Here is a 999,918-nt window from a genome sequence, read left to right on the forward strand (position 1 = left end):
CCTCCTGCCCAGCTGTCCCATTTCTAGGTCTCTAGGCCTGTAGAACCTGTCACACATGTACACCCCAAAGCAAAAGAGAGCACTGGTTCACCAGAGCATTGTGTGTTTCAGTGAGGAGGTGAGGCCAACTGAATCGTCCTAAGGTGTGGCATATTGCTACATTACAGCTGCATTGATAAACAGTGGACAAATAACAAAGGTAATACTGAAACAAAATAAGTTGCCGAAGGACACATTATGACATCATTTATACGACCTCTTAAAACCCGAGAGGCAACAAGGCCTACTGTTTATGAATGCCCACAACTGGAGTAAGAGCATATATGACACCACCTATGGAACACCAAATTTAAGACAGTAGTGATCTTTCAGTGAGGAGGGGTAAAGCAGAGGTCCAATTGCCATTATAATGTGTTATTTCTTACACTAGGTGTTGAAAAACTGGTGTTCTTTGTATTATTTTTACAGATTTTTGAATGCCTGACACATTTCCATAATTTAAAAAGAATAAACCCAGTCGCAAAAATAAATGCAAAACTCAAATAAATCCTTATGCTACATCCAGCATCGTGCTAAGAATTCTGAGGAATTTGGGAGTGCCTGGGTGGCTCAGTTAAACGGCCGACTGTTGATTGCGGCCCAGGTCATGATCTCACGGTTCGTGGATTTGAACCCTGCGTTGGGCTCTGCACTAACAGCATGGAGCCTCCTTGAGATCCTCTCTCCCCCTCTCCCTGCCCCTCCCCTGCTTGTGCTCTCTCTCTCTCTCTCTCTAAAATAAATAAACTTAAAAAAAAGGAAAAAAGGAAAAAGAATTGTGAGGAATTTAAACGTATGTATAACTGTCCTTTCCCTTGATGAGTTTGCATTAAGTCAAGGTCGCTAGAGCTGGGTAACCTACAACAATTGGAACACAAAGCACCAGGACCAGGGAAACTTGTCTGCATCCCAATGTATAAAATTAGTTTATGTTACCACCGACTGTGCATTCACTTTTCACGTGAATTTTGTGTCTGAGTGGTCCCCTGAGGCTGAACAGCACAATTTGACGCAGGTAAGATGTAAGAGGGGTGACATAAAGTGACACTGTTTCACTGGAGGAACAATTACGCTGTAAATATAAGGAGCTTTTAAATAAGTGTATTATGTATTTTGGACAGTCCAGCCCCAAATATAATACTTGAACGTGTGCTATGGGGACAAAGAAGTAGAGAACCGACAGCAGAGAATGACCACAGGATGATGAAAAATACTGTGCATAAATTCCGAGTAAGGCTGCTAAGTCAAGCCAGTAATTGCTTTGGAAATCAAAGAAGGGAAAAAAAATCACTTGGGATTCCAATCATGGGAGAACACTTGAAGGAATAAAGGAGATTCACACCACATCTGTACTTATAGATCATGAATCCTCTCCTTCCACTTCCTCGAAGATAACAGTACAAAGTCCTTCCATGCCTTAAAAGACCCGGCAAAATCTGACCTTTACTCACCTTCCCAGCCCAATCTCTTCCCACTGCAAGGAACCTCTTTCCCTCAGCGTCTCCTATTCATCTTTCTGCACTGGCTGTCATCTGCTTGGGAGCGCCTTCCATAAACTTTCCAAAACTGGGCAAGGGGACACCCACCACACTGCATATTCTCCCAGTACTGGATCTCTTGCTCTAGGTCCTTGCCAGGAGGGTTACAGTGGTTATAAGTGTCTAATTCACTTATCCAAGTCCCCAAGAGGCACCCAAGCGAGCACCCCTAACTTGTCCATCACTGTACCCCCAACACCCAGGATGGTGCCTGGCTCTTAAGGGGCCAGGATTTAATGAATGAATAAACATTTTCACCTTGAAAGATAAATATGGTTTGGTTGGATAGGTAGGAAGGGACTTGGCAGGAACAATGAGAAGGGGAGAATAGCCAGCAAGTCCGGGGTGTGTGTGTATGAGCATTGACGTGAGTGGGGAAATGGGCAGTGTGTGAGCAGGGCTGAAAGGGGGTCAGTGTGACTGGACTGGAAATCTTGGAATTGGTGGAAGCTGAGGCCACAGCAGGTGTGGTGGGTTGCTGAAAAGCCTTTTCTTAAAATCTTTAACAAAAATCCAGCAAACTTAAAAAAAAAAATCTTGAACCATTCCATAATAGCCAGTCTATTTGAATATGGAGTGACCCGTCAACAAAATTGCGTGCCGCCCAAAAGGAACCATGGAACAGGCAGAAAGTATATACTTTCCTAGGGGTTCTGTGCAGAAATGACCCACAGCTGCGCACAGCAGCCTTACATGACATGGACAACGCATTGCAGAACAGCTGGTCGGAATTACAGATGACTAAGAATCCTGTGATATCTCTGGAAAACTTCATTTGACATCTTAAATCTGACTCCTAGGTCTTTTATCCGAGTGTGAGCAGCGGGGCTGAGAATTTGAATAACCACAGTTGAACATTTGTGCAGCTCTTACTGGACTCTATAATTGAAACATCTTTCCATCTCTGACCCAAAGTCTGGAATTTTCTTTGGACTAAACATTTTCTCTAGCCCTCCATTGTCCACCTTGACAATCCTAGAGGATCTCATTTTGTAGCACATTTGGAACTTAGAGTAGGAGGTGCTCAGTAACTGGTTTTCTTTGTGCAGGGAAGGGATGAATGAATAAGCCTTACTTATCTTGCTAATCCTGGCTAATATCCTGTTGGCCTCCCTCACTTCTTCTTTCCAGCTTCTACTTTCCAAACTGAATTTGGACTGTGCGCTGAGAAAAATTCCTGTGACAGCTAGAAGCTCTCCTGCCCACAAATGCCGCCGATAAGGAAGTTCTCGCCTCCTGTGATGAGAACAACATCTGTGTGGGGGCCTGGCTCACAAGACGCCCGTTTGCAGTCTCTTAAAAGAGTATACACAACTCCAGGTTGCTGGGATATTATAGGAATAGACAGTAAATAGACTAGTAAACAGCATAAATCTTTTATCCTCTCCGTTACCAGCACTTCTACAAAGTAAAAGTGTTCTTTCTTCTGTTGCGTAAATTGAGTTACAGGTGTCCTGTGTTTCGTGGTTTTGGAGGGGAGGCCACAATCCTAACTACTCAAGGTGTAGCTGATGGGCCGTGAGCCAGCAGCATCGATATCACCTGGGGGCCTGTAAGAAATGCAGACTTCGTGGGCTCCCACCTGAAGTCATTTGGATGAGAACCTACATGTTAACATCTGCAGGTAATTCATATGCACATCTAAGTTCCCGAAGTGCTGACTTAGAATTCGCCTCCTTGAAGCTCTACAGGTGAGTAGATGCATTTTGCAGACTTTCAGCTCAGCTTGGCATCACACATGCCACCTACCAGATAGCATGCCTTATGCCAGAGATGGAGAATATGGAGATAAATAAAAGGTGACACATGCCTTGAGCGCAGGGTCCGCTGGGAAGACTGACCCAGAAAGAGATCATTTCAATCCCACGTAGTCGTGCTGCGGTGAAGGTGTGCAGAGAGCACTGTGAGAAGACGGAGGAATCCTTATCCCAGACTGGGAACCCAGAGGTTTCTTCAAGAAGAGGTCCTTTGATTTGAATGAAAATCATTGGATACAATTTAGCCGAACAACGATCAGTAAGTACCCTCAAAAAGCAATCCTCTCGCCCAGGTCTTTGTTCTCAAAATAGGTTTTTGTTTAAACCATAAATCCTATTGTGTTCATGGCAAATGAGATTGACTGCATGGACCCTCGCTAACTTGAGGCTAGGAGATGGACGTAAAGAGGTTGGTACAGGCCAGCCATAGAGGACCTTGTGTGCCATGTTGGAGAGTTTAGATTCTCCTCCGGAGGCACCAGAGGAGTGTAGTTAGAATTTATTATGGCTGGTACTGGCTGCTGAGGGAAGAGGAGATTGAAGGAAAGTCGAACTAATCACAGGGTAATCAGTTTTCCTGGCAAGAATGGACAGTGGTGGGGCACCTGGGTGGCTCAGTTGGTTAAGCGTCTGACTTCGGCTCAGGTCATGATCTCACCGTACATGGTTCCAGCCCTGCTTCGGGCTCTTGTGCTGACAGCTCAGAGCCTGGAGCCTGCTTCAGATTCTGTGTCTGCCTCTCACTCTCTGCTCCTCCCCCACTCATGCTCTGTCTCTCAAGAATGAATAAATGTTAAAAAAATTTTTTTTAATAAAAAAAAAAAAGAATGGACCATGATGTTCAGGCTGGAGATGCGTGGACATAAAAGGGAAATATCTAAAAGGTACAATGAGTGGGACATGAAAATCCATTAGTTGAAGCAGAGAACAAGGGAGAGAACTGGGTATCTAGGCCAATGGTTCTCAAACTTGAGTATGCATGAGAATCCGCTGGAGGACACCACTCCCAAAGTTTCTCTTTCAGCAACTCTGGGGTGAGGCCTGAGAATGTGCATTTCTAGCAAGTTCTTAGCTGGTGTTGACACTGCTCAATCTAGGGCCATTCTTCCAGAACCACTGCTCTAGCATAGCTCAGCGAGCCTCACTTTTGACAGCTCATTGGGAGGACCTGAGGAATTTTTTAAACTATTGAAGCCTGACGCTCCCAACAGGGATCCTGATTAAATTGGTATGAAGTCTCAGCCTAAACACTGGGCATTTTTAAAGCTCCAGGTGATTCTATTGTGCAGCTGAACACCAGCTAAGTACCACTTAATTATATTAGCAACCCAGGTAAAGGAGCCATTTTGGTGTTTCTTAAATTTACGAAAACTTGGCATAATATTCCTATTTTCTTGTTCCCTCCAAATGCTTCATTTAGTGTGTCTTATAAGTAGGCAAGTAAATAGTTGATCCAGCTGGAATATCAATATGATATATGATGATTACCACCTAAGAGGGCAGATAACTGAAAAGACCTAGTAGACATTATTTCCACACCCAAGGCAAGAGGAAGAGGGGAAAAAACAAAATAAAACAAAACAAAACAAAGCCCACACGTGTTGAGTCCTTACTGTGTACCAGATGCTCTAATAAGTACATGATATACATTATTTCATTTAATGCTGATAACAAAAGAGAGAGTAAGATATTATCTCCGTTTTACAAATGGGGAAACTGAGACTCAGAAAGAGAGGGTTACACAAGGAAATGCAGGCTTTAGATCTGGGTCTGCTTAGTTCTTCCGAAGACCATATTCTTTTCACACTTCGTGATGGGAAGAGAAATTGGCTGTAAGGTACAGAGGAAAAAAAATAGCCAGAGGTGCCGAGCTCTAGTCCTAACTCTGTCCCTAACTAGTGGTGCCACTGTGAGTGAATCCCCATATCTCTGGGCCTTGATTTTCTCATCAATAAATGGGCATACAAACTAGTTCATTGGATTAAATGAGATAATGCTCTGCACAATGCCTGGCATGTGGAAAATACTCAAATCATGTGAGCTGTTGTATCTTCCACTTCATTATCATCATTATCCATACCATCTTCCCTAACATTCCTGTAGTTTACAACTTCTGAGATGAAGAATTTGCTACTTTCTCAGGGCAGTTGGGTGGCTCAGTCGGTTAAGCGGCAGACTTTGCTGCAGGTCATGACCTTGCGGGTTCAGTTCACGGGGTCACGCTCTGTGCGGACAGCTCAGAGCCCGGAGCCTGCTTTAGATTCTGCATCTCCCTTTCTCTCTCTCTCTCTCTCTGCCCCTCCCCTACTCGTGCTCACATACTCTCTCTGTCAAAAACATTTAAAAAATTTTTTTAAAAAGTTGCTACTTTCTTTGGTATCAGCAGCAACTTTCTGAAACTAACCAGTGACCTCATCTTGAGAACTGGTCTTTGCTTACAATCAGCCACTCCCTTCCTGTAACCCCCAGCCCCCCCCCCAGCCCCACTCCTCCTCATCCCCAGGATGTCCAGCCAGCTGTGGATGTTTGCTGCTCACCCACAGCTGGGACAGAGAGCTATGGCAGTGTTTTGGTGACCTTTGCAGGAGCTCCGCTGGGTCTTGGGCGGCTGCTCTGTTCGGCCCCCTCTGCAGTGCCTGTGTGAGAATCTCGTGCCAGACCTGCAGGATTTCTGTCCAGTGAACACATTTGCAGTGACAAATGGGTCCTATTCCACAGCTTCGATACTGATGATCTAGTTCTGTTATTTGACATCCCGTAAGCTTAAAGATGGTCCAGGACGCAACTTGGAATCACGGAAAAAGTAAGATTTGTTCTGTCACATACACTTATGTAATGCCGGGCTGTGGCTTAACTTACCGGAATCTGTATTTTTCTCATCTGTGAAATTGGTTTTGTGGGATTTGGCAGGTATCTAGTGCATCGTACAGTGCACTCACAGCAGCTCCTCAACAGAGGGGAAGCCAAGGAGCAGGGTCGTGTAGAACTTTGGAGAAGGCTGATCATGGCTTTATTAGGACTTTTACGAGAGATTTGCTGCCACTGTGACCTTCTGTCACTGTTTAAGTAGCAAATTTCTACAACAGCTTTTACTTCAGCATTTCCGCTGGGTACATGTCTAAGGTTCTCTGGGACACAGGCTGGGATGTGACCTCAGGCACCTTCAGACTCACAACTATTCGATAGCAATGGCAGGGCAGAATCGATGGTGTTTCATTTTGTGTAAGCCTTCCGGAACTCACACGGCTGACTCGGCCTCACGCAAACATGGAGCGACTGTCCTCAGAGCTTCTGCCAATGTTTGCAACCTGCGTGGTTGGAAGACTTTCCGACCGTTGGAACACATTTCCTGACCTCGGCATCTAAGTCTCTCACTTTGGCACTTATTCTTGGAGAATAAAATAACCAATAGCGAAAAACTACTAACTGACCTCTAATAGAGGCTAGAACAACTGTCAATTAAGCAGGGCTTTGGCATGAGTGCCAATAAGGGGATGGCCATGCCCACATAGGATCAAGCTCGCCTGGTCTCTACCAGAAAGCAGCTGGAGCTGATGTCCCAGAAATGGGTGGACGTTTCCAGACACATGTTTCTCAAAGCAGGGTCTGGACACCCCTTCCATCAGCCCTTGTTAAAATGAAGAGTTCCAGGCCCCCCTCCCTACCAAATTAGAATACCTGGGTGTTAACACAGAAGTTGCATTTGAATACATTCTTCGGGTAATTGTTAAACATATTATATTCTATTTTTCTCTTTTAATTTGAGTTGCTATAAAAGTATTACTTGCTCAAATTTTTAAGAAATCAAATAATATTAAAAGACATACTAAAAGACAACAATCACCTCCTCTTCCCTGCCCAGATCCATTTCCTAGAGGTTACCATATAAACTTTTATTGCTTTCTTCCTCTGATTTTTATCTTTTTGTTTCTAAATAGGAAGCTAATACTGCAATTTTATGTCCTTTTAATTTTAGACATCACCTGCTGACTTCTTATTATGACTGATGAATATTTAGGACTTTACTTAACATAATTATCCAGTGTCATCTTCTTGATATAGTCCCTTAAGTTTTCACTAAATCAAGAGTTAGGGTTACTATTAATGACTATGTAAAGATTACTTAATATTGAGCCAAGAAGAGACTATGAATATGTTCTCTTTTTTGTTCAACTTGTTTTATCTTGGAATTTCAGCTCTGTCAAACAACTGTCAATTTTATTTTCCAAATACTCAAAGTTGTCCCATATTTAGCATTTTCTTTCCTTCACCCTGGAAGATGTCACTCCTAGAGTACCTCACCCTGGGGCTCTTAATTCTGTTTTTCTTGTTAGATTCCTGTTACCTCGTTCCGTGTCTTCCTCTTTCTTAGTTTACTTGTTTATTTTGACAAAATATATCCTCCAGTAACTTCCCTAAGAAACGGCACTTGGAGATCTAATTTTTCAGTCCTTACATGCCCCCAGAGGTCTCTATTCTGCCTTCATGTTTGGTTGATGGTTTGCACTGGGTTGAGCACTGTCTCCTGAAAATTCATGTCTACCTGATACCTCAGAATGCGACCTTATTTGGACACAGTGTTTTCACAGATATAATTAGTTAAGATGTGGCTATATTGGATTAGAGTGGGCCCTAAATCCAATGATGGGTGTCCTTATAAGAAGGTCATGTGAAAACACAGAGACACCAGAGGACAGAAGGCCACATGATAACAAAGGCAGAGAGTAGAGTGATGCATCTACAAGCCAAGGAATGTTCGGATTACTGACCAACACAGAAGCCAGGAGAGAAACAGGAAACATTCTCTCCCAGAGCTCTAAAAGGAATCAGCCCTGCCGACACCTTGATTTTGGACTTCTGGTCTCCAAAACTGAGAGAATACATTTCTACTGTTTTAAGCCACCCAGTTGGCAGTGCTTTGTCATGACAGCTCTTGGAAAAGAATCCATGGTTTATCCATGTGTACAATTCTATGTTGAGCATAGAATTGAGTATAATTTGCCTCCAAATTATGACAGCTCTGCTCCATGGCATTGTAGCTTCCAGCGTTGGTTGGAGAAGTCAAAGAACACTTGAATGCCCATCTCTTTGTATGTGAAGTGCCCCTCCCACCATAAACTTTTAGAGGATTTCTGTATTCCTGGTGTCCTAAAATTCATAAATATCTACCTGACTGTGTTTCTCTTTTTATTGATTGAGCGGGGCACATTGCAGAACCTTTCCAATCTGGAAAGACAAGTTCTCAGTTCTGGGGAATTATCTTGTGGTTTTTGTCTTTGGAAATTCCTTTTTCTCTATTTGTTACTAGTTAAAATCTCCCGGATCGACCTTCCCAAATGTCTTATACTGCTTCCCTATTTGCTTTTGTTCTACTTTCTTAGCCATTTCCTTGGCTCTGGGTCCTCCGTGTTCTCCGTGTTACTCTTTCTGTTTGTTTGAATGTATTTCTCATATTAGAAACTTAACCTCAACCGCCCAGTGATGCTTGGTGGCCTGTATTAAAGAGTGAGCAGTGACCAGCTGATTGGAAACTCTCTGTGAAGGAGAAGCTTGCTAACCAGCTCTGGAGAAAGGAAAGAACTAAGGCCCCAACCATTTTGCCTGAAAGATCTCGGTCCCTCCCACAGTGGCTTTGTGCTCCTCCACATCTTTTGCTGTATCTGCTGCTTTAAATTTTAAGCTTTTCCAAGGTTCTGAGAGAAGAATCAAATTATGTCTTGTATGTCCCTCTCGGACACCCATAGCTTATAGCTTTCTGCCCTCTGCTAAGGAAGAAGTCACCACTCTCTTGCAGAGATTGCTCTCTTCAAAAAAAAAAAAAACGAAGTGTGAGTTCTCAGTTGTGGCTGAATATCCTTTAATTCTCTTTGTCCCTGTGCATTAATATTCTTTTGGTTGTTGTCATCGAAAGGGCTTTCAAGAAGAGGTAGAGATGTGTCATCATCCACCATGTTGCCCAAGAAGTTTCCTTTATTCTCCAATGCACAACACGCTGCAACTATTTCTATCACAACCCTCTGTTTAGTGAGAAACCTCCAGTTAAATGAGAATGCTGGCACTGGAATTTCAAAGAGGGCTAGACCCTAGTTCTGACATGTACGACACACTTAATGTTTCTGATACTCCTTGTCTTTAAAGGGAGGTGAAAATATCCACCTATGAATAATCAATGCTAGTGCACGCTGTTCGTGATTTCTGCTTCAGGGAGTATTTCGGGTTGATTTGATCACAAGGAGGAAGAAGGTCACAAACAGTTGAGGTGAATTTCTGTAATCCCTGTGTGCTGTCAGCATTTTGCCCAATGGTGTGGAATAACCGTGATGTTGGGAATGATCATTTCACTAACTTAACAGAATCATCCTGTTAGAGAAGTGTCCTGATGGACAACCATCCTCGAAGATAACTCACAAACTGTTACACTGGAGAAGAAAGGAAGAAAAATGCCAGTAAAAATTGCAAGCTCTCTCTTCCTTTGGTCAGACTGTGACTTCTCCACAAGAATAGAGCTGTTCAGAAATCAGTCTTTCCCAGAGTTTCCAGATACAGTTTATCTTTTTCAAAACTGAATTGTAAAATCCCTCAGGAAGTAGAAAGCATTAGCTCAGAGCCAGGGTTCAGAAAGATAGTAACAAATTATTCATGGCTCAAGAAAAGAGTTTTCACAAAATGTGTTGAATAGTTCTATTTGAAATATTAACAAATGTTCTGAAATTCCCAAATGTAGCTTCAGACTGACTGATTTGCTCAAATTTTGAGTACTGCTCAATTAAATATTATCTCTCCAACCGCCTACAAACTCTTACTTCTGAAAAGTAGAATAGTTATACTATGAATGTCTGAAAGGCATATTTGGAAATATTTTCATTATTTCTTGCTGCAAAAGATAACCTTATATTTTCTTTTTGAACTGTTTTCTGATTATAAAAATAATGTGTCCATGGTAGAAAACTTCAAAAATATAATTTGCACTACAACCTGGCCTTATAAAGCTTATTTCAATTTTCATCAAAAGTATTAAATGTGTGGGGCGCCTGGGTGGCTCAGCTGGTTAAGCGTCTGGCTTTGGCTCAGGTCATGATCTCGTGGTTCGTGAGTTTGAGCCCCACTTCAGGCTCTGTGCTGACAGCTCAGAGCCTGGAGCCTGCTTTGGATTCTGTGTCTCCCTCTCTGTGTCTGCCTTTCCCCTCTTTGCATTCTCTTTCTCAAAAATAAATATTAAAAACAATTTTTAAGTATTAAATTTGTATTTAGACTTCATAAAATTCAAGGTTTAAAAAATAGGGGGAAAAGTATATTGAGTGGAAGGGATGGATAGGTAGAGCACAGCAGATTTTTAGGGCAATGAAAATATTCTGTATGAGAGAAAGACAAATACCATATGTTTTTACTCTTATGTGGATCCTGAGAAACTTAACAGAAGACCATGGGGGAGGGGAAGGAAAAAAAAAAAAGAGAGGGAGAGAGCCAAACCATAAGAGACTCTAAAAACTGAGAATAAACTGAGGGTTTATGGGGGGGTGGAAGGGAGGGGAGGGTGGGTGATGGGCATTGAGGAGGGCACCTGTTGGGATGAGCACTGGGTGTTGTATGGAAACCAATTTGACAATAAATTTCATATTAAAAAAAATTCTGTATGATACCTTAATGGTGGATCCATATGTATATACTTATCCAAAGCTGTGGAATGTAGAATACCAACAGTGAACCGTGATGTAAACTATAGAGATGGGTGATTATAATGTGTCAATGTAGGTTCACCAATTGTAACAAATGTGCCACTCTATTAGGGGATGTTTATAATGAGGGAGGCTATCCCTCTGTAGAGGCAGGAGGTATATGGGAAATCTCTATACCTTCCCCTTAATTTTATTGTGAGCCTAAATCTATTTTTTAATGAAGTTTTAATAGGAAAAAAAAAGTAGATCACAATATCCAAGTTGTTCCACACTTAAAAGGTTTCTAACATATGTGTTCTTTTAAAATTAAAGTAATTAAAATTAAATGAAAATTTTATTTTCTCATTCTGACTAGCTATGTTTCAAGTGCTTGACAGCCACATGTGGCTACTGGCTAGCTACTTTATTAGACAGAACTAGATGGGTAGGTACATAGATACATAGATATAGGGATAGGGATATGAATATGCCACACATGAGCATTTTCCCATATCAATAAGTATTATTCCAGTACACAACTTTCAGTGATTACAAACTGTATCATTCTTTCTATGGGTATATGGCAAAATATACCTATTTAATTATAGGATACTGGACATGTGGTTTTTTGTTTTTGTTTTTTTTACTATTTTTTCTATTTTTGCTTTATAAATTTGTACTATATTTATGATTATTTCCTTGTGATAGATTCCTAGAAATGGTATTACTAAGTTCAAGTGGAGTATTACTAAGTGTATTCATCAGGGTTCTCCAGAGCAACAGAACTAATAGGATATATATGGAAAGAGAGACTTATTTTAAGGAACTGGCTCATGCAAGTGAGGAGGCTGGCAAGATGAATACCTACAGAGTTGGCCAGTAGACTAGAGACTCAAGGAAGTGCTACAGTTTGAGCCTCAAGGCAGTCTTCTGGTGGAAATCCCTCTTCTTCAAGAGAGGTCTTTTAAATTTTTTTTTTTCAACGTTTATTTATTTTTGGGACAGAGAGAGACAGAGCATGAACGGGGGAGGGGCAGAGAGAGAGGGAGACACAGAATCAGAAACAGGCTCCAGGCTCTGAGCCATCAGCCCAGAGCCTGACGCGGGGCTCAAACTCACGGACTGCAAGATCGTGACCTGGCTGAAGTCGGACGCTTAACCGACTGCGCCACCCAGGCGCCCCAAGAGAGGTCTTTTAAATTGAGGACTTGGACTAATTGGATGAGGCCCACCCATGTCATGGAGTAAATCTAGTTGACTCAAAGTCTGATTTAAATGTTAATCTCACCTACAATATAAATGCTCCTCACAGAAGCATACAATAATGTTTGAACAAATATCTCGGTACTGTGGCCTGGCCAAGATGACACATAAAATTAACCATCACAGGGACACTTGGGTAGCTCAGCTGGTTAAGTGTCAGACTCTTGATTTTGGCTCAGGTCGTGATCTCACAGTTTGTGAGTTTGAGCCCCGCATGGGGCTCTGTACTGGCGGTGTGGAACCTGCTTGGGAATCTCTCTCTTTCCCTCTCTTTCTGCTCCACCCCTGCTCGTGCTCTTTCTATCTCAAAATAAATAAACTTAAAAAAAAATTAACCATCACATTAAATTTAGGTTCTTGAAACATATTATCAAATCATTTGGAATAGTTTATATTCTCATCTGCAATATACAAGCTCATGATATCACATCCAAACAATTAATATTATATTTTTTCTATTTTTACTAATTCTATATGCAAAAAGTTCTATGATTTTAGTTTATATAGTTTTGATTACTGTGAAACTAAATATTCTCTCATATATATTGACAATTTATGCTTCTGATTCTGTTATCTACTAATTATTTTTCCTATCTTTTCTATGCAAAAAGCAATGAAAAAAAATCACAAAGGAAAAAAAGTGTTATTCAATGCTACAAAATTTAAGAAAATCTGTATGGTGATCAAAGAAATGATAGACTGAGGAAGTTATTTGCGCAGATATGACATACTTAATGTTAAATCTCTACTCCCCAACAAGATTTTGAGAGATACTGAGCTTCTTTGCAGAGAAGGCATTTAAACCAAGACAAAGTGACTAATGTCAGAGATGCTCCCAAATGGATTCCTAAACTAAAAACCCCCTAAAATACACCAAAACGTGAGACTATTCTTATAATAACCCTTTCTCTAGCACTTGCCTTCTGTGCAAAGATTCATGTATATAACTGTGGTTATTTCCTGAAATATTGTTTTCACATGATTCTTTAGCACAAAATATTTCCAATATTAATAGCCACTCTTCTTTTTTTCATTTAATTTATTTTTTTTAATTTACATCCAAATTAGTTAGCATATTACCAGCCAGTCTTCTAAACTCTTTGCAGACTCACTTAACTCTGGCAACTAACATATGAAGTAGGTACTATTATAATCTCCATTTCAGGGATGAGAAAACTGGCACCCAGCAAGCCTAAATGATTTACTAGTCAATTGCAGAGGTGACATTATTGGTGTTCGCTCATCTATTGTTTCCATCCAGTTGGCTAGCTATGTGTTGATTTATTCTCAAACTAATTCTCAGAAGGCTTTGGGATGCCTCTCCCAACCATCCAAGAAAGACAGGTAAGAGCAAAGCTGAACATCACTTCAATGACCTGAGATGAGCCCCAAGAGGTAAAAGGGGGGAGGGGAAGGATCCTCTCAAATTAGAGAGTGGCGTCAACTGGCCTGAACTTCAAGGACTTCTTTCAAGTTACAGTGCAATTCTGATCAAGTCCCAAGAACCAACACCGAATTTCCTTTGTCAAGGAAATTGTGCAGAAAGAAAAGGAGGAAATTCTGGCAAAAACGATCTCAGATGGACAAAGACTGAAACAAAGAAGGAATGTGGTGAAGGAGAGATGAAACCTTCAAATGTGAGCCCTTTCCACTCCGTAGTTCAGTGCATGCAAAGTTGTCCTAGATGGCAGGTTTCAAAAGGAAAGCTTCCATGCCTCCAATCTGACTTTTTTTTTTTTTAATTTTTTTTTCAATGTTTATTTATTTTTGGGACAGAGAGAGACAGAGCATGAACGGGGGAGGGTCAGAGAGAGAGGGAGACACAGAATCGGAAGCAGGCTCCAGGCCCTGAGCCATCAGCCCAGAGCCTGACGCGGGGCTGGAATTCACGGACCGCGAGATCGTGACCTGGCTGAAGTCGGATGCTTAACCGACTGTGCCACCCAGGCCCCTCCAATCTGACTTTTGAATGACAGCTCTGACTTGCCATGAGGTGAGCATTGGAGGGAATCACTCCGTTTCTGGATAGTCAGTAAGCAAAAAACAAAACATTTTACTAAAACTCAATGATAAAGCACCAATAGAAAATAGACAAAATGCAAAGAATGTGCGATAGAAAAATGAACAGCATCATACTTAATGATAAGATGCTAGAACTAATTAATTTAACAGGCATTTGTCAAGTATCAACCAGGTCAGCCCTTTACTAAGTGCTAGACATACCATTGTGAGCAAAATCAGGTAAGTTCTCAGATTTCATGAGGTTTACAGATAGGCAGGCAGTCATTCATCACACAACCACACGACTAAATCTGAATTTACAATTGTGGTGAGTGCAATGAAGTAAAGGAACATGATACAGGGAGAGAAAGTAATAGGGAGACTTGTCTGCTCAAGATCCGGAGGGTTCGTCATCCGGGCAGAAGTGATGAACTGAGATCTGAAGCATGAGCAGGTGAGCTGGAGAAAGAACAATGTGTGAGAAGACAGGGAAGCAAACTTCCCATTAAGGTCAGAAATGAACAGTAATGCTGTTAACACTACTATTATTTTTTTTTAAGTTTATTTACTTATTCTGAGAAAGAAAGAGAGAGAGAGAAAAAAACCAGCAGGGAAAGGACAGAGACAGAGAGAAAAGGAGACAGAGAATCTGAAGCAGGCTCTGTGCTGACAGCAGAGAGCCTGATGCAGGGCCCGAACTCATGAACTGTGAGATCATGTTGTGAGGCAAAATTGGACGCTCAACCGACTGAGCCACCCAAGTGCCCCAACACTACTATCATTAACTCCATTCAGGAAATACTAACAAATACAATGGGACAATAAAACAAAATGGGAAAGGAAGAGGCAAAATTGTTATTGTTTTCAGATAATGTGACTGTTTAGAAAATCCCCCATAAAATGTAATTAAATGCCATTATATTGGAAAGGATGTTTGATAGGATAGTTGGTTATATACATATACAAGAATCTATATATTTTTAATATAGCAATAATGAGGGGGTAGTATTTACAACAAGAACAACAATGCAAAATACCAAGGCATAAGCATAACAAGAAATGTAGAAAAACTATAAAATTCCACTCAGCAATATCAAAGAAAGCAAAAGCAGATACGTGCCACATTCTTAAACACATAGAATATTTTTAAATATCATTTGTGCCCAAAGTATTATGTAATTTAACATGTTGGAGAGGGTGGGCTTGGAACTTGAAAAATTGTTACAAATTTCATCTGGAAGAATGGGTGATTGGCTCTACTGTATACTGAAACATACCATGAAGCCATAATATTTTTTTAAATTTTTTTTAAACGTTTATTTAGTTTTGAGACAGAGAGAGACAGAGCATGAACGGGGGAGGGTCAGAGAGAGGGAGACACAGAATCCGAAACAGGCTCCAGGCTCTGAGCCATCAGCACAGAGCCTGACGTGGGGCTTGAACTCACGGACCGCGAGATTATGACCTGAGCTGAAGTCGGATGCTTAACCGACCAAGCCACCCAGGCGCCCCCATAATATTTTTTAAATGGGTTCAAAAAGGTATAGGCAAATCAATGGAATGAAAGTTCCAGAAACAGACCTAAATAAATATAGAATTTTAGTGTACTATAATTTTTAATAACTTGACTGAATTCTATTGTTTGGATGTACAGTACAGGATAAGAAAGCTACCACTCCCTAATCATTGGCTGTGTATGAAGGGACTATGATCATCTCAATTTGCCTGAAGCAGGTTTATGCCTGTTATCTTGGCATGATTATTAATAGTCTCTTCTTTCAATCTCAACACTGTCTCCTTGTGGATGATACATCATATGGTCACCCAAGTTATATATATTCTTTCTAATATTTCCTAATTATAAAGAACACTTTAGTAAATATCCTAGCAGCTAACTCTTTATACTGAATTTGTATATGGCTCGATCAAAACATGTGCATATTTAAGCTTTTTAAAATATATACTGCCCTCCCTCCCAGAAGGGTTGTACCAATTTACACTCCCACGAGCAATTATGAGCACAGTCCTTTTTTCGCAAACCTTCACAACTCTGGTACTACTATTTATTTTTGAAGATTTTTGACAGTTCGATTAGCAAACTATTAAAGCAAATTCATTGCTTTAATATAGATTTATTTCATTAGTATTGTGAGCGAATATTTGTATAGGTTAGTGTTCTTTCATTGCAAGCAACCAAAAGTAATTCTGGATGGATATTGGGAAGAATGCAGAGGAGAGACAGCAGGGACCCACAGAATTAATGGGAGCCTAGAAGACCAGGCTTAGGAATGGTGGGGACACAGGCATCTCATGAGGTGAGGAAGCAGTCACACCAGCAATGGACTCAATGTGAAAGGCATTACTGGGTCGGGGCTGCTCAGGAAACCAGTGTAAAAACAAAATGAAACCCCAACAACTTTGGTCTCTTTCTTCCTCCCTTATTCTGAGAAAGTTCAGAATTCAAGTTCCAGTTGACCTGGGCCACATGCCTGCCCTCAGGCTGGGAATGGGCAGTGCCCTGATTACAGTCCCACCGAATCATAGCTAGAGGGAAAGTGAGAACTTCTCAAGGGATATCAGAGTGTTGTTAGGATGGGGAAGTGGGCCCTGGGCACACAACCCCATAAATGACCGTGACCACTTTCTTCAATATTGGCTGTTCATTTCCCTTTCTGTGAACCATCTATGCATGTTCTTTGCCCATTTTTCTCCTGCAGTGTTTTTGTTGTTGTTGTTTTGGGTTTTGTTGCCATACAAGAGATTTGCGAGGATTTTTAAAGCTGAACTCGGCCGCACTTTGCAGAAACCCCTTAAAGAGCGCTTCGTTTTGTAATTCACAAAAGTTAACCGCCCCTCCTCCACAGGTTTTGTTGTTGGTTGGCTGTAGTACCTAACCCTCAAAATCACAGTGGTTTAAGTGATGATTTTAAGACCGGGCCCCCAAATTCTTTGACATCCTTCGCATTGGAAAGTGGGATCTATGTCCTGTGACCTTGAATCTCGGCTCTGTGACCACTTGAGCAATAAATTATGGCATAAGTGATATTGTGTCAGTTTCTGGACCCAAGCTTCTGAAAAGTCGGCTTTGACTCTCTGTCTCTTGAGACATTTGCTCTCAGAATCTAGACACTATTCCATGAGGATGGCAAATAGCGGAAAGGCTAGAATGCAGAGGAACTGGGGGGCCAGCAGCCAGCAGCCTCAGCTGAGCTTCAGCTGACACCCAGCCCTCACTTACCACCCATGTGAGTGACACATCTTGAAAACAGGTCCTCCAGCTCCCATTGGCCCTGCCCTAGCTGATGCCATGTGGAGTAGGGGACTACTGTCCCTCACAGCCCTATGCAGACTAGTCTAGTGAGTAAAATAAATAATGTTATTTTAAGCCTCCGAGTTCTGGAGTAGCTTGTTGCACAGCAAAAGGGAACTTGATGGAACATAGTACTTTAGACATTTATTTCTTGTTTGGGGTTTAGTACTGGTGTTATGGTTAGCAAGGAGCCTTCAGCATGGGAACTTTGAGATTTCAAGGATGCTTACTTCTTTCACCTTCTGATTCCACCCTCCTCTTATGGATTCAGTAGCTTTATGAGGAAAGACTAAGTGAAAAAGTGAGCGGGGAAGGGATATGTGTTTGTTATGCTTTTTGGTCCGGGAAAACAAATAAACATCGCTTTCACTTGCTTTTCTATTGGCCAAAAGTGGCCATATGCCCACCTACAGATGCAAAGGAGTTTGTAAATTGTGGTTCTTGGCTTCCCAGTAAACACTTTACACTGTGAAAGGTGGAGCACAGATCTTTGGTGGAAAAACCAGTGGTCTGACACACTCACCTAGCAAGCAGATCAAACCATATTCTTCTTTGGACACCAACAAAATAAGAGAACCAAGATTGCCAGAAGGATCTCATTGTTCACTTTGTATAGCATATTTCTGGACAAAACATGTGGGAACCGAAGCCTGGTGTCACACGTTGTGTATAAACTAAATAGTAAAACCTATACTTTTCTGAACTACATAAGTTGGCTTATGGAAAGGTGATTTCCAAATAAGGAATCAATCAAGGAAATGTAGAGGGAGACTACCCAGGAAAGAAAAACTGGTTTGGGCTGTATATTTTGGAGCACAGCTGGTCACAAAGTAAGAACCAGCAGGTCAGGGGTGCCTGAGTGGCTCGGTTGGTTAAGCATCGACTTCAACTCAGGTCATCATCTCATGGTTTGTGAGTTCGAGCCCCGCATCGGGCTCTGTGCTGATGGCTCAGAGCCTGGAGCCTGCTTCAGATTCTGTGTCTCCCTCTCTCTCTACCCCTTCCCCACTCACTTGCTCTCTCTGTCTCTATCTCTGTCTCTGTCTCTCTCTCAACAATAAATAAACTTAAAACCAAAGCAGCAGGTCATAGAGAAGAGATGAAGGGAACAGTAGTTTGGGGCTTGGCTCTGCCACCAACTTCTGTGTCACCTTGCTTGCCCTCCCTGCTTCTCCACTTCCTCAGGTGAAAAAAGGAAGAGGTTGGACTAGACTATCTTGAAGTTTATTATTGTTTTCTTTATTCCTCACCTGTCAGGCTGAGCACAAATACAAAGAAAGCTGCTCTCCTGGAAATAATGGCATGATGTACACCTCTAATTGTTCATTAATATTCTCCCCTATTAAATGACCCACTCCTCAAAAAAGCTAGATTGGAAACTGTGGACTTTTTCACTTTTGCCTAGTGTTCGCTTAGCAACAACAGCAACAGAAACTTCTCTGAATCTTGGTAAGGATAAATAAAAAGAAATCTCTGAGGATTCTTTTCCAGGAACAGAAAATTACTCCCAGCTTGGAATTCATGGGAGCCCTCAGTGTCAGCAGGAGAATGTACCTGTGTCATTTCCTTCTCACCTCCCGAATTTTAACTTGAAGGAATCGGCTACAAAGGTGAGAAGGGCAGGAGGGGAGTTATGCAAGCAAGTTCTCATCTGTTCTCAAAGTTATAAGTAAGAAGAGATAATGCTCTGAGGCCCCGTTCTCAGCAAAACACTAACCAGATAAGCCCCAAGCTTATGTCATAGGAAATAAATCTTTGCCCCTTGGATTCATTTACTGAGGGCTCCATTTCTTTAGGAGAATTTTTATTTCATACATGGCCAATACTATTTTTCCCATCACTCCTGCAACTACTGTACAGAGGAATTTGGGGTTTGTCCCCAGAAACTGCATCCTCTGCAAATTGAAGGAATGCGTGTATAAATTTCTACAGCATGTGTGTGTGTGTGTGTGTGTGTGTGTGTGTGCATGTCTGTGTGCGTGTGTGTGTGTGTGTGTGTGTGTGTGTTTGAGCATGTGTGTGTGGCGAATATGTATAATTCAGCACCAGGGATCCCAGAGGATGGGTGACTAATCACAATAAATCTGAACTTCTTCAGAGCTTTTGGGGAAAAGGGTGGGAGAAGAGAGTATCATGTCCAATGTTTAATAACAACAAACTCCAACACGAGAGACCTTGGAATGGAAACAATATACAAGAAGGGGGTAGCTTTGTGAGACTGTGGCGGAAAAATGCAAATTCTTTCTTACAAGGGCTTTCCTGAAATAAATCAAAAACTGAGATGTTTACATATGTATTTCATAACCTTTCTTACAGAAAAATTATCAGTTGCAGTGATGTTAATTGCTCTTGTTCCAAAACAAAGGTCACTGAAGTTTTTAATTTGTTTATATTTCTTGGTCTTAATCCAGTCTACTGTTAGACTATTAAAAGCTACAGGAATGGGGCGCCTGGGTGGCGCAGTCGGTTAAGCGTCCGACTTCAGCCAGGTCACGATCTCGCGGTCTGTGAGTTCAAGCCCCGCGTCGGGCTCTAGGCTGATGGCTCAGAGCCTGAGGCCTGTTTCCGATTCTGTGTCTCCCTCTCTCTCTGCCCCTCCCCTGTTCATGCTCTGTCTCTCTCTGTCCCAAAAATAAATAAACGTTGAAAAAAAAAATAAAAATTAAAAAAAAAAAAGCTACAGGATTACAACAGGATTACTATACAGGATTACTATAAAGGATTACTTTATATTCAAAATTTACACTACAATGCTATAGGTCATTGTTCTTAAGTGGATAAATCATGCTCTTCCAAAAAATCTGATTTACTTATTGTTTTTTACCACAGAGATTGACTGCTTCTTCAGATGCCTAAAACTGGGCTTTCATTCAGGCACCTTAAATAACCCTGTCTTTTCTGGCTGAGCCAAAGTTCAGAGCAGGGTTTCTATAGAGTAGGGTGTCTACCCCCACATCCACAAGAAACCTAACATACAAGTTTAGCAAAGCTTATCCAAACTCTTTACTGTATACCTACCACAACAAGTTTCCTTCAAGTTCAGCCTGCCTCTTTACATGTCCCTGAAATGACTCAGAGCTTCATGTGAATGGAGAGCAGGGGACACGGCTTTTCAGTAGAGCTGTCATGCTGCCCACAGGACATGTTACAACCGCTGTCCTCAGCTTCCTTAAATAATGGTGAAAAGACGTTTGCAGGTTGAGAGATGACGCTCCACACCTATTCAATTATTTGTAATCTCCTTATTTAATAATCTGAAACCGTAGCCTTGGAAAATCAGTATTTGTGGTCGGTGTATAAAAAGACAACCTGCCTTAGCTTAAACTCCTAAGTAATTGGAAAGTGATAAGGAACCTCAAGTGAAGCAAACTTGCCTCCAAAGAGTATCCTGTATCTTACTCAGGGATTTCCTCACAGACTCGGAGGGCCTCACAATCGTGTCATAAAATTTAAATAGACAACAATTATTGGCATTTTCATCTCAAAAATGAAAAATATTTGGAAAATGCATTATGATAGGTAAACCCACCTCTTGGTGAAAAGCAAAAAACATCTATATTAAGGCACTCGGATTAGGTTAAACCCTTCTCAATGCTTTTATGTAATTTCTAATTTGGAAAGATTTAGTCATTGGGGCTGGAGACTCAGTCAACATTGAATTATTTTAGATATAACCATGAAGAGCAATTCTTTTTTAAGTTTTTTTCGCCTCAAATCTTTACTTATTTTTGAGAGAGACAGCACAAGTCGGGGAGGGGAAGAGAAAGAGGGAGACAGAGGAGCCCAAGTGGGCTCCATGCTGTCAGTTCAGAGCCTGATGCAGGGCTTGAACTCTTGAACTGTGAGATCATGATCTGAGCTGAAGTCAGACACTTAAGCAACTGAGCCACCCAAGCACCCCAAGAAGAGTAATTCTTCTTAGATAAAGGCTAATCACATTTGTAACTAGCTTTTAATGTGTGCTTTTTAAATAATTTTCAATTACACTTAGCTAAAGTTAATAATCCCCATGTGCATGACCCAGCCTCTTGTTTTTTAAATGTTTATTTATTTATTTATTTATTTATTTTGAGAGAGAGAGAAGGAGAGAGACTATGCATACACATGCACACATATACACACACAGACACGCGTGCACAAGTAGGAGAGGGGTGGAGAGGGAGAGAGAGAATCCAAAGCAGGCTCCATGCTGTCACTGCAGAGCCTGATGTAGGGCTCGATCTCATGGAAACTTGAGACTTTGACCTGAGCCGGAATCGAGAGTCAGACGCTCAACTAACTGATCCACCCAGGTGCCCCATGACACAGCCTCTTTGACCAATGCAAGGCACTTCTTCCATGTTGATGCTTCAGACATAAATGTTTCTGAAGTGATGTTCCTGCAGGCAGAAAGGTGTTTGCCCACTTCTACCATGAGCACCAAGGACTGACAGGGGCAGATGGAAACCAAGTGGGAGACAATTCGGAAAGACTCAAAGAGAAAAGTGTCAGGAGCCAGTGTGGGAGCATGCCTGCACACAATCTCAAGAGGATTTTTTATTCTGTTTGAGTTGGGTAAACAACTGTTGAGCCTTGATGATGCTTTAATTTTTTTTGCTGTTTCTGGGAGCTTACACAGTGACCCAAGCACACAGACTCAGAAGTTTTCTACAGCAGATGTCATTGCCTCCTCTCCAACCCTCCACACTCAATGCTATATGCTAAAGGCAGCTTTGCCTGTGTCAGAGAATTAATCCCTCTGGGAGCGTCTCTTAACCAGTAACACATAGAGATTTGGTGGATAAATAACTGAGCATGTTCTGTACTGTTTCCTAGCATTCCCCTGTAGGACTGAGCCTCAGTTGCCCATGGCGGTCAGTTGCTTGGTAACATTCCTTTCATCGGTAATCTTCCCTTTTCTGTCTCACACCCTGAGCAGTGTTTTCTAGAATCACCTCCCAAATAAACTACTTGCACATGAATCCTTGTTTCAGAGGCTGGCTTTTGAGTGGGAGTGAGGGAAAACTAAGACAGTCTTCATGGCTAGCACAGAGGAGACTGTGAAATGGTGTTTACTCAAATTGCAGAGACAAAAACATAAGAGATATTGCTATAACCATCGTTAGAAAGACAGTCTACCAGCCATACCTTATGTCAGGTCGTTTGGTTGTTTGTTATACATGTTTTCATTTCCTGGTTCACTTCCTGAGTTTCAATTTTGGCTTCAACAGTTAGTAGTTGAGCAAGGAAGCTTGGACAGCTTCCTTGGATTTCTGTGTCTGCTTCCTCTTCTGTAAAAGACACCTACCTACCTCATGGGGTTGGATAATTGTTTTTGTCATTGTCATTATTTCTCTGTTGTTCTCCGGAGTCTTTAGACAGTCCTATAGGCTGTCTTATCCTTTCTTGATTGTGCTCCATCAATTAAGAGAAAGTTTGTGAACCTCTTCCTGGGCCAAACGGTTAAAGTGTGGTACTCGGCAGGGGCAGCAACATCTATGAGGGAGAAAGTTCCCATCGACAAGATAAATCTTGGGGTCATGGCCAGATTCACAGAGTCCAGCTGGCCTCCCTTGCCATCCTTGGAGGTTTATGGTTTGATTACAGGAGCTAGTAGATATTCCTATGGAAGGTAAGAGAGATTTCACTCCATTATGGGTATAACTTTTTTTCCCCTTTAAAAATGGAGTACATACCATTTAGTCTTAAGAAGACGATTCAGAAAACGCCTTCTTCATCCTAATTATACTCTAATGGCCTATAAAAGTGAATTGACCACTCATAGAATTGTACCAGAGAAATAAATCAAACAGTGAGAGAATCTGCCTCAATGCCTCCAGCTTCTCCATATTTATTAGACTGAATCGGGGTGGGGAGGAGGTCTTCTACTCTGACTTCATAGCTGACTCAAAATCTCAGGGCTTGAAAAGAAAAAAATCTCTCTGGCTGGTTCAACACATTTCCTCAGTAAGTAATTGTACCATGAAACACTTGCCATGATATGGCAGGTGGCATCTGAAAATCAAGTGCATGTCATTTAAGGTTGCACTAATACCAGATTAATGATAACCAAAGTTTCTGGACATTCTATATGCCCTCGGGGCACAAAAGGAAAGATAATGAAATTTATACTGTTTGTGACTCGCCCCGTGACTGGAAAGTTCCCCAGTGACCACAAGATAGTCATGTCCTAACTGGTCTCTCCCTCCCTACCATCCGTGATAAGAACCTAAGGCCACCTAAGTGGCCTAAGAACGAGGACGGACTGGGGGTAAGAACCAATAGCCAATGGTGATACACCCAAAGTCACCTACCTTACCCGGGGTTTACTCTACTTTAAAATCCCCAAGATACAGGGGGGGCCTGGGTGGCTCAGTTGGTTGAGCATCTGATTCTTGATTTCGGCTCAGGTGATAATCTCATGGTTGTGGGACTGAGACCCACATCAGGCTCCGTGCTTGAGATTCTCTCTCTTCCCCTCCCTCTCTGTCCCTCCCCCGCTCACACTGGCTCTCCCTCTCCTCTCTCTCTAGTAAGTAAACTTAGATAGATAGATAGATAGATAGATTCCCCAAGATGCAATTAGAGATAGTCCTAGAATTCCTTCTATTTCCTGACTGTTTGCTCTAAGCCTATTTATTGCGTTCTTATTCTTAGAGCTCCTTTTTAAAAGATAAAAACGTGGCAAACCTTGAAAAGTACAGACTCCAAACTCCTATAATATGGACATCCTCTGCATGCTCCTCTTCCTATTCTGGGTCTACTGATGAGTACAGAAGTTCTTCACTTATCTGCAAGAGAGAAAAGCTATGCTACCTTCAATAAGATGAGCATTGGGGTACCTGGGTGGCTCAGTGGGTTAAGCGTCCAACTTCAGCTCAGGTCATGATCTCACGGTTCATGAGTTCGAGCCCCGCGTCGGGAGCTGTCTGTGCTGACAGCTCAGAGCCTGGAGCCTGCTTAGGATTCTGTGTCTCCCTCTCGCTCTGGCCCTTCCCCTCTCGAGCTCTGTCTCTCTCTCTCTCTCTCTCTCTCTCTCTCTCAAAGATAAATAAACATTAAATTTTTTTTTTAAATAAGATGAGCATCCCCTCAGTATCAGTCCCTGGTGAAGTTACAACCCTAACTCTTCTTTCTCTGCCATATTTCTTAGAAGAATCTGCTTTCCTGCAACACATTCATTTCTCATTCACTCTATGGGCTCCAAGTCCTGACTCCAACCCCTCCCCCCACTGCAATAACAGTAGCCATAGGGCTGCATGCACGGCCAAATCCAAAAGATTCACCCCAAGCTTCTCCTTCCTGACCTCTCTGTGACACTTGGCACCATCTAGGAATCTCTTTCTATATAACTACCCTCCCCTGGCTTTGAAAGAGGGCTCATCTCTGGTTCCCTCTTGCCTCACTGGCCATTCTTGCACAACCTGTCATCATTTCCTGGAGTTTCCTAAGGTCTTAACATCTTTAGGATCACCTGGATCTGACCCTTTAGTAACATTTCCACTGCCCTGAACAATCTTTTCTCCTGCCCATCCCTTCAATGTCAGCTATTTCCTAGGACTCTGCTTCAATCCCTTAGGGTCTTTTATCCTTTTAAGCAGGAATCATACCATATCACTCTTCTGCTCAAAACACTCCATTGCTCCCCATGGACTGACCCCTTCCCATGACCTCTCTAACCTCATGTTGTTTTACTCCTCCCTTTTCTCATCAAGTTTTCACAACATTGGCCTCTTCCCTTTGCTCAAATGCACCAGCCATGCTCCTGCCTCAGGGTCTTTGTACTGACTGTTCCTAGCACATGGAGGACTCTTCCTTCCTATCTCTCAGGACATACTTCTCATCTTCACTCAAGATTTTGCTCCAATCCAGAGGGACCAAGATGGTGGCACGCATGGAAGTTTTTTGCTTTTCTTTTAATTTTTTTTTAACATTCATTCATTTTTGAGAGACAGAGACAGAGCATGAGCAGGGGAGGGGCAGAGAGGGAGGAAGACAGAGAATCCAAAGCAGGCTCCAGGCTCTGAGCTGTCAGCACACAGCCCAACATGAGGCTTGAACTCAGGAACTGTGAGATCATGACCTGAGCTGAAGTCGAAAGCTTAACTGACTGAGCCACCCAGGTGCCCCTGAAAGGTTTTTTTTGCATCCCTCTCCCTGAAATGAAGCCAGATCAATACTAAACCATCTTGCACACCTAGAAAACTGATTTGAGTATTAACACAACAATCTGCACAACCTGAACGACAGAACGTGGCAGGTACGTGGCATGAAGAGATGAACTGGGAGAGAGAAGCTGCAGAGGGCAAGGAGCCTGGTGGTGCTCTTGTGGGAAGGGCGAATCCATAGGAGGAGAGAGGGAGGTCCAAGAGGCCCTCGGGCCACACGGGGAGAGATGGTTCCCTTGCTGGGAGGACACTTGGTAGAGGCAATGCAGACTCCCCACAGGCAAGGTCCCAGCAGACCCTGGAGAATGGCCACATTCACTGGTGTTGGAGCAAGGATGTTAAGGGTGAAGCCTGGTGTCAGATGTGTGTTGTGATTTGCCATAATCCCTGAAATGCTGCTGCTACATGATCTTGTGGACTTTTTCTGGGGTGGACTGGCGCCCAACCGCAGTCTCAGCATTAGCAGCAGCACAGTCTCGCAAGTATTCCTGGGCATGGGCCGGCACCTGGCCATTTCTCAGCGAGACCCTCCCCCAGAGGGTCAGAGTGGGTCAAAGCCACAGTCCCTCAGAAGTGAGGGGCTGGGAAACACAACCCCATCTGCGACAAAACTCAGGAGGGAGGCAGCACCTGGCAGCCTGACAGTTTGGTCACCGACACTAGTGTAGAAGCAGGGAGTGGACAGAAGCAGGAGACAAAGGAGGGGAGCTTGATCACTGGTCAGGGAGAGCACAGAGTTCTGATGCTAGAGATTGGGTATCTGGATAATGCCACTTTCACCCCTCCCGGGCATGCTCATACATACCTACATGCACCACAACAATCCACCCCAGTAAGCTAAGCAGCACCATCTAGTGGAGAACAGAGCCATTACACTAAATCCTGCCCACTGGGCCAACCTCGCTCTTCAGGAACACCACAAGTCTCTCCCTCTGCTTAGTTTATGGGCTATAAAGTGCTTCATAGTTTGACTTCTGGAGGAAACTGGATGTAATTTCAATCGCATTTCATTCTGGTTGTTGGTCCAAATACTCATTTTTTTTTTCTTTTCCTTATTCTTGAATACAGAAAGAGGAAAAAATTTATTTTATTTTCTATTTTTATTAAAAATATTTTTCTTTAATTTTTTCTACTCTATTTTTTACTTTTTTGCAAACTTTTAGTTTCTATTATACCTCTATCACTTCACAAAAGTCCTAAGTATGAATGGACAAGGCTCCCAAAGTCCCAACACTGTCATGGCAAACCAGCTCATATGTATGGCTTAGGTTAATTGTTGCCTTTGTCTTCTGATGTAATGTCCAGTTTTGATGAGGGTGTCATGGGCTCCAAAAGCCCATTCAAGTACATATGGCACCCACACTTCCACTGAAGTGGAATCTGAAGTTACAGGTGCTCCTTAAGAAGCTCCAGAAATCTAGCAAAGAACACTGGCTACTTCTTTATCATTGATCATATGATGACTATCATTTCTCTGGAAATCAAGGATTGCATAATGGGTAAAACTAAGTCCAGTCTAGGCAACCACCTGCATTTATAAGATTCAAAGACCTTTCTTCTTTCTCTGCCTTGTTGCTGTAGTCAAGGTGAAAGGAAACCTAATTCTTTGGGTGATGGTCAAAGTTTGATCCAGTCATGAAAATTAGTTTGGACATCAAAAGATCCAGGACAGAAGACAGAGTGATTTCAGATGTCCCCAAACAAGATGCTGGGGGGACTTGGCTTGTTGTTAAGGCAGTGCTATCAAGCCTTTCCTTTGAACTGATGTGATCATTGATCCTGGTTGGGCCATGAATCACAGGCATGTGACTCTCAGCTGCCTTTTCTATCAGACTGGTATTCTCTATAGGGCTAAAATAGAATGGGCATTTTTTTGTACATGGGGTACACTTTCAAGACTAGCTTGGGATGGGCTGGCAATTGGCTAAAAACCCTGACACCAGGAATTACATCTGCCATTTTCAATAATGACCCAGAATAAGAAAAATATACTTGTGTTTTGAAGCATATTGTTAAAATAATAACACTATATGAGAATATGAAAACTTGAATTGCTTACTTTTACTCATTTTAGGTAAAATAAGTAATAATTTGAGATGTTCCAATGTTTGCTCTTTCTGCTGTTGTTCGAATGCTCTCCCAGCTTCCCTTGCACTGAAGCCAAAGGACTCTTGGAAGAGTCATGGTTTTGAAGTCACCTGTCCTGGTGCTGCTCTGCCATGTCTGTGAACCAGAATATGTAGTCTCCTGACCCAGGACACTGAATAAGGCACATGAGAAAGTGCTTGGCTGTTTACATTCCACTGGGGAAGAAATTGAGGTTAATGGCCTGGCCAAAGTTGCAATTGGTGATGGTCTGAGACTTGAAGTTTTGCCTCAGATTCCAGAAGAATTCTCATTCCGTGGGAACAATCTCTCTTTTGAACTTGTCACATCTGCCAGGCTGACAGTCCATGCTATAAAAGACAACTCCAGAACCCGGCTGCTTGCATTCGGGTGCCAGTTCTACGACTTACAAGATTACCATTCTTTAAATTTATTTTTTTCTTTACTTAGGATGACCATAAACAGATTTTAAACAATAAACACTCTTGGTTCCACAGAAGGAGGGTAGTGCTCCTTCTCTCTTCTCAGCCTTTGCAGGCGTTGACCCACTAGTCTGGGACCCTCTTTGCCCTGCTTTTATGCTTAGCTCCCTCTTCAGTTTTCAGTTTGGACTTAATTTCCTCAGAGAAGCTTCTTTTGGCCTTCCAAGGTTGAGTGTAGATCCCCTTTTCTGTATTCCCAATTCCTGTTTCCATGTCTGGCCCCCACTGAGACTACCAGCTAAAAACCAGACTTGGTTTTGTATCCCAAGCACCTACTAGCACAAACGAGGTGCTCAAATATTTGATGAACGAATAAACGGATAAAGGAATGCACAGTGAGCAACAAAGTCAGCAGACGAACAGAGTCAAGGATATTCTCGAGACCCCAAATTCTGAGCACCCCAACGGCGCTCGACCCCCAACCTTGGGGCCGCGCAGCGGCTGGACTCCACTCCCAAGCAAGAGGAAGTTCCCACCGTCCAAAGACTCTGGGGCTTCCTCGCTAGCCCCTGCCTTCTTCAGGAAGACCCTAGAACACAGACAAAGCCGCCAAGCGACAGTTCCCACAGTAGGAGCAGAAATGCAGTCTCTCTGCCCTCCGATCTCGCGCACTATCCTTCCGCGAGGCGCAGAGAAGGCGCGCACGGTGAACGCCCCAATCTCCCCGCCCTCGGTACCCTCCCCGGGTCTAGAGTTGAGGGTCGAGGTTCCCTGCAGGGGAGAAGTTGGTGGGGCAATTACAGTCTCCCTAACCCCCAAATCCCGCTTCCGTCACCCGCCCCCCTCCCAGGGGACGTGCGCTGGGCCCGGGGCCGCCGGGGCGGGGAAGGGTCGGGCCGGGGCGGGGAGAAACGTTTATATAGCGGCAAGGAGGGATGTGGGAGCTGCCGCCCGCCTGCGGGACACCAGGAGGCGAGAGGCTGCCCGCGTCGTCGCCGGTTCCTTCTCGAGTTCCCGAGGCCCCCGCCGTCCCCCCGCGGTCGGCGGCACTCGGCGCGGCGCTCCCGGCGGTGCGCTCGGTGCGCTCAGTGTGCGCGCGCGCGCGGAGGAAACCCACGCAGCGCTTGGCAAGTGCAGGGCTGAGTGCCCCGAGGTAAGTCCTGAAGCCGTTTGCAAGTGGTTAGTAGTGGCAGGGGAGGGACCGGCCAGATGGAGAGGGAGCTGCGTGAAGATTGTGGTGAAAAGGAAAGAAGTGAATTTCAGAAACTCAGAATCGCCTCCTTGCGTTTTTCACATCCTCAGAGCAGTTAGCCCTTCTCACCCCATCTTCTAGTTTCCTGCATCCATCTGTGGGCAAACATACAGCCTACTCTGCTGTCACTCTCTGCTCAGGGCCCCTTGTCCCCCACTGCATACGCGTGCGCCTTGAAGCCCGAAAGGTGCCTTGGGGACCCTACACTGTCCCCAAACCCAGTACAGGGGCCGGTGTGTGGCAGGCACCCAGGACTATGGGGAGGGGTGAATGAGGTTAACCAGCCTGGGTCGGGAAAAAGTCCCTCCCAAGTCTGTGAAGACCCAGTCTGTACTTTTGCTTCTGTATACCTCATCCAAGTTTATTAAAGATGGTTGGGTTTTTTATTGTTGTCTCAGGGGAGGGGAGAAAGAAAAAAAATGCACCCATTTGTGAATGCTTAGTAACATCTGCAGTGAGTGGAACCCCAACTACCTGGCTCAATATCAAATGTTCAAATAATTTTGTTGAGGGGAGGAGACAAGCGGCAAGAGGGAAAAACATTGGAAGGAGAAAAGTGATTTCTTCTTGATTTCTTCTGTTTCCTTTCGTGGTGAAAATCTCTCATTTCTCCTTTTAGGCATCTACTCTATGGAGATATTTAAAGATGATCTTTGCCAGTGGGGGAAAAAGTTTTGGTAGGGGCGAGGGGTGGTGATGTTGATAAGGAATATCGGAGATGTTAGCAGAAATCATTAAGATTTGAGATACAAGAATATTAGAAGTCCTTTGTTAAGAATTTCTATAGTTACAGAATCAGCAGTCATGTTGCTTTTTAAAGGAAGGATCTATTAATGAGCAGTATTTTTAATACGAGAATTTCAAGGATGCCATTTTGAAGTTACAATGTAAACTTACTGTTCAGCGTCCCCATAGGTGAGATCACTTAACATAAAAATCCTAAAGAGTCTGCATAAAGTGATTTAAAACACTTTTTAAAAAACTTTTAAAGTTTAAAGCGTTAAATTTTTTTCCTTGTAAAAGTTGTCAGTTTCCTTCCTCCTCCCTCATTTTATTCCAAAGTATTAGAAGTGCCCAAGAAAACCCGAAAAGAAGGCTTTTCTGGCACTTGGAAGTCCATGTGATTTCAGATCTTGTGCAGTGTGAAATCAAACTTTATGATTTACATAAAAGGCTTTATGTGAAACACCCACTGAAGGATCTTCAGCTTTTTTTTTAAGTAGTAAAAGCCTTTTAATTTTACTAAATGTTCTTGTGATTCTTTTAAAAGACCATCGTTAAATATAAATACTTGCAATTTCCATTTTTCCTATTCCCTTCAGATAGTTGGAATTTCAGAAAAGTTTGAATCATTGGATGTTTGTAAAGAAAAGATTTATTTATTTATTTGCATAGACAGTGTTAAGAACAGCTAATCAAGTCACCAAATGAAGGTTACATTATAAGAATCGTGAATAAAGGTTGGTGTGTTATTTATTCATCTATGTATGTACTATTGTATGCAGTCTGATGTCTGAAACAGTCTTAAAAATGGCTAAAAAAAAATTCCCTGTCAGTAAATATCCCCATTGCTAGAATTTCAGAAAAATATGTGATTGCTACCTGTACCCTCTGTAAATAAATAAAAGTGGTCCAGACCAATGGGGATGTTTTTGTGACCAAAGAATGGTCACCTCTACAGTCCCAAGAAGTAAGTATGAAGATTCGGTTTTCTATACTACTTTTATGGCTATCATGAATATAAGACTTTTCCGGGGTGATCAGATGTTGGCCAATATCTTTTTTTCCTCTCTTCCTGACCTTTTTGCTGTGGTCCTTGTTATTTAAAGTAGGAAGTGGTTTAGCTTTGCTCTGAAACAGGTCTAGATTCAAGTTTCAGATCAGTCGGGACATTCATTTAACCTCTCTGAGGCTTCTCGCACCTGTCACATGGAACAGTGATACCTCCTTACCTCACAGGGATGTGTGGGAAAAAGAAGATCCTTAGACAATGCCAGACGTAAGTGCTCAGTAAATGAAAGTGGCGGTGATGATGATGGTAACACTTACAGATCAAAGCAAATAGAAGTGTTCCAAATAATTCAGTTAATGTTGAGCCCAATTTTACTCCATGTTTTGACCTCACTGAAATACCTTGTTTCCATGGAGTATAACACATGATTAATGGAAACGTGTTACTCGCCAAACATTGCAATCTCCCTTTCCCCCTGGAAGTGTTCCAATCTGTAGAGATCACTTAAGGAAAGACCTGTCACTTAGGTCCTGGTGCTGCTGTCCTGGAAGAGATGTTTGAGAGTTGTTCCTACCCTGATTTCACTGTGTATGTCTTCGTATCTTATGCTTTACAATTTCAGGAAACTTTTTCTAGAGAAGTCAAATTGTTCCTGCAAGTGGAAGGCTGTGAGAAGTGCACTCAGTGTTTCAGTTTCTTTGGATCGTGATTTTGTGATAACAAAAATACCTTTCTGTTTTTGGCAATTTCTGCTTTTCAGAATTTTAAGAGAAAGACCCCACTTCAACCTGAAGTTCTTTAAGGGAGTGGAGAGTTAAAAGGCACAGAGGATAAGGGCTCCTGGGTGGCTCAGTCGGTTAAGCATCGTCTTTGGCCTAAGTCATGATCTTGCTGTTCCCGAGTTTGAACCCCACATCGGGCTCTGTGCTGACAGCTCAGAGCCTGGAGCCTCTTTCAGATTCTGTGTCTCCCTCTCTCTATCTGCCCCTCCCACACTCACACTCTGTCTCTGTCTCTCTCTCTCTCTCTCTCTCAAAAATAAACATTTTTTAAAATTTATATACATTAAAAAGGCACATTTTTTCTTTTTTCTTTTTTTTTTTTTTCTTCACAAAACAGCAATTAACTGAAGGCCAGACTCTTTAATGAAGGAATAGAGAGACTTGGTCTCACATCCTGTCTTGATTCTTCTCCTTCCTTCCAAACTTGCCTTTTCTTGGGGTGACCTCAAGGCCCTGGCAGAGGAATTTGGAAGGGAACCAGTAAAAATGGACATTGTTTGGCTAACATAAACCATGTGCACAAGAAAAGATCTCTTATGTTTCTCAGCATCCCTAACGCTTGCTTCCACAGTACCTGGCATTAGTACCTCAATAAATAAGTGATAAATGAATGACCTAAAATTTCAAAAGTCTGGCTGAAGTATGCATCTTGTATAAATCTGGAGCCATTGCCCTTTGAGATCCACTAACATGCAAAACCTCAGGCAAGATTAAGGAGGCAGCATGACCTCTGCTTGTGTCTCGGCTTCTGAGACACAGTTTTGCTAAAGCAAAAAGCAACTGACTATAAATCTGACCTTTATGAATTGTCTTCACTGACTGAGATAAACCTAAAAATGAATACTTTTTATGTTTCCAAATAACAAGTTCAAGGAGATTTACTGGTTTAATTTTGCCACGAGTAGAAAGTTTTCTCCCAAATGCTCAAGCAGTGGAGGGGAAGGAAGAAAGATACAGCATGCAGACTAACTGTGTATTATGAATGGAAGCCTCAACATTCTCCTCAAGTCACAAAGACATAATAAATATACATTTAACCATTCTCCAACCATTTACAACTAAGGATTGGGTATTGATTTGACTCTAAAATGTTTTTGCAATGCTCTAAGTACTGTATCCTAGACTTTAGAGAGGAAAGATTTTGCCAGACTTAGTTGGCAAAGATTTTTGTGTTGGCTTGAAAAACCATAAGCTAATCACTTATTGAGTTCTTTAAAAACAAGTTGATTAATGTTTGGCAAGAAATCCTGACTAAAAGTCTCCATTACATGAGTCCAAATACAATAGCACTTTGAAGATCATGAGCGAGTCATAGTCACATTTGACTATTACCATTTGGTGGAAAATAATCCCACAGTGTGTCAAGTGGCCCATGTGCCATCTTTTGGTCCCCCCACCCCACCAGAGCCAGAATGTGTCGTTTGAACTCTATAAGCACATTTACTTTCACACTTCTCTGGGATGGTTAGACTCTATAATACTAAGAAGATGATGTTACACATTGGAACAGATTTCTCTCAGGTCCAGGCTTTTCTCCACTGGCTAGCAGATGATGTCAGAACAGCCTCCCCCCCCCCCCCCATTCCCTCTGCTTTCATTGTTTTGGTAAACACTGCAGGATTCTTACATCAAGCACCTGTGAAGACCTGAGGGCTTTCTCTGGCCTTGGGAGGATGCCCGAGTCACATGGAATAGGCCAGAAGGGCCTGGGAGTTAACACCCCTGGGAGCAACCCCTCACCCAATAACACATGTATATTGGTGACTATCCCAGCTTTCTCCTCTCTTGGGGAAGGCAGCCCTTGAGGTATGACCTGTATATTCTTCCAGAGGTTCTGCCCAAGGGATTGAGCTGCAGCTGCCAAGAGTGACAACCTATCTGTCCACTACTAACTCTACATTGGCTTCCTTCCTTTCTCTGTCTCACTCCCCTGCTCCTCTACCAGTGCTTCCAGAGATCACTTGCTAAATAAAGTAATTGCACAAATTCTAGTCCAGAATCTGCTTTTGGTGAAAGCAGATTACTACCCTAATCTTGTTAGCTAACTACCCTAAGTTTGTTAGCTATTTCAGTAAATGCAGTGTCTTAGGTATGAAGTATACTATAGATTCCACTCTAGCCAAAAATTGAATCAAGAATGGAATTCTTGATTTCCACACTAAAGAACAGAATTTTGTCCCTAGCCACGGGTAGTTCACTTGAATCTGGGACAGTTAGTTTGTTGTTCCTCACCCAGTCCTGGATTCCTGTCAACCCTTTGAGAGCTATGTTGTGGGGACATGGAGGGAGATATTAGTAAGGACTCAGGTGACCCCATTATTAGAGAAAAAGTGTATTCTGCTGGTTATGAGAAGCAACTCAAATACATGCTCTGTAAAGATGGAAGTGCCCTCTCTATATTTCCGTTGGGCGTTTCAATCTCTCCCTCAGGTTTGGTCACCATTTGCTTACTGTGTTAGAGTTCTCCAGAGAAACCAGATCATTAGTTAGGTACATAGAAATATGTAAGAGGAGATTTATTATGGGAATTGGTTCACACAATTATGGAAGCTGAGAAGTCCTATAATCTGCCATTTGTAAACCAGAGAACCAGGAATGCCTGTAGTGTAACTCAGACCAAGACTGAAGGCCTGAGAGCCGGGAGTGCCAATGTCTGAGGGCAGGGGTAAATGGATGTTTCAACTTAAGCAAAAAGAGCACATTTGCCCTCCCTCTTTCTTTTTGTTCTATTCAGGTCATCAATGGATTGCATGATGCTCACTTGCTTTGGGGACGGTGATCTTCTTTACTCATTCTATCGATTGAAATACTAATCTCTTCTGGAAACACCTCACTGGTACACCCAGAAATAATGTTTTCCCATCCCTTAGTTCAGTCAAGTTGACATATAAAATTATCCATACAGTTGCCAGGTACTTCCTAATCCATCCCCCCAAGCCAGATCTCTCTTCAGAACTCCAGACCCAGATATCTCACTGCTCACAGTGCACATGAACGTCTTCCACTCCAAACCCAACAAGTGCCAAATGGTATTTACTATCTTACCCACACACCTTCCCCTCTTCCTACATATGGCACAACCCAATGGCTCCACCAGAACACTCTGGAGTAGCCCTGAAGCCCTTCTCTCAGCCCTCCTCAATAGTCCCATTTCATCAATCTCCAAGTCCTAACAATTTCATTTCCAAAAAATCTCCCGTCAGCTGCGCTCCTAGTTCCCAAACACCATCCTTTCTTTCCCCCAGACAACAACTACCTTCTAGCACACCTACTGCCCCCATATTTCAGCCTTCGTGAGCTTCCTGAAACCTGTACTTTCCTCTGTTTATTCCAGTGCCTTTGGATAAAATCCAAAATCCTTACCATGGTTGAGAATCATCCCACAGTCTAACTTTATCTACTTCTCCTTTCTCATGCCTTTCTATTTCTCTCCTTATCCACAAGTTCTTTAAAAAGACCTTGCTGTCTCCCACCTCCTGCTATTTGCATTTGGATTCCCCCTACCTAGCACAGTGTTCTCTAGACTCTGAATCTGGCCCACTCCCTTTCTTCCTTGAAGTCTCAGCTAATATGTCTATCCGTTGAGAAAGCATTACTGGACCATCTCTGGTATGGAGGCACCCTGCCCTGGGTTCCCACAGTACCCTAGGCTTCCAGTCATATTGCTCTTCAACTAAACTGTGATTATTTCGTCTTTCATGTTCACTAAGCTATCTTCAGAGCTAGCCACTTAGTAGCTATATCTGTTGTATGAATAGATGAGCTGAGATTAGGTTTCTTACTAGCTGATGATCATGGGCAGGTCACTTAAGCTCTCTGAACTTTACTTTCCTCATCTAAAGTAAAAACCGGGGGCGCCTAGGTGGCGCAGTCGGTTAAGCGTCCGACATCAGCCAGGTCACGATCTCGCGGTCTGTGAGTTCGAGCCCCGCGTCAGGCTCTGGGCTGATGGCTCGGAGCCTGGAGCCTGTTTCCGATTCTGTGTCTCCCTCTCTCTCCGCCCCTCCCCCGTTCATGCTCTGTCTCTCTCTGTCCCAAAAATAAATAAAAAAACGTTGAAAAAAAAATTAAAGTAAAAACCGTGTCCAAGCACAGGATGATTAGGGAGACCTGATGAGATTATGGATATTTGGTTTTTGGCACATAGTTGACCCTCAGTAAATAATAGTTCCTTTGAATACCTAGAATTTTATAAGTACTATGCTTCTTGACCCTGTGGTGTTCTGAGACAGTAAAGGCCACATTTCAGGAGGTATAAGTTAAAAGGCCACTTTGCTATACTAAGGGCTTTGAGTGAGAAACCCAGTGGAAAGAAAGTGTCATTTAGCCAAAAGCATCCTGCTTGTCAGATGTCCTTTCAAACTGTGCATGGAGTGTGTTTTTGGAAATGAAATTGACATAATAATATATAATGGTATCTAATTCCTTCACATAGTTTCTTCCAAACAATCCTTATCCTCAAGCTTCAACATCTGTATTCCCTGGATTAATGCCATTAATCCAGTTTCTAACCAGAGAAGCTTTATCCAAGAGCTTTGCCTTGGAAAACGATTCCCAACTGCAATTCCTTCTTTATCTCCCCCCCCCCTTTTCCATGATTATTTTCATGATCCTATAACACCAGTAAGCGCCTAATTGTTGGGCCCCCCGGGACCTGTCATGAAAATGTTCACAAACCCTGATGCATGCTTGTAGGCGACTTAACTGGGCAGAGGCAAGTACTAAATAAATTAATGGATTTGTACTGGTCGATGATTAAGGCAAAGAACTTTTTAGATTTTACTAGTGGGGAGTGAGTTAAAGACATAATTGTGTTGGAAATTAGAGTAATAGCACCTCAGGGAGCTATCAGCACAATTTAAAGTTTTTTTACGTATTATTTGGTAAGTTACCACTTTGGCACACTTAACTTAAGTCTACAGCAAATGCTTTCAAGCTCACCAGCCAGGAGTACTCTGCCTGTCTTCAACACACAGTTTGTAAACCTGCTTTGTTTCCACATATCCCAACAATTTGGGCACATGTAATCATTTGTAACTAACAGCCATTATACTAAGAATAATAGGTAAATTGATGTTGATGGTGTTGTCTGTTAGAGACCCGCCTCATAAATCCATAAATATGTATCCCTAGATACAAAATACTTTAGGTAGGTGTCTGTTTTCTCCCTAAAACTTGAGGGTTTTCATTTATCTCTTCCTTTATTTTACCTCTCAGTGCCCCATCTATTCTTTCAGTTTCTTCAGGGAGAAAGTTGCAATTAGGCATAGGTGTTCCATTGTCATCTCAATCAGCAGCTGTAAAAGTTACTGAGTTGGGTAGTGCATTGGACACTTAAAGAGAGGTTGTGATTTCATACATTGCATACCTGCTAACCTCTTCACTGAGAAAGGAGGCATGTGCCCTGCACTCAGAGCTGTAGCCACGTCACCAGCTTCAGCCAGTAAGCAAGAGGTGACCTGGCCAGAACCAGCCCAAGTAGAGGGAGATGGATGGCTCTGGGTTCACTCGCCGGATCTTTGAATACTCCAAACCGAGGGCGTTATGTCAATTGCCTCAGCACTTATTAAGCACTTTATATATATTATCTCATTTAATCCTTGCAACAACTCAGTGAGGAACATACCAGACCCACAGATGAGGGTCTGAGGTTTCAAGGTGCATCAGTTACTAGCTAGTGGAGGATTTGAATTCAGGATGTGGTAACCCAGTCCTCGACACTGCTACCTATTTGGCTGGGTAAGCTAAAAAATGTGTGCTTCAAAAATGTCAAAAAAAAAAATGAAAAAAAAAAATGTGTGCTTCAAAAGCCTTAGAAGCTTCCATTGTTGATGCTCAACTTAGATCCCTGCATGGTTAGAATAATAGTTCAGAAGTCATATTTTCACTGGTAAGTAGAAATTTTGACTCTTTTTTTAGGGGAGGGAAGAAAGGGAGAGTGCTGAACTCAGCATGAACATAAAATCCCAAAGAGATGATGTTTGAGTAGCTACAAAACTCAGTAGCTTTATTCTCTGTCACTGAAATTGACTTTGGTTAATATTTTCAAAAGTCCATTCTCATTTTGCTGTTTGACTTTCATAGAATCCTAGAATTTCAGAGCAAAAATGGGTCTTTAAATCATTTCAACTATTTTTTTTTTTGGAAACAAAGTGATTGCTTCCTCCCCCACCCTTCCCCACAATTAAAACTCTTTGATGATTTCCCACTGATCTTGGGATAAAGACAGAAATCATAGACAGATCCTGCAAAGCCATGCATTGGCCAGTTCTTTTCCAGCCTTACCAGGTACCATGCTTTGCTCTGTGTTCTATTCATACTGGACTTCCTTTGATCCTTGACCGCTCCGTTCTTCCTACCACAGGACTTTTACACAAATTTTCCTCCCTTCTGGAGCACCACACCCTGAGTTAATTCTCACTATTCCTCTAGATACTAGCTTAAACAGCAGTCCTTTAAGGAAGCCTTTCCTGAGTTATCAATTTCCCCTATTATATCTCATCACAGTATATAATAATCCAAAAATACATTAAGTACCTTTTCATGCATAAGCTTTATTTTAGGTGATGGAAAACAAGATGGACAAAGTCCCTCCTCTAGGGAGGATATAAACAATAAAGAAGTCCACAAAGAACGTCCAGGTGGTGTTAAACGCCAGGGAAACAACAACAACAACAACAAAACAAAAAGCAACAGTTACTTAGGGGGTCAGTTACTGGCTCTGACGAAATGGGAGGTTGTCCTGGATGGGGTGGTCAGGAGGCCTCTCTGAGGAGGTGACATTTGGGCAGAGACCTGAGTGAACACAGGAATGAAACGAGGCTGCCTTAGGGGAAAGGAAAGGATGTTTCCAAGCAGACACAACTTGGGAATATTCAAGAAGAGCAAGGAGGCCAGTGTGGCTGGAGTGAAGGGCACGAGAGGCAGAGTGAAGAGGATGATATTGGAGCTTGTGGGGCATGGCCAGTGTCATGGAGAGCCCGTGAGCCATATGTGTGGCATGGGAGTATAATCTAAGCCTGATGGAAAGTCGTGGGAGATTTTGAGCAGGCAGATACTGACCTCATGTGTGGCCTTCAAAGATCACTCTGACTCCTGTGTGAAGAATGTATGAAGAAGGCCAAGGGTCAAAGCATGGAGATCTGTTAGTATAGTAATCCAGGCAACAGGAAGCAATGGAGGCATGGGTGTGGTGGTAGGTGGTAAGAAGTGGTTAGATCTGGAATCTATTTCGAAGGTACTGTTGACCAGACTAACTGATGGTCCAGCTATGGAGTCTCAGAGAAATCTCTTCTTTACAACATGTAACATAGTTGTAATTTTACACTTGATGTAACTCTTTCGAAAACAACTCTCTCCATGGACTGGAAGATCCGTGAAGACAAAGACCATGTCTGGTTTTACTTTTTTTTTTTTGCCTACATACTACCTAACACTGTGCCTATAAATAAGTGAATGGATAAATATACTAAAATCACCTTACTTTACAGGTGAGCAAAATGAGTCTCTGAGAGGTTAAGTTTAAAGGACTGGCCTAAGGGGGTACCTGGGTGGCCCAGTCAGTTGAGCATCTGACTTCGGCTCAGGTCATGATCTCACAGGTCTGTGAGTTCGAGCCCTGCGTTGGGCTCTGTGCTGACAGCTCGGAGCCTGGAGCCGGCTTCGGATTCTGTGTCTCCCTCTGTCTCTGCCCCTCCCCCACTCATGCTCTGTCTCTCTCTCTCTCTCTCTCTCTCTGTCAAAAATAAACATTAAAAATTTTTTTTTTAAATAATAAAGGAGTGGCCTAAGGTTTCTCAGCTCAGACTAGAATCTATGTCTCCACACTCCTCATTCAGGCTGTTTTCCCTCTTGCACTAGAGCCCCTCCCAAACACCATGCTCTTTCATTTGGGGAGGGAGGGATTCCCAAAATGTACTACAAATCTCCGCAACGGCTGACTTGTCTGTTGAGGCAGGCATTGTTCTAATCACTTTTGAGACTCTTTGGAGGCAACGTGAGTTTGTGACATTTCTTCTTTCCTCCTCTGAGCTTGTTTTCTTCTCCAGGAAAACCATTGATCTTATCCCACTCTTAGTGTTATACGTAGCACCCAAAGTTGGTCATCCTAAGCCATCTGACCTGTGTCCTGTTTTGAAAGACAACAAAGCTTAGACAAGAGCAGCTGGTGTGCATAATCTCCACATAAAAAGTTAGCCATTCAAAAATGTTCACTCCCCAAGGGCATTTTGAAAAAATAAATCAGTTAAGGCAAGCTGTGATTAAGAGGGAAGAAAGAATAGGATGCAATTAAGAGTTTCCTCGGTTCTCTTGGAAGGGAAAAGCTGCCTGAAATGTAACTTTCTCAAGCAATGATCACATCCTTGGACTGCTGCCTTTCTAATTAAAGTCCCTGTATATATATATATATATATATATATATATATATATATATTTCATTTAACGAACAGCTGGTAAAATTGGATCCTTGGTCTGCAGAGGTTTACCAAAGAATTTCAGTGTTTCTGTGTGACTGAATACTAATATTTAACCCTGGAATACAAAAAGAGGAAATTAATTCTACTAGCTGCTCATCATCCAGGACCTTCTAGGTTGCACCCTCCCTGGTCTGCATAGTAATCGGTTCTCTTCGTTCCCATCAAGCTACTTGCAACATTACCTTTTCTCTTTTCATTCTCTCTTGGAAGCAGCACTCAATGTACTTTGTACCTTTCAGAGCACTTTCTCCTGTCCCAAGACCCAGACTTCACCCTCCCGAGGCTTCCAATCTAGTGAGAGGCCAGACGTGAATGAGATAAACACTCAAATGAACGTTTACTCACAGATTTGAGATGATGTGCTATGAAGAAAATGAAAAAGATGCCATGAGAGAGAAAAATCGCCAAGGAGAGCTAATCTATAAAGAGAGGAGAGGACCTCCCTGCGTAAGTAGTATTGCAAGGAAGGCCTAGAGGATGAGGCCTAAGTAGGAGTCAAATGGGCAGGGGCTTGGCTTCTCAAACTTTGATGTGTACACAAACTGCCTGGGGATCTTGTTCCACTACAGGCTGATTCTCTAAGGCTGGGATTCAGCATTTCCAACCAGCCCCCAGTCATGCTGAGGAAGCTCAGCCAAGAACCACACCTTGAGTAGCAAACAGTGTAGGGCAAGGGTTGGCAAAGCTTTTTCTGTGGAGAGCTAGAGAGTAACGTTTTAGGCTTTGTGGGTCACACTGTTTCTGCTGTAACCATTCCACTGTGCCCTTGTGGTATAAAAGCAGCCAGAGATAACATGTCAGTGTATGGGTATGACTGTGTGCCAGTGAAACTTTATTTGGCAAAAGAGAGTCAGATTTGGCTTCAAGGTGGTAGTTTGCCGGCCCCTCATGTAGGATAAGGGCGTATCAGCTCTCAAATTTGGCTGCATATGAGAGTCACCGGGGGTTTCGAAAAATACCCACCAGGTCCCTATTCTGCATCAGTTAAATCAGGATTCCTGGGGATGGAGCTGAGGCATCGGTAGAGTTGAAAATCTCCCCAGGTGATCCTAAGTTGCAACCTGGGCTGAGAGCCACTTAATCTCGTTTGATAGTCTGTATTTTCTTAGCCCTAGGAGGTATGTAAGGTACAAGTAACTCACATTTCTTTATTTCTGAGACACCATCAGTTGCCCAAAAGCTTTCAAGGAAGGGGAAATGTACCAGAAAATGTACAAATCTATAGTAATAGCATTCTGATTTCATGGATTTTTGAACGGGGGATAAATGTGCACTTTGAATCCAAGAAATACGGTGCTTTCATCCCTATTATTCAGATGAAGAAAATGAAGCACAGAAGATGTACCGATTGTATGATGATATGCCAAGGAGATATAGGCAAAATCTTGTGACTTAACTTGCTGAACTACCTTTGTTTCAACAAATGTGCGAGCCCTTCCTTCCCATCTGGACCTCTGCCGGTGTGTGCTAGTCGCTGCCCCCTGCTTTGGACACACTTCCTTTCCCCCTTGAATCTCCTAATTCCTGCTTCTACATCAAGTCTCACTTTAGCCATCTGCTTCTTCTGAGATGTCCTCCCTGACCTCATACCCAGGGAAGGGGCCCCTGCTGGGAGCACCTTCTGCCCCTAGGAGGGTGCCCCATCAAAGCCTGGTCTCCTACTGTTTGCACAGACTTATCTTCCAGGCCTGGGAGCAGTCTTGATGGCAGGGACCATGACTGGCTTGTCATCGTTTTATCTGTTACCTAGTGTGATACTATGACTTATAATAAATATGTATTTTGGTCTTCATCTATAGTTCCTGGCTCACAGCCTCCCAAATCCTTGGATTTTCTCGAGCAATAAGAGCAATGGGAGCTTCTTTGGTTATAATATTTGGTCCCTTGTCCTCAGTTCCTGAGCAGAAAAGGTGAAATGGTGCCTGGTTATTCATGAATCCCTTTCCACCACCACTAGATTTTGGTGGAAAGGGACTTGCCCCAATTATGTTAATGAGGTGACTCTTAGAAAGCACCTGAGGATGGGGGCTGGTTGCCAAGGAAACCAACCCTGAAGGGAGGGTTGGAACTTTTAGCCCCACCCCCTGATTTCTGGAAGGGGAGAGGACTGGAGGTTTTACCAATCAGCAATGGCCAATGACCTAATCAACCACGCCTATATAATGAAGCCTTCACAGAAACCGTGAGAGGACTGGGTTTGGAGAGCTTCTGGTTGCTGAACGTGTGGAGATGCTGGAGGAATGGCATACTCACAGCAGGCATTAAAGTTCACCTTTCCCCCCGTGCCTTGCCCTATGGTGATTTTCCATCTGGCCATTCCTGAGTTATATCCTTTCTAAACAAGCTGACAATCCAGTAAGTAAAATGTTTCTCTGAGTTCTGTGAACCATGACAGCAAATTAATTGATCCCACGAGAGGGTCATGGGAACCTCTGATGTGTAGCCAGTTGGTCAGAAGCACAGGTAACAAGTTGGACTTGCCATGGGCATCTGAAGTAGGGGTGGCATGGGGGAGTTTTGTGGGACTGAGTCCTTAACCTGTGGGATCCGAGATGATTTCCAGGTGGATAGTATCAGAATTGCATTGGATCATAAGATACCCAATTGTTATTAGAGAATGTTTGGAGGTGTGAAACACACCCCCCAAAATACACACACGTATGAATTGGTGACCAGAACCACTGCACTTGTCTATAGCAGGGCCTCAGGAATGTTTGAGGCATGCATGCATTTTGGCCCAGTCCTGGTTGTCCTTACTTTAAAGCATAGTACTTGAGGGGCACCTGGGTGGCTCCCTCGGTTAAGTGTCCGGCTTTGGCTCAGGTCATTATCTCACAGTTCATGGGCTTGAGCCCCGTATTGGGCTCTGTGCTGACAGCTCAGAGCCTGGAGCCTGCTTTGGATTCTGTATCTCCCTCTCTGTCTCTCTGCCCCTCCTCTACTTGTGGGCACGCGCGCAGTCTCTCTCTCTCTCTCTCTCTCTCTCTCTCTCTCTCTCATTCTCTTTCTCTGTAAAAGGTAAATAAACATTTAAAAAAATTTTTTAAAGCATAGTACTTGAGCATGGTTATTTTCAAAGCAGGTCTCCAGGCATGCCACATTGGTATTCACCTGGGAGTTGATTGGAAATGCACATCTTTGGCTCCATCCCAGACTTACTGATTCAGTCTCCAGGATGGGGCCCCACAGTTTGTTTCAGTTGGCCTCCCTGGCAATTCTGTGTGAAGAACACAGGTTAGGGTATGGGACCTGAAGGCAGACTGCCTGGCTTCAAATCCTTGCTCTGTTGCTTAAAAATTATTTGGCTCTGGGAGATTTACATTGCTGTTCTCTGTCTCCATGTTCTTGTCAATTAAATGGAAATGATTGAAAATAGCAGCTATCTCAATTGGGTTAACAACAGCTGTTAGCACAACACTTGCTCACAGTGCTCAAAATATGTTAACTGTTAGTAGTATTAGCTGTGTAACTATGGGAAAATTCATTAACTTCTCTGAATTTTACTTCCTTCATCCTTATTTTTTTTCCTTTATGTGTGTGTGTGTGTATGTTACATTATTTTCAGGTATACAATATGGTGACCCCACAACCCTATACATTATGTTATGCTCCCCACAAGTGTAGCCACCATCTGTCACCACATATCACAGTACAATTGACTATGTTCCCTATGTTGTGCCTTCTATTCCTGTGACTCATTCATTCCATAACTGGAAGACTGTGTCTCCCTTTGCCCTTTACCCATTTTGCCCAACCTCCCCTCCCCTCTGATAACCATCAGTTTGTTCTCTGCATTTATGGGTCTGTTTCTGCTTTTTGTTTTTGCTTTTTTGGATTCCACATATAGGTGAAACCATATGATACTTGTCTTTGACTGATTTCACTTAGCATAATACCCTCTCAGTCCATCCATGTTGTCACAAATGGAAAGATTTCATTCTTTTTATGACTCAGTAGTATTCTGCTACATGTATATACCACATCTTCTTTATCCATTTATCTGTGGATAGACACTTAGGTTGCTTCCATATCTTGTCTATTGTAAATAATGCTGCAATAAATATAGGTACATCTTTTCAAATTAGTGTTTTTGTGTTCTTTGGGTAAATACCCAGTAGTGGAATTACTGGATCATATGGGACTTCTGTTTTTAATTTTTTCAGGAAACTCTATACTGTTTTCCACAGTGGCTACACCAGTTTGTATTCCCACCAACAGTGCAAGAGAGTTCCTTTTTGTCCGCATCCTTGCCAACACTTTTTGTTTCTTGTCTGTTTGAGTCTAGCCATTTTGACAGGTGTGAGGTGATATGTTATTATGACTTTGATTTGAATTTCTCTGATGATGAGTGATGTTGAGCATCTTTTCATGTGTTTGTTGGCCATCTGTAGGTCTTATTTGTACTTCCTTCATCTGTAAAACAAGGATAAAATCTTTGTCTCATAGGATTTTGAAAGTTAAATTTGTGTGATGGATTAATTATATATGTCAGGTTTGCAAGACTCTGGTGCCCAGATATTTGCTCAAACACCAATCAAGACGTTACTGTGAAGAGATTTTGAAGACGTGACTGACCTCTAAATCAATGGACTTTGGGCAAAGCAACTTGCCCTCCATAATTTAAATGGCCTCATCTGAATCAGTTGGACTTTCCAAGGGAAGACTGAGGTCTCCCCTCCGGGGAAGAGTGTCTTCCCACTCAAAACTGTGACCTCCACTCCTTTCAGAATTTCCAGCCTGCCCTCAAGATTTCAGATTTGCCAGTCCGCACTGTCACATGAGTCAAGTCCTCTCTCAATAGACATGCATATATACTCTCTATATATTATACCTGACTGAGACCCTGTGTGAGAACTGCCCAGGAGTGACCATCAACCTGCACACACACTCTGTTGGTTCTATTTGTCTTGAAAGCCCTAACACAATGGGGTAAATATGTGTAGGTCAGGATTTCTCAACCTGTATAGTTTCCCAACTATTGACATTTTGGTCAAGAGAATTCTTCGTGGTGGAGAACTGTCCTGTGTGTTGTAGGACATTTAGCAGCATCCCTGGTCTCTACCCACTGGATGCTAGTAGCACTGCCCCCTCCTCTGGCAGTAAAAATGACACATCTCTTCACACATTGCCAAATGTCCCCTGAGGACAAAATCGCCGGTGGAGAACCATGGGTATAAGTAACTATTACATCGCAGGAGCTGTTTCTCCTTGGTTCCTCCCCGCTAAACTAGCACCACACTGCTGCCTCTGTGGTCCACACATTTTCCACTTCCCCACTGAAACAAGTTTATCCCTTTACTTGAAATCTAGCTCAAAACTCAGTGCCACTAAAGGTGGCATTCATAGCCCTTCCTCCATCAGATCCTATGTCTATGCCTGTTTTTAACTTGGGCCATTTCACTTGATCACACAGTTTTCCAATGGTCTTTTCACACTTTTACTATGTTTGTCTGCTTCCGTGGAACCTCCTCAAAACAAGGGGCAACTGTGGTAAGAGGAATAGATTATTGTATTTGATTCTAAATCCTGCTGTTTGTGGTAGTGACTTTGGGATAGTCACTCAGTCTTCGTGAGTTTCAGTACTAGTATCTACATAATGGGAATAGTTGGGTCTACTTCAGACAATGATTATAAAGTCCAAGCACTTTTTGAACTATAAAAATACTTTTTTTCCCAAAAAGCAAAACCGTGGTTTTCATATCTTTTTTTGTCAGAGAATAACTAGTACAGGGGGAGTTGGGATGAAACATGACCTTGGAAAATGCTAAATGAACAAATGAGTACATGAATTTGCATATCATATCTTACAGTTTGTTTTAATTTATTTTCTTCTTCTGATAGCTTTTAAAGTAATGTAGGCAGGGTCCTTTCTGTGTCCTTCGGAGATTAATATATGAATTACCTAATGGAGCAGTTGCCAAGGCAGTGCAATTTGCCTACTTACTGGCCTCCAGTTCCTGGAAATGATGGCATTCATCAATAGCCCTACTACCCCCGTTGTCAACATCTTTATTTTCCTAAGGAGCATCATGCTTGAGATCAAGTGCCTGTCCTTTAGAACTGGTGGAAGCAGTCCTCTTCTAGAAGAATCCTTTCTGCATCCCTCACCCCCCACCCCCTTTCCTGCCAAGGCATCAAGATGCTTCTTGTCTGATTCCCTGTAGTTCTCTGGGCTTGCTCACTGGCATCATAGCACAGATCTGCCTCACTCCCTCCTCTATCAGACTGAGTTCATGAGGTCCAGGTCTGTTTTTACTGCATTTGGCATTCCCAGGGGCCAATGCACTGTTTGACCAAAGCACTGCATTCATGAGTATGAAGATGACTCACTAGGGCTCCAATACTATGTATCCATCTGTCTGCAGGATGTCTCTACTTCCATGACCTGTAGACATCTCAAATTCAGCATTTCAAAAAAAACTAAGCCTGGACCTTCCTTTATGTTCCAGTTATCTAATTTTGCAAAACCACTCCACAATATAGTGGCCTAAAAATAATTTGTGTCTCATGGTTGTGTGGGTTGACTGGTCTTTCCCGGGCAGTTCTTTCACAGGGTCTCAGTCAACTGGTGGCTGGGGCTGGTGTCCTCAAAAAGATTTTCCTTTTTTGTTCTTCTAACTTTTTTTAATGTTTGTTTTTGAGAGAGAGCAAGAGACAGAGTGTGAGTGGGGGAGGGGCAGAGAGAGAGGGAGGCGTAGAATCTGAAGCAGGCTCCAGGTTCTGAGCTATGAGCCCAACGTGGGGCTCAAACCCACGAACAGTGAGATCATGACCTGAGCCAAAGACGGATGCCCAACCAACTGAGCCACCCGAGCACCCCTTGTTCAATCACATCTGTGGTACCTGGACTGGATGGCTGGATCATATGAGGGCTGGTGAGGCATGTCTCTTTTTTTCCCTCCCCTACGTAGCTCCTCCATGGGGCTAGCTTGGGCTTCCTAATATGGTGGTCCCAGAATAGTGAAACTTGTTATATGATTGGCTGCTGCTTCTCGTGTTCCTAGAGCTCCATGATCCTGGGTAGGCTTCTTGTGACATAGTATTAAAAGTCTTAAGGCCTTGCTTCTGCCACATTGTATTGATCAAGTAAATCAAAAGGCAACATAGCTTCTAAGTGAGGGAAATCAGACCCCCTTTTCAATGGGAGCAGTAGAGCAGTAGCAAAGAATTCATCACTGTATTTAATTGATCGCACTTTCTAACAAGTACGGTTTCTTGCCTGTCAGTGATTCTTTTGCATCCGCACATATTAGGTTTTTTTTTTTAAGAGAACATATATTGGAATGAAAATAGAAATTTCTTTAATTTCTTTGTTCATTATTTTGGGATACTTAATCTTCTTACCAGATTGGCTTTCATAAGACTGGGAAACTCTGTTTTTTTAAGAGCCTCAGTTAGTTCCTCCTTACTTGCTGCATTATATTGTTTAGCATTCTTTTTTCCTTCCTCATTCATGAAATCTACAACTGGAAAGAGTGATAAATATCTGCTACCCAGATTTATCACTTAACATCACCCAATGTTTGTTTCAAACTTTGTTAAATAAAATATTACCCAAAGGGTTGAAGTTCCCTTGATCCCTCTCCTAGGGATCCTATTTTCCATTAGGGACCCTATTTTCCATTTTGCCTTCCTAGAGGGTACCATTGGTCTTTAGTTTTGTGTTATCCCCAGCTTTGCTTTAATATATACGGGCTTTTAAAAAATAGTATTTTGATGTGTTTTAATAATTTTACGTGGATGGCTTTATACTACTGCTGGGACTTATTGCCTGAGCCTCTCATCCAGAAATGGAAGTTCTGCTGTGGGTAAGTCATGCTAACCTACAACTATTTTTCTCACTTTGTTTGGAGATTTATTCCTATTAAGGCGTGTGGAGCTAAATGATTTAACATTTGAGTAATATTGTCGTGTATGGGTATGCTCCAGCTTAATTACTCCCATTTTCCTCCTAATGAACATGTAAATGATTTGCAGTTTTTACAAACGTCCATAGCAATTTTCTTGTGCACATGTATCAGAATTTCTCTGGGGAATTTGCTTTAAATGAAGTTTCCAGGTCCTGTTTAATTTTACTAGATAACTTAGAAATTTCTTTGCAAAATGAGTGTATTAAATTATATTCACACCATTAGAACCATGTACAGGAGCTCTGATTTACCCACATCCTGTCCACCCTTAGTAAGTCAGTCTCTAATTTTTGCCAGACTCTTAGGGAAATGGTATCTTACCATTTTAATATGCATTTCCCTGTCACTGGTAAGGTTGAGGACCTTTTCATTTGTCTGTCGACCACTCAGATTACTTCTCCCGTTAACTGTCTATTCATATCCATTGCCCATTTTTCTGTTGGGTTTAGTAGTCTAGTTGATTATTATGACCTCTTTTGTCAACATTTAACATTTGAATGTGCTTCCATTCACTCCTTTATGGTCTGTGCTTTACTGTATCTTCCTTAAGAATTTATTCTAGAGTCATAATGATTTTGCATTTTGCCATACTGCTTTTGGAGATTTTTTTGCTTTATCAGAGTTTAACCTTCGTAAATATCTGTGCTTTTTCTTGAATAATATCCTCCTTCCATCTTCCATATTGTTGTCAAGTGCTTTAGTTATACTTGATTTTAAAACACCCCAAATTTATTTTTCATAGTATTATGATGGGGATGGAGGAAAGTATATAAGGAGAAATTATTTTCAATAGGATGCTAACCAAAAGTCTAAGGAGGATCTGATATTTAAACAAATATCTAAGCAAAGTAAGGAAGCAGAAAATGCAAATGTTCTATGTTGAAGTAGAATAAGCTTGTCCTGTTCAAGGAAAAGTCAGATGGGTGCAGCCGGAGTGGGGTGGGGGAGGGGAAAGGAGGGAGATGAGGTTAGAGGATTAATAGGATCAAGGCCATGTAGGGCCTGGAGAGACAAGGTAAGGAATTTTGAGTAGATGTGTGATATTACGTCCTTTTTTTTTTTTTTTAAATGTTTATTTATTTTTGAGACCGAGAGAGAGAGAGAGAGAGAGAGAGAGAGCGAGCAAGCGAGAGAGAGCATGAACAGGGGAGGGTCAGAGAAGGAGACACAGAATCCGAAGCAGGCTCCAAGCTGTCAGCACAGAGCCGGACATGGGGCTCCAACTCACGCACCATGAGATCATGACCTGGGCCAAAATCAGACGTTTAACCGACTGAGCCACCCAGGCGCCCCGATCTCCTTTTTTAACTTAAAGCGCTCTAGAAGAATCAGTAGTTGGGAGAGAGTAGAAGCAGGAAGCCCAATTAGGAAGCTTTTGCTAAAATACAGGTGAGACAGTGGTGTCTTAGATTGGGTGGAAGTCAAAGTGTTGAGAAATGGCTGGATCTGAGATCTATTTTTTATAAAGAAGCCAACATGGTTTGCTCAAGGGTACAAAAGAGAGGAATTAATAGTAACTTCTATGTTTCTAGTCGGGGCAACTTTGTAGTAGTGGGACCTTTATTTTAATAGCCAACGATTAACTGTGAAATTATGTATGTTAGTTATTTAGTGTATTTGTTACAACTCAACAATTAGATTTAGGTCCACGTCTCTCAGTGGAGGCAAACAGTTGGAGACACTGTATTGACATGTGATTAGTTCATTCCATTTCTATTAATTAATAGCTGTGTGACTTTTGGCAAGCTACTTAATCCTCTGACTCAATCTCATCTATAAAATGAGTCTAGAATCTATTGATACTCACTGGGTTTTTGAGAGGATTAAGTGTAGCCCTTAGAACAATGCCTGGCACATAAAAAGTACTCAGTAAATATTCGCTTTTCTTATTCTTTCCGGGAACCCTCCCTTGCTCCCCATTATAGGCAGTCAAACCAGGGATGTTATGAATTACTCTTTACTTTGCTTGCTCAGTGCAAGTCAGAATATTTTCCAAAGGTACCTAATATTTTTCAAAGCCGATAGTGAAAATCTATGCCAAGTTTAGAATGCTACTCTGTATCTGGATCTCTTCAGTTACTTCCTGCTTTTCTAAGCCTAAAACTTCAGAGGTCAACATTTAGTAGGTATTTGTTGAATGTCTACTTTGGGCTTCACTGCCAGAATATTAAACGGGACCATTTAGACCTAATTTCTATTTCCTCCCATCCTAAGCTATGTATGCTTTTGATTTAGCTGCAATGAATAAATATTTTATCAATGACCCAATATATTTCATTACCTCTCTGGTCCTTCTGGGTATTACTGGATAGATCTCAGACTAGCTGATGTCATTGTTGGCTTTTGTGAATTGTGTCAGTATGGCTGTCTTTCTGTAGCTTTAGCCAAACGGAGAAAAACAGCAACTTGGAGGCGAGAAGCCTCTATTCAGACTTAATGGGATCAGCTGTAAACAGCAGAAATTCACATCAGTTGATAGTCATTGAGAAAGAAAACTATTCAAAGAAATAATTTCCAGTAAAAGAATAATTACAAACATAGATTATCTGATACATTCTAACACATTAGATAAAATTCCATTATCCTCAGAGAACTGGATAGCATGCAAGGCTGTGCCTCAAGGAAAGCAATTATAATGTAGTGGGGAAAAAGTTCTGGCCCCGGAACCCTGGGGCTGGCTGTGGCCTGAAGAGATGCTCAACCTTGCTAAGCCTCAGATGTTTCTTTTGTGAAATAGGAATAATTCCAATCTACCTCACAGGTGTGCTGTCAGGAATCGGGGGGATAATGGTTATTAAAAGGCATGGAAACATGCACAACGTTGTACCTATACAAGCCTGTACAAACGCTAAGACTAGAAATGTGTGAGGGAAAGACTTGAGGACAGGAGGTAAACATTGTTCCTTTACAGGGTATTCCTTGGCCAGATCTTTTCTAGACTGCTCTACACACAAGCCATCCCGTTGTAAAGATGGCAATAACAAGAATAAAAACAACAGCTATCATTTATCTAATATTATGGCAAGGCAGAGGCTGTGCCAACGCCTTAACATGTATCGTCCTCAGTTCATAAAAACCCCTGCAGCCATCCCTTGAAGTGGGTGTGGTTACTAATAACTTTTTATAGATGAGAAACATGTTCAAAAGAATTACATTACTTGCCTGGTCTCAGTTAGTGAGCCACACAAGCAGGATTTTAATCAAGTAGTCTGATGCCAGAACCTGTAAGTTTGACCACCAGGCTACACAGCCTACAACTGGTCCATTGTGGAATTCGAGTGTGACCTCAGAGTAATGACTGGCAGAGTGATTCCCCCTGTGCCTCAGGAATTCTCCTGTGCCCTGACCACAACTTCTCTCCTGTCCCTACTATTTTGTGCTGTCCTACCATTATAAGTGTTGGGAGCTTCTTTGGTGACATTTTATTCTGGGGCAAATACACCCAGAATTGTATACTGGAAAACACAACAGTAACTTACATGTGATTTAACAGAGGTGGACGTATAAACACATGCATGGGGGAGCCCCTTTCCACACAATCTCTCAGGTCCCCAGGCCGAGAGTACCTCTGCCATTTCAACATTGGTTTCTTGAGGTTATCTCCATTCTAGCCACTGGAAGGGGAAAAGAGCCCCCTAGGGGAACGCCCCTTGGGAGGTATAAGGCCAGGCTGGGAAGCAGATAGTATCACTTCTGCTCACCGTCCCCTCACCAGAGTGCCATCATTTAGCCATTGTGGAGTGGGTCTGGGAAAGGCAGTCCCCGTCTTGTAGACACGGCATAGTGACCACTCTGCAACACAGAAGGAGCAGCACAAATTTTGGTGAACAGCTAGAGATACCTGCTACTGGAATCATGATGATGCAAGGTGATTTATCACCGATGAAGTTTTCTCTGTGTTCCTTTAATTGGGTTCTGCAGGGTGCAGGGAGAGTTATGAACTTGGGAAAAGTTTTCTGGTTAAAACACATTTTTGCTTCCTTGCTTCCTATTCCACTAATACAAATTTTATCATAGATGACAGCCACAGGGGGGACAGATTTCTCCCTATAACTGTTCCATATCTGCCCTCGACATGTCACTAGGTACTTTCCTAATTGCCTGATTTTTTTTTCTTTCCTCTACTTAATAAAAAAATTATTATTTTTCTATACATTTACTGGATCTCAGGTACACAAAATTGGATTAATCCTAACCCTTAGTTCATTGGACACTCTCATCCATAGGTCCTTGTAAGTAAGACTTTCTGTTTATTTGCTTGTTTACTAATAATGTAATAAGCCTGTGAAACTCTCCCCATATTAAAACTGGAGTATCAACAAGAACTTATGTCTATGAGAAATTTCCTCCCAGTTCCATCCCCCTGCCTCCTACATCCTACGCAATCACTATCCTGCATCTTGTGGCTTATTATTCCTTTGCTTTTTTTAAATCAACTTTATCTTTTAGAGCAGTTTTTGATTCACAGCAAAATTAAGCAGAAGGTACAGAGATCTCCCATATACCCCCTATCTTCACATATGCATAGTCCCTCCCATTATCAATATCCCCCACCACCAGAGTAGTTCATTTGTTACAATTGATGAATCTACATTGATACGGCATCACTACCAAAGTCCATTGTTTACATATGTTTCACTCTTGGTGTTGTACATCCTATGGGTTCAGACAAATTTATAATGACATGTATCCACTATTAAAGTATCATACAGAGTAGAAGCCCTCTATCCCTCCTCCTCTCTTAACTCCTGGCAACCACAGAACTTTTTATCATCTCCATAGTTTTGCCTTTTCCAGGATGTTCTATAGTTGTGATCATACAGCATGTAGCCTTTAAGAGATCGTCTTCATTTTCTTCGTAATCTGTATCTACGCTTCATCTGTGTCTTTCATGACTGGAGAGTGCATTTCTTTTTAGCTCTGAGTAATTCCATTATTTGACTGTCCCGTTTTATTTTTCCATTCACCTGCTGAAGGACATCTTGGTTGCTTCCAGGTTATGAGAATTATGAATAAAGCTGCAATAAATACCATGTGCACATTTTTGTGTGGACAGAAGCTGTTAACCCTTCCAGGTAAACACCATGGAGCACAACAGCTAGGTTGTTTGGTAAGTGTATGTTTACTTTGTCAGAAGCCACCAAACTAATCTTCCAAAGTGGCTATGCCGTTTTGCATTTCCACTAGCAATTTGTGAGAGTTCCTGCTGCTCCACATCCTTGCAAGCATCTGGTGGTGTCAGGGTTTTGGATTTTGGCCATTCTAGTAGGTGTGCAGCGGTATGTAGTTTTCATTTGCAGTTTCCTGATGACGTGTGATGTGGAGCATCTTCCATATGCTTATTTATTATCTGTAAAGGTTTTGTGAGATGGCTGTTAAGATTCTTTGGCCCGTTTTTAATTGGGTCGCTGGTTTTCTTATTGTTGAATATTAAGAGTTCTTGGTATATTTTAGGTAACGGTCGTTTATCAGATGTGTCTTCTACAAATATTTTCTAGCCATCTGTGTGGCTTGTCTTCTTTCTCTTGATGTTGTCTTTCTTTTTGTGAAGGTTGTAAGTCTGTGTCTAGGGGTGTGTGTGTGTGTGTGTGTGTCCAGTTGTTCCAACACTGTTTATTAAAAAGATTATCTTGTCTCCATTGTATTGCTTTTGCTCTATTGTTAAAGATCAATTGACCATATTTATATGGGTCTATTTCTGGGCTCTCCCTTCTGTTTCAATATCCATTTGTCTATTCTTTTGCTAATACCACACTGTGGTATTGGGTTTGATGCAGTCCCACTTGTTTGGTTTTGCTTTTGGTGTCAAGTCTTTAATCTTTTTTTTTTTTTTTTTTAAGAGATAACTACAGAATGAGTTATTGCTTCATGGCTGTGACTGGGGGTAGCACAGGAGGTTCTTCTTCTTTTTTTTTTTTTTTTTCAACGTTTATTTATTTTTGGGACAGAGAGAGACAGAGCATGAACGGGGGAGGGGCAGAGAGAGAGGGAGACACAGAATCGGAAGCAGGCTCCAGGCTCTGAGCCATCAGCCCAGAGCCCGACGCGGGACTCGAACTCACGGACCGCAAGATCGTGACCTGGCTGAAGTCGGACGCTTAACCGACTGCGCCACCCAGGCGCCCCTCTTTAATCTTTTTTGAGTCAAGTTTTGTGTATGGTTTGAGGTAGAGTTCCAGCTTAATTCTTTTGCAGGTGGTTGTACAGTTTTTCCAACACCATTTATTGAAGAGACTGTCCTTTCTCCACTGTATGTTCTTGGCTCCTTGGTTGTAAATTAATTAACCATATATGCATGGTTTATTTCAGTACTCCCTCTTCTGCTCCATTGATCTGTATCTGTTTTTTATGTCAATACCAGACTGTTTTAATTACTATAGCTTTGTAATAGAGTTTGAAATTAGACAGTGTAATACCTCAAGCTTTGTTCTTCTAAATAAGGCTTTGTCTACCTGAGATCTTTTATGGTTCCATACAACTTCTAAAATTGTTTATTTCTGGGGCGCCTGGGTGGCTCAGTTGGTTGAGCGACCGACTTTGGCTCAGGTCATGATCTCACGGTTTGTGAGTTTGAGCCCCGTGTCAGCACAGAGCCTGGAGCCTTCTTTGGATTCTGTGTCTCCCTCTCTTTCTCTGCCCCCTCCCCCACTCGTGCTCTGTCTCTCTCCATCTCAGAAATAAACATTAAAAAAATTTTTTAAAATAAAATAATAAAAAAATAAAATTTTTTTTCTGTGAAAAATGCCATTGGAATTTTGATAGAGATTGCATTGACACCACATATTTTTTTTAAATCTTACTGCATTAGATAGGGCTTCCAATGTGATGTTAAAGACAGAAGTGAAAAGGGAAAACCGTGCCTTATTCCTGAACTTGCTGGGAAAGCTTTGAGACTCTCACCATTATGATGTAGCTATGGGTGTTTTGTAGATATTCTTTATCAAATTGAGAAAGTTTCCATCTATTCCTAGTACACTGAGAGTTTTTTTTATCATGAATGGGTGTTAAATTTTTTAACTAAATTTTTAAAAAATTTACATCCAAGTTTGTTAGCATATAGTGCAACAATGATTTCAGGAGTAGATTCTTTTTTTTTTTTTTAACTTTTTTTTTTATTTATTTTTGAGACAGAGAGAGACAGAGCATGAACAGGGGAGGGGCAGAGAGAGAGGGAGACACAATCTGAAACGGGCTCCAGGCTCTGAGCTGTCAGCACAGAGCCTGATGCGGGGCTCGAACTCACAGACCGTGAGATCATGACCTGAGCCGAAGTCGGACGCTCAACCGACTGAGCCACCCAGGCGCCCCAGGAGTAGATTCTTAATGCCCCTTACCCATTTAGCCCATCCCCCCTCCCACAACCCCTCCGGTAACCCTCTGTTTGTTCTCCATATTTAACAGTCTTTTATGTTTTGTCCCCCTCCCTGTTTTTATATTATTTTTGCTTCCCTTCCCTTATGTTCATCTGTCTTGGGTCTTGAATTCCTCATATGAGTGAAATCATATATTTGTCTTTCTCTAATTTCACTTAGCATAATACCCTCCAGTTCCATCCACATAGTTACAAACGACAAGATTTCATTCTTTTTGATTGCCTAGTAATACTCCATTGTATGTATGTGTGTGTGTGTATATATATATATATATATATATATACACACACCACATCTGTATGTATATATATATATATATATATATATATATATATATATATATACACCACATCTTCTTTATCCATTCATCCATTGATGGACATATTTAGGCTCTTTCCATACTTTGGCTATTGTTGATAGTGCTGCTCTAAACATGGGGGTGCATGTGTCCCTTCAAAACAGCACACCTGTATCTCGTGGATAAATGCCTAGTAGTGCAATTGCTGGGTCGTAGGGTAGTTCTATTTTTAGTTTTTTGAGGAACCTCCATACTGTTTTCCAGAGTGGCTGCACCAGCTTGCATTCCCACCAGCAGTGCAAAAGAGATCCTCTTTCTCTGCATCCTCACCAACATCTGTTGTTGCCTGCGTTGTTAATTTTAGCCATTCTGACTGGAGCAAGGTGGTATCTCATTGTAGTTTTAATTTGTATTTCCCTGATGATGAGTGATGTTGAGCATCCTTTCATGTGTCAGCTGGCCATCTGAATGTATTCTTTGCAGAAGTGTCTATTCATGTCTTTTGTCCATTTCTTCACTGGATTCTTTGTTTTTTGGGTGTTGAGTTTGATAAGTTCTTTATCGATTTTGGATACTAACCTTTTAGCTGATAGGTTATTTGCAAGTATCTTCTCCCACTCTGTCAGTTGCCTTTTAGTTTTGCTGATTGTTTCCTTCACTGTGCAGAAGCTTTTTATTCTGATGAGGTCCCAATAGTTCATTTTTGCTTTTGTTTCCCTTGCCTCTGGAGATGTGTTGAGTAAGAAGTTGCTGTAGCCGAGGTCAAAGAGGTTTTTGCCTGCTTTCTCCTATAGGATTTTGATGGCTTCCTGTCTTACATTTAGGTCTTTCATCCATTTTGAGTTTATTTTTGTGGATGGTGTAAGAAAGTGGTCCATGTTCCTTCTTCTGCATGTCACTGTCCAGTTTTCCCAGCACCACTTGCTGAAGAGACTGTCTTTATTCCATTGGATATTCTTTCCTGCTTTGTCAAAGATTAGTTGGCCATATGTTTTTGGGTCCATTTCTGGGTTCTCTATTCTGTTCCATTGATCTGAGTGTCTGTTCTTGTGCCAATACCATAGTGTCTTGATGATTACAGCTTTGTAATATATCTTGAAGTCTGAGATTGTGATGCCTCCAGCTTTGGTTTTCTTTTTCAGGATTGCTTTGGTTATTTGGGGTCTTTTCTGGTTCCATACAAATTTTAGGATTGTTTGTGCTATCTCTGTGAAGAATGCTGGTGTTATGTTGAGAGGGACTGCATTGAATATGTACATTGCTTTGGGTAGTATTGACATTTTAATATTTGTTCTTCCAATCCAGGAGCATGGAATCTTTTTCCATTTTTTTTGTGTCTTCTTCAATTTGATTCATAAGCTTTCTATAGTTTTCAGTGTATAGATTTTTCACCTCTTTGGTTAGATTTATTCCTAGGTATTTTATGGTTTTTGGTGCAAGTGTAAATGGGATCGACTCCTTGATTTCTCTTTCTGTTGCTTCATTGTTGGTGTGTAGGAACGCAACCGATCTCGTGCGTTGATTTTATATCGTGCAACTTTGCTGAATTCATGAATCAATTCTAGCAGTTTTTTGGTGGAATATTTAGGGTCTTCCATATAGAGTATCATGTCGTCTGTGAAGAGTGAAAGTTTGACCTCCTCCTGGCCGATTTGGATGCCTTTTATTCCTTTGTGTTGTCTGATTGCAGAGGCTAAGCCTTCCAATACTATGTTGAATAACAGTGGCAAGAGTGGATATCCCTGTCATATTCCTGACTTTAGGGGGAAAGCTCTCAATTTTTCCCCATTGAGGATGATATTAGCGGTGGGTCTTTCATATATGACTTTTATGATCTCACAGTGTGATCCTTCTATCCCTACTTTCTTGAGGGTTTTTATCAAGAAAGGATGCTGTATTTTGTCAAATGCTTTCTCTGCATCTATTGAGAGGATCACGTGGTTCTTGTCCTTTCTTTTATTGATGTATCACATTGATTGTTTTGTGGGTATTCAACCAGGTTGGCATCCCAGGTATAAATCCCACTTGGTCGTGGAGAATATTTCTTTTAATGCATTGTTGGATCTGGTTGGCTAGTATCTTGTTGAATATTTTTGCATCCATGTTCATCAGGGAAATTGGTCTGTAGTTCTCCTTTTTAGTGGGGTCTTTGGTTTGGAATCAAGGTAATGCTGGCTTCATAGAAAGAGTTTGAGAGTTTTCCTTCCATTTCTATTTTTTGGAACAGCTTCAAAACAATAGGTGTTAACTCTTCTTTAAATTTTTTTTTTTTACATTTATTTATTTTTGAGAGACAGAGAAAGACAGAGCACAAGTTGGGGAGGGGCTGAGAGAGGAGACACAGAATCCAAAGCAGGCTCCAGGCCCTGAGCCGTCAGCACAGAGCCTGATGCAGGGCTCTAAGCCACAAACTGTGAGATCATGACCTGAGCCAAAGTCGGACGCTCAACCGACTGAGTCACCCAGGTGCTCTGGTGTTAACTCTTCTTTAAATGTTTGGTAGAATTCCCCTGGAAAGCCATCCAGCCCTGGACTCTTGGTTTTAGGGAGATTTTTGATTACTAATTCGATTTCTTTACTGGTTATGGGTCTGTTCAAATTTTCTATTCCTTCCTGTTTCAGTTTTGGTAGTGTATGTTTCTAATAATTGGTCCATTTCTTCCAGATTGCCCATTTTATTGGCATATAATTGCTCATAATATTTTCTTAGTATTGTTTGTATTTCTGCTGTGTTGGTTGTGAATTCTCCTATTTCATTCTTCATTGTATTTTTTTGGGCCCTTTCCTTTTTCTTTTTGATCAAACTGGCTAGGGATTTATCAATTTTGTTAATTCTTTCAAAGAACCTACTTCTGGTTTCATTGATCTGTTCTACTGTTTTTTGGGTTTCAATAGCATTGGTTTCTGCTCTAATCTTGATCATTTCCTGCTTTCTGCTGTGTTTGGGTTTTATTTTCCATTCCTTTCTCAGCTCCTTAAGGTGTAAGGTTAGGTTGTGTATCTGAGACCTTTCTTCTTTAGGAAGGCCTGGATTGCTATATACTTCCCTCTTATGACCACCTTTGATGCCTCTCAGAGGTTTTGAGCTGTGGTGTTACCATTTTCATTGGCTTCCATGTACTTCTTAATTTCCTCTTTAACTTCTTGGTTATCCCATCCATTTTTTTAGTAGGCTGTTCTTTGCTCTCCAAATATTTGTGGTCTGAAAATATACTTGGTATGATCTTGATCTTTTTGTACTTATTGAGGGCTGATTTGTGTCCCAGTAATGATCTATTCTGGAGAATGTTCCACGTGCACTGGAAATGAATATGTATTCTGCTTTAGGATGAAATGTTCTGAATATATCTGTTAAGTCCATCTGGTCTAGTGTGTCACTCAAAGCTGTTGTTTCTTGTTGATTTTCTGTTTAGATGATCTGTCCATTGTTGTAAGTGGGGTGTTGAAGTCCCCTACTATTATGGTATTATTATCATAGAGTTTCTTTATGTTTGTGATGAATTGATTTATATATTTGGGCGCTCGCATTTTGGAGCATAAATGTTTACAATTGTTAGATCTTCTTGGTGGATAGACCCCTTGATTATGATATAATGCCCTTCTGCATCTCTTGATACAGTCTTTATTTTAAAGTCTAGATTGTCTGATAAAAGTGTGGCTACTCTGGCTTTCTTTTATTGACCATTAGCATGATAGATGGTTCTCCATCCCCTTATTTTCAATCTGAAGGTGTCTTTAGGTCTAAAATGGGTCTCTTGTAAACAGCATCCAAATGGATCTTGTTTTTCTTATCCATTCTGTTAGCCTGTGTCTTTTTTTTTTACATGAAATTTATTGTCAAATTGGTTTCCATACAACACCCAGTGCTCATCCCAAAAGGTAGCCTGTGTCTTTTGATTGGAATACTTAATCCATTGACATTTAGAGTGAGTATTGAAAGATATGAATTTATTGCCATTATGTTGCCTGTAGAGTTGGAGTTTCTGGTGGTGTTCTCTGGTCTTTTCTAGTCTCTGATGCTTTTGGTCTTTTTTGTTTTTGTTTTTTCTTTGTTTGTTTTTCATCTTTTCTCCCCCAGAGTCCTCCTTAAAGTTTCTTGCAGGGCTGGTTTAGTGGTCACAAACTCCTTTAATTTTTGTTTGTCTTGGAAACTTGTTATCTCTCCTATTTTGAATGACAGCCTTGCTGGATAAAGAATTCTTGGCTGTGTATTTTTCTGATTCAGCACATTGAATATTTCCTGCCACTCCTTCCTGGGCTGTGAAGTTTCTGTGGATAGGTATGCTGCACACTTGATCTGTCTTCCCTTGTAGGTTAAGGACTTTTTTCCCCCTTGCTGCTCTCATGCTTCTTTCCTTGCCTGAGTATTTTGTGAATTTGACTATGATATGCTTGTCGATGGTTGGTTTTTGTTGAATCTAATGGGAGTTCTTTGTGCTTCCTAGATTTTGATGTCTGTGTCTTTCTCCAGGTTAGGAAAGTTTTCTGCTATGATTTGCTCACATAACCCTTCTACCCCTTTTTCTTTGTCTTCATCTTCTGGGACCCTATGATTCTGATATTATCCATTTTTAATGAGTCACTGATTTCTCTAATTCTTAAATCACTCTCTTTTGCCTTAGTCTCCCTCTTTTTTTCTGCTTCATTATTGTCCATATGTTTGTCCTCTGTGTCACTGATTCTCTGTTCTCCCTCATCCATCCTTGCTGCCATGGCCCGCGTTTGAGATTGCAGTTCAGTTATAGCATTTTTTATTTCATCATGACTAGCTTTTACTTCTTTTATCTCTGCAGAAAGGGATTCTAATCTTTTCAACCCCAGCTAATATTCTTATCATCATGATTCTAAATTCTGGCTCAGCCATCTTGCTTGTATCTGTGTTAAGTCCCTGCCTGTCATTTCTTCCTGTTCTTTCTTTTGGGGTGAATGCCTTCATTTCATCATTTTGAAGGAAGAAAAGGAATCAATAAAGTAAAAAAAAAATTAAAATTAAAAAATTAAAAACAAAAAAATCAAATAAAGGATGCTAGATCCTAGGTGTGTTTTAGTCTGGCTGTTGAAAGAAACTTGATAGGTTAGAGAAAAAAAGGAAAAAGAAGAAAAAGAAAAAAGACGGAAAATGTTTGAAAATTTGAAAAAATGAATGCAATAAAATAGAATAAAATGAAATGATGGAAGTAAAATAGAATATAAAAATTTACCAGAAAGAAGTATAGTAGAAAAAAATTAAGGAAAAATCTTTTTAATAAAAATGGAAAATAAAAATAAAACTTTTTTCTTTCTGTATTCAAGAAAAAAAAATGAACATTTGGACCAACAAACAGAATAAAATATGATTCAAATTACATCCAGTTTCCCCTAGAAGTCAAACTATGAAGCACTTTATAGTCTGTAAGCTAAGCAGGCTTAGAGACTTGTAGTTTTCCTGAAAAGAGAGGTTGGCCCAAATGGTTGGGGTTTAGTGTAATGGCTCCATTCTCCACCTATTGGTGCTGCTTAGATTCCTGGCATGGATTGTTGTGGCATGTGTAGGCATGTATGCGCATCCATGGGAGGTGTCACCCGGCTACCCAATCGCTAGTATCAGAACTCTGTGCTCTCTGTGACCAGCAATCAGGCACCCCTCCTTTGTCTCTGGCTTCCATCTACTCCCTGCTTCTACACTGCCCACGAACAAGCCATCAGGCTGCCAGGTGATGCCTCCCTCCCGAGTTTTATCTCAGATGGAGCTGTGGTTCCCAACCTCTCACTTCTAAGGACTGCAGCTTTGACCTATTCTGACCCTCTGGGGGAGGGTCGTGCTGAACAATGGCCAGGTGCTGTCCTGTCCCCAGGAACATTGGTGAGACCATGCTTTAGCCAATGCCCAGAGACTGTGGCCAGGTGCCAGTCCTCCCCAGAGAAAGTTCGTGCAATCATGTAGCAGAAGCCTTTCAGGAATTATGGAAAAGCACAACACACATCTGGCACCAGGCTTCACCCTTTAACATCCTCCCTCCAACACCAGCAAATGTGGCCATTCTCTGGGGCCTGCTGGGACCTTTGCCTGTGGAGAGGCTACACCACCTCTCAAATGCCCTCCCAGCAGGGAAACTGCCTCTCTCCATGTGGCCTAAGGACCCTTCTGACCTCGTTTTCTGCTCCTGGGGATTCGCCCTTCCCACTGGAGCACCACCAGTATTGAGCTGCAGAGTTTCAGACTGTTTATACAGTCTTAATGGAATTTAAACCCTCTCCTTTCTCCTTTCTCCCTTTTTTGTTCATTCTCTTGTGGCTATTTCTACTCTTCCTCTTTCTCTCCAGCTGCTTTGGGGAGGGGGTACTTTTCCCATACTCTCCCTCCTGCCCCATCTCCGTCCTTTCTCCACAAGTACAAACAACTCCCTGCCCTTTGCAGTTCCCTCTCCCCCAGTTCACCTTTCTGCACCAGGTACCTGCTGAGTTCTGTGGTTCAGGTTGTACATATCATGGTGTTAATCCTCAAATCAGTTTTCTAGGTATGCAAGATGGTTTAGTGTTGATCTGGCTGCATTTCAGGGACGAGAGACTCAGAAAAAAATTTCCATGCTCTTCTGCCACCTTGACCTGCCCTCCCTGAATGGGTGTTAAATTTTGTTAAATGATATTTCTATATCTATTGACATGATCATGTGATTTTTCTTCTTTAGCCTGTCTATGTAATGGATTACATTAATTGATTTTCAAGTGTTGAACCAGCCTTGCATACTGGAGTAAGTGTCATTTAGTCTTGGTGTATAATTCTTTTCATACATGGTGGGATTGGATTTGCTAATATTTAGTATCAGATTTTCATATCTGTTTTCGTAGAGATATGGGTCTATTGTAGTAATGTGTTTATTAGGTTTTGGTATTAAGGAAATGCTAGGTTCATGAAATGAATTAGGAATTACTCTATTTGCTTCTATCTTCCTGAAGAGATTGTAGAGAATTGACATTATTCTTAAATGTTTGGTTAGGTCACCAAGGAACCCATTTGGGCCGGGTGCTTTCTATTAGGAAAGGTTATAAATTATTGATTTAATTTCTTTAGTGAATATAGGCCTGTTCAGGTTGTCTGATTTCTTCTTGTGTGAGTTTGACAGAGGGTCTTTTAAGGAACTGGTCCATTTTCTCTAGGTTTTGAAATTTGAGGGCATAGTTGTTCATAACATTTCTTTACTATCCTCTTAATGTCCATGGGTTCAGTAGCAATGTCCCCTCTTTCATTTCTGGTATTAGTAATTTGTGCTTCCTTTTTTTTTTTTCTTAGTCTTGCTAGAAGATTGAGTTTTATTGATCTCAACCAGCTTTTGGTTTTGTTGATTTCTCTACTGATTTCCTGTTTTTAATTTCATTTTAATTTCATTTATGCTCTATTTTTTATTTTTTCTGCTAACTAGGAGTTTAACTTTTCTTTTTCTAATTTCCTAAGAAGCTTAGATTCTGTTATTGACCTCTAGTTTCATTCCACAGTGGCCTGAGAGCATATGTTGTATGATTTCTATTCTTTTATTTATTTATTTTGGGAGAGGAAGACTGCATGTGCATGTGGGGGGGGAGGGGCAGAGGGGGGAGAGAGAGAGAGAGAGAGAGAGAGAGAGAGAGAGAGAGAGAGAGAAAGAGAAAGAGAGAAAGAGAATCCCAAACAGGTTCCTCACTGTCAGTGCAGAGACCAGACATGGGGCTCAAACTCACAAACCATGAGATCATGACTTCAGTCAAAGACGCTTAACTGACTGAGCCACCCATGTGCCCCTCTATTCTTTTAAATTTAAGGTGTGCTTTGTGGCCAAGAATGTGGTCTGTCTTGGTGAATGATCCATGTGAGCTTGAGGAAGATGTGTATTCTGCTGCTGAAGTATTTTATAGATAACCATTATATCCAGTTGATTTTCTGTCTGCTGGATCTGTCCCATCTCTGATAGAGGGTTGTTGAGCTATAATAGTAGATTCATCTATTTCCCTCTTGGCGTTCTCTCCGTTATTGCCTCATGTATTTTCACACTTGGTTAGGTATATACATGCTAAGGATTGTTATGCTTTCCTAGAAGGTTGACCCCTTTATCATTATGCAATGCCTCTTTTTATTCCTGATAAATTTTCTTGCTTTGAAGCCTGCTTTGTCTGAAATTAACATAGCTACTCCCACTTTCTTTTGATTGTTGTTAGAATGGTGTATTTTTCTATATCCATTTACTTTTAATCTGTGCCTGTATTTAAAGAGGTTTCTTGTAGGCAACATATAGTTGGGTCATGTTTTTTGATCAACTCTGATAATCTCTCTCTTTTAATTGGTGCATTTAGATCACTGATGTCCTATTTTTGTCTCTCACTCTTTTTATGCCTTTTGATGTTTAATTGAGCATTTTATGATAGCATTTTCTCCCTTTCTTAGGATATACTTTAAAAAAAATGTTTTCAGTGTTTACACTAGAGTTTACAAAATATATGTACAATTATTGCAAATGCACTTTGGTACAACACTATCCCATTTCAGAAGTAGTGTGAGCACCTTATAATAACAAAATCATCCTACCTTCTCACTCCCATTCATTGTATCATTATGGACATTAATTTTACATATACACGAGCATATATATGTACATCACACATAATTGAACACATTGTTGCTATTATTTTGAACAAACTGTTTTCTCTTAGATTAAATAAGAGCAAGAAAAGTTTTTATTTTACTTTTATTTATTCCTTCTCCAATGTTCTTCTCCTTATGCACATATAAACTTCTGACCTAGATCTTTTCCCTTCTCTCTGAAGAACTTCTTTTAACATCTCTTGCAAGGCAAATCTACTGGCAACAAATTCCTTCAATTTTTGTTTCAGAAAGTGTATCTCTTTCCCTTGTGAAGGATAATTTCATAGGATGAAGAATTCTAAGTTGGTGGATTTTTCCCTTCAATATTTTAAATAATGTACTCTCTTGCTTGCATGGCTTCTAAAAAGTCATGTATAATTTTTTACTCCTGTATAGGTAAGCTGTTTTTTTTTCTTTTTTCCTTCTGGCTTATTTCAGGATTTTTTTTTCTTTTTTTAAGTTTATTTATTTTGAGAGCGAGTAAGCACAAGCACGTGTGAGCAGGGGAGGGGCAGAGAGAGAGAGAGAAAGAGAGAGAGAGCACACAAGAGAATCCCAAGCAGACTCCACACTGTCAGCATGGAGCCAGACATGGGGCTCGAACCCACAAACTGGGAGATCATGACCTGAACAAAAATTAAGAGTTGGACTCTTAATTAACGAGGCCACCCAGGTGCCCCCCATTTTTTTTAAGTTTGTTTATTTATTTTGAGAGAGAGAGTGCACACAAGCAAGCATGAGCAGGGGAGGGGCAGAGAGAAAGAGGGAGAGAGAGAATCCCAAGGAGGCTCTGTGCTGCCAGTGTGGAGCCCCATGTGGGGCTCAATCCCATGAGCCATGAGATCGTGACCTGAGCCAAAACCACAAGTCAGATGCTCAACTAACTGAGCCACCCAGGCACCCTAGGATTTTTTCTTTATATTTGATTTTCTGTTAGAAAACTATATGCCTAGGCTTAGATTTTTGTTTCGTTTTTTAGCATTATCCTGCTCTGAGTTTCCTGGATCTGTGGTTTGATGCCTGGCATTAATTTGGGGAAATTTGCAGTTATTATTATTACAAATACTTACTTTCCTTTTTCTCTTTTCCTTCAGGCATTCCCATTACATGTATGTTACATCTTGTAGAGTTGTCTTTGATTCTTTCTTAGAATTTCCATCTCTCTCTTTCCATACATTGCCATCTGCTTTTGCGTGCTACTTTATCCATTAGAGCCCTTAGCATAGCAATCAGTTGTTTTAGATTCGTGGTCTGATACTTCTAACATCCCTGTCCTATCCGAGTCTAGTTCTGTCTAGTTCTTCTTATTCTGTCTCCTGAAACTCTGGTTTTTGGCCTTTAAGTAGGTTTTGAAATTTTCTTAATAGCCAGACTTGATGTACTGTGTAAAAGGAACTACTGTCAAAAGGCCTTTAGTGGGGCTCCTGGGTGGCCCAGTCAGTTGAGCGTCCGACTTCGACTCAGGTCATGAGCTCGAGACTTGTGAGTTCGAACGCCACCTCAGGCTCTGTGCTGGCAGCTCGGAGCCTGGAGCCTGCTTTGGGTTCTGTGTCCCTCTCTCACTCTGATCCTCCCCTGCTCATGCTCTGTCTCTATCTCTCTCAAGAATAAATAAAACATTTTTTAAAAACTAAAAAAAAAACAAAACCCAAAAAAGGCGTTTAGCAACATGGAGCTAGGATGTGGAGCAAAGGGGAGTGTTCTCTCGTTGTGAGCATGCATGTCTTTTAGTGAGCCAGTGCCTCTGGACTGTAAACCATACAAGTGCTTCTCAGTACCACTCCCCTGCAACTTCTCAATTGTTAGGTGAGACCATGGGGAATGGGGATTGAGTACTTTCCTTTTCCCACATGGAAGACTAGCGTGGGCTGGAATTGCCTATTCTCCTTCCCCCAGGTTAGCTAGGCTCTAATAAATCCCTACTGGTTAGACTCCAGTTAAAGCTTTTCATGAGGGCAGACCTTGTTAAAAAGAGCAGAATACTGTGCTGTATTTCAGAATGGTTCCTTTTTCTTCATCCTTGCCAGAAGCAGGGGGATATGTTTCTCAGATATTCACTATAAAAAGCTGGTAGCGCTCCAAGGCAAAACTCTCTAGAGTGTGGGGCCCCTAATGACTGGGTCTTCCTGGAGTTTTTATGTCTCAGACTTCTCCACGCTGAGCCTCCAGCAGTTTGTCAATTACAGCTCAGGTTTTGCTACTTGAGCCACTGGTTCCCTGGGAGGTTTTAGCTGATCAATTTCTGCTCCAGTAAATTGTGATTCTCTTAATCTGCCTGTCAGTCTTCAATTTGGAGGGCAGGAGTTTGCCCTGTGGCCGCACTTCTCTTGCAGATCTAAGAAAAGTTGTTGACTTTTTTTTTTTTTCATTCAGTTCACTTTCTGCTTGTTATTGGAATGGATTGTCAACTTCAAGTATCTTAACATGTTGGACCAGAAGCCATCCCTTTGTTTCTTAAATTAGTTTATTACAGTTATATTCCTTTAAAACTATGTAACAATTAGAATTATTTCTAACTTAAAAGGATAGCCTACTGCATGTAGTTTTCTCGAGCTTTTTGTCTCATTTTGTTGCTAAGAGTCATTCGCATTTTCGCACCTAGATGTAATTAGTTCGATTGATGTAGCATAACCACACAACGAAATATTATACATCAATTTATTCATTTTTCCTATTAATAACAACTTCTTGGGTTGTTTCTAGGTTTGCAGTACTGCAGTCAGTGTTGCTGTGAAAATTCTTGGACACATCACCTGGCATAGGTGTGCAAGGGCTTCCCCAGGAGTATAGAATTGCCAGGTCATAGGGCTTGAAAATGTTTGATTTTATAAGATAGGGCTTAACTGTTTTCCAAAGTGGCGATTTAATTTATACTTCCATCAACAATGTATATGAGGTCCTGTTTATCCACATCCTCTCCACTACTTGATTTTGTTATATTTTATACATTTTGCCAATTGAATGAAATGTAAAATGGTATCTCAGTATAATCTTGATTTCTATTTCCCTGATCACAAATGAGTTTGAACATTTCTTTCTGTTTGCTGCCCATATGGTGTAATGCCCGAAGTTCCGAACCCTCCCACAAAAGTCCACCAGAGTCGTAAGTCAAAGCCAAGAGGCAAGGGTCGTTTATTGCAGGTTCGAACCTGGTCCTCTGCTCACTCGTCGCCGGTGACACAAGAGGCCACGATCAGGGTTGGTACAGCGTTTTTATAGACAGAGACAAGTAGCACAGGGGAGGTTTTAAATTATGAGGTGCCTGATTGGTTGATTTTAAAGTAAGGACATTTGTTGTTCTCTGATTGGGCGTCCTTTGTCTGTCCTTTGGCGGGAAGGCTTTGTCCGTTACTTGTGGTGGGAGGAAAAAGGGGGAAGGGGGAAGGGAGTAGGGTAGGTAAGGAATGTGCTAAGCAAGCAGGTTTACAGAAGCGAGAAATGCTGGTTAGTTTATGTACAATCACTCATTCCATTACATATCAGACTACATTTAGGAAGGTTTACAACCCATTCTGTTACACAGCGGATTACATTCAGGAAAGGCCTCATAATGCTCGTAGCAAACAGCAGGCAGAACAGACTTCTCAGCAATTGTATATTATTTTTTATCAAAAATTTATAATTAAGCAGAAAGGAGACCTTAGTTTTAAACTAAGGCAGGGCTGTTATTTGAATTTAAAGTTGTTCTTTTCAATGGTTTCCAGTTCTATGAAATACCTGTTGATGACTTTTCCCTATTTGGGTTATTTATTCCTAGAAATTCTAGGGACATTTATGTTTTCAATACCAATCTTTTGTCAATATTGTGGATATCTTTTTCCAATATGTAACCTGTCTTTCTGCTTTCTTTAAAACATCTTTGAAGAGAAGTTTTTCATATAGGATAATTAATTAATTCCCTCCCCCCCCCCCCCCCCCCGGTATTTTCTATGACCTGAATGTTTGAGACATTCTTCCCTAAGGTCAGAAATATATATCCACATGTGGTTTTTACTTAATATTTTAAACTTTTGCTTTTAACATTCAAGAACTTTGGACTTTTGTCTACAGTGGGAAGGAAAGATCTAATTTCACCTGTTTGCATGTGAATAACTATGCCTCCCCACCCCCACTGGTCTGCCTGGCAATTCTACATTGGTATGTCTGGGCTGTGGATTCCATTTCTTTGGTCATTTTGGCCTTCAGTAAAGTTTTATAAATTTTGCTATCAATCTTTTACATATTTTATTTTTTCTTGATATATAATTGTTGCTATTTTAACTTGACTCTCATAGAAACACTTAAATATTCTAGTTATGGATATATGGAATTGACTTTTATATCTTGATGTTATATGAAAAGACTCAAATATTTGCTATTTTTAATAATTTGGCTGTAAATGTAAACAATCCTGTCACTTGCAAACAATGGCAATTTTATGTGTTCTTGTTCTTTTTACAATCTTTATGGATTTAATTTTGCTAGAACATAGCAAAATTCTTCTGTTTCCTCATTTTAAAGAGAGTACTTTTCACCAACAGTTATGAGGGTTCCTTTTCCTCCAAATCATCACCAACACTTATTATTTCTTGTCTTTTTTATTTTAGCCATTCTGACTAGTGTGAGGAGATCTCTCATTGTGGTTTTGATTTGTGTTTCCCTGATGATGAGTGATGTTGATCATCTTTTCATGTGTCTGTTAGCCAGATATACGTCTTCTTTGGTAAAATGTTCAGGTCCTCTACCCACTTTTTAATCAGATTATTTGGGGTCTTTCAGTGTCGAGTTGTGTAAATTCACTGTATATTTGGATATTAACCCCTTTTTGGGTACATCGGTAGCAAATATCTTCTCCCATTCAGTAGATTGCCTTGTCATTTTGTTGGTTTCCTTTTCTGTGCAACAGCCTTTTATTTTGGTGTGGCTCCAATAGTTTAATTTTACTTTGTTTCTCTTGCCTGCAGAGACATATTTAGAAAAATGTTTCTATAGCTATGTCAAAGAAACTACTGCTTATATTTTCCTCTAGGAGTTTTATGGTGTACTGTTGATGGGAATGCAAATTGGTGTAGCCACTGTGAAAAACAGCATGGAGGTTTCTCAGAAAATTAAAAATAGAATTGCCATATGATCCAGTAATTTCCCTACTGGGTATTTACCCAAAGAAAATGAAAGCACTAATTTGAAAAGATCTATGTACCCCCATGTTTATTGCCGTGTTATTTACAATAGCCAAGATGTGGAGGCAGGCCAAATGTCCATCCATAGATGGATAAGTAAGATGTGTGCATACCTACAGTGGAATATTAACCATAAAAAAGAATTGTATCTTGCCATTTGGAACAACATGGATGAGCTGAGAAGGTATTATTGCTAAATGAAATCAGACAGAAAAATACAAGTGTCATATGATTGCACTCATATGTGGAATTTAAGAAACCAACCAAGGGGTGCCTGGGTGGCTCAGTCAGTTAAGCGTCCGACTTCAGCTCAGGTCATGATCTCACGGTTCGTGGGTTCAAGCCCTGCGTCGGGCTCTGTGCTGATAGCTCAGAGCCTGGAGCCTGCTTCGGATTCTGTGTCTCCCTCTCTCTCTGCCCCTCCCTTGTTCATGCTCTGTCTCTCTCTGTCTCAAAAATAAATAAAAAAAATTAAAAAAAAGAAAAAAGAAAAAAAAGAAACCAACCAAACAAAAGACAAAAAACAGACCTAAGGTTCAGAGAAAAACTGGTGATTGCCACAGGGGTGGTGAGTGGGAGGTTAGGGGAAATAGATAAAGGGGATTAAGAGTACACATATTATGGTGAGCACTGAGTAACATACGGAATTATTGTTGAATCATTATATCATACACCTGAAACTAATATAACACTGTGTTAATTGTACTTCATGTTTTTAAAAAATACTTCTAAAATTTCCCCATTAGGGTGATATACACAGAAGATTTTTATTTATTTAAAAAATATTTTTTACTTTTTTATTTTATTTTTATTTTTTATTTGTTTTATTTTTTAAATATAATTTATTGTCAAGTTAGCTAACATACAGTGTATACGCTATGCTCCTGGCTTCAGGAGTAGATTCCCATGATTCATCACTTACATTTAGCCCCCAGTGGTCATCCCAGCAAGTGCCCTCCTTGATGCCCATCACCCATTTCCCCCTCTCCCCCACCCCACCCATCAACCCTCAGTTCTCTATATTTAAAAGTCTCTTAAAATAAATCCTTTGTCAGATTAAGTTTCCTTCTCCTCCTGGTTTCCTAAAGGTTTTTTCTTAAAGTTATGAATTGGAGTGGTTTTCCTTTTGTATTTACTTTTTATTTCCTTTAGTCTATTCATGTGTTAAGTTATAGTCATGTATTTTCTAAATACATATTTAGATTTATATGTTTAGATTGTAGCTTTTAAATGCAATCCTTGCATTCCTGAGCTAAACTCAACTTGATAACAGTGTATTATCTTTTTTATATACTGAGGAGTTGATTTGCTAATGTTTTATTTAGGATTTTTTATAGTTATTCTTTTTTCAAGTTTTTAGTTAAATTCCAGTTAGTTAACATACAGTGTAACAATAGTTTCAAGTGTAGAATCTAGTGATTCGTCACTTATAATACCCAGTGCTCATCATAACAAGTATCCTACTTAACACCCATCACCCATTTAACCCATCCCCCCACCCTCTCCCTTCCAGTAACCCTCAGTTTGTTCTCTATAGTTAAGAGTCTGTTTTCTGGTTTGCCTCTCTTCCTGCCTGTCCTCCCTGCATGTTCATCTCTTTTGTTTCTTGAATTCCATACCAGTGAAATCATATGGTGTTTGTGTTTCCCTGGCTGACTTCTATCACTTAGCATAATACTCTGTAGCTCCAACCATGTTGTTGCAAATGGCAAGGTTTGATTCTTTTTTTATGGCTGAGTAATATCCCATAGTGTGTGTGTGTGTGTGTGTGTGTGTGTACACACATGACATCTTCTTTGTCTATTCATCAGTTGATGGACATTTGGGCTCTTTCCATAATTTGGCTATTGTTGATATTTATATTCATGAGTAAAATGGATGTTTTTCCTTTCTCATGCTGTCTTTGTCTAGTTTACATATCAAGATTTTACTGCCCCCCCCCCCCCAAAAGGAACTGGCTAATACTCCTCTTTTTCTGATCTCTGAAAGAATTTGTAGAAGATTCAAATGACCTGTATCTTGAAAGTTTGGGATGTGCCAGTAAAATCACGTAGGCTTGGAGTTTTCTGTGAATACTGTTAACTACTGTTTCAATTTTTAAAAAGTCTGTCTTATCTATAGTTATGTCTTTTTCATTCATATAATTATCTATTTATGTCATCTTTTTTTGATCAGTCTATTATGAGGTTGGCGTTTTCAAATCTTGATCTTCTTTTAGCTTTGTTTTTTAGTTTGCTGATTTCTGCTCAGATTTTTAGTATTTTAGTACCTCTTTATTCCTTTTGGGTTTATTCTATAGTTTTCCTAATTTTTAAGCTGGGCATTAATTCCCAGCTTAAATAAAATAAGCTTGCCTTATTGAAATTTTAGTCCCCTTCAGTTGGTGTACTTGGGTCTGGAAGGATTCCAGCAGCATTTCTGACCCAGAAAGGGTCAATAATTCTGACCTACTCCTTTTCTTGCTGTCATAGTCCCTCTAACACAGGACCAGACCTGCACAGGTGGTTGTCCGAGGGGCACTTTGCTCCATAAGACTGTTTCAGAACACGTGCTCTGTATTTCAGTGTGATCTTAGCTTAACTGGTCACTTTTTTTTTTCTTCTAGTACTATTTGTTAGGTCAAAAAACTGTTAATGTGTGGAGATGCTAGAATTTAGAGGATGTGACCCCTGTGCTTCAGATGAGGAACCCACAGGAGTGAGGTGGGATGTCCAGTGACACAACCACTAAGGAAGAGTGAAACCCAAGTCATGATGCTATAGACTGTGCTCTTTCTACTGAATCAACTGCTCTCAACACATATGAGTATACATTTTACAAAATGGCAGGGTCATAATGACCTTGTTCATTCAATATGATCAACATACACAGTCTCTTTTTTGTGATTCCAGAAAATGCAGTTGGGAAAAACATGACATTAGCAGTAAAACTATGTGATTTGCTTGCCTCATGAGGGCTTGTGTGTTTTGTATTGTTTACCATTATTGTTTCGTGTTTATTTGTCCTATTGTATGTGAAGGCTTCATACTGCAGCGTTTCAGTGAGTGTAAGTCTTACTTAGAATATTTTTCTTTCTACTTTTTGACTTCTGAGAAGTAGCATGGCTCAAGGAAGGGAAATAGTGGAGAGATTGTGAGTGGGGGTAGATAAACAAATGGCAATTTGTCGTGACCTTTGTGGAATAGACCCAGTGTTTTTTTACAGTGCAGCAGCTGACAATAGTCTGTTTCTGAAGAAAAATACAGTCCATATGCTCAGAAATGATGTATCCTGCATGCTCATTTTAAAGGGAAAAAAAGGCATTTATCTTAATTTTGCTGAGGTCTCTTTAGTATCCCTCTTGGGCTGTTAATATTTTTTTGGAAGACATGTCCTAGATTATGAATTGGCTTGCATGGGGCAGAGGTCTCCCTGAAACCCCTGGTTCTTAGTAGCCTCAAGAGAGGTGTTGCACAAGTTCTAAACATTCTGGGGTTGAAGCCAAGTGTTTGGTGACTGTGTTGCTTTTGCAGCTGTGGTTTAAATTAGAAACATTCTACCTTCTCAACAGAAAGTTTACAGGGATCCAGATTTTTTAAAAAGCTTTTTATAGCCTATAACTTCCAAAAGATGTATATTGGCCTCTGTGTTTTGTTTTTTTGATTCAGAATAAATGAATTACAACAAAATTTAGATTAAGGAGAACTATACCTTTTGACAATATTTCTATAACAAGCAGTCAATCTCACTATTAAGAAGAACGTACAATGAACTTACATTTTCTGTTTCTTTATTCTCCCTTTATGTCTTCAGGTATTTTAAAAATTTATTTTAAATATTCAGATATTCTAAAAAAAATTATATAAATCCTGGCCATGTCTGGGAGTAGAACAGCATACAGATTTAGGCAGTTCATCCATGTTTCAATGTGGTAAAAATGATCCCAGCCCTTCCAAACATGAATTTAGAGGCTTAGCCCACCACCAGTCTTATTGCACACACCAAGCAGGGCCCATATGCACTTCAAGAGAACCTTTCGCGTGTGGGCTTCCACACTGGATGGCCTTATAACACACCAGCTTTTTGAATCCATTTCAAGGATGTGAGAAAACTATTTCACAAGATGCTATTCCAAAGAATTCAACTTTTATCGTATCACTGGTATTGATCATCTGCATGGGGAAATTTCCAGATGCTTCATGCTGCTTTGGGATTATCATGGCTTTACCTAATCCTCACTGTTCCATCCAGGTTTTAACTTTCAGAAAAAAACTTGGAGACACTTCCTATGTTCACCGTGTTGAGTTTGGGATAACAGTTTGCAAGGACAGATTTTAGAGTCGGACAGAAGTGGGTTGTACGCCCAACTCTGGCCCATTTTATCAAGGTGACTTTGAAACCGTTATTTATGTCCCCTTCATGAAACTGTTTCCTTATCTGCAAAATCGGAATAATTTCACTTGCTACTAGGTGTGTTATCCATAGCAAACAGGAGAACAAATGTGGAGCACTTAGCACAGGACATGGCACATACTAAAGGCACAACAAGTGGGAGGATTTGTTGTTGTTATACACGTTAGTACAAAATTTGTACGGATATTATGACTTGGTTTTCATCTGGGGCAATCTACTCTAGGGCTAACATTCCTCTAAAATGTAAGGGTTGAACTAAAAACAACCTCTTATGAGCCCCTTCCAGTTCACTGAATAATTCAGAATAGAATTGATAAATTGACTTACGGCCTGAAAAGTTTATATCATCTAGGCTTCTTATGAAGGAACAGAGCAAAGTCCCAGATTCCAGAATGTCAGAGGGATGATGGAGTAGGTGAGGAAATGGGGATGGAATTTCTCATGGCACAGGTCCGTTTTCTGAAGGGATGAAATACTAAGCACTGGGAGCCTGCCTGACAAGGAGTGAGATGGCCGTATATAATATTGCAAATTCATGTTTGGGTAAGAACTTAGCAAGAAACAAAGATGCTAGTTTCTTAATATGGATCAATTAGTTTTTCATTCAGGGGATGAATGAGTGAATAAATGAGCTAAACCTGCTTCATGAAAATATTTTCAACGTCTTCAATATTTTATTTCATTCTATAAAATGAATAATTATAGGTGACCGAAGATTCTTTAGGTCAATAGAATTGGAAAACCCTTGCCTCATGCAGTTCTAGGTAGTTGGAAGCAAAATAGTACAAATTGAGTCATTTTGAGGAGCAAGATATCATATGGAATATGGAGGGTCACTACTTTTATGTCTTCTCTCAAATTTAAGGATAAGGGAAAATGGTTACCTTTGTAATTATGTAGGATAGGGGAAAAGATGGAATTTTTACCCCATCTAAAAATACTTATTGCTCAAAGATGAAACACACCTACATGTTCATGATGGAGAAATGATAAATCAGGTCTTTAGACTGTGTCCCAGCCGTGAACTCTGAATTGTCTTGGCAAAGAGTAGACCAAGGGTAACACGAGGGTACAGGGAAAATGACTAATAGAGACACAAAATATTGTTGGAACTAGAAGGCAGCTGGCTACCTCCATTTATAATCCAGAATTTCATGTTTCTGCAGGGTCTTGGACCAGGAAAAAAATGTTGTGATTGTGTGAATTTTTGTGGATCTTTTTCTCTAAGGCTCTTCACAGATCAGAAAGTCGGGGCACCTGAGAAATTCTGCCTTCTATTGCACCCAGTTTGCTATAAAATTTTGTGTGCTCTTATTTGTGTGTCTTGATTACAAAATATCCACAATTTTAGGTGTTTGTTTTTGCCTTTTCAGATTTCAAGTTGGAGACTTTTTAGGTCATAAGAGGAAAATGCTGCTGATCTTGTTCCTTATAATAATTTGTTCCCATGTCTCTATGAACAAAGATCCTGGTAAGTTAAAAAAAAAAAATAGAAAGAGTTCTTTTCCTTAATTTTTACTACAGAAAATAGATCAGTTTGACCTACTTAAAGAGTTTTGCTTTGCTTTACTTTGCTTTTGATGGTGGTGAAGGGATGGATGGTAGCTCAATTTCTTTGTGATGTTATCCTGTGCTCCTTTAAAGATCATTTGTTCTGGACCTTATTCCTTGGTTATGATAGAAAGATATGAGAGCTATTATTTTGTCCTCAATTTCAACCCCTTTTAGGCCTTTGGGGAGGTTGCATTAAAATTCTATCATTTAATATTAGATTCAGGCCTGGAACATTTGGAATGTTTCTTCCTAGTTCATTTGTGCCAAAACATTGTCTTAGTTAAGTATCCAGATTTGCTCCAATTTAAACTGTTAGCTTATTGTAAAGAGAGTGCTTTTGCCCTGAAGAGAAAGCTCCATAGCTGTTTGCTGTCTGTCAGTTACCTTTGTCCAGTGGACATGAAGTCAAAATACTGGCTTGCCCCTCACTCCTTGACCACCTCAAAATAGTGACTTCTTGTACCGGTCACTTCATGTCCAGGGCCACCTATATTGGCTTTCATAGCTTTCTCAAGGACTGTGACCTTGGAAGCACGTTTTCAGAAGAGATAAACTAGACTTTGTTCTGCAAACATTTTTCTTTGATGTCTCACGGGGCTTGATATTAAGTTGTTTTAAAGAGAGCAGTTCTTTTTCCCCAAGTGTTCCACTGTTCAGACACAACGCTGAGCTGTATCAGAACCTGAATCTGTCTCACATGCCAATTGTCCACATTTCCTTTTTCCATGCAAGATGTGGGGGCTTATTCATGAATAGAATGGTCACTTTTGGTCACAAGTCAAGCCATCCTGCGCAGGGCTCCCCTGACAGTCCTCGTAGGGATTCTGGCCTTCTCTTAGAAGACAATATTGATTCACCTTCATTAAGACACTGCTGACTGTATGATTATCAAAAGAATCCCAAACCAGTTGAAATTAGGTTATTTAGAAGACAAGGTGTGATGTTATCCATCATGCCTCAACCAGACTGCTATCAAGAAAATGAAATCACACACAGGGTTGCCAACGCTGGTTTCCTAGCAGGTGTAGACAGAAAGAGGTTATTTTCATTTGATTGGAATTTATCTTATAACCACTTCTGTTCATCAGAATCTCAAAGTGAGGAAGGACTTTACATATTTTCTAGTAGAATCCACTCATTTGAAAGGTGAGGAACCTGAAGCCCAAGTATGTAGAATGGTTTGACAGGGCAGGTGGAGTTAGCTGATTAAAAAAAAAAAAAAAAAAGTCAGGACTTCCATTATTCAAGTACGCTATATTTGCTTAAATATATACCATCAGACAGACAGACCTCTCCCTACCACAGAAAAGACATAGATGTTCTACTAGAGTGGGGAGGACTCTGCATTCAAATGAGCAGGTCACCAATAAACAACATTTTGTGCTTGAATCCAGTGATTCCCTATCACATTAAAATATAATTCTACATACTTAGCATTGAACCTGGCACTGAATGAATCCTTCAAAGTTCAGCAAAGTTATTGTATTTCTATATACAAATTATGTTTTTAATAGAAACCAAAACTGTAATCCCTTTCCTAACTTAGGGCATACTGGTTTCCATCACATTTTACTTATGTGAACATTATAATGATCATTCACATGGCTCGCCAAAAAATATTATAAAGAACTTTAAATTTGCCACATTTTTATGATTTTTAGGTATTTTTTAAACTTCATCCATTTAACATTTGGGAATACAAACTAATATGTTTGTAAGTCAATCAGATCAATGTTACATTGCTTAAAGAGGAATCACAATGAAAGAGCATCTCCACCCAAATTCAAAGCAATGTGATTCTCAATTAAATTTTTTATTCTCTTTATATAAACTGAGATCAAATTCTGAAAGCAAAAAAAAAAGGGTGGGGGATTGGGAAGTATCCAGTAAAGATATAAAAACCCAGGATTTTCTACTTCTCTAAATTTACCTATTTTTTTTAATTCCACACAAAAGTGATACTTAATTTGCGAGTAGTTCAAATGCAAAGGTGTATGAAAAAGCCCACGAAATAAAGATTTCTTTTCTTGGGCAAATACGTAATGTCACACTGTTATTTTCAGTTCATTGGGAAGGTATTAAAAATACAAATAAAGGAAAGTAGGTTTTATCCAAATGGTTAGTATTAAACGGGTAGTACATTTCTAAAGTTTGTGCTTTGTTTGTATGTCTCTGGGTTTTTAGGCCCTGAGTATGCAGATGTTGTGTTTCTGGTGGACAGCTCTGATCACCTGGGAACTAAGTCCTTCCCTCTTGTGAAAACGTTCATCACCAAGATGATCACCAGTCTCCCCATCGAGGCCCACAAGTACCGCGTGGCCCTGGCTCAGTACAGCGACCGGCTCCACAGTGAGTTCCAGCTGAGCACCTTCAAGAGCAGGAACCCCATGCTGAACCACCTCAAGAAGAACTTCGCCTTCATCGGCGGCTCCCTGCGGATAGGAAACGCTCTCCGGGAGGCCCACAGGACCTTCTTCTCCGGAGCAGCCGGCGGGAGGGACAAGAAGCAGTTTCCCCCGATTCTGGTGGTCCTGGCTTCGGCGGCGTCCGAGGACGACGACGTGGAAGAGGCCTCCAAGGTCCTGCGGGAAGACGGGGTGAGAATCATCTCCGTGGGGCTGCAGGAAGCTTCTGAGGAGGAGCTGAAGGCCATGGCCACGGCTCAGTTTCACTTCAACCTTCGGTCGGTCAGGGACCTGGGCGCATTTTCCCAAAACATGACGCAGATCATCAAGGAAGCGACCCAGTACAGGGACGGAGCGGCAGATGACATTCTTGTGGAAGGTGGGTTCAGAGCACATGTATAGAATGATGATTAATTTGCTTTTGAAAAATCAGCACGGGGAGAGGATTGAAACTGTGAGCCTCCCTTTCCTCAAAAGTTGGGCTGCATTTTCAGATGTTAAATATTCACGTGTTCAAGAGGACCCAAGGATTGTGACCATTATAAATCCAGTGAACCTCACAAAGCTTGGTTTTTCCATGTTTCACTTATGTTGCATGTCATCGACACATCTTAAAATCCAGGGACACCTCCCTACCACCCAGCCCATCTCTGAGCTATCAGTCTCCTTGGGCTTTAGTTGCTATGTAGTTTTATTTACTGGTTCCTTTAAAGGGCAGATTTGTTCCTAAAGAAATCCTTGCCTCCTCAAACCACATAATGTAATCACAGGATGATAGCACTAGAACCAGCTTCAGGAAGGCCAAACCCTTGCTTCTGCAGAAACTCCCAGGCGTTCTTTGAGGTGACACGGCCTGGTCCCAGGCCAGGCTGAAGTTTGAAATCGGGTAGATCGGGCCCTTGGATTCCCAGCCTCAGGTAGCTTCAGCCCACATGCTCTCCCTTCCTGCTGCTCTAATCCTGATGAGCTTCCTGTGTTCTGCTCTGCCTCTAACCTGCTGCCCTGTGTCCCAGTCTGTCCTCTTGTACTGTTAACAAGAGGGGCCAGGAGTTTACGAACATCATCCAAGTGAAGGGCAGGGGAGAGCCAGGAAAAAACAATTTGTTCCAAGTATACAAGTCTTACTAAGTAACATAGGAAATTCATATTACTGCTGCTTAAATCTGCTTGAACGAGACAATATAATTGTCTATTGATAATAGAGAATGATTTTCTTGTGGTAATCTATGAAAATGCGAATCCTATTACTAACATCTTTCCCAAATAAAAGAGTAGAAAGTGCAATCACTATTCCATTACCACATCTTAGGAATATTTGGACTCTACCTATTGATTTTAATAATACTTTAATATGATCGCAGTAGCAGCTATTCACTGAGTGGCTTTTATGCACCAGCTCCCATAGCGAAGCACGGTATCACATTTAATCCCCATAGCAATTTCATGAGATAAATGTTATTTTCACAGATAAGGAAATCAAAGCTGGGAGTTGAGCTAAGACCCAGTATTTGAATCTAGGACCTTCTGATCTCAGCTTCATAATCATTTTGTATACAGCCTTCTTTCTTTAAGTGTATAACCAAGCTCTGGTAGATGTTCTCCACGCCTTCTAATGCTGAGCAAAGATGCCCTACCTCTAGCTAAACTTGTGCTTCTTCATTCCTTGTCCACACAGTTTGCCAAGGCCCATCTGTGGCTGATGTGGTGTTCCTGTTGGATGTGTCCATCAATGGCAGCCAGGACAACTTTGACTATCTTAAGGAATTCCTGGAAGAAAGCATATCTGCTCTTGACATAAAGGAGAACTGCATGAGGGTTGGCCTTGTGGCCTACAGCAATGAGACGAAGGTGATAAATTCCCTCAGCAGGGGTGTAAATAAGTCGGAGGTTCTCCAGAATATACAGACCCTCTCTCCCCAGGCTGGGAAGGCCTACACAGGAGCTGCCATCAGAAAGATCAGGAAGGAAGTGTTCAGTGCACGCAATGGCAGTCGGAAGAATCAGGGGGTGCCCCAGATTGCCGTGCTGGTGACCCACAGACCATCAGAGGATAACGTGACCAAGGCGGCCGTTAACCTCCGGCGCGAGGGCGTGACCATCTTCACCATGGGCATAGAGGGGGCCAGCGACAGCCAGCTGGAGAAGATCGCCTCTCACCCCGCTGAGCAGCATGTGTCCAAACTGAAAACCTTCTCTGACCTGGCTGCTCACAACCAGACATTTCTGAAGAAGCTGCGGAACCAGATAACGCACACGGTCTCTGTCTTCTCAGAACGGACTGAAACGCTCAAATCTGGTAAAGTCCTTAGCTGAGAGAAGGATTAATCAGATCCTTCTCTTTTTCTCCTCTCAGGTTATTCTACATAGAGAAGGGACTGGCAGGGCATGCTGTGGGTAGGGAGGATAAGTTCCTGATTTCTTACCTTTGTTTGATGGTTCAAAGTGTAAACTGGGGGGAGAATGAAAGCCATTGTAGTGCTGGAATGGGGAGGAGGGATTTCCTGTCCAGGATTTCTCATGACTTAAAAACACCCTAGAACACCATCCTTTGCTGTTTCTCTGCCTTTACTTGTCTCTTTTTCCCCTTTGCCTTTCTTTCCTTTATTTCTTTATTCTTAATGTTAATTCATTTATTTTGAGAGGAGGGGAGGGATGGAGAGAGAATCCCAGGCAGGCTCAGCGCTGTCAGCACAGAGCCAAATGTGGGGCTTGAACTCACAAACTATGAGATCATGACCCAAGCTGAAATCAAGAGTCAGACACTTAACCGACTAAGCCACCCAGGCACTACTGTTTCTTTTTTCTTTCTGTATTTTTCTCTCCTTTTCTTCCATCGTCCTCAAATTCCAACTTAGAGAAGAAACAGGAAGCATGACGTGGTTGGAGGACAGAGTGATTTGTTGTGAAGTATTGTTGTAGTATCTGTGAGTTTGGAGAGAAAGCAGTGTATTTTAAATATTTTGCATGTACACGTGCATATATATAAACTATGTGTAGATATACATGCGCATATATATGTATACATTCTTCCACAAACATTGCTGGCATGTTTACTGTAAAAGCGTAGTTGTCCTACACAAATAAGACCACTGACGATGATACCCCTAGTTTTGTTAATTGGCTAGGAGTAGATGAGAGTAAATAGTTTGTTCAGGTTTTCAAGAAAGAGAGCTCCTCTGTCCACAATGTCCAGTTAAATACCTTCTCCATTTCCCAACATACCACTTGCCTCTTTGCTAAGCAGTTATTCACTATTGAGGGAAGTGACTTGTAAAAATCATCTTCGTGTCTTCTTTCTAATCTTTTATTATATCCAGATTTGCTTTGATTCATGACAGAGAACTATCCAAATTGTCGTAAACTGTCAGAAGCAATTTATTTGGGCCCAGTGATGTTAAATTCTTCCTACGTTAAGCTAGTAGTGTCTTTTATGCCTAGGAGCTGTTTTCCATTTTTCTGTCTCAAGACGCTTGTATTGTTCTACTTCCCATCTATTTTCATTCCTTCTTCACACTTGCCTCTGTGCCACAGCCAACCTTTCTGGTTCCATTTTAGGTTGTGTGGACACTGAAGAAGCAGACATTTATCTGCTCATTGATGGCTCTGGAAGCACCCAGGCCACCGACTTCCATGAAATGAAGACCTTCCTGTCAGAGGTCGTAGGGATGTTCAACATCGCTCCCCAAAAAGTGCGGGTTGGGGCCGTTCAGTATGCTGACAACTGGGACTTGGAATTTGAGATCAATAAATACACTAACAAGCATGACTTGGGAAAGGCCATTGAGAACATCCGGCAGATGGGTGGGAATACAAACACGGGTGCAGCCCTGAATTTCACGCTAGGGCTATTGCAAAAAGCAAAGAAGCAGCGAGGAAACAGAGTGCCGTGTCATCTTGTTGTCCTGACGAATGGCATGTCCAAGGATAGCATCTTGGAGCCTGCAAACAGACTGAGAGAAGAGCTCATTCGTGTTTATGCCATTGGGGTCAAGGAGGCCAACCAAACACAGCTGCGAGAAATTGCAGGCGAGGAAAAGAGGGTATACTACGTGCATGACTTCGACGCTTTGAAAGACATAAGAAACCAAGTTGTTCAGGAAATCTGTGCTGAAGAAGGTAGGGGACATGGTGCATTTACCCTTTGACTTCAGCTCATAAATTACTATCCTGCAATATTCGACATCACAAGTTTAGAGAAACAACATAAATTTCCAAGTCAATGTTTGTTGACTTGAGTAGCTATGTTTGTTCTCCAGAGCAGAACTAGGAGCCCATTATGGTGTTCTAATTAATATCGGAAGCGTAAGAAAGGTGTTTGGAGGAGTTCTCCTTAATAAATATTCATTAGCCTCTTCCCACAGATCCCTGCTAGGTTAGACCTATAATTAGACACTGCAAATGATACCTGATTTTAAGTACCTCAGATGTATTTAAATTGCTTTTTAATAAAACTTCTATGAAACCTTTTAGAACTATGTCAGTAGTCTTCAACCGAGGGTGATTTTTGCCTCCTTGGGGGATACCTGCAATGTCTAGAGTAACTTTTGTTTGTCGTAACTGGAGGAGTGCTCCTGGCATCTAACAGGTAGAGGTCGGGGTACTGCTAAATGTCCTATGGTGTCCTATGATGCATGGGCTGCCCTCCATGATAAAAATTATCATAGTGCTAAGGTTAAGATACTCTGAATTACAAATTAAAGATATAAATAACAAATAGAATAGCCTCACTTTTATGGCCTTCAGTGCTTTATTTACCTGTTAGCCATCCTCACCAAACTCACACTTAACTTCAGGATAGAATTATTTGTGTTTTGGATTTCTTGTTTGCCCTTAATCTTTTCACCTGAAGCCCACTTGAATAAACACCTTGTTTTCTTCCATGCAGCCTGCAAAGAGATGAAAGCAGACATCATGTTTCTGGTGGACAGTTCTGGCAGTATAGGACTTGAAAACTTCAGCAAAATGAAAACATTTATGAAAAACCTGGTGAGCAAATCTCAGATTGGGGCAGATCGGGTGCAGATCGGCGTAGTCCAGTTCAGCGACATCAATAAGGAGGAATTTCCGCTCAATAGATACATGTCCCAGCATGAAATTTCAGATGCAATAGACCGGATGGCTCACATTGGAGAAACCACCTTGACGGGTGGTGCCCTAACCTTTATGTCTCAGTACTTCAGCCCTGCCAAGGGGGCCCGGCCCAATGTCAGGAGGTTTCTCATCCTCATCACTGATGGTGAAGCTCAGGACATAGTCAAGGAGCCAGCAGTAGCTCTTCGACAAGAAGGCATAATAATCTACTCGGTGGGGGTGTTTGGCTCCAATGTCACCCAGCTTGAGGAGATCAGCGGGAGGCCAGAGATGGTGTTTTATGTTGAGAATTTTGATATTCTGCAGCACATTGAAGATGATCTTGTTTTTGGAATATGCAGCCCCCGTGAAGGTAGGTGTGAGCACATGCACTAGTGGCATTTTCCAAAATACGTCTGTGTTAGCCATTGTTGCTTGAATTAAATAAACTATTTGAACCTTGCAAACTTTGCTTAATTGGAATGTTCATCCCCGTGGCTTTTTACCTACGTATAAAATGCACCTTTCCTCATCAGAACTGTCGAATGAATACAGAATAATTTTGGTCCACCTGGATTGTTCCCCATTTGTAGACAAAGAGCACTAGGACAATGTCTTAGGCCTGGTTCCCCGGAAGCAGAAGCTAAGTCAGAGGCTCTTGGGGAAGTGATTTTATTGAAGGCCTTTTCAGAAGGGGGTAAGGGAAGTAGGACAGGGCAGGGGTGGGAGCTGAGCGAGGAGGCAGTCTCAGCTATAGTACAGCTTCAGCCTGACCCCATGGGGAACCCTGGAGCCTGAGTTATACCAGAGTCTGTTCCACCTGGAGGCAAGCAGCCAGCCTCATATAACCGGTGTCCTTGGGCTGTGTTTGAGGCAAGCAGTACTGGAGCATAACCTCCTGGGCGAGGTGACTGCCCTTTGACCTAACACCCAATGTATGTTTATTTGTTTTACAATTTTTAAAAGCCAGTACTTCTGTAAAGTGAGATAACATTTGTAAAAACACTTTGATATTAAATCCTATCAAGGAGGAGTATCCTATGGGAACGTGAGCAACGGATGCCTTGAAGGAGGTAAATAGTAGAGTCCCCATCCTCTCTGCCCATGAAACTGCAGAGTAATGCAGGTGATGAAACAAGTCAAGCAAATAGAAGGGACTGATTGACATTGTGATCCCTGGGCCTTGATGCCTGAGGTGTTCTGAAAAATCTCTACGAAGAAGATGGGTCTTAACAGAGTTTTGAGGAAAGAGAGGAACATTGTTGGTCAAATAACAGATCTGTCCAACTCCCACTGGAAGGTTTGGTGATTGTGGTATGTGCTTTGTAGAAAATAAACCTGGATTGTATTTCTCGATAATTCCATCCAGTACAAATCTGAATCTTCAAAGGGTACCAACACTGAGCAATCTATACCCTAATCCCTTGGGTAATGCAGGCGGGCTCCCCAGGGCAGCCAAAGGCCAGAGAGATGTAGTTTCTTCTTTTGTGGAACCAGCCTTTCCTGAGAGCTTGGTTTATGACACATGGCCTCTAGTCAGTGAGATAAGCACATTGATTGGCTCTGAGACTTTCAACAGAGTTTCAATAGCAAGCAAGTGGCTTGCAGAGGAAGGAAATGTGGTGAGCCTCTAGGGAGGGGGCCTATTTTGACCCCAGTCTGTTTCTCCAGAGTGGGTGAGTTAACATCTGGAACATACCTTTCTAATGCCTGTGGAGAGATTGTGCTGCAGAAAGAATTAATCATCAACCATCTTTTAGGATTCCACTTCTCCAGCATGAATGAGTTGTAGTTTGGAACTCTGTGCCTTTAAATAGAATGTGTTGCACACACAAGGATTAAGTAATTAACTGGGTCTTTCCAGCTTCACTGTTCCATGCCATTGACCCAAAGTTTGAAAAGTTAATAGGAGCACCATGCCAGGACCATTAGTTAGGCCAAGTGTGAGATGGGCTTATTTCTATGATGAGGCCCAATAATGAAAATAGATAATGTTTCAAGGAAGCTAAAAAGAAAGAAAATGTAACCTTGAAGAATCAGCTGTCCTATAACTGAAAAAATATACAGTGTTTCCAAGTTCATTTTCATGTGGTCATTTCCCCAAGGTTTATGTTAAGAAAAAAATCGCATCCCTGTGGCTTAAAAAAAAAAACAAAAGACAAATTTGTGTAAATGAAAGCACATGTTGAAGAAACTATTTATACAGGAAAATGTCTACAGAATTTGTTTCCTTTTTAGTTTAAAGCATTTGAAGTGTTTATTCCTCTGACCCTGTGACTGTTGGCCCCCTCTGTGGCCTCTACAGTAGGCTTCATATCTACTTTGTCCTAAAAGCTTGCCTGAGTATTTCTGCATACTAGCAGCACAAATGTACGTGTATTGTGTCTGTTACCCAAGGAATGGACATCCTAATGCACAACTTGATCCCATGGAGAGGAGACCCTGGCAATTAAAACACAGGTGTGGGGAGAGGAGTCTCCCATGATGTCCAAAGCTAATTTCATGTGGTTTTCCTTTCTCCTTCTCTTCTAGAATGCAAGCGAATTGAAGTTCTGGATGTTGTGTTTGTAATTGATAGCTCTGGAAGCATTGACTATGACGAATATAATATCATGAAAGACTTTATGATTGACTTGGTGAAAAAAGCTGACGTTGGCAAAAATCAGGTCCGGTTTGGGGCTCTGAAGTATGCTGATGACCCAGAGGTACTGTTTTATCTGGATAACCTCAGCACAAAATGGGAGGTGATTTCGGTGCTCCAGAATGACCAGCCCATGGGGGGCAATACTTACACCGCTGAGGCACTAGGCTTTTCAGACCACATGTTCACTGAAGCCCGGGGCAGCCGCCTGCACAAAGGGGTCCCCCAAGTCCTCATTGTGATCACCGATGGGGAATCCCACGATGCAGATAAGCTCAATGCCACAGCCAAGGCCTTGAGGGACAAAGGCATTCTTGTTCTGGCTGTGGGGATCGCTGGTGCCAATCCTGTAGAACTGCTAGCTATGGCAGGATCAAGTGACAAGTACTTCTTCGTGGAGACTTTTGGAGGCCTGAAGGGGATATTTTCAGATGTGTCAGCCAGTGTATGTAATACTTCGAAAGTAGGTAAGATGTGTCAATTACATTTTTTCTTTATTATCAGCTGAGATCTAAGTGAGGGAGAAACCAAAGCAATAGCCTTCAGGAGCAAGTTCTCTAGAGAAGAGAGAAGGAGCACCAATTGTCCTAGAACTCCCCATGTTATAGAATCTCAGGGCTGGAAGGATCTCAAAGACATTTCATTTGGCCTCCTCCCCATGGAGGAAATCTTCTACAGCATTCCTACTCCCTGCTTAAACCCGTCTAATGATGGAGAATTCACCATCTTTGAACAGGCTTTGTTGATCAGAACACAAAGTTGTTGACACATCCTTCCTACCCACTTCTACCTCCACGTCTTCTTCCTCCTTTTCACGTAAGAAATCAATTCCATCCCTTCCTCAGAGCCAGCAGGTCTTGCCTGAAGTCTTCTCTCTGGCAGTCTGGAAGTCTCTAGTCCCTTCACCTTATTTCTGTTATGGCAAAAGCTCGTTTAGAACATGGAGCCTGATATTAAATTCCAGACCCCAGTGTTTCCAGAGCAGAGAACGGGGATTTCGTTTGCCATGTGTTTCTAGTTCTGTGGCTAGAGATTACATTGCCACATTTATGTATGTATAAACTCATTCATTCAGTTGCCATCTACCCCTTTGTTTTAAAGGGACACTGTGGTCTATTAAAATTCCTTAGTATTTTTATTAAGGTGTGTTTTACTAAAAATACTGTCATTAGATGAATTGCTATTGATCCAGGATTCCAACATCTTGGGTGCAGTTCCTTTTCTGGTTTTCCTATGCCTTGCCTCCTTAGAAGGCAGCTACTACCTTTTTCTTTCATGAAACTAACAAAATCTGTCTCAGTCTTACTGAAAACTGGTACAACTCTTATCTTCTGTTGGCCAATGACTAAAATTTGATCTGTCCTTTTAAGGCCACTGCAGAAGTTGACATTGAAATTTTCTATTGACAGTTCTCCCTTAGGTGTTAAAAAAATATATAAGTTTAATTTCCTTTATATGAAACCAAAACAAAGGAATTAATGAGTTAACCAATTCCTAAAGTTAACTGATTCTGGTTGCCTTTTTTCTCTTTATCCCTCTCTTGCTTATCTTGACTGCTGGAATCTCAGACACCTTTCATCTTAGGCTAACATGAGAATTAATTAAGTCAGTGGTGAGTTCTCTGGGGGAATTCAAGGAAATGATAATGTTTACCAGAAGGCTAAGGAATACACATGAGCCTGTGCCAAGCATAACTCATTCGTTGGCAGTGGTCTTTCATATTCTTTTTGTTTTGTATTTGTTGTATTAACACAAAGGAAGCATCTCTAAACTGTGTTGCATTGTTCAAAAATGTTTTTCCTCAAGTAGATGTTCTTGCCTATATGGACCAGAAAAGGGGCTGAAAAAGAATACAGACAAGATACAGACTGGAAGGCATGATTTTAAAACCTCAGTTTGCCCTAGTAATAACCAGCAAAGTATTGATTGGCTTAACAAGCCAGGGAGGCCAAGTCAATAATACAGACCATCTGTCTTTTTGTTTGAGTCTCTAAACGGATGTGTATTATTTTGTTTTTTCTTGCTGTGCTACCACTATCACTGGGTTTTCTGGAAGGGTTAAGGCTAGATTGCAAATAAGAATGAATTTTCTGTGCCCCCCCACCCAATTCTCTGGCATCTCCGAAAAGAAAATGGCATTAAGACCAAATGGAATACCCAAGAAAGGCATAAAAGGATGAACTGAGTGTTTTTATTTCCTCTCAATTAATCTGACCACCAAATGGCATATGATAAGATAAGAAACCGTCTTCGGAAATATCATTTCTATATAGCAATGAACACATAACCTTGCCAGGTTCAAGAAAAAATAATAGCCTGATTTTTGTTGTTGTTATTTCCTTTCCTCTTCTTTGTAGATTGTGAAATTGAAAAAGTAGATCTTGTTTTCCTCATGGATGGCTCAAATAGCATTCACCCAGATGACTTCAGGAAGATGAAGGAATTCTTGGCATCTGTTGTTCAAGACTTTGATGTCAGTGTCAACAGAGTACGCATAGGAGCTGCCCAGTTTAGCCATACCTATCGGCCGGAATTTCCACTAGGAACTTTCATAGGCAAAACCGAGATATCGCTTAAGATTGAAAACATCCAACAGATCTTTGGATACACACACATCGGTGCCGCACTCCGGCAGGTGGGGCATTACTTCCGGCCAGACATGGGCAGCCGGATAAATGCAGGTACCCCACAAGTGTTGCTGGTCCTCACAGATGGCCAGTCCCAAGATGAGGTGGCTCAGGCCGCTGAAGACCTGCGACACAAAGGTATTGACATTTACTCTGTGGGCATTGGGGATGTGGATGACCAACAGCTCATTCAGATCACTGGGACTGCAGATAAAAAACTGACAGTTCATAACTTTGACGAACTGACAAAGGTCAAGAAAAGGATAGTTCGCAACATCTGTACCTCGGGGGGTGAGAGCAGTAAGTATTTACTGTGTGCTTCATATTTCTTCCTTCCCTGTCTTTGCTGACATTTTCCTCAAGCTCTGTTTACATCCCCTGGGGCTGGTAGGAGAATTCAGATTTGTGCCTCTGGATTTCAGATTGAACTTTTCACAGTCATCATGAATTTTTTTTTTTTTTTTTTGTGACTCGTGGACTGCAAAACAGGACATATGAGAGCCTTTGTCTTTTTTTTTTTTTTCTCTCCCATATCCTGCGAGTGCATGCCTTTGTGAATGAGAATGCAGTCGCTTCAGAAGGTGTGAGGGAAAGGCCATTGTTTACAGTCTCATTGGTTTCAGAGGTTGGAGACTGTCTCAAAGAAGTAAACTATTCTACAGGTTTTCGTGGCCTGGCAATAGGGCCTTCGGGCTGCCAGGTGCTCTGGTACAGGTATATAGAGAATGAACAGCCTTGAAGATTTATATCTTTATTATGAAATGTTTTACTGCAGAAGTTAGTAAATATCTTCTTAAAAGTTAGTCCACTTTGACATTTTCCCAACAGATGGAAAAAAAGGTCTTGAAAGAGGGATGATTTTTTTCTATCTTTATAGAAGTGCCCAATGGGTTGGCTGTGATTCTGTGTAACTACCTATGGTAAACATAAACTCTAGATTTTCACCAAGAAGAGGAAAGCTATATGGTTGCTAAGAGACAGCTCTGGAGACAGGCACCCTGGCTACAAATCCCTGCTCAAATGGCCATTTTTTTTCTTGGACAGGTTGCTTAACTTGTCTAAGTTCAATTTTCTCATCTGTAGAATGTGAACGATAGCAGCACCTAGTTCAAAAGATCATTGTCAAGATTAAATGAGAAAATGCGCATTTAAACTTTATAATTACGTCCCAGGTGTCATGCTTATTCAGAGTAAAGTCACTTCATTTTTGTCTACCACTGATCCATTAAATTTATTCATGGGGGCCAGCTCTTTCCTTGCCCCTAGTCACTTTCAGGAAATACGTGAACCTTTTCTCAGTGATTAATATGTCCATCAAAAGGTAACCACTAAAACTAAAAACTTGATTTAAGGTTACTCCACTTTCCCAGCCTCCCATAGGTTGCTCTCCCACCACAACAGAGGAGGCCACGCATGGCAATTTACCTACTGTTGCCCACCTATTACTTCTACCCACCTCTTCCAGACCCTGTTCTCTTGTTGCTAGCCATGGTTTCTGGCCTCTCCAGAATGGGTTAGGGAAGGAAGAAGAGCTAAAGAAATACAGAAAAGTTCTTGATTGATGATGCTTGCCAAGAATTGGTTTTCTGTGACCATGTAAATCTGGGTCCTTCAAAGGACCATTCATGGGTCCTTCAAAGACTTCCCTTCTTGACCTCCACCCTCTCTCCCCCAACCAAAGCACATTTGTCAGGGGATCTCTCAACCATAGTTCCCTTAAAAAAGGTAAGCATGTCCCAATTCCAGAGTTGCCTTATGCCTTCCTCAGCCTCTGGGCATCTAGTGATCCCTCCAGCTTTATTCTGTCATCTCTTTGGCCTTCCAGTTAGCCTTCTTGGACAGGACATCAGAGGGGTCCACAACAACTCCTCACATGTGGCCATGTCCGCTCCATGGGAAACAATAACATATCCATTGCCCCAGTAAACACTGGAAGTTAAGGTCCCTCAGTGTGGTCACCCCTCCTTTGCAGAGAGATCGGTGTGCCATCCTGTGACTCATTCTTTAGAATTTCTAGCTCTCTCTTAAAGCTCCTCTTACCTGGCTTAAAGAGGAAGTTACCTCCTTTCCTTCTATGTGTGTATACGTGTACATGTAGTGAGAGACCTCACAGCACATCAACAGTTCTCTCCCCCAAAATGTTCTCTTAAGCTCTAAGCTCAAACCTTTTATAAGACCCAGTGTGTAGGCTAAAGGTTAAGAGTCGCATAATTGATTAGGGGCTACTGTCTTCATAAATTCTGCATGATATCCCCATACTTTGGAATGTCTGGTGACCTCAGCCAGACCTTCCACATTAATTTCCTGTTTGAGATGAAATACCCATTTGCAATTATTAGGCAGAAAATTATCTTGGAACCATCTAGTCTCTACTTGAGAAAGTGAAAGAAAACCACGTTGAAAGTCAAAACCAGGAGTATACACTCCCAAGTAGTCACTAAATTATCTTTAAAGGAAATAGTCATGAATGTAAAAATAAATAAAAGTACTCCATATGAAGATAAACTTGAAGTCATTACTGCAGCAAGCAAGAATGTGAAGCCTTTGTAGCCAAGCTGCAGACCAAGGACTGGTGAGCCTGGGATGAACACTGATAAAACCCCAAAAGCATGTGAAAATATACTAGAGAATACCAGCTCTTCTTAAACTATAAAGCCCGAGTCAAGGAGATCAGATAATAGTTTGGTATGACTCAAAGCAAATCAGGCTTAGACCCTAAACACCTAGCTTTGCTTCTTATTTAAAATATGCATAACTTTGGAGAAGTCCCGATCCTTTTTTCTCTCATTTGTGAAGTTAAATCCTCTTTCTCTGATTGTGTGTACGATTCAGTGTGTGTGAAAGGACAGGCAGCTGCATAGAGATAGGAGAGAAGTGACTAAGAATCAGTGTTGCTTTTTTTTGTTTGTTTTTAATCTTTGTTTATTCTTGAGAGAGAGAGAGAGACAGAGACAGAGAGAGAGAGACAGAGAACAAGCTAGGGAGGGGCAGAGAGAGAGGGAGGCACAGAATCCAAAGCAGGCTCCAGGCTCTGAGCCAACACAAAGCCCGATACGGGGCTCAAACCCACAAACCGTGAGATCATGGCATGAGCCAAAATCAGCTGCTTAACCGACTGAGCCACCCAGGCACCCCAGGAATCAGTGTTTCTTGAACATCCGTGAAGGGTTGAACATGGTGCTCTAAGCATTTTAAATGCATTATCTGATTAAATTCTCTCAAAACTGAGTGGTTTGTATTTTTCTTCCTGTTTATAATGAGGAAACTAGGGTTTAAAGGAATATTGATAACCTGGCCCAGATCATACAGGAAGTAACAGACAACAGATGTTGAAACCTAGTTCTGTCTGACTCCAACCCTTTTTCTGTTGTTGGTAAATTAAGCTGTCTTCTTGCTATAGTTGTCTAGGTTATCTGATGCTGACATTATACAGGACTGGTATCTAAGTGTTGTGCTTCGCCAATTAATAGCTGAACTTAAGACATGGTATGTGTCCAGAAAGTGTTCCCACAAGCTGCTGCCCCCTAAGGAAACCACTTGCTGTGAAAATATCACTTCTACTTCTAGTAGAAGAACTTGTAACCTGCATAACCTATCAACACTAACCACCCAGGAAGTGGTAAAACAAGATTAAGGTAGTTCAGTGTATGAACCCCAGACAAACCTGGATCTGAATCCCAAGTGTGAGATCCATGGTAATAACTGGGAGACCCTGGACAAGCTGCTGTAAGTCACAGTAAAATGAATATTAGAGGAGTTTCAGCGTATGCTGTTTCATAAGGATAAGTGAGATCATGAATGGGAAGTACATGCCATATATGCACAGAATATTAGTAACTAGCAGAGAGTATTGCAGAGGATATCTTGAAATGATCTGATAAATACAAATACATGGAATCATGGGGTCAGTTCACAGAAGTACCATTTACCAAGAGTTCCTTAGTTTGGGAACATTAATATTTTTGCAGTGGTTCAGATTTACATTCAAATTTTATGTCTCAGTATACGACAAATTCCCATAAGCAACTGAACTCCAAAGTCTGTTTTCTTACCTTTACTCATGCTTATTTTCCTGATTTTTCTTTGAGCCTGCTTATTCTGACCATCTAGAGGAGATATCAGGCAGTGTTCGGGACATGGAAATGCTCCCTTTTTCATGGAGCCGTGATTAGGGTAGCAAAAGAATCAATGGTACCTCTTATCGTTTGCATCATCATGGGTAGATTAATCAAAAAGAGTTAAACAAGAGATTAGTCTGATTAATATGAGGATTTGATTCAAGGAATGTGAGAAATGTAAGGACAAAAATAGATGATCATTTGCAACTTTCCTTGACCAGAATCTCTTTAGGTTTATGTCTTAATTGCGTTCTGTAGAAAATGGAGCTCAAAGCAAAGTTTATATGCTAATCCTTTATGTGCTACTACTTTGGGAGTACAGTCCCGGGGAAGCAAGAATGAGTGTAAGGGAAGTGACCTAGGAAAGGAGAAAAAGTAAATACAAGATGGTATGTTCCTAAGCTTGCTGCAGCTTCTTGAGAAACCATAATTGGTGCATTAGTCATGCAGAATATCACCAAAGAAGCTGTATGGAACAACCACATAGATGGGTCCATCAGGGGGAATAGAGAAGAGGATCTATCTGCCAGTTTCCCCTCAACTACTGCCTTTCATTGATCAGAGTTACTCTCAAGGAGAGTTAATTCTCCCACACTACTATGTTGTGTTGTCCAGTCTTTCAGGGAAACCAGACACAGGACCCACAGTGAATTATATATGTGGTGGTAAGTGGTGGAAGGAGCCAGAGTTCCTGTGAGTTCAGCTGAGGTGGACATGGGAACCAGAGTCATCATGGCCCTCCTGCACTGAGGATGAAGGCCATGCCAAAGACTTGCCCTCGGTCATACACTGTTGGGACACCAGATGATGATGGAAGCTGAGACTATCCATTGGACAAATGTCCAAGTCCTGGATTGGGTAGGGGAGAGGTAGTGAGTCTGAGAAATATATGAACTGGGTCTCTTACACTAACTATTTTCTAGATCATTCTTTTTTCATCTAAGATACCCCTTCTTTCAAAGGCCCCAAACAAATTTCTCTCTTATCCCAACCAATAACTGCCAATAGCCCAACTTTCCCCTTTAAAATATTTAGGAATTGTTTTCTAATCTTACTGATATGTCCTACCTTCCTAACAGTATTTATTAATACTAAGAATCTTCCATCAACTCCAATTATGGACTCTCTTTATAAATCAGATAATTAAAATGAGTTTTTAGGTCTGGCAGGAAAACTGTTAAGACTACCTGTTTTACCTCTTTTCTGTTCTTTTGTATTTTTATTTTGGAATGTATAATCTGATTTTTATAAACAAGAAAATTAATGCCCGAAAAGGTTAAGAGATTTGCCAGAAGTTATTTAACAGTAACAGAGTTGTGACTAGTCCGTGACTGAGAGTAACCGTTGAGCCTTCCCACTTAATGACCTCCCCCTTCCAGGCTTCCACCCTGGTTTGTGAGGGTGCTCAAAACAAGAGTTTTGCTTCTCCTTGTTATCTCCCTCCACAGCCAGCCCTGTGGACTCCCTTCCTGATTTGCCCTGCGTTTATTGCCACTTTTCAATATTCCTTCCTCCTATCCTAAATTAACCCTTCCTTATTTCTCTTTTCCAAAACAATTCCTGCCTCTTGTTAGCTCTGAAGGGCTCCTGATTGGAGCGCCAATGTCTCTGTAGACTTGGTAAGGCCCTTCCTTCCATGAGAACCCACTTGATGAGTAGGGTCTACTCTAATTGTATTCAGACATATAGCTGCCAACTCTGGGCTTGTTTCTCAAATTCCATTCCATTGATCACATTATTATGGAATCATTTGTCAATTTGAATTAGTTAAATACAAGGAACTTATTTTACTAGAGTTTGTACTTCCAGTAATCTAGACCAAAAGTTAAAACACTTAATTTTTAGAGGGGACAGTTCCCAGGATCATTCAATGACATTTTGGCATTGCTGCCAATGTTTGTTTTTTCACAAGAAACTGTTTTCCTTGAAGGCTATGATCTGTTTGGGTTACTGAATGGTTTTCTGTTCAGGGGTTAAAACAGTGTTCATCCAAGAGTGAAACTTGCAATCTCAAGATAGAAATGAAAGGATATCGATTCAACAGGGATTTTGGAAAGGACATATTCTGATGCTTTTGACTAGTTTCTTTCTCTTTATCTCCTTTTCTAAATATTGCAGAAGAGATTTTCCAATAAGTATATATGGCAAAGTAAGCAATAAAGAAAAACTGAAGAAAACCCACCTTTCAGATTTTTTTTTTTAATTTTTTTTTCAACGTTTATTTATTTTTGGGACAGAGAGAGACAGAGCATGAACAGGGGAGGGGCAGAGAGAGAGGGAGACACAGAATCGGAAACAGGCTCCAGGCTCTGAGCCATCAGCCCAGAGCCCAACGCCGGGCTCGAACTCCTGGACCGCGAGATCGTGACCTGGCTGAAGTCGGACGCTTAACCGACTGCGCCACCCAGGCGCCCCTCAGATTTTTTTTGATAACAGCGAATTACCTCAAATGTGATGGTGAAAATTGATGACCAAATAAGGCTTTTATTTTTCCCTCACCCACATCTTTTTTCATTAAACATGAATAAGGGGACAAGGGAGTGGGATAAAAATGAATCAAGTTTACTGACCCTTATTTTAAAACCTGAAAATGACATTTTGATTTCAAATACTTGCAAATGTACAATTGACCAGTGTGTCTAGAGGTAGTGTAGGTGGGCATTTGTCCACACAACAGATATCTGAAAAACTCCTTATCTGAACAAAGCAAATTAAAAATAAACTTTCCCTCCCACCTATTTTTTGGTTTTGTTTTTGTTTTTTTAACCAAGCAAACTGGTAAAATTTGCTGAATTTGTATCCAGCTGAATTTGCTGGAAAAAGTTGAAGTTTTGGAAAGCTGAAGTTCTGGAAAGAAGAAGGCATATGTCCTACGACTTTATCCTTCTCTAATTATACTCCCTTTCGGAGGCTTAGTTTAAATTATCAAGTCCCTTCTAGTTTCTCCAGTGCTTACATGTCCCTGGCCTTAGTAGGGATAAGAGCAAAGCACTCTAAATGCAAAACTCTAAGTATTTCTCGAATCCCGGAATGGCAAAGGTTTCAGCTTCCTGACTGCCTGAGCTCTGAAGGCAACACCGTCTTTGGCATAAACTAAGCAAGATCCCAAAGGATCTCTTGGAGTTTTTCTTTTTTACTTTTTCCTTTCTGAGTGGATGTTAGAAGACAAAAAGAAGATGGGGTGCCTGGGTGGCTCAGTCGGTTGAGTGTCCGGCTTCAGCTCAGGTCATGATCTCACGGTTTTTGAGTTCGAGCCCTGTGTCGGGCTCTGTGCTGACAGCTCGGACCCTGGAGCCTGCTTCAGATTCTGTGTCTCCCTCTCGCTCTGCTCCTCCCCTGCTGGTTCTCTGTCTCTGTCTCTCTGTCAAAAATAAATAAACATTAAAAAAATTTTTTTAAAGAAGACAAAACGAAGAATCAAAAATTGTTTTTAGAGAAATCATCATAGTCCTCACTTTAGACAAATCATGATTTATTTTTTCTAAATGACTATTCAAATTTTTGTATTTCCCTTCTAGTTAAAATTTGTTGAACGACCTTAGTAAGTAGTATGATATGGATTTCCTATTGTAGACTATTACCATTTCCACTATAATTTTAGACATTTAGATGATTTTGCATCGCTTTTTCAGTGGCCACAAATGAAGTCTTTCAGAACTTTGTTACAAAATCCTCTAGATTTTATACCAGTTAAAAAAAAATATTCTATCCTTGTATAGGTTGTCCATGAGTGATTCTAAGCCTCTTCCTGTATTCACTCATGCTCTTCCTTGTTTTCCAACTTTATAACTGGAATAGAAATAAGAATTTCAAGTACCTTGATTCAGACACGGCATCCAAGCCAAACAAAGGTATTTGTGGATCTAATAAGATATACTTTTCCCTTGAACCCTAGATTGTTTTGTGGATGTTGTGGTCGGATTTGACATCTCAACTCATGAGAATGGGCAGACTTTGCTCGAAGGTCAGCCTTGGATACAAACCTACCTTCAAGACCTCTTACGTGCCATCAGCTCCCTCAATGGGGTAAGCTGTGAGGTGGGCACAGAGACTCAGGTTAGTGTGGCTTTTCAAGTGACCAATGCCATGGAAAAATATTCCCCCAAGTTTGAGATCTATAGTGAAAACATACTGAACAGCTTGAAGGATATAACAGTTAAAGGACCATCTCTTCTCAACACAAACCTCTTGAATTCTCTGTGGGATGCATTTCAGAATAAATCAGCTGCTCGAGGAAAGGTAACCTGATTTTATTTTATTTGTCAATCTGTGATTTCAATGACATCCTTTTTACTCATTTTTCTTTTTGAATACTTTCCTAGGTGGTTCTCTTATTTTCAGATGGATTGGATGATGACATTGAAAAGCTGGAACAAAAATCTGATGAACTGAGAAAAGAAGGTATTGAGCATAGGGAGAGGTGGGAAAGGAGTGTTTAATGATTTAATAACCTCAGAACTTAATTCTGGCTCTTACGTTCTCAAGCACTCAAATAACCCTAAATTTGCCAACCAATACGCATTTGGGAGAACAAATGAGCTCTCAAAACATTTTGGCGTCTACTTTTTCCTTCATACTCTATGCGTGTGAAACAGCACTGAATACAAAGTCATACCCTTTCTCTTGTATCGCTGTGTTTCTTCTTCCTGAGCTTTCCTGGAGAGTGTTCCTGTCTCCCTTGGTGTCTGCAGAAGTGAACAGTGTATTTCTTCTTGACCAAGGAATAGGAGAGTTGGATTATTTTCTTCTGACACTGTTAAAGTTTTCAGAATTGCGTGCATTGTTGGACAAGTCTACTCGTGTTTTGGAGCTTCCTAATTAGTTCCTTCCTTCAGACCACAGAGGGACCAACCATGGTGCTTATGAGTTTTTTAAGCACTGGCGCTGGGCTTTTCATTTTGGGAACCTGTGCCCAGACTGACTTATTGTCAGTTTTACTAAAGTATGGATCAGTGGAAGAAAAATGCATCCACATGTTTTGGTTTGACTAAGAATAGAAATACTTGTCTGTAAGTGCATGCTATTGGTGCCCCACCCAGACCCCCCTTCCAAGCAGATTCCTCCATCTTCAAGCTGCTGTGATTATTGGATGCTAGAAACTCACAGGCTCTCCTTTGAAGAATTGCTGTTGGCCAGTGGAAGCCACTGGGAGGTTACTCCCTACCCCACCTCTAGGCTGCGTGTAGAGTAAAAAGAGTTGGTCCTTTATCTCAAAATGGCACCAGTTCTGTGGTGTAATTTATGTTCTAAAGTTCTCCATGGGATCAGGGTGAAGCTAGTTTTCAGCTGAAACACTTTCGAGCTCCGCTCCTTCCCCTGCCCTATCTTGCTTTCACCCTATTCTTCTAAGAGTGCTTCCTCAATAAATTGTATGCATCCAAATCCATATCTCAGGCTTTTCTTCTGGGGAACCTGGCCTAAGACAGCTGCTTAGGCTGATCCCCAGTTAGCTGCTAGAAGCTGGGTGGATTTTGTCTTTTTCGTTTGGTTCTCTCTCCTCAATCTTAAACAAATTACAAAGTTAACTGAATTTACAGCTGGAAAGTAATTTTTATTTTGCCCTTTATTTGCTAAAGCTGATTTCTTTTTATTCTTTCAAGTCTTGGACTTTTTTTATGATCTGAGGTGGAGATATTAGTGAAGACTGAGCATAAGTCTCTAGAGTGCTTAGTGTGGGTGGCTAGGGTTTTTTGTTTTTTGTTTTTTGTTTTTTCCAGCATTTCTTTTATGGGGAAAAGATACATCAAGAGTTTTCTCCATGAAGTTTTCCTTGGAAAATCCAGATTTCTAAGACCAACCTTCTTTCTCCCAACTCCCAAAGAAAAACTAATAAATGAGCTTCAACTCCAGAAGCTGGATTTTTAATACCCCCCAAATTCAGAATCTTTGAATGGGACTGATAAAGGGATGGTGGCCATAATGCTTTTTTAAAAGTGTTAAATGGCTCTCAGTATGGGTAAGGAGTACCTCTAGTTCTGGCTTCCTATATTTAAACATACATGATTTCAGTTGATGTTTGGCCCCATGATCTATTAACCTAGGAAGGCTTCCCTAATTTGAGGCCAGGTATCTGTCTATCTATCTATCAATCTATCTCTCTCTCTAAACCGTGCAATTATCGTGATACAAAAAGAGACCAAGAGAAAAGAATCCTCAGTGGTGGCTGTGGCTTTATAACTAATCCATATGGACTGGAGTTTGAATTTAATTTTTTAAATCTAGTGCTCTAGAGTCTTTCCAGGGATTCTTTTATTCTTTCAGGTTTTATAATCTTTTCTTCCTGAAATTATTTTTATAAATTGTATTCAAGATCATCTGACTTCTTTCTACAAATTTTTTTTTAACGTTTGTTCATTTTTGAGAGCCAGAGACAGAGCGTGAGTTAGGGAGGGGCAGAGAGAGAGACACACAGAGTCCGAAGCAGGCTCCAGGCTCTGAGCTGTCAGCACAGGGCCCGATACGGGGTTTGAACTCATGAACCATGAGATCAGGACCTGAGCCGAAGTTGGACGCTTAACCGACTGAGCCACCCAGGTGCCCCAAGATCATCTGACTTCTTATTAGATGAGTCTGAAAGGAGCAGAATCGTAGTCCTCCATCCTGAGAAAAACAGTTACAAATAATAGTTATTGCATATTTCCTGCAAAACAACAATCCCATGGTTCTCATGACTCTTAAATTTTTATATTTCCTGGAACTTATAAGAAAAATTCCCCCCTTATAAATAGATCCATTAGCATGCCTTCTCTTGATCATTAAACTCTGTTGATGAACTCAACATTCTTCTGTTTCCCAGCCGGCTTCACCATCCCTTTTCTCCTTGTCATTCTCATTCCTGGGAGAGTGGCTAATGCCTTGTTGGTTTGAGACAAGCCAGAGATGTCAACGCTACAACCAGGGAAGTCCAGGCAAATCAGGACATGTCCGTCACCCTATTCTTTGGTGTTTCTTTCTTCCTTCCATTTTAGCCAGCCACTCTGCTTTCCTCTCCTATAACTTGAACCTCCCCAGTATGTCCCTGAAACTTTGTTCTCTTCATTCTTCTCTTCTTCTCATTCAAAATAATTCAGAATCATATTACACTTAGAAGGCGTTCTGAACTTCCAGGTCCATGAACATTTCCTTTTTCTACTTCATTGGTTTCCAAGTCCTATCTAAAGAATTCTTCACCCATCCATAATGAAATGAGAAAACTTAGTCCAATGGAATCAGGTTTTCATAAAGCTAAGTTTATTCCATTTTAGGATTGCTCTTTACTCTGGTGATGTTGTTAGTATGTTTTTGTTACTAAGATATCCTTTGATAGTAGGCTTTGGAATCAGGCTTTCCAGGTAGAAACCTAAAAATACCACTTGAGCCAGTCATTTAACTTCTCCAAGCTTCAGTTCACTTGTCTGTAAAATACAGCTATAATCCTACATACCCATACAGTTGTATTTGTATCTTACAAATAAGATAATGCATGGAAAGCACTTAACCAACCCCCAGCCACATAGTAACTATTAATAAATGAGAGCACAGTAGTTACTATGGTTACCTCCACCATAATGATGGCCAGCGTTATTACCATTATCATTTCAAGGTTATATCAATCAATATTTATCATTTCATGTTTGTATTAATTAATACTGTGCTAAGTAAGTCAACCCACTGTCAGTCCCTGAACGTTTTCTTTGAAATATTCTGGTCTATAAAATTCCAAAGCTTATGAGCTACAGCTCTGGATGATTATATGTCATTTGTTTCTAATTGCCTGACAAGAGGTCTCTTACTGTCGAACAGTCTCTTATTATAATTCCAACTGGATTATTGATTCCTTATGAGGGCTTTATAGCTGTGCTTCTCAAACTTCAATGTGCATACAAATCATGTGGTGGTTTTATTAAAATACAGATTCGGATTCTATAGGTCTGGGATGGGGCTTGAAATTATGTATTTCTGATAAGTTCCCAGGTGATGTAAGTCCTGCTGTTGAAGGATCCCCCTTTGAATGGCAAAAATTTAGAACACTTGCTTTTTTGATAGATTCATTCCTGTATATCTTAGTATGCTCTCTGGGCCCTTTTTACATCACTGTATCTCACTTCAAATCATGAGGGAAATGGAAGTTCTACTGTAATATCCCTTGTCTCCAGTTTAACTAGTTTTAAGAAAATGTAATTCCTTGTGTTCTCTGATGATAATCTTGTCACTTGTCAGTTTTACATTGTGTGGTTGGGGGAAGTTGACAACAAAATGAGTGTTCCTTTTGCAACTGTTTTCCTAAAATAACAATTTAGGTACATATGCAAACAGATTAAAATAACCAAACCCACCTCACCCAGAGTAAACTGTGTTGGATAGGCCTGAATGCCCTCATAACTGTTGCTCTGGATGGAGCCAGCGACTCAAGTGACCTGGCTGATCTTCTCTACATTGAATTCGGAAAAGGGTTTGAGTATAGGACCCAGCTCACTATTGGAATGAGGGACCTTGGGAGCCGACTGTCAAAGCAACTGGTATGTTACTTAGAAAAGGCTGGTGAGTTTAAACTTTCTGTCTTATATATAGATTTAACATTTATGCTTATGAATTTCACTTGGGAATGAAAAAAGCTTTTCTGAATTAGTGAACAACCTAAATAAGAGGGTGTTTTGGAAAAAAAAAATGATAGAGATCTGTCAAAGCAAGTTGAATTAATGTGGTAGGCAAAAAAGAAGGAAGAAACTGAATAGCACCTACAGTCCTGCCCGAATTGTAGTCACTGAACATAAGTGCCAGAGGGAATCTGGGGTGAGAGGATGAATCCGCTGCTCCCTCAGCCAGCCAGTGTTCACAGCCCTTGTGGATCCTAAGTGTTCCAGCTTACCACAGTGAGTATAATTCTAGTGTTTAAGATGTGTGTTTTCCCTGCAATGTGGCCTGTAAAGGAGAGTCAATTGCACTTGGAGTTCAACCAAAGAAAGAGCAACCTGCTTCGATGTTGGAGGAAGAACAAGTGATGGGATGATAGACTTCCTACGTTGTCCTGTGTGTGTGATCAAAAGCTTTTTCAGTGTCTTCACTGAGATGTTTGCCTTGTGAACTCTTTTTAGAACCTAGTGCCGATGGGAGATGCATTGCAGTCATGCCCCTTTCAGAAATGTACATGAACTCAAACTAGAGGGAAGGGTTACTGAGTTACATGGCACTACTTTTACCTTAATGACGGGCTAATAATTTGTGATTCACTGATGATTTATAAAATCTATAGTCACATCAAGACCCTTTCCAATAACATGCTAGCTCCTGCTGTCTCTCACCTATAGAATTTGCGTACAAATAGATGTTTAAACACAATTTGTTCGGTGCATAAATTATGTAAAAATAATCACTTCAGGAATATAGAGGGGCACCTGGGTGGCTCAGGTTGGTTGAGCATCTGACTCTTGATTTCAACTCAAGTCATGATCCCAGGGTCATGGGATTGGCCCCACCTTGGGTTCCACAACTTAAGTGTGGAGCCTGCTTGGGATTCTTTCTCTGTCTCCCTCTGCCCCCTCCCCAGCTGGTGCTCTGTACTGACAGTGTGCACCCTGACACAGGGCTTGGTCCCGCGACCATGAGATAATGACCTGAGCCGAAATCAAGGACCGGCACTTAATCAGATGAGCCACGCAGGCCCCTGTGGAGAAATTTTTTCTAATGGCTGAAAAGGAACATTATATAATAATAAGTACAGAAGCACAACTGCTAAATGGTTATAACAAAACATTTTCATTGTTCATCACACTAGAATTTTGATGGGAAACTTCTCAACACAAAGATTGATTCTACCCTACTAAGGCCAAGCATGGTGTTTATTGAGAACTGAATTTTCCTAAAAATTTAATCTTATGGGTTAATTATAAAAATGCAGTGGAATCTGTCAGTTTTTCAAAGGACAACAATGTTCAGGATAAAATTCACTGACATTTTTCAATCTATAATACGGTTTTTCAGCCTGGGTATAAAGAGGAATCTTCTCCCCATGCCCCCACCCTCAGCAAGTGTTTTTGGAAACACTTGAGTTTGTAATTGGTGTGTTAGAAATCCTGTTACAAACTTTTCTGGAAGTGTTTACCACTGGACTCCATTGCAAGCCATATGACATTGGACACTATCTAAATCCTCAAGCATACAAAGATTTCACAAAAGGGGAAAAGGAGCAAACAGCATTCATCATATCGAACAAAATATTGGGGGCAACATTATATGAGGTAATCAACAACATCATGGTCAATGCTGGGATGGGGTGGAAACAGGAAATGAGTATGCACGGAGTTGGCCATGGCTAAACTAAGCATTTCGAGAGCACGAAAGGATTTGATTTGATTCTGAAGTCCTCATGTGGTGGAGAATGCAGACCACAGAAGGAAGGATAGCAGCTAAAGAATGTCGCAGGCACTCTGTGGAGCACGGTCACTTTAATGGCAAACGGGCTTCTGAAACGGTGGTAAAGGTCTGAATGACGTGGCTAAGCTTGTATGTGTGATTGGGAAGCAGTGCCATCAAATGTAATGTACTTCCCACCCTCCGCCAAGGTCAATGTTGCTGAGAGGACATGCTGCTGTTTATTCTGCAAGTGCATTGGAGGGGATGGCACAATGGGAGATCCTGGACCACCGGGCAAAAAGGTGATTTTAAGATTTATGGTGCACTATATGTGAATGTCATATGTCTGAAAGACATGAGTTTAGGTAGAAATAAAGGATGGTTTTTAACTTCAAGATAGAGCCTGTGAGGTAACCACTTAGGATATTCCTCATCTTCTATGTCAAATTAGATAGTCATGGCTTTCCTTTGGAGTCTTCTAAAGAACCTTCTATACAAGTGTCGGGAGCAATGGCTGCCAAGATCCTTGCTTATCCAGTGTTCAGCAGCAATGACAACGACACAGAGAAATCAACTGTGATCTCTGTGTTGAAGAATGAAAACCTCCTGAAAATAAGCGTTATTTCAATTTCCATTTTTAATGACTACAGAGTGATAGAAGTGAAGTAGGGAGTATTTGGGATAGTCTGCTGAAAACCAAATGAGGTCAGATCACCCTAGCCTAGCAAAAGATGTGGCGATGTTTCAGTCAGCTTTAACCAGACCAGAAATGTCACAGATGTATGCACAAACATGCCAGTTATAAAACCGTAACCAACAATAGATTCGTGTATTTCCTAAGCAAAAAATATGTATGTACTCTTCTAAAAAAAAACATGATTGGGGATTTAGGAAATGGGAAAACATGTACAAACATAATATGGATGTGTTTAATAATTTCAATACTGCTTCTTTACATGTGTGTTTGATTTGTGAACAATTTATAGATGGCACTATAACTCCAAAATCAACATGTTTGTGTCTCTATATAAAGTGTTCAGACTATTTCCTGAATGCTTCAACTTCATGTAAGGAGAATGGCAGATTTTTTTAAGCAGGGCTCAGAAAGAATGAAAAGAAATGTGTGTGGCCTATTTTTCTATGTGTAGCATAAACCCTGAAAGATTTTTTTAATGAAAAGAGGATAATTCTAGTCTGTCAAGGGCAAATATAGCTCTGTGCACTTGAATGTTTGTCTGAGAAAAAAATTCCAGCACTATATATAACCCCAGAGAGAGTTATGGACAATATTATGATCCACACGTGCACATACACTTGAGTTATCTGGATGCTTGTTTCAAAACTACATTCTTAAAACATTTTTAAATTTGAGAGCGCACGTACAAGCTGGGAAGGGACAGAGAGAGGGGGGGAGAGAGGATCCCAAGCAGGTTCTCTGCTCACAAACCATGAGATCATGACCTGAGCCAAAATCAAGAGTTTGTCACTTAACTGGCTGAGCCACCGAGGCACCCCAAAACTATATTTATTTCTATGTGTGTAAATACAGCCTAAGTTGTGGAGGAAGAACTATTTTTTTTTCCCAAACCCCTACAGCTCTTCGTAAAGTGAAACTAAAGTTAAAGATTTTTGCTTGATTACCTCTGGTTTTTGGTCTGTGGAGTGCTAATGCATTCTTCCTTTCCTTATTTCCAGGGATCCCCAGGTTTTAAAGGCAGTGAGGGCTACCTGGGAGAGGAAGGCATTGCTGTAAGTCAAGGTTTTCTCACCTGTATTTATTCCTGAGAACATATCTACAATAGGAAATCGTTTGTGTTAACTCAGAGGGAAAAAAAGAAAAGTCAGAGTCTAAGAATTCATGTACAAAATCTGAGGTCTTTCCTAATCCTCATCGGGCTTTGCTTCTGATGGTCAATAATGGTTTATTAACCTACTGTCTCCTCTTTGACTGTTCACCAATGCTGCACAATGAACTCAGTGCGAAAGTTCTTTTCTTCACCAGGGGACTCAAATCACTGCCATTTCCCTCTTCCTGATCCATTTTGCACAGGTAAACCAACTCCCCACATTGTTTATCAAGGACCTCCACTCTTTTTTGCATCCATCCATCTAACCATCCCTTTCTTCCTTCCTTCCATCCATGCATTCATTTAACAATGATCTGTTGAGCATCTTACCATTTGTCACATTATTTATCAAAGACCTCACTCATGAATGAACTTATCCATTCATTTATTCATTTAACAAATATATACGAAGGAATTCTACCATGCTTCAGGCACAGTGCTAGACCCTAGAAATAAATAAAGAAAAGAAAAAATGATTCCTGTCTCCGGTAACTTCAGACTAGTGGAGAGGCAAATGAGACCATTGTGTTTCCAGTTGTTATACACAAGGACTATACTAAAGGTATAATGAGGTGCATTGTGACAAAGCATGGCAGAACAAATCCATAACAGCCTTGGTAACCGTTGAATCTTGGGAGAGGAAGCCGCAAGCTAGAGGTAATACTTAAGCAGACATCTGAAGGACAAATAGATACTTCTTCAGGCAAAGCATGTGGGGAAGAACATGTTATTAGAGAGACAACAGTGTGTTCAAGGGCATGTAACTGAGTCAGAATCGAATCTGTGTAGAATGGCACATGGCCAGCATGGTTGGAACCCAGGACATGGTGAGAGGAGGTTAGGTGGCAAGCAAGACCCATATTTTTGGGAATCTTGAATATCCTGCAGAAGATTTGGATGGTATCTTTTAGTTGATGAGCAGTCATTGAAGTAAAAATGGAGGGGGCGTGGCTTTAGAAAGCACACTCAGACAATGTTATAGATGCTAGTAAGGCAGGGGTTACAGGTAGAATTCTTGCAGTAATAGGTGCAAGACAGAGGAGTCCTAATCTTAGTTGGGGGGCAGTATAAGTGGATATGTTAAGCATGTTGAATGTATGGAATTTGGTGACCTGGGGAGAGAGGAGCAGGGGAAGACCTCTCATTTCCACTCACAAGACCTCACAGATGAATGGGATTACCAAGACAAGCATTGCAGGAATCATATTTGGTGAAAGAAAGAAAAAGATAGATTTTGGACTAGAAATCATGCTTAGATCTTGCTTAGATCATACCCAGCGCATCTTCCTCTGATACCTCACTGGTTCTTCATTATCTGTTCCTGGAATATCTCCTGAAATTCTGAGAATACGTTTTAGCTGCCAGTTGTTTGTATGTCTGTTTTATTTAGATACCATCCCACCCAAGGCAGTATCCAGGTGGGATCCAAAGCAAAGGGCTGTCGTCAGAGTAGTTCTGATTGTCTTTCATGCTCAGCTTTAATAAGCATGAATTCTGGACTGTAAACCATGAGCAGTTACACATTTTTTTCCAACACAAAACTTGTAAAAATTTCTAAGACAGAATCCAGATTACAATAGGAAAAGCTTATCTAGGTATGTGGTCTTTCTCAGGGAGAAAGAGGAGCCAGTGGACCAGTCGGGGAGCAAGGTACTAAGGGATGCTATGGCGCCAAAGGTCCGAAGGTAAGGGTTGCATGAGACATTGTGAAGTCTTCCTAGCATGAATTCCATTCTCCTACACTAACCACTACTGCCCTTTCTATTTTCAGGGAAACAGGGGACTAAATGGACAGGAGGTATGGTACCAAACATATCCATTTATCTGCCCACCTGGTATCTAGAAATATTTTTATTTTCGAGACTACTGACCAGTAGATTATACAAATGAAATTTCCTTTGATCTTCCTTTTTTATTGCCAGCCATTTGATTCGGTCTATTCCCGTCTTTTATTGCAGGCAATGCGTATTATTTGTTCACAGTTTGTTTCTTTTTTTTAAATTTTTTTTAAAGTTTATTGATTTTGAGAGAGAGAGCCAGCTCACATGCCAGTGGGGGAGGGGTAGAGAGAAAGGGAGAGAGGGAATTCCATGCAGACCCCACGCCCAGTGTGGAGCCCCACCCTGGGGCTCGAGCCAACAAATGTGAGATTATGACTTGAGCCGTTATCAAGAGTTGGATGCTCAATCTACTGAGCCACCCAGGTGCCCCTGTTCACAGTTTCTATTACTCGGTAATCTTTGTTATTGCTCAGGACCAGGCTGTATATGAAAGACAAAACCAGACTTTCAGATTTGTTTCCACATAAATGTAACATACTCTTCTGATCACATCTGTGTTTTCAGGGAGAAGTCGGAGAAAGTGGAATTGGTGGATTAAATGGAGAACAGGTAGAGCTTTCTCCGTGTCCCATAAAGACCCTTCTGAGCTATTTCTCATTAAGACAGAAATCTGAGTTTATCCTTCTGTTTTAGGGTGAAAGTGGTCTTCCTGGAGAAAAAGGAGAAAAGGGTGATGAAGGATCCCAGGTAAGGATTCAATAAAGAGAACAGCAAACTGTCCTGGCAATTAAAGGTGTGACTAACAGAGTAGAACCGCTACCCTAAGTGTATCAGGCAGCTAGTGCCACAAAATTGCTTTGTGACAATCACCAAACCTCAGTTGCATGCAACAGTAAATTATTTCCTATGTGTCTGAGGTTCACAGCCTAGATCACTGGTCTAGGCTGAGCATGGCTGCCCTTGGTTTGTGTGTCTATGGGCTGGCTGGGGGCTTTGTTCCTCATGTCTCTGATCCTCCCCCTGGGGCCAGAGAGCGCTGCCTGGCTCTGTTGGCCTTAACCTTTCTGTGGCCATGGCAGGTGCACAAGGGAACAAGGAGAAACACACAAGTTCTCTTGAGGCCTAGACTTGGAACTCAGATGAAGTCATGGCCAAACTCAGGGGTGGGGACTCTTGCCCTGCCACAGTTGGAAAGCATTGCACAGTTCCATGGCAAAGAGCATAGATACAGAGAGGAGTGATGAATTGGGACCATGATGAAAAACAGCTACCACACCAAGAATGGTAACAGGGTGTTGACAAGAATCTGTGGTGTGGAGTAGCACATTGAAAATGTGTGCCACTCATTCCCATCTAGAACAGACACCAACAGCTGCCATACTTCCATCATCTTCTTTATCTGTCTTCAGGGTGTGAACAGTTGAGTCGGAACCCCAGTTTCTAGTTGATACAACCACCTTGGGGGAAATGGATAATCTCTCTGAATCTCAGCTGTTTCATTACAAGAAAGATATAAACAATACCTAGTTTATAAAGTAGCTGTAAAAACTAAACAAGACAACAAATGTGTCTGGGACACAGACTTCATTACTGTGGTAAATAATTGAGGTCACTCTTAAATTATTTATATGATGCCTGAAACTATTTTGGGTTGTCCCTCTGTCCGGTTTAGAAAAAGCTTTAGGAGAAAGGTATTTAGTTACCCAACTCAGGGAGAGGGGAAGCTCTTTGTTCTTACTAGTGTTATTAAAAAGTCTCGTCTTATCCTTCTTCTGATTTGTATTATCTTTAGGGAAGCCCGGGACAGCGAGGGGTTTCTGGTGACCGAGGTGCAAAGGGCCAGCGAGGAGACCCTGTAAGTGTTGGGGTTGAGTGGGCTGTGAGCTAAACAGAGCTTAGTTCCCATCAGCTTCTGATAAGGAGAGAGACCCACTTTAAGATACAACAATCTTGAGTTTAAATCATCATAGGTACTACTGTTGTAGAACTTTAAAAGCAGTTCCTTGTGCTATCTGTGGGATGAACGTGGACAGTGAGAAGACCCTGCCCATCATTTGTGCATGTATTTTTTTTTTGAGACTACATATTCAGAATTGTTGTGCTTCAGAGCCATCAGGGAACTTCAATACCCTCCATTATTTTCTTCTGAATACCTCAAGATACTTCTGAATACCTCAGAATGGAAGTAACAAAGCCATCTCTCCTCTTCCGTTCTTTAGCAGTCTCTCTCAATTGAGAGTATGAGCTTAATTTTCTTGACTCCAAGCCAGCTAAGACTGTATTCAGCAAAACCTATGACCCAAAGGTACCTGATCTCCCGGATACAACCTGGCTGAATAGGCACAACCCACACCAATGTGGGGGATACGCCAACTCCAGGGGAACGTCAGTACTATAGGATTTTCATCGCCCCACCCACACATAAATAAGTCTCCAAAGCCTTAATGAATTAGGATTTAGGTTTGTTTTTAAATGTTTATTAAGCCTTTTTGTTGAGATATAATTGACATGGAACACTGTGTAAATTTAAGATATCATAAGGTATTGATTTGATACATTTATGTATTGCAATATGATTACCACCATGGGGTTGGCTAATTCCTGTATCATGTCAAATAATTATCATTTCTAACTTTGTGATGAGAACATTTAAGATCTAGTCTTTTAGCAACTTTGAAGCATATGATACAGTATTGTTGTCCATCATCACTATGTGGGGCATTGGATCTCTAGAACTTAGTTTTGAGCTATAACATCAGAAAAGTATACAGATTATAAATGCGCAGCTTGATGAATGTAAATGCATCTGTGCACTCAGCACCCAGCTAAAGAAATAAAACATTGGACAACAGTAGAGCAACCCCAAAGCCCTCTCCCCGCATGTCTACTTCATTCATTACCAGCCCCTCCCAAAGGTAATCAGTGTCCTAAAACATATTTTTACCTGTCCCTGAACTTTAAGTAAATGGAATTATATAGGATACACTCCTTGTTTCTGTATTCTTCTGCTCAAGTTTATGCTTGTGAGATTTATCCATGCTGTTGCTGGCAACAATAGTTCATTCAGTGTCATTGCTGAATAGTAATCCAGTGTGGGAATATACCATAATTTATTTATCCGTTCTACTGTCGATAGATAATTGAGTTGTTCCCGGTTTTTCCTATTATAAATAGCACTCTTATGAATGTTCTTGTACTTGGCTTTTGATTGGCTTTTATATTCATTTCCACTGGGTCTGTACTTCAGGAGTAGAATGCCTAATGATAACGTATGTGCCTATAATAAGCTTCAGCCTTTTAAGCCAGTTTTCAAAAAACTTCATACTAATTTACACTCCCACCAGCAATGTACCATAGTGGGTGTAGTACACACGCATCAGAATGGCTAAACTTTTTAAAAACTGACAACACCAAGTGCTGGTAAGGATGTGGGCAATTGGGAATCTCACAGGACTTTGTAAACTGGGGGAGGAGTTATTAAAGACAATGGATCGATCAGAGAAAGAATTCAGTACAATATATCGAGAAATATAAGTGGTATACATTGAAGATAACTATTTAAACAGCAGAGGAATTTACACATGAAGACAACATTGTTGATTAAGTGACGTCTTCTGATAATAGCCTGATAACCTGAGAGTTTTGAAACAGCTTCAGAGTATGTAATCAAAAACAAAAACTATCCATAAATTAAAAAAATAAGAAATACTAGTTCAAATGCAAAGACCTTTCAGTTATCTATATATGATGCCCAAAAATTTACTTGGGATATTGCTATAAAATTGCCATTCACTTTGGTCAGAATCCCCCCTAACTCTTAAATTGTCTGTTTGATTACATAAGACTTTCAAAAGAAACTGAATAATGTAAAAGGTTTTTTTTTGTTTGTTTTTTGTTTTTAATGTTCAGTGACTTAGAGATGGCTGAAAATTCAACCCTCTGGAACTTTTGTGATAGGTTGTTTGCCACTATACTAATTCTAGATAGTTTTTTAATGCATGGTAATTCTTCCTAGCCACTTGGGAATCTTGAATCGAAGACAACACTCTGAGCTTTTTCACATGTGGTTTTTGTGGGTTACTATTTCAGGAAAATTTGGAGAGCAAGATTGGATACGTAGAGTCCACATATGATCAGATTATTCATAGAATACATACAAATGGCCCAAATTCCTTACAATCTGTGCCTATTCAGTCAACTGCTGATCAAATGAAAGATAGTTTGTCTGTTGGGAATTTCCCATTTTTGAAAATCTCATGTAATCTCAGGTGATGTTGGGGAGAAAACTCAATTAGATCATTTCAGCTACAGTTTAGTGAGGTTCGTCATTCAAAAGCATATCATTGTTAGAAGTCCACGTTTTATCAGTTTGTGTTAGATGACGCTCTTTGGTCCAGTTGCATAGGAAGAAATTGACAGACTGGACAATTCATATTCGGACTGACCAAACAGGGGAGCTGACGTTTGGACGTTGGTGTGGCTGCCAGGCGAGTGACACGTAGGTCCACGCCTGCTCCGCCCACTCCCTCCTCACGGGGTTTGTAGGTCTGTATGGTGGTTGGGGCGCTGTACTCTTTTAGTGGGAGCGACCCAGTGGAGCCCAGGTTGAGGTGCAGAAGAAGGCACAGCGGTGCACCTGCCCAATGGCATCTTCAGCTGTCTCCTCTCCCCACATTGCTGGGAAGTGAAAATGAAAACGAAAAGGAGGGAGGCATGGAGGTAGGAGCTGACCCAGTGATGGGAAGCACATAAGCTGGGGCTGAAAGCTTGAGATTTAGAAAATACCCAAATACTAATTTCAGAATTAAATTTCTGCGTGTATAAGTTCTTGAGTTCTTTGAGAAGGATGGCATTGAAAATCCTGGAGGACGAGGAGGTGTTCACACAGGGAAGTCAGATGAGTAAACAGAGGTTTCAATGGCTGCTAAGAGGTTCAGAGCACACAACAAGCTTTTAAAATGATAAGGGACAGAAAACTAGCCAAAATGATGAAATGGAAGATGTCTCCTCAAAAGAAATTCCAGGAAGTAGTGACAGCTAACAAACTGATCAAAAACGATTTAAGCAATATAACAGAACAAGAATTTAGAATAATAGTCATAAAAATAATTGCTGGGCTTGAAAAAAGCATAGAGGACAGCAGAGAATCTATTGCTACAGAGATCAAGGGACTAAAAACTAGCCATGATGAATTTAAAAATGCTATAAATGAGGTGCAAAATAAAATGGAGGCAGCCACAGTGCGGGTTGAAGAGGCAGAGGGGAGATTGGGTGAATTAGAAGATAAAATTTTGGAAAAAGAGGAAGCTGACAAAAAGAGAAAAAAAAAAATCCAGGAGTATGAGGGGAGAAATAGAGAACTAAGTGATGCAATCAAATGGAACAATATCTGTATCATAGGAATTCCAGAAGAAGAAGAGAGAGAGAGAGGGGCTGAAGTTGTACTTGAACAAATCATAGCTGAGAACTTCCCTGATCTGGGGAGGGAAACAGGCATTGAAATCCAAGAGGCACAGAGAACTCCCTTCAGACGTAACTTGAATCGATCTTCTGCACGACATATCATAGTGAAACTGGCAAAATACAGGGATAAAGAGAGAATTCGGAAAGCAGCTAGGGATAAACGGGCCTTAACATACAAAGGTAGACACATAAGGGTAATAGCAGACCTATCTATTGAAACTTGGCAGGCGAGAAAGGAATGGCAGGAAATCTTCAATGTGATGAACACGGAAAATACGCAGCCAAGAATCCTTTATCCAGAAAACCTGTCATCCAGAATAGGATAGATCAAGGTTTTCCCAAACAAACAAAAACTGAAGGAATTCATCACCACTAAACCAGCCCTATCAGAGATCCTAAGGGGGACTCTGTGAGTGAAATGTTGCAAGGACCACAAAGTACCAGAAACACCACTACAAGCATGAAACCTACACATATCACACTCTAAACCCATATCTTTCTATAATAACACTGAATATAAATGGACTAAATGCTCCAACCAAAAGACACAGGGTATCAGAATGGATAAAAACACAAGACCCATCTATTTGCTGTCTACAAGAGACTCATTTTAGACCTGAGGACACCTTCAGATTGAAAGTGAGGAGATGGAGAACTCTCTATCATGCTTCTGGAAGTCAAAAGAAAGCTGGAGTAGCCATACTTATATCAGACAAACTAGACTTTAAAGTAAAGGCTGTAACAAGAGATGAAGAAGGTCATTATATAATAATTACAGGGTCTATCCATCAGGAAGAGCTAACAATTATAAATGTCTATGCACTGAATTTGGAAGGCCCCAAATACGTAAAACAGTCACAAACATAAGCAACCTTATTGATAAGAATGTGGTAATTGCAGGAGACTTTAATACTGCATTTACAACAATGGATAGATCATCTAGCCAGACTGACCAAACAATGGGTCCACATGCAAACTAGGATGCTCTATTCTATGGAATGTGCTAGTGTATGACTTTTAAAATGTCATCTCTTCAATTAAATAGTTTGGAGTTGGATCACAATAAGTTGTGTTACATCCGATGGAATAAAATTTTGGATTTTACATTACCGTTCTTTTCCTATTTTCACCAAAATACAATTCTCCTAATATTGTAATTAAGTTACACTCCTCTTGGAGAATTTAACAGACAAATATTTAGACTTAAAAATAAAACAGAAAATGTAGAATACAATCTTTGGCTTTGGTATGTGGGGAAGAGAAGTAATTTTTCACATAAATTCTGGTAATCTTAGTTATAAAGTAAATTCTAAACTCATCTTCTTTGCTCTCTTAGCCTATAAACTCTGTGAGTGTATAGACTATTTGTTTAAAAATCTTTCTAAGCATCTGGAACAATGACACCTCCCTGTTGGTGATCTCAAATTACTTATTGATTGATGAAGGTAATCTGGGCTGCTATCAGCCAAACAGCCCAACAGCTGGCACTCAGCAGGACTGGATAATTCTTGTCCCCTCTCAGTTTACTGACTGAATTGACTCGCTCAATTGATTATCCTAGCACCATGGCGATACTGCTCTATTGGTGGTCCTAACTACCCACGAAAAACTTTCAGTTTGGCCTGCTAAGGATACTAGCCCACAACATCTGCCTGTTTTCAATGAGTTCCTGCTGGACTGTGTGTGTGTAAATACTGGGCAAAATGCGAGATTCCAGAAATTCCTGAAAATTGGAAAAGTAGGAATGACCATATGGGGCTAGAAGGCTTACCAGGCATCCAAGAGGACAAAGAGGGAATGGGTGGCAGGTACAGTCCTCAGCGTTGCCCGGTGTACTTATTTTCTTGTGGTAGAACCCATTACAAACGTCTGCCTTCTCCCAAAAGTAGGGAGAGTAAAAATCTACCGACCCTCAAGTATAGACTTAACATAAACCCCAGGAAAGAAGAACAAAAGTTAAGAGACAAGAAATGTATGGTGAGCGCTTGCTTCCCCACATACACATTCACCTTAGGTCCCCACTCTCTACTGACAATGCAGAGCACAGGAGGAAAAGAAATCACGTGTAAGCCATTTGTAATATTTTCCTGTTGATGCTTTCAAATGGATTGGACTTCTCTTGTCAATTTTTGGTGGGGGCGGGCAGTGGGCAGTGAGTAAATATGTTATAGACAGTTACCTTTTTAAGGAGAAATATTCAAAATTGTTCTGTTTTCTGGTTTTTAGGGAGTTCCTGGATTTGACAGCACAATAGAAGGACCCAAGGGCTTGAAAGGAGAACGTGGAAGACAAGTAATTATGTGGGCATTTGAGAGTAACCTTGTTAGGATGTGACCTACTTGATACAGAAAGAATATTTTTAGGAGCAGAAATATGTTGTCCTCCTCCTTATCTGCTACTCGAGGACTCCAGAAACGCACTCTTGTTCTTCTGAATTTGGGGTGATGGGCTTCACCAAGCCCTACCCTTGAGGTCTTCATTTATGAATGCAAATGTCTAAGCTCTAACATAAAATGTAGGTCTAGCTGATAGAAAAACTAATCAATGAGTTGTTAGCCTTCCCAGGGTCCAGAAGTCACATACCCTAAGAAGACATTCTATTATTCATAGTTCCTGATAAAAAGGAAAAGATCTAGTAGATCCATACAGCCCATACTCTCAAGATAAGTCTCTTGGGATTAATTTCATGAAACCTCAGAGATCATAATTGGATCATCTTGCCTTGTTTCTCAGACTTTTAAAAATAATTATCTGGAAAATGTGTTTCTCTGTATCTTCTTGATGAGAAAGTTCCCTTGGTGACTTCACTTGGGAGGAGACGTCTGATAGGGTGGAAAGAACCTTACTTTGGGGAGGGGCCCAGGTCCTGTTTCAATACTCTGTGCCTTACCAGCTCTGTGGCCTTGGGCCACTTTGTGTAAACCTCAATTTTCTCATCTACAAACTAGGATCAACAGCCTACTGATGATGTAACCTGCCACATCATAAACCAGCGTATGCTATTTGTCGTTTTTACTAAGTGATAAAGGTTAAGTCTCACACATCTCCTTATAAACTCATAATTTCTCCTTCATTTTCTCTTTTGGGAAGACTTAGGAGTATTGTGAGGTTTTTTTCACCTAAGGATGTTAATCTACAAAGGTTGACAAAACAGAACACGAAGTCCAAAGGTAGAAATCCAAACCAGCTTGACACATGGCATGCTTCAGTTAGCCACTCTGTGGCAACACAGTGAGGATCGTTTGATTTAAATACTCGATAACTTGTACCCCAAACAAGTTATACAGTGGTGATGAACAGACGAAGCCATGCATTAGCATTTTGTCCTGTAGTTCCTCATTGCCCACATAGACATATGGTTTATAACCAGTGGGAGCACTCCAAAGGGAGAATAACTCTTTAGTTGGTGTGTACCCATCCACCCTCCCTGGAGCATAAGCTGATGTTGAAGAGGAAGTGTGTCAGGGCTGTGTAATTATTGTAACCCATATGTCTATTCATTTGACAGGGTAGAAGAGGCTGGCCAGGCCCCCCTGGAACACCAGGCTCCAGAAGAAAGACAGTAAGAGCCGTTCTATACAAGGAGACCCACTGCTCCGGTAGCCTATACTGTTATAAAAATGGCTGATTGTGGGTAGTGGGGCGCATGACCATGAGGAAACTTGGGAAACCTCTGAGAACAGAGCTGGCAAAGCGCTTGTGGAAAGCCCCCGAAGCTGAGGCAGGAAGGTGCTGGCTGCGGGGAAAATTACCAATCAGGAGAAAAGGCTGAGGCAAAGTGAGCGAGAAAGCAGCCCGCTAGGGGAAGGGTGGTGAAAGTTTGGCCTACTCACTCTGCTAGCTGAGGGTGCCAGTGATGTCATTTTAAGTCCAAAACTCTATTCCTCTGCTGAATTTTATGGCTCGTTAGGAAAGTGAGTCCTGGCATAAGTCCTCTGTCTTTACTTCCATACTCTGTGCCTTGTAAAGATGTGTGTTCCAAGACACAAAAATATTTCTTTGGTGGAGTAAAATAGCTCTATGAACTTCTCAGAAAAATACAATGCATAATAAATACAGTATGCTAAACTGGTTTTTATTTGTGCTCAATTTTAAAACCTGTGTGTGTATGTATATGCATATTTATGTGTATATATGTGTGTGTGTATATACACACACACACACACATATATATGTAGTATTAATTGAGATATAGCCAATATATAACCTATTAGCTTCAGGTGTATAACATGATTTGATATGTATATGTGGTTGTGAAATAATCACTACCTTAAGTCTGGTTAACATTTATCACCATATGGTGTTACCAGTTTTTCCTTGTGCTGAAAACTTTTAAGATCTACTCTCTTGGCGGCTTTCAAATATACAATGCAGTATTATTAACTGCAGTCCCCCATGTTGTACATTATATCCCTATGGCTTATTTATAAACGGAAGTTTATACCTTTTGACCGCTTTACCCATTTCATCCACCCACCACCCCTTAATTCTGGCAACTGCTAATCTGTTCGCTGTGTCTAAGAGTTAAGTTTTTGGAGGTTTTTGGTTTTTTTTCTGTTTTTGCTTTTTTAAGACTCCACATATTACCAGGACCATATGGTATTTGTCTTTCTCTAACTTATTTCATCTAGTATAATGCCTTCAGGGTCCATCCATATTGTCACAAATGGCAACTCTCCTTTTTTTTTTTTTTTTTTTGGTTGAATAAAAGATTCCATTTTGTATATATACCACATTTTCTGTATCCATCAATGGACCACTTAGGTTGCCTCCATGTCTTGGCTATTGTAAGTAATGCGGTGAACTCAGAGATGCAGATATCTTTTTTGGTTAGTGTTTTCATTTCCTTTGGATATATACCCAGAAGTGGAATTCCTGGATCATAAGGTAGCTCTAAGTTTAATTTTTTGAGGAACTTCCATACTATCTAAATACTAAGAATGAAATTGCTGATTTAACATTTTGGGGTCTTTTTTACTTATTTTGTTTGGTTGTATTTTTTTCAGTGAGTACTTTTTAAAAAAAGATTCTGTGCCTGACTTCTTGAAAGAGCACAGAAATTATAAATGAAAATTTTTATCCAATAAGAAGAGATAACTTCAATAAAATACACTTAAATGCCTGGACTGGGTTCTAACTTAGACTTGTCTTTTTTCTTTTCCAGCATTTCCTTTCCATTCTTAGTTATCTAGCTCTCTCCAATTCCTTCCACCTTCGTTCTCAATTATTTGTGCTATTTATCGAACACAAATAAAAACTGGTTTGATATATTGCATTTATTATGCATTGCATTTTTTGAGCAGAAGTTCATAGAACTAGCTATTATACTTCATCAAGAAAATATTTTTGTAGCTTGAAACACACTCCTCTTCTTCGCCAGGCAGAGAAAATGGAAGTGAAAATAGAAGTTACATTTAAAATGTGCAGAATTTGGTTGCTGGGAAAGTACTTTACTGCTGTGTTAATGCACCTACAGATAAAGAAATACATTTGCTATTCATTTCCCTTTCTAAAAGGGTGTAGCCAGCTTACATACCCTGGAAAAATATTTTGAACTTAAAGAATATCATCCAAGATTTCCTGGCATGGGAAATGAACTTTTATTGTTTTATAGACACTATAGTCTCACTAGAGGCTAACATAGAATCACCATATATTATTTAAACTGCATAGCTCCTGAGAAATATGGCCCCGTCTTGGGTTATAGATTCAGCAATGTCATCAAGGAGTAAAATTAGGGCTTCCAACTAAAGATAGCAAAGTCAAGGTGGTTTTTTTTTTTTTACTATTCCGTTTTGTGCAACTTACCAAAAAGAGCACAACTTAAAAAGAGATTAACAAAGAATGACCACAACTTCAAGCCACACGTGATGGCAAATATTGGCCAATTCTTTTTAAATCTAGATCCTAATGAGGGGAGGCTTTGGAAAGCTGATAAGCTGAAGCAGGGATCAGGTTTTTCTGAAAGTAGCTTCCAGGTTTTGAGAAGATTAGGGAATATACATAGAAGCAGTATAGCAGAGGAGGCAGAAATCATGGGAAACTGAAGCATATTTCATTTTTATTCTTTTAATGTGAAATTTATTGTCAAATTGGTTTCCATACAACACCCAGTGCTCATCCCAACGGGTGCCCTCCTCAGTACCCATCACCCAGTTTCCCCTCCCTCCTGCCCCCCATCAGCCCTCAGTTTGTTCTCAGCTTTTAATAGTAACATAAGCATATTTCATTTTTAATATCTATAACCAGCAGTCTGGGCCATGGAGGCTCTAAAGACTGAAGAAATGGTGACTATAACAATACAGAGAGGTATGATTTGAGGGGTTTTATGTGAGCTCCATGAATCTCTTAAATGCCCACATTTGAAGGAAAAGGGTAGCCATGAGGTAGAAGAAATACTTCATGATGAGAAAGGATTTGATTCAACATACCTATATCAAAGCTACTGACCCAGGTTCAGCTACACCACATACAGGTATTCAGTAAATAGGTGGCCCTTATCAAAAGTGATTAATAATCAAAAATATTAATCTTCATTATGAAATGATTACAAATTAAGACCTACGCATAGTAAGAAGAGGAAAATTACATGAGCAAAGGACAAACAAACCCTCATTAGAAGAGGAACTATTCAAGGGAAAGGTAGAACACCTCTGGCAAATAGTTCTCTAAAGTCTGAAAAAAACTAAGGCAATATGATTACTCTAAAAAAGCCTAAAGAACTGACAGGATGATGGAAAGTGAAGAAAGTAAGCTGCTAGTGTTTGGGGAGCAATGAAAGTCTAAGATAGGTTATAAGCAACAAACAAATTAGAATAAATAAGATTGAATACAATTGGGCATATGGTAATCAGGAAGCCACAGAAGCTGTGCTAGAGGTAGACAGTGGAGAGCCAACAGTGAGGAGTAATATAATTTGTATTACTAAGTTAAACAGATGAATGTAAAAAATATTCAGAAGTATAATAAAAAGAATTTTTTTGTAAAACGGCTCGAATATGGAGGTGTTTGAAAGGCATACTCTGACTCAGAAAAAAAAATGGATACAAAAACAGGAACACTGAGCTACATCTTAGTGAAATTGCCAAACTGCTTATGTAAAGAAAGAATCAGGAGAATTTCCAAGCAGGAAAAATAGAAAACTCAGTCTGTCTTCAGCCTTCTTCACAACATTTGGGGCCAAAAGGGAGAGCAGTAGAATAGCTACAGAGTTCTTTTTTTTTTTTTTCCCAACACTTATTCATTTTTGAGAGACAGAGTGTGAGTGGATGAGGGGAAGAGAGAGAGAGACAGACAGACAGACACAGAATCTGAAGCAGGCTCCAGGCTCTGAGCTGTCAGCACAGAGCCCAACGCAGGTTTCGAACTCAGACTGTGAGATCATGGCCTGAGCTGAAGTTGGACGCTTAACCAACTGAGCCACCCAGGTGTCCCATAGAATAGCTACAGAGTTCTGAAGGAAATCCAGGGATCCAAGATTTTTATGCCCACCCAAGTTGGCCTGTGAACATACAAGTAATTAACATGGTAAAGCCTTTAAAACTACAAGTAGCATAGCCCCCATTTATTTTGTTTTTCTATTAAATTCAAGTAAAATTAAATGTAAGATTTTAATTTTAGAATAGCATAAATACCATGATCCCTCTTTAATCAAAAGTACTACTATTTAGAACTCTGTAAATGCATAAAAAGATGTAAGGAGGGGCAACTGGCTCAATCAGTTAAGTGTCCAACTTCAGCTCAGGTCATGATCTCATGGTTCATGGTTTGAGCCCCATGTCAGGCTCTGTGTTGACAGCTCGGAGCCTGGAGCCAGCTTCGGATTCTGTGTCTCCCTCTCTTTCTGCCCCTCTCCTGCTCGCGATCTGACTCTGTCTCTCAAAAACGAATAAACATTAAAAAAAATTTTTTTTAAGATGTAAGCGATCATGATTACCAAATGTTAATAATAGTCATATCTAGATGGAGGATTTTGGATGACTTAAATTTTTATTCTTTTTTTCTGCATTTGAATATTTACATATCTGTATGTATCATTTTTGTAACAGTAAAGTCATTATCATCCTTTCAGAAGGAAGAAAAATCTATACCACTGACTGACGAATTCTAAAATGTAGGTAGATAGCAGGCATTGAGGACTTCTTGGTGCAACAGGATTCTGCTGAACTGAGAAGTGATTGGAGGATGGTCAGGGGTAGAGTGTGGCATGCAGGGAAATAACAGCACTTGACCAAATCTGGCCTTGATTCATGTGACAAACATTTACTGAACACCTACAACGTACCAACAATTCCACTAACCACTAGAGCAACAAAATCAAATAAGACATAATCCTTGCTCTCAAGGAACCTAGAATCATGTTATGGATTCTATAGATGGTGTCTCAACCTACTGTTGACATTGGACCAGACGATTCTTTGTTGTGGGAAGCTATTTTGTGCATTGTAGGATGTTTAGTATTATCCCTGGCCACTAGGCTCCCGGAGGACCCTTAACTTGTGACAGTGAAGACCATCTCCAGACATTGCCAAATGTTCCCAGAGAAGGGGGTTTGCCAAGTCCCCATGTTGCGGTTTGAAACCACCGTTGTAGAGGGGGACAGACCTGCAGGGGTGATAAGCTGTAACTGGTGCTCTGCCAGCAGTCTGTAACGGATTGGATTGGGGTAGGGGTCCGGAGTAGGATCAGGGCCAGAAAGCCACAGTGCTGGGGGCAGGGAGGCAGGAATGGGAGACTGGCTCTTTCTGAGCGCAGATCTACTGAGAATTAGAACAGATTCTTGTGCCATGGATAATGAGAAGCAACTGTAGCTTCAGACTAAAACATGGCCTTCACTCCTATTCCATCTAGAGGGCTGTTACGCTTTGCCCTTTTCATCTCTCTTGGCACTTCTGTAGAGGCAGCTTGAAGTGCCCCCAGGCAGTCATTCGTCATTGTGAATGAGTGTTTGCCATTAATGTTCAGTATTAATGTGATATTTCGCCATTAAAAATGCCCTGATTTTTTCCCTGGGGATTGTGTCTCAAATCAGTCCATATCTATCTGAGAAAGTGGGCTCGGCTAAACTACCAAAGCCAGGCTAGGTGAGACCAACAAGACTGAGTATCCTGTTCTGGGTCTTCTTACTCCCAGGATGTCTTTGGGGATATTTTCTTTCTTGCTGTGTTCATTCACGTTTCCTTTCACAGGTAAGTTCGGCTGTCTGGATGTGTTACCACATAACTGCAAGCCCATGGGCCAACATTAAGACATTTTGGGATTTAATCTTCCCCATTTAAAACATTAAAAATTTTAAAGCAAAATTGTGGAATTGTCTCCCCTATTTCCTTGTTTTCTTTTTTTTAAAAAAATTTTTAATATAAAATTTATTTTCAAATTGGTTTCCATATAACACCCAGTGCTCATCACCCACCCTCCCCTCCCTCCCACCCCCCATCAACCCTCAGTTTATTCTCAGTTTTCAAGAGTCTCTTATGGTTTGGCTCTCTCCCTCTCTAACTTTTTTTTTTTTTCCTTCCCCTCCCCCATGGTCTTCTGTTAAGTTTCTCAGGATCCACATAAGAGTGAAAACATATGGTGTCTTTCTCTGTATGGCTTATTTCACTTAGCATCACACTCTCCAGTTCCATCCACGTTGCTACAAAGGGCCATATTTCATTTTTTCTCATTGCCACGTAGTACTCCATTGTGTATATAAACCACAATTTCTTTATCCATTCATCAGTTGATGGACATTTAGGCTCTTTCCATAATTTGGCTATTGTTGAGAGTGCTGCTCTAAACATTGGGGTACAAGTGCCCCTATGCATCAGCACTCCTGTATCCCTTGGGTAAATTCCTGGCAGTGCTATTGCTGGGTCATAGGGTAGATCTATTTTTAATTTTTTGAGGAACCTCCACACTGTTTTCCAGAGCGACTGCACCAGTTTGCATTCCCACCAACAGTGCAAGAGGGTTCCCATTTCTCCACATCCTCTCCAGCATCTACAGTCTCCTGATTTGTTCATTTTAGCCACTCTGACTGGTGTGAGGTGGTATCTGAGTGTGGCTTTGATTTGTATTTCCCTGATGAGGAGCGACGTTGAGCATCTTTTCATGTGCCTGTTGGCCATCTGGATGTCTTCTTTAGAGAAGTGTCTATTCATGTTTTCTGCCCATTTCTTCACTAGATTATTTGTGTTTGTTTATTTTTGAGAGAGAGAGAATGAGTGGGAGAGGGGCAGAGAAAGAGGGAGGGAGGGAGGGATACACAGAATTGAAAGCAGGCTCCAGGCTCTGAGCTATCAGCACAGAGCCCGATGTGGGGCTCAAACTGACGAACCGTGAGATCATGACCTGAGCTGAAGTCGGATGCTCACCCATCTGAGCCACCCAGGTGCCCCCCCCTCCTTTTTTTTTTTTCAGTCTCTCACACCTACCCAAGGCATCTCAAACCCATGACTTCCATTTAAAGTTTAAATCCCAGGAGTGCCTGGGTGGCCCAGTCAGTTAGGCGTCTGACTTCACCTCAGGTCATAATCTCGCGGTTGGTCGGTTCGAGCCCCACGTAGGGCTCTGTGCTGACAGCTCAGAGCCTGGAGCCTGCTTTGGATTCCATGTCTCCCTCTCTCTCTGCCCCTCCCCTACTCGCATTCTATCTCTCTCTGTCTCTCAAAAATAAAATGTTAAAAATTTTTTAAATAAAGTTTAAATCCCAAATAGCCACTAATGAAAGTGCTAGATGTTTCTAGCTAGTTTCATCTAGAAGTGCTAGATGAAACTTCTAGAGATGTTTCCATGATGTGCATGAATGGTAGATGAAAATCTTTATCCTCTGTCAGGCTTCTAAACTCCTGCCTAGGACCAGAAGTCATTTTTGCTTACTACTACTCACCCCAGTGCCTCTAAGGAGCAGGAGCTCAATGTTGAGATGACTAATTTTAATCAAGCTCTTTCAAAGTTGAACCTTAAAGACACAGACACCAAATGTTTATTGATGTTATTTCAAACACTGTGACCACGGACCAGAGAAAAATTTTTGGATGTAAAGTCCTGTTTCATATCCCTTAAATCATATAGGATGCTCTTTATTTTGACTGAATGTAGGTTCAAGTTGTGCCTGCCACACCCAGATCTATCCACTTATAGCCCAAATCTGGCCATGTACATTTCCTGCTTTAAGAGAGCCAGTAGTTTCTGCTAAAAGGAGTATGAACCCTTCAGTTAAGTAACCCTACTACTCCCCTCTCTTCTGACACCTTTGTCCTAGAAATGCCACCATTAAATACACTTCCTATTTTCCTGCCTCTACTTCATTACTTAGAAAGTAATACTCTTTACTAGAAAGAGTTGTTTCATTTTCTTCTACCTGTGAAACTCCTATACATTCTGTGAAACTCAGATCAAAAATATCTTCCAGGGCACGTGGCTGGCTTAGTCAGTAGAGCATGTGACTCTTTAATATTAGGGTCATGAATTTAAGCCTCACATTAGTATAGAGATTACTTACATAAACTTAAAATCTTCTTCAGGGCGCCTGGGTGACTCAGTTGGCTAAGCATCCAACTTTGGCTCAGGTCATGATCTCACAGTCTGAGTTAGAGCCCCGGGCTGAACTCTGTGCTGACAGCTCAGAGCCTGGAGCCTGCTTTGGATTCTGTGTCCCCCTTTCTCTCTGCCCCTCCCCTACTCGTGCACTGTCTCTCTTTCTCCAAAATAAACATTAAAATTTTTTTAATTACAAAAAAATCTTGTAGGAATATTTTTCTAATCTGACAAACTGGGTATAATTGCTTTCTCCAAAACCCATATTTCCATCTTCCCCTTTCTTATGGCATTTGCCATACTATACATTGTAAATATTGTAATATTTATCTCTTCACCATCCCCAAATCCAAAGTATGAGCATCCTCTGAGGTCACAAACTGTGTGTGTGTGTGTGTGTGTGTGTGTAATCTTTATGGTTCCCATTCAATATGCTTTGTGGGTAGTAGATGATTGGTAGATATTTTTCTGAATGAGACTGAAGTGCATTAAACCCGATCAGATAAACTCTTGTACTAAAGGAGTGGAGAGAATTTCTTTTCCTCCTGATGGAGAGGATTTAGACTCTCCTCTCAACATGACTCATTAGAGTTTTAAAGAAATGGGTCTCCATTTCTCCAGATATACACAGTCTGTTTCCTAGATAACAATAGAAGTTAACTGAAATCTGATTGGAAGAATTTAAAGTCTGGCCGCCTCACATTGAATTTTGATCTGAATCTCTCAAGTTTCCATCAAGAAAATGTTGTCTGATATTTACTGAATTTTGCAAATCTTGGTGTCAATTTTGCTATAACTTTGAAAGATCATAAGTTAGACAATAAAATGCCTCTGTGTGATTTACAGATCTATAATATGTTGATCTGAAATATACCCAGACCCTAATCTTATATATGAGAGTATTAGGAAAATTTCACTTGATTGTGTAGCACTATTATTTTAATTTAATTTCATTAGCATACTGAATTGAGAATTTTTGAATTCTTGGGATGATTCTTTAATTTTTAACAGGTAAGCATATTGTTTGGCTTTTGGGGTAAAGGGGTGTAAAATTAGTCTGGCTATCTTTAGATTCTGAAATTATAATAAAGTTCATGGAGTCAATTCTCCCAGCTTTTTCTCTGGCTTCCTGCCTTTTGGCTACTACACTCTTGATTTTTGGGTTGTTGGTACTTTGGAAAAGTGAAAAGAAATTAAATTTGAATCAATCAATTTTGGAGCTTGTGACCAGTTCTAGTAATAGTTTAGGGAAGGGAAAATTATTGACCACAATCTGTTCTAAGTATGTACAGATTTCAGTTGTCTGTTATTTTTTATTACCTATTGCCCTAGGATAAGAATTCAAAGTTGGCAGGATGCCTGGGTGGCTCAGTCTGTTGAGTGTCTGACTCTTGATTTCGGCTCAGGTCATGATCCCAGGGTCATGGGATCGAGTCCTGTGTCGGGCTCCACAATGAGCATGGAGCCTGCTTAATACTATCTCTCTTTCTCTGCCCGTTTTCCCCACCGCTCCTGTGTGCATGCTCTCGCTTTCTCTCTCAAAAAAAAAAAAAAAAATTAAAAATGAAATTCAGAGTTGGCAACATTTTACTGTCATGGTGCAGTGGATAATTAAATGTTTTAAGCAATATGTGAGAACTTAAAAAAAATGCCTTAGTGTGTTCATTACTAATTTAAATTAAATATAGAAAGCATTTTTTTTCAGAATTAATGGTATCTACCTTTCCTCCTACTTTAGGCAGCTCATGGCCGAAGGGGACATACAGGCCCACAGGTACAGTGATTTTTTTTTTCTTAACTCCAAATGATAAGGATTCTGTGTCCAGTCAAGGAGTAATAAAGGCTCTGGGAAATCTCTTTCAAGACTAAAGTTCTTTCACTTTTTGATGATATTGGTTTTGGAATAAAATACTAGAAAACTTTTAGGCTACAATTTCAAAAACTCAAATCTTAAGATGAAAATTTGACCATTCTAATCAAAGATTGTAAAAATCAATGATAAGACACTAGTTGGCCCAAATACTGTTAAATTTAACTTTGTTCAGGTATCAAGTACAAACTAGTAACTCAGTTGAGTAATCTTTCCTTTAGATTTTTGTTCGGTTGACTCTGGAATCTTACAATTTATATAAACCCTTTTTAAAATGAGAGTACTGTGAAACTCTAATACAAATTGGACATTCTGAGTGTTTTGTTCAAAACTTGACCATACCAAATATTATATCCTATCTTGTTTGTACGTGTTAGTGATGTATTATACATGTCATCTATAAGATTTATGAAAAATAAATTATGACTTGGAATTTATAAAATTCAAGAAAAACACATTCTCAGGTTGAAAATACAATGAGGATAAACAATAAATCCACTCTCGGTCACATCATGGTAAAACTCTGGAATGCTAAAGAAAACATCTTAAACACTACCGGAGAGAAAAGGCATTTTTATCCATGAGAAGGGTAACAAATTATATTGCAGCAGACTTGTGTTCAGCAATAAAATATTCAAGAAAGCAAAGTAATATTTTACAGGTGCAGAAGAAAAATAGCTGTTAATCTAGAATTCCATACCTAGCTAAACTATGAATAAATATATAGACGTTTTCAGATGAAGACTAAGAGAGTTTACCATCCACAGACATCACTCCATTCCACACACACATTTCAAGGTTAGACTTCAACAAAAAGGAGAGGAAAACCAGAATAATGGCATGAAAAGAATGAAATGAGGCTGGGGAAAGTGTTGACAAATTTCCTCTTTCTGAGATCTAGGAAAAAGCATTAATTAGCAGGGGACCTCTAATCACATCTCATTGTGTAACAATTGAGGCATAAATTTAGGCTATTTCAATAGTTGACTAAGTTAAGCCTTTTAATCCTTTTTTTTTTTTTTTTTGGAACTCTTATCTTTGGCAGAGTTCAAGAGCAATGTGAAGATAATGCTTAACTTTGATTCATAGATATTTTATCTATTTGAATATAAATATAATGTTGTAAGATTTCCAGAGACTTATTAAGAAAATGTGAAGTAAATTGTGAGTTTTTTCAGGCCAAACGCCCAAGTTAGATATATTAGAAATGTTACAGAAAAAAAAGGAGTATGTAAGTGTGCATATGTATAAAGACTGAAAGAAAATGTACCAACATATAGCCTTGGTTATCTCTGCTTTATAAGATTATAGAAAAATTTTATTTCTTTATTTGTATTCTCCCTTATTTTTTGTATTTTTTCCAAAGATCCTGCACTGTATTGTGATTGAAAATATACAATGTTGTACATGAAGAAAGAAGACAAAATTCTCAGGAAACAGTGTTAACAGGTTGATTTCTCTCTCACCACAGGGGAAAACAGGCATCCCAGGCCCAGATGGACTTGAAGGCTCATGGGGACTTAAGGGCCCTCAGGTACATATCAGTACTAAACAGAATGTGACAACATGAAGAATCTGGAGATTTGATGGAATTCATCAAACCTCTTTGCAGAATTACAGATGCTTAAAGTGTTCTCAAAGTAATAAAGTAAGGAAGCGACACAGTCTTGACCAGCATTTAGTCTCCTTTATTTTGTGCCTCAAGAGGTGAAAAGAGAATGAACATGCTGGATAGGGTCCCCGTGCAATAACTCCAAGCTAGCTGGGATGTTCTAGGGAGACCTTAAGCCAAAGAAAATGTTGAGCCTCAAACTGGGAATTTTGGTCAATGTAGCACAGTAAGAGCTCAGTGTTACATATTTGGACTCCTGTGTTGTAGAAAAGTTGGCTCTACTCTAGGAAAGAATTGTTCCAAATACAGCTGAAGTCTTCAGGGTGTTCTATAGCATGGCACTCAGCCTGTCTTTCTTGTTCACTTCCCCCAGAGAGCTGCCTCCAGCACTTTTTCCTTTCTGAGGAAGAGCCCATGGTTGGCTCTTACACTGATCACATGAGGGGAAAGGAAGCATGTGCCAAAATGTAGCCTGAAATAATTCTGAAAAGGGAAAGGAAGTCCTAGAAAATGCTGAGATGAAAGAAAAGAGGTCAGAGTATAGAAAGTTAGAACTTACTTTTTCTCAAACTTGGCTTTGAAATCTTGAGAAATAATTTTGCTGTTTGGCAAATGCAGAACAAGCAATGGTTCTATAATTTTTCAAGGTTTTAATCCACATAGTTTTAAAAAATTAACAATTGTATGTTGGCACCATGGTGCATGAAAGTTGGGCAAAATATCCTTAGACATCAGATGAAAAATTTCGTCCACATTTTTACCAAGACTTGAGAGCGGTAAACAATCTGCCCCCTTGGACCTCTATCTCTTTTGAGCTTGATTGCCTTTTTCTGTTTTTCTTGCCAACTGAGGAAAGTTCACTTGTCTTATCTTGAAGTGAGAAATATTTGCCACTTGGGTTGTGGGGAAGCATTTCAGTAGATTGGCTGGCTTTATTTCATGCTAAACAAGTAATACAAGAACATCCCTTCTTCTACTCTTTCTTCATGACAAAATTTAAAAGGAGATGGAAAAGCCAAAAACAGCATGAAGGTTTATCTGCCTAATGTATGGAGGCCATGATTAACAGGCAATATAATATTTTACAAGTAGAAATATCCAAATTTCACCTTACCGCATGCTGTATCTTACGACCAGTCTTCAGTGTGATTATTGAATTGAAAACTTATTTTAATGTTTCATTTTCAGATTACATAATTAAGGATCATTTTCTTTATCACATAATAAATATATGCATTTGGAGTCTAAAGATGCTTAGGATAATCAGAAAGCAATACTGAAATATTCAACTGTTGAGTATTTATTCAGTTGACTGTAAATGCCTAACTGCCGAAATTGCAGATTGGACCCTTGTATACATGCACAGAAGGGACACTCACAGATCAAGACAGAGCCAAGGGCATGGGTAGAGTTCTCTTTCCAGTTTCTGTCCACGTGACTGACTTATCATGTCCATATTTAATATTCAAGTTATTATTCAAGTGTTCTCTTTTAGAAAGCAAATAATGCTTTAATTCTCTATATGTAGGGTCCCAGAGGAGAGACTGGTATGAAAGGAGAAAAAGGAGGTCTGGGAATTAAAGGTCCTCAGGTATGTAATGAGAGAAAGGGACTACACCTGGCTTTGATCTTGGCTTTAATGTGGATGTCCTTGCAGTGTCTTTTCTTCAGAAGGAGCTATTCATTGCCTGTGAACCAGCAAAGGTTTGACTTCCGCGTTCAGTGTGGTGGCCACATCGCATTGCGTTCCCTACCTTGCCGGAAGGGCTGTCATTCTGTCAGACCCAGAGGTGGAGATGGCTTCTAGCCCTCTATGCCTCAGCAGCTCAGCGGTTACTTTGAGGTTAAGAATTCCTCCTCAGTAGAAATGGGGTCATGCCACTCCTCTGATCTCAATCGTTAGGGGCTTCCCGTTGCATCCAGGATACAACCTACTTCAGTGATCCTCAACCTAGACACACGTCCTAATCTCCTGGGAAGATTATAAAACACTCCACCATCTGGAACCCTCTTCACATCATTTAAATCAGAATCTCTGGAGGTAAGGACAGGGTACCAGTAACTTTGAATTCTCCCCAGGTGATTCTAACAGACACACCCTGTGATGGGACTGACTTTCCCACATCACTTCTCCAACTTCAAAGTGCCTAAGAATCACCTGGACAACTTTTTAAACTGCAGATACAGATTGGAAGGTCTGGGGTGGGGCCCGAGATTCTACACTTCCAATGAACTCCCAGGTGATACCGATGCTGCTGGTTCCCAGACCACACTTTGAGTAGAAAGGCCCTACCTGATCTGGCCATTGCCTAACTGCTATTATAGTATATATGTGTTTAGCTTGTTGTCTCCTCTTGTAGACTTTAATCTCTCTGAGGGCCAGAATTTTGTCTTGCGTATATCCCAGAGCCTAAAACAACAGGGCTGCCACACAGTGGAGCTCAACATGTATTTATATAATGAATCAATTAGTAAATGAATGAATGAGACACAGTTGGGACTTGCACTTGGATAATGGGATAAAGGGAATCCGTTACTTTGTGTCCATTAGGCAATGGTCCAACATGTAAGTGGGTGTGTTCATCATCAAAATAGTTAAGCTATTTGCATAAACCTATATCTCATGACACAGTATTTTAAAGCATATGAATAACTACTTGTGAGGATATTTGTTCCCAATTTTGATGAATGTGCTCCTTCAAACAGCATGAAAACTTTAAAATTTCATTGTAGGACTAAATTGATGAAAAGTAACTATTTTGCATTCACATCCTTGAATCGTTAAAAACGCTGCCACCCCCAATTGGGATTTAAAAAAAAAAAAAAAGCAAATGCCAAGGGAAACGTATATCAGGTGATTATCTCATCTGTTTATATAAAATATTAAAATGTAGATGGGTTAAATCCAAAGAGCTTGGTAATTCCCTTCTCTACAATCCAAAATTGTATCCAAGTGGCTGTTACTCAAATAAGCTATTCCATTTGCCCTATAGTGTACTTCTCTGAGTGAGTCCCCTTTAATCTTGCTTTGGCAAGATTGATCATAGTTATAAATCATTCAACCTCTTGGCATTGCCAGCATTAGTCAAAAGGCACCACTTCTCTCTACCCCTTCCATTTATCTGGCTAGAAATCATGGCTTGCTTTCTTTGCTTGCTTTTCTTGAAATACCCTTGTCAACACAGTGAAAGTGCTATTTCAAAGATGTGTAGAATTTTCTATATTCAGGACATGATGGATGAGACTTCAAAATTGTTGTTTCCAAAGGAAAACCACGGGAGGCAAAACCAATCATATATACAAGAGAGTGTTATTCTTTATGGGCTCTATAAATCCACTGACACAGGCTTCATACAGCACACACGAACGAGCCATTTAGGTGGAATAACGGGAGTGTTTTTTAATTGCAGGCCTTAAGGCTTTTCTTAGGACATACATTTGGAAAAAAGGATGTGAGTTGTGTTGACAGTGTTCTGAAGACTTATTAATTTATGCAGTGTTGGGGAATTCTGCATAAATCGAAAGGTGCTAATCCAACCAAGTATATGGCTATGATATGAAAGAAGTACAGTCTCTGGCATAAGAAAAAAGACGTAACCTTGAAAAGAATGGCATTTTCTTTCATACCTTCCTTTTCGTCTGGTTTACCCTGGGGTACCACACTAACATAACCAATGCCTTAGAAGAGGAAAGGAAAATCAGACACCCATCCTAATTCTAGTTAGTGTTGGAATTATTCTCAGTTTGTTTGTTTGTTTTTAGTGAAATAATCACTAATGCCAGGCAATACCCAGAAAAATTGGAATTATTCCATGTCAATTTGGGATATAAAGTAGAATTTCTGTTGTCATCTTTACCAAGCGTAGCATAGTGGTCAGGGGCACAGTGTCTGGAGCCAGGGTGCCTAAGTTTGATGGCCAGATTTGTACTTTCCTATCTATCTTTGTGGCTTTGGGTAATTTGTTTAACCTCTCTATGCCTCAATTCTCTCTGCTGCAGAATAAGGATAGTAATAGTATCTACTGCATCAGGTGGAAATTAAATGGTTTAATATACGAAGGTTCTCAGAACAGTGCCTGCGGTGTCGTAAGCACTATGTAAATGTTTAATACTACTGCATTGCATCAGTATTATCTAATTTAGCAGGGACATTTTATGCTCAAAGTATGTGAGGAGTCTCCAGTGTAAGAAAGGCCGTGGTAATACTAACACTAATAATCTGTACTGCAGTGATTGCATTTCATCATTCCGCATAATCTAGGTTCAATGATCCATCAACTACTCCTTTTACTCAAATATTTACTGAGGGCTTCCTGTGTGCGCGTTCTGTAGTAAGATAAAAGTGCACGCTCCCAATCTCATAAAGGAGACCGATACAAACGAATAGTTGAGATGTGATGTACTAAATGCTAATGTAGAATTACACCTCAGGTAGAATGGCGGGAGAAAGGATGGCTTTAGAGCAGAAGAGTGGTTTCGCTTTTGCAGGATAAGGAGGTGTTTTCCAGTGACCAAGGGAGAGGCAGGCATCTGGGAAAAGGAGCCAGAAAATCTAAAAAGAGATCTCAAAGTGAGTTTGGGGAACGATAAATGATCCAGTATGGATGGAGTGTAGGAGGCATGAAGGATTAGAAGTTGAGTTAGAGGCTATGTCCTAGATTAGCACTGTCAAGATCAACACCTCGGGTGTCTCGGGGTTTGTTCTTGCATTAGCCCACCAGCAAGGGCTGGCCTCTTGTTTTTTGATTTTCTCAGAATTAGCTCATATCTGACTCTTAAAGAAGATGAGCATTTAGTCGCCTTGAGTAGTTTTTGCTCAGCCTGATATTTACCGGTTGTCCTTGTAGGCAAGGTTTTGCCCCCAAGAAAATAATAAGTGACAGGATTCCTTTTAAGCATGAGAAGAGCCTGCATCTCTTGTCCCTGCCCAGCCACATCCCATCCAAAGTCGAGGTGTCCTTGGCACTGTAGCAACCATTAATCCCCAAATCCTAGTGCTATCCTTTCTGGTCAGATACTATCTAAGGACAATTTTTAAAACATTTAAACTCTAAACATCTCCTTTATATCATCACTTAACACCTGTATTAAGCAGTTGCGATTGCAGAAGACTCTGTCACAGAGTCTGAACACAAGCAAAAGACCCCCAGCCCAAGTCCCCATATTGCAGGGTAGATCTGGCCCCAGCCTCCTGCATCAAGTTTGGAGATTCACATTTTTAAAACTCCAATCTCAGCTGATGCATGAATAGTAGAGTTGGGGAATCCTGTCCCCAAACAGGCTTCAAAACAGCAGGCAGAGTAGCTAGGAGTTCAGAGTCAAAATCAAGTTCAGTTCCCATCTCACCCTCTTATTAACAGTGATCTGGGGTTAAATATATTGAGAATTTATTTTTTATTGGTAAACAGTGGTATCAATAATATGTATCTCACTGTGTTGTTGTAAGGATTGAGAAAGTCTGGATAGTGTAAACATATACCTCTTAGCACAGTGCTTTGCACAAAATACTCAATAAAAGGCTGCCATTGCCACAAAGCCGATGGAGATTTGATCTCTAGCTGGTGTCCTTTTCCTTTAAATGCCCTAAGCTGCTTTTTATATTCCATAGCTGCTCTTGGCCTCAAATCAAGGTAACTTTTTGGCTCTTTGATATCCTGGGGTTGCAGGGAATTTTTCACCTTTCCTTTAAAAACATGGTGCCCTATACAACCAGCAGTATTTGAATAGGTAACCTATCTGGATAACCATTCAATGAAGCTTGAGGCCTATTCAAGCAATCACAAATGCCAGTCTGGCATTTTGTGTGGTCCTGCATAGGAAACAGGATCAGGTTCTCTGATGTTCTGATGACCAGGCTCTGTCTGCATCTATCCATCCATCCATCCCTCTGTCCCTCCATTTGCCCATCCATCCCATTTTGGAGGGCTTTCAAACAAGATAATCTCTCACTGTGCTCGTGTGTGCTCAAAGTGACTACACATGAAGTAATCTCCCTGAACTTATTTCATCTCATAGAGCTCATTATGTCTGAAGGAAGCACAGAAAGTGAACTCCTAGGCCAGACTTCCAATTTATGCCTTTGGTCAAGGATAATTGAAATCTTTTTACTTCATCGTCCTGTGAAGTACACAAACATTTCATACGGAAAATCAAGTTAAACACATTATTTCATCCCTCTTGGGGGATTTTCCTGGAGAGGTGAATGGATAGATGAATGAATGGGTGGATTGAGAGGTTCTAAGTACTCTACTAAGTACCTAGGTACTGTACTAAGTACCTAGAGACAAAATTCCAGAGATATGAAGTCAATAGGGTATATTCCTTCAAGGAATGTACAGGCTAGTATCTAGTGGATGAGAGAAAGAAATGAATGAAGAACTACATACAGAGTAAAGGAATCTGTGAGACCCAGTATAGCCAGGGGGTTCAGGTATTCTTGAAACAGTGATGCTAAAAATAAGATTTTCAGAACAGGGAGATTGTACCTCTCTCCAGATGGAAAAATGGACCAGCTAAGGGAAGAACTTGCACAAGTGTGGAGATATAAAACAAGAAGTATTTGGTGACTTCAGATGGTTTAAGCATAAACATACAGTGATTGAAGTAGTCACAGATGACAATGGAGACATGCAGTCCCAACATTTTGAGGGATTTTGTGTATTAATAAATAAAGACCATAAACTTTATTCTGAGAGCTATTCAGAATTTCAGAAAAAGTGGCAGCATTAGCCTGACATTTTAAATCCAAAGGAAAAGTCATGAAGAATGGATTAGAGAGAGCCCAGGCTGCAATCAGGGAATCCAGGAATTTAGACAGAATGCAGGAAGGCCTGAAGATAGATGATAGCAATAGGAACAGAAGAGAGATGTATACAGAAAGGCATAGAATCTGTAGGACTTGTACTTGATAGGTTTTGTGAGATAAGCTAAGGGAGGGGTCTATGATGATTCCTAGTTTCCACCTTGGGCTTCCTTAATAAAGAGAATGAACCCAAGTATGACTTGCAGTAAATCTAATTATCTTTGGTAATCAGTTCCAATAGACATTTTAACTTATGGGTCTGGCGTTTAGTTGAGTGGTCTGAACTGGAGATCCAAATATTTAGGGGTTATTTTGTAAAGTGATATGTGAATCTATGGGGGAATCACTCAGAAAGAGAGGATTAAATGAGAAAATAAGATCAGAGGAGCCTCAGGGCACATGGAGATTTAAGAGGCCAATGGAGTCTTTGAAGTTTGCTAAGAAGAGGCCAGAGAGGGACCAGGAAGGCCATGGTAACCAGTGTTACAGAACTTAATGGAAAAGTTTCAAAGAATACATGATCAAAATCAACTAAGGTAAGAACAGAAAACATCCCGTGGATGTCACGGGAGCTAGCTCCATGAAGTGGTAGGACTGAGAGTTAGAAGGGAAAGGATTGACAGCTATGGAAAGTGAAATTGAGATTCTTCTTTTAGGATAAATAAGGGAGAGGGAGGAGAAAAAAACGAAGATTGTGGAAAGATTATTATCATCTTCGTGGTAACCAATATACTATTTAACAGTCTTTCCTATTAGGAAATTTTTTATGTCCAACTTAGTACATCCTTAATTTTTTCAAGATAAAAAAGATTAATGTCATAATTTTTTTTTCTGAACAAAATTTGCTAAGTAGCATGCTTACTACACAGATATGGTTTGTTTATTTTTAAATTACAGTAACCATGGCAAAAAAGAAATTTGAAAATGATTTCCATTCATTGGTGTTGGAATTATTACAAGTACCTATGTAAACATTTTAACTAAAAGAGATTTGTGTTGCCATATGTTTGGATATCCCAAAGGAAAAATTTGATCCCAAGTGTTAGTAACATGGGAAGGCAGTTGGGCTGTGTCTGAATTGGGATTTTTAAATGGTTAGTTCTAAAGCTATTCCAATAAAACATGCTTTCTAGAATGCTAAAGAAACTTCTATTATATCAAACAGATTTTCCATATTGACGTGTGGTATATTTATCCACCTGTTTAACTTTTGTTACGTTCTTCAATAAGATCTTAAAGATTTCTTTATATGGGTCTTTATCTTTCTTGTTAAATTCTAAATATTTTAGTTTTTTTTTTCTAACGGTAAATGGGGATTTATGTACATTTGCTTTTCTAATTTATCAGTAGGGAAGGGAAAACTATTTCAGAACATTTATCCGGTACACCTGAACATATCTTGTTATTAATGCTAATTATTTGGCGGGAAGTTTCTTGAACTTTCTGTTTGTACAAATTATATTAGTTGCAAATAAATATATGTTTACCTTTAAAAAAATGCTTTCTAGCAAAACAAAGAACCAGACAGAATACAGTTAAAGACAAATGTCGTTTGGAATGCCTTCTTTAAATGTTAGACATTTTAGCAACATCTGCTGTAAAAGCAAAACAGTGAGAATGTAAAATCTCTTTGGAAAAGAAGACTCACAAGGAAGCATGATCAGTTAGGCCACATCTGGCATGAATTACTTTATTAATTTTCTTTTATTTACTAGTTTTTATTTGACAGCTGTGATACTTTTTTCCAGAGCAGAAATCAGTAAAGCCATAATTCTTTTCCCATCTGTGGTTCATTTTCCTCTTAGAAGAGACACAGAGGGTTTAAGGGGAAGTTGCTTTATGTTCTGCTATATTTGCAATCCTTGTTTTGTTTCAGGGGCCTCCAGGACCAGGAGGAGAAGCAGGGAGTCCAGGCCATTTGGGAAGCCAAGGAAATAAAGTAGGTCACATTCTTTAAGCCCACTAAAGTTAAGGTTTTCTCCTCAAAGTAAGTGTGTCTGGTTGTATTAGCCAGAGCCCTTTCAACACAAAGGAGAATATCTTATTGCCCCTACACCCTGGCTTAATTCTTAGAGAGCCAACAACATCTAAGGACGTGGGTGTGGACAACAATGAGGTCAAGGATTCCAGCTCAGCATAATTTCACGAGGGGCTACACCCAATCTTAGCCTGGGGGAACCTCAGGGAAGGAGGACTGTTCTGGGACAGGCCTTCCTTTGACCTTCTCTTTTTCCTTCCTCTCCTCTCTTCTTCCTTATTTGTTTCCTTCCATGCATGTAAACCTTTGCTGAACACCTTTAAAGACAAAGTCACTGTACTGGCATTCTGTTGGACTAGAAAGTCAGTTTCAGGAGAGTCGAGCTCTTTGACTGTTTTGCTCACTGATGCATCCCTAGTACTTTGAACGGTTCCTGGCACATAATTGCTTAGAAAATATTTGCTTAATGAAAGAATTTCTGGGTTGTATAATAAAGATGACATGGAGTCAGTCCCCACAGAATTTAGAATATTTTCAAGACAATAATCTATGACATAAAGTAGTCCAGGATATGGGTCTGAGAATGGAGGTTAAAATATAGTGTTTGTAGAAGTATTTCCGGGCTGGGGAAAGAGGCATCATAGAGGATACAGACTTGGAGCAGACCCTAGAAGATAATAAAGACTTTGGTAAGCAGAGAGGAGGCATGGAGGGTTTCAGGGAGAAGAAATCACATGAAGGAAAGCACAGGGTTGGAAAATCCTGGGAAGTGGGTATTTGGGGAAGAAGATGATCCTGTCTGGTAGGCACATAAAAGACAAAGTCTGTGGTCACTTGCTTTGTTAAGTAGCAAGTACAGTGCTATTTATAATTTTTTAATGGAGTGTATGAACACAGCCAGACTTGGGAGGATTTTGAATAGGACACTCAGTGTAGAAATATTTGGAACGCTGAGAGATAGGAAGCTAGGAGACTAGTGGGTACGTTCTCATAGTCTCTAAGACAAGCAACAATTGGATGATGTAACAGGGTGAGGACAGGAGGAACTCATCATGATTCTGGAAGACTCTTCTAGTAGGAAACTAAGGTATAAAGAAGAGGGCTACGTGATTTGTGGGCTTCTTGCATGCGTGTAGCACCATCCCAGAAGCAGGAAAGTCATGAGAAAGGGCAGTGTAGGAGTGAAGGGAACCACTTGGTTTGGGGAATAGAGGAAAGAGTTTATGGCTGGTCAGAGTTGTAGGTTTCAGAGGCATTTGGATTCTTAAAAAGACTCTTAGTGGTATCTATTTGTAAGAAGGGTAAGGGGAGACAGTCATTAGAAAGGAGGGGAAAGAGGGGCGCCTGGGTGGCGCAGTCGGTTAAGCGTCCGACTTCAGCCAGGTCACGATCTCGCGGTTGGTGAGTTCGAGCCCCGCGTCAGGCTCTGGGCTGATGGCTCGGAGCCTGGAGCCTGTTTCCGATTCTGTGTCTCCCTCTCTCTCTGCCCCTCCCCCGTTCATGCTCTGTCTCTCTCTGTCCCAAAAATAAAATAAAATAAAAAATGTTGAAAAAAAAGAAAGGAGGGGAAAGAAACAGAAATGCACACTGGGTGCTGAGAAGAAGAGTTGAAGAAGGAGAGGTCAATTGTATCAGCTAGTGCAGAATAGATAAGGGGAGTGAAGAAGCCATTGCTTCTGGTAGCTAAGATGCTCCAAAAAAGTTTGAAATGTAGCGTTTGAGAGAAGGGGAAAGAAAGGGAGATAGCCTACAAAGAACTGAACAATGCATTGGAGAGGAAGAAATGGATTCAGGGCTATAAACTACTCTTTGAATAAGCAAGACTTGGGGGCAGAGAGAGGGTATTAACCACCAGTATAGGACTGATTGAAGCTGGGTATTTGTTTTCAATGATAGGAGAGACCGTCTGAGTAGAGAGAAAGGAGAAGATTGAAGATGTCAGAGTAGGTAATTAATGGGGAAATTTCTTGACACAGAGGGTGAGAATGAGAACATGAGAAGAGAGGCTAGCTTTGTTATGGAGAACTGCTAAGAAGGGCTGAAGTGATGGAGGCCAGCGGTCAAGTTGTAAGGACTATTGACTGGAGGGCGAAATATGAGATATGTGGATGACAGGGATAATCAACTCCAACAGGAAAGGATTGCTAGAGCATGCAGTGTAGCAATAGTGCTCTGGAAAGGAAAGTTTGGAACAGAAACAATGCTGCCTTCTTGCCCTTGGGGAAGGTTGCAGGGGAAGTGGTGTCACTGATGAGAACCAATTATCTTACAATGAGGTAGGATGTGTGTTTGTGTGCAGCTTCATGGATGCATAGAGGTTTGCTTGTGAGAAGAAAGCAATCCATTGGATGAAACAAAAGGGACCAGGAGATAGGTCGGCAGGAATGGAGAGCTCCTTGGGCCAGTTATAGGTGAGAGTGTGGAAGGAGATAGATAGGAGCAGGGTAGCTGTGCCCAAAAGATCATTATTAATAACAGGGACTTTTAAAGACGAAGAGGCAAGAATTTGGAAATAAGTACCCTCAAAGCAAACCCAAATCCTTTGGGAAGTCCCAAGATAAATTGAGTCCTCTGGATTCATTGTTAACTGAGATGAGCCCTGAACACTTACTCCTACCTTACAACAATAAGCCCAAGTACCCAGGGACACAAGCAACTTACTGGTTAATTCTGGGCTCAACACCTGACTGTACCAATAGTAAAAGTGACCCCGTTCAAGCCATTTGGCTTCCCTTGTTTCTGTACCTTAAAACAGATGTTCTCAAATTTCACTGTGTATAAGAATCAGCGGAGGGGCACCTGGTGGTTCAGTCAGTTAAGCGTCCAACTTCAGCTTAGGTCATGATCTCACAGCTTGTGAGTTCCAGCCCTACCTTGGGCTCTGTGCTGACAGCTCTGAGCCTGGAGCCTGCTTCAGATTCTGTTTTCGTCTCTCTCTCTGCCCCTTCTTGGCTCATGCTTGCTCGCTCGCTCTCTCTCAAAAATAAACATTAAAAAAAAAAAATCAGCAGAGAAGCTTATTTAAATAGGCATATTCTTGGGCTCTAATACGAGAGACCATACCAGTGGAGTCCAGGAATTTCCTTTGCATGTGGACCTGAGGTAGTTGTGAGGCAGGTGGCCCCAGAGCCAACTTTAAGAACCACTACCCTGGAAGAAAGGTGATCTTCTGCTTCCCAGCCATGGAACCCAACTCTGTATTACTCTGAGTTCAGTGCTAGTGGACATTTGTCCATTTGCACTTCTCACACTTAACTGGTTGCCTTTCTGTCTTTAAAAATGACTTAACCACTCCCACTCCCAAAGTGTGGGCTGGGTACATTTCCACACTCCTTTCTAAAGAGTACATTATGGGAAAGACAGGGAATGACTAGATAGTGGAGAAACATGACCAACACTACCTCAGCCAAATGGTCAAGGTTAACATCAATAGTGATAGCCATGTTGATAGAATGTTCTCTTGTTATGTTTTAATGAGAATGGCACTTTACCTCTGTGATCTTTACCCCCTAAACCCATAAAATCCACCGTAATCATGAGAAAGACCCCAGTTGAGGGACATTCTACAGAATACCTCAGCAGTACTCCTCAAAACCATCAAGGTCCTCAAAAACAAGGAAAATCCGATAAACTGTGTCACAGTCTAAAGGAACTTAAGAAGACATGATAGGGTATCTTGGATAGGATCCTGGAAGACAAAAAGGATATTAGTTAAAAACTTAAAAAAAAAAGCTGAATAAAGTATGGGCTTTAGTTAATAAGAAAGAATCAGTATTCATTTATGCATTGTGATAAATGGGCCCTACTAATGTAACTAATATAATGCTAACAATAGGGGAAGCTAGATGTGGAGTGTATACAAACTCTCTGTACTACCTTGCCATTTATGTAAATCTAAAATCTAACATCTTTTTTCTTTTCTTTCTTTTTTTTTTTTTTTTTTTTTTTTAAGAAAAGGAGTTAACCTTCTTTTGTAGAGCTGTGTTAACTTTCCCAAGTAGCTGGACTGTACTCAACATAATCCTGAGATTGATTTATAACCCACAGTAGATGGTCTACTAGTCAGAAGTCAGAAACAATTGCCATGAATGTCGTGCTAACTTGGTTATCTTGATTAGCACTTAAAACTAGATTAAGAAGTCTCTTGTCTTTGCAGCAGCCAGATGATTTGATGGATCATCTTGGAAAACAGTTTTGTTAATTTTTTAAAACAGTACAGAGCTTCTTCTTTGACTCATGGTAAGACATTTCCAAGGGTGCGGTTCATGGTACTGAGCTGCCAAGATGGCAACTTGCACTAAACAGTGTATCAGTCTTGCTGGGACTTCGTTCGTCAATGTAGGAGACCTCACTAGCCAACAACAGCCAATTCCTTGCATTGCTTATACAACTCGCAGTCCTGACCACAAAGCCATTGTCACTGTGTTCGGTACAATGACATGGATGCAGTTGTATAACTAACTATTATCTTAGTACCGTCACTGCTCATTTCCTTTATAAAAAAATAATAACAAGCCTGACAAAGACACATTTCACTGTTTTGTTTGACAGGGAGAACCTGGAGATTTGGGAGAAAGAGGACCTATTGGCCTCCCCGGTCCTCGAGGCTTGCTGGTTTGTATTTGATCCCTACTTTTGACGTGGCCCTTGGAATCTTTTATTTCAATAGATATCACGTATGGTTCTCTGGGGCATGTATTAAAGATACCACCCAAGTCTAGCTTTTAGCTTTCCAGAAACTGAGATATTATCCTTAACTTGGATTAGTTCCTTTCCTAAGGTGGCCACTTGCCCGTACCAAACACCCTGGCCAGGATGCTTTTAAAACCAAATGATAAACTGGACAAAAATGTGTCTTGAGCATCCCCGTAACCCTTCTTCTATCCTTTCTGCCCATCAGAACCTGTTCATCAGAAACTCAGCCCACCCTCCCCCAGAGCTCAGGACTTGTCGCAAAGACCTTCTGCAAGGGTCTGACAGTAGCCATTGACCAAGAATTTAGAAGGCCTTATTTTCATCTAGCAAACTGAAAATGGATTAGAGCTGAGGTGTCAAAAATACAGGTGTTAAACAGAAGCACCACTACCTCCGTTTATTGACATGACTGTATGCCTCAAATTTTCTCATTCGGTCCTCATAATAACATCATGAGTGGTTATAACTTTTAGTTCCACTTTACAAATGAAACAAGTGAGACTAAGGGACAGTGCACGGTCTATATCTGTCACTGAGAGTTATCTTTAGTGCTACTATCACCAAATGTCAGTGGCCAGCTCCAGAGGAAGTATCCTGCTTCCTAACTTCTCCTAATCAAACCAAAAACCGCGTGTCTTGTTTTCTTGTGGATAAGCCTGCCTCCAGTCTGTAGTCTGGGATGTTTGTAGTTAATGCCTTTGTTTACAGGGCGATGATGGCCCTCCAGGTTATGGCAGCATTGGAAGGAAAGGAGCAAAGGTAAGACATATTGACTGGAAGCTGAAAATTTTCATTTATTTTTTGTGCTTTTTTTAGTTTTGTTGGTTTTTTTTGTTTTGCTTTGTTTTGTTTTGTTACATTTAAGAGGGAAAAAAAGCAGTGAATAGGGCAGTCTTGGATATTTAGAGATAGATTTTGATAACTTATTTGCTGATATCCCTTGGAGAATGTGGTAGAAGAAAATACAATTTGATGGTTTAAGGCACAGGCAACAATTGAAACTTGAAATTAATTTTCTGTTCTCTGTAGAGATGTGCGGCCAGGGCCTGACTTTTTACAGCCTGAACAGTGCCTCTAATCTTAGCAGCCCTGTGCTCGAGTTTACTCAGGGAGGCATTCCAAAATTTGTTCTCTTAATCTGTTTAACCATTAGTGAGACATTTCACGGGGCCTTTTTAACGTGCATTGAGCCAAGCAATAACTCAAAAATAAAAACTTTTAACTCTGTATCAGAATTATAACTTTATATTTTGAATATTTAAGGATCTGGAAGTAAGATAAATTTACAAAACCAGTGATTTCTGTATATAAATAATAACCACCTAGAAATCATAATAACAGTATCCACAAAAACATTATGTAGTTAAGAATATCCCTTCTGCAAAATATTTGAGACCTATGACAAATAATTACTGAAATATAAAACTTTACTAAATGGAGACATACCAAAGTCTTGTTGGAAAGTCTAAAACATTATAAAGGATCAATTAATTCCAAGTGAAATCCCACTAGGAATGATTCAAGAGACTGTCTGGAAAAATAAACCCTAAAAAGCTAAAATTTCTTTGAAAAAAAAAATCACTAATGAATGAGGCATTTCCAGTGAAATTTTCTTTACAGAATAATTGAAAACAATCTCAATATCTGATAAAAGAGAAATATTAAGTAGCTAATAGCATTAGAATATTCACCCTCTTTAAAATGAATATATATGAAGTATGTAGTTATGTAAAAAATTAGAAAAGAATACTTATCCCAGTTATGCTAAAAAATGCATTTTGAAGGGCTTAAAGAAAAAATGACTAGGGGCACCTGAGTGGCTCAGTTTGTTGAGCGCCGACTTCGGCTCAAACTATGATCTCACAGTTTGTGGGTTTGAGCCTCACATCGGGCTCTGTGCTGACAGCTCAGAGACTGGAGCCTGCCTGATTCAGATTCTGTGTTTCTCTCCCTTTCTGCCCCTCCCCTGCTTGTGCTCTGTCTCTCAAAAATAAATAAACATTAAAAATTTTTTTAATTAAAAAAATAATAAAATAGGACAAAATATTTTTTTTAACTTTTTTTAATGTTTATTTTTGAGAGCAAGAGAGAGAGAGACAGAGCATGAGCAGGGGAGGGGCAGAGAGAGAGGGAGACACATGTCTGAAGCCGGCTCCAGGCTCTGAGCTGTCAGCACAGAACCCGACGCAGGGCTCGAACTCGTCAACTGTGAGATCATGACCTGAGCTGAAGGTGGATGCTTAACCGACTGAGCCACCCAGGCGTCCTAAAAATAAGAAAACAGGGCAAACCATTTCTAACGGTTAGTTCTGGGTAGTGAGATTTGAGTAATTTTTCTTCTTTCCATTCTTTTCTATTTTATATATGTTTGAGGAGATACTACATTTAATAATCAGAAAATAAACTTCAGTTTAAATCATTGTTTTTTCATCAAGTGGGGATTATCAGACATCCTCAATTATAGTCTATGGACTAAGTAAGGTAAACAGGGAACCAGAAAACAAATGATCACATTTAAACTCTAGGTTTCCCAAATTTCTCCATTGAAATATGTTCTAAGAGGACTATTTCAGAGACACTCGGCCATATTACCAGCTGTCTGTTATGTATCTCCAGTAGAAGGAGAGCTGCTTTATAATTCCTCAGATGTGTGCATTTATCCACTTAGGTTGTCATGATATTTTGGTACAGTTTAATTTAGAAATTGGAGCTAGTTTCTCAAGTAATGTTGTACATTTTCATTTATAGTTGTTTTGGCCCTTGGCTGATTCAGAGATACTAAAACCAAATGAGGCAGCAGGCAAAATCAAAGTCAGGGCAAACCTACATCAGTGATACGTATATTAATTTTCCATACTGTTAATTATAGGGGCAAGAAGGATTTCCTGGAGAAAGTGGACCTAAGGTACCGTGCACTTCATATTAAGTAGAGATCAATCAGAAATACTCCTGAGGCTGTGAAATGTATCCTAGGATGATAGAAGAATAATGATCAATGAATAAAAAGAAACCTTTATGAGGAAAAGGGGGGAGAGAGAGAAGCAGGCTTTTTTTTTAAATTTCATTTCTAGTTTTTAAATTCATAAGTAAAGGAAAAAAAATCACCTTTATTTTTCTTCTCACATGGACTCCTTCCCCTCTATCATAATGTGTTTTCTTCTTGGCTCAAAGGAAAGTAAATTGTAAAGAAACCCAAAACCTGCCTTCACCTGGCTCGGTTTTTCCAATGTGATTATAAATCACCTTCTGATAATAAGTTAGTAATGATGCCCTCTACCTTAAAGCTTTCACTTTTGCTAGAAACATTTAGTGAGTTCAGTAAATGCCAAGTTCTGTGATTCAATCAGGGCGCAGAATAAAAAGCACGGACAGTTCATGTCTCTGAGCTGACTGTGTTGTGGCTGGAAAGAGGGAGGCAGAGTAAAACAATGAAGCAGGCCTGTGCTGTGTAGAGAGCCATAAAACGGGGGAGGGGAGAAAGGAGGAGGGGGAGGGCAGACACTTCAGAGAAGACTCTTGAAGATTAAAATGTATATGAAAAATGTCTTCGTGTTGGAATCCATTTAAAAACACATTGAGATGTGGCTCTTGGATTTTAATTACCATTTTATTTTTCTGAACTTAATTAGGGTGAGACTGGGGACCGTGGTGGTCCAGGAGAAACTGGACCCAAAGGAGCCAGAGGCAAAACGGTGAGCATCTTAGATTCCAAGGTCTTACAACCTCGGCTACTTTGGGAAGTCCTTCCCATGCTTTTATACTCATTTGACTTGTTACTTGTTCCTCAAGACTTGCAAAATGTTCCTCAAGACTTGCAAAATGTGTGTGTGTGTGTGTGTGTGTGTGTGTGTGTGGTTAAGGCATACCTGGGGAAGGAAATGGATATATGACTCCTCTTTCAATGCCAGCAAGAAGGCAAAGACGTATATGCTCTTAGTGAACAAGTTCACCCATTCTGGCTGCCAACGTACCATTCTTTTTTTTTTTTTTTTTTAAGTTTATTTTTGAGAGAGAGAGAGAGAGAGAGAGAGAGACAGTGTGAGTGAGGGAGGGGCAGAAAGAGAGGGAGACCCAGAATCTGAAGCAGGCTCCAGGCTCTGAGCTGTCAGCACAGAGCCCGACGTGGGGCTTGAACTCATGAACCGTGAGAGATCATGACCTGAGCTGAAGTCAGACACTTAACCAACTGAGCCACCCAGGCGCCCCTTCATTCTTAACACTGGAAATAAGACTTTGTTATAGGAATCCTTGTAGTCAAAAATTTGCACTGGAAAATATGGTCAGTTTCATCCTGTCTCCCTGGCAGATTTAGTGCAGCCTAAGGCCCGTTGGCGTCTTGTTCTTCGCTATTAAGGTTTTGTTAAACTACTTTTGATGAGGTATTTAGCTTAATACCCATTTAGCTTAAGAGAGTATGTCTTAATTTTTATGAAAAAGTGTTTACACTTTTTCATAAATGAAGGGACTGAATATGTCCTTATTATTCCATAGGGGGACTTGGAAATTTCCTAATGTCTTGTGTCCAGCATAGCTCATAGGCATTGGCATATTTGGGTTCCAGCGGGTTAAGAATGGATTTTTGCATTGGTTGACTTTGTATATCTCCACTGGGTATAAATGACGTGGCTGCTTTGAGAAAGAGACATTCTTCTGATCATTGTCTCTCAATAAATTTCTTTGTTTTTTTTTCTTCAGCACAGCACTGACTGGGTAAACTGATCTTAACACCATATTAATTAACAGGAAAAGAAAAACAAAGTCTGATATAACTTGATACTTGAGGTGGTTTTCCAGTTTTGTCACTGTGGTTAATTTTATCCTGATCTGAATTTTTATTAAGCACAACAGCTTTATGTACAGAGATTGGGTTTTTTTTAGGAAAAAAACTGTTTAATTGCCTGCTCTTCTAAGGGATTGTGTGGTGGCTTGTATGCTCTCCTATGTGTTCATTCTCTTTTGCATTACACTTGGCCATTTCTACCTCTATGACTCTCCAGGATTTTAAAATTTTTATTGAAATACAATTGATATACAATATTATATTAGTTTCAGGTGTGCAACATAGAAATTACATAGATCACAAAGTGCTCACCATGATGTATAGTCACCATCTGTCACCATGTATTATTACAATATTATTGATCATATTTCCTCTGCTGTACTTTTCATCCCTATGACATATTTATTTTATAACCGGAAGTCTACCTCTTAAGCCCCTTCACCCACTTCACCCACCCCTCCACCCACCTCCCCTCTGGCAACCACCAATTTGGTTGTCCCTTCTATCCATGAGTCTATTTCTGCTTCTGCTGTTGTTTCTTTGTTCATTTGTGTTATTTTTTTAGATTCTACATATAAGTGAAATCATATGGTATTTGTCTTTCTCTGACTTACTTCACTTAGCATAATAACCTAGAGTCTATCCATGTTGCCACAAATGGCAAGATTTTATTCTTTTTATGATTAACATTCCACTGCAATATATATCCCATCTTCTTTATCCATTCATCTGTTGATTGACACTTAACATTGCTAAGGATGTTTATCTTTTCAGATTACTGTTTTTATTTTCTTTGAGTAAACATTCAGAAGTGGAATTACTGGGTCATTGTGTTTCTATTTTTGATATTTTGAGGAACCTCCATACTGTCTGCAACAATTTACATTTCTACCAGCAGTATACCAGGGCTCCCTTTTCTCCACATCCTTGGCAAACTCTTGTTATTTCTTATCTTTTTGAATCTAGCCTTTCTGGTAGGTGTAAAGTGTTATCTCACTGTGGTTTTGATAGTCTTTTCCCTGATGATGAATGCTGTTGAGCAGATTTTCATGAGTCTGTTGGCCATCTGTATGTCATTTTAGAAAAATAGGGGCGCCTGGGTGGCGCAGTCGGTTAAGCGTCCGACTTCAACCAGGTCACCATCTCGCGGTCCGTGAGCTCGAGCCCCGCGTCAGGCTCTGGGCTGATGGCTCAGAGCCTGGAGCCTGTTTCCGATTCTGTGTCTCCCTCTCTCTCTGCCCCTCCCCCATTCATGCTCTGTCTCTCTCTGTCCCAAAAATAAATAAACGTTGAAAAAAAAATTAAAAAAAAAAAAAGAAAAATAGCTGTTCAAGTCCTCTGCCCGTTTTTTGATCAGATTTGTTTTTGTGTTTGTGTGTGTGCATGTGTGCATATCACATCTTTATCCATTCGTCTACTGATAGACACTTAGGTTGCTTCCAAATCTTGGCTGCTGTAAATAACGCTACAGTAGTGGCGCCTGGGTGGCTCAGTCGGTTGAGCATCCAACTTCGGCTTAGGTCCTGATCTTGCAGTCTGTGAATTCAAGCCTCACATCGGGCTCACTGCTATCAGTGTGGAGCCTGCTTCAGATCCCCTGTCTCCACCCGCACCCCCCCACTCCGCCTTCTCTCTCTACCCCTCCCTCTCTCTTTCTCAAAAAGAAATAAACATTAAAAAAATAATGCTGCAATAAATACAGGAGTGCATATACCTTTTCAAATTAACATTTTCATTTTCATTGGGTAAGCATCCGTGAATTACTGGGCCATATGGTATTTCTATTTTTAATTCTTTGAGGAACCTCTCTACTGTTCCCTACAGTGGCCGCACCAATTTACATTTCCACCAACAGTACACCAGGGTTCCTTTTTCTCCACATCTTCTCCAACCAAAACTTGTCGTTTCTTGTGTTTTTGATTTTAGGCATTCTGACAGATGTGAGGTGATATCTCCTAGTGGTTATAATTTGCATTTCCCTGATGATGACTGATGTTGAGCATCTTTTCACATGTCTGTTGGCCATCTGTATGTTTTCTTTGGAAAAATGCCTATTTGAGTTCTCTGCCATTTTTTTTTTTTTTTACCAGATTGTGTGTGTGTGTGTGTGTGTGTGTGTGTGTGTGTGTGTGTGTTGAGTAGTATGCGTTCTTTATATATTTTGGATATTAACTCCTAATTGGATATACCTTTTGCAAATATTTTCTTTCTTTCAGTAAGGTTGCCTTTTCATTTTGTTGCTGGTTTCCTTCATTGCACGAAAGCTCTTTAGTTTGATAATAGTCTCATTTATTTTTGCTTTTGTTTTCCTTGCACGAGGAGACAGATCCAGATTAGTGCCTATGTTTTCTTTGAGGAGTTTTATGATTTCAAGTTTTACATTCAGGTCCTTAATCCATTTTGAGTTTATGTTCGTGTATAAGAAAGTGGTCTGCTTTCATTCTTTTGCTTGTAGCTGTCCAATTTTCCCAGCATCATGTGTTGAAAAGACTGTCTTTTCCATATTGTATATTCTTGCCTCCTTTGTCATAGATTAATTGACCATATAAGCATAGATGTATTTCTGGGTTTTCCATTCTTTTGTATTGATCTATGTGTCTGTTTCTGTGCCAGTATCATACCATTTTGATTACTATAGCTTTGTAGTATATCTTGAAATCTGACATTGTGATACCTCCAACTTTGTTTTTCTTTCTCAAAATTGCTTTGGGTATTCAGGGTCTTTTATGGTTCCATATAAATTTTAGGATTACTTATTCTAGTTCTGTAAAAAATACCACTGGTATTTTGATAGGGATTGCACTGAATCTGTAGATTGCTTTGGGTAGTATGAACATTTTTAACAATATGAATTCTTCTAGTCCATGAGCATAGGATATCTTTCTACCTCCTTGTGTTTTCATTTTCTTTCATCAGTATCCTATAGTTTTCATAGTATAGGTCTTTCACCTACTTGGTTAAATTTATTCCAGGGCATTTTATTCTTCTTGGTGCAATTACAAATGTGATTTTTTTTCCTTAATTTTTCTTGCTGCTACTTTGTTATTAGTGTACAGAAATGCAAGGGATTTCTTATATTTTGTATCCTGTGACTTTACTGAATTCCTTTATTTTCATAGTTTTCTGATGGACTCATTAGGGTTTTCTGTATATAATGTCATCTGCAGATAGTGACAATTTTACTTCTTCCTTACCAATTTGGAGTGCCTTTTATTTCTTGTGTGATTGCTGCAGCTCAGATTTCCAGTACTATGTTGGAAAAGGTGGTGAGAGTGGACATCCTTGTCTTGTTCCTGATCTCAGAAGAAATGCTTTCAATTTTGTACCACTGAATATGATGTTAGATGTAGATTTTTCATATAAGGCTTTTATTATGTTGAGGCAGCTTCCCTCTAAACTTATTTTGTTGAGAGTTTTTGTCATGAATGGATGCTGGGATTTTGTCAAAGCTTTTTCTGCATCTATTGAGATGAGCATATGATTTTAGTCTTCATTTCATTAATGTGTTGTCTTGATCCAACAACTTGATTTATTTTATTTGTGGGTATTGAACCTGTCTCACACCCTGGAATAAATCCCACTTGACTGTGGTAGATGACCTTTATAATGTATTGCTGAATTAGAATTGCTAATAGTTTGTTGAGAATTTTTGCATCTATATTCATCAGGGATATTGGCCTGTAATTTTCTTTGCTTGTAGTGGGTTTCCCCCCCACACCCCAATTTTGGTATAAAGGTAATGCTGCCCTCATAGAATGAATTTGGAAGTTTTCCTTCCTCTTTGTGTTTTGGAATAGTTTGAGAAAGGTAGGTATTAAATCTTCTTCAGATGTTTGGTAGAATTCACCTGTGAAGCCATCTGGTCCTGGATTTTTGTTTGTTATAAGTTTTTTTTTTTTTTAGTTAACAATTCAATTTCATTACTGATAATTGGTCTGTTCAGATTTTCTTTTTTGATTCAGTCTTGGAAACAATATGTTTCTAGGAATTTATTCATTTCTTCTAGGTTATCCAATTTGTTGGCATATAATTTTTCAGAGTAGTCTCTTTTGATCCTTTATACTTCTGTGCTGTCAATTCTACCTTGTCTCTTAATTCTAATTTAAGTCTTCTCTCTCTCTCTCTCTCTCTCTCTCTTTCCTTGATGGGTCTGGCGAAAGGTTTATCAATATTGTTTAGCTTTTCAAAGAACCAGCTCTTAGTTTCATTAATGTTTCCTATGATTTTTTTTAGCCTCTATTTCACTTATTTTTGCTCTGGTCTTTATTATTTTCTTCTAACTTTGGGCTTTGTTTCTTCTTTTATTTTCTTGTTCCTTTAGGTATTGGTTAGATAATTTATTTGAGATGTTTCTCTTTTATTGAGGTAGCCCTGCATTGATATAAACTTCCCCCTTAGAACTGCTTTTACTGCAACCCAGAGACTTTGAACCATTGTGTTTCCATTTTCATTTGTTTCTAGGTATTTTTTTTTAACTATGCATGGTATGATTTCAATTCTTGTATACTTATGAAGGGCTGTTTTGTGACCCAGTATGTGATCTATCTTGGAGAATGTTCCATGTGCACTCGAGAAGAAAGTATATTCTGTTGCTTTGGGATGCAGACTTCTAAATATATCTGTCAAGTCCATCTGATCCAACATATCATTCAGGGCCCTTGTTTCTTTATTGACTGTGTGTCTAGATGATCTATCCATTTCTGTAAGTGGAGTGTTAAAGTCCCCTGCAATTACCACATTCTTATCAATAAGGTTGCTTATGTTTGTGAGTAATTGTTTTATATATTTGGGGGCTCCCGTATTCGGTGCATAGACATTTATAATTGTTAGCTTTTCCTGATGGGTAGACCCTGTGATTATTATATAATGCCCTTCTTCATCTCTTGTTACAGCCTTTAATTTAAAGTCTAGTTTGTCTGATATAAGTATGGCTACTCCAGCTTTCTTTTGGCTTCCAGTCGCATGATAAATAGTTCTCCATCCCCTCACTCTCAATCTGAAGGGGTCCTCAGGTCTAAAATGAGTCTCTTGTAGACAGCAAATAGATGGGTCTTGTTTTTTTATCCATTCTGATACCCTATGTCTTTTGGTTGGCGCATTTAGTCCATTTACGTTCAGTGTTATGATGGAAAGATATGGTGTAGAGTCATTGTGATGTCCGTAGGTTTCATGCTTGTAGCGATGTCTCTGGTACTTTGTCTCACAGGACCCCCTTAGGATCTCTTGTAGGGCTGATTTAGTGGTGTCGAATTCCTTCAGTTTTTGTTTGTTTGGGAAGACCTTTATCTCTCCTTCTATTCTAAATGACAGACTTGCTGGATAAAGGATTCTCGGCTGCATATTTTTTTCTGTTCATCACATTGAAGATCTCCTGCCATTCCTTTCTGGCCTGCCAAGTTTCAGTAGAGAGATCGGTCACGAGTCTTATAGGTCTCCCTTTATATGTTGGAGCACGTTTATCTCTAGCTGCTTTCAGAATTTTCTCTTTATCCTTGTATTTTGCCAGTTGCACTATGATATGTCGTGCAGAAGATCAATTCAAGTTACGTCTGAAGGGAGTTCTCTGTGCCTCTTGGATTTCAATGCCTTTTTCCTTCCCCAGATCCGGGAAGTTCTCAGCTATTATTTCTTCAAGTACACCTTCAGCACCTTTCCCTCTCTCCTCCTCTGGAATACTAATTATGCGTATATTATTTCTCTTTAGTGCATCACTTAGTTCTCTAATTTTCCCCTCATACTCCTGGATTTTTTTATCTCTCTTTTTCTCAGCTTCTTCTTTTTCCATAATTTTATCTTCTAGTTCACCTATTCTCTCCTCTGTCTCTTCAATCCGAGCCATAGTTGTCTCCATTTTATTTTGCAGTTCATTGATAGCATTTTTTAGCTCCTCCTGGCTGTTCCTTAGTCCCTTGATCTTTGTAGCAAGAGAGTCTCTGCTGTCCTTTATACTGTTTTCAAGCCCAGTGATTAATTTTATGACTATTATTCTAAATTCACTTTCTGTTATATTGTTGAAATCGTTTTTGATCAGTTCGTTAGCTGTTGTTATTTCCTGGACGTTTTTTTGAGGGGAATTCTTCCGTTTCGTCCTTTTGGGTAGTCCCTGGAGTGGTGGGGAACTGCGGGGTACTTCCCCTGTGCTGTCTTGAATAACTTGCGTTGGTGGGTGGGGCCACAGTCAGACCTGATGTCTGCCCCCAGCCCACCGAGGGGGCCACAGTCAGACTAGTGTGTGCCTTCTCTTCCCCTCTCCTAGGGGCAGAATTCACTGTGGGGTGGCATGGCCCGTCTGGGCTACTTGCACACTGCCAGGCTTGTGGTGCTGGGGATCTGGCATATTAGCTGGGGTGGATCTGCAAGGTGCACAGGGGTGGGAGGGGCAGGCTCAGCTCGCTTTTCCTTTGGAGATCCGCTTCAGGAGGGCCCTGCGGCACCGGGAGGGAGTCAGACCCGCCGGAGGGATGGATCCGCCGAAGCATAGCGTTGGGTGTTTGCGAGGAGCAAGCAAGTTCCCTGGCAGGAACTGGTTCCCTTTGGGATTTTGGCTGGGGGATGGGTGAGGGAGATGGCGCTGGTGAGCGTCTTTGTTCCCTGCCAACCTGAGCTCTGTCATCCGGGGCTCAACAACTCTCCCTCCTGTTGTCCTCCAGCCCTCCCGTTCTCTGAGCAGAGCTGTTAGCTTATAACCTTCCAGATGTCAAGTCCCGCTTGCTGTCAGAACACACTCTGTCTGGCCCCTCCGCTTTTGCCAGCCAGACTCGGGGGCTTTGCTTGGCCGGCAGGCTGCCCCTTTGCCCCGGCTCCCTCCCGCCAGTCCATGGAGCGCGCACTGCCTTGCTGCCCTTCCTACCCTCTTCCGTGGGCCTCTCGTCTGCGCTTGGCTCCAGAGACTCCATTTTGCTAGTCTTCTGGCGGTTTTCTGGGTTATTTAGGCAAGTGTAGGTGGAATCTAAGTGATCAGCAGGACGCGTGGTGAGCCCAGCGTCCTCCTACGCCGCCATCTTCCCAGGATTCCCTCTAGGTATATATTTTTTTTAATTTCCTCTTTGATTCCTTCAGTGACCATTGGTTGTTTAATAGCATGATGTTTAGCGTCCACATATTTATGTTTTTTTCCAGTTTTCTTGCGATTGGTTTCTAGTTTCATCCCATTGTGATTAGAAAAGATGCTTGATACAGTCTTCTTAAATTTTTTGATACTTATTTTATGGCCTAATGTAATCTATCCTGGAGAATGTTTATAGCACTGCAGTTCATGGCTTCAGGGGTGGGTTTTCTGTGGTTTCTGTCTCTCTTCCATCTCTCCTGCCATTCTCTTTGTGGTCCCTCTATCCTTTGTTGTGCAGATGTTGTCAGCCCTCAGTTCTTCAGAATAGATTGCTCTATAGGTAGGTGTAGATTTGGTATGCCCTTAGGAGGAGGTAAGTTCAGGGTATAACCATGACACCATCTTGGACATATCTTGCCTGTGTAGATGTTATTTATATAGGTTTTAGGGATAAAATAAAGAAACTGCTCTTTCCCTCCATCCTGCTACTCCTAAGAGGACTGCATCTCAGCTATAATTCTTTTCCTCATACATGTTTTTGGATGACTATCCTTTAAACACTAGGCTCTCAAATATAAATGACTGATATAATTAGAAAAATAATTAGAAAGACTTGCAAATTAATCCACATGTCATCTGCATTGAAATATCTCTGGATCCTTTCCCTTAGCTTTTTAATGAAATAGTTTACTCTTGAACATTGGAAGCATGCTAACAAGTTCAGCTGTTTGTTGGGTTCTTGTCCCCCAATGCCACATTAATCATTTTTATAAAACAATGAACCAGTGGGAAGCATGTGAACTTTTTCTTTTGGACTCTGATTACTTGAATTTCCTTTTTTCCCCACAATTCATCACTGTTTGTAATTTATTATTTCACCTGCCAAGCTGCTTTTCCCATATCTATGTGAATATTTCTGTGTTTGAAGTTGAAGTTTAAACACTGAAAACCTCCAGGTTTTCCTTCTGAAAAAGCTGAAGTTTTGATTGGTTGTTTTGCCTTAAATTTTGAGTGCCTCTTCAGCTTTCTTTGAATGATTACATTTTTAGTTTTCTAAATTGTCATCTTGTTTTTTTTTCCCCTAACTGAAGGATTTTCTTTTACTTTGCCATGATTTTTTAACCTATCTTATTTTATTTTGTGTTTATATGTGTGTTTGTGTGGTTATTTTTTAAATCAGGTTGACACATGTACATACTTTAAGGTAGGGTGTCTTAACCTCAGCACTATTGACATTTTGGACTGGATAATTCTTAGCTGTTGGGGATGTCCTGTGAATTATAGGATGGTTACCAGCATCCCTGGCCTCTACCCACTAGATTCCAGTAGCACTGCCCTTCTCTACCCTGCCCCAATATGGCAGCCAAAAATGTCTCCAAGCATTGTCAAATCTCTCCCTTGAAGGGCACAAAATTCTCCCTAGTTGAGAACCACTGATTTAGAGAGTCAAATATAATTTTACAAAGCTTCTGATGGGAAAAAATGGCAATCCCTCTGCCCCTTATCTCTTTTTTCTCTCCTATTTTTCAGGTTGTCTTTTTGCTCTACTTTCTGCGAGATTTCTTTGACATTATTTTACAGTGTTCCCTTCATGATTTAATTTTCAAGAGCTTGTTTTTGTTCTCTAAATATGCTTTATACTATCCTCCCTTGTTTCATAGCTGAAACATCTTCTCTTATTGTTCTGAGGGTATAAATTAATATTTTTACAGTCTTCTTTGCCCAGCATAGTCTTTTTCCTACAGTTTGTGTTTTTCTGTTTTGATCTCTATTTCCAGCATGTCTGGAGAATGGGCTATCTCTTCCTATTTAAGAATTGAAGACCAAAAGGCTAATTGGAAGCCCCAAAGACATTGATAGAGCTGGTCAACTACAAGGTTTACTGAAGAGTGATCTGGCTAAGTTAGTTCTTTACTGACCAGACCTCTGATATCGATATCTTAGGTCTTCTTTGTCTAGTCACATTCCCCTGAGAAGATTGTTTCAGTTTCCTGCCTGAAGATGAAGGTCTGACTGTAGCTTTCACGAAGCCACATGGAAAAGGAAACGTGAAGGGTCTCATATCTATTTCACATACTTTAATTGAATTGCCCTGTTTGTAGGATTGTACCGTTGGCTCTCAACTCTGTCTGGAGTTCCCTGGTGCAGATACCTCAGTTTTGCCTCTGTTGTTGGAGTGGAAAAAAGGATATTCACCCAACCGTAGACAATAGAGAGGAGATTGGGGGATTCCTAAACTGATTTGCAACCAGTCCTCCTTATTTCACCCCTTCCTTTCACCTCCACTTTTGGAGGTACCAGGTGCTGCCAATTCTTGAGCCTTCTGGAAGTGTGTTATAAAACACAGGGGTTCTTGGCTTTCCCTGCTGCTGGCTTAGGATACAGCCTTTTCAGATCAGCTAAGTCATTTAAAACTTACACATCTGCTTTCTAGCCTCTGAAGGTTTATGGCTATTGTCTTCTTTCTCATTCTCTCCATTTTTTTTAATTTTTTTTTTTTTTATTTTTTGGCCTTAAAAAAAAAAATCTACTTACTATCATTTTAATGCGACTTTGAGAGGGAGCAGAAGTGTAAATGCATATGTTCAATCTGCCATTTCCCTCCCCACCCTGAGAGGCTAATCTGTATCTTCTAAAGTAAATATGATCAGCAAGTTTTTTTCACTCAACCCAACACACTGTAGAATACGCAAAGGACATCAACAGTTATTCCCTGCTTCCTAGACAATGCTTGTAAAAATTAAGTTGATTTTAGCCAACTTGATTTTTTCATTCCTATGAAGATTGTAAATCCCTTGGCATTTTGAATGAACTAAGGAATGTTGCCCTAATTTTTAAATTAAATTCTAGCCTTCTTTATGATAAATTATATTGTTAAATGCACACGGAAAAATTCCTGGCATGTAGTGAGTAGCCAACATCAATTGTTTTTATTACAGCTGTTATTCATTATTTTATGATAAATATCTGCAGCCAAATTTTAAGCATTTTCTTCTTGTTTCAAGGTTTTTATATTTAAATTTTTGTGTTTCTGGGTTTTTGATTTGTTTGTTGTCATCTACCATCTCATTTAGATAAAAATATCTCCTTTGATCCAGCAATTCCAGTTGTAGCAATATTCCCTAAGGAAATAATCAGAATTGCATATATAATTCTGTAGTGGTGTAGCTTATTACAACAACCACAAACCTAAATGCCAATAATAAGGGACAAATGAAAGAAACCATGGTATGGTTGTGTAATGAAATATTATGCAGCCATGAAAAGTGATTTAAAAAATAATAACATGAAAATTTCCAGAGATACATTTAGTTTAAAAGATAGCGGGAAAGAGTATAAAATTAGATTTTAAAAGAATATATGTATATGGAACCATATAAAAATACCAAAAGAATAAAAAAGTCAAAGACTAGAAGAAAAGACATCAAATGTTAACAAGGATTATTTGGGAGCAAAACAATTGCTAAAGATTTCTTCCTTTTGTGTGTTTTTTGGAAATCTCTGTGTTCTAAGATAAAAGCGTATTGCCTTTGACATTTAAAACACAACAACAGACACCTATACGTATATGTATAAATATAATTTTAAAATAAACAAATTTTGCTTTGAGATATCCGCTGGGCTTCCAGGAGAGATGGGATCCCCTGGGGAGCCAGGACCTCCTGGACGCAAGGTAAGTTGAAAAGTCCTAAATTACACCAGATCCTTTTCTAAATAAAAAGTGCATGGAGTCTTCATTGTCCAAATGTGTATGCTTTCTGTCTTTGCACCTTAGTGACTATTTTCACTACTTTTCCACATTTATGTGCTTTGAGATAGGAGGGGGTAATGCTGATTAAAAATCAGTTGCCATTTCTTGTGAGTTGAGGGGATTTTGAGCGAGGAAATGAAAAGTATTGGACTAAAATGTGATTTCCCAGTTGTCAGTGAATTTATTTGCCCAATCCTTGTCCTCTTATATTCAATAAGTGGTTAGTGAATGAAGGGAAGTGGGAGGAAATTAATAAACAGTCAATAAATGATCAAAGTTGCATTCACATGGAACTTATTTTTGCCAGGAGTTTGGGTGGGGCTTGATTGCGTTTTTCCTTGGGTGTCTCTCTTTGAGAGTAGCCAGACTCTTCCTGTTGCTAAGATGGAATTGAATAGGTGAAATTAAAACCAATTCCACTTTGTTCTTTTCCCAATCCAGGCAGTTCTGTATATATGTATATTCATTCATTTTTGGAAAACTGTTGGGATTACCTTTCCAGATGTTCAGTTTGAGTCTGGTCCCTTTGTCATCCAACCAAAGATGGGAACAGAGGAAGGTTCAGTTCAGCTGTTTGGTAGCCAAGGCAAAGCACAGGGTTAAGGAAGTCTGAACCTCCCTTAAGGACGGGCAGCTGTAATGGATAGTTCATCCTTATCTAATTCTAAGCCATAAACCTGCTCCACAGCTCTCCATGCCCGTGTTAAGTTTTCAGCTCATCCTTAGATTCTAGATGACCCTTGTTGTCCAGAGATGGGGCTGGAGGAAGGTGGCCTTTGGAGGTTTGTGTTCATCAAGGTTGCTGCTTACAATTTATTTCCCCTAGAATGTTACTCTTAACTTGGTGATGACGATCCTCCTACATGTATTCCTTTTTTCCCCTCTAACTTAAGAATAAAAACTTTAGAAAATTTCACTTTCTGAGGGTAATGCACATTCTGGCTACTGATGTGTGTGTGGAGCAGTGAGACCACATTTCTTTTGTTTCCTAGGGTGTGAAAGGGGCCAGAGGATTGGCTTCATTTTCCGTATGTATCTCCTGATTCCAACAAAATGCTCTGTACTTCATTAAGTTTATTTATTTTTAGACTTGAAGACCTGGCAGTCAGTCAGTTAATTCTTTGTTTTATTTTTGAACTGCAGACGTGTGAGCTCATTCAGTATGTACGGGACCACAGCCGTAAGTACCCTGCTTAAATTGATCACCCAAGTTGTCAAAGCATTCATAGAAGAAGAGCAGTGAATTATGCCCTCAGAATTGAGACAATTTACCAGCCAATCTCTTAAAATTACAGATGCCACTGCATATATTTTGAGTCAGCATAGACATAACTCCTTCTCTGACCGCCATCATGTCTTTTGGAACCTGTCGCAAGCACTAATTAATAATCTATCTAGTGCTTTTAACCTAGGGAAAATTGAGATAGGAGGTCAGAACTCTACCGATGGTGAAATCAATCAGTGGAGAGTAACACTGAACTTTTAAAGATGATTAATACCTGACAATAACACAAGATTGAGTTCATCTGGTGTGGAAGCCAGCTGTCATAATAGGGTGTCCTGATGGGTGGGAGCATTTAGTTTGGTTTATTGTTTATTACTTCTTTTCTGGAAAGGATGCTTGATTACTTTTAGTTGGAATGATTGATTCGCTTATAAAATTATTCATTTTGCCTACATATTTTTTCTCTTTCAAAATTTTTAAAGCGGAAAGTGCATTTTGATTGGCAAATGCTCTTTTGAATTTGCTTTAAGGCCCTAATAAGCAGCCTCTTCTATAAAGATATATGTTAGCACCATTAAAGGAATTCCAGGTACAAGATGAGTAAATAATTGACTGTTTGACGTTCATCTACAAATACGCAATGGCTTCCCAAATAAACACTATGACTGAAAAATTCCTTCAAGGTATTTTGAGGAAGAAAAATAGACAAACTAGAGCCCGTTTCTGCAGAGAGCCTTGGTCTCAATGACATTGCCTTTTTAAACCTTTGAATGCAGTGTTGATCGTAACTCTCCCTTTTGGTACCATAACAGAACCATCCATGATGAGAATCAAAATATACAAGGTCATGAAGGCCAGTTGCTTTGGGCTGAATTAACACAGTGGGCTTTTTAACATTGGAGCCATGTGAACCATTATGATTCAAAGGTAGATCCAAGTGTGATGCCCAATCTTTTACAATTTGAGAGGCTTAATACAAAATTATAAATCCAAAAGTAGGTACAAAATTATTTCCAAAGAAAGTGTGGTTTAGAACAGGAAAGGAAATCACGACCAGCGACTTCTGCCTCTTCTAGAAGCACATGATCACATGAACACATGGCTAGGTCCCTTCTCAGGGTCTTGTGCCATGCAAGTGAGAAGTTGAAAGCATCACGGTCGAGCGGAACTCTCTGCAGCGATAGAGGTATTTCACCACACTGTTCAATACAGTAGCTGCTAGCCACCTGTGACTTTGAGTACTTGAAAGATGGTTAGTGCTACTGAGAACCTGAATTTGTTTCATTTAACTTTAATTCAAATGTAAATAGTCACATGGGGCTAGTGGCTTCCATATTGGACAGTGCCGACCTAAAGCTTATTTATGCTTCATTTACTTCAGAGTAAATCCACCTCTGATGTTCACACACACACACACACACACACACACACACACACACACACAAATACATATTTGTATTTGTGTGTCTGTACATAAAATTAACACCTATAGATGCACACATGGGGAAAAAATTAAAGAGAGTTAGGAACTTTTAATTTTCCAAATTCCGTGTGCCTCTCTGTAGTATAATGTTCCTTCCCAGGCAAAGGTTCTTTCCCTCTGACAGCTGGCTGCGGGCTGCTGATTTATGACTGCATATTGTCCCGCTTCTCCCATCTTGTTTTTGCCAAGATTCTGGGATCCGTCTGCATTTTCTCCAAACCTTTTCTGTTGCCTTGATGTTTGAGTCATCTGCAAAAAGCACACAGGGCAGAGCTTCTACTGCCATGACTTCCCTACACGGTACCGAACTCTGTTCTACCAAATAATAACCCAGTCTCCTTTGTTCTTCTTCCCCAGCTGGCGGCCATGGTAAGTAATCTTTATTTACAGCAAGTTATAATCAAGCTCCAAAATGTCATACGTCTGGAAAGACGAGTTAAAACAAAGTGTTGCCTGCCAAATGATATAAATTTTATCTGAGCTGCCTTTGCTGCCTCATACTGGTAGCACAGACCCGCCTCCAATAAATCGCTCAGCTTTAGCTGAGTCTCCCGGCTGTTTCTCAACTAAGTGGTTTGATCTTTTAATTAATATTTTAATGAGTAACATTACCATTAACCTTACCATTACTTTTTTTTGGTAATAATAAGTCTCCCTCCCTTCATTTTCTCTATTGTCTCTGTAATCTAGTGGTTAAGAATTAAGATGTAGTAGGCAACTACCCTCTTACACCCTTATACCGTATACCTTATGTATAAACCCATCAACCCGTGCCCTCTAGTTGCATTTTCATTCACTCCACAAATATTTATTGAAAGTGTCATTATGTGCTAGGTACTGGGGACACAGGGCTGAATAAGATGGACATAATTCCTGTCTTCAGAAGCTTCCATTCTAGCAGAGGGTCCAGATGATAAACACGTGCACGAAATATGGAATCCAAAGGTTGCTGTGAAAGAGATAAAGAACAGGATGCTCTGTCACAGAAGAATGTTAGGGGATGGGAAAAATGCTTTAGGATGGAGAGCTCCTCCTTGAGGCAGTGACATTGGAGTTTGGACTAAAGAATAAAAAGAAGGCCAGCTTATAAGAGCCAAGAGAAAGAACCAAATGCAGAGGCCATGATACAGGACAGACAGACCTAGGCATTTTCTAGGAACTGACACAAGTCCAGTGTGCCTGAGATATAGGGAGGGAGGGGGAGACTGGCATGGGAAAAAATGAAGTAAGCAGAAGCCACATCAAGTTGGACTTTCTAGGCTCGGATAAAGAGGATTATCCTTGTGGATTATATTCACATTGACATGGGAGGGTATTAAAGAGTTTATTGGAAGCATTGAAGGGAGGAACATGAGCTGATGAATGAATTTTTAAAGCTTATTTGGACCACTATGGAAGAGTAGATTGTAGGAAAGGATAAGTTTAAAGGCCAGAGGACTAGTTAGGAGAGTGTTGTGGTAGTCCGGTCAAATGTGGTGGTGGCCTGGAGAGGGCTGCCATTGCTGTGCATTAGTTACATGTCAGTGGTTTGGCTTGTCTTGCTCCTCATCACTGCCTGCTCTGTGCTAATCAGCAGCCATCAGTGTACATGTGTGTGGCTACAGAACCACCTTAGGTCTCTACGTGGCCATCCGTGCCTTGATGAAGGAGGGCCTCCTAGGTTCCACTACTATCCAGCCCAGTGTTCTTCACGATCTTCTGGTTCCTGACAGCTTGCTGGATTTCAGAAAATGTATTTTGCAAGTTGAATTACCTTTTAGGTGTTTTTTCCTGAACACTTGAATTTTTTCCTATTTCAGCCTAGTACTGTGAATCTTTTTTTTTTTTCTTTCATCTCTACATTATACCTGAAGCTGTATTATTGTTGTGTTGTTTCCATATGCAAATCACAGCCCAAACAAGAAGCTGGAAGAACCACTTTCATGTTGAGGCATACTTCCATTCATTTTTTATTGCAAAGTTGATGTGACTTCATTTTTTTTTAAATATCTGCTCAGCCTTCTAAGTTAGACTCAGACTAATAAATTATGTCCTATTTCCACTGAGATGCACACTTTGAGTTGAGGTAAAATGTTTATTCTTACTGGTCCTTTATCCTGTAAAGTCACAGAGTCCAGGACCAGAAGGAGATAATCATCTAGCACCAAGGTGGGGGCTAAGCCCAGCTCCTCACAGAGGAGAACTTGATCCTTGACCAGCCCAGGCCAGCCCCAGCAGGTCTGAGTTTCTGAGCTCTTACAAAGAGCTGGTGGCCTTCGTGCTACATTTATTATCTCTAAATTTGACTTGCTGGCATCTGAACCAGAGGAGGCACCTCTCTAAGAGAAGTGCATCATTGTGATATCCTTTTACCAACCTGCATCTCCACACCAGGCATCTCCCGCATTATTAAGGTTTTGTTGTTTTGGCTGTACTTGTTGCAAAAGAAATGTTCTTTGTTTGGTTCTTCTTCATTCAGCCAATATTTATTAGAACCCTAATAAATGGCAGGAACAAATAATCTGGCTGATCAAGAGAGACACAATCCCTATCTCCACACTTAATGGAGAGGAAAACATTAATCAGATAATCAGACAAATATAAATTGCCAACTGTGATAAGTGCAGGGTACTGGGATTCATTAGAATGAATGAATGGAGATGAATAAATAAATCTGAAATTAACATTGAACATTCAAGTTTAATGATTCCGTTTCTCTGTGTAATAAGGTATGTTTATTGATGAAACTTGCCTTTTCAACTGTGAAATAAAAATATATCAGTGAAAGCTTTCCTCCCTGTGTTAAGTGATATAGTTCTCACAATGAAAAAGTCTGTAATGATAATTGTGATACTAATGGCTAACATTAATTGAGCACCTATTACATGGCAGGCACCGTTTTCCTAAGTGCTTTGCCTGTGTAGACTTATTTAATCCTCAACACAGGGCTATGCAGTGGCAGATCTTAGGACAGCATTTTACAGATGAGCGAAGTGAGGCACAGAGAAGACCAGTCACCTGGACAAGGTCACTTGGCTAGTGCGTAGTTGGGCCAGGGCTCTAAGGTGTCTGTGTGGTTCCTACTCTCCACATCTGATCGTCTCTTCTATATAGTGCATGTCTATTCCAATGGACACTTCCAATCTCTCTGAAATAATTAACAGAGCTTTTGGACCCACTCCTATTTTAACCCCTGTTACATTTCCTTATTAAGTTAAAAAAAAAAGTATGTTTTTGTTTATCTAACTGTGTAAAAAGTTCTAGCAATAAACATGATATCGTGCGCTTTTTATTATTTAGAAGGAATTTGGTCATTAACTTAAAAATTGCATAAAAACTCAAATTGAATGGTAGACTTTCTCTTGCCCTGTATTTAGAAGGGCAAATTCAGTTTTTAAAATAGCATTTTTATTCAAGATGAAAATATTTAGTATTTCAGCTGCTCATTTTAGCATTTAATGCTTCTTTAATGTTTAAATATTTATGTATTTAACATTTAAAATTTCTTTGCTCTCTCTGTATTTTTCTTTAACTAAGCATGCTACGTAAGGAACATGTTCTTGCCTCTTAGGAAAACCAGAATGCCCCGTGCATCCCACCGAATTGGTGTTTGCCTTGGACCAGTCCCGGGATGTCACCAGGCAGGAGTTTGAGCGCATGAAGGAGCTGATGTCATCCCTGGTGAGGGGCGTCAGGGTCCGGGAGAACAGCTGCCCGGTGGGCGCGCGCATCGCCGTCCTCACCTACAGCTCCCACGCCCGGCACCTCATCCGCTTCTCGGACGCCTACAAGAAGAGCCAGCTCCTCAGAAAGATTGAAGCTATTCCTTACGAGAGGTCCTCAGACAGCAGGGAGATCGGCAAAGCGATGAGGTTTATCTCCAGGAATGTCTTCAAGCGAACGCTGCCAGGGGCGCACACCCGAAGGATCGCCACCTTCTTCAGCAGCGGCCAGTCTACTGATGCCCAGACCATTGCCGCGGCCACTATGGAGTTCGGTGCCCTTGACATCATTCCGGTCGTGATCGCTTTCAGCAACGTGCCCTCCATCAAGCGTGCATTTGCGGTGAGATGGTTAAGCCTTTCACATAACTTTTTTTTTTTTTTTGGCCTAAATTCGGAAGCCTCTGTAAAAAAGTATTGAGCTATACTATTTATTTCTATGTGCCAGGAACGTGCTAAGCCCCTTGTATGCATTGTCCTGTTTAATTTTCACAAGTAGTATGTATGGCATAGGTATTCTTGCTATTCCCGTTTCATCAAGGAGAAAACCGCCAGGAGAGGCTAAATCTGTATGCCCAGGTTCACATGCCTAAGACGTGACAGTGTCAGGATTTGGACCCAGGTTTGCTATTCTAGTGCTTTTCCAAGAAATTCTGAGTTGCTGCTGGGTGTAAAGCTACTCAATCAGGAAGGCCAGTTAACATTCATTGATGTCACTTATGTGGCCAGAGTAACAACAGTTGCTGTACCATGAAAACCAGTTGAGCGATTTTATAACTTCACCAATCATAAATATCCCAATTATGTGAAAGAAAAGCCATCCTAGTGATTATAGCTTCTTAGGTTGGGAATTAAAATCTTACTGTGTGACATTCCTAAATAAACCACTTGGGATTAAGAGGACCTTTGTTGAGGTAAATTGACATACAACGTATTAGCTAATAGGTGTGCAACATAATGATTTAATATTTGTGTATATTGTGAAAAGATAACCAGAGTAAACCTAGTTAACATTTCACCATACATAATTATAAAATCATTTGTTGTGATGTGAACTTATTTTTTTACTAAGTTTTTTATTGTAATTCCAAGATAGTTAACATACGGTAGTATATTAGTTTCAGATGTACAAGACAGTGATTCAACAATTCTACACATTATTCAGTGCTCATCATAAGTGTGTTCTTAATCCCCTTCACTCATTTCTCCCATCTCCCCACCCTTCTCCTCTGGAAACCACCGGTTGGTTCTCTATAGTTAGGAGTCTCTTTTTAGTTTGTCTCTTGTCCTTGGTTTGTTTGTTTTTGTTTCTTAGATTACAAGTATGAGTGAGATCATATGGCATTTGTCTTTCTCTGACTGATGTATTTTGCTTAGCATTATAATCCCCAGCTCCGTCCATGTTGCAAATGGCAAGATTTCATTCTTTTTATGGCTGAATAATATTCCATTGCGCATATATATATATATATATATATATATATATATATACACACCATATCTTCTTTACCCATTCATCTATCAATGGATACTTGGCCTGCTTCCATAAATTGGTATTATTATGCTGCAGTTAACATACTGGTGCATGCATCGCTTTGAATTAGTGATTTCATATTCTTTGGGTAAATACCCAGTAGTTTGATTACTGTATTGTAGGGTAGTTCTATTTTTAACTTTCTGAGGAACCTCCATACTGTTTTCCACAGTGACTGCACCAGTTGACATTCCCACCAACAATGCACAAGAGTTCCTTTTTCCACACATCCTGGCCAACACTCGTTGTTTCTTAAGGTTTGGGTGTAGCCATTCTGACAGGTGTGAGGTGATATCTCATTGTAGTTTTGACTTGAATTTCCCTGGTGATGCGTGATATTTTCATGTGTCTGCTGGCCACCTGGATGTCGTCTTTGGAGAAATGTCTGTTCATGTCTTCTGGCCATTTTGAATTGGATTGTTTGTTTTGGGGGGTGTTGAGTTGTGTCAGTTGTTTAATATATTTTGGAAACTAATCCTTTATCAAATATGTCATTTGCAAATAACTTCTCTCATTCAGTAGGTCCCCTTTTAGTTTTGTTGATTGCTTCCTTTACTGTGATGAAGTTTCTTATTTTGATGTACTCTCAATAGTTTATTTTAGCTTTTGCTTCCCTTGACTCAGGAGACATATCCAGAAAAAAAGAATACATGGCAATGTCAGAGAAATTAGTGACTATCCTCTTTTCTAGGATTTTTATGGTTTCAGGTCTCACCTTTAGGTCCTTGATCCATTTTGAGTTTATTTTTGGGTATGGTGTGAGAAAGTGGTCCAGTTTCATTCTTTTTTGTATGTTGCTGTCCAGTTTTCCTAACATCATTTGTTGAAGAGACTTTTTCCCATTGCATATTCTTCTTTCATCAAAGATTAACTGACCATATAATCATGGGTATGTTTCTGGGCTCTCTGTCCCATTTCATTCATCTAAATGTCTGTTTTTGTGCCAGTACCATACTGTTTTGATTATGATAGTTTTTCAGTATAACTTGAAATCTGGTATTGTGATACCTCCAGCTTTGTTTTTCTTTTTCAAGATTGTTTTGGCTGTTTGGGGTCTTTCATAGTTCCATACAAATTTTAAGATTATTTGTTCTAGTTCTGTGAAAAATGATGTTGGTATTTTTATTTAATTTTTTTAAGATTATTTATTTGAGAGAGAGAGAGAGGCAGGGAGGGACAGAGAGGGAGAGAAAGAATCCCAAGCAGGTTCCACACTGTTGGCACAGAGCCTGATGTAAGACATGAACTCATGAACCTCAAGACCATGACCTGAGTGGAAATCAAGAGTCAGATGCTTAACCAATTGAGCCACCCAAGTGCCCCCAAAATGCTGTTGGTATTTTGATGGGTATTGCATTGAATCTGTAGATTGCTTTTGGTAGTGTGGACATTTTAACAATATTTGTTCTTCAAGTCCATAAGCATGGAATGTCTTTACATTTTGTGTCATCTTCAATTTCTTTCATCAGTGTTGTGTAGTTTTCAGAGTGTAAGTCTTTCATCTCCTAGGTTAAGTTTATTCCTAGATATTTTATTCTTTTTGGTGCAGTTGTAAATGGGATTGGTTTCTTAATTTCTTTCTGTTGCTTCATTATTGGTGTATAGAAATGTAACGTATTTCTGTACATTGACTTTGTATTTGTGACCTTACTGAATTCACTTAACAATTCCAGTAGTTTTTTGGTGGGGTCTTTAAGATTTCTGTATATGGTATCATGTCATCTACCAATAGTGAGAGTTTTATTTCTTCCTTACCAATTCGGATGCCTTTTATTCCTTCTTCTTGTCTGATTGCTGTGGCTAGGACTTGTAGTACTATGTTGAATAAAAAGTGGTGAGAATGGACATCCTTGTCTTGTTTCTGTTAGCAGAAAAGCTCTTAGGTTTTCATCATTGAGTATGATGTTAGCTGTGGGTTTTTTATATGTAGCCTTTAGTACATTGAGGTATGTTTCCTCTAAACCTGCTTTGTTGAGAGTTTTTGCCATGAACAGATGTTAAGTTTTGTCAAATGCTTTTTCTGCATCTATTGAGATGATCATATAATTTTATCCTTTGTTTTATTAATGTGATATATTGATTTGCAAATGCTGAACCATCTTTGTGTCCCTGGAATAAATTCTACTTGATTGTGCATGGTGAGTGATTTTTTTTTTAATGTCTTGGTTTTTTTTTTTTTAATTTTGTAAAGGTTTATTTATTTTGAGAGATGTAGAACAGAGAGAGAATTCCAAGCAGGTTTCAAGCTGTCAGTGAGATAATATCCAGTGCAGAGCCCAACACAGGGCTGTAACCCACAAATGGTGAGATCATGACCTCAGCTGAAACCAAGTCAGATGCTCAGCCAACTGAGCCACCCAGGCACCCCTCCGTTAATTTTTTGTCTGATTTTCTGTTTTGCTTCTGGTAAGCTCCCTTTTTTTTTTTTTCTGAATGTAGTTTGATAATATTTGGCTGATGATTTTTGTGTGTATGTTTATCATAGATATTAGCATATAGTTTTCTTTTTTTCTTCTTTTTTTGTGATGTCTTTGTCTGGTTTTGGTGTCAGGAAATATATTTGGAAGCTTTCCTTCCTCTTCTGTTTTTTAGAATAACTTGAGGAGAATAGGTATTAACTCTTCTTTGAATATTTGGTAGAATTCACCTGTGAATCAGTCTGGTTCTGGACTGTCCTTCTTGGGGAGCTTTTTGATTACTGATTCAGTTTGGTTACTAGTAGGTGGACTGTTTAGATTGCCCCTTTCTTCTTCATTCACTTTTGGAAGGTTGTATGTTTCTAGGAATTTATCCATTTCTTCTAGTTTGACCAATTTGTTGGCACATAATTTTTCATAGTTTTCTCTTCTAATCCCTTGTATTTCTGTGGTGTCAGTTATTACTTGTCCTTCGTTTCTCATTCACCTATGAAATATTATATGCCAAAGCTATGTTATTATGGCTACCAACTCTTTTTTATATCATTTTGCACATGATTGTAAGTTTGTCTGTTAAAAGATTTAAAAACTATTCTACACATTGGAAAGATTCATTAGTATCTGAACTTTGTTATGTACTTGCATAAAGCTGTAGAGTTTAGATTTTGGTTCCCAATAATCTAGGAAAGTAACTGCTAAAAGGCTTGCCTTTGGTTGTTTCCCTCCCCCACCCCCCCCCCAAAAAAGAAAAGAAAGTCCTATAGCAACAGTATTGATATTTATGCAAATGCTGTCATATAATGTTTTGGAGAAAAGGTTACTTTCTACTTTTGAAAAGTTTTGAAGTCATATGCTGTTCTTGGTTTGTTGGAAATTGGAGATTACTGTGTCTCCTTTTTTCAGACATCTTTATAGTTAATTTTTTTTTAATTTTGATATACAATTGATATTAACATTATTTTAGTTTCAGGTTGTACAACATAGTGAATCAACATTATATATATATATATATATATATATATATATATATATATGGAACAAAATGTTCACCATGGCAAGTGTAGTATCTGTCATCATACAAAGTTACCACAATATTATTGTTTATCTTCTATGTTGTATTTTACATCCCATGACTTATTTATTTTATGGTTAAATTTGTATCTCTTAATTCCTTGGCTTTATCTAGTCACAAAACATGAGATAATATCCTAACACGAGTAATTGATAGTACTTATGATATAAACTTAAATAAACACAATTCCACCACCTACTCAAAGGTAGGTGCACAGTATGTAACTTGAGAAAATATACTTGGTTGGCTCATTTTTATATCTTTTGAGTATTAATCTCACTCAGAGTTCCTACCCAAATCACCTCCAGGCTCTTTTCTCCTTTCTTTTCTTTTTTGTTTAGAAAGAGAGTACTAGCAGGGGAGAGGGGCAGAGAGAATTTTTTTTTTTTTTTTTGAGAGAGAGAGAGCAAGCAGGGGATGGCAACAGGGAGAGGGGGGACAGAGGATCTGAAGCCGGCTCCATACTAACAGCAGCAAGCCCAATGCAGAGCTCTAACTCATGTACTGTGAGATCATGACCTGAGCCAAATTTAGACACTCAGCCAACTAAGCCACCCAGGCACCCCATCTTTGCTCCTATTTTGAAGGAATTTATCTCAAAAGAGCGCCAATGAAGTTCAGATTCTTGACAATGACCCACCTAAATATGAGCAGCATTAGCTCCAAACACCTCTTTGAGTAGACAAAGGATTAGAGATGCAAACAGAAGTCAGAATTGTGGCCAAGGGTCATTCATTTGGCAGATGCTTAGTGAGCACCTCCTATATGCCAGGTGCTATCCTACCCTACAGAGATATAAGAGTAAAATGGAAAACCAGAAGATTCACCCTCATGGAGCTACCTTTAGAGGATGGAACTAAACAGGGTTGTGTAGAAAAGCTAAAAATGGAGGCATGTATACAAGTTTGTGAGAACCCAGTACCATTACCTGGTGTTACAGAAAGGAAATTGTTACTACTTCTCCTTTTGCCCTCTTTTTCTTTCTTCTGTCTGATCTGTTCGGATGTACTTCCTTACACGTGAACTATTATTTGTTATTTTAAGAACAAAACTCAACAATTTAGTGGCAATGAATTTTTACTTGGGGGCCATCTTTTAAAACCCTAGTTTGTTCATAATTATCATGGCTTTTCCAAATCTTGATTTGTCTGAGAGTTCAGCAGTCCAGTGTGAAATTTGGGACCCGTGCAGGTACATGCAGCAGGACTTGGAAGCAGATGCTCTGATAACATGCACTGATAGCCCTACAATCCTTAGCACATGGACTGTGCCCTCCCTTTTGGAAATTTCTCATAATGGTATCAAGCTGAGTGATGAGCTAGTCCTCCCTTCTGAAATGGAAGGCCATTTTTTTTTTTACCGGGAAAACCTCAGTCTCAGCTTTGTTTTGCCATGAAGGTTTTCCCTCTAAATGTGCCTGGCAACCGCCTCTTACTTCCGGTGAAATTTGACTTGCCCATAAAGAATTCTAACTTCTAGGGAGGAATTCTGGTGAGCACAGATTTCTCCATCCCTTCTACACAGAATAAAAGATGGGCAGAAACAAAGCTAAGCCTCGGGGAGAGCGCCACTTCCTTTCCTCTTGCCCACTTCCCTCATTTCCTTCCCATCGCTCCTCAGATAGAACATGGCCAGCCTACAGCTCTGTTAGCGTTTGCCACCAACATAGAGGGACTCGCTGCTCTCAGGGCCCCACTTCCAAATTCCTGAGAGGATGGATCTGATTGGCTCAGAGGCCCATCCCTGGTGCAGTCTGCTCTGCAGAGCGATGGAGTCTCCCCCACTTAAACATGGCTGGCAAAGTGCTACCTTCGTGGATACAGTACGGGCAGGAAACTTCCCTGAGAAAGAGTAGGGAAACGTCTTTCCCATCTCTCAGGCATTAGATACGACTGTACCCATACTTTCCCCTCAGCTGTCAATGGATCTGTGAATCGGTTAACTGACAAGCTAATTATTCTTCATTATTTGAAGCCTCCTTATTTTCTCCCTGCTCTCCAGTCTCAAACTCCCCAGGGAGGTTACTGACAATGGGACTAAATTGGAAGGGGTTCAGAGGAGAGCTGCCTGGATGTGGAACTGGGTCTGCAACACCAGCTTCCACGCCTGGCTCATTAATGAGAACTCAGAGGCAGTTGTAAAGTGCATTCTGTGATTTCACTCAGAAGATCTCAGTGCTCTGAACAATGCCGGGAGGTTCTTGCAGCCCCGCCCACTAAGCTGTTCTTTCTCTTGCTTCTGCTTCTTGCAGATTGATGACACTGGCACATTCCAAGTAATAATGGTTCCATCCGGGACCGACTACACGCCAACGTTAGAGAGACTCCAGCGGTGCACTTTCTGCTATGGTAAGACCCACAGAGAGAACATAATTTGATCAGGCCTGTTAAGCACATTGAGTCACCGTTGGCGCGAGTGGCTGAAACTTGGCAGCAGCAGGGATGCAAGTGGCCTCGGCAAAATTTCCCTGGGGCTCTGCGCTCACCTCCTCTTGCTGCATTGTCCGCAGATGGAACCCCAGCGAGCAGGGTCTCCTCCCAGGTATGGGAGTAGGAGAACTGCATTCCAGGCCTCTCCACTTGTGCAGCTCCCCAGAAACAGGAATGATTTTTAGAAAAACTCAACCTGTCTCATTGCCAAGTTTTTCATGCTATGAAGTAAATTTACGTGTCTTCTAAATCTCAAACATTCACAACCCCAAAGAAATGCTTTACAGTACAAGTGGAAACGAGTACAAATCCGTGCATTTCTCATTGCAAAGAGGCATCAAAGTGAGTTGCCATGCTGGTTTATCCGTTGTTGTGTTTTATGCTCAGTCTGCAGGCCCAGCTAGAGAAGTGGCCAGTGGCTAGACATGTAGGTGAGTGTGCTCGTAATTTGAGTGCACTGATAATTAGGAAGACCGTGGAAGCCGCTGCCATCCCCGGTGGGTGTGATTTGTGACAGTTACCAGACATTTATTGTGAGCTGTGCACTGTTCTGATTGCTTTGTGTAACGTTGGTGGCGGTGCTGACGATGGTTGATACTGAAGCTGTTGTGCTTCTTCTGTGCCAAACACTCTTTTTTTTTTTTTAATATTTTTTTAACGTTTTATTTATTTTTGAGACAGGGAGAGACAGAGCATGAACAGGGGAGGGTCAGAGAGAGGGAGACACAGAATCTGAACCAGGCTCCAGGCTCTGAGCCGTCAGCACAGAGCCCGACGCGGGGCTCGAACTCACGGACCGCGAGATCATGACCTGAGCCGAAGTCGGCCGCTTAACCGACTGAGCCACCCGGGCGCCCCTGTTCCAAGCACTCTTTGCGTTGTTTCATCCCATCCTTATAGCACCCTGAGACATTTGAACTACTACTATCTACATTTTACGGATAAGGAAAATGAGTCTTAGAGAGGTGAGATCATTTGCCCAGGGAAGCAGAGCCAGAGGAGACCCAAGAAAGATGGCTTCACAACGCTGCCATTGATGAGTAGCAGAGATCCCGTTATTCTCCCCGGTACTTGGTATTTGGCCTTGAAGAAAATGCTTCGTTCCTCTCCTCCTCTATGTGTATCAATGACATGTTAATAATGCTTCCATATGAATGACCTCACAGTGTGGAGGTAACTCTGAGTGAGAAGTGGAACTTCTTCACACACACCTCTGTTTCTGACTTCCCCTCTGTTTCTCTCTACTCATTAGTGTCTTTCCCTTCCCTCCCCCTCCTCCCTCTCGTCTTCTCTCCCTCTGCTCCCCCCCCAACCATCCCCCTCTCTCTCCCCTTCTCCCTCCATTTTCTCCCTCTCTCCCCTCCCTTTCTCACCCTTTCCCGCTCTCCCTCCTTTCTCCCTCCCTCTCTCTCCCTCCCCCCCCTCACTCTCTGGCTTTCTTCTTCTCTTATCTTCTCCCTCCCTCTCTCCCTCTGGCAGGGGGTTGGCCAGGCACTGGCTTCCTACTCAATGCAGCCGCAGTGCTAATTGTGTTGTGGGGAGAGGCCTCCCGCCCCAGCTCTCGGCCGAGCTTTCAGACATGTCAGTTACCACGTGTGCTGGTGTAATGCACAGCCAGAAGTTGTACATGTGTGACTGGAGATAGATTTTGGCCCCATTTCTTGGCTCAGATCCTTGTTTTGTCTCCTAGGCATATAAGCGAAGATATTTTGGCTGTAGTTTCCTGCAATTAAAAACCCCCACAAAATTGACCAAATGGACAGCCTGCTGTCTCTGATTTTAGAAACGGCCTTGCACACGGGTGACTGTTCTGTCATCTGACCATTAAACGTGGTCGTAAAATTTTACTGAATTTCAGTAAGGGTAACATAACTTGTGCAAAGCCACATCTTCATGGAGACTGTGAGCAAGACTGAAGTTAGGAAGTTTGCTACGTCCCCAAGGATCTGCATTCTGGTTATTAACCTTTCATCTGTCTGCTTTGATTCGTGCCCCGGACCTATTTCTAAGTGCCAGCTGTCCACATGCTGGTTATTCCGTTTCTCTTTGTTCTGTTGAGTTTTCAAAGAGGCATTCTCATCCTTAACCATCTACTATTACTGAAAACCTCAGGATTGCAGAGGTCATCCCTGAAAGGGTTCTTTGGACAAATATGACCCACCCAAGTGTGCAGAATTGAAGCCCAGTGGTGACTTGGGAAGGGACACACAGCAGGTTTGCTACTGGGCACAGTAAGACATCCTGGCTCTCAGGCCAAGGGGCCTCCCTGCTGCTGCCACACCACATGGCCTTGTCTCTCACAATAAACCCTGATTTCATATGTAGGAACTTCTCGAAACATTAGGGTATTGTTTGGCAGAATGATTGTACCCTCTTACCCCCAGTCTCTTCTGTATAATGAGACTAGGTGACCTCTAAGATCCTTCCACTTCCAAATCTGTTTTTATTCCTCTGAATATTCATTGTGGTCAGATTCAATGAAATTCACTCTCTGCTTTTATTACTACACATTCTTTTTTAAATGAGATATACATATGTATTAAAATGGCCCCATATTTTATGAAAGTCCATTAATACGCAGTATTTATTTTCATTTAACACACACGTATTGAGCTCTCAACTAATGAGCACAATGAAGATACAAATGTGAGCTCCAACTTTGTCCTGAATGTCCACACCCAGATAGACTTTGAATTACAAACCTTTATTTAAATTGAAGTAAAAGATTCATTGTTTTTTTGTACTCTTTTTGAGCAGACTACTTTTCATTGTAGAACAGTGTGAGAATAATGATAAGGGCCATTGGTTTAACCTGTATCTTGTCTATCTAGAGAGATCATTAGCTTTTATGTTATGATAAGGTATACTCTTATATGAGATAAGCTATCTACTTCAATCTTTATAAACTTAAAATGCAGCCAAGATTAAGCTTCTGTCCAAAGCAGCCTCAGTTTTAAAAGTAAACTGCCTTAGTGAATGGAATTCAAGACACCGGCTGGGTATAAAATCTGTACCTTTTAAATATAGATGCTAACTATGTACTAGGAAATCTTCTGTTGTTGATATCAAAGGTATTTAGTAACTATTTTAATATCAAAGATTATGTAGATCCCAAATGTTAAAATATTTAAGATGCTATCTTTTCTCTTCTGTCCAGTCTGTTTTAGTAACCTCACGTGGCTTTTGGTCTGCAGATATATGCAAGCCGGATGCTTTTTGCGATCAAGCCAGACCACCCCCTGTGCAGTCATACGTGGATGCTGCTTTCCTTCTGGACAGCTCCCGCCATGTGGGAAGTGCTGAATTTGAAGACATAAGACACTTTTTGGGAGCACTGTTAGATCACTTTGAGATCACCTCCGAGCCTGAGACCTCTGTCACTGGAGACCGGGTGGCCCTATTAAGCCATGCTCCCCCCAACTTCCTCCCCAACACTCAGAAGAGTCCTGTTAGAACGGAGTTCAACCTTACCACCTACAACAGTAAACGCCTCATGAAGAGGCACTTGGAAGAATCAGTTCAACAACTAAACGGAGACGCTTTCATTGGTCATGCCTTACAGTGGACCCTGGACAATATCTTTTTAAATACACCCAATATGAGAAGAAACAAAGTCATATTTGTGATATCTGCTGGGGAAACCAGTCACTTGGACAGGGAAACCTTAAAGAAAGAATCCTTGAGAGCCAAATGTCAAGGTTATGCCCTATTTGTGTTTTCCCTTGGCCCCGCTTGGAATGACAAGGAACTGGAAGATTTAGCCAGCTATCCTTTGGATCACCACTTGGTCCAGCTTGGCCGAATTCATAAACCTGACCACAGATACAGTGTGAAGTTTGTGAGATCCTTTGTAAACTCAATCAGGCGTAAGTCATAAAATCTGTTCTTTTTTTACACATTACAAGTATATTTGGTATTCCCAAAAGAAGGGTTGATGAACTGACATGTATTCCTGGAAACCTTTGTCTTCAAGGGTACTGCAAGGTCAGAAAGGAAAATTGGTAATGACGGGTGGTAGAGGGAGGAAACCTCTGATTTCTAGCATTGAATTTTCTGGCTCATCTTTTTTATGCCTCTGGTTCCCATGGAAAAGCAATCATAACAAGCAGCTGCTCACACATCTGTCTGCACAGAGCAATATAGTCACAGCCTGGACTTTAGCTATAAGGTAGAAATCCCTGCCATGTAACATTAACACACTGCCCTTCAATGGAAAGCTTCATCAGTTAACACACCGAACGCAAGAGCCAAAGAATAATTGAATAATTCTCGACTTTGCTGTTTGACAAGTTCCAAAGGCAGAGGTTTGAGGTATTAGGAGATACCATTTTACCTGCCAGAATGAAACATGCATCCTTGCAAAACTTTCTCGGCCTTGTTAATGACTTTTTATGACGCCAGCTATTAGTGTAACTGGTGCCTATAAAAAGGAAACATGGGCTGTATTTCTTGGAATAATTTTGCCTTGAAACTATGCAGTTCACTTTGTATGCGGTGGAATGGGTAAAAAGAAGCCATGTCCTAATGGCTCTGGAGGTTGAAAAGTACTCAATCAGATTTCTGAACATTTTCATGGTGAATGAACCCTTAGAGTTCAGATAAAGAAAAATGAACACACAGGCTGAAGAACACCCCCCAGTGTAGCTTAAGGGAGATTCTGATTGTGTCTCGAACTTGTCACTGACATTACACAATGAGACAAGTTAAGGTTGCAAAGACTGTCTGGTCCCATATAGGTGAGGCGTGAGGAACCTTGGGAAATTGGTGGTGGTACTGACGTTGTGTCCTCTAGTCCTGTGCTTCTCCAAATGTGAGTCTAGGACCTACATTATCAGCATTACCTGGGAGCTGGAGAAAAATGCAGAACTTCAGACCCTACTCTAGACATTCTGAACCAGAATGTACATTTTTATCAAATCGTCAGGTGATTCATATGCACATTATGGTTCGAGAAGCACTGGAGAAGCAGTCTCCCAGGACAAAATTTATGTGGATGTGTTTTGGAATAGGAATTGGAAACAGGAGCTAGAGAACAGAAAGGGGGGAAATGGGCCTGGGGATCATTCTGAAAAAAGTATTTACAAGGCATTTGTAAGGATAAAGCCAAAGAAAACATCGGAAGACTGAGAATCTTGTAAAAAAAAAACAAACAACCAAACAAAAAACTCTTTATGAGGCAAAAAATTGCAAGACCATTTAAGATGAAATTTCTTTCCTCAGTCCCTCAAAATTCTTTGTGGTGTTTCACGGGAATTAGCCAAACTGTATAATTAAATAAATGACAACACCCCATTACCACCTAGGGAAAGGAGAAGAGATATTTTAAGAAGAATTAATTGGGGAGGGGAAAGATCTATAAAGTGCTTTCAGAAAGCCATTACTGTGACACAATTATACACCACTTTTCTAGAACTTCAGTGTCTAGAAACCACCCATCTTTAAAATATAGCAGTAAAAGTAGAAATTGAAACAGGCTTTAACATAATCTTACCGCAAGTCCACGGATTCATACTCCTTCAACATCAACACATATTTATCAGGTACCTACTCGGAGCCACTCGCAGTTCAGGTGTGGGCCTACCAAGGAGCGACCGACCATAACAGACCCCGTAACTGCCCTCCTGGAGAAGCTAGTGCGGCTCCCTTTCTGACTCTTACTTAACTCAATGCAGTGATAGAGGTAGCCATCAAGCACAGTCCACATCAGATTTAAATTTTCTAAGAGAAACAAAATTGCTGAACAACCTGATGATTAGAACTAAGACAGATAAAAAATCAGATGCACAAGAGGGGAAAGATCATAGCCTTGTGCCATTCAGTCTAGAATCACACAGTCCAGTCTGCAACAGCAGCTTTAGAGACAGTGCTGTATCACAACCCAGGACAAACTTGCTACTTAGAATAACCCTTGATCACCAAGGAAGAAATTGAATTGTTTATCAGGTCTGTTGAATTTAATGCTGCAAGGAAATAAATAATACACTTTTTTAAGTGTCCCATCAAAAATGGCTCCTAGATGTTTAAATTGTGTGGGGCACCTGGGTGGCTCAGTCAGTTAAGCATCCGACTTTTGATTTTGGCTCAGGTCATGACCTCACAGTTCAGGAGATCAAGCCCCGCATCGGGTCATGCACTGACAGCATGGAGCCTGCTTGAGATTCTCTGTGTCCCTCTCTCTCTGCCCCTCCCCCATTGGCATGCTCATGCGTGCTCACTCTTTCTCTCTCTCAAAATAAATTTTTAAAAAATGTTTAAATTGTGTGGGCAGAGGCATGCTTTGTTATTATAAAAAATTAATATACCTCCAAATGAAGTGAACCACTAATGAATTAAACCCAAGATGGCACTATTGTTACTGTTAATGATACAGAAACCATAAAGGGAATATCCCTTTCCCTTTGCATTTTGATATTGCAAAGGAGCAAATAAAAAATAACTATTCTGACTAGTTCATGCTAATTAGAGACCAGACTTTTAGGACTGGCTCATAATATCTCCTCCAGTGTTTGACCAACTTTAGCAGCTAAAGGCATCTATTGGAAAGTAAGTTGAATGCTCCACCTATAAATTCAGCAGAGATGTATTTTCTAAACCCAGTTTTAGAGACTCCCCTGAGAAACTTGCTTTCATCTCATATGGCCACCTTAGTTGGTATCTTCCTTTTATGAATATTGCAAAGGTGAAGTGATGCTTTGCATACAGAACATTTTGCTGAAGTGATGCTTTGCATACAGAACAGTTTGCTGTAATGTCAATAACCATGAATAAGAGACTCATCACAGATGTTTCTCTTCCTAGGTGCAGTCAACAAATATCCACCAATAAACTTCAAAATGAAGTGCAATAGATTCAGCTCTACAGATCTGAAGCAGCCCCCACAGCAGTTGCAAAGGTATTTTCAGCTTGATAGAACTTGATAAATGAATGTGCCCTCCTTTTTTCTCCTCATTCTCTATAGTTTCTTCCTCTCCCTTTTCTTCCTCTTTCTCCTCCCCCATTCCATTTGGATAAAATCTATTGCTACATGATATTAAAATATAATTTGAGGAAATACGAGGTTATCAAAAATGACCAGGTTGATCTAAAAAACAAGCGGTTTTTAAAAGTGGAAAATCTAAATGTTGAAATAAAACAACCAATGAGAGGGGTACCTCAGTGGCTCAGTCATTTGAGCATCTGACTTTGACTCAGGTCATGATCACATGGTTCATGGGTTCGGGCCCCACGTCGGGCTCTGTGCTGACATCTCAGAGCCTAGAGCCTGCTCCGGATTCTGTGTCTCCCTCTCTATCTTCCCCTCCCCTGCTCATGCTCTCTCTCTCTCAAAAATAAATAAACATAAAAAAATTAAAACAACCAATGAGACACTTTAGTGGCCATGAGCATACCTAATGACTGGATATTGGTTTCTAAATACCATCCCCTACTCAAAGAAACCATGGTTTCTTAGATAAGTAGCTAATTCTAGGCAGTAGCAGGGAAAGTACAATGTGTCCCTCAAATATTTATAATGCCAGAAAGCAAGGAAGTAGTCAAAAACTAGCAGTGTCATGTGAAAAGGACAAAGGAGCAATCTTGAAAAGATTCCCCATGGTCCAATTTTGGACAGTTTGACATCAAAAAGAATAATGGTAATGGATTATAACAATGAGTTTTTAAAATCCACGAGTCTAGGGGGGCCTGGGTGGCTCAGTCAGTTGAGTGTCCAACTCTTGATTTCTGCTCAGGTGATGATCTCATGGTCATGAGATTGAGCTGTGCCTCAGGCTCACTCTGAGCATGGGCCTGCTTAAGATTCTCTCTCTCCCTTTGCCCCTCCCCTGCTCGTACACACTGGTGCACATGTGCATGCTCTCTCAGTAAGTAAGTAAGTAAATAAAATAAAATAAAATAAAATAAAATAAAATAAAATAAAATCCACAAGTCCATATAGAGACCCCAAAATGGAGGAGGGTAGTAAAAGTTCTTTTTTATCGAATGTGCTGCTAGTAAATGTAGAAGAAAATGATAGAATTAAAAAGTCACCAGTTTGTTATCTCCAATATAGTAACTGAGTCAAACAGGAATCAAGGAATGCTAAAAACATGGGGTGACAGGTTGTTTGGCAACAAGCTATTTCAGACTGTCCCAGAGCCATTCACACATTACTAACTTATTAATTACAAAAAAAAAAAAAAAAAAAGAAATGTCCATGTACATGGTGAGATCTGGCAATACCTACTGTAACCAAAATTTGACTTATGTGCCTCCTGAGGTGATGCAGGGGGAGCTACATCACCTGTGTGAGATTCTTGCAGGGAAGGTTTGGCCCAAGTCTCATAATAAAGAAACCTCTAGACAATTCTAGAATGTGGACTTTTCTTCAGAAAACCTGGCCTTTTCAGAGGTTTCAATGTCATGAGCAGCCAGGGGAAGTGGGGTACTATGCTAGGATGGGAGAGACTAAAGAGACAAAACGGCCAAATGTAATGGTGTGAACCTGGACTGATCCCAGGTCAGAAAAAAAGCTTATGTAAACGACATCTGGTGGACAACTGGGGAAACTTGAGGATTATATTATTGATTCGTGTAGATTTCCTTTGTGCGGTAATTGTATGAGGTTCGTATGCGACATTGTCTTTGTTCTTGAGATAGGTATGTTGAAGTATTTGAAAGTAATGTGTATAATGTCTGCAGCCTACTTCCAGGTGATTTTCCTAAAAAGAAAGAAGATGGGGTTTGTGTGTATTTGTGGAGATATGAGTGTATGGGCATATATATGTGTGTGTGTGTGTGTGTGTGTGTGTGTGTGTGTGTGTGTATTCACACACGGAGTAATAAATAAAATGGTAACATCTGGAGAACCAAATAGGTTAAAAGTGGATAAGTATTTATTTGTAGTTCTGTTCTTTACAATAGTCTGTGAGTTAAAGAAAAATAATTTCTAAAACTCAATGGATGAATTAATCCATCCAATGGATGAATAATAGGCACATCTAAAGAGAAACATAATGAACTGGAAAATAAAGCTGAAGAAATCTCACAGTGCAGAGAAGATAAATGTAAGCAGTTTAGAGACAGAATGGAATAGAAAGACCTAACCTATATCAAATTGGAATTCTTGGGATCAGATAAAATAGAAACAATTAATGAGACAATATTCAAATATATCAAGAGATGATCATTTTTAAGAACTTGTGGAAGACATGAATTAAAAGATGAAGAAATTACAAGGTACAACAAATAAAAGAAAGCAACAGTTAGACATCGTGTAAGGAAACACAGATGCCAAGCCAAAGGACAAAACAGCCTGAAAGAAAAAAATTATCTACAAAGAAACTATAATTAGGCTGGCAGCTGGGTTATCAGTAGCAAAAGTGGAAGCCACAAAACTGTTAAGAACTTTTAAAGTAACGGAAGAACCTTTTTGTCAACTTAGAAAAACTGTCTTTAAAAAATACTGGTAGAAACATGGAAGGAGGAACTAAGGTGGTTGGAGTAGTGAGGGGACCCTGGGCTTGTCTCATCCCTCGAATGCAGCTGGATCAACATCAAACCATTTTGAACACCTCCACAGTCGATCTGAGGATTAACAGAAATCTGCATAATTTGAGGGAGAGAACATGCGAAGTACATAATGCAGAAAGGTGATCTGGGGAAGAGAAGAGCCTCAGCGTCCCAAAGGAAGGGAGCTGTTTTCACAGAGAGGAGGACGGGGGAGAGAGGGCAGCACTCCTGGTTTGTTTAAGAAAGCACTCCCTCTGAAAGCAGCTAGAGAGGAAGTGTGAACACATGCACAGGGGACTGCACAAGAAAACGTTTCCCCAAAACCAGTGATGGGGGGGGGGGAAGAGGAGAGGGTTTCAATACCACCAGTTTTTTCACAAACAGCAGAGCCCAGAGTCTGAAGTTTGAGAAGTCGGTCCCTGGCAGTGCTTCAGCCAGGAAGCAGGGTGGAGCCCTGCGAGCAGGCCATGTGGGCCACAGCGGGGAGAAGTGGTTTCCCTGCTTGGAGGGCATTGGATAAAGGTGATACGGCCTCTCCATGGGTGAAAACCTGGTGAGAGCTATCAACCCACCACACTCACTGGTATAGGAACAAAGTTGCTGGCTGAGGGCAGCAAACCCCAGCACCTGCTATATGTTTTCCATAAACTCTGAGCGCTGTGCATTGGTGTGACCATTTCCTGGGACAAGTCAGCCCCAGCCACAGCCTGGCAAGACCCTCCCCCAGAGGACCACTGCGGGTTCTAGCCACAGAGGTCTCTTAAGTGTGGGGTTTTGAAACACAGCTGCACCTGAGACAAAACTCTGGAGGGAGGCGCCGCCTAGTAGGCAGATGGCTCAGACACAGGGGAAAGGTAGAGAGGTGATGAAAACCAGGGACATAGGAGGGGTGACTGATCACACATCGGTGAGGGCATGAACCACCCGCTCTGGAGACTGGAGAGCAGGGTGAAGCCGTTTTTACCATTAGCCCACCAACATTGATCCACCCCAATGAGATGAACAGCATCACCAAGTGAAGAATGGAGCTATTACACCAAGCCCTGGCTACCCTGTGCTTTCAGGCGCATCTCCACTAGGGCAAGCCACCTGAGAATCAGAGCTGCAGGCCCCTCCCCCAGAAGACCAACACAAATCCTTTCCACCAGCTAGGCTACTGGCCGTAGACTGCTGCAAAGTTTCAGCTCTAGGGGAAACTGTTTCTAGGGGAAACCTCATTTGGAGGTTTTTGTTAATTTGTTTGGTTTTTTTGTTGTTGTTGCTTCTGTTTTGTTTTTGTTGTTTTCTTTGTTTCTTGGATACAGAAAGGACAAAATTTTTTATTTTAATTTATTTGATTTTTTTATTTTTAATTTTTGTTTCTTCTTTTTTCTCCTTTTCCTATCAAGCTTCTCTTAACAAGCAGACCAAAACACACCTAGGATCTAGCTTCCTTTATTTGATTTTTTAAGTTTTTTATTTCATTCTATCATTATTATTATTATTATTGTTTTTTTCTTCCTCCCAAATGACAAGACAGAGGAACTCACTTCAAAATAAAGGACAGAAAGAAAAGATGGTCAAGGATTTAGTCAATGCAGATATAAGTAAAATGTTTGAACTAGAATTTAAAACAACAACTGTAAGGATACTAGCTGGGCTTGGAAAAAGCATAGAAGACACCAGAGAATCCCTTTCTGCAGAGATAAAAGAACTAAAATCTAGTCAGGCCAAAATTAAAAATGTTATAACCAAGATGCAAACCCAAATAGAGGCCATAAAACAAGGGTGGACAAGGCAGAGGGGCAAGTTAACGATGTAGAATATATAATTATGGAAGATAATAAAGCTGAAAAAAAGAAACAAATGTCAGGGATCATGAAGGCAGACTTAAGGAACTCAGCAATTTATTAAAACGTAGTAACACTGGGGGCTCCTGGGTGGCTCAGTCGGTTAAGCATCTGACTTCGGCTCAAGTCATGATCTCATGGTTCGTGGATTTGAGCCCTGCGTCGGGCTCTGGGATGACAGCTCAGAGCCTGGAGCCTGCTTCAGATTATGTGTTTCCCTCTCTCTCTCTGCCCCTCCCCCACTCATGCTCTGTCTCTCAAATAAAACCAACATTAAAAAAATTTTTTTAAATACCATAATAACATAGAAGTCCCAGAAGATGAAAAGAGAGAAAAGGGGCAGAAGGTTTATATGCGCAAATTATAGCTGAAAATGTCCCTAATCTGGGGAAGGACACAGACATCAAAATCCAAGGAGCACAGAGAGCTCCCATTAAATTCAACAAAAGTGACCCATTGCCAGATATATCAGAGTCAAATTCACAAAATACACAGATAAGGAAAGAATCGTGAAAGCAGCAGGGAAAAAAGTCTTTAACGTACAAGGGAAGACAGATCAGGTTCGCAGCAGATCTGTCCACAGAAACTTGGCAGGCCAGAAAGGAGTGGCAAGATGTATTCAATGTACTGAATGGAAAAAAAATATGAAGTTAAGACTACCCTATCCAGCAAGGCTGTCATTCAAAATAGAAAGATAAAGAGTGTCCCAGATGAACAAAAATTAAAGGAGTTTGTGACCACTAAACCAGACCTACCTGAAATTTTAAGGGTGACTCTTTGGAGGAAAAAAAAACAAAAACCGAAATCAACTAAGACTAGAAAGGACTAGAGAGCATCACCAAAAACACCAACTCTACAGGTTACATAATGGCACTAAATTCATATCTTTCAATAATCACTCAGAATGTAAATGCACTAACTGCTCCAATCAATAGACATATGGTATCAGAATGGATAAAAAGCCAAGATCTATAGATAAGCTTACTATAAGAGACTCATTTCAGACCTAAATACACCTACAGATTGAAAGTGAGGGGATGGAGAACCATCCAGCCAGCTAATGGACGTTAAAAGAAAGAGACAGTGGCCACACTTAAATCATACAAACTAGATCTTAAAACAAAGACTAACAAAAAATGAAAAAGGTATTATAATTAAGGGGTCTATCAATTAAGATCTAATGATTATAAATATTTACTCCCCCAACTTGGAAGCATCCAAATATATACATCTAGCAAACATAAACACACTGCTTATAAAACAATATGGGACTTTAACACCCCACTTACAACAATGGACAGATCATCTAAGCAAAAAATCAAGGAAACAATGGCTTTGAATGACACACTGGACCGGATGGACTTAATAGATACATATATCCAGAACATTTCATCCTAAAGCAGAATACACATTCTTTTCAAGTGCACATGGAACATTCTCCAGAATAGATCATATACTGGGTCACACATCAGCCCTCAACAAGTACACAAAGATCGAGATCATACCATGGATATTTTCAGATCACAGTGCTATAAATCTTGAAGTCAACCACAAGAAAAAACTTGGAAATCCCTCAAATATATGGAAATTAAAGAACATCCTACTAAAGAATGAATGGGTTAACCAGGAAATTAAGGAATAAATTATATATATATATATATTCTATATTTATATATATATATATAGAAACAAAGTGAAAATGTGACAGTCCAAAAACCTTTTGTATGCAGCAAAAGCAGTCCTAAAAGGAAAGTACATTGCAATTTAGGCCTATCCCTAGAAGCAAGAAAGATCCCAAATACACAACCTAAACTTACTCCTAAAGGACCTAGAAAAGAAGCAGCAAATAAAGCCTAAAGCCATCAAATAAGGGAGATAATAAAGATTAGAGCTGAAATAAATGATATAGAAACAAAATAACCCAATAGAATATATCATTGAAACTAAGAGCTGGTTCTTTGAAAGAATTAATGAAATTGATAAACCCCTACCCATATTCATCAAGAAATAAAAGAGAAAGGACCCAAATAGATAAAATCATGAATGAAAGAGGAAAGACCACAACACCAGAAAAAAACAAACAATTATAAGAGAATACTATGAAAAATTATATGCCAAAAAACTGGGAATTCTGGAAGAAATGGACAAATTCTTAGAAACTCACAAACTACCAAAACTGAAACAGGAAGAAATGGAAATTTTGAACAGACCTATAACCAGCAAAGAAATTGAATCAGTAATTAAAAATCTCCTAACAGGCAAGAGTCCTAGGCCAGATGGCTTCCCAGGGGAATTCTACCAGATATCTAAAGAAAAGTTAATACCTATTCCTCTCAAACTGTTCCCCAAAAATATAAATAATGGCACAAAAACAGACACATAGACCAATGGAATAGAATAGAAACCCCAGAACTAGACCCACAAACGTATGGCCAGCTCATCTTTGACAAAGCAGGAAAGAACATCCAATGGAAAAAAGACTGCCTCTTTAACAAATGGTGCTGGGAGAACTGGACAGCAACATGCAGAAGGTTGAAACTAGACCACTTTCTCACACCATTCACAAAAATAAACTCAAAATGGATAAAGGACCTAAATGTGAGACAGGAAACCATCAAAACCTTAGAGGAGAAAGCAGGAAAAGACCTCTCTGACCTCAGCCGTAGCAATCTCTTACTCGACACATCCCCAAAGGCAAGGGAATTAAAAGCAAAAGTGAATTACTGGGACCTTATGAAGATAAAAAGCTTCTGCACAGCAAAGGAAACAACCAACAAAACTAAAAGGCAACCAACGGAATGGGAAAAGATATTCGCAAATGACATATCGGACAAAGGGCTAGTATCCAAAATCTATAAAGAGCTTACCAAACTCCACACCCGAAAAACAAATAACCCAGTGAAGAAATGGGCAGAAAACATGAATAGACACTTCTCTAAAGAAGACATCCGGATGGCCAACAGGCACATGAAAAGATGTTCAGCGTCGCTCCTTATCAGGGAAATACAAATCAAAACCACACTCAGGTATCCACCTCACGCCAGAGTGGCCAAAATGAACAAATCAGGAGACTATAGATGCTGGAGAGGATGTGGAGAAACGGGAACCCTCTTGCACTGTTGGTGGGAATGCAAATTGGTGCAGCCGCTCTGGAAAGCAGTGTGGAGGTTCCTCAGAAAATTAAAAATAGACCTACCCTATGACCCAGCAATAGCACTGCCAGGAATTTATCCAAGGGATACAGGAGTACTGATGCATAGGGCCACTTGTACCCCAATGTTCATAGCAGCACTCTCAACAATAGCCAAATTATGGAAAGAGCCTAAATGTCCATCAACTGATGAATGGATAAAGAAATTGTGGTTTATATACACAATGGAATACTACGTGGCAATGAGAAAAAATGAAATATGGCCCTTTGTAGCAACGTGGATGGAACTGGAGAGTGTGATGCTAAGTGAAATAAGCCATACAGAGAAAGACAGATACCATATGGTTTCACTCTTATGTGGATCCTGAGAAACTTAACAGGAACCCATGGGGGAGGGGAAGGAAAAAAAAAAAAAGAGGTTAGAATGGGAGAGAGCCAAAGCATAAGAGACTGTTAAAAACTGAGAACAAACTGGGGGTTGATGGGGGGGTGGGAGGGAGGAGAGGGTGGGTGATGGGTATTGAGGAGGGCACCTTTTGGGATGAGCACTGGGTGTTGTATGGAAACCAATTTGTCAATAAATTTCATAAAAAAAAATATATATATATATATATATACATAAATAAAAGGAAAACTGCCAAACTGATTCTACAAAGCCAACATTACCTTGCTTCCAAAACCAAAGATGCCACTAAAAAGGAGAATTACAGGGTAATATCCCTGATTAACATGGATGCAGAAATTCTCAACAAGATGCTAGCAAATTGAATTCAACAGTACATTAAAAGAATTATTCACCATGATCAAGTGGAATTTATTCCTGGACTGCAGCGGTGGTTCAGTATTCACAAATCAATCAACGTGATATACCACATTAATAAAAATTTAAAAAAGGAGAACTGTATGATCCTGACAATAGATACAGAAAAAGCATTTGACAAAATATAGCATCCATTCTTGTTAAAAACCCTCAACAAAGTAGGGATAGATGAAACTTGCTTCAACATCATAAAGACCATATTTGAAAGACCCACAGCTAATATCATGTTCAATGGGGAAAAACTGAGAGCCTTTCCCATATGGTCATGAACAAGATAGGGATGTCCACTCTGACTGTTACTATTTAACAATAGTACTGTAACTCTTAGCCTCAGCAATCAAAAAATAAATAAATAAATACAAGGCATCCAAATCAGCAGGGAAGAAGTCAAACTTTCCCTATCTGCGGATGACATGATACTCTGTGTAGGAAACCTGAAAGACCCCACCAAAAAGTTGCTAGAACTAACACATGAATTTCGCAAAGTCACAGGATATAAAATCAACATGCAGAAATCAGTTGCCTTTCTATACACCAGTAACAAAGCAGCAGAAAAAGAAATCAAGGAATCCTATTTGCAATTGCACCAAAAACAATAAGATACCTGAGAATAAACCTAACTGAAGAGGTAAAATATCTATCCTCTGAAAACTACAGAGCACTTAAGAAAGAAATTGAAAAAGATGCAAAAAAATGGAAAAGCATTCCATGTTCATGGATTGGAAGAACAAACATTGTGTTAAACTGTCTATACTACCCAAAGAAATCTACACATTTAATGCAATCCCTACCAAAATACCACCAGCATTTTCCATAGAGCCAGAACAATCCTAAAATTTGTATGGAACCACAAAAGACTGCAGGTAGCCAAAGCAATCCTGAAAAAGAAAAACAAAACTGGAGACATCACAATTCTGGATTTCAAGCTGTATTACAAAGCTATAGTCAAGACAGTATGGTACTGGCACAAAAACAGACACATAGATCAATGGAACATAATAACCCAGAAATGGACCCACAACTATATGGTCAACTTATCTTTGACAAAGCAGTGAAGAATATGCGATCAAAAAAATACAGTCTCTTCAACAAGTAATGCTGGGAAAATTGGATGGTGATATGCAGCAGAATGAAACTGGACCACTTTGTTACACCATACACAAAAATAAATTCAAAAGGATCAAAGACCTAATATGAGACATAAAACCATCAAAACCCTAAGGAGAACTTAGGCAGTGACCTCCTTGACCTCAGCCACAGCAACTTCTTACTAGACACATCTCTGGAGGCAAGGGAAAAAAACAAATATGAACTTCTGCATAGTGAAGGAAACAATCAACAAAACTAAAAGGCAACCTTCCGAATGGGAGAAGATATTTGAAAATGACATATCAGGACAAGGGGTAGTATCCGAAATCTATAAAGAACTTATCAAACTCAACACCCAAAAAAACAAAGAATCCAGTGAAGAAATGGGCAAAAGACATGACTAGATACTTTTCCAAAGAAGACATCCAGATGGCTGACAGACACATGAAAAGATGCTCAATATCACTCATCATCAGGGAAATACAAATCAAAACCATGATGAGCTATCACTTCACACCTGTCAGAATGGCTAAAATTAACAGGACAAGAAACAACAGGTGTTGATGAGGATGCGGAGAAAGGGGAACCCTCTTGCGCTGTTGGTGGGAATGCAAACTGGGGCAGCCACTCTGGAGAATGGTATGGATGTTCCTCAGGAAACTAAAAATAGGGGCACCTGGGGGGCTCAGTAGGTTAAGGGTCTGATTTGGACTCAGGTCATAATCTTACAGTTCGTGGGCTGGAGCCCCGCATGAAGCTCCACACTGATGGTGTGGAGCCTGCTTGAGATTCTCTCTCTCTCTCTCTCTCTCTCTGCCCCTTCCTCTTTTTTCTCTCTCTCTCAAAATAAATAAGTAAACTTGTGAAGGAAGGAAGGAAGGAAGGAAGGAAGGAAGGAAGGAAGGAAGAAATTAAAAATGGGGGCACCTGGGTGGCTCAGTCAGTTGAGCCTCTGACTTCGGCTCATGTTATGATCTCGCGGTCTGGTCTGTGAGTTCGAGCCCTGTGTCAGGCTCTGTGCTGACACCTCAGAGCCTGGAGCCTGCTTTGGATTCTGTCTGTCTGTCTGTCTGTCTCTCTCTCTCTCTGCCCCTCCCCCACTAGTGCTGTGTCTCTTAAAAAGAAATAAATGTAGAAAAAAAATTTTTTTTTCAAAATGGAACTACCCTATGATCCAGCAGTTGCACTACTAGGTATTTACCCAAAGGATACAAAAATACACATTCAAAGAGGTACATGCACCCCGGTGTTTATAGCAGCGTTATCAACAATAGCCAAACTATGGAGAGAGCCCAAATGTCCATCAACCAATAAATGGATAAAGAATATATGGTGTGTGTGTGTGTGTGTGTGTGTGTGTAATGGAATATTAGCCATTAAAAAGAATGAAATCTTGCTATTTGCAGTGATGTGGATGGAGCTAGAGTGGATTCTGCTAAGCAAAATAAGTCAATCAGAGAAAGACAAATACCATATAATTTCACTCATATGTGGAATTTAAGGAACAGACTAATATATGGGAAGGTGGGGAGAGAAGAGAGGGAAACAAACCACAAAAAAGATTCTTAACGATACAGAGCAAACTATGGATTGATGATGGAGGCAGGGAGATGGGAGGATGAGCTTAGATGAGTAATGAGTACTAAGGAAGGCATTTGTTGTGATGAACACTGGGTGTTATATGTAAATGATGAGTCACTGAGTTCTGCTTCTGAAACCAATATTGTACTGTATGTTAACTAAAATTTAAATTAAAAAGGAAATAAAATAGAAATATAATAATTGTAAAACAAAGAGAATTAGGATAAACAAAAAACAATAGTTCACCACAAACACCTCTGCTAACGGAACTTCTAAAGTATGTACTTCAAGGAAAATGAAAATGACCACAGAAGGAAGAGCTGAGATGCAATAATAATAAATGATCAAAATTTGTCAATATTTAGGCAAATCTAAATGTTATATTTTAAGTAATAGTCATATCTAATTTGTAGGGTTACAAAAAAGCTGAACTTATTAACAAAGGTATGAACACAACATATTTGTTGGCACCTAGTGGTTTAACAGGAAAAAAAGTACTAATACTGCAAATATGAATAAATATTTGCTAAACTTGAAATTATATACTGAACAATAACATCACCTTTTGTTACTTAAAAAAATGAAGTTGAGCCTTAAGGGTAAAGAAGATGGCACTGAAAAAAGAGACAATAATAATACGTCAGAGGGAGATAAATGGAGTTAAAGGGTTCAAGAGTTCTAGGAACTTGAATAGTTTGGTCTGGCAGTTAGGCTACTGACAAACTTAAGACTCTCTTAAAAATGCATTAGAAATTTTGATGGCACATGTGAAAAAAAAAAATGAAAGTAGCTAACTACCAAAAATGTAGTGTGGGAAAATGGAATAAAAACAACAGCATGATAAATACTAGGCTCTGGCTGCCAGCAGAGAGCCCAGCACAGGGCTTGATGTCACAGACTGTGAGATCTTGCCCTGAGCTGAAATCCAGAGTTGACAGCTCAACCAACTAAACCACCCAGGTGCCCCAATAAATAGTTTTTTTAAAAATAAAAAGGCAAGAAAGGGGGGGAGGGAAGACAAGTAGAAGGCAGAAAGTAAGACAGCAGGATCAAATCCATTTAAATATAGCAGGAGTCATAATAAACATAAACAGACTAAACATGCCAGTTACAGAGATTGATGGATTTAAGAATGAAAATAAAATCCAGCTATACTTGCTTTCAATTATAGAGACACGACCACAAAATAATGACATGGGAAAAGCTGAAAGTAAAATTATGGAAAAAAATATACCAGGCAAATATATTTTTTTAAAATAAGCTACAAACTTAATATATACTGCTATATGCAGAAGATGACATATACAAACCTAAAGATAACCGTAAAAAGAAAGCTGGAAAGGGTATATTAATGTCAGAAAAAATACTTTTTTTTTTTTTAATTTTTTTTTCAACATTTATTTTTGGGACAGAGAGAGACAGAGCATGAACGGGGGAGGGGCAGAGAGAGAGGGAGACACAGAATCGGAAACAGGCTCCAGGCTCTGAGCCATCAGCCCAGAGCCTGACGCGGGGCTCGAACTCACGGACTGCGAGATCGTGACCTGGCTGAAGTCGGACGCTTAACTGACTGCGCCACCCAGGCGCCCCAAAAAATACTCTTTTAAACAAAACCATTTTGGTTTTTTTTTAAGTTTATTTATTTTGAGAGAGAGTGGGGGAGAGAGAGAATCCCAAGCAGGCTCTTCACTATCAGCACAGAGCCTGATGTGGGGCTCAACCTCACCAACCATAAGATCATGACCAGAGCCAAAATCAAGAGTTGGATGCTTAACCGACTGAGCCACCCAGGTGCCCCGAAATAAAACCATTTTGCAGGAATGAAAAGCTAAATGTTCAATTCATGAAGAAGATGTAACAATTCTAAATTTCTAAGAGGGTGTTAAAATAATCTTAAAATATACAAAGTGGAAATTGAAAAACTACAAGGAGAAATTGCCCTTGAACTGTCATCAAAGTTGGAGATTTCAGTACACAAGTTTGAATACTGATCAGTCAAGCAGACAAAAATGAGTAAAGATATTAAAGACTTAATCATAACAAACTTGAATTAATAGGCTCATTTAGAACCATTCGTAGAAAAATGAGACATTCTTCTGAAGAAGACATGAACATTAACAACTGTTGAATCAAGGTGGAGAGTTTACTAGGTGTTCATTGTGCAATATTTAAAAAAAATTTAATGTTTATTTTTGAGAGAGAGAGAGAGAGATCCTGAGTTGGGTAGGAGCAGATAGAGAGGGAGACACAGAATCTGAAGGAGGCTCCAGGCTCTGAGCTGTCAGCACAGAGCCCGATGCGGAACTCGAACTCACAAACCGTGAGATCATGACCTAAGCCGAAGCTGAATGCTTAACCGACTGAGACACCCAGGGGCCCCTCATTTTTAACTTATCAAGCAGGTATCAACAAATCTGTAAGAATGGTGTCATATGATCCAAACTGATCAGAAATCAATTAAGTTAGAAACTAATAAAAGATATTTTTAAAGTCTATACATTTTTAAATTAAAATCACATGTCTAAATAATGAGCTAAAATTATAATGAAAACTTTAAAATATTTAGAACTGTATAATCAAGAGATCATATGTCAAAATTTATGGGATATGTCAGAAGTCCTTATTTAGGAAAGTTCATAGTCTTAATTCTTAGGGAAAAGTTTAAAACTCTAAAAATTAATGAGCTAAACATTGCTCTTAAGATGTTATAGAAGATATATATATATATATATATATATATATACGCAAAGAAAAGGAATAAGAGAATTTCGTGTTTTTTAATTAAGATATTTTTAAGAGTATCAACAAAGGCAAAATTTCTCTTAAAACTTAACAATATACATATATATTTTTTGCTCGTATGAAGTTTTTTAGAATTAGAAATAATTGAAGTAGTTAAGAAGTGTGTTTCAGTGGAAAACCATGCTGTACTAACACATACACACACACATGCTACCCATCTGAGTGAAATGAAATATGTACCAGCCCTTGGGAATCACACTTAGGCACATGTCTTGGACAGTGTGCCTACTTTTAGTGTGCACTGTCTGCATTTCTGTGCGGTGGTCAGGGCCAGAGAGAGGCACTCCCAATCCAGATGTCCCAGCTCCAGAAGCTCTGAGAAGACTCTGCCTCCAGTCTCCTCACCTCGCTGGGAAGCAGGGAACTGTCCAGCAGCAAATGCTGCCTGAACTCAGGCCTAGAACAGGCCTGTGCAGTCAGTCCACAAAGAGCAGGGCTCCCCCTGCTGCAGGTGTCTGGTAGCATGGAAAGGAGCTTCCCATTTGCATCTGCACTGGGCTTCATCTATTTTGTAAATGGCCGTAACTGTCAAAGGCAGATGCGGAAGCCAGCCTGTACGAATTAAAAGGCATTTTTTGGAAACCATTCCTACAAATGCATTTTGTTTAAAGATCAGTATAAGTGGAGGAGATTCACAGTGCTTTTGGACAGGCTCTTCTCCCTCCCCCCCCCCCCCCCCGCCCTTCTCCACATTGCCCTAGATAGATAGACTGGAGGCTCAGCTTCTCCTATGTATCTGAAATGGTGAAATGACGGGAAATGGCTGGGGCATCAGGAATTGAGACATGAAATCCAGACCGCTGTTGGTGAACTCCCTGACGGTGCATTAGCCTGGGGCACCGTAGGCCTTCTCTGAGTCACCAAAGACTGTAATAAAAGGTAAGGAGCCACACGGCTAGCTGCTTCTGAAACTCCCTGTCTGAGCCTTTCACGAGAAGTGAGGCAGAATTGAGCACATGACTGAGGGAGTTGAGAATGCCTGCGAGGCAAGCTGCCTGCCATAAAGGTGACTTGCCATGTCTCAGAATGGTGCGTGAGAATTAGATCATTCCACTGTGAGATTTGTAAGAAATACAGGTAGAAGCTGGTTCTTATCAGATGGAAAAGAAAGGAACCGAACACAAGCAACCAAAGAGACAGATGGCCAGTAAGGGTGAGATTGTAGGGCAGCCTCTTTTTAAGTGCTTAGATCTGCTCAGAGACAATAAAAGACAGAGAGCCACCTGCTTATTGCTTCATCCAGTCAGGGGAGCTCTCGTGCCAGACTTCAAAGCGGTGACAGACCAGAGCCAGAACAATCAAATTGTAAAAAATGGACACAGTCACCAGTGCCATATGAATAATACATCTGTCGTAATTCTGCCTTCCAAAATCTGTGTTCTAGACACACAAGATGAGCATTAAAAAAAAGTGTCTGGAAATAGAAGCAGTCTTGTCTGTGTTTTCTACTCCAGCACATCCAGTCAACTAGTAAATTTAGCATAGCTGACTCCCGATTATCTGCGTAGATGGAGGAATCTGTGACCACAGAGAACTGAAATCTCCAATTAGTACCACCCACCTCATTTTGTCTAGCCGCCACGTTTACACAAGCTTTACTGGAGTTGGGCACAAGATGCAAAATGATTGGCTGCATTTCATTCCTGTTTCTTACCTTGACTGCCTGTTGTGGAGTTACCAATCGGTAAAGAAGCATCTCAATAATACGGAGTAAAAGGAAAACCAGAAATTCTGATTCCCAAACAGGGTAATCAAATGATTCTTAACAGATGCTTATCAAATACAAGCTCCTGTGTACAACTGTGGGGAAAAAAATTCAGAGATATTGTATTTATCATGTTCAACACTTTTGAGAATAAAAGTGTTGGAGGAAGGAAAAAAGATAGCAATGTCACGCTATAGAAGCAGTTAGCAATTTAACAGCTTTTTCTTAACGAGGAAGAAGGATGAAAGAAAGATAACTTACCATAGAAAGGATCCAATGGAAAGGGGAAGTCGGCAGAGGGGTGGAGAGACCAGTGTAGATAAAGTAAACCCGAGACACAAAAACAGTGTGCTCCAGAATCAGAAGAATACATACTCCATGATTGGTAGAGATGTTCTGTGCATATAGACAATTAGGACTTTGGAGAATTTGAACTCCTAATATTTAGTTCTGGAATTAAGAAAATAGAAGAGCAAAAGTGGGAGAAGGTGTGAGAAAACTGTATTTGCACTAAAATTTAGCTTTCTTGGTAACTGGGAGAAGTTTGCTGATCAGCTTGGTACATTCCTAATAGCACTGATGGAAGTGAATGGAGATACACTTTGGGATTGGAGTTTCTGAAGCCCAGACATAGAGTATATAATGGCATGGTTCTCTGTTGGTTTAATGTCTCTTTCACTTCTCTCATTATAGAGACAAGAATATGGGGACGGGGAAGACGGAAGGGTGTGCACATATGCATGCATGCATGTGTATGTGAGGCAGAGAAGTGTAGTAATTTTAAATTCTTTGTCTTTTGCTTACTCATTTTCTAAATATTTTTGTTTTCATGAGAGATCAGATTAAAGCTGATGAAAGCAGAAAACTCCAAATATGAAGCAATGGTACTTAGAGTGAATACTGGTACTGTTTTCCTGATTTCAATGTTTTAGAGTTCTCTTGACTCTCCCCTTGACCACAATACAGCAAATTTGTGAGGCTTATAGGTACTGATAAGCCTTCTCATATTATGCTACCAGGCTCTCACACATTCATTCTAAAAATATTTACAAAGAATTTATGTGCCAAGCTCCTCCTACCTTCTTAGCTGTCCAACCTGCCCCAGACCATCTGTTTTCCTGTGGTTCTGCACCCATATCCAGATGCTCCTGATAGCATGACATTTTTCATTTCACTTTCTTATTCCAAATACCTTGATAGTTTTCCATAGTATCTCAAATTAAAACCTGGTTCATTGGAAGTAACACAAAGCTCTTACTATCAGACGGTTGGATTAGTCTCAGTTCTGTCCCTGATGTTTACCTCTGTATGTGCTATTTCCTCATCTGTAATCACCAGAGCACCATGGTAACTAGTCTAGAGAACTTCAAATGTTGCTCACAACATAGGTTGTTTTTATTCCCATTCTACACCTGAGGAAACAAGAATCACTCTAGTTAAATGATTTTCTCAGAGCTACTCAGCCAGTAAGTAGAGGGGCTGGAATATAAGATGTTTATGGATCTAAAGTTCTTTCCAACACCTCCCTGTAAAATAAGGTTGCCTGAAATGCCTCCCTTCCTGAGCTGTCCAATACAGTAACCACTAGCTTTCAATTAAATGAAATTATAAATTGAGTTCCTCAGTCATGCCACATTTCAAGTGCTCAGTAAACATATGTGGCTATTGGCTGCCATACTGGCCAGTGAAGATTATAGGACATTCCCACCAGCAGTTTTATTGAATAGGTTAGAATTGTAGTATTTGGCTTCTGTGATTCCTTGACCTCTCAATCTGGCATTCAAGGCCTTCCAGAGTCCGACCCCAGCTGTCCTTTTCTGTTGAAATATTCATGACCCCCAAACTCTTTATGTGCCTGCCAGACTGGGCATAATTTTTATGTCTCCCATTATATATAACAGTGCCTTCCATAGAGAGTCAACATTTGGATGGATGGATGGATGGATGAACAGATGGAAGAAGTGAAGAATGGATGGATAGGAGGGAGGGAAGAAAGGAGTGGCATTCATTCATGTTTCCATTAGATAAATGTTTATTGAGTATCCACTATATGCCCTTCTAAGGTTCCTGGGATTGCTAGGATTACATGACATGGTCTTGTGAAATTTTCTGCCTGGGCAGGTAGAATAGAGGAGAATACATCACAAAGAAATTTGTAAATAAATACTCAGTGATGTGTTATGAAAAAAGTGAGCATATTGTGCTGGGCATCCAGAAGACTGCAGCCTGGGAGAAGAACTATAGATACGGTCATCTCTAATGAGGTACCATTTGACTTCAAATCTGAATAATCAGGGACCAGCCATATGAAGTTCTGGGTGGAACATGTTCTATAAAGAAGAAACTTTGCTGTTGAAATGATCTTGATACTGTGACCAAATGTCTCCTGCCTTATTCTCAGCTTCTGTTAGATCTGCCCAGTGTAAGTCTTCAGTTTCATAGTCTTAATAAAACTACCCTGAAGGGAGGGTGTAGCAAGGAAGGAGATGACAACATTGAGGAAGATGGAATTAACATAGTCTATTAAAGTAGAAATGGCATTTATCTTCTATGATGTTTCTCTTCTTTCGTTGTACAGCTTTGTTCTTGGACCACATAAAGCTGCTCTCAGGGATGCATTGCAGAGAGCCAGATTCTTTCAAGACAAAAAATACCTTTCAAGAGTAGCAAGAGGCAGCAGAGACGATACTGTTCAAAATCTTATCAGAAACACATCCCATACCTTTAAACACGGAAGAAATGTGATAAAAACTGCTCCAAGACAACAATGATAAAGGAAGTGCTTGAAGGATTTAGCCTTTGAAAGGATGGTAAGCCTCTGGTTTTGAGTAACTCAGTTCACTGCCATTAACTATGGACAACTTTTATTTGGATATCCAGCCATATCCAGAGGTCCACTCTGGAGGGCTGGACAAAACATGGATTGTAGATTATCAGGCAGCTTGACCCCTGGCATTCGTTTCTTGTCCATTTCTATGAGCATTCCTGATAATTCCGGCACTCTGATACTTTCAAGAACTTATTAAAAGATAGAAGAATGAAAGAAATGTTCTGAAAAGTCTAATAGAGATATAATTTGAAGGTAAAATTTAAACATATATATATATGAGCCAATGTTAATTCTTTTGATGGCAGGTCTCTGTTCAGTCCACTTTCTTCAAACCAAGATTTTGTTTTCTATTTAGTACTGTTAAAGGCTCGTCTGTTTAACCAAAGGTTAACGTTCTGAGAGACCCCAACATTTACATTTCGAAATCGATGCTTCTGTGTCAATTTTGATAATTTGACTTCCCGTGATGCCATTTAAATACACCACTGTCTCTGTGTAGAATGGCTAACCTTCTGATAGGCTTGTGCTGGCAGGTCTTCTCCCACCTTCTGCAGTAGTTTGCAGGGACAGAGAAGAAGCAGAGTCATTTTCTCTGCTCCAACTCCTCAACTCACTGAGAAACTTGTGAATTCCCCCAAAACATAAATAATTGCTGGAAGGGATCTGGAAGTTCCAGGGAGCTGGAAGTTCCCTCATGATATAGAGAGCCTCGTGCCTGGCCATTTTTGTGGACTTTTATTCTTTACCACTATTGTCATATATTATTCTTTACTAATCTCTATATTCTTTAGGCAAGAAGAGTCGAGACAACTTGTCATGGGTGAAGCTGCGTTACTTTTACCCATCAGGTAGCTATGTAGTCAATGGTGAACAGTACCAAACAGGACTGACCGAGATCTAGAGTCTTAAATGTGTATTGAGTTTGGAAAAGATAAAGTTGTTCATGTTTTAAGCCACAAATCCATCCAGGGCTGCAGAGATGTAAAGAGATTAGAGTAAGTTAAAGCAGGAAGGGTCTTGCAAGTGCCTAGCGTCTCGTAGCATTCTGACAGCTTGCTCCCGCCTCACCCCCCATCAAGATCACATAACTAACTCTTAACCTTTATGAAGGGCTAATATTTCCAACAACTAAACGCCAGAGTAGCATTATTTCAGACACAATGTTTGGACCTTACCTCGAATTCTCAGAGCTGGCTCCAGCGTTGGTAACTATGGCCCTGCTTGGCAGAACCTCTCTTCAGGGGGGGAGACTTTGCTTGGATGCAGGGGGCAGATGGCTACGGACACCTAAGACCAGTAGGTGATTTTCTTTTCCGTATCGCTCTTCATAAAAGCTAGGAAAGAAGGGTCACCTACGCTGCGTTTTAAAACCACTTCTGCCATCCGTACTCAGGCAATTCCATAGAGATAGCTCCCAATGTCTTCAGAGGGGGGAGGAGTTAAAATGCCACATTCAGACTCAGGAAATAGAGAAGAATAAAGCACATCACGTTTCTTCATATCCTAAGTGGTGTTTCGGAGTTTAGGAAAAATTTATGTTTCAAGTAGAGCAAATTGATGAGCAATATTTAAAAGGTATTTTAAAAGGGATTTTTCTGGTTAACTTTGGATTAAGCAAAAACTGCTATTTACTGCTAGAAATACTTTTAATATGTATTTGTCTATTTTTTTCTGCATTGGTAAGTAAAACACACCAAAAAATTTTGCCCTTGGTAATTGAGATTATTTTAGCAGTTTGGGTCTTTTTGATCCTTAATAGATGAAGGATCTAAAACATACTATAAATATTAAGTTCCTTTTTAAAAAATTCCTTAAAAAAAAAAAACATTTTCCATGATTCACCTCTTTCTCCTAAAAGGGAAAAGCAGCAAAAATAAATAAAACCCTATTTATTTTAATTTTTTTTTTTTTTACACTTACTCATTTTTGAGAGACAAAGCGTGAGCAGGGGAGGGGAAGAGAGAGAGGGAGACAGAATCTGAAGCAGGTTCCAGGCTCTGAGCTGTCAGCACAGAGCCTGATGCGGGGCTCAAACCCACAGATCGTGAGATCATGACCTGAGCCCAAGTCGGATGCTGAACCAACTGAGCCACCCAGACGCCCCTAAATAAAACCCTATTGAAACCAAGACTCAATAAGCAGTGGTCCTTCTTGGTTTAAACATGTAAATTAACTGACTCTAAAAGACATGCCTCCTGTTATCTCTGTACTTGAGCTCTGAGTCAAACATTAAAAAAACGAAAAAAAGATGCACCTTCAATGTGGCATCAGATTGTAACAGTAACAATTCAACCAAATGACCCCTTTTTTTAAGGGGAGAGTTGAGCGGGAAGAAGAATGGATGGTGGCAAGATCGGGGGGGAAAGGACTACATCTCCATCGGCCCACTCCATTCTTCCCCTCAGAATGTTTATCAGTGGTGTGGCTTCACTAATGTCTCCAGGCTTGAAGCCCTTCTCAGCTCAAACAAGTGTCCCCCAACCTCTGCAGACATTAAATCTAGAAACCCCACAGATACGGTCTTAACAGACATGAAGAGAAACAGAGGCAATGTAACATGACAATGTCAAGTTTGCAAATCCTACTGCTCCCCTAGGCTATAAGGCCTCATTGACATCCAGACTCCTCAGACCTTTGTGAATGACAGGGTTTTCTGATGAGTTTAGACAGGTAAACAACAAAACCAAGTGCACTGAATCATGGAGCCATACCTATGCACTGTCATGTACCATAACTGAATCATATAATTACAGAAAATCAAGTTTTTGAAGTATTTAAGTAGTATTTTTCTGAGTCAGATTATTTACTTTTTGGTTTACAGACTCATGTAACTAATTTCAAACAGCATAAACCCCTCTGCAAATGGAGGACAGTTAAATGTAGACAGAGAATTAAGTTCATGTACAAATAATAAGCGATAAGCTTGAAGGGTTTATTTTTGCAGGAAAGACCAATTTTGGTCTTTTTCTGGAAGTACAGATTTTTGGCATGTCTTTAACAACTTAATCCTTTCATTTTTCTTTCTTTTTCATGCATTTAATAAATAATTGACACTGGATAAAAGCAAGCCGAAGGGCCAACTTTCAGAATTTATACTAAAGCCTATAAAAAATAGTAATGATGGCCAAGGAGAGCCATTTTTCTAGGGTTGATACACAGGAGATCAGTTCTAGTGGTAAATAATAAGGCAGACTGTAAAACAGGAAGAAAGATATGATAAAGCAGAAAGAACAAAATACTGAGAGTCCAGAAATGTGGGCCTAAGGCCTAGTTCTGTCGCCGATTCCTTGTGACATTGAGTGCCTTATTTCTTGAGAACAAATGCTGCTGGAGAGTTTATTCTTCTGCTAAAGTTTACTGTTAAAAACGCCAAAAAAACCTCTTAAGATGCTTGTATACATTTTATTGGCTGGTTTGAATAGCAGTTTTAATAGCAAAAATGTGTTTACATTATTATAGCTTATGACCCATCTTTTTTAGTACAAACTTAGATCATAGAAGTCTTAGCATTTTAAATTCCTCACCTTTGTGACATATACAGTAGGAAGTCCCAGATACTGTTGTCTGGCTGATTCTTGCAGAGATAATGTGTAAGTACATTGGTTGAGTGCAACCTTCTTAACCACCTTGGATGGGATCTGTTTAATCATGAGACAGTATTATATAGAGACATAATTTTGAAAATGAAAGAACTGAATCTCACTTCTGTCCTCTAAAAATACCTTTGCTCTCAAGTTACAGTAAACTTATAACTTTATTACAAATTATACAGACCACTAAGTTTTCATTTCCACACCTTAACAATTCCATCTCTAGAAGCAGTTACAATGAAGCCCTGTGTTGTCTGGAAGGTGGCGATGTCCGTGATGATATCGTGGTGTCCCACAGGCAGAGACTCTGGGCCCCTCCGAGGGGTGTCATCGCTTGGTCCCATCTTCTGCTTATTCTGAATTTCCTGTTTCATGGTTAAAAGGAGAAAGCCAGAAGTTAAAAGCCTGTACCACACCGTACCTGTTAGGAATATTGTTCTTCTGAGACAGGTGGTGGTTGTCTTTAAAGCTAAAACTTCCTGTGAGGTAGTCCTCCCTTCACAAAGACAAGGAGTAAAGAGAGTCCAAATGACCTTCTGTTTCCCATGAGTAGTGGCTTACAAAGAGGCCAATCCAATTTCTTTTGCCACCATCAAAAGAAAAAAGAGACAGTATATAATAGAGCGGTGGATGTAAATATGTATCTGTCATAAAGGAAGCTTTCATTCATTTACTGAGCACCTTCTAGGACCCAGGCACTTTCAGGTATGTTACCTCCTTTGAAGTTTTTACCCAACTCAAGAACACAAGATTTGGAGTTCCAACAGCCAGGTCTGAATCCCCAGCTTTGCTGCCTACTACCTGGATGATCTCAGCCAAGTTACTTCATGGTGCTGAACTTTCTAATAAAGGTACTTCCTTATAAATTGTTTTAAGGACTGAGCAAGCGTATAAAGTGCTTGCTTCGAGCTAGGTACTTATGTGTGTGCCCTTTATATGTTTATTTACCTTAATAAAAGTTAATTTAAAAATCACAGAAAAGCCCAAAGAAAATAAATTTTCTTCTTAATTACTGCCACTCTTGGCCAAAGTCGTTTGTGTGCCTATAAAAATTGAGAGAAAACAAGACTGCTTGTACCTGGACGACTTCAGTGCCTTCAATTATTTTCCTAGAGTAGGACACAGACGAGGAACTAGTACCTCCGGCAACAATGTAGGACCGCTCTGGGTAAGCCAAGTCCCAAAACCTAGGGAAGAGGAAGTAAGTGCTGATAATCTCAGGATGGGGGGAGTAAGTAATGGTCATTAGCTTACATTCATCAATGCATAACTTATTTTCTTTTGCCTTAGGAAAAGAGATTTTCCTAGCATAGACTAAAATTAGGTACAAATGAGGTATTAACAGCTATCTGTGCAAGATATGGAGGATGTTAAACATGACAACATTGCAAGTATCTAGAATAAACACCCTAGTATTGACCACAGTATCCATCCACATTATCCTTCTCCTTTTAAAGGATACCTAACTATGTACACTTATCAGATACTGTACCTTATTTTCATGTCTGAGCCAGCCGTTAGTAGGATGGGATTTCCATCTGCAGGACTACAATAGATACCATGGACACTGTGAGGAACAGGCTTAAAAGAAAGAAACAGGAATCAAATTAAAGATAGCAGTGTATTCCATAGATGGTGTCATTTCTAGTAACAAGTCGAGTGGCAGTGGCTGCTGGGCACCTGGTTAACTGAAGAAATGAGAGACCATTTATGCATATCTTCTATAAGTGGGTTGGCTTTATATCATTCTGAATAAAGAGGCAAAACCTGTTCAGCCTCTGAAAACTGCCTATTTGGGAGAAGGACTCCAACCAAAGGAGAAATGAACCTCTCCCACCTTTTGTCCCAGTGAAGCACCCATGGTGGTAGCATGACAGAAGTGTATGTAAGATGGTCATGTTCCAGTTAATCCCGGTTTTTACCGGGCTTCCACAGACACATCACAAACCTCCTGGTACTAGCAACCAAAACACCTAGACATTGGAAAGCCTCGATATAGTTTAAAACACAACCCAAAAGCCCAACAGATACCAGGTTGGGTAGAGTGTCTGAAAATGCTTGTAATGGGGGAAATTCGATTGGCCTAATGAAAACCGGAGACAAACCTGTGACTCAGAGAGTGGTGGTGCATTGCAGGCCCAGAGCATGAATCTTCTGTCGCCAGTCTCCATGTCCCACATGGACACCTCATTGTTGCCCTGCACGGCTAAGGGAAGCACAGGCCAGAACGGTTACTCACACCACAAGCCCGCTCTGAGAGCTTTCACATCTTGGTAGATAATCCAACTCAGCCTGTGCCTATTTCCATTTTTCCTCATCCTGCAAAAAATGCTCACTACGACTACTTTTAAATAACACTGTGACCCTGTCACCAGACTGGAGTGCAAAAAAAGATGTTCTTTAATAAACTGCTAATAAATATTTACTGGCATACAGCACAGTGAAAAGAATTGTGGGGTAGAAAGGTGAATCGTAAAGATTCTACCCTCAAGAAACCTACAGTCTAGAAGCAGAGGAAAAATGTATAGACAATGAGAGCAAAAACAACTGAAAAATTCCACCTGAACTCAAGGAAAGGAAAAGATCCCATCCAGTGGGTAAGCATCAATGTCACTCGTGGAGAGGTTTCCTCTGGGACTGAAAGAAAAGTAAAGCTGAGCAGATACGAGTGGCATACAGGTAAGTCATTTCAGGCAGAAAGAATGTTTTGTTTTTGTTCATTCCAATTTCTGGGCATCTGGGAAAATGAGTAATCAGTGTGACTGAAGCAAATCCGTGACAGGGAGGAGTGGGAAATGAAGGCAGGGGAAGATTATAGAAAAAGGCAACAGCAAGCCTGAGAAAGACATTATTTTGAGCAGGGTGAGTGATAATACCTCAGGCTTCATTCCTTCATTAATATTTACTGAAGCAAAAATACTTACTATGAGCTAGTCGCTGGTCTACATGCTGAGGAAAATGAGGCAAACAATGGAAAAAATACCGTTTTATAGAACTTACATTCTAATGGGGGCAATAAACCAAGAAAGTGCAAGGCCCTGCATCAGGAATGTGTCTAGTTTGAGGAGAAAGCCCGAAAGCCCATGTGGCTGGGGCCGACTGGGCCTGGGGGAGGAGGAAAAGGCCCGTAGGGCTGGCACGTTCCACTCCCCGCTGCCAGGCTGACCCGTGTGTGCCACATGGACAGGCTCCTTTGCCCTCGGGCTTCTACATGGGTTTGGCCTGTGGTAAACTAACAGCCCCTAAAATAAGTACGTCCTCATCTCCGGAGACTGTGAATGTTACATTATACGGTAAAGTGACATTGCAGAGATGATTAAGGGCTTTGAGATGGGATTTTCCTGGATTATCCAGGGGAGCCCTGCATACGATCACAGTATCGTAAGAAGGAGGCAAGCTTGACAGCAGAAGGCAACAGGACAATGGAGCAAGGTGCTACAGTGGTGGCTCTGAAGATGGAAGAAGGGGCCACAAGCCAAGGCAAGCAGCTCCAGAAGCAGGAGAAGAAAGGGAATGGACTCTCCCCTGGGTCCTGCAGAGGTAACGTGACCCTGCTGCCAACTTGGACTCGGCTTAGCAAAACTCATTTCACTTCTGGCCTCTGGAACGGTTGTAGAACAAATGTGTATTGTTTCAAGCTACCAACTTTGTGGTAATTTATTACACATAAGAACAAAATGGTCGTAGGAAACAAATACAGGCCTATGGAAGCCCCAGCAGGAGACCAAAGGGATAGATAGATGCATGTCCCAGCCCAGGCTGGTTGTGTCGCTCCCATCAAAATCCCTGCTCCTCTCACGGTGGCCTTCTCTATTCATCTTCTTTCCAAACTCCAGTAACCATCCCATCCCCTCCTGCTGGTACTAGCCCTATTTCATTGTGCTTTTATGATGTCCCTACACCCACACATTCATCAACAGTTCCTCTGAAGATAAATCCTCAAATCATCCTACGCTGGGTATGCCATCTGATTCCTGCTGGAACCCTGACCGATAAAGAAGGTCAGAGAGGTAGCAGGGGCAGATCCCCATGAGGAGTGTGGCTGTAACCTGGAATGGGAAGGTACTGAGTAGCAGAAAGAACAGTCTTGAAGAAGTAAGGATTAAAGCAGGGAGTTACAAGGATACTGCATTAATAGGGACAAGAGGTTATGGTGGCTGGGATGAGAGAGACTGTGACGGAAACAGCAAAAAGTGGTCAGATTCTGAACATTTTAAGTAGCTATAAAAATCTGAAGAAATGTGGTATTTAAAGCATGGGACAAGATCAGTGTAGAAGGGTTAAGGACCAAAGACTGAGCCCTAAGGCGGGTGAGGTAGGGCACGATTTAAAAGTCGGAAGGAAAATAAGGTGGAATCAAAGTGATGTCCCTGAAGTCAGGTAAGGGAACTATTTCAGAAAGAGGAAACTATCAACTGACCAATGAGTCAGGTAAGAGGCGAGCAGAGTAATGGCCACCAACATCAGCAGTATATGAGTCGGACTACGTGTATGAGAAGGGACCGGGGAGAGCCTGCATGCAAGACGACCAAGGAGAAGGCGTAAGCATAACGAGCTACTATTTATCAAGCACTACATGTGTGCCAGACTGTGTGCTTCACATGTTTCATCTCCAGTTCTTACTAGGAGAATGCCTGGTAAGGACAGGGAAGGGAAGCTGGCAAGAAACACATCAACAAGAATTGGCAACAGACAAGGATGAGTCAAGGTTTCTAACTTAGATTTCTAGGAAGGTGGTGGCAAAATATTAACAAAAATATGGGAGAAAGAAAACAAATGAGAGGGGAAACAGTGGCAGACAGTAGGTGACGGTGGTGATTAATGAGGTCATTTTTAAAGATAATAAATAAGAAATGACAGTGAGATAGCAGTGGTGGGAACTTCCATAATCAGAACAAAATAGAATCAAGCATTTGGTTCATACATAACATTAAAACTCTGAGAACATGAGTCGTCGCAGCAGGGTATTATGTACTTTCTTTAAAAATCCCCCAACACCTCAAAGCCAGCCCTCTCCATTTTACCTGCAATCACCCAGGACTGATACAGAGGGTGCATTGAGAGGCGTCTGATTCGAGCCCTGAAGGGGTGACAGTGGCTGGAAATTGGCAACTGGAACCTCATGTCCCAGCAAGCCATGGTACCACTGCTTGTACCTTAAAGGGAAAAAAAAAGTCAAAAAGATTACCATCTAATGCTTAAAGTACATCAAGCTGCATTTATACAAACAACAAATAGCATTAGCTTTGTGTGAATGTATTTTATTCATTCTTCCCATCTATCTGTCAAGCTATCTCCCTGGTATCAAACAGCACTTCCTAGTTGTTAAATACAGATATGAAGTGCTCATCACAATGCTACTAAACGTAAGCTGAAAATGAATGATTATTACACTGGTATTAATTGCCAAAGGCACGCACAAAAAAACCAAAGGTCTAGAGAATACATAAACTGAATTTGATAGGTCAAAACGTGCAGAATGCCTTAAATCACCGAAGATGTTTTACTGGCATTCAGTGACCACTTAACCAACCCCACAGTGGCTGCAGCTCTGTAGCTGTCATCACATTTCAATCATTTCCCCGTGCCCTTGTCTCCAAAACATTCTGGAACCAGGTATGGGTATCCAATCACAGCAGACACTGGGGTGGTCAGTACCTGCACATCTGCCCATGACCAACCCCACAGAGAAGCCCCCCCCATCCCAAAAGAATAATGCCAACGCTGACACTGAACAGCTGCTCCCGACAGAGGCACACAGCGTCGTCTTGGACTGGTCTCCAATTCTAGCAGAGATAGTGGGATCAGAAAAAGACGCAGGACAACAGGGTCCCTCCGTCACCCTGCCCCACTCCAGGACAATGGCTCCAACAGCCACAGGTTGTGTTGGCTCAAAGCTGATCAGGGTACCTGAGAGCCATCATTGCCATTTACTAATTTGCGCAGTTTCATATCTACTTTTGTGGGCCTGGCGTCACATCCTCCTGCACCTGTGCAGTTTACTCACACAAAAGGCAAACACAATGTATTCCATATATACTATATATAAAGAAGGAGAGGGCATATACTTAACAATGTCCTAATGTCATTCAGGGAATCTAGAAACCAAAATTCAAGGACAACAGATTATAATTCTTCAGAAAGAGTGCCAAGTGGGAGAAAATAAGATGTGATACATTTTTAAGGGGCAGGTTCAAAGCCCTATGGGGGCAAAACGTGAAACTAAAACAGAGAAAAGCAGTCAGCAAGATCACATGGTACACCTTCACCTCCGAGAAAAGGAGGGCAAAGAGGAATAATAAAGCAAGAAACCAGTGCTTAGCTCTTCTCCAGTACCAGGGCCCGCGATGGATGCTTTAACCTCATTAAATCCTCAAAGCAGCCCTTGAACGGATTAGCCCCATTTGAAGATGAGGCTCCTGAAACTCAGAGAGTTGTGCGGCTTGCCTGGGGTTACTGGAATTTGAAACCGAGTCTGACGGAACTCAAATGCTCTCATGCATGAACCAAGCCTGCTGCTTCCCTGGCAGGATAACAGAATGCCAGCAAATCTGATCACTATAATGATTATAAAGTAAAGAGGCTCATTTAAGAACAAAGAGAAAAAGGAAATGTGCATGCGTTGAGATACTGCTATCACTCTTTCAAATCTGATTTTTAATGAAAAAAAATTAAATTTCAAGAGATTATAACATAATAATCATTCAAAAAAGGAGATGGGAAAAAATTACCAGTGCGGAAAAAGGAAAAAACTTTCACAAGAAGGCAATTCCAGACCTTAGTGGCATTCACAACCCAGTCAATGACTTCAAAGTCAGCTCACCAATGCAGAGCCAACACTGGTGGATGTCCACAGCAAAGGAAGTGATGAGGCCTGACTTCAGATCGTGCTTCAGAGTCCATGCATTGCTTGAAGACCGGAGGTCCCAACCAACGAGAGAGCCATTCACAGTGGCATAGGCCAGAACAGACTGTGCCCCAGAGTTGAAGTGATGCATATCCACGACACACCCATCATCCTTCTGGTCTAGCATTCTAAAGAAATACACAAAGCAAAAGGCAAAAACTTTTCCAGTCACTGAAAACATAACACCGGCCTCCATTTAAGATGAATTTATTCTAAGCATAGTCAAGAAATAACTCTGATCCATCAAGCCAATGATGCCTGAGGCATTTTTTAATGTATATTTTTGAGACAGAGACAGAACATGAGCAGGGTAGGGGCAGAGAGAATGGGAGACACAGAATCCAAAGTGGGCTCCAGGCCCTGAGCTGTCAGCACAAGGCCCAATGCGGGGCTCGAACTCACGGACTGTGAGATCATGACCTGAGCCCAGATCAGACGCTCAAACGATTGAGCCACCCAGGCACCCCGAGGCATTTTTAAAAATAACTTCGGACTTACAGAAGAGTTGCAAAAATAGTACAGAAAATTCCTCTGTATCCTTCACCCATTTTCCCCTCGTGTTAACACCTTACATAACCACAGAACATTTATCAAAACTAAGAAATTAATCTTAGTACAATACTAGTAAAATAAAGAACATATTCGGATTTTTATTAGTTTCCACTTGTGTCCTTTTACTGTTCTGGGATCCAAAACAAGATACCACATGGCATTGAGTTGTCATGTCTTTTTCAATCTGACCTTCAGTCTTTATCTTTCATGATTCTGATATTTTTGAAGACTATAGGTTATCTTATAGAATGTCCCTCCATTTGAGTTTGCCTCATGTGTTCTCACAAACAGACTCAGTTTACACCTTATTGGGAAGAAGACCATGAAATAACATCCTTCTCAGTGCACGTATGAGCAAGTACCTGATATTAATTAGTTAATTAATAGTACCTTGATCATTTCACTAAGGTACTATCTGCCAGGATTCTCCACCGTAGAATTATTTTCCATCTATAACTACTCAATCTTTAAAAAAAAATACTTCTGAGACAGTGTAAAAATCCTGTTTCTGCTTAAAATTTTGTCCACACATTTTAGGATCCATTGATAGACCATATCTATGGTGTTCTAATGGTGACTATGTCCCTCATTCCTTCCATACTTATTGATTAGAATTTTTCTATAAAGAACTGTCACTTCTTTCCCATTATTTATTTACTTATTTATTATCAGTATGGGCTCATACACATTTATTTTATCCTGTGAGCTGTAACCCAATATTATTGTTATCTGTTTTGTTGCTCAAGTTGTTCCAACTCTGGCCACGGGAAACTCTCTCAGGTTGGTCCCAATGCCCTTTCAATGTGCTTTTTTGAACCAATTCCTAACTTTCTGGCAACACAAGATTCATCCTGCGTATTCACTGCCCCAGCCCTGGGCAACCAGTTCTGCAAGGAACCCTGGTTCTTTTTATGGAAAAATAGTATTTAAAAACCAAGGTCTGCGTGCTAAGTGCTCACTGCTATGGGGACGTGTCCCTGCTCCAGTCTCTTAATATGTATACTATACCTCATACCAACATGCATATGTGTACTTCTATATCTTTTTATGTGTATGTGTACATATGTATACAAACACACACACACACATGCATATACATATATCCTGAGTTCATACTCACACTGAATCCAGATTGATATCTACCCAGCACCAGAGTTCATTCTAGCCATCTCCCTTTTCTTATTTATAACCTTAGTATACAACTAAGTAGGTTTGGAATTGATAAAACACACTCCTGTGAAAGCCAACTAGAACATAGTGTCTGACTTCAGTTCCTTCGGTCATTAGCCTTGCACTATCCAACTGAACCACTTTTTCCAAAGATACTAGGTTGGCTCCTTTACTGCCCAGTCTTCACTGTGACTATAGGATTCATCTGTATACAATGAGATTGATTTATCATAGACAGCATTCTACCTTTCCTCCTATATTGGGTTGATTTTTTTTTTATAACTTACATACAAAATTCACTTTTTGTGATACAGAGTTCTGTGCATAATGACAAATGCATAGCCATGTACCTTCTACCACAGAACCACAGAGAACAAGTCCACAGGCCAAAAATTATCTTGTGCAGGCCCCTTTGTAGTCAGCTCCTACCCCATTCCCAACCTGTGACTACTACTAATCTCATTTCTTCTCTATAATTTTATGGTTTCCAGAATATCACAAAAAGTTGGAAACATACAAAAAATAGCCTTTTGGGTCTGACTTCTTTCATTAGCAAAAAGGATTTAGGATGCATTGGTTGTTGCATAATTCCATAATTTATTCCTTTCATTACTGATAATATCAAATTCCTTTTTTTTTTATGTACTGTTCCATTATATGGGTGTATCTATTTTTTCAAGCTGAGGCATTTTTAAATTTTTTTTTTTCAACGTTTATTTATTTTTGGGACAGAGAGAAACAGAGCATGAACGGGGGAGGGGCAGAGAGAGAGGGAGACAGAGAATCGGAAGCAGGCTCCAGGCTCTGAGCCATCAGCCCAGAGCCTGACGCGGGGCTCGAACTCACGGACCGCAAGATCGTGACCTGGCTGAAGTCGGACACTTAACCGACTGCGCCACCCAGGCGCCCCAAGCTGAGGCATTTTTAAGCTAAAAAGAATATAATAAACACACTGGCCAGCCTCCCTGATCGGTACATATCAGGCTTTTGCAGCATACACTATTTTAGTTTTATCTCTTGGATCGGGAGTCAGCAAACATTTTCTGTAATGAGCCAAATAGTAAATATTTTAGGCTTCGCAAGTCACATATCTCTACTGCATATTCATTTTTTTTTTATAATCTTTTGAAAATGCAAAAAGTATTCTTAGCTATGGGCCATACTGCAGGCTACAGTTTGCTGACCTCTGTGTCTTAGATAAACAACTTAAACATTCTAATACTGACGATACTTCCCCTGGAGGGATGATGAAAAGTCCAAATGCCAAATAAAATGTGAAAAGGTGCTATAAATCCTAATTATCAAAAGCCATGACAACAGATCTGACTGAATGAAGCAAACCGAAGGGGGGAAAAAAAAAAAAGATTCATGGCTAGGTTTCTTTGGAGCAACTGCTGCCAGGCAGACTGAAATCTAAACATTCTGGCACAGTCTCCCAATCTGTGTCGGCCACGTTTGCTTAGGGTTAAGACAGTAACATTCACAGTGAAAAGTGCTGTCGGCTGAGTGGCACCTGTGGAAGGAGTGCGCATGTCTCTGTGTGTGTCCTGCCAGCACAGTCATCACACAACACAATCTGCCAACAGCTCTTTGTTAATTTACATGGATCTCAATAGGTACACTGCTGTACAGCCATCCTCTGCTGAAACAATTTTAAAGAAAACTGGCAGGTGGTTGTTTGTTAAAGACAATATATAATATGTCCTAGACGAAAGCTGCCCACATCTGTTTGGTGAATGTGTTAAAAATAATACACATTTTTAAGTGCAAAGGCAAAACAAAACTATAAGCAAACAATAAAACAATAAAGTCCTAGATGATCCAACGTACATCCTTTTCTTCTTCAGCTACCCAATGGCCATACCTTACAATCCACTTACCTGTAAGAACCCGCTCATTCTGCTTTCTTCCTGTGAGATCCACCCCCTCTGCCTGCCATGCCCTTCTCAACCACCCTGCTTTGGCTGGCTAACTCACATCTGGTCTCACCTCCTCCAGGCCTTGTTCCCTACCCCTGCAAGCTGGCTCCAGCTGTCCCTGTAACACTGGCACACGATCACACTGCAAGTAAAATCATCTGTTAACTGTTCTGTTTCTTCCATTAGACTGTAGTGTCTTAAAGAGCATAACATATCTTATTTGTATTTGTAATCCTTAGTGTGTAGCACCTACTCATCAGTTGAAAATCTGTTCTGCTTTATCTTTAAAATCTCTTACCTTGTATGTGTTTAATCTGTGGGCAACTACAATTTGTAAGAAGTGAGGAAATTCTTAAAACCAGCCAGTATTTTGTTTTCAAGTGATAAGCAAGTCATCTGACTAAAAGCAGCACTCCATTTCCCATCAACATCAGACAATTTAATGCCAAGTAAAGATGCTGACAACGTTTGCGTTTTCTTTGATGAAGAACATTCACATTCTAAAAATCAGCCAGCCAGACTTGTGCTTTTCATAGTTGAAACAGAAGATGTAGCCAATAATTAGGTTATTCAAACAGATTCCAGCCTGGGATGAGCCGCAAGTTCAAAGTTGCCTTCTGACCTTTTGACAGAAAGTAAGATATGCAGACACCGTTTTCTGAAATTAACTACATGTGACAGATTTGGGCTGGAAACACAGTTTTATTTATTTCATGTGCTTAAAAAAAAAGGTAGTACTATCTAATAGGTCCTCAGTTGATCCAAACTACACTGGCAAGGTAGGGTTAAATTACCCTAGTGCACTAAATGCAGTTTAAAAAAACACAAAAGATCGATACCTGCTTTGCAGAGGTTGAATCTTAGGAGACTTTGGCAGCTTAGAAGCCTCAATTGCAAGAAGCTGGACGGCACCATTGTCAGACGCAATGGCTAAGTAGTGGGACCCCTGGCAGAATGTAAGTGTCTTGACACGTCCTCCAATTCGGCTATATGTAAGAATAGATCTGCACAAAAGAAAACAGATTACATTTCTGCAAGGGCCACAAGAGCATTTATTAATGCTGATATTAAATAAATATCCACATGGCTATCAGCCAACGAAAGTACTACTTTGAGGTCTGTTTCACCTCCTTGCTCTCATAACTGAAGAATCCCTCTCAAAAACACTGGCACAAAATCACCTTTTCTTCTCATATTTTTAAATGGCCATCCCCACACACTTCCCTCCTATCACATAAGGCCCGCCCATCCTCCTCTCACTCTGGAGCTCCCATACTTGACTGTCCTCATCTAGTTCTCCTGCCACTCTTGCAATACCTTAAACCCTATTCTTGCACCCTTCAGTAATTCTGTAATTCCTAGGATGCAGCCTGACACAGCAGGAAATGGCTTTGGGATCAAAGACCTGAATTCCTCTATTTACTACCCATATGACTTGGTCAAGCCACTTGCCTGCTCTGTGTCTCAGTTTACTCATCCACAAAACAGGACTGCCCTATCTTTTCTATTGGAACACAGTGAAGCTCAAATAATATATAAATCATAAAACACTCATAAATGTAAAGTATTGTAATATTCAGTTTCTCCCACACACGTGCTGACCTCTCAAGCTGTCTACTCTCCTTTCTCAAATTCACTGCCAAACTTCTTGAATACATCATTTACACAGGGTGTTTCCCACTATCACCAATTCCTTCCTTCAGTACCTCAGTACCCGCTTCATAAGGCACATATACCTACCTCTAAGGGGCCATACTCCTAAAAGATCACAAGCCCCTAATTCATCAAATGTATTCATCTCTGTCTTTTCTATTTATTTCATTTTATAATACAAGCTAATACATATTACAAAAAAATATTAAAATACAGAAAAGAGGCACCTGGGTGGCTCCATCAGTAAAGCGTCCAACTCTTGGTTTCGGTGCAGGTCATGATCTCACGATTCATGAGATCGAGCCCCGCATCAGGCTCTGCGCTGACAGTGCGGAGCCTGCTTAGGATTCTTTCTCCATTTCTCTGCCCCTTCCCCACACTTTTTTTTCTCTCTCTCAAAATAAATTTTTTTTTAAATACAAGAAAGAATACAGAAAAGTAAAAACATTTATAATTCTACCACTCAGAGAGAGGCACTACTAACCTTTTGTTATATATCCTTTTAAAGGGTTTTTTTTCTATGCATACTACAATATATTCATATTTGCTTCTTAAATAAATATGGAATATGTTGTATTTTTTTATTAATTAATCTCTAGTTCACTTTTTCTTATTCACAGCTTTGTTGTGAGAAAATACCATAAAGTATAATATTTGAAAGGAAATAATTCAGTGATTTTCAATATATTAACAGAATTCTGCAGATGATCAGTATCTAATTCTGCAATATTTTCATCATTCCTAAGGAAACCCACGTCACACCCATCAGCATTCACTCCTCATTTTCCTCTCCCACCAGCCCCTGGAAACAAATTTGCTTAAATTTGCTATGGGTTTGCCTATTCTGGAGATTCCATATGAATGTAGTCCTATATTACATGGCCTTTCGTATCTGGCTTCTTTCACTTAACATAGTGTTTTCAAGGTTCACCCATTCCTTTTTACAGCCAACTATTATTCCGTTGTATGGAATACCACATTTTGTGTATCCATTATCTGCTGATGAACATTTGTGTTGTTTCTGCCTTTTACCTACTATGAATAATGCTGCTATAAACATTTCCACATAAATGTCTGGACATACTTCTCAAACATAGTGCCTACAGGACCCCAACCGGTATGGTAGATGAGTAAAGAGAGCCAAGGACTAGCTGGGAGAGAAAAAAATTCCAGCATTACTCAGTCTCTTGCATTTGCTTGCTTGCTTGCTCTCTCTCCCTCTTTTTTGATACTGAGATATAATTTACCTATCATAAAATTCACTCTTTTAAGACTGACAGTATAGTCACTAAGTTTTATAACTGTTACCATTATCTAATCCCCAAAAAACCCCATACGTATCAGCAGTCATTCCCCATCCTCTATACCCCAGCTCCTGGCAACTGTAAACCATCCGTGACTTACAATTTTTTTACTTTATGATGGTGTGAAAGCAACAGGCATTCAGTTGAAACCATACTTCAAACTTTGAATTTGATCTTTTTCTTGCTAGTGACATGCAGTATGATTTTCTCATGATGCTGACCAGTGGCAGGAAAGCCACAACTCCCAGGCTGCCAGGTGACCATGAGGATAAAAAAACCAATATACTCAGGCACCTGGGTGGCTCAGTCAGTTGAGCATCTGACTCTTGATTTCAGCTCAGCTTATGGTCTCATGGTTCATGGGATCGAGCCCTGCATTGGGCTCTGCGATGATGACACTAATCCTGCTTGGGATTCTCTCTCTCCTCTCTCTCTGCCCCTCTCCACCTCAAAATAAACAAACATTAAAAAAGACCTGATACACTTACAACCATTATGAACCCCTACAACCGTTCTGTTGGTCTTTCAGTATTCAATAAATTACATGAGATTATTCAACATGGTATTATCAAATAGGCTTTATGTTAAAATGATTTTGCCTAACTGTAGGCTAATGTAAGTGTTCTAATTCTAAGCACATTTAAGGTATGCGAGGCTATGATGTTTGGCAGGTTAGGTATATTGAATGCATTTTTGACTTATGATATTTTCAAGTTATGATGGCTTTATCAGAACATGACCCCATCATAAACTGAGGAAGGTCTGTACTAATCTGTCTCTGTGGATTTGCCTAAATTTGCCAAAATTTCATTTAAGTCGAATCATACAATACGCTCGCTGACCTGTGGATCAGGCTTCTTTCCCTTAGCATAATGTTTTTGCAAGGTTATCCATGTTGTGGCATGTGCCAGCATTTCACTCCTCTTTATGGCTACATAATACTCCATTGTATGGATACGCCACATTTGTTTATCCATTCAACAGCTTATAGACATTGTGGCTTGCACTTTTTGGCCATTATGAATAATGCTGCTGCAAACATGTATGTTCAAATTTTCATGTGAACAAGTGTTTTCAACTGTCTTGGGTTTATGCCTATGAGTGGAATTGAGGGGTCATTAGGTAACTCTATGTTTAACATTTGAGGAACTGTCAAACTGATTTCCACAGTTACCTCACCATTTTACATTCCTACCAAAATGTATGAAGGTACCAATTTCTCCACATCCTCTCTAGCACTTGTTATTGTCTTTGATTATAGCCCTTCTAGAGGGTGTGAAGTGGCATCTCACTGTGGTTCTGCTTTGCATTTCCCTAGTGACTAATCATGTGGAGCAGCTTTCTGTATACATATGGGTCCTATTTGGAGAAACATCTGTTTGAATCCTTTATTTTTTAATTGTCCTTTTATTGTTGAGTTAAAAGAGTTCTTTGTATATTCTCTGTTTTTATATTTACAAGTATTTCTCTCATTCTGTGGTTTGTCTTTTACTTTCTTGACAGTGTCCTTTGAAGCACAAATGTTTGTAATTTTGATGAAGTCTTTTTTTTTTTATTTTGGTCACTTGTGCTTTTGAAGTCATTTTTTAGAAACTCCTGCCTAATCGAAGGTCATGGATAGTTACATGCATATATTTTACAGGTTAGCTCTTATATTTAGGTCTATGATCCCTTTTGAAAAATTCACGGAAATTCATCCTTTTGCATATGGATAACCAGAACCATTTGTTCATGCTATTCTTTCCTCCATAGAACTGTCCTGGCATCCTTGACAAAAAACAATGATCATAAATGTATTTTTGCAGGTCAGTTCTGTTCCACTGATTTTTATATTTACCTTTATGTAATACTATCCTGACTAATGTAGCTTTGTAGCAAATCTCCAAGTCTGAGTTTTCCAACTTGGTTCTTTCAAGAGTATTTTGGCTATTTAAATCATCTGCATTACTTTATGAATTTTAGAATCAGGGTGTCAATTTCTGCAAAAAGTAAAAAAAAAAAGACAACTGAAAATTTCACAGGGATTGCATTGAATCTGTAGATCAATTTGGGGAGGATTGCTATCTTAATGTTAAGTATCCCATTATTCCATTAAATGAACATAGGCTGTCTTTCCATTTATTTAGATCTTCTATAATTTCTTTCAGTGATGTTTTATGGTCTTCAGTATACTATAGTTTTCAGTACTTTTTTGATAAATTTATTCCCATTCTTTTTGATGCTATTGTAAATGGAATTCTTTTCTTAATTTCACCTTTGGATCAATCATTGTTAGCACAAAGAAATGCAGTTGGTTTTTGTATATACAAATACAGCATCATCTTGTATTCTGCAACTTTGCTGAACTCATTTGTTCTATTAAGTTTTTCTTTTTATTGCTTAAGATGGTCTATAAACAAGATTATGCTGTCCGCAAATCCAGATAGTTTTACTTTTTCCTTTCCAATCTGTATGCCTTTCATTTCTTTTCCTTATCTAATTGTTTTAAAAGCTCCAGTATGGTGCTGGATGGAAGTGGCAAGAACAGACATCCTTATTTGGTTCCTCATCTTAAGGAGAAAGCTTTCAGTCTTTCACCATTAAGTTTGATGTCAGCTGTGGTCATCTATAACTAGTTTGTTGAATTGTTTTTAATCATAAAAGGGGGTTAGATTTTGTCAAATGCTTTCTGTTAAGATGATCGACATCTTCATCCTTTGTTCTATTAATAGGATATATTCCTAAATTGATTTTTGTAGGTTGCACAAGGCTTGCAGTCTTGGGATACACTGAACTTCGTCATGTTATATAATCATTTTAATATGCTGGATTCAGTTTACTAGTATTTAGTTTAGCATTTTTATGCTTCTATTAACTATGGGTCTTGGTCTGTTGTTTTCTTGTGATGTAATTGTCTGGTTATGGCATGAGGATAGTACTGGCCTTATCGAATGAGTTAGCAAATGTTCCCTCATCTGTTTTTTGGAAGAGTTTTTGAAAGATGGGTGTTATTTCATTAAGTGTTTGGTAGAATTCACTATGAAACTGTATCCTCCTGGGCTTTTCTTTGTGGGAATTTTTTTTTTAAATAACTAAATATTTTATTATAGGTCTATTCAGATTTTCTATTTCTTTTTTTTAATTTGTTTTATTTATTTATTTTTTAAATTTACATCCAAATTAGTTAGCATATAGTGCAACAATGATTTCAGGAGTAGATTCCTTAGTGCCCCTTACCCATTTAGTCCATCTCCCCTCCCACAGCACCTCCAGTAACTCTCAGTTTGTTCTCCATATTTATGAGTCTCTTCTGTTTTGTCTCCCTCCCTGTTTTATATTATTTGTGTTTCCCTTCCCTTATGTTCATCTGTTTTGTCTCTTAAAGTCCTCATATGAGTGAAGTCATATGATTTTTGTCTTTCTCTGACTCATTTCACTTAGCGTAATACCCTCCAGTTCCACCCATGTTGTTGCAGATGGCAAGATTTCATTATTTTTGATTACTGAGTAATACTTCATTATATATATATATACACACACACACACACACACACACACACACACACACACACACACCACATCTTTATCCATTCATCGTTGATGGACACTTGGGCTCTTTCCATACTTTGGCTATTGTTGATAGTGCTGCTATATACATGGGGGTGCATATGTCCCTGTGAAACAGCACACCTGTATCCCTCGGATAAATGCCTAGTAGTGCAACTGCTGGGTCGTAGGGTAGTTCTATTTTAGTTTTTTGAGGAACTTCCATACTGTTTTCCAGAGTGGCTGCACCAGCTTGCATTCCCACAGATTTTCTATTTCTTATTTCTTAAGTCATTTTTGGCAGCTTGTGTCTCTCTAGGAATTTATCCATTTCATCTAGGTTATCGAATTTGTTGACATACAATTATTCACAGTATTCCATTCATAATTCCTTTTATTGTCACATCAGTAGTAATGTCTCCTCTTTCATTCCTAATTTTAGTAATTTGAGTCCTCTCTCTTTTTTATATTAGTTACTGTAGAAGTTAGTTTTCATCTTTCCAAAGAACCTTTGCTTTTGTTGATTTTTCTCCTTCATTCTTCTATTTTCTATTTATTTCCTCTTTAGTATTTCCTTCCTTCTACTTGTTTTGGGTTTCCTTTGCTCTTTTAACTAGTTTCCTAAGGTTAAGGCTAAGTTATTGATTTGAGATCTTTCTTCTTTTGTGGGTTCCTGGGTGGCTCAGTCAGTTAAGCATCCAACTCTTGATTTTGGCTCATGTCATGATCTCATGGTTCATGGGATCAAGCCCCGTACGGTGCTCCACACTGACAGCATGGATAGTACGGTGCTCCACACTGACAGCATGGATACTGCTTGGGATTCTCTCTCTCTCCCTCTCTCTCTCTCTCTCTCTCTCTCTGCTTCTCCCCAAAGCTTGTGCACTCTTGCACTCTCTCAAAATAAACTATTAAAAAAAAAATCTTTTTTTACATATAGATTTTACAGCTATAAATTTCTCTCTGAACACTCCTTTAGCTGCATTCCGTAAGTTTTGAATGTTGTATTTTCATCTTCATTCATTTAAAGTATTCTCCAACTTCCTTTTTTTTTTAAAAAAAAAAAATTTTTCCAACGTTTATTTATTTTTGGGACAGAGAGAGACAGAGCATGAACGGGGGAGGGGCAGAGAGAGAGGGAGACACAGAATCGGAAACAGGCTCCAGGCTCTGAGCCATCAGCCCAGAGCCTGACACGGGGCTCGAACTCACAGACCGCGAGATCGTGACCTGGCTGAAGTCGGACGCTTAACCGACTGCGCCACCCAGGCGCCCCTAAAAATATATTTTCTAGTATACCGTTTTAATTCCCTTGTTTCTTATATAACATGTTTTTGACAAGTTTTTTTCCCACTGGTTTCCCTGGGAAATACATGTGACATCTAAAGATGATCAGATTAATACTAATTTCATTAATACATAATAACTTTGCTCTAATATCTCTCTGTTCCCCCCTCCCTCTTTTGTACTATTATTGTCACACAAACTCTGTATATACCACAAGCCCATAAACACAGTTTTATTATTATTTATGTGGTCATCTTTTAAATGAGACAGCAGGTTAAAAGAGAGTTACAAAAATAATTTGTACTTGTATATTTATTTATAAATAGTATTTACCGTTATCAATATTATTTCTTCATGAGGATTCAAATTACTGTCTTATGCCCTTTTCTTTCAGCACAAAAAACACCTTTTAGTATTTCATTTAGGGAATAGCTCCTAGCAGTAAGTTCCCTATTTTTATTTACCTTGGAATGTCTTAATTTGTCCTTTGTTTTTGAAGGGCAATTTTGCTGGATATAGAATTATCAGCTGACAGTCTTCTTCTTTCAACACATATGCCATCCCACTGACTTCCAGTCTCCATCAGTTCTGATGAAATGTCAGCTGTTAATCTTATTGAGGGTCCCTCATAAGTCAGTTTTCTCTCACTGCTTTCAAGATGCTGTCTTTCAATAGTATACTTATCATGTGTCTAATATGGCTCTCTTTCATTTTCATCACACTTGGAGTTCACTGACCTTCTTAACTGTGTAGATTAATGTTTTCCACCAAATCTGGGGAATGCTTAGCCATGTGTCTTCAAATATTCTTTCTGCTCCTTTTTCTCTCCCCTTGCCTTCTAGGACCCCTCCTATGTCTATGTTGGCATTCTGCAGGCCTCTGGGGCTCTGTTCATTTTTCCTTATTCTTTTTTAAATTTTTTTTTTTTTTTCAACGTTTATTTATTTTTGGGACAGAGAGAGACAGAGCATGAACGGGGGAGGGGCAGAGAGAGAGGGAGACACAGAATCGGAAACAGGCTCCAGACTCTGAGCCATCAGCCCAGAGCCCGACGCGGGGCTCGAACTCACGGACCGTGAGATCGTGACCTGGTTGAAGTCGGAGGCTTAACCGACTGCGCCACCCAGGCGCCCCCTCCTTATTCTTTTTTAGATCCTCTGATTGGATCATGTCAACTGATCTATCCTCAAGTCCCTGATTTTTTCTCTTGCCAGCTGAAATCTGTTCATCCTCTCATGTGACTTGAACTTCATTTATTTCCTTATTTTAGTTATACTTTTCAACCCCAGAATTTCTATTGATCACTTCTATCTTCTCATTGATATGTATATTTGGTGAGATATTTGTCTCACTTTGAATTCTTTAGACACAGTTTAATTCTTTGAACATATTTTTAATAGCTAATTTAAAATCTTTGTCTAACAAGTCTGATATCTAAGATTACTGAGAAATAGTTTCCACTGACTCTGTTTTCCTGTGTATAGACCATACTTTCCTGTTTCTTTTCCTGACCTGCAATTTTTTGTTCAAAACTAGATATTCGGGGTGCCTAGGTGGCTCAGTCGGTGAAGTCGGACTTGTGATTTCTGCTCAGGTCATGATCTCACAGTTCCTGGGTTTGAGCCCCACACTGGGTTGTGGGCTGACAGTGCAGAGCCTGCTTGGATTCTCTCTCTCCTTCTCTCTCTGCCTTTCCCCTGCTTGTGAAGGTGTGCACTCTCTCTCTCTCAAAATAAATAAACATTAAAAAAAAAACTAGATAATCTAATTGACATGTAAACTTTGGAAATAATATTCCAAAGTTATTTATTGACTTTCCTGGACTAATTCTATAAAGTCTGTATCTTTTTCAAGTGTAGCCACTACTCTTTGTTGGGTTAACTTAGTGGTCAGCTAATGACTGGACAGACATTTCCCTTCATGCCTTAAAACAGTAAGTGTTCTAGCCTTTGCTGAGGCTCTGTGTTTGTGCACACCTTCCACAAAGAGGGTTACAACTCTGCCTTATCCTTCGTTTCCTGCTTGTATAGAGTCTCAAGGTCAGCTAGAGGTGAGAATTCAGGGGCTTCTCAGTTCTTTCTTGGGCATGTGAACAACCCTACACATGCATGTGGGTATGAACTTTTCAAAGGCCCCTAAAGACATCTTATTCTCTAATTCTTCCTTTTAAGTTTTTTGTTGGCCCCTTCCTTACAACTGGTAATGCCACCTCGGGCCACTGCAGTGTTAAACAAATAGCATTGATAATTTCAACAAATGTGCTGTGGGCATAGTTTTTCTCAAAGAACAAGATGAGCCCAGTGAAATAAAGACAGACCCTAAGAATGGAGCTTCCAACAAGCTGGCAGAAAGGTCAAAGAGTGACAATTCCTTAGAGATGGGGCTTTTAGCCATTATGACACCTCCAAGCACAACGAAGCTTCTGGTTTTCATGGCTACCATAGTTGTTGAACTGTGAACTTCAAAATTACTGCAAAGCTTGATAAAGGGTTGGGTGGCTATTAGTTTTCAAAGCTACTGCACTGCTTGGTAAAAGGGGATAAAATTAGGGAACACATGGCTCAGTGTTCTGAGAATCAGCTGATTTTCGTGAATAACACTCTTCAGACTATTGCAAGACCTTTAATTCCTAGAGCTCTGGAAATGTTGATTTTGACAGTATCTACCAGTGTTCTATTTTTATGAAGGAACAGATTTTTAGAAATCCTTACTTTGTCATTCCAAAAACAGAAACCCTACATGGGTTCTTAAACCTACTTCTTAAACATATTTTCTCACATGATATATCAATATATTTCATCAAAAAATTCACTTCCACATCAGTTTTGTTTTTGCACCATCACTTATTTATCCAATTTAACCCCTACTGCTGAACCTCTAAGTTTGTTTCTAATTTTTTTTTTTTTACTGTTATAAAGAAAGCCACTCTGAACAGCCTTAAAACTAAATCTCTGAATTCATTCTTAGTTATTTTCTTAGGATATGGACATCATAAAGCCTTGAAATATATATATTGTCAAAAGCCCTCCATGGATGATGGATATATCAACTGCATTCCACCAAAGGGCACTCACTATATGAGAATGCCCAATCGTGCCAGTTGGTTTTATTACATTTCAGAGTCGCCTCTAAGTTCCTTTCTTAAAACTTTCTTCTAGGGGTGCCTGGGTGGCTCAGTCAGTTGAGCGTTCAAGTTTGGCTCAGGTCATGATCTCAAGGTCTGTGAGCTCGAGCCCTGTTGTCGGGCTCTGTGCTGACAGCTCAGAGCCTGGAGCCTGCTTCGGATTCTGTGTCTCCCTCTCTCTCTGCCCCTCCCCCACTCATGCTCTGTCTCTCTCTCTCTCAGAAATAAACATTACAAAAAAACAACAACAACTTTCTTCTATTGCAGTCTGATGTAACTTGATTGGCTTCTTCTCTCTCCTCTTCTGACCATTCTCTTCCTGTCTCTGAAATTCGACTGGCCAAGATTAAGGCCTCTGGCATCCTCAGGGCTTTTATAGGCCTTTATGCTCCCTTTTCTTCAGAGTAGCCATACCACTCAAACACTTCAACCTCCAAACACTATCAGTGACTCTATATGTTACCCTAACACTGATAACTTCCTTGCACACCTCTCATATTGTATCAGCTTTTCATTAAGACAGAACTCCACTGAGATGTTTTATCATCACATTCAACAAGTACCAAATTCTTCAACCTCCCCCAAAATTGAGAAGTTAAATGAGCCAAAAATAGGGTAGTACAAGAAGGATATGGAAAATAATTTCGAATACTATAAAGGATTAAGTTTTTTAAAAATCTATGTGAAAGGTTAAAAACAACAAATTTCACAAACTAGTCCCCAAGGGACACACCAAAAGAGCCTAGATCCAGGTGACCTAAATCACCATTCATAATTCAGTGAGAAAGTCAGGACTGGGAAGTGGGTGGTCAGCCAACATAATGCATAGGGGAAAAAACCTCAGTAGTCAGAATGTACTACTAACATTTCCTAAAAAAAAAAAAAAACAAAAAACAAAAAAAAAAAAACAAAAAAAAAAACACAAAAAAAAAACCTTTTCCTAAGAAAAAAGAGGTTTGTTTCTCTTTCCCAGCCACCAGCTGTTCCCCACTTGGATCTGACAATAATAATGGCCTGCCTCTTCCCTAATCCAGTTCATGAAGGCATGTGATGAGGGCAACACATTCTGTTCCCTTCCCTTCCTCCCCACCCTGGAATGAAGCACCCCCAAGCCAAGGCCTACTACACTCCACAAATAAGACAGCAGGTGTTACAGCAAAGCAAGAGAGCAGCTGCATTCAGAGGAAATCCAATCTCTAATTATCATACTTCCCAAAGACTATACAGTCAGCTAAACTGCCACATTTTCGGGAGTACCACTTTCTGAAATGTGACACTTGGATACTACTCCCTAAAATATGACACTGGAATACAGAAGGCATGGCTCAGTAATAAAAATCATTTGGGAATTAACAAATGAGACTTTTGCAAAGTTAACCAATGATTCCAATTTCTTACTTGAGAGATTTACACATGTCAAATGAACTTCCCCTCCTCATAAAATGGGCAATGAGGGACACTTGGATGGCTCAGTTGGTTGGGCGTCCGACTTCAGCTCAGGTCATGACCTCACGGTCTGTGAGTTTGAGCCCCGCATCAGGCTTTGTGCTGACAGCTCAGAACCTGGAGCCTGTTTCAGATTCTGTGTCTCCCTCTCTCTCTCTGCCCCTCCCGGGCTCATGCTCTGTCTCTCTCAAAAATAAATAAACATTAAAAAAAAATATTTTTAAAGGGGGGCAATGAATTCAACTGATGATGATATAACAAAGATCATTTGAAAAATAATTATCAGAAGAGATATTTAACATACTAACAAAAATGCTAATAATGGTGGAAAAAATTTTTTTTAAATGATTGTAGGCAGGGGGAAGGCAGGGGTTTTCCACAAAGGACATTCTGGTATGATGGCTACATGCCATGAGACTGGTTTAAGTTGCAGAGTGTATGTTTTTATTGGAACTCATGAAATGGTTCACTTGAGATCTGTGTATTTCATAGCATATGAATTTATGGCAAACAAAAAAAAAGAACTATAAACACAGACTGAACTCTAGCTAACGATATATAAATTGAAGTGTTTAGAGGAAGTGTACCGATATCTGCAAATTATTTTGAAATACATTTTAAAAAGATGAATTGAGAGGAGGATGGATAATTACATGACAACAAATACAGTAAAATTACAGAATCTGTGAGGCAAGAATATGAATGTTCTCTGTGAAACTTTTTTTAACTTTTCTTACAGGTTTGAAATTTCATAATAAAATGTTGACAAAAAATTGCTAAATGGAACCTGGGTTCTGGGATTCTGTTATTGGTTTTTGATTTATGTTCCGACCAATGCAATGCCAAGAAAGAATGAACATGAAAAACAATTAAGCATAGAGTAAAAATGCAGAGCTCTTTTAAAAAAATAAACACCACAAAACTGTATCACATTGTTCATTAAAGAGACAACTTTTGGGGTGTCTGGGTGGCTCAGCTGGTTGAGTGTCGACTCTGGATTTTGGCTCAGGTCATGATCTCATGGTTCCTGAGACAGAGCCCCCTGTGCTGACAGTGCAGAGCCTGCTTGGGATTCTCTCTCACCCTCTCTGTCCCTCCCCCAGTCACATGCATGCTCACTCGTGCTCTCTCTCTCTCTCAAAATGAATAAACTTAAAAAAAAAAGGTCAACTTTTGACTTATTTTAGTTATCAAAGATACTCTGTTTGATGATTTTGTGGTTAACTGCGGTTGCCGAACTGATAACATGAAAAGCACCAGAGATCTCTTTTTTCCACATGAAATTCAATTTTGACATCTAGTAGCTTTCTTTTCAGACCTAGACCAAACTAGGAACAGAACAAATATGAGTATGGTAAGAGTGACGGGGATGGGGAAATGGAGGGCTGGCAGACAGACTGCATAGCAAGCAGGGACACAACTACAAAAATGTACGAATCTAAATCACACTTATCAAAATCACATCAGCACAAACAGTTTTAGGGATTTCAAGTCATAACTAAACTCCATCTTGACCATAACAGCAGGGCAATGGTACAGTGAGTGTTTTCCTTCCATGGCTAGCCATTCCATCATCTTTCACTTTTCTCTTCCTCATATTCCATCTAACCCATTTAGCAAAATTTGGGCTCTACCATCAAAATCTATCCCAAATCCGATCATTTCCCACTACCTCCACCTCTTCTTGAATTACTATCATAGCCTCTAACTGCTTCAGTATTCTCAATACAAGAGCCACAGCAGTTCTGTTGAAATTTAACTCAGACCATGTTTCTCCTCTGCCTGGAACCCTCCAAAGGCTCCCATCTCATTCAGAGTAAAAGTCAAGAGTCCTTTACAATAGCCTACGAGGCCCTATATGATCTGGCCCCTCTCCCTCCTCCCTCTTGGCTCACTCTGCGCCAGCCACACAGACCTTTCTGCTGTTCCTCAAAACGTGCCAAACCATCTTTCTACCTCAGGGCCTTTGAAATCTCTCTTTCCTCTGCCTGGAATGCTCTTCCCGGAGAGATCCACACAACTCTTTCCTCCACCTGTTTCAGGTCTTTCCTCAAACGACATCATCTCTGGGAGGCAGTCTCCAATCAATTTATTTAAAATTCTACTCTACCCCACCCCCTACTCTATTCCCTATCTGTCTTCCCTCCTATATTTTTCTCTAATAACATTTTTTACCATGTAACATGCTATATGTTCTGCTTTTTTATACTATTTATTGTTTGTCACCTCTCACGAGAAGGAAAGCCCCATAGAGCAGGTATTTGTGCCCCTTTATCACTTCTATATATCCCTGGTTCCTAAAGCACCTGTCAGAGTGAGCACTCAATAAATATTTGTTGATTAAATAAATGGATTCTCCTCCCAAGCACGTATTACCTGGTAGTGGTGGTCTTCCCCTCCATCTTTTGACTATTCCAAATTTTCACTGTGCCATCATTTGAACACGTTGCAAAAAGGGAATGTTCATCAGAGACTCTAATTCGATTTACAGCAGATTTGTGTTCATGAAGATGTGCAACTAGCAGCCCTTTAGGACGCCACCCTAAGGAAAAGCAAAAGAGTATGTCTTGAACTATAGTTTACAAATACTATACTTCTCTCACCTCTCAGCTACAGTCACCAACAACCAGCATGAAACCAATCATAAGAACTAAACAAAGGGTTCCAAGAGCTAGCCAATACAGAGTGGCCTACTAGGCCACGACAGATACTTTTATCTACTGAGTAAGACATCCAAGATAGCAATGAAGTGTTGCTCAAAGAGCCTGAGAGTGACTGTACCTGGGGCCCTTCTCTAGTATCTGAAAAGGAACAATAGTCACTCACTACCTGGGAAAACCCTGACTACTTGCTCAACAGGCAGATAATGCTACCCTAATTTACAGAAATTGGGTGCTAGGGAGGCAACCTGGTTCTTATAGTCTCAAAGACCCAGACCCATCATAATATAATGTGTGGCCTTGAGGTACTTATTTAAACTATCTGAGCTTCAACTTCCTCAAATGTAAAATGAGGGAATTATTACTGAACCCAAAGGATGGATATGGACAAACGAGATGTATAAAGTATCTAATATTGTGTCCCACATCCACAGCAAACACCCAAATGTTGATGTCTTCTCTACTTGCAATCACTTATTGTATGATATCAACATGTTAGTATAAATAGTATTATTAATTATAGCCCATGGACTTTCCAGTACTTTATGACATCTATGCACATGTTTTATTATGTATATTTTTGTGTATGGTTTGTTTCTTCTAATAAATTATAGATTTGTTGAGGCCAGAGACCATGTCATATCCATTCTGAATCATTCACTGTATCTAGCAAAGGTTCTTGCATATAAACAAATGTCTTCAATGTTCAAAGAGTAAACTTTTATATTTAGTTTAACATTTAATATTTAATATTAATCAATTTTAAAATAAAACAGAAAGGTATACTAAAGATCATCCTGTATTGGGGGGTGCCTGGGTGGCTCAGGTGGTTGAGCATTCAACTCTTGATTTTGGCTCAGGTCATGATCCTAAAGTTGTGGGATTGAGCCCCATGTCGGGGTCTGTGCTGAGCATGGAGTCTGCTTAAGATTCTCTCTCTCTCTCTCTCTCTCTCTCTCTCTCTCTCTCTCTTTCCCTCTCTTTCTTTCTCTCTCTCTCGCTCTCTCATTGTCTCCCTCTCTCTGCCCCTGCCCCTCTCCCCCGCTTGCACTCGCTCTCTCTCTAAAAAGAAAATAATAATAATAAAAGTAAATAAATAAAAGATCATCCTGTTTTGGGGTTCAGCACAGTGCCTAATTAAGTAATACCAGTATCATTTTAGGATAAAATTATTTCTTTTTTACAAGAAAACAAAAATGAGAGCAAGACTCCTGCCAAACCTGGCTAATTCTAAGATAAAAAAAATATGTTTACCCTTGGACCTCTAGCTCACATGTGTGGGAAGAACAACTGAATGTGATTTTTAAGGAGGATATGCTAGATTTGAAAGTGATCGAAAACGCTTTGCCGTGAAGTCTAGATAATCTACCAGGCTAGACTGAACATTTCCCTCTAGAGAAAATCAATTTCACACAACCACTCAAGTGTGGAAAGAAAAAAATCAAAAGTCCAACAGTCATTCCACATTTTTTGAACCTCAAAACTTGATACCTTTTCTGTGATTACTGAAGAAAAGGTATAGTTCCACATAAGTATAAAATGCTACTTATAAAGACATTCTGTTGTCAAATAAGTAGACAGTTTGTGGTTAAGTTTTTTTGTTTTTAAAGCAGAGCTGGTATGTAACACTGAACTATATTACAGAAACAACTTAAACATTCCAGCACATTTTGCTAAAATTCATGTGACCTGAGAGGCCACTTAACCACTTAATATTTCAATCTTTAAGTCATTTATGTCTAAGGGCGCCTGTTGGCTCATTTGGCTGAGCATCCCACTCTTGAATTCACCTCAGGTCAAGATCTCACAGTTCGTGGGATCAACCCCTGTGCAGGACTCCGCACTGACAGCACGTGGGGCTCTGTGCCACGTCTGGGATTCTCTCTCCTCTCTCTCTCTTCCCCTCCCCACCCTCTCAAAATAAATAAACATTAAAAAAATCATTTGTCTCTACCAGCATTCTCCCCAGAGTTCACAATGGGAAGCACATGGGAATTCACATGAATTTTAAATCTCTAAGCATAAACACACTATGCATTTCTTCTCAGAGTTTTCAAGTTAAATTTTTATTATTAAAATCTGTATACAGAAACTCACTAAAAATGTTTTTAAAATCTACAAATCTAGTATCAAAAACTAGCTCTAGCTCTACATTTATACTGGGAAAGTCTGTTAACATAGCTGAGCCACATTTTCATCTGAAGTATCTCTTAAATCTTCTCAAAATATAGTAGCGTTTCCCCCAAATCTTAATGTTGATAATCACTTAGTGCTGGAGTTATAACTGATTTTGTCTGCTTTTTAGAAGTACCCATTACTTTCCAAATGTTTTACTTTTCTAAAAGAAAATAGATGTCAGACCCTTCAGAAATAAAAACTGGAGCTTACCCCAGGAAGCCTGACATCCTATGAAAAAGTGGCATGACACTAAGTAGGCAGGTAAAACCTAGCACTATAAATGGGGAAAATGGATCACAGGCTGGAAACACTACACGGCCTAAATAAGACACTGCGAGTTGCCCTGACAGCTAAGAAGATCCAAACTCCACAAATGACTTAAAATTTCTCATTTAATGCTTCTTCCTCTAGGCTTTCAAGTGACAGTTTTGTTCTTACTTCCTGGTAATTAATTATCAGCACCCTGCATTAGACTCTAGGCTCCGGCACCCGGGCTAGAATACAACTACCCAGCAGCGGCACTCTTACCAGGTGGTGGTGGTTTGCTCTCCCATTCAGCATTTTCCATCATCTGCTTAGCTATCCTCTCGGCGTTACACTGCTCCCGCTTTTGCTGTATGAGCTGCTGAAGTTCCGTTTTACACGTTGTGATCCGAATCTGGTAGGTAGACGGTAAAATGGTACTACTTAAAACCTGTATTGTTGGTTTTCTATTTTGGACATTTGTCACTTCTGGAAGCTGCAAAACAGAATTATAAGTATGTATGTTATAAAGCAAGGTATACTCGATGATAAAAATGTACTGATGTTCTCTTTTCATTATATCAGCTTTTTTCCTTATTAACGTGCCAATTTTTAAATCCATTTAAATATAATGACATTTGTTCAGTGAAAATCTCATTAAAATAAAGTTTAACCACAAGTATTACACTTCCAAACTTCTACATTATTAAAAAAAACTATCAGTATAGAAATAACATTAAACAAAAATCCACAGAATTTAAGTGAATAGAAATAGAATTTATCAGTTGGTTCAGTTAGCATTTTTCACTTAAAACATATTGGCTTAAGGAAGAGTTACCTTAAATTACAAATATACTTAAAATACATAAGAATTGTAACATTTCTCACAGATGGCAAACTAGGGACTTTTCTTCCAGAGATGTTTTTGCTATTTTACAGATATGTTATATTAGAGAAAGAATAAAAGATTTAAAAGGTTCACTGCAACCTAATTATAATTACAGTCCATAATGATGTCTTCAACCCACAATTTCAGATCACTTTATTGGGGAGCACTCTAACGCAAGGCCCTTTTTGATGCTTTCAATTACTAGACTTCCCCTTGGCTATAAAATTAAAGATAAACCTGTCTTAGAAAGAAACATATCCTTAACTAGAGAGAACAAACTGAGGGTTGATGGAGGGAGATGGGTGGGAAATGGGCTAGATGGGTGATGGGCATTAAGGAGGGCACGTGTGATGAACACTGGTGTTGTATGTAAGTGATGAATCACTAAATTCAACTCCTGAAACCAGTATTATACTATATGTTAACTAAGTTAAATTTAAATAAAATTTGAAGAAAAAAAAAGAAAGAAAGAAGAAACACGTCCTCCCTTAAAGGACAACTCACTATACTGATTTTCCCAGTATAGTACACAGCCTTTAAACAACCAAAGCAGTAGAAAGGGATTGAAAAACACAAGGATTACTGCCTAGATGATAGTACCTGTGGAGAAGTAGACAAAGGGACACAAATGCCAGCAGAGGACTCAGAACGAGGAGGCTTCCCAGTCTGAATCACTTCCTGGTCACTCCCTTTAGGTAGGGCCTGTGGCATGTTCGGTGGTTCCAGTGACCCAAACATACTTTTCCATTCTTCATTTACATTTGAGTCTTGTTTTACGTGTTTTCTAGCTACAAAAACAGGTTCAGAATAGTCAGTCTAAAGGAAACCTCTAAAACCAATATGCACTTTTATTTATTTTTTTGGTTAGGGAGGGATAGCAATGGACTTCACATCCTATTTGTTCTTTATGATCTCCAATCTATTTATATTTATATATCAATTCCTTAACCCTCACTTTATCTCTAGGGCAGATGGAACAGATGCACTTTCAGTGGCATTAATAATTAGACCTAATTGTTTCCTAGTTTCCTAAGGTGGGCTCAATTTCAAATAACCACCTTATCTCGAGAACCAACAAGAAAAACAACTTTCTCAAATGTCACCAACCACACTGATATGACCTATTTCCAGTATCCGTTACTTGGGAAACAAACAAACAAAATGTAAAAGTCAATTGCTATATAGTTACCTCCAGACTAAAGAGATGAGAAAATCTTTTTAAAACATCTTTCTCCAATTACAAAAAGTACATTCGGTAACACAAAATTCTAGTATTAATTACAAAATATAGAATGAGTTGCCCCTATAACTTTGTAAATCTCATACACTGTATCATTTATGATATACTACCATATCATTTTGCAAAAATAAAGTAGTACAGGGCCGCCTGGGTGGCTCAGTCGGTTAAGCGTCCAACTTCAGCTCAGGTCATGATCTCACCATCCATGAGTTCAAACCCCACATTAGGCTCTGTGCTGACAGCTCAGAGCCTGGAGTCTGCCTCGGATTCTGTGTCTCCCTCTCTCTCTGACCCTCCCCTGTTCATGCTCTGTCTCGGTCTCAAAAATAAATAAACATTAAAAAAACCTTTTTTTTTTAATAAAAAAAATTTAAAAAATAAAGTAGTACAAAGTAATATATTTTACAATCTGCTTTTTCCTCTCAACCGAATACACTGAATGTTTATTTAACCATTCCCCTATTAATGGTCACTTCAATTATTTCCTTTTTTTAAACTGAGAACATTCTTCTACATATTTCTTCACATGCCTGTCAGTTTTCTTGGGAGAAATTTTCAGAATTGACTATAGTGACTCAAAGAGTAAGAACGTTGCTTTCTAAAAAGAACATGTTCAATTTATAATCTCATCAACAGTGTATGAAAATGCCTATTTCCCTACAACCTTGCTAACAACAGGTATCATCAGTGTTTTGCTAATCACACAGGCAGAAAATGGCATCTCATTGTTTTGCATTTATCTACCTTTTCAAACATGCATTTCTATTCTTCTATCAGTTGTAAGTTCAAATCCTTCAATATTTTTCTTTTGGGGTGCTTGTGTTTTTCTTATAATCTGTATGAGTGCTTTACTTATGGAAGTTCCAAATACTTTACCCCAAGTTTGACAATTAGAGGTTTATTTTTAAATACAATTCAGCTGCCTTTAAAATCTGATACTGGAAAAGAGTGGTTTTTAAATGCATGTACTTGGAAATAAGTACATCTCCAAAAAGGGTTAAAGGAAGAATACACAAGATCTTAAAAACCTCGTACAATCAATGTCAACATCCTTGTCACAGAGCTGACAGTTCTAAATCTAGAGACTTCAAACGATTAAGTCTTCTCTGGTCTCTACTCTTTTGTTATTTCATTGTTAATAACAAGACTGTTCTTTTCAATTCACTGGGCATTACCTACTAACACTAGATAATTATCTCGTTTTAACATTGATTACTGACTTGGGTTGGTTTTTAAAGGATTAAAAAATCAGGATTCCATCTTCAATCATGTAAATCCACAAAGGCAACATTATTCTATTATTATTAAGAATAGGGCTTTGGAGTCCAGCTTTGGTTTGAATCTTGATTCTGACACAGAAAGCCATAATTGTGACAGGTTACATAAACTCTTAACTGTTAATTCAATTCTCCACTTTTCCTCCCCTAAATATGCCTGTTACGTAATGGAGTCACATACAATACTTGAAAGTTCTATATCTGGAAAATGTGACTTATTTTACTACTAATTAGCTACAACTAATATGCCTTATGAAATAAGTATTATGAAGTAATAACACACTAAACACATACACATATATAAATGTACCAACCTCGCTTGTCATCAGGTTCCTGTTTGGTTTTAACAAGATCAACTTGTCTCCCAGTTATGCCTAATGCCCCTAGGTCAATTACACCTTTCTGACTACTATCATGAAGATGGCTCTGGTCTACTATATTGGCCTTTGCTTTGTTAGATTTCATCATGAAGTCTTTCAGTGCCAAGAGTTTGTCTTCCTCTTCCTCTGTCATTCCCTAAAACCAAATAAAACATATGTTATAGAGATTATTTCCAAAAGTAATAACAGGCCTTGGAATGACTGAAGGGTCAAACCACTAATTTAAAATTTTAAGAGTCAAAATGGTAAAATGAAGCAAACAAAGACAAGAGAAAAAGAAAGTATCAATACAGAAAAACATCTCTACTCTGATCATCCAGAACACTCTCTATTATAGCACTTTCCATTTTGTATCATAATTTATATCTTAGTTTTCTTTCTAAATGGGAGCATTCAAGTATAACTCACCTTTGAAATCTCCAAGGAACTTAATACAGTGCCTGGTATCTAGTACATGTTTAATATGTAACTTCGAATAAACAAACATTTACTATCTAAACAAAAATTCTGGAAATACAATATTAAGCAAGAGAAAGTCTATATGCTTCACCCTTATCCTAGATGTGTTGAGAATATTAAATGAGACACTACGTGTGAAGGCCCTCTATGGTATATAAAACATTCTATACACCTCAGAAATGGATACATGCTGGCTGACCTGCAAATGCAAGCAACACACCCTAGGGAAATAGTATAATTAAAGTCAGACTGCCTACGTACATTCAAGCTCCATTACTTACTGTATGTGTAACCTTGGGCAAGTTACCCAATTTCTCTAAACATCTACTGATTCCAGAAAATGAAGATAATGAAGTAATTATTAGCACCCATCTTACAATTTGGGGGGAGGGGCTACTTTGAAATTGTAGTTAAGTTATTCTACTCAAGGCACTTAGAATACTTGAAACGGACAGCCAATTAATACTAAATATTTAATTTCAATAATTCAATGTGAAATATTCTGATAAACAAAATAGTTCTGCATTTTTTTCTTTACTTTCAAACCATCCACAGAATCCTCTATAATGTTTTTATAATGCCAATGGAAAAAAAATTAATAAAATAGCAATTCCCCTCAGGCTTTAATTAGAATCCTACTGGAGCTTAAAAGAATATTCACAACCCACAGTCACAATAGGACACAAACAAACCCTAGAAAATTAGAAAGCTAAGAAAAAATAAAATGAAATTGCATTAAAGTATAAAAATCATAGAGGGATCTCTAACTGAATTTTTTCCAACACTGGCCTGAAATTCTTCATTTATTTTTACTTCTCCTCCTAAAATTTGCTTAGCGTAGACAATTTCATAGCTGTAGTAAGAGTTCGATTCTTTCTGTTAGACTACATCTTAGTTCACAAGAGAGAGGTCTCAGTTCTAGCCCACAAAAGGAGGGTCATCATAAGAACCATAAAAAGGGATGAAGTATTAACACATGCCATATAACATGGAGCAATCTTGAAAATATTTTGCTAAGTGAAAGTAACCAGACACAAACGTGCCACATATTGTATATATTCCATTTACAGGAAATATCCAAAATAGACAAATTCCTAGAAACAGAAAGTAGATTTAGTGGTTGCAAGGGGCTGGAGAGAGAAGTAAACGGGGAATAATTGCTAATGGGAATGGGGTTTCTTTCCAGGATGATGAAAATGTAAATTATTTTCTGTGCGAATTTTCTCAATTAAAAAAAGCTAGAAATGCACCATGGGGAAAACAAAGTTGTTTCTTAAAACAGTAATACAATCATATTACAGTTTCCAGACTCCCATATGACACACACCAAATCAGAGCACTGCAAACAATCATCCCTAAACAGGAAGGATTTAGATTAAACTCTCAAGAATTAGGAGTAATTTCAAGACAAGATTATAAGTCAGGATTTTTCTTTCAGTATTTGGCATAAATACCTAAAGGACATTATAAGAAAGGAAAACTGAAGGACAAATCATTTATGAATCTAAATGCAAAAATATTCAACGTATCAGCAAACAAAATCCAGACTATAAAAAATATTTACAGAATATTTATATTACTTTATATTACCTATATATTATATATTTACACTTATGTGTTTTTACAATAAAAATCTACTTAATACATTAAAAACAGAAAATTGGAACAGACCAACTACTAGAAATAAAATTGAATCGGTAATCAAAACACTCCCAACAAACAAAAGTCTAGGACCAGATTGGCTTCACAGATGAATTCTACCAAACAGTTAAAGAAGAGTTAATACCTATTCTTCTCAAACTATTCCAAAAACCAGAAGAGAAGGGAAAACTTTCACATTGAGTCTATGGGGCCATTAATGGCCTGATACCAAAACCAAACAAAGACACCACAAAAAAAGAAAACTACAGACCCAAATCTCTGACATATATACAGTATTTCTCAACAAACATGAGCAAACTGATTTCAACAATACATTTAAAAAAATCATCCACCACAATCAAGGGACATTTATTCCAGGGATGCAATGGTGGTTCAAGATTTGCAAATCTTGGAGAATTAACAAAATGAAGAATAAAAAATTATATGATCAATAAACACAGAAAAAGCATTTGATACAACGTCCATTCATGATAAAAAAAACTCTCAACAATATGGTTTAGAGAGAACATACCTCAATATAATAAAGGCCTTATATGAAAAACCCACAGGTAACATCATACTCAATGGTGAAAAACTGAGAGCTTTTCTGCTAAGATCCACTAAGACAGAGATGTCCACTCATACCACTTTTATTCACCATAATAATGAAAGTCTGAGCTGCAGCAATTGGACATGAAAAAGAAATAAAAGGCATCCAAATTGGTAAGGAATAAGTAAAACTGTCACTATTTGCAGATGATATCATACTATATTAAAAAAAACCCTAATGACTCCACCAAAACACTATTAGTACCGATAAATGAGCTCAGTAAGTTGCAGAATACAAAATAAATACACAGAAATCTGTTGCATTTCTATACACTAATAATAGGGCAGCAGAAAAAGAACTTAAGAAAACAAATTCCATTTACAATGGACCAGAAAGAATAAAAAAAATGCCTAGGTATAAACTGAAGCAAGGAGATGAAAAACCTGTATTCTGAAAACTATACATTGATGAATTAAATGGGAAATTCAATTTAATCAAAACCCAATTCAATTAAAGAAAATGACACAAATGGGAAGACATACTGTGTTCATGAATTGAAAGAATTAATATTGTTAAAATGTCCATACTACCCAAACCAACCTATAGATTCAATGCAATCCCTATCAAAATACCAACAGGTTTCACAGCACTACAACAAATAATACTAAAATTTGTATGGTATCACCAAAGACCCCAAATAGCCAAAGTAATCCTGAGAAAAAAGAAAAAAAGCTGGAGCTATCACAATCGAGGAATTCAAGATATACTATAAAGCTGCAGTAGGGGTGCCTGGGTGACTCACTTGGTTAACCGTCCGACTTCGGCTCAGGTCATGATCTCACAGCTTGTGAGTTTGAGCCCCATGTCAGGCTCTCTGCTGACAGCTCAGAGCCTGGAGCCTACTTCAGGTTCTGTGTCTCCCTCTCTTTGCCCCTCCCCCGCTCATGCTCTGTGTGTGTGTGTGTGTGTGTGTGTGTGTGTGTGTGTCTTTCTCAAAAATAAACATTAAAAAAGTTTTTTTTTAAATAATAAGTAAAGCTGCAGTAATCAAAACATTATGACACCGGCACCAAAAAAAGCCACATACATCAATGAAACAAAATAAAGAACCTAGAAATAAACCCATACTCATATGGTCAATTCATCTATGACAAGGAGGCAAGAACATACAATGGGAAAAGCCAATCTCTTCAATAAATGATGCTGGAAAAACTGGACAATTACATCCAAAAGAATACACCTGACCACTTCCTTACAGAATACACAAAAATAAACTCAAAATAAATTAAAGACCTAAATGTGAGACCTGGAACCATAAAATTCCTAGAAAACATAGGCAGTAATTTCTTTGACATGGGCCATAGAAACATTTTTCTAGATATGTCTTCTCAAGCAAGGGAAACAAAAGCAGACATAAACTACTGAGACTACCCAATATTAAAAGCTTTTGCAGAGCAAACGAAGGCATCAACAAAGCCATCAATAACTAAAAAAGACAACCTAATGAATGGGAAAAAACATTTTTGCTATTGCACAGCAAAAAAAACCATCAACAAAACAAAAAAGACCACCTAACGAGTGGGAGAAAATATTTGCAAATGATATATCCATTAAGGGGTTAGTATCTAAAATATATAGGGGCTCCTGGCTGGCTCAGTCAGTGGAGCACGTGACTCCAAAATCTTGGGTTTTGAGTTCGAGCCCCACATTGGGTACAGAGATTACTTAAAAATAAAATCTTGGGCACCTGGGTGACTCCATTTGTTAAGCATCTGACTTCAGCTCAGGTCATGATCTCGCAGTTCGTGAATTCGAGCCCCGCGGCGTGACAGCTCGAAGCCTGGAGCTTCCTTCAGATTGTGTCTCCCACGCTCTCTGCCCGTTCCCTACTCACACTCTGTCTCTTTCTCTCTCTCAAAAAGAAATAGACATTAAAAAATAAATAAATAAAATATTTCAAAAATAAAGAAAAGAAAAAAAAACTTGCATAACTCAACATCAAAAAAAAAATAATAATCCAATTAAAAAATAGGCAGAGGTCAGGGCACCTGGGTGGCTCAGTCAGTTAAGCGTCCAACTTCAGCTCAAGTCATAATCTACCGGTTTCTGAGTTCGAGCCCCAAGTTGAGCTCTGTACTGATAGCTCAGAGCTTGGAGCCTGCTTCAGATTCTGTGCCTCCCTCTCTCTCTGCCCCTTTCCAGCTCACACTCAGTCTGTCTGCCTCTCTGGCCAACAGACATGTGAAAAGATGCTCAAGATCACTCGTCATCAGGGAAATGCAAATGAAAATCACTGAGATATCCCCTTACACCAGTTGGAATGACTAAAATCAAAAGGACAAGAAACAATAAGTGTTGACAAGGATATGGAGAAAAGGGGACCCTCATGCACTGTTGGTGGGAATGCAAACTGGTGCAGCCACTGTGGAAAACAGTATGGAGGTTCCTCAAAAAATTTAAAAAAATAGAGCTACCCATATGATCCAGTAATTCCACTACTGGGTATTTACCCAAAGAATATAAAACACTAATTTGAAAGGATATGTGCACTCCTATGTGTATTGCAGCATTATTTACAAAAGCCAAAACTTGGAAAACAGCCCAAATGTCCACTGATAGATGAATGGATAAAGATGTAAGATATATAGGGAATATTACTCAGCCATTAAAAAGAATGAAATCTTGCCATTTGCAACAACATGAATAGATTTAGAGTATAATGCTAAAAAAGGAGAAAGACATATCCTCTATGATTTCACTCATGTGTGGAATTTAAGAAACAAAACAAATGAACAAAGGAAAAAAAAGAGACAAACCAAAAACAGACTCTTAACTATAGAGAACTGATAGTTACCAGAGGGGAGGTGGGGGTGGGGGTGGGGGAATGAGTGAAACAGGTAAAGGAAATTAAGAGTACACTTATCTTGAGCAGTGGATAATGTACAGAATTGTTGAATAACTATATTGTACACCTGAAATTAATATAACACTGTAAACTATACCGGATTTAAAACTTTTTTAAAAAACAAGGCTTAAAAGGATCAAACTGATTCCAAATAAGTTAACTGTAGAACAGAACAATCCAACACTGTATCAAGAAATTCAGCACTCTAACAACATAAAATTCACAATCAACAGAAAAAGAAACTGGGTGGCTGGGGATCAGAGATTGGAGGAAAACTTACATTTTATTATGTATCTTCCAATATCTTTTTATTTTTTTTATTTTTATTTTTATTTTTTTAAACATTTTTTAATATTTATTTATTTTTGAGAGAGAGAGAGAGACAAAGCACAGGCAGGGGAGGGACAAAGAGAGAGAGAGAGAGAGAGTGTCACAGAATCCGAAGCAGGCTCCAGGCTCTGAGCTGTCAACACAGAGCCCGACGCAGGGCTCGAACTCATGAACCATGAGATCATGACCTGATCCGAAGTCAGGCACCCAATCGACTGAGCCACCCAGGCGCCCCTCCAATATCTTTTTAATTTTACACCTTGTGTCTATACTACCAGTCAAAAAGTATTCAAATAAAAATCTTTTAAAAATCAAAAATGTTTAGTATTTGCCATTTTTTAAAGGAGTGAAATCAGAATATTCTTTTTTTTTTTTTTAAAGAGGATTGATTTTTTTTTCATATTTATTTATTTTGGGCAGAGTGCAAGTGGGGAGGGGCAGAGAGAAGGGGACAGAGGATCTGTAGCAGGCTTTGCGCTAACAGACTGACAGCAGCAAGCCTGATGTGGGGCTCAAACTCACTAACTGTGAGATCATGACCTGAGCCGAAGTCTGATGCTCAAGTAACTGAGCCACCCAGGTACCCCAGAAATCAGAATATTCTTATTCTGTATTAGCGGGTGATCAAATGGATACAAATAAAACAGACAGTTCTTGTGAATGAGATTCCCAAACAGCCCTGCCATGTATCACCTCCAGAAGGTAAATCCTATTAAAAATCTGGAGTTTAGGCAGATTTTAACTACCATATATTTCAAAAGTGTACTTTAAAAGTCTATTTTCCATGGGGCGCCTGGGTGGCTCAGTCAATTAAACATCTGACTTCAGCTCAGGTCATGATCTCACGGTTCGTGAGTTCGAGCCCCGCATCAGGCTCTCCACTGACAGTGCAGAGTCTGCTTGGGATTCTCTCTCTCCCCATCCTCACTTCCCTTCCCCCACTCGCGCTCTCTCTCAAATAAACTTAAAATTTTTTTTTAATTAAAAATTAAAAAAATAAAAGTCTATTATCCAGAACCCTGAACATATTTTCCCATAGAAACAATGCTAGGCTGGTCTAGAAAAGTCTATTTTACCCATGATGCATCTCAAGTACAGTCCTATACAAAAAGCACCGTAAAACCCCAAGGGGGGGAAAAATTGTAGGCGTATTCAGAATTCACATTTGCAGAGGCTAAAAGCATCCTTCTCTCTGTATCCCTGACATTAGGAATACTCAGTTCCCACCTCCAAAGCCTCCCCCTGACTCCAAGCCTCTGCAAATAATGCCAAGAAAGGTAGCACAGGGACCAAAAAGAAGCGAAGCAGATAAAAGGCGTGCAAGGGGCTGGAGGAAATGAACTGCACATGGAATCTTCCTAAGTCCATAAAAACCTCAAACAAGTTTCTCAGTCTTAGCTCCCTGTCCTTTATTTTGAGGCCAGATGGCATGTTGAAGGAGGAAGGGATTTGGAGTTAGACTGGTTTAGGTTCAAATGTCAGCTTTAAGCTGAATGAACTGTGTGAGCATAAGCAACTTAACTATCCTCTTTTGGCTGCAGTTTCCTTAACTATAAAATAGGGAATAACATCTGTTGTTCAAGGTTGTTATAAGATCAGTCACAAAATATGGAAAGCACCAACTGCAGTGGTAGATTTGTTGAAGGTCCTCAAAAAATGGAGCCTGGTATTGTTCTGCTGTTACTTCTTCCGAGGACCTCAGAGACTCTGGCTTGCTCTCCCCTCTACTAGCAGCACCTGTCCCTTGAAACAGAGTACTACTAACCCTTAGGAGTCTCCTAAAACTGTTAGTAACAGAAACAACATAAAACACAGGGAAACATGTTCCTCCTTCCCTACTGATACAAATGTGGGTACAAGTGACAGACAAATGAATACATCAAGCACTAATATTCAGAGAAATACAAATCAGTGAGTTTAGTGATTTCATCATGGTACCCAAAAATGAGGGCTGGCACTCTGGAAGCAGCAATGGTAGAAGGGTTTAGAATAGGAAGCAGAAGGTAAAAAGGCTACGGAAACTGCTCCTTCCCTCTCCCTCCTCTCACCCATGGCAGTGGCAAAACCTATACCCACAGCAAGACGAAAAGCAAGAACGAGGGGCTAGAGAGGCTCCATGAAGTAACCAATGACTTAGTGTGAAATTTTAGTACAGAAGCTTTTAATTTAATACACAGAATTTGTAGAAGAGAGAGGAGTACAAAGAATCACACCATCCAAACCCAAAGAAACATCTAAATTGGGGTGGTTTTTACTATATGCTTAAGTCTTTTTGATAAGGATTACTTACTCAAGAGAAACAATAGAAAACTGCGATTCAATATCCAATTTTCCATAAATTGCTTTCTAAAATATTTAATACATCTAATGTATGAGACAAGGTTAAAAGAAGACCCAAAGAAAAAGCTCTTTAGTAATTCAAGTCATATCAAATTAGGTCTTCTAAAATATAGGAAATAGAACCACTGGCCTGGAAGGGGCATTCAGAGGCAGCTCCCGCCTCCAGGCAAATTGAGACCTAAAAGAACCAAAATGGTTATTGACCAGGCTCCCTAGGAGATGGGATATTCAATATCCCATAGGAGATGGGATAATTCAATATTCAATCACCTAAAGCAACATATGAGCCTGAAACAGCACTGGACACTCAGTGACTAGTACAATACAAGAAAGGATTTATATCTTCAAATTGATCTAATTCTCTCTGCAACTGAAGCATTTTCTCATGTTCTTGCTGACAAGACATGACTGACAAGTATTCTCTTAACCAAAATGTCCTGCAGACTTAAAGACTATCATTAAAGTTATCTCTCAGTATTTGCTTTAAGGCTCATGGAACATTTATTCATAAATTGTATTCTTTATTTCCAGCCATTTTCATTTCTATCTTGACTTCTCTAAGTTCCATATATCCCTCTTAAAACAGGACACTGAATCTGGACTATTTCTAAAGAGGCCTTACTGATTCCAAGGATAATAAAAAGATTACTTATTAGTTTTGACATCACCTGTTAAATGATACAAATTCATAGGCTTTTAATATACAACAGAAACTGGCTTATTCAATCTAAGATGCATTATAAATCCCAATCATTTCTGATGTTTGCATGTAGTGAGAACTCTTTACATTTGAACTAAAATAAACCAATATCTTTCTGTGGTGCATCTGTGCTTTGCAATGTTTCCTCTAATTGAATTTTTTTTTTTTTTTTGGTGAAATATGGAACTGAATCAAGAATATTACTCACATTTAAGGTTATATCTACTTTCTCCATTATTTACATAGACAATAACCACAAAAGAAACTTAACAGGTCTCCCATGATTCCTTACTTAGCTCAAACTAATGCCTTATCATCATCCTAGCATCTCCAATATGCCAAAGCAAATGTATATATTTGCCAGGTTTTATTCATTTTTTTATGATGTGACTTAATCAACCAAAAAAAATTTAATAGCTAAATGGATGCTTGAATGTTCTTAGCGAATTTGTGTTTAAATGTAAGATTTCAGAAAGGTGATACAACCTGTGAGAGCAATTTCTTCAGAAGCTGTGCTATGGCAGGATCCTCCGGTGGGGGGCAGTCAGGAAGAGACCCATTTCGCTTCTTTTGGCGCATGTGAAGATGTCTGAACAAGCTAGTGATATCTTTAGACCTCAAAGCATAATCAAATATAGAACGACTTACTGGATCTTTTAAAACACTGAGTAGAACAAGTTTCCTTTCAATCTATATTAGAAAAATAAAAAGAATCAACCAAAGATACAACATACATTACAGTTATTTTTATATTCAGTAAATACAACCTGTGTTAACATAGGTATTTATTTTCTAAGAAAATGGGAGATACCAACATTTGCGATTTTGCTTAGAAGAAAAAAGAATACCAATGACCTTTAAGAGCTAAGGTTTCTCTTTTCATTGTTAGCATTTGAGTATACATCTGTGTCTTTCATATTGGAAGAATAACTATACCCAGGATGGAAAAATTTAGAAAATGACAAAGAGCCTTTTTCTGGATGCCAAATGTGATGACCTCCTAGATCAAAAAAGTACCCGTGGCTCACAGGTCTAACAGCCAACAGGTACTGACCAAGAAAAGAAGCTCAATCATCACAGGGGTGCCCATCAGTCATTAGGTTTCTCAGTAGCTTCAACCACTTCTAAAAAATATTACTCTCTCCACAGAGCTCATAAAATCCTTCCTTTTATTATCCCCAAGGACACCCTCCTTGTCAACACATATATAATAAAAAGGATGAGCATACTAACAGTAACCAAGAGGACTTTCTTTGGACCTACTTAACTACCTGGTAAACTAGCCAGGCGAAACCAGCATAAAACGGTATCTTTTGTCTAATTCAAATTGTAGAAAGGTAAGATTTATGAAGCATATGTATCATTAGCCTCTCAACTCCTAATCCTGGTCTCTCAAAAAATAAAACTATATATATACTTTTTGTTATGAAATATGAAATATATATTTTTTCCTGAGAAAACAAAGAGAGTGGTGCAGATTTCTTAACAAACACTTAATGTCAGATTTATTTTTTAATGTCAGATTATAATAAACCACCACTAAGTTATTACAAATGCAAGTAATTTTTAATTCCCAAGGATACTTTCTCCACACTGTTTTATAAGAGTTTAATAAACAAACTTCTAAATTTTTTATCTTAGAGAAAGCAAGCATAAGCAGGGAGAGAGGGGCAGAGGGAGAATCTTAAGCAGGCTCCACACTCAGAGGAGAGCTAAGGCAGGGCTTGAACCCTGGGATCATGACCTGAGCTAAAAACCAAGAGTAGAATGCTCAAATCACTGAGCCACCCAGGTGCCCCTCACAAACTTCTAAACAGAATAACTAGTTAAAAGTAGTAAGACTCTCTAGACCTGATTTCCAAGGGAACTTCAATAAATTTTAAAAGAAAGGGGTGCCATGCTCAGCATGGAGCCTGCTTAAGATTCTCTCTCTCCCTCTTCCTCTGCTCCTCCCCCTCCCCTACTCCCACATGTGCTGTTAGGAAGGAAGGAAGGAAGGAAGGAAGGAAGGAAGGAAGGAAGGAAGATGGATGGGGTGCCTGGCTCGCTCAGTTGGAAGAGATGCAACTCTCAATCCTGGAGTCGAGTTCAAGCCCCACATTGGGTGTGGAGATTACTTAAACTTAAAAAAATAAAAGAAATAAAAAAGGCATATTTTCTAGTAATATTACCTTATATATGTATATAAATTGCTGAGATAAAAATTAGAAATTCTACAAACTATGAAATAAAAGAATGATGACCCTCAGAAACGGATAAATCTACGAGGAAAAGGACAGAAGGCACAGCCAAGCCTCCTCATTTCCAGAAGATATCCAATGTCATTTTCTCCAACCAAAGGAAGGTACATTGGAACATAAAAGTACTAGGAGCCAGAAGCATGTGAATTTGCAAAAGGGAAACACAGTTTTACTAAAAAATTGGATATTTCACAGTATTTTAACAAACAGAATCATATCTCAACAGTTCACTCAATTTAGATAGGTATGTATTTTGATAATGAGCTTTCCAGGAAGATGAAGGGTATAACAAGCTGGGTAAAAAACTGCCTTATACAAACCAAATACCCAAAGTTTATCATCAAGTGCTATACTGGGAAGGGAGCGGGGGAGACAAGTCATTAGATTAAAACAACCAAAAAAAAAAAAAAAAAAAAAAAAGATTAAATAAGATTTTAAAAGATTAGATTTTTTAAAAAAAGAACAGAGAAGAAATTAGAACCAGTTAGTGGTCCAAAAAACCAAACATCCGTAAAAGGCTTTTTCCAATTTATTATACATGCTGAGTTTGGCTGAAATCAGTTATATTTTTTACAATAAAAGCAGAGGTCCATCAATATATGTTTCCACTGCATTTCCCGTTAACAGTAGATGTTTCACAACACTGCACGTAAGAAAATAAAGTATGAACTAGTAAGGGCTATATTATGCATAACATGATGGATAACATAAGTCTCTTGAACTTTTCTCACCTTTAATACTGTTTGTTCAAATAACATTAACTTACAGGAACGTGAAAATGGTGTAGCCCAATTTAAATCTTTGTAAACTTAAATAAAAACAGGACTCTCTAAACCTTTTTTTAAGGGGTGCAGTTTGGAGAGGATTGACTCCAAGTTGAAACAAGCATACCTGTATTATTGGTTGAGTAATATACGGGTTAAGGTAAGGCATCAGTTTGCAGTATACATCAGCTGTACTTATTTGATGAGCCACCACTGTGATAAACCCTACGGCACCATAGCGTATCCACAAATTGGGATGACACAGAAATGGGGCTAATAAGGAAAAGAAAAAGGTATGGATTTAAACCATGCTCATAAATTTTAGGATAAACAAATTTTCACCTTATAACACAATAAAGGGATTATACCACAATGTTACTTTACTATCAGCTGCTTTCACATACTCAATTATCCTAAGGCATAAACTCAACTCAACATACTGATATTATAACATTCCCTATCATAAATATCGGCATTAATACCATAAAAGAATATAAACAGTACTACTCTGACATTCTTTTTAATGAAAAGGTTTGATCAAGTCTAATATATCTTTCATAAATTCATTCACAAGGCATTATGAGTAGAAACTAAAGGCAGAAAATATGATGCCCATCCTTAAAGAGATTAAAATATACGATTAAACCACAGAAGTAAATGAATGTTTTCACCCCTTTTAACTATATTGTGTATTACACCTGAATATCAACAACTTCAACTAATCAAAGATTTTGAATAAAATTCAAACTTTTAAACATGTGATTTAGATAAAACTTCTAGGGGCCCCTGGGTGGCTCAGTCAGTTGAGCGTCCGACTTCAGCTCAGGTCATGATCTCACAGCTCATAAGTTCAAGCCCTGCGTCGGGTTTTGTGCTGACAGCTCAGAGCCTGGAGCCTGCTTCGGATCCTGCGTCTCCCTCTCTCTGCCCCTAACCCACTCGCATTCTGTCTCTGTCTCTCTCAAAAATAAATAAACATTAAAAAAAAAATTAAAAAAAAAATTAAACTTCTAAAAGCAAAAAAATATACATACACATAAAGAGACACATATTTGTTCTGAGTATGCAGAAGCATCAGCATTGAGAGGATATTAAGTTTGTAAGAAATTTAGGGTAACAGAGAAATAACACTGTCACATGCTAATATTACTTATAGAAAAGGGGAAAGGAGAAAAAAATTTGTTCAAAGTATGTTTCCAAAGTTCTGTTATTTCCAATTCTTTTAATTACACGTGAAGGAGGTTAGATAATTTCATAAGCACCATGCGGCCTCTGATACATCCAACAAAGGAGGGTTGGTAGTTTCCCTTTGACAACAGGCAAAATGAGGACTGGAAAAGCATTGAAAAACCTCCAAAAAGTAGCTAAACTCAAAATGACTTGGCAGGAGTTAGGCATGAGCTTGAATTATTGGTCCTAATTCTTTACATTACCTCTATTACTGTGCTCATGGTATACAAAGGGTACTTCTCTGCCTCTTGCTTTTAGTTCGGTCTTATTAACCTGCTCTGGCCAATGAGATATTACCAGATACAACACTAAAAGAGGCTCGAAATGTGCTACACAGCTAAGCTTGCTGTCTCATGCTTCTGCCATCACCCAGAACATAACCTGGATAACTGCTCCCTATCTAACATGGGCACCAGAATGAGGCAGATGGATTACTGTCACCCCAGACAATCTGGAGATACAAAGCCTAGAGCAGAGCCACCCATACAGCCCACAGATGCATAACAGTTGACATTACTGAAGCATTTACTGAGATTCTGTGGTTGATTGCTGTACAGCATCACTGTATCAGTAAGTAGCTAACTGATACAAAGAACCTAAAATATTCAAGAGGATTTCCTATCAAACAGTGTACTTGATCTTTTCTCTATTCCAATACATTCCAATTATCTGGGGACAAGCACAAGGGAAGGGAGTATTGATAATATCTAAGTGGGAAGAATATAGTTTTTTCAAAAACCATCAAAGAAATCATGATGCCATCGTCACCACCATCATTCCCTTTAAGATTCACTACAACAGACTACGTATAAAAACAGAACAGAGAGATGTGTATGATTTATCATACTTTAGGTGTTTCTAAAATTCTAAAAACTGTTTTTTCTTTGGAATAGTTCAAAATGCCAACCAATGATTGCCTACTTGATTCTTCTCAGCAAGGCTTTTTTTGCCCCCCAACAGATAGTACCAAATTCATTTCCAGTTCTAAGGCAGTTCTCCATTCAAGAGGTTGTACCATATTGGGTTTATTCTATACCTAAAGACAATCATTTATTTTGATGCTAAACTAAAGACACAGAGTGTCCCATTTGTTCATCCTATGATCAATGACAAGCAACAGCAGAACCCAGAAAAATCTCTGAAAAATATGACAGGTAAAATACTGTATGATGATTTTTTTTAAAGTTGACAGACATCCGTTTTTCAGAAAAATAAAATGCTACTTATAAACTATAAAGTCTCAAAAATAGTTTCCAAGTAATTAGGCAACAGAAGAAATGTATTATATGAAACTAGAACATACAAGTACATATTTATACACAGAGAATATTCATTAAAATAAGGAAGTTCAAAGTCAAAAGCCAGAAAAACTTGACCCATAAAGGTAATACCACTTTCACAGGAGAAAAAAGAAAACACTGATGTGAGAATTCAGAAAATGAAAATAAGCAGGAAAATATTCCACACAGCAAGATATGCATGTTAAGACAATACATTTTCTACTTAATATTATTATGGAAACACTGCTTTCTATATCTGCCTTATACTACATGGCACTCTATAGCTTAACATTTCAATGCAATAGAGATTCTCATCATGATTGTGGTGCCAATACTCAACAATTTCTATTAAATTTATAATTATTTTTACAATAATCATCAAAAATTCAAACCAAATCAGGGTTAAAAACTAAAAGAACAGTAATTATAGATATTAAGAGTGTAAAGTAAGAAACCTACATATACTTAAATTTGTCACAATTTTTTTTAAAAAGCTACAGTCATGCCTTTATATTTTCCAGAAATTTTATGCATTTCTACTAGCTACTACCTATCATCCCAACAGTCTAAATAAATACTAACTCCTTTGTCTTTTTTTCTGAGGATTGCCTTAAGAATAACCTATAACCGACCAATTTTGGTTTTCTATTGATTTTCCTTAGCAAAACATTCAACAGCAATTAAACATTTTATCCAAAAAAGGCAATTTTCCAAGATTCCATGTCCTCTTAGGGCAGAGATATCTTACACTGCTTACTTTCTTAAAATGTGATAAGAAGACTAAAAGTTCCAAATATTCTTAATTTTAGTATGTATGATGTTTATTTGTTTGCCTTTATTCTGAATTTTAAGTTGAGGGAAACAGATAAATGCTATAAAAAACCAAACATTAATTCTTTTCATTGGTTAATAAAATTATTAACAGTGGGGTGCCTAGGTGGCTCAGTTAGTTAAGCATCTGACATTGGCTCAGATCATGATCTCATGATTTGTGAGTTCGTGCCCTGCTTCTGGTGGGCTCAAGACCCACTTCAGGTTAGCTCGTGCTCTGTTCCAAGTGAACCCTACGTGTCTCTCTCTCTCTCTCTCCCTCTCTCTGCCCCCTCTCGCTCTCTGCCCTCACTCACTTGCGCCATCTCTCATAAATAAATGAATGAATAAATAAATAAAATTATTAACAGTAGTAACTTGAACACTATGAATTCTTAACTGGCAATCAGTGCAATGAGAGATGTCCTAGACAATCCTGTACATTCGATTTCAACTTAACTAGTGGTCAAGTGTTCAAAAAATAAGTTGACTCTTCAGAGCAGTTAAGGACTTTATCTACATCATGTTAAACAAAACAAAACAATTTATTTTTCAAGTTAAATACTTAACTACAGATAAAAACAAAGAGATATTTCCCAACATGGGCTAGAAGACCAAATGATCCTGTTTTTTTGCCTGCCTGTTTCTAATACACATGGGAAGCATGCATGCATAAACATGCAAACACAAGTGCTCGTGCACACACACACACGGGACAATAAAATTGAAAATCTGACTCTGTATTTCCTAGAACTTTTACAATGCTCTATCACTTGTTTCTCTTAAAACATCCTAATTTTCTCCTTCTAATTTTGGGAAACAGACACTTACCAATATCACTGGCAAATTCATAGACATGGGGTTTTTGTAGTAGCCCTAACTGGCACATACAGGTAAGGGCATTAAGAGCTTTAACAATAACAAATTCCTCAGCATCACTAAGACCTTGTTGTAACAGAGGTTTGAGAATTGAGGAGCTTTGCCAACCAACATAGGCAGCAACACCTGAAAAAGAGAAGCAACATTACATGATTATTCTACACCTCATGGTGTAGAATACTATTAAGTTAAATACCATTAAGTTAAACAATAAAATTAATCAAAACCCAAATATATTGAGCAACAATCCAGAAGAGTACATCGTATGTCCTACTCAGCACAATAAATGAAAAAGATCCACACCAAAGCAAATCACCAAGAAATGCTGGAACACCAAGGGAAAAAAAAAAAGATCTTATGAACTTACAGAAAGACAAACACGTCCCCTAAAAAGGAAGGAGAAACAATGAAAACGATCTTCATGAAACAATATTTAACAACAGAAGCTAGAACACAACAGAGCAAGACCTCCAAAGTTATGAAATAAATTTTACACTTAAACTGCCAGTAAAATAAGAGAACAAAAATAAGTTATTTTGCAACATGCAAGGAATACCCAAGTTAACTTCCCATGCCACCCTTCCTAAGAAAGTTTGAGGATGTACTTCAGCAAAATAAAGAAAACGCAGAATATACAAAATGGCAGATAGAACCTAGGAATTCAAGGGGAAAAACTGATAATTGCTAGCAAGGATTCAGAAACCAATCAGCCATATTAGAACTAAAAGCCAATACATTTCAAAAATGTTATCAAAAAGAAAAATGGAATAGGAGTGCCTGGGTGGCTCATTCAGTTAAGTGTCCGACTGTTGATACTGGCTCAGGTGATGATCTCATTTATGGTTTGTGGAATCAAGCCCCGTATCAGGCTCCATGCTAGCAGCACGGAGTCTGCTTGGGATTCTTTCTCTCCCCACCCCGCCCCTCCCCCACGTGCTCTCTCTCTCTCTCTCAAAATAAACAAACATTAAAAAGAAATTTTAAAAAATAGAAGAATGGAATAGATTACAAGCAACAGATAAAATTGGTAAGAAAGAAGTTTGATATTATAGACAAAGTGAAGAAGTATTACTTCTCTCAAAAAGGAAAACAAAGGAATCTGAAACTCCAGCACAAAAAAGTCTTCAAGAAATCATGGTGTAAATAAAAAGTAAATTAAAATGTATAATGTCCTTAATAATCTGAAGACATAAAGGAAAATCTATTGATGACACTGTAAACATTCTCAAGTGATAAAGGAGTTGTGGCATTGGAACTATGGGAAAGCAAATATAAATATAGTACATTACTTGGCTCTAAAGACAATAAAATTTACATACTTATAATCATGTAAATTTAGCTTTGAATTTTCAGAATCAGTCTGTACAAAGCAGAAGACTTTATTCTGACTACAGAAGAAAATGTAAATATTATCAACTGTAACACTGTATTTGTTAGTTGAACTGTCAACTAATAACTGGTTGAAATATCCAACCAACAAAGAAAAGGAGAGAGAAAGAAAGGGGCACTCATCTCCTTATAGTCCAAATGGGAAGAAGATCAGTAAGAAGTAGGTTTAATTATTTAAAGTTATAAAAATAGCACACGAAAAACTGAAGCACTGAAAATAGTGATCTACATCTCAAAAACAGAGGGGAAGAGGGATCAGGGCATGATATCAGTTAAATCTTCATGCGGCACAGAAAAAAATCAAGAGACAAAGTCTAAAGTCAAGAATTCTTTTCTATTTTTTTAAAGTCAAAAATTCTTAAAAGCAGTATAAAAATGTTAGATACAGGAATCAACAATGTGAAGATATCAAACTAAAAATAAAATCCAGAGCAGATGCCTCTGGAAAATGCAACTATTCTTTTTCATACATTACTTTACAGATTTTAAATAATTTACAAAAAACTATTTCTCCTATAATTGAAAAAGTAATTATAGAAATTTTTTTCTTGGGGTGCCAGGGTGGCTCACTCAGTTTAGGGTCCAACTCTGGATTTTGGCTCAAGTCAGGATCTCATGGTTCGTGAGTTTGGGCTCCACATTAGGTTCCATGCTGCCAGCACAGATCCTGCTTGGGGCTGTCTTTCTCTCTCTCAAAAAATAAATAAGATTCTAAAAAACACTTTAAAAAGCTATTTTTTCTTTAATAAAAGGAAAAATACTACCTAAAATTCCAGTGAGTTATATTTAGGAACTTTATAAACTAAAATGTATAATAAGCCAAAATAACTCAAAATATTTTGAAAATTAAGACTGACATCTTGAGAACTTACCCTACCAGATACTAAAGTTGTTTATAAATATAATTAAAATAAGTATATTATTAAATTAAACAATTAAATTATGATAATTAAGTAGGATATAATTAAAATAAGTGTATGATATTGAGTACAGAAATGAGAAATCAAGGGAATAGAACAGATACCCAGAAAACTAAAACTAAAAGACCTAAGTGTGCAACAGTTGATAATATAAGCTTCATAAATCAATAGGAAAGAAATGAAATGTTTAATAAATAGCGTCAGGAAAACTGATTATTTATCTGAGGAAAATTAGATTTCACCTCATACCACAGACCAAAATAAAGATCAATTAAACTGTTAAGTGTGAAAAATAAAGCATTATAAAAAAAGATGTGCAGCCAACAGATTACTAACCTAACAAGTTACTTGGGAAAAGTATTTGCCAATGATTAAAAGTTAATGTTTTTAATATACATCTATGAAAGGTTCAAAAACATCAACAAGAAAGGCATAAAGCCATCAGGGAAAAAAATGAGCCAAAATAAATAAAAAATTAATAGAAGTACAAATGAGTAATCAACATGAGAAAATTTTTCACCTCCACTGATAAGCAAAGAAATAGATATCAAAACAAGTTATTTTACCATACCAATAGGCAAAGATTAACTAAAGCTTATTCCATGCTGAAGGCTATGTAGTATGGTCAAACAATGCTGACCAGAATGGAAAATGACATAACTTTTTTTGAAAAGCTTATTAAAATGTATCAAGAGTTTAAAAAATATATTCATATTCTTTAACCCATTAATTAAAATTTCAGACTTCTATCCTGAGAAAATAAATCAGAAGTAAATATTTACGTAAAATATTATCTATATGATAGGAAAAAATGAAAATAATTTAAATATCCAAAAGCGATAAACTTTGGTAAAACAATATGATGGAATATTTTAATCTATTAAATTATGGTTTAAAAAATTTTAATGGGGGCGCCTGGGTGGCGCAGTCGGTTAAGCGTCCGACTTCAGCCAGGTCACGATCTCGCGGTCCATGAGTTCGAGCCCCGCGTCGGGCTCTGGGCTGATGGCTCAGAGCCTGGAGCCTGTTTCTGATTCTGTATCTCCCTCTCTCTCTGCCCCTCCCCCGTTCATGCTCTGTCTCTGTCCCAAAAATAAATAAACATTGAAAAAAAAAAAAAATTAAAAAAAAAAAATTTTAATGACATGAGAAAATGCTTAGAATATATGTTACCAGAAAAAGAATTAAGAAATAATAAGATTAAAAAGTAATATAATATATACATAGAGCCTGGAGCCTGTTTCCGATTCTGTGTCTCCCTCTCTCTCTGCCCCTCCCCCGTTCATGCTCTGTCTCTGTCCCAAAAATAAATAAACATTGAAAAAAAAAAAAAATTAAAAAAAAAAAATTTTAATGACATGAGAAAATGCTTAGAATATATGTTACCAGAAAAAGAATTAAGAAATAATAAGATTAAAAAGTAATATAATATATACATAGTACTTATGCGCCAAGTACAATTACATGTTAATTCATTTTATCTTCACGACACATAGGTACTATTATTATTCCCATTTTACAAATAGGGAAAGTAAGACAAAAAAGAGACTAAATGATTTCCCCCAAGAACCACAACTAATAAATGACAAAGAATACAAACCCCACAGGCTGGCTCCAAAGTGCCTACTCTTACCAGGTACACAACAGTGCCTCATGAGATACATAACAAAATGGCAAAAATGGGATGGAAACAGGGAAAAAAAAAAAAAAAACCCTACAGGAATAAAACACCAAAACATAAACAGAGGTCATAATGGGTTGTAAGATTAGAAGTGATTTGTTTCCTTCTTGGCTTCGGTATTTTCCAAATTTTCTATAGAAAGCATGTATTACTTTTATAAACCAAATAAAAATAAAAATTATTTTAAAATAAAAAAATAACATAAAGGCACGATTCAAAACACATATGAATTGATCAACGGATGGCAGTTCTAAGCACCATCTTTTCCAGAAAGAAAAGAAATAAAAATAAGACGAAAGAAGAAGGCAAGAAAGACAGAAAGATTTGAGAAGCCATGTATAGTAGGAACAGTTAGATGAATCCAAGATGCAAGACTGAGATGAATCAATGAACTAATACAAAACAGTAGAAAAAACCATTAACAAAACAAAACGACAACCTACTGAATGGGAAAAAATATCTGCAAATGATATATCAGGTAAGAGGTTAGTATCCAAAATATATAAAGAACTTACACAACTCAACACCAAAAAGACTAACTATCCAATTACAAAACAGGCAGAGGACCTGAAGAGACATTTTACCAAAGACGACATACAGATGGCCAACAGATACATGAAAAGACGTTCAACATCACTAAGCATCAAGGAAATTCAAACCAAAACCACAATGAGCTCTCACCTTACACCTGTCAAAATGGTTAGAATCAAAAAGACAAGAAACAACAAGTATTGGGTAAGGATGTGAAAAAAAAGGAATCCTTGTGCACTGTTGGTGGAAATGTAAATTGGTGCAGCCACTGAAGAACCCAGTATAGAGGTTCCTTAAAAAATTAAAAAGAGAGGGGCGCCTGGGTGGCGCAGTCGGTTAAGCGTCCGACTTCAGCCAGGTCACGATCTCGCGGTCCGTGAGTTCGAGCCCCGCGTCAGGCTCTGGGCTGATGGCTCAGAGCCTGGAGCCTGTTTCCGATTCTGTGTCTCCCTCTCTCTCTGCCCCTCCCCTGTTCATGCTCTGTCTCTCTCTGTCCCAAAAATAAATAAACGTTGAAAAAAAAAAAAAATTAAAAAAAAAAAAAAAAAAAAAAAAAAAAAAAATTAAAAAGAGAAATACTATATGATCCAGTAATTCCACTACTGGGTAGTTAGTTACCTAAAGAAACTAAAAACACTAACTTGAAAAGATATATGCACCCCTGTCTTTACTGCAGCATTATTTACAACAGCCAAGATATGGAAGCAACCCAAGTGTCTGTCAATAGATAAACGGATAAAGGGTGGTGTGTGTGTGTGTGTGTGTGTATGTATGTATGTATGTGTGTACAAATATATGTATGTATATATATACATGTAAATATATGTGTGTGTGTGTGTATATATATAAGGCAAAAACGAGAGGCAAAAAAGAATATATATATATACACACACACACATACATACACACAATGGACTATGACTCAGCCACAAAAAAGAATGAGATAGTGTCATTTGCAACAACATGGAAGACTAGAGGGTATCAAGCTAAATAAGTCAGAGAAAGACAAATACCATATGATTTGACTAATATGTGGAATCCAAAAAACAAACTAAAAAACAAATAAAAAGCAGAAACAGGCCCATAAATACAGAAAACAAACTCATGGTTGCTAGAGGCGATGTAGGATGGGGTAATGGGTAAATGGGTGAAGGGCAGTAGGAGATACAGGCTTCCAGTTATGAATGAACAAGTCACTGGGATAAAAGGTACAGTATAGGGCATATAGTCAACGTGTGGTACAGATGTAACTACACACACACACACACACACACATTTTATAACTGACCAAATATAAAATTGAAAAGGTCAGTACAAATGGGTAGAAAGTGATCAGTTATTATTCAAAAAGAAAAATATTAAATCTTGGATCAAACATGACAATCTATTCAACATAAGGTCCATTTTTTTTCCTAACTTTGAATCTAAATGTAATTGGAGCCATGTAGGTCTAATACAAAATGTCTCTCTTCTGCAGATAAATCTAAAAATCAAAAATTGTACATTTTGAAAAAAGTGAAAAAAACTACATAATTTTTCATACATTTTCAGTTTACACAAAGCATAGCATGCAAGCTTTAATTTTTTTTCCTAATTAAACTGATTTTCAGGCCACCTGGGTGGCTCAGTCAGCAAAGCATCAGACTTCGGTTCAGGTCATGATCTCATGGTTTATGAGTTCAAACCCTATGTCAGGCTCTGTGCTGACAGCTCAGAGCCTGGAGCCTGCTTTAGATTCTGTGTCTCCCTCTGCCTCCCCACTTATGCTTGCTCTCTCTCTCTCAAAAATAAACTTTTAAAAATAAATAAATAAATAAATTGGTTTTTTTAATTGATATTCAATCATACTTGTATCTTATTTTCGGATTGCAACAGTTATTTTCTAATGCACATTTACTGTAAAAAACTTGATAAATACAGAAAACATAAAGAAAATATGCACCTACAATCCCAGCCTCAGAGATAATTACTATACAAATCTTAGTATATTCCAGACCTCTTTATAAACATATGATTTGTTATTGTTACCTTCTAGAACCTACTTCAGTCACTTTAATAGTATTTCAATGGTACTTTCCCAGTCATTAAATATTCTTTTATTTATTATTATTTTTTTGAGAGAGAGAGAGAGAGAACATGCATACAAGCAGGGGAGGGGCAGAGAGGGAGGGGAACAGATGATCCAAAGCAGGTTCTGCACCGACAGGCTGACATCAGCAAGCCTTGAACCCATGAACCATGAGATCATGACCTGAGTTGAAGTGGGACATTCAACCGACTGAGCCACCCAAATATTCTTTTAAAACGGTTTTTAATAACCACATAGTATTCCTTCATATGAACGTATCACAGTTCAATTAACCAATCCCTTGATCGGCTAAGACTTTCATTATCCAAAAGCAGCAAAGAACACACACACTAGGAGCTCATCTCATTATTAATGAAATTTGGTAGTACTGTCACCTATCTCTCAGACCTCATGGAAGTACTGTTTGAGAGAGTAATTCAAAATCTTAAAGATGTATTTTAAAACAAATGGAAAAACATACCAACTATGCTATCAAAAAAGGCTCCACGCAGATGCCAATCATTCTTATCATTTAGGAAAGTGATCATGTGCGACAATAAAACATCATTGGCTTTCTGACGTCCAAAGAATACGCACAGCCGTGTTATTCCATTTTCCATTAAGGTTTGTTTCACAATATTTTCAGGGTCACTTAGCAAAGTGACAACTTTCTGCTGGACCATTTCATGTAAGGCTTGCAGCTCTAAAAAAAAAAAAAAAAAAAGTAAAGATAGGATCCATTTTTTCCCCCAAGATACAGACCTAGTCTTCTTTCTTACTCCTTGGAGAAACAGAATGATTAACAGAAGGCACCATAAAAAGTCTATAATCACTGTATGTTTCCACTATTCAAAGCTCTGAAGGATAGATGGGAAACCGAAATATAAACTGAAGAACAACATCTGATAAGCAGATGCCACAAGCATGGTTACCATCTCACTAATGAAACATGCCTATTTTTAAGGCTCAAGGAGAAAACTATGGGAAAGCATGAAAAAGATCATACTGCCACCAATAAAGTTAACTTAACCAAGGACTTCCAAATACCAGACTGGTTAAGGATATAATCTGATGGTACAAATTAATACTTTTAGAAGCATTTTTAAGGTCAGTTTATTTATTTTAGAAAGCAGAAAATACACTGCAAATCCTGCCAAGGCTTTACATGATCTGGCCACCACCTTCTTCTCCAACTCACCCTCCCCCTTTTCCTTTTCTTCTAAAATGTAAGCTCAACAAGAGGATCTTTTCTGTCTTATTCACCACTGTATATTTCTAGTGTTTAGAGCAAGCACACAATTGCCTGATACACAATTTCCTGATGTAGAGCTTATAGTTTAACAATTATCCCTTAGCTAAATGAATGAGGACAGAGGCCACTCCTGGTGCAGCTAAGGGATGTGGTGGTCTGATATGCAAAATACTATGTTCACATTAAGACAAACTTTAGATTAACTCCCAAAAAGGTTTAACACCTAACTCCCTTATCTATAAAGGTCCAATTACAGGGTTATAGAATGCAGGACAGTATTATTTTCTAAGTAATTCCATGAAAAAAGTGGAGATTTCCTTTCTGATATACCTTCTGTAAGTTCAGAATTATTCCATTGCCTTCAACTGCAGATAATATATGCTGTCTAAAAATGATGCCATTCTAACAACAGAGCCATTACCATCATCTATAGCATAAAAACCTCAAAACTCGATTTCTCTAGCTTTTGTGAACCAGAAACATACTAGAACTAAGTGTATTATTTTACTTCTAAATCTTTAACTCAATAAACATTAACTAAAAGCCTGCTAAAAGCTGTATGTATATAAAGAACTTAAGACGAACTTTGACCTCAAAGAGTTTACCATCACATCTGTTCATTTAAAGTAAAAGATGTGGGTTTGATACACAAATCAAAGATAGTATGACATAAACAAACACCGTTTATGATTTGAGAATACTCAAGGTATGCTAACATACAGAGAAAAGGTTTAAATTCTTTAGCTATGATGTTTTCAATGTTTTTCTTTCATCTTTTAAGAATTATACGATTCGGCTAGCTTTACCATTGACACAAATCAACTGTAGCTGAAAAACAACAAACTGATCATTTTCTGGTTAGATAACAGTGTATGAGAATAGGACAATAAGACACCAGGGATCTTTGCCACCTACATATATGGTATTCTTTCACCTTACATGAAAATTATGATAGTTTCTTACAACTCCACATTAGTAATTCATTATAAATAATAAGTCTGGAAAAGAAAGTCATACTACCTGTGTCATAATTTCCATTGGGATGTGTAACTTCATCTATTTCTTCACTATTTGGGTCATTTTCCATATTGAGATTTTTTAACTGTACTAATTCCAGGAATCTCAAAGCTGTTTCTGCCAGCAGAGCTATGTTTTCTATATTAAGAGAGAAATTTATTATTATAATCTCAAATCCTTATAATGTTTAACTTTTCCTTCCTGTCTTGATATAAGTAAAAATCATAAAACTCCTCTCCCTTCCATTTTTTATTTATGCCTGTGCCCCATCCTTCTTCGTCTTCCAATTTTGTGGGGTTTTGTTTTTTGTTGTTGTTTTTTTTTTAAGTAGGCTCCAGGCCCAGCGTAGAGCCCAACACAGGGCTTGAACTCACAACCCTGAGATCAAGACCTGAGCTGAGATCAAGAGTCAGATGTTTAACTGAATGAGCCACCACCCAGGTGCCCCCATTTCTGTGCTTAACATATGATCACACCAACCAACAACTGCACTCTCTTCTTTCTTAGCAGTAAATGCCACTGAACATAAAGCTTAACTATCTTATTCAATTCTTCCTTAATTTTTAACATTACTACAAGTGAGGTGCATCTCACAAGAGTTGACATTGTGAGTGTGTCAAATGCAGTGATCACCCTCATCTTAAGAGTCCCGCTCCCCACCCCCACCAGGTTCAACATTGTTCTGAATAGAACAAAAATTTACCTCTAAATACCCAAGATGTGAATACCGTGCAATGCCTAAAGATAGGAGAATCTGGGCCATTACCCTATAGATGGGAGAATCTGGGTCATCCTCTGATAAAATGTCAAAATCCTAGATGAAATGTCCCCACTTTAATGAATGTATCTTTATTAGGAAAAGTCTCTTACTTTCCTGGGCACTTCTGAAACCTTAGTATATCTATGCCTATTTCCCCATCTAAGACACAACACACTTCAAAGTTCACACAAAATACAAATCTATACCACTTCTGAATTTTAAAAGAATACTGTGAAAGAAATTCAAAAATTTATTTTAAAATTTTATAATTACTGATATGTGTGGTTTAATTATATTTGCCCATTCAAGTTCAAATAGATTTCTGGCTCTACTGGGGAAAAAAAAAAAAAAAGGCAATATTATCATGTACTAAGGCATGATGAAGGAACACTGCAAGGTACCAGCACTGACCCTGGGTTACCATGGACTCCCACTATAAAGAACCAGAAGACCAAAGAAAAGCAGAGCTGCTTCAGAATCAAGGTACAGACCAGCAGCTCTGAGAACTGAGAAAGAATGAGACCAGATATATTTAGGTCATATTATTTAGCCTCTTCCATTCCCACTTTCCTCACTTATAAAATGAAAGTAATATAACATCTATTGTTCAACATGGTTGCAAGGGTTTGTTGCAAGAGATATATAAATCTTAGACTCTTAAAACCCATGTATCTTAGAATCTGGACTCTACCTTAAAATCTATATATCTCTTGCAACCAATCCTTGCAAACTTGAGCAGTAGATGCTCTGACACACAGGGTTTTTAATAAATAGTAACTATTATTTTTATGCTATCACTATTAGTAACTGACTGTCACTATGTTAATATAGCACCTACACATCAGAACCTTAACTATTTAACACAACTGAGAACAAACTAAGACCAACAGTAGGTCACAAAACACTAAAGAAAGATATAACTTGTTTTTAAAACTTACACATTTTTATTTAATTCTATCTAGTTCAATTATTTATATTTGCAAAATGAATTATAAATACGCTTGTTACAAATGATAAACTAAAATATATGTATATTAAAGAAATTCTGCATTTTTTAGGCCTGACATGTACAGCTATGGAAACCAGAAACCATAAATAATAGGCAATGGATAAATATAAATAAAAATATACATATAGGAAAAAAAAAACTCAACAAACACCAATCACTTTGTGGATGTGCCTAGAGATAAGGCCAGAGTCCAAAGACCATTTTTCATATCTTCCATTAAGATAATGACAGGCTAAGACTACAATTAATAAACCTAGTATCTTTCAAAAAAAGTAACAGTATCATCACCATATTATGTACTATTTACAAAGACCAAAACAGAATCCCTGATTTCCAGCAGATATTGGAAATAAACTACAAATTATGTTAATGTTTCAGGGACATTTTCCACTCAAAAAAAAGTATGCAAAATTAATCTGGGGAGCTAAAAACATCGATCTGTATCACTTGATTTTATGAGGAGGAATTACAAGTAAAACAGGTGGGTGTGTGGGGCGCCTAGGTGGCTCAGTCAGTTGAGCATCAGACTTTGGCTCAGGTCATGATCTCGCAGTGAGTTCAAGCCCTGCACTGGGCTCTGTGCTGACAGCTCGGAGCCTGGGGCCTGCTTCAAATTCTGTGTCTCCCTCTCTCTATCCCTCCCCCGCCATGCTCTCTCTCAAAAATAAAATAAACATTACAAAAAATTTAAAAAACAACAACCATGTGGGAGTGTTATAACCTCATCACAAAGAAGTCACACACCTTAATTAAGCACTATAGTAAAGGACCTTAAAATTCAGTAATAGGCTAAGTTCTTTCAACATCAAATTATCCAGCAAAATTTGTCTTTTGCAACAGCAATAGACCTGTATCCTAAAGCTGATATTCAAACTAGCAGATCTGTTCAGAGAAATTTTATAAAGGCCTAAAGACACTAGATCAGAGCACATACTTGTAAACATCGGTCTTACTCCCAATTAAATGTAGTATACCCAGTAAAATCGTAAGATTCTGCATTATATACTTTCACTTGATAATTCTGATCAAAAAAGAATACACACAAAAGTGGAGTCCCAGGAAGAGATCAGCTATAAAAATTATTACACTGTACACAAACAGTTCAAGGACCACAATGCACCCTTGGAATTCCCAAAGAAATCAGAGAAATAAGACGTATTAGAGTCACTAACTTCAAAAACATGAGTGGCTATTTCTTGGACAATAAACTCTTACCAGCATAGGCTAGTCTAACAATAGTGGCATCATCTTGGGCTAAGTGGGCTATGCCTGGCAGAATATATTCCGGATAGATATTGACATCATTTCGAGGAACCTCTTTGACAAGGGCAAGAACTTTAGTCAATGTCCTCAAGGCTTCAGCCCTCACTCTAGGAACAGAGTCATTGCTAAAATGCAAAAGATATGGAGTAATACGGTCCAAAAGAATTTCTACACTTAATCTTGGGGCCAAATGGAGAATAAGTTCCAAAGCAGCAAGTTTGGAATCGCAGTATTTAAGGGTCTGCAGACAGGATGTTATAACAGACACCAAGATAACCAGCCCATTTTCCTTAGGCTCTCCTTCTGCTTTTTCCGGCAGATCATGTCCACAGAGATTGTGAATAATGTTGCCCAAATCCTTCCGTATAACCAGAATGCGCTCATCGGCAGAAAGAAATGTCTCCTTGGCAAACTGGGCCATGTAGGGCTGAAGGAAAGTGTAAAATATTTCAGGAAAGGCATTGCCACGCTGCTGCTTTAGGTAATCTTCTGCCCCTAAACGTTTATCTGGCTCACGATGAATCATCTGAGTTACCTACACCAAGGAGAGAAAAGGAGTAAAAAACAGATTTGAGAACAGCAGATTAAATCAGATGACAGCTACAAGGGCAACTTACACATGACATAAAGGATTTCTGAGGTAATTCAGACTCTTCACCATCTTTGCCTTTCAAACTACTTTCAGAACCTGACTGTAATATATGATCTACAACCATCCTACCAAGCAACAGGAAATTATGTAGTAATGTATTACAGATGGCCCAGACACAGAGAGGAGATATACCCTGTTCAGCATTCCCTGTTTATTAAGACAGGGAAGTAATACATTGGTGCCCACAACTCAAGGATTCTTAAAACATTTCTGAGCAGGAAATACCACTGAGAATCTGAGAAAAACAATGGGTTTTTCTCTAGAAAAAAAAATGTATACACAATATTTTTACATACAAAATTATACACAATCTGAAAAGAATAAAAGAACCACTAAAATCTATTTACATATCAGAGTTCTGATTTAAAGTCTTAATACCACAAGTCGAGGGGAATATATGGTTTCAGTGTAGCTCTAGACTCTGGTCAAAAAGGGGATAAGTGATTCAAACTTTTCAAGCAATATAAAAAAGCTGTTAAATCCTACAAACATGGGAAATGATATACCTAACTCGAGCTTATCATATGTTTTCTGGTGTCTTAGAGAAATAACTTTCTCTCAATATACAGAGAGCACAGTTTTATTTTTCCTAGACCTTCATACTCAGGCATTATTTAAATGCTCAAAATACCATAAAAATGTATCTAGTTATTTGAGCTTTCTGTTTCTTTGTAAATAGGAACCTAGCATTGAACTTGCAGGGAATCAAATGCACTATAAATATTAGGAAAAGTGACTTGACAGAATTCCTCTCACATTCAGATTAAGCCTTAAAGATTAGCCAAATTCACTCCTTTCAGAGTTAAGAAAACACAGGCCCAAATTCAGGAAGTCACTTAGCCAATGTAACATGACACATGAGTGACGTACCCAAAGACAGAACAGCCAGGGCAGTTTTCACTGAAAATGAGCTAAACTGGCTTCCTTTAAAACATCTTATTTTTCATACTTGCCATTTGTAAGAGAAATTAAAATGTATTCTATATCCCCTACCTTACTATAGAATATTTTAAATATACTATGAACTTTCCATGACTGAGAGTCATCATCACAAGCCTCAGTTACCGTACTGATGTAATAAAGATCCCCTCAAACAGTTAAGGTGGATAAACGGCTTATGTAACCTCCCACAGAAGTCCTCGTATCTGTTCTGCTAGACTAATTAGTGATTCTATAGCTTTACCTTCCAGAACAGCCTCGAGGGTCAAGAGAGGCATACCAAGCTAGGTGCTTCTATATGAAATGGCATTATCCTACTGCATTATATTCAAGTTGATGTTTACTGTCTCTTTCATTTTAGATATATGCCTTCTTCATTTCTTACTAGCAAGTTCTATCCTAGACAACATCTCTAACCCCCAGGCACCTCCTTCCAAATCTATCCAAAGCAGAGCTATAGACGTGTGTGTATGTATAAAATTATGTGTGTTTATATACACATGAAATTAGCCACATGAGCTCTGGGGCACCTGGGTGGCTCAATCGGTTAGGCATCTGACTCAGTTTCGGCTCAGGTCATGATCTCACAGTTTCGTGAGTTCGAGCCCCACTCAGGCTCTGTGCTAGCAGCACTGAGCCTGCTTGGGATTCCCTCTCTCTCCCTCTCTCTCTGCCTCTCCCCACTTGCTCTGTTTCTGACTCTCTCAAAATAAATAAATAAACTTTAAAATAAATAAAATTAAAATAAAATAAAATAAAATAAAATAAAATAAAATAAAATAAAATAAAATAAAATAAAATAAAAGCCAAATGAGCTCTATGCCTAAAAAAGAGAAAAATATTATACATTTCCCCCTAACAAACAAAAATAGGCTGTTTGGCAGGGGCGCCTGGGTGGCTCAGTTGGTTAAACATCCACCTTTGGTTCAGGTCATGATCTCAAAGTCCGTGAGTTCGAGCCCCACACCGGGCTCTGTGCCGACAGCTCAGAGCCTGGAGCCTGCTTTGGATTCTGTGTTTCCCTCTCTCTCTCTACCCTTCCCTTGCTTGTGTTCTCTCTCACTCTCAAAAACAAAGAAACATTAAAAAAAAAATAGGCTATTCATAATAGTCTATGCTTTATTGCTTTGCTCCAAATTCATAAAACTCCAGAGAGCTATCTAATGCAAAAGTGAGAACATAATTCTATTAAAACTTAATGGAGAATACTTGTTGCATAGTTACCAATTCTCTGATACTGCGATCTTCAATTTTATTTAGTACTTGTTCCGGGAAAAATTGTCCATTTCTGTAAGCCAGAAGTTGAGAAAGATCAAACAGCGGTACACCTTCTGTAAAAAGCTCAGCTATAACACAACCTGAAAAACAACAGATACAATTCCATTAAAAATGCAATGCAAGATACTTGTAATATAGATCAAGAATTCAGAATATTTGTAAAACTCAAAATGCAAAACTCAAAGTAAACTGAATTAAAAATTTTAATGCAATATACAACTATAGTCAAGTAAGACAGGGAAAATGTCTACTGCCTTGTATCAGTTTCTAAAAGTTTAAAGTCAAAAGAAGCCCACAGAATTTTTCTCGGTCTTAAAAAAAATAAAATAAAATTACTTCCTAGCTCTCTCATCTAAAATGAATACGTTTGTATATTATACACACATATACTTAGAGACAGAGTACAAGCCACAAGGAATACGATGTTTTTTTAAAGTATGGACTTGCAGACATTAAGTTCAGAAGGAACTGAGAAGTCATATCTGACCACTCATTTTTTCACCTCAAACAAAAAGTTATTAAGTGTCTACTATACACTAGCAGTGCATATAACAGATAAAATCCTTGCCCTCATGAAGCTTTCATTCTAGGAAGAGAGACATAAAATAAACTAGTGAACAAACATGAGAAGAGTGCTACAAAGTACGGCTCCAAGACTAGAGAGGGAGAAAGAGAACCCAATCATTTTGCACTTACATAATCTTCAAACAAGTAATAAAAAAAAAATGTATCTACATTCCCAAAAGGACAAAGCAGTTTCACTGAATCATACGACTGCATTTCACGAGCCTGAAAGATATCCTTAAATAACCTTAGCTCACAAACTCTGCATTTGCTGGTCCCTCTGCCTGGAATGCTACTCCCCCAAAAATCCACCTGGCTTACACCTCCTCTTCCTTCAGATCTCTCATCAAATGTCATTTAGGAGATTAGCAGTACATAAACTACCCCATACTTCTTGCCTGACACATTCCCTTTTCCCTTTCCCTGTTTCTCCCCACAGTACCAACTGATAAATTAAATATATTACTTATTTATTTTCTTTGTCTGTATACCCACTAGAATGTAAACTCCATGAGGAAGGGATTTTTGTCTATTTTGCTCACTAAAAAATTTCCAGGAACTAAAACAGTTCCTGACACATAATAAACACTCAATAAATTTCTAATTTTTTCCTGTACAGTGTGAAGATTTAGAATAAAAGACTTAAAATAGCTATTAAAAACACCATAAGCAAGAAGGAAAATAGAAGACCAGACCAACACTAACAAACCGATGGGATCTAACAGAGACATCAAAAGAATATCTCACAACAGCAGAATACAAATTCTTCTCAGGGACACATGGAAGTGTGTCTAATATAGTCCAGATTAGACTATATGCTAGGTCATAAAACAAGCCTCAGTAAGTTTTAAAGGACTGACATACAAATCATGTCCTTCAAATGACAATGGAATGAGATAAAAAATCAGTGACAGAAGAAAGCTTGAAAAATTCAAAACTCTGTAGAAATTAACACATTCCCAAATAACCAATGAATCAAAGGGAAATTAGAAAAATACTTTGGATTAATGAAAATGAAAACACAACATAAACATATAGGATGAAATTAACAACTCAGTAAAGAACAGATGTTGGTGAGGATGCGGAGAAAGGGGAACTCTTTTGCACTGCTGGTAGGTATGCAAACTGGTGCAGCCACTCTGGAAAACAGTATGGAGGTTCCTCAAAAAAGTTAAAAACACTAATTTTTTAATTAATTACAATTGAATTACTAGATATTTACCCAAAAGATAAAAAAAATGCTGATTCAAAGAGGCACATGCACCCCAAAGTTTATAGCAGTGCTATCAACAATAGCCAAATATGGACAGAACCCAAATGTCCACTGGATAAAGAAGATGTGGTGTGTATATTTATACACACACACACACACACACACCCAATGGAATACTACTTGATCAAAAAGAATGAAATCTTGCCATTTGCACAATGTGGATGGAACTACAGAGTATTATACTAAGCAAAATAAACCAGTCAGAGAAAGACAGGTGTCATATGATTTCACTCATGTGGAATTTGAGAAACAACAGATGAACACAGAGGAAGGGAAGGTAAAATAAGATAAAAACAGAGAGGGAGGCAAACCATAAGAGACTCTTAAATACAGAGAACAAATTGAGGGTTGCTGGAGGGGAGATGGGTGGGGGGATGGGCTAAATGGGTGATGGGCATTAAGGAGGGCATTTTTTTTTTAATTTTTTTTTCAATATATGAAATTTATTGTCAAATTGGTTTCCATACAACACCCAATGCTCATCCCAAAAGGTGCCCTCCTCAACACCCATCACCCACCCTCCACTCCCTCCCACCCCCCATCAACCCTCAGTTTGTTCTCAGTTTTTAAGAGTCTCTTATGCTTTGGCTCTCTCCCACTCTAACCTCCTCCATGGGTTTCTGTTAAGTTTCTCAGGATCCACATATGAGTGAAAACATATGGTATCTGTCTTTCTCTGCCTGACTTATTTCACTTAGCATAACACTCTCCAGTTCCATCCACGTTGCTACAAAAGGCCATATTTCGTTCTTTCTCATTGCCATGTAGTAAGGGAGGGCATTTTTGAGATGAGCACCAGGTGTCATATGTAAGAGATGAATCACTGGGTTCTACTCCTGAAGCCAAGACTACACTGTATGTTAACTAACTTGAATTCAAATAATAATATAAAAAAAACATACAGGATGCAATAAAACAGTATTTAGAGGAAATATGCAGCTATAAACACCTATGGTAAAAAAGACAGCAAAACAATAACCTAACCTTAAGAAACAAGAAAATTAAACTAACCAAAGCAAACAGAAGGAAAGGAATAATAAATACTTTGGCACAGAAATTTGTGAAACAGAGAATAAAAAACAACGGAGAACACCAACAAAGTCAAAGGTTGGTGCTTTGAAAAGCTCAACAAAATTGACAAACTCTTACAAAGAAGACAAATATCTCAAACTACTAAAGTCAGGCAAAAAAAGGGGGGGAACATACTACCAACCTTACAGAAATGAAAAAGAACTGTATTTTGAACAACTATATACCAACAAATTAGATAACCTAATTTAAATGGACAGATTCCTGGAAAGATACAGATTATCAAAGCTGACTCAAAAAGAAACAGAAAATCTGAATAGACCTTCCAGTCAAGAAATTGAATTAATAATAAACTTTCCACAAAAGAAAAGCCTCAGACAAGATGCCTTAAAAGAGGCTTCGCAGTCTGTCAAATATTAAAATTCTTACCCATTCTTGACAAATTGTCCCCCCAAACACAGGAGAAGAGGGAACACTTCTCAATACAGAATTACCCTGGTACCAAACCAAAGACATCACAAGAAAAGAACACTATAGACCAATATTTCCAATGAATACAGAAACAAAAATCCCCCCCCCCCAAATGCTAACAAGTCCATACGAATAATAAAAAAAAAAAGGAAAGGAAAGAGAAGACACCTGAGCATGTTAGAATGCTGAGCGCCTACTGGTAAATGTGAAGGAAGTGCTGGACTTGGAAAATCATCATTTGCAACCGTCAAGTAAAGACAAGATCAGGCAAGCATCATCAAAAGATGCCAAATCAAGAAGTTGTGATGACTGGCAGTGTATTTGCATGGTCTTAAAAGTTTCTTCCACAGGCTGCTTATTAGTTGCAAGGGACTAAAAAAAACAAAAAACAAAAAAACAAAAAAAACAGGAAGTAGCAATAGAGGGGAGAATCAGGCAAGACCTTGACCAGGTGATCAAAATTAACATCACCAACAAACACCATTTGCCCGTTGATGTGATACTGTGAGATGCATCATCACATATATAGTATACTACTGAGAATGAATAACCTCAATCTATTCAAAAGGAAAAATCACACAAACCCCAAATGAGGTACATTCTATTAAAAAACAAAGAGGTGGAGGTTGCATGAGTGCACACAACCACACACACACACACACACACACACACACAAAATGCAGGTAAAAGCCAGTGAAAACTGAGTAAGGCCTGTATCTAGTTAGCAGTAATGCTCCAATGTCAATTTCGGATTTTGATGTGGCACTACAGTCATATATGGTATCACTAGTGGGGGAAGCTGGGAGAAGCATTCTTCACTATTTTTGCAACTTCTATTGTTTAAGATAAAAAGTATAAAAATAATTTTTAAAAATTTAAGAGGAGATGTATTCTTCAAAAAATGTCAATGTCATGCTGACAAAAAAAAGGCTGTGCAAATGTTCCACACTGGAGTGACTGGGTGCCTCAGTCAGTTAAGTGTCCAACTCTTGATTTTGGCTCAGGTCATGATCTCAGAGTCCCACATCAGGCTCCGCCCTGACAGTGCAAAGCCTGCTTGAGATTCTCTCTCTTCATCTCTCTCTCAAAATAAACAAACATTAAAAAAAAAAAAATGGTCCACATCAAAAAAGAAGGTAAAGAAACATGACAACTAAATACAATACCAAACCCTAGACTGGGTCCTGTCTTGGAGCAGTTAAAATTCTATAAGGGACAATACTGGGTCAAAAACAAAATTAGAATTAAAACTGTAAATTATTTATCAATGTTAAATTTGCTGCAGTTCATAACTGCAACACACAATTACATAAGCGTAGTGTTAGGAAACTAGTATCTTAGGAAATACATACTGAAGTATCTAGAGGTAAAGGGCCATGATGTACAGAACTTAGGAAAAAAATCATGGGGGGTGGGGTGGGGCAGGAGTGCAAAAATAATGTACAAGTAATAAAGCAAGTGGAGCAAAATGTTAACAAATGAATCTGGGGATTTTTTTTTTTTCAAGTTTTTTTTTTTTTTTTAATTTTTATTTTTATTTTTTCAAGTTTTTCAAGTTTGTAAGTTTGAAATAATTTCCAAATAGTCAGAAAGAGAAAGAAACATAGCTATGTTTCACTATTTACAACTGAATTGTGTCTCCCCACACCCCAAAATTCATATATTTAAGCCCTAACACCCAGTACCTGAACCTAACTAAATACAGGTGATAGGGCCTTTAAAGAGGTAATTGAAGCTACATGATGGGGCTCTAGTCATTTTGACTGGTGTCCTTATAAGATGTACCAGGGAAGAGTCCATATGAGTACACAGTGAGAATGTAGCCATCTGCAACACGGAAGAGTGGCTTCAGGAGAAATCAATCCTGCTGGCACCTTGATCTTGGACTTCCAGCCTCCAGTGCTGGAACAAAATAAACTCTTGTTTAAGCTACAAAGGCTGGGGTATTTTGTCATGACAGCCCCAGCAGACTAATACAGAGTTGAATACAGGACTTTTTTCTTGCAATTTTTAGAACGTTGTTCTGGAATAGGTGTTATTAGGTGGTATTTCCCTATGGAACAAATTGTTCAAGGTGTTTTTATCAACACTAAGTCCTTATAATTCAGATATTAGCTCAAATGTTACCTTCTTAGAGAGGTCTTTTCAGACCATTTTATCTAAAGTAGTCTCCTACCAGCCCTTGTCATTAACACTTAGAAGTCCAACTTTTGTCACATTCTTATCACTGATAAAAATTAACTTCCTTACTTGTTTATTCTCTCTCCTCCACTAGAACGTTTTCTGCTCCTTAAGGGCAAAAAAATTGTCAGTCTTATTCACAGCCATACTCCCAACATCTTTACAACAGTGTCTCATACATAATAAACACAGAATGCTCAAATATTTGTCAAGCATATGAATGAAAGATCTCCAGGAAAAAGGCTCCGCCCGTTTATATGACCAGAGAATATATACTATTCTCCTAAACTAGCAGCCAGGAACCATGGATATGCATCAAGATGGGGGAAAGTTAACATTTAAAACCCGAGCTGTAGGAGGTGGACACATCCCACCCACCTCTTTCAAAGAAACGAAAGGGTCTATCTTCAACCAAAACAGCATAGGACTCTAGCCTGGAAAAACAAATACTAAGAATTCTGTTGAAGTTTATGGAACTATAATGCACACAGAAAGGATAAATATACACATCTCATCGACCCTTGAAATTTTAAAACAAACTTCCAGTTAAAAGTCACAGGAATATGTTATGTGCCAATCACACCTCATTTTCTTTTTAAAAAGCCTATATCAAAATAAATAATTTTTAACAAAAATTTTAAGCCTGCAAGTGATGCCAAGGTCAAAACGTGATCACATTTCTACGCTAAAAGAGTCCTATTTACAGAATACTTAGTAAGTTTAAAATGTAAAAATGGTTCAAAATTTAGATGAATTCACTGACCAAAAACTTTGGGACTCTGATGAATTACATTTCTAATCTTGTTATACTTACAGCGTAGAGGCTAACTCTATCTTATCCAAAACACCCCCCTTGGTATTACCTTGGGACATAGATTTGTGAGTGTACCAACACGGGTATAATTCTGTGTAACAACTCTTATTCAATCCCCTCAATGAAATACACTTATTTATTAATTATGTTACTTTTCCTAAGTAATCTAAAAAACAGTTCAATTTAAGTTTTCTCTGCGGCAAACCTACAGGTGGGAAAAAGATTAAACCCAACCTTTGCAAAACTTAAAATGGCACTGATACCAGAGTTCACATGGTATTCCCCAGGATACCATCTTCAGCCCATTTCTCTTCCTAAAAATTCACAGATAATCTGAAATCCATGGCCTGGCTTCAAGTGGTCTGTGTATGATATTAATGCACGGTACTCTCCTCTAGAGAAGGAGGCCACTGATTTCATCAAATTACTTAAGGGGATCCCCAAAAAAGCTTAAGAATCACTTCTTTACAAACTCTCCCTTGTTACAAATCCATTCCCTTGACTACAATTACTACCTATTTCCTGGTAGTATCTCCACCTCTATCCCAAATCTCTAGGCACCAAACTTTTATTATAAATCAACTGTCTGTTGTACATCTTCTCCTGGATATCCCCCAGGCACCTTCAACTCAATGTATCTAAGAGACTTCATCATGTTCCCATCCCCTCTACCTGTTCTTCCTCCTATGTCTCCAATGTCAGTGACCATCACCCATCATCCATCACCCGGATCCACCCAGTTCCCCAAGCTAGAGTGAAAGAAGTGTTCTTGACTTGACCCCCCATCAATCACCAAGTCCTAACAATTCTACCTACTATCTCTGAAGCATTATTCTTCACCACTCTCTCTCCAATTCTGTCACAACTTTAAGCCAGTCAGGGTCCCGTCCTACCTGGATGGTGGTAGTTTACTTGTAGCTGGTTTTCTGGGCTCCAGGGTAGCTCCCCTGCAACCCATTTTCCATCCCATTTACCAAAGATACATATCTGATAATATCCCTGTAGGCTAGCAGGGGCCTGCCGGACCCTTTCTGATCTGGGGCTTGTTTACCTCACACTCTATACTTTATGTTCCAGATAAACTACTTCAAGTGTCCTAATAAATCAGTGCATCATGCTCTGGTCTTCAAGACTTTGTATAAGCAACACCCTCTGCCTGAAACAAACTACCCTTACCACAGCTAGCTCCCAATCATCTTTCAGGTCTCAGTTTAAGTATCATCCTTCCAATAAAGAGGCCTTTCCTGATCCTGCCTCTCTATCCATCAATACCATGGAGACTAATTTAAATATTTATCGGTTCCTGTAATAGCACCTGGTTCTTATCACGACCATAGCAAATCACATTGCACTAAAGCGTCCTTTTTCAATAACGCATCTATCTCCCCATTAAACATAAAACACCTTGAGAGACAGAACTATTCATCTGTCTCTAGTGCCTAAGACAGTGCCTGGGGGCACCTGGCAGGCTTGGTAGGTAGAGCATGTGACTCTTGATCTCAGGGTCGTGAATTCAAGCATGTTGTGGATAGACTTTAAAAAAAAAAAAAAAAGTGCCTGATACAAAAAGAAGAATTCAAATATTTCTTAAATATTTGAATGACTTATGCATTTGAATGACTCTGCATTTCATAGGTATTTAAACATGTCCAATGAAAGACTGCTGTATCTATCTGAATAGTGTATGAGGTACCAAGAAATTAATTTTTCAACATATGGGATTTTTAAAAAGCTACATTTCGATGTTCAAGAGTTAAAATATACGCACATCCCCCCCTTGGCAAATCTGACCAATTCAAATACCTGCTGAAAAGATGTCCATTGCCCGCTTCAACTCTCCTCTTGTTCTCTGATTACTGTTCAAGTCTACAAGTGGAGTTGAAGGATCTCTCATATATTCTAACTCAGTGGCAAACAATCCACCATCAACAAAACGTTCAGGAGCAATGTAACAAGTTCTCCTCCGTGAAGTGTCAAAGAAATAGTTGAAATCTGCAGGGTTGTCCTCTGGAAGGTAAGTGGGCTTAAAACTGGCAAAATCAGTTAGAAGGACCCAATTCCAACTGGTAACCATTACATTCTCAGTCTTGATGTCCCCATGACGGACCCCAGATTTGTGTGCTTGGTCCACAGCTGTTAGGATCTGGAAAGCAATCCAACGCTTCTCTATATTGTTTAAGAACGGACGAGTACTGATGCGATCATAGAGGTTGTCTCGCACATACTGCCTAAAGAGCATGGCTGCTTTCTCAGATGCTTTTTCTGCTGCTTTCTGAAAAGGTAGACAGTTCTGTGCAGAATGAAGCCTGATTTTCAGTTCCTCCAGCTCCTGTTTATAGCTGGTTAAAGGCAACGTAGGATCCTGAATTGCAAAGACCTTCACAACCACTAGGCCTTCTCGGTGCTTTGCTCGAGCAACTTTAAAAAACCGAGTGCTCCCCAGGCTCTTATCATATTCAAAGTCATGGATGTCTGAGAAATAACTTTCCACAGAAAGGATCTGGGAAGGAGCAATGCCAGCGAGCTGATTTCCCATGATGGCAGCAAGCACCTCCGGGTCAGTAAGTCAGGATACAGCCCCTATTAAAAAAAAAAAAAAAAAAAAAAAAAAAGAAAGAAAGAAAGAAAGAAAGAGAGAAAGAAAGAGAAAAAGAAGAAAAGAAATAAGCAATGAAACACCATTGTTTATGTATTCTCTTCCTAAAAGACAGATGCACTCACTATATTTCTCTTCCACTGAGAGCACCCTATCTAGTGTCGCAGGCAGTCTCTAAATTTTAGACACATTTATCTAAAAAGATCTTGTTGTTTTATGTTGTCCTTCCAGAACCTGAGCTATATTTAAATAGACCTCTTCAATATTAAGCTGAAAATGTTAGAATGTGCATTTTCTGCTTTTTAAATTTAAAAATTAATGAGCCTTTACTCTGTGTTCAGCATTGTGCTTGGGGCTATGAAGGTCACAACAGTACTATATGAGACAGTCTTTGTCCAAGAAGAACCTGGAGTCTTGGATGTAAGACGCAAACACATTAAAAACTTAAGACTAAAAATCGCCTAATACAAATAGATTTACTGAACTCCTCAAAGACCAACCTAAGATCCAAAAAAATCAGTAACTCCTGGGCCCTTCCAGTCTAATTCCAGTGTTTCTTCCCATGAGCAAACAGAAGGCATAAAGTTGTCTCATGGGCAACAACAGGGAAGAACCCTCGGCAAAGATGTTAAAGAAAAGTAAACCGAAATACACACTTGCCAAACGAACCCAGGGTTCTCCTAGCTCGTATTTTGCAGTTAATAAAAGACACACATACACACACGGCCATGCGCACATATAAATATTTACCCCAGGACTCTGTAAAGTGTCACAAGTTGGTCACTAGCTCACACTGAGGTCATGACGGGTCACTTCAGGGTCTGAGATTGGGGGTCAGCAGCCGGGCAAGTCTTCGGTATTAAGGATCTTCCTTCAAAAGCAGGAGGTGGGGCGTTGGGGGAGGGACGCCGAAAAATGCCAATCTCCAGAAACCACGGTGGCCCGCAGCGGAGAAGGGGGAACGTGCCGCAGATGAACGAAGCCAAGCTGAAGCGATTCCAGATACCCCGGGAGTTGCCCCCGCCAGCCCCCTACTCTGCCCGGGGAGCCACGCGTTCGTGGGCCTCGCCTTCCCCTCGTGCGGATCTCCGGACCTTCGAAGGCCTCTAGACTCCTGGAGGGCCTCACCACCAGGAGGGGAGATGGGACTCGGGATAGAACGGGAGGCCGCCAGTTCCAGGGAAACACTTCTCCAGCTGAGGCAGACACAAACGCCGAACTCCCGGGAAAGCTGCCGGCTCTGACCTCATTCCGGTCTCAGAGCGGAAGTGACGACGGAGAGAGGTTTAAGGAAGCAAGCGAATGGTGGTGGAATTGGTTGCTAGGAAACGAGGAAGGGGCGTGGCTTCACGCTGACGCCTGGAGGAAGAAAATAAAACGTGCTGTCAATTTATTCTCCACCCTGGTCTTCTACCTATCGTTCCCTGAACTCTGTGGCTTCTGACGTCCCCGGAACAGAGTTCTTTAAGAGAATTCACAGGTTTATTTAGGAAGGTTAATATATCCCCCAGCTGAATTTTTAAGAGCTTTACTTGAGATATAATTTGCATACGATAAAGTACACCTGTTTAAAATACACAACTCAGTGGCTTTTTATATATTTACAGAGTTGTTCAATCATCTCTATAATTTAATTTTAGAACATTCTCATTACTCCCCAAAATAAATTCAGTACTTATAAGCAGTCACTCCCATTATCTCCCTTTCTCCTACCCCTCCCAGCACTAAGCAATCACGAATCGACTTTCTATTTCTATGGACTTACCTATTCTGGATATTTCATATACGTGGTATACAATATGTAGTCTTCCCGACTGACTTTTTTCACTTCACATGTTTTTGAGGATTATCTCTGCTGTAGCTTGTATCAGTACTTAATTTCTTTTTATTGCCAAATATTCTGTTGCATATATATTCCACATTTTGTTTATCCATTCATTGATTGATGAACACCTGGGTTCTATCTACTTTTTGGTTATTACAATAACACTTCTATGAACATTCCTGTAGAAGGCTTTGTGTGGTCATGTGTTATTTCCTCTAGGGTAAGCACCTAAGAATGGAATTATGAAATCATATGGTAACTCTATGTTTAACATATTGATAAACTGTCAAACTGTTTTCCAAAGTTGCTGCACCATTTTTTAAATGTTTATTATAATTTTTGAGAAAGAGAGAGAGGGCATGAACAGAAGTAGGGCAGGGAGTGGGGGATGGGCGGGGGACACAGAATCCGAAGCAGGCTCCAGGCTCCGAGCTGTCAGCACAGAGCCGGACTCTGGGCTCGAACCCATGAACTGTGAGATCATGACCTGAGCTAAAGTCGGATACTTAACCAACTGAGCCATCCAGGCACCCCTAAAGTTGCTGCACCATTTTACATTCCTACCAGCAATATGTGAGGGTTTGATTTTCTCCATATTGTTACTGACTCTTGTTTGTTTCTTTTGGATTAAAGCCATCCTAATGGGTGTGAAGTATCTCACTGTGGTTTTTATTTGCATTTTCCTAACGACTAATGATGTTAATCATCTTTTTGTGTGCTTATTGGCCACTCATATATCTTCTTTAGAGAAATATCTCTCCAAATATTTTGCCCATTTTTTCATTGGGTTATTTGTCTTTTTATTATTGAGTTTTAAGAGTTCTTTATATACTCTGGGTACAAGTCCCTTATCAGATTTGCAAATAGTTTTTCTCTGTGTTGTCTTTTCACTTTCTTCGTGTTGTCCTTTGAAATATTTTAACACAAAACATTCTAGCACAAAATATTTTAACCCAAAGCTGAATTTTTTTTCTGTCATCCTTTTAAAATCCCCTCCTCCCTTATTTCCCATCTCAGGAGGCAAGAGTACCACCCACTGGATTCCTCAAACTTCCAATTTAGAAGTCATTAAGTCATCCTTGACATCTTTCTACTCTCTCCCTCTTTCGTCAACCCCCACCATCACCATTCAATAATCATCTGCTCCTAATGATTCAGCCTCCAAAACATGCCTTAAAGTTATCCACTGCCATCTCTCCAGGGCTTAGTCCAAGCCATCATTGTTGCAACGTGTAGATTTTGAAACCTACTCAGAAAAGGCATTCCCCACCTACAATATTATTTTTTGTACTTCTTTCATGATTTCTTCTGGATCTTTTGTGACTCCATTCTGTGTCCTGAAATTTCTGAGGTACGGGTCCAGCTTAATTTTCTCTCAAGAAGGATACTCAAGAAGGTATCCAAAAATGTTAATAAGTAATCCATTTTCCCCAAACTCATTTGAAATGTCATATTTACCACATACAAATTTCCTTTATATATTTGGGTGGATCTTCTGCTGGACTTTCTCTTCTATACATTGAGTTGTCATTCAAGTCATCTACATTGTTTTAATCATTGTAAAATGTTTTAATGTCTAACATGTCTACTACTAATGTTTTTTTAAGATACAACTATAATCATAAGGATTATACTTCCAGGTTCTGCCTCCTGATTTTAGGCTAAAGCTAAAAATCTTTAGCTTGGCCTGCAAGACCCTGCATGATCTGACGCCTAACCACACCCCCCACCATAACTGGCATCACTCACTGCCCCTCTTAGTCCCCCACAGTGGCCTCCCTTTGTTCCTAACTGTCAAGCTTCCCTCTACCACTTGGCCTTCACATTTACTCCTTCCTCTGTTTGGAACACCCTTTCCCCCACTCTTTACATAGCAAAACTTGGGGCGCCTGGGTGGCTCAGTCGGTTAAGCGGCCGACTTCAGCTCAGGTCACAATCTCGCGGTCCGTGAGTTCGAGCCCCGCATTGGGCTCTGGGCTGATGGCTCAGAGCCTGGAGCCTGCTTCCGATTCTGTGTCTCCCTCTCTCTCTGCCCCTTCCCCGTTCATTCTCTGTCTCTCTCTGTCTCAAAAATAAATAAACGTTAAAAAAATTTTTTTAATTATATAGCAGAACTTACTCTTCTTTCCAGTCTCAGATTAAGTGCCAATACTTCTGGAAGGTCTTTCTTGAAGTCTTCCCACAACCACCATTACATAATCTCATGGACAATGAACTTTTTTCTTCATAGCATTTATTACCATTGGAATCATTTCATTTTTGAGAGATGGGAACTATTTGTTTAATGGATGTTTTCCCACCGCACCATAAACCCCATGAGGTTAGTGGTTGTGTAATTCTTATTCACCAAGGTATCTTCAACAACTAGAACAGTTTCTGACACACAGTAGACATTCAATAGATATTTGAATCAGTGGATATTGCCTTATAAGGTTTGTGACCATTAGGGCCAAGATCATGAGTTCTAGGACTAGGAATATATAAGAATTGCTACACACACACAGTTGTTTAGCAGATAATATTTTAGGATTATGTTTATATCTCAGAAGTTGAATTCCATGTATGTAGGTGCTTTAAACATCTCTTCAACAGAGAACCCATGGTATAGAAATGAGATAAATCTGTCTCAATTTAGATCAATCATGCATTTTCCCCACGTTTTGTGAAATAATTCATGAACTATTTTTCAATGCCTTGTATAAGAACTTCTATGGCTTTCTTTCCTTTTATTTCTTTCTTTTTTTTTTCTTTTTTTTTTTTCTTTCTGTTTTTAAGCAGCAATCATGGCTGCCCAGGAGGTTTTTGGTTTTTTGGGTTTTTTTTTTTTTTTTAAAGGAATCTCACCTAGTCCTTTTGAGGATAAATAAAAAAAATAAAATTTGCTTGCCACTGGTGGAGTATAAAGAGTAAAGAGCCAGCAAACACTCTTCTATCCTCTGGTCAACAGCCTCTCAGATGCATTGTGGCAGCAATGGCTAACTCCCTTCTACAGAAAATAGATGTCACAGAAGAGTATCTGTATAGGAACACCCCACCCCTTGCATATGAGGGGGGCCAAATGACTAGCTCTCTACTAGGAAGTATAAGTGGAAGTTATGTATTTCACTTCCAGGTCAAGGAAGTTAAGAGGTGAATGACCTTCTCTGCTCTCTCTTTGCTTCAGCCTAGATGCAGGGAACTTCAAGGCCTTAGGTAATGCCAGAGCCACAAGATGGTAGGAGCCTATGTTCCTGAATCACAACCTGGAGAAAGACCACCTGTTAAATAGGAATACCCAAACAGGACTTTTATATAAGCAAACGTAAACTCCTATGTATTAAGTCAGTGAAATGTTGACATCATTTGCTACAGTTGTTAGTCTTACCTTAACCAATACATTCATCTTCCAAATCTCTATCATTCCTTGCCTCTTCTGGGCTACTCACCTCACCAGTGCACTTCCAATCCTGTGAGGTATCCATGTGGATTCCCTGTAATCCTTGCATCCTAAGGAAAAGGAGTAAAAGAGAATTCCTAATGTAATAGTAAACATTTTCTTTTTTTTGTAGAAATTGCCAGCTAACAGAGGGAAAGGGAATCATAGGAAATTATCACTGTGTAACTGCAATATAATAATTGATTGCCACAAAGACTATCAATGGATTCTACATGCATCGGGCAGAAAGGGTTGGGGCAACAAGATAGACTCATGTGTCCAAGGAATAGCTACAGATTACTTTCTAGATCAGGAAGCGTGGAGAATGAATCTTTTCATTCATTTAGTGGGAAATGCTGGCAGTGAACCCTTTATCAAAGTGATCAAACTTAATATTGCTAAGAGTAGGTATTGCAAGTAGTATTGCAAGGCTCCTGATATAATGCAATGGACAGTACACAGTATCACCCAGGAAGCATTCTTACCAAGAATGTTTAACTTGAATCTAATCAAGCCTCTAGACCTCACTGTCCAATATGATAGGCACTAGCCATATCTGACTATTGAGCACTCGAAGTGTGGCTACTCCAAATTGAGATGTGCTGTAAGCGTGTAAAAAAAACACACAGGATTTAAAGAACTTAGCACAAAAAAAAAATGGAAAAAAGTATCATTGATAGCTTTTAATATTGATTATATATTAAAATAATATTTCAGATATATTGGTTTAAATAAATATCTTATTAAAACTAATCTGTTTTTTTTTTTTACTTTTTAAAGTGTAGCTACCAGATGACTTTAAATTTTATAAGTGGCTCATGCTATATTTTTATTTGATAGCCTTTCTCTGGACTGAACTTCAGCTTATAAAAAGTAAGAGATAGAGGAATAATTTAAGCAATACCATCAGGAAACAATCTGACAAACCCAGAAAATGGAACATCAGCCTGGATTCTTCAAAAAGTCAATACTATGAAAAACATGGAGAGACTTTTCTAGAGTAAAAGACTCAAAGAGACATAAGACTCAAATGCAATGTACAAACCTCAACCTGACCCAAGATTAAAAAAGCTATGAAGATATTTCATGCATATTTGGGGAAATTTAAATATGGACTGAATATTTCAGAGTGAAAGAAATGGCAGAAAATGTTATTAAAATTGGTAATTATTTCATTCTGCTATCACTTCCCTGTATCTTATTTAAAAACACCTAAGCTGCCTGACCTACAGCTGTTTCATAATTATATAAGGGATTAGTAGACAGAGAGAGAGCTAGCCCCCAGTTACCTTCAAATGTCTAATGTTAGGTGAAACTTTATTCTTGAAAAAATGGGAATGCAAAGGCTAAACCAAGTTGGTTTTTTTTTTTTTTTAATATTTATTCATTTTTTGAGAGAGATAGAGAGTGAATGGGGAGGGGCAGAGAGAGAGAGAGGAAGACACAGACTGTGAAGCAGGCTCCAGGCTCTGAACTGACAGCACAGAGCCCTACACGGGGCTCCAACTCACAGACCACGAGATCATGACCTGAGCCAAAGTCGAATGCTTAACCAACTGAGCCACCCAGGCACCCCTAAACCAAGTTTTTAAAAGAAGATGATAGTTGTCCTGAAAATCAAATAATTTTAATGATAATAAGTCCTATAAGATAAAGTACAGGGTGTGTGAGATGATGTAATGGGGGGAGGGGTGCATTTAGGGAGGAGCTTCCTGAACTGTTGGCATTTAATCCGGGACTTGAAAGATGAGCAAGTTTTGGTTACAAAAAGAGTAGGGGAAAGAATCTTCTAAGCAAAGGAAAGAGTAAATGTGAAGGCCTCCTGGTGGGGAGAAGTTTGACAGGTTAGAAGCCAAGAGGCCATTGCAGGGGCCTGAGAAGGACAGTGAGAGATGATGGATGTGGGCAAACAGAATCCATCTAGAGTGCCGTTCCTCTACTTTGCCACTTTTTTTTCCACTTCTACTCCTGTACCAATTCTCTCCCACAAAGGATTTGAACTGACTTTACAAGTTTAAGTCAGATGATGAAAAGGGAAACAATAGAGGGTTATTAAAGGAGCAAAGAAATAGTACTTTAACTTCAGATGAGTTTTCTATTTAGCTTTGAAATTACGACAACAAATCCCAAAAAGTAAATTTGTGGTTCACATAGTTCTCATTGTCTGGTAAAGAAAAACAGACTAATTAACATAGGAAAAAAAACCACACATTTTCCCTAGACCAACTTCAAGGTGAGATTTCTTTCTTTGAGTCTTTGTAGAAAAGACACCAGTTATCAAGTTAAGTAGGCACCATGAATATAATTTTTCTAGTGTTGAGTAAATTGTTCAGCAAATATGGTGCCTACTAGTTGGGCCCCATTCAATAGCATGCTTAGAGCATCTTCTGTTTTTCTAGATACTTGATCTCCATCTAACTTCCCTCTTAGGTGACTTTTTCTAGTTCTGTGTATTTAAATATCAATATGCTGATAATGCTATTTTTTTTTTCTCTCAAACCCTTACCTGGCCCCTGAGCTCATGTATCCAGTATCCTTTTGACTTTTATACTTGAGCTTGTAGTAATAACTTGCTAAGTTGGGGGGAGCTAAGATGGCATCATAGTAGGAGGACCCTAGGCTTGTCTCTCCTTTAAACACAGCTAGATAAATATCAAATCATTCTAAATACGCAAGAAATCAACCTGAGGACTGACAGAACAAACTGCATAACCAAAGGGAGAGAAGAGATCACATCAAGGAAGGCAGGAAGTATGGAGATGTGGTTTGAGGGAGAAAAGAATCACGGATGTTGCAGAGGGGAGGAAGCCCTGGTTGCAGAGAAATGCAAGGGGGGTGGGGGGAGAGAAAGAAAGAGAGAGAGAGGCACCCAGGGCAAGGCACAAGGAGAACATTTCCCCAAAGGCAGGCTGGGAAAATGAAAGGGACTGATTTTCATGAGTTTTTGTAACCATGGGGATTTAAGACTGGGATTTTAGGGGTCTGTGGGCTTGGCTGGGATAGAGCCCAGAAGGTGCTGCCCTACTCCTGGAGAGAAGGCAAGCAAGCAACCCTAGGGCTGACAGCAAGATCTGAGAGGATCACCTAAGGAACACAAGGAGGAAATTGTTCATTCTTCTTGGAGCACATCTGAGATAGGTGGCATTCGCAGAGTCACCTCTCCAGGGTCGAAAGAGCCAAGCTGCCATTTCCCTCCCCCAGCCCTCAACATAGGCCCGGACACACCTGTTGAGGGTGGCTAACCCAGACACTGGCTGTTTAGGCTGCTTTGCTCCAAATCCCATGTGCCTGTGTTCTGGCACAGCTCCCTTACTCGATCAAACCTGCAACAGTCCCAGCATGGACAGACCCTTTCCCAGAGGACCAGCACCAGTCCCTGCCACACCAGGTCCCTAAAGGTTGGAGTTTTAAAAGTCAGCAGGCTTGCCTGGGAGAGAGTCCAGAGGGTTCTGCGCTGCTCCTGGAGAGAAGGCAGGCAAGCAACCCAGAGACAACATAAGACAGAAATCTGAAAAATGCCTGGGATACATGAGGGGAAATTATTTGCTCTTCTGGGGTGCTTCCCTGAGAGCAGCAAGCACTGAGTCCCTCTCCAGGGACAAAGAAGCTGGCTGGGGCCATTTCCTTCCTGTGTCCTTCAGCATAAACCAACTTCAGTAAATAGAACAGCGCCAACACTGGCTGCCCAGCCTGCTTACACCAAGTCCTGCCCTCTTGCACCCTGCTGTTACTGCTTTTTTCCTGTAAGTGTGCCTAAGGACCAACACAGTGGACCCTGTCCCCAGAAGACCAGCAGAAACCTCTGCATGCACCACATCTACCAACCATAGAGTTCTGCAAGGCTTCAGTTCTACTGGAAGAAGCATGAGATCTCATTTAACAAGCACTAGAGCACACCTCATTAAAATGTGCCATACTCTGGCCAAGGTCCAAATACTGCCCACTACAGGCAAGGAGAACCTCTGCAAATGACTGACCTGAGGGATAGAGCAGCCAAAGCATAGCAGTAGAGTCCACACAGCATATACCAAGACATTCCCTGAAGCACCAGGCCCTGGAAATCATATGACCTCTTCTTCATAAAGCAATTACTCTCAGGAACAAGAAATATAACAGGCTTTTTTAACACAGAAAAGACAGAGACCTAGACAAAATGCCAAGATGCAGTTATTCACCCCAGAAGAAAGAACAAGAAAAGATCACAGCCATAGATCTAATCAAAACAGATATAAGTAATATACCTGATGGAAAACTTAAGGCAACAATCATAAGGATACTCACTAGGCTTGAGAAAACTATGGAAGACATCAGGAAAACTCTATTGCAAAGATAAAAAGCTAAAAAACAGGCAGAAATGAAAAATGCAATAAATGAGATTCAAAACCAGCTGGATGTAATGACCACAAGGATGGAAGAAACAGAGGAATGAATAAGTGATATTAAAGATGGTTATAGAAAATAATGAAGCTGAACAAAAGAGAGAAAGGAAAATCATGGATCACAAGAGTAGACTTAGGGAACTCAGAGACCCCATCAAATGTAGTAACATTCATATCATAGGAGTCCCAGAAGAAGAAGAGAGAGAAAAAGCATTTGACAAAGTACAACATCAATTCAAGATAAAACCCCTCAACAATGTAGGGACAGAGGGAATATACCATACCCTAACATCACAAAGGCCATATATGAAAGATCGGTAGCTAATATCATACTCAATGGGGAAGAATTGAGAACTTTCCCCTATGGTAAGGAACAAGACAGGGAGGTCCACTCTCTCCACTGTTATTTAACATAATACTGGAAAACTTCATGTAGAAAACGCTAAAGACTCCACCAAAAAATTGCTAGAACTGATACACAAATTCAGTAAAGTTGCAGGATATAAAATCAGTGCACAGAAATCTGTTGCATTTCTACACACTAATAATGGAAGCAGCAGAAAGAGAAATCAAGGAATCAATCCCATTGACAATTGTACTAAACACCATAAGATATCTAGGAATAAACCTAACCAAAGAGGTAAAATATCTGTATTCTGAAAAGTGTAGAAAACTGATAAAATATATTGAAGATGACACAAATAAATGGAAAACCATTCCATGTTCATGGATTAGAAGAAAAAATATTGTTAAAATGTTTATACTACCCAAAGCAATCCACACATTTAATGCAATCCCTATCACAATATCACCAATATTTTTCACAGAGCTGGAACAAACAATCCTAAAATTTGTATGGAACCACAAAAGACCCCAAATAGCTAAAGAAATCTTGAAAAAGAAAAACAAAGCTGGAGACATCATAATTCCAGATTTCAAGTTACATAACAAAGCTGTAGTGATCAAGACAGTATGGTACTGGCACAAAAACAGACATGAAGATAAATGGAACAGAATAGAAAACTCAGAAATGGACCCACAACTGTATGGTCAACTAATCCTTGACAAAGCAGGAAAGAATATCCAATCAAAAAACGACAGTCTCTTCAACAATTGGTGATGGGAAAACTGGATAGCCACATGCAAAAGAACAAAACTGGACCACTTTCTTACACCGTACACAAAAATAATCTCAAAATGGATGAAAGACCTAAATGTGAAACAGGAAGCCATAAAAATCCTAGAGGAAAACACAGGCAGCAACCTTTTTGACCTCGGCCACAGCAACTTCTTACTAGGCACATCTCTAGAGGCAAGGGAAACAAAACTAAAAGGCAACCTTCAGAATAGGAGAAGATATTTGCAAATGACATACCTGATAAAGGATTAGTTTCCAAAATCTATAAAGAATTTATAAAACTCAACACCCAAAAACCAAATAATCCAGTTAAAAAGTGGGCAAAAGACATGAACAGACATTTTTCCAAAGAAGACATACAGATGACTAACAGACACAACAAAAGATGCTCAACATCACTCATCATCAGGGAAACACAAATCAAAACTACTATGAGATATTATCTTACACCAGTCAGAATGGCTAAAATTAACAGCACAGGAAACTACAGATGTTGGGGAGGATGTGGAGAAAGGGGAACCCTCTTACACTGTTGGTGGGAATACAAACTGGTGTAGCCACTCTGGAAACCAGCATGGAGTTTCCTTGAAAAATTAAAAATAGAACTACCCTACGATCCAGAAATTGCGTTACTAGGTATTTATCCAAAGTATACAAAAATACTGATTCAAAGTATACATGCATCCAGATGTTTATAGCAGCCTTATCAACAATAGCCAAATTATGGAAAGAGCCCAAATGTCCATTAATTGATGAATGGATAAGGAAGATGTGGTGTATATACATATATATATATATATATATATGTATATACATATATGCACACACACACACACACACACATATATATATACACACCAGTTAGAGAAAGACAAATACCGTATGATTTCACCCATATGTGGAATTTAAAAAACAAAACAGATGGACACGGGAGAGAAAAAAGAGAGAGAGAGAGGTGAACCAGGAAATAGACTCTTAACCACAGAGAACAAACTGAGGGTTACTGGAGGGGAGGTTGGAAGGGGAATGGGTTAAATGAGTGATGGGCATTAAGGACAGCATATGTTGTGATAAGCAGTGGGTGCTATATGTAAGTGATGAATCACTAAATTCTGCCCCTGAAACTAATATTACACTGTATGTTAACTAACTGGAATTTATTTATTTATTTATTAATTTTTTTTAACGTTTATTTATTTTTGAGACAGAGAGAGACACAGCATGAACGGGGGAGGGGCAGAGAGTGAGAGGGAGACACAGAATCGGAAGCAGGCTCCAGGCTCTGAGCCATCAGCCCAGAGCCCGACGCAGGGCTCAAACTCGCGGACCGCGAGATCGTGACCTGAGCTGAAGTCGGACGCTTAATCGACTGAGCCACCCAGGCGCCCCTGGAATTTAAATAAAATCTTGAAAAAAATAATAAAATCTCCCACTTATATAGGGCTTAAAACGTGCCAGATATTAATTCATTTAAACTGCCAATTAATTCCACAAAGTAGATGCCATTACATCCCCATTTTTCCAAAGATAAAATGGAGACAGAGGTAAATAACTTACCTAAGATCACATTCTCAGTAAGTCAAAAGTAGTAGATGAGAAACACAAAGATACTGATGTGTTAAACAAGAACATGTGCTAGTTTTTGAGTACACAACAATATTTGGCCAGGCAGTAAGTTCATTGGTGGTCTGTTCATTAATGAGTTTTTTTAATGATCATTGTTCTTAGGCTCAGCATTGTAACTTTGGGCATTAGATAATAAATACATGAGAAATGAAGAGTCCCTGTAGCACCATTACAACATGACTGAGATGATGAGATATAATGGTACTAAATGAGATAATGCCAACATGTATAGGATTTTTATGCATTCAAATGCGTGGGTATGTCCATTTGAAAGACAATATACCAATGTTAAAAGAAATTCTCTCTCATTGGTTTCTATTTTTTAAAGTTAAAATTTTAAATGCTAATTTTCTATATGTATTACTCTTTTGTCTTACAGTTAATATGTTTTATTATAGATATGTGAGAAAACATAAAAAAGGGACAGATGTATAAGTCTGGTAATACTTTAGTGTGTATCTATTCTTCCACATTTTTTTAAATTTCTAGTTGTTCATATTTATTTTTCACAAAAATGGGCTCGTACTATATATGTTGATTAACCAATGAAAATTTCACCCAGTTTGGAAACCTGAGATGTATAATGTATATGAGTTATAATAAGATGGATGAGCTTATGAGTATATAGAAGACCTTATATATCTATACATTGTATTGGTCAATGTTTTTATGAATATTTGACCAAGATAAATGATCATTTCTGAAGTCATTTCAGACACTTCAGACTCCTCCAAGAAACTTCTCCCTTGCCTGCCTCTTGCACAGAGGTTGTGAAAGCTGTATATTTGTCTTCCCAGTCTCCCTTGCACTAGGAATGGCCATGGGATTTTTTTTTTTTTTGTCCAACAAGATATAAGGAGAAATCTGCTGGCACCACCTTTTCCCCTCTGACCTTCCAACATTGATGACATATGAGATCTTCAGAGCTACAGTATCTATAATATTACCATGATCCAAGAGGCATGAGGGAAAGGCAAAGATAATCCCAATAATGTTGGCCCTAATAGTGGTCAAGCCTCTGAACCAATGTCAGTGGTCCCAGTCTTCAAATTTCTGATTGCATGAGAAAAATAAACATTTGTTTAAGCCACTGTTGCCTGGATTTTCTATTACTTATAACCAAAAATCTTTTTTAACTGATAGAATCCTGTAAAAAGTTAACTAATTTATTTTATTCTAGAATTTTAAAGTCACTTAATTCCAGGGGACACCAGTGTTGAGTTTGCAATTATACTGAAGATGACTTTCATATTACAGTGTGACCTTTACAGTCTCTTGTTTGTAGCAGGCAAGTATGCCCATGTGGCTTAAAAAATAAAACTAAACTCATGGCCTTTAGTTCATGTGTTTCTAACAGCTGAATATGGTTTGCTTGTAGGAATATAAATTCCCCTAAAATGTTAATTGATGCAGTTTGACAGTGCTTGCCATATCATGAATCAACATCGTGATGTTTCTGTGGACTAGTGATAAAGGTGATGGTATAGAGAAGAATCTGGTAGTTATAGTATAGGTATGTTTGTTTTGAATGTTTTGTTTTTAATGGAATTCAGGAAGATTGAGACTTATTTCTTTTAGGAATCGGAATACTTGTGCGTTGAAGGGAGAGACAGTATAACATCAGTATTAGGGGCTAATCCTAATCCTATTCAAGTAATATTATACCCTCTTAATTGCTTATATATGTATATAATGCACATTAGGGAACTGATTTAACCTACATGTTTTGAGTTTTTTAATTTTAATTCCAATATAGTTAACACACAGCATTATATATTATATTAGTTTCAGGTATACAAGATAGTGACTCAACAATTCTATATACCATTATTCAGTTCTCATCATGATAAGTGTACTCTTAATCCCCTTCACCTATTTTACCCATCTCCCCACCCACTTCCCCTCTAATAACCAGTTCGTTCTCTATAGTGAAGAAGCTGTTTAGCTACATGTTTTAATTATCTATTGCTGTATAAGAAATTATCTCAAGATAGTGGTTTAAAATAAAAAGAATTTACTATCTCTCATGGTTTCTGTGGACCTGGAATTCAAACAGGGAGAGCTTATCTCTACGATGTCTGAGGTCTCAGGCGGAGACATAAAGGCTGGCAGTTGAACTCATCTGAAGGCTCTCTAACTCCCGGGTCTGGAGGTTGGTCCCGGCTGTGGTGGAGGTCTAGCTGGAGTTGTCTGCTGCAATAGCCACACACAGCCTCTCCAAGTGACCTGGCTGACCTCACAACATAGTAGATAAGCTCCAAGTTCAGGCCTCCAGTGAGAGAGAGCCAAGGGGAAGTTGTGTTGCCTTCTATAATCTAGCCTCAGTGACACAATGTCACATCCGCCACCTTATATTGGGTAAGGTAGTCACAAAGTTCCACCCAGTTTCAAGAGAAAAAAATCAATAGACCTCTCGATGAAGGCATACCAAGGTCACCTTACAAGAAGAGCAAGTGTGGTGAAGCATATATATGACATTGGGATCAGATCTTTGGAAAACATACCATACTATATTATACTGCCATACTATACTGTTATCCCACCTCATTAATAAACAGCCATGCCACAAGTGTTCTGAAGATATTGACAATGTCCAAAGATATTTTTTATTGTCTTAACAAGATGGGGGGAGGGGCAGGGTTGCTACTGACACCTAGTGGTTAGAGGCCTGGGATGCTGCTAAACATCCTGCAATGTACAGAACACACATATACACACACACACACCACACACACACACACACACACGCACACACACACAATTAGCCTCAAAACAGGTTGAGGAATCCTGTCTTAGAGTATTAGCACTCTATATGTATTTAAAATAATAAGACAGAAAGTAGAGGGACCTATAGAAAACATCAAAATCCTGAAAGTCTTCCAACTGAAACATTTACTTTGATATTTGATATTGTGTTATTTATGATCTACAAATAGCAAAGGTCGTTACTTAATCAAACCTTGATTCCAAATAGGATAAACTGAATGAACATCAACTCTCAGCGGACATGAATAAATAGAAAGACCCCCTGTTTGTGGAACAAAAGAATTTATATTGTTAAAATATCCACACTACCCAAAGCCATCTATAGATTCAATGTAATCCCTATCAAAAGTCTAATGACAATTTTTCGTAGAAATAGACAAGCCAGGGGCGCCTGGGTGGCACAGTCGGTTAAGCGTCCGACTTCAGCCAGGTCACGATCTCGTGGTCCGTGAGTTCGAGCCCCGCGTCAGGCTCTGGGCTGATGGCTCAGAGCCTGGAGCCTGCTTCCGATTCTGTGTCTCTCTCTCTCTCTGCACCTCCCCCGTTCATGCTCTGTCTCTCTCTGTCCCAAAAATAAATAAACGTTGAAAAAAAAATTAAAAAAAAAAAAGAAATAGACAAGCCAATCCTAAAATTTGTATGGAACCACAGAAGACCCCAAATAGCCAAAGCAATTCTGAGAAAGAAGAACAAAGCTGGAGGCATAAACTTCCTGATTTCAAACTATACTATAAAGCCACAGTAATAAAGTTACTATGGTACTGGCATAAAATGGACACATACTGGGGCCCCTGGGTGGCTCAGTCAGTTAAGCATCTGACTCTTGGTTTCACCTCAGGTCATGATCTTACAGTTTGTGAGTTTGAGCCTTATGTTGGGTTCCACGCTGACAGTGCGGAGCCTGCTTGAGATTCTCTCTCTCCCTCTCTCTCTGCCCTTCCTCTGCTCCCTCTCTCTGTCTCTCTCAAAATAAATACATGAACTTAAACAAAAAATTTAAATGGACACATACCAATGGAGCAGAACAGAGAACCAAGAAACTAACCCTTGCATATATGGTTACCTAATATTTGACAAAGGAGCCAAGAAAACACTGTAGGGAAAGGATTGTTTCTTCAATAAATGATAATGGAAAAATTGGATAAACTCATGTAGAATGAAATTGTACGTCTATCTTACACCACTCACAAAAATTAACTGAAAATGGATTAAAGACTTCAATTTGACCTAAAATCAGATAACTCCTAAAAGAAAATATAGGGGAAAAGCTCTTTGGCATTGATCTTAGAAGTGGTTTTTTGGATATGACACCAAAAGCATAGGCAACAAAAGCAAAAAGGAATAAGTGAGACTACATCAAACAAAAAGCTTGGTCGGTTAAGCGTCCGACTTCGGCTCAGGTCATGATCTCATGGTCCGTGAGTTCGAGCCCCGCGTCGGGCTCTGTGCTGACAGCTCAGAGCCTGGAGCCTGTTTCAGATTCTGTGTCTCCCTCTCTCTCTGCCCCTCCCCTGTTCATGCTCTGTCTCTCTCTGTCTCAAAAATAAATAAATGTTAAAAAAATTTTTTTTTCAAAAAGCTACTGCAGAGCAAAACGAAATCCAACAAAATGAAAAGGCAACTTAAGAATGGAAGAAAATATTTACAAATCATATATCTGATAAGGGGTAAATATCCAAAATATATAAAGAACCCACACAATTAAATAGCAAAAACAAACAATCCAATTACAAAATGGTCAGAGGAACTGAATACAGATTTTTCCAAAGACATGCAGATGATCAACAGACACATGAAAAGGTGCTCAACATCACTAATCATCAGGGAAATGCAAATCAAAACTTGAAGGAGTTATCACATGATACCTATTAAAATGGCTATGGTAAAAAAGACAAGAGACTACAAGTGTTGGTGAGGGCGTGTAGAAAAGGAAATCCTTGTTCACTGCTTGTGGGAATGTAAATTGGTCATGGTAAAGCCACTATGGAAAACTGTCTGGAGTTTGGACAAAAACAAAAACAAAAACAAAAACAAAAACAAAAACAAAACTACCAGGTGATCCAGCAATCCCACTTCCGGGTAATGAAATCAAGATCTCAAAGAGCTATCTGCACTCCCATATTCATTACAATATATTCATCATAGCCAAGATTGGGAAACAGCCTAAATATCCATTAGCAAATGAATGGATAAAGAAGTGTGGTATATACACACAATGGAATGTCATTCAGCCATGACAAAGAAAGAAATCCTGGCATTTATGACAACACAGATAGATCTTAAAGGCATTATGCTAAGTAAAATAAGACAGAAAAAGACAAATCTGTATGATATCGCTAAAAAAGCCAAACTCATGAAAAAGAATTGAGTAGTGGTTACCAGGGGCTGGGTGATAGGGGACATAGGCAGGTGTTGGTCAAAGGGTATACACTTCTGGTAATAAGATGAGTAAGTTTTGGGGATCTAACATACAGTAAGGTGACTATAGTTAACATTACTGTATTGTGTGCTAGGCAGTTGTTAAGAGAGTAGCTATAGAATGTTTCACCATAAAAAGAAATGGCAATTATTTTTTTTTTTAATTTTTTTTTTCAACGTTTATTTATTTTGGGGACAGAGAGAGACAGAGCATGAACAGGGGAAGGGCAGAGAGAGAGGGAGACACAGAATCAGAAACAGGCTCCAGGATCTGAGCCATCAGCCCAGAGCCTGACGCGGGGCTCGAACTCCCAGACCACAAGATCGTGACCTGGCTGAAGTCGGACGCTTAACCGACTGCGCCACCCAGGCGCCCCTGAAAGAAATGGCAATTATACAAGATTATGAAGGTGTTAGCTAACACTGTGGAGCTAATCATTTAGAATATGCATCAAGTCAACACCTTAAACTCATACAATGTTACATGTCAAATATACCTCAAGAAAGCTGGACAGAAAGAAAAAACTCTCAGGGAATGAAATGAGTCTATTAAATATATATTCCATTATTTTTACCTACCTTATACTTCTACACCTAAAGGGCATTTTTGTCATAGGCTTGTTACCCTTTGTATGAGTACGTTATTTGTGTACTACTTGTTAGCCCATTTGTCTTAAAAAATGTTTTTGTTCGGTTTTCGCCATCCTCTCCCTCCTCCTGAAATCTAAGCTCAGAGGAAATCAACAATTTTAATATAGGGCATGAAGAAAGAGATGTAATTTCCTTAAGGACCCTTGAACAACTCTTATCTTTTATTAAGTACCATACATGCTATATAAGCCTGTCCTTGCTGTTCTTCCTTTTTCCTATTGGTCATTCACTAAGCGTAACAAGGCATCTAATTTTAAAGAGGCAGTTCTCGAATAAAGATAAAACGGGCAGGTTTTCCCCTCCTCTCCACAGTATGCCCCACTGGCTGCACACAAAACAATTACAACTCACCAGCCAGCCCTTTTCCAGGAGATAGCATCAGCAATTTAGCTCAGGGATTTTTTTTCTTTTTTTTTTTTATGAACAATAGCAGAAATAATGGCCTAATTCACTTGAAAAAATCAAAAAAACTATTCCTGTTGTTTTCTCCGAAACAATACAATATTAACCCAAGTCTTTCCTAACCAAAGCCATGCAATTATGCATTTTAATACTATGATGATTTTTAACAGTATTAAAGTGAATGATATTCATTAGAGAAATATGTAACACTGAAAAATTAATGCCAGCTCAGAGGATAACACATTCTGATCTGTTTTAATTCCCTATGATGTAAATGTATTTTCAAGTTTGGTATGGATCCTAAGAGAGTCTACTTTGTCTTTCAGTGCTAGTCCTAACACTGAAGGACAAGTCCTCAAGCCGTTAATGTAATTTGAAGGAAGATGCTTGAAATATCCTGTTACTTCAGGGAACAGAGAAGCCATGTTGATTTCAATGCCAAGAACAATGAATCCTTATCTCATTCCTTACAGTGCATGTCTGAACTCTGAGGTTCTCTTGATTTTCCCACCCCCTGCCCATTGGAAATAATCATATTAAGAAGACAGGAAAAAAGACTTTTTAATATTTTATTCTAATTAAAATAAAATAGTAACTATAGAGACTGATGCAGTAGAAAACCTCTTTTCATCCTGGGGGCTGGGGAAAGGGTGCAAAGAGCTTTATGAACAGAATTCCACTAGAGGGCAGTGCATCCCAGTGGAGTATCCTGGCCAATGTTCACAGGTTGTTAGGATGATTAAGATTGTGTAGCGAACGTGAAAAATGTTTGTGATACTGTTAAGTGAAAACAAAATAGAATTCAGATACTCTGTTAAAAAAAAATGTATGTTTGTGCACAAGAATCTCATAGTAGTTAAGAATTTAATTTTGATCTTAATCAGATCTCGGCTTCATCCCTATCTCCATCACTTACTGGCTCTGTGCCCTTGAATCAATTGTTTAAAAACCTCTAAGCCTCAGTTTCTACATCTGTAAAAGTGAGACAATTACAGACATCACACAGGCTCTTGTGAGCATTAAGAGGAATCATCTATATAAAATGTCCATTGTAGTGCCAAACATATAGTTGCTCAACAAAAAATAACAGGATGATGATGATAATGACAAAAAAAAATACTAAAAACAAGCATAGGAAAATTAGAATAATTTAAGTTTTCGGATTAAGCTGTTTCTAGGGTTTTTTATTGGAGAGTATGTAGTAGAATGTACATTTTAATTGGCTTTACATGAAACTATTCTTTTTCATAAGCATTCTGGTTTTTTCTGGTACCCTATCTTCAGCATTTTTAAATTTCAAAGAGAAAAACTTTCATGTTGCTACAAAATGTTATTTTTGTCATTTAAATATCTTGAATGTTATTATCACATTTTTGCTATTAATTTTCATTTCCTAACTGAATAATCTGTCAATATCCTGAGGGAAAAATGAAATATATAATTTATCTTTTAATATTTTAAAATATTAAACTTAAATGTCTTAAATTTATTCTTAATGAGCTATGTCGCCTCAAGCATGGTATAGTATATTTCTCTTAGAATTCTCAGTCTAAAAAATTTGATCTGATGAAAAATAGAAATATTTAGTAAATTGTCACATATGCCAATTACTCATAACAAAATGACTCTTTAAATGAGTTCCAGTAATCATTTAGGTGTTCCTTTGCAAAGTAACTGTATGTTACAGAGGCAAACAGAGCAGAGTGACTTAAGGCTAAAATATTCCATCACTGACAAGGAAAGGTCATTCAGAAATAAAGATTTAATGCCACTGAAATGATAGTGTGAGTCAAACTGGAAATATTTAATTTATAAAACTTTGATTTATATTGTTCACTCTGTTCTTAGCCTTTTAAAAGTAGCTGACTCACTACTTATCATGAGAAAAAGATCAAAAAAGCCAGCCCCTGGCAATAGCTACTATCTCAGGCATTTGCCTGAATTATAACCACCATTCCTACACCATGACCATCACCAATGAACCAAGATGACCATCATCTCTGCCTTGATCATTGTATACTTTTTTCATCTCCCTCCCTATTTGATCCTACCTGGTCTATTAATTGAGGGGAAGAAAGTTACTTAGGGATTTCCTATACCTTATTGTATTCTAACCTCAGGTATAGGGGCACCTGGGTGGCTCAGTCACTTGAGTGTCTGACTGCAGCTCAGGTCATGATCTCACAGTCCGTGAGTTCAAGCCCCACACTGGGGTCTGTGCTGACATCTCAGAGTTGTGTCTCCCTCTCTCTCTGCCCTTCCCTGCTTGCACTCTCTCTCTCTTTCTTTCTGAGATAAATAAGCATTAAAAAAAATCTTTAACCTCAGGTATAAATGAGAATACATCCTTATGAAATTAAAGATGGTGGGGGGGGGGTGCATCTGGGTGGCTCAGTCAGGCTTCTGAGTCTTGGTTTCAGCTCAGGTCATGATCTCCCTGGTTAGTGGGTTCAAGCCCCATGTCCAGTTCTGAGCTGACAGTGCAGAGCCTGCTTGGGATTCTCTCTCTTTCCCTCTCTCTGCCCCTCCCCTACTTGAACTGTCTCTGTCTCACTTAAAAAAAAATAATAAAAAGATGGCAGGTACACACCTTCATATCTAAACCAGGAAAGACTCTTAGAACATCAGGTCATGATGACTACTCGGAAATATCATCAGAGAAGGAAGCCCAGGAGTTGTCCTCCCACCCACCTGCCAGTCACAAAGGTGCTCTGATGGATCCCAAAGGAAGTTCTCATCAGTAGGTGTTACTTCAGAAAACAAGGGCCTCCATAAGTATCGAGATGAATCTGAAACTCAATGTGTATAAAATATGACAATAGCTTCAACTTAATTACCCTCTGATGTCACCCTTCTGGGGCCCTGGATCTTCAGGGCCCCAGCAATCTTCACCAGTTTTACAAGAACATTAATTTGCTAAATTACAGGACTCTCTTTAACATTCTGGATCTGAAAGTTATTTTATACAGTGTTTCCTAAACCTGGCTGATAATAAGAACCATGTCAGGGGGTGCCTGGGTGGCTTAGTTGGTTAACCATCTGACTTCAGCTCAGGTCATGATCTCCCAATTTATGGGTTCAAGCCCCATGTCAAGTTCTGTGCTGACAGCTCAGAGCCTGGAGCCTGTTTTGGAGTCTGTGTCTCCCTCTCTCTCTGCCCCTCCCCCACTCATGCTCTCTCACTTGCACTCGCTCTCTCCTTCTCTCTCTCTCAAAAAAATTAATAAATAAATAAACATTAAAAAAAAAAAAAGAACCATGTCAGGAAGGTTAATTTTTTTGTTTTTGTAAAACAAGTTCTAGAGGCTCCAAGTTCTGTAAATTTTAAAAGCTCCCTCAGGTGATTCTGATGATTCTCTAGGCTTGAGAACCACAGGACATGGATGATAGCCTCATCTCTTCACCAATCCTGGTATCACAAAATTCCTTGATCTGAGTAAACTTTGGCTAATGGCAATAGGCCCACTGTGTGCTCAGACCAAGAAATAAGTTCTTAAGAGCCTGAGGTGGAATCCCTGTCTTCTCTTCTCCCTGCTTAGCTATGGCCCCCAAAGGCATTAAACTCAATCTAAAATGGATGACAATGGGAGACCACCAGGCTCTGGGACATAGTTGGTGCAAGAACTCTTTAGCTATCCAGCCCCAGTTTTCAGCTGACCAAGAAGATGCTGTAGGTCTTATTAGAGTCCCAGAACTCTGCTAAAGAGGCCCGGGGGGTCAAGGATTCAAAAGCCTCTGGTCTCTAGGATGATGGGCTCTGTTTCACAACCTGAAAAACTCTCATCCACAAACCACCCTAGATGACTCCATTTAAAATCTTAACCAGAAACAGTGTGGAGGGTCCTCAAAAAATTAAAAATAGAACTACCCTACGACTCAGCAATAGCACTACTAGGAATTTACCTGAGGGATACAGGACTGCTGATTCACTGGGGCACATGTACCCCAATATTTATAGCAGCACTTTCAACAATAGCCAAATTATGGAAAGAGCCTAAATGTCCATCAACTGATGAATGGATAAAGAAGCTGTGGTTTATATATACAATGGAATACTACTTGGCAATGAGAAAGAATGAAATCCTGCCATTTGCAGCAACATGGATAGAACTGGAAGGTATTATGCTGAGTGAAATAAGTCAGTCAGGGAAGGACAGATATCATATATTTTCACTCATATGTGGGTCTTGACAGACCCACTTAACAGAAGACCATGGGGGAGGGCAACTTAACAGAAGACCATGGGGGAGGGGAAGGTGAAATATAGTCACAAACAGAGAGGGAGGGAGGCAAACCACAAGAGACTCTTAAGAGTCTCTCACAGAGAACAAACTGACAATGGATGGTGGGGGGGGAGGGGGAGGGAAAATGGGTGATGGGCATTGAGGAGGGCACTTGTTGGGATCAGCACTGGGTGTTACATGTAAGCCAATTTGACAATAAATGATATTTAAAAAATACATGAAAATTCAAAAACAAAAAAACCTTAACCATTGGGACACCTGTTGGTTCAGTCAGTGGAACTTGTGACTTTTGATCTTGGCATTATAGGTTTGAGCCCCATACTGGGCATATATATTACTTTAAAAATAAATGAATAAAATTATTTTTAAAAACCTCTAACCATAGGGGCGCCTGGGTGGCGCAGTCGGTTAAGCGTCCGACTTCAGCCAGGTCACGATCTTGCGGTCTGTGAGTTCGAGCCCCGCGTCGGGCTCTGGGCTGATGGCTCAGAGCCTGGAGCCTGTTTCCGATTCTGTGTCTCCCTCTCTCTGCCCTTCCCCCGTTCATGCTCTGTCTCTCTCTGTCCCAAAAATAAATAAACGTTGAAAAAAAATTTAAAAAAAAAAAAAACAAAAAAACAAAAAAAAACAAAAAACCTCTAACCATAATCATCAGAGACTTTAAGAGTTAGGAATAGGTCAAGGTGATGTGAAGATCTAATACATTCTTTTCCAACTCTACACCTAAAAGGGGATATTCTGGCAATGGACTTTATGACTTTCAGACTTCTCCCCTCCCCCAGACAAAAACATTATCCTACTTGTGATTATTCTAAAAAAAAAAAAAGTGTATTCCCTCTCCACCACTGTCCCCCTCCAACATATGTACCAGCTACTGCCTCTTTGATCATCAAGGAAATCATGTCTCTCCATAGAAGAGCCAATCCTCGTAGCTTCTGACTCTACTAGCTTCTTTATATTTTTATTTTGTAGAATGCTACTTAAAGACCTCAAAAAAAACCTTCCAACTTCCTTCCCTGCCTTTCCTAGACCATTTATCCAATAGAGCGCAAAATTTGGGTTCAGAGATTCTCCACTTCTATAGCTGCTGAGATAGCACTCCTAACAGATAAAGGCTAATCTAGTTACCATAATAGTTCAATACAATTCCCAGCAACCCTGGAGGCACCTGGGTGGATCAGTTGGTTAAGCATCTGACTTCAGCTCAGGTCATGATCTCACAGTTCATGAGTTCGAGCCCTACATCAGACTCTCTGCTGTCAGCATGGAGCCTGCTTCGGATCCTCTGTCCCCCTGTCTCTTCCCTTCTCCACTTTCTGTCTCTCACAAATAAATAAACATTAAACAAAAATTTCTCAGCAACCTCTACCTTACCATAACAATTAGGAGCCAGTCTGTACTCAGATAAAATGTCTACACTTCAAAGAACATGTCAACAGGCAGAGAGAAACTCAAAGTGGTAGCCTCCATCGTTGCTAAAACCCCCACCCATGCTAAAGAGCAGAGGACCTCTGCTATGAACACTTGAATAACAGAGTCTGCCCCATCGCTTGTATTCCAACACTCCTCTTCCATGTGCCTTCACCACGTGCTGGCCACCATGCTCCTATCCTCTGCTTCATACCCCAGTGCCGAGCCTCAGTGAACCAAGATTGAGATGATGTCATGGGCTTCCAAGGACATCAAATCTTGATTCAATCAATGCTCGATTCACTAAGAAGAGAGTGGATGAAAGAACAATTATAAAATTCTACTTCTCACTTTGGAAACAGATTATAACAGGACACATAAAGCCAAACGAACAGAACAGAGGAAATAAAAGAAACACATCCCACACTGTCCCTTTAAATGTGTCTGATTTGCCTGTGCATTGCTACAGGACAAAGGAAAGCACATAACTGGCAATGACATATCTCAAGATTTGCCCGTAATACCCTCTCACATACCTGCTCATGACATTTATGTAGATCTTCCTCTTTGCTTTGGATTGTTATTCAAACAAATTAAGTACCACACCATGACCTTCCATTGTCTCCCACCACACACACACACACACACACACACACACACATGCACACAGACACACAGCTTCTTCTTCAGGTCATACAGACTTAAAAAAGCTGAGCTGGCTTGTCTTCAGTCCTAAGCTTTTCCACTAAGGTAGGAAGTTGAGAATATAGAATTTTAGGACTATTCTTAGTGTGTGAGCAAGGTTCTTCCTGCACAGTTCAATACCTTAGATTCAGAGTAATTTTGTGCCATCTCGGACTATGGATTCCAGGAAAGACCCACACTGCAAAGAAGCTAATTTCCTCATATCCAGGAAGGCTAAGTTTTCTTACGGCAGCAATTAGCACCCATTTGTGTTCTTCTATTAATGTGGATCCAGTGTGTAGGTAAGGCCTTGGCAGAGTGACAGAGGATGTCTTTGTCTAGGGGGTAAAAGTAATTTATTAAGAAGATATAAAGGGAGACAGACAGGTGTTCTTTGAATTAATGATAAGAAATCTGTCTGGAGGTTTTATTTAGTAATATTATTTTAAATGAGCTGGTTTGGGAGGTTTCTAATTTTTCAGAGGACGACCTCTGAATTTAGCCTCGAATCATGAAGTAGAAGGTAACTCTATGAGAAGCTTTCAAAGACTTCCGAAGTTCGTGCCTGGGTTCAATGATCTCTCCCCAGTTGTGAACTTTAACAAAGTTACACGAGTGTTACTGCTCTGCCACAAAGCAAGCCATTTCTATAGATACTGATAACTCATTCTTGATCTGGCCAAAATTCTTATCACACTTCACAGTCATTGATCCATGGAAAGCAAATTAATAGCACAAGTAAGAAGGCAAAGCATACGATGCAGGTTATTTTCCAAATGGGCCACTGCTCCACTAGGCATGCATTAGGTGATAGATGTCACTACTGGACATTATGCTAGCATTTAAATCAGGTCCATTAATCCAGTAGCTGAGATAACAAGCAACTCTCCTTTTGGGCCACCCTCCACATTGTATCATCCTGTTTGGTCACCTTCCCCCGGAATCCCTCATTAAGCCCTTAAATAGGATGATGCAATTTTACACCAAAACCACTAAACACAATTTCCACAGGATACATTTCACATAATACAGGGAACTCATGTATTTTACTGTCTGAATATGGCTGAATGGAAATGAGACTCTTCTTAAGCAGGATTTTTAAATTTTAGGCATATTAGCAAAAATTATGCTAAGGATGAGATCACCCACATGAACTAGAATAAAAAGGAAAAATAACCAGGAAACCAGACTTATGAGATGGCAAATTAGGTGACATCTATTCAACTTGGCAGACATAACTTTATACTACCCCAAGGCCTGCACTCAGTATAGTCAAAGAGGCTCGTTGATTGAATGAGCCTAAATCATCAGCTAGATCTTGGACAACAAACCTCTTATTTCTTTGGGCTGTACCTCCAACTCCACTGTCATTGCCTGATAGGCCTTGGCTGTGCCTTGAACCAGGTTTCACAATCCTGACCATGACTTTGGATCCTCCTAATGACTACCTGGCATCTCTGGCCTGACAATGAAGCCACAGACTACCTGGTTCAAGCACCCTCCTACCTTGACTATGTTCCCAGGCTTCTTCTTCCAATACCATTTAACCCCAGAGCTCCCTGCTGGCTCAACCCAACAGCAACTACCCACTGGAAGTTGAAAGGCACTGGAGAGGTCTCCCTCCTCATTACCTATTCTCTATGGAAGTTTTACCAACATGTTCATGTAGAATTGGCAACTCTTTCCTTTATGCTCCTACTGTATCCTTGTTGTAAAATTTCTTGAATTAACTAATTTACTTATGCAGCTTTTTCCCCTATCAACTTCTTAATGTTTCTTAATGGCAGATACTAAGCATCATTTAACCCTTTTATTTCTCCATTGTCTTGTGCAGAACATTCATTCATGGCATGTTGTAAGTCATAATAAATGCTTGATGAATGAATGAATGAATGAAAGTTTTCATAATTTAGTCATCACTTCCTCAGCACCAAGTTGAAATTCTGTTAGCATTTGAATCATTTTCACTTAAATCACCCTAAAGTTACTGCTATGTCTATTATTCACGGAAAACATCACATCCACTTATAGGAATGTCATATGGACTTTCAAAGTTCTTCACTCAAGATAAGAATATTGAATTTAAATAGCATATTTTTATTTATGTGGTTTTTTAGGATGATTTGTTGTAACTGACACTGAGGACTTACTGTGCCCAATTGTTCTCAGTACTTATATATATTAACTCCATAAATCATTATTACAACACCATGAAGTAGGGACTATGGTTATCTTGAAGAAACTAAGTCTAGGATGGTTAAGAAACTTTTTCAAGTTGATAAAGCTACTAAGTGACAGAAACAGCAACTAAATTAGTATCTGATTCCAGAGCCCCAGTGTTGTTCTTACTCACAACATAGGCCACCTCCAAGAATAATCTGTTCATCTACACAAAACACCAGACAATGAAGATGTACCTTCAGAGACTGGAAAGAGAGAAGTGGAGACCCTGAAAAGCAAAGTTATGGAGTGTGAAGTCAAAGCCTAAAAGCTAAATGTGTAAGCCCAAGCAGATTTCAGTGTCTCTGTTAGGGAACAGAGAACTTTTTATGGCTATCCTTGAGTTTGTTTTCTATTTTTCTTCTTTAGTTGATATGCCTTATATTATTCTCTTGGATACCTGACACAAGAAATGTACAGGAGAATGGGAAGTCACATGGATTTAAGGTAAAGATATAAATTGGGGAGAAGGATACTGAGGACTGCCAGTCCCTGACTATCCCCATTACAGTCATTACCCTCTGACATTTTTTAAAATTTATTTAAGGTTTGCCCTATTCTGAAATTCTGTGGTGACCTTTCAAGTTTGACTTTTGCTATGGCATGCATTCATATTTTTATTAATGTTTATTTGTTTTTGAGAGAGAAAGAGAGAGACAGAGTGCAAATAGGAGAGGGGCAGAGAGAGAGGGAGACACGGAATCTGAAGCAGGCTCCAGACTCTGAGCTGTCAGCACAGAGCTCAACGCAGGACTCAAACCCAAGAACCATGAGATCGTGACCTGAGCTGAAGTCAGACATTTAACCTACTAAGCCACCCACACACTCCAACCCTCTAACATTTTCAATAGCATTGCCCTATAACTCACAGAAGAAGAAGAAACAACAAAGAATGACGAATAAATATATGAAGATATTCAACTTAATTAGTAATCAGGCAAATAAAGAATTAGAATGTCAATGAGATACCACTTCATATCCATCAGATTGACAAAAATTTAAGTCTCATCACACTCACTATGGGGAAATAGGAACTTGCAACCCCTGCTTGTGAGCATATAAATTAATGTAACCACATCAGAGAGTAATTTGGTAATATCTAGTGAAGTTGAAGATTTATGATACACTGTGCCCAGGAATTCTGCTTCCACATATATCCCTAGAGAAACTCTCCCACATGCATATTCAAGGATTCTACTGTGTTGCAATAGGAAAAAATGAGATACGTAAGTGTACACTAATAAGAGAATACATAAATACATTCTTGTATATTCAAATGATGGACTACTATGTACCAGTGAAGTCAATAAACTTGATATGTCAGTATAGATAGATTACAAAAGCAAAATGTTCAGTGAGAAAAGCAAGATAGTGGATGAGATGCCATGCAGTATCATAACATTTATATAAACTTTGAAAACAAACAATTCTAAATATTTTTCACAGATATGTACACCTAAAGCATAAGCATAAAAATATGCACAGGAAGGATATGTCAACATTCGAATAAAGGATATGTCAACATTGGAAGCAACTGCTTCTACAATGAGAGAGGTAAACAGGACTAGTATAGAGAACAAAGAGAACCATATGCTTAATATTTCTTTCTTTTTTTTTTTTTTAATTTTTTTTTCAACATTTATTTATTTTTGGGACAGAGAGAGACAGAGCATGAACAGGGGAGGGGCAGAGAGAGAGGGAGACACAGAATCAGAAACAGGCTCCAGGCTCTGAGCCATCAGCCCAGAGCCTGACGCAGGGCTTGAACTCCCGGACCGCGAGATCATGACCTGGCTGAAGTCGGACGCTTAACCGACTGCGCCACCCAGGCGCCCCCATTATTTCTTTCTTTTTAAAAATGGTCTAAAGCGAGTATGACAAAATAATACAATTTGTGAATTTTACTTTATTTTTTTAAATTGGGACAGAGTTTATTTTATTTTTAAATGTTTATTTTTCAGAGAGAGAGAAAGAGCATAAGCAGGAGAGGGGCAGAAAGAGAGAGGGAGACACAGAATCTGAAGCGGGCTCCAGGCTCAGCTGTTGGTACAGAACCCATTGCAGGGCTCGAACCCACAAACCGTGAGATCATGACCTGAGCTGAAGTTGGACGTTTAACCGACTGAGCCACACAGGTGCCCCTAAAACTTGTGAATTTTAGATTGTTCATATCTAAACAAACATCTTGTTCAGATGTTTGTAATGTTACCCTTTTTGTTTTTCTGTGTGTTTAAAATATTTCACTGAGAAAGCAAACACTTCCCTATACTAAACAGTTTCAAAGGGGTTAAACATAGAGTCTAGTAAGAGAAGCTGCAATTAACGGCAAAGAGGCTTGAGGACATATCAGACAGCACCAATGCTCCAGAAACTGTAAATTATTGCCAAAGCTCAGCTATGCATCACCTACAGGAGAGGGTGGTTCCTCTTCAAGGCCAGTCATGGTTATTTCCCAGCAAGAAAGATAGTTTGGACCTGTCAGACAACCTCTTATTTCTCTTCAGTCAGGTAGAGTTTCTATGACTCACATTCTAATAGTGCTTGTCTTTGGTAAATCTTGCCACCCACACTGGCATGAGACTAACAATATTAAAGAAAATTCAATTTCCAGTGAAATATGGTATGCACAGACTACAAAACAAAATTCCTTAAGCCAGCCAAACCAAATCCTTTTGGTGCAAAATTCCTATTTCCTTTGTGGTCTTTTCTTCCACCCAAATTCTTCTTGTTAACAGACTTCAAAAATGTATCTTTTGAGGACTTGGAAGCCAACTTGAAGAGTTGTCTTAAAGACGAGATGATTTTAGGATGAATAAGGATAATATCTATGGGAGGTCTGAACACATCAATAATGTTTAAATTCGTGAGTTCAGTATCACACACATACGTGCACACTTGCACACACACACACACACACACACACACACACACAGCTAGTTGGTCACCTTGAAGATGTTATTCATTTAGAAAATCAGGAAGTTAAAGGATTCTTTAACCTGCCTTTCCTATATGAACTTTATACTACATAACCAAATAATAGTTGAGGCAAAGTTTCTCTTCATAAATGATTTCCAACAAATAAATGAAGAAGAAAAGTGAGAATAAGAATATTACCTTTTGCAACCCCTAAATAACTAAATCATCTGAACATTAAGCATGTATAGTGGCTCAGGGTACAAAAGAGAGACAATCAAACATTATGTGCGTCCTAATGAAGAATATATCACCAACTGTGAAATGATCTTGCTAAAACAATTAAGTCTGAATCTCACTAAGCCTCAAGATCCAAATACCAATTTATAGGAATAAGAGGACCGAGGCACATCTTAAAAGGGGAATATAATCAACAAATCTAGACTGTGGGCAGCTACAGGAATAATTCTCATGTTTCTAGAACAAATAATTGCAAAGAGAAAAACAAGAGATATGAAGAGGAAACCTGTAAATTAAAAGACTCAAAAAGCAAACCTTAAAACAAACAAACAAACAAAAAAACAACAGGCAAAACTATAGAATTCAATCTCAAGTCTAGCACACTTGGATTATAAAACTGTAAGGAAAAAGAAGGAAGTAAATATCATAAAGTTAAGATAGTGCTTTGTCACAAGGGAAGGATGAGTTGAGACTGGGACAGAACATGTGGAGGAAAATCTCTGTCTTCTGATATGAATGGTGGTTTTAAGGACATTAGCCTTATAATTCACTAAGCTGTATAACCACTGGTTAAAGACAGAAAGCCTGTAGAACATAAATATTGCAATATAACAGGATAATGGGGAGAAAAAACTATAATCATACCAATTTGCCTCATGTACATCAATAGATCTGTAAATTGCATGATTCTTATCAAAAGCTTTGAAGGTGCATCAAGTAATTACAAAAACAGTGTTAAAAAGAGGGAATATAGTGGCAATTCTTTTCCCTTTGACTGGAATGTAATTTACTTTGCTGGATGAAAATCCCATGCATACCAAGCCATGTGTTATTTACCAAGAAAAGTCTGAAACCTTGTCTCCTATCCTGTCATTAAGAAACAAAATGTTAGGGGCACCTGGGTGGCTCAACTGGTTAAGTAGCCAGCCCTTGGTTTGCTCAGGTCATGACCTCATGGTTTGCGGGTTCAAGCTCTGCAGTAGGGCTCCACGCTGGCAGTGCAGAGCCTGCTTGGGATTCTCTTACTCCCTCTCTCTCTCTGCCTCACCTCTCCTCTCTCTTTCTCTCGCAAAATAAATAAACCTTAAAAAAAAAAGAAACAAAACATTAAAAGACAAAAACAAATCTGTTCTCTTAAACTGCAAAAGTGCAAGAATTGCACACATCAGGTCGTGAAAAGAATATAAACGGTTTCTGATGCCATAGAACAAAATTAAATTTCACTTCCACACTTTCGTATATACTTGGCCTCAAAGCCAAACTGTATAATATGTCACATCCTAATTTATTAGTTGACAAATCAAACTTATTACAGAATTAAAAGTAAATTAAGCAGCATGCATTCATTGTTAATTGGGGAATACTCAAGATTTGTCTCCATATATTACTGACATTCAGGAGCGTATTTAAAAAAAACTTCATAATACAATAGCTATATAATTTTGCTTCGGTTCGCTCAATTACAATATACCATGAAAATGATTTACAAAATAAATTCAAAAAGGATTTGAAAGATTACATATTTCTATGAAAGGGGTTCCACAACTTCTTTTTTTAAAGGCTGAGGTAAGAAGAGTCTGGCAAATGCTCGTCTACAGAATAATAACTCCCCTCTTGACCTGTGTATAGAATCTATCATAATCTGATCCCATTTGCCCTTTACCTTCTTCCTATCCCAGCTATTTTATCCCCACGAATTTCTTGGGCCCTAAAACCTCTCTGACATTAAATGTCATACTATTTTCCAAATCTGCCCAATCTCTCCACAGCTTTCATTTGCATATGCTCTTTCCTGACCTTTTTCTCTAATTCCATCTATCAGGCTCCTATCCATATATTGGATCCCAGTGCAACGGTCTACTTTTGCTGTTTTTGCCTGGCAGAGTTAGTCAGTCTCTCCTCGGTGGTCCCTCAACCTGTGTCTTGACTTCTGTTACTGAAAATATAGCACCATATTGTAACTGATCATTTGGAACATCTGTCTCCACCCAGGATTGTCAGGTAAAACACAGGGTAACCCGTTAAATTTGAATTTCAGCTAAGCAACCAGTAACATTTTAGTAGAAGTATATCCCATGCAATATTTGGGACATACTTTTGCTAAAAATTTTTATTTGTGGGGCGCCTGGGTGGCTTGGTCGGTTAAGCGTCCGACTTCGGCTCAGGTCATGATCTCACAGTCCGTGAGTTCAAGCCCCGCATCGGGCTCTGTGCTGACAGCTTAGAGCCTGGAGCCTGTTTCAGATTCTGTGTCTCCCTCTCTCTCTGCCCCTCCCCTGTTCATGCTCTCTCTCTGTCTCAAAAATAAATAAACGTTTAAAAAAAATTAAAAAAAAAAATTTTTATTTGTTGTTTTTCTGAAATTCAAATGTAACTGAGCTCCCTATATTTTTATTTACTAAGTCTGGCAACCCTAGCTTCCACCATAACATCATGAACAACTTAAAAACTATGTTTTCTGGGGTACCTGGGTGGCTCAGTCAGTTAAGCATCCGACTTCAGCTCAGGTCATGATCTCACAGTCGTGGGTTCGAGCCCTGATTCAGGGTCTGTGCTGATAGCTTAGAACCCGGAGCCTGCTTCGGATCCTGTGTCTCCCTCTCTCTTTCTGCTCCTCCCCCACTCACTCTCTCTCCCTCTCTCAAAAATAAATAAACATTAAAATTTTTGGAAAAAAAAGACCCTATGCTTTCTTAAGATGCCATTTTGGGGGATGTGTGTGTGTGTGTCTGTATATGTGTACGTGTGTGTGTACATGTGTATAATTGTCTACATTCTAGATGGATACAAAGGAAACTACTAATAATGGTTATCTCTGAGAAGAAGCAGTGACTTTCTCTTCTGTACTATTTAACTTTCTATCATTAACATATATTAATATTGCAATAAGAATTCATTTTTTAAAAAAATATCACAAGCAACTTGAGAGGAGGAATAATTATTCCTCTTTATATCCTCATAATGGTTGGCATATTTCCATAGTTTTCAGCAAATGTGAATGGAATAAATGGACGATTGAAGTGAGACTCTTATGAGAGCACTTTGTGAACTCTGCACTGCCATTTGTTGAGCAAATACCTATTGAGCACTTACAGTGGCCCATGTACTGTTCTTAACGGCAGCAATAAAGCACTTTTAAAAATGCACTAACAATCTAATACTGCAGCTTTTAAATAATGCTTCCCAGGCTTTCCACTAATGGATTTTCAGGAGGTCATATGGTTGTATCCAGTCTTTGATTATATAGTTTCATTTTCCTCGTTGACCACAAACCAGACAAAGACCCACTCTTGTGGAGTTTACATCCCAGTGGAGATAGGCAAATGATAAGAAATTAAACAAATATAGGGGTACCTGGGTGGCTAAGTCTGTTAAGCGTCAGACTCTGGATTTGGGCTCAGGTCATGATCTCACGGTTCGTGGGTTCAAGTCCCGCATCAACTCTGTGCTGAGGGTGGAGCCTGCTTGGGATTCTCTGTCTCCCTCTCTCTCAGCCCTTCCCTTACTTGTTTTCTCTTACTCTCTCTCTCTCAAAATAAACTTTTTTAAAACTTCTGAAACAAAAGAAAATAAACAAACACAGAAATAAGATAACTGCAGGCAGTTATAAAAGTCTTCTAAAGACAACCATAGAGGGTAAGGTGATGAAAAATGAAGGCTTCTCTGAGGTGTTATTTGAGATGAGATCTCACTGATGAAAAGGAGTCAGTCTGAGACAATCTGGAAGAACTTCAGAGCAAATGCAAAGCAAGTCAAGGATAGTGAGGAGGAACAAGTTAGTAGTGTTTGAGAAACAGAAAAAAAGGCCCCAAGCTGCAAATCAAAACAGTGCCAGGGGCTTCACAAAAGAAGATATATGCATATGAAGATGTGCTACCATTGGCATGCAGACAAATGTAAATTAAGACTACAATCTGATATCTCTACACATCCACTAGAGCAACAAAAATTTTTAAATCTGGGGGTGACCTTGAGCCTTCAGGAGAGAGATGGGGAGTCTCTGGAGGCTGCGTGTCCTGGGCAGTGCCTGAGGAGGCTGAGCTCTGTTGCTACGAATCCCAGTGGTCAGACTTGGCTCGTGTCTCAGCATTTCTCCAGGACTGACCTGCCCCAGGATGGTGTAGAACACAGCACATTCAACCCAACCGCCGTTGGGGTTCCAAGGCTGCATCTCTCCCCTGGACTGGTGAGAGGGTTGGCAGTGTTTTGCTCCTGGGCCTAATTCCAGCTGCTTATTTGAATCCTGGTTCTGTGATGAACTACCCCTGACTGCAGCCCTCAGTCTCCATAGTCACTGGGGCCTTGAACAAGTGGTTACTATGGTCGAGGAGATGCTTTACAAAAAGCTGCCAAGGCAGGTGTTTGGGCCCTCTCGGCTTCCACCTTTGTTGGGCTTTGTTATTTCAACTGTCATGATGTGGGCATCTGCAAAGCTGTTGCCACACCGTGGAAGCTCTGACCTTTTTGACTCAACACCTTGAGAACTGATTGTACACCTCTTTGCCTCTGCTCTGTCACACCATTCAACTCACGATAAAGAGGCAATAACAGGTAAGTCCAATGGTGAGACAAACTTCTTCTCCTAATCACCTGGTTATTTTTAGAATTTAGTCTTTGGGGAAAAGGTTCGAGAGGAATTGTATCCAAGAAATTTGGAGACTGGGTTCCTTATTCTGGTGAGCTTATGGGGTTGTCTCCCAGCTTCTCACAAGACTCACAGGATAACTAAACATCATATATGAGCTTTTTGCCTTTTAGCTAATCAAACTCTTGAAGGGAATTCAGCTTTATTGCTATCAATAAATGATCAAACTTCTGTATTTGTCCTGGGAATGACAGAGAAAGGGAAAGATTGTTAACTCATAAGTAAAGACTTTGCAGAAAATCAGTCAGTGTTTATTTTTTTTATGTTTTTTTTATTTTTATTTTTTATTTTTTGAGAGAAAGACAGAGTGTGAGCAGGGGAGGGGCAGAAAGAGAGCAAGACACAGAATCTGAAGCAGGCTCCCGACTCTGAGCTGTCAGCACAGAGCCCATCGTGGGGCTCGAACTCACAAACCATGAGATCATGACCTGAATGGAAGTTAGGTGCTTAACCAACTGAGCCACCCAGGCGCCCCAGTGTTTAATTTTTAAAAACTTCTCTGTCTCTTCAGTCGATACCAGTAACAGATGGTTACATGTCCTCGGAAAACCTTAAAATGAGGAAATACTGATGTTTCACATTACTAATTTCCAAATCCTGGAAAGAAGAGCCTGGAGAGCTTGAGTATAGAGAAGTTCCATGCAGGAAAGAGGCCCCTTTAGAGATGGATCAAAATATTACAGATTCTAAACAGATTTAATCTTAAAATGCAGTTATTTTACTTGTCCTAAAATAATCTGCCTACAAATATAAAACTGTAAGTAAAAAATTGTTATTTTCACACTCTAGGAATCTTTAATGTGAAAATGTTTTCTATGAGAAGAAAGTTTTTTAAAAAAATAAAATGCTATATGGGGCCCCTGGGGGGCTCAGTCAGTTAGCATCCAACTTTGGCTCAGGTCATGATCTCACAGTTCGTGGGTTCGAGCCCTAACCTACATTGGGCTCTGTGCTGGCAGCTCAGAGCCTGGAGCCTGCTTTGTATTCTGTCCCCCTCTCTTTGCCCCTCTCCCACTTGTGCTCTGTCTGTCTGTCTGTTTCTTCCTCTCTCTTTCAAAATAAATAAACACTAAAAAAATTTTTTAATAAAAAAATAAAATGCTATATAATAAATTTTTTTTTAATCTGACAATATCAAGTGTTGGTGAGAATGTGGAAGAATTGAAAAATCTCATACCAGCTGGTAGGAATATAAAATGGTATAACCACTACAAAAAATAACTGAGCAGTTTTCTTATAAAGTTAAATATACATTTTATCATATAATCACATATATTTGTGTGTATGTGCATGTATATGTATGTGTATATACCAAAGAGAAATGAAAATACCTGTCCACACAAAACCTGTACACAAATGTTCATATAAGCTTTACTTATAGTAGCAAAATGCTGGAAACAGCCCAAATTTCCAACTGCAAGGAAATGGATCGACTAATTGTGGTATATCTGTACAATGGAATACAACACAGCAATCAAAAGACGAAAAACTGATACACACAATAACACATAAATCTCAAGACCATTCTACAAAGCCCAATAAGGTAGACACCAAACAGAACATACTGTATGATTCCATTGATATGAAACTTTGGAATAGGCAAAGCTAGTTTACAGTCATATCAATAGTATACTGGGGACAAAAGTGGAGGTGGAGTGGGGAAATTAACTGCAAAGAGTATGAGGGAACTTTCTGAGGTGATGGAAATATTCTCGATCTTGATTGTGGTGATGGCGATAGCAGTATAGACATTTGTCAAAACCCAGCAAACTTGGGTTCAATATGGGTACATTTTATATGTGAATTACAGTTCAATAAAGTTGATATTTTAAAATGTGCTACAAGAAACTATGTATTAAAAGTGCTGAGGGGCGCCTGGGTGACTCAGTCGGTTAAGCATCCAACTCTTGGTTTCGGTTCAGGTCATGATCTCATGTTTAGTGAGTTCGAGCCCTGCATCAGACTCGGTGCTGATGGGGCAGAGCCTGCTTGGGATTCTCTCTCTGTCTCTCTCTCTCTGTCTCTCTCTCTCTGTATCTCTCTCTTTCTCTCTCACTCTACCCCTCCCCCACTCATACTTGCACTAAGTAAATAAATAAACTTAACAAGAAATTACTTAAAAATTTTTTTAAAGGGCTGAAAAACTTGAGTGATAAAAGATGAGGGGAAAAATTGGCATGCTTCCTGGAAAAAGGATTTTGAAGGGGAGAGACACCAGTCCAAGGAGAGTAAAGCACAGGAAGGAAGGCCAAGAGTAAGGAATTCAGACAGTGGGAGAAAAGAAAAGATTATTCCTTTATCAAAAAATTAATTTCAAAATATAGTAATATTGCTGAGGGTTTGGGCTTTTATTACTTTCTCAACATTGTTTAGCAGCAATAAGGCACTTTAAGAAATGCACCAATGATTAAATATTGCAGCTTTTAAATAATATTCCTCAAGCTTTTGCCTAATGGATTTTAAGGAGGTTGAATGGTTGTATCTAGTCCTTGACCTACACTGTTTAATTATCCTTATCGACTGACTCATGAAATTCTATCATGTGCAGTGGCATGCTATAAATGAAGCTTTGTTCCTTTTGTGAAATTGAGAGCTCTCTGCCTTTCCTCCTGGCTCGTGATCAAGAATTGGACTGCATCTTCTCCCACTGCCTGAGACAGAAACCTAACAAGACAAATGACCATGAAAAAGACATCTTGATATTCCATCAGAAATCCAGATTAGCATCTCTTATGTAAGATTTTTTTAAAAATATGCAACGAAGGGCACCTGGCTGGCTCAGTTGGAAGAGCATGTGACTCGTGATCTTGGGGTCGTGGGACAGAGCCCCTGTTGGGTGTAGAGATTACTAAAAAAATAAATACATAAACTTAAAAAAATTAAAAAACCAAAAATAAAAACACACAATGAAACTAGATTTTAGGAGTGCCCGGGTGGCTAAATCGGTTAAGCATACGACTTCGGCGCAGATCACGATCTCGTGGGTTTGTGAGTTGGAGCTCCTTGTCGGCCTCTGTGCTGACAGCTCAGAGCTTGGAGACTGTCTCAGATTCTGTGTCCCTCTCTCTCTGTGCCTACCCCGCTCGTGCTCTGTTGCTCTCTCTCTCAAAGAGAGACTTAAAAAATTAAACAAACAAAAAACCACCTAGATTTTAGAATCAGGACCAGCCACACCAGCAGGAAGAAAGGTGGCTGGGAAGTAGGGGGTGATTTCTGGACAGTTGGAAGACAGGGCTGCCTCTTAAAATGTACCCCTTTTGCTGACTGGTGGCCAAGAATCTGGCAAGACGGTGTCATTCTTGTAACTCGAGGCATTTTTAAAACAGATGACCTTTAGGCGTCCCTAAAAGTTGTTTAAAACATTTGTTTTAAACATCTGTTTAAAATAGATGACCTTTAGGGGTCCCTAAAAGATGACCTTTAGGGTCATTCTCTTATGGAAGGTGAGAACCCAAACCATTTACATTCATACAGCTCACTCTCTACATTAACGTGACTTTACTATTCCACTGGCATCATCAGTATGATTTTGCTGTTTTAGGAAACTCAAACATTTAACCTTTTAAAACAGCATTTGAAAACTTAAGGTTCAAGGGCTAAAACAGGCCTGTATACATGTTTTACTCAGAACTCCTGGTGTTGTATTTGTATGTATACATATATATAACATGCTTTTTATGAACATATGTATGTATATATACATATATATTAAGAAAGGGTATAAAAGGCTCAGTGGTGGTATCCTCTCTAGCTCACCCATCCAAGTAAACTCTTCCTTTCACTACCTTTGGTCTTTTTTATTTTTTAAATTTTGGTTAACTTTTTTCTTAAGTTTATTTATTTATTTTGAGAGAGAGAGAGAATGTGTTTCAGGGCCAGAAAGAGAGGGAGAGAGGGAGTCCCAAGCAGGCTTTGCATGGCCAATGCACAGCCCAGTGCGGGGCTTCATTTCATGAATTGTGAGATCAAGACCTAAGTGGAGATCAAGAGTCGGAAGCTTAACTGACTGATCCACCCAGGTGCCCCTGTTTTATTTATTTATTTATTTTTAAAATTATGTTAGGTTTAGAAAACTGATAATATAAATTATTCTTGTCCAGATAAATACAATTTAATTGTGTCCAGTGAAATGCAATTGGTTGTTGCATAGATGAATTAGACAGGTCCACTTGGTGGATCCATTTTGCACCTATTTGGAAAATTCATTTCAAAATTCTTTATGCCCTGTAAGTTTCTGCTCTTAATAAACTGTCTCTTGAACTGGTTGTAACATCTTACTGGTTACCTTATTAACGACTTAAAGAAAATATTTGACACATGTACATTTTATAGTTGATTTTATCTTTTAAAAAAAATTAACTTTGGGGACTCCTGGGTGGCTCAGTCAGTTGCGCATCCAACTCTTGATCTCTTCTCAGGTCATAATCTCGCACTTCATGATATCAAGCCCCGTGTTGGGCTCTGCACTGGCAGCACAGAGCTTACTTGGGGTTCTCTGTCTCCCTCTCTCTCTCTGCCCCTACCCCACTTGCACTCTATCTCTTTCGCTCTCTCAGGAAAAAATCTTTTAAATATACATAATTTGGGATATCAAGAGGAGAAAGTTGAGTGAGGCATTACATAATTGCAGTTCCTGGTGTGTTGGCATCTTTGATTCTTGCCAGGTCTCTCTCTTGTTTGTTTACATTCATAATTTCCTTTTATCCTTATACCTCCCATTCTTTCCCCACCCCAACCCCAGAAGACTGTTTTAATGTGTATAATACATATCTTTTTCTTTGAATGCATTCATGTTTTTTTAATTGAGGTCAGATATATATTTTAAAGTACATAAAGTCTCTTAATCTTAGGTATAAAGCTCAGTGAATCTCCATGTAATTACCATCCAGACATAGAATATTTCCAACACTCTCTTAAGGTCCCCTTGTGCCCTTCTCAGGCAATATTAGCGGGCAATACAGCTATCACCTGCCCCTCCCCGCTCAGAGGTGCCACTATTCAGTTTCTATTGCTATAGGTTAGTTTTGCCTGTTTTTGAATATTTTACATGTTCTTGGACATGTCATACAGTATATGCTCTTCATCATCTGCCTTCTTTCACTCACCATTATGCCTCTAAAATTCATCCATGTAGTTTATTCATTTTCTATTGCTGAGTAGTATTCATTTTATAAATCTACCACAAGGTATTCATTCTCTTATGGAAGGTGAGAACCCAAACCATTTACATTCATACAGCTTACTGTCTACGTTAATGTGACTTTACTATTCCATTGGTATCATCAGTATGATTTTACTGCTTCAGTAAACTCTTGTCCAGGAAGATAAAAATTGCAAACCACTTTTTTACTCATTCCAGCAACTTCCTGAAAGAAACTCATCAAACAATAATTTATACTTTTCGTCGCTTTAAACCCTTTGCTTTGCCTTGCTGGGTCTATCAGTCCTAAACTATTGCATCATTACCCTTACCTAGTTTTAACCAAGATCCACTTCCTTATGTTGAAAGACTCCCCTCAAAGCAGACTTCGAAATGTCAGTAACTATCTTGCCTTTGTTTGCCCTTCCCACCATGAAGCACTACAAAGATTTTGTGAGGGTAGTTCTTGACTCAATTTTGCCTTTTTTTTTTTTAACTCAGTTTTGTCTTATCAATAGTTGATTTGGCAATAATTTATGGAACCATCATTCAACAAGGGGCATTTGGCTTATCTCTCATTTTTGGCTTTTACAAATAAAGCTGCTTTGAACTTTCTTATACTGGATTTTTTATGGAAGTATCCATCCATTTTTGTTATATAGGTAGCTAGGAGTGGGCTTGTGTGCTTGTATTCTTGTGTGTGTGTGTGTATGTGGGTTTTTTTTTTAACGTTTATTTATTTTTGAGACAGAGACGCAGCATGAACGGGGGAGGGGCAGAGAGAGAGGGAGACACAGAATCGGAAGCAGGCTCCAGGCTCTGAGCCATCAGCCCAGAGCCCGACACGGGGCTCAAACTCGCGGACCGCGAGATCGTGACCTGAGCTGAAGTCGGATGCTCAACCGACTGCGCCACCCAGGCACCCCTGTATGTGATTTTTAAAGTGGTTTCATGGAGATATAATTCACATACCACACAATGTGTCCTTGTGTTCTAATTTACCTAAATGGTATCATGTTATATACCTCACTTAAAAAATTTGAAGATTTTACATAAAATCAAGCTTTCCAGGTTTTCTTGAAAAATTAAGAGAACTGGGACACCTGGGTGGCTCAGCTGGTTAAGCATCTAATTCATGATTTCCCCTCAGGTCATGATACCCGGGTTATGGGATTGAGCCCTGCATCGGGCTCTGTACTGAGTGTGGAGCCTACTTGGGATTCTCCCTCTCCCTCTCTCTCTCTCTCTCTCTCTCTCTCTCTCTCTCTCTGTCTCTCTCAAAACAAACAAACAAACAAACAAACAAACAAACACAAAAACCCTGGAGCGCCTGGGTGACTCAGTCTGTTAAGCATTTGACTTTGGCTCAGGTCTTGATCTTGTGGTCAGTGAGTTCAAGCCCCACATCGGGCTGTGTCCTGACAGCTCAGAGTCTGGAGCCTGCCTCAGATTCTGTGTCTCCCTCTCTCGCTGCCCCTCCCCTGCACATGCTCTGTCTCTCTCTCTTAAAAATAAATAAAGCTTTTAAAAATTTGTCTTTAAATATTGAAATAACTGCAAATATTGAAAAATAAATAGAAGAGGGCGGCAAGATGGCGGCTTAGGAGGACGCTGGGCTCACCGCACGTCCTGCTGATCACTTAGATTCCATCTACATCTGCCTAAATAACCCAGAAAACCGCCAGAGGATTAGCAGAACGGAGTCGCCGGAGCCAAACGCAGACGAGAGGCCCACGGAAGAGGGTAGGAAGGGCGGCGAGGCGGTGCGCGCTCCACGGACTGGCGGGAGGGAGCCGGGGCGGAGGGGCGGCTCGCCGGCCAAGCACAGCCACCGAGTCTGGCTTGCAAAAGCGGAGGGGCCTGACGGACTGTGTTCCCACAACAAGCGCGACTTAGCGTCTGGGAGGTCATAAGTTAACAGCTCTGCTCGGAAAGCAGGAAGGCTGGAGGACAAAGGGAGGGAGAGCTGCTGAGCCCCCTGACAACAGAGCTCAGTTTGGTGGGGAACAAAGGCGCTCGCCAGCGCCATCTCCCCCGCCCATCCCCCAGCCGAAATCCCAAAGAGAACCTGTTCCTGCCGGGGAACTTGCTCGCTCCGCGCAAACACCCAACTCTGCGCTTCGGCGGAGCCAAACCTCCGGCAGCGGATCTGACTCCCTCCCGCTGCCACAGGGCCCCTCCTGAAGTGGATCACCTAAGGAGAAGCGATCTAAGCCTGCCCCTCCTGCCCCCGAGCACCTTGCCTACCCACCCCAGCTAATACGCCAGATCCCCAGCATCACAAGCCTGGCACGGTGCAAGTAGCCCAGACGAGCCACACCACCCCACAGTGAATCCCGCCCCTAGGAGAGGGGAAGAGAAGGCACACACCAGTCTGACCGTGGCTCCAGCGGTGGGCTGGGGACAGACATCAGGTCTGACTGCGGCCCCGCCCACCAACTCCAGTTATACACTACAGCACAGGGGAAGTGCCCTGCAGGTCCTCACCACTCCAGGGACTATCCAAAATGACCAAGCGGAAGAACTCCCCTCAGAAGAATCTCCAGGAAATAACAACAGCTAATGAGCTGATCAAAAAGGATTTAAATAATATAACAGAAAGTGAATTTAGAATAATAGTCATAAAATTAATCGCTGGGCTTGAAAACAGTATACAGGACAGCAGAGAATCTCTTGCTACAGAGATCAAGGGACTAAGGAACAGTCACGAGGAGCTGAAAAACGCTTTAAACGAAATGCATAACAAAATGGAAACCACCACAGCTCGGCTTGAAGAGGCAGAGGAGAGAATAGGTGAACTAGAAGATAAAGTTATGGAAAAAGAGGAAGCTGAGAAAAAGAGAGATAAAAAAATCCAGGAGTATGAGGGGAAAATTAGAGAACTAAGTGATACACTAAAAAGAAATAATATACGCATAATTGGTATCCCAGAGGAGGAAGAGAGAGGGAAAGGTGCTGAAGGGGTACTTGAAGAAATCATAGCTGAGAACTTCCCTGAACTGGGGAAGGAAAAAGGCATTGAAATCCAAGAGGCACAGAGAACTCCCTTCAGACGTAACTTGAATCGATCTTCTGCACGACATATCATAGTGAAACTGGCAAAATACAAGGATAAAGAGAAAATTCTGAAAGCAGCAAGGGGTAAGCGTGCCCTCACATATAAAGGGAGACCTATAAGACTTGTGACTGATCTCTCTTTTGAAACTTGGCAGGCCAGAAAGAATTGGCACGAGATTTTCAGGGTGCTAGACAGAAAAAATATGCAGCCGAGAATCCTTTATCCAGCAAGTCTGTCATTTAGAATAGAAGGAGAGATAAAGGTCTTCCCAAACAAACAAAAACTGAAGGAATTTGTCACCACTAAACCAGCCCTACAAGAGATCCTAAGGGGGACCCTGTGAGACAAAGTCCCAGAGACATCACTACAAGCATAAAACATACAGACATCACAATGACTCTAAACCCGTATCTTTCTATAATAACACTGAATGTAAATGGATTAAATGCGCCAACCAAAAGACATAGGGTATCAGAATGGATAAAAAAACAAGACCCATCTATTTGCTGTCTACAAGAGACTCATTTTAGACCTGAGGACACCTTTAGATTGAGAGTGAGGGGATGGAGAACTATTTATCATGCGACTGGAAGCCAAAAGAAAGCTGGAGTAGCCATACTTATATCAGACAAACTAGACTTTAAATTAAAGGCTGTAACAAGAGATGAAGAAGGACATTATATAATAGTTACAGGGTCTATCCATCAGGAAGAGCTAACAATTATAAATGTCTATGCACCGAATACAGGAGCCCCCAAATATATAAAACAATTACTCATAAACATAAGCAACCTTATTGATAAGAATGTGGTAATTGCAGGGGACTTTAATACACCACTTACAGAAATGGATAGATCATCTAGACACACGGTCAATAAAGAAACAAGGGCCCTGAATGAGACATTGGATCAGATGGACTTGACAGATATATTTAGAACTCTGCATCCCAAAGCAACAGAATATACTTTCTTCTCGAGTGCACATGGAACATTCTCCAAGATAGATCATATACTGGGTCACAAAACAGCCCTTCATAAGTTTACAAGAATTGAAATTATACCATGCTTACTTTCAGACCACAATGCTATGAAGCTTGAAATCAACCACAGAAAAAAGTCTGGAAAACCTCCAAAAGCATGGAGGTTAAAGAACACCCTACTAACGAATGAGTGGGTCAACCAGGCAATTAGAGAAGAAATTAAAAAATATATGGAAACAAATGAAAATGAAAATACAACAATCCAAATGCTTTGGGACGCAGCAAAGGCAGTCCTGAGAGGAAAATACATTGCAATCCAGGCCTATCTCAAGAAACAAGAAAAATCCCAAATACAAAATCTAACAGCACACCTAAAGGAACTAGAAGCAGAACAGCAAAGGCAGCCTAAGCCCAGCAGAAGAAGAGAAATAATAAAGATCAGGGCAGAAATAAACAATATAGAAACTAAAAAAACTGTAGAGCAGATCAACGAAACCAAGAGTTGGTTTTTTGAAAAAATAAACAAAATTGACAAACCTCTAGCCAGGCTTCTCAAAAAGAAAAGGGAGATGACCCAAATAGATAAAATCATGAATGAAAATGGAATTATTACAACCAATCCCTCAGAGATACAAACAATTATCAGGGAATACTATGAAAAATTATATGCCAACAAACTGGACAACCTGGAAGAAATGGACAAATTCCTGAACAACCACACTCTTCCAAAACTCAATCAGGAGGAAATAGAAAGCTTGAACAGACCCATAACCAGCGAAGAAATTGAATCGGTTATCAAAAATCTCCCAACAAATAAGAGTCCAGGACCAGATGGCTTCCCAGGGGAGTTCTACCAGACGTTTAAAGCAGAGATAATACCTATCCTTCTCAAGCTATTCCAAGAAATAGAAAGGGAAGGAAAACTTCCAGACTCATTCTATGAAGCCAGTATTACTTTGATTCCTAAACCAGACAGAGACCCAGTAAAAAAAGAGAACTACAGGCCAATATCCCTGATGAATATGGATGCAAAAATTCTCAATAAGGTACTAGCAAATCGAATTCAACGGCATATAAAAAGAATTATTCACCATGATCAAGTGGGATTCATTCCTGGGATGCAGGGCTGGTTCAACATTCGCAAATCAATCAACGTGATACATCACATTAACAAAAAAAAAGAGAAGAACCATATGATCCTGTCAATCGATGCAGAAAAGGCCTTCGACAAAATCCAGCACCCTTTCTTAATAAAAACCCTTGAGAAAGTCGGGATAGAAGGAACATACTTAAAGATCATAAAAGCCATTTATGAAAAGCCCACAGCTAACATCATCCTCAACGGGGAAAAACTGAGAGCTTTTTCCCTGAGATCAGGAACACGACAAGGATGCCCACTCTCACCGCTGCTGTTTAACATAGTGCTGGAAGTTCTAGCATCAGCAATCAGACAACAAAAGGAGATCAAAGGCATCAAAATTGGCAAAGATGAAGTCAAGCTTTCGCTTTTTGCAGATGACATGATATTATACATGGAAAATCCGATAGACTCCACCAAAAGTCTGCTAGAACTGATACAGGAATTCAGCAAAGTTGCAGGATACAAAATCAATGTACAGAAATCAGTTGCATTCTTATACACTAACAATGAAGCAACAGAAAGACAAATAAAGAAACTGATCCCATTCACAATTGCACCAAGAAGTATAAAATACCTAGGAATAAATCTAACCAAAGATGTAAAGGATCTGTATGCTGAAAATTATAGAAAGCTTATGAAGGAAATTGAAGAAGATTTAAAGAAATGGAAAGACATCCCCTGCTCATGGATTGGAAAAATAAATATTGTCAAAATGTCAATACTACCCAAAGCTATCTACACATTCAATGCAATCCCAATCAAAATTGCACCAGCATTCTTCTCGAAACTAGAACAAGCAATCCTAAAATTCATATGGAACCACAAAAGGCCCCGAATAGCCAAAGGAATTTTGAAGAAGAAGACCAAAGCAGGAGGCATCACAATCCCAGACTTTAGCCTCTACTACAAAGCTGTCATCATCAAGACAGCATGGTATTGGCACCAAAACAGACACATAGACCAATGGAATAGAATAGAAACCCCAGAACTAGACCCACAAACGTATGGCCAACTCATCTTTGACAAAGCAGGAAAGAACATCCAATGGAAAAAAGACAGCCTCTTTAACAAATGGTGCTGGGAGAACTGGACAGCAACATGCAGAAGGTTGAAACTAGACCACTTTCTCACACCATTCACAAAAATAAACTCAAAATGGATAAAGGACCTAAATGTGAGACAGGAAACCATCAAAACCTTAGAGGAGAAAGCAGGAAAAGACCTCTCTGACCTCAGCCGTAGCAATCTCTTACTCGACACATCCCCAAAGGCAAGGGAATTAAAAGCAAAAGTGAATTACTGGGACCTTATGAAGATAAAAAGCTTCTGCACAGCCAAGGAAACAACCAACAAAACTAAAAGGCAACCAACGGAATGGGAAAAGATATTCGCAAATGACATATCGGACAAAGGGCTAGTATCCAAAATCTATAAAGAGCTCACCAAACTCCACACCCGAAAAACAAATAACCCAGTGAAGAAATGGGCAGAAAACATGAATAGACACTTCTCTAAAGAAGACATCCGGATGGCCAACAGGCACATGAAAAGATGTTCAGCGTCGCTCCTTATCAGGGAAATACAAATCAAAACCACACTCAGGTATCACCTCACGCCAGTCAGAGTGGCCAAAATGAACAAATCCGGAGACTATAGATGCTGGCGAGGATGTGGAGAAACGGGAACCCTCTTGCACTGTTGGTGGGAATGCAAATTGGTGCAGCCGCTCTGGAAAGCAGTGTGGAGGTTCCTCAGAAAATTAAAAATAGACCTACCCTATGACCCAGCAATAGCACTGCTAGGAATTTATCCAAGGGATACAGGAGCACTGATGCATAGGGCCACGTGTACCCCAATGTTCATAGCAGCACTCTCAACAATAGCCAAATTATGGAAAGAGCCTAAATGTCCATCAACTGATGAATGGATAAAGAAACTGTGGTTTATATACACAATGGAATATTACGTGGCAATGAGAAAAAATGAAATATGGCCTTTCGTAGCAACGTGGATGGAACTGGAGAGTGTGATGCTAAGTGAAATAAGCCATACAGAGAAAGACAGATACCATATGGTTTCACTCTTATGTGGATCCTGAGAAACTTCACAGGAACCCATGGGGGAGGGGAAGGAAAAAAAAAAAAAAAAGAGGTTAGAATGGGAGAGAGCCAAAGCATAAGAGACTTAAAAACTGAGAACAAACTGAGGGTTGATGGGGGGTGGGAGGGAGGAGAGGGTGGGTGATGGGTATTGAGGAGGGCACCTTTTGGGATGAGCACTGGGTGTTGTATGGAAACCAATTTGTCAATAAATTTCATAAAAAAAAAAAAAAAAAAAAAAAAGACAAAAATAAACTGCAGCAAGATAAGAAAAAAAAAAAAAAAAAAAAAAAAAAAAAAGAAAAATAAATAAAGCTTTTAAAAATTTGTCTTTAAATATTGAAATAACTGCAAATATTGAAATAATTGCAATACCAGGTCAGCATTCCCTTCCTCATCACAGTATGTGACTGGAGCTGAGAAGGAGCTATCTACCCCCTCTCCTCGTTTAAGTCATCCGTCTACTCCAGTGGGAATTTTAGTTGGTAATCTCTGTTCTAAGTACAGGCCTTGGAAGGGTAACTCTTTAAGCGCTTATTAATTTTATTTCAGACAAGAACAGGTTTTACTGGAAGCAATAGGACCACCAGGAGACCCCTCTGCCACTGATGCTGGGAGGCAGCAAAGACAGAGAGCAAAGATGACTTAAGACATCTTGATCTATTTTGCAATTCTCTCCAGAAAGAGACTGGCAGTGGCAAAAGGAGAAGCATGATTATAGAAAAAGACCCAAGTCAGTCTCCCTCATTTGTTATCACCATAAGCAACGTTTATGGAACATTTTTTTGCATATAGGGTGTTGTAGATGCAAGGAAGAGTTAAAATAGCTCCCTACTGCTAAACCAGAAGAGTTTAATCTAATCCATATGTTATAAAAAAAAAAAAGTCATTGAAGACTAATAATACAGCTTTTCTATTATGCTGGTAGGTATGAGAACAGAGCAGAAGAGAAATCAAATACACTTCTACACAATCAATGGGGTTCATTGACTCCAAGGGCTGGACAAGACTCTATGCTAATTGAAAAAATATTTTATTCCTCCGAATGGGTTTTGGTTATTTTTTTCCCAGCCTAGAAAGAGAATGTCTGTGTTTGGGCAGTATGTTTGTACTTGGTATAATTAACAAAAGGAAGTGGTCTGTCTGTGCCTCATACAGGGAATTGCAAAAGGGCAGCCACTTCTTCCCCTCATCCAGGGGAAAGAGAAATTGACTTTTTATTTCCCTTCCTTAGAAACCTGTGCTGGGGTACTTGGGTGGCTCAGTCGGTTAAGTGTCCGACTTCAGCTCAGGTCATGATCTCATGGTTCGTGAGTTCGAGCCCTGCATCGGGCTCTGTGCTGACCTACCAGAGCCCGGAGCCTGTTTTGGATTCGGTGTCTCCCAAACCAAAACTCTCTCTGCCCCTCTCCCACTTGTGCTCTCTCTCTCTGTCTCTCAAAAGTGAATAAATGTTTAAAAAAAAAAAAAGGTGCAGAAATTGCCTAACCCTTTCATAAATGAAATTTGACTCTACCTGTTTGTCTTGATATGACAGTCTTAGGATAACTGAATGATCCATGGGGCAAAAAAGGGAGGCTTTAACCACCCATCCTCATGGCAGCTCAGCCTATCATGTGCACTGAACCTTAGAAACACCAGCACCACACACAGAAGGAGGAGGGTAGCTAACAGAACAGAACGAAACGCCTAAGATGCTGGGGGAACTCTGGTAATATGGAATTTTCTGCTTGTCCCTGTAGCTAAGAGGATACTGCCTTCTGAAAGGGGAAGGGAGGGAGACCGCCTGGGTTGCACTTACATTGTTTAAGAGACAAATAAGTCATACCCACCATCATTTGTCATGGAGCTTGATGAGAATCAAATGACTCCATCAGATGTCAGTCATGAAGACAGACAAATGAGACAGTCTTGTTATGCCAGACTAGTTCTTAGCCGCCCAGAACAACCTTGGGTTTTGCAGGCAGCATTTGACTTCCAGGTGTTCAAAATGTGTGATCCTCAATTCTTCAGGCCAGAGCCTGTTGCTTTTACCTTCTTCTCCAGAGCAGTACAGGTCCACCATGCTACAAAATCGAGAGTGCTGAGTCTCAAGCTCCACTCTCTACTCAGCCTCCCTTTCTCTGACCCTCTGCGATGCCTTCCCAGGTTCCCAGTGTGTCTGCCCCATCTCCAGCTTCAGCCCATCAGTCAACCTGGACTCCCATATTTCAACCCACAGATGTGTGTTCTAATTCATCACCAGTCTTTTGTCTAATTCATCACCAGTCAGCCCAAATTCCCTGGATCTCCTCTTGAGAACTATCTCAATTAGTAGACAGGTCAAGTTTCCTGCCTCCCATGTAGGTTTTGGAAAAAATTAAAATGAAAGACATCTCAAGATATTATTCCAATCTAATTCAAAAGCCTGCAGTGCTTTATATAATTTTCTCTGTTTCTTAAAAACTTCATTGGCTGCTTTCTGTACGCCAAGCACAGGGCTAAATGTTAGTTTGGGCATTATCTTATTGAACTGGCATTTCTATGTTTCTAGGGATGTATCCTCAATAAGCTAATGCTTGGAACAGTTCAGAAGGTTACAATTATGGATTCATTTATGTTTTTTAAATGCAAAGTATAAGCCAATTTCCTAAACTACCTCAGTCGTCAGCTCTAGTGGAGTAAAATCAAGTAGAACCTTTATGGGTGAATTTGTGGGAAACATTAAGGATATAAAATACATTTAGGCAATATTAGAAAGGCATCATAGAGAGAATTGGTTTAATGCCCTCCATTTTCTGTGCAATAATCTGTAGCTGCTGCCCCTCAAAACTTAACAGTTTCAGTAGGGCAAGACATTTCTTGAGGTCATAACCACACTTAAACATTTACATTGCACTCTACGATTTAATAAGTTCATCCAACTCGGTTTCCCCGTGGAGTGAGCCCAGTGACGCATGTGTAGAAGTGCTGGATAAAGCTGATCTCTAGATGAAGCAACCCCACAGAACACAGGAGACGTAGGGGCTCCCATAGTCTGTCCCATGACTAGCTCCGTGACTATAGTAAGAGTTACAACTTCTTCCTGATAAGCCCATCAAAAGTTGAAATGTAAGTCGAAAATGCATTTAATACATCTAACCTACCAAGTGTCAGAGTTTAGTCTCGCCTACCTTAAACATGCTCAGATCACTTACATTAGCCTACAGTTGGACAAAATCATCTAACACAAAGCCCATGAATAGCTCATGTTTAAAAAAAAAAAAAAGAGTCACAACTTTTTAGAACTGCCTTTCACAAACCATAAAGTTAGGGGATGTAGCTAAAATTCTAAGTCTTGGGGCGCTTGGGTGGCTCAGTTGGTTAAGCATCTGACTCTTGATTTCAGCCCAGGTCATGATTTCATGGTTCATGAGTTTGAGACCCCACATCAGGCTCTGTGCTGACAGTGCGGAGCCTGCTTGGGATTCTCTCTCTCCCCTCTCTCTCTGCCCCTACCCCACTTGTTCTCTCTCTCTCTCAAAATAAATAAATAAACTTAAAAAAATTTTTTAGGGGTGCCTGGTGGCCCAGTTGGTTGAATGTTTGACTTTGGCTCAGGTCATGACCTCACAGTCCGTGAGTTCGAGCCCTGCGTTGGGCTCTGTGCTGAAAGCTCAGAGCCTGGAGCCTGCTTCGGATTCTGTGTCTCCCTCTCTCTCTGCTCCTCCCCCATTTGTGCCCTATCTCTCTCTCTCTCACACAAATAAGTAAGCATTAAAAAAGGTTTTTAAAAATTTTTAATAAAAAAAAAATCTCTAAGTCTTTTCAAATCTGACATTCTGATCCCATTAATCTTTCATCACACAAGGTATATAGTTACCAAGCTGAAACATCTTTGGAGGCCAGGCCAAAGAAATGAAGTGGCTGAATATGATGTTGAAGACAAGGGGGAAGAGGGGGGTATTTGGGAAGGGAGGACTTTACTATCAACTCCCCTTCATTACATTCTACATTCTCAGATATGGACAACTTCAGGTTTTCCATCTTGTACAAAGGACTAAGTAAGCATAGCCTCAAGTCAGGGCCCCTGTCCCCAGCACCTGCTTCCAACTACAGTGCCATACTCAGGCCCCTCAATTATAGAACCCCTGATGCTGCAGCTAGCCAAGGACAAGTATTGGGAGTGGTTGGACTTTGGCAAACTGGAGACGATGTACCCCATCTGGAGCCCTCAGATCACATTTACTAGCTCTGTGTGCCCAGCTCCCAGCCCCTACGTGCCTTGCTGCTAGTGTTTCACCTTTGGAGGTTTGTTCTTGGGCCCTGGAGTTAATCCCTGATAAAGACAAGTGCCTAGAGATTGTGGCCTCCCCTCTTCCTGGTCATCCATGGCCAATGGGGTAAAGGTTATAAAAACCCATTTCTTTTACCTCTAGGAAAGATAAACTCTGAAGTATCAATTATGCTGTAGTGTTCCCAGTGGAATCAGGCTGTCCGGCATGTCACCTGAAATCATATCCTTGTTTGGCTTCTTCCCCTGCCTTATTTTGCTTCCTGACCCCTTTATCAGTTTCTGTCAGAAAGCACTTTCTTAACTAATTACTTGCACCCAAATCCTTGCGTCAGACACTGCTTCTGGGAGAACCCAACTTATAATAGGATCTAAATGCATTTATACCCAACTTTTAAGAAAGGTTACTGTTCTGTCAAAGTATATCAGAGAAGCAAACTTAGCCAGTAAACTGCCATCTCTGGCTGAGTCTAAGAAAAAGTTTTATTCCTTCTGGTGAAGAAAGCAGGGACTCAACAGAGGTGCTGAAGAATTTCACAAAGATGTTGAGAGACTCCAGAGACCTGTATGGCTATTATAGCCAATGGCTATTATAGGCTGCTGGGTTTCCTAATGCATTTGGTTCTTTCTGCTCTGTATATCAATACCTGCTATAAAGATTAGAGAACAGGAACAAAGTGGCTAATTCTTGGGCTGCTTTATGATGCAGAGTAGAAACTACTTACTCTTTCCATATTTTAAAGACTCCATCGTGTTCTTTGTATTAACAATGCCTGGCCTTTATTTAGTGTAACATAGCCTTCCAAGTGCTTTCCAGGATCTTATGCAACTCCTACAATATCTCTGTAAGGTAGTATTATTATCCCTATTTCACAGATGAGGAAACTGAAGCTCTGAGATTTAAGTCAGACAAATACAATTCTAAAATACGATTTTTTTCCAGCCTATAGAAAGTTGGTAAAAGACTTCTTAGAATCAGAGAGTAGTAGGAGAAGAGCATGTGAAAATTGAGACAAACAGAGAATTAGAAGCGAATATACAAAGAGAAAATTGGATGTTTACAGGAGAAACCAAAGAAGTTGATATTGTGAAGAGTTGGGAGAATAAGCAAAATGGAGAGAAGACATAAAACGGTGTGGTTCATAAAAAAGGTGGAAAAATGGAGAGAGGAAAGTTTGGGGAGGGGTGAGGACAAAGACCCTCTCATGAAGAGAAGTGGGAAAGAGCAAGAAGGGTCAGAACTGAGGCTGGCAGGTGAGTTCTGAGGGTGACAAAGGCCATAAACAATGCCGGTGAGATGTCAAGACAGTGCCAACAGAGGCATGAAAGAAGTCCAGAGAGCTGTCCTGCCAGCGCTGGAAAGGGCAAAGAGCTAACAAACTGGACCAAGATTGGGCCATGCCAGGCACAGAGAGGTCTGTGATGGGCAACAGGCAGAAGCAAACAGCAGAGTCCGTGAGCCGATAAGGAAGCAAAGAGTGCTTAGCAAGCTAGGATCAGGCAGCTCTCAGGTTTTAGGGATTCCACCCAAAATGTTAGTTCCAAAGGATTAGCCCATACTGGGCAGGGACTATGGCTTGGGAGAAATGAGAGGTGTCGGAAACTGAGGTCCAAGCCACACAGATCAAGTCTGAGCTACAGGCCTGACAGGTTACTAATGTGGCCCTATAATTTTTCCCTATTTGCTGGTCAGTTTGATCTCAAACCCTGAGGTCAGCTTTGAGACTGTGGAGCACAGTGGTTAAAAGTATAGACCCCCAGAGCTAGTCAGTGTCGGTTCAAATCCTGGTTCTGCCACTTGCTAGCTGTATGACCTAGTGCATCAGTTTTCCCATCTGTGAATTGGGTCTAATAATACTATGTACTTCATAGAGTTATTAGGAGAATTGAGCTAATATATGCAAAGTGGCTAGAAGAGTGGCTCATATATGGTAAACATGATGTAAATGTCAACAGTTCTTTAGGGTGGAGGCTGCAAATGGTATAGGAGGAGGGGCTACGTGGCCAGGAAAACAGGCAAGCCATTACAAATGGGATGCTTGGAAAAATGCTTAAGAACAGAATTGGTATAGTATCTTACCAAAGGCTGTTGGATGCCATCAGAAAGGGATTACGGACATTCTGACAAAAAAATCAGTCAGATTTGATAGTTTCATTTTTCTCTGTGGCCTTGAAACTTCACTAGGTTCAGAACACATTCCGAGTCTTTGAGAGTCTTTAAAAGGTCAGGAACTTGGCAATAAGCCTACACTTTGTCAGCCCTTGCTCTTTATTTATTCTGTGCAAAAACAAAGAACTTCAATTCTATAAATGCCATGAGTCTAACAAACCAGGATATTTTCTATAATCTGTCCTGAGTCCTTCAACCTCCACCTAGAATTACATGTGCCTCCCAGTCAGAGAAAAAATGGATATGTGATTTCAATTGTATTTGTCTTTTTCAGTGGGAAAGGATGGAGATGGCTTTTGTTATGCCAAAGTAAATTCAGAGAAATGAAAAAAGTTAGCTAGATTATTATTACGTATGTACATGAATTAATTACAAAAGCTTTTGGTCATGAGCTTTCTTTCATTTGGGAGGACAAAAAGGAAGTCTTCCCATGGCTTTAGTTTGTTCAGAAGACTGGTTGGAAGGAACAGAACAATCACAGGGATGCTCAAACATCTAGGAATAGCAGGACATTGTAGGATCATACATAGGATCAGAATTTGATATTCACCCAGCACTGATTTTGAAGTCCATGGCCATGTGATGGACTATGCTAATCACGTTTTTACCACACATAATTTTTCATACCATAGACATATTTCAAATGCTATCATCACAAGCTATTTGAAAGAGAATTAGTTAATGGTCCAGTTTTTCTGTTATATGCAATAGTGCAATAGCAAGCCATGCATAAAGTTGAATTAAAATATTAATTTTCCAAGAGTTCTGGGAGTTGCAAGTTTTATTTCTATAGATATTTAGCACATCCTTAAAATGAGCTATAACTGCTGTGATGGTTTTAGTAGAACTCCCCAAAAAGCTTTAATTTTTTTCCCAGCCAGTCTAGGTTCTGGCTAACACTGGAGTGGCAGAGAGCTAAATAAAAGGTAGTAAATTTGTTCACTGAAACCGTTTTCCCAGTCTGAAAGATAATGGCAGTGATAGCCCAGCGTGGGAAAAAGATTTGAAAATAACCTCAAAACCAATCTGTGTACCTGCTGAGACTTATAGGACACAATATGATTTGAAGATGGGGCAGTCAGCCACGATCCTCAGTGAACAAACATTTCTAGAGGGTCTATTGCACAAAGGTCATGATATTAGGTGTTGAAGGAGATCCAAAATAAACAGAACTCAAAAATGCTACTCCTGAGAATGTTTGTAACCCATTGTAGGGAGAAGAAACACAAACATACTTGAAAATGAGATAAAACTTCAGAATAGATGTGTGTCTCATTAGGACATCCTCTGTTGCAATTAGAGAAAACCACTTAAACAACGGAAGGATTTGGGCTCATGTACATGACCAGTCCAAAGGTCAGGTGGACAACCGTTGGTTTGATTGATCAGCTCTGCAATATCATCTAAGTCCTAATTTCTTCTGGTGTCTCTCCATTCTTTCTCCCTTAGGCTGGCTTCTCTCATAATCCTGAAATGGTTACCACAGTATCAGGCTTCACATCTGAACATCACAATGCCCTTCTTTAAAAAGAGAACTTGGGGGGCGCCTGGGTGGCTCAGTCGGTTGGGCATCCGACTTTGGTTCAGGTCATGATCTCAGGGCTGGTGAGTTCAAGCCCCACGTCAGGATCTGTGCTGACAGCTCAGAGCCTGAAGCCTGCTTCCGATTCTGTGTCTCCCTCTCTCTCTGCCCTTAACCCACTTGCATTCTGTCTCTGTCTCTCTCAAAAAGAAATAAACATTAAAAAAATTTTTTTTAATAAATAAATAAATAAATAAAAAGAGAATTTGGGGTGCCTGGGTGGCTAAGTTGGTTGACCATCCAACTTCGGCTCAGGTCATGATCTCGCATCCATGGGTTCAAGCCCCACATTGGGCTCTGTGCTGACAGCTCAGAGCCTGGAGCCTGCTTTGGATTCTGTGTCTCCCTCTCTCTCTGCCCCTGCCCTGCTCACGCTCTGTCTCTCTCTGTCTCTCAAAAAATAAAATATAATGTTAAAAAACATTTTTTAAGATAAAATAAAAACAAAAAGAGAACTTACTTCCCAGCAACACAAGCCAGACCTGAAATTTATTCTGATTGAGCATCGTAACTACCGTGACCACTTGGGTAATGGATGTGTTCATTAACCTAAGACAACCGCAAACCCTCCACTAGAACTAGGGGAAGAGGGAGCTTCCCTTCCCCAAACTCTTGGGCTGCATGAAGGATGAATACATAAGCAAAGGAGAATCTGGGTACTGTTAAGAAAGGGGTAGGGGTGCCTGGGTGGCTCAGTTGAGCGTCTGACTCTTGATTTCTGCTCAGGTCATGATCTCATGGTTTGTGAATTCAAGCCCTGTGTTGGGCTCTTTGCTGACAGTGTGGAGCCTGCTTGGGATTCTCTTTCCTCTCTCTCTCTCTCTCTCTTTCTCTCTCTCTCTCTGCCCCTCCTCTCACTTGTGCTCTCTCTCTCTCTCTCAAAACAAATAAACATTTAAAAAATTAAAAAAGAAAGGGGTAGGTATGGACACTGTGTAGGCAATCACCCATCTCCGCCCCAGAAATTCTGAAATCTCTCCTAGAAATGGTTCTCTAACATTTCACAGTTAAAATGGTAGTCATTTTGTTGAGCTTCAAATACTTGTTGCAATTTAAGCTAATTTATTTTTCTTTTATTCAGGATGGAGCTGGAAAGACACGAACCCCTTCTTTTCCTCTCATCACAAGCCTTCATGTATTTGAAGAGAGCTATTAGATAATGCCTGCAACTGTCATACACCCATTCCAAATAGTTTGAATTCCTTTTATTTCTTAAAACTTGCCTGAGAATTACCTATTTTTCTCCTTTAAGATTTTTATTTCTCTTCTCTGGGTGCTCTTCAGCGTTTCAGAATGTCTTGTTAAAGTGGAGTAACAATCTCAGTGGAGCCCAGGGCTCACTGTAGCTACCGTTCATTGAGAACCTATCATGCACCAGTAGACTTTGTGTTCTTCATTCTTTAGCGAATTTAATGCTTACAATAATGCAATAAGATGTGTGATATTACCCATATTTTAAAGATGAGAAAACTGAAATTCAGAGAGGTTAAGTAAATTGCCCCCAAGCATGACATAGCAGAGATTGGATTAGAACCCAGGATTCTCAGATTCCAAGGCCTGATTTATTTTCAACAAGCCAAACTGCCTCTAAAATACTAATAGTCTAGCTCGAGTAATCCAAGTATAATTGGTGCATAAAAATGATTCCTGCACATTATGTTAATTTAAGGAAAGAATAAATATCAGCACCTGTAAGCCTGTCACTTGGGAATCATTTCAAGGTTAATATATTAAAACAAACTATCCTTCTTCAGTATTCAGATTGTGCCCCCCCCAATAACTTAATTCTCCTCTAAAGCCAAGTTTATGAAGTGATGTGGGTCAAATGGATTATAATATAGAAATGACTAATGATTTGCATATGCTAATAACATTTTTATAACTCTACTTCAAGTCTTGTCGATTAACTGATTTTAGACAAGGTTGCTTTAAATTTCAAAATATAGGAAAATGAACAACTTTTGCTTTCAAAATCAGTAGAAATTCACTGACTAAGCACTTATTGGAAGGAGTTAAAAGTTAAAAAAAAATGCAAACAATTATGTAATGTTGAGTTTAAGGGATAAAGGGCCTTAATTAAAGCCATGCCAAAAAAAGTAATTAGGCTGCACATCATTGTCAGAATGAACTGGAACAAGAAAAATGAAAAATCTGGTCGGGAAAAGAGAAGGAAGCATCATGGTGCTGTCACCCTATATTAGCACAAAATTATCTTCATGGTGATATTCTTTTTCCTCTCTCTCTGGGTGGAATACTGCCTTTCACACATTTGCAAATGTCACTGACAGTCTCAACCCAGTCTTCCTTCTGACAATCAAAGCATTAAATTTCCAAACACCTTTGTGATCTCTTTTTTTCTAAAACCACCAACAGGATATATAGTAAATAGGATCTGCTTGGGTCATGTGACCTTGAGAAGAACACTTAGCCTTGATTCAGTTTTATGATTTTTTTTTAAAGTTTATTTTTGACAGGGAGAGAGAGACAGAACATGAGTGGGAGAGGGGCAGAGAGAGGGAGACACAGAATCGGAAGCAGGCTCCAGGCTCTGAGCTGTCAGCACAGAGCCCGACGCGGGGCTCAAACTCACGGACCGCGAGATCATGACCTGAGCCGAAGTCGGATGCTCAACCGACTGAGCCATCCAGGCGCCCCAACCTTGATACAGTTTTAGAAGAAAAGGAAGCTTTATCCTGAATTACATGGCAATACCCAATTAATTTAATCCAAATATTGTGATTTAATGGAAATATTTTCAATTGCTAAAAGAAATGTTTACATGTTTCCATTCACTCTAGCATATTTTTCTGATTTACTTTATACCTATTTATTACACAAACATTATAATGAATTATATGTTTGTAATATAACAATTATAATGTTTATTATATAATAATTATACAAAACAATGTCCCCATTTTGTTAAGGAGGCACAAAAACATTTCCACTAGATTAACAAATCAATTATTTTTCTTTTTTCAGGTTCCTCTCTAATTCATGTCTCTCTCCCTATATATATAATTTAAATTTTGTCCTAATTTTAATACAAATACAAAATTTGTACACTGCATTATACATTTAACACTGGGTGATAAACATTTTACCTATTGCTATGAGCATCACAAGTATTTTTAATAATTTCATGATATTAATATAATTTCTAAGACTTAACCACCTTTTATTGTTGTATATTCAATTTTTCCTGATTACTAATGAAGCTGCCATAAATTGCACCTTAAATAAAACGTTCTCTGTACTTTGATATTTTCTCAGGCAAATTTCCAAATATTTCACTACAATTATTTTTAAGTGTGCCTGATTCAGTCACTACTAACCCTTCAGTAGGATCCCTCAGGATCCCCACAGAATGTGTCACTTTGGCATGTGGATTATTTTCAGCCAAAGCATTTGAGACCCTGTGGGCTCAAGAGAGATTTTTGCCTCTCCCTTAACTACATAGAAGACTCTAAATTGAGAGTCTTTCCCAGAATAAGGGTTATTGGCAGAGATAAATTTTATTTGAATAACCCCCTTGTATGGTAGGGCAAACATCTAATTACCAAAATTCTTATCACTCTATAAAGTTCATTCCTTGTTAGAGGTCACATTTAGGCAACAGGCTTGAGGAATGGAAACTTGTATAAGGCAAAAGGGCCAACAGTGACTAAGCTGAATGCAAACAGTTTCATTAATGGACACACCTTGAAATGGCCATAAGCCCTAGCTAACAAATGGGCTACTTATAAACAGGCACAGTTACCAAAAAAGGGAAAATTCCATACATTCCCATCCTTCCTCACTCCACCCAGCCTATACTTACAGCCCCTCAAACTGCCTCTTAGCAGACAGTCTCTCCTTTACTGTCCTGCCTAATGCTCCCTTGTGGTGTATTCAATAAACTTCTATCTCCTTTGTTCTACTTTAGGTGAATTCTTTCATTGTCCTTGCCACCAGCCCCTATCTAATTGGAAGGCACCACATACCTTTCCTCTGAAATCCCAGACCCCTACCCCTTCTCCGTAGTTTAGAATGACATGTATACCTCATTTCGCCTGTTTTTGGAATTTCCATGTCTATGTGGATTTCCTATGTGTAAGCCTATTAAATTGGATTTTCTCCTGTTAATCGATGTCATGTCAATTTGATTCTTAATCCAGCTAAAAGGACCTTTGAGCAAACAAGAATTCTTGCTCTCCAATACTAATAAAAAATTAGCTATTAGTAAAAGATTAGCACAATAACTTTAAAGTCCACTATCTTGAAATAAAATAATAGCCAGCCTGTTTTTATATACTCTTCAGTAGTTTTGATAGATTTTAATGAAGCTTGGAATGTGTGTGTGTGTATATATATACATATACATATATACATGTATATGTATACATATATATATACATATACATGTATATGTATACATATATATATACATATACATGTATATGTATACATATATATATACATATACATATGTATAGATAGATAGATAGATAGATAGATAGATAGATAGATATTCCAGGCTACATATGTAATTAAAACATTTCCAGCAGCCATCTTACCAAAAATTAAAAATAAATGGGTGAAATTAATTTTAAAAATATTTTTTATTTAACCCCACATATCCAAAAGATTATCATTTCAACATGTAATGAATATGAAATATTATTGAGATATTACATATTCTTTTCATAACAAGTCTTCAAAATGCTGTATGTTTTATACTTACAACGCGTCTCAATTCAGATGCTAAATTTTCATTAAAAATTCTTTTTTTGGGGCGCCTGGGTGGCGCAGTCAGTTAAGCGTCCGACTTCAGCCAGGTCACGATCTCGCGGTCCGTGAGTTCCAGCCCCGCGTCAGGCTCTGGGCTGATGGCTCAGAGCCTGGATCCTGTTTCCGATTCTGTGTCTCCCTCTCTCTCTGCCCCTCCCCCGTTCATGCTCTGTCTCTCTCTGTCCCAAAAATAAATAAACGTTGAAAAAAAATTCTTTTTTTTAATTTTAAAAATTTTTTTATTTTAGAGAGATAGGGAGAGCAGGCAGCAGCAGAGAGAGAGAATCCCAAGCAGGATCTATGCTCAGCACGGAGCCCAACTCGGTTTTAATCCCATGACCTTGGGACTATGACCTGAGCCTGAGCTAAAATCAAGAATCAGCTGCTCTACCAATTGAGCCACCCAGGCACTCCTTATTAAAAATTCTTAATCTGTATTTATATTACACAAAATTTACAGTTAAGAAAAAGTAAATTTATACCTTACAGTTGTTCCAAACTTCAGTTTTCCAATAACTTAATTGTGTATCATCTTTTAAATTTACTTATTTATTTTAACATTTATTTATTTTTGAGAGACAGAGAGACAGAGCATGAGTGGGGGAGGGGCAGAGACAGAGGAAGACACAGAATCCGAAGCAGGTTCCAGGCTCTGAGCTGTCAGCACAGAGCCGGATACATACGGCACTCAGCTTGAGCTCACGAACCATGAGATCATGACCTGGGCCGAAGTCGGTTGCTTGACCAACTGAGCCACCCAGGCACCCCTCAATTTTTAAATTTAAATTAATAAATATTAAAATAAAAAATTCAGTTTCTTGGTTGTACTAGACATATTACAAGTGCTCAACAGCCATTGTGGCTATTGTATTAGACAGTACAATGTAGATATAGGTCTTTTTTTTTTTTTTTTTTTTTTTTTAGATATAGGTCTTATAACTGATTTTTCTGAGTAGGTCTGTAATACACAGAACCATAAATTCCCTTAACATTTATTACTTTTGAGGCAAAAAAAAATCTGTATTGATTTTCTTAAAATGTTTATTTATCTATTTTGAGGAGAGAGAATGCATGTGCACACGTGCATGTGCAACACACATGAAGGTGAGGAAGCGGGGAGGGATGGGGAGGGCAAGGGGGCAGAAAGAAAAAGAGAGAGAGAACCCCAAGGTCCAAGCTGACAGCCCAGAGTCTGACATGGGGCTCAATCCCATGAACCACGAGATCATGACCCAAGCCCATTGCTTAACTGACTGAGCTATCCAGATGCCCTGTATTGACTTTCTTGAAAACATTTCCCCTCCCACCCAACAAACAAAAGTCATTCAATAATCATTTGTATTGATTTGGTCAAAATGGCGCATGGGGATCCAATAGAAGGAGTACCAAACTCTTCTTATAGACTTGGCTACATGATACTAAAACAAGATTTTTGTGAATAAAATGTTCCTGTATGAAAAGAAAATGAGCTCTTTTAGAAGCTTTTTTGAGGGAGATGGAAAAATCCAATTAACTGTTTTCATAGCACCAGCTGGTTCTTTGGAGCCGAAAAAAATAACACCTCTCAGGGGTGAACTTTTATTTCACTTTCAGTCAGAAATTCAGTCACCCTGATTCCTAAGAGATCAGGCTACCTGTTAAACAATATTGATAGTAATTAGGATGACAAATAACAAGTAATAAGGACATGAATTCTCACCCCTGTGGCTCTTGTCTAATCTTTATTTAATTTGTCTATGTGTTTTTGGTACTAACGAAATTTTTTTTTAAATCCTATTTCATGTTCAGGCTTACTTCCTGTCTTATGAGAGTGTGGCGTTTCATGATAGTTACTTAATGCTAAAAATAATAATGATAGCTTCTATTTTATTTTAAGAATTTCCATTTTTGTGTGCTTAGACACTATTATGGGTCATTCTTATGGGTATTTCATAATATATTAAAGTATGTAATACAACCACTAGATGAAGTAGAGGTTAAATAACTTGTTCAAAGTCATATAGTTATGATCTTAGTAGTCATTATTTTAGATGGGGAATTTGTCATTGAATACTATATATCTCTTTCTAAATGACTTCTTGTCACACACACCCTACTCAGTTTTCCTTTTTCCTCTCCCTTCCACCCTCCTTCCTTCCTCACTTGGTACCTTCCTTCCCCACTTCCACTATTCAATCCATCACAATCTGGGCTCTACTGCCCAAAACCGCTGTTGTTGAGGTCACTCATGACCTCCTAAGTGGCAAGCCCAAGGGCCCAGTTTACAATTCTCTGCAGCCATTGGGCGCCTTTAAACTTTTGCCTTTCTGGATTTCCAGGTTACTTCTCTCCTGCTATTCTCATTTTCTCCATGCTCCTATTTCATCACTTTTGCTATGTTCCTTCTCTTCCATCTTCCCCTTAAAGATAGGTGTCTCACAGAGTTTCATCTATTCATTTATATTTGTTAATTAATATATATATGTATATATGTAGGACTGATCTGTCAGTCCTCAGGCTGATCAGAAGGGAAGCTTTCTCGACCAACACTAATTTCCTAAATGAGCTCATCTAACCTCATGTCTTTAAATAACATGTAAACACTGTCAACTCAATATCCAGTTTAGACTGAATTCAAAATTCATACCCAACTGTCTACTTGACATCTTCACTTGGATGTCTATTAGGGATCCCCAGTTTAATATAATCAAACCCAATTCCTGACAGTATCCCAGTGCTAACATACAAAAAACCCAAATCTGCCTCTCTTCCTCCTCCTACATCTGATCCAAGTTACTGAACTGGATTAACTTTATCTCATAAATTTGTTCCCCATATCTATTATTACTATTATACTATTATTATACTATTATATTATTATATTATCTTATTATATTATATTAATATATTACATTATACTATTATACTAATATACTATTATTACTATTATTACCAGGACCAGAGTAACAACCTCTTAAGTGGCCTCTGGGCTCCAGTCAGGCTACATCCTCATCCCAGTTCCATCTTAACTCTCTGGTCTTATCTCTGGTCTTTTCTCCACTAGTACTATATAATTCTATTATAATATATATTACAAATTATACATATAAACCATTATATATGACATAATATATAACATTTTATCATCACATATAAAATATATACATTTAATTTTTTAAATATTTCAAGTCCTCTCTTGCCCCTGGACCTTCAGATATGCTATTTCATATACCTGGGAGATTCTTCCTTGATTTGTTCTCTACTCTTCTTCACCTAAGCACAGTAACAGCACGTATGCATAAAGACCTTACAACAGTGCCCAGTACATAGCAAGTGCTATACACTTTTTTATCATCATTATTTTTTCAGAGATCTTTCCATGTCCACTGATAATTCTCTTCACAGACTGCAGTCCTCTACTGTGGGCATTTGTTTCTGATTTTCTACTGTTATAAATCCTTGTGCATATGTTATTTTAAATATGTCTTGGATTAGTTCCCTGGAACTAGGCTCTGAGATGGATGGTTGTGTGTAAAAGCTATATTGGAGGTGCTCTTCAGAGCTAGATCTATAAGGGAGTAAAGAGAGTAGGACTGGACAAAGAAAGAAGCTGACTTGCAATGTGGTCACAACTGAGGCTTCAGCTGATCCACAGAGAGCTCCGAGCTGAGAAAGCTCTTTAGAATTGTCCCAATGTGGGAGGTGCCTGGGTGGCTCCGTCAGTTGAGCATCTGACTTCGGACCAGGTCATGATCTCACAGTTTGTCAGTTCGAGCCCTGCATCAGGCTCTCTGCTGTCAGTGAGGAGCTCGCTTTACATCCTCTGTTTCTCTCTCTCTGCGCCTCACTCTCTCTCTCAAAAATAAATAAACATTAAAAAAAAAAAAAAGAATTGTCCCAATATGGGATAAGAGGTTGGGCTTCTATATCCTTATATCAACTAGTCATTGGCCATGGACTATGTGCTGGTGGAGGGTATAACTTTGGGCAAGGCAGGTACCTGGAGGTGAGGGCAATTCCCAGTGAGGAACACAGCTATGTCAACAGTGAAGATTTCCTGCAGCTTGAGAATTGCTGCATTGGCCCTAATGAAGGGACTCGGGCCCAGCACCACAGTATGCAACCGAGCATGGTTCTCAAACTGGGGTGCAACTGAATCACCTGATGTTAAAATACACATTGCCAACCCCCACCCCTAGGGTTCCTGATTCAGTAGGTCTAGGGTGACTTAAGGTAGCCACAGGACTCACTTCTGGCAATTACATGTGAGCTATTGAGATACAAATATGATACTCAAGGGATAGCTTCAATCAAACAGGAGAGGAAATGTGGTAGACTGCAATAGCCACAAATTCATCCCATCTATATACATATGTCTCTCTGCAATGTGACCTTGCCATTCCTTCCACCAAAAGGTGAAGCCTCTTTCTCCACCCTTCCAGTTTCTCTAGCAAATAGAATGGCGAAAGTGACAATAACAGCAGCGTTCTATGTCTAGAACTCTGCTAAAAGTGCCATGCAATGTCTACTTTTTCTTTCTTGGAACACTGTGACTGTCATGTAAAGATGTCTGAGTTAGCCTCCTGGACAGTGAGAGACCACATGGAGAGAGATGCCCAGTTAACAGCCGACACATGAGTAGGCTATCTTGAACTATCCAGCCTCAGTCAAGCCACTAGATGACTATATCTATATGAGTGATCCCAAATGAGACCAGTAGAAGAACCATCCACCTGAGCACAAACTCAACTGCAGACCTTAAGAACCAAGAGCATAAATAAATAATAAATCAGTGAATGACTGACTGACTGACTGACTGAATAAATAAATAAATAAATAAATAAATAAATAAATAAATAAATAAATATTGTGTTGAGTCATTAAGTTTTGGAGTAGTTTGTTATGCAGCAATAGCTTCATAATATAAAGGGCAACACTTTAGGAGGTAGAGGAAGAACAAGATGGAAGAAACATGATGCCTGAGCCTACCTCATGGAACAGAAGAGACCTGATTGTACTAGACTATTACGTGAGGGAGAAATAGACTTCTATCAAGTTTGAATCACATGTCACATATATTATTTCACTCCATTGTCATGGCACCTATGAAGTTAATACTGGAATCTTATTTTCTTTATTTTATAAACAATGAAAAACAAAGCTCTTAAAAGTATACGAGAAAAGTACTCAAACAGCTTAGGAGCCTGTTCGGCAAGGGCCTCTAGATCTGACTCACAGGATGATTTCAGCGCTACAGTTTGAATTGCTTTCTCCATGTAGGAAAACAACAACTTATAAACAATTGCTATTTGAAAACACATTAATATATTCATCCAAAAAATATGTTTTGAACAAAAGCTATGTTCCATACACTGTTCTAGGTACTGGGGATACATCATGGGACAAAACAGAAACCTGGCTTTGTGGAGGTTATGTTTTAGCAAAGGGACACAGTAAACAATAAACTCAGTGCATAGATTGGAAGAAAATACTTGCAAATCATGTATCTCTGAGAACCATATATCTGATTAGAGACTTGTATCCATGATATGTAAAGAACTTTTACAATTCAATAACAAGAAAAAAATCACACAATTAAAAATCAAGAAAGGACTGGAACAGGCATTTCTCCAAAGAAGGAATATAAATGGCCAAGAAGTGCATGAAAACATGTTTAATACCACTGGTCATTCTGGAAATGAAATTCAAAACCACAATGAGATACTACTTCATACCCACTAGGATGGCTAGAATCAAATAACAATTAGTGTTGGAGATAAGAAATTGGAACCCTCATACATTGCTGGTAGGAATGTAAAATGATGCAGCCACTCTGGGGAACAACTGGGCAGTTTCTCAAATGGTTCAATATAGAATTAGCATATGACCTCGTAGTTCCTTTCCTAGGTATATACCAAAGACAATTAAAAACATATGTCCACACATAAACCTGTGCATGGGGTTCATAATAGCATTAGCCATAACAGTCAAAGTGTCCACGAACTAACTAGTCAATAAAATGTGCTGTATCCACATGATGGAATAGCATTCAGCAATGAAGAGGGATAAAGTATTCTTACATGCTACAATATAGATGAACCTTGAAAACATGCAAGGTGAAAGAAACCAATCACAAAAGGCCACATATTGCGTGATTCTACTTACATGATGTGTCAAAGTAGGCAAATATATAGACACAGAGAGTGGATTAAAGGTTGTGTTAAGATGGGATGGATGGGGAAATAGAATGATAGCTAAAGTCCACAGGATTCCTTTTTGAGGTGATGAAAATGTTCTAAAATGGATTGGGGTGACAGTCACACCACTCTGTAAATATACTTTAAACCATTGAAGTGTGTATTTAAAACAGGTGAATTTTATGGTATGCAAATTTTACCTGAATAAAGCTACTGAGAAAAAGGTAATGGACCGCGCCATGAAGATATCTGAAAGAAGAACATTCTGGCAGAGGGAACAGCCAAAGCAAACCAATAAGGCAGGAGAGCAGTTGGTATGTGCAAGGAACTAGAGGAGACCGGTGTGGCTGGAACAGAGTAAGGGAAGGGAAGACTCATAGGAAGCGAGGTCAGAGAGGTAATGAGAGGCCAGCTCATGTAGGGTCTTTTAGGCCACTGTGGAGACTTTGTCTTTTTGGTAAGGGAGACGGGGAGCTCTTGCAGGATGGAGAGCGAAAGCGTAACATTACATTTGACTTACATCAGACAATGATAAGTCTATCTGCTGTGTTGGGAAATAGACCTTGGCGTGGTAGGGCAAAGGTAGAGATGGGGAGACTAGTTAGGAGGCTGGAATCCATAAACAGATGATGGTGGCTCAACACCTTGATAGGTAGTAATGGAGATGGTAAGTAGTTGTATACTAGAGATGTGAACTCATTCAATTGTCACAATAACATTATGAGGTATCCATTAACATCACTCCTATTTACAGACGAGAAAACTGAGGCATTGTAATTTCATAGCTTCCAACATCACACAAGGAATAGGTGTTAGGGTTGGGGGTTAAACCCTGACAGTCTGGGTCCAGAGCCTGTGCTCTTATTCGTCACACTATACTACGTCTCTAAAAGCTCATCTGCTGTCACCTGTGCCTGTCAGTTCTGATAGGCAAACAAGTGGAGAGTTTTTTAAAAGCCACAGCTGCCTGCCAGGATTCTTTTCCTGACAACAAACAAGGTTCCTGGGGATTGGTCTAAATTTGTACTCACACCGAAACAATTTGTTTCCGTGAAAAGTGAGGCAGCATCAACACCGAACTAGAGAGGAGAGAAAGTTGAGACCTAAAAAGAGAATTAAAAAAAAACAAAAACCCTCCTACCCCCCTCACCCCCCCCCCCCCACACACACACAAAACAGGCTGAAAAGTATGGTATTGCTCTAACAAGGAAGAAGAAAAGAAATGTCAGGGAAGGGAAACTCTGACAAGCACCACAGAGTGGAATTAAACTGTGAGCCTTTGTGAATTGAAATTTTTGGTTCTACTGAAAGCCTAGATAATGGGAGTGAAATCCCTTTTACTTTTAAAGCATTTGAATTGAGCCATTGTGTAGCTTTTACTCATTGCTCTGATGACACGCCTTAACTGCAATCCTGTCAGCTCATTCTGGTCTCAGGCTGGCCCATTTCCAGGTTTTTATAAATCCAGATTTTTGAATTGGAAGGAAATTGCATGTGATTGGTTTTTCTTTTGCTTCCTCTAAACAATGGTCTATCAAGGACAGATCAGAGCATTTCACCAGAATTTGTACACTACTCCCCCTTTCTCTCCTCCCTTCCTCTCGCCCTCTTTAAATCCCTCCATTTGAAAAAGGATATTCTATTTCCAGTTCTTCTGTGTGTTTCAGCTCTTCTCACCATCATATGAGACTCACCTCTTTCACTGTCTTCTGTGCATCCCTTCCCCCTCACCTCCACCCTGCACCTCATGAGGAGGTGATGGCTGGAACAGCAGCCGCCATATTGCAGCTGGAGGAGAACGCCAAGAGAATTCAGTGCTAACTCATGTTAAGATGCTGACCCAGCTCTAGGATCTCCTTCCTCTAGACTTACATGAGACATTTAAATTTCATTGCTTCAACCTAATTTTCTATTGTATCATAAGTTAGCCTGAGGGATCAAGTAATTATCAATTTCACCTTTTTTCCTTCTGACTTTCAGCTTTTCTCTAGCGTCAGGTCAGGGGAGCAATGGGGTGAGGTTACAGGGTGATTCCACCTCCAAATAGCCTTCATCTGGTGCCCAGCCATAGTGGGCCTAAATTTCTCCACATCTGCATCCTTCCTCCCTCTGCCCACTCTCTCTTTCTCTCTCCCTTTCTCTCTCTGAGCCATCAAGCCCTATCCTGACTCCAGTAAGCTCAGAAAACAAAGGACTTTGTAGGAATTAGGAGCCCCTCTCCAAAAGAACTCCTACAATTTCTGACTGTGGCCCGTGTCATAAAGGAATGGCATAAAGTCATTGTAATGGCAACTTTCCATGAAGTAGTCTCCAACCCCCCTTCTTTATGGAAGTTTCTAATTTTGTAAGATACTGTATATTATTTTGTCATTTACTTCCTTGGCTTAACTTGTTTAAATATTTGCCCCAATTCAAAAGCAATTCAAAAGGCAATACATTTTTGTCAATGATATGTATTTTTTACAGTTTAGGTGGCAAAATGTAGATATCTTGTCTTCTCTTATGTACACAATGTGTTTTAAGACTTGAGCTTTGCATGCACTGCGGGTATCTGTTTCTATACCACTTGCATAAATTCAGTTCTGCCGAACTCCTTGCTTTTCCCTGTGCTCTTTCTTTACTGTGACATTATTCTGCTATGATTGATGGAAGCACTGAACAATGTACTAGCATATTTAAAAATTGTATGCGATCCTGATTTTCTATCAAGACCAGCTTGTGTTGCTATTGCCTTTTTGAGCTTTTTTTTTTTTTATGAGTTTGAATAAACTTAGAATCTATCTCAGACACTGGAATAGAACACACTTTATGTTTCTGCAGAGTTGTCTTTCCTCACAAACTAATAAACAATAGACAAAACTCTCTGTGGAGTCCGCTCACCACATCAGATCTCCACTGTATCACTGTTGGGAAAGTTAAAATAGAGGAGGGCCAAGAAATCAGGCTCACCCATGGATATACAGCAGCCTCTATGATAAGGCTGTCGTGTGCAATGGGTGACAGGGTCTGCCTCCCCAGAAATAAAAGGGTGATGGGACACTGTGAGAGAAAAGTGTCTAACGCATTGACAATTCTCTTCAGGGAGGCTACGGCTCTCATATCTCCTTTGCATGTCACTGAGAAAGGAATTTAAATTCCACCCAGATATGAATATTTCTGAATTGATTTAAATTTAAAAAAGCATTAGGTCTTTTTCTTCTTCTTTGGATATTTGTGAAGTCTTTGCGTGTTTACAGAAGCGGTCCTTGGGAGAAATAGAATCCAGCCCCATGAACATAGTAGTGAGTTTATGTAGCACACCTGCCCAGGTTTGTTCCAAGGGCTCCGCTAGTGGTTTTACTGTCATAAACTACCCTCAATCTCCCAACAGGACTGAGTACTACGTAAATGACATTCCGAAACAAGCAGGCCTATTGCAAATCCTCTCCAAGATGGTTTATATTGAAAAACTAAAAGATTTAACAACAACGACAACAACAACAAATGGTGGACATGACCTTGAGAACAATGTCAGAGGTGTCTCCAATCTTCACAACTTCAGACTCGCAGGACAGGACAATTTCATTTGCAACAGAGTCAGATGAGAAAAGAAGGAACATGGCGCTCCAGGGAGGCAGTGTGGCATGGCTCTGGCCCCTCATCTGCCACTTAGCAGCTATGAGACTGTGGCAGACACACCCTGAGGGGACCACCAATGAATCGCACCCTCGTATAATCCTCTCTCCTCAAGGGCAGGTGAAATCTAGGACTTACTTCTAACCTATTAAATATGGCAAATGGGATGCGATGTCACTGTTGCAATTATGTCACATTACATAGCAAAAGAGAGGTAATGTCACGCCCATGATTATGTTACCTTATATAAGACCCCATCTTGGGGCGCCTGGGGGCTCAGTTGGTTGAGCGTCCGACTTCGGCTCAGGTCATGATCTCGCAGTCTGTGAGTTCGAGCCCCACGTCGGGCTCTGTGCTGACAGCTCAGAGCCCGGGGCCTGCTTCAGATTCTGTGTTTCCCTCTCTCTCTGCCCCTACCCCGCTCATGCTCTGTCTCTCTCTCTCTGTCAAAAATAAAAATAAACATTAAAAAAATAAATAATTAATTAATTTTTTAAAAAGACCCCATCTTAGCATACTGGGGTGAGAGATTATTCTTCTATCCTTAAAAAACAAACAACCGTATGAATTGTTTATAAAGCAGGCCATGTGTCAGAGAACTAATGGTGGCCTTGAGTAAGGGTGGCCTTAAACTGACAGCCAGTAAGAAGCCGGGGCCCTCAGTCACACAGCTACAAAGAAATGAAATTTGCCAACAATGTGAATGAGCTTGGAAGTGATTCTTCTCTGTCAAGCATCTAGACAAGAATATAGCCCATCTGACAGCTTGATTGCAGCCTTGTGAGACCCTGCCCAGACTCTTCCCACAGGAATTTTGAGATAATTAATGTGTATTATTTTCAGGCACTAAGTTTGTGGTAATTTGCTACACAGCAACAGAAAGTTAATAGAATAATCTAGAACAAGTTTGTTTTCTTTCTCTAAGTCTCAGTTTCCTCATCTTTAAAATGAGGATGATAATACTTACTTATAAATGAAATAGCAGCTCTTACTAAAAGAGTAGTTGTTTTATTATATTATTAGTAATCTTGTTATTTTTCTGGGTACATGGCCCTACCAGACACACCATATGGCTGGGCAGGCATTTAGAGGAAATAGCCTTGGAGCACCTGGCTGGTTCAATCGATAGAACATGTAACTCTTAATGTTGGAGTCCTGAGTTTTAACCCCATGTTGGGCATAGAGATTACTTAACAATATAAATAAATAAATAAATAAATAAATAAATAAATAAATAAACAAACAAACAAATGAAATGGCCTTACTCCTGGGACCAACCAGAGAAGTGCAGCAAAGGGCAAAGCATGGTGGCCCACACATCCAACAGACAATGGTCAGCACTGAAGATCCAAGGGGAAAGAGTTGAGTCCTAATGGGTAGGTAAGACACTGAATCAGAATTCTAAATAAGTGATGCTCAAAAATCCGTTGGCAGGCAGTTATGTGAGCTGTGGCCAGACCATAACAGGATAATGAATCCCACAGCACTGGCTGGATTTCAGGAGCTAAAGTCCATCCTGAGCCCTAGCCCATGTGGGCCCAGGGGAATTTATGCATAAATAAAGGGAAACACTATCAGTTGTCCTTCTGATTCAGCTCCTCCTGAGGCTGATACAGTGGTCTATTAAATCTTTTTCTGGTCATATACTCTGTCCCCAGAACTAGGCTAGGCACAAACAAGGCCAAGAGGAATGAGAAGTTCTCCCTGCCCTTGAGAGTTCCCAGGCTAGTGACCAGACTAACATTGAAATTCTGTGTTCAGACCCAGGATTCCAAAATCTGAGGGCAACCGATGCCAAGCTCCAGTGCATGTGCTTTGCAGTGGGGGCTTTCAGCCTTTTGTATCCTTGGATGACCTGGGGTCAGTAAGGTTGAGCTTCCTGGTGGAGCATGAGTAACCTACCTACAGGAAGCAGGTGAGAGCTAACACCAAGAAAATGAGGTAGGATCTTAGCATCACTCAATAAACCACCTGGAAGCTCCCAACAAAGTTGGACACTGAATTAATGATATTCCAAGACAAGGCAGACTTATTTTAAACCTCCTTTAAGAGGCCTCACGAGCCACTCCTTTGCTGGGCTAGTGTGGGAAGAGCAGGTATACTCTCCATCTTACTATTCAAGTTGTAAAGGCTTGGGTGGTTGATCATTCAAAATATCAGAGGGGTGCTCTCTCTTTTCTCCTCTCTCTCTCTCTCTCTCTCTGTCTCTCTCTGCCCCTCCCCCACTTGCATTCCCTCTCTTTCTCTCTCTCTCTCAAAAATAAATAAAATAAAACTTCAAAATATCAGTAATACCGGGGTGGTTGGGTGGTTCAGTGAGTTGAGCATCCAACTCTTGATTTCAGTTCAGGCTGTGATCTCAGGGTGGTGGGATCAAGCCCCACATCAAGCTCTTTACTGAGCATGGAGCCTGCTTAAGATTCTCCTTCTCATTCTCTCTCTCCCTCTGCCCCTCCCCAGCTCATGCTCTTTTTTTTCCCTCTCTCTAAAAAAAAAAAAAAAAAAAAAAAAAAAAAAAATCAGAAAATATCAAAATTCAGAAACTCTTGAAAATCAAATGTCAATGGGACCAGAAGCTTTGGCTACTATTTCCTCTTTGTTAGGTATCTACAGTAATGCTACCCTGAGTGGTTTGTCAACACGTTTCATTGAGAAAACAGAAAATGACACTGATAATTACCTTGACAACTTGGGAGGTAAAGTGCCCATCACAAACGTACTTGCTCTGGGCAATCTGACATCCACCATCCCATTCATGTCAAGTTCGTGAGGGGTCCTTCTTTTTCCCGGCTTTCATTCTTCATGATGGATAAAGGGCAGTGCAGCAAAGCATGGTGGTTAAGAGCCCAGACTCTGGAGACAGATGTGCAGGATAAATAAAGTCGTGCCACTCCTCTGCTCCTGAACAATTTACTTAACTTCTTTGAACTTGGAATCAGTCTAGTAGAAGTAGGTTAGTAAAAGCTTTCATCACAGAGCCTAAACACAGGGAGTCCTCACTAATGACAGTTGTTGTTGTTAATATTAATATTAACATGATGCTTTGTAACTAGATTTCAGTTCATTGTGTACTCATTAACGTCTGTAGAGTAGTACAGAGCAAATGACACCAGGTAGAGGACTCTCAGAAGCTTAATTCAGTGAAACTAATTGTTTGTAACTATGCCCTAGCCCAGGGGTTGGCAAATTTTCTCTACAAAGAGCAAGATAGTAAATATTTTAGGCTGGCAGGCCACATGGTATGCGTTGCAACTACTCAACGTTGCTGACAGTAGCTCAAAAGCAGCCTTAGATAATACATGAGCAAATGGGTGTGGCTATGTTCCAATAAAGCATTATTTACAAAAGAATTGGCTGGCTGGATGTAAGCCATAGTTTGCCAGCCCCTGCTCTAGACCTTTGCCCGTGTACAACAATTTATTCCTAAACAGAACTCTAAAGGGAAAGGCACATGACAGAGAGGACACAATGGCATCTTAGTCTCGATTTTGTCCATGTCCCAAGAGTAGCATTATAGGAATATTACTTAGCTCCTCCATGCCTCAGGTTCTTCCTCTTTTAAACCTAGGGAATTGTGCCTCCCATACAGAGTTACTGAGGATAAATGATCCCAAGTACATAAAAGATAACTGAGTAAAAGATAACACACGTAAACAAGATTAGTGTGTATATTTCATGTTTTCCACATGACCTTACTCTTATCTGTCCAATTAGATCGTGATCTTGTTGAAGGTTGAACACTTATCATCTATTGCCTTTATTTCTCTCAGCTCCTCTCCAGATCATAGAAAAGCTCTCTATACAAAGCAGGACATTGCCTGCATTTAAACTTCTGTCATTCTCTAAAGACCAGTTTTCTTAATTGCAGACAATAGAAACCAACACTTGTGAAGTGAAACAGAAAATTAATTTCTTGGAGGCACATGCTCAAATTGGGGTGGGGTGGGGGCGGTGCAGGCTGCAGGAGAGGTGGGGATCCAGGTTCTGTTTGTACCACTGCTGTTAGGCTGCTACCACTGACTCCTCTGTTCCTGCATCCCAACGGCACCATCAAGAACAATTCTCCACAGTTTCTGCATCTTTGTTTTACTCCCTGAGGATTAGAAGTCTGTAATGAACTGAATGTTTATGTCCCCTTTCCCCAAACGCATATACCAAAATTTTAACTTCCAATATAATGGTATTGGGAGATGAGGTCTTTGGTGGGTGATTGGATCATGAAGGTGGAGCCTCATGGGATTGCTGCCCTTATAAAAGGCACCCTAAGAGCTCTCTCACCCATTTCCCACCATGTGAGGAAACAATGAGAGGGACGGTAGTCTGCAACCCAGAAGAGAGTTCTCACTGGAACTCAAGCATGCTGGCACCTAGATTTTGGATTTTCAACCTCCAGAGAAATAAAAATCTGTTGTTTCTAAGCTACCTAGTCTATGGTTCTTTGTTACAGCAGCCCAAACTGACCAGAGAAAGTCCCAGACAGGAATCTTTGAATGGGTAAGACCAGATCACCTACCTAGACGTTGGCTGCAAGGAGGCAAGGAAAGAAGATTTTATTTGGCCCTTTGGGGCTCTGGAGTGAGATCATTTTACCAAGTCACTTAATGATGTAGAACCCTCCAAGTAGGACATATCAGGCTGGGTGGTCAGGGGGAGGGAGGTGAGAGGCCATAAAAATGGCAAATATCTACTGTACTGATTACCTGCTTATGGGAGCCTCTTGTTTTTGGAGAACTTTTGAATCACAACATAGTCTACCACCACTGTGACTTTCAGATTGCTTGATTATCAGATTGCAAGGTGATGGGATGAACAAAGCCCTCCAAGCTCTGGCCTTCGGTCCCCTACAATGGATACACCAGTGCTCCCTGCATATCTCCTCACTTCTGTGTGTACCAGTCTGCTCTCCAACAGCTGGAGCCTACAACTTTGTCAGAAGGCTGCCCTTGGGCTGCTGGAACCCATTTTGCCTGCATGCAAGACAGGCTCAAAGTGCCTGGGTAATTTGTAGCGCATTAGGGGCATCCCTTAATCAATAACTTGGCAGGTTTGAATGTGTAAATACCCCAGCTCCCTGGCCCCTTGAGTAGGATCACAGTGAAGTATGCATTTTACACCATCTTTCACAACTCTCCCACAGGATTGAACCTCAGTTGCATACTATGATAGCTGCCTTAACAGCGTACCCCTTATATCCTGCCTTTTCTTCCCTACTGGACACAAACACACACACTCTTCTGCCAACATTGCCCACTATCCCAAATAAACTATGTGCACTTGATCTTTTTCTCAGCTTTGCTTCTGGGAGAAACTTTAACATATCTCTCTCTATCTAAGTGTTGGCATACTATTTGTCAAACATATCAGGAATTTTAAGATAACTCGGGGCGCCTGGGTGGCGCAGTCGGTTAAGCATCCGACTTCAGCCAGGTCACGATCTCGCGGTCCGTGAGTTCGAGCCCCGTGTCAGGCTCTGGGCTGATGGCTCAGAGCCTGGAGCCTGTTTCCGATTCTGTGTCTCCCTCTCTCTCTGCCCCTCCCCCGTTCATGCTCTGTCTCTCTCTGTCCCAAAAAGAATAAAAATAAACGTTGAAAAAAAAAAAAAAGATAACTCTCCCCACAAAGCTCTGTAATCCACAAAAATAATTGAAAATGCCCAGCCAGGCAAATGTGAGATGAAGAAAGCACTCTTTTTTTTCTCTGTGAAAGAATCAGCATTAGAGTTCTGTGTGATTATATGAAATCTACCTGGTGATGAAAATACTGATGCCAGAAGAAAAGAAAGAAAGAGAGAGAGAGACAGAAAGAGAGAGAAAGAGCAGAAGGAAGGAAAGAAGGAAGGAAGGAAGGAAGGAAGGAAGGAAGGAAAGAAGAAAACAAGCATTGTTCAGGAGAATCAAAAGTACATAACGACGATGGGTCTTGGACTTCCGTAAGATGGTAAGGAAAATTGCTTTGAGGCAACAGGGTTAGAGGAGAGCTCCCTATACTCTGGAAAAACGAGATATGAGAAGCAAATGAGAAAGGCTGTAAATCACCGGGTAATCAAAGCTATTCTGCAGGGCTGTGCGCAAAGCTATCAGAAGAAGAAAAGTCAGGTCAACTCCCTGTGACTGAAAAAACACAAAGCTGTCTAGTCTCGAAACTGAAGGGACTCATCTTGATATTTCTGATGGTATTCAGTAGTTGTAGTGGCTGCTGTTCTCTCCTGGGAATTGGGAGGAGGGGGCCCTTGTTGGATGTTCTCGTACAAAGAGAAAGATAACTTGAACATATTTTTTCTCTCCACTGCATCCTGAAAATTGAATTGTGATGATAAAGATCAGGCAATTTTCCTGAAGCACTGAACTCTTTATGAAATAATAGCCCAAGTGCTGAGCTCTAATCTCATTTCCTTCTTTGTTGGGAAAGGGAAGGAATTGACTATCACCTGACTGTACAGGTAGGAAGATGAAGCATTAGTCACTATATGCCCTATGGTCAAAGTTCTCTCTAGCGAAAGGAGCCAGCTAGGGAATCATTCTAATATGGAAGGGCAAAGGTGACTGTGTATCCAGAGGAGACAAAAATCTTTTATTTTTATTTTTGTTTTTTTTATAATTTAACTTTATTTTTTATTTTTTAAAATTTACATCCAAATTAGTTAGTATATAGTGAAGCAATGATTTCAGGAGTAGATTCCTTAGTGCCCCTTACCCATTTAGCCCATCCCCCCTCCCACAACCCCTCCAGCAACCCTCAGTTTGTTCTCCATATTTATGAGTCTTTTGTTTTGTCCCCCTCCCTGTTTTTGTTATTTTTGTTTCCCTTCCCTTATGTTCATCTGTTTTGTCTCTTCAAGTCCTCATATGAGTGAAGTCATATGATATTTGTCTTTCTCTGACTAATTTCACTCAGCATAATAGCCTCCAGTTCCCATGCACGTAGTTGCAAATGGCAAGATTTCATTCTTTTTGATTGCCGAGTAACACTCCATTGTGTATATATACCACATCTTCTTTATCCATTCATCCATCGATGGACATTTGGGCTCTTTCCATACTTTGGCTATTGTCGATAGTGCTGCTATAAACATGGGGGTGCATGTGTCCCTTTGAAACAGCACACCTTTATCCCTTGGATAAATGCCTAGTAGTGCAATTGCTGGGTCATAGGGTAGTTCTATTTTTGGTTTTTTGAGGAGCCTCCATACTGTTTTCCAGAGTAGGCTGCACCAGTTTGCATTCCCACCAACAAGAAAAATCTTTTAAGCTGAAGGAGAGTTAAGAACAGAAGTGGAGAAGAGGTAAGGAATTGACTGGTTGTGGAAATAAAATGCAACCAAACAATAGACAGACTCTACTTCTCACCTAAAAAGGACTTAAGAAGGAAAAAAGCTTGGAAACAAGTTTGGGGGAGCAATCCTAAAGGTTGTTGATGTCCCATCATCCTGCAGAAGGAAAAGTACAAGAATTTGGGCAGCAGAGATTATCTGGTTAATACAGGAAATTCTGGCTAACATGTATTTCTTTGTCGGTTTAGTGCTGAATAGCATCATTGTCATCAACTACAAAAAAGATTCTGGACTAGATGAATGGGCTATAGGGGCAGCAGTTCTAGTGGCTAACACATGGTGGGCTGACTACAGGTTGTTTTTTCCCACTGATGATACTATGATTTTCTTTCCTGAATGTCACAGCTGAGGCCTTGTTACTCCCTTCTTATGGAGCAGAGAACAAATAGCCCGTCTTGAATCTTCTTGAATGCTAAAAAGATTTTGTGGTAAGGGATATGGTCCAGGTGGCCCAAGTCACATCAGCTCATCTATGGTGACAGGCAGTGAATATTTTTTTAAAAGACTACTTATTCATGGTGATCTTGAAAGCACAGTTGATTCTCTCCCTAAGCTGGTCATTTCTCTATCTGAAATGCTAGGCATGATTTCTCCCAAAGTGTAGCTGGAGTGGCTTCACATAATCAATCTGGACAATGCATGCACAGGCATGCAAATGCAATGAAAACCACAGTAGGTCATTAGTAACTGTAGGCATTAGCAAGTGACAGATGTGAAATGAATGGGTTCCCGAGCATTTCTTTACTTAATCTTTAAAAACTGAGTTCTGAACTTTCTACGTGTGATATTAAAGTCAAGATGTGTCTTCCATTTTGAAGTTACTGCAGTGTTTATAAGAATGCTCTACTAATCCAAATGTGCAGTAATTACTCAGTAATTACTCAAAGGTTGCATATACCTGATAATTCTGAAGAATTCTTTACTTAGTCAAATATTTAAAAATTTGAAGACATGCAAAATGTTCAAAATATCAAATGTCAGTGTTAAAGCTCTAGTGAAACCTCAAGGAAGAGATCAAATAGATCACAGACCAAAAAGTGCCAGTGATAAGGAAAACAGACAACCCGAGGAAAAAGATAACTAGAAAATAGTTGAAGAGTGAACACAAATCCCTCTGAGAATTTCCATATTAACCTGATTGTCTCTACTATCCAAGGTCATATACTCTGCTTTTTGTAGGATGTGCTACTTACCCAAACTTGATTCTAGGCCTTGTTACCTTTTCCAAATTCCTTTTGTGTAAGAGGCGGAGTCCATCTATAGATAACCAATTAGAAGGAATTTGAATAATCAACAAGCAGTAATCAACACAAGTGCAATTAATGTTTGGAAATGGCCACAACTGGAAGGCTCAAATGAATTTGTTCCCTTTCCCTACAGCACTCCCTTTGGGTTCAGTTTGATACAAATATCCCATTCATGTTCAAAACAGGACAAGGTCCCATTATGTCAGCCTTTTCATAACCATTAAGAAATTGTAGGGGAAGAAACTACTTTGACAGAGACCGCTTATACCTCCTGAAACTCTACAGAGCTCACTCAAAGCAGTCAACCATTCTTTAAGTGTTGTTATCTAAGAATACAATTGTTTACTAAACTTACAATTAAGCTTACGGATCAGAAGATATAATAAATATGTGAATGTGTTGGTTTCCCATTGTTGCAAAACAAATCACCGTGGACTCAGTGGATTAAAACAACATATGTTTCTTACCTCAGTTTCTGTGGGTCAGGAGTCTATGTACAGCTTAACTAAGGTCCCCTGCTCAGGATCTCACAAGCTGCCCTGAAGGTGTTAGGTGAGGCTGCAGTCTCATTTAGAAGCTCGACTGGGGAAGAATCCACTTCGAGTGGAAGTTGACAGAATTTACTTACTTGTGGTAAGTAAGGCAGAGGGCTTGTTGCTGGTTATTGACTGAAGGCCACACTCAACTAATAGAGGCTGCCTGTAGATCCTTGCCACATGTGCTTCCCAAGTGGCCATTTATTTGATCAAGTCAACAAGAACAGTCTCTAGAGCACATCTGCTAGTAAGACAAAGGCTCATATAACATAATGGAATCATGACCGTGGCATCTCATGGCCTTTACCATATCCTATTGGTTAGAAGCCAATCAGAGGTCTCATTTTCACTCAAAGGAAGATTATACAAGGTTGTGAACGTCCTTAGCTAAGGAGACTTAAATCGTGGAGGGCCACCTTAGAGTCTGTCTGCACAGTAAAAACTCAATTACTAAATATTAAGATCTTTTGAAAGGATGTGTATTCCTCTCAGGAGTTAAGAAAGGACACCTGATGGCCATGGATGCCAGCAGCAATGACTGTTCTCCTGCAATGCTCTCCTATACGTTGTGGCCTGTATTTCCACAGTCTAACTTGGAAAGGATCCACCTTCTCAGGCATCGGTACCTGCAAACGCTATAGAAGCAGCAGCCAAGCCATTCTTGGGAGGGCACCTCAGCAGACACAAGATCACCACAGAGAAGGACCAAAGAGGCTTCCCTACTCTCTGTACTTGAAAGTGCATGTGCAGCAGAAACTTTTCTATAAAAACGAAACTCTAGGGGCGCCTGGGTGGCGCAGTCGGTTAAGCGTCCGACTTCAGCCAGGTCACGATCTCGCGGTCCCGGAGTTCGAGCCCCGCGTCGGGCTCTGGGCTGATGGCTCAGAGCCTGGAGCCTGTTTCCGATTCTGTGTCTCCCTCTCTCTCTGCCCCTCCCCCGTTCATGCTCTGTCTCTCTCTGTCCCAAAAATAAATAAACGTTGAAAAAAAAAAAAAATTAAAAAAAAAAAAAAAACGAAACTCTAATTTTCTCTGAGTAGAAAACAAAAGAATTAAACAGCTAAATAGAACAAAGTCATCTATTATGGCATCAACTTACTTTATTTTTACCGTATTTTTCTCCAAAAAAACATTTTTTTCTCATCTTTTCTTGGAAATTCTCTGTATAAGAGCTTCACGGCTGCTTTACACGGGGCCAGCTCCAACCTTGTCTTATCCTTGAAAACCTCCCCAAGTGCCAAGCAAACCAACAATCTGAAGTAGGGAAAGACTCTCGCCCAACAGTATCAAGATTGTTAATGAAAAATCTTGACCGGCTGCAAGTGCCTGGGATTTTGGGATGTCACTATTATGTGGTTGTGCTTCAGTGCCCTGAAATAATGGCACTTTAATCTCAGGTCCACCCATCACTGTCTGAAGAAGGGGGAAAAAAGCTAAAGACATAAAATACTGAGGAAAGGTGAGAGTACTGCCTCATTACCCATAATATATGGTTTTATTTCAACGCTGCGATATAATTCTTTTTCCTTCTAGCACTAAGAGTTATTTAGTCTTATGCACTCAAACTTTTACTTCATGGCTTAATGTGAGAAAAATCTCATTTTGCTTTGAAATTCTGGTTTTTGTGAAGCTGTTTTCTCTGTAAATAATGGGTTTTCTTACTCCTTCTGAAACGCACTTATTGTCTATGTAATAGAGACTCAGTGTCCTGGGTGTTTGCAGAGGGAAACGCACATAGAGCAGCAGCATATATCCCAGGATATAGAATCTGAATAGGAAACATTCCGAGGCATATAATGGGTCAGATATGAGATAATCAGATATTATTATACACATACATTTGTGTTTACATGACACCTTTGTAACAGTTGGCATAATTGACAACCTTCTAAAATAAAGAGCAAAAAAAATCTCACTTTTATTCTGGAACACTGTATATCACTTATCCCATCCTGTTGCACTTAATGCACTTACTCTTTTTTTTTTTATATTTATTTATTTTGAGAGTAAGAGAATGCATGTGAGGGTGAGTGGGGAGGGGAAGGAGCAGAGAGAGAAGGAGAGAAAGAATCCCAAGCAGGCTTCTCACTGTTAGCGAGGAGCCTGATTCGGGGGCTTGAAATCACAAACCATGAAATCAGGACCTGAGCTGAAACCAAGAGTAGGAAGCTTAACCAACTGAGCCACCCAGGTGCCCCAGTACTCTCTCTTTTAAGATCTACCTTGGGGCGCCTGGGTGGCTCAGTTTGCTAAGTGTCCTGCTTTGGCTGAGGTATGATCTCATGATTCATGGGTTCGAGGCCCGTTTCGGGCTGTGCACTGGCAGTGCAGAGCCTGCTTGGGATTCTCTCTCTCTCCCTCTCTCTCTCTGCCCCTCCCCTGCTGATGCTCTCTCTCTCTCTAAAATAAACTTAAAATACAATATAGTACCATACAATACAACACAATACGATACAATAAGATCTACTTCTAATCCCTTAAATTTTTTTCAGGTTGTTTCTATGGTCTTTACCAGTACTTAAATCCTGGCTCTGCTATATACAAACTTTGCAAACCAGTCCACATGCTTAACTTCAGTGAGCCTCAGTTGCCCCACCTATAATATGGGGCTAATGACATCATCCACTTAATTGTGTTATGATGATTAAATTGACACTATACATAAAGAACAATCTTAGACAGTGCTTAGCTGATGAACGTCTCCTTGTATTCCCCGTTTTTCACCTGTTATCACCCTCAGAGACCTCTTCTCCCCGGAAGCTTTAACAACCACTGCATATGGATAATGCCCAAATTGAAATATTCAACCTTATCTCACCTGGGCACTACCCTTTTACCTTCAACTTCATGGTGGGCTCTTTCTCTGGCAGTTCAGCTGCCCCTCAACAACAGTGTGTCTAAAATCGATCTTATCCTATTCTCCTTGAAAAAAAGACTCTGGCAAATAGTTGGCAATTCCTCAAAAAGGTAAACATAAAGTTACCGTATGATCCACCAATTTTACTTTTGGATACATATCCAAAAGAACTGAAAATATACATCTACATAAAATTCTGTATATGAATATTCATGGCAGTATTATGCAAAATGGGAAAAGGATGAAAAGTCTATCAGTGGATGAATGGATGAATGAAATGAGATGTACCCATATAATGAAATAATATTCAGCCATATAAAGGAATGGAAAACATGCTATAACACAGATGAACCTTGAAAATGTGCTAAGTGAACGAATCCAGACCTAGTGTCCGTGTATTATATGATATGAAATATCTGGAATGGGCAAATCCACAGACACAGAAAGTAGATTCGTGGTTGTCAAGGCCTATGGGGGATAGAGGAATCAAAAGGTGGTAGATAACAGGTGCAAGGTTTCTTTCTGGGGTGATGGAAATGTTCTGGAATTAGATAGCGCTGATGGTTGCACAACATTGTGAACATGCTGAAAAACACTGAAATGTATGCTTTAAGAACATTAAAATGATGAATTCGATGTTGTGTGAATTTTATCTCAATTTTGAAAGCAACCACTGTGGACAGAGTAGTGCATTAGTCTATGAAAGCAAGGGGAATTGAGCCAGAGATGCAGAGGGGGATCTTTGATCTCTAGCAACCCAAGGCACTTGTTAACAACACCAGAACAAAGTCTGGAGGGGAGTGAACTGTAGTTGCTTCCAAGCAGTATTCAGAATCTGACCCCCAAGACTCAACCAAGTGGGTCTTTTCTGCAGTTTTGCTGAAATAGATTCAAATCCAGACCTAAAGACCAAAAAAGGGCGTGGAGACGGAAGGGCAAAAAGAGCCAAAGGAAGCACTTGAAATGAAAAAGGAGCTCCCCAAGGGACCCATTTATTATATTCTTTATTGCCAGGTTCAACTGGAAGGGCAGTAAGTCAACTGCTCTGCATACATTTAACATTTTCATTGTATTTTCTATTTATGTCATTCTCTTTCTCCCTGCTTTTCCCTCCTTAATCAAGAGTTTGACCATTAAGGCAAATAGGAGTTCTGGAACTTCACAACCTTTTACAAATAAAGCAAAATCCAGTCCTCGTAAGGGACTCAGCTTCAAGTCCATTTCTTTGAAGGTAACTTGTCAGATGACCTGATTAAAGGTGATGAGAAGATTTCAGGGGGTTTTCAAGGCATGCTGTACGGCCTTCACCAAATTTTTATTAATCTTCCGATTTTGGAAAAGTTCCCATGAAAAGGACCTGGGAGAAAAACATTCCCAAATCGCCCCCTCAGACTGTGGAACAGATCTTAATAGCTACTAAGTGAAGGAGTCCATGTGCTCCCACAGATGGCTGCTGAAAACTGATTCACGTTTATCAGTTTGAGAAAACAGAAAGAAAAGAACAGGGAGTATAGAACCTCATGATTTAGCCAGGCCTCCTTCAGGGTCTCATGAACAGCCAAAGTCAAATAATCTGGAGTTAGCATGCTCCTCGCATGTTCTTCTCTTCCCATGCTCAACTTTTATTAACAGTGTTTCCAAAAGGGCAGCCACTAGCCACTACCCTCCGATCCTCTGTTGCACACCTCATAGTCTGCAAATGATTAGGAAAAGCAGACGCATCCCACCTGTTTGTGTGAATTTACAAGGGCTGCTGTAACTGAGGGGCTTAACGATAGAAATTTATTGTCTCATGTTCTGGAGGCTAGAAGTCCACAATCAAGGTGTCAGAAGGATTGGTCCTTCTTGAAGGTGATGTGCGTCCTTCTTGAAGGTTTGTTCCCGGCCTCTCTCCCTGGCTTGGATATGGCTACCTTCCCTGTGCCTCTTTGCAGCATCTCCCCTCTATCTTTGTCTTTGTGTCCAAACTTCTCCTTTTCATAAGAATGCTCATGTGAGCTTGTGCCCTGCTTCAGGTGAGCTTGAGCCCCGCTTCAGGTGAGCCCTGCTTCTCTCTCCCTCTCCCCCGTCCCCCCTCTGTCCCTCACTCACTCAAGCCCCCCTCCAAAAAAAGAATGCTCATTTCATTGGATTAGAGACAACCCTTAAGGATCAGGTTTTAGGGGCATCTGGGTGGCTCAGTTGGTTAAGTGTCCGGCTTTGGCTCAGGTTATGATCTCATGCATGGTTTGTGGGTTCGAGCCCCGCATTGAGCTCTGTGCTGACAGCTCAGAGCCTGGAGCCTGCTTCAGATTCTGTGTCTCCCTCTCTCTTTTCTCCTCCCCCATTCACGCCCTGTCTCTCTCTCTCAAAAATAAACTTAAAAAAAAAAAAAAAAAGATCATGCTTTAATTTGATTACCTCTGTAAAAACCCTATCTCCAAAAAAGGTCACACACTGAGGCATCAGAAGTTAGTATTTCAACATATCTTTTTGTGGGGGACAGAATTCAACCCATAACACTGGTCTAGGCAACTTAAGGAAGAGCTGAGGGAGGGGCCCTTTCTCTTACCATCTGGGTAATCCTCTGTTGGAGTTGGTCTAGGAAAGTTTGGTTCTGGGCCAACCAGGAAGGACTGGGACCAGGGGCTATAAGGTTGTCCAAGAAGAAGAATGTGTAGAGAACAGGGCATAAAAAGATGTGTGGAATTTCTAGGAGTCTTGAGGACAAAGCTGCAAACGGGGGACCTGGAGTCCAGCCAAATTGACTAAGATAGGCAAAGAACAGAGTCTACATTCTTAGCATACATCATAGATGCTCAACAAGAATCGATAGAAGAGAAAAGAAATGCAAAACACCAAGCTGGGTGCAAATACAAGGCAACTCAAGTGGGATTATATCAGCTAGAAATTAGGAAACTTTTAGGGGAGAATAACAGGTTCACTATCTTTTGTGATGGTGGTTTTATGGGTATACACATATGTCAACATTTATCAAATTGTACACTTTAATATGCATTTTATTGTATGTCACTTGTACCTCAATAAAACTGTTGTTTTTCTAAAATGATCTGGAAAATTTCTGTAAGTTGATAATGGGAGTATAAATTTGTATAGTCACTTTGGAAAATGATTTGGCAGTGTCTATAAAAGCTGAACAAATGCATATCCTATGACCTATCATCCCCACTCCTAAGTCACCACCCAATAGCAATGCACCCAAATCTTCACCAAAAACATGTAAAAAGATGCTCGCAGCAGCACTGTTCATATTAAAAATATAAACTGCCTAAATGCCCATTGACACTGTAATAGTGTACAGAAAAGTTTAACTGAACTGTTGCACATTCCCAAAGTCTTCAGGACTAGCCTTTGGCTTGGCTGCTGAAAGATCTCTGAGCTTTTGCAACAAGCTGCCTGAAATGAGGGTCTTTGTATGCTTAAAGTGTAGGCTATGCCAATTAGTTTAAGCTAACAATGTGATTTATGTGAATGCCTACTTTTGTATGCCTGAGACTTTAAGCAATGATACGTCAGTTTGACCTACGTGGGGAGTAGATACTCAGGAGGTAAGGTCAGCAATACGGACACTACGGACACAGCATGCCTTCATGACTGGCCTCAAACAACAGCAACAACAACAACACACCCTAGACACCAAAGCTTGGATGAGCTTCCCTGATTGGCAACACTTTGTCCATGTTGTTACACATACTTGTGGAACAAGGGCTGTTCATGGGACTCCACTGGGAGAGGACAAGTAGAAGCTTGTGCCTGGTTTCCTCTGGACTCAGCCCTATATACATTTTCCCCTTGCTGATTCTATATCCTTCAACTGTAATAAACCTCAAATGTAGGTATAACAGCTTTTCTGAGTTCTGTGAGTCTTTCTAGCAAATCCCTGAACCTAAGGGTGGTCTTGGGGACACCTGATACAAACGGATAGACACATTGTAGTGTATTTATAAAATGCTATGTTTTACTATTCCAATAAGATCAAGTTACAACTATAAAAAACACTTGGGATGAATCTCACAAACACAATGTTGGACATGAACAATAGAATATGTGAGAAGATTTGATTTATATCAAGTAAAAAAAAAAGAAAAAGAAAAAATAGGCACAACTAATATAAGATGTGAGGAGTCATGATTATGGTTACCTTGGATGGCAGAGGTTAGTGAATTAGAGGGGGAGTAAGGAAACTTCTAGGATGTTGGTAATATTCTGTTTCTTTTTCTAATTAAAAAAATTTTTTTTAATGTTTTTAATTATTTTTGAGAGAGAGACAGAGCATGAGCAGGGGAGGGGCAGAGAGAGAGGGAGACATAGAATCCAAAGCAGGCTCCAGGTTCTGAGCTGTCAGCAGAGAGCCTGACACGGGGCTTGAACTCATGGACTGTGAGATCATGACCTGAGCTGAAGTTGGATGTTTAACTGACTAAGCCACCCAGGCACCCCTATAATATTCTGTTTCTTGATCTGGGTACCAGTTATAAACTTTCAGTTCATTAAAGTTCAGTTTATGAAAAATTATCACTTATGTGACATATAAACACACACATACTTTTATTCATACACATGTATATTATACTTTAATACCATAAACATTAAAGAATATTGGATGGCATGCAGTATCTCTAGAAAAACTACACAATCAGACTGGCACATTAGCACAACTTAAAAAAGCCCAAAACCTCACCACAGAAGAGGAACAGTGAAAACCCTACTGTTATGCTGCTAGGTACCAGATGGCCATATGCTAGGCCATTGTTACTATGGTCACTAGGAATGTTACCTCTAAAGAATGGATGTAACTGCTCTTACTGCTGCTGCTGCTTCCTATCCCTAGAGTTAACTCACTGTGGGTTCTGCTTCTTCCCTGGACTTGCTTCTTTAAAGCATACAAAAAGGCTGGATATTGGTCATGGTTGTGGACTAGGGCTAGGTCATAAGCTTTCATTTTAGCAGCAAGGATGCTAGAAAAAAATGAGTCTGGAATTTTTCAGTTTCTGTGTTGGGAAACAAGCTTTGTTTCATGAGAATAAACTACAGACAATGGGTAGTGAAAAGAATGAGAAATGCCCACTAAAGATATCTAGAGATCTAAACCAAGATCAAAAATATTTATTGAGTCCCAATTATGTGTCAGACACTAAGTTAGAGGCCTTTTTATATATGAAAATATTTGATCTGTGTTTTCACAAATGCTCTGTGAGCTGGTATAGACCCTAGATAGGCCCAAGAAATCTTTGAGGTCTTCTTTGACCATTCAGCCAAGTACTGATCTGCCCATGAATGATCAGCAAAATACCTGAGGCTGGGGAAAAACATCTAAGAGGATTAGAAAATACTAACTGGTGTTCACAGAGGGCCAGGAGTAGTATAAGCTCACAGGTCAGACAGGAAAACTCATAACTCGCAGCGCAAGGGTAGAAAACTCAGGAAGATCTTACTTCAGTAGCAGGAAATAGCTAGCTGTTGTTGAAAATGGCTATCTGCCCACCTAATAAATCACAAAAGCAAGATCCAAAAAAGATCAAACTGTATCCAACTAACTTAACATTCCAGAATAAAGCTCAAGAATAATTATGGAAACAAAAAAAATATCCAGCATCTAACAAGGTAAATTTTACGATGTCTGGCATTCAAACAAAGATTACCAGACAGACAAAGAAGTAGAAAAATATGACTCATGAGGAGAATAATCAATTAATTGACACTAACTCAGAACTGACATAGATGTTAGAAGATGAACACATTAAAATGGTCAATTACAACTGTATTCCATATGTTCAAAATGTTAAGTAGAGACATGGAAAATATAAAAATATAATAAAAGATCCAAAGTAGGACTTCTAGAGACAAAAACTATAATAACTGAGATGAAAAATACACTGGATAAAAATCAGTGACAGATTAGACATGGCAAAAGACAAGGTTAGTGAATTGAGGACACAGCAATAGAAGGTATACAAACTAACACAGGGAGAAAAAACAAAACAGAAAAAGCAAATCAATGCACTGTGAGGCTACTTTGAGTGGCCTAATATATATGTTATTGGAGTCTCTGAAAGTGAGAGGGAGAAAAAGTGTTTGAGAGAGTAATGGACAAAGAATTTCCAAACTATGAAAACTATATATCCACAGATCAAAGCTCAATGAACAATAAGCACAAGAAACATGAAGTAAACAACACCACAGCACATCATCAAATTGGCCTTAACAGTGATAAAAAGAAAAATTTTAAATGATTTGGAGTGGTAGAAGGCATTGGACTTCCGAGTCTTTCCAAGTCACTGGACAGATCTAGGACTGTGTTCAGAGAGGTACAAGTTTTTATTATCTCTTTAGAACTTTTAAAATTTTTTTTTTTTTCTCAACGTTTATTTATTTTTGGGACAGAGAGAGACAGAGCATGAACCGGGGAGGGGCAGAGAGAGAGGGAGACACAGAATCGGAAACAGGCTCCAGGCTCTGAGCCATCAGCCCAGAGCCCTACGCGGGGCTCGAACTCACGGACCGCGAGATCGTGACCTGGCTGAAGTCGGACGCTTAACCGACTGCGCCACCCAGGCGCCCCTAGAACTTTTAAAAGCCATACACACTCTAGGGAGATTAGATTAGAAGGGAAAGAGTTGAGAAGCAACTTCATTGCAGTAAGCCAATGGCCCTGAACTAAGGTTGTGAAGTAGAGATGTAAAGTTGGATACATTTAGGAAGTAAAATTGATAGTACTGGGAGGCTGTGAACCTAAAAATTCGTTCTTGCTGGCAACTGGTAGGTGGTGTTAGAATTCATTGAGCCACGGGGGAAGACAATGATTTAATTTTAGACATTCCAAGTTTGAGTTGCATATGGGTTCTCCATTTACCCTGGGAAAGATGTCTGGCACACAGATACAGGCTTGGGAGTCCCTAACACATAATTTGAATGTCCCCAAGCCCTCCAGCCTTCTTGTGACAGCCTTACATTTAATATTCAATAAAATGACCTGAATTTCAATCCAATGCTTGCGAATGCCTAGAATCTGGGTCCACCAGACATTCGTAGCTCAAAGTCAAGAAAGAGGCTAGGACCCCTGAAGAGAGGGGCACTAGCCAGTTGGTAGTCTTGTCTCTGGACCTGAGGAGAGGGCATTGGCTGACTGTGCCGGACCTCTGAGAGGGTCAATGAGGCAGATTCTGAGAATGTTGGAAAAACATTATTACAGAGATGGACTCCTGTTGCCAAAGGGCTGCCGCCAGGATGAAGAAGTGTTGCTGGTGAGACTCTCAAGAGCAGAAAGCAAAACGGAAACAGAGAGGAGTAAGTCCCTTCTTACTCCTTCAAACTTGCAGTTGCCCTCCATTGGCAGAGCCTAATGGAGAACAGCTGGCAAATGGCAACGTGGTTTATAGAATCCCAGCATCACTGAGGATAGAATGATGTGCTTGGAGCTGAGAGACAAGTATGCAGTAACTGGTACACTCTGCCTGGTGGGGAAAGGGTGTACTTTATCACTCTCTTCTTGTGCCTCTGATCGGGAATTGTGGTTCCGAGGAAAGGCTGTGTTAAGTCTCGCTTGGTGATGTCATGGAGCTGCTTGCTCTTTCAGAAGGGAAAGCAGAACATGATTCCTGTCAGAAGTGACATCTCTTCTGGAGACAAGGTGAACGTTGCATTTCAGAATGGAGAAGAGCCTAAGCTCGGACGCTATCAAAAAGCTGTTGCCCGATAAAATTCTTTTAAAATGGGCACTTTAGCTCTTCCATGTTTAAAATCAGCGAAATGAAATTCTTGATTCAGACGTGTCTGATGCATACTACATTCCAAATGGTGGGCTCAGCATTACACCTGCCTCCACCGATAGCAAGAAACCCAGCCACACACGGGAGGGAACTTAGCAACTTTGGCACTGTTACCCTGCCAAGTGAAGAAGGCACCTGTTACAAGCCTGCCTCTTAAAAACACAAGAGGTAAACTCCTAAAAAGGACAAACGTGTAAAATACAATGCAGATGGAAGTTGAGAATTGGGCACCTGCTGTTAAGGGGGGTGGGGAATCTGTTTTACATAAGATATGCCTGGGAGAAAGCCATCAAACACGCTTGAGAGAAAAATCTTGGGAAGGAGAAACCCTTGACAAGCTCTTGGAAAATAACTTGTTGACAGATTTACCACTCCATGAAGAAAGGAGAATCAACCCATGCTGTCACTTTGAGCTACTTTTACAATTCTGTGGAACAACAGCAATAACAGCATTTCTGTTGCTCTCCCCACCTCTTCGACCCTATATTCTTTTTTAAGCTTGAAAAGCTTAGAGTTTAAAACATTGCTTTCATCACGGAGCATCTTGAAATCATAGCATGCCAGATCTAGACAGGACCTTGGAGCAAGAGCGATCATAAAAAGCTGGAAGGAATTCTGTAGCAATAAAGATTTTATAACTGCAAACAAAGGCCTCTGGGGAGATAGAGTTATATGTAAGTGTCTGAACACTAATATTAAGGAAGGGAAGAAATTGTTTGTGATAGTTCAAGGAAATAACTCCAAAAAAACGATTTTAAATAAAGCAATTGTAAATTAGGATGAGAATTACATTTTAACGCTGAAACTGGAAAGTAATGGAGACTGACTTCACTTTGATGAAATTTTTTACATCATTAAATAATATAGAGATCATTCATCCAGGAAACTCAAGCGTTTATAAATAAATTCTAAGTAGGCAATATTGTTCAAAATTTTATGGAGACATGGATCCTCACATAGAAGAAAGATAAAACAATTTAGGTATAAACAAGTATTGTTCTAGTCATACTTACTGAGCACAACAATGTGCTACGATCCTCATGGGCCTTAACCCTCCGTTTTCACCCTAAGACAATTTGACCCTTGATATGGGCTGAATGTTTGTGTCCTCCACCAAACTTGTGTTGAAGCCCTAACCTCAAGACAGGGCCTCTAAAGAAGTCATTAAAGTTCAATGAGGCAATAAAGGTGGGACCTTAATCCAATAAGATTAGTGCCTTTTAAAGAGAGACGCTAGAACACCCTCAATCTCTCCCTCTCTCTCTCTCTCTCTCTCTCTCTCTCTCTCTCTCTCTTTCTATCTTTGTCCATACCCACCAAGGAAAGACCATGTGAGGACATAACAAGAGGTACCTGTCTACAAGCCAGTAAGAGAGTCCTTTCTGGAAACAATCTTTGTCAGACCTTGGTCTTGGGCTTCCCAGGCTCCAGAAGCATGAGAAAATAAATGTTTGTTGTTTCAGGCATCCAGAGTGTTGTTTTGTTACGACAGCCAAACAAATAATACACACTGTTATACAGTATAGTGCTCATAGGTAAACCAGTGCATAAATTCTCCAATGATGGAGAATTAGCATTTGTTGATTGTCTCTGTGCTAATTTCTTTCACAAAAGGTGTTTTTGTTTTTGATCTTCAAATGAAAATATTTTATGGCACTGGCTTGGCACACTGACAAATGGTAGCATTAAGTAAACAGCTATAATGGCGCTTGGTTTGAGCCCAAGAAATATGTTAAAGACCAGGAGCATACAGGAAGGAAGAAGTGACTGTCATTATTTGGAAGCACAGGCTCTATGTGTCATGGGGAGAGAGAGGACCCTAACCACATATCTGTTACTTTAACTACAATTAATCCTGACCTAAAATAGCTCACTAGTCACACGGCTTTAAATAGAAAGCATTACAATATAAAAGTTGATGGATGTGTCTTTCAGCTTATTCGTTTCATAAGCACATATACTAGGTAACTATTGTGCACAAGGCAACCTGCTTGGAGATGGACAGGGATACAAAATAGTGATGGACGTAGTACTATATAACAGTTAAGAGTTTGTGACTTGGAGTCAAATAGAAATGAGTTGGAATTGTAAGTAGGCCACTTATTTATGTTTTTATTAAAAAAAATTTAATGTTCATTTTTGAGAGAGAGAGACAGAGTGCGAGCAGGGGAGAGGAAGCGAGAGAGAGGGAGACACAGCATCTGAAGCAGACTCCAGGCTCTGAGCTGTCAGCCCAGAGCCCGACGCGGGGCTCGAACTCACAAATCAAACTGTAAGGTCATGACCTGAGCCGCAGTCAGATGCATAACCTACTGAGCCACCCAGGTGCCCCTTAAATAGGCCATTTGCATGCTAGGGGATTCTTGCTGAAGGCAGGCCAGGGTGATTAGATATCAAGGCGGTGGGGTGGCTGGCAGTGGGGTTACACTAAACTAACCCAACAGGATTATTGCTAAAACTGGACTAAGGAGGCAAAGTTGGGACCTAGTCAGACAAAACTCAGAGGAGCTGACTCAAGTTTGGTCAAGGAAAGAATCTTTATCAACTGAAAAAAAAAAAATCAAGCAAGTGGAAAAACCAGGAAACAATTTTATGAGAAGTATTTCTTTGGAGATATCCATATAGTGCTAATCATCCCACACCCCTTGCAGGAGAAAGGGTCAGTGCTTGTCCCTTATTTTATGGAAGGACTTGGAGCAGTTGATAGGACTAACCTGAGAAATGGAGAAGGGGTCCATGGCAACAAGGTTGAGCACTGTATCTAGTAAAAAAAAAATGTTGTTCTCCTTTGGTGGCAGGTCAAAGGTATTTTATTCTAATGGCCCAGGGACACCGTGAAAGGGATCTTGCCCAGAAAGGCAGTTGGTGAGGTGAGGAACCCACAGGAAGGGCTCTGAGTTATGCTGAAGACAGATGGGCAGGGGAGGATTGAAAGGGGATCCTGGGAGTTGCTACTGAAGAGCCTCCCAAGAATGTCTGAATAGAGCATGTGGAGGACACTTCATGACTGCATTGTGGAGGGACAAAGAGTAGTGGGTTAAATGAGGAGAGGGCCTGGAGGATGCTTTGGATCTCAGGAACCTCAAGGCTGCACTGTGGGAATACACTGACACACTAGGTGGTGACAGCAGCGACAGGTTGGGGGCCCAGAACAGGAACAAGGAAGGGAGCACCATGGCTGCTGGCCAGGATTTGCTTAAGACTGTGTGAGAGGCGCATCTGAAAACTCCCTGAAATACTCGGGTGGCAGTTTATAGCAGAAGAAGGTCCTACATTAAGACATGAACCAGGGGTGCCTGGGTGGCTCAGTCAGTTGAGTGTCTAACTTCAGCTCAGGTCATGATCTCACAGCAGGTGAGTTCAAGCCCTGCATCTGTGCTGACAGATTCTGTCACAGCCTGCTTCAGATTCTGTGTCTCCCTCTCTCTCTCTCTCTCTCTCTACCCCTCCCCTGCTCTGTCTCTCTCTCAGAAATAAACATTAAAAAAAAAAAAAAGACATGAACCAGTGAAATTTGGGCTGTTACTGTTAGTATAACTAATCTGGATCCAGGAGCCAACAAGATCTGGAAAAGCTCAAGGCAGTTCATACCCAGATGCTACACTACATGTATCATCAGTCATTCATTCATTAAACAAAGATCTATTGAGTGACTGTGAGACACTGATGTAACAATGGACAAGACACTGTCAATGCCCTGAAGGAGGTCAGTGAGGAAGGGGCTACAGACAGGAAACAGTCACTCTTGTAGAATTAGTGGTAGGGTCAAGTTATGTGGGGGGGGGGGAGGGGGGGTACAATAGGAGTGTATAGGAGCCCTGTATTCATTCCTAGCCAGTGGGTCTCAAACTTACATGTGCATATGAATCATCTAGGGATCTTTTCAAAATGCAGATTATGATTTAGGAGATCCAGGGTGTGGCCTGAGATTCTGCATTCCTAACAAGATCCCAGGATCTGGTGATGCTAACACTACTGGTCTGTGGACCACAGGAGCCGCAAGGCTCAAAAGAACATGTAACCAGTCATGTGAAAATAAATAAATAAATAAGTGATTCCATATTCCTCTGACTTTGATATCTAAGATTTTTTAAAAAAATATTTATTTTCAAGAGAGAGAACATGTGCATGCATGTGGGAGGAAGAGCGGAGACAGAGAGAGATGGAATACTAAGCAGGCTCCATGCTGCCAGTACAGATCCCAACGCAGGGCTTGATCCCACGAACAGGGAGATCATGACCTGAGCCAGAAATCAAGAATTGGATGCTTAAACGACTGAGCCACCCAGGCGCCCCCCTTGAGATTTTTTCTTAAGTGTATTTATTTATTTTGAGAGAGAGAGGGCAAGTGGGGGAGGGACAGTCAGAGAGAGGGAGAGAGAATCCTAAGTAAGCTCTGTGCTGTCAACGCAGAGCCCAACTCAGGGCTCGATCTCATGGAAGCGCAAGATCATGACCTGAGCCAAAATCAAGAGTTGGATGCTCAGCTGACTGAGACACAAAGAGAGACACCCTGGTACCTAAGATTTAACAATAAAGACAAATTGGCATTCTGGTAACGATTAGTCAGGTTATTGTACCTATATATAGTCTGGGTTGCACCAATATTCATGGTCTTTAGTGATCCAACCAAGGGAAGACATATCATTTCCATGTTGGATAATTACCTGTTCTAAAAATTTTTTTTAATGTTTATTTATTTTTTAAAGAGAGAGCGAGCATGCGAGCAAGTGGGGGAAGGGCAGAGAGAGAGGGAGACACAGAATCCGAAGCTGGCTCCAGGCCCTGAGCTGTCAGCAGATAGCCCCACATGGAGCTTGAACCCACTAGCCATGAGATTGTGACCTGAGCCAAAGTTGACCCTCAACCAACTGAGCCACCCAGGCCCCCAGATAATTATCTTTGGTAGTTAATAAAAATTCAAGGATAATGGAGTTTAAGAACATGACTATAAACATCACTGTGATGAACAGTGTGTCTACTCCAAATTGCATGCGCATTATCTTTCTTTTAGCTAACATGAGCTGCTACTCTATCAGACTCCCCTACTCTCATCCCCAATGGTGGTTTTTCACAGGAGGTGGCAGTGAAAACTGAGTGAGTTAGCCACATAAACACCTCTGACCTGGGCCTTTCCACTAGAACTCAAGACAAGTATTTAAGAATTATTTCAGAATCCATGTTCTCTGGCCACTGAACTTCCATCCACGCAACAGAGTCAGAAAAATGGGAAAGGGAAGTTGGATTGCCTGTTTATTCCAAGGGCCATCCCTGTGCCAAGGGTAGGCCTGGCCCAGCCCAGCCAGACATCTGCTTTCAATTACATCCTTACTTTTCAAACCATCAAGCATTACAAGGGAACATACCAACCTGCCCACTCACCCCCACTTCCATTCGCCTAGTTAGCCAAAGCTCCTTTACTCAAATTAATGTATTTATTTTCCTTATTGCTGAAACCATATTTTTAGTTTTCATAGAGAATTATAGGAAGCACAACCACCAATCTGAAAGTTCCCTCAGGGTTGAACCACTGCTCTTAAGAGGAAATACCTCTGTCTTCTCTTTCTAGGTGTTACTCCTCCTAAAAAGAGCAAAGCATGGCTGCTAAGGGGAAGGTGGAAGGAAGTCAGGGTCATGAGGAGAAGGTGACACAGCTCCAGACATGGGTCCTTAGGAGAAGGTGTCTCTGAATCCACCAGGAATGGTAAGCTTCCTGGGGACATCTTATGTTTCTATTAAAGGACCATTTTGCAGTAAACTCAAGACTCGATGAGAGGAGACAGAGTTAGCGTGGATCCTGCCCAGACTACAGTAGCATTGAAGACAAAGACAAGTAAATTATGCCTGGGGATGGGTTTGTGGAAAACCATTATTTTGGAGATTCTTGGCATGAGGGGGCTGCCTGTTCCAAGTCCAAGATTCCTCCTTCCCCAACTGGAATGGAACAAGGTGTTAGTGCAGAAGACGGAGTGAGGTAGTGTTGTGTACAGCTGGCTGTGGTTTCTGGCCCTGAGCTTAAAGAAAGGGCTGTCTCCCGAGCTAAGATTACTGATAGTGCTGCTTCAGCTTGATAAGAGGCAATATGATATCAAGTCAAGAGTGAGAGTTTGAGAGCAATATGATATCAAGTCAAGATATCACTGAGAAGACAGACCTTGGTGAGAGGTTCACTTGAAGCTTGATAACTGCAGGAGCTGACTCTCGGAAGAGTGGCTACAAAAAAAGAGATGAGCTTGGAGAAAACCCACCACTGCCAGGGAAGTGCATTTTAAAATGCAAATCTGATGGGAGCTCTCAAAGCGCTCCAGCAAACAGGGTATCTATCCTTCAAACTCCACCTAACAAATCTCTCCACAGCCACGTCTCCTGCCTGACAGCACCTAAACCAATGGTCCAGGGGTCATCGGCATCAGCATTGTGGGGGAAGCTGATACAAATGTGACATCTCACTCTTTGCCCCAGACCTACTGAATCAGAAACTGTGAAGGTGGGGGCCAGCAATCTGTGCTTTAACAAGCCTTCCAGTTGATTCTGATGCATGTTCAAGTTTATTTAAAATTTTTTTAATGTTTATTTATTTTTGAGAGAGAGAGAGGGAGAAAGCATAAGTGGAGCATAAGTGGAGAGAGAGAGGGAGACACAGAATCTGAAGCAGGTTCCAGACTCTGAGCTGTCAGCACATAGCCCAACATGGGGCTCGAATTCACCAACCATGAGATCATGACCTGAGTCAAAGTCAAGACGCTTAACTGACTGAGCCACCCAGGCGCCCCTGTTCAAGTCTATTTTAAACTATGCAGAAAAGGGGCGCCTGGGTGGCGCAGTCGGTTAAGCGTCCGACTTCAGCCAGGTCACGATCTCGCGGTCCGTGAGTTCGAGCCCCGCATCAGGCTCTGGGCTGATGGCTCAGAGCCTGGAGCCTGTTTCCGATTCTGTGTCTCCCTCTCTCTCTGCCCCTCCCCTGTTCATGCTCTGTCTCTCTCTGTCCCAAAAATAAATAAAAAACGTTGAAAAAATTAAAAAAATAATAATAAACTATGCAGAAAAATGTTTTCTTCCTAAGTGGAGAACAAGTGTCCCAGGGATGCAGAGTTGTTGTGAAATTTGAGAAATCAATACCTGAAGCCAAAGCAGAAGGTTTGCTCTCTCATGGTTTGTGAGTTCAAGTCCATATCCAGCTCTGCTTGGGATTCTCTCTCTCTGCTCCTCCCCAAATCATGAGTGTGTGCTCTCTCTCTCTCAAAATAGATAAATAAACTTTAAAAAATTATAGAAACACCAGAGTGGTTGAATTGTGGTTGTAATAGGAGCATGGTGTGGTGGGGGCAGGGTGGTTGAATGTGAATTTGGGGAAAGTAAAATGCACCATATGCAGGTCTGAGATAATTACTCCCTACACGGTGGGAGCATGTCATATCAAGTAGCACAAAAGATCTCATCATGCAAAAGGTGGAATGTTGGTGCTGCATATACTAGCCCTGAGAAGCAATGGTGAATGCCTCCCTTTCCCTCTCCTGATTCCATTTAGAACTGTCCTTGGGGGAGCAAGAAATGGAGCCAATATCCTCAGACCTAGTGGGATGAGAATGATTTCTCAGAGGAATTCACAATAAAAAAATGGTTTCTGTTTTCTGGGCTAACTGCTTCTCCATCATTCTCACTGCTTGCCCTTCATTTTACATCTGGGCTGGATTAATTCCCAGAGCATGGAGTCATTTTCCTGATAGAAACTCTCAGCACTGATTGGAAGGAGAAAGAGAAGGGATTAGTAGGGTTTTAGTTTTTGTCCCGATGCAATTTGGAAACGCTGTCCACTCAAAGGCATCCTGGAGACAAACTTTCTGTTTTCATTTCCTGTTTCTCATCCTGAATTTAACACTTGCGATGTTAACCGGATCCCATTCTCTTCTCTTTGTCTTTCCCCTTTAATAAATAGGTACTGGCGCATGTGAATGAAACACCTGCTGTGTGCAGTGCACAGTACTTGATGGCCTGGCAAACCCACATTTTCATCCCATCTTCTTCAACATTTGGAAAGGAGTAAACTGTAAAATAGCTCTTTCTTCATACCTTTGTCACTATTTTTTTTTTTTTTGGCTTTAGCTTTGCCTCTGTATGATGCTCTTTGAGCAAAGAAATGGGGATACCCATATTTTTAAGCTATTTGTGAAAAAGCTGGTAATTCTTAGAAACCAGAGAACACATGAATATCCTTTTGATGAGGGAGCATAAGGCAAGCTGAGGGCCAAGCACAAGCTAGCACCCCGCCCCCACCCCTAGGTGGGATATGTGTGACATTCCACAGGCACTCCTAGATGCCCAAGAACAAAGGAAACGACAGAAAACAAAAGGTTAACTGATAGAGATCACAGTCCTGCAGGATAAGAGTCCCCATCAGTTTACAAATATCTCAGTAAACTATAAGAAAAAGGCAATCTTATCAACAGCCTAATCTCCAGAAACCTATAGACTCAGTTTCCTGGAGCCCTAATATCACCCTCCCCTCCACTGTGATGTGGGGAACAAAGACAAGAAGGAAATGGTGGATAAAATTAAATTTCCTCATAACCTGCAGCCCTTGACAAATACTTGAGGCAAATACAGTCTAACATTTCTCCAAAAACCCCTACCATCCTAATGTTAATACCTTACTAAAGGAAAAACAACCTTAGCTTGACAATCGCAAGGCCTCAGGTATCTTATGAGTCCTTCTTAGCTATCAAAGTCCTTCTGGAAGGTCTTTTGCCTTTACTTCCCCCAGCTCCGTAGTATATAGCCAGTCACTCTGCACAACCCCAGTGCAGCTCTTTCTGCCCTCGGGTCCTGCCCCTGTGCTTGAATAAAATCACCTTTTTTGCGCCAAGGATGTCTCAAGAATTCTTTCTTGGCTGTCAGCTCCAGACCCCCACCACTTCAAAGACGCATCACTTTCACAGTGGATTGAGGCCTGGATCTAGTGCTTTCCTGGGTTTGTGCTTTGTGTTGGTTACTGTTTTTCTTTTTTTTTTTTAACGTTTATTTATTTTTGAGAGAGACAGACAGAGCGTGAGCAGGGGAGGGGTGGAGAGAGGGAGACACAGAAACCCAAGCAGGCTCCAAGCCCTGAGCTGTCAGCACAGAGCCCGACGCAGGGCTCCAACCTATGAACTGTGAGATCATGACCCGATCTGAAGTTGGACGCTCAACCGACTGAGCCACCCAGGCGCCCCTGTTGGTTATCGTGCTAGGACAAGGGGTGGGAATGAATTGTTCAAATAACAGGTAATCACCCCACTCCTTATTGTGCTATTTTGCAGGGCGGTGGAATAAACCCCTTACGACTGGGTGGCTCCACTGGGCTATTTCAGTCTTTGCAGGTATGTACTGTAGCCACCCAATCTCTGGCCCATTGCCATTTACTGAGGCAACTGAGTCACAGTGGCAATCAAACCATCCAATGGGACCGTGACTCTTCCCCATTATGTTTGTAATAAATATGGGGTGGAATTAACCATTGCAATCTATTTCAAACAGAAACTGAGAATATGGTAGTTTTCAAAGTTTGTGAAGCAGAAAATCTGAATCTATAGTACAACTTCTTTTCAAGATCACCAGAATCATTTCAGAAAGGAACTTTTATGTGATAAATAATGAGTATTAGCCTTATTTATGCAGAATCCAGGATAGGAAGTTATATGATTTTGCACGAAAATGCACCTGATCTCTAATCTAATAATCTTAGTCTGCAAATTCCTAACAGTCTAAGTTTGTCTTTCTCTTTAACAAGGCAACCCCATGCCTTTCCTTTGTTAGATTCATCTGTAAAGAGGTTCATAGGAATCCATTTCGGGATGTGGGCTAAGAGACTGTGCAGTGTACTGACTGGGAACGGAACCTCTGGGGATTCTGGTGTGTCAGCCTACCTGGTTGGAGTCCCTTCTCCCCTGCTTTGTCTCTGTGTGACCTTGGCAAGTTGTTTACCCTCTCTGAGCCTCAGTTTCCCCATAGGGTGCTGTAGGGTTACGTGAGATAATGCACGTAAAGAATTTAGCACAGTGTCTGGCTGAAAGGCCCAATAAATGTTAGATACGATTTGCTTTTTGTTGTCGACTAAACGCCTAAGGGGATTTTAGTTGTGTTTGTTCCACCGGCTTCTCTTTTTATGCTAAATCTAGCCAGGACAATTTTCTGTCTGGGTTTTCTTTTCTCTCCCCAGACCCAGCCCTTCCCCATCTCTTTTCATTGACCTCCTCAAACCAGGAGAAGGTGAGCATGAAACAACCATTTGAAATGAAGTCTGCTTTGTGTTCATCCGTTGGGAAAAGGCTTTGATCACAGCCGTGCTGTGGGTGTTTGGCAGACTGCCAGCTTCTTTCCATAAGAAGAGGCATCTCTGAAGGTTTAGATATTTTAAAAAAGGAAGGGAAGAGGGCAGCTTGTGGGTTCCTCGAGGGTGTGTATAAATGACACCTTTCCTCCTCCCAAAGCCTCCAGGGACCTCCCCTCTTTCCAGGGCCAGGGTGTCTAGGTTTCCACGCTTATTGTTTTTCTGGGCTGTGAGCTGCCTGGGAGTGCACAACACTGCCCTTAGCATTCTGGTGGTTCACAGCACAGGGCTTGGCTCTGGCCCTCATTAGAGTCCGCTGGCTGTCTCCAGCACACAGAGGAGACTCAAGAGCCAGCCAGTGTGCACCTAAAGAGTGGACAGGAGGGCAAGGCCTCCTCCTCCTGGGAGCCAGCCCCAGTAGCATTATATAAATGACTTCTTGGAATTGCCAGCCTGGCCCTGGTGAGACTGGAAGATCACCTTGTGAGTGGGCCCAAGGCCAGCTTGACAGATGGTCTGGGCTGCGGCAGCAAGACCCACATTAGGCCCATCAAGTGTGTTCCCTGAAGGCAAGTGGCCCAGCCAGGAGTGTCAGGGCGGATGTCCAGGGGGACAGCTAGGGAGGCAAAGTGGGTCCCCAGCTCTGCTTACCCTTCCTCCCCAACAGTGCAGTCTCTGAAGGGGAAGAGACAAGTTCTTTCTCTTTCCACTTGAAAGGAAATCTCGAAGCCTTATGATTTTGGGTTGATGTCTGGCCTAGACTCTACACGACAGCCCCTCACCCAAGTGGCCAAATGTTTCCACCCGATGAACCAGCTACTACAGTGTTAACAAGGATAATAAAACAGTAAGGCCTACTTGGAAACTTTGTTCAGAAACCCCGTGGTTTCTATAGACTATTAAGAAAATATTGAAGTTTCAAATTTCATGATTTCATGTCCTCTAAGACCACAGTCCTCTTACCCTGTTCTCTTTTTAAAGCATGAATCCTTTTTTAAAATACTTAGAAAGTAAATGTATAACATTTTTTCTCCCTTACATTCGGAATAAAGCCTGGGGAAATTTAATGTTCCTGGATTTGGCCTGTGGATTTGAGATAAGGATTCAAGGAGAGAAGCCTTTTAACTCAGAACAGAATCTGTTCCCAGCTATTGTTCAATTAACGCAAAAGTATCTGGTTACCGGGCGTGTTGCATAATGCATGACAGCGTAAACCAAACCTTTTAAGTGCTGCCACTGAACTCCTCGATAACAGTGAAGAGTGAAGTAAATTGTTAATTTTTTTTAGAAGTCCCCTAAAACAAAGCTTCTTGAGACTGAATGAATCAACACTTTTGAGCTGAGACGCAGCCAAGGGATGTCCCTATGTGTGCTCGTGCTGATAAAAAATCTAGAAGGAAACAGAAAAAACCACATGTCATGTCCTCTTTAAGAGCCAGAAAAGCTGTCAGAAGAATTAAGATTAAGCCTCACGAGAGTCTGTGGGTGTGGAAAGTCACCAGCTAGCTAATATTAACATAGCTTGCAACAGAACGCTGTTGCTAGAAATAGGGCGATCGCATCACTACCACTAAGCAATTTGCATTCTGTGGACCAGCCCCTACATTCCTCCTGGCTCCTGCTGCCCTTTGGGCATTGTATTTCTGGACGCTTTTAGATGGTCGGTACTCAGACTTGGCTGTCTGGTTTCACCAGGAACCCACCCGAAAGAGGAAGCAGCAAGGAGAAGAACATTTGCTTTGTTTGCAGGAAAGTGACTGAGCTACAAGCAAATCTTTAGGCATCTGAGGAATTGTGAAGCTTCTAGACTTCATATGGTTGCTGACAGGGTGGGGCAGACGAGAACCTTCTTACTTTCCTCACCATGGATAATCTGTTGCCTCAGTCTAGATTCTCTTACTTCAAAAAATATCCTCTCCATGCAATTAGGAAATATTTATCGATGCTGAGAAACCAAAAAGCTGAAGAACAGGTATCATCTTGTTTATATTGTCTTTAAGGTTAACGGATGTTTGCTTTTGGGTGTTGCTTTTACTATGTGCCTTCGTGATTTTGTTTCTGCTAGTTTACATGCTTATAGGCTCCTGCTTGCGGCTATTCGGATTTAGCAATCCGAGAAGCAAGCAGGCTTGTGAAGATTTATTTGAACTTGGAACATTTGGATCCCGACATTAAGCTCAAGCTCTGTAATAAAACCATGTGCTTCTTCTTCTGAATAGCTAGACCAAACTACCCAGTCAGAGTTAAACTGTAGTCTCCTTGATAATTTTCCAGGCCCTCAAATATAAATTTTAAACTCTCCATATCTTGACAAATAAAAGGATTAGGCCCTAGAAATACACTTGTCTTCTCGTCTGTACGGCCATGTATTTATGGCTATGTTAGTATCACCAGGATTTGCAAAACAAAAAACATTGTGTGCACTGTAAATATAATAGCTTCAAATAGATCACTAATGAGCGATGACAATCATTCAGAAGTAACTAGACACTTTTTTTCGGTGGAGGGCAAGGGTATACAGCACTGCAGTTTTCAGTCTTTTTAGCCAATCAAAAGTTAGGGTTTTTAGTAGTAGACTCTAGCATGTGGGAGTATAAACATTAACAAATTGGTTAAAATGTTGGATTACTTCTTGTTTAACATCATGCATTCATTCTATTATGTTGAGATTTGTTTCATTCTATCCCTTACAATCATCTATGAAAAGGTATTTCTAAAAACTGCGTTTCTGACTTGTACCAAACTGTAAGAAGAAATAGCTGTATCTGATCTATTGAAATCTAGTGGCTCATTTAGAAAAAAATATGACCATGGTGAAGGACAAATGCATAGCCACATAGAAGACCCAAAGAATCATAAACTGCTTGCACATCATGCTTGTAACTCATATTGCAAACTATATGGGAGATAACCGTGGTGTTCTGTATCTGAATGAGGTGACCTACTTCATGAAATACTTCCAGGAAGTGAAAGCAAAGGTCAGCAGACAGAAAATCCTCTAATGATAGGTTTCCCAAAAAGTCCATGCTTAATTTGGAAGATGAAAATCATTACTACTGTTCCAGAGGAAACTGCTTTTGTGCTGTGCTTTGATGATTTTACAAGAGCTGGAACTTCAGATTGTGCCAAAGAAGGGGGCTGGGCTGGTCCAATTTATCTCCTACTCAGGCAAGGTGTCCTGATTACGAAAGAATCTCTTTCCAGTCTCAGCACTTGCTTGCTTTTGAAGAGGAAAGCCAGAGACCCCGGTGGTGGTGCTCTGAGATGTTGTCTGCCACACTCACTAAGGCAGGCCTCCTCAGGCCTCTTTACAGTGGGGAGCAGGGAGTGGCTGAAAGGGTAGGGTTGGAACTGCGGAATATGGATTAAGTGATTTTTCCCCCTTTTCTCAGTGCTATAAGTTTTCAGAGATGTGTCTATAGTGATTGTGCAGTTTATCGTTTTGTTTGCTTAAAAACTGTTACAAAATGCATTCCAAAGAACATGAGAATGTATCGTGGATTCTTGGACTTGCACTGGGTGGGTGGTCCTCTCCCCAGCTGACAACCATTGGGGATGACCTGGGAACGACTGGGAACATTGTGCTGAGTTTTTAACTTTCTATACAAATTGATGGAGAAATAAAAACAAATAATACATTCATTTCTCTTCTGAAACCAATTAATAGCTCTGCAGACAGACAGTCTCACAGAATTAGAGAAATTAGGTCAGAGCCAATGATGGCTAACCTTGAAAAGCTTGTTGGAAAGTTATAAAGAAGATTAATAACATCTACAATTTTAGGACCTCATATTTGTTGTCTCTCTAATGCTTACAGTCCTGTAATACAGACTCTCATTATAAAGGTGAGGGAAGAGAGACAAAGACCTGAATCCTTGTCCAAGGCCACCCAGCCAAAAAGTATTGAAGGGAGATTGGAATTCCTGTTTGCCTAGCTTTAAACTTGACCCATTTGGGGGCGGCTGGCTGGCTCAGTCGGTAGAGTATGCAACTCTTCACCTGGAGGTCATGAGTTCCAACCCTACGTTGGTAGTAGAATTTACTTAAAAAAGAAAAAAAAAATGACCCATATTACCATGCTTGATCTCCGAATGATCTATACCAACACAGTGATAGCAACATAGCAAACTGCTAACCTTTCTCCTAGAGACTATTTCTAACGCTTCAGATGTTCATGTCATAATTCTTACCCTAAGTTTGGTGTGATTAATTTCTTTTTTAAAAAAAATTTTTTTAATGTTTATTTGTTTTTGAGACAGAGAGACAGAGCATGACCAAGGGAGGGGCAGAGAGAGAGAGGGAGCCACAGAATCTGAAGCAGGCTCCAGGCTTTGAGCTGTCAGCATAGAGCCTGACATAGGGCTCAAACCCACCAACTGTGAGTTCATGACCTGAGCCAAAGTTGGATGTTTAACTGACTGAGCCACCCAGGAGCCCCTGGTGTGATTAACTTCTTAATATTTTTCTAAATTTGTATTTAAATCACTTACTTTTTTTTTTTTAACTTTTTTGTTGTTTTTATTATGCACTACATTAATATACTGCATAACCTTCTAGAACGGGTAGGTGAGCATAACCGAGTTATTTTTCATCCATCAGGAAAAGGCTTCCTTAGTCGATATTCTCCAAACACTTTGACACATAGTAACACATAACTCCAGAGACGCACCTATCTCTTTCCATCAAACTCCACTCATGTGAATAACAGGCAACCCTTTTTTCCTGGCCCTTGTTAGTGAACCAGTGGATGTGTGCAGTGGCTGTGCCAGGGATGAGCAAGCACGGGCCATGACACCTGTTCCAGGCAGAATCTCGAACCACACAGCACCACGGTTGCCAAGCAAATTACTTACTTTTTAACTTGTTTGTTTAGAAAGAAAATTTCATATAACTACCATAAGTGGAAAACCACTGCCATTTACCATATACGTATGAGAAAAATAAATAGAATAAAAATAGAATAATGTTAAGTTCTAGCCAGATACTGTCACCTTTGAAACCTCTGAGCCTGAAACCTACATTTATTTTTTTTAACGTTTATTTATTTTTGAGACAGAGAGAGGCAGACCATGAACGGGGGAGGGTCAGAGAGAGGGAGACACAGAATCTGAAACAGGCTCCAGGCTCTGAGCTGTCAGCACAGAGCCCGACGCGGGGCTCGAACTCACGGACCGCGAGATCATGACCTGAGCTGAAGTCAGCCGCTTAACTGACTGAGCCACCCAGGCGCCCCTGAAACCTACATTTAATGTAGTGTCTGCAGGCTACCTAAAATCTTCTCTTATGCCATCTAGCACCATTGGGTCCCATCCATGTTGTGTTCACACACATGGGAGAATACTGTCTCAGGCGCACCATCTGTTTTCTCCACTTCTGTGCCTTCCAATACACTCCTCTCTGTAACCTAGAATTCTGTCCTTAACTTACAACTTGCCCACCTGGAGATGGCCTATACACCCTTCAAGACTCAGGTTAAATGGCTCCGTAAAAAACCTTTCTCCAACTCTGCTGGGAAGAGGGAAGCACAGCCCATCCTTTTCTAAGATATTCTGTCTGTGTCTAATAAGGTCCCTTACTATGTTGTATGTAGTAAGCCATTGCTTACATGTGTATATACATCACCCATACACATATGACACTGGGCGATTTCCTGTTCTTTGTTCTCTCAGACCTACCTTGGAGCCTGACACAGGCTGGTGTATGGGTGACTCACGACACAGGCAGTTGCCTGTGGAGCACACCTCCTTTCTTGCCTCTACCCATGTCTTGATGGGGCCTGGAGGGTCCCCATAGATCCCAGTCATGGTCACTGTTACACTTGCCTTGTCCACAGATGCTTTCTTGTTTAAAGCTTCTCCTCAGGACTTTGCACTCGGTGTCATACAAACATGAAGGTTTGACCTAAGGGTTCGTTTGTTTGGTAGTTTTTGTTATTATTCCTACAGTGCTGGACCAATCAGTGGGTGGGCAGGTTATTTACCAAACTGAGAACAAGTATCTCATCCTTTGCATTCCTGAACTCTATTATAGCTGGCATTTCACAAAGCCAAGTCCCTAAGTAGGAGATTAAGGTCATTAATTAGATGAGCATGCAGAAGTTTGGGAAAATTAGACAATGAAACATTTTTGAACAGTATTCTTCAAATGGGGTGGTGGTGAGTCACCTTGGTACCTCCCTTTCTCTCCCTCACCTCTTCCTCCTTTGCAATCTTGTTAATAAGACTAGTCAATTCTACTTCTGAAATAGTTACTGAATCTTACATCTTCACCTATCGACCCTGCTACATCCTCTTCTCTAGCTTGGACCATTGCAATAGCACTTGAATTTGTGCCCCTACATTCACTCTTGTTACCCTACAATACAAGTTCCTTATAGCAGTCAGAATTTTCTTCATTAAGTAAAAATCTTTTTCACCCCAGTGCAGGCAACATGATTGTTTTCACTGGCCATCTTAGCCCCAGTGCCAAACATAAATAAAGTACATAGTTGGTGATAAATTCATATAACTGAATGAGTAAACGTGGAGGTTGGGGAATACAGAGGCTAAGGATGCTATTATGCAGGTGAGGCAAGAGATGGTGAAAATAGAGTTATTTTTAGTAAACAAAGACTGGTGAGACCTAGGGAAAACTATGCAATTTATTTTATGAATGTGGAACTAGAGGTTAAGAAGTTTGCCCAAGGTCGCACAGCTCATTTGAATCAGTGCTGGGATTAGAATTTGGCCTGTTTGTCTCCCAGTTCAGTGCTCTTTCCAGTGTGTGTTGTGAGTCTTAGCAGAGATGTAGAAAAGGGGCAATATGACTACCAAGCAAAGAGATAAGGATTCTATAGGCTGAGTCCGTACGGCAGGTAATGCCTGAAGGTCAACTTGTCAATAATAAATAAACCCCCCTGATGAAAGACTAAGACAAAGAAGGGTCTACTAGTTTGAGCTTTTGTCCATCAATTTATACTGCCCTGCAGCAGCCTTGCCAACTTGAATTTCTTCTTCTATGTGTTCCACAGATGAGGGGTCGGAAAATACAGGACGGTTAATTAATAGCCAAGATTTTGTGATGATCTGTGCTGATGGTGCTTTGCTCTCTTCAATAGAAAGATTTCTTTCCAGGGGCGCCTGGGTGGCTCAGTCGGTTAAGTGTCCAACTTCACCTCAGGTCATGATCTCGCGGTTCGTGAGTTCAAGCCCCGCGTCGGGCTCTGTGCTGACAGCTCAGAACCTGGAGCCTGTTTCAGATTCTGTGTCTCCCTCTCTCTCTCTGACCCTCCCCCGTTCATGCTCTGTCTCTCTCTGTCTCAAAAATAAATAAACGTTAAAAAAAAATTTTTTAAAAAGGAAAGATTTCTTTCCAAATAAGAAATATCATCTATGAGCTGACCTGACATGTCTTATTTAACAGTGAATCTGCTTAAAATAAGGAGATCAGTCTTTGGGGCCAGAGACATGTATAAAAACCATATTATATAGTGTGTGTGTGTGTGTGTGTGTAGTGTGTGTATATATATATATGATATTATATTGACATTACATGTGTATTTATTGGAATTAGACCCTTGAACCAGTATAATATCATCTTCCAACAAAATTAATCCACCCAATTTTTTTTACCATCCTTCTATATTCTTATCTGAAAATATAATCATGCTATTATTGATATCCTCATATAAATACAGACATCAGATATTGACCTGGATGAGACTGAATGCAGAGCTGACAGAGCTCTGCTTGGTCATCGTGTTTTACAGGATTTCTTAATCCCTTTGATTATTTAGCAACCTTTCTCACATATAGTATGTGGAACATATTTATAAGTGATCAAAATGTAAAAATGACCTACATGGCCCCTCTATTATGCTTCCAGTCTCAATGAGTAGAAAGAGCTGATTCAAATGTTTATAATATGAGGCAAAAACCACACAGTGCAGTCACAGTGGGTATATCTGGCTCAAGATCTGCTCTGATTAATCTGCTTAAAATGAGGAAAGTGGTCTTTGAGGACCAGGAGGCATGTACAGTAGCTGTATTTTAATTAAGGATTAGAACCAAAAAAGTTTTTGGAGGTTGTTCTAAAGTTTCTCTTCAATGGCTTAAGAAAACGTTTCTAGTTCAAACAGGGTCACTGGGTTTTTATTTCTTGCTGGGTTCCTTAATGAATGTTAACCTCAAAGTTGGGCTTTTAAATAAATATTTGGATTTAATTTGAACATTAAAAACTTTGTTCTTCATTTTGGCTCTTACACCTGCTCTGAATAACAATATAAAAATTAAGGACCCCCCTCATACTCTCTCAAAAATCTATGTTAAGATTTGAAAAGTCACATAAGGGTTTTGAGTGGCTGATGCAGGCCGTAGGTGAAATAATGTAAGTTTCACCACAGCTTGGTTTAAGAATGTTAAGAGGTTTTAGCTCCTTAAAGTGAGTTGGTTATATTTTTTAAAAATTTTTAATGTTTATTTTTTTATTTTTGAGAGAGAGAGAAAGAAAGACAGAGTGTGAGTGGGGGAAGGGGGGAGAGAGGGAGAGAGAGAGAGACAGAATCTGAAGCAGGCTCCAGGCTCTGAACTGTCAGCACCAGAGCCTGATGTGGGGCTCGAACCCATGAGACGTGAGATCATGATCTGAGCCGAAGTTGGACACTTAACCAACTGAGCCATCCAGGCGCCACGAGTTGGTTATATTTTGAGAGTATAAAAAAGTCACCCATTTTTTAAAGCCTCTTTAAAAAAGTCATGAAATACTATTGATAGTACAAATGACATCTCAGGGGGGAAATTAAATGCATTTGCCCCTTGTCCTTGGGCTTGAGTAGGAAAAAAGCTTTAATCCTCCAGAACCAAGAGGAAAAGATTATCTGGGTAAAATGTAAGATAGAGGGCAGAGATTACACTCTACTTTTGTGGAGGAATTTGTGTGATTATATACAGGTAACATTGGCAGTTAAATGGCTATAATAATATGAAGCTGAACCTTAATATTTCTGACTATTAAATACGACATTTGAAGTTGAACTGTTTTGGGGCACCTGGGTGGCTCAATTGGTTAAGCATCCAACCCTTGATTTCAGCTCAGGTCATGACCTCACGGTTTGTGGGTTCGAGCCCCACATTGGGTTCTGTGCCGGCAGTGTGGAGCCTGCTTGAGATTCTCTCTTTCTGTCTATCTCTGCCCCTCCTGCACTTGCTCTCTCTCTTTCTCTCTCTCTCTCAAAATAAATAAATAAACATTTAAAAAAAAAAAGCTGAATTGTTTTGTCATGGTAACAATAACAGTGTCCTCTATCTGAAGGGAGAAATTACACAGAAAAAAGAAAAGAGCTATTTATTTACCAAAAAAAGCCTCCAGTGGTTTTCTCCATGTCTTTGTCCATTCAGACTGCTATAACAAAATATCAGACTGGGTGGTTTATAAAACACAGACATTTTTTTCTCACCGTTTTGGAGGCTGAAATTCCAAGATAGAGGGGCTGGTGGATTCGATGTGTGGTGAGACCCCACTTCCTGGTTGCAGACTGCTTGTTGACTTCTCAGATGTATCCCTACATGGCAGAGAGAGACAAGGGAACTAACTCTGCAGGGTCTCATTTTTTTTTTTTTTAATTTTTTAATGTTTATTTTTGAGAGAGAGAGAGAGAGAAAGCATGAGCAGGGGAGGGGCAGAGAGAGAGGAAGACAAAGAACCTGAAGCAGGCTCCAGGCTCTGAGCTGTCAGCACAGAGCCCAATGTGGGGCTTGAACTCACCAACCGCGAGATTGTGACCTGAGCCGAAGTCAGACGCATAACCGACTGAGCCACCCAGGCGCCCCTGCAGAGTCTCATTTTTATTTTTTTTTTAATTTTTTTTTTTTAACGTTTTTATTTATTTTTGGGACAGAGAGAGACAGAGCATGAACGGGGGAGGGGCAGAGAGAGAGGGAGACACAGAATCGGAAACAGGCTCCAGGCTCCGAGCCATCAGCCCGGAGCCTGACGCGGGGCTCGAACTCCCGGACCGCGAGATCGTGACCTGGCTGAAGTCGGACGCTTAACCGACTGCGCCACCCAGGCGCCCCGAGTCTCATTTTTAAAGGCAGGAATCCCATTCATGAAGGCTCCATCCTCATGACCTAATCACCTCCCAAAGGCCCCTTCCGAGTACCATCACCACATCGGAGGGTAGGGATTCAGCATGTGAATGTTAGGTGAGGGGACACAAACCTCCAGTCTGTGGCACTCTATAACCTGTAAGATGCCTGAGAATTGTAACTGTAGCTTGCATGAAGATGAATGACTTCCTAGTCAGCACTCACGCTCTTGTGCTTCCTCTCCCCCAACCCAGTCTTCTCTATCTGAGAGAATGGCACCATCACTACCCATGTAGGCAGAGACCTAAGAGTCCTCTTTGGCATTTTCTGCTCCCTTAGTCAATATCTAATTTATTGCCAAATCCTTTCAATTCTATCCCTAAATATTCCTTCAATCAATCTGTCATCTCTCTCTCAGCACCTTAGCCCAGAGGCCCTCATCACCTCTTGTCTGAAATACTGTAGTAGCTTTCTCATTGGTCTTCCTCTATCCACTGCTGGCCCATCCAATCAGTACTTCACACTACAGGAGACACAAACCTGACAGGAAACTCCCCAGACCCATGCTTATGTTCTTTCATTGGCTTCTACTCATTTGTACAATAAAGACAAAGTTGCTCAACATGGAAGGCCTTGCGTGGTCTGGCCTTGATCCTCTCTCCTGCTGTACACATACCTTGCCTCCTTTTGCTCTCTGCACCCCAACTACAGTGCCCCTCTTCTATTTCTTCCCGTTCCCCTGCCACTTGCCAGCCAGGGTCTTTGTTCTAATTGTCCCCTCACTATCCTCCCTTAGTTAATATCTACTCTTCCTTCAGAACTTAATTCAATCTTAAGACCCTTAGGGAAGGCTTTTCTGATTTTTCCTACCTTGGAGGCATTGTGTAACTCTCCTTTGTTGTACTTATCCCAGTAGTAATTTTGCATGTATTTTTTAAAATGTATTTATTATTTGAGAGAGAGAGAGAGAGAGAAAGAGCGTGCACAGGGGAGGGGCAGAGAGAGAGAGAGGGAGAGAGAGAATCCCAAGCAGACTCCACGCTGTCTGCACAAAGCCTGATGTGGGGTTCGATCCCATGAACCGTGAGATCACGACCTGAGCCAAACAGTCGATTCCTCAACCAGCTTAGCCACCCAGGAGCCCCAATTTTGGATGTATTAGGAAGACTGTTTGATACCCAGTATTTTCTGGATGACTAGCAAAGTGCCTGTTGTATGGAAGGCACTGAATATAGGTTTGTGGAATTGGTTCATGGGATGGGGTTCCTGGACATCAGTGGGGAAGGGATTAGGAGGATAATAAATGCTATCCTGAGACAGAAGTGCTTGAAAGGATCCTTGATGTTAGCTTTTGAGAGGAAGAAATTTAAGATATGATTGTTTTCTATATGTATTTGTATATTTTTGTGTGTTTCACAAGACCTATAAGGCTAATTTGTAGAGAAAAATGGAGGTGCACTTGAGACATTCCAGAGGAAATAACCATAACTAATGGGAAAAATTTCAGGGAAAGGTTGTGATACAATCATAAGGATGAATTTTCTAAAAACGAGAGGGAAAGGAATGGGCTACCATTTGTAGAGGGCAGGGTATCTCCTTGGGAGATGTTGTAGTGATGGTTTCTCCATCATGAAAGAGAAGATTAGGTGACTTATTAGACCCCTTCCAGTCAAGGACTCTAGTGCAATGAGCAATAGAGAGGTGGACAATTCAGATACCTAAGGAACAAAGACCAGATACCGGTACATAGTTAGAATTTGTTTGTTTTATTTGGTTAGTGGAAAATACTCCTCAGAGCATGTTTCTCTGGAATTTAAGGCCAAAGAAGACAGAATCAAATGTCTCTGGAGATTCAGGTAGCATGTACTCCTCTATCAAGGAAGGGAAGTATAGCTACCTCCAGAAAACACTTCTGGTGAAACGCTTATACACCAGTGACCAGCTTTTCTGAGCCTGATTGACCGCTGAACTACTTGTACCCATAGTTTTATGGGTTTTAAAACACCCTCCAGTATAAGGATAAATAACTAAGTATACTTATGTTGTCACTGATGAACAGGGACACTGAGAAATTTTAGGTATTTTGTTATATTTTAATCACAGATTTTTTTTTTCTTTTCCTTAATATCAAGCCTCTTTTACCTTCCACTCCCTTTTCCTACATTTAATGCTGACAAGTTCATGCTTATTATGGTCCCTTCTGAAGGGGTTCCATCCTTCTTGTCCACATCATCATAGGTCATCTATTACTTTTGTGAAGTGTTAGACATGTCTGGGAGATACCTGGATGCTGACTTGACTTTTGAGGTATTTCTAATCCTGTTATCTGCTCTTAAACTTTCCTAATCTACTGTACAGATGCCTTTGAAACACAGGAGCCAGTAAACGGATAAACACCAAAACCTTTATCTTTGAAATAAGGCCATTAACTCAAATGTAAAACCCATTTTTATGAAGTACAATGTAGCTTCTTATGCACATTCCTAAATTTGCTACCCTATTCCACTTCTCAGTTTGCCTGCAACACTTTATTTGCTGACTTTTATTCAGAATGGAAGATGACGTATTTTCTCACCTCATCCGACAGTTCTATGCTTTAACAGAAAAAGAAATGAACTTCCCACGTATGTTGTACTGCTCATAATTTGCTGTGAAGGGAGCAGGAAAAAAAGCTGGAATCATTTTGTCCCTGCTCTTCCTAAAGGCAGCATATTAGTAAGGCTCTTTCAAGATATACAACTTGGGGCACCTGGGTGGCTCAGTCAGTTAAACAGCCAACTTCGGCTCAGGTCGGGATCTCACAGTTCGTGGGTTCAAGCCCCATGGCGGGGTCTCTGCTGTCAGCACAGAGGCCTCTTCAGATCCTCTGTCCCCCCGTCTCTGCCCCTCCCCTGCTTATGCTCTCTCTCTCTGTCTCTCTCAAAAATAAATAAACTTAAAAAAAAAAAAAGACATACATCTTGGATCATGCCTTCAAGAATAAGGAACTTCACATTTTTATTAAATGGCTTCCATGTGTCAGGAACTTGGCAAGTTTCTTTACAGACATTGCCATTTAATCTTCATAATAACTTTACAAAATTGGTGGTATTATCCCCACTTTATGGATGAGACAACTGAGGTTTAAAGAAGTGGGATCACTGGAACATACTCATAAGCTATGGCAGAAGGTTTTAGCTCCAGGTTTGCTGGTCTGTCTGACTCCAAATCCTGATTCACTATCTCATAATGAGCTACTTCCCACAGATAGTGTCCCCTTCTCCCCTAATTCCCCTCACTCTTTCTTTAAAAATAAAACCATTGTAACTACTCTGCAGGGAAAATACCTTAAATCCTGTTAGGTTGAAATCCACATTTTTGAGAGGTATTAAAAAACAAAAGTCAGCTGAGTAAATTTTAACTACCTCACGTAACTGCCAATTCATGAATTGGGCAGTATCCCACCCAGCAGGTAAAAGCTCTGTGGGGTTGTACAAAACGAAAGACTATTACAGGCAGAAGGGAGAGGAACAGGAACACAAGCTAGTCAAAGGTGGATTATGGGGCGCCTGGCTGGCTCAGTTGGTTAAGCGGCTGACTTCAGCTCAGGTCATGGTCTCACGGTTTGTGAGTTTGAGCCCCATGTCAGACTCTGTGCTGACAGCTTGGAGTCTGGAGCCTGCTCTGGATTCTGTGTCTCCCTCTCTCTCTTTGCCCCTTCCTTGCTCCTGCTCTGTCTCTCTCAAAAATAAATATATATATATTTTTAAGTGGATTGGTTATGGCTAGGTTATCTTCCTTCAGGGGACAGCAGGGCTCTATCAGACAGATTACCTCACTAGTGGTAATGATTCCAGGGTGACTGATTTATGATTCCATTCCTGGGAGATGCTTAAAGTGCAATTAAGTTGGGTATTAAGTCTCAGCTCGGTGACATGGGCTTAGCATAAGTGACTCCATTTGGGGCCTGCTGTCTCTTTCTTAACAATTCCCCCCTTTTGATAAGATTTTCAGCCTGAGAGATGTGATCCAAATTTAAGGCATTGGTGCCACTCCTAGCCACTGTTCTGAAGTTCTCGAAACTTTTGCCGATCTTTTGTGTGGTGTTTACACATTGTGACATCTTTCTGCTGGATCTCTGTTCACATTTTTTAAGTTGGTAATTCTCTTTGTTCCTTTTCTGATGTTCAAGTCTTAGGGAGATCATTTGCTTGTTGGCTAGTGGCTGGGAACAGGCATTTAAAGGTTTTGAGACAATATAGCACACCAGCAAAGCTACTATGAATGTTATAAGCAGGATAATTCCCAATATCTGGAGTGTGCTTTGGAGCCATGGTCCCCCAAGACTCAAACCAATCAAAATCACTTAAGTTAAAGAAAGATTCCATTCAAGGAGTCTCTTTCTTTCTTTCTTTTTTTTTTTTTTTTTTTTAGTTTTTTAAAATGTTTATTTTTGAGAGAGAGAGAGCAGGGGAGGGGCAGAATGAGAGGGAGACAGAATCCAAAGCAGGCTCCAAGCTCAAACTCACAAACCTTGAGATCATGACCTGAGCTGAAGTCAGCCGCTTAACCAACTGAGCCAGCCAGGCAACCCCAGAAGGAGTCCCTTTTTTAAGCCAAGTGGCTTATTCAGTGATCTTATGTAGCCTTTTCATCTTCCTCAGAAGTGTTAATCTGAGCGCAGCAGGTGGTATTTGCTACAGACACCTCCTGGCTCAGCTGAAAGATAATCAAAGGCTATTCTATTATCAAGAACAACCTTGGTTAGAGAGTCTAAGGATTTTTGTGGGACAGCTATTGCTTTAGCAACAGATTCTACAATATCCCCAAGAGTTAAGGAGAGGTTCTTGACCATAGCCTCATTTGCACTTACTCCCAGCCAAGAGAACAGTGATCTACCAGTGGAAGCTAATTTTGAATCATGGATGCCTTCTGGTAATTTCCAGTTTAGTCTGTGGCTCAGGACTGGAAAAGTGACAGCCATAGAGGCCAGTAATATTTGAGGGTCTATAGACTACACAGGTGATTTTATTCTGGTTACCCCTTTCTTTATACAGAGCCTGGATGCAAGGTTCCCGGGTTTGGGATTGTTAATCAGAGACAGGGAAAGGGACCCTGAGGGTTGGGGAGTCTGACATGACAGAGGACTGAGTTTGTTCCAGAGAAACTGAGGCATTGGAAATCAGAGAAAAGTTTGTAATGGGCAGAACTACAGGATCACCAACATCATGACGAATCCAATAGTCGTTTGTAGCTTGGATTATCCACCTCCTTTGCAGTGACCTGAGATATGGGAACAATGGCATTACCTTTCAAAACCAGAACACAGAGGAGACAAAAGAATCACAAAGACCTTCATGGTGCAAGAATGAGGAAAAGGACGGTCGGAGAGAGAAAGAGGAATGGAAAGGAACATTCTTGATCCTCTTGATCCCATGTTTTGTGAGGAAGCAATCTACCTTGATGTCAGCTACATCTCTTCCTGGTCATTTTTTTTTTTTTAACTTAATTTTTTTAAATGTTTTTTCTTTTTTTTTTTAATTTATTTTTGAGACAGAGAGAGACAGAGCACGAGTGGGTTAGGGGAAGAGCAAGAGGGAGACAGGGAGACACAGAATCCAAAGCAGGCTCCAGGCTCTGAGCTGTCAGCACAGAGCCCAACACAGGGCTTGATCTCACGGACTGTGAGATCATGACCTGAGATGAAGTCAGACGCTCAACCTACTGAGCCACCCAGGCGCCCCTTTAATTTAATTTTTTAAATATTTATTTATTTTTGAGAGAGATAGAGGCAAAGCATGAGCGGGGGAGGGGCGGAGAGAGAGACACACACAGAATTGGAAGCAGGCTCCAGGCTCTGAGCTGTCAGCCCAGATCCTGACGCAGGGCTGGAACTCATGAACCTGAACCGTGAGATTATGACCTGAGCTGAAGTCGGACGCTTAACCGACTGGGCCACCCAGGCTCCCCTTTTCCTGGTCATTTTTATTTTGAAGTCTCCAGCTGGAGTGGTGTTCCTAGAGTCTGAATGGACACTTTTTATTTCATTTCATTTTAATTTTTTTAAATGTTTACTTATTTTTGAGAGAGAGAGAGGGAGAGAGAGACAAGAGAGAGGGGGGGAGGAGGGGCAGAGAGAGAGGGAGACACAGAATCTGAAGCAGGCTCCAGGGTCTGAGCTGTCAGCACTGAGCCTGACTTAGGGCTCAAACTCATGAACCTCAAGATCATGACCTGAGCCAGAGTCAGAAGCTTAACTGACTGTGCCACCCAGGTGCCCCTGAAGGGACACTTTAATTCAGAGATGTCGTCCCAAAGTTCAAGTCTCTGAAGTTTGAGTGCCATCTGGATAGTAAGGAAGACCTAATATAGCCCCTTCCAAGGAGATTTGGGGGAAGTCTTTGTTTCAAGTGATTCCAATTCAGAAAAATGGGAGAAAATTCAAAAAGTCAGTTTGGAGAGTCATAGCTTAATATTTAAGGAAGCCAGAAGAATTCAGCATCCAGTCCAGTTTGTAGGTATATAACAAAACTTTAAAGACAATTACCAGGATTAGAATGTAATACCTACAGAGGTGCAAACATAATTTTTCTCTCTGCAGTCACCCTCATTTTTTTACAAAAAATGACCATAGTAAGACTAATTTGTTTGCAGTAAACTTGGCCTGATTATCTACATAAATGCAAGAAGAATAGCAATTGATCATATAAGCTGTTTTTAACCCTTTTCTGCTGGAACTTTACATAAGGGATCTCAGATTAAACTCTTAAAATCTCTTGAGGCAAAGAAGCCACACCAAGGACTCTCCATCAGATTTTACTATCAATGTCTACAGTCTGGGTGAATTTCTCTCTTCTCAAGGTCTCCCAAATATCCTGAGGTTCCTGGACCTGCCAGGAAGTGACCTTCCCTACTCATCTAGTAAAGCTGCTGGGACTCCTGTAAGCAAGGTACCAGACCGGGTCACTTTTTCCAAGAGGCTTTATTGGCTCCATAAAGTCAACCTTAGGTCTTTCAAGCTGTCTGGTCATATCTGAGTCTATGCATGTCTCTTCAAATATGATACTCCAGTCAAAGCCTTGGCAATATAACCAGTGTTTCTAATGGTGTTTTGTTACAAGGAGAACAGATTCTTATTGAACTTATGCAAGTAACTAACTGTATTGCCATGAAAAGAATACTCAAGAGTTTCTGAATTCTGGAGGGATTGGGTAGGGAGGAAAAGTAATCTTATCTTTGTTTACCAAGGTATACTTTATCAAATTGCTTGAAGTCATAGTTCACTTAAGAGAAAAGGTTTCTTTAAATCTGGGGCAAGGGGGTGTCGGGGGGGTGGTGGGAGAGCAAGATTAAGGAACCAGCATTGTTACAAAGAAAAAGTCATAAAAAAATTATGTTCATTCAGTCCTGTGTAGTTAATAGTTGTTCTCCTTGAGTCCAGTTTTTCCATTAGTTCTTCAAATTCTTACCCAGTCACTCTCATAATCCTAAAGTTATTAGACACATGTAATTGTCAAAATCCTTTCTATGAATTTCCTTGAAGATGGAGCACTACTGCAAAAGCCTCAGAGTAAACAATAACTGTAAATGATAAAAGACTTTAAAATGGCCATGGTTAAAGACCTGGTGACAGCTCATTATAATGCAATTGGCAAAGAAATTTGGTTATTTCTGGGATACCTGGGTGTCTCAGTTGGTTAAGTGTCTGACTTCAGCTCAGGTCATGATCTTGCGGTTCCTGACTTTGAGCCCCGCACCGGGTTCTCTGCTAACAGCTCAGAGCCTGGAGCCTGCTTCAGATTAGGTTTCTCCCCCTCTTGCTGGCCCTCCCCCACTTGCACTCTGTCTCTCTTTCAAAAATAAATAAACATTAAAAAAATTTAAAGAAAAGAAATTTCTGTGAGATACATTTTAAGATATGAACTAGAATTATGACTGATAACATTATACAAGTATCAGATTTCTAGGAATATCATATAATTTCCAGAACACTTAAATTAATAACATACATCCATAAAAATATAGCTAAAAAGATTTAGCATCACTTCTCATTTGATAATGTTTCCCATGTAATTTAACAAGTCATATAAACCTAATTAGTTTAACTTCTCTCTTTTTACAAGGAGAGAGAAAAAATCATTTGCAACTTTCCAGGGACTCTACAAAACCCCAAGGTTACTTCCAATGCAAAAAAATCTTCATTTAGAATTTGATTTTGGGGAAGTTTGTCAAAAATATCAAAAGATTTAAAAACACTGGTCAAATAGGATCATAGGTCACTGTGAAACATACTTAGTTATCCATTTCATCAGAGTGCTAATTAAAGATTTTTTGCGGGTAGATACAGCAAGTTAAATTGTTATAAACAAAACAAAACTTTAGTTCTTTTAATAGATAAGACTTCCTTTCTTAAGTAATCATGACCTGACAAAGACAACAAGCAACACAGGAAACCATTTTGATAAAACACAGAATTTTTGTTTTCAAGGCAGATTACTTAAAAAGTAAAACAAACAAACAAACAAACAAACAAAAAAACAACACCTTTCAACAATCTCTTATTATCAAGAGCAGACCAATGGGCCAGGAAAACTTTATCCTTTCAGCAGGATAGGAAATTAAGTTTTAATTTTAGTCAAGCATATGTACATTATTGATATCAAAGCTTATTTTAAGAAAAAAAAAACTTTTAAGAAAATACTTATTTTAAGAAACAATTTTAGCCAACTGACTACACAAGGTAAAACTCTCTCTTTTCCTCTCTTTTCCATTCTGAAACAACCAGGACAAATTCACTTATTTATTTTCTCCCTAAGAAAAACACATATCTATACCTGATGATTTCTCAGCCAAAACACATCGTACCTTTCTTCCACAAAATTGTTTCCCTTATTATTTCTAGTAGCTTCAGTTACATACAGTAGCATTTTTACCCCTTAAAATTTGAAATTCTAGTGAAAATCAAGAAGTAAACAATTGTGAACAATCTGTTATGCCAGCATTCTTTTTATGGGTAAATATATGAACACATTTCATAATGTCTAGAAATACATGCTTCCTCATAGTAAATTTTCCAGTGTGTTGCAAGATATGTCTACTAAAAAACCCAAAAATCTTTAGTTCCTTTGTACTAAGAAGCCAAAAGTAGGTAAACTATGTTTGGTAATTAATATTTAACTATTTTATTGTATTTGGAAATGGTCTAGATAGTCAATGAATTTAACCTAATTCATCACTTAACTTAGCTTAGCAAAACTTTTAAAGTTTCAAGTAACCAAAATGGTTTGGAAACTGTTTTCTAGACAAACATACCATAAAACATAATTATTGCTGAACATTTCACCAAAAAACTCTTATCCCATTTACATCTATTTAATTCAGTTGTTCTTAGCAATTATGTCTAAACTACTTAAGAAAACTTCATGAGACATTAAACAAAATAAGCATCTCAAGCTTTTTTTTTTTTTTCTGACAAATTTTGTAAGAGATAACATGAACTTATTTGACATTTAATAAACCTAGGTAAAATAAAAGTATTATATTTAAGGCTAATGACTCTAAAGACATGCCTGCTTCAATTAAACTTACAAACTTAAACTAGTTTTTATAATTAAAATTTAATCCTTGATCATGCAATTTTGAAAATCATTTAGGTTAAGTTCCCATTAAATTTCTGAGAATTTTAGGAATATTTAATTCATATAAGTGCTTGATTTTCTTTAAGCCAATTAAATAGAGTTGTTTTACAAATTAATTTTGGCAATATCACCCAGATGTAGGAAAATACACACATCTACAACACAATTTATGTATACACACACATAAACGTACAGATAGATACAGACAGAGAACTTACGGCTTTGGTTACAAAATTATAGCTAAATAATACAGAACTCAGCGATTATTTAAAAAATATATTTTATTTTTTAAAGTAAGCTCTAGACCCAACGTGTGGCTTGAGATCAAGAGTAACATGTTCTATCAACTGAGCTAGCCAGGTGCCCTCAAAACTCATTAGTTATAAATGAAGTTGGATTGAAAGTACATTGCTGGCAGATGGAATAAGTTATGTTCATCTGTCCACATACCTACAGTTTTGTTTTGTTTTTTTTACTAATATTTGTGGAAAAGACAAGATTTTTTTTATTCATCCAAGTTCCAAACAGCCTTACCCTCTTTTTCCCTTCTGATGAGAATTATTTCCCTGAAGTTTGCATTTCAAAGAGATGGCCTAGATATAAGTTCCTGGAAGAGACCAGGTAGGACATTTACATCTTAAAGCACAGGGAAAGAATATAAGTTCTTCCAAGAAGAACTTCTGTTTCATAAGGCCAGAATTTTTATAATATTTACAAGGCTTTGGAAATGAATGGGGGAAATCTGGGGACTGGCAAAAAGGATAGGTGCACTTTGAATTGTTTCTAGAGCTCTATTTCTGGGTTTGCCAAAGTTTCTTTTCTTTTTAAAAAAAATTTTTTTCCCCAATGTTTATTTATTTTTGAGAGAGAGAGAGAGAGAGACAGAGTTCGAGCATGGGAGGAGCAGAGAGAGAGGGAGACACAGGATCTGAAATAGGCTCCAGACTGAGCTGTTAGCACAGAGCCTGATGCAGGGCTTGAACCCAGGAACCATGAGATCATGACCTGATCGGAGTTGGACGCTTAACCGACTGAGCCACCCAGGTGCCCCCCAAATTTTCTAAGATAAGGACAGTTGGTTTTAATTCCTCAAAGAACTAGGCTTTAGCCTACATATCAAGGGGCTAAACCATTCATCCAACTACATTATCCTCGGTTTGCCCCTTTATATCAGGGAGATCTTTAACTAAGATGGAAATCAAAAAGATTCTTATGTTCTGGATTTAGAACTGTCTTTGGAATGCTTTGGTAAATCCTTTCACAAAGATTTCAGGACGTTTATTTCCCTGTGGGTACATTTAGTTCAGAAGAGCATTTTAAAAGTTATATCAGGCCCTTAATATCAGCTTCCAATTTGGCCAATTTCTGACCACAGAGCAACTTTGAAAAAAAATTCTTTCAGGTATCTTCTCAGTTTTCAGCTGGCAGAAACAATGAATATTCCTGACAGTATTGAATAGCCCCTTGGATGCAAGAGGCATCCCCAAAGAGGGTACACAAGATATTAACCTCCCAAGATCCAGAGACACTCCCAAAGCAGCCAAGAGAAAGAAAGACTTAGGTAATTTCTCTGAGGGCTGGCAGCAGTTTGGTAGGACCCTAGATGCAAACGGAGTTTAACTCACATTTCTGTCCAGCCATATCTAATCATAAATGGGGTACAACTGGCTGTATTTTGGAGTCCTCAATCTGACAGTTACCAAACCAAGTTCTCAGGACACAAAACAAGACAAATAAGAAGGTAATGGCTGTCACTGGGAGAGAAGAGATTAAAAGCAATGAGTCTGGATTTGGAGAGGAAGGGACAGCATGAAATTTTATTTTCCTCCTTCCACCAGGCATTATAGACAGAGGTTTGGGAGAGCTGAGTCTGGTATGAATTCTCACCCTTTGCTGGCTTCTGCCAACTTTTCCAGGATCCCATATGTAGGCTCTAGTATTTATCAGAATTTAGTAAAGATTTCAATTAATTTTAATTTTAGTTTCTCTTGGCTGTTTAGGGGAATAATGTAGCAGTTTACCAGAAAATCCCTCAGAGTCCTGTCAACCCTGCAAGGGTCCATATGGGAGCCCTCCTTCCAAGGTAGATATGGGGGCATCTGTAGGACCACTACCTTGTTGGACTTTTGTTAGCAGTCTTGTTGTCTCTTCAGAGTGGAACGATAATTCAGATAGAGGATTACTAGAAAGAGTGCTCAAATACAGAATAGAGGGGAGTAGTAGGAGTTACGTCATTCTTATAATCTTTTGTTTTGAGTATCTCTTATGTCTTTAGTTTTCCATCAGCCTTTTGCAACAAATCTTTCCATGAAGCTACTTTGGAATTTTGCAGCCTTTTGAAGGCTTCTGCATGTCAATGAAAATAGGTATCCAATTCTGTTTGTTTGATTTAGTAACCTTTGCTTTCAAGTACACTTTAAATGAACAATATTGTCTAGTTGGTACAGTCCCTGTAATGGCCATTGTAACTCTTCGTTGTTTTTAGTAAGATTTTCCCATTTTTGTAGATATCTACAGTTTCTGGGACCATAGTTCTTAGACATAAAATAAGCAGGTGTCCTAGAAGGTGGCACACTCAGTTCTTAGGAACTTAAGGATCTTATTTCTTTAGCTACACCTTCGGTCTTTGGGAGCCAAATTTATACCTAAAAGGGATGTGACTCCAGGTTGGGGTATGTGTGGTGTTTTACAGTGTACCTTGTTGCACAGAAATTTTTAAGTGCTTGACTCATGCATAACAACTTTATGGCTTTTGGCTTGTGAGATTATCATTAGCAATAGCCTCTACCTACACAAAACAATACAAACAAGCATATGCACAATAACACACCAGAAGTAACCAAAGAAATGTTACTGCGGAGTGACTGATAAAAGGCCTTATGGGTACCACCGGCAATTTCCAACATAGAACTGGGGGACTGGGGAAAGGACTGAACCAGCATACCCCATCAAATGGGAACTGGGGACTAGGATTCCAACCAAATGAGGAACTGTGGACAAACCAAGGGCTAAATGACTCAGGTTCCAGGTAGAAACTTCTTCTACCAGCTCAACCTGACCTGCTAAGTCCTAGACTGAGAATTATGGACTAAACCAAGGGCTAAGGCCTGTCATTCTTTTAGAGCCTTCTGTCTGTCTAAACTGACCCTTTGAAGTGGACTAGAAAGCCAATTAGATCCTGAGCTCAATACAAAGACAGCAGAGCTCAGAACCAAGAGGAATTTATCCACAGCCTTCAGAAATGGTGAGAAAGACTGAGAGTTCAAAGGGTTCATAGATACTAGTGCCTGTGTTTCCCATCCCAGAATCCACCAGAAATTTCCTTTGGATCCCCCTGCTGCCAACAAATCTGTTAAAAAACAAAATTCATCTGAGTACATTTTAAAGACCTTATTGGCTTTATTTAACAATTTGTGAATTGGGCAGCATCCCAACTAGATCTGAGAAGTTGTATAAAATAAACACTTCTACAGGAAGAAGGGAAAAGGGTAAGGAAGTTGTACTAAAAAAAAGCAGATTGGTTGTGGCAAGGTCATCTTCCTTCAGGGGACAGCAGGGGTCTATCAGGCAGATTACCCCACTAGTGCTAACCAGGTGATTCCAAATTGACTAATTTAAGATCTCATTCCTGGGAGATGCTAAAACTGTAATTAAATTGGGTATTAGGTCTCAGTTTGGTGACATGAGACTTAGCATAAATGACTCCACTTTCGGCCTGCTGTCCCTTTTTTAACAGAGGTTTAAAAATTACTCAATTTGGGGGAACTTCTTTTAAGAAAAAGAATACAAAATTGTAGCTATTAAATTAGAGACATAATGACTATTGGAATAGAATAAGAAATCACAACAAATTTGGGTGACAAATTTGAGATCACAAAATCTGGAAAAATATGTGTTTTAACTAATTAATGCATCCTAAGATGTTTTGTTCATACATTTTTGGACTATAGATTCTTTAATGACCAGTTTACATGACAATGATTTTCTAATAGTCTCTAAAGAGATAACAACAAATAATCCAGGCACTACTTTAACACATTTAACTAATATTTGTTTTTTATTAGAGTATAAAAAAGCTCCATAAACTAGCTTCTGGATCTCTTTCTCCACCCACATACTTCAGGTGCTGGGCACCAGTGGATGCATTTATAATAAGGTTTTCAGGCCTTGTGATTTAGAATAGCAGGAAGTAGAAATATTCTTGGATGTCCTTTCTCTACCAGCACAGCCAGCAATAACTTAACCATACACAGATATGCACAGCCCACATTTGTATAAATGAAATCCAAATCCAAATGAAACCTAAACGTATCTCCATCTCAACTTCCTTTAAGCCAGATCCAAAATTTTGCCCTAGGGCACTCCAATGCTACCTGATAGGAGAATTGTGACAGAGGAAAAGTCGGCCAAAAGAGTAACTCTAAAATCAACCGCAGTAAAAACATCCTTTGCAAAGTTACCAAGCCGTAAGACCATCAAAACTTTGCTAGAATCTCTTTAAGGGCCTTTAAAGGGGCCTCTGTAAGTGAAGGGCTCCGAAACTTAAGTTTCCTTGATTTCCAAGAAAATTAGCTCTGGAGGAAAGTATGACACAAAAAATGATATTTATACCACACATGATGCACAAGAGTCAATGCCACAGGGTGGCTTTAAAAGTAATGTTGTGTGTGGTCTTACTCTGAGCAGCTCCCAACTCCATGGAATGAGAGGATGTTCTTTCAGTGTGTTTTGCTCTGTAGTAAGTAGCACTATGAAGATGGGGATGTTCTGATACTGCTAAAACTCAAAGGTTCACAAACCCACAAAACCCCATTTATATTTGTTATTTGTTATGGAATAATTTGCAAATACAACAGATCTCAAAACTCCCATATTGGTGTAATTGGTATTAAACACACCGTTTACTATCCTTCCAAGCAGGCTAGTTAACACACACAGAGAAAAAGCATCTTATTGTTGTTAAAGACTATGGAGCAGAAAGATTATAGCATGAAAAAAAGTCTTTAAGAATTCATTAAGATGTAATCAAGCTATTGCAAACTCATCTGTTATTTGCAATTATAATATAGTTACTGTAACTTGTCTCTGGATAAAATCACCTTTATGTTGGATTTCTTTGCTTAATTTTGCTCCGTGGTGATGTATTCAAATGCCCAGTTTTCTCATGTACATCTTCCTCTTGCTAGAAACTCCTGACTCATCTTCCTCTTCTTCCTTCATTATACAAATAACTGTCCTTAAATGTTGGCAGTCCTTATAATTGTGTCCTATACCATTAACTCTATTATAATATTTGCCACTAAACTTGTCTATGACCTATAAGTACATATCAAAATAAATAAAGCTTATCACAGTAGTATTTTGGTCTTATATATATATGAGTGCATAGTTTGTAATCAAATTGCTTACATTGATTGAATCAGGTAAAACCCTATTTCATTAGTCTTTAAAACAATTGTTTTGCTCTGTCCCCAACACATAATTTCTGTATAATGTACTTCAGAAAAAAAAATGTATAGCCTCTGAAATGTTATATAGCTTTTTTTTATTTTTAAAGGATCAAATTATTTCTCTAAGGAATAAACTGCTTCAATAGAATGGCATTTTCCACTTATGAAGATTTCCCCCACTTCATTCATCTAACTGGGCTGCTAAAACTTGATACACCTGGTCAAAGAAGCATTGTTCCAAAGGTTCTGACTTGAAGTTAGAAAACAAGGACTGGGTTATGGCTGGAGCACAACTAATGTTCCATTGCCCATGCGGTGTCCCTCTAATTTTTGTTTTCCTCCGTGCCAAACTGTGGCTATGATGATACGATGCTCAGGGTTATTTAAGAGGGGAAAATATGATCTCTTTATGGTCTTAATGCCCTTTCTCCTGGTCATTTAAAATAACTCATTTTAGGCCAACAGGTATCTACTCAAAGAAGTTCAAAGCCCTATAATTTTAAGAGTTAAAATTCTTTTAAGAATTTAAGTCATTCTTTTAGAAATGCTGGAGGAGGTTTAAAATACTGATAAACAGATATATTCTCTCATGCTATTTTTTTTTTTAGAATTGAGGACTATTGGCATGATCAAAATATTTTCAGATGAAAGTTTTAAGTTTCCTGTAAACCGGTGCTCAAATTTTAACACTGGTATCATATGAAGGAACAGTTAAATTATAGTATGCGTGTGCTACTCCCAGAGTTGCTAATTCAGTAGTCTGAGGTGGGGCCACAGAATTTACACTTGTACAAAGTTCCCATGTGGTAGGGACCACAGTTTGAGAACCACTGATGAAGATCATTTGGTGATGCATATTTTCAAAACCAGAGCTGACAGGGGTTGTACCTCCCTGAGCATGTATACCATTTGGAAGATGGAGAGTCATTTCCAAAGTCTGGGGGATAGTGATGATGATTTAAAGTTTCATAGATCCTTAAAAAATTTTTTTAAGTTTATTTATTTTGAGAGAGAGAGAGAGAGAGAGAGAGAGAGGTAGAGGTGGAGGGAGAGAGAGAGAGCATGCACAAGCAGGGGAGGGGCAGAGAGAAGGAGAGACAGAATCCCAAGCAGGTTCCATGCCATCAGTGCAGAACCCAGTGTGGGGCTCTAACTCACAAACTGTGAGATTATGACCTGAGCAGAGATCGAGAGGTGGATGGTTAAATGCCACTCAGGCACCCCAAAGCTTCACAGATTCTTAACTTAGGCTGCCCATGCCTAGTAGCATCATATAATTTTCTGTAATGCAAGAAGTCATTAAACAGTGTCTTGCTATAAGTGTTGTGGGATCCCTGAGCCAGACAGTCGAGAAAGAATTCTTGAGACATGGTGCAACTTATTAAGTTTATTTAAGTAGCACAGAGATAAGAGCCATGCATGGCAGACAGAGCTGCACCTTTGCTGTATGAAGTTGGTGGTTACATGCCTAATGCTCAAGTATGAGGAGATGTACAGGCAGTATTAGATCATAAATGTTTTCTTTGAATTTCTACTCATGCAGCTACTTTCATAGAATGTCTCTGGTGTTTATCATTCAGCTGGATATTAATTAACTATTGGTGAGATGTACAGGCAGTCATAAGACCCTTTAAGAATGTAGCAACCAGTATGTATTTGATCCTTATCAGAACTATGCAGGCTGTAGATCAGCCTTCTGGGCTAAAGGTGAACATTTTTCTGCTTCTGTCCCTCATCATAAGAATAATCTAAAATCTCTTTATCTTTTTAATTCCTTCTTTTGTAGCTGTTTAGTCACTAAAATGACGTTGCAACTGAGATTTTTAATTGTTAATTTAAATTATGGAATATAATAGTTGTATATCCTCCATACTATCTAAAGCCATTATGAAGTTTTAATATTAAAAACAAAATCTCTTAATTTTTCCTTGCCCATAGTCTGGTTAATATGTAAATATAATTATAAGCTCGGAAGAAAGAAAAATTTACCACTCAGAAAGATAAGTATTCCTATACCTTTCAGTGGCTTTTAGATCCTCAGAACGTGTGCTTTATATGTATTCTGCTGATTTTTTAATAAGGCATGTTAATGAACATGTCTCAATTACCTATTGAATAATCTCTCTAAAATGCCTGTCTGTAATTATTTACTCTTAGGATTATACTTTCATTTTAGCAGTAATTTCAACTCTGAGAAGATAAACCCAAGGGATTCTAGAATAGCTTCTGCTTGGCATGATTTCCCCAGTGTCCGAAGGTTAAATAAGTGAATGGATGTAGACAATGACCAATGATGTTGTAAAATAAAGCCCTTATTAATTAATGCATTCTTGAATGTCATCAAACGAGCTATGGGGCAGATATCTTAGGTTCGGGAATTAATGGCCATCAGAGTTGCAGGGTGCCCCATTGAGCTGAAACATGCAAGAATTTAACAAAACAAATGATAAATTGTAAAAGGTAATTCAATAAACAGGGCAGCTTCTTAAATATTCTCTCATGGGTCACTGAAGAAGCATTAAGGAAATTGAAGCCAAGATGGATATTTGACTCCTGACTTTGACATTGAGGAGTGAGAAATTCTTGTGCAAAGAGCTTCCTTCACCTGTGTGAGTCCCAGCCCTGTCAGCTATGAAAAGCAATTAACAAGATCTAGTCTGCTTACCTCACATGGTTGTGAGGATTAAATTTAATTATGTACATGGAACTGTTAGGCCAACTGAAAAGCCCTAAACAAATGTGTAGTTTTGTTGGCTGTTCACTGAAAATTGATTCTTATTTCCCTAAAAGTAATACAAATTCTTTAATCAAATATGCAATCTTTACCTTTCCAAGTGCTTTTTGAGGGTTAAAATGAACAATGTAATCATTTAAACCAGGGAAGAATATATTAAGATTTTTTTTCTTAAAAAAAATTTTTTTTTAATGTTTATTTATTTTTGAGAGAGACAGAGGCAGAATCCGAGTGGGTTAGGGGCAGAGAGACAGGGAGACACAGAAGCAGAAGCAGGCTCCAGGCTCCGAGCTGTCAGCACAGAGCCCGACGTAGGGCTCAAACTCACCAGCTGTGAGATCGTGACCTGAGCCGAAGATGGACGCTCAACCGACTGAGCCACCCAGGCGCCCCTTAAGATATTTTTCTTAACATTATAGCTTTTTAACTGCTCTAAGTCAGAAAATAAAAACAAGTTGATGTGCAAACTTCAAAATAATAAATATTTTTGTCAAGTTTGTTTGGAAAAAAATGACCGGCATACTTCAGGAAGGTGTAAACTTAATTTTATTTTAGCAATTTCACAGTAGAACCTATCACTAAGTAGTCATTAGCTGAATAATTAAACAAGAAAAAAAAATTAAACAAGAAAAAGCCTGATGTTAGGGCACATAACTGTATAATAAAACATTTTTTTTTGTTTTTGAGTTTATTTACTTTGAGAGAAAGAGAGCACAAGTGGGGGAGGAGCAGAGAAAGGGAGGGAGAGAGAGAGAGAGAGAGAGAGAGTGAGAATCCCAAGCAGGCTCCACACTGTCAGTGCAGAGCCCAATGCAGGGCTCGAGCTCACAAACCTTGAGATCATAACCTGAGCCGAAATCAGGAGTCTGGGGTTTAACTGACTGAACCACCCAGGCACCCCTAAAAGTTCTAAAATCTAACTAGTTTTCAAGAGTTATGTGCAGTTACATAATTTAAAAATACTCCTGATTAGTAATAAGTAAAATTTGTTAAAGGAGTTTTTGAAATTAATAGCCAATTTTTTACTAATATGCTAATATGGAAAACCTTTAATTTAAAAAACCAGAGGAGTGCTTGGGTGGCTCATTCCGTTGAGCATCTGAATTTGGCTCAGGTAAAGATCTGGCAGTTCGTGGGTTTGAGTCCTGCATCGGGCTCTGTGCTGACAACTCAGAGCCTGGATCCTGCTTCTGATTCTGTGTCTCCCTCTTTCTCTGCTCCTCCCCTGCTCGTGCTCTGTCTCTCTCAAAAATAAATAATAAACATTAAAAAATTAAAAAACAAACCGGTAACACTCCCTTGTTCAGTTTTTTCTGACTTACATCTTGTTCTGTAACTTCCCACTGATTAACATTGCCTTTAATATTAAGGTACTTTATTTAATATTTTATCATTTCATATGACACAGTACTTTGAATTCTTTTAACTTGTGTAGGAGCAGCCAAAGCATCAACCAATACATTAACCTGTTTATCTAAAGTAAACTGTTTTTTTCTCATTTAGAACTCTGTCAATTAGGATGCTTCTAGCTGCAAGTAACAGAAAATATAATTTACTATCTCATATTAAAGGAAGTCCTGTGGTAGGACAGGCTGCAGGATTGGTTGATTTGTTAGCATAATTATGTATTAAAAGACTTGGCTTCCTCAGATCACTGCTTTGTCATCTGTGGTGGTGGCTTTTCTGAAGAAGAGGGGAAAGATGGGTAATAAGGTGGCTGCAGCACTTCCAAGCATTCAGAATTATGGGGAGGGCTTGTTAAATCACAGATTGCTAAATCCAACCACCCAGAATTTCTGACTCAGTAGGTCAGAGTGGGAACTGAGAATCTGCATTGCTAATGAGTTCCCAAGTGATGCTGCTGCTCCTGGTAGTGGGGGCCACACATTGAGAAACACTAATTTAGACTAAAGATCCTGGAGGGGAATGGATGATGGAGGATCACTGGTAACATTCATTACAAGATGTCCTTTATCATTTGGAATATAACAGACAGTTCCTTTTGCTCTCCTCATAAGGCCTGATGCCATTTCTAGTTTGTCAGCTTCCTGTTCAATATTCTACATTGGGACAGTGCTCACTTAGAATATCAATAGTCCTAAGGTTGAGGTAGCAGTTTCTCAGAAAATCGTTTTGCATTCAACTGTTTGAACCAGGGACTGGTTGAGCCAGTTCAAGCCCCACGTTTGTACTTCAGCTTATTTGTTCCTGTCCTGTAGAAAGCTTTATTCCCCTTTCTTTCCAGAATCCCCATTTTCTTAATTCCCCAAATAGAGAATATTTGGCAATATTAGGTTATTTCTAATATCTTGTGAAATAGGTTACGTGAACATTGCCTTTTATAACCAAGAAAGCAAAGTTGCCTGAAGGTATATAATGTGCTGCTAATCTAATTTTCAATATATATTTTTTAAAGTTTCATTTATTTTTGAGAGAGCGAGCAAGTGAGTGGGGGAGAGAATCCCAAGCAGGCTTTGCACTGTCAGTGCTTACAGCCTGCCGCAGGGCTCAAACCCACAAACTGGGAGGTCATTACGTGAGCTGAAAGCAAGAGCAGAACACCTAACCAATGAGCTATCCAGGCAGCCCTGCTAATCTAATTTTCCACCTGATTGTTATTTGTAGTAATGAATTTTCTAACCTGAAGATTTAACAGTTTGCTTGTGTTGCAAAAACTCCTTCCTGCCAATTTGTAATTCTCCTTCTCTATCATCAGTCTTGCAAACCACCTTATCAAGTTGCAATTCTCCTTTCTCTGTTAGCTATTTCATAATAAACCTTTTGGTATGGCTTCCTTATTTTGTGTAGTATGCTCAATATGAATATGGTCTGTTTGCCTGACTGTCCAGGGCTAAACTTCAGAATCCTCATAAAACCTTAGGCAATTTCTGTGATCACCCTCTCTAATTTATTACCATAATGGCATTTTTTGTGCCTTTTTTCTCATTTGTTCTCACATCAGGAAGCACAGTGGAGAGAGATGATTTCTGCAGGGGGCCTGGAAGGACTTGGGACAAGTTCAGGCAAAGATTCAAGCTTTGCAAAAAATATTTGACTTCTGGAAAATGGTGGGCTAGAAAATTTCTAAGTGCAAAATGTACCATTTTGGCAGTCTGAGGAAATGCAACCTTTCCCAAGGCTCTCTCAGACCTCAGTGTGCAACACAGTAAAGAGAGATGAAAAATGTTTTTGATGAGAAATTGAGGAAGCATATAAATGGAGGGAGGAGGCCTAGGCTATTACTGCAGACACAGCAGGGGGCCAGCAGATAAAATATAGAATCTGTTTGATAGTTTCAATTAATTTATGACAACCAACCCACCTGCAAAACTTTCAAACTTAGTAGAAGATGCTGGCCAGTGCCAATTTAATGTAGTTGGCTATTCTAAGGCCTGTTGCTTAAACCTAGCCTCTAAGCTGTCTTGTCTAAGAATTAAAATTCTGTGTTTTGATCCTAAGGTAATAACTGAAGACTGTGCAGGAAATTATAACGCTTTGACTCTGTCAGGCATTGATACACATGCCATCAAAATCCAAAGCACAAGCTCAGCTGACATTTCCTTTGTGTATGGAAGCAGCCATCTCAACATTGTTATCTTTTAATTTCAATTAAACCCATGGTTACCTGGATTCAAAATCTGGGTGTGAAATTCCATCTTCTCTGAGCACTGCTCAGGTTTAAATACTTCTTACAATGATTAGGACTTCTTGTTCAGACCAAGTTGTCCTAGCTAACCTCTTTGTGGTTTGAAGATTTAAGTTTACTTTTAAACGTCGGAAAATCCCTGAATTCTTCTTTGCTTTACAGGAAAGTAGAAGCTCATGCTTTAGTTTGATCATAGGTAGCAAGTAGCAAAGTCAAAGATTGGATTGTTTTTTTTTTTTTAAAGGTGGAATTATGTTTATTCATTCAGCAACAAATATGTATTTATGATGACCATTTTCCAGATTACCTATTTATTCAATAGGTCTTTATTATGGTCTTTACTACAGACAAAATAGTTTTTGGCACAGAGATGAATTAGGCTGGTTTGGAAACTAGACAGAATATCTTAAAAAAAATTTTTTTTTTTTAATGTTTATTTATTTTTGACAGAGAGAGAGAGACACACACACACGGAGCATGAGCGGGGGAGGGGCAGAGAGAGGGAGACAGAATCAGAACCAGTCTCCAGGCTCTGAGCAAGCTGTCAGCACAGAGCCTGACGCGGGGCTCGAACCCACAGACTGGGAGATCATGACCTGAGCCGAAGTCGGAGGCTCAACCGACTGAGCCACCTAGGCGCCACATAGACAGAATATCTTTTAAATGGGTACATTTTTACCTCAAGATAAATCTTGGAGTGTATGTAATATGGTATATTGTGTGTCTGTTTTGTGTGGAAATAGTGAAGTCCAGAGTCAACCTCTGGATATGGGACTTCAACTCACTTTGCTCTTTTTCCTTCCCTTTCTATCTTTACCTCTGCCCCCCCCCCCCGACCCCTCCCCTCCAATCCAGAAGATTGGTAGTAAATACCAAAGACCCCAAATATCACCATAGGCTCAGAACGTGTTGAATGGGGAAACTGAGTCACACATAAACTTTAAAAATTAAAAAAGTACACTTTAAATTCTCTAGTTTCTTCTGCTCAGTTTCAGCAAGCATTTCATGTTTAGAATGCTAGCAAGGGTGGAAGCTATGCAATTTTGTGGGCTAATAAAATATTTGTAAAGTACTTGCCTATCTCTGTACTAATAAAGCCAAAACACAGGTAGCTCATTTTTATTCTTGCTTCTAAATTTTACTCTTCCAGCACTGCTAAGACACAGAACCAAGCAGATGGATAGCAATTCTGGCAGGTGTTTGTTAGACACTTATTCTGCCTGACACTGCTTATAGTAAAAGGCTGTACTTCCCCAAATTTGACCCTTAGCATGTCCTTTTCCCATAGGAAGAAAAATATTTCGGCTCTTCCGTTGAGTGGGTTAGCTTATAAAAATAAGGTGTCATGTCTTTAGATGCTTTTAAAATATCTACCTTGAAAAAAAATGACAACTTCTTTTCTAGCCCCTAGATACAATTCCTTAACTATTAACCTTTGGTACTTAAAACAAGGTTAAAATAGCCTTTAAAATAAAACATTGAGGAAGTATTTTGAAATAACCTTTTCCAGGTTAATTTTTACATCCCAAAAGGCCACATATTCCATTATTATCCAGGTTTATAAAAATGCCAGCTATCAAATTTCATACTAAAAACAAGATGCTCACATCCTTTGTGCAATAAGGCATAGTATAAATAAAATTAGAACACCATGACTGTTCCTTCCTCAATCTTCCCTATTTGCAACATTTCCCCCAAGCAGAGATGCCTGACAAATTCTCCTTTATTGCTCATATGTGAACACTTTTTGCATCAGATACATAATTAATTTTGTAGGTTAAATATTCAGAACAGGAGTAGATTTTTAGAGCATTGATTCACAAAGAAGAAATAAGAGGGAACTTGAACATAATACATTTCATTGCTATTAATCTCATTCTAGCTAAGAGTCAATGCTTTTGCTTGTTTCTCTGTATAATAATCTTATATTTTTATAATGCCTATAATTTACAACCTGCATTCACTTTATCAGATCCTCACAACAATTTTTTGAGGGATAGAAGGATAGTTATTATGCCTACATTTGTATCTAAAATATCATTCTATGTATGTACATTGTGCCATGTACATATAGTTTAGCCCCCTTCCCCCAAGATGAGGAGGTAGAGATTGCTACACAAAAGTCTCATGGCAGGTTAGCTGGTCATAGGAATAAACGCTAGGAAAAGGAAGAGGTTTCCGAGGCTCATGGCTAAAGCATTCCCCACTGCTCTGGCTTGAATAGTGTTAATACATGCTGTCTTTCATATACATAGGAAGTCAAAGTTGGTGCTACTGATGTTGGCTAGTTTGGTGGAAGAGGTGTTCAGACACAGAACAGAACATCACCGTGAAGATGTGTTGATGAGGTTGAAAGATCTGCTGAGTGGTTGAACCAGCTATCCTTTAAGGCTTTTTGCTGCTTTCACGCCCAGGAATTTGTGAGATGACTAATGGTGGGATACGAATGCAATATATAACACTTCTTCTGGACAAAGCCGGTTTTATCCAGTTTCTTTTTTACCTTAGCAATAGGAACAATGGCCTTCACAATTTAGGCAACCAAAAAGTAAAATTTCCGTGTCAGCTACTTTGGGTGTAAGGCATGGGGTGATACATCCTTTGGGGAGTTAATTATGAATTTAGTGTTAATGCTGGGGTATTGGAGTACACAACAGATAATTCTGAAGTTACCTCAGATAAAATGTCTGCGCTAACTAAAGAAACCCAATATCAAATTCTGTACTGTGAAATTACCCTCTTTGTAAGATCATATGTTCATATCAAATAATGTCTACTTTTACAGTTTCTACTTTAGATGCTAATGTTTTTGGTAGTATGCTGTGCTGTCAAGGTCCAATAAGTATAGTAACTAATAATCATTACAAATTGTTTACAACATTGAGCAAGAGATAGCACATTCATCGTTGTACAAATGAGACATAACACCACCGGGTAGACAAAATTCACTAACCATGTAAGCCAAAGGTGTGTCATAGACAGTAACTCTGAGACTAGAAACTAGTTCATCCTGATTTTTATGGTTTGTTTTGGAATTTAAAAGTGACTTCGTTGAATAAAATTTCAATGTTTCTTAATTGAAAAGTAAATCTAGAAAACTGTCCAGGACTTTTGATCCTAGACTAGTTTCACTTACTTGGGATTAAACAGGGAAGACAGGCAACCCGGTCCATTTGCTTATGTTGACGTTGAACATGTGGTCAGAGAACATACTGGGAAGTGTCACAGGACCTGAGATAAGGGGCAAGTTTTTAAAGAGAATACGTGTTGATGGAGAGAAATACCTCTAGCACACAAGGGAGGACTTTTCTTCTGCGGTCTCTAGACAGTTCTTTGTGGAGGATGCGGTCGAACTCAGCAGGTGTAGCCCTGCCCTCTAGTGGATTTGGGTGCGAGAGGGCTTCAGTTTAGTTTCCTGTGCCTGGTTTACTAAGGTTTAGTAGCATCAACCATCTATAAAAATCACTTATTGGGGGATCTGGATTAGATGCTGGCAAAAAAAACACAGCCAGTGGCCGAAGGCGACGCCCGTTCTTCGGCTTCTATCTCTGGACGCTCAATTTCTAGTTGTTCCAATCTTTCGAGTTCCACACACTTGAAATGAGTAAAAAAGGCTGAGCCCTCCCTTGAGCTCTGGGGCTGATCCTTGTCCTCTCATTACATACAGGCACCGAAGCAGATCCCTCATCGGGACAGAACTTTGGGACGTCGCCCGGCGATGACCTCCTCCCGCAGTCAGAGCAAAGAGGCCGTACAGGGGTCTGCAAGTGAGGGTGGGGAAGTACTAGTGAGAACACCAGAGTCTCTCTGCGTTCGCCCCTTCCCTCGGAGGTCCTCGCGTCGTCTGCCGAGATTGTGACGGCCACCCCAACGGGAGGGGCTTCCTAAGTCGCCTTTGTTGAGGGCGCTCAAATACCTCCGGGACGGGGAGCATGCTCGAGCCTGCCCGCTTGGCCCGACCCCACGGCTGCCTCTTGAGAATGTGTGGCCGGGGCTGGGGAGCGGGCGGGTCTCCGACCCTCGCGCCCAGTGGGTGCGTAGAAACGGGCGGGCACCGTTCCCGGGGGTCAGCGAGGAACCTCCACAGGGCAGGTAGGGCCGGGGCGGGCCACCGGCCCCGCACGCCCTCCTCCGGGAGCGCTCCGCACCCAACCAGAGCCCTTTCGGGGCGGACCGCTCGGCCTTCGCTTCATTTCCGCCGTCTGCGCCTGTGCGTGCCAACGCGCGTGCGCGCCCTCCTCTCGCAGCGGAAGTAGTAGCGACAAAGCTCGGTCCACGGCGGGCCCGGGAGTGCGGGGCGTGCTGGGGCGGGGGGCGGCGGGGAGGGGCCGAGCGCAGGAGGCGGAGGCGGGAGCAGACCAGCGCGGCCGCGCCGAGCCGGCCGGGCCGACCGTGACGGGTCCCCTCACCTCCTCTCTTTTCCCCTCCCCGACCGCCCTCCCGTTCGCTCCTTCCTCACGCCGGGAGTAGGCTCCCGCCTGGCGCCGCCGCTCGGCGAGCCACTCCTCTTCGCCCCAGGCGCGCGGGGCGCTCCCGCGAGCCCCGCGGGTGAGTCCCCGCAGCCCGGAGGAAGGGAGTCTGGGGCTTTGGGAGGGCACCAGTATTACCTATTGCTTCCCATTTCCAGAAAGTTCCAGGTCCTAAGGGAAGGGGCATCTGGGGATACCCCGGCTTGGGAGTGTCTCTAGGGCGCCGCCCCGCCGGCGTGAGCTGGGGGCGTTGCGGGTGGCCGAGGGGGTGGGCGCGCGATCTGGGGGCTCCTGAGGTGGTGGCGGGGCGGGGGTCCCCCTCCTCGCCCTCTCTGTCGTCAGCGCCGCTTCTCCTGGTTTCTCTTGCAGATGCTGCTGCTAGGGGTGGTGGGAGCAGCCGTGGGACGTGTGGCCGGGAGAGGGGGTGACAGCCTGGGATTCCGGGGGCTTCTCTTCCTTGTCCCCTTCTGCTCTCTATTCCCAGTGTGGCCACGGCTGACACTAAAGACTTTGTAGCCATCAACCCAAGTGCAGTTTCGATGGAAAATGAAGGTAAAGGCCCCTGGCAGACGGGTTGCACCGCGGAGTTGAGGGTGTGGTGGTTTGCTTTTAGTTGCCTGTTTGCACCTTTTTATTTTCCAGATTTTGTTTTATTTTTCCTTTGCGAAGTACACAAGGAATTGCTTTCTTAGGATACTCGCTTTTATTTTCGAACAGGGCATTTCGGGATTCGAGGTGCTGTGGGCTGACTGAGCTTTATTCTGCTTTCCTGAGAAAGCTACTGTCTTTAGCTTAGGGAATGGAAGGGAAGTTTTCATTTCAGATAGCATCTGTGCTTGTTTAAATAGCTATTTGAAAGGAATCACTGGAAGGGAAGTGGAAATGGAGAGGGAAGGGATGGAGTGCATCTCTGTATTTGCATATCAAGACTTGATAATGGTCTGTGACTGGATTCGCTTGTAAGAACGAAAACAGTTTTTTATTAACGCAGATTTGGTTTTCAGCTCACACACACACGCACACACACACACACACACACAAAACTCTGAATTTAATGGAATGTTATGAAGTGATTTCCTTTCTTGAAGTTCCTCCCTATTTCAAAGCATCATTTAGGAAGGAGGTTGATGGTAGAATTTGTCCACTACACTTTGGACCACTAAATTATCATTCACATGTTACTTGATTCCTTTGGCCTCATTAAAATATTTAATCCTTTTCATTACACGCACTGGTTGTTTTTCAAAAGCATTGAACAGCTCAGGATATTGTTTTTTTTCCTTCTGAAACAACCACTCTTATTCTCTGGATGGTCTTGTGTGCGAAAATCTTTTTTTCCCTCCCCCTGGTCTGCAAGATGCTATAAAAGATACTTACAGATTATAGTGTGTCCTCTTGTATCCTTTGGTTTTTAAAATCTGTATCTGGTACAAAGGAGCTGCAGTGGAGCTTACTGGTTGCTTCCTCACTTGTTTTTTCGTTTTTTGAGAATGTAAGCTTGATTGTCGTAAGTAGGACCGGTAGTTTAGAATAGATGTTTCTTATACGTATCATCTGTTTTGCTGCCTGAGACCCCTGGGATATGTGGGAAATAAGAGAGTCACGATTATACTGCTCAATTTTACTCTGGATGGATAACTGGTGGAAGACATTTTCTGAAATACCAAAGTACCTAACTGCAGAGGAGTTATACTATCTAATTGGGTCTTTAGAAACAGCATTTGAAAGCAGCGATGTTTTTGTCTGGTGGTATGGACGAATCACTTTTCTGAGGCTTTCTCTTCTTTGTTTTTTGGTTTACAGATTTCAGAAAGGCAAATCCTTTCTTCACAAGAGACAAAGAATATTAAATGCATTCATTCATGTACCTGTTTCTTGGTAGTTGTATTTTAAATAACATCTGTATCTTGAACTTCTGCTTTCAGAATGTTAACAGATTTAAGAGAGTAGCCTAAAGTAGGTGTATTCTTGGATGTTGCTTTTGTTTCTTCATCTCTTAGGAAAAGGAGCATGACTAATAAAGATGACTCTCATATTGTCTATTGATGTGAGGGAGTGGTTGTGAGATGGGAGCATGGTGCATGCTTGTGTCTGACTGAGTGTATTATGTGGCCTCATAATAAAAGATTATACAGTTCTTAAAAACTTAAAGGGTTTTTTTTTTTTTTTTGCCTCATAATAATCAAGAGGCCATTTTTGTCAGTTTCTCATTACCATAACATTTTTTTTCATAGTTAAACATCTTTTTTTTTTTTAATTTTTTTTTTTCAACATTTATTTATTTTTGGGACAGAGAGAGACAGAGCATGAACGGCGGAGGGGCAGAGAGAGAGGGAGACACAGAATCGGAAACAGGCTCCAGGCTCTGAGCCATCAGCCCAGAGCCCGACGCGGGGCTCGAACTCACGGACCGTGAGATCGTGACCTGGCTGAAGTCGGACGCTTAACCGACTGCGCCACCCAGGCGCCCCATAGTTAAACATCTTTAAGGAGAATTTGTATAAATCTAGAGTTTTCAGTGGACTGTTTTGAAATACATAGAATATCATTGCTTTCCTTTTTTATAGTTAGTATCTTCCCTTGACATGGTGTAGTAACATCTTGGGAGTGTGAAAAAAAAGTGGATTCAAATCATGCCTTAACCCGTAAAAGTTGTGTGACTTTAAGCAGATTACAGTTGACCCTTGAACAATGTGCTGTTTAAGGGCGCCATCCCCCCCAATTAAAAATGTACTGTAACTTTTGACTCCCCCAGAACTTAACTACTAACAGCTTATTGTTGGCTGGAAGTCATACTGATAATAAGGTTGTTTAACATAGTATATACTGTATTCTTACAAGAAAGTAAGCTAGAGAAACAAGAATGTTAAGAGAATTATAAGGAAGAGAAAATACATTCACATTACTGTATAAAATCTACATGTAAGTGGACACATGCGGTTCAAACCTGGGTTCAGTGGTCAACTGTATTTCACCTTTTTTAGCCTCTGTTTCCTCATCTATAAATTAGGATTGATGATACTTAGCTTACATAGTTAAGATGGTAAAATCAGAAACCTCCAGGGAGAGAAGAAGGTATTTAAGAGCGTGCACTGTGGAGCTTGGCAAACTGACTTGAATGCCAAATCGCCACTTAGCATAATTTGGCCTTGTGCAAATTATTAAAGCTTTTTATACTTCAGTTTCTTCATCTATTAAATGAGGGTATTGATAAAACCTACCATATGAGGTTGTTATCAGCATTTAGAACAATATCTGACAGATCGTAAGTGCTCAATAAATAATTGTTATAAATAGCCTAACCCAGTGTTTGTCCGCTAGTATGCCATCTGGCATTAATGTTGTCATAAGAGTTGAATGTTGAGAGGAAGAATAGTAGTGGCTCTATGAAGTTGCCATTATTAGTTAGGGGATGGGTGAGTTAAGTACAGGATTTTCTACAGTGTTATAGCTTTAATTCTATAGAGAACGTTGGGGCTCCAGCAAGAAACCAGGAGCCAGTGTGGAAGGAGACAGGTTTGGATTTGAATCCTGATTGGTAACATTTTCCTCTTCTAAAAAAAAATCTGATGAGTTACTATGCTTCTGAGTTTTCCCATCTGTAAATGGGATAGTGCCGTCTTGGAGGTTTGATGTGAGGAATAAATGAAGCCTGGTATGTGAAGTGCCCAGAATGATGGTTGACACATGGTTAGCATGCATGAGTGATTGACTCCTCTAGTTGGTATGTAGATAAATTACATCTGTAGGAATGTATAGGGAAGAATTGATGGTGGCTCCCAGAGGCCACTAGCATGGAGGTTCTTAGGTAGTGTGCATTGTCTACAATGGTTGTTGGGGGAATGACTTCATCCTTGTGGTTCCTTTCGACAATGGTGGTAAATTTTCTTTGGCACTTCAGTTTCAATTCTTCTGGACCTTTATCCCATGTCTCATTTAAATTGTATCAGCAAAGCTTAACCGGTTTTGAGCCTTAGCTTCCAGGATGCTTCCTGAATATTTCCTGCCAGTCACTGGAGGTACTTGAAGTGTTAATTTCCTGGAGTTTCAGGGATTGGTCCTAGACATCTATTTGTAGAACTCCTTTTGCATGTTTGAAGCTCCTCTTTGCATGTTTATTTTGAATTTAAACAGATACCACCTAGGAGTCTGAGATGTACAGGTAAATGGCTCTTTTCCTGATTAAAAAAAAAAATTAATTATTTGTGTTTAAAAGAATGGCTTATTGGAAAAGATATTTCTAGCTGGAGAATTTTGCAAATAGTTTCTTTTTCCCACTAATGGATTTTTTTCTTTTGAATATATTTGGTCTTTTTCATAGAAAAATATAAACTTAATGTACAGGAAACTAATAGAGCCTTAAATATTTCTTTGACTAGTGGATAGAAATGTAATAATCTTCAAGATTTCAGGACATGTTTATAGCTATAGGCAGGGCTGGTATAGGTCTAGAATAAATTCCTTTGATCTCTTTGGATAGCATTTGAAAATGATAGTATGTTTATTTACTCGTGACTTTAAAAATAGTTTTTGGTCAAATTGTTAATCATCTAAGAATGCCTCAAGAAAAGATTGTATGTTAGGATAAGGATAGTTGGAGGAACTGCCCGTAAAACAGATGGGAAACCACCTTAATTGCCTTCCTTTAACTAGAAATAGGAAGCCAGGTTATAAAAATATTTTATACCTTTAGGTGTGGAAAACATAATTTTGTTTGCACTTTTGTCAATAAAGTAATATTCTTAATATTTCTAGAAAAGAGTTGAAACTGAGATTTATTTATATAACAGCATCTTATAAAATGTAGTAATTTAACCCAGAGAAAGGATGCTGCACAGATTATTTGTAAGCAGTAGCTTTCTGACAGTTGAATTCTAAATACTTGATTTGTTTTAATGTTTTTATCATTCATTTAATGTCAGCGGAATTGAACTGTTAACTGCAGCAGTATCAATCAAAATAGTCTCCTAGGAATATACCTCTTGAGGCTCAAGGTTGATTTTCTTTTGAGATCTTGGTTAACCATAATATGTTTAGCAAGGTTGTATTTTGTTCTAAAGCTGGAAAGAATACCATAGCTTGATGGTAAAGTTAGCTGGTGTGAATTTTAAATTACAGTGTTGTTACTTGTAGCATCTTAACTCTTAAGGGTCAGTTCAAAAGGTCCTCCCATATTTACTTTGTTAAAAGACACATTCTTTTTATAGTGATTTCAGGAGTCACTTGTGACAAGATTATCTTTATGATTTTCATATGGACAAGTGTTGGTAAAAGGTAGTAAAGTAAAAACTGATTGGGGGAGCTCTAGATTAATGCCATCCTGTTGTACAGGAAAGGATTTCTCTGAAAAGAAATGGGAGGCTAAATTGACATTGCATTTCCTTTTGAATTTTTATGGCTGGTATTCATATGCATTTGCTAATTATGTCTTCCATCTTCAGGCTTTTGAGTTACTGTTGACAAAGGCGTACATCTTAGAATGACAAGGAAATTACTCAAATTGTGTTGAATTAGATTGATTTAGGCTAAGCTTATTGGATACATTTAGGAGAAATTTGAGTGAAATGTTTTAAGGATATCATATCATAGGCTATAGACAGAAAGTAATAGAAAGTAATAGTGTAGGTCAAGAGCATCACATTAAGATGGCTGTAACTGGGCATGTAATTCAAGTTCAATCCCTGCTTTTTCTTTCTGCTTCAGGTAATAGGGAATGTGTGAATTGGAATTATTTAATATTACCTATTATAATTGCTTAATTAAGGCATTGATCCTTTCATAAAGGTGCTGTCTTAAACTGCTGCCCCCCAAGAGGACATGCATGATGTGTCTTTATTCTTTCTGGAAACTCTGAGACACTGAGACATCCTTGTAGAAATTATTGTCATTTATTTACTTAACATGAACAACCTGACAAAGTTGGAATTGCAGTAGGATCCTCACACTAAATATATTTGCCACTTTATAGGAAAACTCAAATAATAATGGAAGCAGAAATACTCAGGATGTCAGCCATCCTAATTTTCTTGAATATTGCTTTTTAAAAACTGTGAAGTATAAATTAAAACTTTTGGCTAGGTTGTGAATTTCAGATATTGGATTTAAAGTTATCTTGATTTTGGGATCTTAAAGTTAAAAAACATAAAGCATTTCCTAATGATCATTAATGCAATAAAATTCTGTTCCCTGCTTAAGGGAGAGATAAACTTTAGAACAGGTCTTGGATTTCCTCTCATCTTAAGTCAAATGCAGTATAAATAAGCCTCTTGTTGCTGTATATTCATATATGTTGTGAATATATCTTTATGTGCCTTTGCAGTTATTTCACCAGATATTGTTTGACCATCTAGACTTTTCATAGTGGAATGTTTGCTTTACCCACCTTCATCGGGGTTTATATATTGGGAGAGGCAGAAAGGCTAGTTGGATCAAACTTTCTCTGGGAATCACCTCCCTCCTCTTTGTTGAATGTCAATTGTACATTCCCTAAGAACCGGCAAAAGCCATTCATGGCACAAGTGCCAGAAATAGCACACAAACCACTTTTTAATGGCATGCAAAACAATCTCTGCTGTGTTCTTTTCTTAATGCTTGTCAGGGTTTGCTATTTACTGAGAGTTAACATCTGACTGTGAAAGTGTCCATGATCAGATGGGAGATTCCAGTTTCTGTTCACTCCAGAAAAAGAGGGTGTGGTCTTTGCCCACCGCTGTTTGAGGTCTGTCAGCCCCCTACCCTTAGAGGTAGTTCAGTTATGAACTTGATGTATATCCTTCATTCGTTTGAGGGACCAAGAGAGATTGGTTCCTTCTGATCTGTTGGTAGGAAAAGAGAGGGGAGATGGGCTTGTGTCTATATTAGAAGATGGAAATGGAGAGTGGGGATGGATGAAAGAGACATTTTAGTCTTAGGAAAACCCAGCACAACTTGGGTAGTAACTAGATACAGGAAATAAAGGAGAAGGTTGAGTCACATGAGTCCAGGCTGTTAAGCCAGCCTAAATGGGTGAGTGGAGGGAGGTACCACTTGGAGGAGTTAGCTGAGTTGGGGACAGGCCAAGCAGAGTATTGAACACCAGTTGGGCTCGAAGACCAGGGCTCAAAGTGAGCTCTTGAGGGCAAAGACCTTCAGTTGTCCCTAATTCATCTTGAATAGAATTTGGCATGTGGCCATTGTCCATTGAATGAAAATGCTGGCTTCTTCAGTTTAACTTAGTGGTTCTCATTTGGGGGTGATTATGCCCTCCAGGGACATTTGGCCATGTCTAGAGATATTTTGATTACAACTAGGGGGGTGCTACTGGCATCCAGTGGGTAGAGGCCAGGGATGCTGGTAAACATCCTACTGTATACAAGATAGTCCCTTCTACCTCCACCCCGCAACAAAGAATTATCAGGCCTCAAATGTCAGTGGTGCTGAGGTTGAGAAAAATTGTTTCAACCAGACGCCAGGAAGTTAACTCTTCTAAGCCTTGGTTTCCTCACTTGTAAAGGGATGATGGTGACTCTACTTCAGGCTCGTTAGGATTAAATAGGGCAAGGTGTATAAGTGCCTGGCATGAAAGGGCTGCTCAGCAAATGCCAATTTTCCTTACTTTGGTTCACGAATAAGATACGAAGAAATTATTTTTGTCATTTGTCTATAAAACAACTTCTAATATCAGGGCTTCTTATATTTTTCTGAGAGATGAGTGGAATGCCTGGAAAACCTATAGTAGCTTTTATAATCTTAATGATTCTGTCATGTTTGCATCAGATTATGATTGTGGCGTTTGAGTACTTCATGATTTGTAATTAGCAGTAGGTAAAAATATTGAAATTTGGATTAAAAGTTTTACCTACTAATCAGTGAGGTTAAACTCATAATTTCACTTGCTTTAAGACCTTTTACTATTTGAAAGCAATTTTACTGTTCTTTGAAATCAAGGCTGAAGTGTTGGGAGTTGACTTCTTATGGAAAATGCCAGACCTGTGTCTATAATGTCCTTTCCCTTTTTATCTATTTATAAAATGCAAATAGACTCCTCTCTGAAGTCAGAACTGTTCCTCAGATTTATTTATTAAGGTCTTCATTAGGTGACTTTCTTTCTGTATAAGTACCTTTTCACTCGTTTTTTTTTTTAAGTTTATTTATTTATTTTGAGAGAGAGACACACACACACACACACACACACACACACACACACACACACACACAGCATGAGTGGGGGAGGGGCAGAGGGAGAAGAAGAGAGAGAGAATCCTAAGCAGGCTCCATGCCGCCAGTGCAGAGCCTGACGTGGGGCTCAAAGTCAAGAAACTGTGAGATCATGACCTGAGCTGAAACCAAAAGTCAGATGCTTAACCGACTAAGCCACACAGTTGCCCCACTTTTTACTCTTTTGTAAAGTTGAAGACCTTACCACTAGCTCTCTCTTGCTAGCAACAGAATACATATATTTACAATTCTTATACAAGGACCATAACCTTGAAAATGCATCTAGCCATAGCTTCACCATGTTTACATATATGTCGTTGTGTAGCATTCTCATTTTTAAGTAGTTCTTTGTTGCTGTCTCTTTAGGAAAAAATTGGTTTTGTCTCCCTATACTTTAACATCCCCATATAACATGAGATTAATTGGGGCACCTGGGTGGTGCAGCTGGTTAAGTGTCTGACTCTTCAGCTCAGCTCAGGTCATGATCTCAGTTTGTGAGTTTGAGCCTTGCATCGGGCTCTGCGCTGATGGCTCAGAGCTTGCTTGGGATTCTGTCTGTCCCTCTCTTTGCTCCTCCCCAGCTTGTGTGCATGCTCTCTCTCTCTCTTTCAAAATAAATAAACTTAAAAAAATATGAGATTAATAGATAAAGGTGTTTGAGTTTATTGAACTATTTGTTGGACTCTTACTAGTTTTTCTTGTATTAATGGCAGTGGAATTTATAAATAACATTCTTCTGTTTCTCATATTAAACTAAGATTTAAACATAACATTCATTAAATAGTTGGTTAGAAAAATTAAATAATTTGAGGAAAACCACTTAAAATGGAAAATAATGTATAAGTGATAATAGAGTACATTTTGTGGCAGCAGAAAAATTTTCATTCAACTTAAACCTTTAGGATTCAAAGTTGGTAGCTTTTTTTTTTTTAAGTTTATTTATTTATTTTTGGGAGGGGGAGAGCATGAGTAGAAGAGGGGCAGAGAGAGAGGGAGAGAGAGAGAATCCCAAGCAGGCTCCACACTGGTAGTGCAGAGCCCAATGCAGGGCTCGAAATCATGAACTGTGAGATCGTGATATGAGCTGAAGTTGGACACTTAACTGACTGAGCCATCCAGGCACCCCAAAGTTGATAGTTTTTGATGATATTAAGTTGTATCTGACCACAACTTGCTTTTAATGGCTTACATGGTTCTCTGTTGTACCTGTAGCCATTTAGGTCCATTAAGTAAAGGGTGTGAAGGATGTTGCAGTCATGTCTTTGATTTCATAAGGGTTTGGTTGCCATAGCCTGTAAAATTAAGCCTACCAGTTAACTGCTATGTGAAAACAATGCCATTGGCCATATGGAGGAACTAGGAGACGGAATGAAGGAATCAACCATGTTTCCACGGTCAAATTACTGGCTAGTACAAGTTTATTATTGTTTTTTTTTTTATTCTGATATTACTAGTAAAATAATTGTTGCTAGCTGCAAGCTTTAAAAAAACAGTAGCTGCGGGGCGGCTGTGTGGCTCAGTCAGTTAAGCGGCTGACTTCAGCTCAGGTCATGATCTCTCGGTCCGTGGGTTCGAGCCCCACGTCAGGCTCTGTGCTGACAGCTCGGAGCCTGGAGCCTGTTTCGGATTCTGTGTCTCCCTCTCTCTGACCCTCCCCTGTTCATGCTCTGTATCTCCCTGTCTCAAAAATAAATAAAACGTTAAAAAAAAAAAAAAAAACAGTGGCTGCATGTTTAGTGTAAGGTAACAACGAAATGGACAGATGTTGGGGTGCCTGGGTGGCTCAGTCAGTTGAGTCTGACTCCTGATTTCTACTCAGGTCATGATCTTGTAATTCGTGGTATCAAGCCCCATGTTGGACTCTGTGCTGAGCATGGAGCCTGCTTGGGATTCTCTCCCTCTCTCTCTCCCCTGCTCACTTGTGTGCACTTGTGCTCTCTCACAAGGAATAAATATTAAAAAAAAGGACAAATTTTTAAAAATACATAGATGATATTATACCTCTTCTCCAATCTTTGTACCAAATTTGTTTCAGAACTTGGAATAATTTCTACAAACTGATACATCAGTATATGGAGTATCATGCCCACCTTTTAGTAAAAAAAAAAAAAAAGCCAAATTCTTCCCATGTGTAATTATCTGTTGTTAAAGTGTTGTTTGTTTAACTTCTAATTGTAGAAGAAAGATTTACTTTACTTTCAGAGACGTTTCTAAAATCTTTTAAGCTTTTTAACTGAAATAATTTTAGACGTACATCAAAGATGCAAAATTTGTATAAAGAGTTTTCATTAACCCTTTTCCAAATTTCCTTTAATGTTAACATCTTATATAATCATAGTGCAATGATCAAAACCAAGAGATTCACATTTATAAGCTATCCTTTTTCTGGTCTGAGATCCAATTCTGGATTCCACCTTGCATTTAGTTTATTATATCTTTTTAGTCTTCCATCTATAAAATTCTCTGGTCTTTTTTTCTCATCATGATACTTTCAAAGAGTACTTGTCAGGTATTTTTTTAGAATGGCCCTCAATTTGATTTGTCTGATGTTTACTCATGATTAGTATGTCTTATGCTTGATCATGTTGACTATAATTAAGGTTAAGGTGGTATCTGCCAGGTTTCTCCACTGTAAGGTTACTGCTTTTTCCTTTGTAATTAATAATGGATGTAATATTTTCTTAGTAATGTAATCATTCCTTTGTAATTAATACTTTCCTCTTGTGAGGAGGTACTTTGAAACTGCAGATATCTTGCATGTCATCATATGTTTCATGGGTCAGTTTTTGCATCTATCAGTGTTACTTGCTGGCCTCCATTACTACTACGTTTGCTTAATGATGGTTTTGTTTCTTTCATCCCTTCTATATTTATTAATTGGATTTCTTTTTTTTTTTTTAATATTTATCTATTTTTGAGAGTGAGTGAGTGGGAGGGTGAGGGAGAGAGAGGGAGAGAGAATCCCAAGCAGGTTCCTCACTCTCAGTGCAGAGCCCAACTCGGGGCTCAATCTCATGAACTGTGAGATCCTAACCTAAGCCAAGATTAAGAGTTGGATGCTTAACCAGCTGAGCCACCCAGGTGCCCCATATTAACTGGATTTCTGCTAAGGAAGAACTGTCCCTTTTCTTCCATTTATTATCCAATTATTTATTTACATGGATTTATGGATATTTATTTTACAGTGTAGGTTAGAATTTAATATTTTGTTGCTCAGATCATTCCAGCTTTGGTTATTGAGAACACTTTTAAATTTGCTCCTGTGTTCTTTCTACAATGCCCCCATCATTTTGTGACTTCCAGTTTACTTTCTGGCACCAGAAGATGTTTCAGGTACATCTCCTATTTTTCTCTTTATACCAGCCACACACACAATCAGTCATTTCTCCAAGGAAAGCATCTTCATTTTAGTAGAGAATGGTATCTAGAAACCAAGATCTGAGTGTCAGCAGGACTCAGTACATTGTTTCTTGGTTCTCTCTGTAGATAGAGCTAGCAAGTAGATGTATGGTAATGTACATACATATATTTTTATTTCCTTATCTATCCATCTATAGAAACTGAAAACCATGACCTCAAGATTTATTCTAGACTTTTTTCCCTTTGCTTTTTCCCCTGTTACTTCCTTCTTCAAAGGTGAGAAACTTGGTTCTTATCCATAGTATATTTACTTACTGCTCAATTGTAGCACATGCGCACACACACACACACACACACACACGCACACACACAAGTAGTTTCAAAATGACTAACCTATTTCCCTGTGAGAAACACATTTAAAAACTAGAGTATATTTGCCTTTAGCTGTACAGTGCACACAATCTGTTTTCCAAAGTTACTTGGGTTAGTTCTCGTTTTCCCTGTTTCTGTGTGGTTATGTTACTCATTTGTAATGAAATTAGGAGAAATGAGGTGTATTTATTAACTTTTTGCATTTTATTTTAGGATCTTCCTACATCATGTTTGATTTTAGTTTCTTAAATCGTTTTGAAGTAAATGGTGACCCTATCCCTCCTCCATTTTTCTGTAGTAAAGATCTATTCTTAAAAGGACTGGATTTGCTTAGAGTTAGGTACAGTTGTAATTGTTTTGGCTGACAGCAGTTCAGTTGAAAGGAGCTGTGCTCTGGTGATCATTCTCTTGGGCTCACTCACCTGGTTCCTTAGTTACAGCTTTCATTTCTACATCTTCTCCACTTGGGAATTTATTCCATCTGTGGTCCCAGAAGTGTTTGAAATCAGTCTCCAACTAAATCTGTGTTCTGGATGCATAGTTTTAGATCCAAAGTTAGCTACAGTCTGGCGTAAATTAAAATATTTTGCAGATCCTGTCATTTATTGGTTTTTATTTTTGAGATACAATTTGTATACCATAAAATTTGCCATTTTGAAGTGCATATAGTTGAGTGGTTTTTAGTATATTCACAAAGTTATGGATCAGTCTAATTCCAGAACATTCCTGTCATCCCAATAAGAGACCCCTTACCCATTAGCAATCACTTTGTGTTTTCTCCTATCCCCAGCCCCTGACAACTGCTATTGTCCTTTTGTCTCTGTGGATTTGCCTATTCTTGGTACTTGGTGTAAATGGAATCATGAATATGTGACCTTTTGTCTGATTTCTTTCACTTTAGCATGTTTTCAACATTCAGTCGTGTTAAAGAATGTATCATTTCATTCTTTTTTTTTTTTTTTTTGGTCGCATATTCCATTGTATGGATATACCACATTTTGTTTATCCATTAATCACTTGATGGACATTGGGTTATTTCTACTTTTTGGCTATTGTGAATAATACTGTGACCATTCATGTGCAAGTTTTTGTGTGAATATATGTTTCAGTTATATTTTTAAATTACTTTTTTAATGTTTATTTTTGAAAGAGAGAGCATGCATGTGCGAGCAGGGGAGGGGCAGAGAGAAAGAGAGCGATAGAGGAACTGAAGCAGGCTCTGTGCTGACAGCAGCAAGCCTGATATGGGGCTTGAACCCATGAACTGTGAGATCATGGCCTGAGCTGAAGTTGGCTGCTCAACCGACTGAGCCACCTGGCATCCTGTTTAAATTCTTCTGGGTGTATACTTACAGTGGAAGTGCTACGTTATATGGTAATTCTAGATTTAATTTATTGAGGAACCCCCATGGAGACTGTACCATTTTTCATTACCACCTGCAATGTATGAGAGTTCCACTTAGTTTCTCCACTTCCTTTCCAACATTTGTTATTTTCTTCCTTCCTTCCTTCCTTTCATTGCTATTCTAAGGGGTATGAAATGGTATTTTCTGGTATTGATTTGTATTTTCCTACTGATTCATGATATCAGGCATCTTTTCATGTGCTTATTGGTCATTTGCATATCTTTGGAGAAATGTTTAATGAAACCCTTTGTCCATTTTGTAATTTTGTTACTTGTTTTTACTGTTGAGTTTTAAGACTCTTTACATATTCTGGGTACTAGATAGGAGAATATACATTTTACATATATATGTGTGTATATATATATACACACACATATATATGTATATATATATATATATAAGTTTTATTTATTTAAGTAATCTCTACACCCCACACACACCTTGAACTCATGACCCTGAGATCAAGAGTCAAGAGTCCATGCTCCTCTGACTGAGCCAGCCAGGCGCCCTCTGGATAGGAATATATCTTATACCTGTACTTGCACAAGCATACAAAGAGATTTGTGCGTGTGTGTGTGTGTGTGTGTGTGTGTGAGAACAGCATAGAGAATACAGTCAATAATATTTTAATAACTTTTGTGACATATTGTAGCTAGACTTACCATTGGGATCATATCTTTTCTCATGTTTATTTTTGAGAGAGAGCAGGGAAGGGGCAGAGCGAGAGGGAGAGGATCTGAAGTGGGCTATGCGCTGACAGCAGAGAGCCAAATGTGGGGCTCAGACTCATGAACTGTGAGATCATGACCTGATCCAAAGCTGGTTGCTTAACTGACTGAGCCACCCAGGTACCCCTGGGATCATTTCTTAATGTATAAAAATATCAAATCATTATATATACCTGAAACTGATAGGATATTGTGTGCCAGTTACACTGCAGTAAAAAAAAATGAGGCAGATCAATATATGTGGTGAAATACGATGAAGTCCAAGATGTATTGAGTGCAAAAAAACAAATTGTAGTTATGTATTCCTATTTGTGATTAAAAACAAAACAGGGGCGCCTGGGTGGCTCAGTCGGTTGAGTGTCCGACTTCGGCTTAGGTCATGATCTCACGGTCCGTGAGTTCGAGCCCCGCATCCGGCTCTGTGCTGACAGCTCAGAGCCTGGAGCCTGTTTTGGATTCTGTGTCTCCCTCTCTCTGACCCTCCCCCGTTCATGCTCTGTCTCTCTCTGTCTCAAAAATAAATAAATGTTAAAAAAAAAAAATTAAAAACAAAAAACAAAAAACAAATACTTGTAACCTACCTGTAGACAATAGCTGATAGTATATACAGAAACAGCTAACATTACTTGTGGGCAGTTGGACTGCAGAGATGGGCTTATTACATTAAACTCTTATTCTTGACTCCAAAAACAGCAGGATTTCATTTTTTAAAAATCATTAAACACGACTAGTCTAATTAAAAAATATACGGGGCACCTGGGTGGCTTAGTCGGTTAGGCATCCCACTTGGACTCAGGTCATGATCTCATGGTTCATGAGTTCTAGCCCCAGGTTGGGCTCTGTGTCGACAGCTCAGAGCCTGGAGCCTGCTTCGGATTCTGTCTCCCTCTTCCTCTTGGAAGGAGGAAGGTGTCTTCCTTCCTCCCTCCCCAGCTCAAGCTCTGTCTCTCTCTCAAAAATAAACATTAAAACATATACATATGCTATTTAGGAATAAGAGGATTGTTTTTTTCTGTCAAGTTGAGTGTTTTTTATATGATTTCTGTTGGCCTCCAGAGGTAAATGCATTTTTGAAATTTGTATTGCTCTAGTAAAAATGGATTAGAATTAGCCCTTAGGTACAAATGTTTAATAGCATTTAGAACCTTCTGTTTCATTTCCATGCACTATAAGTATGGAAGAGAAATATGATTTCTGATTGTGATTTGGGATTGTACTGGTTTTTATTTTGTCAAAGGAGGAATATTTAAGTGCTGGTCTACATTGGAGCCTGATTTTGTTACTATTGTTTTGAGTCCATGTTCTAGAATTTACAGTTCAGTGTGGAAGGTAACCATTTTACAGTATCTCAGTGGACAGAGCTCAAAGTGTAGTACTCTGGGGCCATTCCTCACTTGGTCTAAAAGTTGTGCTTCTCATAATTCATTTTAAGATAATGTTTATCTTTTCAGCAATAAGATTACAGTGAGAATAATTTTATAGCTCTTTAAGTGGTATTTGAGGTCAGCCCCATATATGTAATTTTCTGAATTGTTATTTTAAGAGTCTTAGCATCTGGTACTTTTAGTAGTTGTATTTTGGTTTTTGGTTTTTACATGTATCTCTAATAAAGTATATATGTGCTTTTGTAAATGTGAAGGTAGTGGTATATGTCCTCTACTCATTGGTTCAGTCTGATAACATCATTTAAATTATGAAGCAAGGTTGCTATTTTTCTCCAGCTTTTAAGTTGATGTCATCTTTAATAAACATGCTACTTAGGTGTTTGTCTGAGCTTCTGATAAAATATTAAACAGGATAGAGCCTGGTGGCACATGTGTATTAAGTTATTAATATTGTTGGTTCACGTTGCCAGAAACCTACCTATGTATGTAGTTTAGCCTATGTGGTTTTGTTTGTGTCATGTGACACAATTTATAAAATGTTTTGTGGGTGTTAGAAGACTGTACAATCTTAGTGTTCCTACTTTGTGAGAAATTCTTAGACACAGATTGGTTTTAAATGGTCACTGTTTTTCCTTTTCACAATATCCAAAAATCATTTGCAGTATCCAAGATTTTTGGGGGGTATGGGTGGGGGGAGGGGATGAGAGAATCTTCTTTGCACCAAGATTGTTTTTGTTTAAAAAGAAGCTTTTAGATTTTTTTTTTTTTGAGAAAAAAACAGCTTTACTGAGCTACAGATTCAGAGACCATACAATTCTTGCTTTTAAAGTATACAGTTCAGTGGTTTTTGGTATTTTATGTTACTAATTTTTTAAGAATTATAAAATATGTATAATAAAAATTTGCCATTTTAACCACTTTTAAGTATATAATTCAGTGTCATTAAGTTAATTCACAGTGCTGTACAACCATCACCATTGGCCATGTCCAGTACTTGTCCATCACCCCAACTGACACTTTGTAATGGTTAAACACTTCCTCCTCATTCTCCAGTTTTCCCAGCCTCTATTCTACTTTTTGTCTCTATGAATTTGCTTAAGTTCATCATAGAAGTGGAGTCATACAGTATATTTGTAACTAGCTTATTTCATTTAGTGTAATGTCCTCAAAGTTCATCCATAGTATAGCATAATTTAGAATTTATTTCCTTTTTTTTTTTTTTTCAACGTTTATTTATTTTTGGGACAGAGAGAGACAGAGCATGAATGGGGGAGGGGCAGAGAGAGAGGGAGACACAGAATCGGAAACAGGCTCCAGGCTCTGAGCCATCAGCCCAGAGCCCGACGCGGGGCTCGAACTCCTGGACCGCGAGATCGTGACCTGGCTGAAGTCGGACGCTTAACCGACTGCGCCACCCAGGCACCCCTTTATTTCCTTTTTTAAGGATGACTGATAAGTAGGGACTTCTGTCATTTTGCTATTTATTTTTGATATCTTCTCTGGCTTTTTTTGTCTTTTATGTCTTGCCTTATCTCCTTTTTTTTTTTTTATAGTGAAATACTTGAGGTCCTATCTCATTGCCTTTTGTGTATATTCTAGTTATTTTCTTTGTGGTTATTGTGAGGATTGCATTTAACAACCTAACGTTATAATGCTCTAATTTCTATTTATACCAATTTCTCTTTATTAGCATTCACAAACTCTGCTTGTTTATATCTCCACCCTCTTTTCTGTTGCTGATGTCCCCAAAGTACAGTTTATACAGTGTGTCTCCAAAAACATAATTAAAAAAATATACTAATGTCTTAAATCATGAAGGAAACAAAATATGGAGTTATAAACCAAGGTTGCAATAATACTAGTTTTTAGACTAATGATTATTTATTAGACTCTTAAGTCACGTAGAAAACAAAAAATGGAATTACAAACCAAAGTTACAATAATCCTAGTTTTTGTAAATGCTTATTATGTACTTGACTTTACTGAGATTTTTATTTCTTCAAGTTACTGTTCAGTGTCATTTTATTTCAATTTACAGGTCATTGTTTAGCATTTCTTGCAGGCAGTTCTAGTGTAATGAATTCCTTCAACTTATGTTTATTGAGAAGTATCTTAATTTTTCCCTCACTCTTGTTAGATACAGGGTTTTTGGTTGAGGTAGGTTTGTGTTTGTGTTTATTACTTTAAATATGTTGGTCCACTCCTTTCTGGCCTCTAAAGTTTCTGATGATAAATGTGATTATCCTATTGATGGTTCCTTTTATATGATGAGTAGCTTTTCCTGCTGCTTTCAAGATTCTCTCTTTGTCTTTGGTTTTTGAATATCAAGTGTCGCTGGGTGTATCTCTGAGTTCATTGTCCTTGGAGTTCATTGAACTTTTTGGATGTTTATATTTGTGTTTCATCAAATATATTTGGGAAGTTTTTGGCCATGATGTTTTCAGATATTCTCTCTGTCCCTTTCTCGATTCTCCTTCTGGGACTCACATAATGTGCATATTGGTCTTCTTGATGGTATCCCTCTCTTGATGCTGTTCCTGGGGTGGATAAGGGACCTGTTCAGTTTCTTCAATCTTTTTTCTTTCTGTTTCGCAGATTCTAAATTTTCATTGTCATATATTCAAGGTCACTGTTTCTTTTTTCTGCCTGCTCAAATCAGTCTTTGAATCCCTCTAGTGAATTTTTTATTTCAGTTATTGTACTGCTCAGCTCCCGAATTTCTTTCTGGTTTCTTTTTAGGTTTTATATCTCCTTTCTGTTCATACATTGTTTTCTTGACTTATCCACATCGTAAGTTTTTTGAGCATCTTTAAGATCGTTGTTTTAAAGTCTTTGTTTAGGGGTGCCTGAGTGGCTCAGTTGGTTTAGGGTCTCTTGATTTCAACTCAGGTCATGATCTCATGGTTTGTGGGATTGAGCCCCGTGTCAGGCTCTCTGCTCACAGCACGGAGTCTGCTTGGGATTTTTTCTCTCACTCTCTGCCCTTTCCTGCTTGTGCTCTCTCACCCTCTCAAATTAAATAAATAAACATAAAAAAAAAAAAGTGTTTAATAGGTCCACTATCAAGTCTTCCTTTCTTTTTTAAAGTTTATTTATTTTGAGAGAGAGAGAAAGAGAGATCCCAAGTGGGAGAAGGGCAGAGAGAAGGAGAGACAAAATCCCAAGTAGGCTCCACACCACACTGAACCCTGTGCGGTGCTTGAATTCACAAACTGTGAGATTATGACCTGAGCCAAGATTAAGAGTACAGCAACCAAGCGCCCTGTCCATCAAGTCTTTTTTAGAGACAGTTTCCGTTTATTTTTTTTCCTTTGAATGGGCCATACTTTTATGTTTCTTTGTATGTCTTGTGATTTTTTTTTTGTTGTTGAAAACTGGGCATGTGACTCTAATAATGTAGTAACTCTGGAAATCAGATTCTGCCTCTTACATGTTTTTTGTTTGTTTGTTTTGTTTTGCTTTTTTAAATTGTTGTAAGCTATTTTTATGCCAGTGACCAGTCTGGAGTATAAACTTAAGGTCTTTGTATATCATTTCTGAGCCTGTGCATTTATTTCCCTGGGCATTCACAGTGATTTTTAATTTCTTCTGTATATATGGTTGCTTTTAAATGTCCTAGTCTTTAGTGTCTGGCTCTCAAAAGAGGAAAGGAGGGGCGCCTGGGTGGCGCAGTCGGTTAAGCGTCCGACTTCAGCTCAGGTCACGATCTTGCGGTCCGGGAGTTCGAGCCCCGCGTCGGGCTCTGGGCTGATGGCTCAGAGCCTGGAGCCTGTTTCCGATTCTGTGTCTCCCTCTCTCTCTGCCCCTCCCCTGTTCATGCTCTGTCTCTCTCTGTCCCAAAAAATAAATAAAAACGTTGAAAAAAAAAATTAAAAAAAAAAAAGGGGAAAGGAGAAAAATGAATAGGGGAAAAGAATGGTTGCTGGAGCTTTAAATCCTCTGGAAGTCACTTCAGCCTGATAGAGAAGGGTTTGCAATGATGTAGAGAGGTGGAACAACAATGGCTGGCCACCTCTTTGTACCTCTGTGATCGTAAGCAATAATCAGTGATCATAGTACAGAGTTCCCAATATTTGGACAAGTGCTTTTTGCTTACCCTGGCTTCCGTAAGTTATGTGCAAGCTCTCCAGGAATATGTGCACAGCTGGCTGCCAGAGGTTGGGGGTGAGGGAGAGGGATGTGTGTCTGTATGTGTGTGTTTGTGTAAGGGTGTGGGATGGGTAGCTTCTATTGTGCTAAGAGCTGAAATGGACTGAAATTAATTGCAGTTTACCATCCAAGCCTTTTGTAAGTTGTGAGCCTTCCACAGATACTAGCATTCTAAAATAGTTACATCAGACAGATTTTGCCAGTATAATGGTTATCTAGGTGGGGAGATAGATTCCTGGTGTTTTCTACTCCACCATCCATCTTCCCGGAATCCCTGCTGTTCGATTTTAAATCGTTTCACCATAGTAAAATTAGTCCTCTAAAGTCGATTTACTTGGGAATTTGTGGGTTTTCTGATTAATTTAAATACATTCATTAAGAAAGAGGGCTTTAGGGGTGCCTGGCTGGCTCAGTCAGTGGAGCATGTGACTCTTGATCTTTGTGTTGTGAGTTCAAGACTCACCTGGGTGTAGAGCTTACTTTATTTTATTTTTTTTTTTAGTCTATTGTATTTTATTTTTAATTTTTTTAAGATTTACTTCCAAATTAGCATATAGTGCAACAATGATTTCAGGAGTAGATTCCTTAGTGCCCCTTACCCATTTAGCCCCCCCCCCCACAACCCCTCCAGTAACCCTCAGTTTGTTCTCCATATTTATGAGTCTCTTCTGTTTTGTCCCCCTCCCTGTTTTTATATTACTTTTGTTTCCCTTCCCTTATGTTCATCTGTTTTGTCTCTTAAAGTCCTCATATGAGTGAAGTCATATGATTTTTGTCTTTCTCTGACTGACTCATTTCATTTAGCATAATGCCCTCCAGTTCCATCCACATAGTTGCAAATGGCAAGATTTCATTCTTTTTGATTGCCGAGTAATACTCCATTGTATATATATATACCACATCTTCTTTATCCATTCATCCCTCGGTGGACATTTGGGCTCTTTCCATACTTTGGCTATTGTCGATAGGGCTGCTATAAACATGGGGTGCATGTGTCCCTTCAAAACAGCACACCTGGGTCCCTTGGATAAATGCCTAGTAGTGCAATTGCTGGTTCGTAGGGTAGTTCTATTTTCAGTTTTCTGAGGAACTGCCATACTGTTTGCCAGAATGGCTGCACCAGCTTACATTCCCATAGAGCTTACTTTAAAAAAAAAAAAAGATTTTTACGGTAGATATTGGGTTAGTTCTTGGCTATACTGCTTACTAATTTTGTTAGTTTCTTTTTATCTTGGGCAAATTACTTCTTCAACCTTTAGTTTCCTTATTTGGAAAGAGGAAAAATAATAATGCCCCTTTCAAAGAGCTTTCTAAGGATTACATGAAGTAATAGAAGTACTCAGTATCACTACTGGTACTTAGCAAGTGAAAGGTGTAACTCTTCATCTCTTCCTCTTACTAGTACTAGTTCTTTTCCTTTTATGCTTCCTCAAACTACTACTGTGATAACTTATACTACCAGTATGCTGGATCCTGATCTTTAGACTTAAAAAAAAATTTATTTTAATGTTTATTTTTTATTTTTATTTTTGAAAGAGAGTGAGTGCAAGTAGGGGAGGGTCAGAGAGAGAGGGAGACCGAGGATCCAAAGCAGGTTCTGTGCTGACAGCAGAGAGCCTGATGTAGAGCTCGAACTCATGAACTGTAAGATCATGACCTGATCTGAGGTCGGATGCTAAACCTATTGAGCTACGCAGGTGTCCCTAGACTTTATTTTAACTCAAAGTTTCAAAATGTCAAAAATAACCATGTTTCTTGCAGATCTTTTGAAAACAAATAGCTCATCTTTTTTAATGAAAATGCCCTGTAAAAGTTTCATAATTTGATATTTTTGTTATTTACAGTTCAGGGCTAAAGCCATGTAATTTTACAACTAAAAATTTATTGGGGCACTTGGGTGGTTCAGTTAGTTAAGCAACTGACTTCAGCTCAGGTCATGATCTCACTGTTCATGAGTTCAAGACCCGTGTTGGGCTCGGCGCAGACAGCTCAGAGCCTGGAGCCTCCTTTGGGTTCTCTGCCTCCCCCTCTCTTTGCCCCTCCCCCACTCACACTCTGTCTCTCTCTGTCTCTCTCTCTCAAAAATAAATAAATATTAAAAAAATATTTTAAAAAATTTACTTAAATTACTATTCATGCCAAATTACTTTTGGCCACTTGGGGTTTAATAGTATCATTTTTTAAAATTTTTATTATTTTTTTAATTAATTTATTTTTTAATTTACATCCAAGTTAGCATATAGTGCAACAGTGATCTCAGGAGAAGATTCTTTAATGTCCTTTACCCATTTAGCCCATCCCCCCTCCCACATTCCCTCTAGTAACCCTCTGTTTGTTCTCCATATTTAAGAGTCTCTTATTTTTTTCCCCCTCCCTGTTTTTATATCATTTGTGCTTCCTTTCCCTTATGTTCATCTGTTTTGTGTCTTAAAGTCCTCATATGAGTGAAGTCATAAGATATTTGTCTTTCTCTAATTTTGCTTAGCATAATACCCTCTAGTTCTATCCACATAGTTGTAAATGGCAAGATTTCATTTTTTTTTGATTGCTGAGTAATATTCCATTGTATATATATACCACACCTTTATCCATTCATCCGTCAGTGGACATTTGGGCTCTTTCCGTACTTTGGCTGTTGTTGATGACACTGCTATAAACATGGGGGTGCATGTGCCCCTTCAAAACAACACACTGGTATCCCTTGTATAAATACCTCATAGTGCAATTGCTGGGTCGTAGGGCAGTTCTGTTTTTAATATTTTGAGGAACCTCCATACTGTTTTCCAGAGTGGCTGCACCAGTTTTCATTCCCACCAGCAGAGCAAGAGATCGTCTTTCTCTGCATCCTCACCAACATCTGTTGTTGCCTGAGTTGTTAATGTTAGCCATTCTGCCAGGTGTGAGGTAGTATCTCATTGTTTTGATTTTTATTTCCCTGATGATGAGTGATGTTGAGCATTTTTTCACGTGTTGGTTGGCCATCTGGATGTCTTCTTTGGAGAAGTGTCTATTCATGTCTTTTGCCCATTTCTTCACTGGATTCTTTGTTTTTGGGTGTTGAGTTTGATAAATTCTTTATAGATTTTGGATACTAACCCTTTATCTGATATGTCATTCGCAAATATCTTTTCCCATTCCATTGGTTGCCTTTTAGTTTTGCTGATTGTTTCCTTCACTGTGCAGAAAGCAGCTTTTTATTTTGATGAGGTCCCAGTAGTTCATTTTTGCTTTTGTTTACCTTGCCTCTGGAGATGTTTTGAGTATGAAGTTGCTGTGGCCGAGGTCAAAGAGGTTTTTGCCTGCTTTCTCCTGGAGGATTTTGATGGCTTCCTGTCTTATGTTTAGGTCTTATATCCATTTTGAGTTTATTTTTGTGTATCGTGTAAGAAAGTGGTCCAGGTTCATTCTTCTGCATGTCGCTGTCTGGTTTTCCAGCACCATATGCTGAAGAGAATGTCTTAATTCCATTGGATATTCTTTCTTGCGTTGTCAGAGAGTAGTTGACCATACGTTTGTGGGTCCATTTCTGGCTTCTCTATTCTGTTCCATTGATCTGAGTGTCTGTTTTTGTTGCCAGTACCATACTGTCTTGATGATTACAGCTTTGTAATGCAGCTTGAAGTCCAGGATTGTGATGCCTCCAGCTTTGTTTTTCTTTTTCAAGACTGCTTTGGCTATTCAGGGTCTTTTCTGCTTCCGTACAAATTTTAGGATTGTTTGTTCTTGCTCTGTGAAGAATGCTGGTGTTATTTTGATAGGGATTGCTAATGGTATCATTTTTTAGTGTCTTTGATAATAAGTTAAGAGGATTGGCGATTGAAGCAAGGAATTAAAAATACGCATGTGAGTTACTGATGAAGTGATATAAGTTACCTGTTACACAGATAGATGCTGAGGAATAAGTAGCTTGCTGGACTAAAGCGACTTTAGATTGTCCTTTTCCCTTCCACCTGTCTTCTTCATGAGAACATATATTTCAATAGAAAGAAAGCTAATTATTCATGAGCAAGTATCAGAACCATAAAAGTACTCTGCAGTTATATATAATGCAGACCAAATTGAGCACATACATTTAAGTGAAAGCAGTTGTATCATTGCATCTTCCTTTGACTCATTAGGTACTTTGGATGACAGGAGTATTTTCTACCCCCAAGAGAAATCAGGAAAGAAGAGATTTAATGAACTTTTTGGGATTAATTAATTCTTTTTTTTTTTTTATTAAAAAAATTTTTTTTAAATATTTATTTATTTTTGAGACAGAGAGAGACAGAGCATGAACGGGGGAGGGTCAGAGAGAGGGAGACAGAATCTGAAACAGGCTCCAGGCTCCCAGCTGTCAGCACAGAGCCCGATGCGGGGCTCGAACTCACAGACCACGAGATCATGACCTGAGCCGAAGTCGGCCGCCCAACCGACTGAGCCACCCAGGCACCCCAGGGATTAATTAATTCTTAATTGTAAGAATGTACAGTTTTTCTTTAGGGACATAGTGTTACTTGAAACAGTTAAGGAAAAAGTCTGTTAGCTTAGTTACTCATTTATCCTTTTAACAGTTATCAAGAACCAAGTATGTGCCTGACATGGCCAGTGTTGGTTTGTGCAACCCTTAGTTCTTGTAGCCATTGAGATAACGTAGCGGAGGGAAAAAGTCGTGTTTGGGGGAGCTGTGATAGCGAAGTGGAGCACTGGGGTGGGGGAGGGGGTGGATAGCTAATGCGAAGTCACAGGGAGATGTCACAAAAAGACTCAGAAGGAATGAAGCCTGAATGGTAAGGTAGGGAGTGTGTGGTCTGGACCCGATCCCTCTTTTCTGTAGAGATGTTCTGCAAGCATTTCAGGCAGTAGGACCAAGTGGTATTTTCCGACATAGACTGCTTACGATAGTGTGGTTTTGTACTTCTTTTGCCATCTCTAAGGTTTTCTAAGTCAGTTCAGATCCAATTGTCGCTAAACAAATGAGTTAAATATCTTAATAATAGAGGATAAGTCAACCTGTGACATGAAGTATAGCATTATTAGGATATGTAAAGCAAACTTATTTGTGTCAAGTAGCAAAATATTTAATTATAGCTAATAGGATTCTCATGGCCTTCTGTTAGGTAACATTTGTTTTAGAGATACTCATGGAGTGTGACGTGAGTGTTTGAAGTGAGGTAGGAGCTATGATTTCCTTGGGGGTTGGGCTCAGAATGTGATAGTTGTAGAGTTAATCGAGGCTTAGATTTGTGTATTTTCTTCCTTTGCTTTTCAAAACCATTGTGTATTACTTTGTAATACCAGTTTCTTTTGACTTAGAGTTGAAACAGCTGGTACCGATGCAGGCCGTGCAGTGAATTAGGTTGCCTGATTAGTAAAGTGGGAAACTGTCTCGATCTATGATGTCTAAGCTTTCTGTGTAATTTGACCCCTCAGCTCTCTTTGTCTTTTTATTGTCCATATACGAAACTAGTGCTTTCTTGCCTATCCTTATTCATGTTGAGGATTGGTTTTTGTAAATGTGGTTTTTGTTAGTATGTACTGATGAGGAATCCATTTCCCTGATTGTGTCCTTAGAAGCAGCTAAGGTCATCGGTAGAAGAAACAAGGTATTCTACAGAAAATAAACCTTAACTAATGAGTGAAGGGCATTTTTTAAGACAGCAGGTTAAAAATGTGAGCCCCTTTGGATTGGGTTGTTCATTTTATGTAAAGCTGTGGTCTCACTTGGATTACAGATTGGTTACAATTGTATTCAACAGACAACAGTTGGGAATAAATGCCAGAGTCTATTTCTGAATCTTGCTTAAAGAGTATTGTGTGCTGAACATTAAAATGAAGCTCTTTGGCTTTTATTTGACTTGGACGTTAAAAAAAAATTCTAAACAAGAGAACGTGTATGATTGATTTTTTATTGCATTGTTGGGGAATAGGTACAAACTTAACATTTTAAGGCACTTCAAAGACTTTCCTCTTGAAGAAGTGTGTAGATTGAAGTTCTTTTCAAGTTGTAGATAATGTGGTAAATACAGGTAAACTTGGAAAGGGTCAGTGATCCCATTCTTCACTCCTGTGTTGTCATAATCGGATAAGAAATGAAGTATATTTGCCGAAGAAAGTACGGAAGAACTAAGATTTCTGCCCAGTAGAGTGGAGAAGTTGCTAGAAGGTGGCGTAGGGCTGCCAGTATTGATGCCAGAGTTAAACATTGACTAAATGGCTCAGAAAAAAGTCCGGTTGCCCCCATGTAAAACATTATTCAATGTATGGTGAACTAATTAATACGTAAAAAAGCTGTTGGAATTGTAGCTGTCATATTTTTACTATTTTTACCTTTTTTTTTTTTAAGGAAGTCCTTAGTGTTCTGATAAGCATGAATTAGTAGACAAGTATGGGAAGCTGTCTACTTTGGAAGAGGGAGACAGTTATAATATGTGGGGTAAAAAAAGCTGAGACTGAGAGGATAGATGTAAAATACTAAAGTGGAAGGAATAGAGATAGAGGAGGAAATACTGGGACGTGGATATAAACCACTGTTTCAGATTGGGCTTTCATTTTGGGGAACAACCTTTACCTTTGCATTTTTGCTCAGATTTAGGAATGCATGAAGAATGAACCCTCACCTTTAGGCTTTTAGATACCTGAAGATGTCAGAGTAGCCATAGTATATGAATTGTGCATTAACATTTGATCCACAGGGAGTCATAATTAGCCCTACCATCAGTCTCTGTGGCATTCATAGCGGTGACCCTGATTTTGAAATATTTGTTAATAATGTGTACCAGAGTAATAAACTAGATTCAGTTGGTTAATTGTTAAATGTTACAACCTAGTTCTTTAAATTGGAAGGGGCGATACCAAAATAAAAAAATTTTTTAAGTGTTACAGTTCAATGGCATTAATTGCATTCACAGTGTTTGCAAGCATCACCACTATTTCCAAAACTTTTTCATCACTCCAAATAGAAACTTTGTAATCATTGAGCAATAACTTCCCATTTCCTCCTGTATTACAGCCCCTGGTTGCTACTCATCTACTTCCTGCCTCTAATGAATTTTCCTTTTCTAAAGATTTCATGGGGGCACCTGGGTGGCTCAGTTAGTTAAGTGACGGACTTTGGCTCGGGTCATGATCTCGTGGTCCGTGAGTTCGAGCCCCACGTCAGGCTCTGTGCTGACAGCTCAGAGCCTGGAGCCTGTTTCAGATTCTGTGTCTCCCTCTCTCTGACCCTCCCCCGTTCATGCTCTGTCTCTCTCTGTCTCAAAAATAAATAAACGTAAAAAAAAAAATTTTCTTTTAAAGATTTCATGTAAGTGGAATCATACAGTATTTGCCCCTTTGTTTCTGGCTTATTTCACTTACCAAAATGTTTTCAAGGTTCATCCATATTTTTCTGTGTGTATCAGAATTTTATTTCTTTTTATGGCTGAATAGTAATCCATTGTATTTGTCCATTTATTTGTGGGTGGACACTTGGGTTTCCACCTTTTGGCTGTTGTGAATAAATAACACTGTAATGAACATCAGCATACAGATACATGTGATACGTTGTAGATACTTTATTTTAGTCCCTTAGCCTTCTTGACTGTATGTTTTTTGGCCTTGCAAGAAAGTTTCATCTTTAGGTAGTAAAATGTATCAGTCCTTTCTCTTATTATCCCTGTGTATTTTGAATCATTCTTGAAGACTCAATATTAACAGCATGTTCTAAGAGCTGCAGTGCCCAGTTCCATGAACTGTCTGATACTCAGTAATTAAGGATGAACTGACTAAATATTATGCAAGGTAAACTTCAAAAAATAACTGCCCAACATAACAATACAGAATCTTTAAGGAGAAAATCAGTGTGTCCAAAATTCAATGATGTGCCCCAGCTTCACACAGTATACAAATATTAACTCAAAATGGATCAACCATCTAAATATAAGAGCTAAAACCATTTAACTCTTTATAAAAAACCTCAGGAATAAATATTCCTGACCTTGGATTCTTGGCAGTGGATTATTAAATATGACACCAAAAACAAAAGCAACAAAAAGAGAAAAACTGGATTTCATCAAACTTAAAACATGTTATCCATCAAAAACTATTATTAAGAGAATAAAGTACAGTAACCTGATAGAAAAATGATCAAAATACGTAAGGGATAATTCTCCCCAAAACATATAAAATGGCCTCTAAACAGGAAATGATTTCAGACTTCTAATTAGAAAAATGCAAATTTAAATTTAAAAACACTGAGATACCACTTTTTAGTTTTCAGATTGACAGAAATTGATATAATTATCCATCCTGTTGGCTAGGCTGTGAGGAAGCAGACACATACATTCCTGAGGAGAGGGCAGGCCCCTCCCGAGACTTGGCAGTATCCAATGGAATCCTGCATATGCATTTGCCTTTGGGCCCATCAGTTTCAATTTTAGGGATTTTCCCTGAAGGTGCAATGTCAACAATGAATATCCATACATAAAGTTATTCATGGATCATTGTTTGCAATTTCATGCATAGAGTGCTTGAATATGTTATATCCACATAACGGTACTATACAGCTCTGAAAGGAAAAAAGGAAGATCTCTGAACTGATGGATTAATCTCCAGGATATGTTTTAGAGAAAAAAATTATTTATAGATTGTTACTCTAAAGAAAAGAGGAGGAAATAAAATAGACTCACAGCTGCTCATTTGTGCAAAAGGAAACATAGGACAAATACACTAGAGACTAATGTGACTGGTAACATAAAGAGGGTGAGGTAGAGATTGAAGGAATCGAAGGGATAGGGTTTGACACTAATCTGATTCTACCAATTTTGAAAATCTTTGAGTATTAGAACTTAGTTCATGTGTCATATACTCAAAATTAACAAAGATGGGAGGAAAATCCCAAACAAACAAGTGAATCTAACTATTTCAGTTAAATGACAATCCCACTGAAGGGTATGCTTGTAAAGAACTAACCTAAGTAATTTTGGAGTACAGGATTTTGACAGACGTAAGACTAGAGACAAAAAGAACTGTATACAAATACTGTACTCTAGTTAGTAAAATTTTGTTTACAAGGGTATGGTTAGAACTCCAAAACTATTCTACGTATTCTAGATTACAGCAAACAAGTATACATAATGGAGATAACAAAAATCAGGTTTATCACTGTTAAAGAATTACAAATAAGGGGAAAGGGTGAAATGACCTCTATGGAGTTAGATTAGAATTGGTAACTTCAGGGGGTGCCTGGGTGGCTTGGTTGGTTGAGCAACTGACTTTGGCTCAGGTCATGATCTTGAGTTCGTGAGTTTGAACCCCATATCCGGCTCTCTGCTGTCAGTGTGGAGCCTGCTTTGGGTCCTCTGTCTCCCTCTCTCTGCCCTCCCCAGCTTGTGTTCATTCTCTCTCTCTCTCTCTCTTTCAAAAATAAACATTTTTAAAAAAATTATAAGAAAAAAGAATTGGTAGGTTCAGTATGCACTAAATGTTTTTAACATGTTTACAAGTAAATATTAAAATTGTTATGTTTGTGTTATATGCATATACATTCCTTAATTCAGTCTGTTGTGAAGGCCTTGAAGCCATGACCCTTCTGAATACTATTCATCAGTAAAAGGCAACAAGACTCCCTGGAGAAATGGCTAATTCCAATGCTGGGGCAGAGAAAATGCAAAAATAACGCTTGGAACATCTTGTGGTGCCAAAAAGTGAGGAAGTGCTTAAAATTGGCGAGAACATGTCACAAAGACATAGGAGGCAGCCTGTTCAAGACTCCACACTGGCCCAAACTGGGACAATTTGAGCAACAAAATAGTAATGGATTTTACAACCTGTAGAATAAAGTAGGAATCCATGATATAAAAAGAATATATATACAAACACACACGTAAATGGGAAGAAGGGAAACTTACTTATTACAATAGGATTCCATTTAATAAATGTAGACAGTATGATGGAATTATAAAGATCACCATTTGGTAGCTACAATTGTAATAATTGTTTCAGGCAAGAGTTACCTACTGAGCAAGAAAGAGTATAAGGTACAGGATATTTTACTAATCTCAAGATATCCACCTACAAGGAACCTGTAGGGGAAAACATACAAAGAGAAAAATAGTAACACAATAGTGGGAAAACCTTGCAAGTACCACTTTAGCCAAATGTTCGAAAATAACATTGCCATTAATGGGACCAAACTACATTGTACTAAGTCGGCTCAGACTGCTATGATGGAATACCATAGACTGGGTGGTTTAAAAGACAGAAATTGAGGGTGGAAGTCTAATATCAGGTGCTGGCAGGGTTGGTTTCTGGTGAGGTCTCAGCATGCAGATTGTTGCCTTTTTGCTGTTTCCTCATGGCCTTTGTGTGTGCTTACTGGGGGTGTTTCTATCTTTTATAATGACACTAGTCCTACTGGATTAGGGCTCCACCCTTATGTTCTTCTTATGTAAAAAAAAAATTATTTTTGAGAGAGAGACAGAGTGTGAGTGGGGAAGGAACAAAGAGAAAGGGAGACACAGAATCCGAAGCAGGCTCCAGGCTCTGAGACCCACAGACTACGAGATCATGACCTGAGCTGAAGTCAGATGCCCAACCGACTGAGCCACCCAGGCACCCCTTATATTCTTGTTAATTGCCTTCCTAAAGGCCCTGTTTCCAAATGCACTGACATTGTGGGGGTTACAGCTTCAACATGTGAATTTTGGGGAGACAGTTCAGTCAATAGCAAACATCATATGCCTCTTGATATGTTTTGAGAAGGATGTAGTGTTCTGTGGTGTTTCCCCTCCCCCCAAAATGTGTCACCTGACTCTAATTAGGAAAATCAGGCAATCTCAAATTGTAATTTATAGGGTAGGGATATGCTACAAAATAACCTGCTTCTAATCTTCCAAAGTGTCAGGGTCATGAAAGACAAAAAAACTAAGGAATTGTTCCAGATTTAAGGAGACTCTTAGAGACAATAGTTAAAAGCAACCGTGAGCCTGGATTGATTAAAACAAAACAAAACAAAACAAAGGAAAACAGTTTATTTAATCGAATCAAGATTGAAATAAGGCCCAAACACTGTAATAATTGGTTAACATTTCTCTTAAATATCTTAATCCCCTCTTTTCCTTGTAACTTATTGACAAAAGCAGGTTGTTTGTCCTGTACAATTTCCCACAGCCTGGAATTTGCTGAGTACCTTCTTTTGAAGTAATTTAATATGTTCCTCTATCTCCTGTTTAATTTATGGGTAGGTTAAGAGCACTACCTGTACATTGTCATTTTGGGAGATTTTTAAAAAAGACCTATTCCTGGGATCTCCACATCTTTGGGACCCACCGTTCCTATGGACTCTGATTTAATTGGTCTGGAGTTCCAGCTGTAGGAATTTTTCAAAGTTCCCCAGGTGGTTTTAATGTGCAGTTCACATAAATGTGCAGTCTGGGTTGAGAACCATTGCTCTACATCTGGTTACCATTGGTCATATTCAGCTTTAGCTTTTTTGCTGAGACCTGTATAGTACCTGTGTTCTTTCTTTTTTTTTTTCTTTTTTGAAGTATAATTAACATACACTGTTATATGTTATATTTTAGGTGTATAACATACACTGTTATATGTTATATTTTAGGTGTATAATATAATAATTCAACAATTCTGTACATTGTACTCAGTGGTCATTAGGGTAAGCGTACTTTTAATCTCCTTTATCTATTTTACCCATTCCCCTACCCATCTCCCCCCTGGCAACCATCAGTTTAATATCTGTATTTAAGAGTTTGGGTTTGGTTTTGTTTTGTTTTTGTGTTGTTTTTTTGCTTGTCTCTATTTTTGTTTGTTCGTTTTGTTTCTTAAATTTCATATATGAGTGAAATCATATGGTATTTGTCTTTCTTTGTCTGGCTTATTTCACTTATTATATAATCTAGGCCCATCCATGTTATTACAAATGGCAAGGTCTCATGTTTTTAAAAGTTTTTGTTTATTTGTTTCTTTATATTTGAGGGAGAGCGTGAGCTGGGAGGGACAGAGAGAGAGGGAGACACAGAATCCAAAGTGGACTCCAGGCTCCGAGCTATCAGTACAGAGTTCGTTACAGGGCTTGAACTCATGAATTGTGAGATCGTGACCTGAGTCGAAGTTGGACACTCAACCAACTGAGCCACCCAGGTGCCCCAAAGTTCATTTATTTATTGAGAGAGAGAGTGAGAGAGAGAGAGTGCGAATGAGCCTGCACACGTGTACACATGACTGGGAGAGAGGCAGAAAGAGAGAAGGAGAGAGAGAGAGAGAGAGAGAGAGAGAGAGAGAGAGAGAGAGAGAGAATGAATCCCAGGCAGGTTCTGTGCTGTCATCATGAAGCCTGATGCAGGGTTCTATCTCACAGTGAGATTATGACCTGAGCCGAATTCAAGAAGTTGGATGCTTAGAGCACCTGGGTGGCTCAGTCAGTTGAGTGTCCGACTTTGGCTCAGGTCATGACCTCACATTCATGGGTTTGAGCCCCACATCAGGGTCTGTGCTGACAGCTCAGAGTCTGGAGCCTGCTTTGGATTCTCTGTCTCCCTCTCTGCTCTTCCTCTGCTCACACTCTGTCTCTCAAAAAATAACACGTTAAAAAAAATTTACAAAAAAAGAGTTGGATGCTTAACCCATTGAGCTACCCAGATGCCCCTCATTCTTTTCTATGTTTAATATTCTTTTGTATGTCTGTACTACATCTTCTTTATTTATTCATCTATGGATGGACATTTTGGGTTGCCTTTGTATCTTGGCTGTTCTAAATAATGCTGCAGTAAAGATAGGGGTGCATGTATCTTTTCAAATTATTAGTGTTTTTGTTTTCTTTGGGTAAATACCTAGTAGTGGAATTACTGGATCATAGGGTAATTCTACTTTTAATTTTTTGAGGAACCTCCATACTGTTCTCCACAGTGGCTGTAGCGGTTTGCATTCCCACTAGCAGTGAATGAGGGTTCCTTCCTCTCCATATCCTCACCAACACTTGTTATTTATCTTTTTGCTTTTAACCAAGAATGTAAAGTGATATTGTAGTTTTTATTTGCATTTCCCCAGTTGATTAGTGATGTTGAGCATCTTTTCATGTGTCTGTTGGCCATTTGTGTGTCTTCTTTGAAAATGTATGTTCATGTCCTCTGCCCATTTTAATTGGATTACTTGGGTTTATTTTGATGTCGAGTTGTAGAAGTTCTTTGTACATTTTGGATATTAACCCCTTTTTAGGTATATCATTTGCAGATGTCTTCTTTCATTCAGTAGGTTGCTGTTTTGTTTTTTTTGATGGTTTCCTTTGCTGTACACAAGCTTTTTATTTTGGTGTAGTTCCAGTGGTTAATTATTGCTTTTGTTTCCCTTGCCTGAGAAGACATATCTAGAAAAATGTTTCTGTGGCCAGTGTCAAAGAAATTATTGCCAGGTTTTCTTCTAGGAATTTTATGGTTTTAGGTCCAGAGGTCCTTAATCCATTTTGAGTTTATGTTTGTGTATGGTGTAAGAAAGTGGTCCAGTTTTTATTCTTTTGCTTACCACTGTCTAATTTTCCCAACACTGTTTGTTGAAGAAACTATCTTTTTCCCCATTTTATCTTCTTGCTTCCTTTGTTGTAGATTAATTGACCATTTAAGCATGAGTTTATTTCTAGACTCCCTATTTTGTTCCACTGATCTCTGTATCTCTGTTTGTGCCAGTACCATACAGTTTTGATTACTGCAGCTTTGTAGTGTATCTTGAAATCTGGATACTTCCAGTTTTGCTTTTCTTCTCAGAATTGCTTTGACTGGGGTCTTTTGTGGTTTCATACAAATTTTAGTTTTATTTGTTCCAGTCCTATGAAGAATGCTGTTGGTATTTTGATAGGGATTTCATTAAATCTGTAGATTGCTTTGGGTAGTATGGACATTTTAACAATATTCGTTCTTCCAATCTATGAGCATGGAATGTCTTAGTATTTGTATCATTGATTTCTTTCATCAGTGTCTTATAATTTTCAGAGTTATACGTATTTTACCTCCTTGGTTAAGTTTATTCCTAGGTATTTTATTCTTTTTGTGGATTTATAAATGGGATTATTTTTTTAATTTTTCTTTCTGCTATATCATTATTTGTGTATAGAAGTAACAGATTTCTTTATATTAATTTTGTATCCTGCAACTGTACTGAATTCATTTTATCAGTTTTATTAGTGGTTTGGTGGAGTCTGTAGGGTTTTCTGTCTATAGTATGACATCTGATAGTGAAGGTTTTTCTTCTACCAATTTGGATGCCGTTTATTTCTTTATCTTGTCTGATGGCTGCAGCTCAAGCTTCCAGTATTATGCCGAATAAAAGTGCTGAGAGTACTTGTACTTTAAAAAAACATTTTTTTTAATGTTTTTATTTGTTTTGAGATAGAGAAGGAGAGGCAAAGAGAAGGAGAGAGAGAAATCCAAGCCAGCTCCACACTGTCAGTGCAGAGCCTGATATGGGGTTCGATTTCACAAACCATGAGATCATGACCTGAGCCAAAATCAAGAGTTGGACACTTAGTGAGCCACCCATGTGCCCTGAGAATACTTGTATTCCTAATCATTTCATTCCCAGCTGATTCTCAAAACTAAAGTTTGAAAATGATCATATTCCATCTTGCCTTTTAGATGATAAGACTGAGCTGGTGACTTTGTCAGATATAGTTGGTGTAAAAAGTAGGAACTTGCATATTAGGGGAGGCATTTGTGGAGGTTTCTGACTACTTATGTATGTGATCCTAGATATGTTAGTTCAATATGCACTTTTCACTTTGTATTTCAAGTGTTCTTAAACCTGCTCCTCTGGTAATACAATATTTTATAAGAATGTGTTTTCAGTGCCTTTTCCTTCCCATGCCAGCATTTCTTTGTTGATAGGGCTGCTGCACACCAGCAGTCTGATCCTTGAAATGCTTCATCCAGGGACAGGTTGGCTTTTCCTGCTTGCATGGCTGCTACATTTGCCAATAAAATTCAACGTCTGGAGATTGGAAACTTTTTAAAAAATTTTTTTAATTTATTTTTAGAGAGAGAGCGTGAGCTTGAGCAGGGGAGGGTAGGAGAGGGGAAGAGAAAGAATTCCAAGCAGGTTCCGCATTGGCAGCGAGGAACCTGAGGCGGAACTCAAAACTCACAAACCACGAGATTATGACTTGAGCCTAAGTCAGATGCCTAACCAACTGAACCACCCAGGTGCCCCTGGAGATGGGAAACTTTAAACTCAACACTTTCAAAGGTGAAACACATGGACTTGACTAGTGCTTGTAGAAGATGAATTCATGGATGATTAAATTCTTTTTCTAATCAGTTCTGCCATATTTTTGTTCTTTGAATGAAAGGTCATTTAAAAGGCATAAAGGGGCCCTTGGGTGGCTCAGTTGATTAATCTCCTGACTCTTGGTTTCGACTTGGGTCGTGATCTCCTGGTTCGTGGGTTTGAGCCCTGCATCCGACTCCATACTGACAGCTCGAAGCCTGCTTGCGATTCTCTCTCCCTCTCTCTGCTCCTCCCCAACTCAGTCTGTCTGTCTGTCTGTCTGTCTGTCTGTCTCTCTCTCTCTCAAATAAATAAACTTAAAAAAAAAAAAGACATGGGTATATCTCAGGATAACAGGGCTATTCTTTTGTCCATTGAGACAAATCCCAGGATTTTTTTTCTTTTCTAATAGTCCTTTTCGTGTTGGATATTAAGAACTTTGCAGAGGATACCAAGATGACAGAAACCGTGTTATACCCTTGTGAAGCAGGGGTGAGGCAAATGCATAATTATATGATTAGTATAATTATCTTAGGGGAACAGAACCAGCATTGAATATCCATCATATAGTAGGTACTGTGCACACACTTCTATAAGGTTTTTTTTCCCTTTTTGAAATCAAATTGGTATTATCCCAGTTTTCCACTGAGGAAAACCATGCAGAGAGTTATGTAATTTGTCCTGGGTCACACAGCTATTAGGACATAGAGTTGTGATTATAAATTAGGATCTAGTCAAGTCTGACCTTGACTAGAGCAGTGGTTCTCCAAGTGTGACTTGAACTAGCAGCATCAACATTCCTTGAGAACTTGTTAGGAATGAATTTTCTGGGACCCACCTCATACCTGCTAATTTGGGACCTCTGAGGTTAGGGCTCAGTAACCTGTGATTTAACAAGTCATCCGGGTGATTCTGATGCTAACTAGTAAGATTGAAAACCACAGTCCTGGAGTGTTTAAGTCTCCCCTTCCCCCCTTTTAAAGCTGTAAAGCTCTTTGTTTAAATACTAACTTCTTTTTTTTTTCTGAAGCCAAAGCGCATAATACATAAAAGGAAAGCTGTTGTGTCTGAAGTGGGAATGGGGTCTGGGACCTATCCTGTTTTTCCAGCTCAGAAGGCGATGTTTGGTTTGATGTCTGCTGCACTATACTATCACCCCATCCAGCTGAGCATGTTAAATGTGGATATAAGTGGACTTATATATACAGTGTTGAAGAAAAGTACCAGCAGCCTTGTTCTCAACCAAAAGATCAATTAAAGAAACTTGGAGTCATTTGGTCACCTTTTGAAAATTCACCATTTCTTCTTCTTCTTCTTTTTTTTAAAGTTTATTTTGAAAGAGAGAGAGAGGATGAGTGGGGATGGGCAGAGAGGGAGAGAAAATCTCAGCAGTCTCTGTGTCGTCTTAGCAGAGCAGAGGCCAGTGCAGGGGCTCAATCTTACAAACTGTGACTGAGGTCATGACCTGAGGTGAAATCGAGATTTGAACACTTAACCAACTGAGCCACCCAGATGCCCCTTTTACTAGTAGTAGTAGTTGTTCTCCTCCTCCTCCTCCTGCTCCGTTTACTTATTTTTGACAAAGACACAGCATGAGCAGGGGAGGGGCAGAGAGAGAGGGAGACACAGAATCCGAAGTAGGCTCCAGGCTCTGAGCTGTCAGCACAGAGCCCGACATGGGATTCAAACTGATGAATGTCGAGATCGTGACCTGAGCTGAAGTCAGCGGCTTAACTGACTGAGCCACCCAGGCAGCCCCTGGCGAGCTTTTAAAAATAAATGTTTTTGCTCCACCCCAGACCTAATGATTGACACTCTTTAGGGATGGTGTCTAGACACTTGGATTAAAATGAAAAAACAAAAACAAACAAACAAACAAACAAAAAACCCCTTTGTCTTAGTCTACTTTGGCTGTTATAACAGAATGTCATAGACTTGGTGTCTTAGGTAACAGACATTTATTTCTCACAGTTCTAAAGGCTGGGGAGGAAGGAAGAGAGGGAGAAGGGGAGAGGAGACATGTACATGTACATGCCATCATGAGGGGCTGCACCTTCATGACCTAATTACCTCACAAAGTCTCCATATCTAAATACTGTTAAATTGGGGGTTAGGACTTCAACATATGTATTTGGGGTGGGGGCAATTCGATCCATAGCAATCCCCATATAATTCTGATATGTATCAGATTTGGGAACTGATCTATAACATGCTTAAACTCAAAATATATGAGTGATTCACCTGGGACTCTTGTTAAAATGCAAATTTGGGTACGGTTGGTCTGTGATGGGTCCTGATGCATAAGGGTCTGTATTTAGCTGAATTATTTGATACGTCCTAAAAATGTAAGTTTCTGCAGTTTTTAAATGCACTCAATTAAAAACTGTATAGCTTGTTTTAATATCTGGCTAGATCTGGGTCATTTAATGGAAGTAGAAGTGCCTAGTAAAACACTTACTTTATTCTAGCCAGATTGGGCGAGTCACATACAAATTAGATTTCTACTGTTCTTCCTTTTACCAGTGTTCGTCTCTTTTTTAGACTGTTTCCTTGGCAGGTGTTAGCCATTCCCTGCTATCCATTTTTAATGGCTTAGTTCAGGGAAGTTTTCCCAGAATACTGAGGGCTGTAACAGTCTTCCCTTCATGAATTTTTTGACTTCCTTACTTGCATTCTGATGGTTTGACTAATGTATGGTAACTCTTATAGGTGTGTGTTCTGGTATGACTTGACTGTCCAGCTGAATTATTCATCTCTGCAAGGTATAAACTGTGGACTGTGGTTGTATGTGTGGTCTATTTAGGAAATGCTTATTGGTTGCATGAATTAAATAATCCAAGGTTTAGACCTAATAAATGCCATTATTTGAAACAAATGTAAAGCTATTATGAGGAGATTAAGATATAGCTAAGCCCAGGATATCTTCAGGGTCAGGTAAGAGGTGAACAGATAATACCTAATATTTGAAACCTGGGACCACGCACAATGAACTTTTGTAATAACATGTGAAGGAAGTAACGTGTCTTAAGATGATTTACCTTCAACTAAACTTACGTGATCTTGCTTGTATTTTATAGTTCTCAAAATCGAAGCATTATTAAATCACTCAAAGATTGTTTTAAGTTGAAAACAGTCCTCATTTAGCCAGCTAAAATGCCATGTGTGTATAATAGCATAATACATATCTATATATCTGTATATCTATATATCCATATCTGCATAACCATATATCTATAATAGCTGCCAAACTTTACCATAGTGCCTGCACCTTTTAACAGTTGCACCAGCAGGATATAAAGGTTCCAGTTTCTCTCTATGCTTTTCAACCCTTGTTATTCTTTCTCTCTCTCTCTCTTTTTTTAAGTTTATTTGTTTTAAGAGAGAGAGAGTGTGTGTGTGCGCGTGCGGTCGCACAAGCAGGGAAGGGGCAGAGGGAGAGGGAGTGGGAGAGGGAGAGAGAGAGGCGGGGAGAGAGAAAATCCCAAGCAGGCTCCCCACTGTCAGTTTGGAGCCTAATGTGGGGCTTGAACTCACAGACTATGAGATCACGACCTGAGCTGAAATCAAGAGTTGGATGCCTAACTAACTGAGTCATCCAGGTGCCCCTTGTTGTCTTTTTGATTTTTGGCATACTAGTAGATCTGAAGTGGTATCTCATTATGGTTTTGATGTGTATTTTCCTCATGACTAATGATTGAAGATCTTCTCGTGTGCTTAATGATCATTTGTATATCTACTTTGTAGAAATATATATTCAGATCTTTTACTCATCTTAAAGTTGAGTTATGTCTTCTTATTACTGAATTGTAATATATTTGCAAATATTTTCTCTCATAGTGTGGGTTGTCTTTTTCACTTTCTTGATGGTGTCCTTTGCAGCACAAAAGTTTTAAATTTTGATGATGTTCAGTCTTTTTTTGTTTCTTGTGCTTTTGGTGTCATGTCTAGGAAACCTTGGTCAAGATTTAAGCCCATGTTTTATTCTAAGAGTTTAATAGTTCAAGCCCTCACATTTAGGTCTTTGATCCATTTTGAGTTAATCTCCATATATTGTGTGAGGGAGGGGTTCAGCTTTATACAGTACTTTTTTGTGTGCATATCCGGTTGTCACAGCACCATTTGTTACAAAGAATATTCTAATATTCTTTACCATGTGAATAGCATTACTATTTAGTATGTAAACAAGCTAGGAATCTAGTGTAATTCTTCAGTGTATGTATCTAGTTCATCATCATGTACTGTTATTTTTACCTCTACATCTGTTCTGCACCCCACCACCCATGTCCAAGCTATGTTTATCTCTTATTTAGATGTATGTAATAGTGTCCAAACTGGTATATTTTCACCACTTATATTGTGTGTGTGTGTGTGTGTGTGTGTGTGTGGGTGTGTGGGTGTGTGTGTGTGTGTGTGTGTTTTCCTCCCAGCTGTGTATTTTATTTATTTATTTATTATTTATTTATTTTATTTATTTATCTATTTTTAAGACTACAGTGCAAAGTCTTCCTTTTCCTCTTAGGATTAAGACAGAAATTCCATAAAATGACCCATGAGGCACTGTAGGATCCCCACCTACTTCTGTAGCTTATTTTTGCTTTATATGTCCTGATTTTTTTAATCCAGATAGTTCTTAGAATATTTCCATATGTTCCTTCCACTGCAGCTGCCAACATGTGTGCATCCTTCCCATGTTACTCTGCCTTCTCCTCTGTAACTGTGGATGAACTGGTCTATTCCTTTATCTAAGACCAGTCCTCCTACAAATATGTCAGATTCCATCCCCTCTCATTTAGTCAAGAGCATCACTTTATCAGTTGTTCCATGTCACTTCTGCATTACTAGTTTTTCTTCTATCAGATAATTCTGATCAAAATACAAACATGCAAACATTTCTCCCATTTTAAAAAAAGACCCAATTCTTGGAACCTATACTCCATTCTGGCTACGATAATCCCATTTCGCTGCTTCTTTTTACAGCAGAACTGGGAAGGATTATCTATACTTGGCTGTCTTCACCTTCTCTCCTGCTGTTTTCTCTGAACCGCACTCCTGTCTGATTTTTGTGCATCACTACTCCACTGAAACCACTCTCTTTATTTATCTCTATGTTGCCAACTTCTGTGGTCAGTTGTCAGTCCTCACCTTCACTTTTCAGTGGCATTCAGTCCAGCCATTAACACCCACTTTGAAATACTCGTTTCATTTGACTTCTCTTGTGGTTCCCTTTTTACCTCACTGCTTGGTTCTTCTTTGTCTCTTTTCTTGGTTATTCTCATCTCTGATCACTATGTTGAGATAATGCCCTAGGGTCAGCCCATAGACCTCTTCCCTTTATTCTGTGCCAGTGTGGTTTATTCTCAGTTTTAATACCATTTATGTGCTCATGACTTACCCACATTGGTATCTTCAACCTGGACCTCTCCTGTATGTGCTCATACCCATCTACCTCCTGGACATTTCTAGCTAGAGATATTAGTTCCTTTGCTTTTTTGTTTTTTTTGTTTTTTTCAGGTCTCTGTGCCCAAATGTCTCCTTACTAGAGAGGTCCTCCCCTCCATCCCTGTATACAATGAAGCAACTCCTCCCTTATCCTTCTGGAGCATTTATTGTTTAATTCATTATTTGTAGTCTTTTGCTTCCAATTGGTATGTAGCTTCATGAGGCTGGAGTTCTTACATTTTTGGTCTGTTTTGTGTCCCCATTATTGGCAACAGTGCGTGGCACATACAGGACCATTGATTAGATGTTTAAAGACTGAATGAGTAAATGAATAAATGCTGGTCTTCTTTTAGTACTTGTTCTTCAGTACTTCATTTTGCCATGCTCACCCCCCTTTCCTGGGAACTTTGCACATTCTTTTCCCTTTGCTCTTCCACTCCTTCCCTTAGGCAGCTTCTTGTCTTTCAGTTCTATAAGCATCACTTCCTCGTGAAAACTTCCCTGTCCCGATTGCAATCTCTGTGTAAGCTCTCATGCCCCTGGATGACTTCTCCTTCATAATAGCAGTCATTTGCCGTTTTCCATTTATTTGTGGTATTCTTTGATAACATTTGTCCCCTTTGTCCTCTCTCCTCCCCTTCAGGATGTTTTTGCTCATTGTTAATACTAAGGGCCTACCACAGAGTCAGATTCTCAATAAATGCAGTGTTGAAAGAGTAAGTGAATAAACAAAGTATTCTTATAAGCCATAGAAGTAATGATCCATTTGAACTACTAAATATAACATTTGCTTAAAAGAAAATAGGATTAAAAGTCAATAATATCCATAATTGTAGGTTGACATAGAATCCAGTAAGCATAAATATAGATGAGATTTCTGCTTTTGGCCAAGAATTTTGTGCTATAGCCTCCTATTTCCTATATTCTTTCAGTGAAATCTGTCTTATCACATGGCTTTGCCAGAACACATCCAGTGCTCTTCATTCTAACTCCAGAAGTTGGTTGGCTGTAAACTTACCCTTTGGTTTTGGTGTTTCCCTCTTTCACATGGCAGCCAGCCCTTCATATATTTAAAGAGTTATTATCATGTCCCTTCAGTGTCTTACTCATTATTAAGTGAAACTCACTTTCTTCTGTTGAGATTTTTCAACTCTTTTGGGCCCACAGAATGCTCCTGAGGGATTTTATGTAGAGTATATTCCAACATAGACCCTGTCTTATGTAACAACTACCAAAGGATTACTTTAAAAAGATTTTATGAGAAGAGCTCTTGTACCACATGTTGGGTACTTGAGATGGCAATTTCTAAGGTATCAGTGATAGAAAAGTATATTTTAATAGAAAAATTATTGCAAATCTAACTTTTATTTGCCACGATTGGTAATTTAGTTCTGGATTAAGCTAATTGTACTATTGAATATATATGTAAGTATTAAATACTTTTTGGAGAAAAATAGCTATTTCAGCACTTATTACTATTGGGTCAAGTGCTTTATTAATGGATGTAATCTTGACACAACTTTAGGCAGTATTATCCGTATTTTTTATATGTAGAAACTGAGGTACAGGAATCTTAGAAATAAAAGATACTTAGTCTCGTTGACATCACAGATAATGTAAATGTACTTGATCCTTCTTAATTTTGCTTTAACATCTCACAAGATAAATAACCGCATCACACTGTTGTAGTTCTCATTGCTTTAAGAAGATTCTGGTTATTTTTGTAGGGTTTTTTCCAGTGTTTAATTTAAGGATGGTTCAATGAAATCTTTCCCTTGTCCCACTTTGTTTTATAGGTTTGGATATTCAGGGGTTCTGAAACGTTTGGAACTTTTAAGAAATTTCCAGTTTTTTCTCTAAGGTTTAAGCTTTCTTAATTATGTAAAAATATGCTTTAAATAATTTCAAGGCTTTGTTTTGTATGAAAATAAGGTAATCTGTCTCCCAATTTCCTCAGAATTTTTAGTCACTAATATCTTATCATGAAAAGTAGAAAAATACTTCTGCTTCTTGCTTTAAAGTACTTAAACATTCAGCAGTGCCTTTTAATAAGTGAAATTAGAAAACATGTATTTGATTGTTCCAGAACTCAGTTACACTGAGTGAATACTTTTTTCCACAGCTATTTACTAATTTTTGGAGTAAGTGTAAAGATTCTATAATGACAGCACACAGGCCTCTGTTATTATCTTAAAATAATAGAAATTTAAAATTTTCTTTTTTGATCGGTGTCATTTGTTGTCTTAAAGAAGTGTTGTGTCAAAAAAATTTGGGGGGAATATTTTTATCCTAAAAATGTTGATTATCCAAGGTTGAAGACATTCCATCTGAAAGCTTAAAGACTTGTGTCTTGGCAGTAAGATGATCACTTCACTTTCAGTATTCTAATCAGTGGAAATATAGCAACTGAAAAGTTTTCTTCGCTAAAGTTTCACTTTTGTCTTACTTTCTCCTACTTATTCAAAACTTTTTGTCTATTAAGAATCTGTCAGCTTAGGACCCAAGACAAGTCTGGATTGGAGATTTATTTCTGGAAGTGTGTTAAATAAAAACTTTTCTCTAGATACTTATGAAGCTGCATGAAGTAGGTACCCTGGTTACCACCATCTCTCCTTGTTCACAGCCCCTTCACTAAACTGTGCATCCTCTGCTTGTCTGGTCTCTTTTCTTTGTTTTTCTGCTAGTTTGGGAATAGATTTTTAAATCTGACTTGCTGTCTTGGTGCTTATGTAGAGTAGATAGGTGTTTTTCTGGACAGTTAAGAAACGGGCACCCTAACAGGAATAGTTAAAATGGAGAAAGCTTAGCTGTTCTCAGTCTTTGCTGTTAAACATAATGAGTTTAGAGGATTATGACTACATGTAATTATTAGGATCTGTGAGACGGGACATCTGTTTTACTTTTTACTCATTACATTGGTATAAAAATAGCATCTTTTTTTATTTAATGTGAAAATGATTTTGTATTCTAGCTGGCACTGGTGGCTTAATTTTTGAAATGTGCTTTCTGGAAAAATAGCACATGGTTAATATAAAATTATCTTCTTAGAACTAGATACTTATTATTCTGAAAATGTTTTGTAACTGGAAACTAAGTTTCTGTGAACGTTTAGATTTTCATTTATTCTAGACTGCATTTGAATTTTTTTTGTATATTCAAATATTTTGCCTTTGTTTTCTTTGCTAGGTTGCACGTTTTCAAAAAATTCCTAATGCTGAAAATGAGACAATGATTCCTGTATTGACATCAAAAAAAGCAAGTGAATTACCAGTCAGCGAAGTTGCAAGCATTCTCCAAGTAAGTACTTGGTGGGAGGAAGGGAGTAGATAGTAAAATCAGTTGCTTATTAGACTCTATGGATAACTGCTGCCCAATAGAATTTTCTGTGATGAAGTAAATTTTCTGTGATGAAGTAAAGCCCATAAAAAACATGGGCTTTTATGTTCTACACTGTTCGAACAGTAGTCAATAGTTAAACATGATTACTGAGTACTGGAAGTGTGGATATTTAGATAAGGGACTGAATTTAATTTTATTTAATTTTCATTCATTAAAATTTAAATGGCTGCATGTAGCTAGTACCTGATTGGACAGTGCAACTTTAGGTCATTAACATCGCCAGGAACTATTAGTGCTGTGTAAGGATTAGTTGGATTATAAAATAATCAATTGTTAGCATAAGTAGAGTTAGGAGTTTATCATTTTTTTTAATAGGTATTTTCTGAAGTTAAGTAAAAGCCATGTACATGATAAGAACTGCAAGTAAACCTTAACTGCTTATTTAATTTAATCTTTTCCTAGTTTTAAAAAGCACAATCTAGGGGCGCCTGGGTGGCGCAGTCGGTTAAGCGTCCGACTTCAGCCAGGTCACGATCTCGCGGTCCGTGAGTTCGAGCCCCGCGTCGGGCTCTGGGCTGATGGCTCAGAGCCTGGAGCCTGTTTCCGATTCTGTGTCTCCCTCTCTCTCTGCCCCTCCCCCATTCATGCTCTGTCTCTCTCTGTCCCAAAAATAAATAAACGTTGAAAAAAAAAATTTAAAAAAAAAAAAAAAAAAGCACAATCTAATGTAACAGGAATATAGTTTTTTTAAATTTTTCTTTTGTAATTCATGTATTTAAATGATGGCATTAAAAACATGGGATATCCATTTTTTTCCAGGGTGGTTGTATTTATACTGTTTTAAAACCATGTATTTTAAGTATTTTTAAGTGTTGCAAGACTCCGTTATTAAACTCTATTATAAAGCTTTTGGCCAGAGAAACTGATTATTTTAGGGGTGAAAGTAATTTTATTCCTTAACGATAGCTATAATAAATCATGAGAGACAGTGACTCTTCTAAGGTTCACAGACCCAGTTCCAACATGGTGGCTGGGGGGTTGAGGGCAGGTTCTCCCACACATAACACAAAACAATTCTTGGACACTGAATAATTCAGCTCTGTTCTGCCAATATCTACTACCCAGAAATAACATCAGATTCTATAGGTTGAGTTCAGCCCTAGAACCCTCTCATTCCTGACTTCAGAAGTCAGTCACAGACCCCAGGCTATTATCTATGATCCTGACCTACCCACTTCAAATTAGAGGTTCTTCCTTAGGTTCATTTAATTTGCTAGAGTGGTTCACAGAGCTCAGGGAAACACTTAGGTTTACCAGTTTATTAAAGGGATATGATAAAGGATAGAAATCAAGAGCAAGATGAAGACATATGTAGGTCTGGTATGGAGAAAGAGCCTGGAACTTCCATGCCCTCTACAGGTGTGTCACTCACCCCAGTCTCCATGTGTTCATCAGTGTGGAAGCTCCCCAAACCCAGCCCTTTGGGGCTTTTATGGAGGCTTCATTTCTTAGTCATGATTGGCTAAGTCATTCACCCTTGGCTGATTCAACCTCCATCTTATCTCTCTTCCCCAGAGGTGAGGGAGGATGGTGTTGGGGGTTCTAGGACTGAAAGTTCTAACTTTCTAGTCACATGGTTTGTCTTCTTAGCTACCAGCTGCTGCTCTTAGGTGGGGTTCAAAAGTGACCTTCATTAACCTAACAGAAGACACTTTTATTGCCATCATTGCAGGAAATTCCTAGGGTTTTAGGAGCTGAGAGTCAGCAACCCTGGAGGAAGACCAGATACAACTGAGAAATATGTTTTGGTCATCTGAATGACCAGATGCGTATATACTTCTTATAAATCACAATAGCACAGTGACTGAAGAATGTAGGTGGTGTTCATAGAACATAATTATTTTCAGTAATTTAGGAACCACAAATTATCTGTTTGAAATAATTATACAGTCCAGGAGCAAAGAGTAATACCAACCTGCGGGTTTTGTTAGGCTCAGAGAACAAGAAAGGCAGTTATGGTCCTTTGAATGTTTTTTTGGAGAAACTAATTTTAGAAAATAGAATAAAGCAAAGAAAATTCATTAAAATGTATATATATTTCACTTTCTCTAAGTTTTGCGGCTGGTTTTTGTTATTCCCCTTTTCCCAGAGAGAATCGTTAAGTTTGTTTACTAAACTTTGCCTTTTTGCTTATAGAATTTTTTTTTTTAATTTTTTTTTTCAACGTTTATTTATTTTTGGGACAGAGAGAGACAGAGCATGAACGGGGGAGGGGCAGAGAGAGAGGGAGACACAGAATCAGAAACAGGCTCCAGGCTCTGAGCTAGCAGCCCAGAGCCCGACGCGGGGCTCGAACTCACGGACAGCGAGATCGTGACCTGGCTGAAGTCGGACGCTTAACCGACTGCGCCACCCAGGCACCCCATTTGCTTATAGAATTTTTTAAAGTGCTAGTATAATATTGTATGTTACTTGACTTCAATAAAATTTTTTTTTCATCAAGGTGTAATTTGCATGAAATACAATGTATCCATATTAAATAAACAGTTTGCATTTTGGCAAATGTAGTCACCACCAGAATTAAGATATAGAACACTGTCATCACTCCTAGGAGTTCCTTCAGGTCCCTCAGCAGTTAATCTTTCTAAGTAGATTTTGTTTTTGGCCCCAAGCAATCACCGATAATGCTTTCTGTTACAACAGATTAGTTTTTACTGTTGTAGAAGTTCTTTTAAATGTGAACGTACAATATGTACATTTGTTTTTCTTTTTTGTCCTCTGCTAACATTTTCAGTAACTTGTATGTGTAAAACCTAATAGGCTGATCTTCAGAATGGTCTAAACAAATGTGAAGTAAGTCATAGGCGAGCCTTCCATGGCTGGAATGAGTTTGATATCAGTGAAGATGAGCCACTATGGAAGAAGTATATTTCTCAGGTGAGGTTTTTTTAAATTTGTGCCTCTGCTGTGTAATTTACACGTATTTTTGTCAGTGTAGTTGTTCACTTTTGTGATTTTTTTTTTTTTTTTTTGGAAAAAGGAAATAATTTTTACAAACGTCTTTAACCTACATTTTTTTGTTAGGGTTTGTTGTTAAGTTGGAATTTCTATAATTTTTAATGTGCAAACCTTTAAGAACCGAGGGACATATAACATGGAAGTGATACTATGAAGAGTAGTTGCCTTTACAGATGTCTACTTTATGCTTGTTTTATTATAAGGAATGCTAATATTTTTAAAAGTAATATGGCCATTTGGGAGTGCTTAAAAAAAGCTGAAGTCTGGGCCCTATGCCCAGAGATTCTGATTTAATTTGCCTGGTGTGAACCTGGGCATTTGGTAGAAGTTCTTCACATGATTCTGATGTGCAGCAGGGTTGGAACCACTGTGCCAGGGAATGGAGCCATATAGGTAGTGGGAGGTGATGGCATGTAATCTCAGAGCTGTGGTATCTAGGGGCTTGGGCTTTCCAGTGGGATGAATTCTTTGTAGCCTAGTTACTCTGCAACTTTGATTAGTGATTGGCACCACTTTATCAGAGGAAGAGCTCCTGGCAACAGAAGCTTTTTCTGTTGCCAGAAGCTCTTGACATTTTTAGGGTGGCTCTGGTGCTTGGTCATTTAAATGCTGCCTGATTGGGTCCACGTGGTTCTGTTTCTTTAGATACTGTTGGCTCTTCTAGAGATATCAGGAAAACCAGCACTGGGAAAATCTTAAGCTTCCGTGGAGTGGATTTTAATTGTCTGCTTTTAACTGACCAAGAGGTTATTCCTGTGGCATGTGGGTCAACCTCCGAATTGTGATCTATGCTAATTTACTAAGTATAGGAATGTTTGAGTCTCATAATTTAGGTGTTCCTACTCAGTGTTAACTTAAATCTTTATCTTCAAAATCATTTTTCACTTATTTTAGCCTTGGTAGAATTCAAACCAGCTATATTTATTTAAATAATATGCTAAAAATATGTGTGTACTATAAGGAATTGGTAAATTCTTAGTTTTAAGTATTGATATTTAATTTTCTTCTGAAAAGGAACTGTTATCAAGTGGTGACTTTTAAATAAGTACTTTTTTTGTTAATTGAAGAGACATATAAAATCTCATTCAGATGTAGACTCCGTAATTTTCTAATCATGCCTCAGCAGTTTATTTTTATAAGCTTTTGTTGTGATGGAATACGACTGCCGTTCATACAAAACTGTTGAATTGCTGTTTGTTTTCACTTTCAGTTTAAAAATCCCCTTATTATGCTGCTTCTGGCTTCTGCAGTCATCAGTGTTTTAATGCATCAGTTTGATGATGCTGTCAGTATCACTGTGGTAAGAAAAAATATGTATATTTTTAAACTACTGGATAATCATTTAAATTAGGATTGGCTTTTATTTTGGAAAATGAATTGAGAAATGATTTAATGTTACTTCAGGATTTTTTGTTAATATCCAAATTCTGCTTTTCGTTGCAACAAGCTCAGATAATATTCAAGGTCTGTGATGGGCATGCATGAGAATTATTTAACAACCTTCTGATTTTACAGATATGAAATATAGTAATTTCTGGTTAAAATTTCAATTTATTTTACTTTCTAATTGAGAATGTTTTGACTAACTGTGAACTAAAGCCTGATGATTATGAAATTAAAAATATTACTTAACATGAACACTATATTTACTATGTAAGATTTTATTCTTTCTGGCTAAGCTCTTTTAGCTTTCATTGAAAGTTTCCTCTTCTTTTTTTTTCTTGTCCTGTTTTATGGTAGTATAAAAATTTATAACAAGTACAAGCATTGATTAAAGCCAACCTGTTTGTGCTTAAGAACACAGTAGAAATTAATATAGAACTGCAATTCTTTTTTTTTTTTTTTAATGTTTATTTATCTATTTTGAGAGAGAGCAGGAGAGGGACAGAGACAGAGAGAGAGAGAGAGAGAGAGAGAGAGAGAGAGAGAATCCCAAGCAGGCTTTGCAGTGTCAGCACAGAGCCCAGTGTAGGGCTCAATCCCATGAACCATGAGATCATTGACCTGAGCTGAAATCAAGAGTTGGGCGCTTAACTGACTGAGCCACCCTGGTGCCTCTAGAGCTGCAGTTCTTAAACTCTTGTTTGTGGACTCCCAGGGGTCTCTCAGACCCTTTCAGGGAGCGTGCAAGGTCAAAACTATTTTCATAATACTAAAACATTTTTGCTATGGATATTTGCATCAATGGTGCAAAGCAGTGGCAGGTAAAACTATTAAGAGTGTTGGCTCAAGTTAAAATAATGGCACCAAACTATACTCGTAGTCATCGTTTTCTTTCATTGTTTCTCTTAGGAGTGTTTTTGATAAAGCAGTAAAAATTAATTTAATTAAATCTTGACAGTTGAGTACACACCTTTTGAATATTCTATGTGATTGACATGCATAAAGGACTTATGTATGTTGAAGTACAACGGTTGTGTCAGAAGGGCAGTTGTAGTGAGCTGACCTAGACTTTTATTAGAAAGAATGAATGATAGACAAACTATAGTTATTTTTTAAGTTTTTATTTTTATTTATTTTGAGAGCGAGACAGGTAGTGGGGGAGGAGGAGAGAGAGAATCCCTCTCTGCACTGTTAGTGCAGAGCCCCATGCGGGACTCGAACCCATAAAACCACAAGATTATGACCTTAGCCTAAACCGAGTTGGACGCTTAACCGACTGAGTCACCCAGGCACCCTGACAAGCTGTGGTTATTAAAACTTAGATAACTGGCATACTTTTTTTAAGGAGAGTGAGTGAAATGAACCTGTCACTTCAAGAAAATAACTGACAGCATTTATTGCCAGTGATAAAATTCAAGCATTCAAGTGATAGAATTCTGCAGAATTTTTATGAGTTACTATGTGCTAGATAGCTTCCTGATATTTAAGATTATTCTAATGAGATCAGTAGTGATTTCAATGAATATGATTTTTTTCTATTATGAAATGTGTCGTCACTTAAAGATTTGAATAACCAAGTGAATCAATATTTTCTAAATGACCAATGCAAGATGTTACAATATTTTCAGTGATAAAAGATCCTTTCAAAATGCAAAATAGATCAATAGATTTTACTATCATAGATTATGAAAAGTTCACTGAAGTAGTTTAGATTCCACATTGCAAATTACTTCTAAGTAACTAACACTTGTTTAATTATGGTATAGTAGTTAAGAGGAATATCCATAGTCATCTGAAAAAGCTTTTAAAATACTCCTTCCTTTTCCAGCAATATCTCTATGAGCCTAGGTTTTCTTCATATATTTCATCCTAATCAACATACGATAATAGATTGAATGCAGAAGCAAATATGAGAGTCTACCTTTTTAAAAAATTATTTTTTTAAGATTAAAAAATTTTTTTTATTCAACGTTTTATCTATTTTTGAGAGACAGAGAAAGACAGAGTATGAGCGGGGGATGGGTAGAGCTAGAGGAAGACACAGAATCCAAAGCAGGCTCCAGGCTCTGAGCCATGAGCACAGAGCCCAGAGCGGGACTCAAACCCACGAACCATGAGATCATGACCTGAGCCGAAGTTGGACGCTTAACCGACTGAGCCACCCAGGCACCCTTAAAAAAATTATTATTGTTTATTTATCTTTGAGAGAGAGAGAGACATAGAGTGAGAGCGGGGGAGGGGCAGAGAGAGGAGACACAGAATCCAGGCTCTACACGGGGCTCGAACTTACCAACTGTGAGATCGTGACCTGAGCCGAAGTCAGATGCTTAACCAACTGAGCCACCCACGTGCCCCTAGTTTTGTATTAAGGCAGACATTAAAGATAGAAAAATTGAAAACACTTCACTTTTCTCACAAATTTGTTTTATTTGGAAAAGCGTATTTTTTCATAAAAAATGTTATATGTGTTAACATGTGATAGGTTTATTACTTTTTAGATATAAGGAGAAGTTAAAACTGAGCAGTTGAGAAAGTATTGATTATGGTAAATGTCAATAGATTATAACCCACATAAACAAAAGCTGGCCTTCAGTTTGTAAGAGCGTATCTGGATCTTGAGATCAAATTTGAGAAGCTTTCCTAGGGAACGCAAGCCACTGTCAGCTATCAGTCTTTTCCCCCAAGGCAAAGTTGTGATTTCTTCCCCAGTTGATCTCCATGCTTAGAGTCTGGTATCTGGGGACTGCGGACAGAGTTAGAAAAATAAAACACCATAAACAATTATTTCTGAAGTTAAAATGTGTCATTTAAAAGGTGGTTTCTTTGTTTTGTTTAGGCAATACTTATCGTCGTTACAGTTGCCTTTGTTCAGGTGAGTAGGCAGCCTACTTTGTCAACATGAAAATGGTATTTTAGTTAATTGCTTAAAAAAAACTAAGGTGGCTTATGGTAAAATCTGTGGTTATTGGGAGATGATAATATTGGGCAGAACAATTTGTTGTTTTTGAAATTATTTCAGAAACCGTCAGCTCCCCAAGGAGATTTGTGGGACTAACTTAACTGCTTTGATTTAGATAGTAGCATGAAAAAAGTGTAGCTTTTTATTTGACAAAGTTAAAGGTAATTGAAGCAGATGGAAACAAAGAGCACAGTAATAGAAATAAAATCTAGCAACAGGTTTAAAAACTCTTTACAATTAGAAAATTGGGCCAGGGGTTAAATTCCTCATTTCCTCCACAGAAAGAACATCCTGATCTGGATCAAACTTCCTATTCAGCATAGACATTGAAATAGTAAATAAAACATGATGAAGAACCCCTTTTAAAAATGAATGTGAATAATGTGGAGATGATGTCAGGATTTTTATTGTAAGTGTAGGCATAGATAAAAATGTAGGCTTTTATGTTTAATATCTGATAACTTCATATTTTAGAACAGTGTTGGCAAGACTCATTAAAGGTCTTAAAGCATAGTTAAAGGATTAGAATAGAAGGATTATTCTAGTTTAGGGAAAATGTAATATATGATATTCAAGTTCATGTTGTTTTGAATCTTCAGACTATTTTAAGTGATTGTGGTTATTTTCCTATGTACGGTTAGTTCCTTGGGTATTTGCTATCATTATCCAGGCTTCCTATGGCAATCTCTAATTTATTAAGTTCTTAGTTTTACAGTAATCCCCTTTAGAAAAGTTAGTTGGAATCAGATTATCTGTAGCAAATTTGTAGCTCCATCAGTGGACCTTCAGGGATTCTGTTTCCAGGGAATCATCTTGCTTAGAACAGATAAAAGTTGCCTTGGGGAGGTGGAGCTAGTCTAGCAGAGGTCATTCCAGGGTGGTCGTCCTTCAAGGCATCTCTTCATTTAGCCATATGGGTGGTACTACCCACTTGACCAGTAACCGGAACGTTTTGCATCTTTAATAACGCTTAAGAAATATGGAGTGACTTTCTGCAGAAGGATTCCTACGGTATTATCACTATGTATAGGAAGACTGTAGTAAGTTGTTCCGTTGGCACGTAGAAAATGCCTACCTCAAAAAACCCCACAACATTGCGATTTTAACATAGTGTGGAATTTTCCACAAAGATAGTGTGTTATATACACTGTGAATGCAGTGGCAGAAACTGCTAATATCTTGGTGGTAGGTTCATTTGATGGAAAACTCAAGAAAAAATCCAAAACATTTATGAAAAGCCCAGTTTCATTATACAGATATGAGCCTTTTACCCAAATGTACCTTGAAACCAACAAAATATTGTATAAACAGAAGTTAAAACCCCTCTCTAAAAATATCCTATTTGTTGCCAGTTGAACTTACTATAATGCTTTGTCAGAAAACTGCCAAACTCTATCTGAAATTGTTAATGCTATATCTTATTTAGTTTTGTGTTTTATGTTTTCTAGGAGAGTACTTTTATGTTTGTATATTTATTCCTTTTTCCCTTTTTCAAATCTCCATTTCTCACCCCATTGTATACCCTCATAGCCATGAAAATAGCTGCTTGTTTTATATAGTCACACATTGATGCCACCTTACAATAAATTGAAAATATAACTTTTAAGTGTTCATTAGAGATGGCTGTCAGGTTTTTGGTGATGTGTTAAATGGTCATTTTGATATAGAAGTATCTCTGTAGTTGTAGGGAGTAAAGCCTAAGAAGTCTGAAAGGGGAGGTAAAGATTGGGCAGCTTCTATGTCCTTTATTACTAGGATCTAGAATTGGTGTTTTCTACCCTTCTGTGGAACTTTTGGGTAAAACTTTCAAATTCCTTAATATCCTTGTTACGGTTGGGGGGGTATCTTACAATTTATAAATCCATATTTATGGATTTATGTTACTCACACTTGTTCCTCTTGTCTAAGTGAATACTGATTTAATCCTCAGTTATTCTTACACAGCTTTGTATTTTCTACTTGAAAAAGTTTGTGATGGGTGTGAAGTTTTGATTAGTATTAGCACTGCAGTCATTTCAGAGCACTCCCTTCTCCCTTCTTAAACTTAGATCAGAAGATTGGTGTGCTCAGTGCAGACAGGAGACAAAAATAGCAGTGATGTTGGGTAAAGCAAGACTGCCCCTGGAAATATGGACTAAATAGTATGGTGAGGGGAGGGATGTCTCTGACCCTCAGCTTTGACTATATGGACAGAGGAAGGCTGAAGCATCACAGAGTAAGGGCTTCTGAGAATGTTCCCTTTTGGATAATTCAGGGTGATGGGAAAGGTGTCTGTCAAAGTAATGCCAGCCGCAACTAACTCTTACGGAACAGATGTTCTTTCTAAGCAAACTTACTCCATAAACCTCTGCAGTTAGCATGTGTTTAAATCCTCAAAGCAGATGTTGCTTGCAGTTAATTGTCTTTGACTTCTTAGTCATTAAACACTAAAAGTAAAATTATCTTAATCCTGAGGTTCAATGATCTTAACTTTTAATGACTGAAAATTATATACTCTTTGGACACACTAATGAGTATTATTCATTTTCTTATAAATAAACTGACCTAGGTTTCATATTGAATATTAACATATAAAATTGGGAATATTTAATTATCAAAATTGGTCACTATAATTTAACATTTAGTAAGGGACAAGCTTTTATGTGTTAGGAATATAAAAGCAAGTAAAGGAAAAGGTAAGAACTGGGGGAAGTTTTTAAAAAATGAGATTAATATTTACTTAAGTCTAACATGAAACATGTACGTAGGAACATATGTGTTTGTATTTCTTTATAAATGTTTTCTCTTAATATTATGTTCTGTGTTTTTTTTTTTCTAAATAGGAATATCGTTCAGAAAAATCTCTTGAAGAACTGAGTAAACTTATGCCACCAGAATGCCATTGGTATGATTCTTGTTTCTGATATGTTCTACCTTTTTTTTTTAATTAAAAAATTAAAAAGAAATGTTTATTTTTGAGAGAGAGAAAGAGTGTACACAAGCCGGGGAGGGGCACAGAGAGAGAGAGAGAGAGAGAGAGAGAGAGAGAGAGAGACAGGGAGGGAGTCGCAGAATCCGAAGCAGGTTCCAGGCTTTGAGCTGTCAGTGCAGAGCTGGACACATCGTTCACACCCACGAATGGTGAGATCACGACCTGAGCCGAAGTTGGATGCTTAACCGACTGAAACACCCAGGTGTCCCTCTTTTTTTTCACTTGAAGTATAATTAACATACGGTGTTATATTAGTTTCAAGTCTGTAATGATTCAGCAGGTTTATACATTACTCAGTACTCATCATGTAAGGTACTCTTAATCCCCTTTATCTGTTTCACCCTTAACCTCACCCATCTTCCCTCTGGTGGTCACCAACTTGTTCTCAGTATTTAAGAGTCTGTTTTGTTTTGTTTTTGTCTCTTTTTTCTTTGTTCATCAGTTTTGCTTCTTGAATTCCACATATGAGTGAAATCATATGGTATTTGTCTTTCTCAGACTTATTTCACTTAGCATTACATCCTCTAGATCCATCCATGTTGCAAATGGTGAAATCTCACTCTTTTTTATGGCTGAGTAATATTCCAGCGTGTGTGTGTATGTACATATGTGTATGTACATGCCACATCTTTATCCATTCATCTGTGGATGGACACTTGGGTTGCTTCCGTATCTTGGCTGTTGTAGATAGTGCTGCAATAAACAGGCATGCCTATATCTTTTTTAATTAGTGTTTTCATTTTCTTTGGGTAAATACCTAGTAGTAGAATTATTGGATCATATGGTAATTCTATTTTTTAATTTTTTGAGGAACCTCCATACTGGTTTCCACAGTGGCAGCACCAGTTTGCATTCCTACCAACAGTGCGTGAGGGTTCCTTCTTCTCTGCATGCTCACCAGCGCTTATTGTTTCTTGTCTTTTTTTTTTTTTTCAACGTTTTATTTATTTTTGAGACAGAGAGAGACAGAGCATGAACGGGGGAGGGGCAGAGAGAGAGGGAGACACAGAATCGGAAACAGGCTCCAGGCTCTGAGCCATCAGCCCAGAGCCCGACGCGGGGCTCGAACTCACGGACCGCGAGATCATGACCTGGCTGAAGTCGGACGCTTAACCGACTGCGCCACCCAGGCGCCCCTCTTGTCTTTTTGATTGTAGCCATTCTCATGGATGTAAAGTGATGCCTTACTGTGTGTTTCTTTTTTAAGTTTACTTATTTTGAGAGATCGCGAGAGCGGGTGTATGTGCAAATGGGGAGGAGCAGAGAGAGATGGAGAGAGAGAGAAAATCCCAGGCAGCCTCCATACTGCCAGTGCGGAGCCCAGTGTGGGACTTGAACTCATGAAACATAAGATCATGACCTGAGCCGAAATCAAGAGTTGGATGCTTAATCAACTGAGCCACCGAGGGACCCTGCTTATTATGGTTTTGATTTGCATTTCCCTGATGATTAGTGATGTTGAGCATCTTCTCATGTGTCTATTGTCATCTGTTTGCCTTCTTTGGAAAACTGTCTATTTATTCTTCTGCCCATTTTTTTTTTTTTTTAAATTTTTTTTTTTCAACGTTTATTTATTTTTGGGACAGAGAGAGACAGAGCATGAACGGGGGAGGGGCAGAGAGAGAGGGAGACACAGAATCGGAAACAGGCTCCAGGCTCTGAGCCATCAGCCCAGAGCCCGACGCGGGGCTCGAACTCACGGACCGCGAGATCGTGACCTGGCTGAAGTCGGACGCTTAACCGACTGCGCCACCCAGGCGCCCCTCTTCTGCCCATTTTTAATTGGATTATTTGTGGGGTTTTTTTGGTTGAGGTGTATAAGTTCTTTATATATTTTGGATATTAATCCTTTATTCGATATATTATTTGCAAATATCTTCTCCATTCAGTAGGTTGCTGTTTTGTTTTTTTGATGGTTTTCTTTGCTGTGCATAAGCTTTTTATTTTGGTGTAGTTCCAATAGTTAATTTTGCTTTTGTTTCCCTTGCCTGAGGAAACATTTAGAAAATTGTTTCTATGGCAGAGGTCAAAGAAATGCTGCCTGTGTTTTATTCTAGGAGTTTTATAGTTTTAGGTCTTAGATTTAGGTCTTTAATCCATTTTGAGTTTATTTTTATTTATGGTGTAAGAAAGTGGTCTAGTTTCATTCTTTTACATGTAGCTCTCCAGTTTTACCAGTACCCGTTTGTTGAAGAGACTGTCTTTCCCCCATTTTATCTTCTTGCCTCTTTTGTTGTAGATTAATAGACCATATAAGTGTGGGTTTATCTCTGGGCTTTCTTATCCTGTGCCATTGGTCTGTGTCTGTCTTCTCATTTGTATCAGCTTCAGTTTCTTTCATCAGTGTGTTATAATTTTTAGAGTGTAGATCTTTCACTTCTGTGGTTAAGTTTATTATTGCTAGGTATTTTATTCTTGTTGATGCAGTTGTAAATGGGATTGTTTTCTGTTTCTGCTGTTTCCTTATTAGTGTATAGAAATGCAACAGATTACTGTATATTAATTTTGTATCTTGTGCCTTGACTGAATTCATTATCAGTTCCAGTATTTTTTTTTTTTTAATGTTAATTGTTTTGAGAAAGAGAGAGAGAGAGCATGCAAGCAGGGGAGGGGCAGAGAGAGAAAATCCCAAGCAGGCTCTGTTCTGTGAGCTTGGAGCCTGACGTGGGGCTTGATCCCACAAACTATGAGATGATGACCTAAGATAAAGTCAAGATTTGGATGCTTAACTGACTGAACCATCCAGGTGTTCCCAGTTCCAGTAGTTTATAGGTGGACTCTATGGTTTCCTGTATATAATAACTTGTCATCTGCGAATAGTGACAGTTTTATTTCCTCCATACCAATTTGGATGCCTTTTATTTCTTTTTCTTGTCTGATTGCTGTGGTGAGAACTTTCAGTACTATGTTGAATAAAAGTGGTGAGAGTGGACATCCTTGATTTGTTCCTGATCTTAGAGGAAAAGGTCTCAGTTTTTCACCATTGAGTATGGTGTTAGCTGTGGGTTTTTCATATATGGCCTTTGTTAATGTTAATGTGTCTTCACTCTAAACCTCCTTTTTGAGGTTTTTGTCACGAGTAGGTTGTTAAATACTTATTTTGCATCTGTTGAGATCATTATATGGTTCTTACCCTTTCTCTTGTTAATGTGATGCGTCATGTTGATTGATTTGAAAACATTGAACCACTCTTGCATCCCTGGAATAGATCCCACTTGATTGTGGCGAAGGATATTTTTAATGTGTTGTTGGATTTGGTTTGCTTATATTTTGTTGAGGATCTTACATCTGTGTTCATCAGAGATATTGGCCTGTAGTTTTTGTTTTTTGTAGTGTCTTTATCTGGTTTTAGTGTCAGGATGATGCTGACCTTATAGGATGAACCTGAAAGCTTTTCTTTCTCTTCTATGTTTTTGGAATTGTTTGAGAAGAATAGGTATTAACTTTTACTTTCTTTCTTTCTTTCTTTCTTTCTTTCTTCCTTCCTTCCTTCCTTCCTTCCTTCCTTTCTTTCTATGTTTTGTTTATTTATTCTTGAGAGAGAGAAACAGAGCGTGAGCAAGGGAGGGGCAGAGCGAGAGAGGAACACAGAGTCTGAAGCCCACTCTAGGCTCTGAGCTGTCAGCACAGAGCCCGATGTGGGGCTCAAACTCACGAACTGTGAGATCATGACCTGAGCCGAAGTTGGACGCTTAACCAACAGAGCCACCCAGGCAGGCCCCTTCAACTCTTCTTTAAATGCTTGGTAGAATTCCCCTGTGAAGCTCTCCGGTCCTGGACTTTTATTTGTTGGGAATGTTTTGATTACTGATTCAATTTCATTGTTAGTAATCAGTCTGTTTAAATTTTCTTTGTTTCTGATTCAGTCTTGGAAGGTTATATGTTTCTAGGTGTTTATCCATTTCTTCAACGTTGTCCAGTTTGTTGGCATATATTGTGTCATAATATTCTCTTATAGTCCTTTGTAATTCTGTGGTGTCAGTTGTTATTTTTCCTACTTCATTTCTCATTTTATTTACTTGAGTCCTCCTGAGGAATCTGGCTAAAGGTTTTATCAATTTTGTTGATCTTCTCAAAGAACTGGCTCCTGGTTTTATTGATCTGTTCTATTGTTTTTTTGGTCTCCATTTAATTTATTTGTGCTCTAATGTTTATTATTTTGTTTCTTCTGCTGGCTCTAGGCTTTGTACTTCTTTTTCCAGCTTCTTTAGGTTTATTTGAGATTTTTCTTGTTTATTGAGATAGACCTATATTGCTATAAACTTCCCTTATAGAACAGTTTTTGCTATGTCTCAAAGATTTTGGACCATTGATTTTTTTTTAGAAAACCAGTAAGGAAACAGTGGCTTTGAATGACACATTAGACCATATGGACCTAATAGATATATTCAGAACATTCCATCCAAAAATAGTGGATTGCAGATTCTGTTCAAGTACACAGATAACATTCTTCAGAATAGATCACATATTAGGCCACAAAACAAGCCTCAATAAACTAAAAAAGATTGAAATCATATTATGCATCTTTTCTGACCACAGTGGTCTGAAACTAGAAATCATAAGAAAAAATCTGGCAAGAACACAAATACATGGAAGCTACATGACATGCTACTAAAGAATGGGTCAGCCAAAAAATCCAAGAGGAAATAAAAAAATACATGGAGACAAATGAAAATGGATTTTCACTCTTAGGAGTTGATTGTGAGTAGTATAGTATACCTTTTGGCACCAGATGTGTCTGACAATAAGGTAGAAATGGTTAATCTAACATGAAAACTTCATGTTCTGTTCAGTGCAGCAAGTTGTAATATTACAACTTTAAAGGACTAATACTGAGATTCTTGAGACATGGATTTATTCAACAGAGTTGTTTTTGTGTGAGACTGTGTGCTAAGCACTGTCATGGGTGCAGTAATGCTCAGTCAGACTCAGATGAATAAGAAGATTGCTTCAGTTTTCACATCTTCAATTTGGACAATAACTGGTCACTTTTTCTAGTGCTTTTTTTTTTGTCATGTGAACATCTTCATTACCAAGAGTAGAAAGATAATTATTTTGTGGTTTCTTATATTTGACTTACCTTCTTTGAAGTAGTAATACTACAATATATTTTTCCTTAGGCAAGCCCACTAGAATTATTTTATGTAAGTGGCATGGCTTTCTTTTTTCAGCCATGGTTGTTTCTGTTTCATATTGCAGTGTGCGTGAAGGAAAATTGGAACATACGCTGGCTCGAGACTTGGTTCCAGGTGATACAGTTTACCTTTCTGTTGGGGACAGAGTTCCTGCTGACTTACGTTTGTTTGAGGTAAGTTTGGTGTTTTAGTTTCTTTGGGCTGCTATAACAAAATACTACAGACTGGGTCACTTATTTATTTATTTATTTTTAATTTTTTTTTTTTTCAACTTTTTTTATTTATTTTTGGGACAGAGAGAGACAGAGCATGAACGGGGAAGGGGCAGAGAGAGAGGGAGACACAGAATCGGAAACAGGCTCCAGGCTCTGAGCCATCAGCCCAGAGCCTGACGCGGGGCTCGAACTCACGGACCGCGAGATCGTGACCTGGCTGAAGTTGGACGCTTAACCGACTGCGCCACCCAGGCGCCCCCAGACTGGGTCACTTATAAACAACAGAAAATTATTTCTCATAGTTCTGGAGGCTGGGAAATCCATGATCAGTGGGCCAGCCCAGTTGCATTCTGGTGAGGGCCATCTTTTTGGTTCATAGCTGGTGCCTTCTCTCTGTCCTCATATGGTGGCAGGGGTGAGGGAGCTCTGTGAAGTCTCTTTTATAAGAACACTAATTCCATTCATGAGAGCTCCACCCTCATTTTAGCACATCTGAAAAGTCACACCTCCTAATACCTCATGTTTGAGAGTTAGTATTTCAATATATAAAGTTGGGAGGGACACAGATATTCAGACCATAGCATTTGGTGATCTGTGTGTGAGCAGAGCAAATACTCGGATGTAGATTAAAGGATAGACATTAGTATTGTAAGAATTCATAGTTGGGGCACCTGGGTAGTTCAGTCAGTTGAGTGTCCGACTCTTGATTTTGGCTCAGGTTATGATCCAAGTGTTGTGGGATTGAGTCCTGGGTCCAACTCTGCTTAAGATTCATTCTCTCCCTCCCTCTGTCTCCCTCCCTCCTCCCTCCCTTCCTCTCTCTCTCCCTTTCCCCCTTTATGTCCCTCTCCCCCTCTCACTCTCTTGGTATCTAAAAAATATTAATATATAGTTAATTTGAACATTCGGTTTTCGAGTTTAAAAAATGACATATATAACATGTTTTCTTAAAATACATGTGTCTTAACCACAGAGTCTTTTGAGGTGTCCATTAGTGAATCAGCTGATCATTACGGAAATGTGTGTTAGGCCTTGGGGAAGACACAAAGATGATGTAATGAATTCTTGTGATCAGGGAGTATACTATTTGTGTACATAAACCACTCACCATAAAATAAGGTAGAACCTGGTAAGTGACTAAGAGAAGTACAAAGTATGGAGTGTGAAAATTTAGAGAAAGGAGTGGTTACTTCTGATTTCAGTCAAGTCAAATAATGCTTCAGATAACATGGCTTTGGTGGTGAGAATTGAAGGGTAGTACTGCCCAGAGATGACGAAGACAATGAAGCAACAGTATTCAGATCACTGGGAATGTCCCAGTGTATAGGACCAGGCTAGAATATGTTAAGGGTAGAAAATGTATGGTGGAATAAGATTCAGGGGACCTTGGATGCAAAGCTCTACTTCAGATTTTATTGATTAGGGATTAGCTTTCAAGGTATAATGCAGCCAGCAAATAATCTTGCCCTTAATCTGGCTGCAGTATGTAGAATAGATTGATGGGCTAGAAAATAGAGTTTGGCACCTAGTGTAAGAGGCCTTTATAGCCTATTAGCATGCCAGTCTCATCTACTTTTGGAATAAACAGGCTTCATTAACACTTATAGAGCTGTCAGTCTTTTGAGTACTTATAGTATCCCCAAATTTGAGTGTTCTCAGAGGTAAGAAAGCCTGAAGAACCTTTTTGAACTAGAGTAAGAACAGACTTCATTTAATCCTGGAGTAATTTTCAAATACTTAAAATTTTTCCTTAAGAAGATACCATACTGCTTTAATTGGTGAGTGGAAATAATTGATAGCAAGTATAGGGAATGTTGTGAATTCTCTTTATTTCTGCCCTTAGTTTATCTTTTTATGTTACATCTCTTTGTACTCATTTCTTCTTTCTCTCTTCTATCCTTAATACCTAGTTTATGACAAGACCTTGGATTATTCTTCCTTAGAGATATGGTAGGCCTGTCATTTGATATAAATCATTTTCCCTTTCCCCAAAGGGTCCTAATTTGAATTCGTGGAGTTTATGTCCAGAAGCACTTGAGTGCTTCTCTTCCAGTTGAGAAGCAGACCTCCTCAGTGGGATAGTCAGAAGATGGTGTTTCCCAATGTTTGAACATTTTGAGCGGTATAATGACATAGCAACTTCAAAACACCATTTGACTTGATAAAGTATTTTAGGGTTTTTACTTAAATAAGGGTTAATTCATCTAAGAATTATTTCAGATTTTATGTGCAAGTAGGAAAAAAACTAGTCAAGAGTTCTGGATTAGTATGTATTTTATCCACTCAGCAAATATACTTTGAAGACTTATTGTGAGTTCGGTAAGGGAGATTTTGACATTTTTAAAGTTTGATGTAACAATTGAAAGCATATGCTTTGTGGAGTAATTTGTTGTTAAATGTTTTCCCCCAATCTGTTAACTTTTCAGACACTTTCATTAGCACATATTTGATTTGGCAGTGCTATATATAGTTAGGTTGATTTTCTTCTAGTTAATCCATGTTTATGTATATAGTTGAACATCTCTGAATCCTTTATCACTTTTCTGCCCTACTCAATTTACCTATAACCTTGGTACCTCAAGCAGACTTCTAACAATTTTCTAAAAAGATTTGAAACTTTTGTGTTGCTTCTGGATTTAAACATATTGACCTACAACATAATAAGGCTGTTGAGGTCAGTTCTTCTGGCCACTGAGGCTATTTTCGGAATTAAGTTGGCTTTTTGGAGTGTTATTTGCTGAATTAGGCTATGGCGATCTTTGGATGGTTTTTTTAAGGCTACCTGGTCATTTGTTTGATATTCTTATGTGAAATAAGCTCTTCATTAAGATTTAAAGGAAACCAAAAATTCAGTTACCTTGAGATACTATTAATTTCTCAAAATAAAACGTGGATTTCACTTTAGAAAAAGCAAGCATCTGGACTTTTGCAGTAGAGTTCTCTTCTTGTGGGTGTGGTCTAAGACCAAGGTTGCCACTTTAGTGTTGTCATGCTGCTACTCTAGGGTTCCTGTCGTAAATTTTGATGGTTCAGATTTTGACTATAAATCTTGCCTGGGTGTTCAGTTGCATCTGGTCTGCATGTTCAGAGATTTGACTGCTATACAACTTTTATGTAGTATTACCTGTTTATAAGCTGTGTCTAAAGTCAGGTCAGGCTGCTATAATCAAATACCATAGACTGGACAGGTTGAGAGAGTGATTGCTCTCTCTCTTCCACTTCTTATAAAGCCACTAATCCCATTGTGAAGGCCTCATCCAGACTAGTTTATCTAGCCCTAATTACCTCCCAAGGTGATATGCCAAAATTGGAGATTAAAGCTTCAACATGAATTTTAGCAGGACATAATTCAGTCCATAGCAGTCTGAGACTACCATTTCTTTCTTTCGAAAGAAGATTAATATTGATAACTTAAGGCATTCTGTATTTTGTTTCTTGGCCTGTGTCATTTTCCATAACCAAGGAATGAGCCAGTATGTGTTGGTGGCACTAACCTTGTCAACTTAGCCTTAGAGTTACTCATGGAGCTGGGCCAGTAAAACTTAGAGAATTGAACTATGGGTATGTTTTTCAGTACTTTTCTGAGAATTTTTATTTTAATGTTTAGTAGTATTTGAGAAGAGGCACCACTGGCCATTAATTGGTGGTAGTCAATGGATTGGTCAGACAATGACTTTAGATGAAGGAGTCTTATAGACCATGTCTGCATAACAGTACATTTCGCCTTTTTGGAAACACAGCATATTTTTCTTACTGTTTCAGGTAAAGTCTGTATCAATATTTGAACAAAGAGTTCTTTGTAAGAGAAAACAATCTAAGAATCAGAGGAAAAGAGTTTCTTTCTTCTATTGAAAATATTTTACCTCTGTCAGGTTTAACTTTCTAACTAGGCCCAAAATGTTGCCTGAAATGTAGCAAGATTTTCTTTTACTTGAAGTTCTACATGATTAAGTCCATTGACACTTTCTCTTGTGGCTCTTGTGCTCGTGATTAGCTTAGGTCATTCTTTGAAACTGTCTTCAAGATCTAGGTATTGGGTACAGTTGCCTTCTATTTTTGAACCCAGTTTTTGATATGCTGATTTTCTAAATGCATCAAACTTTTTATTTATTTATCTATCTATCTATCTATCTATCTATTTATTTTTATGTTTTTTAAATTTATTTTTGAGACAGAGAGAGACAGAGCGTGAACAGGGGAGGGGCATAGAGAGAGGGAGACACAGAATCCGAAGCAGGCTCCAGGCTCTGAGCTGTCAGCACAGAGCCCAACGTGGGGCTCGAACTCACGAGCCGCGAGATCATGACCGGAGCTGAAGTCGGACGCTTAACTGACTGAGCCACCCAGGCACCCCTGAATGTATCAAACTTTTTAAAGAGAACTACCACTTATATGCCCGAGAGCCAAGAATTAGCCATTTTTAGGACACTAGATTACCAGAGCAATTAAATCTCTGAAAGATAATCTCTATTAGGAGTCGTAGTCTACCGGGGCCATGGTCAGAAGTCCAAACTTAAAACAAGGCAGTTGGCATTATATAGTGAGCCTTTTAACCTCACGAATCCATATACTTTCTTATAGAATAGCAGTTCAGCTCAGTGAGTAGTTATTGGTGTCTTTATGATCGTTCCTCCCTGTTTCTCCCTTCCCAAGTAAAAAACAAAGATAATGAGCACAGATCTACTTGGCTAACTACCAACTCAAGGAGTCAGAGATAGTCTCCTTGACTGCAACTTTACTTAGCTGTTATATCCTTTTCTGTAAAGCTTACACTCTTTCACATATTTTTGTTAACTACTAACAAGCACCTTCCTCTTTGTTGGCTGATTTCATTAGAAGAGCTTTCTGTGTTAGAGCATTCTGACTTCCTGAGTTGTAGAATAAATTTTCCATTTACTCAATGAAAGCCTTGATTTTCTGGTAAAACTCAATTCTAATATTGTTTGCTGTGCTTTTTCAAAAAAGGATCTTTTCAAACATTTGCTAGAATACAAACATGTCATGATATGTTAAATTTACTTATTTTGGTAATGAAGCTAATATAGGCAAATATAATCTCTCCCTTTGGATATCAGTCTGTGTTATGAGGTCATTTTAGTCATTCAGTAAATGTTTGAGTATTGTGTGTAGAACACTGTACCAGGCTTCAGGGCTTGGACTGAAAAAGGTACAGTTTTTGTCCTTTCTGCTGGGAGACCTCAACTTGCAAACAGTTGTGATTCAAAGAATAAAATGTGTCTTATGAAATGAATTGACTATGTGAGTTTAGGTAAGCCACTTAACTATTTTTAGGGTCTCAGTTTTCCAACTGTGACAGAGAGTTGCCCTAGGGCATTACATTTAAGAATCATCTGGGTTCTGTGCATCAGTACCCCGATGTTTATAGCAGCACTCTCAACAATAGCCAAGTTATGGAAAGAGCCTAAATGTCCATCCACTGATGAATGGATAAAGAAATTATGGTTTATATACACAATGGAGTACTACGTGGCATTGAGAAAGAATGAAATACGGCCCTTTGTAGCAACATGGATGGAACTGAAGAGTGTTATGCTAAGTGAAATAAGCCATACAGAGAAAGACAGATACCATATGTGTTCATTCTTATGTGGATCCTGAGAAACCTAACAGGAACCCATGGGGAGGGGAAGGAAAAAAAAAAAAAAGAGGTTAGAGTGGGAGAGAGTCAAAGCATAAGAGACTGTTAAAAACTGAGAACAAACTGAGGGTTGATGGGGGGTGGGAGGGAGGAGAGGGTGGGTGATGGGTATTGAGGAGGGCACCTGTTGGGATGAGCACTGGGTGTTGTATGGAAACAAATTTGACAGTAAACTTCATATATTGGAAAAAAAAAAGAAGAATCATCTGGGTTCTGTTTTGGCAGCTCAGGTGTGGGTCCAATATTCTGCATTCTCTCTCTGTCTCTCTTTTATTTTTTTGTCAAAATTTTATTTAGTTAACATACAGTTTAATATTGTTTTCAGGATTAGAATTCAGTGATTCATCGCTTAACATAGAACACCCAGTGCTCATCATAACAAGTTTCCTCCTCAATATCCATTGCCCATCTAGCCCATCCCTGCCCCTCCCCACCCCGCACCTTCCTGCACCAACCTTCAGTCTGTTCTCTATCTTTAAGAGTATCTTATGGTTAGTTTCTCTCTCTCTTCTCCCCCCTTATATATGTTTACCTGTTTGTCTCTTAAATTCCACATATGAGTGAAATCATATAAGTTCTGCATGATTTGTCTTTGACTGACTTATTTTGCTTTGCATAATACACTGTATCAATGTTGTTGCAAACAGCAACATTTCATTCTTTTTGATGGCTGAGTAATATTTCATTATATGTATACCACATCTTTTTTATTCATTCACCAGTCAGTGGACATTTGGGCTCTTTCCATAGTTTGGCTGTTGTTGACACTGCTGCCGTAAACATCGGGGTGCATGTGCCCTTTGGGATCTGTATGTTTGTAGCCTTGGGGTAGATATGTAGTGCAACTGGTGGATTGTAGAGTAGTTCTATTTTTAACTTTTTGAGGAACCTCCATACTGTTTTCCACAGTGGCTGTACCATTTTGCATTCCCACCAACAGTGTAAGAGGGTTCATTTTCTCCACATCCTTGCCAACACCTGTTGTTTCTTGTGTTGTTGATTTTAGCCATTCTGACAGGCGTGAGGTGGTATCTCATCATGGTTTTGATTTGTATTTCCCTGATGATGAGTGATGTTGAGCTCAAGATCCTGCATTCTTAACTAGCATTTAGTCCATGCCCAAAGTGCTGGTCTATTTACCACATATAAAAAGGTAAAAAAAAAAAAAAACAAAAAAACAAAAAAACCCAAAAAACAACTTTATTGAGATATAATTCACATTCAAACAATTTACACATTTAAAATGTATCATTCATTGGTTTTCCCTATAGTCTGAATTGTGCAGCCATCACCACAATCTTAGCTATAGAACATTTTTATCACTCCCAAGAGGAAACATTTACCTTTTAGTAGTCTCTATAGTCTCTCTTCTGCCCCAGAGCCTGGTAGCCACTAATCTGCTTGTTCTGTCTGTATACACATGCCTATTCTGAGCATTTCATTATAAATGGGATTAAATACATTGTAGTCTTTTGTGTCTGGCTTTTTTCAGTTCACGGTGTTTTCAGGGTTTATCTCTATTGTAGCATGTATCAATATTTCATCCATTTTCATTGCCAAATAGTGTTCTATTGTATGTGTATACCATACAATTGTAAATCTATGTATGTTTAAAGTGATTTTTGATAGAGAACTTTCTAATGCCATTTTGCTATAGTTTTTAAGTTCCTAAGTTCCTCCAATCCCTTTTTTTGTATTTGCTATTTAAAAAAAATATGCTTTGAGTACCTCCTGAAATTTTTTTTTCTGTATATTTTTTTACATATTTTCTTAGTGGTTACTGTGTAGATTACAATTAACATCTTAAATTTAGAACAGTTGTTTGAATTGATACCATCTTTACTTCAATAGCCCGCAAAAATTTTGCTCCTCTGCAGCTCACTTTTCCACCACCTTCATGTTGTCGCCAATTATGTTTTTAAGCATTCTGTGCCCATTAACCATAAATTTGTCAGTGCTTTATATAAATCAGATAGGAAAAATAGAGGAGTTACAAAGTCAAAATACAATAATGCTGACATTTATATTTCTCTGTGTAGTTACCTTTACTGGAATTCTTCCTTTCTTCATATGGCTTCGAATTACTTTCTACTCTCCTTTTGTTTTAGCTTGAAGGACTCTCCTTTAGCATTTCTTGTGGGGCACGTCTACTAGAAATAAATTATCTTAGCTTTTGTTTAGGTGGGAATGTCTTAATTCTTCTTCATTTTAAAAGATAGTGTTGCTAGATGTAGACTTCTTTTCATTAGTTTTTTTGTTTTTCTTTCAGTACTTTAGATAGGTTTACTGGTCCCAGCCTCCGTGGTTTCTGATAAGAAATAGGCTGCTAGTCTTATTGAGGATTCCTTGTACATGACAAGTTGCTTCACATTTGCTGTTTTCAAGATTGTGTCTCTGTCTTTTAACAGTTTGATTATGTCTCAGTCTAGATGGCTTCGAGTTTTTCCTATTTGGAGTTTATTGAGCTTCTCTGATCCATAGATTTCATATCTTTTATTAAATTTGGCAAGTTTTCATTCATTATCTCTTCAAATATTCTTTCTACCCATTTCTTTTTTTCTCCCTGAGACTTACCTTATGCTTATATTGGTATGTTTGATGATGTCCCACAGGTACCGTTAGCTCTGTCATTTTTCTTTTTTTTCCTCTCTGTCCTTCAGATTGGTTAATTTCAATTGCCCTGTTTTTTTGTTTGCTCATTTTTCCCCCTTCCTTTTCCAGATCTGCTGTTGAACCCCTCTAGTGAACTTATTATTTCAGTGGTTGTACTTTTCAGCATCAGGATTTCTATTTCTTGCAAATATTTTCTTTCTCTTCATTGTAATGCTTTTTTAAAAAATTGTTTTCCTGATTTCCTTTAGTTTTTTGTCCATGGTTTTCTTTAGTTTATTAAGCATATTTAAGACAGTTGATTTAAAGTCTTTCCAGTAAGTCTAGTGTCTGGCCTTGCTGAGGGATGATTTCTGTCAGTTTATTTTTTCCTGTGAATAGATCATACTTTTTGGTTTCTTTGTATTTGTAATTTTTTGTTGAAAACTTTGTATTTTGAATATTATGCTGTCATAATTCTGTAAATGAGGTTGTGCCCTTCCTCAAAATTTGTTATTTTTGATTGTTGAGGATTGCAGTGGTTGAATTTTTTTTGGTGGGGGGGAGGGTGGTGGTTTGCAAAGACCCTTCCTTGTGTGTATGGTCACTGAAGTTTCTGTTCCATTATCTCAGCCGTCAGTCTTATCTGTCTGGAGCCAAAGATGGAAATGAAATACTGTTCTCCTGGTCTTTGCAGCTTGTCTTTGAGTTGGGGCACTTCTTGATCATTGATCATCTGCCTACAACTCTGCCTTCACCTTCACCTACTTGTGCCAAATCCACAGACCTGTCAGAGGTGCAAGTCTCGGGTCTTCTCAGGGCTTTCTGAGCATGCCTCTGGTTATGGGCATGCATTTTGCCCTCTGTCTTGCCTGGCATAAGTGGTGGCCCTTCCAAAACTTCCCTCACAAAACTTTATTCCCTCACAGAACTTCCTCCTTGGCTTTTTTCTTCCCAGTCTTTTGGTTGTATCTGCTGCTTGCCTTATTCCTGGTCCCTGGCCTGCTACTATGTGTCCTTAATCTTTTGGCAGATACCTGGAAAGTCACTGTAGCTGGCTTGGCGTGAGGTTGTGAGATAAATATTAGCCTTTGCACTAGTCCCCCAGGGAACTGCCAGACAGGTCAAAACACGCAGCTACAATATTTTAAGAACAAGGTCTTTGTTAGCCCCTGACTACCCATAATCTGCAGCAAGAAGACTCACTTCTGTCCCCACAGCCAGCACTGCTTCTCTGGGCAGTGGTGAATAGTAGACAGGTGAACAAAAATGCCATGGTGCCTTCTTACCTAAATTGAGCTGCCTTTTTCTTTATTAAGCACTTCCCTGGTTGTTTTCAGTTTTTGATTCCAGAGTTGTCTGTCAGTCTTTGCCAGCCCATGATCATTTTAGTAGAGGGACCAAATCTTTGATTGCCCTATTCCACAAGTGTTTATATTGATTTCAGTGTATTTTTTTGATAGGTCAATTTGATTAATTTATGGTGTCTTACTCCACCTCTTATTGTAATTTATCACTGAAACTTTGGTTTTAAAAGTTTCTGAATTATTAAACTTACAGATAGACTTGTAAAAAAAAGAACAATTTATAAACATCTTAGGAAGTAGAGATTTAATTTTTAATTTTTAAAGTTCATTTATTGATTTTGAGAGAGAGAAGAGAAGAGAAGAGAATCGAAGAGAATCCCAAGGAGGCTCCATGCTATGAGCACAGAGCCCAATATGGGGCTCAATCTCAGGACTGTGAGGTCATGACCTGAGCTGAAATCAAGATTCAGATGCTCAACTGACTGAGCCACTCAGGTACTGCAGGAAGTAGAGATTTTAAATTAGCCATCAAAAGAAATTGAGTAGGTTATTCTGTATTTGTGGTATTTAGACATTCCTGTTTACTAAAAACTGATGTAATCACTCATTTTGGCTTTGGAAAGGAGGTCTATTTCTATAGTAGTATATTTCTGAACTTCTCCATGCGTAGAGCACTGGGAGTGTTGGTTCTGTTAGATTGTATAAGCTTGAGCTATGCTTAGTGTTTTGTTGTTTGATAGATCATTGGTTAAAAAGCAGTGTGAACTGAGGAATGCTGTTTATGTTTAAAACGTTGAAAACTTTTTTCTCTTTAAGTCACTAGAATTTAAAAATACAGCATGGGAGGGTTTGAAATGAGATTTAGTCTCTTTGTTTTAAGATTGTCATTTCACACTGGTAAGAAAGGACTGTTGCAAAAGTAGATCCCTTTTTGAAATTTGGTTTCTTTTCATTGTCTTAGAGAAATATCCTAGAAATCATTGTTAACTGAATACTGGTGTTGAAGTTATTGGCAACTTGGTCAAATTGAATATATGCACTTAAGTCAGAAAGTTAACAATTCGTGTAAATATTTACCATGGGATAAAATCCATTTCATGTAGGTGTTTTTAACCCAGGGGAGGCTCTCACAGGACCAGCCAAGAGGGTCCTTGGCTTCATGCAGGATAGAAATCAAATGTGAGTTGGAGAAAGTGAAAACAGAGTTTATTGAAGAGTGTGAGTGATAGAGAATAGCAGAGGGAGTGTCTGGGAGACTTGGAAAGGAGAATGAGTCTCAGCATTTTGGGGGGTTAGGGGTTTATATTGGAAAGAGATCTAGGGTACATGTTCCTTCAGAAATCCAGGGTAGGGTCTAATCAAAGGCCAATGTCAGATGAACAATAGTTGTTATACCATAAGTTACTGAAGGTGGGAGTGTTGATGCCAGAATCATCTGAGGTTTGTTCAAAGCTAGTGTCCTGGAACGTGTTCAGGATCTGACACTTCTTGGATGTTGTTAGGTGTTTGTGGCCTGGGACAAAATTCAGAGAATGATTAATTTTCCTACTTCCCCCTTGCAGTGGGAACATAGTTTCTTTTCCTGATTCAGAGACAGAATTCAGAACATGAGTAAGTGAGGCCTAACAGAAAAACAGCAGAGATGGAGCCTTTCTAAAATGGAGTCACTTCTTTCCTACTTACTTCAACTGGTTAGGCTTTGATGTTTAATAAGCTAGAACTCATGAAAACGTTTTAATTACATTTTCCTTCATTTGAATAAATAGTAATAGGAATCTTAATTTTTGAGACTAAAAGTAAGATATTTTGTCATTGTCAGGTAGCTGCCAGATGGATAATTTGGAATTCTTTTCTGGGGAAAGAAATCCATTTTTGATTTGCTTTTCATTCTAGACTAGAGAGGTAATTGATTTAGCGGCATACAGTACGCTAAGCCATTCTTTAGTTTAAGAACTTACATGTAGCTGCCAATTTTTCATATTAAGTGTAATTTTTTAAGCAGTTTTAAATTTTCCTGAAAAGCAAAAAATTTTTTGCTTTTCAGGAAAACTTACTGACTTTGGCATCTAGTTTCTTTCTGCCTAATGTTTTGTAGGAATAGTCCTGTGAAGTTTTTCCAACCATTTTTATTCTATAGGTGTTAAATATTCAGATTGTAGATTATGTATGCATCTAGATTCTTATTTATATTCTGACTTTTGAACTGTGCTGTGTCTTATTCACACCAGTAAAGTACCTGAAGAATAATAAAGAGAAAGTGAAACATAATCAGCTTCCCTATTTATGAACAGCTCTTCTGAAGGTTTAATGTTTAAACTTTTGGGTAGAAGGCATGGAGCTGGCTGGTTCATTGATTTCATTTTATCTTACCTTTATCTTTCCTCATAAATGCAATGGATAAATGACTCTAATATCTGTCTTCTGGATGAATTAAACTATGACTGTTAAACTGTGATAGGCTGGCCTAATTCATTAAATACCACCTTCTTAGGTATGACTTCCTTCCCCTCACTCCCTCAAAACTGACTTCCTGCAGAAATTCTTGTAATCATCATTAAGAGAAAATAAGTTGTAACTTAGAAAATATTCTTACTCTGGGTGGCCTGGCTGGCTTAGTTGGAAGACTATGTTACTCTTGATCTCTGGGTCTTGGGTTTTGAGCCCCATGCTGGGTGTAGAGATTAAACAATCAAACAAATAAATAAATTAAAAAATATACCCTTACTCAACAGACAGTTGAGATCTGTGCAGTTAGCTACATTATATGATTTGGACTAATTTTTATCAATATTCTTTTTTTTTTTTAAGTAAGCTCTATGCCCAATGTGGGGCTTGAACTTGTGACCCTGAAGTCAAGAGTCACATGCTCTATTGACTGAGCCAGCCAGGTACCCCATCAATAATATATTCTTGATTTGAGTTTTACAGATTTATAATTATATATTAAATATATATATATATAAAATAAAGATCTAAAGCTCTTTTTTTCTCACTAGACAGAGCTGATTGCTATTCTGCTAAAAATGGTATCTTTTTCATAGAAAAACCTGATTTGAACAAAAATTCCTATTTTTGGTTGGATGGTTATTAAACTGCTAAGGCTGACACTGAAGAGCTAGGCCACTGACAGCCAATAAAGCTATGCATTTATTCTCTTTTTATTTATTTATTTAAAAAAATTTTTTTTTAATGTTTATTTATTTTTGAGACAGAGAGAGACAGAGCATGAACGAGGGAGGGTCAGAGAGAGAGGGAGACACAGAATCTGAAGCAGGCTCCAGGCTCTGAGCTGTCAGCACAGAGCCTGACGCGGGACTCAAACTCACAGACTGTGAGATCATGACCTGAGCCGAAGTTGGCCGCTTAACCGACTGAGCCACCCAGGCGCCCCATTTATTCTCTTTTTAAAAGAGTCAGATTATTTTCATATTATTTGTTTTGATAGACAACCACCAAATGTTTAGTATTCATCCATATTTAAGATTTTTGTTTAAAGTAGAAAGTCTTCAATGAGAAAATACTAATTTTGCCTTTCTCAGAGAGAAGGAGTTCTGTAATGTTTTTGTTTTGTTTTGTTTTGTTTTTTAATATGAAATTTATTGTCACATTGGTTTCCATACAACACCCAGTGCTCATCCCAACAGGTGCCCTCCTCAATGCCCATCACCCACTTTCCCCTCCCTCCAACCCCCCCCTCCCCCCCCCCCCCATCAACTCTCAGTTTATTCTCAGTTTTTAAGAGTCTCTTATGGTTGGTTTGGCTCTCTCCCTCTCTAACTTTTTCTTTTTTTTTCCTCTTCCCCTCCCCCATGGTCTTCTATTAAGTTTCTCAGGATCCACATAAGAGTGAAAACTTATGGTATCTCTCTTTCTCTGTATGACTTATTTCACTTAGCATAACACTCTCCAGTTCCATCCATGTTTCTACAGAAGGCCATATTTCATTCTTTCTTATTGCTAAGCAGTATTCCATTGTGTATATAAACCACAATTTCTTTATCCATTACCCAAGGGATACAGGAGTGCTGATACACTTGTACCCCAATGTAATGTTTTCAATATTAGCAGGTCTCATTTTTAATTAAGAGCTCAGAAGATGACATGCAGTTTTGATTTTTATAACAAGCATTAAAGAGGAGCTTGCTAAATGAAATAAATTTTTTTGTTGACTTGTAATTCAGAAAAATATATAATTTTTAAATACATATTTTCTTTTTTTTTAAATTTTTTTAACGTTTATTTATTTTTGAGACAGAGAGAGACAGAGCATGAACGGAGGAGGGTCAGAGAGAAGGAGACACAGAATCTGAAACAGGCTCCAGGCTCTGAGCTGTCAGCACAGAGCCCGATGCAGGGCTCGAACTCACAGACCGTGAGATCACGACCTGAGCCGAAGTCGGCCACTTAACCGACTGAGCCACCCACACGCCCCTAAATATATCTTTCTTAATGTCTTCTAGAAGTAGTTACAAAACTAGGGAGATTCTCTAAATAGTTAATTGCAAATTGATTGCAATTGATTCTCTAAATAATTAATAAGAATTTGGAGTTGATCTTTCAGTGTTTGGGTTTTGTCTCCACAGGTTGGGTGGAGATGTTGGGTGACTTACTTAACCTTTCAAAGTGTCTGTAAAATAGAGGGAATGAAAATCACAGTCCTGCCTCATTGGATTGTTACTAGCTAGTGGTTGTTAATAGAAAACTTAGTATATGTATGTTAGCAAAACGCCTTGCAGATAGTAAGCAATGAAATGTCAACTGTTTTTAGTACTAGCATCATCTTTGAAGAACAACCTAAACTTTTCTTCTTACTTTGGTAATGGAATTTATTAGTGTGGAAAATTATACAGTCCTAAGTCTAACTTGGAAAGAAAAGTCAAATAGATATGTTCCTGTAATAAAGAAAAATTCCTTTGCCTTTGAACATGATGGATTTTTTTTTTACTCTGTAGTTGGGTTGAGGTAATGAACCCAGATTTACCTGGCCTGTCTTTGCATACATAATTATAGAAAAAGGGAAGCTTTTTAAAGACTCAAGGATTGGTGATCTGTGCTTTATAACATTTACATGGTACTAACCTTCCAGAGATAACATAGTTTAGTTTCCTTGAAATTGTGGGGTACAGTATATTGTCATTCTGAACATTTTTCAACTTCATGATCTAATCTGTAAACTCTTGATTATATTTGTAAAGTTATATGTCTGCCTAGGGCATGAACATACCAGGCATGTTCCTACCCCCATAGTCTTTGTACTTTTTGCTTTCTTTGCCTAGAATACTTTCATCCTGATTGTGGCCCACCTTTGGGGCCCTCAGGTCAATTGTGTCTCTGCAGAAGAGTTGTTTACTTTTGAGAGAGGTTCTCTCCTTTATCTAAAATGTTACTTTCTATCCTTATGCATTTTTTCCTCACTACCAGGTATTATATTACATACCCTTGTTAGTTTATTTTTAGATCACTTTCCCATTGGAATAAGAGGGGAGGGTAGGAACTTAGTTTTGTTTACTGCTGATTCGCTCTGTGTGTGATATAGTACAGGACCTGGCATTAATAAATATTTGTTAAGTGAATGGATCAATGACATTGATCAAATTAAAATACTGTATTGTTGTATAGATGGGAATTGATATGATATGATATGAATTGATTTTTAATATATTTTTTTTGTGAGATATTTATGCTCATGGATAAATGAACCATTTAAAAAGAAGAGCTTTAGGGGCACCTGCGTGGCTCAGTTGGCTAAGTGACCGACTCTTGATTTCAACCCAGGTCATGATCTCAGAGTTCATGGGTTCAAGCCCTGCGTTGGGCTCTGGGCTGGCAGTGTGGGATTCTCTCCCCTCTCCCACTCATGCTGGCTCTGTCTCTCAAAATAAACTCACATTTAAAACTAAAAAAAGAGGGGCGCCTAGGTGGCTCAGTTGGTTAAGTGTCCGGCTTCAGCTCAGGTCATGATCTCGCGGTGCGTGGGTTCGAGCCCCGCGTCGGGCTCTGTGCTGACAGCTCAGAGCCTGGAGCCTGTTTCAGATTCTGCGTCTCCCTCTTTCTCTGACCCTTCCCTGTTCATGCTCTCTCTCTGTCTCAAAAATAAATAAATGTTAAAAAAATAATTAAAACTAAAAAAAGAAAAGATGAGATTATTTCCACACTCGTACCTCTCCCCTAGCAGGATTTAGAGTATTTTGTATATAATGTGGACTGCCAATCAAGAGACCTGATTGAGAACACCAGGTCAGTTTATAATAGCAGCAGGAATGCACAGTTATTTAACTGCTTTGGGTTCATTTCCTTATCTTGTTTATTTTCCAGGGTCTAGCTCAGTGCCTGGTACATAGTTAAGGTAGTCAATAAATGTTTGTTCGGTGAGTGAATTAACATGTAAAATGAGTAAAATCATGAACTAGGTCCTAGTTTCTCAAAGTGTCCTAAAGACCCTAGAATAAGAGCTTCTGGAATAAAATGGGTCAAAGAAATTTGTGAAATAGTATTCCATTGATTCTCAAAGTTGAGTGTGCCTCAGAATCATCTGGAGGGCTTGTAAATACAGTCTTTTAGGTTCACCCTCCCCACCTACGCATTTGAAGTAGGATAGTGAATTTCTTTTCTTTTTTTGGGAGGAGGGTAGTGAATTTCTAAAAAGTTCTGAGGAGGTAGATATAGATGATGCTGGTGATGCTGGTCCTGCTGGGACCACACTTTGACAACTCCTGTTGTATCTGTATTCTAATTGAGGTGATTCACACTAATCTAGTGAAGGTTTAAAGAAGCACTGCCTAAGTAGAGGAAGCTGTTTAACTCAACTCAGTATTTCCAAACATATTTGACTTTAGTACCTCTACTGTGTGTGTGTGTGTGTGTGTGTGTGTGTGTCTATCAGTCCTCCGTCTGTCACATTATACTCAGTGTCTTTTCACATCCTTGGAACTATTGTTCTGTGGGTCATACTTTTAGAAACAAAGCCAGGTAATATCTGCAGTGTTTTCCACATGTAAAATGATTTTTTTTTTTTTTTTGGCATGCTAAGGTAGGTGAAAACTTAATTGTTAGGAGTTGAAACTGTCTTAGGAATGAAACCCTCAGAATTGATTCTTTTTGCACAGTTGGAAGATAATACCATGTTCATGATTTGCATGGAAACATATGTTTTTTATTTTTGCTGATGTACGTTTGGGATCAATGTAAGGATGCATATATAGAAAGCAGAATTTCATGAAAATTGAACCCAAAATGATGAAATTATTTCTTTCTCAGTACATTATATACCTTTTATTCATATTTCTCTTTCTGGATACCTGTTTTTAACCTGCCAAATACATTTTCAGAACTTCAGGGGATGGCAAAATTAGGAAGTAATAACATTTTATTGTGAAAGTTGTTTTCTCTAGGTAAAGATTATGTCTCAGCTAATGTTTCCTTTTCTCTGGTTCTATTTTGAAATTTAGGCTAATCTTGTCTCATAGCATTCTACTTTGCATGTCGGATTTTGTTGACTTCACTTTGTATTGTATTTTTATTTTTTTTAATTTATTTTTTAATATTTATTTTGTATTTAATATTATTTTTAATATATTTTTTAAAATGTTTATTTTTGAGAGAAAGAGACAGAGCATGAGCAGGGGAGGGCAGAGACAGAGAGAGAGAGGGAGACACAGAATACAAAGCAGGCTCCAGGCTCTGAGGCATCAGTCAGCACAGAGCCTGATGCGGGGCTTGAACTCATGAACCATGAGATCATGACCTGAGCTGAAGTCGGACGCTTAACTAAGCCACCCAGGTGCCTCTTTATTTATTTTTTTAAATGTTTATTTATTTCAAGAGAGAGTGTGTGAGCAGGGGAGAGGTGGAGAGAGAGATTCTCGCGGGTTCCACACTGTCAGCACAGAGCCTGATGAGGCGCTTGATCCTACAAACCATGGGATCATGACCTAAGCCGAAATCAAGAGTTGGATGCTTAACTGACTGAGCCACCCAGGCGGCCCAAGTTTACTTCATATTTTAAATATGGTTCTACTTATTGTGGTCTTCTTAGAGTAATGGATATAATAAAAGATTTGGGTGATTATTAAGAAAGGGGATATTTGAGGAAGAAGTGATGGTTACAAACTCTTTAGATATTGAATGGAGCCCAGAGAGTCTTCATTCTTGAACTTAATGGGATGCTTTATGTTTTCCAAGGCTGTGGATCTTTCCATTGATGAGTCCAGCTTGACAGGAGAGACAACACCTTGTTCTAAGGTGACAGCTCCTCAGCCAGCTGCAACTAATGGAGATCTTGCATCAAGAAGTAACATTGCCTTCATGGGAACACTGGTCAGATGTGGCAAAGCTAAGGTAATTTTTTTTCTCTTGTTTTGAAAATAGCAACTCCTTTGTTTTCAACCTTTTTTTTAGTTCGATGTGGCTAATTTTATGTGGCTATTTTAAAAATACGTGACAAAGAGGGGCTCTGGGTGGCTTAGTCGGTTGAGCGTCAGACTCTTGATTTTGGCTCAGGACATGATCTCATGGCTCATGGGATCAAGCTCCATGTTGGGCTCTGCGTTGGGCACAGAGCCTGCTTGGGATTCTCTCTCTCTCTCTCTCTCTCTCTCTCTCTCTCTCTCTCTCTCTTTCTTTCTCTCTCTCTCTCTCTCTCTCTCTCGGCCCCTCTCTGACCTGCATGTGCGCTTGTGCTCTCTTTCTCTCTGTCTCAAAATAAGTAAACATGAAAAAATATATATAAGGGGAACTGGGTGGCTCAGTCGTTTAAGTGTCTGACTCTTGATTTCGGCTCAGGATTGGGCTTAGTGCTGACAGTGCAGAGCCTGCTTAGGATTCTCTCTCTTTTTCTCTCTTTCTCTGTCCCTACCCTGCTTGCATGTGTGTGCTGTCTCTTTCTCAAAAATAAATGAAGTTAAAAAAGATATATGACAAAGAAATGGCAGAATTGAACCTAACCCATAGCATCTATTTTTGATACTAAAGAGAAACTATGTCCCTGAGGTAGACTATGTCCATATTTCTGCCATTTGCCAGATAATGAAGCCTTTAAAAGTATAGTCCTCGGTATCTGTTCTTTTTTTTGTTTTCGATAGAAACAGTGAATCATGGATATGTTCATTACTAGTTAAAATTTTAATTTAGTCGATATGGTACTGGATATAATATTCCAACTACATATCATTCACCTACTGGATTCTAACATTTCACAAATGTAAAAGGCATGATCCAGTAGCATTTGAGGGGGAAAGAGAAGCTACATTGAATGTCTCTCAAGGATAAGACAGTTTTGAATTTCAGAAATATTAATATAGACAAAGAATGGGCCTCAGAATTGGGCCAAGGTTTGTATAGTAAGGCATAAATACTAATGATCTATAGTCATATCACAAAGTTAATTTGCTAAGGGAACCTTGGATATGTATGTTAGTCATCTTGACTGTGGGCAAAGTTTTGGAGAAAGGGAATGAAGGGTTTTTGTTACTTTGCTTGAGAGAGGTGATAACATATGAATATAATGTATTTTCCTGTTTTTCTCTTTAGGGTATTGTCATTGGAACTGGAGAAAATTCTGAATTTGGAGAGGTTTTTAAAATGATGCAAGCAGAAGAAGTAAGTTCTTTGTTAATGATGTTTAATTTCAAATCTGAAATTCTCCATTGTAAGTAAACGAAAAGAAAATAATGGTGGGTTATTTTATGTACTATTGAAGTGGTATTTTATTCAGAATATCACTCAGTTGTCTGTGCTTAAAAACATAATTGGAGCTTTAGTTGACATTGTTAATGTTCTAAAACATTTTTATATTTATTCATTGTTTATAGGAGAAAAAGGTTTATAGCCAATTATTTATAGGGCCTATTCTTTTTTAAAATTGACCTTATCATATTAATTTTAATGGTTACTAAATGGCATATTTGTCTTCTACCAAAATTCCCAACTTTATTTAATTCCAAGTAATGGGGAAAAAAAGATTATAAAGTAAAATAACATGGAAGATATTCTTGTTTAAGAATATTGAAGATGAGTTCTCTCATTTAAAATACTTTCTTACATATGAAAAAGAAGTTGCATTCTACAAATGTCATATTCTCCCCAAATCATCTGGATTTCTCAGGTAACCTGCCAAGATTCCAGTACATGATGCCGTGTATAAAACCATTCCAAGGAGCTTGGCACTGAGGGGACTGCTAGAGAAGGGAGTTAGCAGATCAGGGAGCCAACTGGATAAAAAGACTTGGATTACAAGCTTGTTTGTGGATACAGAAGGGAGAAGATTGGAAAAGTGAGGGGCAGCTGATGGTAATGAAGTCCTGGAGAAGCTGATAGGGAGAATAGATTCCTTCTCAAAAATAGGCATAGGGAACATGGACCTTAAACAGGCTTTTAAAAGTCTCAGCCTCAGTTTCCTCATTGAAGGGGATGAGACTTATCTTTAAGGGAGAGGTGTGTATGTTATGGGTATGTTAAGAACTAACCTGGGTATGTCAAGCACTTAGAGTCCCTGGCACATAGTATATATTCCTAAATTTAGCTAATTGTGGTAAACTCTTCTCCAATTTGTCAAGGCACCAAAAACCCCTCTGCAGAAGAGCATGGACCTCTTAGGAAAACAACTTTCCTTCTACTCCTTTGGTATAATAGGTAAGAGAAGAGTGAGTATGTATATCTCATGTATTTACTTAGGGTTTATTTTTATTTATTTATTTATTTTTATTTTTAAGGGGAAGGGGGAGTTTAGATAGATTTGTTTATTCATTTAATTGGTTTTTAGTTTACTAAAAAAAAAATTTTTTTTAATGTGTATTTATTTTTGAGAGAGAAACAGACAGAGTGCGAGTCAGGGAGGGGCAGAGAGAGACGGAGACACAGAATCTGAAGCAGGCTCCAGGCTCTGAGGTGTCAGCACAGAGCCTGACACGGGCCCAAACTCACGAATCACGAGATCATGACTTGAGCCGAAGTCAGACACTTAACTGACTGAGCGACCCAGGCGCCCCTAATTTACTACTACTTTTTAAAAATTATAAAACTAGCCCCCAGCCATTGTCCTTTTCTGAAAAGATAAATTAGAACTTCATGTAATTCCCGTAATCATATAGCATTTCTATAAACATTTTATTATTTATTTGTCTTCCTGGTTTTCAACAAATTGATAGTAATGTTTTATGGACTACTATTCCTTTTTCGTTTCATATTTTCTTCATAAACATCTTGCCATTAAGTAGATGCTCTTTATATAGATGTCATGAAATAGATGGTTGTATAGTATTTCATTATGTGGGAAAAAAATTCTTAGAAGTAAAATTTTGGGGGCAAAGAATATGCATGTAATTTTTCAATTTTTGGCACGTTTTGAAGGCTTTTGTTTCATATTGCTAAATAGTATCTTTCATCAGCAAGGTAAAGGTGTTCCTCTTCCAGCGCTCTTGCTAACTTTGTTGTCATTAACAGATGAATAAAAGGCTTCTCATTATTTTATTTCACAACTCATTATAGAGAAACTGAACAGTTGTCATATGTGTGTTGGTCCTTTTTATTTTATGACCTTCCAATCTATTTATTTTGTCCCTTCTTCTCTTGTGGCTTGGGTCTTAGATCAGTAACAGCTCTTTGTATAATTTGGATAGCCATCCCTTTTGTTAAGTTTATTTCCCCCACTTTTTAAATTCCCTTTGAGGGATAAATATAGTAAACTTGGTTATGAAGGAGGGAGATGTGATTGAAATATATTGTCCTGAGATTGTGATAGCAATGTCCTGTTGATAATCTCTGCAGTTACAGTTTCTGGTTTATTCATAGAAGCTTTCCTAACCCCATATTGTGAAGAGTGTTTATCTTTATAAGCATATTTACTTAAACATCAGTCTACAGCTTAGTTTTTATTTTTGACACTTTATTTTACTATTTAGAATTTATTTTAGTATCAGACTTAAGGTGGGGGCGCCTGGGTGGCTCAGTCGGTTGAGCACCTGATTTTCAGGGCTCAAGTCATGATCTCATGGTTTGTGAGTTTAAGCCCCACATTGGGCTTGCTGCTGTCAGCACAGAGCTCACTTCAGATCCTTCCCTGCTCATGTGCTTTCTTTCTGTCTCTCTCAAAAATAAATAAACATTAAAAAAAAAACAAAAGAACTTAAGGTAGAGTTATAACATTTTTACTCAAAAGTTAATTATCCCAATACCATTAATTCTCTAGTTCATTCTATTTTTAACATGTTTTTTTTAAAGTTTATTTATTTATTTTGAGAACAAAAGAGAGCACAAGCACAGGGAGGGGCAGAGAAAGAGAGATAATTCCAAGCAGGCTCTGCACTGTTAGCACAGAGCCTGACATGGGACTTGATTTCCCAAACTCTGAGTTCATGACCTGAGCTGAAATTAATAGTCAGATACTTAACCGACTGAGCCACCATGCACTCTATAGTCCATTGTTTTATTCACTCAGTTGAAATGACATTTTTTTTTTTTAACGTTTATTTATTTTTGAGACAGAGAGAGACAGAGCATGAACGGGGGAGGGTCAGAGAGAGGGAGACACAGAATCTGAAACAGGCTCCAGGCTCTGAGCTGTCAGCACAGAGCCTGACGCGGGGCTTGAACTCATGGACCGCGAGATCATGACCTGAGCCGAAGTCGGCCACTTAACCGACTGAGCCACCCAGGCACCCCTGAAATGACATCTTTATCATATATTAAATACTTGAATAAGTTTTGGAGTCTTTTCTCCTTTTCTTTAGTTTTTCCATGATGTTATTTTAATTATTTTTGCTAGCTTAAAATTTCAAAATCAATAATGCAGTTCTAAATTAAAATAGATTTGCGTTACACAGTTTCAGTTAAATAATTTTTTAAATATTCTATTGATCCGTCTGTCTATATCATAAAGTAGAAGATGGGAAGGTATTTCATTCCTCTTTTTTAACTGGTGTGTATATTGTCATAGCTCCCTTAATTTGATTATTGCTATTTATTTTCTAGAATTTATAGGGAATTTGGTAACTGTTAGGGCATTTAGCCAATTAAATCTCAGTTTATGTTAACATTGTACCATGAAACCACCTCACTTTTAGTGATAAAATCTTTCAACTTTATCATTACCTGGTTTTAATTTAATACATAGGACCTAATTTTTGTTGCTAGGATAGTATATGGAATAGGATAAGGGTCAAGGTCAAAACAGAGGTCAACAGATTTTTTGGGGGGTGGGGGAGTACAAGGCCCAGTAGTACATATTTTAGCCTTTGGTCCATACCAAAGTATTTTGGATATTCTTTGTTGGAAATATTCAACTCAGCCATCAGCAGGGAAGCTATCATAGATAGTACCTAAACAAATAGATATAACTGTGTTCCAACAAACTTTATTTGCAAAAGTCTTCAGGAGGCCCACAGATTATGGTTTGCTGACTTCTGGTATAGTTCATTGGACATAATTTGTCAGGATAGTGTTTGGGATAGAATGTTAGAGAATCATAGTCTGGATTATTTATTTATTTATTTATTATTTTTTTCAACGTTTTTAATTTATTTTTGGGACAGAGAGAGACAGAGCATGAACGGGGGAGGGGCAGAGAGAGAGGGAGACACAGAATCGGAAACAGGCTCCAGGCTCTGAGCCATCAGCCCAGAGCCTGACGCGGGGCTCGAACTCACGGACCGCGAGATCGTGACCTGGCTGAAGTCGGACGCTTAACCGACTACACCACCCAGGCGCCCCTATTTATTTATTTTTTAATGTTTATTTATTTTTGAGAGAGAGGGAGACACAGCATCTGAAGCAGGCTCCAGGTTCTGAGCTGTCAGCACAAACTCTGATGTGGGGCTTGAACTCATGAACCGTGAGATTGTGATCTGAGCTGAAGTTAGATGCTTAACTGACTGAGCCACCCAGGTGTGCCCCTGTAGCTATAGAAAGAAGAAAAACCTGTTTTTAAATGTTTATATTACTCTAGAATACAATCTTGAATTTGTTATACTTTATTAAAACTGTGATGATACTGTGTGTGTTTTCTCACAAAACCAGTGGTGCACTCCTTGCCCCCTTTCTTTTCAGAGGCAAAGGTCAAAGCAAGAGAGTATATTCTTTGGTTCATGTTAATTGATTTCTTATTTGTAAATGCCATAAAAGTAGTTTTTTTCCTTTTTAATTTCAGAGAGAATTTTCACAAGTTGGGGAGAGGGGCAGAGAGAGAGAGAGAGAGAGAGAGTCTTAAGCAGGGTCCACGTTCAGCGTGGAGCTGGACACAGGGCTTGATCCTATGTCCTTGGGATCATGACCCGAGCTGAAACAAGTCTTAACGCTCAACCCACTGAGCCACCCAGGCACCCGGCTAATTTTTAAATGTTATAATGTAATTTTAGATATTTTAAGTAAGATGTATTACTCTTTCAGCCAAGTCCTAAGTATTCCTTTGTTTGCAGTATAAACTTTATATGTATTGCCTAGATATTTAGTGATGAGAAGTAAAGTTCCAAGGTTTATTTTTGCAAAGCTGATAATAAATAGAGGACCTATCTGTCTTATGCTACCTTCTTTTTTTTCCCTATTGTGAGACAATACTGGTAATGTTTTCTTATAGTGGTAATTCTCAGATATTATTGCTTTAAGGGGTGAGTGGCAGCAGTGGCAACAGAAGGTAAAGTGTGTGTGTGTGTGTGTGTGTGTGTGTGTGTGTGTATGTGCACGCATGTTCACATATATAACATTATCTTTAAGCAGCATTAATTTTAATCTCCCCTTCTTAATGAATTTTTCTAAAATCTTGTAACTGTGATCTGATATACCTTCTCCTTTATGTTATGGAACTTTTTGACTGCCCTCAGCATCCCATTTATACTGATGTGATTTTATATAAAAGGGAGAAATAGCTATTTGATTCTTTTCCAGGTATCATCATGTTGGTTGGCTGGTTACTAGGAAAAGATATCCTGGAAATGTTTACAATTAGTGTAAGGTAAGTTCTAATAATCATTTATTTATAAATTGAAGTCTTTTTTCTCTCTCTTAATTTCTCTAATAGGCATGTATTGAAATAAACTCTAGAAAAATGAAAACCATGTGTCTAGCAGTGGAGAAAATGCACACTAGATGTCTGGTGTTATCTGTCCAATATTACATTTAAAAAAAATGTTTATTTTTGAGAGAGAGGGAAAGCGAGAGTGCACACATGAGGCAGAGAGAGAGGGAGACAGAATCCCAATCAGGCTCTGCACTGTGCAGAACCTGGCATGGGGCTCAATCCCACAAAAACTGGGCGATCATGACTGAGCAGAAACCAAGAGTCAGATGCTTAACCAACTGAGCCACCCAGGTGCCCCCAATATTGCAATTTTATATATTAATAGACAGTTAAGGACTGCCAAATTGAAAACTAGCAGCATGAAAGAGAAAGACCATAATAATAGAAACTAAATAAACAATCTCAGAGGAAAATGAAAATTTCAAGAAATAGAAAAATTAAAACTGGAAAGCATTTTTATTTTCAGAGATTTGTGAACAAACTGCATTTATAATATACAGATTGCTGTAGAAGAGGATCAGAGAAAAAAAGTTTTTAGGAATTATGATTTTGACTGTTGAAATTAAACATTCAATTTAAGGGCTGTAATATAAAGTTAAAAAGGGTTCCCTAAAAATAGACTAAAGTGCCTGAAACAGAGAATGAAATAAAAGTGATGAAGAATAATTTAATAAATGCCAATCTAACTAATAGGAGTTTCAAAAGAGGTAAGAAGAAATTATATAAGAAATGATACATGAATATTTTTTGTCTCTGAAGCAAGACGTGAAATCTTTATAGTTTATATGGATTCTGTAAATGCCAAACAAGATGAAAAAAACTCCAAACTAGATACATCATATGAAATTAAAGAAAACCAGTCAGGTTGTCTATAAAGGAAGGATAATTCGACTGGTATCAAACTTCTTGTTAGCAACTGCAGTTTCCACCAAGGGGTCTTTTTAGACTCTATTAAACATTTCATTGCACAAGACTTTCATATGTCCTATCTGGCACCTGTGCCTTGAACAGCAGGGCAACTTAAGGCATGCCTCTTATGAGAGAGTCTGTGCAATAGTTCAGCTTTAGGTACAAGAAGATTGGGATGGCCTTGTGAGTGCAGGGGCTACCCTGGGTTAAATTGTTTCATATTCCACAGGAGCCAACATCTCTGGGAACATATACTTTCCAGGGTGCTTGCAAGAAACATGTCCAGTTGTAAGAGTCACCTACGGTCTGGAAACCCAAAGCAGTGGCTTCTTTAAGATAAATTATAATTCTTCCAGTCCATAGATAATTTATCAGTCAGGAGATCCCTTTATCATAAGCAGTGTTGCCTGGCAACATAGTTGATATACTACCCTTGCCAGGTCACAAGGGGAACAGAGCTACCCTTCATCCATAGTAACGTTGGATTACATTAGAAAATAGTGGGGGCAATGCTATCAAAGTATGAGGGGAAAGGAATTTAAGTCAGTAAATCTAGGCCTAGCCAAATTATCGATCCAGTTATTACAAATATAAATAGGCAGGTAATCAGAAAATTTATTCCTTCCCCATCCTGTATGAATTCCAGCAAAACAAAGATGAAAAAAAGGAAGATGATCATGTATGGGATATAAGTAAGAGTGGAATTCACCTAGGTACCTAATAAGGAAAAGAAATTCTAGATGATAGCTCTATGGTAGGCATAGGAAGTCATAGTTCAAATATTAGAACAAAAACAATGTATTAAAAAAAAAATCAAATGGATTACAAGGAGTAGGTAGATGGAGTAAGAAGTTAAAAGACATTTGTGATGGGGTGAAGGAGTATATTTTTTTCTTAAAAGGGGCAAAAATACAATTTGAAACTCTTGGCTTAAATCTGTATAAAAAAGATGGGTTAAATACGAAATAAATTTAAAATTGGGCATGAGGATGAGATAATAAACATTAGCATATTAGCTGTTGGACTCATTTTTAGATTTTGAGTATTTTTTTGAGCAGTTCTCTTTGTGAAGATTGATATAATCATGATTTTTATTCCTACTTCAAAGTCTTACAAAGGACAAAGTATTAAAAAATATATTTTAATAGAATAAAACTCATTCTATTTTGTAATAATTATATGGGTCCATTGTACTTTTATAAATCTAAGATATTAGTGACCTTATTTTTCCTATGTCTTAAAACATTTTGCTATTTCATTGTAGCAAATGAAATAGCAATTATTGTAATAATTATTTCCATTTGTGCTAAAAACCAGTAAAACAAGAATGCAGAAGGATGATGGGATCACTTACAAGGTTGATGTAATAATAAAGTAAATCATCATTATTCTGTTATCCTTTAATTCTTTTATTATGTTGCCCAAAATATTACATCATCATTTACAAAGGTATAAAAGAAGTCCGGAGATATATTTGTTGTTGTCTTTTTCTTCTCCCTCCACCCCTTTTTTGCACTCATTAAAATTAAGAATTGTAATTTTTCATTTTCCCACATAATGGCAAAGAGTAATTGACAGGAAAATTATTGGACAAACCGGAAGATGAAATGCAAAGAGACAAAGTGCTACTGTAGGCTCTAATGATGAGGGTGAAATTTAATAATATATGTGAAATCTTAATACTGTGACTCTTTGGGTGATGGTAGCTTCAATTTAATTTAACTCCTGAATTAATGAGTGAAAGTTTATTTCTTATGACAAAAAGGGAAGGACAGGTATTCTCTTTCAGTTAGTCATTCTACATCAAGGAATTTATCATGCATTTCCAACAAGAACCTAGGCCACCCCTTTTTGTTAAAAGGATGTATGACCCTTTTCTTTCATCTTTTCTGATATTTGTTTGCCAGCTTTTACTTTACACCATTTATAAGTGGACAAATACTGAAGGCTGGTATTAATATAAAGGTGATTAAATGGAAATAGATGATATAGAAATGAAAAACTTCATTTACACCCCTTGTAATTGGTGTTTTTTAATCTAAAAATTATGTTACAGAGATGACTTATCTTTTCAACAAAGTTATGAACCATCAACATTTTCAGAAGTGTTGCATTTTGAAGATATAAATGCGAAAAGTAAAACCAGAATTGATAAGCCTATAACCTATGGGAAATGTTTTTTGAATCTGAAATCACTTTTTGTAAAGTGAATATATTCCAGGTTCCTTCATGACAGTTGACAAGCAGTTAGTTGCATCCAAAAGGACATTGCATATTTCTGATATATGTATACCTTCAAATCCAGAAATATAGTTTGGGGTTAAAATTTAAAATTTCTAGGGGTGCCTGGGTGGCTCAGTTAAGTGTCTGACTTTGACTCAGGTCATGATCTCCCAGTTCATGTGTTCGAGCCCTGCATTGGGCTCTGTGCTGACAGCTCAGAGCCTGGAGCCTGCTTTGGATTCTGTGTCTTTCTCTCCCTCTCCCTCTCCCTCTCCCTCTCCCTCTCCCTCTGCCTCCCTCTCTCTCTCTCTCTCTCTCTCTGCCCCTCCCCTCTCTCAAGATAAATTTAAACAATATATAAAAATTTTTTAAAATTAAAAATTTCTGAAGTTTTTCATAATCCATTTATTCCTTTGCAAATTATTTATAAAGTGAAACTTAGACACAAAAGAAGGGAAAGGTCCACTAGATCTAGATTGTAAACTGATGCCTATTTTTCCTGATACAGTGAGGGTTAATGGAAGCATAAGAAACGAGGATTCTATTTGAGCATAGAATAGTTCAAAAAAGAGAAGGGAACATTAATGATCGCACATATTTCTTGACTTTAGTGTATACTGTTTAGCCAGTGGTATTGTGTCATTCATTGGCTTTCACCTTTTAGAATTAACCTGTAAACAGAGCATGAAAGCCTTTAATAATGCTTATAGAACAGGATGCTAATGATGTCAAGGTAGATCATTCTGAAGAAAAGGTAGGTAATAGAAATTGGGAAGTAGAAGCAGTGGAGAGAACAATGTTAGAAGGAGGAACAGGAACACATATGTCCTTACCTATAGGGGAGTTTGGTGTGGGATAAAACATAGAGACTTAATTTGATTTTTTTTTTTTTTAACATTTATTTATTTTTGAGACAGAGAGCTTCAACAGGGGAGGGTCAGAGAAGGAGGGAGACACAGAATCTGAAACAGGCTTCAGGCTCTGAGCTGTCAGCACAGAGCCCGACACGGGGCTCGAACCCATGGACCACGAGATCATGACCTGAGCCAAAGTTGGACGCTTAACCGACTGAGCCACCCAGGCGCCCTGAGACTTAATTTGATTTTTAAAAAATTGCAGAGGGAAACCGTGAAGTACATTTTTTTGTTGTAATAAAATACACATACCATAAAGTTTACCATTTTAAAATGTACAATTCAGTGGAATTAAATCCATTCATAGTGTTGTACAGCTACAACCATTATCAAGTGTCAGAACTTGTCATCACCCCGAAAGAAAACCCTGTGCCTGCTGGGCGATCATGCACCATTTTTCCTTCTCTCTTGCCTTTGGCAGCCACTAAACTGCTTCCTGTCTCTGAATTTGCTTACTGTTAATATTTCATATAAATGGAACCAAAACAACATGTGTCTTTTGTGTCTGGTTTCTCTCACTTAGCATAATGTTTTTGAGGTTCATCCGTGTTGTAGGATGTATCAGTACTTCATTTTTTTTTTTTTTAATGGCAGAATACTACATTGTATGGCTATACTACAATTTCCCATTTATCAGTTGATGGAAATTTGGACTATTTACATCTCTCAGTGATTGTAAATAGTGCTGGTATGACCCGTCATGTGTAAGTTTTTGTCTGAATACCTATTACTGTTATGTGTATTTACAGATGTGAAAACTAAACTACAGGGGTAGAGTGATAATAGCTCAGAGTCAAACAGGTAAAAATTGGGGAAGCCAGGGGTACAGATCTAGGTAATCTGATGTCACAGCCTGTATTCTTCAACCACTACACTTAACCTGGCAGTTAGTAGGTTATCCAATAAATGGTAATCAACTTTCCCTTCTTCTTGAGGCCACTTTTTGAGTATTGACCATATTGATTTTGTGTTTTTATTAGCCTCAGTTTTAAGTCACAGCCAATTGAACTGATTGCTGTAGGTACTATTTAATTTATGCTTCAATACTAAGTATATATTGGTTACAGTTTGGCTGTAGCAGCAATTCCTGAAGGTCTTCCCATTGTGGTCACAGTGACTCTAGCTCTTGGTGTTATGAGAATGGTGAAGAAAAGGGCCATTGTGAAGAAACTGCCTATTGTCGAAACTCTGGGTAAGTATGTGGTAATGTGAGCATACTTATGCAATAGTGTGTGAGTTTACATCAATAGTGAATCATCTGCAGGTTGTTACCATTTTTGTCTTAGAGGCTTGAGTGGTGGTATTTGACTTGTGGCAAAGTTAAGTGTGGTTTTCACAACCAGAAAAGGTACTTAAAAACGCTATCATTCAGGATAGGGGACTTTCAGAGAAATCTTTCTGTATCAGAGATGTTGTAATGCTTAAATCATGTAAAAAAAATCTATTTAATCAGTGAAACTTTAGAGTAAAATTAGTAGAATTACTTTCCTTTGACATCTCAAGAAAGATAATTATAGATCCCAGAATGTCGTACTTCAGTTGAATTTCTGATAACAGTAAATATACAACAGTTGCTAAGTGTTGCTGTAACAACTTTATGTGTGATATGAAAATTGCAGTAACTTTCTGTATGCTGTGAAATATCTTTTTTTTTTTAATTTAGGATTCTAAAAATGTTGAATTTAATTTTTAGTTTGCATTACAGTACTGAGAAGGCAAAATATCTTAAAATTTCTGACTGAAACAATTATATGGGTTTAAATTTAGGTACCTTTAAACTTTCTAGAAATATTATATAAAGCTAATACTGAGAAGCTTTGTAGAAATTCAACTGCAAATTAATAAGAAAAAGTCAACATTTATCAGTTAATCTGTTTTTTTAATTTTAACATGAGTAATCACTTTATGGTGAAATCATAATGAGAAAACATCTAAAATTATCAGTGAACTTGATTTGTTCAAAATTCAGAACAGCAGGACAGGCTTCAGAGTCTTTGATTTGTTTTCAATGTGAACTTGTTTATTTCCCTCTGACTCTTTTGGTGACATGTAATGATTTATTCTTTAGGCTGCTGTAATGTGATTTGTTCAGATAAAACTGGAACATTGACAAAGAATGAAATGACTGTTACTCACATATTTACTTCAGACGGTCTGCATGCTGAGGTACTCTATAGATTTTTTTTTTTTTAACAACAGTATTTCTTTGTTAAGAAACTTGGTGTGTAGACATTCCTCACAGTTCTAGTGTCTTATCTTCAAAAGGGTTATAAATTCAGCAGCAGCAGAGTCTTTCCCTTATTTTACCAGTCTTGATCCCGCTCCACTTGCACACGCTGTACACTCTACAGACCAGAAACTTTGCATCATCCTTAGCACCTTCCAGTCACCCCTGCTAGCCATTTGTTACCAAACTCTTATTCTTGCTCTATACGCAGCTTGAGGGATCTTTCAGAACCAAATGTTGAGCAAGTCACTCCCTAATTAAGATGTTTCCATTGCGACCAGGATCCTGAAGTGTGGCCTCTTGAGGCCGTACGTATTTTGTTCCTTGTTTCCTTCTTCAGCCTTATATGTTCCACTTCACTTTCTGTGCACCAGATATACTGGCTTTATGTTCTTTCAGTGTGACAAAATTCCCCCTACTTCAGGACCTTCACTGCTGTTCTCACTGCACAGGACAGTTTAATGTCTCTCTATCCTTTGCACTGCAGTTCGAACCCTACTTCTTTAGAAAAGCTTTGCTGACCACTCAGAACTGGTCCTATTTTATTTGTTTTCATAGCACTCCGTGCCTCTTAGTTTTTAGCCCAGATAAAATTTTCTAAAATATTAGAAGTTGTAGTAGAGCAGAACTAAGTTGCCTAACATGGGGCCTGCCTCACAGTAGTAAATACTTGTTGAAAGAATAAATGAATAGATGAATTACTTTATTTTAAAACTTACATTTTGGCAGTTTCTTAAGTGCATGTCAGTGTATGTGCATTGGTTAATTTTGAAGCTAGATGAGGACAAGTTCCAGTCCCCCCCCCCCCCCCCCCCCCAATCTTTACTGGATTTCTGGCTGGTGTGTCCATTCACACCACTTAGGATGGGTACAGTATTTTAAATTGTATTTATATCCAATTCACCGAGCAAAGTAAGCATTAGACAAATTGACAGAAGTTGCATTTAGGTTTATTTAATTCTATTTTACATAGGCTTTGAAATGAGACTGTTCTTATTTAGGGTATTAGATTTGGTTAAGGAAGGATACCTGATACTCTGTTGTTGAATATGCCTTTTGTGGATGACTCTGGGTCATTGGGGTTACATGTGCTTCTATGGTTCAGATATGGAAGGTAGGATATAAGTTGCTGTTTTGTTTTAAGCCCGTGCTTTGATATGTTGAGCATTAACCATTTGTTAATTGGTTAACATTCTCTAAACTGTCTTATTTTTGTGAAATTTAACTTTTGTCGATTTATTTTTTTTTGTTGATTTAATTTTATTTTATTGTGAAATTTAACTTGATTTGCTCTAGCCATACAGAGTAAGTATCTGGTTTGTTTTGACCTCTGATTTTTAAAACTGGCGTGTAATATATTATGTTAAATTAGTTTGTAAGTGCGGGGATAAATCACATAATGTCTCTGTTCCTGCATATTTGCAAAAAGAATTCTGCTGTTTTCTGGGTCTCAGGTTTGTCACAAATGTTAGGTGTGGAAATGGATTTGAATTCTTGGAAAATTTAGTATGTTACATAAATATAATGTTACATAAATTTAAAGCTTACTTACATATAGAGATTTTCATGGTTTATCTTTTTTTTATAGTATAAGTAGAAACAATATAAGATTATGTTAACAACATTTCTTCTTATATTGTACATTGTCATAATTATTAATTTAATTATTAATATAATTATAGGTTTGTCATTATGGTAAAAATTAGAATCTATATTCTTTTAACTGTTAAGTATTCTTTCAGACAAGTGCTTTTCTAAATATATACACTAATAGTATCATAATGTATAAAATTAAATGAACATAACTCATTATAGTTTTCAGTTTTCATGAGTATTGTCATTGTCTTCTGGTTGAATTATTGACCCCACTTTATGTTCCTTAGGTTACTGGTGTTGGCTACAATCCATTTGGGGAAGTGATTGTTGATGGTGATGTAGTTCATGGATTCTATAACCCAGCTGTTAGCAGAATTGTTGAGGTAACTACTTTATTCCCTAAGAAGGTGACTTTTCATAATGATTTAGGACACAATGATGGGTTCATAGTTTCCATGTATTTCTTTTAGGCGGGCTGTGTATGCAATGATGCTGTAATTAGAAACAACACTCTAATGGGGAAGCCAACGGAAGGAGCTTTAATCGCTCTTGCAATGAAGGTATGTGCCTGATCTCTCTTCAGTATACAAGATACTACCCTCACAGGAGAATGTGAGGCTATCAGTTTCAGTATTACTAGTTTTTAGGTGTAGAATGAAGACAACTCACAATGTTTCATTGTTTACATTGCCTTTTGGGGACTAGTTTTATTCTTCTTGGAACTACAGAGCCAATACAGCCTGTTCAGTATAGCTTTATGCCTTACGTTCAAGAAACAAATTAATGACCAGTGACTGGATTTCTTCTTATGAAGAATGTTTTTGTTTTCCATAATATTTAGAGTTTCATGTGAAAAGCTTTATAAATGGGTGTAATTGCTGAAGTACTATAACATTCAAATGAGTAAAAGGAAATATTCTTTAAAGTATTTCCATGTGAAGATATTAAGACATAGCTTTTCTTTTTCCAGTCTTCCCATTTCCTCCATTATCAATTTCTTAAAACGAGTATAGAGTTAGAATCTGTGTTGGGGAGATAGGGTGCTGTTCTTTGTGACCCTTTTGTCTTTCCCAGTTGGTTTCCTCTTCTAAGTCTTACCTTTGATTAAATATGAAACCTAAAGCCCACTCTGTCACTTCCACAACAAAAATTAAAACTCCTACTTTTAAAAGCAGTCTTAGAAAGCTTTGAGACTTGTGTGAAACAGGATACCTCTAAATGAGGTTGTTTGAATTGAGATCCAGTATAGAAATTTAGGTTATTGTATTTAATAAAATTGATATTTTTAGAATATATGTTTTCTTAACTTTCAGAAAGCTACATTTCTTTATCATTTGTTCTCTTGTAACTAAAGTAGCATCGTATAGCTTTTTGAAGGATATTTAAAAGTTGAATCTGTTATCTGTTATTTACTGTGTTAAACTTAACCTTATACTCTTAACTTTTAAGAGAGTGTGTGAAACCACCTCCGTATGACTGAGGACCTCACATTTTAGGGTAGGGAGTTGACACTGACATACTGGAAACAGATAGAAGGTAGACCAATATAGTAGATAGTTAAGTCTTAGACATTGAGCCACATATAAGAACAATGCACATTCAGACTGGAGACCTAGGCTTCGAAGGATAGGCAGGATTTGGAAAGGCAGTAAGCTAGGGAAAGAGCAAGGATAAAAGCGTGGAGGAATAAATAAGCATAGATTGCATGGTGGCTTATGTATTGGTGACCTGGATGACAAGAAGGGAGTTTGAGTAACCCACAGGATTGTTAAAGAGATTGCACGGTGGGTTTCTAGAGGATCTTTGAAAGCCAGGAAGAAAAGTCTGAACATGTTTCAGTAGATAACAAAGAACAAAAAGCACTAAGCTAGGTTTTTGAGTAGTTTGAATATGTAGAGGGAAATGCAGAGGGTTTTGGGAAGAACAGCTACATGACCCTGGTAGTAGTAGAATATCAAGCGGTAAGGTACACGGGAGTAGGATGGTAGCAACAAGAAAGATGGATTTAGATCCCGAGGAAGTAAGGAATTGAATCTGAAGCTTCTGTTGATTACAAAAGTACATACTCAGTATCAGTTGGGTACCTTTATGGTTCGGGTACCCTGCTTCCTTCCAGAATTTGAGCCAGCAGAGATTTTCATATAGTCACTGTTGAAGATTTGGTCTGCATACTGTCCAGGGAGCATGCCTTACACTGTATGTACACACCAAGGCTTTCATCTTGATCACGTATGCTGTCATTCAGAAAAATACAGTATAAATGGAAGGAGCATTGCTGTTCTGTCACCATTATTTGAATAATACTCCACAGATATCTCTAGCCAGCCTAGCTGTAAGTTGTGTTAAAGAAAAAAAATAGTCCCGTGTTGGTGAGAATTAACTTTCTTTTTGTGTCATACAGATGGGTCTTGATGGGCTTCAACAGGACTATATCAGAAAAGCTGAATATCCTTTTAGCTCTGAGCAAAAGTGGATGGCTGTTAAGTGTGTACACCGGACACAGCAGGTACCTTTCTGTGTAACGAGTGCTTACTAAATCCTGCTGAACATAGATGACCGTGTTGCTCTCATTATCCCCCTTTGGCTTTAAGTGATCATTGAGCAAAGCAAAGGCCTGTTTCTTTAAAGCGTGTATAATTCGTAGTAACTCATCCTTGTTGCTCTCATGCTCCCTTTGATTTCATGCGTATGGATACCCGGTTTTGCTGCGTGAACAAATAGCTTAAAATGAGTTGGAGCCTGGTCTCAGTGTCCTAGAACTTGTGACATCAGATTCTATCAACATCTTTGTTCTTGATGACTGTGTATTATAGGTTTCTGCTCTCTGGTGTCAATCAGTATTCTTTCGCTGAAGGAATGCCTTGTCTTCAGAACAAACAAAACCACATTATTTTGTGGAAAAGTGGTTACCAAATATGTATAATTCATGTTAGTTGATCCAGCTTACAAACTGGCAAAATGACATGCAGTGATATTTCAAGCTACTGCTTTGTCCCTGGGTGCTTTAGAAATTTTTATAAAGTTAGTGTAATAAGACTTATTAGTTATCTACAAAGTATGTCACTCATAGTTGCTGTTACCAGTTTGATGCTGAAGCTTTTGCCATGCCCTTAAAAAATATATATGTTATTTTAGTATTTTCTTTATTAGGAATTAATAATTGGTTATGTGATTTCCCCTATGAGCAAATAGTTTGAAGCCATTACATCTCTGTAGACAGGAATGAGTGAGAGGATTTCTCACTCATAATAAATAGGAAACATAACTGATTTTAAAAGAAAGGCCAAGTTGGTCAACATTGAACTTGTCAATAGATGTCTGCCAGGAACTCTGTTCATGAGGAGAAAAAAGATTTGTCTGATCTTTAAAGGAACTTTTATGAACTCCTGGGAAGGGAGACAAGTAAATAAATAAAAGTGTAAAAATAAAATGCCTTTAAACCTTGTAACATAAAGCTTTCAAAAATTGCATTAGAGTTAAATAATTTTCACCTGTTGTCCTGGACCAAAGGAGTCCCTCAACCGCAAGAATGCGTATATGAGTTTATATGGAAAGTTTGATTCTTTATGTTTTATATATGGTCACTCAGTACTTCAAGATAATGTGGCTCATGTCAAGTTTAATGATTTCACTTCAGCAGTTTTGAGTCTAACTTCACGAGAGTTTTTCTTTGGAAGTTGTACATTAATGTTACAGCTTGAGAACTGATCTCAGTTATGGGAGTGGGGGATAGGTAGCAGCAGGGTATAAGTTTGAAAGATGTATGGGATTGTTCTTCTCATATGCTGATCTGAAAATCTCCTCTTACAAAACAAAACCAACCAGTGTAACAAAACCAAACTCACTGATGTGCCTCAGGATCTAGAAGAGGTCAGCCTGGCACAGATATGGCAGACTTACCATAAAGATAACCCCAGTGGCTCGAATAGTTTGTCTTAAGAGGACTTTCATCTGGGGCGCCTGGGTGGCGCAGTCGGTTAAGCGTCCGACTTCAGTCAGGTCACGATCTCGCGGTCCGTGAGTTCGAGCCCCGTGTCGGGCTCTGGGCTGATGGCTCAGAGCCTGGAGCCTGTTTCCGATTCTGTGTCTCCCTCTTTCTCTGCCCCTCCCCTGTTCATGCTCTGTCTCTCTCTGTCCCAAAAATAAAAATAAACGTTGAAAAAAAAAAATTAAAAAAAAAGAAAAAAAAAGAGGACTTTCATTTGAGTGGTTCAGTATACGTTTATTTATACTCTCTTCCTGGAACCTGTCAAAATGACAGCCAGTCAGTAAAGAATGTAAAAAAGAGAAAGGATGGAAAAGACTCAGTATGATAGGTATCTTTGAAGGTGGGGATTAAGACATGAGGTTAAAAGCAAGAGATCAGTTTGAAGTTCTGAGTGAGGAACCAGTAGAAATCCCCCAAGAGAACCTTCGCTGTTTCTTGAGGCCCAACCATTAGCCCTTCTTTACCCCAGTAGAATATCAGCAATCCCATCTTGGGAACAAGAATGGAGGGCAGAATTAAGGCTTATAACTGAAAACAGAGTGATTAAGGGCAAGTCATTGTCCTGAAGAGCATGCCTCCAGCATCTAACTCCACTTTCTTAGAATGCCTGCAGGGAGGTATCTTCCTACCCTCACTCGCTGATGCCAAAAATTGAAGAGTTGTAGGGAAGCTTACTGGTCTCAGGGAGATCCCAGTAATACGGAGTATTCTTACCTAAGCTCTTTGTTCACTGGTAGAGCTTACTGACTCTTGGTCATCATCTCATCACCCTACAGCAAGGGCTATCAGTTGATAAACGCTATCAGTGCCCATGGAGCTTCTAGACCTTTAATTTCCTGAGTCTTAAAGTAAATGGACAGTCAAGGTTTGCTAAATATTTGTCTTCAGTATGAAAGACACAGACGAAACCAAAAGGGAAAGGGGTCTCAGCAAGACAAAGATAATGCTGGATACTGAAGAAAATTTCCAAAGACCCTAGAAAATGACAACAAAATACCTTAAGTAGAATGTTTTGAAAATAAAGTCAACGAATCTATCAGAAAGGGGTACAAAAAGTCAGAGAGGTGCTTAATATAAAAGATAAGGTACAAAAATTAGAATATAAACAAGATAGCCAACATAGTGGTAACAGAGAACAGAAAATGGGAAGGTTTTATCAAATAACACCAAAATTTTCCAGAGTAAGGACCTCAGCTTCTAGAATAAAATTGCCCACCAGCTGCTCAGCACAATGAGTTATATTAAAGAAGGGTGGGGTGAAGGGATAAACACAGTGCCCATAATCAAGAAATTTGAGGACACTAAAGGAGAATTCTAAAAACTTCCACTGGTTTTTGGGGCCAGAGAGGAGGCAAAGGAGAGATTTTATATAAAGGTTTAGGAATTAAAGTAGCTTCTTAGACTTTTCAAATGTAATATTGGACTCTGGAGGCTGGAAGATAATAGAGGAATGTCTTCACATTGAGAGGAAATTTATTCTCAACTGAACTTAAAAAATATGGGGATGGGATAAAAATGTTTTCAGATATTCCACGTCCCAAAATGTGTATCCCACATACCTTTTCTTAGATACTTGCAGATATGTTATTCCAAGAGAAAACACAACTAAGGAAAATGAAGACTTTGAACCCAGTGAGTTCTAACCAGGAGAAGGGTGCAAAGAATCCCCAGGACAGAGGTGAAGGGAAGTCCTGCATACCAGTCATGTAGCAGGCTTAGAAATTGGCCAACTCAAACTAGAAGGGAAAGGAGAACAATACCCAAGGAGGAGGTCTTCAGTAATAATGTGGAAGGAATAGTTTACCTGCTCATTTAATCATACGAAAAATATCATTGAGAAGGGCTTTATATTGCATGGAAGTGTTTGGAGGCAATATAATAGGTGTACATAAAACTAAACAAATAAGTTAAATAAGAAAAGAAATATATTTGAGTTAATGGAAACCACATCATACCTTCTTCTTTCCTCCTTACCTCCTAATAATCTGCTCAGTAGTTACTTGGGGACCCAAGGCAGATGAAGGCTCCGTCTCAGTGTGAGCATACACTGTCCTAGCAGGGCCAGAGGAATAGCACATTATTTGCATTTGCCAGTGATTCAGTGCTGTTCATATTTATTGGTCAAAGCAAATCACCTCTGACTTCAAAGTGGGAGACAAGGGCAGAGAAATACATTCCTGTCATGTACCTGCAAGAAGTGGGATGTTTGTGAACTGTTCTTAGTTATTTTCCTTTGCTCAGTGGGTGGGAAACCCTAAAGTACACAGAATACTGGCAACTTTTGCTTTAACTTCATTGTAACAATGGGGAGAGGAGGAATAGATAGTAGGGTGGCCAACTATCACCTGTCACAGTGGACCATGTATAAAATTGATCAGCAAAAAAAGTAGCAGTGTAAATGCATTTAAGAATATGGAGATAAGTAGGAAGGAATACAGTTAAAATTGGTTTGTTCTAGTAGAGTAGGACTAGAGGTGTGAAAATTTGGGCAGGCAACTGTAGTTTTTCATTGTAAGCTTTTGTATAATGCTTTGCTAAGGTAAAAAGTAAAAGGTTCTGATAATACCCATAATTACAAGGTAGCTTTGGGAATTAAATGGGATCACATACATAATGCGCATATAATAGCAGCTGATGGAAAGCCTGAGCCACTGCTTGTGGGCTGATGATAGATCTCTTTCCTTTTCTTGTTACGTTGTAAGGCCCTCCCCAAATCCCAGAGTGGCTAATCCAGGGCTTAGGGTAGCATTGCCTTCAGTGTGTGGAGGTGAGGGTGGTTGGGGAGTAGATGCTGTTTTCTCTCGAGGGTAAAAAAAGCTTCCACATATGAACTTTTAATCTTCAGAGTTGAAGTGCCATTCAAAGCCTTAGATTTGAGTAACTGCCCTGGTTATTATGAGAAATGTATGCCATGTATTGTTGACTCCAGTGACAGATATATACAAGTTGGCATTAACTTGAATTTAGTTGCAATGTTTTTTCTTCTTAGGATGGACCAGAGATTTGTTTTATGAAAGGTGCTTATGAACAGGTGATTAAGTATTGTACTACATACTATAGCAAAGGGCAGATGTTGGCACTTACCCAGCAACAAAGAGATCTGTACCAACAGGAGAAAGCACGAATGGGCTCTGCAGGGCTCAGAGGTAAGGCCATTTAACATAGTTCCTTAGGGTGGAAAAGTAACTGTTATTGTATTTTATTGAGGCAGACATACAATGTTATGTTAGTTTCATGTGTATAACATACTGATTTGACAAGTGTATACATTGTGCTATGCTCACCACAATAAGTATGGTTACTATCTGTCACCATATAATACTGTTACAGTGTTGTTGACTATATTCCCTATGCAGTAATTTTCATCCTCATGACTTTATTTTATAAATGAAAGTTTGTACCTCTTAATCCCATTTAACTATTTGACCCATCCCTCCCAAACCCCTACCCCAGTGAGACCTTCTTTTAATTGTAGATGAATTTGTGCTTCACATCTGAGCTGCCCCATTCTGTTCCAGGGTTTATTTATAGAACACTGTCCTTTCTGAAGTCTTATGTTTTAGTTGGCTATTTGGCCCCAAAAACTGGGGAAGTTGGGAATGTAGCAAAATACGAAATTTCTAATTCTTACAGACGTGCAGTGGTCTCTGAGTAGGTGATAGAAATTTTATTTTTGACAAACTTATCTTGTGAGAAAAGGAATGGAGGAAGGGAAAGTGATATTACTCCTTCTTTGTTTTATCATTTTAACTGTTTTATTTATTACGAGATCTAAAATAATTCCCTAAATATTAAAATGTTAAGTCTCTGATTTGTCCTTTAAACTCTGGTGATTGTTTACTTATTCCTCTTCTGCTGACCTTCTTCCCTTGCCATTCACCAGACAGGTAAAGAAGTGCCCACGTTCTGCTTTATGTCTGTGTTGCTGACTGAACAGTGATGGGGAGAGAGTGTCTGCTCTCCACACACACACATTAGGCCGTTTCTCCTAGGGACAGCATGTGTAGGATTGAAGAGTCAGGGGTTGAGGCCATACCTGGTTTTTACCTTCTCGATAGTCCTCTGGCTTGTAGTCTCTTTCAAGGAAACTGGAAGAGTTGGCCTCCTTAGTCTTATTATTTTTACAAAATAGAAGTCAAGTACAATCCTGGGAGGAGAAAGCAACTTAATGTAAAAAGATACTCCTCTTATTCACGGTTCACTTAAGCAAGGGCTCTCTGTGGGTATAAAACATTTGGATAGGTCTACAGGATTTCTGCTCTTACAATAAGCTAGGTTTAGAAAGGTATTCTTGTGGCTTTGAAGGCAGAGTTTTGTTATTCTTTTTTTTTAAAAATTTTTTTTCAACGTTTATTTATTTTTGGGACAGAGAGAGACAGAGCATGAACGGGGAAGGGGCAGAGAGAGAGAGGGAGACACAGAATCGGAAACAGGCTCCAGGCTCTGAGCCATCAGCCCAGAGCCTGACGCGGGGCTCGAACTCACGGACCGCAAGATCATGACCTGGCTGAAGTCGGACGCTTAACCGACTGCGCCACCCAGGCGCCCCCAGAGTTTTGTTATTCTTAACAAGAGGGTCCAAAGTTGGCTTGGATTTAGGGACCCTAAAGAAGTTTCAGAGGTTTTGTATGTTTTTATTTGGACTCTTTTCATCTGAAGGATTATGGAGGTCTTTGTTGGTGTGTGTGTATGTGTGTGTGTGGTTTGGTGTTGTAACATTGTGAAACAGACCAGAGTTGGTAGCGAGAAAATCTCTTTCCCAGGGCTTTAGGAAACACTCTGGTCTTTTGCCTCTTGCTGCATGTCTTTTCCTGTGCTTAAGCTCCGCTTTCTCCTCCTTCTGAAATTAACATAAGGGGAATAGGAAGACTTCAGATTTAACCTGATACATACTTAGGTTACATCTTACAAAATTTAAGTTTCTTAAATACACGTGGTTCTTAATTTTGAAGTCAGAGTCTGTTCTGTTTTTATGTTTTAGTCGGGGACCCTCCACACGAAAAAAGTCTACCTACCCTTGTCCTGAACAGCAGCAGTGCATCTTCATTTGTGCTGAGGAAACAAATAAATACAGGGTATTAACCTTTAGGCTAATACCACCCCTCTACTGAGAGCGCCAGGAGCTGATCTCCCTTTCTTAGGGTTTGGTGACATAGGAATTGGTACTCACTATCTCCTTCTGTTGTCTTCTGCCTCTGTTCCAACACCAGGGACTGTCAGGAGGCTCATTGTCTCCAGGGTGAAAGCCTTTGGGGCACACATCTACATAGTTAGGTCTATGACTCTGACATCGGAAAAATAGAAGTCATTTGCCTCTAACCTTGGTTTTCCAAATATATCTAATCCTTTGAACCTTCTGCTTAAATAAGAATGGATACTGTTCGTGATCATGGTTATGACTTTTCAGTTTCCCTAGGAGATACATATGTTCAGTTGGTGTGCTTTTTTGTGTGTGTGTATTTTTTTTTTTTTTTTTCTGTAAGTTGTTCAGTCTAATAATATTCCAGATGGAGACACATCTCTTTGGCTCATAAGGTAGTTACCAGAGTTGTGAGACTAAGCTAAATGATATTTGGAAATGAATAGTAGTTTGTGTTGTATCTTAAGTGTCCAGGGATGACACAAATAATGATATGGTGATGTTATTTAGATATTCTTAGAGAACCAAAGTTACAAATAAGACATACCTGTCAATGTTATGAAAAGAGTGAGAGAAATCAAACTACTGTTATTAGTGGTTTTATAGTCACTTTACAGATTAAATTAACCTCCCAGGGTTTGTCATGTATGAAATTGTTACATGTTATGTATAATTAATTAATAAGTCTTCTCTCCAAGCCTTCAGTGTTCTGGAGACCTATAAAATGGAAAGATGAAGATACATTAGTAGCAACCCCCCTCTGAGGTGTCTGTTTAAAACTATTTTCAAAGCTCAGCAAACCCATAGTTTCTCCAAATAACTATATTTTCTAAAGATCTAATAGGTGATATTTAGAGGAGCCACACGTAGTCACTTTATAAAAACATTCTTTTTCACTTCTTACTTGCCATCTCTACTTATACTTTAGTCTGATTCCTTTTAATTTTTAATAGCTTAAAGCAACCCCATTATCTAGAACCATTAAATTAATGTTTTAACATGTAATAATTTGGTTATTTAATGATTATATAATAACTACTATGAGATTACAGTCTTAAGTGATTTGTCTCTAGCTTTTGTCAAGTAAATTGTAATGCTATGCGACTCACATTTCCTTTTTTTGATTTTTTTATTTCCTCAGTTCTAGCTTTAGCTTCTGGTCCAGAACTGGGACAGCTGACATTTCTTGGCCTGGTGGGAATCATTGATCCTCCTAGAACTGGTGTGAAAGAAGCTGTCACAACACTCATTGCCTCAGGAGTGTCAATAAAAATGATTACTGGAGACTCACAGGAGACTGCAGTTGCAATTGGTATAACTAGGCTGTTGCCTTTTTGGTCTTTTTGTTTTTTTTAAAAATAGTTTTTCTGAAATTAACTGCAGTGCACATAGCTTTGTGAACCATTAGATATGAAGCATGTACACGTAATATTGACATTATGCAATTAAAATGGACTCTTATTTGCTCATATTCTATATAAAATTGTGGGAAAAATTTATTTTAGGTTCAAAAGTAATGCTGTTAATTGCAAATACATAGCTAAACTGTTAGGAAATCACATGTATTTTATTCACAAAAGAATAGTTTATTATTTTTAATCTCATAATCCACTATGCTGTGGATAAAAGTACTAGATTATGCACATGAAAGGAAACGAAATTTAGTTTTCCCTTTCAACTTGAGGATAATTTTTAAAGCAGACTTTGACTTGGACCTAGTTTGAAAGAAAATAGCTTATATAAATATTTCTGTTATTACACTATGTATATGCTTTTGTCGCTTGAATGCCATTCAAGATTACCTTAAGAAGTAATAAGAGGAAAAAAAGGACACTGAAAATTAATATTCTGGAGTTTATAAACTATAATTCATACTGATAAATTTAAGCTTGCTAAGTCCATTAATTCTGATTTTGATAATATGATGAGAGCCTGGAATAGGAGTTTCATATTTTATGCTAAGAAGAATATGTCGCCAGAAACATAACATTGTTGGGAAAGTTATACCTAGAAAAACCTTTAAACATTTATTTTCACTTGCATATACTACGTGATTATCACAGATCCACCACTGTTTTGTCTGGCTTTGGATACTTTACTTAAAATGCATTCAGATCTATGTTAAAATTGAGCTGCTAGGGCTCTTGAGTGGCTCAGTCGGTTAAGCATCTGACTCTTGACTTTGGCTCCAGTCATCTCAGTCTCACAGTTCATGAGTTCGAGCCCCACGTCTGGCTCTGCACTGACAGTGTGGAGCTTCCTTGGGATTCTCTCTCTCTCTCTCTCTCTCTTTCTCAAAATAAATAAATACACTTAAAAAAATTTTAAAAAATTGAGCTGCTAAGCAAAAGCTATTGGCCTTGTTTCAGTTCTTAGGTATAGTAGTTTATTTTTTTTTTTAATTTTTTTTTTTTCAACGTTTATTTATTTTTGGGACAGAGAGAGACAGAGCATGAACGGGGGAGGGGCAGAGAGAGAGGGAGACACAGAATCGGAAACAGGCTCCAGGCTCTGAGCCATCAGCCCAGAGCCTGACGCGGGGCTCGAACTCCCGGACCGCGAGATCGTGACCTGGCTGAAGTCGGACGCTTAACCGACTGCGCCACCCAGGCGCCCTGGGTATAGTAGTTTAAATAGTGAAAATTCTTTATTAAATATAAACAAAACGCCAGAAAGAAAACGCCAGACTTTTTATTAATTCATATAGGTTTGCCTTACTAGTAATTTGTCTTATGATCCCTTGATACAAAGACATTTTATACCTAAAAAGAGAATGGATAACAAATCACATTAAGTGAGCGTTATGTTGAGTAGCCTAGCAAGCAAGACTAATTTTTTGTTTTGTTTTTGGTTTTAGAGACAGAGAGAACGCAAGAGTGTGAGCAGGAGGTGGGGGGGGGGGGGGGGGGGGCGGTGTGAGAGGGGCAGAGGGAGAGGGAGAAAATCCCAAGCCAACCCCATGCTCAGCATGGAGCCTGATATGGGCTTGAACCCATGGCCCTGGGACCATGACCTGAGCCAAAATCAAGAGTCGGATGCTGAACCGAGCCCCCAGGGGCCCCAAGCAAAACTAATTTGTTCAATTATGTTTTCTCTCCCATTTTACTTTAGCTAGTCGTCTGGGATTGTATTCCAAAACTTCCCAGTCAGTCTCAGGAGAAGAAATAGATGCAATGGATGTCCAGCAGCTTTCACAGATAGTACCGAAGGTAGGCCACCTTTTAGGTGGAAAAACCTTATTCTAAGTGTCAACATTTCTACTGTTATCTTAATGAAACTGTTTGGGAACAATGGAGACAGGACCACCAAATTTATTGAACCACATCCTGAAATTAAATCTTAGCACTGAAGTCAGCCTTATCATTGAGAATATTTATGATGTATTGAGAGTATTTATTATTTATGATCATTATGAATACCAGCACACATTTGTTAACTTTAGCAGGAACCAGCTTTCCTCTGAGGAAGGTGCTATGAAGGTTAAGTGGTTGTATTGTATGTAAAAAATACAGAGTGGAGAGAGACCATTACTTTGTATTTCTTACCCCTTTGATTTAATTGTAGCATGAGTATTTAATGCTTTTTTGAAAAATTGAGGTATCATTTACATACAGTAGAATTTACCCTTTTTAACGTACAGTTCTAAGTTTTGACAAATGCAAATGCGTGCAGTCTTGCAACCAGCCACAATCAAGATATAGAACAGTTCCATTATATTCCCAAATTCGCTTGTGCCTTTTTATAGTCAACTCCTCTCTCTACTTTTAGCACTTGGCAACTGCTGATTTGTTTTCTGTCCCTATAGTTTTGCCTTTTCCACAATACTCTAAAAATGGAATCCTATAGTATGAGGCTTTGAATTTCTTCTTCTATTTAGCATAATGCTTTGAGATTTATCCATGTTGGTTGTGAGTATTAATAGTTTATTCTTTTAATTGCTGAGTAGTATACCAGTGTTAGGGGGGAATGTTACTTGTTCCCTGGTTTAAAGACATTTGTATTATTTCCAGGTTTTGTTGATTATTAATAAAGCTAATATAAACATTTGTGTTTAGATTTTTGTATGAAAATAAATTTTCATTTCTCATGGATAAATACCTAAGAGTAGTTGCTGGGTCACATGGTTAGTATATGCTTAACCTTGTAAGAAACTGCCAAGTTGTTTTCTAAGGTGGCTTTATTATTTGTGTTCCCACTAGCAATGTTTTCAAGTTCTGATTGCTCTGCATCCTCCCTAGCACACGGGATTGTTAGTTCCCCCACACCCCATCCTAATAGGTTTATAGTAGTATCTTCTTGTGGTTTTAATTTGCATTTCCCTCACAATTAATGATGTTGAGTATCTTTCCATGTGCTTATTTGCCATTTAGATACCTTGTTTAGTGAAGTGTCTGCTCTGCCTATTTTTTTTAAAAATTGTGTCTGTTTTCTTACTGAATTTGAGAGTTCTTTATATATTATATATACAAGTCCTTTACCAGATACTTGATTTGAAATATTTTTTCCTAGTGGCCTATTTTTTTATTCTTTTAGCACTCTTTCAGAGAGCAGAGGTTTCAAATTCTGATGAAGTCTAATTTATTTTTCTTTTATGGATCATGATTTTGATGTCTTCTCTAAGAATACTCTGCTTAACCCAGTGTCACAAAGATTTTTTTTTTACCTATATTTTCTTCCAAAAGTGTTACATTTTTAGGTTTTACACTAAGGTCTGTGATCCAATTTTAATTTTTGTGTATGTTGTGAGAAATGGGTTAAGGTTCAGTTTTTTGCAGATGGATGTTCAATTATTCAGCACCATCTGTTGAAAAGACTCTTTTTTTTTTCTTTTAGTTTAAATAAATTGGAAAAAAAAGACTGCTTTTTTTCTTTGAAATACCTTTTTTACCGTTGATTGTAATGCTTTTCTAACAAATTGTTTATAGGAAAAGTATCTCCTCTTCTATAACACAGGCAACTTCTTCAGAGCCTTCAAGTGTAAGATTATTTTATTATCTTAGGATGTTTTCCGGGGAACTTCAAAGACTGATTTGTGGGTACACAGGTCCTGTAGGAAGCGCCCCATAAGGGATAGGCAGCATTATTACATCTAAGGTCTTGACAGTTCGAATTTCTTGTTCTCATTGTTATTCAACCTATTTATGTACATGTAATTATGTATCCTTTAAAATAAGTGCTTATCATCTGACATTTATTTTATTAGGCATATTCTACTTATTCATTGATGGTAATAAAATGTGCTACCTTCTTCACTTATTTTACACTCAAAACTGCAAGTTACATAGTTAGAACACTGAATTTTCTTAGGTTAATTCCACATCTTAACTCAAAGCTTTTTATAATACAATTTTCTGATTAGAAAATTTGTTCATTAGTAGTATATGTTCATTGTAGAAAAACTGAAAACCTAGAAAAGAGCTAGAATGGAAACTACCTGCAAACAATCCAGATACTCAAAGGTTGTGCAGAGCATACAAAATAATAAAATAAGTTAACCCATGTCTTTTTTTTTAATTTTTAATGTTTATTATTTTTGAGAGAGAGAGATAGGGAGCAAGCAGGGGAGGGGCAGAGAGAGGGAGACACAGAATCCAAAGCAGGCTCCAGGCTGTGAGCTGTCAGCATAGAGCCCTACATGAGACTCGAACTCCTAGACCGCAAGATCATGACCTGAGCTGAAGTCGGCTGCTTTAAGTGACTGAGCCACCCAGGTGCCCCAACCCATGTGTTTTTTTAAAAATGTGTTTTGACAAAAACTGGTTGGAACTTAATAGTGTTATAAATGTGAACATTTCATTTAACATCAGCATTTCTGTAATCGTAAGTTATCATTATAAAACATGTTTTTAATGGGTGCACAGTATTTTGCTTGGATATATTATGTGTGTATAAACACACAGCAAATACATAGTTATATAATCATTTTCGTGTTGAAATTTTAACTTCCATTTATTTTTTGTTACTGTAAACAATGCTTCAAGGATAATAAGAGTAAGCAACCATTTACCATGTACCAGGCAATTCATATATTACATATGTTATATATTTACTTCTAATAGCCATCTTATAAGAGATGGGCAGACCCATTTTTACAGATGAAGAAACTGAGGCCCAGAGAATTTGGGATACTAATCTGAAATCTCAGAGCTGATAAGTGATAGCAGTGGCATTGGGACTGGGAGTCCAGGTCTGTGTGACTTCTGACTTTGTCATCTGTTGCTTACTGATTCATTAAATATTATTGTACATGACTTTGTGCCTATCTCTGATTATTTCTGTAGAATAAATTTCTTCATGTGAAAAGATTGGACTGATGACCAACACATTTATAAAATGCTTAGCACATATTGGTGAATTGTCCTCTGAAAAGGTTTAGCTTATATTTCCACAAACTGTGCTTCTTACAATAACATTAAGTCCCTGGGCCATCAGCCTCACTTGTGCTTAGATTTTAGATACAGTAACTAGTAGAAATGTGCTCTTTTACTCATTTGTTTTCTCTTGCTGAAGCTCTAGTTACTCATGAATGCTGTTTTCAGAGCATCTGGGAGCAGTGTGTGTGTTTGCTTTATTTTACATTTAGTGAGGAAGCTGTTTCCATATTTGAACACGACTTTGTGTGTGTGTGTGTGTGTGTGTGTGTGTGTGTGTGTGTCCTTTCGTGATAGTTTCTTCCTGACATTTATTTCTGAAAGAATAAATTCTGTACTAGGTTACCTAGGGGTATTGGGACAGAGTGTACATTAGTCAATATATGTGAAATCTGCAGTTAATTAAACATTTTCCCATTAGACCTTTGTTCAACCTTTTCTTCCAAACCTATTCCCAGAGATGGTGACAAGTAGTGAAATTGACAGATTTGAAGTTTCATTTTATTTGCTTTCTTGGTTCACTCTCTGGGCTCTCTGATAAAAATGCTAATGAACTCTGGAAACCAACTTCAAGGTACTTAGAGAAGGAAGAGGCAAATTGCAAATTACAAATTACACCATCAGCCTGGGCAAATTACGTCTTTTCCAGATAACAGTTTTTATGCATTAATTATGGCAGATACCCTGATGCTATTCCAAAGAGACTAAAACAATATAAAACCTAAGCTTTGTGAGAAGCTTACTGAATTGCTTCACCTTGTCCTATTCTAAGGAGGAATTCCATAAATACCAGAGCTCCCTTCGAGGTATTTCTTTTGAATACCTAAATCTTTTCTGCAAATACTATTAATGAATTGTTTTAGCTCTTTGAGCTTAGGTGGACTGCCCTTATCCTGTAACTTGTTTTCTTCCCCACTTCATCTTACGTTTATGGAACTCTCTTACAGCCAACATATATACTTGGTCTAATGCTTTTACTTCATACCAGTTTGAATGGCTTTTTTTTTATTAGTGTTAAAAGCAAAAAACTTCTAAATTGCCAGCTTACTGAGATTTCCCCACATGTACTAAATCATATTAATTCTTTTCCTTACTAAAATGTTTTTTAGCTTCCTCTTTCCATAATTCAGTCTCATATTTCATTTCTAACATTACTGTGTCCTTTTAACCTAGAGCCAACAAAAGAGTAGCATGGAAACTCAATTTTGTGTAATTATTTAGAAAGTCCATCTAGGAGTTCTCAATGTTTTTTGTTTATGATTTCTTGTAGTGTGTCCTATATTTCCCATCAATAGAAGTGGACATCCTCTTTTGTTCTTTTTAATAGCAATACCTTCATTTGTATTACTACCAAAACTATTAATCAAATTCCTGTAATAGAATCCCCAATCTGTGTGCTGTTTGGTTTTTGGTAGGTTGTAAATATTTTATTTCAGTCACCTGTGTTTTGTTTTTGTTTTTTTTCTTTTCTTCAATGCATCTGGTATCTTTATATCTTTCCTGGAAGATTGGGGAAACTTCAGCAGGTTATTTTAATTCCAGGAATATTTTTCATTAATTTCTCCTTTAGTATTTTCCTGTATTCTTCTTAACTTCCTTTTGCTAGCACCCTTGTCTATAAATGTTGACCAACTGTGAGTGATGGGGTGCCTGGGTGGCTCAGCTGGTTAAGCATCCAACTCTTGATTTCTGCTCAGATCATGACCTCACAGTTATGAGTTTGAGCCCTGCATTGGGCTCTGTGCTGAACGTGGAGCCTGCTTGGGATTCTTTGATTCCTTCTCTCTCTTTTCTCTCTGCCCCTCCCCTGCTCGCTCTCTCTCAAATAAATAAATAAACATTAAAAAAAACAAAAAAACATCTGTGAGTGCTAACCACAGATATGACACTGTAAAGAAGGACCAATGAGAAGAGAAAAAATTATTCCCTAAACCTGCTCCTTTTCAAAGTTCTATTTCTTTTCCACTGTCCTTTTACCATCCTGTCCTCATCCTATCTTTTTCCCTCTTGCTTCCAAGGTACATGATTTTATTGTGTGCTTTATCTTTAATCCGTATATTCTTTTTTTGTTGTTAAGTAGAGAAACGGATATAAAGGTGAAAAGATTATGAATAGAGGAAATTCAGTTACCCCCAAGTCTAATCTTAGCTCTGTGATACAGTGATGTAGCTCAGTCTCTAGTCCTTTCCATATTGTTTTGTTTTAAATCTTATTTCTTTAGGCCATAATTTTGAGTCACTAAATTTAGTGTTTTTAGTCACCTAAAAGATTGATCTGCTCTTCTGGTGCTTTAAGAACAAATTTTACTCTGTACCACTTGCAAAGCACCAACTGAGTTTTCATCAAAATCTGCTTGGTCTCGAAACTGCTGCTCTTATTTTTGAGTTGCCATCAAACCTTTGAAATAGTAAAATCTTATATCAGGTCGTAGGTATACCGGCTGCACGTCAAGTAATTTGTTAGTGTACAAAAGAAATATGCTTTCAGTCCAACGGTTGGCATGTCCTTGTGGCTGCCATTGTCAGTGATATAATGGCATGATTTGCGATGGTTCAAATGACGTGCAGTTAGTGTAACAAAGGCAAAATTTTACTCTGTTCAACCTGAGTGGTGGTAATTAGCCTTTGATTTAAATATTCTGGAAAATCTGCAGTCTTTGCTAAATACTCCTGTATTTCAATGCTGTGTGCTATATGATTAATTTCTGCAGTAATATTGAATTGTCACTCAGAAGGTAGCAATATACTTTCAATACAGATGTCCTTTAGTCCTTTTTAATGACATACTAAAGAGTCCAAAGGATTTTGAGCTTTTTAAAAAGGAAATATATTCTCCAAATATGACTTATGTGATTCATGGTATCTAAAGGCCCTAGGCATAAGTAGTAATGTGATGTTACAGTTAGATTGAGTCTTTTGCCTAAGAAAATAATCCTCTTTTGTTTTAGACCTTTATTAAAATTGGGAGAGAAACTGGGTACAGTCTATTTGATGGTACTAAATTCAGTGATTTATTCATTTTATATGTATTTATAGAGGACTGCCTTCAGGGAGCTTATAGTCTAAGATAAGTAAATATATACATTGTGTCAGATAAGTGCTAAGGAGCACCAACAAAAGCAGGGAGTAGAGAGAGGAAAGATTGAAGAGGTAAATTGAAATTTTTAGATAACATGACTAGGAAAGACCTTATTACCGAGAAACTGCTTGACAAAGGAGCAGCCCATGTAATATCTGAGGAAAGAGCACTCCAGACGAGGGAACACACATGCAAAGACCTTGAGGCGAGTGTGCCTGGTGTGTTTAAGGAACAGGGTGGAGGACGAGTAGGTGTAGTTTAGGTGAAAAAACACAAATGAGGAGGAAGGGGTAGGTAGTAATGGGCTTTGGCTTTCATTCTGAGGAAGATAGGAAGTCATTGGAGGGTTTTGAGCAGAAGACAGATGTGATCTGGCTTCTGTTTTAGCAGTTTCACTGTGGTCACTTCGTTGAGAAGAGACTGCAGGAGACAAGGGCAGAAATAAAAAATCAGTTCATATATTGGCCCAGAGTATTGGCAGTGGGTTTAGAGTAAGGAGGTTGAAGTTTGGATTTATTTGAGGATGGAGCCAATAGGATTTGCTGTTAAACTGCTTGTGGCATGTGAGAGAAGAGGAGGAATTGAGCCGGAGCGACTAGGAGGATATACTTGCCATTAGCAGAGGATATGAAGGACATGTATTTTGGGAAATAACGGGTTCAGTTTGTGATATTTTTAAGTCTTAGATGAGACATCCAAAAGGAACTTTGGAATAGGTGGGTGGATTAATTTCACTGGTCTGGATTTTAGAAGAGATATTGGGGCTGAAGACAAAAATGCATAAAAATAAAATCTAAATCTCTAAGGCTGGATGAGATCACCTAGGGACAGGTGGAGATTCTTAGACCTTTTGTAGAGAGGAATCTAAGAACTGAGTCCTGAAATATTCCAAGATTCAGACTTCAGGGAGGTCCGGAGGAGCCTGCAAAAGAGGGGCAGCCAGAAAGGTAGGAGGAAGACCAGGAGCTATAGGGTGATCATGGAAGCCAAGAGCAGAAAGTATCTCAGGAGGAGGAAATTACCGGCTATGTTAGCGTGCTGCTGAGAGTGTAAGTCAGAAAAGAAATGACCACTGGTGTGAGCAAAGCAGGTCGTCTTTAATAGTCTTCAGCAGGGGTTTCAGCGCAGTGGTGGGGGCAGCGGCCCAACTGGGATGGAGTCAGGAGAGCATGAGAAGAGGGGAAATGGGAGATGGCAAGTACAGAGGAGTTTTGCTATAAAGAAAGAGGAAAATGTAGGGTAGTGCCCAAAACAAGAAGGGAAGTTTTTGGTTTTGTTTTTATTTAAATGGAAGAAATAATCAAATGTTTGTATACTGATGATAACGATGCATCAGTGAGGAAAAGATGTTGATGCAAGAGAGGATAGAATTTCTGGAGCAATGATCTTTAAATAGGTCAGAAGGTAGAATATTTGACCCGTGTGCTAGGAGCATATTTAGTTCATCTATAATAAAAGGAGAGAAAGGATAGTGCTTGGATACAGATATTGGATGGTGGGAATTATGGAAGTTCTTTCCTCATTCTGTTTTCTTTGAAGTGGGAAGCAAAGTTGTCAACGGAGCCTAGGGTTGGAGATGGTGATAAATTGGAAGTATGAGGAGAGAAAACTTAGTATGAACTAATCCTCTAGGACAGTAGGGAGAAGAATGGTATATTATGTAGTTATTAAAATCGCCGTGACTTAAGTGTTGTTGGAAAGTGTTGTTGGAAAGAGTGACAGTGAAACAGAAGTTCATTAAGTCACAGGGATGGGAAGTACGGTGTAAGGAACATAGTCCATAGTGTTATAATAATGTGTAGTGATAGATGGTAACTACTCTTATGGTGAGCATTGTGTAACGTATAGAATTGTGAATCACTGTGTTGTACACGTGAAACTAATACAACATTGTATTCATTAAAAAAAAATCTGAAAAACATTTTGTGAAACATGGGGGAGTGACCTGGAGCAGTGAATGCCTGCAGTTAGTAGGAAGTATAGTATCCTGTGACCTTCAAAACTGAGGTTTTATGAATAAAAAAGGGGGAATGAAAGACACCTACCCCTGTCTAGGCTCTCCTGGTGGTACTCTTTGAGAGGACCGTAGGGATGGCTTTGCTGTGTGCAAAATTAGGTTAGAGCAATGTGCAAAAGTGGAGGATACAGGGGATGTTGTTGATATCTGCCTTTGGGGCACAGTGAAGGCGTTTGAGGAGACCAGGAGATGGCATCAGAAAAGGGAATTAAATGCATGGTTTGGAGGGATAAGATCATATAAACTGTTGGAGATATAGTGTAGGAGAACCTAAAGAATTAAAATGAAGAGGGAGAATGAGCAGATACTTGACACTTTATTTTTTATTACTTTTTTAGTGTTTATTTATTTTTTTGAGAGAGAGAGGCAGAGCATGACCAGAGGAGGGGCAGAGAGAGAGAGGGAGACCCAGAATCCAAAGCAGGCTCCAGGCTCTGAGCTGTCAGCACAGAGTTCGATGCGGGGCTTGAATCTCATGAACCGTGAGATCATGACCTGAGCCGAAGTCAGATGCTTAACCAACTGAGCCACCCAGGCTCCCCGACACTTGACACTTTTTACAACAACAATAACAAAACCACAACAACAGCAAAAAAGGCAGCTGTTCTTTATCCTTCCTGAAGACAGAACGAAGGGAAAAGGCCATTTTTGTTGTTTGCCAGTGTAATGAAGAAACATATGGAGGTGAATTCTTCCTTCTCTGTCTCTGAAACATTTCAAGAATAAGGCTGTTTCTCTTCAGACTTTAAACATAATGGGTTAAATTGGATAACTTGTTTAGATTGTGTATTTCCAGTGCTACTGTTGGTAAAGTTTGAAATGATCATGTCAAATGAGTGTCTTAACAGATACGACCTATTGCTTAAGCTTGATCTCTGTGGCAAAGTAAATATACTTTAAATAGATAATTTTTAAAAATCTGGGTCATAAATGCATGAGTTATTCTGATATTTCTTAACATTGAAGATTTTTAGTGTATCCTGTGTTTTTACAGGTTGCGGTATTTTACAGAGCTAGCCCCAGGCACAAGATGAAAATTATTAAGGTGGGTCTCTAAAAATCCAGTTGTTTTATCGCTATCTCCAAAATGCTACTTCTTGTCTTTCATTATGATTGCATTACTAGGAATGTTGATAGAACATTAAAGTAAAAGGTATTGTGAAGCAAAAGAGGTGATTATTATTTTTTTTTTAGAGCTTGAAATTGAAGCATTAATAGAGAATGTAGTTAGCAAAGGAAGATGTAGAAGAAACCTTGAATGAAATATCTGCAAGTACAACCTTCTTTAAACCATTGACATTGTAGTTGTATGCTCTGACAGGAGTCCATAGCCAAATCATCCCAGTGTAATTAGCAGTAATTGCTTAGAAACTGAATAAATAGAGCAAGAAAAGGAGATATTATGAGGGAATAATGTTTTAAAACTTATGGTTATTTATATTAATCAGTAAATATATACAAAGCAACTGACGTAGTATCCATTAGTTAAAGGGCTTAAGTTCTTAATCACAATAGCCCTCCATTGCATTAGTTAAAAGTTTCTCAGCCTTCATACTATTGACATTTTGGGCTGGATTTTTTGTTGTGAGGGCCTGTCCTGTACCTCGTAGGATGTTTAGCAGCATCCCTGGCCCCTACCCTCTAGATGCTAGTAGCATCCAGTCATGATAGTAAAAAATATCTCCAGACATTGCCAAATGTCCCCTACAAGGCAAAATTGCCCCTGAGAGCCACTGTATAATTAACTCTAGATCAGACTTTAGACATGGTTCTCACACATGAGACTATTAATAAAAACTTTTTCTAAACTTTATCTTAACACCTCCATATATTGAAGGTTGTTGAAAAATTGGTGGTCTGTCTTGTTTCCAGTCTTTATTATATGAGTAAAATAGGAGTTATTTATCCCTTTATCTTTGTGGAAGCAACATTTTTATCAAAATCCCCCCCCCCCCCCCCCCAGTCTCTACAGAAGAACGGCTCAGTTGTAGCCATGACAGGAGATGGAGTCAACGATGCAGTTGCTCTGAAGGCTGCAGACATTGGAGTTGCAATGGGTCAGACTGGCACAGACGTTTGCAAAGAGGCAGCAGACATGATCCTTGTGGATGATGATTTCCAAACCATAATGTAAGTTTTGTTTCAGTGAATGCACATCAGAGAATCTTTTCCCATCTTTTTCTGTACCCATCTCCAGACAGTTCAACTGGAAAAGAATTAGTATAGTCACTGTTTAAATATGTGCACAGTGGATGAACTATTTTACTAGGATTAATTAATTTTATTTATGGCCTAGTGTATAGTTTCGAAGAAAATAATTTGTATGGAATGAAAAGGATATAATAAATGGCAGAGTCACTCATTTAAGAAATATTTATTGGGGCGCCTGGGTGGCGCAGTCGGTTAAGCGTCCGACTTCAGCCAGGTCACGATCTCGCGGTCCGGGAGTTCGAGCCCCGCGTCGGGCTCTGGGCTGATGGCTCAGAGCCTGGAGCCTGTTTCCGATTCTGTGTCTCCCTCTCTCTCTGCCCCTCCCCCGTTCATGCTCTGTCTCTCTCTGTCCCAAAAATAAATAAACGTTGAAAAAAAAAAAAAAGAAATATTTATTGAGTGCCAGCCAGATGTCACATTTTTCTGGCCACCAGTGTAGTGGCACAGCAGTAAACCTTAATGGAGCCTTTATTCTACTTAAATTCAGTCTATTAGAAATATGCATATGTGTGGCTTTACAGTAAGTATTAAAATAATCAAATCTCTATCCATACCTATTGCCTTCTGTCTGTAATTGTCCCTGTTGTCAGTGATACAAGTGATAATGTTTTAAATAGCGTTGTCTCCTTCAGCCATGGTTTCTAATTGATTTAAGATTCTTATGTTATACCTGGTAATGTCAGTTGCACAATGTTCATGTGGGGGTCCCCTGACTCTTGTTACTTGATAATCACCTGTTAGATAACCTGAGTCCTCCTCAGTTCAGTGACACATGCTAATTATATGTCCAGGGTACTTCATTAACCCATCGAGGCCTGAAGTGGAGCATGTGGGAGCTCTGAATTGCCACGCTTTTATAGGGATATAGGGGTTTTTTTTCTTTGCATTCTGAGACTTGTATAAAAATCTTGAAAGGAAGGGGAAGTTGTTTAAAAAACATGTATTTTCCTAGATTTAACCAAATGAGAATTTAAATGAATCTTTGTAAACCATATTCTTTATATAATTCTGCTAAAGCAGAATTTCTAATTGTATGTAGGAACAATAGTAGCTTATGTGCTAGATTTCTAATATATTTTATTGCCATTTAATTCCTGACATACATTAATTTAATTCCTTACCATGCATGCGTCTTTACCTTTAAGAAAAATAAAATTGAAGGGGTAAAGAAGCTCATTATTTTAGTGTTATAAATGTGTAGTATTGTCTGTTGTGTAAAAAGACAGTGTTATGATTGTAATGTTGAAATATCTTTAAAAATAAGAATTTTAATATTGTATAATGAAATTAGTTCAGGTAGAGCTTCACAGATGTGACTTTAATTCTTTACCAGAATAATGTTTCCATATTTGTTTCTAATCTTAATATGTGAAGAAAATAACAGATTCTTTTTTAATGATGGATGTGTTATATCAGTTGGAAACTTGTTTTCAAAAGTAGGTCTATGGTGTTTTAGAGTAGATATATCTTTATTTTTGTATGATAATTATCACTTATTTTTTTTTAACTTTCAGGTCTGCAATTGAAGAGGGTAAAGGGATTTATAATAACATTAAAAATTTTGTTAGATTCCAACTGAGCACGTAAGTTTATAAGAAGTTTGTCACCATGGGTCTTATAGATAAATTATGTGACAAGTAGAATTCAAGCAGAATGCTTAGAAGCTTTTTGGCTATTTCTGAGTGTTGTTCATATGTAACTTTTCCAAAATGAAAATTAATTCTATCCTAAAATTAAAAATGGCAAGATAAAGAGATGATGTCTAAGTCATCATCAAAATGTATAAACCTTTGTGGTTTATTTACTAGCTCCAGAAATAACCAAGGAAGCAGTGTCAAATCTTAGTGTGTTTCCTTGGTATCTTTTTCCAAAAGTAGAAGGGCTTTTCTGTAGTCAAAAAATAGTTGCCAAAATATTGTTGAAACTGTTAACTATACTGTAGTAACAGCTATTCTGAACTCAGTGTTTAAAATCTTCCTCTATTTGTTATTATCTAAACATCTTGAAATCCTTTATTTAAATGCTGTGGATTATAAAGTTTAACTTTAGCTTCAGAATATTCACACCCGAATGAAGCAAAGGGTAATTGGATATACAGACTTCCTTTAAAAGCGCAGTAGTAAAATGAGATTTTCAAATGCTAAGGAAGTGCTATAAAAGTAGTAGGAAGTATACTATGCTGACAGATTTTTTTCAATTACTTTTTTTCAACAGGAGTATAGCAGCATTAACTTTAATCTCATTGGCTACATTAATGAACTTTCCTAATCCTCTCAATGCCATGCAGATTTTGTGGATCAATATAATTATGGATGGACCTCCAGCTCAGAGGTAAGAGTTTTTTTATGCATGAGCTAGTAGAAAGACAAGGAAGGTGTGATATCCTGATGATTAAGTTTTAATATTTTATTCATGGATAGGATTGGAAATCTATCATGCAGCAACACGTTTGTTTTACATTGTGTGATGTGTGCATATATCATTTACTCTCTTTGGGTGTTTGTTGACATGTCATGGACCGAGCTTTTGCACTGTGTTAGATGCCCATTCTTTTTTTTTTTTTTTTTTTTTAATTTTTTTTTTTTTTCAACGTTTATTTATTTTTGGGACAGAGAGAGACAGAGCATGAATGGGAGAGGGGCAGAGAGAGAGGGAGACACAGAATCGGAAACAGGCTCCAGGCTCCGAGCCATCAGCCCAGAGCCTGACGCGGGGCTCGAACTCCCGGACCGCAAGATCGTGACCTGGCTGAAGTCAGACGCTTAACCGACTGCGCCACCCAGGCGCCCCACCCATTCTTAAGTTGAGAACAGATCAGGGTATATAGGTACAGTTCCTGTTCTCAGGAGGAAAGCTTTTGTCTCTAAGAATGGGATGTAATGGAGAAATCCTGAGTTTAGTGTTACTACCTGGGTTCTTTTGTCAATTTTAGAGACTCTGGGAAAGTATTGAGACTTAAGCATGTAAGTATTTTCTTCTGTAATGGGGCCTTAGATGCTGCTTCCCAGCAGAAAGAATAATTGACTGATGCATGTCAGCAGCCATTACAATAAGTCATCCTACTTAAAATCTCCTTGCCTGAAAAGGTATTTCAGGGTTTACATGGTAGCTTAGTATTTCAGGCCATATTTGAAATAAGTAAATTTATATGTAAATGAAGTTGGACAATTTTTTTGAAATTTGACCATCAATCTCCCTTCAAACTATGCCAAATAAAAACTATGCCAAGAGTAAAAGAAGGAAGAGTGATAAAATCCATGGTTATTTTTGAGTAATTATAGCCAAGGTTTTTATGGTCAACATTTTGTTTCCATAAGAAAACATTTCATTTCCTGGATAATTGAGGTTAATGGGATTATGAAAATAACAAATCAAAACCTAAAACTTTGAAGTAATTCACTTTTCTATTTGTTTTGAAGCCTTGGAGTAGAACCAGTGGATAAAGATGTCATTCGTAAACCTCCACGAAACTGGAAGGACAGCATATTGACCAAAAACCTGATACTTAAAATACTTGTTTCATCTATAATCATTGTTTGTGGGACTTTGTTTGTCTTCTGGCGGGAGGTATAGTTACTTGAAAAGCTCTGCCTTAATAACATGCATTCTGTATGATAGGATTCACTTTTTTTGGTGTTTTACATAGAAGCCTGGAAAGTTAAGAGAGCTCTTTGGAAAACATGATAACAAAAACATTTAAAAATAGTTTGATTTCAGGCTTTATGGGTTAATAGAATTGCTTATTCATTTATTAGTCTAGTTTAAATCTGCAGAGACATACCAGTACAACAAAAATTAATATATTAAAATTTGGGGAGAAACTAGAAAATCTGAGTCCTTACTGCTATTTTATTACATCAAAAAAGAAAGTTGTTTTAATATCCAATACGTGGTTTGTGAGAAGACTTTTTACTTTATTTAAATTACAGCTATTCCTTAGTGACTTTCTTAAATAGCATATAGGAAGTATAGCCAGCTTATATGTTTTATATCTTAGACTACAGCTCTTTCATTTTAAAGCAAAGAAAATATTAACCTTTTACAAGCATGCAGTATTTGTCCATTAAATTCACCCACTGAAAATCATTCTTTTTCCTTGTGACAGCTACGAGACAATGTGATAACACCTCGAGACACAACAATGACATTCACGTGCTTTGTATTTTTCGATATGTTCAATGCACTAAGTTCCAGATCCCAGGTAAGCTTAGGTGATCTTAGCTGGCTGATTGAATTGGTAGAATACTAATTGTAAGTAGGCAAGGATTGTGGGGTTTTAGCTGATTTTGTCACCACAGATTACAGCCCCAGATACAGATATGTCTACCCACAAACATGTCATAATGGGGATGGGGCATTTGAGATGATGATAGCCTTAACTTTGACTAGAAGATCCAAGAAAATCATAGGTGTCAGCACTTGGTATTTCTTCTTTCTATTCTCTTATTATCTGTAGTTTTACGATAGGTTCAAGTTAACATATCTGAGAGTATTAGACAAAACTCATGGGTTCTGTTAAGATGGTATTAGTCTCATTTAAAAAATGTTTTTAATGTTTATTTTTGGGACAGAGAGAGAAAGACAAAGTGCGAGTGGAGGAGGGGCAGAGAGAGAGGGAGACAGAATCCTAAGCAGGCTCCGGGCTCTGAACAGTCAGCACAGAGCCCTCGGGGCTTGAACCATGAGCTAGCTGTAAGATCATGACCTGAGCCAAAGTCAGATGCTTAGCCGACTGAGCCATCCAGGCACCCTGGTATTAGTCTCATTTTAGAAGAAAGTGTTGTTAGAAGTACAAGAACAATTTTGTGTATATTAATGTTTTCCCATTACTTCTGTCAGTGTGTCAGAGCTTAGGACATTTTAAATTTGATTTTCTTCCCATGTTGTATCTTTTTTTAATTTTAATTAAAAAAAATTTTTTTTACATTTATTTATTTTTGAGAAACAGTGAGACAAAGCGTGAGCAGGGGAGGGGCAGAGAGAGAAGGAGATACAGAATCTGAAGCAGGCCTCGGGCTCTGAGCTGTCCCTGGTCAGCACGGAGCCTGATGCGGGGCTCGAACCCACAAACTGTGAGATCATGACCTGATCTGAAGTCAAACGCTCAACGACTGAGCCACCCAGGTGCCCCCATTTAAAAATTTTTTTTAATGTTTATTTTATTTTTGAGAAAGAGAGACCATGCACACACACACGCGGGGGAGGGGCAGAGAGAGGGAGACACAGAATCCAAAGTAGGCTGCAGTCTCTGAGCTGTCACCACAGAACCTGATGCGGGGCTCGAACCCACAAACTGGGCGATCATGACCTGATCCAAGGTCAGATGCTTAACCGACTGAGCCACCCAGGGGCCCCTCTTCCCATGTTGTATGTTAAGATGTGATTGCCTTTTCTTGATTGAAGTGTTTTGATAGAAAATAATGGGCTATGGGCTAGAACCTAGTAGTACTTTTGAGCATAATTGTTTTTGAAAACTGGTTCCATTTTGAGGCCTGACCATTCATTTCAATTTTAGAATACCTTATAAATCCTCAGTTACATCTTTTACTATTTGCCATCCTGGAACTTACCAAGTGTAATGAATTATCATTAATTTAGATTAAGTTTTGAATAAGCTACAACATTTTTTGTTTTATGAAAGGCAGTTTTACATTTTTAGTACACACATAATTAGGTCTAAACTTCTAGAGGGGGTGCCTGGGTGGTTCAGTCGGTTAAGTGTCTGACCCCAATCCAGGACATGATCTTGCAGTTTGAGGGTCTGAGCCCCGCATCGGGCTCTGTGCTGACAGCTCAGAGCCTGGAGCCTGCTTTGGATTCTGTGTCTCCCTCTCTCTCTGCCCTCCCCTGCTTGCACTCTCTCTCTCTTTCTCTTAAGAGCAAATAAACATTAAAAAAAAAAAAAAAGCTTTTAGATTATCTACCTTAATGGATAGAAATGGTTTTTGTTGTGATGAGCACTGGGTGTTGTCTGTAAGTGGTGAATCAGTGAATTCTACTCCTGAAACCAATATTGCACTGTATGTTAATGAAATAAAATTTAAATAAATAAATTAATTTTAAAAATGATTTATCAAAGTAATCATACAAATAAAGTTTCTTATATTTTGGAATGCTAAAGTTTCTTTTCTTTCTATGGTCTTGCTGTTAATCTTCAGTCTTTTAGAGAAAACTCTTTCATGATAAAGAGAAGCATCTTTTTTTTTTTTTTTTTAATGTGTGTATGTGTGAGAGGGAATCACAAGCAGGCTCTGCACTGTCTGTGCAGACCCGATGCAGGGTTCCATCTCCTGAACCATGAGATCAAGACCTGAAACTGGAGAGTGTTATGCTAAGTGAAATAAGTCATACAGAGAAAGACACACCAGATGTTTTCACTCCTATGTGGATCCTGAGAAACTTAACAGAAGACCACGGGGGAGGAGAAGGGGGAAAAAAAAAGAGCGGGAGGGAGGCAAACCATAAGAGACTTTTAAAAAAAATTTTTTTTTTTAACGTTTGTTTATTTTTGAGACAGAGACAGAGCATGAACGGGGGAGGGTCAGAGAGAGGGAGACACAGAATTTGAAACAGGCTCTAGGCTCTGAGCTGTCAGCCCAGAGCCCGACGCGGGGCTCAAACTCACGGACCGTGCGTGAGATCATGACCTGAGCTGAAGTTGGCCGCTCAACCGACTGAGCCACCCAGGCGCCCCTTTAAGAGACTCTTAAAAACTGAGAATAAATGAGGGTTGATGGGGGGTAGGAGGAAGGGGAGGGTGGGTGATAGGCATTGAGGAGGGCACCTGTTGGGATGAGCACTGGGTGTTTTATGGAAACCAATTTGATGATAAATTTCGTATAAAATTTTTTTTTAAATCCTGAAGAAAAAAAAAAAGACCTGAGCCAAAATCAGGAGTTGGCCGCTCAACTGAGTGAGCCACCCAGGCGCTCCGAAGAGAAGCTGCTTTAATTTGTACCCTTATTCCATCTGAATTATTCCAAAATAATAGTTAAAATTAAGAGATTTCGTGCTATTGCCATTGTGAAATTCAGTCCAGCTTATTAATAATTGGAGATGATTGTAATAATAAAGAAGTTGTTTCAGGGACGAAGGAATAATATTTATCTCTTTGCTCTGCCAACAGACCAAGTCTGTATTTGAGATTGGACTCTGCAGTAATAAAATGTTTTGCTACGCAGTTCTTGGATCCATCATGGGACAGTTGTTAGTTATTTACTTTCCTCCACTTCAAAAAGTTTTTCAGACCGAGAGCCTAAGTATACTGGGTAAAGAAAATGTTATCTTTTTATAAATTATATATTTTAGATGAAGTATTGTATTTTCTAATGCATTTGTTTGAATAAAAATTGCCTTTTAAAAAGTGAGAAAAAAGTGAGAGACTTGTGTTCTATTTTTTTTCATTTAAGCAAGTTTAGGGGAGACACTTGCCTTACTCTAGACTTTAAAACTTTTTTGTAATTTTTTTCCTGTAATATTTTATAGATTATCAGTTGTCAGATTGTATTTGATGATTCTGAACTATAGCAAACAAAAACTTGTTATGGAGTAATTGTAGTTTATAACTTTTCAATCTTGTATGAAGAAAAATCAAGATTTAAGCTCACTGAAAACCAGATTGCTCTTCTTTAAAGTTAGTTTCAATAATTAAATGAATATTTCACTATTCTTAGTTGCTAATTCATTATTTACAAAATAACAGTCTGACCCTGAAAGCAGGAAATTTTAATCAGATTGTATGGAAGATAGGCATTATTCTTTCACATACTACGTATTAAACGTATAGGATACAGTGTATTTAAAAATAAATCTTCCTGTGTAAGTGTGAGGGCTGATGTATTTTAAAGTTAATTTGGATATTTATGAAAATAAGTTCTGAAGTCTCACTGTGTTTTATGCTGTAAGTTACAATTTACCTTAAAGTTGAACTGGCTTTTAGTATTTTAATTTCATATTTACACTGTTCCTCTTAAAAAAAAAAGTGGAGTCTTAAGGAGATAACTGCAGTTTTTCAAGCAATGAATTAGAATGAGATAATGTGGATACTATTGTAAAGACATGATCTTTAAATGATGAGTAGAATTATAGGGTCTCGAATGGAATAGATAGAAATTTCTAAGTAATCTTTAGATAGGCATTTTTCAGTCAAATCAGTTACCACTGCTTGAACAGCCTTTTAAAAAGGCTGTATAAGGTCTATTAAATGGAAAAGGCCTCTTGTATTGTTGTTACAGGTTATGGTTATGAGGTTATGGTTCTGGGAAAGTAGTCCAAGGACTTGGGTTCTAGCTCTGGCTGCTGCCTTTTCTAGCTATATAACTTGGGATTAATACATTTTGAGCCTTACTTTCCTCAATTTTAAACTGAGGCTGATTGTATGTACCCCATGGAATGCTGTGAGACAGTGTATTTTAAAAAGTTCTGGTAAAATGCTGGAAAAATGTAAGCTGTTACACTTTGCAACTGTGTTTCAAAGAATTGTAAGATGCACCTTATTTTCTCTTGCAGATCTGCTGTTTCTTTTGGGTCTCACCTCGTCAGTATGCATAGTAGCCGAAATTATAAAGAAGGTGGAAAGGAGCAGGGAAAAGATCCAGAAGCATGTTAGTTCGACATCGTCGTCTTTTCTTGAAGTATGATGCATATTGCATTCTTTTATTTGCAAACTAGGAATTGCAGTCTGAGGATCATTTAGAAGGGCAAGTTCCAGAGGATAATGAAGATTTGAGAACTTTTTAACTTTCCATTGACTAAAAATGAGTGTTATGTTAAAGACTTGATTTGAGACTTTAACCTGCTGGCAGTCCCAAATGAAATTATGCAACTTTGATAACATATTTCTTGATTTAAATTGGCTTTTGCAATTGAGTGGAACTTTATAAAGCATATGGGCAGTTATTTAATTAAAAAAAAAAAAAAAAAAAAGACAAAACCTGAACCACCTTCTGCACTTAAAGAGGTCTAACAATACACTATCTATCTTAGATAGATACAATTTTTTTTTAATTTTTAAATATTGTACTATTTATGGTGGTGGGGCTTTCTTACTAATACACAAATAAATTTAGTCATTTCAAAGGCATTCTTTTGGTTTAGAAGTTGATTCCCAGGAGTGCCATATTTCAGCTACTGTATTTCCTTTTTCCTGCAATGTAAGCAGCACAGATACCTTGTGTTACCAGTTTTGTATCACGTTTTTTGCACAGGATGTGACCACTGTCAGATCACTGTTCTTTTCTTTCTTTTTGTGATTGAAAAGCCTATACTGCAATTTGAAGTAAATGTTTGCTTTTCTTAGTAAGTGTAAATGGTTGCTTTTTTTTTGTTTTGTTTTGTTTTAAGTTACGAGTCTTTGGTCTAGCAAAATTACTACAGGGTTATCAAGTGGCATTCTAGGTAGAGTAGCTTTGTCTATAATTAACACTTAGTTATAGAATCAAAAGTATTTAATAGTGATGGGGCTGAAATTTATAACAGATTATATTAACATGTTATGCCTCTTTTTTGAGTTAAATATAAATATGCACTTTGTCAAGTATCATTTTGTCATCCCTTAAATATAAATCCAAGTACCTCACATGAATAACTGGATTTTATTTTTCTTAATGTCTTTTTATGTATGTTTTTAAGCATCTTTCTTAGGAAATATAGAGTGCTATACTTCAAAGAGTCCTAAACTCAAATAGATGGTTCATGAACCAGGGTTTGTGTGGAAGATTCTGTGCTGCCTTGCTCTTCGTGAATCTGCATCTTTTTTGGCTTAGATTGCAGCACTGCCCTGAGCCTGTCCCTTTTCGTACTTCTATCATTTGTTCTCTCCCTGCCTTCTGTTTCACTGGGCATGCTGAAGAAATAGTTGGATTTACTCTTGAAATGCCATCGGTTTTTATACTAGCTTGATGAAGTGTAGGTAATTTTTTTAGTGTGTTGTGGCAAATACGGGCAGAAATTCAAAATTTGAAGTCCGTTTTCCTGTTGAATATTTCTCTCTGAAACAGAAATGGGTTTCAAATTCTTACATGTTTAATTCTTGAAATTAGTGAGTTTTGTATTTTATAATTATTGTCCATTTTTTAAACTGTCAGGATAAACCACTCTCCAGTTTTTATCACCAATATTAACCTGCCAGTGTTAGCACTGAAATATTATTGTTAATGACAGGGAAAATATTGGTTCTTTGAGTTCTTATAATTGAAACAGTTGAGTATAAGGAGCTGAGATGTCTTCAATTTATTCTACTTTATTCTTTAAGGCTCAATAGTCAAGTGTATATTTTTCTCATCAGATAGAACATAGAAGCCATTGTCTAGTCAACTTTGTCTTTAGTGACGTGGTCTCATACCTAAATTTTGTATGACTTTTTTTGGCTGTTACAGAGACTTGAAATATGTTAAGTGCATATCAATTTTTTGCTTTCCATTTTAGGTTCAGAGTATGACTTGTATGAAATAAATGTGCCTATCTTTTCATTTGGTTTTTAAACCACAAGGAAAAAATTATTTCTTTTCTTAAGTTACTGACCTTCCAGTCGGGGCTGTTAACATTAAAATCTTAGGGATGTTGAAGATACAGAAATTAGGCACTACTCATAGTGCATAGAATCTGTGATTTAAAAAGAAGTGAAATGTACAGTACAGATATACTACGTCCAGGTTTCAATTTTCCATAGTATGACAACAAATTAGAATATTTGTATATATATCTTCCATAATATATCATCAAATTAGCATCGCTTATTTAAATGTACTAGTATCTAAATTTAAAATTTTTACCCCATTTCCTAGCCCTAGGACTTCCTAGAGCCCTTAATAATACTAACCTATTTGATTTTTTTTTTTCCTGTAAGACTACCTCATGGAGTCATTTGATCCCAAGTGATTACATATCTGGGAAGAAAAGAAAGGAACTTGAAATAATTCACTAATTAGTTAGATAATTCCCTGCTACAAAGAAACAAGGCTTAGCATGTTCTCTAGTATTTGTACCGGGCATAGCATGACCTAGAGATGAAATCAGGCAACCTAAACCCCCTCCCCCCACCCTGCCTTCAGGATACAGGCTTTATTTAATAGTAACCACACTCAGAAAGCACAAACACATTTTGTTTACGTTATAAAAGGTAGGGTACATCTTTCACATTGGTAGTCTTCCTGAAATCACTTTAAATTTTGATCTCTTTTATATAGAACATAAGTAAAATGAGTCTTGGCCATACTCCAAATAGTTTCTCAGTGAAAGGAATTGGTGGCAAACCATAAATACCGTATCTGAGAACCTTAATTAACTTTACCTTACTTACTGCTTTTGTCACTGGGCAGTTCATTTGTATTTGACTTCCACATATGACTCATGCAAAAACTTGGATGGATGAATTGTCGTTTTAGTAAACTTTTACTCAGTACCCAGAGTGTGCTAAGAATAAAAAGGTGATGGCATCCCTGCCCTTTAAGAGCTCATGGACATGGTTAGCAGGGTATATAACTATTAACAAGCTATTTCATGAACGTTAGTAATGGTCTTTGCACATTTATTTTGTTTTGTTTTATTATATTTTATTTTATTTTTTAAAATATTTTTTAAGGTCTATTTTTGAGAGAGAGAGAGAGAGAGAGAGAGAGAAAGCGAGCACGAGTTGGGGAAGGGGCAGAGGGAGAGGGAGACACAGAATCTGAAGCAGGCTCCAGGCTCCCAGCTGTCAGCACAGAGTCCTATGCGGGGCTCAAACCCACGACCTGTGAGATCATGACCTGAGCCAAAGTCAGATGCTTAACCGACAGAGCCACCCAGGTGCCCCTTTGCACATTTATTTTAAAAATACACATGCATTAAGGTGAACCCAGCACACATTTTACTGGAAGTTTCCCTTGACATTGGCATTTGGAAATCTTTGAAACGCCTTTTTAGACTAAGATGCAGTCCAGCCAGCTGATTGCATACTAAAACAGAGTGGGTAAATATTAATCCTAACTGGTATGTGACTGGACAAGCAGATTATCCCCATCATTAAGCTTCCTTGAGGTCAGTTAGAATTTGGTATGAAGATTAACTCTTGTTGGACAACCTTATCTTTGGTTTTGGTTTTCAGAGTTGGTTGTTGATAATGGATAATGGCTAACCAGTCCTTGATATTAATGTAGATATAATAGGCTGCAAATATTGTTACAGATTTAGATTTATAAAGAAATAAGAGGTAGTATCTTGCCTTTGGGGAGTTCTCAGTCTTAACCCTGGAGACCAATATGAGATACGTTCAGCACAGTGGTAAATGCTGAAATGTTACAGTAGTCAAAGGAGATAAACAACTTCATGGGAAGAGGTTGTCAGAGAAATTTCCTAGAACTAGTAGCATCTGAATCAAACCTTAAAAAATTAGGAATCTCTAGCCTAGAAGCAGCAGAATATTATAATCAAGTGCACAGCCTCTACAGAGGTGTTGGCTGGGGTGGGCGGATGTGGTGCTGGAAGGAACAGGTGAAAACTACAAGGATTTTGGGCCTTTTAAGGCAGGAGGTATATAATGTAAGGGGTTGGACAGATAGGAGCCTAGTAGTGAAGGTAAAGACATATTAGACTGGTAGCAAGTTGAAGTATGATGTGAGTTTGGATTTTTGTCTTGTAATACACTCTTGGAAGCATAGAGGGTGGATTGTAAAGACAAAATAGGGAGACTGCTGAAGAGAACTGTAGACGCTTAAGTAGTAGAGGGACTGATTGAGCTGTGGCAGTCAGTATGGAAAGAAAGGCATGGCATTTCTATCTTCTAAGAGCCTTGACATGGGAGAAAAGAAAAATGTGGAAAATACCTGTTTCGTGGTTTCTGGCTTGGAAGGTAGAGCTGTTGGGAGAATTACTGAAGCTGAGCAGCCTTTAATGGGACACAGGTCAATTTGAAATGGAAGTTTCTGCTGTCCTTATTTCCCAGGAGACATGTTAGATGAGGTTTTAGCCCAGAATGATTTAAAGCCACAGCTGACTAGGGCACCTGGCTGGCTTAGTCATTTGAGTGTCCAGCTCTAGATTTTGGCTTAGGTCATGATTCCAGGGTCATAGGATTGAGCCCCTTGTCGGACTCTGTGCTGAGCATGGAGCCTGCTTAATATTCTCTCTGCTCCGTCTCCCCCTCCCCCTCCCCCTCCCTCCCCCTCCCTCCCTTTCTCTCTCTCCCCCCCTCCCTCCCTCTGCTCCTCTCCCCCACTTCCACTCTTTCTAAAATAAAAAGTAAAAGAAAAACTTAAAAAAATAAAAGCCATGGCTGACCAAGAATAATGTAGGAAAATCATTTCTTGTTACAGGCATTATCTTTTCTTTTGCTAAAAGTAAAGCAATAAATGAATGTAAACTTGGCTTTGACAGAATAAACTTTTTTGAAAATAGTTTTCTTAGTATAGTTATTATGTAGGACTCAGCAAACATAAATTCAAAGTGCTGGGGGAAAGATAACATTTTAGCTTTGTTACAGAGCTTTCAAAACGAATCTGTTATTATTAAGATTACTGACAGGAAGGCACCCATCTGAATTATTGGGAGCACATCTTTTTAATATTTGCAGTATAAGACACTCTCTTAAGAGGTGAGAGAATATACAGCAAAGAACTGCATAGCTTAGATTGAAGTTTGCTGTTTGTGGAGACCCACTAAGTGAATTGCATTAACATTAGTTATTAGCTGCTTGCCCCAAACGATTTGTGGTGGAAGAATAGAAAACAGTGTTTTGTTTTGTTTTTTCTTTTCCATTTTAGTCATAATTCTTCCTTGGATCTTTCTAGCCTCCTGCCTCACACAGTGTTCTAACACAATCTACTTACTGATCTTTTGGGACAGTATTCCTTCAACTTAAGAACCTTTTTCCTCTGCCTCAATTTTGAGAATTAGAATTTCTACCTGTTCTTCAAAGCCCAGCTGAAGAGCCCGCCATCCTGGCCTTTATAGATTACTCTAAAGATATGTGTGTGGGGGGGTGGGGGGCAGTTTCTTGTAAATACTATTAAGAATAAATCCATCCATAAGATTGGGCATAAAATTGTTGGATTTTATTTTTTAGAAAGCATTAAAAATTCAAGTCCAAGCCTCTAGATTGATAAATCTAGACAGAAATTTGATATAATCTTCCTCCTCATTCAAAGTAAGTTTAAGTGGTGAAGTTTGGGGAGGAAAATAAAAAATGATTTGAGCCATTAGTTTTGATCTTTATAAATTCTTTTCTGATCTAAACCTGGTAGTGCTCCTGAGTATTTGCGAGTGTGGTACCTGCCTGCATTTGTACAGCTGCCCCAGGTAGACAGTGTTTCATGTGCAGATCACTGAACACACCTGCCCTTGCTGTTTCTTTCCCTTTTGGTTGGAATCTAGCCAAATTGACAAATATTCTGGGCAAAGGACCACATTTCTGTGCTGGTCCCATGGCTGTTAGACCTGGCAGAACTGCCTTTCGTATCAAAATCAGGGTTGCCCCATCACCATTATTTCTTCAGCAATAATTGAATTGTTCTAACCCTTTGGGTAGAAACCGTATCTCACAGTCTTAACAGCACATAGTGCCAGAAATTGGTCGAGTGGTTCTGCATGAGCCTGGAGGTCCATTTTGGGTTCGAAGTATTTCTAGCTTTTAACTGTAAACAAAGTGTGCTTTTTTTTTTTTTAATACAGTGCTTTTTTAAAAAATACTAATCTACTCAACTGCATTAAAAACAATTTTCTATTAAGGCCTTCCTATGATAAGTAGGCAGAAGTGCTTGTTAGTTGAATAGTAACAATTTGGTGCCATCTTATGGTCATAAAGAAAATACTGTAATGCCTTGACCATTTGTTCTTTTTCCTCAAGTCTGCATTTTAAAAGCACAATATGAAACAACTTATGTGAGTCTGCCAAAATATTATCTTTGGAGCTATTTATACAGACCCCAACCAAATAGATGGTTGTAAAAAATGTTTGCTTGATAGGAAAGCATGACAGACTTTATATTTAAGCATTATTAGATCAATTGTAGGGAGTTATAATTGAATATGTTTTCATGTTTCTCATATTCATCAATATGGTTATATAATAGGATTGCCTTAGAATTTATGACTGTCTTTATATAGGGAGCAGGTCTGGATGGCCCATGAATTAGCCAGTGTGTTACAAATTAGGGAAACAGTTTATTTTAATCTTTGCCTAAGTCACCCACATGGGCTGTTGATTTAGTTTGGAGTTGACAAACTAAACCAGTCTGCTGTTGGATTTGTAAATAAAGTTTTATTGGAACACAGTTTTATACATTCATTTATGCATTATTTATCACTGCTTCACGCTACAACAGAAGTGAGTAGTTGTAACGGAGACCATATGGCTCACTAAACCTAGAGTATTTACTTTCCGGCCCTTTATAGAAAAAGGCTGCCTATTCATATAGATATTCAAAAAGAGGCAAATAGGCCTATGCACTGCATTCATTGGACTAGCAAGGAAGTGGCGTCAATTTTCTCTACCTTCTAACCTCTAACAGGATATTATCTCTGGGATGGATGAACTTGATAGCAAATTTGATGTTACTGACTCCTCTGAGTCTCCATCAAGGCTCCTATGTGGAGGAAGTCAGAGTCTTAGTGTGTTCTCAGAACATCATCATCAACAGGGAGGATGTGCCCACTGTAATCAGTCCCACCTCAGCACCAAGGCTCCTTGTTCTTACGATGATTGGGTAGAAAGTTCTGATCTGTTGTCCCATCTGAGTTGTGCTCTTCATCACACACACAAGTGGGGACTTCCTTCTCATTGGTTGTTTCTTCCTAACACATACACAGAAACAAGCTTAATTTGAGTAGACTTTTGTATATCATCCTGCTAGGGAAGACGAATTTTATTAATGGTAGAAACCAAAATATCCTTGTCAGCGCAGTATTAGAGGAAAATGCACACTCTCATTTTCTCAGAACAGAACGTTCCAAACCAAAATATATTTGCATAGTATTTATCATATTTTGAAGGTAAAATTATAATATTTCTTAGTGGATTCCTCTGAAAGGTCAGACTTACCACTTTATGAAATAGATTATGGTTATTATAATAGGGTCAGTTTCTTTAGTTCGTCTTTTAAAACACAGTTCATACATCTTATACCTTGAAGGGCTACAGTACTTTCTGATTGGAAACTTAGGTTTGTGGACATCACCATTCTCAGATTTCAACAACAAAGGCTCCCACCCCCCCCCCCCCCCCCATTTTTACCTCTTGTTTTCCATAGTTTCTTGGGACAAGATAAGGCAACGTCAGAATCTTGCTCTTTTTTTTTTTTTTTTAATGTTTTTATTTATTTTTGAGACAGAGAGCATGAGCAGGGGAGGGGCAGAGAAAGAGGTAGACACAGAATCTAAAGCAGGCTCCAGGCTCTGAGCTGTCAACACAGAGCCTAATGCGAGGCTTGAACTCATGGACTGTGAGATCATGACCTGAGCTGAAGTTGGATGCTTAACCGACTGAGCCACCTAGCGCCCCCAGAATCTTGCTCTCTTGATGCCATCCTTCCTAGAGGCATCAACTACTGCCTCTCTCTGATCATAAAATAGCACAACATATTCACTGGGGGTGTTTTTACATAGAGGAGGAGGAAAATAGTTTATAATCTCAGCACCCAAAGACTTTAACATAGGCTTCAGACATAGATCCAGCTGCCCAGCAGATGTTTTCACTTAAGCGCCTAAAACTTAACATATCCACAACAGAACCCCTGGCTCCCTAATTCCCAACTACATCTCACCCTACACAAATGAATCACAACTGGATAGGAAATAGGAAAACAGAGAGGTTCCTGCCAGTATTTTATGAAGGCACAAAAATGTTGTATAACCATAGCAATTTTAGCATAATAATTTTACCATATAATTTATAGCATTTCTCATTGACACATTTATTTTTTATTTTTATTAAAAAAATTGTTTTAGAGGTTTTTAAATTTATTTTTGAGACAGAGAGAGACAGAGCATGAGCAGGGGAGGAGCAGAGCGAGAGCGAGACACAGAAACTGAAGCAGGCTCCAGGCTCTGAGCTGTCAGCACAGAGCCCGACGTGGGGCTCGAACCCACCAACTGCGAGATCATGACCTGAGCCGAAGTCGGACTCCCAACCGACTGAGCCACCCAGGCACCCCTCATTGATACATTTATAAACACCGTTTTTTCAGAGTGATGTTAGTAAGTATTCACTCAAAAAAGCTCCCACGTCAGAGCAAGTTCTTCTAAAGGTGGATTAATCCACATATAACCCCTCCGTATCATTGAATATAGTTTATTATTCTGTATCCATGTTAGCAAGCATTGAGACACTGGAAAGGAGACTTTCTGTTTTCCCTATCAACATCCTTTGATTTATCCCCCCATAATGTGTAACACACATGAATCAGACAGAAGTTATGGGGAGGGTAATTCCCAGATCGACATATAGCAGTTTTCCTGGAAGAAACAGTACCTCAGTTCATCCTCCAAAAAGCAGCAATTATATGAAAAAACACAGTGGAAAAGATTTCCTAATCTTGTATGCTAGATCACATTGGCTTAATTTTTTCACAGTCAAATGTTTCAGTCTTCTAAATTATCAAAATTCCAATATTAATACATTCTGATCAGTTTTTTGTTTTTTTTACAAAAATATTCCTAGGTGTTTCCTGATCCTGACGACAGTGAATTATATTGTACAAAGAAATCTTCCAAGTGTCTCCAAAGTCATAATGAGAAAATTATTTGTTAAAATATGTATATGTGTATATGTATATGTGTGTACATATATGTACACATATAAATATTGAGAGAATGATTTATCTATTTTAACCAGGTATCTAAAATGTTATCAAGACTAGGTAGGAATAAAAGTGATTGCATGTGTATTCTAACACATTCTTGTGAAGTTTGATTTTTCTTTCTGAAAACTAGGTCCTATGAAACAAGCTAGAAATTCTTTTCCATGTATTACCTCATTCATCTATTTTCCCCTCTTAACAGACTGATACATGGCCTGGTGCAGTCATGCCTTTGAGTTTTAAAACATTCTTCCTCAGCATGAGGTCCTCATCTTAGAATTTTTATAGTTGAATGAACTTGAATTTTAGCATATTTCAGACCTGGAGAGAAATGCCAAAGCAGCTTACCGTTTTATTCAGAAAGCTGTTGCTGAAAGTGGGGAGGCATCTTTTTAATAATCTTTATAAAATAAATAGTATTTAATTATAAGTAGATACAAGGTGCAGAATCATTTTCAGCTGTCTTGACTGAAATGCATCAATGTAAGACATGCAGTAAATACCAAGTACCCTATGTCCACCTCACTAAAAATACAAGGTCACTATATTTGGAGTCAGATACTAAAAGGACAGAGTTTGTCCTTTTAGGGAAGTGAAATTGCTTCTCTTGGTCTTGGAGGTGACTGCTTTCCAGGGGCTCCTCTGGGTTCATGGTGTGCCAGCCAACCAAGTACCATGTACTAGGGAGTGGTGGTACCCAGTGAAGTCTGGAAATCTCACTGAGAGGGGGAAACTGACTTTGGCCTCCTTAGGATTATGGGGTAAGGCATATCTGCTATTCATTTTTTTCCTGTCTTTACACATAGTTTTAAAACCGAGTATATTTCAAATTCGGTTTCAAAAACAATATAGAAAATTCCTCGACAGCAAGAAAAAAGCACAGGAAGGGCACAAATACCCATAGGGATCGTTGTTCCTTCTGGTCTTTCCCCCGTTTTCTGAGGTTGAGTGAGCTTGGCTGCTTATTCACATTCTCTTGGCACTTCTCTTTTTAGTTTGGCTTCAGCCTGACATCTCTGCTGAAGTTGCTGTTTTCACATTCTTGCCCTTCTCACCATATTTGATAGTGGTGACCTCCTTGCCTCTGCAGAATTTCTGCCATTATCTCTGGCAGCCATTGGTCTCATGGTGGTGATCTTTCTGCTCAGCCCTCTCTCACTCCTGCCCAGAGCCCTTGCTTTGCTGTTGGTTTTCTTGTGTGGATGTAACAATAATGGCTATCATTTACTACTGTTGTTAGTGTCAGGCACTGTGCTTAGTAATTTAAAAGTACATGTCATTTTATCTTTATGTGACACTTGAAAGTATTCTGATCCCCATTTTATAGATAGGGTAACTGAGGCATAGTTCTTTATTTTATGCACAGAGGAAGAAAAGATAATTCTAAGATCTTTCTAGCTATAAAGGTCTTTATCTTCTAAAATTATAATTAATTTGAATTATAAATACAAACTTAAATCTTAAAATTAATTTGAATTTTTTGTCATGATCAATCATCATGAAATGCCTTTAGGGTTTATATTTACAGGATACATACATTAAACTTTCTAGGTCTAGGTATCTTAAAAAGGGGTCGTACCAATAAAGTTCAAGTATAATTTTATCACAACTAGACACAGAACATGGTTATATTATAGTGTTTTTCTTCCAACTTTACTCCTAAGATTTACTCATTTAAAAAAGCTGTCCAGAGTTCCTTTCATGCTTAAACTGGTAACTGAAGACTTACATTTCCAAAGCCTCGGGTGAGCTTTGATTAGCTAGAATTGAATCAGAAAGAGCAAGACCTCAAGACATGATTAAAAACAGGGAACAAATTTTCCAAGTGGAATGTGGAATGTATAACATTCTGCTTCTACAGAGGTGTTTCCATTGCCCCTGCATCTCCTCTGAATTACATCCCTGTCTCTTAAAGCCAAGCTCAGAAGCCAAAGCTGAGAATCTTGTGACTTAACCTCTCCTCATCCTGGTGACTCCTGTCTCTTTATCATAGCATTCAGTTTCACTTTGCCATTTTGTAGTTGACAGATTGCTTCATAAAATGTTCTTGTTATTTCATTGTATGTTGTCTCACCAAACAGCTTGCACAAGCATGACTTTGGGGATCAAGTTCTATATCATATTCCTTTGGTAAACCCCTCAGATACCCTGTGGAGTGCTTATGACCTCTCATTTCATACATCCAAGATAAGATATATAATGGGGTGGGGTAATGCCTTAATTCTCAGAGAGTAAGAGTTGATGGACATTATTAGATTTTAACTCCTTTACTGGAAGGCTGGGTGGATAATTTTAAGTAAATGGCCCTGATTATAATGGCTAGAGAAGGGAACCTGACTTCTTACGTCTACTGAAGGAGGGCCCCTTTGCTTGAAAAACTCCTTTTAATGAAAGAAAAAGATGAATGATATAATTAAGTTGACTTGTAATTAAACTCTGTAGCCTATACACTGTTCAGTTGGGTACCTATCAAACCATTTATTTGCCAAAGTGGAGGTAGAAATAGTCTTTCATGCAAGGTTGGTTGTTTGCAAAGGCAGGGTTGATGATAAAGCCAGGAAATAGGACATTCATACTGGTCTAACTTCCAGATTGGCCCCCAACTGCAGGAATCAAGAAAAAGAATTTCGATACACAAAGGACTTAATATGCTTGTAATTACTTAGATGTGCCTAGATCTAGTTGTTGGAAAAACATGTATCAATAATAGAGCATATGACTGCTTTTTTGATTATTCTGTGAAGAATCAGCTCTTTAGAGACATAAAAACCACCTTAGTACAGAGCCCCATGCACTCCTCCTAAAATAAACAAAAATTTTATTTCAAGAACTCTTTATTTGAAACAGAAGCCAGTCTTTAGGGTTGAAAACTTTAGGAACAAATAAGACTGTGTTTTTGTCTTTTATAAATGGCTAAAGCCAGCAAACACTTGGAAAGTGTGTATAGAACACTGGCTGATGCTAGGCGTACTCCCCTAAGAGTATGGTTCTCACTAGGGAAGTGGAAAGACTTGTTTGCCAGATGTTAGGAACTGAATATAGGCCTGTTCAACATGGCAGCTTAAAACTGTGTTTAGGGTTCTTACTGATGGAATGTACCCAGTGAGACAGTACAGAAGAAAGGAAAAACACAATTTGTATGCATAGAAATAAAATAAAGGTTGGGAATACACCTTCAGATCTCTAGATCTTGCCCAATTAGATTGATTCCACTTGCTTGTTTATTTTCAAGTTCTTTATTTGGAACTGGCCAGCACTTTCCCAATTCTATTGGTAGTTGTGATTTTAGCAGCCTCTAGTGTGTTCCAGAGCGGTGCCTTTCAAAGTCTTTTGACTGCAATCCACAGTAAGAAATACATTTTGTACAACCATTTAATATATGATATGCATGCCTAATGATTTCCACTTAAAAAATACTGGTTATGACTCATTGGTTTCATATCCCATTAATAGGTCAATAATTGTAGTATAAAAAATGGCCTAAGATTCTGGTATTGCTGCATATATCACTAATATTTTAATTTCTTCATAGTGTTTCCTCCTTCTCCTCTAGATCTAGGAGCTCAGGATGCTATTTCTTAATTTGTTGGAGCCATTACAATTTCAACTTCTGCTTTAAAACCTGGAACATATAAAGTGTTCCTCAAGCCTGCCATGGGTCTCATTTTCCTAGTACTTAAAGGTGTTTACTTTCTGTCTGGCATCCTCAACTTCTCTCTTCTAAGGCTCAGATCTTTCAGTATAAAGGATGAAGAGGAAACATTTGGGAAAAAAATGTTTTGAAATGATAATAACCCAGCTTCTGCTTATGGGAAATAATTGAAGCAGAACTTATATTCTTTTTGAAAACATAGCTGGCTGAGTTGCTGCAATGTAAAGGCTATAGACTTATTAACTTCCTAAAAGGGAATGAGAAGTACAAACATGCTTTCAAGTGTGTTTAAGAAAATACAGAAGTTTCTTAAATCAGATTGTATTTATTAAAAACAGAATACAAAATACCCTCGAATTCAAAGATCGCCTCTTACAATGTTTATCCCCTAACAGATTAGTTGTAAAGAAAAAAGTTAATCATTTGAAGGGAGGTAATCAAAGTTTTAAGAATTACACATCTGGGGGTGCCTGGCTGGCTCAGTCAGTAGAGCATCTGGGACTCTTGATCCCAGGGTTGTGAGTTCAAGCCCCACATTAGGTGTGCAGCCTACTTTAAAAAAAAAAGAAATAACTGTACATCTTGTTGCAGACCGAGTTTATTCAAGCTCTGAGAGCTCAATATGTTCTTCCAAGTTTTCAACCGTTAGTAGCCCAAACCGATTGCTTCCCTCGTACCAGCATTTAGTGTCTGAGGTGGTTCCCACTCTGTTCTTTGACCAGCTGGTACCTTGTTTCTTTTGCCTTTTTTTTTTTGAATTTGATTTACCCTTTGGTAGGAATAATTCGGCAGAGGCATATGACCTTGTGGCATTGAACAGATGTTCATAAAGTTGCTTCGCCTCAGGGCACATGCTCAGGAGACTTTCCACAGAAGTCGATGTTAGCAGTTGTCGGCACAGTCCGTGTACCAGGCTTCCACTGTACAGTCTGTCTCACGGGAGAGGAAAAGAGTGTTGTTAAAGCATACGTTCAGTGGAGAACTGTGCTCATTAACATGGCTTTAACAAGTGCAGCTAAACACTTAGCTCTTCAATACAATTAGTACTAAAATTACTTAAAAACCTGTTCCTTGAAGGAAGGAACTGAGTTGTTAGTACAAATTTGGCTGGTGATATTTAAAAACTCTTTGTCAACAAATGAGATAGATGCCTGCTGGTTCTGCAACCAGCTGAAAGTTGAGCAGGCCTCTTACCACTTCAAAGAAAAGGAATTAAAAATGTCTGATAAACCAAATGGGCAGTCTGCTGAAATATAAGAAAATTTAGTGGCATCATTTGCAAGCTCACTGATTCACCTGCACTGAGAATCTACCGCAGGAATGTAAGATGTGGTTAACTGGAAGCCACAAATTTAATACATAACTTACTGCCAGAGTTGATCCACTGGTGCCTTAGCAACTAATGCAGAACCATCAATTAATCAGTGTAAGACCATCATTTAAAAAGCTTTAGTAAAGCTGAGATGCAAAAACAGTCCTGCTGAAATCATTATGAAGAGAACTGTTTGGTCTGGTTTTTTCCCCTGTTTTGTCGTAAAGGGATTTGTGGTAGCTAGAGAGGATCCAGTCTAGAATGACCTCAATTATTTAATGAAAGGCACAAAAAAGACAAATAAAAATAAATAAATAAAAAGGAAAGGCATAAAGAATCCATAGGTCAAAGGCTAGTTAATCTTATTGGGTAGAAGGTTCTAGGGTTGACTCAGATTATCAGGTCCAGAGATGTATTAACACTATTTACTGCTAGGAAGCTTTATACCTTAAAACACTTAAAAGTCACACCAGCAGATTTTATATGCCTCCAAACATACATCATTCATTTATTTGACAAATATTTGAGTTTTTCCTAAATGCTAGGCACTGGGGCTACAAAAGTAAATAGTTAAGTGCCTTCCTCACAGAGCTTCCATTCAAGTGGAGAGAGACAAAGTGTATCTCCAATCTCCACTCCATTTGCTAACAATCTCCCCTTTATTCTTCCTCTCTCCCTCCCTCTGGGATCTCCTGGATGTCCAATCCACTGAACGTAGTACCCACACCCTACTGCTATCCTTTCTTTCTTACCAGCTTAAACTCCATACTCAAACATGATAATCCCTTCCTGGCATACAGGCTGCCTCTCCCTTCTTCATACTCACCTGGCAAAACAAAAACCCTAAATAAAGTCCACTTAAGTGTCTAGGAGTCATCTTGTTAGAATAAAAGCTCCATGGGGCGCCTGGGTGGCGCAGTCGGTTGAGCCTCCGACTTCAGCCAGGTCACGATCTCGCGGTCCGTGAGTTCGAGCCCCGCGTCAGGCTCTGGGCTGATGGCTCAGAGCCTGGAGCCTGTTTCCGATTCTGTGTCTCCCTCTCTCTCTGCCCCTCCCCTGTTCATGCTCTGTCTCTCTCTGTCCCAAAAGTAAATAAAGATTGAAAAAAAAAAAAAAAAAAAAAAAGAATAAAAGCTCCATGACAGCAGAGATTAAAAAGAAATATTTTGTTCACTACACCCTACCACAGAGTAGGCATTTAATAAATATTTGAACAAGTGTATGAACAGTATGCCACGTGTTAAGAAATGCAATTACAAAAATCCAAAAGAGTAATAGGACTACAGTGACTGGAAGTAGAGAGTAATATTCCAGGAGGATAATCAGAAAGAGGCTTTATAAAGTGATACTTGATCAAAGGCCTGAGAGAAATGAAGGAAAGAGTTCTATCCTACCAACAACTGCCTCTTTTTTTACTTTAAGGGACTGGCTTTTTAATCTTTGATCTAATCATGGCAATTTTCTTTGGGAATATGGACAAAAATTTATATGTTTCCAGCTCTTCAGCTATAATAGCGATCCAAGACCAATTATACTAAGATTAATTTTTAGAAATTTATTTGCTTTAAGTATAAATAAAAGTATTTACTTCTGTGTGCAGCCATCTGAACTAGTTTCCCGTGGTGCTTACCGAGTTAGGTCTGGTTCCGGGAGAGGAGCGGACAGCAGCTGATTGAGATACATCCCCATCTGCAGACAGCACTGCCACTGACAGAAGATGTGAGCTGTGTCTAAGTCCAGTCTCGTGCCCGGCCGTGTCTGCTCCTTCACTCTCTGGAACTCTTCATACAACATCCTAGCACCATCCTCCCGCAGATCTTCCTTATCTAGACAAAGAAACAACCCGAGGGCAGTATTTCCAAAAACACTGTATAGCTTGTAATTTTCTCTCTCTATAAAACTTTGAATTCCATAAAGAAAAAAATTAGTTTAAATAACCAAAATGCTTTTCTCTTCTGGCTCTTTACTATTTTAACGTCAATGTAAAAGCCTTGCTGTATACATTGAAATATTTATACTGAAATGCCTTTTTAATGACAACCTAACTTCATTCAACCCTAAATTATTTATTTTTTCCTTAAAATAGTATCTCTGACTTAAAATACATCTGCTTCTGAACTCTCCAAACCCAAAATCTGTCTCTCTGAAAAATACAAATTACTATTAAATATCCTTCTCTTCACTGTTCTCGTTCACTAAGTTTCCTTCCATGGAGACCCGCCCCTTGCTATAGTGCACTTACACAGCCTGTGTTCAAAGCACACTTTAACCTCTGCTTTATGGGAGGAAAACAAAAGCATGACTGACTTGAGACTATGGCAAATCATCTACTTCACATAGCGGAGGTTAAGAGGCAAGAAGCAACAAGCCTAGGCAATGAGGAGTGCTGTTTGCGTTCAGCTGTAAGCTCCTGCAGGTTTGAGTAGGGGCGCACAAAATGATATTGGACCAACTTGAAAGTAATAAAAAGGAGGCCCACCTTTTACCCATTAGCGAGCAGCAAGGCACTGAGCCTGCCTGGGTGCAGGGTCCACAATTCCTAAAAGAAAAGAAACAGACCCTTGACGTGCCCCTTCTGTTGGACTCAGGTAAAAAGTTAACAGGCTTGTGCTCTGAGAATGTTCTTAAACTACAGTATTATTCAATGGGTGGAAATACCCTAAAGTTGTGTTTTCACTAGTAGTGGGCGTTAACTCATTCAGTTGGCTCTTATAAGAAGAGTCGCTTCTGACAACTGTTCTCACACTTGGGGTGTCCTGGAGTCTGTACCAGTTCACTCTTTCCTTTAATGTGTTTTAAAAAGTAAACTCCAGTGTAGCACTGTCCAACAGAACTCTCAGCAATGACGGAAGTGTTTTGTGTCTCTGCTGTCCAATTCAGTAGCCTCTAGCCATATGTGGCTACTGAGCACTTCAAATGTGGCCAAGAAGCTGAAGTTTTCATTTAAAGAGCCCCACGTGGCTAGTGGCCATTAGATTAGATATCAGCATAGATTAGATATCAGACAGCACTGTTCTGGGTGTGGTGATTGTTATATGTGTTTAGATAAGGAGTTACAGCATTCATAATCTTTTAAAGGGAATAATTCTATTAAAGAATTGAAGTGCTCCAAGGCATCAGCATTTATTTCACCTGATACTCACATGCAGCTGAAACTACCTTAAAGGGTATTTCTCTAACAGAAAAAAAAGTTACTATTTCTGTCATCACTAACACACTAATTGAAACTTACAGTGGAGAAAAAGTAAAACAACAGCACAAGCACGAATATTTACTATGGCTGTAGGAATTCAGAAGCTTCACCGATGGACAATTTTACATAAATTTCTAGTGATGATCTTGCCACTGTATTGATGCTTGGGAATAGGGATAGGGTACATGGAGTCCAGAATGTAACTGGCACGTTACACATGCACACTTCGCGTGGGATGAGGCAGTAGCAGCATACCTTTACTGCTGTGCCCTTGGAGTCAAGCACTCCAGCACTGAGCCTGGCACACAGAAGTGCTCAAAAACATCTGCCAGCGAATGAATGATATTTTGGTGGCTCCACCCCTAAGTTCTGAATACAACCGATGGGAGTAAACAACGAAGAATATTTTTGTTTGTTTCTTTAAACTTGCAATTATATGCAAGCAATGTGCAAAACTTTACTCCTGGAATTTCCAGATACCTACCAGGGCTGTTGATTATGACATGCAAGGGCCCCATCAGCATCCCTAGCAGTAAGGCCTGCAGGTGGTGTAGCTTTGCCTTGGCCTCTGTGTGCTGCAACCAGTAGCAACTGACTGAAACGAGCAACTTCAATGAAGAAGGGATTGGCTCCAGGATGGTCTGTTTCACCTTCAGGGTTTCTAACAGAAGTATCTGCCTTTTGGCCAAGGAGAGCTGAAAATACATACCGAACATCCCGCAAGTTACTTTGGGGAATGTCTCCCCCATCCTCCCCCCCTGCCCCGCCCCATCCCAAGTATAAAGAGATTTTAGTGCAGATGAATTGCTCTGTCAGTTTCTTACCTTCCTGTGGAAAGAAAGAAATTAGCCACACTCAAAGCATTTAAAACACTGGGTGCTTAATAAATATGGTTGAATGGATATATTGTGTACTCCCACTACATGGCCCTTGCTCATGTCACTCCACCCTCCATGTAGGCTGGTGAACATCTTCAGTGCATGTCACTTGGGAAGCTTAAAAATTTCAGTCCTCAGGTCCCACACCCTGAATTTTGATTCAGTAAATGTGAGAGCAACCAAGGAATCTGCATTTTAACTATTCTGTGTTGAGAGACAAAGATCTATACTCAACCCTATTCTTAACCGCCAGTGACTACAGAGGCCCTACCTTCTTCACGATGCCATTTCTGATCACCTCTGGAAGGCAAACTTAGATTATATGCGCACCCTCTGTGGCATATCATACAGCCTTCTATTTGTTTGGGTCTTGTCTCATGTCCCTACCCAGTTGAATGTTTTATTTTGTCTTTTTGTTTTCCTACACAGGGATTGTTCCAGGGTGGCTGCTTGTAGGTGAGAGGTATATTCAAGGGAGATGGGAATATTTAAGGACTACCTGCATTGTGCTTGCACTAACACACCCCACTCACTTCTACTCTATGCGTTAGAGTGCACTTCAAATAAAAGGGAGTTCACAGCTATGAGGGGTTTGGGCTTCTTGAAATAACTTTACCTTAATGAATCTTAAGAACCACAAGGACCTTCTAGGTCACACACTTAAACAAATAAGGAAATTTGTACTATTAACAGGGCACCTTCAGGAGGACTTTACCATCAAACTATAAGAAAGAAAAAACGGGGCGCCTGGGTGGCTCAGTTGTTGAGCGTCCAACTTCAACTCAGGTCATGATCTCGTGGTTCATGAGTTCAAGCCCCACGTCCAGCTCTGTGCTGACAGCTCGGAGCCTGGAACCTGCTTTAGAGTCTGTGTCTCCCTCTTTCTCCACCCCTCCTCTGCTCATGCTGTCTCTCTCTGTCTCAAAAATGAATAAACACTAAAAAATTAAAAAAAAAAAAAAAGAAAGAAAAAACTGGTGTTCCTAGTGTCTGCATGCAGCCAGAAAAGGATTTCTTTCTTAACTTTATGTAAGGATGAGACACATTTCTCAGTACCTAAAACCTAGTTTGTAGTCAAATCAGTGTGTTGACAGCTGGGAATGGACATGGCAACCTGAAATAAAACATCATAATTGATAAAATAGTTTCACCATCGATGCATGAAAGCATTAAATATAATTTATAAAACTCATTTTAAACTTTTGATACTGTGATAAAACTTTTTTTTTTTTTTTTGAGAGCGTGAGTGTGGGGGGGTGGGTAGGCAGAGACAGTGAGGGGGAGACAGAATCTTAAGCAGGCTCCGTGCTGTTGGCACAGAGCCCAACATGGGGCTCAAACCCACAAAGCCTTGTGATCATGATCTGAGCGGACTCAGAGTTGGACGCTTAACTGACTGAACCACAGTATCACCCCGATACTGTGATAAACTTTTTAAAATTAGAAATATGCAAGAGGCTTTACAGTCTAAGCCATCACTCTTACGGGAAACAACAAGTACTTAAAACAAAAACTTTATGATCTCAACTGGTAGGAAAATACACCAAGTAAAGCTAAGAAAATACATGAATTCTTTTCTGACATATAATGCTTAAATTATTGAATTATCTGCAATTCAATTACAAATTACAATTTTTATGAACAAAGTAGGGTTTGGGCTTTGACTTTAGAAATGTTCTGTCTCTCATTAACTGTACAGCATTGGGCAAGTTTCTGAGCTTTTCTACCATCAGTCTGATTATCTGTAAATGGGCATTACAATGAATTACACAAGATGTTTCATGGAACCCACCAGTTCTTAGCCCCTTCCAAAAGAGGAATGACTCTGCTCACAGCCCTTAAATTTGGTTAGGTTTTAGCCCAGTGACAACTTCCCCTTACCCCAGAGGGGAAGGAAAGCACAAGCCGGTAGAAGAAGATCCCACAGAGAAGCAGAGACACCCAGAGAGAGGCTGGTCGTGGCACTTACTCCCAAAGAAAGACCCACTTGCATCTCTCCTTATAATTAGCCTCTCATGGGTTAACTTGAATGGATCTCTATCCACTGCAGCTAATAACCAAATGAAAACCCTATCCTACGTGGTTACTGTGAGAATTAAATAAGTATAAAGTTGCTATTACAACCGTTGGCACAAAGCAGATAAAGTATTATTACTGCCTCATGTTAAGAGAAACAAAATGACTAGAGAACTATCACAAGATTTCTCTTATACCTGCATTTGTCTTTGGAATCACATTTGCACTTGATACCATTTCAAATTATCCTGGGCTATAGGCGCCTGGGTGGCTCAGTCGGTTTAGCGTCTGACTACTGATTTCGGCTCAGGTCGTGATCTCATGGTTCGTGCTTTAAGCTCCACGTTGGGGTCCAGGCTGACGGCATGGAGCCTGCTTCGGATTCTCTCCCTCTTTCTCTCTCTCTCTGCCCCTCCCCAACTCATATCCTCTCTCTCTCTCTCTCTCTCTCTCTCTCTCTCTCAAAGAAACTTAAAAAAAAAAGAATTGGGGTGCCTGAGTAGTTTAGTTGGTTGAGTGGTACAACTCTTGATTTCAGCTCAGGTCATGATCTCATCGTTAGTGAATTCAAGACCTGCGTCAGGCTCTGTGTTGACAGTGTAGAGCCTGCTTGGGATTCTCTCACTGTCCCTCTATCTCTGCCTCTCTCCTGCTCTCAAAAATAAATAAGAAGAAAGAATTATCATGGGCTAATTAGAGCTAGCAACACTGAGCTAAGTACAGGATTGATTAGTTTATGCCTAGGAAAAGCTGAAAGATACGACCACAAAGAAAGTGAACCAGAATTTCACCCTACTTTGAATACGGGTAAGTGATGAGAACACTTGTCATCTCCACTTAGCAAAGAGTATAATCAGCATGTTACACTCATTGACTCAGCTGGATTTTCTTTCATATGAGGGAAAAAGTGCCTTGATCCTATGTTGCACCATACACAAAAAAATCAATTGTAGATAGACTGTAGATCTAAATATGAAAGACAAAAAACCTGTCATGACCTTGGAGTAGGTAATAATTTTTTAAGTAGGTTATAGAAGTGATAACTATAAATAATAAAAATTTAAATTGGACTCTATTAAGATTCTGTTCATCAAAACATACTCCAGTGAAAAGACAACGTACACTATGCAAGAGTCTGTTCACAATACATATTATTTGACAAAGACACATATATAGAAATAAGTAAAAAGCCAACAGAAAAATGGGCAAAAGACCTTGAACAGAAACTTCTATAACAGAGTATCCACGTGTCCAACGGATACATAAAAGGTGCTCACATAAGCCATCAGAGAAATACAAATTAACACCCACCAAATTGGTTAAAATGATGCCACTATCCAACCATCAGAATAGCTAAAAAAAAAAAAATTTTTTTTTAAGGATAAAAAATACCAGGTGTCAGCAAGGGTGTAAAGTAAGAGGAACTTTCATAAGCTGCTGGTGGGAATACTAAATGGTTAAACCACCTTGCAAGACCATTTGGCAACATATCTTGTAAACTAAACATGCATATCCCATGACCTAGCAATTCCACTCTTAGTAGTATCTGCAACAGATAGAGTATCCATATTTTCAAGAAATGATGTGCACTAGCATGTTCATAGCACTATTCATAATTGCCCAAACTGCAAACTACCCAAATGCCCATCACCTGCAACATGGAAAGATCAATTGTGGTAAATTCCCACAATGTGGTAACATATGGCAACGAGAAATAAGTGATCTGCAGCTACTCAGTGATCTAAACCTCACGAACTTTGAATAAAAGAAGCTAGATGAAAGGATTCACATTACAGGATTCCATATCTATAAAAATATAAAAACAGTTAAAACTATTCAGTGTTATTACAGGTCCGGATAGCGATGACAGGGGGTGGGAGAGGGAGTACTGGAAATGGACATTAGGGAAAGCTGCTGGGATGCTGATAATGAGTCTTCATCTGGACATTCTCTACATGGAAGTGTCAAGTTGGTGACAATTCATCAAGCTCTACACTCATCTGTGTACTTCGCTGTGTGTTCGTACTCAGGGAGGAAGACTTTTCGGAGTGATGCATACGTTCGTTATTTTAATTGCAAGGATGGATTCACAGACGTAAACATACATCAAACTCATCAAAGTGCACACTTTAAACATGGACCCTTCACTGTACATCGTTTTTCAATAGAGCCATAAAAAGTTTTAGAAAAACTCTCCACAGCACCATTTATGTTGTGAGGAGAAATGTAATTGCAACAAACGTCACCCTTTAGAATTCTGCTAATTTCAATTTTATTGCTGTGGGTAAAGTTTTAACAAATCCCTTCTGTTTGGAATTTGACTTATGGTCAACTTTCTAGTTCTGAAACCCTAGAAATGTGATGAAGTTAGCTGTGTTACTTAGCATGGTAAAAAGGACTCTTGTAAAACTGCAACTAGATTTGAACTATAAATGAAGCATAAACACCAGATGGGGACATCATATCATGGGGGCTTCCCTGAGTGCAGTGACTTGTAATTAGGCACGGCCCTTGAGGGGCATAGCTCGGAAACTGTGTTTATGGAAGTTTTAGAAGAAAGGAGTGGGGAAAGGAGGCCAGTGAGACTTTTTCTTTCTTTAAGTGAGATATAATTCACATATTTTAACATTCACCCTTTCAAGGTGATTTTAGTATATTTATAAGCTTGTGCAACCATCACTAATTCCAGAACATTTTGGCACCACAAAAAGAAACCCTGTTCCCCTTAGTAGTCATTCCCCATTGCCAAGGAGGCTCTGGTACCCAGCTAATATGGATGTCATTTCCTCCTGCCTGAGCTGGTACTAATGGGGAGACTAGAGAGGTTATTCTCTGTTCAGCACTGTAAGCCAGGGATTGGCATTACTGACATTTTGGGCTGGATAATTCCTTGTTGTGGGCAGCTGTCTTGTGCATTTTAAGATGTTTAGCAGCATTCTTGGCCTCTCCCACTAGAGGCCAGTAGCAACACCCTCCCCCCCTCCAACCACCTAGGCAGTGATAATCAAAAGTGTCTCCAGACATTGCCAAATGCCCCCCGGGGAAGGGGGGGCAGGGTAAGGGGACAAAATCACCCCAGCGGAGAACCAGTGGTGTAGACTGTTCCAAAAAACTCCCACAGGAAAGAAAAGCGTCATTCAAACCTGCTGGGAAGCAATGGTTGCTATCCTATACCCTTGAGTAGACTGGTACCAGGAGTGGTCTGTGACAGTCTCATGAATTGGAATATTAGTTGGATTTAAGAAAACTCCCAATAGGGGTGCCTGAATGGTTCAGTCAGTTGAGCGTCCAACTTTTGATTTCAGCTCAGGTCAATGACCCCAGGATCATGGGATCGAGCCCCATGTCAGGCTCTGCATTGAACATGGAGCCTGCTTGGAATTCTCTCCCTCCCTCTGCCCCTCTTTCTGCTCGCGCTCACTCTCTCAAAAAACAAACAAACGAAAACAAAAGAAAAAACTCCAAATAGGCCCTGCAATTGGTATAAATTTATCTGCATTTAATCTGTACATTTAATTGTGTTAGCCTAAGCAGTTCCGTATATATTTGCAATTTTCAATATATTTATGTAAACAAAAAAATAAATGCTTGGATCCATAATTTTTTTTTTTTAACCTTCAAAAGGGGGTTGGTCTGAGTGTTACTCAGGTTTAAACAACACTGAATTAGGCAAAGAATCCTGTTTTCAATATCAAACTAATCATCATGAGGCCATAAACCTAATGCGTAAAAAAACAGGTCCTCATAGATAAAAATGAAAAATTAAGACCCAAGCATATTAATCTTATTAGTTGAAACCTGATGCAGTCTAAGATATCAGCTATGCCTATGACAAATGCCTACCAACGCACACTGTTTTTGTAGCTCAAAATTTTTTCCTTTGCCTTTTTTTTTTAAAGGCACACACCCCAATTTATGAATAGCTAGTGTCAACAGAGTAGTAGTAATAACTGCACAGATAACACAGACTACTGAAGTAGAGTGGAAATGGCAGATCGGGAGCTAAAAGACCTACGATTGGGTCCTAGCACTGCACCTCTCTGGCTGAGGTATCACACACTCACCTATTTTGAGTCCTAGCTTTCTCATCTATGAACGGGGGGCGGGGGGAGTAGCAACCAACCTCATTTGGTTACATTACGAGAGATAGTATACATGAAAGCACGTTTTAACCCGTGAAGTACTTTACAAAAATGACATTAGTGTTACAAACGCTTACCTCAGTCAATTTGCTTAAGTCAGAATAATCCTTGGGCAGTTCTACTGCATTAACAATTGATGTCTTGATATTTTTATTAATCCTTTCCACTTCGCTGAAAGCTGGAGGCTGAGAAGGCAACGCATTCCAGGACACATTTTCCAGATGTGGGGAAGCATTCAAAAGAAGCCCATAGATGATTTGACGGATGGGCAGGGATATTCTGTGGGCATTTGGTTGCTGCATATTTTCCACCTGTGTGTGAAGAATGGTCCGTCTTAGCACCAAAGCGTCGCTGATGAAAGGAGATAGCTGGCCTTTGGCCAATGCCACTAATACCCATTCTGGTAAGTCCAGATTCAAGGCGGCAGGACAGGCATAAGTACCATACTGGAAGAAGTCCTGCAACTTCACCTGGGATTGCTGGTATTCTTCCATGGAACAGCAGAGAATTTCCTTCACATTTTCTCGATCCTTTTTTGGGAGATATTTCAGAACGTTATCTAGTGCTTCGGTAGGGTTGGCAAAATGAGATAACCAATTCAGAAGTCCCAAAACTCGGTGGTGTCTCCTCCCCTTTGAACTGGTAGCTCCAAGAGGCAGATGGACTTTACTTAAGAATGTGTCCATGATGGGTAGATTGATATGATCATTTCCACACAGCACCGCAAAGAGAGGTAAGAGAGCTTTATTCATATTGCTGAAGTGACGGCAGAGTGCGTCAATGGAAAAGCATTTGGCAGGGATATAGCAGTCTCCTGTGCCTTTGATAGTGCTCACATTTCTCCACTGAAAGCTATTCAGTGGGCAAAACCCAGTTTTTAGGTCAAAAATGCAAAAGTCACTATCTGACGATAACACAGGGCAATTCCAATGATTAGCCAGTGTCATAATGTCCCGATCTGCTTCTGAAAAGCATTGGACAAAACACACCTGTAGCTTAATTAAAACCTGTATGAACACTTCCCGGATGAGTAAGGGACACACATACCCACCCCCACCAACAGAAAGGGAATGAGCCATCTGGATCTTCTCTCTGGCTCGATCCTTTAAAGTTTTAAGCTTTTTATCTGAAATGTCACATCCTCCATCTAACACAACATATGGACAGATATTACAAGCAAACAGTGATTCAAAGAATTTTTGTACAACATCTGCAAAAGAGTCATAGTCCCCTCCATATCGAAGTTCCAAGTTTGAGTTGAAGCAAAGCCGGTGGAAGAGAGCATAGCCGTCAATGACAATTTTTGTGTCCCGCACCTTCAAATCAGTGAAGAACTCATTGCTATGATCTTCTACAAAACTCATTAGTCCTCGGATACCCATGATGACTGAAGAACTGCCTAATTAAAACAACGGAACACACTTTCAATTGGTGCTCTTTACTGGGGACCAAGTTATCATTCCCAGCACCACAAATCAACAGCAAATGTCACGAACAGCTCTTTAACCAATATATTAGGTATCAGCATCTCAATTCTTACCTAGATGCTCAGGCACCACCGACTAGCTGAGTGCATTTTCATTCTCTTTTGCTTTCTCCGTATGTTACAAGGCACAAGTGCAATGGTTTCATGGACTTTAACCTATGGATAGAGACGGGGGCTCTAAAAGAGAATCCATTAAAGTCCATTACTGACAGACTAATAGAGACTACTGTGGACTTTGATATTGAGATAGATAACCATCACCGTCTTCCAACAAAGAATATTTTTGTGGGGTCAAGGTAAAACGTCTTAAGCTATAAAAATGATACCCTCCTCGATCTCATAATTAATAAATCAGGGAGCACAAGGCTTCAGTTAACTAAAGTGTGTAGGGTCAATGATACGGATCCAGTTTTTCTTTACTGACAATCAGGGTCTGGGAATTTCTTTTAGGCCTTGGCTTGTGGTCCCATCTTAATTGGCAATGTTTTGAGTAAGGATAATTACTGCTTCATGCCTGGAAGAACTTAAAACTCTCCAGTTTCACCTTAACCAGAGGCTCTTTTCATCTTCTCATCTTTGCATTATCCTGCTCAGTACCAAGAATATCGTTCCCCATCTGGCTACCTGAAGTCATAGGGTGTGTATTACTAGTATTTCCTTTGGCCTCACGCTCCAATACAGCTCAGCATGGCATGGTTACCGATTCTGTCTTTATTTAAAATAATGGGATTTTGTCAATCATGAATTTCTTTTGCATTATTTTTGACGTTTAAATACACTGCATTAAAATATATGTATCTGGATTACAGACTTCGGGGGCACCTCTTTGCATTCTGCGCCCAACTCAATTCACCCCAGTTTTGGCCCTTCCTTATCCAGTATAGTAGTCATTTATTTATAAGTGGGTCTTGTGAAATACATGCGAACAGAGGGAGGCCGTGTCAACTCATCCTAAACTAATTACAGGACCTTGCAATAGCTGTTAAACAAATGCTTGCTGGATGGGAGAAAGGCGCACAAAACGTTTGCTGTAAGTCGTCAAACACAGGCTTCCGTACATGACGCCACCCCAGCCCTTACAACCCGCTACCCGGACCAGCGGCAGAGCCCACCTGCACGGTCCCCCCAGAGGACCAGCCCCTCCACTAAAAGACTGCAGGAGCCAAGGGAGTCCTGGAAACGCCTGCACGTGAGAGTCCAACCTCAAGAGCGGGAACCGGAAGCCTCCGCGTATGACGTCACTGGGAAGCTCGGTTCCATGAAGCCAGTGGTGCCACACCGCGCCGGGGGAACAGGTGCTCCCGGGCCCCGAGACGTCAGGTCGCTAAGGAAGGCCGGGAAGTAATCTCCGAAATGGCCGCTGTCATGTTAGAGAAGCCGGGCGGGTCGGGCCTCTCCCCTTTTCCCCGCCCATTTGGGTCGGTGCACACTTCCGCTTCGGGGACCGGCTCTGTGCCGCCTCGCCCCGGCTTCCCAGCATGCCTCACGCTGTCTCCCTGGCAACGGCCCCCAACAACCTTGCCAGGAGGCCCTGGAGCTCCGCGGTGCTGTTGCGCCTACGAGGGACCTGCCCAACGTACGTCCCAATTACGGGTGGGACTGTGGGCCTGCCCCGGCGCCGCCGCTCCTGCGCCCTCGACAGCGAAAGGTATGCGAAAGGCAAAGGGCGCTCCGCGGGGCGTGCCGGGCTCCCCAAAGCCGGGGAAGGTGATGGCGTCGGGCTGCCCCAGCCAAGATCCGCATCCCTGGGCCTCCATGCCCGCGACCTCTTCACTCCCCTCAGCTCCTTTCCTCACGGATCTGCTCCAGTCTCCGGAGAATAACGGTTGCCGGCGCCTCCTCGAAATATGTTAACCCGCTTTGCGAAAGTGTAATTTTTTTTTTTTTTTAAAAGAAGTTGAGGCAAGGAATGTTAAACTTAAGGTTAAAGTTTACCTTTAAGGTTAGCGTTGTACTTCAGCAGAATCTGGTGTCAAATCTGCTTCCTCTCATTTCAGGGAGGAGAACTATTTGACTTCAACCTATGATAAACACTCCTTCTCATGTCTTTTGTCTAAGGGTCAGTTGCACAAGGAGGTAATCTCACCTTTTCACGGTTCCCATCCAACTTTGTAAATCTCTTTCCTCCTCACGCCACGCACACTTTTCCCCCTCTCCCTTGGGCAACAGTCGGTCGGCTGGACGCTTGTTTGCCCTGAAAAAATTTATTGAACACCTACTAGATGACAGGCGCCAAAGAGAGTTAAAGAAGTGTGTCCCTGGCGCTCAAGTTCATTCACAACCTTCGTTGAGGTGGGCGCGAGGGAACGTTGACAAGAGAACAGATTGTTCTGGAATCTAGACAGCCCTCTACCTACTAGGGTAGCTCTGTGTTTGAAGAGAGGAGACTAATGGAGTCGACGGTCTAAAGGTGGCCTGGGGAAGGGGGCGGCAGGGCTGAGTCTGGGAGGTTGGGCCAAAGGAAACTCTGTGGCCCAGGCCAGACTGCTTAGAAGTTGCTGGGTTTAAAAGCTCATTTACAAATAGGAGCCACTGGGAAATTGGACTTTCAGAACCATTCTGTCTCTCACTAAACAGGGACCTTCATCTCACCTCTAAAATAAGGAGAATTACTGGGTGATTTGAAGGGTCCTTTTCAGTTGAAAAAGCTGTTAAGTCCATACATTTATCTTAACAGCTTAATTTGGCCAGAAAGTATCACTTTTATGGGAGCACAGAAAGCAAATAAAATACACATCTGGAGGCCTGCTCTCCAGTTGTTTTTTTCAGTAGTAGACTTCACTAATATTTTCTGTGATCTTGATAATCTGACATAATTTTTTTATTTATTCAGGGATTTTGAGGTATAGGCACCAGCTCTGAAGTTCTAACCCAATGTTAATGTTGTTTTAGTATTGTCATGAGACACAGCCGCAGGATAATTTGGTTTCTTTCTTTTCCTTTTTTTTTTTTTTAAAGATTTTATTTCTAACTAATCTCCATGCCCAGTGTGGAGCTCAAACCCACAACCCTGAGATCAAGAGTGACATGCTGTACTGACTGAGCCAGCCAAGCACCTCTCTCTGTCTCTTTTTTTTTTTTTTTTAAAGCTGGTTACTAGAATACTTCTGACTGGCATCAGGTAAAACTGATCTGATTAATGCATTATTTCAAGAAGAAAAATGCTGTAAATGGACACTTACCATTTATATTCTATTCTGAGGATTTTTGTAATTGCCACCACCATGTGAAGCCTGTTGGTCATATACCCCAAAACACAGATGACATCTTGTTTTATCATTACACACAGTGGTTTTTGTCTTACAGCTTTGGAATAGTTGCATATGGAAACTTGACTCCAAGGCATAGACAGTCTTCAATTTAAAATCATATTTTCATAGATTTAAAACAAAACCCACTCTTCATCATTACTAAAGACATTTACATTTTGATGAAATAGAAATGACTTTACTGGGCACACACTCATATGGAATAGCCCTACTTTTCATAATCCTGCTATGCATTTATAGTTTCTTGAGGAATTACAACACATTTATATTCAGTTATCATTAAAATACAATTTTTGGTTTGAACTGGATTTGTGACACTTCTTGTTTCCAATCCAGAGAGATTACTCTCTACATAGTGTGTATAATAACTTCAGAAACTGGATCAGAAATTGTTTAGGAGGGGAAAGAATTTATTCCGAAGTCTTTCTTCCTCTTCACATGTATTCTAATAGATGCAAATACAATGGTTTAATGTCTACAGAAAGAAATTCTATGCTGATTTCTAGTCTAATCCTAACTCACTATTTTTTTTTAATGTTTATTTATTTTTGACAGAGAGAAAGAGATAGAGCATGAGCAGGGGAAGGGGCAGAGAGAGAGGGAGACACAGAATCTGAAGCGAGCTCCAGGCACTGAGGTGTCAGCACAGAGCCCGACGTTGGGCTGGAACCCACGAACCGTGAGATCATGACCTGAGCCGAAGTCGGATGCTCAACCGACTGAGCCACCCAGGCGCCTCGAATCCTAACTCACTATTTGTTAATCAAAACAGACATAAGGTAGGAAGAAAGAATTACAAAAAGATTGGGGCGCCAGAGTGGCTCAGTTGGTTAAGTGTCCGACATCGGCTCAGGTCATGATCTTGCGGTTCGTGAGTTCAAGCCCCGCGTCAGGCTCTGTGCTGACAGCTCAGAGCCTGGAGCCTGTTTCAGATTCTGTGTCTCCCTCTCTCTCTGTGACCCTCCCCCATTCATGTTCTGTCTCTCTCTGTCTCAAAAATAAATAAACGTTAAAAAAAATTTTTTTTAAAAAGAATTACAAAAAGATTAATGCAAATGTATAGATTTAAGGAAATTATAATGTTCTTAAATTTGGATTTTTTTTAAGTAAGTGGGGAGTATAAATCTTAAACAGATTAACTGTAACTCAGTTTTGCTATATTCATTCAGATGTATGAGGGAAGGCTCTCTTCCTGTGACTGTCTTCTATTAGAATCTGCAATATCTCTACCTTTTAACATTTTTCTCTCAAGTCATTACATGTGGTGTCATTGAATCCATTACTCAGGGTGCAAGTATCACGATCAGAAACATACACATAGTTAGGAATCTGTCAACATTCTTTAGACCTGATCTCTGGACTTTTCATCTTTCAGGGATTGACTGACACTACTTGGATTAATTTGATGATCTCCTAAGAGACTCGAAGTTAAATTTCTATAAACAAATAAACTAGTTCTCTCTCATTTGGAGCAATGCTGAAGTTCCAAGAGGCTGCTAAGTGTGTGAGTGGACCAATAGCCCTTTCTGCTTATCCAAAGACCTTGATTGCAAGAAGATATATAGTTCAACAGAAACTTGGTAGTGGAAGTTTTGGAACTGTCTATCTGGTCTCAGACAAGAAAGCAAAACAAGGAGAGGAATTGTAAGTAAAAATACTTCGTACGCATTTTGAGTTGGCTGCCTTGTATGCGTAGCTCTAAGCTGATTAAGAATATGGAGTACCGTTTGCTTTTTGCATTTAAGGTGGTCAGAATTGAATAAGCAACAGAAAAGCTTCTTGAATGATGTCTCCAGATAAGGTTTTTAAAGCCATTTCAGTAGGTGTGGGAAATGGAGTAGATTAAGTGGATATAAGATTTTTATGCATACCAGAGTCTCAATTACAACGTTGCTTCCACTTAACTTGATTGGGACTTCTTGAATGAGAAAGTAAGAATTGTTTATAATGAAGGCAGTTTTAGAAATGTTATGAAATGCAAATAAATGATAATTCACACTTGAGGTGAATAGGGTGTACTAAAAGGAAATATGGTATTAATTTTCTTTGGCTTTCTTCTATGGAGGAGTTTTTCAGTCTGTAGTCATACAACTCTCAAATTAGGACATTTAAATCAAACAGGAGCTCCCATCTAAAATGAACTTATATTGAGGATCCTCTGGTTACTTCCTTTTCTTTGATTTTGATGGGACTGTTAAACTGTCAGGGTAGAGAAAATGTCTGCTATAGATAAGGATCAATCTTCATTTTTAGCTTGAAGTTGTTTGAATTTGCTACAGCGAAAAGTTAGTTGGAATTGGAGTTAGGATAAAAAACTTGTACGTCTTGTATGTCAGAAACAGGAAAAAAGAGAAGGCAGAAGTAAAAATGATCCAAGATGTCAGCCATTAACTCTAGGCAAACAATTTCCATCCCGTAATCTATTCTTTTATTTGGAGGTTTTAAGTCAACTCAAAATTCTTTTAGCTTTTGCTCATTGGATTTAATATCAGTGTGATAAACATTTTCTACTTCTTAATATTACATAGGAATTAGAAAAGTAAATGTTGGTGCTGCTATTTTATTTTCAAACTCAACCTTTTAAATGGTCTCTGTGTCCAGAATTGTACAAAGTAATTATCAAGAATCCATAGTTTTCATTGAATTCCTCCATGAGGAATGATGACAGTGTCCTTAGAACAGGTTTCACGACTCCTATCAAAGACTTCTTTTCCATAAATCCTAGAGGTGCTCTTCCAGCCATGTAGAACAGGATGATAAATTTCTGAAAATTACCAGAGTACCTTTATGGAAACATTGAGAGTAAGACCTAAATCTGACCCAGGACTTGTGTACATCGTACTGTAAATGAGGTGGGGCCACGGGCAAACAGTCAAGAAAGAATTCTTGAGACGTTTTTGGTGCAAAAAGGTGCTTTTATTATAGCACAGGGACAGGACCTGTGGGCAGAAAGAGCTGCACCTTTGTTGTATGAAGCTGGTGGTTACATGCCTACTGCTCAAGGGGGAGGGGATGTGCAGGGAGTAGTAGATCATAAAGGTTTTCTTCAAATTTCTGCTTGTAAAACTACTTTCACAAGATTTCTCTGGTGCTTATCATTCAGCTCGATATTAACTATTCGTGAGATGTGCAGGCAGTCATGAGACCCTTTAAGAATGTAGCAACCAGTACGTCTTTGATCCTTATTGGAACTATGCAGGCTATAGATCAGTCTTCTGGGCTAAAAGGGCTAAAAGTGAACATTTTTCTTTTGTCTCTCATCATAAAGATCATATCCAATTTTGGTTTCTTTAATGAGTAAGGAATATGAAGAATTTTAAGGAAATTCACAGAAGGGCTAAAAAGTTGATTAAAGGAATGTAAAATAAGATATATGAAGACCAAACTTGAAAGCTTCAGACTTGAGATGATGGGTGTATATGCACCCATAGTATATGGGAGTGTAGTGTATATGTGTGGGTTGGAGGAAGGGTGCAGAAATGAGAGAGGAAGGGGCTGGTTGGTTGGGATGTGATTTGCCAATGACTTTTCCTGTACTTGCATTGGTCTAAAAATACCTGATTTGAACTGAAGATGGCAGATGAAGCCTCAGTCTGTGGAATGAATCCAACAGTGAGGATAATTGACAAATTATTTGACACCGAAAAGTCTGGTGTAGAATCTCTTGAAAAGGAATCATTCATCATCAGAATCTCTACAACATATTACATACAAGCTACATTCAGCCTTCAGATGTGTTTTGTTTGGCCTGCATAGTGGGGTTTTTGTTTTTAGTCTAAATTAGTTGCCAGTATTTAAAAATGTACATTCTCGTAAAGATTGAGCTTTTCATCTTCTCTTGGAAAAAAAAAAAGATTTGGTAACATTTGCTAACATTGATGCTATATAGCCAATATGAGCTGGAGCTGGGTAGCAGCTGCCCCCTTCAGACAGAACCTGTACTCTTCAATTAGCCATGTCTTGCCACTCTTCACTGTCTCTTATACCCACTGCCTATCTCTGTAGACATCTGATTTTACACCTTTGCTAAAATCATGAAGAATCATGGCTGTGGCTGCTCACAAAATCCTAGAAGGCTAGAAGGAAGTCAGTAAGTGTCACAGTTAAGACCACAGGGTTTGGAGGTGAACAGGTCAAATGTAAAGCCAGTCGTTATGCAGGTTCCTCATCTGAGCTTCAGTTTTCTTATGTGTAAAATGGGTATTAAACCTCATAGGATTGAAATAGGGTTAAATAAAATATCTATGTATGTATAAAACATCCATATAAACATATATTATCTAATAAGGAATATATAATATAAAAACAAATATAAGATATATTTGTAAATATATGCATAAAATATAGAATATCACATTACCTTATATATAATTATCACTCAATAACAGTTGAGGTTCATCTTATTTATAACAATCCAAGTTATAGGAATAATTAAAGGAAGCCTACCAAAACTTTATATAGTCACGACCCAATAACTTTACTCTCTATTAACAGGAAGTTTTTCTTTTGTATTCCACTTTTAAGAGAGAAATCTCTCCAAGCAATCTGCTATCAGGCATGTGATTTTAAAATTGTCTTCAAGAATCTTTCTTGAGATTGTAACAATTCTATTGTCATATTCTTTTGTATCTCTATGACTGTCCAAAAGCAATTGATCCTCAGAATGTTGACTTTTTAGCTACATAAGATAGCAATTTATCAGTGATTATGTTTCATACATGTTACAGAGGCAGAAATTAAACTCATTTTTTTAAAGATTCTTTCCCCACAGTGTTGACAATTGAATCTTTAGTTAGTGAGAAAAGCACATTAATTAGCACTACCCATTGTCCAAGCAATTTGGTTACATAAAATTTTAGATTCTACTTTACATACTGGGCTATAAACATAGGGAATTGGTTAATATTAGAGATGAGTAGAAAATAATACTTTCTGAAAAGATTTATATAATGTTGTGAATGCTTCTCCTTTAATAAATCAAAGTAGATCTGACTCCCTTCATTGTTTTGCAGACATACCCCTAACTGTTTGAGATTATAAGGAAAGTATATCATAACCTTTATATACCAGACTATCTCTTCTCTAGTTAAAAGAGTGACTTGGGTGTACTATGAGTCTGAGGTGGTCTACAGGACACTTATTACTAGCCCCTATGAAATCTAGGTTTACGTAATATGCACTTTAAGATTTAATTGAAGAATTTGACAAAAGGGAATAGCTATTCTAACTTTTCCATCAAAGTATTGCAATTTATCAGTATGCCACTTGGGGGCATCACTCTACCATTGACATTTTTCATATTCTGTGAATTTGTGAATTTTAATTACAGTGTAAATACCACATTCCTTTACATTTTTATTGACTTTCTGCATTTGCTATGGGATAAAACAAAAAACAAAAAACTATAGCCATGACATTTGATTAGTGTGTGTTTGGAGAGAGTTTTCTCTTTGGCATAAAGATCGGGCATTCCTTTTTTGGTTATCACAGTAGTATGAAATTAAACTTTAAATGAGTATTGAATGACACAGAGGGGTTTTTTTATTCTGTATCATGAAATTTATAAACCAATATTTGGGAATATTTTCTTTCATGATTCTAGAAACTCTGGTCTAATGAATGTAGGGATATGATAATGTTAATTCATATTCCTAAATATTGTTCTAATTCAGCTTCATAATTTTATATTTTTGTTAAGCTGTCAGACTTTATTTTTAATTAAAAAAATTTTTTTAATGTTTATTTTTGAGAGAGATTGAGAGAGAGAGAGAGAGACAGAATGTGAGTGGGGTGGTGGGGGGAGCAGAGAGAGAGAGGGAGACACAAAATCTGAAAGCAGGCTCCAGGCTCTGAGCTGTCAGCACAGAAGCTGACGTGGGGCTCAAACTCACACATGAACTGTGAGATCATGACCTGAGTCGAAGTCAGACACTTAACCAACAGAGCCACCCAGGCGCCCCTGTCAGACCTTTTTCGTTAAAAGCAAATCATAAGTGATGAGCTAAGAAGGTCTTTGGTTCTTAGCATAGTGCATGTAACTTAATAGAAAAGAGATGTTAAGGAAGTAATCTTACCTTACCCTAAGATACATGATTAAACTTGTACATGATTAGTTGTACATGATTAATCATGGCCACAGTTGTAATGAATTTAGAATTTTCATCTTAGCATTGAATGCTGGTTATAATGCTGTTTTAAGTTTCATCAACTTAAAATACAGTGACATTATTATTTAGAGTTGATTTTGTGCTGTCGTCTTTTGTAAAAGTTTGTCGACTCATAAGTATTTAATTTATATATTAAACCTTTGCTTTGTACTGAACACCAGCGAGGAGACTGAAGCAATAGGAGATAAGGCTTGGCTCTCAGGAGCCTCCAGTCTGGAAGAGGGATAGAATTAACCTGTAGAAAACAACTAGTAAATGGTACGGGGTTTAAACACTTGTGTGGCAGGTTGCTCTCAGAGATGTTGGAATGGCCAGCGCCCAGATCCCTTCCTAGCTACCTACAGTCTTTATTTTGCTAGTTTCTGTGCGTTATAGAGAGCTTTCATTTTTTCCCCTCTTGGTCCTGTGGTGTAAATATCCAAATATTTCTTTCTTTATCTGTGCACCTACACACTGGCCTTTGCCTAAATATGGCCAACATGGTTAACATGCAAATGCATTCTCTCTCCACAGAGCATTTCTTCCCAGTATCATATATCTACAGTATGAGATAAGCACTGGAGTTAAGTAGGAAAGGTTAACAAGTCCTTAGAGAAATGGCCTCAAGCCCAGGTCCTTGCCTCCCAGGAGAGCTTTTGGGCCTGTAGTAGAGCAGATTTTTAAAAGTTCTAACGGGCAGATTTCCCGCCCAGCCACAGAAACAAGATTGAGGAGAGTGGGCTAAGAATTGCTGCTAGAATTAGTCGCACTGACAGCAGAGGGGAGAGGTCTTAGACCTTAAAAGTAAGGGAGGTGAAAAGTCATAAAAGGGTGACAACAATCATAAAAATAAAACGCACAGCAATCTGGGTCCATTAGTGGAAGATAGCTCTCCTAAGCGCAGTCTCTTCTGAGAGCATCTCAGATTTATACCCCGGTTCCAGCATGTGGTGTTGAGATACAATCATCAGTAGGGATGGAGCTGAGGAGGTCAGGGCCTTGCAGGACAGAACCGTAGTTAGCCACCACACTAGGATCCAGTCCTCAGCTTTTCATCTTAATATACCTAGTCATGGTCAGTCTTGATAGGGCTTCCTGTTAACTAAATTCAGGCAAGACAGATCTGCAAATTGTGATGCCACTTCTTAATTCAGGGCCTAGAATGAATAGTATCTCTTTTCATGTGCCCTCAACCATTTTCTGATGCAAGTTCTGGAGAAGCTGAATATCTAATCAGAAGTGAAAATAAAACAAAATGAAGTGGGTGGAATAGACAGCTATTTGTTTAAGCCAAATAAAGGGTCTCTTCCTCATAACACAGAACATCATTCCAAAGTGACCATTTTTCTCAGAACCGTCAGACCCAGGGTATATCTCCTAAATAGCTCTGGATACGTGTACATTCAGTTATCTTTAGGGTACCTCCTTTTCCTGTATTGATACTAATATACATACATTTAATAAAAAGTGCAGGTGTGCATAAAGCTGGAAAATGTATAATCCTGCCATCCAACTGCTGGTCTTTTCCGTACGTGTTGACAAATATTTATTCACTCTTCTAAGGAAACATATGGCGTTGGTCACAGTGGTTGCCTCAGAGATGGAGGGTGAGAGTGAGGAGACTTACTTTTCACTGAACCCTTTTTGTACATTTGTAATTTTGTACCGTGTGCAAGATTAAAAAAAAACACCCACATAATAAATAAAAGTAAAAAAAAATAACTCCACATGTTTATTCAACAGATGTTGGTCACTATTTGCTGGTCACCTGCTCTTCAAGGAGCTTGAGTTTAGTGGTTCTCAACCTTGGCCAAAGAATGGAATCACAGTATTTTAAAAAAATACATGTTTGAGCCATACCCCAGTACATTGTTTTAATTGGACCACACCCCAGGCATCTGGATTTTCGAGAGCTTCCAGGTGATTTGCCTGTGCAGCTAGGCTTCAGAATATTGGTCTAGTGAGAGGGAAAAATGCTAATTGTATAATCATAAAAGTAATTACAAGCTGCCATAACCATTGTGAAAGGAAAGTCTTGGTTGCTCTGAGGTATGATAGACCCGTCTAAGCTGGCAGGGTGGCACTGGGGGAGGCAAGGCTTCAGGCAAGGCTGAAACATGTTGTTTCAGCTGAGACCTGAAGGATGATTAGGAACCAGCTAGTGGTTTTCTCACTTTATTGGGCATCAGAAGATTGCCTGGAGGGCTGTTAAAACACAGATTGCTGGGTTCTCCTCCCAAAATTGTGACTTGGCAAGTCTGGGTGGGGTCTGAGAAGGCGCATCTCTACCAGCTGTTGCTGACCTGAAGACTGCACTTCCAGGACCACCGAACTAGGCAAAAGGGCGAGAGAACACTTCTGCTCAGTGTCTGTATAAGTTTGCATCTTTTTTTTTTTTTGAAGCACTAAGATATAAGTATTTTCCCATGTTATTATTATTTTTTTTAGTTTTGAAAAACGTTTTATCCGAGAATTACTTAATTTCAAATATCTTCCAAAATACAATTTCCTAGGTTGCTACAAAAGAAAGCAAATTCAATAAGTAATTTATATCATTAAATATGTTTCACTCGTGTATACATATAGAATGCCATGCAATTAATATTTAGCCCTGGAATGCATGCCATGTGTCTTTCCTTACTAACGAAAGGCTCAATCCAGCACTTGCTATGGACTATGTACAACAGGCCGAGTTCAGTGTTCCTAAGAATTTGACATCAGCTGCCTCGATTTACAGCTGTGGTAGTTTGTCCACAGGGGTGTCAAATTTGAAGTCTGTAGGAAACAGATCTGGAGCTCGAGGATAGATAAGCCTGTTGGACTGTCTGATTGTAACATCAGCAACACCAACGATATCCCCAATTTCTTTTTGGGTCCTCTTCTCAGTGGAGGCCTGTGAGGCCATGTAAATGATTGCCACTGCCACAGATACCAGGAACCTTCCTTCCAGGAACCAAGTCCAGTTCCACAGCTTTATGGGCTATGTGTGTAGGTGCCATCTGTACTTGTTTAAGAAGACAAAGGTTGGAACAAAACCTGGACATGAAGTCCCCAGTTGTAATCAAATCCACACTGGTTTCTGAAGCTTTCAAACTAAGTTTAAAACATTGACCGATTGCTTTCTTAGAAATTTGTGACATGGCACATATTTTTTTTAAATGTCCTAGGAACCCTGTATTTTCCCATGTTACTAAGTCCTCTTACAGACATCACTTTATTTATTTGTAAATGTTTACTTATTTACTTAGAGAGAGAGCGTGTGCACATGTACAAGTGGGAGGAGAGGGAGAGAGAGAATCCCAAGAAGACTCCTCACTGTCAGCACAGAGCTCGCCTCTAGGCTTGATCTCATGGTTTGAAATCAAGAGTCAAATGCTTAACTGACTGAGCCACCCAGGCACCCCTTAATAGCATCATTTAAAATGCTTGCGGGGCGGCGCCTGGGTGACTCATTTGGTTGAGCCTCAGACTTTGGCTCAGGTCATGATCTCACAGTTTGTGAGTTTGAGCCCCACATGGGCCCGTTGCCCTCAGCACAAAGCCCGCTGGCATCCTCTGTCACCTTCTCTCTGCCCCCCCACCCCGCTTTTGCTCGCCCTCTCAAAAATAAACATTAAGAAAAAATAAATGCGGGGCGCCTGGGTGGCGCAGTCGGTTAAGCGTCCGACTTCAGCCAGGTCACGATCTCGCAGTCTGGGAGTTCGAGCCCCGCGTCGGGCTCTGGGCTGATGGCTCAGAGCCTGGAGCCTGTTTCCGATTCTGTGTCTCCCTCTCTCTCTGCCCCTCCCCCGTTCATGCTCTGTCTCTCTCTGTCCCAAAAATAAAATAAACGTTGAAAAAAAAAAAATTAAAAAAAAAAAAAAAAGAAAAAAGAAATGCTTGCATAATTGTCCGCTGTATGGCTTTACTATCAATTGGCTCCCTGTAGTTGGTTCTAGTAACCTCTCTGAAGTAGGAGTTAAAAACTATTGTGCCCTTTAGCATCCTCAGAGATTTGATATCATGATCACTGCAGCATATCCCCTTTCTGTCACTGGTATCACCCTGGAAAACTAACGAAGAACCAAGCTTCAATCACTGAGAAATGATGGGCATTCTGTTCCATTCTGAAGCATATTTGGGCCACTTATGAATTATGGCCACATATGCTGACACACTCAGTTGTAATTAGAAAAAAAAGGACTTCATCCATTTTCAAGCTTATTTCTGACACAGTGAGAAATGGAGAAATCAGTTTTCATATTGTAAGGAATGCATTGAAAGCTGCCTTTTCTGTGTATAAGTTTTCACTGTTTATAAAAAGACAGGACATTATTTCCTCTTAGCGAATTAATAAATTGATTATAGTAGCCTGACAGTGTCAAAAAATAATTAAGAATGAGTAGTAGTTCTTACCAGTATGCATAGAGTTTTAGAATACTTGAAACAAGCTTTCGGTGATTCAGGATGTGACAGTACTTTCCGCTATTTAATAGCTGGTAGCCTTTTGCAAAGCTAGTATGTATATATTGCACCACGAGCACCTATTTGTGGATTTGTCTGACTTATTTAATCATTTTAGCATATCTGTACTTTCAGTTTTGACTCATTCTAAACAAAACATTAAATTTAATGAGTCCAACTTTGAGCCCATTTTATGTACTCTTATTAAAGCTATTATTCCTGTATTGTACCAGGGCTTTCTCCCCAGTGGGTATCTGTGATGGGAGGATTGGGTTATTGAGTGGGCTGACTTAGTTTAATAGGATTCAGTGGTTTATGCAATGGAGTCATGAAAACAATTTGGAGGAAACGAATGATTTCTTTCCAATTTGCCCGGCTAGAAAACAGTTTTCATCAGGTTTTCACATAGTGATCATGTTCCCCTTAATCTTCAATCCTTTAAGAGACATTGTAATATGAAAGGATATTAAAGTTTCTTTTAAAGCAGTTCACATTCTGGAGGATTTTGTGCATCAGCTCATCTTAGGTAAATGCGGGAAGGGAAAATTTGAACTTGGACTTCACTTTGGGCTTTGCCAGTTCTCTGTCTGTAATAAAGTCAAGCCTCTGAGCTTCTGGCCATCTTACAACACTGAAGGTTCGGGAGGTAGGAAGGAAAAAGAGAATAAAATGCAAGGGTGCACAGTTACTTTGACTTGCCTCAATCATGGTAATGAAGTCGATGATGTTTTGGGGTAAGTGATTTACATTATCCTGAGGCTCCTTTCCTGCATGTATTAGCATAAAAGAAGCCATGAGCTTATAATCTGGTTTTTAATATTTACAGATGATAGATGACTAATAAATAAAATATTTTAGGATGAGTAGGATGCAGGGAAACCTGCAGTTTCATTTTGGCTGGGGCAAGGGGCCAAAAAGCCTGCTTTGAAGACTGAATCACTGAGAAACATTTAGAAAGAAGACAACAGTACACAAAAAGGCTTTTTTTTTTTTAATGCTTTTTTTTCTTGCATTGCTATTGTTTGAAAGAAAATAAAAGTGAATTATTGAAAATACCACAAGTAGACTGTTGACAGGAAAAGAATGTAGGCAAATTACTATGGTATATATATTAGATTTTTAGACTTTTACATTCTTTACTTATCCCATTCTGTTCTAATGATGTTTTGCTGGATTTGTGAATAGGGAAGCTAATGGTTTTGTCAACACTGAATAATACCCTAGGAAATAAGGAATATTATTCATTTAAATATATGAGATGGTGGGGAATATATAAGTTATTTTGGTGAATTATAATTTAAAAATGTAATTAGATATGCTGGTCCCTTTACATTGTCCTTGTTGATGGCTCCCAATTTTTAAAATGTAAGATTTGTGTAAGCCTACTACTATTTAAATGTTGTTTTGTTTCATTTATTCAATAAGTGAAACAAAATATTTAAAAAAATTTTTTTAAGTTTATTTATTTATTTTGAGAAAGAGCAAGAGAGAGCAGGGGAGTGGGTAGAGAGAGTGAGAGAATCCCAGGCAGGCTCCATGCTATCAGTGCAAAGCCTGACACAGGGCTTGATCTCATGAACCACACTATTAGCACAGAACCTGATGCGGAGCTCAAACTCACGAACCGTGACATCATGGCCTGAGCTGAAATCAAGAGTCGGACACTTAACTAACTGAGCCACCCAGGCGCCCCGGTAAAACAAAATATTTTAAGGATGAGTGCATAATGTATAAGAACAAAACTTTATAGGTATTGACTAATTCAAGTTTTCACTTCCTCCCCAATCAAAAATGGACTTTTTTCAGAGAGATGAGCTAATTTTTTATGGATTCCAGAGGAACCTCAATAACCAAATCCAGGGTTTTTCATGGCTGGTGTCAGAATATTTTTCAATATAATTTCTAACTTTAATTTCTTGACCCAAAGCAAACATGACATGCGTAAGTAGCCTTCAAGCAGTCATCTTGTGAAGGCTCCAGTAGTTTTTGGTGGGTCAAGCAGCCCAACACTCCGCCTGACACACAGTAGGCAGTCCCCCTGTACCATCACTCACTCCAACAGGATCACCTGAGGGAGGCATCTTCTTTTTTCAGTTTTGCCCTTTCTGAACTGATCTGGTTCCTTTTTTGACACATGCATTGACTCAGGAGTAGGTATGGGCAATTTGGCTAGCACTCATTCTTATAACTGTTTTGAACTGAAAATTTGAGTTGTGATATCATTCACCTTTAAGGAACTTGGAATAAGATACATCTATAAAGTAAACATCAAAGAAATGAGAAAGTGGAAAACTCTCAGACTGAGATTCGTTTCTGGCTCACTTTATTACTGCCAACTTTCCTGGGAAAAAAGTTTAGTTGCCATGACATCCATGTCTAAATACTAATTCAGAGTGATGTAGATGACTTATAAGTCAACAAGGGAGAAAAACGACCCTTAGGTTAGCTTCTTAGTTATTTCTTAGTTTTTAGAACTAGTAATTTGTAAATTTATCTTTATGTGAGAAATAGACATAGTTGACAATGCAAAGTTCTAAAAGTAGCTTGTGTGCTACACTAATTGTATATTGTATAAAAAATTGCATGTAGGGTCGCCTGGGTGGCTCAGTCGGTTAAGCGGCCGACTTCGGCTCAGGTCATGATCTCACGGTCCGTGAGTTCGAGCCCCGCGTCGGGCTCTGTGCTGACAGCTCAGAGCCTGGAGCCTGTTTCAGATTGTGTCTCCCTCTCTCTGACCCTCCCCCATTCATGCTCTGTCTCTCTCTGTCTCAAAAATAAATAAACGTTAAAAAAATTAAAAAAAAAATAAAAAAATAAAAAAATAAAAAATTGCATGTAGGATTAAGAATAAGCAGTTAATATTATGTGACTTTCATTGCTTTAAAATACCATGACACTGAATTTCTGTTCCATAGTTTAATAAGAACTCAACCACTTTTTGTTCCACAGGTGCTTTCATAATACCCTAATACCTGATACTCATAAGTATGAATGAATAATTATGAAACCTTTGACATGCTATAGAACATACTTGGTACAGCAGTGCTTTTATTTCGTAATTATGTGAAAAACCCACCTGAAGTTTTGAAAAAGCAAAACCTTGGTCATGAGGAAGCTTTGGGGTATGATGGCATGTTCATTATCATGATTGTAGAGATGTTTTCATGGGCAAATGTAAAAACTTATCAAATTATATACTTTATATATGGGTAGTATACTGTGTATCAATTATACCTTAATAAATGTGTTTAGAAAATGTAAATCCTGGACCATGATACATGAAAACTTCTAAGATGATTAACTGGTTGATTTTTTAGTTGCCAGTGATAGTCATTGTGAAATTTGGTAGTTTAAGCTGAATGTTGCTTTTTATTTATTTGTTTGTTTACTTATTATTTTTTAAATGTTTTTATTTATTTTTGAGGAGAGAGAGACAGAGTATTATCAGGGGACGGGGGAGAGAGAGAGGGAGACAGAGAATCTGAAGCAGGCTCCAGGCTCTGTGCTGTCAGCACAGAGCCCAGCGCAGGACTTGAACTCACTAGCTGTGAGATCATGACCTTAGCCGAAGTCAGATGCTTAACTGACAGAGCCACCCAGGCGCCCCTAAATGTTTTTTTAATGTTTATTTATTTTTGACAGAGAGAGAGAGAGAGAGAGAGAGAGAGAGAGAGAGAGAGACTGTAAGCGGAGAGAGGCAGAGAGAGAGGGAGACAGGGAGACACAGAATCCAAAGCAGGCTCCATGCTCTGAGCTGTCAGCACAGAGCCTGATGTAGGGCTCAAACTCAGGAGCTGTGAGATCATGACCTGAGCTAAAGTCAGACACTTAACCAACTGAGCCACCCAGGCACCCCTGAATGTTGCTTTTTAATCTTCAGGTTCAGAGCAATCAATATTCTTTTTTTTTTTAGTTAAGAGAACAATTATAGTCTTTGCTTCTCATGACCTTTATTGAGCAAATGAGGAAGTTTAAGGTTTATGTTGATACTCTTATCATGTATGCTAGGTTTCCCAATTTCTAAGAGTCAAAAATTTGGAATATTAAGCTTTGATTAGAATGTGTTTGGGTGTCAGTTTCCTCAGCTTCTCCAATATTTGGTGGGCACTCAGTATTTTAATGACAGCTTGATTGACATTTCCATTCCCTATTAGTTTGAATTTGGAGAAACCCTTAAAAACCTAATCAGGTAGTTACATGTGCCTTCCCTCAGGGGGGATTTGAGGAAGATGTTTGGCCCAAAAGTCCTCCATTGCCTCACTCCCTTCTCTCCCATCTCATTGGTCTTGCACAGATGCACATATGGTGGATTTGGGAGAAAGACAACCAGTCTGCTTTTTACAAAATTGGATTTGCCATTTGTTGATCATCTGTTTTTAATTCATGTTCTTTCAAGCATATTTCAGCACAATGATTATTGAGTAGTTTTATTAGTTTTAGGACTGTTTTACAAATGAAAATCTTAGTTTTGGAACTTGTGATTTATAGATTTATATCGATGACTGATGTGATTTGCAGGCAGTTTAACAATACTTAGGAAGTAAAGCATTTGGATATTTGATATCTGACACCTAACTGAAATTGCCTTTTAACTAAACCTTACTATCTCTAAAGAAGTTGAGTTTTGAGCTCCTAAGGTGTGAGTTATATTCAAAGGGTTTTGAAAACCAAGAAAAACAGATAATTTCCTGTAGGTAAAGCCTATTTTGGCATTATTTTGCGAGCTTTGCATAAAGGCTAGCTTACATAAAAACTCTGTGTATGTGCATAGACCAATGGAATAGAATAGAAACCCCAGAACTAGACCCACAAACGTATGGCCAACTAATCTTTAACAAAGCAGGAAAGAACATCCAATGGAAAAAAGACAGTCTCTTTAACAAATGGTGCTGGGAGAACTGGACAGCAACATGCAGAAGGTTGAAACTAGACCACTTTCTCACACCATTCACAAAAATAAACTCAAAATGGATAAAGGACCTGAATGTGAGACAGGAAACCATCAAAACCCTAGAGGAGAAAGCAGGAAAAGACCTCTCTGACCTCAGCCGTAGCAATTTCTTACTTGACACATCCCCAAAGGCAAGGGAATTAAAAGCAAAAATGAACTATTGGGACCTCATGAAGATAAAAATCTTCTGCACAGCAAAGGAAACAACCAACAAAACTCAAAGGCAACCAACGGAATGGGAAAAGATATTTGCAAATGACATATCGGACAAAGGGCTAGTATCCAAAATCTATAAAGAGCTCACCAAACTCCACACCCGAAAAACAAATAACCCAGTGAAGAAATGGGCAGAAAACATGAATAGACACTTCTCTAAAGAAGACATCCGGATGGCCAACAGGCACATGAAAAGATGCTCAACGTCGCTCCTCATCAGGGAAATACAAATCAAAACCACACTCAGATATCACCTCACGCCAGTCAGAGTGGCCAAAATGAACAAATCAGGAGACTGTAGATGCTGGAGAGGATGTGGAGAAACAGGAACCCTCTTGCACTGTTGGTGGGAATGCAAATTGGTGCAACCACTCTGGAAAACAGTGTGGAGATTCCTCAAAGAATTAAAAATAGACCTACCCTATGACCCAGCAATAGCACTGCTAGGAATTTACCCAAGGGATGCATAGGGGCATAGAGTGCTGATGCATAGGGGCACTTTTACCCCAATGTTTATAGCAGCACTCTCAACAATAGCCAAATTATGGAAAGAGCCTAAATGTCCATCAACTGATGAATGGATAAAGAAATTGTGGTTTATATACACAATGGAGTACTACGTGGCAATGAGAAAGAATGAAATATGGCCTTTTGTAGCAATGTGGATGGAACTGGAGAGTGTGATGCTAAGTGAAATAAGCCATACGGAGAAAGACAGATACCATAGGTGTTCATTCTTATGTGGATCCTGAGAAACTTAACAGAAACCCATGGGGGAGGGGAAGGAAAAAAAAAAGGAAGTTAGAGTGGGAGAGAGCCAAAGCATAAGAGACTCTTAAAAACTGAGAACAAACTGAGGGTTGATGGGGGGTGGGAGGGCGGGGAGGGTGGGTGATGGGTATTGAGGAGGGCACAGGTTGGGATGAGCACTGGGTGTTGTATGGAAACCAATTTGACAATAAACTTCATATATTGAAAAAAAAACTGTGTATGTGTGTACGTCTGCATGTACATAATATACCTGAAAACTATATATATGTATATGTGCACACACACATGCATGCATATGTATGTGTGCGTGCGTACATGTATATAGACATACATTCTTGATTTCACAGTTTTTTGGTTCAGCACTAGTTTCAGCAGCCAAGGTTGTACTCAGCTGATAACAAATATCCTGCTTTGATGGATGAAGAAGTCACACTCAATACTTCATAACCATACTTGGAAAGACACTAGAGTAGTCTATGGGGATTTCTACTTTATGAAAATTCAGATGGTATTAGTGTAGCTCCTCATTGCAAAGCCCACGCTGAGAGGCACCAACTACCCATGCCTCTGCAGCGTTGGGTAATTGTGGGGTGTCCCCTCAGCAGCTGCCACTGACTTGTATTATGCCATTAGCTAGACTCACTCCAGGATTCCTTGGAAACTGCCTGCTTGCCTGAATAATTTATTACCCAGTGATCAATTATTCATAACTCATTATTACAACTGAAATAAAACCTAAAGGTGGGATCATTCTGCCACTTATGAATATCCAACAGATCATCAGGAGATTGCTGTAGAGTTTTAAGTCCGTGAGGTCGCCACTGGCTGTTTGTTTCTCTGAAGGGATTCCAGAGCGAACAGCTTCTAAAATGGAATCAGAATCAATGAAAGTGGTAACAAATGACTCCCTGCTGGTTGTGCTGTATTGGTTCGTCTATTCACACTGTTTGTCTTTTTACTCTGGCCTTATTTATACCTAGAAATAAAATTTCAGTTTAAGAGAATTTAGAAGACATCTATGGCACTGTTGGTTGGTTAAACCACTCTTAGGAAGTAAATAAGGATACAAAACTTGTCCTCAGAATATCTTTCATGGTATAAAATGCAGGCACTATAGTACATTTTATTGACATTAGCCATACTGCATTTGCTTGTTCCATTAGAGTAATATCTGTGTTGTATTTTATGTATTTATTGGACTACATCTTTGTAAAAAATTTTTTTAATGTTTACTTATTTTTGAAGGAGAGAGCATGAGTGGGGGGAGGGGCAGAGACAGAGGGAGACACAGAATCCAAAGCGGGTTCCAGGTTCCTAGCTGTCAGCATAGAGCCCGATGCAGGGCTCTAACCCACAAGCTGTGAGATCATGGCCTGAGCCGAAGTCGGATGCTCAACTGACTGAACCACCCAGGCTTCCTGGACTATATCTTCAATATAAAGAAATGGCACATGCTTTTTGCATATATAAAAAGCATTTTATAAAATTGCTGTGAAGGTATAACCAAAAGAATCCTAATTATTATTATTTTTTTAGGAAGTATAATGGGAAATTTTTTGGCTTAAGCTAGACTGATTACTACTATTTTTTACATAATCACCAAGTTTTTATTTTATTTTATTTCATTTCCATTTTTTAATTTAATTTTTTATTTTTTTAAATTTACATCCAAATTAGTTAGCATGTAGTGTAACAATGATTTCAAGAATAGATTCCTTAGTGCCCCTTACCCATTTAGCCCATCCCTCCCAACCCCTACAGTAACCCTCAGTTTGTTCTCCATATTTATGAGTCTCTTATGTTTTGTACCCCTCCCTGTTTTTATATTATTTTTGTGTCCCCTCTCTTATGTTCATCTGTTTTGTCTCTTAAAGTCCTCATATGAGTGAAGTTATATGATATTTGTCTTTCTCTGACTGACTAATTTCACTTAGCATAATACCCTTCAGTTCCATGCACGTAGTTGCAAATGGCAAGATTTCATTCTTTTTGATTGCCGAGTAATACTCTATTGTATATATATATACCACATCTTCTTTATCCATTCATCCATCGATGGACATTTGGGCTCTTGCCATACTTTGGCTATTGTTGATAGTGCTGCTATAAACATGGGGGTGCATGTGTCCCTTTGAAACAGCACACCTGTATCCCATGGATAAATGCCTACTAGTGCAATTGCTGGGTCGTAGGGTAGTTCTATTTTTAGTTTTTTGAGAACTAAAAATACTGTTTTCCAGAGTGGCTGCACCAATTTGGATTCCCACCAGCAGGGCAAAAGAGATCCTCTTTCTCTGCATCCTCGCCAACATCTGTTGTTGCCTGAGTTGTTAAGTTAGCCATTGTGACAGGTGTAAGGTGGCATCTCATTGTGGTTTTGATTTGTATTTCCCTGATGATGAGTGATGTGGAGCATTTTTTCATGTGTCGGTTGGCCATCTGGATGTCTTCTGTGGAGAAGTGTCTATCCATGTTTTTGCCCATTTCTTCACTGGATTCTTTGTTTTTTGGGTGTTGAGTTTGATATGTTCTTTATAGATTTTGGATACTAACCCTTTATCTGATATGTCATTTGCAAATATCTTCTCCCATTCTGTCAGTTGCCTTTTAGTTTTGCTGATTGTTTCCTTTGCTGTGCAGAAGCTTTTTATTTTGATGAGGTCCCAGTTGTTCATTTTTGCTTTTGTTTCCCTTGCCTCTACAGACGTGTTGAGTAAGAAGTTGCTGTGGCCAAGATCAAAGAGGTTTTTTTCTGCTTTCTCCTGGAGGATTTTGATGGCTTCCTGTCTTACATTTAGGTCTTTCATCCATTTTGAGTTTATTTTTGTGTATGGTGTAAGAAAGGGGTCCACGTTCATTCTTCTGCATGTCGCTGTCCAATTTTCCCAGCACCACTTGCTGAAGAGACTGTCTTCGTCATCACCAAGCTTTTAAAAATGTGTTGAAAATAGTTGGGAGAGTTTAAAATTCCAGTTACTTTGGGCAGTAAAGCAGAGGTTTGCCCTCGAGCACTCTGGCATTGAAGAATGGGCAGCAGTCTGTGATGCTTCACACTCGAGGTTGCCATTTCTGAGTTGTGGCATTTTCTGTGTGGTCACTTCCAAAAGTAAGTTAGTACTGATTTTGAGCATCAGCATTCTAACTCCAGCTTATAGATAAAAATCCCAAACTGTTTGAGCAAGTATTTTTAAGTTGAGGTTCCAGATTTTTTTGTGTTGATGTTGGTTCTGCAAATGGAATGAAAGCTAAATGTTTAAGCAAGTTTTAAATGGCCTAAATCCATGCCTTTCACACTGAACCACACATATGATGTCCTAGATGTCCCAGCAAACAGGAATTTAAAGATGGATTTAGTTTTACTATTGTAAAAATATATGGGAATTAAAAAAAATTAGTACAGATGTGAATATGTCATGGAATGAAAATTTGTATGCTTTTTGAATGTTTAATATAATTTTAATAGGTTACCCATTCATATGTCTCAAAAATATAGAATGATATACTGTTAAAAGTCTCTTCTCATCCCTGTCCTCCTTTTTCTGAGTTCCTACCTTCTTTCCCAAAAGGTAAGCACTGTTAAGAATTTCCTACGGAGTTTTCCAAAGTTGCCTTATGCATATATAAGCAACTCTGAAATTCTGATTTTTGCCCCTTTCTGATAAAAACTGGCATTTTACACAGTTCTGTTATGTGCTTTTTTCATAGGCCTAACTATTTTGGAGCTTTTCCCATGTTAGTATGTAGAGAATGTTCCCATTCTTTGTCTTAACAGCTGTATATTCCATTATACGGCTGTCCTATAATTTATCCACTTTCCCGTTGATGTACATTTGGGTTGTTTTTAATGTTTTGTAATTAAAAACACTGCTGCAGTGGATAATCATGAACATTTGTCACTTCACCAACATGGCACTATTTCTTGCACAAATTTTAAAAGCAAAGCATGAGATTTCGGAGACATATTCTGTTTTTGACAGTCCCATTCCAGGGGTGTGAGTTTATCCTTCTTTGCTATTAGAGGTATTTTGCTGGAAGAACTTAAGAAGCACTGCTGGGAAGTTGTTATTGAGGCCTAGTAGTGGGAGGATTCATTTTCTGAAATAACTTTGCTATGAAGTCATAGTGACAACGTTACTTTGCCATCCTGTGTTTTCTGGAGGTGATATAAGACGACATGTGTAAATCTGGTGGCACATTATTTATAAGCAAACATCGTGTTGTAAAATTGCCTAGTTTGCACATTTACAGCTATGAACCACCAAATGCTGGCACCTTTGAAAATGTTAATAGGTGTCCTATATAAAAAGGGAGTTCCATGATTAAGCAAGTTTAGAAAACACTTGGTTCCACAAAGTTAAATCAGTTTTTTTTTGTTTTTTGTTTTTTGTTTTTTGTTTTTTTTTTTAAACTGAGCGACTCTTGACAGACAGACTTCAATCTGCTGGGGTAAAATGTGACCCTTCAAGAGCTTTTCCCAAACTCCTTCAACCACTGAACTCCCTTTCTTTCCAGGTGGCTCTTACTAGCTTGGTGTACTGAGGAGCTCAACTTGGGAAATACTACCCAGGACACCAGGGTGCATGTTGAAATTAGTGGTCAGCATATGTGGTATTAAATTTACCAATGGTTTAGTAAGGGGAATGAGAAGGAAAGTCACTACTTTGAAACTGACCATCATGAACAGCAGATGGTGGTAATGTAACACGCAGACCAACTAGTAATACACAGCAGTATTTCCAATGACAGTATTAATTCAGGGCCCATAATGTCGTCTTCATTTAATTACAGTCTGCCAATATTTTAATTTCACTAGTTAGGTGAATAAAAGGCTAAAAACAGCTCATTAATATACTTTTAACTTCTTCCTAGGAAAAGCACAAGTCAGCTGAGAAATATATTTGGGAAAATTTTTTTATCTCCACAGACCATTTTAACTGGCATGGTTTGTTGTTGGTTTTTGTTGTTGTTATCTTTGTGTTAGATGGACATCTCCTAGTTTGTGAGTACATAAAGATGTATGTGTGCTCTGTCTCGAAAGAAAAAGCCATAAATTTAGCCAAACTTAACTCTCCATTGTAGATGAGAATGGCAAAGAGCAGTTTCATTCAACAAGCATCTAGTTGATAGCTACAAAGAGATGAAGCAGCCACAGTCTTTGTCCTCCAGAAAATGACATCTGGGCTGAAAGTAGTATGTGAACGCAAACAGCTCTTTTAGAAGGGCCATGGAGTAAGAGAGATCAGAGTCTCTTTGAGGCTGGGAGAGATATGGATCACTTCCATTCTTCTGAGGTGTATTAAATTATAAAACTTTTTTTTTAAGTTTATTCACATATTTGGAGAGAGAGAGTGTGCACATGAGTGGGGAGGGGCCGAGACAGAGAGGGAGAGAGAGAATCCCAAGCAGGCTCAGCACTGTCAGCACAGAGCCCGATGCAGGGCTTGATCTCACGAACCTTAAGATCGTGACCTGAGCCAAAACCAGGAGTTGGACGTTTAACTGACTGAGCCACCCAGGCTCTCCCACTGAGGTCTTTTAAATGTAAAACTGTGTAAAATAGGACAACAAAAAATGGGGTATGTGTTAAATGTAAATTTAACAACAAAAAATTTAATATGCAAAAATGCAATATTAAAAAATGCACTGTGACTGTATTGCTCACAGGATAATTATGGAATTAAGTTAAATCTTAATTCTTAGTGTATCACAGTTGGGATGGCCCAGAGATGGGAAATACATTTAAACCTGTATGGGGAACCTCTTTCCTAATTGTCAGTGTGTCTGTGAGACAGAGGGTATAATCTGACTTGGAGCTCTTGTCAATGGTCAACCTTTGAAAAGTTCATGAATGTGCAGCACTGAATAAAAAGCCATTTTGGCCACTTTGGGATAAACCTAATGCAGAAGATAAACCTAGAGGAGCTACAGGGAGAGGAGGCTCTTCTAGTGAAGGACCTTTGGACCTACTTGACGGATGTGGAATTGCTGAAGATGGCCCTGGGTGGGGCGTGGGGGTTATAACTTAGACTGATGAATGTCCTGATGTATGTGAAACCCCAGTTTGAAATGACCCTTCAGAGGTGCACTTGGGCAGCATTGCACCCTGACCCTGCCACCTCCCCATTCCAAGGTTAAACTTGCTTTACCTCTACTGTAGCAGAAAGACCAGCCTCAGCCAAGGGTGATATCTTAATAAACTGGCCAGGCCATGCCACCCGTGGGAACAGGAGAGTCGTGACATCTTGCTGTTCCCTGGGTGGGGAGGGAATCACTTTTTTGATTTGAAGATCTTTTACTCCATGTCCTGCAGGGAAAAAATAAAATAAAATAAAGGGATCCAGTTTATAACAGTCAAGTACTTAGTGCAACAGAATCATTCAGTCAGCAACAATTAGGAAGCAGCCTTTACCTTAAGTAACCTATGATGCTAACATCTTCGTTCAGTCTTTGGTCATTGGATAGATTGCTAACAATATCAGGCACTGTTCTAGGCATGGGCCACAGCAGCAGATACAACCAAGTCGTCCTCAGGGAGAGGACATTCTGGTGGGGCTGTGGAGAGAGATTAGACAATTAGTAAAATCATATACTAATATGTGATTAAGTGCTATGGAAAAAATAAAACAGGAAAGAGGACAGGGAGGGTGGGTATGCATCTATCTAATAAATGCTGGTTGATACTTTGTATTATGTTTGGCATTAAAATAATAGTAAATAGTCCCTCTTGGATATCAAAAATATCCAAGTCAAAAGATCATTGGAAGGAATTTTGGAGCAAAACCTATCACTAAAGCTCTAGTTTTTCCAGTAGCAGAAGGAGACAACCTTTTTCCATATGCTTATATTTCTGTGTGTGGGCAACAGTGCAGAGAGACCACCTATGCTTTGTGTTATTCGGTTCCTTCCTCTGGAAAGCTGGGGCCATTTTTCAGGGGCATAAGGATGACTGTGTGTTGAAAGGTGCTCAAGTTTTCTTCTGACGGGCTTTAACTTCATTTCACTGCCTGCAGGTCAATGGAGACTTCTGAAATTTTGGCTAGTTCTGCCCTCTGTGTCTGTCTCATTGTGTAGCTTTCTCTGCTCTACAGAAGAGATTTCATACTGGATGAATGGATACCATGGTATTGGGATGGGGAGATCTCGGAGGGGAAAGCTGTCCCTGTTCCTGCCCTTGCAGATAGGATCACCCTAGACATGTTAGGAGTTAGGTATTTTCAGACAGACATTCAGTTTTCCAGGCTTAGGCTTCATTCATTTCCTGTGAAGATTTTGTTCCTCCCTCAGTGGCCAGCACACTTTGTGTGTTTTCCCCTCATCAGAGTCAATGATATGGAGGCCCTCAGGAAGTTCTTTCAGTTGGGGCCTGAAAGTCTCTAGACACCTTCATTAATGGTTTCTTTTTGAGAGCAGATGGATCTAAAGTGCAGTGACTACTGTTTATTATTCTTAAGTGTTACCCCAAGAACGGGTGCCCCCCCCCCCAAAGATAAGCTATGTGTTACAGTGAGGGAAAACGTATAGTGTTTGAAACTCTCTATGAGTGATGTCCCTCTTTGTCAGAAATCATGGCAGTGTGCTGTCTTTGGTTCCAGTAGGGAACAGAGAGAAGCTTGCTATTATACGTCCAGATGTAGAGCTGGGTCATTAAGGGCCCCCAATTTCTTCCTTGAGAGAAGATAACAAAGGGGTCAGAGCAGATGCCCTCCACAAAGGCTGGAACCCTCTCCTGTCCTTGACCCCCAGTGTGAGGGAAAGCATAACCAGCCCTGGATCAGGTCTCTTCAGATCCTGAAGAATCTCCTCTTTGGAGGTCTGAACGCTGTTGGTGTAATATCTGGATATAGCTTATCATTCTATTTTATGTAAATAAAACCCAGTGACTCATCTCTGTCTCTTGATGTCTCAAAGTCTCCATCACAGTTCCCTTAAATAAGTTATAGTGTAGTATGAACAAGAGAGGGAAATCACCCCCAACTTTAGATTCTAAGACAGTCATCCCTGTTGGCCCCTTGATCCTCACAAATATGTCTGTCTGGGTGATAGGAATTTTCCTGGGTTACAGCTGAGGTGTTGTTGCAGAGAGGTGATTAGTTCAAATGTAAGGTTGCTACAGAACTGAGACCGAAAGTAAGATTTCCTGGATCTTCACTAAGGATTTAACCATTACATTTTAAAAACAAATTCTATAACTGATGAAAGATGAAGTTTTAAATTTTCTTTTGTCTTAGTTTTCTATGAATATAAAATTGATCAGAGTTGATCCAGAAGATGGCAGAAATCTGTCGTTTTATATTGTTTCTCATCAATAATAATATAACTTTATTTTAAAGTTTATTTATTTTGAGAGAGGTGGGGGGGAGGGAGAGAGAGAGAGAGAGGGAGAAAATGATCAGGGGAGGGGCAGAGAGGAAGGGAGAGAGAGAGAGAGAGAGAGAGAGAGAGAGAGAGAGAGAGAGAGAATCCTAAGCAGGCTCTGCACTGTTAGTGTGGCTTGAACTGATAACCATGAGATCATGACCTGAGCCAAAACCAAGAGTCGGGTGCTTACTGACTGAGCCACCCAGTACCCCAACTTCATCTTTTAAAAAGAAAAAGTACTTCAACAGAATTGTTTTATTTGATCTGTAAGGATGCTTCAAATGAAAAGGTTTTTAAAAAATTTCAGGTAAACTACAAAGTATACTGATCTCTAGTTCGGGAGAACTTGTCATTAACACTGAAATGTGTTTTCAGGTTATTTTAAGGAGAAGCATTATTTTTCTTGGTTCTTGTGAAAGTATGTTTTATCTCATTGAAAGTACTGAGTTGCTTCAATTTTATTTTAGGGTAGTTTTTCTGGAGCTGGAGATTCAAATATAAGAGGAAATTTTATTATATCTGTTAATTTTGTTTTTTTACATACATCCTTAAAGAGAATCAAACCATTATGACTTAAGAGCCATATTTCCTGGACATAAGTTAGAATTTTAGGAGTGTAACTCGCAAGAAATAAACCTGATTTTAAAATGTAATAAAAATCCTATTAGTGAGCCTTGCCATTCACCAAAACTGTCAATGTGCATTTAACTCTTCCATGTAGCCCTTTCGGGAACTGAACCAAATTAAGATCTGTCCACATGGCATGAGGTATATATGTTAATAGCACTTGTATCACAGGATGCACACAGTTGATTCCCATCTGACTGGCTTTGTACTGACTCCGGAAGATTAATTTTTGTGTGGCCCCACTGGTGGTAGCATTGCTCTGAGCACCTGATTGGCTTCAACAGATAAAGATGTTTCTGTTCCTCTAAATGTTCCCATAGCTTCTTGACTTCCTCATCTGTCATCATGGTCTTGTACCCCTTCCGTGTTAAGAACATTTATAGCAGTGATAGACACATAGAGGATTAGTAGATTTGAACCCTCTCTAGCTTTATCAGATTTTTAAAAGCAAAGTTGACCCAGTGACCAAGAATGAGGTTGGTTTGTTTAGCAAGAGTCCATTATAAATAGCTTTTATGCTTGAGTTACACAGGCAGGACTGGCTACATAATTTGCAGGGCCTAGTATAGAATGAAAATGCAGGGCCCTTTGTTAAAAGTTATTAAGAATTTCAAGCCAGTGACAGCAGAACATTAAATCATGCACAGGTGACAATTGGTGACAATTTCACTTCTAGTTGTACACCAAAAGAAGACATATACCCACACAAACACTGTACGCAAGTGGTGATAGCAGCATTATTCATTGTAGCCAAAAAGTGGAAACAACACAAATGTCCATCAACTGATAAATGGATAACAAAATGTAGTGTATGTGCCTGTGTCCATCCAATGGAATATTATTCAGCCATGAAAAGGAATGAAGTACTGACACAACATGGGTGAACCCTGAAAACATTATGATAGGTAAAGAGGCTAGTCACAAAAGACCATATGTCATATGATCCATTTATATGAAATATCCAGAATAGGCAAATCCACAGAGACAGAAATGATAGATTATTGATTTCCTGGACCAGTGACTGCTAATGGGTAAGAAGTTTCTTTGGGAATTGTATTAGTTTTCTAGGACTGTCATAAAACCACAGACTGTGTGGCTTAAACAACAGAAATGTATTCTCTTTCAGTTCTGGAGGCTGGAAGTCCAAGATCAAGGTGCCATCAGGGCTGGTTTCCTCAGAGATCTCTCTCTTTGACTTATAGATGAATACCTTTCCATTTTACTTCACATGGCCTTTCTGTCAGGTGTGCCCTTGGTGTGGCTGTCTTATAAAGACACCAGTCATATTGGATGAGGGCCCGACCCTAATGGCCCCAATTAATTTTATCATCTTTTTAAAGACTTTCTCTCTAAATAACTGATTTTATTCTGAGGTATTGTGTGTTGGAACTTTAACATGTGAATTTGAGGGTTGGGGGACATACAGTTCAGTCCATAACAAAGATGATGAATATGTTCTACAGTTAGATGGTTATGATAATTGCAAACCTCTGGGAGTGTACTACTAAAAACCACTGAATTGTACACTTCAAAGGTGTGAGTTTTATTGTAGGTGAATTATATCTCAATAAAGCTGCTGTGAAGAACAAATAAAAACTAGTTGTACATGGCTCTTGCTTTCAAAGAACTTACAGACCAGTCATGTAAACCAGGATGTAAATAGGCCTTTCCGGGTGCTTGCAGGGTAGGTATGCTAGATGGAGGTACACTTACCCCATTTTTGTAGAATGGAGGAAACATTGTAGAAGACAGAACATAGAGGCCAAATCTCACAGGATGAATATGAACCTGGTAGATAGAGGTGTCCAGGCAGGGGAAATAGAATGAGTAAAGGCACAAAATCGTGGCATGTACAAGAATCATATGACATTGTTATCCTGTCCCTTGTTAATCTAATCTGCTCTCAATATTATCAATGTCTTAATTACTGGGTAGAGGTTTAATTAATAATGAGGTAGAAGGAGTCTTGGCTTTAATTCAGACTCTTCTGCATTCATATCCTAATCTCTCCACTCACTTTGGATAATTACCTATAAATTATCAGTCTCAGTTTTCCCATCTGTATGATGGAGAAAATAATAAATATCTATATGGTTATAAATATTGAATATTAACAAAGCAAACATTTCTAACCCATTTTCACAAGTCATTGCTCAAAATATATTAGCTCTGTCCCTCTCATTTCTCTGTTCCTTGGGTAACCTAATTTTAGCACCCTTAAATATCTTAGTCATCATTCCTTGGTCTAACTTTGGTGACAATATTCTTTTTGAAATGAGTTTCCCAGGCCTGATGAAACTAAGTATATTGATACCACAACCTTTCGTACATTTCAGGATCAGCTTGGAATCTCAGGAGCTCTTGGGAGTCACATCATATTGTTGTCTCATATTGAGTCTTGGGGTCAGCTATTCTCCTTCCTATATACTACCATCAGAGTTTTTATGGATCAGCCATTCTACTCTTAAGCCAGGTTTCACTCATCTTAGATTTGAGAATTTGATTTCCCCACCTGTAACTATGGAACTTAAGGTTTAGTCTTGCAAAATTTAACTTGGGTGGTTCCCAGCTCACATTTCGACTTCTTTCAGTCACTTTGAAACATTGACTCTGCCTGTGTCTGTTAGTTATGCTCCCTGGCTTTGTGGCTTCTACAAACTAGGTAAATATGTCTTTTTGGATCTTCATCTAAATCATTGATAAAATGTTGGTGAGAATATTGTTACAGATGGATCCTGATAGCATCATAAGAGGGAACATCTGCTAAGTGGCCAGAGACCCAAGACTCCAGCATGATTGGTCTGTTTGCTCAACCAGCCATGAGTCCACATGAAGATTCCATATCTCCCATATTAAAAGGATATCACAAGACTCATCTCACTGACATCTGTTAACATGACTTCTTCAGATGGGCCGAAATCATGATATACCATGACTAATTGCTTCTCTTTCATCAACCAATCAAATAACCCTCTCACAAAAAGAAATTAGGTTAATTTAGTATGGTTTATTTTCCATAAGCCCATGTGAGCCCCTGCTGGCCGCTGCTTCATGTTATAAATGCTCACAAGCCATCTGTTTAATCATCATTTCTTCAACTTTGCCAGAGATTCATGTCAGTCCTCTTGCTATACAATTTCTGAAAGATTCTTGTCATGAAAACTGGAACATCTACTTTGCTGGGGTGGGGAACAGGAGGACATCCCTCCCTTTTTTCCTGGTTATTCAGATTATCAACCTTGGTGCAGAGAATATATCTTCAAGTTGTGTTCTCAGTTGTAGTTCGTTTGGGTCTAACTTTGTAAATTCAGAAGGAAGGATCCCACAGTGTGGAGGTACCCAGGATTCAGAAGTGGGGTCTCCGTTTCGTCATTACTAGGTGTGATTTGCCACTTGATTGACCATGTGCCTTTAAATGAAGTTCTTAACCTGTCTGTGTCTCAGTTTTTTCATTTCAAAAGTGAGGATTATAATAGCACAATGCAGGCCGCCGAATAACTGGCCCTTCTATAGCACTTGGTATTGTCATAATTAACACCAGTATCACTATTTAGCAGTTGGAGGTTTTCTTATTATTATCTCATATCTTGGCCTTTGGCTCTCTCTTTGGGATATTTATTTCATCCTTTGAAGGTGCATGCTGCTTTCTTATAACTTGTCATTATTTGTCTTCCTCCCATTGGCTTGCAAACCTCTCAAAGGCAGAGGCTGTGCCTCACACAAGTAGAATGTTTTGCACAGTGCAGGTGCTTTATATAGATGTACTGACTATAGAAACTGGAGTTAAGACAAGAGTTGAGAAGCTTTTCTTAAATGAGACATCAAAGTGCAATGGTCCATGTGTAAGTTGGAATTCTGTTTCTGAGTGAGTTCTATTTAAAAGAATCACTGACGTCCGCCTTGGGGACACCTCCACTGCTTTGTGTCTAAACCGAAAACTGGCTTATGTCATAAAGGATCCAAAGATTGAAATACCCTCTTGTGTAGGCAAAACTTGCACCTCTGAAATTACCATTAATATCAGCAACAATAGTAACAGCAATGGTAACCATCATACATTCTAAGAAGTTTGGAATTAAATTTGAAGTTCAACTGTAGCAACAATTTTTTGGCCAGCATATCTGTGTTCTTTTCCCTGTTTCTTAGTTCCACCTACTCTTGCTTGTCTCAATTTTCTATTTTATTATATAAGTTATGTCAAATCCTTTGTGGAATGAGGCTGAGTATAAATACATTAAAGTAATATATTATGTAACCATATGTTCAAAGGGCCAATGGGTAGCTGTACCTTATCACTAATGGGAACAGAACAAAAGAAAACCAATGCAAACTGCAGTTTTTAGGGTATGGGCCAAAACTGAAGGGAAGTTTTCCTAATGGTGTTTTAAAACTGGCTTTTGGCATTTTGGAGTTTTGGAATCATCTTGGTGTTGGCTATGGAATATTCTCAGGAGAGGGTATAGTCAAGTCTCACGGCTTCTCCGGGTTCCAGTGTCCTCATCTGTAAAGTGAGGGGGCTGGACCAGCAGCAGTTTCCAAACCTTTTTCGTCCAGTGAGGTCTCATGCTTCGTGGGCTGGGAGGGGGACACATAGTCTCTTATTTGGGCTACTCTTCAAACCTGCCCTACCCCCAAGTCTCTAGAAAACTCTGGGGTTCTTCAACACTCAGCCCTGGCAGTCTTCTGGACCCCTACCTGCTCTAAACCTTACTACTCAAAAGTGTGCCCCCTGGACAAGTAGCTTGGGGAATCACCTGGGACCTTGTTAGGAATGTGCAGTCTCGGGTCTCCCCTAGACCTGTATTGGAACAACTCCCTGGTGATTTGGATGCATGGTGAAGTTTGGGAGGCACTGCTCGAAGACCCTGGGTCCCTTCCTTGGGGCTTCTTTAGATAACATACTTCATGAATCTAACAGTTTTTTCTTTCATTGTCTGAACTTAACAACACTTTGATTTATCCTCAAATAAATTCTAGAGACTCAGAACCTCTAGAAACAGCGCTGGTGGAAGACCATGCCTAAGACAGTTTTTAGTGTCCTTTGCTCTGTGCTATGACCTGAGAAGGCTGTCTCATGTGTGGGGTTCCTGTGGACTGCTTGGGCAGCCAGAACAAACTCTGCACAGCCATCTCGGTGAGGTTCAGCGAGTATGAAGGTTCTGGAGCACCTTATTTAGCCAGGCACTCCTCCACCCTCTGGACTTGGAAGTATGAAGACTTGTGTCATCAGAGACAGGCTAGCCATGTGTCCTCATGTCCCCCGCTTACACAGTTGACTGTGACTTTTTTGTCCATTGCAAATCAATGACTAAATCCATAAGCTGTTGTTCAGGGAAACTAGATCCTTCCTAGTAGTAGTTTCTAACTTGGGCTCTGTTGGTAGATTAAGAGATTTTTTTTTTTTTTTTTTTTTGCATAAGCACAACTCAGCAAAACGTAAGACCCAGAATTAGTTGCTTAAACCCACTAATGAAAGTATGCTAATACGGAGCTTCATTTTCCTCCCTTTGCATCTCAAAATTAAATAGAGTAATCTGCTCTATGCTATAGTTAGAGTTTTAGCTTAAGTCCATATTTTATGCTTACCATGGTGATGAAATAGAGACTGAAATTTGGAAATACAAACTTTTTGCTGTTTTGACTGTCTCTGCGTTAACTGGCAGCCAACCAGCACCTGCTATAAATACAATTAGGGGATTTTATTTCACTAAAACCCTAGATTATTTTTTCATTTTGTTTTTGGAGCATCAACCTTCTTCTTGCCTTGATCATAATTTAATTTCACTTTAAACAGGGTTTATCCTGTGTTGGTTTTACCTAGTCAAGAAAATGGAGCTAATCAGTTTTTGTTGCTTTTTAAAACTCAATTTGTCACTGTATCTTGATTTCATGGTAGGCTTTGCATCACATCTGATTATCTCTTTGAAATTCACAATTCTAGTATTTTTCTGTCACGTTCAAAATAAAAACTTGACATGAATTATGCATTAGAATACTGCATTTTGAATATTAACCTAACATTAATTTTAAATTTGGAGCATATAACAATCATAACAAAAGCTAACCTGATTATCTATGGTAAATTATTCTTTCACATCATTACTGACATTGTCATGCTCTTTAATTTTCTTGCTGACAATAAACAGACTCTTTGCTCTAGGCTTAGTACTTAGTGTAATAGAGTGAATGAGTGATTTGTTGTAGGGTGTTATCTATTTATTTTTATTTTTAGAGCACATTACTACATCTTTTAACAGTTTTGATCAAATGATTTTGCACAATTGAACTTTATAAATGCTTGACCTCTCTCACACACAAAATTATTCTTGTAGGGTTGTGGTATCTAGGGCAACCTCACAAAAGCAGATTTCACCACCTTTCTAGGAAAGGTAAGTTAAAAAACATTTTCTTCCTCTTCTGTATGGTCTCATCCAATTTCAGTCCAAATCTGGGGCTCTGTAAGTGGCGAAGACTCCCAACTATTGATAAGATTGTCTATAACCCTCATATGATAATTAATTAAAAACAGACATAACCCTATTAGTGCCTCATCAAGAGCAAGACCATTATTCCAATCACTATGAAGAAGAGGCTTTCTGTTTTTATTTTTCCCTTTTTCTCTAATGCTAAGGAGGGGAAGAATAGAGTAGGTAGCAGGAGATTTTGTTCTTTGAAACATGGTTTGAAAAGTGAAAAAGTTTTATGCCGTCTTAGTTATTAGGTACTAAAGCAGGAGAGGGGAAACTGTTAAATCTGGAGACAAAGTTTGGTTCTTTGGAATTGGTAGTCTTTCCTCTTTTAAGAGGTAAATGGTGGGTCTGCTGTAACATGCTATATGATCTTGGACAAATATGTAACTTCTCAGGACTTAATATGTTGAGGTGTATTGATTGTTATGCTCTGGGAAGATCTTGTCTAGCTTTAAAATTCTATAAAAACAAAATTCATTCCAAAAATTGGGGAAGAAGTTGAATAAGGGGACGGGATATGGAAAACAGGGTAGCTTTGTGTTATCATGGGCCAGGTCATTGTAGTGGGTGTTACCATCTCTGAGATAATGTGAAACATCTGCACGAAACCATTTTCCAGGTTGCCATTTTTCATTGTCAATGCTAATGTTGTTATCAGCTCCCATAGGTAAGTCAGCTTCTAGATAAGGGCTATTCCAGCAGGTGTTCTATCTAGGAAGCAAATTTTTATAAACTTCCACTTTCAGATTGATGCCCAGTATACAAACTGGTATGTTTCCATAAAGGACAAAATCATGCATAGGACTTGTGATCCTACTACCTTAGCTACATGCTTGGTGTGTTGTTGACTTTAATCATTCAATAGTCAAACATTTGTGGAGCATCCACCATGTGCCAAGAATTGTGCTAGACACTGACACAGAAATGAATGAAATCTAATTGTTCTCAGCATGGGAGTGGAGATGAACAGATAGATATGAAAATATGTAATTGTCAAAGTTACACTTTTGATGGTAGAGGTAATGAGCAAGCTGAATTTTGAAGGTGAAGAGTGTGCAAACTTGGTCTCCTTCAAATATGTTAAGATACTGCGAGGTGCTGGGAATTCTGTAGTGAATAAAGTGTGACCCTGGCCTTTAGGGTGCCTGCAGTCCAATAAGGGAGTTCCTATGAGAATAGATGTTGTCACAGGATGCAATGAGAGCATAGAAGGGAGGCCCTTAACTTAGTCCTGGAGGGGTCAAGAAAGACAATCAGATGAGCATCTCATAAATGCCTCAATATGAATAAATGTCATCTATTGTTCTTGGAACTTTGTTTTACCTTCTAAAAATTGTAATGATCATCATTGTGCTTCTAATACCTAATGACTTCATTCTTGATTTCTTAAGTTGGAGGCTTCAAATCATGTAAAACAAAGTAATTCCTTATATCAGTAAATTTTTCTCTCCTATCTCCAGAGAATTGTAGAAAAAAGTATACTTATTACTATCTATTAAAGTATGTTTTCTTAATTTGGGGGGAGAAAAGAAGAGGGGAGAGACTAGAAATTTTAGGAATTCTTTTTGGTGTTTTTCACTTCACTGATTTATATATTTTCTATTTTTTTTGCTAAATTATCCATGCCCTTCACTTCACTCTTTCCCTCCTTGCCACTCATTCTAGATCTCCTATTGTTCTTACAGCTCCCATATCTATACCCAAGGGAAGGAAGGGGACAGTGGTGACATTTTAATCATTTTGAATCCTAATACTTTTTGATAACTGCTAAAAATTTTGACATATGAAAATTTTGAATTAATGACAAAAATTGTGTTTTCAAATTATTTAAACAATTACGGTGTTGTCTTAGTTTCCAGATTTACTAATGACAAATAATTTCTAGTCATTTATTAGGATGTATTTTCTTGCTATAGATCCATTTTTGTGTAGTTCATTATAGTTCACCTTGTTATGATTTTTTGAAGATTAATACTGATGTTCAAGTAGAAAAGAGCCATTATACCTTTTCCAGTTTAAATTAGGAGACTTAGTGCTTTCTAAATACAAATGGATGTTCACCCAGTTCTCTCTCTCTGCTTCTAATCTCTTCTTTAAAAATCTCCTCTTCCTTCTTGTAGCAAAGCATTAGTATTAGAGTGTCTTTAGCTATCAAAACAGCTTAAATAATAAGAAAGACTCTGGAAAACAGTGTGAAGGTTCCTCAAAAAATTAAAAATAGATCTATCCTATGACCCAGCAATAGCACTGCTAGGAATTTACCCAAGGGATACAGGAGTGCTGATGCATAGGGGCACTTGTACCCCAATGTTTATAGCAGCACTTTCAACAATAGCCAAATTATGCAATAAGAATGAAATATGGCCCTTTGTAGCAACAGGGATGGAACTGGAGAGTGTTATGCTAAGTGAAATAAGCCATACAGAGAAAGACAGATACCATATGGTTTCACTTTTATGTGGATCCTGAGAAACTTAACAGAAACACATGGGGGAGGGGAAGGAAAAAAAAAGAGGTTAGAGTGGAAGAGAGCCAAAGCATAAGAGACTCTTAAAAACTGAGAACAAACTGAGGATTGATGGGGGGGTGGGAGGGAGGGGAGGGTGGGTGATGGGTATTGAGGAAGGCACCTTTTGGGAAGAGCACTGGGTGTTGTATGGAAACCAATTTGACAATAAACTTCATATATTGAAAAAAAAATAAATTGCAATAAAGCCTTAAAAAAAAACAATAGCCAAATTATGGAAAGAGCCTAAATGTCCATCAACCAATGAATGGATAAAGAAATTGTGGTTTATGATGTCATTCCTTGCATTTTATTTTGTGACTATTTTGCTGTTGATTCAAGTCATCTGCCTTTTACTCACTTGGAGTAAATATGCCCTGAATGATCAAAAAAAAAAAAAAAAAGAAAGAAAGAAAGAAATTGTGGTTTATATACACAATGGAATACTACTTGGCAATGAGAAAGAATGAAATATGGTCTTTTGTAGCAACGTGGATGGAACTGGAGAGTGTTATGCTAAGTGAAATAAGCCATACAGAGACAGATACCATATGTTTTCACTCTTATGTGGATCCTGAGAAACTTAACAGAAGACCATTTGGGAGGGGAAGGGGGAAAAAAAAGTTAGAGAGGGAAGGAGGCAAAACTGAGAATAAACTGAGGGTTGATGGGGGGTGGAGGGAGGGGAAAGTGGGTGATGGGCATTGAGAAAGGCACCTGCTGGGATGAGTACTGGGTGTTGTATAGAAACCAATTGGACAATAAATTTCATATTAAAAAGAAAAAGAAAGGCATCTCACTAACAAGAACTCTAGAAAGAGAGGGAAGTTCCAGGTTGATGAAATTAGCAGCTCATAATATCATGAAGGCCCTTGGTGCCTACTGTTTCCTATCATTCAGCCTGTCATCTTGGGGTGGCTTCCTTCATGACCCCAGCTGGCTGCCAAAGTTCAAGGAGTCACATGGAGATGATGACATGCAGAGGCAGATTAAAGGAGAGTTTCCTCCCACGCTTCTCCTTTTATCACCAGGGAACATCTTTCCCAGAAAACCCCAAAGACTTCTCATATCTTCTAGGCCAGAATTACATCACGCCAAAACTAATCACTGGTAAGGGGAATAGGATTACATGATAGACTTAGGTGAATTATGTTTCATCCCAGGGGCTGGGGAGAGGGTCCTCCTCTTTAGATCATATGATGGTGGAGTTGTGGGGAGATGGGTAGACAGTCAGTGTCTCTTAAAATAATCAAGATGTAATATTCAGTGACTTGGCTCATCTGTATAAATAAGAAAAATAGAATGGCCTGACCACTTGTGTTGAGGTATAGGGGAGAAGGAAAGGGGAGAAGAGCCATAACTGGTTTTCAGGGGGAAATTAGAGTTGATTCTAATACATCCCAGGTTGTAAGGAGAACTTTTAGAGTCTCCTCTAAAGAAGCTCCAGAAAGCTGTTCACCATGAAGGGAATCCACTCATTTTTTTAGCTAAAAGGAGAGCGAAGGGCAGTTTGTTCCCAATGAAGCTTTTCATGAGACAGTCCCAGCAGCTTTTATGGAGGCTGGGGAGGGGGCGGAATAGACCCACTGTAGTGAGTGCAAACTACACAGGCTTTCTCAATAGGGCCAAAACCAATGCTGGATTCTGTAACTATCTGATTAATTAATACTCACTGATGGATTTCTTGGCTCGGCTTAAGGCTCTTTGCTCAAGAGAATTGAAAAACCCCTGGGTAAAGGGCTTTTCACAACAGAGCAGTTAGACATGTTATATCTTCTCCAAATAACCTCCAAGGAGTCCTCTGGAAAAGAACTGGATATGGCATATCCTGAAGCCAGTTCTATTCTTTATTTTTTAAAGTTTATTTCTTTATTTATTTTGAGAGAGAGAGAGAGAGAGAGAGAGAGAGAGAGAGAGAGAGAGAGAGAGAACCCCAAACAGTTCTGTGCTGTCAGCACAGAGCCCAAGGCAGGGCTCAATTTCACAAACTGTGAGATCATGACCTGAGCCAAGATCAAGGGTCAGATGCTTAACCGACTGAGCCACCAGGTGCCTGCCAGTTCTATTCCTGCACTGACACCAGAGATTCTCTGCAGAGCTCTTACAGTGAGCACCAGTGCTGTTTCCAGCCTTGAAACGTGCTCGAATCACTTCTACTTTTCAAAATTTATACAGATGGGGAAAGTCATTGAATTCACATAGTTATTAGAAATTTTTTATTTGGGCCATATTTGTCTCCAAACCTCCTACTCCTGAAATCTCTGTTTACTCTCTTCAGTTCCTTAAAAATAAATGGCAACTTGCATAATGTTATGGTGCCAGCCTTGAAACACTGGATAGAAGTTGTCACCACAAATGATAATATAATCTAGACAGGAGCCAGGATAGCTTATTTGCCAAACTAAAATGTCTGAAATAATTCTACTCTTATTTATTTGTTCTTTGTTTATTATCTGTAGTATTAGTTATTGTTAATTATTTATTCTTTGCTTGTTATCTGTGTGCAATACTCCTATACACTGCTCATGTGTTTGTAAACTAAATCGGTTTTGAAAAGTCTAGGGTATGGAATTCACCTATAGGTTATAAGTGATTTTCGGTTTCATTATTCCCTATAAAGACACTTTACTTTTTCTAGGAATCACTATATCTTAGCCATTTTCAGGATATAGATAAAATCGACCAGATTTTCCATTTTGCAGGAACTTCATTTTTATCCCTGTGGAAGACAGTGTTGGTGCCCTACCTATATCCCTGGGCAATTAGTGTTTCCTGTGCATGGGTCCAGCCTTCAACTGCTAGCACAGGTCTCTCTCTGGCCAGTAGGGCCCCGTGCTCTGGCATGGTGGGAGAGTGGGGGAGTTAATATTCCCAGGGAGCAGCCTTAACCAGAGAATGAAGGGAGTTGGTCCCTGCACCTCAGTCAGGGGACTCAGAGGTGCCTACACTGGCTTCCAAGCATTCCTTCACAGAACTAAGCTCCAGTTGCTACAGCGGTGACTAGCTTGGTAATGCCCCTGAGCAGCTTCTCTCCCCACTCCCTCTCACTGCTTAAATGACTACTTGCACACAAACCTGTGTCTCAAGGTTTGCTTCTTGGGGACCCCAAACTAAGAGAATCCTCTAGAGCAGAGCATGGTTTAATGGTTCCTCACATTTATTTTTAAAATCTTGTTATATAAAACATATTTGGATAAAAACTGAGGATACATAGATGGGTGAGGAGGAAGGAAGAAAAGAGTGGTTTGTGAGTCTGCTAGTTTTACAGGTCTTTTAAAAAGTGCTTCATTCCACATTGCATAATGTATACTCTGGTTGTGTGTTTGTGTGGGTGTGTGTATCTAAAGAATGGTATATAGATATAGAAATTCTTGCCTAGTTTTTGTAAGTAGTTTTCTTTATAAAAAACTCACAGGCTTATTAACTTTCATAAACTATTCAAATAATTCAAATACAGACATTCCTCTACTGGGTATCGATTTTTACAGGGCAAATAGTAAAGAATGATAAATTCATTTCTTTCGCTCCTTGGAATCCAGCTAGAGAAAAGGTAATTCCACATAGTACAAAGTAGTTTGCGTGTGCAAAAGTGAATATCCTGGGATGCTAATCTATAGGTTTTGCCCTTTCTTTTCTCCTCAAAGAACAACTAAGGATCCCCACCCTACACCCAACTCTATTATAGCATTTATCATGATGTTGTTCAACTATTTTTATAGTTCTTGGCCTCTCCCGTGGACTGAGCTCTCTTGAAGGTCAAGAGGTTTCTCTTTCTGATCTTTGTATCCCCAGCACATGGCATAGTGTTTGACATACAGAAGGCAATAAGTAAGTAGCTGGTCATGTAACAGAAGTACAGAATTTCCTATCTTAAGGTATTTGGGAGTGGCTGCTTGGGGCCTTGTATGGAGTCTGAAATTGGGCTCTCCTTCTCAGTATAGATATCTGCAGTGGGCACCTGCACTGTATCATGATGCTATTTGAGCCCCCAAAACTCTGCTACATGCTGGTGATCAGGAGTGGAGAGGAAAAGACCAGGTGAGTCAGAGAATTCTAGCCCCGAAGAGCTGGGATCAGGAATTTACTGGTTAGAAACAAAAGCAGCTCATAGATTATGGCATATGATGGTGACCTATAAAATTATTTTGTCCTTTTCTCTGGACACAGACATTAAAATATGGGTTTTTTTTAGTTGCTGAGAGAAGAATAAACAACAAATAAAATAAAATTCCATCTGTAGTATACTCTCCACGAAATTCTGTAAGTTTTTCTAACAGGTACTCCTTTAGTAACTTCAGTACTTGGTATTTCCATTTTTTAATCAATGTACCACTGTATTGAACCAATATCACTCTCTGCCATTATATTCTTTTATGTCACTTTACATTTTAAATGTATATATTATACTAAAAAGTATGAAATAACTTTAAAAAGGATGTTTTGTACTCTCATGATATTTCTACCCATAGAAAAGTAAGCAACACTGTGGCCTTAAATCCCTTAGAGGATGCTACATTTTAAGACTTGAATTAATAAATAAAAATTAGCCTAAGAGAGCTAGAGTTTTGGAGATTCCATTTTCATTACCCCGAAGTGTTTACAGTGATTTGTGGTAACACCTGAACATGCCTATTGCATTGGTCAGGGCTCCCAGTACAGATAAGTGCAGCCTCCTTATGTGGTTTGAGCAGAAGGGGATTTGTTCCAGAACACAGATAGCTCACATCAGCAGCAGGAGGGCTGGGGAGCAGGTTAAAGGCTAAATTTCCAGGAACATCAGCCAGAACCATGCCACTGAAGTGGCTTGCTGCCACTTCCACCAGGGCCACGCCATTTCTTATGCCACCTATGCTAATGAAAGGGTGGCCCTGTGCCCACCGTGTTTCTTCACTCAGCTCACACCCAAAGCAAAGTCTCAGGTGAGTGCAGCTGATTGGTAGAACCTAGGTCACACCTTGGGTGCCCCAGCTCAAGCGAGATGGGAGATGTGGAGTTTTTTTGTTCGTCGGTTTTTGTGTGTTTTTATCTATCTGGGGAAGGCAGGACCCACAGTCCAGGGATCTAGTGCAATGTAGGGAGGCTGTCTAAAGATGCCGGGCAGCCTCAAATGACAGGTTTCTGCTGTAATAATGTCACGTGAAAATAACAGCAGGCAAATTGTGCAAAAGGTTTGCCCTCTACTGTTTAAAAAAAAACTGTAGCAAAAAGATGGGAAGGAAATACGCAAAAATATTTTTTTAACGTTTATTTATTTATTTTTGCTGTCAGCACAGAGCCCGGTATGGGGTTCCATCCCACCAACCGTGAGATCATGACCTGAGCCAAAATCAAGAGTCAGACTCCCAACCGACTGAGCCACCCAGGCGCCCCAAAGCGTCATAACATCTTAAATGAGGAGAGCCTCAGATGTTATTTACTCCAACTTCACAGCGCTCATCTCTATATGAAGTTTTTGAAAATATATGTATTTTTGCACATTCACATACATTTATCTTTTTGTTTAATATTTGTCTTTCCCAGTAGATACAAGGGCAGGGCCTATGAATCTCCAGTGCCTGCTACACTGTAGACACGTAGTAGGTGCTTACAACATGCATGCAATGCATGACTGTTAATGCTTAAATCACAAGGGAAGGGACATAGCTAGTTTTTTCCAGACTAACTGCAAAGCTTTCCACACCCACTAGCTGACTAGCCCTCACCAAGATGGTTGTGGCTACATGGGACCTTATCCCACTGCTCCTCATGCCTCACTGGGACATAGGGGATTCTAGAACTCTCTTGGGCTCATCAGCTTCCTTGCCCCTTGAGGACCTTTTTTTTTCCACTCCTACCCCTAGCTGGACACCAGAAAATGAGAGGGTGCTACTATTTTTTCTATGCCCTGCTTTGGAAAGAGAGCACAGTTCTTCTGTTCTCATGTTCTACCCATCTTGGAGTCCTGTTCCTACTCTCCTCTCTGGACCCGGCCTAGGGCACATGAACTGTTTTCAAGGGCTCAGCTACACCTAACTTTCTTGCCTTCCCTTCATCTGGTCCAGAGGGTCTCTTTCTCACCTGGAGGTGGAGAGGACACTCACTCACTGGCCACATATTCCTTCAGATCTTTTCTCTAGCCTTGGTCTCTCCTGTGGAAAATCAAAAGCCAGGGATTTGAGTTATCCTCTGGTTTGTGAGATGTCCTCTTTTTCCTGAGGCAGTATATGCTGCTGATTCGATGGGGAACATGTGAAAGAATCAGAGGATATTTGGGGGGGGGAACAACCCTTGGTTAACATCTCAAAAATAAAATCTGCCCCATTTATATGATGAGTGGGTGAATTTTAAGGGAATGAAATTAGCTATAGTTATCCCAGATTTCCAAAGTCACCCTCCAAAGTTTGTCAGTTTGTTACTGATTCTAGAAAGAAAGAAGCATGCCACTTGGGAAAAAGAACAGAAAGTTTGTAAGTTAAGTGGGTCTGCAGGGATGCTTGTGTGTGTAGGTTTTTTTGTTGTGTTGTGTTGCGTTTTGCTGCTGTCATAAAGTTTCTCCCAAACAGTTGAAGTTCTGATAAAATAAATATCTGTCATGTTATTTAGGAGTGGGTGACAGGCTGAGAGTCACCAAGCAGGTGACAAGCTGTCCTTGTTTTGGTATGTTTCCATGCTGCCTTCGACTGATATTGATCTCATATTTTGTGATAGGTAATGAGAGTTTCCTCTGTTGGTTCAGTGACATGATTTTAGGTAAGGAAGGTAGAATGTCTCTGCGTCAGCTAGAGATGATTGTATTAGATACCACCTGTCTTAATAGCCCTACCTTCGTCTGCTAAGCTGTGGGCAAATGAGATTTTATGCTTTATCATCAGGCTGCCAGACAGGACTCAGGTTAACTATATGTAAAATCTCAAGCTCTGTTGCACAATAGTTGGTGTTTATGAGGAAAAATAAGTATATTTAAGCTTTTTATAGCATTTGTTCCTTCACAGCAAGAGAATATTGCAAGTTTGTGTAAGGCTTTATGTTGTCATGCTTAACCACTGTGACTTTTACAACTGCATATTAGCTGGGCACAGTAAATTACTGGAAAGGCACTATGAAGATGTCATTGAGCTTTGCTAGCTGCGTGGTAATCTTCAGAAGTTACAGAAAAACATAACTACGGATGTCATTTCAAGCTCCTTTTACTAACAGTCTGGATGCCACTCTTAATAACATGAGGTCAGTTTTAACCAAATTCTTGATGGAACTGGTCTTCTTATAGAAAATGGTCCCATGCAAGCATTTCTCTAGATCACTTCATTATCAAGTAGGGGCCTGAGAAGGTGTTCATTACCTAACAACACCAAAGGGAAAGCTCCATTAGGGGAAGGGAACCAAATGTTCCAACTTTCTAAATTGCAGTCCTAGTTAAAGACACCTGTAAATGGCAAAGCAGAGCCTGTGAGGCCCCCTGTTTAGGGCCCTCCTATCTAATGCAGCCAGTGCCTGCTGGGGTTGTCTTTTAGGGGTTCACAATGGGAAGACCATGAGAAACATTTAAAATGAATAAAATGTTATGAATGATTCAAGTTTTAGGAAAACTGATTTCCCAATAATGGCCATCTTGAAATAGAAGATTCTCCTGATGAATCAGATTTTGGAGAATGGAAACTTAACAACAAGCTTTTATTGGTCAAGAAAAAAAGCCAAATGTCACCCAACATGCGATACGGATCAGTAAGATAAGGACACTTTCTAAGTTTTCCTACATAGTGTCTCAGCTTTTAGGACAGATTGTCTAACCTGGAATTTTTATGAAATGTTTGCCACTGAGGAATAGGAGAGGCAAAAACTGCACAAGACAGTGCTGACTGCAGTATTAAAGCTTCTAGGCCCTGCATCTGAGCGAAGAAACAGGCTCTGTGTCTGGTATTGCCTGAGGAAATGTCTTCCACAGTGAAACAACTAGGGGGGAGTCTTATTTGAATCAATGAAAAAATGTATAGTATAATCACATTTTTAAGGATGATAGGAGCTCTCCTATCCATTGTGATTGGGGCTGGTACTTGGGTAAACAGAGGAAACAATTTTTAAATGCAATGACACTGAAAATATTTACATCAATGTAAAACATATTATTGCACATTTTCTCCAATTTTTTGATGCACAGCCAATATCTAATGTTTTCTGATTAGAGGTCCCTTCATCTTTTTTTTTTTTTTGCATAAACTACATCCATAGTATGTTACGTTTTCCAGGTTTACCTTCTTTAAAACAGAATGAAAATTTAGCAGCATGAATTCAGAATACTTGATTTTTACATTTTTAAACCAACTTTTTAGGGCTATCTTGTCAATTACTTATTTAACCGCAATTCTTTTTTGTAACTTGTCACTGTGAAGTTTTTCGGTAAGCGTTTGACTTAGTTTTCCTCACAAAGATAACACTCATACTCATCCTTCATCAGTTTGTCATATTTAAGTCACAAATTTACAGTAGTAAGCACAACTGGCATAAACAAGTTTGGGAGTAAACACAATGACTCGGTAAGCACACATCTTACCTGGAAGGGCAGGAGTTAACGGGTGTGCCAGAGAGCACCTCCTGGGCACCTACTGGGCACAGTCATTACTTGTGACAAAAGCTGCTGTCAGCATCTGTTAGAAAGGGCTGGAGAGCTCTGCTTAATCTATGAGTTGGTTGAAGGGCCTTTAATTAAGACTGTTTCTACTATAAATACATTTTCATTAATATGCATAGGCTGTAACTCTTAAAGACTATCTTTATAAAATGTTTTCTAGCATGGGTTTTGCAGAACTTGCCTTAATGAATAGCCAACGTTTACTTATAATCAGCAGAATCTGTCTCACATGTAATTGGTGCTCTAAAGTGCTTTTCCCTGGCAATCTGGTTTATACTCGGTACCGTAATTGGTTTGTTCATCAGACTATTTTTTTCTTAGATGGGAAGAGATAGTGTTTTGGTCCACTCCTCATTGAATTATCACAGTTTAAAATTAATAATTTGGAGATTTAATGAGCTCTTGTTCCATTTATACATGCTTGAGACCCTAAATACCTCTATCAATGTTTTTAGATTTTTTTTTCTCTTAAACACTAATAGCAATAAAGTATGCTATGCCAAGAATAGTTTGAAAAAGAAAGGATATAGATAATGGCCCTATTGATATTAAGTTGATAGATTTGGAAAATTTTAGAGCTGAGATAGAAGCATGTGTGTATGTGTGTGTGTGTGTGTGTGTGTGTGTGTGTGTGTGTGTAAGAGGCAGAGAAAGACAAAGTCAAAGACACAGAGAGACAGAGTGACAGATATATATAAGTGAGAGAGAGAGAGACAAAGAGAGGCAGAGATAGATACCAAGATAGGAATAGGGAGAAATAGAAGAGCTGAGGAAAACAGATAAGGTGAGAGATAAAACATACACAGAGACAGATGGAAGCAGAGACACCATGTGAAAGACAAAGAGAAACTGAGACATATAGAGACCAAGGAAGAGCCACCTCAGCAATGTTGCTTAAGATTAGCTCAGTCTCTGCCCAGTTTGATCAAAACTGTAGTGCCACAGGTATGTCAGTGACCGGGCTAGGCAAGCAGGCCCCGGGACCACTAGGAGACTCAGTGTCATAACAGCCAATACCAGACCTATGATTGGGTCGTAGCCTGGGCATTAACTAGGTGGCCCTGAACCATTTGTTCATATAAATTATTTTTTTAATCTAAATGTACTTAAATATTGTTTGTTTTTTTGTTTTTGTTTTTGGCTGCAGAAAAGTACTGAAGGAAATCTCTGTGGGAGAACTCAATCCAAATGAGACTGTGCAGGCCAATTTGGAGGCCCAGCTCCTTTCCAAGCTGGACCACCCAGCCATTGTCAAGTTCCATGCAAGCTTTGTGGAGCAAGATAATTTCTGCATTATCACAGAGTACTGTGAGGTGAGACTCTCCTCTTTTGGAATTCTCAATAAAAATCTGTTTCATGGAAAATGGCACTCTGTAAAGGGACATCTCATAAGTTCAATTATCAAATCACTAGCCGGTGGGTGGGGGGATGGGTTAAATAGGTGATGGGGATTAAGGATGTTGTGATGAGCACCTGGTGTTGTATGGAAGCGTTGAATCACTATATTGTATACCTGAAACTAATATTACACTGTGATGTTAACTAAGTGGAATTTTAAATAAAAATTGAAAAGAAAAGAACCCCTCAAGCTGGACTATAAAGACCCGGGATATCGCATCTTGCAACTGAGAATTATAATCTTTAGGTAATTGACAAACTCACTTCCAATGAAGGAGTATTTGCTGCAGAAGAATGCTTCTTGGGGATGTATTTTAGGGAGAATGTCACCCAAACCTTCTACAGTGGGTCCATTGGACAGACCATTTAAATGCTATAATGGAGTCCTGCATGGAGCAGAGGTCCATCTCTTGAGTTTTGGGTTCTAGGCTTATTCCCCATTTTCCTCGACGGAAATTTGCAAATGGAAATATGGCCCATTTTCCTCATGGAAATATTTCTTCATACTTATAAATTTGTGATTAATGGCTTCAGATATTTTCAATTTTCCCTGCCACTCCATGTTCTCTGCAAGTAATAGCTGTGCATTTTACTGAGCCCCAACCAAATATGAAGCTGCTTGGAAAGGTACCAGAGGGGGAAAGTGCCAAGGTGTATCTATAATATGAATCTGTATGTTTGTTCCTGAGAGGCTAGGTAGAGGGGAGTTATAAGGGCGGGGTCAGGCAGAGAGTACGTAAAGATGACCTTGCTCAAAAAGTATCTTCCAGAACATTCTGGGAGCTAGTCTTAGGCAAATGCACTTTGGAAGAATTTGGTGCTATTTATACTTTAGAGTGAATTTAGCCAGTTCATCACCTGGGTGTTGCTGGGGCCTGAATGAAAAGATGCTGGGGAGAAAGAAGATGCTCCTTATAATGGAAGACAGGTCTGTTTGGGTCAGAAACTTTGGACAGCCAGAGGGTGCCATGTGTTTGAGAAGCAGAAAAGAAAAGGCAAGAGGAGATGAAGCTTGGAAGGAGTAGGGATAGCAACAAAAGTCAACCTTTTCTGCTTTACACATCAGCTGGTGTATATTAACCAATATAAGTCAAAAGCCCTATTTAAATATCTGCAAGGTTGAGATATTCCAAGTGTCAGCTATTTCCCTGCAGGTCAGCCTCTTCAGCTCAGCTTTGCCAGGTGTTTCCTCATCCACTCTTCTGCTTGGAGGAAAGTAAGGGAAAAGAAGGGGCAGGGAGAGAAACAGGGAGTTTGGATGTCCGATTCTCCTTCATCAGTGGACTATTAAGAAAAGTAAAATGATGAGTTGTGCAGAGCAGTGATAACGACCAGCTACTCGGGCATGTATGTCATGAATCCATGCAAAACTGCAGGTATTTCCATATATAGCTACAATATGATCTGTCTGCTACAGTTTAATCATTTTTCTTCCTTTAGCCCTTCAGTTAATCAACTGCTTATGACCATAGAGGTAGCTCTACTGCTGCTTTTAGCACACTGGATTTTCCAAAGATTCTTTCCTGATCTTAACAATATTTTTCACTGTAGTCATTCCTGTGCAATAGAGCTTTCTGTGATAATGGAAATGTTCCATATTTGTGCTGTCCAATGCAATAGTCAGGAGTCACACATGACTTTTCAGCCCTTGACCAAGTGTGGCTAGTGTGATTGAGGAACCAGATGTTAAATTTTATTTAATTTTAATATATTAAATAACAAAATATGGCTACTGGCTACCATATTGGACACGTCTAGGTGATAAGCTATAACTTTCTTTCCCTGCCTTATTTTTAAATTTTAACTTTAATGTAACTTTAAGCTACCAGAAAAGTTATAAGAATAACACATGAACTCCCATATACTGTTTGTCCAGATTTGCCAATTGCTTTATCATTCTATTTATTCATCTATCTGTCTACCTATTTATCTATCTATCTACCTATCTATCCATCTATCTATCATCTATCCATCTATCTTTCCTGAACCATTTGAGAGGGAGTTGCAGACACAATGCCTCTTTGTTCTAAATACTACTATATTTTCTAAGGCCAAGGACAGTGTCTTTTATAGCTCTGATACAATGATCAAAATTAGAAAATTAACATTGATACAATGTTAGTATGTAATCCATTGGATGTCAAAATGTGATCCCAGGCCAGCAGCGTCATTTTTACTTGGGCACTCCACCCCAGCCTTACTGAATGAGAAATTCTGGAGGTGCGGTCTGGCAATCTGTGTTTTGACAAGCCCACCAGGTGAGGCCTATCCGCAGTCCATCTTCAAATTTAGCCCATTTGTCCCAATTACGTCCTTGGAAAGGATATTTCTGTATGTTTTTTTCTCTCGCAGGATCCAGTCCAGGATCATCTGTGTTAATTTTTAAATGCTGGTGGTTTCCAAGGGTTGAGCTACTCTCCCGGGAGGGGCGTTGCCATGGTGACAGCCACAGGCAGGCAGGGGAACCACTGAGGGGTCTTCCTGGGCTCCAGGCTGCTGAGCTGTCAGACTGTCACTTATCTGACTTCTAAGGAATGACGTTTGCGGATCGCTGGTTCTTGTTGTTAACAGAGATATTTCTCATTATCAGACCCACATTTGCTCTTAACTCGCACAACTCTGGCATTATCCTCTCTTTATTGAGGTAAAATCATGCTGGAAATAGCAGATGGCCAAACTTGTACCTCTTGGAAAAATGCTATCACCATTGAAATAGTTGGTCTTTTTTCTCTCCAAGTTTGCTCTTTTGTAATTTAATATGGGACCTTGCAAGATCCAAATATATAAATGCATTTGTGAGACTGCTGGATCTACCACTCAACCCTTTGGGCACATAACATCAGATAAGAGCGTCAACAGCAAACAACTGAACTCTCACAACTTCTTGTCAAGATCTAACCAAATCTTTGATGGGGAATAGTTCCAAAACTGCCAAAATGGAAGAGTATTTCAAATATTGACGTCTTCTCTTTTCCCCCGCCCCCACCCCCACCACCCAGTGTTAAGTGGGACTACTTGCCATTTCCTGTGTGTCCTGCACAGTTTCACACCTCTTCATCTGTGCTTGGGCCATTCCTTCCAGAGTGTCCTTTCTCATAACCCCACATCTTCGAATCCTACTCATCCTCTTAGGCCCAGCAGTAACGGTACCTCCTCTACAAAGACTTCAATAATCTCCTGGTGGAAATCCCTCCCCACCCCCACCACATAGCATTATATGTCTCCTGGCACTCAGTACATTATGCATGGTATGAACCGTCTCAGACTTTAGATGTGTGGGATTGATCTTTTTCTGATTAATTTTTGTATCATATCAGGGACCCACGTAGCGAGCCACAAAGCAATTAGCAATCAGAAATTTTTTTTTTTTCTGACGAATTCTTTATTACTTGCTTGCAGCTGCCTCCCACCTCATTTCTGTCAAAGACTAATGGTAAAAGATAAAGTATTGGATCCCTACCTGTTACATATGTCAAAAGCATTTTGTCCTACCTTATTTTGCTGGCACACCTAACAATGTACTGCACTGGAGGGCTGTGAGGTACTACCTACCCACCTGGGTGAGGACAAGGCATCCCCAGAAACCTGGGCATTAACTTAGGAGATGCAGTAGAGTATAGGTGAGTATAGCCCATGTATCTTCAGCAGAGAGAGACCATAATGCTATCAGCTGAAAGCAGGAAAGGTTGGACTTGTCTATTTTCTGCTTAGTGATATTTTTAAAATTTTATTTTTATTGATTTATTTTTTTAACGTTTATTTATTTTTGAGAGAGAGAGAGAGCAGGGAGGGGCAGAGAGAGAGAGGGAGACACAGAATCTGAAGCAGGCTTCACGTTCCATGCTGTCAACAGAGAGCCCAACGTGGGGCTTAAACTCATAACCGTGAGATCATGACCTGAGCCAAAGTCGGACGCTTAACCGACTGAGCCACCCAGGCACGCCTATTTTCTGCTTAGTGATATTAACATAACTAAACAGAAACTATCTTAGCGTAATGGTAGTGCTCAACCTTGGCTGTACATTAGAATCATGAGGAGATTTCAAAAATCACAAGACCTGAGACCCATCTCCAGAAAGTTTGATTTAATTGATCTGGATTTTTATCTGGACGTCAGGAGTTTTGAATGCTCTCCAGGTGATTCTAATGTGTAGCCAGGGCTGAGAGCTGCATAAAAAAGTTGAATGGTTAGTGTGAAAGCAGAAAAATGGAGCCATAAAGGAAAACTTGGTCAGTGTGTATGGAGCACTGAGCAAAGATGAGGCCTGGACTGGAGAACGGGGAATTCTGGCTCTGGTGGTGGGTTAGGTTTTATGCTCAGGCCACCTCATTAGGTGCTATGATAATTACCTGGCCTGTTCTCCTTGCTCCATGTGCAACTTCTGATTATAATTCAGCTCTCCACTTATGCCTCTTCTAACAGGAAAAAATCTTCTGGCTAAACTGACATGAGCTCCCTGTTGTCTTGGCAGCTGTAGCTCTCACTGCATGTGAATAAATTGGCATTCTAGATTATTTATTGGTTCCTTAACAGTTTGAAATTCACCAAGGCAATGATAGTCAGGAGTCTTTCCAAAAGCCATTATTGAGCCCCAAATCTGTGTCAGATATAATTCTAGAGAGTGTGGGGCAACAGAGATAATATAATATTTCTTTAATGAACCCGTCTGGTAGAATAAACAAATCATTTCTATCAATAGCAAAAGTACAAGCTAGATATGGTAAGTGTTGAGGGAAGGAGGTGGTTAAAGTCCTGTGCAAGTTAAGACTAGAGAGAAATGGACTATGGAAACCATGGAGGAGCTGGCATTATATTTGAACTTGAAGTATGGAAAGGATTTGGTCAAGGGAGATGGGGCAGGGACATTTTAGTTAAAGGGAATAATGTGATAAAAAGCTAAGAAGTAGAAAAGCATGGGCCATGATTTAAGAACCTAATACTTCACTTTTAATTATAATGTGTTTGCATTTCCTAATGTTAACAACTTATATACCCATTGTATAATAATCAAAACCAGGGTATTAATATTTTACCAGTTTAATTCCTAGTGTCTTTGTCTGTTCCAGGGCCCAATCTAGGATCCTGCATTGTGTATAATTGTTGCATCTCCCTATTCCTTTCTTGTCGGTGACAGTTCCCTTTTCCAGCCTTGTTTTCTATGACCTTGATACTTTTGATGACTACTGGTAACTTATTTTGTAGAAGGCCTCTCAGTTTGGATTTGCCTGATGTTTCCTTGTGATTAGATTGAGGTTCTATATTCTGAGGAAGCACACAAGTGATGTGATGTCCTTCTCACTACATCATATTAAGAGGGAACATGATGCTAGGGCAGCTTATTACTGGTGATGTTAACTTTGACTGAGAGAAGTTGTGTCTGCTGGATTTCTCCATTACGGTGTTACTATTTTCTTTTTTTGTAATGGATAAGTATCTTGGGAAAAATATTTTGAGACTATGCTAATACCCTGTTTTTCCTCAAACTTTCACCCACAGATTTTAGCATCTTTCAGTAAAGGTTGCCTGGAGTACTTTATACTGTGATATTTTGCTAATGGTGATTATGTATTTCCCTCACTCTTTCTATATTTACTAATTGGGATTCTCTTATAAGGAAGAGCTGTTCTACTGTCCCTTTCCCATTTATGTATTCAGTTATTTATTTATATCAGCATGAACTCATGAATATTTATCTTATTCTATGGGTTATAACCCAATACTGTCATTTTTGTTTTGTTGTTCAAACTGTTCCAACTTTAGCTGTTGGGGTTCCTTCAGGTTGGCTCTTGTGTCCTCTTAACGTGCCCTTATCCTTTTTCAAGGAGAGGTAGATTCTTATTAATTAATTTTATTTTATAGATGAGGAAACAGGACCCCAGAGAGGTGGAGTGATTTTATGGCAGTCACATGGCTAGAATATTGAATTTCATCTAGGGCAGAACGAGGACCAGGGGTATTGGGAAAATTGCTCTTTTTTTTTTTTCTTTTACTTGGATCGCTCTAATTCCTTCCTTAATATTTAATAGAGTCAACCAAATAGTCCATGGTTCCTACCTCCCCAAGCATGTAATTATCTACCTGTACATGGACATGAATTAGAAGACATTGGTTGTTTTATTGCTCATACCAACAATGTTAACCAAACATGTTTCAAATTGTGGCCCTAAGCACAAATTTCTACATAGCTACACTAATCAAGCCTATGTAAATTAAACAAAATGAAAACTTGCAGTTATAAGATGAACAAGATGTGGGAATCTAGAATATAGTTCTGGGCACAGGGACATAGCTTACAATACTGTACTGTATACCTGAAATTTGCCAAGAGAGTAGATCTCAAGTGCTCACACCACCACCAAAAAAAAAAAAAAAAAAAAAAAAAAAAAATAACTATGTGAAGTATTGGATGTGTCAGTTAACTTGAATGTGGTAATCATCTCACAATTCGTGTGTGTGTGTGTGTGTGTGTGTGTGTATATATATATATATATATATATATATATATATACGTGCATTTCCTTTTCTTGGCTTTTTCTCACTTACACTCGGTATCTTTATCTTTGTTTTTATACATAAACACAAAAACACAAGTATATCAGTTTGTACACACATACATATTTTAATATGATGATGATGATGTTATTAAGTATTTTATGTCTCTCAGTAGGAGACTAGTTAGGGCTTGAAATAGTGGAAAGTGGGTGGACTTTGTCATTACACTGACTTGTGTTCAGATCTTGGTCTATTTCCTTAAGGAAGTTATTTCATTTCTGTGATCCTTTTCCTGCTATTAAGATAGTGTATCAACACCTCTTTTGTTAGTTTTTTTTAGGGATTTGAAATAATGAATATTGAAAAAATGGCTCTCAGAACCTTGCACCTAGTAGACTGCCAGTAATGGAAGTTGTTATTTATAATCATTCATTATTTCATTGTTGCTCCCCTCTCCCCTTTCCAGTTGTTTTCTGGAAGGCAGGCTCATTTTTAACTCTGAGTTTGACTTGTAACCTTTAGTATGATTCATGCCAGAAGGAGGAAACATGCAAATTCTTAAACACTAATGAGTCTGATAGCAACTTTCAAGCAAGTACTTGCCAAAGATTTATTTGTACCGTACAAAAGAAAATTTGAAATGTTCTCTTATGTTTCTTACTTATTTAAAACTATTTAAATAAACGAAGTAAGTAGGCTGAGTTTTAACAATCTTGAACTTCTAGTAAGTGTCAGTAGTGAATTTGGCAATGACATGTAGCAATCAGGCTTACTAGCTCTCAGCTCTCAGAGAGTCCTTGTAACTTCATAATACTGGGTATGCGTTGAGTCTGCAATTAAAGAAAAATCTTTTTCTGTCCTTTTAAAGCCACTGCTTATTGTCCTGAAGCTCTGTCTGGGGCCACTAACATCCAAATTGTTTTGTTACAGTTGAGGGAGACTCGTAGGTTATTGATTATTGTGACATTGATTCATGACCGTCTGTCTTAGTCCATTCAGGCTGCTATAACAATATACCACAGACCCGGTGGCTTATAAACAACATAAATTTGTTTCTCACGGTTCTGAAGGCTGGAAGTCTGAAATCACGATTCCAGCAGATTCAATGTCTGGTCAAGACTGGATTCCTGGTTCATAAGTGGTCATCTTCTTGCTGTGTCCTCACATGCTAGAAGAGGTGAGCAAGGGTTGTCTGGCTGGCTCAGTCGGTTAAGTGTCCAACTCTTGATTTCGGCTCAGGTCGTGATCTCATAGTTGGTTGTGAGATTGAGCCTCGTGTCAGGCTCTGGGCTGGATGTGGAGCGTGCTTAAGATTCTTTCTTTTCCTGTCCCTCTGCTCCTCCCCGGCTTGTGTGTGTGTGTATGTGTGTACGCACACGCATGCGTGCCCACGTTCTCTTTCCCTCTCTCTCTCAAAGAAAAAAAGAAGAGGTGAGGGAGTTCTCTGGGGTCTCTTTTATAAAGACACTAATTTTATTCATGAGGCCTCCACCCTTATGATCTAATCATATCCCAAAGTCCCCACCCCCTAATACTATCACACTGAGGTGGGGTAGGGTTTCTACATAGGTATTTTGGGGAGATACAAACATTCAGTCTATAGCACCATCCTTCCCAGTATGAGCTCCGGGTAGCCACATATCACGGCTGTCTTCAATGGCCTGCTTTCCTGGGATTGCTGCTGACTGAAAGAACTAAACATTATCTTTAGAAAGGTATATCCTATCAGGCCTCTCTGGTTTTTCTGGGCAGTTCCATCCTGGAGAAGGTAGGCCTTCCTGAATTTGCTCTGTGTCAGTTCTGTGGCAGTTAGGGAGGACTGTAAATCATGGGTGTGTTTGATTTTTAAAATAATTTTTTAATGTTTACTTATATATGGGAGAGAGAGAGAGACAGAGAGATAGTGTGAGCGGGGGAGGGGCAGAGAGAGGGGGACAGAATCTGAAGCAGACTCCAGGCTCTGAGCCGACGCAGGGCTCAAGCTCACCAACCGTGAGATCATGACCTGAGCTCAAGTCAAACGCTTAACCCACTGAGCCATCCAGGCGTCCCGAGGGTCTGATTTTATATACCTGAACGGATCTACTCATGATTTTTAATTAATTAATCTGATTTGTTCTATTTACTTTCTTTGTTTAAGCCATGATATATTTTAACCTTTTAACAACAAATTTAAAAAGTAAGGCCACTGAGGTGTGCCTGGCTGGTTCAGTCAGTGGAGAATGCAACTCTTGGTCTCAGGGTCATGGGTTCCAGCCCCATTTGGGTATGGAGCCTACTTAAAATACAAATTAAAAAAAAAAAAAAAGGAAGGCCACAAATTTTTACTTAAAATTGTTAATGTAAAAATTGAAAAGCAAAAGTAGTTTTATTTAAAAGATGTGTCTTAATACACTAATACAAAGCAATTCATAAATCCATTAGAATTTACAGCATTGGGGGTGTGGCTTTAACTGACATGACTTTATATAAATATAAATATAAGTATTCAAAAATAGAATAATCCACTTCAAATAGTTTATTTTAAAAGCAACCCAGTGATTTATAGAAGAAAGCATTTCATGTCACTTGAGATAAAAATAAGTTCTATTTTATTTTTATTCATGTATATTTCTATCACCAGGAAGAACACTTACTCTAAAAGAATTTGGAAAAAGACACTAGCAGCTAAACCCAGGAATTCTCATTTGTATTATCAAACTTGAACATCATGATACTACATGGCATTATTTAGTACCTATTTAGAAACCTAGTTTTCTTATCTTGCTTTTAAGAGCATGGTGTGGCCTACCATTTCCTCCACTTTTTTGCACTCCATTGCAGTGCACTTCCAAAATGCCAAGGGAATGTCTTCGGGTTCTACAACATAACGACAGATGATCTTCACACCCCCTCCACCTCCATTTATTGGTGTTTTTGAAAAAATATGTCATTATAAAAAGATTCTTATTCAGCCCTGTCCGAAGTACATCTTTTTCCTTTGGAATTTTTCAAACTGTTGGACCAAATGTTGCCACTGATGGGTGAAATATTAAGTGTATGGCCCATTTGTGTTATTATCTAGCAACATTTGTTAAAATGTGGTCCATGGACTACCTGTCCCAGAGTCACTTAGGATGCTTGTTTAAAAATAGAGATTCTTTTGTCACCTCCAGACTTACTAAATCAGTGTCTGTTGATGCGGTCCAGGAATATGCATTTTATTATTATTTAAAAAAATTTTTTTTCCCAATGTTTATTTATTTTTGGGACAGAAAGAGAGCATGAACGGGGGAGGGGCAGAGAGAGAGGGAGACACAGAATCGGAAACAGGCTCCAGGCTCTGAGCCATCAGCCCAGAGCCTGACGCGGGGCTCGAACTCACGGACCGCGAGATCGTGACCTGGCTGAAGTCGGACGCTTAAGCGACTGCGCCACCCAGGCGCCCCTGCATTTTAAACAAGAAACATGGATGATTCTGATGCCTGCTAGAATTTGAAGTCCACAGGAAGGATGTATTAGAAGCTTATTGAAAGGTGATGTGGAGTGTTAGAGAGCAGCATTGAAGATGTCAACCAAATGACTTAATAAGGAGCAACTTTTTAATTTTAAAATGAAGTAGGGCAGAACAGTTTTTCAAGCTCCTCCCAACTCTAGAATCCAGAGGTTATTTCATGCTTTGTATATGCTCTGGGCATTGCAGTTTTGTTGTATTCAGACTTCTGAGAATGTTCTACTTTGGCTTTTTAAACTGGTTGTAAGTGCTTCTGTTGAAGACTTAAAAAAACAGGGATTAATTTTTTTTAATTAAATGCTTTTAGGATTTAAAACTTTTTAATGGAATCAAAGATGGAGTTTAGACACTGTATTTGAGTTGTTCTTCATTCCTTCAAGGTCTTGGCATTTCAAAGTCAATCTGATGTTGGCTAATTGGGCTGGGGGAGGGAGGAGAGGCCAGTAACCCAGCAAATGGTGCATTTTGGGTTACAGATTTTCAAAACTTCAGAAGTTAACATCAAGGCTTTATTTGCAACTTTCAAGGGGTGATATTACTGAAAGAGCATTTTCTGTGAGCAATATAGACTTGAGGCAACATTAATATTGGTTTAAGTAAAAGTCAATATTCTTCACTAAAGTTTTTCTTAGCAATAAAAGTCATCATTAAATATTTCTCAAAGACAAAGTTGAGAAAACAACGAGCCTGCAGATAGTGTAATAAGAACTTAAACTGAGGTAAGACATTTTATCAAAAACATTTGATTTTTACTTGGAAGATGGCTTAGAGAAAGAAAGTCATAAATGCTTTCCATATTCATATTTCAAAATCCATCTGCTTCACAAAAAATATATTTCTTTGGTTGTGATATAAAAGCATAATTTTTTATCTTAATCTGTGAGGGACTTGATTACCTAATTTAAATCCTAAGAAAATAATCTACAGAGTATTTATTAAAGAACAAAGTACATACAAAGCAAATAATGTTTCTTAGAGATAAACGTACAAAATGAAAATTGTAGGGGTAGCAACTTGATGAGCATGAGGCCCAGCTCTCTGATTAATTTTTTGGTGTTCTATCTTCTTGTCAACTAAACAGGTTCCTTGCTCAATGTTAGGAACTGGTTCAGTTTTCCTTCTTATGGTTCTACTCAGAGAGCGAGGGGGAGCTTGATCCTTTTGACATTTCACTTTGAGGCCTACTATTGAAGGCCCTATTCTTTTTCTCTTTTTTAATAGTCTAAATATATATATATATACATATATATATATAGTCACCAGAAATCATATATATGTGTGTATATGTGTGTGTGTGTGTGTGTATACACACACATATAGTCACCAGAAAATGTGCACATACTTAATATAAATGCAGGAAACAAATAAGCAAGTTTCAGTTACCACTTGAGGAGAGAGCATTAGGAGGTAATTGTCAGACTAACAATAAATGTCACCCAGGGAGTGTGCTCCTGTCATGGCAAGATAACTCACAAAGGACATAATTCTACTCACTCACAAAGAAAGCAATACCAAAGCTGATACAAATGTGTAAAACATTCACATTTATATAATTTATTTGGGATAAATTCTTGAAAGGAATGCTGTTTTAACACATGAATTTTTCCAAATTTTAGTGTTATTACAATTGGGGTAGACAATTACATATGCAAAGTCTGTTTTCATAGGGACAATTGTACTTTTGTATGACCTTTCTAAAGTAAGAAACAGTGGGTTGGATTATATTTCTATAAGGCAAGTTTTTCTTTTTTCTTTTTTCTTTCCTTCTTCCTTCCTTCCTTCCTTCCTTCCTTCCTTCCTTCCACCCATCCATCTATCCATCCATCCATCACTCCTCATCTGAAGCTATTAAGGAAGGACACAGCAACATATATAATTATCTTTCTGACAGTGGAGATATTTGATCATATTCAGAGAATCTAAATGGGATATTGAAAGGATATCTTGCTTTTTGTTTTAAAATTAGTATGTGGAGGTGTGGAGGTGTGTGTGTGAGAGAGAGAGAGGTTTTGCTAGAGTCCTCTTGGATAGAAGAGCCTGGATTGGAAATATATATATATATACATTGGTAGCTTACCTGTCATCTGAAGGGCTTTCGTGTCTACTTCACAGGAAGTTGTAATATTCTATTGTCAAAAAATGTTTTGTGCAACTTATAGAAACCTTATGATAGTACAGCTTGTATGACCCAATAGAACTTTGATAAACTCTAGGATTAAAAAGAGAGGGGATATAAAGAAAGGTAGGTTTGGAGAAAGAAGAAAATGATAGTCTTTTGACAAGGAGTCAAATATTCAATTCACTGTATTTTTGAATTCCAACAAGCTTTGATCTCCTTAGCCCAGAAAATCCAGCAGGAAATTAAATGTGACCTAGGATACAAGCAGGAGGTTTGATATGCCCCTTCTCGTTTGTCATGCCCTTGTGGAAGGTGAGAATATGGGAGGCAAATTATTTGTATATTGCACTGAAAGGAAATAAAAAAATCATTACAAGCGAGTCGATTGGTTGACCTAATGTTGTTTGATTAGAAGTAATTTCCCTTTGGTTGTTTCTTTGCTTATAAATGCTTTTCCTTTGCATTTAACAATGAAAACTCTGTCAGGCATAGTCTGTAAGTAGCTTAATGTTTGGCCCTTATGTTCCTTAGGGACATGGCTTATACCTCTCTTCTCTCGTAGGGCTGTGTTGTTGGCATATCCTAAACACTTGCATTTCACTCCTTGTTTTCAGAGAAACACTTCCTGAGTTGTTTTTAATTGTTCAGTGTTTAAAGGTAAAAGGGATCAGGTATAGGGCTTCTCTGAGAGAATTTAACATTTTGTGTATTCATTTCTATGGTAGTTGAAATACATTAATATTAGCACAATCAGAAAGGCCCTTATATCAGACTCTGCTAGGTAACTTTAGATGTTTGTCACTGTGATCATGATTCATTTTTGGCACTGAGGATTATTCTTTCTATCACCAGTGAGCAGTAGAACAGACTGACTAAATGTTTAAATGATGTGTTTGGACCCCACCTAGATCAACAGTTGCTGTATTCCTGGGAATTTTACTGTAGTTAAATAGACAAAAGGAGAGTTAAGTCATCCCAAACACATGTTAGTCTGGACATGCCAAACTGAAAAGAATCTGAACTCCAGCAGCCAGTGCCATATGCACAACATAAGGACTGATTTAGTTTCACCAAAACATCATCACTTTATATTAAATTAATAGCATTCATTTTAATTTTAGCATTCATTTTTAATTTTGGCTTTCTATTTTTACTTTGTATATATGTCAGGCTTCTATAGTTGTATAAAACTCTAAGCATAAGAAAAGTCATTCCTAGTTTTATGTGGACACATGTAAATATGTGATGTAATGTAATGTAATACATTTTAGGTAATATTTAAGTAACATAATAAAATAAAACCTTTCAGAAGGGTTTTGTCCTTGAGTGATGTCAAAGATAAACACAGCGGGCATTACTTAAAGTGGTGAAAACAGTTTATGTGGTAACTGGCACTCAGGGAAAGAGCTGACCTCTTGTTGTTGTGCACATATTCTGATATGTGCAGAAGTGCCTGGATGATAAATAGTGAGACTGGAAGAAGGGAGAAAACAGTGGGAACCTGAACAGTCATGGAGGGGAAACACTGAGAAAGCAGGAAGGTAGTTGGTTCATATGTATCTGGGTTTGCTAACTGGCAGTAGTTGAAATTAGGTCCCTACCCTTCCACAGAAACCAGGAGACAGGGATCCCTATCTCGAGATGCGGGCAGGAACAAACAGTAAATTCTTTTGGCAGCTGTAAGTTTTCTTAGGCAGGCACTTTAAGGAAGACTAGGGTCATCCTGGGGATGTGGCCTTGAACTATTAGAAGTGTGTTAGTATTTATTCAAGTCTTTTAAAGCCAAGGGTGAGGCCTAGTTGAGAAGAGAGCTCAAAGGAGCCTGGCAAGAGTTCGGCCAAGGAGAGACTCTTTGTCAGTGATAGTTCAGAGTGGCAATGTGCCCTCACTTTCTTGTGATAAACAGTGATTGTTACATATTAATTATTGTAGAGAGAGCTTGATTTTAAAATCTTAACTGAAAGAAAAACATGAAAAATTATGCTACTATGTTTCAGGGCCGAGACCTGGATTGTAAAATTCAGGAATATAAAGAAGCTGGAAAAACCTTTCCGGAAAGTCAGATAATCGAATGGTTTATCCAGCTGTTGCTAGGAGTTGACTACATGCATGAAAGGTATGTTCATTTGTTACTGAGGGACACAATTTTAACAGTCATGTCTGAACCTGAAAAATGAATTTTGGGGGTAGAATGAAAGGAAGCAATCGTGAAAGGTAAATGACTGTAGTTAAACATCTGCAATATGCTTTTCCATGAAGAAACTGTTGAATGATTCAATATAAAAGATTTACTTGAATAGCCTTTTTTGTTGTTGTTCTAGAAATCAAGTTGGCCTTGAATACAAGACAGAAATTTGTATTAAACACATTCTCATTTATCTGATCATCTCCTGTGTTTACAAGTGATTCTCAGATACCTTTAGCATGCTATGAATTTCTTATATTTTACAACAGGCTTGAACTATAAATACCTAGCATGCTCTAAATGAATTGCACAATCAACTTAGAATGTGTCAGTGCACAAGTTAGCTGTGTTTACATCCCAACATGAGCTGAGTAATTGAGGCAAAAGTTATTCTTGGGACTTAGAGAGATAAATATTTAGACCAAGTCAGTTTTGATGTGAAATATCTGATACAGAAGGTCAAAGTATGTTTTATGAGTTCAGTTGTCTGTAACTTGCAATTATAATCTCTGCCTTAACATGTATTTTAAAACTTTTAATTATATTTCTTATATGTCAAAAGTAATAATTTTTGGATGTTTTATAGATATACAAAATGGCATGACCACATTTGAAAAGAGGAACACACATAGACAAAAGCAGATACTCGGAGTTGTCCCTGTTAGCCTTCAACTTAGCACTGGGTGGAACATGTGATAACATTCTTAAACAAAGGTTGAAATTTATAGAATACATCAAGGTCTGGCTACACATGTATGTCAGATAGCTCACATGTGTTTCCTATGGTTTCTGGATGCATAAAAAGTGACCAGATTATACTGAGCTTTGCCATGTATCTTCTAAACACATGCTCGACACTGGGTGTTGTATGGAAACCAATTTGACAATAAATTTCATAGGAGAAAAAAGAAAATACAGAGGTAGAAAACAAAACAAAACAAAAATAAACACATGCTCGATGATACAAATAGCTACTGATTTATTGACAACTCATAAAAATTTTCTGAATGATGTTAAACTTTCCTAAGAAACAATGATAAAAGAATATCAAATAATGTTTTAATAAACTACCCAAAGCTGCTGAATGTAGACATATGTGTATACAGTTGTATTAGTATTTCTTTTCTTTTCTTTACTATTCCATGCATATGTGTTAGCTTATACATAAGGAAATATGTATATGTCACATATGTATATGTCATCTTCACATATAAAAGTGAAAACTTTTATGTTCTCTGTGCAAAATATAAAACTGAAATCTGGTTGATTTAGTAATCCAAATATTTGCAATATGTTTGGTGTGGTTACTAGTAAATGAGTTAATAGTAAATGATTTTAAAATAGTCCTTCAAAGAGAGGATTTAAATATTTTTTTGAATCCTTCAACATTTTAAGAAAGTTATTAAATGGAGCTAAATGTTTGGATATTTGTGTGTCGGTGTTCCTGAAATACCATCCTTTATGATTCAGATAACAAATTGTGGTGTTTATTTATTGTTACCATAACCAACCATTGTAAAGTTTTTCTGCATAGACAGAAATTTAAATTTTATTCTTAGGTTCATTTATTCATTTATTAAACAGAGATAAATTAAAAATAAGACCTAACCTTAAAAACTGTTAGCAAACTAGCAGAGATAAAGCATGTACCCAAATAACTATAAACCCTGTAACAAGTGGATGTATCAGATGCAGAGTCTCTGCTACATCCTGCATCATGGCCCTGGGCAAGCTGCTTAACCTCTCTGAGCCTTTATTTTCTCATTTATAAAATAGGAATAATGATGGGACTCTCCCTACTTGCTTATAGGACTGTAATATTCACTGAGATGTTACACATTTAAAAAGTTTGCAGTCTGTTAAGCACTCTGTAAATGTTGTTGTTTGTGGTTGTAATTTATATAGAAATGAAAGCATAGTCACCAGAAGGGCTAAAAAAAATTCTGACAATAATAGTGCTGACAAGGATGTGGAGCTACTGGAACTCTCTTACATTGCTGGTATAATCACTTTAGAAAAAACCTAAACACTCAAATACCCTGTGATCCAGTAATTCTGTTCCTGAGATGAGAAATGAGTTCCTGTGTCCAACAAAAGACATGTATAAAATATCCATAGAAGCCTTAATTGTAATAGCAAAACACTGAGAAATGTCCATTTATAATAGAATGGTTGAATAAATTGTGGTATAGTCTTATGATGGAATACTATTCTGCAGTAAAAGAAGGACATACAACTGATTTGCATGACCTGGATGAATCTCAGAGATGTGATGTTGGGTGAAAGAAGCCAGATGCAAAAGAGTGCATCTTCTATGGCTCCATTTATATGAAATTAAAAAAAAAAAAGATAGTCTTAGAATAGAGATTACCCTTTGAAGGGGATTTTGACTGGAACGGGGCACAAAGAAATTTCTTGGATGCTGGAAGTGTTCTATATCTTGACCCAAGTGGATGATTACAAGGGTGATAAATTCATCAAGTTAAAGATTTATGCATTTTAATGTAAATTATACTCTAATTCAAAACAAGTGATAAAAGTGCCAAAAAGAGTACAGTCTAAATGCTAAAGTAGATCAGAAAAGGGTTAATGTTTCTACTTGGGAGAATCAATGAAGGTCTTGGAAGAAGTGATATTTGACCCAATGTAGGCTTTGAATAAAGTGAAAGATGAGTCAGAGATTTCCAGATTTAGGGAACAGAGTTGGAAAAGGCACAGATGTGGGAACTCATGGTACTTTTAGAGTGAATGATAAGTAGGTCAGTTGGAATGGCTCTTGGGATACATGGATGAAGTTGTGAGGAATGGTAGGTTGACATCAAGTTGTAGAGGGCTTTATTTTGTACTATAGACAATGATGCCACAGAATCCTTTTGAGTGGAACTATGATCAGAGCTTCAGGAAGACTGGGTAATAAATTATAGAGAGGAGAGAGGGAAACTCAGAATATCAGTCTGGAACCTTTTATAATATCCATGCATGTGGTTGTATGACCTGAAACAATATGGCAGCAGTGGGCAGGACATGGAAGGATGAGAGTTAACTTGATAAGTTCAAATGACTCGGCTTGAAATTATGTGGATATGTCAGATTGATAAGAGAAGGTCAAGGATGAACCCAAGTTTCATCACCCAAAGAGGCAAGTGAGAAGTTGGAAAGATAGGTTTGAAGTAATGGTGCTGAGTTTAATAGTGAATATCCTGGGTGAAATCTGGAGAGAGATTGAGAGAGGAAAGGTGGGAGATAGAGCGAGTGGAAGGAAGAGAGGGAGGGTGGAAGGTGAGAGGGAGGGAGGGAGAGAGACAGAGGAAGGAAGGAAGGAAGGAAGGAAGGAAGGAAGGGATGGAGGGAAGGAGGAAGGAAAGAAGGAAGGAAGTTAGAATTGAGGTCCTAGATATTGGGGAAACACCAAAACTTGTCTGAATTCCCCCAATATCAGAGCCTTGAAACAAAAAATGGAGTGTAAGAAGTTTATCTAGGGGGTGATTTCATGAAACAGAGCCAATGAGTGGGGAGAGTGAGGGAGACAGGGAAGTGAGAAAAGCCATACAGGGCATATTATTGAGCTGGTTGCTGCTGTGGAAAGAGGGACGTAGAGGCAACATTCTTCTATGTGTTTTAGGTTTGGGTTCCTCTTTTTGCATTCTTTTAGAACATTTATGAAAATTCTTGCCCACATATAACAATTGTCTAACACTATTATGAATTTCCTCTTGAAAATTCCTCATATTTCTTGGAGTTTTGGGTGGAAAAGTGAGGCAGTTATCACTATCTTGATCCAATCTCTAGACTAGTTTTTTGTGGGTATTTCTGAGTATAATTGACATGCAGTGTTACATTAGCTCCAGATGTACAATATAGTGATTCCACAAGTATATACATTATACTATATTCACCATAAGCAACCTCTAGAATAGTTTTTAAATGGAGAAATGCTCTATGTTATTCCTGATCACAAATCTATAATCTATATTTCAAAATATTTAATTTGTATAGGTCTAAATATGTCTCCTATAGAAAATAAACTATCTCGTGGACAACCTAGAAGAAATGGATAAATTCCTAGAAACCTGTAACCTACCAAAACTGAAGCAGGAAGAAATAGAAAATTTGAACAGACCAATTACCTGCAATGAAATTGAATCAGTAGTAAAAAAAAAAACAAAACTCCAAACAAATAAAATTCCATGACCAAATAGCATCACAGGTGAATTTTACCAAACATTTAAAGAAGAGTTAATACCTATTCTTCTCAAACTTTTCCAAGAAATAGAAGAGGAAGGAAAATTTCCAAATTCATTCTATTAGACCAGAATTGCCCTGATACCGAAACCAGATAAAGACACAACAACAAAAAGAGAACTACAGGCCACTATTTCTCATGAACATAGATGCAAAAAACCTCAGCAAAATGTTATCAGACTGAATCCAACAATACATTAAAAAAATTATTCATCATGATCAAGTAGGATTTATTCTTGGGTTACAAAGGTGATTCAATATTTGCAAATTAATCAATGTGATACATCACATCAGTAAGAGAAAGGGTAGAAACTATATGATCATTTCAGTAGATGCAAAAAAAAGCATTTGACAAAGCACAATATCCATTGATAAAAATCCTTAACAAAGTAGGCTTAGAGGGAACATACCTCAACCTTATATGAAAAACACAGCTAACATCATACTCCGCGGGGAAGAACTGAGTGCCTCATAAGATCAGGAACAAGACAAAGATGTCCACTCTCACCACTTTCATTCAACATAGTACTGGCAGTCTTAGCCACAGCCATCAGACAAAAAAAATAAAAAAGAAAAAGGAAATGACATCCATGTTGTTAAGGAAGAAATAAAACATTCACTATTTGCAGGTAACATGATACTATATTTAGAATACCCAAAAGATTCTACTAGAAACTGCTAAAACTGATAAACAAATTCATTAAGTCATAGGATACAAAGACAATGTACAGATCTGTTACATTTCTATACACCAATAATGAAGCAGCAGAGAGATTAAGAAAACAACCCCAATTACAATTGTGCCAAAAATAATAAAATAACTAAGGATAAACCTAACCAAAGAGATGAGAGTTAAGTTTCAGAGTACAGGTAGGTACCCTGAAAACTATAAAAACATTGATGGGAGAAATTGAAGATGATACAAAGAAATGGAAAGACATTCCATTTCCATGGGTTGGAAAAACAAAATATTATTAAAAGGTGTGTACTACGCTTCCAAAACTCAATCAGGAGGAAATAGAAAGCTTGAACAGACCCATAACCAGCGAAGAAATTGAATCAGTCATCAAAAATCTCCCAACAAACAAGAGTCCAGGACCAGATGGCTTCCCAGGGGAGTTCTACCAGATGTTTAAAGCAGAGATAATACCTATCCTTCTCAAGCTATTCCAAAAAATAGAAAGGGAAGGAAAACTTCCAGGCTCATTCTATGAAGCCAGTATTACTTTGATTCCTAACCCAGACAGAGACCCAGTAAAAAAAGAGAACTACAGGCCAATATCCCTGATGAATATGGATGCAAAAATTCTCAATAAGATACTAGCAAATCGAATTCAACAGCATATAAAAAGAATTATTCACCATGATCAAGTGGGATTCATTCCTGGGATGCAGGGCTGGTTCAACATTCGCAAATGAATCAACGTGATACATCACATTAATAAAAGAAAAGACAAGAACCATATGATCCTGTCAATCGATGCAGAAAAGGCCTTTGACAAAACTCAGCAACCTTTCTTAATAAAAACCCTCGAGAAAGTCAGGATAGAAGGAACATACTTAAAGATCATAAAAGCCATTTATGAAAAGCCCACAGCTAACATCATCCTCAATGGGGAAAAACTGAGAGCCTTTTCCGAGATCAGGAACATGACAGGGATGTCCACTCTCACCACTGTTGTTTAACATAGTGTTGGAAGTTCTAGCACCAGCAATCAGACAACAAAAGGAAATCAAAGGCATCAAAATTGGCAAAGATGAAGTTAAGCTTTCACTTTTTGCAGATGACATGATATTATACATGGAAAATCCGATAGACTCCACCAAAAGTCTGCTAGAACTGATACATGAATTCAGCAAAGTCGCAGGATACAAAATCAATGTACAGAAATCAGTTGCATTCTTATACACTAATGAAGCAACAGAAAGACAAATAAAGAAACTGATCCCATTCACAATTGCACCAAGAAGCATAAAATACCTAGGAATAAATCTAACCAAAGATGTACAAGATCTGTATGCTGAAAAGTATAGAAAGCTTGTGAAGTAAATTGAAGAAGATATAAAGAAATGGAAACACATTCTGTGCTCATGGATTGGAAGAATAAATATTGTCAAAATGTCAATACTACCCAAAGCTATCTACACATTCAATGCAATCCCAATCAAAAGAGCACCAGCATTCTTCTCAAAGCTAGAACAAGCAATCCTAAAATTTGTATGGACCACAAAAGGCCCCGAATAGCCAAAGGAATTTTGAAGAAGAAGACCAAGGCAGGAGGCATCACAATCCCAGACTTTAGCCTCTACTACAAAGCTGTCATCATCAAGACAGCATGGTATTGGCACAAAAACAGACACATAGACCAATGGAATAGAATAGAAACCCCAGAACTAGACACACAAAAGTATGGCCAACTAATCTTTGACAAAGCAGGAAAGAACATCCAATGGAAGAAAGACAGTCTCTTTAACAAATGGTTCTGGGAGAACTGGACAGCAACATGCATAAGATTGAAACTAGACCACTTTCTCACACCATTCACAAAAATAAACTCAAAATGGATAAAGGACCTGAATGTGAGACAGGAAACCATCAAAACCCTAGAGGAGAAAGCAGGATAAGACCTCTCTGACCTCAGCCATAGCAATTTCTTACCTGACACATCGCCAAAGGCAAGGGAATTAAAAGCAGAAATGAACTACTGGGACCTTATGAAGATAAAAAGCTTCTGCACAGCAAAGGACACAATCAACAAAACTCAAAGGCAACCAACGGAATGGGAAAAGATATTTGCAAATGACATATCGGACAAAGGGCTAGTATCCAAAATCTATAAAGAGCTCACCAAACTCCACACCTGAAAAACAAATAACCCAGTGAAGAAATGGGCAGAAAACATGAATAGACACTTCTCTAAAGAAGACATCCGGATGGCCAACAGGCACATGAAAAGATGCTCAACGTCGCTCCTTATCAGGGAAATACAAATCAAAACCACACTCAGATATCACCTCACGCCAGTCAGAGTGGCCAAAATGAACAAATCAGGAGACTGTAGATGCTGGAGAGGATGTGGAGAAATGGGAACCCTCTTGCACTGTTGGTGGGAATGCAAATTGGTGCAGCCGCTCTGGAAAACAGTGTGGAGGTTCCTCAAAGAATTAAAAATAGACCTACCCTATGACCCAGCAATAACACTGCTAGGAATTTACCCAAGGGATACAGGAGTGCTGATGCATAGGGGCACTTGTACCCCAATGTTAAGAGCAGCACTCTCAACAATAGCCAAATGGTGGAAAGAGCCTAAATGTCCATCAACTGACGAATGGATAAAGAAATTGTGGTTTATAGACACAATGGAGTACTACGTGGCAATGAGAAAGAATGAAATATGGCCCTTTGTAGCAACATGGATGGAACTGGAGAGTGTGATGCTAAGTTAAATAAGCCATACAGAGAAAGACAGATACCATATGTTTTCACTCTTATGTGGATCCTGAGAAACTTAACAGAAACCCATGGGGGAGCGGAAGGAAAAAAAAAAAGAGAGAGAGATTAGAGTGGGAGAAAGCCAAAGCATAAGAGACTCTTAAAAACTGAGAACAAACTGAGGGTTGCTGGGGGGCGGGAGGAAGGAGAGAGTGGGTGATGGGTATTGAGGAGGGCACCTTTTGGGATGAGCACTGGGTGTTGTATGGAAACCAATTTGACAATAAATTTCATATATTGAAAAAAATAAAAAAAATAAAAAATAAAAGGTGTGTACTGTCCAAAGCAGTCTAAAATCTTTTTTAACATTTATTTATTTTTGAGACAGAGAGAGAGCATTAACAGGGGAAGGTCACAGAAAGAGGGAGACACAGAATGTGAATCAGGCTCCAGGCTCTGAGCTGTCAGCACAGAGCCTGACACGGGGCTTGAACCCACGGACCGCGAGATCATGACCTGAGCTGAAGTCGGACGCTTAACAGACTGAGCCACCCAGGCGCCCCAGCAGTCTACAAATTTAATGCAATCCCTATCAAACTACAAACAGCATTTTTCACAGAACTACAGCAAACAGTTTAAAATTTGTATGGAACCACAGAAGACCCCAAATAGCCAAAGCAGTCTTGAAAAAGAAAAAAAAAGCTGGAGATATTCCAGACTTCAAGTTATATTACAAAGCTGTAGTAATCAAAACAATATGGTACTGGCACATAACATACATAGACACATAGATCAATAGAATAGAACAGAAATCCCAGAAATAAACCCACAATTATATGGTCAATTAATCTTTGACAAAGAAGGAAAGAATATGTAAGGGGAAAAAGACAGTGTCTTCATTTTTTTTAACTTGTTTTACTTTTTATTTTTTTAAATTTACATCCAAATTAGTATATAGTGCAACAGTGATTTCAGGAGTAGATTCCTTAGTGCCCCTTACCCATTTAGCCCATCCCCCCTCCCAAAATCCCTCCAGTAACCCTCAGTTTGTTCTCCATATTTATGAGTCTCTTCTGTTTTGTATCCCTCCCTGTTTTTATATTATTTTTGTTTCCCTTCCCTTGTGTTCATCTGTTTTGTCTCTTAAAGGCCTCATATGAGTGGAGTCATATGATTTTTGTCTTTCTCTGACTAATTTCACTTAGCATAATACCCTCCAGTTCCATGCACATAGTTGCAATTGGCAAGATTTCATTCTTTTTGATTGCCAAGTCATACTCCATTGTATATATACACCACATCTTCTTTATCCATTCATCCATCGATGGACATTTGGGCTCTTTCCATACTTTGGCTATTGTTAGTGCTGCTGTAAACATTGGGGTGCATGTGTCCCTTCGAAACAGCACACCAGTATCCCGTGAATAAATGCCTAGTAGTGCAATTGCTGGGTTGTAGTGTAGTTCTATGTTTAGCTTTTTGAGGAACCTCCATACTGTTTTCCAGAGTGGCTGCACCAGCTTGCATTCCCACCAACAATGCAAAAGAGATCCTCTTTCTCCGCATCCTCGCCAGTATCTGTTGTTGCCTGAGTTGTTAATGTTAGCCATTCTGACAGGTGTGAGGGGGTATCTCACTGTGGTTTTGATTTGTATTTCCCTGATGATGAGTGATGTGGAGCATTTTCTCATGTGTCGGTTGGCCATCTGGATGTCTTCTTTGGAGAAGTGTCTATTCATGAAAGACAGTGTCTTCAAATGGTATTGGAAAAGTTGGACAGTGACATGTAAAAGAATGAAGTTGGACCACTTTCTTACACAATACACAAAAATAAACTCAACATGGATTAAGGATCTAATCGTGATACCTGAAACCATAAAAATCCTAGAAGAAAGCACAGCCAGTAATTTCTCTGGCATCAGCTGTAACAACATATTTCCAGATATGTCTCCTGAGGCAAGGGAAACAAAAGCAAAAATAAACTATTGGGACTACATCAAAATAAAAAGCTTCTGCACAGCAAAGGAAACAACCAACAAAACTAAAAGACAACCTATGGAATGGGAGAACATATTTGCCTATGACATATCTGATAAAGGTTAGTATCCAAAATATATAAAGAACTTATACAACTCAACACCCCAAAACCAATAATTAAAAAATGGGCAGCAGACATGAACAGACATTTCTCCAAAGACATACAGATTACCAACAGACACATGAAAAGATGCTCAGCATCACTCATCATCAGGGAAATGAAAATCAAAACTACTATGAGATTTTGCCTCAGAAGTGGCTAAAATAAAAAACTTAAGAAACGGGAAGTGTTGGCAAGGATGTGGAGAAAAAGGAACCCTTGTGCACTGTTGGTGGGAATGCAAACTGGTGCAGCTACTGTGGAAAACAATATGGAGGTTCCTCAAAAAATTAAATATAGAACTACCCTATGATCCAGTAATTGCACTACTGGGTATTTACCCAAAGAATAAAAAAATGCTAATTTAAAGTGATACATGCATCCCTATGTTTATTTCAGCATTATTTACAATAGCCAAATTATGGAAGCAACCTAAGTGTTGTTTAGATACATAAATGGATAAAGAAGATGTGGTGTGACACACACCATCCATTTATGTATCTAAACAACACTTAGGTTGCAACACTTAGGTTGCGTGTATATATATATATATATGTGTGTGTGTGTGTGTGTGTGTGTGTGTGTGTATGTGTGTGTATATATGCATATATATGTACATATATATATGCATATATGCATATATATATGTACATATATATATATATATATATATATATATATATATATATATATATATAAAGGAACACTATTCTGCCGTACAAAAGAATGAAATCTTGCCATTTGTATCAACATGGATGGATCTAGACAGTATAATGCTAATGAAATAAGCCAGTGAGAGAAAGACAGGTCTCATATGATCTCACTCATATGTGGAATTTAAGAAACTAAACAAATGAGCAAAGGCAAAAAACAAACAAACAAACAAACAGAAAGAAAAAAGAACAAGAGAGAGAAACCACGAAACATAGTCTTAACTATAGAGAACAGATTGTTACCAGAGGGGAGATGGTGGCGGGATGGGTGAAATAGGTGATGGGGATTAAGAGTACACTTATCTTGATGAACACTGGGTAACACATGGAATTGTTGAATCACTATATTATACACCTGAAATGAATATACACTGTATGTTTACTATACTGGAATTAAAAAATTTTGAAATAATTAATTAAAAAGTAAACAAACTATCTTAATTCTCTGTTCTTAAAGAGATTTCAATCCAAAAGAATGATTCTTTTTTTTTTTTCCCAAAATAATGATTCTATTAGCACCTAGCATAGACACTTTGAAATAGTGATGTAAAAAGCTAAGGGTATTCACAGTTTACTGAAAGCTACCTTGAGAATATGACACTGAAAGTCTCCCTGCTGAAGGAGGTCTTACTGTCTGAATAAAAACCTCCAATTTCAGTGGCTTACAACAGTCTCTGTCTCATGTTGCATGTTGGCAGCCACACAGGAGGTGCAAGTCAGCTCTACCTGCCCTCCCGTTCCAGTATCAAGGCTGAACGAGCAGCTCCCCTGTGAGACAAGCTTTTCTCACAGCAAAGGGAAAGCCAGAGACTCAGCAGAAACACACAATGGCTCTTAAAGGTTTTTGTTTTGTTTTTAATGTTTACTTATTTTTGAGAAAGAGGGAGAGAGAGAGAGAGAGACAACGAGTGGGGGAGGGTCAGAGAGAGAGGGAGATAGACCAGGCTCCATGCTGACATCAGAGAACCTGACGCAGGGCTCGGACTCAGGAATTGCAAGATCATGACCTGAGCCAGAGTCCAACACTTAACTGACTGAGCCACCCAGTCGCCTTGGCAGTTAAAGGTTCTCCTCAGACTTGACAGTCACCTCTATGATAAAGCAAGTCTCATGATCAAACCCAATGTCAGAAGAGTGGTGGAGTCTATTCCTCCCAAAGGGGACTCAGGGCAAGCCACAAGAGGTGTGACTATTTGGGAGCAAGAGTACAGCCTACCACAATGCTTCATTGTGCTTCTTTCAAATCATAGCCAATAAAAATAGGTCTACAAAACGTTGTTCCAACCTTTTCCTCATATGGTATATAGTATATATTAAAATGTATTTTGAAAATGACATAGATTGCTTATGAATGAGTTAGGAAGATTACCTTGGAAAAAACACATGTGAGGAAGTTAGGTTTGGCTCCTTTGTTGAAAATGCCTTGCATATTATTTTAGTGCAGGTGATGGTTAATTTTATGTGTCAACTTGAGTGGGCCATGCATGGGTATCCAGATTAAATATTGTTTCTGGGTGTGTCTGTGAGGGTGTTTCTGATGAGATTAGTATTTCAATCAGTGAACTCAGTAGATTGCCCTTGCCAATGTGGTTGGCCACCATCCAGTCCCTTGGGGGCCTAAATAGAACAGGCAGAGGAAGGAGGAATTTGCCCCCTTTTCCTGTGTCCTCAGACTGAGACTTAGACAGTCAATTCCCTATGGTTCTCAGGTCTTTAGACTGAGTTATACTACCAGCCTTCCTGGGTTTTCAGCTTGCAGATTGTGGAATTACTCAGCGTCCATAATTGTGTGAGCCAATTTCTCATTATAAATCTCCATATCTATCTATATCTGTATCTTTCATCTATATCTTTATTGGTTCTGTTTCTCTGGAGAACCCTGACTAATGCAGTGCATCAGCAGAGGAGATAAAGAAGACCCAGGAAAAACTAAGAAAAGTGAGGTTAACAGAAGAAATGAAGATTTTTTTTACTCCTTTGGAGCTGTCCTGTACTTATTTTAATTTGGTTTATTTATAAATTTGTAATATGCTAAATCTATAGCATATGGCATGAACACTCATAAATAATGATGCTAAGAGCTGAGAATATTCACAGTTCACTAAAAGCTATCTTGAGAATGTAGCACTAAAACTTATTCTTCCCATTGGGCCCGCACCTCTGCCTCACAAAGGGATGGAAGTTTTTTAAAGGTGTGTGTGTTCTGAGGCTGCTTGCCAACTATCTCAAGTTTCCATAGGCTAGTCCAGTATTTGAGGGGCATTGGAACTTTGAATCATCCTCTCTCTGAAAGTGTAGTCCTGTAGCCTTTCTTCTCTTTGGTCCAATTAATTGGCTAATGTTTGAAACATCATCTTCTCTGGATGCCACAGCAGAATTGGGCATGAGAGAGCTTCATGGGGGCAGAGACTGTGTCTTGCTCATCTTCCCCCCCCCCCCCCAGTGCTAATACGGAAACCACTAAACAAAACAAACAAACCAAAGAAAACCCCAAACTCATTCCTCTTGAAGAGGGAGGAGTCCAGTTATCCTAGAATTTTTAGGATGAAGGACAGAGTAGCCTCTCTGCAGAGAGCCTCTTTGGTGGTGATCTTGAGACCTTGATGATTTTGGTGCTTTCACAGTGGAGGAGAGAGTGGAGTGGGGCGGGGGTGGAAGGGGGCACTTTCCCTAAGGTGACTGCCTCATCACCTGGCAGCCCACACAGTTTCCCTGCCAGCTTGGTGTGAGGTATTGTGTTGGAATGGCTAAATATTCCCTGAGAGGTGGCACCAGGAATTCATTTTTTTTTTAATTTTTTTTAACGTTTATTTATTTTTGAGACAGAGAGAGACAGAGCATGAATGGGGGAGGGGCAGAGAGAGAGGGAGACACAGAATCTGAAGCAGGCTCCAGGCTCTGAGCCATCAGCCCAGAGCCCGACGCAGGGCTCGAACTCACGGACCGCGAGATCGTGACCTGGGCTGAAGTCGGACGTCTAACCGACTGAGCCACCCAGGCGCCCCCGGAATTTATTTTTAATGTAGTGAGGCTCCCAAGAAGAATCTGGAAATCCAGGTTGGTAAATATGATGGGGGATGGTGGTATGCTACCCCAAGTTTGTAGATGAAAAAGCAGTAGGAAGCTGTGGTGTTTGTGTTGTGATTCCTACTTTCTCCTGGTTCCTACTTCTTGAGGATGTCCTGAGGTCACTTTATTCAAGGAGACCCCCATCCCCATCCCAGTGCCTGGTGTATGCAGCTCCTGCTGTGTTGGCAGTAGCCAGGTTTGAAGGAGGCCTAACTCCACCCCTCGCTTACAACACAGAGGAATCGTCCTGGTCTTGAGGGCCTATAGTACCAGTGAGAAAGCCAGGCAGGTGCCTCAGAGTCTAGGATAGATGCCACATGGCAGAGACCAGTGGTGGGGGCCTCCTGAGCCATGCATCACCAAGGAGTCACTGTTTGTGCCAGTACCTTTGTCAGGAAGAGTTTGTGATCTACCCTGAGATCCTACCAGATGGAGAGGGAGCTGAGGTTTCAGAAACTATGAAGATAAGATTTTAAGTGGAGATGAAGGTTAAATTGTGCCTACCTTCTCCACAGTCCTATCCTGGGTTGAGAGCCTGAGAAACACCTACTGCATCTACCTTCACAGACTGTTCTTCATTCTCCTGTGGTCCTGGAGGCAGAAAATGACCTGATGGAGGAGACAGAGGCAGGAGCTCTGCCATGTATCTGAGCGCAACTGTCATCTAATTTTGCCCAGTCACTTATCTCTCTTGAGGATCATGAAACTTAGAAATGAGAGGGACCCACCACTCTTAGAGACATGGTATGAGACATATGACGTAATAGATGAAGGGCTACTCTGAACTTTTTAGAAGAAAGGTTTTATATAAATTGCTTTTATTGCCAGTCATCTTGCTATTTCTTGGATTTGATTTTTATATGCTTCAAAGGAAAGGATATTAACCAAGTATATGACAAGGCTTTCTTGCTGGAACTATTTTTGCTTACTGTAACCAGAAAGCCAGTACATTATATTTTATCCAAATTTACCAAATAGTTTGATATCTTGTCTGTTATATAGAATTTATTATTTCATTGCAATGGTGCCAGCCAATTACTTCTCATAACATTTCTAACATATTGTTTGCCTTCTTATTAAAATACTTAGTGCTGATCTACATACATCTATATTTATATATGTGAGGGCTATTGATGCATTGCTGTCTGAAAATCATCTTCTCCTTTCTAGGTGTCATTGGGTAAGTTTCTCTTGAACATATTATTTATTCCAAATTTATAGTACTGGTCTCCTGGTCAGCCCCAAAGCTCGCTATTCCAAATTCTAAACCCTTGGACTCTCAGACTCCCTGGTACTTGTAGCTGGAAGAGACCCAGTACTTTCTCCTCAGATCTCAAATCAACAGCATCAGGGACCAAGTGAATCAACTTAAGATGTTTTTAAGTGCAAGTAAGAGAAGCAGCTTAAACAAGAAAGAAAATTCATTAACTCACCTAACAAGAAGTGTCCAAGGGGGGTGGTTGACGTTAGTGGCTCAGCTATACTTCAAGTTCTATCTCTTTACTTCCATTGTCAACATGGTTGGCTTTTGTAATCAAAATTGTCTTCTTGTAGTTGACCCGATGGTTGAAGCACCGCCATGTGTCACCCCCCCCCCCCGAAACAACTATTACTAAAAGCCAGAAAAGGCAAAAGGGCCATATGTCACCATCTTTTCTCATCTTTTCTAAGAGTGGGGAAATATTAACTATAAGCTTCCACTAGACTTCCTTATGTTTCATTGATGTTAGAAATAATTTCCAAAACTTAGAAAAGGTGGACGAGATCACTGGGTATTCTTTCAGTGCAGTGCTGGACTTAATTTCCTATCATCTGGGCTATTTTATAACTCTGTAGAGGCAGAGGTTAACTTGAATATTTTTGTCTAGAAGAGATGCAAATAATTTTTGTTCACTGGAATAGATAACTCTGGAGATGTGGTTTACAGCCCTGTTGGCCACTAACCAGTTGTGTTCCTAACCCAGCTATCTAGCTTGTCAAAGACTCTTTGACTCCATTTTAACATTTTACCAGTTTCTTCATTGATTAATTAATTGAACAAAATCCTTGACATGTATTCATGTCATGTTTTCACGATATTCATGATTTTACCTTTTTGAAAATTATACTTTAACATTGGCCAGACTTTGGTTACATCACATACCTAAACCATGCACCCTCAATGAGATTACCTCAATGTATTTCCCATAATCTGTTCCACATTTACTCTCTTCCCTCCTCATTGCTCTTATCTACCAGGACTGAGGATGCCCAGCCTCCCCAGAGCTCATGGGGTTCTGATATCAAGGGAAAAGAGCAGGAAAATGGTCATTGGGTAGGTACTCAACAGTTCCTGCCATACCAAGAGAACCCCAGAAGTGGGCATAGAAGAGGCCAAATTTTACTTAACCCTCTTTTGTTAAATATAATTGTTTTCCCTTTAATTTTTAAGTAGTAAACATACTTACACAGAGACCAGCTTTAGATGTTATAGGAATATAAGAAGGCAAAGAATATTGATTAAAGGCAAAGTTCCTATTTTTTTGATTAATGAATAAGCCCCACTAAATGGTATTCATCTTTGCTCCAAGGATAGTGCTTTTAAAATCAATATACATTTATTGAGTATTTACCATGAGTAAAAAAGACCTATAGTACTTTGTAGAGTCAAACAGACTTGTTCATACTCATAGGCTATATGACCTTGGGCAAATTATTTAGCCTCTCTAAGCTGTGATTTTCTCATCTCCAGACTATAGCATAGTGCTTTAGGTGATAGCACCTGAGGTTATTCACCCTAAGATGAAGTGGCCCGGATCTGTGTTGTCCACTTTTATTCTTCCTTTTATTCTCCACTCTTGAAAGATTGCTTATTCCTTTCTAATACTCCAAAGCCTTCAAGACAATAAAGATTATTTAAATTAGAGGAAACCCCTTTCATCATTCTCGATTCTTTATGTACAATTCTAATTGCATTCTCTGTTTGAGCATGTGACCGTTTGTCTCCATGATATAAAGTAGATGAACTTCATGAGTGGCTTTTCTTTGGCTCTGCTCCTCAGTCATGCTTTACAGCTTTGTTCTGGATGGCTGAGGTCTGACCACTGTAGCAAGATAACACTGCTACACCTGTATTATCACTAATTATAGTGGTAAAAAGTTAATTATTTTTATAACTAATATTTCTAGCATTAACTGATAATAGTACAATTTTGTCAGCATGTTCATAAGAGTAATCATTTGTTGGGAGAGAAGTTTCCTTCTGAATGTGAATGTATTGGTAACTATAATTATAAATCGTTTTTTATAAAGTGATGATGACTGGGTTCCCTTCTGCCATCTCTTATAGGTATTTGTGCATCTCTCCAACCTGATTGTAAGCATTATGGGGTGCATGGCCTTGTCTTATGTATCTTTATATTTTTCACATTAATGTAATACAGCACATAGCATGTAGTGGGCACTCGTTAATTGTTTTTTTGGATTAATGAATGAGCCCCACAAGATGGTATTCATTTTTGTGCCAAGGTTTAGTGTTTCTAAAATTAACATACACTTATTGAGCCTCTTACCATGAGTAAAGAACAGTGTGGAAGAGGAAACAATGACACAGACCTGGCCTGAGCTTTTGCTATGGCTGCTGGAGGCATTGGTATGTCCAGATCTTCTAGTCCGTCATAGGCCATATATAGGATTTTACATTGTATTCTGGAAGCAGTGCAGGGCCACGGAAAGTTTTTAAGTTAGGGGTTCAAGAACAGATTTTAATTTTATAAAGCCGTATCCCTGTTCCAAGCCTAAGTCTCAGAAATACTGGTCCCAAATAGGGGTTTCCTTTATAGGTCTGGTGATTAGATACATCATAACAATTGATGCATGTTATAATCATGAGTTGATAAAAACATCCTTTGTTTATGAAGTTGGGGAATTATATAGTCTAACTTGGAAAGATATTAAAAATAGTTTGAAAAGTTCAGACATGGGGCGCCTGGGTGGCGCAGTCGGTTAAGCGTCCGACTTCAGCCAGGTCACGATCTCGCAGTCCGTGAGTTCGAGCCCCGCGTCAGGCTCTGGGCTGATGGCTCAGAGCCTGGAGCCTGTTTCCGATTCTGTGTCTCCCTCTCTCTCTGCCCCTTGCCTGTTCATGCTCTGTCCCTCTCTGTCCCAAAAATAAACGTTGAAAAAAAATTAAAAAAAAAAAAAAAAGAAAAGTTCAGACATATGTAAACCCAAGGATTCAATCAAGTTCAACCTACCAATTTAATTAGAGTTTATAGTATTACAGGGGATAATATAGTCAGGTAAGATATGGACCTTGTAGAGCTTATAATTTAGCAAGAATGATTGGTCAATTTTAGAATATGGTGTCAAAAGAAGAACAAAAGTGGGAGAGTATGTCTAACTTGCTGATGGTGGTAGGAGTGGTGGTTAAGAATTAGCAGAAAGTGAGGGGCGCCTGGGTGGCGCAGTCGGTTAAGCGTCCGACTTCAGCCAGGTCATGATCTCATGGTCCGTGAGTTCAAGCCCCGCATCAGGCTCTGGGCTGATGGCTCAGAGCCTGGAGCCTGTTTCCGATTCTGTGTCTCCCTCTCTCTCTGCCCCTCCCCCGTTCATGCTCTGTCTCTCTCTGTCCCCAAGATAAATAAACGTTGAAAAAAAAAATTTAAAAAAAAAAAAAAAAAGAATTAGCAGAAAGTGATACAGGTGGATCCTTTTCTAAGCTTGGGCCTCTAGGAAACACCGCCTGAGGCAAGGATTGAAATGCTGATATCTGCCTTAGGTGGTACAGACCCAGGATGGTGAGAGTAGGAACAAATTGAACCAAGGAGAAGATGTGAAGCAGAGAAGTGTGGTTACGGCACTAGCCATCACTTCACAAAGACCTGGGGAAAGATAACAGGTTGCTTGGCAGGGATATTTATATGACTTATAGACACATGGGTAACATACCTTGTGTGGGAAAAGAGAAATGGATTGCCTAGCTACTTTCTCCTCTTGTCTCTCACTGGTCCACTCCAAAGGAATTAACACCCTTGCATTTTTTGGTTGTGTCATTTAGTTCCTTACATTGCCAATTGGAATGCTTGATTCCATATCCTGCAGTGTGGTGTTTCATCCTAGTCCAGATGGGGCAGGATCCAGAAGGCCTGGCATCCCCAGGCAAGTGACTAATTAGCCTCCAGTACCAGCATCTTTGGAAGGAAGGGGGGAGTCAGGGGACTCCAAGGAGGTACATGAGGTTTGTATCCAATATAGTCCTGAAGAAACAGACAGGATTCTGAGAGGCAGAGATGAAAGAGGAAGGCATTTTAATATGAGCTGTGACATAGAGGAAGAAACATTGTGCTGCATTTAAGATAAAGCAAGTGCCTTATTGGCTTCAACAGAGATGTGACAATTTCTTAGCCTGAATTTTCTTGGCTTGTAATTATTCTTGAGGGGTTTTTTTCCCCCCTTTTAAAAGGTACTTCAAATATGTAACTGTTTATTTCTTCATTAAATTTTTCTGTATGAATAAATTACCAGTTGGAAAAAATCCTTTATCAGGCCTTTTCTTACAGATGTATAAATAGGTGAAAGAGGAGGCTGGAAAAGGAAGACTCCAAATGTGAAGCTGTCTTTGATTTGGCCAACAGTAGGGGTCACAGAGGGTCTTGAGCAGGGAATGGGGTATAAAGAGTGAGGGGGAAGGACGATGTGGCTTCAACTATTCCCTGTAGTTCATCATTCATTTCTGCTTGATAGCCTCGCACAGACTTTCCTTTTTGATATATTGGTGGTAACAATAACAGTAGAAATATGAGCAGTAATGGTAACAACCGCCACAACCATGGCTCATTCCATTGCTTCATTCACATCTCTGTCCCATGTCACTTTCTCTAAGGCCTTCCCTGACCACCTGATCTAAACTAGCACCTCTTTACCCTGGTTAATCTCTAGCTCCTTGCTGTGCTTTATTGTTTTAATAGCATTAAGCTAGCTGACACTACACACACACACACACACACACACACACACACACACACACTCATTTAGTTGTTTTCTATTTACCTGACCAGAAAACTTCATAAACACAGAGAATTTGTCTGTCTTGATCAGTCATTGCCAGTGCCTGGCACTGTTCTAAGCATCTGATGGGGTTCTAATGTAACTTCACTGAGACCAGAGAATGTGTGGACTATATGGTGCTGATTCTTGTAATCTCTTGAGGCTTGCTTTATGGATTAGTTAATTGTCAGTTTTTGAAAGTATTCCATGTATTCCTGAAAGAACATGCATTTTTAAGTTTTTTGATAAAATATCCAGTTTATGTATATTAGCTCAAGCTAATTGTGTTTTTCAAATCTGATTGTTTTGTTAAAGTCTATATCCTTATTAATTTTTTTCTACTGGATCTATTAATTACTGAGGGAAATATGTTAAATTTCCCCTTGTAATTGTGGATTTCTCAATTTCTCCTTAAAGTTCTATTAATATTTACTTTTCATAGTGTATTTTTTTTTAATATTTTTTTTCAACGTTTATTCATTTTTGGGACAGAGAGAGACAGAGCATGAATGGGGGAGGGGCAGAGAGAGAGGGAGACACAGAATCGGAAACAGGCTCCAGGCTCTGAGCCATCAGCCCAGAGCCCAACGCGGGGCTCGAACTCCCGGATCGCGAGATTGTGACCTGGCTGAAGTCGGACGCTTAACCGACTGCGCCACCCAGGCGCCCCTACTTTTCATAGTGTATTTAAGCTTGTGTCATAAGTTGCACACAAGTACAGAATTTAAAAATTTTCCCAATAAATTATTGGTTTATTCATTATGTACTGATACTCTTTATCCTTAATTTACCTAATACTTCTTTTTACCAGCTTTCTTTTGCCTGGAAAAGAACTAGTCCTCTTTTTCTGTCCTCTTGCTTTCAACCTCTGTCCTTATGTTTTTTAAAAAAGGATGTTCTTCGGGGCACCTGGGTGGCTCAGTTGGTTAAGTGTCTACTGATTTCAGCTTAGGTCATGATCTTGCAGTTGATGGGTTCGAGTCCCACATCAGGCTGTGCTCTGATAGTGCAGAACTGCTTGGGATTCTCTCTCCCTCTCTCTCTGCTTGGGCTCTCTCTCTCTCAAAATAAAATAAATAAACTTAAAAAATGTTTTTTAAAAAGTGTGTTCTTCATATCAGTTTTTATTTTTTAATTATTATTATTATTATTATTATTTATTAAATATAATTTGTCAGATTGGTTTCCTTACAACACCCAGTGCTCATCCTGACAGGTGCCCTCCTCAATGCCCATCACCCACTTTCCCCTCCTCCCCACCCCCCATCAACCCTCAGTTTGTTCTCAGTATTTAAGTCTTATGGTTTGCCCCCCTCCCTCTCTGTAACTTTTCCCCCCTACCTCTCCCCCATGGTCTTCTGTTAAGTTCTTCATATCAGTTTTTAAAAACTAGTTTAGTCCTGTTTCTCTGTGTTTTAATTCATGATTTGAATCCTTTGTGATTAACAATATAGGGAATGTATTTCTACCGTTGTATTTTGTTACATACCTTTTTCTCCTCTCCCTACTTTCTTTTGCTGGTTTTTGAGTGAATGGTGGACAATATATATGAAATAGTGTAGAGATGTTGGGTGGTAGTATCTTCTTCTGGAGAGGATCTAATGTTTTTCTGGGTGGTAGTTATAGTAGGGGCAGATCACCTTGAACTAATCGGGTACTGAGTTGGTTTAAGGCTGGTTTGAGACTTTGTGAAGGCTGGTCTTGTTCCAGTATCTAAGAAGTAGTCCTTCAAGGTTTCCAAGACCCAGCCTCATCTTTGTGAATCTACTTAAAGCTCTACTTAGTTTTTAACCTCTTAGCAGCCACCTTCTCCTTACTATCTTCCCCTAACAATTTAGGATTCAGTGAGTGCCTCAAGGGTAAAAGCCTTGCAGAATGTCACTCACTTCTCTTTTGTTCCCTTTTTTACTGGAAAATTTCCCCCTCAAGTCCTAGCTGCCTTGGTAGATTTGAACTATAATTTTTGTCTTCTAAGCCAAGGGAAGGTGCTGCAAGCTCTAGCCTAGAGCATTCTGTTTGTGTCAACTGCCCTGAGAGGAACACACAATCTCAAGTGTTGGGCTCACCTCACAGCATTTTCGTTTTCTCCAGGGTCTGGCTCCTCAGGTGCTGACTGCCTAAGTTTGCCTTAGCTGATCTCCGATGTCTTCAAAGACCTGTTGTTGTTTTTAAATTTTACTCAGATTTTACATTGTTTAAATTTTTCAGTGTTCTCTGTACAGCTATGGAAAGTGGGAGACTTAGTGTTAAAGTTACTCCATCATAGCTGAAGCTGAGGTTTTATTTTTGAGTTTTTAATTTCAATCACATTTTTTCCTAGAAATTGTATCTGGTTGCTTTTCTTTTTTTCTTTTTCTTTTTTAAAATGTTTATTTATTTATTTTGAGGGAGAGAGAGAGAGAGAGAGAGAGAGAGAGAGAGAGAGAAAGAGAGAGAGAAAGAGAGAGAGAGAGACAGCATGAGTGGGGAGGGGCAGAGGGATACAAAGAGAATCCCAAGCAGGATCTGCACCCAGAGCCAAACATGGAGTTCAAACTCAGAAACCGTGAGAACATGTCCCGAACCAAAACCAAGAGTTGGACTCTTAACTGACTTAGCCACCCAGGCACCCCTCTATCTGGTTGTTTTTCAAATCAGCATCATCTTTTTCTGGATAGTATCCTGTTTCTATTTTGTTTTCTATTCCTTTCTTTATGATTTTAATCTCTTAAAATAAACTTATTTCAGAGTTTGAATCCTTCTGGTTTATCTGAAAATCTCAGGGGTATAATTTTAGTGTGTGTTATCTGCTGACTCTTAGTTTGCATTTGCTTCTGGTAGATGCCCCAAGAGGGTATAAGCAGCTGAGAACCAATTTTTATGTTAATTTCTTGGCTTGCGATTTCTGAAGCCATACAGCTATTGCATATTTGAATCTCAAATGTGAGTGAGCAGAGAGGTATGGTTACAGAACAAAAAGAGATTTTTTTTCTTTCTTTTTTTTTTTTTTTACCACTCAGAGTTCAGACCTGTACAGATAAACTTTTTTGTCATTTTGTTTACTTGTGAGTCAGTGTTTCTTGGGTCATCCTTTCAGTTAAGGTACAAACCACTAATGGGTCTCCACATTACATGGACTCAAGGTCTTGGCTCTTATTTCTATGAGGCCGTTAAAACTGGCCCATTGGTTGCTGACCTTAGCACACCCCCTGGGGCAGCTGAGAAATCGGTACCTACTGCCCACTCGGATTTTCAGTATTCTTTTTGTATAAAGCCTCAGGAATTTGTGTCATTTTCTTGTAGGCTCGGCTGTGCATATGTGAAGGTATTTGTACACTTTATGACTCGTTTTTAGGTGTTTCTTGGGTAAATGTTTTCAAGTTGTCTAGTTCTTCATAATTCCGGAAACAAAAGTCTTAACTGACATAATTTATATTGCTGGCTTATACAGTCAGACTTAATAAATGTTATCTATTATTAAACATCACCATCAGCATTATTATTTCCACAAACACATAAAACCTGAACATTTTGATTTAATACATATAATAGTTTATATATATATAATATTTCCAGAATATGAAACTATTATATGTTCTACAAAAATATGTTATATGTAAGTATAACATATAATATGTAATAGATTATCTATAGTAGATTGTAAAACTTTATGATAACTGATCTGTCCACTAAGTGTATGGCTAGTACATACAGTACTATGTATATCAGCTACAGAAACACAATAAAATTTGAAACACAGTGAACTATTGAAAGAGTTTAAACCACATCACTCTTCTCCCAACTACAAGTTCTGCTCACTTAAAAAATGTTTTTTAAACTCTTATTTCCTTAGGGGAACTAGAAAATGCTGTGGATTTGTAGCTTTTAAGCATTGAAAGACATATCTATGGGAATATGTATTTATGTGTGAATCACTTCACATATACCTATATATATTATTTATGTTAGGAATAAAAAATTTTATATTTTGCATGAAATTCTATATCTTGTTTTTTTGCCTTTTTGTAGGAAGATACTTCATCGAGACTTGAAATCAAAGAATATATTTCTGAAAAATAATCTGCTTAAAATTGGTAAGATTTTTTAAAATATGTATTCCAGAAACATGGGAGAGTATATTCTAGATGTTATCAATAAATATATCACATTGAAGTATATCGTATCTAGAAGTGTTAATTTCTGGCTTATTTTTAACTTCTCAAACTTTTGTTTTTTCTTGGTTGAGGCCAAAAGTCCCAATTATTTTGTTTCCAAGTATCTGATGTAAATTGAAGTGTAAGACATTTGCTATGTACTTGATAATTGAACTAATAATTTTTGAGTTTCTTACTCCAAGCCAGGCACTTTGCAAGTAGTTAGACTTGTTTTACTAGCTTGATTAATTAGTACAGGTTTTCCACTTATTTTATCACAAGCAACTGGCAGTTATCACAGATAATTAAAATGTTGATATAATAGATTTGTTAATTTTTAGTTCTTCAGAACCATGCTTCCATTCATAATGGTTACTGGATTGTTTAATATTCCTGTCAGATATTCTTAGAAAGGGAAAGCATAAAAGCATGTAACTAGTTAGGTGAGTAAAGAGAAGCTAATAGATTCAAACTTTTATAGTCGTGTTCTTCAAAAGTCTCAGGTCTTTTATATGAAATTTTTTCTTTATTGTAAATGAAGAACAAACACTCCCCCCTCAGGTGCAATTGCAGAGCATTATATTCAGCCCTTCCAGAATAATTTTGTTTGTTTGTTATTTCAGACCTGAAATAGCTTTTTGTTTCAAGTTGCTGGTTCTCCATAATTCCAGAAATAAAAAGTTTTAGCTTTTCTGGCTCAAAGTCTTATTTCTCCTATAAGGCCTATGTTTTGTGTTTGTGTGGGTTTTTTTTAATGTTTATTTCTTTTTGAGAGACCGAGAGGGACAGAACGTGAGCAGGGGAGGGGCAGAGAGAGGGAGACACAGGATCCGAAGCAGGCTCCAGGCTCCCAGCTGTCAGCACAGAGTCTGACACGGGGCTGGAAATCACAAACCGTGAGATCATGATCTGAGCCAAAGTCAGACACTTAACTGACTGAGCAACCCAGGCACCCCTAAGGCTATGTTTTTTAAAAGTATTCACCAGCATTGTGTGATTTAAAAGATATTATTTTTCTTCTCTTTTCCTTTAAAACGGTATGAGTCATTGCATATTTAAAATTGTCAAATTAGACAGTTGTTAATTTCCACGCTGGTTTTCATTGTTTTAAAGTATTTGTAAAAATTAATTTTTATTTCAAGGGGATTTTGGAGTTTCTCGACTCCTAATGGGATCCTGTGATCTAGCCACCACTTTAACTGGAACTCCTCATTACATGAGTCCAGAGGCTCTGAAACACCAAGGTTACAACACAAAGTCGGACATCTGGTGAGTGGGCAGTGGGCTAGTCCTGATGACGTATACATCTGCTGCACTGAGAGAACAATGCATTTTGGTTTTAGGCTCATTTACTTGCTACATCCACTCACTTTATTTTTGAAGTATGAGTCATTCTTTGACCAGAGTAAAGGAGAGTTTTTTTGGATTTCGAACTTGCTATTTTCATTATATTAATTTCAAAAATTCTCTTTATTTACAGGTTAATTGGTTAGTTTGGATTTTTTTCTTCTTGAACCACAAGGGAAAGTTATTAATGTATCATAAACATTAAATGTTGATAGATTTCTGCTAGCATATTATATAAAGTAGTTATAATCTTAAACACTGTGCTTTATTTTATTTAAGATTAGCTTCCACTTCTGTGGAGAATGTACAGCTTTATTTTTTTTTTTCTTCTTGTTGCATATAAGAATTTTTACTGAAGATACTAGCTTTTAAGAATAAATGTAAATTAAAAAATGTCTGGGTTTTCAATGATAGATGCATCTGAGATTTCTCCATTTATATGTGCTCTTGTACCAAAGGAATCTCTCATTCTTTGTCATGGAACCAGTCAAATCTCAGTACAGAAGCCTCGTGGAAAATTGTATTCTATTGTTAGCAATAGATCCTATTTAGGGAAAATCTCTTCTCTTTGAAGAGGAATCATATAATTTTCAGCTTGTTAAGGGTTGAAAGGACAATCTAGTTGAGAGCCTGTTAATTAAGTAAATAATTATTGTATGCAAATCAACTTAAGTACTTCTGAGCTTTCAAAGATGAGCAGTGTGAAAGATTATGTCTACTTCATTCTTCTAAAGAAGATAAAGTAGAAAGTTACCTTTCCTGCAGCTAGGGAAAAGTAAGCACAACAGTGGATACGACTTTGGATTTTCACAAGGGTCATTACTCGTGTTCTTGTTCTGGTGCCTCCCAAGTGGGAGAGAACACTGTCAACATTAGGTCTGGCTATGGCAGATAGCCATCCATCCTGTCCCTTCAGTTCATTCTTGTGATTATTCATTTCTACATTCTTCAGTGGTTTTTATTTTTTCATTGTAAGCCCGTTTCTACCCTGATGGTCTTTTCCAATGTACCTACCATCTTTCCTCTATCATAACCTTCCCCTAATACCCTCTTCCCAAAACAAACACAAAATAAACAAAAACCACAAAGGTATGTTCCAGGGAATGAGGTTCTTTAGATTTTGCTTTATCGAGCATCTACTACTAGATGCCCCTTAGGAAGTCTTCTTGCTCTTTTTTGAGTAGCTTTCTTCAGTTCAAGAAGATCAATCTTGGGCTTTGGATTGGATTTGGGTTGCATATTTACAACTCTCTTTGCACTTAATTTTGTTTATTATTTGGACATTTAAAAATAGGTTCAAATCTATAATTTCTTCATAATTAAAATTACATGGTACATCAGGAAGATGTTACGTCCTTTCATTTGAATTAAGAATAAATTAATTTATGAAGCCCATTGCTAAGCCTTTGGAATTACATGTAGCAAGAAGGCTGGCTCTTTTGGTCGGGTATCTACATCTGCTTGCCGAATCAGATGTATGTCTCCTCAGAAACTTGGGCAACAGGACCCACAGACGGAAGAGTAAAAAGCACACAGTTCTTTTGGTCTTCATTGGGTCTATTGTAGTTCTTTTTTTACAATCTGCTCTTAGGGGCACCTGGGTGGCTCAGTCAGTTAAGCATCTGACTCTTGATTTCAGCTAAGTTCATGATCTCATGGTTCATGAGTTTGAGCCCCACATCCGGCTCTGTGCTGACAGCAGGGACCCTGCTTGGGATTCTCTCTCTCTCTCTCTCTCTCTGCCTTTCCCCCACTCACACTGTGTTTCTCAAAGTAAATAAATAAACATTAAAAAAAAAACCCTGCTCCTAATATTGCAAAAGAATTATAGGAATATCAGTATTGCATAAAGAATTATAGGAATATTCCTGACATGGGAATTATAGGAATATCATAAAGAATATAGGAATTATCAAGAATATCAGAATTACAGGGCTATAGAATAATAAGAATAGTATTGCTATAATGTTTTAAGCTTATAAAAATGGTATTTGTCTCAGACAAAACTTAAAAAAACCTAAAACCTCCCAAATATAAAAATGCAGGAGAATTTTAATGTATTTTTTGTGAGCATTAGGTCAGCTCTCCTTGCAGATATTATTAACTATTCAGCAAGTACAAGCTAAGGACTTATCATCACCCTGACCCCAAATAACCACCTTATTATGAATTTGGTAATTACCTTAGTTGTATCTGAATCAAAACAGGCTTATCTGGTAATGAAATTTCTATTGCCAAACCTAGAGTGGAAAGAATAACAGAGAACTATTAATTATAGTGGCATATACATAAGTGTGATGAGTAATCTTTGGGAGGCACTCAGAAAAAATAGATTGAATGGGGTTGAGAATTTGTTTTCCAAATCTCAGTGTGTAGCATATGTTTACTGTGGAATATTTTCTTATAATTGGAAATACTTGTGAATAATTGACAGGTGTTTTGTTTTAACACTAATAGCTGTACTTATGATATCTATAATACTTAATGAAGAATTGGTATACTACTAATTATATTTCATCTGCTAATGTTTGCCCATTGTAACCTTATCCTCTTTCTGCAATCTGTTAAACCTTTTGGGATTCATTTATTTATAGCAATCAAGTAAAGAGAAGTCTCTCTCTTAAAAGTGGGTGAGGTTCCAAAAGTTTATAAACACTGGAAGGTTAAGATAATTAGGTTCATTGAGAACAGTACTTTGAACACTGCTGATTTGTATAAGCAGTTGCTGAACACTTCTCCCCCACAGAAAAAATATAATATAGGAGTTGGGTTCCTAGGCCAGCTCTTGAAACTGATTTAAACTTTGAATAGTTAGAATTTATTGTTTTGGTAGGAGAAACAAATAAAGGACAATACTATTGGAATAATGGTTCTATAATTAAACAGAAAAGAAACAGAATATTTCATTGTTGGACTTATCTCTCTTGTGAAAGGCAACCATATGGCTCTTTAATCTTGTGCCTCTATGTTCTTTGGACAATTTTAGTGGAGGGAATGATGGTGGGCATAGTAGGGGTATCAGAGTGTAATGCGAAGCTCTCAGGATTTTGCTCAGAGATCTGCTCCAAAGGTTGGCTGCTTAAGAGACATGGTAGGAGTCTAGTTCACACTCTAAGTCAGACTTTAGTGATGTTGGGCAGAAATGTCAGACAAGGCTTAGCTACAGGTAGAAGAAAACAAAGAACTGGCACCTGCCTGATCTACCAGAACTAAGAAAGTCTCCTCATAGGAGAGTGTTCCCAAACTGGACAGGGAAAGGGGCCAGGGTGGAGAACGAGTCTGTTTTCTGGTGAAGGATTGAGGAAAGCAAGGCCAACTTGGCAGCAGTGCGTATAGTGGCTGCAAGTAGCTGGCAGCCAACAGCTCCATCTTGGTGAAGGAAGCTCTGGAGCAAGAGAGCCCATTTCTTTCACCTTCCCATGGTCTGAGAAATTCTTGTGTGGATTTAGAACTAAGCTGTTAGGCAAGGAATGCCTTCCTAGGGAGTGACAACTGGTGTCATTATTTTCACCCAACAGAAGCGAAGTAGGAAAACATTGCAGTCAAGTGCAGTAGATTTGGATATTAATACCTGCTTTCAATGACTAGCATGAAATGACTGATATAAAATCTGGAGATAATATCCAGCCTGGTCAGTTTTACTAAAGTTCATAATACAACCGCAGCAACAGAACCAGAATTGTCTATCGAGTGCTTACTCTGTGATTGACAGTTAATGTGCTAAGCACTTTATCCAAATAAGTGTCTATTTGTCACTACAAAAAAAAATCATACAGTTTATAATTTTACAACCTGCTTTTTTTCACTTAGCAAAAGGAAATATTGCTCTGCATTAACAAAATGAATCTACATATCATTTAAATGTTTGCATAGTATTCTATACTTGGATACAATCATTTTTTCAACCAGTAATGTTTATTAAGCATTATTTAATGTTTTCTTTGAAGATTTTATCTTTGTTTTTGTATTTAAGCATTTTTAGGGTGCAGTGTATATGGGTGTGGATTTGCATTTATCCTACTTTGAGTCAGTTGAGCCTCTTGGACATATAGATTGATGTATTTCCTCAGATTTGAAAAGATTTCAGCCATTATTTCTTTGTGTATTTTTTCTTCTCTTTTCTCTCTCTCCTTGCCTTCTGGTACTCCCATTATGCGTATGTTGGTGTGCTTCATGGTCTCCCACACTTCTCTAAGGCTTTATTCATTTTTCTTAATTTTTCTCTGTGTTCTTCAGATTGTATAATATCTGTCTATCTATCTTCAGGTTCATTGATTCTTCTGCTAGTTAAAGTCTACTGTTGAGCCCCTGTAGCGAATTTTTTTCTTTCAGTTATGGTACGTTTCAACTACAGAATTTCTATTTGGTGCTTTTTTTTAAATATAATTTCTTATCTCTTTACCAATATTCTTCATTTGGTGTCACATTTATATCATACTCTACTTATTTAAACATGGTTTCTTTTAATTCTTTGAACATATTAATGATGTTGATTGGAAGTCTTTGTCTGTTAAATCTGATATCCGAGACCTCTCAGTTAGTTTCTATTTCCTGCTTTCCCTCTCTGTATATGGATATTTTCCTTTGCATATCTCATTATTAGTGAAAACTGAACATTTTAGATAATGTATTGTATCAACTCTGAATATTTATTCTTTGCATTCCTCCCGCCTCTCTGAGGCTTACTATTGTTTGCCTCTCTTTTTTTTTTCTAAGTTTATTTGTTTATTTTGAGAGACACAGCATGAGAGTGCATGAGTGGGGGAGGGGCAGAAGGAGAGGGAGAGAGAGAGAATCACCAGCAGGCTCTGTGGTGTCAACATGGAGCCCAACATGGGACTTGATCCCATGAACTGTGAGATCATGGCCTGAGTCAATATCAAGAGTTGTGTGCTCAAGCGACTGAGCCACCCAGGTGCCCTGCTATTGTTTGCTTCCTTATTCACTTAGTGACATACCTGATTATTCTACTGAAACCTATTTCCCTTCCAATGTGAAACCTCTAGTGTCATTCCTCAAAGAGTATAGCCTTGGGCACATGTGCAGTGAGCATTGGGATGACCATGGTTTTAGAAAGGCTCTCCGTCCCTTTCCCTATCTCTCTGTTGAGCTGTTTCTGCTGGTATTACACCCAGTTGTTAGCCTTAACTAATTGCCAACTCATTGCTCTATTATTTTCAACAATGCCTTGAGGTTGCTCTCCAGTCTGTTCCAATTAAATTTGAGCCTCTTTGCAGATGTAGTTTTTGAGGCCAGTCTTTCAGGTTTGAAATTTGGATATTTTTAACTATCTCTTTCCCTGATTTTCTCTGGTGAGAGCTTATTGTGCTCATGAAACTGCCAATCTCCTCTTAATTGCTTGCCACCAAAATCTTCATCATTTCTGAGAGTGGAGTTGAGGCTTAAATTTCCTACACTCTGTTCCAAATAAAATCAGTCCCTTTGGGGAGAGCTTCTGAACCCTCTCTTATTATGGCCTGTCTTAGCCCTAGGCAAAATATCTGAGCACTGCTCAGGAGATGGAGGTAGGGACATGGCCCACTTTTCTTAGAGTGACACTCCAGCTCATGACCAGGGTACTGGCCAGGGGCAGTAGCCTGTCTTCTTGGCTTGCCTCTTCTGGGGTGGAACCTCTACCCTGTGAGCAAAGGTGATCAGGGCACCCCAGTATTCTCTGCCTGCTGTTCCTGGGGTAGAGCCCCCATTCTACTAGTAGGAACTAAGTAGAGGAAAGGAGTCCTTAATATCTTGGTTACACTTACCTGGCATTTCATCTGTATAACAGAGCTGGGGAGATGAGAAATGCCAGAGGCTTGTTCCTCCTGGAGAGATATCCAAGCCCATGACTGGTTTCTGGAGGAAGGGGGAACCCCATCTTCTCGGCCACACTTGCTCAGAGTGAAATTTTTGTCACATTGAGCTGAGGGAGTGGCTAGGTGCCACAAACTCTTGTTTTTACAGAGACTTAATAGATTTTTTTGAATAAATGTCTCCTCATTTACAGTATGCCCTTAAGACAATTTTCAGTGACATTAAATTGTTGCGGGTTTTTGGTAATTTTCACTAGTTACAGCTGTTTTGCTAAGGAGCAGGTCTGCTGAGCTCCTCATGATGCCACCACTTTGGAACTGTTCTCCCCAAGGCCTTACTGTTGGAATTAAAGATTTTTATTTATCTGTTGCCTCTGTTAAACAGTATTAAAAAATAGACTGGAGCAGGGAGAGGCTGGTGGAACCTAAAGAAGGGAGATAGGCAGGCCTTGTATTAATTTCATATATTCCATACTCCTAATGCTCTGTCCATCTTAAAAGACCCTATGGAAACTACCAGAGATGATTAAAGCAGTTGGAGCACAGCCATTCCATCAAAATGTGAAGCGGTGCAGGCTGTTGCCGTATCCAGCCTTTATGGAGCGGCTGAGTGCGTAACAATCGGCAATGGAGGAATACTTGAATCATCATTTCCATTGCCAATCCACCTTCTCACCCCAACTTTGAACACTGCCCATGTTCATTTCCCAAACTTTATAGTTTATATGGAATCTGTGATCATGACCCCAAGAGTAGCTAAAGATGCAAAAGAAAAACACATTTCCCTTTCATTTTCTCCTCAACCACACTGTGATTTCCCTGGCCTCCTCTCTCCCCTTGCTGTTGCTTCCATCTTCTGTTCTTCCATTGGCCAAATTTTTATGGTGTGGAGGACATAGGACCACCACACAGGAGGAAGAGCAGATGATCTTCTTTCAAACATTGTGCTCAATGATGGAAGAAAGTAATTAAAAAGAGCTGGTATGTACAAGACGAAATTCACCCAAACTTTACTTCTAAATTTTTGTGAGTCTTCCTGCAAACATGATAGTATATTTGGATGATAGGGTGGAAAGAATACATTCACCTTTGCTTTTACATATTCTTTTGAGGGGTGCTTGGATGGCTCAGTTGGTTAAGCGTTTAACTTCAGCTCAGGTCATGATCTCATGGTTCACAAGTTCTAGCCCCACATCAGGCTCTGTGCTGACAGCTCAGAGCCTGGTGCCTGCTTCGGATTCTGTGTCTCCCTCTCTCTCTGCCTCTGCCGCACTCATGTTCTTTCTCTCTCTCAAAAATAAATAAGCATTAAAAAAAAATAAATATTCTTTTGAAAATTCAGTTCCTCAGACACCTTAGCTACATTTCAAGTGCTCAGTGGCCACATGTGGCTACTGGTTATTGTGTACAGAAACATAGAATATTTCTGACATTGCAAAAAATTGTATTGGACAGTTCTGGAATATTCTGCTCCAGACCCTTTGGGGCTTACCCTGGGATTTTCTTGCATTCATGCAGCTTTTGGATTGGGCAGATCCCCTAATACTTTCAGAAGCTATTCTTGAATGGGTCTACTGTGCTTTTCAGTAAGTAATTTGGGGCCATTTTGAAGTTCTTCTGTTATGGGGTCCTTCAATTGCTCCATTGATTCTCTCCACTTCTTCTCACAAAGATGCTGATACTGTGCAGGTCACATGGTGACTGTGGTTTGTCTCCACTTCCTTGTATTTCTAGGTTTCAAGGGACACCTTGCCACCTAACTTTGTTGAAAATGTTGGTCATTGTTTTGGTTTTGCTATCTAGCTGCTCTGTTTTCCATGTGAATTTAAGGAAGATGCAGAAACTATGCTTCTGATGTAGTTGCCACTTTCCCCCAAATATTCAGAATCAAAATTTAAACAAAATCCCTGGGTGATTTGTATGTGTCTTAAAGCTCAGGGAGAACTAATAGAGGTTCTGGGATATGTTAGGCCCTTATAAAATGGTTGCTATATAATACTGCTTCTGAAGTATTAGTTTAAGGAGTCCAGTGTCTTTCATTTTATTTAGATAAAGTTTATATTGATATTCAACTCCACCTCACTACACATTTTCATTTAGGGTACAACACACTAATGCAAATCCCACTATTCTTTTATTAAATTTATATTACTCTCTATTCAACTGCTTAAATTATGTATACTCTTTCTTTCTTTCTTTCTTTCTTTCTTTCTTTCTTTTTTTTTTTTAGAGAGAGAGATAGAGAGAGAACAAGTCTGGGGGAGGGGCAGAAAGGGAGGGAGAGAGAGAATCATTTTTTTTAATTTTTTTTTATTTTTTAAAATTTACATCTGTTTAGTTAGCACATGGTGCAACAATAATTTCAGGAGTAGATTCCTTAGTGCCTCTTACCCATTTAGCCCATCCGCCCTCCCACAGCCCCTCCAGTAACCCTCAGTTTGTTCTCCATATTTATGAGTCTCTTATGTTTTGTACCCTCCCTGTTTTTATATTGTTTTTGTTACCTTTGCCTTATGTTCATCTGTTTTGTCTCTTAAAGTCCTCATATGAGTGAAGTCATATGATTTTTCTCTTTCTCTGACTGACTAATTTCACTTAGCATAATACCCTCCAGTTCCATGCACGTAGTTGCAAATGGCAAGATTTCATTCTTTTTGATTGCCGAGTAATACTCCATTGTATATATATACCACATCTTCTTTATCCATTTATTCATCAATGGACATTTGGGCTCTTTCCATACTTTGGCTATTGTTGATTGTGCTGCTATAAACATTGGGGTGCATGTGTCCCTTTGAAACAGCACACCTGTATCCCGTGGATAAATGCCTAGTAGTGCAATTGCTGTGTCTTAGGGTAGTTCTATTTTTAGTTTTTTGAGGACTGAAAATACTGTTTTCCAGAGTGGCTGCACCAATTTGGATTCCCGCCAGCAGGGCAAATGAGATCCTCTTTCTCTGCATCCTCGCCAACATCTGTTGTTGCCTGAGTTGTTAATGTTAGCCATTGTGACAGGTGTAAGGTGGTATCTCCTTGTCGTTTTGATTTGTTATTTCCCTGATGATGAATGATGTGGAGCATTTTTTCATGTGTCGGTTGGCCATCTGGATGTCTTCTGTGGAGAAGTGTCTATCCGTGTTTTTGCCCATTTCTTTACTGGATTCTTTGTTTTTTGGGTGTTGAGTTTGATAAGTTCTTTATCGATTTTGGATACTAACCCTTTATCTGATATGTCGTTTGCAAATATCTTCTCCCATTCCGTCGGTTGCCTTTTAGTTTTGCTGATTGTTTCCTTCGCTGTGCAGAAGCTTTTTATTTTGATGAGGTTCCAGTCGTTCATTTTTGCTTTTGTTTCCCTTGCCTCCAGAGACATGTTGAGTAAGAAGTTGCTGCGGCTAAGATCAAAGAGGTTTTTTCCTGCTTTCTCCTCGAGAATTGTGATGGCTTCCTGTTTTACATTGAGGTCTTTCATCCATTTTGAGTTATTTTTGTGTATGGTGTAAGAAACTGGTCCAGGTTCATTCTTCTGCATGTCACTGTCCAGTTTTCCCAGCACCACTTGCTGAAGAGACTTGTCTTTATTCCTTCCTTTGGATATTCTTTCCTGCTTTGTCAAAGATTAGTTGGCCATACATTTGTGGATCCGTTTCTGGGTTCTCTATTCTGTTCCATTGATCTGAGTGTCTGTTCTTGTGCCAGTACCATAATGTCTTGATTACAGCTTTGTAGTATACCTTAAAGTCTGGGATTTTGATGCCTCTCACTTTGGTTTTCTTTTTCAAGATTGCTCTGGCTATTCGGGGTCTTTTCTGGTTCCATACAAATTTTAGGATTATTTGTTCTAGCTCTGTGAAGAATGCTGGTGTTATTTTGATAAGGATTGCATTGCCTATGTAGATTGCTTTGGATAGTATTGACATTTTAAAAATATTTGTTCTTCCTATCCAGGAGCATGGAATCTTTTTCGATTTCTTTGTGTCTTCTTTAATTTCTTTCATAAGCTTTCTATAGTTTTCAGTGTATAGATTTTTCACTTCTTTGATTAGATTTTTTCCTGGTATTTTATGGGTTTTGGTGCAATGGAAATGAGATCGATTCCTTGATTTTTCTTTCTGTTGCTTCATTGTTGGTGTATAGGAATGCAACCAATTTCTGTGCGTTGATTTTATTTTCTGCAACTTTGCTGAATTCATGAATCAATTGTAGCAGTTTTTTGGTGGAATCTTTTGGGTTTTCCGTATAGAGTGTCATGTCATTTGTGAAGAGTGAAAGTTTGACCTCCTCCTGGCCGATTTGGATGCCTTTTATTTCTTTGTGTTGTCTGATTGCAGAGGCTAAGACTTCCAAAACTATGTTGAATAACAGTGGCGAGAGAGGACATCCCTGTCTTATTCCTGACCTCAGGGGGAAAGCTCTCAGTTTTTCCCCGTTGAGGATGATATTAGCATTGGGTCGTTCATATATGGCTTTTATGATCTCGAGGTATGCTCTTTCTATCCCTACTTTCTTGAGGGTTTTTATCAAGAAAGGATGCTGTCAAATGCTTTCTCTGCATCTATTGAGAGGATCCTATGGTTGTTGTCCTTTCTATTATTGATGTGATGAATCATGTTAATTGTTTTGCAGATATTGAACCAGCCCTGCATCCCAGGTATAAATCCCACTTGGTCATGCCAAATAATTTTTTAATGTATTTTTGGATCTGGTTGGCTAATATCTTCTTGAGGATTTTTGTATCCGTGTTCATCAGGGAAATTGGTCTATAGTGCTCCTTTTTAGTGGGGTCTCTGTCTGGTTTTGGAATCAAGGTTATGTTAGCTTCATAGAAAGAGTTTGGAAGTTTTCTTCCATTTCTATTTTTTGGAACAGCTTCAAGAGAATAGGTGTTAACTCTTCCTTAAATGTTTGGTAGAATTCCCCTGGAAAGCCATCTGGCCCTGGACTCTTGTTTTTTGGCAGATTTTTGATTACTAATTCAATTTCCTTACTGGCTATAGGTCTGTTCAAATTTTCTATTTCTTCCTGTTTTAGTTTTGGTAGTCTATATGTTTCTAGGAATTTGTCCATTTCTTCCATATTGCCCATTTTATTGGCATATAATTGCTCATAATATTCTCTTAATATTGTTTTTATTTCTGCTGTGTTGGTTGTGATCTTTCATTCTTGGTTTTATTTAGTTGGGTCCTTTCCTTTTTCTTCGTGATCAAACTGGCTAGTGGTTTGTCAATTTTGTTGATTCTTTCAAAGAACCAGCTTCTGGTTTCATTGATCTGTTCTGTTTTTTTGGTTTTGATAGCATTAATTTCTGCTCTAATCTTTATTATTTCCTGTCTTCTGCTGGTTTGGGGTTTCATTTGCTGTTCTTTTTCCAGCTCCTTAAGGCATAAGGTTAGGTTGTATATCTGAGATCTTTCTTCCTTCTTTAGGAAGGCCTGGATTGCTATATACTTTCCTCTTATGACCACCTTTGCTGCATCCCAGAGGTTTTGGGTTGTGGTGTTATCATTTTCATTGACTTCCATATACTTTTAATTTCTTCTTTAACTGCTTGGTTAGCCCATTCATTCTTTAGTAGGATGTTCTTCAGTCTCCAAATATTTGTTACCTTTCCAAATTTTTTCTTGTGGTTGATTTTGAGTTTCATAGCATTGTGGTCTGAAAATATGCACAGTATGATCTCAACCTCTTTGTACTTACTTAGGACTGATTTGTGCCCCAGTATATGGTCTATTCTGGAGAACGTTCCATGTGCACGGGAGAAGAATGTATATTCTGCGGTTTCAGGGTGAAATGTTCTGAATATATCTGTTAAGTCCATCTGGTCCAGTGTGTCATTTCAAGCCATTGTTTCCTTGTGGATTTTTTGATTAGATGATCTATCCATTGCTGTGAGTGGGGTGTTGAAGTCTCCTAGTATTATGGTATTACTATCGTTGAGTTTCTTTATGTTTGTGATTAATTGATTTATATATTTGGGTGCTTGCACATTTGGTGCCTAAATGTTTACAATTGTTAGGTCTTCTTGGTGGATAGACCCCTTGATTATGATATAATGCCCTTCTGCATCTCTTGATACAGTCCTTTTATTAAAGTCTAGATTGTCTGATATAAGTATGGCTACTCCAGCTTTCTTTTGTTGACCATTAACATGATAGATGGTTATTCATCCCCTTATTTTCAATCTGAAGGTGTCTTTATGTCTGAAGTGGGTCTCATGTAAACAGCATCTAGATGGGTCTTGTTTTCTTATCCATTCTGTTACCCTATGTCTTTTGATTGGAGCATTGAGTCCATTGACGTTTAGAGTGAGTACTGAAAGATATGAATTTATTGTCCTAATGATGCTTGTAGAGTTGGAGTTTCTGGTGGTGTTCTCTGGTCCTTTCTAATGTTTGTTGCTTTTGGTATTTATATATATATATATATATTTTTTTTTTTTTTTTTTTTTCATCTTTTCTCCCCTCAGAGAGTTCCCCTTAAAATTTCCTGCAGGGCTGGTTTAGTGGTCACAAACTCCTTTAAGTTTTGTTTTTCTGGGAAACTTTTTTATCTCTCTTTCTATTTTGAATGACAGCCTTGCTAGATAAAGAATTCTTGGCTGCAGGGGCGCCTGGGTGGCTCAGCTGGTTGAGCGTCCAACTTCGGCTCAGGTCATGATCTCACAGTTCGTGAGTTTGAGCCCCGCGTCAGGCTCTGTGGTGACAGCTCAGAGCCTGGATTCTGTTTCAGATTCTGTGTCCTCCTCTCTCTCTGCCCCTCCCCACCCATGCTCTGTCTCTCTGTCTTAAAAATAAATAAAACAATAAAAAAATTTAAAAAAAAGAATTGTTGCCTGCATATCTTTCTGATTCAGCACACTGAATATATCCTGCCACTCCTTTCTGGCCTTCCAAGTTTCTGTGGATAGGTCTGCTGCAGGAGAGAGAATCTTAAGCAGGCTCCATGCCCAGCATGGAGCTCAGTGTGGGGCTAGACCCCAGGACTGTGAGATCCTGACCTGAGCTGAAATCCAAAGTTGGACGCTCAAATGACTGAGCCACCTAGGTGCCCCTGTGTACCCTTTTCTAGATGGATATCAGGATGATCATCAATTATGTAAAATAAAAATATCTAAAAGATCAGTAAAGCTGCCCCAACCAGAGTCATGCATTGCTATGGTGGGATAGGTTTCTGTTTGCAGAGTCTGGACAGATTTCAAAGGGTAAGTTTAGTTCCTTGAGACAAGACAACGTCTGAGTTTCATTTGCAATTCATTATCAACCTGTGCTCCTGAAATCCTTTGGGTAGTTCTGGTCAAGCTGGACAGATGGTGAGTTTATGGAGTTCAGGTGTAATTTGCTTCACACGCACCTGATCCCAGATTTCCCTTTCACTGCTAAATTTCCTCCTTCAGGGATTTATTTGCTTACTTCTTCACAGTTAGCTATCTTTTGGAGAAAAAAAAAAGGAATACAAATCATAGAGTTCTAAATAAAATGCACCTTCTTTTTTTCAACTTGCCCTCTACTTTCCCCTTAACTACCTCCTCACTGCCAGATTTAAGACTGGGAGTCAAGTAAGATAAACATCTTCAAAAAGGATGGAATTGATGAGTTCAAGATTATATAATTATTCTCATTAGAAATGTTTAGCTGGAAATTGGAAAAAAAATTAAAACCATAGGTACATAGATGTATAGTTACTAGAATAAAATGTATATATAGTAGATAAATTTTAAGTTGTAACAGGATAGCTACGCCTGGGTGGCTCAGTCAGTTGGGCATCTGACTTCGATTCAGGTCATGATCTCGTGGTTTGTGAGTTGAACCCCCACATTGGGCTCTGTGCTGACAGAACAGAGCCTGGAGCCTGCTTTGGAACCTCTCTCTCCCTCTCTCTCTCTGCCCCTCCCTGCTTGTGGTCTCCCTCTCTCTCTCTCTGTCAAAATGAATAAACTTAAAAAAAAAAAACTTGTAACAGGATAATCAAAAATCTTTTGCCCAAAGTGTCCTGGTGGTGTCTGTAATCAGATTATATCTATTGCAGGCAGGTGCACAGGGACCAGGGAAGGTCCCTTTCTACAAGTCACTCTTCCATGTGCTCAAGTGCAAGTAAATCTCACTAGATCAAAATGAGACAAGTGAATGGAAAACAGAATGCCTTTAGTGAAGCTGAGAGGATTTCCAAGAAAGAGAATAGTCTTGTATCAAAATTAATTGATTACTAAGTTAGTCTCTACATCTAATTGTTCTATAGTCTGTTTAGCCAGATAATTCCACAGCTTTTTATAACCCTAGTATATCCATCAAATGTGGCTTTGGTAGAGCTATGTCTCCATAAAAGTAGAGTTTGACTTCATGATCAACTCACTGTACTTAATAGACCACTAACTCCCTTTCCATGAGAAGCAACAGAAAAACAAAAGCCAAACTTGCCTACCTTCCTTTCCTTTTGCTAAAGAGGGTCTCATTGTTTGTATGCCCTATATTTGCCATGGTCTGATGCCCTGCATGGCTTGTCTTAGGCCCTAGGGATCCCTGAAGATGAATTATGGTTCCAGGTAGAACCCAAAGTAAGCTTGGGAAATCAGCCCCTGCCTGAAGGTCTTCCATTGGTTTAGCCATGATTTCCAATTCAAAAGAGACCTTAATGATCAGAAATACAGCATTGAGAGGCAGGATGGCATAGACTTCATGTCTCTAGAGCCAGACAAACTGTGTTGCAATCCCAGTTCCACCAGCTACTCAATATGGAAACATTAACAATTGACCTAATCTGTGGTTTCCTCATCTGAGGAATGGGAGTGATAATAATAGTTTCTGCTTCATTAGGATTGTTATGAGAATGATTAAATGAGTTAATATATGTAAGGAATATAGAACAGGGCCTAATTTATAGTAAACACTATTAAAATTTCAGCTAGTATTTTTCTTTATTTTATTTTTATTTTTTTTAACGTTTATTCATTTTAGAGACAGAGACAGAGCATGAATGGGGGAAGGTCAGAGAGAGAGGGAGACACAGAATGTGAATCAGGCTCCAGGCTCTGAGCTGTCAGCACAGAGCCTGATGCGGGGCTCAAATTCACGGACCGCAAGATCATGACCTGAGCCGAAGTCGGTCGCCCAACCGACTGAACCACCCAGGCGCCCCTCAGCTAGTATTTTTCTGATTACAATTATTATTGTTACCACTTGTATTATTGATAGAGATAATATAATAGTCTGCTCCCAAGTCAGCTCAAAATGTCCTGTGTCAGAGATTGTTGCTCTCATCCAGCCCTTTCAATCTGTCAGAGCCAGGAGAGATTATCTGGCTTTGTTGTGCTTTTAACCCAAGGCCTGAAGAAGACTCTGAGCCCATAGGAGGAGCTGAATTAAATCCTCAGAAGAGTATGTGGGTGCTGAGTGATTGACAGCCTTCTACACTTAGACCTGTGAGTTTCATTCCTTTTTTTCAGTGTTAAAATTACTACATGTACATTAGATTACATAGCAGAGTATATGTAGTTAGTGTAAATTTTTTAGAAAACATTTTTAAGATATATTGAATGAGAACAATACCAATACCAAACAAGCTGATCTAATATGGCACCTTTCTGGGCAAATTACTTCCTTTCTCTGAGTTTTGGTTTTCTCACTGATACAATGAGAGTTTAGAATTAGCAAATCTTGGTAGACCTGTAGGTCTACTATTTTAAACAGTCTCAAGGTTCAAATTAGACTCTTCTTTGGGGAAAATAAGCCAGCATATTGGCGCAGAGTTTATAACACACAAATATTTTACACATATCCACCCAAATAAAAGTATTTGATTCGATTTGATGATTATATTTTACTAATAATGTGTAGCCTTCCCCTCTCTTTTTGTTAAGAAAACTTTTCTCATAGTGTAACAAGTACTGACTTGATATTGTCTTTCTCATTTTCACCAATTCTTACGGTGAAAGTGTGTAGTGGTGCTGCACTGTGGTTTTAATTTGCATTTTCTCTGATGACTGATAATGTCAAACATCTCATGATTTGGGGCCATGTAATGTCTCTTCAAGTCTTTTGTCCATTTTTCCATTGGATTCTCTCCTTTTTCTTATTGATTGGTAGGAGTTGTAATTAATAAATTAATGAACTTTAACCAGTTCTGGATACCAGTCATTGATGAATATTTGAGCTGCAATGTCTTCTCCTACTCTGTTTCTTCCTTTTCACTCTCTTAGTGGTGTCTTTTCATGAATAGAAGTTCCTAATTATAATGGAGTCCATTTTATCAGTCCATAACATTACTGCCAGTGTTTTTTTATGTTTTGTTTAGGAAGTCTTTGCCTACCCCAAGACCAGGAAGGTATTCTCCTGTTTTATTTTAAAAGCTTTATGATCTTATTTTTCATAGTAAAAATTGGTGATTTTTGTGCATGTGTCTGGTGTGAGATAGTAGTCCACATATATTACTTTCCATATGTGTATTCAGTTGGCCCAGCATAATTTGTTAAAAGGATCATTTTTTTTTCTTTACCATAGTGCAGTTTGTCTTTGCATTAGTCAAGTGACTGAATTTGTGTGGATCTGTTTTTGAGCCCTCTGTTTCATTCCATGGTCTATTTTTTCTTCTTTGCTAATATCACATTTTCGTAAGTAATGTAACTTTATAATGAATCTTGGTATTTGATAATATAAGACCTCCAATGTACCATGTCTATCTTTGTCCCTTTGCATTTCCATGTAAGTTTTAGAATCAGTTTGTCAATTCCCACAAAAAGTCTGCTAGGATTTTGATTGATATTGCATTGAGTCTATAGGTCATTCTGGGAAAAATCGACATCTTCATTATTTTGACTCCTCCAAACCACACATGTGGATCTCTCCCCCTCCACCCTGCCCCCCTCCTTTTTTAGGTTCTTTAATTTCTCTTAGCAATGTATTGTGGTTTACAGTGTAGGGTGTATATCTTTCATTGGATTTATTCCTAGGTATTTGACACTGTATGATGTTAATGTAAATGGCATTATGCATTTCATTTTTTTTTAATTTATTTTTTATTTTCTTTAAATTTTTTTTTCAACATTTATTTATTTTTGGGACAGAGAGAGACAGAGCATGAACGGGGGAGGGGCAGAGAGAGAGGGAGACACAGAATCGGAAACAGGCTCCAGGCTCCAAGCCATCAGCCCAGAGCCTGACGCGGGGCTTGAACTCACGGACCGCGAGATCATGACCTGGCTGAAGTCGGACGCTTAACCGACTGCGCCACCCAGGCGCCCCTGCATTTCATTTTTTAAATGTTTGTCACAGGCTTATTGAAATGACCTTTTACATACATAACCATGTTGACATGCTAATGACAGTTTAATATATTTTTCTAATCTTTATATATATAATTTTTACTGTCTGATAGTCTTTTTAATTGAAACTATACATTTACATTTAACATAATTACTGTATATTTGTATTTTTATTTGTCATTTTATACACACACACACACTTTCATTTAACTTTTTCTGGCCTTATTGTTCTGAATAGCACTTTCATTACAATATTGAATAGAAGTAGTGATAGTAGGCATACTTATCTTGTTCTCAATGTCAAAATAAAAGCATAAACTTTCAATATGTATTTATATATACATATCACATCTTCTTTAGCTATTCATCAGTCCATGGATACTTGAGCCCTCTCTATAGTTTGACTATTGTTGACAATGCTGCTCTAAGTATTCGGGTGCAAGTACCCCTTCAAATATGCAATTTTGTATCCTTTGGGTAAATAGACCTAGTAGTACAATTGCTGTATCATAGGATAGTTCTTTTTTTAACTTTTCTGGGGAGGCTCCATGTTGTTTTCTAGACTGGCTACACCAGTTTGCATTCACACCAGCAGTGCAAGAGGGTTCCCCTTTCTCTGCATCCTCACCAACACCTGTTGTTTCTTGTATTGTCAGTTTTAGCCATTCTGACAGGTGTGACCCTCCCTGCATTCCTTGTTTCTGCCTGGAATCATTTTTCTTCAAGTTGAAGAATTCCATTTTGGGATTGTTTTTAGTGCTGTCCTGCTGGCAACGAATTCTCTTAATTTTTGATTGTCTAAAAATGTCTTTATTTCACATTTATTGAAGGAAAATTTTCCTAGTATAGAAACCTAAATATGTGCTACATTATTTAATAGTCTTATGGATGGGTACAAAATTAATTTTCATAATTTATAATATTTACATTGATCTTGGTGTTCTAGTCACTATCATGGGTTTTCTCCTAACATCCTCCTTCTTTCTGGCGTTCTGTAATAAAAATAGTCTAGAATGTGGAAGGGAAAATACCTTATGAATTTGATCAAGCCGTTTAACTTCTGAGAGCCAGGTTGCATGGGAAAAATATAGTGGCTGTACGTCACTATGAAGTTATGAGATTCTGTTTAGTTATATCTGGAAGTTGCTTTGTAATATATGTAAAGTACCAATTAGATAGAAATGTTTAGTGTTACTGTTATGTACTGAAACAGAAATATCTCATTGTATTCAGTATATCCAAGATTCTCTTATTAGTGAACATTTTTATGATACCCACAAAATGGTTAAAATGATAGTATTCATGTATATATTTATTTATACAGACACTACCTTTTATAAGAAAGTGGGACAGTGTTTAAAGTTACATAAAACACAACTTACACAAGGTTGGTTGTAAGTTTATTCCTGATTTTTCAAGCAACTAACATGAAAAGGGAGACCTGGCTAGTTACATAATCCAAAATACTCATGAGATTAAAAATAATCCATTAATTTAGGAGAAGTACAGTTCTTTCTTAATATTAAGTTCAGGCAAGATTTCCCCTTTTCTTAATGATGCAGAGTTATTTAAAAGATTATCCTGCTGGTTTAGAGGTTACTGATTTGCATGGTTAATCCTATCAGTGTCAGACTGATCTAGAATTTCAATACTCTTATTTCATATCCTCAAAGGGAGAATTATATACATTTTAATGTGAGCCACAAGTAGCTGCTTTTCCACCCTACTTGTAAATGGATTCTATTCAGAAAACTAATAAAGAATGCCAGCTTCCTTTTCAAAATGCTTGGATACACATTTGAGGGAAGTTTAGGCTGATAAATTAAAATTTTATTTTGCATATAATTAACAAAACTGCCTTAGAAAGATATTTAGCTGTATTTTATTGTTCCTTCATAGAGTTTCTTTACTACATTGATCAAATGTTTATTTACCCTACTGTGTGCAGACATAGTAGGTTTGTTTGTTTTCCTCTGACAAAAAGTGGTCATTCAGACTTACATTTTGTAAGGTTTTTTTTTTTTTCACTTTACCCTCTTCATTTATTAAACATGTGTTTAAATGGAAAAGAAATATAGTACTGAAGCTTTTAAACAAACAAAAAAAATCAAAGGATATGTTAGTGTCTCACAACAAATGCCCTGATACATCCAAGGTTTTATATGGTGATCAAATTTAAAATAGGGCATTTGTTCCTTATTTAATTTCTTTGACTTTGTCTTTAGGTCTCTGGCATGCATTTTATATGAGATGTGCTGCATGAACCATGCGTTCACTGGCTCCAATTTCTTGTCCATTGTTTTAAAAATTGTTGAAGGTGACACGCCTTCTCTCCCCCAGAGATACCCAAGAGAACTGAATACCATCATGGAACGGTATGGAAATAAATATGTTGCCACAAAAACAATTTTAAATTGTACTTATATTTTAGTTCATTTGAAAAATAATTTTCTTTTTCTTTTCTTAAAATAATTTTCTTTTTAAACATTACAGCATGTTGAACAAGAGTCCTTCATTGAGACCATCTGCTATAGAAATTTTAAAAATCCCTTACATTGATGAACAACTACAGGTATTTAAAATGGAAGGGATACTGGGAAACATGTATTAGCATTTATATACATTCTAGAACTTGAAGATATGCTGTGAGAATAAGATGCATCAAGAATCAGTGAGAAAGGAGAAATAAGATTTTTTTTAAGCTGAGGGAAATTATTAGTCAGACAATCTCTTTGGAAAAGAAGGTGTGTGAACTCCACAGTTACATGGAGCCCCAGATATGAGAAGTTAGGATTGTCATTTTTGGCCCAAACTCAACATTGACCCATAGAGCTCTTGGTTTACTTTGCAAATATATTTCTGCTAAGGCAAGAATGGGCTACTAATACTATTAAAATCGGGGTTTTCACTGAGTCTTTGTTATTCCACTCCTTTGTTATGGGTCTTAATAATCCATTTTATTGATCAGGTGAATTTATTTTGTTTTCCTGTAGATTAGAAATTTTGATGCAGAGAATCTACCTCTGGCGGTAAGAAAAAAGCAAACAGTACCCTATTGGAGATTTTTTTTTTGTTCTTGGTTTTTTTTTTTTTTTTAATTTTTTTTCAACATTTATTTATTTTTGGGACAGAGAGAGACAGAGCATGAACGGGGGAGGGGCAGAGAGAGAGGGAGACACAGAATCGGAAACAGGCTCCAGGCTCTGAGCCATCAGCCCAGAGCCTGACGCGGGGCTCGAACTCCCAGACCGCGAGATCGTGACCTGGCTGAAGTCGGACGCTTAACCGACTGCGCCACCCAGGCGCCCCTGTTCTTGTTTTTTAAATTAGGCTTTTGTGAGTGCCTCAGGCAAATTTCCTTTAATTTTATGACTAATTTTAAGTGGACCCACAAACAGTCATTCACCTTCAAAAATAGGCACACCTTTTCGTCCGCGTCCAGTTTCTACGTTGGCAGGAAACAAGGATGCTGACTTGATGTGCACCCATCAGTTGTGTGCTGGTCGCAGTGCTGATGCTGGAGGTGCTGAAAGGAAGGCCTATGGCTCCCGTCTTTTGCAATTTGATTGCTGGGAAGAGGACCCAGTACCCAAGAAAAAGTAATCATACATTATCAGGAACACTAGGAAGAAAGCACACAGGATGCTGTAAAGTAAGGGAAGGGGATGGCTTTTGTGGTCAAAGAAAGACTTTGTGGTCAAATAAAGTTACATTTCTCTACCAGTGAGATGGTGAGAAACACCCAGACATGTAAAGAGCCTGAGAGAATGTTGGAATCACAGGGAATTAGCTGGGACAGAGCCCAGAGTCAGATTATGTTTCTAAAGGGAGACATGGAGGAGAGGGTTCTTATGCAACAATGTGCTCTCTACAGAAGCCCCTGAGGAAAAGTGGGGTGAGCAGGACAGGGGACGGAAGGGAGGTAGAAGTTCCCAGGGACTTTTGGCTTTTGCTATGTATAACTTTCCCTATGCAAAGCCAGTTCCATTAGCCTAAGGGCAGGCCGCTGAAAAAGAGGCACAGGTACTAACTGTTGGGATCAAAACCACCCTGATGGGGCTGTGAGCATACCAAAAAAAAAAGTTGAAAGGAATCCAAGGGGATCTGCTGGGACTAGCATGAGGTGAGTAAGGCATTTGCCCTTGGACAAAATTAAAGAGACCATCAAAAACTCAGTAATCAGGATAAATAACATTTGATTGCAGTGTTTAAAAAATCCAAATTAGGGGCGCTTGAGTGGCTCAATTGGTTGGGCATTTGACTCTCAATTTCAGCTCAGGTTATGATCCCAGGGTCATGGGATCAAGCCCTGCGTTGGGCCCTGTGTTGACAGCATGGAGCCTACTTGGGATTCTCTCTCTCTCTCTCTCTCTCTCTCTCTCTCTCTCTGCCCCACTCCCACCCCTCTCAAAATAAAAAAAAAAAACATTTTGTAAACAATCCAAATTAATGGGGCGCCTGGATGGCTCAGCTCACTGAGCATTCAACTTTGGCTTAGGTCATGATCTCACATTTCCTAGGTTTGAGCCCCCCATCTGTGCTAACAGCTCAGAGCCTGGAGCCTGCTTTTGATTGTGTGTCCCTCTCTCTCTCTCTGCCCCTCCCCCACTCACACTCTGTCTCTCTCTCAAAAAATGAATAAACATTTTAAAAATTCTGAAAGTCCATGGTAACAAAATATCAAAAATTCAAAGACGGGATCCAACAGGGCTGGGATTAGGGTGATGCAAATGAGGTAGTCTGGTGCATGTTCAGGGTTGGGTCCTGTCTTTATAAATTTTTATTTATTTTATTTTCTTAATTCTAGTATAATTAACATAAAGTTAACAGTTATATTAGCTTCAGGTACAATACAGTGATTCACCAGTTCTGTATGTACGTTATTCAGTGCTCATTGCACAGTAAGTGTACTCTTAATCCTCGTCACGTTTCCCCATCCCCCACCCACCTGGCAACCAGCAGTTCTCTGTAGTTAAAGGTCTGTTTGTTTGTCTCTTTTTTCCTTTGTTTTGTTTCTTAAATTACACATAAGAATGAAATCATATGATATTTTTCTCTGACTTACTTTACTTAGCATTATACCTCTAGATCCATCCATGTTGCAAATGGCAAGATCTAAACATTTGATATTGTATTCTCCATGGCTTTTTGCATTAATTTTGATTTTTTATAATATTGCCTTAAAATATGACTTATCTTGGTTACTGAGTCTTTTGGTGCCCCTTCAGTTTTGCACCTGCAGTGAGTGCCTCATTCTGTCCCACCCTAGTCTTGGCCCCAGGAGTGGGGACACGGACCCAAGGCCGGGGAGAGCCTGTGTGTTCATGGAGCTGATGGGAGGCCTGCCCGTGGTGGGTAGCAGGGAGTGAGAGAGCAGGCAGTGCAAGATGAACTTGGAGAGACAAGCATAAGCTGCGTAAGCTACCATGCAATTTTTTGTAACCCTTTATAGAAGGAAAAATAGTTACCAGTGGGTTTTATTTTCAAGCTCCCAGGCATGGTCATTAATACTGCACATCAGAAAAGACCCCTGGTAGTTTTATGCCCTTTCATCCCTGAAGAGGAGTATTTAAGGTGTTCTCTATTTTAGCACCTGATGTGTAGATATTCGGAGATGACTCTGGAAGACAAGAATTTGAATTGTCAGGAGGAGGCTGCTCAGATAATTAATGCCATGTAAGTAATTGCTTTGTTTTTAAAAAGCCCATTGAGCATAAATGTTAAATGCATTTGTCTTTAAAAATCTATTAGTGCTAAGCTGACTGCTTGGAGTTTCCTAGAATTCACTTAAGTCTTGCCAAGAAATTAAGGAGCTTCAGTATCTTGGTGTTCCAAAGCCCCTTTGCCCCAGGTGGTAGCAAATTGAATTATAAAAGTTTTAAACCACTGCACAGCTTACAGATCTGCAGGGTAGCTCTGCAGTTGCCTTGTAAGTATATAGAGAAATTAATATCTCAAACATTTAGTGATATTTATGCTAATGAACCTTCTATATTAAGCATAAATGGTTTTCACATCTTGTTTGTTTAACAGGAACTGGCAGAGTATCTATTGAGAAGACAACATTGTAAAGTCCTAGGACAATTGAAAATAAGCCAAAATTTATTTCTTCAGATACACATATAACTAGAGAATGTGTTTCTCACAAACGTAATTATTACTATTTTTTGAAAGTTCATTTATAAATATAGAGATATATAACTATGAAGAGAGCACAAGTCGGGGAGGGGCAGATAGAGAGAGAGCGAGAGAATACCAAGCAGGTTCTGTGCTGCCAGTGCAGAGCCCAATGCAGGGTTTAATCCTATGAACTGTGAGATCATGTCCTGAGCTGAAACCAAGAGTCAGACGCTCAACTGATTGAACACCCAGATGCCCCAACAAGCATAAGTATTTCTTAAAAAAAATTTGTTTAATGTTTGTATGTATTTTTGAGAGGGAGAAAGACAGAGTGTGAGCAGGGAAGGGGCAGAGAGAGAGAGGGAGTCACAGAATCTGAAGCAGGCTCCAGTCTCTGGGCACAGAGCCCGATGTGGGGTTTGAACTCACGAGCCATGAAATCGTGACCTGAGCCGAAGTCAGACACTTAACCTACTGGGCCACCCAGGCGCCCCCATAATTATTTAACTTCTCTCTCCTACCTCATTCAAAATTTCTGTGCTATACCATACAAGAGCATAGAATACTAGGTTACTTCTGAACAGCCATGTATCGCCCTTCAGGCTGTGGACTGCACAACTCCACGGAGCACCACTTATAAAGACCAAATCTACAGTTTTGCTGAAGGAACTCTCTATTTAATTTTTAATGACCCTGTGCAAAGGTAGAGATGTGCAAGGCTGTAGGTGGGAACAGTAGCCCTCATTAGCCTAATCTTCAAGGCCAAATAACACAGATATGTTACTCTACCCCTTAGTCCAGTGGTTTTCAACTGCACTGTTTTCCAGTTTCACATTCAAACTGAAGAAACTGGTTCATCAAAGTCTTTGTTTAATGCATGATTTCCAGTTAAAATACCCTGTACCTCAGGGGCTAACTAGGGGAAACCTACTTTCCTTGAGTTGCTAATTATTCTTTCCCGAATGCCTGGATTCTTATTTTATTTTATTTTATTTTATTTTATTTTGTTTTATTTTATTTTATTTTAAACTAGAGATGTGAGAGTAGTAGGTATTTTTTAAATACTAGACTAATTTTGGCTATTATTTTGCACTGCAATTGTGAGATAGTTTACCTGATGGCACTTACAATTAAAGTATGCTGGAATCCAATTGTTTGGGTGGTCTTTCTCATCATAAAATATGATTTCAAGTTGTCACTTTTTTCACTATGTATGACTATGTTTTAGGGATCTCTATTTGATCTTACAAAATAAAGGATGTATATTCCAGAAAATTTTGTGTCTTCTAGAGGCTCCAACTGTATTCCAGAGGGATAAGAGCTATCTACAAGTAGCCATTATAATTACACAAAATATTCCAAAATAATTAGAATCATTACAAAATAATAAAGACTAGAGTGGGAATAAATGAAATAGAGGAGACTTCTCTAGTGTTTTTTAAGGAGGGAGTTGAATACAAAAGCCATTCTGCAGTATCAGGCCCTGACCAAGTCAGGCACAGAAACAAAGGTCATTGAGAATATGGTTGCAGATCTTTCAATACATGAGTAATGTAAGCACATTTCTTTACCTGAAGAAAGAGGCTCTTAAATAATAATATTGACTAATATTTTTGGGGGTGTTTGGCTTTGTTATAAGCACTTTACATGAGTCAACTCATTGAAACTCACAAGAACCCTATGACTTAAGTGTCATTATTATTATTATTAATGATCATAGAGAGGTTAAGTAACTTTAATTGTAAGCGCCATCAGGTAAACTATTTCACAGTTGCAGTACAAAGTAATAGCCAAGATTAGTCTAGTGCTTTAAAAATATCCACTACTGTCACATCTCTAACTTAATATAAAATAAAATAAGAATCCAGGCATTCGGGAAAGAATAATTAGCAACTCAAGGAAACTAGGTTATAGGAACATGCCTAAAACATTACCCCCTGAGGGCCTATACATGTAACCTGGGCACTATATTTGAACCCAGAGACTGTTATTAATCTGTGTGATAACCACTGTGCCATGCTTACCTACTGTATGAAGCATAGAATTTACAACATAGTCAACAAAATGTAGCTACTAAAATACTACCATATGGGCCCTTTTATGTGTCACATACTGTATATACATTACCTCATATAGTACTCACCATAGCCTGTGCTTTACAGATGAGAAAACTGAAGTTTAGTAACTTGCCCAAGGCTACAGAGCTGATGTGTGGTAGAGATGGGGTTCAAACCCTGCCTAATTCCAAAGTATATCCTATGCACATGGTTTATGCACATGAATTAGTCTGCCAGTCCATTTATTCCTTGATGGCCAAGATCCTAATTTGATCCTTACATTATAAAAAGCAGTCATAGGCAATGAAATGAGCAGAAATTTGTTAAATATGTAATTTGCTTTTAAACAAAAGTCTAATTTGAAAAATATTGCCAATTAACCACAGTCCTGGTTGGCTCATTACCTACCCTGAGTTTATTAGTTTTTGCCTGGCCTGTCTCCAGATGCTTCCCCCTTCTCGGTAATGTAATGATACTTATGTAAAATATTTGTTTAATTTTTCTGAGCATGTTTGGGATGAGCTGCATGTGGGGGATCTTTATTATTCATAGGCAAAAAAAGATCCACCTGCAGACTCTGCGGGCGCTGTCTGAAGTGCAGAAAATGACACCAAGAGAAAGGATGCGGCTGAGGAAGCTCCAGGCAGCTGATGAGAAGGCCAGGAAGCTGAAGTAAGTTGCCTTTCCTTAGGGTACCTTGGGCTCTGGCCACTTCACAGGACTCCAAAGGAATTTACTAAAGAAAAGCAAAAGCAAAAACAAGAAATCAAAATGCATATACGCATTTATATTTGTTTCATCACTTACTCGTCCCCTCAAAAGACGGTTATTTCAGCCATAGGTGATTATTGGATGCCAGCCACCATTAATGTCAGGCTTTCAGTCTTGGGTGCAAAGAAAGATTGACTATCAGGGAGGTAATTAGTGATGAAAATATAGAGTCAGCCTACAAATGAAGCCTCATTGTTGCTGAGACCTCTTTTTTTTTTTATTAAAAAAATTTTTTTTAATGTTTATTCATTTTTGAGAGACAGAGACAGAGCATATGCAGGGAAGGGGCAGAGAGAGAGGGGGACACAGAATCTGAATCAGGCTCCAGGCTTCGAGCTGTCAGCACAGAGCCCGACGCGGGGCTCAAACTCACAAAACGGCGAGATCACGACCTGAGCTGAAGTCGGACACTCAACCGACTGAGCCACCCAGGCGCCCCTGACACCTCTTGTACATATGCCAGCGAGAGAGTGAAGAGGGTGGCTTCACTATCTTGTCCTCACTCCCCAGATGTTTGCTGTACTCCCTCTGCCAGGAGACCTAGCTGGTCTATAGGGAGAAGAATGTCCCAGCAGGAAATTGTTGGCTTTAGGAAGCAGATTGGAAGCAGCTCTGTTCTGCCAAGTGAAACCCTTTGAAAAGTCAATGCTCAAGGCAGGCTGCTGGTGGACAGTATCACTAGGAATTAAAGTATTTGCGTGAAAAGGGAAAATTCCAAAGAGACCTAGACTCCTGATTTCTGAAAGACAGATTTTTCAGTTGGTAGATTATCCAGTTTCCTCATTTTTCTTCTTTGTTCCTCTGCCAACTTTTTAGTAGTTTAGAAGCCCAACTAACAACTAGAGAGACAGAAAAGACCTGAAAGTCAAATCTGTTCATTTTGTGACCTTGGTAGCATATCTGAAAGAGGATTTAGAGGTATTCTCGCACTTGCAGTGCATATCATGAGGAACCAAGGAAGAATCGGTGAGACTACTTCTTTTCCCTTAACACACGCTTTCTGTAATCAGTGTGGAAAGGTATTTCTGTCAGAGTGCATCAGGGGTAGTCGTGTGCTGGTAAATGTTTAACAACCACCTCTGGGGTTGTGGGCAGGGGGTGTAAATACTCCCATGATGGCCAATTTCAAGCCACCGGTATGATATCATCGAATGTTCAGTTGGAAGATATGGACACAATCTGCTCTTGGGAACCTAGTGCAAGCTGGTTTCTGCAAACCACGGCACCACTGAGTATGGGTTTTACTGAGAAAATATATTTACATAAATCCCTTGAGCCACTGTCACAGTCCCAGGCCTATTTCTAACTCTTCGGGAATGGCAATATTCCTGAGGTACCATGACTCATGTCATTGTTTGAGGGTAAGAGGAAAATGAAATCTCTGACAGGAACAGATTAAAAAGGCAATTTAATAACTTATACGCATATTACAAATTATGTTTCAGATTAAAACTTTTTTATACACAAAGTAAGTCATCCATCTTCCACATGACATTCAATATGTTTCTTATTTAAAGGCAATGGTTTTAACTAAAGTTTGGTCCTAATTTTGTCAATAAATTACATTGGAATTGTTTTTGATCATTATTTTAGGATTCGAGTGCAGTCATAAAAAGACTCTATTGTCAGAAGGGATATAATGTACCCACTTTATAAACAAAATTTGACTACAGGGATGTTCAGTGACTTTTCAACAGTCTAAATCGAAATTAGCACACAAGTAATCACCAGAACTCAAATCTTTCTTTCAGTTTAGTAGCAGGTCTGTTACTTTCTATTCTTCTATACTACACACCAAACAAAATGTGTCTGAGAAAAATTCCCCTTTACAGTGACTCTCAAGTTCTTTGCGTAAATTCTTTGAAATCTAGCTCTAATCTCCTTGTGTGTGGGTTAATTCATCCTGAGAACAGTAGTCGAGTTATCAGTATGTGCTGGGCACTGTGACGCACACCCCTGCGTCAGGGGCGCACACCCCTGCCACCACAGAGAATGCCCAGGGATCAAAGAAAGAACCACCTTCTTTTGCCTCAGAGGCATGCCTCAGGCATTCATTTTAGGGGCCTTAAAGATGGACGAGGAGCCAGAGTATTATCATGTGTGCTTAAAAGAGAATCAGGTGGGTTCTGCACTGCATTTTCCTTGATGAGGGAGAGACCCATTGACCTGGTTTCCCAACACCCCGGTTTGCCTGTTGAAACAGGGATCACGCTTACCTGCATAGTATAGATGTGGCTTTAGCAAAATGCAGCTGTTTTTTCTACATTCACTTTAAATCTGCAGAAAGCTGGCAGAAGAAAAATATGAAGAAAATAACAAACGAATGCAGGAGTTGAGATCTCGGAACTCTGAGCAGCTAACTATTGATGTTCTCCATGTAAGTGCTCTCTTGTTTTAAATTTCACATCAGACTTTGAATTGCTTCAGATTCATCACATTCATGTGGCTGATCAGGCAGGAAGAGGGACAAAGGGGAGAAAAAAGGCATCCAGACCAACTTTGCCCCATTCAGGGAGGAGGTAGTAGGGTTTATTTTAGAATATAGGCCAGTGGTTAGTGATGACAGTAGTTCAGAGCAGCTGTACTTAGAGATGGATTGATAGATTCATCCAAAAACATCCAAGTGCGTACTGTGTTCAGGATAACTCAATCAGCACGGAATGAACAACTGAGGAGTAAAATTATGACTTTGCAGAGCAAATGTGTTCATATCTAATTTTGAATTTCAGCCATGCTCTTGTTGCTTTGCCTCTTTAGTCCATCGTTCTCTTTCTGTCTTATCTTTTATTCTTTCACTTTTTATTTGTCTCCTGTCTGTATCATTGTGCATTGTGTTAATACCCCTTTTGAACTTTGAATAATTACCTTAGAAGTCCAATAATAAGTAGGGTTTTGGAGTCCCATGAAATGGACCCTGAATCATGTCCCAAGCTCCTGAATAACAAATACCATTTTCCCTAATGGTTAAAAACATCATGGGTCTTGGTATAGGCTCTGATATTTAAGGAAGTCTTTCTTCAGGGTCGTATTTGTACAATAGACTTCAACTCCAACTTCCTATCTCTTCTGATAAAAGCAACATGGGAAGGAGTCATTTTTGTGGAGAACTTTACTGTCTCAAATTCTGGTTTTTCATTCATTGGAGATCTCTGCATCTGATTCTTTTTCTTTAGCAGGAAGAACCAAGCCCCCTGAAGCTGTGGGATGATCCCTGGAGTCTGGGGACACTAGCTCTGCTGTAGCTCAGTGATCAGAGAGCACCAAACTCTCAACCAGGCAGAGCTTAGAATCACTTGTTAATCCACCTTTCTGAAATATTTAGTGGTTGTGAGTGTTGTAGATTTCTGAAAACCCAAAGTTGGACCAGTTGAGGGGCCCAGGCTTCTCTGACCTTAAGAGTTTCTCTCCTTTGGGGTGCCTAGGTAACTCAGTTGGTTAAGCATCTGACTCTTGATTTCGCCTCAGGTCATGATCTCAAGGTTTTTCAGATCAAGCCCCATGTTGGTCTCTGCACTGGCAGTGAGGAGCCTGCCTGGGATTCTCTCTCTCTTCCTCTCTCTCTGTCCTTCCCCTGCTCACTCTTTTTCTCTCTCTTTCAAAATAAAGAAATAAACATTTTTAAAAAAGAGTATCTCTTTCTTGGACCCTTTAGCAGATAATGTAGGGACACTGCTGACATGTGCTCAATCCCACTCACCCCACTCTTCTCCCATTGCCCACTCCATTAAGTGAAGCCAGCTGTGGGATCTGTTGTGGGTCTCAGAGACATGGGAGTTGGTATCATTCCCACTCATGAAACCTAGTGAACAGAGAAATTGCTGGCTGAAAGAGATGGGGTCAGCAGCAATGTTGGATTCCTACTTGGAGAAAGGTCTTGATTTCACCACTGCATGGAAGGACCTGAGCCCCCTCCAAGCACTGAGTGCCTGTCTTCAGCTCCCCAGTTTTTAGGCCCTGAAATGATAACTTCTGGAGGTGCATGACTTTTCCTAGGTCTGTCAGCTTTCTTTGCCATGGGACTGAGAATTGCAAGTTGCCAAGGTCCTTAGGAGGAATCTGGCATGATTATAGAGATTCTGTGTTTGTTAGTGTGTGTGAAACTACTTGTTAATCATCTGAATAAAACTGGGACATTTTCCCTGGAATGTTAAAGGACCCTTGCTTCTAAGGGATTTTATCCTCAGAGATTAGAAATTGAGAAGTACAGATGTGGTAATATTTTGTTGTATAAGACCTAAATAACTTTCTTTATTCCTGAAATTGCTGTATGGCAAATACAAATGTAGTTTCAAGTATGATCTTACATTTTAGTGTCTGATAATTTACTTGATGTTTTTGCTTTTCTTCATTGACCTTTCAAAATAATAATTTGTGAGTTATTTTTTCATTTCGGATATTATTATCAGTGTTAAACAACTGTAAGTGATCCTATACACTATAAGTGATCCTGTCCTCCTGTAAGCTGGGATCCTTGGGGGATCCTGCAGTAACTTTAAGGTAAAACTGAGACCATATGGGGGCGCCGGGTGGATCAGTCAGTTAAGTGTCCGACTCTCAGTTTCAGCTCAGCTCATGATCTCACGGTTTGTGAGTTCCAGCTCCGCATTGGGCTCTGCTCTCTCTCTCTCTCTCTCTCTCTCTCTCTCTCTCTCTCTCTCTCTCTCGGTCTCTGCCTCTCTCTCTCTCTCAAACAAATAAATAAACATGTTTTTAAAAACTGAGACCTTGGGGCGCCTGGGTGGCTCAGTCGGTTAAGCGTCCGACTTCGGCTCAGGTCACAATCTCACTGTCCGTGGGTTCGAGCCCCGCATCGGGCTCTGTGCTGACTGCTCAGAGCCTGGAGCCTGTTTCAGATTCTGTGTCTCCCTCTCTCTCTGACCCTCCCCCATTCATGCTCTGTCTCTCTCTGTCTCAAAAATAAATAAATGTTAAAAAAAAAAAAGTAAAAAAAAAACAACTGAGACCTTATGGCAGGCAGAATCTTGGGAGATTTTATTAATTGTATATTATCCCACAGAACATGAGATCCAGACAGGATAGTCTAGATCTTGGCTCAACTCAGACAAGGAAAGTAAGGATTTCATAAAGATCTCATGAAGTCCCAACCCCCAACTTCCCAGTGTCTACCTAGTTCTTTCTAATTCTATCTCGTTTCCATCAGCAAGGAGCAAAAGGAGCAGGAGGGGAAGTGCCCAATGCTGTCTTGTCCAGAGGTGTTGGTTCATTCTTTGATCATCTGAGATTTAGTGTCATGAACATCTTTGACTCTGAGCTTTCCAGAAGCACATTCCTAAGTTTACATATTGATGGGGACAGGAAATGTTGCGAGCATATGCGTGGTTCTTGCAGACAGTATCTTCTTCTAGCTGGTTCAGTCTTACAGACAGGGCTGCATAGCCACCCCCAGGTATCTTGCCCTATTTCATGAAGTTCTCTCAGCCACTTCCTTCTGCACATTTTTAGCATCCCACCTTCTCAATTTCAAATGTCACCTTCTCTTCAGAAAAATCTTCTTTGACCTCACAGGTGAGCAATCCACTGGCTCTCCTCTAAATTCTTTATTTTTTTTTTTATTTTGATGTTTATTTTTTGAGAGAGAGAGAGAGCAAGTAAGGCAAGGGCAGAGAGAGAGGAAGACACAGAATCTGAAGCAGACTCCAGGCTTTGAGCTGTCAGCACAGAGCCTGACACAGGACTCAAACCCAGGAACTGCGAGATCAGGACCTGAGCCAAAGTTGGATGCTTCACCGACTGAGGCACCCATGTGCCCCTCTCCTCCAAATTCTTATGGCTTACAGCAATGCTTCTCAAACTTCAAAATTCACCCAAACCATCTGTTGATTTTGTTAAAAGGCAGATTCTGATTAGTTTGGTCTAGGATGGGGCATAGGGTGCTGAATTTTTAACAAGCTCCCTGGTGATTCCAACCAGCTGGTGTAGGACCACATTCTGATTAATAATGGAGAGGAACTGGGGCTCTTGAAAGCCATTTACCTTCAGATGAAGGAAGGCTTGGAAAAGCCACCGATGAACACTTTCTTATAGACTATTTAGGAAAAAAGCATTTAAAGGGAACAGACATAAAGGGGAAGTGACCTTGGGCTTCCTTGTTGGCCCCAGAAGGAGGATGAAGAGAGGGGCCTGAGCAGGCAAGAGACACATTTAATCATATTCATGGGCACAAAGTGAGGCAGGTTTAATGATACTCAAAGAACAAAGGAGAGAGAAAATGGGAAGCTAAACACTTTGCAGAGGGACTGGAAAGCTTTAAACATCTCAAGGAAAAGCACCAGTGAGCTGGAAAAGATGAAATAAAATGTAAGAAACAAATTGGATTAATCAGATGCAAGAAGCTGAAGAAAAACGTGATGAAGAGAAAAGGAAGAGGAAAATGCTCCCGTCTTCACCCATACACATATTTAGGATTTAATTTCATCCTGATTTCACTGGGGCTCTGTTCTCAATTCCTTCTTCCTTTTCTTGCCAGCTGAAGCAAACTACCTTATATTTCAAAAGCAGTCATATAAGATAAAAATCAGAGTTAAGAGAGAAAAATGGGCTGGCTCTGTCATTTCTTAAACATGTTCTAAAAATTCTTCAAGGCGTTTAGGAGAATAGCTTATTTTGTTTTCCAGACCCTAACTGACAGGGGCCTTTTATTTTGGCAGGCATTTTCTGCTTGGCTGAATCCGGGTGTTGAAATCTGGAAGCATAGTTGAATGTGGATTCAGGTTAGGCACTATTTCTTTAAAGGATGGTAGCTTCAAAACAAAACAAAACAGAAACTGGATTCCTGTAATACACATGAGAAGCCTGATCTTTCTTTTATCCTGCGGCACATCCAGTTGTGATGGGGCCTGAACTGGCTTTCTGTGGAGAAGTGCATAACAGCTCAGGTCTCCAAGAATGAAATAATAATGGGAATCAACGATCGGATCAAGTTCTTGCTAAGAGAAGCAATTATGTCAATTCTATCTGTTTTTTTCAAAGAGAATCTTAGTGAATCAAAGTCCGTTGAGTGTCCAGGTACTGATTTTCCAATGATTTCTGACGTAAAAGTGAAAACACATTTCACGCAGTCTCTGTGTGCTTAAAGTTCTTAAAGTTGCCTGTGTGCTATCAGTGATCCTTTCAAATTTGGAACCAATTTCACCTCCTGAAACAAGTATACAGCACAAAAAATGGACTTCTTAAAAATATTTTATGACTGTGTTTTCACAAATGCCATACCACAGTATGGCAAGCTTTGTTTTGCTTATTCATTTAAGATTAGTTTGAATTTAACTTTCTGTTTTTAATAAGATACTCTCAGAGTAGTTCTCCATGAAAGCCACTTTTCAAGGAAAATAGGTCAGTTCAACATTAGCTCTACTGAAAAAAAAAACTGGAAAAAAAAAAGCAAAATGATCTATTGGAATACCGATATATATATTTGAGAATTTTACTTTTTTCAAAGTGTGAATTCTTTCCTTTTTTAAAAATGTTTGTTTATTTTTGAGAGAGAGAGAGTGTGTGTAAGTGGGGGAAGGACAGAGAGGATCCAAAGCAGGCTCTGCACTGACAGCAGAGAGCCCGATGCGAGGCTTGGAATTCACAAACCATGAAATCATGGCCTGAGCCAAAGTCTGACACTTAACTGACTGAGCCCCCAAGGCACCCAAGTGTGAATTCTTTCATGTGGTCTGTTAGATCTCTTTCTTTAGGAAACTGGAATTCACAGCATCATGGAACCGTTAAAGCTAGAAGAGAAGGTGGAAGTCATCCAAGGCAACAGCTGTACTTCTGAGATGAGGAAACTGAGCAGGGCTGGGCTAGGGTGAGGTAGATGTGATACCCTGGATGCAGAATTGAAGAGGGTATTTGTTCTTAGCTGCTGATCGATCGCTCCTTCTCTTTCAGGAGCCTAAAAGTGAGTACGCCCTTCAGTTGTGTTCATGGCCATTCCTCCTGCCTCACCCTAGTCATGGAGCTGAAATTGATGGTGTAGAAGATTAAGGTCACCTTAATTGGTGTTTCTCTTATCTCAAGCTGCCTTCTTAAAATTTGAGATGGTATCATGTTTAAGGGAGAGGATTAGGCAGACTTTTATTTCCAAATAGTCTTCTAAACAATATTGTTTCATTTGTGGTAATGCTGTTTTTTTCTATCAGCTTCTCATGAATTGTTAATTACCTTCCACAAGGAATCTGATGACCTGACTTCAGAGAACCTGCCTGAGTCTCAGCCCATTCCTTCCTTGGATCTTGGCCCACTTGAGTCAAGTATAGAAGACACCATAGCTGACCTTGGAGATCATGGTATGAGTTTGCATCAGTATTCAGAAGGGTTGGCACATAGGTTGGTATGGCTGACCCTCCAGTAGGCCTGGCTGGCTTCTGAGAAAAGCTTTGGATGCATGTGACCAGCTTCCATCAGTTTTCCAGAGCTGAGCTGGGACCAAGATAAAAAGCAGAGAAGCCAAGGGATTTGTTTGTCCTCTCCTATCTCCTTTGTGATAGATGAAGATGAGTTAGAAACTCACACCAGGCGAGAAACCTCTTCTACATGAGTTAAACAACGTCATCATTAACTGACTTTGGAATAGTGTAGGACCGTGAATGTGCTGAATTACCATGTCCCTCTTCTTAAGTGATTCCCTGGCTTTCATAATGTAAAGTGAATAAATGAAGTCAGACCTTGGAAGATCAACTATATGGATGATAATGGATGTGCAAACAATACCAGAAGAAAAGTGCTCAGAACTGTTACCCAAATGAGGAAGATCTATCCTAGCTTAATGGTTAAAAACATGATTTAGGAGTGAAAAAGCTACCTGTATTAGGGAAGCCCCTGGCAACTTAATCTTTCTAGATCTCAATTTCCTTATCCATGAAGCAAGAATAATATCTTCTTTAAGGGTTGTTGTGAAAAGCAGATGAGAGTAGGCATGTGATGTTCTCTTACCTTAGTGCCCCACACAAAGTAAGAGCCAAAGAAAGGCAAGCATTTATGATCCTGAGAGGAAGGGTTATGACCATCTCAGGGCCATCTCAGTCTTGTACCACTATCCCCAGTGCCTAGCACAAAGTGCTAGGAATATTGTAGGAACTCCATTAATATTTCTTGAATGAATGGATGGATGGATGGATGGATGGATGGATGAATAGATAAATGAATGATATGTTAGTCTCGACCTCTGAGAAGCAGATGTCAACATGGGACTAAAAGTGCAAGGATATTATTAAGGGAAATGGCTACATGGAAGGCATTAGGGAAGGAGCTGGAAAAGGCTGAGAGAATCATCAGGCCATGATTCAAGTCATGTTCCAAGTAAAAAAAGCAAGGTTTGGTGGATGTGTACTAGTCTGCTAGGCAGACAGAGGCAACCAAGACATCAGGAAGTCTTCAAGCAAAGTCAGTCGCTAGGGGCTTGCCCGAGTATCCCTGCTGCACTCTGGCAGTGGTAGTGGCCTCTGACAGAACACAGGGATGGATTTCAGAACACAGCCCTGGGGCCCTTGGCCAGTTACACTCCTTGCAATGGGAGGTCTTCAAGGTGCATCCTCATGGCTGCACAATGGTGTAACAGCTCTCTGGCAGTAGTTGAGTTCTCTTTCCAAACTGAGGGTGAAAGTGGTGAAATTTGGATTAACTGGTCATCACAGCCCAAATTCACATTTGATATCTTCCTTCCAGAGCCATTAAAGCTTGTGCTGTCTCCTTCACCTGTAAGGAAACTAGCACCTAAAGCTTTTTAGGTTGACATTTTAAAATGGTACTGTGGAAGCCATCTGGTAACAGGTATTATTGACAAACAAATATATATATCAGGTGGATTTGCATCTTAAATCCTTTTAAAGTATTTCTTTAATATGTTGTTATTCTCCAAAGGTAAAACTTGGGAGAATAGAAATATCCCATGGGCCTTTCCTTCCAAAAATATAAAACTGAGAGGCCATTGGATAGCACTTGATATGGAAGGCTTATGCTTTGCTATATAAGGCAGAGCCATCGCTATGTAAAAAGAGGAATCCCCAGGACAGGATATTGAGTGGGTGGTCTAGGATCAAGAAGTCTGGGCCCAACCTCTGTGTCTCAAATAAGAAAAGTACCGGGGTGCCTGGGTGGCTCAGTTGGGTAAGCGTCTGACTTCGGCTCAGGTCATGATCTCGCGGTGTGTGAGTTCCAGCCCCATGTCGGGCTCTGTGCTGACAGCTCAGAGTCTGGAGCCTGCTTCAGATTCTGTGTCTCCTCCTCTCTCTGCCACTCCCATGCTCATGTTCTGTCTCTCCCTGTCTCTCAACAATAAATAAACATTAAAAGAGTTTTTTTTTTTAAGTAGGAAAAGTACTTACTACTCATTCCATGGAGGAGAAACCAAAGACATTAAATAATTTGCTCAAGAACTCAGAAGTGCCTAACTTCTAGAGCAGCACCCTTTCCAATCTCCCAAAGTGTATGTATTTGGAGGTGGTGGATGGGAGCAATAGGTTTGTAAGAAGCAGACAGGAGTCAAATGAATTGGACTTTCAAAAGGCAGAGTCTTTGTGTATCCCTATGCTAATTTTTGTGAACTGTAGTAGTCAGATTACTCCTTGGCTAGCCCTGACCACAGGTTGCACCTGCTACTGGGAAACTCAAGCCAATATCCTCCTTTATCTTTTGTCATGGAGGTTTCAATATGGTAGACCAGGTATTGATTTACCAGCCACACTGGAAATGGTCAAATCTACTCCTATGACTACCTTGTTTATACTATAAGGAAACACTACCATCATAAACTGTCAGATCCAAAAGATGCATTGTAGTTTTAATTGAGCCAAATGCCTTGTAGAATAGTTTAAACATTCCCTTTTTTTCCTCCCTGTAAATTCATATTTTCTAAATTGAAAAGGGAGATTTGTTTTTTTATGAATATAATTTATTGTCAAATTGGCTTACATACAACACCTAGTGCTCATCCCACGTGCCCTCCTCAATGCCCATCACCCATATTCCCCTCTTCCCCACCCCCCTGTCCACCCTCAGTTTGTTCTCTGTATTTAAGAGTCTCTTGTGGTTGGCCTCCCTCCTTCTCTGTAACTATTTTTTTCCCCTTTCCTTCCCTCATGGTCTTCTGTTAAGTTTCTCAAGATCCACATATGAATGAAAACATATGATATCTGTCCTTCTCTGACTGACTTATTTCACTAACCATAATACCTTCCAGTTCCATATGCATTGCTGCAAATGGCATGATTTCATTCTTTCTCATTGCCAACTAGTATTCCATTGTATATATAAACCACATCTTCTTACCCATTCATCAGTTGACGGACACTTAGACTCTTTTCATAATTTGGCTATTGTTGAAAGCACTGCTATAAACATTGGGGTACACGTTTCCCTATGCATCAGCACTTCTGTATCCCTTGGGTAAATTCCTAGTAGTGCTGTTGCTGGGTCATGGGGTAGTTCTATTTTTACTTTTTGAGGAACCTCCACACTGTGTTCCAGAGCGGCTGCACCAGTTTACAGTCCCACCAATAGTGTAAGAGTGTTTCCGTTTCTCCACATCCTCACCAGCATCTGTAGTTTCCTGATTTGTTCATTTTAGCCACTCTGACTGGTATGAGGTGGTATCTCAGTGTGGCTTTGATTTGTATTTCCCTGATGATGAGTGACGTTGAGCATCTTTTCATGTGCCTATTGGCCATCTGGATGTCTTCTTTAGAGAAGTGTCTATTCATGTTTTCTGCCCATTTCTTCACTGGATTATTTGTTTTTTGGGGTGTGGAGTTTGGTGAGTTCTTTATAGATTTTGGATACTAGCCCTTTGTCTGATATGCCATTTGCAAATATCTTTTCCCATTCTGTCAGTTGCCTTTGAGTTTTGTTGATTATTTCCTTTGCAGGGCAGAAGCTTTTTATTTTGATGAGGTCCCAATAGTTCATTTTTCTTTTAATTCCCTTGCTGAAAAGGGAGATTTAGAACTATGAAAATGTTCTTTGGGTTGATTATTGATTAGAGTTGTGGGCAACCAGAAGATTGTTAGTGACCACATAGCTTAATCATAAAATTTTGAGGCATGAGACTTTAATTCGTTGATGAATTCTGAAGTTGTTATTTCTCCCATTCTCTATGCCTTTTTTTATTTTTTATGTTTATTTGTTTATTTTGAGAGAGAGAGAGAGCCATGGAATGGGCAGATAAAGAGGGAGAGAGAGAATTCCAAGTGGACTCCATGCTGTCAGCACAGAGTCCAACAGGGGGCTTGAACTCAGGAACCATGAGATCATGATGAGCTGAAATCGAGAGTCAGACGCTTAACCAACTGAGCCACCCAGGCGTCCCCCTGTTCTCTTTGCCTTTTAGAAGATATGACTCCAAACATTCAGCATCCAGAGGAAGTTTTTGTTTATTTTTTATCTAGCATGTATATGTAGAATAAAATTACAGTCTTTTTTTTTAAGCTTCTACACCAAATGTTTAATCAGTCTTTGATGTTGAATTGGGAAATTCCCTCTGGGATGTGAGGAGTTAGTTGCAGAGAAAGAAAACAGAGTAAGACATTATTTACATTTGATATGCATTTAGTTGACTACAGCTGATTTAATATAGGCAAAGTCATGGATAACTATTATAATCAAATGAGAAGGCACAACTGGAATATTAAAGAAATGATCTCTATTTAACCCTTTATATGTAATACTGATGATTTCTTGAACGTTAATTTTTGCCAGAATTTCATTACACTTTACCCTTGTTTTCAGCAATTTCATTGCACTTTAGCCTTGTTTTCAGCAATTCACAGTTGAGTTTCAGAATAGGGTTTCTTGCAAAGCTGGGATAGCTTGAGGCTCATGAGCATGGTCCAGGCAGAGCATGGGTCTCAACTCTTCAGATGCGAAGGCTTCAGTGATGTGGGCCTCAGCTGCCCACCCATAGCCTGACCAATTGTCACTTAATTACCCTTTCAGCTACTCCACAAGCAAGTCCGGAGCCCCTTCCCTGTGCTCAGAGAAATCGCCAGCCTCAAGGGAATTGTACTTTGCTTGCCCATATGAAGTCCACATGCCCTTTGCAGTTGAGGGCTGCTCTGTGACTTATGGCGTCAACTCTTCCCTTTTAACGTCCAAATGGAAATAAAGTAATTTGAACTCTGTTAGACAATGATATATTTTTATTGTTTTCATTTTACAAATGAAAACATTTATCAGCTCTGCAATTCTACTTCTAGATAGTTATCTAAGAGAAATGAAAGTATGTCTACAAGAAAATCTGTACTCAAATGTTCCTAGAAGTTTTATTCATAATACCAAAAGCTAGAAATAAGTCAAGGGCCAACCAGTAGGTGAATGGGTAAACAAACTTGCAATTTATCCATGCAGTGTAACACTATTTGGCAATGAAAAGGAACAAACTATCAGTACACACAACAATATGGATGAACAGCAGAAATATTGTGCTGAGTGAAAGAAGCCACAAATGAAAGAGTTCATACTGAATGAGTCCATTTCTGTGAAGTTCTAGAAGCAGAAGCACTCATCCGTAGTGATAGAAATGAGGCCAGTGGGTTGTCTGGCCATTGGGAGTTAACTCAAAGGGCACAAGAGAACCTTTTGTGGTGATGGAAAAATCTGATACCTTGATTGTGATGGCAGTTTACTTTGACGTATATATTTGTCAAAACTCACTGAACTCGATGCTTTACATGAGTGCCTTTTATTGTCTATCAATTATACCTCAACAAAGTTGATAAGTAAAAAGAACATTGATAAGATATCCAGAAAAAAAAGAAAGGAAAAACCCATTATGAGTAATGCCCATCAGTCTGTGCTTTAGCTAATGAATGGCCCAGAGAGACCCTGGTAACGTCGTGGAGATAGAAGGCAACTGGGAAGATGTATAGTATTACTTGGGACACAAAGTCCTTAGTCTGGAGAGTGATCAGGGGTTTTATTCTAATGTCAGCTAAGCAATATTGCCTTCCGCAGAGAGTATTAACAGAGCTTTGGGGTCTTCTCTCATGAGGAAAATTGGCTTAAACATGAGGGGCTGGGATCCCTTACCTCCTCTCTTCAGTCTTTATAGTTGGAGGGATCACACTGCTGTGGCAAGGAACCCATACCAGCAAGTCTCATAGGACCTCGTGTCCTCTGAAAGCAGCCCCAAAATACTAGAACAAAAAGTAACAGCCCAGGCTGCTAAACCCAGCCCAGGACAAAGAAGCTGGTAGAGCGCCCTGGCTATCAGCCTTCAAAAAAAAGACTAAGTGCTGGCGGCCATTTCTGTGTTCCTAGATGTCCCATCACTCCCAGAGCTTTACATGTCTTAAAGGCTTGATTTATAAATATAAACTGATGGTGGTTTTATTTCATATTTGTCACATATTCCGTTGGGTTACTTTTGCGTTGCATGGTAGTGTTTCCACTGACTCTCATATTTACGCCCCGGAATAAAGGGTCCTACGGACGCTCTCTAATTCCCTCAGCTCAAGAGGATAATTAAAATGAATCTATTGAATAAAGATGTGCCAATTCTCCACCCTGAGGCATATTTAATAGTTTAGAATGTTTCTTCCATAAGACAAGCTGGATAGGTGCCTCTAACTGAAATCTAAAAGATTGTATCCAATTTGAAAACTTCAAGTGGATGCAGAATAACACCTGCCCAACCGACCACTTCACTCTTGGGTCCTAAAAGGCATTATAAAAATAAGAGGAAAATCAGTCCCCAAGAACATCAGTTACTCATATAGAAAATCAGTACCCATGGACACCTCAAAATAAGCTTCTCACCTCAGCTGTATGTGACCCCGTGGTCCATTCTTTAGCCAAATACAAATTATACAGTAGTTATTCAACTATAGGTGTTGCAGGTAGGCCAGAGAGCATCCTTAAATGGCCTTGCTGGGCCTGTCATGGGTCATGTTTGGAATGCATCAATTAAGCAGAAAATTAAAGAAGCATCAATCATGGCTTTCAGGTCAGATAGACTACAAAATATAATAGACTAAACCCTCACATAATGTGTGCTTCAGGCAGCATTTTGGACATACCACAATATGACTTTTCTTTGGTTGATGAAATTATTTCCCATGCACACAAGGTTCACAGTTGTGCCCAGGGCTCTTGCACCCGCCACCAAGAGAACATCATTATGATGCCCAAAGGTAGTAACGCTGTCACAGAACACTAAGACCGTTATTTCAGATGGTGTTTTGCCTCCAGTCAACTAACCATCTTTGATCCATTGAAATATTGTATCTTGGTGTTTGTTTAGACCAGACTTTAATGTAGGTATCTGTGATGGGAATTTAAATCTATCTTGTGTGATCTTTGTAGAGAGGCTCTTTTGTGGCAGTGAGAGCCATGGCAGTATCAGCCACCTCCTGTGTTCAATTGTCAGTCTGTCGGTTTTTGAAGTGAAATAGCACATCTCCCAAACAAAAAAACCGTTCTGGCAAGGAGCCGTGGCAGCAGTATCTAATACCTTTTGTCATTCCTGACTAACAGCATTTTCCACTGAACTTTTCTTCTCTCACTTCCAAAAAAAAAAAGAAGAAGACAAAGAAAAATTGGAACCATACAGAAAGTTTCAGAGCGATTGCCATGTTTCATAGTAGTGTGTCTGTGTATGAGCAGTATAATGAATTTGACTTATTCTGAAAAAGTCAGTTTTCCCACATCTGCTGCAGAAAGTGATGTTTGTGACATTCTCAGCATTTGCAGCATTTGCAGTTAGACTTGTCTGTGAGATTGTGGGAAGATTTCTTTAGAAACTCACATTATTATTCTGTGCATAGGAGTGTGTAGTGTAACTCTGCATCCCTAGCTTCACAGCTAACCATGTATTTCCTGCTAATCCCTTGACCTGTCCCAGTTTCTTTTTCTGGCCATGGCTCCTTTAAATTATTAATGAGAGTTCTCACTGTTCAAGGTTAGGCAGCTAAGTACACGTTTGTAGAGGAGTTTAAGATGCGTGCAGGCTTTCACTGCATTTTGTACCTGGGCATTTGGGGTTGGAGAGAGAGCAGAGTGACTTGACCCTTTTTCTATCTCAGATTCATTTTCTCTTTTGAATGCAGGAAAAAAGAACAAACCCAACCTCCCGCCAAAGCTTAACTCCACACGGCCTGCTTTCCTGGCTTCACAGAGCTTAGAACTAAGTCAACTCCCTTCCCTCTACCTTCCATCTCCTCACAACCCCATTTGAAGAGATAACTTTGACAGTTGTCTTAAGTGGTTGCTTATCAGCGTATGGTCTATAGCTGTATATTTGGCTGCCTTTAATTTGTGAGATTACACATTTTGAAGAAGACTAACCTCTGTGTGTTCATTAGCATTCTGGATGAGAAATTTTAGTGGTATACTAGAGAGGGCAACAAAGTGACTACTGGTTAAGAAAAAGCAGTGTTAATTTTAAGAAAATTAAAATAAATTTTCCCCTTAGCCCCATTAGCTCTGTGTCATTGATGAGGAGAGCGAGTCAGTGCTCTGACTGGGCAAGCGTGTTCAGAGGCCATGCTCTCACCTATTCCCAGAATGCCATCTTGATGTCATTCCATACCTTACCTCTTAACTTTTTACTCTCTGTAAATCATACTCCTACAAATGTTGATCTGTCAACTCAATATTCCACTAAATAGGCATCATGATAAAAGTCTATGTTTCCTATTATATTGGCAGTACTCATTGATTCCAATTGATGGCACCTCTGAGAAGCACTTGCAGTACAGAAGCAGGTCACAGCACGGCAACTGAGAGCAAACAGGCCAGTCCTTTGTTATTCAAAGCATGGTCTGAGGACTGATATCATTAGCATCCTGAGAACTTGTCAGAAATGCAGAATCCCAGAACTCACCCCAGGTTTCCTGGATCAGTAGATGCAAAATCCCAGTGATGTGTATGCACATTCAAGTTCGAAGAGCCTGAGCTAGACTCTAAGCTCCACAAGAGCATGGGCTATGTCTGTCTTGTTCATCATTTTATTCCCACCTGCTGACAGTGACTGGCTCTGAGTTGGTGCTCGGTAAATATTTGTTAAATAAACAATTACATCTAGGAGAAAAGTTCTGTAAGAACACTAATGCTTTTTGTCATAAGCAGCATACATTTCTTGCAGAGATTGGTTCATTTGGGAAAACAGTAGAATAACAAGTTGCCAGAAGAGGCTAATTTGTGTATATTGGTGTTCACCTATAATTTTTACTCTTTCTTCTTAAGGAAGGTGGTAATCTAATTTTACCAGATGGATACTGGAAAGATGAAAAATAGAGGAATAGTGTCAGAGACATGGGAATAGAAATCTTCCATGCATGCTTTTTGAGCCCCCTAGCCATTGCATCTTTCTTTATAGATACCCCTCCATTTAGATAATCTTTAATGTGAGTTGCCACAATGCAAAAATAGGGTTTCTTCCTCTGCAATGCCCATACTATTTAGTTTAAAGAAGTGGTCACCCACAAAATAATCCTCTCAGACCCCTTCATGTGTTCGTTAAGTGTACACATTCAATGGGAATAAAGGGGTTTTATGAAGTGTAGTCTGTTACAGGTGCACCCAAGTCTCTTCTCTTCACATCAGCCTAGTATCCCCATGGAATCTATGACTGTACTTTATAGATGACAGGGCACGAGCAAATGCTGGTTGGTAGATTACTCTTATAACAGGCTTGCTAGAGCCTGTATGTGAACATAACTCTTTAGTGGTTTTATCTGTTGGGTCCCCTGACCCTGTATGTGAACATAACTCTTTAGTGGTTTTATCTGTTGGGTCATCTGGGAAGCAGACACTAAGAGAAGTACAGGAGATGTATTGAGGGTACTTTTTGTTGAAAGAAAAATGGGGGGTGGGATCAGGGGTAGCCAAAGAGAGCCTCTAGACTACGCTGTGGGTCTGACACCTGTGAGATGTGAGCAGGAAGGAAGGATGAATGGGTAGGAAGAGGCTCAGACCTTACTATAGCTCCTATGGAGAGTTCTGGATCAAAGATTGCCCATAGAGGAATCCTGCACTGTGCAGAAATGCTGTGCCCTACTATCCCTTCCTGCTCAATGGATCCTCAGATGCTACAGCTGGAGGCTGCCAGCTCACCACATGCTTTTCAGCTAATTGGCAAGTTCTTAGAAGGACAGCTGACACATGCCCCTCACTAGATGCCACAGTGGTCAAGTTGAGTTGTTCTATATGCTTGAGGTGAATAAAATAGTATTTCAGTTAGCAATCTATATGCAGTACTTTTCTCTAATTTAGAGAAACTTACCTCCACTATATGTAAAAGAAGAATAACTAAAGCTTCTGGAATATCCATAGACACTTTACAAAAATCCACTAGACTGGAAGCCACTGTTGTGCTTGAAAGAAATTTGGAGCCAGACTTTGTCTTTTTCCCACTTCTAGCCATTTACCAGCTGTGTGAATGCAGAAAAAATTGCTAACCCTTAGTTTTCTCATCTGCACAATTGGAATAATACTTAATTTTCTAGGGTTAAGGAAAGAATAAATTAGATATAAACAAAGAACTTTGAACAGTGCATGAAACAGAAAGTGTACAACAGTATCTTACTAAAAAAATACAATGTCAAAGCAAGTTGCAATATTTTCTCAATTTCCACATAAAACCTCTGAATTGGATGAATACTATTTCAGTTTTTAACTACCCAGGAGACCTTCTGATTATAGCTTAAAAGCACCTTTACAATATGAATGAAGTATGATTTGGAATACTCTATTTGCTGTAGTTTTTGTATTTATGAGAAATATAAAAATCAGTCTGCTTAGTTCTGCCTGTCAAATTATGGTCTGAATTATGTCCATTTGTGCTGATTAGCTTAGCAGATAGATAGATAGATAGATATAGATATAGATATAGGTAATATCTTCTTTGTCAACACCATAGACAGCCCGCAGAACCCAAGTCAGATTCTCAGAGATGCGTGTGTCCTCCCATTGGTGAGCCAGGAATGCCACTGTTATACTCAGAAGTAGGACCTGGGAGGGACAAAGTTCTTTCTCAAAAAGATGCTTCTTTGCCAGCCATCCTGAGCCCATAAACTGGCAGCTAAAATTTCCAATTATTTTCCCTAAATACATTATAAATGTAAATATATTTTGTACTAAGGAGCCTAATTAGGGCAAGAATATATATTAGTTTTCCACTGTAGTCTCATGGGGGATTTAGGCCAAATTCAGATTAAAATACAGAGATTGGTAGGCATAACTATGATTTTTGCAATGAAAATATCCAGGTAATACATGCAGTTATTTTAATGGAACTCTCTGCCCTGGGTTTATAATGAAATCAAGAAGATTTTCTGAGACACAAGGATTTGCTCTACACTACCATGGAGGCTATATGTATAAATGACCTCCTGATTTTAGACAAGTTCTCTGAAAATTCTATTAGTTTCCTCTTTAGTTAGAATATAAAGGAATTTCAGTGGGCTGCAAGATTCCTAAGATAGGGAAAAGTTTATACTTATTTCAGATGTATTATTTTGCCTCCCTTAGGGCTGCATATGGAATCAGAATATTCCAGATATGATTTTACGTGCATAGTTAAATCATTCAATTCTTACCACACATCTGGTGGACAGGCTAAATGTACCTTAAAGGACATGGTGACTTGTGGAAGACAGTATTTTTTGCCTACCATATATCATAAACAACTCTAAGGTATCTTCAGATATCTGTACAAGATTTTCTTAAAATAAAAATTAGAGCAAATTATAGGTTATCCTAATAATGTAATTCTCAATACTTTTTTTTAAGTGGGAGAGAAAAGTGGGGGTTGTGGTTAGAAGGCCAGTGCTGCATGTTTTGGGTCTGCCCCTAGAGTTGGTTATGCCTGTGACGTCATTCATCCTGTCAAGAGGGGAGAAGGTTTGGAATGGCAACTCAAAGGGCAGGCAGGCTGGATGTGACCCTCCGCTCGGGGGGGCCGAGGCTCAGGCTTGTCCATGCTCAGGAGTGAGCAGGTCTGATTGGTTTGAGTCAAGAAGCCTCAAACATAGGGGAGACCACTGCCTCCTCAAGGTGACTTTGCTTGTAGGTTTTCTGAGTCCAGGTTTTCAAATTGGGCTACTTATCAGAACCCCTTATGGGAATTTGGAAAATACAAAATAGTCTCTGTCTTCTTAGACATTGATTTAGAAGGTCTACTTCAGTGGTTCTCAAACTATACTATATATCAGAATCATGTGGACGGTTTGTTAAAGCACAGATTGCTGGGTTCGGTGGCATGCTAGCATTGACTCATGGACTCCATTGTGTACGTCTTCTTCCAACCTCCAGTTCTGTGATAGCCCATGGGTAGCTTCAAATCAGCTATGGTGACTGAGTACTTACACCAGGGAAATTGGCATTGCCAATCAGTTTTCCTCAAGAGCCAGTTGTTAAATGTTTCCCAGCATACCTCTGGCAGAGCTTCTGATTCAGTAGGCCTGAGATGAAGCCCAAGAATCTGCATTTCTAGCAAGTTTCTCGGTGGTGCTGCTGCTGCTGGTGTGTGGAGCACATACTGGGAACAATTTGTCTAGAATTAAGCTGTCCAATTTGATAGCCACTAAGCCACATGTGGTTATCTGAATTCAAATTTTAATTAATAAAAATTAAATAAAATTTAAAAATCTGTTCCCAAGTCACATTAGTCATATTTTAAGTGCCTAAACTAATACAATGTTATATGTCAATTATATTGCAATAAAATGGGGAGGGGGGAATGCTTAAGAGTCACATATGGTTAGTGGTTACTGTATTGGATTGCACACTTCTAGAACAATTAATTCATCATTGCCAAAAGTACTATTGGGCAACACTACTCTAGGAAAAACTCTGTGCGCTTATATTTTTTTTGTTTTAAGTTCTACAGGTTATTCTGGTGGGAAGTCTGTTTCAATAATCACTACAGTTTTTTTTTTAATTTTTTAAATGTTGATTCATTCTGAGAGAGAGAGAGACAGAGCATGAATGGGGGAGGGGCGAGAGAGAGGGAGACCTAGAATCTGAAGCAGCCTCCAGACTCTGAACTGTCAGCGAGGAACTCAACGCAGGCCTTGAACTCTTGAACCATGAGATCATGACCTGAGCCAAAGTCGGATGCTTAACCAACTGAGCCACCCAGGCGCCCCAATCACTACAGTTATTAAATGTTGATCTTACATTTCGACTCTCTCAAACTCAAACTCACAGATAATTCTATGTTACTCATTTTCTGTTTCTTACTTGGAAGGGAGGATTGATTTGCAAAAATTCTCAAACACTTGACAACACATATCAATGACTCTTTTTTATAGGTGAGGATAAAGGAGGTAAGGGTGGAAGAGGTATTGTTGAACTGGAACCCAGCCCCAAATCCATAACTTTTTCAAGCCAGAGGTTTCTCTTCTATGCTGTCACAGCTTTCTGCTAAATAGAAAAAATTATTGCAGGTGTTGGTCATAGTGCTGCCTTCAGATCATGTCCGGGGTCAGCACTGAGATGCCATTATCCTACCTCAGACCACGTGTGTGGCGCATGGAAGCCCCAGAGGTCTTTCAGACTTCATCTAATAACAACTCCCTCCCAACCAGCGAAGGACATGAACTGCATTTATTGGAAACCAGTTGACCATATTAATGAATCAGAAGTGTTCAGACTAGCAGGTTACACAAGACTACAGAGGGGATAGAATTCAATTAGAGGTGAAGGGTCAGGTGAAATAGTTAAGTCATTAGGGACATCTGTAGAGCAAATTACCAAAACCTGAGTTAGTGAGGGTTACACAAGCAGACAGACTCCTGATAATTGGACCAGGAAAGAGCTGGCCTGGGATGCCAGCTGCTGTGGGTTGCCTCTTATGTGTTGTTGGGTCTTGGTCTTTTATTTACATAGCCTGGCATGTAGAAGCATGCTGTGTGAGTTACCATCTCCAAGATGCTTGTGTGGCCTAAACAATGTCCATTTATTTCAGCTCCTTTTGACTGAAATTTTAAGTTCTTTACAGTGATTAAAAAAAAATAGCCAGTGGTATTTCTTTTTCCTCTGAAAGATTTATTATAATAGACTTTATTTTCTCAAGTGACAGTTGCCTTTGTGAGTTTCAAAAGCTGTTACATTGCCTGGTTCTGTAGCAATCTCTTCAAAACTACCAAAAACAAAAAACAAAAAAAACTCTTCTTCTTTCTGGGCTTCTTTTTAGGAATTCTGGCACTCTTCCTTTTAGGAATTTCCTACTGCCAGTATCCTTGTACCTTTGTAGGCACCATTATATTTTTGTCCTTTTGTATCCTTATTGATCTTCCTGCACCTAGGCAATTGCTATAAACATCCTTCAGCAAAGCATTCCCTGAACACCATTTTTGTCAACACTCAACCTTTCACAAATATTTATTGGGTGCCTGCTCTGCTGGGAAAAGAGAATACAGAATACAGTAGTAACAGAACAGACTTGGTTCTACTCTTATGAGCCTATGGTGAAGTTTTCTTCTACCCAGAAGCCTTTACTTCCTAAAGTGGGTTGAATTCTGCCCACCCCCTCCCCCCCCAAATATGTCCACTTGGAACCTCAGATTGTAACCTTATTTGGGATAAAGGTCTTTGCAGATGTAATTAAGGTAAGGATCATCACATGAAATTACCTGGATTATAATGGGCCCAAACCAATCTACATATTCAATGCAATCCCTATCAAAATAACACCAGCATTCTTCACAGAGCTAGAATAAACAACCCTAAAATTTGTATGGAACCAGAACAGACCCTGAATAGCCAAAGCAATCCTGAAAAAGAAAATCGTGCAACAATGATTTCAGGAGTAGATTCCTTAATGCCCCTTACCCATTTAGCCCATTCCCCCCTCCCACAACCCCTCCAGTAACCCTCAGTTTGTTCTCCATATTTAAGAGTCTCTAATGTTTTTTCCCCCTCCCTGTTTTTATATTATTTTTGCTTCTCTTCCCTTATGTTCATCTGTTCTGTGTCTTAAAGTACTCATATGAATGAAGTCATATGATTTTTGTCTTTCTCTGACTGACTCATTTCACTTAGCATAATACCCTCCAGTTCCATCCATGTAGTTACAAATGGCAAGATTTCATTCATTTTGATTGCTGAGTAATACTCCATTGTATATATATATATATATATATATATATATATATATATACCACATTTTCTTTATCCATTCGTCCCTTGATGGACATTTGGGCTCTTTCCATACTTTGGCTATTGTTGATAGTGCTGCTATAAACATGGGGGTGCATGTATCCCTTCGAAACAGCACATCTGTATCCCTTGGATAAATGTCTAGTAGTGCAATTGCTGGGTCATAGAGTAGTTCTGTTTTTAGTTTTTTGAGGACTAAAAATACTGTTTTCCAGAGTGGCTGCACGAGCTTGCATTCCCACCAGCAGGGCAAAAGAGATCCTCTTTCTCCACATCCTCACCAACATCTGTTGTTGTCTGAGTTGTTAATGTTAGCCATTCTGACAGGTGTGAGGGGGTATCTCACTGTGGTTTTTGATTTGTATTTCCCTGATAATGAGTGATGTGGAGCATTTTTTCATGTGTCGGTTGGTCATCTGGATGTCTTCTTTGGAGAAGTGTCTATCCGTGTTTTTGCCCATTTCTTTACTGGATTCTTTGTTTTTTGGGTGTTGAGTTTGGTAAGTTCTTTATAGATTTTGGATACTAACCCTTTATCTGATATGTCATTTGCAAATATCTTCTCCCATTCTGTCGGTTGCCTTTTAGTTTCGCTGATTGTTTCCTTCACTGTGCAGAAGCTTTTTATTTTGATGAGGTCCCAATAGTTCATTTTTGCTTTTGTTTCCCTTGCCTCTACAGACGTGTTGAGTAAGAAGTTCCTGTGGCCAAGATCAAAGAGGTTTTTTCCTGCTTTCTCCTCAAGGATTGTGATGGCTTCCTGCCTTACATTGAGGTCTTTCATCCAGTTTGAGTTTATTTTTGTGTATGGTGTAAGAAAGTGGTCCAGGTTCATTCTTCTGCATGTCGTTGTCCAGTTATCCTACCACCACTTGCTGAACACACTGGCCTTATTCCATTGGATATTCTTTCATGCTTTGTCAAAGATTAGTTGGCCATACATTTGTGGATCCATTTCTGGGTTCTCTATTCTGTTCCATTGATCTGAGTGTCAGTTCTTGTGCCAGTACCATACTGTCTTGATGATTACAGCATTGTAATACAACTGGGATTGTGATGCCTCTTGCTTTGGTTTTCTTTTTCAAGATTGCTTTGGCTATTCAGGGCCTTTTCTGGTTCCGTACAAATTTTAGGACTGTTTCTTCTACTCTGTGAATAATGCTGGTGTTATTTTGATAGGGATTACATTGTATATGTAAATTGCTTTGGGTAGTATTGACATTTTAACAATGTTTGTTCTTCCTGTCCAGGAGCATGGAATATTTTTCCATTTTTTTGTGTCTTCTTCAATTTCTTTCATAAGCTTTCTATAGTTTTCAGTGTATACATTTTTCACTTCTTTGGTTAGATTTATTCCTGGTATTTTATGGGTTTTGGTGTAATGTAAATGGGATTAATTCCTTGATATCTCTTTCTGTCACTTCATTGTTGGTGTGTAGGAATGCAACTGATTTCTGTGCATTGATTTTATATCCTGCAACTTTGCTGAATTCATGAATCAGTTCTAGCAGTTTTTTGGTGGAATCTTTTGGGTTTTCCATATAGACTATCATGTCATTTGCGAAGAGTGAAAGTTTGACCTCCTCCTGGCCAATTTGGAATGCCTTTTATTTCTTTGTGTTGTCTGATTGCTGAGGCTAAGACTTCCAATACTATGTTGAATAACAGTGGTGAGAGTGGACATCCCTGTCTTGTTCCTGACTTTAGGGGGAACGCTCTCAGTTTTTCCCCATTGAGGATGATATTAGCATTGGGTCGTTCATATATGGCTTTTATGATCTCGAGGTATGCTCTTTCTATCCCTACTTTCTTGAGGGTTTTTATCAAGAAAGGATGCTGTATTTTGTCAATTGCTTTCTCTGCATCTATTGAGAGGATCATATGGTTGTTGTCCTTTCTTTTATTGATGTGATGAATCACGTTAATTGTTTTGCCGATACTGAGGCAGCCCTGCATCCCAAGTATAAATCACACTTGGTCGTGGTGAATAATTTTTGTGATGTATTTTTGGATCCAGTTGACTAATATCTTGTTGAGGATTTTTGCATCCATGTTCATCAGGGAAGTTGGTCTATAGTTCTCCTTTTTAGTGGGGTCTCTGTCTGGTTTGGGGATCAAGGTAATGCTGGCTTCATAGAAAGAGTTTGGAAGTTTTCTTTCCATTTCTATTTTTTGGAACAGCTTCAAGAGAATAGGTGTTGAGTTTCTGGTAGTGTTCTCTGGTCCTTTCTAGTCTTTGTTGCTTTTGGTATGTATGTATGTATGTATGTATGTATGTATGCATGTATGTATTATTATTTTTTTCATCTTTTCTCCCCTCACAGAATCCCCCTTAAAATTCCTTGAAGGGCTGGTTTCGTGGTCACAAACTCCTTTAATTTTTGTTTGTCTGGGAAACTTAATCTCTCCTTCTATTTTGAATGACAGCCTTGCTGGATAAAGAATTCTTGGCTGCATATTTTTATGATTCAGCACATTGAATGTATCCTGCCACTTCTTTCTGGCCTGCCAACTTTCTGTGGATAGGTCTGCTGCAAACCTGATCTGTCTTCACTTGTAGGTTAAGGACTTTTTTTTTCTCTTGCTGCTTTCATGATTCTTTCCTTGCCTGAGGATTTTGTGAATTTGACTCTGATATGCTTTGTTCATGGTCAGTTTTTGTTGACTCTAATGGGAGTCCTCTGTGCTACCTGGATTTTGATGTCTGTGTCTTTCCTCAGGTTAGGGAAGTTTTCCACTATGAGATGCTCACATAACACTTCTACTGATTTCTCTAATTCTTAATTCATGCTCTTTTGCCTTAGTCTCCCTCTTTTTTTCTACATCATTATTCTTCAGAAGTTTGTGCTCTATATTGCTGATTCTATGCTCTGCCTCATCCATCCTGCCACTGTGGCATCCATTCGAGATTGCAGCTCAGTTGTAGTATTTTTTATTTTATCCTGACTAGCTTTTACTTCTTTTATCTCTGCAGAAAGGGATTCTAATCTGTTTTCAATTCCAGCTAGTATTCTTATTATCATGATTCTAAATTCTGGTTCAGACATTTTGCTTTTATCTGTGTTGGTTAAGTCCCTGGCTGTCATTACTCCTTGCTCTTTCTTTTGGGGTGAATTCCTTTGTTTCATCATTTTGAAGGGAGAAAAGGAATTAATGAGGTAAAAAAATATATATGTATTAAAATTAAAATTTGTTTAATTAAAACTATTAAAATTAAAAAATTAAAAACAATACACACAAAAAAAAATCAACTAGGGGCGCCTGGATGGCGCAGTCGGTTAAGCGTCCGACTTCAGCCAGGTCACGATCTCGCGGTCCGTGAGTTCGAGCCCCGCGTCGGGCTCTGGGCTGATGGCTCGGAGCCTGGAGCCTGTTTCCGATTCTGTGTCTCCCTCTCTCTCTGCCCCTCCCCCGTTCATGCTCTGTCTCTCTCTGTCCCAAAAATAAATAAACGTTGAAAAAAAAAAAAATTTAAAAAAAAAAAAAAATCAACTAAATGATGCTAGATCCTAGGTGTGTTTTGGTCTGGGTGGGAAAGGGGCTTGATAGATTAGAGAAAAAAGGGGAAAGAAAGAAAAAGAAAATAAAGGAAATCGTTTGAAATTTTGAAAAAATGAATACACTGAAGTAGAATAAGATGAAATGATGGATGTCAAATAGAATGTGAAAAAGTTTACACAAAAGTAAAAAATATAGTAGAAAAAAATTAAAAATATTTTTAATAAAAATTAAAAATAAAAATAAATTTTTCTTTATTCAATAAAAAGGAAAATGAGAAAGAGAAAAAAGAAAAAAGAAGAAAAAAAGAAAATATGAATAGATGGACTCGTGAACAGAGGGAAATACAATTGAAATTACTTCGTTTTCCCCTAGAAGTCAAACTATGAAGCGCTTTATAGTCCGTAAACTAAGCAGTCAGAGAGACTTGTGATCCTGAAGAACGAGGTTGGCCCAGTTGTGTGGGTCATAGTGTAATGGCTATGTTCTCCGCTAGATGGCGCTGCTTAGCTTACTGAGGTGGATTGTTGTGTCTCTGGTAGGCGTGTATGCGCATGCGCAGGAGCGGTGAAAATGGCGTCACCCAGCTACCCAGTCTCTAGTATCAGAACTCTGCTCTCCCCAATCACCAATTGCACACCCGTCCTTTGTCTTCGGCTTCTGTACTCTCCCCACATTACACTGTCTGTGACCAAGCCCCAGGCAGCACCTGCCTCTTGAGTTTTATCTCAGATGCGGCTGTGTTTCCCAACCCCTTACTTCTGAGGAATGGCGGCTTTGATCCGTTTTGCCCCTCTGCAGGAGGGTCTCACTGAGCAGTGGCCAGTGTTGGCCCCTGGTGCTGGCCCCACCCAGGAAAAGTTCATGAGAGTTCATGAGAAAAGTTCAGGAAAGTTCATGAGGTCATGCTGCTGCTGATGCCTAGAGACTGCGGCTGGGCGCCAGCCCGCCCCAGAAAAAGTTCACGAGATAGTGTAGCAGTAGCGTTTCAGGGATTACGGCAGATCACAACACACATCTGGCACCAGGCTTCACCCTTAGCAACCTTGTTCCAGCAGCAGCAAATGTGGTTGTTCTCTCAGGTCCGCTGGGGCCTTGCCTTTGCGGGAGCCTCTACCAGTTGTCCTTCCAGCAGGGGAACCGCCCATCCCATGTGACCTGAAGACCCCCAGATTTCACTCTGCTCCTTGGGATTTGCCCTTCCCACCAGAGCACCACCAAGTATCAAGCTGCTGCATTTCTGACTCTGCACTGCCCCTGTTTATAGAGTCTTAATGGAATTTAAATCCTTTCTCCCTTTTTAGTTCAGTCCCTGTGGGTGTTTCCGCTTTCCACTTTCTCTCCAGCTGCTTTTGGCGGGGAGTGCTTTTCCCATATTCTCCCCCACCCCCACCCCCATCTCCGCCCTCCGCAAGTAAAAATAGCTCCCTGCTCTCCACTGCTTCTCTCTCCCCCAGTTCACCTCTCCATGCCTCATACCTGCTGAGTTCTGGGGTTCAGGTTGTGCAGATTGTTGTGTTAATCCTCAGATAAGTTTTCTAGGTGTGCAGGATGGTTTAGTGTTGATCTGGCTATATTTCATGAACACAAGACACAAAAAAACTTCCATGATGTTCTGCCATCTTGGCTCCTCCCCTGGAATTTTTTAAGATGCTACTTTACATGGCAAAGGAAAATTAAAATTGTTAATCTGATGACATTAAAATAGGGAGATTATCAGGGCTCCCGGGTGACTCGGTCAGTTGAGCTCTGAGTTCGGCTCAGGTCATGATCTCACAGTTCATGGGTTTGAGCCCCATGTCAGGCTCTGTGCTGACAGCTCAGAGCCTGGAGCCTACTTCAGATTCTGTGTCTCCCTCTCTCTGCCCCTACCCCACTTGCATTTTGTTTCTCTCTCTCTCTCTCTCTCTCTCTCTCTCTCTCTCTCTCTCAAGAGTAAATAAACATTAAAAAAATTTTTTTAAGTAGGGAGATTTTCCTGGATTATCTGGGTGGGCTCAGTATAATTACAAAGTTACTTGAAAATGGAAGAGAGAGGGCAGAAGAGAAAAAAAAAAAAACAGGGATAACAGTATTAGGACTTGTCCTGACATTGGTGGATTTGAAAATGGAGAAACTGGAGGTGGGGTGGGGACAATAAGCAAAGGATGGCAGGCAGCCTCTAGAATGTGGATAAGGAAGGTTTGTAATGCCTCCAGAGGGAATGCAGCCCAGCTAATACCTTGATTTGAGCCCAGTTCAACCCATTTTGGACTAACCTCTAGAACTGTAAGATAATAAACATGTTGTGTAAGCCGCTACATTCATCATAATTTGTTACAGCAGCAATAGAAAAGCAATGTGGTATTTTTTTCCTAGGTAATAAATGTAATTTTACTTGAAGTTAACAAATCAAAAACTGAAATTGAGTTATTGCTGAACTTCAGATAAATGTTTATCACAAAAGATATTAGTTACTAAAATAATTCTTTAAGGATAAAAATAATGATCATAAAAATGTGTGAAGGCTAGAGTCATTATGGCATTTGCTAGCTATGTATGTCACTTTATTTTGTTTTTATTTTTTGTTTGTTTTTATTTATTTTTGAGAGAGAGATAGAGGGCAAGTGAGCAGAGGGTACAGAGACAGGGAGACAACAGAATCTGAAGCAGGCTGCAGGCTCTGAGCTGTCAGCACAGAACCCGACATGCGAGTTCATGACCTGAACCAAAGTCGGATGCTTAACCAACTGAGCCACCCAGGCACCCCTATGGGTGTCACTTTAGATAATATTTATTGAATTCCTGCTCTTCCTGGTAAGTCAAAACATTAGGGCTTTTCCAGAGTGACTTCCCTTACCTCCCAATTCTAATTATATTTTGTTTTTACATTGTTAAAGTTTGTAATTTTATATTGATTACATTTTGTTCTAAAACCATAATTCCCAGAGATCTTTATTCTTTAAAATAGGGAGATTGTCTTGGAATTTTAACCTGAACTAAGGGCCTCAATGAACCTATCAAACTTTTTTTTTTACCATAGCTTCTTCATTTCTGAGTTCTTAATTTTATCTGTTTGCTTATTTATTAGTGTTTTTACTGTTTTTGTTTTATTATTATTATTATTATTATTATTATTATTATTTTTGTAGGAGTCTCTTATAATCCTTTGTATTTCTGGGGTGTCAGTTGTTACTTCTCCCCCTCCATTTCTGATTTTGAGTCTTTTCTCTTTTGTTCTTGATGAGTCCAGCTTAGGATTTCTCAATTTTGTTTATCTTTACAAAGAACCAGCTCTTGGTTTCATTGATTTTTTTTTTATTGTGTTTTTAGTCTCTATGTCTTTTATTTCTGCTCTGATTGTTATTATTTCCTTCCTTCTATTCACCTTTGGTTTTGTTTTTTTCTTTTTCTAGTCCCTTTAGATGGAAGGTTAGGTTGCTTATTTGAGCTTTTTCTTGTTTTTGAGGTAGGCTTCTGTCACTACATATTTCCCTCTTAGAACTGCTTTTGCTGTGTCCCAAAGATTTTGGACCATGTGTTTTTATTTTCATTTGCTTCCATATATATATATATATATATATATATATATATTTTTTTTTTTCCCCTCATTGACTCATTGGTTGTTTAGCCTCCACGTGCTTATGTTATGTTTGTTGCAGTTTTTTTCTCCTAATTGATTTCTGGTTTCATACTGTTGTGGTCACAAAAGATGCATGGTATGATTTCACTTTTTAAAAATGTATTGAGACTTGTTTTGTGGCCTAACATGTAATCTATTCTGGTGAGTGTTCTATTTGCACTTGAAAAGAATATGTATTATTGTTTTTGGATGAAATGTCCTATGTATATGTCTGTTATGACCATCTATTTAATGTGTCATTTAAAGACACTGTTTACCTATTGATTTTCTGCCTAGATGTGGGGTGTTAAAGTTCCCTACTATTATTGTGTTACCATCAATTTCTCTCTGTATGTCATTAGTATTTGCTTGATGTATTTAGGTGCTCCAGTGCTGGGTGCATAGATATTTACAATTGTTATATCCTTTTGTTGAATTGATTCCTTTATCATTATGTAATGCCCTTTTTTGTCCCTTGTTACAGTCTTTGTTTTTTATTTTGTCTGATCTAAGTATTGCTACCCTGGCTTTTTGTTTCCATTTGCATGGTAAATGTTTTTTCATTCCTTCATTTTCAGTCAGTATGTGTCTTTAGTCCTGAGGTGAGTCTCTTGTAGGCAGACTATAGATGGGTCTTGGTTTTTATCCATTCTACCGCCCTATGTCTTTTGATTAGAACAGTTAACCCATTTACATTTAAAGTAATTATAATAGGGGCGCCTGGGTGGCTCAGTCGGTTAAGTGTCCGACTTTGGCTCAGGTCATGATCTCGCGGTCCGTGAGTTCAAGCCCTGTGTTGGGCTCTGTGCTGACAGCTTAGAGACTGGAGCCCGCTTTAGATTTTGTGTCTCCCTCTCTCTCTGCCCCTCCCCTGCTCATGCTCTGTCTCTCTCTATCTCAAAAATAAATAAAACATTTAAAAAAATTTTTAAAAAATAAAGTAATTATGATAGGTATGTACTTACTGCCATTTTGTTCATTGTTTTCTGGTTGTTTCTATAGTTCTTCTCTGTTCCTTTCTTCTTCTCTTGCTTTCTTTGTGATTGGTGAGTTTCTGTAGTGTAATGTTTGGCTTTCTTCTCTTTATTTTTTTTGTATCCGTTTTAAGTTTTGGGTTTGTGGTTACCATGAGGTTCATGTATAACATCCTAAGTATATAGTAGTCTATATTAAGTTGATGGTTATTTAAGTTTAAACACATTCTAACAAAAAACTTTAACTCCCTCCTCCACATTTTATGTGTATGCTGTCATATTTTACATCTTTTACTCATGATTTTCTTATGTCTAATTATGGCCATTTCTTTTCCATTTGAAGAAGTCCCTTTGACAGTTCTTAAAAGGCTGGTTTAGTAGTGATAAACTTCTTTAGATTTTTTTTTTTTTGGTCTGGGAAACTCTTTATTTCTCCTTCAATTCTAAATTATAACCTTGCCAGGTAGAATATTCTTGGTTATAGGTGTTATTCTTTCAGCACTTTGAATATATCATGCTGCTCCTTGCTGGCCTGCAAAGTTTCTGCTGGAAAATCAGCTGATAGACTTTTAGGGTATCCCTTGATGAAACTTTTGTTTCCCTCTGCATTTAAAATCTTTCTTGATCTTTAACCTTTGACATTTTAGCTATTATATGTCATGGTGTGGACCTCAATGGGGTAATCTTATTTGGAACTCTCTATGCTTTTTGAACCTGGATGTCTGTTTCCTTTCCTAGGTTGTGGAAGTTTCAGCTATGATTTCTTCAAATAAGATTTCTTCCCCTTTCACTCTGTCTTCTTTTGGGACCCATAAAATGGAATGTTTGTTTCCTTGATGTTGTCCAAGAGATCCCTTAACCTATCCTCATTTTCTAGTTTTTTTTCTCTTTTTTTGCTTTCAGCTTGGGTGCTTTCCATTACCCTGTTTTCCAGATTGCTGATATGTTCTTCTGCATTTGCTAATCTACTGGTTCATTCCCTCCAGTGTGTTTTTTTATTTCAGTCATGGTATTTTTCAGCTCTGATTGGTTCTTTTTCATATTTTCTGTCTCTTTATTGAAGGTCTCACTGAGTTCTTCCATTCTTTTTCCCAGTCTGGTGAGTATCTTTATGATCATTACTTAAAATGTTTTATCAGGTATATTGCTTATCTCTGTTTTGTTTAGTTATTTTTCTGAGGTTTTGTCTTGGACTTTGTTTTGGAGCATATTCCTTTGTGTCCCCATTTTGCTTTACTTTCTATTTGTTTCTATAGATTAGGTGGAACAATTACTTCTAAACTTGGAGAAATGGTCTCATGTATGGTGTCCCCTATATAGAACATGTGTGCAGGGCACCTGGGGGACTCAGTTGGTTAACTATCCAACTCTTGATTTCACCTCCAGTCATGATCTTGCAGTTCATGAGTTCAAGCCCCACACCAGGTTCTGTGCTGCCAACACAGAGCCTGCTTGGGATTCTCTCTCTCCCTCTCTCTCTGCTCCTCCCTAACTCATGCATGCACACACTCTTTTTCAAAATAAATAAACTTTAAAAAAAAAAAGACTATGCATGCATGGTGACTTTTGCTGGCTGGCTAGAGCTGGCTGGTGTGAGCTGGAGATGTCTTGAGACTCTCCATGCAGGGGGTACCCTGGAAGGATACCTAAAGCTGAAGTGGGTGTAGATTGGAGGAGGGGGTCCTGTGGTCCTATGCACTGAGAATACCTTGGCAGGGTAGCTAAAGCTGATGTGGGTACAGGTCAGGGGAAGCCCAGGGTTCTAATCACTGAAGGCACTCTGGCAAGATAAATGAAGTGAGTGCAAGCCATGGGGTCCCAGGGCTTTATGCATAGAGGCCACCTTGGCAGAATAGCTTAAGCTGAATTGGATGTAAACTGGGGTGGGGGGGGCATGGTCCTAGGGCACTCCTCTCAGGGGGCACCCCGACAGGGCAGCTAGTTTTTTATTTTAATTTTTTAAACTTTTATTTCATTGTGGTAAGAAGAATTAACATGAAATCTAAGAAGAATTAACATAAAAATCTGTTAGATTTTTTTTTTAATTTTAAGTTTATTTATTTATTTTGAAAGAAATAGAGACAGTGCAAGCAGGGGAGGGGCAGTCAGAGACAGAGACAGAGAATCCCAAGCAGGTTCCATGCTGTCAGCTGAAAGCCCGAGGTGGGGCTTGAACCCACGAAATCATGAGATCATGACCTGAACCAAAACCAAGACTTGGACCCTTAACCAACTGAGCCACCCAGAAGCCCCTACCCTCTTAGATTTTTTAGTGAACTATAGTACTGTCAGTTATAGGTACGCTGTTCCACAGCAGATCTCTAGAACCTGTCTTGCTCAGCTAAATCTTTATGCTTATTGATTAATAACTCCCCATTTCCCCCTTCCTCCAGTCCTTGGAAGCCATGCTTTAATTCTATGAATTTAAATATTTTAGATACTTCATGTAAATGAAATCACGCAGTATTTGTCTTTCTGTGACTGGCTTATTTCACTTAGCATAATGTCCTCAAGGTTCATCCATGTTGTTGCCTATTATGAAAATTGACTATTTTTCAAAATAAAAGATTTATTGAGAAGAGTGGCATTGTTTTATACCTTTACAATTTTTTAAAAGTGGCTTAATAGAATGCAGCTGGATTCTCATATCTGCTTTTCATTTAGATTTATCATGACATTACATGTAATATAGTGTCTGGAAAACTATGTACTCGTGAGAGGATCAAAGTGAAAAAGACAAGGAAGATCTTAGTGCTGTTTATGAAAGTAGTTTAGATTTTGGGCTCTCCTGAAAGGGTCTTGGGGACTCCCACGGTCCCTGGACTATTCTTTGAGAACTGTTCTTCTAGTCATGAAGTGAGATACTGGAAAAGCCAGCATTAAGTATTCCTGGGTATCATGAATAATTTCTCCATTTGTACTGCCCTGTTAAATAATTTTTAATAAACTGGCATAAAGGATAACAAAGCAGCAGGATCTCCTTTCCTGAATATGGTGCTCTAAGGTAGAAAACCTACTCTATTTGAATTTCACAGGTGTGAAATCATTAATAAGCAGACATGATGTTGCCAGTGTTATTGTAATGGTCATAAAAGCTGCAGTCTTACTGAGATGATACACTTTTATGCTTTAATCGACATCATTTTATGTGCTAAGTAGGTGGATGCAAGATCTTGAAATTGTTTGAGGGGCCTCCTGTGGGGATAATTGTGTGGTGAAGTGTGTTCATTTACTTATAGATTTACCCCCAGAGAGCTTGGGAGTTTCTCAGTCAATCACCCAAATGCCTGGCTCCAGCATTTGCTATGCATAGCAGTTTTCACCACTGAGGAATCCCAAATAAGATGCAAATTGTCTGATAAATTATTTTGTATTTCTCTTTCACTTTTCCAAAAAATAGTCCTTGGAGAGCTGTAGCATCAGCAAATGCAATCAATGCTTTAGAGCAGGTTGATTTTCCATTTTTATTGTTACGGAAATAAAACCAGAGACTGGGAGGTATGGCGACAGTAAAATGTACTCTTTCCCTGGAGGCGTGGGATTTCAGACCATATCTTTAGGTACACTGTTCTATGTCAACATTGATAAATTACACAACAGCTATCTCTATTTTTGTGTCTGTAGTTATAATCTTAGATTAATATATTCTTATTTTGTTTAATTTTCTCTTGGGAAGGTATGAAATTATTTTTAGTTGAATGGCCTATGAAAATTTTCGGTGCATTTGACAAAGGCGTTTAATGTACTGATGGAATAAATGCAATTCTAGTTTTCTCATTTTGAGTAGAATACACAGCAAAACAAGGATGGGCCCGAATATATTTATCTTTATGTATATATACCTTTTCCATTGTGAAGATTTATTCTATCCTATTAAGTTTTCTGGGGGCTTTTCAATAGGATCCTATTAATTCAGTTCCTAAGGTCAGAAATGCGTAACATTTTCTCACTTTCACATTAATCCTTTTCTTCCTCCCTGTTGTTTACAATCCTCATTTTTCATTTTATGGAGGGAATCAGCACAATACTTATGCTATTTGCATTGTCACATTTTTGTAAATTTTTCTTGTTGAATAATTTGGTAAAAATTATCCCACCACTTTAACAATGAATTTTGCTTGTGGTTTATTTATTTGTTTATTTATTTTGAATTTCACTTGTGTCTTAAATTAAGTTTTGCAATTGATCAAATCGGAGAAACCGTAATCACTTATAAAATACAAAATCTATTTCCCCCTTTTGTTTCTCTTAGAAATTTTCATCCTACTAAGGATCATGTAGTTGGATGTATCTCCTTAACTTTGTCTTTTGCCTGATAAATACAAAGAAAGGTCAAGTCCAGGCTTCCCACACTGGCTGTATGACATTAGACAAGTCCTCTAACTTTTGCAAGTCTCAGATTGTCATCTTTAACATGGGTTCTGAGAATCCATTCCCAGGCCACTCACCTAATGCCTCAATTGCCCAAGGCTAAGCAACTGTCACCTCACCTGGTGTGTTAAACCTGCCTCTGGCTAGTCTCTGGCCTCCAACTAGTTCATTCTCTAAATGGCTGTCAAAATGTTCTTTTAAGAATGTAAATTAGAGTTTGTCATTGCTTTGCTTAAAGTCCTCCAGTGGCTTTCTATTGTGTTTCGAATACAAAATAGAAAACCTTTCACAGGGCCCACAAGGGCCCTGCTTACTTGCTCCCCACTTGGCCAACCTTGCCCAATGTTATGGTTCATGTCACTCCTGTTAGGGAGACTGACGGTCCTAGGTTGCCTGGGACTTTCTCGGTTTTAGCACTGAAAACTGGAATAGTTGGCCACTCTATTCCTGACGGTCCAGCTACACTGGCTTCCTTTCTTTCCCTTGGATATGCCCATATCTTTCCCACTTCACATCCTTTGCAAATGTTCTTTCTTCTGGAAACCACATCATGTTATCTCACTGTGTACCTGTTCTATGCCTATTCATTCTTCAGGCCTCAATTTGAATGTCCTGTTCTCAGAGAATCCTTCCCTCAGCCACAGATATAAACTGGATTCTGTGAAGTTAATAGAAAATGTATATATTGTTCTCTATCCCCAGTTCCTGGCACAGAGCTCCCAAAACCCTTGTAATATCCTAAGGGATAAGAGTATCATGATGGTCTTTGACCCTGATTCATGAGGCAAAGTTCCTAAATCCTTTGGAATTTCCAGAGTGATAGGAATATCTTTAGTTCTACTGAGATGACTCTTGGTGGATTTGAAGGCTCCTGGATTTGAAGGAGAGGCAGCTCCCAGCTCCACAGTTTCTGAATGTATTTATCTGGAGTGGCCAGTAACTGCTTACTGTCTATAGCAGAGGTGGACAAACTTTCTTAAATGGTCGATAGTAAATATTTTAGGTCTTACAGAGCACGCTATCTCTGTCACAACTACTCAACTTTGCCATTGAACTCTGCCATCATAGAGAGAAAACAGCCATGGATGACAGAGGCTATGACTGTGTTCCAGGAACACTGTGTTTACAAAAGCAGGCCCAGATTTAGCCCATAGGCCCTAGTTTGCCGACCCTTGGTCTAGGTAATTTTCTGCCCGTTGTCTTTGGGTTCTGAGAATGTTGGTAAATTCACTAATGGCACTGGAAAACGTAAATTTAAATGAAATTTGCTTGCAGGATGTCCTCCTTTCCTTTATTGAAACTTGGCTTGAAACACTCATCAGAAGTGAAACAAACACTTCTGATACTGTTACCATGCAAATATATAGCACATCCATTTCTTCTTAGTTATTAAATAGGGTGAAATTAATTTTCTAGTGGGATGACTTAGCATTATTGCTGTTTGTGAAAAGATTTTGATGCAAATCAGTAGGCATGCCCTGGGCTTTTTCATTATGTGTTGGATGAGGACAATCACAGATCACAAAAACATATATGCGCTGAGAGGAGGAGCTGGATATTAACAGGGAGAGGGCACTGAACCTTGTGATTTCAAGGTTTTTTTTCTTCTCCTTTGTGAGTGCTGATTTCTTGGGAATGTTGCCACCTATATATGAGTTAGAATTCCATAAACACCATGGCTGAACAATTCAGCAATACCTTGGTTCAGATCAAGAGACCAAGTGGAGCTAGGGTTGGGGGAGGTTCACTGTCCTTGAGGAATTGAGCTCTGTGCAGCAAGTTGATGGGGTTGGATGGACTGGGTGCAAAGCAAACTGAAATTTCATTTGGATTTGGGATTTGGGTTGGTGGGACAGTCACAACTGGGTGATCAAATTGAAATGTAAGTGGTAACTAAGAAGTGAAAGTGATGATGGTCAAAAATGTAGAGAACCAAGAAGTGACTGGAGATGTGAGTCGGGTTAAGTGCTTCAGGGGGGCACTTTGGGATGAAGAACAGGTAAACACCTGGGATTCCATTACTTGTTTTTAGAGGAGGTATGTGACAGGAGGGTATCAGATTGGATGAACCAAGTAAATAGAACTTCTAACTAGGAAGGAAGTGTCAGAAAAACATTTCCCCCATATAGCAGCTGCTGTCACTGTTCCATCCATATCCCCTTCCATTCCTTTACCATTTTTTTGGACTCAGTCTCCTACCTATGTTTCTTTTGTTGGGGGTGGGGGGAGGGGAAGGCTGCTCTCAGATTCCCAGAGGCTGCTTTTCCAGTACTCAAAGAGAGCCAGAAGTGCCTAGGAATTTGCCCCTCACTCCTGCCCTGCACCACCCCCCCACACCCAGAGTTATCCAAGGCAGCCTTTTAAAAGTGATGAATGTGTGCAAGAGTGTAAGTGTTCCAGTGCCTCCACCAACTGTCCCTAGAGCTCTGTGGTGAGCCATGATTACCCCTTGTGGGACTCTGCTTGATATGGGCCCTTTGCATGGCTGCCAGCCCTCTCTGTCCCACTTCCTTACCCCCTACCAGTGGTTCCTGGGATCCTTTCCTAACAAATAACTTTGATGAAAGTCCTCATCTCAGAGTCTGTTTCTGGGGAATCCAATCTAAGACACCTAGTTTTTTTGTTTTTTTTTTTAAAGTTGGAAGTAGTTCCTGGCTATTATAAGAGACCTAGGGGAGTTTTTCTTATCTGTTTTTTTTCTGAATTAAGCTTTTTCAAAAATTCACTTTGATGGTTTTATTGGTCTGCTGTCTCTGTCAAAGGACCCCCACTTGAATCACTAATCAGTAATAGTTAAGGAAAAATGACTTTAATATTCCCTGAGCCTTTTCTACAGATACTTGCTCTATGGTCATTGTGCAACACTGGGTACCCACGCCTGCCAGAAGGAAGCCTTGCATAGATCCCACTCTGCATGGTGGCCTTGGTGTTGTTCATGATGGCCATCAGTGTTTTGACCCAAATAGTCAGTCAGACTCACCGGAAAGGTTTGAAAACTCCAAACAAAATGAAGATGACAAGATTTTCTGAGAATGACTATAAAGAGATCTGTGGACAGTTTACCATGAATACTTAGAGACCAAGAGATTTTCAAGGTAGGAAGTAGATTCTTGTTTCCATTTGTCAAGTAACTGGTCCCCAAGTCAGCATTTAAGTGTTGGGGTGGCACTTTATCCCAGAAGTGTCCTGGAATTCTACTTATTTGGGACTTCTCCAATCTACATGGAAGATCTGAGTTCTCTTTGCCAGCTCCATTCATCTTCTCTGCCAGAGTCCAAGTTGGGAAAGAATATTCCTGTTAGATCTCATGATGGTTAATTTTATGTGTCAACGTGGCTAGACTATGGTACACAGATGTTTGCTCCAATACCACTGTGGGTGGGCCTTATCCAATCAGTTGAAGATCTTAAGAGAAAAAAATTGAGGTTCCACCTGAGAAAGAAAGAATTCTGCCTCCAGACTGCCTTTGGACTCAAGACTGCAACATTAACTCTTGCCTAGGCCCCCAGCCTGCTGTCCTGCCCTACAGATTTTGGACTTGCCAGCCTCCCACGACAACTATGAGAGCCAATAACTTAAAATAATTTGTCTCTCTGTCTCTGTCTCTGTCTCTGTCTCTCTGTCTCTTTATGTCTCTCTGTCTCTTTCTGTCTGTTTCCATATCCTATTGGTTCTGTTTCTTCAGAGAATTCTGGCATAGATCCCATTAAATGTCCCCCAGTCAGAGTCTCATATTCTGTACATTTCTCTGTTTAATCAGTTCATGCCCACCTTCATGTAGGTTATGGCACATCTTAGCTTTATGGCACTTTTCTCCCCATGAGTTTTGTGAATACTTAGAATTCTAGCAATGTAATGTGAGGCTAAAAATAATTACATACTTACTTCCCCTAAATATGACTTTGACCACTTGAGGAACAATGTGAAATTTCATTAGTATGTGACTATTCAAATCCATTATGTGTCCTAATTATGAGCCTAATCCTGTTACATATATGTTTTTCTCTTTACAATCATTTAAAGGTTGGGATATCACCAACTTGGATATTAGGAGAGAGTTCTAGTGTAAAGTCTTTCCTGATTCATTATGTAACCTCAATATAACAACTCAACTATTTATACATGATGATAAAATAAGTATTTTCCTAAAAAATGAAAGAAAAGCTGGAAATTTCTACATAGTGTTTTTGTGGCCATCCTCCAATATACCTCACAATGATTCTTGCCTCCTGGTGTTCATGCCCCTGAATGGTCCTCTCTCACGCTGAATAGGACTGACCTGTGTAACCAGTAGGGATTGTGTGGAAATTGAAAAACGTGTCTTCCAAGGCTAGATAACAAAAGATATTGCAGCTTCTGCCTGGCTCTTTTGGATCATTCCCTCTGAGGGAAGCCAACTGCTGTGTGGTAAGGACACAGCTTCCCTATGGAGAGGGTTTTGTTCAAGGAACGAGGTCTCCTGACAAGAGCCACATGAGTGAGCTTAGGATTGGATGTCCCAGTCCCCATCAAGCCTACAGATGACTATAGCCCCAGATGACTTCTTGGCTGAAACCTCATGGTGGGCCCTGAACCCAGACGTTCCACCTGTGCCACTCCTGGATTCCTAACTCATAGAAAATGTGTGAGATAATGAATGTGTGTTGTTGTTTTAAGTTGTAGTCTGGGGCAGTAATAGATATTATGCAGCAATAGATAACTAATTCAGTAATTTTTGCTGAATGGCTCTTTCTAGTGACTTTACGTGTAAAAAATTACATTTTAACCTCTGGTCAGGGTTCTAGACATTACTTGAAAGTGCTCTGTAGTATTTAGTGGTATGCATGTGGTAGAGATAGTGGTTGGGAAGAGGAAGAGAAAGAGACGGCTTATGGATAAGACATGGAGGCTGCAGTGAATTTAAAAAGTCACCATTTGCAAATTTGCATTTGTGAGTATGTGATGAAATCGAGTGGCTACCTCTAAGGAATGGCCAAACAGAATTATGTAGTCAGCATGACTTAATACAAATGAGCACTAGATTTGGAATCAGAAGACGTGGTTTGGGGTCTGCCACTTTCAAATTAACTTAAAAAGGGTCAAGCAGCTCTAAATGTTATGTTCCTTGTCTGCAACATGGGGGGCTAACACCACCTACCCGTATCATACCGTGTTGTGAGGGAGGCTTAAGAGAGAAAAAGTATTTGAAAGCACTTTAATTGTGAAGGATTGTACAAAGGTAAATAATTATTACTTACTGTTTTGGGGATATGTAAATGGAAGCTTGTCTAGACTTTATAAACCGTGAAACAGCTCCTTTTAAACATGGGCTTACCTTCCTCTCTAAGACCATATCTCATGCCACAAGAAGTGGCCAGGTCCAGAAAGGGTAGGTCACCCAGGAAATCTAACATTGCAATAGAAATTTTCCTCAGTAGAACCATAAAAAGTTGCCTAAATTGATGCGTATAATATTCACTCCCTTTAATTAAAACATTTAAATGAATGCCATGCCCACAGTATCAGTGCAGTAGATTTCCCTCGTGTTTTTGTGATCATTGACCCATCTTGCCATATTCAGTTTGCCTGTTCACATTGGTGAGCTAAGCACGTCCACACCAGCAGGCATCTTCTGGCAGTTTCCTGACTGTCTCCAGCTGGCCAGTTAACTGAGGGGTGCTGCCAATGGGAAACAAACATTTTCCAGGAGAATAGAGGTGGGAAAGAGAAATTATAACTTCAGGATTTCATTAGAGAGGAAATCCTATTTGGCTCGCAAGGTGTTGTTTCTGCCAACAAACAAATTGCTAAATGCATTCCACGCAACCGAGCTTCTGTTTAATGAGGAAATATAGCCAAAGAAAAATAAGACACAGGCAGACACTTCCTTGTGATAGCACTTTAAATTCTTCAGCTTCATGAAAATCTTAGTTGTAATCTCACTTCTTGACAGACACTTGGTGACCAGGAGCAGAAAGCTGTGGTCGAATCTCTTGCTACTCAAATTGTGGTTCGTGGACCAGCAGCATCTCCATCACCCCAAGCATGTCAGAATTTCAGACTCCCAGGCCCCACTTCAGACCTACTAGTCAGAATTCATATTTCGTCAGGTGCTCCAGAGGATTCATATACATGCTGATCTCGTTGATTCTTCCATGTCTTACATTTGCAAACCTTAGAGCAGGAAAACAGCCTGAAATCATCTAGTTCAGTGTCCAACTTTTAGGGTGCTGAATTATTACTGTCCCCTGTTGACAGATGAGACCCCTAAGGCCCAGGGAGTACCAGCTCCTTCAGAGTCTCTGTTCAGTCTCCCTATATTTCTCCTTGAGAGGGTAGATTCTCTGGCCTGTATTTATTTCTCTGAATCTGGTGGAGGAAAGAGAAACTTACCTACTTATTTTGACTTTTGCTTTCTAAACTAGAAAAACAAGTTCAGAGAAATGTTATAGTTTTGCCTAAGGGAGAATCACATTGGCATGTAGAATAAAAGCACACACTTTAGACCTTGAGGGAGACCTATTTCCAAATGGATCATGGGAGTTTATTTCTGTCATGTGTGTGGGGGGTGGGGGGGGAGGAGGCTTTTGTACACTCAGTCAAACAGATGTCACCCAAAGAACTCCTCATAGCAGAACCTGCAGTCCTATATATAAGAAAGGCACTGTACTGTACTTAATTTAGCTCTCCTTACAAAAAGGGTCATGAATATGCATTTTGGCTAAGAAAATTTTTTCACAGCCTCATGTGTGATGCTGCCGGCTAAGCTAATCAACAAGACTAATTTTAGCCTTAGTTTTGAAGCTTTATTTTAGAATAGGTCACACTATTAATACTAACCTATAGCTTATCGTGTGAGAGAAGAGAACATCAAAAAGACATAAAACCAAGCAACTGCCATGTCCCCAAGACTATAAACATATTGTTTGTAATTGAGCTTTAGTTCCACTTACAGTTAGTGATCTGATTAATAAAGTAGATGTGATACCTGCTATGCAGTAAAACACATTGTCTACTTTGGGGATCTAGGAGGTCCATGAGCCGCCTTTCTCTGGGGTGAAGGGAGGGAGATGAATATCTATGAAAACTCTACATTCCATTTGTATGGAAGTATTGAATCACCATATTGCACACCTGAAACTAGTATGATGCTGTATGTTAACTAACTAGAATTTAAATAAAAACTTTAAAAATGGGTGGAAAAGCTCTACTTGTTGGTCCTATATAAAAGAAGGTGGAAAAGGCATCCTCTAGATGAGAAGGTTTGATTTGATGGGTCCTTTGAAGTGGCTCTGGGCACATGCAGAGGAGGCCCAGCATTAGGGTGGGATCAAGTCACTGCCTCTTCCCTGTTAAGTCCAGGACTAGGAGAGTCAGAAAACCTCTGGGGCTGTAGTTGTACCTTCTTGTTTGCAGGGATCAGGATTGGTGGTGGTGGAGGGTGTGCTGGCCAGAGGAGGAACAAAAGGTCAGAAAGGTGAAGTGACCCACATCCCAGGGTTTCAAAGAAGTCTAGGCAAATCCAAACTGGAGGCTGTACTCCAGCATAGCTAGACATATAAAGGAGGACACTCTAGAACAGCACTGTCTGGTGGGACTTTCAGCGATGATGGAAGTGTTCTATGATCTTGTCACAGATGGCTTTCAAGTGCTTGAGATGTGGCCAGTGTGACTAAGGAATTGAATTTGTCATTTTATTTCATTGTAATTGATTTTAATTTTAATAACCACTTGTGCATGGTGGGTACCATATTGGACAAGGCAGTTCTAGAAGGAGAGCTCTTGAAAGGAATGAGGTTAGAAAGCAAGAGTGAGTTCAGGAGAAAATGTAGAGTCCAGGTCACAAAAGCCAAGGTCCTGATCTAAAGGTACATGAGAGAACCATCTGGAAAGCATCAGAAAAATAAAACTGCCTGGACCCAGCCCAGGACTACCCAATCAGAATCCCTTTTGGTGCATACCTTTAACTGAGAGCTACGGAATTCATTGGTAAGAGAAGACAGGTCTGGGAAAGAGAGTACACCCAGGTGATAGAAGGCCTGGACTGCCAAGCTGAAGATTTCATACCCCATTTTATTGGCAGTGGGGGAGACAGATGGGGAAGAGAGACATGGTAGTGAGTGCATTAGGCAGAATTTGTGGCATCCTGTGTTAAGATTGGAGGTGATTGCAAAAGCTGCGTGTTAAGACATTATCTGGAGTGTTCATTTCTGCTTTGGAGTATGAGTGTGTTCATTTCACTGGGGGATGTCCATATCTTTCCCTGGACTGAACATTGGTTCAAAATGTTCCTTAGCAAATGTGCTGCTGTAAGCCTCCAGCCCCAGTAAACACTATGGTGATTGAAAATTACAGTTGCTTCCCACAGGCCCAGAAGGGGGCTCTTTGTAATGAAATAGAGATACAGCAGCATTTGGAATATGGAGTAACAGCCTCTCCAGGCCCTCCAGCAGGAACCCATGGTATCCATAAAAGGGGATGATTCACATGGAAAATTATTTTCCGAGCGTACCCTTCCCCCTCCAGGACTTCTGAACTCCCATGAGCAATCTTAATGGCTGCTGATGGGAACTAGGACACCCTGAGAACTTGGCCCCGCTGATGACTCACTGAATAACCCTGAAAACCCGTTTCATGGTTCACAGTGCAGGGAGGGATGGCTTTTAAAAATTGAAAAGGAAAAATAAACCCAGTATATGTTGAAGTTTAGAAATTGGCAAAATGCCTTTTCCAAAACAGCAAAGTTTCCGAGCCAGTTTTTTTCTTCTAACAGTGCAAGGGAAGATATGTCCAAGGGTGACAGACCCAGTGCCTTTATTAGCTGCTGGGAGAATGAAAGGCTGGGGACTCAGCCATGGTGGAGTCCAGCTGTCTCCCTGAAAGACACGTCGCCGCTACCTGGGGAGTTTGCTGTAGCTCTGCTGTTGACCCTTTATACATGAGTGCTTCTTTGACGTACCAAGGATGAGGTAACCCAGACATCAGTTTGGATGCCCTGTCCCAAGATTTGGGAAGCTTTACTCAAACAGAAGCTTGTCCAGAGCTCTCTTTGTAATTGATGGTCAGGCTCCGTCCACCTCCATCTCATGTTCTGAGGCTGGTGGCCTCCTTTGGCACCTTTTGATTCACACAGCAAACCCAGTCTCTCGCCTACTACACCAAGTGTTTGATGTGCCACCAGCTTGCTGGCTCTGACCCCTCCTACTCTCCTTCCCAACCCCTTTTCTGGAGTAAGGCCAAAGTCCTCTTCTTGTCTCTGGCAGAGGGATCATATTGTCTTTCCCTGCACTCTCGTCAGGTATTTTTCTAAATGCTTACAGTTGGGTGCCTGCTTCAGCAGCACGTTTACTAAAATTAGAATGATAGGTACTTATATTTGGTATGAAAACTGTGAAGAAAACAAACATTCTCTACCTGCTAAGGGAATAGTAATGGTCATTTATTAAGCACTTACTACGTTCTAGACACTGTGCTAGATAGAGCATTTTAAGAAAACTTTGAGGGCTGCCTGGGTGGCTCAGACAGTTAAGCATCTGACTCTTGATCTGGCTCAGATCATGATCTTATGGTTTGTGGGTTCGAACCCTGCATCAGGCTCTGCATTGGCAGTGCAGAGCCTGCTTGGGATTCTCTCTCTCTGCCCTTCCTCCACTCATGTGCCCACTCTCTCTCTCCTTCTTTCAAAAGATAAATAAAAATAAACTTTAAAAAGAAAGGAAAAGAAAACTTTGAGCAGGGCAAGTATATTAGACCTCAACAGATAAAAAATTTGGCTGTCTGAGATATAATTTATATCTGACAAATGACTCACTTTAGCAGTGTCCGTAGGTATTGTTTGTAGAAAGTCTGAGGGAATAAATGTATAACATAAAAGAATGTGACCTTGCTGGCATCTGACTATTTTCCTTTAAGAGGTGTTTACATCATTGCACAACATCACCCACCTCGTATAGAATTGTATGTTACAGCTATGAGTTAAGGTATTATTATAATACCCCCAAGTCTTTGATTGGGCTCCTTAGATGCAGAGCCTGAAATGGTTATTCTGGTGTATGTGTTTTATTAAGGGAGAGCTTTTGGTTTCAGGGGGAGGGTATATCTAGACCCACAGAAAGCTCTGGAGCATGAGGGATACGAGGGGGCCAGGTCCACTTGAGTCATTAAGTTGTTGGCCAGGACTTTGCTCCAGGGTGGAGGGAACACATAACCTCTTTGATAAGGAAATTCTTTGACCTGAGAGCAATTGTCTGGAGAAGGGCATTTGTGCCCTGTAGCAATTGTTATGAGCTGAATTATGTTCCCCTAAAATTCATATTTTGAACCCTAACCCACAGTAACTCATAATGTGACTGTATTTAGAGATGGGGCCTTTAAGGACATGATTAACTTAAAATGAGGCTGTTAGGGTGGGCTTTAATCCTATCTGACTGGTGTCTTTATCAGAAGAGGAGATCAGAGATTAGGACCCTGAAAAACCAGTGCTAGAGAGTCAACCCCCACAAGCCAAGGAGAAACCAAACCTGCCAACAGCTGGATCTCGAACTTCCAGCCTCCAGAATGATGAGAGTAAATGTTGTTTTAGTCCCCGGTCTGTGGCATTTTGTTGCGGTAGCCCCAGCAGAGACTAACACGGCAGCCAGCGTTCACAGCAGCTGGATGAGTGTGTCAGTTATATTTTGGGGTGCGCCTGGTAAGGAGGTTGGGTGGCACATCAGTAGTATTCACTACACCCACATACAAATGGGAAAAACCACCAGAGAAGTGACATCAGCTGCCCAAGGTCACAGAGCCAATAAGCAGCAGAGACCAGATTTGAACCTCAGCCTGACCCTACAGTTTATCCTCTTAATCTCTCAGAAGCAGCAGACATCACCAGTTAACTTGGGCTTCAGTTTCTGTGGTTTTTTTCATGCCAATTTGCCTGCACCTTACACAAGATAGAGCTCCCTGGGGAAACTGAGGCAGCTCAGCAGAGACAGTGTCTGCATCTAAGTGCCTTCTCAAGGCATTCTCTCACCCAGTAGTTTTGGGAATGTTGTGGCATATTAATCATAGGTTTTTTCAACATATGAGAAGATGATGTTTTTATTTAAAATGTTTTCATTAAAAAAATGGATTAAGGCGATCTTTTTCACACCCACAAGTGCCATATTTAGGAAAATAAGAAATCTGGAGAACTGCCTTGTCAGTATAATAATAACTATTGTCATTCTGAGCACCGCTGCTTCCAGTTTGTGATGTGAGAACGTGGTCTTTAGAGGCCACATCAAGATCTAACAATAGATCAGTTTGTTCTTATTATAGCTTTTGTTCAATATTTTCTGGCTCAAGATAAAGCCATTGCCCACTTCAGAAAACTAGGAAAGAAAGGAAAAATAAAGAAGGGCATGTCTGGGCAGCTGCCTGCCACGAGATCCCCTCCTCACCCCCAGCTGCCCCACCACAGCTGACATAGAGAACATCCTCTCTTTAGGAGGAGATGCTTTCCCCGAGATGGTAGGAATAATGAGAACCATTTTAAAAATATCTTGTGGAGGGGCGCCTGGGTGGCTCAGTTGGTTGGGCTTCCAACTTCAGCTCAGGTCATGATCTCACGGCTTATGAGTTCAAGCCCCACGTGGGGCTCTGTGCTGACAGCTCAGAGCCTGGAGCTTGCTTCCAATTCTGTGCCTCCCTCTTTCTCTCTACCCGTCTCCCACTCATGCTCTGTCTCTCTCTTCTCAAAAATAAATAAAAACATTGAAAAAAATTGTTTAAAAAAAAAATACCTTGCGGGTATTGTTAACTTCCGAGGAGAAGGGGCAGAAAAGTGGTGAGTGAATCTGTTGGATTTCCCAAGTCACAGGTCACTTGGTCACCAATCAGTTCTGACACTATTGGAGGAAAAAATCTTTATGTCCCCCACTGCCCTTTTCCTGCCCTTCCCCAAAACAAAGATTAGGAAATTCTTTGCATGAAATTTGAAAGTGCTTATCTCTTAGAGGTGTAGGCATTCATTTGTTGGACAGGAAGCTTTGAGTTTGGAGTGTCTGCTTTGTTTTTTTTTTTTTTTTTTTCAACATTTATTTATTTTTGGGACAGAGAGAGACAGAGCATGAACGGGGGAGGGGCAGAGAGAGAGGGAGACACAGAATCGGAAACAGGCTCCAGGCTCCGAGCCATCAGCCCAGAGCCTGATGCGGGGCTCGAACTCCCGGACCGCGAGATCGTGACCTGGCTGAAGTCGGACACTTAACCGACTGCGCCACCCAGGCGCCCCTGGAGTGTCTGCTTTGAAAAGGCAAAAGATTTCTAGATCTGAAGAGAAACCAGAGCATCCTGGAGTGTCTGCTTTGAGCCATGGGTTTGAGAAATCGTGGGGAACAGGACCGTCTTGGCTCCTGCCTCCCAAGAGCTTATCAAATGAGGATATCTGTAGAAGCTATTTTTATTTGAGCAGAAAGTGCCAGTCATTGTGTGAAATTAGCGGTTCTCAAATTTAGGCTTGCATCAGGATCCCCCTGGAGGGCTTATTAAAATGCAGATTGCTGGACACTTCCTTTCTGATTCAGCAAGTCTGGGAAGCCTGAGAATTTGCTTTTCTAGTAATATCCCAGGTGATGTTGTTGCTGCTCTTCTGGGGAACACCGTTTGAGAACCATTGTGCTAAACTCATGACATGCATTTACTCAAGACATACAGATGGTTAGAATCATTCAGTGTGGTGGTAGGTGCACAGGCTGAGATATTCCTTCCACATCACTAAGTTCCTCTAAAGGAAATGAGGCTTTGACTTTAGGCAAAGTTCTTATGTTATTACTTCTTTTAAAAAAATTCTTAAAAAATAAAAAATAAATTCTTTAGTGCATTTTTCTGATCATTTGAGAAGTTTAAAGGGCTGGTACAATAATAGATGAAGTATCAGGGAAATTCTCATTCAACAATTACACCTGTGTGTCACTTTCTCCTTGAAGGTCCTGTAAGGTAGAGCAATGGTTCTCCAAGATGCGGCAGCAGCATCATGTAGACTTCTTGCCACCCCCCCCCCCCCAAACCCCTGCCCAGACCACCAGTTTTTTAATCTGAAACACTGGGCATGGGGCCAGGAATCTGTTTTCACAGGCCTCCACGCAATCCCAGTGCACACTCCAGTTTGAGCACATCTGAGGTTGAGGGTAGTGACAGTTGGGCTGAGTCGGAGGGAGAGCCCTTGGCATTCAATATTCCCAGCTCCTTTGAGACACTTTACCAGGATGACTAAGTGTTTCAGTTTTCCCGTCTCCTAAGTGGAAAGCCTATCCCTTGTCCAACATCTTTCAGAGTGATGGGGGAAGACAATCACACCTTTTATCCATGACGTGGTTTTACTAACGAAGACGAACGCTCCTAGCTAACCATGAAATAGCACCAATTCAGTGGAAAAAAGATAGGATTCAGGTTATTTGTGTTCTGGTCTAGTGTCCACCCTGCATACAGCTCTGTGACTTTCAATTGGTTATTAGCCTGCCTGAGCTTCACTTTCATTATCCAAAAAAATGATAAAAATGTCCTGGTCTAACTTGAATAACTGTTGCAATGATTAAATGGGATAATGGATGTGAATGTGCTTTTGCAAACTGTAAAGTGCTTTAACTTTGGACTGCTCACTCACAGCTTTGTTCTTCTCCATCAGTAAAAATGAGAAGAGTGCCCTACAACTCCACAGAGATCGTGACAGCTAATGGTACAACAATTTGAACTCTTCTAAAGCAAAGCTTGTGTCTTCATTTTTTTGGTCTATAACATATAAGGTTGGAAGATGTAGTCTTCCATATTCTATTATAGTGCTTCTATATAATAATATATGATAGTACTTTTATTTGAATTAGTCACATCCTATAGCAACAGTTTGGACGTTGTGCCCCAGACCAGCATCCCCAGCATCCCCTGGCAACCTGTTCAAAATGCACATTTTCAGGCCTCACCCCAGACCTACTGAATCAGCAAGTGGGTGGGGCCTAGTGATGTGTGTTTTAACAGGCCCTGCAGGTGGTCCTGATATTCACTTAAGTCTTACAGAAAGGGATTTATTAGGGTCTTAATTGAAGGGTCTGGCAAAGAGCCTCCTTTTCATGGAACAGGGTGATTGCTTCTCTTTTTCTCCAGCACGGATCTGTAACAACTGTGCCCAAGTTCAGGCAGCCACAACTGGATTCTTTCATAAACACACTGTCGCTGCCCACCCAGCCTAGTAGAGATCTGGAATGCCGCTCCAGTGCATCTGCTATGAGGCTGACTTCAGGGTGTGAGGAAATTAAAGCTATTTATCACAGACCATTTTCCCTCAATGACAGGAGAAATGAGCCTTAGCCTAACAAGGCTTCAAATTGGGCCTGCATAAGAAAAACACACAGCTTGACAAACACAGTTTGAGCAGACTTACATTTCTTTTGACTTTTCCTTTTGAAAATGATCTCTTTTCTGAGCTGTACCAAGATAGTGGTGCTCATTTAAGAAATACCGGAGATGAATTCATCCCCGTCTGCTTTATGACTTAGGCACAAGTGGCAGGAGGGCACTTTCCTCCTTACCATTTCTTTCCTTCCTCTCCTTCCTGGGAGGGATCCTTGGTAAGAGAGGGAATCTTTCCTCTAAAACCAAGATTCTGTGCACAAGGAGTCATGTTATGGGAGGTGGGGCTCAGTATTTATCAAGAGAACCGTTTGGCTGTGGGATTTGGCCTTTTGCCTTATTACCCATTTGAGTTGGGTACAGTATGGATTTTGAGAAGTGATTCTATTTTGTGTATATATTTGTGATTGTCCAATATTTCTGTTTCTTCCTGGTGTTGTGTATTACAGGCAAAATGTGTACAGAGTTTTATGGTAAATGTTAGTAATGACATTTACTGGGTACATAATGTGCATGGTGCTTTGCATCCATTATACTATTTAATGTTCTCAACAATTCTAAGAGATGGGCATTATCATCTCCATTTTACAGATGAGAAAGCTGAAGGGCAGGAATAGAGCTGGTATAGAGCTGATATTAGAGCCTTGATTTAAATGCAGCTCTTTTTTGATTCCAAAGCCAGCATTCTAAACCAGTGTTTTTCAAATTGTGTGGTGAGAAATCAACAAGTTGCAACTAGCATTTAAAACAGTTTTCTTGAATAGAACGTGAAAGACCAGAATTGTCATATTTAGTAAGGGTAAATCTGGATGCATGAAACTTTCATTTCAACTACAAATATATTTATGTTCATACACAAATATAAGCACATTTCTGGGTACTGGGAAACAATGTAAATGATATTATTATTGTGTCACAGTCAAATTTGAAAGCAAATATTCTGGCCTAACATGGAGGAGATGAGGAATAGAGGGAAAGAAAGAGGAAAAATAGGAATAAATAAATGAACGAATAACTGTCAAAGAGACAGAGAGCCTCTGGGGGGAGAGGGAGAGGAAATAGGAGGAGGTGGGAAGAAGAAGACAGAGTGGACAAGTCTGTGAAAGAGATGCAGAGATGGAGGGAGAAGTGGAGGGGGAGGAACAGAGGTGGGAAGTCGTGTGGTCCTGTCCACCATTCCATTCAGTGAGAAATGCCCCTACTTGAGGACAAAACTAGAGACTTGAATTATCTACTTGGGAGCTATTAGTTTTCATATACTTATCTTGTTCATATATTTCATATATGCTTCATCTACTCCTCAAGCCATTCTGAGTGTGAGTTGAGTCAAGATTTTTATAAAACATGGCTCCCATATACAAATAATCTATTTCATTTGCTGCTCAACAGAAAACCAGTGATCTAAAGGGAAAACAGGCTGTGTTGGAGTTACCAGAAGTATGGGAGCCCCAGTGTGCCCCTTCCTAAGGAATTGGCAAAGATAGTTTTTTAATATATGTAATTTTTGTATTTTGAGTTAATTTTGAGGTCATGGCACTGGCCTCTTGTGTTTTATGGGAAACCATAGTTAGCGAAGATTTTAAAGTACCCCACTGTCAGACTATCAGGGAACTCTACCTCTACTAAGTATCCTACTTCCAGAGGGTTCTGGAATCACTTAATGAAAAGTCCATTTTTACAGATGTGGAAATTGAGTGAACATTTTATAAAGCTTCCCTGTATACAGTGGTTTCATAAGAATCATATTACTGAATCTTCCCAGCTACCCTGCCAGGTTACCCTTATGCCAGTTTTACTGGAGAAATTGGAGCTCAATAAGTTCAAATACCTTGTCTAGGTTCTCCTGTAAGAGGCAGTAGAGCCGGATTCCAACCTGATTCTCTGATGCCAAATTCCATATTCCCCCCCCGCCAAGAAACACAGAGTAGCAACAGTGGGTTGAAAAACAGTGCTGTTTGTTATGATTTAGAAGAATTTATTTAGAAGAATTATTTTGTTTATAAATCAGACAATGGTGCAGAGCCTAAAATGCCCATGGTTTTAATATGGTGGGGTGTCACTCTGTAATTTGCTCCTTTCCCCGAGCACATTTCCCTATTTCTAGGCCATCATTACTAAATTGGAGTTGATATCACTATGTTTTTTTGTGATCCAGTATTGGCCTCTCTTGGTTGAAAACCATTATAAACACCGATTATATTTTTAGTTAGTAATAACATTTCATCATGTAACTTAGGTAGTCACTTCTTGGCATCAACTTAAGTGAGTGATCCTTCCTTTTTAAAAACAATAAATGCCACATATAGATGTAAGTTAAGCAGGGTCCCAGAGTGAACGCCATTTCAAAAGCCTTCATAGCCTATTAAAAAAGAACCGTAATGTTTTCCCCAGCTTGCCAAAATGCCATTCCTGTATATCCTATGCATCTTACCTGGTCTCACCACTTATTCTTTAAAAAAGAAATTCCCAGGAAGAGTGCTGTCATAGTTCTACTCCAGCTGCCTCTGCAGAAGTTTTGTGTGGGTGTGTAAGAGAGCCCTGCAGGCAAGGCATCTCATCCTGCTTCTGCTCCTACATCCCCTCCTTTGTAATAAAGATTTATGCCTTCAAGAGATCATTTCTTCTTGTTTCATGGCTTTATTCTTCCACCTTCAAAATATGGTTGCTGGTAGAGTCATTCCTCCTTTCCTTTACGGGTTTAATTTTGCTGAGTATTTATTACATTCAACCAGATACTTTCAGGAAGCTAAGATTCAGCTCTACCCTCCTGAGAGCTTTATCAGCACAAACATAATATACATCTCTGGGAAAATATAGGAGATCCTAGATTTGTTACAATTTTAATGACTGGTAGGACTTGATTGCTGTTTATTCTTTATTTCAGACATCCCAGAAGACCCTCTTGTGGCTGAAGAATATTATGCTGATGCATTTGATTCCTGTTCTGAAGAAAGTGAGGAGGAGGAAGAAGAAATAGTGTTCTCAGGACCGGAGGGAGAGGTTAAGGATGAAGGACCCCAGCCTGCTTACAGAACAATCCAACAGGTATATGCTGCTCCCCAGTGTTTATAGTGGAACTGTCCGAGGTACCGATCAGGCTGTGACTTCCCAGAGGGTCCAGGAAGTCTTAGAACCTGAAGTGGGAGATGGGGACTGGGATTTGTTACAAAGGTGCCATGTGATGGGTCTTTATTTCCAAGGTTCAGGGGAAGGCAGGGCCCCATGGAATTCTTAGAATCTGCTGTGGACCATGTTGATTAGGGAAGGGCTAGAGTACCCAGTACTTAAGCAGGTGGGAAGATGATATGTACTACACTGAGGAGCACCCTATATACAGCTGTTGAATAAAGAATGCAAGTGTCTCTTTAGCAGAGAGAAGGGGATTTTTTTAAATATACTCTTCTGGGGGCAACTTTTCTTTGGCTTAGGTCATGATCTCACAGCTCATGGGTTCAAGCCTCACATTGGGCTCTGTGCTGACAGGTCTGAGCCTGGAGCCTGCTTTGGATTCTGTGTCTCCCTCTCTCTGTCCTTCCCTTGCTCAGGCTCTTTCTCTCCCTCTCTCCCAAAAATAAATGAACATTAAAAAAATAAGTATATATATATATATTTATGTATATATAAATTTATACACACACACACACACACACACACACACACACACACACACATGCATACTTTTCTGCCTGGTTATAAGATTTTTGAGTCATGTCCTAGCACACAAATTAGTTCTGGAGTTGAGGCCCAGAGATCCTTGGCTCAGGGGATGATCTTTCTGGCCACTCCCAGCCTTTGTGGGCCCATCCTTACATAAAGTGCTGGAGTCTCTCAGTGTTCACAGATCTCCTTAATGGGCAAGACTAAGCCTATTGCATCATAGGCTAAGAAACATCCCTGGCATGTGATTTCTCTGTTGGGTGTCTACAAGAGAGTGAAAAGCAAGAAGTATGTGACGAGAAAACGGATTACTTTGGGCAACTTATGCTCATATACTTTATTTTCTTCTTAGGCCATAACATGTTAACCTTTCCAGTCCTAAGCTTTCTTAAGGTACAAAAGGTTTTTAATAACTGGGAACCATTAAGCTACTGAAATAGAAGTCAATCAGGGAGTACATGTGTCAATGGAAACTTAAGTCAGCAAGATTAATTGAAGTTTGTATATAATCTGTTCAACACTTTTTAATGAAGACTAAGCAATCCATCATAATATTCAATAAATAAGACCAACAAGAAATGATTTATGTATTAAAAAAAAAAGGGAGCACCTGTGTGGTTCAGTCAGTTAAGTCCGACTCTGGCTCAGGTCAGTTAAGTCTGACTTTGGTGGGTTCAAGCCCCGCATCAGTCTCTGTGCTGATAGCTCAGAGCCTGGAGCCCGATTCAGATTCTGTCTTTCTCTCTCTCTGCCCCTCCCCCACTCACATTCTGTCTCTGTCTCTCTCTCTAAAATAAATAAACATTAAAAAAGAAAAGAAAAGAAAAGGAGAGAGAGGCACGGAGAAGGGAACCAGAAGGGTGTGGATCTGAGGTTAAGAAGAGAAAGGGATGAGAGAAAGAGAAGGAGAAAGAGAAAGTATGAGCAAGAGAAATTAAGAACAAATACATGAAAAGACAAGCAAATGAATGTTGAGAAAAATATAGTCAAGGCAGACAGTGATTCAGCATGTCAAAATAAAAATTACTCTCCTTATACTATTTCCCCATTTCCAATGGACTCTGGTGACCAAGTAGCACCTAAGACCACAAAATGAAAATTCAATTTCCATGTTCTTCTGTGCCACTGTCCTAAGCAACTGAGGCAAACATATTTTTTTAAGTTTTATTTATGTAAGTAATATCTGCACCTGACATGGGGCTCGAACTGATGACCCTGAGATCAAGAGCTGCATACTCTTCCTACGGAGCCAGCCAGGTGCCCTGAGAGACAAATGTTACAATATTATAGAACCATAATTCTGTGCCTATGGTTGCAAAACACATCCATTTTTGCCCAGAGCATTGAGTGGCAAAATTTTAGCTACTAGTATTATTACTTTAAAATGCTTTTTTAATAGTATAAAACTGATTCAGAAGATCACATGAATAAAATGCACAGCAAACACCACCCAGGTCAGGAAATAGAACTTTAGTAGCCACTCTAGAAGTCCCATCTTTGGCATAATTGTGGGAACACAGGGTTGGAAATCAAAGTGCCTGTAGATGAGACTAGCCTTTGTTAACCTACAGGTTGCGTGACCTTGTGCAAACAAAATTTCACCGTGCCTCAGTTTTCTAATCTGTAAGGTGGGAGAGAGAGACGAATGGTTCCTACCGCATAGAGTAGTTTGGGAGTTAAATGAAGCAATCGATATAGATTACTTAAAATAGTGTCTATATTGAAGTAATAATGAAGTAATTAATAATGAGATATTAGCTATTATTATGATGAAGTTACCCAGCCATCTTGTGTTTTTTTAATGATATTTCCAAAACTGTTTAATGTTAGAGTGAGATTTTACAACTGTAATATTAAAAAAAAAATCCCTTCTTTTTATTTCTTAAAGCTAATGATAAATATAGGCCAGCAGTTTTGCTCTCTGGGCTGCACATCTGTCACATGTGATATGATAGTTGAAATTCTCTCCACACGGTGAAGCATTAGAAAAAGCAGAATGATCTTCTTGGAATGATACCACAGGGGTAGAGAAACAGATACAGGCTAAGCTTTGTGAATTGATTTTAAATCTATAAGGACAAGATGCTGAGGCCTCTCACATATATGTTGGTATTTTGTCTCACAAAACCCTGTCAGGTAGTTATTCTTATTTCTGCTTTCCAGATGAGGAAACCGAGTCTCCAAGAGAAGCAACTTGCCCATGGCCACACAGCTAGGGAAGGCTCAGAACCAGGCACAGGCCCAAGTCTGTCATGTCCTCAAGCCAGTATTTTTTTCTGGTACAAAAGGTGTATCAACCTAGAATTAGAGATAGGTAACTACAATCCCTTTTGTTTTGCCTAGTAGTTTGAAATAATTTCCCCCTCCTGAAAGGTGGTGAGTGTAGGGTTGTGATGGCTGTCTCCTCTGCCCTTTCTAGGTTATTTTATTAGCAACACACAAATTATAGTTACAGAAGTCCATGCCGAAACCCATGGCTACCGTTGGCTGTGTAGACTGGGTGAAACCTGCAGGCCTCGCTGGGATTTTCCTCTTCTGCCCTCTCCCCGGTCTCACCCTTGACTCAAGTGTGTCCAGGGTCTGCCTAGGTGATTATTGTGCCCAAGGCTTTTATGTGACTAATCAGATCAAAGTTGATTTTCCTTCCTTCAGAGGCAGCAAAAGCCTCACAGTTTGTGTTTGATGGAAGAAGTGCTTTCAAAAAGAAAGATAGGCATGGGCTTCATTGGGATTGATTGCTGAGTCCCTTGCGCCACCCATGACAATCTTTTTAAGCAGCAGCATCTCCAAAGCAGTTTTTTTTTTTTTCTGAAATTTATTGACAAATTGGTTTCCATACAACACCCAGTGCTCATCCCAAAAGGTGCCCTCCTCAATACCCATCACCCACCCTCTCCTCCCTCCCACCCCCCATCAACCCTCAGTTTGTTCTCAGTTTTTAACAGTCTCTTATGCTTTGGCTCTCTCCCATTCTAACCTCTTTTTTTTTTTTTTCCTTCCCCTCCCCCATGGGTTCCTGTTAAGTTTCTCAGGATCCACATAAGAGTGAAACCATATGGTATCTGTCTTTCTCTGTATGGCTTATTTCACTTAGCATCACACTCTCCAGTTCCATCCACGTTGCTACAAAAGGCCATATTTCATTTTTTCTCATTGCCACGTAGTATTCCATTGTGTATATAAACCACAATTTCTTTATCCATTCATCAGTTGATGGATATTTAGGCTCTTTCCATAATTTGGCTATTGTTGAGAGTGCTGCTATGAACATTGGGGTACAAGTGCCCCTATGCATCAGTACGCCTGTATCCCTTGGATAAATTCCTAGCAGTGCTATTGCTGGGTCATAGGGTAGGTCTATTTTTAATTTTCTGACGAACCTCCACACTGCTTTCCAGAGCGGCTGCACCAATTTGCATTCCCACCAACAGTGCAAGAGGGTTCCCGTTTCTCCACATCCTCTCCAGCATCTATAGTCTCCTGATTTGTTCATTTTGGCCACTCTGACAAAGCAGTTTTATTAAGCACCTAATTGCTGTTGATCGTCAGTTGCTTCTCTGCTGCTTTCAGCAGAACATCAACAGCACCTTTATCACAAACCATTATCATGCCATTGATAGCTGCTCTGTGAAGTCTGTGGTCGCTGAATCAGAACCAGCCTCATAGGTCTCAGGAGAACGGAGTTTATAGCTGTCATCATCACAGGGTTTTCAACAGTATTTGTGGAACCTGTCACTGAAAAGGGTTTTGCTCTAATGGACATGCTTTAGGGCTGCAGATTGATGGGTGTGTTCAGAGACCTTATGTGTTTCCCTTGCTGCCTTGACCATCATTTCCCTCGGTAAGACTAATCAATGTCCCCTGTGTACCAGGAATCCACATGCTAGGTAGACCATAATGACTTCACACAGAACTCCCCTGGGAAAGGCTCTGTTGTTTAATGAAGGTAGCTTTCATCAATACTTGTTTTAAGAAGGCTCTTAGGACCACAGTGTTTGTTCTTGCCAAGACGAAGGGCTGTGGAGGCCCATTTTTCCAGCTAATTCTGTAGCTTTCACCAAATCCTCTAGCGGTTTTGAAATTCTCTCCACACAGTGAAGCATTAGAAAGAGCAGAATGTTCTTCTTGGAATAGTGCCACAGGGGCAGAGAAATGGATACAGGCTAGGCAAGGCCTAAGAGTCTACTGAGGACTCTTGGATCAGGTCATCATGAGAATATGTGCCTCTACAAGTGTCTTCTGTTAGTGAAGTTATTAGTTTTATCAAATCCAATTGGTATTATAACACTAACACCTAACATCTCTAGAACCTTTATTCTATGCCCTGTACGTTATACGTTGTGTCAGGTCAGGTCCTCTGGGAAGTGGATGACAAGACAGAATTGGGGAGAGCCTCAAACCACAATGCTGGTCTGCATCTTTGAGGGTAAGGATGGAAGGGAAAGAAGGACTAGATGGCATTGTCAGCGTGCAGGGCAATTGATAGGAGAGCCCCAGAGCAGAGACTGCCCTGCCCATCAGAGGAAACCAAACCGGGCAGGAATGGCCTGCCTCTGGTATCCCCAAGCTCGAACGGGCTGGGAGCTGCCGAGCAAGAGTGGATCCTGAGGGGCAGTGGCCGGGGGTGGTCAGCTGACTCCACAGCTTCACTGTCAGCAGGCTGGCTCTTGAAGAGAAATGGAAATGCTGCCCCCATCCCACCCCCCACTGTCACAGCCACTTCTCGCAAAGGCCCTCTGATGCATGTGTTGTAGTGCAACTACATCAAACTGGCTGGAATTCAAGAAAAGGTGAAAGTGAGAAGGTGAGGGTGAGGAAACAGGGAGGGTGAGAGAAAGGAAGAGAGTGTGCATTAGTGATTTCAGGCAGTTCTGCCTGACATTTGAACCAAAAAGTGGGTGTCCCCGATGGAGAAAGAGAGCTGAGAGCTATAAATCCACTCTCCCACTGCCTCTCAGGGCCCGTGTGTATCAGATGGAAAACATCTTGGTGCTTTGAATTATTGTCCTAGACTCACAGTATTTAAAACTACTGTTCTTCATAATCTGCAGTTCCTAAGTGCAGCTCAACTATTCCATTTGGTGCTCTAAAAGAAACAGCACATTTTGTCAGTAATTCATTACCATATTAAGCACTGACTTTAAAACTCATGTTCCCTGAGGGGCGTCTGGGTGGCTCGGTCAGTTAAGCGTCTGACTTCAGCTCAGGCCATGATCTCACTCCTTGTGAATTCGAGCTCCGCATCGGGCTCTGTGCTAACAGCCCAGAGCCTGGACCCTCCTTCAGATCCTGTGTCTCCCTCTCTCTCTCCCCTAACCCCACTCATGGTCTTTCTCTGTCTCAAAAGTAAACATTAAAAAAATTTAAACAAACAAAAAACTCATGTCCCTTGAAAGATGAGACTGCTGTGAGATCCTCACTCTGCACAAGGGGAAACTGAGGCGTAGCGAAGCGAAGTAACTTCTCCAAGGCCACACAGTTAGCAAGAGAGCTGCCCAGGCTGACACATTGTTAAGCCACTCCCTCATACAGTTTTCTCCTGGCACAACAATTTAGTTATAGCAATATAATCCCTCTTCCGTGATGATTGAATGAACATCATCATGGAGGCGAGGGAATAGCTGAGGGGCCACTGCATATCTGACCTGTTTTACCAAACAGAATTACTGAGCTGTGCACAAAGGAAAATTGATACTGATTCTAAGAAAAGTGTTGAATTGTGAAAATTGAAACCAAAAAGGAGCCTGCCTCCCAAATCTGTTGTGGGATACAGATCTCTCTCCTCCTCCTATCTTCTTGTTTGTTTGTTTTAATAGAAGATGCCAGAGCTCTTGAGTCCAGACTGTAGGGCTGATTTCACTGCTGTTTTGCATGCCTTGATTAATTTACCTTCATGGGTGGGAGGAAACAGTTTTGGTCTTGAATTGACCTTAGATGGCATCAGTTCTAAGAAACAGCTAGCCCCACTATTTAGTCATCTCTCCATCAGCATCCTCCTGGCCCATGTCCCAGGCTATAAAGCAGCCACCCTTGCTGAGGTGTTAGTGGACTTTGATGGGACAGTTTCCACCCCTGCCCCTATTCCAGCTCTCATTTCCATCATAGCTGCTGTCCCTCCCCTCTCTACCATTTCTTGTCCAGGATAAAGCATAGTTCATTGCTGGTCAGACAAGGACCAACAACACCTTGCTCTGGGACATAGCTTTGCAGAAGGCCTTCAGTCCCTAACCTTTTACATTAGATCCACTGTCGTGTTGAGGATCACACCTACACTTTTTGCCCCAATCCCAAAGAATGGAGGAAGAAGAAGGAAGGCGATAGGGTGGATAAAGACAAAGCCACACTGAGCAGGAGTGTAATGAGTCTGTGCACTCCTTTCAGCATCGGTGGTGGGAGCCCCCGCTAGCCTCCACCACCTCCTTGTTGGCGGCTGAGCAGAGGTCCACAGCAGCTGGGAGAGCAAGGGGACAGTAGTAACCCACACCGTGCTCTGCCGTGCTGCTCCTGGAGCTGGGGGTGAGTGTGGTGGAGTGGTGTAATCTGGGTTTTACAGAGCTGGTAAGCCTACTCGGAATGGCACCTTTGGGGCTTTCCTCTCCAGCAAACCCCCACCCACTGTGCCAACACCAATTCCTGTGTCCATAGCTATCATCTGACCTCAGGTGCCCTAACCATACAGGGTATAAGAGAGTCTGCAAAGAATAGGAAGTTCCTCCGAAACAGCCCTTGCAAGCAAGGAGCCCATCCTTGTGATTGAATTATACAGAGAAGTTTAATCTTATTTTCTGAATATTTTATTCATCTGGGAAGAGAGAGTGAACACCGTTTCATGGTGTGTAGTCTAGGAGGAAAGGAGTGTGACACATCTGAGACGTTGTCAGAGGGACTGTCCTTTCTATGTAACCTGCTAATCTGGAAGCTCATGGGTCCACACCATGCCAGAGAAAACAATAATCATTCTTAATAAATCGGAGCCAGCCTAGCAGCATGTCTGGTGCCGTGCTGAGTCTTATACGTGCCTTATCCCATTTTATAGTCACACACACATTATGGAACGAACATCTTCCATCTCACCTTACAACTGAGGGTGAAACAGGAAGAAAGAATAACTAATTTGACCTAGGTCACCCAGTCTATTGACAGAGCTGGAATTCAAACCAGCAAATATTCCTTGTCAACTAGACATTTGAGCTGCATATAGAACTGGATGTAGAAGTTAGTAAAGGAGAGGAAAAAAAGACACCTGGGACATAAGGGACAGTTCCAAAAGGTGTGAACACATGACCAGGTGATTTTAAATCATGTTGGAAACAGAGGGCCAAGTTTTCCACTTACTCTGTGAGGTTTATGTAGGAATAAAGCTAGAACTGGAGTCAAAAATCGTAACTAACCTGCAATAAAGAACTATGTGTTGCAAGGGCTACCTTTTGCAACATGAACCAATAAATGTTCCTTAAATTGCAGGACTTTCTTCCCTAGACTATTGGGCATGTGGCGTGAAAAGAGAAAAACAGTTCATTGAGAACAAGTGAGCTGTTGGGAGGGAGTGGGTGGACTGGGGGCAGGCCCCTCTACACCTGCTGCCTCTCGAGAAATGGATCACAGCAAAGGTACCAGCCTCCCCGGCTCCTGAAAAATTCATCGCCCAAGTTTCTGGCTGGGCACCGTGATGCCACTCCAATGGCCCTACTTTCTCTTCTCTTCTCTTCTCTCCATCCTTTACATTTCCAAACTAGAATCCAAAATGTCTTAAGAGTCCTGTATTGGATACTTATGAATGTCTGTGACCCGAATGTAACCCCACAGGTACCAACTTGCTGCGAACCTGGGCATTAATACGAGACAGCTGCAGTGAGAAGGTTTTAATAATGCAGAGTAAACAAGGCATTAGCAGTGAAATGCGGACACATTGACAGTCACGTTTCGGTGACTCCGAATTCAGTGACAGAGGCGGTTAGTGTTACAGGAGCCGGAGGGGCTTGTTTGCAGTTTGAGTTTTGCAGATGTGGCTCTGTGCTCTCTTCACTACACACACTTGGAGACCTTTTATCCTTGACAGAAGGCGACCATTGGTAGTGAGATAGGAGTGAAGACGTCAGCTTCCAGATTCCAGGGCAGGCTCCATGAAGGTGCCATCCGCTCTGTCCTATGGCTTTGTACTAAATGGCACCCTCTGTCTTCCTATGAATTATGAATGCAAATAAGCGAGGGCTTGCCTTCTAATGAGATGAAAGCAAGATGTGAAAGGTACATCTGAGTGTGCAGAAAATGGATAAGGTCACCTTGAGGTGTTTCGGTGTCCATAACTTAGTGACATTTTTCAGGATATGGTGGATATAGTTTGTAAGAGAGTAGACAGTAGCTTAGTAAAGCAACTCGCAGGAAAGAACGCGGGTGGGTTGTTGCTTGGATCATTCATTTACACATCGCACGCCTGAGTGTTCTAGGCACTGGGTATGAGGCAATGAACAAAAGAGACACAATGCCACCTTCATGGACATCCCACTCAGTGCTGTGTATTTACAGAGTACCCACAGGCTGTCTGTCAGCTCCCAGATGTGTCTTCCATCCTTGAGTTTTGTCTCCCCACAACTCCACATTCACATACCTGGTGTTCCTGGGAATGGGGTTAGGTATCATGTGGACTTCTAATAGACACCCTGAACTAAGCACGTCCCAAAGTGAGCTAATGTACCCCAGCCCCAGTCCAGATCGGCTCCTCCTGAGTCAGCCTTGACTCATGTCCTTTCACTCAAATTCCACATCCAGTCCAGAAGCAAACCCTGCTGGCTCAATGTTTAGAATATGATCACCTCTACTTCTGCTGGCCAGAGCCACCATCACCTCCCCAGTGTATGATTGCAATAGCTTCTAACTGACCTCCCAGTAACCCTCCTTCTCTCCACCCCATACTTCACTCAAAGTAAAAGGCACAGTCTGTTCAAAATGACCTTGCAGCATCCGTCATTGCCCATGGAAGAGCCTCTCCTTTCCATCACTGGGAGAATCACTCTCACCCATCCCCCTTCAGTCATATTAGCCTCTTTCCTGTTTCTGGAACACACCAAGCATGTTTCTGCCGTTGAAAGCCTAGAATGCCCCCCTGCCCCAGATACACAAATTATTTTGCTCCCTCTCTACCTTCAAGTCTGTGTTTCTATGTCATCATATTGGGGAGAACTCAGACTACTTATAGAAAATAGTACTTGCTGGCCTGAGAAGTCCTGCCCTTTCCCTGCTTTCTTGTCCTCCATAGGTCTTTTCATCATCTGACCTACAACTGTTTATTTGCTTATTCATTTATGGCCTGTTTCCCCCACTAGAATGGAAGCTAGTAGGGCAAAGATTCTGTTTGTATCACTGCTGCATTCCCAGCACCTTGAACAGCGTTTGGCACGGAGCAAATACTGAGCAGATGTTGTGGAGTCAATGGATGAGTGAATGCCTGCTAGTGGACAGTCTAGTGATACAGGTAGCCAGCAAGCCAGCATGCATACAGCTGGGGCAATGAGGAAAGGAAGAAGTGGAAATGATGGAGTAAATGGGCTCTGGGGGGAAGGGCGGGGATGCCCACTGAGGGGGGGGTGTCAAGTAGAATTTCTAGAATGGACTTTCCAGCTGTGACCTGAAGGACAGAAAAAGCCAGCCCCTCAATGTAAGGGAACAGATCTGGGACAGTCTCAGAGAGGAGGAAGGGTATGTAGGAAGGCCCAGGGTCATGAAAGGGCTTGACAAGTTTGAGAAATTTCATAGCGAGCAAGAAGATCGATGTTAGTTGGAGAGGTCAGGCTAACAGTAGCTACATCATGAAGGTCTTGTGAGGAGAGTGGATTTTATTTTAAGTGCAAGGCCAATCCAATGAAGGGCAACTGAAGTAAAGTCTTTTTTTTTTCAAGTTTATTTATTTACTTTGAGAGAGAGAGAGCATGAACAGAGAAGGGGCAGAGAGGATCAGAGGATCCCAAGCAGGCTTCATGCCGTCAGTGCAGAGCCCAACATGGGGCTCAGTCCCAAGAACTGTGAGATCATGACCTGCTCCGAAATCAAGAGTCGGACACTTAACTGACTGAGCCACCCAGGCACCCCAGTAAAGTCTTAAAATGAATCGATGGCAGTGGAAATCAGCACAACAGTAGCAGTGGAAGGTTGGGGGTTGGCTGGAAGGCGGCATGAGGGAAATTCCAGGAATGACAGAGGTGTTCTTTATCTTATTTGGGGTGGTGGCTACACGAGTGTATACATTTTCTAAAACTTAGCCAATAGTACACTTGAGATCTGGGCATTTCCCTGCATGCAAATCTTACCTTGATAAAAATAATACATCATCAACAAAGTCATCAAGACAAGAAAAACTACCCCCCCCCAAAAAAAAAACTACAACAGAATTGTGATATTCATACATATATAATGACACTTGTAAGTCAGCCTGTCTCAAGGCTGCTTCTTCGGCAGTCTGTGGCCCGGGCATGACTTTGCAGCTTTGGGGAAGTCCCGGGTACACTCAAATGAGGTGTCTTAGGGAAAAAATGAGTCCAGAATGACTGAGTATGAGTGGGCAAAGGGGTTCTGTCTGGTTTAGTTTCACCCTGTGGAATGACTGACAAGAGGTGACCAAGAGGTAAAAGAAACCAGCCCCTTCACACCCTCACAGCCGCTGACATAGGGACCCTTGAGTGGGAGGATGTGCCCTAGGGTCTGAGTGAGATGAGGCCAAGCTCCCCTCTGTGGCTGGAGCTGTAAGGGAAGGTTATGGCCACTTTGTACATCCATTTATAGAGCTCTGTTTCGGATCGTTCCCCTGACAGAAATGGTGTCGGGCCTGGCCGCACATCATGTAGGTATCCATTCCCATTTATCCTGGGCAGCCTTCAGCCCCTGGAGACATAAGACACTTCACAGCTGTGAAACTGTTCATGTCTGTGCTGCTATCTGCTGAGCCTTCTCTGGATATGCCTTGGGGAGTCAGCATAGCCCACCTGCTGGCAGAGGGCTGACGGTGCTAGATGCCGACAGATGGTGGAGTTTTCGCCACCACAAGGTGTAGGCGCAGACCAAGAACCCTCTGGGACGTTCTTGAGAATGCCTAAAGATAGATATACAATTGCTCAGGGCTCCTGGTGCCCAAACTGAGCCCTTATCCCAAAATACGATCTACTGACAGCTAGTTGCCTTTCATTCATTCATTTGTTCATTCATTCACTCATTCAGAATTCATTCCAAGAAGGGCACAACATTGTGAACTTGTTTCCATTTTACTGATACAACTGCTAGATCCGATTGATCGATCTATCTATCTTCAGCTTCAAAGAGAACTGTGTAAATTGTTTTCATTTACCTAACTTTGTAACTAACGCCTCTCTTCTTCAACTGCTCAAGTTCCAGACTTGTGTAACACTTATTTTTTTTCCAATATATGAAATTTATTGTCAAATTGGTTTCCATACAACACCCAGTGCTCATCCCAAAAGGTGCCCTCCTCAATACCTATCACCCACCCTCCACCCCCTCCCACCCCCCATCAACCCTCAGTTTGTTCTCAGTTTTTAAGAGTATCTTATGCTTTGGCTCTCTCCCTGTAACACTTCTTTTAAATAAGTGCTTTGTTTCTTTTTAGCCAACTTGCAATTCTTTTTCTCTCACTTAATGAGAGGAAGACATTCATGGTGGTGGGGTGGGGAGTGGCAGAGTGAAGGACACAGTGTCTTTATGTCTCTGCCTTCCTCTCTTTGGGCTCCTTCCTCTGCAGTGTCTTCTTCATCCAGATAAAGATCAAATGTCCTTAGACTTTGGACAACAAACCTCATGGGCCTAGGACTCTCTGTGAGGGGGTTCTTATTGCTTTGTTCCCTCAGGGGAATAAGTGACTATCCACGATAGCTTGAGAAGCAAATTGCTTCAGAAAGAGATTTCTTCAACTGCATTATCCATTCCAACAATTTGACCAGGAAGTTAAGCTGGTTCACTCCAAGATGCTGAGCCATATTGGCTGTGTACCAAAAAAACATTTTTGAGCATTTTGTTTAACAAACACATATTACAATTAATATGTGCCAGGCATGGATCTATGCATTTTACAGATGCTAACATTTAATCCTCCCAACAACCCATTTTACAGATGGGGAAATGGAGGCATGGATAGGTTAAGTAATTTGCTCAAGACACAAGACTGGCAAATGGCAAGGCCATATTTAAACTCAGGCAGGCTTGTTTCAGAGTCCATGCTCTCTTAACCATTAGGCTGTGCCCCTCTCCCTTGGTCCATTCTGTAGAGCCTCAGCTTTGTGCCAGTGGCCAAAGGATTTTAGGTAAATCCTAAGTCCTGCTTCATTCCACCCAGTCTGGCCACTGGGATCAGACTCCACTTGAGAGGGATTGGTTTAAGATGAATATGCAATCCATTGTGGCCAAAAAGTGTGAGGATATATTTTCTTGGAGAAGAGGGGGTCTGCGAATGCATGGAAAGTAACATACTTGTGCTCTTTGTTTAAGCCAGTTTATGTAGGTTTTTCATTAGTTGTAGCTGAAACTGTCCTAGGTAATATAGATGCTAAATTAAGATTCTTTTTCTTTTTCTAGCAAGAATATTGGCATAGAAATATGGTGGTGTAGTTATTGGATTATATTTTTCAAAACAGCTTCTTGTCAACTTTCAAGTAAAAGTTTGAATTTCAAGGAACAAAGCAATGCTTGTGATATGCACAGCTGACAGTATCTGGGGCTTTCCTCTAGCACTAATTATGAAAATGTAAGATGCTCTGTAGTTCTGGTTTGATATATACCTTGTAACTATGTTTTGACTACCTTGTCCTGTTATTGAGTATCCATATGCAAATGTTATTAAGAATTTGGTCCATTGCATCTACCAGAGTATTAGATCCCAACAAAATAATGCTCATAGAAAGTCTTCTTCCTGTAAAGGAAAACTGCTTTTTCTACACCACTGAATTCTTTATGGTTGGGAGATTGTTATGTTTTCCAGGAGTCATACTTCTCTAATTTTATCAATTATATCAATTATATCAATAGTAAGTTGACTAGGGAAACAACAAGTGGTTGACAATGATAGGGTGTTTTGTTTTGTTTTGTTTTATTTTTTTACAGCCCAAAGAAAGGTTTCAGAACATTAAAAAAGTGTTAACTCAAAGCTAACATTTAAATGAACTTTTGGGGACGTCTGGGTGGCTCAGTTGGTTAAGCATCTGACCTCGGCTCAGGTTATGATCTCACAGTTCGTGAGTTTGAGACCTGTGTCGGGCTCTATGCTGACAGCTCAGAGCCTGGAGCCTGCTTTGGATTCTGTGTCTCCTTCTCTCTGCCCCTTCCCTGCTTGCACTCTGTCTCTCTCTCTCAAAAATAAATTTAAAAAGTTAAATTAACTTTTAATTTCCAGTGTATGCAAGAGTCAAAATATTAAAGTGTCTGACACTGAGCACTTCAGTGATTCTTTTGAGTTTTGCCACTCTCTAATTCATCATGAAAATATCTAGTACCATACTTTCCACACCAAAGTTCCGCACGTATTTCTTGAATGAAAATAAGAGTAAAGGGGGAGATTTTGCTACTGTTTTAAACATATATTATAATGTGTCTAATATATTAATATCTGTGGTTTCAATGTAAGTTCTATGGTTATACACCCCCCCCCCCCCCCGCATATACATATATATGTTTGGACACACACATCCCACTATCCTAAATGTCAGGAAAGAAAAGGCATCATGTTCTTGCAGCCATGCAGGGAAGGTGAAATGTCTTAGTCTTAGTACTTAAATAGTTCTCCCTCATGGAGATGACTTTAGAGTTGTGAGCTACATCTACATTGTGGTCAATTAAAAGTATAAACGCAGCTACTCTGGAATAGAACACAACAAACATGATGCCACGTGATTCCATGTAAGCACAGTGGGGTTTTGCCCTCCAGGGGATATTTGGAAATGTCTAATGGTGTGTTTAATTGTCACAACCTGGGATGAGGGAGGGTACTAGTAGTGGGTGGAGGACAGGGATACTGCTAAACACCCTAAGTGCACACCAGGGTCCCCCACACAAGGAATTACCAAGCCCAACATGTCAATGGCGCTGTAGTCAGAAAGTCTTGAGTTAGCAAAATAGGTGCTCATGGCATTTCTTCCCAGCTTAAAGTAACATTCACACTAATTGAATAAAAGAGAATTCTCTGAGGCAGATAGACCTTTCTAGAACAATCCTCGTGGCCCGCTCATTACAGAAGTCTACCTGAACTCAATGTCCATAACATTCATGTTGGTTAAAGCTTGCTCTTGAAATTGTGGTCCGTGGACCAGCAGCATCAGCAACTACTGAGAGCTTGTTAAAATGCATAATCTCAGCCCTACACCGGACCTACTGAATCAGATTCTACATTCTTAACCAGATCCCTGGATGATTCCTACACACAGTGAAATTTGAGAATCATCAGGTAAGAGGACTATGTATCTACTGAATAAAAACAGAACAGCTAGTTGCTTCCCAGACACTCATTGGCTGCTTTAATGACGTTAACTCTGAGAACAGTCAGCCACAAATGTTTGCAGACCTCATCTCCAAAGCTGATAGGCCAAGAGCTCCATTTGCTAAGAATACAAAACAAGATTGGAAAGCCTCTCTATCACAAGTGTGAGGTAGAAATTGCCCCGTGCAACAGTTTCCTGTTAATTGTTTTCCCATTGCCCCTTTTAGGCTGTTCTCCACAGGTCAGCAATTAAAAGGAGAGTGAGATGGTAGCTAGTTTACTGTGGTGATCACTTTGTAATGTATATAAATGTTGAATCACTATGTTGTACACTTGAAACGAATATAATATTGTATGTCTACTACACTTCAGTTTTTTTCCAATATATGAAATTTATTGTCAAATTGGTTTCCATACAACACCCAGTGCTCATCCCAACAGATGCCCTCCTCAATACCCATCACCCACCCTCCCCTCCCTCCCACCCCCCATCAACCCTCAGTTTGTTCTCAGTTTTTTTAAGAGTCTCTTATGCTTTGGCTCTCTCCCACTCTAACCTCTTTTTTTTACACTTCAGTTTTAAAAAAGGGGGAGAGTGAGAAATTAATTGAAGCACATTGAATTTTAATACTCAAATTAACACAGGATTTGATACAGGTCTGCCATCACCAAATGTGAGTTACTGATTCTGGAAATACTTTTCTAGTTTAATCCTAAAACCCTTTGGGTAACTGTGACCTATGTTTGTAAAGTTAAAGTATAAAACCCTTTCAGTTAATCTATGCAGAGGAAGAAAAGCAAAACTGTGCTCCATCCTTTTTCTAGAAGTGGCTCCAGAATCTAAAGAATCCTGGTTCTAATGTGAAGTGGCAGGATGTAAATAACTACATGCAGATATCTACTAGCTGAAATGCTAGTTCTTGCTAACTGTTTTAAGTAAAGAGATTTGAGGGCATTGGTGGGCATTGAGTGGCATTATTTTTTAATCTCAAAGAACTAAGGAAATTCTTTAATTGAAAAATTAAAGGCATTAGTAAAGATAACTAAACAATCTTTCCTCCAATGAAGAGGAGCTTATTATGTATAACAGAAGAGAGGTTCTCGTAGTAGAAAATTTTACTTGAACAAAAGAGTAAGGACAGGACACTTGCAGAAGTCCCAGGACTAAATTCGGTAAAGACACTTGGGGATCCTAGAATGTATGAACTAACACGGGAGGCTCTGTTAATCTATTTGTTCACATGAGGATTTCCCAAAGTATGTTCCTGCAACTTTCACAGAATGAACTAGCTTTCATGGGCAATTAGGTTTGGGAAATACTGTGTTAAACAAGATTTTAAATCTTTACTAGAGAGCTTTTCAGAGCTTTCAATATGTTCATGAAAGTTGTGAATCTCCAAGATATCATACACAGTATTTCTGAGACATATTTTCATAGATTCCTTTTAAAAAGTTCTAGGGGCGCGCGGGTGGCTCAGTCATTCGGGTGTCTGACTTCAGCTCAGGTCATGATCTCATGGTTTGTTAGTTCAAGCCCCACATAAGGCTCTGTGCTGACAGCTCAGAACCTGGAGCCTGCTTCCGATTCTGTGTCTCCCTCTCTCTCTGCCCATTCCCCACTCATGCTCTGTCTCTGTCTCTGTCTCTCTGTCTAAAATAAATAAACTTTAAATAAAAATTTTAAAGTTCTTTGGCTCATACTTTGGTAAATATCGGCAAATGTTTCGTAACAGTAGCAGCAGGGATGGTTTTGTAGACTGAGTTGATGAGGGATAGTTTTCTTGAGGCCACAATAGATGAATCTGTGACCCAGGGAGTAAAGGTTCTGGTTCCTCAAGGGTCACAGGGTCTGTAGGATGAGTAACATGAGGCTTGCTAGAATGTGGAATTGGGAAGAATAGTGAGCCAGCCCCAGGAAGAACCAACCATGAAATGAGGAAAGCCTGAGAGACTAGTGAGCAGAAAGCTAAATTTGGGATGAGCAGTTCTAAACCTGACACTCACATGCTCCATGTGAGGCTTTTATCCCTTAACAGTTACACATCCCACAGTGCCCAGTGGTGTGGACCCTGTGGTGGCAAGGCTGTGGCCCACAGTGGGGTCATCTTTGGAAACCACATGCCTCATTTGGGGACATTCGGAAGGTAGCAACAGGAAGTTTCCCAGAAGGCTCACGAGAAGGATTTCACCAAGGGAAGCTCCAGTTTGGGGACAGCCTGTCAGGTCATATCTGTCTCTGGGGTCAGCTCAGAAGGAGTCAGAAAATAGCCCTATGGTAAGACATCTGAGAGGCGAGAAGAAAAGACAGGTTGAAGCACGAGCTGCACAGTCAGATGGCTCAAAAGGAAGCTCTGCGAATAAAATCCTCCAAAAGAATTCAGTGGGGAAGATGCACTCAAAGTTTGCACAGGATTGAGAAGCTCTGAATTTAAGTAAAACGTGCAGTGAGGTAGAAACAAGAATATTCTGTCTGTTGTTCTGGTGTGGCTTTTCTTTCATCAACATGTTTGGAAAAGGTTTATGGATTGCTTCCTGGGTTTATGGATTGCTTCCCATGTGCCCAGCTCTGAGCAGGTATGGTTCTGCACTCATGTAGCTCACGATAATGAACAGAACACTAATTTTCTCTTTGGAAAAGTGAGTCAAAACAAACAGAGCACCGTGATAGGGCTGTCTGTGGTGGTGGAAACATAATTCAGATAGGTGCTCAGAGAACCCCTGAGCATGTGACAGAATGTTGTGACCTCAAGGATGAGAAAGGCAGTCCCTTAAATATGTGACACAAGAGCATTCTCAGCCAATGAGAAGGTCTCCAAGGTGCAAACGATCTTGATGCATTTGAAGAAAAGAGAGCAATGTGGTCGGTACATAGTGAACAGGAGGGAAATAGGAAAGAAGTGAGGTTGGAAAGATCAGGAGGAGCTGGATCACACAGAGCATGGAAAAGCCATGATAGGATTTATCCTATGCACAGAGGGCTAGATTTTATTCTGTGCACAGCAACGCAGTAGTTGCTCTTGTGAGAGAAATGGATCGAAGTGAAACCACAGTGGAAGCAAAGGAGTAAGGAAGTTGTTGCATGGTCCAGGCAAGAGGTGATGGTAGCTTGAGCTAGGGTAGCTAGTGTAGTTATTGGATTTTTGTTTACTTTTAATATGTAGCTCTTTCTCCTTTAATAGAAAAAAAAGGGCCTTTGTATTGGTTTCCTGGTTTGGCTTCTGTGACCCTACCAGCCACCTGATTGTGGAGAAGACGTATTGCACGGGAAATAATGGAATTTCCTGCTGAAAGAGGATGGTCTGTTATACTCTGGGACACAAGCTCATCCCTCCTGGCCTCAGTTCATGTGCCCTCTTCCCTTCCATCTATGGAAATGGGTGATATGTCCTCAAACCATGGGCTAAGTAAGGCTCATCTGTTCTCCCTGATCTTTGTATACATTTGGCATATAACTAGTATTCAGTAAATGTTTTCTGAATGGGATACAGCTGGGTAATGAAGTGACCTTTTGTGTGTGTGTGTGTGTGTGTGTGTGTGTGTGTGTGTGTTTGTACTAACTAATTGTTCACCACGACTAGCTCTAAGGTGAGGAGATCATCTGGATTATTTAGTCAGACAGAACTTGCTGATATTTAAATGAGAATCTGTGAAGTATGATTTTTACAGCCCTGTAAAGATACCACCTGACTTTTTCCTTTGACATGCTTGCTTTCTGCTGCCTAAACTTTTGCTATTAGAAATTCATTCCTCTGATATGAGGTTATATCCCTTATTGAAACACAAATATCCTGAGATAACACATGAGCCTTATCAATTAACTTGGCTTTAAATGGATATACCATATCTTTTCTTGAGGGAAAGCAAATTTTAATGAGAGGAGGATGAAACAAAGGATGAAGTAGCCCATTGTGAAGAAAATGCTCTATTTGGGATGGATGAGAGTGTGAAGATAAGGGTGAGAGCAGAGAAAAAAGGACCGTTTCTAAATGTTTACAGTCTTTGGCTCAATAATTCTTCTAACCTAAAGAAATAATATTAAACATGGGGCCATGATGTATGTCCAAAGATAGTCACTGCAATATTACTTAAAATAAAGAAAAGTGGAAGTAACCTGGAGGTCCAATGAGGGGGGCATGGGTAAATAAATGTGATATGGCACTAGAGTGCAATATTATGCTGCTATTAAAATTATGTTTCTGAAGAATTTTTAATAGCATGGGATGAAAGTCCAGACAAAACTGCATGGGTGTCTGTGTATTCTGTGTATACTCTACATATGCACTATAACTTCAAATATCTGAAAGATAGATCTGTGTAGAAAACACTGATGAGATATGTGTGTATATTTTTGTGCGTGTTGCATTCATAGCGATGAGTTCTTTGGTGATACTTATTTTCTTTGGATAATTTCCTAGTATTTTCCAGAATAAAAAACAAGTGTAAATTATTAGAGGACATATTATTTTTAATATCTCTTTATAAACACTGTTTAAAAGGAGAGGTGGCCCCAGATATCATAGCTCTTTCTGGGGCCACTGGCCAGGCGTTGCTGGTTCTCACATACATTACAGATCTTACTTAACCTTTTCAAAACAGCTACCTCCCCCCCCTTCCCCGAGATGTAGTTTCTAATTCATTGGCCAAATTACTGCATCTATTTCTGAAAAAAATAAAATAAAATCTGGGTGTTTGACTGAACTTGAATCTGTGGGACAGTTTTTCAGAACTGAATCTTACAAGACGTTCCTCATGCCTGGAAGGCCTGTTCCTGTTAGGGAGGATTTGGTGGTTATGGGAGAAGGAGACTTGAAGAGCATCTAAATTCATCAGCAAAAGAACCATTGTGTTATTTTCACAGCATATGAAAGTCGGCTTCCTGGCCTTGGCTGAAATGAGTGAAGGCTGGTGGCACTGTAATTTGGCATCTGTCTTGACGTGGTCGCTCTCTTAGGCCACTTAGCTCTGGCAGAGATCAATTTAAATCATGAAACAGTGAGGAAATACACAAGTTCCAGTCAACAGCAAGGAATTGTTTTTGAGTCTTTGTCATGAATTTACACCCTGGTTCCTTCAGTAATATTGTGAAGCTCCGCTTGGGTTTGGAGCCCTGCCTTCGACTATATGCGTATCGTAGTGACTAAGAAGAATTCAGGCCCTGGAGACACACCACCCTTTCTACCTCTTATTAGTTGCATGAACCTAGTCACATTATGGAATCTGTATGTGTCTCAGTTTTCTCAGCTATTAAATGGGGAGAACAATAACTCCACTTAGCTGAGTTTAAATAAATTAATACATGTAAGTTGGTGCAACATTGGCACATATTAAGACCTTAGTAAAAGTTAGTATTCATTCGTTCATTCATTCAATTGAATTAGAATTATTTCTGCCCTCCCCACACCCTTGTACAGGATTCCCTATCCTCTGTGTTAGGAAGATATAACTGAAATGTCCCAACCATCTGGATGCTTCCTACAACCTGACTCCGGTTCTTGCTGTTTCTGTTGCTTCCACTCAACTCAAATACTTATTGTGAATCTCCATGTTCTGTGGCAGGCACAGTGATTGGGACTTTTTAATCTTTTATGTCTCTGTCCCTTTCCCGTCCCATCCCATTCTGCCCAACTCTCTTCTTCCACCCATTGACTATTTCCAACAAGCCATATCCTGTTCTAAAGGCTTTTTATTATTTCATTCGCTTTTCATTAGAGCCCTGTGTGAGATACAGGACATTATTCTCCTCGCTTTACAAATGAAGGAAAATGAGGTTTGGAGAGGTTAACCTACTTGACTAAGGCCATAGAATTAAGAAGTAGTATGCTTTTTCCTGTACTTTCCCAGTAAGGATGAATTTTGAGTGGGAAGAGCCCTGCTGTCCACCTAGAGGTAGACTATGATCTAAAGAGTAGATGCCAGTCTTCTGTTTTACTTACTTGCAAATCACGGAAGCTGGAAGAGACCTGGGCAGGTGAGCATTTAGCATGGGTCATGTTCCCAGGACTGTGCGGGGTGCTGGATAAATAAAAATGTAAAGTACATGATCTGCCATCTCAGTTTATCTAGTATCTCAGTTATCTTTTTACTGTGTAACAAAATGCTCCAAAAATTAATGGCTTAAAACAGTGATTTATTGGGGCGCCTGGGTGGCTCAGTCGGCTGAGCGTCCAACTTCAGCTCAGGTCATGAGCTCACAGCTCGTGAGTTCGAGCCCCGCATCGGGCTCTGTGCTGACAGCTCAGAGCCTGGAGCCTGCTTCTGCTTCTGTGTCTCCCTCTCTCTCTCTGCCCCTAACCCATCTGCATTCTGTCTCTGTCTCTCTCAAAAATAAATAAACATTTAAAAAAAAACCACAGTGATTTATTGTCTCATGACTCTGTGGGTTGCCTAGACTCACTAGAAAGTTCTTCTTTTCCATGTGATATTGTTTGAAGTCACTCACGTGGCTGCATTTGGCCGGAAGCTTGGCCTGGGGACCAAGTTGGCCTCACATATATAGATGCAGAAACTAAGACCTGAGAAGTCAAACTACTTGGCCTAGGCCAGCACACTTAGTAGAGCAGCAAGGCTTAGAACCCGGGCTTGCTGGGGTGGTGTCATCACCTGTGTGTGCCAATGGGTGCTCTGCTTTTCCTCCGACACAGCATGTCTCTGCCAGTTTCCTCTTTGCCTCAAGGCTGTCCCTGTTAAGTTTGGAGACCACAAGGGTACAGAAGAAGGAAGGGATCTGTTTTTTCTTCTTCTGGATCCCCTGCCTCCCTATTCCTGGGCTGGACACCAAGGTCTTTAGTTAGTGCTTTGGCCTCATTGACCAGGATTGACCAGACATATCTTCTTCATCATTGCCTCTTCTATACATCAGCACATGAAATGATCCTGGGTTTCACCACGTTCATAAAAAGTGGTCCAAATCCCACCAGTTGTTATATTATGAAATAACACACTTATGTAATATTTTAGAGTAGTCTATTATACCATAGTACATTTTTCTAAAATTCACAATTACTCCAATATGAAATGTGTTGCTTGTTTTGAAATGGAGCAGATGAGCCATAAATTATTAACTTCCCTCAGTATAGTCACAAATATGAAAATAATTAAGTGATTCCTTTTCCCCAGATCATTATGATGCTGTTGTGGATATTTCTAGCCACTTGGGTAGAGGGCAGATATTTATTTTGTATTAGAGACAATATTTGTTGCCAAATACAGTTCTGGGATCCCTGTAGCCCTCAGGGGGGTATCTGACTCTCACTGAGAGTTAAGGCAAATGAGAAATACAGTTCTTAGATTTATGACCCTATGAAGACCATACATTTCCAAAGAAGAGCTGGTAGAGGCACTCACTAGGAAAAAAAATATTCACTTCATTTTTGATGTATTGAATATATGATATAGATTGAATAAAACCATTTCCCCATTCTAAGTAGCATTTACTATTTTGTTGATTGAATAAGTAATATTTGTTTATTGTAGAAAATTTAGAAAATACTTAAGCACACCAAGAAGAAAATAAAGATCATCCATAATCTTTCCTTATAGTCAAAACCACTGTTAACATTTTCAGTGTATGTTCTTCCCATCAGAGAGATAGAGGAATAGATCTATAGATTGATATGAAGAGACTGAGATACAGATATACATATACATACAGGTGTTTTTCTTGTAAAAAATTGGATCATTCTACATCAAGATAAAAAGCTTTTGCACAGTGGAAGAAACCATCAATAAAATAAAAAGGCAACCTATTGAATGGGAGAAGATATTTCCAAATGATGTATCTGATGAGGGGTTAATATCCAAAATATGTAAAGAAATTATACAACTCAACACTAAAACAACAAACAATCCAAATTAAAAATGGGCAGAGGACCTGAATAGACAGTTTTACAAGAGACATACAAATGGCCAACATGTAAGGATGCTCAACATCACTAATCATCAGAAAAATGCAAATGAAAACCGCAATGAGATACCATTTTACACCTGTCAGAACAGCTAAAATAAAAAATACAAGAAATAACAAGTGTTGTGAGAATGGGGGAAAAAAGGAACCCTCATGCACTGTTGGTGGGAATGCAAACTGGTACAGCCACTGTGGAAAACAGTATGGATGTTACTCAAAAAATTAAAAATACAATTACCAGAAGATTCAGTAATTCCACTACTGACTGTTTACCCAAAGAAAATGAAAACACTAATTTGAAAAGATATATGCACCCCTATGTATATTACAGCATTATTTACTATAGCCAAGTTAGGGAAGCAACCTAAGTGTCCATCAACAGATGAATGGATAAAGAAGATGTGGTATGTCTATACAATAAAATATTTGCCATAAAAAATGAAATCTTACCACTTGCAACAACATGGATGGGCCTAGAGGGTGTAATGCCAAGTGAGAAAAAGACCAATACCATATGATTTCACTTATATATGGAATTTAAGAAACAAATGAACAACAAAGAGAAAATGGACCAAAAAAAAAAAACCTGCTCTTAAATACTGAGAAAAAACTGTGGCTGCCACAGGGGAGGTGCTGGGGCAGGGGGGTGGGCAATGAGTGAAACAGATAAAGGAGGTCGAGAGTACACTTACCTTGATGAGCACTGAGTAATGTATGGAAATGTTGAATCATTGTATTGTACACCTGAAACTAATATATATTAGTTAAGTATATTAACTAATATACTGTACATTAATTATACTTCAATGAAAAAAATTTTAATGGGATCATATCGTCAAATAATTTTGCAACCAGTTTTGTGTGTGTGTGTATGTGTGTTCTGTTTTGCCTAAATGTAGCAAGAACATTTTTCTATGTCAGTAAATATTCTTCCATCATACATGGAAGTAAATCTGTCTTGTTTTGACAGGACAGTGATATTGAAGCACTGGTCAGGTGTTTGGAAAATGTCCTCGGTTGCACCTCTCCAGGTAAGTTGCTTCAGATTCCAAAATGTAGTGATATGTGCTGATTCTAATGGAATATCCAAGGAGTAGAAAAGCTTGGGAGGAATCTTACAGATATTTCAGTCCAGCGTCTTCATTTTATACAGGAGGAAACTGAGGCCAAGAGAAGTTGAAAGTCTGACACAGGGCCAGACAACTCAAAATTTCTTAGTGTAAGTGATCCCCAGTCTCCAAGGATGAAATAAATAGTTGAAATTCAGTGATCCATTGTGATCCAACAGTGGCAGTGCATAACAGGCTTTCCAGGTTCCCTGGAAGAGGAACCTGTAACTCTTCCTGTAGAAACAGGTCACACTGAGGCATGCAGCCAAGTGACCATCACTCTGAAGGTCAGTCAGTTATTGGAAGTGATTTGGTCTGAAAAACAAAGCTGAAATTTCTTTAGCATTGTCTGTATGATAAATGGGATTGCTGAGCTTCAAGGATAAAACCCTATTTCTTAGTTTTTCTTCTTTTTCTTGAATCTAAAAAGCCCAGTTTTGGTAACTTCTAGCACTAGATGATAAATTGTCACACCTAATATTGGTAGACTAGCAGAGGCTATACCTATAGGCCCTGGTGAAAAGGGCTGAGATTTTTTTCTTTGAAATTTGATTGTGAGTTTTTATTTTAAAGTTTTAAATTTCATGACCAAAAGTGATCTCTTAAAAGGGAGTGGCAGGAATAAAGATCATGTGTCCAGGAGGCTACGTTGGTTAAGCATCCAACTTTGGCTCAGGTCATGATCTCACAGTTTGTGAGTTCAAGCCCAGCATTGGGAGAGTTTGAACTCTGCTTCAGGTGAGCTCCTGCCCCGCTTTGGGCTCCGCGCTGACGCTATGGAGACTGCATGGGATATTTCTTTCTCTCTCTCTCTCTCTCTCTCTCTCTCTCTCTCTCTCTCTCTCTGCCCCTCACTCATTCATACCCCTCTCACTCCCTCTCTCAAAAATAAAGTGTTCAGATGTGCAGGCATTCACCACTATTTTATTAGAAGCTTTATGCACAGTTTATAGCCTTTTGTAGCTTATTCCACTTCTCTGTGTGAAGTTTCAGTCATAACATAGCTCCTGGATTTTTTTCTCCTGATCATCATGGTATGATCTGTTCAATTGCACATCAGTAACACTTACTAGGCACATTTAGCTCCCAAGTGTGGTTTTAAGACCAGGAAGTCTTTCTTTTGGCTAAGTCACTTTTCTTCTCTGGATCTCAGATTCGATCAGAAAGTTTCAAATTGAGTTCCTTGGGGAAGAGTGGGCAAGGCTCTGAGCAGCTAAACAGAACCCATGTCTGCACTGCTCATCTGTGTTTTTCCAGAGTCTGACACAGCGTCTGGTGCAGAGGAGGCCCTTAACAGATATTTTTAAATATTTTGAAGAGAAATGAGATGCATACCCTGCTCCTTTACCAGCTTCAACCAAAATAGTTTCACTCTTATCTGTTTTATATATTAGATTTACACATAAGGTTGTGTCTTGAAAAAGCTAGATTCCACTACAAAAAAAGAAATTAACACTGGATTGGATAGATGATATCTAAATTCCCTTTTAGACTGTATGATTTTATAAAAATGAGCATTAGGAACATGGAACAAAAACATGCATTTAAAGAGAACACACTGAGGGTAGATAGAGGGAGGTAGGCAGGGGATGGCCTAGATGGGTGATGGGTACTAAGGAGGGCACTTGTGATGAGCACTGGGTGTTGTATGTAAGTGATGAATCACTAAATTCTGTTCTTGAAACCAGTATTACACTATATGTTAACTAATTGGAGTTTAAATAAAACTTGAAAAAAATTGCATTTATCTCTGCCTAGAGCTCCCCTCAAGTGACAAAAAGGGAATAAAGCTGGTATAAACTTATTGGACAAAGGGAACAGTAAAGATGGGAGCAGGTGGGAGATGTTAGCTCATTTGAGAAGAGAGGAAACAGATGGATATGTGGTAAGCAATTTAGAAGACACAAGGTGAAAGCTAAATGCCTAAGAGTATGCAGGAAAGGAGAGCAGATAAAGGCTATCAGACTTTGATAGATGATGAGGAAGCATGCTTTTGAAATACTTGTCTGGGGAGGTACTCACAGCAGGGCCCTCACTGCAGATGAGAATATTATTACTTTCCGAACTCTGGGCTTCCATTATTACATAGAAGCCTTGAAGAAATATCTTTGTGCGGTTTTACAGGGGATGAGCTTGTTCGGGTAGCCAGTGTCTGTTTTGCTCTAACTACATTTTTGGGGAGATTCACAGCTACGATAATCACTGTAGTGTTCATATATGTCAGAATGTTAACAGGATACGAGGGACAATTTAAACTAAAATATGTCGGAGTATAAGCCTTGTCACTCAGAAATGAAACACACCTCTGTGAAATGAGCTAGGCTTTGCTCACATTCAGCATCAGCCTATGCTTTTGGGAAATGTCCAGTTGCCTGTTGAGCATGTTAAGATGTTTTCAAGAGTTTCTCCCAACCCTCAACAAGAGAAGAGAAACAACAGGTGCAAATGTCCTTTCTGGTTATTTGGACCATGCAAATTTTAACTTTGCGGCCCTGAAAATGTTGTATGCAGTGGTTTACCCCAACCCAACCCCAGATTTAGTTTTATTTCTATATAAAACAGGGGCAGTGGTATTTTCCCTGCCTGTATCAATGGGAAGTAGAGAGAGTGAATGAGCTAGCATTTGTGTAGCTTCAAGAGATCCTGAATTTTAAGGTGCCCTTTTGAATTCCAAGTTCAGTATATTAGTATCCTCTATACATGAGGTCATTTTAAAGCCCTTATACCAGTGGTTCTCACACTTGGGCATGCATCAGAATCACTTAGAGGGCTTGTGAAAATGCAGGTCTGGTACATGGCTAACAATTTGTATTTCTGACAAGTTTCCAAGTGATGCTGATGGTCCAGATCCAGACCACATTCTAAGAACCATAGCTTTAAAGCCATTAAGCCCTGAAATTCTTACCATGCACACCCACCCCAATTTATAGCCCAAATAAAATATTACTAAAGTATAAAATAAAATTTTATTTCTTAAAATTATAGAGAACTTGCCTATAAGCTAAACTGAAAATAGCTTCTTCCTACACCTTTTTCCTCTTTATGTGATACTGTCTGTGTGCTGAGCTATTTGGCACTGTATGTAAGAGTCATTGAGTATCCTTGGATGCAATATTGTATTTTTGCCTCATCCTCAGCATTTGTGTCACACATTTAGGGAGATCTGGTGGGTTCAAGGCACTGTGTGAGGAGTCAGATTTTTAGACCTATTTGGGACATAGTCCCAGCTACCAGGTGGAGTCCTGGACAAACCAGGGCAGAGCTTTATAATGATACCAGAGAGCACCCACTAGGTGCTTCTTTCACACATAGAGGACCTGTTGTCCCAAATGGAGGCACCTCATTTCTGAAGCCCTAAATCCCCCCTGAAATTTCCCATGGTATACAAGACACAGCTAGTCATGAACAGGATGTTGAGAGATCCCATGTGAAATTAGGACAGAGAGGAAGAAAAGAAATTAAAAAGAGAGCAGGAAAAGCCAGAAATGAGGACATGGGGGAAACAGCCAAGAATGTAGTCATTCTTGGCCATTTCACCAAGGGCAGATACTTTTAAAACATGGAATTTCCATGCTTTAAATGTGTATCCCATCTCTCCACCTTCTGTTCCTTTCTTTCCTCAAAATGTTTATAAAGCACATACATAAGCCAAATATCATAGAGGATGAAGAAAACAAGGTCCCTGTCTTAATGAACTCTGAGTGTAGCCAGGGAGGCTGATAATGACAAGGCACCTGTGATGAGGACAACACAGAATGAACAAGGCAAGTGGAAGACAAGGGTCCACTAGTGGGGTGCAGCTTGGAAGACTTTACAGAGGAGGGTGAGGTTTCTGATTTCTGTGTCTGTGTCAATAAAGGCAGTACAGGTTTTTCTTTTTTTTAATTTAAATCCAAATTAGTGCAATAATGATTTCAGGAGTAGATTTCTTAATTCCCCTTACCCATTTAGCCCATCCCCCCTCCCATAACCCCTCCAGCAACCCTCTTGTTTGTTCTCCATATTTAACAGTCTCTTCTGTTTTGCCCCCCTCCCTGTTTTTATATTATTTTTGTTTCCCTTCCCTTATGTTCATCTGTTTTGTATCTTAAAGTCCTCATATGAGTAGTCATACGATTTTTGTCTCTCTGACTAATTTCACTTAGCATAATACCCTCCAGTTCCATCCATGTAGTTGCAAATGGCAAGATTTCATTCTTTTTGATTGCTGAGTAATACTCCATTGTATATATATACCACATCATTTTAATCCATTCATCCCTGGATGGACATTTGGGCTCTTTCCATACTTTGGCTATTCTTGATAGTGCTGCTAAACATTGGGGTGCATGTGTCCCTTTGAAACAGCATATCTGTATCCCTTGGATAAATACCTAGTAGGCAATTGATGAGTCGTAGGGTAGTTCTATTTTTAATTTTTTGAGGAACCTCCGTACTGTTTTCTAGAGTGGCTGCACCAGCTTGCATTCCCAGCGGCAGTGCCAAAGAGATCCTCTTTCTCCACATCCTCGCCAATATCTGTTGTTGCCTGAGTTGTTAATGTTAGCCATTCTGACAGGTGTGAGGTGGTATCTCATTGTTGTTTTGATTTATATTTCCCTGATGATGAGTGATGTTGAACATTTTCTCATGTATTGGTTAGCCATCTGGATGTCTTCTGTGGAGAAGTGTCTATTCATGTCTTTTGCCCGTTTCTTCACTGGATTCTTTGTTTTTTGGGTGTTGAGTTTGATAAGTTCTTTATCGATTTTGGATACTAACCCTTTATCTGATATGTCATTTGCAAATATCTTCTCCCATTCTGTCAGTTGCCTTTTAGTTTTTCTGATTGTTTCCTTCGCTGTGCAGAAGCTTTTTATTTTGACGAGGTCCCAGTAGTTCATTTTTGCTTTTGTTTCCCTTGCCTCTGGAGACTCGAGTAAGAAGTTGCTGCAGCCAAGATCAAAGAGGTTTGTTCCTGCTTTCTCCTCTAGGATTTTGACGGCTTCCTGTCTTACATTTAGGTCTTTCATCCATTTTGAGTTTATTTTTGTGTATGGTGTAAGAAAGGGGTCCAGGTTCATTGTTCTGCATGTTGCTGTCCAGTTTTCCCAGCACCACTTGCTGAAGAGACTGTCTTTATTCCATTGGATATTCTCTCCTGCTTTGTCAAAGATTAGTTGGCCATACGTTTGTGGGTCCATTTCTGGCTTCTCTATTCCACTTCATTGATCTGAGTGTCTGTTTTTGTGCCAAAGGCAGTACAAGATTTTTTAAAAATTGTTTTATCTTTATTTATTTTTGAGAGAGAAAGACTGAGCACAAGCAGGGGAGGAACAGACACACACACACACACACACACACACACACACACACACACACAATCTGAGGCAGGCTCCAGGCTCTGAGTTGTCAGCACAGAGCCCAATGCAGGGCTCGAACCCATTATCCATGAGTTCATGACCTGAGCTGAAGTCAGATGCTCAACCGACTGAGCCACTCAAGCGCCCCTCCCAAGATTTTATTTACTGTTGTATTCTCAAAGTCTAACATATAGCCTGGCACATAGTATTTTTTCAATAATATTTTGATGAATTAATATAAAGATGAGTAGAGTTGCCACATGGTTGGAGGGGGAAATATTCTCTGGAAAGGATCAAGCAGCATGAAAGCTCAGAAGTATGAACAACTGGGTATATTCATGGAACTATTAATAAGTTTGGTATTACTGGAATATAAGATGTGACGAAGGGATCAACAAACCTGGCTGTGTAGGGCCAAACCCATGGATAATTTGCATGCTAGGTTAAGGAGCTTGAATTTTATCCTGTGGGTTAGGGCACCAGTGGTTTTTAAACATGGTCAGAAAAGATTACCTTTAACAAACAATAAGGAGGTTTTTTTGAAAGGAGTGACTTGAGATGATGAACAGGTCATGGGCTCTCATTACACAGACAATAAATGGTGTTACTATCGTAACTGTTGAGGCCCATCTCTACTGAGTGAGAATAGAAAATGACTTCTGACTTCCTCTTCATCGAACTTAGAAAGGAAAATTGTGTCTCCATATTTCTTAGTAACCAGATTATGAATCAAGGCAGCATATGAAATTTAATGTTTTTAAATGTTTGTGAAATTGGCTGTGCTTCTAGAGAAAGAAGTCATCAGCAGAATGATATAAGTCATTGGTAAACTATATTTATAAAAAGGCTTATTTTGTAGATCCAAACTGGATGTTGTCACAGAAGTAATTAGAATATGACAGATGCGTCATGACTTTTCTGCCCATTAAGAACTAACTCTTCAGTGTGTTCAGATATCTGATCAGTTTGGCTTTTTGAAAATTGTTACCTCTCAATTCTTCCATTGAACCTTGGTAATAACTACTTAATCTCTACTAAACAATGTGACTGATATTGACCAGAGAAGGCATCAGGGCTTCTGAATCTTTTAGAAACTTCTTTGCTTAAGCTCTTCAAACTCTAAGCTGTTAACTGTAGAGTTGACTGATAGCCATTTAACCTTGGACTGTTGTGTTTTTCACCTTGAAATAAATGAATTTCTCATACTAATTAGAATGATTTCAACATAGTGTTTTATCCTTCATTAATGGCACACTGGAACCGCTACATTTGAGGAGGGGAGGGTTATTTTGGATCATAAACTACTTGAATCATTTTGATGTGGGTGCACAAGGCACAATATCAGTTTGCCAGTATCCCTTCTGTTTATATATTAAAGAAATTTAATACTTCCTATGAGTCATTTAATCCTTGAAAGGATGTAACAGATTTAGAATTAGTGGCAATTTATAGAGAACCTACTATGTGTCTGCTACCATGAATATACCCATGCCACTTTCATTTGGCAGATGTGTGGTGATACAGACAGGGGAAGGGAAAAGGCTTTGTAATATAAATAAATCCCTGAAACTATAGTATAATTCATTCTTAATAGTATACTCTTAGCAAAGAACATTCTGTCTATTACTACTATCTAGAAAAAAAGTTCCAGTGATCAAATTTATCTAAGAGAGAAACTCAGTAATCATGCACTCATTTATTACTCACACATTATGATTTCACCAAGTTAATATATGTTGGTTTGTAAGCTCCTTGGGAGTTTCCTGTGTATAATCTGAAACTGGCCCCACACCGAGGCAGGGGAGGAGAGACTGAAGAAAGAGAGTGGCCAGTCCAGATTGGTAGGTGGCAGGTTTAATAAGCAAGAGAACTTATATACAAGGCTTGTCTTGAGTGGCTGCAAGACAATTAGATTTCCACAGCCATCCGCCAAATCTTAAAAATTTATTAGAGGTCTTAACTGGGTTTAGTCATGTGTACTAACTATCTAGATGGTCTCAATACCACACCATTGTCTCAAGACTGTGTCTTTGGAGGAGGCTCTGGGAGCAGGGAAGGCAAATGGAATGAACATTCCAATGACAGAGGAAGGGATGAGGAGCCTCTGATTGCCAAGATCTAGCTCACTGATCAGCCAGCAGTCAGGTCTTCTCGATGACCTCCACCAACGGAGTACTTTGTAGAGGAATGATATTAGGTCACAATGATGTCTTAGGCCTGTATCCTGCCACTAAAGGCTTATCATTTCAGAGGAGAACTAAGGCGGGCATAAATAACTATACAAGAGTAAGGATTCAGAAAATGGGGAGATTGCTTTTATTTGGGGGAATAGAAGTCATCAAGGAAGCCTCCAGGAGAAGTTACTGAGATCATTCCTGACATAGGCATAGATTTGGCCATGAGAAGATGAAGGCCCTGCAGGAGCAAGGGACAGGGTAAGAAGGAACTGAGAGGCAGAAACAGGCAGGAGCAGATGGACTTTGCTCAGGAAAGTGGTTCCATTTGGTGTTATTTGCCTGAGTTATCACCCTTGTTAATACAACATGAACTATTGATACACCTAATTTTTATTATTTTTCTTAAACAAATAAGGTCTTCTTTTCTTTGTAAAAAGTGTTTACTAGGACATTTAATATCTAATACCCTTTTATGTAGAGGAAAATATTCCTACTACTTGCTCCTGATTCAATGTTCAATATATCAAGCTAAATAATTACAAACATATTACTACTCCCTTTCTATCTTGTTTTGATAGACTCTAGCTCTCCTGTTTGTTAAAGAGAGTCATATATATGGACTCCTAAATTTTCTTCTAGGATTCTTATTGTCTTATTTTTCATAATTTTTATAGCAGTAGAATTATTCCTTTCCACTTAATTTAAATTCTCCTTTTGTCATATTGAAACTCCTGGATATTGTCCATTTCTGATTATTTTGGTCTGCTGTTCTAGCTTCTTCATCTTCTGTCAGTACCGGAGTATTCTAGTCACACTGCCTTTATGGAATGTTTTAATGTCTGATAGTACGATTACCTTCCAATTTTCTTAATTTTTCAAAATACTCTTATCTTCTGACATTTATTTTCCCACATGATTTTTAAGAACATTTATCCATCTCCAAAGGACACCTTTTTGTTTTCTATTAATAAGTTCTACAAAGTTAGTAGCATAGCCTTTCTTTTTTTTTTTTTACATTTTTTATATTAAATATAATTTATTGTCAAATTGGTTTCCATACAACACCCAGTGCTCATCCCAACAGGTGCCCTCCTCAATACCCATCACCCACCCTCTCCTCCCTCCCAACCCCCATCAACCCTCAGTTTGTTCTCAGGTTTTTTTTTTTTTATTTTTTTTTTATTTTTTTTTTAATTTTTTTTTCAACGTTTTTATTTATTTTTGGGACAGAGAGAGACAGAGCATGAACAGGAGAGGGGCAGAGAGAGAGGGAGACACAGAATCGGAAACAGGCTCCAGGCTCTGAGCCATCAGCCCAGAGCCCGACACGGGGCTCGAACTCGCGGACCACGAGATCGTGACCTGGCTGAAGTCGGACGCTCAACCGACTGCGCCACCCAGGCGCCCCTGTTCTCAGTTTTTAAGAGTCTCTTATGCTTTGGCTCTCTTCCACTCTAACCCTTTTTTTTTTCCTTCCCCTCCCCCATGGGTTTCTGTTAAGTTTCTCAGGATCCACATAAGAGTGAAAACATACAGTATCTGTCTTTCTCTGTATGGTTTATTTCACTTAGCATCACACTCTCCAGTTCCATCCATGTTGCTACAAAGGGCTATGTTTCATTCTTTCTCATTGCCACATAGTATTCCATTGTGTATATAAACTACAATTTCTTTATCCATTCATCAGTTGATGGACATTTAGGCTCTTTCCATAATTTGGCTATTGTTGAGAGTGCTGCTCTTAACATTGGGGTACAAGTGCCCCTATGCATCAGCACTCCTGTATCCCTTGGGTAAATTCCTAGCAGTGCTATTGCTGGGTCATAGGGTAGATCTATTTTTAATTTTTTGAGGAACCTTCACACTGTTTTCCAGAGCGGAGTAGCATAGCATTTCTAAAGCAACCAAGCTGCAGTACAACAGGGATTTCAAAACTGGTGTTAAGGTCAATGCAGAAGCAGTCTTCATATATTTGTTTCTTTTCCTGATGCTTCATAAAAGTCGGTGCCTATTTTGCTTATCTGTGGCTGCATAAAAAATTACCCAAAAACTTTTTGGCTAAAAACAACAATAATTATTTTCTATTTTTCATAGTTTCTTTGGGTCATGAATTTAGAAGTGGGTTGGGTGGGTGGTTGTGGCTCATGTGGCGCTCGTGAGGCTATAGTCAGACCCAGGACCACAATCATCTGAAGGCTGGACTGACTCTGGAGGATGCATTTCCTTTTCACAAGGTGACTTGAGAATCCTCAAGGCCACTAATGCTGGACATTGCGCATCATTGCTAGACTGGCTACCATTGCCACCTCAGGAACCTGGCTGTGGCCACCACTCCTGCCCTACCCCTGTCTGGATGGATTCCATGTGATCTCTGTCCCTTGACATTACTAACTTCTGATGGACACTCTGCAGAAGATGTCTGTCATTGGCAGAGGCTGGTCATGCGCCTACACAATGTGCCTACAATAAGGGAGGCTGGGAGAATTAGTGTCCAGTATTTTTAGCTTCTTTAGTGGGAGCCAGACTCTGTCTCACAAAGTGGAAGATTCTTTGAACAAGGGAAGAAGAATGTGAGGCCAAAGATAATAATGCATATCTACTGTAGTAGTGAACTTTCTTGTTCTAGGAGATGTGGAAGGAGAGATGGCCCTTGCAGTGTTTTGTGGAAACATCTCTTTTGGCTTTCACAGAAGGAATAGATGATTCAAGAGAATTCTTTTTCGATTTATCTTCTGCGCTGCTGTCTGTAGAGGGAGCCATCTGCTTCGGACAGCAGTCGTCAGGATTGACATTCTAATAAAAGGTGCGAACTTATCCTGGACAGAGGACCAGGGCCAAGCCAGTGGGGTTAAACTCTGCAGAGTGAATGCCTGCGTGCAGAAACAAGACATATGATCCTGGATCTGCTTCGCTGAGTGCTCAGCTGAGACCCCAGTTCCACTCTATTCAGCTGAAAAGAGGTAGTCAGGACACAGACCCTCCATCATCCATCCCAGCCCCAGAAGGGGCTCAGTAATGCTCTTAGGTATGTCTGACTGCATGTGACACAAATGGCCATCCATGTGCCTTCCTAGGTGAGGTGGCTGCTCCTGGACCCCAGTAAATGAGCTAATTAACTTGGCCATTTGAACTTTAGAGACTACTTGTTCTGGAAAGGACAATATTGAGCTGTTCTTTCTGGCAGTAATTATGTACCAGACCAATTGCTTTTTGAGGCCACTTCTAGTTGGGTCAGTAAAGCTGTGTCACTGGAAGAGAGGGAATTAGTCCACCTATTTGCAGGGGCAGAGCATTTCTTTTCTGGTTCATTTAGAACTATAAGGTTATTAACACAAAAAGTTAGAAATATGGGTAAGATTGCATTTAACTACAAATCACTTGGTGATGAAGTGTCTATTGAGCTTTCCTGGCAGAGAACCGTGGTAGAGTGCAAACAGGAATATGATTCACAGTTCATATTTTCAAGGAATTAGTGGTGTGAACATCTCTAGACCAAATGACTAGAATTCCAGGCAGGAAGTAGTAAACACCAGTGAAGATGAGTGGGAAGATCAGAATCACCAGCTCACTGCGCCCTACCCCTGGAGATGCTGCTTCAGTTGGTTTAAGGTAGGTCTTTTTAATGTTTATTTATTTCTGAGACAGAGAGAGACAGAGCATGAGTGGGGGAGGGGCAGAGAGAGAGGGAGACACAGAATCCGAAGCAGGCTCCAGGCTCTGAGCTGTCAGCACAGAGCCCGACGCGGGGCTCGAATCCACAAGCCAAACCATGAGATCATGACCTGAGCCAAAGTCGGTTGCTCAACCGACTGAGCCACCCAGGCGCCCCTTGAGAATCTGCATTTTTTAAAGGTAGGCTCCATGCCCAGCATGGGCCCAATATGGGGCCTGAACTCATGACCCTGAGATCGAGACCCAAGCTGAGATCAGGAGTCGGGCACCTAACCAGCTGAGCCACCCAGGTGCCCCAAGAATCTGCATTTTTAGCAAGTTACCAAGCAGTGTTGATGATGCTGGTCCAGGGACTGTACTTTGAGATCCACTGGGCTAGAAGCACTCTCTTCCAGCTGTGGATTTATAAACAAAATGCTTATTTTTGACAAATTTTGATAAATTGAATCAAGTTTTTAATAAAAATGCCTCACATTCAATTTTTTTAATATTTATTTTTGAGAGAGAGAGTGTGTGTGTGTGTGTGAGTGGGGGAGGGACAGCAGTGGTAGGGGGAAAGGGGATCCAAAGCAGACTCCATGTTGACAGCAGAGAGCCCAATGTGGGGCTTAAACCCACTAACCCCGAGATCATGACCTGAGCCGAAGTTGGACACTCAACCAACTGAGACAACCAGGTACCGCACATTCAATTTTTAATATATTTATGGTCTCACTGACGAGAGTGGTATAAATAAATATACAAGGGTTTTCATGGCAGTGTTTCTTACAATAGTGAAATTAATTTAATTAATTAATGAATTCCAATTAAATTGGAATCAAAATAAATGCCTAGCAATGGGAACTAGTACATCTTCTAGAAAAAAGTTCTTCACAGTTTATTAAAAGCGATGATGTAGTTATGTATTCACTTGCATGAAAGGTGTTATAAAGTATACAAAACTGTAGTTCACCATACACGCACTCACGCACACACACACACACACACACGTGTGTGTGTGTGCGTGTGTGTGTGTGTGTGTGTGTGTGCATTTGGAAACACCAAAGTGTTAGTAATGGTTCTGTTAAGCAGCTTTTCCCTTCCGTGTTCTCTAACTTGTCTGCGGTGAGCATGGATGACTTATGTGATCGGTTTCTACTAAAAGAGGCACTGACACATTCACCTTAAGTACTTTAGTCAGTCTTGCCATCACAAGAAAAGCAGGTTTTGTTTCTAAAGCCAGGATTTTCTGCGTTGGCCCCTTAGAATAATTAAACTCCATAAATACTGGCTTCTGGCTCCACAGAGTAAGCGCAGCTGAAGAAGTTAGAGTCTGGGTTCCACAAACTTCTTAACCTATATCCACATTTAATTGTTTATTTAAAAACCAGACACCCTTCCCCCCCTTCCACCGCCCCAACTTTTGTGTTATACTAATAGGTACTATTCTTAGAGGCCTCTTCTGATACATTTGAAAGGTTGAAAGGAAACAAGCATTTGCAAACCTCAAACGCCTGTTGTTTGTAGTCTTCCATACAGTTCAGCTGAATATTGTTGTGTGAAATAACCATGTAGTAAAAATAGAAAGTTTATTTCCTATCTTCTGGTATTTATTATCTCCCCTATGGCTAGCAAGTTTTCTTTCTCAAGCTGACCCACCTTTTCTGACTAATTTAATTTTGGTGGAGAGAGTGGGGTGCTATTTACTTATTGGGAAGTTGCCCTGTGCAAAGCACTATGGTGGGGGCAATGGGGAAGAGGGAGGTGGTGTATTTCCACCTTGGGCCTTTACCAACAACAGAGCACCTTTCTATATAATCGCTGCATTTGAGCTTTACTAGTGCTTTTTGTACAGGTTTTTTGCACAGGTGAGGGAACTGAGCTACAGAAGTTTTATAACTTAGGCAAACATCACAGAGTCTTAGGGTACTAAGACTTAGGGTACTAAGGCAGCTCACAGTGCTCATCTGAATGTACCCTGGCTCCCTTCCTACTGGAAGCCTCCGGAGATTGTTCCTTCCTGGACCTTCTTCTTTCCCCCTGACTGCTTTCTTCGCCAGCCTCCTCATGGGGTTTGTCTCAGACACAGCTGTTGCTGCACCATTGGCAACAACTTCCTTGGTTGGCGGTTTCTGCCCTGTGCCTACAGAATAGTACTCTGAAAGAATCGCAAAAGTGTGGGGGGGGGGAGTATAGGGTTCCATTTGTATATTTATTATCATTCTTATTTATTACTCAACTTGTTGAAGTCAATGAGAGAACCACCTTCATGCCCCCACATCCTCCCAACCAGGTACCCATGTGTCATGGCCTGGGTTCTTCAGGAAGCAGCCTCTGATGTAAAGTTGAGCAGGCAGGACCTTTATCTGGGAGTGCCCCCAGGAGAGCCCTGTGGACAGGAGGGGAAGGAAGCAGTGTCAGTTAGAGGAAGGACAGTGCATTGATGCAGGCCTGATGATCCTTCCCCAGCCCCATGGGGAGTTCTGGACTTATAGGAATTGGTGCATGGGCCAAACCTATACCATGGTCGGTCATTAAATGTGGGCCACAGGGGAGGGACATGATATTGTTTGTTTTTACCATTTTATTTTATTTGTTTTTTTAGTTTACATCCAAATTAGTTAGCATACAGTGCAACAATGATTTCAGGAGTAGATTCCTTAATGCCCCTTACCCAATTAGCCCATCTCCCCTCCCACCACCCCTCCAGTAACCCTCTGTTTGTTCTCTATATTTAAGAGTCTCTTATGTTTTGTCCCCCTCCTTGTTTTTATATTATATTTGCTTCCCTTCCCTTATGTTCATCTGTTCTGTGTCTTAAAGTCCTCATATGAGTGCAGTCATATGATTTTTGTCTTTCTCTGACTGACTAATTTCACTTAGCATAATACCCTCCAGTTCCATCCATGTAGTTGCAAATGGCAAGATTTCATTCTTCTTGATTGCCAAGTAATACTCCATTATATATATATATATATATATATATATATACCACATCTTCTTTATCCATTCATCCATGGATGGACATTTGGGCTCTTTCCATAATTTGGCCACTGTCAGTGGCGCTGCTATAAACATTGGGGTGCATGTGCCCTTTGGAAACAGCACACCTGTGTCCCTTGGATAAATACGTACTAGTGCAATTGCTGGATTGGAGGGTAGTTCTATTTTTAATTTTTTGAGGAACCTCTGTACTGTTTTCTAGAGTAGCTGCACCAGCTTGCATTCCCATCAGCAGTGCAAAAGAGATCCTCTTTCTCCGCATCCTCGCCAACATCTGTTGTTGCCTGAGTTGTTAATGTTAGCCATTCTGACAGATGTGAGGTGGTATCTCATTGTGGTTTTGATTTGTATTTCTCTGATGATGAGTGATGTGGAGCATTTTTTCATGTGTCGGTTGGCCATCTGGATGTCTTCTTTGGAGAAGTGTCTATTCATGTCTTTTGCACATTTCTTCACTGGATTCTTTGTTTTTTGGGTGTTGAGTTTGATAAGTTCTTTATCAATTTTGGATACTAACCCTTTATCTGATATGTCATTTGCAAATATCTTCTCCCATTCTGTCAGTTGCCTTTTAGTTTTGCTGATTGTTTCCTTCGCTGTGCACAAGCTTTTTATCTTGATGAGGTTCCAGTAGTTCATTTTTGCTTTTGTTTCCCTTGCCTCCAGAGATGTGTTGAGTGAGAAGTTGCTGCAGCCAAGATCAAAGAGGTTTTTTCCTGCTTTCTCCTCGAGGATTTTGATGGCTTCCTGTCTTACATTTAGGTCTTTCATTCATTTTGAGTTTATTTTTGTGTATGGTGTAAGAAAGGGGTCCAGGTTCATTGTTCTGCATGTTGCTGTCCAGTTTTCCCAGCACCACTTGCTGAAGAGACTGTCTTTATTCCATTGAATATTCTTTCTTGCTTTGTCAAAGATGAGTTGGCCATATGTTTGTGGGTCCATTTCTGGGTTCTCTATTCTGTTCCATTGATCTGAGTGTCTGTTTTTGTGCCAGTACCATACTGTCTTGATGATTACAGCTTTGTAATGCCGTTTGAAGTCTGGGGAGGGACATGATCTTGGGCAAGGCAGGTTCTGTGGCTAAGGCAGGTCGTGAAGGGACCACAGCTGGAGGCTTCTAGCAGCTGGGGAACAATTCCTTCCTTGAAAGAAACTTGGGTGGTACATTGCTATCCCTGAGGCGCTGAGATAACATAGCGAAGACAGAGAACAGCCTGCTTTGCAGATTCTTAGGCAATTTTATTGACATCATGAGGTCCAGTGTATCACAAGAACATCTCAAGGAGAAAATCTTCATGAAGATGAAGGCCAGCCAAGCCTCTCAGCAGAGTGGGACAGCTTTCACACTCCCTACTGGTTCACGGCTCCCATCATCTGGAGCAGTGGAGAGAGGAGAAGGCAGATGCAATTTTCTCTCTAAACTTCCATTTTGGGAGGAGAGATTTTTTTCTGATAATTTACTGATTTTTAAAAATCAACTCATGAAAATTCTTATCTGGATGTGGCACTTCTGTGGGGGATTAGAAAGAATATACATTTGGCAGTCAGGAAACCACAGTTCCAGTCCTGACCCTGCCTCTTTCCTTATAGCTCTGTGACCTTGAGCAAGCCACACAGCCTCTCTTGGCCTCAGTTTCCCCATCCATAAGATAAGATAGTTTGGCATGAAGAAGTCTGTGGTCACTTCCAGCTCAGGATCATGAAGCTTCTCCAACATGTAGGCCAGGAGTCAATAAACTACAGCCCACAGGCCAAATCTGGCTCAATACCTGTTTTTGTAAATAAAGTTTTACTGGAACACAGCCATGCTCATATATTTTGCCTCTTGTCTATGGCTGTTTTCATGCAACAATGGCAGAGTTGAGTAGTTGCAACAGAGATTGTCTTGCAAGTCTAAAATATTTATTACTTGACTCTTTACAGAAAAAAATTTGCCATCCCCTAGGCAAATCTTCCATCACGTGCCATTCTAAAGAGGATAAGGAACAATATGGGCCACGAGGACATGCCTTTGCAATAATTTGGGCCAAGAGAGGTGTCTGTCAAGTAACATTTCTGGAGTATTCCTTGGGCAGTTGTGAAAAAGGGGGGGGAGGGTCAAAGGAGATGAGGAGAGAAGTATCCTGAACATACTGTGCACCAAGGGCAGCGTCTGCAAGGATTCCTGAGTAAGCAATGTCCTTAAGTGGGATCTTGTTTGCCAAAATATCCACCCCTGCAATCCCTGCATCAGCTCATTTATTACCCCCACAGCAGGATGTTTAGCAGGGAGGGAAAACGCAGGTTTCTCTTTTACCATCAAGGTCATTTGTGTAGGAACTGAGCTGGGGGAATAAATGAGTAAAGTAAATGAGTAAAGGGAAATTTTGGAAGAAATGAGAGAGGAATCTCTCTCTGCTGGTGAAATGGCAGAATCATGAAGCTGTCACTCCTTTAGAGAAAATAGCTCTGCTGGTAAGAGACCACAGAAGTAGGAGGAATCCCGACAATATTACTATTAGGAGCTGTGCTCCGCAGTCTTAAGAAGCACAGCTTCTAGTTGCTTAACGACTCTTCATATCATCTTGTGTTCATCTCAGTGTCAAAACAGCCCATGGGGTAGTATCAAGTGTTATAATCCTCATCATCCTATATTTCACAGGTGTGGAAAGACTTCAGGAAGATTTGCCTGATGCTTTTTGTAATGCCTGCAGCTTTTATGTTTCGTCCCAGCCATTTGCCTCTTAACATTTGGTCCTTTTGATTGCTTTTTGTTGTGTTGTCAGTATTAGTGTTGTCTTCCCAGGGAAATTCCACCCCCCTAAAGGTCCGGGAAGATGTCTCATACCAGGTCATAGAAGGTTTGCATTGAGAGAAGGCAGTCAGCCTAATGAAGCCACTTAAATATAAAATGAGGAAGATGAGGCTCTGAGAGGTGACCTGAGGGCCACATAGCTGGTGAGAGTAGAGCTAGAACAATAACTATGATCCTCTAACTGGAAGGCTGGTGCTTTTTGCACAGATCTTCATTACACCTCTTGGTAGTCCCCCCACCAAGTGTCTTATGTATACATACAAAGTAGTACTCCTGGTGAGTATTTAGACAGATACCCTGTCTTTCGAAATAGATTAAGCTCTTTCTGGGTTAAGGACCATGGCTACTATTTGCATTACTTTAACTCCTAACTTTGAGCATCAAAAATATAATCCCTACCTTAAGAAACTAGAAGATGAGGAGTGAATTAAACCCAAAGCAAGCAGAAGGGAAGAAATAATGAAGACAAGAGTGGAAATGAATGAAATAAAATAGAAAAACAATACAGAACATCAATAAGACCAAATATTCTTGAAAAGATCAACAAAATTAATAATTTTTTAGCTATAATGTCCAGGAAATAAGAAAGGACACTCAAATTCATGAATCTGGAATGAGAGGGGAGAAATAACTACTAACCTAAAAAAAATGAAAAAGATGAGAAGAGTATACTGTGAACAACAGTATGGCAGCAACTCAGAGAACTTAGATTACATGGGCAAATTTCTAGAAAGTTACAAATTACCAAAACTGAGTGAAGAACAAGAAATCTGGACAGACCTAAAAGAAGTTGATCAAATTAGTAAACTAAAAACTTCCAGTAGAGGAAAGCCCAGGCCCAGAAGCTTTCACTGGTGAATTCTGCCAAACATTTGAAGAAGAATTAATACCAGTTCTTCACAAACTCTTCCAAAAAAATGGAATTTGAAGAACACTTCCAACTTCATTCTGTGAGGCCATTCTTTGATACCAAAACCAGATTAAGACATCACAAGAACAAACAAATAAAACGATGAACCAATATCCATCATGAATAGATATGCAAAAATCATCAACAAAACACTACTAACATAAATTCATTTAAAAAACATTAAAAAAGCCAAAGGATTACACATGATCAAGTAGGATTTGCCTGAGAATACAAGGGTCATTTAATATCAGAGGGTCAATAAATGAAATATACCATATTAATAGAATAAAGGGAAAATTATATGATCATCTTAATAGATGCAGATAAAGCATTTGACAAAATCCAATATCCTTTCTTTTTTTATTACTATTATTTTTTTAATTTTATTTTTTATTTTAATATGTGCATCCAAATTAGTTAGCATAAGTGTCCAAAATCTATAAAGAGCTCACCAACTCCACACCTGAAAAACAAATAACCCAGTGAAGAAATGGGCAGAAAACATGAATAGACACTTCTCTAAAGAAGACATCCAGATGGCCAACAGGCACATGAAAAGATGCTCAACGTCGCTCCTCATCAGGGAAATACAAATCAAAACCACACTCAGATATCACCTCACGCCAGTCAGAGTGGCCAAAATGAACAACTCAGGAGACTGTAGATGCTGGAGAGGATGTGGAGAAACGGGAACCCTCTTGCACTGTTGGTGGGAATGCAAATTGGTGCAGCCACTCTGGAAAACAGTGTGGACGTTCCTCGAAAAATTAAAAATAGACCTACCCTATGACCCAGCAATAGCACTGCTAGGAATTTACTCAAGGGATACAGGAGTACTGATGCATAGGGGCACTTGTACCCCAATGTTTATAGCAGCACTCTCAACAATAGCCAAATTATGGAAAGAGCCTAAATGTCCATCAACTGATGAATGGATAAAGAAATTGTGGTTTATATACACAATGGAGTACTACGTGGCAATGAGAAAGAATGAAATATGGCCCTTTGTAGCAACATGGATGGAACTGGAGAGTGTGATGCTAAGTGAAATAAGCCATACAGAGAAAGACAGATACCATATGGTTTCACTCTTATGTGGATCCTGAGAAACTTAACAGAAACCCATGGGGGAGGGGAAGGAAAAAAAAAAGGGTTAGAGTGGAAGAGAGCCAAAGCATAAGAGACTCTTAAAAACTGAGAACAGGGGCGCCTGGGTGGCGCAGTCGGTTGAGCGTCCGACTTCAGCCAGGTCACGATCTCGTGGTCCGCGAGTTCGAGCCCCGTGTCGGGCTCTGGGCTGATGGCTCAGAGCCTGGAGCCTGTTTCCGATTCTGTGTCTCCCTCTCTCTCTGCCCCTCTCCTGTTCATGCTCTGTCTCTCTCTGTCCCAAAAATAAATAAAAACGTTGAAAAAAAAATTTAAAAAAAAATAAAAAAAAATAAAAAAAAAAAACCCTGAGAACAAACTGAGGGTTGATGGGGGTTGGGAGGGAGGAGAGGGTGGGTGATGGGTATTGAGGAGGGCACCTCTTGGGATGAGCACTGGGTGTTGTATGGAAACCACTTTGACAATAAACTTCATATATTGAAAATAAATAAATTAATTAATTAATTAATTTATTTATTTATTTAAAAAAAGGAAAAAGAAAACAAACAAATTAGTTAGCATATAGTGAAGCAAAGATTTCAGGAGTAGATTCCTTAATGCCTCTTACCCATTTAGCCCATCCCCCTTCCCACAATCCCTCCAGTAACCCTCAGTTTGTTCTCTATATTTATGAGTCTCTTCTGTTTTCTCCCCCTCCCTGTTTTTACATTATTTTTGTTTCCCTTCCCTTATGTTCATCTGTTTTGTCTCTTAAAGCCCTCATATGAGTGAAGTCATATGATATTTGTCTTTCTCTGACTGACTAATGTCACTTAGCATAATACCCTCCAGTTCCATGCATGTAGTTGCAAATGGCAAGATTTCATTCTTTTTTTTTTAAGAATTTTTTTTCAACATTTTTTATTTATTTTTGGGACAGAGAGAGACAGAGCATGAACGGGGGAGACACAGAATCGGAAACAGAGAGAGGGAGACACAGAATCGGAAACAGGCTCCAGGCTCCGAGCCATCAGCCCAGAGCCTGACGCGGGGCTCGAACTCACGGACCGCGAGATCATGACCTGGCTGAGGTCGGACGCTTAACCCACTGCGCCACCCAGGCACCCCGATTTCATTCTTTTTGATTGCTGAGTAATACTCCATTGTATATATATACCACATCTTCTTTATCCATTCATCCATGGATGGACATTTGGGCTCTTTCCATAATTTGGCTATTGTCAGTGGCACTGCTATAAACATGGGGGTGCATGTGTCCTTTCGAAACAGCATACCTATATCCCTTGGATATTTATCCTATTAGTGAAATTGTTGGGTTAGAGGGTAGTTCTATTTTTAATTTTGGTTAGAACCTCCATACTATTTTCCAGAGTGGCTGCACTAGCTTGCATTCCCACCAGCAATGCAAAAGAGATCCTCTTTCTCCACATCCTTGCCAACGTCTGTTGTTGCCTGAGTTGTTAATGTTAGCCATTCTGACAGATGTGAGGTAGTATCTCGTTGTTTGGATTTTTATTTCCCTGATGATGAGTGATGTGGAGCATTTTTTCATGTGTCGGTTGGCCATCTGGATGTTTTCTTTGGAGAAGTGGCTATTCATGTCTTTTGCACATTTCTTCACTGGATTCCTTGTGTTTTGGGTGTTGTGTTTTATAAGTTTTCTGTAGATTTTGGATACTAACCCTTTATCTGATATGTCATTTGCAAATATCTTCTCCCATTCTGTTGGTTGCCTTTTAGTTTTGCTGATTGTTTCCTTTGCTGTGCACAAGCTTTTTGTTTTGATGAGGTTCCAGTAGTTCATTTTTGCTTTTGTTTCCCTTGCCTCCGGAGATGTGTTGAGTGAGAAGTTGCTGCAGCCAAGATCAAAGAGGTTTTTTCCTGCTTTCTCCTCGAGGATTTTTTTGGCTTCCTGTCTTACATTTAGGTCTTTCATTCATTTTGAGTTTATTTTTGTGTATGGTGTAAGAAAGGGGTCCAGGTTCATTGTTCTGCATGTTGCTGTCCAGTTTTCCCAGCACCACTTGCTGAAGAGACTGTCTTTATTCTATTGGATATTCTTTCCTGCTTTGTCAAAGATGAGTTGGCCATATGTTTGTGGGCCCATTTCTGGGTTCTCTATTCTGTTCCATTGATCTGAGTGTCTGTTCTTGTGCCAGTACCATATTGTCTTGATGATTACAGCCTTGTAGTATAGCTTGAAGTCTGGGATTGTGATGCCTCCTGCTTAGGTTTTCTTTTTCAAGATCGCTTTGGCTATTCGAGGTCTTTTCTGGTTCCATACAAATTTTAGGGTTATTTGTTGTAGCCTTGTGAAGAATCCTGGTGTTATTTGGATAGGGATTGCATTGAATATGTAGATTGATTTGGGTAGTATCAACATTTTAACATTATTTGCTCTACCTATCCAGGAGCATGGAATCTTTTTCCATTTCTTTGTGTCTTCTTCAATTTCTTTCATAAGTTTTCTATACTTTTCATTGTATAGATTTTTCACCTCTTTGGTTAGATTTATTCCTAAGTATTTTATGGTTTTAGTGCAACTGTAAATGGGATCAATTCCTTGATTTCTCTGTCACTTCATTGGTGATGTATAGGAATGCAACCGATTTCTGTACGTTGATTTTATATCCTACAACTTTGCGGAATTCATGAATCAGTTCTAGCAGTTGTTTGGTGGAATCTTTTGGGTTGTCCATATTGAGTATCATGTCATCTGTGAAGAGTGAAAGTTTGACCTACTCCTGGCAGATTTGGATGCCTTTTATTTCTTTGTGTTGTCTGATTGCAGAGGCTAAGACTTCCAATACTATGTTGAATAACAGTGGCGACAGTGGACATCCCTGTCTTGTTTCTGACCTTGGGGGGAAAGCTCTCAGTTTTTCCCCATTGAGGATAATATTAGCATTGGGTCATTCATATATGGCTTTTATGATCTCGAGATATGCTCCTTCTATCCCTTCTTTCTTGAGGGTTTTTATCAAGAAAGATGCTGTATTTCATCAAATGCTTTCTCTGCATCTATTGAGAGGGTCCTATGATTCTCGTCCTTTCTTTTATTGATGTGATGAATCATGTTAATTGTTTTGTGGATATTGAACCATCCTTGCATCCCAGGAATAAATTCCACTTGGTCATGGTGAATAATTTTTTAATGTATTGTTGGATCCTGTTGGCTAATATCTTGTTGAGGATTTTTGCATCCATGTTCATCAGGGAGATTGGTGTATAGTTCTCCTTTTTAGTGGGGTCTCTGTCTGGTTTTGGATCAAGGTAATCCTGGCTTCATAGAAAGAGTTTGGAAGTTTTCCTTCCATTTCTATTTTTTGGAACAGTTTCAAGAGAATAGGTGTTAACTCTTCCTTAAATGTTTGGTAGAATTCCCCTGGAAAGCCATCTGGCCCTGGACTCTTGTTTTTTTGGCAGATTTTTGATTACTAATTCGATTTCCTTACTGGTTATGGGTCTGTTCTTCCTGTTTTAGTTTTGGTAGTCTATATGTTTCTAGGAATTTGTCCATTTCTTCCAGATTGCCCATATTATTGGAATATAATTGCTCATAATATTCTCTTAATATTGTTTTTATTTCGGCTGTGTTGGTTGTGATCTCTCCTCTTTCATTCTTGGTTTTATTTATTTTGGTCCTTTCCTTTTTCTTCATGATCAACCTGGCTAGTGGTTTGTCAATTTTGTTGATTCTTTCAAAGAACCAGCTTCTGGTTTCATTGATCTGTTCTATTGTTTTTTTTTGTTTGTTTGTTTCGATAGCATTAATTTCTGCTCTGATCTTTATTATTGCCTGTCTTCTGCTGGTTTTGGATTTTATTTGCTGTTATTTTTCCAGCTCCTTACAGCGTAAGTTTAGGTTATGTATCTGAGATATTTCTTCCCTCTTTAGGAAGGCCTGGATTGCTATGTACTTTCCTCTTATGACTGCCTTTTCTTCGTCCCAGAGGTTTTGGGTTGTGGTGCTATCATTTTCATTGACTTCCATATACTTTTAATTTCCTCTTTAACTGTTTGGTTAGCCCATTCATTCTTTAGTAGGATGTTCTTCAGTCTCCAAGTATTTGTTACCTTTACAAATTTTTTCTTGTGGTTGATTTCGAGTTTCATAGCATTGTGGTCTGAAAATATGCACAGTATGATCTCGATCTTTTTGTACTTACTGAGGGCTGATTTGTGTCCCAGTATACGGTCATTTCTGAAGAATGTTCCATGTGCACTGGAGAAGAATGTATATTCTGCGGTTTCAGGGTGAAATGTTCTGAATCTATCTGTCAAGTCCATCTGGACCAGTGTGTCATTCCAAGCCATTGTTTCCTTGTGGATTTTTTGATTAGATGATCTATCCATTGCTGTGAGTGGGGTGTTGAAGTCTCCTACTATTATGGTATTACTATCGATGAGCTTCTTTATGTTCGTGATTAGTTGATTTATATATTTGGGTGCTCGCACATTTGGCACCTAAATGTTTACAATTGTTAGGTCTTCTTGGTGGATAGAACCCTTGATTATGATATAATGCCCTTCTGCATCTTTTGATACAGTCTTTATTTTAAAGTCTAGATTGTCTGATATAAGTATGGCTACTCCGGCTTTCTTTTGTTGACCATTAGCATGATAGATGGTTCTCCATCCCCTTATTTTCAATCTGAAGGTGCCTTTAGGTCTAAAGTGGGTCTCTTGTAAACAGCATCTAGATGGATCTTGTTTTCTTATCCCTTCTCTTACCCTATGTCTTTTGATTGGAGCATTGAGACCATTGACGGTTAGAGTGAGTGCCGAAAGATAGGAATTTATTACCATTACGATTCTTGTAGAGTTGGAGTTTTTGGTGGTGTTCTCTGGTCCTTTCTAATCTTTGTTGCTTTTGATATATATATATATATTTTTTTTCATCTTTTCTCCCCTCAGAAAGTCCCTTTTAAAATTTCTTGCAGGGCTGGTTTAGTGGTCACAAACTCCTTTAATTTTTGTTTGGGAAACTTTTAATCTCTCCTGTTTTGAATGACAGCCTTGCTGGATAAAGAATTCTTGGCTGCATATTTTTCTGATTCAGCACACTGAATATATCCTGCCACTCCTTTCTGGCCTGCCAAGTTTCTGTGGATAGGTCTGCTACAAACCTGATCTGTCTTGCCTTTTAGGTTAGTGACTTTTTTTCCCTTGCTGCTTTCATGATTCTCTCCTTGCCTGAGTATTTTGTGAATTTGACTATGATATACCTTGTTGATGGTCGGTTTTTGTTGAATTTAATGGGGGTCCTCTGTGCTTCCTGGATTTTGATGTTTGTGTCTTTCCCCAGGTTAGGAAAGTTTTCAGCTATGATTTGCTCACATAACCCTACTACCCCTATTTCTCTCTCCTCCTCCTCTGGGACCCCTATGATTCTGATGTTCTTCCTTTTTAATGAGTCACTGGTTTCTCCAATTCTTAAATTGTGCTCGTTTGCCTTAATTTCCCTCTTTTTTTCTGCTTCGTTATTCTCTATAAGTTTGTCCTCTATATTGCTGATTCTGCGTTCTGCCTCATCCATCCTTGCAGCCGCTGCATCCATCCATGATTGAACTCAGTTATGGTGTTTTTAATTTCATTCTGGCTATTTTTTATTTTTTTATCTCTGCAGAAAGGGATTCTAATCTATTTTGGACTCCAGGTAGTATTCTTATTACTGTGATTCTAAGTTCTGGTTCAGACATCTTGCTTGTATCTGTGTTGGTTAAATCCCTGGCTGTTGTTTCACCATCCTCTTTCTTTTGGGGTGAATTCCTTCGTGTTGTCATTTTGAAGGGAGAAAAGGAATTAATGAGGTAGAAAATTGAAATTAAAAAAAATTAAAATAAAAAAATATTAAAATTCAAAATTAAAAACACACACACACACAGAAATCGAATAGATGATGCTAGATCCTAAGTGTGTTTTGTTCTGGGTGTTGAAAGTGGTTTGACACATTAGAGGGAAAAAAAGTGCGGGGCGGGATAAAAAAAAAAAGGAAATCGTTTGAGAATTTAAAAAAATGAATACACTGAAGTAGACAAAAATTAGATGATGTGGGTAAAATAGAATTTAAAAAAATACACACAAAATAGAAAATATAGTAGAAAAAAAGAAAAATATTTTTAGTAAAAATTAAAAAGAAATATGAATTTTTTTCATGTTCTGTATTTATGTGAAAAGAAAAGAAACAAAACAGAAAAAAAGAAAAAAGAAAAAAATCATTTGAAATTTTGAAAAAGTGAATACACTGTAGCAGACTAAAATAAAATGATAGGAATAAGATAGAATTTGAAAAAAGTTACATAAAAGCAAAAAATATAGTAATAAAAATTAAATAAAAATATTTTTAAAAGAAATTGAAAGCAAAAATGAAGTTTTTCTCTTTCTGCATTGAAGAAAAAGAAAAATGAAAACGAGAAAAAAAAGAAAAAGAAAGAAAAAAAGGAAATTGTTGGAAAATTTGGAAAGGTGAGTACACTGAAGTAGACTAAAATAAAATGATGGAGGTAAAGTAGGCTTTGAAAAAACTTACACAAAAGTAAAAAATATAGTAATAAAAATTAAAGACAGATATTTTTAATATAAATTGACAATAAAAATGAGTTTTTTCTCTTTCTGTTCAAGAAAAAGAAAAGAATTTTAAAAGAGTAAAAGGAAAAAGAGAAAGAAAGGAAAAGAAAAAAATTAAATAGATGAACCTGCTAACAGATTGAAGTAGGACTGAAATTGCTTAGTTTTCCCCTAGAGGTCAGTCCATGTAGCTCTTTATAGTCCATAAATTAAGCTGGAGGTGAGCTTAGTTCTTGAAGAATGAAGTTGGCTCGGTTGAGCTGTTACACCGAGCCCCACCCTCCACTAGATGTCGCTGCTAGCCTACTGGGGTGGATTGTTGTGGTGCTCGTAGGTGCGCATGCATGGGAGCAGTGTAAATGGCGCCACCCACCTACCCAGTCTGTTCTCCCGGATCAGCAATCGCCCACCCGTCCTCTGTTTTCAGCTCTCGTCCACTCCTGCTTTTTCACTCTCTGTGACCAGGCCCCAGGCAGTACCTCTCTCCCAAGTTTTGTCTCAGATGTGGCTGTTTTCCCCAGCCCCTTACTTCCGAAGGACTGCGGCTTTGACCCATTCTGCCCCTCTACGGGAGGGTCTCACTGACCAGTGGCCGAATGAGCAAGGGCCGAATGTCGGCTGCACCCAGGAATGCCCGCTGGACCCTGCTGTTGCCGGTGCCCCAAGACTGCGGCCAGGTGCCAGCCTGCCCAAAAAAAAGTTCACAAGACAATGTAGCAGCAGCTTTTCAGGGATTATGAAAAATCACAACACATATCTGGCCCCAGGCTTCACCCTCAAAGACCTTGCCCCAGCACCAGCGAATGTGGCTGTCTTCTGGGGTCTTCTGGGACCGGGTGGCTTCAACAGTCTCTACCAAATGTCCTTCCAGCAGTGGAACCACGTCTCCCCTTGTGGCCTGAGAACCTCCCAGACTTCACTCTGTTCCTGGGGATTCACCCTTCCCATCAGAGAACCACCAGGTATCGAGCTGCAGAGTTGGCTGACTTTGCGCTCCCCTTGTTTACAATCTTAATGGAATTTAAACCCTCTCCTTTCTCCTTTCTCCTTTCTCCCTTTTTAGTTTAGTCCCTGCGACTGTTTCCAATTTTCCACTTTCTCTCCAGCTGCTTTTGGGGAGGGATGCTTTTCCTGTATGCTCCCCCCCTCCCCAGTCTCCATCTTCTCTGCTTCCGCGGCTTCTTGCTCCGCAAGTTCAGCTCTCCGTTCCGCGTACCTGCTGAATTCAGTGATTCAGGTTGTGCAGATTGTTGTGTTAATCCTGCAATCAGTTTTCTAGGTGTGTAGGATGGTTTAGTGTTGGTCTGGCTGTATTTCATGGACACGAGACACACAAAAAGCTTCCATGCTTTTCCGCCATCTTGGTTCCTCCCCTATCCTTTCTTGATTAAAAAACAACAACAACAACACTCAACAAACTAAGAATAGAAAGGAACTTCCTAAACCAGATAAAGGCATCTATGAACACACTATAGCTAATTCATACTTATTGGTATAAAAATGAGTGTTTTTTCCCTAAGATCAGGAACATGACAAAGATGTTTTCTTTCACCACTTCCATTTAGCACTGTCCTAGAGGTTCTAGCCAGGGAAATTAAGTAAGGAGAAGAAATAAAAGGCATCCAGGTTAACGAATGGATAAAGAAGATAAGATTATATATCTTATATAGAATCTAGGGGTATTACTTGGCAATCAAAAAGAATGAAATTTGCTGTTTACAACTATGTAGATGGAACTAGAGGGTATTATGCTAAGCGAAATTAGAGAAAGACGAATATCATATGACTTCACTCATTTGAGGACTTTAAGATACAAAACAGATGAACGTAAGGGAAGGGAAACAAAAATAATATAAAAACAAGGAGGGGGACAAAACAGAAGAGACTCTTAAATACAGAGAACAAACAGAGGGTTGCTGGAGGGGTTGTGGGAGGGGGGATGGGCTAAATGGGAAAGGGGCATTAAGGAATCTACTCCTGAAATCATTGTTGCACTATATGCTAAGTTTATGTAAATTATAAAATAAATAAATTATTTTTTTAAAAAGGCATCCAGGTTAGAAAAGAAGTAAAACTATCTCTACTTAAAGATAACATGTTCTGGGGCGCCTGGGTGGCTCTGTCAGTTAAGCGTCCGACTTCGGGTCAGGTCATGATCTTGCGGTCTGTGGGTTCAAGCCCCGCGTCGGGCTCTGTGCTGACATCTCAGAGCCTGGAGCCTGTTTCAGATTCTATGTCTCCCTCTTCCTCTGACCCTCCCCTGTTCATGCTCTCTCTCTCTGTCTCAAAAATAAATAAATGTTAAAAAAAAAAATAACATGTTCTTGTATGTAGAAAACCCTAAGAAATCCACTAAAAACTGTTAACACTAATAAACAAGCAAGATTGCAGGATACAAGATCAATACACTAAAACCAGTTGTATTTCTATACACTAGCAGTGAACATTTCAAAAATGAATTAACATCAAAATAAAATACTTAAGTATCAAAAATAGCATCAAAATAGCATCAAAAAAGTATAAATTTAATATGATACATGCCTTATGCTGAGATCAACTTTGGAAGCACAAAGAACAGGGTAAAAAATATTTGCAAATTCTATATCAAATAAAAGTTTAATATCCATAATATGTAAAGAACTACAACTCAACAACAAAAATACAAACAACTCAATTTAAAAATGGGCAAAGTACTTGAATAGACCTTTTTTCTTAAAGATCTATAAATGGCCAAAAGCCACATGAAAACTCATTAAGGAAATGCAAATCAAAGCCACAATGAGATACCGCTTCACATCCACTAGGATGGCTATAATTTAAAAACCAGAAAATAACAGTGTTGTTGAAGATGTGGAAAGCCTCATACACTAATAGAGGGAATGTAAAATGGTGTAGCTGCTGTGGAAAACAGTCTGGTGGCTCCTCAATAAGCTAAGTATAGAATTAGTATATGACCCAGCAATTCCACTCCTGGATATATACTCAAAAGAATAGAAAATGGGTACTCAAAAACAGATTCTTGTAGGCCAATGTTTATTGCATAATTACTTATGACACTAAAAAGGTGGAAACAACTCAAGTGTCCATCAATAGATGAATGGTTAAACAGAGCGTGATATATACATGCAATGAATATTATTCAGGTATAGAAAGGAAGGCCTAATACATGCCACACACTGATGAACCTTGAAAACAGTATGCTAAATGAAATAAGCCAGATACAAAAGGATACATATTGTATGATTTCATACCACACTTGCCGAAAGAGACTGCCAAAGGCTCCTCGAGAACGTTTGCTTTTCTGTAGATGCATTTCCCCTAAGTTCTCTCCGATAAAATCCTGTCTTTTAAATAGCAGTGTCCCATTTAAATAATCCTTTCTGACAGAGGCTTGGCCCTGGAATTCCTGGTACATATTAAAACTATAAATAATCCTGTCATTAGGAATAAATCTCCTTAATGTTCATGTCATAACTGAATTCACCTCTAATTAATGTAGCATTACCTAGTGGCACAGGTGGATTAACTTCTGTTTTCTGATTGCCCTTGAATGTTGCCTGGAAGTTGCCGGGGTGCTGATGAAGTCAATAAGGGCTGTGCATTGATTTTCAGATGCGAGGACGATCCCCAGCACAGCTCCAGACATGTCCCTGGGACTAACAACGTTCAACAGCACAGTGGCCGCGACCAAGATGAAACACATGAGGGAGTAAGTAGCATGTTGCCTGACCCCTAGGAGAGTGGAACATCAGACCATATTGACAAGGAGTGTGATCCTATCACGTAATGCTATTCCACTTGGACACCACAGACATAACAGCTGTGCTCTTCTAGAAGCTGGTGTAAAAACTCAGTTGGAAAGGCCTGAATCTGCATCAAAAACTCCTGCTGTGGTCTGAATGTGTGCCCCCCTCCCACAAATTCATATGTTGAAATCCTAACCTCCAGAGGACATGTTAATAGTAGGTGGAGCCTTTGGGAAGTGCTTAAATCATGGCACTTAATGACTGGCACATAGGCCTTATGAATGGGATTGGTGCCTTGTAACAGAGGTTCCAGAGAGCTCCCTAGCCCCTGGTGCCATGTGGGGACGCAGGGAGCAGTTGCTGGCTTTGAACCAGGAAGAGGGCCCTCACCAGAAGCTGACCATGCAGGTGCTTTGGTCTTGGACTTCTCAGCCTCCAGGACTGTGAGCAATGCATCTCTGTTGTTGATAAGCTACGCAGTCTATGGTAGGCTGTAGCAGCCCTGAAGAATAAAGACAGCACTGGTTACAGGCTTCTGGGCAAAGAAGAAACCCCAGCCTCCTAGTCCAAATTTTCCTGGACAATTCATGTCTGTAGATCAGGAGTTGACAAATTCTCTCTATAAGGGGTGATGTAATAAATACTTTAGGTTCTGTGGGCCGTAGAATTTCTGTCACAATCACTCAACTCTGCTGTTGTAACACAAAAGCAGCCTTAGCCAATATATAAATAAGTAAACGTGGCTGTGCTTCAATAAAACATAGTTTCAGCCTGAAATTTGAATTTCATACAATTTTCAAGTATCACAAAATATTATTATTTTGATTTTTTCAACCATTTAAAAATGTAAAAACAATTCTTAGCTCACAAAATGTACAAAAAGCAAGTGACAGGCCACTGATTTGGCCTGTGGCTCTATCATTTGAAGACCCCTGCTAAACTTCTAAAGTCTCCTTCCTGTATTGGCGCTGTTCATGAACAGTTAGGGAAGTTAGGCAAAAATTATTTTTCAGTCGATTTTCATTTAGATTGTTCTTGCAACACCACACATCATCACACAGGTTGATGTTTGAAAGCAAAGGAGAGGGGTGCCTGGGTGGCTCTGTCAGTTAAGCATCCAACTCTTGATTGTACCTCAGGCCTTGGTCTCAGGGTCATAAGTTTAAGCCCTGCCTTGGGCTCCATGCTGGGCCTATTTAAGCAAGAGAGAAAGAGAGAGAGGGAAAGAAAGAAAGGGGGAGGGAGGAAGGAAGGAAGCAAAGGAGAAAAAAGTGATGAAAATTATTTCTAAACTTAAAGCTGGTAATGTATTTTCTTTTTCTTTCATGAACTTTCATTTAGTTTATTTTTTTTGAAGTTCTTTTTTTCTTTTTTTTTAAATATGAAATTTATTGTCAAATTGGTTTCCATACAACACCCAGTGCTCATGCCAACAGGTGCCATGCTCAATACTCATCACCCACCCTTCCCTCCCTCCCACCCCCCATCAGCCCTCAGTTTGTTCTCAGTTTTTAAAGGTCTCTTATATGTTGGCTCCCTCCCTCTCTAACCTTTTTTTTTCCTTCCCCTCCCTCTTGGTCTTTTCTTAAGTTTCTCAGGATCCACATAAGAGTGAAAACATATAGTATCTGTCTTTCTCTGTATGACTTATTTCACTTAGCATAACACTCTCCAGTTCCATTCACGTTGCTACAAAGGGCCATATTTCATTCTTTCTCATTGCCAAGTAGTATTCCATTGTGTATATAAACCACAATTTCTTTTTTTTCTTTTTTTCTTTTTCAATATATGAAATTTATTGTCAAATTGGTTTCCATACAACACCCAGTGCTCATCCCAAAAGGTGCCCTCCTCAATACCCATTACCCACCCTCCCCGCCCTCCCATGCCCCATCAACCCTCAGTTTGTTCTCAGTTTTTAAGAGTCTCTTATGCTTTGGCTCTCTCCCACTCTAACCTCTTTTTTTTTTTCCTTCCCCTCCTCCATGGGTTTCTGTTAAGTTTCTCAGGATCCACATAAAAGTGAAACCATATGGTATCTGTCTTTCTCTGTATGGCTTATTTCACTTAGCATCACACTCTCCAGTTCCATCCACATTGCTACAAAAGGCCATATTTCATTTTTTCTCATTGCCACGTAATATTCCATTGTGTATATAAACCACAGTTTCTTTATCCATTCATCAGTTGATGGACATTTAGGCTCTTTCCATAATTTGGCTATTGTTGAGAGTGCTGCTATAAACATTGGGGTACACGTGCCCCTATGCATCAGTACTCCTGTATCCTTTGAGTAAATTCCTAGCAGTGCTATTGCTGGGTCATAGGGTAGGTCTGTTTTTAATTTTTTGAGGAATCTCCACACTGCTTTCCACAGTGGCTGCACCAATTTGCATTCCCACTAACAGTGCAAGAGGGTTCCCGATTCTCCACATCCTCTCCAGCATCTACAGTCTCCTGATTTGTTCATTTCGGCCACTCTGACTGGCGTGAGGTGATATCTGAGTGTGGTTTTGATTTGTATTTCCCTGATAAGGAGCGACGTTGAGCATCTTTTCATGTGCCTGTTGGCCATCCGGATGTCTTCTTTAGAGAAGTGTCTATTCATGTTTTCTGCCCATTTCTTCACTGGGTTATTTGTTTTTTGGGTGTGGAGTTTGGTGAGCTCTTTATAGATTTTGGAGACTAGCCCTTTGTCCGATATGTCATTTGCAAATATCTTTTCCCATTCCGTTGTTTGCCTTTGAGTTTTGTTGGTTGTTTCCTTTGCTGTGCAGAAGCTTTTTATCTTCATAAGGTCCCAGTAATTCACTTTTGCTTTAAATTCCCTTGCCTTTGGGGATGTGTCGAGTAAGAGATTGCTACGGCTGAGGTCAGAGAGGTCTTTTCCTGCTTTCTCCTCTAAGGTTTTGATGGTTTCCTGTCTCACATTTAGGTCCTTTATCCATTTTGAGTTTATTTTTGTGAATGGTGTGAGAAAGTGGTCTAGTTTCAACCTTCTGCATGTTGCTGTCCAGTTCTCCCAGCACCATTTGTTAAAGAGGCTGTCTTTTTTCCATTGGATGTTCTTTCCTGCTTTGTCAAAGATGAGTTGGCCATACGTTTGTGGGTCTAGTTCTGGGGTTTCTATTCTATTCCATTGCTCTATGTGTCTGTTTTTGTGCCAATACCATGCTGTCTTGATGATTACAGCTTTGTAGTAGAGGCTAAAGTCTGGGATTGTGATGCCTCCTGCTTTGGTCTTCTTCTTCAAAATTACTTTGGTTATTCGGGGCCTTTTGTGGTTCCATATGAATTTTAGGATGGCTTGTTCTAGTTTCGAGAAGAATGCTGGTGCAATTTTGATTGGGATTGCATTGAATGTGTAGATAGCTTTGGGTAGTATTGACATTTTGACAATATTTATTCTTTCAATCTGTGAGCACAGAATGTGTTTCCATTTCTTTATATCTTCTTCAATTTCCTTCATAAGCTTTCTATAGTTTTCAGCATACAGATCCTTTACATCTTTGGTTAGATTTATTCCTAGGTATTTTATGCTTCTTGGTGCAATTGTGAATGGGATCAGTTTATTTGTCTTTCTGTTGCTTCATTATTAGTGTATGGGGCGCCTGGGTGGCGCAGTCGGTTAAGCGTCCGACTTCAGCCAGGTCACGATCTCGCGGTCCATGAGTTCGAGCCCCACGTCAGGCTCTGGGCTGATGGCTCGGAGGCTGGAGCCTGTTTCCGATTCTGTGTCTCCCTCTTTCTCTGTCCCTCCCCTGTTCATGCTCTGTCTCTCTCTGTCCCAAAAATAAATAAACGTTGAAAAAAAAAATGAAAAAAAAAAAAGAGTGAGGTTGGCCCAGTTGGGTGGGGCTCAGTGTAACGGCTCCATCTCCACTAAATGGCACTGCTAACCTACTGGAGTGGAGTGTTGTGGAACTCCTAGGTGCATATGCGCATGTGCGGGAGCAGTGAAAATGGCGTTGCCCAGCTACCCAGTCTCTAGTATCGGAGCTCTGTTCTCCCCGATCAGCAATTGCACACCTGTCCTCTGTCTTCAGCTTTCGTCCACTCCCTACTTTTTCACTGTCTGTGATCAAGCCCCAGGCAGTACCCTCTCTCCCAGGTTTTCCCCAACTGCTACTTCTGAAGGACTGCGGCTTTGTCCCATTCTGCCCCTCTGTGGGAGCGTCTCACTGAGCAATGGCCGAACAATGGCCGAATGTCAGCTGCACCCAGGAATGCTTGCTGGACCCTGCCACTGCCTGTGCCCTAAGACTGCAGCCAGGTGCCAGCTCGCCCCAGAGAAAGTTTGCGAGATAGTGTAGCAGTAGCTTTTCAGGGATTATGGAAAATCACAACACATCTGGCCCCAGGTTTCATTCCCAACGACATTCCAGCACCAGCGAATGTGGCTGTTCTCTGGGGTCTGCTGGGACCAGGAGGCTTCAACAGTGTCTACCAAATGTCCTTCCAGCAGTGGAACCACTTTTCTCCATGTGGCCCAAGAACCTCCCAGACCCCACTCTGCTCCTGCGGATTCGCCCTTCCCACCAGAGCACCGCCAGGTATGGAGCTGCAGAGTTTCATACTTTGTGCTCCCCTTGTTTATGGTTTTAATGGAATTTAAACCCTCTCTTTCTCCTTTCTCCCTTTTTAGTTTAGTTCTTGCCACTGTTTCCAATTTTCCACTTTCTCTCCAGCTGCTTTTGGGGGTGTTGCTTTTCCCGTATTCTCCCCACCCACCCCCCCGCCCCATCTCCATCCTCTCTCTGCCCACAAAAGCACCTCCCTGCCCTCTGTGGCTTCTCGCTCCCCAAGTTCACTTCTCCGTGCCACGTACCTGCTTAATTCTGTGATTCAGGTTGTGCAGATTGTTTTCTTAATCCTCCAATCAGTTTTCTAGGTGTGAAGGATGGTTTGGTGTTGGTCTGGCTGTATTTCATGGACATGAGATACACGAAAAACTCCCATGCTGTTCCGCCATCTTGGCTCCTCCCTCTGGTTATCTTTCAACGGGTGTGCCTCTGCGGATCAGTGTCCCTCTATCAGGGCTGAGTGTCTTCTGAGGCTGTTGTGTTTCCTCTTCTAAGTCGCAGAGCATGGCCAGAAGAGAGAGAGCCTTGCCACATGCTCTCACATTCTTAGTGCAGTGACTTACTGTGTGCTCTGCACATGACAGCAACTGTTGGGGCACAAAGACCAATGAATGACCTTTGTCCCAGGGAAGGTGTAAGGCAGAGAAAGCACCAAACTTCAAAGTGGAAAGCGAAATAACAAGACAATGGTTTTATTATATGAGGTAACAGTTAAGAAAAGCCCCCAAGTGGGACCATGGCCATGTGCCAAATGGAGCAGGTGGTGAGAGCTTCCAGATCAGAAAGGGGAAGTCAAGGAGGAAACTTGGCTTTGTCCTTACTAGGGAGGTAGGATTTGGAAAGGTAAATAGAAGAAAGGTGAGGCTGGAAGCCAGCATATATGGAGTCTGAGTCATGACTTCACCAATAAACAGTTTTCAGACCCTAGGCAAGTGATTTTCAAAGGTTCAGTTTCCTCACTGCACAATGGTTATAACATTATTGCCACAGTCGGATCCCTGGGAAGGTAGACTTGGAGGTGGGGATTGCTGTGCAGGAGGTCTGTGAGGGGGTGTTCATGATGCCAGCACATGTAGAAAGGAGGGGAAGGAAGTGGACTATGCACAGGGACACATCAGCCTGTGCCATGGTCTCAGTGGAGGCCTCGACGGACCCTGCAGAGAACTCTGAAGCTTGGATGGCCCTCCAGAACTGTCCAGAGTTCAGGTGAGAGGGCCAGGCCTTTGCAGCCCCAGGTCAGTCAAGGACTGGATATGGGCCATTTAGGAAGGGATTGTGACTGAAAAGGACATTCTCCAGGCAAGGTTCTCCACCAGTGGTACCCCCCACAGTGGGAGAGTACCTGCAGGGCCTGCTACGATGAGCAAGTAATGTAATGCATATCAAACTGATACATACAAGAGGCATTCTTAAGGAAAAATCAAGTATTTAGTGCCTATCATTAAGGAGTAAAGAAGATAGCTTTTTATTCAAAAGACTGTAAGGAAGGGCATACAAGTGATGTATTTCAGGGATACTAATTATATCAGGCCAATAGTGTTAATTTTTTCAAATTTTATTTTCAAAAATATTAAGCCTATAGAAATGTTGAAAGAATAGCACAGTAAATACTGACATATGCTTCACCTAGATTCACCAGTTGTTAACATTTTGTCACATTTGCATTAGCTGTTCACATCCATATTTATACATGATTATAATAATTATTACTGTGTCATTTGAGAATAAATTTCACTCATCATGATCTTTCACACCTAAATATTTAAGTGTGAAACTCCAAAGAACATGGATATTCTCTTATGTAATCTCAGCAAATTATTAAATTTAAGATATTTCACATTGATATATACCATAGACTACACTAACCAACATTCAAATTTCACCGACTGACCGAATAATACCCTTTGTAGCAATACTTTTTTTCCGACCCAGGATACATGCCAGTTTCACACATTACATTTAGTTGTTAGGTCTCTTTGGTGTCATTTATTCTGAAACAGCTCCTCAGTTATTTGTTGTCTTTCATGGCATTGACATTTTTTACGAGTACAAGATGGGCTATTTTGTACAATGCCCCTCAATTTGGGTTTGTCTATTATTCCTTTGTGATTAGATCTAGGTTTTACTTTTTTGTTATGGTATCCTATATAAATGATGCTGTGTCCTTCTGAATTTTTAAAAATTTAACTTGGGAAGTTACAGATAGTAGTCAGGATAGTATAATTAATCCCATTGGATTCATCAGTCAGCTAAACAATTATCAACCCATGGTAAACCTTGTTTTATCTCTACTTCCAACTATTCACCTATGTTATTTTTAAGGGACTCCCATTCACCATATCTTTTCATCCATTAATTTTTCAGTAATATGTGAATTTGAACCTGTTCCTTGACATCTCTCTTTGGGTGTCCTTGAGGCATTTCAAATTCAGGATGTCCAAAACTGAACTCCTGGTTTCCCTCCCAAACCTCCTCCCTTCACAGCCTTCCCCATCTTTACGTAAGAAAGGTAAGATCTAGGGAAGAACAAACCTTCCAGTTCAGTTATCAGTGCTTCTAAAGGCTTAGTGTGTGGTGGTTTAGGGGTGTCAGACAAGTGGCCTCATCATCTCCCACAGTGAGAATGTAAAGCTGTCTAAGGAAACTGGGGGGTAATGCATGTGGTGACCCCCTGCCGTGTTTCTTCTAGTTCTCCCAGCTGCCGTGTGTCTTCTAGTTCTCTCCAAGCTCCCTTGTCAAGTTTAGTGAGCATTCATGTATGCAGTGCCAGGCCTAGAGCAGACCCTGGTATAGTGGTCAGGATGGAGGGTGTGAAGCAGGGAGACAGCAATTGCTGCAATTTGAATCCCTGCTCATCATTACTAGTGTGCATCCTTGGACAAATTACCCCACCTCCTTGTACCTGAGATTTCTCATCGGAAAGTAGGGCCAATATTGGTTCCTACTTCACAGGGTTGTTGTGAGGTGATCTCATGTTGAGATCATGAATGTATGGAATGCACTTAGGGTAGTTTGTGGCACATACTATATACTCAATAAAATGTTAACAACTTACAATATGACTCTCAATATCCATGTGGTTGCTTCCTCTTGAAAAGCCCCAAGTGAAGTATCTGAAGGTGCTGGCATGTGTTAGTCTGCTAAGTGATGTTTTATACCTAAGGGCATCTGTGGGCGAAGAAGCTGTGAAGATATTTATATAGTGTTTTTGTGGGTTTTTTTTAAGCATGCAAAAAGAAGTGCCAGGTCTCAGGGAAAATATCAGGAAGTTGTTGAATATAAAAACCAGCCCTTTACCATCCTCCAACACTTAATTCCCTGTCACAGGTACTTCTTACTCCTTTGGGAGACCACTCCACAGATGAAACTCACTGCTGGGGGCATGGACAGCACTGGGTGTTAGCAGCTATTAGGTGGTGCCACTCAAAGTCTTTAGATTATCAGCAGAATCACAGGAAACCAGTATTGACTTCCTTCCTAAGTAATTTCCATGCACATATTAAGAAAGGTTGCTATTCATATACGGATGGATGGATGGATGGATGGATGGATGGATGGATGGCCCTTTGTGACTTCATGGGCTTCTGTTGCTTCAAAGAACTCCTGAAGCTTCTACCCTCACAGCAAGGGTAGAAGGGTAGAAATCCAAAAGGGTTTCTGTTGAGAAGAGTTTTCTTTACCACCATTAGCTGGATTTGATTCCAGGCCTGGCTCCAGAATGGTCCAGTTGGTCAGCTCTCAGCTCTGAGGGGAGTAAGTGACACACTATTGCTAAAGGATCGATCCTCTAACTCTAATACACAGGCCAAGACAACGTGTCATGCCACGAAGGTGTTTTTCAACCTGAATGAATAGTTCTCCTGACCTTTATATATCAAGTAATCTCACTAGAATCCTTGGCTTTGCTACTTAGGTATGGTCCATAGACCAACAGCATGGAGATCACCTAGAAGCTTGTGAGAAATGCAGAATGTCTGCCCTCACACCTCCTAACTTAGAATCTGCATTTTAATAAGTTCCTGGGAGAATCATATCCATATTAAAGTTTGAGAAGCACTGAATCTAAAGTATTTTACCTGGAGGGAGTTTGTTACCAGAGTATGAGTTGGGATCACCTTAATAAAAGCCAAATATAATATAAAAATATACCTATGTCTTTAAGGCCTCAATTTTTTATTCTTTTTTATTTACTTGTTTTCTATTTTATTAAGGAAGGTATAATTTATTTCTAATAAAGATTACCTTTTTTAGTGTATAGTTCTATGAGTTTTGACAAATGTGTAACAATAAAATTCACTCTATTTACCATATAGCTCTATCAGTTTTGATAAGTGCATATAGCTATATAACCATCGTCACTGTCAAGATTATAGAAGTTTCTATAGAAGATTATAGAACCTCCAAATATTCCTTGTGCTTCTTCTTTGTAACCCATCTCTCCCATCATACCCTGCCCCTGTCAACCACTGATCTGTTTTCTGTCCCTATAGTTTTATCTTTTCCAGAATATCATGTAAGTGGGCTCATCACTGAGCATTATTGGTCCTAATTGTAAATGGATGGTAGTTGTGGATATGGATCTAAATCTGTGAACTAGATATGTTAGACATTTGTAGTAGTTTTTTTCCTTTGTTTCCCATAGAATTGTTACAAGGAGAGCCAGGTTTAGTGTATAGTTTCAGGCACCTCATGAGCATTTGTCCTAAAGGTTTGTGGACCCACTAAGCCTGCTATTAGAGGGACTCACTACCCAGGAAATTCTGAAGATGAACTTCTGGTTTCCCTGTCAGGGACTCATCAGGTTCTTACAGTGGTCAAGAGGTCTTACTGCCTGGAAACCATGGGCAGAGGGGTGGACTCTAACATCCTGCTCAGTGGGACAAAGTTCTAGGCATGGGACCCACCTTACTAAGACTCAGCCTGAGAACGGGCACCTATGGAGAAGGCCTAAAGGTCTCAGGGAGCTTCTGAGCCCATTTCTCCAGTTGGAAGTCAATGCCCTGAGAAACATCCGGGCCCTAAATTTTCTTAATGAGAGGGATGGGAGCTCTTTGTGGTGACCACAGCTCTGAATCACCTCTGCATTGATAATTAATGCACAGGCACAGGAAAAACAAAGTATCTGTCTGCATAGATGTGTGTTTTCTCTTTGGAAAATACAGTGACACATGTATCAGGCTTCTTGAAGTTGTCCGTAGCTCATTGATGTTCTGGTCTTTTTTCAGGCCTTTTCTCCCTCTCTCTGTTTCATTTTGAGTAGTTTCTAATGCTATGTTTTCAACTTAACTCATCTTTTCCTCTGCAATGTGTGATCTGCTGTTAATCCCAATCAGTATATTTTTCATCTGAGATACTATAGTTTTCATCTCTATAAGTTTGATTTGAGTCTCTTTTTAAAATATTTTTCACGTATTTGATTAACATGGTCAATATATTTTCTAGTTACTTGAACAAGTATAATATAGTTTCATTATTTTGGTGTTCTTATCTGCTAATGCTAATATGTGTCATTTCTGTGTCAATTGGTTCATTTTTCTCCTAATTATGGGTAATATTTTTCTACTGCCTGGTATTCCTGGTAATCTTTGCTTGAATGTCTGGCATCGTGAATTTTACTTTGTTGAGTGCTGGTTATTTTTGTATTTTTGTATTCCAACAAGTAGTCTCAAGCTTTGTTTTAGCATTCAGTTAAATGAGTAGGAAACAATTTGATACAATTGGGTCTTACTTCTGAGCTTTGTCACGTGGGACCCCCGGCAGCCTTCAAGCTATGGCTGATCATAGCCCATTACTGAGGTGACCCTTCTGTGTACTCTACCTAATGACCAGTGAGTTGTCGGGTTTCATAATGAATGACAACCTGGCAGGTATGAAGAGGCAGTCTTCATAAAAAGTTTCATAAAGCAGTTTCCTCTTTATAACTCTTTTGCATGGTTCTTTCCTTCACCTCCGTAATTTCCTCACGTGCATGCAACCCATTTCTATTTAACTGAATCATTAGGCTCCATGTGGGTATATAAAAGTTTATTTGGTTCACATATTTAGAAACTGTTTTTGTTTTACTTTTGTTTCTTAATTATGTAAAGTGGTTCCATGGGTCCAAAGTCAAATCCATAAAAAGGCATATTTAAAGAAGATAGCTTCTATCCTTGATCCCTTACCCTATTCTCTCCCTTCCACAAATGGGAATCATTAAAAAAAATGCATGGCTCATCCTTTCATTTAAAAAAGATATTCAAATAAAGGTATCATGTTTCTCACTTCTTAAGAAATTGGCAACACATTATACACACTTTGGTCTGTTTCACCTGGCAATATATCCTCGGGATTACTTCACAGTAGTGTATAGCGATGGGCGCCATTCCTTTTCACAGCTTCCAAGATGTCCTTTGTGCGGAGGGACTGTTGTTTATTCACCCTTTCCCCAGATGGACATATGGGTTTTTCCAGGCTTTAGCTATTACAGGTAGTACTATAATGAATACCCTGTACATTTACCTTTTTTGTTTTATTTCCAGTTTATCTTTGAGATAGATTTCTAGAGTCGGAATTGCTTGATCAGAAAGTAAATGAATATATAGTTCTGGTAGGTATCACCGAATGCCATTTTGCATTCCAACCCAGCAGTGTATGCAAGTGCCTCTTCTCCGGTTTCTCCACAGAGTATGTTATCAAACTTTTGGATTTTATGTTTTCTACTATCTTCCTCTCTCTCTCTCTCTCTCTCTCTCTCTCTCTCTCTCTCTCTCTCTCCCCCTCTCTCTAGTAAACTTAGTCTTTTACCTTGTGACCTATTTGCTTTTGGTATATTTTTTGGAATATAGAAAGTTGTATTTTCATCTCTGTCAGCAAACACACTTGAGAGTCAGGAACAGAAAATGTCTCTAAGTCTAGACTTGCAGTGGAAGAGAAGAAGCCACTTTTGGCCTCAGGGTTCAGCTGAGCTTTTCAACCCAGTTTACCAGAAATGTTGTTTATTGAGAATCAAATGCTGTTGCTCACATGGGTTAATAAAAAGTGATACTTTGGCAGGGGGAGAGGGTTAGTGATTTTTGTGAATTACCTAAATGAGGTGAAGAAACTCACGGTGCCCTAACATGTTGGAGGAATCGCTTTTCCAGAAGTGTTGGTTTTGGTGTCACCGGTCGTAGCTGATGAACACCTAGAGTCGGTGTGGTGATGTGCGGCATCATGCCCATTGGGCATTGCTCTCCTGTAAGTAGGCAGTGAATAGATAGTCTTTGTTGAAGAGGACGGGAGGAAAGGTGGTTCCCGTGGAGCTGCCTAGTGTGTTTGGTGAGATGCACTCACGACTTACCTGTGTGAGCATGCCCGACACAGTGCGTGCCACCTTGATACTCAGAACTGGTTTATGTATTTGTGGGTGTGCATCATAGAGGCCTGTCCTTGGCCGGATGACACTAGATCCTGTGTTAGCTGCTGCAGCTGCAGAGCCCTCTTTGAGTGCTACAGGGCTGTGGAGAATTTTCTGGCAATTTCATTGTTGAACTCTCTTGTCCACTGTTTGAAAAGGTCTGGGCAAGGTTAGAGCACAGCTCTGGCCGAGTGCTGTGATGAGGGCTGAAGTCAACTATTTAGAGGCTGCAGAAGGCACAAGGAGGTTCTATAGTAACCCTGAGGTCAAACATAGTAATTGGTTCAGTCTCAGCTAGCTGCCTCAGAAGTTCTTGAAATTTTTCTTTCACTTTCAATCACAGGATGACCTTGACCGAAGAAGGTCAAACTGGAAATGAGAAGCCCATGACCTTTATTGTTCTTCTTGTTAACCTGATACATGGCTTATCATGCAGTAGCAATCACTTGTAAAAGAAAATGGTGGTGGAGCGTTAAGCACTTGCTAAAATACTTCCAAGATGGAGTAGCATGAGGTTTGTAATAGTATCAGCTCAGGTTCTAAACTGGACCAAAGCCGTAGCAATGTTTATGTGAAGGGAAGCTTGCTTTCAATGCCCAGAGGTGTGATAAGGAACGTGTGCTAAGCCAGACACCCGCTACCACCGGCGGCTCTCACCACACATCTGTGAGATGGCAAAACTCCCCATTTTATAAGTAAAGGAGTTGTATTTCAGGAGGTTAAGAAACCTCCCTACTGTCACCCAGCTAGTAAGTGGCAAGGCTATGTTTAGAATAGAAGTATGATTAATTCCAGGGCGCTTGGGTGGCTCAGTCAGTTAAGCAGCCAGCTTTGGCTCAGGTCATGATCTTCCGGTTCACCATTTCGAACCCTGTGCCGGGAGCCGGGAGCCTGCTGCAGATTCTGTGTCTCCTCTCTCTCTGCCCCTCCCCTACTTGTGCTCTATCTATCTACCTCTCTCTAAAAAATAAAACATTAAAAAATAATAATAAGCACCTAGGTGGCCATCGGTTAAGCTTCCAACTTCAGCTCAGATCATGATCTTACCATTCATGAGTTCATGCCCCACGTTGGGCTGAACTCGTTAGGCGCTGACAGCTCAGAGCCTAAAGCCTGTTTCGATTCTATGTCTTCCTCTCTTTGTCCCTCCCCTCTTGCACTCTGTCTCTGTCTCAAAAATAAATAAACATTAAAAAAATTTTTTTAATTAAAAAATAAAAAAAGAAGTATGGGTAATTCCAAAACTAGTGCTGCTAACCACAGCCAGGGTCGGATGGTGCCAGTGAGAGCCAAGTGACACAAAAGCCCGGGTCCCCATCAAGAACCCTAAATGTTCTAAATGTTCTAAAGGAGCCTTTTCATTCCCACGAGCCTTCCATGTGCCTGGCACCATGTTCTGCAACCTACTTGTGCTCATTTTGTCATAAGTACATGCAACCGCACCTTAAAGGTGAACAATGTGTGATTACAGAAAGGCCAACTGAGACACACAAGTCCAAAGCTAGCTTCCAGGCTCGGTCTGCCGCTCTCAAATCCTAGGTCCTGTTCCATGCCTTTCTGAGTTGGTGGGTATTTGGTCTCTATATTTTGACAGCATCTCATCGTCCCAGCCCAGGCTTCTCCTCTGTTAGATACATGTTTTTAATACAAAGAACTTGGCATTGCGGGATTTCCAAGTGCTTTCTGAATAAAGCTCATTCTATCTCACTGATTGAAATAACCTTTCAGTGGAGAAATAGATGATGTTCTCTTCTTCGCTTTCCAAATCTCGTTGAAGAGGTGTTAGTTATGCCTCCAACATTCCCTTCCTTTAATAAAAGGTCAGTGTCAGGCAGCAGCACTTCCGAAGGAACTGCTGATTGAAACCAGCATTTCAATTGCAAAACAACAAACAAAAACTTGTAGGAAAGGAAGGCTTGGTGACCAGCAAATGAGGGCTTCTGGCCTATGGAGCAGTGGTTCCAAATTTACTTATTAGGTTTAAGAGAGCCTTTACAGAGCTGGTCAGACTTCATACTCAGCTGTGTCAAGGTCTACGATCAATTAATTGTGTTTTTCTTGAGAGTCTGTCATGTGAGGTGCTAAGTGCTTGAGGTGCATAATGAGGGAGACACCTTACACCCTAGCTAAGGAGACTGGGCACCTGAAGTATGATTCACAAGACCGAGGAGAATGTCAAGCACCACCTGAGTGCAGCCAACACCCAGGGAGTTCAAGAGAGGGGTCCGTCTTTTTTTTTTTATATGAAATTTATTGACCTATTGGTTTCCATACAACACCCAGTGCTCATCCCAAAAGGTGCCCTCCTCAATACCCATCATCCACCCTCCCCTCCCTCCCACCCCCCATCAACCCTCAGTTTGTTCTCAGTTTTTAACAGTCTCTTATGCTTTGGCTCTCTCCCACTCTAACCTTTTTTTTTTTTCTTCCCCTCCCCCATGGGTTCCTGTTATGTTTCTCAGGATCCACATAAGAGTGAAACCATATGGTATCTGTCTTTCTCTGTATGGCTTATTTCACTTAGCATCACACTCTCCAGTTGCATCCACGTTGCTACAAAAGGCCATATTTCATTTTTTCTCATTGCCACGTAGTAATCCATTGTGTATATAAACCACAATTTCTTTATCCATTCATCAGTTGATGGACATTTAGGCTCTTTCCATAATTTGGCTATTGTTGAGAGTGCTGCTATAAACATTGGGGTACAAGTGCCCCTATGCATCAGTACTCCTGTACCCCTTGGGTAAATTCCTAGCAGTGCTATTGCTGGGTCATAGGGTAGGTCTATTTTTAATTTTCTGAGGAACCTCCACACTGCTTTCCAGAGCGGCTGCACCAATTTGCATTCCCACCAACAGTGCAAGAGGGGAGGGACAAAGAGAGGAAGACATAGAATCGAAAGTGTATCACTTAGTTCTCTAATTTTCCCCTCATACTCCTGGATTTTTTTATCTCTCTTTTTCTCAGCTTCCTCTTTTTCCATCACTTTATCTTCTAGTTCACCTATTCTCTCCTCTGCCTCTTCAAGCCAAGCCGTGGTGGTTTCCATTTTGTTTTGCATTTCATTTAAAGTGTTTTTCAGCTCCTCGTGACTGTTCCTTAGTCCCTTGATCTCTGTAGCAAGAGATTCTCTGCTGTCCTGTATACTGTTTTCAAGCCCAGCGATTAATTTTATGACTATTATTCTAAATTCACTTTCTGTTATATCATTTAAATCCTTTTTGATCAGCTCATTAGCTGTTGTTATTTCCTGGAGATTCTTCTGAGGGGAATTCTTCCGCTTGGTCATTTTGGATAGTCCCTGGCGTGGTGAGGACCTGCAGGGCACTTCCCCTGTGCTGTGGTGTATAACTGGGGTTGGTGGGCGGGGCCGCAGTCAGACCTGATGTCTGCCCCCAGCCCACCCCCGGGAACACAGTCAGACTGGTGTGTGCCTTCTCTTCCCCTCTCCTAGGGGCGGGATTCACTGTGGGGTGGCATGGCCCGTCTGGGCTACTTGCACACTGCCAGGCTTCTGATGCTGGGGATCTGGCGTATTAGCTGGGGTGGGTAGGCAAGGTGCACGGGGGCAGGCGGGGCGGGCTTAGCTCGCTTCTCCTTAGGTGATCCACTTCAGGAGGGGCCCTGTGGCAGCAGGAGGGAGTCAGATCCACTGCCGGAGGTTTGGCTCCGCAGAAGCACAGAGTTGGGTGTTTGCGCAGAGGGAGCAATTTCCCCGGCAGGAACCGGTTCCCTTTGGGATTTTGGCTGGGGGATGGGCGGGGGAGATGGCGCTGGCAAGCGCCTTTGTTCCCCACCAAACTGAGCTCTGTCATCCGGGGGCTCAGCAGCTCTCCCTCCCTTTGTCCTCCAGCCTTCCTGCTTTCCGAGCAGAGCTGTTAACTTATGACCTCCCAGACGCTAAGTCGCGCTTGCTGTCAGAACACAGTCTGTCAGGCCCCTCCGCTTTTGCAAGCCAGACTCGGGGGCTCTGCTTGGCCGGCGAGCCGCCTCTCCGCCCCGGCTTCCTCCCGCCAGTCCGTGGAGCGCACACCGCCTCGCCGCCCTTCCTACCTTTTTCTGTGGGCCTCTCATCTGTGCTTGGGTCTGGCGACTCCGTTCTGCTAATCCTCTGGCGGTTTTCTGGGTTATTTAGGCAGGTATAGGTGGAATCTAAGTGATCAGCAGGACGCGCGGTGAGCCCAGCGTCCTCCTACGCCGCCATCTTCCCCTCCCTCGGGTCCGTCTTTTCCAAAGGGATGGGCAGGTCCATGCACTGCTCACATGATGCCTTCTCACTCTCATGGACCCGTTAACGTCTACTTGCCTGGGCCAGGAATTGCTTATCTCCTTTCTGTGAAGGTGAAGCTCAGCCTCATTATTGCTAACCCACGTGTCAACCCATTTGTCTCTGGCCCTTAGGTCTCAGCAACTTTGGCTCAGGCCCTATGTCCATGTCCTATGGTAGTTCACAGCCCTTTCTGGGAGTTCTGAAAGTCCCTACAAGTTGTAAATATCTCATCTTCTGTCTCCCATGTCTCCATGCTGCACCATATTGGTCTAGACTGAAAATCTAACCTCTTTATCCATTTTCCCCAATACTTTTACTTAACCAAATCATTTGTGAGGGCACTAGACTTTTTTGGAAATTTGGAAGCCAGTGATAAAGGCATCGTGTCACAAAGACTTAAGGTCACTTAGGCACCCCTGTTCTTAAAGAAGTGCTCGGTAGCCACCTGTTGCAGATCTGCTCACTGGAAAGCAGGCTCTGAGATTGTTTTCCTGCAGAAGGTTTCCTGCATGAGGGCTGGCTCTCTGGGTCCACTCGTGTTGGGGGATGGAAGGAAGGCAGACTGAGCAGAAGGAGAAGCTGGGCTGTGGTACTGTCTCATCAAGGCCTCGTTGACCAGAGGGGATGTGCTAAAGCTGGAACGGCCCTGCAAAGTTGTCCCAAGTTGGCTTGGGGGGACTAAGCTTGAGAGCCCTGTGCACACCAGTCACGGGCTGCAGGGCCACAGAAAGGGGTGTTCGCCCTGGCACAAGGGCAGCTCTCTAGAGGTCCATGGGCTGAGGGCTCCCTGCCATGCCCACTCGCCAAAGTTGGGGAATGAGACTTCAGTCCTAAAGGGGGATCTTGGGGTACAGCCCAAAGGCTGCTATACTCCCAGAGGTCTCCACCCCAGCTTCACTCCAGTTTTCCAGCATCTTTTGCTTTCATCCCTTTCTCAGGAGTAAAATAGAATGTTCTCATGCCAGGCACCTTGGCAATTCCTCTACTTCTTGGGCTTTTGCTTTTATCTGTGTCATCAGGATTTCATCTTCCCTGAAAAAGTCTTCTCTAGGTATTTTTTCAAAATACTGCGTGTGTGTGTATGTGTGTGTGTGTGTGTGTGTGTGTGTGTGTGTGTGTGTATACACCAACTGAAGCTTAACACACGTGCACCCAAATTCCAATTGTTCCATTTCAGTAACAACAGGGCGCATCATAGGTAAATCGCTGTAATGAGCAGAGGTGGATTTTAGGATTTGAATGATCTAAATTTACAACTTAGCTCCCCTTCTTATGTTCTGGTTTTGGACAAGTCCCTTTGCCTCTTCAAGCCTTGGTTTTTTCACCTGCAAAATGGAGAAATAATGAGCATAAGTACTATATATCACTGTATTTAGTACTAAGTGGGCACCCAATAAATGCTAGATGGCTCTTTTCACACCTCTTTCTGGATCTTTCAACTGCCACCCAGCGGGCCCCTGACTTTATGAATTGGTATCTACTTGACTATGAAATGCATATTCTTTTTTTCTCTACACAAAATTGAAATCCTGCTGCCAAGCAAACAGTCCTGAAGAGGGCCCTTTAACTGTTGTCAACTGCAAAACAGTTGTCCAAGTTGGGGAGTGGGAACCAGGTGGGAGCACAAGTTCAAGGACTATTTAGGTAAGAAGTATCAGAGCTTCAGTCTTCCTAGTACCCCTTGTTTACTCTTCCTTGCTGATGTATTTTTTTTTTCCTTTTAGAGCCAAAAATCAAATGTGTTCCTTGTCTTTGATCACCATTAAGATCATGCCTGAATTGTAGTAAATTTGTACTTTCCCAGCTGGGGCAATAAGCATTACTTTGAAACAATTAAGCACATTTAGGATAAAGCTGTAATAAATTCACACAGCTGTTCCTATAGTATTTTGAAATATCTTCAATCTGTTTGATGCTGGAAACCCTAAACACCTCCACGTACTGCAGGTTAAGCAGGAAGTCTCATGTTATTGCTGTATTTGTTGAGCTTTGACTCTAATAGTTTTCAATTTGCCAAATTAGAAAAAGAAATCATGCAACCCGACCTTTATAATTCCCAGCCATGGAACAAGCTGTCACATCTGGGCTCCCAACCCACAGGACCTTAAGAAGAAGGCAGACTCCTTCTGACAGTACAGTATGAAGATATTGGCAAAGAAATAATTGAAACAAATGTTATTTTTGATTCTTGATAAGATGGCATAGAGTCAGGGAGTCACAGCTGTCCTTCCCTAAGCCCCTCTGGGTGTGAGGGACACAGGCGACCATGTCACCCTTGTATAACCTGAGTGTGCAAACGGAATAGCCAGAAGCACCCCGGGTGGAGTCAGATACAGAATAATGGGCAAACCTTAGAAAAACTGGAAGAATACCAGAATCATAGTGTTTTCAATTCCATATGAAAGAGGTGTTTTCTGTGCACCTGTGCCCACTGAAACCGGCTGGGTGGGTGTGGGAGCAGGTGTGCTCCTCAGTGAGGCTCAGGGTGGTCTCCTGCTGCTACGGTGCTGCCAAGGTTCTGCAGCTCCACCAGAGCTCTCTGCACCCGACGATGCACCAGCCTCAGGACACCTTGTAATCACACCCAGACTCCTACACATCTGCCCGCCTCCGTAAGAGCAGATAACTGCTCACTGGCGAGATCAGGATCTTCATCTACCTCTTATCCTGAACCTCCTATTTCAGGATAGCCTCCCAGGTTACCTCAAGTTCCAAGAAATATGAACCAAACCCTCAGTAAGCAAGCGTTGCCTCTCGTTTGCTTTTGGTGGCTTTTGTTGAGCCCCTGTTGTTTGCAGAGAATAATGAAGAGAGAAATGGAAGACAATCTTTGCCTTTGAGAGACTGAAAATCTACTTTACTTAAAAATTTATTCTCTAACTCTATGTCAAAAAGGATTTGAAAATCAAATTACCAGTTGACACATATGAATAGCATGCTTTGCTGATCACAGTTTACCTCTAATACCTGAGAGAAGTTTGTTTAATCCATTTTCACATCCTATGTACTATCATAATATACACATCACATCACAATATACTATATATATATAATATGAAGATCAGAGAGAGTGAAGAAGTCAATGTGTGACCATGGTTGCTATGGCTGAGTGTGTAATATGGCCCTGAGCTTCCAGAAAGTCAAGTCAAAAAGGGGAAATACAATACAATTCCTAGTTCTCATTATTAGGAACATGAATGTGGGTCCTTATGGAAGACAGGGCTTCTCACATGGTGTTTTATACATGGCATATTGAGTAAACTCATATCCTCAACAATCCTTCTGCAGGAAATGTAGATGTGCTTTTATAAAGGTGGCTTCTTTGGTAAAATAAAAAGCTGTTTTATGATTAACTAAGCCATGTAGTTTTCTAGGGGTCTAACTCCATTTAAAGGTAAAAGATTACCCAGAGAATTTACAGTCAATTGATTTTAATTAGAATTAAATGTTTGCTTCTCATTTTTTAAATTAAAAATATGTGACCCTTGAAGAAAGGATAAGAGCAAAACTGAAGGCAGATTTCAATTTAAATTCTCTGAGGAATAAATGACAGGGATGCCCTTGGCTGATTTGATGAGTATGTTTCCCTATTATCATGCGTTAATTAACTAATAGTGTTTTGACTTTCTATTTTTATGGTCATCTCCTAATCAAGGAGTGTTAAAGTACAGTCACTATTAGAGATGTTCTAAGACAAGCAGGACACAGAAAAACATCCACTCATAACTTAATGTGGAGCCTCATCAGACTCTGGTTAGGGGTTCTGCTCAGTTGGTTTGCCCATACACAGGCAGTAGAATCTTACCATAACCGCCAGGAATATCTTAATATACTAAAATATGCAGGGGTTTCTTAACTCAGAACTCTTTAAAAACATCTCAGGGATTGTTCAGTATGATCAACTTTATCCTCTGGCATGTAAACAGCTTATTAACACAGAATATAAGAACAAATTCTGATGGTTAAATGAAAGAGTGCAGAGGATGAGGGAGAATGAGCACAATAAATCTCCATCTTCTCTAAGAATTGGGGATTACCCTTTTACAGTGTGACTCTTCCAGACTGGGCTTCATTTTTCTCCTCCTTGTATGATACACATTTTGCTGGTAGTCTTCTGCCTACTCTGTTCTGGACTATGATATCTACTCTTTGTATCAGGGCCCTTTTACAGTTTGCAAAAGTTATTTATACTTGCACCTGGGGATTCTCAAGATTCAATTTAAGTGTTGTCATTGTTATCTGTCTTTTATATATAACTCATGCACCTTCTAAAGCATTCTGTAAAATGCCAAGTACTACTTAATTCCCCCAGTATGCTCTGTTTGCTTGGCATATAGATCTCTTTAATACAGGACTCCTGTTCTCTGCATGAACATTCTACCTGCCATGGTATTGGGAAAACCATATTAAAATTCATTGGAAGAGACACTTTCCCACTTGAGTCTTTCAGAAAACCAAAGTAACACAAGTTGGGGCCCTGAAATTGAAGTTGTTATTTAGTCTATTTTAAAAAGGAGGAGGGGGAGGAGGAAGAGGAGGCAGAGAAAGAGGAGGCAGTGGAGAAGGAGAAGGAAAAAGAGAAGAAGAAGAAGAAGAAGAAGAAGAAGAAAGAAAGAAAGAAAGAGAAAAGGAAGGAAAGAAAGAAGAAAAGAAAGAAGGAGAAGGAGGAAGAAGGAGAAGAATGAGAAAAAAGGAGAAGGAGAAGGAGAAGGAGAAGAAAAAATCATTGGCATGAAAAGAATCATTTCCTAGTTGAGACCAGGCTAATGTGGATCTGCTGCTCTCAGAGGCATGGACGCCATGACACTCCTCTCCCCCTGCTCACAGTAGCTCAGGAAGGTGTTCTCATTAAACAGAATTCCCAGACAATGACATTTCATTCCCCCCCAAAATCACACCAAGATTCTTCATAGACTGGTACATTCAGATACAAGAAAAATGCTTTCTAATATTGTTTTTTTGTGACACTAAATCTACTCATTATCTGTGATAATGAGTAATGAGTAAGTTAACTTAGGGGGTGAGTCATTTGCCAGACAGCCTGAAGAACATTACAGAGAAAACTCCCCTCATGTTCAGAAATGTGAGGGTGGAACACTGAAATCTGAAAGGCAGATATGATTGTATGATTTCCTTGTTGCGTTCTGTCAATAGAAAAAAGATACTGAGGGGTGCCTGGGTGGCTCAGTTGGTTTAATGTCCAGCTTGGGCTTAGGTCATGATCTCATGGTTCTTGAGTTCAAGCCCCATGTTGGGCTCTGTGCTGACAGCTCAAAGCCTGGAGCCTGCTTCACATTCTGTGTCTCCCTCTCTCTCTCTGCCCCTCCCCCACTCATGCTCTGTCTCTCTCTCTCAAAAATAAACATTAAAAAATTATTTTTTAAAAAAGAAAAAAGATACTGAGATGATTTGACAGGACTCTTTGATTCATTGCTGATTTCTCAGCACAAAGATCAGGTGTTCAATAAACAACTAGTGGATGAATGAGTGGATGAATGAATGAAATATGAGGACATTACAAAAATGAGTTCCTTCCTTAACTGCATCCTTAAATCTGCAAAAGATTGCTCATAAATCTCTGATAACCCCCTGGGTGGATCGTGAGTGGGCTTAAGGTAAATGGGCTATAGGAGCAATTTTCAGATATGCATAGGTTGATTTTCTCTGGATGGTGTGTAGGGCTGCAGTGAGATGCAGTTTTCATGTGAGGCCTGACATGAAGTGTTTCGAGAAGACAGTGGGGCCTTCAAGGTGAATTCTCAGGTCTAGGGAGAGATTTTGTAGACAGCATCAGCGATGAGTGATTTCACTACTACCTTCTAGAGATTTCATTTTATTTTTTAAATCTCTTGCATCTCAGAGGTTTTTTGTTGTTGTTTGTTTCTAATTTAAAGAAATTTCCTTCTTACATGACCAAGATACTTTCAAACTTAGAGGTGAAAAGCAATGGCAGAAGCCCTGGCATTCATACCTTCTGAGTGTCAGCCACAGTGGGATGTGTTTCTTGGCTGTTTCTGAAAATCAGTAGAAGAAAGTGCAGTGTGTATCTATGCGGAAAAATGATGACTGCAGGGACAGACAGGAATTACATAACGACACACTGGGGCATCTCAAGCTATTTGCGTCATCCAAACTCTGCTCTGAAACGAGCTTTGGAGCTGCTGTTGCCCTGCCATTATGCAGCCAGCATTTGCTTCTAGCCCCTCAGCATGAGCACCACCCGCCTCTTCAGCCCTGGTTAGGGAGCAAGAGATATCCACTGGCCCTGTTATTTCTTCCCTCCCATGGGCTCCACAGTGGATCAGTGTGGTTCCTGGGATCCCTCATCCTTCGTTTACGTGCATCCACAACTGTATCAGTCCTTTGGGTTTGGAAGCCTGGGACTCTCAAATCTCCTCTGTGACTCACCAGCTCTGTAGCTCTCTCACAAACTGCCTGAACTTTCTGAGCCTCCTTCTGCTCCAGAGAACGGGAAAGATAATGTTGCCTACTGTCATTTGTTTATTATGAACCTTGAATTAAATGCAGTAAAGCATACAGAAACACGCCGTTGTACTCCATGGTGTTGGCTGAATATTGATGAGTGAATAATGTTTAGGAAAATGGATGATTATGCAAGAGCAGAAGTATTAACGTGCTAAGGCAGTAGATTTGCCACTTGGAGGGACAATCTTTGAAGGGTATAGTTCTTGAAAACATTTGGCGTGTGCAAATCAGTAAAGTCTAGTGGTAAACATCCTGGAGAAGGTGAGGATTTAGCAAAAGTTGTAAACCACTGGCTGGTGTGTTAGAGAGCTATACTGGCTAATTCAATATAAGACCACAAAGACTAGAGATATTTTAAACTTCTTTTTATTAAAGAACCGATTGGCTTAACTTATCTTAGGAAAATATTAGAAACTATCATAAATATCAGGTAGGTAAGAGAAGCTCAGAAAGTAACCAGACTATGGTCACCCAAGAACTTATGAGTTTTGTCCATAAAACTGTAATCACCCAAAGGAAAGTACCTAAAGCCAAAATGAGGAGGAAGAGTTGGTTGAGGATGTGTCATTTCCTTGAGATATTAGAAGCTCGGTTCTTGGAGTCAGGGAGACCCAGATACAAATTCTGACTTTGTGCCACTAAACAAGTATATGCCCTTGAGCTAGTTGCATTAGGTCTTTGAGATTAGTTTTATCATCTGTGGACAAGAGACAAGACAAAGGAAGTATTTACAGTCCTCACTTTGTTATAGACAAAGCAAGAAATCTGAAATGTTTCCTGTCACTGTTGCCATATGCAATCTTGCTGTTTTAAACCAGCACAAACTAAAGGATCTCAGGAATGTGTGTGACCAGGACTTGTACAACCAGGTGTTTTCTCCTACAATGACTGTAGTGCAAAGTTCTGGGTGCAGTCCTGTCTCCCACATTGTCATCTGAATCAAGTAGCATTTCAACATTGTGCTTTTACTAAAAATAAATGAAATGACAGTTTTTCCCACTCATCTGAAAGGTTTTCCAATCAGGATACATTTACTTCTTAGTCCATTCTATAGAGAACTTAGTGTCAGCTGCCAATCCAACAAAGCTGGCATTTATTCTTTCAATGACATAGAATTCTCTTCATCTAACCATACCTGGAGTTCTGGTTGTGAATCTCCAGATTCATCTCCAGAAACCTCTCATTGTTTTCTTCCATCTTCTCCATAGAAGAAACTGTGTGTGTGTGTGTGTGTGTGTGTGTGTGTGTGTGTGTGTGTTCCATTAAGGAAGTTAAGTTAGAGAATACCATAACCACCATCTCAGGTCACTCTACATCCTATCTATCCTTTTATTTATTTTTTTTTTTATTTATTTTTGGGACAGAGAGAGACAGAGCATGAACGGGGGAGGGGCAGAGAGAGAGGGAGACACAGAATCGGAAACAGGCTCCAGGCTCCGAGCCATCAGCCCAGAGCCTGACGCGGGGCTCGAACTCACGGACCGCGAGATCGTGACCTGGCTGAAGTCGGACGCTTAACCGACTGCGCCACCCAGGCGCCCCCCTATCTATCCTTTTAGAGCATAAACAACAATAGATGGAGGTGGAAGCTCATGGAACCATTTACAAGATACTGGATTTTTCTTGTGCTCTGATGTTCCAAATAAGGATCAGGTAGTTTGACCCATAGCTGATTCAATAACCAAATTGCACAACAAATCTTACAGGAAAATCTTTCGTGCTTAGAGAATGTTGTGTCTTGGAAAAGAATCCTGCCCAGCCTTTCTCAGCTTGTCTATCAGTCGGGGCCCTATTAAGAGAAAGAAACCAACCGATTACTTTAATGGAGAGAATTTAATATAGCATTGTTATCCAAGTATTAGGGCAACTAAAAAGACAAAAAGATGCTGGCATATCATGGAGCAGCAAATGTGGGGAGCAGCTACCACGTACACCTGGAGAATAAAAGGAAGAGGCTGGGACCATGAAGACTCAGAGGCTCAGAGGAGGGGCCCACGGACCAGGGTGCAGACCCCTGAGGAGGAGCCATTGCTGGGCCATGTTGGTGTCTCTGAACTTGAGGAGAGTTTCCATGGAATGGTACCCAGATTTTGGAGGACAGGGTGCCAGCCGCTGGTGCTGGTGTCTCTGAATGGAACCAATGAGGCTGGGTCCACGAGGAATGGAGACACCGCACACTGAAGTGAGCTGCTGCTGGCCGGAAGACAGAAGATGTGCTGTCACCAGGGCATCTGATGGAACTGGAGGTCAAATCCCTTTTTTCTGCTCCAGCTTTCCCATTTTCCTCCAGAACCTTCTATTAATGGAGGCTAATAAGGGGCAGTGGGCAAGACAAAAAGGTCCACAGAGTCTGGGGCCCAGCATCAGAAGAATGAGTCCAGAAGAGTGGGTTTGGAGCCAAGGCAATAGGTTAATAAACTGGCACCACTTGCCAGCCCATCACGCCTCAGAGGCATTCTTGAAACAGACTGTGTTCATGTGCTCCTTGCTTTGCCACGAACCTTCAGCAATTCCTTCAACATCTTTGGTAGGACAGAGCCTTGACATTAAGTGGACCTGGGACAGGCTCTCTCAACTTCCATGTTTCTATTTCTTTTAAGTCATTAACACAAAACATTTTTATGGCTGTCTATGTGATATGTAAAGATAACTCTCCGCTGTTGGTTTTTCTTTTGTTCACCAGGTAGATGTAGTTTTGCGGTTGTTGTACAGTTTAAACAGCTTGATTTCTTGAAAAAGAGAAGAAACATTATGCCTCTCTGACTTTTCTACTCAAATAGAACTTTTTAATGCAAATGAAAGCGTGATTCAAGCATAAAAACAACCTAATTGCTAATCATATTTTTAATGATCCCTTATTAGAGCAAAATTTAAAGTGAATACAAGCATATTAGAAGCTTTTCTCATGTATCCTTAGTCTGTACCTATCACTCATAAAGCTAACCTTGCATGTCCCTCCAGGATTGAGAGAAACACACACTTTTACTCATGTTGAACCTATTTCCTAAATGCAAACAACAGCCTCAACAGGTGACAAAGTTCTTAAGACCTGCACTGAGTCTTGTCTTTTTTATTATGTTTTGAAAAGGAGACTATTCATTTACTAGTTTCCCTAAGGCTCGAAGCCTGAGCTTTTGTGTGCGAGCACGCACATGTGTGTGTGCCTGCGTGTGTGTACCAGTAACTTCATGTCTCGCTTTCCTTAGGCAGAAACTAAGAGAGGGAAAATCTAGGTGTGCCAGCATCAAACACTGCCTGGCTTGGATCAGAGAGGTGAAAAATGTTTCTGTCAACCTCAGCTTGTGAATTTTTAAAGCTAGCATTTGTACTTCCCTTGATTTACAAGGACTGATGGCAAAGAAATCATCCCACAGGAAGAATTAGATATAAAAACATCCCAGTTCCCAAACGTACATCAATAATCCTAGCTTTGCCGCAACATAACGCTTCAGAAAACATTTCTGTGGAACAGTGGAAAGTTGTAGAGGAGCCTTAAAATGGTTTAATTCCAAAGGACTTTAACACAGGGCCTTTGGGCAATAGTTCCCATTTTGTCCTCACCCAGCATGGAAAGCAACAAGGTGTGGCTTCAATCCTGCCAGCTGCAGGTTGTGGGCACCTTCAGGACTGAACTTAAGGTGGGCACTTGCCACTTAAACCTTGCACAGTGTCAGCAGCACCAGGCGCTATATGAATGAAGGAAACGGCGGACTCTGTGTGACCGACATCATTACTAAGTTTTGGAGATGAAGCAAATCAAATACAATCTGATCTCCAGATCAGGATTCCTGCAAGAGTAGAAGAAATAAGCATGGGTTTGAGTGAAGCGTCTGGTTCCAGTGCTGGTGTGGGCCAAGCTGAATTGGGTGGGTGACACAGTAGTAACGGAAGGAGCCAGCTCACGACTTCTATCACCTTGTATGTAACATTTGCAGAAGGCCTTCTTGGCTCCAAATGGTAATGCTCACAGCCCTTCTCACTGCTTACTAATGCTTCTGCCTGTTGTTTCTGGAAGCTGGCTTTGTCAACTAAGTTCTGTTCCTCACAGTGTGGTCCCAGACCAGCAGTGTTGCCCAGAAGCCCATTAGAAATGCAGGTTGTCAGGCCCCATCTGGACTTATTGAATCTGAACAAGCTCCTCAGGTGAATCCTGTGCTCGTGAAGATTAGCAATGCACATCCAAACCGTCCTCCCCAGTATGTCTGACTTGCCTCACACCACACATTTCCAGGTATTTCCCACAACATTCTGCTTCTGAGTTTTTTCCATCTTTATTGAGATATATTTGACGTAGCGTTACGTAAGTTTAAGGTGTACAACGCGATGGTTTGCTATATGTATGTTTTGTGGCATGATTGCCATGACAGGCTTCATTTATACGTCCATCACCTCTCACAGTTACCATAAAAATATAAAACGAGTCACAAATCTGTGTGCCATCTTATGCAGAAGCCCTGCTAATCTCTGTGTCATTCCAATTTTGGTCCATATGCTGCCAAAATAAGCACTTTGCTTCCATCTGAAGCCCATTTCCTGCTTTCTTCCCATTCCCTAAATGCCACATAAATTCTTCACTGGCCTTCACCTTACCCTGACTTTACCTCTGTCTCTTTTCCCATTAGATAAAATAATAAAGATGGAAGGCAGAAAGGGAGGGAGGAAAGAGAAGGAAAAAAATGAAAAAAGGAAGGTAGGAAGGAAGAAAAATTGGAAAGGGATGTAGGGAAGGAGAAAAGGGGACCTCATTTACAATCATGCTATAGTATGGTTGGGGTTCATTAGATCTATTTCAAACACATACACATATACACATAAATACAGTTGGTCTTTAAGCAATGCAGGAGTTGGGGCACCAACCCCCCACACAATTGAAAATCTGCATATCATGTTGACTCCCCAAGAGTTAACTAAGAGCCTACAGTTCAAGGGAAGCCTTACCAATAACATCAACAGTCGATTAATACATATTTTGTATGCTGTAAGTGTTATATACTGTATTTTACAATAAAGGAGGCTAGAGAAAAGAAAACATCATTAAGAAAAATCATAAGGAAGAGAAAATACATTTGCAGTACTATACTGTAAAATATCCGCATGCAAGTGGACCACACAAACCATTCAAACCCATGTTGTTCAGACATCAATTCTGTATCCCATCCAGTGTTCCCACTTTGTTTTTTTTTTTAATTTTTTTTTCAACGTTTTTTATTTATTTTTGGGACAGAGAGAGACAGAGCATGAACGGGGGAGGGGCAGAGAGAGAGGGAGACACAGAATCGGAAACAGGCTCCAGGCTCTGAGCCATCAGCCCAGAGCCTGACGCGGGGCTCGAACTCACAGACCGCGAGATCGTGACCTGGCTGAAGTCGGATGCTTAACTGACTGCGCCACCAGGCACCCCGCCACTTTATTTTTTTTTAAGTTTATTTATTTTGAGAGAGAGAGAGAGAGAGAGAGGGAATGGGGAAGGGGTAAAGAGGGGGAGAAAGAGAATCCCAAGCAGGCTCTGCACTGTCAGCACAGAGCCTGACACAGGGCTCAAACTCACAAACCATGACATCATGACCTGAGCCAAAATCAAAAGCCAGACGCTTAACCAACTGAGCCACCCAGGCATTCCTTACTGTTTCCACTTTATGTTTTTTTATATATGAAATTTATTGACCAATTGGTTTCCATACAACACCCAGTGCTCATCCCAAAAGGTGCCCTCCTCAATACCCATCACCCACTCTCTCCTCCCTCCCACCCCCCATCAACCCTCAGTTTGTTCTCAGTTTTTAACAGTCTCTTATGCTTTGGCTCTCTCCCACTCTAACCTCTTTTTTTTTTTTCCTTCCCCTCCCCCATGGGTTCCTGTTATGTTTCTCAGGATCCACATAAGAGTGAAACCATATGGTATCTGTCTTTCTCTGTATGGCTTATTTCACTTAGCATCACACTCTCCAGTTCCATCCACATTGCTACAAAAGGCCATATTTCATTTTTTCTCATTGCCACATAGTATTCCATTGTGTATATAAACCACAATTTCTTTATCCATTCATCAGTTGATGGACATTTAGGCTCTTTCCATAATTTGGCTATTGTTGAGAGTGCTGCTATAAACATTGGGGTACAAGTGCCCCTATGCATCAGTACTCCTGTACCCCTTGGGTAAATTCCTAGCAGTGCTATTGCTGGGTCATAGGGTAGGTCTATTTTTAATTTTCTGAGGAACCTCCACACTGCTTTCCAGAGCGGCTGCACCAATTTGCATTCCCACCAACAGTGCAAGAGGGTTCCCGTTTCTCCACATCCTCTCCAGCATCTATAGTCTCCTGATTTGTTCATTTTGGCCACTCTGACTGGCGTGAGGTGATACCTGAGTGTGGTTTTGATTTGTATTTCCCTGATAAGGAGCGAGGCTGAACATCTTTTCATGTGCCTGTTGGCCATCTGGATGTCTTCTTTAGAGAAATGTCTATTCATGTTTTCTGCCCATTTCTTCACTGGGTTATTTGTTTTTGGGGTGTGGAGTTTGGTGAGCTCTTTATAGATTTTAGATACTAGCCCTTTGTCCGATATGTCATTTGCAAATATCTTTTCCCATTCCGTTGGTTGCCTTTTAGTTTTGTTGGTTGTTTCCTTTGCTGTGCAGAAGCTACCACTAAACCAGCCCTACAACTGTTTCCACTTTAAAATGAAGCAGTTACTTTCATACACTGTTGAAGTGAATGTTAATTGGTGCGATAATTTGGAGGGCAATTTGGCAATATCTATTCAAATTTTTTAAATGGGCATTCTCTTTGATCTGGCAATTTCAGAATTTATCCTACAGAAATACTTGCATACATGCACAAAAATGTATGTATCTGTTGAAGGGTTGTTTTAATAGCAAAGAAGCTATAAATAGCCTAAAGGAATCAATAAGAGCTGTTTTGAAAAATCAACATGTATCTCTGTAGCGGAATACTATCCTGGCATTGAAGATGAAAAGAATTAATGAAGATCTGTGTGTGCTTATGTGATGAGCTCTCTATATTATCAACTAAGAAAATGTACAGAACAATAGGGATGCTATGATCCCATCTGCATGTTATTTTTTAGTGCATGTGTGTGTATGTGTATTCATGAAACAGTTAATAACTTTATTTACATCCAATGGAATATTCTACAGCCATTAAAAATACTATTTTGGCAGAATTTTAAGTAATTTGGGACATTTTTATGATATAGTGCTAGGTAACAAGAAGGATAAGATATTGGTGTCAAGGTTTTTCACCCTCACCTTTCTCGAGTATTTCCCAAGGTTATTAAATATTAAGTAGTCTAAAAATATCGTTACTTTATCTATAATAGCTTATTCTTGGGTTTTAGGCTTTCAGTTTTTTTCAACTCATGTATATAAGGTAAATATTTTTTTACCTAATGGTGTTTTCAAACATTTCAAACAATTTAACTTTCCTAAGATAAGTGTCTTGCAATTACTGGTTTATAGGATATGACCTTTTATTATAATTACTGGTTCATAGAATGTGACTCCTGATATTTATTGCCAAATTGGTTTTTATGATCCACAAAGATTTTTAATGTAATATCTTCAATTCTTGATAATGTGATTGGTTATTAAAAGTCACCATTTATTCAACAAATTTTAACAGATTTCTTTTTTTTTAATGTTTATTTATTTTTGAGAGAGAGAGAGAGAGAGAGAGAGAGAGAAACAGAATCTGAAGCAGGCTTCAGGCTCTGAGCTGTCAGCACCTAGCCCAATGTGGGGCTCAAACCCAGGAACATGAGATCATGACCTGAGCCGAAGTCAGATGCTTAAAGGAATGCCTGAGCCACCCAGGCACCCCATTATTCAACAAATTTTTATTTTAATGTCTTTAATGTTTATTTATTTTTGAGAGAGAGAGAGAGAGACAGAGTGTGAGCAGGGGAGGGACAGAAAGAGGGAGACACGGAATCTGAAGCAGGCTCCAGGCCCTGAGCCATCAGCACAGTGCCCGATGCAGGACTCGAACTCATGAACCTCAAGATCATGACCTGACCTGAAGCCAGACACTTAACTGACTGAGCCACCCAGGAGCCCCTCAACAAATTTTAAAACTTGGGATAAAACAGTTGTTAATGCCTTCTGTGTGCCAAGATCTCTTAAAAGCACTATGCACACCATTACAAATAATACATGATTCCTACCTTTGCTACTTAAAGCGTGATCCTGGGCCAGCATGCTTAAATACTTCATTACACTCTGATGGGATTCATGGAATAGAATCATAGAATATGATAGAATAGTCTTAGAGTACCATGGAACTATCATAGAATAGTCTTAGAGTACCATGGAACACAGCATGCCTACAGTATAATTGTGATAAGAATAAGAAAGGGACTAGATTCTTACACTTCCCTTTGACTCTTCCACTCCCACATTCTGACTAAAGAGTGGTGTTAGTTTGTGATAGGGAAAAGCTCTTCTTGCTGTGATCAGAGTTAAACCATTACCTGCATTTGACTATAACAAGGAAGTAGGAAAGAAATTCACCCTAGTTTGTCGTGTCAAGGTTTGGCACCATTTATATATTTCACAGATTCAGAAGGTGATAAGCCTCCTTCAAGGATACATACTTTCATCCTGAATCTATAACCAAACCTGACCTTCTAACACCATTTCTCCCTGGCTGCTCAGAATAGAAAAATGGTTATCTAGCCTTCAGAGCATTTGTCCTAACCTCCAAAAAAAAAAAAAATCTCCAAGGAAACAGAACAGCCCAGCCTCCACAAATAGCACTTGCTACTCTCTTGATATTCCCTAGGTCAAGAAATTCTAAATTGAAACATTATAATTAGGCTGATTAAAAGAAGCTGCCAATGTTTCGCTGCTCTTTAACCTGTGAAAGTGGCAATTTCATATGGTTCAACTAAAACCTGCAATTTAATTCTTCCTGTGTCTTCCCAAGTGTATCCCAAGACAACCCATATATTAGACCTAATTGAAACTTTATTTCACACCAAGTGGTTTTTGCAGAAACAAAGAAAAGAAGACAAAATTATTAACATGGGCTTATGCTTGGTTGTCACTTCCCAGTCAGATCATCAGTAAGATAAAATTAGAATACAATATTTCCTGAAATGAAGGAAAAAACGATTTCCTGCTTAGTCAAAAAAGAGACTTGTAGCAAACCCAGCAAACTACCAAACAAACTGTAAGTCATAATCTTCAACCTGAGCAAGGCTGGTGTCTTCCTCTTGAAACAAACATGATGCTGAGAATGTGTTATGAATACAAGATTATTACCAACCCAAATCTGTGCACCAGGTCTCCAGGGAGAAGGAAAGGGAAGAGGGGACGGAGAGAAAGAGAGTGCTTTAGTCTGAAACTGATGGAGGTCCCTTTCCTATGACTCTTATCAGATTTAAACTCATGTTGTAAAAAAGCAAATTTAGTAATTCTGCAGAGGGTGCTGGTATGCGAAATGATGCCTCAGAGCTTGGTAAGCTGGCCTGATTGCATAAAAGCCTCAGAACTCTGTCAAAAGAGAATTCGTAGCTTTAAATGCTTTTTGGAGTCTTGCTATTCAAAGTGTGATCCAGAGTTCCAGTCATTGCTTCTCAAACTCTCAAGTGCCTACAAATGACTTGGGGTTTTGTTTTATGGTGGGAAGGGTGCTTTCTTGTTTTTGTTGTGTTTTTTTCCTTTTTGGTTCAAAAACTTTTGTTCTTTATTAAGAGTATAAACCGTTTCCTAGAAATTGTTGACTTCGGCTAGTGTGAATGAATATGTGAAGGAACTGTGATCTTTTCTCTTTTTCTTTTTCTTTCTTTTTTTTTTTGTCACCATGATAAGTATACTCTTTAGTCCCCCTCACCTATTTCACCCATCCCCCTGCCCTCCTCCCCTCTGGTAACATCAGTTTGTTCTCTATAGTTAAGAGTCTGTTTCTTGGGGCGCCTGGCTGGCTCAGTCAGATGAGCATGTGACTCTTGATCTCAGGGTCCTGACTTCAAGCCCTATGTTGGGTGTAGAGATTAGTTAAATAAAAACTTTAAAAAAAATCTGTTTCTTGGTTTGTCTCCCTCTCTTTTTCTCTTTTTTCCTTTGCTCCTTTATTTTGTTTCTTATATTCCACATATGAGTGAAATCATATGGTATTTGTCTTTCTCTGACTGGCTTATTTTGCTTAGCATTATACTTTCTAGATCCATTCATGTTGTTGCAAACAGCAAGACTTCATTCTTTTTTCTGACTGAATAATATTTCATTATATATATAATATATATAATTATGGATAAATATGGATATATATGTACATATATTTACATACGACATCTTTATCCATCCATCGATGGATACTTGAGCTGTTCCATTACTTTGGCTATTTAAATAATGCTGCAGTAAACTTAGGGATGCATGTATCCCTTTGAATTAGCGCTTTTGTATTTTGGGGGTAAATACCCAGTAGTGCAATTACTGGATCATAGGGTAGTTCTATTTTCAATTTTTTGAAGAACCTCCATACTGTTTTCCACAGTGGCTGCACCAATTTGCATTCCCACCAACAATGCACAGGGTTCCTTTTTCTTCAAATCCTTGACAACACTTGTTGTTTCTTGTGTTTTTTTATTGTAGCCATTTTGACAGGTGTGAGGTGATAGCTTATTGTAGCTTTGATTTGCATTTCCCTGATGATGAGTGATGTTGAGCATCTTTTCACGTGTCTGTCCGTCATCTGTACGTCTTCTCTAGAGAAATGTCTGTTCGTGTTTTCTGCCCATTTTTTAATTGGATAATTTGTTTTTGGGTGTTGAGTTGTATAACTTCTTTATATATTTTGGATACTAACCCTTTTATCGGATATGTCATTTGCAAATTTCTTCTTCCGTTCAGTACCTTGCCTTTTATTTTTATTTTTTTAATTTTCTTAATGTTTATTTATTCTTGAGAGAGAGAGAGACAGAGCATGAGCAGGGGAGGGGCAGAGAGAAAGGGAGGCAAAGAATCCAAAGCAGGCTCCAGGCTCTGAGCTATCAGCACAGAGCCCAAAGCGGGCTCAAACTCACAAACTGCAAGATCATGACCTGACCTGAAGTCAGATGCTTAACCAACCCAGGCGCCCCTGTTTGTTTTTAAGTTTGTTTCTTTGTTTGTTTGTTTGTTTGTTTAGACAGGGATAGAGAGAATCTCAAACAGGCTCTGCGGGACTTGATCTCATGAACTTCTAACACCATGTTGAATAAAAGTAGTGAAAGTGGACATCCTTGTCTTATTCCTGACCTTAGGGGAAAAGGTCTCCATTTTTCCTCACTGAGTATGATGTTTGCTGTGGGGTTTTCGTATATGGTCTTTATTATGTTGAGGTATGACCCCTACAACCCTACTTTGTTGAGAGTTTTTATCATGAATGGATGTTGTACTTTGTCAAATGCTTGGTTTTTATCCTTTCTCTTATTGATATGATATATCATGTTGATTCATTTGCAAATATTAAACCACCCTTGAATCCCAGGAATAAATCCCACTTGATCATGGTGAATGATTTTTTTAAAATGTATTGTTGCATTCATTTTGCTAGTATTTTGCAACTATTTTTATCAGATATATTGGCCTATAGTTCTCTCTTTTGTGTGGTGTCTTTATCTGATTTTGGTATCAGGGTAATGCTGACCTCATAAAATGATTTTGGAAGTTTTCCATCCTCTTCTATATTTTGAAAGAATTTGAGAACAGGTAGTAACTCTTGTTTAAATGTTTAGTAGAACTCACCTAAAGCTGTCTCGTCCTGGACCTCAGTTTGTTTGGGGTCTTTGTTATTACTGATTCAATTTCGTTGCTGGTAATTGGTCTGTTCAAATTTTGTATTTCTTCCTGCTTCAGTTTAAGGAGGTTATATGTTTCAAGGAATTTATCCATTTCTTCTAGGTTGTCCAGTTTGTTAGCATATAATTTTTCATAATATTCTCTTACAATTATTTGTATTTCTGTGGTGTCAGTTTTCTTTGTCCTCTTTCATTAGTGATTTTGTTTATTTGAGTTCTCTCTTTTTTTGTTTTTGTTGTTGTTGTTGTTGTTGTTATTGACTCTAGCTAGAGGTTTATCAATTTTGTTGATCTTTTCAAAGAACCAGCTCCTGTCTTCATTGATCTGTTCTATTGTCTTTTTAGTGTCGTATCATGTATTTCTGCTCTAATCGTTATTATTCCTTTCCTTCTGCTGTTTTTGGGGGTTTTGTTTGTTCTTCTTTTTCTAGCTCCTTTAGGTGTAAGGTTAGGTTGTTTATTTGAGATTTTTCTTGCTTCTTGAGATAGACCTGTATTGCTATAAACTTCCCTCTTAGAACCACTTTTGCTGCATCTCAAAGGTTTTGGATCCACTGTGATCTTGTTAAATGCGGATTCTGATTGAGCAGGTCTGGGGTGGGATCTAAGATTCTGCATTTCTAACCAGCAGTCCAGAGATGTGATGCTGCAGGCAGGACCCCGTTTTGAATGGTGAGGTTTCAGTAAAGCAACCTCCTGATGGCCTTTGCTCCTTTTTTTTTTTAAATTTTTTAACGTTTTATTTATTCTTGAGAGAGAGAGGGAACATGAGCAGGGGAGGGGCAGAGCGAGAGAGGGACACAGAATCCGAAGCAAGGCTCCAGGCTCTGAGCTATCAGCACAGAGCCCAACACAGGGCTCGAACCCACAAACCATGAGATCATGACCTGAGCCAAAGTTGGACACTTTACCGACTGAGCCACCCAGGCACCCCAACTCCTTTTTTTTTTTTTTAATCAACAGTCTCCTTTTTTTAAATCAACAGTCTCATCTTTCAGGTCTCATACTGAGCTCAGCTGAGTCAGGAGGCTCAGCTCCCCTTCAGTGTCCTTGCTCTTTCCTCATTCAAATCTTCCTACCTATAAAACGGGGTTAACAAACCTCATGGAGGCAGAATCATAGACTTTCCCAATAGGATGAAATTTGGAGATTATCTGATCCAGCCCTTCCCCCTGCCACCCCCACCCCGGCCTGTGCCTGAAGGCCCCTACCTGAGATCCTGCTGATGGAGTTTGACTTCTCCTGTCCCACTGGACTCCTGGAAGCCCTGCACGATATGGGCCTCTTGCAGATACTTTCAAACAAGTGAAAGGAGCTAAAACGTCCATTTCTCAAAACCACTCGGCAAACGTCACCTTAATGAGGGATCTTCTCCTTTGGCTTCAGGACAGGAGACAATTAAGAAACCCAGTGTTTCCAAGTGAAAGGCATTAGGAGGTTCCTGCCTGTCCTGCCCGCTCCCCACAGCATGTGAAAGCCCAGCTCAATTTTCATTTGTCCCAACCTGTCGAGAGCAGCTGTCATCTTCGATTATTGTTTTGCAAACTCATTTCAGCCTTTTAATGCAATTCATGGGAGAATGAGGTATCGATTCCCCATTCTCAGTTGTTTTTCCTAAGGCCGGCACCACATTGGCCTTCCTGGTGTCTCTGTCTCCTCCCTCCCTCTCTCCCCATTGCTCTGGAATGCATGTCACATTCCTGGTAAGCGTGCTGTGATAAACCCCTCCATAGTCATCGAAGGAGAAGTATAATAAAGGCAATGTATGAACATGCTTGAGAGACAAAGTGATGAAAATCATCATTTTTTGTTTATGGAGATATGTTTTAATTTAGACATAAAATGATACAATTCTAATTTAACTATGCCTCAGGGGTCAGGACTGGAAAGGAGTGTTCTCATTTAAGGAGTCTGTTCTCTTTTGTTCTTTGAATTGCTGTAGCACCATTTTAAAAGTCCAGCAGGTCCTCTTGGCACTGAGAGTCCCGATGACAATTTAGCCAGTAAATTTCACACCATGTGTGGGTAATTCTATGATTTATTGTCCAAACTGGGGCACTTTTGACAGTGGAATGGGTACCACTGGTGATTATACTCCCGTGCCAGGCACACACTGAGACTGTCTCAGGTTATTGCAAACATGGACAGCTTGTAATGTGGGACCCAGTGACAGTCTGGATCCTCTCTGCATTGAGAAGTAAACCTGTCCAAGAAAAACTGCACCTAACAGAATTAAGCAGGCGAGGAAGATTTTTTAAGACTGTTGCAATAGGGGAGAGAGAGATTGAACTCAGCCCCCACACAACACACGAGCAGGGGATTTATGGTCAACGGACAGTATTAGTGGGGTCAGTGGATGGAGAGTTACTAATAGGAACTAGGTTAGGTATCAAGGGTAGGGACTGACTAAAGTTTGGTCAAGGAGGGAGCCCTTGGAGAATCTCACCAAATGACAGGCAGCTTTTGAAATTCACTCTTCTCCCAGGAAACTCATAGTTTCCCACATCCTGTCCCCAACAAATTCTTCCAAACATATTAATGTTCTAGTTTCTTTTCCTTTGTGATTTCTTTTTATTTTCCTTTGCAAATCCAATTATTCTTATTGTGTTTGAATAGGAAATTTATGTTAGTTTCAGGTCTTTTGCTTCTACTTCAGCAAAGCTGTGGTAAAAATGACTTTTGAAAAATAAAAAATGTGGTTTGAATTGATCAAGGGAAACACAGTTATAATTCAGCTAGGAAGGACTTTGTTGAGCAGTCAACATTTCATGGTGCATGGTTTAGGGGGGCTTAGTGAATAGAAGGAAAAGCAAGGGAATTTACTTTTTCTATATTTCATATGTATAGCCATCACACTAGGGGCCCAGGATAGGACCCACTGTCCTTAGTCCCATTCTGGAATCACACTGCCTTTGTCTATACAATGAAAGTGTTTGACTAGATGAACTCCTTGGTAACTTACAGGGCTTTTCAAAAGTTCCAAGTTCTAATTTTTAAATCATTCTATCCCTCTCTGGATTATATCTTCTTATTATAAACACCCATCTTGATGCTATTATAAATGGTTATCTTGATGACCAAATATGAGTGATGGGAAACCAATCTGACAATAATGATGTCAGGTCAGAACTGTGTCTGAAGAGCTGAGTTTCCCAGGTGTGTTTATATTTTGTAATTTAAGATATAATGAATCCAAGGAGATGTGTGCAAGAATGTTTGTAGCAGCCTTATTAGTAAAGGTGGGCAGGGGGTGGGGGAGAAACAGAAACAACCCGAAATATACTTCAGCAGGTGAACGAATATAGAAATAGTCATGGAACGGCACACAGTGAAAATCAATGAACTACAGAAGTGAAGGGGATAAATGTCAACAATTTTAAGCAAAAGGGGGCAACGATAAGTCTAATACCACGCAAAATGTATGGGGCGCCTGGGTGGCGCAGTCGGGTAAGCGTCCGACTTCAGCCAGGTCACGATCTCGCGGTCGGTGAGTTCGAGCCCCGCGTAGGGCTCTGGGCTGATGGCTCAGAGCCTGGAGCCTGTTTCCGATTCTGTGTCTCCCTCTCTCTCTGCCCCTCCCCCGTTCATGCTCTGTCTCTCTCTGTCCCAAAAATAAATAAAAAAACGTTGAAAAAAATGTAAAACCACACAAAGCAGTTCTACTTATTTCCAAAGAGCCACACTTATATAGTAAAAGTAGTTTTTAAATGCTTGGTGATGATAAAACACCAAATTCAAAATAGTGGTGACCTCTGGGGACTGGAAGGGGTTTATGATTTGGGCAGGGAATTCAGGGAGCTTCAGCTGTATTCGTTATTGCTTGGTTCCTTACACTGGGAGTTAAATATGTGAGTGTTCATTGTATTATGCTTTATACTTTTTGTCTAAAGTACAAACATTTTATACATCCTTATAATAAAGTTAGGAGGATCATGAAAAGATATAGCACAAATCTGTTTGTAGAGATTGGAAACAGTCTCAGCAAACTTGCTCAGCAAGTCTCAGCAAGACTATAGCGAGCCTTTGCTATAATTTTTTAGTAGCCAAGTCCAGCAGCACACACTGGAATCTTCCTGCTACCCGCCCTGCAATTACAATATACCAGACAAACAAAACACTTCAGTGTACAATTGCCAAAAGCACTATTGGTCAGATACCAGTCTCTTGAGCCGCAATTACTTGTATATGTAATTACTATTGCCATTTACTTATAATTCATGCTGTTCTGAGGAAAGTCTATGAGAAAACATATGGGTAATGAGATATAAAATTGAGATTGGATGCTAGATTGAGAAATGAATAGTCAACTCTGGAAATAAGCACCAGCTCAGCTCTGTGCTTTCAGGTGGTCTGCACAAGGGGAGAACCCCGACGAGCTACAAAAACCAGCTCAGTAGGAGAGTTGAGTTTTTCTTCCTTCTGAAATTTGGGGAAGAATTAATCGCTAGGACCCTTACAGAAAGGGCACTGGACCGCTTTGTGCAGTGCTTCTATTGATTTGCTATTGACAGTGGTTCCTTAGTATTCATCTGTTTTGCACAGCCCCCAGCATGCTATGGCTATAGCAGGGCTCAGATCATGTCAGTCCCCCAATGGCCACCCATTGCATCAAGATGGAGGACTCCTTACGGATTCCTCCAGGGCCTGCCCCTGCCTAACCATCTGCCTTCGCGTCCTGTCATCTCCTTCTCCAGATCAGGCCCGAACCACTACTGCCTTCTTTTCTTCCTTAAAGGGCTTATGGTGACAGGGCATTTCCTCTTCCCTTAGTTGGGAAATTCTCTTCTCCCACACCCTGGGAGTCCTGCAGGGGTCACTTGTCCTTACCATTCAGGTCTCCTTTCTAATATCCGCCCTGCTCCCACCCCTCAGAGAGGTCTTTCTTAATTACATTAGCAAGAGTAGCCTCTCTCCTCCAGTACCACCCTAGCCCCAGGCAAAAGGGGGATACTGGGCCTGTGCTATAGAGGGTGCCAGTATGGTCATCCTCCAGTCATATCCTTCCCCGTAAAGCAAAGAGACCATGGGGCCAAGGGGACTTGCATACTCAAAGCCTGTTTCTCCTCTTCTACACCAAGCCCTAGTTACCCCGGGGCCCTACAATTCTTTCCTCCAGAGGGTCCCAAACCCATTTGTGGAGTCTGTGGGCCTCTACCTCAGAGGGCCTCTACTCTCCTCCCATGGCTGCCCCTAAGGCTCCCCTAACCCTGAGGCAGATCACAGGAGGGCTCTCTGAAGAAAGCATGGGTGAATCCTGGACATAGGGGTTGAGGTATCAAATGTGTATGCAAATCACCTGCTCACAACCAGAAACAGAGCCAGACTAGAAGACAAGGGGACAGGCCGACATCCAGGGACAAAGGGCCAGGGGTGGGATCACCCCTTCTGCCCTATTCTGATGCAGAGCTCTGAGGAGTTTGAGAATGCTGAATGCAGACCTGGCCTTCCAGGTCTTTAGAAAGTTAATTTGGGTAAGAAGTAGGTCATATTTTATTGAACAGTTTGTTAGCTTTGTTCGTAACTTTTCATCATTTGGACATGCGCGGGCCTCTGTACTCTCGCCACATCCCCACGAATGTTTCCTCTGAAGTGGGGGCCGACCAAGAAGAGGAGGGTGCTGGTTCACATGACAGGGCCTGGTGGTCAAAAGGGGGCTGGCACCAACCATCATTTCTACCCCCGCTTTTCCTAGGGGTCCAAACCCTCTTCTGGGCAACCCAGTCTGTCTTCCATTTCCTTTTCATTTTATTTGCAGCACTGATAAAAACCTTGTTTCCTTGTTTAATATCTGTCATCTTCCCACTAAAATACGAGTTCTGTGAGGTCACAAGCTGATGGCAGCATTTCCTGCACTTGGCATGTACCAGGTGTTCATTAAAAATGTGCTGAACGAACAAGTTGGGTGCAGCCTGGTGCCAGGACCAACTGGATGAGAGAGTGACTTAGGAAGACTCTTAAGGGAAGGGAAACAAAAATAATATAGAAACAGGGAGGGGGACAAAACATAAGAGACTCTTAAATATGAAGAACAAACAGAGGGTTACTGGAGGGGGTGTAGGAGGGAGATGGGGTAAATGGGCAAAGGGCACTAAGGAATCTACTCCTGAAATCATTGTTGCACTATATGCTAACTAACTTGGGTGTAAATTTAAAAATAAAATGAAATTAACAAAATAAAATAAAATAAAATAAAATAAAATAAAATAAAATAAAATAAAATAAAATAAGAAAGAAAGAAAGAAAGAAAGAAAGAAAGAAAGAAAGAAAGAAAGAAAGAAAGACTCTGTCCCCAAGGCTTCAAGCCTCATTGGGGAGCCAACCTGAAAACAAACAAAACCCTTTGCTTTTAGTTTTTCCTCCTCAAGTGGTTAGTTAGTCAGAAAATAAAACTGTAAATGTGGCCATCATGAGGGAGCTTCTACTGGGTAGAGAAGCGATCCGCAAGGCAAGTAAGCTCCAAGGCAGGGAAGATACTTTTCTGTTAGCTTGTCTAAACAGATAAGGGATGAGGGAGCTTTTCAACCTGATGACCTACCAGAACTGGTGGGAGCTCATTCCTTCTCTCTCCCTGAAGAGAAATTGCTTGCTGTTTTTCTGGGAGGGGGGAATGTGTTAAGCATTTTTTGCTGCTCCACTAAAATGTCCTTTGGACCAGGAGGCTAACATCCCCTTAGCTGCTTCTCTCTGCCTTATTTAACTCGCATGGCAGACAGTGACATCTGTCAAACAGTGCTGATTTGGCCACCCCTTCCCTCCGAGGTGCTGAGGGCCTCTGGAGCTCTCCTTCTCCAAGGCCTCACATGGGCAGCAGGGAGGGGGGCTTTTGGCAGCGGGGGCAGACTTCGGTTGCTTTCCAGATGGCCCCTTGTGTCAAGCATGAAGCTCAGTCCTTTCATCTTTATCCAGGGATGATTGTATAGGCCCTATAAAGCCATTCCATCTAAAATAGGGATGAAAGTATAATAATACTGAAAGCTACACTTGATTGGCGATTTATCTTGAAAAACAACAACTAAAGATCACAAAAGTGATCTTATACTTTGCAAAATTAGGTTACAATTTCATTATGTGCTAATTCTTGGAACAAACCCTGGAGATGCATATATTTTAAGTAAAAAATATATGATATCACCATATTCCTTTTCTACTTGGCTTTCAAAGCATCTATTCATTCATTCAACATGTGTTTATTGTGTACTTATTATATACCAGGCACTGTTCTAGGTAATGGGATCAGTGAACAAGAAACATGAAAATAATCCGTGCCCTATGGAGTTTATATTCGGTAATGGGGGTGATGACAGATGGTAAAATATTAGGGAAGAACAGATTGTGCTAGAAAGTAACAAATGCTAAAAACAAAACAAAACAAAACAGGGAAAGATAATAGACAGTGCAGAATGGGGGTAAAAGTTACATTTCTAAAAAGGGTGATCCTGTAGGTCTCTCTGAAAAGATCACATGAGGGCACAGACCTGGAGAAGATGAATGAGGGAGATACGGATATCTGGAGAAAGAATATTCTTGTCAGAGGGAATAGCAGGTGCAAAGGCCCTGGGGTGGGATGTGCCTGAGGTATTCAAGGAAGAGCAAGGGGCCAGTAAGGGGGCATGGAGTGAGGTGGGGAGGAAATGAATTTGGAGAGCATGGTGGGAAGATCGTTCAGGATATTGTAGACCACTGGAAGGACCTTGACTTCACTCTGAGTGAGATGGGGAGCCCAAGAAAGGGTTTTGAGCAGAGGAGTGAAGGGATCTGACTCATTCTGGCTGCTGAATTGACAACAGACTATAGGGAAGCAAGGGTAGGAGCAGAAGATCAACTGAGATGCCATTGCCATTGCAACAATCAGGTGAGAGAGTGTGGTGGCTTGGACCAGGGCAGATGTGATGGAGATGGTGAGAAGTGTGGGAGTCCTGCATACATTTTGAAAATGGAGCTGATAGGATTTACTAACTGGTCTGGTTATGAGAGATGCTGGACTACTGGAGTAGGAGAGAAAGTGAGGAACCAGAATGACTCAAAGGTTTTTGGCCAGAGTAGTTGGAAGGCAGGAGGAGCTGACATGAACAGAAATGGGGAAGGCTGCAGCATTAGGATATTTTGGGAGGAAGCTTGGAAATTCAGTTGGGCATGACAACTATAAGATTTCTACCTGTTGTTCAAGTGTAGATACAAAGTGAGCAGAATGTTCAGGGCATTCTTTCTTGAGTCTCTGGAAACTTAATTCACAAGTTACTTCCTTTCCCTATGAGGATCCCTTATTTCTTACTGAATACAGGGAACAAAGCCATAGGGATGAATTAACAACTAGGCACCTGAAAGTAACAAGATACTATTATTACCAAGGCATTTTTTTGGACCCAAGAGAAGAGCGAAACTTCTTGAACTGATGTAGCTGGAGCTTTCTAATAATGTCCCAAAATAATGGAAGTTTCTACTCCTATCTTTCAGGCTAATATATAAAAAGAGAGATAGCCAGAGGGTGGGAGTCAGTAACTCCCAGAAACAAGGGCAACACAAAAATGAGGGACAGTCTACAAAATAGTCATTGAAGGAGAATAAAGAGACATGATAACTAAATAAAGCACATGATTATTTTGACCTGGATCCTTTTATTATAAGGGACGTTATTAGACAACTGGGGAAACTTGAATGGATTACAGGATTAGATGACAGTAATGTATCAGTGTTAATTTCCTGATCCTAATGGCCATTCTGTGGTTATGTAATAGAGTGCCTTTATTTGTAGAAAATACACACCAAGTATAAAGGGGAAGGGGCATCAGGTTAGCAACTTATTCTCAAAAGGCTCAGTGAAAAAAAGGGTTCTTTGTATTATACTTGTAACTTTTCTCTAAGTGTGAGATTGTTGCAAAGTTAAAATAATACTTAAAATGTGAGGACAGGGATACCTGGCTGGCGTGGTTGGTAGAACATGAGACTCTTGATCTCGGGGTGGTAAATTTGAGCCCCAAGTTGGGTACAGAGATTACTAAAAAATAGATACACTTAAAAAAATAAATTTAAAAAATGAGGATATTTTTGTTGGGCATCTTCTTCCAAGCTCCTGAGAGAGATAGATAATTAGAAGGCACACAGAGCAGTCAATATTGATGGGTAAATAAATAGATGAGATAAAATATATTGTTTGCAAATTATAAGTAAACAGGAGAGGAGGTCAGTCAGTAAAGGAATTGAAGGATGAGAGATTGAGTTTGGAGAAAATAGGCAGGGGAGAAAGTGCTCTCTTGTAGTTTAATGAAGTTTTTAGCTGGGGAATCAGCCAAACACATGTTGGAGGTAGGCTCCAGGAAGCTGGAGCTCCTTCAGAAGCCTGGGGAGGCTTTCTCTAGCTCCCCTGTGTCTGCCATCCATCTGGGCAGGACAGAGATCCAGCCCAAAGAGCACTGGCCTGTAAATGAAGCATCTGGACTAACATGACCTTTAGGATCACTTAAAATGCTTAGAAGACTTTGAACAAGAGAATAAAATTGATTAAAGATGTGGGGCATAGGAAAAAATAGATGAGAAAGAATGAAAACATGTAGTTCTTTTTATTTGAAAATATGCATTTGTTTTGTTTTGTTTTGTTTTTTTTAATTTGAGATACCCACCTAATGGAAGGGGTGGTTCCTGCCCCCTGTCTCTCCCTCCGTCCCTCCAGTAGAAAAAAACAAACTTACAGTCTCTTCCTTAATTTGAACTGCATAAGGAGTACTCCCCTCTCTTCTCACATCTTAGGTAACAGCAAGAGTCCCCTTAAATAGAATTTTCTATTTTATGATTTCTAAAATACTCAGATGCATCATTGCAGAGATATTACAGCATGTTTTCTGAGTGTCAGAATAAATTTACACTGAAATATTATAATGCTAGAGTACCTATCACTTTTCTTTTGACTTAAAATGAGTTTGTTTATAGCATGCCTCACTTTTTCATTGACCTGTAATTTATTTAGAATAAAAAAATTTACAAACACAGTACTATTTAATCTATATCTTTGTTACATATTCCTATAAATTGTACTGTGGTCAGATAACTAGATTTTGTATAAAATCAATTCTTTGAAATATGTTGAGGCTTGAATTGCTGTTTAGAATATGGTTAGATTTTGTAAATGAAAGCCCAGAAAGAATGAGGGTTCTCTAATTGTCAGGGAGGGAGAGGGTCTAATATATGTTTATTACATTTAGCTTATTAAGTATATTCAGGTTTTCTGTATAACTACTAATTTTTTTAAAGCTTTACCTATCATCTGTAACTGAGCAAGGTGTATTGAAAACCTATATTATGGGGACATTTCTGACTATTTCTCCCTGTAGTGATTTATATATTTTGATTCTACTTTATTAGATGCATACTAGTTTAGAATTTTTTTCTTCCTGGTGAATTAAACTATTTTATTATCTAGAGGCATTTTTTATCCTAATAATGCTTTGTTTCTTAAAATCTATTTTGTCTCATGTTAACATAGCTATCTCCAGATTTCTTTTGGTTATTTGCCTGGCATATCTTTTTTTAAATGTATTTGTCTACTCTCAACCTTTCAGTGCCCTTTGTTTTAGGTGTATCTCTTGTAAACAAGCCAGATTTTGGGTTTTAGTCAGTATTTATCCATCTACATGTTCAGTGGTTATGAACAATGGAGGGTGCATAAGTCACAAACAAAATAATCCCTACAGGGAAGGTTAGCTTTGCCAGGGTCTCCAACCAACTGTTGCACTCAAGATTCTACTGCCCAGGGAGGACAGAGCAGAAGGCAAGCACCATTTACAAAAAGGGGTCTGAAAGTCACATGTCCTCTGGAGGTAAGGGTGCCACATGTCACCCAAGCATCAACAGTGCAGCTGTCTGCCTCTGTAGAGAGATCTGTTCTGTCTTTGCCCACCAGATTCAGAGACAGCCATTTGAAATACTAGATGTGGAGAGGAGGGGTACAAAATCCATCCTTGATAAAGTTTCCTACTGCTAATTAGTGCTGAATGATCACTAAGACCACAGTATTAATGGGGAAATACATTTGCACTGTTCTGTTCCTGCAGTGACTCATACATATTTGATGTTCAGGGATTTCTTATATTCTATAAAATCATTTTCAAGCTTTCCTTAAACTATGCCTGAAGAATAATCTATGTTCTCTTAATGCTTTCTGCTAAAATAGGTTTTTATGATTATTCCTACAAAATTACTTTTTTTTTTTACTTCCACTCTGCCACTGGCTCTCTTGTGTCTTTTTTTTTTTCTTCCAAATTCATTCAGAGAAGATAAAAATATTTAAAATAGTGTCTTAACCAGGGGTAAAACTACAAAACTGCTTAAAGTTTGCAGTTAAACTGAAATCGGACTATGGTGCAATCCACCATCAGGAAAGCAATGGTAATGTTTGTGGTAATAAAACAATGGCTGATAAGCATGTGGTAGGTGACAGGTACTATGCTAAGATATGTGTGTCTGTGTGTGCACGTGTGCATGTGTGTAATCTGCACTTAAATATGAAAATTCAAGGCTCAGAGAGGTGGCCCCAAGTCACATGGCCAGTGACAGGTAGAGTCACTGTTCAACTCCAGGGTCTCTGAATCCACAGTGATGAAAAGTGAGCCCTGGAGAGAAATTACTGCAATTCATGTCCCAGCGCCACCTCTTAAAAATTATGTGACAGTGGGCAAGTTATTCGATATCCTCTTATATCTCAATTTCCTCATCTGTAAAATGGAAATAGCAATATCATATCCATAGGATTTAATGGGATGGTCTGAGGAGATGCTCAGAATAGATCCTGGCACATAGAGAAGATTCAGAAACTGTTAGTTGTGGTTTCAGGGGACATTTTGGGGCTTCTTTCTCATCAACAGGTGAAATTACTGGTCATATTCTAAAGTTTCTTTAACATTTGTTATGGTCATCTGGTTCTCACACTTCCTCACACGCCCTTCTCACATGCCAGACTGACTCACTGGTTTGCCAGCACTCCCACTATTCGCTGCCACCTGGCTTCCCTCCACCTGTTATGGCCCAAGTGAGATGGTGTCTTCTCCTCCTCCATGGGGGGTTTTATTTTCCCAACTTTCATAGCATTTTACTTATAATTAAGAGTTCTTTTTGTCACCATATTGAGGTTGAGTGAAATACCCTTTAGATATCCAGTTGGTGGTACCAACTGGGCAGTTGATTCACAAGCTTTGGAGTTGTAGGTGAAGGACAGGGTGGACATACCGGAAGTCCTCGGTCTATAAATGGTATTAAAGACTCTGAAATGTAGAGGAAGAAGAGGCTAAAGGCCAAAGAGGCTAGAAAGAAGCAGACAGCATGATAGGAAAAACTCCTGGTGAAGGCAGTGTCACCAAAAGCAACAGAAGGAAGGGTCTGCAGAAGAGAGCAGTCAGCTGTTGAATGCACTGAGATGTCAAGATGCATACAAACATGCCAGGGGAATTGGCCACATGAAGGTCATTACAAGAGTAGTTTATGAAAGGAAGGAGGACTAAGGCCCAAGAGGAGTAGACTAAAAGAGAGTGTGCAGTTGGAAAGTAGAAACAGCAGCCACACGCAACCCTTTCAAGAAGCTTTGCTAGCAATGGAGGTCAAAGTGATAGATCAGGAAGCAAGTGAACTGATTGAGTGTGGAGGTCAAGAGAAGCTTCTTGTTTAAAATTCCTTAATGTTTAATTTTTTGAGATAGAGACACAGAGCATGAGCAATGGAGGGGCAGAGAGAGAGGGAGACACAGAATCTGAAGCAGGCTCCAGGCTCAGCTGTCAGCACAGAGCCTGATGCAGGGCTCAAACCTACAAACCGTGAAATCATGACCTGAGCGTAAGTCAGCCACTTAACTAAGCCACCCAGGTGCCCTAGAAGCTTCTTGTTTAAAATGGGGCATTAGATCATATTCTGTCCTGATATGTATGCTCCAGTAGACGTAGAAATAGAGGAGAAGGAAAAGAAAGAAGATAGCTGTTGGAGGGAAGGTCACTGGGATGGTGAGAGAGGCTGAGATCCAAAGCACTCAGAGAGAGGATAGTCTTTTACAGGAGCATGGATGGTCCCTTCACTGGGGACAGAGGGGAGGCCAAGTAAGTGGTGATGGATTCAGGGAGGTGGGTAATTTGGGCACTGAGAAGATGGGGAATCTCTATGTGTTCATTTCTATTTTCTCAATGGGATATTAGGTAAAGTCATCACCTGGTGGGACTTAGCAAGTTGTAGAATAAAGAAGGTGTGAAATAGTTACTTTGAGCCATGGAAAATAAGAATACCAGAGAAGTATAGTAGAATCATGGGCAGTGATGTGGGCCATTTTGAATTATGATCAGTAATTATTTAAATGGGACCTTTTGGAGAATTGGATATTTCTCTCCTGGAATGTTTTTGTTGAGGTACAGGCATAAGTAAGTAGATGTCTGGATTTAACTTACAGCTTTGCTAGAGGAGTCTGACAAAGGAAGAGGGGAGTGAAAGAGTCAAGGGTGTTAGGTGACAGGCCGAAAGACTGCAGGTGACCATGAAGTAGAAGAGCTAGAGTAAGTATGGTGGAAGAGTGTAAAGAGATGGTTGTAGACTGCAAGGCTTGAAACTGATTCCAGAAGAGGCAGGGTTATTGGTGCCAAGGAGGTCAAGGGAATGATTATGGGGGTGGACAACTGAGGAGGGTAAAGAAAATGGTAGTTGGATATGAGAACGGCCAAAGTCAGAGAGACCAAGAGTAATGATACCACAAGAATGGTGAGAGGGGTAGGGTATGGGAGAAAGAGGGCGGGTCGCCGAAGTCATCTATGCACGGGGGGAGTGACAGGGTTTGCTAAATGTCAGCAAGAGGCAAGCTTGGGTTTCTAGCAGTGAATGAGGTGACTAGGGATGTGAGGCATCCTGGGATGGGTCCTGATAATCTCCAGGCAGAAGGTGGGAAATTGATTCAAGCCGGACAGCCCAGGGCCTTAGGGCTGCGGATCCCCCCAGCACTTGGAATTACAGGACCTGTGTCTGAGTTTAAGCCCCATTAGCCACTAGCTGTGTGAGTTTGCAAAAGCCAACCTACTTATTCTCATCCATCAAATAGAGATAGATGTTCAATGACTTGCCTTGTTCACAAGGATCATTTGAAATAATGAATGTAAAAGTATTTTACAAACTCTAAAGTACCGTTTAAAAGTAAGTTAAAATTTAAAATGTATGTGTCGTAACATTATAATTTCTAGCCTCTAAACTAGATACATTTGTCTGCCGCAATACCTTTGGCTTGTGTTCTGGAGATTGCAGTGTTGAATAGTACTGATCAATAACAGCTTATAAAATGAATTAGAGCCTGTGACTAATGCCTTCAGTGGTTATTGTCAGTATCTCCATCAGCACTGTCTAGCAGTAATGCTTTGAAAATTCTAGGAAAAAAATACCCCAAAAACTCTGACCTTTCATTTCACCAAATCCACTGAAATGAAGAATAAAGAAGCATCTCTTAAGGTTAAAGTCGTAAGAAAATTTATACATTTTTACCTAATAATTCCATTCTCACAAACTTTTTTGAATCCTTGAATCCAACCCAACGTATATACAGAAAAGTACAGAAATCACAAATGCCCATATGACTCTTCACAGAGGGAACACACTCCTGTAATTAGCCTCACTCCTAGAAATGTGATGCCTGCAAATATTCCCCTGGATGAAAAAGCTTTGTTCCTAAGGATGTTCACTCAGTGTTACAGTGAAAAACACTAAATTTTTGGTGGAAGAATGACTAGGTAAAAGTCAGCCATAAATTCAGTGTAACAGTATGGAGGTATTAAAAATGACAGTTTTGAACCATAGAGTGAAATTCATAAAACTTGAATGCCCTTGAGTCAGGCGGGTCGGTGAAACATGAGAAGCAGCCTGTTTTAAAATGATATGAGGAAGGTGGGCGCAGGACAGTAAAGAAATGGAGAATGGGGAGTACAGGCCGTGCCTAGACTTCCACATTAAAAGGTTAAAAAATAATAACAAACCAGAAGAACGTAAAGCATAGTGCTGATCAAACAAAACATGCCCTGGGCCTAGTTTTGCTCACAGGCCTTTAGTCTGTGACCCTAGCTGGAGGTCGAGGGAAACGCAGGCAAAATAAAGGTAACAGGTGTGACATTGTTATGATGATGCCCAGATTGTGGCCACGAAAGGACAAAGGCTGGAGTTGAGCACAGAAATACAAACATGAGTCTTGGTGGGAATTTGGCCAAATGCCCTCACCCCTTTAAGCCTCATTTTCTCCATCTGTAAAAAAAAAAAAGAGGGGGGTGAGGGGCACCTGGGTGGCTCAGTCGGTTAAGCGTCCGACTTCAGTTCAGGTCATGATCTCATGGTCTGTCAGTTGGAGCCCTCTGTTGGGCTGTATGCTGGCAGCTCAGAGCATGGAGCCTGCTTTGGATTCTGTGTCTCCCTGGCTCTCTGCCCCTCCCCGGCTCATTGTCTGTCTCTCTCTCCTTCAAAAATAAATAAACATTAAAAAATGTTTTTGATTAAAAGGGGGGGGAGGGGACTTTAAAAATGCCTCCTTCCAGAGCTGTTGTAAAGGTTAAGTGCATAGGAAAGTGCCTACCCTTCCTTTCCTCCTCATTGTTATTATATTGCTCTCATTAATGTTATTAATATTAGTAATGGGCTTTCTGACTTCATATCCCACTCTCCTCTTCCCCCTTGTTCTCCTGACTAGCCACACCAGCCTTCTCGATATTTCTCCAACATGTTTCAGCCTCAGGGCCCCAGTTCTCTCCCCCCAGTATTGGCCTCACTTCATGTGGGTCTCTGCTCAAATGACACCTCCTCACAGGGGACTGGCCAGCTCCTTGCCTGTCTGTCTGTCTGTCTCTCTCTCTCCCTATCACCTGGCTTTATTGTTCTTCAGTGCACATAGCGCTGCCTGATATTTTATTGCATGTGTATTTTTTAATTTCTCTGCTTTTTCTCTCCCTAAAAGGGAAGCTCTACGAAGTCAGGAATTTACCTAATGTGTCCAATGTCGTATTCCGAGTTCCTAGAAGGCACCTGGTGTATAATAGACATTCAAGAAGGGTCTCTTGAACACTATTGAATGTTCACAGTAGAGCCATCACGTCTCATTTTTTCCCTTTATTTCTAATCTCAGAACCACAATGTGATCTGTGTAATTAATGATTTAAAAAGACGTTTCTTGTGGGCGATTTGAATGCATAACTCTTTTCTACCTCTTCTAACTTGTATGGCAGATCAGCCATGCAGAAGCTGGGAGCACAAGTGTTTGAAGAGGTCTATAACTACCTCAAGAGAGCAAGGCACCAGAATGCCAGCGAAGCAGAGATCCGGGCAGCTCTAGAAAAAGTGGTGCCTCATGCCAGTGACTGTTTTGAAGTTGACCAGCTCCTGTACTTTGAGGAGCAGTTGCTGATCACAATGGGTAAAGGGCCCACACTCTGGAACCCACACCAACAACTGCCAAAAGCAAGCAAGTTCAAGGGGACAAATCCATTCAGCCCATAGCTGGACTCCGTTATGGGAAATGAGTACGTAGCTGGAGCTACCATCTCTACTTTCAATTCCTTATCAAGAGGAGGGAGTCCTTTAGAGAGTAGTAAACATATCTGCCTGTACCTGGAACCCCGGGCCAGTTGGTGTTTGGTCTACACTCTGAGGTGAGCTTCTGGACCAAGCGTGGCTTCCTGAACAGCATTCCCGCACTGGTGCCCTCAGGGCTTCCAGAGGGTTGGACCTCCCAGTGATGGCCTGGAGAATCATCTACTCTTTACCATTTCCACTTGGAGGACAGGCTCGGTGCCTATCTGCTTTGAGTCACAGTGCTCTGTGGCCAGCTGGCTCCTGAAGGTCGCTGAACACTGGCCTCCGACACACGGAGCTGCTAACCAGGAGTCACAAATATTTGTTTCAGGTGACCCATTTTGGGTCCACTTTTGCCCTTTCCTGGCTAACAAGCAAGATGTGCATATATATAAGGACCTGGACTAAAAATCCAAAAAGCAATTCTCTTCTGTGATTTATTCTCCAAGCTCATCCATGGAGTATTAAAGACATTTATTCTAATAAATATATTTCCCATGGTTATAAAGTAAATCACCTATTTTATCTTTTCCTTATCTAGAAGTATATTGATGAATGTAACACATCTATGTAATAATTATTCCCCAGAGCAGCTAACATTGGATTTATTTGGTGCCTGTCACATGCCAGTGCTGTGCTCTGAGCTTACAAGTTTAAGGACCTACGTCATTGGATCTTTTCACTGATGAGAGAGACGGGGAGAGAGAGGAGACATTATCCCCCTCTTTTAGCTGATGTGCTTATTTACTCAGTTACCAGACCTGAGCTGAGCTGTCACCCCAGGTCTCTCTGATGCCACCACCCATGCTCTTAACTGCTACGCATGTGGGTTTTCAACCAAGAGGCTACATCAGACTTGCTTGAGGAGCTTCTGAAACATGCACATGTGTAAACATAGTGTTAGAGAGTTATTCTGACACTTGTCAAAACAGTAGAGAAGACTTTATTCAGAACTATTGCAATAGGGGAGAGAGACAGGGCTCAACTCCAAACATAGCACAGAAAGCTGGAGATTTATAACCAGGGATGGGATGGGGCACAGCAGGACTCTGGGAATATAAAGTTACTAGGAGAAGACATCTAGAGTAGGGGAGACTTTTGTCACATTGACTTAACAGGACTCTTGCTGAAGACAGGCCGGGGTGATCAGATATCAAGGGTGGTGATTCTCAATAAACTGACTTGACAGGATTCCTGCTCAGCTGGACTCAGCAGCCTGAAGATAGGGCCCAGGAGGAGGCCTAGCCAAAAGAGTGCTCAGAGGAGCCTGTCTGAATTCCAGTCAAACAGAGAACCTTTGGCCATCTCCAGCCCCACCCCCTCCTTTCTCTGGGTAGGTATGTGGCCCAAGCACATCTCTGTTACATAACTACCTGGTGAATCTGATGCACAGATTATATAGTGTTCAGTGTCCGGCCTCTGCTAACAGTTGAAGAAACTGAGGCAGAGAGGCCGGTGGCCTTACCCACCTGTTGTCCACATGCCACGCCCCAGCACGATGCAATGCCTTTTAGACTAGTCGGTGTTTCTCAAATTTGAGCATCAGGATCACCAGGAGGGCTTGTTAAAACACAGATGACAGGGCCCACCCCCAGCATTTCTGATTCAGTAGGTCTGGGTGGACGCTGAGAATTTGCATTTCTCACAAGTTGCCAGGTGATGTTGACGCTCCTGGTGTGAGAACCACACTCAGACCCTTCTTCCTGTTGTGTCCCCTGTCTTTATTTGGAGCAGCACTCTGGCCTGATCTCCTTGGGGCTAATTCATCTCACGAACATTTCTGAAGGTCGTGTGAGGACTGGGAAGAAGGGCCCAAACACTTCAGATGCCCCACAGTGAATACTCTGAAGAGGCAGCATTTGGGAGAGAAAAGGTCAAAGTGTGACTAGGCTTTGGGGAATCTGATGGGGTCAGTTCAAGGACAAGGGAGCATGGCCACTGTGCTCTAGGTCTCATTCCCACCTCTGCCCAGCAGCCAAACGAACCACGGGGTACCTAAGTGGACCTCTGCTATGCTCAAGGGCTTGTGAACATCACTCCTCTGTGTTCCCTCAACTCCCAGCTTCACACCGTGGAGAGGTGTTGGGGCCGGCACAGATATTCACTCTGCCTCTTCCCAGAGCTGATGGTGCCCATCCCCACCCCTGCATGCTGTGCAGTTGTTCCTGGTTGGCAGGTGACAGTCATGTTGCTTATCTCACAGCTCCTGTGTCTGGGACAGGAAAAAAGGCCTCAAGCACGGGCTCCTTCCTGGAGGCGGAATCTGAGACTTTGCAGAATTCTGAACTTGATATGTTGTTCAAGCCAAAATCCAGAACCTGTGACCATTGCTAGCATAGAACACTGAAGATCAGGTTTGCCCTGGGAAACCCGAGACATTGCCATCATGGTAACAGGGAGGAGAACTCACCCCCGAGAAGAGCTCCTCGAAGCTCCTGTATCCTTTTATGACCAACCTGATTTCAAATGGATCTAGAAGAAGGAGACAATAGTAGCAACTTATACAAGTTAATAAAAGTTTCAGAATCTTTTTACTAATGGTTTTCATAACATCAGAACAGAATACTTGTGTGAGTTGCTGGGTCAGAATAAGAAATAGCCAGATTTCAAGTAGCCTCTACCATCTCTCACCAATGAATGTGCCCAGGGAACAGTAGCCTGGGTTTAAGAACATGTTGTTAGGGTCACAGCTCTAGCCTATAGGCTCTGTGGCTGGGGCCTACAAGTTGAACTGACAAAAAAAAATAGATTGACAGCAGAAAAAGCATACAAATTTTATTTGATGTTAATGTTTTTACATGGCGGAAGGGGACTTTCCAGGAAGAAGTGAAAACCTCAAAGCTCTGAGAGCTTATGTACCATTTTGACAAGAGGAATAAATTTGTAGAGAAGTAACAAGACAAAGGAAGGGGATTTAAGCTCCTAAGAGAGGCAAATTGTGGGACAGTAACGAGGAAATATATGGGGGAAACTAATGGAAGATAAAGGTCATTTTAGTAGGTTTGTTTGTATAGATCCTCCTCAGGGTTGACACGCCATCTCCAATGATAAGAACGGGCTTTTCTGGCTCAGGGAGGGCACTTTTCTCCTAGGAAATGTATGGTTTTAGGCAGGAAGGGAAAGGCACAAAGCTTTTCCTGCATCTGCTGTTTCTCACTCGCTTTCAGCTCAAAATAATCCTTATGCCAAAACGGCTTATTCTGGGGGTGGTATATCCTGGCCCCCCACGATGTTTAGAAAGATAGGTCCAGACTGAAAACATCTTATCCTCCTGAGATTTATGCTATACATTATATCAACTTTCAAAAAGAGAAAGCTGGGGGGGGCGGGGGGAGGGGAGAGTGGGAAATCCATCTTGGATCATGACCCCATGCCTTATAACAGAAACTCATTCAGGTTCACTTTTCATTTGGTTTACTGGGAGTGAGGGCAGTGGTGCAGGATTTAAGGTGACTAGAAGAAAGTACCTTTGTATTATTACTATTGGGAAAGTACTTTCTCCTTCAGTCAGACTCAGTCTGGATTTGGGGTGACTCCCAGGTTGGTATTAACCACTAACCAAACTGCAAGATGGTGGGTGGAAACTGGCTGGAGATTAAAGAAGTCAGAAGGTGTTTGTTAAGAAGTAGTCACAGGTATGAGAGAATAAAGGAACCCTGCTACCTTGCTGCTTTGTAAAATATATATCTTTATTTCACGAACACCAATTGACCTTTCTGCTTTCTATTGATGCAGAGGAAATGCCATCGGCTATTTTGGATGATGCGGAGATAAGGCACACACAGGAGAGTGCTGGAAGTTAATTATTTAATGTATTTGGGGCTGAGGCCAGAGCAAAAGCTCTAGGTCTATTATAAAGTCCAGCCATCACAGTGGGCTCAGGATAAAGGAGGCTGACAAATTAAACAGTAGCTCCAGGGGGGAAACACCCCACTCCTCTTTCAAGATGATGGGATCACTAGCTAATGTGTCAGAAGATGGGGCCAGGACACCCAGAGGATAAAGAGGCAAAAAATGAAAAAACGAGACAAAGAAAAGGGGTGTGGGGGAGGGGAGGGAAACAGTGGAGGGGGCAGGGTCGGACACACCATGAAGAGGGTTTTAAGATGCTTCTGCCACAATCTGCGTAAGGAAACAAACAGAACTTAATACCATACGACTTGGATTCTAGATGCCCTCTTCCCCCTTGTGTGTGGTCTAGGCCAAGTCATTTTCTCTGAGCCTTTTCCTGCTTTTGTCTGAAGACTGCTGTACAGAACAAGTAAGATAATGTAATAAGCGGAATCACATGAAATTGCCAAGGAGGTTTAGTGTGATATGTGGAGATGCTTTCAATCTGGAAGATTCCCGTAACTTTGGAGAAGGAATCACTAGCTTTCTTGTCAGGCTCCTTGATATCCCATCATTGGAGATTCATCCCTTAGGCTTCTAAGATTCTACTACTACCATACAAACACACCCCAAAAAGTATACATTTTTAGCCATTTTTAGCCAGCTCGACTAGAATTTAGCTGACAGTCAGCTAAGAGCTAATAGGGCCATGAAGGCAGCAGTTCTGGAGAGGCAAGCAAGTGGGCTCTGAGGCAGCTCTGAGTCCACACAATGCCGCAACACATTTCATATTTCATTACCCTGCCCCGTGTGACCCCAAAGCAAGCAACATTACCAGTACCCTTAGGAAGCTCAGTTCTTCCCTAACTTCAGAAGGAAAATCAGAAATCTGGTCCAACAAATGTGCATTATAAAATAATATATTCATTAGGAATGTCAGAGTCATTAGCATTTATACAGAATTGAAATCTTCACTCCCATAGGAATATTTTCAAAGTAGATTTGTAAGTTTAGATTCGGAGACAATCTTCCAACAGCTAGAAATTTTTTTCTCTTTAAAATATTGTGACCTTTTCTTGTTCTGAAAGATTGAACTTTTGAACTTTTGGTTCCAATTCGCCCCTCCCTGGACCCCTGACTGTTCCCTTATAACTTCATAGGTCTTCCCACCTCAACAGGGGGAGTGGATTTCCCTACCCCTTGACTCTGAGTTTGGCCATGGAACTTGTTTTGGCCGCGTGATCACTAGGAGCAGGAAGCATGCAGGGGCACTCCATTATGTTCTCTTGTGCCTCTGCCCTCACCAGACAGCCCACCAATCACAGGGGAAGGATGAGGGACCGGGAGCAGAACCACCCCAGCCAACCGGTAGAGTCACCCCAGCCAACAAAGAAGGCAGAAGCACTCCAGACAATCTGCAAATTCTTGCACCAGAAGCAAATGTTCATTGCTGTATGCTCTACTCAGGTTTTATGTTTATTACACTGCATTATTATGGCATTAAGCTAACCAATATACCCGATATCGCTCTCTATCCCTTAACACTTTTTTATCAAGTCTTCGGGCTTCCTTTTTCTTGGCACTGATTTTTAGAAATTTGGGTAAAGTTTACCGATAATGATTTAGTGGTTTCTCAGAAAAAATGTGTATACTCTTTTTCAAAATGGTGAACCACGAAATGTCTTTCCTGGCTTTCAGCATGCTTCCAGACAATGCCGTGCAGGAGTGTGGAACCTACGAAGACCACTTCATCTGCAGATATGGTCTCATTCTTCTTTGGATTTTACATCAACGTGTGTTGAGTTCTCATTTCATACCAGGCATTTAGACACACAATTTTGAAGATAAGCATTCAACAGGCAATAGAAACAACTCAAATGTCTGTTGACAGATGCATGGGTAAAGGAAATGTGGCATATTTATGAATATACACAATGGAATATTATTTAGCCTTAAAAAAGAAGGAAAACCTGCCATTTTTTACAACATGGATGAACCTGGAGGACATTTAACTAACTGAAATAAGCCAGAAAGAAAGATACTACCTGATCTCACTTATATGTGGAATCTAAAAATGTCAAGCTCATAAAAGCAGAGAACAGAATGGTGGTTGCCAGGCTGGGGTTAGGTTGTCAGATGTTCATCAAAAGTTATGTTTGGGGCACTTGAGTGGCTCAGTCGGTTGAGTGTCCGACTTCAACTCAGGTGATGATCTTGCAGTTTATGAATTTGAGTCCTGTGTTGGGCTCTGTGCTGACAGGTAAGAGCCTGGAGCCTGTTTCAGATTCTCTCTCTCTCTCTCTCTCTCTCTCTCTCTCAAAAGTAAATAAACATTAAAAATAAAATTTATAATGTTTTAGTTCTACAGAACAAGTAAGCTCTGGAGATCTAATGTACAGCATGGTGACTCTAGCTAGAATACCGTCTTACTATATACCTGAAATCTGCCAAGAAAATAGATCTTAAGTGTTTTTACCACACATGAAAAATGGTAACAGTGTGAAGTAATAGATATGTTAATTAGGTTGATTATAGTAATCATTTCACATTGTTTAAGTATATCAAAACACCTTAAATATATAAAGTTTTTGTCAATTATACCTCAATAAAGCTAGGAAAAATTTCATCAGGCAAATAAGAGGGATGCAAGATCTTGCAGGCCTAAGAAACACAAACATGGAAGACACAAGACACAGCATGTGGGTTCTAGGAGTTTGAAATCTTTTTGTGCTGGTGGTATACAAAGTGTGAGAATGATTACATCATGTTTGAGAGGAAGGTGTAGTGGGCAGCCTCCAAGATGGCCTCCGAAATGATCCTCACTCTGATAGTCCTGTCTTATGCAGTTACTTCTCACATGGCCTGAGGGGCGGCCCATGTGACCCATAAAATACTGTCTAAATGGTGGCGTTTGACTTCTGCGACTAGGTCACAAGACATGGATTCCCTCTTGCTTTCTCTTGGATCACTCACTCTGAAGGAAGCTGGCTACCATCTTGTGAGGACACTCAAGCAACTTTATGGAGAGATCTATGTGATACAGAATTGAGGCTTCTGCCAACAGCCAGCGCCAAGTTGAGCCACCAGGAAAGCAAATTCTCCAGCCCTAATCATGCCTTCATTTGACTGTAGCCCTTGCTTACATCTGGACTAAAACATCACAAGAAACTCTCTGGAGCCAGAGCCATCCAGCTAAGCCATTCCTTAATTCCTGACCCACAGACAATGTGAAATAATAAGTGTTCACTGTTGTCTTAAGCCACTACATTTCCCAATATGATTCAGTAATAGATCACTAATAAAGAAGGCAATGCTCAGATCTGATCTGCTATGTTCTATAGCCAGGGGCAGCCCCTAAAGAGATATCACCATGGCTTTTAGCTGCCTCATGAAACTGTGTGGAGGGCAGGTTTGAACAGCATGAGACTGGGGGCAGGACGGAGAGGCAGTTAGTTGTGTCCAGGTGAGAAAAGTTCAAGTCAGGGCACTGATGATGAGGGAGCATAAGTCAAGCTGAAGCAAAGTACAGGCCAACAGCATCCCCTCTCCCCACCAGGTGGGATATGTGTGATAGTCCTCAGGCACTCCTGGCTGCACAAAAACAGAAGAAAGGAAAGAAAGCAAATGGTTGACTGATAGAGATCATGGCCATGCAGGACAGGAGTCTCCTTCAGTTTATGGAGAACTTAGTAAACTGCAAGAAAAGGCAATCTTATCCATAGCCTAATCTCTAGAAACCTACAGACTCCATTTCCTGGAGCCCTAATATCACCCTCATCAAGATATAAGGAGGTTTAATTGCTTGATTTGGTAATGTGGGAAACTAAAGGAAATGAAAAACTAAATTTCCTTACTGCCTACACCCCACTGACAAGTCCTTGAAACAGGTAGAGTGACCTTCCTTTAGGAGCTCAGTTGCCTTGATGATGACACTTGCTAGGGCTTGGCTTAACATTATCCTGATCCCCCAGGATCCTGTGAGTCTCCTTAAACACATAAAAATTCCTTTGCAAGCCCCCTTTATCTTTAACACCCAAGTATATGTTAGCAATTATACTCCAAACCTATGACCCATGATACACATCTGAAGGGTCTCATGACTGAGGTTTTCTAAACAGTAATAACAATGTTTTCCTACTAACCACTAGCCTCTCAAGGTCCTGGAAACCTTGCTTCCAAAATTGCTTAGAGATTCACACCGTCCCTAACCCCGTTCCAACCTGAAGGTATATAATCAGTCACTCTTCACAACCCTAGGCAGTGCTTTCTGCCCACGGGTCCTGTCCCCATGCTTTAATAAAAATCACCTTGCACCAAAGACGTCTTCAAGAATTCTTTCTTGGCCATCAGCTCCAAACCCCACCATCACCCCAAAACCCCATCACTGACAATGGAGTCAATTCAAGGGAATCAGAAGAACCGAGAACTGATTTGTGGGGGGTGGTTTGTGAAGACTCCTAGGTTTCCAGCATGGGTGACTGGGCCATTCACAGACCTGGGGATACAGGAGATGTGGGGGAGTTTGGTGGCGGGGGGAGAAACACTGAGTCCATTCCTGGGTGTGTTGGGTTTGGGGTGCTTGTGGGATATTCAGGTGAAGAGGTCTGGGCATGAAGTTGGAGGTGTCTGGAAAGTTCTTATAATCAATGGGTCCACCTAATGAGCTCCAGACAACACAGTGGATATTTTCAATGTTGGACCTGCAGACAACTAAGAGTAGAGTTGCCTTCTATAGAATGCCACCTCTTTTAAGTCTGCTAGATTTGACTTCAGATATGTGAGTGCCCCCCCCCCCCAATAATAATCACAGCATGTAGCCCTTTTAGTAAGTCCTTTGGGATAAACCCCACCTTATCTGGCAGCTCTCTGCTGGGGGCATCTCCTCCCCACTCCCCCATTGTATATTCTTCAAAAGCAGTGATTCTCACCCGTGGTTTTGCATTTGCAACATCTGGAAAATTTCATGAGGATTAAGTGGAATAATTAAAAATTTCCCAGTAGATGATAGATGTTGGTCACAGTCTTCTTTAGGCCTAAAAAGTGAGACTTAGACCCTTAACTTTTTCTCCCTCTCCTGGACCAAAAGGGATCCTGTCTGTGAAAGAGTTCTGTGAAATGCAAAGCTTTATTCAAATGTAAATTATAACCTTTAGCTTCAGGAGAAGTCAAAGATTTTTTTTTATTTTTAACTTTTTACTATGGAAAACATCAAACTGTATAAAAGTAAAGAGAATAATATAATATCCCCTTGTTACAGAACCATCACTCAGCTTTAGAAATAATCAATTCATGACCAATTCTATTTTATTTATATTCTCACCCACTACCACCTCACTGATTATTTTTATCATATAATTTATAAATATTTCAGCATGTATCTCTGTAAGATAATCATTTTTTTAAATTAAAAATAGATCTACCCTATGACCCAGCATTAGCACTGCCAGTAACTTACCCAAGGGACACAGGAGTGCTGATGCATAGGGGCACTTGTACCCCAACGTTTATAGCAGCACTCTCAACAATAGCCAAATTATGGAAAGAGCCTAAATGTCCATCAACTGACGAATGGATAAAGAAATTGTGGTTTATATACACAATGGAATACTACTTGGCAATGAGAAAGAATGAAATATGGCCTTTTGTAGCAGCGTGGATGGAACTGGAGAGTGTTATGCTAAGTGAAATAAGTCACACAGAGAAAGACACATACCATATGTTTTCACTCTTATGTGGATCCTGGGAAACTTAACAGAAGACCATGGGGGAGGGCAAGGGGGGAAAAAAAAAGAGAGGGAGGGAACCAAACCATAAGAGACTCTTAAAAACTGAGAATAAACTGAGGGTTGATGGGGGTGGGAGGGAGGGGAAAGTAGGTGATGGGCATTGAGGAGGGCACCTGTTGAGATGAGTACTGGGTGTTGTATGGAAACCAATTTGACAATAAATTTCATATTAAAAAAAAGAATACTTCTTTTAAGCTTCAATACTGTTATTACACTTAAAAATTATCAATAATTGCTGTCTATCAAATATCCACTCAGTATTCACATTCCCCCAGTCTTACTTTTTCTAGAAGTTTGTTTCTTCAAATTAGGATCTAAATAAAGCCCAATTGCCTCAAGTGATATGCCTCCTCCATCTCTTTTTCCCCCTTGTAATTCATTTATTGAAGGAAGCAGGTCATTTGTCTTTGTTGAGTTTCCTTTAGTCTAGATTTTACTGATTATACCCTCCTCATTTTTAAAAAAAATTTATTTTTTGTAGAAGTTTTAGACTTACAGAAAAAGTTGTGAAGATAGTATAGAGAGTTCCCAAACAGTCCACCCAGTTTCTCCTATTATTAATATCTCACATTAGCATGGTATATTTGTTACAATAATGCACCAATATCAATATATTATTTTTTAATGTTTATTCATTTATTTTGAGAGAGAGAGTGAGCATGCAAGGGGCAGAGAGAGAGGGAGAGAGAGAATCCCAAGCAGGCTCCATGCTGTCAGCACAGAGCCTGATGTGGAGCTCCATCTCATAAATCATGAACTCATGACCTGAGCCAAAATCAAGAGTCGGATGCTCAACCGACTGAGTCACCCAGGTGCCCCTCAATACAGTAGTACTAATCAATGTCCATACTTCATTCAGATTTCCTTAGCTTTGATCTAATGTCCTTTTTCTAATCCAGGATCCTATCCAGGATACCACTTTATTACATTCAAACATCATGAATCCTGAAGGTCCCCTTTGTTGTGGCAGTTTCTCAGACTTTCCTCATATTCAGTGACAACAGTTTTGAGGTGTGCTGGGCAGGTGTTTTGTAGCATGTCCCTCCATTGGGGTTTAATGCTTTTCTCACAATTAGACCAGGGTTATGTCATTTTTGGAGGAAGACAACTAACAGTAAGTACCATGTTCATCACATCATACCAAGGGTGCATACCATCAACATGACTTATCACTGTTGATGTTGACCTTGATCACCTGGCTAAAGTAATGTTTGTCAGGTTTCTCCTCAAGGTTACCAAATTGCTCTTCAGCCCCCTTTTCCTACTGTCCTCTTTGGAAGGAAGTCATTATTCACAACCCAAACTTGAGGAATGGGCAATTGTGCCTCACCTTCTGGAGGGCAGAGTATCTATATAAATTATTTCAAATTCTTCTGCATGAGAAATTTGTCTCTTTCCACTCATTTACTTATGCATTATTTTTTTTAAGTAAACTATACACCCAACATGAGGCTTGAACTCAGGACCCTGAGATCAAGAGTTGCATGCTCTACCGGCTGAGCCAGACAGGTGCCCCTACTTATGTGTTATTTACATCAGATAGCTAGATATTAGTTTATAATTTGGGTTACAATCCAATACTACTTTATTTTGTTGCTCAAATTGTTTCAGCTTTGGCCAGTGTGAACTCTAATTGGTTCCTGTATCCCTGTCACTTTGACATATTCCCATCAATATGTTTTATTTTTTTTCTTTTCATTAAAAAATTCTGGCATCACAATATGCTCCAGGTCTATCATGTATCTATCAGGTATATTTCTTGTCCCAGTACTAGAATCAGCCTTTTTTCCAAGGAGTCTTAGTTCCTTTCATTAGAAAATGATACTGGAGGGACACCTAGGTGGCTTAGTCAGTTAAGTGACTGACTTCAGCTCATGTCATGATCTTGCAGTTCATGAGTTTGAGCCCTGCATCAGGCTCTCTGCTGTTAGCATGGAGCTCAGTTCGGATCCTCTGTCTCCCTCTCTCTGCCCCTTCCCCATGTGTGCCCATGCTCTTGCTTTCTCTCAAAATTACACATTAAAAAAAAAAGATGGGCCCCTGGGTGGCTCAATTGGTTAAGCATCTGACTTTTGGTTTTGGCTCAGGTCATGATCTCATGGTTCATGAGTCTGAGTCCTGCATTGGGCTCTGCGCTGACAGTGTGAAGCCTGCTTGGGATTCTCTCTCTCCTATCTCTGTTATTCACCCATTTGTGTTCTCTGTCTCTCTCTCAAAATACATAAACAAACTCAAAATTTTAATAAAAAAAGGAAAATGGTACTGGTAATCAAGCTCTGGGCATGCTTTTTGCTACTGGGGTACCACTGCTTCTACTCCCTATCAGCTGACAGAGTGAGGACATTTGTGTACACTAACCCTTGTATATTCACATAGCCATAACTATTTCTATGCGTAATCATCTGTATCCAAGTTAAGCTAAACACAAATTCATACTGCTGTCTCCAGCTCTGATACACTACCACATGGATCTTCCTAGCTTCTTCCTGATATTTAAAAAAGACGTTCTTTTGTATTTCTTATAAAATTGTCATCAGATCCAGATTCAAATTCAGTTTTTTGGTAAGAATATTTCATAGTAGGTGGTGCGTTCTTCCATTGTGAGGCACGTAAGATCCGATTTTCTTTTAGTGATGTTAGCAGTCATTGATGATCATTTCCTACTATCAATTACCTAAGTTTTAAAAATAGTAAAATTATGATTGGCTCTATCTTTTTTTCTTTGACTAGAATACCCTACATAAACTTGCCCTTATCAACTATTTGGGAGTCCTGAGGGACAGCCCATATTAAAAAAAACAGGATAAATGCTTCTTTTCCTCCTCTTCCTCCTCCTTATTATTATTATTTCAGGATTCAAATACTATTTATTGAATTAATGGATTGATTATCTCAGAGACTCCCAAAATTTCTCAGTTCTCTGTAATTTAGGGTGTCCATAAATTTTTCACGGTCCCCTTAAGCCAAAAGAAATAGCTAACAATGTCATTTGCTAAATGGTTAGATCCAAACATCTTAATAAGTGTTATATCCTAACAACATGGCACCTGTTTGTCACCATCTACCATCTCAAACCCTCATTCCCTGTTCCACACTGATTTTCTCATCTCATATTTGCTTTTCATCACAACTGCTAAAAACCCAGCTTCACAAAGATAGGACATCATCAAAAAGGACGTAGCCATCTACTGTCGAATCTAATCATTGAACGGAAGCTAGTACTGCTCTTGATGTCTGAAAGAGACTGCTACGTTTCTCAGGAAATTTAAAATATCTCTCAATGCCCCTGAAAGTCAGTATGGTGCACTGCTTGGGAACCTCAGGCTTCATTTAAAATAAGTAAAAAATGTACTTATTAAATTTTAAATTTCAGAATTTTTTTTAATTTTTAGTATTGAAGTATAGTTGATGTACAACGTTATATTAGTTTCAGGTGTACAACATAGTGATTTGACAAGTCTATACATTACTCAGCACTCACCGTGATAAGTGCAGTCACCATCTGTCATCATACAGTGTTATTACAATACCATTGCCTATATTCCCTATGCTGTACTTTGCATCTCCATGACTTAACTATATTTTATAATCGCAAGTTTTGTACCTCTAAATCCCCTTCACCTATTTTGCCTAGCCCTCCCACCCCTTCCTCCTGATTATTTTTCAAATGAGTTCATTCTTTAGCATCTTCTGAGGCTGACCACTGATTTATTTTTAGTTTTGAGTGCCATTATTGAACTTGGGAGTAGCTCTTGAGGGACATGGAATTGCTCTCAGCTATCTACCTCCAGCCTTGACCCCTGGACAATCTGCCTCAGGAGGGTGGAATGGGGGAAGGGGATGGAGACTGCACTCACCGGCAGAGGCAGGGAGCAGTTTGTAAAGGGATGACAAGGTTGTGTGTGTGTGTGTGTGTGTGTGTGTGTGGAGGGGGCGAGGCGGGGGGGGGGGGGGTGTCTTGAGGGCTTCCATATTCATTCATCCTGAGAAAGCTCTGGTCCCCAAAGTCATTCATTAGTTCTCTAATAGCTGTTGCCTTGGCTTCATAGTGTTTTCCATATTGCCTTAGACATAGCTGAATCCATCTTTAAAAGCCTCCTCAAGGAACCAGGAAAGAAAAATAGCCTGAAGCTTGGAAAGGGCATGCCTGACCCTAAATCCATCAAGGAAGCCCATGTAGGAGAAAAAGCAAGTCAACTTTGGAATGTTAGGGGTTAAGGGTTAGGGCACTGGTTGCTTAGTAGTTACCTGAATCAATTTTTAAAACCACCACCAGAGATGCTGATTCAGTTGGTCTTGGGCGTCTGCCTGGAATTGGCAGTTTTCACGAACTTTTTGCAAGGTGATTCTAATGTGCAACAGGGGCCATTTCCAAACCCCCTAGTACTCCAACAGGCCAATGAATTGTGCACACCTACAGTCTCATCACCTTGATTCAGTTGCCTGATACTAGTGGATGCCGTCTCTGCCGTTATTCAGAAGACTAAGCTAGGAAAGATGATCCCAGGGACACTCCCTCTCCCCTCCAAATGCTGAGGCCTGATGTTGGCTGAATTCCAACCCACAGGTCTTTAATATTAGACACATCACTTTGCACCTACCCTCGACTCTAAGGATGGCTACATTAACTTTGTGCTGGGCACTGTTCTTAGTGCTTTAAACATTTCACTATCCCTAAAAGGTTGGTATCATCCACAGTTAGCAGATGAGCAACTAGGGATCTGAGTTAAATGACTTGCTAAGGTCCCAAGCCTGCATCTATGCAGGTTTGTGGGCTCTTTCTTATCATGTGCTGTCACTTACAGGCTGTGACTTTAAGCTCAAGCCCTCTCAAGGAGCTGCCTCCTCCCTTCCTTTGTGTAATAAACACGGACTCTTGTAGAAGCTATATCTATCTGCACAGGACCTGAGAAAGGTGGGGAAGGAGTGGTCTGGGGTGAGGGACTCTGAATCCCAGTTCCTCGGCATCAAGCCCAGAGTAGTGCCCTGCCCTGGGGATGGGCTGTTCCTTCCTTCACAGCTCAAGGGTCTGAGCGTGTCTGGGTAAAAGCCCGAAAGCCTTATCATCCACTTCTAAATCTGACACTTCCTGCGTCCACAGGGTTTCACCCACAGCTCTTTACTCACTTAACTCTTCCCCTGAAAATCACATCAATCCTTTCCTATCCTGCCTGTCCTATCCGCTGCCTATCACCACTTGCAATTTCTGTCTAGAACCACACTTCTTGACCACCCCTGTCCTACGATACCCATCCATACGCCACCGACCACCCAGGCCAGGCCATAAACTTTGACCTCATCCTAGCACAACTCTCCCCCAACGTTCAAACTTCCACTGAGTCCCCTCCAATTCCGCCACGCAGGGCAGCTGTTAACACCCATCCTCCTCTCCAATCCCCACTGTCCAAGGGCAGGCCAAGTGTCTAAAGCCAACTCGGCCTCGGTAGCCCCGGCCCCAGCTCCGGTCTCCGAGTGCCACCCAAACCAAACCAGATGCAGTTCCCTCAGACTCGCGTGCCGCCTCCAGCCGCAGGCCTCGGCCCTCATGACAGCCAGCCAGGATACCCCTCAGGCCCGGCACTGTGACTGAAGCTTTACTTCCTCGCCAGCTTTGCGCCCAGGGCGCCGGCCACGCCTCCGCCCCGCCCCTCCCGGGGCCCAATCCGGATACGGCCGTCACCTGCCCCCCAGGGCCTGCAAGCCCCGCCCCCATTGGCGGCCGCCCGGCCCGCCCACCCACGTGGGCCCTCGGGACTGCGGCGGGGATAGCGTCAGGCCATGGCCGGGGCCCGCAAGCTGCCGTTGGAGCAGGCCCTGGCGCTGGGGCCTGGCTGGCGGCACGCGTGCCACGCGCTGCTCTACGCGCCGGACCCGGCGCTGCTGTTCGGCCGCATCCCGCTCCGTTACGCCGTCCTGGTGAGAGGGGGGACGCGCCCCGCCCCGTCCCCTCCCTCTCCCCCTCCCCGGGGACGCCGACCGGGCGCCCGGGCAACCCCGCTTCCCTCTCCCGCAGATGCAGATGCGCTTTGATGGGCGCCTCGGCTTCCCCGGCGGCCTCGTCAACTTGCAGGACACCAGTCTGGAGGCCGGGCTGAACCGCGAGCTGATCGAGGAGCTGGGCGAGGCCGTGGCCGACTTCCGTGTGGAGCGCGCCGACTACCGCAGCTCGCACGCCGGGTCCGGGCCGCACGTCGTGGCCCACTTCTACGCCAAGCGCCTGACGCTGGAGCAGCTGGTTGCGGTGGAGATGGGCGCCACGCGTGCCAAGGACCACGGGCTGGAGGTGGGGCCGGCCCGGGAACCCCAGCCCTATGGCCTCCCTGCCCCCCGAAAGCCGCTCCCCCACTTTCCTGGAGTAGCTGGGGCCTTGGGCTTCTTTCATCTGGTTGACTAGGCACAGCAGGCGTAGTCTGCCCCTTTTACTGACCTCTGCAGTTGTTATTTTGGAACATACCTATCCAAGACTCTCTTCTCCCCATAGATTTGGCTAAGCCTTGCACCCTTGGCCCGTGATTTTCTTGGGTGGGAAATGTGGCCTGATACTTTGTGGGGAAACCTTTGTTGTTAGGCTAGGGGAGTAGGGGGACAGATTGTGTATGGAGATGGTTCTCAAACTTGGGCAGGTATCAGTATCATCTGGAAGGCTTATTACTGACCCCACTTCCAGAATTTCTGGTTCAGTGGGGGAAAGAGAAAAGGACCTGAGAATTTGCATTTTTCAGAAGTTGCTAAATGGTGCTGAAATGACTGGTTTGGTGTATTTTTGAGAACTACTTGGTGTAGGGGCAAGCATGCATCCTGGAGGCAAAGAGCCACCAAAAGTTTAGTGATGTAGGAAGGATTAGCATTTTTGAAGCCGAATAGCATGACTTGGGTCTTTTGTCGGTAGAGAGGTGGGCGCACTAGGTATAAGGCGTAAGTCCTCAGGCTTGGTTCTGCTGCACTGATAAGAGGTGAGACCTCTGAGCTGGAAAGATCTGTCTAGGATGAGCTACCTGTCTCATTGTCACCTGTCTCCTTCCTTTCACAGGTGCTAGGCCTAGTACGTGTGCCCCTGTATACCCTGCGGGATGGTGTGGGAGGCCTGCCTGCCTTCCTGGAGAATTCCTTTATTGGAACTGCACGGGAGCAGCTGCTGGAAGCCATCCAGGATTTAGAACTGGTGGAATCCGGCTCTCTTACAGCCCGTAAGATCTCCTTACCTCGCTAGAGGCAGCCCTTCGTGGACCCACGGAACCTGAGATGAGGACCTTGGTATTGGGGAAGGGAGGCAGGAACAGGGAAAGCTTTCTCTTCTGGCCCTGGGCCTGACAGATAACAGATTAAAAAGAGAAGTATGTGCAGTATGTTTGAGCAGAGCCCCCCTCCCACCCCCCCCCCACCCCCCCCACAGTAACTCAACATCTGGAACAAAAATCTGCAGCTCATCTCAGGGACCTGGCACATTCTCAGAGCCTGCCTCCTCTCCGTACGTTTGTACACACATGGCATGGCAGCCCCCAGACATATGAATGTACAGTCTGTGCCTGCGCACAAGCTCACTCCTCCCCATAACCCCCATGTGCAGTTTAACAGGACGTGGCACATGTGGGGCCTGGCTTGTCACCAGAGCCATCTCCATGTTGGAAAGGAGCTTCTGAACCAGGGCAACATTTCTTCCCACACTCCTACATGGCTGTTCTCCAGGGTCTAGTCCAGCCCATGCTTGCTGGGGAGGATAGAGAAGCAGAGGACCCTTTTTCCCCTTGAAAATGGTTGCATCCTTGCCCGGGTGTTAGCAAAAGCGATATACCCCCGAAGGGTGGTAGAGGGTCCTAACCAACCTCCTGGCCTCTCATGAAACCTGGCCTGAGTGGAAGGGGTGAGAGAAATGGTTTGGTCTCCTTGGTTGACCTTGGACTTGAGACTTATGAGTCCTGCTGTATCTCTTCCAAAGCTGTCATCTAGGACCCTTTAGATCCAGGACATCCGAAGGGACCTGGTCTAGCCCCGGCTTACAGCTGAAGCACTTATAGCTAAGCCTCAAAGCCCTTCAGTTTTTCAACAAACACTCTGAGGTATTGGAGATCTAGGGATGAGAGAGCCATAGCTCTTACCCTCTACAGAGTTAAAGGGCTAAAATGGCAAATATTTCAGGCTTCATGGGCTACATTGTCTTTGTAGCATCTGCTCAACTCATCATTTCATAAGTATCGATGAACATAATGGGTGGAGATGTGTTGCAGTAAAACTTTCTTTGTAAAGGGAGGTGTCCAGCCTGAGGGCAGTAGTGTGCCATTGCTTGCTCTAGAGAGGAAGATAAGTAGTCAGTTTAATTATATTGCCTATTTACTTGTTTCATGTATGTCAGTGTTAAGAAGGAAATAAAAGATTGATATAGGTCTCGCCTTGATATTTTTTTACTTTTCACTGAGGTGGTCTGGAAGGGCCCTCTCTGAAGAGCATTTAAGCTGAAGGATAAGAAGGAAGTACTAGGTAGGAGCGTGGGAAGAGTAGTCTAGGTATTCCAGGGAGTAGCATGTAGGGTACTAGGGAAGGGAGGCAGGTGTTAGGATTCTGAGGAAGAATCTTGGCAGATCATCCCACATCAAGGGTAAGGGGATTAAACTCCATTTCTCAATTGGTGTGGCAGAGGGATATGCAAAGAATTTGCAGTCATCTTTAATTTACCGGAGCATGGCTTAGAAATGCTGAAAGGCCAGTGTAATTAGGCTAGAGTAAGCAAGGGGAGAGGACACTGGAGAGGCAGACTGGAGCCAGAGGATACAGGGCCTCCCAAGGCAGGGTCAGGGCCTGGTGGTGTGTGCAGCGTGGCCTGGAAGGGGTAGGAAAAGGGAGTCGGTGACAGGGGAGTCTGCCACAGTAGCTCACGTGGGAGATGGTGGTAGTCGGAGCCACGGTGGTAGAGGAGGTGGGCAGAAGTGGATGCATTTGAAAGAAGTGTTGGTGACCTTGACAGGCCCTCTGATGGACCGCGTGTGGGGTGAGGTGAGGGAAAAGAGGATTCAAGGATGACTTCAGTGTGTGTCTTAAGTTGTGCAAGTTGTGGATGGGAGGAAAGCCTGGGGGTGGGGGCGCGGAGATGGTTTTGCAGGGGACGGAATCAAGATCATTCTGGGCATGTTGACACATAAATTTGTGAGTCCTCTGCATAAAGATGGTACGGCGGTTTGTCAGATGAGGTCAGGCAGGGAGAGAAAAAAAGAAGAGGGCTCAGGATGGGGCCCTGAGGAAGCCTAGGCCTCGGGGTTCAGGATGAGGGGCAGGACATACTGAAGAGAACCAGAAGTTGAGAGTGTAGTGAACTTTAAGAAAGTGAAATCTGCCAACTGCTTACGAGAGTTTTAGTAAAATGAGGGACAGAACTGCCCACTGGATTTGGTAGCAGGAGGTTTTTGATGACTTTGGTGGGAGGGGAGTGGAAGGCAGCCCAGAGTTGGGTGGGTGGGTGGGTAGTGGGGGACTAGACAGAGGGAGAATTTGGTCCTGAAGGGCTGTGGAGACATGGACTGACACCTGGAGAGGGCTGCAGGGTCAAGGGGAGCATTTACAGCAGGAGACGGAGCATGAGTTTGTCGATGGGAACAATCGAGGTAGAGAGAGGCGGTGCTAACGGGCCACAGTCCTTGAACAAAGAGGAGGGGTGGACCGTCCATAGGAGGGGGGACAGTCCTGAGGAGGGCTCAAGGAGAAGAAGGGGCAAGAGTAGAGGATGAGGAGGCTAAATTAGTGGTGGGATGATCGAGTTTGACTTTCTTCTTGGTAAAATGAAGTGAGATCCACCCAGCTGGATATGGGTGATGTTCTCAGAAGGTACGAAGTGGTCCTTCATCCTGGCATGGAAAAGCAAGTTGATGGGGGCACCTGGGTGGCTCAGTTGGTTAAGTGTCCAACTTTGGCTCAGGTCATGGTCTAGCAGTTCGTGATTTCAGGCCCCGCGTCAGGTGCTATGCTCACAACCTGGGGCCTGGATCCTGGTTTGGATTCTGTGTCTCCCTCTCTCTCTGCCCCTCCCCTGCTTGCTGTCTCTCTCTCTCTCTCTGTCTCTCTCTCTCTGTCTCTCTTTCTCTCTCTCTCTCTCTCTCTCACTCACACACAAATAAATAAACATTGAAAAAAGAAAAGAAAAGAAAAGAAAATTGATGAAAGAAACAGAATGGCAGGGCCAGGTTGAGTCATGAGTCCATTTACAGTAGGAATCTAGGCCCTCAGACGTGTCGGGACATGGGGGGTTTGCATGCGTACATGTGTTCCCATCCTCTCTGATCAGCTAGCGTGAAGCCCCTTGTGCTGACCCGGGGTTTTACAGAGGAGCCCAAAGAAGGGAGAGAGGCAAGGTGGTTAAGATGACATGTGCGAGAGAAACCGAACTGATGGGCTGTGGGGTAAGAGGTTTAATCTGGGTATAAAGGGAAGTGAAGGCAGGTGACTTCAAGGGGGTTAACATATTAGAAGTCTCGATGAGGTAGGACTCCACCGTGGGGTGCGGTGGGAGGGGTATTTGAGCCAGAGAGGGATGTTTTTGAAATTGAGAGGTAGAGCCGTCACAGGTAAAGTCAAGATCCATGTGATGAAGCAAGAAACTGACAGATGTTGGAGAAGATAGTGTGAACTAGAAGCCACCGTCCTCAGTGAACAACAGGGGCGACCTAAAGGCCAGTGACAGCTGCCAGGAGGAGACAGGAGGCGTGACAGGGCGAGAGGAGCCTCCAAGAAGAGGGTCTTTTGCACAAGGGAGGGGTGAGTAGTGGTCTGGAGGGCCGGCGGGAAGCAGTGTGGGTCCCATGGCAGTTCTTGGCCTTGGAAGGCGGTGGGGTGGGGAGCAGCGGCAGAGATCCGGCCTGGGCAGGTCTCATTCTTGGAGCTCATTCTTGGGTGTAATCTGGCCCAGGGTCACATGGCCTACACGTAGCCTCTTCACAGTACCGCATGGTACTCTGCTGGAGTGTTGCAGCGACCAGGCTGGGTGCTCCTGGCACTTCAGTCGTTGGCTTGCTTTTTCATTCACACTCGATCTCCTTATTTTTGTAAGTCTGGTGTTGTTGAGAGGGAGAATCCGTGGCCTTCTGTATCATCCCACACACATACCCTCCCAGTCAGAAGCTCTTGTCTCGGTGACCCATCCTAAAGGGTGTCCATCATTCTGTGGCTTGAGTGCATGTCATTTGCCTCGTCCCTCCAGTCTACAGGCAGGCCAGGGGTCCACGCAAGTTTCTCCCTCTGGTTTCCCCCTCTCTCACCCATTGCCATCCTGCTGCCGGGGATGAGGAGACCTGGGTATGGTTGCCCACGTGGGATGTCCTTGGCCTTGTGAAACCAGTCATCCGGTGGGAGAAAAACAGGAGGCTTCCTAGCAGTCCTCACCCCTCCTCCCCTTAAACTGCTGCAGTGACCTTCAGCCAGGAGCTAGACCTGTTCCTTATCTGAAACACTGGCTCCTGTGGTGAGGGTTAAATGTGGCTGCACTTGGGACATGGCTCTGAAGAGGCGTGCCCAGCACTATTTATTGGTACCTGATGCCATCCACGTTTCGCTCCCTCTTGTTAGCACGTTGCTCTCTTGGAAGCAGAGTGGCCCAGGCTGCCTCTCCTCCAAGCATGTTTCTGCTTTTCTCAGTGGAATCAGCTACATGTTCACACTTCTCAGTTCTGTGCATTTTCCTGGAGTGTGTGGCTGCAGGTGCTAAGTTAACACTTCTGGGCCCCATGCTGTCCCGAGCCAGAGTCTTGCTCAGTTATCAAGTTTCTGGTAAACCTATTTTTAGGCAGAAACATTTGAGGGAAGAGTAGCTGGTCCTTCCCAGTGACTTGGGTCCCCGGAGGCTGCTAAGTGAAACAGATTAAGGCAGAGATGGATAAGTGGGAGAGGGTGTTTTCTGCGAGTTTCAGTTTATTGCACAGAGAACATTTCATTTGCCATACTTTCTACCCCAGACAGACAAAATGAGTAGGAAAAAAGTGAGAGGAATAAACATTTCACCTGTGATGAAATTAGCAATCGGCACCAGAATTTGAATCAAAGCAACAGACATTGGCCATTGGCCCATCTCGGGGCAGGAGAGCAGGAGGTGGGGGTATTATATTTAAAACAGTTCTGAAGAAGAAGAACGGGGGGGGGGGGGGGGACATGCGCCAGGGCAGAGGAAAAAGAGAAACATCCAATGGATTTAAGGGAAACTCCCCAAACCATGTGGCTTCACCTCCCCTGGTCTTCCTACTTCCTATCTGACTCAGCTTGAATAAGGAAGTTCAGGATCCCTCCAGCGGTAAAGGCAGCCTGGCAGAGAGCTGAAATCACCTTTAGACAAAGCAACACTGGCAGAGGGATACACGGAAGGTCTGGCCCTGCAAAGGAAGCCCCTCACCAGACAGAGGGAGTCAGCGTGCAGGTTTTTCCCCCAAGTGCTCAGCTCACCCCCATGCAGAGACGCAAACCTCTGTTGCCCCCTCTCCTGCCACGGGTTCTGTTACTCTCCATAGGCATTCCCAGCTGATGAAGTGGCAAGGATACCCCTCTTTCCACTAAGGGAGATGACTCCTTAGTGGGTTTTCAATAATTATAAAGAACCCTTGGAAAAACCGCAGTGCGGAAGGCTATTACCCAACAGCCCCAGTCGCCCACCACCTTCAGGCCACTGAGGACAGACTGATAAATGCACAGCCTCCTGTTGTCTAGGACTAATTTCAGGGCGGGGAATAGGCAAAGTCCAGGTAGACAGGGAAGCGGGGGCAGGTGTGTCATCCCATGTTTGAGGGCCAAATAATAGAAGATTGCCTCTACTTAAGTAAATAGGAAATTATGAGGTCTGTTCAAAAAAAGGGAAGAACCCTGGGTGTAAATGATAAAGAGCATGATCTGGAAGATTTAGTCCAACAAAAAGAAGCAGGATTTGCTCAGGAAATAAAGAAAAACATGGACTCTGGAATGAGGTGAAAGATTAGAAGCAGCTGGCAGCACAAAGGAACGGATTTAAGGAGACAGGTCTCTCCATTAGCTCAGAATTACACTAGAACAGCGAAGAGTGCCACCCACACCGGAGGAAACTACCACTGATGTCAAGAGCAGGCTTACAAAAACCACCTCAAATACAAGTGCCAAACAAGGAAAGTGACCAGAGAGAACCCAGGAGATGGAGAGATTACACAATGGAAATCCAGAGTATTGCTGATTGACAGAATGAAAATATTAATAGGCAGCCCATAGAGTGTACCACACCAAGAGTGAACCTGAGGCAAACTCTGGACCCTTGGGTGGAATGATCTGTCATAAAAGTTCATCAATTAACTAGCATACTGCTGGTGGGGGGCGTTGATCACCGGGGCGGCTGTGCATGCTTTGGGTGGGGGGCACATGGTGAATTTCTGTGCCTCCCTCTTAATTTTGCTGTGAACCCGGTACTGCTCTAATAATAAAGCCTTAAATATTAGCATGTAAAGTAAACAGTATTTTAGGAAACAAGGAAAAAAAAACCCTTCCCTAAACTGAAAGAAACCCAAGCCTGTGGATTGGCAGGACTCGATGTGTTCAGAAGAGGGAAATGAGATAAAAACTGAAAAACATTAGGATGGTGTTCTTCATTTCAAGAACATTTGGAAGGCAGGAAAATTAGGTCACTTACAGTAGCAAAAACTTCCCATCTACCCAAACTGTTACTTAAATCCAAAACGTAATCTATCTGGGAAACAACAGAAGCGTTCTTGGCAGTCTCCAAGATGAATCAATCAAAGGGAAACACTAATGAGTGGGGAAATTGTGTAAGAAACTTGTGAGCGGTACCTCCTCTTAGAAGAGGATACATACTTAGTACTAAGTAATTGTGCTAACGATGGGTCTAAAGTAATACAAATGCTACTGACTGAAAGAAAATAGGTCTGATGTAAAAATAAAATAATAATTTGATTAATATGCTTGTCCCCAGATTGTAGACTGTTCTAAGTAAAAAGTTAAGAGGGAGGAGATGAGAAGAAACATAAAAATATGCTAATTTTACTGGAGAAATGAATGGGTACTGTTTGGTTTCTGAAGTTGATAATGACCTTAGATTGGATGAAAACATGAAATTTTAATATTTCAAGGGGCATGCCAGACCAATAGGATTCTGGCTGAGTGTGAACAGATGGGCAAAGAATACCAGGCAATTACAGTCAAAAAGCAAATAATTGTCATAATATTAATATCAAAATGCAGGGTCAAAAGCATTAGGTGAAACTATGAACTTTTGTTTATTTTTGAGAGAGAGAGTACAAACAAGGGAGGGGCAGAGAGAGAGGGAGACAGAGAATCCAAAGCAGACTCCAGGCTTGAGCTGTGAGCACAGAGGCCAAGGCGGGGCTCAAACCCACGAACCGTGAGATCATGACCTGAGCCGAAGTGGGACGCTTAACCTACTGAGCCACTCAGGTGCCCCTATGAATTCTTGAACCAATGAAGAGATTATCCACAATGGTCACATAACTGTCATGAATTTCAGATTATGCACAGCAAGATCTATGGGAAATGCAAGGAAGAACCGACAATATTTTTTGGAGACCACAGACACGTTTCCTCAGTCCTTGGCTGTGTTTGCTGCCTGGCAGTCTCTAGACCAAGTTCTTTTCATAAATTAACATGTTAGTCCTTAAAGCAACCATATGAAATGGAGATACTGTCATCTCCCTACTCCAAATAAAGAAACTTAGGCACAAGTTCAACAAAATAATTAATATACTTTGCCTAAGAGATAAAGACTGAACTCTAACTTGAAGCAGAGAATATACCTTTAAGGACCCAGGAAACACTTAGCAAGTTAGTTATTGGGCCTTGTAAAACCTCAGTAAATCCTCTCCAGTCTTGTACCCCCTTCTCCAAACTGAACAGAGTACATATCACATTGACCACAAAGCGATGAAACACAAAATAAATGACAGAAATTCTGATTTCTTTTTCTTTTAGGCTATTTCATATCGTCTGAATCTTCTACACTATATATGTATTCATTCATTATAAATGACTAGTTAAAAAAATAATTTTTTATGTGTGACTTTACAGAAAACCAGCCCCCCAAAATCTGAAGAAACAAGAAAGGGACTCGGGGGTGGGAAGGGACCCATCCCAGAATAGTGGGGGAATTTGTTGAGTTGTGGGGACCTACGTTCTCCAACCCCAAAAGAGAAAATGGACAAGGGACCCCTGGTCCCCGGGTCCCTGCTGGCCTGGGCACTGCCCCTCTGGGTGGCTGGGGAGTGGGGAGTAGATGTGGGCAAGGAACAGCTCTCCAAGGCAGGTGGCAGTGACCCTATGTCACACAGCTGATTTTTTAAAAGGCCCGGCACTTGGGGCATCTAGGTGGCTCAGTTGTTGGGGCGTCTGCCTCTGGGTTTCCACTCCTGGGATCCAGCCCCTCCTCAGGCTCCCTGCTGAAGCATGGAGCCTGCTTGGGATTCTCTCTCCCTCTGCCCCTCCCCTGCTCATGTTCTCTCTGTCTCTCTCAAAATAAATAAACATTAAATAATAATAAAAGGCCAAGCACTCAAACTTCCTCCTTTTTCAGACAGGGGCAGTGCTAGTGCTTCCTGGAGATGTCTCTCTACATTTTCATCACCTCCTCTTTATTTATTATTTTTTTAAGCTTATTTATTTTTGGAGAGAGAGAGAGAGAGAGAGAGAGAGAGAGAGTGGGGAAGGGGCACAGAATCTAAAGCAGGCTCCAGGTTCTGAGCCATCAGCACATATCCCAATCCAGGGCTTGAACTCAGGAACTGTAAGATCATGACCTGAGCCAAAGTCAGACGTTTAACCAACTGAGCCACCCAGACACCCCAAATCATCACCTCCTCTTTAGTTGCTTATCTTCCAACCCTCTGGAGCTAGGAAAACCATTCTGAGCTCAGGCTTACTGAGGATCAATTCCCACTGCCTTTCCAGGAGCCACTGCCCTCACCCTCCCTCAGCTCTCACCTGCCTGCCTCAGGCACGGTTTGCCTCCATAACTCTGACTCTGACCTTAGTGTCACTTCCTGAGGGAAGCATTCTCTGGCCATGACCTTTCAGACTAGATTAATTTCCCTCCTACTTATTGAAAATGATAGTATAAAATAGAATAAAAGAACAAGCAAACCCCCAGAAGTAGGAAAGAATATTAGAAAGGTGTACCAGGCAATTCGTTGTAATTTTCTGTAATTTTCCCTGGATTTTGTCAACCGTGTGGTCTTTTTCAGTTTTTTAAAGTTATGGTTTATTGTGATTTGATATTCTAAATTGGTTTTTTTTTTAATTTATTTGAGAGAGAGAGAGAGAGAGAATGAGCAGGGGAGGGGCAGAGACAAAGGGGGACAGAGGCTCCAAAGCAGGCTCTGAGCTGACAGCAGAGGAGCCTGACATGGGGCTTGAACTCATTAACTGTCAGACACTTAACTGACTGAGCCACCCAGGTGCCCAAAGGAGAAGGCGAGGTGCAACTAAGTAGGGAATTCATAGTCATCTGTTTAACTTTTTTTCAGCTTCTAGAGCTAACTCGAATTATTCCTTATTTATGCAATAGATGGTAAGCTGTCTAAATTTTCTATTCTAGAACTTAGGAATGATGAAGAGAAGAGGTGAGGGAGAGAGAATAATTGAATCTCTGAGCATAACGTGTCTGGGAAGCAGTGGTCTCTGAGCTTCAAGCCTTTCCCTGGTATTGGTCATGTGGAGGCTTTAATAACTCTGGGCCACTTGTCCTCCGTGTGAGTGGCACCCCCTCCCAAAAGGGTGTTTTCTAGTTACTATTGTCGTATAACAAATCATCCCAAAATTCAGTGGCTTAGAATTACAACAATCACTTTATCTTTCGTGGTTGGAGTCAGCGGCTGGAGCTTGAGCAGTGGGGGGCTAGCAGGCATCTCTCCCTCTCTCTCCCTCTCTTTCTCTCTCTCTCTCTCTCTCTCTCTCTCTCTCTCTCTCTCTCCACATAGTCTCTGGGGACTTCCTCACAGCATGGCTGCATTAGAGCAGTCAGACTGCTTACATGACAGGTCAGGGTCCAGCATGACTGTTCCAGCAAGCAAGATGGAAGTCACATGGCCTTGTCTGACTTAGTCTCAGAAGACACAACTTCACTTCTGTCCCCCTCTATTGATTACAAAGAAGATGTAAACTCACACAGATTCAAGGGGTGGGGCACTAGGTTCCATCTCTTGATATAGGAGGGACAAAGTTCTAGAAGATCATGTGGGACAGATATTTTTGTGGCCATCTGTGGAAAATATAATTTGCCACTGGGTGTCTAGAAATGTTTATTATAAAAAGAGAATATTGGATCTGAGAATGCTTGTTGCAAGCCTACCCTACCTCAGTACTCAGCCCCAGGTACTCTTCAGACGGATCCAGGCACGAATTGGGCTGGATTAAAATCAGAGAGTCCTTGACAGTGGGTCTGTCCTGCTATGGTGCAGGCTTTGAAGTTCTCATACTTCTCCTACCTGAAATGGGCCTGACAGGGAAGAGGCTGCCGAGAAGAGCCAAATCACAAATTAGAAATCTCTGGAGATGGACACAGGGTGGCTGGGGGTCCTGGATTTTTTTTCTCTGATAAGTTATTTATTTATTTATTTATTTATTCATTCATTCATTCATTCATTCATTCATTCGTTTATTTATGAGAGGGAGAAAGAGTAGGCAGGGGAGGGACAGACAGACAGAGAGAGAGAATCCCAAGCAGACTCCGTGCTGTCATCGCAGAGCCCGACGCGGGGTTCAGTCTCACGAACCATGAGATCATGACCTGGGCTGAAATCAAAAGTCAGACACTTAACTGACCGAGCCACCCGGGTGTCCCTTCTATGATAAGTTTTAAAGCAGGGAGAATGCGCTCAGAAACATGAGGTTAGACTTGCCGTTGTTTCCATTATTCTAATACGCACATTTTGAAATCTCTGAAATCAGGATGGTCCTACCATTGATGCCAAGTAGTGGTCTCAACATAGCTGTCCTTGCTGCACACCACCTGAAAACATTTGGAAGAACTGTCCACAGTCAGGAGGAAATCCCAGAGACTACTGTGGAGAACTCCCAAGACATGTGCCACCAGTATGGCTCTTGATGGCACATAAGTCAACGTTGTGTAGAAAAACACAGACACCTATGACCCCAAGTTGAAAAATGATTTAAAAGAGCTGGACACTGTGCAGAAGTTTTAGGACTATCTGAGTCAATTGATTTTGCTTGTAGTTCCTTTCTGTGTATACACAAGAGTAATCTGTGATGAAAAGTGATATCTAAAAATGCCCCCAAAATCTCTTTCAATATATAGAAAACTTAGGAAAAAAGTCTAAGTGATAGGAAAGCATTGTGTTATGGCTTAATGGTAGTAATTTTCTTTCTTAGAGGTACATAAATAATAAGGCGTGTTGCAATCAGTGAGGCCTTAACATGGGTGAAATCCAGGAGGGGTAGAAGCCTCATTTTTCCCCTTGGAGGCATCCAAAGTCATATGCAACTTGTAAGAAATAGCCCATGGTGTGCAGTGAGGTCTGAGAGACAAGGAGTCAGAAATGCCTACAATGTGGCCATTCTGGCTCATCTTCTACCCGAGGCACCAGGCAGAGGCCAGGTGAGGGCAGCAATGAACATGGAAATGAAGAGGTGGCATGATGGAGACCAGTGTGGCTTGAAGTGGTTTTTGGGCTAGCGAGGGATAGTGCTGGGTGATGGAACAGGAAGGAGGCTCTGAGGTACCAGGCTGGGAGGGCCTTCTCCCTGTCTGTGCCCTTAGGGACCAGCCCAGCCCCCTGAATCCCGTCAGGGGGACTCACAGGACCTGGACAAGCAGGGCAGGGGATCCCAAGTAGACATGGAACTGTTTCAAGAGCTGCCTGGCTGCGGGCAAGCACAGGTGGAAGGATAACCTTTACGGATCTGTAGCTTATGGAAAGAGTTAAAACTGCATTTCAGTTTGTGGTTGGGACAGATGATTTGGGTAGAATAACTTAGCCACTTGAAACACTTGTAGTGATTTGAGCACCTTGTACTTCAAGATCTGTTCAAATATTGGCTTTGTTACCCCATCTCCTAAACTAGGATCTGTCGCCAGTTGAAGCTGCTCCAACTTTTGGGGACAAAAGAGCCAAATGTTTGAAACCGGACACATGGTCTCCATAGGCATCAGGCACCGGCTCTCAGGCACTGCTGAGAAAATGCCAATCCTCTTTTTAGTAACATGTTAATTACATTAAATGCTGTTTATTTCTGGAAGTTCCCACCTGCCCCAAGCCTCTGTAATGCCCGCCTGTCCTTCAAAGCTCATCACCCCAATAGAGCAGCTTTCACCCTTCACTGCTGGGTTGCTATGGCAACCTGAGCATGCCTCCACAATGGCGCCATCCCACTGACCAGGATTCTTCCTTTAAATTGTTTTTGGCCTTACTAGAACACGACTTTATTTCGCCAGCATCTGGCATGTTGCTAATAAAATAGACTCAGTAAGCAGTCTAAAATGCTTATTGAATGCATGCTTCTTAAAAAGTATGTTCTCTTAGGGAAGTTAAACAAGCCTGTAGAGGCTCATTTTGAATATCAATTTATAATAATTCTTTTCAACACGTTTTTTTCATGTTGTGGCAAATAGCTCTGGACTGGAATTTACGAGCCCAGTGTTCGTGTGACTTTGGGCAACTTCCCTAACCTCTCTGAGCCTTGGTTTTCCCATCTCCTGTGAACATCATCACCATTCAGAGGCAATCAAAATGTGCGGTGCTCACGTACAAACAAGTTGCAAATTCAGGATTCAGATTCTACTTCAGATTTGAAGGACAATCATTTTGCTTAAGTAAGATCCTCTACCTTGATTATGCATGCTACTACCAGGAACTGTGGGCAAAGCCCCCTCTCACGAAATGCAGGAAGTCAATATAATTTTGGAAATGTAAATACATTTCCACATTCTGATGGGCCTGTGTTATTTATGAAATGTTTGGTTGTGAGTAACAGATTGTCCAATCTAAGACCTTTTAGCTTATATACCTGGAAATCTGAGAAGTATGTCGATTTCAGGAATATTTGACCCACACGCTCAATGACTTGGTTCTATTCCCTCACTACACTTGTATTGTAGAGTGAAGTCTCCATCTCCAGCTATTTCCCCTTATTTGTACCCAAGGGAGGAGTCTTTCGCTTTGCCATGAATGGGCCAGTCCTGGCCAATCACTGTGGCCAAAGGAAGGCCATGAGCTAATTGGCTTAGGCTGGGGACAGACCTGAGTCAGAGACTCTGCCTGGGGGCATGGGATTAAGTGAGGGTCAATTCTATTCAGATTTCATGGCTGCCATTCAGTAGAGAGAGGGAAGAAAACCACAATGCCCGAATTTGTAATAACGGTGCCACAGAAGGCAGAACTTTACCTCTGAATTAAAAACATGATTATTTTTGTCAATCACAGTTTGGGGTGGGGGAGGGGCACAAATGAAAAGTATTGTTCTGCCTCATATCCAACAATCCCTTGTAATTGAAGGATTTGTGTGAAATGTTGCCTCTCCTTGGCAGCCTCCCCACTCCCACCCCGCATTCAGCAAGAGACTGAAGTCAGAAACGGATTTTGTAGCTTATATACTGTGCTAACTAGATACCATAGCTAATCCTGTGTTCGTTGCTTTTCTTGTTCGGAATGCTTGGGCAGAGATCGGAGCCCTTCTGCTCTAAGTCAGAGCCGAATATTCAAGCCTCAGCAGCAGTATCTCAAATGGCCAATTAAAAAAAAAAATCACTTACAAATTAGGCCGTTCTCCAAAGGGTGTTTCAAAACATTTATTTGCTTAAGTGACTATAAAATTTGTAATGTGGTTAGGACTCAAATTAATGGGCTGGTGTAGCCCTGTGAGTTTATTTCACAGGCTCTACTTGGCCAGAACATTTTGCATCTATTTTTGTCATCCTAAAAGCCAACAGGCTATCAAGCCTTTTACAATTGCCAGGGGACCATACTCCTTCCTCCGGAGCGTCTGGAGGTATGCTTCAAACACTGTCACCCTAGACTCCCATGAGATTGTGTGTGAGTGTGTGTGTGTGTGTGTGTGTGTGTGCACGCATGTGCACATGTGTATCGTTATGTCCTCATTTGTGAACAGAATTGAGTGTCTACTATGTACTAGCTACTTAATCTAAATCATTTTATTTAATCTATATACTCTGGTTTCTCTTCAGATCGTATAAATCTTTTGCCTTTTACTAAATCATTTTATTTAATCTGCGGTCATTTTATTAAATCTGAGTTCCATTGTACAGCTAAGGAAACAGGCTTGGAGAGATTAAACAATTTTCCAGCAGCCATAGAGCTAAAAGTAGCAAAGCCTGAATTGAACTCAGGTCTGTATGTGGTCACAGCTTATGAGCTGACCCACCAAGCTTCCCTCCCTCACTGTCTCTATGGGACTTGAATTAAGTTATATTTTTCATTTTGCTTTCAGCTTTGCCTCCCTCTCTGTCCACCTCCTCCCTGACAAACCCTATACTCACTGACTCAGTAAATATTTATTGAGCATCTCCTATATGCCAGACATGGTTTTTAAATGCTAGAAACAGAGTGGTGAACAAAATAGACAAAAGTGTCTACCCTCAGGTGCTTACATTTTAGTAAGACCAGTTCGGTTGCCTGTGTCCTGATCTCCCAGATTTCCACCCTCACTAACCTTTCCAATCCCAAGTGCCATTTGCCCTGAAATATAACTAACATCTCAAATTCATCAGGGCAGTAGGAATTTGCTTTTGTTCTTCTGATCCAAAACACCCTTTGATCCTCCATTGTGTTGGCTTCAGGGAAGCGCCGGGGCCCTCAATCGGCTGTTTGCCCAGAGTCACCTGAGTATATGGGCATCAGGATGCCCAGAGACTCAAGAGAGGGCTGGTTGGACTTAAAGGGCATCACACGTTCAGTTTCCAAGGGAAAAGATTCCAAACCAGAGGTGTGCAGGCAAGAAGTCTGTTGAGAAGTGCTCTCAGACACAAACTGGGCAGGGGGAAATGTTGAACCGCTGTGCAGCCACAACAGAAGCTAGTCCTACAGGGACTTCTGGAGCTGGAATGACCTTCAAAGCCATCTCTAAGTGGGGCAAAGTAGCCAGGCCTCTGTACCCCCCCACATCAGCCAGTCACTGGGTGCAGCTGCCCCTGGGAAGAAGTGTGGCTTGGGTGAGGCGGCCCTCTTCGGCCATGGCAGTTCCCAGAGAGGGTTTCACCCGAGTGTATCCCACCAACACATCTAGAAGCTGGGAAGCACCCCACAGCCTCCACAGCAAGGAGCCTACTCAAGGTACGCTGAGAGTGACAGCTGCCTGATGGAGCATTCCTATGGACTCCTCGCCTCCAGGTATTACTTCAGCAGGGTTTTGCAGAAACGCAAAGACCTCACTAGCCTTAGAGTCACCAAAGGAAAATGGCACAGAAAGCCTCAAAGGCAGAGGTGTAAGTTTGAGCCACCAAACTTAAGTAAGCAAGCTACTTTGCCCCACACGAGGCTCCCCATTTTGGTTATACAAGAAACATTTATGTGACTGGCTTCTATTATGATTTAGTTCCTTTTGTTCCTAAGGACTATGATATTGTTATGCTTAGTTGTGGTTAACATTTATTGGGCCAAACTGGGCACCAGACCTCAAGTTACATAGATTATCTCGTTTAATCCATAAAACAACCCAATGAGACAGGTAGCACTCTGTCTCCTTTTAACAGAGGACAATATTGAGGCACAATGATGTTAGGGAACTTACACCACTAAGTGACAGAGCTGGTATCTGAACGCAAGTCTACGTGGCATCGGAGACTGAGCCCTTACCATGTGTCTGCCCCATTTACAGGATTGGCCTGGGTCTTCTTTAAGTTTAGTGATTAAGTTATCCTCTTGGTGGGGGAAAGGGGGGCGCCTGGGTGGCTCGGTTGGTTAAACGTCTGACTCTTGATTTGGGCTCAGGCCATGATCCCAGGGTCATGGGACTGAGCCCTGTGTTGGGCTCTGTGCTAAGCATGGAGCCTGCTTAAGATTCTCTCTCTCTCTCTCTCTCTCTCTCTCTCTCTCTCTCTCTGTCCGTCTCCCCTACGTGCATACTCTCTGTCTCAAAAAATAAAACAAAACAAAACAAAAAAGATATACCCTTGGATCATCTGTATACCATTGATTTAATTATCAAATCATTCAACAAACATACCATGTTCTAGACAGTGTTCAAGGCACTGGAGTATGAGATATAAGACAGACACATTTATTGCTTTCATAATTTTACAGGATGGTGAGGGGCTTCAGAGAAACAAAAAGGCAGATACAAGACAGAAGAATAAGTGCTGAGATATGGAAATCCCTGTGTACTACAGGTGCACATGGGAGAGGTGCCGAGCTCAGTCATGGGGGTGGGGGAACATGGTCAGTGGAAGCTCCATGGAAGGGGCATCTAAGCAGAAACCTAAAGCAATTATCCAGGTAATGTATGTATGTGTAGGAGTGGATCATGGGAGAACATTCCAAGAAGCAAAAGGATGCAAATGCCCAGAATGGGCCCAAGAGTTGGAAGAAATTCAAGATGTCTAGGGCCCCTGTTGGAGAGGTTGGATATAAGGATTGCACTAAGACTGAGCAAAGCCCTACATCATCAAGCCTTCCAAGCCAACATTGTAGAGACTGGGCTTTGCCCAAAGAGAAGTGGGGAAACCACTGAAGTGTAAAATACAGCTATGTCACTGGATTTGCCTTTTATTTTGTCAATAAGTTTTTAGTTCATTTTCTTCCTAACAACTTTATTGAGATATAGTTGGCATGCAAGAAGCTGCACATATTTAAAGTATACATTTTGGTAAGTATCCACCTATGTAATATGCTACTGAGACTGTAAACACTGTGGAGAGAGAGATCCATCATCTCCAAATGTTTTCTCCTGCCCCTTTTCAGTCCTTCCTTTCTCCTCAACTCCTATCTCCAGGCAACCACTGATCTGCTTCTTGTCAGTAGGGATTAGTTTTTACTTTCTAGAGCTTTATAGAAATGGAATCATAATTTATATATGTATGTAATATTTTAGCAAGACCATGGCAACTGCCCAGCAAAGAGTGGATAAAACAAAGGAGAGACTAGAGGCATCAGTCAGTGAATTATTAGTGAGGAAGAGGCCTCAACGTGTTCACAGACATACTTCAGCTCTACAGAGGGGTCAGCATGCCGCTGAATGGCACTTCTCTCTTAGAAGGGGTGATGGGCAGTACAAGGAAACATGGTCGAGGACCAGAACTTTTTAAGGGAGAAGAAAAATATTACATTTTAGCCCTCTATTTTCTCCTCAAATGAAACCCAAGTTGAATCTTCTTTTAGGTAATGACTCAGAAATTCTGCAAAGCGTTTAATAATAGCTCTTGATGATTCATAGGAATGTTTTACTCTGAAGTTGCTTGTCTTTGAGGAATGTTGATGCAAAACTTTTGCTCCTGGGAAGTATGGTGAAGGTCTAAGTACTTGCCACTTTGTGAAGTGGTTATGATAATAGTAATTAATAATTGTATTTCTCTCTCTGCTCTGCCAAAGCAGTTGGGCATTGCAAAAACACTTTAGAATAAAGCAATAAATAGATAAGTAGCTAAAGACTTTAATTAAGCCGCTTAAAATAAAGTACCATTTCATTCTTTTTTTTTTTAATCCCCAGTGTCTACAAACTTTAAAAATACAGTGTTTGAACTAATTGCTCGGGTAATACCACAGATTATCTTTTGCAAAAGTATATTTTTAGACAGATATAAAACTCCAGGATTCTAAACTGCATTTGATAGCAATGCTTCAGTCTGAGGCAAAAACCCTTTCTAAACGATAGACCCAAGAAGGTCCTCAGTTCCAGGCCTGGCCTGCCATCAGCTAGCTGTGACGTATGGCAAGTTGCTTACTCTCTGGGTCTCAGTTTACTTACCTGTCATATGAGATCACTGGAATATATCTCTAAGACTCTTTCCTTCTCTGGGATTCTTTACCATCTACAAATGCACAAGAGTATCCTTACCCTAAATACAGCAAATAATTTTTATGAATTGACCACATTAATATCTTTTTTTTATGTCTTCTCTAACACTTTATTATAAAAATTTTCAAACATCCAGAGAAGTTGAAAGAATGGCACAGGCAACAGCCACTTAGATTCTATGTACCCACCACCTACATGCTACCATTAACATATTCCTTCCCCTGCTGTACCGCAGTTTGATTCACCTACCTGTTCCTTTGTCTGTCCTGCATCCCATCACATGTTTTTGACGTAACTTGAAGGGGGTTGCAGATACCAGTATAGCTCACCCTTAAACTTTTCAGCAAGCACAGTATTAACTAGAGTTTCAATATCTGTTTATTTATTTATTTACTTATTTACTTATTTATTTATTTTTAAGATAAAGCTAATGTACTGTGTTGGGGTGCCTGGGTGGGTGGCTCAGTTGTTTGAGCATCTGACTCTTGATTTCAGCTCAGGTCATGATCTCACGGTCGTGAGACGGAGCCCTGTGTTGGGTGGGCTCTGTGGAGCTTGCTTGGGATTTTCCCTGTCCCTCTGTCTCTCCCCTCTCTCCCTGTTTGCACTCTCTCTCTCTCAAAAATAAACATAAATAATAAATAAATAATAAGCTAATGTACTGTGAGACGCACTAATCTTAGGTGGCAAGTGCATATGCCTGTGTAACCCAAGCCTCTATCAGGATAAAGAACAGGACCATCACCCCAGAAAGTTGCCTCATGTACCTTCCAGCCAACTGCCCCATCCCTACCACCCTATCCCCATGGACTCATTTCAGATGTTTTCAAACTTCATGTAAATGGAATAACACAAGTATATTCTCTTTCGTGTGTGGCGTTCACTCAGCATGTGTTTGACATTCATCCATGTGGGTGCATGGAGTCCATATTCTTTCCTTTTTATTCACAAGTCAAGTCTACTGTATGAATATACTGCAGTCTGTTTAACTCTTCTTCTGTTGATGACACCAGGCCATTCCATTCTTCTGTCCACTCATGAGATCTACCCTTTCTGATCTGTTGCACACATCAACAGATCCATTCTGGGAAAATTATGTGTAGAGTGCTTTGGTCTATCAAACCCATTGGTTTATCTGGCTTAGACCAGAGTTTCTGGAGAAGTGCTCACACATAGGTGAGCCACAAATGGGATACAGATGGCGGCCTTGTCGATGCTGTCAGTGTTCAGGGCCACTGGGCTAGGACAAGGGAAGCTAGAGGCCGGAGCCACTGGACAGCCACCTCAGGATCTGAAGTTACCTCATCTACTATACTAATACCATTTTCCTGAGTGCCATGATGTGAAAACCTCTGGAAACCCCTGAATTAGGCTTACAAAATAAGAGATACGTCCCCCCACCAAAAAAGACATTGAGATGCCATGGAATTTCACTTGAGGTGTGAGTGAAACCTAGACACGTGCACATGCACTGTACATTGGAAGAAAAACTTCCGAATGACATGGAAACTGGCCTAAAACTATATTATAGTGATTCAGAAGGAAAGCCTGAGAGAGGCCTAGCAACTTTCGTGGGGCAAATGGCAGAGGCAACAAGAGCTTTCTTCTCCTTACTTCCGAATGCGGCTAAAACAGAAACAGCCAGCAAGTTCCAAAGGACATTTACAGGAGCAGAGTCCACCTTTTTGGGTCCCCTTTCTCACCTCATGACACCTTTGTCTCTCCTGTTTATAAGCAACTGGGGCCATTTCCAACTTTGGGATCTAGAGATTGAAGATCTGCTCTCAATTCTTCCAGTAGCCAACAGTGTAACTTTGGCAGGGTATTTTTAAAGAAAGGAATAAAAACTCCTATAAAAATGTAGACGCTGCCCGTTTCCCAAAATGGATTTTGAGGCAACTTTGGAGAAAACCTTTTTTTTCCCAGCATAATTATGAGATCTTCTGGATGTTCTTTCTTTTCAAATGACACCAGTCACAGAGAATGTGACATTTCACAGCTGCCAACATCCAGACACTGAGCCAACACTTTTATTTTACAGGTATGAAAACCAGGGTCCAGACAGCTACAGCTACCTCGGCAAGTTGCAAAGCTCTTTGAGCTAATGAGTCCAGAACACAGGTCTACTTGGAACATTTGCATTCGTTCCTGTCTCTCCCCACCCTTGCCCTGGTTTAAATAGCATTCGTAATGTCTTTTCTATCTTTGTTTTTGGCTGCCCAGCACATGAAATCTTTCTTATTTGGGGGGAGCCCCCCCATCTTATGGCCACCTCCCTGACAGAAGCCAAGAGTGCTAGGCAGAGGCCTTTCTCTCTCAGACTTCCTTGCAGCTAGGGCCCAGACACGTGACCTAGGCTCTGCCAATCTGATATACCTAGGCGGGACTTCCACTCAGGAATAGAAAGGAAGCAATTGTTCCCAGACAACAGATGTTGGAATCAGTGGCTTCTCTATCAGAACCAGTAGTGAGACATCATTTGGGGTCTCCTCTCTTAGTCTTGAACCTGTTCCCCCAGATATCTCAACATTTTTGTGAAGCCACCAGTGTCTAGTAAATTCCTTAGCCAGTGTCTTCTACCGCTTGTGGTGAAGACATCTGACAAGTTCAGCTAATAATATCAACTATCATGTGCTAGGAATTGTTCTAAGTACTTTACATGGATGAAATTACTTATACCTTACAATAACCCCATGAGGTAGGTTTCATGATCAATCCCATTTTACTAGTGAGGTAGCTGAGACACAATGGAGAAAGTAGTTTGAGGTTAAGTAATGTGCCCAAAATTATTAGCAATGAGTAACAAGGCCAGGATTTGAACTGGGTTGTCTGGATCTAAATCTGAACTCTTAATCACTACACATACTGCTTCTTGACAATTTTTTTTTACTGATTACATAAATAACTGTTCTTCATGGAAACATTCAAACACTATGGAATAGTAGAAGGAAAAAAATACAAATGAACTGCAACTCTACTGCTTATAGAAAATCATTGTCTATAGCTATATTATTTAAATTCAATTAAAATTAAATGAAATTAAAGATTCAGGGGCACCTGGGTGGCTCAGTTGGTTAGGGGTCTGACTTCGGCTCAGGTCATGATATCACGGTTTGTGGGTTCGAGCCCCACGTCAGGCTCTGTGCTGACAGCTCAGAGCCTGAAGCTTGCTTTGGATTCTCTGTCTCCCTCTCTCTCTGCCCCTCCCCTGCTTGCACTCTGTCTCTTTCAAAAATAAACATTTAAAGAAATTAAAAAATAAAGATTTAGTTTCTCAGTCACACTAACCACATTTCTGTTATTATTATTATTATTATTATTATTATTAAAGTTTATTTATTTTGAGAGAGAGCATGAGCAGGGGAAGGGCAGAGAGAAAGGGAGAGAAAATCCTAAGCAGATTCTGTGCCATTTGTGTGGAGCCTGATGCGGGGTTCCATCTTTCGACTATGAGATCATGCTCTGAGTCTAAATGAAGAGTCAGATACTGAACCCATTGAGTCACTAACCACACTTCAAGTGCTCAATAGCCACATGTGTCTACTGGGTACTGTTTTGGATAGCACAGATAGAAAACATTTCTATCATGTGGAAAGTTCTAATGGACAGCGCTGAATAGTTTGGTGGCCTTTTTTCATAGATCCCTGGGACAACAAACAAATACATGCAATGTTATATAATGGAATATTTTGTTTGCTGTTTTTTATTGTGGGACTCTTTTGTTATTCTCTCTTACCTAGGGCATACTTTTTCTTGCTTTGACCCTTCACCTCTTTTCTCCTAATAAGCGAGATGTGTGTGAATCCTATGCCTTTCTCTTGGCTCCTAGAATCATACCCATGTGCAGAGGGTCTTGATGGTGGTGAACAATTTTAGCCCTCTTGAGTTTTTCAGTTAATAAAACATCATGAAAACAGATGTAGCTTATTAGTGGCCATGTGGAACTCCATGGTTCAGATATATGACAATGTTTTGATGTGCATTCAGCTGTTTTTCATTTTTCCCTTCCACAAACAATCCCCAATAAATGTTGTTGCCCATAGCTCCTTAAGAATTAGGACATTTATTTCTATAGAACTGATTCTTGGGAGTAGGATTATTGAATTAAAAGGTATGTTTATGTTTAATATTCATAGCTATCACCCAATGATCTCCATTTCCTCCAGCAACACATGAGTATATTCTGCCTTCTCCTCTCCCCCTCTGTCTCTCTCCTACCCCCCAGACACCCCAAATCCTGGCCACCATTAGATGCTATCACACCTCTGGATTTTTCCAGAATTATGCTTGAAAATCGGCATCCGTAGAGCAGCATACCAAGAGTAGATGGTGAGAGCAGTTGCCCAAGGTAAAGCAATACAAGGTTGCATTGTATATAGAGGATATAAAAACAATAAACTGACTAAAAGTCAACTTGCTTTTTATTGTCATCACACACAGGTCATGCTAACAACACTGCTCCCCTCAAAAGTCTCTCACTGGCCTAAATTCTAAGATAGTGCTGTGACTGAGTTTTAATAACGTGTAAGTTTCACATCCTAGTTATGTGACTGGCCTCAAACACACATGGATTCAGCCACAGGTTTGCTTCAAAAGTAAATTATAATGGTTCTCAGTAATTCTAGCTCACTTCAGATGCGGCTTGTGTCTCCAACCCCTGTGGGACTACACATTCCTGTGCTTACACGGGGGATTCAGAATAAGCCAGGATAGGTGGACACAATTTTTCTTTTTTGAGATTAAAAAGACACAAACATCTTTTCAAACAGAATCAGTCTTGAAAAATGTATTCTTGAAGCACCCACCTTTAAAACTGTTCCTTGTGGAGAAAACCGTGAACAATATGACAAATACCAAAGAAGTAAAGAAAAAGACAATCCCATAAAAAATTTAGCCAAATTTTGGGACAGCTGGGTGGCTCAGTCGGTTAAGCATCCAGCTTCGGCTTAAGTCATGATCTCATAGTCTGTGAGTTTGAGCCCCATATCAGATTCTGTGCTGAGAGCTTAGAGCCTGAGGCCTGCTTCGGAATCTTTCTCTCTCTCTCTGCCCCTCCCCTGCTCATGCTGTGTCTCCCTCTCTCTCTCAAAAATCAACATTAAAAAAAAACATTTTTTTAAAGGAAATTAAGTCAAATTTTGAAGAGGAATGCCAGGAAAAATGACAAAAGGTGCGGCTCTTACATTGCAAGAAACCCAACCACAATCTTTGAATATCTTTGATTTTGTAACAAATCCCATGCCCTCTGAGCCTAAATTTTCTCATCTGCCAAGTAGGGACAATTGTACTTAAACTCACAGGATTAATGTAGGGATTAAATGAGTTAATGTCTAACAAAGTAGACTAGAAGTTCCAAAATTATTCCAAGGTTTGACCTATGGATCCTATTTCCCCTTTCCCACCCCCTGATTTTTTTCTAAAATTTGAATTAGTTCCAATTTTTAAACATCGAGTGTTCTCACACTTAAAAAAAAAAAATCTACATTTCTGGCACCTCTTAGAAAACCGGAATCTTTAGCAATACTGTGGCCACCTTGTCCCGGGCTCGTCAGGGGCTGGGCTTGGCATAGGGCTGTACCTCCCAGGTAGCCTGTGTCCCCTGTTCTCCAGGTTCCCCTGTTGCCTGGCAACAGCGTTGGCTGCCGTGTATTTTCTGACCGTGGCGGCTCCACTCACCCACTTTACCTGCCGGCCCAGGTAGGCCTTTGAGCTGGGGACTCGTGCCCTGGCATTTAGCGTCATTCCCCTGTGCACTGGCTTCTCCTCGGGGTCAGGTCTGGTCGCGTTAGCCACACAGAGGTGGCAAGGCTCGATAAGGACAGAGATGAAGGCTATCTTTCTCTGGGAGATTTGCGTTCCGATGGGATTTAGGGGCAGGCCTGTCCTAATCCTGTCACTCTGACCCTGAACAACCCCAGTAATGAGGTGAGGACTTTTTTGCAATCTGGGCAAGCTTTTACCTCCAAACTATTTCACGGTTTTATTTCTCTCCATCTCCTATCGTTGCAACCCTAGTTCAAGCCACCATCCTTGCCCAGATTCTCATGAGACCAGGAAAAAGCCTTAGCATAACTTGGTCTTATTTTCCTAAGTCCTTTCTTTTTTTAATTTTTTACACCTAGGGGCGCCTGGGTGGCGCAGTCGGTTAAGCATCCGACTTCAGCCAGGTCACGATCTCGAGGTCCGTGAGTTCGAGCCCCGCGCGGGGCTCTGGGCTGATGGCTCGGAGCCTGGAGCCTGTTTCCGATTCTGTGTCTCCCTCTCTCTCTGCCCCTCCCCCGTTCAAGCTCTGTCTCTCTCTGTCCCAAAAATAAATAAACGTTGAAAAAAAAATTTTTAATTTTTTACATCTAGTAATTTATTCCAATCACTTTTTTTTTTTTTTTTAACTGAGGTATAACTGCCATAACATATATCAGTTTCAGGTCTTTATTTCCAGTGGATAGTGTTTATTTTTAAATTAATTCTTCAAACTTTAGAGGTAATGAATTCACATTTTTTGGCTTTTTAACATTTTCATTTGTATCTATGAGAGCATTTTTTTCTTTTTTTTAAAATTTTTTTTTTTAAATTTTTTTTCAACGTTTTTATTTATTTTTGGGACAGAGAGAGACAGAGCATGAACGGGGGAGGGGCAGAGAGAGAGGGAGACACAGAATTGGAAACAGGCTCCAGACTCTGAGCCATCAGCCCAGAGCCTGACGCGGGGCTCGAACTCATGGACTGCGAGATCGTGACCTGGCTGAAGTCGGCCGCTTTACCGACTGCGCCACCCAGGCGCCCCTGAGAGCATTTTTTCAAAAAAGAGCATTTATTATTTTCCAAACTTGATTGATAAACCATCTCCCAAACCCACTGCTAAAGAAGTCTATTCTTTTTCTTGTAAGAACATATTCCCCCTAAAAATACTTGATTAATTTAATAAATATAAAACATTTTGCTAAAGGATTTCACAATTTATTGACTGACTTCAATTCTGCCCTTCTTATCAAGTATTTTTCTTCATAAATGTTCAAACTTGGTTTTTGGTTTTTTTTGGGTTTTTTTTTTGGTTTTTTTTTTTGGCAGTGATGGTTTTTTACTTGTGGCTATTGTTTTGCTTACTTTTAACCCATATTTTCTTTACGTCTGAAAAGGAGAAAATGATCCAGAGAGATCAAGGACCATCAGTGGTGTTATGATGTGCTCATTCTTTCTCTTTCAATTTTTCACTCTATGTTAATAGTTTTCTGCTTACCTCTCTTCTTGTTTGGATTTTTAGGTGTTGCAAACTTCGGTTTCTTAGTTTATACACTCTAAACTTCTGAAGGAAAAAATGACTCTATCCAATTGTATCTACATAAGTTTTTACAACTTAAGCTGTCCCTTTGAGCTGCAGAGTCAAAATATTCCGGTGGGGAGGGGAGGAGAGCAACTTCTATTCATCTTCTTTTTCCTTGCACGGAGAAGGGCCAAATGCATTGCTAGTTATTATAGCTTTATTGAGGGTTCCATAGGATATTTTACAAAGATGATCATGTTGCATGCAGGTAAAATGGCTTTCTTTTTAATCAATTCCTTTGATTTCCTTTGCTTACCATATTGTACTGGCTCGTATCTTTTTAAAGAGTGGTGTTGAGATTTGCTGACACAGCAAATTCCAACACTAGGCCTCATCAGGAGTTATGCAGTTCTGGAAGTATCTGGAAGTCTGAGATAAGGTGCCAGCATGCTTGGGCACTGGTTGAGGGCCCTCTAGCTGGCTTGCAGACTGCTGACTTCTTGTATCTTCTCATGGCAGAGAGCAGACAGAGCCACGAGTGTTGCTGGTTGTCTCTGCTGGCTTATTTTATAGTTTTAAAATTCAAGTGTCATGCAGACAAATCATTGTGTGGAAAACTAGGGGTTGTAGAGGACACTTTTAGGCAACAGGCTTGAGCAATGGAACCCTGAGTATGGTAAAAGGGCCCACAGTGACCGCTAGGCTGAATGAAAACAGGTTCATTATGGCAACTCACTTCAAAATAGCCATATGCCCTTGCTGACCAATTGGTTACTTAAATCCAGGAACAGTTAACAAAAAAGGAAAATTCCACTCATTACCATACCTCCTCACTGCCCCCTACCTCCCCGCCTCCACTGCCTTATGAAAGACAGTCTCTCCTTTGCTGTCCTGCCTAATGCTCCCTTGTAGTGTATTCAATAAACATCTATCTCCTTTGTTCTGCTTTGGATGAATTCTCACTGCCTGCAGTGCTGGCTTCCACCTGATCTGTTCACCCCACAGAGATTAGGCTGAGATACAGTGATAATTGTACACAAATTAGCAAGATGAAGACAAAATATCACAGGCATTGGCTTCTCAGCTTTAAGGAAAGTTGGGGAAAAACCTGGATGGAGATTGCCCAAAGTTTGGAGCTAATGGTCTACAAACCCCTGTCTTGCCTCTGTTGGACTCCCTGGATGAGCAAGGAATTGTGAACTTGCCATTTTGAAATCTGGCTACTAAAAAGTCATTCTGGGGTTAACCCTCAAGAACAGGAAAGAACAGTGCAAGGCCTGACTGTCTCGGGGCACACTATATGGTTACCAAGCTGACAAAGTCCCCTACCTTCTGTCCCTGCAAAATAGCACACTGCTCTGTGCATTTGGTTCTATTTTAGTCAAGCCATCTGGCCTTGATAAAACCCTACTGGTGTCCTTTTCTGAGGCAAATTTCTGCAATGCCCAAGTCTTGTTTAGAGTCATTGGATGCTTAGCAACACTTTGAAGAATCAGAATATCCCAGTGCTGCTTTATGTGAAGGTTCAATGATTACTTGATGTGACAACATCCTCCGGAGTTCTTGCTACAAATACAGATTTCCTAGGTCTCAACTCAAGCCTCCTAAATCAGAATGTTTAGGGTGGATTCTAGGCACGTATTTTATTTTATTACTTGAGAGAGAGAGAGAGAGAGAGAGAGAGAGGGAGAGAAAGAGAGAGAGCATGTGAGCAGGAGAAGGGCAGAAAGAAGAGACAGAGAATCTTAAGCAGGATCCACACCCAGTGAGGAACCCGATGCCGGCATGATCCCACCTCTGTGAGATCATGATCTGAGCTGAAATCAAGAGTCCAATGCTCAACCTACTGAGCCACCCAGGTGGCAATCTGATCCTGTACTCCCCACACTTAAATTGCTCCAATGACTTCCCATTGCTTCTAGGACAAAAACAAACTCTATGTTTCTGTGGTCTGTGAGGTCCTGCCTAGACTGGACATTGCCTGCTTATCTCCCATGAGGCTGTCCCTCCATCTCTCAGCTCATCCCCAAATAGCCATAGAATTCCATCTATTTGCTGTCTACAAGAAACTCATTTTAGACCTGAGGACACCTTCAGATTGAAAATGAGGGGATGGAGAACTATCTATCCTGCTACTGGAAGTCAAAAGAAAGCTGGAGTAACCAAACTTAATATCAAACAAACTAGACTTTAAATTAAAGGCTGTAACAAGAGATGAAGAAGGGCATTATATAATAATCACAGGGTATATCCATCAGGAAGAGCTAACAATTATAAATGTCTATGCACCAAATACGGAAGTGTCCAAATATATAAAACTATCACAAACATAAGCAACCTTATTGACAAGAATGTGGTAATTGCAGGAGACTTTAATACCCCACTTACAACAATGGATATATCATCTAGACACAGGATCAATAAAGAAACAAGGGCCCTGAATGATACATTGGATCAGATGGACTTGACAGATGTATTTAAAATTCTGCATCCCAAAGCAAAGGAATATAGTTTCTCCTCGAGGGCACATGGAACATTCTCCAAGATAGATCACATGCTGGGCCACAAGACAACCCTTAATAAGTATAAAAGAATTGAGATCATACCATGCACACTTTCAGACCACAATGCTATGAAACTTGAAATCAAGCACAGGAAAAAGTCTGGAAAACCTCCAAAAGCATGGAGGTTAAAGAACACCCTACTAAAGAATGAATGGGTCAACCAGGCAATTAGAGAAGAAATTTAAAAATATATGGAAACAAATGAAAATGAAAATACAACAATCCAAATGCTTTGGGATGCAGCGAATGCAATCCTGAGAGGAAAATACATTGCAATCCAGGCCTATCTTAAGAAACAAGAAAAATCCCAAATACAAAATTTAACAGCACACCTAAAGGAAATAGAAGCAGAACAGCAAAGACACCCCAAACCCAGCAGAAGAAGAGAAATAATAAAGATCAGAGCAGAAATCAATTGTTTATTTGAAAAATAAACAAAATTGATAAACCTCTAGCCGGGCTTCTCAAAAAGAAAGGGAGATGACCCAAATAAAGTCATGAATGAAAATGGAATTATTACAACCTATCCCTCAGAAATACAAGCAATATCAAGGAATTACTAGGAAAAATTATATGCCAACAAACTGGACAATTTGGAAGAAATGGACAAATTCCTAAGCACCCACACACTTCCAAAACTCAAACAGGAAGAAACAGAAAACTTGAACAGACCCATAACCAGCGAAGAAATGGAATCAGTTATCAAAAATCTCCCAAAATATAAGAGTCCACCAGACATTTAAAGCAGAGATAATACCTACCTTCTCAAGCTGTTCCAAAAAATAGAAAGGGAAGGAAAACTTCCAGGCTCATTCTATGAAGCCAGCATTACTTTGATTCTCAAACCAGACAGAGACCCAGCAAAAAAAGAGAACTACAGGCCAATATCCCTGATGAATATGGATGCAAAAATTCTCAACAAGATACTAGCAAATCGAATTCAACAGCATATAAAAAGAATTATTCACCATGATCAAGTGGGATTCATTCCTGGGATGCAGGGCTGGTTCAACATTTGCAAATCAATCAATGTGATACATCACATTAATAAAAGAAAAGATAAGAACCATATGACCCTGTCAATCGATGCAGAAAAAGCATTTGACAAAATTCAGCATCCTTTCTTAGTAAAAACCCTCGAGAAAGTCGGGATAGAAGGAACATACTTAAACATCATAAAAGCCATTTATGAACAGCCCACAGCTAACATCATCCTCAATGGGGAAAAACTGAGAGCTTTCCTCCTGAGATCAGGAACACGACAGGGATGTCCACTGTCACCACTGTTGTTTAACATAGTGTTGGAAGTGCTAGCATCAGCAATCAGACAACAAAAGGAAATCAAAGGCATCAAAATTGGCAAAGATGAAGTCAAGCTTTCACTTTTTGCAGATGACATGATATTATACATGGAAAACCCGACAGACTCCACCAAAAGTCTGCTAGAACTGATACATGAATTCAGCAAAGTCGCAAGATACAAAATCAATGTACAGAAATCAGTTGCATTCTTATACACTAATAATGAAGCAACAGAAAGACAAAGAAACTGATCCCATTCACAATTGTGCCAAGAAGCATAAAATATCTAGGAATAAACCTAACCAAAGATGTAAAAGATCTGTATGCTGAAAACTATACAAAGCTTCTGAAGGAAATTGAAGAAGATATAAAGAAATGAAAAAACATTCCGTGCTCATGGATTGGAAGAATAAATATTATTAAAATGTCAATACTACCTAAAGCAATCTACACATTCATTGCAATCCCAGTCAAAATTGCACCAGCATTTTTCTCAAAGCTAGAACAGGCAATCCTAAAATTTGTATGGAACCACAAAAGACCCTGAGTAGCCAAAGTAATATTGAAGAAGACCAAAGCGGGAGGCATCACAATCCCAGATCGTAGCCTCTACTACAAAGCTGTAATCATCAAGACAGCATGATATTGCCACATAAAATTCTAAATATGAACATGGCTTTCCAGTCATCATGAAGGTATGTTTGCCCAGGTTGGAGGATAGAACTATTCTATAAAACAGTGTGTTAATGTGATTTATAATTTTTCAGTATTTAGACATACCTGAGTCTACATGTATATACTCTTCCTTGGATCCCCATAGTTAGCAGTGAGTAGTGCTGTGCTGGTAAATGTTTCACAATCAACTCTGGCTGGGGGTGGGGGTGGGTGGTGGGGAAGAAGCCCTGATTTGTAGCTGGTTTCTTCCACGTTTGAATACCCAACCGCAGGGAATCCTGTGGGATGGGTGACAGGCTGCCACCCAGTGGGGAGCTGGGAAAGTCTGTGCACCTGGGCTCTCAGCAGCCAGTCAGCCCTGCGGCCGATTGCTCAGGGCAGGCTTGATGGCCAGCTAGCAAGTGGTACTGGCAGAGTCTGCACCCAGGCAGTCTGGCTCCAGAAATCTTCCTCATTGCTCTGCTGCTGCCCAGCCCTCTCTCTCCCAGGCCCACAAAGTCAGACCCTGTGATGTATGGAGGTGTTGTTGCATCAAGCTCTGCTTTTGGTCCTGGGCCCTAGACACCAAGTCCTAGTTTCAGAAGACGCTGCCATTGCTGCAGGCATAGAGAAGACTTTCTGGCTGAAGCAAGGTAGTCATGTCTCCCTCAGTTGCAAAACTTCTTGCTTATGCTGTGACTTTCTTAACTTTTCAGTTTATCCCAGTTCTCAGAACTCCTAGAGCTTCCTGGCCCCTGCCTGCTTGCTTTGCCTTTCCTGTCTCAGCTTGGTGGCTTTCACTTATTTGTCCCTGTGGCTTGTCTGACCATGGTCCACTGGGGTCTCTAACACCTGAGTAGGAGTTTCACACTGTGCATACTAGATACTTGGGTGTTTTAATGGGTCAATTATTTTCCTATTAAATGGGTACTCACATGGGGAGGAGTGCATATAAAATACTTTGACCTTATAAAGGGATTCTATTCTTGACAAACTTGGGAACTCCTTTTCTAGACATTTCAGCTTTTACCAATCATTTTAGGAGAAAATTAAATCATAATGCCCAAAGCATCCATTGTATATAATAAATTAACTTCTCTTCTGTGCATCTAGAATGGTACAATCCTTGGAAAAAATGAAGAAATAGTGCTTCTCAGACTTCAGTGAGCACATGGACCACCTAAAGATCTTGCCAAAATGGAAACCCTGAACCAGCAAGTCTGGGATGCAGTAGTTATCCAAGTATGATCATTGGACCAGCATTGCCTGGGAACTTCTTAGAGCTGTAAATTCACCCCAGGCCTACCAAATCAGAAAGTCTGGAGGTAGGACCTAGCAATCTGTATTTTAGCAAACCTCCAGTGATTTTGATGCAGCTAACATTTAAGAACCAATGTTCACAAGTATTACTGCAAACCTGAATGTCTGTCTAAGAACATGAGAACCTAGGTAGGTAAGGAACTTCCTGAAAATGGGGAGGAGAGGCAGAGGGATGTGGTAGCGGCCTGGCAGTTTGGCAAGAAAGCTCACAGGTTACAGCTTTTCTCCAAGTATAATTATTCAGCCGAAATTGGAAGTCAGCCTTGTTCTAATTGTATCGTACCACAATGGTGGTTATATTTTGCCACCAATTAAAATTTGTCATGACCCAATGAGTTTCCAAAGCTATGTTCCATTCTAGCCTCCGTTCCAGAGGTGAACAGATAGCTTCCTGTGATTGCTTTTCAAGCATCTCCTGCAGAGAGATATGAGCCTCCTGTTGGCCTTCCTCATTTGCATGTAGAATATCTTTTAACAAAGATGATTCTGATTTCCAGTACTTGGTCTCTCCGCTTCCCCTCTGCTTCCCCACACTATGACCTGCATGCTAAACAGAGCCCAGAGGGAGCACATTAAATGCATGGAGAAGTAATGCCATGAAGGCCAGCAGGATTCCGAACCAATCTCATTATACAATCGTTTTTTAAAATTGAAGTATGATTGACATACAATATCCTATTAGTTTCAGGTGTACATCACAGTGGTTCAATATTTTTATACCTTATGAAATGATCCCCATGATAAGCCTAATTATGATCTGTCACCATACAAAGTTATTACAATATTTTGACTATATTCCCTATGCTGTACTTTACATTCCCGTGATTTATTTATTTTATAACTGGAAATTTGTATCTTTTAATCTCATTCACCTATTTTCTTGCTTCCCCCCAAACTCCCCACCTTTGATTGCCAACAGTTTGTTTCTCTAATCTATGAGTCTGTTTCTGTTTTGTTTGTTCATTTGTTTTGTTTTTTAGATTCCACATGTAAGTAGAATCATATAGTATTTGTCTTTCTCTGTCTGGCTTATTTAACTTAACATAATACTCTCCAGGTCCATCCATGTTGTCACAAATGGCAAGATTCTATTCTTTTTTAAATTAAATTGTATTGGATGTGCAATATTCCATATCTTTATTTATCTATTGATGGGCATTTAGATTGCTTCCATAACTTGGCTATTATAAATAATGCTGCAGTGAACATAGGGTAGCATGTATCTCTTTGAATTGGTGTTTTTGTTTTCTTTGGATAAATACTAAAAGTGGAATTACTGGATCATAGGGTAATTGTATTTTTGATTTTTTGAGGAACTTCCATACTGTTTTCCATAGTGGCTGCACCAGTTTACATTCCAGCCAAAAGTGCACAAGAGTTTATTTTTCCTACACATCCTCACCAGCATTTATTATTTCTTGTCTTTTTGCTACTAGCAATACTAACTGGCATGAGGTGATATCTCACTGTGGTTTTGATTTGCATTTCCCTGATGATTAGTGATGTTGAGCATGTTTTCATGTGTCTGTTGGCCATCTGTATGTCTTTGAAGAAATGTCTATTCAGGTCCTCTGTCCATTTTTTAATCCATTTTTTTCCTACTAGTTACTCCAGACTCCTGAGACCCTCCAGTATATTGCAAAGCTATAATGCCTAAATTTAGGACCGTTTGGAATTCAATAGTGCTAGAATATAATCAGGAAAAAATTCAGCTTCTGACAGAGAGGTGTTAAGAAAATAGATTTTGTCTTTGAAGAAACACCTTGAGTTACTTGGCTTTTCCATTGTGGTAGCCCAGACTGTAGGTGCTGTGAACTGAAGATCTTTGACTTTCTGCCTGAGGGGTTTCGTCTGGTAGAGGGAGCATGCTTGGAACTGTCGGGAGATCATATCCTTAGAAGCAACACTCAACCAATGACAGGTGGGGAATTAGTAGATAAAGTCTGTGTCCTTGCCTCTTGGCTGGTACATCTCTGAGGAGAGTCCTGCTCTATCCCCAGAGCACCCCAAATGAACTGCACTCCAGTTATCTACTATGGAAACTGGCTTAATAATATACCTTTTATTGCTTTCTTTCTCTTCCCTGGCTACTTTCTTTCTAAAAAATGTTTATTTGGGGCGCCTGGGTGGCTCAGTTGGTTAAGTGGCCGACTTCGGCTCAGGTCATGATCTCGTGGTCCGTGAGTTCAAGCCCCGCGTTGGTCTCTGTGCTGACAGCTCAGAGCCTGGAGCCTGTTTCAGATTCTGTGTCTCCCTCTCTCTGACCCTCACCCATTCATGCTCTGTCTCTCCCTGTCTCAAAAATAAATAAACGTTAAAAAAAATAAAAAATGTTTATTTGAGAGAGAGAGAAAGTGCAAGGGGGCAGAGGGGCAAAGGGAGAGAAATAGAATCTTAAACAGGCTCCATGCTCAGCACAAGCCCAATGCAGGGCTCCATCCCATGACCCTGGGATTGTGCCCTGAGCTGAAATCAAGAGTCAGATGCTCAACCAACTGAGCCACCCAAACGTCCCTCCCCAGCTACTTTCTTATTCCTTTGCTGGTGTTTTCTCAGATCACCTCTCAAACTATTTGTCCTTGAATCTTTGTCTTAGAACCTTGAGTTTGTCTCTCAGAATAACCAAACTGAGACAAGAATAACCAAAATATTTTAGGTGGGGTGCCCAATAAGGGAAAAGAATAGCTTTCATTCTTTCTTAACAATAAGAAGCAAACCACTACCTTCAGGAAAATAATATTAATCAGTTCATTTATCCATTTTTTACCAAGCATTATCAGGTGCTTACTGTCTACCTGGAGCTAAGGGTAAGTCTAGAGAGGTTGGGGCATGATTGGCAAAGGCCTGGAATACAAACCTAATGCATTTGAACCTTTTTGTATCAAGAGGAGCAAGGAGGTGATATAATCAGTGTTGGACAATGGGAAGCTTAATCTGGCTCTGCAGTATGAATTGGAGGGTAAAATTGGGCAACAGAGCCTCATTACAAAATTTCTGGAATATTTTTAGTGTATGTGCTAAAGAATACTTTTCAAAAAGCTAAATCTATGACCTTTATACAAATATAAAATAAATGTGTCAAAGATTTTATTCTACTCATTAGGCAGCCATACCTTGTTAAAACTAAGTCAAACGAGAAGTTGAGGAACAGAGCTTTACAACAGTCAGAGCAAATAAACAAAAAAAGCCAAAATGAGTTTGTTCATAGATGTGAAACTGGTTAATACCCTACAAACAAAGGGTGTTGGGGATTATGATTTTTACCAATGGAAATCAATTGTCTCACTATCAGATGAAATTTGCATTTGTCAGGCATCACCTGCATTGCAATCAGTTTCCTACCATTAGCCTTTATCGCTGGAGGGTTGTAAAATGGTCTGGTCAATATATTCTGAAGGAATGCCCAATAATCTCTTTTGCTTATTTTCAATCTTAGGATAATGTTTCTAGGCAGTCTCCGCCTTTGTGATTATAAATAATGTGCAAGGATTATTTTTGATCACAGAAAAGGCTGCTCTCATTCGATTTGGCCTGATAATTTATGAGGTGCAGTAAGAGTGTTAAATAATCATACAGGTTGCTTTGGGCTTCCTTTGCAACTCTAGAGCCATGCAGTATTGGGCAACCATATGGAGCAGAAGTCACAATTAGACTTTGGAATGTATTATTTTCTTTCCTATTTTGAGGCTTGGAAACCAAACCCAAGAAATTCTGCCTGCCACATTTAACCTGGAGAACGTGTAAATTTAGTAAATCCCTCTGTTTTTGAGGTCCTCTCAGGGTTTTAGGCACCCTGGCCTGCCCCGGTGTGAGCTTTGTTACCACCTGTGAGTCTGGGGCCTCATCAACCAGGCAGCAGGCCAAATCTTCCCAGGAGAACTTTGAAGGCATTGGCCTCACATATAAAGTCAGACCCTTAGCAGAGGGTCTGTTGTATGTGACTGGGTATAGGAATGACTTCTAGGTATATACTGATGTGATAATTCTTTTTTTTTTTACAATGTTTTTAAGTTTATGTATTTATTTTGAGAGAGAGACAGAGCGTGCACATGTGCGAGCTGGGGAGGGGCAGAGAGAGAGAGAGGGAGAGAGAGAGAATCCCAAGCAGGCTCTGTGCTCTCAGTGTGGAGCCTGATGTGGGGCTCGAATTCATGAACCATGAGATCATGACCTGATCCAAAATCAAGAGTCTGACGCTCAACCGACTAAGACACCCAGGAGCCCCATGAGGTGATAATTCTTTGTGCAGGAAAACCTGACATGCCTTGAAATCTTCCAGGGCATGTGAAAGAAAATGGATAGCTTCCTAATTTGTTAATAAATCTAAGAAACTCACATACCTTTACTAATAATGAATAGTAAAGATAAAACTTTTCAAAGCTATCAATAATAATTAATTTTAATCAACTATGATAGAGAAGAGAATAAATTAATGATGAGGCTCAAGATATACTATCCCAAAATATACCACCTTGGAATATCATCATATATCTTAAACTGAAGGAGTTTGAGAAAACAGCAGAAGCAGGAGGGGTACTCTGACTTGCCCCACCTCGCCCTTCTTCCTGGAAACAGGTCCTAAAATCCCCTGGTGAAAGTTACCTTCCCTGCACCAGGAGGAAGGGAGATATTCTTATCACCAGAGACAGGGAAGTTGGAGCCTAATAATGGACAGAGACAGGGAAGTTGGAGCCTAAAAGCAAACCCTGTTAGTCTAACCATTATTTTCCTAGGTATTTCATCATTTCCAACCCCCTGCCCAAAGCCCTCTGTCTTGTCAATTCCTCACAAATGTATTGTTTCTTTGTCCAAAAGTTTCCTGCTCTTGGGTCACCTGGGTGGCTCAGTCAGTTAAGCGGCTGACTTCAGCTCAGGTCATGATCTCACAGCTCGTGAGTTCAAGTCCCGCGTTGGGCTCTGTGCTGACAGCTTGGAGCCCAGAGCCTGCTTCAGATTCTGTGTCACCCTCTGTCTCTGCCCCTCCCCTGCTTATGCTCTGCCTCTTTCCATCTCTCAGAAATAAATACACATTAAAAAAGATTTTTTTTTTTTTTAAAGCTTCCTGCTCTGGGCATTTCAGGACCTCATTCTCTTGTGAAAGCCCCCAAGTACATGCAGAAATTTTATAAAATATGCCTGCTTTTTTCCTGTTAATCTGTTTTTGTCAGTTTAATTTTCAGACCCAACGAGAGGCCTCAAGAGGGTCCAGGAAGACTTTTTCCTCCCAAATACTGTCTTTACATTTTCTCCATAGGAAATGATGTTGCTAAATGGCCATCTGAAAAAAGAGATAAAAAAGTTCCCAAAAATGTAGGGGGAAAAGGTTGTAGAGGTGATTATTTAGGTGTAGAGAGCAGTAAATTAATAAAAATATTATATTGTTTTTCTCAATATTATGACAGGTGTGGTATTTGCCATAACAATTGTATTTTTTTCACGTGTTGTGATCGATTTTTTTCATTCTAAACAACTATTAATGTCTTAATTTCTATATATTTTCTTAAAGAGAGTCCTCTAGAAGCTTTAGGGCCCCCCAAATTGGGTCCAGCCCATCTGAAGACTTGTCTCTTCCAAAGACTGTGTCCCAGGCCAGGGTGGGGGTTTGGGGCTCACAGATCTCTCATCTTTCCTACCTCTGGAAATCTCTCTCCTGATACTTTCTTGGGGACTCTGCTCTTCTCTGCTCCTCTCAGGCTGATTTCTTTCTTGAGTTCCGGTGTTTTCAAAACTCAAGAGTCTCCTTCAACTTGAAGCAGTCCCTGTTTTCTTCTCTATCTACAATAATCCCTGAGGCAAGGAAATATTGACGCCAGTTTAGAACTGCAGGAGAGACTTGTGAAAATCCACAAACTGATAACCTCAGTGAAAGACTCCGCTGCCTGGGCTACAGTGATGCTCAGACTGTTTCAATGGTCCCGTTTTATCTGTCTTTGTATGTAAGTAGGTGGTATTTACATAAATTACATCGTAATGTAAATCATGTGTTGAGTCCTGGGGAAAAAATATCCGTTGAGGAGTGGTAGTGACTCAGCTGTTGCACGTGAAACATTACACGCCATCACTCTTCAGACAGCCAGAGGAAGCACCAGGAACCCCAGCAAATTCTGGGGTTGATCCCACATGCTGCCGTAGGCTTCCAGATGGCAACATGAATAGCAATGAAAAGGAAGTATTCAAATGAGAAGTCTGAGTGCTGGTCATTTGAAGAGACAGGGCAAAGGTCATTGGCCGTTTACTAGCAATTTGGGGTCCACCGTGGAGAGAAGTCAGCATGGCATTTGTGACCTGGCCTATAGTAGGAAAAAAAATGACTACTGTACCATCAGAGGAACTGTGGTTTGAATTCCTTCCACACATTTATTTTCTTTATCCCAGCTATGTCTGTACCCACTTTGCTGGAGAACAGCATAATTAACCACTGGGATTCAGAGAGAGGTGACAATTTTCAGTGTATTCTCAGTTCATTTTCAGTCAAGATTTTAGCCTGAAAATGCTTTTCCTTCTCCCTGTGATGGCAACTCTCAGAAGTGGATTTTGCTGGAAGCCTTCTATTTTCATCACTCTGATTGCTTTATTTATGTTGCAAATCACTGATTTGGTGTTTGGGAAATTGCCATGTTTGGGCAGCAACGCTTAATGGATTGATGAGTTTCGAGCTTATTTATAAAATACATTAAAGAAAAAAAGATCCTTAAAGTTCCAACTCATCATTCCTTATGTTCAGGATAATGATAAACAGTGACCTCTTTTATCATTTATTTCTTTTTAAAAAATTTTTTAGGTTTTTAATATTTTTTAAATTTACATCCAAATTAGTTAGCATATAGTGCAACAATGATTTCAGGAGTAGATTCCTTGGTGCCCCTTACCCATTTCCCTCCCACAACCCCTCCAGTAATCCTCAGGTTGTTCTCCATATTTATGAGTGTCTTCTGTTTCCTCCCCCTCCCTGTTTTTATATTCTTTTTGTTTCCCTTCCCTTATGTTCATCTGTTTTGTCTCTTAAACTCCTCATATGAGTGAAGTCATATGATTTTTGTCTTTCTCTGACTGACTAATGTCATTTAGCATAATACCCTCCAATTCCATCCACATAGTTGCAAATGGCAAGATTTTATTCTTTTTGATGGCCGAGTAATACCCTATTGTATATATATACCACATCTTCTTTATCCATTCATCCATCGATGGACATTTGGGCTTTTTCCAAACTTTGGCTATTGTGGATAGTGCTGCTATAAACACGGGGGTGCATGTGTCCCTTTGAAACAGCACACCTGTATCCCGTGGATAAATGCCTAGTAGTGCAATTGCTGGGTCATAGGGTAGTTCTATTTTTAGTTTTTTGAGGAACCTCCATACTGTTTTCCAGAGTGGCTGCACCAGCTTGCATTCCCACCAACAATGCAAAAGAGATCCTCTTTCTCCGCATCCTCACCAACATCCGTTGTTGCCTGGGTTGTTAATGTTAGCCATTCTGACAGGTGTGAGGTGGTATCTCCTTGCGGTTTTGATTTGTATTTCCCTGATGATGAATGAATGATATTGAGCATTTTCTCATGTGTCGGTTGGCCATCTGGATGTCTTCTTTGGAGAAGTGTCTATTCATGTTTTTTACCCATTTTCTCACTGGATTCTTTGTGTTTTGAGTGTTGAGTTTGATAAGTTCTTTGTAGATTTGGATACTAACCCTTTATCTGATATGTCATTTGCAAATATCTTCTCCCATTCTATCGGTTGCCTTTTAGTTTTGCTGATTGTTTCCTTCACTGTGCAGAACTTTTTGTTTTGATGAGGTCCCAGCAGTTCATTTTTGCTTTTGCTTCCCTTGACTCTGGAGACATGTTGAGTAAGAAGTTGCTGTGGCCAAGATCAAAGAGGTTTTGCCTGCTTTCTCCTCGAGGATTGTGATGGCTTCCTGTCTTACGTTTAGGTCTTTCATCCATTTTGAGTTTATTTTTGTGTATGCTGTAAGAAAAGGGTCCATGTTCATTCTTCTGCATGTCACTGTCCAGTTTTCCCAGCACCATTTGCTGAAGAGACTGTCTTTATTTCATTGGATATTCTTTCTTGCTTTGTCAAATATTAGTTGGCCATATGTTTGTGGGTCCATTTCTGGGTTCTCTATTCTGTTCCATTGATCTAAGTGTCTGTTCTTGTGCCAGTACCATACTGTCTTGATATTACAGCTTTGTAGTATAGCTTGAAGTCTGGGATTGTGATGCCTCCTGCTTTGGTTTTCAAGATCGCTTTGGCTATTCGAGGTCTTTTCTGGTTCCATACAAATTTTAGGGTTATTTGTTCTAGCTCTGTGAAGAATGCTCATGTTACTTTGATAGGGATTGCATTGAATATGTAGATTGCTTTGGGTAGTATCAACATTTTAACAATATTTGTTCTTCCTATCCAGGAGCATGGAATCTTTTTCCATTTCTTTGTGTCTTCTTCAATTTCTTTCATAAGCTTTCTATAGTTTTCATTGTATAGATTTTTCACTTCTTTGGTTAGATTTATTCCTAGGTATTTTATGGGTTTTGGTGCAACTGTATATGGGATCATTCCTTGATTTCTCTTTCTGTTGCTTCATTGGTGGTATATAGGAATGCAACCAATTTCTGTGCGTTGATATTATATCCTGCAACTTTGCTGAATTCATGAATCAGTTTTAGCAGTTTTTTGGTGGAATCTTTTGGGTTGTCCATATAGACTATCATGTCATTTGCGAAGAGTGAAAGTTTGACCTCCTCCTGGCCGATTTGGAATGCCTTTTATTTCTTTGTGTTGTCTGATTGTAGAGGCTAAGACTTCCAATACTAGGTTGAATAACATTGGCGAGACTGGACATCCCTGTCTTGTTCCTGACCTTGGGGAGAAAGCTCTCAGTTTCTCCCCATTGAGGATGATGTTAGCGTTGGGTCGTTCACATATGGCTTTTATGATCTTGAGGTATGCTCCTTCTGTCCCTACTTTCTTGAGGGTTTTTATCAAGGAAGGATGCTGTATTTCGTCAAATGCTTTCTCTGCATCTATTGAGAGGATCCTATGGTTGTTGTCCTTTCTTTTATTGATGTGATGAATCACGTTAATTGTTTTGCAGATATTGAACCAGCCCTGCATCCCAGGTATAAATCCCACTTGGTCGTGGTGAATAATTTTTGTAATGTACTTTTGGATCTGGTTGGCTAATTTCTTGTTGAGGATTTTTGCATCCATATGCATCAGGGAGATTGGTCTATAGTTCTCCTTTTTAGTGGGGTCTCTGTCTGGTTTTGGAATCAAGGTAATGCTGGCTTCATAGAAAGAGTTTGGAAGTTTTCCTTCCATTTCTATTTTTTGGAACAGCTTCAAGAGAATAGGTGTTAACTCTTCCTTAAATGTTTGGTAGAATTCCCCTGGAAACCATCCAGCCCTGGACTTTTTGTTTTTTGGCGGATTTTTGATTACTAATTTGATTTCCATACTGGTTATGGGTCTGTTCAAGTTTTCTACTTCTTCCTGTTTCAGTTTTAGTAGTGTATATGTTTCTCGTCCAGTGTGTCATTCCAAGCCATTGTTTGTGGATTTTTTGATTAGATGATCTGTCCGTTGCTGTAAGTGGGGTGTTGAAGTCTCCTACTGTTATGGTATTACTATCGATGAGCTTCTTTATGTTTGTGATTAATTGATTTGTATATTTGGGTGCTTGCACATTTGGCGCCTAAATGTTTACAATTGTTAGGTCTTCTTGGTGGATAGATCCCTTGATTATGATATAATGCCCTTCTTCATCTCTTGATACAGTCTTTATTTTAAAGTCTAGATTGTCTGATATAAGTATGGCTACTCCAGCTTTCTTTTGTTGACCATTAGCATGATAGATGGTTCTCCATCCCCTTATTTTCAATCTGAAGGTGTCTTTATGTCTGAAGTGGGTCTCTTGTAAACAGCATCTAATTGGATCTTGTTTTCTTATCCATTCTTTTACCCTATGTCCTTTGATTGGAGCATTGAGTGCATTGACATTTAGAGTGAGTACTGAAAGATAGGAATTTATTGCTGTAATGATGCTTGTAGAGTTGGAGTTTCTGGTGGTGTTCTCTGGCCCTTTCTAATCTTTGTTGCTTTTGATATATATATATATATATATATATATATATATACACACACACACATATATATATGTATATATATATAAATTTTTTTCCCCATATTTTCTCCCCTCAGGGAGTCCCCCTTAAAATTTCTTGCAGGGCTGGTTTAGTGGTCACAAACTCCTTTAATTTTTGTTTGTCTGGGAAACTTTTAATCTCTCCTTCTGTTTTGAATGACAGCCTTTCTGGATAAAGAATTCTTGGCTGCATATTTTTCTGATTCAGCACACTGAATATATCCTGCCACTCCTTTCTGGCCTGCCAAGTTTCTGTGGATAGGTCTGCTGCAAACCTAATCTGTCTTGCTTTGTAGGTTAGGGACTTTTTTTCCCTTGCTGCTTTCATGATTCTCTCCTTGCCCGAGTATTTTGTGGATTTGACTATGATATGCCTTGTTGATGGTCAGTTTTTGTTGAATTTAATGGGGTCCTCTGTGTTTCCTGGATTTTGATGTCTGTGTCTTTCCCCAGGTTAGGAAAGTTTCCACTATGATTTGCTCACATAACCATTCTACCCCTATTTCTCTGTCTTCCTCTTCTGGGACCCCTATGATTCTGATGTCGTTCCTTTTTAATGAGTCACTGATTTCCCTAATTCTTAAATCATGCTCTTTTGCCTTAATCTCCCTCTTTTTTTCTGCTTCATTATTCTCTATAAGTTTGTCCTCTATATCATTGATTCTCTGTTCTGCCTCATCCATACTTGCCACCAGGGCATCCATCCGCGATTGCAGCTCAGTTATAGCATTTTTTATTTCATTCTGACTTGTTTTTACTTCCTTTATCTCTGCAGAAATGGATTCGAGTCTATTTTCGACTCCAGCTAGTATTCTTATTATCGTGATTCTAATTCTGGTTCAGACATCTTGCTTGTATCTGTGTTGGTTAAATCCCTGGCTGTCGTTTCTTCATGGTCTTTCTTTTGGGGTGAATTCCTTCGTGTTGTCATTTTGAAGGGAGAAAAGGAATTAATGAGGTAGAAAAATTAAAATTAAAAAATATTAAAATAAAAAATATTCAAATTAAAAAATTACACACACACACACACACACACAAATCAAATAAATGATGCTAGATCTTAGGTGTGTTTTCATCTGGGTGTTGAAAGTGGTTTGACATATTAGAGAAAAAAATGGAAGGGGGTGGGGAAATGAAATCGTTTGAGAATTAAAAAAAAATGAATACACTGAAATAGGCTAAAATGAGACAATGGGAGTCAATTTGAAAATTTGAAAAAATTTACACATAAGTAAAGAATGTAGTAGAAAAAATTAAGAAAAATGTTTGTAATTAAAATTAAAAATAAAAATGAATTTTTTCTCTTTCTGTATTCAAGAAAAAGAAATGAAAAAGAGAAAAAAGAGAAAAGAAGAAAAAACAAATCTTTTGAAAATTTGAAAAAGTGAATACACTGTAGTAGACTAAAATAAAATGAAGGAAGTAAAATAGAATTTGAAAAAATTTACATAAAAGCAAAAATACAGTTAAACTTAAGGAAAAATATTTCACATAGAAATTGAAAATAAAAATGAAGTTTTTCTTTTTCTGCATTCAAGAAAAAGAAAGGAAACAAAGAAGAGATAGGAGAAAAAAAGGAAATCGTTTGAAAATTTGAAAAGGTGAATACACTGAAGTAGACTAAAATAAAATGATGGAAGTCAAATAGAATTTGGAAAAATTTACACAAAAGTACAAAATATAGTAAAAAAAATTAAAGAAAAATATTTTTAATAAAAATTGAAAAATAAAAATGAAAAAAAAGGAAAGAAAATTGAATAGATGAACCTGCTAACAGATTGAAGTAGAACTGAAATTACTTCATTTTCCCCTAGAAGTCAGACTATGTTGTGCTTTATAGTCCATAAACTAAATGCGCGGTGAGACTTGAGCTTTTGAAGAGCAAGGTTGGCCCACTTGGGCGGGGCTCCATGTAACGGCTCCATTCTCCACTAGATGGCGCTGCTAGCCTACTGGGGTGGAGTGTTTGGCATTCGTAGGTGCGTATGCGCATGCGCAGGAGCGGTGCGCATGTCGCCCAGCTACCGACTCTCTCGTATCGCAACTCTGTTCCTGATCAGCTGTCGCGCACCGGTCCTCTGTCTTCAGCTCTTGTCCACTCCCGCTTTTTCACTGTCCGTGACCAGGCCCCAGGCAGTACGTCTCTCCTGAGTTTCGTCTCAGATGCGGCTGTTTTCCCCGGCCCCTTACTTCTGAAGGACTGCGGCTTTGACCCGTTCCGCTCCTCTGCGGGAGGGTCTCAACGAGCAGTGGCCGAATGATCAAGGGCCGAATGTCGGCTACACCCAGGAATGCTTGCTGGACCCTGCTGCTGCCAGTGCCCTGAGACTACGGCCGGGTGCCAGGCCACCCCAGAAAAGCTTGCAAGATAGCATAGCAGCAGCTTTTCAGGGATTATGGAAAACCACAACACACATCTGGCGCCAGTCTTCACCCTTAACGACCTTGTTCCAGCACCAGAGAATGTGGCCGCCTTCTGGAGTCTGCTGGGACCAGGTGGCTTCAACAGTCTCTACCACATGTCCTTCCAGCAGTGGAACCGCTTTTCCCTGTGTGGCCCAAGAACCTCCTGGACCCCACTCTGTTCCTGGGGATTCACCCTTCCCACCGAAGTACCGCCAGGTATGGAGCTGTGGAGTTGCAGACTTTGCATTCCCCTTGTTTACAGTCTAAATGGAATTTAAACTCTCTTTCTCCTTTCTCCCTTTTTAGTTTAGTCCCTGCGGCTGTTTCCAATTTTCTACTTTCTCTCCAGCTGCTTTTGGAGAGGGGTGCTTTTCCCATATTCCTCCCGCCCACCCCCCACTGTGTCCGTCTTCTCTCCTTGCAGAAGCACTTCCCTTCCTGCTCCTTCTTGCTCCCCAAGTTCACTTCTCCGCGCTGTATACCTGCTGAATTCTGTGGTTCACGTGGTGCAGATTGTTGTGTTAATCCTCCAGTCAGTTTTCTAGGTGTGCAGGATGCTTTAGTGTTGCTCTGGCTGTATTTCATGGATGCAAGACACACCCAAAACTTCCATGCCGTTCCGTCATCTTGGCTCCTCTTTTTAATCGTTTGTTTCAACTCTTGCTGTCTAATCAAAACTGAAGACTGTTATTTACCTAATGATCACTCATGAACATCTTGGTACTTGCCTTAATTATCAGGTTGGATAAACCATTCTTCTCCCTAAATCAAAATCTGAATACCTCCTTGCCTGAATACCTGATCTTGTTGAATGAGCTGTAATGAAATAGAAATCATAGTTGAGTGCTGATTTTGGTTCTGCTATGACTTAGTTATATCGCCACATCCTGACCTTATATGGCTCTGTTACTTTTTTAAAAAATTTTTTAATGTTTATTTATTTTTGAGAGTGAGAGTGAGACAGAGAGCAAGTGGGGGAGCTGCAGAGAGAGAGAGAGGGAGAGAGAGAGACAGACAGACAGAATCCAAAGCAGGCTCCAGGCTTTGTGCTGTCAGCACAGAGCCTGATGTGGGGCTCGAATCATGAGATCATGACCTGAGCCGAAGTCAGACGCTTAACCGATTGATCATGGCTGTTCGTTATCAATGGATTAAGAATGTTGGGTTAGATGATCACTTTATAAACTCTTCAGTTTGCCGTTGTTTTGTTTTAAGCAGTAGAGTTTTTCAAATGCAATTTTATTTGGAATATTATTTGGAATTAAAACAGTGTATTGGTTTTCTATTGCTGCATAACTAATCACCCTGAAACTTAGTGGCTTAAAGCAACAGCAACATTTTATTATCTCTCAGTTTCCATGATGGGTTGAGAATTCGGAGGCAACTTGGCTGAGTGTTTCTGTCTTGGTGTTTCTCTTGAAGTTGAAGTCAGATGCCCGCTGAAGGCTTGACTAGGGCAGCAAAATACAAGAATTCCTCTTCTTTTTTTTAAAAAACCTAACTTAATGTCAAGTTAGCTAACATACAGTGCATACAGTATGCCCTTGCCTTCGAGAGTAGATTCCCATGATTCATTGCTTACATACAACACCCAGTGCTTATCCCGACAAGTGCCCTCCTCAATGCCCATCACCCATTTTCCTCTCCGCCCCCCCCATCAACCCTCAGATTATTCTCTCCTCTTCTAAGATGGCTGATTTGTGCAGCTGACAACGTGAGCTGGCTGTGGGCCAAGGGCCTTGAGGTTTTCTTTCACACAAGCCTCTACACAGCGTTGCTTGAGTGTTCCCACAGCATAGCAGCTACCTTCCCCCAAGACCGTTTCAGCCTCATCTTCTCCCTAACTTCCCCCAGATGCAACTGGTCTTCGTGCCCTGGAGACAGCAAGCTTGCAGCCCCCCTACCAGCAGGTGAGGCAGCAGCCCAGGTTGGCGATGAGCACCTGGGCTCCTTGTTAGGCTCTCCCACACATTTGCTATTTCATTTAAGGAAAGCCCTCAGCCCCTGTCAGATTCATGGGAGGTACTTGCAAATATTTTTCTTCCTTCACATCACATTATGGGCCTCCTGTTGCCTTTCTAGTTGACTTGGGCAGAAGAGCAAATTGTGGGGAAGTGCTCTGGGTTCGTTCAGAGCAAATGTTAAGCTGTCACGTTCTCCATTCCAAGCCATGTTGTGTTCACAATCCGCTGCCCTCTTTAGGACTCTCCTGTGAGCGCAGGATGGCCATCGCCATCTTACTGGGAAGGAAATGGGTCGCTCCTTATACAAGACCTCCCACCTTGCAAGTTCCGGGGGGGCATCAGGGGTGGGCTTTGAACCCAAGGCTGTCTTGTTCTTCCACTGTACGTTGCTGCCTCTGTAGCCAGGGTGCAGGGGGGCAAGAGCACCTGGCTCTGAGGGCCCCAAACAGACCAGGATTGGCCAGGCACCGCTGACAAAATCCAAAGGCAGAGAAATGAGTAGTGTGGAACAAGAGAGGAATTTATTTCAGGGAGGCCAACACCAGGAGGACAGTGGGTTGATGTCTCAGACTGTCTCCAAGGTGCCAAAAATACTTCCGGGTTTATATAAGGAAAATGTGGGGCCAAGGTGGATGGGTGCATGCAGGTGGTCAGCGAGGGTCAGTCAGTCATTGTTTTGGATAAGGCCGGGGTCTTGCTGACTCAGGGCAGTCTGTGTTGCTTGAGAGGGTAGTTTGGGCTCCTGTTAGGGGATGCTTTAGCCTTAGAGTCTTAGAGTCTGCCTGAGCCAAGAGACAAGCTGGAAAGAAGAGCCAGCTGGAACGTTTGAGGTCAAAATGGAGGCAGCCGAGTCCTCTTCCCTTCCCACACCTCAGAAGACAACATTCAAAGGAGGGGGGACTAGGTTGGCGTTTGCTGTGAGATGTGGGAAGTAAAGCACTAGAAGGGCCCTGTGACAGCTGCATTCCCTCCCTCTCCCCTTTGTCACTCCGGGTAAGAAAGAGGCAGATAGGGGAGGGGTCAAACCCCAAGATGGTCAGACCCTCGTCCCTGCTCCCCTGCCCTCGACAGCACAGAATAATTAGGCAGGTTCACTTCTAGATGGAGGACGTGAGGGCCTCCTTGCCCGGGCAGAAGGCAAGGGAACGTGGTCTTGCTGCTTGATGGTTAATAAGTCCCCTGTTTTTTCTTTCTCCAGTGACTGCCCTGCAGAGATTTTCATTAGTATGCAAGGCCTGGTCCCATTAAGTATTGATGTCAGCAGCATTTATTTTTACCAGGGTTGGAAGAGGGTTTGGAGGAGGGAAAAGGTTAGGTCCTTGCAGAGTCCATTCATATGCATGATTCCCTCCAGCCCTCACCAACCCAGCCTGTGGTTTTCCCACCTCAGTTCTCAAAGGCTGATCCTCAGGGGAGAGGAAGGTAGTGGCAGCACCAGTCCTGGAGAATTTTTCCTGCCTGCACACACATGCACACACACATGCATGCTCCCAGGTGACCTGGGGTGAGGCGGTGTCTCTCTCCTGTAGGATTCTTTAGGGGATTTGGTTGGAGGAGGCCAAGGCCGTGCTTGTCCCGGGTCCTGGCTCTCCCACTGCAGGGACATGAACACCGAGTAGGAGGCCACCAGCCAATTTCCAGTCAGTCTGAGCCAGCACCACCTGGATGGCTAAGTCCTCCAAAATCCTTACTTCCTACATATTTAGTGACAGTCTTAAGTGCACATGTTTCTCCTGGTTATTGCTTGCTCTGATTTCCTGCTTCTGCTGATTTCTTGATCCCATTTTGTTTCTTGTAGCTGTTTCCTTCTCTCTGCCTTGCATCTGCCCAGACATTAGACCTGGCCACCCTTCTCTGCTTCCCCCAGCACCACTCACACTGTGTGAAATCTTTGCTATCAAGATTTGCAGACCACCATAGGTTGGGTTGGAGGGCACTTGGGCCAGCATAGCAGGTCAGTTAATGTCAGATACTGGGTGTGCCTGTTCTTAGAAGTCCCTCAGCCACAAATGTCACATGTACCTTGCCTCTCACTGTCTCTTCTGGGTCCCACTGACATCTTGCTTGGTTTCCAATCAGCTTGCCCAGTTTCTTTGGTTCTAGCCCCTTTTCTTCCTCCCTGGGGCTCCCACAGAAGCTCAGAGTGCTTCCAACTTTACATCCAGAGCAATTTCATTCTTCAGCTCTGACCTAGTTTGGTCTAGAGTATGTACTGAGGGTTATCTTCCCACGGTGAAAATACAATTCAAAATATATAAATATACATATACATATATAAGTAAATATCTAAATCTGTATTCTCCCCAAGACCTCCCAATGCTAATATTAAGCTAACAGTCCTTATTTTAGCCCTTGCTGCTTCAGTAAGGGTTTGATGGTAGAGAAAAAAGCCATAGCACAGAAGGCTATGCCCCAAGGTGGTTAAACCTTTGGCTTCCTGTTCAGGAAAAGCACACTCCTGGGTCCCTCATTTATAATTCACAGAGAACGCTTCACTTCTGACACTTCTGGTCACCACATGTGTGGGAGTATCCCCCACACCAAGCAATTTTCTGTGACACCAGCTGGGTGTCCTAGAATTCAATTCCATTCTGACAGTAAGTGGAGTTAGTGCAGACCCCACAGGTTAAGGGCTCAGCCCCATGAGGCTGCCCCACTTTTCAGATGCCAGCTGCACACAAATAGTGGGTCCTCAGGTTACCCACAACTTCTGTCCAACTTTTCTACAAATTGGAAGTTCCCATGACTCTGTTCTTGGATTCCATCATTTGCTAAAATAGCTCACAAAACTCAGGGAAACACGTTTGCCAGTTTATTATATAATAAAAGATAAGATAAAAGGTACAAATGAACAGCCAGTTACATAGATCAAGGTCTGAAAGGGTCCTGAGTGCAGGAACTTCTTTCCTAGTGGAGTTGGGATGCGCCACCCTCCCCGTACGTGGATGTGTTCACCAACCCTCGAAGCTTCCCGAGCCCGGACAATGGGGGTTTTTATAGAGCTTCATTATGTGGGCATGAGCAATTATGAACTCCGTTTCCAGCCCCTCCCTTCTCTCCTGAGAATTGGGGGCGGGGGGAGGGTGGCATTAAAGTTCCAAGCTTCTAATCACTGCTTGTGATAACACCTCTTTCCTGTGACCAGCCCCCAGTCAGGAGCCTACCACAAGTCACTTCATTAGAACAAAAGATGCTATTACCTGGGGAAATTCTGATATCTTGGTGTCAGGAACTGGAGTCAAAGACTAAATATTAGAACAAAAGATTTTCCTAGCACCCTTATGTATAAGGGTTTTATTTAGGAGCTCTGTGTCAGGAATCAAGGGCAGAGACCAATATATATATTTCTTAATATTTCACACCTCTGGATACAGAGAGACTCAGATTTGAATCTTGGCTCCACTACTTTCTTGCTGTGTGACCTTGGGAAAGTTGCTTAATCTCTCTGAGCCTCAACTTCCTCAACTCTAATATGGAGATATTAATGATAACCACTTTATAGGGTTCTCATGAAGATTAAATGGGAAAATACACATGAATCCTATTGTCTGCTGCTTAATGAACACTCAATATGTAGCTCTTTTCTGTGAATCCCTGTGTGAAGCTGAATGGACAATGAGATTTTTGCCAAAAGAAGTTATAATAAAATTAACAGCATATGCCATTACAAGTCCTAGACACTTTCCATGCATTAACTTACTGAATCCACACAATAAATGTCCAAAGGAGAGATGGTTATCTGCCTCTCATAGACGTAAAAATTCAAGTAGTTTACTGAATGGCACACAGCTGGGAAGCATGAGGGGTCAGACTGTTTTTGCTTAACTTGCATGGTGTTTATCAGCTCAAGTCTTCCTGAAGCAGAGGGAAGAATCAGGATGGGGTTGGGGAAGGAGAACAGTAGTACATGACTGATAAATGATGACCATGGTACACAGCCAACCCGGTCCCTGGGAGCTCTGGAGCATACAGGACGCATCAGCGTTGTTTCTTGGCAACAGATCATTTTCAGCAGAGCAAAACTGAACCACTGTTACCCCAGGATGGATGTCAGTATTAAGAGAGATGTATCAGTTAGGAATTGTATTCTCTAAGTATCAGAGACCACTCTTCCCCACCCCCTGCCAAAACAAATTAGAGTCTGGAGTTTTTTCTCACATGAAAGAAACCTGAAGACCAGCAGTATCCTGTTTCTATACTACACAATCTAATCAGGATACTTTCCTCTCTCCTAGCTCCTGATCTCCAGCCTCAAAGTCCCTTCAGGTTCTAAGATGGCTGCTGAAGCGCCAGCTGTTGCATCTATGTTAGAAAGGAAGCAAAGGAAGAAGGGAGGGGTTAAAAGAAAAGGTGTGGACCCCACAGAACCAGTCCCTCTTTTTTTTTTTTTTTTTTTTAATTTTTTTTTCAACGTTTATTTATTTTTGGGACAGAGAGAGACAGAGCATGAACGGGGGAGGGGCAGAGAGAGAGGGAGACACAGAATCGGAAACAGGCTCCAGGCTCTGAGCCATCAGCCCAGAGCCCGACGCGGGGCTCGAACTCACGGACCGCGAGATCGTGACCTGGCTGAAGTCGGACGCTTAACCGACTGCGCCACCCAGGCGCCCCGAACCAGTCCCTCTTAAAGGGATTTCTCAGAAACACTATCAGGCAGTTCCTCAAAAAAACATAAAATTGCCATATGATCAAGGAATTCTATTTCTAGGTATAGACCCAAAAGAACTGAAAGCAGGGACTCAAACAGATATCCATACACTGCTATAAGCATATGCTGTATGCTATATGCTCTAACAGCATATTCACGGTAACTAAAAGGTAGAGTTAGCACAGACCCCACAGGTTAAGAGTTCCATCCCACAAGACTAGCCCCACCTGAGATGACAGGTGAAAATCCTGGAAGGCTACCTGTACTTATGACTGGCTACAAATTGTGGGTTACCATGACCTCCTCTTCAGATTCAATAATTAGCTGGAACGACTCACAGAACTCAGAACATTTTACTTATGTTTACTGTTCACTGGTTTATTGTAAAGAATACAACCCAGGAATAGCCAAATGAAAGAGATGCATAAAGAATACAGGGGGCGAGGGCATGGAAGTCCCATGCCCTGTCTGGGCCTCCCAGCACCTTGAGATGTTCACTAGTCCAGCAGCTCTTGGAATCTCATTCTTCAAGAGTTTTTATGGAGCTTAGTCTCCATCCCCTTCCCCTCCTTGGAGGTGGGGCTGGAGCTAAGAGTTCCAACCCTTTACTCACTTGGTCTCTTTGGTCACTAGCCCCATCTTTGACCATCAGGGACCCCACCCTAAGTCACCTTATTGACACAAACTCAAGTGCGATCAAAAGAGGCTCATTATGAATAACAAAAGACACTCTCATCACTTGGGAAGTTCCAGGGATTTTTAGGAGCTTTGTTCCAGGAAAGACCACATATATGCATTTTTTTTTAAAGTTCATTTATTTTTGAGAGAGAGGGTGAGAAGGAATGGGGGAGGGGCAGAGAGAGAGAGAGAGAGAAGAGAAGAGAAGAGAAGAGAAGAGAACATCCCAACATCTGTCAGCACAGAGCCTGATTCAGGGCTCCATCTCACAAACCTTGACACCTTGACCTGATCCAAAATCAAGAGTCAGATGCTTAACTGACTGAGCCACCCAGGCACCCCACATATATGTTTTATTATACCACAGATAGTGTGCACTATTAGAGGGTTGTCTAATGTCACTTTTATGTCACTGAAAACCTTTTCTTTTCCTTGCCTAAGTTTTAAAAAGGTAGCACAGTTCTGACTCTAAAGAGAATGAATTCTGGAACCTGACTCCCTGGGTTTGAATCCAACTCCATCAGCATCTGTACAGTGTGAGGATGTGAGAAATAAGCCCACTGAACCCAAACAAAGAAGGGACATGGAGACTCAGGAGACAATGAAACAAGGTTTTAACCAACATTCTTGGAAGAGCAGGTGTCTAATGGACAGGCACACTCAGGGCACTAATAGCAGACAATTTATCTCCTAGCAGGAAGTCCCTCCCCTGATTCCTCATTGGCTGAGTTCTACAGAGGTTATAGCCTTACCTGGTCGTCACCTATGCCCATGTAAGGCCAAAGAGTAGTCTGATTGGAACAAATGTACATTTCCTGAGGTGATGCAGAGACTTTCAGTCCCTCCTCCCTCTGTTATTTGGTGTATGCTCATTGCAAAGCCAGTGAAAATAAGCCGGCAGAGTGGAGAGGGGAAGAAGAACTAGGAGGTGAATTGTGGGGTGGGGGTGGGAGGTTGGTACATATTTCCATTAGGTTGTAAACCTATTGTTACCCAGACAGCACAGCTTTTATTTGTTGTTTCTGAAAATTAATCACTCCCTTCCTTCCCACAGGAAAACGATAGGATCTTCCCAGGTTGTGGTCAGGATAGATCCGGTAATCCATGTAAACACGACCTGGCATATAATGCATGCTAGAGAGGGGGGCTAATTAGGGAAAGAGCCCTTGACATTTCATTTTCTCTATGAGGCAGCCAGGATTTAGTGTTCAAATGTGTGTATCTCTCCAGTGGTATCTGCAATAGCATCTCTATCAGTATTAACAAGTCAAATGTATGTATTTGTTGTGACACAAGCCAAGTAACATTTTCCTTCTTTGATTCTGCATTTTGCAAACAGCACTGTTTGAAGCAAAATGACATATGAATTTGAATTCTGTACATGAAAATTATTTTTAAAAAAAGAAAGAAAAGAAAAGAAAGCATAAAGCTGTTATTTATTCTCTTGTTCCATGCCCATTGCTAGTGGTTCTACATACAGATGGGGGACAAATTGCTTCTATACAACTAATTTTTTATTACCAACCATGAGCTTTATAATTGCCTACCCCATAAGTTATTCCTCTATGAAAGCATTGCCTTGTCAGTATGATATTGAAGTGTGTAATTTATTGAGAACTTAGTCATTTATTTACTTAACAATTATTCTTGTGTCTGTTTCATGGTAATATCAATAAAGATACCTTTAACTGCCTAAAAAAAACCAAAGGTACTCTACATACATGGTCTTATTTAACCTTTACAACAAGTGGGGGCACCTGGGTGGCTCATTTGGTTAAGCTTCTGACTTTTGCTCAGGTCATGATCTTATGACACATGATTTCGAGTCCCGAGTCAGGCTCTGTGCTGACAGCTCAGCCTGGAGCCTGCTTTGGATCCTGTGTCTCCCTCTCTCTCTGCCCCTCCCCTGCTCACTCTCTGTCTCTCAAAAATAAATGTTAAAAAAAATTTTTTTTTTTTTACCTTTACAACAAGTGGAAGGAGAAATGATGATGACACAGAGTCACAGAGAAGTTAAGTTACTTAGGATCTCACCGCAGGCAAGCAGCAGAATTGGGATTGGAAACCAGGCCAATCTGATGGTAAAGGCCCACATGGTTTCTGACTTCATCCTGACATTGTCTTGCCTCCCTTGCCCACACTCCACCTTTGTGATGTCTCCCTTCAACCTCCTGGAAGATGCCTTGGGTTTTATTTTTAACACAGGGTAATTAGGGTAAAAAGACAGATGGAGGAGGAACACTGGGTAGAGAATGCTTGGAAACCAGGCTTTGATTTTTATTTTTCAGAGGAAACTGCACATTAATCCTATTTCTGGTAGGTCCAACAATTGTATAGGCGGGAAAAAAAACAAGAGAAAAGAGAATATACAGAATTTATCCATCCGTCCAATGAATGCATCACACACTTATTTGTGACGGGTGCTCTTGTAGGTCCTGGGTACAATCTGGGGTGGAGCAGGGCCGTTGTCCTACATGGGGTGAAAGGGAAGAGACATTCAATAGGGAGGTGATAACAACACATGGGCTTCTAGATTATGATGAGGGTGATGAGGAACATGAAAGCAGGGCAGAGTGATGGTGTGGCCTTTTCAGGTTGGGTGGTCAGGCACAAGCCCTCGGGAGAGGTGGCCTTATGGACCTGTATTGTTCTCTGATTGCAGCTTTCTAAAACCCAGAAAAACCATGTGAAAAAAGAAATACTCTGAAATTCTAACAGTGGGTGGGTCCATTAGAGAGATGGGTGTATGATTTTTTTTTCCTTTTCTAGTCTCTATTTTACTGTAGTTTCTGTAAAATGATTATGGATTTTAACTATGAAAAATAACTATTAAAAAGAGGAAGAACAGTTGGTTTAAGGGATCCCAGACTCCTCCTGGGCATAGCACGGGCTCACACCCTGGGAGGGATGTTTTTTTGCCATTCACACTAGCCTGGGGGAGAAAGTTTTGGTTCCTCAGCACCTGACAACATTGAAGTTAGGTAAACTCAGATCCTTTGAAAAAAGGAAAGAGCTTTTTTTTTGCAAAAGGTTTCAAGCCCCTGTGCTCCCAGCCCCTTCTAAACAGACAGTCCTCAGTAATGTCAACAGGTCTTGCCCAGGGCCTTCCTCTCCTGTCAGCCCCAGGCGCCTACGTTTGCTCAACCAAACTCTGGAAGTTTGCGTAGGCTATGACATTTCAAGAAAGGTCACTTCCCTGAAGGCATTCCCTGAAAACAACTTCTACTCCAGAAATGGTCCCCTCCCACCCTGCTGAGAGATGCTAGTTTCTAGCTGAGAGCTTCTGGGTTTATGTGAAGCTATAATAGGAAAAGATCGATTGAGTAGTCAGAGAGGGACAGGTCAGGACCTCAGGTCCCTGGGTGGGGAAAAACACCTATTTGGGAACAATGCTGGGAGTGTCAGACCATAGCAAACCCCCTCAGGCATAAGGCTCCTCTTAAGATTGTAAGACACCACCTACTCCCCCTCAGGGTCCCCTCAGGAATTTGACAAAAGACCTGACTAAAAATATGTGGTAGACCATAAAACAAATGACCCACAAGGAACATCATGGCCATAGACCACCCCCTCATACTTGGAATCCAGCCAATCAGGAGTGGACAACCCCGCATCTAGAGTTATCAAGCCAATAAGGGTAGAACCTGAGAAGGAACGAGGGGGCAGGGAAGGGGGCAACCAGAACCTGATAAAACAAGGACCCCTTGCCTATAGAAGGCATTCACCTTCGAATGCCCCCTCTCTGTAAAGAGAGCTTTCCTGCTGTTCTTCCTTTCTGAGCTTATACTCTCATAAACTTCTGTCTGCTGCCCGTTCCGTGTCCACCTCTTCGTTCTTTGAAGCGGCGAGACAACGAACCCAGGTTTTGAGGTAAAAAAATCCTACAACAAAGCTATGAACTTCTCTGCCTCCCGTTCGGTAGTGACCCACATCACCCAAAGACGGGTCAAGAGTAGAAATGCTGGCAAAGGAGGGCACCTGGGTGGCTCAGTCGGTTAAGTGTCAACTTTGTTTCAAGTCATTATCTTACGGTTCTTAAGTTCGAGCCCCACATTGGGCTCTTTGCTTTCTGCGTGGAGCCTACTTGGGATCCTCTGTCTCCCTCTCTTTCTGCCGCTCTGCCACTCGCACTCTGTCTCTCTCTCTCAAAAATATAAAGAAAGAAAGAAAGAAAGAAAGAAAGAAAGAAAGAGAAAGAAAGAAAGAAAGAAAGAGAAAACCACCTTAAAAAAATAAATTATTGTAAAAGAGCTTATATATGGGATAACTCAGATCTTGAGGGATGGGTAGTAAAAGGTCACGCTCCAAACAGGGATTTGTTCCTTCTTGTCCAAAGACATTCGAAATGCCACTTTATTCCCTGGAAGCCAGTGCTTCTGAAGATGACACCCCCATTCCTGATTCTCCCTTGCTCCTCGTTGGTGCAGACATTCTGTGCACCTGTTCTGTTTGATGAGAGGGCAGCAACGCCCCACCGACAGCACCAAGCCAGCCTTTAGGTGTCAAGGACTCCTTTCTTCTTTTTCACCCACACAATTGACCAAACATTAAGAGGAAGGAAATCCCAGCTTTCGACAGACAAACTGGTGCTGCCATTCTGACATTCCAGAGAAACAAAAAAAGGCAGTGTTAACAAATTTCCCAAGGTCCCAGCAGTAGACATATGATGGCTTTTGAAGACTAATTAAAATTTCATGTCAAAACCCTTTAAATACAAAAGCAATGAAAACATTTGAGTTTCACTTATCATAGGTACAGTCTAGAGACACATAGTTCCAGAAGTTGACCTACTTTAAAATTGTGATAATTTTTTTTTTGGGGGGGGGGAATTATCTCATGGATGCTAAATAATTTACTTTTAAGTTCTATTACAATTGTTGGTTTTTTTATTACAATACACTTCCCATTCTCATAACCTTGAACATACTGTGACCTCCCAACATTATAGTTATTTTAGCAAGTGAATACATCTGGAATACTATATTATTCCCAAATTCATGCTATTCAGGGTAAAATGAAATAATACAATGTTGATGCCCAAAGGAAGATATTAGGGCCCTAATCACCATGATCACCAGCCTAGAGCATAAAATGGTGGTCCTAGGTCTCTAAACTACACTCCGGGCTTCAACCAGATATACTTCCCTCTCAGTTCCTAGAAAGTCAGCTCTGGGTGGGCAGAGACATGTTCTGTCTGGTTTATTGCTGGGTCGCCAATGTCTCACATGGTGCTTAATGAATTATAGGTGCTCAGTAGAAGAATGAATAAATTACTTAAAAAAGGAGAGACAAAGCACATTTCTGGCAAGTCATCTGTAAGGGACTTTAAACCCTGTTATTCAAAATATGGTCTGGAACAGCAGCATCAGAGTCTACCGGGATCTTGTTACAAATGCAGTATCTCAAGTTCCACCCCAAATTACTGAATCAAAATCTGCATTTTAATAAGATTTCCCCGGGGGATCAATTGACATAATAAAGTTTGAGATGTGCTGCAGTAGACATATCTTTGGCTGGCTATCACGGTGGGGAGCTTTTTTTTATTTTTCTTTTTTTTACGTTTATTTATTTATTTTGAGAGAGATAGGCACAGTGTGAATGGGGGAGGGACAGAGAGAGAGGGAGAGAGAGAATCCCAAGCAGGCTCTGCACTGTCAGCACAGAGCCAGACATGGGGCTCGAACTCATAAAACTGTGAGATTGTGACCTGAGGTGAGATCAAGAGTGGAATGCTCAACCAACTGAGCGCCCCAAGCACCCCGGGAGCTTTTTAATATATATGAATACTGAGTCCCATATCCAGAGATTCTGATATACAGGCAGGGTTGAAGATCAGGGATTGTAGGCCTGTAATCTGTGTGACTTTAAATGAGTTACTTAGCCTCTCTGTGCCTCAATTTTCTTCTCTGTTAAATGGGCTTGCCTAATGCCCTCCAGCTAAAGACCATCACTGTCTGTGAACAAAGTTGATTTAGTGGCTTGCAGCAATGAGGGAAGTAACCCTCCACCGAGAGCCACAAGGCATTTCAGAAAGAGGGTGTAGGAAGGGATTGTTGTAAGATTTGAACTTGTATTAGGTGATTTGGGAGAGAATTCAAAGAGGTGTGGTTTTCCCTGGTGGCTGTGGCTGGGCAGGAGGGAGAACTGGAGACCATAGCTGGAGGCAAAGCTTGAAAGGACTGGGGGGAGCCCAAGGCTGAGCCAGGGTCTCACTCAGAGAGCTGGCCACACCACAGGCCACAGAAGGGGTGGCTGCTGCTGCCAGGGACAGCACAGCACAGCCAGAGTGCCTCACTGCCCATGTGCCTGTTGGCAGCTGATGCTCGCACCATGTCAGAGTAAAGCGGATTCACCCTTGCTGATGACGGCGTGGATTCTGTTACCAAGGCTGTCGTAGCCAGGGGGTGGTGTGACCCTTACCTCCACAAATCTCTGATTGCAAAGAAAGGACAGCAGAAAACTGCTCAGAGAGTTGTTTTAACCAATCCTCTTCCTCCTGTCATTGTACTATAACTGGGATGGAGGAAATCATGGGGATGTGTGGATTTTTAAAAACTGCTAAATGGAGGGGTGCCTGGGTAATTCAGTTGATTAAGTGTCTGACTCTTGATTTCAGCTCAGGTCATGATCTAATGATTCATGGGATTGAGCCCCACGTCGGCTCTGTGCTGACAGTGTGGAGCCTACTTGGGATTCTCTCTCATTTCCTCTCTTTCTGTCCCTCCCCTTGCGCGCGCTCTCTCTCTCTCTCTCTCTCTCTCTCTCTCTCTCAAAATAAACTGAAAAAAAAAAAAAACCAGTTAATTGGAAAAGCAGAGACAATCACTGCAGACACAGAAAGCAACATTCATTTGCATGCTCTTTCACTGGAAGTCTGATGAAAGTAACTTCCCATGTGGGAGCAGCTGTGTGGTGATTGGCTGGGTTTCTCCCATGTGTTTTATAAAAAAAATAGAAGTGATAAACCATTTCTTACAAAAAAAAAATAGCGTGGTTTTCCTTTATTGGGTGCTGAGAGCAGGAGTGATTCTATTAAACCTTACTAACTTTGATCACTTGGAGGTGAGAGGAACTAAAGGATAAAAGCTGTAATTGGTAACGAAGTAGTCATTTAGTTGAGCCAGGAGAGGTGGATACTTAGTTACGTTTATTAAAGGTTTCATTTGTGTTTCAATTTCAGAGTGATCTTGTTTTTTGCCTTGCTCCACGAGAGTCCCAGAGGCGCCTTATTTGCTGCTGGGCAGATGAAGTTGTCTGTGTCCAAAATGTAAGACACATAAAAATTACTAATGGCTTAGGTTTTTATTTGGTACTAAGTTTTAGGACGCCAGTGTGCATTTTCAGTTTATACCACAACTCAATTCAGATCAGCCACATTTCATCTATTCATGAGTCACCTGTGGCTAGTAGCTCCCATTTTGGAAAGCACAACCTTGGAGAGTTATTTTGAAGATTAAATTAGCTAACAAGGTAGTTAGTAGTCCTTGGCCTGGCTCAATAAGTATTCACTATTATTATTGTCACTGATGCAATAAAGGCAGAAATGACAGGAGTCTCATCTAGACTAAAGCTGAGATGAATTTTCCAGAAGAGAGTAAAATATTAATTAACGCCACGAAGGGTCCAGAGGGAACTTTGTGGTGCCAGGAAGTAATGGCTCTATAAATGTCCATTAGATTAAACTTGTTCATTGTGTTGTTCAAATCTCCTATGTCCTTACTGTTTTTTTTGTTTGTTTGTTTGTTTGTTTTTGTTTTTTGCTTCTTCTATCAGTTTAACATACCTGATAGAAATATGTTCAAGTTTTGTTATTTTTCTCTTGTAATTTTATTTGTACGTGCTTTACGTCGTTTGAATTAAATTGTTAGGAGTATACCATTTCATGATATAGCAATCTATTCTTGTTTCCTGTTTTTATTTTGCAATTTTTTTTATCCTGTTGAATAGAATCTAAAGTTTAGTCACCTCTCTGAACATCATAAACACATTAATTTTAAGATCTTTGTTGTACTATTTATGACTAACTTCACGTGGGGGGATTTCATTCTGATTGCTGATTGTATTGACTTTTTCTTACCATTTGATTTTTTGTGTTTTTAGGATTTGGTTTTAAAAGGGAGACATTTACTCTTAAAAATGCATTTTCTCTTTCTATTTTTTACCTCATTGCCCTTCTGTCCTCATCTGATGGTTTGCAGTTGCTTCTACTTCCCTTCGGGGCCCTTAGTCCAAAACGATTTCAAAAGATCCTGATCTCTGGTGATAATGGAGAATGGAGCAAATCCGGTTACTGGGTTAGTGGGAATGTGGTATGTCTCTCGGTTATAAAACTTAGGCTGTAACCTCTGACATAGCAAGTGCCATAGACAACACTAGTTTTGTTTTTGTTTCTTTTCCCTTGTCTTCATATGGCGAGGGTATTGGAATGGCAAAGCCCTTCACCAAGCTTCATGGAACAAGTTCTACTTTAGTCTCCCTTCTTGGGTCAAGCATTTTGGTCCCTTTAACCCCATGCTCTCATTTTCTTCCTTCCATCCTTCCTTCCTTCCTTCCTTTCTAATTTATGTATTTTGAAAGAGAGTGCAAGTAGGGGGAGAGGCAGAGAAACAGAGAGACACAGAGAGAGACTCGGAATCCGAAGCAGGCTCCAGGCTCAGAGCTGTCAGCACAGAGCCCGACACGGGGCTCGAACTCACGAACCGCGGGATCATGACCTGAGCTGAAGTCAGACGCTTAACCGACTGAACCACCCAGGCTCCCCTCTCATTTTCTTTCTTATCCATGTCTTAAGAAGCTTATGCTTCAGTTTGTTGTCTGTTTTATGTTGTTAGTTTCTTCACCCCCTTTTCTGGTTTATCTGTTGTAGAGCCTGGCTATATCAATATATATATTTCAACTATCACTACTGTGTTTTGGAGCAGAGGGGGTGCGAAAAAATGTGATCTCATTTCACTTTGTTGGTGAGATGTCCCAACTTGCCGTTTGTAATGTGTCTCTGTTATATAGGCCCATGAGTGTGTAAGCTCTTCGAGGGCAGGGGCCAGGAACAGCACACTTGGTGTCCCCAGAGTTAGCCCAGTGTTGAGGACATGAGAAAGGCTCCTCCATAAACGTGGATTTTTATTAAGTATGCTGACCTGGTTCGTGCCAGCCGCCTTTTGCAGCCTCAGGTCTTGAGAATCCATGATCGTTGTCTTTTTAAAAGCGTCTTCTCAGACAGATAACACATGCTTGTTTATTTCTTTGCTCCATAGGTATGGTTTTCTTAAAGACCAAAGCAGTTTCAAATCAAAGCCTCACAAATGTAAAATCTCACATAAATATTTGGTCAAAGAAGGGAAATTAGGAAGAAGTGTGTTCTACATCCCTCTCCCTCTCCAACTCCTGTATTTGCTGCCAAGCCTCAGTTCAAGTTTCCTGGAAATTTTTCTAACCAACCTCCCTGCCAATCCTTCAGCAGTGATGGGTAAATTATATCATCCTGTTGCACATGGTTCTATGGTACTCTAGAACCGTTTAGTTGTTTCATGTGTGAAATTTCTGAGGCACATTTTGAAGAATGTATTTCTTGGTATCATCCCACCCCCTTCACTGGATCCTTCACTTACCATTCCTACCTTATCATACATGTGACTTGCTCTCAACTCACAATGAAATTTTAAAAAATTAATTTGTAATTGAGATATAATATATAGTATAAGCACACAAATTTCAAGTCAACAACTCACTACATAGATACATATGCATTCATGTGGCCATTACTGAGATCATGGTACAAGATGTTTCCAACACCACAGATGGTTCCTGTGAGTTCCTTCCCAGTTTCCTCTCCCCTCTCTGCAGAGATAACCTCCAGATTTTTATTCTGACCCCTAACATCATTTATTAGTTTTGCCTATTCTTGAACCCCACAAAACGGAACTAGAAAGAAAAACCTTTTTATTTGGAAATAATTTCAAATTTATGGAGAAGTTACAATAACAGTACAAAGAACTCCATGTGGCTTTTACCCAGATTCACCAATTGCTAACACTTCCCCCCATTTACTTTGTTATCTACCTATCATCTATGTATCTATATATCTATCTATCATCTATCATCTATCTATAATCTTCTATATAAGTATTTCCTCCTGCACCTTTTCCTGAACATTTGAGAGTAGGATGCCTCCTCCATGGCTCTTTACCTCTAGATACTTCAGTGTACATGTCCTAGAAATTTAAAAATAAAAAAAGAAGAAAAAGAAAAATAGCCCAAAAAAAGGAAAACAAAAAAGGAATTTCTCTTACATAACTACAGTAGGGTTATCAGTTGAAGTAAATTTGACATTGACACAATACCTTAAAGTTCATATTCCCATTTTACCAATTGGCCTAGTGATGTCTGCTATAGCATTTCCTCTCTCCAATTAAGGATTCAATCTAGTATCAGGTATTACATTTGGTTATCATGTCTCTTACTGTGGTATATATAGTCACTTTTTTTTCTTTTGTCTTTTATAACATTAGACATTAAAAAACGATTTTTTAAATGTTTACTTATTTTTGAAAGAGAGAGAGACAGAGAGTGAGCAGGGGTGGGGCAGAGAGAGAGGGAGACACAGAATGTGAAGCAGGCTCCAGACTCTTTAGCACAGGGCTCGAACTCACAAACTGTGAGATCATGACCTGAGCCAAAGTCAGATGCTTAACCAACTGAGCCACCTGGGTGCCCCATAACATTGGATATTTTTTTGTTTTTTTTTTTTAAAGAATTCAGTCAGTTTTTTCTTTTGGAGGCAATTGCCTGACATTCCCTAATGATTAGATTCAGGTTATGCATTCCCAGCTGGGCTATTATACAAATGACATTATGTCCTTATCATTGTATTATAGCTGGTGACACAGGATGTTCATCTGTCCCTCATTGGTGATGTTAATTTTAATCACCTGGCAATCACTCTATAGTTGGTATTTTCCCCTTTCAATGAACAAGGAATCCCTGGGAAGCCACTTTAAGGCCATGCAAATACCCTGCTCCCCATCACTCTATCCCCTCTCCCCCTTGATTTAGTATCCATTGATGATTCTTGTCTCTGCCAGTCTTTACCATGATGGCTATAAAATGACAATTTCCACCTCTGGCACCCCTTCCACACTTACTGAATGTTGGCATTCAACATTCAATTGCAAGTAACAGTCCTCTCTTCTCTCACTTATTTATACTTATTACTGGTATGGACTCATGGTTTCCTCTATTTTCAAGCAGTTTAAAATTAATTGACTTTCAAAAATACCTTTCTATACTTGTTTTAATTTTTAAAACCTATTTATATCTTGTGCCTGTACCACAAGGACTTTGTTCATTCTTTTTCTTTTTAATTTTTTTTAATTAAAATATATTTTTTTTGACAGAGGATGAGCAGGGGAGGGGCAGAGAAAGAGGGAGACACAGAATCTGAAGCAGGCTCCAGACTCTGAGCTGTCAGCACAGAGCCTAATATGGGGCTTGAATTCATGAACTGTGAGATCATGACCTGAGCTGAAGTCAGATGCTTAACTGACTGAGCCACCAGGCACCCCGGGCTTTGTTCATTCTTAAAGCAGCATCTATGGTTTATAATTTAGAAAGATAAATCTTTTACCCCTTACTCATTGTCTATAATTTTTTTGATATTTCTTCCAGTTAATTACTCTGGATGAATTTTAGGAGCATTCTTATGAAATTTTACTCCCTATGCCTTTTCTCCTCACTGCCTTCCCTCAATTCTGGTGCAATTCTGATAGGACTGTATTGGTCTGGGGCACCTGGGTGGCTCAGTCAGTTGAGCTTCCAACTCTTGATACCGGCTCAGGTCATGATCCCAGGGTCATGAGATAGAGCCCAGCATCAGGCTCTGCACTAAGCATTAAGCCTGCTCAAGATTCTGCCTCTCTCTCCCTCACTCATGCTCTCTCCCTGTCTCAAAAAAACAAAAATCAAAAAACCCACTGTATTGGACCTACAAACCAATTTAGAAATAACAGACAATTTTATGATATGTGGTCTTTTCATCATGAGCAAGTCTGCTCTCTATTTATTGAAGTTTTAATCTGACCAGTAACATTTATAATGAACACATTTTCTACAAGCGTCAGGTACACAGATGTGCTATTGGTCTGTGTGATTCTCAAAGGATTTTAAACATTTATAAGTATGTCACTATGGTGCTGGACTCAACCAAGAGAAAAGCAAATAATATAACCAAGAACATGTAAAGACTCTTTAGAGAGAGAGAAGACTCTTCAATATGCTAATTTCATTCACTGACCAAATAAGACTTTTGAAGGTTCTACTTGTCACCTGCCAGGCACTGTGCTAGACATGGGGACACAGAGAGGAAGCCAGACCAGAGAAGAGCAAATAAAGTTAAATGAGTAGAAGGAAAAACAAAGGCTTCAATATGGTCCTTTCATTCCCTTCTTATATAGGGCCTTTCAGAGGCCCTCCCATGTCACCTGTGAGACACTGCCAGCCCTGGGGACACAGAATGAAGAAACCATAGCTCCTATGGAACCACAAAAGGCCCTGAATAGCCAAAGGAATTTTGAAGAAGAAGACCAAAGCAGGAGGCATCACAATCCCAGACTTTAGCCTCTACTACCAAGCTGTAATCATCAAGACAGCATGGTATTGGCACAAAAACAGACACATAGACCAATGGAATAGAATAGAAACCCCAGAACTAGACCCACAAATGTATGGCCAACTCATCTTTGACAAAGCAGGAAAGAACATCCAATGGAAAAAAGATAGCCTCTTTAACAAATGGTGCTGGGAGAACTGGACAGCAACATGCAGAAGGTCGAAACTAGACCACTTTCTTACACCATTCACAAAAATAAACTCAAAATGGATAAAGGACCTGAATGTGAGACAGGAAACCATCAAAACCCTAGAGGAGAAAACAGGAAAAGACCTCTCTGACCTTAGCCGTAGCAATTTCTTACTTGACACATCCCCAAAGGCAAGGGAATTAAAAGCAAAAATGAGCTATTGGGACCTCATCAAGATAAAAAGCTTCTGCACTGCAAAAGACACAATCAACAAAACTGAAAGGCAACCAATGGAATGGGAAAAGATATTTGCAAATGACATATAGGACAAAGGGCTAGTATCCAAAATCTATAAAGAGCTCACCAAACTCCACACCCAATAAACAAACAATCCAGTGAAGAAATGGGCAGAAAACATGAATAGACACTTCTCTAAAGAAGAAGTGTCAGATGGCCAACAGGCACATGAAAAGATGCTCAACGTCGCTCTTCATCGGGGAAACACAAATCAAAACCACACTCAGATATTACCTCATGCCAGTCAGAGTGGCTAAAATGAACAAATCAGGAGACTATAGATGCTGGGGAGGATGTGGAGAAACGGGAACCCTCTTGCACTGTTGGTGGGAATGCAAACTGGTGCAGCCGCTCTGGAAAACAGTGTGGAGGTTCCTCAAAGAATTAAAAATAGACCTACCCTATGACCCAGCAATAGCACTGCTAGGAATTTACCCAAGGGATACAGGAGTGCTGATGCATAGGGGCACGTGTACCCCAATGTTTAGAGCAGCACTTTCAACAATAGCCAAATTATGGAAAGAGACTAAATGTCCATCAACTGATGAATGGATAAAGAAATTGTGGTTTATATACACAATGGAATACTACGTGGCAATGAGCAAGAATGAAATATGGCCTTTTGTAGCAACATGGATGGAACTGGAGAGTGTTATGCTAAGTGAAATAAGTCATACAGAGAAAGACAGATACCATATGTTTTCACTCTTATGTGGATCCTGAGAAACTTAACAGAACACCATGGGGGAGGGGAAGAAAAAAAAAAGAGGTTAGAGAGGGAGAGAGCCAAAACATAAGACACTCTTAAAAACTGAGAACAAACTGAGGGTTGATGGGGGTGGGAGGGAGGGGAGGGTGGGTGATGGGTATTGAGGAGGGCACCTTTTGGGATGAGCACTGGGTATTGTATGGAAACCAATTAGACAATAAATTTCATATTAAAAAAAAAAAGAAACCACAGCTCCTCCCCCTGGGAGTCCACAGAAGACTAAGGGGCTATAGGGTTAATGCCTAATGAAGTGGGAACGGAATGATCATGAACTTGTCTATCTAATTTCAAAAATCTTGACTCAGTGCAGCTTCCTGTAGCTTGAAGACAGTGGATTTAGGTAAGTAATAGGAAACGCTGCTTAATACAGCAGGTGGTAAAGTGCTGGCTGGAAAATTATTAATGTGTTCTGTTGATGAGCGTCAATAAAATGCTATCTGACTAATTCATAACGTGTTAACTTACAGCCTGGGGAAATGGCACATTTGCCAAATAAAAGCACAGGGGGGCAGAAAAAGTCCAGGGGGTATATTTGACAATTTTTTTGAACATTAAAAAAAATATCTTAAAATCTGTAAACTTTTCCTGAGATCTCCACTCTTTACATCCTGTTCCAAGGGAAAAAACTGTCTGGAAAGGGCAGGGACTTCCAATGGCATCACTAGAAAGCATTCAGGCCTCTGCTTTCTGGGCTCTGCAATAAGCAATTAAGATCTTTGGAAACCTCTGGCAGTTACAGTGTAGGGGGCCGAAAAGTTCTCGGCAAATTTCTTTAGGGTTTATTAGCTTCTCAGCACCTTTCAGGAGGCTGAAAACTCCTGGGTGTGGCCCGGATCCTGTCGCTCTGTCAGACTAACCCTGAGCCCCCAGATGCAAGCATTATGTTCACTGTGCTGCAGTGATTGTAGGCTTTAGGTCCCTCTGTGGTTTAAACTGATGTCCCCAGGCCATAACTTATTTCTACCGCCTTCTTGACTTCTTCCCTCCTCTTTCCTTCCACCTCTCCTTCTATCCTTCCCACAGATTTTTGGGAAAAAATACATCAAGTGTTTTCCTAACTCCCACACTTAAGTCTTCAGCGCACAAGAATTTAATGAACATTTATTTTCTCTATCTAGTCCTGGATAAATGGAAGGCAGAAAATTCTTTCCAGTATTTAGGTAAATCAGAATGGAATTTGAGACTCGCAATTCAGTTTCAAATTAACCTCTCATGAAATCCTCTTTTTTTTTCTTTTGTTTTTATTTTAACTTGTTTTATTTTTTAGTTTTTTAAATTTACATCCAAATTAGTTAGCATATAGTGCAACAATGATTTCAGGAGTAGATTCCTTGGTGCCCCTTACCCATTTCCCTCCCACAACCCCTCCAGTAACCCTCAGATTGTTCTCCATATTTACGAGTGTCTTCTGTTTTCTCCCCCTCCCTGTTTTTATATTCTTTTTGTTTCCCTTCCCTTATGTTCATCTGTTTTGTCTCTTAAAGTCCTCATATGAGTGAAGTAATATGATTTTTGTCTTTTTCTGACTAATTTCACTTAACATAATACCCTCCAGTTCCATCCACACAGTTGCAAATGGCACGATTTCATTCTTTTTGATTGCCGAGTAATACTCCATTGTACATATATACCACATCTTCTTTATCCATTCATCCATCGATGGACATTTGGGCTTTTTCCATACTTTGGCTATTGTCAATAGAGCTGCTATAAACATGGGGGTGCATGTGTCCCTTCGAAACAGCACACCTGTATCCCGTGGATAAATGCCTAGTACTGCAATTGCTGGGCCCTAGGGTAGTTCTATTTTTAGTTTTTTGAGGAACTTCCATACTGTTTTCCAGAGTGGCTGCACCAGCTTGCATTCCCACCAACAATGCAAAAGAGATCCTCTTTCTCCGCATCCTCGCCAACATCTGTTGTTGCCTGGGTTGTTAATGTTAGCCATTCTGACAGGTGTGAGGTGGTATCTCATTGTGGTTTTGATTTGTATTTCCCTGATGATGAGTGATGTGGAGCATTTTCTCATGTGTCAGTTGGCCATCTGGATGTCTTCTTTGGAAAAGTGTCTATTCATGTCTTTTGCCCATTTCTTCACTGGATTCTGTGTGTTTTGGGTGTTGAGTTTGGTAAGTTCTTTATAGATCTTGGATACTAACCTTTTATCTGATATGTCATTTGCAAATATCATCTCTCATTATGTCAGTTGCCTTTTAGTTTTGCTGATTGTTTCCTTCACTGTGCAGAGCTTTTTATTTTGATGAGGTCCCAATAGTTCATTTTTGCTTTTGTTTCCCTTGCCTCCGGAGATGTGTTCAGTAAGAAGTTGCAGCCAAGATCAAAGAGGTTTTTGCCTGCCTTTTCCTCAAGGATTGTGATGGCTTCCTGTCTTACATTTAGGTTTTTCATGCATTTTGAGTTTATTTTTGTGTATGGTGTAAGAAAGTGGTCCAGGTTCATTCTTCTGCATGTCACTGTCCAGTTTTCCCAGCACCACTTGCTGAAGAGACTTGTCTTTATTCCTTCCATTGAATATTCTTTCTTGCTTTGTCAAAGATGAGTTGGCCATATGTTTGTGGGTCCATTTCTGGGTTCTCTATTCTGTTCCATTGATCTAAGTGTCTGTTCTTGTGCCAGTACCATACTGTCTTGATTACAGCTTTGTAATACAACTAGAAGTCTGGGATTGTGATGCCTCCTGCTTTGGTTTTCTTTTTCAAGATTGCTTTGGCTATTCGCAGTCTTTCCTGGTTCCATACAAATTTTAGGATTATTTGTTCTATCTCTGTGAAGAATGCTGGTGTAATTTTGATAGGGATTGCATTGAATATGTAGAATGCTTTGGGTAGTATCGACATTTTAACAATATTTGTTCTACCTAAACATGAGCATGGAATCTTTTTTCCAGTTTTTTGTGTCTTCTTCAATTTCTTTCATGAGCTTTCTATACTTTTCATTGTATAGATTTTTCACCTCTTTGGTTAGATTTATCCCTAGGTATTTTATGGTTTTTGGTGCAACTGTAAATGGGATCGATTCCTTGATTTCTCTTTCTGTAGCTTCATTGGTGGTGTATAGGGATGCAACCGATTTCGTGCGTTGATTTTATATCCTGCAACTTTGCTGAATTCATGAATCAGTTCTAGCAGTTTTTTGGTGGAATCTTTTGGGTTGTCCATATAGACTATCATGTCATTTGCGAAGAGTGAAAGTTTGACCTCCTCCTGGCCGATTTGGAATGCCTTTTATTTCTTTGTGTTGTCTGATTGCAGAGGTTAAGACTTCCAATACTATGATGAATAACAGTGATGAGAGTGGACAACCCTGTCTTGTTTCTGACCTTGGGGGTAAAGCTCTCAGTTTTCCCCATTGAGAATGATATTAGCATTGGGTCGTTCATATATGGCTTTTATGATCTCGAGGTACACTTTTCTATCCCTGCTTTCTTGAGGGTTTTTTATCAAGAAAGGGTGCTGTATTTTGTCAAATGCTTTCTCTGCATCTATTAAGAGGATCCTATGGTTCTCCTCCTTTCTTTTATTGATGTGATGAATCACGTTAATTGTTTTGCAGATATTGAACCAGCCCTGCATCCCAGGTATAAATCCCACTTGGTCGTGGTGAATAATTTTTGTAATGTATTGTTGGATCCGGTTGGCTAATATCTTGTTGAGAATTTTTGCATCCATGTTCATCAGGGAGATTGGTCTATAGTTCTCCTTTTTATTTATTTATTTATTTATTTATTTATTTATTAAAAAAATTTTTTTTAACGTTTATTTATTTTTGAGACAGAGAGAGACAGAGTATGAACGGGGGAGGGTCAGAGAGAGAGGGAGACACAGAATCTGAAACAGGCTCCAGACTCTGAGCAGTCAGCACAGAGCCCGACGCGGGGCTCGAACTCACGGACCGCGAGATAGTGACCTGAGCTGAAGTCGGACGCTTAACTGACTGAGCCACCCAGGAGCCCCTATAGTTCTCCCTTTTAGTGGGGTCTCTGTCTGGTTTTGGATCAAGGTAATCCTGGCTTCATAGAAAGAGTTTGGAAGTTTTCCTTCCATTTCTATTTTTTGGAACAGTTTCAAGAGAATAGGTGTTAACTCTTCCTTAAATATTTGGTAGAATTCCCCTGGAAACCATCCGGCCCTGGACTGTTGTTTTTGGCAGATTTTTGATTACTAATTCAATTTCCATACTGGTTATGGGTCTAGTCAAGTTTTCTCTTTCTTCCTGTTTCACTTTTGGTAGTGTATATGTTTCTAGGAATTTGTCCATTTCGTCCAGATTGCCCTTTTTATTGGCATATAATTGCTCATAATATTCTCTTATTATTGTTCTTATTTCTGCTGTGTTGGTTGTGGTCTCTCCTCTTTCATTCTTGATTTTATTTATTTGGGCCCTTTCCTTTTTGATCAAACTGGTTTATAAATTTTGTTAATTCTTTCAAAGAACCAGCTTCTTGTTTCATTGATCTGTTCCACTGTTTTTTTGTTTGTTTGTTTGTTTGTTTGTTTGTTTTTTGGTTTTTGGTTTCGATAGCATTAATTTCTGCTCTAATCTTTATTATTGCCTGTCTTCTGCTGGTTTTGGATTTTATTTGCTGTTCTTTTTCCAGCTCCTTAGGCATAAGGTTAGGTGGTGTATCTGAGATCTTTCTTCCTTCTTTAGGAAGGCCTGGATTGCTATATACTTTCCTCTTATGACTGCCTTTGCTGCATCCCAGAGGTTTTGGGTTGTGGTGTTACCATTTTCATTGACTCCCATATACTTTTTAATTTCCTCTTTAACTGCTTAGGTGGCCCATTCATTCTTTAGTAGGATATTCTTCAGTCTCCAAGTTTTTGTTACCTTTCCAAATTTTTTCTTGTGGTTGATTTTGAGTTTCATAGCGTTGTGGTCTGAAAATATGCACGGTATGATCTCGACCTCTTTGTACTTACTTAGGACTGATTCGTGCCCCAGTATATGGTCTATTCTGGAGAATGTTCCATGTGCACTGGAGAAGAATGTATACTCTGTGGTTTCAGGGTGAAATGTTCTGAATATATCTGTTAAGTCCATCTGGACTAGTGTGTCATTCCAAGCCATTGTTTCCCTGTGGATTTTTTGATTAGATGATCTATCCATTGTTGTGAGTGGGGTATTGAATTCTCTTACTATTATGGTATTACTATCGATGAGTTTCTTTATGTTTGTGATTAATTGATTTATATATTTGGGTGCTTGCACATTTGGCACCTAAATGTTTACAATTGTTAGGTCTTCTTGGTGGATAGACCCCTTGATTATGATATAATGTCCTTCTGCATCTCTTGATACAGGCTTTATTTTAAAGTCTAGATTGTCTGATATAAGTATGGCTACTCCGGCTTTCTTTTGTTGACCATTAGCATGATAGATGGTTCTCCATCCCCTTATTTTCAATAAATAAATATATATATATATATATATATTTTTTTTTCCATCTTTTCTCCCCTCAGGGAGTCCCCCTTAAAATTTCTTGCAGGGCTGGTTTAGTGGTCACAAACTCCTTTACTTATTGTTTGTCTGGGAAAATTTTTATCTTTCCTGTATTGAATGACAGCCTTTCTGGATAAAGAATTCTTGGCTGCATATTTTTCTGACTCAGAACATTGAATATATCCTGCCACTCATTTCTGGCCTGCCAAGTTTCTGTGGATAGGCTAGCTGCCAACCTGATCTGTCTTGCCTTGTAGGTTAGGGACTTTTTTTCCCTTGCTGCTTTCATGATTCTCCCCTTGCCCGAGTATTTTGTGAATTTGACTATGATATGCCTTGTTGATGGTCAGTTTTTGTTGAATCTAATGGGGGTTCACTGTGCTTCCTGGATTTTGATGTCTGTGTCTTTCTCCAGGTTAGGAAAGTTTTCCGCTATGATTTGCTCACATAACCCTTCTACCCCAATTTCTCTCTCTTCCTCCTCTGGGACCCCTATGATTCTGATGTTCCTTTTTAATGAGTCACTGATTTCTCTAATTCTTAAATCATGCTCTTTTGCCTTAATCTCCCTCTTTTTTTCTGCTTAATTATTCTCTATAAGTTTGTCCTATTCTATATCATTGATTCTCTGTTCTGCCTCATCCATCCTTGCCGCCACGGCATCCATCTGTGATTGCAGCTCAGGTATAGCATTTTTTTAATTTCATTCTATTTTTTACTTCTTTTATCTCCACAGAAAGAGATTCTAATCTGTTTTCAACTCTAGCTAGTGTTGTTATTATTGTGATTCTAGATTCTGGTTCAGACATCTTGCTTGTATCTGTGTTGGTTGAATCCCTGGCTGTTGTTTCTTCATGCTCTCTCTTTTGGGGTGAATTCCTTCATGTTGTCATTTTGAAGGGAGAAAAGGAATTAATGAGGTACAAAAATTAAAATTATGAAATTAAAATTAAAAAAATGAAAATTAAATACTTAAAAACACATGCACACACACAAATTGAAGAAATCATGCTAGGTCCTAGGTGTGTTTTGGTCTGGGTGTTGAAAGTGGGTTTACAGATTAGAGAAAAAAATGGAAGGGGTGGGGTAAGGAAATCAGAATTTTAAAAAAATGAATACACTGAAATAGACTAAAAGATGATGGGAGTAAAATAGAGTTTGAAAAATTTACACAAAAGTAAAGAATGTAGTAGAAAAAAATTCAGAGAAATATTTTTAATAAAAGTAAAAATGAATTTTTTCTCTTTCTGTATTCAAGAAGAGAAATGAAAAAGAGAAAAAAGAGAAATGTAAAAAAAAGGAAATCTTTTGAAAATTTGAAGAAGTGAATAGACTAAAATAAAATGTAGTAGACTAAAATAAATTGAAATTGAAATAAATTTGAAGAAGTGAATAGACTAAAATAAAATGTAGTAGACTAAAATAAAATGATGGAAGTAAAATAGAATTTGAGAAAATTCACATAAAAGCAAAAAAATTAGTAAGAAAAAATTAAAGAAAAATATTTTTAATAGAAATTGAAAGTAAAAATGAAGTTTTTCTCTTTCTGCACTCAAGAAAAAGAAAGGAAACAAAAAAGAAAAAAAAGAAAAAGAAATCATTTGAAAATTTGAAAAGGTGAATACACCGTAGTAGACTAAAATAAAATGATGGAAGTCAAATAGAATTTGATAAAATTTACACAGAAGTAGAAAATATAGTAAAAAAATTAAAAATATTTTTAATAAAAATTGAAAAATAAAAATGAATTTTTTCTCTTTCTGTATTCAAGAAAAAGAAAAGTAGTGTAAAGGTGAAAAAAAAGTAGGAAAATTGAAAAGATGGACCTGCTAACAGATTGAAATGGCACTGAAATTACCTCGTTTTCTCCTAGAAGTCAGAGTATGTAGCGCTTTATAGTCCATAAACTATGTAGGCTGTGAGACTTGTGATTTTGAAGCGCGAGGTTGGCCCAGTTGGGCAGGGTCAGTGTAATGGCTCCGTTTTCCACTAGATGGCGCTGCTAACCTACTGGGGTGGATTGTTGTGGTGCTTGTAGGTGCGTATGTGCATGTGTGGGAGCATTGAAAATGGTGTCACCCAGCTAGCCAGTCTCTAGCATCGGAACTCTGTTCTCCCAGATCAGCAATTGTGCACTGGTCCTGTCTTCAGCTCTCCTCCACTCCCTGCTTTTTCACTGTCTGTGACCGGGCCCCAGCCAGTACCTCTCTCCTGAGTTTTGTCTCAGATGCAGCTGTTTTCCCCGGCCCTTTACTTCTGAAGGACTGCAGCTTTGACCCTAACGCCCCTCTGCAGGAGGGTCTCACCAAGCAGTGGCTGAATGAGCAAGGGCCGAATGTCGGCTACATCCAGGATCGCTTGCTGGACCCTGCTGCTGCCGGTGCCCCAAGACTACGGCCAAGTGCCAGGCCGCCCCAGAAAAGTCTGCGAGATAGTGTAGCAGCAGCGTTTCAGGCATTATGGAAAACCACAACACACATCTGGCACCAGTCTTCACCCTTAACGACCTTGTTTCAGCAGCAGTGAATGTAGCCCTTCTCTGGGGTCTGCTGGGACCAAGGTTGCCTCACAGTCTCTACCAAATGTCCTTCCAGCAGTAGAACCGCTTTTCCCCATGTAGCCCGAGAACCTCCTGGACCCCACTCTGCTCCTGGGTATTCGCCCTTCCCACCAGAGCATCGCCCATTATGGAGCTGCAGAGTTGTAGCCTTTGCACTCCCCTTGTTTACAGTCTTAATGGAATTTAAACGCTCCGCTTTCTCCTTTCTCCCTTTTTAGTTTAGTCTCTGCAGCTGTTCCCAATTTTCTACTTTCTCTCCAGCTGTTTTGTGTGTGTGTGGGGGGGGGGTGCTTCTCCTGTATTCCCCAACACCCCCCCCCCCCCCGCAGTCTCCGTCCTCTCTCCTCCCACAAAAGCACCACCCTGCCCTCTGCGGCTTTTCACTCCCGAAGTTCACTCTGCCCTGTGTACCTGCTGAATTCTGTGGTTCAGGTTGTGCAAATTGTTGTGTTAATCCTCCAATCAGTTTTCTAGGTGTGTAGGATGGTTTAGTGTTGGTCTGGCTGTATTTCACGGATGTGAGGCACACAAAAAACTTCGATTCTGTTCTGCCATCTTGGCTCCTCTTCCCTCATGAAATCCTCTTCTTTCCTTCTTTTGAAAAGGTGTTACGACTTCCCCTAAGAGACACAGATGGAGTAGGACTGCGTATACCTAAAAGTATACAACTAAATATTAATTGCCATGCAACTTCGATAGGAAAGATGGGGTGAAGAGAGATAATCGTCCTAGAAACTAGGCTAAGAATAGTTCACCTTTACTCTTCTTTGCGTGAGGTCAAGGTAGAGGCACATTAAAGATACAACCTTCCTTTCCCCGATTCAAGGAATCATCCTCTTTTTGACTGGAGAAAACAGATCTTTCTAACATTAATCCCTGAGAAAATGTATCATGCAGCCCCCTGTGTATGCAATGTGGACAATGTCCTAGCAGTAGGGCTCATGACGACACCTGCCCTCTTTGGGCCTCACAGACGTGGTTTACTGCAGAGACGCCAGTGATGGTTGTCCAGTGTTAGTACCATTCCAATACGGCCAGTCCGAACACCATCTTCCACCAGCAGACCCAGTGAAGCCAGCCTCCTTCCTCCCTTGCTGTGCAATGGAACTTTATTCCTGGGGCTCTGATGGAGATATTTGGACCCATCCAGTATCAGAGGTGGAAGTAATATATGCTTTTGCTTTCCTTTCTGCTTTCCATGCAATGGCCTACTAACATCATCTGGGCATGACGTCTTCCTAGAGATTCTGGAAATCCCAAGTTGGTATTGAGAGACCTTGCATGTCTCACTAAGGAGATAAATCTTTAGGGGTGGAGGGAGAAAAGTGAAATAAAGGATACTTGGGAACTGAACCATCTGGAACTTGGGAAAGGAAAGGATAAAAGCAACCCCCCAGCTGGAACCAGGGGAGAAATACTCGGGCAACTGCTTGAGGAAGACGCCTAAACACACCTCACGTCAGGAAGTGACAGACCAGCTATTTTTGTTGTAAGTAAACAGAGGATATTTTGAACACATTTAACCTGGAACAATCTTTCTCAGAGGCAATTTAGTATTATACATCAACTGAACCAGTGATTTTGCTTCTAGTAATTTACTTAAGAAAATAATTATTGATGGCCACAAAGATTTAGCTATACAGATGTCCATCACAGCCTGGTTTCCAATTGCAAGGGGGAAAAAAAAAAAGAAGTTCAAAACCACAAAAACCCTAAATTTTAATGACACAAAAAGATATATTATCAACTGAAAAAAAAAAAAGACTATCAAAGAGCAAGCACAGTCATCCTATTTATTATACACACATGCACATATATAGGCATGGAAGTTCTAGAAGAGGTCAACAGTCTTAGTAACTGCAAGATGGGATCATGAAGTGTTTTTCTCATTTTCCAAATCTGTGCAGTAAACAAATATTGCTTTTATGATGTGAAATAGTTTATTTTTAAGTTTAAAAAATCTTATTCCTTTTTTAGTCTTCATGAAGATCAAACTGGGTGATTGATCCATAGTGACCTTCTCCCAATCTTTATTTACTCCTTTGGTAGATTCTCTGAATGTCTCTTTATCATTTCAGTGAGAACAGGAAACTAACTCTGGTTCAACACAGACTCAACAAACCAACAGCCCAGGAAGTGACAAGGAGGACCCCTACCTTGGCCAGACAAATAATTCCACACAGAGACCAACAAAGAGCAAACAGTGGGATTTCCATGGCAGGGGAGCATCACCATCCTAAAAGTTCAGATACTTTCCCACCTGATGGTGAAAGAAAAGGATCACTAGAACATTTTTTTCTTTTCTTTTTTTTAAAGTAGGCTCCATGACCAGTGTGAGGCTTAAACTCCCGACCCTCAGAACAAGAGTCAAGATACTCGATTGACTGAGCCAGCCAGGCACCCCATGGGAACATTTTAAAACCTGCCAGATCCTTGACCTTCTGTGTTTGATTAATTAGGTCAACCCAACTTATGAAATAAATAGGATAAATCCTATCAATATCCATAGATATTTTTCCTAGGCCTGTCCACCCATTAAGACGGGTCCTATGCACCTTACTACCCATGAGATGGAGAGAAAATTGGGATATTGTGTATAAAAGCTGTGAGAGTTCTCTGTTCAATTAAATTTTGAATCAATGCCTTTTTTTTTTTAAAGTTGATTCAGCAGTTTTAGTTGGTCTGACCTCTTTGATATTCTGGAAACTCAGGATTTTTTTTTTTTTTTTTTTTTTTTTTTAGGTGTCATACTGTTTTACTGCCTGGAGCTACTTGCAGGTCCAATCAATATCTATTAGTCAAGCTTAAGACCTTTGCTCAGTTCCAAACAATCATTTTGGAGCTGGCTGAGAGGGTAATATGATTGTCTTGACCTGTACCTGCAGTGAAAGGGCAGAAGGTCTCATCCTCCCCAAACCCTCAATCTTTTTCCCCTTTGAGGATGGTGAAGAAAGCCTTGCCAGTGGAGCAGTTTCACTCCATTCTAAATAGGAGGGGCCTCCACCAAAGTTCCACTGTCTGGTAGCAAGAGACCCCCACACTCATGCCCAGCTCATCCTCTCACACTGACTTCCATGGTAGAAACTACCCCACAGAGAAGTTGTCTAAATTCTATCTACAGGTACAGAAAACAGGCACAGGGCTCCTCTCTCCCCACAGTGGAAAAGAGGGCTAACTCAGTGATTTCCATCAGATGTTTAGGAAACTCGGGGGCCTGGAAGCTGGGGCTCTGTCCAGAATGCATGACTTGGAGTCCAGAGGTGACCTTCAGTTCTTGTCCCAGCTCAGCCATTCACTAGGTATTTGACTTGGAAATGCTACATAATCTTTGAGTCTCAATTTCCTCATGTATATAGTAGAGGTGATAACAGTTACCTGGCAGGGTGGTTGAGGATTAAACAAGAGACCATGTAAAACATCTGACGCTCAGTGAGTGTTCAATAAATGTCTTATAGTTCTGACTGCTAACCTTCAAGGCATAAAGGGAAGGGGTCCAGATGTGGCCCAAGAGGGAGGATTCACTGATTAATATGCCAACCCCTAGGAATCTGCTGGTGTAACTTCACTCTATATCCAACACCCTCCATCTCCACATCAGCTTCTCTGGAGTTGTTCTAAAGCTCTCAGCCATGAAAACGGAAGAGAGTCTTGATCTATCCCAATTTGCAGAAAAAGAAAGTATGTTTATGCATAAAATTCTCTCCATTTTCAATATTTCCTCTCAGTAACTTTTTCAGAGCTTTTGATACTTGCCACAGGTGCAGGACAAGTGAAATAAACAAAGTAGAAAATATTGGCAACAACAATAATAAACTGAAAAATTCAGACAAGCTAAGATTGACAGCTTGTTTCACTTGTGATTTTTTTTTTTTAATCAGAGGTGAGGTACTAAAGTCACACATTTCTGAAACAATTCAATACATATGTGTATGAGGCTAAATCACAGTTCACAACAGAGGAAACCAACTATATCAATATATTAGATTCTCTTTAAAGAAAGTCATGAATTTCAGTTTGGGGTGTGGAAGGGTACAGGGAAATCGGACACCTGATTTTAGCACAAGCTCTGCCAGCCACTTGTTTAGTGAGGCCCTAACCAAGTCCTAGACTTCTCAGTCTGCTTATTTTCTCAGTCATACAAGATGGATGATATCTAACATGTATATATATTCTTGCAAGATGTTAAAGCATTTTCCCAGGGCGGTACTCTCATAAGAACATAAAAACACCTTGAAATATAAAGCACCACACACATATAAAACATCCCTATTATTACATTTTCATAAATATTTCTCCGATGTGAATGGCTCCCAAATAACTGGCCTGGGTACCACAAATGACTTGCCCCCCTATACATCATGTTATTTTAGGCCAGTGGTTCTGAACTTTGTACACTGGTACTGGAGAGCTTTAAAAAATACTGGTGCCTGGGGCTGAGCCCCACAGAGTCTAAGAACATTGGACTGGGGTTCTCAAAGCCCCCCGTGTGGTTCTAGCGTGCAGTCAGGGATAAGGAGCACTGTGTTAGGTGAAGGTAAGACCGGCCTTTGTAAACCACTGTGAGAATTACCTGTGCCTGAGGAGTTCTCTTATGGGGTCCAGTTGTTTGGGTGGGCAGCTCAAGGGCTCCTGGGCCACAGCACTTTTAGCCTCTCTTTTTATGGGAGGTGGAGTTGAACAAAGGGCTTTGGATCATTAAATCACAACCTTTTCCCCCATGGTAGAGCTGTGCTTATCAGTTACTGGCTAGAGGAGTGAACCGTGCAAGCAGGGAAGAGATACTCCCTGTTGTAATTGTACAGGTAGAAAAAGGTTCGAGTTGTTATGGAACATCTTTTCCTGTTTCCTTCCTTTTTATCACTTTTCTTTCTCCTTTGCTTACTTCCTCAGTTTTGATTCATGTTTTCCTCAACATGCATTTTCCTCTGTGGATCCTGTCGCCTTGGTTCTCATTCATAGATATTTTGGCGGCAGGCTGGCTGTTACTAGCAGCTTGTGAAACGCTCTGCTGGCGGAGGGGAAGGGCGCCCTTCTTCCAGGCCCGGCACTCCTCCACGAGGCACTCCACACTTGAGTGTTTCTGCACTTCGCAGAACAAGATGGACTGCCAGCCAAGGCTCTGATGCATCTTTGCTTTATCACGCCGTTTTAGATGAGGAAATGGATGTTGGCTGCCCAAGAGAGGCATTTATTATTGTTCCTTCTGACACAGTCCCTTTTACACAGTCATCCTTGCATCTTTGTCAGGATCTCTGTGATGGAGTATTTGGTTAGTTCCTTCTCAAGGCAGATTTGAGGCACTGCCACAACTTGGCATCTTATCCTTTTTCTTTAAAAACAATGAACTTTCTAGGGGTGTCTGGGTGGCTCAGTCGGTTGAGTGTCCAACTTTGGGTCAGGTCATGATGTCATGGTTCTCGAGTTTGGGCCCCGCCTCGGGCTCTGTGCTGACAGCTCAGAGCCTGGAGCCTACTTCAGAGTCTGTGTCTCCCTCTCTCTCTGCCCCTCCCCACTCACACTCCCTCTCTCTCTCAAAAATGAACATTAAAAAAAATTTTTTTTAAAAAGATGCTTTATGATTAAATTTTTTTTTTAGAAAACCAAAACAATGAACTTTCTAGATGCCCTAACACATACTCTGGTGCTTATATAAAGTCCACTTTTGGAGGATCAAGGGCACAACTGTCACTTTCACTCTTCCAGTCAAATGGCAGGAGAGAACAACTCTGTGCCTCCCATGCCAAGAAGATGTTTTAGCCAGCTGAGGTAAAATCATTTATTTGCTTTTATGGTGTTATGGGTTGCATTTGTCAAAATTAATTTGGCTTGTCTAACCTGAACAGGTCACCTCATTAGTCTAAAAAAGAGTGAAAAGCAATGCGTGAGGTGGGCTTCTGTAAGTTCTGTGGACACAACATTTAAAAGCAGAAAACAAAATGATAAAATGGAGGCTGGCAACCTGCACTCAGGACTCTGGCTATTTTCTGGAGGAGATGATGACACTTTAATTGGGTCCTCTTATTTCAGGGAGTCCTAGGCAGTTGCTAGAGGCAGAATCTGGACAGCGGGCAGCATTTGTTTTGTGAGGCACACTTGGAGAGACCACTGCCATTTCTGGGGCCAAGCTCCCACCTGCTCTGCCAGCAATTATTACTGGAAGCTGGCAGATGAGGTATTACAGCTCATACAGCAGGAAAGCTGGAAACTGAAGGAGAAATGTGGATTGTTACAAGAGTCAACTTGGTAGAAATTTCCCGAAGGCGGAAGAAACTTTATCCATCATTAGTCAAGTGAAGAATTGCTTCCCATCTAGAAAACAGGTAGCCCCAAAGTGACACATCTGATTATAAAACTCCTGGAGACATTTGCCCAAGGGGGCCTCACAGCACAGTGACCTACCTCTGTCTGTCTGTATTTAAATGCCCTCTTTTGGCTCAGCAAGACTGAAATCAGCAACATGCCCTTCCTCTCACTAAAGGGCTCCACTGCAAAACTATTTATAAAAACGAGATAAGCAGTTGAAGTCCATTCTCCCTGCCATCCTTCCTGCAAGAGGAGGGGAGAGCTTAGAAGTACCGACCTCAGGAGACACAGGCAGTAGTGGGCATTTTTAGAGTAATAACAAGAGAAAGAAACCAGCCACGGAAAAGCAAACAACAGAGTGCTGCTGGAAGACCTCACACGGGAGGCTAGACCGTGTTGCAAGGCGGGACGGCACCAGCAGCTGTGGTGGTGTATTTCCACTCTGACATGGAGGAGGAGTGATACAGACACTTAAAGAAAGGCATTCACGTGAACATCCGGCCCAGAGGCCCGAACACCAGGCCAGATTGCCTCTGCAATCCAAACGCTGCTCTTTCTCCCGCAGTGGGTCTTACCGTGGTGCGGCTGACACCGTTCTCTGTGGGCAGTGACTTAGGACCAAGGTCCGGTCTCGCTACGAAAAGGAGAGGCTCTCATTTTGACATACGTATTTTTTTCTCAAATAGACATTCTTTGGATTACTCAAACAGATGTTGCTGAGCATAAAACAGTGCTCTTACACAGGCTGGTGGAACTTCTCCTGTAGTATCAGGAACCCTGAATGGCTGCTTTAACTAGCGTGTGTCATAATGCTTCACACTAAAAACACCCCCCCTCCACCCCCGCCAACCCAAACCCCATAGTTGTGTATGTATTTCATCCTATATTCTCAGATGCACTCAGGTTCCATTCACAAATTCACCTTTGGAAATAAGCTGTAAAAGTCATTCTTCTATTCCGTCCCTTGTGAAAAGCTGAAAAGCAGGTCTGTATCTCAGCTTTAAAGGTTACTGAAAGCACAATTTATTGACTTTGAAAAACTTAATCTCCTTGCAAATTATATCCTTACATCTGCTGTGGGTAAGAAGCGCTTTCATTGACATTTTAGTGCTTGTGACAGCTTGTCACCGTCCACTTTTCACCCCATGCGGGGGCCCACTGTGAGACGAGATTAATCAGCATTAACGTTTCAGCTTCAGCTACTCCAGTAAGGTGAGGGTCCTGGAGGGAAGGACAACCAGTGCCCAGTGTAACTCTTAAAGTGGATATGCTTGACCGGCTGGACTTCCCCAGGCCTCCCAATTTTATAAGATTCAGCACTTATTGATCTTATAACTAATAGCTGGAATAACTAATAACAAAGGCTGGAACCAATGTCTAATTGGAATGAAAGTTAGTTATAAAAAGTTCCCAAGACAAATCTAAAATAGGAAATCAAGTTCAAGCCCAAATTACGAGCCGAGTGTGCTCCGCTGCTGAGAACCGAACTGCCTCCGCACCTGAGCAGTGGCCGTTACTGTGGAGGCGGCGGCCCCTTATTGCCTGGACTCCACACGGTGAGGTGAGCAGTGTCCAGACCATGTGCTTATCCATAATAGGCTAAGTTCCATTTTCCTCGAGCTGAACATTTGATGATAGGCACTGTAGCTGTAAAGAGTGACCCACGGTTCTTAGCAAATTCCCTGTCTTCCTTAGTGTTGGACCAGGCAGACTCTGGCTTATGTATTCCATAGCTGTAGAGAAGGCTTCCTCCTTACCACCTGGGTCAGTAGAACACATCTTGGGTTACTTCTGGGCTACTGAAAAAGTTCGCAGGAATGGGCCCCAGATCCTCTTTGATTGCTGCAAGGCCCTGGCAGTGGGGAGTAGGAGGTGTACAAAGGTGGGGGGTGTAAGTGGATGCTTTGCTCCCGGACTCTAGAAGGTAGGGTTCACACTCATGACCCTAAAAGGTGATCAGAAATTTCCTCCTTTAAACTCAAATGCAGATCCAAAGACTAAAGACTCTACAGACAAACGGTGGTGGGTCTAGGGCCGGCTTTCTAGTGCAAAGGGCTCCCTGCCTTCTTCAAAACACTGTATGTCCTGGGCAAATGACTGCTGAATGGCTCCTTGCTCTCCTGTCCACCTGGTTATCTTCAGACGCTAGGATTCCTTTCTCTCCACCTCTGCAGATGCTTTATATGGAAACAAGGTTTTTATGTTTTCCCAGCAATAATTGTTCATTTGTCTTGCAAGGTAACAGCTGCTTCCCATTGGTTTATCAGCAAATTTCACGCATCTCTAAGTTCATTAAAATCTTTTGATCAAATGCAACTAAAGTAGTTAAGACATACAGTATGCCGAATTTCAAAGTAAAGCGTAAGTAAGCATAGTATGGGGACATACCTAATAGTTATGATTTCATGTGCTCGCTATTTTTGAATGTACACATTCACATCCATTTTAGAGTCTGTTTGAACAGTTCTATGGTAAAACCTGTTGAGATTTTAAAAATAGGATTGAATTCTTTACAATATTAAGTCTCCCCATTCATAACCATGATAATCCCCTCCATTATTTGTCTTCTTTTATGTCCTTCAATAAAGTTTTAACTTCTCCAATAAGACTCCAGCACATTTGTAAGGCTTTTTCCTAGGTAAGCTTTAAAAAAAATTGCTATTGGAATAGCAGCCATTTCCCCCTACCCCATAAAATTTCTCAATATTGCTATGTTTATGTATTAATCTTTACAGTCACCTTGCTGAACTGCCTTCGTTTTTTTTTTTTTAATGTTTTTATTTATTTTTGAGACTGAGCAGGGGAGGGGCAGAGAGTGAGGGAGACACAGAATCCGAAGCAGGCTTCAGGCTCTGAGCTATCAGCACAGAGCCCGACGTGGGGCTCGAACTCACGGACTGTGAGATCATGACCTGAACTGAAGTCGGACCGACTAAGCCACCCAGGCGCCCTCCTTCGTTGTTTCTAATGACTTGTCAGTTGATTGTCTTACAGGTAGATATTTCTTACAATCTTCTCACTTCCTAATATTTATATCATTACTTTTTCTTGTTTTAGTAATTGTACTGACAAAGACTTCCAAGAACACTGTTGAACAGCAGTAGTAAAGATGATCTATCCTTGTTTGATCTGACAAGAATGTGTCTAATATTTTACCCTTGAATATGTTTGAGATAATCTTTTAACAAGTCCAGGAATTTCCAGTTTGGTAAGTTATTTTTTGAATAAAAAATGGTATGGTGACCAAGACTTACTCCAGTTTAAAACAATTCCTCTTGAGGAACTCATGATTAGAGAGTAATATGTAACAAGATCAATGCTGTTTTACTTTGGTATCCAGGCAGCTCAGAGTCAAACAGTCCAATGATTTTCCATGTCATAGTCTGCTCATCTGTATCATACGGTTACCATTCTTGCCCAACTCCCCACTGAATACTGATTTATGTTATCCTAGGTGTTTTTCCCTCACTCTTTTATTTTCTATTTATTTTTATTCATTTTGAGACAGCACGCACGCACACACATGAGCCGAAGGTGGGGAGAGGGAGAGGGAGACAGAGAGAGAGAGAGAGAGAGAGAGAGAGAGAGAGAGAAAGCAAGCCCAAGTGGCTTGATGCAGGGCTTGAACCATGAACCAGATCATGACCTGAGCTGAAACCAAGAGTTGGATGCTTAACCAACTCAGCCACCCAGGTGCCCCAACTATTTTATTGTATGGATTTTCTGTCAATTGCAACAAATCTTAATGGAATTAGGTGAAGAATAATGGAAATTTTTAAAAAAGATGTGACTATATTTGGACTTGAAATAAAAAATGAGAGAAATGAAATATCAGCAAAAAAAAAAATACTGTTGGACCTTTCAAATACAAATCCATTAGTTATTAGGAAATTATATGGTGATCTAGCTGTATGATTAATGTCTCTTGGGTTGCTGTATGAATCAAGTCTCAGAAAACATCCTGAGTTAAAAGTTAGATCCTGTGGGTCCTCAGGAATCTGGGTTCAGAGGAAATCCAGTAGTTCAATAAGGACTGCTTATACTTGCATTGTTAAGCTTGATTATTTGACATAATGTAGCCATTAGCAAACACGTTTTAATTTCATACAATGAAAAAACCCAGGGGACATTAATATTTTTAAAAATAGGTGATTCATAAGTTTGTTGAATGTACAACCCCGGGCCACTTCAAATCCTTCTGGGAAAGCAAGGAAAAATGATTAAAATATAATTTAAATAAAAATCTTACTTCCTTTCTCTGTTTAGAAAGTGTAAGTTTGCCACTGTTCCACATCTACCCCTTCAGGAAGACAGAAATATCTTTAACAAAAGAGGCTGAATTCATAAGCATCTTAAGATAACTTTAGAATATGTAGTAAAAAAGGATGAAGCTCACAAATTACAAAAGACTTTGCTCGTATGCAAACGGCCGGTCCATCGACATCTGGCATATCCAGTCTATTTAACTGATTTATTTAATGTGGTAATTTACTTAAAACAAAATTTAGTTTGGGGGATGGAATGATGTATTTATGCCCTTGACAAAGATGACAAGTGTGGTACTGTGATTACGAAAGGAAAATATATTTCCTGGTTATATATTGCTCTGGCTCATCAAAGCTCATAAAATACAGGAGGTTCTGCTATGTCCACGGAGGTTAGGAGAATATAATAGAAGGTGCACTAGGCTGACACACATTTTCATCATACAAATCTTCTGGTAGTTCTTCTTCATCTCCATCAGGAAAATATGTAGGGAATGGTAGATTTTTACAGAAGTCCTTATATGCAGGCAGTGTAGAATCTCTGATCTGGAAGGAGGGGGACAAAGACCTTATTAATAAGTAGTACCAGTTAAGTTACTTAAAGATAGTATGTTTTAATTATTAATAAACAATATCTATTCCTACATTTTCTAATGTGAATAACACAACTGTTACATAAAGTGAAAGGAACTCAATGTATTCTTTTTTTTTTTTTTAATTTTTTTTTTCAACGTTTATTTATTTTTGGGACAGAGAGAGACAGAGCATGAACGGGGGAGGGGCAGAGAGAGAGGGAGACACAGAATCGGAAACAGGCTCCAGGCTCCGAGCCATCAGCCCAGAGCCCGACGCGGGGCTCGAACTCCCGGACCGCGAGATCGTGACCTGGCTGAAGTCGGACGCTTAACCGACTGCGCCACCCAGGCGCCCCACAATGTATTCTTTTTATTCCAATAAACTTAATCCAATGACAGAAATACAACCTTCCTCAACTCAGTCATCTGCCTTCTAAATTACCCTGATAATTACATATCTTACTCATAACTTACAAATCTCTAGAACTGCCCAGGAGGATAAATTATATTTTAAAATTACTTCTTAGGTATCAACTATATCCAAACTATCTTCCTAAAAGTTATTACCATCTACTTCTTATTGATCTTATTATTATATATTTTTATTATTTTACTTTCTACCATAGATTCTTTTGAGTTGAGGTTTTTTTTTTTTTTTTTTTAATTTTTTTTTTCAACGTTTATTTATTTTTGGGACAGAGAGAGACAGAGCATGAACGGGGGAGGGGCAGCGAGAGAGGGAGTCACAGAATCGGAAACAGGCTCCAGGCTCTGAGCCATCAGCCCAGAGCCCGACGCGGGGCTCGAACTCACGGACCGCGAGATCGTGACCTGGCTGAAGTCGGACGCTTAACCGACTGCGCCACCCAGGCGCCCCTTGAGTTGAGGTTTTAAAAAAGAATTTACCTAGTATTTTTGTTAGTCTTATATCAAAGGGCACATAACCAAAAATGCCAGGTTTTATTAAAGAAATAAGCTTACATTTAACAAGTACCATTATCACTGAGAAGAGAAGGACAAAATAATATTTAGCAAAAAACAATCATTCCATAAGTCTTTACACTAGTTTTATTAGCTCTTTCTAATCTAAAAATATTCTAATTATATCTGTAAATTCATAAACCAAGAAACAGTTCAGATGTTGGTATGATCTAAAATGTTGGGTTTTATTTTTGGAAAACATTACTGGTTCTTTAAAGCTTCTGAGTCATTCTACAGCTTTCATTCAGTGAGAAATTAAAAAAAAATTACATGTAATTATACACACAGAGTAAAACACGGCATAATCATTTTGGCAATAAGAAACGAATAATTTGGTTGAAATAAGTACACAGCTGCTAGGAACAGCTATGTACAGAAACACATCTATTTTAATCTCTCTCATTAAAATTGTTCCAAGGAATTTTCAGTTAGTTGCTCAGAAGAAAATAAACTCATTTAATTTTTTCTTTCCAAGTCACTAATCTTGGGTTGAACTTGAACTTGGGTGGGGGCGGGAGGAGTCATATTCTTACTGATTTAAACTGTTTCAGAATTTAGAATGGAGAATAAAACCCAAGCAAATAAACAACCAAACCAACAACAGCAAAACTTTCTGTGCTAATTTGATAACTGAAAATTTAGTCATAAATGATCTAAACAGCAAATTCTCAGTTGCTTTTACATTTTGATAGATCTATCATACTTGAACATTTCAGAGAAAAGCACTACTTATATATTCTAACTATAAATGTTACAGTACTATAATTCATTGATTGGAAACATGAGTGACATTTTATTTAAATCTCTTTTGTCTCGGTGGTTCTAAAGCTGAGGGGCAGAGTTTGCATCCCATCTTTAACAAATGTGTAAGACTCAACAGTATGTATTTTTGTGCACTTAATCTAACCTCTGGCTTCATTATTTCCCCACCTTCACCAAAACTCTCTCAACTCTCTGGCTCATTCTTTTTATATTTCTGTATATTGGCAAGGCAGTTCAAATCCTCTGAGGAAAGATGAGGGGTAGGACACAAACAGGAAATCTAGAAAACACTTAAATGATAAATTAGGCTACAGGAATCAGCACACACAAATATTAGTTAATAATATACACCACATAATGCTGTAAACATATTCTTTAGGCTTTTTTTTAAATACGTTTAGTGAATCTAGACAACAAAAAATGCTTACATTAATTAAATGGGTTGGTCATCCCTAAGACCATCTTTACTAACTTTAGCATTAAAAAAAAAAAGTTACTGGCAGCCCTATACTCTGGGGGTGGGGTGCAAAAGTTCCTGTGGGATGAGAGAATGCTGAAGAGGCTGCCTGTCCACTAGGAAGCGCCTCAATCTCCATGGGCAAAGGGGCTCTTTTCACTTGCTATGGAATCACTGGGAAGGATAGAAAAAGTGGGATGACAGAAAAAGTTTTCAAAAAGTGGACCACACTTGTGTACCACCACTTCTCTTAAAACACAAGCCCACAAAACACCCCCAAACCCACATCTTAATGTTTGGACGGACACTTCTGTAAAGTTACAAAAGACTTGTTTAGACATTGTAGTTCGAAGATTGTTTTCTCAAGATGCGTTCTTTTTTTAATCAAAATATGTTTCCTGAAAATACATTCATTGGTGTGTTAACATTTCGAAGTGGACTGGACATTCTTTGATGCTAGTTTCTTGAAATATACTTGGACTACCCTTTGGGAATTGCCTGTGGTCTACCTTCTGAATGTCTTCAGTAATGGCGAGCCATCATCCATTAACAGAGTTGAGTTTTTGGAGGCAATTTTTTGTTGAAGTAGGTGGAAGAGTAATAAATGTCGACTATAAACTGTTTATAACAACCAGTCACAATATCACTGCACATATTATGGTTTTTCAAGACAGCTGACCTATTCATCTATACTGGTGTCAAAGAAAATGCTGAGGTGTTCCACTTTCAGCTGGAAAGCAAGCCTAGAACCATGTGTGCAGCAAAATGGGGAGAAAAGGACGATCTGACAACATATAAAAATTCATCTGTTGTACAGTATAATTTTATTACGGAAAATAATTTAATTTCCCTCTTGTCTCTTTTATTAGGTTGTGATATTTGTAACATATAATAAACCTGTAATGTGGAGGGGGTACATTTAATTATGAAGACAAAATGTTATAGGAAGTACAATGCCAACTTGTCAGTCTCAACAACCTGTCATTGTGTAAACAACCAGGTCATCTGGAGACTGGAAATCTACTTAAACCTGAAAATATGAAAAGTAAAAAAAAAATACTTGCAACAATTCATAAGATGTATTTTTTCTTTAAGAAAAATCAGAACAATTCAGTCAAAAAGTGAACTACAGAAAGGGAATTTTAATTACTGTAGGATTAAAACAAGTGTTATACTTTATGCTAGTAATGGAACCTACTTTAAGAAATGAAAAGAATACATAGAGAAAGACCCAATGTGAAAAATCAGAGGTTGAAGTTTCAATCTATTTTCATTGTTATTGTTGGAAAATTTCTGGGAATAAGCTGGTATTATTTCTACTACAAATTTATTTTTAGCATGGATGATTCAAAATCCCAAAGTGATTTCTTTTTTTTTTATATATATGAAATTTATTGACCAATTGGTTTCCATACAACACCCAGTGCTCATCCCAAAAGGTGCCCTCCTCAATACCCATCACCCACCCTCCCCTCCCTCCCACCCCCCATCAACCCTCAGTTTGTTCTCAGTTTTTAACAGTCTCTTATGCTTTGGCTCTCTCCCACTCTAACCTCTTTTTTTTTTTTTTTTTCCCTTCCCCTCCCCCATGGGTTCCTGTTAAGTTTCTCAGGATCCACATAAGAGTGAAACCATATGGTATCTGTCTTTCTCTGTATGGCTTATTTCACTTAGCATCACACTCTCCAGTTCCATCCACATTGCTACAAAAGGCCATATTTCATTTTTTCTCATTGCCACGTAATATTCCATTGTGTATATAAACCACAATTTCTTTATCCATTCATCAGTTGATGGACATTTAGGCTCTTTCCATAATTTGGCTATTGTTGAGAGTGCTGCTATGAACACTGGGGTACAAGTGGCCCTATGCATCAGTACTCCTGTATCCCTTGGATAAATTCCTAGCAGTGCTATTGCTGGGTCATAGGGTAGGTCTATTTTTAATTTTCTGAGGAACCTCCACACTGCTTTCCAGAGCGGCTGCACCAATTTGCATTCTCACCAACAGTGCAAGAGGGTTCCTGTTTCTCCACATCCTCGCCAGCATCTATAGTCTCCTGATTTGTTCATTTTGGCCACTCTGACTGGCGTGAGGTGATATCTGAGTGTGGTTTTGATCTGTATTTCCCAGATAAGGAGCGATGCTGAACATCTTTTCATGTGCCTGTTGGCCATCTGGATGTCTTCTTTAGAGAAGTGTCTATTCATGTTTTCTGCCCATTTCTTCACTGGGTTATTTGTTTTTCGGGTGTGGAGTTTGGTGAGCTCTTTATAGATTTTAGATACTAGCCCTTTGTCTGATATGTCATTTGCAAATATCTTTTCCCATTCCGTTGTTTGCCTTTTAGTTTTGTTGGTTGTTTCCTTTGCTGTGCAGAAGCTTTTTATCTTCATAAGGTCCCAGTAATTCACTTTTGCTCTTAATTCCCTTGCCTTTGGGGATGTGTCGAGTAAGAGATTGCTACGGCTGAGGTCAGAGAGGTCTTTTCCTGCTTTCTCCTCTAAGGTTTTGATGGTTTCCTGTCTCACATTTAGGTCCTTTATCCATTTTGAGTTTATTTTTGTGAATGGTGTGAGAAAGTGGTCTAGTTTCAACCTTCTGCATGTTGCTGTCCAGTTCTCCCAGCACCATTTGTTAAAGAGGCTGTCTTTTTCCCATGGATGTTCTTTCCTGCTTTGTCAAAGATGAGTTGGCCATACGTTTGTGGGTCTAGTTCTGGGGTTTCTATTCTATTCCATTGGTCGTGTGTCTGTTTTGTGCCAATACCATGCTGTCTTGATGATGACAGCTTTGTAGTAGAGGCTAAAGTCTGGGATTGTGATGCCTCCTGCTTTGGTCTTCTTCAAAATTCCTTTGGCTATTCGGGGCCTTTTGTGGTTCCATATGAATTTTAGGATGGCTTGTTCTAGTTTCGAGAAGAATGCTGGTGCAATTTTGATTGGGATTGCATTGAATGTGTAGATAGCTTTGGGTAGTATTGACATTTTGACAATATTTATTCTTCCAATCCATGAGCAGCGAATGTCTTTCCATTTCTTTAAATCTTCTTCAATTACCTTCATAAGCTTTCTACAGTTTTCAGCATACAGATCCTTTACATCTTTGATTAGATTTATTCCTAGGTATTTTATGCTTCTTGGTGCAATTGTGAATGGGATCAGTTTCTTTATTTGTCTTTCTGTTGCTTCATTGTTAGTGTATAAGAATGCAACTGATTTCTGTACATTGATTTTGTATCCTACAACTTTGCTGAATTCATGTATCAGTTCTAGCAGACTTTTGGTGGAGTCTATCGGATTTTCCATGTATAATATCATGTCATCTGCAAAAAGCAAAAGCTTGACTTCATCTTTGCCAATTATGATGCCTTTGATTTCCTTTTGTTGATTTCCTTTTGTTGTCTGATTGCTGATGCTAGAACTTCCAGCACTATGTTAAACAACAGCGGTGAGAGTGGACATCCCTGTCGTGTTCCTGATCTCAGGGAAAAAGCTCTCAGTTTTTCCCCGTTGAGGATGATGTTAGCTGTGGGCTTTTCATAAATGGCTTTTATGATCTTTAAGTATGTTCCTTCTATCCCGACTTTCTCAAGGGTTTTTATTAAGAAAGGGTGCTGGATTTTGTCAAAGGCCTTTTCTGCATCGATTGACAGGATCATATGGTTCTTCTCTTTTTTTTTGTTAATGTGATGTATCATGTTGATTGATTTGCGGATGTTGAACCAGCCCTGCATCCCAGGAATGAATCCCACTTGATCATGGTGAATAGTTCTTTTTATATGCTGTTGAATTCGATTTGCTAGTATCTTATTGAGAATTTTTGCATCCATATTCATCAGGGATATTGGCCTGTAGTTCTCTTTTTTTACTGGGTCTCTGTCTGGTTTAGGAATCAAAGTAATACTGGCTTCATAGAATGAGTCTGGAAGTTTTCCTTCCCTTTCTATTTCTTGGAATAGCTTGAGAAGGATAGGTATTATCTCTGCTTTAAACGTCTGGTAGAACTCCCCTGGGAAGCCATCTGGTCCTGGACTCTTATTTGTTGGGAGATTTTTGATAACCGATTCAATTTCTTCGCTGGTTATGGGTCTGTTCAAGCTTTCTATTTCCTCCTGATTGAGTTTTGGAAGAGTGTGGGTGTTCAGGAATTTGTCCATTTCTTCCAGGTTGTCCAATTTGTTGGCATATAATTTTTCATAGTATTCCCTGATAATTGCTTGTATCTCTGAGGGATTGGTTGTAATAATTCCATTTTCATTCATGATTTTATCTATTTGGGTCATCTCCCTTTTCTTTTTGAGAAGCCTGGCTAGAGGTTTGTCAATTTTGTTTATTTTTTCAAAAAACCAACTCTTGGTTTCGTTGATCTGCTCTACAATTTTTTTTTTTTAGGTTCTATATTGTTTATTTCTGCTCTGATCTTTATTCTTTCTCTTCTTCTGCTGGGTTTGGGGTATCCTTGCTGTTCTGCTTCTAGTTCCTTTAGGTGTGCTGTTAGATTTTGTATTTGGGATTTTTCTTGTTTCTTGAGATAGGCCTGGATGGCAATGTATTTTCCTCTCAGGACCGCCTTCGCTGCGTCCCAAAGCGTTTGGATTGTTGTATTTTCATTTTCGTTTGTTTCCATATATATTTTAGTTTCTTCTCTAATTGCCTGGTTGACCCACTCATTCGTTAGTAGGGTGTTCTTTAACCTCCATGCTTTTGGAGGTCTTCCAGACTTTTTTCTGTGGTTGATTTCAAGCTTCATAGCATTGTGGTCTGAAAGTATGCATGGTATAATTTCAATTCTTGTAAACTTATGAAGGGCTGTTTTGTGACCCAGTATATGATCTATCTTGGAGAATGTTCCATGTGCACTCGAAAAGAAAGTATATTCTGTTGCTTTGGAATGCAGAGTTCTAAATATATCTGTCAAGTCCATCTGATCCAATGTCTCATTCAGGGCCCTTGTTTCTTTATTGACCGTGTGTCTAGATGATCTATCCATTTCTGTAAGTGGGGTGTTAAAGTCCCCTGCAATTACCACATTCTTATAGATAAGGTTGCTTATGTTTATGAGTGTTTTATATATTTGGGGACTCCGGTATTCGGCGCATAGACATTTATAATTGTTAGCTCTTCCTGATGGATAGACCCTGTAACTATTATATAATGTCCTTCTTCATCTCTTGTTACAGACTTTAAAGTCTAGTTTGTCTGATATAAGTATGGCTACTCCAGCTTTCTTTTGGCTTCCAGTAGCATGGTAAATAGTTCTCCATCCCCTCACTCTCAATCTGAAGGTGTCCTCAGGTCTAAAATGAGTCTCTTGTAGACAGCAAATAGATGGGTCTTGTTTTTTTATCCATTCTGATACCCTATGTCTTTTGGTTGGCGCATTTAATCCATTTACATTCAGTGTTATTATAGAAAGATACGGGTTTGGAGTCATTGTGATGTCTGTATGTTTTATGCTTGTAGTGATGTCTCTGGTACTTTGTCTCACAGGGTCCCCCTTAGGATCTCTTGTAGGGCTGGTTTAGTGGTGACAAATTCCTTCAGTTTTTGTTTGTTTGGGAAGACCTTTATCTCTCCTTCTATTCTAAATGACAGACTTGCTGGATAAAGGATTCTCGGCTGCATATTTTTTCTGTCTAGCACCCTGAAAATCTCGTGCCAATTCTTTCTGGCCTGCCAAGTTTCAAAAGAGAGATCAGTCACGAGTCTTATAGGTCTCCCTTTATATGTGAGGGCACGTTTACCCCTTGCTGCTTTCAGAATTTTCTCTTTATCCTTGTATTTTGCCAGCTTCACTATGATATGTCGTGCAGAAGATCGATTCAAGTTACGTCTGAAGGGAGTTCTCTGTGCCTCTTGGATTTCAATGCCTTTTTCCTTCCCCAGTTCAGGGAAGTTCTCAGCTATTATTTCTTCAAGTACCCCTTCAGCACCTTTCCCTCTCTCTTCCTCCTCTGGGATACCAATTATGCGTGTATTATTTCTTTTTAGTGTATCACTTAGTTCTCTAATTTTCCCCTCATACTCCTGGATTTTTTTATCTCTCTTTTTCTCAGCTTCCTCTTTTTCCATCACTTTATCTTCTAGTTCACCTATTCTCTCCTCTGCCTCTTCCATCCGAGCCGTGGTGGTTTCCATTTTGTTTTGCATTTCATTTAAAGTGTTTTTCAGCTCCTCGTGACTGTTCCTTAGTCCCTTGATCTCTGTAGCAAGAGATTCTCTGCTGTCCTGTATATTGTTTTCAAGCCCAGCGATTAATTTTATGACTATTATTCTAAATTCACTTTCTGTTATATTATTTAAGTCCTTTTTGATCAGCTCATTAGCTGTTGTTATTTCCTGGAGATTCTTCTGAGGGGAATTCTTCCGCTTGGTCATTTTGGATAGTCCCTGGCGTGGTGAGGACCTGCAGGGCACTTCCCCTGTGCTGTGGTGTATAACTGGAGTTGGTGGGCGGAGTCGCAGTCAGACCTGATGTCTGCCCCCAGCCCACCCCCGGGGACGCAGTCAGACTGGTGTGTGCCTTCTCTTCCCCTCTCCTAGGGGCGGGATTCACTGTGGGGTGGCATGGCCCGTCTGGGCTACTTGCACACTGCCAGGCTTGTGATGCTGGGGATCTGGCGTATTAGCTGGGGTGGGTAGGCAAGGTGCACGGGGGCAGGCGGGGCGGGCTTAGCTCGCTTCTCCTTAGGTGATCCACTTCAGGAGGGGCCCTGTGGCAGCAGGAGGGAGTCAGATCCGCTGCCAGAGGTTTGGCTCCGCAGAAGCACAGAGTTGGGTGTTTGCGCAGAGGGAGCAATTTCCCCGGCAGGAACCGGTTCCCTTTGGGATTTTGGCTGGGGGATGGGCGGGGGAGATGGCACTGGCAAGCGCCTTTGTTCCCCACCAAACTGAGCTCTGTCGTCCGGGGGCTCAGCAGCTCTCCCTCCCTTTGTCCTCCAGCCTTCCCGCTTTCTGAGCAGAGCTGTTAACTTATGACCTCCCAGAAGCTAAGTTGCGCTTGCTGTGAGAACACAGTCCGCCCGGCCCCTTTGCTTTTGCAAGCCAGACTCGGGGACTCTGCTTGGCCGGCGAGCCGCCCCTCTGCCCCGGCTCCCTCCCGCCAGTCCGTGGAGCGCGCACCGCCTCTCCGCCCTTCCTACCCTCTTCCGTGGGCCTCTCGTCTGCGCTTGGCTCTGGCGACTCCGTTCTGCTAATCCTGTGGCGGTTTTCTGGGTTATTTAGGCAGGTGTAGGTGGAATCTAAGTGATCAGCAGGACGCGCGGTGAGCCCAGCGTCCTCCTACACTGCCATCTTCCCCTCCTCCCCAAAGTGATTTCTTATAAGTTGTATTATGTTGGCCTAAATCCCAGGCAGAATATTTACTTTCTATTTTATTTGATAGAAACAAGTCTGTGAGAGTACAACAGTTTTTCCCCCCCAATTTATGATATTATTTTTCTTTTACTTTGTTTTTGAACATAAATATGAATGTGCATATTTTTAAAATACTAAAAGTATAATCATAACAATGCTAGTAACAATGAATCCCTCCTTAAAATGTTTACCTTTTACCACCTTTTTTTTTTTTTTAATGTTTATTTTTGAGAGAGACGGACTGTGAGCAGAGGAGGGGCTGAGAGAGAGGGAGACACAGAATCCGAAGCAGGCTCCAGGCTCTGAACTGTCAGCACAGTTGTGGGGCTTGAACCCACGAACTGTGAGATCATGACCCAAGCCAAAGTTGGATGCTTAACCAACTGAGCCACCCAGATGCCCCTACCACCTTTCTTTAAAATAAATAAATAAAGTTTTATTTATTTTTTTTTAGTTATGACTACACCCAACATGGGGCCTGAACTCACAATCCCAAGACCAAGAGTCACATACTCTTCGAATTGAGCCAGTCAAGTGCCCCTTTACCAAATGGTCTTGTTGACTCTCTCACTGAATTGCCATTTTGTGTATTTTCAGTTCCTGTGTCAAAGTATTTTAAGAAAAAAATTAGAAGTTCTTTTTTGGAAGGATATTGATATTTTGGCAACAGTTATCCTAATATCCTTTTTCTAGTTCTTTCTTTTAATATGAAATTTATTGTCAAATTGGTTTCCATACAACACCCAGTGCTCATCCCAACAGGTGCCCTCCTCAATGCCCGTCACCCACCCTCTTCTCCCTCCCACCCCCCATCAACCCTCAGTTTGTTCTCAGTTTTGTAGAGTGTCTTATGGTTTGGCTCCCTCCCTTTTTTTTTTTCCCTTCCCCTACCAAATGGTCTTCTGTTAAGTTTCTCAGGATCCACCTAAGAGTGAAAACATATGGTATCTGTCTTTCTGTGTATGGCTTATTTCACTTAGCATAACACTCTCCAGTTCCATCCATGTTGCTACAAAGGGCCATATTTCATTCTTTCTCATTGCCATGTAGTATTCCACTGTATATATAAACCACAATTTCTTTATCCATTCATCAGTTGATGGACATTTAGGCTCTTTCCATAATTTGGCTATTGTTGAAAGTGCTGCTATAAACATTGGGGTACAAGTGCCCCTATGCATCAGCACTCCTGTATCCCATGGGAAAATTCCTGGCAGTGCTATTGCTGGGTCATAGGGTAGATCTATTTTTAGTTTTTTGAGGAAGCTCCACACTGTTTTCCAGAGCGGCTGCACCAGTTTGCATTCCCACCAACAGTGCAAGAGGGTTCCCGTTTCTCCACATCCTCTCCAGCATCTATAGTCTCCTGATTTGTTCATTTTAGCCACTCTGACTGGCGTGAGGTAATATCTGAGTGTGGTTTTGATTCGTATTTCCCTGATGAGGAGTGACATTGAGCATCTTTTCACATGCCTGTTGGCCATCTGGATGTCTTCTTTAGAGAAGTGTCTATTCATGTTTTCTGCCCATTTCTTCACTGGATTATTTGTTTTTCGGGTGTGAAGTGTGGTGACATCTTTATAGATTTTGGATACTAGCCCTTTGTCTGATAGGTCATTTGCAAATATCTTTTCCCATTCTGTCGGTCGCCTTTTAGTTTTCTTGATTGTTTCCTTTGCAGTGCAGAAGCTTTTTATGTTCATGAGGTCCCAATAGTTCATTCTTGCTTTTAATTCCCTTGCCTTTGGAGATGTGTTGAGTAAGAAGTTGCTGCAGCTGAGGTCAAAGAGGTTTTTTCCTGCTTTGTCCTCTAGGGTTTTGATGGTTTCCTGTCTCACATTCATGTGCTTTATCCATTTTGAGTTTATTTTTGTGACTAGTGTAAGAAAGTGGTCTAGTTTCATTCTTCTGCATGTTGCCGTCCAGTTCTCCCAGCACCATTTGTTAAAGAGACTTTTTTCCATTGGATATTCTTCCCTGTTTTGTCAAACATTACTTGCCCATACTTTTGTGGGTCCAATTCTGGAGTCTCTATTCTATTCCATTGGTCTATGTGTCTGTTTTTGTGCCAACACCATGCTGTCTTGATGATTACAGCTTTGTAGTAGAGGCTAAAGTCTGGGATTGTGATGCCTCCCGCTTTGGTCTTCTTCAAAATTACTTTGGCTATTCGGGGTCTTTTGGGGTTCCATACAAATTTTAGGATTGCTTGTTCTAGCTTTGAGAAGAATGCTGGTGCAATTTTGATTGGGATTGCATTGAATGTGTAGATAGCTTTGGGTAGTATTGCCATTTTAACAATATTCTTCCAATCCACGAACACAGAATGTTTTTCCATTTCTTTGTATCTTCTTCAATTTCCTTCATAAGCTTTCTACACTTTTCAGCATAGATATCTTTTACATCTTTGGTTAGGTTTATTCCTAGGTATTTTATGGTTCTTGGTGCAACTGTGAATGGGATCAGTTTATGTGTCTTTCTGTTGCTTCATTATTAGTGTATAAGAATGCAACTGACTTCTGTACATTGATTTTGTATCCTGTGATTTTGCTGAATTCATGTATCAGTTCTAGCAGACTTTTGGTGGAGTCTATTGGGTTTTCCATGTATAATATCATGTCATCTGCAAAAAGTGAGAGCTTGACTTCATCTTTGCCAATTTTGATGCCTTTGATTTCCTTTTGTTGTCTGCTGATGCTAGAACTTCCAACACTATGTTAAACAACAGCGGTGAGAGTGGACATCCCTGTTGTGTTCCTGATCTCAGGGAGAAAGCTCTCAGTTTATCCCCACTGGGGATGATATTAGCTGTGGGCTTTTCATAAATGGCTTTTAGGATGTTTAAGTATGTTCCTTCTGTCCCGACTTTCTCGAGGGTTTTTATTAAGAAAGGATGCTGAATTTTGTCAAGTGCTTTTTCTGCATTGATTGACAGGATCATATGGTTCTTATCTTTTCTTTTATTGTGGTGTATCACAGTGATTGATTTGCAAATATTGAACCAGCCCTGCAGCCCAGGAATGAATCCCACTTGATCATGGTGAATAATTCTTTTTATATGCTGTTGAATTCCATTTGCTAGTATCTTGTTGAGAATTTCTGCATCCATATTCATCAGGGATATTGGCCTGTAGTTCTCTTTTTTTGCTGGGACTCTGTCTGGTTTAGGAATCAAAATAATGCTGGTTTCACAGAATGAGCCTGGAAGTTTTCCTTCCCTTTCTATTTTTTGGAACAGCTTGAGAAAGATAGGTATTATCTCTGCTTTAAATGTCTGGTAGAATTCCCCAGGGAAGCCATCTGGTCCTGGACTCTTATATTTTGGGAGATTTTTGATAACTGATTCCATTTCTTCGCTGGTTATGGGTCTGTTCCAAGTTTTCTATTTCTTCCTGTTTGAATTTTGGAAGTGTGTGGGTGCTTAGGAATTTGTCCATTTTTTCCAGGTTGTCCAGTTTTTTGGCGTATACTTTTTCATAGTAATTCCCTGATAATTGCTTATATTTCTGAGGGATTGGTTGTCATAATTCCAATTTCATTCATGATTTTATCTATTTGGGTCATCTCCCTTTTCTTTTTGAGAAGCCTGGCTAGAGGTTTATCAATTTTGTTTATTTTTTCAAAAAACCAAGTCTTGGTTTCGTTGATCTGCTCTACAGTTTTTTTTTTTTAGGTTCTATATTGTTTATTTCTGCTCTGATCTTTATTCTTTCTCTTCTTCTGCTGGGTTTGGGGTATCCTTGCTGTTCTGCTTCTAGTTCCTTTAGGTGTGCTGTTAGATTTTGTATTTGGGATTTTTCTTGTTTCTTGAGATAGGCCTGGATGGCAATGTATTTTCCTCTCAGGACTGCCTTTGCTGCATCCCAGAGCGTTTGGATTGTTGTATTTTCATTTTCATTTGTTTCCATATATTTCTAAATTTCTTCTCTAATTGCCTGGTTGACCCATTCATTCTTTAGTAGGGTGTTCTTTAACCTCCATGCTTTTGGAGGTTTTCCAGCCTTTTTCCTGTGGTTGATTTCAAGCTTCATAGCATTGTGGTCTGAAAGTATGCAAGGTATGATCTCAATTCTTTTATACTTATTAAGGGCTGTCTTGTGACCCAGTATGTGATCTTAGAGAATGTTCCATGTGCACTTGAGAAGAAAGTATATTATGTTGCTCTGGGATGCAGAGTTTTAAATATATCTGTCAAGTCCATCCAATCCAATGTATCATTCAGGGCCCTTGTTTCTTTATTGATCCTGTGTCTAGTTGATCTATCCATTGTTGTAAATGGGGTATTAAAGTCCCCTGCAATTACCACATTCTTATCAATAAGGTTAATTATGTTTGTGATAGTTTTATATATTTGGGGGCTCCCATATCTGGGGCATAGACATTTATAATAGTTAGCTCTTTCTGATGGATAGACCCTGTAATTATTATATAATGCCCTTCTTCATCTCACTACAGCCTTTAATTTAAAGTCTGGTTTGTCTGATACAAGTATGGCTACTCCAGCTTTCTTTTGACTTCCAGTAGCTTGATAGATAGTTCTCTATCCCATTACTTTCAATCTGAAGGTGTCCTCAGGTCTAAAATGAGTCTTTTGTAGACAGCAAATAGATGGGTCTTGTGTTTTTATCCATTCTGATATCCTCTGTCTTTTGGTTGGAGCATTTAGTCCATTTACATTCAGTGTATTGAAGGATACGGGTTTAGAATCATTGTCACATCTGTATGTTTCATGCTTGTAGTGATGTCTCTGGTACTTTGTGGTCCTTGCAACATTTCACTCACATAATCCCCCTTAGGATCTCTTGTAGGGCTGGTTTAGTGGTGATGAATGCCTTCAGTTTTTGTTTGGGAAAACCTTTATCTCTCCTTTTATTCTGAATGACAGACTTTCTGGATAAAAGATTCTCGGCTGCATGGTTTTTTCTGCTCATCACATTGAAGATTTCCTGCCATTCCTTTCTGGCCTGCCAAGTTTCAGTAGATAGGTCTGCCACTACTCTTATGTGTCTATCTTTGTAAGTTAGAGCCTGTGTATCCCTAGCTGCTTTCAGAATTTTCTCTTTAACCTTGTATTTTGCCAGTTTCACTATGATAATGTCATGCAGATGATCAATTCATGTCTGAAGGGAGTTCTCTGTGCCTCTTGGATTTCAATGCCTTTTTCCTTTCCCAGATCAGAGAAGTTCTCAGCTATGATTTGTTCAAGTACACCTTCAGCCCCTTTCTCTCTTTCTTCTTCTGGAATTCCTATGATACGGATTGTTCCATTTGATTGCATCACTTTAGGTCTCTAATTCTCCCCTCATAGTCCTGGATTTTTTAAATCTTTTTCTCAGCTTCCTCTTTTTCCATAATTTTATCTTCTAAATCACCTATTCTCTCCTCGGCCTCTTCAATCTGTGCTATGGCCGCCTCCATTTTATTGTACACCTCATTTATAGCATTTTTAGCTCCTCATGACTATCTCTTAGTCCCTCGATCTCTGTAGCATAGATTCTCTGCTGTCCTCTATGCTTTTTTCAAGCCCAGTGATTAATTTTATGACTATTACTCTAAATTCTTGTTCCATTATATTGCTTAAATCGTTTTTGATCAATTTGTTAGCTGTTGCCACTTTCTGGAGTTTCTTTTCAGGAGAATTCTTCTGTTTCATCATTTTGGGTAGTCTCTGCAGTGGCTCCAAACTGCAGGGCACTTCCCTTGTGCTGTCTGGAGTAACTTGTATTGGTGGTCGGGGCCACAGTCAGACTGGTGTGTACCTTATCTTCTCCTCTCCCAGGGGCAGGACTCACTGTGGAGTGGCGTGGCCCCTGTCTGGACTACTTGCAGACTGCCAGGCTTGTGGTGCTGCTTTGATGGGATCTGGCGTATTAGCTGGGGTGGATCTGCAAGGTGCACAGGGCCACGAGGGGCAGGCTTAGCTCCATTTGCCTTCAGTGGTCCCCTGCAGGAGGGGCCCTGCAGCACCAGAAGGAGCACCAGGAGGGAGGCTGACCCGCCAGAGGGATGGATCCACAGGATCACAGCATTGGGCGCTTGCACGGTGCAAGCAAGTTCAGTGACGGGAACTGGTTCCCTTTCGAATTTCAGCGGGGGATGGGAGAGGGCGATGGTGCTTACCAGCGCCTTTGTTCTCCCACCAAGCTGAGCTCTGTATTCTTGGGCTCAGCAACTCTCCCTCCCGATGTCCTCTTGCCCTCCCTGCTGTCTGGGAGCAAAGCTGTTGAATTTTAACATTCCAGATGACAGCCCACTGGCTGTCAGAACTCACGGAGTCTGGCCCCTCCGCTTTTGAAGCCAGACTTCAGGGGCTCTGTCTTGCTGGGCAGGCTGCTCCTCCACCACCCCGGCTCCCTCCCACCAGTCTGTGTAGCACCCACCACCTCTCTGCCCTTCCTACCATGGTCCTTTTGTCTATGCTTGGCTCCGGAGCGTCTGTTTGCTAGTCTTCTGGTGGTTTTCTGGGTTATTTGGGCAGATGTGGGTGGAATCTAAGTGATCAGCAGGATGAGGTGAACCCAGCGTCCTCTTATGCCACCATATTCCCCTCTGAGCCTTTCTATTTTTTTTTTTTTAATATTATTTTTGAGAGAGAGAGGGAGACAGAAAATCTGAAGTAGGCTTCAGGCTCAGAGCTAACAGCTATTAGCTTCAGCTCTGAGCCTGAAGCCGAGACTGAACGCAACAACTGTGAGATCATGACCTGAGCTGAAGTCACACACTCAACCTACTGAGCCACTCAGGCACCCCACCTTTTTGCATTTCTAAAGAGCCTCTATTTATTGGTCCTACCATTCTCAGAGGTTCATGTTTTTATGAACATAGGTACAGGCTATTTTGTACAACTTTTTCAGTCAGGTACTACTGAAAAGTGGCAAAAAATTTAATTTGGCAAAGATTATGGAAAAACAGCCACTTATTTTCAAGCCACATTTATGGGCCAAAGGAGAATTTATGGCACATATTCATGTATCCAAACAATGGAAAATAAAGAGTTTACATACATTTTATATACATACCTTTACTAAGCAATTTTTATGTCCAGGTACAGAGCCATTTACATAGATTATATTGTGCTTTGTGTTTATTCTCCACACCTAAAGTAAGAAATGCAATTTCAATAGTTAAAAATTTGAGAATATACTTGTATTAAAACAAGCAATATGTTACTACAAGCTGAGTCTATAAGTAGCCTAAAAAGTAATCATCATATTAGCACTTCAAAAAAATTTTTAATTTTTTTAATGTTTTTATTTTTGAGAGAGACAGAGTGTGAGTGGGGGAGGAGTAGAGAGAGAGGGAGACAGGATCTGAAGTAGGCTCCAGGCTCTGAGCTGTCAGTGCAGAGCCTGACGCGGGGCTTGAACTCACAGACTGCGAGATCAAGACCTGATCCGAAGGGACGCCCAACCGACTGAGCCAGCCAGGCACCCCCTAGCACTTCAAGATGTTGAATGAGAATAGGAAAAATTCAAATGCTATGGATGACTTGTAATATAAGAGTATAACAGATGTGTTATGAAAGTGGTAGCAGCAATCCCTATCAAAATAACACCAGCATTCTTCACAGAGCTAGAACAAACAGTCCTAAAATTTGTACGGAACCAGAAAAGACCTTGAATAGCCAAAGCTATCTTGAAAAAGAAAACCAAAGCAGGAGGCATCAGACTTCTAGTTGTATTACAAAGCTGTAATATCAAGACAGTATGGTACTGGCACAAGAACACTCAGATCAATGGAACAGAATAGAGAACCCAGAAATGGACCCACAAATGTATGGCCAACTAATCTTTGACAGAGAAGGAAAGAATATCCAATGGAATAAAGACAGTCTCTTCAGCAAGTGGTGCTCGGAAAACTGGATAGTGACATGCAGAAAAACGAACTTGGACCACTTTCTTAAACCATACACAAAAATGAACTCAAAATGGATAAAAGACCTAAATGTAAGACAGGAAGCCATCACAATCCTTGAGGAGAAAGCAGGCAAAAACCTCTTTGACCTTGGTCATGCAACGTCTTCCTCAACGTCTCCAGAGGCAAGGGAGAATGGGAGAAGATATTTGCAGATGACATATCAAACAAAGGATTAGTATCCAAAATCTAAAAATAACTTATCAAACTCAATACCCAAAAAACAAAGAATCCAGTAAAGAAATGGGCAAAAGACATGAATAGACACTTCTCCAAAGAAGACATCCAGATGGCCAACTGACACATGAGAAAATGCTCAACATTACTCATCATCAGAGAAATGCAAATCAAAACCACAATGAGATACCACCTCACACCTGTCAGAATGGTTAACATTAACAACTCAGGCAACAATAGATGTTGGCGAGGATGCAGAGAATGAGGATCTCTTCTGCACTGTTGGTGGGAATGCAAGCTGGTGCACCACTCCGGAAAACAGTATGGAGGTTTCTCAAAAAATTAAAAATAGAACTACCCTATGACCCAGCAACTGCACTACTAGGTATTTATCCAAGGGATACAGGTGTGCTGTTTCGAAGGAGCACATGCAACCCAATGTTTACAGCAGTGCTATCAACAATAGCCAAAGTATGGAAAGTGCCCAAATATCCATTGATGGATGAATGGATAAAGAAGATGTGGTATATATATATACAATGGAGCATTACTCAGCAATCAGAAAGTATGACATCTTGCCATTTGCAACTACGTGGATGGAACTCAAGTGTATTATGCTAAGTGAAATTAGAGAAAGACAAATATATGACTTCACTCATATGAGGACGTGAATAGACGAAACAGATGAACATAAAGGAAGGGAAGCAAAAGTAATATAAAAACAGGGAGGGGGACAAAACAGAAGAGTCTACTAAGTATGGAGAACAAACAGAGGGTTACTGGAGGGTTTGTGGGAGAGGGGATGGGCTAAATGGGTAAGGGGCATTAAGGAATCTACTCCTGAAATCATTGTTGCATGCTAACTTGGATTGAAATTAAAAAATAAGTAAATTATAAAAAAAAAAGTGGTAGCAGGTTTTCATTTTATTTATTCATTTTATTTATTTTGGGAGAGAGAGCATGTGCAAGAGGGGCAGAGAGAGTCAGTGTGGGACTGTATGGTGCTCAAACTCGTGAATGTGTGAGATCATGACCTGAGCTGAAATCAAGAGTGGGATGTTTAATCGACTGAGCCACCCAGGTGCCCCAACTCTCATTTTAAATATAAATATGATTATATCTAATACAGGGGTGAGTATCCCAACTCTATAAAGAATTTATCAAATTCAACACCGAAGAAACAAATAATCCAGTGAAGAAATGGGCAAAAGACATGAAAGACATTTTCCAAAGAAGACATCCAGATGGCTAATAAACACATGAAAAGATGCTCAACATCACTCATCATCAGAGAAATACAAATCAAAACCAAAATGAGATACCACCTCACACCTATCAGAATGGCTAAAATTAACAACACAAGAAACAACAGATGTTGGCAAGGATGTGGAGAAAGGGGAAACCTCTTGCACTGTTGGTGGGTATGCAAACTGATGCAGCCACTCTGGAGAACAGTACAGAGGTTCCTCAGATAGTTAAAAAGAGAACTATCCTATGATCCAACAATTGCACTGCTTGGTATTTACCCAAAGGATACAAACATACAGATTTGAAGGGGTATGTGCACCCCTATGTTTATAGCAACATTATCAACAGTGGCCAAAGTAAAGAGCTCAAATGTCCATTAACTGATGAATAAAGATGTGGTGTGTATACAGATACAATGGAATATTACTCAGCCATCAAAAAGATTGTTGCCATTTGCAATGACGTGGGTGGAGCTAGAGTATATTATACTAAGTGAAATAACTCAGAGAAAGACAAATACCATATGATTTCACTCATATATGGAATTTAAGAAACAAAACAGATGGACATATGGGAGGGGGGGAAACGAAAAAAGAGGGAGGGAAACAAACCACAAAAGACTCTTAAAGATAGAGAACTGAGGGTTGATGGAGGGAAGTAGTAGGCTGATGGGTACTAAAGAGGGAACTTGTGATGAGCACTGGGTATTGGAGGTAAATGATGGATCACTGAATTCTCCTGAAACCAATACTGAACTGTATGTTAACTAGAATTTAAATAAAAATTTGAAAATAAAGTAGTAATTTTATTTCAATTTTAATACTAGCTTCCTGCAATTAGAAACTAGGGAAGTTACAACTTCTCTGGGTCTCATTTTCAAAATAAGTGTGCTGAGGAGATGGCTCTCATGTCCATGGCCTTTCATGTGAAAAAAAAATTTACACAAAGGGAGAGAATGGTTAAGAAATGGTAGTGAAAGAACAAAGCATGTGAGGTGAAAATAAATTCTGACCCACAGTTCATAGCTAATAAAGGCTAAGTGTTAAAATACCATGGAAACTGAAATATCTCACATATACACACATGCAAATACCACCACCCCACCCTGGACATACAAAGAAAATATCCACAAACAGATACAAACAGGTGATCTCTCACAGATGTAAAAATAATAGAAGGGAATAAAAATCTTTGGAGTGCCTGCGGGACTCAGTGGGTTAAATGTCTGACTCTTGATTTCAGCTCAGGTCATGATCACATGTTTGGTTTGTGGGACTGAGCCCTGCATTGGGCTCTGCTGCTTGGGATTCTCTCTCCCTCTCTCTGCCCCTCCCCCACTCATGGAAGCTCTCAAAATAAATTAAAAAAAAAAAGGGAACAAACCTTCAGATTTAAAGTTTAAAAAACTCTGCTGGTCCGAATTTATAAATAAGTAAAAAAATATATATCTAGAATAGAGGCTGGAAGAACATGAACCAAAATGTTAATAGTGTTTATCTTGGGGTATTGTTTTCAAGAATAGCTATTTTCTTTGTACTTTCTATACTTTGAAATGTATACACATACATATAGAAACATTGGTTATTTGTCAAATTCCTCAGATTAGCGGGGACTGAATTTAACTTCTCCCCTTTAAATATATATACTTATTTTATAAAGATGGATATATACCACAATCCTTTTTTGAGTACTATCTTTCCCTCCTGTGTTGATGGTCTCCCTCTCTCCTCTACATCCACTTTTATCCATCCACACCTTTGACATATAATCCAAAATAATCTGGCACATAATCCCACTTTTCTCTGTGCTTATGTAACGGCACAGCCACATATACATGTAGGGAGCTTTTGTTCATTAGTTGATAAAAGGGCAGTATTCTACACAATGCTCTGAATCTGACTTTTGTTCACGCGCTGTCTTCTTGTAGAAACCTACCAGGTCAAATAGATGACTTTTTCTTTTTATGACGGCACATTCCACAGCTTGGGTGTTAGATGAACACATTACCAACACAGACTATGGCTATACACACACAGAGTTCAAGTATCAGAACGATTCTACACAGACACACATGCAGAACATCCTCTGGTGCCTCTGCATTCAGGCATTAATTTATTCCTAAAAAAGAGTCACTTCAGAAACTTACTTTTAGTCCATATTCTGTCCTATCTTTGTTTCCCATTTGTCCAGGCATTTTAGTTCCAGGCCAGACTCTGGCAACATCCTACACAAGAAAACCAAAATTAGCACTGTTAAGTACTCTCAATTTCAAATAGAACAGATCAAACTGAAATGCAAACTGAGACAGGAGTTATTAAAATGTTGGACTTTTTCCTCATTCTGCTAGGCCCCAGTAAGGAACTAAATACGGATTTAGACATATTTACCCCAGAGGATTTCCTTTCTAAATTAAGTTAGAGCAACAAAATAAATACAGACTAAGAAACATATGTAAGAGAAAAACTCAGTAACAAGAGAGTAGCAACTGAGCTAACACCAGTTGAGAAGGAGAAAAGAAAAATTACAGGACATAAATACACGTCACACCACCATTCAAGGAAGACTTGACTGCCTGGTCTGTTTTCAATAATGTTCTGTATTAACTGACTTAATGGACTCCATCCACACCACTGCTGCTGGAATGGTTCCACTCCCCCACTCTTGCTTTTGATGTTACTCTCCTTCCCCAGAATGATTAAAGGACAGAATTAGTTATTAGAATATCGAGTTTGTCCAGTCCTGGTTGTCTCTGATTCATATAATTCAAACAGCTTCACACAGTCTCTCTGATTCTGGCTTTGGTAATGGATAATACTACATCTAAAGAAGCAAATTTGAATTACATCTCAAATGGGAAAGCTTCTCATGACACATGAACTCTTGGAATATAAACATTTCTGTATCACTAATCTGACAACCCACAAAACTCCCACAGAAGTTGCTCACCATAGCATTAGAGTTGGTTACTATGTAACCAACACAGATTAAAGACAATTCTGCATGTTACAGACTATCACTCTTATTCATTCTAGAAACACACTCAGTGATAGGCACACCTTGTTTAACATTACATTACTAAAAAAGGACTCTGCCCCCCCCCCCCCCGATTAAGTTTACATTCTCATTAAAAGTACACCCTCTCTGGATTATAAAGGTATTTACCACCTAATCCTGAATGGCAGTATTTACAAACACAGAACAGTGCACTTCATGACAAATAACTAAGCTGAGTGATAAAAATAGGTTCTTCTACATGTCATTTATTTCATGACAATTAACTAACGAGTGATGTTCTTCCACATGCCATTTTAATTGTGTGTGTGTGTGTGAGAGAGAGAGAAAACAAGCCTAATTTTTAAACGAGCTAGGGGTGCCTTAGTGGCTGAGTGGGTTAAGCATCTGACTGTTGACATCAACTCAAGTCATGATCTCACGGTGTGAGACTGAGCGCCATGTAGTGCTCTGAGCTGAGCATGGACCCTGCTTGGGATTCTGTCTCTCCCTCTCTCTCTGCTCCTCCCCTGCTCAAGCTCTAAGTAAATAAATAAGTAAATATTTTAAAAAATAAAAGAGCTTTGTTGAAGTACAATGCACATACCACACATTTTACTCTTTTTAGAGTATACAATTTAAATTAAAAAACATTTTTTAAAATTTACGCATTTATTTTGAGAGAGCACATGTATGTGAGAGGCGGAGGGGCAGACAGAGAGAATCCTAGGCAGGCTCCCTGGCATCCCAACACGGGGCTCGATCCTACGAACTGAACCATAAGATCGTGATCTGAGCCGAAATCAAGAGTCGGAGGCTTAACCAACTGACCATCCAGGCTCCCCTGAAGTATACAATTCAAAGATTTGAGTATACACAGAGAGTCGTGTATTACCACAAATGATCTTAGAACATTTTCATTCAATCTCAGATATTCCAAACCCATTAGTGGTCACTCCCTCCAACTCCCCCCAGCCCTGTGCAACCACTGATCTACTCTCATCTCCACAGATTTGCCTACAAGGGACATTTCACGTAAATGGAATCAAACAATATGTAGTCTGTGACTGGTTTCTTTCCCTTAGCATGTTTTCAACGTTCATCCCTGTTGTGGCATGTATCAGTACTTCATTCCACTTTATTGCTAAGTAACATTGTATGAATATACTACATTTAATTACCTATTCATCAACTGATGAACATTTGGGTTATTTCTCTTTTTTGGCTATTATGAATACTGCTATGAATATTCAGCAGAGAGCTAAGGAACAAATAAATACACACATATGAACATATCTATTTCTCTTATATACATATACAGTAAATGTATACTGATATCTACAATCTGAATTCAACCCTATAGCGTTTGTTCTAATTTCCCTCCTTTTCATACCTGAGTATCTTTTTCTAAGAGTGAGAAATTTGCTCCCATTGTCAATATATTCACTTATCATATTCAATCCTATAATTTACAGGAAATTATTTCAGAACACAAAATCCCTTCTCCATTTTCTATGTTCTTATTGTTTGTTTCTCCATTTTTCCTCTACTACTTCTCCCTTGCATGATACCATTCTTGACAATCTTCCCCAACAGTCTCTGTTAAGGCAAAGATGACTCTGGGAAGGAACCAGTGGGGCAGATTGGAAGGGCATTCTAATATCTGATTTCTTGCCGCAGACTTCAGAGGGCAGGATGGGAGACAGAGATGGAAATGAGAAAGCAGGAAGGAAAAGTACTGAGAAGACTGGCTGTAAGTATGTGGGTTATTATGAAATGATTCACGTCTGGCTCTGGAAAGTGAGACCAGGACTCATAAAAATGTGACAAGTACTATGACCCACCTGGAGTCAGATTGAAATTATGTGACATGATCCCAAGAACAGACTAGAGCACTGTATGTGCAGAAGCTGAATATTTAGCATTAAAAAGAGGTCACTCAAGTTATACTTACACCAGTTGAAATAGCCCCAGGTCTCCTGTGGGTTTTTGTTTGACCATGAGTAGCAGGCTGGCCTTTAAATCCCCATCTTTTCATGACGCCTTGAAAACCTTTACCAATACTGAACAAGGTAGACATTAGAATTTATATAATAAACAGAGCATAAAATATTCCCAACTGTGCATTTTCTTAATAGTACCTTAGAATTTTAACAACGCTGCTTATCTAAATAACTGGGAAAAGCTATGCAAGGAAAACTGCAAATGAACAGTTCTTTACCTATGTCCTGGTCTGCACCCCTTCCTGGAGCCTCATTCCATATAAAATGATTAATTCAAAATTATGAGACAAGCTAAGCAGAGAAGTTCTATCTGAACAGGGAGTTTTATTATCCTGTAAAACAAGGGTAAAGCTCTAGAAATTCCACAGTACTCATAAGCTATGTAGCAGGCAACCATTAAGATCCCCACCACCTGGTACTCATGCCCTTGTGTAATCACCTCCCCTGGAGTCTGGGTGCGCCTAGGAACTCAGGTCTAAGGAATAAACTGTGGCAAAACAATAAAAGATCACTTCTGACATTAGGTTACAAAGAGACTGTGGCTTCCTACTTGGCACACTCTTCCTGCTGGGCTCTGGAGGAAGTCAACTGCCATTTCCTATAGAGTGTCATGTGGTAAAGATGTCTCCAGCCAACAGCTATGGTCCTAAGCCTTGCCAAGGCCAGGTCAGTGAGCTTGGAAGGCAGTGTTCAGGTTGAACCGAGATGACTACAGCCTTGACTGCCTGGTTGCAGCCCTGTTAGAGACCCTGAGCCACAGGCACTCAGCTAAGTTGTACTGGGATTCCTGGTCCCAGAAACTGTGAGGTAATACATGTTTGTTGTTTTAAGCTGTTATGTTTTGGGGTAATGTGTTAGGTGGCAATAGGTAACAGAACACTAAATAAAACTATAACAATGCCCTAATGCTGGACAAAGTTTACTTTTATAAGTTATCCGATGGATCTTGCTCTCAAGGTTTGAATAGGAAGCTCACAGAGAAATAGAATCAGAGACTAGCAATTTCTTAAAAATCTAGTATGTCAATTTTTAAATAAAACCATTCTGTTTTCAAATTCTGCTCAGTAGAGAAACATTCTGTGATGCAAGTAGAAAGTGGGTAATACTAAGGTTCAGCATTATTAAAGTTGTCTTTGTCAAATATATCAGCACAAAGATACAATGAAAGGGCTAGAATGCATTGCAAGGCTGTACCAAATGTATCTGTATACTCTTAAGATAATAACTTTTTCGCCTTTCACTAGATAATATGTCAACATATTTTTAATGCTGTATTCCTTAATGTTAACAAAGCTAAATATTATTAGTGCATAGTTCAGGCCACTTACAAAATGGACCAAATGCACAAGATGATAAAAACCATGTTCTTTCCACAAGGACTTTGTTAAGTATTTGTCAATGATCAGAGAGTAATGGATTGAAGTAAGCCCATACAAGTAAAAGTTTGTCTTAAATTAAGTCAGTAATTCACCATAAAAACAATATGAACTATGTATGTGTAGAACCTAATAGCTGAATATTATCAAATCACAGGTCAAAAGTTACTTGTATAGGAATAATTTAAATGTAGCTCACACCGTTTTCTTCACATTAATCAACTGAATGCATCACTGATGATGTGCACATAATTCTGCCTTGCCTCAAAAACTCAAGATAATGTTTATTCCTAGTCAAAGAGCTAAAATAGTAACTTAACATATATTAAATGAGAAATCCACTATAACTTTTGCAAGGAGATTATCATCTAAGAACAGAAACTGTGATAATCAAATGTTTTACTGAAATTTTGCTTCTGAAACTTAAATATTTCTAGTTAATGCTGCATTTTAGAACATTTGAAAAATAAAATGCTTGGCAATTTAAAAATAAAGAAGAAATACCTACAAAGTCATCTGACCCTCCGGATAGTATCTGGCAAATAACACTTTACAGAGAAAAAGAGAGGGGACTAGCAACACTAATCTAAACTGAACATGTTTTAAAAATACCACATTCTAACACTGGCCATTCTTGGTAGAAAGTTTACTAGTACCTTCTGAGTTCTCAAACTGATTCATCGCTTTCTTAAAGAGTGCTAGTGTGTGCACCAATAAAACAAATGCCAGGTAGATTACAGAAGATAATTTAGGTCGTTTTAAGAGTACATGCTTGTAAGACGAAAGCAGCATCCTGAAAGTGCTAATTATCTGTTGACTAATTACAGACTGTTTTTCAATCTAGTTCTAGAATGCATCATGTTGTTATGCTGTGAACAATGGGAACCTCTTCAGTAAATAACCTTTAAACAACAGGATAAATGCAAATGACATGACAAATTATTGGCCCAATTCAGATGATGGAGAAGACACTGCACCTGTTGATCCATGGGCGGTACAGGTATCTATTCTACTGCTTCTCTCAGTTGTCACCCAACTGGAGAACGAAAACAAAACAAAAGCCAAGAAGAGAACTGAACTATATACTTAGCATCCCAAGTCACATTTCAAATACAAGGTTTTCACAGGTCACATAAAAGAAAACCTTTATTTTACTAAAAAGGATACACAGCACATAACACATATGCTTTACCTCCCTACCCCTTTTCTGCTGTAGGTTTTAGTTAGCAGAAAAAAAATCAAATAAAGGAAAATTCAAGTCAGAAAGAACACAATGTGAGATGTTCCAAATTTCGTGAGATTTATCAGAAAATTAGGAAAAACATAAAAATTTATTTAAAGCATTTATACTTGATAAACCAAAAATTCATCAGAAAGCTCAGAGATCCTATTAAATTTAGGAGAATACTGCCCTTGTTTCTCAGTCCATTTCCCCTTAGTATACTTTAAATTCATGAAGGGCAGGGGATTGTGTTTTATTCAACCCCTGTACCCAACCTAGAAAAGTCAGTTATTTTGTTACTGACTATAGCTGTGTCTTAGGAAGAAGGCTAATTCTTTTCCTGTATTTTGTCCTATAGTTTCCAAACGTGTATAACGGGCATGCCTTAAGATGATGGTGTTAAAAAAGGGGGAGGAGGGGCTTAAAGGTATGACAATCATAGTATCTCACAGAAGAAAATGCATAGTTTAATGTTTCCCCACTGCATTTTATAAATCTCTAGAGATCACTGTTATGTGAATTTCATTCCCTTGGTGTATTATGTCAAAAGCATAAATGTCTATCAGTAGACACACAGATTTTAATACAAATCCATCATTTATTTCCCCACACTGCAGGAAACTGCCATTGACTGCATGATTCTAGATATATTTGTATAGGTGATAAAACAAAATGCCCACAGGTGAGGAATGCTCTCAACTCCATTCATTCTGAGTCCTTGGAGAACTTCCTCCCAAATTCTCATCACCAAGTTTTTCCCTCGACATGGGCTTCTTCTATCTTTCTTTCCTTGGTATTGCTTTTTCTCCTTCTTGGGAAGCAAATGGTTCCCCCTTCATTCCCAAATCCAAAGACTTTTATAAAAATCAATTTTTATTATGGAAATTTCAAAACTTAGTCAAAAGCAGAGAGACAAGTACAATGAATAACCTATGTATCCCATCACCCAGGGCCAAATATTATCAACTCAAGGCTTATTCTGTTTTATCTATTCCCCTCCTCTGTTAATGAATTATTTTGAAACAAATTCCAGATATCATAGTATTTCATCCATAAACATTTTAATATGGATCTCTTTTAAAGATCCTTTTCAAGAACAAAACCACAATACCATTATCACAATCTAAAAAAATTAGTGATTCTTAATATCAAATAACTAGTCAGTATTCAAATTTCTATGGCCTTTTTAAAAACAGAGTTGTCCTCTATCCTTCCTGCTTACCACCCTTCCCCTCACTACTCTCAGTCATCATTTCCTCCCTATTTTTCTGCTTCTCTAACACTCTTTGAGAAGTTTCTTACCTCTTGCTGCTACATGAAACGATGGTCTTAAGAGTCCTGCTGCTGACCCTCATTTCAATATGGTTTAAATCAGGGTTGGCAAACTACAGCCTATAGTGGCCACTTTTGTAAATAAAATTTTACTGGAACATAGCCATGTACACTTATTTACTTATTGCCTATGGCTGCTATGGAGCTATAATTTGCAACAGAGAACATAATGCTTGTAAACCTCAAAAATTTTAAATCTGGTCCTTTGAGAAAAAGTCTGCTGACTCTTGAACCTATTACTAACAAGCCAGGGTTTCACAAACCTTGCCCTCTGGCAAGAATTCTGCTACTATCTCATTCCACACATGTACCGTCCATAACTAATCAGAAGTATCACAGCCATTCAATCATAATGTTTCAGAAACAGAAACTGAACATCTCTCTTTCTTCAAGCTATGCTCCTTTAGAGACACTAGAGTGACATTCCTAAGACAACAGTCTTTTCACACAAGCTTTCCCCTGCTTTAAAAAGCAAAACAGCAACAACAACAAAAACAAGCAAACTAAACCATAACCTTAGGTGGCTGTCAGTCAGTAACTTCTTTAGCTTGGGGTATACGAGACCTTTTATAACTAGGTCCACTCTACCTTTCAAACACTGCCCATCCTAGTCATAGGAGATTATTCTGTGAATCCCTAAGTATGCCACTCTCTTTCCTGTTTTTGCTCATTCTGCTCCCTCAGCCTCAAATACCCTTCTCATTGCATTGTCTTTCTACTTTTACCATGAAAAAGAACTGAAAGTGTTTGTCATCATGTGTTACATCAGCTACAAAGTACTTGATTTTTTTTTATTAAAAATAATCAAAATCCATACTGTAAGTAGAGGTTTTTGTATCAGAACCATTTCTAAATTGAGTTTTACTTTTTCTCTTTACCTGATTTATGCTGTAAAAAGTTTAAGTGACTTGTACATAATCTCTCAGAAAAAAAATAACTGAGTACTAAATGGAAGAGAGGACTCTTGACTTGTCTCAAGATACCCCAAGATCAGACTATATTTTTATGGAGGTGAGGGTGGGAAAGTAAAGAAATCAACTGATTGAAAACCAGCCTCTCTATGGTTAAACATTCCTATGAATACAGGGAAATGGAGACTCACATCAGGTCCTCACCAAAATCATGACTGGGCTGCTTCTTTATGAAATCGAGCAACTGAGAATAGATTAGAGTAAGATGGTGTCTTTACTTGTGAAAAAGTAATGTGAAATGTAAAGGCATAATGTCCAAATTAACAATCAAAAGAATCTCTTGTAGGATACAATTTGATATTACTTTCCTATGTTTTTGATTCAAACCACCCAAAAAGATTTTCTTTTTTCTTTCCTTTTTTTTTTTTATTTTTATTTTTAAAAAATTTTTTTTTCAACATTTATTTATTTTTGGGACAGAGAGAGACAGAGCATGAACGGGGGAGGGGCAGAGAGAGAGAGGGAGACACAGAATCGGAAACAGGCTCCAGGCTCTGAGCCATCAGCCCAGAGCCTGACGCGGGGCTCGAACTCACGGACCGCGAGATCGTGACCTGGCTGAAGTCGGACGCCTAACCAACTGCGCCACCCAGGTGCCCCATTTCCTTTTTTTTTAATGAGAGACACAAAGAGACTGAGAAAGAGAGAGCCCGAGTTTGTGTGACAGGGACAGAGGGAGAGAGAAAGATACAGAATCTTCACCCAGTGTGGTACCAGACTCGGGGCTCCATCTCACAACTGGGAGATCGTAACCTGAGCCTAAATCAAGAGTCGGATGCTTAACCAATTGAGCCACCCAGGAACCCTCCCTCCTCCCGACAAAAGCTTTTAATTAAAACTATTTTTTACTAGTAAACAAAAAAGGAAAATTTTTTTCAACGTTTTTATTTATTTTTGAGACAGAGAGAGACAGAGCATGAACGGGGGAGGGGCAGAGAGAGAGGGAGACACAGAATCGGAAACAGGCTCCAGGCTCTGAGCCATCAGCCCAGAGCCTGACCCGGGGCTCGACCTCACGCACCGTGAGATCGTGACCTGGCTGAAGTCGGACGCTTAACCGACTGCGCCACCCAGGCGCCCCAAAAAAGGAAAATTTTTAAGAAAATAAATTATATGCACGTAAAAGGCCCTATTAGCTAATTCATGATCTCTATCAGGATTAGCCTTTAATTTATGACAAACTAATAAGGCACAAATGTTTCAATCTTTCATTATAGCTTCTCATTTCAACAAACTCATGCTACTTTCATCTCTGCACATTCCAAGGATAAGGCATCTCTCCGAGGACCCCCATCAACTTTAGGAATCAATTTGTACCCGATTCAGTGTTGTCTAAACCTATTCAATCAGTGATATACAGCTCCTGAGCCCACAAGGCACAGTGGAATTTTTCAGTTGCTTTATGTTCTATCACATTTAGTTAAAAGCTGGCACCGAACAGCTGTATAGCGGTTACCGTCTAGGATGAGTTTGTGACAGCATGACCTGAAATGTAGAATGTACTGTTTCTGTCTAAAAACCATACACCTCCCATCAATATCTGGGAACATTTTTATCAACAAGTGACTGCTAAGAGTGCACGGCGTATAGTTTCCTGACTTCAAATCCAGCTTATTCAACAGTACAAAGAACCAAATATGCAGTGACTCCTTTGAATCCTCTTATAAAAGGGAGCACTTCCTGGCTGTCCTAAATAAACCCAGAAAACCATATTTGCTGTCCTAAGTTCACTGTGTGCTTCTGAAACACACACACACACACACACACACACACACACACACACCACCACCACCAACAAAACCCAAAAAACAAAAAACCCTCAAATAACTGAATCATTTCATAATATCCTGAAAGGACATAATAGTTTTCTGCAGGTCTTTAGCCATACCACTTTCTTCAATAGATCAGAAGACCATATTGCTGTTTTGTTGAATCTACCGTTAAGTCTTCCTCTTCATTAATATAGATAAGAGTGAGTTATGCCAAACCATATAGTCTCATGCCCTTACGGTAAAGAGCATGAAATCTACACTCAGACAAGTTAAGCCACCTGCCCAAGGACAAATCCCTGGTAAATGGAAGCATCTGGCCATGCTTTCAACCGAGGTCATACTGCCTCTTGGGAACCAGATTAGAGCAAAAACACAAAAATATCCAGTACGCTGAGGGTCACAAAGCTTTAAAGGCATCCTCATTACTCTGTAAATTCTAGATGTAGCAGGTAGTATGTAATCTTAAAACGACATAGAGCGCTTTGTAAAGCTCCAACTTTGCTATGCAAGTCAATCTTAAGATGGCAATAACTAGATGTATCAGAAAATACCACCACACCAGAATTCCTAATGACTTAATGTTTTTTATTCATTTTAAAAGATATTTCCTACTGAAAAAAACTTTTTTCCCCTAAAATCTGAAAACAAATAAAAAAGCAGTAATATCAACAATAGTGATGGCAGCCAATACTCCTGAGCATTTAATACGTGGCAGGCCTTGAGCTAATAGTTTTCTGTGCATTCTCATTCAATCTTTACAACACGGCTATGAGGCAGTGCTAGAATTATTCTCATGTTGAAGATGAGGCAACGGAGAGGTTGAGAAAGCTGCCCAGGTCACACGGCTAAAGGGAAGCAAAGCCCGTGCTTTTGGCCATTCCCTATTCTGCCTCTCATTAGGCCTTACTTTTGCTGATTTTGAGTAAAAAATGCTATTTCGTATAGTTAAAAGTGAGGCGATAATAGATGACTACTACACAAATTTTTAAAGCAACAAAACAACAAAATATAACCCCAAACACTACCCACCAAACTCTCCTTTATCTTGAAACACACATTCACTCTGATTTAAGAGGGATTAGTTTTTATAGAGGTTATTTTCTTCTATAGTTTAATCACTCATTTTGAAACTGTTTCATTACTATGCTTAAAAATGTACTGCTTTGAATAATAGTAAAGTAACTTACTAAAAATGAATTAAAATTGAAAATGTACAGGGCTAAACAGCAATTGTATCCTGAAGGCAGCACATGCCTTGTTTTCTCCTCCTAGAGTTCAGAGCAAGCATCCGCTAGAAAGAAGAATAACGGGCTAGTGGGGAAGGTTTCTGCCAGGATACAGGCACCCTTCTGACAGTATGCAGGACTGGGCATAGAGCCCAAAGAGTCTTTGCTCTTTTAAGAATCCACCTGGCATTTTAATCACCTTAAGACTTTGAAGGGCAACCATATTTCTGTATATAATGTGGTATTTTAATGAAAGAACCCAAATTAACCAAATCTCAGTAATGTGCAAAGGTGCTGGACCAGTCACCTAATCTCCCCCACTCCTTTCATTTCTAATACCAAGGATAACATTATCAAGGTAAATGCCTATTTTTCCATTTCAAGGCCAAAGGGCAGTAAGAATTGAAAGAGCAGTGATGAGTTTAAGGGATTAAAATTATGCTCGAAAATATACGGGTTATTGTAATTGGCCCAGACTTGTAAACAGGATTGTTAGATTATCCTTTGTACAGAAAGAAAAAAATCTTTTAAATAGCTGAATGAACTGTTTTCTAACTTCATTCTGGGTTTCCGAATTTAAATAAATAAGTGAACAAATAAGTTCCAGACAAGCAGAAAAAAACTTACTGCAGGTTTGTCACTGTCACGATTTAAAGCTTAATAAGGTGCGCCTGGGTGGCTCAGGTGGGTTAAGCGTCCAACTTCGGCTCAGGTCATGATCTCACGGTTTGTGGGTTCAAGCCCCGTGTCGGGCTCTGTGCTGACAGCTCGGAGCCTGGAGCCTGCTTTGGATTCTGTGTCTCCCCTCTCTCTGCCCCTCCCCTGCTCACGTTCTGACTCTCTCTCACTCAAAAATAAACATTAAAATTAATAATAAAGCTTAATAAAACACTTGGCAGGAAAGGGCACCACGCCCACGTCATAGAGGTATCAGCACCGTGGTGTCCTTCCAGTCCTTTCAGACAAGACCTAACCGCCTTTCCCTACAATGTAGAGTGCATTTTTACAGTTTTATTTTTGTTTATTCTTTCATTCTTGTCTAATTTCTTTCCTTTAAAAAAAAACCCTATAAGGGGCGCCTGGGTGGCGCAGTCAGTTAAGCGTCCGACTTCAGCCAGGTCACGATCTCGCGGTCCGTGAGTTCGAGCCCCGCGTCAGGCTCTGGGCTGATGGCTCAGAGCCTGGAGCCTGTTTCCGATTCTGTGTCTCCCTCTCTCTCTGCCCCTCCCCCGTTCATGCTCTGTCTCTCTCTGTCCCAAAAATAAATAAAAAACGTTGAAAAAAAATTAAAAAAAAAAACCCTATAAAATATGACAAGTACCATTAGGATTCACCAGAAAACAATGGGCTAAGCATCCTATGTTGAGGACAGAATCAACAGTCACTCTCATCTCACCTACTGTTTATTCATAGTCATTTTCTTCTCAAAGCTGAGAGTGAAAGAAAGGGAGAACATCTATTAGAAGTTATACTGGAATGTAATCGCCATTATAGAACAGGGATATAAACTTTAAAAGATGCCAGGGCAGGGCGTGAGGAACACATCACTGTACATGCTAGTCTTAAATTTTTATTTAGAATGAATTACATAAAACTGTCATATTTCAAAGACAGGGCTTTTAACAGCATAGCTGTAAACAGGATAATGAAACTGAAAAATTATTCTGCTAGAATGGTTTTAAAAAAATTTTTTTAATGTTTATTTATTTGTGAGAGAGAGAGAGCCAGACAGGCAGAGTATGAGCGGGGGAGGAGCAGAGAGAGAGGGAGACACAGAATCTGAAGCAGGCTCCAGGCTCTGAGCTGTCAGCACAGAGCCCGACGCTGGGCTTGAACTCACGAACCGTGAAATCATGATCTGAGCCAAAGTCACACACTTAACTGACTGAGCCACCCAGGCGCTCCTGCTAGAATGGTTTTATATATTAGATGTAAAAACCTTTCCTATTAATTTAAATTAAATTTAGATTCTCAAGCCCTCTGGATGAAAAGTGATTTCTGGTATAAAAGTAAAAATTAAAATGAACTCTGGAAAGTATGTATTTACCTCATATTCCAAAGTGACGCTAGTAAATACTTATTTATACAGAGAATCATACCCAAATTTGGCACAGATAAATACAATGTATCTTTCAATGCAAGCAGATTTTCCAATGCAATTATTAACTGAGAAACATTTAAAAATTTAAGAAAGTCTTCAAGAAGAAGTTACTACTGTTGGTCACTGGTCACTTAAAAAAATGCAGACGATTTCATCCTTGAAGTAGTTTCTATTAACATTGTATTCTCTTATTTTAGGTAGTATATTGTTTTAAATTTTCTTATCTATCTATCAATCAACACTGTGAGCAGGTAGAGGGGTGGGAGGGAGCAGGGGGTGGAGGGAGAGGGAGGGAGGGAGGGAGGAAGGGAGGGAGGGAGAGAGAGAGAGAGAAAGGGAGAGAAAAGAGAGAGAATCTTAAAGCAGACTCCATGCTCAGCAGAGAGCCCAATGTGGGGCTCAATCCCATTACCCTGGGATCATGACCTGAGCATAAATCAGGTGCTCAACCAACTGAACCCTCTTTTCAAATTTAATTTAATTTTGATTTTTTTGTAAAGTAGGCTTCATGCCCCACAGGGAGCCCAATGAGGGGCCTGAACTCACAACCCTGAGATAAATGCCTGAGCTGATATCAAGAATTGGATGCCCAAGCCACCTAGGCGCCCCAAATTTTCTTAGTTATTCCTAAACTATGTTTAGTCAAGCAATTAAAATTGAAGGTATAAAGTAAAAAAAATTGAAATACTCAAAATGTAAGTGCAGATTTAACACTTAAATATAAATATTACAATGTGAGAAAAATGAAGATTTTCAATGAGATTAATTTCAGATTTTTCTTTTCTAATAGAAAGAACATGATGAAGACCATTAATTACTAAAGAGACCAATTTTCAGTTTTATGTTAACTAAAATGTGAGTTATAAATAGGCCTACTTTTATTGACCCTGTTACTCAAAACTGGATCGATTAAATTTGCTTGCTGTAAAACAGATGTTTATGTGTTATAATTTGAATAAAGACTTAGGAAAAGGAAAGGATTAGGATTCCAAGCTGGGTGAAGGAGTAGGAAGGGAATGTGGTTCCACTGGTGAGCCATTGACTGTTCTCTAGTCCAGTGTTTCTTAAAGTGTGGTCCCTGGACTAGTAGCATCTACTTCAGTAGGTGCTTGTTAGAAATGCAAATTCTCAGGTACTACCCCAAACCTACCAAAAAAGAACTGTGTGTGTGTGTGTGGGGGGGGGGGTGGTGGTGGCCTGGAGGGTGGGGTGTCCTGCAATCTGTGTTTAACAAGCCCTCCTGCAGATTCTGAAACCTACTCAAGTGTGACAACCACTGCCCCTGCCTGTAAATCCATATCCTTCATCGTGTGACCTGTGTCACTGTACGGTTTTTTCTAACAGGATTAATAATCAAGAAAAGGGGGTCCAGACATATCAAAACATTTAAAACAGGGGCTGGAAATGGAGGACAAAGAAGCAAATCTCTGGCCGTAAGCAAGACATAGTAAGGGACCGAGAGTACTCGTAATCTATTCCCAAAAGATGATGGTTCCATTTATAGTCAACAAGGAGAAGAACATTCTCATTGGCTGTAAAGAACTTCAACTCCGTAAACTGAGAAGCATCAGGAAAAGGAGACCAGGATTTAAAAAGGAAAAAGAAAAGCGAGCAGATGCGTGTGTGTGTCCTCCATTATCTGTCAAGGGCAAAAGGGAGAGGCAGCAGCCACCAGGACTGCATGCAGCTGAGGATCCAATGCTGCCCCTGGAAGGAATTCAAAACAGCTCCTCGTGAGAAGGACAGAGTCCCACTAATTTACAAACACTCAGAAGCATCTTGAGGCCATAAATAACATGCTAGCTACAAGAGTCACTGGAAATATTCAGCAAAAAGCGAAAGTCTTATTTCATCACATCTGAAGTAGTAATACGACGTAAAGACACTCCCACGAGATTAAAGTGCACACTTGTGTGGGGTAACTCTTGCCAGTTACCTGGTGAAAAGTCAAACAGAATCCTGGACTGCAGCACACACAACAGTGAGATCTTCTCAAATGAAGGTCCTCCCTTCTCCAGAGTTGAACGGCAACTACTTTAAACCCCAGGGCTAGTTGTTCCCCCAGCTCTTATCAGCCATCTAGTCTTGAGACTGGCACAAGGATTTATAGTTTTCTAGGTACATGATATTAAAACAGTTTCCTTTTCGTTTTATACTCGTAATAAAAAGGATTAAGTTTTAAAACTAACTTTTAAGAAGTCAATGAAACCTGACAGCAGCATATGAAATGAAAGCATTTGCTGAACACAGCCATCTGAAAAGCTGGCTTTAGTCCAAGCTAGTCACAAATCCCAGCACAAGGCACCTGCTAACAAAGGCCTCTGACTTTGTAGGACTTCTCAGAATAGCTCATATATTCGGTAAACTAGGTAACAGAATTTATGCACTATCAGCTGTGTGTATATTAACAAAATTACTGAGGTACTTTATTACATGTAATAATCAACTCAGAAATTAAAAAGGAAAATCATCTGATTCACGACACACACATCTCCCTAGGTAACGAAAGTTTTACAGCTCCAATATTCTGAGTTCTTGACAAGGAAAGACAGAACAAAGAAAGTTACCAAGTAATTTTAGAGGCCTCAGTAAGTAGGAATGAGTCTGCAACAATCAGGATGCAGGAAAAAAAGGGGGAGAAGTCCATAATCTCTCTAAAAAGAGGACCCACTGTATTGTCCATCTATCCGGACTCCATTTCTAAATAGCTAATCAAAGGTAAGAGCTGTTTGCTATGGCTCTTACCTGAGTGGAAATAAAGTGCATCTGACTGCATTAAGGAAACTGATGCTGGCACTCATCTGGTTTCTTTGCTTAAAAGCTCTTTGGCTCAGTCACTGTGATTGTCAGACTGTTCCAGAGCACCTGTGGACCACCGTTAATTTTCAAACGGTTCCCAGACCCATTTTTCAAATGACAAAAAAGGCACACAAAAGAAGTAAAATTATCATCTGTGGTGACAGAACAAGAAACAAGAAGAGCCAAGAGCTGATATTTGGAGTTTAGTTTAGCCTAGGTCAGGTGGATTCTACTAACATATACTGAACAATTTCTACACAAACATAGACGGGGGATCAGTTACTTCATTCCATAGTGAAGTAACCTTAACCAAATTTTGAACTGCTGCTTCTCTAAGAGCTAAATGTTTCCTGGAGATCATCCTGCCAGTACCGAACTTATCTTAAGCCATCTGACAGTAAGATATGAAAAAACTACAGTACCAGAAATACCATTGCCCAGTCTGAAAAATGACTCAAAGTCAGCATTTTTCTGTTAGTGTGACAAATAAGTGTTGATTTCTGCCAAATTAAACCCTTGTTTAAGGATAAAAAAATATTCTGTTTTTATGGAAGAAGTCTCACTTGTCCAGCACTGAGAGATAACCCCACACTGCTAGAGGTCTAAGGTGTAATACTACTTCTTCCAGCTTTTGACAGGCTTTTATTTTAACACAGTTAACAAAATGTTTTATAGTTACCCTAGGGTTACCTTAAGCAAAACAACCATCACAAACCATATAAAATGTTTGTAATGTTTCTAATTTAACCATCTCCTAGAGTTGGAAAGAACCACCAATTACTAGATGACACAATCTCAAAAGAACTGCATAGCACTGTTCATTTATATTTCACCATCAAACAGCAGGTAGCCTTTGGTCTTAAAAATAGAAGCGGGCCCAACCCACAAAGAACCTGAGTAATGTGACCTTTCTTTCAGTCTCATTTCCAGAAGCATGCGTCTCAGTTTAAAACCTGTAAGTTGATGTGAACTCTTCACATACAACTAATTCAGTGCAATTTAAAATCCAGTACAATCAGTAACATTATAGAATTACGAATGAGAATAATGGTTACTTAATCTTTACTCATTGACTGGAAAGACTATACTTTCACTTGCTCTGTTATTTTTTAATATGAGAAGAACAAAAGGAAAAGAACCTGTTAAGCAGACCTACGTTTTGGCTGTGACATCCACATACTGTCCAGGGCGAAAGTGAGCAGCATAAAGAGGAGTGCCTTTATGAAAAGAAAACAAGCAATATATGAAATGTCGGCCCAGAACAACGTCACTGAACATAAACTACATCTAGAAAGCCTATCAGGTTTCCAAAAAAGTAGAAGATTCTCTTCTGCAATTATAATTACTAGAAACATCAATAATTAAAATTGTTCATCAAACATGTTTTAATCGACTGTCCATGGGCTGAAGAACAATGTGTCCCAGGATGTTGGGCCAACAGATCACGGCTGGCGGATGGGCTTGTGCCTTTACAGAGGCCAACGTGGTACTGGTTGAAATGGGTAATTCACATGACGGACACTGTGTTCTTGCTGGTAAATACATGGGTTTGATGATTTTTTGTTGCTTTGGTAAATAACAATATACTGACTTAAGGTATTTTTCCTATTTCATATAACGAAAATAAAAATAAAAGAATGACTCAAAAAAATGTTCTGGCTGGATCAAATCTTTTTTAGAGATTTGAGATAAGTTATCCGAAAGTAGGAACTTAAGTGTTTGAACCCAGCTTCATTGTACACTGGATGTGTGATATCCATATATAGCCCATACATATCTATTGTTGGTAGAATGGTCACTGTATCAATAAAATATAGTTATTCTAGCATGCCTGGATCATTTAGAATACAGAAAAATTGCTATTATTGATACCCCTAGTTTTATATACTAACATTTCCAAATCTGGTTGTATGTAAATGGAGTCTTACTTAAAATACACCAGAAAAATGTGTTAAAGGAATTTTGTAAGTGAAAGTCCTTCACAACATTTTGTTTGCATCAATTTAAAGTTAACACTATGAGAACTATTTAATTTGACAATCTGCAAATACTGCACATTTACCATATGTACAGTTAGAAATACAGAAGTATAAGACATGGTTCCTGACCTCAAGAATTTATTATATAGGTGAAGAATCAACGTTAACATCATCAAATAAGAGACATTTTTCTTCAAAACAAAACAAAAAAAAGCCATAATCAATGTAATAGGGAATATAATTGAATGCTATTTTTGGCTCATTTAAAACAGGGAGTAAGATTCTATGGGATTTCAGAGGGGTAGTATCGTTTAACGAAGGACTTAACCTAGATTTGTATGGGCAGAGAAAAACATTGAACTAAGAAAAAATAGGAGAGATTAAAACTGACTAAATTTCTAGGAGGGTGAATGACTTGAACTGTTGATACATGACCACTTTCACCACAAAAACAATTTTAAATGGTTTGAGCTACAACAGAAGTTAATATGGACTTAATTTTTACATTTGTTCCCTTAATTCCATTCACTTTAGCTTTAAACTATAAAACTTGCACTTCAAAAAACACTTTTAATTCCAGCTTATATCAAGGCTGATCCTCTGTCATTCCAATTAATAAGGCCTATTGAAATTGTATTTTACTTCATGAAATTCAGTTCAGATATTAAAGTATTAAATCTCAAGACACCCTCTGACTGTCTAATTGTTAGAACTCAAGTTCAAGACATGAGGGAGCTTTCCTGAAGTTCAAAGATGTCAAAATGTTGTTAACTACATAAACCGACATAAACACATTGCCGAACTGTACTTTTTGACATTTGGTAAAGTAAAATACTTTGGAATTTTTAAGTAAGGATCAAGGTGCTATGGTCAGTCACTCTACTGTTTCATATTTTCTCAAATTCTTCTATCTCAACGGGGGTCTAGCTCTTCCTCACTTACTAAAATGTCACCCTACACCGAGTGAACTTCACATTTTAAAAGTTTGTGTATTTAAAAAAATAAAAAAAAATAAAAGTTAGTGTATTTATTTGGAGTGACTCTTCCAAATGTAAAACTCTCTGTACAAGTTAAAAACAAAAGCGCTCCTCCCTCTTTAATGGAAAACAAAGAGTTCTCTACAGTTCTTTCTAGTCAAAAAAGAAAATGGCTTGTTTGTCCCCAGTGATTAAATTAGATGCCATTTTGTATTTAAAAATAAATGTTTGGGGCTTTGTATTGTGGATTCAACTTTACCGAAAGGGCTAACATTAAACAAACCACGTATCTGGGTATTTTTGCCTCCCTCCTCTCCCCAACCTCAGATTACCTGGTTTAATCACAGCATTATCTGTTACACGAAAGATTTTAACTTTCTGTTTTGGCGGCAATCCAAGTTCTTGGTAAAATTCCAATAGAGATGGAGATTTCTAGAGGAAAAGCAGTACACATAAGTAACTCATTAATACTAAAGGTGGAGTTCAATACACAGAGATCTAAACCAAGTTATCAACAAATCATTAAGAGCACACTGTTCCCCTAATGAACAAAGAGCACCACATTCCTCTTATTTGGGGAGGTGGGATTTTTATCTATAATCCATCACACCAAGGATCCACCATGTGCATGGTGGAGCTCATATACACTAAATGGTGAAAGACTTTTCTTCTGTAGGAGAAGAAAGAGTTGTGATCATATGTGAATTCTGACTGGAGACTGTAAGTATCAAGAAACCTAATCCTAAGGCACCTGGGTGGCTCGGTGGGTTAAGCGTCCGACTCTTGATTTTGGCTCCGGTCATGATCTCACAGTCCATGGGATTGAGCCCTACGTCAGGCGCTGTGCTGACAGCATGAAGCCTGCCTGGGATTCTCTCTTTCACCCTCTCTCTGCCCCTCCTTGTGTGTGCATGCATACTCTCTCAAAATAAATTAATTAAAAAAAAAAACTTTAAAACACAAAAAACAAAAAACCCAAAACTTTCTCTTGACCACACAGCCTCCTTTAGCTAATCTTTCCATTCCCCCTTACAATCTCCTTGAAAGACTTTTGCTGAATCTACGTTCTATCTTCCCATTCTCTCAAACCCACTTTAATTAGATACTTGCAGCCCCTAATACTCAATGCAAAGTGCTTGTCAAGGTCACCAACCATCTCCATGTGGTCAAACACACCAGTCAATACTCATCTTATTGGCTCTATCAGCAATGCTTGGCACAGGTGACCACTTTCTCCTTGAGGCTGTCACTCTCTGTTCTTTCACACGCTAAAAACCCCACATTTCTAACTTCAATTGCAAATTCTATTCTGAACTGCAAATTCATTCATCCAAATGCCAACTCACTATCTCACTTCGATGTCATACAGCAACTCAAATCTGACATGTCTAAAATTGAACTCAACTTCCCCCCAGAAGCCTGCTTTCCTCTGATCTTCCAAATCTCAACAAAGGGCAACTCCATACTTCTGTTGTTTGGACCCAAAATCTTGTGATTACCTTTGACTCTTTTCTTTCTCACATCCCATGTCCCACTGATCAGCAGTTCCTGTAGACTCTAAAAATACAGTCCACGTGTGCCTGGGTGGCTGAGTCAGTTAAGGATCTCTTGACTTCAGCTCAGGTCATGATCTCACAAGTTTAAGCCCTATGACAGGGTCCTCACCGTCACAGTGTGGAGACTGCTTGGGATTCTCTCTCTCTCCCTCTGCCCCTCCCCTGCTCACGCTCTCTCTCTCTCAAACAAAAGAGAAAAAAATACAGCCCACATCCACTACTCCTCACCCGCACCCCAATCCACCATCTTTTTCCTGGATTATTTCCATAGCCTCCTAGTCGGTCTCCAAACTTCCACACTCCTGGCTCCACGCTCTGTTCTCTAGTCACAGGCTGGCATGACCCTTTTAAAACTCAAGCTAACTCATGTCTCCACAATGGTTTCCATCTCATGCAGAATCAATCCTAAATCCTCAACATGGTTTACAAGGTTCTGTACATTCTGTCATCTACTACTCTCCTCCTGGCCACCCTGCTTCAGGTACAATGCATTCCTCCTAACCAGTCCAAGAACACATTAAACAATGGCCTCAGGTACTTTGCACATACTGTCCCCCCTGCCTGAAATGCTTTCCTGCCAGATTTTTTCCAGGCCTTGCTCCCTCAATTTATTCAGGCCTCTACCCAAATATTAACTTACCTTTCCTGATTATTCTGTCTAAAATAGCACCACTTTCTGTCACTCGCAATCCTCTCAACCTACTTTATTAGTCTTAGAAGCACTTCTATAGCCATTTTTTATTGTTTATCTTCTATGCTACAGCCTCCCTGTTTCACCACCAAGCCCACCAAAATGTAAGCTTTGAGAACAGAAACTTTAGTTGCTGCTACATCCCCAGCTCCTGGTAGGTCCTGCTGCCTGTTTTTCCCTTCACCCTTGCCCTTTTTTCTGCTACTGTAAATATGCTTGAATAAAAAATATCTTTGAATGGAAAACTTCATGGATACCTCATTTCCTTAAAATGATGTCCTGGGTCTTTTTTTTAATTCTTAAGACTCTCGATATAGATTGCTGGAAGACTTACCAAAAGAGTTGTACCACTTTACATTTTCTGGTGTGAAGAGTACCTCTTTCATGCGACTATAACCAACATAGGCGTATCTATCTTCCTGATGCTCTCTCCCCTTCAACTTCCTCTCTCATCACAAAAGAAACACCTGCAGCCCAACAAGCCATAGTACTCTATGTATGCTTACCTATGTCTGATTACGCCAGTCCCTTGGCCTGTAATTCTTCTCCACCTCTGTACCTCCAAAGCATGTTAAAAATCTGTTAAATATATGTCTAGTCCCAGCTCCAGTGATATTTCCTGTCTAGATTCCTGCCTGGGCCGCCTTGCCAGAGCAGACTACTTCCTTGTCTGTTATCTCTAGACCTTGCATACATCTCAATTATTATTCATGTTACCTTACATTTGCCAGTGAATGTTTGCCTGTCTGCTGGAGCACATGGGTGGCGAGCTGTTTTATTCACCTGTATCTGTAACTTTAGAGCTAAGCACAGTGGCAAGTCAGACACTGCAGAAGTGAGCTAAATGAATGGTGAAGACACAAGAGATGGAGGACAGACATCTGTCTAGACGTGAAGTCCTGGTTTGTCTCTCCAAGCCACCCCACCTTTCCACGCTTGCTGCTGCATCAGTTCTTGGCACACAATATTACTGTGTTTACAATGCTATCTTCGAGTCTAGTTATTTAAAAAATTGCAGGCCTAAAATAAACATTACAGCTTATTCTGAGGATGAGCAAATCTTCAGGAAACTATATTATGAAACCAAACCAAGAGTAATTTTGTAATTAAAAAAGCAAGCACAGCAGCAACTAAAAAACCCTAGCCAACTCAAGAGGATGCTGATGATGTACGGATAATCAAGCATCACTGCACACCCAATCCAATGGAGTATCTGTACAGCCAGACTTAATTGTAGAATATGTGAATATGCAGCAAACTGCAGTTCCTTGATTTCAGTTTAAAATGTGGACTGTTAGGGCCACCCTGTAACACTGAGAAGGTTGCCTTTGATAGACATGGAATTGGGTGGCACTGGCCCATAAGTATAGAATGTTAATTTTTGGGTTAGCCCACAAACCCTGGAGCCCTCTAGTGGAACCACGCAACAGATGCTGAGAAGCCCTGCTTTGGATGCCTACAAAAGATTGTTCTGTACTTCAGTGTTCCCTCAAGAAGCTCTCCTTTCCTCCAAAAGAATGATGACATAAGTTCATCCCAGTCATTCTCTATAGTTTCACCTCCCACATGCTCAAATCCAACACTCATATTCAACAACACACTTATCAAGTCCCGTACTTTTCATCAACCATACACACTTCATTTGCAACAAAAGTAAACACATAAGTTCTCATTTAAAAATGTGGCTCCTTGGGGCGCCTGGGTGGCTCAGTCAGTTAAGCATCTGACTTCGGCTCAGGTCGTGATCTCGTGGTCTGTGAGTTCGAGCCCCAGGTCGGGCTCTGTGCTGACAGCTCAGAACCTGGAGCCTGCTTCTGATTCTGTGTCTCCCTCTTTCTCTGACCCTCCACCCGTTCATGCTCTGTCTCTCTCTGTCTCAAAAGTAAACGTTAAAAAAAAAAAAGAATAAAAATGTGGCTCCTTGCAATTATTTTACTGATGTTCAGATTTAGATTTATTACATTTTAGAATAGATTTCAAATTTATTTGACATTCACTTATTCTACCTGATGATTTAAAAAGCATTTTATTAATAGCTTCTAAGTATGCAAGGGAGCTTCTAAGAAAAATCTTTTACTTTTCAGCAACACAAAATAAAGATAAACATCTTGACCTAAGTAACTACAGACTGAGACATAAAAGATAATACATAACATACTTCTTGATTATCTTTTAATTTCAGTAAAATTGAATACTTTAATTTTTTCTTTTAAAAATCAAAATATCATAAAACTAATTAGGTATTGTTTGTGAAAAACACCAAATGCTCAAGTTGAGCTGAAAGCAGCAGTGGTGTAACACAAGGCTTTTTTTTTTTTTGACTTCCAAATAAATGATTTCAAAAGGCAATTTAAAAGACTGACAGCAATGTCACACTCGGATAATCCCATCTATGAAGCTGCATTTTTTGTCTCCCTCTTCAAAGTTCTTTGCAATTATCTCTCTCACAATGAAAATGCTTCTCTGCTCCTAAGATGAATTGATTCGATCAACTTTTAAGGCCACTTAACTTCCTTATTCAAAAACACTATGTTTTTATTTACAATAAACTACAAAAACAGCAAAAGCAAAACAGTCTAATTTCTGGGAGGCCTAAAAAAGTCTTTACAGAGTTAAAAAAAAAAAAAAAAAAAAAAAAAAAAAAAAAAAACAACAACAACCCAAAACAGTTCTAGCCCTATTATAAATAAAACTGATTCAATCATTTTAGAATGCTTAACTAGTTGAGATTTTATATTCATCGGTGTATTTGTTTTTAAAACCTTCTATAACCAACGTACTTGCAGTTTCTCTGAGGGATACAATACGCAAAAGGAAGTCTGCTTACTTTTAGGTTTGAAAATCTTTTTCCTTTTTGAACCAAAATTCTTTACTTATAAAGAATTCTAAAACTTCATTTTCACACCTCACTCTAAAAAAAGGTCAAAGACAAAGATTTTTCTTAGTATTTAATACATGCTCTCTGGACCTAGAAAATTTATATCTTGAAGAGCATGAAAGGTCTCTGTAGCACTTCCTATACCAGAGAGTAAATAAAAAAATCTGTGCAAGGTAAGTGGGTGGAAATCCTCCACAACACAATAGAGCATCCAAATCACCTTGCTGTGCGGTATACTCACGAAAGAGAATAAAGCTTAAAATGTGTAGACCACAGTCTCAAGTATGAAAATGTAGTACTACCATTTCTGAAATATTTCAATTATTAGTATTATGCTAATAAAATCTTATCTATAAGACACCTTCTTCATTAAGTAAAATAGAATAAAATGAATTGCCAAATACATTTTTGGGGGGAACTTTTGTTTTTTCTTGAGAACTATATTTGAGAATTAATGTGAGACTTTTAGAACCAAAAGAGGATTAGCAGCCATCAAGTCCAATTCCCTGTTTTTATGTATAAGAAAACAGATGTTCAAGAAAGTAGAGTGAAGGGAGCTAATGGTAGAAGTGAGAATTAGAACTCAGCTCTTCTGACCCCACATCCACTTGTTTTTCCACTGGCTCACAGTTCTGGGAAGTAATGTTCACAGATCTGTTGGAGCAGAGTGGATTATCCCAATTTTATGTTTGATTTACAAGTATCAAGGCAATAAAGTCATGAATTTACAAAATTGGTAATGAAAATAAAGATGATGGTGCTAGACATAACAAAAACACAGAAGTACAATCAACGAGAAAACATGTAGCAAACAATTATTCACATGAAGACTAGCATATATACATTTAAAATATTCAAACATTTGAAAAAAATCTGACATCTAAAAAAAGTTTCCATAAATACCTCACTGTGCTTTTCATTACTGTGAAATTATTTTAAATCCTAAAATTATTAGCCAATAAATTGTCAAGAGTGAATAGCAGAATTTTTAGCAGAACTAAAAATATATATAAATAGGCTATACTAGTATAATATGCAAAAGTAACTAACTTCTCTAACACTTATGAGACAGGCCTAAATGGACTCTAGTCCTACCAAACTATAGGACTCTGATGATTCTATATGGTTTTAACCATATAACTGAATTCACTGATCAGTATATCCAACTATTTACGGGACAACCCCACCTGAATTTTCTATAAACGCCTCACACACTTCTTTCCTCCAAAACTTCCTCTTTCCTTGTTGCTATTTCAGGTTACAGCATTAGCAATGAACCAGGTGCTCGCTTAGGAACCACTCTCTGCCTGCGTCCCCTCACCATATACTCACCCAGTCTTCTTTAAATCCCTGTCTCCTCCAAGCCCAATGCAACTGCCTTGGCTCAAAGCCTTTTATCCACTCTTCCCAGAGCTTAAAACAACTTCCTAAATGTCCTCCTTACATCCAGATTCTTCTTATCTAGTTAACCAGGATAACGACTTGACCACATTACTGCCACAGTTAAAGAATTCAGAAAGCTCTTGGGGTGCCTGGGTGGCTCAGTTGGTTGAGCATCCAACTTCGGCTCAGGTCATGATCTCGCAGTTGACGAGTTCGAGCCCCGCATGGGGCTCTGTGGTGACAGTTCAGAGCCTGGAGCCTGCTTCAGATTCTGTGTCTCCCTGTCTCTCTGCCCCTCCCTCACTCATGCTCTGTCTCAAAAATAAACATTAAAAAAAATTTTTTTTTTTTTTAAGAATTTAGAAAGTGCTTGGGAATCTACAGGATGAAGTCTAAACCCTTCAGCACTCTACCCAGACAGGTGTACCTTTGCACCTTAACTACCTTCCCCCACACTCACACACTAAGATCTCCTACACCACACCTCTCTTCCCAAGCACACATACCCTCTTCCATGTGTCTTTGTAGAAGATACATATGAAAAATCTCATTAATCTTGGTAACAAATCTCTTAGGTAGGTAGTATTTTTATCCCCATTGTACAGATGGGTAAATACTTCAGCATGGAGGGTAAAGTTACTTGTTCCAAATACTAAAGAGAGGAAATGGAACAATAGAGAATCCTGGGCTCAAGGGCTTGAACAAACTACCTCCACCCCAAATCCACAATTTACCACATGGACAAACACAAGTTTGTGACTATGGAATAGCCTTAAAACTTAAAGAATTCAGATCTGAAGCTAATGAAATGTACTATTCTAAAGAATGAAAATACATCCTTACATAGAAACGTGACACAGTTTTTCCTCCTACAGTTAGGGCTGCCATTTTTCCATCATGGTTTTCCTTTGGAGTATATTTTAGAACATGACAGTCTTGTACCTAAGAAAACAAATATAAAAAAACTAAGTTATGTGCCAAGATACATTTTAACATATCATACCAGCAACACCAAAGCCTTAGGACAATGAGGAATCCCCTAAAGTTAATTATCTCACCATTCCTCTAACACCAACCACAATCTTAAGTTATAGAAATACCCTTAAAAAAAAAAAGTCAATTACAGGCAGAGCATACAGACAACACATAAAGAAAAGTGCCTAAAACAAAAATATACAACAGAACACGTAGTTGTGAAGAAAACAGGCATTAACCACCACCCATGTCAAGAAGTAGAACCCACAAAACCTCTGCGTGGCTCTTCCCAATAACCTCCCTGCCTTTTTTTTTTTTTTTACCCCTGAAGCAGCGGTTCTCAATGTGTGGTCTCCAAAGAAGCAGCATCGACATCACCTGGGCACTTGGTGAAAATGCTGACCCTTAGGCCTCAGCCCAGACCTACTGAATCAGAATCTCATTTTATAAGCCTTCCAGGTTGATTCTGAGGCTCACTAAAATTTGAGAAGCACTGCCCTAGAAATAACTACTATTCTTGACACTTACGGTAATCATTTACTTACTTTTCTTTATAACTGCTACCTTTTAAAGTATTTAATAATGTAGTTTAGTGTTGCCTGCTTTAGACTTTGTACAAATAGAATCAAACTGTAGGTGCTTTTCCATGCTTTGCTTCTTTCACTTGTTTATATTTCTAAGTTTAATCCATATTGTTGTGTGTAGCTCTCTTCTGTTCATTTTTACTGCTATCCAGCTTTCCATTGTGTGAATACCATGACTTATTTATCCATTCTGTTAGACTTGTGGGTTATTTCTAGTTGGGTAAGTATTAAGAGCAATACTGCTATAATAACTGTTGTAGAGGTATCCTGCTCAAGTTTTCTGTTAAACACTCAGGAGTGAAATGGCCAGACTACAAGGTTCACCAATCTCAACTTTACCACATAATTATGCTAAACTGTTCTCCGAAGTGGTTGTACCAATTTACAATCCAACTAGGCATTCCTAAAAGCTCTCAAAGTTCCCTAGAGTTTTAGAAACTATAATCCTCTCTTTGTTCATTCAGGGTCAATAACAATGTCCTAAGGCCTGTAAGGCCCCCTGGGGCCTATGAGCACTCAGCGTACTTCTGTGCATGAGCACTCATTTTAATCACCACCATCTGTCCAATCACCTGTCTAGGATTAGGCCCCAAAGATGAACTCAGATGTCCAACCCAATTTGGGGAATGATGGTCTCCTAACTCCATCAGTGATCTTTCTCTAATAATAATTGTAAAGACAACAGTGGCCAATATAAATTGGACATTTAACACTATTTTAAATGCTTGACATTTATACCTTGTGCAACTCTCACAAAAACCTTCTGAGGTAGGTAATAGTTATTTCCTTTACCAAATACAATTCTATCTTTTACAGAGGAGGCACAGTGCTCCAAGGAACACAGCTAAGCAGTGGAAGAATCAAGATGTGAAGTCAAGTATTCTGGTCCCAGCACCCACATTTTTAACAATTAGAGTTTGTATCATCTCAGAGAACAAAATGCTTCCCTAGACAAGAGCGTTACATTCTAAGCTAGCAAAGAGATCAAATTTTCAAAAAAATTTGTATTAAAATTCAAGTTAGTTAACACATAGTGCAATGATTTCAGGAGTCAAATTTAGTGATTCATCACTTACATATTAACACCCATTGCACATCCCAACAAATGCCTTCCTTAATGCCCATCACCCATTTGGCCCATCCCCCAACCCAACATCTCTCCAACAGCTCTCAGTTTGTTATCTGTATTTAAAAGTCTCTTATGGAGAGAAGGCAAGATGGCAGAACAGCATCGAAGTTCTTTGTGAGCCTCACGTCCATGAGATACAGCCTGACCAACACTAAACCATCCTACACATCTAGAAAACTGACTGGAGGATTAACACAACAATCTGTACAACCTGAACCACAGAATTCAGCAGAAAGACAAAAAATTCATTTTTATTTTCAATTTTAATTAAAAATATTTTCCTTTAATTTTTTTACTATATTCTTTACTTTTGTGTAATTTTTCTCAAATTCTACCTTACTTCCATCATTCTATTTTAGTCTACTTCAGTGTATTCAGCTTTTCAAATTTTCAAACAATTTCTGTGTTTTCTTTTTTCATTTCTTTTTCTTGAATGCAGACAGTGAAAAACTTCATTTTTACTTTCAATTTCTATTAAAAACATTTTTAATTTTTTCTTACTATATTTTTTACTTTTAGGTAAATTTTTCATATTCTATTTTACTTCCATCATTTTATTTTAGTCTACCACATTGTATTCACAAAAGATTTCCTTTTTTTTCTTTCTCTTGAATATAGAAAGAGAAAAAAATTCATTTTTAATTTTTATTAGAAATATTTTTAATTTTCTTCCTACTATATTCTTTACTTTTGTGTAAATTTTTTCAAATTCTATTTTACTCCCATTATCTCATTTTAGTCTACATCAGTGTATTCATTTTTTCAAATTCTCAAATGATTTCCTCCCCCCTATGTCACACCACTATCAACACCCAGACCAAAACACACCTAGGATCTAGCATCATTTATTAGATTTTGTGTGTGTGTGTTTATTTTTTAATTTTAATATTTTAATTTTAACATTTTTATAATTTTAATTTTTCTACCTCATTAATTCCTTTTCTCCTTTCAAAATGACAACACGAAGGAATTCACCCCAAAAGAAAGAGCACGAAGAAACGACAGAGAGGAATTTAACCAACACATATAAGCAAGATGTCTGAACTAGAATTTAGAATCACGATAATAAGAATACCAGCTGGAGTAGAAGACAGATTAGAATCTCTTTCTGCAGAGATAAAAGAAGTAAAAAATAGTCAGAATGAAATAAAAAATGTTGTAACTGAACTGCAATCACGGATGGATGCAGTGGCAGGAAGGATGGACGAGGCAGAACAGAGAATCAGCGATACAGAGGACAAACTTATAGAGAATAATGAAGCAGAAAAAAAGAGGGAGATTAAGGCAAAAGAGCATGATTTAAGAATTAGAGAAATCAGTGACTCATTAAAAAGGAACATCAGAATCACAGGGGTCCCAGAAGAGAAAGACAGAGAAATAGGGGTAGAAGGGTTATGTGAGCAAATCATAGAGGAAAACTTTCCTAACCTGGGGAAAGACATTGACATCAAATTCCAGGATGCACAAAGGACCCCCATTAGATTCAGCAAAAACTGACTATCAACAAGGTATATCATAGTCAAATTCACAAAATACTCGGACAAGGAGAGAATCGTGAAAGCAGCAAGGGAAAAAAAGTCCCTAACCTACAAGGCAAGACAGATCAGGTTTGCAGCAGACCTATCCACAAAAACTTGGCAGACCAGAAAGGAGTGGCAGGATATATTCAGTGTGCTGAATCAGAAAAATATGCAGCCAAGAATTCTTTATCCAGAAAGGCTGTCATTCAAAAGAGAAGGAGAGATTAAAAGTTTCCTAGACAAACAAAAATTAAAGGAGTTTGTGACCACTAAACAAGCCCTGCAAGAAATTTTAAGGGGGACTCTCTGAGGGGAGAAAAGATGAAAAAAAAAATTTATGCAACAAAGATTAGAAAGGACCAGAGAACACCACCAGAAACTCCAACTCTACAAGCATCATTACAGCAATAAATTTCTATCTTTCAGTACTCACTCTAAATGTCAATGGACTCAATGCTCCAATCAAAGGACATAGAGTAAAAGAATGGATAAGAAAACAAGACCCATCTAGATGCTGTTTACAAGAGACCCACTTCAGACATAAAGACACCTTCAGATTGAAAATAAGGGGATGGAGAACCATCTATCATGCTAATGGTCAACAAAAGAAAGCTGGAGTAGCCATACATCTATCAGACAATCTAGACTTTAAAATAAAGACTGTATCAAGAGATGCAGAAAGGCATTATATCAAATCAAGGCGTCTATCCACCAAGAAGACCTAATAATTGTAAACATTTAGGAGCCAAATGTGCAAGCACCCAAATATATAAATCAATTAATCACAAACATAAAGAAGCTCATTAATAGTAATACCATAATAGTAGGAGACTTCAACACCCCACTCACAGCAACGGACAGATCATCTAATCAAAAAATCCACAAGGAAACAATGGCTTGGAATGACACACTGGACCAGATGGACTTAACAGATCTATTCAGAACATTTCATCTTAAAGCAGCAGGATATACATTCTTCTCCAGTGCACATGGAACGTTCTCCAGAAAAGACCATACACTGGGACACAAATCAGTCCTAAGTAAGTACAAAGAGGTTGAGATCATACCGTGCAAATTTTCAGACCACAATGCTATGAAACTCAAAATCAACCACAAGAACAAATTTGGAAAGGTAACAAATACTTGGAGACTGAAGAATATCCTACTAAAGAATGAATAAGCTAACCAAGAAGTTAAAGAGGAATTCAAAAAGTATATGGGAGTCAATGAAAATGGTAACAACACAACCCAAAACCTCTGGGACTCAGCAAAGGCAGTCATAAGAGGAAAGTATATAGCAATCCAGGCCTTCCTAAAGAAGGATGAAAGATCTCATACACACAACCTAACTTTATGCCTTAAGGAGCTGGAAAAAGAATAGCAAATAAAACCCCAAACCAGCAGAAGGCAGGAAATAATAAAGATTAGAGCAGAAATTAATGCTGTCGAAGCCAAAAAAACAGTAGAACAGATCAATGAAACAAGAAGCTGGTGCTTTGAAAGAATTAACAAAATTGATAAACTACTAGCCAGTTTGATCATGAAGAAAAAGCAAAGGACCCAAATAAATAAAATCAAGAATGAAAGAGGAACGATCACAACCAACACAGCAGAGATAAGAACAATAATAAGAGAATATTATGAACAATTATATGCCGATAAAAAGGGCAATCTGGAAGAAATGGACAAATTCCTAGAAACATATACACTACCAAAACTGCAACAGGAAGAAATAGAAAATTTGAACAGACCCATAACCAGTAAGGAAAGCGAATTAGTAATCAAAAATCTGCCAAAAAAACAAGAGTCCAGTGCCAGATGGCTTTCCAGGGGAATTCTAACAAACATTTAAGGAAGAGTTAACATCTATTCTCTTGAAGCTGTTCCAAAAAATAGAAATGGAAGGTAAACTCCATTCATAGAAATGAAACTCCTTCTGTGATGCCAGCATCACCTAGATTCCAAAACCAGACAGAGACCCCACTAAAAAGGAGAACTATAGACCAATCTCCCTGATGAACATGGATGCAAAAATCCTCAACAAGATATTAGTCATCCAGATCCAACAATACATTACAAAAATTATTCACCACGACCAAGTGGGATTTATACCTGGGATGCAGGGCTGGTTCAATATCCGCAAAACAATTAACGTGATTCATCACATCAATAAAAGAAAGGACGAGAACCATAGGATCCTCTCAATAGATGTGGAGAAAGCATTTGACGAAATACAGCATCCTTCCTTGATAAAAACCCTCAAGAAAGCAGGGATAGAAGAGCATACCTCAAGATCATAAAAGCCATATGTGAATCACCCAACACTAATATCATCCTCAATGGGGAGAAACTGAAAGCTATCCCCCCAAGGTCAGGAACAAGACAGGGATGTCCACTCTCACCACTGTCATTCAACATAGTATTGGTAGTCTTAGCCTCTGCAATCAGACAACACAAAGAAATAAAAGGCATTCCAAATCCGCCAGGAGGAGGTCAAACTTTCACTCTTCGCAGATGACATGATAGTCTATATGGACAACCCAAAAGATTCCACCAAAAAACTGCTAGAACTGATTCATGAATTCAGCAAAGTTGCAGGATATAAAATCAACGCAGAGAAATCGGTTGCATTCCTATACACCACCAATGAAGCAACAGACAGAGAAATCAAGGAATCGATCCCATTTACAGTTGCACTAAAAGCCATAAAATACCTATGAATAAATCGAACCAAAGAGGTAAAAAATCCATACACTGAAAACTGTAGAAAGCTTATGAAAGAAATGAAGAAGACACAAAAAAAAATGAAAGAAATATTGCATGCTCATAGATTGGAAGAACAAATATTGTTAAAATGTTGATACTATCCAAAGCAATCTACAAATTTAATGCAATCCCTATCAAAATTACACCAGCATTCTTCACAGAGATAGAACAAACAATCCTAAAATTTGTATGGAACCAGAAAAGACCCTGAAAAGCCAAAGCAATCCTGAAAAAGAAAACCAAAGTGGGAGGCATCACAATCCCAGACTTCAAGATGCATTACAAAGCTGTAATCATCCAGACAGTATGGTACTGGCACAAAAAAAGACACTCAGATGAACAGAACAGAGATCCAGAAATGGACCCCCAAATGTATGAGCAACTAATCTTTGACAAAGCAGGAAAGAATATCCAGTGGAATAAAGACAGTCACTTCAGCAAATGGTGCTGGGAAAACTGGACAGCGACATGCAGAAAAACGAACCTGGACCACTTTCTTACACCATACACAAAAATAAACTCAAAATGGATGAAAGACCTAAATGTAAGACAGGAAGCCATCACAATTCTCGAGGAGAAAGCAGGCAAAAACCTCTTTGATCTTGGCTGCAGCAACTTCTTACTCAACACGTCTCCGGAGGCAAGGGAAACAAAAGCAAAAATGAACTACTGGGAGCTCATCAAAATAAAAAGCTTCTGCACAGTGAAGGAAACAATCAGCAAAACTAAAAGGCAACCGATGGAATGGGAGAAGATATTTGCAAATGACATATCAGATAAAGGGTTAGTATCCAAAATCTATAAAGAACATATCAAACTCAACACCCAAAAAACAAAGAATCCAGTGAAGAAATGGGCAAAAGACATAAATAGACACTTCTCCACAGAAGACATCCAGATGGCCGGCCAACCAACACATGAGAAAATGCTCCACATCACTCATCATCAGGGAAATACAAACAAAACCACAATGAGATATCACCTTACACCTGTCAGAATGGCTAACATTAACAACCCAGACAACAACAGATATTGGCAAGGATGCAGAGAAAGAGGATCTCTTTTGCACTGTTGGTGGGAATGCAAGCTGGTGTAGCCACTCTGGCAAACAGTATGGAGGTTCCTCAAAAAACTAAAAATAGAACTACCCTACGGCTCAGCAATTGCACTACTAGGCATTTATCCACGGGATACAGGTGTGCTGTTTCGAAGGGACACATGCACCCCCATGTTTATAGCAGCACAATCAAAAATAGCCAAAGTATGGAAAGTGCCCAAATGTCTATCGATGAATAAATGGATAAAAAAGATGTAGTATATATATACAATGGAGGATTACTCGGCAATCAAAAAGAGTGAAATCTTGCCATTTGCAACTACGTGGATGGAAGTGGAGGGTATTATGCTAAGTGAAATTAGAGAAAGACAAAGATCATGACTTCATTCATGTGAAGAGTTTAAGAGACAAAACAGATGAACGTAAGGGAAGGGATACAAAAATAATATAAAAACAGGAAGGAGGACAAAAGAGAGAAGACTCTTAAATATGGAGAACAAACTGAGGGTTAGGGGAGGGATTGTGGGCGGGGGGGATGGGCTAAATGGGTAAGGGGCACTAAGGAATCTACTCCTGAAATCATTGTTGCACTATATGCTAACTAATTTGGATGTACATTTAAAAAAATAAAAAAGTAAAAGAATAAAAAAAAATCAAGTTTCTTATGATTTGCCTCCATCTCTCTTTTTATCTTATTTTTCCTTCCCTTCCCCTAAATTAACTTGTTTTCTTAAATTCCACGAGTGAAATCATATATTTATCTTTCTCTGACTGACTTATTTCACTTAACATAATCCTCTAGTTCCATTCACAGTTACAAATTGCAAGATTTCATTCATTTTGATCACCAAGTAATATTCCATTGTATATATACAAGACCAAAATGTTAATTTTGAGAGGAAAGAATGAAAATAAGTTGGGACAGATTTTTTCCGATTATGAATTAAACTGGTACCTTTGTGAGAAGCTAGGTTACACGGTTTTTTATTCATTGCCCTAGTTAAATCCAAAGCCAGTATCATGAAGACCACCACTCAGGCAAAAGTGAAACATTTACTGAAATAATCAGAAGTAAAGTTCTTTAATAGTATTTATGCTTGACATTAGCCCATTCTTCACCATACACTTATGTATTTTAGGATACAAATACTGCCCGTTCAGATTTACACAAATAGATCTTGGTACACGTACAGATCTGTTACATCTTCTGTTTCTGTCTTACCTGAAGTAATGTGACCACATGTTTTTGACCATCTTTGGTCCATAAAGGCATCATACCCAGCTTTAGGGCAATAAGGCCTACTCTAGAGGAACCTGGTAATTAAACACAAATCAGTGTTATTACAAACTTTTTCAACACTCGTCAACATGATACAACAGTATTTCCTACACTGTGGTTTCAATATGAGCAATAGGCAGCTAAGACACATGTTAATATATTCATAGAGTAAAATACAACTGCACCTTAGAGATGTAGGAGACTTCAACCATGGTTGGGTAAGATATTGGTCCTTAATAAATCTCTGTATAATGAACAAATATATGAGAACTATACAAAATGAAGAAAATAGGTAAACTGATAATATTCTGCTTTTTTTTTTTTAATTTTTTTTTTTCAACGTTTATTTATTTTTGGGACAGAGAGAGACAGAGCATGAACGGGGGAGGGGCAGAGAGAGAGGGAGACACAGAACCAGAAACAGGCTCCAGGCTCTGAGCCATCAGCCCAGAGCCTGACGCGGGGCTCGAACTCACGGACCGCGAGATCGTGACCTGGCTGAAGTCGGACGCCCAACCGACTGCGCCACCCAGGCGCCCCATATTCTGCTTTTAAAATAATGCTATTAATAGAGGGCATAAATCTATCATTACACTCTGCTTTCCTAGTATCAATTTATATCTAACCTCATTAATTGGGAAACATCTACCACTCAAATTCTAAGAACTTAGGTGGGGTTACAGGGATGACACAAGAGGTCACGTTGCTAAAATATGTCAGCCTCCACCATGCCCCTTAGATTTTTTGCATAAGTTAGGAAAGTTACTCCACTAAGAACTTCTGATCACTATACAATTGAACTGACACAATAAACCCCAACCAGAGACCACACTCTCAACAAGACAGGCCTTATTCTTCTTGGTCTGGCTACACATGGGTTTAATACTCTGCGAGCTACAAGGTACTGATTCTGGAGTTATGCTTTGCAAACCTGGAGTGCTAGAGCCCCAACTGAAAACATCACTGTGACACACTGCAGTTTAAATTACACTCCTCCAGCTTTTCTTCCCTGACTTATTTTATTTTTTTATCTGAAGGAAACAAGAAGACATATGCAGAATGATTTTCCTTTCACCTGCAAAATAGCTTCTTGAGGAAATCTTGATTACCATCAGACATTCACTCATAGTAGACCAGCATTCTAGAAATAAACTTGCAAACCAAACTACATTGAAACAGACACACTTGAGACATGAAAAATAAATTCAAGAAATTTATCATTTCGCCGCAGTCACTATGATTGTGAGTATGCCAGTCACATTAGGGAATGAGAACTTCTCAAATATAAAATAACTACCTGGCTCCCAAGGATGTAGAGGCCATGGTTCATCTTTTAAAGGACACAGTTTACTTGCTAATTGGGCTTTATTTTCCTCAGAGACCAACTGCTTAACAAATGAGACATTTTCTTCAGAAAGATGCTCATCCCACCAAGTACCACTCCTGCCATGGAGACTTCTAACCAAAAGCCAGATGTCTGCTCTGTAAAAACAAAAATTGGAAAACAAACCACAATATAAAAGGTTCCCCCATTTAACATGGGGAAGGGAGGTCACATGCGTTGGAATGTGCAGTCTGGCCCTCAGGAAAGGGTCTGGAATCTGTGCAAGTTTTTTTTTTTTTTCCCCCTCACATTTCTTATGACAAAAATGGGATTCACACATTTTTTTTTTTAACGTTTATTTATTTTTGAGACTGAGAGAGACAGAGCGTGAACAGGGGAGGGGCAGAGAGAGAGGGAGACACAGAATCTGAAACAGGCTCCAGGCTCTGAGCTGTCATCACAGAGCCCGACGCGGGGCTCGAACTCACAGACCGTGAGATCATGACCTGAGCCGAAGTCGGACGCTTAACCGACCAAGCCACCCAGGCGCCCCAGGATTCACATATTTACTGTCAATGATTACCCTACGGTAAAAGGTCTTCATCTTCTCCTCTGGGATAAACCAATTTCTAACAGAGCTGTCCTACAAAGGAGAAGCCACTGACCCATTTGTATATGTCCCTTAATAGTTTACATCCAGTGGAGGTGGCAGAATGTGGGATGCTGACCTTTCTCTGATAAGCTCACCTCTTCCCTGCAATGACATTGCCAAAGCTCAGAAGATACATAAAAGACATGGTCTCTGACCACTTGAACACACCAAGGAAGACTTCAGGGGATGAAAGTCAGGAAGGAGGTGTGTAATTCTTGCAGAGAGGGTCAGAAAAGGAGTAAAGCTTTCTGTCGTCTATGCTCCTTTTGTAGTCAGGTGCATCCACGTTAGAGTCCCAAATTTTGCACTAATTAGTTGACTGATCTTACTTCCCCAGGCTGCCGTTTTATCTGCAAAACGTAATCATGACTACGGAATAATGATAGTATCTGTAGAAGGAATAACGACAGCAATTCTATCTCATAAGGCTACGAGAACTAAGACGCCTAACATAACTCAACAAAGCATTCAGTACAGAGAAAACGCCCACTAACTGGTAGATAATATAACTGCTGTTGGTAATGCTCTCTGCCAGTCGCTGGCTCATAAACATTAAAAACAAAAAACCACCCCTTCAGTCCTTTAAACGGCGCTTCCTTGGAGTACCGCTCCTAACTCCTGTGTGCCTGCGGTCTGGAGACAGCCCCTTTCTCCTCCACCCAGGGCAGACCCCTCCGCACTGGGCCATGGCACTGCTCCGGGTCGCAGTGTTTCGCAGGGACCACACCTCCACACCCAGTCTCGAACACCCACCTGTTTCCCGAGCCCCGGGCAGCACCCAGGCCGCTCGCGCCGCAGCCCAGCACCCGGGCGCCTGCCTGAGCCAGCAGCCTCCAACCAGGCATGGAGTAGCCGGGGAGGGCTCGGCCCGCTGCTCTTCCTGTCGCCCCGCCGCTCTGCTTTCAAGACGTCCCCACGCTGCAGCCTCGAATCCACCGGAGCCCTCCGGGATCCTCCCGCTGACTTTGTACCGCTGCCCTCCCAGGTCGGAAAAGGGCCGATGGAGCCACTTCCGGTCCGTTTCCTAATGCGCTCCGGGCACCGAGGTCAACCCCCGGAACTAGAGTTCCGCCTGCGGATAGTCCTACTTTGGATCCCAGTTAGGGTAGGGATGGCGGGGACTAACTGATTTGTCTCTCCAGGGGTTGAAAAAAAAAAAAAAAAAGCGGGGGGCAGGAGGAGGGAAATAGGGAAATGTTCGGAATTTAAACTTTGCCAGAATGAAGCGAACTAGGGACAGGTTCCTTAAGAAGGCCAGGTCACTTCTAAATAATGCTCACTGCTGGGCAGCGCATTGTACTAAACAGGCCTTGATACTGTTACACTGGTTTACGTTCAAAACAACTCCAAAAGGAAATTGTTATTTTTATATTCTAAATGAGGCAACAGAGACTCAGAATTTTGGTGCCGGTCCAAAATAGTACATCTGGCAGATGGACAGAGCTGGCACTGAAACAGGGTTGGCATGTGTTCACAACAGAATATGGCCAAGGTGATCATGTGTGACTTCCAGGGCTGGATTATACAGAGTATTGCTACTTCTGCGTTGTCTCCGATTGCTCCCTGTGGAGAAAGCCAGTGGTCATGTCCTGCAGACACTCAAACAGCCTTGTAGAAAGGCCTATATGAAGAGAAACCAACTTTTCAGCCAGGAGTGAGCCTCTTAGAAGTGGATCCTCTGGTCCCAGGCAACCCTTCAGATGCCTGCATGTGATGAAAGACCTCGAGCCTGAACCACCCAGCCAAGAAACTCACAGGTTCCTGACCAGAAAATTGTCAAAGGGAATAAATGATAACTCTTATTTTTAAGTTTTAGGGTGATTTGTGATGCAGCAGTAAGTAGCCAACATACCTTCTGTACAAATAAACCCTTGTCCTGGTTTCCAGACCCAACCCAATCATAATGTGTGTGCCTTGGGAGCTCATTCTACTTCTCCAAAAGTCCATTTCCTTATTTGCCAAATGGGTGTTTGTAGAAATTTGGGAATCAGAACTTAAAAAGTGTAGCAATTTCAAAAGCTCTTTTTATTAGTGATCTGGCTAGCCTGGCTTAAAATGTCCAGGCAGTGGTCAATTCCTGGTTACTACTTGGGATTCAGTAGGCTCGAAAGCTTTGCTTGCTCTTCCTTTCCACCAATTGCTATTGCTGTTACCCTGGACACTTTCAAACAACACTTTGGGCCTTAGAGGAAAAATTACATCTCTTAATTCTAGCCATGCTCTCTGGCTTCCCAGTTAATAAGAAAGGCTCTTCTTTGAACAAATGTGCCTTGAAGTATGCTACATATAAAAAGCCAGAGGAAAAAAGATTTTACTATCAATGCCAATAGCTAGCATTTCTTGTGCATACAGTATGTGCTCAGTGTTGTGGAAATCCCTCAAAGACCACCAGGGCCACACCTGAACTCATACAAAGTTAAGTTTAATTAGCTTGCTACAGCAAGAGAGAGCATACACCAGAGGGTGTCTCCATACAAATGAGTTGGGTAGGGCTTGTTATAAGATTTTGACTTATGCTGGGAGATTTTAAGTGGGCATCAGGGAAGTTGGGACTTGTTTTGGAATGCTATCAAGAATCAAGGACATTGGGGGGTGCCTGGGTAGCTCAGTCAGTTGAGCGACTGACTTCAGCTCAGGTCACGATCTCACAGTTTGTCAGTTTGAGCCCCGCGTCGGGCTCTGTGCTGACAGCTCAGAGCCTGGAGCCTGCTTCTGATTCCGTGTCTCCCTCTCTCTCTGCCTCTCCCCTACTCATGCTCTGTCTCAGAAATAAATAAACATTAAAAAAATTAGAAAAAAAAGAATCAAGGACATTGGGCATCTCAAAAATTTTGCTCTGGAGACAAGAAGAACAAAGTGAGACTCAGGATGATGTTGGGATGAAGACAGAAATTACTCAGAAGAAGGAACTGTTAGTCATTTCGTGGCAGTCGTGTGGCCTTGGGTATGATATGTTAGAAACCTTGTGTTGACGTTCCATTATAAACACTGCAGTCTGATTACTAACAATTCATTTTCACTCTTTCGGTTTATTTTCCCACTTAATCTTTATAACAACCCTGTGTGATAATAGTATAATTATCTCCATTTTACAGTCAAGGGGGAAAAAAAACCACAGAGAGATTACATAACTTAAATACGGTCACTCAGCCAGTAAAAGGTAGAGCCAAGATTTAAATTTCAGCAGTGTGAGCACAGGGCTTATGCTCTTAGTAATTTTGTTTCCTTGGCTCTCTGTGACCAATATGTTACTTCCCTTGCATAGAATCTCTCTCTGGCTAAAGCGGAAAATTGGTAAGAAAACCTATCACACACAGTGGTCTGTGAGGATTGAGGAGGTGGCTATTCACTCTAGCCTTTGCCCCTGGTGCCAACTCTCTCCTGGTCCATAATAGAGGCCTTGAGTCAATGAAACCCTTAGCAGGCACCACTGCTTAACTAGAGCTTAGCAAAGTGTGCTTTGTCTGCTGGTACATAGCACGCATCTCCTGTGTGCCAGCCGGCCTGAGGTGTCATCATATTTGATTTTGCCATGGCTGTATGCTCCTAAGTGGCAAGGACCAGGTCCAGTTCTTGAGGGAACTAGTCAGGACTCCTTTATGGCACTCGGGCACGGAGCTCAAGATGCCTATCCTTTCTGATGTCATCCTTCAGATCCACCTCTACCCCTAAGAGCACTTTTCCTGTCTGGGACTTCAGTTCCTTGTTGGAACAAAGATAACCCCCACAATCTGTTTTTAGTACTACGGTTCTATACTTCTTACTCGTCTAATTTAAAAAGCTGATATAACCAATGTTCCCCTTATTGAGTAGGACATTAAGAATAGTTTCACTTCTGAACTTCTAAAGCCATGTCCAACAAAAGAGATTCACCACAGAAGGAGTAGGTTTCAAACCGATAGTTTATTGGAAATATCTTTGCTATGTGTTTCTGCCATTAGGCTCTTCAGTTAGTTCTTACAATGTTTGTGATATGTCCTATATGCTTGGATTATTGCAGAATAATTAATTTTTCATTGTTGGCTAATTTGCATTTTATATTCATTTATGCTCTCTCTTAGTTTATAACACGCCTTATATTTGAAATTAAAAATCTTTTTGAAGTGAGCTTAGACTTTTCATTCAATTAATCGTGGCTTTCTTCCCTTTTTTCTAAAAGTTGTGAGAATTTAGCATGTTCTAAAATCAACAGAGATCTTATGAAGGTGATTTGAGTATAGGACAGGGCAGTAGATGAAATGAACTTTAAGAAACCTTGAACTTTGAGACTCCATTGCTGGCTGCATAGAAAGCATAAAAGACCATGCTGCAAAATCCACAGATGCTCATTCAGTAAGATGATGAATTCTGCTTCAGTGTCCTCCAGTAAGACCAAATCACAGTTTTCACTTTCAATATAAAGCTTTTGAAAACATGATTTTATTTATAAATTCTTAAGTCAGCTCACAGACTTTAGGGGTCCAAGAGATGACCCGACTGAAAAGCCTAAAAAAAGAGAAGAAGACAGAGGAGGAGGAGGAGGAGGAGGAGGAAATGTAGGGGAGGAGGAGAAGGAGGAGATGGAGAAAGGGGAAGAGTGTGGCCATGTAGTGATGTGGGTTTAAAGTTTCTCAGCATCCTGTCCCCCCTATGTTGCATTCAGAATGGTTCTGAACCTCAATGTAATTAAGCCCATCTACATTTCTCTAAAATTCTTTGATGACTGAACAGAAGTGTTAGTTATCTCCAATGGGGCATCACATCCCAGGGGACCAAATGCTTTAAACCAAAGGCAGGCCCTTCTCCCCGGTCTTTCTTCTGATGCCAGTGAAGTTCTGATGGCTAGAGTGTGACTCTAGACCAGTGAATATTCTTGTCACCTGGAACCACGGTCAGGGTGTCCCCTCTGAGCCCAGAAGATACAGAGTCTCGAGAAATTCATAGGGGCTGAGTTCATTTGGGATTTTTGATCATTCTTGGAAGGGGTCCCAGAAGAATGAGGAACAACCAACACGTCACTCTTGCTGAGTGGCAGCACCGCTCTAAGGGCTTTACGTATGTTAAGTAGCTCCTCGCTTATCATTGTAGCTACTATTATTTTCATCCTCATTTGCAGATGTGGAAATCAAGCCACAGACAAAACAAGCAGCTCATTCAAGGTCAGAAACCTTAAGTTTGCTAAGTAAGTGGCAGATTCGGGAGTTGAGCCCATGCAAGGTGACTCCAGAGTCCAAGTGCCTAACTGCTCTGTGGTACTGCCTCTCTCCCAAGAAGAAAAAGCCACACGACACACTACTGGAACACTGAACTTGGCTTTCAGAGGTTGCCCTGGACAAACAAAGACTGGGGATTGTCGTGTTCAGTCTGCATCTTTAGAGACGTGATCAGCCTGGATCAGAATCAGTCGGGCTCAAGAGAGAACAATGAGGTCAATAGCTTGAGATGCTCACTCACTTATCCCTCGTATAACCTTCTTGTCGGGAAAGAAACAGGAGGCTCTGTGATGTCCTGCATCAGTGCCTTTCAAAACTAAAGGTACTTAGACATTACCTGGGGGATCTTGATAAAATACAGAGGCTGATTTTGTAGGTCTGAGGTGGAGCCTGAGAGTCTGTCTTTCTACCAAGCCCGTGAGGTCATGTAGATGCTGGTGAGCAGACCAACTTCGAGTAGCAGCATTGCAGAAAGAATTCTGAACTTGGGATCCAACCTAAAATGACACTAAGTCACTTTACCTCTCTGTTTGTCCATCTGTGAGATGGCAGAGGAGCAGGGTTTTTTCAGCTGAGGTTCCTTCCAGGCTTTTTAAGTCAACTTCTTTGTAGAAGACAGAATAATGGTTCCCGAAGTTATCCACATCCGAATCCCTGGAAGCTGTGAATGTGTTCTGTTACATGGCAAAAAGGACTTTGCAGATGTGATTAGGTTGAGGGTCTCAAGATGTAGAAACGATCCTGGGTTATCTGGGTGGGCCTTAAATGTAATCACAGGAGTCTCTCAATTTGGGGAATCTTCCTGGCTGCAAGAATAGAAAAAAAAAAGTAAGACAGATGCAAGGTGGAAAGGATACAGCCCGCCTCTGCTGGCTTGGAGGATAGAGCAAGGAATCCACAAGTCAAGGAATGTGAGTGGCTTATAGAAGACAGAAAAGGCAAAGAGTGGGTTCTCTCATCCGCAAAAGAATGCAGCCTTGCCGACATCTTCAGATTAGCTCGCTAAGACTTGTGTTGGACTTCTGACCTCTAACACTGTAAGATGATAAATTGGTGTCATTTTATGCCACTCAGTTACTAAGTGGTAATTTGTTATGGCAGCAATAGAAAACTAATATAAACATTTACGCCCAAAGTCCTAAATGCTGATAACTCATGGAATAAACAGACCTTGATTTTGGACCATTTTGAGATGTGACAAAAAGGCAAAAATCACTGTTGTATTTTCAAGTTTTCTTTTGAGTCTGAGAAGGATAATTCTTGGTAAGAAGGTTTGTATCCATTGCCAACTGCGTTATTTTGTACATATGTATGTCAGAAATATTTATTGACCATCGACTATGAAATACATAGTGCTTGGCACATAGTAAGTACTCAGCAAATACTGGTTGAAGAATCAAATGAATTTGAATCACACTGCACTAAATGCAGGGGGTAATAAAATGATAATGATGATACTTGCTCTTTATGGAGCATTTTCTATGCCAAGCGCTGGGCTCAGAATACATACCATCAAGATTGCTCCTCACAATGGTAGGTATGGTCACCATTTTACAGAGGTGATTATATATAAGATTCCTCAGAGTGTAAGTAACTTGGCCAATTAGCGAATAAGTAGCCCAGCTGGAATTCAAAATGTAGGTATGTTTGACTCCAAAATCCCCAGACGCTCTATGGCTTCTTCAAACATGCAAGATGAAATACCCTGAGTCCTTGAGGAACTTACAGTAAAGCAGGCAAGACAGAGGAGGTAAAGAGTCAAGGTGGTAAGTGCCAGAGTAAAGGTGTATGTTCAAAGTGTCCACGCGGGTTCCTCACAGAGAAGGTAACATCTGAATTACTCCTTGAGAGGAGAGTAAGAGTGCTCAGGGGCAGAGTAGTGAAAGGACATTCTAAGTAAAGGCAACATGGCTCCAGCTGCTATTCTGGGTAAGAAACCACTTAAAACTTTTTGGCGTAGAGCAACCACCACATTATTATTTGTGTGGCTTCTGTTGGTTAGGAATTCAGAAAGAGCACGGGGAGAACGGCTTGTTTCTGCTTCATGATGTCTGGGAGCTCAGCTGGGATGACTCAAAGACTGGAGGTGATGTTAGCTGTGGGGCTGAAATAATTTGAAGGCTCATTCGTTCCATGTCTGGTGCTAGATGCTGCCGTCAGGACCTCAGCTAGGCTGTTCTCTGGAACATGTATATATGGTCTCTCCGTGGGACTGCGTGGGCTTCCTCATGGTGGCTGCGTTCCAAGAACAAGCATCTCAAGAGAACCTGATGTAAGCTGTGTCACCTTTTGTGACCTATCTTCATAAATTACGTGCTATTACTTCACTTCAGGTACGAGTTGGCCCAGATTCAAGGGGGAAAGAACATAAACCTACCCCTGGGTGTGAACATGGCAAAACCACCTTGTTAGAAGAGCAGGTGAGATGGGAAACATTGTTACAGCCATCTTCAGAAAATATAATCTGGCACAAACACCACGTGTATTTCCGTGTGAAAGAAAAAGAATTGCAACTAGGTAGTTGCAGGAATTGAGAAGTTGCTGACAAATTTACCGTGATAGATTGACCTTGTAAAAAAGTTCCAGATTATGCCCGGCTGGTTTACAGGAAAGGAACTAAATTTTATTCCAGATTTTCTTCTGCTTCCTAGTACAGCTTCTGGGTAGGCGTCTAGTATATCCTCTACTCAGAGAGGCAAAGGCCAGGCCTGAAGGATGTGCCAAAGAGGACTTGAATATCACTGGCACCAACGACACTCTCTGGAACAGAAGGGGAGACTGACCGGCAACAGGGTGAGCCCGTGACCCTGAGGGCCCTTCCAACTGTGCCTGTGCCCCCTAGTGGCGAGGACTGGGTAGTGACGTGCGTCCCGCAGGAGGAGTAGCCGCAAACCGCAAGGGGCAGGGAGGGCACTGCTGGACTGCTCAGGAGTCAGGAAGGGACTGTGGCTCCTCTCTCTCCTGTATTTAGACTCCAGCCAGGCCTAGCAGGGTCGTCATGGCAACTCGCATGTTTGCGCGGCTGAGCTGAGACAGGATTCCCTTAGTAACCGAGGAGCCCGGGAGATGATGCTTAAAATAATCTTTTATGCCCAGGCAGAAATGCCTTTGCAGTTTTATTAGCCACGAAGCATCATGGGGCATGGCTTTCACTCCCACTTTATTTCAAAATGGAACAAAATGGCTTTTTAAAGCAGGAATTTCCAACCAAGGGCCAAATGCTGTCTTCACTCTGTGAAGCACACATCCCGCTGCAACCAATGAGCGTCACCGCCAACTTTCTGAGAGGAAATGCTGGTCATTATTATATAAATTACCTTCAAATAGACCCAGCGATCTCTGGCTGAAATCACTGGGCTTCATCTAATCTCTTTTCTGTTTCCTCCTGCAGCCTCACCCAGTCTCTCAGTAGGGTAAACAGTTATGCTTGGCCAGACTTTAACACTCAGGTCATTTAGCCTGACAGTCCTTGCCTCCGACCCCCTCTCAGCTCATACCGCCTCTCCAATTTTCCCTCATCTGCAAGGTCCGCCCAGGGCCTGCCTCCTCCATGACAATCACCTCATAATGGTAGCCCTGGCTGTGAATTCCTGTCCTGTCTTAGCACCTACCGTATGCACACATGTTCTCACACCGTGTTATTGTCTTTGTTATAAGTAGGGAGAAGCCTCAAGTTTATAAACCAGGTATTCTCAACATGACTGCAAACTCTTTAAAGGCAGGGTAATATATATTCCCTCAGCTCTCCCAGAAATGCTGCATTTAAACTAAGAGCTCCAGAGATAGTTGGAAATTTTAGTGGTGATAGTTGCAAAACTTTGTGAATATACCAAAGACAACTGAAGTGTACACTTTGTTGTTGTTTTTTAAGTTTATGTTTATTTATTTTGAGAGAGAGATAGCCAGCAAGCGAGAGAGACAGAGAGAGGGAGAGACACAGAATCCCAAGCAGGCTCCGTGCAGAATCAACGCGGCGTCCAATGAGGGGCTTGAACCCACAAATGCGAGACCATGACCTGAAATGAAATCAGGAATCAGACACTTACTCAACTGAGCCACCCAGGTGCCCTTGAAGTGCACGCTTTGAAAGGGAGAATTCTATGTTCTGTGAATTATACCTCATTAACAAGAAAATTGAACATATATGGAAATCGGATGTGAAATACTGACATTACCACAGCAACCAGGGTACAGGCAACCCCGGAGCCATAGCCGGGATGAAAGGGCCTGAACTTGAGCCACCAAATGTCTAACAGAAGGGAAAGGGCTCTGCCTTGCCCACGAACATGCTCCTTCTGCCTCCTCTTCCACCCACAGGAAGAGAAGCAGAGGACTTGATACACCCATGTAATGGCTAGCAATAGTCTTTTTTTAGAAGTGGATTCAGATCAGTGCTAGTGTTTCCATGCACCCGGGTGAATCACTTAGTATCTCTGAGCTTCCTCATCTGTAAAATATGATAAAAAAAAATGTCCTTCCCCAGGCAATAGTACAGCTTAAATGAAATGATGCACACGATGTACTTAACGCAGTCCTTGGCACATAGTAAGAACTAAACAAGTGCTGACTACTCCTATTATTAAAAATATAATTATATTCACCTTCTGTTAGATATTACAATAATTACAAAAAACCTTGATTCGTCCTTTTTTGACTTTCCCATTGGTATTTTCTACATGGACAATCTCATCATGACACAATCATGCCAGGTCCCTAACAAGAGGTTAGGGGATCTCTTCATCGTTCTTTGGCCTCAAGTTCCTTTATCTCTGTGCGTGCTGATCTCCTCTCATCGTTAATAATGGTAGCACTGTTCCTGCCCGAGATACAACACGGGCAGGAACAGTGTTACCATTATTAAAAAACACCATGTCATCATCGGATAGACACCACAGTCAGGGAATCAGGGCTCCTTTCTGGACCAGCTGTGCGCGTCAAACCCACTTCTCTCTCTGCCTTCCATATCCTTCCATCCCTTTCTGTCTCCTTGGAATTTGCAATCCCCAGCCCAGGAGCAAGGCAGAGAATGCCAGGCGTGGGTCTGCAAACTTTGCCTTAAAGGAAAACAGTCTCCTTCAAGGGAGTCAGTCATGACGGGAACAGTCATTTGTTTGAGAGAACGTGTCCTTCAGAAATGAAACTGCTGTTATACCATAAAAGTAGTAATACACTAATGAACATGCTCATAAAACATTTCTTTTTAAGGACATTCATATAGTGTCTGGTGTGATGCTAAATGTTTTGCAAATATTATTTCATTCAATCCTCAGAATAATCTATGAGGAAAGCACTGTGGCCAGAGAGATTAGGTAAATTGTCCAAGACCACACATCTAGTAAATAAACATCCCTAGTAAAGCTATGCATACTTAGCTCAGTCTGGTTTTGAACCCAGGTCTCCTAATTCTCATTCTGTATTTCTTTTTTTTTCTTTTCTTTCTTTCTTCTCTTTTCTTTCTTTCTTTCTTTCTTTTTTTTTTTTTTTGAAAGAGAGAGAGTGCAAGCAGGATAGGGGTAGAGAGAGAGGGAGACACAGAATCTGAAGCAGGTTCCAGACTCTGAGCTATCAGCACAGAGCCCATCATGGGGCTCAAACTCACAAATGGTGAGATCATGACCTGAGCCAAAATCAGACGCTTAACTAACTGACGGAGCCACCCAGGGGCCCGCCTTTTTTTTTTTTTTTTTCCACTCTACGTGATGCTGGGCCTTTGATTTGCTGTTTTGGATGAGTGAAAGAAGTTATTTGTAAAATGTCTCCTTGCTTAAGTTGTGGCCAGCAGGAGGGGGAAAAAATGATCTTTAAAGTGAAATATCAACAGATTGGAAGTGTCTAATGTAAAATGTCATTCTGAGTGTGCAAGTCCTTCTGCAAAAGGGAGTTTGGGACTTGGTCAGGCAACCAAATAGAATATATTAGAAATTGATTCCTGGGGAAGTTGAATTTGTCACCTAAACTTGACACTTTTTCTCATGGGCTCAGGGGAAGGTCCTAGCACTGGGCAGTGGGGAGGCCTCAAGCAGTAGAAACGTTGCTGGTCATAATGAATGCTTTCTTGCACTCAAAAGTCAGTGGCCTTTCCTGAGGAGAACAAAGAAGCCAGTTCATAGGACAAGGAGTCATTCTCCTTCTAACTTCTCTCAGTTTTCCTCCTACCTCAAACTTCCAGCAAATTTGGAGAACACCGTAACTTCCATTTCCCTCCTGCTTCCAAGAACGTGAGAGAGATTTGACCTTAATCTCTCCATTGTTCCATGCTTATAAATCTGAGTGATCTTAATCCAAGTCCTGAAGTGAAAAATGCAGTGGGTCATCATATAATGAACGTCAAAGGGAAATAGTAAGAAGTGGTAGAATATAGACTACCAGGAAGGAGCACAGTGGGTTTCCCAGAGGAGAGGGGACACAATAATCACCTGTCCTTTTGCCCTTTCCCTGCAGTGGCAACTCAAATGATTTTATCCAGTCTAGGAACAAATTACCTGTATCTCCTCTGTTTCTTTTCCATCTCACATAAGAAGGGAAGTAGAGGCTGGTTGGATGGGCAATGTGTTTGTTTCACTCAACGAATATCCAAGTACCTTCTATGTCCCAAATCTTATGTGCCATCTGCTGTCTGTGTGCTAGATCCTACAGGGAAATTGTAGATGAACCTGTTCTCCAAGGTCCTAAGGCAGAATATGTAGAGTAAAATAGTAATAGGTAGGCCATATATTAATTCAGAGACTTCTCATCCCTACAAGAGTTCAGCAACCAGAAAGAAGTCTGGGAATTGGGTTCTGTTTGTGGCTGGTAGGAATGGAGAAGAATGGCCGTGCAGCACTGTTTCCCCACCCCCTGCTGCCCGCTTCCAGCCCCAGCCATCTTTCCTTTCTGCCCAAGGTCAAGCTACACCAACCAGAAATCTTTGGTTGCAAGCAACAGAAATCCAACTTCGACTGGATTAAGTGATAAGGGAATTTATGGGCTTTGGTGGCTAAGAATTCCAGTGATGAAGCTGGATCCGAAGGCTGATGGAGGAGGTCATCAGGCAGCCATCTTCCTCTTTTTCTTATTTTACCACTTAGTTCTGCTTTCTTCTGTCTTGGCCTCATTCCCATGAGGTGGCAGGATGGCCTCTTGCCCATGAAGATTCATGTCCTCCTGGTGTAGCCACAGCAAAGAAAACTTACCCTCTCCTGAGAGCTCCAGCAAGTCTGGGGTTTGGATTAACATGTTTATCTGTGAGCCAGTCACTATGATGAGGGCCATTAAATGCTGCAGTGTTTTGTATTTTTTTTAGCCTACCTTAATTTTTTTTTTTCACCATGCTTTTGTCTTCTGGGCTACACAGCTTACCTGGTATACTATAAATAATGACTTAGAGTCCACTTCCTGTGTGCCATCCATTGAGCCTGACATTTTGTAATTTTTGTTTTCAAAAAATTTTTAAGTTTATTTATTTAATTTGAGAGAGACAGAGAGAATGCAAGGGGGGAGGGGAAGAGAGACAGAGAGGGAGAGAGAATCCCAAGCAGGCTCCACTCTGTCAACACAGAGCCCTACAAGGGGCTCGAACTCATGAAACCAAGAGGTCATGACCTGAGCCAAAAGCAAGACTCGAACGCTCAACTGACTGAGCCACCTAGGAGCCCTGAGCCTGACTGTTTAAAGATATCTCCTTAAGTCTTCACAAGAACTCTAAGAGACAGATGATATTGTTTCCATTTTACAGGTGAGGAATCTGAGCCTCAGAGAGGGTAACTCAATTTATATTCTCTGGGAAACATATTTCTGCCTGACACCAAAACTCTTGCTCATAACCATCATGATTCTGCCTTCTTCAGGAGGGTCAGGCCAGCTTGTTAACTATCCTTGCTAGAATGGATAAATGCACATCGTAGGGTGAAGTGCGATCTGCAGAATGGCAGCTCAGCTAAGCTTGTTCTGATCCTGAGGATATTAAATAAAGAGACCGAGACAGAATGTGGTGGTAATTTCTGGGTCGTGGCTATATTTAATGATATTTTTAGCCACTTTCAATTCATTTGATTCCTGTTAAACTCTAAATGAATTAGTTTAGATTATGAAATTATTTTCTCAGCCTAATCCAGTCTCTCCGGGTGTACGTATTTTTAATATCCCACACTCCAGTCCACCTGGGTTTGACATTTGGTGCTCTGATTGCTTTCCGTGATGCAAGGATTTCAATCCCAGTGGATCCCAGCTTGTTGCTAAGGATTTACCTTTGGGCTGCTAATGAATGCAGGAGGTCCTTTCTAGCATTTTTATGTTACTTGGAAAAATCATTTAATATGTGAGAGAGAAGAAAAGATCTCCCTTTTGAAACATAATGTACCTTTTAATCATCTGTGAAAGAAATTCCTTTCTTAGAAATCTCACCCCGGCCATCAGGATGGGAGAAAAATGGGGGAAATCGTGTCTGTTCATTTTGGAGTGAGCCTGCCAACCTTGGGTTCTGCTTTCAGTTTTACAAAAGTGAAAGTTAATGAATATACGCACATGTGCATACATATGTGTATGCACACGTGTGCATAAAAGGAAAGGGCACTCCATATACTATAAGACACCAGTGCATGTTTGGATCTATTTTTTTTTTTTCTTTCAGAAATTCTTGAGCAAGACTAGAGAAATTATTCATACTGTCAGAACCTGAAGCTGTATTTACTTTCCAGGGAAAAGTATTTTTGTGTTCTCTCAACAAGGCCGCAGTTTTAGGATCCTCTCATGCTCCCAGGAATCCGAAACACACATGGGGTGGAAAGGCAGCCTGGTGCTCCTTTGTGATTCCACGCCGGGCTTTTAAAATAGAAACCACTGTAAGTTTAATCAAATAGGAAATGCATACAAAACCCCAGTGTTCTTGGGTAAACTTCAGAATTATTTTACTCACCCTGAAGATCCGAAAGGTCAGGGTCCCAAGCATAGTTACGAATCCCAACATTTCTTTGTGGTGCTCTGAATAACTGCACACAGTGGAAGAACCTTTAAAGCCACAATATGAAGAAGGCTTAGATGTATTTTGTCACCAAAGAAGAAAGGAGAATGGGATTGTGGGGTTAAACGTGTGATATTTTGGGGGAATATGAAGACTTCTGTAAATATTTAATGAAGTGTTTCTTTTCCTCCTATGGGTTGTTAAATTAATGATGCATTTTATAATCCGTGAGTTCTCAGCACAAACAAGGCATCCGGTTTTAAGTGTGTCTTCTTCGCATTAAAATTTCTTTTGTTTGGTTCCAGTATGCAGGAAAATTTCCGTTAAGTACTGCTGTGTGTTCTCGGCTGGAGTTCACGGGGTTCAGCAAAAGAACTGTGGCTGTGGTGGTGGGTGTGGGGAGTGGGTGGTGAAGTATGATTTAAAGAAAAACTCAGCAGCCCAGAAATGTGTTAATGAGATATTAGTGGCAGGAGGTGATTAGCAAAAGAACCTGAAGCCAGGTCCAAGGTGAGAAAGGAGGCTGGGTTTGGGAGGGGCACCTGATGAGCCACTGGATTGCCTGCTAATCAAATCAGCTGGGCTATTAGAACATGTTTTGTTTTGTTTTTTAAATGTTTACTTATTTTTGAGAGACAGAGACAGAGTGCAAGGGGGGAGGGGCAGAGAGAGAGAGAGACAGAATCCAAAGCAGGCTCCAGGCTCTGAGCTGTCAGCACAGAGCCCCATGCGGGGCTCGAACCCACGAACTGTGAGATCATGACCTGAGCTGAAGTTAGACGCTTAACCGACTGAGCACTCAGGCGCCCCTTGTTTTATTTTAAATTGAGGTGAAATTAAAATGGCTAATTTTCTGTTATATATGTTATATACGTTATGTTAAGTGACAATTCAGTGACAGTCTGCACTCACAATGTTGTGCACCATCATCTCTACCAATCACTCTATTCTATTGGGTTTTTTAATGAAAGGCTGGAGAAGTTTGGGAGATCTCTGGATTATGTAATTGCTTTACGTAAACCTTAAGGCACTGACTACATTCTCTTGTGTTGTAAGTTTGTTGTCCTTAATGGTATTTGCCTGAACATCTTTGAGTTAAACTGAGAATTTCTGTGTAATGGAAGTTGATGCACCAGAATCTGACATGTGCTCAGCAGGTGCATTTCTCAGAGGACCGCAGCGAGGTTCTATCACACACCTTATTACCTCCCATCAGAAGGCACCCCTCCTTTCCTGATTTATTCCTGCATGTTCTAATCGTGAATCAATTGCCAATAATAGGACACAAGAGTGAAAAAGGTGGGTAAGACAGGGCTCTGCTCTGTGGGAGAGACTTAGTTCTAGTTGGAGAGAGATGTTCTGATGGAGGCACGTACAGGTGAAAGGAGAGGACTGTCAGGAAGAACACTTGGCCAAGTCCAGGGGCTTCTGAAGCCAGATGGCACCTGAGCTGAGACTTCAAAGATGAGTAGAAGTCAACTGAGTGAAGGTGGCATGGGAAGCTTCCATAAACACAATGTGAAGAGGTCATTAGCTAACAGTGGGATGGCTAGGGGTGGACAAAAAGTAAAGACCGCTAGGCCACCCCCAACTGACAGCCAGTAAGCCAGTGGGATGATGGAACTCAGATGCACGTTGTGTTCATAGATGGGAAAATGGAGACTCGGAGACATTATCCAACTCTCGAGTAGCAAAGATTGGATTTGGATCCACTTACCCTGGCTTGAAAACCTCTCCTGGCTTGGAGAGGTATCTCCACTCAACCATGCTCAGGAGGAGGGCACAGAGTCTAGACATATTTAGAAAGTAGAATTTTTTAGGTCCCGTTTGAAGGTCTATTTCACATGTGGGGCAAAGCAGAGGATGACGATGCAAA

The 999,918-nt window shown here is 39.8% G+C and overlaps 7 protein-coding genes, 1 long non-coding RNA gene, 1 other non-coding gene and 2 pseudogenes across 16 annotated transcripts; 6 read left to right on the top strand and 5 right to left on the bottom strand.

Moving 5' to 3' along the window:
- The first annotated feature begins 29,340 nt into the window (after positions 1–29,340).
- On the top strand, positions 29,341–195,198 carry COL6A6 (collagen type VI alpha 6 chain). Its single transcript, XM_047873987.1, has 37 exons — positions 29,341–29,391; positions 75,580–75,677; positions 77,945–78,544; positions 79,841–80,461; positions 81,721–82,281; positions 83,051–83,608; positions 85,768–86,343; positions 88,234–88,803; positions 96,517–96,860; positions 96,944–97,022; positions 100,965–101,119; positions 103,163–103,255; positions 104,649–104,702; positions 106,414–106,485; positions 106,572–106,598; positions 107,146–107,190; positions 107,275–107,328; positions 108,374–108,436; positions 114,271–114,336; positions 115,553–115,606; positions 125,306–125,341; positions 126,909–126,971; positions 128,578–128,640; positions 135,728–135,790; positions 140,381–140,443; positions 141,233–141,283; positions 143,394–143,429; positions 144,154–144,216; positions 155,963–156,025; positions 157,096–157,131; positions 157,247–157,283; positions 159,169–159,180; positions 162,362–162,855; positions 169,787–169,883; positions 173,159–173,830; positions 176,763–176,856; positions 195,006–195,198. The coding sequence occupies exons 2-37, from the start codon at positions 75,617–75,619 to the stop codon at positions 195,196–195,198; spliced, it is 6,789 nt and encodes a 2,262-aa protein (XP_047729943.1). The 5' UTR covers positions 29,341–29,391; positions 75,580–75,616.
- Positions 195,199–198,639: 3,441 nt separating this feature from the next.
- On the bottom strand, positions 198,640–406,121 carry PIK3R4 (phosphoinositide-3-kinase regulatory subunit 4). 2 transcript variants are annotated; one of them, XM_047875522.1, is made up of 23 exons: positions 405,067–406,121; positions 275,667–275,727; positions 272,182–272,469; positions 271,167–271,775; positions 269,624–270,400; positions 261,435–261,568; positions 258,572–259,154; positions 255,591–255,725; positions 253,800–254,021; positions 246,682–246,855; positions 242,658–242,803; positions 240,013–240,216; positions 230,536–230,737; positions 228,305–228,492; positions 227,101–227,311; positions 224,111–224,276; positions 210,235–210,399; positions 205,671–205,882; positions 203,872–204,003; positions 200,953–201,053; positions 200,340–200,428; positions 199,926–200,034; positions 198,640–199,212 (listed from the first exon to the last, which is right to left on the bottom strand). In XM_047875522.1, the coding sequence occupies exons 5-23, from the start codon at positions 270,354–270,356 to the stop codon at positions 199,042–199,044; spliced, it is 4,077 nt and encodes a 1,358-aa protein (XP_047731478.1). In that variant the 5' UTR covers positions 270,357–270,400; positions 271,167–271,775; positions 272,182–272,469; positions 275,667–275,727; positions 405,067–406,121; the 3' UTR covers positions 198,640–199,041. The 2 variants fall into 2 exon arrangements, with proteins under 2 accessions (XP_047731478.1, XP_047731479.1); XM_047875523.1 differs by lacking the exon at positions 272,182–272,469.
- Positions 304,737–305,206, top strand: LOC125175182 (succinate dehydrogenase [ubiquinone] cytochrome b small subunit, mitochondrial-like; annotated as a pseudogene).
- LOC125174423 (NADH dehydrogenase [ubiquinone] 1 alpha subcomplex subunit 1-like) lies at positions 375,031–376,223 on the bottom strand (annotated as a pseudogene).
- Positions 406,122–406,169: 48 nt separating the features above from the next.
- ATP2C1 (ATPase secretory pathway Ca2+ transporting 1) lies at positions 406,170–545,430 on the top strand. 4 transcript variants are annotated; one of them, XM_047875526.1, is made up of 29 exons: positions 406,170–406,478; positions 406,769–406,951; positions 449,849–449,959; positions 452,822–452,938; positions 454,230–454,319; positions 457,239–457,274; positions 460,184–460,245; positions 465,532–465,640; positions 483,419–483,574; positions 484,766–484,834; positions 485,791–485,866; positions 490,112–490,178; positions 495,358–495,482; positions 496,359–496,456; positions 498,401–498,496; positions 498,584–498,673; positions 500,515–500,619; positions 505,091–505,247; positions 508,383–508,553; positions 510,353–510,450; positions 519,702–519,752; positions 520,671–520,837; positions 522,433–522,501; positions 523,133–523,249; positions 524,338–524,485; positions 525,024–525,119; positions 528,045–528,186; positions 529,427–529,551; positions 545,292–545,430. In XM_047875526.1, the coding sequence occupies exons 2-29, from the start codon at positions 406,946–406,948 to the stop codon at positions 545,385–545,387; spliced, it is 2,850 nt and encodes a 949-aa protein (XP_047731482.1). In that variant the 5' UTR covers positions 406,170–406,478; positions 406,769–406,945; the 3' UTR covers positions 545,388–545,430. The 4 variants fall into 4 exon arrangements, with proteins under 4 accessions (XP_047731482.1, XP_047731483.1, XP_047731481.1 ...); XM_047875527.1 differs by lacking the exon at positions 406,769–406,951; XM_047875525.1 differs by lacking the exons at positions 406,170–406,478; positions 406,769–406,951 and having other exon boundaries at positions 545,254–545,392.
- ASTE1 (asteroid homolog 1) lies at positions 545,353–556,473 on the bottom strand. The gene is made up of 5 exons (XM_047875532.1): positions 555,423–556,473; positions 553,960–555,281; positions 547,331–547,541; positions 546,133–546,192; positions 545,353–545,479 (listed from the first exon to the last, which is right to left on the bottom strand). Exons 2-4 carry the CDS (start codon positions 555,262–555,264, stop codon positions 546,143–546,145), a joined length of 1,566 nt encoding a protein of 521 aa, XP_047731488.1. The 5' UTR covers positions 555,265–555,281; positions 555,423–556,473; the 3' UTR covers positions 545,353–545,479; positions 546,133–546,142.
- Positions 556,474–556,879: 406 nt separating this feature from the next.
- On the top strand, positions 556,880–826,382 carry NEK11 (NIMA related kinase 11). 4 transcript variants are annotated; one of them, XM_047875528.1, is made up of 17 exons: positions 556,880–557,016; positions 560,013–560,281; positions 602,878–603,043; positions 617,231–617,349; positions 641,048–641,112; positions 642,315–642,441; positions 661,809–661,958; positions 662,077–662,155; positions 662,577–662,612; positions 665,174–665,259; positions 668,313–668,432; positions 670,815–670,908; positions 676,714–676,828; positions 721,315–721,475; positions 745,431–745,491; positions 774,736–774,832; positions 825,600–826,382. In XM_047875528.1, the coding sequence occupies exons 2-17, from the start codon at positions 560,112–560,114 to the stop codon at positions 825,868–825,870; spliced, it is 1,917 nt and encodes a 638-aa protein (XP_047731484.1). In that variant the 5' UTR covers positions 556,880–557,016; positions 560,013–560,111; the 3' UTR covers positions 825,871–826,382. The 4 variants fall into 4 exon arrangements, with proteins under 4 accessions (XP_047731484.1, XP_047731485.1, XP_047731486.1 ...); XM_047875529.1 differs by lacking the exon at positions 662,577–662,612; XM_047875530.1 differs by lacking the exon at positions 774,736–774,832 and having other exon boundaries at positions 825,600–825,833.
- LOC125175839 (U6 spliceosomal RNA) lies at positions 801,992–802,094 on the bottom strand. Its single transcript, XR_007156012.1, has one exon. It is a non-coding gene; the product is annotated as a U6 spliceosomal RNA (small nuclear RNA).
- Positions 826,383–841,294: 14,912 nt separating the features above from the next.
- On the top strand, positions 841,295–843,959 carry NUDT16 (nudix hydrolase 16). The gene is made up of 3 exons (XM_047876556.1): positions 841,295–841,478; positions 841,576–841,845; positions 842,593–843,959. The coding sequence occupies exons 1-3, from the start codon at positions 841,341–841,343 to the stop codon at positions 842,770–842,772; spliced, it is 588 nt and encodes a 195-aa protein (XP_047732512.1). The 5' UTR covers positions 841,295–841,340; the 3' UTR covers positions 842,773–843,959.
- An 82,142-nt stretch (positions 843,960–926,101) lies between these two features.
- MRPL3 (mitochondrial ribosomal protein L3) lies at positions 926,102–984,919 on the bottom strand. The gene is made up of 10 exons (XM_047875725.1): positions 984,666–984,919; positions 983,234–983,418; positions 981,880–981,971; positions 973,470–973,568; positions 966,451–966,550; positions 964,319–964,379; positions 950,315–950,423; positions 947,516–947,593; positions 943,050–943,127; positions 926,102–926,442 (listed from the first exon to the last, which is right to left on the bottom strand). The coding sequence occupies exons 1-10, from the start codon at positions 984,755–984,757 to the stop codon at positions 926,290–926,292; spliced, it is 1,047 nt and encodes a 348-aa protein (XP_047731681.1). The 5' UTR covers positions 984,758–984,919; the 3' UTR covers positions 926,102–926,289.
- Positions 950,038–964,738, top strand: LOC125175297 (uncharacterized). Its single transcript, XR_007155741.1, has 3 exons — positions 950,038–950,113; positions 952,584–952,739; positions 961,708–964,738. It is a non-coding gene; the product is annotated as an uncharacterized LOC125175297 (long non-coding RNA).
- Positions 984,920–999,918: the final 14,999 nt, after the last annotated feature.

The sequence above is a fragment of the Prionailurus viverrinus genome, chromosome C2 (assembly GCF_022837055.1).
Source record: "Prionailurus viverrinus isolate Anna chromosome C2, UM_Priviv_1.0, whole genome shotgun sequence".
NCBI lineage: Eukaryota > Metazoa > Chordata > Mammalia > Carnivora > Felidae > Prionailurus > Prionailurus viverrinus.

Bases quoted from the DNA above. Each gene is read 5' to 3' on its own strand.
- COL6A6 (XM_047873987.1), top strand. From the start codon at position 75,617: ATGCTGCTGATCTTGTTCCTTATAATAATTTGTTCCCATGTCTCTATG. The intron at 104,703-106,413 runs GTAAGTCAAGGT...GGTCTTTCTCAG, and splicing joins TGGGAGAGGAAGGCATTGCT to GGAGAAAGAGGAGCCAGTGG. The intron at 143,430-144,153 runs GTACCGTGCACT...GAACTTAATTAG, and splicing joins CTGGAGAAAGTGGACCTAAG to GGTGAGACTGGGGACCGTGG.
- PIK3R4 (XM_047875523.1), bottom strand. From the start codon at position 270,356: ATGGGAAATCAGCTCGCTGGCATTGCTCCTTCCCAGATCCTTTCTGTG. The intron at 259,155-261,434 runs GTAACTATGCAA...TCCTTGGTGTAG, and splicing joins ATCGCAGTATCAGAGAATTG to GTAACTCAGATGATTCATCG. The intron at 199,213-199,925 runs GTACAAGCAGTC...ACCATGAAACAG, and splicing joins AAGGCACTGAAGTCGTCCAG to GAAATTCAGAATAAGCAGAA.
- ATP2C1 (XM_047875526.1), top strand. The intron at 496,457-498,400 runs GTACTCTATAGA...TATGTTCCTTAG, and splicing joins CAGACGGTCTGCATGCTGAG to GTTACTGGTGTTGGCTACAA. The intron at 528,187-529,426 runs GTAAAGAAAATG...TTTCTCTTGCAG, and splicing joins CGAGAGCCTAAGTATACTGG to ATCTGCTGTTTCTTTTGGGT.
- ASTE1 (XM_047875532.1), bottom strand. From the start codon at position 555,264: ATGGGTATCCGAGGACTAATGAGTTTTGTAGAAGATCATAGCAATGAG. The intron at 547,542-553,959 runs GTAAGCGTTTGT...ATGTATTTTCAG, and splicing joins ACTTAAGCAAATTGACTGAG to CTCTCCTTGGCCAAAAGGCA. The intron at 546,193-547,330 runs GTAGGTATCTGG...CTTTTCTTTTAG, and splicing joins TGTCATAATCAACAGCCCTG to GAATTGTGGACCCTGCACCC.
- NEK11 (XM_047875528.1), top strand. From the start codon at position 560,112: ATGCTGAAGTTCCAAGAGGCTGCTAAGTGTGTGAGTGGACCAATAGCC. The intron at 676,829-721,314 runs GTATGAGTTTGC...TCTTTATTTCAG, and splicing joins AGCTGACCTTGGAGATCATG to ACATCCCAGAAGACCCTCTT. The intron at 774,833-825,599 runs GTAAGTAGCATG...CTTGTATGGCAG, and splicing joins AAGATGAAACACATGAGGGA to ATCAGCCATGCAGAAGCTGG.
- NUDT16 (XM_047876556.1), top strand. From the start codon at position 841,341: ATGGCCGGGGCCCGCAAGCTGCCGTTGGAGCAGGCCCTGGCGCTGGGG. The intron at 841,479-841,575 runs GTGAGAGGGGGG...CCTCTCCCGCAG, and splicing joins CGCTCCGTTACGCCGTCCTG to ATGCAGATGCGCTTTGATGG. The intron at 841,846-842,592 runs GTGGGGCCGGCC...TTCCTTTCACAG, and splicing joins CCAAGGACCACGGGCTGGAG to GTGCTAGGCCTAGTACGTGT.
- MRPL3 (XM_047875725.1), bottom strand. From the start codon at position 984,757: ATGCCTGGTTGGAGGCTGCTGGCTCAGGCAGGCGCCCGGGTGCTGGGC. The intron at 983,419-984,665 runs GTGGGTGTTCGA...TTGTTTTTACAG, and splicing joins GCCCGGGGCTCGGGAAACAG to AGCAGACATCTGGCTTTTGG. The intron at 973,569-981,879 runs GTAAGACAGAAA...TTGTTTTCTTAG, and splicing joins ATGTGGTCACATTACTTCAG to GTACAAGACTGTCATGTTCT.